The sequence below is a fragment of the Triturus cristatus genome, chromosome 7, assembly GCF_964204655.1.
Source record: "Triturus cristatus chromosome 7, aTriCri1.1, whole genome shotgun sequence".
NCBI classification, from domain to species: domain Eukaryota; kingdom Metazoa; phylum Chordata; class Amphibia; order Caudata; family Salamandridae; genus Triturus; species Triturus cristatus.
In genome coordinates, this window is record NC_140590.1 from 1,853,733,979 (window position 1) to 1,854,839,235 (window position 1,105,257).

At 47.2% G+C, this 1,105,257-nt stretch overlaps 4 protein-coding genes across 6 annotated transcripts; 2 read left to right on the top strand and 2 right to left on the bottom strand.

Annotated features, from left to right (window-relative positions):
• The first annotated feature begins 2,626 nt into the window (after positions 1 to 2,626).
• On the top strand, positions 2,627 to 75,721 carry LOC146813454 (uncharacterized). 3 transcript variants are annotated; one of them, XM_085620223.1, is made up of 6 exons: positions 2,627 to 2,763; positions 12,859 to 12,985; positions 39,169 to 39,273; positions 43,976 to 44,089; positions 49,358 to 49,456; positions 74,019 to 75,721. In XM_085620223.1, the coding sequence occupies exons 1-6, from the start codon at positions 2,740 to 2,742 to the stop codon at positions 74,651 to 74,653; spliced, it is 1,104 nt and encodes a 367-aa protein (XP_085476349.1). In that variant the 5' UTR covers positions 2,627 to 2,739; the 3' UTR covers positions 74,654 to 75,721. The 3 variants fall into 3 exon arrangements, with proteins under 3 accessions (XP_085476349.1, XP_085476350.1, XP_085476351.1); XM_085620224.1 differs by having other exon boundaries at positions 49,361 to 49,456; XM_085620225.1 differs by lacking the exons at positions 43,976 to 44,089; positions 49,358 to 49,456.
• A 48,961-nt stretch (positions 75,722 to 124,682) lies between these two features.
• On the top strand, positions 124,683 to 212,664 carry LOC146813455 (uncharacterized). Its single transcript, XM_085620221.1, has 8 exons — positions 124,683 to 124,902; positions 137,452 to 137,578; positions 153,149 to 153,259; positions 156,716 to 156,829; positions 178,738 to 178,812; positions 182,116 to 182,214; positions 207,485 to 207,577; positions 209,417 to 212,664. Exons 1-8 carry the CDS (start codon positions 124,879 to 124,881, stop codon positions 210,070 to 210,072), a joined length of 1,299 nt encoding a protein of 432 aa, XP_085476347.1. The 5' UTR covers positions 124,683 to 124,878; the 3' UTR covers positions 210,073 to 212,664.
• A 97,130-nt stretch (positions 212,665 to 309,794) lies between these two features.
• On the bottom strand, positions 309,795 to 860,153 carry LOC146813456 (uncharacterized). Its single transcript, XM_085615430.1, has 16 exons — positions 859,938 to 860,153; positions 819,922 to 820,048; positions 798,417 to 798,524; positions 782,566 to 782,682; positions 781,513 to 781,629; positions 780,763 to 780,898; positions 762,868 to 763,547; positions 752,855 to 752,956; positions 752,097 to 752,198; positions 750,908 to 751,009; positions 615,165 to 615,260; positions 554,336 to 554,437; positions 550,482 to 550,592; positions 544,333 to 544,416; positions 406,762 to 406,872; positions 309,795 to 312,488 (listed from the first exon to the last, which is right to left on the bottom strand). The coding sequence occupies exons 1-16, from the start codon at positions 859,959 to 859,961 to the stop codon at positions 311,311 to 311,313; spliced, it is 3,297 nt and encodes a 1,098-aa protein (XP_085471556.1). The 5' UTR covers positions 859,962 to 860,153; the 3' UTR covers positions 309,795 to 311,310.
• Positions 860,154 to 899,043: 38,890 nt separating this feature from the next.
• LOC146813457 (uncharacterized) lies at positions 899,044 to 1,022,647 on the bottom strand. The gene is made up of 10 exons (XM_085620218.1): positions 1,022,399 to 1,022,647; positions 1,005,847 to 1,005,973; positions 984,633 to 984,743; positions 964,613 to 964,714; positions 963,382 to 963,492; positions 919,178 to 919,288; positions 909,631 to 909,762; positions 906,663 to 906,737; positions 905,263 to 905,361; positions 899,044 to 900,344 (listed from the first exon to the last, which is right to left on the bottom strand). Exons 1-10 carry the CDS (start codon positions 1,022,438 to 1,022,440, stop codon positions 899,728 to 899,730), a joined length of 1,527 nt encoding a protein of 508 aa, XP_085476344.1. The 5' UTR covers positions 1,022,441 to 1,022,647; the 3' UTR covers positions 899,044 to 899,727.
• Positions 1,022,648 to 1,105,257: the final 82,610 nt, after the last annotated feature.

Consider the following 1,105,257-nt stretch of genomic DNA (forward strand, 5'->3'; position numbering starts at 1 on the left):
CTGGATGTGAAGTCGGTGAATTCTTTCCTGCTGCATATAAAGTTCAAAATGTTGACTTTTTCAGGTAATTCTTTCCTTCCAAAACAAATGAGACCTCCTACCGTCATCGGTCCTGCCAGATCCTTCTAGCTTCACGGAAGTTTTTATGGTTCTGTGTCCAGCGAGAACATTATCAGATCCAGATACTTCCTTTTGGTATTTTCTTCTCCAAGGGTTTGCACCAAGGTGGAGTTTATCTATGCTGAGAGAATTCAGCTATTTCCTTGCCTAGATATCCGGCCTATTTGTTCCTTGTCAAAGGCACCACTAGGTGCACCCGGTTCAGCATCACAGACTTTTGTTAACCTAAAGCAAAGCTCATCTGACTCCTTCTCGGGAACTTCAGTTTGCAGCTCTTAGCAGGACAGGAGTGGGAAAAGTATTCCTGCCTTAGGCAAAGATTCAGAACCTGACGGCGGGTTTATCAGCCGCCTGACTTGTGAGGCACCTCAGCCGGGGCCTGGTTAAGGGTCCAGCTCTTATGGCTCTGATAGGGATGATTCTGCCTTGGACCAGGTTACACCTGTATACCTTGGTGAATTGAGAGATTGCAATCCGGTAACCCAAATGTACAAGCAAGAGGCCGCCATAGACTCTGAGATTCAACAGACCCTTCAGTGGTGTTAAAGGGAGAGAGTCTGTTACCGAGAGCTCCTTTGAAAACTCTCCCAACCTGGGCGGTGACAACAGGAATATAGCATGTTACATCGCATGCTATTACATTGCGTTCCTTTACAACGCGGTCGTTACAACGGCCGCATTGTTAGAACGCGATACCTTTCCAACACAAGGCATTAGATCGACTTCCCGTAGGGGGCGCGCTGGATTTAGGAATAGTATAATTTACTATTCCAACTCCAGCCTGTCCAACAGTAGGGAAGGTGTTGGAATAGTAAATTATACTATTCCTTAGGTTAGAGCACCTCCTACAGCAAGTCTATCTAATGATTTGCGTTGTATAGGCATTGCGTTCTAACAACGCGTTTGTTGTAACGACCGCGTTGTAAAGGAACGCGATGCAATGACAGCATTGTAAAGGCTGTTTCCTGACAACAGATGCGAGCAGGCTGGGTTGAGAGGCAGTTTTAGAGCTGAGCTGGGTGCAAGGGCCGTGGTCAGCCCTTAAAGCAGAAGTCTCGTTCAATTGGAGGAAACTGAAGGACGTTCAGATGACATCAACTCTGAGAGGACAACAGATCTAAGACTTAGAGCTCAGTCTAGTCCTGATGAAAGCCTAGTGAGTCCCAGCATCTGCAGAGAAAAGCTGAAACATGTCGATCAACAATTTTCTGTGGATGTACGGATGTTAATCTCTCATAACACCTTCCTTCTGATTTGTAATTTTATCTGACAAACCATTAAGAAATAAATTATTAGAATAGTTGGTCAGGATGATTCCTTCAGAAAGATTTACAACGCGGTAACCCTTGCCGTCTGGTTGCCTGTTGCATCAAGAGAGCGTTGAACTGTGCAAGGGAAGAAGGCTTCACACTACTACTTTGCACTACTACCCTTCTGCGTCTGACTACAAAGGCCTGTTCGCCTTGGTATACCTCACTCCAGTCTTACTCCTACTTCTACCAGTCATCAAGGCCCTGTTGTTTCTTCCCCCTCGGATGAGTGCTTGGGAGTAACGGAGAGGTTGTGGAGGCTGCGTCCTCTACAGCTACTCACCAAAAAAGCACTTCAACACCCAATCAGGGGTAACAAGCGCTATAGAAATGCAAACCTTTTTCCCTCTTCTATCCCTCCGCTATCCTTCTCACTCCAGATAACTGACTAACATATCCACCGCTCAAACTGCTTTCATAGTTCACTATACTAATTCACCACTAATCCTTTATGGGTTTCCGGAGTAGCGTGCTACTCGCCGAAAAAGCGCCTTGACGCCTCGTTAGGGGTAGTAAGTGCTAAATAAATGCAATCACAATCCAATACAGTAGCCAGCTGAGAGTGGGAGGGGCATCTTTCACTTCCTGTTCCTGTGTTCCTGCCTTGGAGGTGGGATTCATCTCATATTGTTATGACTGGGACGAGGACAGGTCCATCTAAGGGTAATGAAGGGCACTGGTGAGTGATCAGGCCAGGTAATGAACCCCGCGCACGTGCAGCCATGGACCGAAGGGAAAGGTCCTGGCGGCCAAGTCCACGCGTGACGTGCGGCCCTTTGAATTCTGGGGCTGGTAGTCCGGTTTTATAATGGAATAAATAAAACTACAGGCCCAAGAATTCAATAAAAAAAACCTGGACTGGAGCGGTACATCAGGCATGGACCTGGCTGGACTGCCCCAATCCTTGGGCGCTTCTCATAAAGTATTGGTGGGGCCCGGGGCCACAGGGCCTTGTAACCAGCAGGATCGTTGCTCTGCAAGGTAGGACGTGTGTCACTGTCCCCCGCTTTCATCCTTCTTTGGTCGAGAGCTCCTGTCATGTCCAAAGAGCAGTGGCCCACGAGGAGCTGTGCAGTGTGACACTGCTCTCTCTGAAGGCAGTGTCGGAGACCACACGCATGCGCAGCGTTTTCTCCCCACTGTAGGGTGTTTCTTGGCGCTGTGTTGATGAGTAACCTTTGCACCGGTGACGTCCATATCACGTGGCCTCCGTGGTTGCTAGGGGACACTGCTCTATCGCGACAGCCCGAGTGTTTGGATCAGGCTTTGGAAAGGCGCAGCTCGGACCCGGGACCCCGTGCGGGCAGACATGTCCCTGCAGCGCTCCTACCAGGCGAGTCTTCCATCAAAGGCATCAATGTAGCGCCTAGTCTGCCACCCATGACTTCGCAGCGCTGACGGCTCTCACGCTGTCCTGACAATCATGCACTGGGCGCTAGCATGAATCTCTGCAGCGCTCCTACCAGGCGAGTCTTCCATCAAAAGCATCAATGTAGCGCCTAGTCTGCCACCCATGGCTTCGCAGCGCTGACGGCTCTCACGCTGTCCTGACAATGATGCACTGGGCGCTAGCATGAGTCTCTGCAGCGCTCCTACCAGGCGAGTCTTCCATCAAAGGCATCAATGTAGCGCCTAGTCTGCCACCCGTTGCATCGCAGCGCTGACGGCCTCCCGCTGCCTGATAATGCGCTGCTGCAAAGCAGAGCGGCCGTATGTAGATCTCAAATGTGTATTTTAATGTAGCTAGCTTAGTGGGTTACTGCTTTGCGCTCAGAAGTCTTTCGATTAATCTCTTTGGTGATGGGGAAGCGAAAGATATGATGAGATGTCAGTTAAGGTGCTGAGGTATCCGAGCATGGCCCCAGAGGCTTCATTCCAGACCGGACACCCCTCTGGAAGGGATCTGTATGGCACTGTGAGCCTCGTGGCCGCTTCATGACTGGACCGAACCAAGAACCTGGCCCCTCGGGTCCAGTGGACGGCTGGCCTCTCTGGGGTCTGCTGTGGACGGCTAGCCTCTCTGGGGTCTGCTTTGGACGGCTAGCCTCTCTGGGGTCTGCTTTGGACGGCTAGCCTCTCTGGGTGTCTGCTTTACTTCCACTGTTACTTCGCTCCAGTGGACGGCTAGCCTCTCTGGGGTCTGCTTTGGACGGCTAGCCTCTCTGGGTGTCTGCATTACTTCCACTGTTACTTCGCGCCAGTGGACGGCTAGCCTCTCTGGGGTCTGCTTTGGACGGCTAGCCTCTCTGGGGTCTGCTTTCGACGGTTAGCCTCTCTGGGGGTCTGCATTACTTCCACTGTTACATAGCTCCAGTGGACGGCTGGCCTCTCTGGGGTCTGCTTTGGACGGCTAGCCTCTCTGGGGTCTGCTTTGGACGGCTAGCCTCTCTGGGGTCTGCTTTACTTCCACTGTTACATAGCTCCAGTGGACGGCTAGCCTCTCTGGGGTCTGCTTTGGACGGCTAGCCTCTCTGGGGTCTGCTTTGGACGGCTAGCCTCTCTGGGGTCTGCTTTGGACGGCTAGCCTCTCTGGGGGTCTGCTTTACTTCCACTGTTACTTCGTTCCAGTGGACAGCTAGCCTCTCTGGGGTCTGCTTTGGACGGCTAGCCTCTCTGGGGTCTGCTTTGGACGGCTAGCCTCCTGGGGGTCAGCTTTACTTCCACTGTTACTTCGCTCCAGTGGACGGCTAGCCTCTCTGGGGTCTGCTTTGGATGGCTAGCCTCTCTGGGGGTCTGCTTTACTTCCACTGTTACTTCGCTCCAGTGGACGGCTAGCCTCTCTAGGGTCTGCTTTGGACAGCTAGCCTCTCTGGGGTCTGCTTTGGACGGCTAGCCTCTCTGGGGGTCTGCTTTACTTCCACTGTTACTTCGCTCCAGTGGACGGCTAGCCTCTCTGGGGGTCTGCTTTACTTCCACTGTTACTTAGCTCCATTGGGCGGCTAGGCTCTGGGGGTCTGTTTTCCTTGACCTGTTACTTACCTCCAGTGGACGGCTAGCCTCTCTGGTGGTCTGCTTTGGATGGCGAGCCTCTCTGGGGGTCTGCTTTACTTCCACTGTTACTTAACTCCAGTGGACGGCTAGCCTCTCTGGGGTTCTGCTTTCCTTCCAGTGTTACTTAGCTCCCGTGGACGGCTAGCCTCTCTTGGGGTCTGCGTTCCTTCCATTGTTACTTAGCTCCATTGGGCGGCTAGGCTCTGGGGGTCTGTTTTCCTTTCCCTGTTACTTAGCTCCAGTGGACGGCTAGCCTCTCTGGGGGTCTGCTTTCCTTCCCCTGTTACTTAGCTCCAGTGGACGGCTAGCCTCTCTGGGGGTCTGCATTACTTCCACTGTTACTTAGCTCCATTGGACGGCTAGCCTCTCTGGGGGTCTGCTTTGGACGGCTAGCCTCTCTGGGGTCTGCTTTACTTCCACTGTTACATAGCTCCAGTGGACGGCTGGCCTCTCTGGGGTCTGCTGTGGACGGCTAGCCTCTCTGGGGTCTGCTTTACTTCCACTGTTACTTAGCTCCAGTGGACGGCTAGCCTCTCTCGTGTCTGCGTTCCTTCCACTGTTACTTCGCTCCAGTGGACGGCTAGCCTCTCTGGGGGTCTGCTTTCCTTCCACTGTTACTTAACTCCAGTGGACGGCTGGCCTCTCTGGGGGTCTGCATTACTTCCACTGTTACTTAGCTCCATTGGACAGCTAGCCTCTCTGGGGGTCTGCTTTACTTCCACTGTTACTTAGCTCCATTGGACGGCTAGCCTCTCTGGGGGTCTGCTTTATTTCCACTGTTACTTAGCTCCAGTGGACGGCTAGCCTCTCTCGTGTCTGCATTCCTTCCACTGTTACTTCACTCCAGTGGATGGCTGGCCTCTCTCTGGGGTCTGCTTTGGACGGCTAGCCTCTCTGGGGTCTGCTTTGGACGGCTGGCCTCTCTGGGGGTCTGCTTTCCTTCCACTGTTAATTAGCTCCAGTAGATGGCTGGCCTCTCTGGGGGTCTGCTTTGGACGGCTGGCCTCTCTGGGGGTCTGCTTTACTTCCACTGTTACTTCGCTCCAGTGGACGGCTAGCCTCTCTGGGGTCTGCTTTGGACGGCTAGCCTCTCTGGGGGTCTGCTTTACTTCCACTGTTACTTAGCTCCAGTGGACGGCTAGCCTCTCTGGGGGTCTGCTTTCCTTCCCCTGTTACTTAGCTCCAGTGGACGGCTGGCCTCTCTGGGGTCTTCTTTGGACGGCTAGCCTCTCTGGTGGTCTGCTTTCCTTCCCCTGATACTTAGCTCCAGTGGACGGCTGGCCTCTCTGGGGTCTTCTTTGGACGGCTAGCCTCTCTGGGGGTCTGCTTTACTTCCATTGTTACTTAGCTCCAGTGGACTGCTAGCCTCTCTGGGGGTCTGCTTTCCTTCCCCTGATACTTGGCTCCAGTGGACGGCTAGCCTCTCTCGTGTCTGCGTTCCTTCCAGTGTTACTTAGCTCCAGTGGACGGCTAGTCTCTCTGGGGGTCTGCATTACTTCCACTGTTACTTAACTCCAGTGGACGGCTAGCCTCTCTGGGGGTCTGCTTTACTTCCACTGTTACTTAGCTCCATTGGACGGCTAGCCTCTCTGGGGGTCTGCTTTCCTTCCACTGTTACTTAACTCCAGTGGACGGCTGGCCTCTCTGGGGGTCTGCATTACTTCCACTGTTACTTAACTCCAGTGGATGGCTATCCTCTCTCGTGTCTGCGTTCCTTCCAGTGTTACTTAGCTCCAGTGGACGGCTAGCCTCTCTGGGGGTCTGCTTACCTTCCACTGTTACTTAGCTCCAGTGGACGGCTAGCCTCTCTGGGGGTCTGCTTTGGACGGCTGGCCTCGCTGAGGTCTGCTTTCCTTCCCCTGATACTTAGCTCCAGTGGACGGCTAGCCTCTCTGGAGGTCTGCTTTCCTTCCACTGTTACTTAACTCCAGTGGACGGCTAGCCTCTCTGGAGGTCTGCTTTCCTTCCACTGTTACTTAACTCCAGTGGACGGCTAGCCTCTCTGGGGGTCTGCTTTCCTTCCACTGTTACTTAGCTCCAGTGGACGGCTAGCCTCTCTGGGGGTCTGCTTTCCTTCCCCTGATACTTGGCTCCAGTGGACGGCTAGCCTCTCTGGGGGTCTGCGTTACTTCCAGTGTTACTTAGCTCCAGTGGACGGCTGGCCTCTCTGGTGGTCTGCTTTCCTTCCAGTGTTACTTAGCTCCAGTGGACGGCTAGCCTCTCTGGGGGTCTGCGTTCCTTCCAGTGTTACTTAGCTCCCATGGATGGCTAGCCTCTCTAGTGTCTGCTTTCCTTCCACTGTTACTTAGCTCCAGTGGACGGCTAGCCTCTCTGGGGGTCTGCTTTCCTTCCAGTGTTACTTTTTTTTTTTTTTGCAGAGCTGTATATAGCGCAAACTTGACCCGAATCCAATCGGGTATCAGAGCGCTTTACATAGCACCAGTTACGTTACATGAGGACACACATTCATTTTTTGTTAGGCACGGGGAGATTAAGTGATTTGCCCAGTATCACAAGATGTTCAGTGTCTTTACCGAGACTCGAACCCAGTTCCCCAGGTCCGAGGTCAAGCATCCTAGCCGTTAGGCCAACTCCTCTCCCCCAAGGAGAGGAGTGAACGGCTAGCCTCTCGGGTCTGCTTTCCTTCCACTGTTACTTAGCGCCTCAAGAGTTTACCCGCCCATGCCCTCTTCACATTCTGACCCCTTCTTTCTTCAGGCTCAGTGATACAAGTATGTACAGGTTACATGTACATCTATTGTAATATAGTGCCGCCATTGATATTGTTTACCTTATTTGAAATATAGACAGCTCTGTGCATGTGTTGCAGTAACCATTATTGCCTCCTTGTCTCCTCCTTTTTGCAACTATTGTGCATGCTTTCTGAATTTGTCATTTATCATTACCTGTTGAGACGTTGTCAAATTAAGCACTAGCTTGTTTGTTCCCTCCCACTATCCCTTCTGGTTCTGCCTGTTATTAAAAAAAGTGAAATTTCAATGTGCACCCCCAACCACCTTCTCTGTTGCTTCCACCAACGTCCGCCGCTTGTCAGCGCTTACATCCACCCCATGCCCCCTGTTCTGCTTGGGTTTTCGGATCAGATAGAACCCGCTCATCAGAGCCTCACTAACCCAGCCAGAACGTTACCCCCTCCCCCTCCCTAGGGCCTATTCACAATAGGTAACCACATATATCTACCACCTAAGGACAGGGAATTCCTACTATACATACCAAGACCTCTTATAATCGGCGGCCTCGCGATCCCATACGGATCCAGACCTCTCTGCCCATACGACAGTATCACAAGTGGCGGCCTCGCGATCCCATACAAATCCAGACCTCTCTGCCCATACGACAGTATCACAAGTGGCGGCCTCGCGATCCCATACGAATCCAGACCTCTCTGCCCATACGACAGTATCACAAGTGGCGGTCTCGCGATCCCATACGAATCCAGACCTCTCTACCCAGACGGCAGTCTCAGCACAAGTGGCGGCCTCGCGATCCCATACGAATCCAGACCTCTCTGCCCATACGACAGTATCACAAGTGGCGGCCTCGCGATCCCATACGAATCCAGACCTCTCTACCCAGACGGCAGTCTCAGCACAAGTGGCGGCCTCGCGATCCCATACGAATCCAGACCTCTCTGCCCATACGACAGTATCACAAGTGGCGGCCTCGCGATCCCATACGAATCCAGACCTCTCTACTCAGACGGCAGTCTCAGCACAAGTGGCGGCCTCGCGATCCCATACGAATCCAGACCTCTCTACCCAGACGGCAGTCTCATACGACAGTTCATCCTATGATCACCATAACATACAAAAAGGGAATCATTCTCACTATTCATCAGATCACACAAGGACTGCCAGTTCGAGCATAGCCTGTTCTCCGGTTCGAGGGGCTCCTCTTTCCCTTATTCAGTTACCACTTACCTGATCAGGGTTAACATCTGTTCATGTAGCCGCAGCTGACTAGAAGAATAGGCTACCCTCTCATACAAGAACACGCAGCACATGTTGGTTCACTACAAACTGGGTACTTTATTACTCATTACATACGCAATCACATAACATTACAATATAACACATAACCTGCAAAGAAAAGTGAAAGATTAAGTTGTGCACTCTAATAAGAAAGGGTTGACATCACCTTAGTAGTGTGTAGCCTGCACTCAGTGGTCATCTAGGTTCTCTTCTCGTCTGTGCCTCGGTTCGCCTGGAAGTCACACCTCCGCAGTCACGGATACACGTCTGCACCACTATGCGCTGTTCTCTTCACCCTTCTCCGAGTCACTGGGACCTCTTCCTTATCGGCTACTCTCTCCTCTCTGGCTATTCTACTAGGAGAGTATCTGTCTCTCGGTTTTTCTCCGCCTCCAAGATGGCGTCTGTCTTCCCTGGAATAAATAGTAGCTTTACTGCTAACGGCTAGATGCCGCCTACGGACTGAACATGTAACTGCCTCAGACTTTCACTAATATAGAGGTGCGTTTCCTCATGGAAAATTCCGGCCCGTAACCTGCCGCCCACCAAATTCTTGTACCTCCCCGTACCAAGGACACGTTCCCAGCCGGCCGGCCTGATGTAGTGTCTTCGGCATGAAGAAAAATACAATCCTTCGATAAGGGCCGGCCTGAACCGGTTCTCTCCAAGCGAATAACACCTCATAACTAAAACATTACATTTGACCTAGAAGCATCCCAAGCTGCCGGAGCAGAAAGAAAGATGGAGTCCCTCCCGTTTGAGGCCTACCAGGCCTGAATTCAGCACGGCTCCATGAAATACCCTCACTACAGGACAGGTTATCCCTAATACTAACGAATCTATCCCCTAGGCTATGTGTGCAAGCCCTGATCTATGGGGAAGAGCACAGGATCATGTCGAAGTGCCTAGTAAATAGGCTCCATTCACTACTCTAACCCTTAGACTTGAATGGTAAGAGACTGAAGTCACATTCAATCACCTTTCCTCACAAGAAGGCCGGGAAAATCGAGCAGAACACCCCCCCCACTCCACCCTTGCGTTTCCCCTCTCTCCATTTGTTTGGTCGAGCTTAGGGGCAGCACACAAGCGCTGCTCACTCTGCGAGGCATGCTGTATTGGAGTATGCTCTTGAAGCCCCACCCACTCTCCGGCCATATTTGTCATTGGCTTATGTCAGTGCCCTTCGTAAATGCTGGCTTCTAATTTGTACAAAGACTTCTTAGTCCCTCCTTAGTACGGCCTTGTCTTCACTTGTACCCTCTCACGAGGAATGGCCCTTTTACTTCGATTGTTACACGGTCTGCTTTATAAGTTGGTGAGCACTATTTTCTTTAATGCTCCCCCCCTATTCCACCCACGACATCGGAGCACCCGCCCACTTTTCTTCAAATAGTAGTATATTTTTATTCAAATTACAGCGTGGTCTGCTTTATAGCAGCTACGTTTATTTAATTATTTAATTTACGGCGTGGTCCCCATTCACTTTAGTGGCCGCACGTATTTAATTATTAAATTACCAGTGCGGGCCACTTTCACTTTAGCGACCACTCTACAGAGCTTTTGAAATTACTTTAAAAAAAAAACTTTGGGTGAAAGCACCATACGCGCTATCACTATAATGGTGACCACGCCCCTTTGTTTAGACGCTGCTCACAGTAACCTGAATATGCAAGCAGCATCTAAAAAAGGGGCGTGGCCACCATTATAGTGGTCTCGCTTTTGGTAGAGTTTGAACTCTTGCCATTAAAAACAACATAGCCTTTTAAATATGTGTTCCTTGTAAAAAATACATAAATAAAAGGCATTGTCATTTTAATGCCAATAGCTTAAACGCTCGCAAATGCGAGACCTGTTGCATTGCAAATGCTTGTTTATATAATATTTGTAGCACTTGGCAGCTACAATTTACTGGTGGGCTGTTTTTCGTGATTTTTCTTTTTTCCTTTGCTGTTTAACATTAGCTAATAAACATTTTTTTTGCTTTTTGACGAAAAAGCATTTGCAAAGCATACACTTATAGTAGGGAATGCAATAAAGACAGGCTAGGTTACAAGAAAAACTCTCTTTGCATGGACTTGTTCACAGAGCGCGTTCTTATGTCCTAAAGGTGGGGACTGTTCGTGCAGGTGGTGACAGCCCAAGAGACAGACTGGAGTTTTGTCTCAAATGAAAGATGCACAGATCTGTTGCACTGGAGTCTGAAGAGAGACACGCCAATTTGTATCCAGTAATGGGTCTTTTCTAGCAGTAAAAGACTTTCTGTGAGGCTACAGGACTTTGAGAAGATTCTGAAACACACAAGGCGAATGTGCCTTATTTTATAACACAGGAAGCATGCGTGTGTGCATTGGATAGGCATACAATATACTGTACATATTTACTCCAGACCCAGACGGGCAGTGTGACAGGGGCATCATTCTACAGGATAATGCAATGCAGCGGAACAGCCTTCATGCAGCTATGCTCCACCAATCACACCGTCGCATTAGAATGGACCAGTCAGTACTGCAGGCAAGCTGCATTGTGTTTATGTGTGTGAGAGCCTCTGTGTTCACTCACTGTAGATTTATTAAGAAAGATGCTGACGTATCGTTAGTCAAACCGAAAAAAAACCAATTTGTAGTAGTTACAACTATTGCAACAGATGGGATTGCAGATTTTTTTTATTGGGACTGTCTGGTCTTATTTCTTCTTCACACCCTTGAAGAACAGAGAGTCCTGAGTGAAGAATCATTTTTTAGCTTTAGTCCTGCTTGGCTGAGAGGATTTTGAGGTGAGTTTGAGGCTCAGAGGAGTTTGAGGTGATTGTGGCTATGAGGAGTTTGAGGTGATTATGACAGAGGTTTTGAGGTGATTGTGGCTGAGAGGAGTTTGAGGAGATTATAGCTGAGAGGAGTTTGAGGTGACTATGGCTGAGAGGAGTTTGAGGTGACTATGACAGAGAGGAGTTTGAAGTGATTATGGCTATGAGGAGTTGGAGGTGACCATGGCAAAGAGGTGTTTGAGGTGACTATGACATGAGGAGTTTTAGGTGACTATGGCTGAGAGGAGTTTGAGGTGACTATGGCTGAGAGGAGTTTGAGGTGACTATGACATGAGGAGTTTGAGGTGACTATGGCTGAGAGGAGTTTGAGGTGACTATGGCTGAGAGGAGTTTGAGGTGACTATGGCTATGAGGAGTTTGAGGTGACTATGGCATGAGCAGTTTGAGGTGACTGTGGCTGAGAGGAGTTTGCGGTGACTATGGCTGAGAGGAGTTTGAGGTGACTATGGATATGAAGAGTTTTAGATGACTATGGCTATGAGGAGTTTGAGGTGACTATGGCTGAAAGGAGTTTGAGGTGACTATGGCTATGAGGAGTTTGAGGTGATTATGACTGAGAGGAGTTTGAGGCGACTATGGCTGAGAGGAGTTTGAGGTGACTATGGCTGAGAGGAGTTTGAGGTGATTATGGCTGAGAGGAGTTTGAGGTGACTATGGCTATGAGGAGTTTGAGGTGACTATGGCTGAGAGGATTTTGAGGGTTTGAGGTGACTATGGCTGAAATGAGTTTGAGGTGACTATGGCTGAAAGGAGTTTGAGGTGACTATGGCTGAGAGGAGTTTGAGGTGACTATGGCTGAGAGGAGTTTGAGGTGACTATGGCTGTGAGGAGTTTGAGGTGACTATGGCTATGAGGAGTTTGAGGTGGATATTACTGAGAGGACTTTGAGGTGACTATGGCTGAGAGGAGTTTCAGGTGACTATGGCTGAGAAGAGTTTGAGGTGATTATGGCTGAGAGGAGTTTGAGGTGACATGGCTATGAGGAGTTTGAGGTGACTATGGTTGAGAGGAGTTTGAGGTGACTATGGCTGAGAGGAGTTTGAGGTGACTATGGCTGAGAAGAGTTTGAGGTGACTGTGGCTGAGAGGAGTTTGAGGTGACCATGGCTGAGAGGAGTTTGAGGTGACTATGGCTGAGAAGAGTTTGAGGTGACTGTGGCTGAGAGGAGTTTGAGGTGACCATGGCTGAGAGGAGTTTGATGTGACTATGGCTGAGAGGAGTTTGAGGTGACCATAGCTGAGAAGAGTTTGAGGTGATTATGACTATGAGGAGTTTGAGGTGCTGTGCAGGGTCATGTACCAATGACACAGTCATTTCCAGTTTGTCTTCAATATGAAGTTCAATCTGTAGGTTCATGGGGACCAGGGCTCAACAGGGCATCTCCTAAACTTTAAAAATGACTTTGCAATCTGCGTGTGCACCAGATACAGCGCTGCGTACATGAAGCCTGTGCATGCAGGTGCCACTTCCTTTGGAGTCCATGACATTACAGAGGAAGGGGACATCTTGCCTGTAATTGCTAAAGCAGGGACCAAAGTCCTACCTCTAGCGGATATACCTTCTACGTAGACTATTCTGTGGAGTTTGAGTATGTGACCTGATGCTCTATACCATGTTCCAGGTCCCAGCTGCCCTGCAGGATGGCTCTGCCTGCTTCTCTGAAGAGGAGTGGACGCTGCTCCAGGAATGGCAGACGGAGCTGTGCAAGAAGGTGACGAATGAAATCCAACAAGCACTGCTCTCACTTGGTAAGGTTAATCCCTCCTTAAATAGTATATATTGTGTCAGAACTTTTGTCTGATATTTGAGGCCGACATGTCTCAGTTGAGGTTTTCAAACTTTCTTTGTTGTAGAGACCGGCGTGCTTTAGTGTCGGTGAAGAAACATGAAAACGACATTGAACCCTAGCATGGGTCAGGCTGTCGCTTCACGTTTTGTGAATGTGTTTTTGCTATTTTATTCTGATTTAATGACTTTATAAGGATGTGTCCTGTTGTTTAGCCTTCAGCCATTTTGTATCCCTGATACACCCAGTCATTCAGGCCTCTCTCTTTCCTTGTGCATAGCTTCGCTTACATTCTAGGGAATCCAAAGCGGGAGTATAGAGTCTAGCGGGCTCGGCGGACAATGCTCCCTTCGGGTATCTTAGTTTCAAAGTCTTACGCACACTTCTCTTAAAAAACAAGCACCTGCTAACTCCCACTGTCTGAGTTTCGCTTTCTGTCAAATGAACTTTTCCAATGTTGCCTCTGTGAAGGAAGTGTATAAAAGTCAGAAAATTGAAGGAGGAGGTACCATTATATACGCAGTAGTTTAGAGGGAGGCATTAGCATAATATGCTCACTTATATTTAGGGAAGAGTTAGTATTATTTGCTCACTAGGTTTGCGGGAGGAATCAGGATTATTTGATCACTAGTTTTGAGGGAGAAGTTAGCAATATTTGCTCACTAGCTTTGAAGGAGGAGTTAGCATTACTTGCTCACTAGATTTGGGAAAGAGTTAGCATTATTTGCTCACTGATTTGGAGGAAAGTTTTTGCATTATATGCGCACTAGTTTGGAGGGAGGAGTTTGCATTATATGCTCACTAAATTTGGGAAAGAGTTAGCATTATTTGCTCACTTTTTTGGAGGGATGATTTAGCATTATATGCGCACTAGTTTTGAGGGAGGCGTTAGCATTATATGCTCACTTATATTTAGGGAAGAGTTGGTATTATTTGCTCACTAGGTTTGCGGGAGGAATCAGGATTATTTGATCACTAGTTTTGAGGGAGGAGTTATCAATATTTGCTCACTAGCTTTAAAGGAGGAGTTAGCATTACTTGCTCACTGTTTTGGAGGGAAGTTTTTGCATTATATGCGCACTAGTTTTGAGGGAGGAGTTTGCATTATATGCTCACTAAATTTGAGGGAGGAGTTAGCATTATTTGCTCACTAGATTTGGGAAAGAGTTAGCATTATTTGATCACTTTTTTGGAGGGAAGATTTAGCATTATATGCACACTAGGTTTGAAGGAGGAGTTAGCTTTATTTGCTCACTAGTTTTGAGGGAGGAGTTAGCATTATTTGCTCGCTAGGTTTGAGGGAGGAGTTAGCATTAAATGTTCACTAGTTTTGAGGGAGGAGTTAGCATTATTTTCTCACTAAGTTTGAGGAAGGAGTTAGTTTTATTTGCTCACTAGTTTTGAGGGAGGCGTTAGCTTTATTTGCTCACTAGTTTTGAGGGAGGCGTTAATATTGTTTGCTCACTAGTTTCGAGGGAGGAGTTAGCATTATTTTCACACTAGTTTTGAGGAAGGAGTTAGCATTATCTACTCACTTTTCTGGAGGGAGGAGTTACCATTATTTGCTCACTATTTTCGAGAGAGGAGTTAGCATTATTTGTTCACTAGTTTTGAGGGATGAGTTAGCTTTATTTGCTCACTAGTTTTGAGGGAGGAGTTAGCTTTATTTGCTCGCTAGTTGTGAGGGAGAAGTTAGCATTATTTGCTCACTTTTTTGGAGGGAAGATTTAGCATTATATGCGCACTAGTTTTGAGGGAGGAGTTAGCATTATTTGCTCACTAGTTTTTAGGGAGGTGTTAGCATTATATGCTCACTAGATGTAGGGAGAAGGTAGCATTATTTGCTCACTAGATGTGGGAAGGAGTTAGTATTATTTGCTCACTAGTTTTGAGGGAGGAGTTAGCATTATTTGCTCACTAGTTTTGAGGGAGGAGTTAGCATTATATGTTCACTAGTTTTGAGTGAGGAGTTAGCATTTTTTGCTCACTAGGTTTGAGGGAGAAGGTAGCATTATTTGCTCACTAGATGTGGGAAGGAGTTAGTATTATTTGCTCACTAGTTTTGAGGGAGGAGTTAACAATATTTGTTCACTAGATTTGGGAAGAAGTTAGCATTATGTGTTCACTAGATTTAGGGCGGAGTTAGCATTATTTGCTCACTAGCTGTGGGGAGGAGTTAGTATTATTTGCTCATCACTTGATTTGAGGGAGGAGTTAGCATTATTTGCTCACTAGTTTTGAGGGAGGAGTTAACATTATTTGCTCACTTTTTTGGAGGGAAGATAGCATTATATGAACATTAGTTTTGAGGGAGGAGTTAGTATTATATGCTCACTAGTTTTGAGGGAGGAGTTAGCATTATATACGCCCTACAATTTACAGAGGAGTTAGTATTATTTGCTCTCTAGTTTTGAGCGAGGAGTTAGCATTATATGCTTGCTAGATTTATGGACGAGTTAGCATTATTTGCTCACTAGATGTGGGGAGGAGTTAGTATTATTTGCTCACTTGTTTTAAGGGAGGAGTTAGCATTATTTGCTCACTAGTTTTGAGGGAGGAGTTAGCATTATTAGCCCACTTTTTTGGAGGGAGGAGTTAGTATTATATGCGCACTAGTTTTGAGGAAGGAGTTAGCATCATATGCTCAGTAGAATTGAGGGAAGAGTTAGCATTATTTGCTCACTAGATTTGGGGAGGAGTTAGTATTATTTGCTCACTAGTTTTGAGGTAGGAGTTAGCCTTATATGCACCCTACATTGTGGGAAGGAGTTAGTATTATTTGCTCACTAGTTTTCAGAGAGAAGTTAGCATTATTTGTTCAATAGATTTGGGGTGGAGTTAGTATTATTTGCTCACTAGGTTTGAGGGAGTAGTTAGCATTATTTGCTCACTCGTTTTGATGGAGGAGTTAGCATTGTATGCACACTAGTTTTGAGGGAGGAGTTATTGTTGTTTACTCACTAGATGTGCGGAGGAGTTAGTAGTATTTGCTAACTAGTTTTGAGGGAGGAGTTAGCATTATTTGCTCACTTTTTTGGGAGGGAAGATTTAGCATTATATGAACATTAGTTTTGAGGGAGGAGTTAGTATTATATGCTCACTAGTTTTGAGGGGGGAGTTAGCATTTTTGCTCACTAGATTTGGGGAGGACTTAGTATTATTTGCTCACTAGTTTTGAGGGAGGAGTTAGCATTATATACGCCCTACATTTTACAGAGGAGTTAGTATTATTTGCTCTCTTGTTTTGAGTGAGGAGTTAGCATTATATGCTTGCTAGATTTAGGGGTGAGTTAGCATTATTTGCTCACTAGTTGTGGGGAGGAGTTAGCATTAATTGCTCACTAGTTTTAAGGGACTAGTTAGCATTATTTGCTCACTAGTTTTGAGGGAGGAGTTAGCATAAATTTGCTAATTTTTTGGGAGGGAAGATTTAGCATTATATGCGCACTAGTGTTGAGGGAGGATCTAGCATTATATGCTCACTAGTTTTGAGGGAGGAGTTAGCATTATTTGCTCACTAGATTTGGGGAGAAGTTATTATTATTTGCTCTCTAGTTTTGAGGGAGAAGTTAGCATTATATACACCCTACATTTTGGGGAGAAGTTAGTATTATTTGCTCACTAGTTTCCAGGGAGGGGTTAGCATTATTTGTTCACTAAATTTGGGGAGGAGTTAGCATTATTTTCTCACTTTTATTGAAGGAGGAGTTAGTATATTATATGATCAATAGTTTTGAGCGACTATTTGCTCTCTAGTTTTGATGGAGGAGTAAGCTTTATATGCTCACTAGTTTTGAGGGAGGAGTTAGTATTATTTGCTCGATAGTTTTGAGGGAGGAGTTATCAATTTTTTGCTGACTTATTTTTAGGGAGGAGTTAGCATTAGTTGCTCACTAATTTATAGGGAAGAGTTACTCACCAGATTTGGGAGTAAGTAGCATTATTTCCTATATGATTTTGAGGGAGGAATTAGCATTATATGCTCACCAGTTTTCACTGAGGTGTTAGAAGTATATGCTCACCAGGTTTGAGGGAGGAGTTAGCATCATTTGCTCACTAGTTTTCAGGGAGGAGTTAGCATTATTTGCTCACTAGTTTTAAGGGAGGAGTTAGCATTATTTGCTCAATTTGTTGGAGGGAAGATTTAGCATTATATGCACACTAGTGTTGAGGGAGGATTTAGCATCACTAGATTTGGGGAGAAGTTAGTATTATTTGCTCACTAAGTTTCCAGGGAGGAGTTAGCATTATTTGTTCACTAAATTTGGGGAGGAGTTAGCATTATTTTCTCACTTTTTTTGGAGGAGGTGTTAGCATTATATGATCAATAGTTTTGAGGAGAAGTTAGTATTATTTGCTCTTTAGTTTGATGGAGGAGTAAGCTTTATATGCTCACTAGTTTTGAGGGAGGAGTTAGAAGTATATGCTCACCAGGTTTGAGGAGGGAGGTGTTAGCATCATTTGCTCACTAGTTTTCAGGGAGGAGTTAGCATTATTTGCTCACTAATTTTCAGGGAAGAGTTTGTATTATCAGCTCACTCATTTTGAGGGATGAGTTTGCGTTATATCCTCACTAGTGTTGAGGGAGGAGCTAGGATTATTTGTTCATTAGTTATGTCTTGCCTGTTTGCTTATTTGTGCATAATAAACATGGTTTAGACTTCAAGTAGGCTTGGAGCTGCCGTTTTCTTTCACAGAATCACATGGGGATTGTCCACTTCTTTGTAAAATACACAATAGATCCTAATATAAGCAACACCAGGAATGCAGATTCTGCATTGATTGTCCGAACACTAATTCACGGTAGAACTTGTTAATCACGCCTTTTGTTATGAACCACATCTTGATAGATGGCCTATAAAGAATGAAGATTTAATAAATATTAGACAAACATTCAGTGCTCATTTCAAAAGTTTTTACGCTATATAATTCCGATACAAAATATGTTGATATGATGTATCCAGGCAACGGTAATCAAGTGGCGGCTGTCATCAATGAAAAGTGGTGAGACAGTTATCGGTCGCATTGCGCTAGTTAAGATGGTGGTCTTGCTACGGCTCTTGTACTTCTTCCCTAACCTGCAGCTTTGTATTTGGCCCCCAATCTTTCACTCCCTTGAGCACACCATGCAGGAGTTTATCTGACATGGTTAACAATGCCGGGTTGCGTTAGCCAAGCTATACTTACCAATTGGTCAAGGGGGACTCGCTGTGCCCAACGTGGAGCACAATTACCTGGCGGCACAGCCCCAGTGGATAGCTAGGTGGGCCAGCAGACTGATCTTGGAAGGCACAGCCACGCACTTACCATGGGCAATACAGTCCCATACGCACCTTCAGTGCTTCTACAGGGCACGCCGAGAGGATAGCATGCCACTACCAGGGCAGAACTCTCCGCCTGGGGGGAGGCGGGATTGCAGATGCTGGGAGACCTATACAGTGACGGACAACTGGCACCCTTTGATGTCCTAGCGGATGAGGATGGTCTATCGCGAGGTCATTGCCTAATGCATACTGTGGTGTAGCGGTCTAGTCTGCGACGCACACTGCGTGTGACGTCAGCGGACATCCCGTAGCGGCCATGTTCTTCGTATCGGCATTAGCGTGCCGAATTCAATCTAGTACGGAGCTCCGCTCCGGCGCTCCCAATACCTCTATGCAATAAATTGTGTTTTAGTCCACATGCCTGAGTGTCCTTGTGTGTTACCTTGTGGAGCAACTGACAACGTTACACATACCTCACTGATTACGGCGTTGCAGGTGTTGTGGGGGGACATATCACAAGAACCCACAACACCGCTCACCATCCAATATATGCACGTGATGGGCACGGGGAGACACCTCACAAAGTGGTTCGCTGACTCCCTACGATCACACATGGCACAACCGCTGACATCCCTCCGACAACACTGGGTCACGGATCTCCAGCGACCATGTACAGATCGAGAATGGGTGGCCATACTACAAGGACCCACACATGTCCCCAGGAATGCCAAATCTCACCTCATACAACATTATATAATGCACAGGGCGTACCTGACGCCAGCCAAAATAAATACATATTTTCAGCGCACTGATGCCCACTGCCCCAGGCGCAGTCTGTTGGATGCGGATGTAATTCATGTGTTATTGAGCTGCACCGTTCTCACCTCTTCCTGGGAGGCTGCTGTCTCTTACCTATCGATGCCCAGTGGAAGGCACCTGGGAGGTACGCCTCTATCAGAGGTCCAAAAACCACAAAGTAACGTCTAGGTTTATAGACCCGGGGTTACCTGCAGCTAAACGCGTGATTGCTCGATGCTGGAAGCGATCGGAGCCCCCGCCCACGATAGCGGGGTTTCGCTCGCTGGCGACCTGGGCACAGGGAAGATACCCCAGGGAGATACCCCAGGGCTTCGCAGACTCCAGATGGCACCCGCATGGCATGCAGCCCCCCCCCCCCCCACAATGCCCGGCAAGCCAATGAAGCACCGGTAACGACACGCTGCGAAGCGTAGCGGGGACACCGCTAGGGCCCAATAGATGGGCGGCCAGACGGCCCTCTACCCTGGAACCTCACGCACATACCCAGGATCCCTAACACCTGACGGCAAAGGCGGACATCACCACTGATGACAACTTTGGGTGGAGCGGAAGCACCGGGGATCGACAGAGAGCTAAGTTGGGCAAAAGTGTACACTGTTCATAGCCTGCCCCCAGCTCTTCCTCCTGCCCCCTTCCCGCCCCGCCCGCCCTTCTTTGCCCATCGCCAACATGTCGCATGCAGACATGCGAGCTGACAGCACCACCAGCCAGGCCCAATTCCTGTCGGTCACGTTCCCCGGCAGCGGGATCTACCATCACACTAACTCTGGACATGTTTTAGAGGATATGACATGTAATGCTGTTTAATCGACTTTGAACTGGAATGCCTATTTCCCAAGTCTGCTCATAACGGATGTATGCACACATGTAATACCTGTTCTTAAACCAAAAAATCAATAAAAGAAAAGTGGTAGGGCGAGAAAAGGTGCCGTGCAGACTCCGAAAATAACATTGGCAAACACTGACTATATCAAGTTTAACTGTAAAACGTTAATGTAATGCATGTCAGCGATTCAGTTTATATTAAGTAAACAAAACTAAGCATTCACTGACCTTGGTTGCTTCACGTCCTCCAGTCCTGGTGTTCCTCTCGTCGTCCAGCGCAGGCCCCAGGCAACTCCCCTAACTGGTCCAGATGCTGCTCACATGCTGTTAACCAGTATGAGAGAAGCACCCGGATTAGCTGTAGCTGGCTGCCGCGACGACCCCGCAGGCCCTGGGGGCCTGTGCTTGCTCTGGGTGGAGAGATCTAAAGTGCGCATGTCAGGCTGGCCGTTGCAAGACAGCCGGCCAAAAAGCCTTGCGCCCTTTCAACTTGTACACCACTCCTCCTCCCCTGCAGCCAGTATGCAGCAATAGCCCCGCCCTCACAACCAGCCCGGGCTGGCAGAGGAAATATAAAATGGTAATAAAGTCATTCATTACCATTTAATGTTTCTCTTTTTCTGCACCGCAGCAGGTGGGGCAACGCTCCTCCGTTCAACAGGAGAAGCCGCCGCTGCGGTAATCTGAGGGAGAACAGCCACCATCGGTTGAATTGGAAAGGATGCAGTTTATGCGTCAGCTGTGACTTCAACACCACGGATCTCAATTTTATACTCACTGGGAGAAAACGAATACACCTTCGTTCAGTAGTGACTTAAATATTATATTTAATATAGTAAAGTACAATGTGTAAAACAGGGAAAATTACATATGTACCTCAGGCTAGGACTTCATACTTTCAATGCAGTAACAATAATGTTGTGTATAATGCATTTTGATGAAATATTTAAGAAAGACGGTCCTTTGAAAATGGTTATGAGTAAAAGGAAAAGCCATTTTCTCAGGTACTGACCCTCTAAAATAGTGTGTATTGTTGAAAGATGGTATTTCAGCATTGTATAATTAGTAGATAGTATTCTTAAGTGGAGTAGCTAAAGATGCACACAGGAGAGCGTAATATGTGCCCACATAAGTACCTGCATGGCATGGACTTTCAAGTTCATGCCATGCAGTAACCTTACTGTGCGGTCTCATTTTTCCAAAGGCACCGCCGCAGGACCGCCAGGCCGCCCGCCCGCCAGACCACTTTAGAGTCGAAATCTGGTGGGCGGGCGGGTGGCGTGGAGTCACGGCAGTGCAGGGGCCTGGTGATGGTGACTCATAATTGGCCCCTAAGTGGGCAAGCAAGGTGACTACTTAAAGAGGAAAAGGAATTGGCAAAAGTATAGCAACTGTGTGAGGATCAGGGGGACTCAGGGTGGGATTGTGAGACACAACCACATGTGGTAAACCATTACCAATGTTTGGAGGGACTTTTAGTGAAATAAGAGGAGCTATGTTCATTTTAGAAACTGTCAGGAATAAAGGTTGTCAAGCAGAATGTATAAAGGGCAGTAAATTGTTGGGTGTGACGGTAGGACATGGTAGTGGAAGAATTATCTGATTAGTTTTAAATATTGTACAAGAAAAGAGCACTTTTAGTAGATGTTTTTTTAAAGAAGCATTTTTTGTGTGTGATACTTCTAATGTTCTTTTGTGTGGAAAGATTATGGGGAACTAAGAGTGTTTAGCCACAAACAAAAAACAAGGTGGGATCAGTGGTCCCTTTAAGTTAACGGCAGTACGCTGAAGAGAGCTCAGACAAGACTGCAGTTTGTTCAAGTTGTGATAAATAAAACCAGTTGCAGAGAGTAAATACAAGCCTAGAAGAACAGGTTTCTTATGTTTGGTAAGACTCTTTTTGGTGGATACTCTAGCTAACAACAAATTTCTCACCTTTAGAATTCCCCAGGCATCAGACTGGACCTGGGGATTTTTCTTAGCAATGCTCTCCTTGACGGTATGTGGCAACATTCAGCTTCACAGTATCTCCGTACCATCTCATAAGTGACGGAGCGAAGAAGCCTACAAGCACCACCCATGCGCTCTAACATTTGTTTCATTCAATTTTCTTGTTTGCACCTTCAGACCTGACGCATTGAACAAATTGTTGGTGAACAGCGTGCCGATCTCTAAGTTCCATGCTGACAAATTGCAACAAGGAAAACAGTTTTCAACGTTAAAAGCCGCAAGGAGCTGTTGTGCAGAGGCTCAAAGGGAGTGCAAATAGGAAATGTCTATATCACGGAGGCATTGCCAAAGAGTTGGGGGCAGCGTGGGCCAAAACGTTAATAAAACAGATTTCAACTGGTGATTTGAATAAAGACAGATTGTCTGGTAGACACAGAAAGGTTGAAAAAGTCTATAGATAACCCTTCATAGTCCCTACTGAGAGACCTTGCTGGGCCAACATAAGAAAAAAGAAAAGAAAATCAGAAACTTTGGCCTGTAAGAAGTGGTTATTTTGAGCTCTACACTAGGCAACACTTTTCTCCCAGTGCCTTTCTGTGGAAATGTGTAATATTTTACTTAGCATAAGCGACAGCCATTTTGGCTGTGGTGTTCATTTAGTTTCCTTCGTAATTCTCCCATCCTCTGCTGCTCGTCTTTTCACTCTGCTTGTGTTATCTATTTTAGTTGACTTCCTGACTCAGCTAAAAGCAAGGTACATGCTGAGAGTTTGTAGCTGTCAGCGCACCTGGTCTCAGATGTTAACTGTCGACCATTTACTGCTGCCATAAGCACTCCTGCTCCCCCTCCCACTTTTCTGACCAAATAGTTATTCATCTGTCCTTGTTTGCTGATAACTATTTATAAAACTTGTTCTTCCTATTTCTGTTCACATGCTTACACTGCAGAAAACCAGTATAAAAGGGACACAGTTTGTGAATTCAGTGTACTACCTCCTGCAGCACTTGAGAGTGTTGTGTGGATGTGGTCCCGCCCATGAGTGATTAATAAACTTGTTATTTATTCCAACTCCAGTGACGATCTCTATTTTGTTGGTCTCTGGACCCGTGGAGAAGAGGGTGCCCACTTTTAGGCACATTTTCACTCTTCATAGATGGACTTTGTTGAAAGGCATCTGGCTTCAAGGGTGACATCAGCTGCCGCGGTCAGCAAATCAGTCACATTCAGGAGTATCCATTCCTTCTCCACACATGGAGGTGTTGGTTGTGGACACTGGGATACCAGACCCTGCCCTGTTGCTGAGGCAGAAGGTTCGCCCAAAGTGGTAGACGGATTGGAGGTCAGATGATTAGGTTGAGGAGCTCTGGTTACAACACTCTCCTGGCCCAGTCTGGGGTAATTACAGTGCCTTGGGCTTGGTCTGTTCTGATCTTCTTCAGAACCTGAGGTAGAATAGTGAGTGGTGGGAATGCATAAGGGGCGTCTCTGAACGAATGCCTTCGAGGAAACTCCATCACAACACACTAGGGCAACCCAGTAAACTCCCAAGGAGACTGGGTATGAACATAAATACACAAAGGAATTCCCTGAAGGAAAAGATTTCTGTACAGTATTTATGGAATAGCAGTAAAGAATATATCTGCTAACCTTGTTACAAGCAATAAATTGCAAATCCGTGATAGATTATATCAGATGTGAGGCGTACGTCTATGCGTATAAATATCAAGCACAATTTATTAATTACATGAGGATATTGATCACAAAGAAAATTTGTTATAACCACAGGGTCTAAACAATTAAATCAGTATGTCACACTTTCCCGTAGTAACACTCAATATTACTTTGAGGCACACGATTTGCACCTCCCTGTAATACTCGTGGTAATCTCTCCATCGGGGATTTGCACCTCCCTGTAATACTCGTGGTAATCTCTCCATCGGGGATTTGCACCTCGCTGTAATACTTGTGGTAATCTCTCCATCGGGGATTTGCACCTCCCTGTAATACTCGTGGTAATCTCTCCATCGGGGATCTGCACCTCGCTGTAATACTCGTGGTAATCTCTCCATCAGGGATTTGCACCTCCCTGTAATACTCGTGGTAATCTCTCCATCGGGGATTTGCACCTCGCTGTAATACTTGTGGTAATCTCTCCATCGGGGATTTGCACCTCCCTGTAATACTCGTGGTAATCTCTCCATCGGGGATCTGCACCTCGCTGTAATACTCGTGGTAATCTCTCCATCGGGGATTTGCACCTCCCTGTAATACTCATGGTAATCTCTCCATCGGGGATTTGCACCTCCCTGTAATACTAGTGGTAATCTCTCCATCGACGTTTCAGTCCCCAGTTGTCTGAAAAGTGCATTCGACCGTCCTCAGGACGAAGTGTTTAATTTTATTAATATGTAGTCGATGGTCAAATAATAAATGTCTAAAGACAAACCAGCCAACATCAGAATTAATCAGTATGAAACTCCTCCATGTCACCAGAAGGACGCGATGAAAGGTGCAGATGAGGAAACTCCAGGGTGCAAAATTGCTGATCAGTGCGTTCTCACCAGTGGTGAATGGATCTAGCCTGGGGGTCCCATCTGATCAAAGACTCCCTGCACCTCCATGGCGTGGAAATGCCACTTACAATCTTCCAGAAGATAGACGTTTAGTTTGTCCACTCTGACATTCAAGGGCCCAGCAAGGTAGTTTGTTGACGAAGAAGATGCTCTGTTGATCCAGCCGCCTTCAGAAAGGGTTTGACCTCCTGCACTGGATCCAGGACCTCACGCCGCCCTGCTTGTTGCAGCACCACATGGTGGTAATGTTGTCTGTTAGCACCTGCACCAGCCTCCTTTTGATGGTTTGCAGGAACACTTTGAGGGCACGATCGATCAGCTGAGCTCCAGATGTTTGATATGTACTTGGCTCTCCGCTGTGATCCAGAGGCCTCTGATTTCCACCTCTCCTAGATGTCCCGCAGAACCCAGCAGTGACATATCCATCACCACAATGAACTCTGGGCGAGGAGAGACGATAGCCTGCCATAGGTCAGGCTGACGTCCACCAGTTACCACAGCATATCCTGCTCTGTCTCCTTCGGAATCTGAATGGAGTCCTGGAGGCTGACCAGATGCTGGACCCACTGGGATCTGAGGATCCACTATGGACCCCAAACATGTCACCTGGTGTTCAGGACAAGGAGAAGATGCAAGGACATGAGATCAAGAAGCCTCAAAGTCCTCGTCACCGAAGCCCAGGACTGATCCTGAAACATCGGGGTCATATCCTGAGTATCTCGGACTCACTGTGGCGGACGAAAGGCACTGGACGCCACCAGGTCCACAGTTGCTTTAGTGAGCTGAAGCCTTTGCATTGGGCTCAGGTGGGACTTCGGTTTGTTGATAAAGAAACCCACTGATGTCAGGAATTCACCCGTCATCTAGAAGTGGTCTACAACTGATGGTGGCGAGCCTTTCTTTAGCAGCTGCTGTTGAGGTTCATGATTATGTGTACTCCCGACCTCGGAAGATAGCAGCGCCCACCATATCCCTTTCATTAGCACCCGAGGGGCCAAGGTGAGACCAAAGGGGGAGAACAGCAAACTGAAGGTGGATTCGGCCCAAATTGACCCGAAGGTAATGCCTGTGGGGCTGCAGAACAGGTGTAGAGAGATATGTATCCTGCAAATCCTAGGATAACCTCCAGTCTACTGACTCCAGAGCAGATAGGATCTGAGCCAGCGTGAGCATTTTGAATTTTGGCATTAAACAGGCAAAGATCTAGAATAGGCCTGAGGCCACTGTCCTCCGATGAAACAAGGAAGTAACACGAATAGCATCCTTCTCCGTTCTCTGATCCTGGCACCCTCTCAGTGGCATCTTTGGAGAGTAAAAGATTGACCTCCGGCTTCAGGATTGCTGAGTGCTCCTCCAAAATTCACTGTGGAGTGGGAAGAAGGTGGTTTGTGGAGGAAATGAAGAGAAGGTCTTAGACCTTTTGAACAATCTGTAAGACTCGGGTGTCTGACGTGTTGGATCTTCAGAGCCGGGTAGGAAACTTCAGCTCAGTCGCAGCTCGCATGACTCGTGGGTGGGGGGGGGGGGGGGGGGGGGGGAGGGGGTCGGGTCACGTGAGGGTTCGTGTGCGGAAAAAGGGGTTAACATTTTTTTTTAAAACTTACCTGGCCTGATCCTGCGCCGTCTCCGCTCGTGGCCGGGTCCCTGCTGCTTTCCAGGAACAGGCATCCTTCCTCCTCTCCTCTAAGCCAATCACAATGCTGCACAGGCAGCGTTGTGATTGGTGCGGACAGCGCCTGGCCAGGCACCTGTAGGGAGGCAATTTTCTCTATGTATGCTGCATGCAGCCTAAATAGAGAAAATCCAGAGGGTGCAGGACTGGTTTGGTCGGCCCCAGAGGGACGACCACACAGTCGGGTACTGAGAGTGGTGCAAGCCACTCCTCCCCAACCCGCCCACCCCCAACCAGGCATACCCTGCTTTCTACTTTCTCGCAGCGCGAGAAGCAAAAACATAAAATGGTATTTCAAATACCATTTTCTGTTTCTGTTTCTCGCATTGCGAGTAAGCAGTGGGGCGACGCTCCTCCGCCCTAATGGAGGAGCCGCCCCTGCTTCAGCTCCTGCCTCCTACCGGCCTGGCTTGACTCGTTAAGAGCAAACTAAAGGGGCTTGGTAGCTACGGCAGCAGGGGAGGAAGAATTGGAAGATTGCAGATCCTGCTGACCTGTACAGTTCCTACCTCTACCCCATCCACAACCTCAAAGACCAAGATGACTGCTGTACAACATGTTGAGTGGGCTGGATATGCCTGTCCCCTAGCCCAGCTGGATATGCCTGTCTGCCAGCCCGGCTGGATTTGCCTGCCTGCTAGACCGGCTGGATTTGCCTGCCTGCTAGCCCGGCTGGATTTGCCTGTCTGCTAGCCCGGCTGGATTTGCCTGTCCGCTAGCCCGGCTAGATTTGCCTGTCTGCTAGCCCTCTGGAGTAACCTCTAATTTTCCCGAACTGGTGGGGAATTTGCTTTCCAGGCGTCAATAATCCAGAGGATCGTTCTATAGAAGGATTGTCTTTATCTTTCTAGTGCAGAATCAGCCTTTTCTCCAAAGAGCCGCGACGTGTGGATGCTTGTGCGTTATCATCAAACATGCTTGACCTCATCCATGCGTGGCTTCCGAGTACAGCACGGATGCCAATACTTATGCCAAATCAGTCTGGAGTTTCCAGGCTAGCAGAGAGTATGTATTCTGCTCCATCCTGGCCTTCGGGTATTGTCTGGGCCAGCAGATCTCTGCGGTCCTCTGGGACCGCCGGCCAGATATCGCTGGCTAAGTCCAATTGATCATGTTTGTACCTGCCTAATAAGCAAACCACATTGCTGGATCTGAGGGCCGCACTAGTTGAAGATAACATTATTTTCCTGAAGGCATCAATCCTTTTGGATTCCCTTCAGCGCCTTGGCACCTTCGGGTTTTAGTGCGCTTTATAAATCCACATCCCATCCTATCCGGGAGATTGACAGGAATAGAATGTGGATGGACCTTATTTGTTGGGGTCATGCATGATCAGGCTCTCCGGGATAGAATGTTTTTTTTTTTTTTTATTTTTTTTTTTAAACTTGTTTTTATTTTATTCATTAGCAGCAGTACAACACAGCAATCGAACACGCAGTTTTCCATAATGACGAGCAATTCAGTGGTCACTGATAAAGACAAATTTGCAGATAACAGTTCCACAACAGTACACATCTTCAATATCCACCACCCCGCTCCCATACCTCTGGGCCCCCCCACTTTAGTCTGAGTCCGAGGCATCCTCTTCAGGATCTGAGGGCGGGTCACAGATGCCACCTCTGTAGTTATTCCACGCCCCCCATACTTTACTCCATTTACTAGGACAGCCCCGTCTAACAAAGGCCAACCTCTCAGCAAACATGGCCTCGTCCATGTCCGTTCCCCATGTAGTGAGTCTCGGCAATTCCCCTGTCCCCCATTTTTGAGCTATGCTGCGTTTGGCTATCATTATCCCTAGCGTGGCCCAGCTCTGCGCCAGGCGCGAGAGGTCATTAGGTTCTCATATATTCAACAGGCAGCGTCTGGGTTCTGGCACCAGTGGGACTCCCCCCGACTGTGACAGCATATGCATCACCCCCTTCCAGTACTCCTGGAGTATGGGGCATTCCCATATGGTATGGAAGAAGTTTCCCACCTCCCCGCAGCCGCGCAAGCAGAACGGATGTGTTGCGCTGCCTATACTGTGCAGAGTGTGCCTGGTGTAGTAGGAGCGGTGTAGGATGCGGAGCTGCACCAGCCGGAGCCTCGATGGTACACCCGCCTCCCGCGGCGAAGCCAACGCCTCCCGCCACTCCGGGTCATCAAATTCCCCCACATCACGGGACCATTTCTCACGGAGAGGGCCCATTGGGTCTGGCAGGTTGTTGATCATCTTGCGGTATGTAAACGATGTGGCCCTTTTCAGCATATAGTCCGTTAATAACCGGTCCTCCAAGGGCGATGCCTCTGGTACCGCCCCACCTGGTGGGGATAGAATGTTTAGTAGTAAGTCCGGATCACTGCGAGCTGGCCTATGCGGCTGAGCCACAGGTTGTCTGACTGGTGGATATAAAAGTGGTTTGAGCCATGTAGTTATTAGAGCATTTATAAGGGCTTCATTCAATAGCAATAATTGCTCCCATGAAGTGGGGTCCTGGTTGGAGTCCGAACGTCTCACCGTACTGGCGTCCAACAGCGGTTGTATCTCAGCTGCCTCCGAACCAATACTGAGAATGAGACGCTTTCCTCTTTCAGTGGTCCATGTGCGGAGTCAAGATCCGTATCACGAGATGTTTGCAGCCCACTGGCATTCAGCAGGTCTAGATATAGCGCATCATCAGTGTAATGATGTGGTAGAGATCCATCCTCAGACCCATCATCAGTGTTCTCAGGGGCCAAATGTCTCTCCTGTAAGAGGTCAGAATCAGAGGCACAGAGAGAATGGTGTCTGTGTTGGCTGTGGCGTTGAGGCTGAGATCTCAGATTAAAGTAGGGCTGTAGAACAACCGGTTGCACTTCAGTAATTTTGTAGCATGAGGTTGGTCTAGGTTGGACCAGCATCGGCTTAGGGTCTGAGATTGGCATGAGCTTCCAGGTCTTCCAGGGAATCGGAGAGGACCTTGGCATCAACGTGAAGTTTGCACAAGAGTCGCTAAAGGCCTGGTAGCCGGTCCTGCCATGGTAGATGGTGCCGGAGCTCAGGTATTTCAGCTGGAGACCACTATGGGTCCATTGGGTCAGAAGGTGCACCCGAGGGATTGAGAATCCCACCACAAATCTGCAGCTTGGGCTCACGAAGCCTGCTATCTGCTGCTGAGTTGATGATGGCCCAGGAAACTTGAGGAGCACTAGCCTAGTTGTGGTATAAGCTTGGATTCTTGGGACTTGGAAAGGGTGCGATTTGTATATTAACACTGTTGTGCCTTTTCGTGGGATTTTGAGTTTCACCTCCTCGGCCCAAATCGCCTCCTGGCGCATGAGTGCACACTTGCTGCAAGCCGTGAAGTCTGAGCACCAAAGACATACCTTGTGCAGCTCCGTAACCGGCACCAGCATCTCCCAGCTTTGGTACGGCTTGAAGCCTATCATGTTCAGTGAAAAAAAAATTCTCCAGCACACTTCCCGCCAATTTCGAAATCATGGGAAGACCCATACAATTGGGAGTGGTGCTCCGGATCCACATCAAAAGGTGCGGAAAGGAAGGAATTGATGTCATCACGCAGGGGTGGCGCTTGTATGCGGCTTCACCCGTCACTCATGAAGCTGTATGGAGTCCGTGTAGAGACGCAGGATGCAGCCTACGTGTGCGCAGTCAAATTGCTAAGACACATCTGCACCAGGGGGTATTCTTTTATTTATTTCTTTACTTTTATAATTTTTATTTTCGTTTTTTTAAGCAATAACAAGAAACATTTGTTCATCTCACTCACAGGTGACATAGTCATAAATGATAAGCAATGATATGTCAGACTTACATTCATGTAAGTACTTCTTCAGACACAGTAAGGGGCCGGATTCAATGTCGGGTGGATTTCCTTCCGCGGGACAACCACTCTGTCCTGGGACCAACCAACACCCGGTAGGCGGTCCTGCCCGCCTCATTAGGAAGCAACTGAACACTGTTCGGTCGCATTCCTACATTTCACTATGGGAGCATGCAGTACAGCCGTAAACTGGACATAATGCATGCTCCCATAGGGAAATGTGAGGGATACTTCATCCCTGCAACCCGTGGTAGGCACCGCAAGGTGCCTGCTACAGGGTGCAGGGATCAATAGGGAGGCACCATAGGTGCTCCCTCAGCCCCCAACCGGAGGCCGTGCACCCAAGGGGGACCCCAAACACGCTTTCCAACATTGTTTTGTAAAGGCCCGCCCTCGAGATTACTGGCCGGATTCCGACTGGCTGATGGGCTCCTGAAGTTCCTCAGAAGCCAGCCATAATGACCGGCCGATTTACTTTCCGACTGCCTAGACCATAATTACGCGGTCGGAAAGTAAAGTGCGCGGCTCATTACGATGCGGCCCTGAAGACTCTGACCGTCGGTTGGAGCCTTTATGGGCTGCATCGTAATTGGCCTTTAAGTTTCATAGATTGAACAGCAATGTACGTTTCTACCATTAATCAAAATACGTTTTTCCGGGGCAGAGTCCCCTTCTTGAGTATTAGGTTCTTGAGTGTCTGGTGGTTTAAGGCTTCCAGAAACCTCTTGCTCGTTCCTTGGGTTGCATAAGGGCAATGTATTGCTTGATAATTATGTGACATAGGCCCTCTCTTTTAACCATGCTGTTTCCCTGGGGGCGACAGGTGACATCCTGCGCGCCTCCACCTGTGCTTGGCCAATAGTATGGCCATTGATGGCAATCGGCAGATGGATTTGGGTAAATCTCAATGCAGCCCTAACAATGCCAATTCCAATGTGGGGTCTAGAGCGACCTCCCGTATCGCTCAGTGTAGAGAACGCCCGCGTCCCCAATATCAGGACAGAGTTGGGCGCTCTCAGGCCATATTCACGAAAGCTGCATTAATTGTCCTGCATTTTTTGCATTGTATGACACTATGTTTAAAATGGGCACTACGATCAGGGGTGTGGAATAGACATGTACACAGGTTAGAAGAATCCATCAGAATGCTTTCACACCTGCCAGTGACTTATCTCTTTCATTTTCAAAAGATGCTTGATTTTTTTTCAGAAAACAAACCATGCCCATAATTTTTTTACAGATCTGTCTTGATTATATAGTTTTAAATGAAGGCATACCTTTGTAATTGTACACATGGCATGAATCGTTGCCCATGCAAAGGGCGGGGAATGCTGCACCTACGCTTGCATTGTAAGTGCTTTCTAGGAGTTTGTCATGATTGACACCTGGATGTTCATCTTACTAAACAGAATGCTGACCAGAACATGAAAGGTCAGCTCCTCACCACAAAACAAAAGGGACATTTTAATTCTGTCTGCAGAAAAGTGACCACATGGAGCCAGATTTGAGCAGAGTTTCCTAACACTACCTCTACATGGAGAAGTAATGAATGTGTCCCTTTAAAGCCCAATTATTGTGGATGAAAGATATGGGGGTGTCTGAGGTGTGGAGAGGACTGCCCCCCACAGTGTTAATAATGCAGCAGCACCAGCAATGAAGACTTGTGACCCACCAGCAGCCCTTCCCAGAGCTCACCACTGTGAAAAGCAATCACACGCACAGGAGGCGTGGAGAGGACTGCCCCCCACAGTGTTAATAATGCAGCAGCACCAGCAGTGAAGACGTGTGACCCACCACCGGCCCTTCCCAGACCTCACCACTGTGAAAAGCAATCACACACACAGGAGGCGTGGAGAGGACTGACCCCCACAGTGTTAATAATGCAGCAGCACCAGCAGTGAAGACGTGTGACCCACCAGCAGCCCTTCCCAGAGCTCACCACTGTGAAAAGCAATCACACACACAGGAGGCGTGGAGAGGACTGACCCCCACAGTGTTAATAATGCAGCAGCACCAGCAGTGAAGACTTGTAACCCACCACCAGCCCTTCCCAGAGCTCACCACTGTGAAAAGCAATCACACACACAGGAGGCGTGGAGAGGACTGCCCCCCACAGTGTTAATAATGCAGCAGCACCAGCAGTGAAGACTTGTGACCCACCCCCAGCCCTTCCCAGAGCTCAGCACTGTGAAAAGCAATCACACACACAGGAGGCGTGGAGAGGACTGACCCCCACAGTGTTAATAATGCAGCAGCACCAGCAGTGAAGACGTGCGACCCACCACCAGCCCTTCCCAGAGCTCACCACTGTGAAAAGCAATCACACACACAGGAGGCGTGGAGAGGACTGACCCCCACAGTGTTAATAATGCAGCAGAACCAGCAGTGAAGACTTGTGACCCACCACCATCTCTTCCCAGAGCTCACCACTGTGAACAGCAATCACACACACAGGAGGCGTGGAGAGGACTGCCCCCCACAGTGTTAATAATGCAGCAGAACCAGCAGTGAAGACTTGTGACCCACCACCATCTCTTCCCAGAGCTCACCACTGTGAAAAGCAATCGCACACACACTGGAGGCGTGGAGAGGACTGCCCCCCACAGTGTTAATAATGCAGCAGCACCAGCAGTGAAGACTTGTGACCCACCACCAGCCCTTCCCAGAGCTCACCACTGTGAAAAGCAATCGCACACACAGGAGGCGTGGAGATGACTGACCCCCACAGTGTTAATAATGCAGCAGCACCAGCAGTGAAGACGTGTGACCTACCACCGGCCCTTCCCAGACCTCACCACTGTGAGAAGCAATCACACGCACAGGAGGCGTGGAGAGGACTGACCCCCACAGTGTTAATAATGCAGCAGCACCAGCAGTGAAGACGTGTGACCCACCACCAGCCCTTCCCAGAGCTCACCACTGTGAAAAGCAATCGCACACACAGGAGGCGTGGAGAGGACTGCCCCCCACAGTGTTAATAATGCAGCAGCACCAGCAGTGAAGACTTGTGACCCACCAGCAGCCCTTCCCAGAGCTCACTAATGTGAAAAGCAATCACACACACAGGAGGCGTGGAGAGGACTGACCCCCACAGTGTTAATAATGCAGCAGCACCGGCAGTGAAGACTTGTGACCCACTACCAGCCCTTCCCAGAGCTCACCACTGTGAAAAGCAATCACACACAGGAGGCGTGGAGAGGACTGACCCCCACAGTGTTAATAATGCAGCAGCACCGGCAGTGAAGACTTGTGACCCACCACCAGCCCTTCCCAGAGCTCACCACTGTGAAAAGCAATCACACACACACAGGAGGCGTGGAGAGGACTGACCCCCACAGTGTTAATAATGCAGCAGCACCAGCAGTGAAGACTTGTGACCCACCAGCAGCCCTTCCCAGAGCTCACCACTGTGAAAAGCAATGACACGCACAGGAGGTGTGGAGAGGACTGCCCCCCACAGTGTTAATAATGCAGCAGCACCAGCAGTGAAGACTTGTGACCCACCAGCAGCCTTTCCCGCAGCTCACCACTGTGAAAAGCAATCACACGCACAGGAGGCGTGGAGAGGACTGCCCCCCACAGTGTTAATAATGCAGCAGCACCAGCAGTGAAGACTTGTGACCCACCACCGGCCCTTCCCAGACCTCACCACTGTGAAAAGCAATCACACACACACTGGAGGTGGGGAGAGGACTGCCCCCCACAGTGTTAATAATGCAGCAGCACCAGCAGTGAAGACTTGTGACCCACCAGCAGCCTTTCCCGCAGCTCACCACTGTGAAAAGCAATCACACACACACTGGAGGTGGGGAGAGGACTGCCCCCCACAGTGTTAATAATGCAGCAGCACCAGCAGTGAAGACTTGTGACCCACCACCAGCCCTTCCCAGAGCTCACCACTGTGAAAAGCAATCACACACACAGGAGGCGTGGAGAGGACTGACCCCCAGAGTGTTAATAATGCAGCAGCACCAGCAGTGAAGACTTGTGACCTACCACCGGCCCTTCCCAGACCTCACCACTGTGAAAAGCAATCACACACACAGGAGGCGTGGAGAGGACTGACCCCCACAGTGTTAATAATGCAGCAGCACCAGCAGTGAAGACGTGTGACCCACCACCGGCCCTTCCCAGACCTCACCACTGTGAGAAGCAATCACACACACAGGAGGTGTGGAGAGGACTGCCCCCCACAGTGTTAATAATGCAGCAGCACCAGCAGTGAAGACGTGTGACCCACCCCCAGCCCTTCCCAGAGCTCACCACTGTGAAAAGCAATCACACACACACTGGAGGTGGGGAGAGGACTGCCCCCCACAGTGTTAATAATGCAGCAGCACCGGCAGTGAAGACGTGTGACCCACCAGCAGCCCTTCCCAGAGCTCACCACTGTGAACAGCAATCACACACACAGGAGGTGTGGAGAGGACCGACCCCCACAGTGTTAATAATGCAGCAGCACCAGCAGTGAAGACGTGTGACCCACCACCGGCCCTTCCCAGAGCTCACTAATGTGAAAAGCAATCACACACACAGGAGGCGTGGAGAGGACCGACCCCCACAGTGTTAATAATGCAGCAGCACCAGCAGTGAAGACGTGTGACCCACCACCGGCCCTTCCCAGAGCTCACCACTGTGAAAAGCAATCACACACACAGGAGGCGTGGAGAGGACTGCCCCCCACAGTGTTAATAATGCAGCAGCACCAGCAGTGAAGACTTGTGACCCACCACCGGCCCTTCCCAGAGCTCACTAATGTGAAAAGCAATCACACACACAGGAGGCGTGGAGAGGACTGCCCCCCACAGTGTTAATAATGCAGCAGTACCAGCAGTGAAGACGTGTGACCTACCACCGGCCCTTCCCAGACCTCACCACTGTGAAAAGCAATCGCACACACAGGAGGCGTGGAGAGGACTGACCCCCCCACAGTGTTAATAATGCAGCAGCACCAGCAGTGAAGACTTGTGACCCACCACCAGCCCTTCCCAGAGCTCACCACTGTGAAAAGCAATCACACACACACAGGAGGCGTGGAGAGGACTGACCCCCACAGTGTTAATAATGCAGCAGCACCAGCAGTGAAGACGTGCGACCCACCACCAGCCCTTCCCAGAGCTCACCACTGTGAAAAGCAATCACACGCACAGGAGGCGTGGAGACGACTGCCCCCCACAGTGTTAATAATGCAGCAGCACCAGCAGTGAAGACTTGTGACCCACCACCAGCCCTTCCCAGAGCTCACCACTGTGAAAAGCAATCACACACACACAGGAGGCGTGGAGAGGACTGACCCCCACAGTGTTAATAATGCAGCAGCACCAGCAGTGAAGACGTGCGACCCACCACCAGCCCTTCCCAGAGCTCACCACTGTGAAAAGCAATCACACGCACAGGAGGCGTGGAGACGACTGCCCCCCACAGTGTTAATAATGCAGCAGCACCAGCAGTGAAGACTTGTGACCCACCACCAGCCCTTCCCAGACCTCACCACTGTGAAAAGCGATCACACACACAGGAGGCGTGGAGAGGACTGCCCCCCACAGTGTTAATAATGCAGCAGCACCAGCAGTGAAGACTTGTAACCCACCACCGGCCCTTCCCAGACCTCACCACTGTGAACAGCAATCGCACACACAGGAGGCATGGAGAGGACTGACCCCCACAGTGTTAATAATGCAGCAGCACCAGCAGTGAAGACTTGTGACCCACCAGCAGCCCTTCCCAGAGCTCACCACTGTGAACAGCAATCACACACACACTGGAGGTGTGGGGAGGACTGCCCCCCACAGTGTTAATAATGCAGCAGCACCAGCAGTGAAGACTTGTGACCCACCACCGGCCCTTCCCAGACCTCACCACTGTGAAAAGCAATCACACACACAGGAGGCGTGGAGAGGACTGCCCCCACAGTGTTAATAATGCAGCAGTACCAGCAGTGAAGACGTGTGACCTACCACCGGCCCTTCCCAGACCTCACCACTGTGAAAAGCAATCGCACACACAGGAGGCGTGGAGAGGACTGACCCCCACAGTGTTAATAATGCAGCAGCACCAGCAGTGAAGACTTGTGACCCACCACCAGCCCTTCCCAGAGCTCACCACTGTGAAAAGCAATCACACACACACAGGAGGCGTGGAGAGGACTGACCCCCACAGTGTTAATAATGCAGCAGCACCAGCAGTGAAGACGTGCGACCCACCACCAGCCCTTCCCAGAGCTCACCACTGTGAAAAGCAATCACACGCACAGGAGGCGTGGAGACGACTGCCCCCCACAGCGTTAATAATGCAGCAGCACCAGCAGTGAAGACGTGTGACCCACCACCAGCCCTTCCCAGAGCTCACCACTGTGAAAAGCAATGACACGCACAGGAGGCGTGGAGACGACTGACCCCCACAGTGTTAATAATGCAGCAGCACCAGCAGTGAAGACTTGTGACCCACCAGCAGCCCTTCCCAGAGCTCACCACTGTGAAAAGCAATCACACACACACAGGAGGCGTGGAGAGGACTGACCCCCACAGTGTTAATAATGCAGCAGCACCAGCAGTGAAGACTTGTGACCCACCACCAGCCCTTCCCAGAGCTCACCACTGTGAAAAGCAATCACACACACACAGGAGGCGTGGAGAGGACTGACCCCCACAGTGTTAATAATGCAACAGAACCAGCAGTGAAGACGTGTGACCCACCACCAGCCCTTCCCAGAGCTCACCACTGTGAAAAGCAATCACACACACAGGAGGCGTGGAGAGGACTGACCCCCACAGTGTTAATAATGCAGCAGCACCAGCAGTGAAGACGTGCGACCCACCACCAGCCCTTCCCAGAGCTCACCACTGTGAAAAGCAATCACACGCACAGGAGGCGTGGAGACGACTGCCCCCCACAGTGTTAATAATGCAGCAGCACCAGCAGTGAAGACTTGTGACCCACCACCGGCCCTTCCCAGACCTCACCACTGTGAAAAGCAATCACACACACAGGAGGCGTGGAGAGGACTGACCCCCACAGTGTTAATAATGCAGCAGCACCAGCAGTGAAGACGTGTGACCCACCACCAGCCCTTCCCAGAGCTCACTAATGTGAAAAGCAATCACACACAGGAGGTGTGGAGAGGACTGCCCCCCACAGTGTTAATAATGCAGCAGCACCAGCAGTGAAGACTTGTAACCCACCACCGGCCCTTCCCAGACCTCACCACTGTGAACAGCAATCACACACACAGGAGGCGTGGAGAGGACTGCCCCCCACAGTGTTAATAATGCAGCAGCACCAGCAGTGAAGACTTGTGACCCACCAGCAGCCCTTCCCAGAGCTCACCACTGTGAACAGCAATCACACACACACTGGAGGTGTGGGGAGGACTGTCCCCCACAGTGTTAATAATGCAGCAGCACCGGCAGTGAAGACTTGTGACCCACCAGCAGCCCTTCCCAGAGCTCACCACTGTGAACAGCAATCACACACACACTGGAGGTGTGGGGAGGACTGTCCCCCACAGTGTTAATAATGCAGCAGCACCAGCAGTGAAGACTTGTGACCCACCCCCAGCCCTTCCCAGAGCTCACCACTGTGAAAAGCAATCACACACACCGGAGGTGTGGAGAGGGCTGCTCCCCACAGTGTTAATAATGCAGCAGCACCAGCAGTGAAGACGTGCGACCCACCACCAGCCCTTCCCAGAGCTCACCACTGTGAAAAGCAATCACTCACACAGGAGGCGTGGAGAGGACTGACCCCCACAGTGTTAATAATGCAGCAGCACCAGCAGTGAAGACTTGTGACCCACCACCAGCCCTTCCCAGAGCTCACCACTGTGAAAAGCAATCACACACACACAGGAGGCGTGGAGAGGACTGACCCCCACAGTGTTAATAATGCAGCAGCACCAGCAGTGAAGACTTGTGACCCACCCCCAGCCCTTCCCAGAGCTCACCACTGTGAAAAGCAATCACACGCACAGGAGGCGTGGAGAGGACTGACCCCCACAGTGTTTATAATGCAGCAGAACCAGCAGTGAAGACGTGTGACCCACCAGCAGCCCTTCCCAGAGCTCACCACTGTGAACAGCAATCGCACACACAGGAGGTGGGGAGAGGACTGCCCCCCACAGTGTTAATAATGCAGCAGCACCAGCAGTGAAGACTTGTGACCCACCAGCAGCCCTTCCCAGAGCTCACCACTGTGAAAAGCGATCACACACACCGGAGGCGTGGAGATGACTGTAGTGGGTTGCTTGCTGCTCAGCCAGTTTGCCGCCCTTCCTGGTCTGTTTGTGCTGCTAGTTGGAGGCGACTTCTTATGATGGTTTCTGGTTTGAAGTGAACTGAAAGTTGTATATGTCTGGTGGGTTTTTACTGGTGTTATTCATTTAAAACTGAAACCCATTTCATTAATTGGTGATTCACTGCACCCCTTAATAGCTGCAAATCACACCTCTATACCTGCAATGAAATATGTCTGCTCACTATCAGTTTAATACCTCGACGCCCTGGACACACCAAAATGCCCACCCCCCCGCTGGCCTACTTGTATGATAAGGAGTTCTCCTCTGCCTGTGCTAGTTCCCAGCCTGCTTCCTGTTTCTTCTACAGCCCGTGGGGTTGCCTCTATCCACGGTCGGAGAGGTTCCCACGTGAACTTACCTGCTGACAGTCACTTTTGTCAATGCACGCCTGTTTTTGCGTTCTGGTGTGTACTGCTAGTAATCGTTCTTTGGCAATGTGCAGTGGTTTCGTCGGTCTTTATTTGTGGTACTGCATCACTGCTTCTACCCAGTGTGCTGCCTCCACCACAGTCTGCGCTCCCACATAGGGCGATCTCTGCACGCTTTGCGTTCACCAGGGATGGTTCTGTACTTTTGTACATCGCTTTCTTTAATTTACTTATGTGTGAATATGGGGCTGTCGCAGCCTTCCTCTGCAGTCTCTGCCTGCATGGTTAGCTGAGGTTTGACTCCTGTTCCTCTGTGAGTGCTCCTTACTGTCGCCTGATCACTGACCCTGTGTGGTTTGTGGTCCTACAACTCTCGTTTCATTCTTTGCTTTGAAGCACCTTGGACTTCATTCCAGGGCTGCTCTCTGCGCTGCCTGTTCGCTTCTCGCTCCCCCGCTTTGGTTACTTCCAAACCGCCCTGTGCCTCTTGTTATGTCTGATGTTGTGCTGCACGGTTGTGTGTTGACATTGCACAAGGCCCAGTGAAATATGGCTTATAGTTTTGCTTTTTTTTCCAGGCCCTCTCATTGCCACATTTTCATGGAGAACCAAAGATAAGTCCAGGCGGAGCCCCGGGGGTCAGCAGGCCCCGGACCGTGGATTGTCCGGCACACACTCCACAGGTGGGTGAGAAGGGTTGGCATGCTCTGAACAGGGGTGCAGGGATCCCGGGGTTCTAAAACTAAACCCTGCACACCAGACACACCAGCAGCAAAGAAGGACACTGCACCCCATTGAGGTTTACAAACCGAAACCTTGGAGTGCCTCAGATAGTTAGAATGGAGCAGGCCAGTCCATCGCCCTTCCCCCTCCTGGTCCTTGGGTTCTGACTTTTAATTATATAATGCATTTATAACATTTTATGTAGCACGAACATGACGTGTGAGGGTGTCAGAGCGCTTTACAAATAAATGATCGGAACAAAAAGGAAACGACAACGTAATCCTGAGAGGTAAAAACTGTAGGTAATATCTCTAGAACAGGTCGATGGGACACTGGGCAGGCTCCGAGGGACACTGGGAAGGCTCCGAGGGACACTGGGCAGGCTCTGAGGGACACTGGGCAGGCTCCGAGGGACACTGGGCCGGCTCCGAGGGACACTGGGCAGGCTCTGAGGGACACTGGGCAGGCTCTGAAGGACACTGGGCAGGCTCTGAAGGACACTGGGCAGGCTCTGAAGGACACTGGGCAGGCTCCGAGGGACACTGGGCAGGCTCCGAGGGACACTGGGCAGGCTCCGAGGGACACTGGGCAGGCTCTGAGGGACACTGGGCAGGCTCTGAGGGACACTGGGCAGGCTCCGAGGGACACTGGGCAGGCTCCGAGGGACACTGGGCAGGCTCTGAGGGACACTGGGAAGGCTCTGAGGGACACTGGGCAGGCTCTGAGGGACACTGGGCAGGCTCTGAGGGACACTGGGCAGGCTCCGAGGGACACTGGGCCGGCTCCGAGGGACACTGGGCAGGCTCCGAGGGACACTGGGCAGGCTCCGACGCTCTAGTAATAATCATGGGAGTAGATCAAAGGACAAGGTGATCAGGAAAAGGATGTCTACAATGGGGAGCTTTAGGGGGAAAAATAAAGCCAGGTCGCCCTCCACTCATAAATCACTCAAACAACAAAGACCCGGCTTGTAAAAAAAAAGGGCAGTTTTTATTTTTTGCAAAGGAAAGGATATTCTCTCGGGGGTATGTACCTCCACCCAGCAGCAGGCCATATGTCCAGTTATTGGCCAGTCCTAAATGCTACATATATTCTTATTTGGAAAAAAAAAATGTATGCGGGCTATCTGAAAAAAATACAACCCTAACCACAAAATGTACGTATAGGACACTTCGAAAGTAAGTTGAAAGGTCAGGAAGCACCTCACGTCCCAACACCAGGGAGGCTACCGGCAGGTTCTCACCAGCATGCCCACGTTTATCATCATTGGTTGCTTACTCACTGAAAAGATAGAACGCGTGTCCAGAAAGAAGCCAGAGAGGGTGAGGAAAAATGTGTAACTCCAGACAGAAAAAACCCAGTGATTAATTCAGGACAGTAGGTCACACAATTAAAATTGAGATAAGACTCACAATTAACATTGCCCTCTTTATTCACACGTGTGAGCTTTCTCAAATTAAAAGCACAGCATGTTGCAAACCTTTACAAAGTAGGCCAACATGTTTCATTGCCTGTGCTTCGTCAGGGCGCGAGGTTTGATAGTCGCCTCACTGGACAATCAACTTTGTTATGCGGATTGGCGGTTGGAAGCCGCGCCCTGACGAAATTCTCAGTAGGAATGAATTTGTATCGTCATATAAGGGTGTGTTTGGCACTACTTCAACCAACATGATTCTGCTTCTCATAACTTTTATCGAATTTAAATAAGATTTAAAAACCTTCAAGCTTCTGCCTGTGCCTCACCCGTGACCCTAAACCAGGGATCCTCGGGGTGCGGAATGGCATTTCAGGCGGTACATCTGAGAGGGAACATATGTACTGTATGCATAACAGGGATCCGGCAAGACTTTTGTAGGGGGTGCATATATTAAACATTTCCTAGAGGTACAGGGCATAGAAAACCTGCCCTAAACTAATTGTAACTTAAAGTTAACCCTAAAGCTAACCTTAATTCTATTTCTGATTAGATGAAAGTTAAGAAAGCAGAGACTTCCTAATCCCTGAAAGGAAATCAATGCAAATATTACATAGATCCATTTGCAAATATACACGTGTTTGCTAATGCGAAAGCCTCCAAGCAGGGCCATGTGCACTTGCTGGCAGGTTTTTTCTTTGTCCTCCTTAAAGTATTTGTCACCGTAGAGCTGCCCAAGCGCCTCACAAGCCGCAGTGACTGTTTGCTACTTCTGGACTTCCCGTGGGTGGGACATTCTGCAGCAGGGAATTGTCTGGAACCTGCCCCAAACCCCTACAATCCCCACATAAAAGAAAGAGGCGTGGGCTGTGCCAGGGCGCAAATACATGTGTTCTGGCCCTGCTCCCAACAAGGGTTGGTACAGCTGTGGGGCACAGCTGGGAAGCAGCGTCAGATTGGTAATGCGGGTGATGAGGCCGGATTCTTGACTACCTGGTTATCTCCAAGAATCCTCTCAGGTCGCCAGGATCTTTTTATCTGCTAAATAGTGTAGAGGGGAGGAAATATAATTATTAAAACATAATCGCCAAAATTAGATCTCATTTGGAAAGGACCACTGACTCCGAATCTAAAATTTGTAGGATTTTATTACAACCAAAAATAACTGCACATACAAACAACTCCGCACAAGGTGAAGAAGATAGATGGGCACTAATACAAACGCCAATCTGCGCAAAAGTCTCATACGACTCAGAACAAAAAGAATGACAAGATCAAGAAGCATAAGAAATGCAATGGTAAATCCAATATCTATATTAGGAATCATTAGCCTAAAGAAAATCCGTTAGTCTTCCCCTACTCTACCTGTAAGGTGACATCCCTACTTAACATTTCCTTCCCAGGCAAGAGAAGAAAAGGTGTCAGAAGTGAAGACTTCCTTAGAAGTACATTCACTTAGTCAGAGCTCGTTCTAAGATGCTCTTTCTAGCTCGATTAATATGCGGGTGCTGACTAACGGTGAATATGGTGCACCCCTACAAATTTCAGAATAACATGACGCTCTATCACGGGCACTCGGGCAATGCCCAAGGGGCCGGTATCTGAATTCCGCTGTGGGCTGCTTTTTTGAGCGGCCTGGGGGGCGATTTGGCGGTTTCTGCATTGTTCGATGCCGCCAGCGGCCCAGTGGGTGCCTGAGTGGCTTTTCTGGAGGCAGATGGGCGTCCATTACCTCCCTTTTATCAACGGCAGAGGTTTCACTCCCTTCACTCCCCATGCTGGGCCGGCCCTTTAATATATGCATATGGAGCGCGTGCAGGCGGCCTGAGCAAGAGTGGCCTCACTTGTTTTCAGATGTGTTTCACCGGCGTAAACTAATCTGTGCATTTTGTGAATCCCTCCCCCTCACCCCCTACCCTTTATATGCAAATGTGGGCCACTTTTTTATAGCGTGCCCGGGCCGATTTTTAATCCCAATCCAACCCTGCTGGGAAGGCGTGGTGTGGATGGCATCGCTGGGTGGATCTTGTTGGGGGCGGACAAGGGTGGGCACAATATTTTACCACACTTAGCTCAGAGCAGGGGGTGAAGGACAGTGCCCACGCAGTGCCAGTCCACACACTGCTCTGAACATTCCTAAGTGGGAGTTTTGTAAACTATTCCTTTTTTTAAATTTCATTCTTCTCGCTTCGGGCAGCTTCAAAGTTTTTAAAAAGTTGGTTGACTTTGAAACTAGGCACACCCCTAATAAAACCTGTTTCTAATTTACTCAGTAGTCTAGTACTAAACTAGTCTTGACATAAGTGATTACCACTTAACTCTTAATTTGCTGTATACAGAAGAGTCTCGACGTCATAGTGCCTCCTGCTGGCAGAGAGTGTGAACAGTAGCTTATTGTTCCGAATGCAACTACCACGTCAGCAGCGAAAGGCCCAGTCTATTTTTTTTTAATGCAGTTTTATATAGCGCAAACTTGACCCGATATCGGGTATCGGAGCGCTGTACATGAGCACCAGTTGCGTTACACAAGGACACATTCATTTTTGTTAGGCATGGGGAAGTTAAGTGATTTGCCCAGAATCACAGGATGTTCAGCGTCATCGCCGAGACTTGAACCAGGTTCCCCAGATTCGAGGGCGACCGCCCTAGCCGTTAGGCCAACTCCTCTTCTCCCTTTTGTTGTAAAATGCAGCCAGCAGTGGGGGGGGGGGGTATTAGTGGTGGAATCCGTCTGTACTGCATGGGCGCACTTCAGTGCAGCAGGACAGCGATCATGTTACCAGGCATGCGGACCAGATCTAATGGTAACGTATGTTCAACGCTGTCAAATCTGTTTTTGCAGCAAATTACAAGTTGCACAAAAGAGTGTTTATTTTTAAATTGCAATTCCCAGATGCATCGTGGATATCTGCAGTAGGACGATCACTCACGTCAGTTTGTTCAACAGACTAAGTATGAACAAGAAAGTCTGGTGGGGCAGAGGGATGGTGTGGTCATGTATTCTAAGGAATAAAATACCCTTTATGTCATGCAAAGATAATATTGCTAGCCACCTCAGTGTCCCGTGACTTTATAAATGAATTTGGCCTCATGCCTCTGTGTGGTCATTAAACTCCTTGTTGACTGCTCATAAGACACGGCAGGGGGTACTTTATCCCATATATTGCATCTGAAAATTCATAGACATTACATTATACAAAAAGAAGCCAGTTTGAAAGCATGCTACTAACTCAGTGTTTGATTTACAGGTTCTGTGACTGCCAGTTCTGCAGTATCACTGGAAATAAAAGTAGAGGAACGGCGAATTCCGAAGCGCCCTCAGGAGGCGACTGGAAGGGAAGGCGTGCGCGATCCCGGCACAGGTCAGGCAGAAGACGTGGAATGTTTGGGGCTGGAGGGATCACAGCCCTTCTATTCAGTCACTCATAAAGTACCAAGTATTCTATTGAAATGAATTGTAGACATACAATGTTTTAGTAATGGAAAGTAAAGAAGGACAAATGCTACATCCTCTGTAAATATCACTGTGCACAGATGGCCCCTGTGAGCTCATCCATCGCAGGAGCCGAGGAGGACCAACGCAGCACCCTCTGTAACCTTCGCCATTCCCGGCTTAGAAGCACCTACCTGATTGTTACCTCTCACACAGAAGTACTGTTGCTGTACACAGTTAGTAAAAACCCTAGATTATTTTACTTTCAGACTAACAAGCGGAAGCTTTAGCACAGATCTTAAAAGCGATCCAATCCTACTAATGACAATGAGATCGCTTCGTAAAAGGCGGTTCCTATTGTCTGTTCTTAGGCCTTCACCAGGACACTTGTGACTTTTAATGACAATGGTCTGTGCTCTTTATAGGATCCTATGGCAAAGCCCTGTAGGTTCTTCGTTAAAATCCCTATTGCAAATTCAGAGAATGGTCTCTCCCCGCTCTTACAAACTCTCACTTCGCTGCTGGGATCCAGTACGAGGCTCGCATTTACTCACCAGCAACTCTCCCTTCTTTGCCGCACATCCTTAAACTACAAACATCCCTACAATAGCCTTACTTTGTCTCCTGGATTATTAATCACTTTCTGCAGGTTCACTTTCCGTGACCAGAACCTGTTGAACATTGCCAGGTGACATGTGTGTTACAGGCATGCCGTAGGGCGCACTACTCTTCTGACCACTCTTCATCACCTAGATCAACACGCTCCAGCCTCCCACCGTAGGCTGGATCCACCACGCTTTGGTGTCATCTCTACAATAATTCCGACAGCAGCTGGAAAAAGGCCACATTTCCCAAAGCGTCCAACATGTACTCTTGCCTCCTGGGCACTCCTGCAAAGATGGTGGATGATGGGCGCTTGGCTATCTGGAGGACGGTTTGCCTGACCATCCTTCATTACTCTGCTCTAGCTCCATGTATTATATATATCATGGTGTCCAAAAAGTAAACGAGAGGGGGATGCTTTCTGTCCTGGATCCACACCTGTGAATAAATCTCCTGCTGAGCTCCATCACACTCGACAGGATCGACCTTTCAGGTAACATCTCAAAACCCGCGATCTTCGAGAATGTAGGCTTCAGTATCTTAGCTGTTTTTAAACATGCTTACCCCAAACAGCCCCATGGGTGAATGAGGTCTCCATGACCACCTCAACCAATGACAGTTCACTCTTCAGCTAACCCTGTTTGTTGGCTTCACCCTTCCTGCAGGTCGCGTAGCGCCGTGCTGACAGGAGCGGCAAGGCTGCCTCAGGTTGTGAGACAATCCTCACTACATCCCCTTTTCCTTGCACTCTCATGCCTCAAGTGTAAAATAAGGCTGTGGATTGAAAGGTGGCCTACATCCTTGAGTCAAACCTTCTTTCCTTGTGTTCCGCTGCCGGCCCTCCCCACCATGAAGCCAGATCCCTTCGCGGATGCATGCCTGGAGCTGGACCCTGCCCGTGCATTAGAAGACCCCCCTGCACTCTGTTCCAAAGCTCAGGACACATGCTGCCCCCTCCCAAAGGTCAGGAGTTCCTCTGTGCTCTGCCCTCTGGGATGCATCTGCTGGAAAGGTCTGCATTTGGGGCAGGAGGCGCAGGAGCTGAAGACCATACTCCATAGGTCCTTTCAGCCTTTGCCGCTCCCCTGCCCGTCGCCACCAGAGGACTCCTTCGCAGTTTCACAGGCCAGCTGCTCTTTTTCTCCATTATTCACCAGCCAGTTTCACGCGCTTTCCTGATTTCTGACAGTGGCAAGAACCCTTTGAACTCTGGTTTGTTCATAGACCCGGTGCCTTTGTATTTGCATACATTAATGTATAGATACGCTCCCTCGGCTGTCGTGTAATTCATGTTTCTTTTTGCTTTTGAGTGAGTAACTGCACCTGAATTTACTGCACCCTCCTTCGCGTGGCCGACGCGTTCCTGGAGCGGTTTTCCTAACGCAGTGTTTCTCTGGGCTTTGTAGCAGCCAAGGCTTACTTGTCAGTATCCGCAGGGAGTACTGTTGTTAACCACTAATGTGTCAAGATGTCAGATAGTACTACAACTGAGCTGACGTTTGTACCTGTGACTTTCCAGCTTTAACTAGGCGAGCAGGGCAGCTTTATTCCAGCAGGCGGCAGTGGGATTGGAGCTCGGGCATCACGCGGCGATCACAGGCCCCGGAACCGCACCCCTTGAACAGATCGGGGTTTGATCGGCAGAAGGAGGAGACAAGAATGATACAGGAGGGCGCTCCACGGAACACAAGATGGTCGACACACATTCGACGTAGGTGGAAATACGTCCCAGTAAATCTGAAGCTGTGTCTAGTATGACAACACTGTGCCATCTGCCCCTGGACTCGAAGACATCTGCCCTCGAGGGGTGCTTTCTCGAATCTAGGAGGTACTCGTTCTGGGGGGTAGCTTTAGATCAAAGTCATGTCTAGGGTGGAAGGGGGAACATTACAGAGGATCATTCTCCATGTGAAACACAGCGCGAGGACCAACATCCATTGATAAACAGAGAGTTCACGTCATAGGGCCACGCGAACTAGAGGCAGCGTCAAGGTTCCTTAGACCAACCATTGGCAAGAGTCTGCCTCTGGTATATCAGGCCTGCACTATCGGGGAGGTGCAATCGCCAAGCGATAATAGGACAATATCAGGGACTCAGTCATTGGGCCTTGGTTTGCTGTTGGAGACACTGAGGCTGGTGAAAGTGCAAAGTTTCTCTCTTTAGATTTTAAAGAAAGTAAACTAAGGAGACAGCCTGGGTGCCACGCCACTGGAAGAAGACGCCCCAAGAGCAAGAGGGGTTATGGATCCCCGATTTTAATTGTAATTAGTCTTTTTAATTATGGGGGAAATCACCTTTCCTTATATATTATAAGCTTGACTTGCTGCCATTATTTGAATATGGCACCATGTACCTGCTAAACCGTGAGCTTTGCTTGGGCTCTGACCTTTAAACATGGCGTCGGATTGGGTGACCCCAGTTGGCATGTTTCACTTTCAGGTCTGCCTACAGTCCTATTGTGCAGGAAGTGCAGCAGTGGCATAGACGTGAGCTGCCACATACATGCCACAGTGCAGAATTCATGAGCCAGTTAAAGAGCCTGACTTCCCAGGCCTCCCTGTGATTGGAGCAGTAGCTAGCACACATCGAAGGAAACCATTTGGACATGCTTACATACTTAGGTCTCCCATGGGCAGCGTTGCAAGCCTGTAACTTATGCTGCAAAAGTAGCACATGCCTAATATTTAGTTTGGTATGTCTTTGCAGAAACATGATGGGAAACCTCGTTGTCTCCACTGACATTTATTTCTATAGTAAAAGTCATATTTTTTATAGCTAGGCTTAGGAAGCATCTACAGTAATCATCTGCACACCTCTGTTATATTTATCAAAAATCAAATTCACTAGTAAGCATAGATTTTTGTAGCATGTACTGCACAGATGACATTATTAAAATGTGTTTTTCTCTTTCTAAAAACCTGGTTAGTAATCCGTTATTTCCGCCAGGATCTCCCTTCTCTTGATGGGGTGAAAAGTGTTCCTCTGGGGAGACCAATAGGCCTAGCCTGCCAGTCGTCCTCAGCCAGGAAGGCAGAGATGAGTTTCTTGCAGGTGAGGACGGAGGCAGACATGAACCGTAAAAGGCAACGCAAGTACCCAGCGGAGCCCTGGTTGTAGGCCCGGTTAGAGGGCACTGGGCTCAAGGTGTTTGGAAGTGGCCTGTTCCTGGCCATGTCCTCTAGGCTCGCGACAGGAGGGGCCTCGGCCTCGAAACACCAGAGTTGGGTTCCAAGGTTGGTCTCCTCAGTTTACTAGGATGGTCCCTGGGGACAATCCAAAGCTCCGCCCACCTACATCGGGTCCTTTTATCTTGAAGCCCTCTCCTGCAGAGTTCTCCGAGGCTGGGTGGAGGAAAGTGACCAGGAACGCTGCAGGGGTGGGCTGGTTAAGCTGTTGGATTTTCTTGGTACTAGATTAGGAGTTACCACCAATCACTAGTTAGTGGCCCTTCGTAAAACAAGGTTCTTCTCAGCAGTATCTCAGAGTACAACCAGACACGGAGAACATCAGAGGAGCGTGGCTGCTGTTTGCCGGATGAGAGGCTGAGGCCAAACCGGAAAAGAACCAACCTGCTGTCTGCTGTAGGAGGAGCCTGAGGCCGGTCCCTGCTTTCCTCTTGTACCAAAGAATGGTAAAGGCTTCTCGAGGGTCTCAGCTAGCTCTGCGTGGTCCCAGGAACCTAACCGATAGAGAGGGCATCTTTCCTGTGATGAGCCAGTAGGCACTGGGACCTGTCCTGGAGCCCTGGCTGGAATGAGCGGCGGAGCTTGCCTCCATCACCTGCATCCCTGGATGCAAGCTGATCCCAGAAGTGAGAGCTTTGGGAGAAAACAGGAAGGAATTATCTAGCACCTGAAGGAAGTGGGACGCTTGACCGAAAGAAGCAAAGCGCCTTGAAGATAGATGGCACATTCGAAGAAGGACTCCGCAGATCAGAGGAACTGGGCGATGCCATGGCCCTGAGAAGGCAGGGTTAGTGAGGTCTGTCTCCCTCACCCTCCGGGATCTGTGAATTCACCTTCCCAGAAAACTCATTCAAGACCGGAAGCATTGGAGTGTGAGTGTACCTACCTGAAAGGTGAGTGTCCCTGCCAGCCTGGCCTGTGAGGGGCAGCACAGTGCTAGTAACTGCTTATTGTGTGTTTGTGCACCAATGGCCTTTAGTGGCCACGTTTGGTAATACACACAGACCTGCATCGCCTTTTATACCAACATTTGTCCTGTGGGACTTTTTTACGTTTCCTGATCCCTTTCTCCAGTTGCTTTGGTTTCACTTTCACCATTAAGGGTTTCTTATTTTTCCTTCGTTGGTTTGGGAATATTATGGTTATTTTTTCTGACTTTTCTCTGGGAGACAAATGTGCTGTCTGCCATTTCAGGACTGCTTAGGTTTTATCATTGAAGCTGGGTTTTACCTGATAAGACCCTGGTGATCTAATGACTCCAGGAGCTCACCTTGACTGTTTGATGTTTCTGTTTCCATTTGGTCTTCAGACCTTTGCAGCTTGTAATAGGAGTTTGAAATGCAAGTCCTGTTGTGAAATGTACAGAATGTCTCGTGCCGCGTCCTTGAACTCAGTTTTTATTCCGCAGCAGAGGAGGAGTTTGTGTCTTTCATCGTAAAAGAGGAAGAGGGCTGTGTTCTGGACCGCCCCAGTGATGAGGACAGCAGCAGCGTCCGTCCCCCCAGAGGTGAGTAGATGACACTTACCTGCCTGCGCGGTTCCCACCCTCAGGGCCCTGCTCCAGAGGCGCCAGAGAGCATGCTGGGAGCCACTGATGATCAGTCGCACTTCGAGCACTGAGTGTTGTGTTCCTCAAACATGGCGCAGGCCTCGGCGTTGATCCTTCACTCCCTCCGAGGCATGGCAAGAGGTCTGCATAGGTCAGTGCCCTTCTGTGCTTGGCATAGAGGTCAGGGCTGGTGGTTCTGGCCCCTGTGTGCCCAGTTGTGCCAGAGGGTTTCCCTGGTCTGGACCCTGGATGCCCCAGGCTGCTTCTGGGGTGATGTCTGCTTGCATCGGGTGGGGGTGATCGAGTGTTTTTATTTGCAGCAGTGACAGGCCAGGCTAGTTTGGGACGCCTGACACTTTTGAGAGTATGTTTGGGGTTCACTGGAGGGTTCTGGGTGCTCGGCACGGTAGGGATTTGGGTTTGTCCTTGCTTTGTCTGCTGCTGTAGCTTCTTCAAGGCTGGCCTTATGGGGTCCTGTAAGTCAGTCAAGGAATCAGTCTGGTCCTCTTGACCGGTCATGGTAAAGGAAGCAGCAAACATATGGCCTGCAGTGCTGTCCATAGCCGAGGATAATGCTAACCTTCCACCCATCGCCCTTTTTGGGTCTCGCGTGGCGTTGCAGGGCAGAGCCCTGCTCCGCGAGAGATTTTGTAGGAGAGGATTTTCAGAAGAGGGCTTTAAGCCCCGCCCCTCATTTCCATTGGCTGGTGTCACCGTTTATGCTAAACGGTGGCCAGCATTGGAAATGAGCTATGTATGTTGCCTCCCTTTGGCTTTTTGTGCCGGCCCACTTGGACTGGCTCGCCTGCTTTCCTTCTGTTGTAAGCGGTTTCTTATCTTTATGGGCCATGTGTTTAAACACATGGCGTCCATAAAGACAAGAGATGGAGGCTTGTTTTGTTTTCCCTCTTGTGTCTTTTCCCAGCTCCTCTTCTGTCCCCCCCCCCCCTCCCTTCCAATCAATCATGGGGCTCTCTCAGGAAGTTCCGCGTGATTCATTCTCAAAGCTCGTTCCTTTTGTGGTTGCACAGTGAAGGTGGAAGCCGGGATCAGGGGCGTAGGAGACACTAAAATTCTGGGGGGGACAGGGACAACCTTGTGCACTTTCCAGCCACCCTATACAAATCACCGCCCGTTAAACAAATACAATTGCATACTTTCGAAGTGAAATATTGAGAAAAGCAGGCATGTAGTCACAGTTTGCATGTATGCTTTATTGTTATTTACATTCATATAGTAATGAGACCAAATGTTTAAAAAAAACATATATATGAATCTTGCATCTTAATGCACAAAGCAAACAAAGGCCGCTGACTTAGGGTGGGGGTGTCGTGTTTGCAAGTGCATTATGGTTTGAAAAGTACCTGCTGCTGCATTCCTGGTCTCCAGCAATTTTCAGGCAACAATAAAAATTTGAAGATAACTTTGGTGATTAATGTTCTTTTTTTGAGAGAGATCGAAGGCTTGTCTAGTGAAAGTTTTAATTCAAAAGGTCAGTGAGTCACTGCTTTTGTCTGAGATATTCTTTTGGTATTTGAAGTTTATAAGTTAAAATCCTAACATTGAACAGTCAGCTATTAACCGTCATCAAAGAGCTGCATAAAAACTTCAATGTATAGATTAGAACGTTATGATTTTTCCCCAGTCTTTCCCTATCCTAATGTTGGATAATGGGTTCATTAGGATAGAAATCATTTCTGATTATTGAAGAGAACCCCCCAACCATGGTGTTATGTTTTACATTCTGAGTTTGTGTTTCTCTAGTGTTGCAAAGCCGCCCTGAGCACTCCCCAACTTTTTGCTGACTGGTACTGGTGGTACCTGACTGACTGACCCTGGCCTCTGCCTAAACAGCCAGTGCTATTCTGAAAGAGGCACTTAAAAATACAGTGAAAACACCTACATACACTAGGGTGCACTATGGGTTAGGGTACCCCTATGATTGGCATGACCTCTCCTATAAGGCCCTAGTACATAATAGGGCAGGGGGATTAGAACTACTTTTAAGTCCCTAGAATATAATAAGGCATGGCAGTTTAGAGGCCAGCAGCCCTTTCTGCGCTTGTATGTGTGCACTGCTGAAGCCTGAGGTCAGTTTAAAAGTAGCCCTGTGTTATAGGGCTGCTTTTAAAATGCAAATTGTGCCCAAACTCGACTTTTGGGTTTGGGGAACTTACAAATTGATCAACTACAATGTTGGGGCAAAATTAAGTGGAAAAATGTTTTCCACATAACTATGGCTGTATCATATTTGCCACATAATACATCATCTGCTGCATAATCTAACGATTTCCTCCAAAACAATTTTGTAGCTCAAACGGATCCCAAATTACTAAAAGAAATGTAACTTGTGTTGCTGTGAAGTTTAGGGCCCTTTGCAAAGGTTAGTAAAGAAAGCAATTCCTAAGAAAACAATTGGTCCCAGACACTCCTAATGACACTCAAATTAATACCTGTAGGAGAGTGTAGTATGCAATCAATTCATACAACCGAAAATGTATAATGTAAAGGCACATTCAACAGGGAAATCTCATAGATAAGAGGCCAACCAAAGTCAATTAAATTGCAATCATCAATTTATTTCCCGCTGAATCAAATTCATAAAATGCAAATTTAGGGGCTGACTACGATGGCAGGCGGACTTCAGTACCACCGCCATCGAATCGGGGAATGGGACCGCTGGTCTTCAAGGTGGAGGCCCCACGATAGGCATTACAATGCGACTGCCACTACGGTGTTCGCAGTGCCTATCTTTTACATTGCAGCAGGTGCTGCTGGCTGCATCATCCGCCGCAAAGTAAAAAAAAAAAGGAACATGTTAAATATATCGGTGCCTGCCACATGGTGCAGTGATATGTTGTGGGGCATCATAGATGCCCCCCAGGACCCATGTCTGGGGGCCAGGGGTAAATGGGCCTGCTACGGGCCCCCAATGTCCCTTTCGCCAGCATTTCCATGGCAGGTGAACCGCCATTGATAAGCTGGCGGGTAAGGGACATCGTAATCCCTGCTGCGGTGCATGGTAGGCACCACCAGCATTGTAGGAACCACGAGCCCCTCCACCACACCGGCGGGCTCAAGAAGCCCGTCGGGTGCGTGGTGGTTGGTCTTTCCAACCGCCAGGTAACCACCCGCCATTGTAATATGGCGGGCTGTGATGCAGTCACCAATGGCGGTGGGACCGCCACCGACGGGGTGACGTGGCGGTCCCACTGCCATTATAATCACCCCCTAAGTTTGGTGTGCATGCAAATCCTACATTGCCAACCCCTGGCAAGTTGCACTGCTAGTGCTGGAAAAAGGCCAATGGAGGTACCAATGGGTGAGGTGGACTGGCCTCAAGGGTCTTGTGACCTCAGTGACAGATTCACTGTCGATCTAGGATGTGCTTCTTCATATGCCTGCCCGTAAGACTGGAAGTGAACTGCAGTATGGATTGGGGTGGACAGGTCCACCTGCGGGTGCTAAGACACCTGGGCTTCTAAGGTCTATCGTGCCTTCTAAGGTGTAGCATCGGAATAAGCTCTGTCAGGAGTGTGGTATGGTGAACTGGTCATGAAGGTCTGAACATGGTTCTCCAGTTCCAAATTCAGCAGCTCTGGCCAGAGTGCCACATTCTCTCCCACACTGAACACCATACTGCCCCACTGAGAGAAACTCGCACTGCCTTCAGCACAACTCAATTGTGCTGCGACTAAATTCAAATTATGCACTAGACAACAGTAAAATGCTGCCTGAAAAAAGCAAACACTCATAGGGAATGCAAGAATAAGCAAAGCATGTGAACTGTAATCAGAAAAAAACATGGTTACCTTAACGGTTTTAAACTCATTATTCAGAAATCAGTAAGTGATTTTGCCTGAAAAGTTCAAGACATGGCTACAGGACTAGGAAGGGACCCCTTTCAATGTCCATTGCTTATATCCTTTCAAAATGTATGCAGTTTGGTTTAAAAAAGACCACATCCCCAAACACAATGCCGCATTTTATAAGCTAAAATAATTAAAAAGTTGAAAACGATCATATTAAACGTTTCCACTCTGCCCATCAACCAGGTATTGCAGTCCCTTTAGGAATGGCGCACTTCCCCACCCTGGGAGAACAATGTTGTTCAAAGAAAGAAGATAAAAAGAAAGTAGCGCTTTCACTGGCAAACTCTGTAAAGCAGCGCTAATGTGTGTGGGTGTAAATAACAGTCTGGCCTGTCTGCTGTCCACACTGTATTGCTTTATTTAGGTATTTAACTATTTTTTCTCTCCATTCCGAGGTTTTTCTTTTCAATAGAAAACGGTCAGAAAATGAGGACATTTACAGCCAAAGTGTTCAGCCTTTTTTGGATCAATTTCACAGGGGAACAAATAAAGAAAAGGAGAGGCAAGAGAGAGTACCTTAAGAGCTGCCTCTTGAAATCAGCAGGTGAGCAGGAGCGAGACAGAGACAGAAAGAGGTGGAGGAATAAAGAGAGGAGGGCGGCCGCCAGAGGCAGGTCAGGAGTAGTGGGCACGGTCCTTGCCATGAAGGAAAAGAGACAGCGGTTATTTTTTTTCTCCGTTCTCTGCCCTTCCCAGAACGGCGGAGCCTTCCTGCAGCAGAACAAAAGGCAGAGGGCGGGTGGCCTCTGACTCCAGGCAGGTCAAGTGCAGGGCCATTAGGGAGCGCTTCGCGTGCTAATGGCCCTGCGATAACAGAAGGGAGAGGGGAAATTCCTTTGTCCCCTCGTCCCCCCCACCCTTGTCCCCCATGTCCCCCCCACTCTTGTCCCCCATGTCCCCCCCACTCCAAAATCTGGGGGGGATATATCCCCCGCGTCCCCCACACTTCCTACGCCCATGGCCGGGATGACTATCACACTTTCGCAGTCAGCACCTCAATCTGTAGACTGCGCGAAGGCCTCCGACCCGGAGCTTGTGTCTCAGGCCAGCCGAGCCAGAAGGAACAGTATCATAACATGGCATGCCTTGCTTTCCTTTACTCCTCTGGCTGGCCTGTGTTGACAAAAGAACTCTTCCAGAAGAGCCTCGACCGCGTGACTGAAATTAAATAATTAACAAAGGCCAGGAGACCCCAGAGAGTTTGCCCTCCTGGTACTGCGCTTCAGTAAGCTGTGGGGTGCCGCATGGCTTCGAAGACACATCTGCCACTGTCCGAAATAAGTTTCGACTTGAACATCTGGGGGGAGGGGGTGTTCTCCACCACTCACTCAAAGATGTGGAGGGGGGTGGATAGATCCCCCTGTTTCCCACGGTTCCTGCGCCCCTGAGGCTTCAGGGCCTCTATGAAGGGGCTGAAGGCGACTGTGTTCTTCAGGTGTGATGGGGACACAGGAGCTGTGTGTGTTACAGTTCGAAGTGTCGGGGGGGGGTGCATGTAGAGGCCGCAGGAGGAAGGCGCAGAACATATTGTGCAGTGTTGTGTGCTGTGCAGAGTTTGATGGGAGGTGCAGATGCTACAGGGGCGGCGTGATAGATAGATTGTGATGAGGGACACAGAAGCTGCAGAGGTGTGCATTGCGGTGAGGCAAGGGCTGCAGCAGGGGCGGAGCATCCATTGGTGCAGCAGGTGCAGTGGCACCCAGGCCCAGAGGGGCTCATTGAACCCTGAATATTGTTGCATCATAATTTAAACAGCAGCCGGGGACCCTTTAGAGCCCATGGTACCCGACTATGCTAGTGGGCTGCACAGATTGCGCAGGGTGGAGGGAGGGGCTGTGTTGTACAGACTTGAAGTGGCTGGATGTGGTACAACGTGTAATGGGAATGCATGCGCTGTGCTGCACTGATTGTGGTGGGAGACACAGAGGCTGCTGTACAGATTGTGATGGGGTTTACTATGGAACGTTTGGGTTGTAGAGATTGTATATTGCACAGACTTAGATTGAAATGGGTGGCCTGTGGCATTGTGATGGTAAGACTGGGCGTGTATTGCAAATATTGTGATGGCAGATGCAGAGGCTGGAGGGGCTGCTTGTTGTACGGAGTGTGATTGGAATGGGAAGTGCTATGCTGTGTAGATTGTGAAGTGAGATGCGTTGTGATTGTGTGATATGTGATTGTTGGATGCACATATTGTGACTGCAGAGAGCTATGAGATGTGCAGATGGTGATGGGACTGGGGGTAAAAAAAAGGCTGTGTTTTGTACAGATTTTGAAAGGTGCGCAGGAGCTCTGTGGTGTACAGTGCAGAGCATGAGGGGGAGCAAAGGTTGCACGGATTTCATGATGTACAGATTGTAGAGGTTGTAAGGGCTGCGTGTTGCAATGAACGTGTTTGCAGAGGCTGCAGGTGCTCTGTGTTCTGCAGATTGTGATGGGGTGCACGGCTGTATATTCTCCAGTTTGTGATGGGGTGCAGGGGATGTATGTTGCACAGCTTGTGATGGGGTGCAGGGGCTGTATGTTGCACAGCTTGTGATGGGGTGCAGGGGATGTAAGTTGCACAGCTTGTGATGGGGTGCAGGGGCTGTATGTTGTGCAGCTTGTGATGGGGTGCAGGGGCGGTATGTTGCACAGCTTGTGATGGGGTGCAGGGGATGTATGATGTGCAGCTTGTGATGGGGTGCAGGGGCTGTATATTCTCCAGTTTGTGATGGGGTGCAGGGGCGGTATGTTGCACAGCTTGTGATGGGGTGCAGGGGCGGTATGTTGCACAGCTTGTGATGGGGTGCAGGGGCTGTATGTTGCACAGCTTGTGATGGGGTGCAGGGGATGTATGATGTGCAGCTTGTGATGGGGTGCAGGGGCTGTATATTCTACAGTTTGTGATGGGGTGCAGGGGCAGTATGTTGCACAGCTTGTGATGGGGTGCAGGGGATGTATGATGCACAGCTTGTGATGGGGTGCAGGGGATTTATATTCTACATTTTTTGATGGGGTGCATGGGATGTATATTCTACAGTTTGTGATGGGGTGCAGGGGCTGTATGTTGCACAGCTTGTGATGGGGTGCATGGGCGGTATGTTGTGCAGCTTGTGATGGGGTGCAGGGGATGTATGTTGTGCAGCTTCTGATGGGGTGCAGGGGCTGTATATTCTACAGTTTGTGATGGGGTGCAGGAGCTGTATGTTGCACAGCTTGTGATGGGGTGCAGGGCCTGTATGTTGCACAGCTTGTGATGGGGTGCAGGGGCGGTATGTTGTGCAGCTTGTGATGGGGTGCAGGGGATGTATGTTGTGCAGCTTGTGATGGGGTGCAGGGGATGAATGTTGTGCAGCTTCTGATGGGGTGCAGGGGCTGTATGCTGTAAGCTTGTGATGGAGTGCAGGGGCTGTATGTTGTGCAGCTTGTGATGGGGTGCAGGGGATGTATGTTGCACAGCTTGTGATGGGGTGCAGGGGCGGTATGTTGTGCAGCTTGTGATGGGGTGCAGGGGATGTATGTTGCACAGCTTGTGATGGGGTGCAGGGGATGTAAGTTGCACAGCTTGTGATGGGGTGCAGGGGCTGTATGTTGTGCAGCTTGTGATGGGGTGCAGGGGCGGTATGTTGCACAGCTTGTGATGGGGTGCAGGGGATGTATGATGTGCAGCTTGTGATGGGGTGCAGGGGCTGTATATTCTCCAGTTTGTGATGGGGTGCAGGGGCGGTATGTTGCACAGCTTGTGATGGGGTGCAGGGGCGGTATGTTGCACAGCTTGTGATGGGGTGCAGGGGCTGTATGTTGCACAGCTTGTGATGGGGTGCAGGGGATGTATGATGTGCAGCTTGTGATGGGGTGCAGGGGCTGTATATTCTACAGTTTGTGATGGGGTGCAGGGGCAGTATGTTGCACAGCTTGTGATGGGGTGCAGGGGATGTATGATGCACAGCTTGTGATGGGGTGCAGGGGATTTATATTCTACATTTTTTGATGGGGTGCATGGGATGTATATTCTACAGTTTGTGATGGGGTGCAGGGGCTGTATGTTGCACAGCTTGTGATGGGGTGCATGGGCGGTATGTTGTGCAGCTTGTGATGGGGTGCAGGGGATGTATGTTGTGCAGCTTCTGATGGGGTGCAGGGGCTGTATATTCTACAGTTTGTGATGGGGTGCAGGAGCTGTATGTTGCACAGCTTGTGATGGGGTGCAGGGCCTGTATGTTGCACAGCTTGTGATGGGGTGCAGGGGCGGTATGTTGTGCAGCTTGTGATGGGGTGCAGGGGATGTATGTTGTGCAGCTTGTGATGGGGTGCAGGGGATGTATGTTGTGCAGCTTCTGATGGGGTGCAGGGGCTGTATGCTGTAAGCTTGTGATGGAGTGCAGGGGCTGTATGTTGTGCAGCTTGTGATGGGGTGCAGGGGATGTATGTTGTGCAGCTTGTGATGGGGTGCAGGACTGTGTGCTGTACAGATTGTGATGGGGTGCAGGGCTGTATGTTTTACACATTGTGATGGCGTACATTGGCCCCAGGGGCGGTGTACTGTACAGATTGTGATGGGGTGCAGGGCTGTATGTCTTATACATTGTGATGGCGTACATTGTCCCCAGGGGCTGTGTGCTGTACAGATTGTGATGGGGTGCAGGGCTGTATGTCTTATATATTGTAATGACGTACATTGGCCCCAGGGGCTGTGTGCTGTACAGATTGTGATGGGGTGCAGGGCTGTATGTCTTATACATTGTGATGGCGTACATTGGCCCCAGGGGCTGTGTACTGTACAGATTGTGATGGGGTGCAGGGCTGTATGTCTTATACATTGTGATGGCGTACATTGTCCCCAGGGGCTGTGTGCTGTACAGATTGTGATGGGGTGCAGGGCTGTATGTCTTATATATTGTGATGGCGTACATTGGCCCCAGGGGCTGTGTGCTGTACAGATTGTGATGGGGTGCAGGGCTGTATGTCTTATACATTGTGATGGCGTACATTGGCCCCAGGGGCTGTGTACTGTACAGATTGTGATGGGGTGCAGGGCTGTATGTCTTATACATTGTGATGGCGTACATTGGCCCCAGGGGCTGTGTGCTGCACAGATTGTGATGGGGTGCAGGGCTGTATGTCTTATACATTGTGATGGCGTACATTGTCCCCAGGGGCTGTGTGCTGTACAGATTGTGATGGGGTGCAGGGCTGTATGTCTTGTATATTGTAATGACGTACATTGGCCCCAGGGGCTGTGTGCTGTACAGATTGTGATGGGGTGCAGGGCTGTATGTCTTATACATTGTGATGGCGTACATTGGCCCCAGGGGCTGTGTACTGTACAGATTGTGATGGGGTGCAGGGCTGTATGTCTTATACATTGTGATGGCGTACATTGTCCCCAGGGGCTGTGTGCTGTACAGATTGTGATGGGGTGCAGGGCTGTATGTCTTATATATTGTAATGACGTACATTGGCCCCAGGGGCTGTGTGCTGCACAGATTGTGATGGGGTGCGTGCAGGGCTGTATGTCTTATACATTGTGATGGCGTACATTGGCCCCAGGGGCTGTGTACTGTACAGATTGTGATGGGGTGCAGGGCTGTATGTTTTATACATTGTGATGGCGTACATTGGCCCCAGGGGCTGTGTGCTGCACAGATTGTGATGGGGTTCAGGGCTGTTTGTTTTACAGAATGTGATGGGATTCAGTGCTGTTTGTTTTACAGAATGTGATGGGGTTCAGGGCTGTGTGTTTTACCGATTGTGATGGGATTTAGGGATGTATGTTCTTAATATTGTGATGGAGTGCAGGGGCTGCAGGAATTGTGTGCTGTGCAGATTGTGAAGGTGTGGAGATTGCAGGTGGCTGTCTGGGGTGTAAATTATGAATGGGAATCACCGATGCCACGAGTGTGGATACTGAAGCTGCAGAGGGCTACATTGCACGGCTTGTGATCCGGATGCACAGCCCGCTGGGAGGTGGGGGGGGGGGGGGCATGATATGCAAAGCAAATACGTATACTCTTTTGGAGAACGTGAGCAGCCCCGGATAACTGTCTGAGCTGTATTGTCGTCCTAGGTGCCAAGGGCCACTGTTTGTTGTCGTCTAAGGTGCTAAGGGCCACTGTGCGTTGCTGTCTTAGATGCCAAGGGCTACTGTGCGTTGTCGTCCTAAGTGCCAAGGGCCACTGTGCGTTGTCGTCTAAGGTGCTAAGGGCCACTGTGCGTTGCTGTCTTAGATGCCAAGGGCTACTGTGCGTTGTCGTCCTAAGTGCCAAGGGCCATTGTACATTATCGTCCTAGGTGCCAAGGGCCACTGTGCATTGTCGTCCTAGGTGCCAAGGGCCACTGTTTGTTGTCGTCCTAGGTGCCAAGGGCCACTGTGCGTTGTCATCCTAAGTGAAGAGGTCCACTGTTTGTTGTCGTCCTAGGTGCCAAGGGCCATTGTGCATTGTCGTCCTCGGTGCCAAGGGCCACTGTGCGGTGTCATCCTAGATTCCAAGGGCCACTGTTTTCCTTCATCCTAGGTGCCAAGGGCCACTATTTGTTGTCGTCCTCAGTGCCAAGGGCCACTGTTTGTTGTTGTCCGTGGTGCCAAGGGCCACTGTGCATTGTCATCCTGGTGCCAAGGGCCACTGTGTGATGTCGTCCTAAGTGCCAAGGGCCACTGGACATGGTCGTCCTAGGTGCTAAAGGCCACTGTGCGTTGTTGTCCTAGGTTCCAAGGGCCACTGTGCGTTGTCATCCTAGATGCCATGGGTCACTGTGCGCTGTCATCCTAGGTGCCAAGGGCCAAAGTACGTTGTCATCCTAGGTGCCAAGGGCCACTGTGCCTTGTTGTCCTTGGTGCCTAGGGCCACTGTGCGTTGTTATCCTAAGTGCCAAGGGCCACTGTGCATTGTCATCCTAAGTGCCAAGGGTCACTGTGCGTTGTCGTCCTAGGTGCCAAGGGCCACTGTGCATTGTCGTCCTAGGTGCCAAGGGTCACTGTGCGTTGTCGTACTTGCTGCCAGAGGCCACTGTGCGTTGACGTCCTAGGTGCCAAGGGCCACTGTGCATTGTCATCCTAAGTGCCAAGGGTCACTGTGCGTTGTCGTCCTAGGTGCCAAGGGCCACTGTGCATTGTCGTCCTAGGTGCCAAGGGTCACTGTGCGTTGTCGTACTTGCTGCCAGAGGCCACTGTGCGTTGACGTCCTAGGTGCCAAGGGCCACTGTGTGTTGTCATCCTAGGTGCCAAGGGTCACTGTGCGTTGTCGTACTTGCTGCCAGAGGCCACTGTGCGTTGACGTCCTAGGTGCCAAGGGCCACTGTGCATTGTCATCCTAAGTGCCAAGGGTCACTGTGCGTTGTCGTCCTAGGTGCCAAGGGCCACTGTGCATTGTCGTCCTAGGTGCCAAGGGTCACTGTGCGTTGTCGTACTTGCTGCCAGAGGCCACTGTGCGTTGACGTCCTAGGTGCCAAGGGCCACTGTGTGTTGTCATCCTAGGTGCCAAGGACCACTGATTGTTGTCGTCCTAGGTGCCAAGGGCCACTGTGCATTGTCGTCCTAGGTGCCAAGGGTCACTGTGCGTTGTTGTCCTAGGTGCCAAGGGCCACTGTTTGTTGTCGTCCTAGGTGCCAAGGGCCACTGTGTGTTGTTGTCCTTGGTGCCAAGGGCCACTGTGGGTTGTCGTCCCAGATGCCAAGGGTAACTGTGCTTTGTTGTCCCAGATGCCAACGGCAACGGTGCGTTGTCGACCTAGTTGCCAAGACCCACTGTGCGTTGTCGTCCCAGGTGCCAAAGGCCCCTGTGAGTTGTTGTCCCGGATGGCAACAGCCACTGTGCGTTGTCGACCTAGGAGTCAGATGGGTGTAACTGATGTTGGGATATCTATGTACAGCACCAAGAAAGTCAGTTCACTATAATTTGTGTCTCTTCTTGAGGAATCCGGAGCCACCAGGACTTTCTTAGTTTTCCTTGCATTTTTCAACTTATTTTCTTCTTTTCGGTGAGAATGTCGTCTCCAAAGGCGTTGTGCTCTGCGACAGTGTAGAGAAGTGGAAGTAATGAAATGTAGTAATATGAATCATTTTCGGATACATCTGAGAGTTACCTGTGTGTGATTAGTGTTCTGGTTCCCATTTTTTAAAAAAGTCTTTACCTTCAGGGTTAAAAGTCGCTGAGCTCATCTTTTTCTTCACAAAGCCTGGAGGCCACTGCAGCTTGCACCGCACATTGCCCGCATAGCACTGCCATTGACAGTACTGTCACTCCTAGCCATCACTCTCATGCAAGTGTAACAATTCAGACTTTAAATATACATTAATGTGACTAATACATGCACATGCCGCCCAAGCTATTCTTATAGCTTTGGTTGGCAGGTATCTGTGATTTAAATGTATATTTAATTAATAAACAACAGCTGTTGTGCTCCTAAAAAAATATGACTAACAGTGCCACCATGTGGCAGGCTGTCATAAGAGCCGGCGTTGATAGTAAAGTGCTGGTGCTGAGTACCAGAAACCACCGGCTCAAATTAAGCACTGATCCCGGTGCAGGCCATTCCACTCCACCTGCTCCCTGGCAGTGTCATTGCAGGATCTCATGCAACGCGGTCCACCCCTAGCCTGTGCCTCTCTTTGTCAGGCGAGGAATGAGCAGCAGAGGTGTCCTAGCCAGTCCTAACAGAGAGAAGATGGCTGCTCTGGTAAGCCCCATGAGTCCAGTTGGAGGCGACTCACCCTCCAGGTGGGAGGCAGGAGGGCTCAAACTTTGCCACCCTGAGGTCGAACGACAAGGCGTAGGTAGATGGTCCTGCCTTCCAGTCAGCCCTGTGATTCCTTGCTGCCCTGCCCACCTTGCCAGTCCCAGATGACAGTCCTTTGGGCCCCTGTCTGCCTCAGCACTTTCAGCCGGGGCTGGCCATAGCACTGGCGGTGCCCAGTGCGACAATGATTTTTGGCGCCCCCCAATAACCACCTCCGCCACGGATTCCCTCCCTACCACCCTTTAACAGTCTCCATACCCACTCTCTCTCAGATGCATTTAATTCATTTTATAGCGTCACTCATAAAAGTGAAGGGTGTCAGAGCACTTTAAATTACACAGAGACTATCAATCATAGGTGTGTAAATCAGTATAAATGAAATGTTATATAAGAAGACAGAGGACCATAAGGGGTGGATTCACTTGTCATCCATACAGGGAGGCAGTACAGTTGAAGAGGACTTGGTCTGGAGAAGCACAAACTCTGAATTGAAGATGTAACACAATGGATTGGGGCTCTCTTTAATAACAAGAACTGATTTGAACCCAAATGAACCCTTTTTGCAACATTAGAATAATGAAAGTCTGGGGGAAAAATCCATACGCTCTAATCTATACCTTGAAGTCTGCACACAGTTCTTTTCTTGACAGTTGATAGTAATAGCTCACTGTAAACAGCAACTAACAAAAGGTAGTTTCTGACAAAAGCGGTAACCCACTGACCTGTTTACAATACATTCCCTTTGTGGTCTGCATGGTACATGTTCTGTGCAGCAGGCATATTAACCCTCTGTGCTACCTTACCATGAATCAGAACTTCCATAAGTCAAAACTTCTACTAGACAAAACTCCGATCTCGCCTGGAAGAACATTAATCACTGGAGTTTTCTTGACATTTTAATTGTTGCCTGAAAATTGTTGGAGGCCAGGAACGCGGCAGCAGGTGCTTTAAAGTACAAACTAAACCAGCAAACAGGCGCCCCCATGCCAAGTCAGCACCCGGTGCGGTGGCACCAGTCGCACCGCCCTAGAACCGACCCTGCTTTCAGCTGCACCCTCCGGCCTAGTCCTCAAGCCCTGCTTTAATTTTCCGACTTGATCCGTGGTCCCGTGGGCCAATTACGTCCTCCAACCCAAGATCTGGCCCAGCTCCTTGCTCAACGTAGGTATGAACAGGGCTTTAAGTGGTTTGAAGAAACTGAAGGGTTCTCAAAGGGGCGTGGCTGATGTAAATAAGGGCGTTGCTTACAAACATGTAAGCTAAAAATCTGTGCTTAGCATAGCGTGCCGCCCGACTGGTATTTTGCTGCTTCTGTCAGTGACTCCAGTTATAAAATACAGCAAGTAACATTACACCTACAACAAGCCAGGACTATTGGCTTTGTCAGTGGTTGTGAGTTGCATAAGCTAAATAAGCAACAACTATGGCTTCGTTGTGTATAATAATGAAAATGCGTCATTGCTGAAATGTTGAGACTGTGAAAGAACTATAACGAGTCTCTTTGAAGTGACATCAAACGAAGTGAAGGGGGCGCTGCTGCAGAGTTAAGATTTCGTTTTCACTTTGAGGGTGAGGGCAAAAATGGAGAGACCGATAGAGACCCGACTCAGCACTTGCTTTTTAGAACTGCCGGTGCTGAGCAAATGTGGCGCACCTGAAGAGACATGTCATTCTTATTGTACCTAGGGAGTGGCAACCCCAAACCCTCGGATACTTTAAACATGGACATGTTCTAACTGTTTAGCTCATATAATATTATTTTGTGACAATAAGCCAATTTTGCAAGCATCCTTTGAAATGTATGTGAATGCCCAGCAAGGCACTGTTAAGGCAAAACTCAGTAAAATGTGTTGTGAAAAAAAAATCATGGGCAAGTTCTTGGGTCTAAATGATATGTTCCCTCTGATCCCTCCAAATCAGCGGAGGGCCTGGAAGATAAGATAGCACCGAACCCATGTCATCTTGAGTTGGAGGGCCTGGAAGATAAGATAGCACTGAACCCATGTCATCTTTAGTTGGAGGGCCTGGAAGATAAGATAGCACCGAACCCATGTCATCTTGAGTTGGAGGGCCTGGAAGATAAGATAGCACTGAACCCATGTCATCTTGAGTTGGAGGGCCTGGAAGATAAGATAGCACTGAACCCATGTCATCTTGAGTTTGAGCGCCTGGAAGATAAGATAGCACTGAACCCATGTCATCTTGAGTTGGAGGGCCTGGAAGATAAGATAGCACTGAACCCATGTCATCTTGAGTTGGAGGGCCTGGAAGATAAGATAGCACTGAACCCATGTCATCTTGAGTTGGAGGGCCTGGAAGATAAGATAGCACTGAACCCATGTCATCTTGAGTTGGAGGACCTGGAAGATAAGATAGCACTGAACCCATGTCATCTTGAGTTGGAGGGCCTGGAAGATAAGATAGCACCGAACCCATGTCATCTTGAGTTGGAGGGCCTGGAAGATAAGATGGCACTGAACCCATGTCATCTTGAGTTGGAGGGCCTGGAAGATAAGATAGCACTGAACCCATGTCATCTTGAGTTGGAGGGCCTGGAAGATAAGATAGCACCGAACCCATGTCATCTTGAGTTGGAGGGCCTGGAAGATAAGATAGCACTGAACCCATGTCATCTTGAGTTGAAGGGCCTGGAAGATAAGATAGCACTGAACCCATGTCATCTTGAGTTGGAGGGCCTGGAAGATAAGATAGCACTGAACCCATGTCATCTTGAGTTGGAGGACCTGGAAGATAAGATAGCACTGAACCCATGTCATCTTGAGTTGGAGGGCCAGGAAGATAAGATAGCACCGAACCCATGTCATCTTGAGTTGGAGGGCCTGAAAGATAAGATTGCACTGAACCCATGTCATCTTGAGTTGGAGGGCCTGGAAGATAAGATAGCACCGAACCCATGTCATCTTGAGTTGGAGGGCCTGGAAGATAAGATAGCACTGAACCCATGTCATCTTGAGTTGGAGGGCCTGGAAGATAAGATAGCACTGAACCCATGTCATCTTGAGTTGGAGGGCCTGGAAGATAAGATAGCACTGAACCCATGTCATCTTGAGTTGGAGGGCCTGGAAGATAAGATAGCACTGAACCCATGTCATCTTGAGTTGGAGGGCCTGGAAGATAAGATAGCACTGAACCCATGTCATCTTGAGTTGCTCCAGATTGGACCAGTCACGCCTGGACCAGGAGTTTCTGCAGCTGAGTAGCAAATGCCCGAGGCATTCTCCTTTCCCTGTCCATCTTCTGTCTCAATGAGCAGCCCAGACGCTGCACCTGGTTGTGGCCCCGCTCCACCTTCTTGGCTGAAGCTTCAGAGACTACGCTTGTCAGTGCATGGTTTGCTGGCGGAGCCCTTGATGTTCCATGGAGCCTTCTTCTCGTGTAGGTGGGCGGCTTTCGCCTGATGGTGCCATGAGGATGGGCTGCAGCCGTTGCATTGTCCACTGCGGGAAACGGCTTGAATAGAGGCACCATCCATTGCTACTTGGCAAACATTTTGTCTTGTATTTTCTTTCCATACCAAGGGCCTCTCTGTATGTTTCTGCAAATGGACGGATTTCTGAAAGCATTGCAAAACAAGTGCTCACAGATCTCAGAGATTCCATCTGGGGACCTCCATGGGTTTGTGTCTTGGTTCTGGCTTTCCTCATGAGCCCACCTGCTTCTGAACCTTGCATAGTTGCCCATTGAAGGTCCCCTAGGAGTAAACCTTTTTGGCTGCCACCACCTCAGCGGGCGGCAGAAGAATTGCAGCCTCTGTGGCCTCACTTCCCTTTCATGTTTTTTTTCTAAAGATCTTGTGGCTTTGCGAGGTAAGCTGCACTTTCTGCCTAATGTTAAGTTCCCTTTTTTGCAGGTTATTTTTCTTTCAGCATTTGTCCCTGCTTCTCTTCGATGTAAGGGAGAGGAATGTCTTCCCAGGCTACACCACAGACAGCTATGATCCACCACAGTGAATGAATGAATGAAACAAATTATAAAGCGCACAAATACCCGCAGTCCCCAATCTGTTGGTGCCCGTGTGGGTGTTAGCCGGTTTGCATCATCGTTGGACCTTCCAGAGGGTCCAGGGTAAACAGACCCTTCCAAGGCAAATCTCCGGTGTATGAGACCGTGCTGTGCACTGGCTGGAAAGCATCCTCCAGATGGCGTCTTTGCTCAGTGTGTGGGAAGACATGTCTGTCTGCTCCACCTTGAGGCCGCCCATTCAGTCTAATCATCAGTAGGCTCACTGGGCCTCTTTGGATTCTTTTGCATGGTATGTGGCGCAGCGGCCAGCACTACCGACTCGGAAGCTGGGAATGCGGGTTTGAGTCTTGGCGTTGACTCAACATCCTATGATTCTGGGCAGATCACTCAATCTCCTGTGCACATGTACAGTGCCTGGAAACCCTCATGGGTGATTAGCTGCACTATATAAATCTATAAATTGATTTATTTATTAATGTCCGGGTGGGCGATCCTAAAAAACTTGGTATGAAAAATGGCATCCTCAACCACCTTCCTCCTTGGGTGATACAAGAAACTGTGGGAGAGAACTGCCAGTAAAAGAACAAGGTACTTGCCTTGGGTAATGTTCTTTCTGCTGGGTATGACAGTCCCCCTAGAAGCCTTGTCTCTGCTGCCCTCGTGAGTATAGTGTTTTTCTTTTTGTGATTGAGACATTTTTATTGGAAGGGCGGAACTGATGTCAACGGCAACCGTAGCACCATATAGAGACAGCCTGATGTCCCTTCCAAGGAGCCAATCACAAAAGGAGGAGGGAGCACACTGCATGTCATGCCAGCACACAATTAGCCCAGATGCATTGTGGTGAATGCAGTGCATGATAACAGTCACTTCAGTTGAAAGTCTTCAGTCTTCACCATTGTAGATATATTCAGTGCTTTGTATCTCTTGACATGTCTTTAAGGATTGTTTCCTTCTTCAGTAGAGAGCAACAAGTGAATTTGGGGGTGCTGTCAATACATTGGGGTGAAAGAGTGTTGAGATGTGAGGCAGTGTGCCCCACCCTCCTTCTAATGTCACTTCCAGTTCCCGGAGTCCTTGGATGGCGTTGCAGACTGCTGCCTGGCATCATTGAAGTGGTACTGCTGCAAAATATTCTGGGTCCACTTTGGGGGATGGGGATAAGGTTCAACCAAGGAATCTGCAGGAGCTGGCATAGCCATCAGAAAGAACCTTACCAAACGTACGTAACTTACTCTTTAGAATAGATAGTGACAGAACAGGAGCCCCTCCATAAATCAGAGCATCTTATGCCACACTGCACTTGCAGTTCCTCTGCCTTAAGTAGAGGTGGGCAAACCCCAAGGGTTCTGATGGCTGAGTCTCAGTTGGCTCTACCTTCAGCAACCTGTTGCCCAGTAGCCCATCCACCACAGGACTGCAGGTCACTAGCCCAGAAGGCCAGTCCTGTTTAAACCTGTGCCTTCCAAAGTCAATTTTTCATTCTTGGGTCTGACAAGCAATGCATGGCAGACCCAAGCAAGAAAAACAGTCAGAGGCCCCCAAGTGCATTGAGAAACCCTCCGTTTGTCAGAGGCATTGACTGCTTGTTGCTCAGAAACAGTTTAGGGTGAGGGGTTTCATTATATGGCGGCCCACCCTGGAAAATGTTTTCGATGAAAATGCTCCGCCACTCCGGTGGGGCCCTCTAAATATGGTGATGGTTTCCTGTCGGGCTGATGGATGACTGTTAACCCGTCGGGTCTGTGAACCTCACTTATAAAACTGTTTCAAGTTTAGTAAAAAGTGAGTTTAGAACAAAACTAGTGCATAAAAAATTATAACCTTTGGGCCTTAGAGTTTGGCTGGTGGGCTACCCTGTCACAAATGGAGTGGTTGTCTGTCCGCCGTATTACACGTGCGTTAAAGGCAATGGCACTTGGAATACGGCGGGCAGGATATCCATCTCATTTTGATGGAGTATCCCAACCCCCAAGCTCTTAAAAAGGCCCCATATCTTTTAATAAGTCCCTGATTGTCTTAGTTGGAGAACACTTAGTGTACTTAACCTCACACTGATGTTTAAAATACGGCCAAACTTTCTTCTAATTGTCAAGTACATCATAACTGAATGCAGCCCCACTCAGTAAAGGCAACACAGGTTCATCCCACATATGTCCTTTCAGTAAGGTCCAAGCATTGTGGTAGATCAGTCCTTGTATTTTTAATTTCCTTATGGAATCATTTTAGCTGTCGATTTTCACTGAGGTAATCTTGTGTTATTACGTTTCGGTTCATTGACGCTGCTCAGAGGAGCTTCACCTGGTTAGATGATGCCCACTTTGAGTGCTTTAAAACACTTCAAATGGTGAAATACACAAACACCACTTTGTATCAAGGGACCCAAACCTCTTTTGTAGACCACTGGCCCCGGAACCTGTAGGGTTTCAGATATATTAACCGAGATTGTGCTGATGCTCGGTCAGTGTAGTACAAAACTAATCAGAGATGTGCACCTTCAGCGGGAAACCCTAGCGTTGTGAAAGGTGCAGTCCTTGTATTTTACGTTTTTCTTTTCAGGCTATATTAGCATTAAAATACTGATCATCTTTCAACAAAGTAACCTTCATCACTTTAAATGTCACTGGACTCTCTTCATATAGTGGTTAAACCATAAATAACAGGATTCTCTCCTACTCCCCATTATCAGAAGGTTTTATTTCCATCTCCTTATCTGTGTGCTACAGCTGTGTTTTTGCATGTGTTCACAGAAATCTCGACCTCCCCTGAAACTTTATCTGGTAAGATTTTTAAGACTTTTGATCATTGAAAATGGCAAATGTCCATATTACTGCTCTTCAATAGTGCTGGGAAGAAATTAACATTTGTGTCCCAAAACACAGATGGGCAGTAATGAGCACCTGCCAAAAAGAGTGCAAACTCTTTCTCTCCACAGCAACACTTCTTGTCTGATTCAGAGGGCAGTGGAAGGCCACCGTGGTGAAGGTACCCCCAACTCTGCTTATCCCACACCATTGTCTGTGGGGCCTACTTCATGACAGACTGCCACGTAAACCAAAGCGGCTTGTCACAGAGTGTCCTTAAGTGTTGGAAGAAAAGAGTTTGTGTATATTCTGTAGATGTACCCCTATATGAGGGATGTATTTTCAGGACCCAGAAGGTCAGGCTTGGTGGCAGAAAGGGGCCGAGTTGCAGTGGCTTCAGAATGGGCTGGACTTACAGGGAGAGGAAGGACAAATGGGGGCTGTGTCACCAAGGAAAGGAAAGACAATCAGCAGCTAATACTCATCAATACTCACCTTCACTCGAGGGACAAAAAAACTAGTGCCAAACTGCTGGTTTCTGTCTTATCAAGACTACTTGAAGAAGAAGCTACCCCAAACCTTTTAGTATCAGGAGATTTCAACATGCTTCTAACAGGGCTCTACGAAAGAGAAGAAATAGTTGAAGAGCAGTCCTCGGTCTGGGGGATCCCACATCAGGAAGCAAGTAAGTGGGGCAAGCAAACCAGCACAGCCAAGAAGCTCCTCAGGGACCTGGAAAATTTGAGTTTAGTTGCTCTGAACGGGCGTTTTCGGGGAGATCGCCCGCCGGCAGCTACCTACTACAGCGCCCTTGCAAACACAACAATTGATTATACATTCACGTCATACTCCCTCTTCAATAAAATAGTCAACTTTAGGATAGGAAGCTCAGACTAAAGTGACCACCTACCACAAGAGATGACTCTGGATGCTTATGGCACCGCATCTACTGAGCAACCCGTCCACTTATGCACAGAGCACACAACAAACCCGAGAAGAATTAAATGCAAAATCTCTAACTTGGATAACTTCTGCTTGAGGCAAAGACTCCCTGGGAGGACAAAAAGGACAACATGAATGTAACTGCTTCCTGGGGCAAATTCACTGAAACACTTGGCACATTACATACAAATGAAGACGGGAGGGACTTAACTAGAGTGGTCGCAGCCCGACACAGGTCCCACACTCCACCACTGAGCACGCAAGACCGTCTTCTGAGAGGACCACAATTAAAGGAATTAAAACAAATAAAGAAAGGAATAAATAAAACAGCACGAGAACTTCACCGGGCAGGGCCAGACGCTAACCTCTCAGCTAAGCTCAGATCACTAAAAAACAGCAAGAAAAAACTCATCTGGGAAGCTCGCCGCGAAAGCACAGAAATAGCATGGGCCAAAATCCTTTACAATGCTAAAGCAAAAAACAGCACAAGGTTTTGGCATACACTGAAGAGATTACAGAACCCAAGGGCACTTGTAACAAACTCTCACCTTACAGAACAGGACTGGTTTAAATACCTTTGGGATCACTTCAATAGCAGCCACTCAACTAACACACAAGAACCCCTGGAGCACAGCAGGGCCGGCTCAGACTCGTGTATGCAAGAAGATGAGCCCAAACGGGTATTTACATTAAAGTAAATTAGGAGCAGAATTGCAAAGGGCAGAACCGAGGGCGCACCTGGCCCAAACGGTATACCACCAATCCCGGACTACTGGGCATCTGAACTTCTACCACTTTACTTGCATATCATTGAAACAGAGATAATACCGGAATCGTGGAAAGGGTCCATCATCTCTCCGATACATAAGAAAGGCAGCAAAAACATCGCAGAACACTATAGACTGGTCCCACTACTAGATAATGATGCCAAATATTACGCAGGGCTGCTGCTGGAAGAAATTACAGAATGGGCATCGGAAACGGCATCTATTCCTATTAATCAGTCAGGCTTTCAGAAAAGTAAGGGCACATCAACAAACATACTGGCACTATCGCTCCTAATAGACAATACCAAACTCATCAAAAGACCATTAAACCTATGCTTTATAGATTACTCTGCTGCCTTTGACAGTATTGATAGGAATAAACTCTGGGCAAAACTCTCCAGAATGAAAATGAAGAGCAAACCTCTGAACCAGCTGATTCTACTACACAGTGATACCTGGATCCAAATCAAGCTAGGGGCTGGAGAGAGTATATCACGGAGAATCCCGACAACTAGGGGTCTGAAGCAGGGGTGCGTGCTGGCACCGATCCTATTCAACCTGTTCTTAGCAGATCTCTCGCCAGAACTGGATAAGTGCAAGCATCATGCCCCGAACTTCGGCGGTTTCCCCCTATCGAACTTACTCTACGCAGACAACCTGGTTCTGATTAGCCGCACCCCAATTGGCTTACAACACCTGTTAAATACCACAAGCCACTTCCCCAACAGAAATGGTCTACGAATAAATCTGAGCAAAACTAAAGTGATGGTTATTAATTGGAAAAATAAACCACACCACTTCCAAGGGGTTCTGGAAGGGAAGAAACTTGATAAAGTCAGTGAATTTAAATACTTGGGCATAATTTTGGACACCAAAGGCACATTCCTCCCAAAAAAAGCATCAATAAAAGGCAAAGGAATCTTGTTGGCAGTCGCACTAAAAAACATTAAACAAAAAATAAGCGGCCCAAGTTTCCCTCCTTTGCTACAGGTAATTCGAGCAAAACTCCTCCCAACCATCACTTATGGAAGCGAGTGCCTCAGAGGTAGAGATGTTGACATCCAAAGGCAATGAGAATCATTTTTAACCTTCCAGGCTATACATCACCAGACTGCACGAAAGGAAGCCTACCTGAAATGCTGGCACAAAATTAAAGGAGCAGAATCAGGATCACTAAAAGAATTTTTATGGAATGAACTTAACCGGAAAAAAGACTGTGCAGCTCTAATTTATTTAAAAGGCTCCTTGGCCAGCTTGGCCTTAGAAGCTCACTGGGACACAATTGGGGTCCACAAAACCTTCAAGGAGCTGGTCATCAAAACAGTAAAAATCGTATCCAATCTCGAGGACAAAGCCTCCCTGTCTGAAAGAGCACATGGATGGTTCGTTGTCCAGAGCTACAAAAGCTGCTCCTCTCAAGACCGGATTTACCAGGACCAAAAAAGAAAAATTTCTGCACTTAAGGATGGGCATTCTACTGATACTGCCACATTTACCACCAAGGAAACTGCCACAATCTAAAACACCATGCAGACTGTGCGCCGGCTAAGGAAGATATTCTACACATTGTCTGCACATGCAAATGCTTAGACGGGGAAAGAAGATCCATACTAAAACCCGCCTTGAACAGACTACGCATTAGAACCTGTAGGCAGGCAGTTAAAGCCTGCTTTGAAGGAGAGGATATCCGGCTGGCCTGCTGTCTAGTTTGATTCCTCAATGTGGCGAGAAAGAAACTAAAGGCGACAGAGAAGGAATATAACATTGAAATAAAGGACAGCAACTTATAACCTCCTGTGCACTTTTACACATATCTTAAAAGCGGTTTTAACTGAAGAGTGCTAACCGATTGTTTTAATATTTTAACCTGACGGTGTTAAGTACAAAGACCTGTGCCCACTGAAAATTTGAATTGAAACAAATTACGCACAAGCAAAAAATAACGCCATCAGAGACTGTGATTATAGAAACTCAGAACTGTTATAAGAGGCTTGATTCTATAGATCCGGAACGAAGAAATTTTACAGACCGGCTCAGTATTCTACATGTTAGATATAATGATGTGACAACATTGTCTGTTTTATTTAGCTATGCATATATTGCTTGCTATATGTTTTTATGCTCCTTTTTATGCAATGGTTTTTATTAACTAAGCATATAATAAATATTACTTACTTACCAAGGAAAGGAGAATGAAGAGCTGGAGTTACTGGTGAAGGAGACATGTTGGCTGATGCCACAGTGAAGAACGGGTGCCGCTGTTGGTATCTCAGGGCAGACCAGTGCCATGTGAAAAGACACATCACCATTCTAGATGAGTGTTGCACAGGGAGAAAGACAGCTATCAGTGTTGCAGCGAACACAACATCTGGTGGAATGCCCCCCTGGGGGGGGGGGGTCCTCTACCACAAGGGTGCTTATCTGGCTGCCCGCCAACCCCTACATCGTTTCCAGGTGCCCAACTGGTCATGAGTGCATTGGCATCTGAAGGATTTACTGAAAATAAACATATATTTTTTTTTTTCAAAACCTGAGTTATCCGGAAAAAAAGAATTATGATATTTAGCACCATCAATTTTGTTTTTCGTAGTAGTGGTAGTTTCAGTTACTCGTATTATTTCTTTTGTATCCCATTAATAAAGTTTAGAGCGATTCAACTTGAAGAAACTGCAATCTCTCGCCCAAGTGCCCAGTGAGTTTGTGAAAATGTTGCAGCTTCTGTGTGTAATGTGAGGGTCCCAGGGTTCAGCCCTAGTGGTTGCCATAAAGAGCCCCATGATAATCCCAGACCAGTGGGCCAGGCATCCTAGTGGCTAAACTGTCCACCCCGGAGCTTAGAGACCCGAGTCCTTACCCTGGCTCCCAAAATGAGAAACTTGAATCTGCAGCAAAACTACCATGCCTCATTTCCGCGATTTGTAAAGTTTACACAGTGGTGTGAAACTGGCTCAAAGGTGGATTCAATAACTGGAGTTTTCCCTTCCACACATTCAGTGTTTCCTAATTAGACCATAGGTTAAGGGGAAAAAACTAAATGAACATGATTGTGTGCCATTAATAATGTATTTAGGATGTTTTATGAGGGGACTAAATTCTGAACTCGCTGAATGAATTGTTGCTTCAGTATTAAGGGGCATCAAACTATGAGAGCTCTGGTGCTATTGTACGTTACTCCTTGCATCAACATGCATTAACAGTGCTGATCAAGCGAATGCCAAGCATGGGAATTAATGTATATAGGACGGGGGAGCATTCTAGCTGTCCCCTTTACAATTTTGCACATTACATTGATTTTATCTCCGCTTAGAAAAGTGCACTGCTATTTCTGGGTCTGTAGTAATTATGAATCTGTAAGTAACTATGTTCCATCAGAAGAATAACTTTTTGTTTGCTGATTGTTTAATTTGTTCTGTTTTTATTTGTCTTTGTGTAAGGGCTAAACGCATTTGTACACACTACTGAGCAACAATGTTCAAGGAGCTGGGAGAGAACAGGTCGGAGACCCATCAGCGACAGATGTCCTGTTACTAACACTGCAACAGTTCACCCAAATGGGAAAGCATTTGAATGTGACGAAACTAGAAGCAACACCGCCCAGAAGTCAAACGTTAGTGAAACTCACAAAAGCCACCCCGAGCAAGAACCATCTACCTGGACAGGACATGAGGGGCGTTCGAATAATTCGTTAAATGTGAAACACAATCAGGATGCACAGACTAGAATTAAAGTTGCTACTTGTAGTCAGTGTGGAGTATACTACAACCAGTCAACAATGGGCCACACACACCAGCAGATAAAGACAGGCAACCAACGTCATTTGTGCGCAGTCTGTATGAAGAGACTCTCCGTCTCTTTAAACTTGATGAAAAAAGTGCATACATGTAGCGAATGTGGGAAAAGTTTCAAAACTTCTCAACTGTTGGTCAGGCACTGGCGAATACATACTGGAGAAAAACCATACACATGTGTTACATGTGGCAAGAGCTTCAGACAGACACCGCACCTTATTAAGCATCAGCTGCTGCATACCAGGGAGCAGAAATCAAATTCTTTTGAGATGAATCCCTAGTTGTACAAGGAGAGAAACTTGAGAGCAATGAAGATTATCAGCACTACACCCGAACTGAATGCCTTCACCTCCTGAGACTTGCCATAAAAGATGTGTAACACACAGCAGGAAAAGAAAGAGAGTGAGTCGATGAATCAAACAAAGAAAATGAGTCGCTGAGTCCATTGAACCGTAGCCTTAACATTGTTGTAACTTGGTTTCAGTAGTGCGCACAACCAAAATATCAAAGCTATTCAGTGGTTTTAGTACATTGCAAACCCTGTTGTTTCACCTACGACAGCAGCTGGCGTAAGTTGAGTTTCATTGAAGAATAGCATGCTATGGGCTGTGATGTGTGAAATGGATGATGTAAGATCAAGGAAACAAATGTAATGTGGTCCAAAACCTTTTTCTCACATTGCCGGGCTGAGGGGTGTACTCTCCACGTTCTCAAGAAGACACAATAGAAGTAGCCTATAACAAAAGCATTATTTAAAAAAATTAGATACAGCTATAGTAGTGTTTTTCACTATCATTAAAAGAGTTATGTAACTAAAGGGTAAGATTTTTAATAAAAGGGTTTAAAGAAAGAGTTAAAGGGCATTGCTTAGGGTCAGGATTAGAGTTATGGTTGGGATTAGGGCAAGGTTTAAGGTTAAAGAAAGATTAAGAACTGCCAATAGGGTTATGCTGATTGGACTAGTTTGTAGGATGGTGGTTGAAATGTATTCGTTAGAGACTTTGTGTAGCTTTTAGTGCATTTAAGATTATTAAAAATGTTAATTATTGTGTTGCTTTGGTATTTATACTTTCTGGATTGTTGTGAAGTCTTTATACTGTTTGCTTCATAATGGTGTCTGGAGTTCATTCCAGCATAGAATTGTGAAATGTGTGTGAGAATTGGCTCTTCAACCCAAAGAGAGAACTTGTAACCCTACTGCCAAAATGTTCCGTAAATTAGGACCACTGAAGGATTATCACATAATCAAATCTAGGACTAACATGTACAAAACTGCCAAGCCTATGTGTAGAAAAGTAAATGACCATTGTGCTAAAAAGCCAATGAGACATTAAAAATGAAGACATGCTCAATCCAGTTATCTGAAGACAATATGATTACAAAATTGTACTACTAAATACATTATGTAGAACTTTAATACAAGACTTACAAAACAAAGGGCCTTAATTTTGAAGTGTGACTTGCCTACTAATGTATATACAACGGCAAGACATGCCAAAACCTCTGGCCTCATTGATTTTATTGAGGTAAGAAGCGTTTTGTGATGCCCCCCACTCATAAATGCCTGTGAACACTGAGATGGAGGCCTGCGAGGGACAGGAGACCTCCGTTTCTGCGTTGCAAGTGGCCCTTCCTCCTGCAGCGGGTGGGCTTCTTGAAAAATCAGATGTGAGGGAGGCCATTAGAGGGGCATTAGGAACTGCTGTCTGCTCAACCCAGGCCATGCTCCAGTATTCATAGACTAGAACCAGTGCACAGATCCAGGTTCCATTTTGCATATTGGTAGCCACCACAGTCGAGGAGCCTGTAACATTGTAATGGTTTCAGACCAGAGCTGCGGTCACAAACCAATGATACATTGCATTGAAGCTGACAAATATTAGTGGAGTGCCCCTTTCATGCCCCTCCTGTTTACGTGTCACTATGGGTCACCCAAGCCATTTTGCGATTCTCAAAGTGGATTTTTTTACCTTGAGATCAATAAATCTGCAGTCGGGAAGCCTTCAGTTTTTGGAATTACATGCTTTATGACCACAGCATCACTTTACACAAATGTGATTAGTAGTTTTTATATCATTTATGTTTCCAGAGGGATGTTTGTGATTGGTGTACTATTGTGTTCATGCAGGAAGTTGTCTTCATATGCCTTGACTCTAGTCAATTGGGTTACTAAACATTTTAGTTTGTCTTCCGAACAGGCATACCTTGAATTATTTTAGTATATTTAGTCTCCCTTCCACCTTCTTCACATGTTTTTGACTGAGGAAGACACCTGACCACACTCCCACAGCAAATACAAACTGGTCCCTTGAGCGCATGTGCCTGACCATGTGCTCAGGAGCTTCGCCTGCAGACTTCCCTACTTAGACCCTCAGCAGAGGTTACGGGTTGAATTCCAATCCCTGTGCAAATACATGGGATTCGAATAACAAGTTGTGCAATAACTATCATACCCTCACAGCTTTACCCTGATTCTTGCAGGTCAAACCTCCCGAAATGTATCGTAGGCAAGGAAAAACATGTGGAACTTGGTGTATTAAATACTGATCTATGTCTTATCCCTTGTTCTTGAGGTGAAAACTCTGAATAAGAGGTCTTTACCACACATAAATACCTCACCCTAGCGTAACAGTAATTACTACTTGTACATGAATATTATAATAGTAATAATATTAATAATAATAGTAATAAGTGGGAGGAGCCAAGATGGCGGCCGGAGCAGACGCTTGAGCGCCCGGCTCCGTCGGCCCTTGGCCTCGAACTATCATCCTGATTCCTATCATCGCCGATTTTCGAGGTGCACCGTGTGCGACGACGCGCTGACCGCGCCGCCGCTTTCCCGGAGTCTTAGCCCGCCCGGATGCCGGAGTTCTTGGTGCCTTTGTTCTTCGCACTGGACCCCTGCTCTATTGTGGCTGGCGCAAACCTGAGCCCCGCGGTCCCGATCCCGCCTCACACCACGGACTGTCGCCAGATGAGCCGGGGGAGAGACGCCCGGACACCTCCTGCACCCTGCACCTGACGGGCTGGAGCTATAGGGTAAGCCCCGGTGTGGCGGGTCTTCTGGCCCGCTCTGTGGACCGCGCTGTGGGAGGCTGCAGACCCCCTTCTTCTATCGCCTAGTCGGCGGCAAAGAGAGCCCGAGGGAGGGGAAGCGACTGTTGGCTTTCACCTGTTGCGGCGCAGACCTGATGGGAATTGCCTCCTTGTAACGACCCCCCCCTGGCCACTGCACCGTTCAGCGGTAAAACATGGCGTTGATTGCCTGCCTGCTGCTGGGGGGTGATGCTCCGGTCTCGCCCGCTACCCGCCTCGCCCTCCCTCTACCAGACTATAGCTCCACAGTGCCGTCCCGGATTGCTGCCGATGTGGGGGCGCAGCTTCCGCTGACATGCGGCTCCGTTCTGGCTGCCCTGCGGGACTTTCGTCTGCAATTGTGTGCTGGCTTGCAAACACTGAGTGAGCGGTTCGACTCCATACTGTCGGCTGCGGGTCGTGAGCGCCCCGTTTGTTATCAACAAGACATGGGTCTGCCGGTGCTTCTGTCCTCTTGCGGGGCCGCAATGACTGTGTATAACCGTGCTACGCTGGTGTCTGCAACTGGCTTTCCCGGCATCCAGGATCAATCGCTCTCCTGCTCAATTGCGGATACTTTGTTTCCCCGTTCATCGCTGCCTGCCTTGTTGTTGCCTGCCCCACCGCGCCCGCAAGAGTATCCAGCTGAGCGACACCTGACGTCCACGAGGAATCGTTCACGGTGGCCTACGGCTTCTTTTATGTGGAACTCGTGTACTTTACAGGCCAGGTCTGGATTTTATATGGTGCACAAGGGGACCTCAATAGCCGATCGGCGGCCATTTTGTGACTCTACTTCTCCATCTTCTCCCCAGCGGCCATATTGTCTTTGTCTGCACGGGATGCGGGGCCTTCATGTGGGGGCTGGTCTAATCTTAAGCCCGCGATCGGGCCAGGGCTAGGTTGAGTTATATCACCATGGTTTCACGGCTGGACTGGACTCGGACTGGAACTGTTTGCATATGTTGTGCGCACTCGTCGCGAATTGTCTGCCTTCATTTAAATTGCTGTGACACGTTATCTTCACACGATCGCTTTTGGGTATAGTGGGTTTTCAGTGTGTGGAGGCGTGGCTGGCCGGTGGTCCCGGGCGCTCCGAGGTTACGTGGGGCTCCTCCCCGCTTTCTTTCTTCTTTGTTTTCTTATTTTCTTCATTCTATTCCTACTTTCTCTCTTGTCTATATTTCGGGTTCATTGGGCGACAGGCACTATGCTGGGGGGGGGGCAGGCCGTAGCCTCCGCATTGGTGTAGGGTGGGGGGGGTAATTCACTGTTTTTTTAGTTCTATGGGCCTTTTTCTTCTATGTCTCTGCGCTATACTTGTTTCGATTCGGGGTCCGGGCGTGGGGTGGATTGAGTGGGGGCGGCTTTGGAGGGGTGCGTATTTACTCATGTGACTATCCTGTTATCTAACTGCACCGCCTCACTGTCTGAGATTTTCTATGGTCGTTTTAATGATGCTGCTGCTCTCCTGTGTGGTGAAGCCATCTTGCGGACTCGAATCTCCTTGGTTCTATCCTTTACTGACTTTTTTCTCGAAAAAATTATTTAAAAACCTTAAAATTAACCTTCACTTCTCCTTCCCCTGGTGTCAAGGATCTCTCCAGTGTATACCTCTTGAATCGTAGCTAAGCTTGATCATCGATGCACAAGGGATGTAATGTCTGACTCAGTGCTTAGCCGTATTGTGGCCGGCCGGATGGTTGTAGGCCCGTATTTGTTCTTTTACTATGCACAAATAAAGGTTTTAAAAAAAAATAAATAAATAAATAAATAATAGTAATAAGTATTACTACTTGTTGTACGTAGTATTGCTGCTGTAATTTTGCGGTAAACCACAGTACAGACAATGAAGAATGAGGAAATTATATGCGGGGGTGGGCCCCAAAGGCCCGCGGACTGACACCCCCCCCCCCCCCGGGGCTTTACAGTATTTTGGGCAGGGGGGTCTCGTGGGCCCCACAAGTCCGGGGGACCACCACCTCCTCGGGGCTACTTTCAAAAACAAAGTGTGGAGGGGCTCGAACCCCCCCACACTGCCCCGGGGACCACCACCTCCCCAGGGCTTTAATCAGTTGGGAGGGGGGCCCTAGCAGGCCTTGGGACTGAAGTGGACTACATCCCCCGAGCAGCAGTGTGCCAGGAGTCGTGTTTGCAGAGTGGTGGACAAAGGGGGCGTGGCCTGTGTCCACCTATCAGCAATCCCACTATCTGGGGCATCCTGGAGGTATCAGGTAGGCTAGTTGCCCCCTAAGGACTCCCAGCAGCGAAGTGGACTTTAATCCCAATCCAAGAGCGCACCAGAGAGCACGTTTGCAGAGTGGTGGGGAAAGTGGGTGTGACCTGTTATAAGAACTTAGCAATGCTGCTGTGTGGGACTTACTGGAGGTAATAGGAGGGGTTGTTGCCAATTAACCCTCCTGTTACCTCCACTAAGTTCCTCACAGTGGGATTGCTAAAAGGTCTTCGGAGGCCACATCCCCCCTTTCTCCACCACTCTGCAAATGCGCCTCCTGGCACAGTACTGGTTGGGGGATGAAGTACACTTTGCTCCTGAAGGACTTTGGGAGCCAAGAAGCCCTCCTGGTACCTCCTATAAGTCCTACGCAGAGGAATTCCTAGGCGCTGGTTGGAGGCCCAGCCCCCTTTCTCCACCACTCTGCAAATGTGACTACCAGTTAAAGAAGCATTTGTAATTTAATAGGTCTTGCATTTGCAAGAGTTAGAGCTATTGGCGTTGTAAATGTAAAAGTTTTTTACTAATGTTTTTTGGAGTGGAGTGGATGTACGTTGTGTGTAGTGGAATTATGTGGTATGTTGTGCAGTGAAATTATGTGGATAGAAAGTATGTGGTATTCAGTGTATACGAATTATGTAGAGTGGGATTATGTGTTATGGAGAGTAATTATGTGGTATAGTAGTCTGTGTTGTGGAGTGGTAACCTCAGGTTTAGTCTTCCTCGTTTCCATAGAAGCTAAACTATGAACTTAATGAGACAAAAAAGAAGGAATTACTCAGGAGCACTTCTGGACCTAGTCAGAGGTATGAGCAGGGCCACTGTAATTATGTGACTGTTTGGCTGCACCAACTTTCGCACAATTATACATTTTCCGCATTACCCACATAATCCATCATCTGCTGCTTAATCTGCAGATTTGAAAAAAAAAAGCCTTGTTTCTAGCTCAAACGCTACCAAAAATGCAGCGACATATACCGTGGTGGAAGGTCCTTTGTAAACCTAGAATGGTCACCTGTTACTGCTTGCTAAATGTGGTTGTTAAATTGGTACCAATGGTGTGCAAGCCTCTCTTGCCTCTTTCTGCATTTCTGTTGCTTCTTTCTGCACCTTTCTTTCTTTTTCTGTACTTCTCATGCCTCTTTCTGCACATCTCTTCTGCTTTCTGCATCTATGTTGCCTCTTTCTGCACCTCTGTTGCCTCTTTCTGCACCTTTCTTGCGTCTTTATGCACCCCTCTTCCCTCTTTCTGCACCCCTCCTGCCTCTTTCTGCACCTCTTTTCCTTCTTTTTGCACTTCGTTTGTTTCTTTCTATAGCTCTCTTGCTTCTTTCTGTACCCCTCTTGCCTCTTTCTCCAGCCCTCTTCCTCCTTTCTGCATGCCTGTTGTTTCTTTCTGCACTTCTCTTGCCTCTTTCTCCACCTCTCTTCCCTTTTCTGCATCTCTGTTGCTTCTTTTTGCCCTTACCATGCGTCTTTCTGTACCTCTGTTGCTTCTTTCTGCACTCCCTGTGCCTCTTTCTGCACCCCTCTTCTATTTCTACACTCCTCTTGCCTCTTTCTGCACCTCTGTTCCTTCTTTCTGCACTTTTTTTGTAACTTTCTGCACCTCTCTTGTTTCTTTCCACCCCTCTTGCCTCTCTCTCCACCCCTCTTCCCTCTTTGTGCACCTCTGTTGCTTCTTTCTGCACCTCTCTTGCTTCTTTCTACACCCCTCATGCCTCTCTCACGACCTCTTCCCGCACCCCTCTTGCCTCTTTCTGCACCTGTGTTCCTTCTTTCTGCACTTCTCTTGTTTCTTTCTGCACCTCTCACTTCTTTCTTCACCCCTTTTGCCTCTTTCTGCACCCTCTTCCCTCCTCTTTCTGCACCCCTCATGCCTCTTTCTGCACCTCTGTTCCTTCTTTCTGCACTTCTTTTGTTTCTTTCTGCAGCTCACTTGCTTCTTTCTGCACCCTCTTGCCTCTTTCTGCACATCTCTTGCCTCTTTCTGCACCCCTCTTTCCTCTTTCTGCACCCCTCATGCCTCTTTCTGCACCTCTTTTCCTTCTTTCTGCACTTCTTTTGTAACTTTCTGCACCTCTCTTGTTTCTTTCTACCCCTCTTGCCTCTCTCTCCACCCCTCTTCCCTCTTTCTGCATCTCTGTTGCTTCTTTCTGCACCTCTCTTGCTTCTTTCTACACCCCTCATGCCTCTCTCACGACCTCTTCCCGCACCCCTCTTGCCTCTTTCTGCACCTGTGTTCCTTCTTTCTGCACTTCTCTTGTTTCTTTCTGCACCTCTCACTTCTTTCTTCACCCCTTTTGCCTCTTTCTGCACCCTCTTCCCTCCTCTTTCTGCACCCCTCTTGCCTCTTTCTGCACCTCTGTTCCTTCTTTCTGCACTTCTTTTGTTTCTTTCTGCAGCTCACTTGCTTCTTTCTGCACCCTCTTGCCTCTTTCTGCACATCTCTTGCCTCTTTCTGCACCCCTCTTCCCTCTTTCTGCACCCCTCATGCCTCTTTCTGCACCTCTTTTCCTTCTTACTGCACTTTGTTTGTTTCTTTCTGTACCTCTCTTGCTTCTTTCTGCACCCCCTTGCCTCTTTCTCCACCCCTCTTCCTCCTTTCTGCATGTCTGTTGTTTCTTTCTGCACTTCTCTTGCCTCTTTCTCCACCCCTCTTCCCTCTTTCTGCATCTCTGTTGCTTCTTTCTGCACCCATTGTGCCTCTTTCTGCACCCCTCTTTTATTTCTGCACTCCTCTTGCTGCACCTCTGTTCCTTCTTTCTGCACTTCTTTTGTAACTTTCTGCACCCCTCTTGCTTCTTTCTGTCCCCTCTTGCCTCTCACTCCACCCCTCATCCCTCTTTCTGTACCTCTGTTTCTTCTTTCTGCACCTCTCTTGTCTTTTTCTCCACCTCTTCCCTCTTTCTGCACCTCTGTTGCTTCTTTCTGCACCTCTCTTGCTTCTTTCTACACCCCTCGTGCCTCTCTCATGCCCTCTTGCCTCTTTCTGCACCTTGGTTCCTTCTTTCTGCACTTCTCTTGTTTCTTTCTGCACCTCTCACTTCTTTCTTTTCCCCTTATGCCTCTTTATGCACCCCTCTTCCCTCCTCTTTCTGTACCCCTCTTGCCTCTTTCTGCACCTCTGTTCCTTCTTTCTGCACTTCTTTTGTTTCTTTCTGCAGCTCTCTTGCTTCTTTCTGCACCCCTTGCCTCTTTCTCCAGTCCTCTTCCCTCTTTCTTCACCCCTTTTGCCTCTTTCTGCACCCCTCTTCTCTCCTCTTTCTGCACCCCTCTTGCCTCTTTGTGCACCTCTGTTCCATCTTTCTGCACTTCATTTGTTTGTTTTTGCACATCTCTTGCTTCTTTCTTTACCCCTCTTGCCTTTTTCTGCACTTCTGTTGCTTCTTTCTGCACCACCCATGCTTCTTTCTGAACCACTTGTGCTTCTTTCTGCACCCCTCTTCCCTCTTTCTGCACCCCTCTTTCCGCACCCCTCTTGCCTCTTTCTTCACCTCTGTTCCTTCTTTCTGGTCTTCTTTTGTCTCTTTCTGCACCCCTCATTTTTTCTGCACCCTTCTTGCCACTTTCTCCACCCCTATTACCCATTTTTGCATCTCTGTTGCTTCTTTCTGCACTTCTCTTGCCTCTTTCTCCACCCCTCATCCCTCTTTTTGCACCTCTGTTGCTTCTTTCTGCACTTCTCTTGCTTCCTTCTGTACCTCTGTCCCTTCTTTCTGCAACCCTTGTGCCTCTTTCTGCACCCCTCTTCCCTCTTTCTGCTCCCCTCTTGTCTTTTTCTGTACCTCTTGCTTCTTTCTGCACTTCTTTTGTTTCTTTCTGCACGTCTCTTGCTTCTTTCTGCACCCCTCGTGCCTCTTTCTGAACCCTTCTTCCCTCTTTTTGCAGTCCTCTTGCCTCTTGTCTCTACCTGCACCTCTGTTCCTTCTTTCTGCACTACTCTTGCCTCTTTCTGCACCTCTCTTGCTTCTTTCTGCACCCCTCTTCCCTCTTTCTGTATCCCCTTGCCTCTTTCTCCACCCCTCTTTCCTCTTTCTTCATCCATGTTGCCTCTTTCTGCACCCCTGTTCCTTCTTTCTTCTCTTCTTTTGTTTCTTACTGCACCTCTCTTGCTTCTTTCTGCACCCCTCGTGCCTCTTTCGGTACCCTTCTCCCCTCTTTTTGCAGTCCTCTTGCCTCTTTCTGCACCTCTGTTCCTTCTTTCTGTACTTCTTTTGTTTCTTTCTGCACCTCTCGTGCTTCTTTCTACACCCCTCTTGTTTCTTTCTGTACCCCTCGTGCCTCTTTCACATCCCTCTTCCCTCTTTCTGCACACCTCTTGCATCTTTCTACAACCCTCTTGCATCTTTCTGCACCTCTGTTCCTTCTTTCTGTACTTTTTTTGTTTCTTTGTGCACCTCTGTTGTTTCTGTATCCCTCTTGCCTCTTCCTCCACCCCCACTTCCCCCTTTCTGCTTCTCTGTAGCTTCTTTATGCACTTCTCTTGCTTCTTTCTGTGCCTCTCTTGGTTTTTTCTGCACCCCTCTTCCCTCTTTCTGCACCCCTCTTCCCTCTTTCTGCACTCCTCTTGCCTCTTTGTGCACCTCTATTGCTTCTTTGTGCAGTTCTTTTGTTTCTTTCTGCACCCCTCTTGTCTCTTTCTGCACTTCTGTTTCTTCTTTCTGCACTTCTTTTGTTTCTTTCTGTACCTCTCGCTGCTTTCTGTACCCCTTTAGTCTTTCTGCAACTCTCTTGCTTCTTTCTGCACCCCCTTGCCTCTTTCTCCACCCCTCATCCCTCTTTCTTCACCCAAGTTGCTTTTTCTGCCCCGTTCCTTCTTTCTTCTCTTCTTTTGTTTCTTTCTGCACCTCTCTTGCTTCTTTCTGCACCCCTTGTGCCTCTTTCTGAACCCCTCTTCCCACTTTTTGCAGTCCTCTTGCCTCTTTCTGCACCTCTGTTCTTTCTTTCTGTACTTCTCTTGCTTCTTTCTATACCTCTCTTGCTTCTTTCTGCACCCCTCGTGCCTCTTTCACACCCCTCTTCCCTCTTTCTGCACCCCTCTTCCCTCTTTCTGCACTCCTCTTGCATCTTTCTGCACCTCTGTTCCTTCTTTCTGCACTTCTTTTGTTTCTTTCTGTACCTCTCTTTTTTCTGTATCCCTCTTGCCTCTTTCTCCACCCCACTTCCCCCTTTCTGCTTCTCTGTTGATTCTTTAAGCACTTCTCTTGCTTTTTTCTGAGCCTCTCTTGCTTCTTTCTGCACCCCTTCTGCCTCTTTCTGCACCCTCTTCCCTCTTTCTGCACTCCTCTTGCCTCTTTGTACACCTCTGTTGATACTTTGTGCACTTCTTTTGTTTCTTTCTGCACCCCTCTTACCTCATTCTGCACCTTTGTTTCTTCTTTCTGCACTTCTTTTTTTCTTTCTCTACCTCTCGCACCTCTCTGTACCCGTTTTGTCTCTTTGTGTAACTCTCTTGCTTCTTTCTGCACCCCTTACCTCTTTCTCCACCCCGTTCCCTTTTTCTTCACCCATGTTGCCTCTTTCTGCACCTGTTCCTTCTTTCTGCACTTCTTTTGTTTCTTTCTGCACCTCTCTTCCCTCTTTTTGTACCCCTCTTGCCTCTTTCTGTACCGCTCTTCCCTCTTTTTGCACCCCTCTTGCCTCTTTCTGCATCACTGTTGCATCTTTCTGCACCTCTCTTGCTTCTTTCTGCATCCCTCTTGCCTCTTTCTGCACCCCTGTTCCTTCTTTCTGCTCTTTTGTTTCTTTCTGTACCTCTCGCTTCCTTTTGCACCCCTCTCGCCACTTTCTCCACCCCTGTTCCCCCTTTTTGCATCTCTGTTGTTTCTTTCTGTTCTTCTCTAGCCTCTTTTTCTACCCCTCATCCCTCTTTCTGCACCTCTGTTGCTTCTTTCTGCACTTCTCTTGCTTCTTTCTGCACCTCTGTCCCTTCTTTCTGCAACCCTTGTGCCTCTTTCTGCACCCCTCGTCCCTCTTTCTGCTCCCCTCTTGTCTCTTTCTGCACCTCTATACCATCTTTCTGCACCTCTTTTGCTTCTTTCTGTATCCCTCTTGCCTCTTTCTACTGTCCACTTCCCCCTTTCTGCATATCTGTTGCTTCTTTATGAACTTCTCTTGCTTCTTTCTGCACCTCTCTTGCTTCTTCCTGTACCCTTCTTGCCTCTTCCTGCACCCCTCTGCCCTCTTTCTGCACCTCTCCTGCCTCTTTTTGCACCTCTGTTGCTTCTTTCTGCATCTCTCTTGCTTCTTTCCGTACCCCTCTTGCCTCTTTCTGTACCCCTCTTCTCTCACCTCTCTTGCCTCTTTTTGCACCTCTGTTGCTTCTTTCTGCACTTCTCTTGCTTCTTTCTGCACTTTGGTTGCTTCTTTCTGCACTCCTCTTGCCTCTTTCGGCACCCTTCTTCCCTCTTTCTGCACCTCTCTTGACACTTTCTACACCCCTGTTCTCCTTTTTTGTACCTCTCTTGCCTGTTTCTTTAACTCTCTTGCCTCTTTTTGAAGTTCTCTTGTCTCCTTCTGCACCTCTGTTGTTTCTTTCTGTACCTCTCGTCTCTTTCTGTATCTCCTTTCCTCTTTCTGCACATCTCTCCCCCCTTTCTGTACTTCTCTTCCCTCTTTCTGTTCTCCCCTTCTCTCTTTCTCACCCCTCTTGCCTGTCTGCACCTCACTTGCCTCTTTCTACACCTCTCTACCCTCTTTCTGCACCTGTCTTGCCTCTTTCTGCACTTCTCTTCCTTTTTTCTGCACCTTTCTTGTTTCTTTCTGCAACTTTCTTGTCTGTTTTGTCACTTCTCTTGCTTCTTTTCTGTACCTCTGTTGCTTCTTTCAGCACCCCTGTTCCCTTTTTCTGCAGCTCTCGTGCCTGTTTCTGCAACTCTCTTGCCTCTTTATGCAGTTCTCTTGTCTCCTTCTGCACCACCGTTGCTTCTTTCTGTAGCTCTCTTGTTTCTTTCTGTACTTCTCTTGCCTCTTTTTGCAATTCTCTTGCCTCTTACTGCACTTCACTTACCTCTTTCTGCTCCTCTCTTGCCTCCTTCTGCACCTCTCTTGCCTCTTTCTGCAGTTCACTTGCCTCTTTCTGCACCACTGTTGCTTCTTTCTGCTCCCCTCTTGGCCTATTTCTGTACTTCACTTCCCTCTTTCTGTACTTCTCTTCCCTCTTTCTGCACTTCTCTCTTTCTATACCCCTCTTGCCTGTCTGTACCCCACTTGCCTCTTTTTGCACCACTCCTGCCTCTCTCTGCACCCGTCTTGCCTCTTTCTGCACTTCTCTTCCTTTTTTCTGCACACCTGTTCCCTTTTTCTGCACCTCTCGAGCCTGTTTCTGCAACTCTCTTGCCTCTTTCTGCAGTTCTCTTGTCTCCTTCTGCACCACTGTTGCTTTTTTCTGTACCTCTCTCTTACTTCTTTCTGCACTTCTCTTGCCTCTTTCTGCACTTCTCTTGCCTCTTTCTGTATCACTGTTGTTTATTCTGCCCTTCTCTTGCCACTTTCTGCACCTCTGTTGCTTCTTTCTGCACTTCTCTTGCCTCTTTCTGCCCCGTTGTTGTTGTTTCTGCACTTCTCTTGCCTCTTTCTGCACATCTGTTGCTTCTTTCTGCACCCCTCTTGCCTCTTTCTGTACCCCCTTCCTTCTTTCTACACATTTCTTCCCTCTTTCTGTACTTCTCTTCCCTCTTTCCGCACTTCTCTTCTCCTTTTCTGCACCCCTCTTGCCTCTGTCTACACCTCACTTGCCTCTTTCTGCACCTCTCCTGCCTCTTTCTGCACCCATCTTGCCTCTTTCTGCACTTCTCTTCCTTTTCTCTGCGCTTTTCTTGTTTGCTTCTGCAACTCTCTTGTCTGTTTTATCACTTCTCTTGCTTCTTTCTGCACCTCTGCTGCTTCTTTCAGCACTTCTCTTGCCTCTTTCTGCACTTCTTTTGCATGTTTCTGCAACTATTTTGTTTCTCATTACTTATCTTGCTTCTTTCTGTACCTCTGTTGCTTCTTTCTGTACCCCTCTTACCTTTTTCTGTACCCCTCTTGCTTCTTTCTGCACCCCTCCTTCCTCTTTCTGCACCCCTCTTCCCTCTTTCTGTACTTCTCTTGCCTCTTCTTGCATCTTTGTCTGCAGTTCTCTTGCGCCTTTCTGCACTTCTGCTTCTTTTTGCACTTCTCTTGCCTCTTTCTGCACCCCTGTCCCCTTTTTCTGCACCTCTTGCCTCTTTCTGCAACTCTCTTGCCTCTTTCTGCAGTTCTGTTGCCTCTTTCTACACTTCTCTAGCCTCTTTCTGCACATTTTACTCTTTCTGCACTTCTCTTGTTTTTTTCTGCACTTCTCTTGCTCCTTTCTGTACTTCTCTCGCCTGTTTCTATATTCAAATGGGAAGTGCAAGCTGTCAAGTTTAAAGGTCTGTATGGTCTAGTGACTGAGGTATATGTCTACTTGCACATGTTTGCATCTGAAGAGGGTAGCTTAAAAAGCGGGTAGCTTCTCTTATAGGTGGTCAAATCTTCTTAGTTCTGCTCTGGCATTCAGTTGCACAGGCAGACATGTCTTATGTATATATGTGTTATAAAGCCCCTCAAATATACTATTGAATACCCATGTGCTCTGTATTGTGAGCAGAAAGAAATGCATACACCTTTTTTACACAAATTTACAGAGTACGCTGTTTGAAACACAGGTATTCAAGTGTTTGTATGTTTATTTTCATTTAACATGTCACTAGGAACAAAAGCACAGACACCCATGCATACCTTCACAAACTTGGTCAGACTTACAAAAGTGATATGCTTAGGATTGCTGTTTTATATTTGGTAGGCCTAACATTCTGAGCAGTCGATTAATAGTGAACATTCAAGAGAAAAGTGAGGTTTAAGACATCTTCGGAGAAGGATTAGTGATTAGGGTACTTTGTATGAGTCTGTTGTAAGGTACAGTCAAAGTAGGCCTCTTTCTGCACCTCTGTTGCTTCTTTCTTCACCTTTCTTCCTCTTTCTGGACTTCTGTTGCCTCTTTCTGCATTTCTCTTGCTTCTTTCTGCACCTTTCTTCCTCTTTCTGCACCTCTTGCCTCTGTCTACACTGCTCTTGTTTCTTTCTGCGCCTTTCTTCCTCTTTCTGCACATGTCCTACCTATGTAGGCATAGTTAGAAATTAGCACTTAAAAAACCTTTTTTAATTCACTGAAAAAACCCTAGGTTTCAGGGACATTATAGTTATAAATTAGTATTTAAAAAACCTTTGAAATTCACTGAAAAAACCATAAGGTTTCAGGCACGTCATAGTTAGCAATTAGCATTTAAATAACCTTAGAAATTCACAGAAAAAAACACAGGTTTCAGGGACGTTATAGTTAGAAATTAGCAGTTAAAAAACCTTTGAAATTCACAGAAAAAAACATAGGTTTCAGGGACGTTATAGTTAGAAATTACATTTAAAAAACCTTTGAAATTCAATGAAAAAAACATAGATTTCAGGGACGTTATAGTTAGAAATTAACATTTAAAAAACCTTTGAAATTCACTGAATAAACCATAGGTTTCAGGGATGTTATAGTTAGAAATTAGCATTTAAAGACCATAGAAATTCACTGAAAAAACCACAGGTTTCAGGGATGTTATAGTTAGTTGGACATTTCACTCGTACAGAGAAATTCGGCCGTTATAGTTAGTTGAGCTAACTATAACTCGCGCCCCCACAATGCACTGCTGATGAAATCACATATTACATCCCTCATGACATGGTCAGTGACATCACTGATGACATCACTGATGACATCTCAAATGACAGGGCGCATGCCCCCATGCCATTTTCGGCAACAATGACCCCATCCCCGGGGCCAGCCCTTAAGTTAATAAGGGGGGGACGCGCGGCCCTTCCTTCCCTTGGCTGATTTCGGCCCCGGGACCCAATCCTCCAGCCATTTGTGTCTGGCTGCCCCGGTCCCACCCAGAGCACCCAATCTGCACTGGGACCGCGGTCCCTGCCGGCTCCCCTGTCCCCTGCGGGAGCCGACATTGCATTCACACACAGCGAGCTGCTAAACATGCAGCTCACTGTGTCTGAAAGAATTTGTCTGTTTCCCTGCTTGCTTGACAGCGGTGAAGGAAACAGACGAATGCTCCTCTTCCAGAAAGCAAAAGTATTTTCACTGCTCTCGCTTGCTGAAAGAGGAGTGTTTGCTGTGGCTTGGTGGGAGCATTTAAAGCTCCAGCTAAGCCACTGCAAACAGCTATGTACCGGGGTGGACACCCCGGGACATAGCAGGAGTCGGCCCTGGGGAGTGACAGTCTCCAGAGCCATGTATTCTTTCTTTGATTTGGCCCAAAGGAGGTGACATTCCTCAGGGCTGCGGGAGATCCACATGGTCCTCCCACATTCAATCAAAGGAAAGCTCTGGGGAGGTGGCGTTCCCCGGGGCTGTGGGGCAGTCTATGCGGCCACCCTTCATTTAATGAATGAAAAGCTCTGGGGAGGTGACAGTCCCCGGGACTGCGGGGGTGGTTTGTGCAGGCCCCCTGCATTGATTTGAAGTAAACCCTTGGGGAGGTGGTGACCTCCAGGGCTGCAGGGGGTCCGCACGGCTGCCCCACATTTATTTCAAATAAAGCCTCGGGGAGGTGGCGGTTCACAGGGCTGCTGGGGGCGGGGCACGCGGGCCCCGCATTATTTTACTGTTGTTTGCTCCAGGTAGGTGGTGGACTCCAGAGCGTGGGGTGTCACGTGGGCATCCCCCACATAATTAAAAAGCAGTGCCTGGGGATTTGGCCCATCTGGGGGTGGGAGCTCGCGCGTTTTTTTTTCTTCCAATTTTGCCACACATCTGCAGATCCACCACGCACGATTTTCTGCAAAATTGACCCCCAAAAATATGTTGTTAACCCCCACCAGTGCTAGTGGGTCAAGGTATTCCTACCCTGCCCCCCTTTATTTTGTACATTTTCTGTGAGACTCAGCTGAAGCCGAGTCCCAAAATGGCTGCCAACACTTCCTGGTTCAAGTGTTGGCACCCAATCAGAGCTCAACACAGGGACTGCTAGATCCACAGAGGATCCGTATCCCTATACAAAAGGTATGATGTATTGAGTGAGAAGATATGAATATAACAACCAATAAGCAGCTATTTAATAATATATAAAGGCCCACCTCTAGCCCACAGCCATCTTTTGACGTGCAGAATAAAGCCATATATTAATCTTGAAACTTCTCAGTCTCTTGCACCGCTAAAGTATAGTCTTGTAGAATTGAAACCTTCCTTCATAATACTTAGGAATTGTTGTTACTCCAGTTGTATACATCTTGGTTAACATTACACAATTTTTGAGTTAATTGAATATCATGCTCAATACAAATAGACAGATTATTCCTATCATTTGGCTGCAATTCAATTCTTACTTGTCATATCATAGGCTATATGGTCTATTTACCAGAATGTTATCAAGAATTCGGGGATGTTTTTGATTTTAAAAAAAAGGCAAATACTCGACCTCCACTTGTGACATTTGATGTATAGGCTGGTGCTTCAATTCCTTACATTTGGATCTATGCATTTTCTTAGCCACAGAATAAACATCTTAAAAATACATTGAAGATGGTTTCATAAGGCATTCACGGGCAACGGCACCTTCTTTTCTTTGTTCCAAAGATGGAAGGAAATGGATGCATGTATACTGACTACTGGGCTAACACAAATTCACTGTAAAAAAACGGTACACATTGACCCATTGTCACTTATACCAATATTGCTGGATCATCTTAGCAAGGCATTGATTTTTACAAAATTGAACCTCTGGGGTGCTTATCATCTACTTTGGTTTGTTAGAATATCAAGTCATGCCCTTCATACTTTACAGAGCCCCAGTTACCTTCCAGTATTTCTTTGATGAGTTGTTTCAAGGTCATGTTGGCGTGTTTTGTACCAACAATATCCTCATTTATTCCAAAACCTGAACAAAGCATGAGCCACCACAAGTAAAAGCTGTATTGTAATGATTGCGTAAGCATAGTCTTCATGCCAAATTGGAAAAATGCATATTTAATGTGACTACAGGGGAAACATCACTTACCCCACATGCGAAACAACGCATGCCATTACAACGCGGTCAGTATAACAACTGCGTTGTTACATTACATTCCATTACAACACAAGCCCTTACAATGACTTGCTGTAGGGGGTCAGAAGGTGTTGGATTTTAAATCCAACACCTTCCCTCCTGTTGCACAGACTGGAGTTGAAATAGTAAATTATACTATTCCAACATCCAGCGCCCCCCCAACAGCAAGTCGTTGTAATGACTTGCGTTGTAATGCTAAGCGATGTAACTATGCGTTAGTTGTAATGACCGCGTTGTAATAGCATGTGTTCTAAACGCATGCATTCTAATGTATGTGTTCTAATGTGGCCTATTCAACTACAGTTGTGTGGGATTGCAATCAGTGGGGTTTTGCTACAGCAAAATGCAGAAGCACATTACACCTGGTTGCGTACTCTAATCGAAATTTCACCCCAGCAGAAATAAACTACACCATATACCATATATATATATATATAAGAGCTTCTGCCCATTTGGTGCGTATTTTAAGAGTGGAGGCATTATCTATCAGGAGCTAAACACATATTCACAGTTTACACTGACCACTAGAACTGATAAATCATGAAGTACTCTAAGGCGTTAACTCCCCGATTTAGATAGGCATAGTACTTTTCTGACTTAGAATTTATCATCACCTACAGACCCTGGGGCACATTTAAAAAGCCCCCTGCCCTTGCACTAAACGAGTGGTGTTTGTTTTATGTTTTGTTGATAAACCAAATAAAAATATTTCAAAAAAAAAAAAAAGCCCCCTGCGCCACCAGTACGTCACTATTTGTGACATTTTGCACAAAAACAATCTCCCCATGACGCAGGCATCCTTGCGCCATGGTGCAAGGGTGCCTGAGTCGGCACATGGCACCACATTGTGCGCCAGCCCTGGGGAGAGCACAGGAATGCAACATATCCTTGTAAATATGTTGCATTCCTGTGCTTCGGAAGTGCAGCAGCCAAAGGACTTGCTGTGCCACGGTGCGGCACTTCCTTGTAGATCTGCCCCTCAGTGCCCAGAATGGGAAAGCAGATGCTTTATCCCACCCAACTAGTAGCAGCTTAGAGGAAGAGCATATATCAGAATCCCCACCAAAGGGAGCACCAAAGCTGCACTGACTGCTGATGTTTTATTTGAACAATTTACACAAGAATCTCAACGGATTCTTATAGAGACCTAGGGCCAGATGTACAAAGCTTATTATGCGTTCACAAATGGCCCGATTCACAGAATCGGGCTGTTTGTGAGCACAAAAAGGCATTTTTTGTAATGTACAAAGCTCAAAATGTGTCCCGATAACCTGTTACCATATCGCAATTTGGGTTTGCTAATCGGTATTTGGAAGGTGCGTGTTTTGGGTGTCCCTTCCTGATACCGATTTGCATTGGTATGTACAAATGTTGTGAGACCAAAATGTGGTCACAACACATTCACATTTTACCACCAAATCGAAGTTGGTGATAAGCCATTCGCAAAAGTGACCCCTTCCCAATCCCATTTGAGAATGAAAAAAAAAATTCTAACAGCAGGCTGTGGTCACTCTTAAAAAATGAAACAGAAAACTTTTTTTTAAACGCATCCCATTTTCTTTTAAGGAAAATGTGCTGCATTTCAAAAGGAAAGACTGCTTTATTTAAAAGCAGTCACAGACATGGTTGTATGGTGACCCCAGCAAGCCACCATCCCTGTGTTTTTTTTATGAGGTTGAGCCTGGCCATTCCACCTAGTGCTGTATTCTAGTATGTAGCTCCGCCTACTCTCCGCCCATATTTGTCATTGGCTTGTGTGATTATCCTTCCTAAAGGCTGGCTTCTGGTTCAGTAATAGGCTTGTTAGTCCCTCCTTAGTACCGCCTTGTCTTCCTTTGTAACCTCCCATGAGGACGGGCCCTTTTACTGGTGGTGTTACTCGCTCTGTTTTATCTGCATCTGAGAGCACTATTTTCTTTAATGCTTTTCTCCCATTCCACCCAGTGCTTTCCTGATACAGTGCGCACTGCCATGCTTTGTGGACCTTTTTACACTGCTTTTGCAATATTTTATGATTTTAATAAGCAACGCAGTACAGGTGACATGCAGCGCAGCTTTACTAAACGCATAAAATATTGAAAAAAATGTAGATTGCAGAGATGCGCCTTTCTTATATTCGGCGCCGCTTGACAAACTGTTGGGCAGTGTTTTTGCAGTGCCACCAGGACATGGTTAAAAGTAAAAACTCGAATGCGTCAATAAAAACTTTTTATCAACATAAACTAAAAATGCTTATTTTGTGATACCTTTTATCGGTATCGTAAGACATGCGTTGATTGGTCTCTGTTATAACGAACACAGCGACTCCATTTGAACAACGCTGTTGTTCCAAGGTCTCTATGTTCAGAAGTTATAGCAGATATGAACATAACAATACACAACAACCCAACTGGTAAAATATTAAAACGTGTAATTCTCTTAATTGACTGGCCCCAAGACAGCGCATTCCCATTGGCTTTTTTCTCAGAGTCATTTGAACACCGATTTTCCAGATTAAGATTCTTTTTTCTAATTAATCAGCTGTGTTTGTCCAGTTGTTAACTTTGACCCGAACCAAGACTAAAACTCCCAAAAGCACTAATTGATGAATAAAAGTACAGGGCGAGAACATTGTTCCACAGTTAGATGAAATTATTGAATCCCCATATGCATGCCATCAAACGCGTACGCCTCACCCGCACCGTATAATATAAAAACTGAAGCTGGTAGTGCGGTGACTGACGTCTTTAATCAAGTATAAATGTAGATTGCTGTGGTGAATAGATTGTTTTCATATCAAACACTTAAGTGCTGCCGCATCCCTCACGTGGCGTAAATGCAGCACATAAAAAGAAAAATAATGGCACGCCCTGGCAGAACACAACCAGAAGATTTCAGAGGCCAACTACTTGTTTTGGACTTGATTTGTCAGCAACTGCAGCTCGTCTCCTTTTGCCAGTCACTCCAGACGGCACAGGCGGTATTGGGAAAAGTTTTGCACATGCACAGACAGTAGCTTGGAGCTCTCATACACTGATTAAAATTATCTACTTATTCACACAGACTGCCGTCTAGGAGGTGTTCAGTGCTGGGCTTGTCAAAAGTAACTGTGCCCCTTTTACTGCCAGCCTTGCCTCTTGTAAGCAAGGACTATATGTACAAAGTGCATGTTTATGCACCGCTTGTAGGTTTTCAAAACACATAAATAAAAGGCATTGTCATTTAGAATGCCAACAGCTCAAACTCTCGCATATGCGAGACCTGTGGCTCTGCAAATGCTTGTATTCAGAATGGGTTGCAAACTGAGCCCTACACCATTATTATTCATGAGCTAGGTCTATTGCGACCCGGTAGGAATCCCAGAAAGTGTAAAACACACTTTTGTACATTAGTGTTTGCGATTACCAAATAGTGAATCACAAAAATTAGCAATTTGGTAATCGCAAACACGAATCTTCGTACATGTGGCCCTTAGTCACAAGAGCACGATGACAGATAAGAGTCTGAAAGACTTCTTTATCTAGGAGGAACTATTTACATTCCAAACAACGCCTTAAAGACTCAAGTTATTTCTCGAATCCATGATGCTAATGCACGGGACATCCCAATACTGCAAAAACAATAGAAGCCACACATTGAACTCTTTGGGGGCCCATGTTAACAGACATGTGGGGCTGTGCTCCATTTGTGCATGGCTCAAAAGTCCACATACAACCCGAGTGGATTACTTTTGTTCGGTCTGATATCCCACGGTCTATGACACAGTGTCATGGAGGGCGGGATGTAGGGCAAATATCTGAGTGGAAACTAATCACCTGACCAAGATGGAGCTGCTTATATCACTCAGTGCATTACCAACATAATGGGACATCATGACTTGTCCCAAGATTTGCCACAACATATAATGCATTTATATAGTTTGCAGATTGTGTTGATTACTGACAATGGGTCTCTGTTCACTTCTTGGTTTTCATGCACCTTTTGTATATTAAATGTGAACACTTGTTTGTCCTGCAGTTATCAGTCTCCAACGGATGGACAAGTGGAACGTCTAAATCCATGGTTAGCGCATTACTTGAGATGTTGGCACTGCAACAGGAAGAGGTCTGAGCAAGACTCTGTTGCTTGCGAGGTCATATATATAACAAAAAAAAGCATTCTGCATTGGAGATGCCAACCTTCTACCCTCTATTGCCTGCAGTTCATCTCCCTAAAAGCTCTCCTTTTGCAGTTTCAGTACAGGTTACTCTGCCCACACTATGGAATGAAAACCTGGTGCAAGTTATCATTCCATTCTGTGTTTTAGTGGGGGGAATATGGGTATTCCTTGCTTCCTTCAGAGTCAGGACCACGTTAGTGTACCTTCCGTATTTTCCAACCGCCTTCCAAAATAGACAACATGCAAAGAAATCCTTCAACAACACAGACAACATTGTCTTCTTTTGTTAGAGGCATGAAAGGGAAGGAAGCCTTCTTGGCCCTAAAAAAGTCCTTTACTTCTGCTCCAATCCTACGTCATCCAGGTGCATTTGGCCTTTTATTATGAAAACTGATGCTTGTGCTACCACCTTTGGGGCTATTCTATCTGAAAGAGACCCATGGATGGAGGGCTTCCACCCAGTGGCTGTCATTCTTGAACTTTAAAAGAAACAGAAGAACATAACACAATATGGCAGAGAATTATCAGCCATTGAAGATATGTTTGGCCATTTGGGGCAAAAATTCAAAAGGAACCAACAATGAGGTAGAAGTTTGGACAGGTCAGAAAAATCTTGGGTTTCTTACGTTTATGTGCTGTGAAATCACAGACATGCTTAATGGGTGCTTTGCTTTACCCGCTTCCCTTTTCCCATCAATTACAGACCAGGAAATATGCACAGTAGGGCAGATTGTTCATTGTGAAATGCAAAACACTTTGAGGAGACACCTCTGCCACTAATCCCGTCTTGTTTCCCACCAGATCCTTCACACCCGACACATCTATGGAAGCTGTAAGGGAAGCTCAACAAGACATTTCTAAACAAATGTTTACTAGAAGAACCACATCTAAGATTTGTTCAATATAACATGCTGTACAGACAAATGAAACTGTTCAGTCAATAAAAGGAGCTCTAGAATTAAATACTCCAGTTTGGTTACAATGCTCCTTTAGCTGGCCATCCTGGCATTCGATGAGTTGATGAGTTGATTGCATGTTTTTTCTTGTGGACGGCCACACATGAGAAACATTATCCAAGGATACATAGCAATTTGTGTTACTTGTTTACAATCTGAGAATGCATGTTCAAAATGTGTAAGTCTATTACAACTTTTGCAGTCCTGCCAAGTACCACGCATCAGAAGTTAGATTAACATATTTTAGTGCTGGTGTCCACATCACTGCACTACAATGCTTTAGTCACGCATTAAAGTTCCCCACGGACTACCCGGAGGCATGCTTTACAAGTTTAACTAGTGAGCTCACTGTGCTTCCCAAAGGAGATGTGTGCTCTGTTCTCCCAACACTGGGTGCCTTTCTCTTGTTTAAATATTCAGTATATGGGCACCAACATTGTTAGGTGCATTGCTGCACCGCGGCCGGGGAATGAATCATCGCTAGCAGTTCAATGAAGCCTCTGCCCTGCTCTGCTCACAGTCAGTGGACCACGTGGTGTCATTCTGTCAGTGCAACCATTGGTCATGAACACAATCCGGGGGAGGCGTCCTGCCTGCTGTTTTAAGGCACAAGGCTCGCTCCATTGTGACTACAGCATGTCTGATTGACCGGGGCATCCCCCAGATCAGACACAGAGGGCGGCAGCTCTGTTTCTCCTTGCCGCCGCCCGATCATTGCAAGAGGTCGCGTTGGCTAGTGTAAATAAACCCTTGCATGCTGTAGTGTTGCGCTCTAGTCCTCACACGCTACGTGGTTACGTAGCGCGCGAGGACAGCGTTGATGCGGGGATTGCGCATGCGCGAGGAGAATTGAGACCGCGAGGTCGCCTCTTGCCCGGCGCTCTCCCGCTGTTGCCTAATAAAGTATAATTACCCATATACATACTCCTGGCTTTCGTAGCATTTATTCAGGCAATGACCAGCAACTTTACAGTGGCGACGACGATGGGATTTTGGAGAAATAGGTGGTGAGGAAGATTAAGAGAACTAAGCCACCACAACTGAAAGCACTGGCCAGCCTGGAAGCCACCACAGGGGACCACAGGAAGGAAGACTACCACCAAGGTGTACAACACGGCAGGAGAGCGTGGCAGAGGCAGCAAGAAAGGACAGAAGCCAACCACAAGGTGAAGTACCAGATGTTGGGGCAGAGAGCAAGAGAAGGACGGAGAATAACCCCAATCCAAAGGGACCCTGGTGAAAGTTGCAGTACGCAGAGACAGGGGAGCAGGAGAAGCCCGACAGGATCAGGCGCAAAGTGAGAGCGCGGACGCGCCTGGCAGTCCGAGAGGCCCAGGGGCGGAACCAGAAAGACGCGCCACAATGAGCACGCAGGCATCTTCACTAACGACGCCAATCCCGTTTCTGCCGAGACCTGGAGAACCTCAAATGAAGTGGGAGGATTGGAGAGAGTACTTCAAGAACTACATTGCAGCCCTAGAAGATGAAAATGGGGAGGCCTTCCCCAGCGCGAGGAAGAAAAGGATCCTCCTGCACAACTTAGGCCCGGAAGGCATAAGGGTCTTTCAGAACCTGGTACCCACACCCAGACAGAACTCAGATGACGACGTATTCAGGCACGCCATAGAAGATCTCGACAACCACTACCGTCCAGCAGTGTGTGTTTCCATTGACCGGTACAATTTCCAGCAGAGGAAACAAGAAACCGGTGAATCCGTAGATGATTATGTGGCAGCGTTGAGAAAGTTGGCGGTGACATGCAAGTATGGAGTTCTGCATGACGAATTCATAAAAGATCAAATAGTCATGCACACCACCAACAAAACAGTGCAAGACAAGTTGTGGGCAAACAGTGAGGCATCGCTTAAAGAAGTAATTGCCATGGTAAAAAAGGCGGAATTGTCGAAAAGGTGTGCTGACGAAGCGAAAAGGGAGACCCTCCAGAAGACTATGGTGAACAAGGTGGACGACGCTGAACCACAAGGAAGGAGTAAAGCCATGCCGCCTGAAGGGAAAGGACAAAATAAATGGAAAGGGACAAACATGGAAGCAGAATAGAGACAACAATATGACGTGCTACAGGTGCGGAAGTAAAGCGCATGCAGCCCAGGACAAACGTTGCCCAGCGTTCCGAGTGAAATGTATGTTCTGCGGCATAATGGGTCACTACGAAAAGGTTTGTCGCCGGACAACAAAGAGACCAATGGTGAAGTACGTGATGCAGGATCAACAGGAGGAAGAAGAAGAACAAGATGAGGAAGATGGGGTGCTATGCGTGGAGGAGCAAGTGCTAGGCATCGAGGGCAAGCGCTCCCGCAAACCGCAATGTGACATGGTGATAGGAGGAGTGAGAATCAAGATTGTAGTAGACTCGGGATCCCCATACACCATCGTCCAAAGAGCAGTGTGGAAGGAAGAATTCGAGCCCAGTTTGGGATCAAGGTTAGAACCACCGGATATACGACCAGTATCGTACACAGGCGAACCCATTCCCATGGTGGGATACAGGAAGTTGACCTTCGAATTTAGAGGTAGAAGCGCGGAGTGCAAATTATACGTAGCAGAGAAGGGCCCATCTGTCCTAGGATGGATGGATCAAGGTGACCTAGGGATCAAGTTAGACCCAGGAGGGGACACGCAAGTGCTTATGACAGCTCCAGGGAGCTGGCCGGAACTGGAAGAGATGAAAAGCAAATTCCTGAAGGTATTTGGCGGGAAAGTTGGCAAACTGGAAAAATTCACACACAAGATTGTACTCAAAGAGAACTCCAAGCCGGTATCCCACAAGGTCCGCAACGTACCTCTAGCCATTAAAGAAGCAGTACAACAGGAACTACGCAGATTAGAAGAGAATGGAATTATAGAACCCATAGACAGCTCGGAATGGCTGGCCCCCTTGGTTGTGGCAATGAAACCCAGTGGCAAAGTCTGCCTATGTGTGTATCTTCGAGAACTGAACAAGTGCCTGAATGTGGAAAAATTCCCATTGCCGTGCATTGAAGAAATGTTGTCCAAAACGAAGGGGGTAAGGTGGTTCTCCACCATTGACCTTACTTCTGCCTATCACCAGATAGATCTACATCCAACAAGCCGGAAACTGACATCTTTTATAACACCCTTTGGATGCTATCAATTCCGCAGAATGCCTTTTGGTCTCGCTTCAGCAGCAGTGGTGTTCCAGAAATTGATGCATCGTCTCTTCAAGGACATCGAGGGCATTCAGTACTTCCAGGATGACATACTGGTGATGGGGACAGACAGGAAAGATCATGATAAGAAGCTAGATAAAGTACTTCGTGTGCTAGAAACCAATGGCCTGACCGCAGAATGGGAAAAGTGCCGACTAGGAATGACGTCCGTCACCTACTTGGGACATGAAATAGGAGGACAGGGCATTACGCCTAAACGCGCAAATGTGAAAGCGATTTGCAGTGCTATGGCTCCATCCAACAAAGAAGAGGTGAGATCCTTCCTAGGGATGGCAGAATATTATAGCAAATTTGTGCAACATTTTGCCAGCAAGACACACCACCTGCGACAGTTGATAAGGGACAAGACAGCGTTCAAGTGGACAGAAGAAACACAAAAAGAATTTGAGGCCTTGAAGACTGACATTAGCCAAGCCGTACCACTGCAGGGATATGACCCGCTCGGACTGTCGGTATTGACGACGGATGCAAGTGAGAAAGGATTGGGAGCAGTCCTCATGCAGGAAAGGAGAGAAGGAACGACGGAGATCCTCAGTTTCGCATCAAGATCATTATCACCCACAGAACAGAAATATAGCGTAATCGAGAAGGAGATGCTAGCGGTGGTGGGGCCATGGGGAAGTTCCGCCAATTCCTATGGGGCACGAGGTTTAAACTCAATACCGATCACAAGCCGTTAGTCAAAGTGCTCACCTCGAGTGGGCATGCAAGTGCCACGACACGCATCGCCAAGATGACACTAAAATTACTAGAGTACCGGTATGATGTAGAGTACATACCGGGGACACGAAACAAAGTAGCAGATTACCTCAGTAGAGCGGCAGCTATGGAAGAAGCTCCCAACCCAGCAACAGAAGATGAAGAAATGGTAGCGGTGATGGAAGATCCAGAAAGAGTGATAAGTAATCAAGAGTGGACCCAAGCGTACGAAGAAGATAGAGAGATTAGTGAGGTCAAAGAGAACATAATACATGGATGGCCCGAGAAAAGACGGTTGCGGGAGGCACTCAGGAAATTCTATTAAGTCAGAGAGGAGCTGTCAGTGGGGGACAAAGGGATATTCCTGTACAGAGGTGATAAATTCATTTCCCCGGCAGCTTTAGTTTCTCGGCTGGTCGCGCTATTGCACGAAGGACATCTAGGAATAGTGAAAACCAAGATGAGAGCGAAGCACATGTACTGGTGGCCAGGAATGGACGTCCAAGTGGAGAGACACGTAAGAGAATGTGATCAATGTCAAAGAGCGGACAAAACGCTGAATCCCTTAAGACCAGCATTAGGAAAATTCACACTACCGAGTGACCCGTGGAAAGAAGTGTCAGTGGACAATCTGAGACCTGTGCTGGACACCCAAGGAACGCCCAAATATCTATGCGTTCTTGTCGACAAGTACTCGAAATGGCCTGAGATACACATCCAAGAAGTAATGGATGCGGAGACAGTGATTAAGTTCCTAACTTCAGTTTTCCTCAGGGAAGGTATCCCGAGAACCATCCTGAGCGACAATGGACCTCAATTCACATCTGAAAAGTGGTACAAGTATGCAGAGAGGAACGGAATCAAAATACAACACACCTCCGTGTATCATCCGTCGAGTAATGGACAGGTGGAACAATTCAATAGAGTCATAATGGGGTCCATCCAAGCAGCCATCATGATGGGCAAAGATTGGGAGAAAGAGATACAGAACATGATATGGGCATACCGTATCACCCCCACCGGCACGGGGTATAGCCCTTTCTAAATCTTGAGAGGAACACATCCCTTCACCAAAGACAACGTAACATGGAGAGAAAAGACGATCACTAGCAAATGGTCTCCTGCGGTGGTACAGCACAATATAGAGAAGGCCAGAGAATATATACGGAGTACTACAATCAGAGGAGAAAAGTGAAGGCAACAACCCTGGAGAGAGGGGAATGGGTGAGAGTCAGATTAGCTATACGGAAAAGGAAAGGAGACAGCAAATACAGCCCACCTCTACAAGTGAAAGAAGTGTACAATAGGGCAGCATTGCTCAGTGATGGGAACGTGTGGTCCCAAGACCGCATGTGCAAATGTAACAAGATCCTACGATGGCCTCCAGAGGAGAATGAAAGGACACAACAAGACCTAAATCCAAGAGAAAATGAAGGAAGTAACCCAGCCGAAGAAAGGGACATGAGAGCAGAAGGGAGCTGTGAAGAGCATGGAGATCAAGTAACACCTGAGATGGAGGAACAGTTTGGAGAGGAGAGTGTGACCCCGAGGAGAGAAGAACCGGGTACACCGAGAGTCAAGGTGGGGAGCCCCGCAGAGGACGGTAACCCAGAAGCTTCCTCCACTCCGGTAAGGCGCACTAGAGCAGGCAGAGTGGTGGTAAGACCAAACCACTTCCGAGACTTTGAACTAGAGGGAAGCTAAGCAACCAGAGGGACTGTATGGACTACATATCCTTTGTTCAATAAAAAGGAGGGAGATGTGTAGTGTTGCGCTCTAGTCCTCACGCGCTACGTGGTTACGTAGCGCGCGAGGACAGCGTTGATGCGGGGATTGCGCATCCGCGAGGGGAATTAAGACCGCGAGGTCGCGTCTTGCCCGGCGCTCTCCCGCTGTTGCCTAATAAAGTATAATTACCCATATACATACTCCTGGCTTTGGTAGCATTTATTCAGGCAATGACCAGCAACTTTACACATGCAACTTTAAACATCAATTTTCCATTTCACAATGAGTAACTTATAACAATACCCTTATTTCTTTAATCTTGTTTTTTAAGCTCCAGCTTTATAACTTGGGAATGCCCGTTTTGCCTTATATTTATGTAGTTAAGGCAAAATTTGTTATATCAAAGCTTGTCATATTGCTTGATTTCCTAGTGCAGGGTTGCGCTGCGCTCACCAGCGAACCGATATACACGACTGACAATTTTACAACCTAAGTATTCAGCATGTGGTCAAGAATTATTTGGACATGCCTGACTGCTGCAGATCCCTCCCTCTCCCAGCTAAAATATTTACTCTTAAGGAGCAAAGCAGTGTGTGCATCAGCTTGAAATGATTCCAGGAGCTTGAGATCTCATGCTTATGACCGTCACTTATCTTGGCTGTCTTCACAGTGGTCATTGTTACTGCATGAGATATAAACATTAACAAAGTAAAAATGTATGGGTTTTTATTTCAAATAAAAAAGACTGTGCACACTGGAACAGAGTGTCTATTTTGAATTTACCTGAAGAATTGTTCAGCTTAGCCTACAACACTGGAAAACTGGTTAGCGCAGTGGGGAATAGTAACTAATGTGTATGGTGCTATGAGGTTGCAGCCTGTGACCGGAAGCGCTATAAATATGCACATTGTTTTAAAACAGTATTACACACAGTATAAGACAGGCTGTTGAAAAACATGCAGAAATGTATTGTTCATTATTAAGCAAGTGTAAGCTTCTATTTCAGGGGTCTTGGAGCAGTCTCAAGATAATTTTAGGGCTTTCACTGTTCAAGAGGGTGTAGTTTCTGATATTTATCTCTTTCCGTGCACTTCATTGCTTAGTTTTACTCATGAGAAAGTGTCACTCTAAGTGTCACACATTTGACAGTTGACTGTCACTCATAAGTGCACTATAACCACAGAAATGTCAAACATAAGCAATCTGAAAACTTGGCGGCTGTGGTCGGGTCCCACGTGGAGAGCCTGATCAGACTCTCTGTGTGTCATGTCGGTTAGTACCCTCCCATTTCTGGTGCTCTGCAGCAGTTTTAATATCTTCTTAGAGTTTCTTGTTACTCAAATGGGTGTAGATTCAGATATTTGCATGTTTACCTTGTCTTCATTGCTTGATTTTTGCTTACAAGAAAGTGTCACTCATAGTCATTGAGTGTCACTCATAATTACACTGAAATTATGAAAATGTCACGCATAAGCAGTCTGAAAGCTTGACAGCTATGGGATGCAGTCACAGTCCGCCTCTTCTCAAGACAGAGACAAACTACGTGGTTGGTGGGCTTCACTAGAAAGTGTGAAATTCAAATTCCTCCGTCCTATCCATTATGTCCAGATGGGCTGAAGGAGACAGCTGCAGTTAGGGAAAAACCTCCTGTGCCGAGCCAGCACCGCCCAACCAACTCGCAGCACAGGCCAATGTAAGTGTCATGCACGGCGGGCCTATGGGCCGGCCTTGAGCCCACCAGGTAGGTCGCTCCCCCTCCGCACAGCACCGCCTGTGTGTCCCTGCCCCAGCTGCCACTGATGCTGAGGAAGTTCGAGGCCCTCCACCACCCACAGGCTACCACCTGCGCCTCATCCCTGGTGGCCAGTGGTAGGCCGTAGGTTTGTTCATCTTCAGCTCCATTGTTTTATTGTTTTGCCTGTATTTCATTGTTGTGTCTGTGACTGCTGTTGTTCTATCTTCCCCCGCTGCTTGTTCGTGGTCCGTGCCCGTTTTCTTCCCTCTGTTCCCCTCGCTGTCCCCGTGTCTCAGCCCGGTTTTTCCTTCTGTACCCCTCGCTGCCCCCGTGTCTCTGCCCGGTTTTTCCTTCTGTACCCCTTGCTGCCCCCGTGTCTCTGCCCGGTTTTTCCTTCTGTACCCCTCGTTGCCCCCGTGCCTCTCCGCCCGTTTTTGCCTTCTGTTTCTCAGCTGCCCCTGTATTTCTGTGCCCCTCGTTTTTCCTGTATTTCTGTGCCCTCTTGCCTTCTGTGACACTCGTTTTTCCTGTATTTCTCTGCCCTTTTTGCCTTCTGTGACACTCATTGTTCCGGTATTTCTCTGCCCTTTTTGCCTTCTGTGCCACTCGTTTTTTCCTGTATTTCTCTGCCCTTTTTGCCTTCTGTGCCACTCGTTTTTCCTGTATTTCTCTGCCCTTTTTGCCTTCTGTGCCATTCGTTTTTCCTGTATTTCTGTGCCCTCTTGCCCTCTGTGACACTCGTTTTCCCTCGTTTTTTGTGCCCTTTTGCCTTCTGTTCCCTTCATCGTCCCTCACCGCCCCCGCCGCTGTGTCCCCTGCGGCCCCGCCCCCTGACTGCCCACTGCCCATTTGCTGCCCCTGCCTCCCAGCTGCTCCTCCCTCCCACCTCCCCATATATGCCGGCCGCTGCGCAGCCGCGCCGCTGGCGCGCCTAAGGCAAGCCCGTCTGTGCCTGCCGCGCCTGGACCGCGCCCAGTGCCAGAGCCCCTGGCCCCCGCACCCGCCACAACGACCGCAGCCACTACGACGCCAGCACTCTGCACGCTCTCAACTCCGGACAGACCTACACCTGCTTCAAGGCCACCCCGAAATGCACACACGGTTCATTCACCTGCCGGAACTGCAGCTACACCAGCCTCAGAGCCGACGAACCACCTGTCAAGAAAGACCCCAACCACCTCCAATTCATACTACTGAACACCCGCTCCGCACGCAAACACGCCGTCGAGCTCTGGGACCTGCTCAACACAACATCCCCGGACGTCGCCTTCCTGACTGAGACCTGGCTGAACGACTCCTCCGCACCCGACATTGCCATAGCCATCCCAGACGGCTACAAGATCACCCACAGAGACCCCACCAACGGAGTCGGAGGAGGAATCGCCATCGTCCACAAGAACAGCATCAGGGTCTCGACTAGCACCGACGACGCGCTCAGCACCGCCGAACACATGCACTTCCAGATCCACCCTCAGAGGCACACTCGTCTACCGTCCACCCGGACCCCGTCCCCAGTTCAGCGACTCCATCGCCGACTTCATCAGCACGCACGCCCTGACCTCCATCGACTACATCCCCCTCGGAGACCTGAACTTTCACCTTGAGAACAACAACTCCACAACCCTGATCGATAACCTCGCCAACCTCTGACTGAAGCAACTCGTCACAACGCCCACCCACTCCGCTGGCCACACGCTCGACCCCGTCGTCTCCTCAAGCCCGCACGTCTCCGTCAGCCACACCACCGAACTCCTCTGGATCAACCACCGCTGCATCCACTTCACCTTCCAGAAACCCACCACACACCACCGCACCCAACAGATCCCCTGCCGCTGCTGGAGCAAAATCACCGAAGACCAACTACATGCAAACCTCGCTTTCAGCCAACCACCGAACCCTCCAACGCCGACGACGCTGCACACAGCCTCAGACGCTGGATCGAGGACTGCGCCAACACCCTCGCCCCGCTGAAGAAATCCCCCACAGAGACACCAGCAAGAGGGCCAGCTGGTTCACCTCAGAACTCCTTGCCTCCAAGCAAGCCTGCCGGAAACTAGAGAAAGAATGGCATAGTGAACGAACTCCGGACAGCTACGCAGCACACAAGGGCACCATCAGCAACCACCACCACCTCATCAGGGCGGCCAAGAGGACCTCCTTCAAAGACTACCTCGACAACAATGCACACAATAGCAAGGAGCTCTTCAACATCGTGAAGGAACTCTCCAACCCCAGCACCAACACCAACGACATCCCACCGTCACAAGCCCTGTGCAACTCCCTCACAACCTTCTTCCACCGCAAGATAGCAGACATCCATGACAGCTTCAACACCCAGACAGCCCCAACAGACAGCAACACAACAGACCATCCGCACACCATCGACCACGACCCCCTGCTAGCCTGGGCCAGCGTGAGCGTCGATGACACCATCAAGACCATGAGCACAATCTACTCCGGCTCTCTGTCAGACCCCTTCCCGCACCACGTCTTCAACAAAGCAAGCACCCCACCGGCGCAATGTCATCAACCTCTCCCTCGAGACCGCGACCTTCCCAGAGAGCTGGAAACACGTCAAGATAAAAGCCCTACTCAAAAAACCTAAGGCAGACCCAAGAGACCTCAAGAATTTCCGGCCCATCTCTCTGCTCCACTTCCCAGTCAAGGTCATCGAGAAAATCGTCAACAGACAGCTAACCCGATACCTCGAAGAAAACAGAATCCTGGACCCTTCCCAGTCAGGGTTCCGCTGCAACCACAGCACCGAGACTGCCCTCATCGTCGCCACCGACGACATCAGGACCCTGCTGGACAACGGTGAGACCGCAGCACTCATCCTCATAGACCTCTCTGCCACCTTCGACGCTGTCTGCCACCGCACACTACGCGCACGCCTCCATGCCGCAGGGATCCGAGACAAGGCTCTGGAGTGGACCAACTCCTTCCTCTCTGGCAGAACCCAGAGCGTCCGCCTCCCCGCATTCCGTTCCAAAGCCTCCGAGATCATCTGCGGCATACCCCAGGGATCCTCCCTCAGCCCGACACTGTTCAACATTTACATGGCCCCGCTCGCACATGTCGCCCGAGAGCACGACCTCAACATAATCTCCTACGCAGACGACACTCGACTGATCCTCTCCCTCACCAAGGACCCCATCACCGCCAAAGCTAACCTCCACGAAGGAATGAAGGCCGTCGCAGACTGGATGAAGATCAGCCGCCTGAAGCTCAACTTGGACAAGACGGAGGTTCTCATCCTCGGCCTGGGACGACTCTTGGTGGCCGACGGCACTAGGGGCAGCCCCGACACCCACCAACCACGTACGCAACCAGGGAATCATCCTCGACTCAACGCTCTCAATGACCAAGCAAGTCAACGCCGTCTCCTCCTCCTGCTTCAACACATCACCCCCCACTTGAGAAACCTGCACTGGCTCCCCGTCAACAAGAGGATATCCTTCAAGATCCTCATCCACGCACACAAAGCACTCCACAAGAGCGGCCCAGCCTACCTCAACAGACGGCTCTCCTTCTACATCCCCAACCGCCAGCTACGCTACACCGACCTCTCACTCGTCACCATCCCGCGCATCCGAAGAACAACCACTGGTGGGAGATCCTTCTCCCACCTTGCCACCAAGACATGGAACACCCTCCCACTGAGCCTACGACAGACCTAAGACCTGCTGACCTTCAGGAGGATACTCAAGACCTGGCTGTTTGACCAGTAGCGCCCTCCCCCCCCCAGCGCCTTGAGACCCTCACGGGTATGTAGTGCGCTTTACAAATGATTGATTGATTGATTGATTGAAGAGGGAAATGCAAAGTAATGTTTTCATGTACATTATCATCACCCATGAAGACAGCGAAAGCAACATGCCAAAACCAGCTGCATGACGATTGCACAGGCCCAGTAACACGAGGACAAAGCATTTTTTATTGTCAATCAGTACTCCCTAAGGTAATTGCCCAGATTGGAAACACGGTTAAACTGAATTTTGTGCAGACTGCAGTGTGACTGCTGCACATCACTCAGGTGTAACTTTTGCTTTAAGAGGCTGAATTAAAGTGGGAAGCGGAGAGGAGTTGGCCTAACGGCTAGGGTGGTCGACTTCGAATCTGGGGAACTGGGTTCGAGTCTCGGTAATGACGCTGAACATCCTGTGATTCTGGGCAAATCACTTATTCTCCCTGTGCCTAATAAAAATGAATGTGTCCTCATGTAATGCAACTGGTGCTATGTAAAGCGCTCTGATACCAGATTCGGGTTAAGTTTGCGCTATATAAAACTCTGTAAAAAAAGGAGAAGGTTAGTACAGTGACACTTACTTTGTGTTGGCGAGCATCATGACGGTATGGGCGGGGCCAGCCATGACGACTCCCCCTGGCACTGTCCCGGCTGCGCCACAGTCAGGGACACTGACCCACTCGCGCAGCATTGCTCTTCATCACAGCTGCACTGGCCTAGTGCAGGGTGACCAGGCTGCTGAGTACCACACCAGCACTCTCCTGCAGCCGCCGCAGTCTGAGTGAGTCAATTCAATTCAATCTTTCTTTATTCGGCAATTCATGAAATGCCATAAAAGATATTGTTACAAAATTTACACATTATAAAATTCATCATATAAAAGACAGTAAGTTCATCACATTAATACAAATAAAAGAAAATTTAAAATCATCTCCTTCATTGACATGTATATTTGCAGCGTTTCCTGAATGGTTCGCCTAAGTGGCTATACAAAAGGTAGTATATTTGATCAGGTATGATATAATATGATCGTTTCACAGTCTTACCCTAGATTGGGTCTGTGTCGTACAATATATTGCAAGAAGTTCGAGACAATGTAAACCACCTCTTCCCCCTCGAGTAACTGTAAATATAGTAAAGCAGGGCGGCATGTACGAAAGCCCCTACGCTTTAATAGGGGGATTAATAATTTCCTCCGTTGATGCATATAGTATTTGCAAAAAAGGATGGTATGAAGAGTTGACTGGGATGATGTCTCATCGCAGGGACATGGTGGCAATATTTTATCCCAGTTATTCTTAAACGGAAAGGTAACCAGGCGGTAAAAGAAGTTCAATCTAAACCTGACTAAGAGAAACTGTTCATAGGGGGCTATGTTATATGCCAGGTAGGGCTGGATGCCAAATGCCGACTGAACTAATAAGCAGTGTCTAGTTGTTTGTTTCGTAACCTCTAAGTTAAGTCTAAGCTCATCGAGGTGGTTTAGGCAAAGTTTATAAAAAGCTTTTCTTACTAATATCTGCATCTTGGTCGGGTCTTTATAGTAATTTTCTAGACCAAGATCAGTAAAAAATGATTTAATATAGCTTAACCACCTGGATCGATGTGCGTTATCTAGGCTCATGCAATCTTGAATGATTTGTTGTGTGAAAACTGTGTGTTCAGATGTCCAAATCCTGTGCCATAATAACAGAGGCTGTATTCTCACCAGGTCTGTAACATATGAGAGACCCAGTTCCAGATGACAAGCATAGTTGGGGGCTGCCGTAGGTAGGGCTAAAAGATATTTCAAAAAGCCGTTTTCGACCACTTGGATAGAATTAGCCGCTACGTGACCCCATACACCTGCTCCGTATAGGGCCACTGAGAGGCATTTAGCTTTATAAATTTTGATCATCTCTGAGGGAGCTTTTTTCCCTATTTTCCTTGAAAAGTTAGTGAGTGCAGAAGTCGTTCTTGCAAATTGCAATTTCCTTACTTCTACAGCCGGTTTCCAACTAAGTTTTTCGTCCATCATAACGCCGAGATAGGGATACTTATCCGTGGTTGATAATCTTTCGTCATTCAGGTAGATGGGCTTGGTCTTGTTCTTCCTTCTGAGTGAGTCTGCAGCATGATTGACGCTGCAGTGAGCGATACCCAGCTCATGCAGGCTCAGGCTGCGCAGCCAAAGAACTTAAAGTGTGGTGCGCTCGCACCGCAGCAGCCAGGCCCGTCTGTCGCTGATTGAGAAAACAGAATTGTTAGAACCGGCGGTCTCTAGTTGGCAGAGGTATACACTTCTGACAAATAGGGACCCACCTTCTCTAGTCAGGGCAAGGGGATTACACACTCAGATAACCCCTGCTCACCCCCTTGGTAGCTTGGCAGAGCAGACAGGCCTATCTCAGAGGCAGTGTGTTAAGCATTTATGACCACATACAGTAATAAAGTGAATACACTACAAACGGACACAACACAGGAGTTATTATAAAAAATAAGTATTTTTATATAAGGCTTAGCACAAGACCAAATAACGATAAAAATATACCACAATCTTAATAAATACTCTTTGGAAGGGAAAATAATAGTTCAGGTAAAGTTTCTTCTTAGGAAATAGTTCTTTAGCAACAAAAGTAAGTATTCTTCTCAAAACACAGTTCTTGGCAACAATGTGACCCCCACAGGAGTCACACGACGTCGAGGTTACGATATTCCCAAGGTTCGGCGTCGACTGCGAGGAGCGATACGTCGAGCCTGGAGTCGCAACAGACCCCACAAACACAGTACCTTTAGAATGAAGCAACACTATGCTCCACCGCGTCGAGAGGTCGGTGTCGATTGTGCCTCGGAGTCGGGGCGATCCGCAGCGGCGTCGAGAGGTGTCGGGCCGGAGCAGCGCTCACGGCGTCGGGAAGGGCGCTGCGTCGACACGTCGATGCAATCAGCAGCGGCGTCGAGACGGGGTCACTTGGAGCTGGAGCCGAACTCACTACTCACTGGCGTCGCTACTGGCGTCGATCGGGCCTGGCGGCCAGCGTCGAAGGCACGGAACACTGGAGCCGTACTCACGGTGTCGAGCTGGATTCAGCGGCGTCCAGTGACGTCGAGATTGCAGATTTCCCCTGTGCACTGGAAACACCACGTTCCAGCAACAAGCAATTCAGCAGAGGGTGAAGTCCTTTAGCCCTGTGACTTCAACAGGAGGCTGGCACTCTTCCAGCCCTTGGAGATTTTCTTGCAAGCTTGAGAGTACACACTAAGTTCCTCTCTCCTTGTCCCTTGGCAAAATAAAGAAGCAGTTTCAGGTTGTCCCCAGCAAACAGCACACTGGCAGAAGGGGTAGGCAAGTCCTTGGATCAGCATGCTTCTTGTCCTTGGTAGAGGTTTCCTTGTCAGAAGTGATCTAAATTCTTTGGTTCAGGGGTCCTTCTTTTATACCCCTTTTCTGCTTTGTTCCCTTTGTCCAAGCAGGGAAATTCCCCCATCCCAGGTTGGTTGTGGGTGTTGCCAGGCCGAGGCACCTGGCCTATTCACTGAGCAGGACAGGGTCATCAGCCGCCCAGCAGGAGGCGGAGCCAGTATTGTCACTGGCAGGGCCAGGGCCATCAGTCGCCCGGCAGGAGGTGGAGCCAGCATTGTGTCAGGCAGGGCAGGCTACCAGGGACTACTCTTCCCCCACTCTAAAGGTAAATGCCACATTCACCCCACACTGACTCATTCAGACCTCTGGAGCCACCCAGCCCCTGACACACACACCAAACCAGCAGTGACCGGTGGATAGTTGGACAAGAAAATAGCCACTTTCTAAAAGGGCTATTTTCAAACACAGAAGTTAAAAACCATCCATCCTAAAGGATGTGTTATTAAATTCTGAGTTCAGGGATACTAAACTTGAACCGCTACCATGCTCCCTGAGTCAGACAAGATTATAATGGAGTTAATAATCAGTCTGCCCAGTCTGGCCTATGGAAGGCAGGTAGTCCTTCAATAGTGAAAAACGAAAATGGCTGTAATTCACTATTAGGTCATGCCACACACATCAGGGCATGACCTACTTTTTACCAACAATGCACCCAGCCCTAGGGCCTACCATAGAGGTGTCTGAAATGTGGCAAAGGGAAGGTTTTAGAGATTGGCAAGTAGGTTTCCTCGCCAAGTCGACATGGCAGTCAGGGACTGCACACAGGCTCTGCGATGGCAGGCCTGGGACACATTTTACAAGCTGCTTCTGTGGGTGGCACAACCAGTGCTGCAAGCCCACCAGCAGCAGTTAACTTACATGCCCTTGGCACACGCAGTGCACTAGACTAGGGTCTGAACAGTAAGTTAACCAAGCAACTCATGGTAACACCAATCAATGTATCAATTTAACATAGGGAGCACTTGCACTGTGGCACTGATCAGCAGTGGCACAGTGCCCAAAGCAATATTCCAGCAAAACATCGTAAACAGAGGAGGCCAACAGAAAATAAATGGAGGAGAGACTCATGCCAATGATGCCAGGTCTAACAAAAATCAACTCTGAAGACCCTCGTGAGCTGACGTCATTACTGAAATGTAAATTGTGGCGGTATCGGGTGAAACATTGTAGCCACTGCTAATAGCCGAGAGCTGAACCAGCCCCCAAGTGGAGCGCATGCTGTCAGCTAAAGCTTTGCATACTAGTGGAGGTGCTAAATAGCAGCATTCAGGCAAACATCTGAGGCGCTATAAATGCGTGACAATGCATTTCATTGCAGTGAGGCAGACCCCCACACTGAAATGCGTTAGCCTAATGCGTGGAACTTGGCAGGACTGCCTTACCTGATGTGGGAGAGACACCACAGCAGAAAGGCTGCCTGTCATGGCGCCAGCAATCCTCCAAGAACTTCAGAGAGCACAGCTGGCCTGAGAGGAGCCGAGAGCTGTAGTGTGAGAGTTACCTCTCAGCTGCAAGACCATTCCCGCAGTGTCAGAGGGCAGCGGGCTTTTTCAGTAGTAAATTTCCTCACAAGCTCTTTTACTTCAGTATTATCACTACAAGTCCCTCCTGCAAAGTTACTGCCCTTCCATTTCTGGTACTTTTCAGCAGTTTTAAAAGTTGCTCAAATAGGTGTAATTTGTGATATTTATATGTTTCTCTCGTCTCCATTGCTTGATTTTGCTCGCGAGAAAGTGTCACTAATAATCGTTTAATGCCACTGATAATTACATTAAAATTATGAAAATGTCACAAGTAAGCAATCTGAAATCTTGGCAGCTATGATAATAATTTACAAGCAGTTTCCATAGTTCTAAAATACTTTAAAAGTGATTCGTGTATTTGGTGTGTTATGTTTACATTTCAGAAGGGAGAATTCTATGTCAGGACCGGAGGCTCCGATTATGCTTCTCATTTTCTTTGCTTTATTACAGCAGCCAATAAAAAATAATCTTTTTTATTAAACATAATGCAGTAAACCACAAATCCCATGAGCACCTTGTACTCCCTAACCATAGAGACTGAGTCCATATAATGTCTAACCTAGGCACACACGTCCTCTTTCTTTGCTGCTCCGCAGCCAGTTAAGTGCCTCTCCCTTACTACTTGTGTTTGTCAGTGGTGTATGGGTTGGGGGCACCGCAATGAGTTTGACGCTTTGATGCGTATGTTAAAGCTTTGATTTTGTCTAATGATTAATGTTGTGGCGTTTAATCGCTTTGTTTGCGTGTGAGCGCTCTGGTGGTACTCGCAGCTACGAGCCCACTTTTCCGCTTTTCCCGCAGTGCAGCCTCTGGTCACGGCGCGAGCGGAAGGGAGCGCGTCTGCCTCCCAGGCCAGGCGCGAGTCGCCCGCGCCTTTGTTTCATGTGGAGCGGGAGTTTGGGGCGCAGGGACCGTGCGTTAGGATCGCGCTAGGTTCTATTTCACTTTCTCACGGGCGGCTGGCACCGTGCATGCGCGGTGGCCATTTTAGGTGTCAAACCTGTCCCGCAATCGTAATTTTACCGATCGGAGCGGATAACAGCACACATTTGAATTCTAAAGCCCGTATCTTGGCGCCCCTGTGACACCCAAAGCTTGTGGAGATTGCGAGCTGTATAACCACGCATAGGCTCTGCCTAGAGAGGTGTTTGATACAGGCAGGCCCTCCCTCCACTCCTGAATTTGTTCTATTTGGCTGTTTAGCCTGGCTTGCCTGGGGTTGTGCCTCTACCCCTTTATTCCTCAATAATATTTCAGGCAGTTGGTTGTTATTATACATCCTACCATGGCGGAGTACTGCTATGACGATGAGGATTATTATGAAGAGCCGTCCGGCTCCTTCGAACAGGACCTTGTGGAGGCCCTAGATGCTGGTGTGCAGCAGTCTCCTAATTCATCCCTGGTGCGAGCTATTGCTCCCCTTAAGCGGCACCTCAATAACTATGCCATTCAGCAAGGTTGGATCCCGGCTGCGGCCGGGCGTAAGAAGGCTAAGGAACCCAAAGCGGCCAATCCTCACGCGGAGGACTTTGCACGGCTCTCCAAGACTTTAGCCAATGACCACGCCTATGTCTCCAAAGCTGACCCATCGGAGTCTACCCATGGCGAGCAAGGTGACACGTCACACTCCCCCAATACTGATACGGATTCAGGTGAGAACGTAAGCCCCAAACCGGAGAAGAAGCTCAGGAAGGAACACCATACCGAACCGCCACAACCCATGGTGTTGACCTTTGAGCCAACGTACATCGTCCACCCCAACTCCACGGCGTGGCTCCCGCCGCAGGAGGTGGCGGACTATGTCCAGTCCCACCTCCGCCAACCTTTCGATAATGATGTCAGGGCCCGGCTGCGGTCAGAGTGTCCCAGACCGGATCTGGCGGCGTGGGTCGCGGAAACACCTGAAATGGATCCGACGATGCTCACGTACCTCAAAAAATATGCAAAGGACCCTAAGAAAGGCATAGACCGCGCTTGGCGGTCATGCCAAGATAAGTTATTGGATCTCTCAGGGCCCCTAACAAAAATCCTAGAGATGGGATATCAGGCCAAGGAAGCCGGGACCCTGATAAGTCCGGATGCCCTCATTCGTTGGGTGCAAAGGGGTGTGTGCCTGTTAGGCAACGCAAATTGCGCCATGTCCAGCGAGAGGAGAAGATCTATTCTCAAGCTGGACCCTAAATTGGCTGAGCTTTCCTCGTCAGAGGCAGGTCCGGTGGCCCAGGGTCTCTTCTTCGGGCAGCCGTTCCTAAAAGAACTAACCAAGTTTGTGGCCACTTTTAGTGGCTTGGACAAGGCTCAGGAGTCTCTGCGTAGAGCCTTTAAACCGGTTTTCACCAGGGGCGGACGAAGTCGAGGGCGGTCGTTCGGCCGGGGAAACAACCAAGGCGCCCCCCGTGGCCAGCAACACCACAGAGGTGGTTACCACGACAACTCAAGCAACCCAAACTTGGACAGCCAAGAATCGGTTCCGCAGGGGATGTTTCGGGGGCAACCACGGAAACCACCAGGATACAGGATCTACAGGTGAGAATTATTCCATGTTCAGAAGTGGTTTTGGGGGGTCGTGTTCAACTATTTCTGCATCAATGGCGCGCCCACTCGCAAGATCCTTGGATCTTGGAGACGGTGCAAGAATACAAGCTGGAGATGTAGGAGACACCAAAATAATCTCTCCGCCTCCTTCCCCTAAGTTTTGCCCAACTAGATCGGACTTTTATCTCAGAAGAGATAACTGCCCTTTTGCAAAAAGGGGTGATTGCGATCACGCAATGTCATCCTCAGAGATTCCTCAGCAATATACTCCTGGTAGAGAAGAAAGGGGGCGGGTTCAGGTTAGTCCTGAATCTCAAGGAGTTCAATGGGTGGATTATCTACCGCCATTTCAAAATGGAGGGCATCCACCTGTTACGCGATCTACTGCAGGAAGGGGACTGGATGGTCCGATTAGATCTAAAGGACGTGTACTTGTCCGTTCCTATCTACGCCCCGCATCGGCGTTTCCTCCAGTTTCTCTGGCAAGGCATGTATTACGAATACACTGTCCTTCCCTTTGGTCTTTCGTCAGCACCCTGGTGCTTCACGAAACTCCTCCGACGTGCAGTGGAATCCCTGCGCGCGCGAGGGTGCGTCTGATCGTCTATCTAGACGACATCATTCTCATGGTGCAGTCCCCTCAGCTGGCGGTTACGCATCTGGAATGGTCCATTCTTCTTCTTCAGAGCCTGAGTTTTGTGGTGAACTCCCAGAAATCGGTCCTGATCCCGGCGCAATCCATATTCATAGAGTTCCTGGGGTTCCAGGTGGATTCTCGCAGCTGCCAGCTTCTCCTGCCATCATACAAGATCAGAGCGATAAAGAGAGAGTTGAAATCGATTTTGAACAGGCAGACTGTATCCTTGAGGTCCATTGCCCGAGTGGTGGGGTTACTGGCCTCTTCGATCCAAGCAATCTTCCTAGGCCCCTTTCACTACCGCGCGCTCCAACTCTTGAAGATTCAGCATCTCCGCAAAGGCCTCGGTTATGCCGAACAGACTCCTCTTTCAGAGGACGCGAGGTGGGAGATGTTATGGTAGTTAGATCACATGGAGTCGTGGAATGGGAGAGCCATCTTTGGCTCGAAACCCGAGGTGGTGATCGAGTCAGACGCCAGCCGGTGGAGCTGGGGGGCCCGCTGCGGTCCAATCTCGACAGGGGGCCGCTGGTCTTCGGAGGAGCTCTCCCTCCATATCAATTGCTTGGAGTTACTGGCAGGGTCGTTCGCCATCTGTAGTCTTTCCACACAGAAGACGGATTGTTGCATCCTCTTGCGGATGGACAACGTATCGGCGGTTCGATACGTGAACAAGCTAGGAGGTACGAGGTCCCGTATTCTAGTGGAAATTGCCAAGGATTTTTGGCATTACTGCCTGCACCACAGACTGTTAGTGGTGGCGGAGTATCTCCCGGGGCGCAAGACCGAGGTAGCCGAATGGCACTCCCGTTACCTACGGGACTACAGCGACTGGAGGTTACACCCTCGAGTTTTCCGGATTCTGAACCTCTTATGGGGTCCTTGTCAGTTGGAACTATTTGCATCACGTCTGAACAAACAACTACCGAAGTTCTACAGCTGGCGCCCAGATCTGGAGGCTCTGGGCTCGGATGTATTTCTCCAGACATGGCCCCAAATCCTTTGTTATGCATTCCCGCCCTTTGTCATGATTACCAGGGACCTGGCCCAAGCCAGACGACAACGGGCGGAACTAGTGTTAGTAACACCTTTGTGGAGAGCGCAAGCATGGTTCCCGATGGTATTGGGAATGTCTTGTGCTGTACCGGTCCTTCTCCCTCACAGATGGAATCTGTTGCTGGACCCTCACAAGACCCCTCACCCTCTAATGGACGTGGGTCAGCTGCCACTAGTGGCGTGGCAAGTTTCCGGGACAGATGGCGCGCCCCTGGCCTTTCGGCGGATGCTACTGAATTCATCAGCCAAGCATGGTCGTCTAATACCCACAAGCGGTATTCGTCAGCATGGAGCAGATGGTGTAGCTGGTGTGTTTGATGGGATATCGATCCCACTACAGCAGATGTCTCCATGGTCATAAATTTCCTAGCCTCTTTGGCTTCCTCTGGCTCTGCTTACAGGACAGTCAATAACTTTCGATCAGCGATTTCGGCAGGGCATGCTCAACTTGAGGGCAAGCCTGTGGGGGAGCATCCCTTGGTTTGTAAATTACTTAGAGGTATTAGGATGGTTAGACCACCATGTCCAAAATATTAATTCCTGTGGGACGTGTCAATTGTTCTGCGGTTCCTAGAAGCTTGGCCGGCGAACAAGTATCTGTCGCGTAAGCAACTTTCAGCCAAGTTGGCTATGCTTTTATGTCTAGTCTCTTGCAAGAGAGTTTCCGATATCAGGGCTTTATATCTAGCTGGTCGTTGTTTCTCCCCGGAAGGGGTCACTTTTACTATTTCTAGACGCACCAAATGTAATTCTACCTCGGTGTCCTATCCAATGTTTCCAGAAAATCCCAAATTATGTGTGGTGCAATGCCCAAAGGCGTACGAGGTAAGTACCTCTGAATTCCGTTCTGACATGCAGGGTCAATTGTTTATTGCATTGCAAAAGCCTTTCAGGCCTGTGACTCCTGCTACCTTATCAAGATGGGTGTGTTGGCTCATGAATGAAGCAGGCATTGATATATCTAAGTTTGGTGCCCATTCTGTTCGAGGCGCAATGGCCTCTAAATCCTTTTCATTGGGAGTGAGCCTTTCTGACATCATGAATGTGGCTGACTGGTCAACGGAATCAACATTTAAATCTTTCTATTACAAACTGATTGTGGATGTTGCATCAGTGGTGGTGGCTCGGCTTTAAACAAGCATAATCGGAGCCTCCAGTCCTGACATAGAATTACAAATTTGCGAACATTCGTGACATGAATTTTCAATTCTATTAAGGACAACGGAGATGAGGATTATCCCACCCGATAGTTATGTTTTTTACTTACGTGATTCATAACGGTGAAAGTACGATTAATGTATGTTTTATACTCTAATGATATTATGTGGATTATTCTTCCCCCCCTATTGCATGATTTTGCTGTTGGCACATAGTTCCGGGATGACCGTTATTACGGGGTTTCTCTTCTTTTGTTTCAGATTCCAATGGCAAATGAAGCTCGCTCAAACTGGTTTCGACCTGTCACAGAGAGTGATCCTCTTCTACGCAGGTGGTGTTTCCTCACCGGAGTTCTCGGACAGGAGTTGGTCCGTCGCATCCCAAGTTTTCCTGTTGGTCTTCGGGCTCTTTCGTTCTGTTAAAAGCTTTCACCACGGACTGCGTGCAAGAAAGTGTTAAATGGACAATGTTGGACTTACCTGTTGCAGTTTCGCAAAGAAAGAGGACGTGTTGTGGTGATACGCTCTAGTGGTTGTGGCGCCCCAGTGCATGCTGGGTAGAGGCGCGGCTTCGCACCAGTCGGCCGCGAGGACAGCTAGCGGACTGATGTGTTCCGGCGCTCGTACACGGATATTTAATAATAAAGGGTTAACTCCTCCACAACGGTGCCAGAGTCATTTGTGGGGTAAACTACATTGGCACAATGGCGACGAGGATGGGATAAAGGCTAGCGCAGAACCCCGGCACCCCACAAGGGAGAATACCGAGTGTGGCAGAGGCACATCTGCATCATCGTGACACGGAGCACAGAGTCCGGTGCACCACCAGCGTCCCGAGGTCGCAGAGGGCTGCAGGAGCGACGGTGAGAGCAGCCAGGCACGCCAGCAGGGCGAGAGCCATGGGAAGGGACCCCATGAGCACGTGAGGCCTAGGCCTGGTGGGCAGAGGTAATCCACCGGCCAGCGTTGGCAACACAACCACAAGGGGCCAACACCTCGAGGGATTGTCACCCGACCGCGCAGAGGCCAAGAAGCACCGGAGCGCGCCAAATGACTGGGGACAGGAGGGCGTCGCAGGCAGTAGCTGCATGTGGGAGCGCGCCACTAAGAAGCGACCAACGCCTGACTAGTGAAGGCAACAGAACTGGCGACCCCAGGGTCATCGAGGAGGGGGCAAAGCAGCCTTTCACCCACGCAACCAGGCAGCTCAGGCGAGAGGCAGGCTCCAGGGAGTCCACCAGAGACAGACGACAGAAGGAGCTCAGCTCAACACGATAGGGGCAGGATGTGCGCCCAAGCGACGTCTCTCACCAACCTAGTGCCCTTCCTACCCAAAAGAGGAGACCCGGTGATGCCCTGGGAGGACTGGAAGCGGTATTTCCTGAACTATCTGGAAGCCTTAGAAGAGGAAGGTGAAGCGGAGTTCTCAAGTGCAAGGAAAAAGAAAATACTACTGCACAACCTAGGCCCAGAGGGTATCAGAGTATACAACAGCTTAGTGAAAGAGACCAGACCGGCGGCCGACACGGAAGTGTTCCAACACGCGCTGGAAGACCTAGATGCTCACTACAGGCCAGTGGTGTGCACGGCCATAGACAGATGCAATTTCTTCCAGAGAAAACAGAATAAGGGAGAGTCCATAGACGAGTACGTAGCGGCGTTACAGAAGATGGCGTTGACATGTAAATTCGGCACACTTCATGATGAGCTCATCAGAGACCAGATCATCATACACACCACCAACACGGCTATACAGGAGAAGTTATGGGTCAATGGTGACGCCCCGCTGAAAGAAGTGTTGGCGCTTGTGAAGAAGGCAGAACTATCAAAACGGTGCGCGGAGGCGGCCAAAAGAGAGAGCAGCGACCGCACACCAGTCTGCAGGATAACAGACAGTGGCAGACCAGACGCCCCAAAACAACAGACGCCAAGCAACGCAAGGTATCAGAGAAGGTATCCTCAGAAGGCTATGAAGAACCAGAAACCACAGGGAGAACGCAAAAATATGTGCTACAGGTGCGGCAGCCATTCGCATCAAGGTCATGACAAAATATGCCCCGCATTCCGGGCCAAGTGTGCATACTGCAACATAATGGGGCATTATGAGAAGGTGTGCAGGCGCAAGCTTAGCAGGACGGAGGTGAAGTACGTGGCACAAGATCCAGAAGGGGAGGAGGAACCCCAAGAAGAAGAAGACGAAGAGGACGAAGTCTTATGCATCGATGACCAGGTGTTGGGAGTGAACTGCACGCGATCCAAGAAACCAGCGTTACAGATGAAGATCGGCGGGGTACAAATAAATATAGTGGCGGACTCTGGCTCCCCGTACACGATCATCCAAAGAGCCATATGGGAAAATAAATTCAAACCCAAAATAGGGGACGACGTACTACCCACCGACATCCACCCAGTCACGTTCACCGGAGACCCATACCCATGGTGGGGTACCGAAGGTTGATGTTCGACTTTAAAGGACGCAGAGCAGAAGGGAAGCTGTACGTGGCAGAGAAAGGACCCTCCGTACTAGAATGGAAGGACCAAGGGAACTTGGGAATACAACTCAACCCAGGTGGATCGAGGCAAGTGCTGCTGATTGGAGCAAACCAAGCAGACGAAGGGAGTAGGTGGATGACAGAGTACCCGGAGGTGTTCATGGGAACCATTGGAAGGATGACGAAATTCACACACAAAATACGCATCAAGGCCGGGGCGAAGCCAATGAGCCACAACGCCTGAAATATTCCCTTCCAAAGCAGAGAGGCAGTCCAGGAGGAACTGAGACGTCTGGAGGTAAACGGAGTCATAGAAGCGATCGAGAGCGCAGATGGCTAGCACCGCTGGTGGTAGCCCAGAAGCCGAATGGGAAGGTTCGCCTGTGTGTGGACTTGAGGGAACTCAACAAGAACATTCTAGTAGACAAGTTCCCGTTGCCCCGGATAAGTGAGATGGTGGCGAAGACCAAGGGGGTCAAATGGTTTTCTACCATAGACCTCACCTCGGCGTACCACCAAATCGCGCTGCATGCCACCTGCAACCACCTGACGTCATTCATCACGCCTTTTGGATGTTACAAGTTTCTCAGGATGCCCTTCGGCTTAGCGTCGGCTGCAGCGGTTTTCCAAAAACTTATGCATAAGCTGTTCCAGAAGGTAGAAGGGGTCCAATACTTTCAGGACGACATCCTGGTCATGGCGAAAACCAAGGGAGACCATGATGAGAAACTACACACAGTGTTAGCGATCTTGGCCCAAAATGGACTCACGGCGGAATGGCAGAAGTGCCGATTTGGAGTGGACTCGGTGACCTACCTGGGCCACGAAATCAGTGGAAGAGGAATAGAACCGAAAAGAGCGAACATGGCGGCCATCAAAGACGCACCAACATTGACGAGGAAGGAAGATGCCCGCTCCTTCCTCGGCATGGCGGAGTTCTACAGTAAGTTTGTCCCGGATTTCGCGACCAAAACGCACCACATATGGCAACTCTTAAAGGAGAAGAACGCCTTCAAATGGACGCAGGAGGAACAAGAAGAATTCGAGAGAATTAAACAGGACATTTGCACAGCAATCCCCCTTGAAGGGTTCGATCAAGAAGCGTTGTCCATCCTAACCACTGACGCCAGTGACAAGGGTCTGGGGCGGTTCTGATGCAGAAAGTCCGGGGTGGAGAAGTCACCACCGTCAGCTTTGCCTCGAGAGCCCTTGCGGCGAATGAAGAGAAATTTAGCATCATTGAGAAAGAGATGCTGGCGACGGTCTGGGCAATGGAACGATTCAGACAGTACCTGTGGGGTGCGAAATTCCTACTCCATACCGACCACAAACCACTGGTTAAGGTGTTGACTTCGAGCGGACATGCGCATGCGACCCCTCGCATTGCTAAGATGAGCCTGAGGCTGTTGGACTACGTATATGATGTGGAGTACATCCCAGGGTCCAAGAACAAGGTAGCAGACTTCCTAAGCAGAGCAGCCGCCATGGATCCTGCGGAAAATCGGTAACCTTCGGAATGGGAGGATTACATGGTAGCACTCACGCAAGACTACGAAGGAGCAGTCAGCACACATGAATGGGAGGAGGCGTACACAGCTGACGAGACAATAGGCACAGTGAAAGGCTATGTGACACAAGGATGGCCGGACAAAAAGCATCTGGACAGCGAGCTGAGGAAGTTCTGGGAGATCCGAGAAGAACTGTCCATAGGAGACAACCCAGTGTTTCTACTGAGAGGAGACAAGGTGGTTCCACCGATATCACTGGTGAACCGTCTTTTAACCATCCTACACGAGGGACATCTGGGGATCATGAAAACCAAGGCGAGAGTGAAGCAGGCATACTGGTGGCCAGCAATTGATGGACAGGTGGAAAGATATGTCAGGATGTGTGAACAATGCAATAGGGCCGATAAAACACAAACCTTATTACGTCCACCATTGGAGAAATTCACGGGGCTGTCCAGCCCATGGGAAATGCTGTCAGTGGACATACTGGATCCAATCCTGAGCGCGGAAGTGGTACCCAAGTACGTCATAGTAGCAGTGGACAGGTACTCTAAATGGCCAGAGGTGGAGGTATGTGAAAGTGCATACACCGAGACTGTGTTAGCATTCCTCATAGGCACATTCCTGAGAGAAGGAATACCCAAGGTGATAACGTGTGACAATGGCCCACAATTTGTGTCAGAAAAGTGGAACGCCTTCATGACCAGGAATGGGATAGAAGTCAAACATACCCCTATCTACCACCCTGCGGGGAATGGACTAGCGGAAAGATTTAATAGGGTGATCATGGGATCCATACAAGCGGCAATAAGTGCGGGGTTAAGCTGGGAGAAAGAACTCCAACGCATGCTCTGGGCGTACCGCATTACCCGGACCAACACTGGGTATAGTCCGTTCAAGATCCAACGAGGACGTGAACCGTTTACGAAGGACAATGTGGCGTGGAAACACCTCATGGTGCAAAGCAAGTGGTCTCCTGCGGTGGTAAGGCGTAACCTTGACAAAGCGCAAGCCTTGTACACAGAGTACTATTACAAACGGCGCAACACCAAAGAAGTAACCCTGGAAAAAGGAGAGTGGGTAAGAGTAAAACATGCTACGCTAAAAAGGAAAGGAGAGAGTAAATTTAGCCCCCCCCCTGCAAGTGATAGAAACATATACCAGGTCGGCTTTGCTGAGCGATGGGAAGGTATGGTCGCAGGACAGGATGGCGAAATGCAGTAAATTCATGAAGTGGGAAGACCCGGAGGACAGAAGAACACCTAGACCTGAAGAGGGAAGTGAGCTGGAAAGAGAGGGAAGTCTAGTGGCTGAGGGACCAAGCCCAACCTCTCCCAGGAGAGGGGCGGGGGGGGGGGGGATTCAGAATCAGAGTGCAGTAGGAGAGAGCAGAGAAGGAGAAACGAACAGACAGGATCACCTCACGAAAATAGGGATTCAGGAAAAGGAAGAAGAGGGACAAGGAGAGTTGGAGGCCAGAGGAGAATCCCCGACTAGAAGGGAAAGAACGGCCCCAGAGCAAGAACAGAAATGCACGAGATCGGGCAGAGTGATCAAGATGCCAAGAAGGTTTGAGGACTTTGACACGCAAAGCAAGTAAGACTGTGAATGTGGGGCAACTGTTGGCCTTGTGTTGAAAGGGGTTTAAGGGGGGAGATATGTAGTGATACGCTCTAGTGGTTGTGGCGCCCCAGCGCATATTTAATAATAAAGGGTTAACTGCTCCACAACGGTGCCAGAGTCATTTGTGGGGTAAACTACATCGGCACACGTGTGTGCCTCGGTTAGACATTATATGGACTCAGTCTCTATGGTTAGGGAGTACAAGGTGCTCATGGGATTTGTGGTTTACTGCATTATGTTTAATAAAAAAGATCGTTTTTTATTGGCTGCTGTAATAAAGCAAAGAAAATGAGAAGCATAATCCTCGCCTCCTTGGTCCTTAATAGAATTAAAAATTCTTGTCACGAATGTTTGCAAATTATTAATCCTTCTTCTGTGGATTTTGCCGAGCTCTTGAACAGGACTTGACTTAAACATACCAGCCATGCCAGTAAATACCGGAGGGGAGGGTACCCGGGCTAGGGCCTCCACATGCACCGGACACCAAAGGTTGTTTGTTATGATTGCCTGTTCTGTCCCTGCCGCTGCTAACCAGGAAAGGAAACAGAAATTATTTCTACTACATTGACGTATTTAATGTGTTCCATTGACGTCAGTGTGTAGAAAGGTCGTGACCTTTTCTTAGGGTGACATGACTCTATTTCTGCGCATGCGTACAGTGAAGTCACCAGTCGTACGCGCATGCGTCCAGCGATTAACTTAGTCACACACGCATGCGTACATTAAAGTGTCGTGCTTTGAGCGCATGCGCACGTAGTACCTGTGAGTGCGCAGGCGCAGTGGCAAGGTGTGGAACAGGATTTGTGTTGTTTGCTTCGAGGAAGGCTGGGATAGTCGCTCTGGAGCTACGGTACATTTTTGCTGATTGATTTTGCCCCAAACTAAACCCTGGATCATTTCAAAAGTTCACGGAAGTGGAAACTTAGCCAGGTCTCTGCAGAGAAATGTTCCAGCCGAATTCAGATAAGGTGAGTCGCCTCAGGTGTTTCCAGGGCTTTAAGGGGAATAAAAAGTGTGGGAAACGGGTCTCTAAAAACAGCGTGGCCTAGGAGGCTGATCACGGAATCCTTTTCAAGAGGCGTGGCCCAGGTAATAAGGGGTGGGGTCTTAAAGTGGGTTTACTAACAGCCTGTGCTCTCAATAGCTGACATCCAGCCAGTATGTTGGTGCCCCTCCGTGAGCTTTCTGTTATTGCATCCAGACATATCACACAATAAAACACAAGCACCCGAAATAAACCAGACCTATTGGTTTTGCCAGTGCCTGTTTCCAGTATCAGTCAAATGAGTAACCATGATGTTGTTGTGAATATTTAGGATTGAAACTGTTTCAGTTTTGAAAATATGAGCCTGTGAATTAAAGGTTACTTCAGTCCTTGGAGAGGGTAGTGGTCTTCAGAATGTATTTACTCCTGCACTCCCCTTTACACCACTTTTCTCTGTAGCCTCTCAGTGAGACACAACCTTTTCGCTCCACATCTTCTGAAATCCTCCATCTTTCACACCTCTCCTCTTACCTATTCTGCACCATCTATTCACTGTCTCCTGCATGCACTTCCTTGCATCTCCCTCCCTTCACCATCCCTTTACACACATACTGTGGACCCACTCATATGTAAGCACTGCATTTTCATTTACTTTCACCTTGTAAATACTTTTACCACTGTGTACTTCTTTCCCACACTTTTGCCTACTATCACGATTACAATAGGCGTTTAAGCCAGTTCCTCCGTGCAATCTGCAGAGAGGCCAAGGACTGGATGAGTATGGATTTTGAACACCTTTATGCCTGTCCCACTCATGGCCACTGTCAGAAACGCACACTGCCTTTAGGTTAAACTCCAGAGCTCTCAAACATGACCAGAAACTTCTCGGCGCCACTTTAGTTGAGCTTGCAGTTATGACCGCAAAACATTCTACTGTTGTTTTATGAAATTGACAGCAATTGTGTAACTGTTCCCAGAAAGCTATAACAGTTTATAGAAAAATATAACTGCTGGGGTATGGACTAAAATCTTGCGGATTGACATGGCTTCTATGACTATAACATGGGTACTCACAAATGTTTCCCCCAGGGCCGCAAAGTGTAGTCTACACTGTGCCCAAGGGCCGCATTAATGCCAGCATTGTGGTGCTTTGTGAGGAGATGGGTTAAGGTGGGTGCTATCGCTAGCTTGCAAGATCCAATTGTAAAAAGGAAGTAACTTGGATGAAATAGAATTGCGCAATGTGAAACCAGAAAACCTGGGATCAATCTTGACTTTCCCCTTTGACCAAATTGTGTGATCCTAGACAGTGTTCTATTTTCACTTTGTCTTCTTTTTCTTCATCATGACTTATAAGAACACCTTGAAATACAGGAGTTCAGGATATGTGCTGTTAAACACCACCTCTTGTGTTCGATTTAATAAACTATAATGTTGTCCATGTACATTAACAACCCAGACCTCCAAGAAGGTTCTATGTGACAGCTGACTTTCCTCTTAGTTCACTATTGGCATTGTTGTCAGGATGGGCAGAGGCATTCATGTTTCTCCGTTAATTTTTGAAAACTATCATTTTTAAAATACTTCTGAATGCACTTGCATAATCTGATGTACTAAGGAGAAACACATCTGCTTGTTAATGAAATACACTTTATTTAATTTTGAAAAGACTTTTTAATATTTTTATACGTTTGTTGCAAAACGTCTAAAAAAAGAATGCTTTTATAAAGTTAAGTGGTGCAGAACATCTTATTCTAATTACTACCTTAAACAAATTCACTCAGCGCAAGACTCCGCTAAACAGATGTTCCAGGTAGTAACCAAGTTATCAGGACAAGGGAACAAACCCCTCATAATCGCCACCCAATCTCTCTGCAACTCACTGGCCAGTTTCTTCCAAGAAACAGTTAGTCAAATCTACACCAATTTTTCAGCCCATTCTAAAATCAACAACCCGACAGACATTCCTAGCAAAGTTAAAAACTCTCCTAACCCACCCAAACTCAACCCCATCGATGATCAAACTACCCCTAACCTAACGGAATTCAGCCAGGTCTCACCGGAACAGATCATTCACCTTATTTCCACAATCAAATCCGGACCCCCCAATGACCCCTGTCCGCCATCCACTCTGAAACTGATTCTTGACATCATAGGCCCTAACCTAGCAAATATCTGTAACTCGTTGTTTAGGACAGGTACTTACCCTTCCATCTGGAAAAAGACCGTCATCAAGCCGTTACTAAAGAGAAACAATCTCGATCCCACAGGAACAAAAAACTACAGACCAATTGCTTGTCTCTCATTCCCAGCAAAGGTTTTTGAAAAGGTCATGAACACTCAATTAGCACGATAATAACTTACTTGACGACACCCAATTTGGCTTCAGAAAGGGCCATGGCACTGAAACAGCTCTCATAAAGGCATCGGATGAAATCAGGAAGATACTTGATGAGGGGGGTGCTGCTCTCCTTGTGCTGCTGGATCTCTCAGCGGCATTCGACATGGTCGATCACGCAACCCTGATCGACCGTGTCGCAGCCATCGGCATCACACACAAAGCCAAGGTCCTCCTAGCCTCCTTTCTGTCTAATCGGACTCAACTAGTGACGCTTGGTGACTTCAACTCCCCTTCATTTGTTCTCCCATGTGGTGTGCCACAAGGATCATCTCTGAGTCCGACCTTGTTCAATATATACGTGTCGGACCTGGCGAGGATCATTAAAACCTACAGCATGGGCCTGACATCATACGCCGATGAGACACAACTGGGGCTTTTATTTATTTATTTATAGAGCGCAACATTCATCCCAGGGGATATCAAGGCGCTGATCGCAGGAGCGAGGGTATTAGGCTGCTGAAACAGGCAGGAATGTGTTAGTTTTTTGGGAACAGATGAGTTTTCAGTTTTTTTCGGAACTCCAGATAGTTGGATGTGAGTCGTAGGTCTGTGGGGAGGTCGTTCCATCTCCTAGCCGCCAAGTATAAGAAGGAGCGTCCTCCGGACCTTACTTTCTTTATACGTTTAGTTCTGGCTAATGCCAGATATGAGGACCGCAGGTTCCTTGTCGGGACATAGAACTCGAGTCTTCCCTGTAGTATTTTAGGGCCATTTTGGAATAGTGCTCTGTGAGCATGGCTGAGTAGTTTGAAAACCGCTCTTTGGCGCATAGGAAGCCAGTGCAGGTCTTTCGTGCACTTTGATGCTGAGCTTAATCTGTTTTTGTTGCATACCAGCTTGGCTGCGGCATTTTGGAGCACCTGTAACCGAGTGAAGAGAGACTCGTTCATGCCCACAAATAGAGCATTGCCATAGTCGAGCTGACTCATAAGCAAGCCCTGCGTGATTGTTCTTCTGCAGTCTAGTGGGATCCAGGGAAAAAGCCTGTGTAGCAGTTTCAAAGTGGCAAAATCCTCGCTACAAAGGGCCCGCACATGGTCCTTCATGGATAGGGTGTCATCAATGAAAATACCTACATTTTTTTGAACAATGCTTAGGGATTGGGGCTTGCGGTACACAACGACGGAGGGGCAGTCGCGGCAAACTTTCAAGAGGGAATGCTTGCCATTAGTGCTTGGATGGCAAACAGCTGCCTCAAATTAAACTCAGACAAGACGAAGGTGATGATTTGTGGCAATCTCCCCCTAGCTGGTCCCCTACTTTGTGGCCAGCTAAGTTAGGCTCACCTCCGTCCCCCGTCTCAAAAGTCAGAAATGTGGGTGTTATGTTTGACGACAAGCTGTCATTCATGCACCATGCCAACGCAGTCGTCTCTGCATCTTTCTATGTGATCAGGATGATAAAAAAACTCCTACCTTTCCTCCCAACCAACACAGGCAGGACTCTCATCTGTACATTGGTCATGTCAAAAGTCGACTATTGTAATGGTCTACTCCTCAATGCTCAAGAAAGAGTAATAAATAAATTACAACTGGTGCAGAATGCAGCCGCTAGGATTCTGACAGCCACTCCTAAATTCAAACCGATATCAAACGTGGTGCGGCAGCTCCTCTGGCTACCCATCGGGAGCAGAACCAAGTTCAAGGCCCTATGCATTGCATACAGGGTAATCCGCGACACTGGTCCTCAGTTTCTCAGGAACATTTTCTGCCTCTACAAGCCCAGCAGATCCTTGCGCTCATCAGCAGCGAACCTGTTGACTGTTCCCCGAACCAAGAAAGCATCTTAGGGCGACAGAAGATTCACGGTCGCCACCGCCAAATTATGGAACATGCTCCCCCTCCACATCAAGGCCAGTCCCATCCTGCATACATTCCGGAAACAATTAAAGACTAGGCTTTTCAGCCAATAACCCTTCCACGCATGGTCTTCCTTGCCTCGTCCGCAGCGCCGAGACACCTAAGGGTATTTGCGCGCTTTACAAATTGCTTAAATAATAAATAAATAAACAATTTGCTTCTTCTCTTTTACTTCAGTTAGTGTAACGATACGCTTGCTGTTTATTTAACATCTTACTGAATATTACTGCTCAGGCATGTAAATAAACAGCAGCCCATTGCAGTGGTCCTGCTGGGGATGCATGTTATGTTAAAAAGTTTTCTAAAGCGCATAGATTACTCCAGCTGGAGTGTCCCGGCAATAGGATTGCTATTTTGACAGAAATGGGAAAGATCAAGAGGTGGCCCAGCTGGCAAAAGGCCTCTAAAAGAAGAGGGCGAAACACAAAGTAGAATCTAATGCTAAGGCACTAGGAGAAATGATTTTGTCTAAACAGCCAGGTTTAAAGTTTTTCCTAAAAGTAGCCTCAGCTGGTTCTAATCTTAAGTGCAAGGGGAGAGTATTCCATAACCTAGCAGCGCAAACACCAAAAGAGCAGCCGCCCATCCAGGCTTTCCTAGCCCTCTGAATCACCGCAAGTGCAGTAGCTGAAGATCTGAGGCAGTGGCCAGGTAAGGATGGTTTTACTAGGGCACACAAATAGTGAGTTCCTCTGTTGTGGAGGATTTTGTGACAGCACATAGCCTTAAGGCTGATACGCTTCTCCAGAGGGAGACGATAAAGTGCTGCCAAAGCCAGAGACACATGGGCTCGTCTCAGGAGATTTAAAAGAAGGCAAGCAGCTGCATTTTGCACTCTTGCAGCTTCTAGATTCTGTTTTTGGACACACCAATATACAAGCAGGTGCCATAATCCAATCTCGAGACTACAAGAGCCTGTGTAACCGCCTTCCTCGCGGACAAGGGAAACGGATCGGAGATGTTTGCAATCATTTTAAGTATTGCAAACAAATTGCTAATCAAAAAACCTTTCATGCATTAGGAAATGCCATTTTGCAATCACAAACTGCCGATTTTTGCGAATCGCACTGTTTGCGATCGCAAAATAGCTTGCTGCATGTGCCTATATTTCCTGCCAGCCCTGTGTGTCATTGGTGGACTGGAGAGCCCTAATTGGAAGGAGACCAAATAATGATCCGACCACGGAATGGGAATAGGAGTTCCAACAGACGGGGCCTGGAGTTGGCAAAGACAGGGTCAAGCAAATGACCTGAAATATGCGTTGGGCCGGTGACCCTCTGAGACAGTTCAAGGGTATCGAGGTCTTTTATGAGAGAGGCAGCCAAACGGCAGCTGGCGTCCTCAAAATGGATGTTTAGGTCATGTGAAGGTGAGGAGGGCTGCATGCAGCCTCGGGCTGTACTTTGAGCATCACTGCTCTATAATATCATTTGAAATGTACAAATAAAACACATTGCTATAAACACCCACCCACAACCTGACTCACAGACACCTATAGGTGACCTGGTTCACAGTTTGTGCTATTAAAGAGTTATATGTTGCCATGAATTAAAAATGTAAAAGAAAATTGGAAAGTAAATTAAGTTAAACTTGTGGAATGTAAACCGAATCTACCTGGCTCACGTGGATTGACTATATGGTTTGCCCAGCCATTGTTCAGAAATCCATCAATGTTTATTCCCTGTAAAGGTAAGGATATAATATAGGGCCCAACAGGGATGTGTTCCAACTTTATATTTTAGCTAATGTAGCATTCTGTAAAATGAATATAACCTTGTGTAATGAAGATGGTGCTCATGTAAAGTGCTCCAGTACATATTGGGTCAAGTTCGCGCTCTATAAAACTGCAAAAAAACAAACCAAAAAAACTACTATCTGGCCGCGGACCTAGAGGGATTCAGCTCACTTAAAGGCCTTGGTGTTTCCCGAAAAAGGTATTCATCCTCATGAAGCACTCAAAAGAGCCACACACTGAAGGTAATTGCATGCTTTAGGACACAACTATGCTCTGGAAGATATGTTTTCATTTTAATGTAGTTTGCTATTTATGCAGCACAAACTAGATCCAAAGGATAACCGAGTGCTTCACATATAAACAATTATTATACATAAGCAACTTAATTTCTTTACATTATATTGAGCTTAGAGCAGGTTGCAAGGTGCAGAGTACCATTGGGCAATAGTCTTTTCTTTGATGCAATTCATGTAATAAGCCGAGCTTGAATGCGAACCAAGAAAGAGTCAGACGTGGGCCTCCAGATCTACATTGATCCCCATCATTAGGCAGGATTTCACAATTTTGCCAATCATGCTTTCGACTCGGGGTGCTGAAGTACCAAGTACCTCCTTGCCCTTTCAATAAAGTGCATTTCCACCTCCCGCCTCCACCACTAAACAGATCCTATTGTCTTTGTGACTCTTCAGTTCCTCTGGTTAGCAGGAGAGGAAAGGGTCTCCACCTGAATCTGTTCTGGTCTCTGAACAGGAGGCATTGTAAGAATGCCCAAGCAGAGCCTTGGGAGCATTAGGATCCTCGTTTCTTTTTGATCAGGTTCATGCCAGACTTGTGCTGTCATTGAGCCGACACTTCAGGTGACAGGATTTGCCATGATGATTCTCAGGCAGGCTAGGAACTGCCAAATATATTTTATGTTTTAGATCCTGAGAGACTTTGTGACAGTATCAAAACTTTCCCTTTGTTTTTGTACTGCCTGTCAGAAGACCGGGACCAGGAATATATGCTTTCTTGCTGATTATATCACTGTCACTGAAGTGACTCATTGGTACATGTGGTGGAACGAGGACTAGGTCCTGTGATCCAGTTCCACAGAGAAAAAGACCTATAGTCACTGCAGTTGTGGCACCTTGGCTATCTAGTCTTCACAAGCAGCTCCCCACTTGGGCCTTTAGGCTGTTCTGGCACCCCTGCCATGGTTACGTTATAGCACCTGGATCTGCCTTCAGTATTCCACATTTTGGAGGCTAGTGTTTGGGCTCCAATCAGTTTCATTTAAGTCTCAGGACCTACAAACCTCCCCAACAACCTTCTTAGAGTTTTTTTCGCAGTCTCATCTCTTAAGAGAACCTTTTTTCAAATCAGCTTGTAGCAGATTGACATTGTTTTACATTAAAGCATATACATCTCTCTTGTTTTATTGTTAGGACCAGCCACCCCTATCCTATTGTATGCCTGTCAGTTGTCTTTTTCCTGTGCTGAATAGTGGCTACACCAAAATGATTTATAGGATTGGGTGTCCTTAAATTGTAATGGTGTAACCTGGGCTGAATGGATCGGTCTCTCAGGGAGTAACCAAATCCTCAAAGATGATGATGTCACCAGCAACAAAGGCCTGGCCTCAACTGTAGTATGTAACTCAGTGATTTTTACAGGAGGGAGGCTTGCATGTCAGCTCACAGATGTACCATACCTCCAATGTGTTATTATATACACACACATGCCTGGTTTCTACATTTTTTTGGTATGCTTTTGCTGCTGGCAATATGAATACCGAAAATGAAGGGAAAAAAGTACCTCAGTGATGCATATTTTGCATGCCAGGGGTGTCAAACCAGCTCACTATAGGGAGGAGCCAAGATGGCGACCGGAGCAGACGCTTGAGCGCCCGGCTCCGTCGGCCCTTGGCCTCGGACTATTATCCTGATGCCCATCCTCGCCGATTCTCGAGGTGCAACGTGTGCGAAGACGCGCTGACCGCGCCGCCGCTTTCCCGGAGTCTCAGCCCGCCCGGATGCCGGAGTTCTGGGTGCTTTTGTTCTCTGCACTGGACCCCTGTGCCATTGTGGCCTTTGCCGGCCCCCTGGAAGCTCCGCAGTTACCGGACCCGCTAGTGCAAACCTGAGCCCCGCGGTCCCGATCTCACCTCGCACCACGGATCGTCGCCGGTTGAGCCCGGGGAGGGACGGCCGGACACCTTCTGCACCCTGCGCCTGACGGGCTGGAGCTGTGGGGTGGGCCCCGGTGCGGCGGGTCTCCTGCCCCGCTCTGAGGACCGCGCTGTGGGAGGCTGCTGACCCCCTTCTTCTATTGCCTAGCCGGCGGCAAAGAGAACCCGCGGGAAGGGAGGCGACTGTCGGCCTTCCCTGTTGCGGCGCAGACCTGAGGGGAATTGACTCCTTGCCACGACCCTCCCCCCTGGCCATTACACCGTACAGCGGTAAAACATGGCGTTGATTGCCTGCTCGCGGCTGGGGGGTGATGCTCCGGTCTCGCCCGCTGCCCATTTCGCCCTCCCTCTTCCGGACACCAGCTCCACAGTGCCGTCCCGGATTGCTGCCGATGTGGGGGCCCAGCTTCCGCTGACATGCGGCTCCGTTCTGGCTGTCCTGCGGGACTTTCGACTACACATGTGTGCTGGCCTGCAGGCGCTGAGTGAGCGGTTTGACTCCATACTGTCGGCTGCGGGTCGTGAGCGCTCTGTTTGTCATCAACAAGGCGTGGGTCTACCAGTGCTTTTGTCCTCTTGCGGGGACGCAACGGCGGTGTATGATTGTGCTACACTGGTGCCTGCATCCGGCGTTCCCGGTACCCAGGATCAACCGCTCTCCAGCTCAACTGCGGATACTTTGTTCCCCTGGTCATGGCTGCCTGCTTCATTGTTGCCTGCCTCACCGCGTCCGCAAGAGTATCCTGCTGAGCGATACCTAACAGCCTCGAGGAATCGTCCGCGGTGGCCTACTGCTTCTTTTCTGTGGAACTCCTGTACTCTACTTGCCAGGTCTGGATTTTATGTGGTGCAAAGAGGGACCTCAATAGATGGTCGGCGGCCATTTCGTGATCCTACTTCACCATCTTCTCACAAGCGGCCATCTTGTCTTTGTCTGCTCGGGATGCGGGGCCTTCATGTAGGGGCTGGTTTAATCCCAAGCCCGCGATCGGGCCAGGGCTAGAATGACTTATATCGCCATGGTTCATGGACGGGCTGGACTGGGACTGGAACTGTATGTATGTGTTGTGCGCACTCGTCGCGATTTGTCTTCCCTCGCTTAAATTGTTGTGACACGTTATTTTCGCACGCAGTTTTTGGCGTAGTGGGTTCTTAGTGTGTGGAGGCCATAGCTGGCTGATGGTTTGGGGCGCTTTGGTGTTCCGTGGGCTCCTCCCCACCTTCTTTTCTGTCTTCTTATTTTCTTTACTCTATTCCTACTTTCTCTCTTGTCTATATTTCGGGTTCATTGGGCGACAGGCACTATGCCGGGGTGGGGGCAGGCCGTAGCCTCCGCATTGGTGTAGGGTGGGGGGGTAATACTCTGTTCTTAATTAGTTCTATGGGCCTTTTTCTTTTATGTCTCTGCGCTATACTTGCTTCGATTCGGGGTCCGGGTGTGGGGTGGATTGAGTGGGGGCGGCTCTGGAGGGGTGCGTAATTGCTCATGTGACTATCCTGTTATATCACTGCACCGCCTCACTGCTTGAGATTTTACTTCCATTGTTGTTTTAATGATGCTGCTGCTCTCCTGTATGGTGAAGCTATCTGGCGGACTCGAATCTCTTTTGTTCTTATCCTTCACTGACTTTTTTCCCTGATAAAATTACCTTAAAAACTTAAAATTAACCTTCACTTCTCCTTCCCCTGGTGTCAAGGATCTCTCCAGTATATCACTCATAACTCGTTGTTAATCTTGACCGTTGAAGCACAGGGGATGTAATGTTGGTATCAGTGCTTAACCGTATCGTGGCCGGCCTGACGGTTGTAGGCCCGTATTTGTTCTATTAAGATGCACGAATAAAGGTTTTAAAAAAAAAAAAAAAAAAACCAGCTCACTATAATGCAGTGCTCCATAAGCTCGTTCTGCAGGCATTTAGGAGTACTGTACAGGATAAGAAGGGTGAAGGCCATTTGCGGTCAGTGTTCCTCTACCAATTCAAACAAGTATGGATCAGGATCTACCTGGCATATGCGCTGGTTCGGACAGACCATAAGGTCAGTGGCAGGCAGGAGGAAACTCCAGCCAGCCTAACACAGATGCACAGACCTGTGCTTTGGTGAGGTGGGGAAACCAGAACAACAGACAACCTCCCACTGGTCCTAAGCGATGTTTGAGCTGTTCCCTGCTCATCACCCCTGCATTCACCCTCCCACTGTGTGACATTCAGAGCTTTCAGTGCATCTGAACCCTCCTACTCCAGCTGCATCTTGAGGGGAGGAGCAGGCAACCAAGTCTTACTCTGCAGTATGAAATTGTCCACCATTTATAAGCCTGGCCTTTCTGCAGCTAAGGCAATTAAATGTGGTCTTTATAGTGGGCAGTGTACTGCATTCCTTCCCCATAACTGTGGCCTGCATGCTCTGACAAGAGGAGCACACTTTAATTGTCCACCTGAAGTTGAGCACAAACAGTGGAGCATGATGGTCCTGAAGGAGAAGGGCGAGCCCTGCCTCAAACGCACCTTCTGCCACCCAACTGTGGCGCACACTGTGTCAGATTTCATTCACTTTGTTGGCAACCAGAAGGTGGTCCCACGAACCTGCAGGAGGCAGTAGCAGATGCACAGTCTTTGACCTTTGCTGTGCTTTCCTCCAAGGCTCTGTCTCTAGTGTGTGTGCAGTTCCAGACTTCCGATGCTGTGCGGAGTGAGCGTCCCCGGTTAACAGAGTCGCACCACCCCAAGAAGCCTTTCTACTTCACTCAGTCCTGGAGACAGGTTCCCCAGTTCTTTCATCCGCTTTAATCGGGCACTTGATGAGCAGTCATCAGGCAAATGGACATGCTCTCAGTCCCTGTCCTACAAAACTGACGTGCTCGTTATAGGTAAAATGCCAAACACCCCCTTCTCTCTACGGTGGCTCTCTTGGTTAGGTCAACCATCAGCCCAGGCGGATGTTGCTTTGAACCTGAGTGTTCTTCTTGATTCACAGATCTCCCTTCACTCATAGGTCCAGATTGTAGATTTTGTAAAATTGCAGTGTGCCCTCACAAACACATCTCCTTTACTGACCGCTGAGCACCAGAATCTGATAGGGCGCCCATTGATAATCTCTTGACTGCGATATTGTTTGCCCAAATTGTGCTAAAAATCTGTTTTGAACTTGCAACTGACAATGAATATAACTGTTCTCTGTGGGCTGGAACAATTATCACAAATGAACCCTGAGAGGCTTGGCTAACAATGAAACATCACATCCATAACAGAGTTCTACAGAGTTCTGTGCTTGGGTTGGACCATGATGAATAGGAACGCCTCGCGAGAGTACATTTCAGGTCTGACATGAACTTTCTGTCTTAAAATGCCCTTTGAGGGCAGAATTCTAAAGGTAGACGGGCTAAAGCTAGAGAATAATTTCCCCTAGGATCTGAGGCTAGCGGATAACCTACCCAGTTTAAGAAAGGCATCGAAACAATCACTTGCTCCTTCTCCTGCCATGAATAATAAAATGAGCACCTCTTTTAGAAGCCTTCAGTGAGGCCTCTAGAGTCTCTTCTGTTGTAGACTCTACTTACATCGATCACTTAATGTTACGTGCTGTAAATCATTTCTTGGGTGTTTTAGTTACTTGAACATCATTTTCAGTTTTGCATTTTGGTACCCTTTTTTATCCACACCTTGGCTTGATTTCATCAGCACCATTTAGTGGCCAACAGATGTCCAGAATCCTTTCTAAAAAGAGCACAAATTGATATGATAAATGAACAAAAGAAAGCATTGCTCTACTGTTCAAAGAGTAACGTGTCATATTGTAGAGAAATATATAAGATTCCCTATTACATTGTCTTTCAGAACGGCAACGCTGTTCATTGTTCTAAATTTATGCCTCGGTATGTTTCATGTGTCATCTTTCACGTGAGGCAGGATAGGTGACCAAATAGTGAAAGCTTCAATATATTAAAACCAGTGATAAAGCAAAATTAATTGATATGGAGAGCTTTTTGTTATTATGTCTGATTCCTTCTCGAGTAAATGAGGATTATTAAGCATTGTAGTTCAAGATAGGAAGCTGCAGGCTTCTATCAATAGTTATTGTGAGCACTTATCAACCTCGTATTAAGGCACAGAGGCCAGCAGGCCTTTTCGATGATCTTTTAACATGCAGTGCTTATGGATTGATACAAACGTATGGAGACCCTTCTCATCTTCTCCCTTGCCACAGAAACAGGCACATGTGAATGACTGTTTTCTAGAGAAAAGAAAGTAATGTGGGAAGTGATAGTAATGGAAAGACAGACGACAGTATTTGAAATGATTACACACCCATCATAGGATATCTTTTAATGAATAGAGTTGCTTAGTAAAAGATATGTCTTTCTCTTCCAGGCACAGGTTACGTTCCAAGATGCATCTACCTACTTCCCCGACGCGGAGTGGAGGCTTTTACAGGAATGGCAGAAAGAGCTGTATGTTAACGTGATGAGGGAAATTCATCAAGCCTTGATGTCACTGGGTAAAGAGATACTGTTTGTCAGTGTTCTGATGTAGAAGATCCCCATCTTGGATCCTGATCTTAGATGAGTGCTCAGGCTGTGGGAAGCTGTAGCATACTCTTTGTGTAAGTGCTCAAGGCATGGTTATCTGAGGATAAATCCACACCAGGGCACTGCAGGTAGCAGCGGAGTTACCAGATGCTGTAAGAGTGTGAGCAGGAGCATGATAAGGAGCACGCAAACGATGAAAGCAGCAAATAATGAAGACAAGCGTGCATAGTTCAAGTCTATGAAGTAGCAGACAGTGGGCTTTTACTAGAAGAGACATATAACTGAAACTTAAAATAATTCCCAAACAAATCAAGTCTTATGTCTTCCATGTGCTTCTGTTTGAACTTAATCAACTTAAATTTTTGTCATTCGGATGATTTTGCTACTACTAAATTTGCCTCTGGCATGGAGCAACCTGGCGTTTGAGAGCTAAACTGACAAGCCGTAGTATTCTTCACGGTGCTAAGCTGCACAAATCCTTTTATGCAGACCTACCATCTTATGTGAGGTCAGACTGTTTCCTGTTCCACCAGACCGATCTTGTATTTTTGTAAAAATATGCTATTATCCAAGAGTTTTTAACCTACGTGCAAGAATTGATAACATTATTTTTCATATAAGGCGAAGTACAGTTTCTCAAAAACAAACTGCTGAACCATGCTGCTCCCACTCTTGTGCACTACATCAGTTCTTGGGTCCTTATGAAATGACGATATGTAAAATTGATGCATGGTCAGGGCAGCGAGTGATCTATTACGGACTGTCTACTGTGCACAGTAATGTTTTTCATGATGCAGCGTGTAAGCTTTGTTTTCAGATATTGCACTCGCAGTGAGGCTTGACCATTGTCTGTTTAGCACAGTAATTATTGGTTATGTCGTTTTGGTCTATGTTTTATATACAATACAGTCTATTTATATAATACTGTTTGGAATCTCTTTTGTGGTTCATTCATTGTGTTGCTGGTGTGTGTGTTGTGCAAACGCTTTGCACATTGCCTCTGGCATAAGCCTGACTGCTCTTGCCATGCTACCAAGGGGGTGAGCACGGGTTATCTTTGGTATGTAACTTACTTGTCCTGACTAGAGTGGTGGGTTCTGCCTGGCTTAGGTGCATACCCTAGCCAACCAGAAAACCCATTCCTAGCAAATATCATGTAGTGTACCCTGAACACTTCTCCTGCTTTTTTATACATCTTGCTATAAACATTCCCTTTCCAGTTAGTGAATCGCTGTACACAAATACCGGTTTCATTTTTTCCGTGAGACCATTGGGACCTACATTGACAACACTATATGATGCACATATCGAAAATTAAACCTTTAGAACCATGGTTTATAAGTATGAATTTTTCAAATGGGACGCATACTTTCAATGCAGCTTGTTTCATTGTTGGCTGCATCACCTAGTGTCTCCTCTGAACATAGTGCAATATGTCTCTCTTTCTTTACACCCAGGTGAAACATGCCAGAGACAACCAAACATAGCCCCCTTCTATAGGTGTTGATAGATTCCCTGTAAGCTAGACAGGCACCTGCTCCAAACTGCTGGGCTGTACATTTACTCACACAATCGTCCAGACCAGTCCTGTAGAAAGGCCCTGGAGCAAGGCTCAATTAAAACCCCTGTGCTTGAAAGTTAGGGTTCAGAGCCAGTCATGATGAATCATAAGACATGGTTCTTTTGCCATGATGTAGAACGCTCCCAGTGTACCCCACCTGTTTGCAAATCACTGTTCCTTTCTCTGTAAAACAAATGTACAATTCTGGTTGAACATTTCCTCTAAGTTGGCACAGTTAATTCAGTCCGATATTTACAAATCATAGTCCTGGCTAAGAGGATCAAGTAGAATAAGAGACCTCTATCTGCTTCCGTCAGATGACTCCCTTGATTTCAAAGATGATGAGAGGGGCTTACGTCCATGCGCCATTGAAATATTTCATTGATCGCCTTACCCATACCATCAGAATAGGACTTAAGTACTGGGCATCTTACGAACATATGAAGGTCGTCCACCTGAGTTTGGGTGCATGCCTTCATCCAAATTGGAGAGCTTCACCAGCTAACTGGGAGACCAGTATATTCTATACATGGTGAAAGAATGTTTCCTCTTAAATGAGAAGATTAACCCGTTTTATATAAATATTTTAAAGGTACTTCCTATAAGTTTTCTGTCCTAAACAATGACCGGTCTGGGTTCCAGATGTAATAGGATGCCATGGCATCTCTTTCTTCATATTCCGACCGGCCTGCATACCAATAAGCAGCCTCCTTTCTTCTAGGTCCCTGGTGAAGAAGTGTGGCTTCTATCTCTGAAATATTTTCTTGGGGCCATTTTAGTTTTGAGCACCAAGATTTAGTTGTTGATAGCTGAAGTAAATGATACCCTCATTTATCTATCCTACAAGACCAATTTGTTCCTAAATACTCCTTCAGGGATAGAGGAAATGTTTTGTAATACTTATGTATGTGTTAGTTAGTCCACCTTCGTACAGTCTCCTGTTAGAGAAAGCTGGTGTGTCCCAACTCTTACAGACACCGAAGTAATGTAAATGGACCAATAACAGAAAAAGAAATCAGATCGGCTATGGGGAAGATTATGAAGAGGAAAGCAGCCGACCCGGGTAATATAATAGCTCCAGTTTTAAGAGATTTTTAATTCACCCTCACTAGAACGACTAAACATCCTCAGCTCCTGGAATGCTGCAACGATCTCCCATATTTTAAAACCAGAGAAAGATCCCAAGAATTGTGAGTCATATAGGCCATTTTCAAGCTAAATTGTGATTATAAAATATTTGCCAGTGTGCTGACAAAGAGATTGAATGGACGGTTGAGCTTTTGCATCCACAGCGACTAAAATAGTTTAATTCCTGGGAAACCGATACAAGGGTTAATTCATTTGCTGTTTGGTTTGATAGATGTTGCAGAGGAATACAAAAATTCCTAGACATTATACCTGTAGACATAGCTAAAGCCTTTGACATGGTTCATTACAGTGGGAGGATTTACATAGATTGCAGATTTAAAAGGAATTTGTGAGAACTATACAAGCACTTTATGAATTGCCCCAGGCTAGTTTATTAGTCCTCAGAAATCTTACTCAGAAGTTCAAGATAGAGGAATCTGCCAAGCATTATCTCACCTTCTTTTTAACCTGGATATTGAGCCGTAAGCCCAAGTTCGAATACTAGAGCAGGATATTGTTTCTTTTAAATATGGATTGATATGTAACAGACTAAACTCTTGTAAATTTAATAGACGTGCAGGGTGAGAGTAATCATGTTAAACAGTGTCCTAAATCCTGTTTAGTTGTATGATGTCAGAACTGTCTTAAGCTGAGTTTCAAGAATTTAGGTCTGGTTCAGTTTACCAATGAATGCCAGTTGCATCCTGACTGAAAGGGCTTTAGGCAACTGTGAGTCTCTAGGCAAGGGGTTAATTTTGGTTTCATCAATCCTTCCTAACCAATATCATGGTTAATTTCAGTTTGTAATTTTGAAGTAAAAAAGAGTAAAGGAATAAATACAGAGGCAACATCTGTGACCCACCAAGAGAACAGGCGGAAGAGAACATGGAGGGGGACTGATAGGAAGGACGGAGGATGCTTAATGGGTGCCACGGGGTATGTACTAGATATACTTTAACTGTACGCAACGTAGAGCTGAAACTGTGGTTGTATGATTAACAATATATATGTCTAACAAATGGAAAAAACTCTGCTTTGATGATGTTATGATTTGTAAACTGAAATTACAAATAAAGTTGAATTTTTTTTTTTTTTTTTAAAGAGTAAAGGGCAAAAGATCAGCTGTATATAATCTTGTTACCCGAGGGATTATCATGAATTCCAATAGCAAAATTGAATCCCAGGCCCACAAAGGAGTACTTTCTCAAATGCGGCCACCTCTTTATATACTAGAATGAGGTTTAGGCCTATCTACCTAAATGTGTACCTGGTCAGTGTGGCCCAGAAGGGACTGATCTCAGGAGCCCAACATCAAGAGCATATTGTCACTGAAGAGGGTCAGTTTAGCTCCCCCCACACCTCTCAAGATTATCCCCCACACCTCCAAAAAGTCCCCCTAAATTTCAGGGTTAGTCCTTATCTGTCACTCTGGTATTTTGCCCAAAAAAGGGAAGGTAGCTCACAGCTGAAGGGAGGCAAAGGTACAGCCATTACTTCGACAATGTTTTATTTAAATTTCTTCTTTAGAGCGCTTTACATAGAATGTATGAGAATCTATGTGCACATTGAAACAACATGAGACCAGGGATTACTGTCTCTAGGGTAATTTGTTGAGGGTAAATGTGAAAGTACAAATGGACAAGAGGCATGGAGTGAATATACGCTGTGGTAGTAAACAGGGAAGGATACCCTATTGTAATTTCCTAATTTCAAGCAGAAATTTGGGGAGGGTTAGATGAGAACACAATAAGATCATTTTTGACAAGGAACTCTCTCTATACAGTAGTCTTTTAGTTAGTTGAGTTCTCTCATAGCTTGTAACTACTAGCACCGTTCCCGCCCCCACCACCTAAACATCTTAGATACATCCTGAAGAAGTTGGTCTTTAGTCCTTCTTGGAATGACAAGATGTCCAGGGATGTTCTTGGTTGGGCTGGCAGGGTATTCCTGATGGTCATTGCTGCCCCAGAGTATGATTCCCTTAGACCGGGCCATTTGAAATTACAGTATTTCCGGTTGGAGAGTGCTCTTGCACCTAAAGTCTCTTCTGCCTTATGAAGTTGTCAATATATCTGCTAGGTAGATCAGACTCCCTGCGTGAGTGTACTGAAGATGAGACACTCGATTTAAAATGTTATCCAACCCTTAAAGCAAACCATTGTAAATTCCTCAATTGGGGCGATGTGAGTACATTTGTTTTGCTCTGCAAGCCGATGCTCAGTGGAACGAAGTATCACTCTTGATAGGTGTGAAGACATTAGTTGGAAAACCTGTTAAAATTGCTGGTATCAGTTCAGGAGATTATTAGCGCGTGTTCTGCTGTCTTCCGTTGCTCTTTGGAGAGTGGATGCTTTATTCTGTGTTTAGTTAGTTATCTAGTATCTGCAAGGCAAACTTAGCGTCCACACTCAAAAGCACCCACACCAAAAGAGCCCAGTTCACCCTATCAAAGGCTTTCTTGGCATCTAAGGACGCCAAGACTGCCAGAAACCATCTCCTTTCTGCATTCAAGTGGAAGAATCTTCATGAACAGCTTCATATGTTTGATAATGAGCACTATTGGTCTGAAGGATGTTTGGAAATGACATTATATCGGTCTCTTCCACTGAGGGTGTGGTGACATCTGATTGTGAAAATGTGCTCTGTTTCACTTCTTTATTGAATTTTTTTCACAAGCCTACGGCATTGCGCTTGAGCAGTGGACATATTGCTTCCAGCTGTCTATTTCATCATAAGTAAACCCACAGCATTTCCCTCCCAACCTCATTTTCTCACTTTAGTCTATTTTCTGACCCCTCGCTCTGGTAGTCTGGTTCTATTTCAGTCTACTGGTGACTCATTCCGTATAGTCTTTGTTGTCTTGCAGAGGCATGTTACATTGTACTTCTGGCAGTTCGTTAGAAAGCTCTTCCTAGAAACCATGGCTCCTTGGACAGGACCAAAGAATATGTGTTAGAGGGGCCTTATTCCTACGTCCTCTCCAGAAGCAGTCTGACTTCAGAAGGCCCATTACGTGTAATAGTTGCAGTGTGAGATGTCACCCGTATAGAATTTTGTACAATGTTCCCTGCCTTATGCATGACTTGCATAATTAGTATTCCTAATGAGTATCTCTTTATGCTGGTCCCTATCCAGTTCAACCCCTCACTCTCTCTCCCTTGCTATCTGAAAGGTGGCTTTATGATCAGGCTGAGTCTTCTGTAGCATCTCGTAAAGGCTCAGGATGTCACACCCTGTATCTTCCTGCTCTTTGATGTGTTTTCCTGCTCTTTCAGCGCTCTCACCCACATCTAGTTAGAGAACCCAGAGCCTTACTCGGGTGACCCTAAATCATTAATGTGATCATGTTTTGTAGGGTCAGGAGTATGTTATCAGAAAATAATGCTACTTTAAATGTATCTATTCCAGTGTGACCCCTTCAGTGTGTTTATATTCTTTAGTTCTCTGTGCTGGAGATTCAGTGTACAGGGCAAATAACGGCAGAGACTGGGGTACTGCTGACTCATAACCCTGTGAATGTGTATTTGTTAAGATGGACTTCCAGTTACGGTTCCTGTGGCTCTTGGTGAAGCATATCCCTCTAGGATCCAGTGCATCCGCTCCTCTCCAAAGCTCGTGCAATAGCACCGCCCTCATCAACCCCTTCCCAAGCGACTCTTATCAGTTGACTTCTTGATGTCCGCTGAGAGCAGCGCCATTTGTTTCTGCTCTTTCTCAGCCATAGCCATCACGTGCAATACCATCTTTGTGATGTCCCTGGTTTATCTCCCTTTTATAAAGCCTTCTGGTCGGGATGTACCTGTTTGGACAGTGAAGACTCTAGTCTCGACATGCGTATGCCACCAAATATCTTATAATCTATTTTATCTGAGGTCTGTAAGATGCACAGGAACCAGGGTCATTCCCAGGTTTCAATAGAAGTGCAATAGTGGTCTCACCCATGGTGGTCATTACTATTGTCTCTCTGAAGAAACCGCATAATTACAGGAGCACCTTTAACAGATCAGGGCTCTAATCTCCGATTTATGGTCGTCTACTCTTTCTGGTCTTAATGTCTTTGCCAACAGTACCCCCACTTTGTTCCCTCCCTCATAATGCCTATACCACTCTCCTTTAGGGTATGTTCTGCTTTATGCAGTTCTAGCACCTTGAGCTGGCCCCATATCGCTTTTACTTTTTGCAAGGTGCGTTTTCATGGAGTATATTGTGCTGTTCCTTTAATAATTCTACTTTACACTTCCTGGTCTAGCATTTGCGCTCACCTTGCCCATTTTAGCTATGCTGCTTCTACATTGGGCCTACCCTTAATGATTGCTTTCGAAGCATCCCATCGTACTGCCACAGGGACCTCCCACCTTTTGTTATATGATACTACCTGATATTATCACTTATTGTCTGTGTGACTGCAGGGTCTTTGAGTAGATCTTCATTCAGCTTCAAGCCCATGTCCCTCCGCATCACATATTGTAGCCAAAAGGCACGTGTCTGATGGAACGTTATCTATGTGCACATAGGATTTCTGGGCATGCTTCTTTAATTGGCAGCTAGGCCCAGATCCTCCAACATTCCTCTCCCTTTTGTGGACATGACTCCGGTCCTTTCCTACCTCCTGGTTATTTTGCTCTTCAACCACAGTAATAACTATGTTCAGGTCTCCACCAGAGCTGTGGCCTTCTCCACTATCTCTTGCAGTGTCTCATAAAGAAACCACACCATCCCGCTGGATCCTTGACAATGTTTTGTATTGTGTCCAGAAAGCATGTGGACAACAAGACAACCACCCCTCCAGTATTCTTTCTAACTAAGGCCATATATCGCTATGGCAGGTATAATAGGCAAACACTTACAGTTTTCAACAAGGAGATGTGTTTCCTGCGAGAAAGCCATGACCATGCCTTCTGTTTTGAGTGATTTTAAAATGACTAATCGGTGGGCTGGGTTGTTCACCCCCTTACAGTGCAAATAATGCATTTATATGTTGCCTTCTGCTAGTTGTGGACCTGTATCCTTCAATAGGTCACCTGACTGAAATGTGATAGTGCTATTGTTACTTCCCTCTCCCATAGACTGCTGGTCTCCCAGCCTCACCTTTTACTGAATTCCACCCTCATTCCAACAACTGCAACGCCTCCAACTTCAATCCTCTCCCGAACTGTAGAATTTCTCATTGGAACCAAACATAAGGATGGCATGCATGCCAATTCATTCCCTCTCTCTTTGTATGCCATTCCCTGATAATGTCTCTCCATTCGTGTGAGAACATGTAACGTCTTTGGGCGGGGAGCCTGTTTCTCTCCCTTTCAGCCCTTCCACAAGTTAATTTCCATATCTGCTTGGTGTTCTCTCAACCACTGGCCACACAATTTGGGAGTAAAACGATGTGTCTATATAAATTGATTCCTCTTTGTTGGCTGCAGCACTGTATGTCTGAGTTCTGGCATCTCCCTGATCACCTCCCAGGCGACTGGTCTGCCTGAATGTCTACAGTCTCTCGGCTCTGTTCAGTAGCTGTTGGGCCTCCTTTTCTATTTTGATTCTTCACTTACTCTGTGTTGCCTTCCAAACTTCCTTTGTCCTCTGGGATGCCCATGATTTGACATGATTCTCTGAGCAATTTAGTTGTTTGTGTACCTTTCCAAGCAAATGAGATTCCCAACAGGTGCCCTGTGAGATCTCAGCCGCTGTTGGTTTGAGCATCCTCTATTTGTGTGACGGACTAGTCCTGATAGATCAGCAGTCTCACCCCGTTATTTGAGATGTTGCACCCATACGCCAGTTTGGACGTCGGTTCTTTTTCCTCAAAGTAGTGTAGCGCAAGTAGAACATTGTCAGTATGTCATGGGGGCAGGAATTGTATTTAGCATTTGTAGTCACCCTGTGAACTGTTTCCAGCCTAAATGTTGAATCAACAGGTTCTTCCATTAGAGCTGCAAAGGGGTGCGCACATGTCCTTGCCTTCTGTTCCCTTTGATACACCGCTGATTCTTACATTGTTTCTTCTTGAGTGATTTTCCTAAGCCTCTTGTTTCTTCTAAATGACAGTGCACTTATACCCCATGTTATTGCTTTATGGCTATGCCCAATTCATTCACTATCTTCTCCAGTTTGTTGATTCTGCCACTCAGATCAGTCCCATATTTTCTTATATCTTTAAGTTCTTTCTGTGGGTCGATTCAAACTGGCGCTGTTTCATCCCTCAGGCCTGTGAAGAGATGCTCTAAGAAGGTGCCAGTGATATGGCGATCCGCAAGGCCATTGTTATGGATTCCTTTCTCTTGTCAACTCCAGAGCCCTGCTAATCCACTTCTTGCTAGTCTGACTTTGAGCCTGCTGTGCTGCATCCTGTCTTTGATGCTTTGCCCCTTACTTGGCAGATCTCATGACTGTAAAGTCATCCTAGCTCATGTACTGTGTGCATTCTGTAGTTACCAGATTATAATATCTGCTTTTTTTGGCTTGCCAACCTTTGCTTCGCATTGGGTGATATCTGGCACCTCTTGACCACCTTCTTGGTCACTCCTACATGGCTCTTTCACTGTTGTGCGTTATAGGAGTGGATGGTGCTAGATCATTTGCCCAGGGGCCGCAAGGTACAGTCTGTGGTGTGACCGAGGGCCGCACTGATGCCAGCAGGGTGGTGGTAGGGGGTCTGGGTGGGTCAGAGATTGTGTAAGGAGGTCTAAAAGAATGCTAAATAAACCGGCAAGCATTTCTTTGCAAGTTAATAAATGTTTGCCCGTTTATGTAATATTTTTTTTCTTGATATTATTGCTCAGTAGCTAAACAGCAGCTTGTGCTGCTGTTTATCAGGGGGGCTGCATGTAAAGGTCAAGCGGGCCGCAAGCAGCCCCCGGGCTGTACTTTGAGTATCGCTGTGCTAGGTAGACTGAGGTGTGCTGCTTTCCTCAAGAGCTCTCTAAGTTCCCTATCTTGCATACTGATCTGGAGCTCATTTCCTATGAAAGTCAGTGGCCATCTGGGTTGCTTTTCCTTTCCCTCTGCAGGTCCTCTAGTTCTTCCTGTTGGGCAGAAGGCACTCTTCGTTAGTTTCTGGAAGACAACGTTCTATGTTGCTTTGTCCCCTTTAAAGCATCCACTGCTAATTCATTTTGTTGTCCCTTCAACTTATTGCATGTTCGCGTCTTCTCTTCTCCCAATTATGTGAGAGTAGCCTCTATTTAGGAGCAAGGTTCTGGGTATGCATAGATGCCAATGCACGTTCTAGGGAAGAGGATGTGGCCTAAGGGCTAGGGTGCTCGATCTCAAATCTGGGGAACCGGGTTAGAGTCTTGGCAATGACGCTGAACATCCTGTGATTCTGGGCAAATCACTTAATCTCCCCGTGTCTACCAAACATGAATGTGTCCGTCTGTAACGCAACTGGTGCTATGTAAAGCGCTCTGATACCTTCGGGTCAAATTTGTGCCATATAAAACTACGGGAAGAAAAAGGAAGAAGAAGGTTATGATTCCAGTCAACTCTGTATCAAACGCATCTCCCTCCGCCTCCACATTCTGTTGCACAGTGCTGCTGCTCTCACCTCTGTGGTTAATAAATGCTCTGCTCTGTTACCTTCAACCCCTCTCTGCAGCCGCCTGTACTCGTGGTAGAGCTCACCTCCCTATTTAGGACTTTGCATTCCCGGGAGACTGCCTCAGGGCTCATAGGCCTCTTTCCTAACCCTGGTCACGGGCACCTGGAGGAGCCAGGTGCTATCCCGCACATGGTGCTTCTTTGTCTCTCTGAAGCAATTCACTGCAGCCACCACTCCTTAACACCAATGCTATGCTCTGCACCACGCTCTTATAGCAGCTCGCTCCAGCCTTCCTGCGGCAACACCTCTCCATCTAGAGCGGGCGATGCCATCTTGAACATTCGGACCTCAGCCTCGTGTGCCAGTCGGGAAATTGATATGAGCCCCTTCATCGCCCTGTGGTAATCCGCTGAAGCTGCTGTTACTCTGCTTCAGTTTTGTTCCCCCGTTAGGAGTTCAGGGCCTCTGAAATGCTCTGGTGGGCGGACTGAGTGGAGCTTAGAACCGCACATCCATTTAGAACAGTTTATTGGGCAAAAATGGCTTTTTCAATAGAGAAATTGTTAGGCTACCTCCACCATAGCAAGATGCTTTTGTTGTTGCTGAGAGAGGCTGAAGAGAGCTACCTCCGACAGTAGGATTGGCACTTAGGAGCTGGCATTTTTGGTCCTCTCATAACAGTTGCAGAATTCATCCATATTCTTGTTTTCTATTACTTAAATGTCCCCAGACAAGGAGAGCATGTCTCTCAAAGAAAACGTAAAATGTTTCTCCTGCAAGCTTACACACCAAATGAATCTGTGTGTCCACCCCCCTAGACTCTTGTCTCTGTCTTCTAACCCCTAATTCCAAGTGAATTTAAATCCTTACTCGGAGCTTCAGTCTCGGACCAAAGTTTCTCTCGTAGTTCCTGGACACCTTTCAACATGGCCTCTTATTCTGTTTCTGAATTCCTTCTTAGAGGAGTGAAAACCCTTCCTCTGTTCTTGTTAAGGCCATGTCAGGCATGGTCCCAGGCTGGAGGGACAAAGGTGTGTTTGAGTTTGCTGTAAGTCAGTCTGTTAGGCCCCACTCTGTTTCATGAAGTGCTTGATCACTTTTGCATACCCTTCTTGTGTGACATGAGACGAGATTGAAGTTGGGGAAGGCAAAAAGCACAACTCTCAGCTATTGACTAATTGGCATGGGACACAAGACCAGGAGTCGAACAATGGCCACCGAATGAACAAGCAGCGCAATCATGATCTCTGGCTCCCAAAGCCTCCAGGTGAGGTCCAGAGGCTCCTCGTATTCCAAGTTCAGACGGTAGCATGTTGTGGTGCTCTGCAGTCCCCTCCTTGAGAGCATCTGTGTAGAAATGTAGACCCTTGCGATGCTCTACCCTTACATTTTCTTTTCTGCCAGATTGGGTAGTGTTCTACCCCCCTTCCTGGTGAGTGCAATATTCTACCACGCGGCTAAAAGGATGAGCAGAGCCAAAGCACAGCCTCCAGGTGCTACACAGTGATAAAGGATGAGCAGAGCCACAGCACAGCCTCCAGGTGCCACACAGTGATAAAGGATGACCAGAGCCACAGCACAGCCTCCAGGTGCCACACAGTGATAAAGGATGAGCAGAGCCACAGCACGGCCTCCAGGTGCCACACAGTGATAAAGGATGAGCAGAGCCACAGCACAGCCTCCAGGTGCTACACAGTGATAAAGGATGAGCAGAGCCACAGCACAGCCTCCAGGTGCCACACAGTGATAAAGGATGACCAGAGCCAAAGCACAGCCTCCAGGTGCTACACAGTGATAAAGGATGAGCAGAGCCACAGCACAGCCTCCAGGTGCTACACAGTGATAAAGGATGAGCAGAGCCACAGCACAGCCTCCAGGTGCTACACAGTGATAAAGGATGACCAGAGCCAAAGCACAGCCTCCAGGTGCTACACAGTGATAAAGGATGACCAGAGCCAAAGCACAGCCTCCAGGTGCTACACAGTGATAAAGGATGACCAGAGCCAAAGCACAGCCTCCAGGTGCTACACAGTGATAAAGGATGAGCAGAGCCACAGCACAGCCTCCAGGTGCCACACAGTGATAAAGGATGAGCAGAGCCACAGCACAGCCTCCAGGTGCTACACAGTGATAAAGGATGAGCAGAGCCACAGCACGGCCTCCAGGTGCCACACAGTGATAAAGGATGACCAGAGCCAAAGCACAGCCTCCAGGTGCCACACAGTGATAAAGGATGAGCAGAGCCACAGCACAGCCTCCAGGTGCTACACAGTGATAAAGGATGACCAGAGCCACAGCACAGCCTCCAGGTGCTACACAGTGATAAAGGATGACCAGAGCCACAGCACAGCCTCCAGGTGCCACACAGTGATAAAGGATGAGCAGAGCCACAGCACGGCCTCCAGGTGCCACACAGTGATAAAGGATGAGCAGAGCCAAAGCACAGCCTCCAGGTGCCACACAGTGATAAAGGATGAGCAGAGCCACAGCACAGCCTCCAGGTGCTACACAGTGATAAAGGATGAGCAGAGCCACAGCACGGCCTCCAGGTGCTACACAGTGATAAAGGATGAGCAGAGCCACAGCACGGCCTCCAGGTGCCACACAGTGATAAAGGATGAGCAGAGCCAAAGCACAGCCTCCAGGTGCCACACAGTGATCAAGGATGAGCAGAGCCACAGCACAGCCTCCAGGTGCTACACAGTGATAAAGGATGAGCAGAGCCAAAGCAGAGCCACAGCACAGCCTCCGGGTGCTACACAGTGATAAAGGATGAGCAGAGCCAAAGCACAGCCTCCAGGTGCCACACAGTGATAAAGGATGAGCAGAGCCAAAGCACAGCCTCCAGGTGCCACACAGTGATAAAGGATGAGCAGAGCCACAGCACGGCCTCCAGGTGCTACACAGTGATAAAGGATGAGTAGAGCCACAGCACAGCCTCCAGGTGCTACACAGTGATAAAGGATGAGCAGAGCCACAGCACAGCCTCCAGGTGCTACACAGTGATAAAGGATGAGCAGAGCGACAGCACAGCCTCCAGGTGCCACACAGTGATAAAGGATGAGCAGAGCCAAAGCACAGCCTCCAGGTGCTACACAGTGATAAAGGATGACCAGAGCCACAGCACAGCCTCCAGGTGCTACACAGTGATAAAGGATGAGCAGAGCCACAGCACAGCCTCCAGGTGCTACACAGTGATAAAGGATGAGCAGAGCCACAGCACGGCCTCCAGGTGCCACACAGTGATAAAGGATGAGCAGAGCCACAGCACAGCCTCCAGGTGCCACACAGTGATAAAGGATGAGCAGAGCCACAGCACAGCCTCCAGGTGCTACACAGTGATAAAGGATGAGCAGAGCCACAGCACAGCCTCCAGGTGCTACACAGTGATAAAGGATGAGCAGAGCCACAGCACAGCCTCCAGGTGCTACACAGTGATAAAGGATGAGCAGAGCCACAGCACGGCCTCCAGGTGCCACACAGTGATAAAGGATGAGCAGAGCCACAGCACAGCCTCCAGGTGCTACACGGTGATAAAGGATGAGCAGAGCCACAGCACAGCCTCCAGGTGCTACACAGTGATAAAGGATGAGCAGAGCCACAGCACAGCCTCCAGGTGCTACACAGTGATAAAGGATGAGCAGAGCCAAAGCACAGCCTCCAGGTGCTACACAGTGATAAAGGATGACCAGAGCCACAGCACAGCCTCCAGGTGCTACACAGTGATAAAGGATGAGCAGAGCCAAAGCACAGCCTCCAGGTGCCACACAGTGATAAAGGATGAGCAGAGCCAAAGCAGAGCCACAGCACAGCCTCCAGGTGCTACACAGTGATAAAGGATGAGCAGAGCCAAAGCACAGCCTCCAGGTGCCACACAGTGATAAAGGATGAGCAGAGCCAAAGCACAGCCTCCAGGTGCCACACAGTGATAAAGGATGAGCAGAGCCACAGCACAGCCTCCAGGTGCCACACAGTGATAAAGGATGAGCAGAGCCACAGCACAGCCTCCAGGTGCCACACAGTGATAAAGGATGAGCAGAGCCACAGCACAGCCTCCAGGTGCCACACAGTGATAAAGGATGAGCAGAGCCACAGCACAGCCTCCAGGTGCTACACAGTGATAAAGGATGAGCAGAGCCACAGCACAGCCTCCAGGTGCCACACAGTGATAAAGGATGAGCAGAGCCACAGCACAGCCTCCAGGTGCCACACAGTGATAAAGGATGAGCAGAGCCACAGCACGGCCTCCAGGTGCTACACAGTGATAAAGGATGAGCAGAGCCACAGCACAGCCTCCAGGTGCCACACAGTGATAAAGGATGAGCAGAGCCACAGCACAGCCTCCAGGTGCCACACAGTGATAAAGGATGAGCAGAGCCAAAGCACAGCCTCCAGGTGCTACACAGTGATAAAGGATGAGCAGAGCCACAGCACGGCCTCCAGGTGCCACACAGTGATAAAGGATGACGAGAGCCAAAGCACAGCCTCCAGGTGCCACACAGTGATAAAGGATGAGCAGAGCCAAAGCACAGCCTCCAGGTGCTACACAGTGATAAAGGATGAGCAGAGCCACAGCACAGCCTCCAGGTGCCACACAGTGATAAAGGATGAGCAGAGCCACAGCACAGCCTCCAGGTGCCACACAGTGATCAAAGATTTTCTGTGCAAAACTTTAAACAAAAGCCAAGGCAGCGGAGACGGGGTTACAGGTATCTCCCCAAAAAATAAAAGCATGTCACATTGAATAGGGTAGTTTATTCCAGGAAATTAGGTAAATGTATATACAACAAAGTCATAATGTCAAATTCAAAAACCAAATAGCTGACCTCAAACCACTTTATGGCCTTATCATGGACGGTATTCTTTTTTCTTAGCTGCACTATTATCTACTACGCACTTTGTTTCTTCTGGCTTACATGTGTCCTACTGAATCCCGTTCATTTTCCTCCCTTGACATCCTCTGTTTTTAAAGGTTAACTTGTCTTTATCTTTAACCCTGGGTAGACATTTGTTTTGCTGTTACTTTCCCTTGTGTGTTGCTCTCCATTTCATCTCTAGACCTAACTACAGTGTTCGTGATAATGATTCTTTACCTTTCTCTGACGCTTTGGGCAGTGCCTGGTTTGTTTCTTTCTCTGTGTCTGTGTCTGTACCCCTTAGTTTGCCCTACATTGTTACTCCTGGTAGTTTTTGCTTTTTTAAGCAGCCATGTTGTGGTGAAGCTTATGTTCAGCATCACCCGTAACAGCCGGTAATGCTCACCGTTGCGCAAGTACTGATGCCATAATTAACACACTGTTTTCTGTTTTTTAACAGGTCCGCTTATTGCCAATACTGTATTTTCCTTAAGGGCTAAAGCAGCACAAGATCTGTGCCATGTGGGAATCCCGCTTTCTGGGAAGAGGAATGGTGTTCACGCTTCTCCTTGTAAGTGCAAAGTAAAATAAGTATGACCAGAGAGTATCTTTTGGACTGACCATGCCACAGCCACCACATACTTTTAGTCACTTGCATGTACTTAAATACTCTCCCATAAATACACATATGCATGAATACATATACTTGCATACTCAGCAGAAGGCCATTGGGCGGAGCCGTGTACACGTATGCATTCGCACACTCCTACATGCCCTTCTATACTCCCCAACAGACCCATGGACAGTCACACGGAGGTGTGCAAGTAGTTGCCGTCTTGTACTTATGTTTAATATTCATTCAACCACCAATCTTTAGCAAGAGTAGCACAGAGTGAACTCTTGCTCCTCTTTTAAGCTTTGTGAATCCAAATATGATAATGTAAGTAAAGTGGTACTAACAGTTAAACATAAGAGCGGGTCTCAAGTGCAGAATATATACAAATCACTCAAAAGCTGTGGCCGTGAATATTTGACAGCAGAATAATTCTGCCCCTATTTCCCATTGTGTGGAAGGAGAGGCCAGGTGAGATAGATGTCATGGGAGAGGAGCGGTGTGTCAAATAGGCACCTGTTAGATCAAGGTAGTTTGACAAAAGTAATTGACGTCAGTTAAACCATCACTGATGCCTGGAAGGAGATTTTGGTGCAAGAACATTGTGAAGTTTTTTGAGTTAAAGAAATAAGGATTTACCCATGGGACCCTCGGGTGTAAAGATGTGTAACTGGGAAGCTGTAATAGCAGAGACGTATGTATAACAATTGTTTTCTTGTAGTCACTTGGCTTGGTCATGTAAACATTGTTAGAGGAGGCAGCTGGCCTTAGATTGGATGCGTGTTTTGAGCCGTAGCCCATGGAGCCAGACATTCCCAGTTTCTTGATTAACCTTATTGCTATCTTATGGAGTTTCTTGGGCATAAAATGATCTCTCGACTGAGGTTATGGCATAGAAAATATGAGTAGCCCTAGTTGTGAGGATTCCTGTTAAAGTTCACCATTGGCTTTGTGGTTTGTTTACTGTCTTCTTCCACCAGTACTGGATTTCTGTAAGCAGGCCTTTAAATCTTGTTCTTGTCTTGTCATATTTGCTGTAAGACGAAGGTCAAATGTCACGTTTTGTCTTCCAGGGAGGTTGGTGATTACGTCTTTCTCTGACTTCAAAGTGAATGTCTTTATGTGACCATCATAGTGGCTACTCGGGGAGAGCTTGAGGAAGGCTGTATGATGTTATTTCATTTTCTAGCGCACAACACATTTTAAATGTCTGTAGATGAACTGTGCAAATATTTTAGAATATCTCAGAATTGGAAAAGCACAAATGAAGCACAGTTTTCAGTAATGCTGAAGTGTGGTGGAAACTTATTTTAATATGATCTAAACAATCAGTGCATTAAATAATGACATTTCAAAACATTTTCGTTTGCGCACTGAAAACTTTTATCTGTAAAACTGTATGTTCAAATGTAATGGTCATTTCAATTGAAGGTGTGCTGTCTGTAATCGCTGTGTGCTGCCGCAGCATGTATTTTCCACTCTAAGCCACTCCACTCTACTCTGCCCCACTCCCACTATGCCACTTCGCTCCACTTCACTACACAAACGGTCACTGCACTCTACTCTGCACCACTTCACTCTACGCCACTTCACTCTACGCCACTCTACTCTACATCACTCTACTCTACCCCCACACTACTCTACTTTGCACCACTGCACTCTTCGCCACGGCACTCTTCGCCGCGGTACTCTCCGCCAAAGCACTCCACTCTTCACTAGTGCAATCCATGACAATCCACTCTATGCCACTCTAATCTACTCAGCAGCCCACGCCACTGTACTCTACCATGCAGCACTCCACTCTACTCTGAAACAGTCTACTCTATGCCACTCCACTCTGAGCCACTGCACACTACACTACTTTACTGAAAACCAATGCACTCTATACTACGGTACTCTATGCCAATCTACTCTGCACCACTTCACTCTATGCCACTATACTCTACTCTGCACCACTGTGCACTATCCCACTGCCCTCTGTGCTGCACCACTGTACGCCACTGTACTCCACTCTAAACCTTTGCACTCTAACAGTCTACTCTGCAACACTGCACTTTCTGCCATTACCCTCTCCGCCACTGTACTCTGCGCTGCGTCACTCTCCGCCACTCTACTCTACACAACGCTACTTTATCTCACTGCCTTGTGCCACACTCTGCTCTAAACCACTGCGTTCTACGCCACTATACTCCACTCTCCTCTCTGCCACTGCTCTCTACTCTGCACTGCTCAACTCTACGCTATGATACAGCACTCTATGCCAGTGCCATCTTTGTCACTACACTTTGCATCACACCATGCCACTCTAATTTGTTGTGCACCACTACACTCTACACCACTCTACGCCACTCTATGTGATCTACACCTCTGCACCCTACCCTGCACCACTCTACTCTACCATAAGCCACTCTACACCACTTCAGTGTACTCTGAAACACTCTACTCAACACCACTGCATTCCATGTCACTGCACTGTACTCTGCACCACGCTACTCTACATCACTGCACTAGATGCCACTCTACTCTACATCACTGCACTCTACACCACTTTACTGAAAACCAGTGCACTCTACTCTCCTGCACTCTATTGCAATCTGCTCTGCGCCACTGTTCTTTACGTCACTTCACTCCAGGCCTCTCTGCTCCACTCCTAAACCACACTGTACGATACTCCACTCTGACACTCTCCTCCATTGAACTCTACTCCACTCGCACTGTTTTCTGCTCTATGCTACTCTCCAACACTACTCCACTTTGCGACACTCCATGCAACTTCCTCTATGCCACTCTACTCCACTCTATTCTATGACACACTAGTCCACGCCACGACACTCCATTATGTGCCACTCCACTTTACAACACTCTACACAACACCCTCTACACCACTCTGCTCTCAACGACACTCTGTACTACTCGACTTTACGACATCTACTCCACTCTATGCCACTCATCTCTACTCCACTCTACACCCTTCCACTCTACAACACACTACTTCCTCCATGCCACTCCACTCTACTCTACTTTGACACTCCATGCCACTCCCCTTTATCCCACTTTATGACACTCCACTCCATGTCACTCCCCTTTATCCCACTTTATGACACTCCACTCCATGCCACTCCCCTTTGCCCCACTGGCACTTGGCCCTGCTGAACAGCCGCCACGCAGATAGATGGACAACATGGCTAAAACATATTGGCAAAGCCAATAGCTCTTGCAAAGGCAAGACCTATTTTTTTTCTTCTAATTCTTGATTTTCACTGGCACAAGATCACTTGAAGCGATGTAGGCAGAGATGAGTAGGGTTCACTTGCCATCAAGACAATGAGATGAGGAATCCGATATGGGCCTAAAAGGACTGGGGAATCCATTTGTAGTGAGAGCAAATCAAGCATGTTGTTCTTCATTTTGCAGGTGATCCAGTTACCAACCCTGACGAGGGCTTCAGCATGAAGAGAGAAAGAAACCTACGTGTAAATAAACCTAGAGATAAACAAGGAATAAAAAGAAAGGATTGTCCAAGCCCAGGTACAAAATAAAAGATGTGATAACTGTGCTTTTCTGGTTGTAATCACAGTATCGGCTGTCCATGTGCCACTCTATCCAAAACAAGATTTTAAATGGAAATCCTGTTCTACCTTGTCAACGTTTTTTAAACGGTACAGACCGCAAATGTACCAATAAAATGCTTTCATGTTACAGTACGCTATTAAATGCTGCACTCGGCAACTTCTTGACCTATTTTCTGTATATTGGACTTGCTTTCTGCATTGTATTATTTGTTCAGTAAAAGCCACAAAGAACTACAAACACGAAAGTAGCCATAATTCAAAGAATTACAGTGGCTGCCAATGGCACTTGTGCAATTCGTATACAGCAAAGGGTAAGTCCGGTAATCCTCTGGATCCTGGGTAGCTCTGAAGGGAAACCTTTATAAGGCTCCTTTGCAGTTTCACTGTTCAGAGCGACCTACTCCCTGCCCTCAATGTGCTGAAAGTCAACACTGCGACATAGTTTGGAAAGAAATCACACATAAATGTTCAGATGGATTTAGTGTATTCACAAGGTCCATTAAGATTTAATTATTAAATCTGTCTTTCACAGACGTAAAGTTCTATATTTTATAGAGGTGTTTTAAATTTGTTTTTCAGTCCTCCTGTATATCCACCTGCAATAAAACCCGCCCTCAGTGTGGCAGGGCTTCTATTAGGTGGTGTTGTCACTCGCAAGCCCTCTTTTCATTTCACACATAAATACCGCTGGCTTTTTGGTTTGCTTTGATACTCCTGTTGGGGTCATCAACACTTAATGCTGTGCAGATAGACACGTTTTGGCAGGTAAACTATATGATAACTGAACATGTGTATTTGCAAACCGCACATTCACCCAGAAGGGTAACTTGGCGCTGAATAACAGATGTTTATTGTTACGAAATTCAATGGTACTCATTTTATCAACCTCATAAGGATGAAAGGCTGAATGGACGCCCTGGGATTGGAACCTGTGACCATGAGGTCGAACACAGGCCCCTACAGTAGACACATCAGCCCATTAGGCCACCAGACCCAGCTGGGCATTTTTCAGCCAAGCAGACTCTCAACAGGCAACCAAAATTCAAATAATCATGTGGTTTTGTTAATGGTACTGTCCTTCTTACGTTTGGATCTAAGATTTAGGGCCTAATTTCGAGGTTGGCAGGGTTCTTCTTCACATCTCCAGACCCTTGGTCTCCCGGCTGCGTTACGAGGGTGGCATACCGTCGGTTTTCCAAAGGCAGTGCCCCTGCTGGCATTGCTGTGGGAATACTTACTCTGATCGCCCGTAGAGTAAAGTCGTCAGACTGCCCGCCCTGTTTCGATCGGCCAGTCCGGTGGCCTATCAGTCTCAACCAGAAGAAAACAAATAATGGCTCCCACACCCTCGATAAACCCCCAGAGTGTGGGGGCTGTTATTGTTTTGTGTTTTTAAGAAACAAACTATCGCTTTGGTAGTTTTATTTCTGAAAATCAAGTTTGGTGCGTGAGCGCCTAAAAGACAGCAGCTATGCACCAGACGTTCTCTGCCTTCACAGGAGTCGCTGTGGCTCCGGCCATTTCAGACTAAATCCTTCTCCTTCTGATTTAGAACATCTGACTTTGATGGATATTGTTTCAGATTTGTTTTTGTTGATCCTGTAACCAGGCACTCCTTCATGTGACGCTACCAGCTTTGAGCATGCATGAACGCTGGTTTTCAAGGCCGAAACACACTGATATGGTCTACAAATGCATGTTTGCCTCTTCCTCTCTCTTCTTTGTATACCCTCGATGTACAGTGAGTGTATCCTAGATTGTACTTGTAAACAGCAATAGAGCCATGATAACTAAAAGAACTGAAACTAGTGCAGATCTGCTTTTTATCGTACCACAAAAACTCCTTTCTACCATATAAAGTGCCTTTTCGTTCTTCGAGCCCACAGCTGCTTCCAGCCTGTCCATCCACCTTTGCAGTTTCGAGAAGGCAGCATAGGTATGTGATGTATCATTTAATATTGCAAAGATTTTGCAAACACGATCCTGGAGAAAATGAATTCTCCTATTTGAAGCTAGTTGTAGCCTTAAAGCTACTTTAGACCCTTGTTTATGTGCCTTGCTCTCTCTCTTGACCCTCGTTTGACTCTTGCTCTGATTGTTCCTGTTTGTTTTTGTACCTGCGGTGTTTGTAGCTGTTTGTTCTTGGGCCTCTTGTGCCTTTTTGTCTCTTGCACTAACCCTCATTTTCCTGATTTCCCCACTCGGCTCCCCCAGCATTCCTATCTATTTCCTACTCTCCTGCACTGCACCCCACACAGCCGGGCCACCACTCCCTGCACGTCCCCCTCCCCCACACAGACCTACTTAGGGGGGCCATGGCAAGTCTGTCTGTGTCCATCCATTCCTGGACTGCGCCCAGCACCAGGAGCCCTAGTCCGACCTCCCCACTACCCTGCCTGGACTCTCCTCGTTGTCAATCCTGAGTGACACACCACGCACCACCCAGGAGCATTCTCCTTCAAATATTCATTAAACCAGCCTCTCTCAACCCCTATAACGACAGCATACATACCTGCCTCATGCAGCCACATTGACCAGACACCCCCCTCACAGCACACGTCTTTCTCATACATATTCCTCAACACTTATTTGATCACCAAATCCACCACAGAGTTCTGGGACCTGCTGCATGACCACACTTCGGGCCATCTGTTCCTCACAGAAACATAGCTTAACCCAGCTGTGGCATTGACATCGCCACAACCATACCCGCGGCTACAAGATCTCAAAGCAGGATTGCCATCACAAGCCCAGAGGAAGAGCACCATCTTACTCAAGGACACCATCAGAGCTACCACTGGCATGTACGTCGGCTACATGAAACACCACACGTTCAAGCAAGTCATCACAGCAAACTTCAACCTGCACGAAAGCCTCATTCACAGACCGCCAGGACCTTGCACCAACATCTCCAGCAATGTCACGGACTTTGTCGCTCCCCTCATCATAGACAGCAGCAACTTCATCCTCCTCAGAGACCTGAATTTCCACCTGGAAGGCTGCACCAACCAAAACTCGACCGTCCTCCTAGAAAGGCTCTGAAACGTCAACCTCACGCAGCATGTCAACACCCACGCTTTTGGAAATCTCCTGGGCCCGATTTTCACCTCCTTCAGGTTCCACATCCCTGTTCCCTAACACCTTAGTCTCACCACAACCAGACCTGCCCGCTGCAGCTGGAAAATCATCCCAGAGCATGACTGGATGTCCGCTCTATCTCCACACCAGCCCAAGCACACCAGCACCCGGCAGAAAGACATCAAGAACTTCAACAGCTGGATCACCGCATGCACCAACTCTCTGGCTCCCCTCAAGTGCAACACAACAGCGAGAGCCCAATCGCAAGCCAGTTGGTATACAGAGGAACTCGAGACGACGATACATCACTGCAGGCAACAGGAGTGCAAATGGAGAATGAGCTCTGCCACCACGGACAGAGGCATCTTCAAATCCGCCTTAAGACGGCAACAACAGAACAGGAACACCAAGATCACCCTCTCAAGACCTCTGCGGCAAACTCTCAGAACTCTTCTGCGACAAGGCCACCTCTATGTATTGCAACTTTGACCCTCGACCAAACCCAGTCTCCTTCGAAACTCAATTCCTCAGCACACCGAAGAACGGACCCTGACCTTGAGGCCCACCATCACTATGAATGGGACAGGTAAGCCATGAAATCCAGACCCTTGCCCCCACCACACCTTCACCAAAGGACTGCTACCTATCAGTGAACCTCCGACACCCGTACTCAAGGCCTACATCGACTCCGCCACCTTCCTGGGCACCTGGAAGCACACCACAGCCATGCGCCTTCTCAATAAACACAGTGCAGACCCAGCCAACCTTAGCTAGCCACGTTTTTAGAGATGATCCTCAATAGACATCTCACCGACCCCTCCCACCCCCCCTCATCAACCACCAACTCCTTGACAACACACAGTACGGCGTCGGGCCCAACCACAGCACTGAGACTGCCCTCATTGCCGCCTTTACCTACATCTGCATGTTCTTAGACAGAGAAGACACTGCGGCTTGCATCCTCCTGGACCTCTCTGCCTAATTTGACACGATTTCTCTCTCGATATTCATCAGTCGCCTTCATGAGATTGGCATCCAAGGAGACGCTCTCGGCTGGATCTGTGCCTTCTTGACAAAATTCAAGCCTTAAGCCTGGCATCATACTCTTTAGAAGCCAGCAAACTCATCAGTGGAGAGCCTTAAGGTTTATCCCTCAGCCCTAACCCTCTTCAATATTTACATGACCCCTCGGTCATCTACACATATAACATAAACATCCTCCTCTTTGTGAGAAACACACTACTTATACTCACCCTCTCAAACAAGGTGCCCCACACAAGGAACTAGTTCACTGCCTACATGACCAAAGTCGCCAACTGGTTGAAGTTTGGTCATGTAGTCGCCAACAGTTTGAAGTTTAACTGTCTGAAGCTCAACACTGACAAGACAAAGAAGAAGTAGTCTTTGGTGAGAACACATCACCAAGGGACTCCACCTGTTAACTAGACGACCTTGGACCCACACCAAGAACCTCGGGATTACCATTGATGACAAACTCGACATGACTAAGTAAGTCCTCACCGTCGCTGCATCCTGCTTCCACACCCTGAAGATGCTGAAGAAAATCTTCAAATGGCTTCCAGGTACCACCAGAAAGCCATCACTCGCATCCTAGTCACCAGCAAGGTGGACTACGGGAACATCCTATAAACTGAAACCACCAAGCAACTCACCAGGAGACTACAAAGCTTCCAGAAGTCGGCTGCTGTACTCATCCGCAACCTCCCACGCAGAGCACACATCACAACGCCTTATGGAGCTCCACTCTTTAATACACAAACACGCTCAGTTCAAACTTCTCACTCACAAACTCTAGGCCCTGCCTACCAGAACAGGCACAGCTCCTTCCACCAAACACCCAGACACCTCTGTTCTGTCGTACTTGCACACATTCCACACCAATACAGAGACCGATCCAGAGGCCGGGTCTTATCGTACATTGCCACTAAGGCATAGAACGATCTCCCACAACTCATCAGAGTCTCCTCATGTCTTCTTGAATTCTGCAAGAAGCTGAAGACATTGTTCTTTGATTAAACCCCCCACTCCCCCACCTTCGGTTTGGTTAGACAAATACACCTACTCCCTGGTTGATAGTGCGCTCGACAAATACACATAGCACAACATACCTACTAGCAGTGATGGCCTTTGCCAGGAGTGATATTGGTGATAATTCGTCTTTAACGGAATGACCGAAAACTGCTGTATATCTATTGGGACCTGGAGGCTTTGCCAATTGGAAGTCCTTGATGGCTTCATAGACTTGGTTTTCTATGGTTTATCGTGCATAGTAGTATTTATCAAAGGACGTAGTACACAATCAATATGTGTATGTATTTATTTATTTTTTGTTTTCTTCTGCAGCAAACAGGTTTTATGATTGTGCGCAAATTTTCTCCGGCAGTCATGGAACAGAACCCATCACGTTCCTTATTACTTCTGCTCGCATTCTTCTAAACCGTTGCATCCAAATTTACCCATAGAAAGTTGGATTAGTGAACTGGTATCTTTGGCTCTGATGTATCCAAGACCAGAAAGATCTGTGAGGGAGGAATCCGGTAGCAACAGGTCACCTTCTCATCTATACCCCCCACTCACCCTTGCGATTTTAGCACAATTTCTCCTTTTAGGTTTATCTTTTCCTTGGACTAGAGGCTTAAATCAATTCACCAAATAGTAAACAAAGAGATGTGTTCACTAAAAAAGAGCCATTTAGTGCTACATTAAGCTAATCATACCAAAATTGCTTAAAATATTAGTTCACATGCACTGGCATGCAAGTCTGATGCAATATCAAGGAATGTGGCCTAACGGCTAGAGCTGTCGACTTCGAAGCTGGGGAACCAGGCCTGAGTCTCAGCAGAGACGCTCAACATCATGTGATTCTGGGCAAATGACTTAATCTCCCCGTGCCTAACAAAAATGTGTCCATCTGTAACGCAACTGGTGCTCATGTGAAGTACTCTGATGGCTTCAAATCGAGTTCGCGCTATACAAAACACCCCCCAACCCCCCAAAAAAACCCTTACAACCTCGGAGACAGGACAGTCATAAGGCACGCTCCGCATGGGAGATTCATCAGCTCCTCCAGGTACCATGGTGGTGATACAGGAAAAAGGGGAGCCTCAACAGTCCCCCTTTTTCTCTATCACGTTTCAGGAGCAATAAACTGAATCCCTTATTTTCCCTGGGCCGTTCTACTTCCATGTGTGCTCCAAGCCCTCACCAGCCGCTCCTGCTGCAGGGGATGTTCTCTGACCCGTCCATCCTGGGGCTAGGTTTCTTTGTATGGATTTGAATTAGAGTAGATGGTTGACCTTACACCCTTTCCAGCAGCTGCCTGGGAAAGCCAGAACCACACCAGGGGAGAATGTGCCCCTCTAAAAAGTCCATAAGATAGTCTGGGCACACTTGCCTCGTTTGCTCATACCAGGTTATGTCCCCTCATAAACAGCGATGTTTGCAGACCCTAAATCGTGATTAAAACTGGGAAACCGAGATGGGAGAAACCCTGAGGTAGAGACAGATCTTCGGGAGTGGAACTTCATATGGTGAAGCAGCAACTTGTCATCAGCAACCATGGACACAGAAAATGGATTTACCAGCCGTGTTTATGCCTGACTTTAGACCTGTCTGTTACTCTACCTTTAGCCAGTGCACATGAAACCTGACACACAGCATGTTCAGGTCATCAGCAAGCATAAGTTCCTAGCCCACCTCTGATCTGAGCAACGCTGCCAATCAAAAGGTGCCGTTATTTGATGTGGACAGCAGAGCAGCACCAATCAGCAGAGTCACTCCGCTGCTGTTTAAGAGTCATTCCCCTCCTCCTACGTAGGCACACTGTGGTTGTCAAGATTGTCTCAGCCACCTTCCCCATTTCACGCAAGTGAGGATACTAAACACTCTAAAAAAAGAAGTAAAGAGACTGTATTCAGGTGTTGAAAGATGATTAAGCTGCTCAGGAATGGTTCTTTGTAACCTTTCCTAATTGGAAGTGGCCGTCCTGAGAATGGACACCAACACCATGTTGGCACGACTTAGGAACCCCAATCAAGATGCTTGACAGGCCTTTAGCATTGACATTCTTGGTGCCATCTCTTCTCCACAGAGAATATTGAACCCTTTAATGCAGATGGCCACATTTACTTCCGTAGATGAATGACTGCAGTCCCTTTAAAGCCCAGACCAAGCCCAAATATTTCTTCTCTGTTGTAGACCAGCTTACTGAACAGGTACACAGTGGGGTTATCTGACATCTGAATGAGGATTGTGCTTTTGCTTCTGGTCCCATTGCTAATGAGTGAATAAATAAATAAAATAAACCGTGCCACTGAAGCCCCTAGCTTGGCCGGAAACTGAGGCATGTACCAGGCTTTAATGGCGTTATTTGTAACCTGTCTAGGCTTCAAGCCATAGTCCACGTAGGTGTCCATGCTCAAGACAAAGTGGCATATCTCTTCCATCCCAGTCAGCACTGTGTCACTCATCCTGGAGGAGAAGTGTGGCTCAATGATTAGAGCGGCAGACCCTGATGCAGAGGTCTAGCCCGGACCAGGGTTCAATTCCCCGCCTCGGCGGGTCTTGGGCTCAAAAATTCCACGGACCTGATAATTCTCGGTGCCTATTCCAATCATGGAGTCCCACTCTGCAACTCTGGGCAATAGCTTGCTTAATCTCCACAACGGCCCCCACAACGCTAAGGATGCCTGGCCTCCACCTTGGGGGTGCCCAGGAGTGGACGCCTCACAGGGAAAGCCAGGATGGGTTCCACAGCGGTATTCGTACAAGCGCCTTGAGACCCTTGCGGGTGAGTAGTGCACTATACAAGTATCAAATTTACATTTAAATTTTTTATTTACATCCTGGTCAATGCAATGATTATGTGCTGAAGATGAAACTTGAAGAAGGTTTTGTCATTTGGGAAGGCTACGTCCCCTAGATAGTTCCAGCCCAGTAGGGCATTTTTCAAGACAAAAGGTCGATCAGGTACTCTCCCAAGAACCAGGGTGCAAGGGAAGCCAGGCCCTAGTAGAGCCTTTCGTACCTTCACTTACTTTCCTGTACCCCGTGTGAGATCTGTGGTAGAAATTAACTGAGAAGACACCTTTTTGTCAAGGACTTCGTAAAACGTGGACGTCAGCTGCGGCAGTTTGATTCAAGTTCCTATGTCCAGTACGGGTTCAAGAGGTCCCATCAGCCCTGGGAATCAGTGCTGCGGGGATTGCCTAGTCAGTAGTGGACTGTGTCCTTCGTGGTTGCTTTTTCAGTCAAATGAGGACGGGTATATATGTTGTGATGTCCCAAATGTCCCTGTTGTGCTCTCCATCCTTCACTGCACCAGGTTTATTGCAAGAGTTAGCCTAGGAAGTGCATAGCAGCGCTCCCTTCGGTCTTTCTGAGAGCTCCCCGGCAAGGCAGTCGCTCTTGCATCTGTCTGAGTGCTCTTGGTGGAAGACCATCGCAGTATCTCTGTGGGAACAATTAACTACATTCTGCCTTCTCCTCATATACTAATACATTGTCATTGTCACTTCACATTTTGACCACCTTGTGGACTTGAGTTCAGACTGAGACCTCCTTGTTTTGATTCCCAGGGACCAGGAGCTAGGTCCCTTGCCTTTTTTGTAGGAGTTGACACAACCATAACAGTCATCTCATACCTTCTGCTGTCCTTTCTTCAGCCTCTCTGTTGTCGAAAACTCAAAATTCCTGCTGATGTTCTGTGGTAACTGTGGGTGCAGCTTTGTCTTTGTTCTTACAGTCCCAGCCATCCTACATTAAACTATAACCTTTCACCCACCACATGAAGAGGAGTCTAGTGAACTCCTGTAGCGCCTCCTACATTAAACTATAACCTTTCACCCACCACATGAAGAGGAGTCTAGTGAACTCCTGTAGCGCCTCCTACATTAAACTATAACCTTTCACCCACCACATGAAGAGTCTAGTGAACTCCTGTAGCGCCTCCTACATTAAACTATAGCCTTTCACACATCACTTGAAGAGGAGTCTAGTGGCCTCCTACATTAAACTATAGCCTTTCACTCATCACATGAAGAGGAGTCTAGTGAACTCCTGTAGCGCCTCCTACATTAAACTGTAGCCTTTCACACATCACATGAAGAGGAGACTAGTGAACTCCTGTAGAGCCTCCTACATTAAACTGTAGCCTTTCACCCATCACATGAAGAGGAGTCTAGTGAACTCCTGTAGCGCCTCCTGGTAGGTGATGAGAAAATATGTTTTATGCTCTTTTCCATCTGTGACGTCCAAGCGTTCGATATGGGTGCATGGACGGCACAGAATAATGGTTGAACAATGCAGGTGAGTGGCGGACCCCTCATTGGAGCAGCCCGTTTTCTAGGAGATTCTTACTCACATTGCTGCCTTCACCTTTACTTTGTAATAATACCTCTGCTGTCAACATGCTTTAAGGGCCCAGTTGAACGTCTCATGAAGTTCATTTGTCTCTTTTTGGTAACTAATCCTTGGGTGGTGATGGGCCTCATTGATGCACCCGATGCGGTTCTACTCATGAACATTAACCTCTGCAGGAGATTGACTCCTGAGGCAAGCAGACGCTTTCACACATCTCTGTATTCATTTGTTGGTGACTGGTCTCACCGTCGCATCCTTGAGTTTTCTGCTAGCACAGTCCAAAACCACCATTATAAATTGCTTGCAGTTGCTGCTGGTGAAGCATAGGGACCAGGTATAATGCTTACCCTCTATAAGGTACCTCTCTCCCCCCCCCCCCCCCCCCCACTTGTGTCTGGTTTTTCCGTAAGTTGGCATGGTTTGGAAACTGGCTCTTTATATAATATACCAAAAGAGGTATATTGTATAGAGAGTGTAGGTATTCCTTATTAGTATACAGGAGGCTTGCTTTAACAATCCCATGGTGCTATTTTTGTGGTAGTGTGGTCGAGCAGTCTTCAGCTCATCAAGGAGGAGTATTAGACATTTGCTGCAAACACAGTCAATAAATGATAAACACTCATTCAGTAAGGGGATCCATAGCAATCTAGAAACATAACACATTTTTATATATTTTTACACACCAAGAATTTTGTTATTGGGTAAGCACTTTTTAGGTCTCGCCTGAGACAGCGCTTTAGCACTGCTCTGGCGAGACTTATAGTAAGCGACTTGTGGAAGTGGAAACGAGTGCATTTCAGGCCGCCAACTACAGTGCATGTGCTCCGGGCGCGCGCACCATTTGGCAGCCTGAAAGCATTTGTTTTCTTTCAATTTCGCGGCCGCACGGCCGCCCGCGAAAAGTGCTCACCATTTGCCAGCCTGCATTGCCTCTCTCCCCTACCCCCTCCCTTATCCCACTTCCTGCTTGTTGTTCTTGTTTTATTCTGTCTTTATTTCTAGAGCGTCCGTTGCTGCCCACATCGGTGGCCTGCATATGTACCTGGGTGCTGCTGTGTGAGCAAAGTGTGAATATTCATCTGCCGATCCTGGGTGACTTTGGATAATTTTTTCTCGTTGTTTAAATGCCAAAAATAAGCTGTCCCCCTGGGCACACTTCACCGTAATTAACAGCTGTCACACGACTAAGAGCGGCGACCCACCCCGAATCCTCGCAGACTTTTGCACTCGCCTGTGAACGTGGGGGCTGTGTTTGTCTTGACACTGCCAGCTCACCATGGGTAGCGTGACCAAATGCTCGCCAGTCCTGCAATCGACCTGGAACCGGCCAATGTAGCTTCTTCCTTGCTCCGGAGTAGCTGTGGCGTCCTTACAAATGATAATCTAACGCACGATAGTGCTGACTGCTGCATGCAACGTCGATAACGGCAGAAGCCTTCAGTGCAGGGGGCAGTGGGGGTAGGGTGAGGCTATGAGTGCCAGGCGCGCAACACCCATTGGACTCACAGGGCTTCAGCCCCCCCCATCCCCCCCCCCCCCCCCCCCCGTCGTGTGTGGCAGCCCGGGATGAGACACCTTCCCGGGCAAAAACGCAGCCGCACCCGAGCACTTCACAGGTCTTTAAAAGACCATTTGCATGTGAATGAGGCCTCGCTGTTGTTTCACCCCTTCTAAGAGCCCCTGCAGCTCCACTCTGCCTATTGCTTAAGGTTCAGCCCCCCCGAAATTTTTGCTCAGCCCCCCCCCCGAAATTTTTGCTCAGCCCCCCCCCCGAAATTTGGCTCTAGTTGCGCCTCTGATGAGTGCACTATCGGCAGAGCATGGCGGTTATCCCTGCCGATCCCCTGTAAATAGTTTAGATCAGTGTGTTTTTAACCAGTCTGTGTGTATTTTAAAGGAACAAATTTGCTGTGAATGATCTATTAGACTATTGCAGGCTTTTTCATAAATCTGTGAAACTTTGTCTTGTTTCCAATGTTAATTAATGAATTCAGACTCTTATCCTTCTGCGGGCAAGAATATGAACCCACCTGACATCTTAGTCATTACTATAGATTTGACAACACTTTGAAGTGGGTGCGATTGGCAGTGCTCAGGCACAGCGTGGGAGGTGCAGGATAATTATCATAGTGGCTGTCTTGAAACTCGCGGGTGACAAATGTCCACCTACGGATGTCACAGCAGTGGGAACAGTTTCCGGCTACAGCAAGGCCTGCTAATGCTGCAGTTTTTCTCGTTCTAAACTTTGCGAACTTCGCAGTTACAAAAAATACAAAGTTGCGAGTTGCTCACCTTTACACTATCGTTACTGGAAAACTAAACATTCCTCTACACAAAGGTTTGTAAAAGCTTACTAGTGCATTGCACTTATGTCTACTTGATATGTCAGCAAGCATGCTAGTTTATCTCTAAATACATGTGAAGGGTATGACTCCCAAACGCTGCAAACAGTCCCTGATAAGGAACGTTTTTATTTTTGTTTCTGGAAAATGTTCCATTTTCGTAAGCGTGTAACAAGCAATTGCAGCTCGCTGGTTGCCAGAGTGCCACTCAATTTCATCCAAGCATACTTACGTACGGGGATGTCAAGCCTTCTGATGAAGTTGAAAATGGAAGATTATATGTTGGATGAGCAGCGAAAATGTACACGTATGGTAGCACAAAAGAGCATTACAAATTCTGATAGTTTGTATGCTGTGTGAAGAGAAGGCTCCATTGGATTTTAAACGTACACACTGAATTTACATATGAAGTTCAATGGATGATTGAGGTGGTACATGACGTATAATAGCACTCTTATCACACGGAAGAAAACATTGAAGAATATGTGAAGATGATTGCACACTATATGGTAAACATCAAGTTTCTCTTCATTGATACATGCTGGGGCAGAATGGAAGTTATTGCAATATATTTTACAATAAAATTGCTTACCATTTTTATTTCACTAGGAAACCGAAATAGGCACCAGATTTCTAAAGAGAGTGGATTGGAAAAGCCACGCGGTTTGACATCACCAAGCCTGTATTTTTTAATGTACTTTTTTTTTATTTAAATGTGTAAAAGTGGTAAAAAAAGTCAAATGCGTCCCTATTAAAACAAGCATTTGCAATGCGAGAGGTCTCGCATTTGCAAAATTTTAAGCTATTGGCATTGTAAATGACAAGGCCTTTAATTTATCTATTTTCAAAACCAACACATAGATAAAAGTTCTGTCATTTACAATGCCAGTAGCTCAAAGTCTCGCAAATGCGAGACCTATTGCATTGCAAATGCTTGTTAAAATAGTTTTGAAGAAAACAGGTGAATACACTTGTGTTGTCTCTAATGCAGTGATGGTATCCTATGGGAAAAAACACACACACTGCATACGGATATTTAGCAGAGACTTGCAGGACCAATCTTCTATAGTGGTGATAAGTATGGGATGAGGTCCAAGGCAGCACCAGCAGGTCACTTCGGTAGGCTTTGGGGCGTCCGGGTGCAGAGGGGCTTTTCGGCGCCGGCTGCCCCTTTGGTTTCAATGGGAAATGTTCATGGAAAAAAGAGGCTGAAAGCTGGGACTGGGGAGCCAGTCCGGTTGAACCCACAGGGGGGCTCGGTCCTTGAGATGCCCTGGCGTTAAGGGACATGTCAGCCCACTTCTGCACGGGCTGTGGGGCTCGGAAGCAGTGGTGCTTTTAGTCGTCAGGTCTGTGCTGCTGGAGACACTCATGGTTGAGGGGGCCTGCACATAGAGGCTGCAGGTGGTGACTGTAAGAAAGTGGGTTTCTGTTGCTGTAACCCCCCCTTTTTTGCCTAATAGCTGATGCACTTTTCCTTGTTGTGCCCTGGGCTCCTGCCAATCAGGTGCCCAGGGCCTGTGTTCCTTCCCTAAAAACTGCCTAACAGCCAAAACCCAAATTGGCAAACCCTGGCCACATGTCAGCCCCTGGTAAATGGTACCCTAGGTACCCAGGGCCTTGTGACCAGGGAAGGCCTCTAAGGGCTGCAGCACTCCTTGTGCCACCCTTAGAGGCCCTGTACCCTTACACACACACACTGCCCTTGCAGGCTGAGTGTCTGGATACAAGACAAAACAGAGAGTCGACATGGCAGACATCCCTGTGTGCCATGCCCACACCCTACACTGCCCTGGCATACATCAGCCACCCCTCTAGCTGGGTGCCCTATGCCAGTGGCGTGGGCACAGAGGCAGGAGCCCTGTGCCCCTACAGTACCCAGGTCCATTCCTGGGCACCGTAAGTGTAGTGCTGCCATTTAAGAGTATATGGTGCTGGGAGCTCGTCAAACACGAACTCCACAGCACCATAATGGCAGCACTGAAGACTGAGAAGTTTGGTATCAAACTGCTCAGCACATTAAATCCACACTGATGCCAGTGTTTGATTTAATGTACAAAGCACCACAGAGGGCATCTTAGAGAGGCCCCCTGAAACCTAAACCTACAATCCACGTCTGCTCTGAGGCTGCCCAGGCTGCCACACAGCAGACATGTTGCTGGACCCCTGGGTAAGAGAGCCCCTGCTCTCCTGGGTCTGCAATAATGCACATCCTGGGCGAGGTGCTAAATCTCCTCCCCCAGGATGGGCAGGGGGAAGCTTCAAAGGCATTCCGCCTCTGTGAGCTTCCCCAGGCCACTGCAACCCCCCCACTCTGGCGGGAAGCTTGGCCGGAAACCCCAAATAAAGACAGGGGATGTGCCAGCCTGCCAACCCCACCCCTCAGGTGGGGGAGGCGAGGTGAAGCACATCTCCGGGCTCTCGCCATCTTGAAGATGGGAAGCCCTGCCCAATCAGGACTAGGCTCCCACAGGAGAGAGGCAGGATAGGGGGTGTACCCACCCCAGGACAGGGACCCATTGGCCCCTGCCCTTCACCTACCTGTAACGCCCCTAAATCTAGTATTTAGGGTCACCCTGAACCTTCCTTCCCCAGATTACAGATTCCAAACTACAAAGAAGAGCAAGAAGAAAGAAGACCTGCCCTGCAGCTGCTAAAAAGAGGAAGACACCAACTGCTTTGGCCCCAGCCCTACCGGCCTGTCGACCCTTGAACCTGCTCCTGCTCCAACCCGGTATCTCTTATGGCCAGCAACCTCACAAACCCCGGAGGACCTGGCTAGCTCTTGGCTCTAAGCCCCTGGGACTCCCATGAGTAGAGTCCCTACTCAAAACCTATCTCTAATCCCTGGCAGCAGCCCGGAACCGCGAACCCAGCCCACTCTGCACCAGCCAAGCCTGGCCAGTGCCGGAGTGAACAGAGACCCTGAGGACGACCCCACGGCGACTGTGACCCAGAGTCCGGCACCCAAGGACCTCCCTCGACACTCCTGAAGAAGCCTGCAGCCTCAGAACAAGGTGCCCCCCAACCGCGATCAACAGAGGGTAAGATTTCCCGACACTAAAAGGCACCCCTGCACACGGCTCCCCACGGCCCCCTGTGCCCAATCCCGGGGTACCTACCTATCCTTCAACTACCCAACTTACCTCTCGAAGTGGTGGTGGCACCTGAAGAGTCCTCGTCCCCGAGCTTGCAGTCTTTTTCTAAACCGGAGATTTCCCATTGAAATCAATTGAGCGCCCGAAGGCTCAAAAGCACTCTGCACCCAGCCGCCCGAGTGGCCCTGGCAGTGAAAACTCTACACCTGCCTACTTCCCCACTTGCCCTGAGTAAGTGACCAGGAGCCCAGCTCCCACAGCCGCGTGGCTTGCCAGTCAGCAGCCACCAATCAAGGCCCCCCTATCCCTCATAGGATAACATTGGGCCTAACTCTCTCTGCACCCGGCCGCCCTAGAGCCGCTGAGGGTGAACCAACTGTACCTACCTGACCCTGGGGGACCCCTGAGTCTATGCCCAGAACCTCAACTCTGCCAGTCGAGTGCTTACCCTTAAACCGCAAACTCTATTTTCCTCATAGGGTAACATTGACTGGCTTTTTCCTGAAATTTCTTCTAAGTGTGGACTTTTCAAATCTTAAAAAATTCACCAAAAATCAGCCGAGTAACGAAAACGAAATTACTCACCTGCTCTTAGGTGAGCTCCCAGTGCTGGATCTTGGTACCCAGCACTGACTCTGAAAAATACCTACAACTGTACTTACCCTTAACTCAATTTTCTTCCGTAGGAAACCATTGACTGTTTTTCTGTGAAATGTCGATTTCTGAAATCTTTAAATATTCTTCAAAAATCGTAAAATATCTGAAAACGTAATTACTTACCTGTTTTGGATAAAGGTCCCAGTACTGAGTCTAGGCACCCAGTACTGGATTACAAAAGTAACGAGAACATACTGTACCTGTAACCTGAATTTTCTTCCATAGGGAATCATTGACTGTTTTCTTTTAAATATTTTCTAAGTGTCAACTTTTAAAATAGCTAAATATTGTTTCAAAATCATTACAGTAATTAAGTCGACTTTCATCACTTGATTCTGAGTACTGACCCAGGACTGAATCTAGGATCCAGTCCTGGAATTCCAAAAGTAATCCTAAAAGTAATCTGTGGCAAATAACATGAAACTTCCATTGAACTCAATGCATTATTGTGTTTAAAATAGTGTTGCCTATTGCAACCACTTGTAACTGTTTACAAAAGTCAATTACATCTTGCAAAAGTATTTATATAAAGCATCTCATTCTGAGAAAGTATATTTTAATACCTATTGTTGGCTCTAATATAAAACAAGCATATATTTTTTATATATAAACCATTGGCCTAGAGTTCAGTTATTGAGCGTGTGAGACCATTTGCTGACTGAGTGTGTACAACAAATGCTTTACACTGTCCTTTGATACTGCCTTACTGCTCAACCAAGCTACCACTTTAGAGAGTAAGGTTATATCTAACTTTAGCCTCTGCCAAACCTCTGGGCACTGTGGACTCTGTGCACCCTGTACCTAGTTGGGAACAGTATATACAGAGCCACTTTCTCACAGTGACTGGGAATCCAGTCTGGGCAAACTCAAGGCGGGGGTGGACTATGGAGGGTCTCGGGACCTTGTTGGCCCCCTTTGACTCAGGCTAGGGGCACAGGTGCAGTGGTGTTTTCCGGTATCGGGGTTTTGCGGTCTGGAGTCCTTGCGGTCCTTCTTGGGTGCCTGCAGGGTTTGAGGAAGAAGCTCTGCTACTTCACGGGAGATGCTGGTCTCTCCTTGAAGTGCTGGCAGTCCAAGAGGGCAGAACAGCGGCAGGATGGGTCATCAACAACAGGCAGACTGGCAGGGTTGGTGCCACGGCAGTTGTTCTTTTTGCATAAGAATTAACTTAGACCTAAAAGTGACATATTTGCTCATGCAGCTATGCCCACAAATGTAGTATAGTGCACCCTGTCTTACGGCTGTAATGCCTGCTGTAGGGGTGACGTACCTATACTGCTTGCAATGTCTGCAGGCATGGCATACATGGCTGTGTGCCATGTCGTGTCCTCACTTTTATCTGCACCAAGACACGCAGTCTGCGTGAGTTTGGGGAGGGATCCCCTGGGGTGGCACAACACTTGCTGCAGCCCTTGGGCCCCCTCTTAAGCCTCCTGGCCCTGGGTATCGGGGGTACATTTATAGGAGGCTTACAGTTGTGTTAAAGGTTTGGCCCATTGGGGGAACAGTTCTACAGTTTAGGGAAAGAGATCTGGCACCGGGGACCTGGATAGCAGGAACCCAGAGCACTTCTGGCAATATTGCATCAGACACCAGGGAAAGTTGGTCAAAAGGGGGGCTTTGCTGCAGCATACAATGCATGTCCTGCTGTAGATGTCCAGTTTGAGCCTCAAGTTTAGTCCAGGGTCAGATATCCGAAGACCAATCTCTCGTAAAGACCCACCTGCAAGGTTTGGGATCAGCAGTCGGTGCTTGGGTCAGAAGACCTCTTCTTCCCTATATGTTTTGAGCCTGAGGTAAAGTGCGCAACAGTTCTTAAACACTATGTTCCTGTGCCGCAGATTAGACAATGCTGAGTCCTGTAGATGTAGTTTCCGGGAACACAGGCCCTGAGGTTGTTGCAGATTGTGGAGCCTCATTATGGTCTAAAATGGAAGAGGATTTAGGTGAGAAATTCAAAACCATTTCTTTGAAAGGTAGTTTTTAAAAAAATATTTGAAAAATCACGAGGCTCTGTGAGCAGTTTATTCCAGGCTAATTTTGGTGAAAGTATGTGTATAAGTTTGAAGCTGTTTTACTGTTTTGTTTGTCAAGGTTTTCATTCTAGCTAGTCCTCCGCCACAAGCAAAGTTTTTTATGACCTGTTTACACAGAGTGCGCTTTATATGACTCACTATTTCGCCACTGAGCAAAGTGCACATTCTAGAAGTAAATACGCCTGCCATAAATCATTAACTATGGTTTTACGATGAAACCAACACCCAACCCAGACGCTAAAATGTACCTGTAAAAGTGGCATCTATACGTTTTGCCCTTTTCCAGTCTGACTTACTGATTGTTTTGTCATTTTTTTCATGAGGACGTCATCAGTTAACGCTCCCATCCTAGTTGACATCTACCCAGCAGTTGAGTGACTTTATCTGCAGCAGTACAACGCTACAAGTCTCTTTGTATATCCAGGTGCCCTTGTGTTTAAAAACAGGCATCCCCTTCCTTCTTTTCAGAAAATGGGATACACCCCAACAAGCAATGCCTGAACAGCATCCCCTCCGAGCCAGGGGGTGATCGAGATACTCCACCTGAATGGAAGCCGAGGGCTGCGCCACTGTGTTCTGTTCAGTGCATTTCCAAATACCAGACCAGTGTCATGAGAAACATGCCATGCCATGAAGCCTCCTGATCCCAAAGAACGGTGTTTAAAAGAGGAGCGTCACATGGTGAATTCAGACTCGTCCTGCAACCCTGCTGCAGAAGAAGGCAAATGTATGACTGAGATCAATTTGAAATCCGCATATTTTCGATTCATCTTGGGGCAAAATATTGCTCACATATGGTTCACAGATTTGCCTTTTGACATAAATTCAGCAGCAGCAGTTTTCACAACATTCTGTTCAGTAGTAGACAACCATGATGAAAGAAAGTGCATCTCAGCACAATTCTATCTAGAAGACTTCTATACAGTTTATGGAGAAGTCCCAATCCATGATGGTTGCTAATACATTTCCCCTGACATCACTTCCTGTTTTTTGCATTTCTCAAGAGTCCAGTTCTGGGAGAAGATGTGATGTAATGCATTCCAAGTCCATTTTGTCTCCGGCTCATCGCTCTGCCAGTTGCTTTTTTTGTCTCTACAGATTTTCCCTTTTTCTTCTAGCCCGCTTCTGGGTTCAGCGAGGCTTCTGCTCCATCCGGTCTGGGAGGGTTCGGTGCCTACCTTTTGCCTCTTCTGAACATTTGCTCCAACTTCCAGAGTTTCTGATCCTCATTATTTCTTTCTTCCTTGGGAATGATTCTGAAAGGCATTAATTACCGCCCACATATCAGAAGTGTACAGGAAAAAGTTGCCTTTTTCTCAGGCAGCCAATGCAAACATGAGAAGAGCTACTACTTCGCCCAGCCCTTGAGACAATCGCATGTGGGACAAGTGGTAGATAAGAGTTTATTCGATAACTGGAGCCTCAAACCCACCACTATGGGAACAAGATTGGTTATTTTTTGAAACATGCTAATCTGTAATAGATTTATGCTGAGTCTTACCTATACCTATAGTTGTAAGTCTTGAATAATCAGAGAGCTGCCTGTGTGGCACTGCTCATCTCCACGAGGCTGGAAAAGTTATAAAGTCCTCTAAGGATGGCGCTGACCTTATGCATTGTGGCGCAGAAGTTAACATCATAGAGTTTTGTTATAGGCACACGTATTGCTAATACCGCCAATGCAAATGTTTGACACAAAAAGTAGATTTTTCTTACTTAAGCATTAGATGGCGGGATGTGCTCAAAATGTCAAGCTAACTACCAAAGCAAACCCACTATTGTTACCAGCAAGATGCCTTGTACTTTTCATCCTCTGCGCATGCAGCTGCGTTTTACTCTGAAAATGAACAGTTGATCAGTACAAAGACGTAACGCCCTCCGCTCGAATGGCCCCAGGGTTCTGACTGACACGGTAATCCTAGTTACTGGCGCATCAGAGTTATGAGTACAGCACAGATACCACTCCATGATACCGCACCTACCAGACAGTCTCATGAAGGGATACTGGGTTATTCCCAAAAACACGTGATCGCAGCTATGCTCCCCACCCCTAGAATTACCAGCACGCCAGTTACTTTGGAGGTGGAAGTTTAGGGTTTCAGGGAGCTGAAGGGTTACCAAAGATTCTTGCAGGGCACTTGTAACATGAGCAGTTACTGCGCATAGAACAAACAGCCGACATTTAGCGTGACGATTTGTTGTAGTTCTCAACAGGTCCTGGGAACTTTCAGAAAGATGGGATTGGTATGTGATGTGCTAAATGCACTTGACATTTGTATACAAAGCACAGTGCACTTTAAAATGTCAATTTAAAAAAAGAGACTACTCCTTATAATTAAAAAAAAAAACTAAAGTGTATGTACAACCCTATAAGAAAAATACTGCATTCAACTATAGTGAGTACGTTCTCCTCAGTAGAAAAGTGTTGTTTAACTATTGAACCATCCGTTGACTGAATGCTGCCTATTACTATGTCTGTAAAGGCTAATCTCTCGCCGATTTAAAAAAAAAAAAAAAAAAACACAAAAAATGCCAGATTCATGAAATGTGAAGCTGGCAAATTTTTTTAAAGGAAAACGTGTGTGGAAATGCCAGCCTGTAGCACGGAGTGAATTTTCCGGCTGCCACGCAGGGAGAGCACTTGCTCTTTGCTGCACCACACACCTTCTTTAGCGGAGTCCCTGTAATGACCTTGGAAGTTCCCTAGATGAAGACAAGGAATAGCAACAGAGTCAAAGCAATCCCCGCAGCCTGATGGTGCGTCCATTTTAGATGGGACATCAGAATGCAGGAACTTGTTGAATTTTAACCATGCCACAGAGGGTAAACACGGGGGAACTTGACACTTTTTCGAGAAATACAGAATTCCCTGAAATTGCCAAACTACGCAGCCTAAGTGAAAATTTGCCCAGGTGCACATGTGACCGAGCACTCAGATAGCCATCATCTAGAAGTTGGCAATTTACCCCTATCAAGGAAAGGTTTGCACAGCTTGAGATTAATCCAGACATGTGGACGTCCTTCCAGTGAGCCATTTATGGCACACTGCTGACACACGTTGGTTTTGACAAGATGCTTGCCGATCGGTCATTGGCAAAAATGTAGCTTCTTCTTGTAGTCCTTTTTAAAAACATTATTATGAATATTTTGTTAAACATTTTTTAGTGTACAAAACAGTTTTAATACATAACAACTCGGAGAGGCTGACAGTGAGTTATAGTGACATACATAGTCAGATAGTTGTTGCTAAGCACGCGTTCTTAGTGCTCAGGATTGCTATGCTGTCTAATGCACTGTTTGAGGCTGGTCGGATTTTATAACAGAAGGAAAATAACAAGGAGGAGATAAACAATTCTAAAACGAAAGGGGGAGAAATGCTTGGTAAGCTCAAAGGTGGAAAGAGTGTCTTGATGAACTATGTGCTAAGCATAGGTCTCGATTATGTGTGAGCCGGTTTCAGGCAAAGGAGAATAAGGTCATCAGGCATCCATTAGCAGGATGAATTGGATTTCAGAAACCGTGAGCAACATACAGTGCAAGGGGAACTAGGCAAGACACGAGTAGAAATCTAAATGCCAAAGGGTCCTTTAGATGAGTCATGGTCGCGGACGATCACGGCTTGCCGGAAGGGCGTCATGGGGGAATGCGTTGCTTCACAGCGATTACTTTGGTGGTAAGGGGCACGCTTCGGCAGAAACATGAGTCTGCAACTCTTAGGAGACAGGCAGTTAGAATAGTAGTTTGTTCATGTAACCTTGCGTTCAGGAAACCCAGCATGTCTACTGTCGACCAACACTCCTCATAGATGTATCAAATGCAATATCATGTTACATTAAGCTACCGTATGTTATAGTATGTTTTATGCTCTTTCTATAATGCTTTCAGCTCTTGGAATGCTCTTTTGTGCAGAACTGGGGGAACCATATTTTGATAGGATATGATATCTGGTCTCATTGTTTTTGAGTGGTTAGTCTGTTGGGTGTTTTATTTTGAAACAGTTTGTTTTGTCATTCTAAGACTTTTAAGATAAGCTCTCCATAGTTGTGTGCTTAAAAAACATAAATATATACATTTTACACTTCCAATATGTATTTGAAATGGCTGGGATCATAAGGTTCCAATATAATTGGGAAGAATCTATAACTGATTAATATCGTATTTGTGCTTGGTTTAAACTGGGTATGTTTCCTTCCTGAATCACTTTGAAATTTTAACTTGCAATGTATGGTTGATCTTTTTTCTTTCTCAATCTTGAAATGTGCTTGAGGAAAGACGAGGACCCAGCTTCAATTTTCATTGATCACCTTGGGAAAGAAGTACGGGAAAGCAATATTGATACCAACTCAGGTGAGATGTGACTGCTCGTTAGTTCACAAAGTTCTGAGGTTGAAGGGGACTATATATCTTCTCAACATGTTGCAGTGTGCTGCTCTTTTGATACGTCTCATACTCTTTAGTGTGTGCTCTAATCTTAGCATCTCGCAGAGGTTTCACTCTCAGAGGTGGTCCTCGATTGATTACTTCCTCCCTCAGAGAGATTAAAATCTGCTCTTAAGTTTATACTCTGCTGGCACTTGGTTGAGAAATAAGACCGTAGGCGTGCCTATCGGTTTCTCTTGGTTATACATGATATCTTGGTGAGCTGGAGTTCAAACAAAACTATAAATGTCTTTGCCATTTGTTTAATTGAATATCCCAGTCCCTAATTGGGGCAGTTCTAGGGCACACCTTCACTGCAAAGGCACTTTCTTTCCAACTCGCTTAGCTTTATTGGTTAGGATAGTAATGTCTTATGGCAGGTGCGCTACTTTTGAGTCTAAAATTTAACTCTTGAAAGTATCCACTAAGAGGCAAATATTGGCCTAATGCTCCGCTTCCTTGATCAGGTTCCCCATTTGCTTTGTTTTATGTTCCTTGGCACCGGACAGAATTAGCTACATATGAGTTATGTTCTTTCATAGATTTTACAGTGTGGCCAGATATTCATAGAACCTTTTCCAGCACTTCAAAAGGTCCGTTGAAGCATGCCTTCACACCTATTGTTTCTTTAGGTCTCTCCATACGACTTCTCCTACCTGGATTTTAAAGTTCTAGGTCATAATAAAAAACTTCACACACACCCTTATTTGCATTAACCATGAGTTACAAAATACAAGTCCAAAATGACACAACACATTCACACTGTTATAAGCCAAATCCCTAAAACTGATTTACTTTCCCTTTAAGTTTCAATTTCTTTCAAACTTTTGTAGTTTAAACTTTTTTTTTTTACATTTTATTTTCAAACCTTTTACCAAATATCGCTCCATAGCAAGGTTCTGTACAAGTGGTCATCTAATCTCTTCAAACACACAACATTCCTTCATAAAGCTGCTCAACTCGCCAGCGTAGGAAACTGGGTCCTCGTTGCAGTTGTCCCCCACTTTTTGCCTGGTGTTTGATGCACTGAGTTCCTTCTAACCAGGTCCCCAGTGGCAGTCTTTTCCCAAAACAAGACAACTGGTCACTTAATCTCCAAGTGGCCAGGTCTTTAGCACCTCTGTAAGTCCCTAGTAAGTGGGACCTATGGCATAGGTACTAAAGAGGGTCGCTAAGAGCTGCAGCATATCTTGTGCCACTTTGAGGGACCCAGCACCAAACTTACACAGACTGCCATTGCAGATGGCGTGACTAGATGTTCTAAAAAGTTAAAACACAACATAGGGGACATCGCTCACAAGTGTGTGCTAACACTGCATGTAATATTTGTAAGTCACCCCTACAGCAGGCTTTACAGCCCTAAGGTGGTGTGCTGAATATTACATTTGAGGACATATCTGCATGAGCAGATATGCCCCTGTGCTGGTCAGTGCAATCACTGCCCGTACAAGTGAACAGGGAGGCTCTTTTGAGATCATATGCTGGACCCTGGTAAAAACGAGTTTCCCAGCTACATTACGGCTTACTGAAAACAGAGATGTTTGGTATCAAACATCTCATATTAATTTTCCCACACTGATTCCAGAGTTGGATTTATTAATTCATGCACCCTAGGGCACATTATAGTCCTGGCCCCTTGATATGCCTGCATAAACACATTGTTGTCCAGAGATTTTAATTTTTGATTTGTGTTTTTGTATCGCTGAAGTAATTTAGCTTGAGTAGACATTGTTAATTTGGACCGAATGTTTCTGGACAACATTTCTAAAAATGGCAGATGTGTTGCAGTGAATATTTCATGAACCACGAGACCTATGTACTTAATTTTGATTCGAAACATAGGTGTTGAGGGTCAAGTAGTCCTATAGAGACAGAAAATAACACTCCAGAGCAACCCTATGATCCCCATAGACTAACGTTGGGCACCGACACTGTATTAAATCTCTGCACCTGGCTGCCCCAGTGCTGCAAAGTTTCACCTCTTGGTGCTGCCATGGCCCTTGCCCCATACTCACCTTAAGTCCAGGAGATAGGTCTCGTAAGTCTCTGTACTCTGTCTCTATGCCGCATTTGTTTTTCCTCTCGTAGAATAACATTGCAGCCTCAGAAAATTGCAGTGTCAATTTTTCAAAACCTAAAACATTTCCATCTCAAAACATACTTACCTGATCATATTGATTCTGATGCCTAAATATATATAAAAATAAGTGTTATTTTCATGAACTGGTGTGGATCTCCTTATTGAGTGGTGTGCATAGTTTATTGACTGTGTGTGTATTTTGCAGAAGTCTAGCACTCCTCTCTGATCAGCTTAAGTCTGCCCTAAAAGAGCACCTTAGGGTTGGTAGAGCAAGCTCCTGTCCACGAGTAAGGGAATACCTGGACTCTTTACACAGTATACCTCTTTTTGGTGTACAATAAAAGAGCCAGCTACCTTCAACAAGGTATCCATTTTGTTCATGCCTGTTCATTCTAAGGACTTAGGATACGAATGTAAACAGCGGCAACATGCACGTGCAAACACACACATACACCCTCCACGCATCACCATAGCCCCCACCCACGCATCAACATAGCCCCCACCCACGCATCAACATAGCCCCCACCCACGCATCACCATAGCCCCCACCCACAATCCTAAACCCTGATCCTGACCTCTGCACTGGCTCTAATCCTACAGTTGCCTTGGCCAGAACCCTAACACTGAAACTAACTTCGACTTAGTCCTTAAACCTAGCACTACATCTAATCAAAATACTAACCCAGACCATGACACTAACCATAAACCTTACCTAAAGTTTGATCCTCATCGGGATCCTAAACTGTATTTTAAATTCCCTTTAATTTTCAATTACTTTCAAACGTTTGTCTTTTAAACCTTTTTGTTCGACATTTTATTTTTGAACGTTTTACCAAATACCACTCAAAAACAAGGTTCTGTAGAAGGGGTTTTCTAATCTCTCCAGATAAAATTCCTTCATAAAGCTGTGCAGCTAACCAGGTGTTTCTTTAGTACATGCCTGTTCATTCTAAGGGCATATGAAGGGAATGTAAACAGCGGCAACATACATGCCCACACAAACACATACACACACCCTCCCACGCATCGCCATGGCCTCCACCCACAATCTCTCCAAACTTATCCTCCTTTAAATACAAATCATCTCACTTGTTTATTATGTATTTTTGTTTATTCTACTAGTTTACTTAGATTTGATATTTGTCTTGCAGGACATGAAACTATTTCAATCATTATAAAAGACGAGGAAGAGCCCTATTGCATTGATGATCCAGGCAGCAAGAGAAACAAAAGCACAAACAACTCCACAGGTGAGTAAACAGCGCTTAGCGGTGCGGAATGAAAGGTTTTACATACTTTTAAGCCCACACTGACAACACTTGTTGAAGCTAATCAATGTATGTATTGGTATTTATATAGCTGGGATGCAGTGGAGCCCTGTACGTTATTTGGGGGATGAGGGGGTGCAGGAGGACAGCAAAATGTTGTATTATCTCTGGTACCTTTCAAATATTTACAGTTTTCGGCACCGGGAGATTGAATGGTTTGCACAGAGTCACTTTATTTTCAGTGTGGAGCCAGTATTGAAACCCAGGTCCCCAGGTTACAAAGTCTGCATCTTGGCTACTAAATGACATTTCTTCCCTGCAGATGTTTTGTGTCCTTCTGATCATCCATATTCGCCCTCAAATCACCCGTCGAATAAATCTCGACCATCCAAGTTCTCTTCTCAGGCATAAGGTAACGGATGGCTTGTCCACCCTTAAAACCTAATGCCAGAACTCTGGATTTACGAGTCAATGGTGATCTTGCCCTCAATGCTCACATTTCATCTGTAGGCCAAATGAGTGTTTCCTATATAAAGGTTGATTTTGATAGGAAAATTGTAAGTTCAGAACCTATAACAAGAATGTTTTAATATCTTACTCAGTGTCTTTTTATTGCGAATTAGTAACCGTCTATTATTCCTTATAATTAAGGCTTCCAGTTTTCCATGTTTACTGATTTTTGCATATACATACAGTCAGACAGCAATCTATTTACTGTCTGTATTTATTTTTAAAAGCTGAAAAATTCTGAAAATTGTGCTTCTTGTGTGTCTTTTGTCTTGTCCTTCATGAATTCCAGACCAGCCGCTAAACAGTTAGATACCATGGGGATTCAAAAACAGGAGGAGGTTTCCTTTAATGCAGGCACTTGTTAACATATATTTGTATATAATGCTAATATTTACCTGTCTGAGTATTGTTTTGTTACATTTCCCTGCTCATCAAAGAATGATTGCATGTTTATCAGTTAAATTAAAGTGGAAATGTACCATTTTATGACTCCATTTGTTCTCAAAACATAAAATAAATATGGATGAATACCAATATAATGGGCAAAAAATGAATATGGATAAATACAGACGGAAATGTTTTAAAAAATACAATAAAACCGGGAGCCCTACTTATAATTGGACTGTCTATTTTTTGTGAATTCCAGTGGTATTTTCTTAGTGTTTTCCAAAGCTTTTGAAATGCGTGCTCATCTGTGTTTATTCAGTCCCCTAACCCCCCACACTAGACACAAACTGTGTACATTCAGTCCCCTAACCCCCACAATAGACACAAACTGTGTTCATTCAGTCCCCTAACCCCCCCACACTAGACACAAACTGTGTTCATTCAGTCCCCTAACCCCCACACTAGACACAAACTGTGTTCATTCAGTCCCCTAACCCCCACACTAGACACAAACTGTGTTTTCCAGAGTTTACATTACACGTTGATTTTTGCAGGTGATTGTTCTGAAGCACATATTTAATTTGAAGGAGAAGTTGTGGAAATATGGATTTTTATGGTCGGTTATGTCCCCTATCTTGGACCCCAACGGTTTCATGTATAAGTCACAAGTACATGTATGTTCCCTCCAGTTCCAGTTATGAAGACGCAAACACATGTGCGTCCACCGTCAACATGTCCTCTTTCAGATCCGCCATGAATGGGCTGGATATTCTATTCCTAAAGTATGAAAGGCCACCGGCTTTATATGGTTCATTTATCCCATTTTACAGTCCAGGCGAGTAGGCCCTGATTCTGCCACCAAGCCTTTTCTTGCCTTCTGCCTCTGAAAGCTCCAGTCTGAGCCTGCATCTGTGACCATGAACTTTGTCTTACTCCATGCGCGGCTAACGGTGCCTGATCCAGCCCGTAGCCTGCCAGAAAACTGTACTTCACCTTCAAGATTATCTCCTCCGCCCCTCATCCGATGCATTCCTGTCTAGCAGTTTAGGTAAACATTCCTCCAGCTACCGTGCAAAGGGGCCAGGCCTCGCTGTCCTCATGCAAGTAATTCATAAACCCTGTTACCATGGAATATTCCTACCCCCTCGCATCTAGTGTAGACACTTAGACGCTTGTACACGCACTAACAGTCAGTATAGTCAGTATAGAATAAGATTCTATCCTAAGAGACCTCTCTTTTTGGATAACACAGTTCTTCAAACATAGGATATTAGATATGATTTGGGATTAGGTTGACATAACCCCAGACTTTTGTCTCCACATGTAGAGCTAAATGTCAAGTCCCATTCTCCCCCTAGTTGCACGTCAAATCACACGTCATGCTGCTGCGCGCGCATCTCTGCCAAGTATTTTTTGCTGACATTGCGAAATTCTTTCATGGAACCACCCATTTGTGACATCATACCTAATGACGTTCTTTAGTTACGCCTAGTTACACCCATTTTAGTTACGCATGTATATCTTTATCTCTGTTATCAACTGTTACGCCTCCTGCATCTGTTTCACTGTAATGCCTCTTCTATAAAAATGATTACCTGTCAATAATGTATGGTCCTTCACTTCCTGAACCTCCGTGGTGATGGAATATGAAGCCAACAATTCGAATTGTTATTGGAATAAAGCCCGTTCCGAATCTCTAATACCACGGATTCTGCCTCTTATTTTACTGAGCTATTCTTATTAATTTTCCGCATCAAATTAAGTACCGGTAATTAAATTATTTACCACATATATGGCGCCCGAATAGGGACACTTTCTCATCTCACGCGCCGGAGGTGCGTTGCAGACCCGGTCTCCTGCCACAGCTGGACGGACAACAACGCGTACCCACAGGATTTCCTGTATCTCCCTCCTGCCGAGCGGGGGTAACTGAGGCTGCGATCAACACCCAGACGAGGCGGTGAGAAGTGCGAAGTATCCCGACCAGAGCCTAGCTGAGAGAGCAAGATCCGAGGTATACAGAGGCCCACCAGGTTCCGAAGTTCCGAAGTGTCGAGTCGAGTCCAGTCCGGTCCAAGTCCAGTTCAGTTCAGTTCCGAGGCCTTCCGTTCCGAGCTACCCGGTGAGTACCATTGCCGGGGAGGCGTTCTGACGTGCACATAGGTTGTGCCGGTCAAGACGGGTTTGGGTACACAAATCCGGTCTGCACTGTTTCAGCAGTGTATCTGTACTGTTTAGCAGTATATCTAGTATGTCTAGTATATAATTCAGAATTACCTAGTTAGTGCCGAGTATTATGCTTAGTGACTAGATCCCTAAATGGCCATCATTGTTGTTCATTAAATGTTAAATGTTAAATGTTTTAAATACGTTCTGCATATTGTGGTGTGAATGACTGTTCATTATTGTGTTTTGTTGTATTAAACGTGTTCAAAATTAGGTATCAGAGCAGTTCTCAATATGCCGCTCTTTTCGAAATTAATACAGATCAAAACTAGAAAAGGGGTACTCGAAGAAGCTGTTCCCATTCCTCCTAGGGACACTCCAGGGTACTTCATGTATCATAAACATGGCCTAGACGCCATATTATTTCTTGATTTATGGGTAGACTACACCAAGGAATTACCAGAAAGTCAGAGGTGGCCCGCAGCTGGGACCTGGGATGCAGATTGCATCATGAAAGTAGAGGAAGAATTATGGAAAAAGAAAGCTAGACAATCACAGAAAGATGCCATTGAATTATGGCGTAAAGAATCGTATAGACGTACAGAAAAAGCACTCAGACAGGAAGAGAAGAGTAAGGAGAATTCAAATAAAGTCCGAGAAAATCTATTAATTGAAGAAGGTACCCGAGCAAAAGCAGAACAAGTAGACAGACAAAGAAATGCCCTTATGAATGGTATGTATCCTCTTCTGGCCGAAGGGTTACCTAAGGCTACTCCGGAGATACCAAAAGACTTGCCACCTCCGTTGTTTCCGATAAAATCACATCCCAAAGGGCATCCCAGAACCGCAGAAGATGTTTTCCTTTCCTCTTATTTAGACGACGCAGCTCCCGAGTATGCTAATACTGCACCACATAGACCGCCTGCCGAGGGGGTTCAACGCCAAGACCCTCCGTCTGTACCTCCGCAACAACAAACTCCGACACAAGTTCCGGCAAGCACATCTGTTTCTACAGCTGTACCCACACCTATGGTTGCTATATCACGTTCAACGAATCCTTTCACATCCAGCACCCCAGGCGGTGCTACAGGAGGTACAACAAACATTTTTTCCACGCCACCCAGAGTAAATAAACTTTCCTTTCAAGAATTAGCCCACCAACGTACGCCCAAACTAGTAACTCCCGACATGCTTAAGGAACTTCTAGTAGATTGTAGATATGACCCTGTGCCCGGCAAAGAGGATGAAATGCTGCTGGCATCATTACGTATCCGACGAGCTGCAATATATTTAGGGAGGCTACCAGGAATGACTACACATTTAGAAAATATATATCACTTTGTCCAGTCAGGGCGAGATTCTGAAAGTATTAATAGAGCCATGGAGTACCAGAAAGTGGAGATACAAGGGGGAACTGTTACGTTTCCTCATAAATTGTGTGATCAGAAATCAAGACCGACCAGGGGTAAATCCGGAAGAAATGCGGATTCTTACCACATGGAGTCGGAATATATCAGAGGGGAGACATGATAGACTATTAAGTATAGTAGCTATGTGCCGAAAGATCCGCAAAGAAGTAGAACGAATACACGAAGAAAGATTGGCGGTAGACCAGCCTGAACAAAACGAGGAGGAGGAAGAATTAGAACTGCCCACAGGACAGTTAGAAACCATGGCCTATGTAGGTAGAGGAAGATCTTGTAATAATACTAGATGCTTTACTGATCCGATACGTCCGATACGTCCAGAAAATAACAGAAATTTCCAAACCCCTATAATAAATATAAGGTCCCCCGAACATTCGTTCCAAGCCGCTGACAAATTACTCCGAGAACGAAGGGGTTATCATATACTCGATTCTATGGACGAACAAGAATTAGCCAGGTCAGCCGTTCACTGGGTTGACAGTCCCGGAAAATATAGTGATGATACACTAGCACACACGTTTTTGAACCTCACCCCAGATGAACAGCGTTTAGCTGGTATCTACATGATTCAACAACTCCTTATATTATATAAAAGCCAACACTCCGATCCTGGTCCCTTACCTGATATATTAACTGAATTACTCACGAATAAATGGAGAGGTTCAGGTACTGAGTTAATTAGAGAAATACTAGAATCCAGAAAGCAGTACATTCTTTTTGTATGCCCCGAACATGTCTCACTGCCCATCAAGGAAAGAACGACGTATTATATGGATAGACAGAATCCCTTACGCGAAGTCCACCCGATAAAAGGTGATGACAATCAGTTTAAACGTGTGTTTGTATACACACCCATATCTAAAATGGAACTATTAGAAATGAAGAAAGTGGTACCCAGTCATGACAAAGACCCAGCGGGTTTCCACCGTGAAATTAAAGACATGTTGCTCATGGGAGAGTATACCTATCCCGACATTATGAAAATATTAAAGGTATTAATGCCTGCGGGCATTTATGAAAAACTCAAAGAAAAGGATTGGGAGGTGGGAGACCAAAAGATAGATTGGACAGCATTAGAAAACGAAGAAACAGCTCGAGGTCCAGGTTTAGGGCTTGGGGAAAAGACCAAAATACTACCAGGTTTATTAGTACAGGTACTGCCACGTTTATTAACTACGAAAAAGGAAGACTGGGGTGCAATCTCAGCCTGTAAACAAAAGCAAGATGAAGACACTAGTGATTTTTATGCCCGATTCGAAAAATGTTTTGGTATAAATAGTGGAATAAAAGCAAGTAGCGAATCGTATCCACATCTGTTTGTGACAAAATTAGTTGAAAATGCCCTGCCCCAAGTTAAGAATAGAGTATTGAAATTCGAGAGTACCTGGCAAGGTAACACTCCGTCACAAATGTTACAAATGCTACAGTACCATCACAATAGAATTAGAGAGGAACAAGAACATGAACAAAGACGCATGAAAGACACGAAAATGAAAATGCTAGTTTCCCAGACAGTTCCAGCTGACGGTCATAAAAAGGGTATGACACAGTCCAGTGTTTCAGCAGGTTCTGTAAAAGGGACATGCAACTATTGTAAACAGCCAGGTCATTATGTACACGATTGTCCAGTTTTAAAACATAATATCGCCATAGGTAATACAAAAGAAAGACCACGGCCACTTAGACAGGATCAGAACCAACAAGGAGCCCCGCAGCATGCACAGGCCATGCCAGCTCCGCAACAGTCTATGCCAGCTCCACCACCGCAGCCTATTGCTGCCACACCAACAACGACACGACAGATGTACCAGACCGCACAGTATGACTACCCTGATTATCAACGATACTCATGAAACACCCTAGAGAGGGAAGTTGGCTTACCCCTTATCGAGGTCCCTGTAGATCAAGAAGGACCTTATGTACACAGTGAACTATTAGGCCAGGATAGAAAATTTTTACTTGATACAGGGGCAAGCCGAACAACCATAAAACATAGTGAAGTTCCAGGGGCACCCCTCTCAGGCTCACAGAATATTTCCCTTGGTTTTTCAGGAAAACCTATCATTAACGAAGTATCACAGCCTCTTCCACTTACGATTGGTCCCTTGACACGAACTACAGATTTATTGCTTACTAAATCATGTCCAGAAAACCTGTTAGGTATAAAAACATTGAAAGCTCTAGGAGCTATAATATGTTGTTCTCCGGAAGGAGTAAGATTGTTTTTACGTGATTTCAAAGGGCACTATGTGTCCCGAGACATGGATCACCGACTGCAGACTTTACCCACACATTTATGGGCGCAAGGCCCTACAGATGTTGGTTGCATGAACATTACACCATATCGAGTCACACTAAAGACAGGAGTGGTACTACCACGTATGCGACAATACAAGTTACCCCCAGATGCTGTAGTGGCTTTACTGCAAATCATTGACGAGCTTATTACCCAAGGAGTGGTTGTGGAAACCGACTCCAATGTATGTAATTCCCCGATAATTCCGATCCTTAAACGAACTGATCCAAAAGCCCCGCCAGTATATCGATTGGTTATTGATCTGCGCGAATTAAATAAATGTATTGTACCACAATACCCCGTAGTTCCAGACATTTCTTCATTACTGACAGCCATTGATTCCGAAGCAACATTCTTTACTGTAATTGATCTCAAGAATGCCTTTTTCAGCGTCCCAATAGATCCGGAAAGCCAATACTTGTTCGGATTTAGTTTAAATGGACGAAGCTTTAAATTCACACGCGCACCTCAAGGATTCACAGAAAGCCCCAGCATCTATAGCCAAGCACTGAAAAGAGAACTTGACAGTATCCACATGCCAGTCAACACTGCCCTGCTTCAATATGTCGATGATCTGCTGATCACCGCTAGAAGCGAAACTGAATGTGAAAAAGCTTCACTGACGGTTTTACAATTTTTGGCCGAAAAGGGGCACAAGGTGTCCCCTTCTAAGCTGCAATTCTGTGTCCAGCGAGTTGTTTACCTTGGGCACTCGCTGTCCAAGGAGGAAAGGCAGCTTACGTCAGATCGCATCCAGTTAATTGCTAACATGCCAATACCCAAGACACAAAAGGAGGTACGGGCTTTTATAGGCCTCACTTCATATTGTAGGCAGTGGATCCCTCAGTATGCATTTCTAGCAAAACCACTCATTCAGTTGACAACACAGGAGGCGGCCACATCGACTGTCCTCCCTTGGACTCAGGAACATACACAAGCTTTTGAAAGCCTAAAGAAAGCTTTATGTCAAGCACCTGTCCTAGCAACACCATGTTACAGTAAACAGTTTACACTCTTTGTTACAGAACGCGAAGGTACTGCTTTGTCAGTACTCACACAGGAACAAGCAGGATCACACAAACCATGTGCTTATTTTTCTAGTACATTAGATCCCGTAGCTCAGGCTCTGCCTGCGTGCCTGAAATCAGTGGCAGCGACAGCTTTAGCAATCAGACAAAGCGATGCCATAGTGTTAGGACATCCATTGACAGTACAAGTACCACACACAGTAGAGGTTCTTATGAACCGAACGCAAACACAACACTTGACTATAGCAAGACTTACCGGTTACGAATTGACATTGTTTCAGCCACACATAGAAATCAGACGTTGTAGTACATTGAATCCTGCCACACTTTTGCCAGTAAACGGAACAGACCCACTAGCACATGATTGTATTGAAGTTATTACTATCACGACGAAACCCAGACAAGACTTGACAGACGTCCCATTGTCAGATCCAGACCTGACGTTGTATGTAGATGGTTCATGTATGAGAACAAGTACAGGAGAGCTAGTGGCCGCGTATGCAGTCACAACAGACACTGAAGTCATTGAAACATATTGCATAAATACCTTGTCAGCTCAAGCAGCAGAGCTCATCGCTCTGACACAAGCCTGTATTCAAGCCACAAATAAGAAAGTCAACATATACACTGATTCACGTTATGCATTCGGAGTTGTACATGACTTCGGCGTACTGTGGCGAGAGAGAGGTTATTTAACTTCTCACGGTGCCCACATTCAGCACGGACCCCTCATTCATGCCTTATTAGATGCAATACATCTACCCACTGCAATATCAATTATGAAATCTAAAGCTCATACGAAAGTTACTGATATCATTTCCCAAGGCAATGACCTAGCTGACAGAACAGCTAAACAGACTGCTCAGAATAAAACTCACACATCTGACATGACAAAGACAATAGTTCTGACACCAACACATTGCATGACGGTTAAGGATCCCGCTCTTGACGTAATTGACATACAGACACATGCTACACCAGATGAAATAAAGAAATGGACTGAATTAGGAGGGATCCAAACGAATCAAGGATGGATGACGAAGGAAAAATCTATATGGTTTCTTCCCGACTCTATGGTTCAAGTTATCATTAATACAATACATAGTCCAGCGCACCTAGGAGAAAAGGCTATGCTAGACAGCATTCAACACATTTGGTTCAACAAACATTTACGAGCAGCAGCTAAACAAAAAGTTCGTACCTGTATGATCTGTTGTCAGTTTAACCCAGGTAAAAGCATTCCCGTAGAACAGGGTGGATTTCAGCCTCCTGATCACCCTTTTGAAGTCCTCCAGATGGATTATATCCAGATGGAACGATGTCGAGGATTCAAATATGTTCTTGTAGTTGTTTGTGCTCTTTCCCGTTGGACAGAAGCCTACCCGGTCTCAGATTACACTGCCCCGACTACTGCCAAACAGTTGGTTCGAGAATTCTTCCCACGGTACGGTTTACCACGTGTTGTCTACTCAGATAACGGCCAGCCGTTCTCATCCGAACTAATGAAACACGTTTCACTTTTGTTAGGCTATCAATGGAGATTTCACTGTGTCCGACACCCCGAGGCAGCAGGTCTCGTGGAACGACATAATCAAACTCTGAAAATTAGATTGTCCAAAATATGTAGACAGAAAGGTGTCGATTGGGTAGTAGCCTTACCAGTTGCACTCTTTTACATGAGAATGGTAGCGCACTCTCGAACAGGGCTATCCCCTTATGAGGTGATCTTTGGCAGACCACCAAATATGTGGGGGACGCCTATACCACGCAAAATAACTGATGTTGACTGTAATATGCTGACAGATTACCTGGCTTCCTTGATGTCTGCACTACAATCTTGTCGTTCACAGGTAGCTGCAGCCTTTCCCGACAACACCGAGGTGAAACCCCATGACGTAGTTCCCGGGGACCTGGTGTTAGTGCGGAATTTTGACCGGAAGACTCAGCTGGATCCTAGGTGGAAATCGCCTCAACTTGTACTACTCACCACGAGGACAGCCGTGAAGATCGAAGGTCGCAAAGGATGGTTACATTCAAGTCATATCAAGAAATTTCATGGACTACCGTCTGATGTAAACGTTACACCTCGTGTGTCTTCACCGATTGACTCAAAGCTTCCTTTGGTTGAACAAAGCGATAAGGAACTATACAAACTAAAATTACGGTCTAATAAGTCAGACAATTTGATTGTTTAAGTCCTCTCCAAGGTGAATCGGTCGAATTTGTCTCTGACATGTATCCCCTAGACCTGAATAGAGAAAGAAACCGAAAGATGCAGTTGAAAAAACATGCGTACTGTAAATCACTGCGTAGTCATTGCACAGTGACGTTATTAATTTTGTTTTTCTTATGTCTTTTAATAATCGCTGCAAGTATATTGTTGCACATATATTATCCTATTTCTAAACATGTTTACAATGTTACTGCTGAACATTCTTTTAGTGAATTACCCCCGCATGAGTTGTCCTATAGATTTGCGCTGCGCAATAACACTTTTATTAGTATGTTACATCATTCCCATCAGACTAGCAATGCTACAAATTGTTGGATATGTGGCCGACTCCCTCCCTATCAGAACTATAAGGGAGTTTTGCCCCTCTTTCCATATCCGTTCACACACAATGGCTCCTGTGGAGCATGGTTTAGTTTAATTAATTCCTTGGATTCAAACTCAGTAGCTTATCAAGACAACTGGGTATGGGGAAACCTGAACTTAGTTTTGCTTAAAGTCTGCTACCCTAACAAGGAGGGACTTCCCAAAAGAACAGGAACTGATCTAGAAAATGAAGTATATGGATTAGGTAATTTTACACTTAACCTCATGATCCTGAACGTTGAATCTGAAGCTACACCAATATTGCCCGCCATGTCGGTATTCCCAGTAAAAGGGGAACTATGTATAAGAAAGAATGGCTCCATACACATGGGCCATAGTAAATGCACCACTGTGATAAAATTCAGTGATCAAGGCAAGTCTACATTTAGAGCTTCTCGTCATTCCTACTTTATATGTGGCCAGACCGCATATATACGCCTACCTCTAGATTGGGATGGTACCTGTTACATAGCATTCCTCCTACCACCTGTTTTCCTAGCTCCTCCTGATTATCATCGAAATACTCATTTAGTGCACAATAGACAGCAGAGAGATCTCCCAATAGTCGATTCCACTGAAACAGCATGGGAAAAATACACAGATTTCAATAAAGGTTTCTTCCCCTATATAGGTACAGTCACTAATAGTAAGTTGATACGTAGATTAACCAGAACCCTTGAAGCAGTAGTGAACGAAACTATTTCCGCCTTAGGCAATTTAACAGAAGAGCAGTCTGCTATGCGGATTGTTGTGCTTCAGAATCGTCTTGTCCTTGACGTCATCCTGGCCGATAGGGGCGGAGCTTGTAGGGTCATCGGATCAAGTTGTTGCATTTTCATACCAGAAAATTCGTCGTCAGTATATAAAGCCATAACCCACCTTCATAAGATTGTAAGCCAGATACACCAGAGTCCAGGCACCTGGACTTGGTCCGGTTGGTTCTGGGGCGTGTTGTCAGCCTGGGGATGGAGAATACTATCCTTCCTAGGTATTGGCTTTCTCATACTATTCAGTTGCTGCTTATGTCTACAATGTGGGCCAGCGATTTGTGGTCTATGTGCCACCTCGTGTATCCCACATCCAAGTTTTCGTTCGAGATCCCGGAAGAAGAAAGAAGAACAAATGATGTTATATGAACAGATCGATGGATTGATGAAGATTGATATCTCCTAAGGGCCAGTAGGGGACAAGGAGGGAATGTGGAAATATGGATTTTTATGGTCGGTTATGTCCCCTATCTTGGACCCCAACGGTTTCATGTATAAGTCACAAGTACATGTATGTTCCCTCCAGTTCCAGTTATGAAGACGCAAACACATGTGCGTCCACCGTCAACATGTCCTCTTTCAGATCCGCCATGAATGGGCTGGATATTCTATTCCTAAAGTATGAAAGGCCACCGGCTTTATATGGTTCATTTATCCCATTTTACAGTCCAGGCGAGTAGGCCTTGATTCTGCCACCAAGCCTTTTCTTGCCTTCTGCCTCTGAAAGCTCCAGTCTGAGCCTGCATCTGTGACCATGAACTTTGTCTTACTCCATGCGCGGCTAACGGTGCCTGATCCAGCACGTAGCCTGCCAGAAAACTGTACTTCACCTTCAAGATTATCTCCTCCGCCCCTCATCCGATGCATTCCTGTCTAGCAGTTTAGGTAAACATTCCTCCAGCTACCGTGCAAAGGGGCCAGGCCTCGCTGTCCTCATGCAAGTAATTCATAAACCCTGTTACCATGGAATATTCCTACCCCCTCGCATCTAGTGTAGACACTTAGACGCTTGTACACGCACTAACAGTCAGTATAGTCAGTATAGAATAAGATTCTATCCTAAGAGACCTCTCTTTTTGGATAACACAGTTCTTCAAACATAGGATATTAGATATGATTTGGGATTAGGTTGACATAACCCCAGACTTTTGTCTCCACATGTAGAGCTAAATGTCAAGTCCCATTCTCCCCCTAGTTGCACGTCAAATCACACGTCATGCTGCTGCGCGCGCATCTCTGCCAAGTATTTTTTGCTGACATTGCGAAATTCTTTCATGGAACCACCCATTTGTGACATCATACCTAATGACGTTCTTTAGTTACGCCTAGTTACACCCATTTTAGTTACGCATGTATATCTTTATCTCTGTTATCAACTGTTACGCCTCCTGCATCTGTTTCACTGTAATGCCTCTTCTATAAAAATGATTACCTGTCAATAATGTATGGTCCTTCACTTCCTGAACCTCCGTGGTGATGGAATATGAAGCCAACAATTCGAATTGTTATTGGAATAAAGCCCGTTCCGAATCTCTAATACCACGGATTCTGCCTCTTATTTTACTGAGCTATTCTTATTAATTTTCCGCATCAAATTAAGTACCGGTAATTAAATTATTTACCACAAAGTGATACAGGGCATGTAGTGTCTCCCATAGGAACTGTGTCCAATGGACTTTTGTTAGACTGGTTGGAGCATAAAAAAAGTTAGTATATTGCTCTCTCACTCACTTTCACCTCTCATTATCCCCTTTCACATCTCATTACCACTTACATGCACTTTGTCAAGATTCTGTCTGGTTATATTGATGGATCAAAAACGTAAGAGTGTTACATTCAAATATTTTAATAAACAAATTCCCAGACACAGTTGGTAGTCAATCCCTACTCCTTACTGAATATTATGACATTGTAGGGGTAGTCAACCCTGCCAACTGCATAGTACATTGTGAAACATATAACATTTTGAATTACACCAGATACATTCTTAGGCACCTGAAACTTGATGCTTTAAGCATGGGGACAGCACTCTTTTCACAGGTGCCCGTCACTGCATAGTGCATTGAGTATTTATAACCTGAAGTGCGTGGCTGTTGGCCTGCCATCAGTTGCAAAAGGGGGTTGGTTATCAAAGGGTTTCCCCCATTCTGACACTGGGTAAATGTGACCGTACATATTGACAAAGATTCTTAAGAGCCAGCCATTTCACCAATTACTGAAATAATTAAACCCTGCCAAAGATATTCTGTGATTTGAATATTCACAGATTCTCTACAGTGTATAAAATATTTAGATCAGACGCTTCTAAACCCTGGAACTTTAATCAAATCACACACACGTGGGGGAAACAAAGGCATGAATAAACAATATTTCAGTGACAACCTTAAACAACAAACCTCAGGCAGAATAATCTTACACCTGTATTTTTTGCTGATGCCTTGTTCAACAAAGTTACATTGTGTTGCCCTCCAGAAAGAAACAAAAATGGCTTATTCTCTCCCACTTTCCTTTCTTTGAATGGCATTTTAGTTTGTGGCTGTGCAGGTATTTATCAGTGTTTATATGTCTACATTGATGAGGGCTGTTTCTCTTCCTGCCAAGTTTTATCAGTTATTATAGTTTTAAACCAGAAACAGGATAGCTCACTTTTAGTATAAATGTTTCTCCCCCTACCCCTCTCCACCTCCCTTTTTCCCCACCCCTCTACTGGCTGGATTATTTTAATTCTTCGAAAAGTCTGTGAGCAGTGCTGCAAGAGTACTTGGATAGTATTGTTCAATCCATATTGCCCTTTGAGGCTTTCAGTGTCTAATATTTTATCAGTAAATAATGTTTTGTATTCAAATACTTTCAGGGCTCTCAGACTTAACAGGTACATATTGAAAGTGTTAAGCATGCTTTAGATAATCAAGTAGTCATTTCCATTTCTTCCTTTAAAAATCGTCTTCTCTCAGACTATGTATTAGTTTTTCAAAGACCGGGGATTGCCATGTCGTAACTTGTGGAACCACTGCATTATGCTTACGAGTTCTTTTTTCTTCCAGTATAAAGCAACAAGGGACTTTGTGGATCCAGTCATTAGCATTAAGAGAGCTCTATGTGAAGCATGCACTTGGTTTGAACTCTCAACCCACAAGCCCAGCAATATCAGCCCTGGTTCATACGGTACCTGCTTGCCAAGTACCTCTTTGATGTTACTCAGGATCTTCTTTCAATATAAGGACAGTTTTTGACACTACCACCATATGTGTAGCATCATGCTTAGCTGTGTATCCCATCTCAAACATTTGTTGTTTGGTTCTGGATATATATGTGGGTGGGGGCTCTTTGAGTCACATAACATTGTTAGAGGACTTTACAGGCTGCCTTTTTTTAAGTTATACCTCTATGATTTTTCGGGGTGTCGCTCCAGACCCTACCCCTTTCCTTATCTGGGATCCCTATCTCCAAGGCAGGCTCATCCGTACTGTCATTTGGTAGATTCTTCTCCTAAAAGTTTGTAGATCCTTGAAATCGTGCCCCTCTTCCTTTTTTTTATTACCATTTTGTACTACAACAAATAACTGGGTCTGACTGTGGAATTGCAGAGTATGTGCTGAGTATGTGCTCCCGGGTATCATGTATGTTGACACACTTATCATAGCAGCCAATATCGGATCCCCATACCTCCGATTGCATCGGTAGGACGTCAAGGCTCACCCTTCCTCGTGGACTACCAATGTTTAAACCCAGACCATGGACGGTCAGTCCACGCTAACCCTTCCTTCTTTTCTGCTCCCCCACGAGCTGGGGTCTGGGCTTTACCCGCGGTTGTGAACTCTCTGCACAGGTCAGTTTTTAATGCAGGTTATCTAGGTTCTCAAGCTACTCGCTGCTTAATGAGTTAATGTTAAATAAATTTATAATTTCCCCCCACTCTACAAAGTTTTTTCATCGATCTGGACCTCCCACAAATGCCAGAAGTTGTACCCAGGTTCCCTCAGCGAGATCCAATGAATCGGTATTCATCTCTTCTCTAGAACCAGTCCCAGGGCAACAGATTTGTGTGGCCTTCTACCCTTTTTAGGCCTCCGCTAGACAGCGCATGCACTGTCTCTTTGAGACCTTTTGTTTACAATCAGTGGGCTTACATCCAGCCCACAGCTCACCATTTGTTAGCTTCAGCATTGCTCTCCTAGCCTTCGTTCCCGTTTGTCATGATATGCATGCGTCATGCCTCATCTTTTGCTTGTCCCTCCCCTGGAGCATTGACCAAGTATTTGTGTTCATCCACTTTTTTTAAGCTACTTTTGTGCTTAAATGCTCCTGTTTTCACTCTCTACTTTCTCCTCCCAAAGACCGCCCCCTTCTTTTCCCTCTCACTACCTTCGCCCTATCCATTTCTTCTCTATACCCCCCTCATTCGTGTTCGGCTTTCCCCCGTCCATCTGCTTATTACTCTTGGCCCCTTCTGTGTTCATTTTGTTTTGCCATACACTAAATTAGCTATTATTTGTATCCCCTGAGAGTACTAAAGTTGAAAATAACATTCCACATAATAGCTACTGCACGATTAGTTAGTCATAAGGCATGAAAAAAATATTTACTTTTAGAACAGGAAATTATTTTACACTGGTCGCTGGTAGTTGTATAAAGCTAATATTGTCTCTTGCACGGCGAGTGTAAAATTCTTGTCTTCAAACAAAACAACCTTTTTCTCATCTGCTCTGCACCCCTTCCCGTGTTGTCTTGCCTGCCCCGCCCCACATATTGTTTTCCTTATCTCGTCCCGCCTGCCTGAAAAAAAGCCAGTGCTTTTTCCATGACTTTCAACCATGCTGAACAGAAGATGTGCTGCTATACAACATGGGTAAAATACATTGACATTACCCATAGCTCTCGTATTGCAGAGACCTACTGGCTTTGCCAATGCTTTTTGGGTTTTGGTATGAGCCCTTATACCCATTGCGTCACATCTAATGGCTGCTGTATGCATGTTGCTCGTTTAAGAATTACCACAATCTCTTCACAGTAGGTTCGCAGTTCCATATCATGTGCAGGAAGGAAGCAGAGCCATCCCTGCACCTGGGACAGATTGGGAACCTCTGGGGAAATACTTAGTGAAATCTGGAGGAGATCTATATATATATATATAGTGCAGGACAGTATAATAAGTCCGCTTAAATCTGGAGTTACTAGTCATAGTTTGTACTAGTGCACAAGTCCTGCCCCTCTTCATGTCCGAAGTGGTTTCTCCAATCCCTCCTCCCATTTCGACCTTGCCCCCAGTGGAGTTTTCACTCGGTCCTCCTTGAAGGCTTCATATATTCTAGATATCATGTGTTGTCCTTCTCCACCCCTAGGACAACTTCCATGACGGGAGACACCTGCGGCATTTGTGGGACATTGGTCCGTATTTCTCCGGCCGTGTTCCTTATTTGGTAAATTGTAAGAATTGTTCCTGACGGACATTTAAGATCCTCACATGCAATGAATGAGTCAGTTGGATACAGATCCCCCAGTGCGAGGCAGTGCTTCCTTCCACTGTGCTGGGGACATAGCCTGTTAAATATCCTGATGGGGTATAACCCAGCAGACTTGTAGTGAAAAATACTAGATCAACAATTACCATCCCTGGTCTGGCGGGGAAGCAGAGCAGGGTACATCTCCCACATGTAAAATGGGACAAATTAGATGGCGGCTGGGTTTACTGGACCTGGAACTGTACTATTTGGCTGCCCAGCTTCAGCACGGGGCGCGCTCGTGCTTGGAAAGGGATTATTGGGAGAAGACACTCCACAGAGGCACAGTAGAGATGGAGCTAATCCCCTGCTAGCTGATGCAGGTAATTAATCAATCCACTGAGCTCCCTAAAATAGTTCACAGTGACACGCCGATCAAGAAGGTGCTGCGTTGTCCAGTGTTCTCGAGGTACTGTGTATACTTGGAAAAAATATGTTTTTGAACAGAACTGTCACCCCTGTGTTCTGCATTTGTGATAGTTCCATACAAGCAATGATGATAAAAATTTATTATAAATAAAAAGTTGTAAATCGCCCCAACAACAAAGTTAAGATACAATGTATAGTCCCTACGAGTTAGTTCTATTGGGCCTGAGCACTACTATTTTTTAAAATGTTTTTTTCATATAACATCTCCAAGAGATTTAGCAGTTCTTTTTCCCTTTGAGGTGTGTACTAGACTTCAGTTATGTAAATTATTATGATGTCATCAGGATTAAGGACTTGTGGAATCATTCCCCGTCAGTTAGGGTCAGAGGCCATAAGATGCCACTTCCTGTGATGTCATTGAGTTGTGAGGTCACTTCTGCTACCCCTGGCGTTTTGATTAATTTACTTTTAATATTTTCAAGGAAGGCTAAGACCGATTTTGTTTCAACTCTCTTGAAGAAAACAAAGCTGTTTCTCTTGGAAGATTACTTCAGAAAAAACATACAAGCCTTACTCCTCTTACATTTGGATGGAGGCACCACCTTGCTCGGTGGTCTTCCCAACACCAACCTAGCATCCCTTAAAGGTATCCTACATGCAGCGACCTGGCTCACAAAGGGCTTGAAGAAATTTGACCACACCACCCCCCACTAAAAGACCTACATTGGCTCTTCCTTCCAACCCGGATCATCTTCAAGACCTGGCAAACAAACCAATCACACCTGGCAGACAGTGCCAGACCAGGAGCCTGAATAACCCTGGACTGTAGACAAAACATTGCAAGAAGGAAAAACAGACGGCAAGCTTTCTCTGTTCATCACTTGATATCCAGAACAGCATCCCTCTCAGCATCAGTTCAGCACAAAAGACCCACCGCTTCAAAAAGTGCTATGCCTGGAGTTTACCTTGGACGTTCCCCTATGACTGTATTTTCCCGGTGACTATTGCCCTGTTCAGCGCTTCGTTGCTCATGAGCTTGGTTCATGCTCTACAAATACCTACACTTATACTTCCATACATATAACATCTGTTGGACTTGGCCTTTCGGTCGAGTCATCCCCAGCCTTTTTGCTTCACCCTCCTGTTTTCTAAACCGGTTTTGTTGGCTGTTATGACTCTGCACAGTTTACCACTGCTAAGCAGTACTAAAGGGTTTGTGCTCTCTCCTTTAAACAAGATAACATTGACTTACACCCAATTGGCATATTTAATTTTATTGTACGTCCCTAGTAAGGCGCTCATACATGTACCCAGGACACGTGTTATTAGTTGTCCTGCAGCACTTTTGGTGCCACCCACTTAAGTAGCCCTTTAAACATATCTCTGGCCTGCCATTGCAGCCTGTGTGAGCAGTCTTAATCGGCCAATTCAACTTGACAATAGAACCCCTTTGCCAAGCTTAAAACTCCCCTTCCATTGCATGCAAGTCACCCCTAAGTAGGCCCTAGGTAGTCCATGGTGCACTGTAATTAAATGTTTGGACATGTACTTTTAGGTTTTGCATGTCATGGTAGTGAAAAACCCCTAAATATGATTTCCACTACTTTGAGAAATACCTCTCCCATAAGATAGCATTGGCTTGCCTTATTACATTTTATAAGTGTTAACGTTAATTGGGAACAGTTAAACATTTCATGTCTGGTGTCTGAGAAATTGTAATTAAGAATCCTCCTTAATACACCGCCTCACAGCTAGACGGAGTGAATAGTGCAACGGGTCCTATGGACAAATGGAATGCTATATTGCCTCAGCCCCTAACGGAGGAGGGGTGGGAGGTGTATTGTAAGCTAACGGGTCAATTTGCAGCCAACGGCAATCTTAAGCTTATACATTATAAGTATGTTCATCAAATGTACTACACGCTAGCACAACTCTACAAGTATGGTCTGAGAGACTCACACTGTTGTAGGAGATGTGGGGCGGATAATGCAGATTTTCTACACTTCGCGTGGGCATGTCCAAAAGTGGCAGCTTTCTGGGGAAAAGTCGTGATGGCCTTAACGAAAATGGTGGGTGAATCAATCGAATGTGATGTGAAAGTTTGTTTACTGGGTAATGTCCTGAGGTTAAAGTCTACCAATCGGAAATTTGTGGCAATAGCTCTACAGCTGGCAAAACGTAGCATCTCACTCAATTGGGACGGTAGGCCGGCACCTAAGCTGGCACACTGGTTACAAGATGTAGCATACTGTCGTAATCAACTCATCTGTTATTCGGAAGAGCTGCCAAGTGCTTCAAGACCACGGGACATTTGGGGTCCATTCACTGCCTATATGCTAACCAATACTGTTGACTGATGACAATCAATATGTAGATAAAGAATATCTTGTCTGCTTTTATATGAATCCTTGTTCTAATAATACTTTGAACCTCTGTAATGCTTAATTAATTGCTGCCATGTATTCTGTACAAATGTGACCATGATGTATTGTTACCTTTGATGATTGTATTTTGTAAACTTCTAAATAAAATAAAAATAAATAAAAAAAAGAATCCTCCTTAATGGTAAAGTCAGATTTTCAATTACAATTTTGAAGATGCCACTTTAGAAAGTTTGCATTTTCCTGCCCTAACTATTTGGTACATGCAGCCTGTTCCTAGGTCATGTGACTGGGTGTAGTTGGCAGTTCGACTTTATTGCTCCCAGATAACCACCAATAAAGGGATTATGTGTTCCTGGATGGGGCATCAACTGGCAGGATGGGGTGAGAGGGCTGAGCTGTGCAAAGCCCCACTTGCAACTGAATAGGCTGTGCCCTGCCTTCACACATAGGGCTTGTCACTACTGCATTGTTTATGAAGTCAGCTTGGTGCCAGGGCAGGTAAAGCAGGAAACTTCAAAGACGTCAAAGGAAATTTTCTAGAATCTAAATCCTGTGCACACATACATAGTGAAACAAGAAATACAAGTGTCATTAAAAAGCAAATTGTACAGAATTCTTGGGTGATGTGGTGATTTCTTTATTCCGATGAAAAACGCAATCAGCCGACATGTGTTTCGTCAGGGAAAAGTAGTCCCACGACTCTTCAGGGCTGACTGGAGTTGCCAGAACTCTGTGATGTCCCTTGGCCGGTGATAATTCCAACTTGGTAGGGCACTAGTGAAAGTTATATTCAGGATTTCAAGATAATAAGAAGGCGTCTGAGAAGTGAATCAGCAGTATTGCGTGATCGGAATGCCGGTGATACTTCCAACCCGGCAGAACTTAATCGTAGTCAAATTTCGAGAAGCGAGTGTCGTATGATAATCTTAATTAGGTTAGCGGAACGGCCAGTACCGCCAGTAGAGTGCAAATCAAATCCAGTAAGCAATCCCTTAGTTTATGAGCAAAGATTATTCCCAGCGTATAGGTCGGACTTGGGTAAAGTCAAGGCTGAACATGTGTAAGTAAACGTGTCCTGGCGGCACTGATTCCCTCGTTGGAGTTAAAGTGGGCACCGAGTATAAATAATGGACCCTCAGACCCAACTCTTCAATACACTTCTGGACCTGTGGACATTACAGAAGTCAGACCTGGCAGCAAAGCAGCACAGCAGTCCGCCACTCTGATGCCCTGCTGCATGCTGGGCTACTTGCTGAGAAGGAAGACTGGACTTGCACCCTTCATCCCTAGCTGAAGTAACTTCAAAGGTCAGCTGACTAACCTCCTGTTTTGGGCTACAGGGACATAAAAAGCCCCAGGGGCTTCCTGCAACTGCCCAGCTGACCTGCAACTGGACCTTCCTGAGCTCTTCTGGTATCGCCTGAAGTAAGTTCCCCTTAGATCCAGAACCCTTGGTGTATCATCAGTTGAGCTCCTCTCCAAAGTTTTGGTCTCTTCGCGAATGAGAACAGGCTATTAGGCATCAAGATCTTGCCGCCTGCGCTGCCCACCAATATGAAGTTTCTGCAAACTGCTACAGCGACCGTTAGCGATGCCCGGCAACACAAGATCTGCACTTCGCACTACAGCTCCTTTGGGACCGCTAACGTGAAGCTCCAGCAACGATCTCTGCAACGCCCAACTGGATCTTCGTGCTACTGCAGCGACCATCTGCGACGACCGATCTGCTCTTTGCTTTACATCAGAAACCATCTGCGATGTTGTCCCTGCTCCTCGCAGCCCCATCCACCACAACCGAATTCTTCGAGCTGGACTTTTGAAAGTAACTCTCTCAGCGGGACTAATTTGGTCCCTGTATCCGACCCACACTGCATTGTAGTTGACCTGAACTTGTGACTTTCACCCACAATTGCACGACGAGTGGCGCTTCGTGCTTTTTAGGCGCTTTACTTACCTTATCTTTAAAATTGCATATCTCCAGTGCTACTGATTGGGATTTTGCAGTTTTGGTCTCAAATAATTACATTTTGCGCTATTTTTCTAAATTGGTGTGGGATTTTTCTTGTGTTGTTTTCACTTTATTACTGTTTGAAGTGCTGTATAAATACCTTACACCTCCTCTAAGTTAAGCCTGACTCCATTTGTGCCAACCTATCAGAGGCTTAAGCACAGGTTAATTTGGGTTTGCTTGTGTTTTACCCTGGCAGAGGTTGTGTTGCTGCTTGTGTAGGGTTTCTACCCCCTCAACTAGTAACCCAATTTCCAACGACATCCATGATAACTCTGTCAATATGGTGTATTTTAATAAAGGCTCAACCTACTAGAATCAGCACTGTGTATGAATGTAGCTCTTGCCATAATGTTGGCTAAACATGAGTTTATTAGGAGATTGGTTCATGTGCATGTCTTCATGTCTGTGCTTACCCCAACATTTCTGTAAATGACATGCTTTCTTGTTGGGATTATTCTCAAAGTGTGCATTGTACAGATTCGACCCTCTCCAGCCTCCTCTGGCTAGCTCTGTTTGTGGTGTGCAGTTGTCTTCCTGTATAATACCTTTGCTCTCTGCTAATCGCCAAGTGCCTGTGGGAATGAGGTCATCGCAGTAAGTTAACTGTGATTTCTTAGTTCCACTTCAGTTCCAGAAGTAGGTTGAACTGGTTAGTTTGAATTTTGGTGTATTTTCATGGCAAATTCTTTCTTCTCTTGGATACCTGCAGACGTTCTGCCAAGTTCTGGCTTCTTTGTTTTCTTGTTACTTATTTTGGCATATACTCTTCACTTCGGCAGGTTCGTGAGCGGTTATAAGATCTATCGAGAACTCTGGTGAAGCCCCCCTTAGTCTAATTTCGGCAATAAACCTTACACTTGGGAGCTCCCTTCCAAAGCCATTGTCTGTGGTTCACACAGTTGTCAGTGCCTATTAGTGACCCTACACATATCCTGTTGTTTAAGCAGGAGGAGGGGACACATTGTTCATTGAAGACTTGACACCGCTTTGGTATATCTTCCTCTGTTCAAGACGTAGACCAGTATGAGGGCTGATGTAGAAAAGTGCCCATTACTTATTGTTAATATTCATTGTAACCCGCTCGTCTTGCCACCATCCTGTTGCCCTTCATTCTAACCTTCTTAAGTTGAGTGACTAAAATAACGATGGTAATGTTATGGGGACGGGCTAAATTAGTTTTAAAATTAAAGTGATATATGCTCTAGCTCCCATTACCTGCAAATATTGTTAAGCGTATTTTCTCCTGGCAATTTTCCAAGGTAATATCTGCAGAATTTTTTCCAGCAGCAAAAATAGCCACCAAATCGCCAGGATTTGCAGATTTTGCTGCGGTCCGCACCAGACCTGCATGTATTGCTCCATTGTCGGTGAATAGGTCCTATTTATGTGACCTGATAAATTCCGATAATGTCAGATTATACCTGGTGTGATAAATGTTGCACACTCTTCCGGTTCAAACTTAATCATGGCGTAGTTTGAGGAACATTGCTTATACTTGATTGACAAAGCTGCCTGCTCAGGCCTTTGGTATAGAACTTGTTCTCCCTTCATTTTAGAAAACTGCTTATTGTTTAAATGTACTGTTTTTGTTGACATTTGTATTGTTGAGTATTAAAAAAATGATCTGCTGTAGCATAAAACTTTTATCAGTTTCTTCGCATAGGAGTAAGACCCATGTGCAGTCTACGGATGTTATGCTCCGACTGTTTAGAGACTGTATTTTTCAGTACTAAGGGCTAGTTTTACATACATTGGATCAATAAAAGGTGGTCGCAGTTTGCGCACCAACTGTTAGTGAATCCAACGGTATTTTGCACACCAACCTATGTACTAGTAGGCCGGTTCACTGCCAATTCTCTGTGGTTCACAATTCGACCCAACTGTTAATGAGGTAGGTTGCAACTTGGGACCCACTACAATTCGCTGACATCAAAGGGATGGTGGCCTGCTAGGGTAAGAAGACTACCATGTCCGTGATTGCTAAAGTCGGCACACATGCGCTGCTCTGCGAGAACTGCTGTGTCTAGTGTATGGGGTAAGAGCACACCCGTCGTTCTGATTTGTTCCATTGTGCGCCCTGCAAAAATCCTGTTTTTTCCGTGGTTCATCACTCACATTTTTCCCGCCTCTTGGAGTATTGTTACCGCCCATGGCTTCTGGCTCTGTGACTTGTAGGCTCTCACATCTGCCCATTTATATGTTTCAGCGCACTACTTGGTTCTTTTGGTTCAGCTCCTGTTATAGGATTGTCACAAAACGTGCTCAACCTACCCTGTAAGTTGCCTCCTTATCTCGTTTTCTTTCCCCCGTCGTCTGAGTCCTTCATATTTCCCGTGTCCGCATGTTCCCTAACCCTCCTTGTTTTTATTTTTCTTGCAGTTTGTATATAACGCAATCTCGACCCAAATGTATTGGAGCGCTTTATATGAGCACTAGTTACATTACACAAGGTCAGATTCATTTTTGGGGTTTTGACATTGAGCTGACGCCGAGACTCGAACCAGGATCGCCAGATTTAAAGTCAGCAGCCAGAGCCGTAAGGCCACATCCTTTGCCCAAGTCCTTCTAGATTGTGCGCATCTCTCGTTTCAAAGGCATGCAATTACCATCATTCAAATATGGCCACTAAAAGCGACACCGTCTTCTTGCTAACTTCTCTTGAATCTGATGACCGCAGCCTTCCTTGTGTCAAAGTTCAGGTAGGTTTGCAAGCGGCCCTACTTCAGTCTGTGCTTATCAGCCCATCTTGTGCCCCCAGCGTGTTCGTTTGTAGTGTATAGTTCTAGTCACCGCCTTTGTTCTGTTATATGTGATGCTGCTTGTTCTGGGTCACAGAGTAGCACCTGCTTCTGTAAAACGCTCATCTACGAAGGACTGCGTGTTTAGGGGCAGGTTCGATCTGATCAGGCGTGGCGGCTCTGCGCTGCAGCTTTTGTAGTGTTGTTAGGGCAGGAGTGGTTGCCAAGTGCAAACAGCCTCCCTTCCGAGGTGACAATGGAGGACATCAGGAAGCAGCAGATGTCTGAGCTGCAGGCCAACCAGCACCGGGTGCCTTTCCTTTTGCTTGAACTGAAATGCAGAACCTTGGTGAGGTTATGGAGGAAATCCAATTAACCAACAGTGAGAAATGTTTGCATAATGAATAACCAAAATAAGGCTCCGTGGATCTGTGCTTTATCGCGAAACGCGCTTCCCCGTTCCACTACTGTATTTTACAATGCAAAGACAGGATTCTCCATGAATCTGTCTACTCTTCTCTACATAATAACACTCCTGTTAACTGCTCCTTCTAAAAATGCAGGTGTGCCTCAGAAATCCATGGTCTCAAAAAATGAAATACGTCAAACTATAACATTGCCAGGGACACAGGCAAAGGGACAGGCGCTCACGCACATGCACACACGTCTTCCCTGTAGTGATAGTAAAGAACGTTCTGAACTGCAATTTTTTTGTGACGAACCCTGCGATTTACTGAATGCCGGCATTTGTTTAGGGAAGATGGGATATTTGTTTAAAGTACAAGCGGATATCTAAGGGTAATTATAACTCCCCCTTGACTTACTTTGATCATGTGAGCCCCCCACCCTCAACATTCCCTTTACAGAGTGAGCACAAATGTAATTTTCCCACCAGGAATTTCCTTTTATGCGAGCCTGCATGCACGGGAAAGAAACTGAGGTTTCAAGGCAGACTTGAGTCTTCAGGTAACCAATACATTGATGTTTAATAAGGACTGGAATCGGTGCTTCTTGTATTCTCTTGGGTATTACTTCACTGTCTGCGAATAACTTGCATCTTCTCTTTGTTCAGGTGAATCAGGCAGTACATTGGTTAAGACTGAGGAAGAAGAAGAAAGACCAAGCCATAAAGATCCAGAGTCAGAGCCTCAGCAGAGAGCAGCAGGTAGATGAAAGTATTGGCGGGATGAAAATAGTGAGATGAAGGAGTTGGGGTTTGTGCGCTCTCTAAACATGAAGACCTTTTGTTTTGTTCTCCTTCATTAAGACATCCTGCCGGTTGGGTGAGCAAAAGGCTACATAGAGGCAGATTGAATGATCCATGAGTGATGCCCAAACACAAGGGTGTCAAATGCGCTGCCACAATGGCAGGATCCATGCCAGACTTTCAGGATATCCACCTGAGGTACCTTTAAATACAATTAATCTGAATGAAAATAATTTACAGAGACAACAGTTATCATAAACTGACAAATTATGGCGGACAAAGGGTATTAATAGGCTCTATTACTAGACGAGCGTGTGACTACATAGGGTGCCACCCTTGTTACGAATACAAAGACATGATAGCCCTTTGACAGGGTTGTGTGAATCACAATCTTTTCACTTAGTGATGTATGAAAGCTACATCCTAACAAGGCACTGTATGCATGAATATATGTGATAACTAGGTAGGGATAATTCTCAGCTCTGAAGTAGGCCTCTGATTCATACAGGCTTCTTAACGGGCCGAAACATGTTGGCTAATGATGAGTACGTATGAGCCATAGCACTCGTTGACCATCCCTGGATCTTACCTGGGGTACTCAACCAATAAAAACATTTCTTCGGGTTTACTCCTGAGGTAATTATATTATTCTGCATCCCTGAACCTGCCCAATATCCATTTATTAAGAACTCCTTTCTTATGGAGGCGGAGTACATCAAAGTAGCCAGTATGGGGTGATGTTTCCCATGATGAAGCATGCACAAACGAGTGGCTGAGGTTGGGCGTAAAATTGAGGTTGTCGCATTGTGTGTGATGTACTATCGTGAAAACCTGTCATGATTTGAACATAAAGTGGGTACTACTGTCATCATGCTCTCTTGTACAGTCATGTGACAGACACATGAAATTTCACGGCTAGACAGCAGCAGAGCAGGGGCTCAGTGACAACTTGACAGGTAGAAATAAACCCAACTACACGTTCCCTTTCTTGTGTTGTTCCACATACTATTTTCAACTATAGTTGTGGCATCATATCCTGCTGCTTTTTTTTTATAGGGACACTGCTGCAAACTTCAAGGAAATAACAATGAATGGCCACTCTGTGGTGTTGAGTGGTGACCCTATTGAGGGAGAGTTTTCCTCCGGGACTGCCACAACAGCTGTGGTGGACCTCCAGCATTGTTGCAACATTCCCAGGACCATGAAGAATTTTCCGGAAAGTCACAATGTAAAAAATTCACATTTCAGTTTTAAATGTACCTTTGCTATATCCAGGTATCCTGAAAATCTGGCATACCTCCAGCCACCGGGGAACAACTATGGACATTCCTTTATATTCTGTCCTCAGTAAATATAATATTGCACAAACGAAAGGCTGTGTTCCAGATCAGTTTGGCCAAAGCTACCTTCTCAGTTTTACTCTCCTGAAGACGCTTTGGACTTTATATAGAGTACTGTGAATGCATTCGACGAAAAGCGGTGGAGATGGAGTGCGAAGAGCCTTTGTGTACTGTGAATAGGTGCGGACAGCGCATCCAGCCAAACTCTAAAAAAGTCTGTTTCTTCCTTTTACATTCACTTCTCAGTGATGGTTGTAGTGTCCTACTGATGAAATGTGCAGCCATAACCATCTCACCTGTAAAGCTGTACTGCTATGTTGTGCACTGGGGCACTTTAGAACATACTGTGTTCTCCCAGACTGATTTTCTTGCACAGATGTACGTTAGTCCTGACATACATGTTCTGTACACACTATATCAAATACAATTCTAATGCTTTGTGTTTATTTTTATCCAGTAGTTGCAGACATTGGAAGCAGGAATGTAAATGCTGTGTACTCTGTACCAGGGACTGAAAACTCACTGGTGCGCAAGGCTTTGCTTGAGAAAGCTAAAGTGACGGAGGTCAGGAGCTCTGAGAAGGGACCAGGCCCTAGCAGCAGTCCGCTGTGGTTAAGAAATCCTCATGACCTGGAAGGAGAGAAGTCGGCACCCCGTGAAAGTGGTCGTATGCGCCCGGAACATACTCAATTGCAACAAGCAGCTTCTAACATGCAAACATCTGATACTCTGAATGATTTTGAGAGAAATCTTTGGAAAGCAAACCTTCTTACATGCCAGCAAAATGCAAATATCATTGTCAGACCATTTGCGTGTCCTGAATGTGAGGCATTTTTCACAACGAAGCAGGAACTTGTCGTACACCAGAGAACTCATGTTGTCCTACAAAGCAAGTCCCAAGTTGGAGAAAATAGCAGCCAAGAGAGACCTCATATTTGTGCAATATGTGGAAACAGCTTCAGGCTGAGGCACCATCTTATCCAACACCAAAGAACGCACACAGGGGAGAGGCCCTATCAGTGCACTGAATGCAAAAAACGCTTCACTTTAAAAGGAAATCTTAACATGCACATGAGAACACATATGGTAGTATATGAAGCAAAGCACCCATGAGACATTGTTCCTAGGAGTGGCCCAACCTGAGGAAGTAGCCATCAAACAGACCGAATGCCTGACTCAAGAATAATATGAATTCAGGTCAACGCAAACATAAACCTTCATTGTTGTTGCCAACTCGAAAGACTTTAGTTTGTGTTCTGATAGAAGGTTTATTAAACGTTTAGGAGGTTGAGATCTTGATGTTATTGCGTTCCTTCAGGGTGAGGGAAGAGCGCATTTCCAGGAAATCAATTCGTACTGGGCCATGTAGTCTAACCTGAAACTGCTATCTATGAAGAAGCAGTCCTGATCCTAGCAGGCACACAAATGTAAAACTGTGCAACCTCTACAAAGAAAAGATTGAGCATTGAAATACTGCTCTGTTAAGAGGCTGGTATGGTCATCCTAATGACATGCCTCGCGAGAATCTTCTGGCCGGCAGAGACGCTGCAGTCTTTCTCAGCCACCTTAACTTGTCACAATCACATAGACCTCAACAAGGTAAAGTAGTACATCTTGAAGTTGGTTCTCACGAAAGTTGTTTCAACATGCAGAAGCTTTGCGCCTGAAAAGTGCAACTAGCTGAAAGACCTTTTGCTTTAGTTGTTGGGAACTATATACCCTCTAAAGGATTCTTTCAAAATAAAAGTCTAAGTAACGGAGTCCTTGAGTAAAGTTAATGCAGTTCATTCTATAGTGTATCTCACAGGCTAGTTTTAGTGAGGCTTCTGACAAACGTAGTCAACAGTGGCACCATTATTGGGCCAGCAGAGGTCAAATAGCAGCAGTGATGAAACGCTGCACTGCAAAGCCAAGATGGGAGTGCTAAGCCTCCAATTGGGAAGTCCTTTTTTAATAGCAGCATTGTGACCCGCACAAGCTTTTCTCTGAACCACGTGCTGCTCTTGTGCACAGCTGCATTGCATACAATAATAATATTCAGTCTTTTTATGCCAGCAAGTGCATTCAATTGGCATAACATGAAAATAGATTTACAAAAGCCATACAATGGCAGGAAATGCCCATTCAGAAGCTGTGCCAGTCGTATGCAGGCCAGCAGCATCCGTGCGTCCACCTTCTAAGGGGGAGCTGCAAGGGGACATACAGGCAAGAAGTGGTACTTTCTGGGTACCGTCCATCACGTCGGCTGTTCAGTGTCGACCCAGCCTGCCTGCTGTCGAGAGTTGGAGGCTGAAGCTGCTTTTATCCCTGATCCACAGTCACCAAGAGTCTCAATGTCTGGCAGCTGGCCCGTAACCAAGAATTGTCTTCAAAAGAGCGATGCAAAGCTATATGGATAAAATAAGATGATGATAAACAGTGCTGTATAAATAAAAAGGGATCTAGGTAACGTGTGAACTGACAGTAAATCATATTTAAGACTGTGAATCGGAGGGGGGGGGGGGGGATACAGGATGCTGGTAAATGGCAAAATGCAAATAAATCTGGTGCAAATTGATTAAAGGAGAACCAGACATGCCTCTAATGCCATTATTCTACAAACCCGGCTTAGCTGTGTGTTATGGCAGGAGCGCCGCTCAAGAACTATATGTTTTTGTGGCAAATTAGGACAAATCATCTGGATGAGTTGTCATAGCCCCCTTAAAGATGCAATGGAAACATTTCTGTTTATTTGTAATTTATAATGCATCGACATGTTCCTTAGTCTGTTTTGCACCACACGCAGGAAGGTTAAAGGAGGAAGGAGATGGATTTGTTTGAGAGAACAAAGTGGTGCATACGGAAGGATTCCTGGTGTAATAGTGGAACAGACGCCTTTTGGGCCCTGTCTGAAGGGAGAGGAATCCTGGGTACTGATGTTGTAGAGTTTTGTTTGAAGTACCCTTTTGAAAGATGGTAGCTTCATCATGGTTTGTAGATAAAGTTACCTAGTGTTCATAATCCAGTGCCCTTATTCAACATTTGTCTTTCAAACCTTTTCTGAATTTCAGCAAGTCAGTCTGATTAATGTTATGTGATCTGAGCAGGTGGCCAGGTGTAGTGCGGGGACAGTTGCTGGAGGTAGAGGTAACTCTGCAAGATAATTTACGTACTGTACTTAATAGTATAGTACATCATACTTCGAAGATTTGAAGGTGGTTCTTTGTTGAGCCGGGAGCCGATGCAGTTGTTCTAGTGTGGACCTGAGTTTTCGAATTCAAACAAATTTGTGCCACCTGGTTGTTGCCCGGAGCTTTTGAGTTTCTTTCTGTGGTGCCTAAGTAGATTGTATTTCAGCATGGCACGTAGGGTAGGACTAGGATTCTTGACTGCTCCAACCTCTCTGAAGTCTTTTCAGGAGAAGGTCTTCTTCATTATAGCAAATACCTGATGATCGTCTTAGTTGAAACAGGCCTACACTTTCTTTTACTACTAGTGATTGGCTGGTGCAAGTTCAGAAGGCTAGATAGATGCGATATCTTGGTTCCCACCAATTATCATGATTTCAGTTTTACATCCCATAAAGAAAAATAAGTCCTTCCTTCAATAATAGATGTGCCTCTTGATCCAGAAAATGAAAGCCTCTTTCAGCAGTGTAGCGTTCTTACCGCTTATCTATGTGGCTCATTGTAACCATCGAATTTTAATAAAAGTCGCTTCTCATCATTATGCATTTCACTCCATAAAGCCAAAAGATGTCAGTTTGGCACTATATTAAACACTGAAATAAATTAATAAACTTGCGCCAGTGGACAACAGAAAAGTGCAAATTAGACATATTGAGATGAGTAAATGGAGTTATTTGAAGAAGATTTACAGGAGTTGTCTGACAGGATTTGAGGATCTGGTTGGCATGTAAGCTCCCCAGATATCCTCTAAATCTAAAGGTGCATTTAAACTCTTTCAAGTCGTCACCTTTTTTATAAGCTGCGAGAGGACAGAGTAAGCAGTTCAGCAGTCTGAAAGCCGCTGCCATGAAAAGTCCAGCAGAGCATAAAGACAAGTGTAAAGTCAATGAGTGATAGGATAAGTAGTGGGGCTGTGGACATTTACTGGCACATGCATCAACGTAGGCTTTTGCGATTCCTTAATTGCGATTATTAAGGAATCGCAATTAAGGAATTGCAAAAGCCTATGCATGTAGGAATCGCTATAAAAATTGCGATTCCTACACATTCCTTAATTGCAACTCGCAAATTGCGAGTCGCAATTAAGGAATGCCGTCCCATTCATTCCTATGGGCCTCCAGACCCATAGGAATGAATTGGAGATTGCATGAGCAATTTGCGAGTACCAGTAGGTACTCGCAAATTGCTCATGCAAGTTCAAGGGTGCAAAGGTGTCAAAATGACACCCTTTTGCACCCCTGAAATTGATCTGTGCACATATGTTGCACACACACATGCCCTAAGGGCATGTGTGTGCGCTACATGAAACTTTGAAAAATGCACAAAAGTGCATTTTTCAATGTTTTTGCAAATTACCATGAGGTTCAACTTCATGGTAATTTGCTCCCCCTATTAGCGAAATCGCTATTTTTTTTACTTTAATGCATTGCATTTAAAGAATCTCAATTTGGGATTCCCTAAATGCAATCGCAATTTAAGTAATCGCATTTTTGAGATTTCTTAATTTGCGATTTTTGCATTTGGGATGATGCATCCCAAATGCAAAAATACAGGTCGCAAAGGGGCAGATTCTGAGAATCTGCCCGTTTGCGACCGGTTTTTCCTTTGATGCATGTGCCTGTTAATGCTTTGTGATGTAGTATTCTTTCAAGAGGGGAATCTCTCCTAAATTGGAGCAGCGTTTGGGTGGGCCCACTAGATACAGGGAAGTCGTTCCAGAACCTGGGTCGTTCCAGATCCTGGGTGCATTGATAGAAAAATGCCTGCTGCCTTCTTTTTCTTTTTAGGTTGAGATTACAAGACAGTGCATGCTCTGTTGTGAGGTAAATTGGGGCTTGCCATGGACATAGAGGGGCTTGGACCCCACCCATCACTTACCATTAATTGGCTTTCCTTGTCACTCTCATTTGCTTGCTGTAGGAAGCTGGCTCTTTATGTGATGTATCAAAAAGAGATGTATCGTGTAAAGAGTCCAGGGGTTCCATTATCAGTGGACGGGACTTGCTCCAGCAATCCCAAGGTGCTCTCTTACGGTGTGTGTGATCAATAAACGAGGCACACGACTCAAGAAGGAGATTGTTGTGATCTATGAAGATAGACACCTGGAGCCAGGAGGTATTATTAAGTCTTCTTTATTCAGTCTCCAGTACAGGTCACATCTGTCTTGACCCCAGCCAGCCTAGTGTGGTACCAGCCCCACCAGGAGCAGCCTGCCTAGCTGCTCAGCCCATCTCTAACTGCCAACACTCATCCACTCAGACACCCAGGCATTCCACGCATCACAGGCACACCAACATTCCATGACCATCTCACGCTCTGGCTGAGCAGCTAGAGGCAGCCGGGCTGGAGTACATGTTATACAATTAAGTAGGGTATAACATTATCCCTTTTTCTTCAAAGAAAACGAAAAATGAAAGTAATATAACATCAAGCAAGAACTATAAACAAGAAAAATGAATAATGGTACAAGTCTCTCGGATGCAGCAATAAAGACAAAACATCGCAGGAGAAAGAACCATTAAAGCAAGAAAGGATGGTAAAGATACATACATTTTTAACAGCAATATCCCCCATCCCCCCTAAAAAGAGATTATAAAACATTTTGAAACTTAAGCAAAAGCGTAACATTACAAGAAATACATTTCGTAGCATTTTGTATCATATACTGTGACGTAATGTTCTAGAACACAAAGGGTAAAAGACCCCACAACACCAATGCCCAAAAGCATAACATAGAGTAGCGCGAAAGGTAGAATACCCTGCAACTACAATCCCAAGAGTAAGGGAAACAAACATGTATGTGGGTCGTCACCCATAAAAACGCCCGTGAAGGGATGTACAAATGTACTGCGCGCAACTGTTGATGGACTAAGCCAAATCCCAACCCAGTGTAAGGGTTAACCTAGGTACTGTGTATATATGGGTTCTAAACCCATGTCCCAACCTCCTTGTGGAGATTACGTACCCCCATGTAGGAGTAACAAAACGAAACTGAGAAACAAGCTCCTGACCCCCTTGTGGAGGTTACATACCCCCATGTAGGAGTAACAAACATAACTAAACAAAGAGCTGTTACCAACAACCTTCCCTCGTGTATGAATGTGATGACCACCCACAGGACATCATGGAAGAACCATCCCAAACTGTAAACCTGTGGCATCACAACACCAAATATGCAGCTGAGGAAACACTTATTACTGTAAACACTAACTCTTGTGAACTATAATAGTTTTGTATAGCACACTCTAGGCCAAACATCTAAACATGCCCCTAAAGAAAGTAGTATGCCTACATAAAACACGCTGGTGAGCGCCCTCTCACCCGAGTTGTGCTTGGACGGCACTTTCCCTGCATAAGGGAACCCAAAAAAAAAAAAAAAAGCTCAATCAAATAGAATGATAAACACATTACAGTTACATATAAATCAAGAGCAATGACAAAACCAATGTTCAATACATAACAAGTGAGAGTCACAGGGCACCTCTGTACCTGAAGCTTAGTAAGTAAAGGCATAGACAAACTGTGTGCAGCAAAACTGGTTCTTCACCAAAATGAACCAAAGATAATGTAACAGAGCGTTACTCATGGTCCTAGCGAGTTGAGTGGACTTCATAGTACACAAAACAGACAATTTTGACCAGTGAAAAACGAGAAGGATTAAACAGGAAAAAGCCCATAGAAAAGAAACTAAACTCCGACATACGTGAAACGGAGCTTGCAACCCAAAAAAATAATAATTCCTCACGGTGTATTCCTCAACTTGTTCTGCCGAATTCCACGTAGTCAATCGCTTATAACATGTATTCCCCTAACGAACACCGCGTTGTCCCAGACATCAAGTTGTTAGAGTAAAACTTTATTGAATTGAAAAACGACCACCGTGGTTGGCAGAAAAAAAAAATTGCGTGGTTGGCAACTCTGCAGGAAACACAAAAAGGGAAAAGACAATAGCGGCCGCCAACCACAAGATGGCGGCACGCTGTCGACGTCACTGCAGAGTAGCTCACGGTGCGTCCGTGCACCAAAACATCCACAAGAGCCTCTCGACGGAGTTGAGGCAGCTGCGCATGTCACACTAAAGATGGAGGAACAAAGGGAACTTCGCCAGAGGACTGCACGCGACCCTGTTGCTGGACAAAGGTAAGCGCGTGCATAGCTTGTCTCGTGACATGGATAAATTTGAAAGTGAAGGCTGTGGTTAAACTGCCAAGAGTCCAAGGGGCAGCCACGAAACGTAAAAATTAAGAAATTGGCTTACCACCATGTTTGCACATGTAAAGAGGGTGGCCAGAGAACGTTGCATTACCACACGGCTCCCATTGAGAAAAAAACGTAGAAAATGTCACCATTTAACCCTGTGCTTGGAAATCACCCAAATCATATTTTTTTATTTTTTCACAAGACACAGTAAAAAAAAATGCCTGCTGCAGTGCAGATAGGAATTCACAATATAGGCACCATATCTCCAGCGCACAGAACTTAACGAGCTGCTCCCCTGCACTGTTCACTGTGGGTTTTTGTGAACTGATGTGCATATACGCTTATCGCTGCGAATATGAAGATACATCCATGAGCCTTTTATGGCCCCTTTGAGGTGCCCGCTTCGTTACTGAGTTTAGAGTGCAAAACAGTGTGGGCAGATATGCCGCTTCTGTACTTTTGCAGCGTGAATCTTCTCTGGATTCACTATGCTGTGCATTATCCCGCGATCTGGTGGTTGGGTCCGGATTAGTTTTTTTTTTCTTTTTTCTTTTTTGTAGCACAGGTGGGCGTCGATGTCCCACCATTTGGTGCACCTCTCGTGACGTCATCGTGCTTCCTGCGGAAGTCCCACCTTTGGGGCGCCATCTTCAGATTATTTTTTCCGCCGTTGGGTCTGGATCGTCATCGAGAAGCTCCAGAGTTTTAGACGAAGGAAGAAGGAAAATACGCGAGTTTCATTGAAGGAGAACCTTTAGAAGACTACAGAGAGAAAGGTATTACAGCCGGGACGACGAAGAAGGAGGGGATCCTCGAAATTCTTCGACGCACATAGGAAAATGCGCACTCAGAGGCTCTGAGCGCAATGGACAAGACACCATTTAAGTTCTGCCCTAACTGCCACCACAAGTACGCGCAGAAGGACCAACATCCGGTCTGCAACCTTTGCCTGCCGTTCGACCATGAGAGCAAGGACTGCAACGCCTGCTCCGCTTTCGCGCCGAAGACTCTCCGGGTGAGAGAACGTCAGAGGAGAGGCAACTTCAGCATGGAAGGCAAGGGTAAGGCCCCGTCGCTGTACGATCTGGGCCTCTCCACCGACGACGAAGACAACATTGCCGAGGAACCTGATGTCTTCACGGTCGCAGAGACCGATAAGAAAACGCCTGACGAGGTAAGAGACACGTCAAGTTCAAAACCACCGAAAGGGCCCTGAAAATCGGATGGTGACTCTCGAAAAAATGAGTCAAAGTCCTCGAAGGAAACACCGGCGCCGAAAATTTCGACGTCCGCCAGTGGTTCAAAGGACAAAAGGCCGAGCGGATCCTTCGACAAGGACTCCCAGGGGCCGAAGACCGCCGAGAGGCAGAGTTCGTCGAAACAGGCCCACGAGGTGGGACGTTCGGCGACGAAAGACAAGGCCGCGTCGACGCAAGCTCCGTCGAAGAGACCTTCGGTCGACGCCGAGCACATCTCAAGCATGGAAAAGAAAAAGAGAAGGCTCGAGGCGGAGATGGAGAGCATCCTTCAGAGGAAGAAGGAGTTCGACGAAAGAATGAAACAATTCAAAATCCCAACGGTCCTGTCGACGGATGTCGTTGAGATCGAGGAAGAAGGAGATTTTGACGCCGAAGAGCAGTCGAGGGGTCCTGAAGAAGAGGAAGAAGGTACCTACTATGAGGGAGAAGGTGATGAGGAGGATCAGCAGTCGTTCTACGGCTCGGCGCCGTCGACGAGCCAGGAGCTGGAACGGCAGGACATCGACACCGAAAACCCCGAAGAGCCCGTGGACTCGTATCCTTCGAGGCCTTCGCCGCCTGACGACATCGGGGCGTACAACATGGTCGTAAAGAGTGCTGCAGCAGCCTTTGGCGTGAAATTGGACGAGGAGAAGCCGAAAGCAGACTTTCTACTCGAAACTCTGCTTCCCATCCAGACTAGGAGCCAGTTCCTCCCCATGCTCCAAAGCGTGATGAACCAAGGGAAGGAGGCGTTTAAGGACCTGGGAACATGCCGGTCCATCACACCCAGAACGGAAAAGAAGTACAAGCACTCCTCGCAGGATCCTCCTTACATCAAGGGATCGGTCACGGCATATTCCATCATTGCTTCCATGGCCAGGAAAAGAGCCAATGTGCCGGCGACATCGGGGCCACCTCCTGATAAGGAGAGCAGAAGGATGGACCTCACTGAAAGGAAAGTAGAAAGAAACGCCGCAATGCACTGGCGCATGGCAAACTCAAACGCGCTACTGAACAGACACCAGTACCAGCACTGGGATGAGATGGGGGAACTAGTCAAGCATCTCCCAGAAGAGTACCGTCAAAGGGCTTCCCATCTAGTGGAGGAAGGGAAGAATATCGCCAACTCATGCATCAAGACTGCATTGGACGGGGCGGAAACTTCGAGCAGAATGATGGCCATAGGGATCACTGAAAGGAGACAGGCTTGGCTCAGAATTTCTGGATTCAAGCAGGAAGTCCAGAATAACATGCTGAACACCCCTTTCAACTGTGAAATGCTGTTCGGGGAAACTGTGAACGAGAAGCTCTCCCAACTGAAAAAGGAAAATGAGACGGCAAGATCCATGGGGGCCCTGCAATTCAGAGGGATGTGAAGAGGCACCCCAAATCGGAGACCCTACGGAAGGGGAGGAAGCCAGCAGGGTACGTCGCACCAGACATTCCAACACGGGCAGCCGGGTGACAGTCACAGCCAGCAGGGACAGCAGAAGCAGAACTGGCAGTACCAGCCTCGAGGCCAGTCCTTTCGAGGGAGAGAAAACAGACGTGGCCAAAGGAGGAGAGGGGGAGACCAACCCTCATCTAAGTGACTACACACGCAAGAGGACGCTCACCCACAGCATACCCCGAAGGGTGAAGCGCAATGTAAGAACACCAAGGGGGTTACACAAAACAAGCGCCTACGAACATGCAACACCGGTGGGCGGAAGACTGGGCCTCTACCTACAACAATGGCAACAAATAACCTCAGGCTACGGTAACCATCTCCTGAGGCGTTTAAGCCGGGAGCTACTAATCTTTTTTAATTACTTGTGCGTGTGAAATACTCTGTGTGTTTTAACTTCACCTGAAGCACTTCCCTGATCCTTCCTCCCCGCGCAGCCGAGCAAGGCGCTGCAGCGGGACGCATGAGGATCCCCGTCACCCCAGGAGCACAGGCCACGCCCACCGACCTAGGCCACGCCCCCTCCTCTACATAAGCCGCGCATTCACAGGCAGCGCGCTGTAGGCTACGGTAACCATCTCCTGAGGCGTTTAAGCCGGGAGCTACGAATCTTTTTAATTACTTGTGTGTGTGAAATACTCTGTGTGTTTTAACCTCACCTGAAGCACTTCCCTGATCCTTCCTCCCCGCGCAGCCGAGCAAGGCGCTGCAGCGGGTCGCAGGAGGATCCCAGTCACCCCCGGAGCACAGGCCACGCCCACCGACCTAGGCCACGCCCCTTCCCCTGGCCTATATTACAATGTGCCTCCCCCGGACGCGCAGCGGGCGGGCGCAGCGGGCGCGCCGGCGGTGCGCCGAAGGCGCGCCAAAGGCAAGCCCGTCCGCGACCGGACGGGACCAGGGGCCATACCCCCTATATCCCGCTCCCCACACACCAGGACCTACAGCCCAGAGACCATCTATAACGCGAGGACAATAGGTCCGGTATGTTGTATGCACACTTACACGCCCACTGAACTTCCTCCATACTGCTTCGGTTGCGGACATACATTCAGAACCAACAAGTTATCAGATACCAGACAGGAATATAGTATGTTCCTGCTAAACTGTAGGTCTTTACCAAAACACAGGACAGAAATCGCCCTCCTGTTAGAAGAACGCAAGCCCGATGCAGTCTTCCTGACGGAACCCTGGCTTACACCCTACTCTGAGCCACACATAGTCACAGCCCTGCCCCCCGGTTTTCAAATTAACAGATTAGACCGGATGGAGGGGAGAGGGGGAGGTCTGGCAATCATACTCAAAGATCAGTATCGCTGCCGCACCACTCCCGAATCAATCCCGGAGTGCGAGAGTCTAGCATTCAGTATAGACTTTTCTCCTAACAGCTCCTTTTCTGGCACTCTGGTCTATCGCCCCCCAGGTCCACCCAAACTATTTCACAGATCACTCCCCACCATTTTAGCCGAACAAATTATAGCCACTTCTAACTTTACACTATTAGGCAACCTTAGCCTACACTTTGACACCACCCTAGATCATATTGCTATGGAACTGGTGGATGACCTAGCGGCATTACAGTTAGATCAGCGGGTCACAGCCCCCACACACTCAAAAGGTCACCTACTGGACCCAGTTTTTAGCAATTGCACAGAGTTAGTAGTCGGCCAACCGATCGGCCTTCCCTGGACCGACCATTCTCTTATCCCTTTTACCTGGTCCACCTGCAAATCTACACCTCCTATACCTCTAGTTAAGAACACGAGGAATTGGGCCAGATTACCCATTGAGTCCTGGATTCACAATTTAGAATCCACCTGCCCGTCTCACAACGCAGACCCTAGCGTAGCACACCAGGAATACGAAGACTGGATTATAAAATCTCTTGAAACCTCCCTTCCACTTCGCAAGATTACACCTAAAAAGGCACATACATCGGCCCCCTGGTTCTCAGACACCCTCAGAGACAAAAAACGTCTCTGTAGGAAATTAGAGAGATCGTGGCGTCTGGATTATTTACCAGAAAAAAAGTCTCAATATAGAGAGGCAATCAAGGCCTACAAAGGCGAGATAATGGTCGCTCAATCAGCTCACTTCGCCGATAAAATCATGGCAGCTAAATCTAAACCCAAGGAAATTTTCCACTTAGTGAAAAAATTAACCAAAGTGGCTAGCTCAACCGCACCTCCTGTTAAGACCCGAGCCCAATGTAATGATCTAGCAGAATTTTTTCATAAAAAAGTCAATCAGATCTACTCCTCTTTTCCAACGGCAGTCACAGATCTAAGAGTACATGACCAGGTACCACTGAGGCAGGCCCCCCCCCCCGGATCGGGTATCACTAGATCAATTCCCCCTTCTAGATCTTGAAGCTCTTGACCAACTAGCCCACCAAGTAAAATCAGGATCCCCACGTGATCCAGCTCCACCAGAGGCCATGATACAGGCAAGCCAGACTACCCTGCCTGTAGTACTGAACCTCTTAAATGCTTCCATCTCATCCTGCACCGTGCCCATTGCATGGAAGAAAGCCATGGTTCGGGCCCTGCTTAAGAAGCCAAATCTCGACCCAGAGGATCCTAGCAGCTACCGCCCAATTTCGCTGCTCCCTTGGGTAAGCAAAATTCTCGAGAAGCACATCAATGTCCATCTGATGAAGTTCCTCGAGAATAACTTGCTACTGGATGCTACCCAGACAGGCTTCAGACCCAGGCATGGAACCGAAACCGCCTTACTGGCGGTCACCGAAGAAACCCGAAGGATTCTGGATCAAGGAGGATCAGTGGCAGTGGTCCTCCTTGACCTAAGTGCCGCCTTTGATACGGTCAGTCACGCCACCCTGCTGAACCGCCTATTTAACATCGGAGTAACAGGCAATGCACTTAGATGGCTCGAATCATTTCTGAGCAATAGATCATTCCAGATTTTTGACGGGGATACGGTGTCTGCCAGCAGATCACTGAGCTGTGGGGTACCGCAGGGCTCCTCCTTAAGCCCTGCGCTATTTAACATCTATATGAAACCACTGGCGGAGGTCGTCCAGCCGTTTGGTATTAAGATCATTTCATATGCTGACGACACTCAGCTAGTGGTTTCCTTGGCGCAGGAGGGCAACAGACCTCTTTCATCAGGTCTTATGAAATGCCTGGAGGAAGTCAAGGAATGGATGACAACGTCCTCCCTAAAGCTCAATGGGGATAAAACAGAGCTGATGCTCCTAGGACCAACATCTCCAGTACCATTTAATTCCCTCTGGCCCCCATGCCTGGGCACCCCCCCAGCACCCAAAGACAACATAAAGAGCTTAGGGGTATGGCTTGACAAGACCCTTTCCTTCAACACCCAGGCCACCAAACTGTCTGCGACCTGTTTTGGCCTCCTCAGAATGTTGAGGAAAGTTCTTCCCCTTCTACCGATGGAGGCAAAACAGGTAGCAGTTCAGGGTCTGATCCAGTCCCGGTTGGACTTTTGTAATGTCCTCTACCTTGGTGCCCCGGAATTCACACTGCGAAAGCTCCAGGTAGTCCAGAACTGCGCAGCCCGCACCCTGCTGCAGCTGCCTCGCAGACAATCAGTCAAGCCCGGACTTAGCAAGCTGCATTGGCTACTGGTACGACAGAGAATTGCCTTCAAGGCAATGTGCATCTCTCATCAGGCTTTCTGGCTGACGGGACCAGCAATTAGCCGCAATTTAATAGCTCACTACCACCCGACCAGAAATCTCCGCTCCACCCAGGCCTTTCTAGCCTCAATACCCAAAGTAAAAAGAGCGAGAGCTGGTGGCAGGATGTACGCACTAAATGCTGCCAAGTTGTGGAACTCTCTCCCTCTTCAACTTCGGTCCAATCCCAATCTGCTGTCATTCCGGAAACAATTAAAAACCTTCCTGTTCACTACCCCCCTTTAATGCTTCTGGCTGATCCCCCCTCGGTGCTCAGTTACCACTAGTCTACACTAGCGCTTGGACGCCCTTGGGGCAGCAATTCGCGCTTTATAAATTCACTTTTCATTTCATTTCATTTCAGACAAATGGGTTCTCAACATCATACAGCACGGATACTGCATAGAGATAGAGAGAAGGCCTCCGAACAAGAAACCAAAGAGAAGACAGCGTTCGGGCCAAGAGCTCGCTCAACTCAGGGAGGAGACACTTCAACTACTAAAAAAGAGAGCCATAGAACCAGTGCCATGCAGAGAAAGGAACAAGGGAGTGTACTCAAACTACTTCCTTGTACCAAAGGTGGACGAAACACTAAGACCCATCCTGGACCTAAGGTTCCTAAACAAATTCATAAGGACGCAAAAATTCAAGATGACATCACTACAAGAAGTGCTACCTCAAATGCGAGGCGGAGACTTCATGTCCACCGTGGATCTCAAGGACGCCTACCTGCACATCCCAATTAACAGGCGACACAAAAACCTGTTAAGGTTCAACATCAACCAGGATCATTACCAGTTTACAACCCTAGCATTCGGCCTAAAGTCAGCCCCAAGGGTTTTCACAAAATGCCTTGCAGCAGAAGCAGCGTACCTACGAAGGGAAGGGATTCATGTGTACCCTTACCTAGACGACTGGCTAGTCAAAGCAAGCACCCGCGAAATGTGCGAGGAGCCTGCAGAACGGGTGACAAGAACACTAACAAACCTGGGGTTCTCGATACACTGGGGGAAGTCATCGATAGAACCAGAGCAGGTGAAGATCTTCCTGGGGGCGAAGATCAACACCATAGACGGAACGGTGATGCCCAGCGACAGAAGAACAATAGCCCTGCTGAACGAGACGCGTATCTACCAGAAGGAGCGAGCTCTGACAGTGAGAACAGTGAGCAAGATCATGGGGATGATGGCGTCATGCATCCACCTAGTCCCCAATGTACGACTTCACATGAGACCATTCCAAGAATGGCTGCAACAGCAATGGTCACAAGCAAGCGGGAGTTGGGAGGATCTAGTGGTTGTTACGCACGCAGTGCAAGAGGAGATAACATGGTGGAACAGGGAGAACTTAACTACAGGAAAGACCTTGAAACCACCAAACCCAACTGTGACCATTACCACGGACGCATCACAAATAGGATGGGGAGCACACATGAACAAACTCAGGGTGAGGGGTCTGTGGACTCCGGCAGATGCGGTCAGACACATCAATTACCTAGAATTGAAGACTGTCCTGCTAGCCCTGAAGGCCTTCCACAAACAGCTATACAACCAGAAAGTGTTGATACAGACGGACAATACCACTACCATGTTCTATATCAACAAGCAGGGAGGGACACAATCGTTCCCCCTTTCCACTCTGGCACAGGAGATTTAGAGATGGGCCATCCCACTCAAGATAGACCTGCTGGCCATACACCTACCAGGGAAGGACAATGTGGAGGCAGACTGGCTCAGCAGACAGACATCGGCATCCCACGAGTGGGAGCTCAATGGACGGGAAACACAGAGGCTATTCCAAAGGTGGGGAACACCGACCATATACCTTTTGCAACACGCCTGAATGCAAAATGCCAAAACTTCGCATCCAGACAACCAGAACAGCAATCGCAAGGGAATGCTCTATGGATAAGTTGGTCAAAGACATTTGCCTACGCTTTTCCACCGATACCGCTGTTACACAGGGTGCTCGACAAGTGCAGGACCAGCAACATGACACTGATCCTAGTGGCACCATAGTGGGCAAGGCAAACTTGGTTCTCTCAAATAGTGGAAATGGCACAAGGCACTCCTCACAAATTCACAAGAAGAAAGGACCTGCTCTCCATGCAGAACGGAGAGGTCCTGCACCCAGAACCAGAGAGCCTCAGCCTGGCGGCATGGCTCCTGAAGACTTAGAGTTTGCGCACCTGAACCTACCTCAAAGCACTATGCAAGTGCTGCGGGAGGCAAGGAGACCTACAACACGAAAATGCTATGGGGAGAAATGGAAAAGGTTCACATTATGGTGCAGCAGAAATAAACTACTGAATAAAATGACAACGGAGGCAACGGTGCTTAGATATCTCACACACCTACTAAAAAGTAATCTATGCTCATCCTCCCTAAGGGTACACCTAGCGGCAATCGTAGCTTACACACGAGGGGAGAGAGGAGGAAGTCTCTTTACGTCACAGGTAGTAAAGAGATTCCTGGAGGGGGCAAAAAGTATTGCGCCTCCAAAGAGGATGCCGCCGCCGGCATGGAACCTCAACGTGGTCCTAACTGAGCTTATGAAGGAGCCGTTTGAGCCCATCCACAAGGCCACGCTGCAAATGCTGACAATGAAAACAGCCTTCCTGGTAGCGATAACCTCGCTGCGCAGAGTGAGCGAGCTGCAAGCACTGACACTGCAAGAGCCCTACATCCAGATACACAAGGATAGGGTGGTTCTAAGAACGGACCCACACTTCATGCCTAAGGTGGTGTCGGCATTCCATATGAACCAGACAATTCAGATACCGAGTTTCTTTCAAAACCCCACGACAAGCACAGAAAGGGCACTGCACACTCTGGACGCTAGCAGGGCAGTGATGCACTACATTGCGAGGACCAAAGAGCACAGGAAGACCAAGCAGCTCTTTGTCTCCTTTGCAACTAGTTTCCTGGGTAGACCCGTGACAAAAGCCACCATTGCACGATGGATCGCACTAACAATACAATTCTGCCACAAACAAGCAGGGCAGGAGCTATCGGAGAGGCCACAAGCCCACTCCACAAGGAAGAAGGGAGCAACTATTGCCTTTCTGGCAAATACGCCCATTCAAGACATATGCCTGGCGGCAACATGGGCTTCAGTGCACACGTTCACTAAGCACTATTGCGTGGACGTTCAGATGAACAAGGAAGCACAATTAGGACAGAAGGTGCTTCAACACATATTCAACAGCCAACACTCATCTACCACCCAGCCGACACAAAGATAACAAACCGCTGCAAAGTCTATGCACAGCATAGTGAATCCAGAAAGATTCACGCTGCAAAACGAATAGTTTCTTACCTGTCGGTGTAGTTTTGCAGCTTGAAGATCTTTCTGGATTCACTAGCGAACCCACCCACCTCACCAGGAAGATGAGGATGGAGGAAGAGGTGGAAGGACATGGAAAAACAGAATAATTGGAATACTAAAAGAAATTGGAAAAGGAAAATTAAGAGAACACCTAGGGTTAAAAAAAAAAATAAAAAAAAAGGGGAAAAAAGAACCCGAAGATGGCGCCCCAAAGGTGGGACTTCCGCAGGAAGCACGACGACGTCACGAGAGGTGCACCAAATGGTGGTACGTCGACGCCCACCTGGGCTACAAAAAAAAAAAAAAAAGAAAGAAAGACTACGAATCCGGACCCAACCACCAGATCGCGGAATAATGCACAGCATAGTGAATCCAGAAAGATCTTCAAGCTGCAAAACTACACCGACAGGTAAGAAACTATTCGATCCGTCGTATCCTACTGGATTTAATGTCCTTCCATATGTTATCAGAGCACATACCTTGGCTATACCACACAGCAGCAGTGTAACGCTAGTAGGTACCGACGTTGGTTGAGGTTCCAACATGCTGCAAGTGTCTGTTAAGCACCAAATATTCTCCATCTGTGCAGGCATTGCACGCTGTTAGTTCAAACATATTATGATGAAAAACCCCAAATTGTGCCTTTTCCTTAGGAACACAGTAGACTCTGAAGAGCGATGTGGCTGGAACACCAACAACTGGTTGTAGTGAAGCTACCCATCCAACTCACCAAACCCTTTTGTAGGTAACAACGTGGCTGGAACACCAGATGTGGCTTTAGTGACTACTCCAACTAAGTGTCATCCTTTAGGTGACTGTAGTATTCCCAGGCTGTAGTGTCCTTTGGTGATGACCAGCCCCACCAGGAGCAGCCTGCCTAGCTGCTCAGCCCATCTCTAACTGCCAACACTCATCCACTCAGACACCCAGGCATTCCACGCATCACAGGCACACCAACATTCCATGACAATCTCACGCTCTGGCTGAGCAGCTAGAGGCAGCCGGGCTGGAGTACATGTTATACAATTAAGTAGGGTATAACGGAGATCCACACCAATTTATAAAAATAACCAGTATCTTTATGAATGTTTAGGCACCAGAATCCGTGTGTTCAGGTAAGTACTTCTTTTGAGTTGAAAAAGTCGACACTTGCAAAACAGCGTCAGGTGCCCAATGTTACATTATGGGGATCGGTCTTCAAAAAACAGACTGCAGGATCGGGCTGGGAGGCCAGTCGGGCTGAACCACCAGGGGTGCTCAGGCGTCACGATGCTCAGAACATAGGGCCTCCTTTAGTCCTCTTCTCCACAGCCCAGGGGCGACGGGTGCAGAGGTGTCGTTAGGCGTCTGGTTTTCCTTACCAGGATTAGTGGCAGTAGTGGGTGCCTGTGTGCAGAGGCTGCAGGTAACGTTAGGGAGTCAACAAGAGGTGTCACCACACTGGACTCAATCCCTGGAGGGTTGGGGGACCACAGTGCCACCGTTGGCCCACTTCAACTTGGGCTTGGAGCGAAGGGTGCAGTGGTGGCTTTAGGCATGGGTTTCTGCGATCACTAAGTCCTCTCATAAGTCTTTGGATACCTGCAGAATGTAGGGCAGTAGGTCAGCTTCTTCTCAGGAGGTCTTGGTTCCTGGGTGAAGTGCTGGCAGGTCTTTGGCATTGAGGACTCAGCAGCTGCAGGGCAAGTTGGCTTTTGGCGCAATTGAAAAATTCAGCAAGCAGGGTTGTGCGCCATGTGCGTTGCTGGGTCTTCTGTTCTTGCTGTGCAGCCCTTCACATCTGTCTCCTTTCTTCAGGTCGTCAGGATCTGATTTTCTGTCACCAGGCACTCTCCTAAATACTGAATTTCGGGGTGTTAGGGGAGTGTAGGGTAGTAGCCAATTGGATACCTACCCCTGGGGTCACTGCGCCCATATATGACTACTTCCTGTGGGAAGTGGTCATAACCTTGTCCCACAATTCCTCAGTATGCCAACACAAAGATGGCCCCTTCTGAAAAGTCCTACCCACATCAGGTTAGGCCACTTTAGGGGTGGTACTAGCCTGGGAGGTAGGCACACCTACCTAACTAGCTAATTTTCCCGCCTGTCTAGGGTCCAAAGGGCTCTGGACTGAGGGAGTTGGCTTCCTCTCCTGTGAGGGGAGCCGGATTTGCATTTCAAAGGTGGCAACGTCTTTGAAGCTGGAAGGCAAATCAGCAGGTCATCCTGTGGGGGAGGGGGTGTGACACCCTCTTCCTGAACAGGCTATGTTTCTGACCTCCTGAGAGCAAAAGGCTCTCACCCTAGGGGGTCAGAAACTTGTCTCGGGCGGCAGGCTGGCAGAAACTAGTCAGCCAACACACCAGAGGCTGGTAGATTTTCAGGGGGCACCTCTAAGGTGCAGGTATTAATGAGATGTTTTATACCAAACATCCTTATTTTCAGTGAAGCCATCATGTAGCAGGGAAACTCATTTTCACCAGTGTTCAGCACATGTTCAAAAATGTCTGTCCCTGTTCTTTTGCACGGACAATAATGGGACTGACGAGCACAGAGGCATGCAGGTATGCCCTGACATGTAATGTAAAGCACCCTGCCTTAGGGTTGAAAGGCATACTGTAGGGATGACTTACAAATACTACATGCAATGTTAGGAGACATGGCTTTCAGGGATGTGTGCCATGTTGTGTTTTCACTTTTGTCTGCACCAGGACACGCAGTCTGCGATGGCAGCCCTGCATGAGTTTGGTGAGAGGTCCCTTAGGGTGGCACAATTGGTACTGCAGCCCTTGGGAGGGCCCTCTTTAGGACCTCAGGCCCTAGGTATCAGGGCTACCATTTACTAGGGACTTACAGAAGGTGCTAAAGGTATTGGCAATTGGGGGAATAACTGTACAGCTTTAGTAAAGAGATCTGGCACTAGGAACCTGGACAGCAGGAACCCAGTGCACTTCCAGTCGAAATCACATCAAATACCAGTCAAAACAAGGGGGTGACCATGTTAAAAAGGGGCACTTTCCTACACCTGCTTCGTATTCATGTCCCAACTTCTCAACCTTGTGTTTGTCCTCCCATGGAGCATTGCCTCTTTACCATGTTTGACTGGTGTCTGTTCTTGATGTTGGGGAACTACTTTGTTCGAGGCATATGAGCTGCAGACCGTACACTGTGCATTAGATCGCCATCTGGTGTTGGGCTCGGATGCTTGCACCTTGTTGTTGTCTTGGAATAAGTCTTTTGTAGTCGTGAGATGGGTGACTCCTCCCTTGGATGATAGTGCGCATGGGCATCAACTCCATCCTCAGACTGTTTTTTTCCGCCATTGGGTTCGGATGTAACTTTTGCGCTCCGGCTCGAGAACTTTGTTTTTCAAACTTTTTCGACGCGCAAACTCTCTAGAACTCTCCGGTATTGTTTTCGATCGTGTCATCTTCGACGCGCATCTCAACTACTCGATTACGGTCGTCGCCGCTGGGCCTATCGACGCCGTTCGGGCCTACAGCTCATGGAAAAGACTCCATTCAAAAAATGCCCACAGTGTGGAGCGAAATTCCCACACAGTGACCATCACAAGGTCTGTAACCTGTGTCTCTTGAACACGACGAGAACAATTGCCAGGCCTGCGCCTCCTTTCAATCGAAAAAGACCATCCGTGATCGCCGAGCTCGACGACACATCATGGCTCAGAGAAAAGCTCCGGCACCAGTGGACATCTTTGACGAAGGCCCAGATGTCCCAGAGGAAGATTCCGAAGATCTGGAAATCGTGTCCGAAGCAGACGACTCCGACTCAGACGACCACATCACTCCTGGTCAACGAGTGAGTAAAACTGCCCCCAACCCCACTCCACCCAAAAAAAGAAGGCCCTGGTCAAGACTTCGCCTGCTGGCCCCAGTCGCGACCGAACATAGACTTCAGAAGCCCCCCCCTTGGGCTCGGCTCCGAAGATAAAGGACAAGCCTTCCGGTAGCTCGGGACCGAGCAAACCGCATATTCCCGTCCCCAAAGCGCCTTTGGCACTGAAGCCGGGAGAGAAACCTACTCCCAAAAAGAAATCGTCTCCGACCACTTCGACGCCGAAAGAAAAACCTTCGGATCCGAAACCAAACCCTTTGGAACCGAGAAATATTTCAGTCTCCATAGCCAAGCCAAAGGACTCTAAAACACCTCCTAAGGCCTCGGAGCACAAGTCTCGACCCCGTCCTGACCCGAAAAAGTCGGTGCCGAAAGCGGTTATCGAAGAGGAAGAACTTTTTCTACCGGATCCTGTCGATCCCAAACAAAAGAAACTCCATATTGACCCCAAAACAGGACGTGTGGATGCTGTGCCACACAAGAAGAGGAAGCTGGACAGAACAGACACTCCTGTAGTGCCTCTGAAGCAAAAAGACTGTGCCACTTCACCTATAAGACCCTCTTCTCCTGTTCTTCCTACTCCTGTTCTTCCTCCTATACCTCTCTCACCTCCACAGCCTATAACACTTCCACCACATACACCTCTACCACATGATGATGATGATGACGATGTAGGGGGAGGCAACAATGACCCTTTCACTGACCCTGACAATGATACCGACACATCACAGGATGATTGGGACGTTTATAATAACCCAATAGATCCCACAGACCTCCCAGATCCCCAGCCATATCCAACAAAACCATCTCCCCCAGAGGACAATATTGGATTTGGGCAGCTTGTTAATAGAGCTGCTATTTACCATGGCGTTCACATGCATTCAGACCCGGCAGAGGAGGATTTCCTCCTAGACACTTTTGAACAGTCGCAGAAATCTGTCCAAATACTGCCAATGCTCAAAGGGGTCATTAAACACGCCCCAGACATATTCAAAGACCCAGTGAGAGCTAGAATTCTCAATCCTAGGATTGATAAGAAATACAAATCTGCCCCCAATGATCCCGCCTACATCAAAGGGCAGCTACCCCTAGACTCACTAGTAGTGTCTAACGCTAGAAAATGCGCTAATTCCCAAACCTCCGGGGACGCACCACCTCCGAATAAGGAATCTACGTTGCTAGTTGCCTCTGGTAAGAGGGTTGCTGCCCAAGCAGCCAATCACTGGCGTACAGCTAACACCCAAGCATTACTTGCTAGGTATGATAGGGCTCACTACGACCGACTAGAAACTCTATTGCAACATTTACCTGATCAGTGCAAAACCCAGGCAAATGACTTGATTCAGGAAGGGAAATTAATATCCAACGCCTCAATCAAGTGTGCCCTTGATGCAGCCGACACAGCCTCTAGGTCCATTAACACTAGTGTGCTACTCAGACGACATGCTTCAATCAGGAACAGCTTTTTGGACCGGCTGTAGACACCACTCTAGAGAAAATGAAAAAGGACACGGAGACAGCTAAATCCATGGGAGCCTTACAGTCTCCATCCACATGTGGTTCCTTTCGTTACTCCTTTTATAGAAGAGCATCCAAAAATATCAGAACAGACACCGCCTCTTCTTCCTACAAAAACACAACACAAACATCCTCCAATAGAGGAGGATACAGGGGGAAAAACAACAAAGGGAGAGGCTGAGGTAACAACACTAGCACCTCCCCCGCTAATAAACAGTGACTTACCTCCTCTCCCCCTCCCCCCACCCCAACCCCCTCCCCCTCCACCCCCAGACCATTCCACTCCGGTCGGGGGAAGGCTTTCACAGTTCCTGCCTGTCTGGAACTCCATCACAACAGACAAGTGGTTAAGACAGATTATCCAGTATGATTACTGCCTGGAACTTACAGCAACCCCACCCACCATACCCCCCAAACAGCGTCCAATGTCCACAGAACATCTCACGCTCTTAAAGCAGGAAGTTCTCTCACTGCTTTAAAAGCAGGCAATAGAACCAGTTCCCTTACAACATCAAGGAACAGGGGTTTACTTGCTGTATTTCCTAATCCCCAAAAAGGACGGCACCCTCAGGCCGATACTCGACCTCAGACATCTCAATCTTTACATACAGTCAGATCATTTCCACATGATCACTCTTAAACGGGTCCGTCCACTACTTCAACAAGGCGACTTCCTTGCCACACTAGATCTCAAACACCCCTACTTTCATATTCCCATTCACCCCGCTCACAGAAAATACCTAAGATTCATGGTGGACGGACAACACTACCAGTTCACAGTCCTTCCGTTCGGGGTGACCACCGCGCCCAAGGTGTTCACAAAGTGTCTGGCGGTAGTAGCAGCCCACTTGAGAAGACAACGGATCCATCTCTTCCCATACCTCGACGACTGGCTGATAAAAGCCAAGTCTCGAGAAAGCCTGGCGCAGAGACCCAACACCGAAAAACATGACTGCCCTCAAGCTCGCCACCCGAAAACACCACCGACTGATCCACGCCACCAAGAAAACTGCCTTCAAGGAACGACTGGACAACAACGCCCACAACAGCAAGGAACTCTTCAACATCGTTAAAGAGCTCTCCAACCCCAACGCCGGAAACAACGACATCACTCCTTCGCAAGACCTGTGCAACTCCCTCGCCTCCTACTTCCACAACAAGATCGCGGACATACACAACAGCTTCAGCCCGCAACCGACGCACGCCACGACTGAACCACCACCCTCCTCCCCCATCCTCCGCGCCTGGACCCCGATCAGCACCGAAGACACCGTCCGCACGATGAACTCCATCCACTCCAGATCTCCGACCGACCCCTGTCCTCACCATGTCTTCAACAAGGCCGACACTGTCATCGCACCCCACCTGCGGGACATCATCAACACCTCCTTCGACACCGCCACCTTCCCGGAGAGCTGGAAGCACGCCGAACTCAGCGCCCTACTAAAGAAGCCATCAGCCGACCCCACCGACCTCAAGAACTACCGCCCTATCTCGCTGCTCCCGTTTCCTGCAAAAGTCATCGAGAAGACCGTCAACAAGCAGCTGGCTGCCTTCCTCGAGACGAACGGATCCCTCGACCTCTCGCAGTCTGGCTTCCGGGCCAACCACAGCACCGAGACCGCCCTGATCGCAGCTACCGAAGACATCCGAGCCCTGCTCGACAACGGAGAAACAGCGGCCCTCATCCTCCTAGACCTCTCCGCGGCCTTCGACACAGTCTGCCACCGAACCCTAGTGCAGCGCCTCAGCAACGTCGGAATCCAGGAGAAGGCACTGGAATGGATCATCTCGTTCCTCGCCGGAAGGGCACAGAGAGTCCGCCTCCCCCCGTTCAGATCAGAAGCCACCGAAGTCATCTGCAGCGTTCCTCAAGGCTCCTCGCTCAGCCCAACCCTCTTCAACGTCTACATGAGCCCCCTCGCAGCCATCGCACGCCAACACAACCTCAACATCATCTCCTACGCCGACGACACCCAGCTGATCCTCTCCCTCACCAACGACCCCGCCAGAGCCAACCTACACGAAGGGATGACAGACGTAGCCAAGTGGATGATGAGCAGCCGCCTGAAACTGAACTCGGACAAGACGGAAGTCCTCATCCTGGGATCTTCACCCTCCGCCTGGGACGACTCCTGGTGGCCCCCCGCCCTGGGCAGCGCACCCAAACCAACAGACCACGCACGCAACCTGGGCTTCATCCTAGACTCCTCCCTCTCCATGACCAGACAAGTCAACGCCGTCTCCTCGTCATGCTTTAACATCCTGCGCATGCTACGCAAGATCTTCCGGTGGATCCCCAACGAGACTAGGAAGACGGTCACCCAGGCCCTCGTCACCAGCCGTCTGGACTACGGCAACTCTCTCTACGCCGGAACCACCGCCAAACTCCAGAAGAGGCTCCAGCGGATCCAGAACGCCTCAGCACGGCTCATCCTGGACATCCCCCGTCGCAGCCACATCTCCAGACACCTGAGAGATCTGCACTGGCTCCCGGTCAACAAGAGAATCACCTTCCGCCTCCTCACCCACACACACAAGGCCCTACACAACCAAGGCCCAGGATACCTCAACAGCCGCCTCAACTTCTACGCTCCCTCACGCCAACTTCGATCGACCGACCACGCCCTCGCCGCCGTCCCCCGGATCCGAAGAGCCACCACAGGAGGAAGGTCCTTCTCCTACCTGGCCGCCAAGACGTGGAACTCCCTCCCGACCCACCTCCGCCTGACCCAGGACCACCTCGCCTTCAGGAAGCAGCTCAAGACCTGGCTGTTCGAGCAGTAGCGGACCCCCCTCCCCCAGCGCCTTGAGACCCTCCGGGTGAGTAGTGCGCTATATAAATGCTGTGATTGATTGATTGATTGACTCATCAAACCATCCAGCTACTACACAACTTGGGATTCACAGTAAATTACACCAAGTCACAGCTTCAGCCCTCCCACATACATCAGTATCTAGGAGCCACAATAGACACCTCCAGAGCTTTGGCATATCCCACTCCAGCCAGGATAGCCAGTATGCAAGCCCTACTCACTAAATTTCAACAGCAGCACTCCCTCCCAGCAAGGGTATTCATGCAACTCATAGGAATGATGGCCTCTTGCATCTTTATCGTACCTCATGCAAGACTTCAAATGCTCCCCTTACAGGAATGCCTAGCACGTCAGTGGAACCAGGCCCTAGGACAACTTACGGATCTGGTGTTTGGGGACAGCCGCACACATCGCTCTCTGCAGTGGTGAAACACACAAAACCTGTCCAGAGGGCGGCTGTTCCTAGAGCCGGGTCCACAGATAGTGCTAACAGCAGACGCATCGCTCACCGGTTGGGGAGCCCATCTCCTAAAACATACAATTCAAGGCAAATGGACCACTCAACAAAAAGTGCTCCATATCAATCACCTGGAATTACTAGCAGTATTCCAAGCACTAAAATCATTCCAAGTACATCTACAGCACAAGACTGTCCTAGTCCAGACGGACAACATGACAGCCATGTATTACATACAAAAACAGGGGGGCACACATTCTTTGCAGCTGTCCCAGCTCGCACAAAGCATTTGGAGATGGGCCATTCCACAAAACATATACCTGCTTGCAGAACACCTTTCAGGAGTTCACAATCAGATTGCGGATCTGCTAACTCAGCAGACACAGCAGATACACGAATGGGAAATTCATCCCCAAGTTCTTCAACCCTTTTTTCAAATGTGGGGCCATCCAGAAATAGATCTGTTCGCCGCAAACGCAAAATGCACAACCTTTGCTGCCAGGTTTCCACACCCGTTGTCCAAAGGCAATGTGATATGGATGAATTGGTCAGGCAGATTTGCGTACGCTTTTCCGCCACTCCCACTAATTCCCCTAGTGGTACGCAAGCTCAGACAACAGTCTCTCAAGATGATCCGGGTGGCTCCCACATGGGCACGCCAACCGTGGTTCACAACACTACTGGAACTCTCAGTAGTTCCACACCAAAAACTACGCCTCGCCCCAACATTGCAAACACAGAACCGTGGAGAGATACAACACCCCGACCCAGGTCAGCTGAGTCCAGCTATTCTGGCTCCTGAAGTCCTAGAGTTCGGTTATCTTAACCTTCCGCCGGACTGTATGAATATTATTAAAGACGCCAGACGCCCTACTACTGGAGCTTGCTATGCAGCAAAATGGAAATAGTTTGTCATCTACACCAACAACAGTCATATTGATCCGCTGGATGCTTCCATCCAGGACATCATTTGCTACTTGCTACACTTGCAAAAATGTAATTTGGCATATCCATCCATAAGATTACATCTAGCAGCACTTGCTGCTTATTTGCAAAACAGACAACACTTGTCACTATTTAGAGTGCCTGCAATTAAAGCCTTTATGGAGGGTCTTAAAAGAATAATTCCTCCAAGATTACCACCCTCTCCGGTGTGGAATTTTAGTATTGTTCTTACAAGGTTCATGGGTCCCCCATTTGAACCTCTACATAAATGCGAACTTGTAGCTTTCCTTGTCGCAATTACCTCTCTCAGAAGAGTAAGTGAGATCCAGGCTTTAACCATACAAGAACCATTCTTACAAATACATCGCAACAAAGTGGTTCTTAGAACAAATCCAAAATTCCTTCCCAAAGTCATCTCGGCCTTTCACCTTAACCAATCATTGGAGTTACCGGTGTTTTTCCAAAACCCTGACTCAGTAACAGAGAGAACCCTTCACACACTAGACGTTAAAAGGGCACTACTTTATTATATCGACAGGACTAAACCCTTGCAAAAAACAAAACCACTAACGTGCATTCAAATCTGCTACCAAAAGGCTAAACGCACATTAACAATTCCCTCTAGAGCTCATTCAACACGCAAACTAGGGGCTTTCATGGCATTCTTGGGGAACATCCCCTTAGATGACATATGTAAAGCAGCAACATGGTCTACACCACACACCTTCACCAAACACTATTATGTTGACGTGCAGGCTAAGCAACAAGCTTCCGTAGGCCAAGTTGTTCTTAAAACACTTTTTCAAACCACTGCAGCGGATACAGGTGACCACCGCTAGGGGAGACACTGCTGTACAGTCTATGCACAGTGTACGATCTGCAGCTCCTATGCCTCGAACGGAAAATGCTACTTACCAGTATCAATCTGTTCTTGGCATGTAGAGCTGCAGATCCGTACACGCCCGCCTGCCTCCCCGGGACCTGTATCCGTTCCAGTATTATCATAATTAGATACATTCACATGGACATCTCTTCTACTTCGTCGATGCTCATGCGCACTATCGTCCAAGGGAGGAGTCACCTATCTCGTGACTACAAAAGACTTCTTCCAAGACAACAACAACAAGGTTCAAGCATCCGAGCCCAACACCAGATGGCGATCTAATGCACAGTGTACGGATCTGCAGCTCTACATGCCAAGAACAGATGCATACTGGTAAGTAGCATTTTCCTTTCTTTTTATGTAAGCACTCAGAGAGTGTGGATGTGTGTTTGAACTGTCTTCCTCATGAACGTCTCTTCCGGGTCATGCTGCTGCTTGTCTCCGGGTGCTTCTTCCCACCCCCTTCCTGTTGCGCTCGCATGTGTGCTTCTCCATATTGCATTTGTCCCCCTTGCCTACTCTAAGTTGCTTCCGTGTCCTTCTGTCCTCCTTGTATTGCTTCCGAATCTCATGCTCTTCCCTTGTTGCTTCCATTTCCCCTGCCCCCCATATTGCTTCCAACTCCCAGTTGCTTCACCCACCTCTGCTTCCGATTTCCACCCACTATAAAAAACGCTTTTGCACATTTTCTTTTTAGTTACAACCCAAATGGGTAACTAAAAACAAAAAAATGGACTGCCGCATGTTGTGCCTACCTACTAAATAACTTTAGCCATGCTGCACAGCATCTAAGTTGCAGTGCAGCATGGCTAAAACACATTGGCAAAGCCGATAGGTCACAATGGAGAGTCCTGTTGACTTTGCCAATGCTCGTTTCCTCTTCTCAGTCTGCAGCCTGGTGGTGTCCTGGCTGCGGATGAGCTGGGAACCACCAGAAAGGTCGAGCTTTGTAAATCCTGCAGCTGGATTTGAAGATGCCTGGGGCCAGCTTCGGGGGGCAGTAAAGTTCCGTCTGGATGCGGGCGCTGTGGTTAAGATTCTCCAGGCCCTGATTGAGGCCGGGTGCGATATGTGGGATCTTGTTACGCTTTTCAGGAAACTGTTTCATTTTCTTTGGAAGAGAGAGATGGCATCAGGCCTTATTATTATTTTTATTTTTTTTACAATGTGTTACTTGGGTGCGAAGATCGTGTCCAGGCTGAATGCAAGTGGCTTGATATTTGGAGAAAGTTGGAGTTTGAAGATGTCAAGTTTCATGTCATTGAGTCAGCTTTCGATTGTTCGTTGTTCTTGGCAGATAACAGGAATCTGGTTGATGTCCTGGCCGTGTTTGAGGCATCAGCTGTCCCTGGCATTATTCTTTTCTGTAAAACTTTATTATCGGAGAAGTAAAAACAAAAAATAAATAAAGAAGGCCATGGAATAAAAGTTTCTCAATTGTGTGAACGAGCATTAACAGTTGGTCTTGAAATATGGCTCATTTCCCACACGTCACAAGAACCACTAAGGTCGTTTCAGCATTGCAAGCGTTTAAAGTACCAGTACATGGTAAAACTAAACTCTTTTTCACCTGACTACTTTAACTATCCCTCCCCCTTCCTCCCCAACTGGGGAAGAACCCTCTGCTGCGCCACTAGCATAGTGTGCATCTACTTTCCCATAAAGACAGAATTCACATTTCAGTAGAAAATATCATTAGAAATCACCTCCTAGCCCAGTAATACATCCCCCACTCCATCGTCAAAAAGATCTCAAACGGGTGGAAGCACAGTGGTCGATAGGCCCCCACACTACTGTTTATATAGAGGTTTCCATTTTGCGTCAAAGCGAAAGTAGGACTGTTTGTTGGAAGCCAGCTGTTCCATAGCCAGAAGAGTCCACAGTCTGTGGAACCATTGTGCGAGCGATGGTGGGTCTTTTTTCTTCCAGTTATGCGATATTGTCGCCATTGAGGTCCCCAGACATTGCAGCACCATGTGCCATTCAGGACTTCGCATCGCTGCTAGCGTTACAACCCCGACATTCTTAATTCAATAACCTGTCCTTTCAGTGTCACAATTTTCAGATCATTTTTTTATCCTATGGGACAGATGCCACTTACTTCTTGGTCTTCCTCAACCCTCCCATTGAGATGAATGTGCACACACTTCCTTCTTTCTCCCTGACAGCGGTGACATTATAGGACCTTCTCTACTCAGCAAGTCTTGAATGCCTCTTTATTGTGGGAAATTGTTTCTGAACTTCCTGCCCCTTCTCTCTCTTGTATTACAATCGGGCCTAACATTATGTGAGTGCTCTTCTAAAAGATGTCTAGGGTTTGAAGTTAACTTTGTGATAGCATACGCGGTCAATATTTTCCCCAGAACTCTTCTTCCCTCGTACCTGTCAGCTGCTTTAGAAACCTCCTCCAGATGTAGAAGTTTGTGTTCCATTGTATTACACAGTCAGTAGCTCAAAGAAGAGGTGTACCTTACTTCAAAAGAGTTCATCCCCGACCCTACTAGAAAACCTCGAGGTTGCCAAAAAAGTGCCCATTTAATCATCCCACAGAATAGCCATCCAGTTGTAGGCTTGCTCCTCTTTTCACAGCCTGCTTGAGAGCTTTCTGGGTCTGCTCACAAGTTATAGCAAAGTGACACTCACATTATGTTCTGAAATAGCAGTGTCCTGCTCTGTTAGTAACAAGACAGCACCCCAGTTCTTTTGGGGCATCTGACACATGCCACTAGACACCTCAAATGCATTTTCAGAGACTAGCATATCCAAACGTGCAAATCTAGTGGTCTAATGGAGGCCGGAATAGCCAGTTTAAATTAAATCCTGGGAGCCACATTGGTGGCTTTAACAGGGTTGTGCTCGTGGACAACACATCCTTGACCCCCTGCAATCATCTAGGGCATTTTTTATTTTACTCTAGGGCATTGTGATCGGAGCAAGGGTGTAGTGGACCCGTTAATGTGTATATTGGAGCAGGATGGCCTAAACTTTTTTAATTATTATGGAGGAAAAGTGTTGATGTATTTACTTGTGACGCCTTTGAAGCTAGGAATTGAGTGTCCTTCTTTGTTTTCATTACTCCTCATGTGTAAATGTTGGGATAACGTTTTCTATTATTTTTCGTCTAGACACTCGATGTTCAAATTGTAGTAGATGTGCTTTTTTTTTTTTTCTTTACTACATCTCATCTGTTCTGCAGAAAATAGGACAAGTCCTTTGTGTATTTCTTTCAATATAAGCTGGATTGGTATTGTTTAAAAAATGTTTTTGTTTTTTTTGTTTTTACAGACACAAGCTGTTAGAATTGGAGTGGGTTTCCCTGTATTTATTGGGTTTTTCAAACATTTTGTTTTAGTTTTTGAAAACAAAAAATACAGGAATGATGCTATTTTTATACTTTGATGTTTTTGGGGCCTGTATGAGCGCAATGAACTCCGCAATTTGTGACACAATTCACTGGATTGGGACGGTGTCAAACCTCAGTTTCATGAGGCAGTGTGTTCCAACTGTAAGGTACCGGCCAGTGCATCAAAATATCAGAAATACAGTCCATTAATCAAATGGACCCACTCAGTAACTGAGTTCTCGATCAGTTGAATAGTTAAAGTTTTTTAATTACAATCTTCAAAAATAAGGTGATAGAGGATCAATGTCATAAAGGCTTTCAGTGAATAGAGTAATACGGAGAAAGGCAAATTCAGAAATTAGCACAAGTCCCAAGTGGGAAGCAAAAGCGGGAGAGAAAAAAACAGCATTCCTGGTAGAACTAGAAAGTCATCCCCAGCGTCTTCTGGCTCCCCTAAAATGAAGTTTTTATACATTATTTTCTCATATGAAATTAACAAATGCAGAATCATTGGTTTGTGAGCAAATGTTTCCTATAACCAGCAAATAAAAAACCTCATATTATCTTAACACCTAAGCACTATCCCAGTTCATGAGTAATTGTTCTGCCTCTCTAAGCTTATGTCATGCGGAGATGCTAGAACAAACTAGATACATAAGCAAAAGTGTGTTATATGAATGAATAGGCACAGTGACTCAGCGGAAAGACTTAAAGAAATAGTTGAAGTTTAATGACTGAACCGGGGAAAGTTCATCGAAGACAGCATAAAACAATACAACGGAAATGCATAGCAATCTACTTTACTTCATGCTGCAGAAAGTGTAGGCTGTGAGATATGCGGCTGTGAGGCATGAGTTACAAGGGCAACTTCTATTTTTGACAAAATGGTGTTCAGATACAAATTGACGCCTAGTTAACAAGGGTCAGGAAAAGACACTTTTACACATCATAGAGAATTTGTTTAACAAACATTACTATATCAGTGTATACATGAGTAAATAAAAGTGTGAAAATACATCCATGAGTAATGATGCACAAAAATATAAACAGAAGAACATCCTTAACAGTCCTCTCTCTAATTATTATATGACTAAAATACAGAGTTAATAGAAATTGTTCTAATTAGCAATTGTAAAACAGCCTGCATCACTTTCTCCTTTTGAGTTGATTTTTCCATCAATATTAGCTAGTTATAAACACGTTCCTTGTCATCCTCCATCTCAAATGATTTTCTTTTTCCCTTTGATGATTTTCTTTTGCCCATAAACCCACATTTTCTACACAAATCTAAGCAAGAGAAACAGGACAATTGTATAAATCATTATTATGACTACAGGGGTTACTGTTAGCCTTAGCACACCCCCTCTCAGACTATTAAAAACATTCACCAACCTTACTAAAACCGTTCTCCATCTCACTTAAGCAGTAACCTACTGCTTCGTACAAGCCATGTACTTCTAAGATTACACTTCACAGGAGGTATTAGTGATATTATTCACATGTGCATAAATAATCCTACTGTTATTGGGAATGAAGGTGCAGCACTCTTTGATCTTCAGTACCCTACAAATATTGCCTTCCTTTGTGAGAAGGAAACCCAGCGCTAGGCAATTTTGCATAATCATCACTCGCATAGCAATTAAATCAAAATAAATCTGGGTTAATGATCCAGCTTTATTAGAAGTAAGCCGGTTCACAAACATCTAATCTTCACATCATTCATAGCCATGCCTAATTATGCAGTCATAGCTCCTAATATATCCAATCCCATCTGCCCAAAACCCTGTTTCACCAGCTTCAAACCAACATCATCATTCACTCCACTCGAGTGATAAACTCCAGGAAACACCAAAGCAAGATAACATGAACCCACCCGATTTACATCGCAGGTTGAAAAAAGCAGTTTTACCAGACACATAATAAATCCCTCACAGAATTGTTTTTTCACAAGCCAGGAAATCACCAGTAACAAAACTTTTTTAATATTCACTCTCACCAACATACTCAGTTGATCTAATCCCCATAGTTTCTTGACACGCCATTCACAATTCATCCTTTCTCTCATTCTACATTCTCAATCCCAGGTGCAAATTTGACAATCTAAAGCCTTAATCCGCTCTTTTATCCTCTTGTGTTTCCAACCTCACATTTTTCACTTTTCTAACATTATATTCTCTAACAAACTCTTGTTCTTGATTATTTAAACCACACACATACTCCCAGTTAGCTTTAACAATTTTCTGCTTAATATGTGCAACTGTATTCAGACATTTACCATATTTCTTTTTTCTTTGTCCTCATCTCACCAATAAGCGTCTGCAATTTTTTAAAAAGAAGCCATCCTTCCGGTCTTTGTGCCCCACGGCTACTGCATTCGCTTAGGCCATACCAGACCAGACCCTTTGTTCGAAGCTTGGTGTATTCATAGGACCAGGAGGAACTATACCAGTCTCAGATCTCTTCCCCAAGACAGTAGGGCCTGCAAGATGTTCACACCACTCTCACTTACTCCCCCCTGGTCCACACGAGCCATAGCAAACGCAGCTTTTAACCAATCCTCACACTTTGGGGTCCGCGGGTCTTTCCGGTCCTTACAAATTTCCCTCCGGGCGCTTAAAACCAGGTATAACAGCAGGCCTCTATATAATGGCTGTAGGGTCTTGCTAAGCACGCCATCATCCCCAAATAGAACCAAAGTGACATTGACCTTGATATTGACTTCAAAAATACCACATAGGACTTCCTTCACACCCCTCCAGAAAGCTCTAAGGTCTAGGCACTCATAGAAAATATGGATATCGTTGGCTTTAAGGACGTCGCATCTTGGACATTTGGGGGAGGAAAGTGGAGCAAACGTAGCTATCTTTGCCCGTGTATAATAGAGCCTGTTGACAACAAAAAAGTGGTTATTTTTTAAGCTGGCCGGCGTAACAGATTTATAAAGAAGCTTCAAAGACGATTCATATAGATCTTCGATATCAGAGTCAAGGGAGGACTGATTCCAAACTATATGCTGTGGGTGATATACCACATCTTCAGCCTCCAGGGACTTCTTATGCCATATCGAAACTTCCTTTTTCTTAGGATGTACTTCTTGCAGAATTTGCTCGGTCTCGCACTCTCCTCGTATGACCCCCTTTTCCGCAGTAAACCAGGAGACTAATTGCAAGTATTTAAATCTGGAAAGTCTACTTCCAACCGTAGCTCTTAAAACCTCCCAGGGGTGGACTCCTTCTGAGGATAGAAGTTCTGACCATATAGTGATACCCGCCCTTTTTATTGGAATCGCAAGGCTATCCATCAGGCATAGCGGGGTCCCCGGGGAATCCCAGATCGGGGCAAAATCAGAATAGTACCCAATCCCCCATCTACATCTAACCTTATACCACTGGCTAAGGGTGACCCTAAGAACTTTTAGACGCACCTTTTTGAAGTACCTTGGTGCCCCAAATTTATACAGGAATCGGTCTCCCCCACCCACCACCTTGATCATTTCTCCCAATAGCTTGCCCCAAGATGTTTCCTCTGGTTTTACGAGTAGCATCCGAATATTTTTAATTTGGAAGGTGACAGAGTACCAACCAATATCCGGGAGAGCGAGCCCCCCTTTAATAAGCGTACGTCTCAGCTTTTTTCCACGTTAATCTAGCGCCCTTATTTGCCCAGATGAAACTTCCGATCTTACTTTGAATTTTACAAATCTCCTTACTTGAGAAGTTAAGGGGAATAGCATTAAACAGGTAAGTATATTTACCATATTTCAACCCATTTTGACACCTTCAGAAGAAGGTAGATCGTCCAGTGAGACGTTGAAATCCGACAAATAAGGAGATAGTTTGTTTGTTATAAATACAAACATATTTCAAGAAAGCCCATAAGACATCAGAAGTTGTGAGTAGGTTGTGTCTTCACCTGCAGAAGAGGGAAGAATAGTGCATACAAAACAATCTTTGACTCCCATAATATCCACATATTCACAAAGCATTTTTGTATAGCAATTACCATGAAATACACTGATTTCCTATGTGCCATTCTGTTATTATTTAGCATTTTTATATATTGTAGTTAATTCATCTTCTGTGACGTCATATCCCACCGGAGAAAGGAAGCACAAGAGCAATCCAGAGAGATGAATAGCAAAAAGGAACGTTGAACTTCAAAAGTTAACAAAAATGTCTTTAAAACGATAATAGAGCTGTTCTTTAGTTTTTGTCATTAAAAGTAATAATAAAAATCAAAATAGTCTTCAAAGTTTATTTCCAGTTGTCTAGTTCAGTTCATATTCTCAAAAAAAAAACTTTTCGTCTAGATTGTCTCAATATTCTTTCACAGTTTAAACTAATTTATTACAGTCACAGGTTATCTTTCATGGTGGGTCTTTCGGTTTGATTTCAAAGATGTGTTGGCAACTATTGATTGGACAGAAGGTTTCTGGATCTGAGTCCGATACAGATGCGGGATGCGCCACTTCAGGTGAAGCATATTTTGTTTGGGATATTTTTCTTGCTAGTCTTTTAGCAACCAGTGATTCACTTTCACCTTTTTCAGCCTCATCATCATCACTTCAGTTTTTGTCTTCTTCATTGGTCAGAACAGGAAGCAGTGTTGCAGGATTTAGGCAATTATAGGTTTTAATTTAAATGTTCCCAGCTGCCAGTATGACTTGTTCACATCTGTTTAGATGAATGTCTGCCATGTGCTGAGTCCGGAGAAGGGTCTGCAAAACCTCAACAGAATTCGGAACAAACTCAATATATGTACCATCACAGTTCCCTAACTTAGCTCAATTGCAGTGCAAACGGCTTCAACCACTTTCAAACAACCAGGAAGACTTGCAGCTCCTGGATTCAATACAGCTGACAGGTAGGCTATAGGTCTCATGGGCCCACCATGTCTTTAGGTCAAAACTGACAATGCATACTGCTTCTTTCATTACAAAGGAGCTAAAACTCTTTGCTATAATCAGGTATTCGAGGGTGGGTGCTTCACAAATTTCTTCCTCAATTCCAGGAAGGCCTCTAAACACTCATCAAATGGTACTGGGTCTTTGATATCGCTGTGAGTCAATCTTTCTAAATGCTTGTTATTTCCCTGTAGCTCCCACAGGAGACCACCCAACTAGCCACTGGAGTCACTTCTGGTGGTCCTGGGTTCATGAGGCTGATCCATATGTACTTCAATCGGCAGGGCAGCAAGGCAGTCCCTCCAGCAGCAGCACAGTCCTTCTGAATCTTCCACAGGTCCTGGAGTGTACTGAAAAGGTGGCTCAGGAGGTCCAGTATTTATACCTAGTGCCAGCCTTTGAAGTGGGGATACATCCTGGCTACCCCCACATCTGGTCCTGGAAAGTTCTTCCCTTCCCCTGATACAATTTCAAGTATGCTCGGGTGGCAAAAGGCTGATGTCAAGTTCCTTTGTGAGTGTTCTGGAGGCAGCCCTTTGAAATGTAAGTGTGGCAGGGAGCAGCGCCTCTCTCCCCATCCTGGCAAATGGCCCATCATTAAACAGCGCGTCTCCCTGTCTGGGAGGACTATACAAAGGCCAGCTGCCAAGCTATTCACAGGACACAGCGACAAAATGGTTGGTACAAGAAAATTGCAACTTTCTTTCAGGGGCATGTTCAGAATTGTGATTCGCAGTCTGACTTTACCAATGAAGAGGATTTTAAATTGCAATTCATTTGAGTCCAAATATGATGTTTCTACCTCAAAAAATCATTTGCACTTAAATGTAATGGAGCAATCCAATATTTTCCGATGGGAGAGGTATGCCTTGCAGTAGTGAAAATCGAATTAAGGAATTTTTCATTTCCAGGACATGGAAAACATAGACACACCCGTCTTACGTTTTCAATGCACTGCACCTTGCCCCATCACCGGTTTAGGGCCTACCTTACGGGTGACTTGCATGTATTAAAAAGGAAGGTTTAAGCCTAGTAAAAGGTTTATTTTGCCAGGTCAAAATGGCAGTTTAAAACTGCACTTCAGGCTTGAGATGTTTTAAAGTGCTACTTTAGTGGGTGACACAAGAGGTGTTGCAGGTCCACTAGTAATATTTAATTTTCTGGCCCTGGGCACATTTTGTTCCACTTTACTAGGGACATGCAAGTAAATTAAATGAATGTGACAATCAGGTGTAGACCAACATTTGTCATGTTTAAGGTAGAGAGCACAAGCACTTCAGCACTGGTCAGCAGTCGGAGTCCTAATGGCAGCAGAAACAAACTTAAGAAAAGAAAAGGGGCGAAGGAAAAATGTTTGAAGAGAGACCACACCAAGGATGACAGGCCTAACGTGCTCCCCTAGTTGAAAGTGTGGAACACTAACCACCCTCATTGGACTTCTTATCACGAAGTCGGTTGAACCTTGCGAGACAATCAGAATTGTAGTGGCGAGCTCCAGAACATAGAAGGAATTTTGAAACTAAGTGGCCTGAGAACCGATTAAACACCAAGACCTACCTGCCAGGCAATCTGCCAGCCAGCCTGAGTTTGCAGCAGGATGTAGTTCCCGTGTCACTGGATTCAAGCTAGCCTGGCTGATGAGGGGTCCCAGGATGCTTGTTTCCGGTCCAGGGAGGACTTGGCAGTTCAGGCTGGACTGTTCCCATGAGGCACAGGGTCAAGACTGATTTGCATATGGCTGGGTCTTAACTGGGGTGGCATGGTGAGCAAAAGAATGATGGATTTAACCCATATCACTTGACTGGGGATGAACGTTTGATTTGCTCTGCATTTCGTCCATCGTCTGTGTGTCTTTTACTTTCTCGTCCTAATTGTGGCGGGTATGTCCAGACGTGGGTCCCAGGCTCACTGTGTCACGGGATTCAAGCTAGCCTGGCTGATATGGGGTGATGCCCCCAAACCAATCCCAGGATGCTTGTTTCCAGTCCAGGGAGGATTTGGCTTGGCATTTCGGACTGGTCTGTTTCCATGAGGCACAGGGTCAAAACTGATTTGCATATGGCTGGGTCTAAACTGGGGTGGCATGGTGAGTGTAAGAACGTTTGATTTAATCCAGATCTCTTGGCTGGGGGTGAATGTTTGATTTGCTCTGCATTACGTCCATCATCTGTGTGTCTTTTGCTTTCTCGCCCTAAGTGCACTGGGTATGCCCAGACGTGGGTCCCGGGCTCACTGTGCCACTGGATTCAACCTATCCTGGCTGATCAGGGGTGATTGTAGGAAAGTGGGTTTCTGTTGCAGTAACCCCCCCCCCTTTTTCCCAGACCACTGATGCACTTTCACTTGATGTGCCCTGGGTCCCTGCCAATCATGTTCCTAGGGCCTGTGTTCTTCCCCCCAAAATGAACCCATTTGGCATCTCTGGCCACAAGTCAGCCCCTGGTGAATGGTACCACAGGTACCCAGGGCACAGTGACCAAGGAAGACCTTTAAGGGCTGCAGCACTTATTGTGCCACCCTTAGAGGCCCTGTACCTTTACACACACACACTGCCTTTGCAGGCTGTGTGTGATTTTGGAGAACAAAGTGAAGAGTCGACATGGCACTCTTTGTGCCATGTCTACAACCCCCTGCTCCGGCATAGATCAGTCACCCCTGTAGCTGGGTGTACTATACCAGTGGTGAGGGTACAGGTGCATGAGTCCTGTACCCCTATAGTGTCTAAGTCCATTCTTAGACATTGTAAGTGCTGTGCTTCCATTGAGAGTATATGGTGCTCCACAGCACCATAATGGCTACACTGAGAACTGAGAAGTTTGGCCCCTATCCCCAATTGGATAACATTGGACCTCAGCACTCTGAACTCGGCCGCCCTAGTGCTGCTGAGGGTGTAACGAGAGTGCATCCTTGACCCTGGGGGAACCCTTGTTCTAACCCCAGAAGTTCAACTCCAAAGACCGATTACTTACCTGGTAACCATTAGCTTCATTTCTCTCCATAGGAACCTATTGGCTGTTTTTCTCTGCAAAATGTTTTAATTGTGGAGTTGATTTGTATGGAAACTTTAAAAATAACAATTGTGCAAACTGATTTTACTTACCTTTTCTCTAGGAAATGTCCCAATGTGATATCTAGGCATATTGCACTGAGTAGAAAAAGTAATCTTAAAAGTAACTTACCTGTAATTTTCATTGCAAAGTTGAAACTAATGTATATTTACAGCATTTCACAGTGTTGCATTACCAGTAATTCAAACTGTAACCATTTCAAAGTACATTTACGATTGCATTTCAAATTGTATATTTCCTGCAAAGTATTTATCATCTTACCTGTGCCAGGCTTGCTTGGTTCTAGGAAATAATATAACAAAAAGAATATTTTTATACAAAAATAATTGGTCTGAAGTTCAGCCTTTGAGTGTGTGGTTTCATTTTCTGACTGAGTGTGTACAACACATTCTTAACACTGTCCTCTGATACTGCCTTACTGCTTAACCACACTACCACAAATAGAGGGTGAGGTGCTATCTAACTTTACCTCTGCCTACCTTTGGGGTTCCACTGGACTCTGTGCACACTATACCTCACAGAGACTACCTTCACGGGGAGCTCTCTTGCTCGGGTAAACAGGTGGAACTAGACCCATAGATAAAGAAAGACAGTTGTGTCTGTAGTCAGTGATCACTGAAAACTTGTGCAGTGCAAAAATTATATAGTGAGTGAAATCTTAAAAAAGAATTGTGCAGAGAAAAAACACTCTTTGATTAAACAAGCTCCTCACACTCTTGTTAAAAACAGTGCAAAAGATAGCAGTGTTAACAAATGACTGCTAATTTGAAGGTCGACATGTTTCAGCCATACGGGTATACTACCCAAGGCTTTCTTCAGGACCTATGTTCGTCAGAATTTCGCTACTGCAACATATACTCACACCACCCACAATAAAGTGTGAAAGTAAATTAATAAATCAATTGATTGCTAAAAGGTTGGAATCAATACAACCTTACTTAGTTCAAATCCTCCGTTTCAAGGGGTGCAAATGTCACCTAAAAGGATAGAACAGTAATCACCAACAACTCCTGTATTAAATGTACTTCAAAAAATAGGACCAAATGGTCTCTATAATCTAGAAAGTGATTGCTAATGAAAACTTTCTTAAACCAATCATGGCAAAGAACATATATCTTTGGCTTACCCGTCTTGATCGGGGACTAGACCTCACCTCAACTGGAACCTTTCTCAGGAATATGAGGCCCGCTCTGAAAAAAGTGTGGCGGAGAAGCGTCCTTATTAAAATTAATGGCTACTTGACCCCACACTCATTTATTCTATACTTAAGAGAATAAATGTGACACTCAATGTCCACAAGGTTCACTCTTATATACTGCAAAACTAGTCTCACCTCAAAATAAATAAATTAAATTAAAATTAAATTAAAACCTGTTCTTCAACATAAAATGTTTATCAACATACAGCGTGAGGTATTGTCATTCTAAACAGTTTATTGTGCACCAAGTCCAAATGTGAAAGCCTGTGGTGATATTATTACCTAGACTGCATTGACTAAACCTCAACAATAACAAACCAAATAATAATTTTTCAAGCCCTTGCAAGGAAATCTGCTGCTGTCCCTGTTCTGACCAGAAGCGCCCAATCAAAGAGCCAACCGTTAAACCTCCCAACCAAACCTAGGGACCACGTGTGCCTACCTGTCCATCGTTGCCTCAGGCGTCTTCCGAGTCAGGGATGGAGGCAACAAACGGAAAAGGAGCCACGCTTAAATAGATGTCAATTCGCAGCCACCCGGCTCTTGGTGATGTCGTCACAATTAACCTACGACCTTTCGAAACGCCCTCACCGCATTGGTTCCGAGATAGGGCAGTCTACGCAAAGGACGTTGTGAGGCTGGTGCTACCAATAGGTACTACAAAATGATGTCATAGTGTTTGAATTTGTAGTTCAAGTACAAGAATCTTGACATACGATATTATAAACACCCATCATATCCTCAATATATACGGGTCATGCACTCAGATAGTTAAAGACTAAAGGAACCACCAAAAGTGTATTGTAGTAGTATTAGCCATTAAAGAACAATTTAAAAAGCTGTCGCTTGTTGAAATAAATCATTATCAAATTACTCACAAAAAACAGAACGATCAAAGCTATGTTTATCTGAGACGCCGTGATCCACTGACAGTCTCGATGTAATAAGAACTACCAGATGATGTCATGATATGCATCATGGTAGTTCTGTGGGGAAATTCAGTGAATACTAAGATGCAAACCCCTCTGCCAATTATTCAGCAAGTGGACAAGTGTTTCAAAACGCACTGATTAAATGTCACAGCATAATATAGACCCAATTTTCTCTCACAAGATTCGTTCTGCACTAGTTGGAAAATGTAATTAAAAGCTTTATTGAGACTGACAAGAACTGAAAATAAGTTGTCTGATATATCGTAATGCGCTAACGTGCACAAACCGGAAAATGAGTGGTAGTTCTGATAGCGAACACGTATCTCCTTTTTTAGGTCTCGCCTGACCCAGCGCATGCGCTGGCCTGGCGAGACATTTAGTAGGTGGGTTTCGAAAGTGCTATCCACATTTTTGTGCTGGCTACAAGCTTCAGTGCACGATGGCGTGCACGCGCACAGCTGCTCCCCGCATTCCCCCTCCCTTCTCGCCCAGCCATCTGCCTTTCCTGCGCCAGCCGTCAGCACCATGCCCCTCCCCCCGCTGCTTTAGGCACCAACACTCATGATTGTCAACAGATACGCTGAGGGATGCGCCCATATTGAGGCAGCCATTTATTTGCATAGTGCAGTAGAGCTTTATACTTAAACGTCCGAGCATAATCATGTATCTTGCCTGTTGGTAAATGGCCTTTTGTTCTAGATACCCCCACACTTTTTGCCCCTTTTAGCAACTAAATGCTGGTTTTCAACTCTGACACTGTGCTGAGGCCTGCTAACAAGACTTCAGTGCCAGTGATCCTTCTCTAAAACAAGGTGCTGTGTAATTGTGCTACAATTGGCTAACGACTTTAGCACCCCTGTAAGTTCCTAGTCAGTGGTCCCCCAGGTACCTAGGGCATGGGTACTAAAGACGATCCCTAAGGGCTGTAGCATATATTAAGCCACCCTAAGGGGCTCAAATACAAATTCCATGCAGACCGCCATGGCAGGCTGAATGAAAACACTAAATTACACACTCCTGGTTGTCATGCCAAAGTCGCTTTATCTAATATTTGTAAATCACCCCTACAGCAGGCGTTTGAGCCCTAAGGCAGGGTGCATTATATTTTATGTGAGGACATATCTGCATGAGCAGATATGCCCCTGTGATGTCCAGTTCTATTACTAGGTATTGCAAGTGATCAGGGAAGCATTTTAAAAGCAAGTAATGGACACTTGTGAAAACAAAGTTTCCTAGCTACATGATGGCTGTGCTGAAAATAGGGATGTGTGGTATCAAACATCTCGTGTTAATACACCCATACTGATGCCACTGTTGAGTTTATTAATGCGTGCACCCAGAGGGCACCTTAGAGGGGCCCTCTGAAAAACGACCAGCCTCTAGTGTGCTGTTTGACTTGTCTCTGCCACCCGAGACAGATGTCTGACCTCCCAGGGTGGGAGCCTTTGCTCTCAGGAGGTCAGAAACAAAGACTGCACTGGAAGAGGGTGTTCACACCCCGCCCTCAGGGTAACCTGCTGATTAGCATACCAAGGCAGAGGAGGTTCAAAGAAGCTGCCGCCTTTGAAATGTAGCTACTTTCGCTGGAGAGGAAGCCGACGCCCCATGTCCAGAGCCCTTTGGCATGTCAGCAGGAAGGAAAATGAGTCAGTCAGGTAGGCGTGCCCACTTCCAGATTAGTATCACCCCTAAGGTGGTCTAACCTGATGTGGGTACGACTTTTCAGAAATGGCCATCTTTGTGTTGGCAAAAGACACACAATTGATGGATGGAATGCAGAACAAATCAAAACATTCATCGTTTTTTTGCTGACCATGCCATTCCAGTATGGACCCAGCCATATGCAAATCGGTCTTGACCCTGTGCCTAATGCGAACAGACCAGCCCGAACTGCCAAGCCAGATCCTCTCTGGACCAGAAACAAGCATCCTAGAACCAGTTTCGGGGTTTCACCCCTCCTCAGCCAGGATAGCTTGAATCCAGTGGCACAGTGAGTCCAGGACCCACGTCTGGGCATACCCAGCACACTTCGGGCGAGAAAGCAAAAGACACACAATTGAAGGATGGAATGCAGAATAATTCAAAACATTCACCCCCAGTCAAGAGATCTGGGTTAAATCCATCATTCTTTTGCTCACCATGCCACCCCAGTTTAAATCTGGCCATATGCAAATCAATCTTGACCCTGCCCCCCATGGGAATAGTCCATCCCGAACTGCCAAGCCAGGTCCTCCCTGGACCGGAAACAAGTATCCTAGGACCGGTTTCAGGGATTCACCCCTCATCAGCCAGGATAGCTTGAATCCAGTGGCAGAGTGAGTCCGGGACCTACGTCTGGGCATACCGGTCCCACTCGGGGTGACAAATGCAAAAAGAACAATTGATAGACACAATGCAGAACAATGTCATACAGTCACACCAGTACAGGGATCTGGGCCTAAATCCATAGTTTTTTTGCTCACCATGCCATTCCAGTTTGGACCCAGCCATATGCAAATCAGTCTTGACCCTGCGCCCAATGGGAACAGTCCAGCCCGAACTGCCAAGCCAGGTAATCCCTGGAACGGAAACAAGCATCCTAGGGCCAGTTTCGGGGTTTCACCCCTCATCAGCCAGCAGACCTTGAATCCAGTGGCACAGTGAGTCCAGTACCCGCGCTCTTAGGGCGAGAAAGCAAAAGACACACAATTGATGGACGGAATGCAGAACAAATCACAACATTCACCCCCATTCAAGAGATCTGGGATATATCCATCATTCTTTTGCTCACCATTCCACCCCAGTTTAGGAAGATGTGGCGCTCATGAGGTCAAAAAATCTTTGAAGTAACTTGTGCCTCCATAGATGCCATGCTCATAAATCATAAAATAGCTAACTATCATCACAGTAAAGACTGGTAGATTCATCCTGTAGGCAGTAATTGAAGAAACACTCCACATTTTCTACCCAGATGTGGAGAATTGATCTCAATGTGTATAATAAGATATAAACAAGTACTATAAGGCAGGAAAAATAAACCTAAGGAAGAAAATCGGGAGAATTTGGTTAAGGCAAGTGATATTAAAGATGTCACTGTATTGTTTACAACAGTTAGTTATCCATATCTTGGAGATTTTCAGTAACCCCCTACAATAGATGCAGAAGTAAGGAAAGTAAATTGGATCAATCATTTTACTAACATTTTTAACCTGGAAAATGTTCCATTAATACATTAGCAATCCAGGATATAACATTGCCAGTACCTAGTGGGCATGCTTCGTTCACTGTCACTGAGGTCAAGTCTGCCTTGAATATCAGTTGTATAAACCACAAAAAGAACCGGGGGTCCAATGTTAATAGAAAGAAGCACATGAAAAAAGACAGGAGTGTGTATAGAGAATCAAGACATGGAATTCTAGAGCAGAGACTGGATTCCCATCAATCTTTTTTTTGTGATCAGTATTATCATTTGGTCATCCACCCGATTGAAGAATATATCTCTTGATCATAGAGACTACCTTCAAGGGGAGCTCTCTTGCTCGGGTAAACAGGTGGAACTAGACCCATAGATAAAGAAAGACAGTTGTGTCTGTAGTCAGTGTTCACAGAAAACTTGTGCAGTGCAAAAATTATATGGTGAGTGAAATCTTAAAAAAGAATTGTGCGGAGAAAAAAACACTCTTTGATTAAACAAGCTCCACACACTCTTGTTAAAAACAGTGCAAAAGATAGCAGTGTTAACAAATGACTGCTAATTTGAAGGTCGACATGTTTCAGCCATACGGGTATACTACCCAAGGCTTTCTTCAGGACCTATGTTCGTCAGAATTTCGCTACTGCAACATATACTCACACCACCCACAATAAAGTGTGAAAGTAAATTAATAAAACAATTGATTGCTAAAAGGTTGGAATCAATACAACCTTACTTAGTTCTGATCCTTCGTTTCAAGGGGTGCAAATGTCACCTAAAAGGATAGAACAGTAATCACCAACAACTCCTGTATTAAATGTACTTCAAAAAATAGGACCAAATGGTCTCTATAATCTAGAAAGTGATTGATAAAGTAAACTTTCTTCAACCAATCATGGCAAAGAACATATATCTTTGGCTTACCCGTCTTGAACGGGGACTAGACCTCACCTCAACTGGAACCTTTCTATGAGGCCCGCTCTGAAAAAAGTGTGGCGGAGAAGCGTCCTTATTAAAATGAATGGCTACTTGACCCCACACTCATTTATTCTATACTTAAGAGAATAAATGTGACACTCAATGTCCACAAGGTTCACTCTTATATACTGCAAAACTAGTCTCAGCCCAAAATAAATTAATTAAATTAAAATTAAAACCTGTTCTTCAACATAAAATGTTTATCAACATACAGCGTGAGATATTGTCATTCTAAACAGTTTATTGTGAGTGCCTGTGGTGATAGTATTACCTAGACTGCATTGACTAAACCTCAACAATAACAAACCAAATAATAATTTCTCAAGCCCTTGCAAGGAAATCTGCTGCTGTCCCTGTTCTGCCCAGAAGCGCCCAATCAAAGAGCCAACCGTTAAACCTCCCAACCAAACCTAGGGACCGCGTGAGCCTACCTGCCCGTCGTTGCGTCAGGCGTCTTCCGAGTCAGGGATGGAGGCAACGAACGGAAAAGGAGCCACGCTTAAATAGATCGTGCTGACACACCTGTTGTCAATTCGCAGCCACCCGGCTCTTGGTGATGTCGTCACAATTAACCTACGACCTTTCGAAATCGCCCTCACCGCATTGGTTCCGAGATAGGGCAGTCTACGCAAAGGACGTTGTGAGGCTGGTGCTACCATTAGGTACTACAAAATGATGTCATAGTGTTTAAAGTTGTAGTTCAAGTACAAGAATCTTGACATACGATATTATAAACACCCATCATATCCTCAATGTATACGGGTCATGGACTCAGATAGTTAAAGACTAAGGGAACCACCAAAAGTGTATTGTAATAGTATTAGCCATTAAAGAACAATTTAAAAAGCGGTCGCTTGTTGAAATAAATCATTATCAAAAAACGTAAGGTATAGCATGATGCGCCACTGAGCGCATTACTCACAAAAAACAGAACGATCAAAGCTATGTTTATCTGAGACGCCGTGATCCACTGACAGTCTCGATGTAATAAGAACTACCAGATGATGTCATGATATGCATCATGGTAGTTCTGTGGGGAAATTCAGGGAATACTACGATGCAAACCCCTCTGCCAATTATTCAGCAAGTGGACGAGTGTTTCAAAACGCACTGATTAAATGTCACAGCATAATATAGACCCAAGGTTCTTTCACAAGATTTGTTCTGCACTAGTTGGAAAATGTAATTAAAAGCTTTATTGAGACTGACAAGAACTGAAAATAAGTCGTCTGATATATCGTAATGCGCTAACGTGCACAAACCAGAAAATGAGTGGTAGTTCTGATAGCGAACACGTATCTCCTTTTTTAGGTCTCGCCTGACCCAGCGCATGCGCTGGTCTTGCGAGACATTTAGTGGGTGGGTTTCGAAAGTGCTACCCACATTTTTGTGCTGGCTACAAGCTTCAGTGCATGATGGCGTGCACACGCACAGCTGCTCCCCGCATTCCCCCCTCCCTTCTCGCCCAGCCATCTGCCTTTCCTGTGCCAGCCTTCAGCACCATGCCTCTCCCCCCGCTGCTTTAGCGCGTTATCGCGATGACTTTCGCTTTCAGAGTGATCACGATGACTTTCGCTTTTACGGCACAATGGCAGCTGATTAATAAAGCGGGCCGCCTGGCCTCTCCCCTCTGCAGCGTCGGGCACACAGCCTCGCGATCAAGAAGCAGTAGCGTGCGGGAAAAGCACACTGATAGTCACGTCATACCAGGCTTCCGTCTTTGACAAACGGCTGCAAGTGCCGGCTTTTCAGAGCAGGCATTTATTTTGACCTGGTTGTTTCTTCAGTGCGTCACCCACAATGTAAACTTGCAGGGGGAGGAGTGGGGGCTACAGTCTGCTCTGAGTGAGGGGCACAGTTTATATCCATTAAAAGCGATTGTTTTTTGTGTGTATATTATTGGCATCTTGTGATTGCACATACAAAATCACTGTTTGTCGTAAAAATCCGGGTGCATTTTCCACACAATTCTGGACAGCATCTTCTGAAATCCTCAGCAAAGCACGTCGAGAGAATTTGCATGAGCCGTTATGAGATGTTGGTTTGCTTTCACGGTGTGTTGTGTCGTGTTTTAGCTTATTTGTAATGCAACACTTTTACATGTGGACTTCTCATCAAAAGTAAAAACACAGTGATTTGTAGTGGACTATAGAGAAAGCCCAGCACTGTTTAGGTGCTTCTGTGTGTGCTCTCGCTGTTTCTTTCTCTGTCTTTCTCTCTCCCCCACCCTCTTCTCAATCTCTCTGGATTTCTTTCTTGCTCTCTCCCTCTCTGTTTCTCTCGTCCTAACCTTTTTCTGTATCCCTCATTCTGAGTCTCTCTATCTCATTCTCTCTCCTTTCGTAACCCTCTTTGTCCCTGCAGTTCCCCTGTCTCTCTCACTCTATCACCCTCTCTGTCTTTCTCTCCACCCATCTGTCTTCCGTGCTTCCGTTTTTCTCTGGGCCCCTTTATTTCCCTGAGCCTGTGTCCCTCCCCGATACCAAATCTGAAATAACACCTGAGGCCTGAATAACACGCGCGGCCAATGCTTGGTAGCACAATGGCAGCTGATTAATAAAGCGGGCCGCCTGGCCTCTCCCCTCTGCAGAGTCGGGCGCACAGCCTCCCAATCAAGAAGCAGTAACGCGCGGGAAAAGCACACTGATGGTCACGTCATACCAGGCTTCCGTCTTTGACAAACGGCTGCAAGTGCCGGCTTTTCAGAGCAGGCGTTTATTTTGACCTGGTTGTTTCTTCAGTGCGTCACTCACAATGTAAACGTTGCAGGGGGAGGAGTGGAGGCTACAGTCTGCTCTGAGTGAGGGGCACAGTTTATATCCATTAAAAGTGATTGTTTTTTGTGTGTATATTATTGGCTTCTTGTGATTGCACATACAAAATCACTGTTTGTCGTACAAATCCGGGTGCGTTTTTAACACAATTCTGGACAGCATCTTCTAAAATCCTCAGCAAAGCACGTCGAGGAAATTGCATGAGCTGTTATGAGATGTTGGTTTGCTTTCACGGTGTGTTGTCGCGTTTTAGCTTATTTGTAATGCAACACTTTTACATGTGGACTTCTCATCAAAAGTAAAAACACCGAGATGTGTAGTGGACTATAGAGCAAGCCCAGCGCCTGTTTAGGTGCTTCTGTGTGCGCTCTCGCGGTTTCTTTCTCTCTTTCTCTCTCCCCCACCCTCCTCTCAATCTCACTGGATTTCTTTCTTGCTCTCTCCCTCTGTTTCTCTCTCGTCCTAACCTTTTTCTGTATCCCTCATTCTGAGTCTCTCTATCTCGTTCTCTCTCCTTTCCTAACCCTCTTTGTCCCTGCAGTTCCCCTGTCTCTCTCACTCTATCACCCTCTCTGTCTTTCTCTCCACCCATCTGTCTTCCGTGCTTCAGTTTTTCTCTGGGCCCCTTTATTTACCTGAGCCTGTGTCCCTCCCTGATACAAAATCTGGAATAACACCCGAGGCCGATAACCAAAGTATGATTGAATCCATTTGGTAAATTGCTTTTAGAACATGAGTGACCCAAAAAAATAATTAACTATAATTAAAACTACATTTGTATGGATTCCATTGAAACATATCCATAAAAGGCATCCTCATAGCCTGTTCAAGGGTCCGTAATGTAACTACATTTAAAAAGACAAGCATTGGCATAGCCAATAGGTCTCGCCTTTGGGACCTTATAAGTGTTTAGCCATGCAACAGTTGATGTTGTTGCACCAAGGATATTGTGCTGCATAACTAAATACTTATAAGGTCCCAAAAGCAAGACCTATTGCTATGCCAATGCTTGTTCCCTTAGACCCTATTTTTCTAAGTGCGTTGTTACTTGAATATCAGTTGCACAGAGAAAGTAGTGCGCACAGAAGGGGTTCCAAATGATATATCAAAGGAGACTAACAAATGTTCTTATATCCTGTGGAACGGGTCTTTCCTACTGTTAGACCTGTCAGCCCTTTGGCTATTCCCTCCTCATTTTTTTCCTTTACCCTCTAATTTTTCTGTCCACTAGTTTTTTTTGGGTGTTGACGTAGAGGCTCTGGGTGCCCCATTTTCACTAATTGAGGGTGAGGCGCAAGGTGCTTCTCTAAAATGGAGGGTGGATGAGGGCTTCTCCACAAAATGGTGGCCTAAACTGACACCTCAGTTCCTGGGCCATAGGCTGTCATGAGGGGTTCCAGAACCTTCTGGGTCACTCTGGCCAGTCAGGGCCCAGGCTATATATAGAGGTGAGGGGCGGCGGCTATTTTAGGTGTAGTAGGTGTGAGGTGAGGTAGTCAGGAGCCAGGCACCTTAGTGGGGAGGTAGGTGCGCTAGAGGAGGGGAATTGACCGTACTTAGGGCCTGCTTTCCCCCCCCCCCTTGGTTGACGCTGCCCCCTCCCTTGTGACCTAACCCTGCCTGTAGCCTCCGACCCTGGGACCACACCAACCTTATGGGCTCTATGCCTGGTCAGGACCCCTGAAGGGAATAGGGGAAGAGAGTTATCATCACTGGCCAAATCATCTACATTCCTGCGGTTGTCTGGAGTCCTGTCAAACCCAGAACTAGTAACTGACAGCTGTTCTTTACTGAATAGGAATGTGACCAGCACCACAGATCCAGGAAATTTGCTGTACGGGTTGACTGCCTCTGAGCTGCAGATCACCCTGGCCACCCCCGTTGGAGACCCCCTAAGGAATCACTCCCCGCTGTGGCCCTAGGCCCGTGGGAACGTCCCTCCTGTCGTTGGGGGCTTGTGAGGAGGACTGGGGCCCCACCGCTGCCGTTGTAGCTCTGGAAGCACAGCCCGCTGTGAGGAGAGAGAGCCGCCGAAGTTCCCCGTAGGCTGCGCTAGGCCTGAGGCTCAGGAACTCGGATCACGTGACGGGGGCGGACTGCGAAACGCCGCCCCCACCGCTGGGCGATTTGCTGACCGGGCCGTGCCCCCGCAGGTCGCGCTGCCATAGGCGACCGCGGGCGTGAACCCTGGAAGAGTGAAGGAAGCGGAGCTCCGTACCTCAGCCCCCCCCTTCCTCAGCTGAACTGCGACTGTGTGCAAAGGCCCTCGGCCCGGACATCGCCGGGAGGCCAAAGAACGCTCGTGAAGGCCTATGATAGGCCGAAGAATAAGGTAACCCCCAGGGGAGGGCGGGAGACTCGAGTGAGGTCCGGAGCACGCCCCTCCCCTGGGGGGGGGGGAGGGGGGGAAAGAAACAGTACACCCTTGGTCTAGACTGCGGGGCAGGCACCGGAGTAGGGAAGGGTTTTGTGGAAGAAAGGGGTGAACTGGCCAACCCTGCTTCAGTCTGCCTAATATAATGACTGGAAGTTCATGCCCTCAGCCCAGGCTCAAGGGGAATGTAATGAGTGGCACCCCTATGAGGTTGGAAGTTTAGCGATCTAGGGAATAAGCCATTTAGCGCTTCACTACATTGTAAGAGTTAGCAGAGACATAAAATGCTTGGTTTCAGGCTTGAAGGTAATGCCATACATGGAGCACTGTGGAGTCGCTAAGTGCAGCGCTAGGTTGGACTGCCATTTCAAGCCACAATGAAATGTTTTATTTCTGATGTAAATTATATAAGTATTGATTGACTTCGCTTAAAAGAGTACTGCCAATTCAAGCCACAATGAAATGTTTAATTTCTGATGTGAATTATATAAGCACTAATTGACTTTGCTTAAAAGAGTACTGCCAATTCAAGCCACAATGAAATGTTTAATTTCTGATGTGAATTATATAAGCACTAATTGACTTCGCTTAAAAGAGTACTGCCAATTCAAGCCACAATGAAATGTTTAATTTCTGATGTGAATTATATAAGCACTAATTGACTTCGCTTAAAAGAGTACTGCCAATACTAGCCATAATGAAATGTTTTATATCTGATGTGAATATATAAGCACTGATTGAATCTGCTTGAAAGAAGAGAAGTACATGAAATAAGGAAAGATAAAGCTTTTCTACCTGTTCTAACCATTTGGTGTAGCGTCATTTTTAGTGGTGGTACGCTGGTGTGTGAAGTGAGTGTGATGCAGGCACAACATGTTTCTCGGGCATAGGCCTTTCCACTTTAGCCAAGCTACCCAAGGACGTTAGGTCCAACAAGTTGGGGTTCAGCGGTGGGATTCTGAGCTTGTGCTTGCGTCCACTCATCAGCAGTTCAGTGTGCGCCACGCACCCTACACCTGATTTTTGTTTTTATTGGAGTTTTCTCCAGGTTGTCTCCCTGATTGGATTTTTGGGATTTTCCAAAAGTATCCCTGTCCTGTGGTGGGTTTTTATTCTTTAAAAAAAAAAAGAAAAAAAAAAAGAAAAGAAGGTTCATCTTACCATCTGAGTTCTTTTCCGCATTGTTTAGGGCCCCATCTGGCGGGATGGAGTTTGAGTTGGATAGGCTAGAAGAGTACACTGTAACCCAGCTAAAGGAATTCTGCCAGGAGAGGGGGGTATTTTTCAAGCAGGGAGCAAAGAAAGTGGAGCTCCAGACTAGCTTGAGAGCCTGGGTGATGGCCCACCATAGCGGGGAACGGGAGGAGGAGGGACCGGAACCGGACACCACGGAAGGGACAGAATCACTTTTCCCCCGAGAGAAGCAATATGGATGCAGGACCCAGGGCCCCTTCAAGGGCCAGTAGTAGCGCTTCAGGGGGAAGCCTGTCTTCGGCTGATTTAGCCGATAGGATGGAGGAGAGGCAATTCAGGATGGAGTTAGCCCGCTTGGAGAAGGAAAGGGAAGAGCGGAGGTTCCTTCATGAGCGCCATTTGAAAGAATTGGATCTCAAGGCCCTTCAGTTCGGGGCCCCCAGTAGTCCTGATGGTGGCATCGTACAGAAAGAAGTCCCCAGGGAGCCTAGACCCCACTTACCAAAGGACGTAATTGCCAGCTACGGTGTTGGGGACGACATCGCCAAGTGGTTGGCTGCCTATGAGGTCTCCTTACGAGCCCATGGGATTCCGGAAGCTCAGTGGGGGGGGGGGGGGAGGGGGGGGGGGCCCTGTACAGGTACATGCCTCCGGTGGGAAGGGATGCCCTTTTAGCCCTAGAACAACGGGAGCAGACCAATTACCCCATCATGAGGGTTGCCTTGATTAGGAAGTTTGGGCTGACCCCTGAGAAGTACAGGCAGAGATTCCGGGGTAGCCAAAGGCTAGCCAACCAGAATTGGGTGGACTTCCTGGACTACGCCAAAAAGGCTTTGGAGGGCTGGGTGCAGGGCAGCGAGGTAAAAGACTACGAGGGGTTGTATAACCTGATCTTGAGGGAGCACCTCCTCGAGAAAACTTTTCCGGAGCTGCGTCAACACCTGGTGTACAGCAAGCTAACTAATCCTAGGAAGCTTGCAGAGGAGGCGGACATCTGGGCTAGTACCCGGGTGTCTTCAAAAGGGACTGGGGGGAATTTCCAAGGGACTGGTCAGAGCGCACCCCAGAAGAAAGAGGGGGGAGACAAAAAGGAGTTCCCTAAAGGCCCCCAAAAGAGTTCACAGGGAAAGGGATCAGGATTCCCTCCTAAGGTTGGCCCCCACAAACCCCCTTATCCTGACCGTGGTCAGCAGCCTAGGGTTGTCCGTTTTTATGAGTGTGGCGAGATTGGGCACTACAAGGGGGACACCAAGTGTCCCAAGAGACCACACCCTCCCACTGACGGAAAGACCCCTGGGGTGGCGAGTGTAGTGCTTGGGGAGGAGTTGCCCCTAGATAAGGGAGGTGAGTGGGCAGGGCTAACATTAGTATCCCTGGGAGATTGCGAGATGGTTCCCAAGACCCATGTGCCCTCGAATACTACCAAGTACAGGCAATGGGTCACCATCAATGCCCAGAGCGTGGAGGCTCTGAGGGACACAGGAACCAGCATGACTATGGTAAGGAGTCAGCTGGTGTCCCCAGAGCAGGTGGTTCCCAACGTAGTCCACCCGGTTGTGATGGCTGACAACCGAGAGGGTCACTATCCGGTGGCCCAGATTCCCTTTGAGTGGGGAGGGGTTGCGGGTCCTCTACGAGTTGTGGTAAGCCCTGCCATGCTGGTCGACTGTCTGTTGGGGAATGACCTTGAATATACGGCATGGAAGGAGGTCGAGTTCAAGGCTCATATGAAGATGTTGGCGTCACCTGAGTGGACTTGTGCCAACACGCTGTCCGTGACTGCCCGTAGGGGGAGTTCACAGAGGTTGGAGCCTGGGACAAAGGCCCAACCAGCTGCCAGAAAGGGTAAACGGGGACAGGGGAAGCCTGCCCCGGCATCTGCACCTCAGAAGGTGGATAGGGCAACTGAGGTGGTCCCGGAGTCCACAGAGGGGGATGTGACTTCCCTGGAGGGCTTACCTACCCCTGCAGAATGGCAGGTGGAGGGAGGACCTACCAGGGAGGAGTTTTGTCGGGCCCAGAAGGAGTGCCCCACCCTTGAGGGCTTACGGCGGCAGGCTGAAGCACAGGCAGCGGGTAACGATTCGGGGAACTTCCACATATATTGGGAAGATGGTCTCCTCTATAGCGAACCCAAGGCTCCGGTGCATGGATCATCCCGGGCCTTGGTGGTTCCCCAACGTTACCGAGCCTTCCTTTTGGAATTGGCTCATGAGATACCCTTGGCGGGACACCTGGGACAGGACAAGACCTTTGCTCGGCTTGTCCCTCACTTCTACTGGCCTCAGATGAGGATTACGCCCGACACTTTTTGTAGGACGTGTGTTACCTGCCAAGCTAGTGGGAAAACAGGGGTGAAGCTGAAGGCTCCCCTGGAACCACTGCCTGTCGTTGGCACCCCCTTTGAAAGGGTGGGCATCGACATTGTTGGGCAATTGGATCCACCAACGTCTGCCGGTCACAGGTTTATCCTTGTTATGGTGGATCATGCCACCCGGTACCCAGAGGCTATCCCTCTGAGGACCATTACTGCACCTCCGGTGGCACGTGCTCTGATGGGGATTTTCACCCGGATTGGGTTCCCCAAGGAAGTTGTGTCGGACAGAGGTACCAACTTCATGTCGGCATACATGCGGGCTATGTGGAAGGAGTGTGGAGTCACTTACCGGTTCTCCACACCTTATCACCCCCAGACCAATGGTCTGGTGGAGAGGTTTAACAAAACCTTAAAGGGCATGATCAGGAGTCTGCCCGAGAGCCTGCGGACGAAATGGGACGTCCTTCTACCTTGTTTACTGTTTTCCTACAGGAAGTACCGCAGAAGGGAGTGGGATTCAGCCCCTTCGACCTGTTGTATGGACACCCTGTTCGTGGACCCCTCAGCCTGGTGAAGGATGGATGGGAAAAGACTCCCAGAAAACTTCCCCCGGATGTAGTGAGCTACATGCTGGCCTTTCGTAGCCAAATGGCTAGGTTGTGGAGGCAAGCTTCCGAAAACCTAGAAGCCAGCCAGACGGTCATGAAGGAATGGTATGACCGAAATGCTCACCCGGTGGAGCTGGAGTCTGGCCAGAAGGTGTGGGTTATGGAACCTGGAGAGTTTAGCACCCTCCAGGATCGCTGGTCAGGCCCCTTTGAGGTGATTGAGAAGAAGGGCAAGGTCACCTATGTGGTGGATCTTAAGACCCCCAGGCAGCCCCATCGGGTGCTCCATGTCAACCGCCTCAAGCCCCACCAAGAGAGATCAGAGGTCACCTTGATGATGGTGACTGATGGGTCAGAGGAAGAGGAAAGTGAACCTCTCCCTGATCTTTTTGCGTCCCAAGAGAAGGATGGGTCGGTAGAGGGAGTGATCTTCTCACCATCTCTAACTCCCGAACAGCGGAGAGACTGACGCCAGGTTTTGGAGCAGTACACTTCGCTGTTCTCACTTATCCCAGGAAGGACTCATCTGTGTACCCATGATGTGGACACAGGGGACAGCCCACCTGTGAAGTCCAAGTCCTACCGCTTGTCGGATAAGGTGAAGGCTAGCATCCATGGTGAAGTCACCAAGATGCTGGAGCTGGGAGTGATTGAACCTTCAAGCAGTCCCTGGTCCAGTCCGGTGGGACTGGTACCCAAAGCTGCCCCGCCGGGCACTACCCCAGAACTCCGGTTCTGTGTGGATTACAGGGGACTGAACTCTGTGACAAAGACCGATGCTCATCCTATCCCGAGGGCGGATGAGCTCATTGACCGGTTGGGAGCTGCCCAATATCTGAGTACCTTTGACCATACATCTGGGTACTGGCAGATCTCCCTGACAGATGGAGCAAAGGAAAGGTCAGCCTTCTCCACACCTGAGGGTCACTACCAGTTCTGCGTGATGCCCTTTGGGCTCAAGAACGCCCCTGCCACTTTTCAGCGGCTGGTGAACCAGGTCCTCTCTGGGATGGAGGCTTTCTCGGTTGCTTACCTGGATGACATCGCCGTCTTCAGCAGCAGCTGGGAGGACCATTTGTGTCACCTTCAGGCTGTCCTTCAGGCCCTGCAGCAGGCGGGGCTGATGATCAAGGCTAGCAAGTGCCAGATCGGGCAGGGGTCGGTAGTGTACCTCGGTCACTTGGTGGGTCGGGGCAAGGTGCAACCCCTCCAGCCCAAGATCGAAACCATCATGGCCTGGCATCGGGGCAGTGCTGTCGCAACTCAATGAGGAGGGTCTAGACCAACCTGTGGTCTTCCTATCTAGGAGACTACTCCCCTGGGAATCTTCTGGGTCACTCTGGCCAGTCAGGGCCCAGGCTATATATAGAGGTGAGGGGCGGCGGCCATTTTAGGCGTAGTAGGTATGAGGTGAGCTAGTCAGGAGCCAGGCACCTGAGTGGGGGAGGTAGGTGCACTAGAGGAGGGGAATTGACCGTACTTAGGGCCTGCTTTCCCCCCCCCCCCTTGGTTGACGCTGCCCCCTACCTTGTGACCAAACCCTGCCTGTAGCCTCTGACCCTGGGACCACACCAACCATATGGGCTCTATGCCTGGTCAGGACCCCTGAAGGGAATAGGGGAAGAGAGTTATCATCACTGGCCAAATCATCTACATTCCTGCGGTTGTCCGGAGTCCTGTCAAACCCAGAACTACTAACTGACAGCTGTTCTTTACTGAATAAGAATGTGACCAGCACCACAGATCCAAGAAATTTGCTGTCCGGGTTGACTGCCTCTGAGCTGCAGATCACCCTCTTAACTTTGGCCACCCCCGTTGGAGACCCCCCTAAGGAATCACTCACCGCTGTGGCCTTAGGCCCGTGGGAACGTCCCTCCTGTCGTTGGGGGCTTGTGAGGAGGACTGGGGCCCCACCGCTGCCGTTGTAGCTCTTGAAGCGCGGCCCGCTGTGAGGAGAGAGAGCTGCCGAAGTTCCCCGTAGGCCGTGCTAGGCCTGAGGCTCAGGAACTCGGATCACGTGACGGGGGCGGACTGCGAAACGCCGCCTCCGCCGCTGCGCGATTTGCTGACCGGGCCGTGCCCCGCAGGTCGCGCTGCCATAGGCGACCGCGGGCGTGAACCCTGGAAGAGTGAAGGAAGCGGAGCTCCGTACCTCAGCCCCCACCCCACCCACCTCAGCTGAACTGCGACTGTGTGCAAAGGCCCTCGGCCCGGACATCGCCGGGAGGCCAAAGAACGCTCGTGAAGGCCTATGATAGGCCGAAAAATAAGGTAACCCCCAGGGGAGGGCGGGAGACTCGAGTGAGGTCCGGAGCACGCCCCTCCCCTGGGGGGGGGGGGGGGGGGGGGGGTAAGAAACAGTACACCCTTTGTCTAGACTGCGGGGCAGGCACCGGAGTAGGGAAGGGTTTTGTGGAAGAAAGGGGTGAACTGGCCAACCCTGCTTCAGTCTGCCTAATATAATGACTGGAAGTTAATGCCCTCAGCCCAGGCTCAAGGGGAATGTAATGAGGGCACTCCTATGAGGTTGGAAGTTTAGCGATCTAGGGAATCAGCCATTTAGCGCTTCACTACATTGTAAGAGTTAGCAGAGACATAAAATGCCAGGTTTCAGGCTTGAAGGTAATGCCATAAATGGAGCACTGTGGAGTCGCTAAGTGCAGCTCTAGGTTGGACTGCCAATTCAAGCCACAATGGAATGTTTTATTTCTGATGTAAATTATATAAGCACTAATTGACTTCGCTTAAAAGAGTACTGCCAATTCAAGCCACAATTAAATGTTTAATTTCTGATGTGAATTATATAAGCACTAATTGACTTCGCTTAAAAGAGCACTGCCAATACTAGCCATAATGAAATGTTTTATATCTGATGTGAATATATAAGCACTGATTGAATCTGCTTGAAAGAAGAGACATGAAATAAGGAAAGCTTTTCTACCTTTTCTACCTTTTCTAACCATTTGGTGTAGCGTCATTTTTAGTGGTGGTACGCTGGAGTGTGAAGTGAGTGTGATGCAGGCACAACATGTTTTTCGGGCATAGGCCTTTCCACTTTTGCCAAGCTACCCTAGGACGTTAGGTCCAACACCTACCATGCGGCCTGAATCAGTAATAGTACCTCTTCTTTCGAGGGTTATAGAATGTACCCCAAGGGTTGCTGCTAAGCTTGGCGGGGAAAGTCACTCCGTTTGCGGAGTTTTCTGCACTCTGCGGAGCTCGCGGAGTGCAGAAAACCCCGCTTCGCGATGTGCAGCAGAGTCCTTACTAAGCCTGGGCAAAGCACTACGCTACGCTCGCGTAGTTTGCGCTACTTCGCACTACGCGAATTGCACATAGCATAGTGCACACATGCGTAGCATAGTGCAGCGGTAATTTTTTGCTTGCTCGCGGTCCTCAACGTCAAGTTGGCGACCGCGAGTAAGCAAAATGACATCCCGGCGAGACTATTTCCTCATTCGCGATCAGCAACATCAAGTTGGCGATGGCGAGCGTGGAAAATAAAACTCCCGGCGAGATTCTCAACGCGGGGAGGTCAGGTTTCTCATTGCGAGTGGTCGCATATGCTTGCGACCGCTCGCGATGAGAAACTACCAGTCCGCGTTGAGAAAGCTGCTGCTCGAGTAAAAATCTACTCGAGCGGCAGAAAACTACAGCTCGCACTGTGCAAGATGCCGTTTTCAATGATTGCACAGTGCCGGATGCTTGTCTGCACTGTGCAATCATTAAAAACGGCGAACAGGGTACTACGCAGTTCCCGAAGTGCTACGCGTAGCTCGCGTAGTGCACTTTGCGTAGCTACGCGTAGCGCTACTTCACAAACTACGCCCAGGATTAGTTTTTACCCCGCTCGCGATCGGTAAGTTCACGATCGCGAACAGTAAGTTCACGAGCGCGAGCTGCAGTTCGGGTAGAATTTCTACCTGAGCGGCAGAAATACCATCATAAACTGCAGTTCACAATGCACTCCGCCCCTCGTGGAACTTCGCCATGTTTTTTGTAACTTTGCGGAGTTCCGTGTAGCAAAACTCCACAAACTACGTCCAGGCCTATTTCCTGCCCTATTTCCTTATTCGATTTATAGGTTAAATAATTTGGTCGCGTTATACTGGAGAAGTTGGAATCATGGGCGGAGGACAGCCATCTTCTGTCTGGTTTACAATATGGGTTTAGAAAGGGGTGGATCTTCTAGTGGATCTGCTGGTATACCAGTACCTGAATTTCGAATGTTTTATATTTTTTATGGCAGATTATAAAATTATTAGGATTGAAGAAGTGATCCTTCATCTATTAATTCACATGTATGAGGATGCTACCAATAGGGTCCGATATGGCCTAATGGGGTTAAAAGAGATATCAGGCAAAGTTGTGTTCTGGTCCCCTTTTATACTTACCCTATATATCAATGGCCTCGAGCAAGCCCTTGTGAAAGAAGAATTGGATTTTCTTGGGTTTGGCACCTGCCGAAACTCTGCCCTTTAGTATGACGTTGGCACCACTATTATGGCAAGAAGGGACGATGGCCTACACAAGCTTTTAAATTCCTTTTTGCATTATATTGAAGAACTAAACCTGATTGTGAATCTTAATAAATTGTTTATCACGATAACTGGCAAATGCACACTTAAACTACATTTCTCAATAAAAGGTGTGCAGATGCCCTGAGTCAATACCATTTCGTATCTGGGGATACAGTTTGTCTACATTGGTAGTTGGAATCACCTGAAGAAGACCCAAGAACTTAAAGAAAGTACTGAGATAGTGTTTCGCTGTGCCACAAAATTAGGGTCCCAATCTATTAAGGAAACGCGGACCATATAGAAATGTACTTCAGCTGCCACTTATAGTTCTGTTATATGGGGTAACGCTGCATGTCAACAATTACAAATATAGGAACTATCCTTTGTCAGGAGGTTGCTCACTGTCCCCCAAAGCCCTTCTTTGTTTATCTGCCATAAAGAATTAGGGATGCCCTTTACTGAAGATGTCATGCAGTTGTGGCACTCTATCTGGTCTAAACCAGAAGTAAGGTTTAATAGAACATTTATCAAATGCTGTTAAACTCTTAACCACAAGTTGTTAACATCCCCAGGCTTGATTTTATTTTAAACTATGCCTAGGTTATTAAGTGATATCATTAATATTGATAAATCATCCTCCATTACTGCCTTGTCAGAACTAGAAGCGAGATGCAAAATGAAACAAGCTATCATGGAAGAGAACAAGGGCCATTGCCCATGCTCTGATTTTAACAGGATAGGGTCTTCAGCCTTCCCTCATTTAACCCCTTAAGCATCATCTTCGATTTACACGCTCATGTCTGTCCTAAACCATCATCTTCGATTCATACCCTCATGTCTATCGTATAAATCGAAGATGATGGTTTAGGACCGACATTATCGTATAAATCGAAGATGATGGTTTAGGACCGACATTATAGTATAAATCGAAGATGATGGTTTAGACAATGTCGGTCCTAAACCATCATCTTCGATTCATACGATAATGTCGGTCCTAAACCATAATCTTCGATTCATACCCTCATATCTGTCCTAAACCATCATCTTCGATTTATACAATAATGTCGGTCCAAAACCATCATCTTTGATTTATACCCTCATGTCTGCCCTAAACCATCATCTTCGATTCATACCCTCATGTCTGTCCTAAACCATCATCTTCGATTTATACAATAATGTCGGTCCTAAACCATCATCTTCGATTTATACCCTGATGTCTGCCCTAAACCATCATCTTCGATTTATACCCTGATGTCTGCCCTAAACCATCATCTTCGATTTATACCCTCATGTCTGTCCTAAACCATCAACTTCGATTTATACCCTCATGTCTGTCCTAAACCATCATCTTCGATTTATACCCTCATGTCTGTCCTAAACCATCGTCTTCGATTTATACGATGTCTGTCCAAAACCATCTTCGATTTATACCCTCATGTTGGTCCAAAACCATCACCTTCGATATATACCCTCATGTCTGTCCTAAACCACCATCTTTGATTTATACCTTCATGTCTGTCCAAAACCATCATCTTCGATTTATACCCTTATGTCTGTCCAAAACCATCATCTTCGATTGATACCCTCATGTCTGTCCTAAAGCATCATCTTCGATTGATACCCTCATGTCTGTCCTAAACCATCATCTTCGATTTTTACCCTCACGTCTGTCCTAAAGCATCATCTTCGATTCACATTGCCCCATTTTCAGTTGAGCGTCATTCATTTTTGGTGGCTTTTCCGAGCATGGACCAATGGTCTGGAGAGCAGTTTGTCCCTGTGACCGAAACTCACTTCACAGCTAAATGGAGAGCCTACTGTTCTGTAAGTTCTTTGAAGTCCCAGGGCTAAATTGTTTAAAGCCTTAACAGAGCTTTGTTAGAATCAGAAAATCTACAGAACACCAATATGGATTGTGATATGCTCAATAATTATATGAATTGGATACTTACACCATTTTTAAAAGTTTTTTTTAAATGTAAATCGGTGTAAATTAATACCAGTTTTGTTTTTCTTGTTAAAATTGTTGTATTGCTATACCGTTTATGTTTTTCATAAACCTAATAAAGATGAATCGAGTCCAGGGGCCTGGAGTGTCAGGGGTGGAGGGAATATGAGTCCAGGGGCATAGAGAGTTGGTGGAGAGAACGTGAGACCAGAGGCCTGAAGTGTCATGGATGGAGGGAATACGAGTCTAGGGGCATAGTGCGTCAGGGCTGCAAGGAATATGAGTTCAAAGGCCTGGACCGTCAGGGGTGAAGGGAATATGTGTCCAGCGGCATAGAGTGTCTGGATGGAGGGAATATGAGACAGGAGGCCTGGAGTGTCAGGAGTGGATGGAAAAGGGGGCTAGGGGCATGGAGTGTTGGGGTGGAGGAAATATGAGTCCAGGGGCATAGATTGTCAGAGGTTGGTGGAGGAAACATGAGTCCAGGGGCATAGATTGTCAGAGGTTGGTGGAGGAAACATGAGTCCAGGGGCTTGAAGTGTCAGGGGTTGGTGGAGGGAATATGAGTCCAGGGGCTTGGAGTGTCAGGGTGTTGGGAATACGAGTCCAGGGGCATACTGTGTCAGTGGTGGAGAGAACATGAGACCAGAGGCCTGGAGTGTCGTGGATGGAGGGAATATGAGTCCTGGGGCATAGTGTGTCAGGGCTGGAGCAAATATGCGTCCAGAGGCCTGGAGTTCCAGGGGTGGAGGGAATATGAGTCCAGAGGCCAGGTGTGTCTGTGGTGAAGGGAATAGATGACCAGAAGCCAGGAGTGTCCGTGGTGGAGGGAATATGAGTGCAGAGGCATGGAGTGTCAGAGGTTGGTGGACACATGAGTCCAGGGATTGGGAGTGTCAGGGGGGTTGGGAATACGAGCCCAGGGGCATACTGTGTCAGTGGGGGAGAGAACATGAGACCAGAGGTCTGGAGTGTCGTGGATGGAGGGAATATGGGTCCAGAGGCCAGGTGTGTCTGTGGTGAAGGGAATATGAGACCAGAGGCCTGGAGTGTCAGGGGTGGACAAAATATGAGTTATGGGGCATAGAGTGTCAGTAGTGGAGGAAAAATAAGAACAAAGGCATGGAGTGTCAGGGATGGAGAGAATGAGTCCAAGGGAATAGAGTATCAGGTGGAGGGAGCATGAGACAAGAAACCTGGAGTGTCGGTGGAGGGAATATGTATCCTGAGATTTGGAGTGTCAGGGGTGGAGGGAATATGAGTCCAGGGGCATAGAGAGTCGGGGAGGAGGGACTATGAGTCTAGAGGCCTAGAGTGTCGGGCTGGAGATAATGAGTCCAAGGGCCTGCAGTGTCAGTGGTTGAGAGAACATGAGTCCAGATGCCTGGAGTGTTAGGGGTGGAGGGAATATGAGTCCAAAGGCCTGGAGTGTCAGGGGTGGAGGGAATAAGAGTCCAGAGGCATCAATCAATCAAGGATATGTGAAGCACGGCAAATCACCTATGAGGGTCTCAAGACGCTGGAGTTGCTGCTTGCTCTGTGGTGATCTGTTTATTCGAACAGCCAGGTCTTGAGTTCTCTCCTGAATTGCTGGAGCGATGGGGTAGTCCTGAAGTGAAGGGAAAGGTTGTTACAAGCTTTGGCCACCATGTGTGAGAAGGAGCGTCCTCCGCTATTGCTTCGGCGGATTGGGAGGGGAGGGTGTTTGCAAGGAAGAGGGAGGCTGATCGTAGGTGTCTAGTCACTTGGTGGAAGGTCATACATTTATTGATGTATGCTGGTCCTTCGTTGTGCAGGGCCTTGTGTTTGTGGGTCAGCATCTTGAACTGGCATCTCTTCTGGATTGGGAGCCAGTGTAGTTTTTTTTTAAGTGGGGGTATGATGTGGGTCCGTATTCTGGGGAGGTCGAGGATGAGTCTGACTGCTGAGCTTTGTATTGTCTGTTGTCTCTTCAGGAGGCGTGCAGTGATTCCTACCTAGAGTGTGTTCTCGTAGTCCAGTCTGCTGGTGACAACGGCCTGCTTAATGGTCCTTCTGGTGTTTACTGGGAGCAACCTAAAGATCTTGCGGAGCATACGTAGGGTGTAAAAGCAGGAGAATGAGACTGCATTTACCAACTTCTTCATCGAAAGCTTGCTGTCCGGGATGATGCAGAGGTTGCAGGTGGAAGATGGAGCGAGTTCACCAAGCCACCGTGGGTTGTTCCATTGCGAGTTGTTGTACCCTAAGATGACGACTACTGTCTTGTCCGTGTTGAGCTTGAGACAGTTGTCCTTCGTCCAGTCGAAAACGTTCACTCTACATCTGTGGAAGTTAGCTCTGGTCTTCAGAAAGCGAGATGATAAGCTGGGTGTTGTCAGTGTAGGAAATTATATTGAGTATGTGTGATCTGACGTGCGGGCCAGGGAGGTCATGTACGTGTTGAAGGGAGTGGGACTGAGGGATGATCCTTGAGGGATGCCGAAGATTATCTTGGGTTCCCAAGGGAATGGTGGGAGACTGTTTCTCTGTGTTTTTACGGTGAGGTATGAGGTTATCCATTTCAGGCCGTCTCCCTAGATACCGATGTGGTGGAGTCTGTTGACCAAGATTTGATAGGAGACGGTGTCGAAGGCGGCTAACAGGTCCAGGATGAGGGCTGCCATTTTGCCTCAGTCCTGGAGGGCCTTGATGTTATTGGTGAATGCGATCAGGGCTGTCTCGATGCTGTTGTTGGCTCAGAATACAGATTGAGAGGGGTCCAGGAGGTTTTGCGTGACAGGTGTTCAGTGAGTTGCTGGTTGATTGCCTTCTCGAGACTCTTCGCTGGAAAGGGGAGCAGGGAAATGGCCCAGTAATTCTTTGGTTCTGCTGGGTCGGTGGAAGGTTTCTTCAGGAGGGGCCTCACTTTAGTGTGTTTCAAGTCCTTCAGGGAGGAGGCCAAGGTGATGGAGGTGGTCAGGATTTTCTTGAGCTTGTTGACGATCGTCTTGCTCCGGAGGTTGACGGAGGTGAATACCCCATGTCAACGTTGAGGAATGCAGTTTTAGATACAACAAGGGTCACTGTAAATGACAGAAGCGACTTATTGAGTTGGAAGAAGGAGCTGTTATCTACATTAGTACCTTCATCTACTCATAGGTGGTGCCCTACTTTTTCTCCCCAGTATCACTGAAGGAGTTCTATTTATCTTTTACCCCCTCCCAAAATTAGGGGTCGACTACGAAGTCAGTTGAGAACCCCGTGGCAACCATACGACAGGGAGATATATAAACATACCCTCAACTTTTAATCAAGAAATTACCTGATTTATGATTTAAAGCGTTTGTGGAAGATATTAGGTACAGATAACAGGAGTTCTATTTATCTTTTACCCCCTCCAAAAATTAGGGGTCGACTAGGAAGTCAATTGAGAACCCCGTAGCAACCATACAACAGGGAGATATATAAACATACCCTCAACTTTTAATCAAGAAATTACCTGCTTTATGATTTAAAGCGTTTGTGGAAGATATTGGGTACAGATAACGATTTGAATGTGGGAGATAACGTCTTTTTCCTGAAGAAGGTGGCTGTCGAATAATAGTACCCACCAAAACGTGTCGATGCCTGTCCAAAAAAGCCCACTCTAGATCTTGGGACATTTGTTATACTAAAAGAATATAGTACAAGAAGTTGTCTCTCTATGTAACAAATGATCTATGCCAGACTAGTGTGGTTCTTTTGACTGGAATTAATTTTCTTGCATGTTTTCCCATATTGTTTTGTCGAGAAATATAGTTTTGTCCTTCTGAGAACAATTGTTTCATGTAATCACATGTCTCTCTGTGTGTACTTTGAAATAGTGTGTTGATATTTGATGTTTTTTAAAAATGGTTTTTAAATGAATTTAGAATAAGACTTGTTCTCTAATGTGTTTTTAATGGATGCAAAATAAATTATTGAAGGTTTAATTGACCCTTACTGAGCTTTCTGGTGTTGGGATTTATAGGATTAATTGTATTTATGTTTTGGTGATCTATATATAAAACGTTTTTTGTATGAGTATGAGAGTTATATGATTGAGTTACCCAAAGGGGATTGTTTTCTTGACAGAAGTTCTTCGCAGCCTGCTCTGGGTTGGGTGTTGTGTCTGGGAAGTGGATGTTAAGAACCTTGTTCCACCATTCTTCTGATATTTTTTTCCAGTTTCTGCGCAAGGAGCCTGGGGGGAAGGTGCAAGTGTTGGTAGGTCCTGAGATGGTGAAGTAGACACTGTAATGGTCGGTCCAGGTGAGCTGAGAGATGTGGTTTACTTTACTCTGTTGCTGGATGTGAAGATGGAGTCAAGTGTGTGTGTCGTTCGATGTGAGTGGGCTCGATGACAAGTTGCTTGAGGCTGATGTTGCTCATGCTTTTTATGAGGTTGGTTGTGTTGGTGTCACTGGGCTCGTTGAGGTGGAAGTTAAGATGTCCTAGGAAGATGTTGTGCTCTGAGTCGATGGTGATCAGGGCGATGAGGTCAGGGACGGTGTTGAAAGTCTGGAGTGGAAGGAATAAGAATCCAGGGCATAGAGTGTCAGGGATGGAGGGAATATGAGTCCAGGGGTATAGAGTGTAAGTGGTGGAGAGATCATAAGACCAGAGGCCTGGAGTGTCAGGGGTGGAAGGAATCCGAGTCCTGAGGTTTGCAGTGTCAGGGGTGGAAATCCACAGTTTAAAGGATGGAGGGAATATGAGTCCAGGGTCCTGGAGTCTCAGGGATGACGGGAACATGAGTTCCAGGGCATGGAGTGATATAGTTGTGAATGAAATATGAGGCCGGGTGACTGGTGTCTGGGGTGGCAGGAACATTGGTCCATGGGCATAGAGTGTCATGGATGGGGATAATATAAGTCCAAGGGCATAGAGTGTCAGCTGTGGAGAGAACAAGAGACCAGAAGCCTCAAGTGTCAGCGGTGGAGGGAATATAGTCCAGAGGCCTGGAGTGTCAGTGCTGGAGGGAATAGGAGCCTAGAGACACAGAATGTAAGGGATGGAGAGTGTGAGTCCAGTGTCCTGGAGTCTCAGAAGCGGCAGGAACACGAGTCCAAAACATGGAGTGTCAGGGTGAAGGGAACATGAGTCCAAGACACGGAGTGTCAGGGTGGAGGGAAAATGAGTCCAAGACACAGAGTGTCAGGGTGGAGGTAATATGAGTCCAATACACAGAGTGTAAGGGTGGAGGGAACATGAGTCCAAGACACAGAGTGTCAGGGTGGAGGGAACATGAGTCCAAGACACGGAGTGTCAGGGTGGAGGGAACATGAGTCCAAGACAGAGTGTCAGCGTGGGGGGGAAAATGAGTCCAAGACACAGGGCGTCAGGGTGGGGGGAAAAATGAGTCCAAGACACAGAGTGTCAGGGGGGAGGGAAAATGAGTCCAAGACACAGTGTCGGGTGGAGGGTACTAGCTGTGTGTCTTGGAGATGGGTGCACAAATGTGAGTGCGGACAGCCATTGGTGTGCATTCCACTAACAAAAGATTGGGAATCTTGAAAACCTTTTCTGTGGTCACACCACAACAGTGAATGAATGTCATGAAGTGTACTCTCACGCTCTGAAGTGGACTGGGGCAGTGTGCAAGATTTCCAGATTTGTTAAGAATCGCTTTACACATGGAAAGGGTTTCAAACTCTAAACGGTGAGTTACAAATAAATCTGTCAGTTAGTTACCTTACCTATTGTAGTCAGTCAGTGGGTGAGTTCCAGAAGCGAGTGAACTGACCTGCTGGTGGGTTCTTTAATATAAGTGAAACTGATTCATTTGCAAGAGCTGGTGAACATTAATTGTTGTCTTTCGCGATGTCATCGTTTCTTTGACGTTCTCATTTCTGATGGTGTAAATGTAGGGATTTAGCAGAGGTGAAGGAATGTTGCTCAGCACATGCATTGTTACAGAGACTCCTCTGGGAGTAGGCAGCACTGGACTCTCTTCAACAAGAATCGCACCTCCGTAAACAATAGTCACAACAGTGAGGTGAGAGCTACAGGTAGAGAAGACCTTGCGCCGTCCATTGGTGGAAGGGAGTCTTAGAATCGAAGGGACAATAAAGATGTAGGGCACAACAGTCAACCCTAGAGAGCTGGGAAGGAGGATAAGAGCTGAAATGGCAGTGATCAGTTGGAGGAATCGAGTATCAATACAGGCCAGTCTCATGATTGCCAGACCATCACAAAATAAATGGTCTATGATATTTGGCCCACAGAAAGGAAGTCTGAAGAGGAGAATTACAGGGCTGATAATGCACACAACAGCTCCCAGCCAGGAGCCGATGATTAGTTGAATGCAGAACCAACGATTCAAGATGGTGTAATGCAAAGGATTGCAGATGGCCACGAATTGATCATAGGACATGATGGGAAGGACAAAGAACACAATGGTGGCAAGGTAGGTATAGATAACGCACTGCGTAAAGCACCCGCTAGTCGATATTGACTCGTTGACGGCAAATATCTGCACCAACATCAGAGGGGACCGTGTTAGAGATGTTCAAAGTCTCCAGCACGGATAGGTTCCAGGCGAAAAAGTACATGGGCGTTTGCAGGCTTCGGTCCATAGCTATTACGACTATGATGATGACATTTCCCAGAACGGTGACGATATAAATGGACAGAAGAAAAATGAAAATAAAAATCTTGATTTCAGGACCACAAGTCAATCCCACAAGAATGAATGTTGTCACCATGGTCGTGTTACTTGTTTCCATAATTGCCTAAACGAGGGTCTAGAAGAGGGCTATGTATTAAAAGATTTTAAACGGAAGGAAATGGCTCGAGGATACACATTCCACTGTACAGGGAACTGTGATGGTTAACACTGCAAACACTCTGATACCTCTGTATTCTATGGTCACCGTCAACAACTCCAATAGAAATACTCTTAACTGCAGTGTTGGTCTCTGCTCTCAAACCAAGGGCGTTCCCCCTTTAAGGACCTGCCAATTACTGATTTGGTTTAACAGTATTGTTAGTTTTGTGATTTGTTTGTACATTTTTGTGTCTGGAGCCCCGAGAGGTCCCTGAACTATTTCACATGACATGTCTCAGGCGTGCAGCTATACCTGAAATTTGAGAGCCAACAGGAAACTGGGAAAACTCTTCGGACAATAGGGTGGCGCTCTCCTTAGAACCAATGCAGGCGAATAGGGATAAATTGTGCATTTTTAAACATAGTGGTCAAACCAGATACAATCACAACAAACATGTTTTAGTGGATTTGACAATGTTTATACCTCACTGGCAGAAACCTTTCAAAACGGAAGCGAGTGATTTAACAACTAAGAACCAGATTCTACTTGTTTCAGTACAAAGCGCTTCATAACCAGTTTTCAAAAAGGTATTTCAAGAGGATGTCCCTTTTTGCCAATGATCCAAACCTTCCTTCTATGAAATAACAGTGAGTTCATGAAATATGTTTAATTCAATCTTCAGAAGGATGCTCCTGCCCGACTGATGACCAATGGTAGGTGTAGGAGAGTGGCATCGACTGCATAGTTGCCCCCAACTTTTTGCTGCTGTTTTGACTGTTTTATGACACTAGCCAGGCTGTGGCCCTGCTATCCAGGACCCCAGCATAACTGCTTCTTCTCTAAACTGATGTGAGTACCTTAGGTACCTTCCAATTGGATACTGAGGACACCCTGTCAGCCCCTTGTAGATGGTACCCTAGGTACCCAGGGCATGGGTCCCTCAGAGGCCTACCAGGGGCTGCAGCACTTATTGTGCCACCCCTGGGACAGCCATACAAACTGACACCACCAGACCACTACTGCAGTCTGGGTAAGGTGGTGCTTGCACCCCTTACAGGGATATAGGTATCCTGTATCCCACTTAATACACCACATATATCCTCATAGGTCACCCCTAAGGCAGGCCTTGCTAATCCTACAAGGCAGGGTGCTGAGATATGTGTGAGGGGGAACCTCTACCTGAGTAGGGCCCCTCTGCAACCTTCGTAAAACCTTTGCTGGGTTGTTTGTAGTGCAGCCATACCATATACTCTTAACCGCATTATAAGTAATCGCGATAGCGTGATAACTTGAGAATGGCTACACAGAACCATATCGTGTTTGGTGTCAAACATGTAGGAATCATACCCCCAATCCAGCCATGGGAGTGAGGGCATGATTCCCGCCTGCTAGAGGGGCGATATGGGAAAAGCGGCAGAATTTAGACACCAATTTAAAAGTGCACACGTCGTACAAAATGGATGCTACCTGTCACCCACCTCCCCAGACAGACTATGTGGATTGGAACTGGATGGTGCACCATAGGATGTCTTTCAGACTTGCACGTAGGCTTCTCCCGTGCCTACTTCTGCATACACCGCCTCAAACCGGTTCAGGGGCATCCTGTCCCCTGCCCAGGCGGGAAACCACACAAAGGGGAGATGGTGTAGCCACCCTTTTCCGCCTGAACTCTCATTGGTGGGCTCTGATTTGGACACTCCCCTAATCTTTGGATAAAGGTGAATACAGAGTCCCCAGAGCCTCAGATTATTCTTGGACTTCACAGACTTGAACTTCGACTTGCTGCCGCACAGCTAAAGGAAGAAATCTCCCTTGGGGTAAAGGAGTTACCCCCCTGCTTGGCAGGCACCTGAAACACTGCAAGTGACCCGGTTGGAACCTCACTGCTCCTACGGACATCGACGACTCTTTCCTACCTTGAGGTAGGTTTCCAAGCATCCCAGAGGCCAGTGAGTGTGCACAGCAAAGCTCAGCACCGTGGACCCCGTGGGTGCCGAGATCCTCAATACCCCAGGACACCGGCCACCTCTTGCACAGCAACCGACCCCGACCAGTGGGGAAGTTGTGCTTTGGCCCATTATTGAGCCAACCTCTCAGCATCATCTGTGCCAAAGATCGACGCCCTAGTCTGCTCCCACGACCCGTGGGTGCATCTTTACGCACGCCAAATTGCTGTCTCCCGCGGCCCCTTGTCTCTCGACTGGTGGGCCCTAGCGGAGGTCAATCTTCACTTCCAAGAGCTCCCCTGGTTGCTCCATGGCCTGCTCTTCAGTCTCCTTGCTGGAGACCTCGCTCAGACCTTGTGGGGCTGCACCAGTAGCTGCTTTGTGTTTGTTGCGTGGGTTGCGGTTGCCAAGGTTTAGTGGATCCAATCCGGACATTAACACCGCAGCGACCCTCATCCTTCGTGGGACAGTCGCCCTCCAGAAGCTGGCCTTCCTTGACGCCTCCTGGACCCCGTGGCTGACGATCCAAGCTACACCTCTTCCACCTGGAAGCACCGGACATTGAAGGGCTCTTTCTCCTGAGCCCCCCTGGTCACTGTGCTGTGACCCAGACTCTGTCCCCTCTGCTTTCAGGTCCTTCTCTTCAAGATCTACATTTTCAATCTTCACGACACCGACAACGCGTCTTGCTAGCAGCAGTTCTTCACGTTTTGCTATTGAAAATCAGCCCGCGACCCGACATCGAAAACGACCTATGCACCCGGCTTCCCTGGGGCAGGTAACAGTGGTACCTCGGTACTCTCGTGGGTGTGGGCCCTTCAAAAGCTTAACTCTAAAGTATTGAACTTGAACTCCTGCTAGAAGTGTTTTTAATCTTGTAAAATTCAACCGCGACATTCTCCATAGGCTTTAATAGAGATCCCGACAGTAGCTTCTGCCACTGCACGCGTCTCCCGTGGGTCCCCTTCCTCACTACCTTGGGTGGTTTCACAAGGGGCCAGCGACCTTAAATACCCTAGACATTGTCTGTAGAATTGTCGTGGTTCTTATACCACTTTTTTGATATATGGTTTGGTCCCCCCCTGGGGCCCTATGATTCCAGTGCTATTTATTGTAACTATCAATTCTTGTTTGAATTGTATCTTTACCTCCAGCCTCATAAAGAGACTAGTGGGATTATTCTTAGAATAAATACATATATTTTATATATATACCTGTGTGGACTACTCTTTCATTTGGTTATTCAAGAGGTTATCTATGGTAAAACAATAAGCTTAACACTCCTTCAAGACTTAGCCTGAAGGCTGCTCTCCACAGCTACCACTGGGATAGCTTTCTTTAAAGGTTGTCTTTAACCTATCATCATAAGAGTCGAATTCGACTGGTGCAAGGTGTCCCCTATAACTAGTGGACAGCATATGCCAGGCCAACTTCTCACATTGGTGTGCAGCGGTTGGATTCAAGCTTGCCATTGTTTTACCAGATAACAAATTGAATGTCTAAAGTGAAAGCCACTTGGTACTAAAGGTACATATAAATTTAAGCTTAGAATACAATAAGTTCTACTGAACTTAGGAGTTGTGTGTAGAAGGCTTAGCACACCTTGGCTACAACTCAAGAAAGGGTTCAGTAGGCCACACCTAGTGTAGGTAGATACACCAGTACCACTACACTAGAAATGTCTTTAGGTTCAGGAGCCCCTAAGGCCCTGGAAGGACCACAGAGGGTCCCAGTCAACAAGTATGACAACCTCTCTTTTGCTGAGCTTAGGGAGATGTGCACTACTAGACAACTGAAGTTAAACAAAGGTGCCAACACTCAACGTCTCAGGGAAATCCTGCTCATTGCAGACTTCAAGCAGACTCTAGTGTCTGAGAAGGTAGACTGGTTGGGTGGGCATCCCTCAGAAGAGGACACCCAGGTGGTGGACTCTGATGAGGACCAGGAAGAGGAAGTTGAACTTGACCTGGATGAACCAGACCACTCACAACATGGAGGTGATGGCCCAAGAGGCACTCCCTCCATCCCTAATGGCAGAGTGGTGGATCCAAACAGAAGGAACAGATCCCCCTCAGAGGAGTCTAACCATTCTGAGAGATCCAAAAGGACCTCTGCCTCTTCTCAGAGAAGAGAATCCTCCCAAGAGAGGAAATACAGACTGATCCAGTTTGAGCAAGCCAAGCTTCAGCTCAGAAGAGAACAATTAGCATTAGACAGGGAGTCCCTGGAGCTTCAGAAAGCTTCAAGAAAATGGGGTCTAGAGACCCCTGGTGGTAGTAATAATACCCCTAGGGTTAGAGAGAAAGCTCCTGACAATAGGAACCTGCATAAGATTGTGCCCCCCTATCAGACAGGGGATGACATCCATAAGTGGATCACTGCACTTGAGAGGGCCTGTAAAGTTCAGAGGGTCCCAGTAGAGCAGTGGGCAGCAATCTTATGGCTCTCCTTTGCTGACAAAGGAAGATACAAGCTCCTCTCTGTTAGGGAAGAGGATGCAAATGATTATTATACCTTGAGAGATGCTTTGATAGATGGGTTTGGTCTAACCACTGATCGATACAGGTTAAAGTTCAGAGATATCCAAAAAGCACAGAATCAAGATTGGGTAGACTTTGTAGATTGTGCTACTAAGGCTCCGGAAGGTTGGTTAACTGGCAGTAAAGTAAATGATTACCAAGGCTTGTACCATCTCATCATGAGGGAGCAGATCCTTAATAATTGTCAGAATCAGCTATTGCATCAGCACCTGGTGGACTCAGATCTGACCTCTCCCCAAGAATTGGGAAAGAAGGCAGACAAGTGGGTCAGAACCAGGATCAAGCAAAAGGTCCAGCCCTTGGGGGGTGCAACTAAAAAGGAAGATGCCAAAAACTCTGAGAAGGGTGTGAAAAGGGAAAAGACCAGCAGTCTTCAACAGGCCCCCAAAAATCAGCATCTGATAATTCCCAACCCAACAAAGCTAAACAGCCAAGGAAGCCATGGTGTAAAATCTGTAAACAGAAAACCCATTGGACTTCAGACTGTAATAAGGCCAAAGACTCCACACGTACCACTACACCTGCCCCTAAGGCATCTGTTCCCCCTAGTCCAGCTATAGGTGGTGGCACACAGAACAAGGGTATAGTAGGGTTGACCCTGGGATCTGGAGAGGACTCTGGCCTAGTCAGAATGCCTACTCAGGCTGTATTGGTTTGTGATGGGGACCTGTCCCTATTTGTGAGTCGCAGTGGTCTGGGGAAATACAAGCAACAGCCTAGAATAAATGGAAGGGAGTCTCTAGCTTACAGGGACACAGGGGCTAGTGTCACCATGGTGACCAAGGACCTTGTGGACCCTAGCCAGATCATACTTTGAGAAACTTACCAGGTGACCAATGCAAGCAATGTCAGTACTAACCATGCTCTGGCAGTTGTTAACTTCTCTTGGGGAGGGGTAACTGGCCTAAAAAAGGTTGTGGTGAGTGCAGACCTACCAGTAGAATGTTTGCTAGGGAATGATTTGGAGACCTCAGCATGGGCTGAGGTGGAGCTGACTACCCATGCAACTATGCTGGGTATCCCTGCAGAAGTGTTTGCCCTGACAAGGTCAAAAGCTAAGCTGACAGAAACTGAACAGGCCTTGGATCCTGGAAAAATGAACCAAGGACCTTCCAAGAGGAGGAGTAGCAGGGGGTAAGGCAGTGCCTTCCCCCCAGGATCAGTCTGAAGAGACTCTTATAGAAGAGGATCTGACACCTGAAGAAGGAACTGTCCCAGATGAGCTTGAGCCTGATCAGGTTGAGTTCTTGGGGACAGGGGGACCTTCTAGGGCAGACTTGAGCCTAGAGCAGCAGAGCTGCACCACTCTTGAACCCCTCAGACAGCAGGCTGCTGCTGAGGCTGCTGGGAATGCTAGTGGAACCCATAAGATATATTGGGATGATGGACTCCTGTACTCTGAGGGTCGAGACCCCAAGTCTGGTGCAGCCAGGAGGTTGGTCATACCTCAGAAGTTCAGGGGTTTCCTACTCACACTGGCCCATGATATTCCCTTTGCAGGACACCTAGGCCAAAATAAGACATGGGACAGAATTGTCCCTCACTTTCATTGGCCTCAATGAGTGAGGACTGTAAGAGTTTCTGTAGCTCTTGCATTACCTGCCAGGCCAGTGGCAAGGCAGGTAAATCCACAAAGGCCCCCCTGATACCACTACCTGTGGTGGGGGTTCCCTTTGAACTGGTAGGGATTGACATAGTTGGTCCCCTTGACCCACCAACGGCCTCTGGGCACAGGTTTATTCTGGTGGTAGTGGATCATGCTACCAGATACCCAGAAGCTATTCCCCTTAGGACCATCACAGCACCTGTGGTGGCAAGGGTCCTCCTGGGAATCTTTTCCAGGGTGGGTTTCCCTAAGGAGGTTTTGTCTGACCGAGGTACAAACTTTATGAGTAGCTACCTCAAGGCAATGTGGAAGGAGTGTGGTGTCAACTACAGGTTCACCACCCCTTATCATCCTCAATGCAATGGGCTTGTTGAGAGATTCAACAAGACCCTAAAGGGTATGATCAAAGGGCTCCCAGAAAAGCTTAGGCGAGAATGGGATGTTCTCCTGCCCTGCCTTCTCTTTGCATACAAGGAGGTGCCACAGAAGGGGGTTGGTTACAGCCCTTTTGAACTTTTGTTTGGTCACCCTGTCAGAGGGCCACTCTGTCTAGTGAAGGAGGAATGGGAGTTACCTCTCAAACCCCCTAAACAGGATATTGTGGACTATGTACTTGGTCTCCGCTCCCGGTTGGCTGAGTATATGAAGAAGTCGACAAAAAACCTTGAGGCAAGTCAGGAATTGCAAAAAGCCTGGCATGACCAAAAGGCTGTACTGGTGGTGTACCAGCCAGGACAGAAGGTATGGGTGCTGGAGCCAGTGCCCCCAGCAGCCCTCCAAGACAAATGGAGTGGACCCCATACCATATTGGAAAAGAAGGGAGAGGTCACCTACTTGGTGGACCTTGGCATTCCGAGAAGTCCCCACAGGGTACTTCATGTAAACAGACTGAAACCATATGTGGACAGGGCTGACATGGGCTTGCTCATGGCAACAGATGAGGGACAGGAGGAGGAGAGTGACCCTCTCCCAGACCTGCTCTCTCACAACCCTGATGATGGGTCAGTAGATGGTGTAGCCTTGGCAGTCAGCCTCACTGCCCAGCAACAGTCTGACTGCAGACAAGTTCTCCAGTCATTCAGGTATATGTTTTCACTGACTCCAAGTCAGACCACCTGGTGCACTCATGAAGTGGACACTGGGGACAGTCTGCCTGTGAAGAATAAGATCTACAGGCAACCTGACCATGTCAGGGACTGCATAAGGACAGAAGTCCAAAAGATGTTGGAATTGGGAGTCATTGAGCCCTCAGACAGCCCTTGGGCTAGCCCCGTAGTCCTGGTACCAAAACCTCACACCCAAGACGGCAATAGAGAAATTAGGTTCTGTGTAGACTACAGAGGACTCAATGCAGTCACTAGGACTGATGCACATCCCATTCCCAGAGCAGATAAGCTCATAGATAAATTGGCCTCAGCCAAATATCTGAGCACATTTGATCTGACAGCTGGCTACTGGCAGATAAGGTTAGCTGAATCTGCAAAAGCCAAAACTGCATTTTCTACCCCTGGTGGGCATTATCAATTTATTGTGATGCCCTTTGGTTTGAAAAATGCACCTGCCACTTTTCAAAGATTGGTGAACCAAGTCCTCTCAGGTCTGGATGACTTTAGTGCAGCATATCTAGATGATATTGCTCTCTTCAGCTCCACCTGGGAAGATCACCTGATCCACCTGAGGAAAGTTTTGGAAGCTCTGCAAAAGGCAGGACTCACTATCAGGGCTACTAAGTGCCAGATAGGGCAGAGTCAGGTTGTGTACCTGGGCCACCTTGTAGGTGGAGGCCAGGTTCAACCACTACAGAGCAAAATCCAGACCATCATGGACTGGGTTGCTCCAACCACCCAGACTCAGGTCCGAGCTTTCTTAGGCCTGACTGGTTATTACAGAAGATTTGTCAAGGGATATGGATCCATTGTGACCCCCTTAAATGACTTAACCTCTAAGAGGATGCCCAAGAAAGTTCCTTGGACTGTCAGCGGTCAGAAAGCCTTTGATGACCTAAAACAGGCAATGTGCTCTGCTCCAGTGCTCCAAAGCCCCAACTACTCCAAAGAATTCATAGATCAAACTGATGCTTCTGAGGTGGGGGTAGGTGCTGTATTATCTCAACTGAATGAAGAGGGCCAGGATCAGCCAGTAGCTTTTATTAGCAGAAGGTTGACCCCCAGAGAGAAACGTTGGTCAGCTATAGAGAGGGAGGCCTTTAATGTGGTCTGGGCCTTGAAGAAGCTGAGGCCATAATTGTTTGGCACTCACTTCATTGTTCAAACCGACCATAAGCCCCTCCTATGGCTAAAACAGATGGAGGGTGAAAACCCCAAACTACTCAGGCGGTCCATTTCCCTACAGGGGAGTGACTATACAGTGGAACATAGACCTGGGAGCAGCCATGCCAATGCAGATGGCCTCGCCAGATATTTTCACTTAGAACATGAAGACTCAACTGGTCAAGGTTAGTTTAATGTCCCTGAGTTTGGCGGGGGGGGGGGGGGGTTATATAGGAGTGTGGCATCGACTGCATAGTTGCCCCCAACTTTTTGCTGATGTTTTGACTGTTTTATGACACTAGCCAGGCTGTGGCCGTGCTATCCAGGACCCCAGCCTATCTGCTTCTTCTCTAAACTGATGTGAGTACCTTAGGTACCTTCCAATTGGATACTGAGGACACCCTGTCAGCCCCTTGTAGATGGTACCCTAGGTACCCAGGGCATGGGTCCCTCAGAGGCCTACCAGGGGCTGCAGCACTTATTGTGCCACCCCTGGGACAGCCATACAAACTGACACCACCAGACCACTACTGTAGCCTGGGTAAGGTGGTGCTTGCACCCCTTACAGGGATACAGGTATCCTGTATCCCACTTAATACAACACATATATCCTCATAGGTCACCCCTAAGGCAGGCCTTGCTAATCCTACAAGGCAGGGTGCTGAAATATGTGTGAGGGGGAACCTCTACCTGAGTAGGGTCCCTCTGCAACCTTCGTAAAACCTTTGCTGGGTTGTTTGTAGTGCAGCCATACCATATACTCTTAACCGCATTATAAGTAATCGCGATAGCGTGATAACTTGAGAATGGCTACACAGAACCATATCGTGTTTGGTGTCAAACATGTAGGAATCATACCCCCAATCCAGCCATGGGAGTGAGGGCATGATTCCCCCCTGCTAGAGGGGCGATGTGGACACCAATTTAAAAGTGCACACGTAGTACAAAATGGATGCTACCCGCCACCCACATGACTCTGGCTGCCTGTTGCTGGGCAGAACTCCAGCCACGGCAGCTGGACAATAGGGATCTTGTTGCAGGGAGGTGCTCCCAACTCCCCAGACAGACTACGTGGATTGGAACTGGGTGGGTGCACCATAGGATGTCTTTCAGACTTACACGTAGGCTTCTCCAGTGCCTACTTCTGCATACACCGCCTCAAACCGGTTCAGGGGCATCCTGTCCCCTGCCCAGGCGGGAAACCACACAAAGGGGAGAGGGTGTAGCCTCCCTTTCCCGCCTGAACTCTCATTGGTGGGCTCTGATCTGGACACTCCCCTAATCTTTGGATAAAGGTGAATACAGAGTCCCCAGAGCCTCAGATTATTCTTGGACTTCACAGACTTGAACTTCGACTTGCTGCCGCACAGCTGAAGGAAGAAATCTCCCTTGAGGTAAAGGAGTTACCCCCCTGCTTGGCAGGCACCTGAAACACTTCAAGTGACCCGTTCGGAACCTCGCTGCTCCTACGGACATCGACGACTCTTTCCTACCTTGAGGTGGGTTTCCAAGCATCCCAGAGGGCAGTGAGTGTGCACAGCAAAGCTCAGCACCGTGGACCCTGTGGGTGCCGAGATCCCCAATACCCCAGGACACCGGCCACCTCTTGCCCAGCACCCGACCAGTGGGGAAGTTGGGCTTTGGCCCATTATTGAGCCAACCTCTCAGCATCATCTGTGCCAAAGATCGACGCCCTAGTCCCCGTGGGCGCATCTTTACGTACGCCAAATTGCTGCCTCCCGCGGTCCCTTGTCTCTCGACTGGTGGGCCCTAGCGGAGGTCAATCGTCACTTCCAAGAGTTCCCCTGGTTGCTCCAGGCCTGCTCTTCAGTCTCCTCGCTGGAGACCTCGCTCAGACCTTGTGGGGCTGCACCAGTAGCTGCTTTGTGTTTCTTGCATGGGGTGCGGTTGCCAAGGCTTAGTGGATCCAATCCGGACACTAACACAGCAGCGACCCTCATCCTTCGTGGGACAGTCACCCTCCAGAAGCTGACCTTCCTTGACGCCTCCTGGACCCAGTGGCTGACGATCTAAGCTACACCTCTTCCACCTGTAAGCACCCGACATTGAAGGGCTCTTTCTCCTGAGCCCCCTGGTCACTGTGCCGTGACCCAGACTCTGTCCCCTCTGCTTTCAGGTCCTTCTCTTCAAGATCTACATTTTCAATCTTCACGACACCGACGACGCTTCTTGCTAGCAGCAGTTCTTCACGTTTTGCCATTGAAAATCAGCCCGCGACCCGACATCGAAAACGACCTATGCACCCGGCTTCCCTGCGGCAGGTAACAGTGGTACCTCGGTACTCTCATGGGTGTGGGCCCTTCAAAAGCCTAACTCTAAAGTATTGAACTTGAACTCCTGCTAGAAGTGTTTTTAATCTTGTAAAATTCAACCGCGACATTCTCCATAGGCTTTAATAGAGATCCCAACAGTAGCTTCTGCCACTGCACACGTCTCCCGTGGGTCCCCTTCCTCACAACCTTGGGTGGTTTCACAAGGGGCCAGCGACCCTAAATGCCCTAGGCATTGCCTGTAGAATTGTCGTGGTTCTTATACCACTTTTTTGATATATGGTTTGGCCCTCCCCTGGGGCCCTATGATTCCAGTGCTATTTATTGTAACTATCAATGCTTGTTTGAATTGTATCTTTACCTCCAGCCTCATAAAGAGACTAGTGGGATTATTCTTAGAATAAATACATATATTTTATATATATACCTGTGTGGACTACTCTTTCATTTGTTTATTCAAGAGGTTATCTATGGTAAAACAATAAGCTTAACACTCCTTCAAGACTTAGCCTGAAGGCTGCTTTCCACAGCTACCACTGGGATAGCTTTCTTTAAAGGTTGTCTTTAATCTATCATCATAAGAGTCGAATTGGACTGGTGCAAGGTGTCCCCTATAACTAGTGGACAGCATATGCCAGGCCAACTTCTCACAGTAGGTATTCAGTCTGCTTATTGGGTGTTGCAACAAAAGCTTCTTTTAGGCCGCCCACATGTACAGGTCTCAGAATACTGTGCTTAGTGGGCTAACACACATGAGTTTGGGATGTGTGACTGGCAGGTCACGGGTCTGACTCCTAATGTATCTTCCGTACCTCCTGTGCTTGAATGAGCGACTGCCAATCAGTTGTCAATATGTCCACCTGCTCCTTACGCTGCTAGGAATCTGCTCTGTCCTAAATCAGATATGTGTTGTTAGCACCCCATATCGAGAGCTATTGTGAGATGACTGAGCTACGTCCATACAGGAAACCTCCATGCATTATCTTGAATAACTTTGCAACAGACGCTGCTCTGGATCGCAAAGATTCCTTCAGGCTGCAGAACATACAGAATGTGTGGCTGATGGACACTGTCCTGCAAAGAAGTCACTCCAACAGAAATCACTCCTCTTAAGAATACCAAAATCCATGCTGTCGATGCTGTTCTGAAGCCCACAGCACAAAGTGTCAAATGCACTAAAATATCCATGATTTCTTACCTTTTGCAGGGGCACTGTGCATTATAAAGTACAATATTGATTAAGAATTTCTCCATAATTCCTTTGAGAAGAATGACAATATTCTCTCTATTGATGGTTCCTAAATCATAGTTATCGTAATTAGCCTGACATGGGTATAGAAAAGAACACTCTTGAAGGGGGCACAAGAGAGACACCAGGCAGACAACATGGTTACTCGTTTGTCATTGTAACACTGAAACATGTAGGGCACAAAGTTGTGTTGTCGTTGTGAAATCCTTGTGCGTTGGCAACCTACTATACACAATATCAGAGTTGTGCTGCTTTTGACAAACCCAGGCTTAGTTTGACAGCATTTTGCTGCCTAACGACACTGGTTTGAAGATGCAGGACACGGCGATGCAGTGCTTGCACAAGGGCAGTCCAGGTACTCTGCCTCTGTATAGAGGCCATCCTGGAGAGGATGTAGCCTTATGGCTAGAGCTATCTACCTCAGAGCTGGGGAACTGGGTTCGAGTCTCAGCCACGACGCTCAACATCCTGTGATTCTGGGCAAATCACTTAATCTTCCAGTGCCTAACAAAAAAAAAATGAATGTGTCCTTCTGTAACGAAACTGGTGCTCATGTAAAGCGCTCTGATACCTGATGTCTCGGGTCTAGTTCGTGCTATATAAAACTTCACAAGCCATACGTTCAAGCAACTTCTACATCTGTCGTACAATGTACTCTAAGAAACTGGTCATAGAAGCGTTGCTTTAGGTGGAAGAAGATGCTTCTGGTTAGGCATATATTATATACTCGGGCTTCACATGGCTGAGCTATCTCTCAGTCTACCCACAGGTCAGACGCCGGAGACATCTTTCAGGTGACAATGCTCCATCACCAGACGACGGAGTCACAACCCATCGTTTCTGCATAGTTTCCTCTAAAATTGCCACAAGGTCTGCATTTAGTGCCCTAGGGAACCCAGTAAATATATTGGAAACCTATGTATGCAAGAAAAGAGTTGAGTTGTTACCTAAAAAGTGCAAAAAACACCCTAAGGCCTCTTGTCGCTTAACTGACTAAATTCAGAAAAGGATGTGAAGAAAATCAATAAAATAGAGGAATATTAAGAGCCCTGCCAAACGTAGAATGGTTTTTGCAGGGTCATCCCTGAACTTTTTGCCTTCCTCCTGTATTTTTTCTGACCTGTTGTTGGCTGTTTTATGACTCTGGGCACTTTACCACTGCTGACCAGTGCTAAAGTGCATATGCTCTCCTTATTAAAAATTGATGTATGAATTAGTGATTCCATGATTGGTTGGTTTGGGTTACCTGTCAGACCCTAGTACAGTGCACCAGGAGTGCCCAGGGCTGGTGATCCCAAACTGCTGGTGGGCTTGCAGCACTGGTTGTGCCACCCACAAAAGCAGCCTGTAAAAGTGTGTCTAAGGCCTGCCATTGCAGAGCCGGTGTGCAGTCTGGTACTGTCATGCTGACTGGGCAAGTGCACCCACTTGCCAGTCCCTAAACCTTCCCTTTTCTTCATATCAGACACCTCTATGGTAGGCCCAAGGGCAGGGTGCATTGTAAGTATGAGGACATGCCCTGGTGTGTGTGGCATGTTCTAATAGTGAATTACAGCCATTTTTGTTTTTCACTATTGCAAGGCTACCTGTTCTCCATAGGCCAGAATGGGCAGTTTGATTATTACATTTTATAATCCTAACTGACTTGGGGAACATGGTAGAAATTCGAATTTAGTATGCCTGAACTCAGAATGATAAAATACATCTTTTAGTGAAGTTGGTTTTAACATTCTGTGTTCTTTTAGAAAGTAGGTATTTTCTTGTCTAACCATTCAAACCTGCCTCTGCTGGGCTGTGTATTCCTTGTCTGGAGTTTGAGTGACAGGGCTGAGGAATTCCAGGAGACGGGGTGAGGGAGCCCAGTGGTGAATAGAGAGATCTGCATCTAGATAGGAGGGAGGAGTTGCACCTGAATAGAGCTGTGCCTTCGCTCCACAATGCTGGCTCCACCTCCTGTGGTGCGTCTGATGTCTCTGCCCTGCACTCTGAAAGGAAAGAAGGAGTCATGTAAACTAAGTGCTCCAGGACTGACCAGAACTGGTTTGGACTGGGCAAAGGACTCTCTGCCTTCAGAGAACAGAGGAAAACTTAGTATAAATATTGGGATCCCAACCCAAGAACTTTAGATCACTTTGGGAAACAAGAAGAAACCTTTGCCGAGGAGTGGAACCAGAAGAAACTGAGGAGAGACGACCCTTATTGGTTTACAGGGGCTTCCTTTAACAATCTCAAAGTCTCTATTTGTGGTAGTGGGGTCAAGAAGCTTTAGGCTTATCAGAGGGGAGGGTTGAACATGTATTTGTACACTCAGTGTCAATAAATGAGACACACACTTAATGAAGAAATTCGAGACCAATTTAGAAAAATAGCATTGATTTTTATATTAATTTGAACACCAAGATTATCGGAATCAGGCAAGTACTTTTTGAGTTAGCGATTTTACAAAATACAGTTAAGTACCGAGCTGGCAGATTTGAGGCCTGGGCCTTGACTACGGTGATGTTATCCTATGGGAGGAACATACACTGCACAGGTATACTTGCAAACATTTCTCAGGGTTGATCTCTTGAACTTAAGGTGACTTAGGGGGCAAGGCCCATAGAACCAACAGTAGTTTGGTTTTACCTGCCCTGGTGAGTACAGGTGCAGAGGTGCTGGTCGCAATGGTAGCCATGAGTACTACTGTCAATGGAGAAAACCTGTAACAAAGAAAGGCTGCAAGGGGGCACTTGGGGACAAGTCCTGCAGAACCCAAAAGAGGGATCGGCTCTTGAGGGTCTCTGGGACAAGGGGGCACCATCGGTTGGCTTGGACACGGGGTGTGGGGCTCGGGTGCAGAGGTGTTTTGCCCGGCGGGTTTCTTGCGTTCAAGGCTCTCACTTCTTGGGGACGAGCTGGAGATGGGGACAGAGCAGGACAGCGGGGTCACTCTCGATGATGCCCTCAGTGATGCTTGTAGGAGAGTAGGATCTGCTTCATATGTTTACCCCCACTTTTTGCTGGTGTTTCACTGTCTTTCGACTTTAGTCTGGCTGGAACCCTGCTATTCAGGGCCCCAGTCTAGCTGCTTCCTCTCTAAATTGATTGCATGTACTTTAGGTACACTCCATATTGGATTCTGGGGTACCCTTGTGAGTCCCTAGTATATGGTATACTATGTACCCATGGCATCGGTACCCCAGAGGCCTACCAGGGGCTGAAGCATGTATTGTGCCACCCCTGGTAAGCCATGCAAACTGACGCCACAGGTCTGCTACTGCAGCCTGGGTAAGGTGGTGCATTCACCCCTTACTGAGGTATAGGTTCACTATACCTCACCTTTCACTGCACATAGTAACCTATCAGCCACCCCTAAGGCAGGCCTGATCAATCCTGAAGGCAGGGTGCTTGGTTATATGTGAGAGGGTGCCCAGGCATGAGCTGAGTCCCTCTGCAGCTTTGGGAATCACTTCTCCAGGGTTGTCAGGGGTGCAGCCTGACCATAAACTCTTAAGTGCATTATATCTAAAACGGTTAATGCTAACTTTGGACTGGCTGCACGGAAACATGTTGTGTTTGGTGTCAAACACCTTGGAATCATACCCCCACATCAGTTCTTGATGTGAGGATATGATCCCACCCTTCTAGAGGGAGAGACATGGCAGTACTGGTATACCCGCTAGAAATCTAATTGAGCCCTGGCATCACAAAATGGATGCTGCAGCCACAGACATGGGTCTGGCCTCCTGCTGCTGACCGAAACTCCGGCAGGGGAGGCCTGGACAATAGGTTTCCTGTCACAGGGAGGTGTAACCACCTCCCAGACAGGCTTATGTGTATTGGGGCTGGGTGGGAGCACTCTCTGAGTGCTTGGTAGACTTGCACTGGGGGCACATTTGGTGTCCCTGTGCATAGTCCAGCTCAAACCGGTTCAGGGGCTTCCAGCCCCTGCTCTGGCGCAAAACTGGACAAAGGAAATGGGTGTAGCCACCCCTCTTTCCAAACCCTCCCATAGGTGGGTCCCCAGAATTAGACCAACCCCTTCCTTAGGTATAAGTAAGGAACCTCTGTAACCAGAACTTTAGGTATCCCTGGACGAAACTCTGAAGCTGAATCCTGGACCTTCGACACGCTACTAAATACTAGAGGACTGAAGACATCTCCCTTGGGGTCAAGGAGTGACTCCCCTGCTTGGCAGGCACCAACGAAGCAATTTGCCGGTCTGCATCTCCGAAGCTCCCGCCAGACTCTGAAGTATTTGCAGCCCAGGAAGAGGATTTCCATACATCTCAGAGGCCGACCGGAGACCCCAGCAAAGCTGAGACCCGTAGTCCTCGTGAGTAGCGTGGAACCGGAACTCCTGGTCACCGTGCACTTTTGCAAGTGCATTGACTTCTCGACGTCTCTTGGAGTCGTGCTTGGACTCACTTGTAGCCCCCACCTTGAGCACAGAATCCACCGAAGATCGTCGGCCTAGTCACCCCATGTGACCCGTGGGCCGCCATTTTGTGTTTCGTCTCGAGGTCCCTTTCCGATCCATGGTCCGTTGTCTGGTGGGTCCCTGAGGGAATAACTATTTTTTTCCTTGGGCTTTCTTTGTTGCTCCAGACGTGCCCCGACTCCCTACAAAGTAGTGAGTCCCTCAGACCTTGCTGGTCTGCACCAAAGCATCTTTCTCCTTTCTGCATTAGTTGCTGTTGCCAAGGCTTGTTGTGTCCAATCCGGGCACTGACGCTGCAGCACTCGACATCCTTTGTGGGACAGATCGAATCCAGCTCCTGGTCATCCCCGACGCCTCCTGGTCCTCGTGGCTGAAAAGTCAAGCTTCACCTCCTTCACCTGAAATCACCAGACATCGGTGGGCATCTGTCCATCGCCTTCCTGGTCACTGGCAAGTGACCCAGACTCTGCCCCCTCTGCTTTCAGGTTCTTCTCAACTTCGATCCAGGCTTGGATCTCTTCGGACACTTCACATCTTCCCGGCAGCAGCACTTCTTTGCCAGCTCCCATTGAAATCGACGACGTGACCCGACACCATTTGACACCTAGGCACCCGGCTTCCCTGGGTGAGGTAACACGAGTTTGCCGGTGCTCCCGTGGCTGTTGGCCCTAGAACTGCCTAAGTCCCAAAGGGTTTGGCCCTGTCTCATTTCTAAGTGTCCCTAATCTTTAAAAATCTAACCGCGACTTTCCCCATAGAAGCTAACGGGAGCTCGCGGTTGTGTTCACACACTGCACACGGCCCCCGTGGGTCCTCTGTGTCACTACCTTGGGTGGTTTCTTGGAGTCCCAGCGATTCTACATGCTCTAGGCCTTGTGTCTAGTTAAGTCATGGTTCTTATACCACTATTTTAGTATATAGTTTGACTCGCCCCTAGGGCCTGACGTGTATTTGTTCTTATTACTGTGATATTTGAAGTGTAACTAATGTGTTTTGACCTCTAGCCTCATAAAGAGACTAGGAGGGTGTGTTTAGAAATAAATACATATATTTTATATACATACCTGGTGTGGTTAGCTTTCATTTAGGCACTCAAGAGATTATAGACTGGTAAAACAAGCTGCTTTACATCCCTTCAAGACTTAGCCTGAAGGCTGCTCTCTATAGCTACCACTAGGATAGCTTTCAATAACGGTTTTCTTTAACCTATAACCAATAAGGGGTTGTTTGGACTGGTACAGGGTGCCCACTATAACTAGTGGACAGCATATACCAGGCCAACTTCTCACAATGCTGATGTCACTCATCAGTTGTGCAGTCTTGACGGTGTCTGGACTGGACACTTAACAAGCCTTGGCTGCTGCACGGGCTCCGGTACCCAGGGTTTTGCTGCTGGGGGCTCCTGGAGGGTCTAGCGTCTCGAAACTCGCCGGGGTGAGCCGAACAGTGTACCGGGCAGATGCAGTTGGAGGCTGCAGGGAAGTGACTCCTCAACTTCAAGGGAGATGCTGGCTGGTTGGCTAAGTGCTGGCAGCCCTCCAAGGCTTGAGGAACATGCATAGCTGCTGGACGAGTCGAGTCTTTGCAATTGTTGGGACAGCAGCAGGCAGAGTTTGGTGCCAATTCTAGAGCTGGCCCACAGTGTTTGCGATTTCAGCTCTTCTTTGACCTTCTTCTGTTCCCTGTAGATGAATCTATGTTCCTAGTGTCAGTGGGGCCTCTAAATACTGAACTTAGGGGGGTTTAGGAAAGTGTAAGGTAGTAGCCAATTGGCTACTTATCCCTGGGGTAGCTACACCCCCTATATGACCACTTCCCAGAGTTCCTAGTATCACCAAAAACAAGATTGTGAAACTCTTCTTTCATTGTTCACTTCAGGTAGCCCACCTTTGGAGTGTGACTAGTCTGAGAGTGAACACGCCTTCTGAATAGCTAATTTCCTCACCTGTACTGGTGCCAATGGGCCTATGGGCAGGGAGTGGCATCCCCTGGTCTGGGGGAAGCCGGGGTCACATTTCAAAGGCAGCAGGGGATTTGAAAAGCTAAATCACTAGCCATCCTGCTGGAGGAGGTGTGAACACCTTCCTCTGGAGCCGGCATCATTTCTAACCTCACAGAGCGTGGGCTCTTACCTGCAAATAAAATAATCAGCTCTGCTGTAAAATTTCTTTAGTTAGAAATCTGGATGATTGATTGAAGGATAAATATCTTTAAGATAAAAGTTAAATATGGGGAATCATTTGTTCATAGTAAATACTCATAGGTATGTAATGAGCTGTTTATGGATCACACTTCCTGATAGTAGCTGTGACAAAAAAAAATTACTGAATGCTCGGCAGGGCTGGTCCTACAATGGATTGTTAAAGCACAGTAGTCTTAACTTGCACAGACTTACACCTCCACTATGGGGATGACACTCTAAATTTTGGTGCAAACACTTTGCGGCCAAAAATGGATGACAATTCGGGTGTAAACATCTTGTCCTTTTTGTTTTTTTAAACAATCGGTTTGTTGTGATCTTCCCCATTCCGAGGCGTCAAACTTGGAATCTGACGCATATTGCATATCTCACAATTTGTGCTAATTCGTGTAGCCGGCACTAACAAGTTACTCATAATTTGTACTTGTATTTCGCAGTCCATTTGTTACCAGGTCTATGTCTTTTCTTTTGTGTTTCATTCGTTCTGTTTCAGCCTTGAGAAAGATCCCAGCCACATTAGCTTGAGTAGAAACACGTGGGATTTTAAAGCTGTGAAATAGTAAAGAACAATTGTCATCTTGAAGACTGAACACTTAACAGCATTTACCTTCTCTACTTCCGCAGCAGGGTGCTAAGCCTCATCACCAAATGAAGCTGCCCACCTTGTCAGTCTCCTGGCTCAGTCTCTGCTCTATGGGATATCTTATTTGACCCCTCATCATATTTTTGTTCAAAATAAACTTCCACTTCCTCTTCATTTTAAGAATAACCATGAATCATTCCAACTTCAGTTTTTGATACCAAGCAGTCACTCTAAAATTGAAGCCTCTGCCTTTGGTGTGGAAGAAATTGAAGGGGGGTGGTGAGAAAAACCTGGAGTACCGAAGAGAATTAGTAAATAATTAAAGCATTGGAATTTCAGTCTTGATTGTCACAGTCCTTATTCTGTGAGGGTGTCCACTGGCCCCTGGCTGTGCCATCAACAGCAAAACTGGTCTACTTGAATAAGCCATGTCACATGACTTCAAAGCTGCAGAAGTGGAAAACAATTCAAACAAGATGGGGACATCTGGTGGGTGTAGTGCATGATAAAGAGTGGGTCATGCTTGTTTGACCTTCTGAGCTGTAGGTCAGAGAGAAAAGCCTGAGTGGGCGCTGATGCTGAAGGGAGATGTTGGTCCTCTCCTTATCTTGTGCTGCTACAAAGAGCAAACACCTGTCTTGAGGGCCGTTAAGTGCTAGTTTGCTTTGAATGCTGGGGATTCCGTTCCGTGTTTTCGCATCGCGGAAGACGCGAGGAGGACGCCGGCTGCTCTTGACCTAAACCTGAGCCCCCCACACTCTGCTCCCGGTTTACGGCCCCCTCCCCCGTTTCTTACACACAGCAGTGGGGGGCCCGCATCGGTCCACAGAAGCAGGCGAGGTGCAGAGAGGCCGCCCCTCCCTGAGGCAGTGCGGAGGCCATTCACAGTGAGTGGAGCCTGTGTGGAGACAGAACTGCCCAGAACTGCTCCGGGGGGCAGTGGGAGACCGCAGCCAGGAGTAAGTTTCCCTGCAGCAGGCATTGTTGTGACAGCAAACAAAAGTGGCAGGCAGCAAGCGATTTTTAAACCGTTGTATGGGCTGTTGCCTTTCTGAGGGACTACATTCTGACTGACAGTATTTGTTTCCCCCGAGGGGCCTCAACCATACCTTCAACATTTAAGTATTTACATGCCGACTTTCGCTGCTGGGCCCCTTTGATCTTTCTACTCCCTCACCGCGACCGGGCTTTGCTCCGCCCCTCCACCTCTTGACGACATCCCTGCTCCAGTTTGCTGTCCAGCCGGGCTTGGCTCCGCTGAGGACAGCAAGTACCACGATCCTTTGGGGCAGGACGAGGCATCTTCACGCGACAGGAGGTGCAAAAGAGCACACCTGGTCTCTCGCCCCGCGAGGTCATGCGCGGGGCGCGCCGGGCTAAGCCCGGGACAAGGGCGGGGCCGTCTGTGGCCGTAGGAGGACGGGACGGGCCACCCCCTTTTCATCCCTCGAGGAACTGCTATTGATAAGGCTGCCTACAGAAAGGTACTGTTGTTATTTGGATGCAAGCCCCTTGATTCAAATAGTGCTGTAACACAGTTACATAATAGTGGGCGACCTCGAGGTGGGACTATTGATCGATAGTGATTGAGCCTCTGTTGCATCATAACTATATCTGCACATTAAATATCTTATCACCAAAATGAATAATCGGGGGAAAAAAACTAAAATCCCAGCTACACGATCACATACTAAGCTGTTGGCAGCAGAACCACAACCCCTACCTACTTTGACTTCAATTGATAAAATGCTGCAACAGACTATTGGCGTTGTCGTGAATGCCATTGAGAATACGGAGAGAAGGCTATCGATCACACCAACATTATGTATGCAAAATCAGGGAAGAGACAGCTCAACCACCATGACTGATGCTCTGGAGGCTAGTTCTTATCTGACATCATCATATGTAGATTTGCCCTGTAGCCAGATGCCTGTAGAAACCTCTATAGACGCCCAAGATCGACCAATTATTCTGACATCCCCCTCTCCTGAGAAAAGGTTAGAAGCACGTAAACCATGCCCAAGGAAAAAGAGAGAAAATATTCCAAACAAATTGGGTAATAATAAATTGGCAAACCACGATCTGGTGACCCCGACTATTAATTCGACCGGTCCAACACTAGGAATACCATGCTGGGTCGCTAACATGGTTGCCGATTTACAAGCATCCCTGGAGCGGACTATTGTTATCCAACTTAAACCTCTGGTGTCAAAACTTGACAAACTTATTTCCGTCATGAATATTAAGGGGGGAGGGATAACTGAGTCAGTTAAACCACTGAGAAATCCTGCACCCCTTGTTACTGAAATTCCACCTCAAAATGATTCTACTGCCAGAGTAGCTGAAAATAAAAAGTCTTCAGTACAGACTACCAATGTAGGAGCTACACTAAGCACCCAAAAGCCCATACATGCTCCATCGCAAGACCTGCCTAGTACTAATGTCCAGAAGCAGACTTGCCAAATAGCAGGAAACTCGGCAAATGCCAGAGATAAAGTCACAGCAAAGACAAAAGAGGGTGAAAAGGGGGATAAAACTAGTTCACCATTGAAAAGAAACATAACATTAAGAGCCATCTCTTATCAGTTACCAACAATCAACCTACCCCCTGAAGCCCAACCATCCGTGGTAGCACTTGCAGGAGTACCACCCCTAAGTGAGGGGAAAAGAGAAAGGGAGACTGAGCTAAAAAACAAGTGCACTCAGTGGCTTAGAGTAAATAGACCCCTGCCAGTAAATGTTTCAGGTGAAATCCTGTTGGCTAGAAGTGTGGGTTGGATTGGGAGGGGCCCAAAGACATTAGCAGGTGATGTAATAATTTTGAATTTCAGGGATGCCTCTGTTGTAGAGTATATCTGCAATGCTCCACTCTACAGACTAAATACGCAAATATGCCCATTGCACCGCTCGTATTTCTACCCCACTCCTAGTTTGGAACCATGTCGCCCCAGATTTACACATGATAACAGGGGGTGCCATCTTCCACCACATAGCACCCCAAATGGGGGGATATTTAGGGAGGGCAGGTCTTCCTATGGTCCCCTATTTCCGCTACAGCCGCATTAGAATAGGTTTAGCGTGTTGGAAGAGGTGGATTGACTTAGATTAGGAGGAAATTCTACCTCACAAGTTATTAACGAAGCTCCTAGAAGGGTAGGGGTAATAGAGGGAAATGTCTTACCACCAACCTCTAGGGAGGATCCAAAAACCGACTATACACCAGGGGAAAGGACTAGTAATAGGGGGAACAGGGCAGCTGAGGGCTCTGAAAATTTAGTAGAAGGATGCCTAAAACTGGTCTCATGGAATATAGCCGGGCTAAAAAATAAGCTGCATACTCCTGAGTGGGCCGCCTTTATGGCAAGACATGACATCTGCCTGATGCAAGAGACCTGGGCACTGGAAGAGAGTTCCAGTTCGACCTTTGCAACTTTCGACATCTTGGCAGTGTCCACAGGTAGAGGCCGCCCATCGGGTGGGTTATCAATTTGGATAGGCACTCATCTGGGAATCCAGGCAACCCAAATAAATTCCCTGGATATCCAGTGTGTCTTATTAAAACCTCCAAACAAACCCCCAGTAGCAATAATAAATATCTACTCGAGGCCATCCAAAAATGGGCAAGAATCGGATACAATTAAAGCCCTGACCTCTTTTATCCAGGGGCTAGCTTCTTCTACCGCAATAATTCTTGGCGGGGACTTCAACTGCCAATTTGAACCGTAGGGTAGCCTCGAACTGGGCGAACAAGATGAAGTAGATGTACTATGGCACATCCCTGAGCCTAATATTGCCCCGGTTAGAGCATGGACACCTCTGGTGCTCCAAATAATATATCTCTCCCTCGCAACATCTTTGCGGGCGTGTAATGGGAGATTGGACCCTGATCGCCCAGCAATAGCAACATTTAACCGGGCAAGCCAAACATCCATCATTGATTATCTAATGGTGAATGCTAAAAATTGGGATAAGTTGAAGGAATTTAGAGTTGTACAAAGACAGGATAGCGACCACAATGCCTTGGTCCTAACTTTTAAGCCAGGGTCCTTTGGACTAACTAATCCTGACCCTAAATCCGCCATGACGATGCCCCCCCCCTCATGTTGACCAATAATAGAAGGAGGGTTAAATGGCCTCATCTTGCAGACTCACCCTCACAACTTGCAAACATTTACCAACTTGCAATCCCCCTTATAGCCCAGATGGGCGATTCGACTGGCCGACAAAAGGCATTAGATACACATATGCAGTTAGTTGCGGTATTAGGGGATGTGTTCAACCCTGTAAGTAGAACTAAGAGGCGTGTGCCGAAAACGCACCCCTGGTTTGATGATGCCTGCAGGAAATTAAAAAAGGAGCTTCTTGCGGCAATCAAATCGAAAGATAAAGCGAATATTAGGGCTACTAGACTGATGTATAAAAAGGAGCTGTCTAGGGGCAAGAGAGAGTGGGAAGAAGCCAGGTGGGAAGAACTGAGGGGTGCCCTCGTGACAAAGGATGCCAAACTATTCTGGGCATTAGTAAATTCTGGTGCGAGAGAGGGAGGGGAGACTCTTTTACCAAATATTGCTCCCTCAGTGTGGGAGGCGCATTTTGCTGCACTCTACACTAGTCCTCTGGCTGACACCCCTGAATACTTAGATAGGACCGTGATATTAGAGCTAGATGGTCCTCTTTGGACTTCCCCAGCCCCAGACCTCCCGCACGAGTGTCGACTGCGGAGGGCCTTGGGTTTGGGATTCCAGACAGGCCAGTGGGATACCGGGGCGAGGGTGGCTCCTGGAAGCGTTGAGAGTATCTCAGTTAAGGAGGTAGAATCCGTGATTACTAGGCAGCTCCCTAATAAAGCACCAGGCCTTGATAGGGTACCGGGTGACCTCTTTCGTTCCAAGCCAAAAATCTGGGCACCGTACCTGGCCGTATTGTTCAATGCGGTTCTCTTGGGAGGCCAAGCTACCAGACACCTGGGCGTGGGCTGAGATCGTCCCCATTTTTAAGAAGGGCTGCCCTTTAGTGCCTTCAAATTACAGGCCGATTAGTCTCTTGGATACCACCCAGAAACTAATGGGCCGGATTCTCCTGGATAGAATACTTGGGTGGGCGGATGAGCACGAAGTAATGACCACCCTTCAGGCCGGCTTTAGATCTGGGATCTCGACCCTGGACCAACTCTTTAGGCTGCAGGTCCTTTTCTGGAAGACAGTAAGTGTTGAGGGTGGCAGCCTCTACCTGGTCTTCGTAGACCTGCGGGCCGCTTTCGATCTTGTGCCCAGGGAGAGTTTATGGAGGGTCTTGAAAGAACTAGACCTCCCGCCCTATCTATTGGACGTCCTGAAGCGTTTCCATGCAGGGAACTATGTCCAGGTCAGGTTTGGGAAGAACGGGGAATTATCAGCCCGCCTCCCCGTAACCAGAGGCGTACGCCAGGGTTGCGCCCTGGCCCCTACGCTCTTTAGTCTGTACACAAATGGCCTGGTGGGTGAACTAGATAGCGTTAGGGATAGTGATGCCCCTTGGTTGGCGTCAGGTCGGGTGCCTGCTCTGATGTTCGCAGACGATACTTTATTGTTGTCTCGAACATCAACAGGCATCCAACGGGTCCTGGACGGTTTTGTATCATTCTGCGCCTCGCGGGGACTCTAGATTAATTTAGAGAAGACAAAGTTCATGATCTTTGGTCCCCCGAAACGCACCCGCCCTAGCCCTGTGTTAAATGGCACCCTGCTTGAAAGGGTGAGAACTTTTGTATACCTGGGCGTCACCCTGACTGAAGATTTCTGTTGGGGCCCCCAGGTAGCCAAATCTGCCCTGAGGCTTTCGCAGATCGTAGGGGGTATTGGCAAGTTTCAGAGCACAACCCAATTCAAGCCAGTCTCCCCAGTGCTTGAAATTTACGGCGCCCAAGCCAGACCTGCTGTAATGTATGGTGCAGAACTCTGGGGCCATACGCGCACATCAAGCCTTCTTAGGGTTGAGCAGGCATTTATGAGGAATTTGATAGGTCTCCCCCAGAGTACCCCGCTCATACCTTTGAGACTAGATCTAGGTCTAGAGCCCATTTCAGAACTGTTAGCGGCTCGACCTCTCCTGAATTGTAGAAGGCTCTGGACAGTACCTGAGCTTGATGATTATAGAGCTGAGTTTTCTGCAGTTTGGGGGCGGTTGAAGAGCAAAAATATGCCCTGGTTATCCCACATTAAAGCTGTTGCATACCAAATAGGTTTGCCCCAATTATGGGAGACCATAGAGGAGAGTTGTCCAGCGGTGCGGAGAACTGAGCTGCTGGCCTCCCTGAGACAGTATAATTTAAGTTTGCTGTACTGCTCGTCAACTATGGGCAGGTTGTCTATAGAATTTCTGCAGGTAAAACTTGTGCCCAGGAGGGAGGAATTTCTGGATTTAATGCAACCTCCCATGGCAAGAAAACTATACACACAATTAAGACATGGCTGTCTGCCAATTGGGGCATTGACTTGCAAATGGGCTGGACGAGAAGAGGGAATCTGCCCAGCTTGTAACAACAGCAAAGAAGATATGGTCCATGTTTTATTCTTCTGCCCTGCCTATAGTGCAATACGGAGATCCTGGTTGGCACCATTGTGCAGAAATCTGGGCCTAAAACAATGCGCTCAAGTCTGTAGAATTTTAAGATATGATACTTCACCTCCCATTGTGTTCTCTGTCTCTCGTTTTTTATATGGTATGTGGCGTAGAAGGTCTACTTTGATTAATTGTGTTAAATTGTGATTAATTGCAATGATTGCCATCCGCCATTTGATAACTTATTGTTTAATAATCTTTTAACTAAGGTTCTCAACTATTTATGTATTTTATCTTGTATGTACATATTTTATCTGTGCTTTTATGGTCTTTGACCGAAATAAAGTTATCAAAGATTAATAATGAAAGCATTGAAATTTCAGTCTTGATTGTCACAGTCCTTATTCTGTGAGGGTGTCCACTGGCCCCTGGCTGTGCCATCAACAGCAAAACTGGTCTACTTGAATAGGCCATGTCACATGACTTCAAAGCTGCAGAAGTGGAAAACAATTCAAACAAGATGGGGACATCTGGTGGGTGTAGTGCATGATAAAGAGTGGGTCATGCTTGTTTGACCTTCTGAGCTGTAGGTCAGAGAGAAAAGCCTGAGTGGGCGCTGATGCTGAAGGGAGATGTTGGTCCTCTCCTTATCTTGTGCTGCTACAAAGAGCCGCGTACTTGCCTGAAGCTATCTCCCAGAAGAGAACCACTTGCCATACTGGAGAAGAAGCTGCCACACACACATCCTTCCACCACCTGGCACACAAAAGAGCCCAAAACATCAAAATGCTGGAGACATGACCGCTAGAGAAGAGATCCAGCCAGGACAGAGGGGCACATCTGCCAGAGCCCATACTCGACACACCAAGGTATCCACTCTGAAGGACGGCAGAGGATGGCCGCTGGAGGTACCGTAGCCACCCCCATGCTCCCACATTCAAAGAGGTGTTCCCTTGGCATATCAGCTGGAACATTCGACACACACCACATGGAGTGGGTAGGAGGCTTCTGGAAATTCTGCTGCTCCCACATCCCCATCAATCAGAGTTGCCACCCTGGTACATCTGGGGGTACAGGTCAGTGCTGAGTAGGTCAGGGAGCAGGACATCCAGGTATGCGTTTGCTTTGGGGGTAAGGAAATTTAGGTACAGGTCTGTGTTCGGGTAGGTGGGTTTCAGAACTAGTTGTGGGCCTGGTTTTGGGATGGGGAGTAGTATAACTATAATGGGGCACATTTTTGGAAGTGGGATTGTTAAGATCTTCATGTATGCTTCCATTTTGGGGGATGTGAGGAGGACAACAGGTATGTGACTTGTACACTGATGAATTTGGGGACAGGCAGGATAACCATGTATGTTGTTTTCTTTGGGGGTGTGCCACCCATATGGACATCTATGCTCAGGGGGATTTTGGGACGGCAGAACCGGGCAGGTATTTTACCACCTTTGGGGGGTAGGGAGGAAAAAGACAGTGAGATTTGAACCTGTTTGGGGGCAGGATAATCAGGTTTTCAAGGTACTTGGATAACTGCCTTATCTTCAGAAGACTGTGGGTAAGAGTTGGTTCTTACCCACATAACTACCATACTCAAACAGATATATACAGCATATCCCTTGGTATAAAAGCACGTATTTGGACTATAGATGTGTACCTATATATGTGTATTACTTTGTATAAACATGTATAACAATTCTGGGGCAGATTTATGTTTCCTGGCGCATCCCTGCAAATCAGCAGGGATGCGCCAGGAAAGATGCGTCACGCAAGTTTACCCTTGCGCCACCACAGATGCGCCGCATTAACAATGCAGCGCATCGTGGCGCAAGGATAAACAGATGCGTGACGCATCTGATGGCGTAAGGGCGGCGCATTGCTGGAGTCGCGTCGCAAGCACGACGCAACTCCAGCAATGTTGAGGGGCTGCCCATACATAACATGCTGCGTCATGCCTTACGCCTGCTTCAAGCAGGCGCAAGGTTTTGACGCAGCAGCGTCGGAAAAGTGACTGAGTGAAATCTCGTAGATTTCACTGCGTCACTTTTCCGAGGCTTTTTCCGATGGAACGCCCACCCTGCATACATTAAACCTGACGCAGGTTTAATGTAGCGCAGGGCTTTACAACGTGACGCATCTCCCTAGATGCGTCACGTTGTAAATAAGGCGCAACATGGCGCATGGTTTACGCCGCCGCTGCGTCACAAAAGTGACGCAACGGAGGCGTAAAAGTGGCGCAAGTGTAACATAAATCTGCCCCTCTGTTTATAAAGACATATTCATTAGTTCTGCTTAACAAATGTACATATTACTGAGTTACATTATTCTGTGTTTAACATGTATATAAGTGGCTGCATAAATAAGTAAGTAAATCTTTTATCATAACTATTTATCCACTATTGAATTACAATCAAATATATTTACATTTTTTTAACTTAAAGTACAGCAACACTTGAAAGTATGACTTTATTAAATACAGCTTAAATCTACATATATTACCTTCCTTATACATATATACCTTTCATGTACTTATGTATCTTTATATTTATTCCTTTACTTCTAATTCAGCATCTCCAATGCACTACCCTATAACCCTCTTTCTCACCCTATACCTCTCTCAATGTATCCTCTACCTCCATTCTCTGAGTCTCCACAAACCCCATTCTACTACTATGATCCACACAATAACCCTTTCTAGACTGTCCCCTCCTCTGGCCCTCCTTGAATCATCTCAAACCTCTTTAATCCGTTCGGATCTCCAAAACAAGCCTTTCTAAACCCTTTCCTCTGACTCTTTCCCTCCACTCATCCCAAACCTGCTCCTGCTGCTATGATCTCCAAATAAACACTTTCCAGACACTTGCCTCTCTTATTCCTCCATTATCCTTTTCAATCCAACTAACAGACTCACGTTTCCATCGCTCAAATTAATTTCATATTCATTACACTAATTCCCCACTAATCCTATTTGGGATCTGGAGTAGCGTGCTACCTGCCTCATCAGGGGTAGTAAGCGCTACTATATAAATGCAATTACAATATAGGCATTTGGGCTTTGGTAGGAAGCAGGGCAACCAAAGACATTGATGGGAGTCTAAGGGGTGTGGAAAGACTGTCAGCTTTAAGGTTTAGTTCTCAAGATTTGGAGAAGGGCAACCATGTATGAAGTGGATAGAAAGGATGCCAGCTGTGCAGATATGTTTGGGGGTTTGGAGAGACAGGACTACCATGTAAGTGGCTCTACTTGGAAGGTCTCGCAGGACAAACAACCAGGATTTGAGGGGCAGCAGAAACGGATGTGGAAGGGGGTTTGGGGCAGGGAAGGACAATCAGGCTTGCAGGTGTGTATGGCGGGTCTTGGGCAGATAGGGCAATGGGATAACGTATCTTGCTTTAGGAAACCTTCAAGTGAAATTTATGAACAATTCAAACCTCGCTCGGGGATCCATGGGACATTTTCTCAACACCTGCGCAGAGGTGAAATTGACTTTGACACAAATAAAAGGCTACTTTTTTCTTGATAAGGTAGCCATGTACATGGACAGTGGCCAACCATGACTTGAATTACTGAACCAAATTCACCTGCTCACTCAGCAATCTGACCAGGGAACACCCCATGCAACCACCCATTGGTTTTTACACAGAGAAGTTGACAAAGATTTTCCCCAAATTCGAGTGCCTCCTTGAGGCAGGCGTAACAACAAGAAATGTTTTCACTTCTCTTCGAGTTTTCCACATTGCACCTTGCACTATGATGCAAGGGTGTCTGCGATGGTGCATGGCGTCTCAAGTGGGTCAGAGCAGAGAGAGAGGATAGCCGCATCTTAGTAGACGTGGGGCTGTACTGCTCTCCCAGTAGAGATTCAAGGGGGAAGACGAGACCTGGGGAGAAGCAGCATTGGACTAGAAAACGGGGAGCTAGGGTGATGTACAAGGAAAACTTTAAGTGTAAGGTCTCGAGTAGAAAGGAGCCAAGGGTTTACATGGGGAGGAGGGCTGAATTGTAGTAGTAAAAAAGAAAAGATGCAAGGGTGGGACTGGGAGAGCCGTGGAGGGTAAGGAAGAGCTGACATGGAGAAAAAAGGGCTAAAGTATAGTAAGAAAAAGTGAAAAACAGATAAAGTAATGTGAGGATGAGACGGAAAGGCTGAAAAGAAATCGATTTGGAGAGGGAGAGAAGCCCATGTAGAGTTTAATCAAGCACGTTCAAATCAAATGGTAATGAGTTCCAGAGAGCAGGAGCTGCTCCAGAGAAGGAGTGTGTGGAAGCTTTGTAGGAGTTTGATTTTGTAGTTTCTTGACTAACCCTATCGATACCCCTCAAATTTTTGGCACAAGCAGAGATTTTAAGAGAGGCTCTTAGATAATCCAGAGGCAGATGGTGGCTGGCCTTTCAAGTGAAACCCGCTGTCAGACCACGTTCGGTGGCCATCAATTAGACAGAGGCTATGGGCCCCAACCATGGTGTTTGAGGTATCTTGCCACTGGTGTCCTGGGGTCTATCCTACTATGGCGGTGCAAACTGAGCCAAGTACAATCCTTTCTGCACTTAACTCTCAGGGTAACGAGTGTAAGCAAGCCAGGCTTCTCAGGGCGGTAGTATTGGGGACTAGACCTATGACCTCTACAGTTAACCAACAGAATCAATAATGTATTGTCCAGCCCAGTGCTTCTCTTTTATGGAAAATAAAGCACTTTTCTCTCACAGCCACACTAAATACTGCATTCGCATTTAACAATAAAGTGCAGTACCTCCCCCCCTTTCGATGTCCTCCCTATCTGCAAAAGTCAGAACTCTGTGTCTGTAGTCGCCAAAACATTGTGGCTTAGGCATCAATCAATCACTGAGGTAGCTAGTGTCACATATTCTCATTGGTCCAAGGTCACAAAGTTCAGTGTGTGTCTGTAAGCCAGTCTTTGGTCCTGCAGGCTAAGCTCCATGTTTATCGACAGAGCAGTAACAGGGTGAAAGATGCAGTTCATGCTTGCAACGTCACATAGATGTCTCCTCTCCTGAAGGGCAGCAGCGGCAGCTTCGCATTGGGATAGTCTTTGCGTCTTCAGCAGAGGCGGTCTTCCCTGCCAGTTGCAGTTTGGAGTTCAGATTTTGCAGTTATAGCCTACAGGCCATCTCATTTGCAGCGGTGGGTTTTCAGTGGTTGTGGTGTCTGGGTCGATCAGGGCTTCTTGTTTCGGCTGTGAGGCAGTTTAACCCTCACGGGATTCGGCAGCACCAATCTTTCGAGCCCTCTGTGGACTGTTGTATATGTCATACTCACACACATACTTGATCTTTAACAGTCTTTGTGTGGCTCACACAGGAACCACAAAGAGTGGCTGGTGTATTTCCTCAGACGACAGGTCACTTCTTGTTTCACTCCCAGGAACCATCAGCTTAACTGAGTGCTTCACATGCAGGACACATCCTGTGCCTTTCCTGGACAATCTCTCCTCTTCAGGGCTAGGTGTGCTGCATCCCTCTCTAAGCTGGGAGGCAGGATTCTGGGCACTTAAGGCAGACCCTCAGCTCTGCCAGCAGAAAGTGCAGACGGAGGCGATGGGAGACTGGCTGCCGAGCCGGCAGAAGCCTCTTCAAGTACTCTGCGGAGCACTCCCTGCCATGATCAAGAAGAACTGGAACAATGGTGGGTGGATCCATTTTTATCACCTTTTCCAGAGAGGAATTAGAATCAATGTCCAAGACTTCAGAACAAGTTATGCTTGGTTCTCTTTTAACTTCTTCATTCATCTTAATTTCGACGATTGCCATAAAAGTAAAAAATACATACATGAAAAGTATAAAATAAAATATTCATTTGCCCCTTCTGAAAAATTGTCTTAGTTAAAATAATCCAAGATAAAACAGGTATTTAAACCGTTAACAACAAATCTCCTAAAGTGCAAATGCAAATAACAGCGGAGGAACCATCATTAGTCCATTTTGGCCCAAGTGATCACCCCCCCCCTCTTAGTAGGGGCATAAATATTAAACTTGAGCTTGGGTACTGGAATCATAGGAACTGCTTACATACACCACATTGAAAACAGGAATCTTGAAACAGCAATTTCAAATAGAATTTTAAAGTGATGGTTCTCACACCAGCTAGCAATTGGTCTGGCTACGTGCGGAAGTATTCACAACATGGGCACAGAACTGGCTTGCGTCTACGGATCCTGAGCCGGCTTGAATCGTTTCTCTTTCAAATATGTTCAGGTTTCTCCTCAAATACAGTCTTTGTGCAACGTGATGGTTCTCACAGAGGATAACTATAGGGCTAGCTCGATGCAGAAGTATCCAAAACATGTCCACAGTGATGTGTGAGATCTCTGTAGCCATCTGTTATCAGCCTTCCTGAAGCAGTAATCAAGGACAGGCAAGAGTGTTAAATATGAATAAAAAATTTCTCATTTTGAGCACTGGCAGTTCTGAGGAAGAACTATTCAGCAGCCTTTCAAGAATAAGGACTTCACTGAATTTCTAAAGAAAGCCCATCTCTCTCACCACAGTGTCTCGTCCTCCACCCTCTTGCCAGAGCAATGCAGAGAACACACTTATTGGGGAACCTGTTCAGATCCTCCATCGTGTCCCTGCTAAACCAGTGGTATCCAATACAGATCCTACTGGACCCAGTACTCAAACTCGTACACCGCACAGGGCACTACCATACAAGTGTTACACACTTACTGCACATGCACACAGGATGCCGGCACAAGGTTCTGGGTTCACATAACTGCGGAACTGTAGCAGTAGGCCCACCTTTCCTTGGTACAGTGAAAAGGGGCTGCTCACACTACTGATTCACAACACACAATATGCTGCTACCACTGTTTAATGTGATACACCCATAGCATGGGCAGTAGTCCAAGGCCCCCTATAAGGGCATGCTCTTTGGATCCCACCAGGTCACACAACCGGTTCTGTACCTCACAATACCATGGAGAGGCCAACATCTCAGCACACACGCTAAGTTAGTGTGACACATGGGCCAAAATGAAAGTCGAGATATTAGTTTTGAATGCAGTCTGGCACTCAGGACAAGGGGTACATGGCTATTTACCATACATGGAAAATTCCCGACCTGACACGTCAACTTAAGTTTTATTCTAGAGGAAGCCAATGAAAGTTTTTTAGTAGAAGTGATATGTTATACTTTCTGGTTTCGGGTAGAATGCTGATCCCCAATGAAGAGCTTGACATGCTCGACATAGTGGAGTTTGTATAGTCAAGGGAAATTAGAACCCCCGGTGCAAGAGTCCTTAGAGTAAAGTAGTAGTTTATGTTTTTAGGGAGTGCAGGGATGTGCCTGATGAAAGAAAGGCACACTGCTTGGCATGATGAAAGCTCTGTCTTCAGCTTTAACAGTCTCATCTTTCTCTGTCTCAGATTTTTTCCAGTTTTTGAGCATCAGCACTCCGACAATATTATAAAGATCTGAATGATGTTTTGATTATAGATTAAACATTCCTTAAGAACACAAAGATCATACTAGAGCAAATAACAGGCAGACAGGTAATTAGAAATGCAGGGGTAACAGATCGATTGGTTTTATTTGAGTGGCTCAAACACCAAACTGGATCCCAACCCGCACAAGTATGACTGCAACTAGTTAATGGCTTGACAGACACAAATACAATGCATTTTATTCATGTTTTTTGAGGGAGTTGCTTTACATTTTTCCTAATTAAACCAATACTAATGCACAGAGCAAGACATTTTTCCAAAGTGCATTAAAATTCATCTCCTCTATTAAGAAAGCCAGCCTCTCTAGGACTTGAGGCTGCGATGGAACACAAGATACATTCAGCACGAAGATGAACCTGAAACCATTTCAGGGATGTGCTTGCATTCCCATTTTTGGCACATGGGTTAAGTATTCTGATATCTCCGACAGCTAGGACTGGAGCATGGAGGTTTCTTAAGAATCTTCTAAATCCCCTCTGCAGGCTGTACACTTTTGGTGGGGCTGTTGATCTCTATTTTGGATTTCTGGGCAGCCCATGGTTTAGTATTGCTATGGCACAATGAAGCTCAAATGATTTTCTTCATGTTTCATTAAAGAGAAATGTATTGTCTGTGCTGGAACTTATACATTCGTAGATGAAACGTCCCATACATACACCGTGAACGTACAGTGCAACAAAGGACCAGCTAGCTCTACTGTCTCTTTTTGAAATACAATCACCTGCATCCTCAATAACCCATTCTACCTGTATGTGGCCTCTGACACTTCTGGGTGTGGATGGACAAAATTATCCCACTTTTCACTCGAATTTGACCATCACTAGATGTGGCTCAAGACAAGCGGGATTCATCAGATTCACTTGTGTCAATACACAGGGTTGAATAATACATGTATCATCACATTCCTGTTTCATGAGGGGCAGGGAACAACTCACCTTATGCACTGTTCGATTGCATTGTTTGGGTTGGAAATTGCTGAATATAAGTACCGTTATACTACTGTCCAAAGAATGTTCTCAATGTGTGCCAGGGAGAAGTGGGTGGAGGGTGTTGGACATCTGCGTCTTGACGAGAAATGCTCTTTGGCATCCTCCGTCACTACATCAGTTTACATCAGTGTGAAATTCTAATCAACATCTTTTCTGTCTTCAACTCGTTTCCTTTAGGATACAAAAACCAGATTGGTTGTATTACGCTTGAACAACACAAGGTGTGACATAGCCAGTTTCTTGCAACTGGTAATGGTCTCGCTGTCAGTGCAGAGGTTCTGGACTGAGCCTGACGGCAATGTGGAGCTGTATTGGCTTTTTAGAAATGTAACATAACAACATCATAGTCAATGAACCAATAACAAATGAACTGCTGAATACACAAAATGACAGAGCATTGTTAACCTTCTTCCGGTCACAACATGAATTTGAGAAACAAGAACATCTTTACTATTATTCTGTATTAAACCATGCTACTTCCTCTAAGATCAAATCACCCAGGAAACTGTGCATTATGCACCTTGACCCTCCTCTCAATCGAAAAACGATGTGAAATACACATAAACATCCGAATAGACTGCTGCCCTCGAGACATATCATCCAAACACAGATGTTTGTACTGTAAGTGATAGGCCTGAATCACTGCCCTTGTTGTACACTGGATTAGGTGACATCTACTTGTGCTCAGACTACAATTTCAAAGCTGAACTCCTTTGGGTGCTTTTTCTGGTGCCTAAGAAGAGAGTCCCTTCGACTCAATATTTTTCCACAATCTGCACACTCATGGGGTTTCCTGTTGGCGCTCTTATTCTGATGTCTCCCGAGAGTTGCTTTGTCATGCAAGGGTTTCACAAGTAAAGGGCGCAGGGGAGGTGTTTCTCTTGTGTGTATCTTCTGGTGTCTCGATAGAAGCCACTTTTTAGTGAAGCTTTTTCCACATGTCATACAATCATAAGTTTTTTTTTCTTTTTTGTGTGATTGCTGGTGCCTAGTAAAAACTCTCTTTTGAATGAAGTTTTTCCCGCATGCACTACAGTGGTATGGTTTATCTCCTGTGTGTATCTGAACTTCCTTATCATGGACTCCTAAATGAGATGGTGTTGATTGGTTAAGGTTTGTTCTTCCGTGTATTTTTTGGTGCCTGATAAGAAGTCTATTTCCACTGAAACTTTGCCCGCATTCACTACAGTCATAAGGTTGTTCTCCTGTGTGTATTTCCTGGTGTCTGACAAGAAGTGCTCTTTCACTGAAGCTTTTCCCACATTTGTTACACTGATGGGGTTTCATGTCGGTGTGTATATTTAGATGCCTAAGAAAAATTCCCTTTTGACTGAAGCTTTTTCCACATTGAATACATTTATAAGGTTGTTCCCCTGTGTGTGTTCGTTCATGTCGAACACGTTTTGACCTTGCAGAATATTCTTTTTCACACTTTGCGCATGCATAGCGCCCATGTTCACATGGTGTTCTCCCGACTCTGACGTAACGGACATTCTGACACACAGTCCGTTCATTTTCAGGATATGAATATGGGCTCAAACTTTGCTCTGCATTGAGATCACATTGCTGAACACCAACACTGCTAACAGCAATCTTGGGTACACTGTAGGCATCTGATCTTTGAGTACAGTCTGTTCTCTTACGTAAATAAGTATGTTGATTGCAATCACTTTCTTGTTGAATTATTTTTTCTCTCAGTGCCTGATCAATTTCTGGCAACATCGGATGCATTGGGTGTATTTTTCGCTCAGATGACTGGCTCTTTCTTGTTCTGAGTGTTTGTGTTGTAGTATTGAACAGTGTTGATTCATCATTGCATTTTGCTGACTTTCTTAAGCTCCGTTTGACCATGCTGTCATCACCTGTTGAGTTATGGTAAAATAACAGAATTAGCTTTCTCAAAGTGAAATCCTGTATGCTAAGAATTCATCAAGAGGTGTTCTACTCTAGAGTGTGTTGCTGCCATGACAAAAACGAACGTTTCAGTCTCTAGGATGAAAAATCATATAATCATGAAGCTCAGGTGCGTGGGCACTTGAGAGTAGAAATGTCAGGGTTTGCTGTAAGGTTGCCCAGTAACAGAGGATAATAGTAATATACACACACACACCCTCATATAATTTAAATATATAAATTAATCAGAAAATTAAAACTATATAAATATTTTCAAATGAAACCCCAGAGGGTTAAAGAACATCCAAAGAACCCGAATAAAGCATCACCCTTCACGACTGGGGATATTCCAGATTTGTTATAGATTAATTACATTTATAATGATACATGATATGTGCAAGAAAGTATTGACTCACAGAACCAAACCCTTAAGAGGATGTGATTCAATAAGGACACTTCAATTTCCAGTGGTTGTAAACCAAAGAGTAAATATTGCCCACAAATAAGAGCAAGCAACAAAATTGATCTCTTTCATGTGAAGGTGGAAGAGGATATTAATGATTTACGAAGGAAAAAGAAATGGAAGGAAAGGAAAAATATAACATTCAAGGACTGGAATGATATCAATGCCCTAAAGAACAATGAGTCACTAATTATAAACCCATATTATTGTAATGAACAAGACAATGTACTTATCTGCTGCACATGGACAGTTGGTAAATATAGCACATTATCAACAAATGAAAGAAAACTCCGCAAAACAAATGGAAAATTAATATCATGCATTGCTGATGAAGTGGCTAAATAGTGATCTCTTAGAATTGGAAGAATACCACTCCCTCTGCACTATGAATGAAAGGACACCATCTACTTTCTTCCTAAAATACATAAAGGTGCCCAAGGACTACCCAGCAGACCAACTGTAAGCTCCATAGCATCCCTCTTGGAAAACACCTCAAGATTCTTGGATTCATATGTTCATCCATATGTGACGAGTCTAATGTCACATTTAAAAGACAACTGATTTCTTAAAAAAAATAGATGGGATATCTTGGAAATCAAGGTACATTTTGGTAACACTGTATGTTATATCTTTTTACACATCAATAAACCATAAGGTTAGACTAGCTGTTTGCCACAATTTTCTAAGAAACAGATCAATTGAGTTCCTTGAACATACTCATTTGATAGTGGAAATGGTGCAATACTATCGCTACCATAATGTTTTTCTATTCTCTAACAAGAAATATTTAACACAACAGGGAACAGCAATGGGGACCTCCCCCGCCCCCACCAATGCAAATTTATTCATGGGGTGGTGGAAGAAAGATGTTGCCTGGTAGGAAAATGAACCATTCATGGCAAATTTTGTACTTTGGCCTAATTTTATTGATAACCTCTTTACCTTATGAGACGGCAAGTAATCAACATTGAAAGTATTCATATTGAAATTGAATGACAAAGAATTTAATATCCAATTTACCAAGGCATACAGTAAGAATCATATTGAATTCTGTCAGGACCAGAAGCTCTGATTATGCTTCTCTTTCTTTTACTCTTCAACATAGCAGCCAATCAAATTAAAGTTTCAAAAACACTACATTTCCCATGACGCCATACAGTCACATGATAACCATAGAGACCCAGCTGTATATAACCCCTTTGTAACAGTCCATCTTCCTCTTTCTTTGCTGCTTCGCAGCAAATTAAGTACCGTATTACTTATAAGCTCATAATGTGCTGCTTTGCGGTTATTGAATTTTGAGACTTAGTGTGCCTGTTTGTTTGCCTTGCAAAGTTCACTCATCCGTGCTTTGCTCTGGCATGCTTAGTTTTTTTCCTACATGACCCGCACGACATGGGAGCACAGGTTTTTATCTCAGCAGGGTGCTTTCTTGGCCCTCGGTTACTTGTGTGAAGCGGGAGAAGGGAAGTGAGGCTGTACAACTTCAGTCACGTGGTCCTCTTTCTACACCAGCCTCACTCTTTGACATATGTCCTACCTGGGAACAGGACAGCTCGGTGCCGACTGACTACACGAATCAGAGCGAGGATTGTTGCAGATGGGGCAGACCTTTGTTGGAGTGGGGCGTGGTGTTGTGCACAGCCCCCGAACAAAGTCAAGCTCCGAGCAGAGGGGCCCACATGGTGCACGTTGCGGACTGGAGGGGCCCTACCCATAGACTCAGCAATCAGGGCTGCTGGGTGGAAGAGATTGTGCACCCAGGAGGGGTCAGCGGAAGGCCCAGCTGGCTCGATGCGAGGGTGCAGACCAAGCAGGAGCCGAGGAGAGGAAAGGCGCCCTGTGGCAGCCATTCCTAGTCCGAAGCCCAAGGGTTTTATGAAAGCGGCACAGCCATGACTGGATGTGGCTTGCTGGAGGACCGGAGCTTGTGCCTCACAGCCTACACACCTACTCTCCTTTTGCTCTGACTAACCCGCTGTCCACTGTTTGCCACCTGCAACTGCTATCTGCTACCTGCCACTAGCATCATCACCCCTCCAACTTCTCACACTGGATAACATTGTGATAGATTGCAATAAGCCGCAAAGAGCTGCCACCATAGAAGGGGCACACCAAAGGTGCAGAAAATTAATGAAAAGTAAAAAGGATACATTATTTTTTAAAAAAACGCTTTAGCTCACCAGAGCCACCACCTCCACTGAGTGCCTTGGCCACTTGGGTAAAAGCTACAAGCTACAACGAGGATTGCGCTGTAGATGCTTGCAGGGGGAAGTCAGACCAAATCTGCAACCAGCAACAGCAATTATAATAACAACCGATCAACCACCCAATTAATTAGCAATTAACCCAAAGATTAACTAGCAATTAACCCAAACGTTATACATTCAAATAATAAAGAATGGAAACGGAAGGAAAAGTAGCCAGTGGCAGCAATGGAGTGCAATAGAGAGCTGCTAATTCAGCGTACAACATCTGGTACCGAGAAGCGAAAAATCCACCTCAAATCACAATTACGTAAGCCACACCTGGAAGCTGCTACTTTCTGTGCTAACTGGAAGCTCTTATATTGGCTGTTTGAGAGCTCCAGCCAATATATGGCTGGTGTGAGCCAAAAGCCTCACACCAAAGCTGTTCAAAGACATCCCAACAGTCAAAGGAGGTGAGAAAAGGGAAAAAAGGGGATGCAGCGAAATGTAGGACCAACGTAAAAGGCGGACATACAGCGCACAGGAGAGGAGCGCCAAGGGCCCGTAGAAAAAACTCGAGACAACAGACCAGAGTCTGGAATCAGCGACATCCAAAAACCGAATTCACAGGTATTACATGAGGAAAAAGGCCGGCGTGGAAGAAGATATAAGCCCCCCACTCCTGCAGATAGCTGGTTCAGTAATAAAGCCTTTACATCTTCAAACAGCACAACCAGTAGAGCCAGCTTTAAATCAGAGGCGCAAACCATCGGGAAGATGGCTGAGATGGTCGAGTTGGCAGATTTAGTAGGGACTGAAACAGAAAAAACTAGTACCCAAATAACTTCCAGGGACAAGGCAGAGGTCCACGAGGCCATGGAGATCACCTCAATAATGACTGGGGTGATGATAACCCTGGCAGAAGAAAAATCAGAAAGAAGGAAATGTACTGATTATATCGAGCATCGCAATATGCCAGGCACTGAGGTAGTGGTAGACGTCATCAAAATTTTGTCCACAATTAATAATGGGGAAACCAAAACAAAGGCAGACACTGAGGATACAGAGGCACAAGGCCCAAATGACATCAGCGAGCACATGCAAAAAGAAGGACATCATTTTGTAAGGATGCAGTCCAGGCAACAACTCTCAGTGGAAGCAATGATCCCCCATCCGGAGAATTAGCAGTATGATACGCCACAGAATCTGGCCGCTAGGAGGCCAAAACATATATGCTCAACTCCGCTAGGTAATCGTTGGTTGGAGCATTGGCATCAATCATCGGAATCAAGCCTAGCTGATATGGCCAGCGAATACAAACAGAGAAATATAGAAGCTAAGGCAGGCCAAACACATGCGAAAAGCCATCTGCTGAACCAGACCTTAATAAGTGAGGAAGCCCCTGACAGATCATAAATACTATAAACGATTCCCAGTAAGCAGCAATTAAAGCACTTACTTGGCAATCACATACATTGGAAATACAACTGGATCTGACACAAATGCTCGCAGAGTGTGCTCTCGATTGACAAGAAGATTGATGCGCTTAATACAAAAATAGATAATCTGTTTAACAAGAGCAAGAGTAGCACTGCAACTGCAGACAACACAAACAAGGCTATAATCCAGAAACTAACCTCCCTTCCGGATCTTCTGATAAAACATGATAAATCAATGCAAACTTATCCATTAAAGCAAGCCGCAGAGTGTGAGGATTACTATGCAACTAGCGACAGGAACCAAGAAGGAGAATGAACCACAAGACTGATACTTGATCTACATTTACATTTACATTTACATCTACATAGGGCAGACAGTACAACCACTTAAAGCGCAAATTAGCCAACATAGAAGTAGAAAACGCTGCTTAGTTGAGAATTCACCACTGGTTCAACATTACAAAGAAAATCCCATACTCCAGAAGAATTACGTTGGCAGGTCATCGAAAAAGCTAAGACCCTACAGAGAGGAGGCAATATGTCACTGATGTTACAAACCCCAGAATGTAAATGGATCAACAAATGTGACTCCATCCGTAAGGGTCTTAAAAGCCTTGAGGAGTGGCGTAAATTCATCAGCTTACATTAAAGATACTAGGTTGTAACACGACACCGCCATGGTTCAGAGTGTACTTGGTCTCGGAAGAGTGATCCTTATATATTTTTGTGTTCAGAGCATAAGTGTAGTGACTCACAATTGATACTATTTTGCAATAGTCTATGTATACTTGACTGTCTTTTCCTTAACTACGCTCAAATTGAGATGTATATAAAAAATCCCCTCTGAGCACTAGGGGGCATATTAGCAGGGGCAATATCGCCGTTTTAGCGGGACCTTTTCCTGCTAAAGCGGCGATAATTCTATCGCCCTATCAGCAAGCTGTCGCTAACGACAGCTTTCTGACGAACGCGACCAGTTTGGGTGCCGCTTTGCATGTCAGCGAAATTTATCACTAATGACATGCAAAGTAGGCGTTCCCGACCAACAGACTTGGTAAACAGCAGCTAACAGGCCTATCGCCTATTAGCAAGGAGGCCCTGGCCAGCGACGTGAAAAGTCGCGCTAACCGGGGTCATCGCCGGTTTTTTAACACCTGCTATTTTACTGACTTAACCATACCTAACATGGGGGGTGGATTATGCTGATACGACCACAGGGTCGTATCAGCAAGGTTTTCCCCCTTCCCCATGCAACATCGCTGGTTTTGTTGCGATGTTGGCCCTTCCCTCCCGCTACTGCTGGAATATTTATCGCCATAGCGCTAATTGTTGCTAATACAGCGTTAGCGAGGCGATATATTAGCGCGGTCTGAGATATTTATCGCAGATTGTTGTTTATATGGCCCCAAGTTTCTAAGTACCAATGCTTTGTCCCAAAAATTGTATGATGAATGTTATATTAATCAGAAAAATTGTTACCAGTGTGTTTCAAGTAAGATCATCGTGCTAAGAATTTTTGTCCGACAAATTGTATGATGAATGTTATATTAATCAGAAAAATTGTTACCAGTGTGTTTCAAGTAAGATCATCGTGCTAAGAATTTTTGTCCGACAAATTGTATGATGAATGTTATATTAATCTGAAAAATTGTTACCAATGTGTTTTTAAGTAAGATCATCATGCAAAGAACTTCACCTCACCATTTTTATTGATTCCCGGTATTGTACTGTATCCCGGTACCAATAGGTGAATGCACAACTTTTTCATCTATGAGACTAGGAACATTGTGGCGCACTTAACAAATGGGGATTATCATACACTTTTCATGCCCCCCCGCCAATATGGGCACTAAGCCTTTATAGACTATCGGATACTCCACTAGAGTCAACATGGTTCTCCAAGTTTTAATCCTGCCCGCTGATGCTTGCTACATTGCTGGATGGCAGCATGAGTACGACTCCATGCCTGATCATCCGCATATTATTAAACACATAGTACATGTGGTTTTCCGATGGTACACATGGTTGATTTGATCATCCATAAGACTACTGTAGTCTCCACCCACCATCAGTACTTCAGTTACACGATGCCGTTCTGATGCATTTGTTCCCCTGGAGTTTAGTAGATTCTGTACTATCATATATGTAGACTCTAGACTATAATTCTGAATGGGTCCTGATAATAACACCTGTAACATGCTCATAAGACCTAAAGTGTTAGGACTTGAAGGAATATCCTTTTCTCTATAGTCACTCTAATATGGCCGCCATTCCATCTGTACTCACACATACTTCGCACATAGCTGGATACAACACTTTAGACCATTGTTCCTTGCCTTGGTCGTGGCACAGCACAGTGTAGTTGGTGACTCGTTCTGATTACACCGGATCATGGGTTATATACTTCATTAGACAGTCTAAGATGGCCGCCATCGTTACTGACTTTTTTTTAAACGGGAGAGTCATATTACATTGAATAAACTCCAATCGATTGAACTGACAAATTAATCGCATCAGGGATCTAGTAGTATATTTCAATCACCAACTGTTCCGTTTTCTATTAGTCACTGTATAATATGTCACTGTTGGTTTTGGTCACTACCCTGGGGCACAAAAGGCACTTGGATTATTTTTTATCTTGTATATAGTGTGAATACACAGTAATTGCTGATACCCCATTTTTTTTTCCTTTTTATGATTATTGTTAAATTAAATAAAAGTTATGCCTAACTTTGGCTGAAGAGGACTTGAGAATTTTTTTTTTTTTTGTGGGCTTCACCTTTTGTAATTTAGATTTATTCTATGTTCACCTAATCTAACTACAATACTATAGTTGTTGTAAGGAAGGAACACACCTCATCATATCCATCACATCAAATGTTCAAATGAGTTCCTTGTGAACATTGTTTTTTGGCTAACTAATATAAAAATAGATCATCTGTTAAACAGGAGCAAGAGTAGCACTTCAACTGCAGACCACACAAACGAGGCTATAATCGAGACGCTAACCTCCCTTCCGGATCTTCTGATAACACTGATAAATCAATGCAAACTCATCCATTAAAGCAAGCCGCAGATTGAGAGGATCACTATGCAACTAGCGACAGGAACCAGGAAGGAGAATAAACCACCAGAAAATGGGAGTGCACAACTAGACCAAAAAATACAAGAAACCAGCAGCGAAAAGTTCTGTGACATAAGCAAGAGGATCCCCCACTCTAAAATTCCAATGCATTCACAATCCAGTGACGAAGAAATTAAACGCGACTAGCCCCTAGCACAAGCCAAGGTGAACAGTAGCACCACAGAATGCAAGAACAAGACAAAGAGTTACTCCATTTAATAAGGCAGAACTAGAGGCGAAGACGACACAACTGTCGCACGGACAAAAAACCAAAAATGCGCAAAGGATATAAGGCCAATAAGAGGAAAAATAAAGCGTTTAGCAATGTTCACAAAGAGCTACAACTGCCACCATTGAGCAAGCTAGAAAAGTAGGAGGATAATACAGATACAAAATCAGAAGCCTTGAAGATCTACTCCATCTTCCTCCCAAAGACATGGACTACCTGCGCATTTGAAGAAGACATAGAACACGAATGTGCCGGGGCAAGAGTAGAAACATTTAAAACACCAACAAATATTGGATCACAAACACAGCCAGGACCTTTGGTGAAAAGGGAAAGCAATACCCAGACTGGTCCCCAAATCGTTTCACAAATTAGTGCATTCGCATATACAGTGAACAACAACCTCTAACGGCGAGGCCCTTATACAAACAAGCTCTTGCACACCGAAAACTTTAACCATGCAACAAGCGATAGAGCATGAGAGAGGAACATGCACAAGAAGGAAAATATTGGAAACACAAGAGCAAAACAACCCAGACCAGCCAGAAGTGCGGAGCCAGGGACGGACAATTCCAACATCTGGGTTACAAGCGGAAATAGAGCACACTCAAACACCCAACAGACTATGCACGGTAGTAGAGAATGAGCAAGCTTTGGCCAATAAAGTCAATATTCGAAAGGACATGTTATGCCAGTCCAAATCAAATGTCGATGGGTACAGATCTGATCAACCAAATACCAAGAAAAACTAAAGACATATCATTTAGCTAGATACGCTACTGGGGAAGGGAGCAAACGAGGAACATCAACCAACATGGGCATCCCCAACTTTAATATTCACCCCTGAATTTAACACAACAGGGGCATGGGACATTTTAAATAGAGCCAATATACTACACCTACTAGATTACATACCCCCCACCTACCTTACTATGGCACATCTAATCTCAGTCAAGTTTAAGTGCTATCCAGGTATCAGTATCAGCCAAAGAGAATCAACATTAACCGAGTGGTCTGACAATTCCAAAGCTCAGAACATTCTACGAGAAATCAAGCAATTTAAGGAGTGGGGGTATAGCAAGTAACAAACCAACGACAGAAAAATATCCGCATGTGCAGTCGGGGAGGCAGAATACAATAGGGCGCCTCAATTACAATCTTAAGAGGGACCCAAAAAAATACTTGCTCTCTTGGAAGGGGGGGGGGGGGGGGGGGGGGGGAGAGCATGATTAAATTCAATTGTGTAATAGCAAGAGTAACAATCTCAAGATAGAGGAGCAAACAAAACACAAATACCCAGAACAATTGGACTGGGCCTCGCTCCCCACGGCCCTTACAACTACAGGGCGGTCAAACTCATAGGGGAGAAAAGGGAAACCCCTACAAAAAAAGTGCCTTTAGGATAATTAATTGGAACGTGGCAGGCTTACTCTCCCTCTCGACAGATGATAAGACACTGGAATTTTTAAATACAGGTGACATTTTAAGTATGTAAGAAACCTGGTCGACCACTCCCATCTCTATTCCAGGGTTTCAAACTAGCTACTTACCAACACATTAAAAAAACCTGTTTGGAAGACCAATGGGCTGCCTCGCAATCTACGTGAAACTAGATCTACAAGTGAATATTAAAGAATGGATGAACGACTCCTGGGATATACAGGCACTCAATATAGATGGACTAGCACTAGACGTAAAATCCAAATCAATATCACTGATAAACCTGTATGCAAATCCCATTGAGACACAAAATTGGTCAAGGTGAAGAACATCAATGAACAAATGTACGAGTTACTTACCTTCGGTAACAATGTATCTGGTAGAGATGATTCTAGCCGCAGATTCCTTCACGTAGAATTATCCCCAGGCGCGAGACTGGATCCGGAAACTTTTTGCCACAGCATCCCTGCGCGCTAGGGGGCAGGGCGACACCACGCGACTCCGCCTAGGCGTTGTCCGCGTACGTGACGTCAGCGAGGTCACATAAGCCCCATCCCGGCGCGCCCACGTCAGTTTTCTCCGGAGAACTTTTCCGCGCCGCAACGCGGAGCCACCAGGCAAACTGTGGGAGCAGGGGAACAGTGGGCAAAAGAGTAGAAACAAAGAATGGAGACAAGTGACACCATAAGGAGCGGTGCAACACTGCAGCCTCCAAAGGCAGGGGCGGAATAAAGAACAGAGCAGAGCCCGAGCAGCCACCCTGCCAGCATGTAAACCGCCTTCCCCCCCTCCCCCAGGGACAGGGAACATATGTAAAAGCAGGACACTTGCAGCATGCCTACAACCCCCACCCGGAAATAGGGAAGGGGAGCCAGCCCCAGAACAGACAGGACAACAACAACAACCCTCCAAGCCACCCCAGCACAGAGGGTAACCATCCTCCAAGGAACAAGGGCAGGGCATGGCCAGGTGACCCCCAGCCAGACGACAGCAGAGGGGCAGGGACCGCCAGCAGCAAGAGGAAGGGAGGGAGGGCAGAGAGTGAAGGAAAACCCCCCCCCAAACCTGGAGTAGCTCGAGTAGCGGGGCACAGGAGCACCATAACCCCATCCTCCAGAGAACCAAGAGAAGGAAGGAACAGCAACAAGACGGAGCAACCCGCCAAGAGCAAAGGAATGCACTTGCAAGAGACACAGCCCCCCACCAGGAGGCGAGTGCCGAGACCAACCCACGGGTCCTTGCAGAACGGGGAGGAAGGGCTGGCCGTGAAGGAATCAGCGGCTAGAATCGTCTCTACTAGATACATTGTTACCGAAGGTAAGTAACTCGTACATCTGATAGAGACTACTAGCCGCAGATTCCTAAACGTAGAATAGATACCCTAGCAATACCCACGGGGAAGGAGGGTCTGCGAAAGTAACCCCCAGCCATAACAGGACAGAGGGTCACACAGGGGACCAGACCTGCGGACCGGGCAATAACCCGGCCCCTCCCAGGCAAGAGGTGCCCCCCACAAGCAGAACATCACCGACACCAGAGGGATGGAGGAAGAAGAAAAAAAAAAAGGAGGAGGCCTTCACACCCACGATAGAGGAACCAAGCACAGGCCAGAGAGGCCGAAGTACCCCACATCCCTTCAAGGCAATAAGCTTCCCTCCAAAGCCTGGGGGAGAGCCCAGAGCGCCCAAGGAAACGAGGGAAAAGAAGGCTAGGCCACACCAGATGGAAGGCAACAGGCCAACCAGAGCGGCACTTACAGACAAGCCGCCAGAACACGAAAAAACAGCCCAGGGCCTCAGGAAGACTGAGTGGGCAACACCTGACAAGAGAGGGCACAGAATTATCCCAAGCAGGGAGAAGAGGAAAGGGCCGGACACACCCCCACGAGGGGCCACGCACACTCCCTCAAGAAGCAAAGCAACATACAGAAACGCCACGGATAACAGGCACCAAAGGGCCACCAGAACTCCCCAGCAGAGCGCAAGCTGTATAACAGCTACCACTACCCCACACAGGGTACGTTAAGTCCCAAGACATTGGAACGCTCATTGGAAGAACTTCTGCAACAGAGGAAAAACAAAAGAGCCACAGGGAAAACACCCCGCGAACGGCTTGACAATCAGCCCAAAGAAAAACAGAAGGCCTAATCTGTGGGCCAAGTCTGCGTAACAGTTCTAGCAAGAAACACAGCGAACAAGGGCCGTCCAGCAGCTAACATTGCCAAAGTCCCCACAATGAGGACTCAATGGCCAGAAAACACACTCCACCGCAAGAGCGACCGTCCCAAGAAGGACCAGAACTAGCTCAACTCCTCAATCACTGAGGAAGAGAAGGAGGAGGAGTATAAGGGGGAGGACGGAGCCACGCCAGGAGTCTTTGGGTGGCGGAGTCAGCTGGGGCATGGAACAACAGGCTACCATCAAACGGGAGATCAATGAGCCGTTCCCGGATATTTTCGAGAAAGACGCCGTCCCGAAGCAAAGCATGGCGATGGAGAGCGACTGAGGAAGCCTTGGCCCGGCCCAGCACCTCTGAGATGTCCAGAGCGGAGTGAAGGATAAACGGTGCCAGCTCCCGGCCATTCAACGCATGACGCCACAAGTCCACCTGAACAGTCTCCTTAGAAGTCGCGGACCTCAAAGTCTCAACCGAGTCCCTCAGACAAGAGGAGGCCCTAGCCAGGACACACAAGGTGTTCAGGGCCCGCAGAGTCACGCTGGTTGAGGCAAACAAGTCCAGCCAGCGGGCCTCCTGGGAGGGCGGAGTCAACAATGGCGGCAGGGAGTGAAAGGCAGTCCGTTAAAGAGGACCGGCGGCAAAGGGGTGGAGGGAAAGACACGCAGGGTCACGCAGCGCCGGAAGGAGCCGGTGTAGAAGGTGCTGAGGCACCGGATCCCCTGAGGCAGGACGTCCCCAAGCCCCCGTCAGGGACGAAAGGAGCAAACTCTCAAAGGGAAGCAAGATCTACCTCCCAGCAGAGCCCTGTTGGAGAACCTCCAAGAGATGATGCGGCGAACAATGAGCAATCGGGTCACCCATTTGCAGAATATCCACAGCCGTGGACACCGCGTGAGCAAAGGCTGCACCCGCCTCTGTAGGGCCCCGCGGCGGAGAAAGCAGATCATCCCTGGGCGAGGCTGCAGACTAAGGCGGCCGTCCCTGAAGCCAAGCGGAACGGGCAGGGGCCAGACCTGGAAGGTAGAAGGAGCCGAGGAATGGGGGACCTGCCGCTCCTCCGGCGAACACTGCGGCCTAAGAAACGGCGGGGAGCCACCCTTCGGCGATGCCAGTGAAAAAGACACCATTTGGCGGCCAGTCTCCGGGGAGGACGACAGCAATATGCAGGCCGCCTCCGGAGAAGAGGGAGCGTCCGAAGACGAATCCACAACTCGCCGCCTGTCAGGAGCCGTAGAGTCCGCCGCCTGAGGCAGAGCGGTAACGCCAGCCTGCACCGAAGGAGACGCTGGATAGGGCTTCTCGAAGTCACACTGCGCCGGAGACCGGAGCGGGGTCGGAGTTGCAGTGGACAGGGGGTGGCGTCAGAATAGCGCCGACTCGACCTCCGCCGAGGCAGCCGTCTGCGTGGAGGAACGAGAAGGACCAGGGGAGTGACTCGAAGCTCTCCACCAGCCTCGGCCCAATAAAAGACATAGGTGGTCCGGCGAGCCATGCGGGGCTGCCAGGGCCGACCCAACCTCCGACTCGCCCTCCGACGAGGCAGCCGCCTGCGTGGTGGGACGAGAAAGTCCCGGAGGAGGGCGAGGGGTTTGCGCCCAGCCTCGACCCGGAGCGGGACGAGGAGAGTCCACCGACCCCTGTGGCGCCGCCCGCCCCAGCAACTGCTGGCGCTGTAACGGCGTCACCTTGGCCCTAGACACCTTGTCCAGGGACAGAGAAGGGCATGGGGATGCGACCCGAGCCCCGGCGACCTCACGCGACCTCACAGGGACTCCCGCGGTAGTTTGCAGCGAGGCAGAGACGCCATAGTGTGAAGGAGGGACCCCAGAGGAGCCGCACCCCAACAGCACCACATCCTCCGAACCTGATTCCGACCCAGTCGGGAAGGGGGGCAGAGCCACCGGCGGCGCCGCGGAAGCCCCGCGCAAGGCAAGGGAACCGCTGACGCCCCAGTAGAGGAAGAAGACGCCAGCGAGGCCTGCAAAGCCGCCGCGTATGTCTCCATCTGGACTCTCGACACTCCATCACCGGGAAACGGTGGGTAGGAGGACACGCCGGGCCGCATCACCAGCGGAGCGTACACGTCCCCGGCAGGCCAAAACCCGGCCCCGCGACAAACTGCAACACTTACCCACGGGTGAGCGACGCTTTCGCAACATCAGGGTAGGGCGATGACGACGACCACGGCCGTATCTGAAGCCGTCTGCCGAGGCTGATCGAGGGGAGGAGGTGTACCTGGAGAGACGCGCCGAGAGAAGTTTCATTCGGCGACTTCGGCTTCAACTGTTGGCATGCCTCACAATCCGCAGTGCCGTGATTCTCCCCCAAACACCACATACAAATGCAATGAGGGTCCATCGCCGACATAAGACGCTCACACGACGTGCAAGCTCTAAAGCCCGAAGGCATTCGCATGCTGTTCCACCAAGAGAAAGACAATGATGAAGAAAAAAGGGCCTGTAGCAAGACCGGATCCGCGTTGCACGCGGAAAAGGAAAAAACTGACGTGGGCGCGCCGGGGTAGGGCTTATGTGACCTCGCTGACGTCACGTACGATGCCTAGGCGGAGTCGCGTGGTGTCGCCTCGCCCCCTGGAGCGCAGTGATGCTGTGGCAAAAAGTTTCCAGATCCAGTCTCGCGCCTGGGGATAAATCTACGTAAAGGAACCTGTGGCTAGTAGTCTCTATCAAATAAAGGCATTTGTATATGAGTGTCCAGGAAACCAGTGAATAATGGTTCGCAACTTCAACACCCTTAAATTTGACCAATTCGAAACGACACAAGGAGGCCACAAAGAACAATTCTATAACCGTGTATCAGTGAATTCGATCTTTGGTCGGCGGCCCCAAGAGGGTCCACTGGGGCACCACAATCTACACTTATAAAGACATACCAGCCTTGGACTATATCTTCCTAAGCAAGGAGCTATTCAAGAGGTGCAGAACCAACACGAAATACATCGAAAGAACGATAGTGACAACCATCCGACCACCATAGATGTCAACATAGGTGCAAAGGTCTACAATAATTACAATCCAGCTGGTTGCAAGTCCGAAACAAATGTGGGCCTGCTGACTAAAAGAATTAAATGGGGCCCAACCAACATGATCAACTACGAAGGCTGGAAACACACCCTTACAACCTGGTCATGGGAACATAAAACAAATATGGCAGTGCATTGGTCCTCATTGCTAGACAAGCTCCACACGTCATTAATACAACAAAAACGAAGAAAATGTCAAGCAGTGCCGAAAATAGGTTGCTCGATTCGACTCCCAGGAACATAGAAGATCCTAGAGAGCAAAAGGCTGTATCGACTTGCAGAATAACAACACAGAGAAGAAAGGACCACAGCCACAGAATGTAAACTGAAAGAGGCTAGAAAACAACATAGAAAAATTGCATGAAGTCTGAAACAACAAGAAACACAGGAGCAATGGAAACATATATACTTCTTGTTATCGTCCAGCAAGTCTAGAAAATTCTGGGAATACGTAAATGGTTTAGCAACCATGCTGTACAGTAAGGAGAATGTTGTACCGGCCACTGCATGTGAGACGCATGTGGAAAAACGAAATGTAGACTCAGACAAAACATACAGTCTTTCCACACTGTCTAGTTGAAGAACTCCCTAGATGACCTAGAGGATAGTCAAATAATAGTAACTAGGGAGGAGATATTAAAGATACTGAAAAATAGCCGGAGAGACGGGCCCCAAGACCCAACGGCCAACCCGGGATCATCTTTAAAGAAGAACATTTTGGGCTCCATTGATTCTCAATCTGATAAACTAATGCTTTGCCACATCAGGTAGCATGGAAGGGCTTGATTCTCCACCTAATGCACAAAAAGGGAGATCCCACTCGACCTGAAAGCTACAGACTAATTGCCCTATTAGATGTGGATGGCAAAACCTTTGCCTAAGTGCTTCTACAAGAATTAGAACAAAGGATAATTGACAACAAAATCATTCCATCCTACCAGATAAACTTCAAACCCAATGCCTCGACTATAGACAACGTTACCGCCCTCACTTACTTGAGTGCCAAAGCTTGCAAAACAAATGCTCATCCTTTGTATGCTTGCTTTGTTGACTATAGTGTGGCATTTGACTGCATTGACCGTAATATCCTATAGAGAAAATTGGCAGAATACGGCTTCCCGAGACAACTGCTTGCAGCAATAGCAGCACAATATACATGGATACTTGGGTGAGGATCAAGATAACACAATCACACGCCACAGCGTGGATGCTCACCAACAGAGGTCTAAAGCAGGAAAGAGTACTTGCCCCAACTTTATTCAATTTGTATACAGCGGATCTTGGGGAAGAAGTATTGAAAGGCAAAACATTTCCACCCACACTAGACCAGATGAAACTCCCAATAATACAATATGCAGATGACTTGGTCCTGATGGATCAGACTCGCATCGGAATGAGGAGGGCCCTGGATATATCACACACATGCAACACACACAATGCTCTCCAGGTGAATGATAGCAAAACAAAAGTCCTGGTCTTTGGCCAAATTACCCAAAAATGCCAGCTCAAATAGCAACTCGGACCACTAAAAATAGATATGGCCTCCAAATACAATTATCTCGGAGTTTGGCTGATAGATACAAGAAAACAAACATTGCAGGCCAAGGCACTAGCTGTCGAAACTACGTACGCACTATCAAAGCTATACCACAAACTAAACACTCTGCTTAGGCAATTCAAAGAGTTATCGTGGCCAAACTTGCACCTGCAATAAATTGTGGCCACCTTGCTTATCCAGTAAGGTTAACATTAGAGCGCTACCTCACAGCCTCATATAAGAAATATTTTGTCATGCCAAACAATACTTGCCGCACACTATTCTGTCTGGAATTCAATCTAGTAAGCATAGATATAGTGTACAAAAAAGACAATCAAATGTCATCTTCAGGTGAGCTGGGCAGATCCTGAGTCTTTGTGGGGTGCTCTCAGGCAATGTTTTCAGACAAGAAAAGCGCTTGGGAAAGTACCTGGGCACAGCCGGATCAAGGTTAAATATGGACCCAGAGCTCTTGTTAGCTTTCGCAATCACTAAAGCACAACTAATCAATAACCTAAAGATACACGCAAGGATGGTTTAGCGGGAATTGGGCATAAATCAAGTAAGAAGCAAACGAGAGGAACAGAGGAGCTTGTAGCATCCCATGAAGCCTTCTTTTGCCAACCTTACCTGAGAGCAGCTATTGGAAAATACGCATTCAGAACTATCCTAGCAGTTAGGCTCCTAATAACGCCCATAAGGGAATACAGGGCACACTGGAAGAACGGGGCTCAGGCACAGGAGCAATGCAGGCTGTGCCAAGACCGCTCTGAATCAGTTGCCCACATTGCTACTGCTCGGAAAGCTTATTACAACAGAGACAAAGGTATTTAAGAACAATCTTTGTGCAGCATGGGATAAGAACATGTAAGGAGGAATCATTGCTCATTTACACCTCTGGGACGTCAAAGGATCTAGCACAGTTTGGCAAATTTTTCGCCAAAACCGTCAGGCTCCTACGAGAGATTAGACAAACAACGAGGGCCGCCCACCAGCGGCAAATTCTAATTTTATGGCACTTTCACTTGCATTTATTGTAGTATAGCTTTACTCATTTAGGCGTAACCAATTTACATAGGTGCAGTTCGGCCCAGTTAAGATCACATAAGTAGATGAAACACTAGACTAGTCTACTGCCCCTCTGATTCAGTATGACATCAGGTAATTGAGTATTATATAGCACAACATGGTCTAAATTTACAATGAAATCCAGGCTATTGTGCAGGGTTTCACACGGTCTGCCTGTTCAACTGCTCATTTGCATAAGCCTATCCAACCCATCTAAGTTTGCACATGGCATTCTGGCACTTTTTATATAGCGCTTAATTGAATTGAAAAATGAGATGTGTATTTGAATAGATTTTACGTTTGATTTAACCATGCCTGCAATATCCTCGTTTTGTATTAGCTATTTTAATGGATTTAACTGTCTAAATTAATTAAATTATAATTAGTTATAAAATTATAACTTTTGGGTGAGGTGTACAACACGTCTGTTGCCAGGGAGTCCGTTTTAATCAACACAATGCATAATGCACTTTTCGTGCAAGCGACAGCATGCAATTTAAGAATGTCATTTTTGCACATTGAATCAACTCTTACACGAGGCACTTATTAAGCTGCTATTTAAGAATGACGCTTGTGTGACAGTCCTAGTCAGCACACTGCATTTTATGGTCCCCGTACACTAGGCCTGGGTTTACATTGCTCATTTTACACACTGAATCAATATTCTAATTGTGCACATCTAATTAACTTCAGGTACAATTTATATTATGTTCCATCTTAAGAATGAAGTTTGGGCTTTTCTAGCTCTGACTAGCCTCATGAGTTCTGCATTCTCCAATGGTGTATACAGCTTTGACTATTTCCACACAAGGAATCAATGTTTGATGACATGTTAATCAAGACTCTTTTAATTTTAAAACCTGCTGTACTCTTTTATTATGCTAAAATTGTTATGGTTTTAATTAACTAAACAATAAAATGTACTTACCACTTACTATCTTTCTATACCAACGCTCGAGTACCAATGCGCACGTGCGATGACCAGATTCCTGCCTTCGGTTGTCGGAGGCTTCAATTGAACGCGGAGGAGGCAAATTAAGATCTCCTTTCCTTTGCTCGATGTTGTTTTCTCCCAGTTGACACCCTGTTGGAGCAAATAAGCCACAGGGTTGAATTAATTTGCATAGGCTATGCCTAAGGTGATTGCAGACCCTCCCTCCACGTTTTAAGAAGTTTAGCTTTACCCCTTGTGGCCTGCAGACAGGCTTTTGGGGTCCACCTACAGCACTCCGCCTTGATTGCTCTCTCTCAGATGTTGTCCTCCTTCCTCTGGCCTTCTGATCTGATCTTTTCATCCGGAGGCATTAATTGGTCTGCGGTGCACATTTTTTTTTATCATGGCTGAGTACTATGAGGAGGGATATTATTATGAGGACCCAGCTGGGTCTTTGGAGCTAGACTTTGTGGACACAATGGAAGCTGGGGTGCAGCACTCAGTAAACAATGCCCTGGTGAGAGCCATAGAACCCCTGAAGGGGCACCTATGCTGATATGTTGAGCAACAGGGTTGGCTGCCTCCCCCCCCCCCCATCCCCCCCAATCATGTGTAAAAGGTGGTCAGCTGTCCTTCCGAGCTAAAGCCAGCAGGAAAGCCCCTAAGAGACCACACACCATTTTTTTGGAGAGATTGGCCAGCACTGTGGCAATGGTGCTTCCACCACTCTCTCATCCCCCATTCCGACAACAGGTAATGATTCCAGTGCTTCTTCCTCACAGAGTTCAGACCACGGAGCCGAACCTTGTCCTAGCAAGTGTAGACGTAAGTCACGTTGTGTCGATCCTGTTCCTCAGGCTAAGGCTCTCACCTTCAAGCCAACCTAAATGATTCACTCAAAGTTCTCTATATGACTTCCACCTTAGGATGTGGCGGACTATGTCCAATCACATATCTACCTTGCGTTGCGATAAGGATGTAAGAGCGTGTCTGCGCTCTGAGCGTCTCCGGTCTGATCTCCTGGGCAACGTTACTGACACTACTGAAGTGAATACGACCCTCGTTACCTATCTCAATAAGTACTTAAGGACCCTAAGAAGGGTACAGATAGAGCCTGGCGTTTCTGTCAGGATAAGCTCCTCTACGTGTTTGGACCCCTCACCAAGATTCTAGAGTTAGGTTACCCAGCCAAAGAGTCAGCTATGGTCATTGACCCCGATGAGTAGGTCGGCTGGGCAAAGAGGGCTATTTGCCGATTGGGCAATGTAAACTGTGCTATTTCCAGCAAACGGCATCGAGCAGGATCAAGTCATTTCCACACAACTGGCAGAATCTTACACAAGATCCCTGGGTTCTAGAGACTGTTCATGGTTACAAACTGGAGATCTACAGCTCCCCGATGCATGGTCTTCCCCACACATGATGTCTTTTTCCCAACAAGAGCAGGATTTTATCTCCTCCAGGATTCAAACTCTCCTGCAAAAGTGTGCCAAAGAGGGGTTACTTTTCCCACCCGAATGGTTTTCTCAGTTGCGTCTTCCTGGTGGGGAAGAAAGAGGGTGGGTCGCCTTTGGTCTTAAATCCCAGAGATTTCAATGTTAGGATTGTTTACCGCCATTTTGAAGATGGAAGACATCCATCTCTTAAGGGGCATTCGTCTGAAGGGGTACTGGATGGTTCGGTTAGATTTAAAAAAAACGCCGATCTCTCCGTTCCTATTTTTCCGCTCCACAGACATCGTTTTCTTCAGTTCCTATGGTGCTGTCATTGTAATGAGTACAAGGTCCTTCCCTTTGGCCTCTCCTCCGCCCCTTGGTGCTTTACGAAGCTCCTGAAGCCAGTAGCGGAATACCTGAGGGCTCAAGGGGTATATCTTATTATCTAGCTAGATAACATCATTCTCCTAGCACAATGTCTACAGTTGGCTCTTACCCACTTGGAATGGACAATTCCCCAGCTTCAGGACCTCGGTTTTGTTATAAATGCTCAGAAATCGGTTCTGACACCATCCCAGTGCCTAGAGTTTCTGAGATTTCAGTTGGACTTTCTCATTTGCCAACTGATTCTTCCTCCACAGAAGGTCCGGAACATCAAGAGAGAATTGAGATCTACTCTGAGCAAGCAGAATGTATATTTGAGGTCAGTGGCTTGTATTGTGGACCTGTTGACTTAATCGATTAAGGCCATTTTCCCCAATCTGTTACATTATCGGGCGCTTCAGCAGCTCAAGATTTGGCATTTTTGGAAAGGCCTCAGCTATGCAGAACAGATTATCGGAGCTGTCATAGTAGTTGTGTTACAATCGCAGAGCGATATTTGGCTCCACTCTGGAGATTGAATATGCTACTTACCAGTATTCATCTGTTCTTGGCATGTAGGGCTGCTGACATTCATATCTGTGCATAGATCGCCGCCTAGTGTTGGGTCCGGATGTTTGCACGTTGTTGTCCTGGAAGAGTCTTCGAAGTATCCTGAGATAGGTGACTCCTCCCCTGGACCACAGTGCGCATGGGCATCCTCTCCATCCTCAGATTGTTTTTCGCCATTGTGGCAGTGATGGAGTAGATACAGAAAGTGATGACCATGCTTACAGTAATTCTGAGAGCTACAGCTGCTACAGGCGCCGGGGAGGAGGGTGGGCGATATGAATGTCAGCAGCCCTACATGCCAAGAACAGATGCATACTGGTAAGTAGCATATTCAGTTCGAGGCATGTGGGCTGCTGAATTCATATCTGTGCATAGAATATATAGCAGTACCCTCTATTAGCGGCGGCCACTAGTGCCAGCTGCAGCGGTCTGAAAAAGAGTTTTGAGAACAGCCTGTCCTACAGCTGCCTGCTGTTTTGATTGCACATCTACACAATAGTGTTTGGTAAATGTATGTGTAGTGGACTAGGTGGCTGCTTTACATATATCATGCAAGGGGATGTTTCCCAGAAAAGCCATGGAGGCCCCTAACTTACGTGTTGATTGGGCTCGTGGGGGAATCGTTAATGTGCGTTTAGCTTTTTGATAGCAAATTTGAATACATTTAACGATCCATCTGGCTATACCTGCTTTGGAGATGGCGTTACCTTTGTGGTGTGGGGCAAAGGCAACGAAAAGTTGTTTTGTTTTCCTGAAGACTTTAGTCCTGTCTATATAGTACATGAGGGCTCTCTTTACATCCAGTGTAAGGAGTGCTCTTTCTGCGACAGTTTGTGGGTTTTGAAAGAAAACAGGCAGTTCAATAGTTTGATTCATGTGGAACTGCGATATCACCTTGGGCATGAATTTGGGGTTGGTACGTAGTACGACCCTGTTGGCGTGAACCTGTATGAATGGCTCTTGAACGGTTAGTGCCTGGAGTTCACTAACTCTCCTCAAAGAGGTGATCGCTACTAGGAAAGCTACTTTCCAGGTGAGGAATTGAATCTCGCATGAGTGCAGAGGTTCGAAGGGTGGACCCATCAGTCTGGTGAGGACCAAGTTGAGGTTCCACATTGGAGCTGGTGGGTGGCTTGGAGGAATTACTCGTTTGAGTCCTTCCAAGAATGCTTTGATGGCAGGCAGTCTGAATAAAGAGAGGTGCTGCCTGTTCTGGAGATAGGCTGATATTGCGGTCAAATGTACACGTATTGAGGTGTATGCCAGATTGCATCGGTATAGGTGTAAGAGGTAACAAATTATGTTTTGGATGGATGCGTCTAGCGGGTTAATGTTATTGTTAGTGCAATAAATTACGAACCTTTTCCATTTGGCTGCATAGCAAGCTCTGGTAGTGGGTCTTCTAGCCTCCTTAATGATGTCCATACAGTCAGGTGGCAGGTTCAGGTAGCCAAACTCTAGGACTTCAGGAGCCAGATTGCCAGGTTCAGCTGTTGCGGATCTGGGTGCTGAATCTCGCCATGGTTCTGCGTCAAATGCGCGGGTTTGATCCGCAGCCTTTGATGCGGCACCACGGAAAGTTCGAGAAAGGTGGTGTACTATGGTTGGCGTGCCCATGTTGGAGCAACCAGGATGAGTGTTAGTGAGTGTTGTCTGAGTTTGCGTGCCACCAGCGGTATCAATGGTGCTGGGGGAAAAGCGTACGCAAATCTGCCGGACCAGTTCATCCATATCGCATTGCCCTGCGACTGCGGGAACCTGGCGGCAAAGCTTTGGCATTTTGCGTTTTCGCTTGTGGCGAATAGGTCTATCTCTGGATGACCCCACTGCTGGAAGTACGGTTGGAGTGTTGTAAATATTCTTTTTACCTTGACTGAATTTCATACGGAATCTAAAATAAAGTAAAATAGCTCAGAATAACAAGAGGCAGAATCCGTGGTATAAGAGATTTTCTGAATGGGCTTTATTCCAAAATGGCCGACTCGAGTGGCGGCCTTCAGGTTCCGTCACCACGAGGGTTCAGGAAGTGAAGTACAATACTTTATTGACAAGAAGTAACTTTTATAGCTCATACATTACAATGAAATGAATGCAAAAGGCGTAACAATTGATAAGAGAAATGACATAGTGGTACGTAATCGAAACTAGGCGTAATAAGGAGCAGAAAGAAACATGATTGGCTCTGATTATCATGCATAGGTGGATCTATAAGATAATACTTAACATAGATGCGCGCGCAACAGCATGACGTGTGATTGACGTGCAACTAGGGGGTGAAGGGGACTTGACATTTAGCTCTACATGTGGAGACGAGAAGTCTGGGGGGTCAAGTCAACCTAATCCCAAATCATATCTAACATCCTATGTTTAGAGAACTATGTTATCCACAAGAAAAGACTCTCGGACAGAATCTATTCTATACTGACTGTGTGTGCGTGTACAAGCGTCTAAGTGTCTATATGAGATGCGAGGGGCAGAAAACTTTCCATGGCAACAGGGCTATGAATTACTTGCAGGAGGACGGAAAGGCCGAGTCCTTTGCTTGTGAGCTTAGAGGAAATGTTTACCTAAATCACTGAACAGGAATGCATCGGCTGAAGAGCAAAGTAGATAATTCGAAGGTGAAATACAGCTTCTTGGCAGGCAGGCAAAACTGGCCGAGGCAGGCACCGTTAGCTGCACAGGGAGTAGGACAAAGTTCATGGATACAGATGCGAGCTCAAGCTGAAGCTGTCAGAGACAGAGAGCAGGGAAGGCTTTAAGGACAGGATCGGGCCTACTTGCCTGAACTGTAAAAATGGAGTAATTTAGCCATATAAAGTCGGTGGCCTTTCATACTTAGGAATCGAATATCCAGCCCATTGATGGCGGATCTGACAGAGAACATGTTGACGGTGGACGCACATATGTTTGCGTTTTGGAAACTGGAACTGGAGGGAACATACATGTACTTGTGACATGCACATAGAACCGTTGGGGTCCAAGATAGGGGACATAACTGATCAGGAAAATCCACACTTCCACATTCCCTCCTTGTCCCCTACTTGCCCTTCAAGAGATATCAATCTTCATCATTCCATCGATTTGCTCATGGAGCATCATTTCTTCTTCCTTCTTCTTCCGGCATTTTGAACGAGAACCTTGATATGGAATGCATGATGTGGCACACAGACCACAAATCGCTGGTCCACATTGCAGGCATAAACAACAACTGAAGAGCATAAGAAGGCCAATACCTAGGAAGGATAGAACTCTCCATCCCCAGGCTGATATCACACTCCAAAACCACCCGGACCACGTCCAAGTGCCTGGATTTTCGTGTATCTGGCTCACAATCTTATGAAGGCGTGTTATAGCTTTATATACAGATGGCGAATTTTCTGGTATGAATATGCAGCAGCTGGATCCGATGACCCTGCAAGCTCCGCCCCTATCGGCCAGGATGACGTCAAGGACAAGACGATTCTGGAGAACAACAATTCTCATTACTGATTGTTCCTCTGTCAGATTGCCTAGGGCGGCTATAGTCTCGTTTACTACAGCTTCGAGAGTCTTGGTTAGTTTACGTATCAGCTTACTATTTGATATTGTACCTATATAGGGAAAGATACCTTTATTGAAATCTACATACTTGTCCCATGCCGTCTCAGTATAATCGACAACTGGGAGATCTCTTCGCTCTCTATTGTGTACTAAATGAACATTCCGATAATAATTAGGTGGAGCTAGGAAAACAGGTGGCAGAAGGAATGCTATGTAACAGGTACCATCCCAATCTAGAGGCAGACGCATATATGCCGTCTGACCACATATAAAGTAAGAATGGCGAGAAGCTCTAAATGAAGATTTACCTTGATCACTATATTCTACTGTAGTAACGCATTGGCTATGGCCCATATGTATGGAACCAACTTTTCTTACACATAATTCACCCTTAACTGAAAATACTGACATAGTGGGCAGAATTAGTTCAACTTCGGATTTGACATTCAGAATCATAAGATTAGGTGTAAAATTACCTAATTTATACACTTCATTTTCTAGATCAGTTCCTGTTCTACTGGGGCGACCCTCCTTATTAGGATGACAGACTTTGAATAAAACTAGATTCAGATTTCCCCATATCCAATGTTGTTGATAAACTGCTGTGTCTGGGTCTATGGAATTTAGTAAACTAAACCATGCTCCACAGGAGCCATTGTGTGTGAACGGATGTGGAAAGAAAGGCAGAACTCCTTTGTTATTCTGATAGGGAGGGAGTCGGCCACACACCCAACAATTGGTGGCATTACTAGTCTGATGGGAATGATGTAACATACTAATGAAAGTGTTATTGCGCAGCGCAAGTCTATAAGATAATTCATGTGGCGGTAGGTCACTAAAAGAATGTTCAGCAGCAACATTATAAACATGTCTAGAAATAGGATGATATATGTGCAAAATCACACTCGTAATAATTACTAAAACACTCAATAAAAACAAAATTAATAATGTCCTCATACAGTAGCTACGCAGTGATTTACAATACGCCTGTCGTTTCAACATTTCTCGGGTATTTTCTCTACTCAGGTCCAAGGGATACATGTCGGAGACAATTCAACCGCTTCACCTTGGAGAGGACTTAAACAATCAAATTGTTCGACTATTTGGGCCTAAGCTTTAATTTATAGCACTGAGAGTCATTCTGTTCAACAAAAGGAAGTTTTGAATCAGTCTGTGAGGGAGTGCAGGGCACAGTGTCTATATCCGAGGATAGTCCATGGAATTTCTTAATGTGGCTGGAATGTATCCAGCCCTTGCGGCCCTCAACTTTCACGGCTGTTCTTGTGGTCAGCAGGACTAGCTTCGGTGCTTTCCACCTGGGCTCCAACTGGGTCTTCCGATCAAAATTTCTCACAAACACCAGATCCCCCGGAGCAACGTCATGGGGTTTCACCTCAGTGTTGTCAGGAAAAGCTGCAGTTACCTGTGAACGACAAGATTGTAGTGCAGACATCAAGGAAGCCAAGTAATCTGTCAGCATATTACAATTAACATCAGTTATTTTACGTGGTATTGGCGTCCCCCACATATTTGGTGGTCTTCCGAAGATCACCTCATACGGGGATAGCCCTGTTCGAGAGTGTGCTACCATTCTTATGTAAAATAGTGCAACTGGTAATGCTACTATCCAGTCAACACCTTTCTCCTTACATATTTTAGACAATCTGATTTTCAAAATTTGATTATGTCGTTCCACGAGACCTGCTGCCTCGGGGTGTCGGACACAGTGGAATTTCCACTGATATCCCAACAAAAGTGAGACATGTTTCATTAATTCGGATGAGAAAGGCTGGCCGTTATCTGAATATACAACACGTGGTAAACCGTACCGCGGGAAAAATTCTCGAACTAACTGTTTGGCAGTAGTCGGGGCCGTGTAATCTGATACTGGGTACGCCTCAGTCCATCGGGAGAGAGCGCAGACAACTACCAGAACATATTTGAATCCTCGACATCGTTCCATCTGGATATAATCCATTTGGAGCACTTCAAAAGGATGATCAGGAGTCTGGAATCCACCCTGTTCTACGGGAACACTTTTTCCTGGGTTGAACTGACAACATATCATACAGGTACGGACTTTTTGTTTAGCTGCTGCTCGTAAATGTTTGTTGAACCAAATGTGTTGAATGCTATCTAGCATAGCTTTCTCTCCTAAATGCGCTGGGCTGTGAATTGTAGCTATAATGGCCTGGACCATAGAGTCAGGAAGAAACCATACAGATTTCTCCTTCGTCATCCATCCCTGATCTGTCTGGATCCCTCCTAGTTCAGTCCATTTCTTTAATTCCTCTGCAGTAGCATGTGTCTGTATGTCAATTACGTCAAGTGCGGGATCCTTAATTGTCATACACTGTGTTGGTGTCTGAACTATTGGCTTTGTCATGTCTAATGTGCGATTCTGAGCAGTCTGTTTAGCTGTTCTGTCAGCTAAATCATTGCCTTGAGAAATGATATCAGTAACCTTCGTGTGTGCTTTACATTTCATAATCGATATGGCAGTTGGTAGATGTATTGCGTCTAACAAGGCATGAATGAGGGTTCCGTGCTGAATGTGGGCACCATGGGAGGTTAAATAACCTCTCTCTCGCCACAGCACGCCGAAGTCGTGTACAACTCCGAATGCATAACGTGAGTCAGTGTATACATTAACTTTCTTATTTGTGGCTTGAATACAGGCTTGTGTTAGAGCAATAAGTTCTGCTGCTTGGGCTGACAAAGTATCTATACAATTTGTCTCAATAACTTCAGTGTCTGTTGTGACTGCATACGCGGCCACTAAGTCTCCTGTACTTGCTCTCATGCACGATCCATCTACATACAACGTCAGGTCTGGATCTAACAATGGAACGTCTGTCAAGTCTTGTCTAGGTTTCGTCTTTATTTCAATAATTTCAACACAATCATGAGCTAGTGGGTCTGTTCCAATTACAGGTAATAGTGTAGCAGGATTCAATGTATTACACCGTCGGATCTCTATGTGTGGCTGAAACAATGTCAGTTCATAACCGGTAAGTCTTGCTATGGTCAAGTGTTGTGTTTGTGTTCGGTTCACAAGAACTTCTACTGCATGTGGTACTTGTACTGTCAATGGATGTCCTAACACTATGGCATCGCTTTGTCTGATTGCTAAAGCTGTTGCTGCCACTGATTTCAGGCATGCGGGCAAAGCCTGAGCTACGGGATCTAATGTACTGGAAAAATAAGCACATGGCTTGCGTGATCCTGCTTGTTCCTGTGTGAGTACTGACAGAGCAGTACCTTCGCGTTCTGTGACAAAGAGTGTAAAATGTTTGCTATAACATGGTGTTGCTAAAACAGGTGCTTGACATAAAGCTTCCTTTAAGCTTTCAAAAGCTTGTGTATGTTCCTGAGTCCAAGGGAGAACAGTCGATGTGGCTGCCTCCTGTGTGGTTAACTGAATGAGTGGTTTTGCTAGAAATGCGTACTGAGGGATCCACTGCCTACAATATGAAGTGAGGCCTATGAAAGCCCGCACCTCCTTTTGTGTCTGGGGTATTGACATGTTAGCAATTAACTGGATGCGATCTGGTGTAAGCTGCCTTCCCTCCTTGGACAGCGAGTGACCAAGATAAATAACTCGCTGGGCACAGAATTGCAGCTTAGAGGGAGACACTTTGTGCCCCTTGTCGGCTAGAAAATGTAAAACTGTCAGAGAAGCCTTTTCACATTCAGGTTCGCTTCTCGCGGTGATCAGCAGATCATCGACATATTGAAGCAGTGCAGTATTGACTGGCATGTGGATACTGTCAAGTTCTCGTTTCAGTGCTTGGCTGTAGATGCTGGGGCTTTCTGTGAATCCTTGGGGAGCGCGTGAGAATTTAAAGCTGCGCCCATTTAAACTGAATCCGAACAAATATTGGCTTTCCGGATCTATTGGGACGCTAAAAAAGGCATTCTTGAGATCAATTACAGTAAAGAATGTTGCTTCGGAATCAATTGCTGTCAATAATGATGATATATCGGGGACCACAGGAAATTGTGGCACAATGCACTTGTTTAGTTCCCGCAAATCAATAACCAATCGGTATACTGGCGGAGCAGTAGGGTCAGTTCGTTTAAGAATCGGAATTATCGGTGAATTACATACATTGGAGTCTGTTTCTACAACTACTCCTTGGGCAATTAACTCATCAATGATTTTCAGCAAAGCCACTACAGCATCTTGCGGTAACTTGTATTGTCGCATTCGTGGTAATACCACTCCTGCCTTGAGTGTAACTCGGTATGGTGTAATGTTCATGCAACCAACATCAGTAGGGCCTTGTGCCCATAGATGTGCTGGTAAAGTCTGTAGTCGGGGATCCATGTCTCTAGACACATAGTGACCTTTAAAATCACGTAAAAACAACCTTATTCCTCCCGGAGAACAACATATTATGGCTCCTAGGGCTTTCAGAGTTTTAATTCCTAACAAATTTTCTGGGCATGATTTAGTAAGCAATAAATCTGTAGTTCGTGTCAAAGGTCCTATCGTAAGTGGAAGAGGCTGTGATACTTCGTTAACAATAGGTTTTCCTGAAAAACCAAGGGAAACATTTTGAGAGCCTGAGAGGGGTGCCCCTGGAACTTCACTACGTTTTATAGTTGTACGACTTGCCCCTGTATCGAGTAAGAATTTTCTATCTTGACCTAATAATTCACTATGTACATAAGGTCCTTCTTGATCTACAGGAATCTCGATAAGCGGTAAGTCAACTTCCCTCTCTAGGCTGGTTCATGCGTAACGCTGATACTCAGGATATTCATACTGTGCAGTCTGATACATTTGTCGTGTGGTGGTTTGTGTGGCAGTAACAGGCAACGGTGGTGCAGCTGGCACAAACTGTATTGGCTGTTGTGCGGCTGGCATGGCCTGGGAATGTGGCATAGCTCCTTGTTCATTCTGATCTTGTCTGAGTGGCCGTGATCTTTCTTGTGTTTTACCTATGGCGATATTGTGTTTTAAAACTGGACAATCGTGTACGTAATGACCTGGCTTTTTGCAATAATTGCATGTCCCTTTTACCGATCCTGCTGAATCGGACTGTGTCATACCCTTTTTATGTCCTTCAGCCGGTACTGTCTGAGACACTAGCATTTTCATTTTTGTATCTTTCATACGTCTTTGTTCGTGTTCTTGTTCATCTCTAATTCTATTGTGATGATACTGTAACATTTGTAGCATTTGTGACGGAGTGTTACTTTGCCAGGTACTCTCGAATTTTAATATTCTATTCTTTACTGGAGGTAATGCATTTTCTACTAATTTTGTCACAAATAAATGTGGATACGACTCACTACTTGTTTTTATACCACTATTTATTCCAAAACATTTTTCAAATCGGGCATAATAGTCACTTGTGTCTTCATCATGCTTTTGTTTACAGGCCGTGATTGCACCCCAATCTTCCTTTTTCGTAGTTAACAAACGTGGCAGTACTTGTACTAGTAAACCTGGTAATGCTTTGACTTTATCCCCGAGCCCTGAACCTGCAGCTCGGGCCTTTTCTTCCGTTTCTAATGCTGTCCAATCTATCTTTTGGTCTCCCACTTCCCACTCTTTTTCTTTCAGTTTTTCATAAATACCAGCAGGTAAGAGCACCTTTAATATCGTCATAATATCAGGATAGGTATACTCTCCCATCAGCAACATGTCCTTAATTTCTCGGTGGAAACCCGCTGGGTCTTTGTCATGACTTGGTACTACTTTCTTCATTTCTAACAATTCAATTTTTGATATGGGTGTGTATACAAATACACGGTGGAACTCATTGTCTTCGCCTTTTATTGGGTGCACTTCTCGTAAGGGATTTTGTCTATCCATATAATACGGCGTTCTTTCTCTGCGGGGCAGCGGGAAAGAATCCGGATTTACAAAAAGGACATACTGTTTACGTGACACTAATATTTCTTTAATCAACTTGTTACTAGAACCTCTCCATCTGTTCGTGAGTAGTTCCGTTAATATATCAGGTAAAGGACCAGGGTCAGCATGTTGGCTCTTATATAGTATAAGGAGTTGCTGAATCATATAGATTCCAGCTAAACGTTGTTCATCTGCACTAAGGTTAAAAAAACGTGTGTGCTACGGTCTCATCACCGTATTTTTCAGGACTGTCAATCCAGTGAACGGCTGATCTGGCCAATTCTTGCTCATCCATGGAATCGAGGAGGTGGTAACCCCTTCGTTCTCGTAGTAGTTTATCTGCGGCTTGGAACAGATGTTCAGGAGACTTTAAATTTATTACAGGCGTCGGATACGTTCTGCTATTATTTGGACATACAGAGTGTATGGGATCAGAAAAGCATCTAGTATTATCACAGGATCTTCCTCTGCCTACGTATGCTATGGTTTCTGACTGTCTTGCGGAATTCCCTGATTCGGAGACTTCATCTTGCTCGAACTCGTCTGTTTCCAATCTTTCTTCGTGAATGCGTTCTATTTCTCTACGGATTTTTCGGCACATGGCTATTATACAGTTTTTCTTATCGTGTCTCCCTTCTGATATATTCTGGCTCCATCTTGTAAGAATAAGCATTGTATTCGGGTCTACCCCCGGACGGTCTTGATTTCTGATCACGCAGTTTATGAGGAAACGTAACAGTTCCCCCTGTATCTCTACTTTCTGGAATTCCATAGCTCTGTTAATACATTCTGGGTCTCGCCCTGTTTGGACAAAATGATATATGTTATCTAGATGCGTAGTCATTCCTGGTAACCTCGCTAAATACTCTGCGGCTCGTCTGATACGTAATGATGCCAGGACCATTTCGTCCTCTTTACCGACCACCGGGTCATATCTACAATCTATAAGGAGTTCCTTAAGCGTACGTTCACTTACGGATTTGGGTGTACGTGAATGCGCTGATTCTTGAAAAATAAGTTTATTTATTCTAGGTGGCGTAAAAGTATTGCTTGCACCTCCCGTGGCCCCTTCAGGGGCGTCGGGTGTGAATGGATTCGTCGAACGTGACACAGCAACTATAGGTGTCGATACCACTGTAGAATCGATTGCGGGGACAGATGCGGAAACAGACGTGCTTGCCGGAGCTCGCGTCGGGACTTGCTGTTGCACGGGGACAGATACCTGATCCTGACGTTGAACCCCTCCGCCAGACGGTCTATGTGGTGTGGGGTTAGCATACTCGGGAGCTGCGTCATCTAGATATGAGGAAAGAAAAACATCTTCTGCGGTTCTGGGATGCCCTTTTGGATGTACCTTAATTGGAAATAATGGGGGTGGCAAGTCTTTTGGCATCTCTGGAACAGCCTTAGGTAGTCCTTCGGCTAGGAGGGGATACATACCACTCATAAGAGCGTTTCTTTGTCTATCTACTTGTTCTGATTTTACTCGGATACCTTCCTCAATTAATATATTTTCTTGAACTTCCTTTGAACTCTCTTTACTCCTCTCTTCCTGTCTACGTGCTTTTTCTGTACGTCTATGAGATTCTTTACGCCATAACTCAACAGCGTCTTTCTGTGACTGTCTGACTTTTCTTTTCCATAACTCTTCCTCCACTTTCATGATGCACTCTGCATCCCAGGTTCCCGCTGCGGGCCACCTTTGACTTTCCGGCAATCCCTTGGTATAATCTACCCATAGATCAAGAAACAATATGGCATCTAAGCCATGCTTGTGATACATAAAATGCCCTGGGGTGTCCCTAGGAGGAATAGGAACTGCTTCTTCGAGCACCCCTTTTCTGGTAGTAATCTGTCTTAACTTCGAGAAGAGCGGCATCTCGACAACTGATCTGATACTTACTCTTGAATTCACTTAATACGGAAAACACAATAATGAACGGTGAACAATGAACAATCATTCATACCACAATATGCAAGACATTTGAACACTTTAAACATTTAAACATTAAACATTTTAAAAATGACCGACGATGATGACAGTCTGCATGACTAATCACCAAGCTGAATTCTTGACAATAACTGAATACTTCGGAATACTTGATATACTGCTAAACAGTACATATACACTGCTAAACAGTGCAGACCGGATTTGTGTACCCAAATCCGTCTTGACCGGCACAACCTATGTGCTGTCAACACGCCTCCCCGGCGATGGTACTCACCGAGTAGCTCCTTGAAACGGAAGGCCTCAGAGAATGAACGGGACTCGATGACTGCGGACAGCGGACCCTCTGGACATCGGGATTTCGAAAACCTGGTGGGCCTCTGTATACCTCGGATCTTGCTCTCTCAGCTCGGCTCTGGTCGGGATACTTCGCACTTCTCACCGCCTCGTCTGGGTTGATCGCAGCCTCAGTCGCCCCCGCTTGACCGGAGGGAGCTTACAGGAAATCCTGCTGGTACGCGTTTATGGTCCGTCCAGCTGTGGCAGGAGACCGGGCCTGCAACGCACCGCCGGCGCGTGAGATGAGAAAGTGTCCCTGTTCGGGCGCCATTATGTTGTAAATATTCTTTTTACCTTGACTGAATTTCATACGGAATCTAAAATAAAGTAAAATAGCTCAGAATAACAAGAGGCAGAATCCGTGGTATAAGAGATTTTCTGAATGGGCTTTATTCCAAAATGGCCGACTCGAGTGGCGGCCTTCAGGTTCCGTCACCACGAGGGTTCAGGAAGTGAAGTACAATACTTTATTGACAAGAAGTAACTTTTATAGCTCATACATTACAATGAAATGAATGCAAAAGGCGTAACAATTGATAAGAGAAATGACATAGTGGTACGTAATCGAAACTAGGCGTAATAAGGAGCAGAAAGAAACATGATTGGCTCTGATTATCATGCATAGGTGGATCTATAAGATAATACTTAACATAGATGCGCGCGCAACAGCATGACGTGTGATTGACGTGCAACTAGGGGGTGAAGGGGACTTGACATTTAGCTCTACATGTGGAGACGAGAAGTCTGGGGGGTCAAGTCAACCTAATCCCAAATCATATCTAACATCCTATGTTTAGAGAACTATGTTATCCACAAGAAAAGACTCTCGGACAGAATCTATTCTATACTGACTGTGTGTGCGTGTACAAGCGTCTAAGTGTCTATATGAGATGCGAGGGGCAGAAAACTTTCCATGGCAACAGGGCTATGAATTACTTGCAGGAGGACGGAAAGGCCGAGTCCTTTGCTTGTGAGCTTAGAGGAAATGTTTACCTAAATCACTGAACAGGAATGCATCGGCTGAAGAGCAAAGTAGATAATTCGAAGGTGAAATACAGCTTCTTGGCAGGCAGGCAAAACTGGCCGAGGCAGGCACCGTTAGCTGCACAGGGAGTAGGACAAAGTTCATGGATACAGATGCGAGCTCAAGCTGAAGCTGTCAGAGACAGAGAGCAGGGAAGGCTTTAAGGACAGGATCGGGCCTACTTGCCTGAACTGTAAAAATGGAGTAATTTAGCCATATAAAGTCGGTGGCCTTTCATACTTAGGAATCGAATATCCAGCCCATTGATGGCGGATCTGACAGAGAACATGTTGACGGTGGACGCACATATGTTTGCGTTTTGGAAACTGGAACTGGAGGGAACATACATGTACTTGTGACATGCACATAGAACCGTTGGGGTCCAAGATAGGGGACATAACTGATCAGGAAAATCCACACTTCCACAGGAGTACTGATGGGTGTAACTCCCACTCGTGCATCTGGTGGCTGTGTCTGCTGAGCAGATCCGCCATCTGGTTGTCCTTGCCGGGGAGGTGTTCCGCCATGAGGAACATGTTCCTCTGAATGGCCCACTTCCACATGCTCTGAGCCAGATGAGACAACTGTGGAGAGTGTGTTCCTCCCTGCTTTTGTATGTAGTACATGGCGGTCATGTTGTCCGTCTGGATCAACACGACTTTGTTGCACAAGTGTACTTTGAATGCTTTCATTGCTAGGAAGATTGCCATCAGTTCCAGAAGGTTGATGTGCATCTTCTTTTGTTGTATTGTCCATAGTCCCTGCACTGTGTAATTGAGTACATGAGCTCCCCATCCCTGGAGAGACGCGTCCGCTGTCAGTATTATTTGTGGAACAGGCTCTTGGAACGGTCGGCCCTTGCAAAGGTTTTGTGGATTCCACCAATGCAGAGAGTTGTATGCCCGACCGCTCACCAACACTAGGTCTTTTAGTTGCCCGTGAGCCCGATTCCATTGACGTGCTAAGCACTCCTGAAGCGGGCGCATATGTAGTCTTGCGTGTGTGACTATGAAGATGCAGGAGGCCATCATGCCTATCAACTGCATGAACACTCGCGCAGGAAGGGAGTGTTGGGGTTTGAACTTGGAAATCAGCATTTGCATGCTGTTGATCCTCACTAAATTTGGCTGAGCTGTGGCTGCCAGAGTGTCTATGGTCGCACCTAGATACTGTTGTACGTGTGCGGGTTGGAGATGTGATTTTGGGTAATTTAGTGAGAACCCCAGACTGTGAAGAAAAGGTGAATGGTGCGGGACCTGTGGCTGGCACATTGCTGGGCTGACTTTGCTTGAACAAGCCAGTCGTCCAGGTAAGGGTAGACGTGAATGTGTTGCCTCCGTAGCTAGGCACTTTGTGAAGACTCTGGGTGCTGTTGTCACGCCGAAGGGAAGAACCTTGAATTGGTAGTGCTGCCCTTGAACAGTGAACCTGAGATATTTTTTGTGTGAGGGGTGAATGGGTATGTGGAAATACGCATCTTTGAGGTCAAGCGTGGCCAGGAAGTCTCCCTGTTTGAGCAGCGGGAGGACTTGTTGTAGGGTGAGCATGTGGAAATGCTCTGAGAGAATGTAGCAGTTGAGGGGTGTAGGAGAGTAGGGTCTGCTTTCTATGTTCACCCCCACTTTTTGCTTTTGCTTTACTGGTTTTCGACTTAGATGTGGCTGTGGGCCTGCTAATCAGACCCACAGCCCTGCTGTTCTCTCTCTAAATTAATACTATGTACTTTAGGTGCATAACCCATTTGGATAGGATCACCTTATTGGCCCCTGTACAGTGTACCCTAGGTACCCAGGGCATAGGTGTACCCTAGGCCTACCAGGGGCTGCAGCATGTATTATGCCACCCCTGGCCTGGCCTTCCATTTTGACACAACTGGCTGATCACTCAGCTGGGGCAAGGTTGTGTAATCACCCCTTGCTTAGGTGTAGTATTCCTATACCTAACTTACATATAGACACATGTGTACCTATCAGTCACTCCTATGGCAGGCCTTGACAATCCTGGAGGCAGAGTGCTTGGTAACATGTGAGATGGTGCTCTAGCATGAGCTGAGCCTGTCTGCAGCTTTCGGAACCTTGTCCTTATAGCTGTTCTATGATATAGCCTACCATATACTCTTAAAGTGCCTTATAATCTTAGACGGTTATGGTAACTATGGTTTGGCTTTATCAAAACATGTCGTGTAAGGTGTCTAACACTAGGGAATAATACCCCCATGCCATTTCTGGACATGAGAATATTATTCCCCCCTTCTAGAGGGAAAGACATGTTAAAATCATACTTCAACTGTTAGCCTCTGACCAAAGCCTCAGCATCACAAAATGGATGCTGCTGCCACGACACAAGTCTGACCTCCTGCAGCTGGGAGTGATCCCAGCCAGGGAGGCCTGGACAATAGGTTTCCTGCTTGGGGAGGTGCTAGCACCTCCCCAGACAGCCTTTAGTGTATTGGGGCAGGGTGGGCTGAAAGGAATGAGACATGCCTGGGGCACACAAGGTGTTCCTTGCATAGTCCAGTTCAAACCGGCGCTGGGGCACTCCAGCCCCAGCTCTGGCGCGAAACTGGACAAAGGGAAGTGGGTGTAACCACCCCCTCCCAGGTCCCACCCATAAGGCGTGACCTAGCAGGTATCCCAGCCCCCCAGATTAGTATAAGAGTGGGAGTTGGGCCTCAAGACTTTAGATTATCCTGAACCTGCAAAACTGAACAGAAACTCTGGACCTTCGACATTCGACGAAAGAAGAAGACTGAAGAATCTCCCTTGTAGCCAAGGAGTGGCTACCCTGTGCAAACAGGCACCATCAAGAGACTACCCTTTGCTTTGCCCACGTTCTACGAGGAACCGACTGCAGAGCCTGACCAGAGCCTTGACTTCCAGACTTCTCCGACCCTGATCCACATCTACAGCAGAGCTGAGATCCGTGGAGGCGACGAGCGACGTGGGACCGGCTACCTGGAAAAAGTGGCTAGTAACTTAAAGCGCAGCTTCTGAGGTACCCTCGAAGTTGTGCACCGGGGATTGAGAAGCCCCAACCCCAAGCACCATCTGCACCGAAGATCAGCCCCCCACACTCCACGAGTCCTGCGTGGGGCCCTTCAGCATTTTCCTGCTTGCCGCGTCTGTCCGGTTGCTTGCCCGCTGGCTAGTGGCCTTTGTGACGACGCACCCTGAAATCTTCTGCGCTGGTTTGGCTCCTCCAGACTGGCTCCCGCTTCTCTGCAAAGAAGAAGCACCCCAGACCTTCCTGGTCTGCACCAGAAGCAAGTCCTCCGTTCTTCGTGGGTTCCGCTTGCCAAGGCTTGGTGAGTCCTAGTCCAACTTCGACGCCGCCGACAGCAAGAGCCTTCGTGGGACAGCTCGCCTCCTGGTCCTGGTTGTCCTCGACGCTTCCTGGTCCTCCTGGCTGCAGCGACAAGCTTCACCTTCACCTGCAATCTTCACGACATCGCCTGGTTCCTTCCTGGTTCCACATGGTCACTGGCTAGTGACCTTGACTCTGTCCCTTCTGCTTGCAGGTTTCCTTTCTTCTTGATCCCAGCCTTGGGATCCACCGGACACTCTTCACTGACTGCCTGTCAGCATCTTTCTTCAGGCATCCATAGGAGTCGACGACGAAAACGACGTATCTTCACCCCTATGCACCCGCAGCCTGTGGGCTAGGTAACTTGGGTACTCCGGTGCTCATAAGGATAGTGACTATCCTAGTGTCTAGTTTTCAAGTCTCAACTTCCTAGCTACTCCGGAAGTGTCCTAAATCTACCGTTTTCTAAACTGTACTATTGCTATTGACTTTTACGCATTACGCGTGAGTGTTTCCACTCTGCACACGAATCCCGTGGGCCTCCCACTTCCTAACTAACGCTAGTGTAGTGTAGCCCCAGCGATTCCCTAGGCCTAGGCCTATTCTATTTCCGTGACAGTGGTTCTTATACCACTTACTTAGTATATGGTTTGCGTGGCCCCTAGGGCCTAACTGTATTACTTACCTGTGTGACTTAATGTATGCTTAAATAAGACTGTGTTGTACTTACCTCTAATCTCATAAAGAGTGCTGAGGGTTTGACTAGAATAAATACACTTTATTTTATATATATATCTGTTGTGGTGTCCTTTCATTTGGTATTCAAGGGATTATATATGGTATCACAGCTGGCTTCACATGCCATTCAGAGTTTAGCCTAAGACTGCTCTTGTCCATGCTACCACTAGGATAGCTGGTCTATAAGGTTGACTTTACAACCAATCACCATAAGGGTATTTGGACTGATATAAGGTGTACACTAGAACTAGTGACATCATACATCAGGCCAACTTCTCACATTGGTGAGCAGCGGTTGGGATCTGAGCTTGCTGTTGTAATACCATTGTAATCTTGAGATACTAAATTGAAAGATCACACAGATATTGTCTAGGTACATATAACATAGATTATTATACTTAAGTCCTACTGGACTTTGTAGTTGTAGGTTGAAGGGAGTAACACACCCTGACTACAACTACTAGAGAGGTTTAGTAGATACAACTAGTGTAGGTAGGTGCACACACCACACCCTCACTAGATCATGTCTCTGAGAGTAGATCAAGTAGATGCTCTCTCAGGAGGATCAGGTCTGCAAAAGATCCCCTCTAGATATGATACCTTAACATTCCAGGAGATGAGACACTTGTGTACCTCCAGAGGAATAAAACAGGGTGCAAACCCTACCCTCCTTCAGTTAAGACAACTCCTAGAGGAGTATGATGCTCATAGGGCATCTCAGGCAGGTGCCCTAGGCACAGAGGAGGGTCTACCCACCACAGAGGAGTCAGATGGGGCTTCAGATGGAGAGGTAGACAGCCAGGGCCAAGTAGGAAGACTTAGCCAGGCTAACCTAAGTTTACATGGGAGTTTGCATGGGATCCCCCCATAGAGACCCACAAGTAGGCTTACAGACAGAAACAGGAGGGACAGATCCCCTTCAAGGGAATCCATCCACTCCCATGTCTCTAGCATCTCTAATGCTTCCTCTCACAGGGGAATGACTTCACCTGAGAGAAAGGAGCATGCAGCCAGAATGAGGGAGGCTAATCTGAGGATTCAGAGGGAAGAACTTGTCCTTGCCAAAGAGAAGCTTGCTCTGGCTAGAGAACAAAAGTTAAGTGGGTTAGAACCCACTGGTGGCAGCACATTCCTAGAGATAGAGACAGGCACTATGACAATAGAAACCTGAGCAAGATTGTCCCTCCCTACAAGTGTGGGGATGACATCCACAAATGGATAACTGCTTTGGAGAGAGCTTGCAAAGTACAGCAGGTACCCCAAAGTCAGTGGGCAGCTATCTTGTGGCTCTCCTTCTCTGAGAAAGGAAGAGACAAGCTCCTCACAGTTAGTGATGAGGATGCAGATAATTACACTGTCCTGAAGAGTGCTCTGATTGATGGGTTTGGCCTAACCACTGAACAATACAGGTTGTTGTTCAGGGATACCCAGAAGACACAGACTCAGGACTGGACTGACTTTGTAGATTGTGCCACTAAGGCTCTGGAAGGCTGGCTAATGGGAAGTAAGGTTAAGGACTATACAGGATTGTATAATTTGATCATGAGAGAGCAAATACTTAACAACTGTCAAAACCAGCTATTGCATCAACACCTGATTGATTCTGATCTGACTTCTCCCCAAGAATTGGGAAAGAAGGCAGATAGATGGGTCAGGACTAGAGTTAAGCAGAAAAACCAGAACCAGGGCGGTGATCAGAAAAAGGCAGACCAGAAGGGTAATGAGCAGAAACAAAAAGACCAGAAGTCTTCACCAGGCCCCCAAAAGGCTCAGGGGGAGGGTGGTTCCAAAAAGGATAAGAAGAAAGATGGCCAAAATAAACCATGGTGCAACTATTGTAAGTCCAACTCACATTGGTTTAGTGAGTGCACCAAAAAGGATAAGCCCCCAGCCACCATTGCCCCTAAGGCAACTGTACCCCCTAGTTCAGCTGTAAGTGGTGGTTCCCAGCAAAAGGGTGTAGTAGGGTTAACCCTGGGAACTGAGGAGGATTCTGGCCTAGTCAGAGTACCTACTCAGGCTGTTCTGATCTGTGATGGGGACTTAGCTTTGTCCTCTACTGTAGGCCCCAGTAACCTGGGCAAGTACAGACAGACACCTTTTATCAACCAAAGAATGGCTCAGGCCTACAGGGACACTGGAGCTAGTGTCACAATGGTGACACCTGCTTTTGTGGACCCTGGACAGATCATACTAGGTGAGAATTACCTAGTGACCAACGCTAGCAATGCCACTACCTCCCATAGTGTGGCTATTGTTAACTTCTCCTGGGGAGGGGTAACTGGCCTCAAGAAAGTTGTTGTTAGTTCAGACCTTCCTGTAGAGTGTTTACTGGGCAATGATCTTGAAACTTCAGTTTGGTCTGAAGTGGAGTATAGGACCCATGCAGAAATGCTGGGGATAGATGCACATGTCCTTGCTGTGACCAGGTCACAGGCCAAAAAGTGCAACACTGAACAAGTGCTGGATCCTGAAACTATGGACCAGTCACAACCCAAGAGAAAGAGCAGTAGGGTTAAGGCTGTGCCTTCCCCCCTGCCTCAGGTGGTGGATCAGCCCTCCCAGGAGGATGATTCTAAGAGCCCTGAAGGAACTGTCCTAGAAGAACTTGAACCTGATCAGGTTGAGTTTCTTGGGACAGGGGGACCTTCCAGGGCAGATCTGAGGCAGGCTCAATTAGACTGCCCCTCTCTTGAACCCCTCAGACAGCTGGCTGCTGCTGAGGCTGCAGGGAATGCTCAAGGTACCCATAGAGTGTATTGGGATGAAGGGCTACTGTATTCAGAGGCTAGAGACCCCAAGCCTGGTGCATCCAGGAGGTTGGTCATACCACTGAAGTTCAGAGGCTTCCTTCTAACCTTGGCCCATGATATTCCCCTTGCAGGACATTTAGGCCAGAACAAGACTTGGGACAGGCTTGTCCCTCACTTTCACTGGCCCCATATGTCAGAAGATACTAAGGAGTTTTGTCGCTCCTGTGTCACCTGCCAAGCCAGTGGCAAATCAGGTGGCACCACAAAGGCCCCCCTCATACCACTACCTGTGGTGGGGGTCCCCTTTGAAAGAGTGGGCATAGATATTGTAGGACCAATGGACCCACAAACAGCATCTGGGCACAGATTCATACTGGTGATAGTGGACCATGCCACCAGGTACCCAGAAGCAATTCCCCTGAGGACCACAACAGCTCCTGTTGTGGCAAGGGCCCTGCTTGGAGTATTCTCCAGAGTGGGCTTTCCAAAGGAGGTCATTTCTGACAGAGGTACCAACTTTATGTCAGGATACTTGACTGCAATGTGGAAGGAGTGTGGTGTTAACTATAAGTTCACCACACCCTATCACCCACAGTGCAATGGGCTTGTTGAGAGATTCAACAAGACCCTAAAGGGAATGATAAAAGGATTACCAGACAAGCTTAGGCGAAGATGGGACATCCTTTTACCCTGCCTTCTGTTTGCTTACAGAGAGGTCCCACAAAAGGGGGTTGGCTACAGCCCTTTTGAGCTTTTGTTTGGGCATCCTGTAAGAGGACCCCTGTGTTTGGTGAAGGAAGGATGGGAGAGACCTCTCAGACAACCCAAACTAGACATAGTGGATTATGTACTTGGTCTCCGCTCCAGGATGGCAGAGTATATGAAGAAGGCTTCTAAAAACCTTGAGGCAAGCCAAGAACTCCAAAAAGCTTGGCATGACCAAAAGGCTGTACTGACTGTTTACCAGCCAGGACAGAAAGTGTGGGTGTTGGAGCCAGTGGCCCCAGCAGCACTCCAAGACAAATGGTCTGGACCCCACACTATTGTTGAGAAAAAGGGAGAAGTCACCTACTTGGTGGACCTTGGGACTCCCAGAAACCCCCACAGGGTGCTTCATGTCAACAGATTGAAGGCATATGTTGACAGGGCAGACATGGGGCTACTCATGGCTACAGATGAGGGGCAGGAGGAAGAGAGTGACCCTCTCCCAGACCTGTTGACTCAGAACCCTGATGATGGCTCAGTTGATGGTGTGGTCTTTTCTGACAGCCTCACTGTCCATCAGCAACAGGACTGCAGACAAGTTCTGCAATCCTACAGACATATGTTCTCTCTGACCCCAAGTCAGACAAACTGGTGCACCCATGAGGTGGACACTGGTGACAGTCTGCCTGTGAAGAGTAAAATCTACAGGCAACCTGACCATGTCAGGGACTGCATAAAAGTTGAGGTACAAAAGATGTTGGAGCTGGGAGTCATTGAACCTTCAGAGAGCCCTTGGGCTAGTCCTGTAGTCCTTGTGCCAAAACCTCACACCCAGGATGGTAAGAGAGAGATGAGGTTTTGCGTGGATTACAGAGGTCTCAATGCTGTCACTAGGACAGATGCCCACCCAATACCTAGGGCAGATGAGCTCATTGACAGACTGGCAGCTGCTAAGTTTTTGAGCACATTTGACCTAACAGCAGGCTACTGGCAAATCAGATTAGCTGAGAGTGCAAAGGCCAAAACTGCTTTCTCGACCCCAGGAGGACATTATCAATTTGTGGTAATGCCCTTTGGTTTGAAGAATGCACCTGCCACTTTCCAAAGGCTGGTGAATCAAGTCCTTACTGGGTTGGATGATTATTGTGCAGCTTATCTTGATGATATTGCTGTCTTTAGCTCCACCTGGGAGGATCACCTGGTCCACCTGAGGAATGTTTTAGAGGCCCTGCAAAAGGCAGGCCTCACTATCAAGGCCACTAAGTGCCAGATAGGGCAGATTAAGGTTGTATACCTGGGCCACCTAGTTGGTGGGGGTCAGGTTCAACCACTGGAGAGCAAGATCCAGACCATAAAGGACTGGGCTCCTCCAACTACCCAGACTCAGGTCAGAGCTTTCTTGGGCCTGACTGGGTACTACAGAAAGTTTGTTAAGAACTATGGGTCCATAGTGACACCACTTAATGACTTGACCTCCAAGAAGATGCCAAAGAAAGTTCAGTGGACAGTAAGCTGTCAAAAAGCATTTGATGACCTGAAGCAGGCCATGTGCAGTGCACCTATTCTGAAAAGTCCAGACTACTCCAAAGAGTTCATTGTCCAGACAGATGCTTCAGAGTTAGGTGTGGGAGCTGTTCTTTCACAACTGAATGTAGATGGTCAAGACCAGCCCATTGCTTTTATAAGTAGAAGGCTGACCCCTAGAGAGAAACGTTGGTCAGCTATTGAGAGGGAGGCCTTTGCTGTGGTTTGGGCCCTGAAGAAGCTGAGGCCATACTTGTTTGGCACTCACTTCAAGATTCAGACAGACCATAAGCCCCTCTTGTGGCTAAATCAGATGAAGGGTGAAAATCCCAAACTTCTTAGGTGGTCCATTTCCCTACAGGGGATGGACTTCACAGTGGAACATAGACCTGGGACTGACCATGCCAATGCAGATGGACTCTCCAGATATTTCCACTTAGAACATGAAGACTCAACTGGTCAAGGTTAGTTTAATGTCCCTAAGTTTGGGGGGGGTTGTATAGGAGAGTAGGGTCTGCTTTCTATGTTCACCCCCACTTTTTGCTTTTGCTTTACTGGTTTTCGACTTAGATGTGGCTGTGGGCCTGCTAATCAGACCCACAGCCCTGCTGTTCTCTCTCTAAATTAATACTATGTACTTTAGGTGCATAACCCATTTGGATAGGATCAATTTATTGGCCCCTGTACAGTGTACCCTAGGTACCCAGGGCATAGGTGTACCCTAGGCCTACCAGGGGCTGCAGCATGTATTATGCCACCCCTGGCCTGGCCTTCCATTTTGACACAACTGGCTGATCACTCAGCTGGGGCAAGGTCGTGTAATCACCCCTTGCTTAGGTGTAGTATTCCTATACCTAACTTACATATAGACACATGTGTACCTATCAGTCACTCCTATGGCAGGCCTTGACAATCCTGGAGGCAGAGTGCTTGGTAGCATGTGAGATGGTGCTCTAGCATGAGCTGAGCCTGTCTGCAGCTTTCGGAACCTTGTCCTTATAGCTGTTCTATGATATAGCCTACCATATACTCTTAAAGTGCCTTATAATCTTAGACGGTTATGGTAACTATGGTTTGGCTTTATCAAAACATGTCGTGTAAGGTGTCTAACACTAGGGAATAACACCCCCATGCCATTTCTGGACATGAGAATATTATTCCCCCCTTCTAGAGGGAAAGACATGTTAAAATCATACTTCAACTGTTAGCCTCTGACCAAAGCCTCAGCATCACAAAATGGATGCTGCTGCCACGACACAAGTCTGACCTCCTGCAGCTGGGAGTGATCCCAGCCAGGGAGGCCTGGACAATAGGTTTCCTGCTTGGGGAGGTGCTAGCACCTCCCCAGACAGCCTTTAGTGTATTGGGGCAGGGTGGGCTGAAAGGAATGAGACATGCCTGGGGCACACAAGGTGTTCCTTGCATAGTCCAGTTCAAACCGGCGCTGGGGCACTCCAGCCCCAGCTCTGGCGCGAAACTGGACAAAGGGAAGTGGGTGTAACCACCCCCTCCCAGGTCCCACCCATAAGGCGTGACCTAGCAGGTATCCCAGACCCCCAGATTAGTATAAGAGTGGGAGTTGGGCCTCAAGCCTTTAGATTATCCTGAACCTGCAAAACTGAACAGAAACTCTGGACCTTCGACATTCGACGAAAGAAGAAGACTGAAGAATCTCCCTTGTAGCCAAGGAGTGGCTACCCTGTGCAAACAGGCACCATCAAGAGACTACCCTTTGCTTTGCCCACGTTCTACGAGGAACCGACTGCAGAGCCTGACCAGAGCCTTGACTTCCAGACTTCTCCGACCCTGATCCACATCTACAGCAGAGCTGAGATCCGTGGAGGCGACGAGCGACGTGGGACCGGCTACCTGGAAAAAGTGGCTAGTAACTTAAAGCGCAGCTTCTGAGGTACCCTCGAAGTTGTGCACCGGGGATTGAGAAGCCCCAACCCCAAGCACCATCTGCACCGAAGATCAGCCCCCCACACTCCACGAGTCCTGCGTGGGGCCCTTCAGCATTTTCCTGCTTGCCGCGTCTGTCCGGTTGCTTGCCCGCTGGCTAGTGGCCTTTGTGACGACGCACCCTGAAATCTTCTGCGCTGGTTTGGCTCCTCCAGACTGGCTCCCGCTTCTCTGCAAAGAAGAAGCACCCCAGACCTTCCTGGTCTGCACCAGAAGCAAGTCCTCCGTTCTTCGTGGGTTCCGCTTGCCAAGGCTTGGTGAGTCCTAGTCCAACTTCGACGCCGCCGACAGCAAGAGCCTTCGTGGGACAGCTCGCCTCCTGGTCCTGGTTGTCCTCGACGCTTCCTGGTCCTCCTGGCTGCAGCGACAAGCTTCACCTGCAATCTTCACGACATCGCCTGGTTCCTTCCTGGTTCCACGTGGTCACTGGCTAGTGACCTTGACTCTGTCCCTTCTGCTTGCAGGTTTCCTTTCTTCTTGATCCCAGCCTTGGGATCCACCGGACACTCTTCACTGACTGCCTGTCAGCATCTTTCTTCAGGCATCCATAGGAGTCGACGACGAAAACGACGCATCTTCACCCCTATGCACCCGCAGCCTGTGGGCTAGGTAACTTGGGTACTCCGGTGCTCATAAGGATAGTGACTATCCTAGTGTCTAGTTTTCAAGTCTCAACTTCCTAGCTACTCCGGAAGTGTCCTAAATCTACCGTTTTCTAAACTGTACTATTGCTATTGACTTTTACGCATTACGCGTGAGTGTTTCCACTCTGCACACGAATCCCGTGGGCCTCCCACTTCCTAACTAACGCTAGTGTAGTGTAGCCCCAGCGATTCCCTAGGCCTAGGCCTATTCTATTTCCGTGACAGTGGTTCTTATACCACTTACTTAGTATATGGTTTGCGTGGCCCCTAGGGCCTAACTGTATTACTTACCTGTGTGACTTAATGTATGCTTAAATAAGACTGTGTTGTACTTACCTCTAATCTCATAAAGAGTGCTGAGGGTTTGACTAGAATAAATACACTTTATTTTATATATATATCTGTTGTGGTGTCCTTTCATTTGGTGTTCAAGGGATTATATATGGTATCACAGCTGGCTTCACATGCCATTCAGAGTTTAGCCTAAGACTGCTCTTGTCCATGCTACCACTAGGATAGCTGGTCTATAAGGTTGACTTTACAACCAATCACCATAAGGGTATTTGGACTGATATAAGGTGTACACTAGAACTAGTGACATCATACATCAGGCCAACTTCTCACAAGGGGTCTCAGGTCTAGTATAGGTCTGAGTGACCCGTCCTTTTTTGGTATTAAGAAGTACAGGGAGTACACCCCCGTGCCTTGCTCGTGGACGGGTACGACCTCTATTGCGCCTTTTTCCAGCATACTGAGCACTTTCTGCTGTAAGAGCGCTAAGTGCTCTGAGGACATAGGACGGTGTTTTGGTGGTATTGTGGGTGGAGTGGAGGTTCATTCTAGGCAGTAACCGTGTTTGATAATATCTTTGACCCACCTGTCCGTGGTGATGGAGTTCCACGTGGACAGGAACCTTTGTAGCCTTCCCCCGACAGGTGTTATGTGGTCGGGTGGAAGGTAGAGGGCGTCACTGTTTGTTCTTGGGGGAGGACCTGGTATTGCCGTATCCGCGTCCTCTGCCCTTTGTGCTGGAGCCACGATAACCACCCCGGGTGTTTTTATCGTAGGTACTTTGTGTGTTGCCCTTGTTGTAGGTTTGCTGTGACCCCTGTCCTCTACCTGCTCCTCTATTTCCGGGGCGACGAAAGGAGCCACTCCGAAAGGTCTGCGTTTGGAGAGCCCCCATGGACTTTGCAGTGTCTGTGTCCTTTTTTATTTTTTCTAGGGTGGTGTCAACGTCTGGCCCGAATAAGTAGTCGGGGTTGACCGGCTGATTGAGGATGTTATTTTGAACCTCAGGTTTGAATCCGGAGATTCGTAACCAGGCGTGTCGTCGTAGCATGACGCTGGTGTTTATTGCTCTGGCAGCTGTATCTGCGGCATCCAGTGCACACTTAATGGATGCGTTTGTGAGGAGTTGTCCCTCCCTGATGAGGATCTCTGCTCCCTCTTTGTATTGGTCAGGGAGATGCTGGAGTAGGGTTTCTAATGTGTCATAGTGTGCGCGATCGTAGCGAGCTAGGAGCGCCTGGGTATTGGCAATACGCCATATGTTAGCTGCCTGGGCTGCAACCCGTTTGCCGGAGGTCTCGAGCACCTTGGACTCTTTGTCCGGGGGAGGAGCATCCCCAGTTGTCTGCGAGTGCGCCCGTTTGCGAGCATTTGCGACTACGATGGAATCCAGAGGCAACTGGCCTCTAATGTACGTAGGGTCCCCAGGAGCCGACCTATATTTCTTGTCGATCCTGGGGTTTATTACTCTTGCCCTGGTAGGTTCTTTGAAAATGTCCTTTGCTGCTTTGAGGACACCCTTCAACATGGGTAGAGTTTTGATGTTTCTCTCTGAAGATGCGAAAGTATCCATTAGAAAATCGTCCTCGATTGTGTCAGAGTGGAGTTGCACACCATGATTTGCCGCAGCGCGTTCAATTAGGGCGTTGAATGCGGCAGTGTCCTCTGTGGGAGACGTTTTTGCGCCATATAGCTGCGTGTCCTGTGTATCCATAGGTGCACCTGTGTCTACAGGGTCATCCCAAGCCTGGTCAGGGTCCTGTTGGCCTTCAGGGTCCATCTCTCTGGGGTAGGGGACGTCGTCACCCATATAGTCCTCCAAAACGTCGGTTTCGGAGTGTGTCGGAGAGAAGGACTGTGGATCTGGGTAGGAGGTATGGAGACGTTCGTAAAGAACTGGTTCCGAATCCGCTGGCAGCTTTTTCTTTAGCGGGATCCGGTAGGAGTCCAAAGCGTGTTCGGAAGATATTCTCCGCTTGTGGAGCATAATTCTGCCGGTGTCGGCATCGATGATGTGGGACGGTGACGTCTCCGGAGGAGAGCGTTCGGCAGGTGTGATCCTAGTGTGGGTGACACGTGTTCTTATTTCAAACATTTTGGGCGCCGTGGATGGCGGCAGGCCAAAGGTGATATGGGGTGGTGCCGGAGAAGCTTTTTGAGCTGTTTTCGGCTCGGGGCCCGACGTGTCCTAGAGGGCTGCCTTTTCTTTGATGCGTTGCAAGGACGCTGCAACTTGTCGCACCTGGAGCGCCGGCGGTTCTTTGGCGCCGAGCGGTTCTGTAGAGGCAGGCGTGGGCTTCTTCGGGGCCACGGGGTCATCGAGTCGAGGAGAGGTAGTAGGCGTCGACGGCGTCGATGATTGGGCCTTAGGTGCTGCTTTCGAAGTGGTGTGCGACGCAGCGGCCATTTTGACCTTCGTGGCCGGAGCTGATTGTTTCGGTGCCGGGTGCCGAGGCGGTTTGGCGGTACCGATGGCCTTTTTCCGTGTGTCGGCGCCAACGTCGGCGGCTGCGAGTTCAGCACCGAAGTCCCGTTTGGTGCGGTTGGCGCCGACGGGTTTTGCTGTCGTCGAAGGTGTAGTGGGCTTCGATCCGACCAGTGTCACTTTCAGTTTCGGTTTCTGTGGAACCGACACGACTTTTGGTTTCGGTTTCGATGAAGGGAAACCAGTCGTTTTGGGTACTAATGGCTGTCGCTGAATGTCCGAGGCCGGGCCCGAGGGCGGGGCCGAAGAACTGCGGGATAGGTCTTGGGTAAGGCCCGAAGGCGATCCCTCGACCGGAGCCATAGATTGACGCACTGGGATATCCTCCGTCTGTACGGGTAGGCCTTGCTCGTCACCGGAGCTACTTTCTTCGGCCCCAAAGGCCTCATCTTAGTCTCCTACCTCGGTGTCGTCTTCATCCCTGTGAAAGAGTTGCTCTTCGATGTCTTCCGATCCGGAATTGTGTTCGGAAGCGGGGCTGGAGGGTAGGTTCTCCACGCCTTCGACATCTTCGTCCTCGGCGCTGAAGATGTTGGTCGGGGCCGGTGCCGCTTGCTGCGCTTCAAGTCTTGCTGCTCGTCGATTCCGGAGAGTCTTTTTGGATCGGAATCGGGCACAGGCCATACATGTGGATTCGTCGTGATCCGGTGAAAGGCATTTGTTGCACACCGGGTGGACGTCGACATGGGGATATTTTGCATTGCAAACAGGACACCGCTTGAATGGTGTCCTCGATTCCATCGCCGATGGTGTCGATGTCGATGCGAAAAAGTTGGTTTTGAAGTTAGTAAACTAACAAGTAACTGTCGATACCGATCGGGAACAGTACCGACGCGAACTACAGGCCTTTTGGCCTGAAAAAAGTTTTTCCTAACTTGAGTCAAGATAGCACATCCGAACCCAATGGCGGAAAAAAACAATCTGAGGATGGAGAGGATGCCCATGTGCACTGTGGTCCAGGGGAGGAGTCACCTATCTCAGGATACTTCGAAGACTCTTCCAGGACAACAACGTGCAAACATCCGGACCCAACACTAGGCGGCGATCTATGCACAGATATGAATTCAGCAGCCCACATGCCTCGAACTGTGATAGAGTGGGATGCCAGCCCCTGGCGTTGGGGGCCCGTTGCAGCCCAATTTCAACCGAAGGTCGTTAGTCTCAGGAGGAGCTGTCCCTCCACATCAATTGCTTGGTGCTCCCTGCGAGTTAATTTGCGATTTGCAGCTTGTCACCGGACGAGTACGACTGTTGCATTCTCCTTCGGAAGGACATCTTGAATGGTGTGTTATGTGAATATGCTGGACAGGGCGAGATCTGAAATTGCCTAGGAGTTTAGGCATTTTTGTCTCGAGCATCAGATTTCAGTGGTGGCAGAGTATCTCCCGGGACAAAGTAATGCCTTCACGGACTGGCAGTCCCATCACCGTCACAATTTCAGCAACTGGAGGCTCCATCCCCGAGTTTTTCATGCGCTGAATTGTCTATGGGGTACTTGCTCAGTGGATCTGTTTGCATCTCGCCTTAACCGCCAGCTTCCGACTTTTTTCATCTGGCGCCCAATTCAGAAACACAAGCCATGGATGCTTTCCTTCAGAACTGGACTCCCAACCTGTGCCATGCCTTTCCCCCATTTTTGATGATCCCCTGTGTGTTGACGCAGTTGCGCCGTCAACTAGCAGAACTGGTGTTGGTGACTCCTTTTTGGAGGGCACATGCATGGGTCCTAGTTCTTCTGGAACTTGCCTGTGCTTGTCCAATTCTGATTCCGTTCTGCTGGAATCTCCTTCTGGATTCCGGGGGTTGTCCTCATCCGTTAAACTTGTCAGTACATCTCTCTCTAGTAGCATGGAGAGTTTCAGGGACAGATGAAGTGTCCTGGGACTTTCGTAAGAGGCTTCATCAGTCGGGCTTGGTCTTCGAACACCCAAAAGCGCAGAATCATGGAAGCGCTTGAGTAACTGGTGCAGTGTACGGGGTGCAGATCCCGTTGGGGTAGACTACTGTTTAGTCATACATTTCTGGTCCTCAGTGGCTTCTGTGGGGATGGCTTATTGATCGGTTTACAATTTTCGATCTGCCATATCGGCAGGTCATTTGCTGGTAGATGTTAAGCCAGTGGGCGGACTCCCCATAGTCTGTAAATTGTTGAGGGGTATCCTTTTGGTCAGACAGCCTCATTCCAAGTAATCTGTTTTGTGGGATGTTAACATAGTCCTGAGATTTTTGGAGTCTTGGGCGGCAACTAAAAATCCGTCTAGGAAACAACTGTCGGCCAAATTGACTATGCTCCTGCATCTTATCTCTTGTAAAAGGGTGTCTGACGTCCGCACTTTGGATCTCACAGGGAGGAATTGTTCTCCTGAAGGAGTTACTTTTGCAATTTCTCATCGCACTAAGTACAATTCTTCCTCAATTTCCTATTCCGCTTTTCCGGACAATCCTAAACTTTGGGTTGTGCAATGTTTAAAAGACTTATGAGTTGAGTACTGCTGAATTTTGTCCTGATATGAGGGAACAATTGTTAATTGCTTTGCAGAAGTCTTTTCGCCAAGTGGCCTTGGCCACACTTACACAATGGGTGTGTTGGCTTATGAGTGAAGCGGGTATTGATATCACAGTGTCTGGCGCTCACTCAGTCGAAGAGCGATGGCTTCAAAGTCTTTTGCTTTGGGTTCTAGTTTAACTGACATCTTAAAGCGGCCAAATGGTCAGCGGAATCTAGCTTTATGTCTTTTTACTGTAAACCGTTTCTTGATGTGGCTTCTGTGGTGATGGCTCAGTTTCAAACAAACATAATCGGAGCCTCCGGTCCAGACAGAAATCAAAATTTTCCAACATTCATGACAAGAATTTTCAATTCTATTAAGGACACTGAGGTGAGGATTATCCAACCCATTGCATTGTATTCAACTGTAAATACTGATTACATTGCCTTGTGTGCTGGATGCATTATTTGTTTCCCCCACCCCGATGACTATCTTATGTTAAGGTATGTATTTATTGAGGCCAGTTTTTATGGCTTACTGTTTTACTTTCTTGCTAGGAAATGGGGATAAGCGACTCTGGTGTCAGTGGTGTTCTGGAGCTGTGGAACTTCTTTAGCTGGTTTAGTGTTCATTTCCAGAGGAGACCCTCCTGAGGTTTTATCGGAGGATGGTTGGTCCTGTTGGACCGTGTTATGGTTAATGCTCCCGTTGGGGCGGATGGTGCTGGTCGATGTTGGCAGACCTCCTGTTGTAGCAGGCTCTTGAACTTTTGGTTATACCTGGCATTGCTAAATGTTGGACTGTTCACCTGTTCTTTAGTCTCTCGTACACAGAAGATGTGGTGTTAATGAGCCTAACCAAGACTGGTCTCCGAAGAGCTCTAAAGAAATGTCGCAATATATCTCATCTAACAAATTAGAAATGAATACATCAAAAACCAAAACAATGTTGATCAGTAATCATCGAAGGATTAAGCAGAATATTTGGCTTGATGGCAACCAGATTGAGGAAGCAACAAGTTCTAAATATCTGGGGATCTTTGTGGACAACAGACAAAATCATCTAGAGCACAAAATCTGTATGTCGCAGAGAACCAGAGCACTGACATTCGCCTTTAGGACTCTAGCAAAAAAACTGAAGGGGCCGTCATACAAACCTCTGCTCGCGGTGATGGCGGCCGAAATGCTTCCCATGCTATAGTATGCCAGTATCGCTCGATACGGCAAAGACTCTGATCTTTTAAACAAATTATTAGTTTCAACCTATAAAAATGTCTTCCAGATACATCAGTCCGCTTCTCCAGCTCAGATTCAACTTGAATTTGGCCTTTTAAACAAAACAATAGGGAGAATGTATATTACAAAAAAGCTTTGATATCGATTGAAACAGAACAGGACATACTGTCCACTTAACAAAGCCCTTTGCACAGAACTAGATGAGGATAAAAAAGCACCAATATCTTTATAAATCCATGCTGACTACCTGCACAGCCTAGCTGATGTATCAGTGTTTCAAGCAGTGATAAACAAAACAGCACTCATTGCTATTTGATAAAAACATCTTCTGCTCAAGGTCGCACGCCTGGATGATGATTAACAACTACATGACGCTTGCACTGGCACCTTACTTGAGCATTACATTCTCAATCTATTTGAAGAGAAATTTGATGGCCATACACTTTGGGAAACTACCGTCAATAGCGGACCAGCCAACCTGGGTGCACAAAGGGCGTATATCATGCCAACTTTGCGGGAGTAACAAAAAGGATTTTATCCATATAATTTGCACATGCCCCAAACTTCACAATGCACGAGTCACTTCACTTAGAAAAGCTCTAAATGTTAGAGGATTCGGGACCTGTGGAGCTGCAATAATAACCGGAATAGACCCCTCTGATCCTCAACTGAACTGCAAACTAAATTCCTTAACTCCTTTGAACAGGTTCAGAAAACTGATCTAAAAACAAGGAGCTAGAAGGTGGTAATCATGAATCCTCGTAAGATATGCAAGGGACCAGGTCCGCATACTGAACCTTGAATTGCTGAACTGACAGCGGAAAATGAATAATACAGCCAGAAATCAACAGGATGAATTTGGGTTTCTATTGTTGTAAATAGACTGTGATTCTTGGAAACAATTTGAGAATGTTTGATCAATAGTGTTTTACCATATTGATTGCAACAAACTTGTGCTATGTTTTAAAAATTGGCCGATTTTATTGACTCGTTATTGGATGAAAAATTGTGAAGGTTTTAATTAACTAAACAATAAACTTACTTACATTTCATTACACAGTTCTTTAGTCTAGAGCAAGGAAAGAGGAAGATGGACTGTTACAAAAGGGGTTCTATAGGGCTGGGTGTCTTTGGTTATCATGTGACGTATGGATGTAAATGGCTTATTATTGAATGCAATGTGTAAGTTCTGGCTCCTCTCAGTACTGCTATTGAGTGCATTGTTGCCACTGAATAAAATCTGTTAACAAAAAAAAATGGTGATCATGTGACCGTATGGAGTCATGGTAAATGAAGTGCTTTTGAAACTTTCATTTGATTGGCTGGTGTGAAAGAGAAACACAGTACATGCCTCGATGCACTTATAGAATTGAAAACTATTGTCACGAATGTTGGAAAATTTTGAGTTCTTGGATATCGAGTTTAACATTAGTGAAATGAATTTAAACACAATGATCCACAGGGAAGCAAGTGCTGCAACCCCATACTTCATGCTAAAAGCGACTCCCACAGCCATTAAAAGGAAGCATCCCTTGTGGAAACATACTGAGAATTCGAAGGATATGCTCCACAGAAGAGGACTTTGAATTGGTAATCGAGGTTGATGATGCATTAGAAAGAACTTGAGTGAAGAAAGGGAATCCTACCTAGTTAGGCATGATAATGAGTCAACGAAAATAACTGGAACACAAAAGGATGAGATGAACACTTATAGAATATTTTTGGAGCATAATCAGATTCATTTGCCTGTAAATGAGATCCTGAAACAGTAGTGCCCCATTCTGGACAACTGTGGGCGCCCACCCTAATATCACAGAACGGAAAACGACACCTCTGGGTGGTGGTAGTTTTTATGATCCAAATAGGAAACAAAGCCATTGGCTAACTAAGTGTGAAACTATACAATGGCAAAGCTGCAAATATGGTCAAATTCGAAATGAGTAAAAAACCTTTGAAGGACGCACAGTCACCTTCTAGGATAGAATACCATGTAATGCGGAATGTGAAATATATGTTTTGGAATGCGTTTGTGGCAAGCTATATGTGGGGGGGGGGGGGGATTAGGAGGGGCACAATCAGAAGTTTAAAGTGAGAATTCTGCATCATATGAGAGCAATCAAAGATGGTGACAAGATTCCCCAAGGGCAGCATAAGATATATAAGAGCTCATCCTCGGGAGGTGCTAAAGAATGAGAGCTGAGAAGAGTCTAAACTGATCCTATTATGGGGGACTGAAATACCGTGGGACAACACTGATGCGGAACTTCATTTACCTCTCGAAGATCCTGAACATTAGGGTTAAGAACTTCTCTGGTTTGCAAAGAGACTATATATCATTACGATACCCAAGGACCCTATGCACTTTATTGGACGCTGCTGAATATTGCCAGCTCTTTTAATTGAATGGAGTGGATGTTTACGTATAATAGTAATGAGATTTGATTATATGTTCTATATTTAAAAAAAATACTATTTAATTAATTGGAATTTATTTTTAGGATATGTAGGTATATGAAAGTATTTTTGTGGAGAAAGACATACAATTGATGCACCAGTAATTGGGCATTTTTTAAGGCAATGGGAGATCCTAGCGTACATGCCTATAATGACATTTTATATTAATTAAAGATCTATCGCACTTTAACACGATGCACTTTAAATCAACTGATAAAAACAATGGGCCAGATTCACAAAGGGCCTCCACACTTGTGGCGGATGCCCCACAGTCGTGGTAGGGATTCTGCACTCGTGGTGGGACCACTGTACTGACGTTACCCATTGCAGAGGTCCCGCCACGGGTGCGCCCCCCGCGCCACCACTGTGGAGGCCCTTTGTGAATCAGCCCCACTATGAGAATTCACCACAATACAGCGTGTTATGTTGATAGCTATTCTAGGACAATGATGAAACAAGGGCTATCTCAAAAAAAGCACCAACACTTTAGGACTGAAAGTACAATACAGAACAGATATGGCGGTGAAAAAGTCAGGATTATGCACCTGACACTCTCAGAAAAGCACCAAGCACTTTAGGATTGAAAGTGCAATAAGATATATATATATATATATATATATATATATATATATATATATATATATATATATATATATATATATATATATATATATATATAAAATCTACTGGCGGTCGCCAGTAGATAGTTATAGTTAGGACCGAGTTTCCATAGGAAATCTCAAAATTCTATTTTGAATAACTTTGGCGCCGATTGACGAATCCTCGCGAAATTTTCAAAACTAATGGGGCGCTCCGCTCCGCTCCTACCCTGAAAGTCTCGGGGTGATTCGTCAAGCGGGGGCCGAGAAAAAGGGGGGGTCCCAAAACGCGTTTTCCCCATGGATTTTTCCATAGGGACTTTAGTCGCAGCTACAGCCCGAACGGCTGAACAGAATTACGTGAAATTTGGCAGAGAGGTAGCCATAAGGTCCATGAAGTGCCTTTTGCAGGTTTGGTGTAAATCTGCTCAGTATTTCCAGAGAAAATAGCATTTAAATCAATATATATATCTGTACGCGCGCAGCGTGCGCGCACCTTGCCGTGCGCGAGCGCAATTCTGATTGGTTGTTAGATCTTAGTAAACATTCGAATCGGTCGAAACCAGGAAGTGTCGGTCGCCATTTTGTCTCTCGCACTCTGAGGGGGTGAAAAACAAATGTGGAGAACGTGAAAAGGGGGCAGGGTGGACAGTTCCTGACCCCCTAGCCGTGGTCACGGGGTCCCAGAAGGACCCCCCAAGGGCAAAAATTTGTATTATTTTTTTTTCGAAAAATCGCCGAGTGTGCGCACCTTGCGCGCACCACCCAAACGGAAAAAATTCTGCGAAGTTCGCGCAGCGTGCGCGCACTCCATGATTTAAAAAAAAAAAAAAAAAAAAATGTATTTGGCCCTTGGGGGCGAAGCGCTCCGTGCCCACCGCGCGTGCACGGCACTAACTGCGTAAAGTGGGCGCACGGTGCGCGAAGCGCACCATGCGCGCGCCGAGAAAAAGTTTTGTTTAAAAAAATATATTAATAAATACATAACTTAGCATTTAAAAAAACGTACAAATTCAATGAAAAAACCATAGGTTTCACACACGTTATAGTTAGGAATTAGCATTTAAAAAACCTTGCAAATTCACTTAAAAAACCATAGGTTTCACACATGTTATAGTTAGCTGGGCATTTCCCTCGTAAAAAAACAATGAAATTCCCCGTTATAGTTAGTGCAGGCAACTATAACTCACGCGACCGCAATCCGCTGCTGATGACGTCAGATATTACATCACTGATGACATATGTGTCTTTCTGAAAAAAAAAAAATGAAATATATGTATAGCTAAAGATGAATGGAAGAAGACATGGGTAAATAAGTGTCTAAATACAGTGATGTAATATCTGACGTCATCAGCAGCGGATTGCGGTCGCGTGAGTTATAGTTGCCTGCACTAACTATAACGGGGAATTTCATTGTTTTTTTACGAGGGAAATGCCCAGCTAACTATAACATGTGTGAAACCTATGGTTTTTTAAGTGAATATATATATATATATATATATATATATACACACACAAGTTCCTTTGACTAGAGGAGTCGGGTTTGTGTTTCAAACATTTCGCTGGTTCCACCACCCGTTGCAAGGCACCAGCGCTCTGTGGTGAGAGATAGTGGATATTTGCAACACTTAGCGCCACCAACCGTCATTATAACACGGAAGCAGGCAGGGTAGCGAGGGCTGGCTAAGCGCATCCCATCTAGTGTCGGTAGATGCCTGTTGGGATGCTAATTCCTTTCTGAACTTTGCCCCATCATAAGGTATTAATGCAAACTGATATTCGTTATGTGCTACGTGGCTCACATGATTGGGTGAACATAGCATAGTGGTTCACCGGCACCAACAGGAAACAATTTGTAAAGAACAAGTTACTTACCTTCGGTACCGATATATCCGTAGGAGACATACATTAGTTATAGATATCTTACCCTATAAAAATCTGACACGGGCCGAAGCAGATCACCCGCGTTCGAGTGTTGCTGCAGGTCAGTGGTGCTCTTGCTTTCTCCTGCCACAAAAATCATTCGTTTTTAAAAACGACTTTCAATTCCTAATTGTAATTGTGTTGTGACTGTATTTTACTGTGTGGGGGGTTCAGAGCTGTGTTCAATGCTCTAACATTCCGGGTACAGTTTGTACAGCAGCACTTCTGCTTCTAGTAGCGCCGGGTCAGCGGTCTAGTTGCTGGCCCGGTGCAGCGCAAGGCCTATTTAGCTCACATGGTGACGAGACCGCGCAGGACCCCTGCCCCTTCCATCTCAGCCCACCACTCCTATTCCAGCGCTCATCTTAGGACTCTCGATGGCGCCCTAGGAAGTAGGTGTGACCAGGTGTTCCACCCCGATAAACTCCCCTCCAACTGCCCTACTTGCACGCAGAGGCTGACCACACACAGGCCAGATCACACGCCCCTTACGGAAGAATTTAGAATGCTACTCCTTAACTGCAGATCCCTCCCCAAACATATGGGAGAGATCTGGGTGCTTCTAAGCAACCACAATCCGGATGTACTGTTTCTCACAGAGACCTGGCTCACTACCAGTTCAGAACCAGACATTGTGCAAGCCCTCCCCCCCCTGGCTTTGTACTCCAAAGATGCGACCGCCCCACAGGCAGAGGCGGTGGGCTAGCCTACAGCTAGCTACAGTTGGGAGTTGCGATGCAGCTTGCTGGAGGTCTGGGGAAGGTTCACATGCCTCAAAAGTGATGTCAGCTGCACAATTTGCTCAGGGAAGAGTCCTGTGCCTCTTAAGAGGACAAGGAGAATAACTGGGACACTTAATGTGATATCTAATGCAAACTGATAAACACGATGGCGGACGGTAATGGGCAGTTAGCCTACCGTAGCTTCTTTACTGCACGGGCTGGCAAACATCCGCCTCTGTGCGTGTACCGCAAAATGAGTATAACCTCGAATACAGTGATAACAGAGCTGTTAGATTTGATTTTGTGGTTGTGTGGGTTTTTTTTTGCCAATGTGCTGTTGGGGAATGCTTGGCGTGGGTGGGTGGGGGGGGGGGGGGGGGGCACTGAGACAGACACAGTGCAGAGTTTTCAAGAATGTCAGGCTTGAATGTTCAGAACTACTTTTGGGTCCGGCCACACATCGCTACCTGGGCTATGCACTGATACCAATCGAGGGAAATGATGAGTCAGAGTGAACGGGAGATGGACACGCATACGAAGCTGAGAACCCTGACTTGGAATGTTAGGGGCCTCAATGACCATAGAAAATTGTGGAAGGTCATTGCTTACCTGGAGCGACATAGAATAGATATCTCCCTGTTACAGGAGTCTCATCTACCCCCGAGCAGAGCCATGTTCCGCTGCTGAGGTCTCTTGGGGAACACACATGGGGCGGGTTTCACTACTCATGCGAGAGGGGTGGTAACTTGGGTGAATCCTAAATCTCGCCTTAAACTGGAACCATTCGATTTGGATCCAGAGGGTAGATATGTTATATCAAGATGTATAGGGAAGGGATTGGACTTTATTTTGGTTAATGTATATGGTCCTAATTATGATAACCCGAGATTCTATTCTTCCCTCACAGACAAGTTGCGAGCCCGCATCAGGAAACTTCAACTCTGGGTGGGCGATTTTAATTGTTTACTCTAGATCGCTCGGGTGGCCGGCTTAGACGCGTCAAGGCTGCAGCTCGTGCCATCGCAGATGCAATGACGTAATTAGAACGGACAGATGTCGTACTTACTCGGACCACTCCCCTATTCTTTTAGTTGTGGCCACCCCGGGGAAATGGATTCCCCCTTTTACTTGCTGCTTTCCTCCATACTCCCTGCTGGACGCAGCTTTTAGGTCGGAGGCAATAGACACTTTCTTTGCCTGTAATATTGGTTTGGTAGACACATTTGCAACTGCATGGGAAGTGTTTAACGTCTATAATCGTGGGATAGCTGTGTCGAAATACTCGGGGGTGCTTCGAACACTTCGAAAGCGTCTCTCTGATTTGGAGGGCTCGCTTAAATCACTAGAATGCCAATTGGCTGCTGGCGTGACTGATTGACGTAGCTCTTAGATGAATACCATGAGGCCGCAGACGCGGAGCTCAAGCACCTAGGACAATATGCGACGGCGTGCACGTACTGTAAGGGAGAACGCCAGGGCGCAGTTCTGGCCTCCCTCCTGAAGAAGCGTGGGGAGGCTACGGTGGTGTCTGAAATTAGAGACTAACAAGGAGAGCTCATAACGGGGGAGACAGCGATATTGGAGCGGTTCCGTCAGTACTACTCGACATTGTACCGCTCCCGCAGTGAGGGAGTGGAGTCAGAAATGTTAGACTATCTGACTCATGTGAAGCTACCTTGGCTAACCAACGAACACCGCGAATATTTAATTCGCCCACTTGAGCAAGAGAAAATTCTTACTGCGCTGGCAGGGATGAAGTCGGGTAGTGCCCCCGGGGTGGACGGGCTTACGGTCCCTTTTTATAAAGAATTTAAAGACCTATTGATCCAGCAATTAGTTACGCTGTTTGAGGACATGGTGGTTGACGATATTATGCCGCCGTCAATGAGAGAAGCGGTCATTGTAGCGATATTGAAACCGGGTAAACTTCCAGATGAATGCCCTTCATACCGACCCCTGTCCCTACTAAATGTGGACACTAAGCTATATGCAAAAAATCCTTGCTAACCGACTGACACCGCTAGTTCCGTACCTAGTGGCACCAGAACTAGCAGGATTTGTCCCAGGTAGGAACATGACCTACAGTTTGAGAATAGCTTTTGGGGCGATACAGCACACCAGACCAAACATGCAGGCAGTGGCTGTCTTTTTGGATATGGAAAAGGCCTTTGACTCGGTTGAGTGGCAATCCATGAAGCTTGTTTTGACAAGGATGGGGCTGGGTAATATGTTTCTACAAATCATAAGGGTCTTGTATAATTCACCAACCGCCAGAATAAAAATTGGCAATTCAGTTACAGAATGATATGCATCACCAGGAGCACACGCTAGGGATGCCCCTTATCCCCGATTTTATACGTCCTGTTGGCCGAACCGTTAGCATGTGCCTTGTGGGATCATAGGGGTATACGTTTCCCGACCTACCGGCTCTTAGTTACCACGTATGCTGATGATACGCTTCTCTACGTTCGAGACCCTGAGAATAATCTGTCCCCTATACTAAGGGAAGTAGTGAAATTTGGTGTGCTCTCGGGTCTCAGAGTAAATTGGGCTAAGTCAAAAAAAATTCCTCTCACCCCAATTACTGTTCCGTTTACACCTCAATACCCGCTACAGTGGACGACAGAGCCAGTTCGATATTTAGGCATAATGCTACATACGGACTCGGAGGTGGTGTTCCGGGAGAACTATGGGGTGGCTATTAGTAAGCTGGGCGATGATATAGAGAAATGTATCTGGCTGCCGCTGTCACTACTTGGGCGTATTTCGATCATGAAAATGGTAGTACTCCCATGTTTTTTGTTCCTGTTCTCTAATGTCCATATGGTCCTCCCTCTGGTTTTCTTCCGCACACTCACCATGTAACTGACTAAACTTGCATGGGCAGGTAAACAAGCCAGGGTCAGATGGGATGTTCTTACACTTCCTTACGACTTAGGCGGGCTAGGGGCGCCCGATCTGGACTTATACTACAGAGCGGCACAAAGTGCTCATGCTTATCAGTGGATACACGGCTCTCCAGACACACCGCATATATAAATAGAATGAGTGGCATCCTCTACTCTTCCGTTACCCACCATGTTGTTCACACCTCCTGACCGCAGGACAGGGATCCTAGACTCCATAAACGTGACGAGACATGCCTGGCATCACCTGTTGAAGTTACATTCTGGTGCGATCTTATATTTCCCGCTGGCCCCCTTAGAGTGGTGTTATTGGCTACCCGCGTGCAAAGATACAGGAGTGACTAAAGCGCTCAGTTCCATGGGAGCGACGACTATTGGGGATATGTTCCTAGAGGAGAAGGCCAAGACATGGGAACAGTTTGTAGGGCCTGACAATAATGCTACACTGCTACAAAGATTTCAATTTCACAGAATGAGGCACGCAATGATAGACATCCTAGGGACCGACCTAGATGAGCCACCCGATGTCACACCACTCACATATGCTATTAAAGCGGTTTCCCCACCAAAATTGTATAAAAAATGTACAAACTATCATTGGGGTTTCAGAAGAACTACTACACTAAGTCGAGACTAGCTTGGCAAACTGATCTAGATAGACAGCTAGATGACGTCACTTGGAGGTATTGTTGCGACAACACGAAGCGGATATCGCTGAATGGGAGACACAGACTCATCCATTTTAAGTTCTTAAATAGGGTGTATTAGACGCCGGAGAGACGGTGTCGATACAGACTGCGAGATACGGCTACCATTGATCGCTTTGTGGAACCCAGGGCAGATTTTTTCCATTTAGCTTGCTCATGCCTTGGAATTAGCAACTTTTGCGTCTTGGTATTTAAAGAGCTAAGCAATATCATAGATGCGCAGCTATTTCAAGACCCTATATTGTCTTTGTTGGGGTACTCTAAGCCACTTCTTAAAATGGTTTGAAAGTTAGTAGACATGGGTTTGTTACTTGCTAGATGTTGTGTGGCACAGCGCTGGTTAAAAGGCCCGCTTCCCTCAATCGCAGACTGGAGTAGAGATTTGTTGTTTTGCAGCACGCAAACAGAGGTTTATAGTGGGCTTCTCCCCACGCGTAATCGACCGAAAAACTCCTGAGCGCTATACCAGACATATTTGCTGACTAAAGATGAGATAGCTGGTGGAGCAGTAACGGAAGCACGAGAGGGAGAGGAGATGGTACAGCACTAACTACAAAATGGCAATAATAGGGTAGATGGTGATTGGGCTGATAACTGCAAGTCAACACTGAGATGACAGAGACCAGGGTCCTGTGGACCAGCTATCGATAGGAGCACTGCCTATGTTGTAATCTTATGTTATTCAAAGTTTTGCTGACCCAGGGAATATCGGCTATGAAAGTTCACTGTATGACTGTATGTAAGTTGATAGGCTGCGTAGCAGTCCTTCTGTCAAACCTGTTTTTACACTGCAGCAAGTCATGTCTCTTTGTTTTGCTGAAAAAATCAATAAAGGTTTAATTTAAAAAAATTCTAAGGTAAGGAATCTATAACTAATGCTCTCTTTCAGATCCAAATTACGGGGAAGAATGGAGGAAACATGGAGCAAACATGAGCTGGCAGCAAAAGCTCGGTTTGAGGCAATGGAGATAACGGAGCTTGGTTCGACTAAACAACAAAAGAATGGCACTCTTCCTGATTTGAGGCAGAAATTACAATAAACAGGGTACCTAGAGGGTTGAGGATATTTGTGGTTCCAAGACATGAGAACCCTAGCCCTGCATTGCTTGAGGAATGATTAGATCTTATGGCAGAGACATTTAAACAAAACAAGACTTTGATGAAAGTATGCCAAACTAGATCTGGACGAGACATGCAAAAAAATGGAAGCTGTGCAAAAAGAACTGGAAGAGGTAAATGACAAAGCATGAGTAAATTAATTAATGAAAGATTTGGCAACAAGATTAGAAAAGTTTGAGGAGGACATTAAGAATCATAGGTGCAGACATTTCTACAAGATAAAATGGATTATGAACAAGGATGTATTCTCACCTATAGTAAAAAGTTTGATGTTGCTAGGAAGACCATTGTGGTAAATAATTTAATTACCGATACTTAATTTGATGCGGAAATTTAATAAGAATAGCTCAGAAAAATAAGAGGCAGAATCCGTGGTATTAGAGATTCGGAACTGGCTTTATTCCTATACAAAGGAACATAATTCGAATTATGGGCCTTCTATTCCATCACCACGAAAGTTCAGGAAGGAAGGGACAATACATTATTGACAGGTAATCATTTTTATAGAAGAGGCATTACAGTGAAACAGATGCAGGAGGCGTAACAGTTGATAACAGAGATAAAGATATACATGCGTAACTAAAATGGGTGTAACTAGGCGTAACTAAAGAACGTCATTAGGTATGATGTCACAAATGGGTGGTTCCATGAAAGAATTTCGTAATGTCAGCAAAAATATTTGGCAGAGATGCGCGCGCAGCAGCATGACGTGTGATTTGACGTGCAACTAGGGGGAGAATGGGACTTGACATTTAGCTCTACGTGTGGAGACAAAAGTCTGGGGTTATGTCAACCTAATCCCAAATCATATCTAATATCCTATGTTTAAAGAACTGTGTTATCCAAAAAGAGAGGTCTCTTAGGATAGAATCTTATTCTATACTGACTATACTGACTGTTAGTGCGTGTACAAGCGTCTAAGTGTCTACACTAGATGCGAGGGGGTAGGAATATTCCATGGTAACAGGGTTTATGAATTACTTGCATGAGGACAGCGAGGCCTGGCCCCTTTGCACGGTAGCTGGAGGAATGTTTACCTAAACTGCTAGACAGGAATGCATCGGATGAGGGGCGGAGGAGATAATCTTGAAGGTGAAGTACAGTTTTCTGGCAGGCTACGGGCTGGATCAGGCACCGTTAGCCGCACAGGGAGTAGGACAAAGTTCATGGTCACAGATGCAGGCTCAGACTGGAGCTTTCAGAGGCAGAAGGCAGGAAAAGGCTTGGTGGCAGAATCAGGGCCTACTCGCCTGGACTGTAAAATGGGATAAATGAACCATATAAAGCCGGTGGCCTTTCATACTTAGGAATAGAATATCCAGCCCATTCATGGCGGATCTGAAAGAGGACATGTTGACGGTGGACGCACATGTGTTTGCGTCTTCATAACTGGAACTGGAGGGAACATACATGTACTTGTGACTTATACATGAAACCGTTGGGGTCCAAGATAGGGGACATAACCGACCATAAAAATCCATATTTCCACATTCCCTCCTTGTCCCCTACTGGCCCTTAGGAGATATCAATCTTCATCAATCCATCGATCTGTTCATATAACATCATTTGTTCTTCTTTCTTCTTCCGGGATCTCGAACGAAAACTTGGATGTGGGATACACGAGGTGGCACACAGACCACAAATCGCTGGCCCACATTGTAGACATAAGCAGCAACTGAATAGTATGAGAAAGCCAATACCTAGGAAGGAGAGCATTCTCCATCCCCAGGCTGACAACACGCCCCAGAACCAACCGGACCAAGTCCAGGTGCCTGGACTCTGGTGTATCTGGCTTACAATCTTATGAAGGCGGGTTATGGCTTTATATACTGACGGTGAATTTTCTGGTATGAAAATGCAACAACTTGATCCGATGACCCTACAAGCTCCGCCCCTATCGGCCAGGATGACGTCAAGGACGAGACGATTTTGAAGCACAACAATCCGCATAGCAGACTGTTCTTCTGTTAAATTGCCTAAGGCGGAAATAGTTTCGTTCACTACTGCTTCAAGGGTTCTGGTTAATCTACGTATCAACTTACTATTAGTGACTGTACCTATATAGGGGAAGAAACCTTTATTGAAATCTGTGTATTTTTCCCATGCTGTTTCAGTGTAATCGACGATTGGGAGATCTCTCTGCTGTCTATTGTGTACTAAATGAGTATTTCTATGATAATCAGGAGGAGCTAGGAAAACAGGTGGTAAGAGGAATGCTATGTAACAGGTACCATCCCAATCTAGAGGTAGGCGTATATATGCGGTCTGGCCACATATAAAGTAGGAATGACGAGAAGCTCTAAATGTAGACTTGCCTTGATCACTGAATTTTATCACAGTGGTGCATTTACTATGGCCCATGTGTATGGAGCCATTCTTTCTTATACATAGTTCCCCTTTTACTGGGAATACGGACATGGCGGGCAAGATTGGTGTAGCTTCAGATTCAACGTTCAGGATCATGAGGTTAAGTGTAAAATTACCTAATCCGTATACTTCATTTTCTAGATCAGTTCCTGTTCTTTTGGGAAGTCCCTCCTTGTTAGGGTAGCAGACTTTAAGCAAAACTAAGTTCAGGTTTCCCCATCCCCAGTTGTCTTGATAAGCTACTGAGTTTGAATCTAAGGAATTAATTAAACTAAACCATGCTCCACAGGAGCCATTGTGTGTGAACGGATATGGAAAGAGAGGCAGAATTCCCTTATAGTTCTGATAGGGAGGGAGTCGGCCACATATCCAACAATTTGTAGCATTGCTAGTCTGATGGGAATGATGTAACATACTAATAAAAGTGTTATTGCGCAGCGCAAATCTATAGGACAACTCATGCGGGGGTAATTCACTAAAAGAATGTTCAGCAGTAACATTGTAAACATGTTTAGAAATAGGATAATATATGTGCAACAATATACTTGCAGCGATTATTAAAAGACTTAAGAAAAACAAAATTAATAACGTCACTGTGCAATGACTACGCAGTGATTTACAGTACGCATGCTTTTTCAACTGCATCTTTCGGTTTCTTTCTCTATTCAGGTCTAGGGGATACATGTCAGAGACAAATTCGACCGATTCACCTTGGAGAGGACTTAAACAATCAAATTGTCTGACTTATTAGACCGTAATTTTAGTTTGTATAGTTCCTTATCGCTTTGTTCAACCAAAGGAAGCTTTGAGTCAATCGGTGAAGACACGCGAGGCGTAACGTTTACATCAGACGGTAGTCCATGAAATTTCTTGATATGACTTGAATGTAACCATCCTTTGCGACCCTCGATCTTCACGGCTGTCCTCGTGGTGAGTAGTACAAGTTGAGGCGATTTCCACCTAGGATCCAGCTGAGTCTTCCGGTCAAAATTCCGCACTAACACCAGGTCCCCGGGAACTACGTCATGGGGTTTCACCTCGGTGTTGTCGGGAAAGGCTGCAGCTACCTGTGAACGACAAGATTGTAGTGCAGACATCAAGGAAGCCAGGTAATCTGTCAGCATATTACAGTCAACATCAGTTATTTTGCGTGGTATAGGCGTCCCCCACATATTTGGTGGTCTGCCAAAGATCACCTCATAAGGGGATAGCCCTGTTCGAGAGTGCGCTACCATTCTCATGTAAAAGAGTGCAACTGGTAAGGCTACTACCCAATCGACACCTTTCTCTCTACATATTTTGGACAATCTAATTTTCAGAGTTTGATTATGTCGTTCCACGAGACCTGCTGCCTCGGGGTGTCGGACACAGTGAAATCTCCATTGATAGCCTAACAAAAGTGAAACGTGTTTCATTAGTTCGGATGAGAACGGCTGGCCGTTATCTGAGTAGACAACACGTGGTAAACCGTACCGTGGGAAGAATTCTCGAACCAACTGTTTGGCAGTAGTCGGGGCAGTGTAATCTGAGACCGGGTAGGCTTCTGTCCAACGGGAAAGAGCACAGACAACTACAAGAACATATTTGAATCCTCGACATCGTTCCATCTGGATATAATCCATCTGGAGGACTTCAAAAGGGTGATCAGGAGGCTGAAATCCACCCTGTTCCACGGGAATGCTTTTACCTGGGTTAAACTGACAACAGATCATACAGGTACGAACTTTTTGTTTAGCTGCTGCTCGTAAATGTTTGTTGAACCAAATGTGTTGAATGCTGTCGAGCATAGCTTTTTCTCCTAGGTGCGCTGGACTATGTATTGTATTAATGATAACTTGAACCATAGAGTCGGGAAGAAACCATATAGATTTTTCCTTCGTCATCCATCCTTGATTCGTTTGGATCCCTCCTAATTCAGTCCATTTCTTTATTTCATCTGGTGTAGCATGTGTCTGTATGTCAATTACGTCAAGAGCGGGATCCTTAACCGTCATGCAATGTGTTGGTGTCAGAACTATTGTCTTTGTCATGTCAGATGTGTGAGTTTGATTCTGAGCAGTCTGTTTAGCTGTTCTGTCAGCTAGGTTATTGCCTTGGGAAATGATATCAGTAACTTTCGTATGAGCTTTACATTTCATAATTGATATTGCAGTGGGTAGATGTATTGCATCTAATAAGGCATGAATGAGGGGTCCGTGCTGAATGTGGGCACCGTGAGAAGTTAAATAACCTCTCTCTCGCCACAGTACGCCGAAGTCATGTACAACTCCGAATGCATAACGTGAATCAGTGTATATGTTGACTTTCTTATTTGTGGCTTGAATACAGGCTTGTGTCAGAGCGATGAGCTCTGCTGCTTGAGCTGACAAGGTATTTATGCAATATGTTTCAATGACTTCAGTGTCTGTTGTGACTGCATACGCGGCCACTAGCTCTCCTGTACTTGTTCTCATACATGAACCATCTACATACAACGTCAGATCTGGATCTGACAATGGGACGTCTGTCAAGTCTTGTCTGGGTTTCGTCGTGATAGTAATAACTTCAATACAATCATGTGCTAGTGGGTCTGTTCCGTTTACTGGCAAAAGTGTGGCAGGATTCAATGTACTACAACGTCTGATTTCTATGTGTGGCTGAAACAATGTCAATTCGTAACCGGTAAGTCGTGCTATAGTCAAGTGTTGTGTTTGCGTTCGGTTCACAAGAACCTCTACTGCGTGTGGTACTTGTACTGTCAATGGATGTCCTAACACTATGGCATCGCTTTGTCTGATTGCTAAAGCTGTCGCTGCCACTGATTTCAGGCACGCAGGCAGAGCCTGAGCTACGGGATCTAATGTACTAGAAAAATAAGCACATGGTTTGTGTGATCCTGCTTGTTCCTGTGTGAGTACTGACAAAGCAGTACCTTCGCGTTCTGTAACAAAGAGTGTAAACTGTTTACTGTAACATGGTGTTGCTAGGACAGGTGCTTGACATAAAGCTTTCTTTAGGCTTTCAAAAGCTTGTGTATGTTCCTGAGTCCAAGGGAGGACAGTCGATGTGGCCGCCTCCTGTGTTGTCAACTGAATGAGTGGTTTTGCTAGAAATGCATACTGAGGGATCCACTGCCTACAATATGAAGTGAGGCCTATAAAAGCCCGTACCTCCTTTTGTGTCTTGGGTATTGGCATGTTAGTAATTAACTGGATGCGATCTGACGTAAGCTGCCTTCCCTCCTTGGACAGCGAGTGCCCAAGGTAAACAACTCGCTGGACACAGAATTGCAGCTTAGAAGGGGACACCTTGTGCCCCTTTTCGGCCAAAAATTGTAAAACCGTCAGTGAAGCTTTTTCACATTCAGTTTCGCTTCTAGCGGTGATCAGCAGATCATCGACATATTGAAGCAGGGCAGTGTTGACTGGCATGTGGATACTGTCAAGTTCTCGTTTCAGTGCTTGGCTATAGATGCTGGGGCTTTCTGTGAATCCTTGAGGTGCGCGTGTGAATTTAAAGCTTCGTCCATTTAAACTAAATCCGAACAAGTATTGGCTTTCCGGATCTATTGGGACGCTGAAAAAGGCATTCTTGAGATCAATTACAGTAAAGAATGTTGCTTCGGAATCAATGGCTGTCAGTAATGAAGAAATGTCTGGAACTACGGGGTATTGTGGTACGATACATTTATTTAATTCGCGCAGATCAATAACCAATCGATATACTGGCGGGGCTTTTGGATCAGTTCGTTTAAGAATCGGAATTATCGGGGAATTACATACATTGGAGTCGGTTTCCACAACCACTCCTTGGGTAATAAGCTCGTCAATGATTTGCAGTAAAGCCACTACAGCATCTGGGGGTAACTTGTATTGTCGCATTCGTGGTAGTACCACTCCTGTCTTTAGTGTGACTCGATATGGTGTAATGTTCATGCAACCAACATCTGTAGGGCCTTGTGCCCATAAATGTGTGGGTAAAGTCTGTAGTCGGTGATCCATGTCTCGGGACACATAGTGCCCTTTGAAATCACGTAAAAACAATCTTACTCCTTCCGGAGAACAACATATTATAGCTCCTAGAGCTTTCAATGTTTTTATACCTAACAGGTTTTCTGGACATGATTTTGTAAGCAATAAATCTGTAGTTCGTGTCAAGGGACCAATCGTAAGTGGAAGAGGCTGTGATACTTCGTTAATGATAGGTTTTCCTGAAAAACCAAGGGAAATATTCTATGAGCCTGAGAGGGGTGCCCCTGGAACTTCACTACGTTTTATTGTTGTTCGGCTTGCCCCTGTATCAAGTAAAAATTTTCTATCTTGGCCTAATAGTTCACTGTGTACATAAGGTCCTTCCTGATCTACAGGGACCTCGATGAGGGGTAAGCCAACTTCCCTCTCTAGGCTGTTTCATGAGTATCGTTGATAATCAGGATAGTCATACTGTGCGGTCTGGTACATCTGTCGTGTCGTTGTTGGTGTGGCAGCAATAGGCTGCGGTGGTGGAGCTGGCATAGACTGTTGCGGAGCTGGCATGGCCTGTGCATGCTGCGGGGCTCCTTGTTGGTTCTGATCCTGTCTAAGTGGCCGTGGTCTTTCTTTTGTATTACCTATGGCGATATTATGTTTTAAAACTGGACAATCGTGTACATAATGACCTGGCTGTTTACAATAGTTGCATGTCCCTTTTACAGAACCTGCTGAAACACTGGACTGTGTCATACCCTTTTTATGACCGTCAGCTGGAACTGTCTGGGAAACTAGCATTTTCATTTTCGTGTCTTTCATGCGTCTTTGTTCATGTTCTTGTTCCTCTCTAATTCTATTGTGATGGTACTGTAGCATTTGTAACATTTGTGACGGAGTGTTACCTTGCCAGGTACTCTCGAATTTCAATACTCTATTCTTAACTTGGGGCAAGGCATTTTCAACTAATTTTGTCACAAACAGATGTGGATACGATTCGCTACTTGCTTTTATTCCACTATTTATACCAAAACATTTTTCGAATCGGGCATAAAAATCACTAGTGTCTTCATCTTGCTTTTGTTTACAGGCTGAGATTGCACCCCAGTCTTCCTTTTTCGTAGTTAATAAACGTGGCAGTACCTGTACTAATAAACCTGGTAGTATTTTGGTCTTTTCCCCAAGCCCTAAACCTGGACCTCGAGCTGTTTCTTCGTTTTCTAATGCTGTCCAATCTATCTTTTGGTCTCCCACCTCCCAATCCTTTTCTTTGAGTTTTTCGTAAATGCCCGCAGGCATTAATACCTTTAATATTTTCATAATGTCGGGATAGGTATACTCTCCCATGAGCAACATGTCTTTAATTTCACGGTGGAAACCCGCTGGGTCTTTGTCATGACTGGGTACCACTTTCTTCATTTCTAATAGTTCCATTTTAGATATGGGTGTGTATACAAACACACGTTTAAACTGATTGTCATCACCTTTTATCGGGTGTACTTCGCGTAAGGGATTCTGTCTATCCATATAATACGTCGTTCTTTCCTTGATGGGCAGTGAGACATGTTCGGGGCATACAAAAAGAATGTACTGCTTTCTGGATTCTAGTATTTCTCTAATTAACTCAGTACCTGAACCTCTCCATTTATTCGTGAGTAATTCAGTCAATATATCAGGTAAGGGACTAGGATCGGAGTGTTGGCTTTTATATAATATAAGGAGTTGTTGAATCATGTAGATACCAGCTAAACGCTGTTCATCTGGGGTGAGGTTCAAAAACGTGTGCGCTAGTGTATCATCACTATATTTTCCGGGACTGTCAACCCAGTGAACGGCTGACCTGGCTAATTCTTGTTCGTCCATAGAATCGAGTATATGATAACCCCTTCGTTCTCGGAGTAATTTGTCAGCGGCTTGGAACGAATGTTCGAGGGACCTTATATTTATTATAGGGGTTTGGAAATTTCTGTTATTTTCTGGACGTATCGGACGTATCGGATCAGTAAAGCCTCTAGTATTATTACAAGATCTTCCTCTACCTACATAGGCCATGGTTTCTAACTGTCCTGTGGGCAGTTCTAATTCTTCCTCCTCCTCGTTTTGTTCAGGCTGGTCTACCGCCAATCTTTCTTCGTGTATTCGTTCTACTTCTTTGCGGATCTTTCGGCACATAGCTACTATACTTAATAATCTATCATGTCTCCCCTCTGATATATTCCGACTCCATGTGGTAAGAATTCGCATTTCCTCCGGATTTACCCCTGGTCGGTCTTGATTTCTGATCACACAATTTATGAGGAAACGTAACAGTTCCCCCTGTATCTCCACTTTCTGGTACTCCATGGCTCTATTAATACTTTCAGAATCTCGCCCTGACTGGACAAAGTGATATATATTGTCTAAATGTGTAGTCATTCCTGGTAGCCTCCCTAAATATATTGCAGCTCGTCGGATACGTAATGATGCCAGCAGCATTTCGTCCTCTTTGCCGGGCACAGGGTCATATCTACAATCTACTAGAAGTTCCTTAAGCATGTCGGGAGTTACTAGTTTGGGCGTACGTTGGTGGGCTAATTCTTGAAAGGAAAGTTTATTTACTCTGGGTGGCGTGGAAAAAATGTTTGTTGTACCTCCTGTAGCACCGCCTGGGGTGCTGGATGTGAAAGGATTAGTTGAACGTGATATAGCAACCATAGGTGTGGGTACAGCTGTAGAAACAGATGTGCTTGCCGGAACTTGTGTCGGAGTTTGTTGTTGCGGAGGTACAGACGGAGGATCTTGGCGTTGAACCCCCTCGGCAGGCGGTCTATGTGGTGCAGTATTAGCATACTCGGGAGCTGCGTCGTCTAAATAAGAGGAAAGGAAAACATCTTCTGCGGTTCTGGGATGCCCTTTGGGATGTGCTTTTATCGGAAACAATGGAGGTGGCAAGTCTTTTGGTATCTCCGGAGTAGCCTTAGGTAACCCTTCGGCCAGAAGAGGATACATACCATTCATAAGGGCATTTCTTTGTCTGTCTACTTGTTCTGCTTTTGCTCGGGTACCTTCTTCAATTAATAGATTTTCTCGGACTTTATTTGAATTCTCCTTACTTTTCTCTTCCTGTCTGAGTGCTTTTTCTGTACGTCTATATGATTCTTTACGCCATAATTCAATGGCATCTTTCTGTGATTGTCTAGCTTTCTTTTTCCATAATTCTTCCTCTACTTTCATGATGCAATCTGCATCCCAGGTCCCAGCTGCGGGCCACCTCTGACTTTCTGGTAATTCCTTGGTGTAGTCTACCCATAAATCAAGAAATAATATGGCGTCTAGGCCATGTTTATGATACATGAAGTACCCTGGAGTGTCCCTAGGAGGAATGGGAACAGCTTCTTCGAGTACCCCTTTTCTAGTTTTGATCTGTCTTAATTTCGAAAAGAGCGGCATATTGAGAACTGATCTGAGACCTAATTTTGAACACGTTTAATACAACAAAACACAATAATGAACAGTCATTCACACCACAATATGCAGAACGTATTTAAAACATTTAACATTTAATATTTAATGAACAACAATGATGGCCATTTAGGGAACTAGTCACTAAGCATAATACTCGGCACTAACTAGGTATTCTGAATTATATACTAGACATACTAGATATACTGCTAAACAGTACAGATACACTGCTGAAACAGTGCAGACCGGATTTGTGTACCCAAACCCGTCTTGACCGGCACAACCTATGTGCACGTCAGAACGCCTCCCCGGCAATGGTACTCACCGGGTAGCTCGGAACGGAAGGCCTTGGAACTGAACTGAACTGGACTTGGACCGGACTGGACTCGACTCGAAACTTCGGAACCTGGTGGGCCTCTGTATACCTCGGATCTTGCTCTCTCAGCTAGGCTCTGGTCGGGATACTTCGCACTTCTCACCGCCTCGTCTGGGTGTTGATCGCAGCCTCAGTTACCCCCGCTCGGCAGGAGGGAGATACAGGAAATCCTGTGGGTACGCGTTGTTGTCCGTCCAGCTGTGGCAGGAGACCGGGCCTGCAACGCACCTCCGGCGCGTGAGATGAGAAAGTGTCCCCGTTCGGGCGCCATATATGTGGTAAATAATTTAATTACCGATACTTAATTTGATGCGGAAATTTAATAAGAATAGCTCAGAAAAATAAGAGGCAGAATCCGTGGTATTAGAGATTCGGAACTGGCTTTATTCCTATACAAAGGAACATAATTCGAATTATGGGCCTTCTATTCCATCACCACGAAAGTTCAGGAAGCAAGGGACAATACATTATTGACAGGTAATCATTTTTATAGAAGAGGCATTACAGTGAAACAGATGCAGGAGGCGTAACAGTTGATAACAGAGATAAAGATATACATGCGTAACTAAAATGGGTGTAACTAGGCGTAACTAAAGAACGTCATTAGGTATGATGTCACAAATGGGTGGTTCCATGAAAGAATTTCGTAATGTCAGCAAAAATATTTGGCAGAGATGCGCGCGCAGCAGCATGACGTGTGATTTGACGTGCAACTAGGGGGAGAATGGGACTTGACATTTAGCTCTACGTGTGGAGACAAAAGTCTGGGGTTATGTCAACCTAATCCCAAATCATATCTAATATCCTATGTTTAAAGAACTGTGTTATCCAAAAAGAGAGGTCTCTTAGGATAGAATCTTATTCTATACTGACTATACTGACTGTTAGTGCGTGTACAAGCGTCTAAGTGTCTACACTAGATGCGAGGGGGTAGGAATATTCCATGGTAACAGGGTTTATGAATTACTTGCATGAGGACAGCGAGGCCTGGCCCCTTTGCACGGTAGCTGGAGGAATGTTTACCTAAACTGCTAGACAGGAATGCATCGGATGAGGGGCGGAGGAGATAATCTTGAAGGTGAAGTACAGTTTTCTGGCAGGCTACGGGCTGGATCAGGCACCGTTAGCCGCACAGGGAGTAGGACAAAGTTCATGGTCACAGATGCAGGCTCAGACTGGAGCTTTCAGAGGCAGAAGGCAGGAAAAGGCTTGGTGGCAGAATCAGGGCCTACTCGCCTGGACTGTAAAATGGGATAAATGAACCATATAAAGCCGGTGGCCTTTCATACTTAGGAATAGAATATCCAGCCCATTCATGGCGGATCTGAAAGAGGACATGTTGACGGTGGACGCACATGTGTTTGCGTCTTCATAACTGGAACTGGAGGGAACATACATGTACTTGTGACTTATACATGAAACCGTTGGGGTCCAAGATAGGGGACATAACCGACCATAAAAATCCATATTTCCACACCATAACAACAATGGAAATTAAAAGACAGCAGGAGCTGATAATGACAGAAATTAGTTTGGATCCCAGCTCTGATTTAGACGCACAGAGTTATCGTCTATTAACCCCTTCGCTGCCAGGCCTTTTCCCCTCCTGTGCCGCGCCCTTTTTTGGCTATTTGGGGTAGTGCGCGCTGAGGCCCCTGTAACTTTTTGACCACATAAGGTATCCACGCCAAATTTGCGTCCTTTTCTTCAAACATCATGGGGATTCTAAAGGTACTCAGGGTTTGTGGATTCTCCTAGAGGGGTCACAGAAATGAGCCAAAATACAGCAACATTTAGTTTTTTTTCGGAAACATGGGAAAAACGGGCTGCAAATGAAAGCATCTGGGTATTTCCCTGCAAATGTTATCAAAAAAGGGTTTGTTGGGTTGAAATCACCATTTTCCCAGCTTTTTGGGGTTACCAGACTTTTGTCAGAAACCCAACATTTTTTACACAGTTTTGGCATTTTTCTGGGACATAGCCTAATTTTGCTATTTTTTGTGCTCTTGACCTCCTTCCAGTTAATGGCAGAAATGGGTACAAAAGCAATAAAGGATCCTGGAAAGCTATACATTTTCGAGAAGAAGACAAAATTCTGAATTCAGCAAGGGGTCATTTGTGTAGATCCATCAAGGTTTTTTTATAGAAACTAACAGTTAAATATAGGATAAATTGAAAATTAGTTGAAAAAAAACAGCCTTTTGTGTCAACGTTTTCACCTGTAACTCCTAATTATGACAGCTCTTTGAAAGCAATATACCATTACATCCGCTGGACATTACTGGTTGTGGGGATATATAGGACTTGTAGGTTCACCAAGAACCCGACGTACCCAGAGCCAAAAACTGAGCAGCAACTTGCAATGGTTTTTTATTATGTACCGGGTATATAGTAATTATTCTGTAAAAATGTGTACATGGAAAAATCGGTATGAAAGACACCTATGTATTTCTGAAATGGGAACAAAATATAGAGTTTAGAAACAGTAGATATTTGCACATTTCTGAAATTGGGAACACTCATACTAGCATGAGAATTATCAGTAATTTTTTAGAATGACTTCTTTTTTACACAATATCTTTCATTTGGAAGGCAGAAATGCATCGAAAGTCAATAGATAATACCAGTTCCTTTACAAATCTGAATTACCCCAAGCCTCCCGATAAAAATGGTACCTCACTTGTGTTGGTAGGCATAGTGCCCGCGACAGGAAACGGCCCAAAACGCAACGTGGTCACAACTCAATATCGCAGTGAAAATTTACCCTTTTTTGGCAAAGTGCCTAGCTCTAGTTTTTGAACCCTAGCTCTGCGGGCACCTTGGGAAACCTAGCAAACCTATACATTTTTGAAAACTAGACACCCAGGGGAATCCAGGATGGGGTGACTTGACTGCCTCCCACCAGGGTCTGTTACCCAGAATCCCTTGCAAACCTAAAAAATTGACAAAAAAAACACATTTTCCCCACATTTCTGTGGTGGAAAGTTCCGGAATCTGCATGGATCCACAAATTTCCACCCACCCCGCGTCCCCCAAAGTCTTATGAGAAAAACGGTACCTCACTTGTGTGGGTCGGCCTAGTGCCCGCGACAGGAAACGGAGCAAAACGCAACGTGGTCACACCTCAATTTCGCAGTGAAAAATGACCCTTTTTTATCAAAATGTCTAGCTGTAGTTTTTGAACCCTAGCTCTGCGGGCACCTAAGGAAACCTAGCAAATCTATACATTTTTGAAAACTAGACACCCAGGGGAATCCATGATGGGGTGACTTGACTGCCTCCCACCAGGGTCTGTTACCCAGAATCCCTTGCAAACCTAAAAAATTGACCAAAAAAAACCACATTTTCCCCACATTTCTGTGGTAGAAAGTTTCGGAATCTGCGTGGATCCACAAATTTCCACCCACCCCGCGTTCCCCAAAGTCTTACGAGAAAAAAGGTACCTCACTTGTGTGGGTCGGCCTAGTGCCCGCAACAGGAAACGGCGCAAAACGCAACGTGGTCACACCACAATTTCGCAATGAAAAATGACCCTTTTTTGGCAAAATGTCTAGCTGTAGCTTTTGAACCCAATTCTGGCGACGGGGTTAGCATTCCACCCTTCTAGAGGGACACGACATGTACAGTACCTGAAACCCGGGTAAAATTAGACATAGCCTCAGCTCCACAAAATGGATGCTGCCACCACAGACACAAGTCTGCCCTCCTGCTGCTGGGAGTCCTTCCAGCTTGGGAGGTGTGGACAAAGGGTTTCCTGCCAGGGGAGGTGCGTGCACCACCCCAGACAGGATTTTGTGTATTGGTCAGGTAGGGCTTGAAAGAAACCAGACATGCCTGTGGCTCACAAGGAGCCTCGGTGCATATGCCAGTTCAAACCGGTCCTGGGGCACACCAGTCCCGGGCCTGGGGCGAGCTGGACAAAGGATTGGGGGTGTAACCACCCCCCTTCCTGGTCCCACCCATAGGGAGGGACCTAGCAGGTAGTCCGGCCCCTAGAATCCGCTTAAAGGTAGGAGCTGTGTCCTAAGACTTCAGACATCCTGGAATCAACTTGAAACTAAGAAGAAGACGGGAACTTCGACATTCTGCTGCACAGAAGACTGAAGGAAATCTCCCCTGTGGTCAGGGAGTGACCACCTTGCTAACGCAAGCACCATCCAGCGAATCAACGTCTGCTTTGCCGCCGCCTCCCGCCGGAGCCCGAGCCCAGAGACTGACAAGACCTGGACCTCCAGACCTCTCACCGCCCGATCCACAGTCCCTGAAAAGAGGAGACCCGTGGAGGCACCGAGACACGTGGAGCCAGCCATCTTGGAACGACGACGACAAGCTGCAAGCGCAACAACCGAGGCTCCCTCCAAGTTGTGCTTTGGGATCTCAGAAGCCCAACCCTCGAGCAGCATCTGCACCAAAGGTGAGCCCTCCAGCATCTCCACGATCTGCGTGGGGCCCTTCTGCATTTTGCCACGACGCGCCTAACCGGTTGCTGGCCCGCTGGCTAGTGGCCATCTTGGCGACGAACTTCAACACTTACACCGCTGCAGACCCTCTGACCTTGCTGGTCAGAACCATCAGCTTATCTTGTTCTCCACAACAATTGCTTTTGCCAAAGCTTGTTTGCTTCGATCAAGTCGCCGACACCGCCGACAGCGAGAGCCTGCGTGGGACAGCTCGTGAACCGACTCCTGGACGTCGTCGACCTCCAGGGACCAGGTGGCTGTAGAGACAAGCTACACCTTTCTTCCTGTTTGCACCCGACACTGCCTGGTACCCACCTGGTGCCACGCTGGTCACTGGCTAGTGACTGTGAACACTGTCCCCTCTGCTTACAGGCCTTTTACAACACCGATCCACCCTTGGATCCACCGCATCTCTCCCGGACCGACCGCCTGCAGCATCTTTGCCTTCAGGCTCCACGGAACAGATAGAAGAAACCCGACGCACTTCGACACCTATGCACCCGCTTCCTGTGGGTGAGGTAAAGTTGGCACTCCGGTGCCCAAGTGTAGAGCATCATCTCTAGTGTCTGTGTTTCCAATCTTGAGTTCCTAGTCCATCCGGAAGATCCTCTTTGCAGTAACTTTGTACTTTTTACGCACCCATTGAAACCTATGGGAGCACGCGTGTGACTATTTGCTCTGCACACGCCACCCGTGGACCTCCTGGTCACTAAATGAAGTTAGCTCCTTGTAGGCCCAGCGATTCTAGAGGCCCTAGGCCTTTTCCCTTTTCTGTTCGTGGTACTTATACCACTATTTTAGTATATGGTTTGAGCGGCCACCAGGGCCTATCCATATAAAGTGCAACTTCTGTGTATTCTACTGTAATCTTGTTTGACGATTTGTGCTCCTGTGCTCATAAAGAGACTAGGGGTTACTTTGAGAAATAAATACATATATATTTTGAATATATATCTGTGTGGTGTCCTTTCATTGGTATAAAAGGGGGTTGCATTTGGTAAAACAGCTGGCTTAACACGCTTCACGAGTTTAGCCTCAAAGACTGCTTAGCCTACGCTACCACTAGGGCAGCTAGTCCGAAAAGGTTGACTTACAACCACACCATAAGGGTTGCTTGGCATGGTACAAGGTGATCACTTTAACTAGTGAGCATCATATACCAGGCCAACTTCTCACATTGGAGAGCAGCGGTTGGATTTGAGCTTGCTGTGTTTTACCATTGTAATCTCTTGGTTACCAATTGAAAGATCACATAGGTACCTGTAGGTACATATAAAACAAGATTAGATATACATAAGTTCTACTGAACTTAGTTGTTGTAGAGCAAAGGGAGTAGCACACCCTGACTACAACTACTAGATAGGTTTAGTAGGTAAACCCAAGTGTAGGTAGATTGCAACACATCCACCCACACCTAAGAGCAATGGCTGGGGCAGAGGGGTCCACTGTACCCATCTCTGTTGAGAGTGACCCCCAGAGGGCACCATCCATCTTTGCTACCCTTAATCAAAATGAGCTCAGGCAGTTGGCAAATATCAGGGGCCTTAAACAGCCCAAGAATCCTACTTCTGCTGAACTCAGGGAGCTTTTACAGGCTGATGAAGATCAGAAAGCTCTCAGGAAAGCCTCCCAGTTAGGCCCCTTAGGGTCAGGAACAGGAGGCCCCCCTTCTGAAGATGCTACAAAAGTACCCCTTTCCAATAGCCATCCCTTAGATGAGAATCATACTACAGAGGAGGAAAGTGGTGAGGATACAGAAAGTAGTGAGGATGAAGGGAGAACTAGCCCAGTGCCAAGTGTTATACTTGGCCCAGCTAAACTAAGGCTATTGGGGACTGACAATGGGATCATCCCATTGGATCTCCCCAGTGGACTTAACCAGGGGCTTGGGAGGCAAAGGAATCGCTCAGGTGACTCTAATGCTTCTCATGCCTCTAGAGGCTCTCAAGGTCACTCCGGGAGAAGGATGACCACCCCTCAGAGGAGGGAACATGAGGCCAGAATGCAGGAAGCCCAGCTGAGGATCAGGAAGCAGGAGCTAGAGGTAGCCCTGATGGAAGAGAAACTGAACAAGGCTAGGCAACCTAGAGAGAGTGGGTCTATACCCACTGGTGGCAGCATTGTCCCTAAGGACAAAGATAGGGTCTTTGATAATAGGAACCTGTCTAAGGTTGTGCCCCCCTACAAAAGTGGGGACGACATCCATAAATGGATGACTGCTCTTGAGAGAGCCTGCAAAGTGCAGCAGGTTCCTGAAGACCAGTGGGCAGCAATCCTCTGGCTCTCCTTTGAAGGAAGAGGCAGAGACAGACTCCTCACTACTAGAGAAGAGGATGTCAGAAATTACAGAGTCCTGAAGAGTGTCCTAGTTGATGGGTTAGGCTTAACCACTGAACAGTACAGGTTAATGTTCAGAGACACCCAGAAGACACAGACTCAGGACTGGTCTGAATACATTGAATGTGCCACTAAGGCTTTGGAGGGTTGGTTGCTGGGAAGTAAGGTATCTGATTATGCAGGATTGTACAATTTGATGATGAGAGAACAGATTTTAAATAACTGTCAAAACCAGCAACTGCATCAACACTTGGTTGACTCTGATCTGACCTCTCCCCAAGAATTGGGAAAGAAGGCAGACAAATGGGTCAGAACCAGGGTTAAGCAAAAGAACCAGAACCAGGGCCAAGGGGGTGATCAGAAGAAAACAGACCAAAAGGGTGGAGATCAGAAATCTAAAGACCAGAAGTCTTCAACAGGGCCCCAAACTACTGCTAAGGAGGGTGGGTCCCAACAACAAACTAAGGGAAAGAAGAAAGAAGGTCAAAAGAAACCCTGGTGCAATCATTGCAAGAATACAACTCACTGGACTAGTGATTGTAAGAAGGGTGGAGCCCCCAACACTGTTGCCCCTAAGGCACCTGCTCCCAGTACTACTGTTAGCAGTGTTGGTCCCCAGACAAAGGGTGTAGTGGGAATCACTATGGGAACTGAAGGAGATTCTGACTTAGACAGAACCCTGACACAGGCAGTCTTGATCTGTGATGGGGACATTGATTTGTCCCTGACTGTGAGCCCCAGTAACCTGGGCAAGTACAGACAGACTCCTTTAATTAATGAAAAAGTGGCTCAAGCCTACAGGGACACATGTGCCAGTGTCACTATGGTGACACCAGGCTTTGTGGACCCTGGACAGTACATACCAGGTGAGAATTACCTGGTGACCAATGCCAGCAATGCCACTACTTCACATAGTGTGGCAGTTGTTAACTTCTCATGGGGAGGGGTAACTGGCCTCAAAAGGGTTGTGGTTAGTGCAGACCTCCCAGTAGAATGTTTGTTGGGCAATGACCTAGAGAGTTCTCTATGGTCAGAAGTGGAGTACAGGACTCATGCAGAGATGTTAGGTATATCATCACATGTCCTTGCTGTGACCAGGTCACAGGCCAAAAAGTGCCTCACTGAACCTCAGGTCTTGGATCCTGGAACAATGGACCAAGCACCTACCAAGAAGAAGAACAGGAGGGTCAAGGCTGTGCCTTCTCCCCTGCCTCAGAGTGATGATCAGCCTTCCCAGGAAGCTGATCTAGAGGACCCTGAAGGAACTGTCCCTGAAGAGCTTGAACCTGATCAGGTTGAGTTTCTGGGGACAGGGGGACCTTCAAGGGCTGACTTGAGGCAGGCTCAGTTATCCTGTCCCTCTCTTGAACCCCTCAGACAGCTGGCTGCTGCTGAGAATGCTCAAGGTACCCATAAAGTATATTGGGATGAAGGGCTCCTTTATTCAGAGGCTAGAGACCCCAAGCCTGGTGCAACCAGGAGGTTGGTTATACCTCTGCAATTTAGGGGCTTCCTTCTTACCTTGGCCCATGATATTCCTTTAGCAGGACACTTAGGCCAGAACAAGACTTGGGACAGGCTTGTCCCTCACTTTCACTGGCCTCACATGAATGAAGATACAAAGGAGTTTTGTCGCTCCTGTGTGACCTGCCAAGCCAGTGGCAAATCAGGTGGCACAACAAAGGCCCCCCTAATACCACTACCTGTGGTGGGGGTCCCCTTTGAAAGAGTGGGAATAGATATAGTGGGTCCCATGGATCCTCCCACTGCATCTGGGCACAGATTTATACTGGTGGTAGTGGATCATGCCACCAGGTATCCAGAGGCAATTCCCCTTAGGACCACTACAGCACCTGTTGTGGCCAGGGCCCTGCTGGGAGTATTCTCCAGAGTGGGGTTTCCTAAGGAGGTAGTTTCTGACAGAGGTACCAACTTCATGTCAGGATACTTGACAGCTATGTGGAAGGAATGTGGTGTCAACTACAAGTTCACCACCCCTTATCACCTACAATGCAATGGGCTTGTTGAGAGATTCAACAAGACCCTAAAGGGTATGATCAAAGTATTACCTGAAAAGCTCAGGCGAAGATGGGACATCCTTCTACCCTGCCTTCTGTTTGCTTACAGAGAGGTCCCACAAAAAGGAGTTGGCTACAGCCCCTTTGAATTGTTGTTTGGGCACCCTGTAAGAGGCCCACTGTGTTTAGTGAAGGAAGGATGGGAGTTACCTCTCAAAAAGCCTAAACAAGACATAGTGGACTATGTACTTGGTCTCCGCTCCAGGATGGCTGAGTATATGGAGAAGGCATCCAAAAACCTTGAGGCAAGCCAGGCCTTACAGAAAGCTTGGCATGACCAAAAGGCTGTCTTGGTTGAGTTTCAGCCAGGACAGAAGGTATGGGTGTTGGAGCCAGTGGCCCCAGCAGCACTCCAAGACAAATGGTCTGGACCCCATACAATCCTGGAAAAGAAGGGAGAGGTCACCTACTTGGTGGACCTAGGAACTCCCAGGAGTCCCCACAGGGTACTCCATGTTAACAGGTTAAAAGCATATGTTGACAGGGCAGACATGGGCTTGCTCATGGCTACAGATGAGGGACAGGAGGAAGAGAGTGACCCTCTCCCAGACCTGTTGTCTCAGAACCCTGAAGATGGCTCAGTTGAAGGAGTGACCCTTGGAGGCAACCTCACTGCCCATCAGCAGACTGAATGTAGACAAGTTCTACAATCATTTCAACATCTGTTTTCCCTAATACCTAGCCAAACTGACTGGTGTACCCATGTGGTGGACACTGGTGACAGTCTGCCTGTAAAGAACAAGCTCTACAGACAACCTGACCACGTCAGGGACTGTATAAAGGTTGAGGTACATAAAATGCTGGAATTAGGTGTCATTGAACCCTCAGAGAGCCCCTGGGCTAGCCCAGTGGTTCTGGTCCCCAAACCTCACACCAAAGATGGCAAGAGAGAGATGAGGTTCTGTGTGGACTACAGGGGTCTCAATGCTGTCACCAGGACAGATGCACACCCTATTCCAAGGGCAGATGAGCTCATAGACAAACTAGCTTCTGCAAAGTTTTTGAGCACATTTGACTTGACAGCTGGCTATTAGCAAATCAGATTAGCTGAGGAGTCTAAGGCCAAAACAGCATTCTCAACCCCAGGTGGGCACTACCAGTTTGTGGTGATGCCCTTTGGTCTGAAGAATGCACCTGCCACCTTCCAAAGGCTGGTGAACCAAGTCCTTACTGGGTTGGATGACTTTTGCGCAGCATATCTTGATGACATTGCTGTCTTTAGCTCCACCTGGGAGGATCACCTGATCCACCTGAAGAAGGCTCTTGAGGCTCTGCAAAGGGCAGGCCTCACTATCAAGGCTACTAAGTGCCAGATAGGGCAGAGTAAGGTTGTATATTTGGGCCACCTTGTAGGTGGAGGCCAAGTTCAACCACTGGAGAGTAAGATACAATCCATCAAGGACTGGTCCCCTCCAACCACCCAGACTCAAGTTCGAGCTTTCTTGGGCTTGACTGGGTACTACAGGAAGTTTGTTAAGAACTATGGGTCCATTGTGACTCCTCTTAATGATCTGACATCCAAGAAGATGCCCAAAAAGGTTCAGTGGACAGTAAGCTGTCAAAAGGCATTTGATGACCTGAAGGAGGCCATGTGCTCTGCACCTATCCTGAAAAGTCCTGACTACTCCAAAGAGTTTATTGTCCAAACAGATGCTTCTGAGTTGGGTGTGGGAGCTGTGCTGTCACAACTTAATGTAGATGGTCAAGACCAACCCATTGCTTTTATTAGCAGAAGGTTGACTCCCAGAGAGAATTGGTCAGCTATTGAGAGGGAGGCCTTTGCTGTGGTGTGGGCCCTGAAGAAGCTGAGGCCATACTTGTTTGGCACTCACTTCAAGATTCAGACCGACCATAAGCCCCTCTTATGGCTAAATCAGATGAAGGGTGAAAACCCCAAACTGCTTAGGTGGTCCATTTCCCTACAGGGGATGGACTTTACAGTGGAGCACCGGCCAGGTACTGACCATGGGAATGCAGATGGTCTCTCCAGGTACTTCCACTTAGGACATGAAGACGAGACTGGTCAAGGCTAGTTTAATGTCCCTGCGTTTGGGGGGGGGGGGGGGTTGTGTAGGAGAGTAGGGTCTGCTATCCTATGGTCACCCCAAATTTTTGCTTTTCGCTTCACTGGTTTTTGACATATTGAGGCTGTGGGCCTGCCAATCAGACCCCCAGCCTGCTGTTCTCTCTACTAAATTTACACTATGCACCCTAGGTGCATACCTAATTGGAAGTGGGTCACCCTGTCAGCCCCTGTACCAGTGTACACTAGGTACCCAGGGCCAAAACATAATAAATAAATTGTAATTAGTAGTTAGTAGGTACCCAGGGCATTGGTGTACTCAAGGCCTGCCAGGGGCTGAAGCATGTATTATGCCACCCCAGGCTTGGCCTAACAAATTTTTTTTTTTTTTTTTTTTTAAAACCTTTATTCGTGCATATTAAAAGAACAAATACGGGCCTACAACCTAAAGGCCGGCCACGATACGGTTAAGCACTGATACAAACATTACGGCCCCCGTGCTTCAACGGTCAAGGTTAGCAACGATTTATGAAACATACACTGGAGAGATCCTTGACCCCAGGGAAAGGAGAAGTGAAGGTTAATTTTAAAGTTTTCAAAATAAGTTTATCAGGGAAATAGTCAGTGAAGAATAAGAACCAAGGAGATTCGAGTCCGCACGATATCTTCACCACACGGGAGAGCAGCAGCATCATTAAAACAGCAATGGAAGTAAAATCGCAGGCAGTGAGGCAATGCAGTTATATAACAGGATAGTCACATGAGCAATTACGCACCCCTCCAGTGCCGCCCCCACTCAGTCAACCCCCCACCCGGACCCAGAATCGAAACAAGTATAGCGCAGAAACATAAAGAGAAAAAAGGCCCATAGAACTAATTAGAAACAGTAAGTTACCCCCCCACCCTACACCAATGCGGAGGCTACGGCCTTCCCCCCCCCCCCAGCATAGTGCCTGTCGCCCAATAAACCCGAAATATAGACAAGAAAGAGAGTAAGAATAAAGTAAAGAAAGATAAGAAAACAGTACACCTATGTTAAAGGGGGTGAGAAAAGAATAGGACTATTCTAATCTAAACTCCCGAAAAGAAGAAAGTGGGGAGGAGCCTACGTATCATCAGAGCGCCCTAAACCATCGGCCATCTTTGGCTTCCACACACTGCGAACCCACTACCCCAAAAGCAGTCGTGTGAAAATGAATTGTCACAACAATTTAGATGAAGGAAGACAAATCGCGACGAATGCGCACAAAGTACACATACAGTTCCAGTCCCAGTCCAGCCCCTCCGTGAAACCATGGCGATATTAATCAGTCTAGCCCTGGCCCGATCGCGGGCTTGAGATTAAGCCAGCCCCTACATGAAGGCCCCGCATCCCGTGCAGACAAAGACAATATGGCCGTTTAGGAGAAGATGGTGAAGTAGAATCCCAAAATGGCCGCCGACCATCTGTAGAGGTCCCTTTGTGCACCACAGAAAGTCCAGACATGGCATGTAGAGTACAGGAGTTCCACAGAAAAGAAGCAGTAGGCCACCGTGAACGATTCCTCGAGGATGTTAGGTGTTGCTCAGCTGGATACTCTTGCAGACGCGGTGAGGCAGGCAACAATGAAGCAGGCAGCAATGAACGGGGAAACAAAGTATCCGCTGTTAAGCTGGAGAGCAATTGATCCTGGGTGCCGGGAAAGCCAGATGAAGGCACCAGTGTAGCACGATCACACACAGCCGTTGCGTCCCCGCAAGAGGACAAAAGCACTGGCAGACCCACGCCGTGTTGATGACAGACGGAGCGCTCACGGCCCGCAGCCGACCACAGGGAGTCAAACTGCTCACTCAGCGCCTGAAAGCGAGCAAACATTTGTAAACGAAAGTCCCGCAGGACGGCCAGTACGGAGCCGCATGTCAGCGGAAGCTGCACCCCCACATCGGCAGCAATCCGGGACGGCACTGTGGAGCTGGTGTCTGGTGGAGGGAGGGCGAAGCGGGCAGCGGGCAAGACCGGAGTATCACCCCCCGGCCGCGAGCAGGCAAACAACGCCATGTTTTACCGCCGGACGGTACAATGGCCAGGGGGGGGGGGGGGTCGTAGCAAGGAGTCAGTTCCCCTCAGGTCTGCGCCGCAACTGGGAAAGCCAACAGTCGCCTCCCTTCCCTCGGGTTCTCTTTGCAGCCGACTAGGCAATAGAAGAAGGGGGTCGGCAGCCTCCCACAGCGCGGTCCACAGATCGGGGCAGGAGACCCGCCTCACCGGGGCTTACCTTACAGCCCCAGCCCTGGCGCAGGGTGGAGGAGGTGTCTGGCCGTCCCTCCCCAGGCTCATCTGGCGACAGTCCGTGGTGTTAGGTGAGGTCGGGACCGCGGGGCTCGGATTTGCGCTAGCGGGTCCGGGGACTGCGGAGCTTCCAGGGGGCCGGCAAAGGCCACAATGGAGCAGGGGTCCAGGGCGGAGAACAAAAGCACCAAGAACTCCGGCATCCGGGCGGGCTGAGACTTCGGGGAAGTGGCGGCGTGGACAGCGCGTCGTCGTACACGTTTCACCTCGAGAATCGGCAAGGATAGGAATCAGGATAATAGTCCGGGGCCAAGGGCCGACGGAGCCGGGCGCTCAAGCGTCTGCTCCGGTCGCCATCTTGGCTCCTCCCCCCCTGGCCTAACAAATTTGACACAACTGGCTGATCACTCAGCTGGGGTAAGTTGGTGTAACCACCTCTTACTTAGGTGTAGTATACCTATACCTAACCTTAAATGGGACACATGTTAACCTATAAGTCACTCCTATGGTAGGCCTTAACAATCCTGAAGGCAGAGTGCTTGGTTCCATGTGAGATGGTGCTCTGGCATGAGCTGAGCCTGTCTGCAGTGGTCGGAACAACTTCCTTCTACTGTTTCCAGATATCGTCATACCATATACTCTTAAGTGCATTATGAACCTCGCGGTTAAATGCTATCTTTGGTTTGGCTTTATCAAAACATGTCGAGTAAGGTGTCATACGAATTGGAATACTAACCCCTCGCCAATTCTGGCGACGGGGTTAGCATTCCACCCTTCTAGAGGGACACGACATGTACAGTACCTGAAACCCGGGTAAAATCAGACATAGCCTCAGCTCCACAAAATGGATGCTGCCACCACAGACACAAGTCTGCCCTCCTGCTGCTGGGAGTCCTTCCAGCTTGGGAGGTGTGGACAAAGGGTTTCCTGCCAGGGGAGGTGCGTGCACCACCCCAGACAGGATTTTGTGTATTGGTCAGGTAGGGCTTGAAAGAAACCAGACATGCCTGTGGCTCACAAGGAGCCTCGGTGCATATGCCAGTTCAAACCGGTCCTGGGGCACACCAGTCCCGGGCCTGGGGCGAGCTGGACAAAGGATTGGGGGTGTAACCACCCCCCTTCCTGGTCCCACCCATAGGGAGGGATCTAGCAGGTAGTCCGGCCCCTAGAATCCGCTTAAAGGTAGGAGCTGTGTCCTAAGACTTCAGACATCCTGGAATCAACTTGAAACTAAGAAGAAGACGGGAACTTCGACATTCTGCTGCACAGAAGACTGAAGGAAATCTCCCCTGTGGTCAGGGAGTGACCACCTTGCTAACGCAAGCACCATCCAGCGAATCAACGTCTGCTTTGCCGCCGCCTCCCGCCGGAGCCCGAGCCCAGAGACTGACAAGACCTGGACCTCCAGACCTCTCACCGCCCGATCCACAGTCCCTGAAAAGAGGAGACCCGTGGAGGCACCGAGACACGTGGAGCCAGCCATCTTGGAACGACGACGACAAGCTGCAAGCGCAACAACCGAGGCTCCCTCCAAGTTGTGCTTTGGGATCTGAGAAGCCCAACCCTCGAGCAGCATCTGCACCAAAGGTGAGCCCTCCAGCATCTCCACGATCTGCGTGGGGCCCTTCTGCATTTTGCCACTCGACGCGCCTAACCGGTTGCTGGCCCGCTGGCTAGTGGCCATCTTGGCGACGAACTTCAAGACTTACACCGCTGGTCTGGTTGCTCCAGACTGGCCCTTGCTCCCCTCCAAAGGAGCAGACCCTCTGACCTTGCTGGTCAGAACCATCAGCTTATCTTGTTCTCCACAACAATTGCTTTTGCCAAGGCTTGTTTGCTTCGATCAAGTCGCCGACACCGCCGACAGCGAGAGCCTGCGTGGGACAGCTCGTGAACCGACTCCTGGACGTCGTCGACCTCCAGGGACCACGTGGCTGCAGAGACAAGCTACACCTTTCTTCCTGTTTGCACCCGACACTGCCTGGTACCCACCTGGTGCCACGCTGGTCACTGGCTAGTGACTGTGAACACTGTCCCCTCTGCTTACAGGCCTTTTACAACACCGATCCACCCTTGGATCCACCGCATCTATCCCGGACCGCCCGCCTGCAGCATCTTTGCCTTCAGGCTCCACGGAACAGATAGAAGAAACCCGACGCACTTCGACACCTATGCACCCGCTTCCTGTGGGTGAGGTAAAGTTGGCACTCCGGTGCCCAAGTGTAGAGCATCATCTCTAGTGTCTGTGTTTCCAATCTTGAGTTCCTAGTCCATCCGGAAGATCCTCTTTGCAGTAACTTTGTACTTTTTACGCACCCATTGAAACCTATGGGAGCACGCGTGTGACTATTTGCTCTGCACACGCCACCCGTGGACCTCCTGGTCACTAACTGAAGTTAGCTCCTTGTAGGCCCAGCGATTCTAGAGGCCCTAGGCCTTTTCCCTTTTCTGTTCGTGGTACTTATACCACTATTTTAGTATATGGTTTGAGCGGCCACCAGGGCCTATCCATATAAAGTGCAACTTCTGTGTATTCTACTGTAATCTTGTTTGACGATTTGTGCTCCTGTGCTCATAAAGAGACTAGGGGTTACTTTGAGAAATAAATACATATATATTTTGAATATATATCTGTGTGGTGTCCTTTCATTGGTATAAAAGGGGGTTGCATTTGGTAAAACAGCTGGCTTAACACGCTTCACGAGTTTAGCCTCAAAGACTGCTTAGCCTACGCTACCACTAGGGCTGCTAGTCCGAAAAGGTTGACTTACAACCACACCATAAGGGTTGCTTGGCATGGTACAAGGTGATCACTTTAACTAGTGAGCATCATATACCAGGCCAACTTCTCACATTAAGAAAGGAGGTAAGGAGACAAAGAGCCAGGAGAGATTCTACTAATATTAACTTCCTGCTCCATGCTGTCTTTTTTATTTTTTATTCCACTCACTTCTAATTTTACACTGACCACCACATTATTACCAATGTCTGTAAAGAATGTAGTTGAATGTGAAGTTGCTGAAGGAAAACCTGTGGCGGTGTTATATGTCCATGCTCGATGCCCTTCTCACCGACTGTTTGAGCTAATTTCCTTGTTTCTGCCAGGAGAACATACATCTGTTTCCCTACCATAACAATACACAGAAGGTTTCATATGTGTATTTCCAGAATACGCTTGAAGGCTTCATGTGTTTATTTATTTATTTAGAAGCTTGTAGAACGCACAGCTACCTCCAGCGGAGGTGTCCCGGCGCTAATTGCGGAGATCAGGAGGTGGAACCAGACTACCGAGAGTTACAGGTGCTAGGGAAGGCCAAAAAAACAGGTTTTCAGGAGTTTGCGGAAAGAAGATTCAGAGTTGCCCTTCCTGATGTACTCGGGTAAGGAGTTCCACAGATGGGCAGTTCTTACCGTAAATGACCGACCACCTAACCTGGCTTTTGCAAAGCGAGGAGTAACAAAGAGTACTTGAAGATTGGATCTTAGGCTCCTCGTCTGATGGTATTTACGGAGTCTTTTCCTCAGGTAATGAGGGCCCATTTCTTGAAGATGGGTGTAGAGAAAGTGAACTGAAAAGAGATATGCAGGTGAATAGGACTGACAAGGAAGGTCTCCAAGACTCAAACAAAAAAGTAACAAGATTATTTGCTAAAACAGTCAACCTCATCTGGGCTTTTTAGAATTTCACATGGCATTCCAGGAGCTGGCATAGATCAGGAGAAAATTCTATAGGAAGGGAGTCCGCACTGAGAAGGGCCAGCCACTACTGTACTACTTTCCGCAAGGAGCAACCAGTGGTAAGTTACTCCCTCATTAACACAGCTTGGGATCTAGCGAAAAGAGCATGAGGTTGGGTGACAGACACAAGTAGCCTGTGTCAGATGTAATGCAACATACAAAGACGTGTGTGTTTCTCTAGCAATCAATCACAGTGTGTGTTGGGGTCACAGCACTACAAGATGTGGCAAAACAGAACTTTGCAAGCCACATTTTAGACGTAAAAAACAATCTCAAAGGTAGCCCAGAGAAGGGTGGTTTCCCAGATCCACTCTAGTTAAAGAAAGGAGTTTCTTACCAAAGATAAGGCAAAATCCTTCACAACATTTTCAGCTAAAAAAAAAGCAGGGCTGGCAGGGCTACTCATCTATGCCCCACAAGTCCGCTTGGAGTCTATTCAGATTCCAAAGTGTCTCACTACTGAATTAGGACCGGGGCAAGACTGAGGGCATGATTTAGATCTTGGCGGATGGGTTACTCCATCACAGCGGTGACGGATATCCCACCGCCGAAATATTATTCCTATTATGCCCTATGGGTTACATTTTGGAGGAAGGGATATCCATTACTGTTGTGACGGAGTAACCTGTCTGCCGAGATCTAAACACGGTCCTGAGTCTGGCTGAAACCTTGTAGTTGTATCCCACAAAGAATGAGTCTGACTGTGTGTAATGAATATTACTGACGTGTCTTATTTTCAAATGTGTCACTCAAGAGACTACATCATCCAATTACGAAAGGAAATGTACTTTGCTAGTAGGATAATACCGATATTAAACTACAATCATAGAGAGACATGTACTTAATAATGCCGATATTAAACTGCAATCATAGAGCGACATGTACTTAATAATACCGATATTAAACTTAAGTTATAGAGAGACATGTACTTAATACCGATATTAAACTTCAGTTATAGAGAGACATGTACTTAATACCGATATTAAACTTCAGTTATAGAGAGACATGCACTTAATAATAATACCGATATTAAACTTCAGTTATAGAGACATGCACTTAATAATACTGATATTAAACTTCATTTATAGAGACATGCACTTAATAATACTGATATTAAACTTCAGTTATAGAGAGACATGTACTTAATATTACCGATATTAAACTTCAGTTATAGAGACATGCACTTAATAAAACTGATATTAAACTTCAGTTATAGAGACATGCACTTAATAATACTGATATTAAACTTCAGTTATAGAGACATGCACTTAATAATACTGATATTAAACTTTAGTTATAGAGACATGCACTTAATAATACCAATATTAAACTTCAGTTATAGAGACATGTACTTAATAATACCGATATTAAACTTCAGTTATAGAGACATGCACTTAATAATACTGATATTAAACTTCAGTTATAGAGAGACATGTACTTAATAATACCGATATTAAACTTCAGTTATAGAGACATGCACTTAATAAAACTGATATTAAACTTCAGTTATAGAGAGACATGTACTTAATAATACCGATATTAAACTTCAGTTATAGAGAGACATGTACTTAATAATACCGATATTAAACTTCAGTTATATAGAGACATGTACTTAATAATACTGATATTAAACTTCAGTTATAGAGACATGCACTTAATAATACTGATATTAAACTTCAGTTATAGAGACATGCACTTAATAATACTGATATTAAACTTCAGTTATAGAGACATGTACTTAATAATACCGATATTAAACTTCAGTTATAGAGACATGCACTTAATAATACCGATATTAAACTTCAGTTATAGAGAGACATGTTCTTAATAATACCGATATTAAACTTCAGTTATAGAGAGACATGTACTTAATAATACCGATATTAAACTTCAGTTATAGAGAGACATGTACTTAATAATACCGATATTAAACTTCAGTTATAGAGAGACATGTACTTAATAATACTGATATTAAACTTCAGTTATAGAGACATGCACTTAATAATACTGATATTAAACTTCAGTTATAGAGACATGCACTTAATAATACTGATATTAAACTTCAGTTATAGAGACATGCACTTAATAATACCGATATTAAACTTCAGTTATAGAGAGACATGTACTTAATAATACTGATATTAAACTTCAGTTATAGAGAGACATGTACTTAATAATACTGATATTAAACTTCAGTTATAGAGACATGCACTTAATAATACTGATATTAAACTTCAGTTATAGAGAGACATGTACTTAATAATACCGATATTAAACTTCAGTTATAGAGAGACATGCACTTAATAATACTGATATTAAACTTCAGTTATAGAGAGACATGTACTTAATAATACTGATATTAAACTTCAGTTATAGAGAGACATGTACTTAATAATACCGATATTAAACTTCAGTCATAGAGAGACATGTACTTAATAATACCGATATTAAACTTCAGTTATAGAGAGACATGCACTTAATAATACTGATATTAAACTTCAGTTATAGAGACATGCACTTAATAATACTGATATTAAACTTCAGTTATAGAGACATGCACTTAATAATACTGATATTAAACTTCAGTTATAGAGACATGCACTTAATAATACCGATATTAAACTTCAGTTATAGAGAGACATGCACTTAATAATACTGATATTAAACTTCAGTTATAGAGAGACATGTACTTAATAATACTGATATTGAACTTCAGTTATAGAGAGACATGCACTTAATAATACTGATATTAAACTTCAGTTATAGAGAGACATGTACTTAATAATACTGATATTAAACTTCAGTTATAGAGAGACATGTACTTAATAATACTGATATTAAACTTCAGTTATAGAGAGACATGCACTTAATAATACTGATATTAAACTTCAGTTATAGAGAGACATGTACTTAATAATACTGATATTAAACTTCAGTTATAGAGAGACATGCACTTAATAATACTGATATTAAACTTCAGTTATAGAGAGACATGTACTTAATAATACTGATATTAAACTTCAGTTATAGAGAGACATGTACTTAATAATACTGATATTAAACTTCAGTTATAGAGACATGCACTTAATAATACTGATATTAAACTTCAGTTATAGAGAGACATGTACTTAATAATACCGATATTAAACTTCAGTTATAGAGAGACATGCACTTAATAATACCGATATTAAACTTCAGTTATAGAGAGACATGTACTTAATAATACTGATATTAAACTTCAGTTATAGAGAGACATGTACTTAATAATACCGATATTAAACTTCAGTTATAGAGAGACATGTACTTAATAATACCGATATTAAACTTCAGTTATAGAGAGACATGTACTTAATAATACTGATATTAAACTTCAGTTATAGAGACATGCACTTAATAATACTGATATTAAACTTCAGTTATAGAGTCATGCACTTAATAATACTGATATTAAACTTCAGTTATAGAGACATGCACTTAATAATACCGATATTAAACTTCAGTTATAGAGAGACATGTACTTAATAATACTGATATTAAACTTCAGTTATAGAGACATGCACTTAATAATACTGATATTAAACTTCAGTTATAGAGACATGCACTTAATAATACTGATATTAAACTTCAGTTATAGAGACATGCACTTAATAATACCGATATTAAACTTCAGTTATAGAGAGACATGCACTTAATAATACTGATATTAAACTTCAGTTATAGAGAGACATGTACTTAATAATACTGATATTAAACTTCAGTTATAGAGAGACATGCACTTAATAATACTGATATTAAACTTCAGTTATAGAGAGACATGTACTTAATAATACTGATATTAAACTTCAGTTATAGAGAGACATGCACTTAATAATACTGATATTAAACTTCAGTTATAGAGAGACATGTACTTAATAATACTGATATTAAACTTCAGTTATAGAGAGACATGCACTTAATAATACTGATATTAAACTTCAGTTATAGAGAGACATGTACTTAATAATACCGATATTAAACTTCAGTTATAGAGAGACATGTACTTAATAATACTGATATTAAACTTCAGTTATAGAGAGACATGTACTTAATAATACCGATATTAAACTTCAGTTATAGAGAGACATGTACTTAATAATACTGATATTAAACTTCAGTTATAGAGACATGCACTTAATAATACTGATATTAAACTTCAGTTATAGAGAGACATGTACTTAATAATACTGATATTAAACTTCAGTTATAGAGAGACATGCACTTAATAATACTGATATTAAACTTCAGTTATAGAGAGACATGTACTTAATAATACTGATATTAAACTTCAGTTATAGAGAAACATGCACTTAATAATACTGATATTAAACTTCAGTTATAGAGAGACATGTACTTAATAATACTGATATTAAACTTCAGTTATAGAGAGACATGTACTTAATAATACTGATATTAAACTTCAGTTATAGAGAGACATGTACTTAATAATACCGATATTAAACTTCAGTTATAGAGAGACATGTACTTAATAATACTGATATTAAACTTCAGTTATAGAGACATGCACTTAATAATACTGATATTAAACTTCAGTTATAGAGACATGCACTTAATAATACTGATATTAAACTTCAGTTATAGAGAGACATGTACTTAATAATACCGATATTAAACTTCAGTTATAGAGAGACATGCACTTAATAATACTGATATTAAACTTCAGTTATAGAGAGACATGTACTTAATAATACTGATATTAAACTTCAGTTATAGAGAGACATGTACTTAATAATACCGATATTAAACTTCAGTTATAGAGAGACATGTACTTAATAATACCGATATTAAACTTCAGTTATAGAGAGACATGCACTTAATAATACTGATATTAAACTTCAGTTATAGAGAGACATGTACTTAATAATACTGATATTAAACTTCAGTTATAGAGAGACATGTACTTAATACTGATATTAAACTCAGACATTCTGCAAGATAGAGGAGGGTCTGGGCAGTCTCAGAAGATATAAAGATGCACATTATCGGAGACATCATCTTTTAGGACGTCTTCTTGGGACCTGTCATTTTGGTTTCTGGTGGTTGTATGTTTGAGGGTCTGTACTTATGAACTAACAGAATGCCACGGTTGATATGTAGGGAAAACTAACTACAATAATAATAACCTTTTTTATAATATGATGCTCAGTAAAAGCTGAGAAAATAATCCTTTCTATTTCATTAAAGGGTAATAGGAATGAATTGATGCTGCAATCAAAAACAAAGTAACATGTAATGTGATGTAACAAAGAAATCCCCATAAGCTCCCTCTGTAATCCAGTAATCAGAATACTATCCGCTTGCAATCAAACACAGATGAGATCTGATTGTGCAACTCAGAGCAGGGTAAAGTTCACTCTTTCAGCTGATGGATGGTACATTAAGCGAAGTCATCTGCTCCTTTGAAGGGTAAACGTGTACGGTGGAATCGCCTTCTGTAATGTGAAGAAGTTTGTACCGTGCCTGACTCTGTTGGGTATGTTCCTGTTAGGGTACATGAAGGATGTGGACACGTGTGTGCTTCTTTGTGTGGGCATATGTGTTTGAGAGCATGACTTTTTGCATGTGATCTGTGTGTGATAATAATATACAGTGCAGCTACTCCTGTGTGAGTGAAACTTGGGGCTCCTCCTGTGTGAGTGAAGCTTGGGGCTCTTCCTGTGTGAGTGAAGCTTGTGAAAACCTTTGACACTAGAAAAGGCTCCCTTCGCCAAGGCTTGTTTATACAAGGGGTCAGCAAGAATAAAGGCGAACAGATCGTGAGAGATGGTACAGAAATGGAGTGGGAGTAGGTGGACCCCCGCCCCACAGCTTCTGGGACATCCAGTTGGACTTGCTCAGCGGGCACTCACAATTCACTCACCTTCAGAAGCACCGGTGCCCCCACTGCTCTCAGAGTGATGACGACCAATCACACAGGGCTTTGCCTCTTCCTTGAAGCCAGGCATGACAGCTCCTGGGACATCCAGTTGCTCTGTTATTGAAATACACAATACAGCCTTTAGATGGAAACTCAATACACCATTCATCAATGCCAGAAGAGAGTGCGGAGGGACTGAAGTGTGCAGAGAACCCAAACAGGCCACGCCCTTAACAGGCCTGACCCTAGTACTGTTGTCATAGCTGTTCTCTCCTCTGACCTTGTGCTCCCACCCTCACCAGCAGAGATTTGTCCTCCGCTAAGAGCCCCAGCAGGCCGCGGAGAAAGTCCTCAGAGGGGTCTCCTCGCCTGAGATACACCCGAATGTGAAGAGTGCCCTCCACTGCCGGCGCAGAGGTACTGAGTACAGAGGGGGTAGAGGGTGTCTCATCCACCAACTCCTGACTGGTCCTGGTGCGGTCCTACATCCTTGTATGTGCAGTCTTACATCGCAGGGTGTGAGGGTATACATTCCAAGGCGTGCAGTCACTCATTCCAAAGCATTCAGCCATACATTCCAAGAAGTGCGGTCACTCTTTTCAGAGCATTCAGGTATACATTCAAAGACATGCAGTCACTCCTTCTAAAGCATTCAGGTATACATTCCAAGGCATGCAGTCACTCATTCCAAAGCATTCAGGCATACATTCCAAGAAGTACAGTCACTCTTTTCAGAGCATTCAGATATACATTCAAAGACATGCAGTCACTCATTGTAAAGCATTCAGGTATACATTCCAAGGCATGCAGTCACTCATTCCAAAGCATTCAGGCATATGTTCCAAGACATGCAGTCAATCATTCCAAAGCATTCAGGGATACGTTCCAAGGAGAGCAGTCACTCATTCCAAATTATTCAGGCATACATAGGCCAATAACACTCTCTCCAAGTTTCTTGAAACCAACGGGGTTCTCCACCCCTCTCAAATGGGCTTCCGCCCTGGTCAAGGAACGGAAACCGCCATACTATCAGTGGTGGAAGAAACTAGAAAAATTCTTGATGCAGTGGGGGCAGCCGCCATAATCCTCCTCGACCTGAGCTCGGCCTTCGACATGGTGAACCACAGTGTCTCGGGTCACCGTCTCAGGAGCACAGGAGTGAGCGGAACAGCTCTATTATGGCTGCAATCCTTCTTAGAAGGAAGACTTTTCCAGATCTTTGAAGACGGTGCCAACTCACAGCCCATCCCCTTACAGTGCGGAGTCCCCCAGGGCTCCTCTTTGAGCCCTAGCCTTTTTAATGTTTATATGGCCCCGCTGGCGGATGTTGTATCCCCCTTTGGGATTCTTATGCTGACATACGCCGATGATACCCAGCTGGTTGTAGCGCTCAGCCACCCCAACCAGCAGACCAAGGACCTTCTTTCCTGCCTTGAGGAAGTCTCCAAGTGGATGAGTCTCTCCCACTTGAAACTTAATGGTGAAAAGACCGAGCTCATGATTCTGCAACTCCCTATATTCCTTATCAAGCAATTTGTGGCCTTCCTCCATGGGTCCGGCGCCAGTCCCTAAAACCGAGATTATAAGTCTGGGAATCTGGCTAGACCATGACCTTACTTTTACAGTACAGGCAAGAAAGACTGCTGCTTTAGCACAAAGTACCTTAGATGCGTCAAAATCAAAGATTTTGTGAGGCGTGGGGTGGGGGGTGGGGATGCTGGGAAAAAAAAGTGAAGTGTCGATTTCTTAGGTTATGTGTTGGTTCCTTACTTTCACAAAAGTCTACTTCCAAGGGCCTAGGAAATGGATTTGGCACCACCTGGAAAGTCAGGACTCTCAGCAGAAGAGCCCAGCCACTGGCAGGTGAAGTCTTTGATGACCCTGAGACTTCTTAACAGAAGGCAAACACATGCCCGTAGGGTTGCAGTGCGCTTTATAAATATTTATACAAGGCTTAGAGAAGCTTGGAAGCGGGATACAAAAAGCAAAGTCCAGTCCTTTCACTCCGAGGAAAGAAGCAGCAAGCCAGCACAATAAAGCACCAGGCAGTAGCAGTCCCTCCTACAGCATCCAGCTCTTCTTCCAGGCAGAATGTCCTCAGTCCAGAAGTATTCTGATTTAAGCCTCAGAGGTCCAATACTTAAACCCCTTTCTGCCTTTGAAGGAGGCAGTCTTCAAAGGAAAGTCTTTGTAGTGCACAAGACCCTACCTTTCCCCGACCTGGCTGAAGATGCAATACACTGGGGTGGAGACAGCTTTGTGTGAGGACAGGCACAACCCTGTTCAGGTGTCAGTGACAACGCCTCCCACCACTTTAGGAAGTTAGGTGATGGCCCACCAGGATACGAGTGGCACACCTCAGCTCCCTATGTGTGACTGTCTACAGTGAATGCACTAGAGCCCAACTGTCACCCTAACCCAGACATGGATCTACTGACCGTCAGAGGCACAGAATGGTTAAGCAAGAAAATGCTCACTTTCTAAAAGTGGTATTTTCAAATACGCAATTCAAAAATCTAAAAAACAACTCCGGCAAAAGATAAAAAAAGAAAGAAAAGAACTTCGCCAAAAGATGTACTTTTAAATTGTGAGTTCAGACACCCCAAACGAACAAAAGTTACTTACCTGTAATCTGTGGTTCTCCAGTATTGGTATCTTTCATAGATTATGTATTAAAATGAGAGAGAGGAAGAGAGAACTAGTCCTGATCCCCTGAAGTAATGTATCTAATCAAGAAGAACTAGTCTACCTAGACGTGATAGGAGTCACAAAGGTGTATGGTTGATGATGTATGTTTAAAGAAAAAGTCTCTTTTCTTTTTATAAAGCCGTCACCCACCAACCTAGTTGGTGGCATGCTTCATCATTGGGCCCCACCCCATGACACGGAATGTGTACCGGGTGTGCTTCAACGCCTGTGTTACAGCGGAGCGGGTATGTTACTGAGTGTGCAGTGTTACTGACGTGAGAGGTGATAGGTTAAAAAACTGCCCAGTGGTCCCATTTACCCAAAGGGGTTACTTTAATGTTTGGGCCACTGGCAGTAATAAAAGCAAGGCGTTGGATGCAGATGGAGTAGTATTTAGGGTACTCCTGTATCCAGTGGGTGGTCTACATGTTTCAGCCAGGCCTTATGTTATAAAGTGGCTTTCATCAGGACCTATATGATGTGTGAAGGTATGAATTATGCTACAGATCGTCTCATAGAGCAAAAAAATGTGTTGCACGCGCTAAGGTGCGAATGCCCCATGACTATCCGGCAGGGGTGCTGGCTTGCGTATGAGCTCAGGACCCTCCTCTCAACCTGTAGTTCCTGCTACGGAACTCCGACGATGCTTTGGAATGTGTGGATGCACTCCTTCGAAAGCATGCTTGAATGCTTTGGAATTAGTGACTGCACGCCTTGGGATGTGTACCTGAATGCTTTGAATGAGTGACTTCATGTATTTGAATGTGTACCTGAATGCTTTGGAATGAATGAAGGTTATTTATATATAGCACAGCTACCCCAAGAGTGTCCTGGCACTAAGCATCAGAGGCAGATACAGAGAAACAAAACCCAGCCGATAACCCCAATCCCCTAGATACTAAAAAGGTATGTTTTTGATGCTTTTTTAAACTAACTTCCTTTATCATTAATCTCAGATGGCTAGGTGTAAGGCCTAGCACTTTTGGGCGTGATTTCCCCTGTCTTTTTGCTTCTGACCTGCTGTTTTTGTCTGTGTTTTAGGACTCTTGGCACTTTACCACTGCTGATCAGTACTAAAGTGCAAGTGCTCCCTGTGTTCATTGTCTTGGTGATTGGTTTATCCATGATTGACATATTTGATTTAAGTCCCCAGTAAAGGGCACCAGGTGTGCCTAGGGCCTGTAAATCGTGCTACTACTGGGCCTGCAGCACGGATTGTGGCACCCACATGAGTGGCCATGCAAACATGTTTCAGACATGCCACTGCAGTGTCAGTGTGCACAGTTTTGACCTGCTATTTCGACCTAGCAAGTGCATTCACTTGCCAGGCCCACACCTTCCCTTTTACTCCATGTAAGTCACCCCTAATGTAGGCCAAGGCAGCCCCATGGGCAGGGTGCAGTGTATTTAAAAGGTAGGACACGTACTGCTGTGTTTAGCATGTCCTAATAGTGAAATACTGCAAATTTCGTTTTTCCCTATTGCAAGGACTATCTCTCCCATAGAGTAACATGGGGATTGCCTTGAAATATCTTTTAAGTGTCATTTCCCATTGGGAGCTGATAGACATGTGGATTCTCCAGTATTGGGGTATCTTTCATAGGTTGACATGCCTGAATCATTCCCCGTCGTCGGAGTGGGAGTCCCACAGTACATAAAAATAGCAATATATATGCATATAGAAACCATATCATGGATAACTTAGAACCAGGAAGTAAAGTATCCAGAAATCAAAGGGAAAAAATCCTCCACTTTCATGACTCGTCCAGGTCATTATATATAGTCCAAACTACAGCCAATCAGGCGACAGCACCACCCAGAATGTTCTCCTCAGAGGCTCAGGCTCTCAGAATTTCTCGCACAAGTGTGATTCCAAGTGAACCGAGCAGAGAAGTGCCTCCGAGGGGAGGTGGGTGGGTTGCATGTGAATCCATGAAAGATACCAATACTGGAGAACCACAGATTACAGGTAAGTAACTTTTGTTCTTCTCCAGTATTGGGGTATCTTTCATAGATTCACATGCCTGAATCAGAGTAGAGAGCAGTAACTCCATAACAATACTAGTGATATTATCAACATAAGCATATGCATATCACAGGCAATATGTAATCACAATTATATAGATATTTCTATACATATATATATATATATATCTACGCATATATAAACACCAACAATCATAGAATATCTGTATGTCAGAAAATAGCAAGAGGAGGAGGGAAGAACAGAGGCTCACCTTATTTAAAAAGATTACGGAGAACCGCCTGTCCCACAGACGTGTCGGCATCGCTGGCAGCTTCCAAACAGTAGTGCTTGGTAAAGGTGTGCCTGCTGGACCACGTAGCAGCTCTGCAGATTTGATGAATAGGCATACCAGCAAAGAGAGCGGTAGAGGACGAGATTGCTCTAGTAGAATGTGCTCTCGGAGTTGTCTGTAAAGGTCTGCCTGCATGCTGATGACAGAAACAAATTGTAGCAGAAATCCAACGAGCAATGGACTGTTTGGATATTGGGTGTCCTGTACGCATCTTTCCATAAGCTATAAATAGCTGATCAGATTTCTGTATTGACGATGTCCTCTGTAAACAGAATTTGAGACACCTCTTGACATGAAGAGTATGTAAAGCCCTTTCCGCAGGTGATTGAGTATTAGGAAAGAATTTTTTTTAAATGATCGGTTCGTTGAGATGGAAGTCCGAAGGTACTTTAGGCATTAAAGTGGGGTTAGTGCGTAGCACTACCGAATCTCTGGTGAATTGAAGGTAAGGCGGTTTTATAGTGAAGGCTTAGATGTCACTGACCCGCCTAGCAGATGTGAGGGTTAATAGTAGAGAGACTTTCCATGTGAGAAATTTTAAATCTGCCTTATGAATAGGTTCAAAAGGATGGCGCATAAGGTGTGAGAGCACAACGTTCAGATGCCAGGATGGAGGTGGACGGCGAATGGGAGGAAACCCCAGAGAGTTGGAACCATCCTGTCGGAATCTGGAGATAGCCGCTAAAAATACCTTAAGGGTAGAATGCGAAAGGCCTGATCTTGCCAAATGCAAAAAGAAAGGCAAAATTTGTTCCGGTTTTGCATGAATTGGATGAACGTTGGCGTCATGGCACCAAATGCAAAATCGTTTCCATTCAAGCTTGTATGTCTTGATTGTGGAGGGCGCTCTAGCACTGGCCAAGACTTCTCTACAGTCTGAAGGAATATCTAAGTGAGCAAATTCAAAGTGCTCAGGCACCAGGCCACTAACTGCAGGGATGCAGGATCCGGGTGGCAGATCTGACCGTTCTGAATGGATAGAAGGTTCGGTATTGGTCGCAACTGAATGGGATCGCATTCGGAGAGAAGGAGGAGTTCGGTGAACCAGAACTGGTGAGGCCACCTGGGAGCTATGAGTATTAGGCGACAAGGCTCCTTCTTCATTTTCCGGAGAACCCTGGGAATCAACGGTATCGATGCAAAAGCGTAGGTATAAATCCCCGACCAGTTCATCAAAAAAGAATTCCAGCACGATCCCCTGTGGGGAAGCCAACTTGCGAAGAATGGGCATTTGCTGTTCAGACTGGTCGTGAACAAATCCAGATTGGGCCAACCCCACTACTGAAAAATACGATTCAAGGTTGGTTGATGGAGCTCCCACTCGTGATTGTAAGTTGTCGATCGGCTGAGGGAATCCGCAAGAACATTGGAAACTCCCAGGAAATGGATTGCTGTCAGACTTATCCGATGTTTGATCGCCCAAACCCAAATCTCCTGGGCTTGCTGAGACAATAGTGCGGATATTGTCCCTCCTTGTTTGTTCAAGTAGTGCATACTTGCTGTGTTGTCCGTCAGGATCAACACTGATGCTCCGAGAATGCAGGTGCAAAAAGATTTTAGGGCTAGGAAGATCGCCAGCAATTTCAAGAGGTTGATGTGCCAAGTTCGTTGCTGAGCATCCCACCTTCCCCTTACCGTCAGTCCTTGCAGGTGAGCTCCCCATCCTTCTAGGGAGGCATCCGTGGTGATGACGAAGCTTGGAGCTTCTATTAGGAATGAGCAGCCTGCTGCTACATTTTTCTTGTAAGTCCACCATCGTAGAGCGTCCCTTAATTGAGGATGATGTGGATGAGATCGTCGAAGGATCCCGAAACTTGTAGCCACCGTTTGTTGAGTTCCTCTTGCAGAGGTCTCATTCTGAGGCGGCAGTTGGGGACCTGAGGAATGCAGGATGAAAGCATACCCAGAAGCGACTTGAACTGCCGTACTGAAACACTCATTTGATCGCAGCAGCTGGGCAAGTTTGCAAAGTTTCAGTTGCCTTTCGTTTGAGACAAAGGCTTTTGTTCGCAAAGTGTCTATGGTGGCTCCCAAAAACATTCTGTTTTGCGATGGGACGAGGTGAGACTTGTCGAAATTGATGGAGAGGCCCAGAGATTGGAAAAGAGATAGAGATCTCTGAGTATGGATGTTTGCGATGTTGAAAGAATTCGCCTTGATAAGGCAGTCGTCCAAATAAGGAAAATATTGAATTCCCTCCAGCTGAAGGTGTGCAGCCACCGGTGCTAAGACCTTGGTAAAGACCCGGGGTGCGGAACGTAGTCCGAAAGGGAGGACTTTGAACTGAAAGTCTCTACCAGCCACTCTGAACCTCAAGAACTTTCTGTGTCTGGGCAGAATTGGTACATGAAAATAAGCGTCTTGGAGGTCGAGGGTGGGAATATGATCCCCCGCAGTGAGAAGTTGACGGATTTCTTGCAGAGTTAGCATCCGGAAGGATAAGTTTTTGAGATATTTGTTGAGGGAGCGAAGATCTAGAATGGGACGCCATTCTCACGATTTCTTCTTTATCAGAAGAAATCTGGGATAAAAGCCGGTTCCTCTTTGCAATCGAGGGACTACTTCGATCGCTCCTTTTCGCAGCATCAAAATTATTAGGGCAAAAAGCTCTGAGAGGTGAGCTGGAAGTGGTCCTATGGGAGGAGAATTCGGAGGAAGTTTTACAAATTCTAGAACGGGGCCTCTGGCTACAATGTCCAAGACCCATTTGTCTGTTGTTATCTTTGACCAGTTTGAGTAGTAACGGGAGATTCTTCCTCCAACTTTTAACGAGGCAAGCGGTAGAGCCGGTAGAGCAGGTGGCAGTTGTCACTGCTTCTTGGTCGTATCACGTCCGCGGTAGGTAAACTTCCTTCAATTTTGCGAGTAGGAGGTAGATGGTTGCTGTCTGAATGATTGTTGGCGCTGGGAAGAGTAACGTTGGTTACTTTGATAAGACTGATATTGTCTTTGCTGATTATATCCTCCTTGATTAAAAAAGGATCCGCGGCCTCTCGCACCTTGACAGGGCGGTTTACAAAACTGAAGCGTTCCGAGAGATCTTGCTGTCTCGGTATCCTTTTTAATGGCCTGTAGGGCCTCGTCAACATGCTGCCAAAAAAGAGACTCGCCATCAAAAGACATATCAATTATTTTAGCCTGAACCTCCTGGCGCAATGATGTTGATTTTAACCAGCCCTGCCTTCACAGGACTGCGGCGCCTGCCAGTTGTCGAAAACCTGCAGATGCAACATCCACCGATGAATCAATAATCTCAGCCGAGATTCGTTCCCCTTCCTGGAGGATCTTAAGCGCCTCTGACTTAGAGGGCTCAGGCAACATGTCGATGTAGGGAGAAATGTCCGACAACATTTGTCTATCATATCGTTCTAAGATAGCCAGTGAGTTAGCTGCACGAACTGTCGTCGCTGCCATATTGGACACCTTCTTTCCAATAGCGTCCAGACGTCTACCAACCCGATCCGGAGGAGCGGACAGAGGGGAGGCGGGATTCCACGCTCGTCGTTGAGCTGCTTGGGCGATAACTGAATCTGCCTTTGGGTGGCCTATCAAGCATGCAGGGTAATTGTCCAGCGCCTTGTATTTTTTAATCAAGGTGGGGCAGGACCGCAGGAACAGAAGCCAGAGATTTCATAACTTTTAATCCTTCTTGCCAAATGAAATCAATAATCGGAATAGACCGTACTTGTTTTCTTGGTTGGTCTTTAAAATCATAAAGGAAATCATCCTTTTTTGTTTCCATAGGAAGTAGAAAACTCTGTGTAGTCCTCTCCATAAGAAGGTGAAAACCTCCAATGTCAAGAGGAGGAGAGTCGACAGGAGCAGGGGTTGAAGGCGAAGGAGTTTGAATTTGGTAATCATCCCATTCCGTGAGGAGCGATCTGTCATCCAATTCTCCTTCCTCTCTATCGTCATCAGAAGAGTGACCATCCTGAGAGTGATGCGAAGGTACAGGAGAATGGGGCCTGGGCGACCTCAAAGCTGATGAAGATTGAGGCACAGGTGTGGGCGGTATAGAAGAAGCCGATTCAGATGGAGGGAAACTGCGATAGTAATCGTCCCACATGTACTGCAGATTGTTTATAAGAGCCAAAGGCATTTGGCCCGTAGGAACTGGATCTGGAGCTAAAGGACCTGTCTCCGGACAAAATTCGTCATCTTGATCCACATCTTGGTACTTAATGAGGAGTTCAGAAGGGCTTCTGGCAGTACGAAACCTATCTCCCTCATCTGACTCTTCATCATCCTCTTCAGAATCCAGTAGTTGTTCAGGTAACCTAAGACGAACCTTAGCAGGAGATTGTAATTGGAGAAAGCACCTCCAATGAAGATCCACGTCTTTGTAGTAAAGAAGACGTCGCTGTAGAGGAAGGCAATTGTATATATAAATGGTGTCGTAGACGGTGTAGAAGATACTGCAGGCGTAGACGAAGACCAAACCTGAAGAGCCGTACATGAAGATAGTGGTAACGTTGACGAGACGGGCGTCGATGGAGTCATCGCTGACAAGATGGACTTCGACGACACTCTTTTAATCTTCGTCGACGAAGGAGCGTCGACGGTAGATTTAATCTCTTTCGTCGACGGAACTGGTCTGACGGTGACAGATACCAGCGTCAACGGCGAAGACGCCGACGACATTATCATCTGTGGCTTCGGCGACGAGAAGGTTGCAGTCGACGTCGTCGTAGCAGCGACGAAAGGCTTAGTCGACAAACGAAGGCGTCGTCATCAAGCTCGTGGACGAGGGACCCCGTTTCTGAGGTAAATCCTTGTCAGAAACCTGCTTTGAAGATTGAGACTTCGCAATCTTTCTCGGGGGCGTAGAAGGCATAGTTTTACTCTTAGAAGGTGGAAGAGCCTTTTTTGAAGTAGAAGGCAACTCAGCACTCTTGGAGGTATGCTGTTTCTTCGACACCTTAGCCCCAGGAGAAGATAAATCTGTGTCAGCACTCCTCTTTCTAGAGGACGTAGTCTGGACAGAGGCAATACTCCCAACTTCAGATAAGGGATTGTCCTGATCTTTAATCTTCTGTAGCCACAGAAGTAGACGCCCCTATCTGTCCGTCAGTCTTTTGTGGGAAAGTTCTGCAGATCTTGCAGTCTCTCACCTGGTGGTCAGGATACAAGCAGTAAATGCACTTCTTGTGGGGATCTTCTGAAAACAGCCGGTGCTTCCCACAAGATTCACAAGGTCAAAAGAGAGATTTCTTTGAAGAAGACATCCTAACAGGAATAGTTTCCAAAGAAAACTGAGAACAACTGAGCAGAGCTCAGGGAGACTCCCTTCACACGACGTGCAGTAGAAAATCTGAGAGCCTGAGCCTCTGAGGAGAACATTCTGGGTGGTGCTGTCGCCTGATTGGCTGTAGTTTGGACTATATATAATGACCTGGACGAGTCATGAAAGTGGAGGATTTTTCCCTTTGATTTCTGGATACTTTACTTCCTGGTTCTAGGTTACCCATGATATGGTTTCTATATGCATATATATTGCTATTTTTATGTACCGTGGGACTCCCACTCCGACGACAGGGAATGATTCAGGCATGTTCATCTATGAAAGATTCTCCAATACTGGAGAATCCACATTTCTATCAGCTCCCAATGGGAAACGACACTTAAAAGATATTTCAAGGCAATCCCCATGTTACCCTATGGGAGAGATAGTCCTTGCAATAGGAAAAAACGAAATTTGCAGTATTCGACTATTAGTACGTGTCCTACCTTTTAACCCCTTCGATGCTCATGACGGAGCAGTTCCGTCATGAGCATCGGTTGGGCTGTGCTCATGACGGAACCGCTCCGTCATGAGCACAGCCCCCGGGGGAAGCGCTGGCGCTCCCCCCCTGGGGCATCGATCGTGCCCCCACAGAGGGGGATGGCTGCCACCCCGAGCCCCCCCCACGCTTCCCCATGAAGACAGCGCGCACAGCGCGCGCCGGCGTCATCAGGAAGAGCTGGGACGCCTGGAAGCCATTTGCTTCCAGGCATCCAGGCAAGGAGCAGGTAAGTTTTGTGCCCATAATACTTTCAAGACTTTTCTGATCGGTTTTATTTTTTCGCCGTTTCTGCTCGCGGGGGGGGGGGGGGGGGGGGGGGGGGGGCAGAAAAGCCCACTAGACACCAGGGATCTGATTATCATTGTAGGAAGCGACCCCTTGGGCAAGGGTTGCTTCCTGGGCCCCCTAATTTATTTGAAGACTTTTCTGCTCCCTTAGGGGGCAGATCGGTTTTATTTTTTCGCCGTTTCTGCTCCCAGGGGGGGGCAGAAAAGCCCACTAGACACCAGGGATCTGATTATTATTGTAGGAAGCGACCCCTTGGGCAAGGGTCGCTTCCTGGGCCCCCAATTTTTTTTGAAGACTTTTCTGCCCACTCTGGGGGCAGATCGGTTTAATTTTTTTGCCGTTTCTGCTCCCAGGGGGGGCAGAAAAGCCCACTAGACACCAGGGAATTAGTTGAAATAAAAATAGAAGTGACCCCTCGCTTCCAGGGTGCAATTTTTTATAATATGTATTTGGCTCACCCGCCCCGGGACTGAGTAGCCTTTTTTATCCTGCTGTTTTCTGCCCCACCTGGCACACAACCCGATTGACCATTTGGGTAGTGACATAGCATGTTATAATGTTTATTGTTATATTTTTTGTGAATTGCAATTGTAATGTTTTTATTTTTTTTTACTTTTTTGTTCTAGGTGAAGGCTTTTGCTCTTTTCAGTTTGCCGACTTTTTTTTGTACAATGTAAATGTGTTTGATTTCTCTGCCTGTTTTTTTTTGCAAATGGTGTAATAATAGTAGTATGTTAGGTTTTTGAGTGTCAAAAACTTTTTGCATTGGTGCTCGATGTGTATTTTGTTGTCCTGTGAGTAATTTGTTTTTTTTTCTTCTTTCTAGTTGCATATCGTTGGTTTTTGCTGTGTCACTGCAGAGTTGGTTTCTGGTGAGTGCAGCTGTCTCTTGTAATTGGATTGTATAGTTTTTGAGTACATTGATCTTTGTGATAAAGGTACACATTTCTTTACTTACTTGGTTTGCACATTGTTGGTTGTTGTTGACTTGTTTGTGCAGTCTTCTATCTTAGTAAGTATAATGGCTAGCCGCAGGATTACTGCTCAGCAGGTTGTTGGTTTGCTGTTTGAGTCTTCCTCTGACCATGGTTCAGAGACTGACTCTGCATCTGAGGGAGAGGAGGCAGGGGACGATTCTGGCAGTGAGTTGTCTCTCTCCGTATGGAGTCATCGGATGATGAAGATACTCTTAGTGCGGATGAAGTGCCTGTGTTAGAGGAGGAGACTGATGTGCCGATAGTGCGGCAAGAGGCATCTGGGCTGCAGCCTGGGGCTGCAAGGCTTCCCGTTGGTGTAGTGCGGCAAGAGGCATCCGGGCTGCAGGCTGGGGCTGCAAGGCTTCCCCTTGAAAGTGATGACCTCTGGGTTGCCCCTGGCATGGTGCAGCCGGCATTGCCAGAGTTTACTGGTGTTCAAGGGTCTAGAGTGAATACTGAAAACTGTTTGCCGGTACATTTTTTTCAGTTGTTTATGGACGATGTGTTTTTGGCAGAGATTGTTGAGCAGACTAATTTGTATGCCGAACAGTTTTTGAGGGACAACAGTGCCAGACTTAGGCCCTACTCTAGAGCTACCCAGTGGACTCCCACAAATGTTGAAGAGATGAAGAAGTTCTTGGGTTTAACTTTTTTGATGGGCTTGCTAAGGAAGCCATCAATGTCTTCATATTGGTCTAGCAGTCCCTTGATGGCAACGTCTATTTTTCCGGCAGTCATGAGTCGTGACAGGTATTTGCTTCTGCTTCGGATGATGCATTTTGTTGATAATGGTTTAGCGTTGCCACGAGATCACCCTGATTGTGACCGTCTTTTTAAGATTAGGCCTGTCCTTGATCACTTTGTGGATCGATTTTCTGAGATTTATGCCCCTGGGAAAGAAATTGCAGTGGATGAGTCTTTGGTGTTGTTCAAGGGCCGCTTGGTTTTTAGGCAAAACATTCCTAGTAAGAGGGCACGCTATGGAATAAAGCTGTATATGCTGTGTGACAGTAGGACGGGATATGTGTCTAATTTCAGGGTGTACACCGGTAAGGAATCCAAGATTAACCCCCTGGTTGTCCGTCCACTTTTGGAGTGACTGAGAAAATTGTTTGGGAACTTGGTAGAGGATTTTTTAACAAAGGCCACCATTTATATGTAGATAACTTCTACACTGGTGTGCGGTTGTTCAGGGAATTGGCCAAAGTGGACACTTTTGCTTGTGGCACAATCCGCTCCAACCGTAAAGGTTTCCCGAAAGAACTTGTTTGTCAAAAGCTTGTGCGGGGACAGTGCAGTGCGTTGCGTTGCCAGGAGCTTCTTGCTGTGAAGTTTTCAGACAGGAGAGATGTCTACATGCTGACTACCATCCATGATGAAAGCCCTGCACCTGTGACTGTTTGGGGTCAGGTCGCTGAAGCGCGCAAACCTGTGTGCATTTTAGACTATAATAGGCACATGGGTGCTGTTGACAGAGTAGATCAGAGGTTGGAACCTTACACTGCTATTCGTAAGGCTTACATTTGGTACAAGAAGTTGGCTATCCATCTTTTCCACTTGGCAATGTTTAATGCTTTTGTTGTGTTCCAGGATTCTTGCCCTGAGTCAAAGATGACTTTTGCTAAGTTTCAGGAGTCTGTAATAGTGTTGTGGCTCACAGGTTGCGCCAGAGAGCACTGCCAGTCCGAGCGGGAACCAACCGCGGTCGGCGGACATGACGGGAACTACCATTCCCATGAGGCAATGCGTGCTGACGCGCGTGACGTCAGCACGCTGGACGCTCCGGCGAAGAAAAGGAAACATCCGGCTGCAGTCAGGTGCCGGTTATTTTGTATCCAGGTCGGAAGTGCAAGCGGAGAACAGCGTTCGGGTAGGGGTGCTCTGCACCAAAACTGTGGTTCTTTGCTGGCTTCTGTCGTTCAGACATTCGTTGGTTGTTTCTGCTGTAACAAGGCCAGGTTCGTCTTGTCTTTCAGGGTCAGAGTACAGTGGCCCCGTTGGATGCCGCATTGAGGCGTGCGGGGTCGCCATTCTCCGTGTTGGTTTGGTCCAGCACTCCTCGCGAAGGGGAGCTTGTCTTTGTTTGTCCCTGCCCTAAATTTCCGTGGCCCCGTTGGAAGCCGAACTACGGCGTGCGGGGTCGCAAACACCTAGGTCCGGTGTTCACTCCGGTCATTGCTCTCAATTGACACACAATAGGGCGGAGGGCTTTAACTTTCGGAAAGCGATATTCCCGCATTGGTGTTGTGGGAGTACTATATAGTCGCCTCAAGGACAGCATCTTATCGTTCTTGTATATTGTGAACTCTGCCTGTTGGTAGTATAACAGTGTGACAGAGGTTCGTCTTGAGAACCCGTGGGGGCGACCAGGAGAAGTATCCTGTTCATTGCCCTGCTGCATTTTATGTGTGTTCGTTTGTACTCCATACAGGGGTGGAAAGGTGACTGCTGGCATACGTCCTTCCCTCCTGTACTGAGAAGAATCCTGAGTTCATGGTAGGTCCTTTAGCTGAGGGGAGTTACGAGGGTGCATGCATAATACGACCTCTGCTGATTAGTATCTTGTCTGTAGGGTTCCAGTTGCCTTGCGAGCAGGTCATTCCAGTCTCCTGTTCCCCGAGAGCATTCTTTCTTTTACAGGTAAAAGGGGGAGCTAGGGAAGAACGGGGTGATAGAGAGAGAGATAGGGGCTGATGTAACCATTGCATGTTGTTCTTTCTCTTTCAGATCTCCCTCCCAGCTGTCCCCTTCCTTTCCTTCCCTCGCCTGATCACCCTTCTGTGTCTGTTATATATCTATCAGACCAAGGGGTTATCGGGAGGTGGACCCCTTACAGCATCGTGCGACTCTGAGGACACTTGGACGGCGACAAATAGGCAGCCTTGTTGTAGTGGAACAGGCAAGTGTTCCTAGAGTTGGAGTGGTGGAGGATGTTGCTAGATTGAAAGATCGCCACTTTCCAGATCACATTCCTCCCACACCCTCAAAAGATTTTCCCAGTAGGAGATGTAGAGTCTGTTGGCGAAGAGGTACGCGGAAGGAGAGTCGTATGTACTGCCCCGACTGTCCTTCTCATCCTGCACTGTGTCTTCCTGCTTGTTTTAGAGCGTACCACACGCGAAAGAATGATTGGGAGCATTCATGAGTGGTAAAGTGAACTGCCTGGTCTGTATTCTTTGGATAATTTGATTCTGTTTCAAGGTTGGTGTTAGTGCAATGTATTTAGTTGCTGATTTTCTGTTAGAAGATTTGTATCTATTTGCGATTTGTTTGTGTTTTTATTTTTTTTAAAAAAAATCCTAAATGTGATGGCGGTGTGTGTAGGCTTGCGCTTGGCTGTTGGTGTGTGTGGACTGGCACTTGGTTGGTGGTGTGCGTGGAATGGTGCTTGGCTGGCGGTGAGCGTGGACTGGCGGTGTGCATGGACTGGCGGTGTGCGTGGACTGGTGCGTGGCTGGTGGTGTGCGTGGACTGGAGCTTGGCTGGCGGTGTGCGTGGAATGGTGCTTGGCTGGCGGTGTGCGTGGACTGGTACTTGGCTGGTGGTGTGTGTGGACTGGTGGTGTGTGCGGACTGGTGCTTGGCTGGTGGTGTGTGCGGACTGTTGCTTGGCTGGTGGTGTCCGTGGACTGGATCTTGGCTGGTGGTGTGCGTGGACTGGAGCTTGGCAGGCGGTGTGCGTGGAATGGTGCTTGGCTGGCGGTGTGCGTGGACTGGTACTTGGCTGGCGGTGTGGGTGGACTGGTGGTGTGTGCGGACTGGTGCTTGGCTGGAGGTGTCAGTGGACTGGAGCTTGGCTGGCGGTGTGCATGGATTGGCGATTGGCTGCCGTTGTGCGTGGACTGGCGATTGGCTGGCGGTGTGCCTGGACTGGCGCTTGGCTGGCGGTGTGCCTGGACTGGCGCTTGGCTAGCGGTGTGCGTGGACTGGCGCTCTGCTAGCGGTGTGTGTGGACTGGCGCTCTGCTAGCGGTGTGTGTGGACTGGAGCTCGGCTGGCTGTGTGTGAGTAGTGACTTTCTGCTGGTCACTACACACACTGCTAGCTGAGTGCCACTCCACGCAATCCATCAGCATGTGTAGTTGCTGTGTCTGGATTGTGGGCGTGTGAAAGTGATGGGCCCTTGAATGGCGCTGTGTGCTGGTGTGAGTTTTGTTATGTGATGGGCCCGCGGCTTGGGTGTGAATGGTTTTGTATGTCTCACACGTATGAAAGGTGTATGAATGGCCTGTAAAGAGGTTGGTGCCTTGTCGTGGCTTTACAGCTCACGAGCTGTGAGTCAATGGTTCAGTTTCTCGCCCTTTCAATTATTACCAGTGCATTTCATGTTTAGTGAAATCACTTGGTAATACAATTGTATCTACTGAACCATCACTCACCCTCGTGCCAAATCCAACCAGTATGTGTGTGTGCTTGCGGATTAGATGGCTGTGCAGTAATATTTGTCTTTCTGAAGCAGGGTGTACCTTGTCCCTTTTTGGTGAATTTTGTACTGTGTTGCTTTTGTACCTGGTGGTGCGAATGGTCTTGTTTGTATCACGTATGAAAGGTGTGTGAATGGCCTGTAAAGTGGTTGGTGCCTTGACGTGGCTTTACAGCTCACGAGCTGCGAGTCATTGGTTTGGTTTCTTGTGAATTTAATTATTGACAGTGCATTTCATTTTTGTGAAATCTCTAGTTAATAAAATGTAATACACTGAACCATGACTCGCCCTCGTGCCAAATCCAACCAGTATGTGTGTGTGTTTGAGGAATCGATGGTTGTGCAGCAATCTTTGTCTTTAGTTTCTCTGCCAAGGTACACTTTCCATGTAAGAATAACCCACCAACTGTAGATATTGTCTAAAACCCATGGGAGTTCATGGTGATGTCTCTCTTGTGAATTAAATTTTTTTTTTTTATCCCCAATATCCTGCAAACCTCAAAATGTCTGCCACATTTTCTTTGCAATTTTACTCCAAAATTCTCATGCTGTAGGAACAATAGTTAATCTGGTTTTGCAAGGGGGGTCACTTTGGTTTTTGACCCGGTGCTCGGCGGCCATCTAGGGAAACCTACCAAACCCACGCATTTCTGAAAACTAGACACCCGGCGGATTCCAGGGAGGTATGGCTTGTGTGGATCCCCAAACGTTTCCTTACCCAGAATCCCCTGCAAACCTCAATTTTAGCTGAAAAAATCACTTTTTTCACACATTTTGGGGTGGGAAAGTTGTGGCATCACCGGGCTCACACAAATTTACCACCACCCAGCGTTCCCCCAGGTCTCCCGGTAAAAATGGTGCCTCACTTGTGTGGGAGGCCCAAGTACCCGCGGCAGGCAAGGGCCCAAAACGCAGTGAGGTGACATCAAAATGGCCTATCGCAAACCCACCTGGTTTTGCAAGGGGGGTCACTTTGGTTTTTGACCCGGTGCTCGGCGGCCATCTAGGGAAACCTACCAAACCCACGCATTTCTGAAAACTAGACACCCGGCGGCTTCCAGGGACGTATGGCTTGCGTGGTTCCCCCAACGTTTCCTTACCCAGAATCCCCTGCAAAACCTCAATTTTAGCTGAAAAAATCACTTTTTTCACTCATTTTGGGGTGGGAAAGTTGTGGCATCACCGGGCTCACACAAATTTACCACCACCCAACGTTCCCCCAGGTCTCCCGGTAAAAATGGTGCCTCAGTTGTGTGGGAGGCCCAAGTACCCGCGGCAGGCAAGGGCCCAAAACGTAGTGAGGCGACATCAAAATGACCTATCGCAAAACCACCTGGTTTTGCAAGGGGGGTCGCTTTGGTTTTTGACCAGGTGCTCGGCGGCCATCTAGGGAAATGTTGGACTTGGCCCTTCTGGCAGGTTCACCCCTGGACTTTTTGGCTTTTTATTGGTGACTTGGTGTGGTAATTGTTTGGTCTCTACGCACTTTCCCTGTGTCCCAGGGTAAAGTGCGTGCGTGCTCTGAGTGCATGTGGTGAGATAGGCCTGCCCTCCCATAGGAATGCATGGGGAGTGTATGTGTCCCTAGTAGTTCCTGATGCATGGGGTGTGCAGGCCCGAGTTTGGTATGTGCGGACTCGTGGGAGTGAATGCTGCGCGATGATGTGTGCGGCGTGCATGTACCTAGTGTGGAAGTGCCACTTCTAGAAGTGGGCACTTCTGTGTGCAGTGTGTCTGTCGCGTGATTGGCTGGTCGTGTCATGTGACGGGCTAGGGATTCCCCAGAGTCAGGATGAGTCACCCAGTGGTGAATGGGGAGATCAGCAGCTAGATGGGTGGGAGGAGTACACCTGGGTCCTGAATAGGACAGGGTTTTCCACACACAATGCTGGCCCCGCCCCCTGTGGTGCGACTGACGACCCTAGCCCTGCCAGTGAATAGAGTGAGGGGCTGAGCACATCAAGGGTGCTCCCCAACCAGCTGCGACTGGTTTTCCCCCTCACCCTGAACCCAGAACAAAGGGTTTGCCTGTATAAAAATGGGGCTGTGTCCCCACAGAAACTGTTCTCTGCCAGGATCTTACCTGAGGGGGGCTGCTGCTGCTGCTGGACCAGAGGACCGCCACCTGGACTACCTCCCTGCCTGGAGGCCCAGTGAGCTGGCTCTGGGTCCAGCCTTGCCCCCACCCCTGCTGCGTGCAGGGAAGAACTTTGCTGGACTTTGTGGTTCTTTTTATCCTAAAGCACCAGGAAGTGCTTTCCTTTCCCTCATAGCGCTGGGAGCGCTCTTCTTGGCTTCATAGCGCTGGGAGCGCTTTGTTTGGGTCCCCTAAGCGCCTGGAAGCGCTTTTCTTTCCCCCAACGCGCTTGGATTTGCCTCTAGCGCTCAGGAGCGCTTTATTGATGCCAGCCGGTGCCCACCCGGCGTTGACCCCGCTTATTTAATTATTTGATCGAGCGGGAGCCCACCCCGCATTGTGGTGTGCTCGCGGGTGCCCACGCCGCTAATTTGCTTATTCTTACGGCGGGTGCCCACCCCGCCGTATACCGCATCACGAGGGAGCCTACCCCTCTCATTGCCAAGATTTAAAAATCACCGCTGCAGCCCGGGACATCCAGGAAGTCAGGCGGGCCGGAGGCGGGCCGCCGGGACAACCGGATCAGGAAGTAGGAGGGCGGGAGCCTACCCCGCCTCCCACCGAAGACTGGCGGTTTGATTCGAAGCCCCGGAGCAGGCAGGAGCCTACCCTGCACCCCGGGGCCCTCAGGAGAAGCGCCGTGTCCAGAGAAGTCGGAGCGCTGTGTGCTCCGCTCCAGATCGACCCACCAGCGTGAGCCTTCCCCGCCGCGAAGAGTCCGGTGAGTGGGGGGGGCTCCTGGCTGCCGGTGACTGGGGGGTGCGCTCCAACCCCGGGGGCATTGGCGCATTGCTGGATTTAGAGTCCGTAGGGACTCCAACGTTAGGGGCCAGCATTCTTTGCCTGGGAGCCCACGAGGCTCCACCGCATACAGGGGCAGTTGTTTTTCGGAGCAGAGGGGCCCCGGAAGGCAGCGGGCCGCTCCAACATTGGCCCCCACTCTTGGATCTAGAGCCGGAAGGCTCCACAAGAAAGGCACTGTGTTTTGAGCCACGAAGGCTCAGGGGGCATGAATGTTCAGAGCGCTCAGGGCGCTCCAACAAAGGGGGCATTTCTCTCGTGATTGAGTGGCCCCAGATGGCAGCGGGCCACTCCCACCTTGCCCCACAGAGTTGTTTGGAGCCTGCGAGGCTCTAGGGGGCATTTTGCGTGGTTAGAGCCCAGGAGAGGCTCCAACCCCCCCCCCACCAGATTTGTTTAACAAGGCACAGTGGTGCCACCGCATCTCTCCAGTTGCCCAGCACTTAGTGGGCAACTGCAACGTTTAGGTTGTGGCCTCGGTGTTCTGGCTTGCGCAGCCTGCGCCGGCGCGCCCTGACTTTTCTGGACGCAGGGCGTCCTTGCCCCTACTAGGCCAGTTGGCCCAGGGACTGCCACCGATAGTGGCTTATGTGAGTTTTGCGCTAGTGTTCCTTTCCTGCACCTCTGAATGTGTTATGCATCATGTGTTTATGTGCTTAGACCCCTACAGGTATTGTGATACTTAGGTGGTTGTTTTCTCCCTAACACAGGTGGTGCTAGTGAGGTCCTGATTCCCTGCGCAATATTTTCCTAAAGGTGGTTAGGGTTGCGTAGGTGGCACTTACCTGATGCTAGTGTGATGACGCTGAGGTCATTATTGCGCCAGTAGTTACTGGTTGTGTGCTATATGTTCTATTTTTAGTGCTACAGTGATTGTATGTGCTATGTTCTAAAATATTATTCCTATGTTCTAAGAGTGCTAATTCCGGACAGCGGTCCAGGTGGCCCTGTCCCCTGTATATATAATCCCTTGTAAATTCTGCCCGTGCCTGTTGGCACATTGTAGAGTGTGTGTTTTTATCTAATGTGTTGTGTATAATACAAAGGCTATTTTTATAGAATACCTTGTGTGGAGTTTCCTTTGTGGTGGGCCTTGGGTGTTGTTGCTGGGTGCGCGCGCAAACGCTTTACACATCGCCTCAGGGATAAGCCTGTCTGCTCGTGCCAAGCTACCAAGGGGGTGAGCAGGGGTTATCTTTGGCGTGTAACTCCCCAGCCCTGACTAGAGTGGTGGTTTCTGTCTGGCTTTGGCGCAAGCCCTAGCCAACCAGAAATCCCATTTCTAACAGGAAACCTACCAAACCCACGCATTTCTGAAAACTAGACACCCGGCGGCTTCCAGGGAGGTATGGCTTGCGTGGATCCCCCAACGTTTCCTTACCCAGAATCCCCTGCAAACCTCAATTTTAGCTGAAAAAATCACTTTTTTCATACATTTTGGGGTGGGAAAGTTGTGGCATCACCGGGCTCACACAAATTTACCACCACCCAGCATTCCCCCAGGTCTCCTGGTAAAAATGGTGCCTCACTTGTGTGGGAGGCCCAAGTACCCGCGGCAGGCAAGGGCCCAAAACGCAGTGACGCGACATCAAAATGGCCTATCGCAAAACCACCTGGTTTTGCAAGGGGGGTCACTTCTAGGGAAACGTACCAAACCCACGCATTTCTGAAAACTAGACTCCCGGCGGCTTCCAGGGAGGTATGGCTTGCGTGGATCCCCCAACGTTTCCTTACCCAGAATCCCCTGCAAACCTCAATTTTAGCTGAAAAAAATCACTTTTTTCACACATTTTGGGGTGGGAAAGTTGTGGCATCACTGGGCTCACACAAATTTACCACCACCCAGCGTTCCCCCAGGTCTCCCGGTAAAAATGGTGCCTCACTTGTGTGGGAGGTCCAAGTACCCGCGGCAGGCAAGGGCCCAAAACGCAGTGAGGCGACATCAAAATGGCCTATCGCAAAACCACCTGGTTTTGCAAGGGGGGTCGCTTTGGTTTTTGACCAGGTGCTCGGCGGCCATCTAGGGAAACCTACCAAACCCACGCATTTCTGAAAACTAGACACCCGGCGGCTTCCAGGGAGGTATGGCTTGCGTGGATCCCCCAACGTTTCCTTACCCAGAATCTCCTGAAAACCTCAATTTTAGTTGAAAAATACACTGTTTTCACACATTTTGGGGTGGGAAAGTTGTGGCATCACCGGGCTCACACAAATTTAACACCACCCAGCGTTCCCCCAGGTCTCCCGGTAAAAATAGTGCCTCACTTGTGTGGGAGGCCCAAGTACCCGCGGCAGGCAAGGGCCCAAAACGTAGTGATGCGACATCAAAATGGCCTATCGCAAAACCACCTGGTTTTGCAAGGGGGGTCACTTTGGTTTTTGACCCGGTGCTCGGCGGCCATCTAGGGAAACCTACCAAACCCACGCATTTCTGAAAACTAGACACCCGGCGGCTTCCAGGGAGGTATGGCTTGCGTGGATCCCCCAACGTTTCCTTACCCAGAATCCCCTGCAAACCTCAATTTTAGCTGAAAAAAATCACTTTTTTCATACATTTTGGGGTGGGAAAGTTGTGGCATCACCGGGCTCACACAAATTTACCACCACCCAGCATTCCCCCAGGTCTCCTGGTAAAAATGGTGCCTCACTTGTGTGGGAGGCCCAAGTACCCGCGGCAGGCAAGGGCCCAAAACGCAGTGACGCAACATCAAAATGGCCTATCACAAAACCCCCTGGGGTTTTGCAAGGGGGTCACTTTGGTTTTTGACCCGGTGCTCGGCGGCCATCTAGAGAAACCTACCAAACCCACGCATTTCTGAAAACTAGACACCCGGCGGCTTCCAGGGAGGTATGGCTTGCGTGGTTCCCCCAACGTTTCCTTACCCAGAATCCCCTGCAAACCTCAATTTTAGCTGAAAAAAAATCACTTTTTTCACTCATTTTGGGGTGGGAAAGTTGTGGCATCACCGGGCTCACACAAATTTACCACCACCCAGCGTTCCCCCAGGTCTCCCGGTAAAAATGGTGCCTCACTTGTGTGGGATTAGTATATAAAGTGGATAACCCAATAAACCCTTGAAGGCTTGGGTGAATTCAAATAATCTGGTAGCAGAGTGCCGTCAAGGGATTCTTTTTTAAGAAGCAACGTAGTTGTGTAATCTACAATTAATTTATCTAAATTCAGAATATAATCGTAGATGGGATTTATTCCAATTATTCGTGTCTAGAGTTTATACACAGTGAATTTATCATATGTATAAGTGTTCAGTCATCATAACTCGAGAGAGTGAAAAAAATGAAGCAATCAATTACCTCAAAATAAACTCAATATCAAAGTAATCAAACGAAGCAAAGGTGTGTAAAAGAGAAATGAATTTTATATCAATGAACGATATTCAGGGTACTTAAAAATAACAGCAGTTGTACTTATAATGGAAGGCAATAGTACATTCAATGGTTCCTTCACTTTAACAATAAATCAAACACTTTTTCAACACAGTATTCAATCGTTGTGGAAAAAAGTGAATCAGTCGACGTTTCGGTCTTTTGTTGTCATTTTACAAGACCATCCTCAGGACTACAAGGTTTTAAAAGATGACCCCTTATCATAACAAGTCAGATAGATGTAGCAAATCGTTTTGAAAGCGAGTTCTGATTCCATCCACCCACAGTCAGGATTTCTCAGTTAATGATTAAGTTGCTTATTTTTGTTCACCATAAAGTCCGAACTGGCAGATAGCTCGAAGTTCGAGAAGTAAAGTGCCAAGGGAGTTAAGCCTCACGCTAGTTATCTCTTTTTCAAACTGATACTGGCATTTGTTTGGCGTCGTCCGGGCAAGTAGTGAAAACTGCCAGTTTTCACTACTTGCCCGGACGACGCCAAACAAATGCCAGTATCAGTTTGAAAAAGAGATAACTAGCGTGAGGCTTAACTCCCTTGGCACTTTACTTCTCGAACTTCGAGCTATCTGCCAGTTCGGACTTTATGGTGAACAAAAATAAGCAACTTAATCATTAACTGAGAAATCCTGACTGTGGGTGGATGGAATCAGAACTCGCTTTCAAAACGATTTGCTACATCTATCTGACTTGTTATGATAAGGGGTCATCTTTTAAAACCTTGTAGTCCTGAGGATGGTCTTGTAAAATGACAACAAAAGACCGAAACGTCGACTGATTCACTTTTTTCCACAACGATTGAATACTGTGTTGAAAAAGTGTTTGATTTATTGTTAAAGTGAAGGAACCATTGAATGTACTATTGCCTTCCATTATAAGTACAACTGCTGTTATTTTTAAGTACCCTGAATATCGTTCATTGATATAAAATTCATTTCTCTTTTACACACCTTTGCTTCGTTTGATTACTTTGATATTGAGTTTATTTTGAGGTAATTGATTGCTTCATTTTTTTCACTCTCTCGAGTTATGATGACTGAACACTTATACATATGATAAATTCACTGTGTATAAACTCTAGACACGAATAATTGGAATAAATCCCATCTACGATTATATTCTGAATTTAGATAAATTAATTGTAGATTACACAACTACGTTGCTTCTTAAAAAAGAATCCCTTGACGGCACTCTGCTACCAGATCACTTGTGTGGGAGGCCCAAGTACCCGCGGCAGGCAAGGGCCCAAAACGTAGTGAGGTGACATCAAAATGGCTTATCGCAAAATCACCTGGTTTTGCAAGGGGGGTCACTTTGGTTTTTGACTCGGTGCTCGGCGGCCATCTAGGGAAACCTACCAAACCCACGCATTTCTGAAAACTAGACACCCGGCGGCTTCCAGGGAGGTATGGCTTGCGTTGATCCCCCAACGTTTCCTTACCCAGAATCCCCTGCAAACCTCAATTTTAGCTGAAAAAATCACTTTTTCACACGTTTTGGGGTGGGAAATTTGTGGCATCACCGGGCTCACACAAATTTACCACCACCCAGCGTTCCCCCAGGTCTCCTGGTAAAAATGGTGCCTCACTTGTGTGGGAGGCCCAAGTACCCGCGGCAGGCAAGGGCCCAAAACGTAGTGAGGCGACATCAAAATGGCTAACGCAAAACCACCTGGTTTTGCAAGGGGGGTCACTTTGGTTTTTGACCCGGTGCTCAGCGGCCATCTAGGGAAACCTACCAAACCCACGCATTTCTGAAAACTAGACACCCGGCGGCTTCCAGGGAGGTATGGCATGCGTGCATCCCCCAACGTTTCCTTACCCAGAATCCCCTGCAAACCTCAATTTTAGCTGAAAACATCACTTTTTTCACACATTTTGGGGTGGGAAAGTTGTGGCATCACCGGGCTCACACAAATTTACCACCACCCAGCGTTCCCCCAGGTCTCCCGGTAAAAATGGTGCCTCACTTGTGTGGGAGGCCCAAGTACCCGCAGCAGGCAAGGGCCCAAAACGTAGTGAGGTGACATCAAAATGGCCTATTGCAAAACCATCTGGTTTTGCAAGGGGGGTCACTTTGGTTTTTGACCCGGTGCTCGGCGGCCATCTAGGGAAACCTACCAAACCCACGCATTTCTGAAAACTAGACACCCGCTGGCTTCCAGGGAGGTATGGCTTGCGTGGATCCCCCAACGTTTCCTCACCCAGAATCCCCTGCAAACCTCAATTTTAGCTGAAAAAATCACTTTTTCACACATTTTGGGGTGGGAAAGTTGTGGCATCACCGGGCTCACACAAATTTACCACCACCCTGCGTTACCCCAGGTCTCCCGGTAAAAATGGTGCCTCACTTGTGTGGGAGGCCCAAGTACCCGCGGCAGGCAAGGGCCCAAAACGTAGTGAGGCGACATCAAAATGACCTATCGCAAAACCACCTGGTGCCACAACTTTCCCACCCCAAAATGTGTGAAAAAAGTGATTTTTTCAGCTAAAATTGAGGTTTGCAGGGGATTCTGGGTGAGGAAACGTTGGGGGATCCACGCAAGCCATACCTCCCTGGAAGCCGCCGGGTGTCTATTTTTCAGAAATGAGTGGGTTTGGTAGGTTTCCCTAGATGGCCGCTGAGCACCGGGTCAAAAACCAAAGTGACCCCCCTTGACAAAACCAGGTGGTTTTGCGTTAGCCATTTTGATGTCGCCTCACTACGTTTTGGGCCCTTGCCTGCCGCGGGTACTTGGGCCTCCCACACAAGTGAGGCACCATTTTTACCGGGAGACCTGGGGGAACGCTGGGTGGTGGTAAATTTGTGTGAGCCCGGTGATGCCACAACTTTCCCACCCCAAAATGTGTGAAAAAAGTGATTTTTTTCAGCTAAAATTGAGGTTTGCAGGGGATTCTGGGTAAGGAAACGTTGGGGGATCCACGCAAGCCATAACTCCCTGGAAGCCGCCGGGTGTCTAGTTTTCAGAAATGCGTGGGTTTGGTAGGTTTCCCTAGATGGCCGCCGAGCACCGGGACAAAAACCAAAGCGACCCCCCTTGCAAAACCAGGTGATTTTGCGATAGGCCATTTTGATGTCACCTCACTACGTTTTGGGCCCTTGCCTGCCGCGGGTACTTGGGCCTCCCACACAAGTGAGGCAGCATTTTTACCGGGAGACCTGGGGGAACGCTGGGTGGTGGTAAATTTGTGTGAGCCCGGTGATGCCACAACTTTCCCACCCCAAAATGTGTGAAAAAAGTGATTTTTTCAGCTAAAATTGAGGTTTGCAGGGGATTCTGGGTAAGGAAACGTTGGGGGATCCACGCAAGCCATACCTCCCTGGAAGCCACCGGGTGTCTAGTTTTCAGAAATGCGTGGGTTTGGTAGGTTTCCCTAGATGGCCGTCGAGCACCGGGTCAAAAACCAAAGTGACCCCCCTTGCAAAACCAGGTGGTTTTGCGATAGGCCATTTTGATGTCCCATCACTAAGTTTTGGGCCCTTGCCTGCCGCGGCTACTTGGGCCTCCCACACAAGTGAGGCACCATTTTTACCGGGAGACCTGGGGGAACGCTGGGTGGTGGTAAATTTGTGTGAGCCCGGTGATGCCACAACTTTCCCACCCCAAAATGTGTGAAAAAAGTGATTTTTTCAGCAAAAATTGAGGTTTGCAGGGGATTCTGGGTAAGGAAACGTTGGGGGATCCACGCAAGCCATATCTCCCTGGAAGCCACCGGGTGTCTAGTTTTCAGAAATGCGTGGGTTTGGTAGGTTTCCCTAGATGGCCGCCGAGCACCGGGTCACAAACCAAAGTGACCCCCCTTGCAAAACCAGGTGGTTTTGCAATAGGCCATTTTGATGTCACCTCACTACGTTTTGGGCCCTTGCCTGCCGCGGGTACTTGGGCCTCCCACACAAGTGAGGCACCATTTTTACCGGGAGACCTGGGGGAACGCTGGGTGGTGGTAAATTTGTGTGAGCCCGGTGATGCCACAACTTTCCCACCCCAAAATGTGTGAAAAAAGTGATTTTTTCAGCTAAAATTGAGGTTTGCAGGGGATTCTGGGTAAGGAAACGTTGGGGGATCCACGCAAGCCATACCTCCCTGGAAGCCGCCGGGTGTCTAGTTTTCAGAAATGCGTGGGTTTGGTAGGTTTCCCTAGATGGCCGTCGAGCACCGGGTCAAAAACCAAAGTGACCCCCCTTGCAAAACCAGGTGGTTTTGCGATAGGCCATTTTGATGTCGCATCACTAAGTTTTGGGCCCTTGCCTGCCGCGGCTACTTGGGCCTCCCACACAAGTGAGGCACCATTTTTACCGGGAGACCTGGGGGAACGCTGGGTGGTGGTAAATTTGTGTGAGCCCGGTGATGCCACAACTTTCCCACCCCAAAATGTGTGAAAAAAGTGATTTTTTCAGCAAAAATTGAGGTTTGCAGGGGATTCTGGGAAAGGAAATGTTGGGGGATCCACGCAAGCCATACCTCCCTGGAAGCCGCCGGGTGTCTAATTTTCAGAAATGCGTGGGTTTGGTAGGTTTCCCTAGGTGCCGGCAGAGCTAGGGTTCAAAAACTACAGCTAGTCACTTTGCCAAAAAAGGGTCATTTTTCACTGCAAAATTGAGGTGTGACCACGTTGCGTTTTGCGCCATTTCCTGTCGCGGGCACTAGGCCGACCCGCACAAGTGAGGTACCATTTTTCTCGTAGGACTTTGGGGAACGCGGGGTGGGTGGAAATTTGTGGATCCACGCAGATTCCAGAACTTTCAATCCCAGAAATGTGGGGAAAATGTGTTTTTTTTGTCATTTCTTTACTTTTGCAAGGGATTCTGGGTAACAGACCATGGTGGGAGGCAGTTAAGTCACCCCATCCTGGATTCCCCTGGGTGTCTAGTTTTCAAAAATGTATAGGTTTGCTAGGTTTCCCTAGGTGCCGGCAGGGCTAGGGTTCAAAAACTACAGCTAGTCACTTTGCCAAAAAAGGGTTATTTTTCACTGCAAAATTGAGGTGTGACAACGTTGCGTTTTGCGCCGTTTCCTGTCGCGGGCACTAGGCCGACCCGCACAAGTGAGGTACCATTTTTCTCGTAGGACTTTGGGGAACGCGGGGTGGGTGGAAATTTGTGGATCCATGCAGATTACAGAACTTTCCATCCCAGAAATGTGGGGAAAATGTGTTTTTTTTGTCATTTTTTTACGTTTGCAAGGGATTCTGTGTAACAGACCATGGTGGGAGGCAGTCAAGTCACCCCATCCTGGATTCCCCTGAGTGTCTAGTTTTCAAAAATGTATAGGTTTGCTAGGTTTCCCTAGGTGCCGGCAGGGCTAGGGTTAAAAAACTACAGCTAGTCACTTTGCCAAAAAAGGGTCATTTTTCACTGCAAAATTGAGGTGTGACCACGTTGCGTTTTGCGCCGTTTCCTGTCGCGGGCACTAGGCCGACCCGCACAAGTGAGGTACTATTTTTCTCGTAGGACTTTGGGGAACGCGGGGTGGGTGGAAATTTGTGGATCCATGCAGATTCCAGAACTTTCCATCCCAGAAATGTGGGGAAAATGTGTTTTTTTTGTCATTTTTTTACGTTTGCCAGGGATTCTGGGTAACAGACCATGGTGGGAGGCAGTCAAGTCACCCCATCCTGGATTCCCCTGGGTGTCTAGTTTTCAAAAATGTATAGGTTTGCTAGGTTTCCCTAGGTGCCGGCAGGGCTAGGGTTAAAAAACTACAGCTAGTCACTTTGCCAAAAAAGGGTCATTTTTCACTGCAAAATTGAGGTGTGACCACGTTGCGTTTTGCGCCGTTTCCTGTCGCGGGCACTAGGCCGACCCGCACAAGTGAGGTACCATTTTTGTCGTAGGACTTTGGGGAACGCGGGGTGGGTGGAAATTTGTGGATCCACGCAGATTCCAGAACTTTCCATCCCAGAAATGTGGGGAAAATGTGTTTTTTTTGTCATTGTTTTACGTTTGCAAGGGATTCTGGGTAACAGACCATGGTGGGAGGCAGTCAAGTCACCCCATCCTGGATTCCCCTGGGTGTCTAGTTTTCAAAAATGTATAGGTTTGCTAGGTTTCGGCAGGGCTAGGGTTCAAAAACTACAGCTAGTCACTTTGCCAAAAAAGGGTCATTTTTCACTGCAAAATTTAGGTGTGACCACGTTGCGTTTTGCGCCGTTTCCTGTCGCGGGCACTAGGCCGACCCGCACAAGTGAGGTACCATTTTTCTCGTAGGACTTTGGGGAACGCGGGGTGGGTGGAAAGTTGTGGATCTACGCCGCTTCTAGAACTTTCCATCCCAGAAATGTGGGGAAAATGTATTTTTTTTGGTCATTTTTTTACGTTTGCAAGGGATTCTGGTAACAGACCATGGTGGGAGGCAGTCAAGTCACCCCATCCTGGATTCCCCTGGGTGTCTAGTTTTAAAAAATGTATAGGTTTGCTAGGTTTCCCTAGGTGCCGGCAGGGCTAGGGTTCAAAAACTACAGCTAGTCACTTTGCCAAAAAAGGGTCATTTTTCACTGCAAAATTGAGGTGTGACCACGTTGCGTTTTGCGCCGTTTCCTGTCGCGGGCACTAGGCCGACCCGCACAAGTGAGGTACCATTTTTCTCGTAGGACTTTGGGGAACGCGGGGTGGGTGGAAATTTGTGGATCCACGCAGATTCCAGAACTTTCCATCCCAGAAATGTGGGGAAAATGTGTTTTTTTTGTCATTTTTTTACGTTTGCAAGGGATTCTAGGTAACAGACCATGGTGGGAGGCAGTCAAGTCACCCCATCCTGGATTCCCCTGGGTGTCTAGTTTTCAAAAATGTATAGGTTTGCTAGGTTTCCCTAGGTGCCGGCAGGGCTAGGGTTCAAAAACTACAGCTAGACTCTTCGCAAAAAAAGTGTAAATTTTCAGTGTGAAAATGTGGTGCGTTCACCTTAGGTTTTGAGCCACTTCCTGTCGTGGGCACTATGCCTACCCACACAAGTGAGGTACCATTTTTATCGGGAGACTTAGGGTAGTTCAGATTTGTAAAGCAACCGTTATTACCTATTGATTTTTGATGCATTTCTCCCTTCCAAATGAAAGACATTGTGTAAAAAAAAAGTCATTTTGAAAAATGACCAATAATTGTCATGCAAGTATGAGTATTCCCAATTTCGAAAATGTGCAAATATGCACTGTTTCTAAACTCTGTAATTTGTTCCCATTTCAGAAATACATAGGTGTCTTTCATACCGATTTTTCCATGTATACATTTTCCCACAATAATTGCTATATACCCGGAACAAAAAAGAAAAACCATTACAAACTGCTGCTCAGTTTTTTACTCTGGGTTCGTTGGGCTCTTGGTGAACCTACAAGTCCTATATATCCCCACAACCAGGAAGGTCCACCGGATGTAACGGTACATTGCTTTCAAAGAGATGTCATAATTCGAAGAAGTTACAGGTGAAAACGTTGACTCAAAAGGCTGCTTTTTTCAACAAATGTTTAATTTTTCCTATATTTACCTGTTAGTTTCTATAAAGAAACCTTGATGGATCTACACAAATGACCCCTTGCTGAATTCGGAATTTTGTCTACTTTTCAAAAATGTATAGCTTTCCAGGATCCATTATTGCTTTTCTACCCATTTTTACCATTATCTGGAAGGAGGTTCAAAGCACAAAAAATAGCAAAAATAGGGTATGTCCCAGAAAAATGTCAAACCTGTGTAAAAAATGTTGGATTTCTGACAAAAATCTGTCATTCCCTAAAAGCTGGAGAAATTGTGATTTCAGCCCCACAAACCCTTTTTTGATATCATTTGCAGAGAAAAACCCAGACGCTTTCATTTGCAGCCACTTTTCCCCATTTTTCACAAAAAAACTAAATTTTGCTGTATTTTGACTAATTTCTGGGAACCCTCTAGGAGAATCCACAAACCCTGGGTACCTTTAGAATCCCCATGATGTTGGAAGAAAAGGACGCAAATTTGGCGTGGATACCTAATGTGGTCAAAACGTTACAGGGGCCTAAGCGCGCACTACCCCAAATAGCCCAAAAAAGGCTTAGCACAGGAGGGGAAAAGGCCTAGCAGCGAAGGGGTTAAATACACTGCACCCTGCCCATAGGGCTGCCTTGGCCTACATTAGGGGTGACTTACATGGAGTAAAAGGGAAGGTGTGGGCCTGGCAAGTGAGTGCACTTGCTAAGTCGAAATCACAGTTCAAAACTGCGCACACAGACACTGCAGTGGCATGTCTGAGACATGTTTGCATGGCCACTCATGTGGGTGCCACAATCAGTGCTGCAGGCCCAGTAGTAGCACGATTTACAGGCCCTGGGCACACCTGGTGCCCTTTACTGGGGACTTAAATCAAATATGTCAATCATGGATAAACCAATCACCAAGACAATTAACACAGGGAGCACTTGCACTTTAGTACTGATCAGCAGTGGTAAAGTGCCAAGAGTCCTAAAACACAGACAAAAACAGCAGGTCAGAAGCAAAAAGACAGGGGAAATCACGCCCAAAAATGCCAAACCTTACACCTAGCCATCTGAGATTAATGATAAAGGAAGTTAGTTTAAAAAAGCATCAAAAACATACCTTTTTACCCAATGGGTGACTCTGGGTAACATGGTCGCTAAGAGAGATATCGCGCGATTGTGGGGCTCCGTGGGGCCCCCCACATTGACCGCGTGGAAAGAAAATATGGACTGGAGTATGCTCAGGGAAAAGACAGTATATTGCGCTAGAGGCCGCCCTCGGAAGTGGCACGCCATCTGGGGGCGGTGGAATCAATACAGGGGGGGAATATGTCTTGCCCCTGATTTGGATCCCCCCGAGGAACAGCTTTCTTCTTGACATTCTTCCAGCTCAGTATATAAGATGTGATGGTTAATTGACTTCTTGGGCCTCTGCTGTCCCCCTTCTTCCTCTTATCACAGTACTGTGACTGTTAGATGATGGGGGTCCGGCCTCCCCTGGGGGGCTATCACCATGGGCATTCAGTGTTCTTGCCTTGCTGGGGTTTGTTGTGTGTTTGTGTTTATTTAAAAATGGAATCTTTTCACTGCTCCTTTAATGCAATGTGGACGCTTCTTTGTCCTTCTCTATCGAAGCTGCCGAACCTCCGGGTTGTCGGCTGAATAGCTGTGTCCAGACTCTTGAAGAAATAAAGGTTTTAAAAAAAAAAAAAACATACCTTTTTAGTATCTAGGGGATTGGGGTTATCGGCTGGGCTTTGTTTCTCTGTATCTGCCTCTGATGCTTAGTGCCAGGACACTCTTGGGGTAGCTGTGCTATATATAAATAACCTTCATTCATTCCAAAGCATTCAGGTACACATTCAAATACATGAAGTCACTCATTCAAAGCATTCAGGTACACATCCCAGGGCGTGCAGTCACTAATTCAAAAGCATTCAAGTATGCATTCAAAGACATGAAGTCACTCATTCAAAGCATTCAGGTACACATCCCAGGGCGTGCAGTCACTAATTCCAAAGCATTCAGGTATGCATTCCAAAGAGTGAAGTCACTCATTCCAAAGAATTCAGGCACACATTCCACGGCGTGCAGTCACTAATTCAAAAGCATTCAAGCATGCATTCAAAGACATGAAGTCACTCATTCAAAGCATTCAGGTACACATCCCAGGGCGTGCAGTCACTAATTCCAAAGCATTCAGGTATGCATTCGAAGGAGTACAGTCACACATTCCAAAGCATTCAGCTATGCATTCCAAGAAGTACAGTCGTTCTCTTCAAGTACTGCAGGCATACATTCCAAGGCTTTAAAATATACAAAATAAACATTTCAAGACATTCAGTTATAGATTACAGAAAAATTAACCTGGCTTTTTAATAATTAGGTTTTCTTTAATTGTCTTCTTTCACTGTCCTGTCTCAGGAGTACTAGCGTTGAGACACCTTTTACTGGTATTTGTGCACTCTGTAATAGTAGGATCTGCTTCTTATAGTTACCCCCACTTTTTGCTGATGTTTCAGTGTTTTCGACTTAGACTGTCTGGGATCCTGCTATCCAGGACCCCAGCCTAGCTGCTTTCTCTCTAAATTGATTGCATGTACTTTAGGTACACCACAGATTGGATTCTGGGGTACCGTTATAAGTCCCTAGTATATGCTATACTATGTACCTAGGGCATGGGTACCCCAGAGGCCTCTCTGGGGCTGCAGCATGTATTATGCCACCCCTGGGAGACCATTAAAAATGACACAACAGGTCTGCTACAGCAGCCTGTGTAAGGTGGTGCATGCACCCCTTACTTAGATGTAGGTTCACTATAGCCATCCATATCACTGCATATATAAACCTATCAGTCACCCCTATGGCAGGCCTTATCAATCCTGAAGGCAGGGTGCCTGGTTTTATGTGAGAGGGTGCCCATGCATGAGCAGAGCCCTTCTGCAGCTTACGGAACCTATATTCCGGGGTTGTTTGTGATGCAGCCAACCATATATACTTAAGTGCATTATAACCTCGCGGTAAATGCTAACTTTAAAACGGCTGCATGGAAACATGTTGTGTTTGGTGTCAAACACCTTGGAATCATACCTCCACACCAGTAACTGATGTGGGAGGTATGATTCCATTCTACTAGAGGGAGAAATATGACAGCACCGGGACACCCGGTACCAGCTTTACAAACTCTGGCATCACAAAATGGATGCTGCCAGCCACAGACACGAGTCTGCCCTCCTGCTGCTGGACGAAACTCTGGCAGGGGAGGCTGGACAATAGGTTTCCTGTCACAGGGAGGTGTGACCACCTTCCAGACAGGCATTGGGGCTGGGTGGGTGCACTCCGAGAGTGCTTTGATGTCTGCACTGGGGGCACATTTGGCATCCCTGTGAGCAGGGGCTATCAGCCCCTGCTCTGGCGCGAAACTGGACAAAGGACATGGGTGTAGCCACCCCTCAATCCTGACCCTCCCATAGGTGGGTCCCCAGAGTTTGTCCCACCCCTTCCTTGGGTATAAAGTAGGAACCCCTGGCTACAGGACTTTAGATTTACCTTGACGAAACTCTGATACAGAAACGAAGTACTTCAAATATCTGCACTACGCAGGATGACTGAAGAATCTCCATTGGAGTAAATGAGTTACTCCCTTGCAATGCAGGCACCCGAAACGCATCTGACCGGTTTGCATCTACGCAGCTCCTGAAGGACTCCAATGCCACTGGATTCAAGCTATCCTGGCTGAAGAGGGGTGAAACCCCGAAACCGGTCCTAGGATGCTTGTTTCCGGTCCAGGGAGAACCTGGCTTGGCAGTTCGGGCTGGACTGTTCCCATGAGGCACAGGGCCAAGACTGTTTTGCATATAGCCAGGTCTAAACTGGGGTGGCATGGTGAGCAAAGGAATGATGGATTTAACCCAGATCTCTTGACTGGGGGTGAAGGTTTTGATTGGTTCTGCATTCTGTCCATCAATTGTGTGTCTTTTGTTTTCTCGCCCTAAGTGCGCCGGGTATGCCCAGACGTGGGTCCCGGGCTCACTGTGCCACTGCATTCAAGCTTTCCTGGCTGAGGAGGGGTGAAACCCCCGAAACTGGTCCTGGGATGCTTGTTTACGGTCCAGGGAGGACCTGGCTTGGCAGTTCGGGCTGTACTGTTCCCATGAGGCACAGGGCCAAGACTGTTTTGTATATGCCAGGTCTAAACTGGGGTAGCATGGTGAGCAAAGGAATGATGGATTTAACCCAGATCTCTTGACTGGGGGTGAATTTTTTGATTGGTCTGCATTCCACTCATCAATTGTGTGTCTTTTGCGAAGATTTTGCAACACAGGAGGTGGATTCCCAAGCTTCCCCGAGGCCGACCTGTGCTCTCAGCAAACCTGAGACCCACAGCTCTCGTGGGGACCATGCAACCCGAGCCCCTGGACATCGTGCACATTTTCAGCAGCATATGCTTTTTGGCGATCCCGGAGGCTGTGCTTTGGGCTAATTGTAGTCCAGACCCAGAGCAGTTATTCCACCGAAGATTACCGGCCTGCACTCCACAAGTGTTCCGTGGGCTGGTATTTAGTGATTCCTCTCGAGGTCCCTTCGCGATCCCTGGTCCGTCGACCTGTGGGTCCCTGAGAAGGGAACTTTAACTTTAAGTGGGCTTTCATGGTTGCTCCAGTCCTGCCCTGACTCTCCATCGCTTGGGGAGTCCCCAGGACCTTGCTGGTCCTCACCGAAGCATCTTTTCTCTAACCACATGGGTGGCAGTTGCCAAGACTTGTTGGTCTCCAATGCACACACTGACCCCCCCAGCACTCGACATCCTTCGTGGGACAGCTCGCCTGCGGACTTTGGTCGTTGTCGTCGTCTCCTGGTCCCCATGGCTGCAGAGTCAAGTTTCACCTCATCTCACCTGAAACACCCGACATTGGTGGGCATTCATGTATTGTGCCCCTGGTCACTGTGAAGTGCCCCAGACTCTGTCCCCTCTGCTTTCAGGTTCTTCTCAGCTCCGATCCAGGCTTGAATCACACCGGACACTTCTCCTCTTCCCGGCAGCAGCACTTTGCAGCATCACGCCATTGAAAACGACGAAGATTCCCGACACCATTTGACACCTATGCACCTGGCTTCCCTGGGTTAGGTAACACGAGTACTCCGGTGCTCACATGTGTGCTGGCCTTAGAACCTTCTAAGTTTGAAAGGGTTTGCACAAAGTCCTGTCCTAAGTGTCCTTAATCTTTAAAATTCCAACCGCGACTTTCCCATAGGATTGTACAGAGCTCGCGGCTGTGTTCTCACCCTGCACGCGTCCCCCGGGGGTCCCCTGTGTCACTATCTTGGGTGGTTCCTTGGAGTCCCAGTGATTCTACGTGCTCTAAGCACTGTGTCTAGTCAAGTTGTGGTTGTTATACCACTTTCTTAATATATGGTTTGGTCTCCCCCTGGAGCCCACTGTGTATTGTGCTTTTTACTGTCGTTTTAGTACTGTAATATTGTCTCATAAAGAAGTTAGTAGAGAGTGTTTAGAAATAAATACATATATTTTATATATATATACATTGTATGGTTCTCCTTTCATTTTGTCATTCAGGAGGTTATAATCTGATAAACCAAGCTGCTTTACATTTCTTCGAGACTTAGCCTGAAGGCTGTTCTCCATAGCTACCACTAGGATAGCTTTCTATAAAGGTTGTCTTTAACCTAATCATCAATAAGGGTTGTTTGGACTGGTGCAAGGTGCCCACTAGAACTAGTGGACAGCATATACCAGGCCAACTTCTCACACACTCTATAAATTGTCATAACATAACATAACATTTTCACTGCGATCAGGATAAGAGGCTTCCCCCTGTGTCCCTGCTTCACTAACTGCCTCGGCCTGTGAGGTAGGGACACTGATAGGTGGTACGGGAGTCTTGTTTGTCTTCTTGAATATCTTAGTAACTGGCAACATGCTTGGGTGGGTGGTTGGGGCGGGGGGTCCCTGTTGGGGGTGTTTCGGAAGTGGCAGGGGAGGGAGGGGGTCAGGGGTATTTATCGTTGCTTCACACCACTGGACTGGATCACGCATGCAGACGGACTGAGCTGTCTAACGGGTGCCTCGCAGGGGGGTGGATGAGATTTCGTAATCAGTTTGTTATGATATCTATTGTACTGCATGTGCTGATTTCCTCCCTTGAGCATTCCGAGGACCGCAGGATTGAATGTATGTTTTCTGAAAATCAATAAAAATCTGTTTTAAAAAATGTAAAAATAAAATAACATAACATTCGAAGGTGTGCAGTAATACACTGCAAAGCATACAGTAGCAAATTGCAAGACTTACAATAAGGCTTCCGATCACAAGGCCAGAAGTGTAAGTCATTACAAGGTGATCAGTGACACATTCCAAACAGTGCAGTCATACCCCAGATAAAGACAGTGATCTGTGGCACACTAAGGTTCAAGACTCTTTACAAATTATGATAACATAATTTATCTGTACGATAAAGATAAGGAAGGGCATGCTTTTTCATGCTATATTTTCCATCTCTTTATGGTGTGTGGGTCCTGTGTTCACTCTCTTTGTGTAATAGCATGCACAAGTGGACCGGACTGCCAGGGGGCCTGCGCTCACTGTATCTGGCCGGCAATATGCCTCGGACTGACAAGCAGTATCGCCAGGAGCGACTGTTTTCGTAATGATGTACTTTGTTACATCATCTCTATGAGTTAACTCATGTTACAGGGTTGGCACCTAATTACTCTTACACACTACCACTTAGGGTCGCATTCGCAGGGCTGTGTGTGTATACAGTCATGACGATGCAGAAGTGCTAACATTGTTTTCTTGAGAGAAATGTATACGCAAACTGTGTACCTCCCATAATATTGTAAATGATTGCCTAATGGCTTTCATGCTGGCCCCTTGTACTAACTCTTTACAATAAGTTGGCTGCCATGCCACCACCTGCAGCAAAAGCTCAGTATGTGACCGGTCTAGGCAACAGGTTGCTAAGTATTCTCACCCAGCAAAGTATTCTGCCTCAAAGTCCAGCAATGAGATGCCGTGCCGTCCTCACCAGGGACCTGCTTTAGCCAGGCACTAGATAACTCTCTCCTAATGTGAGGCCGGGGGCTAACAACATTCTTGGGACCTGTGTCCGCCGCAAGTAGATATGTGGGGAGTATTTAAAACAGCTCAACCAACAAGGCTCCGGTGCAATGAGCAGGCAAACTCTCAGGGAGTTGCTTCTTGGCCATTGCGTAACAAATGTTAATGCAATTTCCATCTTGAGATGGTCCGTTTCTGCATAGCCTTCCCTTTCTTGGCTTCTACGTACCTCACGAAGAGTTTATCCTCCAAACAGAACTCTTTTGTGCAATCAAGATAGAATGACAACGCTCTTTCTGGGTCCAGACGGTGGAGTCTCTCCACCTCTCTGAGAGGTGAGGTGGAGCAAAGATAGTAGGGTGGGTGATGTTAAAGCCTACGTGAAAAGGAGTTACAACTTTCGGAAGAAGGAGGCACATGTCTGTAGGACAAGCTAGTCCGGTTAAAAGATGGTGTAGGGAGGGTGTGCCGAGAGTGCCAGCAATTCACTCACCCTCCTGGCCTATGTAATGGCCACTAGGAAAGCAGATTTGATGGTCAATAGCCTAAGAGACAAATTGTGTAGAGGCTCAAAAGGTGCACACCATAAGAAGGTTAGAACAAGATTGAGATCCCACTGGGGCATAATGAACGGCCTTGGGGGAGGGGGGGCCATATGCTGCAAGCCTTTAAGAAGCCTAGGCACAATAGGTGACTTGAATAAAGAAAGTTGGTCCTCCAACTTTAAAAACACTAAAATGGCTGACAGATAACCTTTAACTGTGCCCAGAGCCCTGCTGGGCCAAAGATAGAGCAAACAGAGGAACCTCAGTGAGACGTGCTGAAAGAGGGTCAATGTTTTTAGAATCACACCATGTCACAAACTTATTCCAATAGCAGGCCTATACAGACTTGCTCGAGGGATGCCTGGGTGCCAGAATAACATCACTGACTTCAGGGGGAAGGTCGAAATCTGCCAACTGTCGCCGCTCAATCTCCACGCATAAAAGTGAAGATTGCGCAGGTGCGGGTGCAGAACGCTTCCCTGTTGCTGTGACAGAAGATCGTCTGGAAGAGGTTGTCTGATCGGGGGACCGATGGTCAAGCTCCACAGATAAGGATACCAGACTCTCCATGCCCAATCCGAAGCCACAAACATAACTTGGGACCGGTTGCTCCTGATCTTCATGAGAATTCTGGGCAGGAGTGGTATAGGCAGAAAGGAGTACAGGACGCCAAGCTCCACTTGAAACTAAGGCGTCTCAGAGTGAAAGTCACCTTGAAAATTCCACTGCACAAAACTACTGACAATGCATGTTCTCAGTGGTGGCGAACAGATCTAACCAAGGCTCTCCCCACTATTGAAAGATGCCTTGCAGCATCTCTGGGTGGATCTGCCATTCGTGATCCGCTAGACATCTTCGGCCGAGTTTATCTACTCTGACATTCAGAGAGCCCAACATGTGTTGAACCACCAGGGAAATGCCCTGGCGTTCCAGCCATGTCCAGAGGCGCAGATCCTCTTGACTAAAGGTCCATGGTCCCACCACACCCTGTTTGTTGCATTACCACATGACAGTGGTGTTGTTTGTGAACACCTGCACTAGCCTTCCCTTGATTGAGGAAGAAAGGCTTTCAGTGCCAAGCAAATCACTCGAAGCTCCAATAGGTTGCTGTGGAGCCTGCACTCCGCTGGAGACCAGAGTTCTATGATCTCCACCACTCCCAGATGGCCACCTCATCCCAGAAATGACCCATCTGTCACTACAGTCAGCTCTGGTTGGAGAAGGATGAGGGGTCTGCTTCTGATACAATTGTGGTTCGTCAGCCACCACTGCAGATCTTTCGTAGTTCCCTCCGAAATTTGGACTGTGTCAGAGAGATTTCCCTGATGCTGCGCCCACTGGGACTTCAGGTCCCACTGCAGAGCCCACATATGCCAAAGGGCATGGGTTACAAGCAGGATGCAGGAGGCCATGAGGCCTCTATCACAACCTGAATATCCTGCGCTCGACGCTCTGGAGGATAGACCCCAAACTGCACAATGTTCAGAATAGTTTCTATTAAAAGGAGTGTCTGAGAGGGAGTCATGGGTGACTTTGGCACGTTGATAGTGAACCTCAGCAAGTGCAGAAGGTTCCCTGTGGTCTGGAGGTGAGAGACCACTGCCTGGGGCGAGCTGGCTTTCAACAGCCAAACGTCGAGGTAAGGAAAGACTGGAACCCCTGACCTCCAGATGAGCTGCAGCCATCGTTATTGTGAACACCCGAGGGGCGCTGGTAAGGCCGAAGGGGAGCACTGCAGACTGGAAGTGCTCTTGGCCCACTGTGATCCACAGGTAAGGTCTGTGGGCAGGCAGGAAGGGGTTTCAGGGTTGTTGAAATACGCGTCCTACAAGTCCAACGCTGCAATCCAGTCTCCCAGATCTAGGCAGACACAACATGCGTGAGTGTGAGCATTTTGAATTTCTCCTTTTTCAGGAAGAGATTAAGAAGGTGCAGGTCTAGGATAGGACAAAGGTCTCTGTCGTTCCTGGACATCAGAAAGTAGTGGGAGTAGCAACCATGACCTACTTCTGATGCCGGCACCCTCTCTATGGCTCCCTTGGACAAGAGAGCGACAACTTGCCAACAGAGCAAAGTCAAGGTGGTCCTCCACCTATCCAGTCGTAAGTGGGTGGCATTGGTCAAGGGGAGGTCACAAAGGGGAGGGAGTAGCCCATTTGGACAAGTTGTAAAACCTAACAGTCAGAAGTTACTGAGCGCCAGTGGTGCAGGTGATGGTGTATCCTGCCCCCCACTGGATGCCCATGATGGTCGGAGGGCAAACCAAAGGGGTTTGGAGGTTGCAGCTGCCCGAGTGTGGAGGACTGGCCTGACCTCTGGCTACCTGTCCCATCTAGTCTATGGGACCCACATCCTTGGCCACAAAAAAGCTGGGAAACCTGTTGGGCGTGGTGGCTGGGAGGATATGGATGCGTTTAGAGCCCCCTTCCGTGGCCACAAAAGGGGCAGAAGGCAGCTGGGGTTGACAAGGGGCCATAGACAAGCCCCAGGATCTAGCTGTAGCTCTGCTGCCCTTAAAACGCTCCATAGTTGAGCCCAACTTCTCTTCAAAAACATAGCAGCCATCAAAGAGCACGTCCCTAAGCGAGGCTTGACCATCCCCAGAAAGCCAGTGGTTCCCAGCCATGTGAGGCGCTGCAAGGCTACAGATGATGAAATCGCTCTGAACAGTGAGTCGGTCGTGTCCAGGCTGCATCATATGGCGAACTATGCTGTGTCTCCCCTGTCAGCAATAACTTGGGAGAGTGCGGCCTAGGCCTCCTCCGAGACCATAGGCAGTACTAGCCCGACAGAATCACAGCTTGTATGGGAGTTTTGGCCCAAAAGTCATGCAGTGTTCACCGACCATGAATTCCGTATTCGGTGGGGTGGTATGGAACGCGCTGGGACTGATACTAGAGATGGAGGCTTGGATCACTAAGCTTTCCATGGGGGGGTACTAGGTAAGGATACTGGGGTCCCCAGGAGCAGGGTGATGGTGGAGAGCAACTGTCCTATAGACAGGAGCACCTGTGCAGATCTTGGACCAGAGCCCGAGCAGGCCGTCAGTATGGGCTTCATTAAAGGGGAGTGAAGGTTCGAAAGAGGCGACTACCAGATAAAGCACCTCTGCCAAGACATTTGTCTTGACTGCCACTGAGGGTAGCTGAAGATCCAAGACCTTACTACCCTACGCACCACCACAACGAAAGAGGCTTCCTCTTCCGAAGCCCCGGTAGGGGGAGAGATCAATCCAGTGTCAGGTGGGGTTTCTAACCCACTGGCCTCCACCTGTTCCTCATTCCAGTTGTTTTCATTCTCATCCAGGGGATGCTGGTACCCGTATGGGTCCTCAGACCCCTCCCATTTGTCTTCCTCTCCAGGCCTGTCAAAAGGCACTGGCTCTGATCTGGAGATCTTGGTCCTGGTCAGAGCATGAATCGGCATTGGACGAAGCCAATGTGGCTCCATGTCAAAGATGGGAATGACAATGGAGATGGCACCGCCGTGGGGTGTCGGCACTGGAGCCAGCAACGTGGAAGGTCTCAGTCTCGACAGCGGCTCGGCTCTGGATCCAACATAGGGTCCATGACGGCCAAAGGAGCTCCAGAGAGGCTGCCCAAATATGAGGCGCATGGCTTCATAAAATTTCGTGAAGGTGGGCGGGGGTCACTATGGCGCTGGGAAAGTCAGGGAAGTGCTAAGCAGACCCTGATTCAGGCTCCACCAAAACGCAAGACCTGGAGTGCTGACGCTCCTGTGCCTCATCAGAAGACTTGGACAGTCGAAGACCTCTTTGACTTCTTAAGATTGTGAAACTTACCTGATGACTGCGATCGCAAGGTGCGGCTCTGTGAACGGTCCCAGGACCTTCGCATGACCAGGATCTTGAGCGTTACAGGGTCGTCTGATGTTGGGCAGCGAAAAGCTTGAGGGATCACTCCCTCAGCGGCTTCAGGTGCTTGGCGTAACAGTCCTCGCAGGTCTTGGAGTTGAGATCCCTCTCCAAGCACCACCAAAAAACCAAGTGTGGGTCTGTCACAGACATCTGCCTGTGACAGGCACCACATTGTTCCTAACACCTGACTTATTTAGGGTTACACCAGTTTAACAAAAGTCAAGAAAAAAGCCAGTCAACAAACGACTGAAGGTAGCTCGTTAAGGATCAGCGATATCTGGCATGGAAAGTAGTGACATCAACACAACAGGGTGACGCCTATTTTGCTACTGAGCACATATTTTCCTGCGTGGACGACAAGGAGACAAATTACACCACCTACGAGCATGCTGGTGTACAGCTCAAAAACGTCCGAATACAGTCTGACGCCTGGGGAATATTCTAAGGTAAGAAATCTGCGGCTAGAAGTCTCTACTAGATATCAACCAATTAACAGGCCTTATACACTGGAACTGCTGGAGTGAAAAAAACAGACTTGCGGCAAGTGTAGAAGGCAGCAGCTATATTCACTGTGCACTCATCCGTGTACAAATCGTACATGGAAAAGCAGACAGTGATACGTGTCCTGGTGCAATTTATAAACAGACGAGCGGACAGCGGTGATTGCTGCCATCTTCTGACCCGACCTATTAGTGAGCTGTTTTTTTCACTCCAGTTGATCCTGGTTCAACTTGTACAGTGAATCCACAATTTCATATTTTAATTGAAAAGGGCTATATACCATTCATATCTTCCCCTACGTTTTAGATCGAAGCTGTTTCAATTGCAGGGGCTCATAATAGGGCCCAATACCACAACTGCAGGTCATTAAATGTTTCCTTTCTTGTTGACGTCTCACTGAGATATACATAACTGATCGCCACATCCACATTATACATTTGGACTGAGTTACAAGAACTCCTCAGGACCTTTAGCCCCTAACCAGATTGTTACCTATATTTTACTGTGGGACATAAGGGAGCAACTACTTGCCTTGTAATCATCAGTCCAAAGTGTGTTGTGCTGTAGATTCACATGCCCTGCATACACCTGCTATCTAGTTTTGGGCTTGGACACTACAACTTGTATGAAGACGTTTTGTATTAGTTCACAACGTGCATGGACAATGACTCCTCCTTAGATTGTTTTTCGTTCAGTGGGTGAGCAGTGAAAGTGGAGTGTACAGTGCGACTATTGTGATGTGCAGTGCACATTGGAACATGGTAGAAAAGTAGTGATAAAGTAAACATGTACCATCACTGCCAGCTCCCTGGGAGGAGGGTGGGTACGAGTGAATCTACAGCACTACATGCTACAAACAGATGCTTGCGAGGTAAGTAACTTTTTCAGTTCATAGCTTGTGTGGCTGAAGACACACATGCTCTGCATTGACTGTAAAGCAGCTTCCTCCTAAGCAGTGTCTAGCGGGTAGATGATGCCGACGTTTGGAATAATGTCATTAACACTGTTTCACCAACCATAGCCTGTTGGGCCAGAACGTGCACACAGCAGTGCTTCGTGAAGCTGTGTGGAGTTGGCCAGGTAGCTGCCTTGGAGATGTCTACGTACAGGATGTTACCAATAAATGTCAAGGTTACCCCCTTTTTAGGTGTAGAGTGTACTCTGAGAGGTACAGTGAGTACACGTTTGGCTTGGATGCACTTAGCAATCCATCTGGCAATGCCTGCCTTGGAAATGGGCTGACCTTCATGTGGTTTTTACTACAAAGAGCTGGCTAGTTTTGTGGAAGTACTTAGTTATGTCAATTGCATACATGAGCAACCACTTGACATCTTAGCTGTGTAACGGCCTTTCTACTACAAACTTTGGCTGTGGAAAGAAAATATGCAGCTCAGTAGTCTTGAAATGTGGAAAGGTGAGTCTACTGTGGCTGTGGTCTTGCACAAGAAAGTTTTGCCTGATCGGTAGCTTCCTATGGAGACTGACGGACATCTCCAGGAGCATTGAGTACAAGGGCTATCTGCCCCAAGTTGGGGCAATCAAGAAGAGGGTCACGGGCACATGCCTCATCTTCCTGTTCATGAGTGGGAGAGGTGGAAAAGCATAGCTAAATAACCCTGACCAGTTCATTCATAGTGCATTGCCCATGCACTCTGGGTGCAGGTACCTGGAAACGAATCATAAGCATAGACATTTTTCGTTTTCTAGGGTGGGAAAGAGGTCTATGGCTGAGTTCCCCACCATTGGAAGCACTTATGTAGGACTTGTGGGCAGAGTACCCAACCGTGAACTTGCTGATATGTCTTACTTATGAAGTCTGTAAAGTCGCTGTCCACGCCTGGTAGGCGTCAGCAAACAGGAGGATCGCCCAGTGCCAGATCTCATGTGCTGTCACAGGCAGCTGGTTCTGTATGTAATACATGGCCACCATGTTGTCTGCCGTTACGAGGACCTCCTTGCTCTGAACAAGCTTGAAAAAGACTTTGACTTGTTGATGCGTCCTGCTCATCAGGTCTGCAAGGTCATGCACCTCGGGTAGGTGCTCGGCTAACAGGTGGATCTTGTCGCGGACCTCCTAATGCCAGATCTCATGTGCTAACACAGACATCAGGTTCTGTATCTAATAAATGTCCGTCATCTTGTCCATCTCTGAGGACCACCTTGCCCTAAAGAAGCGTAAACCAGGGTTGGAGGGCTCGGCAGATGGCCACCAGGACTAGGTAGGTGATGTGTTGACCCAGAGGGAAAAGAGTACCTTGCACATTCAAGTTTTCGCACCCAGTGAGGGGTGTGTAGCTGGGGATGGCCACCTGTGCGAGAAAGGTCTGCCAAGCAACAGATAGATGCCGTTCCACCATTGCAGACAAAATTGAGTGCTAATTCTTTCCAAAGACCCCTCTGCTTGTGACCACAGACTTGTGAAATACTATTGGAGAGGGAGATGTGTAATCTGGTATGTGGAACAATTGCTAAAAGAGGAAGCAGCTGCTTGAAATACCATCTCCCCCAACTGGTTGTGATAAACTTTCCCTATGACAGCGTTTAACACCGAGCCCAAAAGGGCTGGATCTGCTGGGGTTGGAGGTGGGTTTCATTGTGAACCACAGACTGTGCAGTACTGTCACAGCAATTTGAGTGAATAGGTGGAATTGTTGCCTGATACTGGTTTTGATCTGCTGGTCATGTGAAGATGTGTTCCCACCACTGCAAGGCACGGTGTGAACATCCTGGGAGCCTTTGAATTAGTGGTGTTGTTCACCCACCACAAAATGAAGATACTGGTGATGAGCAGGTTGGATGGGATTATGGAATTAAATGCCCTCAGGTCTAACGCCATTATGAAGTCTCCTTGGCAGAGCAGCAGGATGACGTCCTGCAAGGTTGTCATATGAAAGTGCTCAGCCAGGATGTACTGCTTTAGTGGTCTGGGATGAGCCAGATAGAACCATCCTTCTTTTGGTGAGGAGGTACAGCAAGTAGATGCCTTTGCCTCAATGGTGTGATGGCACGAGTTGTATGGCACCCTTTTGGAGGAGCTCTTGGACCTTTTATTTGAGAAGCGTGAGGTGTTCTTGGCTGCAGATGAGGCAGTGGGGTGGCATGTTGGAGGGCAAGTGTGGTAAGATAAGTAAAAGCCCTGCTGAACTACTGCTAAAACCCACTAACTAGGCAGCAGATTGAACTCCGCTATCTCAGTGTCCGTCTTAATCTTTTCCAACATCGCATCTACCTTGGACCAAAAGAGATGTTCGCCATAGAATGGGATGTTGAAGAGGTTCTGTTGTACCTACAGCTTGAGTCCCGAGACGCGTAGCCAGGCTTGGCACCACAGCAAGATACTGGCGTCAACATGCACAGCGGCTGAAAATGACACTTTACTCCGCACGCTTTTCAACGCGCGCCATTACCCTGCATTTTTTACTCTGCAAAATCTTTTACAACCCAGGGCTTTCCCACGAAATCCATTACAACGCAATGTCCATTACAACGCAAATTTACTATTCTAACTCCACTGGGGCGTTGTAATGGGGAATGCGTTGTAATGGTTCGCGGTGCAAAGCCCTGCATTGTAAAAGATTTTGAGGGGTAAAAAATGCGGGGTAATGGACTGTGTTGTAATGCAGTTGTTGTAAAGGATGTTTACCACAGCGGCTATTCGCTTTGGAAATGATCTTCCCCTCAGCCAACAGCCCTCCAGCGACCTCTTCCAGGTAGATTTCAGGGAGGTTCAAAACCACACAAAAAATAGACAAGGGAATAAGTCTTCTCTGACTCCCCTTCAAATATCTTAACTCACAAAAAAGAGAGCAGGACCCCAATTTTGGATGAAAATGTTCTGTTCCTACCCTATCCACTGTGTGGATATAGTCAACTAAGGAGAAACAAAACAGAGGGAAAATCAAAGGATTTTTTAATACTGCCCTCATCCACTATGCAGTGGTATGCTTCATCATAGGGCGGCTGCAAACGTCCAGGCGCAGACCAACGCACTGGACGGAGCGCTGGGGTTTTTTAGGGTGAGGGAGAAAAAGAAAGGAAAGTTTTTGAAAGGGAAGAGTATTTGTAGGAAACTGACTCTATATATACTACGCCAAAATGAGGTTTAGTGTGTATAGAGTCCAGGTGACTCCAGAGGTAGACATAGGTTAAAGTTAGATAGCATCTTACTCTCTATTTGTGGTAGTGTGGGCGAGCAGTAAGGCAGTATCAGAGGACAGTGTGAAAGCATTTGATGGACACACTCCAGAACCTAACTCTTGGCCAATTGTTTTAATATAAAAAATATACTGTTGTTTTATTTTAAGAACCAAGCAAGCCTGGCACAGGTAAGCATTAAATACTTTACAGTAATAAGTTGCAGATTGTAGAACAGTTTGAAAATGCAATAGGAATTTGTACTTTGATTTACAGGGGATGCAGTAGGTTGCAACACTTAGCAAATACAATACATTAAAATGAATAGGCTTTTTCAGTAGATTACAGGTAAGTTACTTTTTACGTTACTTTTCTAACTGAGTGCTGGAGACCTAGATTCAGAACTGTGACATTTCCGGCAAACAGGTAAGTAATATGTTTTGGCTATTTGGGCGATTTTTCAAGAATATTTTTATATTTCAAAACTCCACACTTAGAAACTTTTTGGAAGACAATTGTCAATGTTATCCTATGGAGGAAAAACAGGTTATCGGTTCACAGGTAAGTTATCAACTGTGGGAGTTAATGTTCTGGGGTTAGACTCAGGGGTCCCCCAGGGTCGGTGATGCACTCTTGTTACACCCTCAGCGGCACTAGGGTGGCCAGGTGCAGAGTGTTGAGGCCCAATGTTATCTAAAGTGGGATAGGGGGCCTCCGGTTGGTGGCTGCTGGCAAGCAGGCCACTGTGTTGTGGGACCAGAGCTCCTAGGGTTTAGGTCAGGGCAAATGGGGAATACCTCTCTTTGGCTTAGGCCAACCTCTGGGTGGTCATTCCCCAGGAGACAATCAAAGGGGAGGTCTTTACTGACTACCACCTTTCTCCATCTAAGGTTCCCAGCTATTTCTAGGAGCACTACAGCCACAGGCTTAACAGTTCCCAAAGGAGTTCCCCCCAGAAAATCTTCTTCACCCTTCTGGCTTCACAAGCCCTCTCAAAGGCTGTGAACCACTTGGTGATATCATCACCCTCCTCATATTTAGGGACAATCCCTTTGGGGATTTTAGGATCATAAGATTGCTCCCTAGCCTTATTATTTTGATTGCTGCCACAATTGATGGGTGCTAAACCCATCTACTTTCTTTCTTTTTCTAGAGCCAAAGAGTCTGAACTCTAGATCCAGTCTTTTGGCCAGCCTGGCTAATAGGCTGTCCTCCTCATTGAGGCTGTCCTCAATGTCCTCACCAGAACCTGAGCCACCTGTTTGGCCTCTAGGTCCCCAGAGGTTTACTCTTGGAAGTAAGGGTACATGGTCCCTTCCTTCCATAGGAAGTGGTGGAGCTGGGTACCTATCTCCATCCTCCTCACCTCATTCTCAGAAGGGTGGGCCTTTGCATACTCAGCTAACAGCTCCTGGAGCTTTTATTAGTTTGGATGGGGGCCCACTGGTATGTTTTTAATTTTACATAAGGACCTTACTTCCTTGAAAGACAAGTGAAGGTAAGGGGTGAGGTCAAGCTCCTCAACCATGTCCTGTATGTCATTATTGTTATCTTCACTAATAGCTGGTTTCTGTTTTTGAGACATTCTAACAAAATAACGGTATATCCCCTCTACCCTTGGCTACAGAGACTTTTTATTTTCAAAAATTCTAAAGGGACTTAAGCAAGGCCCCAACAAGACTTTTAGCATTTTTGTAAAAATGCCAATTTGAAAAAATCTGAATTCTAAAGGCAATTTAAGAGTTCTGTTGTGTGATCAAGTGGTACCCAAGTAGTCCAACAAATGCAAGTTGTATATCCCACCGCTGATCCACCAATGTAGGAAACTGGCTCTATATATACTACACCAAAATGAGGTATAGTGTGTATAGAGTCCAGGTGACCCCAGAGATAGGCAGAGGTTAAAGTTAGATAGAACCTTACTCTCTAATAGTGGTAGCTTGGTCGAGCAGTATCAGAGGACAGTATTAAGCATTTGATGGACACACTCAGTCAGCAAATTAATTCACACACTCCAGAACTGAAGTCTCAGCCAATTGTTTTTGTATAAAAAATATACTGTTGTTTTATTTTAAGAACCAAGCAAGCCTGGCACAGGTAAGCATTAAAAACTTTACAGTAATAAGTTGATGATTGTAGAACAGTTTGAAAATGCAATAGGAATTTGTACTTTGTTTGATTTACAGGGCATGCAGTAGGTTGCAACACTTAGCAAATACAGTACATTGAAATGAACAGGGTTTTTTAGTAAATTACAGGTAAGTTACTTTTTACGTTCCTTTTCTAACTCAGTGCTGGATACCTAGATTCATCACTGGGTCATTTCCTGCAAACAGGTAAGGTTTTTGGGGCAGCCTCTAGATTTGTAGACCTCCTTTTCGGTACCATGCATCTGTCTATTTCCGCCACCCACTCTATAAGTAAGGACCAGTCCGCAGCCCCCCATTTCATGGCAATGGCTCTTTTAACCAACGTGTACCCCAGGGTAGTGAACTGCTGTTCCATGTCTGTGAGGTCGGTGGCCTCCCAGATATTCAGAATCCCCAATAAAGGTGTTAAAGTGAGTTGCTTCCCCAGCGCGTCTCGTAGCCTGGCCGTAGCCCTGTCCCATATGTGACGAATCAAGGGGCAATCCCATATGATGTGATAGAATGTGGTTATTTGGTTACAGCCGTGCAAGCAAAGTGCATCTTGTCTCATCCCTAGCTTAGCTAGGGTTACCCCTCTGAGGTATGTCCGAAGTAGAAACTTCAGTGGGATGAGTCGAAAGCGGTGGTTTATAGCTGCCTCTCTCGGGGACATCAGGGCGGCTTGCCAGTCCTCCTCCTCGAGGTTTCCCAAGTCCTCCTGCCATTTGTCACGGAGAGTGAGAAAGGGGTCTGGCAAATTATTGCATAGCTTACAGTACGTAAGGGAATTGGCCTTGGTCAGGAGAGGTTCCGACAAGAGTCGGTTCTCCAGGGGGGACGTGTCTGGTATAGTTAGATCTACGGGGGCCGTGGTTAGCGCGTGGCGAATTTATAAAGATCTAAAAACCTCCTTAGGCGCCAGCTCATACTTTTCCTGTAAGTCTTTAAAGGCAAGTTCTTCCCCTTGTGTATGAGATCTCCAATAGTGGAGATTCCTATTGTGTCCCACTTATCAAACCCCGCTTGATAGCACAGTAGTGTGTCCCCCTGTTTTTGTATGTAATACATTGCTGTCATGTTGTCTGTACAGACCAAGACAGTTTTGCCTACAAGGTGGAGTTGAAAAGATTTTATTGCTAGGATGATCGCCAACAATTCCAAGTAATTTATGTGGAATTGTTTTTGTTGAGGGGTCCACATGCCTTGAATGGTATGGGTTTTAAGATGAGCTCCGCAGCCAGTGAGCGATACATCTGCTGTTATCACTATCTGTGGAACCGGGTCGAGGAACGGCCGCCCTTTGGAAAGGTTATGTGTGTTCCACCACCGCAGAGAGCGATGGGTGCAGTCGTCTACCAACACCAGATCTGTTAGCTGGCCTTGAGTCTGGTTCCACTGACGTGCCAAACACTCCTGTAAGGGACGCATTTGGAGTTTTGCATAAGGGACGATGAGAACTCAGGAGGCCATCATCCCGATTAGCTGCATGAACACACGAGCTGGGAGTGAGTGTTGAGGCTGAAATTGTTATTAGAGCTTGTATGGTGTTTTTCCTGGCTAGGTTGGGGTATGCTAGAGCTTTTGACGTGTCTATTGTAGCCCCTAGATATTGTTGTATGCTGGATGGTTGGAGGTGGGATTTGGTGAGGTTTACCTTGAATCCCAAGTCGTGAAGCAGTTGGATTGTTGTGTGTGTGTGTTGCACACAATTGCTGTGTGAGTTGGCTTTTATGAGCCAGTCGTCCATATAAGGGAAGACATGAATGTGCTGTATTCGTAAGTGGGCCGTAACTACTGCGAGGCACATGGTGAATACTCTGGGTGCTGTAGTCACCCCGAATGGGAGAACTTTGAATTAGTAGTGTTGACCGTCTACCATATATTTCCTGTGAGCAGGAAGAATGGGAATGTGAAAGCAGGCGTCCTTTAAATCTAGAGTGGAGAGAAAGTCGCCGTGTTGAAGTAGTGGGAGGCACCTGTTGGAGAGTGACCATGTAGAAGTGATCCGATTGAATGTAAAGGTTTAGGGGTCTGAAGTCCAATATGGGTCTGAGAAAGCCGTCCTTTTTTGGTACTAGGAAATAGAGTGAGTAAACCCCTGTGCCTTGATGAGGCAAGGGGACTGGTTCTATTGCATGTTTTTGTAATAGAGAGAGAACCTCTTGTTTGAGAAGTGTCAGATGTTCTGAGGACATTGGACGTTGTCTGGGAGGCATATTTGGGGGAGTAGAGGTGGGTTCCAGGCAATTACCATACTGGATAATTTGTCTTACCCACTTGTTTGTTGTGACTGAATTCCAGACAGGTAGGACATGTGAGAGACGTCCCCTGACAGGAGTGGGATGATCGGGGGGAAGTGCAGGGAAGTCACTGTTTGGTGGTAGGGGAGTTGCGGTTATTGTTGCCGCGACCTCTTCCCCTACCATTGTTGCCGCTGTAGCCTCCGAGAAAGTATCCTTTGGAGGATGTTTGAGTGGGGCTTTTATAAGAAGAAGAGGGATGTTCTGTGCCAATGGTTTTGGAGCGACCCCTGTAGAAGGAGTGGCAAAAAGAACCTCTAGGGGAAGGCAATTGTAAGGCCCCCATGGACTTAGCAGTGTCTGTATCTTTTTTCATCTTTTTTAAAGATGTGTCGACTGAGGGTCCGAAAAGATGTTCTTGATCAAAGAACTGATTAAGAATTGGAGTTTGCACCTCTTGTTTGAATCCGGCGATTCGGAGCCAAGCGTGCCTGCACAACGCAATGCTGGTGTTAATGGCACGAGATGCGGTATCAGCCAAGTCGAGCGTACATTCAATTGAGGTGTTTGTGATCAATGTCCCCTCTTGTATAAGGTTGTTGGCCTTTTGTTTGTACTGCTCAGGAAGGTGCTGCATGAGCTGTTCAAGTTTGTCATAATGAGCCCTGTCGTACCTGGCCAATAAAGCTTGGGCATTAGCAATCCGCCAATGATTCGCGGCCTGTGACGCAGTACGTTTACCAGATCCGTCTAATAACTTGGACTCCTTATCAGGAGGGGGGTGTCGCCTGTACTATGTAAGGAGTAGTTTCTTACCTGTAACTCCAGTTCTGTAGTAGGGGTATCTCTGTTATAGTCATAATCTATGAATAGTCCCGCCCATGTGCGGGGACCCCGGAGCAATCAAAATATCTCTTAAGCTGTCCTGCATTTGCAAACCTGCAAAGACATTTAAGAGACAGACAAAATAATACAGCCTAATAACAATATGGCTGCACTGGCCAGCACTTCATCTGACGTGAACACAAAAGCCAAAATAAAGTTTAAATGTCATTTTTATTCACATCTGACGTTTCTTTATTGTATCACACTCCCTTCACCAAAATCCCTTTAAACAATAGAGAGGAAGGGGTTGACAGACAAGCCCTATAGGCTGTCATTATGTGTCTGCTAAAAAGGATACCGTGCCTTTAAGGAACTCTCCAGAGACCCCCGGTATCCCAGGATGCACAGCCAAAGCAAGTTACTTTCAGTTCTTTATGAAGGTGTATGACAACAGGCCTGATACTGTCAGTTTACTCCACCGGGGAGGAGGGAGGGTCGCTTATGACTATAACAGAGATACCCCTACTACAGAACTGGAGTTACAGGTAAGAAACTACTCCTTCTGTAGTAGGGGATCTCTGTGTATAGTCATAATCTATGAATAGAATGGCAAGCCCATCCCAACCAATAAACAGCGGTGGAGTAAAACCGAACACCAACAAATTACTGTGCAAACAAATTCCTCAGCGAAGCCTGTCCAACCTGCGCATCTGCCCTAGCATCAGAGTCCAGGCAGTAATGCTTTGTAAACGTATGGACCGACTTCCAGGTGGCAGCCTTACAAATGTCAGCGATTGGAACATTCCTAAGCAAAGCTGTAGTCGCTGCTTTGCCCCTAGTCGAATGCGCTGTAGGCTTACCCCCTAACGTCTTATTAGCTTTCTGATAACAGAGCTGAATACAGGACACAATCCATCTGGAGATGGACTGTTTCGAGGTAGCTAGACCAGTTCTTACCGAACCATAATTTACAAACAGTTGATCCGACCTGCGGATGTCTTTTGTCTTATCTAGATAGAATTTCAACACTCTACGCACATCTAGTGAATGCAGAGACCTCTCCGCCGGAGAGGAGGGATGCTGAAAAACTGTAGGCAAAGTTATCATTTGATTTACATGGAAATCAGATATCACTTTAGGTAAAAACTTAGGATGAGTACGCATCACCACTTTAGAAGCATGGAATACAGTATACGGCTCTTGACAACACAGAGCCTGAATCTCACTTACCCTCCTGGCCGATGTAATGGCCACAAGGAAGGCAGCCTTCCAGGACAAATGCTGCAGAGAAGCCTTATGAATAGGCTCAAAAGGTTCCCTCATTAATCTGGACAACACCACGTTCAATTCCCATGGTGGAGAAGGTCGTCTAACAGGGGGAAACACCTTACGCAAACCCTCCCAAAAATCTTTAATCACAGGGATTTGAAAAAATGAGGTTTGGGAAGGGCCCTTTCTATATGCAGTCAAAGCTGCGAGATGAATCTTAATAGACTGAAAGTTAAGCCCAGACTGAGCTAACTGCAGCAGATAAGGCAGAATAACAGCTTCTTTACAGGATGTAGGGTCAATGTCCTTTGCCGTGCACCATAAGCAGAATCTCTTCCACTTATAGGCGTAAGAAGTCCTCGTAGACGGTCTCTTCGCCTCTTTCAAGATCTCCATACAGTCCTGAGGTAGGTTCAAGTGTCCATACTGTACTAGCTCAGGAGCCATGCTGCCAAACTCAAGGACGAGAGATTGGGGTGAACCATCTGTCCTCCGAATTTCGTGAGAAGGTCCGGCCGACACGGCAGGCGCCGGTGTGGCAGAACAGACCGGTGAAGAAGGTCGGTGAACCACCATTGCCTCGGCCACTCCGGAGCAATCAGGATCATCCTGGCTCTGGATTGTGACAGCTTGATCAGCACCGCCGGAATCAGGGGAATGGGCGGAAAGGTGTAGAGAAAGCTGTTCGACCAGCTGATCCATAGTGCATTCCCCAGTGTCCCTGGTTGGTAGTACCTGGACGCGAAGTCGCGGCATTTGCTGTTTTCTGCCATAGCGAACAGATCGATATCCGGAGTGCCCCACTCAGCGAAGGCGTCTCTTAGCACGTCGTCGTTTAGCACCCACTCGTGATTTTCTTGAACGAGCCTGCTGAGCGCATCGGCTTGGGCATTCTGCACTCCCGGCAGATGGGTTGCCGTGATCGTTAGGTTCCTGGCCACCAGCCAATTCCAGATCGTCTGTGCCTCCCGAGACAGCGTGCGTGAACGGGAGCCCCCCTGCTTGTTGAGGTAATACATGGTAGTAGTATTGTCCGTCTGAACTAGCAGGGAGTTCGTCTTGAAGGAGGGATGGAACGCCTTCAGGGCCAAGTGTACTGCTCTGAGTTCCAAAAAGTTGATGTGGTAAGTCATCTCCGTCTGTGAACATATCCCCTGAATCTGAAGAGGGCCCGAATGCGCTCCCCAGTCCTGGAGAGACGCATCGGTCACAATGGTCTGGACCGGAATATCCTTGTGAAAGGGAGTCCCCTTGCAGACATTCTCTGAGGAGCACCACCATTTCAGAGACTGTAGAGCGTGTTGGGACAGACAAATCTTGTCCTCCCAACGCCCCCGCCTCTGGTCTCACTGATCCTCCAGACATTCCTGCAGAGGCCTCATATGCAGACGTGCATTGGGGGTGAGAAAGATGCATGAAGCCATCGACCCCAGTAAAGAGGCTACCGTCCTCACTGCAGGAGAGGGGGCTGAGAGGAGGTGCAGGGCCTTCCAACGGATAGATAAGCGTCTCTCCTCCGAAGGACACACGCTTGCGTTCAAAGTATTGACTGAGGCCCCCAAGTACTGGAGACACTGCACAGGGATCGGCACTGACTTCGTCATGTTGATGTGCAGTCCCAGGCGATGAAGCAAGGCAGCTGTCCTGTTGAAATGACACTGGGCTTCCTGGTACGTGGAAGCTTTGATCAGCCAATCGTCCAGGTAGGGATACACAAACACTTTGTTCTTCCGCAAGTGTGCTGCCACCACTGCCATGCACTTGGAGAACGTCCTTGGTGCAGACTTCAGACCAAACGGGAGTACCGTATACTGGTAATGGTTGTTGCCTACCAGAATCCTAAGGAACTTGCGATGCTTTTGTGCGATCGGCACATGAAAGTAAGCGTCCTGCAGATCTATGGCGCACAGCCAGTCTCCTCGATGCAACTGAGGGTAAATCTGATGCAGGGACAACATACGGAACTTTCTCTGCGGATCCACTTGTTTGCTTGACGCAGATCCAGAATAGGCCTGAACTCGTTCTTGTCCTTTTTTCTGACGAGAAAGAACCTTGAGTAAAGACCTTTTCCTCTTTGCCTCAAAGGAACAGTCTCTATCGCCTTCTTCTTTAACAGAATGTCCGCCTCCCACTGGAGCTCTCGCACCATGTAGGGTGAGCGCACTAGTGGGACCTGTGGAGGCGGGCTGGTGAAACGAAGACTGTACCCATTGCAAACAATATTCAGCACCCACTTGTCCTGAGTTATTGTTCTCCACTCTGCCAGGTAGTATTGAATACTTCCCCCCACCGGAGCGGGTAACGGATGAGGGGGAAGTGACCTTTCAGGGCTTCGACCCAGCCGGGCCTTTGGTCCCCGACGAGGATTGATGCTGTCCTCTGCCCCTCTGGTGCTTTTGAAAGGACTGCCTCGGGAACTGTTGTTGCTGGTGTTGTTGTTGTTGACCAGACTGACGCCCTTGGCCGCGTTGTTTAGAATAACGCCTGCCATAGGAACGGAATGATCTCTTCTGTTCCTTGGGTTTTTCCAACCCCACGGCCTTCAGGGTTTCTGCTTCGGCCTTCATGCGGGCCATCACGTCATCCGCATGAGACCCGAACAACGTCGTGCCAGAGAAAGGTAAGTTAGCAATTTTTTGCTGCGCTTCAGGCTTTAAAGAGGTAAGTCTCAGCCAGGAATGTCTCCTCATGTGTACTCCATGACAGTACTCATGGGCCGCCAGCAATGACACATCCCCCGCCGCACTGATGATCTGGTTGGAGACCATCATGCCCTCATTCAACACCTCCTGGAAGTCTTCCCGTTTATCCCTAGGCAGGGAGTCAGCAAACTGTTGCAGGGAGTCCCATAATGAACGGTCATAGCGACCCAGCAGAGCGGAGGCGCTAGCAGCCTTCATAGTCGTGGCCGACGTAGAGCACATCCTCCTCCCCAAGGAGTCCATCTTGCGACTCTCCTTATCCGGAGGAGCTGTTGAAGAGGGCGACGTGGAATGTTGTTTCCTAGCCGCAACCACAATGACAGAGTCCGGGGGAGGGTCCACCCTGAGGAACGCCGGGTCCGAATCAGGGGCCCTGTACTTCTTCTGCAACCTTGAGGGAGCAGACTTCACCACGGCCGGTGTCAAGAAGACCTCCATGGCTGGTTCCTCCAGACCGGGAACCAAAGGGAGGAGGGGGCGTGATAGATGCGCCTTGTGTAATGTCTCGAATATCACAGCGGTAGGGGGAACTGGTACTGTCACTGAGATGCCCAATTTTGCCGCCCCTCTCATCAGTACATCTTGGAAAGTGGCAATATCATCCACTGGCGAGATTCTAGTAGGCGGTGTTTCCGATAACGTGGGGGAAAGCCGTCCAGTGCCAGAAGAGTCCGTATACCTCGTGCCTCTGGATCGAGATCTATACCTCCGTCGTCCATGTCTTGTGTGAGTGGACGATCTGTGTCTGCTCCCTGACCTCCGGCGAGATCTAGAGCGCGATCTCAGTCTGCGTGGGGTCTTAGGAGCCACTGGTAGCCGAGGAGAAGGCGGGAGGTGTGGCACCGGAGGCGGTGGTAGCGGAGGTGGCGTAGGCCGCTTAGGAGGCACCACTGGGAGCCGGGGGTCAAGTGGAGGAGGAGGAGGCTTCTGAGGCCGCGGCTGAGGCTGAGGTTGCGGCCGCGGTAGAGGCAGTGGGTCCATTGGAGAATCTCTCCGCCCATCACCCCTTGCAGGAGAACCAGGACTAGCTCTGTCCGGACTTCCGTCCACCCTTCTCTTCTTTGCGGGTCTACCCCGTGAAGAGGCTGAAGTGAACGAGGGAGAGCGTCCTCCTCTCCTAGATCCACGACTGGATATCGTAATCACCGAAGAAGTGTTACCAGGTGATCTTGTCCTCGATGTCGAACTGTGCGTCGACCTCGTACGGCTTCTCCTCGCCGTTGAACGCAAACGGCGTCCCCTCGACGTCGAACGGCGTCTCCTCGACGTCGAACGGCGTCCCCTGTCTTTCCTCGACGTCGAGCGCCTTCGTCTCGACGGCGAGCCTCTCGACGTCGACCGTGAGCGATGTCGCCTCGACGGCGATGTCCTTCGCCTCGACGGCGATCTCCTTCGTCTCGACGTCCTTCGCCGGTGTCTCTGCGTCGATGTCGTCGACGCCGATCTATGAGTCGACGGCGAAGGGGACGAGCGGGCTCGCTTCGACGGCGAGTGGCGCTGCCTGCGGGGCGCAGTACGACGTCGATGGTGTGTCGACGTCGACTGCGAAGTCTTCGACGGCGACCTAGTCCTAGGTCTCGCCGGCCCCTCTCTCGACGTCGAGGACGCCGAGATCCAGAGCCCTGGATCGACGGCGAACACACCGGTGCTGTACCTCTCGCCGTCGACGTCCTCGACGTCGAACGGGATCTGCCGACCGGTAGGCGTCGTTTCTGCTCCTTTTTCTGCCCGGAGGTCCCTCCAGTGGCTGATGCATGGACAGAGGATGGGGAAGGAGATCCTCCATGCCCAGAAGTCCCACCTGTTCTCTGCTTCTCCTGTCCCTGAAGGCGAATCTTCTCTCTTTCCCTCAGGGTCCTCTTGGAGAAGGTCTTGCAGATGTCACATGTAGCAGGGACATGTGAAGATGATAAGGGAAGAGGGTCCCAGGATATACAAACCTCCGAAGAATTACGAGGAAAGTGGGTGTTGCCGCGTCCTACGAGACTGGATTATCCTGTGATTAATTCCACTGTCGCCTTTGAGAATGCGCCATGGCGTCTGATTCGGGAGATATGATATTCCCCGATTTTTTCGAGACTGGCAATTAAGTGTCACTCACTCTACCCCCTTCTGGAGCTTCTCAGCCCCTGCGCCTTCTGACGCCAAGAAGTTACCGATTACTTGCTCACCCTTGTCTTGGGTGCCACTCCCCTTGTCACACTGTCTTTGTCCTGAAGAAGACCCCGTTAGTAAGGAGCTGACTTACCTACCTATGTCCAGGGGTCGAAACGTCGACAATACTTCATTGCCAGTACTGCCAACAGTGTATTGTACACTGTGCTTTTGCTTGTACATGGTTGTTGTAAATAACTCTATTATTCATGCCAATGAATTTGATCTGGATGTTCTGGCTTGAAATTGTTCTGCCTTGCAATTAAATTGTGACGTGTTTATAATTTATATGTCACTTACCCCCCATACCTCACTCAAATCACCATCCACCTTTTTCCCTTCCTTGGCACCCCGCACTATCTGATTAAAGTCTACTGTATTTATTAATAAATGTGTACTTTCCCAAAGTGTGATTAAATAACACTTTGTCAGCTTTCTTTGCATTCTTTTTGCATTTTTCTGTGATTGATCTTGTGTTTGCTTTTTAAAAAAAAAGTTTGTATATCCTGGGACCCTCTCCCTTATACTGATCTATTACCCAGGTCCCAGTGATTTGTGGGTCTACCCTTTGCTTTAACGTATGTGAAGATGATAAGCAGAGAATACAGACATCATGTGGGTCCGTCTTGGCCATCTTCCTCCCACACTCAGGGCATTTATCGAATAAAGCCATGTTAAGTAAACTAGAGTGGGTCAAACTGCCCCAAACTACAGGATGCAGCAGAGAAAGGCTCTAGACGTCGAATGAACAAACTTTTATCTTCAAAAAACCAATTTAAGTCCAAAACATCCACCCAAAAGGGTAGAGCTCAATGCTCCCGGGTCCTGCTAGCAGGAGCCGGAAAAAAGAACTGAAAGTAACTTGCTTTGGCTGTGCATCCTGGGATACCGGGGGTCTCTGGAGAGTTCCTTAAAGGCACGGTATCCTTTTTAGCAGACACATAATGACAGCCTATAGGGCTTGTCTGTCCACCCCTTCCTCTCTATTGTTTAAAGGGATTTTGGTGAAGGGAGTGTGATACAATAAAGAAACATGTCAGATGTGAATAAAAATTACATTTATACTTTATTTTGGCTTTTGTGTTCACTTCAGATGAAGTGCTGGCCAGTGCAGCCATATTGTTATTAGGCTGTATTATTTTGTCTGTCTCTTAAGTGTCTTTGCAGGTTTGCAAATGCAGGACAGCTTAAGAGATATTTTGATTGCTCCGGGGTCCCCGCACATGGGCAGGACTATTCATAGATTATGACTATACACAGAGATCCCCTACTACAGAAGTTTACCCTCTTGCGTGCATTAGACACCACAAGTGAATCCAAAGGGACCTGACCTTTAATGTAAACTGGGTCATTGGGAGCGGTCTTATACTTTTTGTCTATTCTAGTATTGAGAATCCTGGTTCTGACAGGGTCCTTAACTTCTAGGGCATGTTTAAGCATGCCTTTTAACATTGGCAGGGTGTGCGTGGATTTTTGCAAGGGTGCAAAAGTTTCAAGCAAGAAATCTTCCTCTAAGGGATCAGAATGTAACTGTACCCCATGATATTGGGCAGCCCTATTGATTAGTTGTGCAAACCCAATATTGTCATCTGCCGGTGATGGCCTAGATGAATAAAGATCCGGGTCATTATGTAGGTCGGAATCTGTGTTGTAGTCATCCCAAGGGTCTACGTTGTGTGGGGTGGTATGTGCATCATCATCATCCCCATCTGGATCTATATTCCCACCCTGATCAGTTTGATCATCGTCATCATCTAGTGTGTGAGATGAGAAAGTATGTTGTGGGGAGTGTGTAGGAGAGTAGGATCTGCTTCTTATAGTTACCCCCACTTTTAGCTGATGTATCACTGTTTTCGACTTAGACTGACTGGGATCCTGCTATCCAGGACCCCAGTCTAGCTGCTTTCTCCTCTAAATTGATTGCATGCACTTTAGGTACACTCCAGATTGGATTCTGGGGCACCCTTATCAGTCCCTAGTATATGGTACACTATGTACCCAGGGCATAGGTACCCCAGAGACCTCCCAGGGGCTGCAGCATGTATTATGCCACCCCTGAGAGATGATTCAAACTGACACCACAGGTCTGCTACTGCAGCCTGTGTAAGGTGGTGCATGCACCCCTTACTGAGATATAGGCTCACTATATCTATTCTAAATCACTGCACTCATAAACCTATCAGTCACCCCTATGGCAGGCCTTATCCATCCTGAAGGCAGGGTGCTGAGTTTTATGTGAGAGGGTGCTCCTGCATGAGCAGAGCCCCTCTGCAGCCTTCAGAACCTATTTTCCGGGGCGGTTTGTGATGCAGCCAACCATATATATTTAAGTGCATTATAACCTCGCAGTAAATGCTAACTTTAAAAAGGCTACTTAGAAACATGTCGTGTTTGGTGTCAAACACCTTGGAATCATACCTCCACGCCAGTAACTGGTGTGGGAAGTACGATTCCTCCCTTCTAGAACCACTACTGTGGGTCCTGGGCTACCCGGTACCAGCTTTCTCGATCTGGGCATCACAAAATGTATGGTGCCAGCCACAGACACGAGTCTGCCCTCCTGCTGCTGAGCCAAGCTCGAGCAGAGGAAGGCTTGACAATAAGTTTCCTGTCACAGGGAGGTGTGACTACCTCCCAGACAGGATTTAGTGTATTGGGCTGGGTGGATGCACTCTGAGAGTGTTTGAAGTCTGCACTGGGGGTACATTTAGTGTCCCTGTGCATAGTCCAGTTCAAACCGGTTGCAGGAGCAATTTGCTCCTGCTCTGGCGCGAAACTGGACAAAGGACATGGGTATAGCCACCCCTCTGTCCTGACCCTCCCATAGGTGAGTCACCAGAGTTTGTCCCACCCCTTCATTGGGTATAAAGTAGGAACCCTGACTACAGGACTTTAAATTTTACTTGGACTAAACTCTTTTACAGAAACCAAGTACTTCGACGATCTACGCTTTGCTGGATGACTGAAGAATCTCCCTTGGAGTAAAGGAGTTACTCCCCTGCAAGGCAGGCACCTAAACGCATCTGACCGGTTTGCATCTCCCTAGCTCCTGAGGACTCCGAAGATTTCTGCAACACAGGAGGAGGGTTCCTGAGGTCTCTGAGGTCGATCTGTTCTCTCAGCAAGTCTGAGACCAGTTTCCCTCGTGGGGACCATGCAACCCAAACCACTCTGCACCGTGTACTTTTGCAGCAGCATATGCCTTTTGGCGATCCCTGAGGCTGTGGTTTGGGCTACTTGTAGTCCTGACCCCGAACAGTATCTCCACCGAAGAATTCCGGCCTACACTCCACGAGTATTCCGCGGGCTGGTATTTCGTGGTTCAGCTCGAGGTCCCTTCGTGATCCCTGGTTCGTTGGCCTGTGGGTCTCTGTGAAGGTAACTTTGACTTTCCATGGGCTTTCCTGGTTACTCCAGACGTGCCCTGACTCTCCATTGCTTGCAGAGTCCCCAGGACGGGGTCCTCTGCCCGCGTGGGTTGCAGTTGCCAAGGCTTGTTGCTGTTCGATACGAACACTGACCCCCCAGAACTCGACATCCTTCGTGGGACAGCTCACCTCTGGACTTTGGTCATCGTGGACGTCTCCTGGTCCCAGTGGCTACAGAGTCAAGCATCCTATCTTTGCACCTGAAGCACCCGACATCGGTGGGCAGTCGTCTACTGAGCCCCTGGTCACCCTGAAGTGACCCAGACTCTGTCCCCTCTGCTTTCAGGTTCTTCTCACCTCCGATCCAGGCTTGGATTCCACCGGACACTTTTCATCTTCCCGGCAGCAGCACTTCTTCGCATCACGCCACTGAAAACAACAAAGGTTTCCGACACCACTTGACCCCTATGCATCGGCTCCTATGGGATAGGTAACACGGGTATCTCGGTACTCTCAAGGGTGCTGGCCTTAGAACCTTCTATATTCCAAGGGGTTTGCTTAAAGTCCTCTCCATGGTGTTCTAAAACTCTAAAATTCCAACCGCGACTTTCCGATAGAGTTGTAAGGAGCTCGCGCCTGTGTTCACACACTGCACCCGTCCTCCGTGGGTCCCCTGTGTCACTACTTTGGGTGGTTACTTGGGGTCCCAGCAATTCTACGTGCTCTAGGCACTGTGTCTAGTTAAGTCGTGGTTGTTATACCACTTTCTTAGTATATGGTTCGGTCTTCACCCGGAGCCCGCTGTGTATTGTGCTATTTACTGTTGTTCTAGTGATTTGCTTTGTGCTCTAATCTCATAAAGAGGTTAGTAGAGAGTGTTTAGTAATAAATACATATATTTTATATATCTCTTGTGTGGTTCTCCTTTCATTTGGTCATTCAGAAGGTTCTGACCTGGTAAAACAAGCTGCTTTTAATTTCTTCGAGACTTAGCCTGAAGGCTGCTCTCCATAGCTACAACTAGGATAGCTTTCAATAATGGTTGTCTTTAACCTAATCATCAATAAGGGTTGTTTGGACTGGTACAAGGTGCCCACTTTAAGTAGTGGTCAGCATATACCTGGCCAACTTCTCACAGAGTGTGGTGAAGAAATTAAGAGATTTGGATCAGCTGGAGAAGGAGGTGGAGAGGTATTAGTACTGATCTCCTTTCGTTTCAACAGTATTTCAGATTCTTCTGAAGTGTCCAGTTTCCTCTTTTTTGAAGGCTTGTCGACGACTTTACCAGTCTGTGGATCAATAAAAAGAGTTTTTTGTTTTGGATCTGAAAACTCAGGAACAGAATGTGTGGGTAAAATGTCCTTTTTCGGTACCGAAGATTTTAGGTCTGAATTCTCTTTGGACCGAGTGTCTGATGTTTTCTGTGGGGTCTTGGACTACTTACATTTTGTTATAGGAGTTGGTGGCTCCAAGACTTTTTTCGGTTCTGACGATTTTTTCGGCTCCGAAGATTTTTTCGTTTCCGAATGTTTGCCCTTGGCATGTTTCGACGCCAAGGGCGTCGGCGTTGAGCCTGTCTTTGATGCCAACGAAGAAGGGCATGGCACATCTTTGGTCTTGTGCTTCGGTGACGAAGGTGACTTTTCAGCACTGGAATGGGGTTGGCTCGAGCCGGAAGGCTTATCTTTAGGTTTAATACCCGGGCCCGAGGGCGGGGCATCTGAGACATGTTGTCGGTGTCAACCCAATCCCGAGGGCGAGGGTGTTACCGGAGCTTTAGGTTTGTCTTTTGGGAGAGGGGTTTCGGTACTCACAGACCGCTGAGTTGGGGTGAGTGCCTCCTCTTCAACGTCGGAGTCGTCAGCCTCGGAGACGTAGATGCCTTCATCACCTTTTTGCTTCGGCTGGGCATTGGGATCTGCTCCGAAGATGTCCAGAATCGAGCTGCTTCCGTGAGACATTTTGTGACGTCGAGCCCGACGATCACGGATGGTTTTCTTTGACCTGAAAGATGAACAGGACTCGCAGTTTTTGTCTTCGTGCTCTGGGGAGAGGCAGAGGTTACAAACCTCGTGCAAATCCGTGTGTGGGAACTTAGCACCACACCCGGGGCATTTTTTGAAAGGAGTCCTTTCTATTGACTGCAGGTGCGGTCGGCGGGGAATGGCCCAACGGCCCACATCGACGATCGAGGAGTTTGTTTTTTAAGATGTGCGCCAAAAGGGAAACACGATCGAGACAATACCGTTGAGTGTAGAGGGATTGCGCGTCGAAGGGGGGTTCGAAACCGACACCGACCCGGAGCGCAGCAAATCACATCCGAACCCGATAGCGGAAAAAACACAATTTGGAGATGGAGTTGATGCCCATGGGCACTTTCGTCCTAAGGCGGAGTCACTACCTCGTGACTACAAAAGACTTTTTCCAAGACAAAAACAAAGTGCAAACATCCGAGCCCAACACCAGATGGCGATCTATTCACAAGTATACGATCTACAGCTCATATGCCTCGAACAAACAGGTTATCGTTTCACAGGCAAGTTATCGACTGTGGGGGTTAAGGTTCTGGGGTTAGACTCAGGGGTCCCCCAGGGTCAGTGATGCACTCTCGTTAGATCCTCAGCGGCACTAGGGTGGGCGGTTGCAAAGGGTTGAGGCCCAATGTTATCCAAGAGGAGATAGGGGGCCTCCGGTTGGTGGCTGCTGGCAAGCAGGCCACTGGGTTGTGGGAGCAGAGCTCCTAGGGTTTAGGTCAGGGCAAATGGGGAAACAAAGTAGCACAAAAGGTGCACCCTCAGCGGCATTGGGCGGCTGGGTACAGGGTGCTGTTTCGAGGTCGGGTGCCTCGTTTTTAATGGAGAACCTCCGGTAAGCAAAAGCATTGCAGGCAGGGAGACGAAGGACTTTTGGGTGTGACCACCGCTTCGAGAGGTAAGTTGATAAGTTAAGGGTTGGTTCGGCACCAATGGTTTGGGCACACAAGGCCGTGGGGCGTCGGGTGCAGGGGTGCCTTTTGGGGTGCGGATCCTCTATGCAGCTCTGGGTCGCGGTCAGGAGGGCCTTCTGGATTTAGGCTGTAGGCGTCGGCTGTAGGCTTGAGGCAGGTCAGGGGTCGCCGGATCTCGGGTCAGGATCGCCGGGGTTACCTCCTCGTGGTGTTTTTCCACACGAGCTCGGGCCGGGTTCGGCAGGTGCAGAGTGGGCTGGATTTGCGGTCTCCGGCTGCTGCCAGAGGTTGCAATTGAACAAATCCAGTGTTCACAGGAGAAGCAGTCTTTTGAAGTGAAGGCAGGCAGGTCCTCCGGGGTTTTTGAGGTTGCTGGCTGCAGGACACACTGGGATACACACTGGGATTTCGCTGGAGCAGGTTCGAGGGGAGACAGGCCGGTAGGGCTGGGGCCAAGTCAGTGGGCGTCTTCCTCTTGTTAGTGGTCTGCACGGCTGTTTGGTCCTTTTTTTCTTCTTGTCGTTTCTGGATCTGAGGAAGCAAGGTTCAGGGTGCCCCCTAAATACTAGATTTAGAGGTGTTACAGGTAGGTAGAGTGCAGGGACCAATGGATCCCTTCCCTAGGGTTGGTACACCCCCTATTGTGCCACCCTCCAGTGGGAGGGGGGCAGGAGCCTGTCCCTGGTTGGTTGGGTCTCCCTATCCTCAAGATGGCGGGGACTTGGAGTTGTGCTTCACCTCGCCTCCCCCACCTGAGGGGTGGAGTTGGTAAAGGTGGGCACAACTCTCTTCTTCACTTGTTTTTTCCCGCCGGTTCTCCCGCCCAAAGTGGGGGGTAGAACCAGTGGGGACCAGTTGCTGAATGCAGCAAGTTGTCTGGGGAGGCTCACAAAGGCGGCATGCCTTTGAAGCTTCCCCTTCGTGAACCCTGCCCATCCTGGGGGAGGAGACTTGGCACCTCGTCCCAGGATGTGCATTGTTTCTGGCCCCCGAGAGCAGCAGGCTCTCGACCCAGGGGTCCAAAAATATGTCTGTTGATGGCAGCCTAAACAGCCACTCTGTTGGGACACTAGAGGTGGGTTAGTTTTCAGGGGGCATCTCTGAGATGCCCTCTGTGTGCATTTTTCATTAAATCCCTCACTGGCATCATTGCGGGTTTAGTGTGCTGCAAAGTTTGATACCAAACTTCTTAGTTTACAGTGTAGATATTATGGTGCTGTGGAGTTCGTTATGGCAAACTCCCAGCACCATATACTCTTAATGGCAGCACTGCACTTACAGGGCCCAGGATTGGACCTGGGTACTGAAGGGGTACAGGGCTCATGCACCTGTACCCTCACCACTGGTATAGTGCTCCCAGCTAGAGGGGTGACTGATCTATGCCAGGCCAGTGGGTTGTAGGCATGGTACACAGAGATGTGTGCCATGTTGACTCTTCACTTTGTTCTGCACCAATATACGTAGCCTGCAAAGGCAGTGTGTGTGTGTAAAGGTACAGGGCCTCTAAGAGTGGCATAATAAGTGCTGCAGCCCTTACAGGCCTTCCCTGGTCACAGTGTCCTGGGTACCTGTGTTACCATTTACCAGGGGCTGACCTGTGGCCAGAGATGCCAATTGGGTTTTGTTTTGGGGAAAGAACACAGGACCTGGGAACCTGATTGGCAGGGACCCAGGGCACACCAAGTAAAAGTGAATCTGTAATCTGGCAAAAAGTGTGGGGGGGAGGGGGGGTTAATGCAACAGAAACCCACTTTCCTACAGTATTCCCTAAGGAAGGGATCTCTAGTGCAGAAGGACAGAAGAGTAAAACTGTCTAAGGAGATACCTTTGCAATAGCTTTATTCTTGGTTCCCCTTGACAGGATTAAAAATAATGCGATCTGGCAATATGAAGGAGGGGTAACTGCCCCTAAACCCCCACTGCAAGTACCAACATGTTTCAGCCTTCTAAGTTTGCCCTCATGGGTCAAAGGCCTTCTTCAGGGTGTAGATCCCTTGAACAGTATGGACCCGACCAAAATTTGCTCTCTCTTTAAAAGCAATTTTTAGAAAAGGGGGGCGTGGCCAGGCGCCGTACGAAATGGCCGCCTGATTCCAGAGCTCCGCCGGGACCGTAGGTGTCCTCTCCTATCCGTCATCGATCCGAGCTGTGGGGCTGGCCAGTGAATGCCCCCCGGCTCCCCCCAGGCCCAGCGATCCAGCGGAGCGCATTTGCGGACCCCGAGGACCCACGGACGGCTCGGCGCGGCGGCCGCGACTGGCGGCGGCGGCCGAGTGCCTCGCTCCCGGAGCTGCGGTGCCGCTCCTGGTGCTACCTGGAGCCCCGGCTTCAGGGGGACGGCGCCGTTCACCTGCGGAGCCGAGGGGCCGCTGGCCTCCAACTGCCAGCCAACGTCGTGTGAATGCCCCTTCAGCCTCGGGGGGCCGGACATAGAGGAGTGGTGTGCGGCGGCAAGGGCCCTGCTTTACGGCACTGAGACGGGTGGCGCCAGGATCCCGGAGGTGGGCCGGCCGTCTTCCAGACTGCTGTCGCAGGGGCGAGGAAAGGGGACCAGCCGGGGCTGCTGCTGTGGGGTGACCTGTGTGGCCCGCCAGCTTGGGGCCCTTGTTCGTGGCCGTTGGTGCGGCCTGGGCGATTTAGAACCGGCGGCGGGAGGCGGCTGAGGTCGCGGACCCCATAGCGGACGCGCAGGGCTCGTTTGGGGACCCCCCGCCCTGAGCTTCGACCAGGGGAGTGCCGGCGGTGCCAGGGTTGCGCCCGGACTACACGTGGGCGACCGGAGCTGTCGCGGCCCCCTGCGGGCGCTTCCGTGCGAGGGAGGAAGGAGGGACGCTGTCCCCAGAGGTACCGGCGGCACCATGCGACCTAAAGGGGGAGCCGCGACCCAGTCCAACAAGCTGGACAACTACACGGTGGCCAAACCGGCGGCGCAGCCTGGAGGGACGGCGAAGGAGGCGGCAGGCCAGGCGGAACCCTCCCTGACGTCCATAATGGCCGCAATTCAAACCCTGGGCACCAACCTGGAGACGAAAATGGATAAGATCACAATAGAGGTTAACTTGCTCCGGGCTGACTTGGGGACCACCACCGACCGCTCTAAAACCAATGCAGCTGACATCGCAACCCTGCAGGAATCCGAGAAGCGGCTCGCCGGGAGGGTCAACGAACTCGTGCACCAGCATAGGCTGATGGCCTTGCGGCTCGATGAGCAGGAAGCCCGGGCCCGGAGAGGTAACATCCGTGTGGTAGGTGTGGCGGAAGGACTGGAAGGGGACTGTATGGAGCTCTTTATTGAGGATTTGATCCTTCAACACCTCAAACCCAAGAGACTAAGCTGTTCACTGTCGAGCGGGCGCACAGGGCCCCGATCCCGAAACCTAAACCAGGGGCCTTCCCGCGAACAATCATAGCCAAAATATTGAACTACCGAGACCGCGATGCAATTCTCCAGGCTGCTAGACAACACGGTGATTTGAAGTACGAGGGCGCCACGGTTCGCTTCTTCCCGGACTTCACGCTCCAGGTTCAGCAGGAGAGACGCTCCTTTCAGGGGGTGAAGGCGGCACTACGAGACCGCAGGATTCGGTACATGATGTTCTTTCCCGCCAAATTGAAGGTCATAGCTGGCGGCAAATCCCATTTCTTCACCTCGCCTGCGGTGGTGCAGGAGTGGCTGGACTCGGAGGATACTTTGGGGGCCCCCCGGCGAGGTGGTGCACAGTGGAGAGGCGCAGGGCACTCCTCCCCGGGGTCAGCGACGGGGCGAGTGGACGGAGGAGAGCAGAGCCAGCGGTCTTGGCGGTCAAGATCGAATAGTCCTCGCTGGGACACACCAAGAGACGACGCAGCGAGATGAGTCACGAACGCTCGACTGAGAAGCCATCGGACAGTAAAGTATTAAAGTTGTTGTCTGTGAGACTGGCTTGCTCCATGAGGTGCTTAGACTGCATGCCCGCGGTTGCTGAGCCGGGCTCCCTATGTAGCAGATATACTGTGGGCCTGGGGGCTGAGTAAACTGGGCACCACGGGCGGGCGGCCAGGATGGGGCTGGCCCACGAACTTCCCACGTAGAGTTCCTCGGTGGGCTCTCACCGGGGTAGGGTTGGGCGACAGGCGCTCTGCTAATTGGGGCGGTGGGTAGTTTGGAGACCACGGAGCAGGGGGCAGGGAGGGGGGTTTTGTTGTGCAAGGGGGGGTAGGGATGTTGAGGATTGTTGAGGTTGGGGGGGGAGTGTGAGGGTTGTCAGGTCCCGGACCGTGGGTGTTGAGTGCTCTCGTGGGGTGGGGATCAGGGAGGGGCGGGGAGTTGGGGTTCATTTTTGGTCACACGAACTATGTCATCACTTCGTCAGCCGGAACACTGGGGTGGTGGGACGAGGCACCCTGCGTAGCAAGGGCTGTGGATAGCCGATGGGAGAAGAGCCTAAAAGTCCTCAGCTGGAATGTCAACGGGTTAGGGGACAGGCTTAAGCGCACTATAGTCCTGCAATTCCTCAAGCGGCACCAGCCGGACGTGGTGCTATTGCAAGAAACTCATTTGATGGGTAAAGTCTGTCAGGCCCTCAATAGGTATGGCTACACGTTGGCGGCGCACTCTGGCTTTACCTCTGGTTCAAGGGGAGTGGGGATTCTCCTGCGGCGCTCACTGTCCTTCCATATAGACCTTATCAAAACTGACCCGCAGGGCCGCTTCACGGCGGTTTCTGGACGGTGGGAGGGCCGTACACTTACCCTACTCTCTATATACATCCCGCCTGGCCTCCAGGCCCGGGCCTTCGCGGATCTGGGTGCGTTGCAACTTTCCCTTCCCGGAGGTCAGTTGATGCTGGGTGGGGACTTTAACGCCGTGGTGTCAGGAACCCGAGATAGGCAGCCCCCCCGCAACCTCCCCCGAGGGCAGGGGTGGTTGGCGGAATTTCTTGAGAACTTCGGACTTACAGACGTTTGGCGCCTGCTCCACCCTACGGACACCCAATTTACCTTCTTCTCGGGGTCGCATCACTCATTCTCCCGATTAGATTATATCCTTACCCTTCTGCAACATGATATGACAGTCCGGGAGACAGAGCTTCTGCCTAGAGGTATTTCCGACCACTCACCGGTCCGCACACACATCGTATTTGGTAATCACTGGGAGGGAGGTATAGTACCCGTTAACGCTTGGCAATTAAAACATGAGGACACCAGGAAACATGTGTCCGACTCCATCTCCCAGTACTTTGATGAGAATGTGGGCTCTGTAGACTCCCCGGTCACCTTATGGGAGGCATTTAAACCCGTGATTAGAGGGGAGGCGCTCTCGGTCATATCGGCCAGGCGACGGGAGCGGCGCCTGCAGGTTACTACGATCGAGGCGGAATTGGAGGTTCTGGAAGGGGAGGCGACGGAGGGTGGGGATCGGGAAGTTAGGCACAAACTGCAGTTGAAGGCGGCGGAATATAGGGCTCTGGTTACCCAGGAGGCTCAGACAGTGGCTCAGCACAAGCTAGGCAGGATATATGACCAGGGCGATAAAGCCGGGAAATTGATAGCCTGGCTGGAGAAAAAACAACAGGCCAGTAAGGTGGTGCCTGAAATACGTACCGAGTCTGGGAATGTAGTGAAAGAACCCCGGGAAATAGTGGACCAATTTGCGAGACACTTCCAGCGGGTCTATCGGAGTGAGTCGGACCGGCCGGAGGAGGACTCCAGGGTCCTCTTAACTGATATTCGCTTGCCCTCCCTCTCGGAAGAAGATCGGGAGGCTATGGATAGCCCGATCACCGAGGCCGAACTGCAGCGTGCAATAGGGGAACTTCGCCCTGGAAAGGCTCTCGGACCCAATGGCCTCCCGATAGAGCTCTACAAACTCCGGCCTGACGTCACTAGCAAATACTTGAAACTCATGTTCGAACGAAGCAAGGAGATGGGGGTCCTGCCCCGTGATCAGCGCATCGCGACTATAGTGGCACTCCCTAAAGAGGGGAGACCCAAAGACTCCTGTGCCTCCTACAGGCCAATTTCGCTCCTCAACGCGGTGCCCAAAATACTGGCAAAGACGCTGGCCAACAGGCTCAAGGCAGTGCTTCCTTCGTTGGTCCATCCGGACCAATCAGGTTTCATGCCCCATCGTAACACGGCCCTCAACATTAGACGGTTGCACGGCGTTCTGGGGCAGCGCCACAGACTGCAGGAAGACGCAGTGGTGGTCTCCCTAGACGCCACAATGGCCTTCGACACCTTAGAGTGGCCATACATGTTCGCAGTCCTGCACAAATTCGGATTTGGACCTCAATTCATACCTTGGGTGCGTCTATTATACACCGAACCCCTCGCGCAGGTACTGGTTAACAACAAGTTGTCCGAGGTGTTCACGCTTGCAAGAGGGACTAGGCAGGGCTGCCCCCTCTCTCCCCTTCTCTTCGCCCTCTCCCTGGAGCCGCTCGCGGCCTGGATAAGGCAGGACGTAGATCTAAAAGGTATAGCATGGACGGAGGGGTGGGAGGACAGAATATCCCTCTACGCCGACGACATTCTCTTGTACCTTTGCAGGCCACGCAGGTCGCTCATTGTGGCACTCGACATATTTGCTAGTTTCGGGCGTAACTCTGGCTTCCGGATCAATTGGGCCAAATCACATCTTTACGTCTTGCGGGGCAACCCCCCGAGGCTTCCTGATACGTGCCCTATTAGGGTGCAGATGGGCCAAGGTATTGCTTCAATAGCACCCCAGTGCCTGCCATTTAGCCGGTTACTACACAGCACATTGTTGCTGAGGACAGAGAACTCCATTGCTGTATCTCTCCACAGCTTGGACTGTAACATATTAGTATATTGAAGCAATACCTTGGCGCATTGAAATGTGGCCCATCTGCACCACAGTCTAACTACCCAACAGCCGATCCAGGCAAGGAGCAGCACGCTCCAGCGCCCACTAAGTTTTATAGAAACCTTAACTGCAAGCGACCAAACCAAAAGCAACAACGCTGTTCTTCATTGTCAGTTTCCACTCTGACCTGCCATATGTAATACCCCTATGTCCTCAATTGGGGCGTTAAAAACCAGGCAAATGTTATAAATTTAGTCCTGAAGATGATCCCGTTAATCAATGAGCTTGGGATCGAAACGTCGACTTTTTAAAAATAGTGCCACAAATATCGATTGTGCTTACTCGTTGTGGTCTCTATTTTGTCAAACTTGCTACAACTTCATTTATGGCTGCAAGTTGCAACAGCTCTGTCTTTGCCTGTAACTGTTGTTTGTCCTAAACTGTCTGCATTGTTATTCCCTTTTTTCCCCCCGCACGTTCCCCATGCTGTAGGGTGCAGGATTGTGCCCCACGATAAATGTAGTGTTTTCATTATCCTTGACCATATCCTTTAATATCTGAAAAATAAAAATCCCCTGTCCGGCTGGACATCGGATGTGTATAGTAATCCATTGTGGTCTATATTTAATTTTATGTAAAATTTAGTGTCTGCTCAGGACCATTGTTTTCTACATATATAATTGATACCCGTGGTCCTTAGCCATTTTTCGGGTTCCCTTGTTTGTATAAAATTATATTACATTTGCTAGGACACCTGTGAGGTTTACGGACACTACAATCCCAAGCCCATATACAAATTTTTGGGCCATGTGTTCCCGTTTTAAAAAAAACAAAAATTAAACCATATGATGTCAAAGTTCTTACCAGAGTTTACAAGTAATTCTCTAAACCCGGGACCGTAAATTGGCGGAAGCTTCGCACACACTACAAGGGTCTAGTTGTTCACCGGTGTAATACCCGGAATCGGATGCGGTCACTATACTGAGGGGAAACAGGTCAAAAGGAAGTCCCAGCAAGAACAAGGTATCGTCGGAGGACCCGAGATGGGGACAATAGACGAACGCCGTTCTTTGACGAAGTAAGCTGAACAGTTCTTTTGTACAAACTGTTCTGTGTAGCGCACCTCTCACCCAGAGATGTTGTCCGCACTACATAAAACTGCAACTAAATAACTGATGTCACACGTTTGAAGAGTCCCTTTTGTTCTGATATTTTGTAGACTGTTTCTTAACATGAACCAGGACAGTACACTACACCCTGCTTCAAGTTTCCTTTCACTTTGTCTGCCCCCACATTGCGTAAAAGAAGGCGACTGGCAGGGCTGAGGTTCTCATGGTGTGTCTGCATTCCACAACAATAGCCCCCTGACTCTGTGAGACAGAGAGACACTGCTTGTAGCAGAGGTCACGGGGGAGACATAACATAGCATGTGTATTTGTACCCTGAAGGGTATCAAGGCGATGAATAAGAAATGTTTATTGTCACCCATCCCAATGGTACTCATTTTATCGACCTTAGAAGGAAGAACGGCTGAGTGGGCCCGCCGGCAGTTGTACCTGTGACTAGGAGGTCGCACAAGGGCCCCTACAGTGGACGCATTAGTCCACTCAGCTACCACACCCGGCTAACCAGACAGGCACTGTTGTTCAACATATTTTACAGAGCGATACATTCAGATTAAAATGGATATTTTATTCAGTACATAATTAATCGCAGAAGGCAGATTATCTACCCATGCTTAATATCTCCAGCTGACATATGGAAGAAGCCACAAATGTAGGATTTGAGTCAAAGTTTGTGTTCTTTTGCATCGGGTGGACTTAGCTTGGCAGCTGCAGTTCTTTGTCCAGCATTATCGGGGGCTGAAGAAGGGGTCTGTGCTCATGAGAACCTCCAGCGGTCATGCGCAGTGTCCAGGGCCCGCCTGAACCTTCACCTCCTGTACAGCCTCAGATGCTCTGCACACAGCTCCTCTTCACAACGATGCAGACTACGGCACAAGTCGGGGGTACACGCAGGTACACAGCGTCCACCTACTCTTTTCCCAGGGTGGACGCCGTCCCCTCTGCCCAGAAGTTGCACCCCACCGAAATATGCTGAACTTGTCCCGGTGTCATTTTCAGACACAGGGACACGTTCAGCAGCGCCTGCACATTGTCTGCTTTCCATTCCCAGCAGCTTCTTTTCACCTCCAGCTGGGCCGAGGGTAAGGGCCCATCCGGCCTCCTTGCTTGAATATCCCGACTGGAGGCGGCCTGGAACATCACTCTTTATTGTAAATGCCATGGAGGAGAAACAAAGGCACACAGTTTGCCTTCTCTTCACAGGTACTTAAGAGAGGCAGCTTTTGCCTTTGTTCAGTCCCTGTACGTAAGACTTATATATGCATGCACTGTATAGCGCTATGCAACCCAAAGCAGGGTGTCAGAGCTCTTTATGTATCATACACATTGTGCATTGACAATAAATCATGTACATATATAAATCAATGCACAAGATGAGTTACATGAGACAGTAAGAGTTAGAAGGTGTAGGAGTCACATGTCCTTCATACCTCACTGTGGTCTCTTAGGATTACAATTTATGAACTGCAGGTAACAAAAGGGTCTATGTCTTAATAGCAGTGACCCACTTTACTAGCTCCATAAAATAAAACTCTGTCATCTGCATGTTAGATTATGTGCTTTGCAGCGGACACATTTACCTTCTCTACTACTTTGATTCAAATCTGGGACTTTACAAAATACAGATCTCTCCAGCAAGTGCATTAACCACCAGAGTCATCTCTCCATTATTCCTATTACCTGAGATTTACTGGACACCTTCACAGCAGATGCCTTAACCCAATTGTTTTATTTGTTTATTTAGAGTGTTTTATAAAGCGCGCACATGACCCAAGGGTATCAGACTGCTGTACAAAGGATTGAATGAAGAAAATGATAGGTATAGACAGGTACCAATCAAATATTTTAAAATGTAGACATTGCAATCAATTAAGCATAACAGATCTACTACCATGCTTCTCCTAGTTTCCAATTTACATGTGACAGGGTTTAAAAATATAAATGTATTAGTTGAGGCCCAGATTTTGCATCGGGATTGCGCCACTTTTTGGCACAACCCCAACGCCGAATCTCATTTGTTAAATTTCATAATGCGCTTAAATGTACTCATGATATACCTGATAAACATATGTGTGAAGTTTTAATATCTGAAGTCACTTCTTGTGTTGTCACTTCCAGTGAGGTGACGTGCAATGTCACGCCTCATGACATCATATGCTGTGATGTGACGCATCATGATTTCACTTGCATACTGCCTAACCTGATTAGTCCCCCCACTTCTTTTTAGGTCTCGCCTGGCGAAAGCAGCGCATGAGCTGCTCTCGACATGGAGAGGACCTTTTGGAATCAATTCTACAGCAGGAGCGGAGGCAAGTATTATGCATTTCTTTCCTCACATTTTATTAAACAGCATGTTAAAAGACACAAGAAAAAACATGACAAGACCACAATTCCCATGAGGCTCGGGAGTAACCATGGCCACCAGTAGTCCAATCATAAGCGATAATGAAGACCATAACAGTTGCATCCACCGTAGTCCTTCCTCTTTCTTCACTGCTGACCCGTCAGTTAAGTCCCTTCTCTCCTTACTGTGGCTTTGGGTCTTGGCTTGATGGGCTGTGTGTAGACTTCATTTGGACTGTATTGTTGGGTTTCTGCTTTGGTTAAAATATCGTTTTGGCGGGTTATTCTTCCGCTGTGTGTTGCGCGGTAGGCTTCGGCCCGAGCGCGTTAATTTCGATACGGAGCGGGTGCACTAGGTGGCGCTGTTTCGCGCCTTCAGCGCAACGCTTCATTTTCGGCGCCGGTGGTAGCGCCCTTTGTGAGGCAACTGCCTTGAAGTGTTCGGAGAGGTCTCCGCTTGTGCCGGATCCTTCCCCCCCTCGCCTGACACCGCTTTAGCGGTAAGACTGACGGGCTTAGCCCCTTTTATATATACAATATAGTGCTGATTTTCCAGCGCGTTGTGTTTTCACTGGGGGGTGTCAGCTCCTGGACACCGGCGAGGGGGAAGGCCCCCCTTAACTAAATTGGGGCGTTTTGTTCTGGTGTCCTCACCTCTGATTACGATGAATGCTCAGAGAGAGCATGATTATACCCCATCTTTGTCCTTTGAGGAGGACCGGCTTCCCCAGGCGCGCAGACCTGCAGAGATGAAAGCTCCTCTCTTCGGCCATCGCCCAGGCGCTTGCCCCTTTGCAGGAAAGTGTTGACCGTTTGTCCGCCCATGTCTTCAAGGGCACGGGAATACTGGGGGACGGGGGAGCCGGGTCTAGCGGTGTGCCTACTATTCACCCGCGCAAGGACCACAAGCGTGACGCGGGGCACCTTGAGGGCTTCAGTCGTCTGGCGGAAGTCTTTCAGAAGAGTGCGAGCACGCTTCGTGATGCACCCTACCGGGAGGAGGTTTTACCCGGTGAAACCGGCCACGATGGCACCACGGATTTCGACCCTGAGGAGGGGTTTCCCGAGATGGGGGAGGTGGAATGTGAAGATGATGGAGATTCCTCGGATGGGTACCAGGAGCACGACAGGTCTTGGCGCCCTCAGCCTTCTTCCTCGTCTGTAGGAGAAGGAGACAGTCCCTCGGCTGATATGTTTAATCCCCTATGTATCTACAGGCCCTGGTCCACGGAATGGGTCCCGGACAAAAAGGTAGCCGATTACGTGGCTGACAAGATTCGGCAACCGCTCAATAAGGAGGTTAGGGCCCGTCTTCGGTCCGAATGCCCCAGACCATCCCTCCCCAATGGAGTCACTCACACCCCCGAGATTGACCCCAGGTTTTGTACATTTTTTTCAAAGTATATGAAGGATCCCAAGAAGGGGATAGATAGATCATGGCGGGCTTGCCAAGACAAGCTCTTGGATTTAGTGGGACCGTTGACTAAGGTTATAGAGTTAGCGGAGAGGTCCCGAGATTCTGGGGAGCCCCTTTCTGCGGATGAGGTGGTGGGATGGGCGCAGCGTGCTATGTGCCTTCTGGGCAATGCGAATTGCGCCCTCTCGGCCGAGCGCTGCCGTTCTCTGTTGTTGAAGATTGATCTCAAGCTGGGGGAGCTTTCTTCCTCGGAAGCAGGTCCGATAGCCCAGGGCTCCCTCTTTGGCGACCCATTCGTCAAGGAGTTAGGGAAGTTTGTGGCTACTTTTTCGGCCCTGGACAAAGCGCAGGCTTCTATGAAGAAGATTTTTCCGGGGAAGGTTTTCGGTGGGGCCGGAAGAGGCAGGGGTCGCTCCTCCGGCCGACAACCGAGTCAAGGCCCTAATAGAGCCCAAGCCAAACGCAACAATGGATGGCAGGACGGTCGACTAGGGACCTTCTACCCCTCCCGGGGTGGCAGAGGAAAGAACAACCGAGGCCAGGGAGGCGCCCACAACAACGCCGGTGGATACAACGGTAAGCGTTGCCTTGTTAGCCCCGGTTCGGTTGGGGGGGGGGGGAGAATCTCCCTTGCTCTATCACAAGTGGGCGGAGATTACATCAGACCCTTGGGTACTGGAAACGGTCAGGGGATTTCACATAGAGTTCTACAGAACGCCGGTTCAAGGTGTCAGACCCCGACCTATGGTGTTTTCTTCTCAGGACGAGGCTCTCGTAGACCAAGGAGTTCAAGATCTGTTGTCCAAAGGGGCGATCAGCCTTTCAGAGCTTCATCCCACGTGTTTCTTGAGCAACATCTTCCTGGTAGAAAAGAAGGACAAGGGCTTCCGACCGGTTATCAATCTCAAGGCCTTCAACGAGTGGCTAGTCTATCGCCACTTGAAAATGGAGGGGATCCATCTTCTCAGAGACCTTCTGTTGCAGGACGATTGGTTGGCGCGTCTGGAACTCAAGGACGCCTACCTCTCGGTCCCCATTTTTCCTCCACACCGCAGGTTCCTCCAGTTTCAGTGGAGAGCACAGATTTTCGAGTTTCTGACTATACCATTTGGCCAGTCTTCGGCTCCGTGGTGCTTTACGAAACTCCTCAAGCCGGTGGTGGAGCATCTCCGAACTCTGGGCATTCGGTTGATCATTTATTTGGACAACATCCTGATAATGGATCAGTCCAGGTCGCATCTACTCTCCCACTTACAGATTGTAATCTCCCTCCTTCAGAGCTTGGGGTTTACCATCAACCGGGAAAAGTCGGACTTAGTCCCGCAGCAGAGCATGACCTTTCTGGGCTTCAGGATAGATTCCAGGACGGCGACCCTACATCTCCTGGAGCAGAAGATTTGCAAAAGAGTTGAGGAAGGTCCTACAGAGGGACAGGATCTCCTTGCGGCAGCTGGCCAGGATTGTTGGCTTGTTAGCTTCCTCGATTCAGGCCATCTTTCCAGGACCCCTGCACTACCGTGCACTACAGAGGCTGAAAGTGTCCCATCTGCGGAGGGGCCTTACCTACTCTCAATTGATCTATCTGACCCAGGAATCCAGAGTGGAACTCCAGAGGTGGATCGACCACATGGAGGAGTGGAATGGCAGGGCGATCTTTGGGTTGCAGCCGGATCTGGTGATAGAGTCGGACGCCAGTCGCCTCGGTTGGGGGGCCCGATGCGGCTCAACCTCCGTAGGGGGCAGGTGGACAGAGGAGGAACTTTCCCTTCATATCAACTGTCTGGAGCTCCTGGCGGGTTCCTTTGCTATTCGTTCCTTCACGAAGGACAAAGTGTCTTGTTGTGTGCTCCTCCGGATGGACAACACGACGGCGGTGCAATACATCAACCGCTTGGGTGGCACGTGGTCCAGGGCTCTGGTGGAGCTAGCCAAAGACTTCTGGCATTACTGCCTTCAACGCCAGATTTCGGTGATGGCCGAGTACCTCCCGGGAACTCAGAACTCGGCTGCGGACTGGCACTCCAGGCACTTCCGGGATGCCAGCGATTGGAGACTGGATGCGGCAGTCTTCAGAGCGCTGATGGCCTCTTGGGGACCCTGCCAGGTGGATCTCTTCGCGTCCATATGGAACGCCCCGCTTCCCAGATACTTCAGCTGGAAACCGGATCCCGGGGCGGAGGCGGTGGACGCTTTTCTCCAAAACTGGTCATCGATGCGGGCTTACGCCTTCCCACCATTCTTGTTCATTCAGAGGGTGGAGGCACAGGTTCGTCGGCAGAAGGCCTCCTTAATCCTAATTACCCCGATTTGGCGCTCTCAAGCGTGGTTCCCTTCTCTCCTAGAGCTGAGCTGGGACCTTCCGATACGTCTGCCGTTCTTCGACGAGGTCTTATTGGACCCCCTGGGCAATCCTCATCCCCTGGTGCTTCAGGGCCATCTTCGTCTTATGGCGTGGAGGATTTCAGGCGACGCTGGTCGGACGGATCTCTTTCGCGAGAGGCTGAATTCCTCATCCAGCAGGCATGGGCCCCGGGGACCATCAAGAGGTACAGATCAGCTTGGAGGCGATGGGTACGTTGGTGTATGGAGAAGCACCTGGATCCCGTGGGCTCCAGTGTTTCGGATGTCATCAACTTCTTAACTGAGCTTTTTCAGGAAGGGCTGGCTTATTGCACCATTAACTCCAATAGATCTGCCATTTCGGCAGGCCATGTTCCCATTGATAACAATCCGGTAGGGGAACACCCCTAGGTGTAAGCTCCTGAAGGGCATTAGGATTTCTCGGCCCCCTGGGCCTCGTTATGCAGGCCTCTGGGACGTCAATCTAGTCCTGCGTTTGCTGGTGTCCTGGCAAGACGATCAGTATCTATCTAGAAAGGAAATCTCAGTGAAACTAGCAATGCTGTTATGCTTTATTTCGTGTAAAAGGGCGTCAGATGTCAGAGCTCTGGATCTTACCGCACGGATTTTTACCCCGGAAGGGGTTACCTTCAACATCTCGAGGAGAACCAAGACGAGTACAAGGTCAGTAACTTATCCTGCTTTTCCATATTCCCAGACGTTGTGTGTGGTTAGGTGCCTGAAGGCCTATGAGGATATGACATTAGAGTACGGCCTCCGGGGGAACGGCAACTCCTGATTGCCATTAAGAAACCGTTCAAGGCGGTGTCTTCACCGACCATTGCAAGATGGGTCAGGTGGATTATGGCTGAGGCTGGTATTGACACTAGTGAATTTGGCGCACACTCTACCAGGGGAGCAATGACTTCCAAGGCCATTCAGGTAGGGGGTAGATTCGAGGACATTATGAATGCCGCGGATTGGTCTTCAGATTCAACTTTTAAAAAGTTCTACTTTAAACCAATCCATGAAGCGGCCGCATTGGTGGTAAGTAGGCTTTGAACATGCATAATCCTCGCCTCCGCTCCTGCTGTAGAATGAGAAATTTCCTAGTTAGCACGAAGGAAAGTTTCAATTCCAATAAGGAGGCGGAGGCGAGAATTATCCCCCCCGGGCATGTTTCTCTTATGTCTTCCCACCCTTGGTAAGTTTTCGTGGTAGCTCTAAGAATGGAGTGAGTTCAGAGTTTTCGTATCAGGGAAGTAACCTTTTGAGTCTTCTATTGTCATTGGATATTGGTGATGTTCAATACTTGGTGTTTATATGTTTTCAAGGTTATATGCTATATCATGCTGTTGCATTCTCGTACAATACTTATTGATGATTGTTTTGACAGAATTTTACAATTGTATTGATATCGTACTTAGTCTGATTGCTTTGGTAGGTGTTATGGTTTTCATAGGCAGCCCTCAATATCTCATATATATCATCCTAGGTTCCGACTCTAAGACTGAATAGGACCCACAGGGCTTAACTTCCTGCAGCAGAGAAAGGAAGGACTATGGTGGATGCAACTGTTATGGTCTTCATTATCGCTTATGATTGGACTACTGGTGGCCATGGTTACTCCCGAGCCTCATGGGAGTTGTAGTCTTGTCATGTTTTTTCTTGTGTCTTTTAACATGCTGTTTAATAAAAAGTGAGGAAAGAAATGCATAATCCTCGCCTCCGCCTCCTTATTAGAATTGAAACATTCCTTCGTGCTAACTAGGAAATTTCTCATTCTCCCCGTGGGCTTACATGCACACGTCTGCATGGACAAAGATGGCTGCTCTAGCCATCTGTCCAAAGCAGACAGCATGCGCGTGTCCGTACGGACGGTGGACAGTCCAAAGCCATCTTGTTCTAAATAGCGCGTTCACCACGCTGCCGCACTCTCTCCCCCCGCCCCTTGCGCGTTCACCACGCTGCCGCACTCACTCCCCCCCCCCCCCCCGCCCCTCTTGTGATTTGCCTAGAATCACAGGATGTTGGAGCCGATGCCGAGACTCCAAACACCACATCTCCTCACCCCTATTTCACCTAGAACGCAGTGCTCTACCACAGAGCACTTGTTTTATTAGCACATGCATTTTATTAAATGTAGTCATTTCTGTGCGTAAATGAAGGCACTGGCACCGCGGGCTGCATCCTCACTCGGCGTCAGCAAAGCAATCCGCACAGGCAGGGACTCGAAGAACGGCGGTGCGAGCGAGTGGCTACAGTTCTGGGGATTAAGTTGTGGGAGGCTGCAGCCAGTGGCACCTCGGTAAATTTTACATGAAAAATGACCCAACCCATCGACCTCGGCGGCGCAGAGCACACCATTGTGAAGAGTCTTAATCGCGCTTGGGCAGTCGGCGTTTCTGAAGTAAGTAAAGTGAGTCAGTGGCCAACTGTAAAAATGGGCTTTGTAAATTATAACATCACTTAACGCGCGCTCGTCAGCTACCTCTATTGCAGCTGAAGTTCTGCAGTCAGTCTTTGCGCCTTTTCAGCAACGAAAGAACTGCGCGACAGATTTACTAGTCGCAGTACTAATCTCGTTTTGGGCCGCTCAGATCATGACTGAGATGCCGGTCCAACAAATTACTTTTAACAGTGACACAGCGGTGTTACAGTCAGCACAGCCTGGTGTAGCTCTGTGACAGCCTGCTTGTTTTATTTTATTTTTCATATGGTGCCTGGGTCCTCACCAGAGCTGTGGTACGGGCCACTTCTTATGAACAGCAAGGGCCTGTGTTGAGGCGCTTGCCGCTTCGATGCGCTATTGATGACACAGCTGTTCTGAGGATAACACTTCAGTGAACGGCAAGGTCCGTCAACCCACCGAGATGAGGAAGAGACAATAATAGCTCTGCCGCAGGTACACGAGTCTGCCAGGCTACCTAATACACTTCGCGCCCAGGGAGCGAGGGGTGTAGCCACTGCCTTGTGGAGTCAGTGTTTAGCGCTTCTTCCTATAGAACACGCATTTCTAAGTAGTATATTGGCTGTGCTCAACTGGAAGTGCGAACAGTCAAGTGCTGATCCTGGGCAACTTTGTATAAAGTGACATCACGGTAGTCCGGCTGTACCGTGTATATGTGCTTGTGCAATACCTGTACCTCTGGATACTGGTATTACTAGTGCCTACAAATGTGCCAGTATGTATTTGTGAAACATAAATATATATCTATAGGGAGCGCGTGGCGAAACAAGATGGCCGCCACGTAAAGAGCTCCGTTCGACCAAGCCGGCTCGAATACGAGGGAATCCCGCTAGCGCAGCGGAACTTCGTAAAAATGATGGATTTCGACGTCGGAGTTGGCAGGGAATAATTTGGCAAGTTTTCAGACCGAAATGCGGTCTTTTTGACATTGTTTTTGCTGAATTCTGTTTCCCTCAGTCAGCGGCCGCCATTTTGTCTACTATGCAGCGTTTTTTTTTCCTTTTGCTGCAATTATGTTCTCTTGCCTACTCCTTGTTATAATTTGACACCATTAAAGTGGAAGCTACCTTTTTCGTGTCATGCCATCTTTTCCTGGTGGTCTTGGTTTGCTGTTGGACTCCTTCAATGCCTTTACCGTATTTTAGAATCAAAACTCCCAACAACTATTGAGTAGAGACTATTGTGTGCATTCCTCAAGTGATGTCCCCAGTTTGCTACAACGCATGATCTTATTTTTTATTCTGTGGTCACATTGGTGCTGCTGGCGTCGCTGGTTCCACGCTTATTGGCAATTCGCTCTTTCTCAGAGGCGCGTTTCAAGCGACCCAGATTTCAACGCTACCCATTGCTGTGCGGTGTTGGGGAATTGTCATTTTTTTTTTCATTTCTTGCGCTACATTTCCTCTTACTACTGCTTCGTCATCACTATTGCTGTTCTGCCTGCTGTCTTCATTTGTCATTTTCTGTCATTATCTGCGGTGACACCTTCAATATGGACACTGCACATTCAAACAAACCTCATGGAGGCTCCTCAGGAGGTCGGAAGGATGCAAATGTCTCTTCTGTTAAACGTACCAAAAAGGATCCGCCCTCCCCAACTAAGTCTCCGCTGCCTCTTACTCTTGAAGATATCATGGAGGAGCTGCGTCTTATCAGTCCTTTTATGACAGACACCGTTACCACACTTCAAAGGTTGGATGACATGTGGTCCAGCCTGGATACGAGACTTTCCGATGTGGAGCAGAGGATCAGTGATGCCCAGGATGTGGTTGCCAAAGTCGACACTCTCACCAAAGAAGTCAGCCAACTCAAGAGGGTTGCCCAAGACTTAGAAAATCGTAATAGGCGCAACAACCTGCGCATTTATGGTATTCCGGAAGGTTCGGAAGAGTCGGACATGATCCAATTCTTGAAATCTCAAGTTCTGTAAATTGTTGGCCTACCAAAATCTTCAGACTTCAACATACAACGTGCCCATCGTTTGGGGCCAAAGAATACAACTTCCGCCTCTAAACCTCGAGGAATCATTGCATATTTTCTTTTATACTCAGATCGCATGACGATTCTTCAAGCTGCTAAGCAACATAAGCAAATGATTTGGTCTGGCCACAAAGTCTTTTTCACTCAAGACGTCTCTAAACCTACTGCCTCTCGTCGAAAGGAATTTTTGGACCTGAGACCTTCATGGAGATCCATGAATGCACGCTACGGTTTAATTCATCCTTGTTTTTTCAAAGTGACCTATAAGAACAGAACCTTTAGTTTTGAGGATCCAGCTGATCTGCGGAAGTTTATTCACACTCACAAAGGAGAACTCATGGAATTGAGCAAACCCTAACTGTTTTTTGTTAATGTCTGAATATTGAATCTTGTTCTAGTATGTATAGCATAGTTCTTACGCTTCCTTTGTTCACCCCTTCTTTTGTTTTGCAGGTCTCCCCTATGTGATGTTGTTGTCAAGGTCACCTTTTGTACCGTCCTGCTGTATACATTGTGTATTCCATTCCGTTGCTGTTTTCTTTTCCTAGATGTTTGGTAAGTTCCTTCATTTGTCCTATTTGATTGCCATAAGTTCTAGACTCTTACTTCACAGTTTTAATTTTTTTTTTTGTGGCAGTCTGTTTTCTTAGGTGTCTCTTCTTAGTGCGGCTGTCTTGTTCTTTGCTGCCCCCCCCCCCCCCCCTCCCACATTAATGTTTTTTGTTCAACTGTTCCTTATGGCTAAAGCTCATTGGCTTTTTGCCATCCTCCTTTTGCTGCTTTTTGTTCCCCCTTATCCTCCTTTTTACTCTTTCCTCTCCCTTTCTTCCCCCTTCCTCTATCTTCTGTTCCCTTCTCCATTCCTTTTTATCCCTCTCATATCTATTTTTATGGCAACATTTACACTACCTACCCCACTATACACTTTCCTCTTGCTTATTTCTGCCTATGGTACTCCATTGTTTTCCTTCTTTATTTCTGTCACTTTCTCCGTGGTGGATACTTGCTTTAGCTTCTTCGTTTTTGACTATCCTTTCTGTATTACATTTATTCAACATCTATTTTCATTTTTTCTCTCATTTTCAACTCGGTCTTAAATTCTATATCTCTTCTGCTTATTTTTATTTTACTTCTCGAAATGAACGGACTTCGTATTATTTCCTGGAATGTTAAAGGTATTCGCAACCCTGTTAAAAAACAACGTGTTTTATCTCATTTAGCAAGATTGAAATGTCATGTTGCACTGTTACAAGAAACTCACCTTAACTCACAAGATTTGTCTTCAATACGTAAACAATGGGTTGGAGAGGCTTTTTGCTCTCAGGCAGTGAACAGTAAAAATGGTGTTATTATTTTGTTTCATAAATCATTGTCTGTTCAGTTGCATAATGAGCTCCATGATAGCTGTGGTAGATGGTTATAGATGGTAGATAGCTATTACTTAGATGTTACTGTTAATAATACACAATTTTCCTTCTGTAATGTTTATGGCCCTAATGGTATCGATTTAACCTTTTGGAGGGACTTTTCTATGCTTCTGTCTTCTCATGCGTGTGATGATCTGATTGTGGGCGGTGATTGTAACCAACTTATGGATCCCTTTCTAGACCGTAAGTCACTCACCAGATATGTTCCTAATAAGATGCAAAAATCCTTTTTTAAGGCCATCTCTTCTAGAGGGCTTATAGATTCATGGAGACTTTCTCACCCTGACACTTTAGAATTTTCCTTTTTTTCTCCAGTGCACGCCTCACACTCCCGTATTGATTATATTTTTCTCACTCAACATGCCCTCCAATTTATGACTAATTCAGAAATAGGCTCTGTTCTAATATCCGACCATACTCCTGTTATTATTGATATGGATTTTCCCTCACCTACTCCCACCTCTCGGCGCTGGCGCTTTAATAACTCGCTCCTCCTAGACCCGCAATTTACTGAACAATTTACGCTCTTTGCAGAGGATTTCATTACAAACAATCTTTATTCTACTTCTCATTTTCATTTTATTTGGGATGCATTCAAGGCTGCTGCAAGGGGATTTATTATTGATTTTGTATCCCGAAAAAAGCCTTATCAAAATCAGCCCAAATTCTAAAACAAATTAAAGATCTAGAGCACCTTTACTTTACCAAGAGTTCCTCAGAAACACTCTCTTCTCTCATTAAAGCAAAAATGCAATATAACAAACACTCTTGGGACTCTGCATGTAATAACCTTCTCAATTTTCATGCCAAAATGTGCGGAGGACGCAATAAGGCTGGCAAATCTCTCGCTTCTTATCTTAAAATTAAAAAACAAAAATCCAAAATAATAACGGTTATTGATTCACATGGGAATCATCAATACACTGATGACAAAATCCTCGACTGCTTTGTTCAATATTATTCTTCACTTTATACTCCCGAATCCGTTCCTTCTCCTACCCAAATTGACTCTTTCTTTCAGTCTATTCCCAGGTCTTCTGACAGTTTTACTGATCTTTCTTCTCTAGATGCCCCCCTTTCTGAAAAAGAAATACTTAAAGCTATTACTCTTCTTCCCAAAGATAAAACTCCTGGCCCAGATGGTTTCACGGTTCCTTTCAATCTTCATTTTAAGGATATCTTGTTATCACATCTATTTTCTCTGATTACTTATTTTCTTGCACAAGGAGAATCCAAAGGTTCTTTCACACAGGCAATGTTATGTTTAATCCCTAAAAAGGATAAAGACCCCTCCCTCTGCAAAAATTATCGACCTATTTCCTTAATTAATACTGATTGTAAAATGTATGCTAAAGTTTTGGCCTCACGTATTAATAAAGTCATTCCTTACCTTACCAACATTTATCAATCTGGGTTTGTTAAGGGCAGGTCCATTACTGACAATTCGAGAACTTTCCTTAACATTATTCACCTGGCCTCAAAGATGGATTCCCCAGTTGCCGCCATTACATTGGACGCTGAGAAAGCATTCAACAGAGTGTGCTGGGACTTTATGTTTGGTGCATTGAAGTGGCATGGCTTTAGTCCTCCCATTATTCATTTATTCAATTGTTATACTCTGCTCCCTCTACTTCTATCTGGGTTAACGGATCTCAATCCCACTATTTCTCTTTGCATAGAGGCACTAGACAAGGTTGTCCTCTCTCCCCTCTTCTTTTTATTCTTGCGTTAGAACCCTTTTTAGAAAAAATTCGACGTTCACCTTCATATCCTGGTTTCACATTTCAGAATATTGATATTAAGTTTACTGCCTATGCTGATGATATTTTACTGTATATTTCTAATCCGATCACTTCTTTACCTTCACTCTTTTCCTTGTTACAAGAATATTCTCTGGTTTCTGGATATAAACTTAATATAGATAAATCTGAGGTTCTACCACTTAACAAATTCTACCTTCCTCATATGTTTCAGGGCTCCGGCTTCGAATGGAACTCTGGTTACATTAAGTGCTTAGGTATTCTCTAGGCTAACACTATTAGAGAAACTGTTAAGCTTAATCAGCAGGATATAGTTAGAAAGCTCTCTTCCCTTATAGATAGTTGGTCTCCCCTTTTCTTATCCTGGTGGGGGAGGCTCGCCACTATTAAAATGATGCTTCTTCCTATCGTTAATTTTTATTTTTCAATGCTTCCAATTTCCCTTTCACTCTATTTTTTTAAAACAATCAACCGTATTTTCACAACATTCTTATGGAATAAACGCAAAGCTAAGATCTCTCTCTCTCTCGTCTTCAGCAACCTAAAGATTTGGGTGGAGTTAACTTCCCCAACCTCGCTCGATTTCCTTCGGCCTTTACTTTAAAACAAATCTGGCCGTTTCTATCTGATTCATTTGATCCTCCCCTCGCAGCTTGGAGCTCTATAGAACTTGCGCAACTTTCACCCTTCTCATTTATTACGGCTACCCATATATCTCATCCCCCGCAGCGTTTTCTCACCCCCATCTTTAAGCATTCCAGAGCACTTGCTCTCTCAGTGTTTCGCTCCTCCCTCTCGCAGTCAGAGTTTCTTTTCTCAACTCCAATTTGGTATAACAAATCTTTAAAGATTAATCGCAGAGCACTTTTCTGGAAAGAATGGATTGATAAAGGCATTATTACCTATGATCATTTACTTAGCAATAATACCTTGCGTGACTTCTCTGACATTCGTGCCTCCTTGCATCTTTACCAAGGCATACTCCTCTCAGTAACTTGAGCGTAAAAACTCTTTGGCCTTCATTATCTCTCAAGGTGCTTCTCTTCCCATTACTGAAACAACCCTTCCCCCATTACCAGATTTCTCCATTCCTCTCAAAGCTGCTGCTATCTATATACTTCTTTCCCGCCCCTCTGCTGAAAGAATCAAATCTAAACTTGAACTCTCCTGGGAAAAGGATCTAGCTCAAGAGTTTCCCCTTCAGATTTGGAATTCCTTGTGGTCTAAGTTGCAAACTGTTTCCCGCTCTGCTAGCACCACACAGACTTTGTACTTTTTTTTTACAATACTTTTTTTTACCCCTTCCGATTTATATAATTTCAAATTAACTGACTCTAAAAAATGTTGGTCATGCTCTTATGCCGATAGTGATTTTTTTCATATGTTCTTTCATTGCCCGTTAGTTAAATCCCTTTGGTTTTGTATTTGGTCAAAATTAAATGAAATATTAGCTACTGACCACCCCTTTGAGATTGCCCATATTTTTCTGGGTGGTGTCGCACCTATATGGAATGTTCACTGTAATGTGCGTAAATTTATAGATTTGTTTATAGCCATTTCTCTACAGATAATTGCTACCAATTGGAAAGACACTTCAAAGATTTCATATAATGCCTGGTGGAACTTATTGTGCCACCACCATAGGCTTGATCGTGCTTTTGCTACCACTGTACCTCTTCTGATAAAAAAAGACTTGCTATGGTTGCCTTTAACCAATTTTCTCTCTCGAATTGTTACTTGAATATTTTGTTTTTGTACCCTTCCTTTTTCATGCCCAGTACATAGTTGTTCTTTTTATATACATGTATTAGTTTACGTTACTTATAAGATATTTACTCTGTATATTGATTGCCTTTCTCCTTTCCTTCCCCTACCTTCTTTCTTTCCCTCCTCCTGCCCCTCCCTGCCCATTAAATATAATCCCTTTAAAAGCTTCTTCACTAAGTATATTCCCTAGTTCCCTTATGGCACTCTTTATATCTTGTAAGAGTTCAATTGTATTTTATTCTGTTGTTTCACTGCCTACTGTTACTTTTTTGAATTGATGGTTTACTTGGATTATTATATTCAATAAAGCTTTCTAAACTGAAATTTTTTTTTTTTATCTATATATATATATATATGTGATCAAGTCCCCCAGGAGGGATGAAACGCGTAATGGCTGCCTTGTTTGTTTAAGTCTTGAATAAACGAACAGATATTTGAAAAGAATCTTGTGGTCCGTGCTCCCTTCTGCTCAGCTGGTCGGATACGAGAGAGGAGAGTGCTTTGCAGATATATATATATATATATATAGTACTATGCTGCGCCTCTACTACCTGATATATATATATATATATATACACATATACTTTTGGAAGGCACGTTATCTCTGGCTAGTATAATAACGCACTTGTACGACCTATCCATATGGTAAAGTATATTTTTGAAATACCAGCACCGGTAGATATCATGAATATAGCACTTATGCCACCAGGTCCATATAGCTGCGTATGTGTTCACTTGTTAAATAAATTGACCACTTAGATAGTGTATCACACTTTATTCCAGGTGGCCCATCTAGACATACAGACACATGCTTAAGGGATACATGTACCACTGCCTGGTGTAACGTCACGGAAAGCTAGCTGTAAGTTCAATATAACCGACTCAGGCTACAGTGTTATGGGTTCGATGCGCGTGTGGTTAGTTATTAATTTATTTGTGGCTGTTTACATAAAGCAAGTTAGTCGCCTGTTCTCCATTTTAGACCTATGAGAAATGACGTGCATTATTGCAAAGGTACAGCAACATATACAAACAAGCATTAAAAATGCAATAGGTCTCGTCTTTTATTAAGTTAAAGCCTTTTGCTTTGCTACACAATACCATTAGCAAAGCAAATGGCTTTAACTTAATCAAAGGCTAGACATATTGCATTTTCCACGCTTGTTTTCCATGCACTGATTCTGCAGAGTAGTTTCGGGGGGGGGGGGGGGGTTCGAATGGTTGATGTACCATGGCTGGTTGGGCCCAATCGTTATTTGCTCCCAGCTCGGACCGATCCAGTGAATCTTTTCTTGCCAGCCTGCAGGTACTGCGGCTCCTGCAACAGATCTCCAGCACTTCGCGGAGCGCTACACAATTGGCAGTAGTAACCATTTTGCCAACCTCTGCCACTAAATATAAGCTCTCTAAAATATTCAGATCATAACACCCCTGCCCATCTTTGAGGAAATCTGACCCTCACAGCGCCTGTCCTGAAGCTTGTTTCTGGCACTGAACCAGCTGTTGCCAGAGTCAAAACATTACTCACCAAAGCCATTGATTCACTCGTATCACTGAGACGTGGTTCCGATAAGTGCTTCAACAAAGATGTCTTCCATGAAACGAGAAACAGGATTTGGCAAAGGCGCAGGTGCAAGAGAACTAACCAGGAAGATAAGGTACATTAGCTCCAACACATGAGCCCCCATTTAGAAAACAAAGGGGGGCTTCTGGCCTGCCCACATTCCGGAAGCCAATTTATCTAAGGAACTATTCAAGAGCAGGAACCCCTCGAGCACCTGTCGAAGCTCCACAGCTGTCTTCAACTCTGGGGCAGCGGACTTCAAAGCCCGAGGCAAAGTTGAATTTTGCCATTTGGGCGCTCACTGTCCCATAGCGTTCACTGTGCCATTTTGCTTGTCGGTACTCTGTGCACCCCGGAGAACATAAAGCTATTTTATTTGGCTACTTTATGGCCTTCAGACAGATCGAAGAGCCTGCTGTTCTCCGACTGCCAGGCCTATTCACCTAAAGATGTCAACTGGTCCAAACATTTATGGCTTGTCTTTCAGCCAGTCTTGTGTTTTGCAGATTAACTGTGCAAGTATGGTATAGTATAGCATTTCTATAGTGCTTCATATCGCTTACGAAGCGCTAAAGCACATTAGAGGATAGGTAGCACATTACACCATGGGGGAGTGGTTGGTTAGAAGTGAGTTGGATTGCAATGTGGCCTATGGGGACGTGTTTCGGAATGTGAGTGAGCAGAGGGGTGTACTGACGAAGCAACTAATACACATAGGTGGGTAGTCGAGTGTGGGATGGAACACATGAGCTTATAACACATTCTCGTGTTTGCTAGAAAGGGTGTGGGTTGCGAATGTAGTCTATGTGGGGAAAATTTTGGTAATGGTTTAGTGCTGTAGACTGAAATACAGCAACTGACTGAAGGGCACCCTTATAGCTTGGGACCGCTAACTGTTTACCACTGTGGCCAACAGCACCTGGGTGTATGCGTCGAGGTGCGCTGCACCTTAGAGGGCAACCAGGTCAGACCCTGGATAATCCCTGCACTAGGGGTCCTGGCCTGCAGCACATAATCCCTGCCCCAGGCCTTCGGGTACATTCAGTCATTCAGCCCATGGCCAATAGATATCTGTGAGACATGAGAGACTGGGGCCCTCAAAGGGGGAGGGGGGCATTATTGCTCTATGCCACTGAGGGCAGCCAGGACTAAGATGTCTGCTGGCAACTTGTGAAGCGAAAGAATTACATTCAATCCATGTTATGCTGCTAACAGGACAGACGAGCATGCTGGGATTTGTAGGCCAAAACAGCTCGGTGTAAGTCAGTGTTATTGGGCTGCCTGACAGCTCTATGTTCCGTGCGCTCCACGGGGTGGCCAGGGTGTGTTTAGTGTTCAATGATGATAGAGGTCCTACCTCCTCTGTGAACCTCAAACACCGCCGTGTCTGCGCGCCCCTCTATACCGCGCCTGTCCTAGAGAACAGCAGGGCTTGCGTCTCACCTTGCAGGAAGGAGTCCAGGGGACTGCAGCTCCAGATGTCCCAGGGCAGGCTGGGACAGCATGGGGAGCGGGGGACACTGACTTGAATCAGTGAGAGAGGAAGCAACTCTCGGAGCAGAGGAGGAGAGACCGGTGCCCTGCGGGTAGAGTGCGCTCTGCTTCTCGTGTGCTCTGCGCCGGGTCGGGCAGGGAAACCGCTCGCCCAGTGTCTGAGCTGTAGACGGGAATCTCCGTGTTCAGGTGGTATCGGCTGTTCGTCTCCTCCAGAGATACGCTGTTTACAAAGCCTAGTGACCAAGAAGGGTCAAAGGTCAGTATGGATACAAGCGACGTGCGCTGACACCGGCGGAAGGAGTCGGGGTAGTGGATGGAGTGCAGGGCGATGGGCTCCGAAGGTTTCCAAAAAGGAGAGCCGGGGAGGGTCAGCAGAGACCCCTAGACTGTTGGGTAGGAGTGATGATTGAGTCACTCAGGCTCACATTACTAGTCTCACACGGAGTTAGGTTATGGGCTTGGCCCGAAAAAGGAGTGAATGGGTGAGCTGTAAGCCAGGCACTCCTAACCTTCATCTTACAGAGTGAGGTCATCATAGCTGCCAAGCCATGTATGCCCCATTCAGGCATTCCTGCTCGTTTAATCAACTGCAGGTTGCATTCTGGGACCTGTAGCTTCGCTTTTTCGGGTAATTTAGGGGCTTAAAACTACACAGTTTGAAAAGTGCTGTTTTCGGCCAACTAGCCATGTGTTGAAGGTGGCACAAATGACGTGAGTCATTTAGGCAAATAGGAATCTGCGGCGAGTGGTTGTAAAGTCTGACTTTTCTCTTCCATATCAAATAGGGCGAGGGAGGTTTGGATGAGAGGTGTTGTAGTTTTTATTACTGTTTTTAGGTCGAGGACTACCGGTCTGCCGAAGGCAGAACCGGAAGTCGAGATTTAATGTTTCCTAGAGTGGCTCCTTAGCCCGCCTCTCTTTTTGCTTCTCCTCCATTGGCTGGCTTCCTAAACGGAGGCCCGCCGTTGGAGGAGAGAGCCGTCCCTCCAAATAGGCTCCGTCTTTTTCAGATTCGGGGGCGTGTTTTTGCTGTTCTTTCCACTTTTTAGCCACGCCCTTTTAGAACAGCAGGAACACGCCCCCGAATCCGAAAAAGTTTCGGAGCTTCCATCCGCCATTTTTTTGCTATAGTCTGGCCGTGAGGATCCATCCGTCCGGCGCCGTGTTGTTGTGCTGGTGGCGGCGCTGCCGGGGCAGGCTTCACCGGATAGAGTGAGCAGAAGAGCTTAGGGGTGACTTCAGCAAATAATTCTGGGCTGCTGATTCTGTTTTGGTGGTCTCTGTAACACGTGTGGTTTTGTGGCAGTTTGCAGCTCGGCGACTTTTGCGTTGTGATAGCCTGATTACGGTGACTGCTACGACTTACTTGACTCTTGGTTTAGGATGTCTAAGGCATGGGGCTGTCACCGATGACGAAATTATCCGTAAGCGGCTCCTAGAGTGAGAGTAGACCGTGAGAAGCTGGGTGGCATTCGTTGGCGGGTGCCTACCCCGCTTATTAAGTTATTCCTACGGCGGGTGCCCACCCCGCCGTACATTGCTCTTTTACCGCTGGACACACTTCTTTAAGTGGATAGGCCCACTTTAGCCACTATTGAACATCCAGCAACGCTCCCTATGCTGCCATTGGATTGCTCATATAGTGGGTTTCCAACTTGGTTTTGGTGCGTTTCCAACTTGTGCTTGGTGCTTCTGCACAACCGATGTCGATTACGGGGCATGAAAACACCTGGGACATCTGCAGCAGACCCAGAAGGGGTTGTTCTCATTTTTGTGGAGGGAAAGGGTAGAAGTGCCTCACCACATCAGTGCTCAGCACAAAAACCGGTCCCCTCCTCTCGCATGGCATAACTGTTTAGACATTGGCAGTTCTGGTACACTTAAGATGTGGAGCACAGCTAAAACTCACGGATGACTTCAAGCCTTCCAACATAGACAACAACACTGCATTAATACACACTTCAAACCACCAGACTGTCGCATCCAACATATTATTTAATGTTGAGTACCACAAGAACACAAACGTGTCTGCATTATATTAAACTCTTTTACCGCTGTAGATCTCCGCCGCTGCCGCCCGCGAAACCGGAAGTCAGGCGCCGGAGTTGTGACAGGGGCGGGACTTAGAGGCAGGAAGCGACGGGAGCCTACCCCGCACTCCTGCATTGGTCGCCAGGAGAGCTGCGCTTCCCCGAGGAGAGGAAGACGACCGGAGCTGGTGCGGAGGGGGGCGCGAGGCACATCGTCGGTGCCTGCCCCCTCCGCGGTGCAAGACGCCTGGAGTCCTCCCTGCGCCCGGTGAGTGGGGCTCTCTCCGAGAGAGGGGGCCGGGGCAGTTTGGTCGGACACAGAGCGAGGTCGCTCCAACGGCCGCAGAGTAGTCTTTGAGAGCCTGCGTGGCTCCAAGGCTCGAGGGGGCATATTGTGCTAAAAACGCGAGGTAGCTCCCACGAGGGGTCACGTACCTGTCTAGGCTCCAAAGTCGGGGGCATTTTGCTTAATAAGAGGAGCGGCCCCGGAAGGCAGCGGGCCGCCCCAACATTGGCCCCCCATATTGGTGCAGAGTCCAACGAGACTCCAACGGTTGGGGGACATTGCTGATTCTCGAGCGCGGGTGGCGCTCCCACGAAGGGACAGTGTTTGTCCAGAGCGCGAGTACGCTCCAACGACGGGGGCAATATTTGCATAGAGCCCTGACAGGCTCTAGGGGGCATTTCGTGCTGTAGAGCCCTAACAGGCTCTAGGGGGCATTTCGTGCTGTAGAGCCCAGAGGGGCTCAGGGGGCCACACGTGTTGCGTATTTAGAGTCCAGGAGAGGCTCCAACGACTGCCATAATTGTTCTCAGGGCCCAGAGGTGCCCAGGCTGGATTTAAGTCAGATCTGCAAGACATATTGCCCCAGTCTCGAACTTTGAGTAGACCTCGTTTGATCCAAATTGGAGACTTGACACGGCGTGAGCTTAAGGACATACACTGGTGGACCAGTAGCAACAACTTGATCAATCATTTGATCATTTGTTTTCAAAATCATCTAATGATCGTATCCTAAAAAGATGGTGACCCTAAGCCTAGGCTGTATAGCTAGTGTAAACAATATACACATCAGGGAAGACACATGTTGTATCTAAAAAATGTATGCCTAAGGCAAAAATTGTGTTGTTTGGAGAGGGAAAGTCCAGATTCTGAACCTGCTAGTAAGCGAGGGAAAGACTGGAGACCGGCTCTGAGCCTCTTTATCCTCAGCCCAGGGCCGCCCGCCCAGCACAGCCTCTGATAACCTGACTCGGACGGCTGCCTCGCCCGAAAGCCAAATACTAATTACTCCAGTTTTGGGGCGTGGAGCTCGGCGGCTCCCTGAGGGGTGTGCCTCTCGTAACATCCCTGTGTCTGTGGCCCGGCCCTGCCTCACGGCGCTCAACTTCACCCCACTTCACCCCACGGCGTATCGATGACCGAGGGTAAATACAAACGCTTCCGGAGTCTTAATATCTTATCGGGTATATTTGTATAGCACGGCGTTCGCCAGTTATTTGACTTCTTGGCGCTTTGTGCAGGTTGTATTCTGCAGCTGTGATTCACTCTCACTCACTACCTCAATCACTCTCTATCTCACTACCTCACTCTTTCTATCTCACTGACTCACTTTTACTCTCTCTTTCACTACCTCTCTCTATCTCACTACATCACAACATCACTCTATGCTTATATATCACTACCTCACAACATCCCTCTCCCTCACTACCTCACTCTTTTACTACCTCACTCTCTATCTCACTACCTCACTCTCTCTCTCACTACCTCACTCTCTCTCACTACCTCACTCTCTCTCACTACCTCACTCTCTCTCACTACCTCACTCTCTCTCACTACCTCACTCTCTCTCACTACCTCACTCTCTCTCACTACCTCACTTTCTCTTTCAATACCTCACTCTATCTCACTACCTCACTCTCTCTCTGCTAATGCAATAGGTATCACATATGCAAAAAAAAGCTAATGCCAATAGAAATGACAATGCCATTTATTTAGGGATACAAAGATGATAAAAAAATAATGAGCAATACCAATAGCTCTACCTATAATATTGCCGAGACCATTGGATTGTAAATGCTTGTTAGACAATATTGTTGGCAGCTGTCAAAGGCAAGAAAGAGAATGCACAATCCTCGAGTTTTAGGGGGCTTTCTACTAGCAGAGTGGATGCAGTCATGAAACCTCTTCTAACACCCTTAAGCTAAACATACATGTGCGACTGATGGACATATTCTGTAATCATGGTCAGGCGACATGTCCCTTTTACCCTTTACACAAACAAAATTTTAAAACTATTTCTGCTATAAAAAAATATATCAGTAACTACAGTGCCCTCTAGTGGACAACAAAATCAAAAGACGAACATTGCAGTTTTCCGTGCACTTTCCCCTCAGAGGGCCATCCCGTTCGCAGAAACGTTCTTCCACGTCACTCATTACGATTTTTAGGAACATTCAAAAGTTCAGGGATAATCAGTGTGTGCCCAAGAGCATCCCTTTACCGAGCTGAAATGTCTCCTTAAGGTTTTACGAGTCAGACACCATCGTGACGAGACGAAAACACACACATCCAGGAAGTGAGAACGAATGACACTTGCATTCAAAATGAGTAAGGATTAGTTACTTACCTGTAATCCTAGTTCTCTTCCAGGGGTATCCTCATCAAAGTCATAAGCATTACCCCGGAAACACTATATTATATGTGATATATATATATATATATATATATATATATATATATATATATATATATATATATATATATTACCTACTGGCGGTCGCCAGTAGGTAGTTATAGTTAGGACCACGTTTCCATAGGAAATCCGCAACATTCTATTTTGAATAACTTTGGCGTCGGTCGACGAATCCTCGCGAATTTTTCAAAATAGGTGGGGCGCTACGCTCCGCTCCTACCCTGAAAGTCTCGGGGGGATTCGTCAAGCGGGGGCTGAGATAAAAGGGGGGTCCCAAAACGCGTTTTTCCCATGCATTTTTCCATAGGACCTTTAGACAGGGCTACAGCCCGAACGACTGAACAGAATTACTAGAAATTTGGCAGAGAGGTAGTCCTCAGGTCAAGGAAGTGCCTTTTGTAGGTTTGGTGTAAATCTGTTCAGTAGATTCTGAGAAAATAGCCTTTAAATCAATATATATATCTGAGCCAGCTTACGGTGCGCTTACGGTACGCTTACCGTACGCGTACAGTGGCATGCGCGAGCGCGATTCTGATTGGCTCTTAGATCTTAGTAAACATTCGAATCGGCCGAAACCAGGAAGCGGCGGCCGCCATTTTCTCTCTCGCACTGAGAGTTAGGTTTTAAAATAAAGCCCAAAAACATGTAAAGGGGCTGTTTAGACAGCTCCAACACACATAGCCATGTTGAGGGAGTCCCCAAAGATCCCCCAAGGCCAAAAAAGGAATTTTTATTTTTTCGCTAATTTCGCCAATTACGCTTACCGTACGCGTACGGTAAAAAATTATAAAAAAAAAAAAACTATCCACACTCTCCCCACCCCGTGTGCAATTGGTGGCCGAAGGCCACCAATTGTGCAAGGCTTATTAGAGGTGTGATAAACTATAATATTTTTTAAAAAATTAATAAAAGAAAAAATTATCCACACTCTCTCCACCCCGTGTGCAAATGGTGCCCGAAGGGCACCATTTGTGCATGGCTTATAAAAATTACGAAAAATTAAAATCTTACCTTTCAAAACGAAGTGCATCATATGTCCTCCATGTGCGCACGGTGCGCGAAGCGCATCGTGCGTACATGGCCCATCTAGCGTAACGTGGGCACGCGGTGCGCGTAGCGCACCGCGTGCCCACCGTGCGTGTACGGTACTAACTGCGTAAAGTGGGCGCGCGGTGCGCGCGCGCACCGTGCGCGCACGGAACGAACTGCGTTAAGTGGGCGCGCACGCCACGAATGGCGTAAAGTAACTTAGCATTTAAAAAACCGTACAAATTCACTGAAAAAACCATAGGTTTCACACACGTTATAGTTAGGAATTAGCATTTAAAAAACCTTGCAAATTCACTGAAAAAACCATAGGTTTCACACATGTTATAGTTAGCGGAAATTTTACTGATAAAAAACCAGTGAAATTCCCCCGTTATAGTTAGTGCAGGCAACTATAACTCACGCGACCGCAATCTTCTGCTGATGACATATGTGTCTTTATGAAAAAAAAATATTTGTAATATATGTACAGCTAAAAATGTATGGAAGAAGACATGGGCAAATAAGTGTCTAAATACAGTATTAGCATCAGCAGAGGATTGCGATAATATATATATATATATATATATATATATATATATATATATATATATATATATATATATATATCTCTCTCTCTCTCTCTCTCTCTCTCTCTCAGGTCAGCGGAAGGATCAAGTGAGGGAAGGAAAGGAAGGGAACACCGGGGAGGGAGATCTGTAACGAGAAAAGAACAGAGCACACACCAGTAAGAATCACCTCAACGTACACAACACTTAAGACTGTGTACCGCACTTGGTATTGCCCATGGCCCTTATACCTGTAAAGGAAAAGAACATCCATTCATAACATGACGAAGATAACGTAAGATTGAAGGCTGGTTGAGAGGTGGGCTGACAGCGCTTGAGGCGGGAGGTTGGGCTGTATCAATGACAAACGAACAAGGATTAACCCCTATGCTAACCGCCTACTCTGAACTGTGAGGCTCTGTATCGTGATCTGGCACCTACCCTCCTATTGACTCCACCGCACTTCACAGGGGTAGAGTGCAGCCCTCTACCACTCGCGATAACCCCTGTTAAGATAGAGCCACAGAAACCAACAGTTAGACAATACACCACAGTACTGCACTCATCACTGTAAGCCTCTGCACGCAGACACCACACTCTCCATTCGTGTTCACTCCACACTGTACTCTTTATGTAGATGAGCAGGACAAGTATCGAAGATAGGGCCCCGCACTTGCGAGCTTCCTCGGAGCTCTATGATCGCCAATGGAACCTGTAAGCTCAGTCTTGAAGCCACCACCCCGCCGGCCGACAAAGCAGGCCGAACAAAGATCCGGGGAGAGGCTCCCTCTCTCGCGCCGTCTGCCGAAATCGCAGGCCGGACAAATCCTTAGGACTCTGAACGAAGACCTTCGTAGGAGCAGCCGCTCGACTACGGAAGGTTCAAGATAGCGTTTGGTGCAAGCACCCTTACCGGACACAAAAGCCACGGACTGTAGACCAAGGATCGGACGAGGACGTAATCACACCACGGGAATTTCCGACAACTGGAGGTTGGAGACTTCCTGTTTTAAGCGTCTAGCGCGTCTTCTCGCGAGACGCGCTATGCCCTCTGGGGGTTGTAGTTCCGGGCGTCTCCGAGTGCGGAAGTCCGTGGGTCGCTGCTAGCGCTTGCCACGGGGGAATCATGACAGTACATCCCTCCAACCCACGGAGCGCGCCTACGGGCCTGGCTTGGACGGATGTGCGCGATGGAAGGCTGTCAGCAACCGGGGAGCATGTATGCCCAGGGCCGGTTCCCACGAATTCTCCTCCGGCCCGTAACCCTTCCAGGCCACCAGGTACCACACCTTCCCTCGGCGCACTTTTGAGTCCAACACCTGCCGGACTTCGTATTCCAGTTCACTGTCCACCAGAACCGGCGGAGGTGGCCTCCGAAGGACTGCAGTAGCTGGTTTGAGGAGGGACACGTGAAACACCGGATGTATGCGCATGTTGGCCGGCAGCTGCAGTTTGACTGTCACTGGATTGATCCGTTTCATGATCCGATACGGGCAGATAAACTTGGGGTTAAACACGCTGCGCCGTTGGAAGTGGATGTTCCTAGTGGATAACCATACTCGGTCCCCAGTACGATATAAGGGCCCCTGCCGACGATGTTTGTCCGATGCCGCCTTGTAACGTTCTTTCATGGCTCGGAGATGCCCCTGTACCTGAGTCAAGGTGTCTTTTATGTGCGCCACCCGCGCCGACACGTCCGGCACGGCGTGCTGCCACCCCGGTGATGCAAAAGGGAGAAAACGTGGATGGTGGCCGTAGGTACAATAGAAGGGGGAAGCCCCTGTGGAGCTATGTGTGGCATTATTGTAGGCTATCTCCGCCAACCACAGCTGGTCCACCCATCTGTGTGAACAGCCGTCCACGTAACAGCGGAGATACTGCTTGAGAGATTGGTTCAGACGCTCCGTCTGCCCGTCGGTCTGCGGGTGGAAGCTAGTGGACAGGGCAGTGTTGATATGCAGGGCGGAGCACCACGTCTTCCAAAATCTCGCAGTAAATTGCGACCCCCTATCCGACACAATCACACTTGGCAGGCCGTGCAGTCGCACCACGTTTTCCAGCAGTAATTCCGCCAACAGGCCCGCCGGGGGTACCTGTTTACAGGCTATGAAGTGCCCCATTTTGGTCAAAAAGTCAATCACCACCAAGATGGCAGTGTACCCCTTGTCTGCGGGTAAACCGACAATGAAATCCACAGAAATGCGGTCCCAGGGTTTGTTAGGCGTGGGCAGCGGTCGCAGCAGCCCCTGCGGGCACCGATGGTCGGATTTCATGGCGGCGCATACAGCACAGGAGGAGACCCACGTAAGCACATCCCCTCCAAGCGAGGGCCACCAGAACTGTCGCAGGATGTGGTCTCTGGTCTTGGCCATCCCCAGGTGCCCCGCACTGGGGGACGCGTGACACCACTGGAACACCTGTTTTCTCAACCGTTCCGAGGGAATCAACAGACGGTTGTTATGGATGGGGAACCCCCCATGGAGCCGCCATTCCGGATGGAAACGAAGCCAGGTCCTCCATTTGGCCGTTGCTACACCCCGTTGAACCCCAAGAAGAAAGGTGTCTGGCTGCATGACGCCTATCACCTGCCCACGGGCTATAATGCTCCCCTCAGAGACTCCCACAGACCTCACAGGTGTTGATTGCCGCGTAAGGGCGTCCGCCTTACGGTTCTCAGCTCCGGGCCGGTAGGTGATGACGAAATGGAAGCCAGCAAAGAACAACGTCCAGCGTAGCTGTCGGGGCATCAGGTGTCTAGCGGCGGCCAAAAACTGTAAGTTCCTGTGGTCGGTATAGACCGTCACCACATGCCGAGCTCCCATCAGGAAATGCCTCCACTCTGTGAACGCCACCTTGATGGCCAGGAGCTCTTTTTCGGCAATAGGATAGTTCCTCTCCGCCCCGTTCAACTTCTTGGACATGTAGGCCACCGGGTGCAGTTGCCCGGCGGTGTCATGTCTCTGTGACAAGATAGCGCCCACCGCCTTGTCTGAGGCGTCGGCCTCCACCACATATGGTTTGTCCGGGTCCGGGTGAGCCAGGACAGGTGCCGTCACAAAGGCGGCCTTCAATGTCTCAAATGCACCATGAGCAGCCTCGTCCCACACAAACCTGTGCGATTTCCGCAACAACCGAGTGAGGGGGGCCACCAACCTGGAGAATTGATGGATAAATCTCCTGTAGAAGCTGGCGAACCCGATGAAGCATTGAATGTCTCGCACGTTCCGGGGAGTTGGCCATTCCCTCACCGCTGTGACCTTACGTTCCGCCATCTCCTGGCCAGCGGGACTCAGCATAACCCCAAGGAACTCCACCGTCTGGACATGGAAATCGCATTTCGACAGCTTGCAGAAGAGGTTATGCTCCTGCAAAATGCCGAGCACGGTCTTTACGTGGTGTACGTGGGAGACCTCATCGTTGGAGTACACCAGCATGTCATCAATGTACACCACAACGTAGAGGTCCAGAATGTGCCGCATAACGTCATTTAGAAAATATTGGAATGCCGCTGGGGCGTTGCACAGCCCGAACGGCATTACCAAATATTCAAACAGCCCGTAGCGGGTCTTAGAGGCGGTCTTCCACTCGTCTCCATGTCTCATGCGAACCAAGTGATATGCCCCCTTCAGATCGAGTTTCGTAAAGATAGTGGCCTTTTTCACTTGTTCGAGCAACACGCTGATTAGAGGCAGCGGATACCTGTTCTTTACAGTGATCGCATTTCATGCCCTATAGTCCACACATGCCCGTAACTCTCCGTTAGCCTTCGGGATAAAGAAGAGTGGGGAGGCCGCAGGGGATTTGGACGGGCGTATGAAACCCAATCCCAGGAGCTTGTCCAGGTATTCACGCAGATGTTTTGTTTCGGGCTCAGTGAGAGCGTATATGCGCCCCGTAGGAAACACCCCCCCAGGAACCAGGTCTATTTGGCAGTCGTACAGCCTATGTGGGGGCAATGCCTCGGCCTGTACTTCGCTGAAAACTCCTCGAAATTTCTGATACACTTCGGGTAACAGCACGTTCTTTTCTGCGGCGGTGGCAATCACGGTCCTCTGGGCTAATGCCAAGGCGGGTTCCACAGGAGTGTCAAGGCAATACTTCGCACAATACGCGGATGTCATATGCACTGTTTTATCCACCCAATCAATCTTGGGGTTATGTCGCTGCAACCAGGGCAACCCAAAGATGATCTCGTACTGGGGGGCATTGATGATGCTAAAGATCACCTGTTCCTTATGAGCGTTCCCGTAGAACACCTCCAGACTTTCCGTGTTATACCCCACGGGCCCTGTAATCAATCGCCGGCCATCCACTGCGTATACCACCTCAGGCTTGTCCTTCGGCACTAAGCGAATACCTGTCCTTCGTGCTGCACCCAAATCCATAAACATGCCCGTTGCCCCAGAGTCCACCATGGCCGACATGCGGGTTCTCCCGGAAGCTACTCCCAAACCCACCTGTATCCACAAATGCCCCCCGGCTGTCTGCTCTTCTCCGGTCACTGAAGGGATCACTGCAGGACTCCAAGAAAACCCTTCGTCTTTCTCCGAGTCCGTTAGTTTTCCGGCAGCGCTTCAGCGCTGGCAGAGGCCACGCGCGGGTTGCGGAACCGGCTTGTTTTTGGCTTTACTGGGCACTCCCTCACAAAGTGCCCACGTTTGCCGCAATAGAGACAAAGCCCCTGCTTACGGCGAGTCTCCTTTTCCGTGAAGGTCAGCGCCGTTCTGACCGCCCCGAGATCCATAGGCTCACCGGAAGGCGAGGGACCGATAGGCGTGTTCCGGTGTTTCTCCGGCGGGTGTTTCTTCCGTCCCCCTTTCCTTTCGCTCAGCCGATGGTCTAGCCTAAGCACTAAATTTATCAGGTCCTCACAGGAGGCAGGTTGGGGATCTATCTGGGCCAATACATCTTTCAGGTCTTCCCGCAAACCCTGATGAAACAGGGCCGCCTGTTTACTCACAGGCCACTTGGTTTCTGCCACCAGCCTGCGAAAGGAATTCAAATAGACCACCAGTTCCTTATCTCCTTGGCGAAGCTCGAGTAATTCTCGGTCCGCGGTATAGGAGTCTGCTCTCCGATCGAACACTCTGAGGAACTCACCCATGAAGGCGTCCCAATCATGTAATAGAGGATCGTCACGACTCACTAGCGGCACCGCCCATTGCGCCGCATCCCCCACCAAATAAGAGATCAAGAACGCCACCTTGGCTTGATTCGTGGGGAAGGATTTGGGCTTGCAAGCAAAGTGCAGTCGTACTTGTGTGAGGAATACCTGTACGTTGTCCGGACCCCCCTGATACCTTTCTGGAGAGGCGAGCGGAATAGAGACTGGCATTTCTACCACTACCGGCGAGGACGGCCCTGCCATCGGGCTGATGGAAAATGGGTTTCTCTGGATGCTATCCATCCGTGCGCGTAAGTCGGCGGTCTCCTGCCTTGAGGCTGCTAGTTCTCCCTGCATGGTAGCCAACACCGCTAACACGTCTTCAAGAGTGGCCATCCTCACTCCCGAAACCGCCCGGGAGGACCGCAATTCTTGGGTCGGAAATTCTGTTATGCCGACCGGTCCTCAGGAGCGGGTTGAAGAATGAGGGGTCCACCTCTTGATCTAACCAAGCCTGAATGCTGTTACAGCGCAGGTCAGCGGAAGGATCAAGTGAGGGAAGGAAAGGAAGGGAACACCGGGGAGGGAGATCTGTAACGGGAAAAGAACAGAGCACACACCAGTAAGAATCACCTCAACGTATACAACACTTAAGACTGTGTACCGCACTTGGTATTGCCCATGGCCCTTATACCAGTAAAGGAAAAGAACATCTATTCATAACATGACGAAGATAACGTAAGATTGAAGGCTGGTTGAGAGGTGGGCTGACAGCGCTTGAGGCGGGAGGTTGGGCTGTATCAATGACAAACGAACAAGGATTAACCCCTATGCTAACCGCCTACTCTGAACTGTGAGGCTCTGTATCGTGATCTGGCACCTACCCTCCTATTGACTCCACCGCACTTCACAGGGGTAGAGTGCAGCCCTCTACCACTCGCGATAACCCCTGTTAAGATAGAGCCACAGAAACCAACAGTTAGACAATACACCACAGTACTGCACTCATCACTGTAAGCCTCTGCACGCAGACACCACACTCTCACTTCGTGTTCACTCCACACTGTACTCTTTATGTAGATGAGCAGGACAAGTATCGAAGATAGGGCCCGCACTTGCGAGCTTCCTCGGAGCTCTATGATCGCCAATGGAACCTGTAAGCTCAGTCTTGAAGCCACCACCCCGCCGGCCGACAAAGCAGGCCGAACAGAGATCCGGGGAGAGGCTCACTCTCTCGCGCCGCCTGCCGAAATCGCAGGCCAGACAAATCCTCAGGACTCTGAACGAAGACCTTCGTAGGAGCAGCCGCTCGACTACGGAAGGTTCAAGATAGCGTTTGGTGCAAGCACCCTTACCGGACACAAAAGCCACGGACTGTAGACCAAGGATCGGACGAGGACGTAATCACACCACGGGAATTTCCGACAACTGGAGGTTGGAGACTTCCTGTTTTAAGCGTCTAGCGCGTCTTCTCGCGAGACGCGCTATGCCCTCGGGGGCTGTAGTTCCGGGCGTCTCCGAGTGCGGAAGTCCGTGGGTCGCTGCTAGCGCTTGCCACGGGGGAATCATGACACAGGAGAAACAACCATAAAAATTGTTTAGCAGCTGTTTTAATGCTCAGCAAACAGTAGAAACTCTCATAAATCACTGAAAGCATAGGAAGCTCCCAGGCTGCATTGCAAATACCCAGTCTAAAAAGACTGAAAAGCTAACCTGTAGCTGCATAGCAATAAACTGACACCGTGCCTTTAAGGCACACCAAAGCCCCCAGCTTCCCATCATGCCTCAGGTGTGGCAGTTAGCTCAGTTGTTCTTTGCGGAGACTGAAAAAGCCATGGCACAAAGAGATGACCACATCTTTACAAGATAACTATCCTTTGCCCGGGGAGGCGGGAGGGTTGCTTATTGTGAGAAGTTGGCCTGATTTATGATGTCACTAGTTCTAGTGTACACCTTATATCAGTCCAAACAACCCTTATGGTGATTGGTTGTAAAGTCAACCTTATAGACCAGCTATCCTAGTGGTAGCATGGACAAGAGCAGTCTTAGGCTAAACTCTGAATGGCATGTGAAGCCAGCTGTGATACCATATATAATCCCTTGAATACCAAATGAAAGGACACCACAACAGGTATATATATAAAATAAAGTGTATTTATTCTAGTCAAACCCTCAGCACTCTTTATGAGATTCGAGGTAAGTACAACACAGTCTTATTTAAGCATACATTAAGTCACACAGGTAAGTAATACAGTTAGGCCCTAGGGGCCACGCAAACCATATACTAAAGAAGTGGTATAAGGACCACTGTCACGGAAATAGGATAGGCCTAGACCTAGGGAATCGCTGGGGCTACACTACACTACCAAGAGTTAGGAAGTGGGAGGCCCACGGGATTCAGGTGCACAGTGGAAACACTCACGCGTAATGCGTATAGTCGATAGAAATAGTACAGTTTTGAAATAAGCAGTTTAAGGACACTTCTGAAGCAGCTAGAGAGTCGAGACTCGGAAACTAGACCCTAGGATAGTCACTACCCTTGTGAGCACCGAAGTACCCAAGTTACCTAGCCCACGGGCTGCGGGTGCATAGGTGTGAACCTGCGTCGGGTTTCGTCGTGGACTTCTATGGATGCCTGAAGGAAAGTTGCTGACAGGCAGTCAGTGCAGAGTGTCCGGTGGATCCCAAGGCCGGGATCAAGAAGGAAGGGTACCTGCAAGCAGAAGGGACAGAGTCAAGGTCACTAGCCAGTGACCACGTGGAACCAGGAAGGAACCAGGAAGGAACCAGGCGATGTCGTGAAGATTGCAGGTGAAGGGTAAAGCTTGTCGCTGTAGCCACGGGTACCAGGAGACGTCGAGGACGACCAGGACCAGGAGGCGAGCTGTCCCACGAAGGTTCTTGCTATCGGCGGTGTCGAAGTCGAACTAGGACTCACCAAGCCTTGGCAAGCGGAACCCACGAAGAACGGAGGACTTGCTTCTGGTGCAGACCAGGAAGGTCTGGGGTGCTTCTCTTTTGCAAAGAAGCGGGAGCCAGTCTGGAGGAGCCAAACCCGCAGTGAAGATTTCAAGGTGTGTCGTCACAAAGGCCGCTAGCCAACGGGCAAGCAACCGGACAGACGCGGCAAGCAGGAAAATGCAGAAGGGCCCCACGCAGGACTCGTGGAGTGTGGGGGGCTGATCTTCGGTGCAGATGGTGCTTGGGGTTGGGGCTTCTCAATCCCCGGTGCACAACTTCGAGGGTACCTCAGAAGCTGCGCTGGAAGATACTCGCCACTTTTCCCAGGTAGTCGGTCCCACGTCTCTCGTCGCCTCCACGGATCTCAGCTCGGCTGTGGATGTGGATCAGGGTCGGAGAAGTCTGGAAGTCAAGGGTCTGGTCGGGCTCTGCAGTCGGTCCCTCGTAGAACCTCAGCAAAGCAAAGGGTAGTCTCTTGATGGTGCCTGTTTGCACAGGGTAGCCACTCCTTGGCCACAAGGGAGATTCTTCAGTCTTCTTCTTTCGTCGAATGTCGAAGGTCCAGAGTTTCTGTTCAAGTTGCAGGTTCAGGATAATCTAATCTCCTGGGGCCCAGCTACCACTCTTATACTAATCTGGGGGGCTGGGTTGCCTGCTAGGTCACGCCTTATGGGTGGGACCTGGGAGGGGGGTGGTTACACCCCCTTCCCTTTGTCCAGTTTCGCGCCAGGACTGGGGCTGGTGTGCCCCAGCACCGGTTTGAACTGGACTATGCATGGAGCACCTTGTGTGCCCCAGGCAGTGTCTCGTTTCTTTCATCCCTCCCTGCCCCAATACACTAAGGCCTGTCTGGGGTGGTGCTCGCACCTCCCAAGGCAGGAAACCTATTGTCCAAGCCTCCCTTGCCGGGATCACTCCCAGCAGCAGGAGGTCAGACTTGTGTCGTGGCAGCAGCATCCATTTTGTGATGCTGGGGCTCTGGTTAACTTTAACCGGGTAAGTAGGTTACAACATGTCTTCTCCATCTAGAAGGGAGGGATAATATCTTCATCCCCAGAAATGGGATGGGGGTATTATTCCAAAGTGTTAGACACCTTACACGACATGTTTTGATAAAGCCAAACCATAGTTACCATAACCGTTTAAGATTATAAGGCACTTTAAGAGTATATGGTAGGCTATATCATAGAACAGCTATAAGGACATGGTTCCGAAAGCTGCAGACAGGCTCAGCTCATGCTAGAGCACCATCTCACATGTTACCAAGCACTCTGCCTCCAGGATTGTTAAGGCCTTCCATAGGAGTGGCTGATAGGTACACATGTGTCTATATATAAGATAGGTATAGGAATACTACAACTAAGCAAGGGGTGATTACACGGCCTTACCCCAGCTGAGTGATCAGCCAGTTGTGTCATAATGGAAGGCCAGGCCAGGGGTGGCATAATACATGCTGCAGCCCCTGGTAGGCCTAGGGTACACCTATGCCCTGGGTACCTAAGGTACACTGTACAGGGGCCAATAAGGTGATCCTATCCAAATGGGTTATGCACCTAAAGTACATAGTATCAATTTAGAGAGAGAACAGCAGGGCTGTGGGTCTGGTTAGCAGGCCCACAGCCACATCTAGGTCGAAAACCAGTAAAGCAAAAGCAAAAAGTGGGGGTGAACATAGAAAGCAGACCCTACTCTCCTACACAACCCCCCCCCCCAAACTTAGGGACATTAAACTAACCTTGACCAGTTGAGTCTTCATGTTCTAAGTGGAAATATCTGGAGAGTCCATCTGCATTGGCATGGTCAGTCCCAGGTCTATGTTCCACTGTGAAGTCCATCCCCTGTAGGGAAATGGACCACCTAAGAAGTTTGGGATTTTCACCCTTCATCTGATTTAGCCACAAGAGGGGCTTATGGTCTGTCTGAATCTTGAAGTGAGTGCCAAACAAGTATGGCCTCAGCTTCTTCAGGGCCCAAACCACAGCAAAGGCCTCCCTCTCAATAGCTGACCAACGTTTCTCTCTAGGGGTCAGCCTTCTACTTATAAAAGCAATGGCCTGGTCTTGACCATCTATATTAAGTTGTGAAAGAACAGCTCCCACACCTAACTCAGAAGCATCTGTCTGGACAATGAACTCTTTGGAGTAGTCTGGACTTTTCAGAATAGGTGCACTGCACATGGCCTGCTTCAGGTCATCAAATGCTTTTTGACAGCTTACTGTCCACTGAACTTTCTTTGGCATTTTCTTGGAGGTCAAGTCATTAAGTGGTGTCACAATGGACCCATAGTTCTAAACAAACTTTCTGTAGTACCCAGTCAGGCCCAAGAAAGCTCTGACCTGAAACTGGGTAGTTGGAGGAGTCCAGTCCTTTATGGTCTGGATCTTGCTCTCCAGTGGTTGAACCTGACCCCCACCAACTAGGTGGCCCAGGTATACAACCTTGCTCTGCCCTATCTGGCACTCAGTGGCCTTGATAGTGAGGCCTGCCTTTTGCAGGGCCTCTAAAACATTTCTCAGGTGGACCAGGTGATCCTCCCAGGTGGAGCTAAAGACAGCAATATCATCAAGATAAGCTGCACAATAATCATCCAACCCAGTAAGGACTTGATTCACCAACCTTTGGAAAGTGGCAGGTGCATTCTTCAAACCAAAGGGCATTACCACAAATTGATAATGTCCTCCTGGGGTCGAGAAAGCAGTTTTGGCCTTTGCATTCTCAGCTAGTCTGATTTGCCAGTAGCCTGCTGTCAGGTCAAATGTGCTAAAAAACTTAGCAGCTGCCAGTCTGTCAATGAGCTCATCTGCCCTAGGTATTGGGTGGGCATCTGTCCTAGTGACAGCATTGAGACCTCTGTAATCCACGCAAAACCTCATCTCTCTCTTACCATCTTGGGTGTGAGGTTTTGGCACAAGAACTACAGGACTAGCCCAAGGGCTCTCTGAAGGTTCAATGACTTCCAGCTCCAACATCTTTTGTACCTCAACTTTTATGCAGTCCCTGACATGGTCAGGTTGCCTGTAGATTTTACTCTTCACAGGCAGACTGTCACCAGTGTCCACCTCATGGGTGCACCAGTTTGTCTGACTTGGGGTCAGAGAGAACATATGTCTGTAGGATTGCAGAACTTGTCTGCAGTCCTGTTGCTGATGGACAGTGAGGCTGTCAGAAAAGACCACACCATCAACTGAGCCATCATCAGGGTTCTGAGTCAACAGGTCTGGGAGAGGGTCACTCTCTTCCTCCTGCCCTTCATCTGTAGCCATGAGTAAGCCCATGTCTGCCCGGTCAACATATGCCTTCAATCTGTTGACATGAAGCACCCTGTGGGGGCTTCTGGGAGTCCCAAGGTCCACCAAGTAGGTGACTTCTCCCTTTTTCTCAACAATAGTGTGGGGTCCAGACCATTTGTCTTGGAGTGCTGCTGGGGCCACTGGCTGCAACACCCACACTTTCTGTCCTGGCTGGTAAACAGTCAGCACAGCCTTTTGGTCATGCCAAGCTTTTTGGAGTTCTTGGCTTGCCTCAAGGTTTTTAGAAGCCTTCTTCATATACTCTGCCATCCTGGAGCGGAGACCAAGTACATAATCCACTATATCAAGTTTGGGTTGTCTGAGAGGTCTCTCCCATCCTTCCCTTACTAAACATAGGGGTCCTCTTACAGGATGCCCAAACAAAAGCTCAAAAGGGCTGTAGCCAACCCCCTTTTGTGGGACCTCTCTGTAAGCAAACAGAAGGCAGGGTAAAAGGATGTCCCATCTTCGCCTAAGCTTGTCTGGTAACCGTTTTATCATTCCCTTTAGGGTCTTGTTGAATCTCTCAACAAGCCCATTGCACTGTGGGTGATAGGGTGTGGTGAACTTGTGGTTCACACCACACTCCTTCCACATTGCAGTCAAGTATCCTGACATGAAGTTGGCACCTCTGTCAGAAATGACCTCCTTTGGAAAGCCCACTCTGGAGAATATTACAAGCAGGGCCCTTGCCACAACAGGAGCTGTTGTGGTCCTCAGGGGAATAGCTTCTGGATACCTGGTGGCATGGTCCACTATCACCAGTATAAATCTGTGCCCAGATGCTGTTTGTGGGTCCATTGGTCCTACAATATCTATGCCCACTCTTTCAAAGGGAACCCCCACCACAGGTAGTGGTATGAGGGGGGCCTTTGTGGTGCCACCTGATTTGCCACTGGCTTGGCAGGTGACACAGGAGCGACAAAACTCCTTGGTATCTTCTGACATATGGGGCCAGTGAAAGTGAGGGACAAGCCTGTCCCAAGTCTTGTTCTGGCCTAAGTGTCCTGCAAGGGGAATATCATGGGCCAAGGTAAGAAGGAAGCCTCTGAACTTCAGTGGTATGACCAACCTCCTGGATGCACCAGGCTTGGGGTCTCTAGCCTCTGAATACAGTAGCCCTTCATCCCAATACACTCTATGGGTACCTTGAGCATTCCCTGCAGCCTCAGCAGCAGCCTGCTGTCTGAGGGGTTCAAGAGAGGGGCAGTCTAATTGAGCCTGCCTCAGATCTGCCCTTGAAGGTCCCCCTGTCCCAAGAAACTCAACCTGATCAGGTTCAAGTTCTTCTAGGACAGTTCCTTCAGGGCTCTCAAAATCATCCTCCTGTGAGGGCTGATCCAGTGTCTGAGGCAGGGGGGAAGGCACAGCCTTTACCCTACTGCTCTTTCTCTTGGTTTGTGACTGGTCCATAGTTTCAGGATCCAGCACCTGTTCAGTGGTGCACTTTTTGGCCTGTGACCTGGTCACAGCAAGGACATGTGCATCTATCCCTAACATTTCTGCATGGGTCCTATACTCCACTTCAGACCAAACTGAAGTTTCAAGATCATTGCCCAGTAAACACTCTACAGGAAGGCCTGAACTAACAACAACTTTCTTGAGGGCAGTTACCCCTCCCCAGGAGAAGTTAACAATAGCCACACTATGGGAGGTAGTGGCATTGGTAGCGTTGGTCACTAGGTAATTCTCACCTAGTATGATCTGTCCAGGGTCCACAAAGGCAGGTGTCACCATTGTGACACTAGCCCCAGTAGGCCTGAGCCATTCTTTGGTTGATAAAAGGAGTCTGTCTGTACTTGCCCAGGTTACTGGGGCCTACAGTAGAGGACAAAGCTAAGTCCCCATCACAGATCGGAACAGCCTGAGTAGGTATTCTGACTAGGCCAGAAGACTCCTCAGTTCCCAGGGTTAACCCTACTACACCCTTTTGCTGGGAACCACCACTTACAGCTGAACTAGAGGGTACAGTTGCCTTAGGGGCAATGGTGGCTGGGGGCTTATCCTTTTTGGTGCATTCACTAAACCAATGTGAGTTGGACTTACAATAGTTGCACCATGGTTTCTTTTGGCCATCTTTCTTTTGATCCTTTTTGGGACCACCCTCCCCCTGAGCCTTTTGGGGGCCTGGTGAAGACTTCTGGTCTTTTTGTTTCTGGTCATTACCCTTCTGGTCTGTTTTTTCTGATCACCGCCCTGGTTCTGGTTTTTCTGCTTAACTCTAGTCCTGACACATCTATCTGCCTTCTTTCCCAATTCTTGGGGAGAAGTCAGATCAGAATCAATCAGGTGTTGATGCAGTAGCTGGTTTTGACAGTTGTTAAGGATTTGTTCTCTCATGATCAAATTATACAATCCTGTATAGTCCTTAACCTTACTTCCCACTAGCCAGCCTTCCAGAGCCTTAGTGGCACAATCTACAAAGTCAGTCCAGTCCTGAGTCTGTGTCTTCTGGGTATCCCTGAACAACAACCTGTATTGTTCAGTGGTTAGGCCAAACCCATCAATTAAGAGCACTCTTCAGGACAGTGTAATTGTCTGCATCCTCATCACTAACTGTGAGGAGCTTGTCTCTACCTTTCTCAGAGAAGGAGAGCCACAAGATAGCTGCCCACTGACTTTGGGGTACCTGCTGTACTTTGCAAGCCCTCTCCAAAGCAGTTATCCATTTGTGGATGTCATCCCCACACTTGTAGGGATGGACAATCTTGCTCAGGTTTCTATTATCATAGTGCCTGTCTCTATCCTTAGGGATATTGCTGCCACCAGTGGGTTCTAACCATTCCCCTGTGAGAAGAGGCATTAGAGATGCTAGAGACATGGGAGTGGATGGATTCCCTTGAAGGGGATCTGAATCTCCTGCTTCTCTGGTTAAGCCCACTTGGGGGTCTGTATGGGGGGACCCCATGCAAACTCCCATGTAAGCTTAGGTTAGCCTGGCTAAGTCTTCCTAGATGGCCCTGGCTGTCTACCTCTTCATCTGAAGTCCCATCTGACTCATCTGTAGTGGGTAGAACCTCCTTTGTACCTAGGGTACTAGCCTGTGAGGCCCTAAGAGCATCATATTCCTCTAGGATCTGCACTAGCTGAAGGAGGGTAGGGTTTGCACCCTGTTTTAACTTTCTGGAGGTACACAATTGGCTCATCTCCTGAAAAGTTAGGGTATCATATCTAGAGGGGATCTTTTTCAGACCTGCCCCTCCTGAGAGAGCATCTCTTTGATCTCCTCCCAGAGACATGATCTAGTGAGGGTGTGGTGTGTGCACCTACCTACACTAGTTGTTTCTACTAAACCTCTCTAGTAGTTGTAGTCAGGGTGTGTTACTCCCTTCAACCTACAACAACTAAGTCCAGTAGGACTTAAGTATTATAATCTATGTTATATGTACCTAAACAATATCTGTGTGATCTTTCAATTTAGTATCTCAAGATTACAATGGTATTACAACAGCAAGCTCAGATCCCAACCGCTGCTCACCAATGTGAGAAGTTGGCCTGATGTATGATGTCACTAGTTCTAGTGTACACCTTATATCAGTCCAAACAACCCTTATGGTGATTGGTTGTAAAGTCAACCTTATAGACCAGCTATCCTAGTGGTAGCATGGACAAGAGCAGTCTTAGGCGAAGCCAGCTGTGATACCATATATAATCCCTTGAATACCAAATGAAAGGACACCACAACAGATTGAATATGCTACTTACCAGTATGCATCTGTTCTTGGCATGTAGGGCTGCTGACATTCATATCTGTGCATAGATCGCCGCCTAGTGTTGGGTCCGGATGTTTGCACGTTGTTGTCCTGGAAGAGTCTTCGAAGTATCCTGAGATAGGTGACTCCTCCCCTGGACCACAGTGCGCATGGGCATCCTCTCCATCCTCAGATTGTTTTTCGCCATTGTGGCAGTGATGGAGTAGATACAGAAAGTGATGACCATGCTATACAGTAATTCTGAGAGCTGCAGCTGCTACAGGCGCCGGGGAGGAGGGTGGGCGATATGAATGTCAGCAGCCCTACATGCCAAGAACAGATGCATACTGGTAAGTAGCATATTCAGTTCGAGGCATGTGGGCTGCTGAATTCATATCTGTGCATAGAATACATAGCAGTACCTCCTATTAGCGGCGGCCACCAGTGCCAGCTGCAGCGGTCTGAAAAAGAGTTTTGAGAACAGCCTGTCCTACAGCTGCCTGCTGTTTTGAGTGTACATCTACACAATAGTGTTTGGTAAATGTATGTATAGTGGACCATGTGGCTGCTCTACATATATCCTGTAAAGGAATGTTTCCGAGGAAAGCCATGGATGCCCCTAACTTACGTGTTGAGTGGGCTCGTGGGGGAATCGTTAATGTGCGTTTAGCCTTTTGATAGCAAATTTGAATACATTTAACGATCCATCTGGCTATACCTGCTTTGGAGATGGCGTTGCCTTTGTGTTGGGGAGAAAAGGCAACGAAAAGTTGTTTTGTCTTCCTAAAGTCTTTAGTTCTGTCTATATAGTACATGAGGGCTCTTTTGACATCTAGTGTATGGAGCATTCTTTCAGCGACATTTTGTGGATTCTGAAAGAAAACAGGCAGTTCAATAGTTTGATTCATGTGGAACTGCGAAATAACTTTAGGCATGAATTTGGGGTTGGTACGTAGTACGACCCTATTTGCGTGAACCTGTATGAATGGCTCTTGAATGGTTAGTGCCTGGAGTTCACTAACTCTTCTTAACGAAGTGATTGCCACTAGGAAAGCTACTTTCCAGGTGAGGAATTGAATCTCACATGAGTGGATAGGTTCGAAGGGTGGACCCATCAGTCGGGTGAGGACCAAGTTGAGGTTCCACACCGGTGCTGGTGGGTGTCTTGGGGGAATTACTCGTTTAAGTCCCTCCAAGAAAGCTTTGATGGCAGGCACTCTGAATAAAGAGAGGTGCTGCCTGTTCTGGAGATAGGCTGCTATTGCTGTCAAATGGATACGTATTGAGGTGTATGCCAGATTGCATCGGTATAGGTGTAAGAGGTAACAGATTATATTTTGAATGGATGCGTCTAGCGGGTTAATGTCATTGTTGTTGCAGTAAATGACAAACCTCTTCCATTTAGCTGCGTAGCAAGCTCTGGTAGTGGGTCGCCTGGCTTCCTTAATGATCTCCATACAGTCAGGTGGCAGGTTTAGGTAGCCAAACTCTAAGACTTCAGGAGCCAGATTGCCAGGTTTAGCTGTTGCGGATCTGGGTGCTGAATTTCGCCATGGTTCTGCGTTAAGAGTGCAGGTTTGATCCGCAGCCTTTGATGCGGCACCACGGAAAGTTCTAGAAAGGTGGTGTACCATGGCTGGCGCGCCCATGTGGGAGCAACTAGGATGAGTGTCAGTGAGTGCTGTCGCAGTTTGCGTGCCACCAGCGGTATTAATGGCGCTGGGGGAAAAGCGTACGCAAATCTGCCGGACCAGTTCATCCATATCACATTGCCCTGCGACTGTGGATGTGGGAACCTGGCGGCAAAGCTTTGGCATTTTGCGTTTTCGTTTGTGGCGAATAGGTCTATCTCTGGATGACCCCACTGTTGGAAGTACGGTTGGAGTACTGACGGATGTAGCTCCCACTCGTGCATCTGGTGGCTGTGTCTGCTGAGCAGATCCGCCATCTGGTTGTCCTTGCCCGGGAGGTGTTCCGCCATGAGGAAGATGTTCCTCTGAATGGCCCACTTCCACATGCTCTGAGCCAGATGAGACAACTGTGGAGAGTGTGTTCCTCCCTGCTTCTGTATGTAGTACATGGCAGTCATGTTGTCCGTCCGGATCAACACTACTTTGTTGCACAAGTGTACCTTGAATGCTTTCATTGCCAGGAAGATTGCCATCAGTTCTAGAAGGTTGATGTGCATCTTCTTTTGTTGTATTGTCCATAGTCCCTGCACTGTGTAATTGAGTACATGAGCTCCCCATCCCTGGAGAGACGCGTCCGATGTCAGTATTATTTGTGGAACAGGCTCTTGGAACGGTCGGCCCTTGCAAAGTTTTTGTGGATTCCACCAATGCAGAGAGTTGGATGCCCGACCGCTCACCAACACTAGGTCTTTTAATTGCCCGTGAGCCTGATTCCATTGACGTGCCAAGCACTCCTGAAGCGGGCGCATATGTAGTCTCGCGTGCGGGACTATGAAAATGCAGGAGGCCATCATGCCTATCAACTGCATGAACCCTCGGGCAGGCAGGGAGTTTTTGAGGTTTGAACTTTGAGATCAGCATTTGCATGCTGTTGATCCTCACTAAATTTGGCTGAGCTGTGGCTGCCAGAGTGTCTATGGTCGCACCTAGGTACTGTTGTACGTGTGCGGGTTGGAGATGTGATTTTGGGTAATTTAGTGAGAATCCCAGACTGTGAAGAAGGTGAATGGTGAGGGACATGTGGCTGGCACATTGTTGGGCTGACCTTGCCTGAACAAGCCAGTCGTCCAGGTAAGGGTAGACGTGGATGTGTTGTCTCCGTAGATGTGCAGCTACTGTAGCTAGGCACTTGGTGAAAACTCTGGGTGCTGTTGTCACGCCGAAGGGGAGGACTTTGAATTGGTAGTGCTGCCCCTGAATAGTGAACCTGAGATATTTTCGGTGTGACGGGTGTATGGGTATGTGGAAGTACGCATCTTTGAGGTCTAGTGTGGCTAGGAAGTCTCCCTGCCTGAGCAGCGGGAGAACCTGCTGTAGGGTGAGCATATGGAAGTGCTCTGAGAGAATGTAGTGGTTGAGGGGTCTCAGGTCCAGTATAGGTCTGAGGGACCCGTCCTTCTTTGGTATTAAGAAGTACAGAGAGTACACCCCTATCCCTTGCTGGTGGACGGGCACGACCTCTATTGCGCCTTTTTGCAGCATACTTAGCACTTCCTGCTGTAATAATGCTAAGTGCTCTGAGGACATAGGACGGTGCTTTGGCGGTATTGTGGGTGGAGTGGAGGTTAATTCGAGACAGTAACCGTGTTGGATAACATCCCTGACCCACCTGTCCGTGGTGATGGTATTCCACGTGGACAGGAACCGCTGGAGTCTCCCCCCGACAGGTGTTATGTGGTCGGGGGGAAGGGAGAGGGCGTCACTGTTTGTTCTTGGGTGAGGACCTGGTGTTGCCGTAACCGCGTCCTCTGCCCTTGGTGCTGGAGCCACAATATCCACCTCTGGTGTTTTTATCGTAGGTACTCTGTGTGCCCCCCTTATTGTAGGTTTGCTGTGACCCCTGTCCTCTAGCCGCTCCTCTATTTCCGGGGCGACGAAAGGAGCCACTACGAAATGTTTGCGTTTGCAGAGCCCCCATTGACTTTGCAGTGTCTGTGTCTTTTTTGATCTTTTCTAGGGTGGTGTCAACCTCTGGTCCGAATAAGTAGTCGGGGTTGACAGGCTGGTTGAGGATGTTATTTTGAACCTCAGGTTTGAATCCGGAGATTCTTAACCAAGCGTGTCGTCGTAGCATGACGCTGCTGTTTATTGCCCTTGCAGCTGTGTCGGCGGCATCCAGTGCACACTTAATGGATGCGTTTGTGAGAAGTTGTCCCTCTCTGACGAGGAGCTCCGCTGCCTCTTTGTACTCGTCTGGTAGATGTTGAAGTAGGGACTCCAACGTGTCATAGTGTGAGCGATCGTAGCGAGCCAGGAGCGCCTGTGTATTGGCAATGCGCCAGATGTTTGCTGCTTGGGCTGCAATCCTTTTGCCGGAGGTCTCCAGCACCTTGGACTCCTTGTCCGGGGGAGGAGCATCACCAGTTGTCTGAGAGAGCGCTCGTTTGCGAGCGTTAGCAACCACGATGGAGTCTAGAGGTAACTGGCCTCTAATGTACATAGGGTCCCCGGGCGCAGGCCTGTATTTTTTCTCGATCCTGGGGTTTATCACCCGTGCCCTGGTTGTTTCCTTGAAAATGTCCTTTGCTGGCTTGAGGACACCTTTTAACATGGGCAGAGTCTTTACGGTCCTCTCTGAGGAGGCGAAAGTGTCCACCAAGAAATCGTCCTCAATTGTGTCCGAGTGGAGTTGCACTCCATGATTGGCTGCGGCACGTTCAATGTGGGCGTTGAAGGCAGCAGTGTCCTCTGTGGGAGATGTTTTTGCACCATAAAGCTGCGTGTCCTGGGTATCTGTAGCGGCACCCGGGTCTGCAGGGTCATCCCAAGCTTGATCTGGGTCCTGTTGCTCCTCAGGGTCTATTTCCCTGGGGTAGGTGGTGTCATCACCCATGTATTCCTCCATTGCGTCCGTGTCGGAGTGCGTTGGAGAGAAGGACTGGGGATCCGGATAGGAGGTGTGGAGGCGTTCACATAGAACTGGTTCCGATTCTGCTGGCAGTTTTTGCTTTAGAGGGATTCTGTAAGAGTCCAAAGCCTGGTCAGAAGTGACCTTCCGCTTTCGGAGCATGAGCCTGCCGGTGTCGGCGTCGATGAATTGGGACGGTGAAGGCCCAGTAGGAGAGTGTGCAGTAGCTGGGGACCTTGTCTGGGTGACACGTGTTCGGATCTCGAATAGTTTTGGCGCTGTGGACGGCGGCAGACCAAAAGTGATGTTGGCTGGTGCCGAAGGTGCCTTTGGAGCCTTTTTCGGCTCGGAGCCCGACGTGGCCTGGAGGGCTGCCTGTTCTCTGATACGTTGCAAGGACGCTGCAACTTGTCGCACCGAGAACGCCGAAGGTTCTTTGGTGCCGAGGGGTTCTGTAGAGGTAGGTGTGGACTTCTTCGGAGCCACAGGGTCATCGAGTCGAGGAGAGGTAGTAGCCGTTGACGGCGTCGATGACTGGACCGCAGTCGCTGCCTTCGAAGTGGATTCCGATGGAGCGGCCATTTTAACCTTGGTGGTCGGTGTCGAGGCGCTTTGGTGGTACCGATGGCCTTCCTCTTTGGATCGGTGCCGACATCCGCCGCCGCGAGTTTGGCGCCGAAATCCCTTTTGGTGCGGTCGGAGCCGATGGTTTTGGCTAGCGTCGAAGGAGTGGAGGTCTTCGAGCCGACCAGTGCCAGTTTCACTTTCGGTTTCTGTTGAACCGGTGCGACGATTGGTTTCGGTTTCGTTGAAGGGAAACCAGTCTTTTTCGGTAATAATGGCTCTCGCTGGATGTTCGAGGCCGGGGCCGAAGAACTGCGGGATTGATCTCGGGTAAGGCCCGAAGGCGATCCCTCGACCGGAGCCGTAGACTGACGCACTTTAATAGCCTCCGTTTGGACGGGTAGGCCCTGCTCTTCACCAGAGCTATCTTCTTCGGCCCCGAAGGCCTCATCGTAGTCCCCTACCTCATCGTCGGCTTCTTCCCTGTGAAAAAGCTCTTCATCTGCGTCTGAGGATCGGGAATCGTGTTCGGAAGCGGGGCTGGAGTTTATGTTTTCCACGCTTTCAACATCTTCGTCCTCGGTGCTGAAGATGTTGGTCGGGGCCGGTGCCGATTGCTGCGCTTCTAATCTCGCAGCTCGTCGATTCCGGAGAGTCTTCTTGGATCTGAATCGGGCACAGGCCATACATTTCGATTCGTCGTGATCCGGAGAGAGGCATTTGTTGCACACCGGGTGGACGTCGATATGTGGATATTTTGCGTGGCAAACAGGACACCGTTTGAATGGGGTCCTCGATTCCATCGTCGATGTAAGGTCGATGGTCGGATGAAACGGATCCGAAAAAAGTTGTTAAAGTTGGTAAACTAGTAAGTAAGCTGTCGATACCGATCGGGAACAGTACCGACGAAAACTAAAGGCCTTTTGGCCTGAAACTAAATTTTCCTAACTTGAGTCAAGATAAGCACATCCGAACCCAATGGCGGAAAAAAACAATCTGAGGATGGAGAGGATGCCCATGCGCACTGTGGTCCAGGGGAGGAGTCACCTATCTCAGGATACTTCGAAGACTCTTCCAGGACAACAACGTGCAAACATCCGGACCCAACACTAGGCGGCGATCTATGCACAGATATGAATTCAGCAGCCCACATGCCTCGAACATATATATAAAATAAAGTGTATTTATTCTAGTCAAACCCTCAGCACTCTTTATGAGATTCGAGGTAAGTACAACACAGTCTTATTTAAGCATACATTAATTCACACAGGTAAGTAATACAGTTAGGCCCTAGGGGCCACGCAAACCATATACTAAAGAAGTGGTATCAGGACCACTGTCACGGAAATAGAATAGGCCTAGGCCTAGGGAATCGCTGGGGCTACACTACACTACCAACAGTTAGGAAGTGGGAGGCCCACGGGATTCAGGTGCAGAGTGGAAACACTCACGCGTAATGCGTATAGTCGATAGAAATAGTACAGTTTTGAAATAAGCAGTTTAAGGACACTTCTGAAGCAGCTAGAGAGTCGAGACTCGGAAACTAGATCCTAGGATAGTCACTACCCTTGTGAGCACCGAAGTACCCAAGTTACCTAGCCCACGGGCTGCGGGTGCATAGGTGTGAACTTGCGTCGGGTTTCGTCGTGGACTTCTATGGTTGCCTGAAGGAAAGTTGCTGAGAGTGCAGAGTGTCCGGTGGATCCCAAGGCCGGGATCAAGAAGGAAGGGTACCTGCAAGCAGAAGGGACAGAGTCAAGGTCACTAGCCAGTGACCACGTGGAACCAGGAAGGAACCAGGCGATGTCGTGAAGATTTCAGGTGAAGGGTGCAGCTTGTCGCTGCAGCCACGGGTACCAGGAGACGTCGAGGACGACCAGGACCAGGGGGCGAGCTGTCCCACGAAGGCTTTTGCTGTCGGCGGCGTCGAAGTCGAACTAGGACTCACCAAGCCTTGGCAAGCGGAACCCACGAAGAACGGAGGACTTGCTTCTGGTGCAGACCAGGAAGGTCTGGGGTGCTTCTCTTTTGCAAAGAAGCGGGAGCCAGTCTGGAGGAGCCAAACCCGCAGTGAAGATTTCAAGGTGTGTCGTCACAAAGGCCGCTAGCCAACGGGCAAGCAACCGGACAGTCGCGGCAAGCAGGAAAATGCAGAAGGGCCCCACGCAGGACTCGTGGAGTGTGGGGGGCTGATCTTCGGTGCAGATGGTGCTTGGGGTTGGGGCTTCTCAATCCCCGGTGCACAACTTCGAGGGTACCTCAGAAGCTGCGCTGGAAGATACTCGCCACTTTTCCCAGGTAGCCGGTCCCACGTCTCTCGTCGCCTCCATGGATCGCAGCTCGGCTGTGGATGTGGATCAGGGTCGGAGAGGTCTGGAAGTCAAGGCTCTGGTCGGGCTCTGCAGTCAGTCCCTCGTAGAACCTCAGCAAAGCAAAGGATAGTCTCTTGATGGTGCCTGTTTGCACAGGGTAGCCACTCCCTGGCCACAAGGGAGATTCTTCAGTCTTCTTCTTTCGTCGAATGTCGAAGGTCCAGAGTTTCTGTTCAAGTTGCAGGTTCAGGATAATCTAATCTCCTGGGGCCCAGCTACCACTCTTATACTAATCTGGGGGGCTGGGTTGCCTGCTAGGTCACGCCTTATGGGTGGGACCTGGGAGGGGGGTGGTTACACCCCCTTCCCTTTGTCCAGTTTCGTGCCAGGACTGGGGCTGGAGTGCCCCAGCACCGGTTTGAACTGGACTATGCATGGAGCACCTTGTGTGCCCCAGGCAGTGTCTCGTTTCTTTCATCCCTCCCTGCCCCAATACACTAAGGCCTGTCTGGGGTGGTGCTCGCACCTCCCAAGGCAGGAAACCTATTGTCCAAGCCTCCCTTGCCGGGATCACTCCCAGCAGCAGGAGGTCAGACTTGTGTCGTGGCAACAGCATCCATTTTGTGATGCTGGGGCTCTGGTTAACTTTAACCGGGTAAGTAGGTTACAACATGTCTTCTCCCTCTAGAAGGGAGGGATAATATCCTCATCCCCAGAAATGGGATGGGGGTATTATTCCAAAGTGTTAGACACCTTACACAACATGTTTTGATAAAGCCAAACCATAGTTACCATAACCGTTTAAGATTATAAGGCACTTTAAGAGTATATGGTAGGCTATATCATAGAACAGCTATAAGGACATGGTTCCGAAAGCTGCAGACAGGCTCAGCTCATGCTAGAGCACCATCTCACATGTTACCAAGCACTCTGCCTCCAGGATTGTTAAGGCCTGCCATAGGACTGGCTGATAGGTACACATGTGTCTATATATAAGATAGGTATATGAATACTACAACTAAGCAAGGGGTGATTACACGACCTTGCCCCAGCTGAGTGATCAGCCAGTTGTGTCATAATGGAAGGCCAGGCCAGGGGTGGCATAATACATGCTGCAGCCCCTGGTAGGCCTAGGGTACACCTATGCCCTGGGTACCTAAGGTACACTGTACAGGGGCCAATAAGGTGATCCTATCCAAATGGGTTATGCACCTAAAGTACATAGTATCAATATAGAGAGAGAACAGCAGGGCTGTGGGTCTGGTTAGCAGGCCCACAGCCACATCTAAGTCGAAAACCAGTAAAGCAAAAGCAAAAAGTGGAGGTGAACATAGAAAGCAGACCCTACTCTCCTACACTTGGATACCACTGGAAGAGAACTAGGATTACAGGTAAGTAACTAATCCTTCTCTTCCAGGGGATCCTCATCAATAGTCATAAGCATTAGAATAGATTAGCGAGCCTCACCTCATCTCCCTGCGGGCAAAGGAGAGAAACAGAAATGTGATCAGTAAGCTTAGAAAAAACTAAGCTATCCAAATAGATTCCTCAAGGGGGCTTGGCCTACTTGAGCATCAGCCCTGGAATCAGATTCTAGGCAGTAGTGCCTCGTAAAGGTATGAACTGATTTCCAGGTGGCTGCCTTGCAGATCTCTGACATTGGGACGTCATGCAAGAAAGCAACTGTGGCCGCTTTCCCCCTAGTGGAATGAGCCTTTGGGGTTAACGGTAAAGGCCTTTTCGCCAGCTGGTAAGCTAAGGTAATGCAGGACACAATCCATCTCGAAATGGATCTCTTAGCGGCTGGGAAGCCTGTTCTCATGGCGCCATAATTGACAAATAATTGATCCGTTTTTCGTACGCCTTTGGTACTTTCTAAATAGAATTTAAGTACCCTCTTAAGGTCTAAGGAATGGAGCGACCGCTCAGCCGGGGTCGCAGGATTTGGAAAAAAGGATGGAAGGGGAATGGACTGATTGATATGAAAATCAGACACTACCTTAGGGAGAAAGGATGGATGCGCCATTAAAACTACTCTGTTATGGTGAAAAACAGTGTAAGGCTCATTGGTACACAGTGCTTGGATCTCGCTTACTCTGCGCGCTGATGTAATGGCTACCAGAAAAGCGGCCTTTCAAGACAAATGCTGCAAGGAGGCTCTGTGGATGGGCTCAAATGGTGGGCCCATCAATTTGGATAACACCAGGTTCAACTCCCACGGAGGAGAAGGGTTTCTAACCAGGGGGTACACCTTTTTCAACCCCTGTAAGAAGTCCTTGACCACCTGCATCTGGAAAAAAAGAGGGCTGACTAGGTGATTTTCTGTATGCTGTAATGGCAGACAAATGGACCCTGATAGAAGCATACTTTAAACCTGATCTAGCTAGGTAGAGAAGATAAGGGAGAATTACATCCTCCTGACCCTTTGTAGGATCGAGGTGATTTTCCCTACACCAAAGAAAAAACCTTTTCCACTTGAACGCATATGACGCTCTTGTGGCGGGCCTTTTTGCTTCTTTCAAAATATGCATGCAATCAGGAGGCAAATTCAGATGTCCGTATTGCAGGACTTCAGGAGCCATGCTGCCAAGTTCAGTGAGGGAAGGTTGGGATGCAGAATCCTCCCGCCCATCTTGGTCAGCAGGTCCGGCCTGCAAGGCAGTCTCCTGTGTGGAAGTACCGACAGATGAAGAAGGTCCGGGTACCACCACTGCCGTGGCCAGTCTGGAGCAATCAGAAGCATCGTCATGCTGGATCTGAGAAGCTTGGACACCACCTTGGGGATCAGGGGCAGAGGAGGAAAGGCGTAAGCATATGTCCCTGACCAGTCCATCAAAAGCGCATTCCCCCTTGTCCCTGGACAGTGGAATCTGGACGCGAAGGCGTGGCATTTTGTGTTTTCGTCGTCTGCGAAGAGATCTATCTCCGGACGACCCCAACGATGGAAAAGGTCCGCCACCACCTCGTTGTGCAGCACCCAGTCTGGCTGATCTTCGAAGTGCCTGCTGAGTGCGTCTGCCTTGATATTGAGCTCTCCTGGAAGGTGCACTGCCACTACCGAGAGGTTCCGGGCGAGAAGCCAGTGCCAGATCGCCTGAGATTCCAGGGAAAGAGGACGCAACCGAGTTCCGCCCTGTTTGTTTAGGTAGAACATGGTCGTTGTGTTGTCGGTCTGGACCATGACCGAATCTGACTCGATTGCCGGTAGGAAAGCTTTCAGAGCAAGGTGGACTGCCCGCAACTCCAGCATATTGATGTGGTAGGACTGTTCCTTCGACGACCACCGCCCTTGTATCTGAAGGCACCCCATGTGTGCCCCCCAGCTTTGCAGAGACGCGTCTGTCACCATCGATTGCACCGGTAGAGGCTGGTGAAAAGGTACTCCTACCATTAGATTTCGCTGCTGAGTCCACCATGTGAGGGAGGATCTCCAAAGGGCAGGACCTTGTATTGATAATGCTTGCGGCCGACCACAAACCGCAGGTACCTGCGATGACGCTTTGCTATGGAAATATGGAAGTACGCATCTTGGAGGTCCACTGAACACATCCAATCCCCCACTTGCAGATGTGGACATATCTGATGAAGTGCCAACATGCGAAACTTCTCTTTGACTATGACCTTGTTCAGAAGGCGAAGGTCCAGAATTGGCCGAAATTTGTGCTCCTGATCTTTTTTGGGCACCAGAAAGTACCGGGAGTATACTCCCTTGCCAATTTGAGACGGAGGAACCCTTTCGATAGCCTGCTTTTGGAGAAGGGTCCTTACTTCCTTTCGGAGCAGTAGTAATTGATGATGACTGGACTTTTTTGGTGGCATGTCTTTTGGGAGCGCACGGAAACGTAGCGCATATCCATTGCGCAGTATATTCAGCACCCAGCGATCTTTTGTGATGCTGACCCACTCTGCCAGATGTTGTGAAGCACTTCCTCCCACTGGAGTGGGCAACGCCGGCAGTGGAAGCCACTGTTCATGACTTTCCGCCTGCCTTCGCTGTGGTAGAGGACTGTTGCTGGTGGCCTCCTCTACCTCTGCTGGCCTTTCCTCCTCGAAACTGCGATCTTCCCTGCGCTTTGCTCTGGGTCCACTGAGGGGTTTGAACCCTCTGTTGAGGCTGTTTGCGTTGGTTGGGTCTGTAGCGGCGTCGAAACTCCTTCTTCTTCTCCAGCCCAACTGCCTTGAGAGTGTCCAGCTCAGTTTTCATGCGGGTCATTTCCTCATCGCATGCGCGCCGAAGAGAGAAGAACCAGAGAATGGGAGGTTTAATATTCTCTGTTGAGCATCTGGCTTCAGCCCTGTCAGTTTCAACAAGGCCGATCTTCTGGCGCACACCCCATGCACGTAAGAATGAGCTGCCAGCACTGCCCCATCCGCTGCCGTGCTGATTGACTGATTAGCCACCAGAGATCCCTCCGTGATAATTTCGTCGAAGTCCTTCTGGTCCTCCTTTGGAAGCTTGGCTTTAAAACTGTCCAAAGAGTCCCAGAGGGCCCTATCGCAATGGCCAAGCAGCGCCGCCGCGCTGGAGACCTTCAGGGATGCAGCCGCTGACGTACAAGCTTGCGAACCCATGAGTCCTGAGATCTGCTCTCTTTATCAGGAGGGACAGAGGAAGATGCCGATACTACGCGAGTCTTCCTCGCTGCTGCTACTATCACAGAGTCCGCCGGAGGGTCCGACTTGACAAACACCGGATCAGAGGCAGCCGGCTTATACTTTTTTGGGATGCGAGCAGGCACCGCCTTGATGGTTGAAGGTGTTAAAAAGGTGTCCATAACTGGTTCGAGGATCCCCGGAACCAAGGGAAGCAGAGGTCGAGACGCTGACTTCTGGTGAAGAGTCTCAAAAATCACAGTTGTTGTGACCTGAGGGACTGACATTTGGATGTTGAGTTTCTGAGCGCCTCTCTGCAGGACCTCATGATATGTATTGATATCATCAATAGGTGAGACCCTGGATACCGGGCTGTCCGAAAGTGTGGGGGAGTAATCCCGCCTCGAGGACCGGGTGGATGAAGTGGAGGAAGTAGACGGTGTTCTCCTACTCCGCCGATGATCCCTGGATGTCTCAGCACGATCATCTCGAACCCTGGATCTCCCAGCATGCTCCTCTCGCCTGGGGGAGCGCGATCTAGAGCGCTGTCTCACCGGTGACCTCTCGCGTGCTCGTCTAGGCGGACTCACCCTGTCCACTTCTTCAACTAGTCTCTGGAGAGGAGACCTATGGTGCAGACTGGCATAGTCTTGCATCCTCCTAGTCGCTCCTGAATCCCGCCAGTGATGCACGGGTCGCAGCCATTCGTGCGACAGCTGAACCGCAGAAGTGGTCTCATGTGGTCTTGAAGGAGACCTGCGGACCTGGACAGTATCCTTGGGACGGCTTTGAGGAGTCACTGACCTCGGAGAAGCCCTCCTGGATGAGTGTGAGGATGAATGGCGCAGAGGCCGACTCCGTCACCAGAACCACGGAGTCCCCAGACTCCATGCACACAGATCGACGTCAAGAGCACGCTCGACGTCGATCTGTGTGCATGCCGGGCCTCCCGTCTGCTCGACATCGAACGCCTTGTCGACGGAGATCTGTGCCGATGAGAGGTAGGTGAAGAATGGTGACTCGATGGCGAACAGTGATGTAAAGCCGACGACGGAGGAACCCTCTCTCTCGACGTCGAACGCCGAGTAGACGACGGCGTTGCAGCGTCAATTCTCGACGCCGACAGTCTGCGCGACGACGGCTGAGGGGTAGTTCTCGCCCTCGAAGCCGAACGCCGTCGAGACGACGACGGAGACCTCAACCTCGACACCGATCGTCGCCTGGTTGACGACGGCGGAGGAGTCTTCTTCGCTCTCGACGTCGACCGCTGATGGCACTGCGACGACGGGAGAGAGCCTGCCCTCGACGACGGAGGGGTGATACTCCTCGACGCCGAGCGTCACCTGGTTGACGCCGGCGGAGGCTCTCTACTACTCGACACCGAACATCGCCGGGTTGACGACGGCGAGGGGACTTGTCTATGGACGCCGATCGTCTCCGAGTTGACGACGGCGGACGACTCTTTCGACGTCGACGACGTACCTCTTATCGACGGCGAGCCCGCTGTCGAGGGTCTTTTCGAGGAGATATGTCCCATCTGAAGGTCTTTTTTCAGCGCCGAGCCGACGCTGAAGGAGAAGGACTCAAGGACTTACTTCTAGAAGGCGTCCTGGACCTCTTGGAACCCTTCCTGACCGGAGATCTTCCTCTAGATGGATTCGCTAGGCCATATATGCGAATCCTTTCCCTGTCCTTCAAAGTTCGTTTGGACAGGTTCTGGCAGTGAGGACAGGTCTTAGGATCATGGTCCTCCGGCAAACATAGGATACAGACCCTATGGGAATCAGTCTTGGCCTTCTTTTTGCCACAAGAAGGGCAAGGGTCAAAAAGAGATGGCATTTTAGGTATTAAAAAATGCCTAAATCTGTCAAAAAAAGACAGCTTCTTACTTGAACAGATGGAAAACGTCGAAGTAAGGTATAAAAAGTTGTTAAAAGTGAAATGATTTTCTGAGAGAATTCAGAAAAAAGTGAAGGAGCCGGAAAGAACAACTGAGCTAACTGCCACCCCTGAGGCATGATGGGAAGCTGGGGGGTTAGGTGTGCCTTAAAGGCACGGTGTCAGTTTATTACTATGCAGCTACAGGTTAGCTTTTCAGTCTTGTTAGACTGGGTATTTGCAATGCAGCCTGGGAGCTTACTATGCTTTCAGTGGTTTATGAGAATTTTTACTGTATACTGAGCATTAAAACAGTTTCAACATTTTTTTTATGGTTGTTCCTCCTGTTTCTAATGCATGTTTTATATGTTTAGTGGAAATTCCTTACAGCATGTTTCAGCTCTGATGTTGGTTAGGCTGCAATTGTGTGTGTGTGTGTGTATATATTTATATATATAAATAAATATATATATATATATATATATATAGCCTCATTTTGAGCCGTCCAATCAGGACATACGATATTGCTTAATTAGGAGTTTGCAGCCCGCCTTGTGCTTTCTGACCGTAACCGCCTCTGAAGAAGAGATTGACTTGAAACGCGCCAGGTGGCGGTCAGCTGCCGTTGAATGAACTGGGGGGGGGGGGGGGGGGGGGGGTGTGTGTGTGTGTGTGTGTGTGTGTGTGTGTGTGTGTGTGTGTGTGTGTGTGTGTGTGTGTGTGTGTGTGTGTGTGTGTGTGTGTGTGTGTGTGTGTGTGTGTGTGTGTGTGTGTGTGTGTGTGTGTGTGTGTGTGTGTGTGTGTGTCTGTGTGTCTGTGTGTCTGTGTGTCTGTGTGTCTGTGTGTCTGTGTGTGTGTCTGTGTCTGTGTCTATATATATATATATACCCGTTTCACGCACTCGTTTTACCACTGCAGGTAGGAGCCCAGACCACGATTCAGTGCTTGAAAGATATTTATTTATCCGCTCACAAGTATAGCACAGCCGTTACGCCGTGGGCCCTTGATCACATGATGCTAACAACAGTCTCACCTGGGCATTTAAACATTTTTTTTCTCAGTTTTTTTCAAAGTGCATTTTTTTCTTTTTAAAGTGACAAAGGTGCTTTATAAAATCACCGATGGTATCTTGTAATGCAACGGTAGTAGACATAAAAAGCGTTACTCAATGGTTGAACCAGTGTCAACATAAATAAATAAATATCCATTGTAATAAAATCACTGTTTGCAATAAATATATAAATATGAATAAATATATAAAAACTGTCAATGAATTCAAATACAATAAATAAATTACAACGAGAAATGGCATAAAATATCTTGTGGCAGTTCCATTGTTGTGATATGATTTGGTGTCTGACATAGTGTCTCCAATATAACCAATGTTAGTAGATGGAACTGTAAAGGTAACGTCCACTGAGAGATTAATTGTGTTCAGAGAGTTGGTAGTATCTATGTCTCTATCCTAAATTACATAAATGGATCAATCGGTGACGTTTAATGTGTATATAGTGTTATGTGCTTTTTGTGTGTACCTATACCACCTAATCCTAACCCAAAAGGTGTGACTGTGATAAAATACAAGAGGGCAGCTGCATATAATATTTATAAACAAAATATTACTTAATTGTTTGTTCGTTTACAGATTATGTTCGATATTGAAACTCATGAGATAAACATTTTGGATCTATAGACAGGTATATAGATCCTCCGTACCATTGAGGCCTACAGGTTGTTTACTATCCATTTGTAAAATATACCTAGTTTCCAACTTTCTCAAGGCTTTTTCTCTGTTACCTCCTCCTTTGTTGTGTGGCACGCTGTCAATCAGAAAGTATTTTAAACCTTTAGGATCTCCATTGTGAGATTCTTCAAAATGGCGTGCCACGGGGTACGTGTGATCTTTGTTCTTTATAGCTCTCATGTGCTGAAGTATTCTTTTGTGGCCCTGAAGGACCGTGCTTCCAACGTATTGAAGGCCACAAGGACACTCCAGCACATAGATCACATATTCTGTTTTGCATGTCAAAAACCTATGTATGGGAATTTCTTTGTCACTAAAAGGTGTTCTATAGGACATTTTGTTTTCTCCATACTGGCATGTTTTGCATGATGTGCATTTGAAAAAGCCTGTGCGTTGGTCTAACCAAGTAGTTTTTTTGCATTCCCAAGGATCATTGTGGACTAATTCATCTCTCATTGAGGGTCCTTTGCTATATGTGATTGCTGGTTTACTTGATAGGACATGGCCAATGATGGGATCGTTTAATACAAGTGGCCAATTGTTTTTAATGATTTTATTAATGGCTCTAGCTTGTTTGCTATATTCCATTATAAATCTGAATGTTTTCACATTGTGAGCAGCTTTTTGTTGGGTGGAGCTATCAATAATAGTATTGCTGCTAGTCTGTGTTGTCAATAGACTATCCCTACTGATCTTGCTGCTTCTTTTAATGGCCATGTCTATAGTTTTTTTCAAATATCCCCTCTCAAGGAATCGTTTTGTGCTCGCCAACTGAGCAGTGTGTAAATCATTCTCATTACTGCTTATGCGTTTCAATCGGAGCATCTCACCGTAAGGTATACTTTGTATAAGATGTTGGGGGTGAGCACTGGTGGCGTGTAACATGGCATTGCCTGCAGTTTTTTTGCGATATAATTTGTTGGCAATTGCCCCATTTTTTATATATACCTCAACATCCAGAAATTCTACCCTATAGTCACTTATGTTGGCTGTAAATTCCAGATTTAGATTGTTGGAATTGAGACTATTGACAAACATTGATGTGGGGCACATATAATATAGTGTTTCCGGGGTCCCGCGCATGGGCGGGAATATTCTAATGCTTACGACTATTGATGAGGATCCCCTGGAAGAGAAAGGTATGTTCTCAAGTGGAAACTCGTTTGCCAAGAGTGCCCTGTTGAGAAAGTATTCATAATAGATCAAAAATAGTGTTTTTGGATCATAACAGGTTGAGGAGCATGACTGCTGGACATGTGAAGAGTGGACATTTCTGGATGACTTGCACTACATCCAAATAGACTTGACAGCAGTTTTAGAAGTTGAGCCATCGCAGGGCTCGAATAGATCACACTACCGCCGCACAGTATTCCACACAGCATTCAAAAACAGACCTGGAATCTCTTAAAAAAACAAGTGCTCGCCATGACGTTTTCGTTTGGCTTTTTCTGCCGTGGCCTCGCCTGCTAAAAGGTTTCTTATCTTTATGGGGCCATGTGTTTGGCCCCATAAAGATAAGAAACCTTTTACTTTAGAAGGAAAGCAGGCGAGGCCGTCCAAGTGGGACGGCAGAAAAAGCCAAGCAAATACGTCATCACCAACTCTATTCCAATGGCTGGCCACTGTTTACCATAAACGGTGACGCCAGCCAATGGAAAAGAAGGGCGGGGTTTAAAGCCCTTTACCAAAAATACCCGTAAACTTTAAGTCTCGCCAGCGAGACTGAGCATGCGCGCAGCCTACGCCAGCCGAGACCTAAAAACAGGCTGTCGCTGCCAACAGACTGCGTTTCCTACATCAAGGGGAATAGCTGGGACGTATAATGAACATGGTCTAGGGGAGGGACACTTAGAGGCGTTCCGGATTCTCACATATTTAAACGTAGGATGAATACTATACTATCCAGCCAAAAATGTAATTTTTAAAGCGAAGCATCCATCTTTCGATTGGGTCTTCATTAAGTTAAAGCAGGTTTTCGGTGCTCATCTTTGAAGCTTTCATAGGTCCTTTCCAGAGGGAAGCTCAAACAATTTCCCTGCTAGCATCAGGCTCGTAGCACTCTTCCTACGCCACTGCTGCTGTGTAAAGACCCGGATGAACTAGGACGGTCTTTGTGCACCAGTGTAGCATCGCAGGCGTGAATAACAGCTTTTATCTTTCGCTGCTACATCCTGGTTTGCTGACAAACTTAAAGGCAATGGCTTAATGACTGGTAAAATCTTCAAACGTTTCTACAGCGTGAAGGGCAAAGAGAGGAGTTTGTGACACCCAGGAAGGTGTAAGTTTGATAGTGTTCACAAACTTCTAATGAATTCTTGTCCTGGAATGACTATCCCCACCCCCACCACCACCCTAAAAGCAGAGGAGTCACTCGCACATAAGCCTCAGTGTGACTAACACCTTTGGCAAGTAAAGTGATTTCAAAAGTCGCTTTGAACTCATAAAATAAGCCATTTGCAAGTGTAAGTTACATTTACATGCACATGTCGGGCTGGCAGTCAAGGCCCCCTGTCCTTTACATAGTTCCAATCACCGGAAATTATAAGTGACAGACATGTAAAATAGATTACAGCTGACATTATATTCCAGAGACATACATAGCTTTGCTCGGCCTCCAATAATTATAGCCATTTAACGAAGCAGTTTTCAAGGACGTCAGTCAATGGAACAGGTCAATGAAAGGGCTTTGTAATTGGCGTACCAGGTTAATGGATTGCTAGCAGACGTCTGGGTGAATGAAACAACGCTGGATAGAAATGCTTACCCATAATTATTCTCTCTGGCTGAATTATAACAAACTTTCCCTGTGACCGAGAAGAAAGTTACAATGGCAAAATGACAGTGTGTGTGTGTGTGTTTTTAGGGGGGGGGAGGGGTTGGGGGTTCGTTTGAGCTGTATAACAAAACCATGGGATCTGTGCCAGGTTGTTTATGAGCTTGAAGATACACCCTGCTCCAAGGAGATTAAATCCGATTTTTCCATAAGGTGCGGGCTTAAGAGTCATGCATGTGGGGATCTTCCGACCAATGTGTGTAAGTTCGTAGCCTTTTCAAGTGCAGGATATGAGGGTACGAGCTTAAAAGTACACCTATCGACAAGGTAGGAGCCTAGCGCGCAACCAAGATGGCCGCGTAGGTGCGAGGCTCCCGAGGACCTCTGCAACCTCCTACGTTTATCCTGTCTTCATCCTGCATCGGTTGAGGGGACTGTGTCGGTGAGCCTGAGCCGAGGTGGTACCCGTTTCCCGTTTTCAAATCGGACCTCGGGTGCCGGAGTGAGCACCGATTGAAGTTTGCGGCCTACTTCTCTCCTGACCCCGGATTCGCGTTTGGGGGCGACCCAGTGGCAAAGTGAACAACAACGGCGGGCTGGGCCTGGCGAGTCGCGTACCCCACACTTTCACTTTCACTTTTGCGCCCCATTGCCGTTTTCGCAAGTGGGATCACGGCGCTCTTTGTGTTGGGGTGGCCTCGCTGGGAGACCCTGCCTGCCTGCCTGCTGTGGCCCGCTCTGCCGTCCTGGGGTGGCCCCCCGGAGCTCGTGGCCTTGATTGCTTGCTCTTCACTGCGTGACTGGTGCGGGTGTGAGACCCGCGACGATAGCCACGAAGCAGGATGGGGATCGTTTGAAGGCCAAGTCAACCCGGCGTGGCGCCGCACATCAGGCCAACATCATGGACCGCTACACCCTCCCGAAGGGGTCTCCCGGCGGATCGCACAAGTCCTCTGAGTGCCCCCCGGATGCCCCGGACTTGCCCACGGATCTGTCTTTGCAAGACGTCATGAGCGCCATTGCTGAGATGAAGGCCTCGGTGGGCCAGCAGTTCGACACTTTAGCGCACAAAATCGACGCGGTCCTCATTGATGTCAACCTTGTGAGAGCTGATCTCTCTAAGACCACCGACCGGGTCGACTCTTTGGCCCACACCGCGTCGGGCCTCACGACTGAGGTGGCGGCCCTTCAAACGGAGGTGCACCGGCTCCGTCAGGCGAGTGCGCTCATGGATCGGCGCCTGGAGGACTCCGAGAGCCGGGCCCGGAGGAATAATATCCGCATCATCGGAGTGCCCGAGGGACGGGAGGAGTCGGCGGCGGATCTCTTCGTGGAGGACCTGATCACTACCCATCTCCAGCCTCGAGGGCTGAGTAAATTCTTTGCCGTGGAGAGGGCCCATAGAGTTCCCGGGGGCAGACCGAAGGTTGGAGCCCCTCCGCGGCCTCTTATTGCCCGTATCTTTAACTTTCGGGACCGGGATGCGATTTTGCAAGCTTCCAGACTGCAAGGGCCGATTAAGCTGGAGAACATGGAGGTGAACTTTTATCCTGACTTCACCCAAGCGGTCCAGAAGCAGAGACTGAGTTTCCTGGGCGTCAAGCGGCGGCTTCGAGGCATGAACTTAAAATACGCCATGCTCTTCCTGGCCAGGCTGCGGGTGGAGGTGGATGGTCGCACTCACTTTTTTGACCGTCCTGAAATGGCCGGGGACTGGCTGGACACTTTGTCTGGGGGTCATGATCGGGATGGCGGGGGGGGGGGGGGGGGGCTGCGGGAGGAGATTGCCCACTGGACCGGGTCTAAGGTACTGATGCCGGGGCTCACTCCGGATGACGCGGCCACTTTCGGCCAAGCTTAGGGTCTTTTGTTTGTTGTACTCGTCTCCCCTCATTTGGAGGCTGTGCGGGGTCTTGAGGGGGTACTCTTTCCTCCTCTAGGGGGTCTAGCTAGTTCCACTTATATAGGGGCGACAGGCACACTGCAAGTTGGGGGGGTTGTCTGGGCTCATGCAGGGGTGCAGGGAGGGGGGAGTTTTGTTGGGGCGGTTGGGTTGGGGTGGGGTATTGTTCATTTGTACCACAAGGCAAAAGTATTGTTGTGCTATTCCTAAAGTGCTCTCGGGGGGACGATTGATCGCTTTCGGCTATGATGGGGGGTAGGGGACTGAGTCTTTTGTCCTGGAATGTCAATGGACGGGGGACAGGATAAAACGGGGTGTGGTCCTGCAGTTTCTGAAACGAATTTCACCTGATATAGTTTTTCTGCAGGAGACGCACCTCATTGGCAACTCCTTTCGTGCTATGAATCGACGGGGCTACCGCCTTCTGGCCCATTCGGGCTTCACGTCTGGTTCCAGGGGTGTGGGCATCATGGCTAAAACCTCGCTCCCATTGGAAGTTGATGAGGTGCTCCATGATGACAGGGGACGTTATACGGTTCTGGTGGGTAGAATGGAGGGCAGAGTGATTGTTTTTGTTTCTGTCTATGTCCCGCCAGGGTTGCAAACGACTACTTTTGCGGATCTGGGGCGCCTCCTCCTTGGCCTTCCGGAGGGGATTCTAGTGGTTGGGGGGGATTTCAACGCGGTGGTTTCCGGAACTGAGGACCGTCACCCCCCTAGGGATCTCCCCCGTGCCCAAGCGTGGTTATCTGGCCTCTTGGATACTTTGGGGTTGGTGGATTGTTGGCGTTTGAAACACCCTACGCAGAAACAGTATTCCTTTCATTCCGGGGCCCATGGCAGTCTCTCAAGGCTAGATTATGTCCTGGTGCCGGCGGCGCATGCGGGGAGGATCGGGGAGGTGCGCCATTTGGGGCGGGGTATTTCAGACCACTCCCCGCTCCTGTTGCACTTCGACATTCTCCCGAGGGGGGAGGGTAGGGTGGTCCCGATTAATCCCTGGTACCTGCGTGACCCCACCATTCGCGCAGAATTGGTTAAATCCCTTAAGCGATATTTTGACGATAATGTGGGGTCAGTGTCATCGGCGGTCTCCCTGTGGGAGGCTTTCAAGACGGTACTCCGGGGGGAGGCCCTGTCCCTTATTTCCCATTCCCGGAGGCGCGAGCGGGAGGAGGTGACCCGTGTTGAAACTGAGATAACCGAGTTGGAGGGTGACCTAGAATGTGGGGTGACGGATGACAAACTACATGTTCTCCGACTCAAGCAGGCGGCCTTTTCCCATTCCCGGAGGCGCGAGCGGGAGGAGGTGACCCGTGTTGAAACTGAGATAACCGAGTTGGAGGCTGACCTAGAATGTGGGGTGACGGATGACAAACTACATGTTCTCCGACTCAAGCAGGCGGCCTATAAGGCCCTCGTCACGGAGGCGGCCAGGGGCCTCAGTAGAGAGCAACAGGGGAGACTGTATGATGTGGGTGATAAGGCTGGGAAACTGATTGCGTGGCTGGATAAAAAGGAGAGAGCGAGTCGAGTTGTCCCGTCGATTGAGAAACTGGATGGTGTGTGTGTCACTGAACCGGAAGAAATTGTTGATTGCTTTGCAGAATATTTCCGTGGGGTGTATTCCCCGGTGTCCTCCCGCTCGGAAGATGATTCCCATGCCCTGCTCAGGGATATCGCGCTGCCTTCCCTTTCGGAGGAGGACAGGGTGTCGTTGGACGCCGCCCCAACATCTGAGGAAATTGCCCTCGCCATACGTTCGGTCGCTTCCGGCAAGGCCATGGGTCCTAATGGTCTTCCTATCGAATTGTACAAGCTGCGACCGGATACGCTGGCGCCGCATCTCCGTGCTATGTTCCTCGCGGCCCGTTCGGCGGGTTCCCTCCCGCTAGACCAGCGTCTGGCTACTATCGTGGTTATTCACAAGGAGGGGAGGCCGCGGGACCGGGTCACGTCCTACAGGCCCATTTCGCTGCTGAATGCGGAACCCAAAATTCTCGCCAAGGTGTTGGCCAATCGGCTGGTTGGCGTGGTGTGTGATCTGATTCACCAGGATCAGTCCGGTTTTATCCCTCATCGCAACACTGCGCTCAACCTGCGGCGCTTGCATGGGGTGCTCGCGCGTGTCCCGTTCATACGGGAGCCGGCCATTTTGGCGTCCCTGGACGCCACTATGGCGTTTGACACACTTGAGTGGCCATATATTTGGGCGACGCTGGCGAAGTTTGGGTTTGGCCCGGGATTCATCGGATGGGTGAAATTGTTGTATTTCGGACTGCTGGCGCAGGTGGCTGTAAACGGTAGAGTGTCGGCTCCGTTTGAGCTGGGCAGGGGCACGCATAAGGGCTGCCCGTTATCGCCGCTCCTCTTCGCGCTTGCCTTGGAGCCCCTGGCGGAGTGGCTGCGGTGGCATCCTTCTATCCGTGGTCTCCGATGGACCCCCGAGTATGCGGACCGCGTATCTCTTTACGCTGATGATATTCTTTTGTACCTGGCTTCCCCGCGTAAATCGCTGATAGTGCTGGTTGATGTATTGCACTCATTTGGCCTCAACTCCGGCCTACGTCATCAATTGGGCTAAATCTTGTGTGTATGTCCTCTCTGGGGAGGCTCCTATCCTTCCGCGGGGTTGTCCTATCCAGATTGCCCCGCGGGGATTTAGGTACCTGGGTATCTTCATTACCCTGGACGCGGAGGCCCGGTATAAACAGAACTTGCTTCCCCCCCTCCAGCGCCTGAAGGATGATGTCGCGCGTTGGAGGCGCTTGCCGCTCTCGCCGCTCGGCCGGGCGGCATTGTTTAAGATGATGTCGCTGCCACGTTTCCTGTACGCCTTACAGAACACAATGGACGTTGTCCCAGCGCGCTACTTTCGCGAGGTGGAGAGTTTGCAGCGCCGCCTGTTCTGGGAGGGTAGACCGCGTATCGCCCAGGCGAGGCTGACGCTCCCGTGGTACGACGGGGGGGTTGCCCTCCCAGACATCAAGCGATATTACTGGGCCTCCCAGCTGGCTGCGATAAATCACGGCCTTTACGGGCCCGCTCTAAACCCGGCCTTTGAGATGGATAAAATGTTACTGCCGGGCGGCGACTATAATCGGGCGCTTTATTCTAGCTCGCTCGACGCACGTCTGACGGGCCCCACGCGGGTCATGGTGCGAGTGTGGCACGCGGCTAACTTGGCGATGGGGTGGAAAGATCGTTTGACCCGGGCGACGCCACTATACGCATCTGAGCGGCTGGGCTCCCTGTGGACCTCGAAGGGCTTTGAGAAGTGGGACATGATAGGCATCAGCAGGGTGGGCGATCTCTGGACGAGGGGGGGATTCAAAACGTTCGATGTGCTGCAGACGGAATTCCAGTTGCAGGACAGGGAGTACTTTCGATATATGCAGATCCGTCATGCGTTGTGCTCCGTATTCCCGGACGTTGCCTCCATCCCGGAGTACTCCCCTCTGGAGGATAGAGTGCTAGATGGGCATGTACCGGACGCCACGATTTCATTAATTTACAAAAAACTCATCAATGATCGCTCGGGACTGCTGACTGGCCTTCGTGAGGCGTGGGGGGCTGATGGATTGGAGCTGGATGACGAGGACTGGGTGTCTGCGGTGGCCTCCCCGAAAGAGGTGGCCATACCGGCTCGCCTTCGCTTCGTCCAGCTCAAGATACTCCATAGGGTCTATGTTACGGGGCCGAGTCTGATGCGTATGGGCTATGCTGTGGACGGGTTGTGTAAGCGTGGGTGTAGTTCTTTGGGGACCTTTCTCCATATATTGTGGGAATGCCTGGAGGTGGCGCGATTCTGGCGTGGTGTGCACGAGGTCTTGCAGGCAGTTACGCATGTGCCGCTGCTGCCCGAGGCGAGGAGATGTCTCCTGAATGTGTGGGAGCCAACCGACTACTCAGTGCCGCAGACGTGGTGGGTGACTCTGGGATATATGGTGGCCAAGCGTGATATTGCTCAATTGTGGGGTTCCCAGAGGTCACCGACTGTCTCGGCGTGGAAGGACAACATGGATTGGTGTATGTTTCGGGAAAAAGTGTGGGGCCCCTGGAACGCCTACCGTGGGGGAATCTGTACCCCGCCGCTGACGCCTGATCTGTCACCGGCCCCGTCTCCTTAGCCTGCTTGTCTTCCTGGTTCTGGGCTTGAGTTCACTTTGTCTCCGTCCCGACCTATCCCCCCCTTGATATTCCTGTGTACCGGTAGGGTCCCCCCCAGGGGAGCACATGCTATTGTTTCCGATTGTGGGTTGCCTTGTGGACTTGTTTTCTTCGTTAATTATATAAAAATGAAACCGTTGTGTGGGGTCCGGATGGTGTGGCTGTCAACGCTTCTTTCAACTCCTGTGATCTCTCTTTTGCCGCAGCGTGTGTTCTACTGTTTGTATTATATGCTCTTTCTGTCTGCTAGCGGCCGGCCTGAAGGTTGTAGGCCCATCTTTGTATATCTTTTGGATTCTGTAATAAACGGTTTCAAAAAAAAAAAAAGTACACCTATCAGTGCCTCTTCCGACAGTGCACAGTTCATTTATTCATCCTTGAAATACCATCTCAATTCAATCCCACACAAACAAATGCCTCGCTGCCGTTCACAAGTCTACCGGCCCACCTCTCCCGGCAGTAAATCACGATCTTTTCAAAATAGCTTATTTTGTGATTATAGGAACGCGCTGAGAGCTATTGTAGAGTCAGTGTAATTCCACGTCTTAGGCTGGAACTCATCTGTGGCCCTGATCTGTGAAACTCGTTAATCAGGGTGACGATGGTTGTAGAGGGTGCTGTGACTTAAAACAAGTTAAAACAAGCATTGAAAATGAAATAGGTCTCGCCTTTGATTAAATTAAAACCACTGCTTTGCTAATGGTATTGTATCGCAAAACAAATGGCTTTAACTTAATAAAAGGTGAGACCTATTGCATTTTTAATGCTTGTTTTAGGACTTGTGCCTTGAATGCAGACACTCGCTGGCTAGAAGTCCCTTTATAACCCCCCCCAGCTATGCAGCGGCACCGGGGGTCAGATAACGCAGCTTCTATAGAGTGGAGAGGCTGGGCTCTCTCACTGGTGGCAAGCCCCGCCAAACATACCCAAGTAATACTGTAAGTGGCCCCAAGGTGCACGGCCAGGCCCCCCCCCCCCTTCATTCTTTCATGAACCCTGCAGGCCAGACCTCTGCCACGTGTGACCCTCGGATCTGAGCATCACACATACTGCACCTACAACAGGGGCTTCTGAGTTACTTACAGAAAATAATCTTGATATTCTCTGAGGCTGTCAAGACAAGAGCAGCAGTGGCTGCAGGCCTAGCGTGCCTTTTAAACCGACAAAACGTTCTTCAGAGATTTCTCCTGACCTGGGATGAAGTGACAACTCGGCTCCCTCCTCTCTTTGCCCCCGGGGCCCGGGCCACCATGGGTTTCTTCTCTGTTTATTCCAAATGAATCTTCAGGGTCACCTGCCAAACAAAGAGCACATTTAGAACCTTTCACATTTTCCTCTGCCTTTTCCACTCTGAAGCCACATGAATATCGGTTTTCGGTAGAAAAAGTTACTCAAATGTCTAGATAAAGTGCCCACTCCTGCACACAGCACATTTCTTTCCTGATTATCATGTAGAGACACGATCCAGCTGCAGATTTCTTACCTGGAAGAGTTTTGCGTGAGCATTACCCCTGCACGCCGGTAGGTGGCGCCGAACAGCAGCATCGTCCACACCAGAAGGGACGTCAGCATTACCTATATAGGCGCCACCTCGGTGAGCTGAACGTTAGCTCTTGTCTTTCTGTAGCAGTTCACGGTAATCTAGAGAAAGAGCTATCCCTCAGTTGCTTTTTGACTGACTTTTTTTGAGTGAGGGTCTAGTTTTGCAGAAAAATGTCTGTGTAAATCCTGACATCACTGGGACAATGCAAGGACTGCAGTATACTGTGGGACTCATATATAATGTCCTTAAGGTGCAATCGAATGGAAGGGTCTTATGTCATCTTATGCTAAATAACAACTTTAATCTGAGCTATCTGACATGACTTCGCTCATTAACCCTTTGATCTTAGGATGCTTGCACACTGCAAGGGCAGTTTCTTTTCTTCACATCTTCATCATGATGCAACTCTAACATACAGACCTCTGTCTTACAATATATCCTAACAAATTATATTATTTTCCAACCAACGACGGCTAATATTTGGTGCAGACCCCTAAACACACGCAGATTTACACAGCAGTTCTGGTCTCACAGGCTCTGATATCATTCGTGAAGTGGCAGATTTCATCTTCAAGAACCAACCTGAGCAACTATCAGAAAACCACATCTTCTCTGATTCTGAGCATTGCAAGTGATCTACTGTGGGTGGGAAGTGGGGTGGGGGCGGGCGGTAGAGCTCACTCAAGATACTGAGAAGATGTAGATGAACTTGCACAAAATTTCTTTATTTTTAGGTCTCGCCTAGGCAGCGCATGCGCTGTCTCGTTGAGACATGCATTATATGCTTTAGTGGGGGAGTCCCCGCCTCCGTTTTCCTATTTGTTTTTGGAGTGTGTCTTTCAAAATGTCCTACTTGTTATTGGGTAAGCGTGTTTTATGGCCCTCCTTTTTCTCTGTTGGGCACGCCTATGGCTATTGGTCCCTTTACTGGTATGAATGCATTTTTTGGGGGTTTGTTGTTTGTCGGGGGAATCTCTTTTTTAGGTCTCGCCTAGCGTTGCAGCGCATGCGCTGCTCTCTTTGCGAGGCATGCAGTATACACTATTGCAAGGAAGCATCATGGAAGCTATGCCCACTCTCCGCCCATCTTTTTGATAGGCTTAGGTCCTAAATACTGCCTTCCCATTGGTTCTAGCCTTGTTAGTCCCACCTTATGACGAGCATGTCTTCATTTGTGTCCTTCCATGGCTACTGGCCCCTTCACTGCACAGATTACAGTAGGGTGTTGGGTTGTTGACCATTGTGAGGTGAGAGCGGTGGGAATGTTGCACTAAACTCTCATTTGAGGTGTAAATACTCCGCAAGTTCTAGAGAAAAGGTCAATTGTATTCCAGTTTCTCAGTATTTTGGGGGGTAGGAGATGGGCTTTCTGAAAGCTGGAGATTTGTTCGTCAGGACAGGCCCTAAAGAGCTAACTGTAGGGAAAATAAAGTCGAGGTTGCAGGCAAGGCACAAGGATCAGGAGGCTGAGGCTCTTAAGCCAATCATATTACTTTATTTTAAGATATGGACTTGAATCAGCCAATACGTTAATGTCAGTTCTGAAGGGGCGGCAGTCACAGGGCAGTGTAGGAGGAGAGTTGCATCTCTAACAAATGGTTTATTTTTCCCTGTTGTTTCGGTTTTCATAGTTAGCCAGAAAGGAATCTTATAATGCCATTGATAATGGACAAAAATTGACATGCTCTAGAAATAACGTACGATGATTCTTCCTAAAACACTGCGTGGTTCCAAAATCTTGACATTCTCTGCATGACTGATTCAGAAATGACATATTTATTTTAGCTTCATTTGGAGTAGAGGTGGACGCGGCAACAAATTAACAGAGACAGCCAAGGTTCGGATATTACTTAGAGCCAGTGCGTGAGCCGGGCCCTGACAAAATTTGCTATGTTAAATCATACAACAAACACCAGCAAGAAGCCTGACTAAACAGTACTGTGTAAACATTTTGTTGTATTTTCTCTTATAAGTAACTGCAAATTAAATAATTGATCTAACTACACACTTAGTTGAGAAACCTAGTTGATTTCTTAGATAACCATTGTTTACATTCAAACACGTTTTAATCGCTAGTCAAAGAATGTTCCACTTTTATCAGTGTATTGCAGGGTTAGAGCTATCTTACTAGAAAAGATAAGTGTGAGAAACAATTAACACACAGATATCTGTAGTAAGTGCATTAACCTACAGGTCTATTCTTGTGCCTAGAGTCTGTAGTCAGTATGTCTCATATGCATTCCCCATTGAGCTGTCTTATTGGGATTGGAATTTGTGTCCTGCAGGATACACAGATATTTCTGAATAAGGTGCATTCACTCACCACAGTTATCTCAGTGGGCTAACAAAAGGGTCGTATTCGCATCACAATTAGGCACTCCTTAAAAAAGTGGCCCAATTTCTCAGATCATGCCATGTTAAAGAACAGTAGATGTTTCAGCACCCAGGCTAATGTGCTGCATAGCTAAATATGTGTAAGGTCCCAAAGGTGAGACCAATGGCATTGCAAATGCTTGTTTCTTTTTGTCCAATAAATTTCCAAAAAACAGAAATATCTCTCCCGCCGCCTTCACGCAGACAGAGGTCAGTGAGGAAGTTCTAGCCAGATAGATCCCCTCTGGTGCATGAGCGTGTGTGTGTGTGTGGGGGGGGGGGGGTGGGGTGGGGTGGGGAGTGTCAAATGTGTGTCAAATGTGTAGTCTTTCATAAACCATATCTTTTCAGGTTCCAGAGGGTTTCGGAAATGAATTGGTCAGTGGAATACCTTCCTCAAGATTAGCTGAAGAAGAGTCCTTGTAAAATGTAGAATTTCATTTGTTTAAATGACAATCTGCAAAATTTGACTTATTCCTTCCTGATGCAGGATCATGTGTGTATGGAAAAGAGACCCGTATACTTACATGGATTTCACATATTTAATTTTGATATGCGGGGGCACAGGATTTCAGCTGCTGCTAAAACAGACATAGGGCAGGGAATGCCAACCAAAAATGAATGTGTGTCCTCATGTAACGTAACTAGTGCTATGTAAAGCGCTCTGATACCCGATTCGGGTCAAGTTTGCGCTGTATTAATCTCTGCAAAAACCCCCCCCAAAAAACGGTATTCAGAGGAGCAGCCAGCTCGAAAGAGGCTCTTTTGGTGACAGATATCACCCCAGAAGCAGGAGGATGCATATGTTCACATTCATCTAACACTAGAGAGTCTACTGGTGGCTGATAGCCCACCATGCCTCTAACTGACTGACTAGGAGACCACCATGGTTACGGTGCTCCTGGGTTATTTCACAGAACGACTGCAATGCTGGCATTTCCTTGTGCAGACAAGCATTTGAAACACAGGGCGTTCATGTGTTTCCACAGACATCCCGAGTGCAGGGACACTGGGCACGAATAGATTTTGGGCAGTATGGTGGTCTACCGCATCCTTATTAATCAATGCATCCTCTAAATACACGCGTATACAAATTAAAAAACATGAGGGTGATGGAAAGAAGGCTTTAATTAATCTCCACCATTGCTGATCGCTTGCGGTCACATTCCAGATCATCGTTTTTCACCCATTATGCCACTCTAGACAGAGACCCGCCTTCTGCCAACCAGTCATAAGAACAGTCCAAGCTGAGCTGCATGGTCAGGTCCCCTCCAGATGGAAGCACAAAGATTCCCTGACAAGTTTAGGGTGTCTACTGCAAAAACAACAAGGGGATGGAAGAAATGCTTGAATAAACCTCAGCCACTGGAGATCGCTTGTCAGTTTAGGCTCGACTGCTCTCTGGGGATTGCTCACCTTGGGCTTCTCCTCCTTGACAGTCTCATTTTCTGCAGGCCAGTGAGATTCCTTTCCTCTCTCAGCAGGCTGGTAGGCTTCTAGGCACTAGGTAGACCGTCAACTCCTCCAGCAGAGTGCAGATGACAGGTGATGTTCCCTCACATCGAGGAGACTGCCTGTCAGGCAGACACCACCCTGGTCACACAGCAGTCCTTCGAGCAGTCTGCGGAGCACTTGCTTCTGTGGTCCTGAAGGACGCGGACCTGGAACAAAGTGCGGTGGTTTCGATCCCATTTTGTTGTTTTACAAATTTTCGAAGAGGGAAGATAATCTATTGTCTAATGCTTCAGAATTGGTGTGGGCTCGTCCCTTTTCATAAAGTGATGCTTCTCATAGCAGGAAGCAATGGGTCTCTCTCCAAGAAAGGAGTAGCAAAAACCTGGGCACAATGAAATGTGAGCTCTAGCACCTGACTGTCATACGCCTCCTTGAAGCAGTAATCAGAGACAGACAAAAGGGCAGCCTGGCCTGTTAATTGCCTCACCTTGATCAAAGGAAACTGCAGTCCTAGTCATAACCTCCTAACATCAACCAAATGGCTTGGGAAGAACTAATCAGCAGCCCCTTGACAACTAAGGGTCTAATGTACACAGTATGTTTGTGATGGCAAACCCTAGGAATCGCAACTTCAAAGGGCTTGGGGCCACAAAAGGGATTTTTCTTTACGTACAAAAGCTTTTAACAAGTTGGAATTTTTTTCATGAATGTTGAAAGAACTATTGCAATTGTATCCGAAAGACAAACTGGAGGGGGAATGAAAGGAGTGTCCTCTCCTATTTCCAATTCGGAAAGAATGTATCAACGGTTTACGGCTGCAATTGCATTCACAAACCAATGGTCAGTTACCGATCCCCAAACAGTGTTGGCAGCCTTGGGGTTAATAGGCAGTGGTTCAAGTGAAGTGGTTCAAGTCAGCAGGACCACTGCCTATTCCCCTGCTGTTTTCTAAAACACAAAACATTTTTTTTAATAAAAAGCAGCACCGGTTCCTTTATGAAACACAGGCTGCTTACAAAAAGGATTATGTTTTGAAATGCAGTCATAGGGATGGTGATCAGCTGACCCTTGCAGGCCACCGTCTGTGCAACTGCAACCTATTACAGTGGGTCATAATGAATATAAATTAGGCAGGTCACTCTGCGACCCCCTGTGAATCATATTTTGTGAACTGACCTATTATTTCAAAATACTATTTCGTTCACAAAAATTAAGTGCACAAATTGCGACCACTTTTTGAGAACGGATAACAGGACATAAGGCCCAAAGTCTACAAGGAGCTTCTGAAGATAGTAATACTGCCATTCGACCCACTTCAGTGCCTTGACCTCCAACCTCCAGACACTGGAATGCAGATATTACCCTGTCTGGGGAGAGAAAGTGTCCTCATCCTCCATCTTGTGGCATGCCATCCCGAGCAATCCCAAGCTTGCTGTACTCCACGTGCATGATGGATGTGAGTGCAAGGTGTTGGGTTTCATAACCGCAGAACCTTCCACTAGAGGGACCAGTAGACCTCGTCTCACTGACACAGGCAAAGGTCTGGTCCAACTAGAAATCACAAAACATAGTATGGTGACAGTATCGCCTGACATGATACAACCAGGACAGGGACAGGCGTCACCTATCTCTATGAGGGCATGGGTGATGTCCCCCTCCAGGTCACATGGCAGGTCATGGTCAGGCCTAGGTGCATACGCTAGACTAGCATGACCCCATGGGCAAAATAGCCAGGCAAGCAGTTTCACATGCAGTCGGCACTCAGGGCAGGGGTACACCCCTGTTTATCCTGCAGGGGACATTTTAGTCCCAACAGAAGTGATCCTGAATTCACTATTGGGCCACTGCTACTTAAGAAACCTCAGAGACCAGCCAACACTGTCCCCATGGATGGTCAGACGGCAATGTTTACTGGGAATACTCTACTAATCTGCAGGGCAAGAAGTAGTTGTTGTATTTTCCATACATTTGTAACCTCACGTCCTTACCTGTAGGACTAAAGATGACTTCCCTGAAGTCAAAGTCTTGGTGGTTTTCAGAATAGGACCCACCCTCTTCTTTAAGTCTGAAATGAGCTCCCGTTGGGATAAGCATGGGCTCTGAAAATAAAAGAAACGTACCGTGATGCCTCACACTGAAATACATGTACAGCAGTACAGCCAGATAGGTGCAGCCATGCATTCCAAAGCATGCAGCTGAACATTCCAAGCATGCAATTATACATTCCAAAGCGACCCCTTGTACAATGTCACCACCCTGCAATATTGTAAATGGGGTTGGGAGCACTCGCCCCAGTGATTGAACTTATAACTATAGAAGAGCAACTTTGCGAACACCCAATCAGCAGGCGCTGGAAGCCCTGAGGAAGTCTGCTGCTACATCTGCAGCGAGAGACGAAACAAGTGTTGAACAGGGTGAGGCACAGAAGTAAGAGACATTGTGAAAGAAATAAAGACTTTTGATCACAAACTGAACCTTGACTCGTTTTGAAATGCTTTGAGACTTTATTATTTATCAATTGGACTTGTTCCAGCACCAGACACTTGATAGCCTCTGCTGATTGCGATGTTTGGCACTTTTTCATTACTACAGTGTGTGCACTCTCATCCCCAGCCACCAACCTTGGTTATTGTACACTTTTGTATTTGATTCGCACTGCATCATGGTCGACCATATTTTTTACTCTGACCTGGTCTCGTGAGACTAAATGTCCACAGTTGGCGCTTTGATCTTTTAGGTGCTAGTTTTTACCTTAAACTCTCAAAATTTATGAATCTGGTTCTACTAATTGGATTTTTGTTGTTTGGGTGTCAAATACATTTATTACAATCTATTCTGATTTTCAAAATTGGTGTGGGATCTTTTTTGTGTCGTGTTTTGACTTAATTACGGTCTGTTACATGCCTGGATACTTTCCAAATGCCTCGAAGTTAATTCCAACGGCTTTCTGCCAAGCTACAGGAGGGTTAAGCGCTGTTGATTTTAGTTGGTCATCCTAACACAGATTGTGGCTGTTGCTTGAGCCCACTTAACCATTTTCGCACACCACAAAATTGGAATGAGGGACAGATCTAAAAATACATCCCTTCCAAACAACCTTCTCATTCATTAAAGTGTGACACCGCCTCTCTAATCCTCACCAGATTAGACAATCAACATCTTAATGACAACGCACATTCAGACAAGCTGTAATTTTTAATGTCAAAGGGGCTTATGGCCTCCAAGTCCAAGAAACATTCCTAAAACGTAGAGAAATATACAAATGTCGTCGACCCTAGTATAGCACAAGAAGCTAGGGAAGGGCAGACTGGTATTTCTCACTGTAGGATGTAGTGGATTAACAGAAACCCTATGGACCGAAATACAGTCCTCATCAATAACAAGGGGCTAGAAACTACACTCAACATGACAGACGAGGATACAAGATAGCAAAATACCCATTATCAACTCACTCGAACATCAGAAAATATGCCAGTGCTGAATCAGGCTGCATATAACAGCTATGCTTCAACACCCACACTAACGAGATGGAACTTTGACTCCACGAAGAAGGACTACAAATTCCCACTGGTACTAGCGAGTTATTCTCCTTCGAAAGTCTACGTCAGCACTAACTTAAGACTCCAAGCTCTAACAACTATCCCCTCTACATTTTACCCTAAGAAGCACAGAACACATCCTTACCAATATTGTGAATGTTAGAGCGTGTTTATTAATTAAAAATAATACCCAGTTGACACTGCCTAGGCCAAAAGCAGCCTGCATTAATATTAGTTTTGCAATGACAAACAAATGTGGCTTTTAAAGTTGCATGACTTGTTCTTAGCCCTACACTCTCACTTGACACCACGTTGAGAGTGTGTCTTTCACTACCTGAAAGCCTATAAAATGTCCCCTTTTTGAGAAACTTCTAGACTTTTTTCACTTTCTGAACTGCAGACTCCTAGTTAGTCTGTCTATTTGATTTATATTTAGACTCCCCGAGCTTTCAACTAAGGAAATTTATGCTATTCCTTTGCGAACCTAAATTTTGGATCTGCCTATTTACTTGCTTAGGAGGGCAACCTTATGTTGTTTCCTCTTGCAATTAGCTTTATTTGATGTATTACTGATGCTGATTATGACTAACTCTTTTTGGTTTTGACTTTGAATTTTGTCTTGTACGGTTTTCTTTATTGTCCTAGGGCTGCCGTCCTGTGGACCTCCCAAGTCTCCAATCCTGTATCTCAACACTTCTACCTTTTTAGTTTATGTATTGAAACATGCAAAGCAATCTATAATACACTACAGAACAACATAAAAAAACAACATGTAAAACTTGACCTAAATAACATGACAACTGCAAAGTCACTCTACCAATACCAAAACAGGAAGAACAATCCTCACCGCTCTAGGGCACCAAACACCCTAACCAAGAAAGAATAATCCACAACACACACACACGTGATCACAAGGAAATAAGGAAGATCCTAACGACATCCCTAAAGTGATACAGTACAACATATAGTCTCACAAGGAGGACAGCAACGCTATAATCGTATTACTACATAAAGACAAAAATCATGGCCACTATTACCAGCATGCTGCACAACTGCAGGTCAGCTGGAGCACACCCAACAGAAATAGGAGCGGCTTATCTAATACAAGGCAAACAAATAACACCAAGAAACACACCAATATACGTGAGCATTATCTGCCACCCACTGGGTAATAATAGTTAGCATGTGGAGGTGTTTATGGGGCAGCAGCAATGACTTTACTGGACCTCTCAGCTGCATGCGATACAATAGACCTTCCCATCGTGGCCGCCAGATTGTGGAATGCTGGTATTAGAGACCTCAAATCATCCTCTGGTAAGCGGGGTCTCCCAGGGTTTGTCTCCGGATTCTACCTTATTTTTCTAAATGTGGCATCTCAGGTGCATCTATTTCTTTAGCTGAATTTATTGTTTATTGCTACGATGACACTGAAAATGCAGTTGAATACCAACAATGATGCTGTAAAATTTCAATTTCATACCTGTCTTTCTGTCACAGCATGCTAGATGCTAAACAAATGACTAATTTTAACAAAGACAAAACTAATGGTGATCCTGGGGCAAGAAGCCTAGCATTTGGACTGACACCCGGTGAGCCGCATTCAGGAGCCTACGACATAAATGTGAGTTCTGGCTGCACTGGGATCCTGCTGGTATCTGAACTATCAGATCTCATCCACTTGATTTCTTTTTTTTTTTTAAATATTGTGAAAGGCTCGCCCTCTTCTCCCATGGGACCATCGAGGAACAGTGGGGCAGGCAGCCTCTTCGGTCACTCTTAATTATACCAGCTCATTTATATCGGCATGCATATATCACCTGAATAGACTCCAACTTATTCAGAATATGCTGCTAGACTGAGTTCAGCTCTTCCCACATTGTGTCCAATATCTGCCATTCTTGTGAAGCCACAACGGAGTACCCTGGAAAGCCAGTTTTTGATCAAGCCCTCAAGCTCTCGTCAATTATGGTCTAGTGTCTGAGTGGGATAATTCTATGATACAGCCCGACTGCAGCTCTTACGTCAACTTCCAAATTCCTACTGAAACCCCTTATTCTAAATGCTCTTCAACAGGTGGGTGATACTTCCCTGTGGTGACTGCTAACGTGACATGTTCTTTTGTTTTATTTGCTGTGCATCACAGAGTTCCTTTCATTAAACCAGACAATATCTTTTTTTCTACGTTTGTCTTTCATCTCAGCATCAGAACAAATATTAGTGCCATTTAAACAACCAAACCAAAGCCAGCAGTAGTGTGGTCATTGTGTTTTCAGAGGAAATAACATCCAGAAATTCTTCCTGACCTGGTCTCAGATAATCACTCCTCACCCTTGGGTCTTCCGCTTGGGGATTCGTTAAAGGGTGACTTTCTGCTCTGTCCTTTCCAAAGGAATTACCCTGTTCACCTGTTAATTAGAGAGAACAATTTTTGCCACACTTTCTCGCATTAATCTGGGTCTTTTCCCTTCTATTATTTTAACTAGTAATAGGAATAATCAGGTAAAAATAGATAATAAAATGGAAAATGATTTTGTATTTAGCATAACTTCACTCTCAAATGAACTAAGAGACAACAAGTGAAACAATCCACTGCAGCATCACTCCCTGCTTGAGAAGGTGGACTCATGTCTCTTCTTTGATGGGTCATTACGAAGAACAAATTACTTACCTTCTGTAGCTTCCTTTCTTGTCCTCATCTTGTTGTCGAATCCCAAATATCTCACATTAGAATATTCCACAGGTGCCAAACTGGGTCCAAGGATTTTGTAGCCGCGCTCCTGTGTGCCACTAGTCAACCTCCTGTGTCTCCAGATGGAGTCCAGACCACCCCGGAAGTGACCGAGCAGAGCCACACATAAGAACCACCACAGCGCACTTATGTCACTTTTGCCTCTTCTCCCTTTACGCACCTGTCACCAGGCAGGCGGCGCCTTCCCCTTCATGCTGCAGATGGAGTACAGGGCTCAAGAAGAATGGTGGACCCCACCCCTTGACAGCCATGGTATGTTTGCTTTACAGCCCAAAAACGAGGAATACGACTAAAACACCATATGGATGGAGGAAGCCCCCGATCCTACATCCTGTGCCTTTAACTGGTGGGACTCTGCGATAAGCCACGCCCCCAAAGGAGACGTCAACTGGGTGGAACCAATCACCCCGCGAGGCCTATATAGAAGAGGCAGGGAGGAAGAAGGAAGTGTCGCAAACCCGAAAGGCAAGAGAGAGAGCGACCGTGGGAGAAGACAGCTAGAGGGAAGCAGAGTGGAGGACGCGGACAGTGCTGAGCCATACAGCGGACTTTGTGTGTGAGAAGAAGAGCCTTGAGGCCATCGTTCCCGTGCCTCGCCCAGCCACACCTCAGAAGGGGTGTGGCTCTCACAGGTACGGAGCCGAGTGGCTGGCTGGGTCGGGAGGACTTAGAAGGAGGGAGTGGAGAGATAGTAAAACCCCGCGCGTTTAAATTGCTATCCTGGGTTCCGTCCCCCCACCCCCCCTCACGAGCACTCCCATCCACAGACTAGACTAGGGTTGCACACTGGTGAACCCTCACAACCCCTTCGTACTCAAAGATATAAAATCCTGTGCAGACGACCTGATTCCTGCCTTTTCTTTTTTTCTCTTCAGTGTCACCTACTGCACGACTGAATTCACAAGTCTCACAGGAGTCAGCCTTTGAGGACCAGCACACGGAGGCAGAGTTACCAGAACCAATATAGAGCCCGCGAACATCAGCTGAAAGAAACACGGACTATCGAGCGAACCCTTCTTGTTGTTGGGTCCCTATCACAAAGACATATTTTTTTTTACATGCTGGCGAAGACTAAAAGACACCTATACCATAAAATAAAGCCCAGTCTAAGCCCTTCTGACGTCGTATTTTCTTCCGGGGTGCTAACACTTGCTACCTCTCCATTACAGCACCCTTAGACACAGAGCTTGAAAAATTGTTGGTTACAGTGCGTTGACCAATAACTTGGGACCTTTTTCAGATGGTAAAGAGGCCACTCCACACAAGGGGAAGGCGGGAGGGGAGTGAGGAATCTGCGGTTAGATACAGCACCCACCAGAACAAGCATTACCGAAGGTAAGAAACTTGTTCCTTCGAATAGATACCACTGCAGTACCTCCCAAAGGTGCAGAGTCTTTGGAGTGGACACAAACCAAAAAGTCAAATGGGCGAGAAGTCTTTTCTGCAGCATATGGCTCTCAACGTAGCAGTGCTTAGTGAACACATGCACGTCGTTGCTTGGCAGAAACAGGTATCCCCACCGCAAACATAGTGGTACAGAATTTGCCAAACCAGACAGCAAAACAACAGACATTCCATCCTCCCAAAACCTCTGCAACAAACTAAGCTCCTTCTTTCACCTAAAGATCAAGGGGCTTTATGACAACTTCAACGACCAAGACCTCTGCACAGGCCCAACTCCCACCCCAGGGACGCCAACCAACAGACCCTACCCACGTGGACCCCGCTCAAGACAGAAGACACCTTAAAGACCATGAAGAGCATCCACTCCAGGGCACCCTCAGACCCCTGCCTGCCCCACATCTTCCACAGGGCCGCCACAGCCATCGCACCATAGCTACGCCGAACGATCAACTGCTCCCTCGAGACCGCCACATTTCCCGATGACTAGAAGCAAGCTGAAGTCAACCCCCTCCTGAAGAAACCCTCCACAGACCCGAAGGACCTCAAGAACTTCAGGGCCATCTTGCTGCTTCCATTCGCAGCAAGGTCATTGAAAAGGCCGACAACACCCAGCTAGCAAACTTCATTGAAGCCAACAACATCCTAGACATCTCCCATTCCAGATTCCGCTGCAACCACAGCACTGAGACTGCCCTCCTCACCGCCTCTGACTACTTCCACGCCCTTCTAGACCAGGGCCAAATGGCAGCCCTCATCCTCCTGGAACTATCATGCCACTAGATTCCACAATGCCGGCATCTGAGGAAAGGCCCTAGACTAGATACGCTCTTTCCTCACAAGCAGAACACAGAGAGTCAGACTTCCGCTCTACCTCTCATGACCGACAGAGATCAGATGCGGAGTACCCCACGGATCCTCCCTCAACCCCACTCTCTTCAACATCTACATGGCCCCCTCACAACCATCGTTAGAAACCACTGCCTCGTCATCGTCTCCGATGCCGATGACACCCAGCTCATCCTTTCCCTCACCAAGGAACCCAACATCACCAGGCACAACTAACAAGAAGGGATGAGAGCCGTCGTCACCTGGATGAAGGACAGCTGCCTGAAACTCAACTCTGAGAAAACATAAGTCCTCATCCTCGGCTCCACCCCCTCAGCTTGGGACAACACCTTGTGGCCCCCGACCTCGGAAACCCACCCACCCCGACAAACCATGCACATAACTTTAGCATCATATTGGACTCATCGCTCACTATGAACCACCAGATCAATGCCTTCTCCTCTGCTTGCTTCAACACCCTCTGCATACTTCTTAAAACATTCAAATGGATCCCCTGAGAATCCAGAAAAATGGTCACACACACGCTCATCACCAGCTAGACTACGACAATGACCTCTATGCCGGAATCAACAAAAACCTCTCCGCAAGCTCCAGACTGCCCAGAACGCCGAGGCAGACTAATCCTCGACATCCCCCGACACAACCACAACACCTCAGCGATCTCCACCGGCTCCCCGTCGAAAGAAAAGCAACTTTCAAGCTGCTCACGCATGCATACAAGGCCCTCCACAACATCGGACCACAATACCTCAACAACCGTCTCTCCTTCCACGCCCCCTAGAGAAACCTCCATTCAGTCAACCACTCCCTTGCCACCGTCGCACACATCTACATGGAACAGAGCCGGTGGAAAGTCCTTCTCCTACCTCGCAGCCAAGACATGGAACGACCTCCCCCTCCACCTCCAGCAAAGCCCTACACTGCTCCGGTTCAGTAAAGGCCTCAAGTCCTGGCTCTTCAAATGACCTCAACGGAGATGGACTTATCCACCCCCCCTTAACGCCTTGAGACTCTAACAGGTGAGTAGTGCGCTTTACCAACCCCTGATTGATTGACCCTCATAGAATGTCTCTCAGATCTTCTGGGGGTCACTTCCTGGCTAGTGCATGATTGATCTTGATACAGAAGACTATCAACCTCAGCAGAGTCTTCCGCGCAACCTTCCGTTTTTTGCTCCAGAAAACCCCACAAGCTGATTGTCCATAAATTGTTTTTGGAACGATCAATTTAAAGACATAAATGTTTCTTGGCATCCACCTGATGGAGTAGCTCCTCCTGAAGTAATGAACACTGGTAAGGTGATGGAAGGGAGTCACAACTTTCAGTAAGATGGATACGCAAGTCCTCAGTGCCAATTCACCTGGAGAAAACGTTGTGTAAGTTGGTTGCGCTGTAAGTGCCTGCAGTTCACATCACACAAGTTGATGTAAATGCATTAAAGAAAACAGTCTTCAGAGCCAGGAGATGCAGCAAGCCCCTATGGATAGGCTTGAAAGGCATACACACGAGAAATGCCAAGACCAAGTTTAGGTCCCACTTGGGCATCGCAAATGATTTGGGAGGGAACGTGTGTCAAACCGTTAATAAATCTCATCACATTAAGTGATTTAAACAAGGATGGTTGGCTTTGTCCGGCAAATGCAGAAAGGTCTGAAAAATAACAATTGTCTTGCTGGGCTAAAAACAAAACACACAAAATGAACGTGCTGTAGTCCTACTATCCTTTAAGCATTCCAGAGTAGAATTTGCCTTATCTATGAAGAGGCAAGACCGAAAGCATTTCCATTAGCGATGCTTGTAAAATCTGGTTGAACTCATCCATAAGTGATGCAAGAAAATCTGATTGATCTCATCGGGTTGTGTCTGTGAAGCACCACACTGGTATTGATTGTCCTCCTAAAATAGTCTATGGTATCCAAGGCTGTGCGGAAGACGTACTTCACCACATCTTGCCCATCATGGATTGTCTGAGCCAAAAAGGCCCTAAAGTCCTCAGGTACCATCAGGAAGATCTCAATGGTAAAGTCCCAAAGAGCACGTGTATTGGCACAACAGAAAGACTGCGTTTACGGATATCGGTGCAAAGCTGGCAAAAGCAAACATTTGCCTGCTGAAGACATCAATCCTTTTCAAATCTCTACCTGGGGTATTGAGCCAAAATGAATAAGTGGTAGAAGCCAGTATAATGACACTTCTGGGTAGGGTGCTTAGTGAGACCACCTAGTCACTGGGAGGAGGCATATCTTGCCTTGTCATCTGCAGACAAACAGTCAGGCAAGAACATGGTTTAAAACAGGTAGGCATCAAAGTATCCATGGGGGTGGGGAGGTGTCATTTAAAGAAAGCAAGGCTTTAATGTTGCATAACCATGCAGCAACGTTTCAGTCAAAACCTTTGCCTTTGTCTCAATAGAGACTGTAATTCTAGTGCCTCAGCTGCCCTCCAAACCACCAAATGAGTACTTTCTTCCGTTGGTGGCGACCACCAATGACTTTCAGTGGAGGTACCAAGGCCACTGGAATTTTTTTGTAAATTAAGGTGTAAGCCATCATCAGTACAATGAGGGCAGGGAAGCCATCATCCCGACCATCATGACCCCGAGGCCCACACTGTTCTGGAACAGGATCAGTAAGAGTCAAAAAGAAAATGGAGCCTCCGATGACAGCAGCGTCACATTAGAGGCATGGGATTAGAGTGAGGCTGCATTATAACTAGTTGCGCTTTTGTTATTTTGCAGCGTGACATTGGTGGAGCTTGAGCTCATTTCGATTCAGGGTCCGACATGCTTTTTTACCCCAGTTCATCAACCAGTGTCAATGGAGTCAGTATTAGAGCCGGGACCGGCGTGGATCTCTGGTCAGAGTAGAAGTCTGTAACGTGTTGGTACGGGACCAATAATGGGTCCCACTGGGACTGGCATCACGGGGGAAAGACCCCCTGGTGGTAACAAGTTATAAGGCACGTCGGTTTCCTGAGGCCCAAAGGTCTGACGGTGGGAGCAGGACGTGCCCTTAAGATTTACAGCTTGGCCTATTTGAAGGCCATGATCTACTGCGGGACAGACAATGCTCCAATTGACTAAGGGCACGTCAGGACTTATTGAGCTATCAATTTGGTGACTGGTGACCTTCAGGATATGAGACTCAAATTTGTGTCTTCTCTTTGGAGTCAAAGTCGTAGGAAGCGTTTGAATCCTTGCTTTGCTTTCTTATGATTTTGCTTGGACTTCGACTTACCTGATGATTTTGAGTGGGATGTGGAGAGGTTGCGGGAGGAGCCCTGTGAACGGGCACGCGACTCGGGAGTGGGACCTTCATGAAAATCACAACTTCTTATGTTTAGCGAGGTACAACTTCCTCTCTAGGTCTTGAATTGCCTTTGAGCACGTAAGTGCACGTTTGTCACCCAACTTTGAGACTTATTCTTAGCCCAGACTCCAAAGGTTTAGTATGTGTGGGCCCCTTACCGACAGCTGCTTTCTGCAGTTGAGACAAAGCTAGAGTCCTGATGTTTTGGGTAAGGCCATCATTTACTAGCACACTGTTCGAAGAAGTGTTGGAGTAGTCGGAAGAATGACAAAGGTGGGAGTGGGGCGTATAAAGAAAGGAAATTAGATCAGAAAGGAGGGATGGAACTTATATGTGGCGCGGCTCTGTCACTTGCGGGGTATTTGTATTTTTATTAAAATTACATGAAGCTGGTGAAACAGCGAAAGTAGTCTACTGGCTAAATGCTGAGCACTGAGAGTGTGACCTGACAGGAATGTTTACCTTGTGATCACTGTGCAACGTACAACAGATGGGGGGGGACACACCACCTCTGCAGGTGCCTGGATACAGTTTTTGTTGGCTTCTTGGCCTGGGTTTCTCCAGCCACCCGAGTTTATGCTGAGCAGCCACAACCCTTTTAACAGGTGACACAGGCCCAAATATCCCCTGCAAACAAGAGAGAAGCTCACTCACTTTGCAGAGGAAAGCTCAGCCAGAAATTTAGGAGTTGGGTGGTGTGGTGTATTAGAGTTGTCCCCAAGAGTTCATATTCAGGGCTACTCAGTGGTGCAGTTAATTATAAAAGGGGCAAGAGCAAAAGAGGCACCCTCTGCAGCGTCACACTTATCCTTAGCACTACAGAGCAACCGTTGCTAAACAGCAGCGTGCTGCAGAAACGCATACAGAGTCCATACAGGCAGGTCCCAGAGAAACAGAGCTCCATGCTCAGGTGTGGCCAGCCGAGGGAACGCACTCAAAGAACAGAGGTGCAGAGAGGCTCATCACAGGACCTTGCAGCGCAGTGCTCCCCCTGGACGTAGGAGTGCAGGTATCGGCTTGATGAACCTGACTCAGTCTTTCTTCAACTCTTCTTCCAGGCAATTGAGCTCAGCTTTCATTTAGGCTCTCTCCTTCTGCGGAAGCACTTCCAGCACTTCTGTGTCAGTATAAAGGAGAGGATCCTCCTCTGACCGGAGGTCCTCAGCACTTCTGTGTCAGTATAAAGGAGAGGATCCTCCTCTGGCCGGAGGTCCACAGCACTTCCAGCACTTCTGTGTCAGTATAAAGGAGAGGATCCTCCTCTGACCGGAGGTCCTCAGCACTTCCAGCACTTCTGAGTCAGTATAAAGGAGAGGATCCTCCTCTTACTGGGAGGTCCTCAGCACTTTCAGCAGAATTCTTGGCACCTGGTGGTCAGAGATATATGCTCTGGGTCACATGTTTCTCCAACACATTCCTAGGGTGTTGCCTGGGAAGTGGAGAGTGAGAAGTTCTGGAACATTGACTTAGACTTTCAAATCCTTACTTATATGATATTTCCAGACAACATTTCTTTACATTTCTGGGTCTATTCCGTTGAAATTGGCCAAACTGCAGTCTTTGTGTTCGAAAATCAGAAGAAAGGCAGTATCGGACTTGGAGTCTTCAGAGAAAACCAGAACACGGGCACAAATGAGACAGAAGTGTTAAGACTCTACCAGATATCAAGCTGAAGAAATAAGATCTCTTTTGGAACAAATGAGCAGGACACAGCAAACTATTCCTCTTTCCTGCTCTCCCACACCACAAACCTTGATTTTCGACAGGCCTCGGGAATGATTTGGAGGAGCCCAAACATATTCAATACCTGTCTAGCAGGCTACCTCTATCATCCATCTTGTACACAATTGACACAAAGACAATCTAAAATAGATCACTTTTTGCTATCCGTCAGCTATAGCATAGCACATACACTCAGGAGAACTAGATAGAGAGGAGGACCTAATTGAGGGGGACTGGTAGCTCAATTTAAACAGGAGGGGGCATAGAAAACTCACCTTGTGCAGAGCACAGGCACAAAGATCTGTCCTGCCACTGTAATACAAGGCTGCCTCTATCTGGAGTATCCAGGGCTACAAAGCTTCGTAACACATCAGAGGGTGAGTCGGGTTTCCCCAATACGACAGGTGGTCTAGCTTCGACCCGCACTGGACTGGAACCACAATCCAATGGCAAAGGATGGGTTATTATTAAACAGAATTTCTCCCCGATCACAATGCCACACCTCCTATGGGTCTTATAGAGCTAGGCCGACACTGAGCAATTTCCTAACCACATTGTGGATATTGTTATAGCACTAGCAACAACTCACATGGAAGACAGGACCCATTATGTTTCCCTCTCTGATGTCCCTGACTATACACAATACTGACATTCTCAACCCAGGCTTCAAACAAAGGAATAACAACGACCCTCGACTGTTGAGGAATATCTTTTCAGATGGGAGTCTTAGATTCTAGGGACAAAATCCAAAAGGACCTAGGACTGGGTGTGGAAAATTATTTCAGATTAGCACAAATCTGCCCCTGGGCGGGTACCCACAAGGGACTGGAACTAGCCCAAGGGGAAAAGCACTGCTTGAACTTAACAAATAGACTCAAAAGGAGATATCAAGGCTCCAGCACCGCATTTCAGATTTACTTTGTGTGGATGATGTAGAAACTAACTCCACGCTTTGGGTCGAGCCTGTGAAGCCTCTCCTCCTCCTTGATGGGATGTGGTGGAGGGAGAAAGAATGGCAGGGTGATGGATTGTCCCAGATAAAAAGGAGCCACCACCTTTGAGAGGAAAGCAGCTTCAGTTTCCACCATCAGTTTGTCTGGGAAGATACGCGTAAACAGGAGTCAGACAGACAAGGCTTCCAACTTGCTGACTCGGCGATGTGGTGACAACTAGGAAAACTGTTTTAATGTGAAATGCCTCAACTGTGCATGGGCTGAAACAGAACCCCCATAAGAAAAGTTAGAACCAACATAAAGTCCCACTGAGGCATTATAAAAGGGGTTGGCAGATATATGTTTGTCAGACCTTTCATAAATCTCATTAACACTGGAGACTTGAATAGGAAGGGTTGACTTGGCATGCAGAAGAAAGCAGACAGCGCTGAGAAATGTTCCGACTGTAGCCACTGCACACCCTTGTTGCACCAAGAACAGTGTGAGCTGTAATCCCTTGGCAAGAGATGCTTTAAAAGGATCAATCCTTTAACCCCTTCCATGCGTCGAACGGCCGGGAGCCGTGCTCGTGTGCTTCGGACGGCTCCTGGCCGTCCGCACACATGCCACTTTAAAGCTTCGGGAGCTAGGAAAAAGCGTTTCCAGCTCCTGAGGCTGTTCAGTTTTTTCCACTTAAATCACGATCAGCACGCAAGTCGCGCTAACGTCATTTCAGTGAAACCGAAACTGAAATGAGAAGATTGTCTCGTTTCAGTTTCACAGCCTCAGTGCTCATGGGCTAGTTCAGCCCCCGAGCACCAAGGCAGATGGGAGAGGTGCCATTAGAAAGGTGAGAATTTCCCCTTTCCAATGGTATGTCTCCCTAGTGTTCACCCACTATGTACCAGGGAGGGGAGAGTGGCCCTTGAGCAAGGGCCCTTGCTCCCCCCATTTTCTTGGCCATATTCAGTCTTACTGCCCCCCCCCCCCGTAAGCTCACTGGACACCAGGGAATTTTTATGTAAATGTAGCGGTGGGGGCTGCACAAAATGGGCATGCCAATGCCACCACCCCCCAAAATAATTTACCACACTCTTTCTTACTCCTAATATTATCGTACCCAAAATCCCCAGCAAAGCTCAAATTTAGCTTAAAAAAAACACATTTTCCTCACTTTTCTGTGTGGGAAAGTTGTGGGATCACCGGCCTGCCACAAATATCCTACCACCCAGCGTTCCCTGAGGTCTGCCAATACAAATGGTACCTCATTTGTGTGGGTAGGCCTACTGCCTGCAACAGGAAATGGCCCAGAACGAAATGTGGAGACTTCAAGATTAACGATCGGAAAACTACCTGGTTTTGCGAGGGAGTCACCTGCGTTTTTGGTCCCGGGCTCAGCTGCCATCTGGGGAAACCTACCAAACCCACTAATTTCTGAAAACGAGACACCCAGGGGAGTCCAGGGAGGTGCGGCTTGCGTGGATCTCCCACCATTTTCCTATCCACAATCCCCTGTGAGGAAAATTTTATTTTTTGTAGCTACATTTGCAGTTTGCAGGCGATTCTGGGTAGGGAAACACAGAATTGTAGAACAAGTGTTATTAACTACTGACTTTCTATGCATTTCTGCCTTCCAAATGTAAAACAATGTGTAGAAAAGAAGTCACAATTTCGGAAAAGTACAAATAATTACTGCTTCTAAACTCTATATTTTGTTCCCATTTCGAAAATACATAGGTGTCCTTGATACCTATTTTTCACTCTTTATACACAATGAAAACCCATTGCAAGGAGCAGCACAGTTATTGGCTCTGGGTACCTCGGGTTCTTGGTAAACCTAAAAGTCCTATAGCTCCCTGCAACCATAAGGGTAGAGCGGACGTAACAGTATATCGCTTGAAGTTAGTTAAAAGAAGTTACAGGTAAAAACGTTAGCACAAATGGTTGTTTTTTCAACTCAATTTCAATTTTTTTTAGGAAAACCTTGAAGGATCTACAGAAATGACCCCTTGCTGAATTCAGAATTGTATCTACTTTTCTGAAATGTATAGCTTTCAGGGATCCATTATTGCTTTCACACCCATTTCTACAACTAACTGGAAGAAGGCTGAGAACACAAAAAATAGTAAAAATAGGCTAAGTCCCAATAAAATGCTAAAACTGTGTAGAATATTTTGGTTTTCTGCCCAAAGTCTGCCTGTACCTGGAAGCTGGTGATTTCAGCACCACAAACCCTTGGTTGATACAAATTGCAGCCGCATATTGCTGCAGCACTTTTCCCCCATGTTTCAAAACAAAAATAATGCTTTATTTTGGTCAATTCCTGGGTCCCCTCCAAGGGGAATTCACAAACCCTGGGTACCTTTGAAATCCTCAGGATGTTGGAAGAAAAGGACGGAACTTCTGCGTGTATACCTTACCTGGATAAAATGTTACCGGGCCCTAAGCAGGAACTACCCCCAAATAGCCAAAAAAAAGGCTTAGCACGGGGGGGGGGCGGTGGGCTAGCAGAGAAAGGGTTAAAACTTGTGGAAAGGCAACACGCCGAGAGGACCATGTTCACCACTTCCGGTGGTAGCTGCAACGCACTCAATCTCCACGCGTGGCGGTGCAGGCTGTGAAGATTAGGGCATAAGACAACAGGTCCACTGTTAGTGGGAGACGAAGAGTGGCCGCAATCAACAGGTGTCTAAAGTCTGTATGCTACACCTAGGCTGTCCGGAATTCGGTTTAAACCGATTATCCCCGACAGTACCCTACCGCCTAAAAATCAGCTGACCTGGTTTAAACAGAGTGTCACTGATTTTCCACATCCTTATACTGCTTGGCCACTTGAGGGAGCCAAAGCAGTACAAAGCTGAACTGTACTGAAAAGGTTGCTCTGGGAAGTTTAGAACAACGGAAACCTCTCAGCTGCCTGCACTGGCTCTTTTTGAGGGATTTCCATTGTTTGTTTGCCTGTGCTGCTCCTTAAATTGTGCGGATTTGGCTAGTGTGCACGTGTGGTCTTTTTTAGTGCAGGAGCTCAGGCTGGTGCCCCAAGAGCTGTTAGCATGCTGACTTCTGGAGGGGCACCTTTGTATCTGTGGAGAAGCGCTAATTTAGTCTTCACCCTGAGCACAAAGCCCACAGGGATCAAAGGGCTTCAGCCCCCAACCCACCCTCCCACCCCTTCCCTGTGTGTGTCAGCCCGGGCTGAGACAGCGTCCCGGGCGCGCACAGAGACAGGTTTTGAGCCGCACCCGAGTACTTCGCAGGTCTTTAAAAGACCATTTACGTGTTAATGAGGCTTTGTTGTTTCCTCGCTCCTTCATCTACACTCTGCCTATTGCTAGAAGAATTAGCCCCCAGCCCCCGAAATTTGGCTCTAGTTGCGCCTGAGAATTCCTCCACAATTGTTATCCCTGCAGCTGCTTACGTTTGCATTTTTCATTAATATTCTTAATGCCAACATAATCAGTTTTTTAATGTTTATGGCAGATAGGAACCAGCCCTCGTTCTGACTAAAAACGTACACAGTTTTAATTTAAACTGTGCAGAGCGTGCTGCACCGGAGTCACGCTGGTGACAGACTGGGGGCTGACTCTGCAATAGACCTCATTAGTAATTGAATGTGACCCATGACGCCAGGGTGCATTTTCTGAAAGCCCATGGAGGAGGGGAGGGGATTCGCCACTGTGGAGGGAGGGGAATATTGAAATGTGCTTAAAAACAGTTGTGAAAAACTTGCCACACCACCGCTCAGTATCTGCTTTCCAGTTACAACTGGATCGAGGGGATAGTGAAAATCATTCACCACAGCAAGGTCACCTGGCACGTTGTGTTCTAGTCGGCTGGAGACTTACTTAATCGCTTATAAACTTGAAATTCAACCAGCACGTTATTTCACCTGATGTAAAAATAATCTAGAACGCGGTCTCCTTTAAAGGTTAGTACTTAGTATGGAGACTGTGCCTCATCTGATTTTCAAATCCTGGCCCACTCCCCCTCAGACCTAATCCCCACCATAACCACAGCCCACGTGTCTCTTTTAATTTTTGTCAGTTTTCATGTGATGTTTAACCTGACAGTCACGAGGTGTATATTGGATTCATATAAGACACCTCTTCCTTTGTTTTTAGTATCTCAGGTTATTTCTGTCGACCAGATTTTATGATTAACTTCCCAGTACTCACTCAGTGTTGAAATCTGTGGCTCAGATTTTCAAGAGGAAGATGCATATTTCAGTATTGCATTTATTAAATTTCCCAGAGATTGTTTCTGCTGAAAAGTGTAGATGTGCAACAGAAATGAAAGAATAATTACTGGATTCATTGAAACTATCTCAGAGGCAGAACTTAATAGACAAGTTCCAATGCTGGCACTGACTAGGAAACTAGGTACCCCTGGCAGCTCAGCAGGTGTTTAGTAGTCTGAACAGCCACCACCAGAAATGCTGCCCAACTTGTGTCACTCAATCAATAGGAGGCACTCTTCAATACCAAATAAGTGAAAGCAGTGAACATGCGTGCTTTTAGGCAGATGTGTTCAAGTTTGAGATACTACATATTTTAATTAGCATTTTTCGATACATTCACTTGTGCAGCAAATAAAGCAAAAGTAGTTGTGTGGTTTTTCTAATGCAAAACATCAAAATGAATGTGTAATAAAATTTCCTACAGAATTTAAGTTTCCACCCAATTAAAACACTTCGGTAATGGTTTGCATTGTCAGTAATACATTTTTCCATCCCAATGTTCACAGATTGTTATTTACGCAAATGCTTGTTACCATAGCACTATTTTATCCTATGTCACAAATGTCTATTTTCAAATCACACAACCACATTGAGAAAGCATACTCCATGTAATGCATATTCACAAAAGACCAATGTATTCCTTAAAAGTTCTGCTAGGAGAAATGCAATTATTTGTTCAAACTATTTGGTTCAACTGTAAATTGTATTTATATAGCTCTGACTATCCCTAGCAAGGCATTGAAGCACTCTGCAGCAGCAAACAGCACGCTACTTCGGAGAATTAAAGTTCACTCAGCACAAATAACAAAGATTTACTGTGTCTCTAAATAACATTAGAATCAGAGGCTGATTGGAGGACAATCAAAATCAAATCCATCGTGATCTATTTAACAGAAATGTGATGGAAACAATACAGATAACCCTAATCAGTATATACATTTGTAATCCCAATTTCCCGTAAATCTATGACCATAATATTGTAGGACGTTTATTGAGGGGGTGAGTACTCATCTCAAGTAATACCCATAACCCTGTCAGGGTGAACTCTTAAAGTCACTAAATTGACCTGAGCTCAAACCCCTGGTAGCTATACTAAACAGCAGATGGGCTTCATTTAGATGCAATGTGTAAAGTATTTGTGGAGTACTAAAACAGCAATAAAGTCAAAACACTACACACGCAAAAAATCCAACCCAATTTTGAAAAACAGAGTACATCTTAATAATGAAAATGACAACTGACACCACAACAATAAAAATCCAATAAGGGAAACTTGGAGTTATGTTAAGTGTGAAAATAGCACTAAAAAGCTTTAAGTGCCAACCATGATCATCTGGTTGCATTTGACTGGTACCTTGACACAAGCTATGGCAGACCGCAATGGAGTTAAAATGGAAGTAAAAAATCCTCAGATGGGAAGGTCAACAGGCTGTGGCCGAAGAGGGCCTTAGTTGTTGGATAGCTGCTGGGCGAGGTCTGGTTGAAGTCATTGACATTTGGTGGAAAATCTCTAACTGAGATTTATTTGAATTTCACACCCAAAGAAGGTCTCTTGCCAGTTGGATACTTTTTACACCTTCGCTAGTGAGGATTTCTACCTCCGGACATAGTCACTTTTTTGGACCTCGTATTCTTCCAGTGGGGCAAGGCCGTAGTCTTAGATCGCTCCACAAGGTGAGATACCTTCTACACCAGGTCCAGCTGAATTGGATTTGATGCTGCAGAAAAGCTCAGAACGGGAGCAACCTAATTTTTGGGTCCGTGTCAATGCAATTTCGTCAGATCAGCTTGGCAGGAGGTCTTGAAGATCTAACTGTGATTTGGGCCTTCTCAGCCTGTGGTGGACACTCCTGTTTTAGCAGATGCAGGCTGTCAATCATTGGCACATCTGCAGCACTACAGAGTCTTTGCCTACATACTTGCTACTGGGTTGGCATTGCTGCTCAAAGTGTAGCTGACTGATTATCTGCACAGACAGTTCTGCACCCACACTCATTTCTAAACTAGATAGCACACTTAATTGTGTAGCCCCAGTCTCTCTTTGCCCTATAGAGGCCAGTGAACAAACTATAGAGTAGATATATTACCTTCCTTACACATATACCTTCCATGTACCTATGTATCTTTCTATCTTTACTCCTAATTCAGCATCTCCAATACACTACCCTATACCACTCGTTATATTCTCTACCACTACTCTGACTCATCCCATAGCTCATTCTACCAATCTGCACAAGTTCCAGATCCCTTCCGTAAGGGTGAGTTTTCTCCAGACTTTGATAAGTGCAGCTTCATTTTTGACTACTTCAATAAATCTGAGGGCATATGCACCCAGTTCAATGCATTTGTTGCAGAACTTGTCCCAGAGAATCACGATCTTCAGGTGCACCAGTATTGGCATGGAAAGCTGTCAGTGGCCAGAGTTAGCAAATTGTGTATTGGCTGTTTTGACGTTGGCCGTCTCAATTGGCAATGTTGAGAGGACCTTTACACAGATGACCGTTTACATTGGAAGGAAAGAGCGAGTGCGCATGATCAAAGACTCACTGAAGAAGTGTTGTATGTTGTACTACAATAAGTTTGATTTGTATAGAAATAGTTTGGACCCCATAAACACTGAAGTACATTGCCTATATGCTATTCACTATCATTGCAGAAAGCAAGCAATAATAAAAGCAAAGGGTTCCATAAACACCGGGAAAACACTGTTTCTGTTGTTTTTAATGGCACAAAAATGTGTAACCACTGATAACTACTGTTTTTTTAAGGTATTGAAGTCACTGGAAAACACTGAAAAAATCCCACCAGAATGTATCAAAAATAGAAACTGAAAACAGGAAAGCCTAGCTACACCCTTCTTGGCCAGCCAAGGGCAATAAGAATGACTTGAGTTCACCTATGGCAAATCTTACCAAGAACCCGAGGGGTAAAGAGGCGAATGCGAATGTAGAAGAAACTTCAACTCGGACGGAAACACATCTCCCAAGACTTGCTGGGGGATCTCCAAACCTTGGGCAGTGGGCATGTCTTGAGGGGCAAAGAGGTCAATGAGAGTTGTAACCCAAAGTGCTAAGATGTCTTGTACTGCGTCCGAATGGTCTGCAAGATGACGCCGACTGAGACTATCGGCCCTGGTGTTCAGTGAATCTGCCAGATGCTAGGCCAATATTCACTTACTGTGTTGTGTGCCCAAGCCTGGAGTCTCGGAGCTTCTAGACAGTGAGTTTGAGACCCTGCTCCTTCCTGCTTGTTCAGGTTCCACATCACAGTCCTGTTGTTGGTCAAGATCTAGACCAACTGACCACGAAAAGCAGGGAGGAAGACCTTGGTTGCCAACTGGATTGCACTCAGTTCCAGCAGACACGACAAATCTGGTGTTTTGGAGACCAGAGACATGTCATCTCCAGAACATTCAAATGCACTCCCCACCTTTAGGTGGAAGCATTCGTTACAACTGTGGCCACTGCTGGAGGGAAGCAGAAAGGTCTTTCGTACAAGAGGTTCTCTCGTTCCTACCAGCTCATCTCCGCTGCAGCATTCATGGAGATCACAATGGATTCTTCCAGATCCCCCTTAAGTTGAAACCACTGCTTGAAAAGGCACCACTCACTGCAGGGCCCTTGTGCCAGTGTGCACGAGTGAAGCCAACAGACCAAGCAAACCAAGGACCTTCAGTACTGGGACTTGAGCTCACATTCGAATCACCGCTTCGCCACGGTGCAAGAAGGCCACATCCTAGGCGAGCTCTGTCGGCTGAGCTCAACATCAGCCATGACCCAGCCATACTAGGGGCCATCCGTCCCTGCCACTGTGCCATGACACTTTACATACGCCGGCAGCACGGACAAGGTGGCGCAATCCTGCCATCCATCGCCATCGGGCGCGGCTGGTGACGACGCAGGGTCTAGAGTGAGCTGAGGCCTGCACCGGCTGTTCATGTACTGAGTGGGAGGAGCGGATTGGAGGGACCTGCCGCACCACACACGAAGGCCCGCCGCGTCGGGGTGCTGCGGAGTCGGGCCTGAGACTCCGGCCTATCCGCGAGGGGGCTGAATATTCGGAGGCAGTTGAGGGGAGCCTTCGCTGGCCCAGCCGCAATCAGGCCAGGGGCGTAACAAACACCCCCGCAGCCCCCACGGCGCGGGGGGCCCCCAGTCTTCAGTATATGAAGGGGCCCCCTCAACGGCGGTGGGTTAATTGGAGCGTCACCCTCTCAACTTTGTATTTCCTTTATTTTACTGCCACGACAGATACGGTTTTCTTTATATCTGCCTTGCTTTGGTTGATTCTGAGCGTCAGTCAGACACGTTTGAAAGGCCCATGCTATAGTGAGCATGTGCCAGCTGTCGCATGTTTTGCATGGCTTGTTTGTTTTCAGCCCTGACACATTGTGGTCTTAAACTATGTCAAACCACGCCCTTATGTGACGCAGGGAAGCCTTCCTCGTTGAACACAGGCCGGGCGCTTCAGCTTCAGTCTGTGTTCCATTAGTCTGTCGTCACTCAGTGACGTTACACATTTTTGGCCTTGTCACAGGGAGGGATGAGACTGGGCAAGCCTCAAAGACCCCACCCGAGTTGCGAACAGCTTCACTGAGACATGAAAACAACATTAGGATGTAGATGACGACAAGAGCATCCAGCACAGGTGATGTAAAATGCTGACTTTTAAGTAACACGCTGCTGCTCTGTTAATGCTATGGACATGGGATATTCGGAATCCTTTGGTTGTGCCTATGGGATGGGGGAGAGATCGGAGGCAACAGGCCCAGTTCTAGCGGGTGGGCCAGGCCCACCCAAACATGAACTGTGGCCCTCGCAGTGACGTCAGGAAGGCCAACAGGAAATGGCCACTGCAATTTAAAATGTTCCTCTGAACGCTATTTTTCTAGGAGCTGCGTGATTGGGCCTGGGCTCTTTCTCACAGGCACCCCCAATCACGCATCTCCTTTTAGAAAGGTGGGTTGTGTCCCGCCCACTGGTGCAGGTACAGGGACATGGCGAATAGGAGAAATCCTCTTTGGTACCTGTAATCTGTGCGTACCGTCCTGCTGCCTGGATATATCATCCTTTTCAGAGCTGGAGAAAAGGAGTTTGTTGATCCTGATTCACCTTTCCAGACCCCTTCAGCTGTTTATCAGATCCGGCTGTGACAGAGTTCTAACGTAGCTGTGGCTATTGTTCTGTTTTTTTTTATTTGCACAGGCCTAGGTAGATACATACTTCGTTTATGCTTCGAGGATGTGTGTATATTAGTTAATATTTTAAAAATCTGTGAGGGCCCAGCAAGACACATACTTCATGTATGCCGTGTATATTTAATTTATATCATTGTGTAGTTATCATGACGGATGCAAGACACAACTACTAAAATGTCCAGATCACTGTGGCGATTAATGATCCTGCTGGAGAGCAATATTTTGTCTGTTCCTAATTTTTAAATGCAGGTAAACTGTATTTTATGTGGATAGCTCAGTGAGTTACTTGCAGTACAGAAGTTACTCCTAAAATAGGACAGTGACCTATGAACTGACATCAAAGAGCTGCATACAAACCTGAATGGTACAATTAGAACATATTTTTTTTGTGTTGCAATATAGTTAGAATTTTCCCAGTCTTTCATTACTCTAATGTTGCTGTAAAGAGTTTGTTTTGTCAGATATACATTTTAATCAGTAAACCCAACCCCGTAACCACTGAGGTATGCTTTAAATCCTGTGTTTGTGTGTTTCCAGACCAAACCCTCTTAAAACATACTGCCCACCAGTATGGATGACATGTGATTCCTACACCTTGTAATCCTCATTGGCTTATGTGACATTCCCAATAGGCTGATTTACATAGTGGTAGGATTCATTGTCTCTGCATAATGTGTGCATGATGTAAGTACTGTGAAACCCTACACTATGAGTAGCGCTATACAACAAATTAATTTGAATATGAGAGAGGGGCTGCAGAGAGATGAAGAACACTGCTGGAGGATGGCAGTGAGGGAATCCAAGGAGGAGGTCATGGGGGGGGGGGGGGCTACGGAAAGAAGAAGTGCACTGTTGGAGGGTGGATTGAGGGAGTCTGAGGAGGAAGTGATGAGGGGGAAAGGCTACGGAGAGATAAGGGGCACTGGTGGAGGGTGGTAGTGAGGAAGTCTGAGGAGGAGGTCATGAGGGGGCGGGGCTATGGAGAGATGAGGTGCACTGTTGGAGGGTGGCAGTGAGGAAATCTGAGAAGGATCTCATTGGGGAGGGGCTACAGAGAGATGAAGGAACCTGTTGGAGGGTGGCAATGAGGGAATCCACGGAGGAGGTCATGGGGGGCTACGGAAAGATGAAGTGCACTGTTGGAGGGTGGTAGTGAGGAGGTCTGAGGAGGAGGTCAATAGGGGGAGAGGCTATGGAGCGATGAGGCACACTGGTGGAGCATGGCAATCAGGAAATCCGAGGAGGAGGTCATGGGGGGAGGGTGGGGGATACGGAGAGATGAGGTGCACTGGTGGAGGGTGGTAGTGAGGGAATTTGAGAAGGAGCTCATTGAGGGAAGGGCTACGGAGGGATGAGGGGCACTGGTGGAGGGTGGCATTGAGGGAATCCGAGGAGGAGGTCAATATGGGGAGAGGCTATGGAGCGATGAGGGGCACTGGCGGAGGGTGGTAGTGAGGGAATCTGAGGAGGAGGTCATGGGGGCAGGGTGGGAGATACGGAAACATGAGGGGCACTGCTGGAGTGTGGTAGTGAGGGAGTCTGAGGAGGAGGTCGTGAGGGGGAGGGGCTACGGAGAGATGGAGTGCACTGTTGGAGGGTGGTAGTAAAGGTATCTACAGAGAAAGAGGTCAGTGGTGGGGCACCAATAAATAACTCTCCACATGCTCTGTATACACACAGAAGCAATCCTTGTATCACAGTGACTGTTTGCAAGTAGATATGATGTAATCCATGGCTTGTAGACTACCTCCTGAAGCGACAAATTGGGCCGGTAGTGGCCCGCCCAAATGCCCCCTTGGCCCACCCAAACAAAAATTCCTGGAGCCGGGCCTGGGAGGCAAGCATAGATATAGATATTTTGCCCAGGATGATGTTGAATTTCGGGTAGTAGTGGAAACAGAGCTCTCAAGTTTTAAAGGTTCATGCATGAATAGCTCATTCCGACCATGGTGTTTCTTTGCATTGTGGGACTTGTAGTCCAAATTTTCTAATGAGATGAGAAACATACGAATCTCAGAAAGCAAAGTAAAAACACGGTTTGCTGAGCTACTCAGATATGAAAATGGAAACCCGACTGCTTGTAGGGTTTTGTGGAAGTGCTCATAATTCTTGGAAGTAATACAGATCCTCGCTTGTTCACAGCACTGATAGGTGCTGCGCCTTGGCAGATTTAGGTCTGACTACAACTCTGCATCAAGCAGCGATGACCCAGGAAAGGCCATGTCCACAGGCGAACCAGAGACCGACCTAAGTGTGCGGAGGACAAGAAAGAGGCACTGTGATGCAAACAACAGGAACAGACCTTGTTTTTAGGGAATATCACAGCCAGACCATGCATCAGGAAGCACCAGGGACAGTCCTCGTGCAGAAGCTATTTCTCAAAAAGCACTCCTGTTGCAAAACAGCAGCTCTCGCTGGATGTGTACGAAGCATGTTAGAGGACTTGGCATAGATATTACTTGTGCTCAGGGCTCTTTATTATCCTATTTTTAACACACCTTCAGTCTGAGCAAGTGCACGCCACAGTGACCAACAGCAGGTATGGATAGGGACTAATAGTTACCTCGAGCAGAATAAAAGGGTACACCATTTATTACAAAGAATGTATACAGTGACATCAAAAATGGAAGTCATCAAGAACTAAGCAATGAACACAAACTTTCCATGTATTGACAACCTCCTCCCACCACTGCCAACATTCTATTTTGTTATTAAATTTTAGGTTACACATTTTCTAGAATAAGTATTATGCTGCACACACAGGTGCACTTTTTGTGGACAATAATTTCTCAACTGTTTATGGCTCAGTTGTGTAGTTATGTGGTGCACTCCGGGGAGAGGCATCTCTGTTTCTTTGATTGGGCATTTGGAAATAGGTTATAGGAGGTTACCCTAGAACATACTAAGACACCATATGCTGTTACCTGGGGACATCTTAGGCCAGTCTGTGGTATAACCAGAAACTGCGACCAAAGTAGACCCAAGAGTTATGATGGAAGCCTGTAATCTGACAGCAAGCACTGAACTAAGCATTCTAGGACGAGACCTTATTCAGCCCTCTGCTACCAACCTTCAGCAGATACTTAAACTGAAATCAAATGACTTGCAACAAGGGAACCAGATGTTGCTTACATGTGCACCAGGTCAGATCCCAAACCATGGTTAATGGGGCTCAGGAAATTAGTTATTAATTTAGACTATGTGCCAAGAATGTTTTGGATGCAAAACGTGTGGGTTCAAAGTGTTAGTCCATAATCTGTGGGTGCAGAGCATCTGAGTGCTGACTGTCAGTGCAGTAGCTGTAGACACAGGATATCTTTACAGGATGTGGTAGTGCAAGCCCTGTAGTTCGAAGAATTGTGGGTGTAGAACCTGTGGGTTTAAGGCATGTGGATGCAGAGCATTAATGCAAGAGCTGTCAGGACAGAATCATTCCATAGCATGTGTGTGTGCAGGTCCTGTGAGTATACGACTTCTCAATTTGAGATTCAACATTTTAATTTCTAGTTATATATGTACAGCGCAGTGAAGGATAGTTCACTGCAGGTCAGTAACAGGATGAAGAGACTATCAAGAGATCATGGGAGACAATCAGGTGAGGATGAGGTAAGAAGAAAGGAGTGAGGAGGCATTTAAGGAAGAGGTGAGATAATCAGAAAGTGTTCAGGATTTAGTAAAGGAAGGCATGAGGAGACAGCAAACAAATGGATGACAAGACAATTAAGGAAGAGGCAAAGGGCAGCTAAATTATGAATGATAAGAGAATCAAGGAATGGATGTAGTGAGATAGAAGAAAGGGTGAGGTAGCAATCTAGAAACAACTGAACAAACAGCAAAATAACAGAGGAGGAGACAGTTAAGGAAGGGGTGAGGTGGGAATTAGGAAAGGAGTTCCACAGTATGAGGTGATTATTGAAGAAGAACTGAAGTGGCACACACGAAGATATGTAGGACACGAATACAAGGAAGAGATGAGAAATAAATCGAGGAGGAAAAGAGGAGGTTTTTGCGTACGTCAGCTTACTTGGCAAAAGAGGAATTCCATGAAATATTGTTTGAGAGTTTCTATTGAAATGGCTGTACAAACGAATGCTTGTTTGTCAAATTCTTCTGGAAATTATGTTGGAAAATGCATCATTTTACACTATTGTTAAATCAAATTCTCTGGGCGAAGAACCCCAGAACCCTCCTTTTGTGCTATGCCTGTCAGAACAGGATATTGATACGTGTGAATCTGGTGAGGACTGCGGGCATGAAAGTTCGTGATACGCTATTTGCATAAGAAAATACTATATATTTTTTTTGTTATCCTCCATTAGTTATTAGTAAGGAAGGGGGAAGAGAAGCGTTCACCGACAGCATTCGGTTAGTCTTAGGGAGACAAAGAATGCTGTGGTCTGTGGTAGATGCCGCCCAGAAGGCATAGATATATGTATCAGGCGCGGCCAATAACAGGAAGTGGAAATGCGCTTCAGACGTTGCCGGTATTGATGGCTACTGTGCGGTAGCAGGCTTCGCTGGGCTGACAGTGAGTGGGGAAATGCTACGTTGTCACTGTAGGTTTAATTACATCTCTGGTGTTTGTTCTTGGCGTATTTGCTGACTGGTTCTACACATGGGATCAGGTTTGCAGGAGGTATGGTTTAGTGGGGTACATAGTGTAAATTAATGTTGGGTGAGGAAATAAAAATCGGACTCTGTACATTTAATATTATTGTGTGCATCATGCAGAGGATGAAAAGTAGCAGGAACGGCTTTGATGCCATAGAGGCTAGTAGGAAGAACTGTTTTGGTGTGGTCAGTTGAAGAGATTTTTTAACATGTTTTAAACTACTACAGTGGCATTGGGGAGGGCAGCAGCTGAAAGGCTCTGTCTTTACTGGTAGGCAGTGGTTAGATAGGGACCGGCCATCAGTCTTTCTGTCAGTGGTGGACAGGGGAACAGTGGGCGGCGGTCACGGGTTCGCAGTGACATCTGAGGGGTGGTTTTAAAGGTGGGCGGAAAAGCATAACTGCGGGTTTCGTAGGGGTGAGAGTAGAGTGTAATGGATGCGTTAGTAGCAGTCACGAAGGCAGTGGTCTGTGTTTGGAGGTGGTTAACTGAGCGAGCTTTGCTTCGAGGTGGGTCATCAAGTAGGAAGATGTGTTTGGTGGGCCGGCTGGAGGCAGTGTTATGTAACTTTGCTGGAGGGCGTAGCAGCAGTATTTACCGATGTATGTAAATCGCCCGATGAAAGGGCGGATGTGACCAATGGAGGAACCAGAATCCTTTTTTTATGGCTGGGGTGAGCCCCTGCAGTATGGCAGGTCACAGGCCTGAGAGCTCTTGACTGACGCGGAGAATGGGGGGACCCCTCCATGGTCTTTGCAAGGGGGCCCCCTCAAGTTTCGTTACGCCACTGGATCAGGCGCACTTTGGACCTACTTTCCCCGTCCCCGGCGCCTGCACCTTCTGGACCCCTGCGGCGGCGGCCTGTGGGCGCCCGGTCCCCAGGCGCGCCCGCAAATATCTGCTGCACCATGGCCGGCTGAACCTGCGCGCCGTGATGGCTGGAGCTTCCCAGTGATGAAGTGCATAGCGGCCGATGACCCACGTCCGCTGTGCGGCTGATGTCCCCGGTCTCTCTTGCGAGCCTGGCATGAAGCCCGGATGCCATAAACTACAGGTCACCTGGACCCCGTGTGCCGATATGCACAAAGGCCTCTGATCCGTGATCGCCGCACAACTAGTGCTTGTGACTCCAGCTTGTGAGAACCCAACCTGAAACATAATCGCTATACAACACAAACTACCTGAGCCCTGCACATTGAAACAAAGTAAGGCAACTGGACCCACAGCCCCTGCACGGTTTGTGCCCCCAGCTTCAGCTTGCTCGGATCTATCGCTGGGCCTGGCCACTGCGAGCCACCGGACAATCGGACCCTGTGAACAGGAACACCAGAGACCACTAGGCCTGCGATCACTGCATAATTCACATTTCCGATTTCAACTTGCACAAATTCGCCCCAAAGCCCAGTTGCCACGAACCACGAAATATCGGGACTTTGCAGGCGAGTGGAAATGGTACAGAGAGATTGCTGGGTCTTGTCGGTGAGATGGGACAACGAGATACACCCTCCAGAACTCCCAAGAACCAGTGAATTGCTGGCACTAAATACCAGAGAACATGGGGAAACCAGAGGGCATACAGTCCAAGATCAGCTTGGAGAAAACACGCAGCGCTTAACAAACCCGAGGCAGGAAAAAGCGCTGCATCACACCCCTCAGAAGACAATGTCCCGGAGGATCAAGACCAGGACCTAAAAGCCATACTATTGAATGTAAAGGCGAGCCTGAAAACTATAGATGCTAACCTGGACATGCTCTCCTTCCGCCCGGACTGGTTAAAGAACAGGGTGGACGCGCACGACTCCCAGCTCGACCACGTGGTAACCAGAGTATCCCAGGCTAAAGACAATCAAACTGCTACTACCGAACGTTTGCTACAAATGGACAAGGTACTGGATCTAATCAAACAAAAAAATGAACATCTTGGAGCCCACTCTAGACGCAATAATCTCCGTGTGGTAGGCATTCCAGAGTCCACAGCTATCTCCAGGATGGAGGACTTCATGGAAACTCTGCTGCGGGACCTTTTCGGCTCAGATCTTTCGCCGGTTTTCATTATTGAGAGAGCCCATAGATCGCTGGGATCGAGGCCTCCCCCAGGGGCTCCTCCACGCTCATTCATGGCACGCTTGCTGAACTATAAAGACTGCGACAATATCCTGCGGCAGGCCAGAGAGCGGGGGCACATCCAATAAAAAGGAGACGCCATATCCTTTTCCCCAGATTTCAGCTTAGCGATACAGGCTGCTCGGCTGAGTTTCTGCCGGCAAAACAACTCCTACAGAAAGCCAATATCAAATACGCCATGCTCTACCCCGCCAAGCTCAAGGTCACCCTGGATGGCAAAACATCCCACTTCACGGACCCGAAACTGGCTCTCAAGTTCGCTAAACAGCAGGCCCAAAAGGAACGAGCCCGGGAAGATCACACAAGCTCCTCCTCGGCAGGAGCGCGGCTTAGTGATAACGACTAACCACTGCTCACCCCCATCTACACTTGAACGCAGGGACTTATATTAGATTTCGCCTTTTTTTGCACTACTACGCAGCCGCTGCCGCACCCCACACCAACTAGCCTCCAAGAAAGCCGCCGATTCAGCAAAGTCAATTATGAGTACATTGCAACATGGCACTGAGTGGGGCGGGTAAGGCTTCCACTTCACATCTATGCTCAGCCACCCAGCCTCAAGATGGGTAGACCCCACGGTCTTTCCACTACCCACTGGGATGATTCCCAGAAGTTGTGTTCATGGCAGTGGGTTGTCTCAACCTAATTAGGGGTTGAAGTGGGTGGGGTGAGTTGTTGGAGGGAGGGTTGTTGAGGGTTAGTCACCTCAGTTTTGCTGTTTGTATAAACATTGACATACTCTGGGCCCTAAGTACCCCATGCTGCTTGGCTATGCAGACACCTCGGATAACCACCTTAAAGACGTCCCAAAGTGCGGCGGGGGAGCGGACCGACCCAATGTTCTGTTCAAAGTATTCTTCAATAGCAACAAGCACCTCTTCTCTAAAAACATGATCTCTGAGCCCATTTGGGGGTAACGCCAGAAAAACATGCTTGTTGGTGCGTGCGGGGGGCTGAGAGTCAGTAGGATCGGTGCATGATCCAAAAGAGTGTGGGGAATGCGGTATGCTGTGGGTCGCCAGGGAAGCATGGTTTTGGACGCTAACCGGTAGTCTATTCTTGACCATGCCATGTGTTGTAGTGTAGAAGTGGCGTTGGCCCTCTGAGTCTATCAGGCCTATTATGTAAGACGGTGCACGTGGTTTCTGAAGTAACCTGGCTAGTGTCCCCTCACCATATCTGCGCGCCTGCCTTTCTTTTGCCAAGAAATGTAACTTCTCTAGTTGCTTCCTCATGATATGCCGTCAGTTTGCCACAGATGTTAGCTAGGACACTAAGGTCGTTACAGAGGTGGAATTGAGCTTTGAGTACAGAGATGTCTGCTTCAAGTGCTGAGAGTGTTCCTGCGCTCAGGCACACTTCCTACATTACTGGACACTTCTCACGCCATTTCAACCGCACGTTGCAGTAGAAATAGACGCGGTGTCATCATGGCCGCTCTCGACAGCCCTGTTTACTCCATATAAACAGCCCGTGTCTGAAATAGACACTTCACAATGCATGAGGTGGGCATGGATTGGGCTGGCGCGGCACGCAGTGGTTACCCTCCTTTACGCCCTATCAATCCCGATAACGAAACATCCATTAATACCCCCTCTACAAGATGGCGGCACATGTAGCCGTGCAGACAGGCCCAATATGCACACCGTTGCAGATCTTTTCCCAGGAAATCAATTAAGCGGCCCTCCGCCCCGCAGCATGCATCCAGCAAGCCATTAGACACACCTTCCCGCCCTAGAATATATCTACACCACCGCCTCACCCCGGAAACTTATCACGTCACTGTACCAAAGTATGCAACGCACCTCGCCCGCAGTGCAAACAGCAGCCCAAGAAGCCTGTGGGGAGGACTTCGCTCTCCCACTTACAGACGCACAATGGAGTTTTGCTGCGGCCAGCTTCAATTACTGTCCCCGAACTACCGACCGCGCCTCTTTCACTTAAATTTTTTACATTGCATCTATCGCGCTCCAGTATTATTACATCGAATGGGTATATCTCCAGACTCTCAATGTACACTATGCCATGCCGTTTCAGTCGATTTCCTTCATTTCACCTGGCAATACACCATACTGGGTGGAGGTTTTTGAGGTGATAGGGAAAATTAAACAACTGCAGCTGTCCCCCTCTCCCTTAACTGGACTGCTAGGCCACGTGGCAGAGATACCCAGGGGCTCTCGCAAACTCACCGCCTTACTGCTCCTCCTCGCCAAACGCAGGTTTGCAATATGCTGGGGTGGCACCCTGGCGCCCAAAACAAGAGACTGGATAAAGGACACTGCTTACTGCCATGAACAGTTGTCTAATTACTGGTACTTAATGCCTCAGAGATCTCGGCCTGAGACATTTGGGAGCCCTTTATCAGATATATTTGTCAACAAAAAACGATCACCAACCCATGAGGCCCTTTTTAGCTGCTTGGTCCAGAGAGTAGACGTTCTTTGTATATAAGTTCATGATGTTTATGGTGATGTCAAACATATAGACGCCAATTGTGTAAGTGCCTTGCCATTACAAATTATATGTATTAATGTACATGATTGCCAACGTTTATAAATTAAGTTTTATTTTAAAAAGAAGGAGCGTGGCGTCTTGAAGGGATGATAAGTCCAGAGGGCAGACTGCAATCCTAATGAGTGCACTGTCACTCTACCTTCTTTAGAAAGCTTGAGTACTGCATTTAATTTTTGATCGAACAATCTCTCTCCAACGGCATACCTAACAGCGTGTTTTGCGCATCAGAGAACCCTATGAACTGTAGCCACTCATGGAGCCTTAAGATCACAGATGTGCCCACTGATCTGACCACACTGCCCCTGTGTGTAGGCCATCCAGCACTATGTATCTAGAGGTATCATGCTCCTCCCTTACCATTTCTGAAAAGTGATCCTTCAGACGTCCTGGGAGATTTGGGCTCACTGTGGCTGCCATGTCCACGAGAGCTTGGGTATATCTTCCTAAACAATTGGTGGCATTAAGAGAGTGTAAGCTGTCAGCCGACAAAGCCTTTTTACCTATGGTTTTCAGACGTTTGGGTTCCCTATCAGAAGTATGTGTTGGAAAAGCCCCTGTACACCCCCTGTATGTGGATGTTGTGGTGAGAAGTGAATGGTTAGGAAGGCTGGATGCCCTGGTGTTCATTTGTACGAGCAAGCAACACCCCTGTTAATCACCAGTCGCAAGAATGGTTTTGCCCAGTGCTCCCTCAAGGAGTACCTGAGAGCCTCAATGAATGAGAGAAATGGTTCTGAAGTGGACGGCACCATCTGTATATATCCATGAGCATATTAGCTCTTTGCTTCACTGAAGGTAATGGTAGGTCTTGACTGTTTTTCACAGAGTACAGCGAGGCTGCAGTGCAGAGTCCAATGCCGTGTCGGACACAGGATAGGGTGATGTCTGACCAGATCAGATGCTTCCACCAATGCAAGTCCGGAAGCTGGAGTGTGAAGTAGGGGCTTAAAAGAAAGAAAAGGACGGCGCCAGATAGAATTCATGTGGTGCCAAGGGCATCCCCGGAATGAGACCCTATAGCCCTGTTACTGGCCCAAGGGTGATCCAAAGGGGGACACCCGCCATCCTGAAGACGTTTATTATGGTCTGCATGAAGGCCGACAGATCCATCCTCGGTACCGGGAACTTAAGTAAAATGGACACCGACGCTGCTTAAGGAGGAGGGAGTGGAGACAATGGTGCCTGCTCAAGAGGGGTTGGTGCCACTGCAAAGTACATCTTAACTAACTTCAGCTCTGGAGATGGAGCCAGAGGGGACCTGGATTGGACTTCCACAATCTTGACCTTTGACAAGATGAGGAGTGCTTTGTTTTCTTCTTAGGCCTCCTGTTTCTCGAAGATCAAGCGGATGAGGAATACCTCAATGCAGACCTGGTGCCTGATCGTGATCTGATTTTGCGGCACTCTCAGCAACCCTTTCAGAGCATAAAAAGCTTGGCCCTAAGCTTCTTTATGGCCTCTGGGTGTGTCTGCTGGCATTGGTCCCACAGCAACGAGTCATGCTTCAACCCAAGGACCTAAAGAGGATTGATAAAGAATGTAGAAGCTGTAACTGTGCCGGTAACTACAGGTCCAGTAATACCAGTTTTTGAGAATCAAAAGATAGATGAACATTCCTTAACCATTTTCTTGAATTCTAGTATGCAAAAAGTACGAGAAAAAATAATTCTGTAAGTCAGGGAGGCAAAAGATTCGGTTAGATCAACTCCACCTATGCATTTGACAACAAATCAGAGTCCAATAAATAAAATTCCTATTGGAACCAAGTCAGCAACTGCAACCCCAGAGAGAAGTGTAAATAGGGTAGAATTAAACACGACCCTGTGGGTCCAACTGCGGTAGAATTAAATGAATGGGTAATGAGTTTGCAGAAGAAAGACACAGAACAACAACCTTTGGATGTGGTGAGGTTAAAGATAGATATGGAAGAACTGATTCGAGGGACTATTGGTACAGATCGACTAAAATCCTATCAGGATGATGAATTAATGTTTATGTGTAAAAGTATTTCTTGAAGAGCTAGGAACTTGCATGAAAAATTGGAAGAAACAGCAAATGAATTAAGAGTAGATTTTGTATAAATAAGAGGACTGCAGAAACCGTACATTTTATTGAAAAAGATATAGAAAACCTGAACACTTCAGGACGGTTAACACAGATAAAAGAACTGATTGTGTTACTAAGAAAATGGGGAGATGTAGACAGGTGGAGAAGTAGGTGAATAAGGAGAAAAGAAGGAACAGCTGATAAGGCAACATTAGCTTTCCCTGTAAAAGAAAAGGAACCAATGGTAATTGAATGTCTGATGACAGAAATTCCAGGAGGAGGTTATGTACACGTCCCTTGGTCCAGACAAGATATATTGTCGTTTACAAATGATTTTCCATGATTGAGAGAAAAGCCTGTAGAATGGTATAGACAGGTATAAAGGTTTGTAAAACTTTCAAAAGTATTGTGGGAATATTTGGATGGATTATTTGAGATTGTTGTTCCCGCTGATTTCTGGACAGAATGTAAAATGACAATTGAATGGCTGAAGGAAGAATATCCTAGAGAGAAAATATGAGCAGGTAATCAAATTTCTGAAAAATAAAATTCCACCGAAAGAAACGGACTGGGTGAAGATTGATAGAACAACTCAGGAGAATAAGGAGTCTGTACTGCTTATTATGAAAGGTTACTTTTAGTCTTTAAACAGTATAGTGGATACGAGAATTTGAGTGAAAAGGACATGAGTCATTTTGTATACCGATTTGTGTATGTGTTGAGACCTGAAATAAGTGAAATGATTAAACAGCATATGTTGTGGTGGCAGTCTAGTACAGTAGATGAGGTACTACGGTATGCAAAATATTGTAGTGATGATATTGAAGCCAGACAACGTAAGCACAAAGAAAAGCAATGTGGGCACAAGTAAAGGTTGCAGAACAGTAAGAAGCCCAGATAAGTAACCAGATTAGTGATGCAGGGCAGACCAAGTTCAGACCTAACATTGGTAAAGGAAAAGGTCAGATGAGCATAGAAGAAGCCAAAAAGAAATGGCCATGTCATAATTGCGGAAAATTAGGACACTGGAAAAACGAGTGTAAATTACCTCCGAAAGTTAATACCGAGAATCAATCATTAAATCCACAGGTGCAGAATGAGGTGAGTTACCAACAGCCGCGACAGTAGCAAGTAGTTACTCAACAGAGTCAGGTGCTCAAATACTCAAAGACACAGTGCAGGGCGTGGCCAACTGCCAACGGGAATGGCCGCACGGTAGCCATGCTCCGTTGCGCCACTCCCGATCTATCCATTTTAAACTTATTTGCCCCGGCCGGATTATCGTTCCAGAGGGCTCCCTGACTGCTGTGGCTGCCGCCCGAGATGCGGACAAACTTCGGAGCCGATCGAGACTGTGGTGCGAGGGAGGCTCCATACACCGCCCCCATCTGAAGCGGCCCAGCCGGGCGGAAGTAGCACTATGTGGCACGGGTGTGATACGAGACGCCGCGGCTGAGGGCTGGCATCCGTATGGGGCGAGAGACCCGACGGGACGTTCCTACTATCCTAGCTGCATTCCGCTGCCCCGGAACGCATCGGAGGAATAACGCAGCTGCTCAGTGAAGATCGAGGTGAGGACAGAATCACCATTGCTCTGAGCGGACTTCCCCTGCGCGGCCCCGCCTCTAGGCCATCGAAGGGGCACGCGCTTGGACAAGACTCTTCCCGCGGCCCCAACTAGTGGAATCTGTCATCGCCTGCACTACATCACCTGTCACCTGTCAGGGGACTGTCCGATGGGAGGCTGAGATCCTGGAAGAGGGGGTTTGCCACGGACCTGGCCTTGGACTCCCACGGGGCCGCATTCTGATTCACAAGCTGCCCCTCATGCTGGCAAGACTAAGACGCTGCGGTATTGATTCACTGCCCATCGTGTGCTTGCATCCAGCGGTGTCTCCCTGGGGAGCTGGGGGCCCTGCTGCAAATAAAGAGAGAGGTGTAGGCGTCCGGTGCATGAAATGCGAGGGAAGGGTATGGATTGCTGCTGCAGCCGTGCTTTGATTTGGGCCTGCTACACCGGCGGGCTCCTGTGAGTCTGCTGGTCACGAGGTCATAAGACCGGAGTGATACGAGTCGTACCAAGTAGGGATATCTTGACATCAGAAGTTGCGGTGAGGGACCGGAGCTCCCCAGGTAGGCCCGAGGGGTGCTTCTCAGGGCTGTATCGTCGCAGGGTTGGAGGGCCACGTGCCAAAGCCGACATGCCGAGTGGGTGATCCCACGGCAGGCAGCGGTGAGTAGCGGTTGCTCCCTAGCCCTGCAGCCTCACGTCTTCCACGGAACTAACATGGCGAAGGGCCGCAGCGGTAGAACGGTGGCGCAAGCCAAGCTAGAAAAGTTTTCATGGCAGAAATCTCAGGAAGAAAGACAAAGCACTATTGGTCCTCATGGAGCTGACTCGGAGCCTTTGAATAGAAATCTCTTAGCGACAATCACCTCTGTCCGGACCTCTCTTGAAACCCAAATAGACACTGTAGCCACGGAAATTACCCTAATGAGAAAGGACATGCGGAAAATGGTGGACCAGGTGAGCACAGTGGAGAGCACAACTTCCGACCTAGTGACTGACGCCACCTTGCTCAAGAAACAGGTTGCTGACCTGCAAAACTCCTAGGAAACGATGGAAATACAACTCGATGACTATGAAGGCAGAATGCGGCACAACAATGTTCGAATTCTTGGTGTTCCGGAACGGACGGAGGGGCCGGCAGCAGATCTGACAACGTCTTCAACCACGGGGTCTATCCAAATGCTTCTCCATTGAATGAGCCCACCAGGTGCCAGGGGGTAAGCCAAAACCAGGAGCCCCTCCCCGTCCGCTTCTGGCCCGAGTATTTAATTTCTGGACCACAACGTGATTCTGCAAACTGCGAGAGCTGCCCCCCCCCCATTGACAACTGAGAACAGTATAGTCTCATTCTTCCCAGATTTCACCTTGAGGGTTCAGAGACAGCGCAGGAGTTTTCTGGAACTGGAGCGCTCTCTCAGGGACCAAGAGATCAAATATGCCATGTTGTTCCCGGCGCAGCTCCTAATTGAATCTGAAGGCAAACTGTGGTTCTTCACCAGGCCGGAGGACGCTTGGGAATGGCAAGACGGTTGGCGCACAGCTGGTAAGAAAACTCGCAAATCTACGCCTACGGCAGGAGGTACCGGTGAGCGGCGTCAACAGGGACGTTCCTCGCTACCCTCTGACTCAGAGTCTTGAACCCCTACGGGATGTCACCGAACACTGGTCCATGCATGGAACTGGCGGGCACTCTTTCTGATTCACTGGGGCTACAGGGACTTCCTGCTGTGCTCCTGTTATTCTTCCTTCCTGTGTTGTCTGAGGGACATGATCGTGTGCCTTTGACTCCCTGCTGTGCCGGAAGATCAGGATTTGCAGATCAATGGTTCTCTATATTGTAAAGTTTAATGCAACATGTACTTTTTTCACATCTAAGGGGGGTTTTGGGCCGGGGCTAGAATTTTGGTTTCACTTTAGTTGTTTTAGGGAGTGGGGTTGTACACGTTCCCGAAGTTGATGAGGGTGGGCGACAGGCACTCTGCAAGTTGGGGGTGGCGGGTGGTTATTGACCCGTTATGCAGGGAGGCAGGGTGGGGAGGGGGGTTCAATCGGGTGGGGGGCGGTGCGTTTTATTGTGTGTTTCTTTTTTTTATGTTTTAGATTTTTGCATTGGTGCACTGCAACACTTGGTATTTTAGTAATGGATATGGTCCTACAGTCTTTTGTACACGTGCACGCTATATATGCTGCCTCTGGCAATTTGTTGACCTCTCTTTTGCCTGGTGGGGGAGTCCTGGTGGCCTCCAATGGTTGGGCCCCTTCAGTGATTTGTTTTTCCTATAAATAGTTCATGATGGCAACTGGTCTAGGACTTAGAGTGTCCACTTGGAACGTTAATGGCCTAGGCGACAAGATTAAGATGGGTATTGTTTTACAATATATTAAACGTCATGCACTTGATATTGTGCTCCTCCAAGAGACACATTTAGTGGGGAACTCATGTGTGGCTCTAAACAGAAAAGGTTATCGTATGATAGTGCACTCTGGATTCACTTCGGGCTCCAGAGGGGTGGGGGTTCTCCTCCGACGGGGCTGTCCCTATATCCTGCACAACACCTGGACAGACAAGTAAGGCAGGTATTCAGCGGTCTCGGGCACCTGGGAGGGACGGGTCCTTAATGTGGTATCAGTATACGCCCCACCGGGGCTACAGCGACTGACACTACACAACATAGGGGAGCTGTTACTAGAACTGCCCAAAGGGGTGTTAATGCTAGAGGGTGATTTTAATTTAACGATGGACGACTCTCTGGATCGATTTCCGGCCCGGGTAGACCCGCCACGTGGCTCGCAACTCCAAGAATTCGCCAATGCCTTGGGCGTAGTTGACATATGGAGGTGGTTGAACCCCATATACACGCACTACACATTTCAATCGGGAGTACAAGGTAGTCAATCTCGCATTGATTACATGTTTACACATGCTCAAGATATACACGCCTTCACGGACTCGAAATATCTGGCATGCGGGATATCCGATCATTCTCTCATATTGGCCATGGAAGTGGCCGTCTCACAAAACACGGCTCCAGTTGTCCAACACAGTCTTAAAATTAAGCGACAGGATTATAGACAACTCCTTTTGGAGGAGGCCACAATGCGTTCCCTATCTACCTGCCACCGGATATATGAACAGGGTGAACGTACTGGCAAACTCCTGGCGTGGCTGCAGAGCAAGGAGCAGGCGGCGAGGTGGGTACACGCAATAACGAGTCCTGATGGTGCACTTATTACTGACCCCCAGGAGATTGCAGATACTTTCGCATCCCACTTTGAGGAGGTCTATAGGGCCCGGAGACTTCACAAGCCTCAAAATCGACTGATCTCCTGGTTACCATCAATGTGCGGGGCATATCCCCACACGACAGAGATGCCTTGGAGGTAGACATTACTGAGACTGAGATACAAAAGGCCATACATGATGTTCGCTCTGGCAAGGCGATGGGTCCGAATGGACTTCCCATTGAGCTCTTTAAACCCATGGCGACCAAACTGGCGCCCCATTTGTTGAACCAGTACAAGGAAAGCTGCGAATTGGGACTTCTCCCTGCTGACATCCGCACTGCCGCTATAGTTGTCATTCTTAAACCTAATAAGCCCGCAGAAGATTGTAAGTCGTACCGCCCAATCTCCCTCCTCAAAGTCGAGGCTAAAATCCTTGCCAAGCTCTTGGCCAACCGACTCCTTCCATATATCACCGACTTGATCCATCCAGACCAGTCTGGCTTTATGCCGGGTAGGAACACGGCCAGGAATCTGCGTCGTGTGCATGGGGCTTTGGTTAGGCTTCATACCATCGAGGAGGAAGCAATCCTGTTGTACCTGGATGCCACTATGGCATTTGATACCAACGACTGGGACTTTCTCTTTGCCGTGTTGACTCGTATGGGGTTCGGACCCAGACTGATTGGATGGATTAGGCTATTATACACCCACCCCACAGCTCATGTCACAGTGAACAACCATTGTTCTGCTACTTTCCCCCTCCGACGGGGTACGAGGCAGGGGTGTCCGTTGTTCCTACTTCTTTTCGCCTTGGTGCTGGAGCCCCTGGCCGTTTGGATCAGGGGAGATCCAGAAATAAGGGGACTCAAATGGCCGAATGACCAGAAATACCGCATCTCGCTCTATGCGGATGATATTTTACTTTATTTGGCCTCTCCAGCCCGCTTACTGAGGAGGGTACTCCATATTTTTCATATATTTGGTGCACACTCGGGATACCGGATTAACTGGTCCAAATCCCAGCTGTATGTCCTGTGGGGCGAGCCCCCATCCAACCCGCGAGGCTATGAGATTCTGGTGGCGACACAGGGCTTTCGGTATCTGGGCATCTTTGTTACTTCCAATGTTAATACTTTTTTTGAGCGCAACCTGCTGGGGCCCCTTCAACCTTTAAGGTCAGACGCCCGACATTGGCAATCTCTCCCTCTCTTGGGATGGGCGTCCCTGTTTAAGATGCTCGCGCTACCGCACTTCCTCTATGTGTTGCAAAATGCTCCTAACCCTATCCCGGACTCATATTTTCCCAAATCGATGGTGTGGTACGGGGACTATTGTGGGCGGACCGCCCGCCACATATTGCTATGAACAAACTCACCATGGGGTGGTACGACAGGGGTATAGAGTTACCTGATTTAAGACTCTACTACCAAGCTTCCCAGCTGATGCCGATCAATACATGGGTATTCGGTCCACACGACGATCCCAATTTTCGCACTGATCATTGGCTCATGGGGCAGGGGGGCTATAACAGGGCGCTCTAGACCAATCCCCGTAAACTTAACTTGACTGGCCCCACTGCCCGCACGGACGAGGTGTGGCATGGACTCACGAGGAAGCTGGGGTGGCACAATAACTAAAGTAACTACTCTTTGGGAGCCCGAGCTCTTGGGTCGCCTGAGGAACTGCCCCGGGTTTGACAAATGGGATACGATCGGGATTTCCACGGTTGGGGACATGTGGGTGAAAGGAAAATTGGCCATGTTTGCTGACCTCCAGAATAAATATCAACTTTCTCCGTCAGAGACCTTCCGATATCTCCAAACTAGCCACGCTATTTCAATGGCCCTACAGAGGGGAACCCCTCTCCCTGACTCCTCCCCATTGGAGGACCGGCTGTTGTTAGATCCAATGGACCACAAGGCCATCTCCCTCACCTATAAGAAACTGGTGAATAATCGTGCAGATCCAATGCAGAAATTACATACACGTTGGGAGACTGACCTGGGTAGTATGGACGAAGACGAATGGAGAGACGGACTGGCCTCTCCCAAAGATTAGGCGATTCCCATGCGCCTTCGCTTCATTCAGCTCAAAGTCCTGCACCGGGTTTACTTGGCGCCAAACTATTGTTTCTCCTGGGCAGACGACCTGATCCACTCGGTCTCCGTCACTGCAATCAAATCGGCACATTTACACACATTCTCTGGGAATGCCCACGCATACAATATTATTGGGAACAGGTGACTCGCCAAATGGCCAGGGCGTGTGACAAACCCCTGAATCCATCCCCTAAACTCTGTCTCCTAAATGTGTGGGAAGCTACTGACCTCAGCCAAGCAGAGCAAGCGTGGGCCTCAATGGGCTGGATCATCGCTAGGCGCAACATCGCGCAGAAATGGGGGGTGGCAGCGAGCCCCGATATGTGACTGGGCTAGAGACATGGATAGCGCAATGATTGTTGAGAAAACGGTATTTAAGGGGAGTGGATGCCCCAAGAAATTGGACCATAAATGGGGAAGAAGGAACAAATACAGGGGTGACATCTGCGTCTCCCCTACTGTGGAACTGCGGTGTGAGAGACAAACACTGATGGCCCAGCTTGCAGACGAAATTGTCCCCTCCCCACTGGCGACCTAAATATCTGTGTCCGTTTTATCTTATCGTTTCATTTTATCATTGGATTTCTTATCCTGTGTTAGGCATGTATTTTAATGCGGAATGGACGCCTTCCGGAGGCAGCGTGCTGACTTAATTTCTTGCCACTGTACGATGTGGGATGATGCCTGTGTTTGGTTTTGGACATTTTAAAATGACTGTAAACTGCTATGCACTGATTCTCTTTTTGTTGCAAATAAAAATTGTTTTAAAAAAAAGATACAGTACAGAGGCAGGATTCTACGGTGGAGAGCAGGTAACAAAACCGCCGCACGCAGCTGCTGTTTCACAATATTGGCTACAGCTAGATGGAAATGAATCGGATGAAAGCTTATGACGGTGCCTAGGAGAAGAAGAAGAGGAGTGCGTGCTTGGCGCAACTCTAGAGGTAGATCAGTCAGGCCCATTTGTGGATGGAAAGGTGATTGTGTAAATGATACTTTCCTTGTGGACACTGGTGCTACCCGTTCTACTGTAAAATCAGTGGAAATTTTAAACCTTCCTCTCTCAGGAGAATTCATCCAAGTTGTAGGTGTCTCCAACAGAAAAATTAAAACCCCTCTTACAAAACCAGCGGAGGTGGAAATTGGTCCATTTAGAGGTATGCATCGCTTTGTAGTGTGCGATTGCAGTCCGTTAATTTAGTAGGACGTGATATACTTTGTAAAATGAATTGCACCAACTACTGTACCCCAGATGGTATTGCATTCCAGACACCAGATGATGATGTTCTGGATAAAGTGACTATGACAGAACTAGAACCAGAAATGTGTGAAACATTTCCTGTGTTTGATGCAGAGAAAATCCCTACTGAATTGAAAGGAATAGCAAGGACCGATGTGTGGGATTTCACCGGTGAAGATATAGGTCTAATGAAAGGAGTAGACCCTGTAAAGATTACTGTAAAATAAGGAACACATTTCCTGAATACCCCACAGTATAAATTGATGCCAGAGATGATTGAAGGAATAACCCCTGTAATTGATAAAATGATTGAACAGGGAATTTTGAGAGAGATAATGAGCAGTTCCTGTAATTCACCTATAATGGGATTAAAGAAGCCTAGATAGTGCAAGATTTAAGAAAGGTGAACAACATTGTTGTTCCTTGCTGCCCAATTGTGCCAAATCCTGCTGTAATACTGTACAAAATTCATCATGATGCAGAATGGTACACAGTCATTGATTTGTGCCATGCATTCTTTTCTATTCCATTACACTGACAGCCAGCCATTATTTGCGTTTCGGTTTGGCGAGCGTATTTTGGCATGGTGCCGAATTCCTCAGGGGTATACTAAAAGTCCTTCCATTTTCAATCAAATTTTGAAAAAATCTTTAGATAGTTTGAAGATGCCTTAAAAATCTGTGATGGTCCAGTACATTGATGACCTACTGGTGGCATCAAGGACAAGAGAAGCATGCGTCACCGACACAATTGCATTATTAAATCATTTAGCAGAAGGAGGACACAAGGTGTCTCCATCAAAAACATCAGTTTTGTCAACAGGAAGTACAGTATCTAGGTCATAAGATTGAAAAAGGGATGAGAAAAGTGACAACAGAAAGAATCAGGATTATTAAAGGAATGAGAGCCCCAATGACACAGAGAGAGGTGAGAATGTTCCTAGGAATGGTTGGTTATTGCTGACAGTGGATAAGTGGATTTTCACTGATTGCAAAACCTTTACAGCGATTAACAAAAAGTGATGTAAAAGATCCGATTGTGCTGAATGAGGAAGAGATGGAAGCTTTTGAGCAACTGAGAACCAGCTTGTGTGAAGCCCCAGCATTGGGAATGCCTGATTATGAGAAAGAATTTGAAATGTACTGTAGTGAAAGAGACGGATGTGCACTTTCAGTACTAGTACAAAGACATGGAAGAATGAGACGACCAATTGCTTACTTTTCAGCTGTTTTGGACCCAGTAGCAAAAGCGTTGCCTGGATGTCTGAGAGCAGTAGCTGCTACGTGTGTGAGTCTGGAACAGAGTGAAGGCATTGTAATGGGATATCCTTTACGGGTATACATCCCACATTCAGTTGAGATTCTCCTGACCAGAACAAAAACACAGTAACTGACACATAGTCGGCTGACTAGGTATGAAAAGGTGATTTTGGGTGCATATAATGTGACGATTGTAAGATGCATAAGTGTAAATCCTTCCACCTTACTGCCTGATGCAGTAAATGCAGAGGTCAAAGATGATATTGATCATAATTGTTTGAATGTGCTCGAATTCTGCACAAAGCCTCGTCCTGACATTAGAGATGCACCTCTAGAAGAGTCAGATTATGTGATGTTTGTGGATGGATCATGCCTGAGAACAAAAGGAGTTTTAAGCGCTGCGTATGCATGGTGGCAGCCATAATGGAAGCGTCTTGTTTGAGAGGAATACGTTCAGGCCAAGTTGCTGAGCTGATCGCTTTAATCCGAGCTTGCAAACTGGGAAGAAATTTCCGAATCACTGGCTTCTGAGTGGTCCATTATTTTGGACAGATCTGGTCCCAGAGGGGATTCCTGACTTCCTCAGGGTCTCCAAATAGGAATGGTGAGTTTGAAAAGATGTTGCTTGAGGCGATACAACTGCCTAAACAAATTGTAGTGGTGAAATGTGCTGCACACAAAAATGGAAATGACTACATTACAGAGGGAAACAAGTTTGCTGATGAGATAGCTCAATATTGTGCTAGAAATATGACCACAATAAATCGGAGGAGGGAAAAAGAACATGTTTCATGTCCATTGCTGTTTACTGACATAGTTGAAACGTGGGATGAGTGAGACAACTGCAAGAAGAAGCAAGTGATGAGGGAAAAGATACACGGATAAAAGCAGGCTTTAGAGGAAGATGAAAATTGGGTTTAAAGAGATGAAAGACCAGTTATGTCTGATAGCATTATCTCTAACATGGCACAGATGTACCATGGACAGGCACACATAGGTAGAGATGCTATGATTAGACTTTTCAAACAGACTTGGTACAACCCCAAATTTAGGGCTATAGCTGAAAGCCTTTGCCAAAGATGTCTTATTTATTTTTTTTTTTGAAAATTCTTTTTTATTGGCATTTGCATAGACATTACATACAGAGGCACATTTGGAATTACTATTGGTGTATAAGTATACGAGGCAGGAACGCCCAGTCGCATCCCAGGCGGGCCTCTGGTCTCGCGGACCCGTGGGGTGCGTGTCGCTACTCTTTTTAAGCTGCAGACAGGTGGCCGGGGTCTGCGTCTGGGCATGCCCCACCAGTGCGCATAGTGGTCACTGCGCCGCATAAGGGCCATGTAATGTGTCTATTCCCCTGCGAGGTCTATCATTGGGCTTCCTCCGTTCTGAGTAGTGTTTCCTCCGCTTTACCCCATTTTTTGACTGCGCCTACCCATGCTGCTAGGGGGGGGGCCCTCCGGTGTCTTCCAGTGCATGGTGATGCACCGTTTGGCTAGGTGAAGCACTAGGGAGGCGTAACGCCTTTCCACCTTCTTGTGTTTGTGCCGCCTGTGTATAACCAGGGCGCTTGCCTCCCATGTGTATAGGTCTTGTAACCCCGTGACCGTGCGGAGAGCGGTATGGATCGCGTGCCATTAATTATGCAGTGTCGGGCAGTCCCAAAACATGTGTATAAACGAGGCAGCGGGTTCCAGGCATCTGGGGCAAGCAAACGAACTTGCCAAAGATGTCTTATATGCCAACAGCTAAACCCTGGAAAGACGACAGTAGTGAGTTTGGGAACAATAGGACGTGATGAAGGTCCTTTTACCAGAATGCAATCAGATTTTATTGAAATACCCCCCCCCCCCCCGAGTAACAGATTGAGGTATGTCTTGGTGGTTGTCTCTTTGTTTTCTCGTTGGGTGGAAGCCTATCTGACAAGAAGGAATGATGGAGTTACTGTAGCTAAGCTTTTACTGAGAGAATTCATTCCTAGATATGGTGGAAACAGATAGAGGAAGCCATTTCCAAAATTAAATTATCCAGCTGATATGTGAAGCGCTGGATATTCAACAAAAGTTGCACTGTGCCTACAGACCAGAGGCTTCTGGGGTGGTTGAGCAAGTAAATGGCACCATCAAGAATAGGCTGGGAAAAATGTGTCAGGCCACAGGACTGAGATGGCCAGATGCCTTGCCCCTCGTGCTCATGAGCATAAGGAGCGTACCAGACAGAAGTCCTCATGAAATCATAATGGGACGAGTAATGAGACAAAGCACACGTACCTGTCAACAAACTGCTGACTATAACTGATGATCTCATTCTGGACTATTGCAAAGGATTGGCTGATGTGGTGCATTCTGTGTTTCATCAGGTTGGACCGGATGCGACCACTCTTGAGAGAAAACCAGCTCATGATCTGAGTCCAGGAGATTGGGTCCGTATAAAAGTCCACAGAAGAAGAAATTGCTTGGTTACACGTTGGGATAAGCCACGACAGGTGATTCTAGTGACTACCACAGCAGCAAAGTGTGCAGGTGTGAAAAATTGGATTCATGTCAGCCATACAATCAGAGTTCCAGATCCTGAAGATCGACCTGTAAGTCGACATCTGGAAATATCGGATACCAGTTCGGCATCTGAAACAGAACTATCTGAACCTAGTGAAAGGCAAGTAGAAGAATTTGAAAGACAAATAATTGATACCGAAACAGTTGAGACTGAAATAATTCACAGTGATAGGGAACAACCAAGTAAATGTTTTGGGGAAATCCCTTCAGAAATAATTGAAACAACAGAAGAAAGTCTAGATTCAGATCATAACATTCAAAGTTAAAGAAAGTGACGTGAGATCTGAAACAGAATCCGAGGAAAGTGAAGAAGAGATAGGGCAAAGACAAGGACCGCGAAAGAGAGCTTGGAAAGTGGAACGTGGGGAAAAGGAAAACAAAGTAAAAAGGCCAAGGAAAGGAGACAATTGGCAAAACGAAAATAAAAGACTGAGATATAAAATAATAAATTTGAACAAAAATAAAGAAGAACAAGTGAAGGAAATAAGCCAGAGAAAGCAAAAAAAAATTGAATGAAGGACAATTGCAGAGACTCAAAAGAGTGAAAAGACCTAATTTGAAATACAAATCGCCTGAATGGACATACATCGCACTGCCTGACATTGAAGAGGTGGATAGCAGTCACGAAAACCCAAACAAGGACTGTAAACAAGTGGGTGAGAGTGAACTGTGCACTTCTTGAGGAGACCAAAGAAACCAGAAAAGACACATGAACTGATAAAGTCAAAAGACATTTTTGAAGAACTAAAAAAGTACGCTAAAAGCATTTGACTCCGGTCAACAATAAGTGAAAAGGGAAGGTGGAAAAAGTCATTGTGGGAGTGTGGAAAGATACATTTTTCCTGTATATAGTTTAGAATATAGTTCACTATGGTAGACACTAAGAGTAGAAGATCTCGATGTGAGTTCCTCTGGGGATGGTGTAAGCTGTGTTTCTATTGTACAGGTTTACTGGTGCTCATTTGGTTTATTTTAGCAATAATTATTCCATTTAGACTAGTTGAAGAAAATACATCTAACATCAACAATGACACGAATAGAGATAAGACATCTAACATAAAGGACACCACAACACTGTAAGATAACACTGAACTTCATAGAGACAAGTCAATAACTGATTTTTCAAAGAATGTTTTCACAAATCTTTTGTACGAATATGTAGAGACAATGGATGTCAGGGATTGTAATGTCTGCATGCAGTTACCTGCGTCTGTGTCAGAAGGTGTAACATATCATCACCTTCCTTTGATGTATGGAATAACTTGTAGTGTTCTAGCAAGGTTATTTTATAAGACAGGCAAAGTAGAATATTATTACACTGACATAGATGCTGTTTTTGCGTAATCTAATGTTAATTCTTTTGTTTCTAAGAAAAATTCTCCAAAAATCTTAGCAAGTTTCACCTTTCTTAGAAACAAAAGAATTAACATTAGATTACGCATTTAGACACAATCTTACTTGTACAGTGAGGAAAGAAGAAAAGGTCTTTTTAGACATGGTAGAAGACAGAAGGGTTACGTTTCAAAGAAAAGCAACAGGAGAAAAGATGAAAACGCCACCTTGGGTTTTGGCCACAACAAGGAAAATTGTGTATTAGCAGACATAACACCATGTATGATAACTATTTCGTGGGTTCTAGTGAGTGCCGAGAAACATACAAAATTATAGGAGGATGGAGATTCAAAGGAGGAAAAGATCCAGTATTTCTAGGGATCTATTATATTTGCGGGAACAAAGCTTATTATAGGTTACCGGACCATTGGTATGTAACATGTTATCTAGGCCTGGTCTTTTCAAAGATATTTCATGTGGAAAGGGGAAGAAAACAAGTTACTTACCTGTAACTACAGTTATCCAGTATTGGTATCTTTCATAGATTCACATGCCTGAATCATTCCCCGTCGCCGAGGCGGGAGTCCCCGGTAAATAAAAAAGTAGTGCCAAAACATTAGTAGTAGTAGTAGGCCCAAAGAAAAGGCCTAAAGCCTAGATCTTAGTAGCCTATCTACCTCATTATGCAAAAGAAACCAAGAATTTGGTAACAACCAATCAGACACCAGCACCCTTCTAGAACCCTCTCAGCAGAGCCAGTTCTCCTCAGATTTTCGTAGCACAAGTGGGAAGTAACGTCCCAAAATATATAGAACTGACTCTACGGGGAGGAGGGTGGGTGCATGTGAATCTATGAAAGATACCAATACTGGATAACTGTAGTTACAGGTAAGTAACTTGTTTTCTTATCCAGTATTGGGGTATCTTTCATAGATTCACATGCCTGAATCAGAATAGCGAGCAGTATACCAAGTATACAGTCGTTTGCGGATGGTGGGAGACTAGTGCTGATACTCCCTAATTGCATCCACAGCTTGTTAACAAGAGGTATAAGAAAAGATCTTAACATTCGAAACATGCAATCTATAAAGAGAAAAAGCATGTAAAGCAATAACATTAAAATGAAAGCAAATCATTATTGTAAAACACTGCATTGTCATACCAAAAGATAAACATATTACATGTCAAAAGTATGAAAAAGGTACCTGAAAACATCTCAAAGAAATAGATGTCGCAGGACAGCTTGTCCGACTGCTGCATCGTCTCGATGCGTAGATTGGAGGCAGTAATGTCTCGTAAAAGTGTGGACATTTTTCCATGTCGCAGCATGAATATGCTACTTACCAGTATGCATCTGTTCTTGGCATGTAGGGCTGCTGACATTCATATCTGTGCATAGATCGTCGCCTAGTGTTGGGTCCGGATGTTTGCACGTTGTTGTCCTGGAAGAGTCTTCGAAGTATCACGAGATAGGTGACTCCTCCCCTGGACCACAGTGCGCATGGGCATCCTCTCCATCCCCGGATTGTTTTTCGCCATTGTGGCAGTGATGGAGTAGATACAGTAAGTGATGACCATGCTATACAGTAATTCTGAGAGCTGCAGCTGCGACAGGCGCCGGGGAGGAGGGTGGGCGATATGAATGTCAGCAGCCCTACATGCCAAGAACAGATGCATACTGGTAAGTAGCATATTCAGTTTGAGGTATGTGGGCTGCTGAATTCATATCTGTGCATAGAATACATAGCAGTACCTCCTATTAGCGGCGGCTACCAGTGCCAGCTGCAGCAGTCTGAAAGAGAGTTTTGAGAACAGCCTGTCCTACAGCTGCCTGCTGTTTTGAGTGTACATCTACACAGTAGTGTTTGGTAAATGTATGTATAGAGGACCATGTGGCTGATCTACATATTTCCTGTAAAGGAATGTTTCCCAGGAAAGCCATGGACGCCCCTAACTTTCGTGTTGAGTGGGCTCGTGGGGGAATCGTTAGTGTGCGTTTAGCTTTTTGATAGCAAATTTGAATACATTTAACGATCCATCTGGCTATACCTGCTTTGGAAATGGCGTTGCCCTTGTGTTGTGGAGAAAAGGCAACGAAGAGTTGTTTTGTCTTCCTAAAGTCCTTAGTTCTGTCTATATAGCACATGAGGGCCCTTTTTACATCTAGTGTATGGAGCATTCTCTCTGCGACATTTTGTGGATTTTGAAAGAAAATAGGCAGTTCAATGGTTTGATTTATGTGGAACTGCGATATTACTTTAGGCATGAATTTGGGGTTGGTACGTAGTACGACCCTGTTTGCATGAACCTGTATGAATGGCTCTTCAATGGTTAGTGCCTGGAGTTCACTAACTCGTCTTAACGAAGTGATTGCGATTAGGAAAGCTACTTTCCAGGTGAGGAATTGAATCTCACACGAGTGGAGAGGCTCGAAGGGTGGACCCATGAGTCTGGTGAGGACCAAGTTGAAATTCCACACCGGTGCTGGTGGGTGTCTTGGGGGAATCACTCGTTTAAGTCCTTCCAAGAAGGCTTTGATGGCAGGCACTCTGAATAAAGAGAGGTGCTGCCTGTTTTGGAGATAAATGGATACGAATTGAGGTGTATGCCAGATTGCATCGGTATAGGTGTAATAGGTAACAGATTATGTTTTGAATGGATGCGTCTAGCGGGTTAATGTTATTGTTGGTGCAGTAAATGACAAACCTCTTCCATTTAGCTGCATAGCAAGCTCTGGTAGTGGGTCTCCTGGCTTCCTTGATGATCTCCATACAGTCAGGTGGCAGGTTTAGGTAGCCAAACTCTAAGACTTCAGGAGCCAGATTGCCAGGTTCAGCTGTTGCGGATCTGGGTGCTGAATTTCGCCATGGCTCTGCGTTAAAAGTGCAGGTTTTATCCGCAGCCTTTGATGCGGCACCACGGAAAGTTCCAGAAAGGTGGTGTACCATGGCTGGCGCGCCCACGTTGGAGCAACTAGGATGAGTGTCAGTGAGTACTGTCGCAGTTTGCGTGCCACCAGCGGTATTAATGGCGCTGGGGGAAAAGCGTACGCAAATCTGCCGGACCAGTTCATCCGTATCGCATTGCCCTGTGACTGTGGATGTGGGAACCTGGCGGCAAAGCTTTGGCATTTTGCGTTTTCGTTTGTGGCGAATAGGTCTATCTCTGGATGACCCCACTGTTGGAAGTACGGTTGGAGTACTGATGGGTACAGCTCCCACTCGTGCATCTGGTGGCTGTGTCTGCTGAGCAGATCCGCCATCTGGTTGTCCTTGCCCGGGAGGTGTTCTGCCATGAGGAATATGTTCCTCTGAATGGCCCACTTCCACATGCTCTGAGCCAGATGAGACAACTGTGGAAAGTGTGTGCCTCCCTGCTTCTGTATGTAGTACATGGCAGTCATGTTGTCCGTCCGGATCAACACGACTTTGTTGCACAAGTGTACTTTGAATGCCTTCATGGCTAGGAAGATTGCCATCAGTTCCAGAACGTTGATGTGCATCGTCTTTTGTTGTGTCGTCCATAGTACCTGCACTGTGTAGCTGAGCACATGAGCTCCCCCATCCCTGGAGAGAGGCGTCCGCTGTCAGTATTATTTGTGGAACAGGCTCTTGGAACGGTCAGCCCTTGCAAAGGTTTTGTGGATTCCACCAATGCAGAGAGTTGTATGCCCGACCGCTCACCAACACTAGGTCTTTTAATTGCCCGTGAGCCTGATTCCATTGACGTGCTAAGCACTCCTGAAGCGGGCGCATATGTAGTCTCGCGTGCGGGACTATGAAGATGCAGGAGGCCATCATGCCAATCAACTGCATGAACACTCGCGCAGGAAGGGAGTGTTGAGGTTTGAACTTTGAGATCAGCAGTTGCATGCTGTTGATCCTCACTAAATTTGGCTGAGCTGTGGCTGCCAGAGTGTTTATGGTCGCGCCCAGGTACTGTTGTACGTGTACGGGTTGGAGATGAGATTTTGAGTAATTTAGTGAGAATCCCAGACTGTGAAGAAGGTGGATGGTGAGGGACATGTGGCTGGCGCATTGCTGGGCTGACTTTGCTTGAAGAAGCCAGTCGTCCAGGTAAGGGTAGACGTGAATGTGTTGTCTCCGCAGATGTGCAGCCACTGTAGCTAGGCACTTGGTGAAAACCCTGGGTGCTGTTGTCACGCCGAAGGGGAGGACTTTGAATTGATAGTGCTGTCACTGAATAGTGAACCTGAGATATTTCCTGTGTGATGGGTGTATGGGTATGTGGAAGTACGCATCTTTGAGGTCCAGTGTGGCTAGGAAGTCTCCCTGGCTGGGCAGCGGGAGAACTTGCTGTAGGGTGAGCATATGGAAATGCTCTGACAGAATGTAGTGGTTGAGGGGTCTCAGGTCTAGTATAGGTCTGAGCGACCCGTCCTTTTTTGGGATTAGGAAGTACAGAGAGTACACCCCTGTCCCCTGCTGGTTGATGGGCACGACCTCTATTGCACCCTTTTGCAGCATACTTAGCACTTCCTGCTGCAATAAGGCTAAGTGCTCTACGGACATAGGACGGTGCTTTGGCGGTATGTTGGGTGGAGTGGAGGTTAATTCGAGACAGTAACCGTGCTGGATAATGTCCCTGACCCACCTGTCTGTGGTGATGGTTTTCCACGTGGACAGGAACCGCCGGAGTCTCCCCCCGACAGGTGTTATGTGGTCGGGGGAAGGGAGAGGGCGTCACAGTTTGTTTTTGGGTGAGGACCTGGTGTTGCCGTAACCACGTCCTCTGCCCTTGGTGCTGGAGCCACGATATCCGCCTCTGTTGCTCTTATCGTAGGTACTGTGTGTGCCCCCTTTAGTGTATTGCTGTTGTGACCCCTGGCCTCTAGCTGCTCCTCTATTCCCGGGGCGACGAAAGGAGCCACTACGAAATTGCTGCGTTTGCAGAGCCCCCATTGACTTCGCAGTGTCAGTGTCTTTCTTTATTTTTTCTAAGGTGGTGTCAACCTCTGGGCTGAATAAGTAGTCGGGGTTGACTGGCTGATTCAGGATGTTGTTTTGAATCTCTGGTTTGAATCCGGAGATTCTTAACCAAGCGTGTCGGCGTAACATGACGCTGTTGTTAATTGCCCTAGCTGCAGTGTCGGCAGCCTCCAGTGCGCACTTAATGGATGCGTTGGTAAGGAGTTGTCCCTCTCCGACGAGGAGCTCCGCTGCCTCTTTGTATTCATCTGGGAGATGCTGGAGTAGTGATTCTAGCGTGTCGTAGTGTGAACGATCATAGCGGGCCAGGAGGGCCTGTGTATTGGCAATGCGCCAGATGTTTGCTGCTTGAGCTGCAATTCTTTTGCCTGAGGTCTCCAGCACCTTAGACTCCTTGTCTGGGGGAGGAGCATCACCTGTTGTTTGCGAGTGGGCTCGTTTGCGAGCGTTGGCAACCACCATGGAGTCCAGAGGTAACTGACCTCTAATGTACATAGGGTCTCCGGGTGCAGGTTTGTATTTTTTTTCAATCCTGGGGTTTAGCACCCGTGCCCTGGTTGTGTCCTTGAAAATGTCCTTCGCAGGTTTGAGAACACCTTTCAGCATGGGCAAAGTTTTGACAGTCCTCTCGGAGGAGGCGAAAGTGTCCACTAGGAAGTCTTCCTCGACCGTGTCAGAGTGGAGTTGTACTCCATGATTGGCGGCAGCACGTTCTATGAGGGCATTAAAGGCAGCAGTGTCCTCTGTGGGAGATGTTTTTGCGCCGTAAAGCTGCGTGTCCTGGGTATCTGTCGCGGTACCCTGGTCTGTAGGGTCATCCCATGCTTGATCTGGGTCCTGCTGCTCCTCAGGATCGATATCCCTAGGGTAGGTGGTATCATCACCCATGTAGTCCTCCATTGCGTCCGTTTCGGAGGGTGTAGGAGAAAAGGACTGGGGATCCTGATAAGAGGTGTGCAAGCGTTTATACAGAACCGGTTCCGACTCTGATGGCAATTTATGCTTCAGAGGTATTCTGTAGGAGTCCAAAGCTCTCTCTGGAGTGATCTTCTGTTTGCGGAGCATCAGTCTGCCAGTGTCGGCGTCGATGAATTGTGGCTGTGAAGGCTCAGAAGGTGAGTGTCCAGTAGATGGGGACTGTGTCTGGCGGACACGTGTTAGGATCTCGAACATCTTCGGCGCCGTGGATGGCGGAAAACCAAAAGTGATGCTGGTTGGTGCCGAGGGTGCCTTTGGAGCCTTGTTCGTATCGGGGCCCGACGTGGATCGGAGGGCAGCCCGTTCTCTGATGCGTTGCAACGATGCCGCGACTTGTCGCACCGAGAACGCCGAAGGTTTTTTGGTGCTGGTCGGTACCGTAGAGGTAGGCGCCGACTGCTTTGAAGCCACAGGGTCATCGAGCCGAAGAGAGGTATCAGCGGTCGTCGGAGTCGATAGCTTGGCGTGTGCCGCCGTTTTGGAAGTGGACTCAGATGGAGCGGCCATTTTGACTTTGGTGGTCGGGGCCGACTGTTTCGGTGCCAGGGGCCGAGGCGCTTTAGTGGGACCGAGGGCCTTCCTTTTCGGGTCGGTACCGATATCCGCTGCAGCGAGTTCGGCGCCGAAATCCCTCTTAGTGCGTTCGGAGCCGATGGTCGGTGTTGGCGTCGAAGGAGTGGAGGTCTTCGAGGGCTTCGAGCCGACGATGGCCAGTTTCACTTTTGGTTTCGGTGGAACTGGTGCGACGATCGGTTTCGTTGAAGGGAAACCAGTCGTCTTTGGCAATAATGGCTCGTGCTGGATGTTCGAGGCCGGGCCCGAAGGCGGGGCTGAAGAACTTTGGGATTGATCTCGGGTAAGGCCCGGAGGCGATCCCTTGACCGGAGTCGTAGAATGACGCACTTTGACGGCCTCCGTATTGACGGGTAGGCCTGGCTCTTCGCTAGAGCTATCTTCTTCGGCCCCAAAGGCCTCATCGTAGTCCCCTACCTCGTCGACGGCTTCTTCCCTGTGAAAAAGCACTTCATCGGCGTCTTCCGATCGGGAATCTTGGTCGGAAGCGGGGCTGGAGTTTACTTCTTCCACGCTCTCAACGTCCTCGTCCTCGGTGCTGAAGATGTTGGCCGGGGCAGGCGCCGATTGCTGCGCTTCTAATCTCGCTGCCCGCCGGTTCCGGAGAGTCTTCTTCGATCTGAATCGGGCACAGGCCATACATTTCGATTCGTCGTGATCCGGTGAGAGACATTTGTTGCATACCGGGTGGACGTCGATGTGTGGGTATTTGGCGTGGCATAGTGGACACCGTTTGAATGGGGTCCTCGATTCCATTGTCGATGTAAGGTCGATGTTCGGACCTGGAAGAAGTTTCTAAACTAATTAAGAAAGCAGTCGATACCGAACGGGAACAGTACCGACGAAAACTAAAGGCCTTTTGGCCTTAAACTAAATTTTCCTAACTTGAGCTAAGATAAGCACATCCGAACCCAATGGCGGAAAAAAACAATCTGGGGATGGAGAGGATGCCCATGCGCACTGTGGTCCAGGGGAGGAGTCACCTATCTCGTGATACTTCGAAGACTCTTCCAGGACACAACACTAGGCGGCGATCTATGCACAGATATGAATTCAGCAGCCCACATACCTCGAACCGGCAGATATTCTCCAGAGTCACTCCAGCAAACAATGCTGTAGACGCTGCTATAGTCCTCGTGGAATGGGCCTTGGGTTTTCGTAACAATGGCCTGTGAGCTTTGTCATGGCAGAAAAGGACTGTAGATGCTATCCATCTGGCAATGGTGGATTTTGTCACCGCTCTTCCCAGGGTAGTTTCGCCATAAGCCACGAACAATTGGTCGGACTTTCTAAGGTTCTTTGTTTTTTGAAGATAGAATTTGAGACATCTTTTGATATCGAGAGAATGTAAGGCTCGTTCCACTGGAGTAGATGGATTAGGAAAGAAAGTTTTTAACCTCACTGGTTCATTAAGATGAAACTGTGACGGCACCTTAGGGATAAATGTTGGATTAGTTCGGAGGTGCACGTAATCTTGAGTGAAGTGTAGAAAAGGTTCCTTTATAGTAAATGCCTGAATTTCACTTACTCGACAAGCTGATGTTAAAGCCAGAAGTAAAGCAACCTTCCAGGTAAGGAATTTGAGGTCAGCCTTGTGGATAGGCTCAAATGGATGCTTCATTAATTGCATTAAGACTGTGTTGAGTTCCCATTCCGGTGGCGGAAGCTTGACCGGAAGAAACTCCCGGAAGAGTCCTTTCATAAACTGCTTAACTAAAGAGGATGAACAAAGGGAAGGGCCATGAGCACCCTTTCTGAATCTGGAACGTGTAGCCAAGTGGACTTTGACTGAAGGGAAAGAAAGTCCAGATCTTGCCAGGTGTAACAAATAAGGGAGGACCTGTTCTGCAGGAGCGTCCACCGGGTGCACCTGGTTTGTTTCACACCAACAGCAAAATCGTTTCCATTTTAGACGGTAAGTTTTTATCGTGCTGTGAGCTCGTGATTTTGTTAATATATCCCTACAGTCTTGAGGGATATTTAGGTCCTTGAATTCTAAGAAGTCAGGAGCCATGCGTGTAAATGTAGGGATTGAGGGTCTGGGTGGAGAACCTGACCTCTGTTCCTTGACAGCATTGTGGGCGTCGGGAGAAGACGAATCGGCTGGTCCTGAGAAAATAATAGAAGCTCCTGAAACCAGTATTGGCGTGGCCATCTGGGTGCAATCAAGATGAGACGACAGCCCTCCAACTTTATTTTGCGTATGACCCTCGGTATTAGAGGTATCGGGGGAAAAGCGTAAGCACAAATCCCTGACCATCGCATGGACAGGGCATTCCCCCTTGACCCCTGTTGAGGGTATCTGCTGGCATAAAAGCGGCATTTCTTGTTCTCTTTTGTGGCGAACAAATCCAGTGACTGTGTTCCCCAAGCTCTGAATACTCTGAGCACTTGAGCTTGCTCCAGCTCCCATTCGTGGCAATCCGATTGGGATCTGCTGAGCGTGTCCGCTAATGTATTGCAGAGACCTCTGACATGCTATGCTCTGAGGGATATGTTGTGGAGTGTGACCCATTCCCACAACTCCTGAGCCTCTGTGGATAGAGTTGCTGATCTTGTTCCTCCTTGTTTGTTCACGTAAAACATGCTGGTGGTATTGTCGGTCCGAACCAGAACCGAAGAACCTGCAATCCTTGGAAGGAAACCTTGAAGAGACAGGAAAATTGCTCGCAATTCCAGACTGTTGATGTGTTTGTTCTTGTACTCTGGAGACCACTTCCCCTGTATCTGTAAGTCTTGGAGATGACCTCCCCATCCTTCCATGGAAGCATCCGTAGTGAGTACAAAGTCTGGAATATTCTGTATGAAAGTGAGCCCTTCTGCTAAGTTGGGTATGTGGGATCACCAACTTAGAGCGCTCTTCATGCCTGAAGTGACTTTGAGGATGTCGTCGAAGGAACCCGTCGCCTGCTGCCACTGAAGGTGTAATTCCTCCTGCAAGGGTCGCATCCAGAGCCGAGCCAGAGGGACGAGGTGTATTGCAGAGGAGCACATCCCTAGAAGCGACGCGAACATCCGGACAGAAACTGACTTTCTTTTGGAAATCAGGATTGCTAACTTTTGAAGACGAACCTGCCGTTCGTGAGATAAGAATGCTTTGCAGCGGACGGTGTCTAGTAAAGCTCCCAGAAAAGGAAGTATCTGGCTTGGATGTAATTGAGATTTGCTCCTGTTCACCGTAAGCCCCAGAGAGTGGAACAGACGAAGAGATGTTGTCACGGCAGCCTTGACTGAGCTTTCCCGAAGGACCTTTTATCAACCAGTCGTCTAAATACGGGAAGACTTGGATTCCTTGGGATCGTAACGCTGCTGCCACCGGGGCTAGGCACTTCGTAAATATCCTTGGTGCAGATTTTAGCCCAAACGGGAGCACTTTGAACTGGTAATGGGCGCCTGCCACTGTGAAGCGAAGATACTTGCGATGCTTCGGATGTATTGGGATGTGAAAGTAAGCGTCTTCCATATCTTAAGAAGCTAGAAAATCTTCCTCGTTGAGGCAACCTAGAATTTCTTGCAGAGTGACCATGCGAAACTCCTGCTTTTTGAGGAATCTGTTCAGATTGCGAAGGTCTAAGATCGGACGCCACTCCCCTGATTTCTTCTTGATGAGAAAAAAGTGGGAATAGAAACCCGTCCCCTTTTGAAATGTAGGAACCTTCTCAATTGCATTCTTGAGGAGCATCGTTAAAGCTTCTTTGAATAGTAAGTGAAGACGAGGGGGAGGGGGTCCCTTGGGTGGTGTGTTGGGTGGCTTGGTGACAAACTCTAAGGTATGACCGTTGAGAACCAGGTCTAGAACCCACTGGTCCGACGTAATCTCCTTCCACTTGTTCACAAAAGTTGAAATTTTCACACCCACAGGGAGGGAAAAGGGGGTGGAAGGCGCCCTGCAGAAATCATTGCTTCCTTGTGGTGTCTCTTCTCTGATTCTGCGATCTTTTTCGTCCGCCTTGACGAGAGAAACCAGATGTGTTGGTTTGTCTGTAGGAAGATTGATATGACTGTCGATACTGAGGCTGGTACCTATTCTGTTGGGTGTGATAACCTCCTATGGTTGAAAATCCACGGCCTCTTGCGCCTCTGAAGGTACCTCGTTTGTACTGCAAGGAGCCCAATGATCTTGCGGTATCAGTATCGGTCTTTATTGCTTGGAGTGCGTCATCTATATGCTTTCCAAACAATGACTCGCCATCATAGGCCATATCCAATATTTTTGTTTGGACTTCTGGTCTGAACGTGGTAGCCTTAAGCCAACCCTGGCGTCTAAGAACAGCTGCACCAGCCAACTGACGGAAATTAGTATTTACAATATCCAGCGCGCAGTCGATTGTCTCTGATGCTGCACGCTCAACCTCCAACAAAATCTTCCGAGCATCTTGTCTGTTGTCCTCTGGGATAAGATCAATAAAGCTTGCCATTTCTGACCACATCTGGCGGTCATAACGCCCTATTATGGCCAACGAGTTGGCTGCCCTGATGGATGCAGCTGCCATCGTTGAAAAATTTTGCCAATCAAATCCAGGCGTCGTCCTTCCCTATCTGGCGGTGTAGTGACAGGTGCTGCCGGATTTTTAGATTTTTGTTGGGCTGCCTGTGAGATAACCGAATCTGGCCGAGGTTGGCCAATGAGACAGGAAGGACTGTTGGCAGAAGCACGGTATTTTTTGTCAATCCGTGGAAGCACCGCTGGCACGGATGCTGGGTTTTTCATAATTTTAACTCCTTCCTTCCAAATGTAGTCAATGATAGGGATAGCCCTCGTAACCTTCCTTGACTCCTCTTTAAAATCGTGAAGAAAACAGTCAGACTGTTCAATGGTAACCGGCGAGTGGAACCTGGTCGCAGCGCGCTGCATTAGGTTATGGAATCCCCCTATATCCTCTGGGGGCGAATCAGATGGTAGAGGGGTGGGTTGCGAAGGCATAGGGATGATATACGAATCCCAAGGGTCTGCTGGGTCTGGTAGCTCGCCCTCTTCGAATTCCTCTTCAGAGGTTGAATCTTGACCCTGACGCGGGTCCTGTGGAGGGTCAGGCAGTTGAGGCGTTGGGGCTGGATCCTCAGGCAAAGGCAATGGGTCCGGCTGCGGCGCAGTCCGCGGAACCTGTGGAGTGGCTGGCTGCGATGGAAAACGCTGCTTATAATCTGAATTAAAGTCGGAGGCAGATGTGACATCTCACTCTGACGAGGTTGTCTGTAGGAAGGTCTATGATGCGGAATGACTATATCTTCCTGATAGTAATGCCCTTGATAATTGTCCTCCTCTTCATCATCGTCATCTTGACACTTGATGTGCAGTTCAGAAGGATGGCGAGCGATCCCAAAGGGCCCTTCATCCTCGTCATCCTCATAATCGTCATCCTCACCCTGCACATGTTTCTAGGAGATGTGAGGGGGTAAGCGGTGATATATCGCTACATTGCTGTCGTTGAAAAGTCTTTAGCTGAAAACTCCTGGTGGAAATAGGAGTGGAATGAGCGGGCGCCATTACAAGAGTCTGAGACTGAACCGGTAAATCTCCAATCGATGTTAGTAGATTTTTAGTGTCCATCGTCGACGAGGTCGTCGTCGGCGGGGCTATCGTCGACGGACTTGTCGATTGGATCGTCGTCGACGGAGTCGTCTTCGTCGACGAGGTCATCGTCGTCGACGGGATCTTCGTCGACGAGGTTATCGTCGTCGACGAACTCACCGTCGACGGGGTCTTCGTCAACGAGCTCGACGTCGACGGGGAATTCGTCGACGAGCTCGACGGGGTCTTCGTCGACGAGCTCGACGGGGTCGTGGTCGACGAGCTCGACGTCGACGGGGTCGTCGTCGACGAGCTCGACGTCGACGGGGTCGTCGTCGACAGGACCTTCGACAACGAGATCTTCGTCAACGGGATCGTCGTCGACGGGACCTTCGAGGACGAGATCTTCATCGACGCTTCTCTTTTCGACGATGAAAGGCTCGTCGATGGCATCGTCAATGCTGGCTTCGTCGACGACGGGCTTTTTTGAGAGGATAGTAATCCTCATAGACAGAATAGGTGAGGTAATGGCCGTCGTCGAGATGGTTTCAATCAATGAAGGAGCAGATGAGGTGACAAATCGCAGGTGGAGAGAAAGCCAGAGATTTTGTAAGGCTTTTACCACAGTTTGCGTCGTAGCCTTGACCGTAGACTGCTGAGGAGAGTGCGCTGATTCAGAGGAAATTTTGGGACTTCTCTGAACAGAACCAGAAGTAGAATGGTGAGATTTCTGGCGCTTCTTCCCCTCACTGGAAGAGCTGTCCTGTGATCTAGCTCTCTTGCTAGAAGTGGAGGCTCTGTCATCCTCCTCAGCCGAAGGGAATTTGAGCCACAAAAGCACTCTCGCCTCCCTATCCCTAAGAGTCTTGGTAGGGAAGGTGCGGCAAATCTTGCAATCTCTTGCCTCATGTTTAGGATAGAGGCAGTAGATGCAGTCCAAATGTTGATCATCAACATGGATCCTCTTCTTGGCGCAGGTCCTGCAGGATTTAAACAAGGCCTTCTTGTCAGACATGCTGTAGCAAGTTGAAAACTGAGAGGCACTAAGGGAGACTCCCTTCCACACGACGTGCGGTGAAAATCTGAGGAGAACTGGCTCTGCTGAGAGGGTTCTAGAAGGGTACTGGTGTCTGATTGGTTGTTACCAAATTCTTGTTTTCTTTTGCATAATGAGGTAGATAGGCTACTAAGATCTAGGCTTTAGGCCTACTACTACTACTAATGTTTTGGCACTACTTTTTTATTTACCGGGGACTCCCGCCTCGGCGACGGGGAATGATTCAGGCATGTGAATCTATGAAAGATACCCCAATACTGGATAACTAAGGGAATTCACAAGATAGGTAAACCATTAACACGTAGAAGAAAGGAACGTTTCTCAGAAATAATAGGTGACATTTTTGGAGCATTGATACCAGCAGTGGGTGAATCTTTGAATGCATACAAAATTCGGAAATTATCTCCGGTAGTAGATCGTTTGTCAACGAATACTGCTGGAGGGTTCTTGATGGTAAATACCGAGATGGTTGCCATGAGAGCTATGGTGATGCAAAATCGACTTACCCTTGATATTCTTTTGGCAAAAGAGGATGGAGTCTGTGGAATGCTGAAGGTACAACATTCCAGATAAAAGTCAGAATATACAAAAATATATAAAGAACATTACTGAATTGCATAAAGAAATTGCCCCACTGGAGGTTGAAGGTGCATGGGAGAAGCTTGGTAAGATTTTTTCCTTAATAAAGAAATGGTTCACCGAAGTAGGTAGTTCCCTAATTGGGAAAATACTAATTCCAGTGACATTGTTAATATTGATGACAATAATGTTGAGATTAGCATGTGTATGTGTTAAAAGGATAAAAAGATAAAACAAGGTAAAAAGAGAAAATGAGAAAAATAAAGAAAGAGAGAGAAATGGGAGAGATTGAATTAGAAGAATTCAAAGAGAACCTGTATAACAAGTCTAAGAAACAAAATTAAAAGAACACAATTGTGTGAAATAACAAATGCAAATGGACAAGAAACATGATTCCTAATAATTTGATAAAGATAGGTTTTAGTGGTGATATTAAAATATCAAAAATAATATCAAAATATTTTGCTTCCCCTGCTCCATCAATTCCCCCATTGATGGAGCAGGGGAAGCAAAATATTTTTGTACCCCTTTGAAATTAATGACCTCATAACTTTAATGATACTGTTTGAACGCATGTACTAATCAACAAAAATGCACCTTTATTAGGCACTATGGGCCTCATGTAGGTAACATACTATTTACCGATTCATAAATACCGAATTTTACCGATTCGGTATTTATGAATCGGTAAATAGTATGTAGGTAAATAATCGGTAATTATTACCGATTCGGTAAATATCGGTATTTATGAATCGTATTTACCGAATCGGTAATAATGCATCCCTTTCCATTCAATCCTATGGGCCTGGAGGCCCATAGGAATGAATGGGAAGCCAGTTACTATTACCGATTCGGTAAATACCGAATCGGTAATAGGGGAGGCATTATCATGGGTGGCAGGGTGTCACATTGACACCCTGTTGCACCCCTGATTCGTGCATGTGTGCACATGTGGCGCACATACATGCCCTAAGGGCATGTATGTCTGCCACATGGCACTTTACAAATAGCACAAAATGCTTTTTGTAAGGTATTCGTCATTTACCATCAACTTGTAGTTGGTGGTAAATAACGAATCCAGATACCAATAATGCACTCACTTGAGTGCCCCCTACATTGCATTTCTGGATTAGGTATTTACCGAATCGGTATTTTACCGATTTCTTAAAATTCCGATTCGGTAAATACCAAATCCAGAAATCAGCCACCTACATCTCAAGTGCCTCAATACCGGTCGGTAACGGGATATTTACCGATTTTCGGCCGTTACCGACGGGTATTGAGGTACCTACATGAGGCCCTATATGTGGGAAAACTAACTGGCTTTGCAAAACCTAATTTACTTACAAGTGCAGATTAAATTACATAGGTCTTGTGATTTACATAACAAAATTACATGGATTTTGTTGTGTAGCAAAATTATATTGTGGCAAAGAATGCAGATGGTAAGTAAAATGGCTTTTAATGTCGCTTTGTCTAGGTGATATCTAACACGGGTTATTAGAATGGCGGGTGGTAAACAGAAATACTTTTTTTTCTATGTCTAAATTCTGTTGTGTTTGTTCTTATATTAGTTTTGTTCGGACCTGGTAGGCCATGCCTGAAAATGGCTGCCGGAGAGGGATGGGATTGTGAGCGCCGAATAAGATGGCCCCGCGCATGAGCAGAGTGGATGCTCCAGTCACGTTTATGCGGCATATGCCCGGTTTGAGAGATGTCAAGGCCAGCCTGACCTAAAACGAGAGTCGTGCTAAGAGTTCTGTATGTATGCATGGGAACGAATGGGAGAACTGAGCTACAGAGGATGACCATCGGAGTTTGCTACAAATTTCATTAACAAGTTAAATTTCCCTTGGACATTGTGGATTACGAGAACTACTGTATGCATTTATTGTTTGCAAAACCGGTTCGAACAAGGAGGGCGACAGATGAGGTGACCATCTCCACCCCTCCAATGGAGCAATTAGAATAAACTCAGCCCCTAAAGATTTCTATTTTGAGTGTAGCGAGTTAGAGGAAAAGGTATAAATGAGTCTGCACTTACATTATGACATGTTCGTGTTCATGTTCGTTTTGGTTCGATCAGATTCGATTTGACATTACTTCATTTTTCTATCCTGATGCTAACGAGAGACTCTGTCATTTTGGACTTCGTACTTTGATCGGGAGTAGGAACAAGACCGTCGCGGGAGTTGCCCCGGGAGGGAATTGCGTTCGAGGAGGTTAGAGGGACAGTCAGTCAGTGTTGGGAGATCTATCCTGTGATCTGCGGTTCATTCTTTTTTCAGGTGAACCATTCTCTTCATCGCCCTATGGCCAAGGGTAATGAGTATTTTCCGTTTCTATTTTAATTTTACTTAAATGCTTATGGATAATGTTAAATGTATTTACCTAATAAAACTTAACTTATTTACTTTCATTAAATGAATTCAGATAAAATCATATGCTAACTCTAAGATTGAGTCTGTGATTCTTAAATTAAACATGATCCATAAATGTTAAAGGTTTTAATTGCGATTGAGCTGGACTTAATCACCATCAACTGATTCTACTAGTTGGTCCCTTGACCAAATAGCGGAGGACCTTGATGTTTACAACTGACAGTTTATAAGATTAATGTATATAATGTATATTCGGTCATTTTAATAAGGTACTCCGTTCGTCCTGCAGCTCGTCGACTTATCATTAATCCAGAAAACGGAGTAAATTTGTGTATTCGGTGTCATGCGCCCCACCGAAGTGGATTTATATGAATAAAGAGGTGTAGAGGTTTCCTGGCTTGATGTCATAAGGAAAAGGTTTTAATAGCCGCTCTGCATCAGAACCTACGTCAATGTTGTAGTGGGTGTGGCGCCACCATTAGTCCTGTTGTCTGCAGTGATGTTTCGTGAGCCGGAGGTCCTTGGTGTACCAGTTGGTTTGTGGCCTGAGGAGGTTGGGGGTGATTCGCAGAGGAGCCAGAGACTCTGCGCAGGAGGTGATCCCTGTGTTGAGGTTCGTGATGGAGCATGCTAGATTGTCATGGTGTGGGGGGTATCAAGACCGGAGCTCACAGATCCATATCTTCTCAGGAACTTTGTTCCATTGGCCATCAGGAGGTCTAGGTGTAGGACGTTCTGGGCTGGTTGGGCAGGTGCATGTTGAAGAGAACAAGGGAGTGGTCCATCTGGTGAGCTGGGTGGGTTTGTCTACCGTGATATTGTTAATGTTTACGAAGATAGGGTCGAGGAGGTGCCCGGCCATGTGGGTGAGGTTGTTTACCCACTGAAAGAGCCCCAAAACGCTGAGGTCTTCCAGAAGAGTGGTGGAGTTGGGGTCGGTCTGGTCCTCTAGGTGGATCATGAGCTCGATGAACAAAATGAAGGCGCTATGAGGGCCATAGGCGGCCATGAGGTCTGCAAGTGTGTTGATGAAATTGAATATGGGTAGTAGGGGGCAGTATACTTGAGATCCTCCATGGGTTGTGGTGTTGGAGGTGCTGATTTTTAAGGCCATGTGTTCTAGCACGTTGCTGGTGTGAGGCAAAATGATGGAGCAGTTGATGCTCTTGCAGTAGATGATGGTGAGTCCAAATCCGAGTTTGCTGGTCTGTCTTGTCTTGTGATTCTGTAACCAAGGGGTCAGGAGAACGCACCTTGTGGTACGGAGAATAATGTTAGGATTAGTGGAAGGGTATCATACTGCATGAAAATACATTTGCATGAATTCAGTTTAATTTAAATAAAGATGTAATGTGAGCGTTTTGCTTAGCATTAAGCTTCTGGAAAGAGCCCTCTAATTTTACTTAAATAAATTTAATAACAAATAATAAAATTAAAACATTAAAACATTCTGTTTGACTGAGATGGTGGTAGGGATAGGGGAAAGAAAATGAATTTGAAATTAATGGAATTACATTAATATAATTAAATATTTAAGATAGGTGAAGGTGAGAGTTAGGGTTAACAATAAGATCAGTGAAAGGACATATAAGTTACTTTAGATTAATGACAAATAATACTATAAAACTAAAATCAATTACTGGTTAGGGCAGATAATAGAAATGATTAAAAGCTCAGAACAAGGCGATGGTGGTGAGCTAGTGGTATAAATATTGTTAATTAAATGCTGATGTGTTCATGGTAAGGTGAAGCTAAACTGGTCAAGATAAGGCAGCCGAGGTAATGGCCAAAGAGGTAAAGGTCTCCAGGTGTGGTCTTAAAAATTTCTGTTACCGGTCCTTAAAAACAGTTCATTGCGTCACACTAAATCTGAATTTTGGTTCTATGTGTGATTTAATCGAACTCTTGTGTTACTTATGGTGTGTGTCCAATAGGCCCATCAGACATGTGTGAATCGATATAGTATGAATCGATGTACAGTGTCAGGAGGCTGACGGGCACCATGATGAATGCGGCTCCTGGATTCTGGTTATCATAAATTAAAAACACTGTCCAAGGTTTGTCCTGCAAGACTCTCTTTGTGATGTGATCACTGATCTGTCTACACAAAAAAATCACTCTTGGCTCACCTGTGGGGCTTTTAATGGTTCGGATGCTCTCACTGTCCTGATGGCTCATCGCAAAGGAGTCCACCTCCACTTTAACTCCGATTTGAATTGGTGGTTCTGGTAATGAAGCAAATATGTCCTATTAGTTCACAGAGAACTATAAAACACGTTTTATACGAAGAGAATTAGAACATGGCACAGTATGACTAGCCAATGTGAATGAAAGGTACATGACTAAGAGGTCTCTCGCTGAGACTCAAACCCAACCAGCTCAATCTACTTTTACACTTCCCTGAGGCTCAACAAAGAGGTCCCTGTATCTGCCTTGCGCTATACAGGGCCGACGAAGAGCTGGGTGTCTGTAAATAAAACATCCTGCCACCAAGGACACTTGTTTTAAGGACGGAGAAAGGCTCGTCTCTGCCCAGTGCTCTCTGGGCCCTTCCCAACTCCCATACATATGGGCCACACTGGGTGTGAAGTGGGAGTGAACACCACTACTAGGGCTTTCACTAGACTCCGTGTCTAGGCGTCTACCAGAGCAGCATTTGTAAACCTCCAAGTACTGAGACTGATGCACTGACTATTAAAATATCAGCATTTGAAAAGCAAGAGACTGCCTTGCTGTTATACCTAGTGTTACACAGTAGGTACATTCCTGGGCCAGGAACCCCCCTGGCTGCTGCCTCCACACAGGGGTTGGATACCTGACCCGATAGAGTCTGCCCAGAGTAAAGGGCCAACCAGAGCAATAAAGAGACCTGGGCTCTCAGTACAATGTACAATCTGGCAGCAATCATACCGCAATGTTATCTATAAAAGCACTGTGTTTAACTAATGACATGTAGAGGCAGCACAGGTATTTTGGACAAGGCAGGCATGAAGAGGCTTAAGTGAAGCCTTGCTGAGTTCTGGAGGCATCTCGAACTAGTGGGATTGCCAGTTTCCCAAAGTGTTTGGAGTTAGTTTGGGGGTAATTCTACAGTGCTGTAGCCGCAGACTCCACCTGCAGGGCAGATCCAACTTTGGAGGCTCAGACATTTCTCAGATGAATCAGCACACCCAGTCCCCATGCTTGATCTGAACTGTTTCATCTCTAGTGCTTGGTGAAGGTATGTAGTGCTGACCAGGGGGCTGCTTGCAAATATCTTCAAAGAGCTTACATTTCTTCTCAGGGGGGTTGGGGAAGGGTGGGTGGGGGAGGGAGGGAGGGTGTAGGATTGGGGGAGGGGGGGAGTTTGGTGGGATGAGGCCCTGACTGGATAATGGTCCAGGTCTGGATCCTCTGGGGGATCTACGCTGTAGTGGTCTCAGGGGTTCTCAATGGGACCCCCGCCTGTTGGCTGATTACAGGGGTCAAAGGAGGCGTAAGCACTGCCGAGCTGTGAATCTGAAAAGCGAGACCCCTCTGGTGAGTCTGGTGCAGGTAGTGGAGGAGGGGTGTTAGGGCATGGAGGAAGTAGTGGTGGAAGTGGACTATGTGGAAGGGGGACAGAACTAATAGCTGTGTCCCTATGCTTCTTAGATGTTGGTTCTGGGGCGGGATCCCTGGAAAGTTCCTCCTCAAAGGTGAGTCTTCTTTTATGGGTAACAGGCTCCAAAGCTGGTAGTGGAGCCGGTGGAGGCGGCTTTGCATAGGTTTTACCAATGACAGGGTAAATGGAAAGGAGTTTTTGTCTAGCAGCCAACTTTTGTTGAAGACTTTCCAAGATGGGGATGGGGATGCTTGCTAGGGGCTAAGGGTTCTAAGTCTTTTTCCTTTACCTTCGGCTCCAGAGGAGCCTTGTGGTTGGGCACCGATTGAGACATTGGTGCTGGCCTCTAATGGGACCTCTGGTGCTCGACTCCCTTGGAGCAATTGTAGCTCGACAGGCAATAGAGCTTGATGTCATTAGCTGGAGACTTGGCAGACTCCAAAGCCCTCTTCCAGTGCTGACCAGAGCCAAAAGGCGGCAGGGTCCTGCGGCTGGCCTTGTCCTAACTTCCGTGCTCGGGGCGTGATGCCAGACTTCCTCAAGAACATTGCTCTACCCTGATATGGGATCTTTTACGTGGCTTCATCTTGGAGGAGTGAGTCTCAGGGGCCCAAGGCATACTCATGACCTGGGCATGGTCTTCACCGGAGGCCCAGTCTTTAGCACTGGGTGCATGTGCCCTATGCGCTGGTCGTCAGATTTGCTTGACGATACAGTCTCAGGGCTGGGTGATAGTTGCATTGCTTGGGAGCCCCGAAGGCCCAACCACCTCTTATTCTTGGGTGCAGAGGGGATCTTCCTCCACTCATCCTGCAATGTGCCAAGTGGCATTCTCTTCACTCCCGACGGGTCCTTCTGGAGTGCAAGACGAGGCACCACAGGCAGCAAGCGTCCTTCGGGGACAAGCACAGATTCCTCAAGTGACAAGGAACTGGAAATGGTGCAGGGCCCCCAATGGCATCTCGAAGTGTTGACGATGGTCTTCAGTGTTGTTGAGGATTGTTCATATCAGACAGAAGATGACGTGGAAGCTCAGTGAAACCTGACATGGCGAGTTGGAAGAGTAACCAACAGGGCTTGATGAAAAACATGTTAGGAAGACAATGACCTCAGAGTCCACTCAGTGCACATCCAATCCCAATGGCAGAAAAACATTTAACATGGAGTCAGTGCCCATGAGCAAGGTACACGAAGAGGAGGAGGCACCCCATATCTTGTGACTCAAAATACTTTTTATAATCAAAAACAAGTTGTAAAGTTACTCTATATGTGGACTACTTTTTTATTCAACATGGAGCAAAGGTACAGTCTATTAAATCAAGAAATACCAGACATGCTAAACTTGTATATTTGAATGCGCTCTCGAAGGAGATGATGAAGACAAAGGCGACTCAGTGAAAACATTTTTTTGCTTAGGATCACAGAATGTGAGACTAGTATATTGGTCATGCGCATTACATTTAGGTTGAGTGGATTATTCAAGTCGCTAAACCTGCGGATCTAGTAAAACAATTTTTATTTTACAAGGCCTGACAATTCAGTTGAGGGTTGGGCAGTGGAGACTTATTTTTAGCGGCAGCAGAAGAGTCTACTAAGGAAAGTAAACTTGTTCATGCAGCACTGAAAACACCTGCACATAATTATTCTCTTTTTCACAAACACACCAAAAACCCTGGCAAATTTACGTGGCAAGTGTTCATAACCGAATGAGGTAAGAGAAAGCCAGTCAGGTTATTGGTTCATGTAACTAAGATGATGCCAGCAATGGCGAACCCATCACATGCAGAATCTGCCCTTCAAACATCTGCTCTGTTAGTATATAACACCGTCAGCATGAGAGCCTCTCTTAGTCATGGAGATTAGTGCCTTCATGTGACCACACTGCATGGGGACCATCATTTGCCTTGCTAACTACGAGCGGAGACTCACCGGATACACCTCCCTGCCGCTACTCCTCGCCGGACCCGCTTCGCGGGTCCCGCTTCGCTGCTTCTGCCTCCTGGACATCTGCTGTGCTTCTACAACTGCGGCTGGGCTTGTCTGCCTCCTGTGCCTTCCACGGACTTACAGCGGTGCAGCTGGCGTGATTGCGCGCGCACAAACGGGACCACAGGGCTGCGAGCTGACCCGCAGGGACTCTGTGTACCAGGAGTCCCTGCGCGAGGTCCAGACCCGCAACACCTGGGTCGCTCTCCCTGCCTGCCCCACCCACGCTACAGCTTATTGCCGGCCACTGTTCCCGCTGCGCGGGAGCGCCCGGGCCTAAGCCCGGGCAAAGGGCGGGCCGTCTGTGGCCTTCAAGGGCCAAAGGAGGCCGGGCTGGGCCATATCCCTTACTTTTAACTTTCCAATCTGACTAAGGTGATGCCCTCACCAGGTCCGCGTGAAACCCCATCAAGGGAGGGGGGTAGCAACACAGGGCCATTGGACAACTATTTTAAATCTGCTAAAGGGGACGCTGACAAAGAAAATTCCCTGGAGAGACGTAGGGCGGTGCGGCGACGCTCCATTGAATCTATGAGGAGCAGACCCTTGACAGAGATTATCCCGCATCCTTTGTCCCAAGAGGAAGGTACGCCCCCTAATAGTTTAAATCCTCCGACCTTCGAGGACTTCCCCCTTTTACTTCGGGAAATTCCAAGTTCCCCTGGGATGATCCCTGGTAAGATCACAGACACAACTTCTCCCAAGACATGTACTACCCCCGTCAACTTGGTTACTCAAACGCCCCCTGGGAATACAAATAAGAAAAGTAAGCAAAAACAAAGTGTTGTGCGGGAACTACACAGGCCCCCACCAAGTAAACGTAGTAGGAAGTCAATGGGGGGGAGGGGGAAAGCCAAACTATCCCATCTAGACTTTGGCAAAAAAAATACAAACTTACTTCAATCTGGGAGGGTCACTGAGACTGTGCCTATTGCTTCTCCCTCCAAGTCCCCCGGCTGCTATATAGCTGTTGCTAATAACGGCCCAGTGGACAACACACCTAGCATAAATCCCCCCATCATATCCATAGGTAGTATAAAATCCCTACTTTGTTCCCTCCTGCAGCCTCTTAGCGATAGCCTGAAAAAAGTGGAGATTAGGCTCACTCTATTAGAGACATCCCTTACTACCTTGAACACCTTAGTTAGTAAGCAATGTGAAAATATGGGACCTCATCTCCCTGTAGGAGATACTCCCAAAATAGGAATCCCACAGGGTGTTAATAAGGTTCCCTCTCAGAGCGTCCCCACTGTCCCCCCCCTGCAGCCACTAATGGCTATTCCAGTCCAGGCACCGCGTAGTAACTTAAACTATAGGCCTCTACAACCAATAGACTCTGCTCCCCAAAGTTTTCAGGTAGGGATTAACGGCGGCCATCAAGAAGCCGGTAGCGCTCCTTTAATTTCCCCGAGCCGGCAAACTCCAAGACCACGGAGACCAGATCTGCCGCCAGAGGCTAATAGTCTAACGGTGGTCCTAGCAGGCGCCCCCCAGTTAAGGTCAGGGGAAAATGAGGACTACCAATCTCTAAAGAAAAAGGTTATTAAATGGCCAAATTTGAACCGACCCCTACCATCCCGTTTTAACAATGAGATCATTATGGTTAGAAGGGTCCCTTGGCTAGGGAAGACCAGAAAAACAATAATAGGGGACTGCATCCTGGTAAGTTTTAAGGATCCGGGCACTGTCTTGCACATCTGTGAAGGAACAAATAGATCACTGGATTCTACTATTCAGACCCTTCCAGTATCCTTCTTTTTTCCACCTAACCGCATGCACCATGCTCCATTACAGGATGAGTGGAGAAAGGTGGAGCACAGACGTAGACACAAGGATTATGTACAACGCCCAAATACCCAAATGCAGGATGCACCCTATTTTCATTTCAACCGTTTTAATTGTTTGACTGATCTGGATGGGGTTGATTGACTTTCAGCTTATGCGCCAATGACCCAAGATTGTGGCTTCTGTAGTCTCTCCAAGCCACTCACCCCGATTATTGGCAAAACGCATGGGCCATTAAACAACCCAGTGCTCATGGATGATCTATCTGCCCACAATGTTGTTAATGCCCTTGGAATATTGAACGAGCCAACACTTGTGGAGAACGGCCCCAGTGGACTCTCCGAATCTTCGGTCCCTACTGTTGGTAATGCGCTAGAACTCCCGATTGCATGTGAGTCTGGAACCATCTCCTCTAACCCGCCAGGCACGGCATCTAAAACTTCTGATCATCTGAGGCTGATTTGCTGGAATGTTGCTGGGTTGGCTAATAAACTGGGTGACCCGGACTGGGCAAATTATATTGAGTCGGGAGACATATGTATGTTCCAGGAAATCTGGGCCAGAAAGGACTATGGTCACCAAGGCTACATGTCATTCTTCATTCCAGCAAGGTGGGAAGGCAAAGGCCGTCCGTCAGGAGGGCTTACGACTTGGGTCGCATCTCATCTGGGCTGTGTGGCCATGCGCTTACCGGTTAACTCTGAAGATATCCTTGCGATTTCCCTTTTATGGCCCAACCAAGTTAAACTTGTGTTTATTAACATTTACTCTAGGCCAATGGGAATTGCTAAGGAATCACCGACCATAGATGAACTCTCTAACTTTATATCTGATTTATCGAGTGATTCATTCTATGTAGTGGGAGGGGACTTTAACTCTCATTTTGAGCCACTCCCTGGCCTTCTAGACGGGTTATCTTCGGACGAAGAGGCCAGATGGGCAGTGCCTTTAGTGGAAGCTCCACCTCCGAAGGCTTGGACCCCACTAGCACTACAAATCACAGCCCTCACCCTAAAATTCGGAATCAGAGCTTGCAATGGCCGAATGAAATCTGATATACCAAGTAAAACCACCTACAACAGACCGGGAAGAGAGTCCCGTCTGGATTATGTCTTGGCCCAAATAGTGAAGTGGCCGAAAATCCAGGATTTCAGGGTAACGGAAAGGACCGATAGCGATCATAACGCGCTTGAGCTTGACCTTGATCATCCTGGCCCCCAACCTCCCGCGAATAACGAGCAAGGGAATAACCCTGTGCTTCTCCTTGACAATAACAGGAGAAGGATCAGGTGGGAGCACCTGGCTACAAGCAAGAATAAACTCCCCACGCTTTATGATGGGTTAATTCCAATCTTGGAAACTGTGTGGTGTATGGACACCGAGGCTAACAATAAAGATTCCCTGGGCAAATTGTTTAAGGCCCATGAGGACCTGATAAAAGCTGCGGTACCTCATTTTACTTGTAGTCCACGAAAAATAAAAGGGAGATGTCAAGGCAAAACATTATGGTATAACCTAGCTTGCAGAAGGGCAAAAACAGAACTCCTTAGAATAATTAAGGAGGGTTTAGGGGGGGATAGCATTAAAAAAAGTAGGCAAGCTTACAAGAAACTTATTGCCCACGCAAAGGTAGAATGGGAGGAAAACCAGTGGGAAGAACTCACCAAGGCCCTAGCGATCCAAAACCCTCGTTTGTTCTGGAGGATTGTGAACGGGGGGTCGGGGAACTTACAATCGGCATTAGAGCCCAATATCGCCCCAGGGGTGTGGCAGGCTCACTTCCAGACCCTATACAGTTCTGAGCCGGGAGAATCTTCACCTCCTGTTGAGGTGGGCTGGCCGGACTATGCAGGGGACCCTATAACGTTGGGCGAGGTCACCGCTGCCATCTCAGGACTGGCTTCTGGAAAGGCGCCAGGACTGGATGGATTACCAGGCGATATGTTTAAACAGGAGCCCAGAGTTTGGGCACCTTACCTTACCGCCCTTTTTAATGGAGTTCTTGGAGGCATGGAAATCCCTAGTACTTGGCTGGGGGCAGAGGTGGTCCCCATCTTTAAAAAGGGCTCGCCTCTCCTCCCAGCCAACTACAGACCAATCAGCTTGATAGACGTGGCACAGAAGCTGTTTGGCAGGGTGTTGCTGAACAGGCTCCAGGACTGGATGGAGGAGGTGGGTACCCTTAGTCCCTACCAGGCGGGATTCAGGAAGGGGGTATCCACAGTGGACCAGGTTTTTAGATTGAACCTGATCTATTGGAGGGCAGTAAAATTCGAGGGCGGTAGTCTGTACACAATTTTCGTGGACCTACGGGCCGCCTTCGATTTGGTGCCCAGGGGGAAACTATGAAGCGTCATGGCGGGGATGGGTCTTCCCCCGGACATCCTATTGATCTTACAGAGGCTGCATCACAATAATTATGCCCGAGTGAGGTGCGGGAGGTCGGGGGAATTGACCGATAGATTCCCCGTTGGCCGGGGGGTAAGACAGGGTTGTGTGTTGGCACCGACCCTGTTTTGCCTCTTCGTCAACGGGGTAATCGCCCATCTGAATGCCACTAAATATACTGACGCCCCGAAATTAAATGGCAGCAGGGTGCCCGCAATTATGTTTGCGGACGACACCCTGCTGCTATCCAAAACCCCTATGGGTATACAGAGGATTCTCGATTCCTTTGTGGCCTTCTGCACTGACAGGGGGCTGGAAATTAACGCGGCAAAAACCAAATTCATGGTTTTGAACCCGAGACAAAAATTGCGACCAAATCCGCAATTGGGAGCTGTACGGCTCGAGAGAGTGGCCACCTTTGAATATCTCGGTTTGACCCTCAACGAAACGATGACTTGGGGATCTCACCAGAGTAGGGCTAACCTTAAACTCACGCAAACTACTGGGGGTATCACCCGGATGATGACTGGTTCGTCATACCGTCCATTGGGGGCACTAATCCAGATATACAAGGCCCAGGCCAGGGGAGCGATAATGTATGGGGCGGAAATATGGGGCCATACGCCTTGCGGGAGTCTCTCCATAACGGAAAATAAGTTTATAAGACAGATAACCGCACTCCCGCCCAGCACCCCGCTCCTCCCCCTGAGGCTCGATTTGGGCCCACGACCGTTAGCTGATGAAATAAGCCTGAGACCCATAGCATTCTGGCGTAGGCTGTGGAGCAGTAATGATCTTGCAGAATATCGGGCGGAACTGGTCGAACTCTTGAACCACCCAAAAGTGCTCAATATCCCTTGGGTCAAAAACATCCAAGCCACTTGTATGGAAATAGGGCTCCCCGATTTATGGACTGAACCAGCGAAAGCCGCACTAAAAATTTCCAAAAAGTCCCTGGCTAATGTATACCATGAACACAAAATAGCCAGGACCCAAGCCACTCAGGCACAGGGGTCCTTATCCTTTGTGTTTCTGCAAAGCAAGGATTCTTACAGGTTTGAGAAAGTATTAGATCCCATTTCCCCTGTACTGGCCCGGAAGCTGTTTCTCCAATGGAGATACAGCACACTGCCTTTCCGGTCCTTCACATGCACATGGTCAACGGCTCCTACTACAAAGCAGTGCCCGGCTTGTGATGCTAAGGAGGAAACTGATTTGCATGTGGCTTTCTTCTGCCCAGCCTACAAGGCAGCACGAAAATACTGGCTTCTTCCGCTGATAAGGAATATGGGCTGCAGGGAATATGCACCAATGTACAGGATTTTGAAATGTGATGTCTCTGGCCCAACTGTTTTCGCGCTAACAAAATTTCTTACTAATGTCTGGCATACACGCATTCTAAAGGCGTTGGGTCCCTCTTAGTGATTGAATATGTTTACTGTTCATTGTTGCTACTTTGATAACTGTTGTTTAATAACTTTTTATCTCAATGATGATTATTTATGTATTTTATGCTTATGTAAATATTTTATCTGTGCTTTTATGGTCATTGACCGAAATAAAGCTATCAAAGTGAAGTGCATGGGTGAATAGCCATAACCCATTATGGTGTACAGAGAGGAACGTGCGGTGCAATGTGGGATCACAACAGCACTGAGGTGTCTGCAGGTAGGGAGGCCTTGCATCTTGAGTGCCATCACACATGAGGTGTCTGCAGGTAGGGAGGCCTTGCATCTTGAGTGCCATCACACATGAGGTGTCTGCAGGTAGGGAGGCCTTGCCTCTTGAGTGCCATCACACATGAGGTGTCTGCAGGTAGGGAGGCCTTGCATCTTGAGTGCCATCACACATGAGGTGTCTGCAGGTAGGGAGGCCTTGCATCTTGAGTGCCATCACACATGAGGTGTCTGCAGGTAGGGAGGCCTTGCATCTTGAGTGCCATCACACATGAGGTGTCTGCAGGTAGGGAGGCCTTGCCTCTTGAGTGCCATCACACATGAGGTGTCTGCAGGTAGGGAGGCCTTGCATCTTGAGTGCCATCACACATGAGGTGTCTGCAGGTAGGGAGGCCTTGCCTCTTGAGTGCCATCACACATGAGGTGTCTGCAGGTAGGGAGGCCTTGCATCTTGAGTGCCATCACACATGAGGTGTCTGCAGGTAGGGAGGCCTTGCATCTTGAGTGCCATCACACATGAGGTGTCTGCAGGTAGGGAGGCCTTGCATCTTGAGTGCCATCACACATGAGGTGTCTGCAGGTAGGGAGGCATTGCCTCTTGAGTGCCATCACACATGAGGTGTCTGCAGGTAGGGAGGCCTTGCCTCTTGAGTACCATCACACATGAGGTGTCTGCAGGTAGGGAGGCCTTGCATCTTGAGTGCCATCACACATGAGGTGTCTGCAGGTAGGGAGGCCTTGCCTCTTGAGTGCCATCACACATGAGGTGTCTGCAGGTAGGGAGGCCTTGCATCTTGAGTGCCATCACACATGAGGTGTCTGCAGGTAGGGAGGCATTGCCTCTCGAGTGCCATCACACATGAGGTGTCTGCAGGTAGGGAGGCCTTGCATCTTGAGTGCCATCACACATGAGGTGTCTGCAGGTAGGGAGGCCTTGCCTCTTGAGTGCCATCACACATGAGGTGTCTGCAGGTAGGGAGGCCTTGCATCTTGAGTGCCATCACACATGAGGTGTCTGCAGGTAGGGAGGCCTTGCCTCTTGAGTGCCATCACACATGAGGTGTCTGTAGGTAGGGAGGCCTTGCATCTTGAGTGCCATCACACATGAGGTGTCTGCAGGTAGGGAGGCATTGCCTCTCGAGTGCCATCACACATGAGGTGTCTGCAGGTAGGGAGGCCTTGCATCTTGAGTGCCATCACACATGAGGTGTCTGCAGGTAGGGAGGCCTTGCCTCTTGAGTGCCATCACACATGAGGTGTCTGCAGGTAGGGAGGCCTTGCATCTTGAGTGCCATCACACCTGAGGTGTCTGCAGGTAGGGAGGCCTTGCATCCTGAGTGCCATCACACATGAGGTGTCTGCAGGTAGGGAGGCCTTGCATCTTGAGTGCCATCACACATGAGGTGTCTGCAGGTAGGGAGGCATTGCCTCTTGAGTGCCATCACACATGAGGTGTCTGCAGGTAGGGAGGCCTTGCCTCTTGAGTGCCATCACACGAGGTGTCTGCAGGTAGGGAGGCCTTGCCTCTTGAGTGCCATCACACATGAGGTGTCTGCAGGTAGGGAGGCCTTGCATCTTGAGTGCCATCACACATGAGGTGTCTGCAGGTAGGGAGGCCTTGCATCTTGAGTGCCATCACACATGAGGTGTCTGCAGGTAGGGAGGCCTTGCATCTTGAGTGCCATCACACATGAGGTGTCTGCAGGTAGGGAGGCATTGCCTCTTGAGTGCCATCACACATGAGGTGTCTGCAGGTAGGGAGGCCTTGCCTCTTGAGTACCATCACACATGAGGTGTCTGCAGGTAGGGAGGCCTTGCATCTTGAGTGCCATCACACATGAGGTGTCTGCAGGTAGGGAGGCCTTGCCTCTTGAGTGCCATCACACATGAGGTGTCTGCAGGTAGGGAGGCCTTGCATCTTGAGTGCCATCACACATGAGGTGTCTGCAGGTAGGGAGGCATTGCCTCTCGAGTGCCATCACACATGAGGTGTCTGCAGGTAGGGAGGCCTTGCATCTTGAGTGCCATCACACATGAGGTGTCTGCAGGTAGGGAGGCCTTGCCTCTTGAGTGCCATCACACATGAGGTGTCTGCAGGTAGGGAGGCCTTGCATCTTGAGTGCCATCACACATGAGGTGTCTGCAGGTAGGGAGGCCTTGCCTCTTGAGTGCCATCACACATGAGGTGTCTGTAGGTAGGGAGGCCTTGCATCTTGAGTGCCATCACACATGAGGTGTCTGCAGGTAGGGAGGCATTGCCTCTCGAGTGCCATCACACATGAGGTGTCTGCAGGTAGGGAGGCCTTGCATCTTGAGTGCCATCACACATGAGGTGTCTGCAGGTAGGGAGGCCTTGCCTCTTGAGTGCCATCACACATGAGGTGTCTGCAGGTAGGGAGGCCTTGCATCTTGAGTGCCATCACACCTGAGGTGTCTGCAGGTAGGGAGGCCTTGCATCCTGAGTGCCATCACACATGAGGTGTCTGCAGGTAGGGAGGCCTTGCATCTTGAGTGCCATCACACATGAGGTGTCTGCAGGTAGGGAGGCATTGCCTCTTGAGTGCCATCACACATGAGGTGTCTGCAGGTAGGGAGGCCTTGCCTCTTGAGTGCCATCACACGAGGTGTCTGCAGGTAGGGAGGCCTTGCCTCTTGAGTGCCATCACACATGAGGTGTCTGCAGGTAGGGAGGCCTTGCATCTTGAGTGCCATCACACATGAGGTGTCTGCAGGTAGGGAGGCCTTGCATCTTGAGTGCCATCACACATGAGGTGTCTGCAGGTAGGGAGGCCTTGCATCTTGAGTGCCATCACACATGAGGTGTCTGCAGGTAGGGAGGCCTTGCCTCTTGAGTGCCATCACACATGAGGTGTCTGCAGGTAGGGAAGCCTTGCATCTTGAGTGCCATCACACATGAGGTGTCTGCAGGTAGGGAGGCCTTGCATCTTGAGTGCCATCACACATGAGGTGTCTGCAGGTAGGGAGGCCTTGCATCTTGAGTGCCATCACACATGAGGTGTCTGCAGGTAGGGAGGCCTTGCCTCTTGAGTGCCATCACACATGAGGTGTCTGCAGGTAGGGAGGCCTTGCATCTTGAGTGTTATCACACATGAGGTGTCTGCAGGTAGGGAGGCCTTGCATCTTGAGTGCCATCACACATGAGGTGTCTGCAGGTAGGGAGGCCTTGCATCTTGAGTGCCATCACACATGAGGTGTCTGCAGGTAGGGAGGCATTGCCTCTTGAGTGCCATCACACATGAGGTGTCTGCAGGTAGGGAGGCCTTGCATCTTGAGTGCCATCACACATGAGGTGTCTGCAGGTAGGGAGGCCTTGCATCTTGAGTGCCATCACACATGAGGTGTCTGCAGGTAGGGAGGCCTTGCATCTTGAGTGCCATCACACATGAGGTGTCTGCAGGTAGGGAGGCCTTGCATCTTGAGTGCCATCACACATGAGGTGTCTGCAGGTAGGGAAGCCTTGCATCTTGAGTGCCATCACACATGAGGTGTCTGCAGGTAGGGAAGCCTTGCATCTTGAGTGCCATCACACATGAGGTGTCTGCAGGTAGGGAAGCCTTGCATCTTGGTTGCTGGGGTTTCCTGGTCATTGGAGAGTCGGGAGTGAGTGTTTGCGTGAGCCTGTGCTTGCTGCCTTCTCCGGGTGACACTGCACTGTAACCAAGCCCAGCGGCAAGTCTCTCTTTTCCCCCGACGCACTGTGTGATCTCCAGCACAGAAGAGGGCAGACCGTGCTAGAATTCTAGTTTTCTTGAATTCCGCGAGGCCGCTGTTGAGTTAGGGCGAGGTTGGTGTAATCTCTGTTGCTGGTTCTTACCGGAGGTCCTGCTATCGACGCCATTTGCTGCCCTGCTGCTTCTGGGGTGCACACGCTGTTCGTCTCCTCTGTCGGCGCCAACGCTATCGCGCCCGTGACAGGGGGAGACTACAGCTCCCAGCCTGCTTAGCGGCCACTTCCGCTTGTCTTCGCGCCCGGAGGCGCTGAAAAGGCAGAGGCTCCCTCGGTGGAGCGGGGGTGTAATCTCTGTTGCTGGTTCTTACCGGAGGTCCTGCTATCGACGCCATTTGCTGCCCTGCTGCTTCTGGGGTGCACACGCTGTTCGTCTCCTCTGTCGGCGCCAACGCTATCGCGCCCGTGACAGGGGGAGACTACAGCTCCCAGCCTGCTTAGCGGCCACTTCCGCTTGTCTTCGCGCCCGGAGGCGCTGAAAAGGCAGAGGCTCCCTCGGTGGAGCGGGGGTGTAATCTCTGTTGCTGGTTCTTACCGGAGGTCCTGTTATCGACGCCATTTGCTGCCCTGCTGCTTCTGGGGTGCACACGCTGTTCGTATCCTCTGTCGGCGCCAACGCTATCGCGCCCGTGACAGGGGGAGACTACAGCTCCCAGCCTGCTTAGCGGCCACTTCCGCTTGTCTTCGCGCCCGGAGGCGCTGAAAAGGCAGAGGCTCCCGCCGCGTCGCGGGACGCGCGCGGGCGACGCCGGGCTAAGCCCGGGCAAATGGCGGGCCCTCTGTGGCCCTCAGAGGCCAGAAGATACCGGACTGGGCCAGAGACGCTGCTCATGAACTCACATGGTATATAAAGCACCGGGTGTGGCATATATGAGTAGGTTGCCAGATTTTGGCTATTGTTTTAAAGTGTTTTTTTTTTATATTATTAATAGTAGACGGTGTAAACATCATAACAATTCAATAAGCTTTAGAGGGGACTGTGCCCGTGGATAATGTCGAGATCTAAGCCTACTTCTGGGCCACGCACTTTGGATAATTACTTGGTCCAGAAGGTTAGCAAGATTAATTCCGAAAGGCGACAGTCGCTAGGGAAAACTAGTTCCCCGCAATCAGAAAGCCCTGTAAGGGGTTCATCAGCTTTTAGTTCAGAGGATGCGAATAATCATTCTAATATTGTTATCCCGGATGTTGTTGAGGTGGGTCAGCTCGATCTTGAACAAACCTCCCCCAATGAGTTAGAAATGGGAGATTGTCCTGATATGGTAGAACAATGTTTACCTACCCCCGTACCTCGGGCAGTTAGAACATGCAGGAAATTTCCTACTAAGAAGGGGGGACTGCGCAGTGTACGGAAACGACCAGCCTCACCAGTTAAAATTCTTGAAGCAAATGTAACAAGTAAATCTAACAAGGTTGGTGTAGACGATGATATGGTAACTAATCTGGGGGAGATCATTGACCTAAAAATTAGAGGCATTATAGACCCGCTGGTTTCAAAAATTGAGGAATTAACAAAAGAGGTTGCAAGATTGGGTGGATTGCTCAGCAAGACCTTGGATAATCCAAGAGAGGTAAACACGGCCACAACTGCTGCAACTGTTATAACTAGCAATCAATGTAGGCACCATGTACAGGGAAACCCTTCTAAGGAGGCGATAGGAAATGAAGGGAATAGTAGTGTTAACCCTATACTATCTCAAGGGATTATGCACTCAGATTGTCAGGCCACGCCTGCCACAGGAAATATAAATGGATGGGAAGAAACTAACAAGAAGCAGGCTATTAATCTCCCACCCGAGTGTGCTCCCTATGTGGTGGTACTAACAAATGTACCACCGCTTGATAATAAGGGTTATCAAGAAACGCACGATTCCTTAAAAAACAAATGTCTATCCTGGCTAAATAGACAGTGTGCTTTCCCACTGAATTTCTCTGATAATATTCTGACTACCAGGAGAGTTAATTGGGTAGGGAGTGCTAGGAAAAGCTCAAGGGGGGACTGTGTAATTATAAATTTCAGACATCCACAGCATGTTAACACAGTTCTCCTTAGAGCTGCATCTCTCCCAATTTCCGATGATAATGTATGTGCCCGAGCACTAGGTTACTTTTATAATCATCTTAATGACAACCGAAGGGACAATATTAGAACCTATACCTATCCGTCTACCGCTAAACCTTACTTTGATATTCCCACACAGAATAGATTTCATGCACTTAGTTCCCTGGACTGTAATGATTGACGCATACAAGAGACGGAGATATGTTCAGTAAGGGAGAAGGAACCCGATGGGTATGAACATATGCTTGACGGTGCACCTGAAATAATATCTAGGGATTCAGGAAGTGCGCCTAATCAGAATGAGATAGAGAATATTCACGAGGGATTTGGGAATATACGCAATATGGGCCAAACAAGGGGGGTTAGCAATGCTGAGGAGAATGTCCGAGGCTCTGCAATTGGGATCACCGCCAGAACAGGTACATGTTCCAGACTGGTGTGCTGGAACGTAGCTGGCCTGAAATCTAAGGACAGAGACCCTGGTTGGGAAACTTTTATTAACAGGTACGATATATTATGTTTCCAGGAAACCTGGTGCAAAAATAATATTGACTACAAAGGATTTGTCTCATATAATTTACCAGCATATGGAGAGGGCCCGGGGAGAGCTAAGGGGGGCTTACTCACCCTTGTATCGGTCCACCGACAAATACTGGTGATAAAATATTTACCGGTGGGGGATTTAGTCCAGATGCTCTGGATCCGTGAAGGAAAAAGCCGTAATATCCTTCTGATCAATTATTATAACAATATTTTTGACAGCACCAGGGGTAGAATAATAACCGATTTGGCAAATGCTATTGATACCCTTAGTTTGGATTCCAATGTTGTATTTGATATCATTTGGTGTGGGGATTTTAATGCCTCATTATTTGATTTATTATCTACAAAGGCCTGTGGGGTTACTAACAATGATGGATGGGAGGTCCCACACTTTGGTCATGATATGTATGGGGAAAATGTGAATACATTAATGGGGTGCCTTGACTTGGAAATTTTGGATTGTTGTAAGGACAGTAATGGTTTACCTGTCCCCACATTCAGGAACTGGCGCTCTAATTCTGTGATTGACCATGTGCTGGTATCTTCTAGTATTGTCGACTTTTTTGCTCCACTGGAAATGGAAATAATGGATACTAGTGACCATAACTGTATTATTGTGACCATGACTTTGTGGGAGGATAATAATAGAGAGGCAGGGACCACTGTAGGAAATATAGAACCCCACCGGGCTAATGGGGTAAGGCTCAGGTGGATAGGCGCAAAAGCATCCGAACTGACCGCATCCATCATAAAGACGAATTTAGCAGACATTGTTTTTATTTTGGAAAATAGAGTGGATCATGAGCGGGTCCTATCTAGTTTTATAGGAATCAACAATGCCATTAACGCAAAGTTCACAGGTGGCAATAGGGGTGGTACAAAACCTGGATTTGTTTGGTCTGACCAAACCTGTTCTACTGCTCTGACTAACCTTAAGCAGGCCCTAGCAATAAGGCCTAGGGATAAAAAATTAGTAATAAAATTGAGGTTAGAGTATAAAAATGTCATTGAAAATAGGAAAGTGGTTCTCCAGCATGAGGCCTGGGATTCTCTTAACCAAGCGGCGGAACTCTCTAATGGCACGTTATTTTGGGCAACAGTCAACTCTCCATTCCTTAAGGAGACAAATACACCTGAGTTAACAGCAAATGTCTCTTGTGAAGGCTGGATTACCCACTTTTCAACTATCTTTGATTCAGGTAAAAACACTGATGCTGGCTCATATAGATGGCCTATATTACCATTGGAAATCTCTGTAGAAGAAGTTGAAAGGGGGATTAGGGCAAGTAAGGGAGGAAAGGCCCAAGGCCCGGATGGGGTTCCAAGTGACGTGTATAAGGAAGCACCAGAAGTGTGGGGCCCCTTGTTGGCTGCTGTATTCAATGCCGCGGTGTGTACAGAACCTCCGCCGACCTGGGAGGAGTCTATTATTGTACCGATATACAAAAAAGGGTCCAGGGCGGATGCAAAAAACTATCGACCAGTTTCGTTACTGGATTCTTCCGTAAAAGTTATGAGCAGGATTATGCTGGTAAGATTGGAAGAATGGGTAGAACAGGATGGTATCCTAACAGACAGCCAACATGGTTTTAGGAAAGGCAGTGGTACGCTCGATCAATGTATCAATTTAGAATTATTGATCGGGAAGTATAGTGAAGCTAAACCTGGCCTTATATATTTGTGCTTTGCTGATTTAAGCAGCGCTTTCGACATGGTTGACCACTCAATTTTGTGGTCAACCCTGCTGAAATTGGGTGCGCCAGAGGGCATAATTTATTTTCTTGCCAGGATGTATGAGAGACTAAAAACATGTGTTCGTTTTGGCAGGAAGGGAGAATGTACCCCGAACTTTAACGTAAAACGAGGTATAAGGCAGGGTTGTGTTTTAGCTCCCCTTTTGTTTATTTTATTTATTAATGGAATTGATGCTATTTTAAAGGAAGTTCAGGCAGATGCTCCCATGATCAACGGTGTTTCAATACCGGTGTTATTATACGCCGATGATGCTGTGCTGTTGTCAAGAACACCGATAGGGCTGCAACGCCTGATGGATAGTTTTGCATCCTTTATTGACGACAAAAAATTAGTTATTAACAAAAGCAAAACGTACACTGTGATCTGTGGCCTAAAGAAATGTAAATATACAACGAAAGGGTTTTTTATTGACAATGCAAAAGTAGAGCAAGTAGACAAATTCTGTTATTTAGGTATAACTTTCTCTGGTGACAATAAGTGGACACATGAATTTGATAATATACGCAATAAAATGGCTAGAAACGCACACGGAATTTTTAGATTTGCTCAGAAAATTGGGGATCGTAGGACCAGAGATATGATAAAAATTTATCAGGCCAGATGCGTATCAATTGCATTGTATGGGGCAGGAATCTGGGGTTATTGCTGCGCATATAAACTGCAATTGGAAGAGAATTGTTTTTTTTAAAAACTCTTATGTTTACCTATTTCGGCTTCTAATGCTCTGTGCCATCAGGAATTATCTGTGAATTATCTACTTGACCTTTTGTCACTTAGACCTCTGATGATTTGGCGGTCTATTTGGTTGAATGAGGAGAAGTCCTTTACTAGGTCTATTATCCAGGACTGTTTGCGATTAGATAAAGCCAAAGCAATACCCTGGATTAAATACATTATTGTGTGTTTCTCGGATATTTTTAACCTGAATATTGTAACTGATCCGAATGCTGTTTTATTGATCCCCAAGGTTGAGCTAAAAAGGGTCTTCCTAGCTTATGCTGAGAGGAAGAGAGCTGTTATTGCTGGTACTCTGTCCACTGTTATGTTTTATAACAGATATTTGTCTACGGATGGATTTCCTGCCTATCTAACCCTTGTCACCAGGCCGACACACAAATTTGTGCTAACCAGACTTAGATTTGGAATAGTGCACCACTTGGTGGCCCATCCAATAATGAAAAAACATCCATTAGGGCCTTGTAGATGTGACGGGATTTCCAAGCAGAGCACAATGCACTTTTTACTATTTTGTAAGCTGTACTCTAATTTTCGTATTGTCTTGCTTAAACCCATGTTTGTTAAATACGGAACACGTACGGTTGAGCACGCAATGAAATTGATTTTTAACTTACAATCTGCGGAGGTTTGTTTTTATACTGCTACTTTTTTAAACAAATGCATCAATTCTAGGAAAAGTATGTGTTTTTAGCTGTTGAAATGTAATTTTAGTGTGTAAATAAGATTATTGTTTTAATTAATCATGGTGTTTTAAATGTATCATTATGTCTGCTAAAAGTTATTCATATTCTGTATATTTTGATTTTGTGATTGTGTACGCTTTTATGGTCATTAATTTGTACCGAATAAAGCTGAAATTGATTGATATAGTGCCATCACACATGAGGTGTCTGCAGGTAGGGAGGCCTTGCATCTTGAGTGCCATCACACATGAGGTGTCTGCAGGTAGGGAGGCCTTGCCTCTTGAGTGCCATCACACATGAGGTGTCTGCAGGTAGGGAGGCCTTGCATCTTGAGTGCCATCACACATGAGGTGTCTGCAGGTAGGGAGGCCTTGCATCTTGAGTGCCATCACACATGAGGTGTCTGCAGGTAGGGAGGCCTTGCCTCTTGAGTGCCATCACACATGAGGTGTCTGCAGGTAGGGAGGCCTTGCATCTTGAGTGCCATCACACATGAGGTGTCTGCAGGTAGGGAGGCCTTGCATCTTGAGTGCCATCACACATGAGGTGTCTGCAGGTAGGGAGGCCTTGCATCTTGAGTGCCATCACACATGAGGTGTCTGCAGGTAGGGAGGCCTTGCATCTTGAGTGCCATCACACATGAGGTGTCTGCAGGTAGGGAGGCCTTGCATCTTGAGTGCCATCACACCTGAGGTGTCTGCAGGTAGGGAGGCCTTGCATCTTGAGTGCCATCACACGAGGTGTCTGCAGGTAGGGAGGCCTTGCATCTTGAGTGCCATCACACGAGGTGTCTGCAGGTAGGGAGGCCTTGCATCTTGAGTGCCATCACACATGAGGTGTCTGCAGGTAGGGAGGCCTTGCATCTTGAGTGCCATCACACATGAGGTGTCTGCAGGTAGGGAGGCCTTGCATCTTGAGTGCCATCACACATGAGGTGTCTGCAGGTAGGGAGGCCTTGCATCTTGAGTGCCATCACACCTGAGGTGTCTGCAGGTAGGGAGGCCTTGCATCTTGAGTGCCATCACACATGAGGTGTCTGCAGGTAGGGAGGCCTTGCATCTTGAGTGCCATCACACATGAGGTGTCTGCAGGTAGGGAGGCCTTGCCTCTTGAGTGCCATCACACATGAGGTGTCTGCAGGTAGGGAGGCCTTGCATCTTGAGTGCCATCACACATGAGGTGTCTGCAGGTAGGGAGGCCTTGCCTCTTGAGTGCCATCACACATGAGGTGTCTGCAGGTAGGGAGGCCTTGCATCTTGAGTGCCATCACACATGAGGTGTCTGCAGGTAGGGAAGCCTTGCATCTTGAGTGCCATCACACATGAGGTGTCTGCAGGTAGGGAGGCCTTGCCTCTTGAGTGCCATCACACATGAGGTGTCTGCAGGTAGGGAGGCCTTGCATCTTGAGTGCCATCACACATGAGGTGTCTGCAGGTAGGGAGGCCTTGCCTCTTGAGTGCCATCACACCTGAGGTGTCTGCAGGTAGGGAGGCCTTGCATCTTGAGTGCCATCACACATGAGGTGTCTGCAGGTAGGGAGGCCTTGCATCTTGAGTGCCATCACACCTGAGGTGTCTGCAGGTAGGGAGGCCTTGCATCTTGAGTGCCATCACACATGAGGTGTCTGCAGGTAGGGAGGCCTTGCCTCTTGAGTGCCATCACACATGAGGTGTCTGCAGGTAGGGAAGCCTTGCATCTTGAGTGCCATCACACAAAATGCAAAAAAACTTGTTTTGGACGGTTGTGAAATATGTTCTCGCACAGTATGTAGTTCCACCAAGATGGATGCTCTACTTTCTAATCTTTCTTTCACCCGCCCAATATTTTTGTACCTTTACTTTGTTTATATTAGGCCACTGCCTCTCCTTTATTTTTGAGGCATTTCCGCCCTTCCCCCGAGCGGTGCAGCCTCATTCCCCATCATTGTTCAGTGTTTCCATGGATACAGACGCTGTCCCGTCCGCCTGACGTCACTCTGACATCATCCTCCTTGAGGAAACATCAATGCAGCTGCTGCAGAGATTGCCGCTTCAGGATACAGGATGTACCCTAGGACCCATGTCGGTGAGCCCTTAACAGTACTTTGCTGCTAAGCGACCCCACAATGGCTGGGTCCTCTCGAACGAGACTGCCTTTGGAGCACCGTTTCGGCGATTTCCAATCCTTCTCGAGTACAGTGCCAGTACTCTTAGGTTTCTCATTGGCCTTAACTTTACTTCTGCGAGCCTCCGCACCAGTTTATTCCAACGACCGTCTGTCCTATATGCCACGAGTTACCACGAAGGCATTTCCACACGTTACGTTTACAACGGTACACTTACCACGTAAACGTCTATACAACGCGTATTCCTTCCACAAACGTCTATCGCACGCAAGCTGGACTGGAACGTCTTCTTCCACGTCACATTAAGTCCTTTTTTAGTGTTGGCGAAGACGTGAGTTAAAGGCAAACATTTGAAAAAAAGGGGGCTTGGGGGGGTCTCCCCCCAAAAATAAAAAATAAAAAGTGAGAAAAGAAAGGGGGCTGCCCAACCGCCCCCAAAAAAGAACCTGAAATAACGTGGGGAAGTGGAGGAAATCAACGTCGTTTTAGGAGAAAGGGAATGACGCTTTCACTTTGAGACATACAACGTCAACAAGGAAGAAAGAAGAGACGACGTGAAGAGGTAAGGGGAATATACATTTAAAATATATAAATATAGCTTGAGGGTAACGGGCAGTGGTAATTATAAAAAGTATTGGGGGAAGGGGAATCACGTAAGGGTACAGGGGAGGGGTATAACCTTTACAAAGATTATTCCATTACCATGCAAGTATGCGTGGTAAAGGAATATTCGTTGTAAAGGTTATGCGTGGAAATATCATTCCGTTGTAACGCATGTGTGGTAAAGGCATGCGTTGCAACGGAACTCGTTGTAACGACATACATTCCTTAGTTATGGGTAGTTGGAGCAGTTTCTTGTTTTTACATTTTGTTCCGTGCTCCTTATGACTCCACCTTGACCTGTGCCCTCGAGACTTCCTGTCTCAGACTTATGCCGATGGGACAGCCAAACCTTTCGTTTTACACGCAGTGTTTAGATTACCGCGTTCACATGATAGTGTCAAATACCGCGCGTTTTTTGTGGCATCTCCACTTTTGCTCTCTCTCTCTAGCCTACCTTTCTTAGAGGTCTCTTCTACCTCCCGGACTTGAGATCATTTGAGTAATTCGAGCCCTTCCCTTTCTTGTCTGCGTTCTGTGGCTCCTCTCCTGCCGCATGCAGTGCTCTGACCTGTGGTTTCTTCTTACTCACCCTTCCCCTTCTTGTCTGCGTTCTGTGGCTCCTCTCCTGCCGCATGCAGTGTTCTGACCTGTGGTTTCTTCTTACTCTCCCTTCCCCTTCTTGTCTGCGTTCTGTGGCTCCTCTCCTGCCGCATGCAGTGTTCTGACCTGTGGTTTCTTCTTACTCTCCCTTCCCCTTCTTGTCTGCGTTCTGTGGCTCCTCTCCTGCCGCATGCAGTGCTCTGACCTGTGGTTTCTTCTTACTCTCCCTTCTCTCTTCTTGTCTGCGTTCTGTGGCTCCTCTCCTGCCGCATGCAGTGTTCTGACCTGTGGCTTCTTCTTACTGTCCCGTCCCCTTCTCTTCTGCGTTCTGTGACTCCTCTCCTGCCACATGCAGTGTTCTGACCTGTGGTTTCTTCTTACTCTCCCTTCCCCTTCTTGTCTGCATTCTGTGGCTTCTCTACTGCCGCATGCAGTGCTCTGACCTGTGGTTTCTTCTTACTCTCCCTTCCCCTTCTTGTCTGCGTTCTGTGGCTCCTCTCCTGCCGCATGCAGTGTTCTGACCTGTGGTTTCTTCTTACTCTCCCTTCTCTCTTCTTGTCTGCGTTCTGTAGCTCCTCTCCTGCCGCATGCAGTGTTCTGACCTGTGGCTTCTTCTTACTGTCCCTTCCCCTTCTTGTCTGCGTTCTGTGGCTCCTCTCCTGCCGCATGCAGTGTTCTGACCTGTGGTTTCTTCTTACTCTCCCTTCTCTCTTCTTGTCTGCGTTCTGTGGCTCCTCTCCTGCCGCATGCAGTGTTCTGACCTGTGGCTTCTTCTTACTGTCCCTTCCCCTTCTTGTCTGCGTTCTGTGGCTCCTCTCCTGCCGCATGCAGTGTTCTGACCTGTGGTTTCTTCTTACTCTCCCTTCTCTCTATGGCTCTCCTTTTCACAAACGTTCAGCCTGAAACTTTGGACGACCATCGGAGTATCTTACTATGACTTACTTGGTAAGCTAATTATTTTTGAGATTTTATAGGATCACATGGACAACACTCCGATACGCTGTCCGTTTTTATTCTACTATACAAGAGTTGAAAGAGATATATGTACAGTTTAATTAACGGTATTTTGCATATGTGCCAGACCTTAGGCTACTGTTTTTTGTATGTCTAATGTTTTATTTCTATCGTATTTTTCTGTAGCACTGTTACCATCATACACAGTCTCTGTCTGCAGCTTTCAGATGGCCGATGACTTTGCATTTCGCCTTTATTTTTATCATGTTTGCAAATAGCTATTGTCAACTGATACAAAGCTTGTAGCGTGCCCTAGGATGATTTTCTACTTATTACTCACCCCGTACATGGTTATGACTTATGCAGTGTTATTTCTTGATTGGTTTAGGTTTGTCAACATAACTGTACTTTGTATGTGACCAATGTTGATAATGACCCACGCGGTCTTCAATTTTTTGGTCTGTTTAGGTTATTCGACAGAGTTGTGCCCTGTATGTAACTAAGGTTGATTTTCTATTTGTTTTACCCCTTTTTGTTCCCTTGCATTTTTCTTTTATTTTCTTCCTGGTGTGTGGGCATCGCTGGCTGTCACTACACATGGTGCTGGTACACATTTGATCTCAACTTACACAACGTTTATCTTGCCCTTTTTGGTTACCTGATCCTTTAATCCCTGTTTTAACTCTTACTTTCTTGTTTATAATCAGCCTTGAAAAAGCCTTGGCCAGCAGGCCTTGTGCCAAAACACGTGTTGGCTGTGTCTTGTTCGTAGTCCTCATCCACACTATAGAGGATGAATAAAATATAGGAATTTAATAACCTTTGGTCATATATATATGCTATCAACTGTAATTCTGGGATTGCATCAACCCTAAGATTAGAGCGAATTCCAAAGACCAAACCCTTTCACTTCATGAACAATCTACTTTCTAAGATCAACTGTACCAACCCCCCCCCCCCCCCCAAAGAAATACATTAAAAAATAATAGTGAAAAGGGTACACTACATAATTGGTAAAAATTAAGTGAAGTCCATTCATATATCTTGAGCAATGTTAGTTCAAAGGAATGATGAGTTCAAAGCACTCAATATATTTTCAAAGGTATCCTTTATTACATTTCACAGTCAAATGAGGAACAGAGCCAACATGTTTCATCCCAAAGAGACAAGAGGGACTTCCTCAGGGCTATCTCATGTTCGGACCAATAATATCAGCATTACATCAATGATCGACACATCAACATCTTTTAATATCTATTATCAAGCAGCATGATTCCATGTGTCACAATCCAACCAGTGTATTACCATTGGTCTTATATATGCGATCAACTGTAATTCTGGGATTGCATCAACCCTAAGATTAGAGCGAATTCCAAAGACCAAACCCTTTCACTTCATGAACAATCTACTTTCTAAGATCAACTGTACCAAACACCCCCCCAAAGAAATACATTAAAAAATAATAGTGAAAAGGGTACACTACATAATTGGTAAAAATGAAGTGAAGTCCATTCATATATCTTGAGCAATGTTAGTTCAAAGAAATGATGAGTTCAAAGCACTCAATATATTTTAAAAGGTATCCTTTATTACATTTCACAGTCAAATGAGGAACAGAGCCAACATGTTTCATCCCAAAGAGACAAGAGGGACTTCCTCAGGGCTATCTCACGTTCAGACCAATAATATCTGCATTACATCAATGATCGACACATCAACATCTTTTAATACCTATTATCAAGCAGCATGATTCCATGTGTCACAATCCAACCGGTGTATTACTTCCGCCTTGTTGCACACAACATACTTAGAAAAATAGAGCTATTTTTAATAAATAACACAAGACCAAAATTACAAAACTTAAATTAGTAGGACCAAAGTTATGAATATTTAAAGATTTTAGAATAAATTAGCGGCAAAAAGCACAAAGTGCCAACCGAGGCTATCTGGTAGTGTGAGACCAGGAGAAAGTTACAAGTTTGCACCAACCATGATGGAGCAAAGGTAGAGTACAGAGACAAGGTTAATCCCGCTGAAAAGTTGCCTTCTCAGTCCAGAGCCAACAGCCCCATTCACAGTGGAGGGGACTGCAAAAAGCAGGGAAGTGTCGCAGACAGTTGTCGATGTAGCGCGAAGGGCAGGCTGCAGATTGATGTAGCGTGAGGATACTGTTGTCATTGCAAGTGGGTGGGCCAGTGCTTCGAGTTGTTGCTAAACGCGATGGGTCAATGCAGTAGCGCAAAGGGTAGGGAAGACAGAAGGAGTAGTTTCTTACCTGTAACTCCAGTTCTGTAGTAGGGGTATCTCTGTTATAATCATAATCTATGAATAGTCCCGCCCATGTGCGGGGACCCCGGAGCAATCAAAATATCTCTTAAGGTGTCCTGCATTTGCAAACCTGCAAAGACACTTAAGAGACAGACAAAATAATACAGCCTAATACAACATGGCTGCACTGGCCAGCACTTCATCTGAAGTGAACACAAAAGCCAAAATAAAGTTTAAATGTCATTTTTATTCACATCTGACATGTTCCTTTAGTGTATCACACTCCCTTCACCAAAATCCCTTTAAACAATAGAGAGGAAGGGGTGGACAGACAAGCCCTACAGGCTGTCATTATGTGTCTGCTAAAAGGATACCGTGCCTTTAGGGAACTCTCCAGAGACCCCCGGTATCCCAGGATGCACAGCCCAAGCAAGTAACTTTCAGTTCTTTTTGAAGGTGTATAACAACAGGCCTGATACTGTCAGGTTACTCCACCGGGGAGGAGGGAGGGTCGCTTATGACTATAACAGAGATACCCCTACTACAGAACTGGAGTTACAGGTAAGAAACTACTCCTTCTGTAGTAGGGGATCTCTGTGTATAGTCATAATCTATGAACAGAATGGCAAGCCCATCCCAACCAACAAACAGCGGTGGAGTAAAAACCAAACACCAACAAGTTACTGTGCAAACAAATTCCTCAGCGAAACCTGTTCAACCTGCGCATCTGCCCTAGCATCAAAATCCAGGCAGTAATGCTTTGTAAACGTATGGACCGACTTCCAGGTGGCAGCCTTACAAATGTCAGCAACTGGAACATTCTTAAGCAAAGCCGTAGTCGCTGCTTTGCCCCTAGTCGAATGCGCTGTAGGCTTACCCCCTAACGTCTTATTAGCTTTCTGATAACAAAGCTGAATAAAGGACACAATCCATCTGGAGATGGACTGTTTTGAGGTAGCTAGACCAGTTCTTACTGAACCATAATTTACAAACCGTTGATCCGACCTGCGGATGTCTTTTGTCTTATCTAGATAGAATTTCAACACCCTACGCACATCTAGTGAATGCAGAGAGCTCTCCGCCGGAGAGGAGGGATGCTGAAAAAATGTAGGCAAAGTTATCATTTGATTTACATGGAAATCGGATATTACTTTAGGTAAAAATTTAGGATGAGTACGCATTGTAGGAGAGTAGGGTCTGCTTTCTATGTTCACCCCCACTTTTTGCTTTTGCTTTACTGGTTTTCAACTTAGATGTGGCTGTCGGCCTGCTGATCAGACCCACAGCCCTGCTGTTCTCTCTCTAAATTGATACTATGTACTTTAGGTGCATAACCCATTTGGATAGGATCACCTTATTGGCCCCTGTACAGTGTACCCTAGGTACCCAGGGCATAGGTGTACCCTAGGCCTACCAGGGGCTGCAGCATGTATTATGCCACCCCTGGCCTGGCCTTCCATTTTGACACAACTGGCTGATCACTCAGCTGGGGCAAGGTTGTGTAATCACTCCTTGCTTAGGTGTAGTATTCCTATACCTAACTTACATATAGACACATGTGTACCTATCAGCCAGTCCTATGGCAGGCCTTAACAATCCTGGAGGCAGAGTGCTTGGTAACATGTGAGATGGTGCTCTAGCATGAGCTGAGCCTGTCTGCAGCTTTCGGAACCATGTCCTTATAGCTGTTCTATGATATAGCCTACCATATACTCTTAAAGTGCCTTATAATCATAAACGGTTATGGTAACTATGGTTTGGCTTTATCAAAACATGTCGTGTAAGGTGTCTAACACTTTGGAATAATACCCCCATCCCATTTCTGGGGATGAGGATATTATCCCTCCCTTCTAGAGGGAGAAGACATGTTGTAACCTACTTACCCGGTTAAAGTTAACCAGAGCCCCAGCATCACAAAATGGATGCTGCTGCCACAGACACGAGTCTGACCTCCTGCTGCTGGGAGTGATCCCGGCAAGGGAGGCTTGGACAATAGGTTTCCTGCCTTGGGAGGTGCGAGCACCACCCCAGACAGGCCTTAGTGTATTGGGGCAGGGAGGAATGAAAAGAATGAGACATGCCTGGGGCACACAAGGTGTCTCGTGCATAGTCCAGTTCAAACCGGTGCTGGGGCACTCCAGCCCCAGTCCTGGCGCGAAACTGGACAAAGGGAAGGGGGTGTAACCACCCCCCTCCCAGGTCCCACCCATAAGGCTTGACCTAGCAGGTAACCCAGCCCCCCAGATTAGTATAAGAGTGGTAGCAGGGCCCCAGGAGATTAGATTATCCTGAACCCGCAACTTGAAAAGAAACTCTGGACCTTCGACATTCGACAAAAGAAGAAGACTGAAGAATCTCCCTTGTGGCCAAGGAGTGGCTACCCTGTGCAAACAGGCACCATCAAGAGACTACCCTTTGCTTTGCTGAAGTTCTACGAGGGACCGACTGCAGAGCCCGACCAGAGCCTTGACTTCCAGACTTCTCCGACCCTGATCCACATCCACAGCAGAGCTGAGATCCGTGGAGGCGACGAGAGACGTGGGACCGGCTACCTGGGAAAAGTGGCTAGCATCTTCCAGCGCAGCTTCTGAGGCACCCTCGAAGTTGTGCACCGGGGATTGAGAAGCCCCAACCCCAAGCACCATCTGCACCGAAGATCAGCCCCCCACACTCCACGAGTCCTGCGTGGGGCCCTTCTGCATTTTCCTGCTTGCCGCGTCTGTCCGGTTGCTTGCCCGTTGGCTAGTGGCCTTTGTGACGACGCATCCTGAAATCTTCACTGCTGGTTTGGCTCCTCCAGACTGGCTCCCGCTTCCTTGCAAAAGAGAAGCACCCCAGACCTTCCTGGTCTGCACCAGAAGCAAGTCCTCCGTTCTTCGTGGGTTCCGCTTGCCAAGGCTTGGTGAGTCCTAGTTCAACTTCGACACTGCCGACAGCAAGAGCCTTCGTGGGACAGCTCGCCTCCTGGTCCTGGTCGTCCTCGACGTCTCCTGGTCCCCGTGGCTGCAGCGACAAGCTTCACCTTCACCTGCAATCTTCACGACATCGCCTGGTTCCTTCCTGGTTCCACATGGTCACTGGCTAGTGACCTTGACTCTGTCCCTTCTGCTTGCAGGTCTCCTCTCTTCTTGATCCCAGCCTTGGGATCCACCGGACACTCTTCACTGACTGCCTGTCAGCAACTTTCCTTCAGGCATCCATAGAAGTCCACGACGAAACCCGATGCAAGTTCACACCTATGCACCCGCAGCCCGTGGGCTAGGTAACTTGGGTACTTCGGTGCTCACAAGGGTAGTGACTATCCTAGGGTCTAGTTTCCGAGTCTCGACTCTCTAGCTGCTTCAGAAGTGTCCTTAAACTGTTAATTTCTAACTGCTAGTAATTCTATCGACTTTTACGCATTACGCGTGAGTGTTTCCACTCTGCACCTGAATCCCGTGGGCCTCCCACTTCCTAACTGTTGCTAGTATAGTGTAGCCCCAGCGATTCCCTAGGCCTAGGCCTATCCTATTTCCGTGACAGTGGCCCTTATACCACTTCTTTAGTATATGGTTTGCGTGGCCCCTAGGGCCTAACTGTATTACTTACCTGTGTGACTTAATGTATGCTTAAATAAGACTGTGTTGCACTTACCTCTAATCTCATAAAGAGTGCTGAGGGTTTGACTAGAATAAATACACTTTATTTTATATATATATCTGTTGTGGTGTTCTTTCATTTGGTATTCAAGGGATTATATATGGTATCACAGCTGGCTTCACATGCCATTCAGAGTTTAGCCTAAGACTGCTCTTGTCCATGCTACCACTAGGATAGCTGGTCTATAAGGTTGACTTTACAACCAATCACCATAAGGGTTGTTTGGACTGATATAAGGTGTACACTAGAACTAGTGACATCATACATCAGGCCAACTTCTCACACGCATTACTACTTTAGAAGCATGGAATACAGTATACGGCTCTTGACAACACAGAGCCTGAATCTCACTTACCCTCCTGGCCGATGTAATGGCCACAAGGAAGGCAGCCTTCCAAGACAAATGCTGCAAAGAAGCCTTATGAATAGGCTCAAAAGGCTCCCTCATTAATCTGGACAACACCACGTTAAATTCCCATGGTGGAGAAGGTCGTCTAACAGGGGGAAACACCTTACGCAAACCCTCCAAAAAATCTTTAATCACAGGGATTTGAAAAAATGAGGTTTGGGAAGAGCCCTTTCTATACGCAGTCAAAGCTGCGAGATGAACTTTAATAGACTGAAAATTAAGCCCAGATTGAGCTAACTGCAGCAGATAAGGCAAAATAACATCTTCTTTACAGGATGTAGGGTCAATGTCCTTTGCCGTGCACCATAAGCAGAATCTCTTCCACTTATAGGCGTAAGAAGTCCTCGTAGACGGTCTCTTCGCCTCTTTCAAGATCTCCATACAGTCCTGAGGTAGGTTCAAGTGTCCATACTGTACTAGCTCAGGAGCCATGCTGCCAAACTCAAGGACGAGAGATTGGGGTGAACCATCTGTCCTCCGAATTTCATGAGAAGGTCCGGCCGACACGGCAGGCACCGGTGTGGCAGAACAGACCGGTGAAGAAGGTCGGTGAACCACCATTGCCTCGGCCACTCCGGAGCAATCAGGATCATCCTGGCTCTGGATTGCGACAGCTTGATCAGCACCGCCGGAATCAGGGGAATGGGTGGAAAGGCGTAGAGAAAGCTGTTGGACCAGCTGATCCATAGGGCATTCCCCAGTGTCCCTGGTTGGTAGTACCTGGACGCGAAGTCGCTGCATTTGCTGTTTTCTGCCGTAGCGAACAGATCGATATCCGGAGTGCCCCACTCTGCGAAGACGTCTCTGAGCACGTCATCGTTTAGCACCCACTCGTGATTTTCTTGAACGAGCCTGCTGAGAGCATCGGCTTGGGCATTCTGCACTCCCGGCAGATGGGTTGCCGTGATCGTTAGGTTCCTGGCCACCAGCCAATTCCAGATCGTCTGTGCCTCCCGAGACAGCGTGCGTGAACGGGAGCCCCCCTGCTTGTTGAGGTAATACATGGTAGTAGTATTGTCCGTCTGAACTAGCAGGGAGTTCGTCGTGAAGGAGGGATGGAACGCCTTCAGGGCCAAGTATACTGCTCTGAGTTCCAAAAAGTTGATGTGGTAAGTCATCTCCGTCTGTGACCATATCCCCTGAATCTGAAGAGGGCCCGAATGCGCTCCCCAGCCCTGGAGAGACGCATCGGTCACTATGGTCTGGACCGGAATATCCTTGTGAAAGGGAGTCCCCTTGCAGACATTCTCTGAGGAGCACCACCATTTCAGAGACTGTAGAGCGTGTTGGGACAGATGAATCTTGTCCTCCCAACGCCCCCGCCTCTGGTCCCATTGATCCTCCAGACATTCCTGCAGAGGCCTCATATGCAGACGTGCATTGGGGGTGAGAAAGATGCAGGAAGCCATCGACCCCAGTAAAGAGGACACCGTCCTCACTGTAGGAGAGTGGGCTGAAAGGAGGTGCAGGGCCTTCCCGCGGATCGATAAGCGTCTCTCCTCCGAAGGACACACGCTTGCGTTCAAAGTATTGACTGAGGCCCCCAAGTACTGGAGACACTGCACAGGGATCGGCACTGACTTCGACATGTTGATGTGCAGTCCCAGGCGATGAAGCAAGGCAGCTGTTCTGTTGAAATGACACTGGGCTTCCTGGTACGTGGAAGCTTTGATCAGCCAATCGTCCAGGTATGGATACACAAACACTTTGTTCTTCCGCAAGTGTGCTGCCACCACTGCCATGCACTTGGAGAACGTCCTCGGTGCAGACTTCAGACCAAACGGGAGTACTGTATACTGGTAATGGTTGTTGTAGGAGAGTAGGGTCTGCTTTCTATGTTCACCCCCACTTTTTGCTTTTGCTTTACTGGTTTTCGACTTAGATGTGGCTGTGGGCCTGCTAATCAGACCCACAGCCCTGCTGTTCTCTCTCTAAATTAATACTATGTACTTTAGGTGCATAACCCATTTGGATAGGATCACCTTATTGGCCCCTGTACAGTGTACCCTAGGTACCCAGGGCATAGGTGTACCCTAGGCCTACCAGGGGCTGCAGCATGTATTATGCCACCCCTGGCCTGGCCTTCCATTTTGACACAACTGGCTGATCACTCAGCTGGGGCAAGGTCGTGTAATCACCCCTTGCTTAGGTGTAGTATTCCTATACCTAACTTACATATAGACACATGTGTACCTATCAGTCACTCCTATGGCAGGCCTTGACAATCCTGGAGACAGAGTGCTTGGTAACATGTGAGATGGTGCTCTAGCATGAGCTGAGCCTGTCTGCAGCTTTCGGAACCTTGTCCTTATAGCTGTTCTATGATATAGCCTACCATATACTCTTAAAGTGCCTTATAATGTTAGACGGTTATGGTAACTATGGTTTGGCTTTATCAAAACATGTCGTGTAAGGTGTCTAACACTAGGGAATAATACCCCCATGCCATTTCTGGACATGAGAATATTATCCCCCCCTTCTAGAGGGAAAGACATGTTAAAATCATACTTCGACTGTTAGCCTCTGACCAAAGCCTCAGCATCACAAAATGGATGCTGCTGCCACGACACAAGTCTGACCTCCTGCAGCTGGGAGTGATCCCAGCCAGGGAGGCCTGGACAATAGGTTTCCTGCTTGGGGAGGTGCTAGCACCTCCCCAGACAGCCTTTAGTGTATTGGGGCAGGGTGGGCTGAAAGGAATGAGACATGCCTGGGGCACACAAGGTGTTCCTTGCATAGTCCAGTTCAAACCGGCGCTGGGGCACTCCAGCCCCAGCTCTGGCGCGAAACTGGACAAAGGGAAGTGGGTGTAACCACCCCCTCCCAGGTCCCACCCATAAGGCGTGACCTAGCAGGTATCCCAGCCCCCCAGATTAGTATAAGAGTGGGAGTTGGGCCTCAAGACTTTAGATTATCCTGAACCTGCAAAACTGAACAGAAACTCTGGACCTTCGACATTCGACGAAAGAAGAAGACTGAAGAATCTCCCTTGTAGCCAAGGAGTGGCTACCCTGTGCAAACAGGCACCATCAAGAGACTACCCTTTGCTTTGCGACCGTTCTACGAGGAACCGACTGCAGAGCCCGACCAGAGCCTTGACTTCCAGACTTCTCCGACCCTCATCCACATCTGCAGCAGAGCTGAGATCCGTGGAGGCGACGAGCGACGTGGGACCGGCTACCTGGGAAAAGTGGCTAGTAACTTACAGCGCAGCTTCTGAGGTACCCTCGAAGTTGTGCACCGGGGATTGAGAAGCCCCAACCCCAAGCACCATCTGCACCGAAGATCAGCCCCCCCACACTCCACGAGTCCTGCGTGGGGCCCTTCAGCATTTTCCTGCTTGCCGCGTCTGTCCGGTTGCTTGCCCGCTGGCTAGTGGCCTCTGTGACGACGCACCCTGAAATCTTCTGCGCTGGTTTGGCTCCTCCAGACTGGCTCCCGCTTCTCTGCAAAGAAGAAGCACCCCAGACCTTCCTGGTCTGCACCAGAAGCAAGTCCTTCGTTCTTCGTGGGTTCCGCTTGCCAAGGCTTGGTGAGTCCTAGTCCAACTTCGACGCCGCCGACAGCAAGAGCCTTCGTGGGACAGCTCGCCTCCTGGTCCTGGTCGTCCTCGACGCTTCCTGGTCCTCCTGGCTGCAGTGACAAGCTTCACCTTCACCTGCAACTCTTCACGACATCGCCTGGTTCCTTCCTGGTTCCACGTGGTCACTGGCTAGTGAGCTTGACTCTGTCCCTTCTGCTTGCAGGTTTCTTCTCTTCTTGATCCCAGCCTTGGGATCCACCGGACACTCTTCACTGACTGCCTGTCAGCATCTTTCTTCAGGCATCCATAGGAGTCGACGACGAAAACGACGCATCTTCACCCCTATGCACCCGCAGCCTGTGGGCTAGGTAACTTGGGTACTCCGGTGCTCATCAGGATAGTGACTATCCTAGTGTCTAGTTTTCAAGTCTCAACTTCCTAGCTACTCCGGAAGTGTCCTAAATCAATCTATTTCTAAACTGCAACATTGCTATTGACTTTTACGCATTACGCGTGAGTGTTTCCACTCTGCACACGAATCCCGTGGGCCTCCCACTTCCTAACTAACGCTAGTGTAGTGTAGCCCCAGCGATTCCCTAGGCCTAGGCCTATTCTATTTCCGTGACAGTGGTTCTTATACCACTTACTTAGTATATGGTTTGCGTGGCCCCTAGGGCCTAACTGTATTACTTACCTGTGTGACTTACTGTATGCATTAATAAGACTGTGTTGTACTTACCTCTAATCTCATAAAGAGTGCTGAGGGTTTGCTTAGAATAAATACACTTTATTTTATATATATATCTGTTGTGGTGTCCTTTCATTTGGTATTCAAGGGATTATATATGGTATCACAGCTGGCTTCACATGCCATTCAGAGTTTAGCCTAAGACTGCTCTTGTCCATGCTACCACTAGGATAGCTGGTCTATAAGGTTGACTTTACAACCAATCACCATAAGGGTATTTGGACTGATATAAGGTGTACACTAGAACTAGTGACATCATACATCAGGCCAACTTCTCACAGTTGTTGCCTACCAGAAACCTCAGGAACTTGCGATGCTTTTGTGCGATCGGCACATGAAAGTAAGCGTCCTGCAGATCTATGGCGCACAGCCAGTCTCCTCGATGCAACTGAGGGTAAATCTGATGCAGGGACAACATACGGAACTTTTCTCTGCGGATCCACTTGTTTGCTTGACGCAGATCTAGAATAGGCCTGAACTCGTTCTTGTCCTTTTTTCTGACGAGAAAGAACCTGGAGTAAAGACCTTTTCCTTTTTGCCTCAAAGGAACAGTTTCTATCGCCTTCTTCTTTAACAGAACGTCCGCCTCCCACTGGAGCTCTCGCACCATGTAGGGAGAGCGCACTGGTGGAATCTGCGGAGGCGGGCTGGTGAAACGAAGACTGTATCCATTGCAAACAATATTCAGCACCCACTTGTCCTGAGTTATTGTCCTCCACTCTGCCAGGTAGTATTGAATACTTCCCCCGACCGGAGCGGGTAACGGATGAGGGGGAAGTGACCTTTCAGGGCTTCGACCCGGCCGGGCCTTTGTTCCCCGACGAGGATTGATGCTGGCCTCTGCCCCTCTGGCGCTTTTGAAAGGACTGCCTCGGGAACTGTTGTTGTTGCTGGTGGTGTTGTTGTTGACCAGACTGACGCCCTTGGCCGCGTTGCTTAGAATAACGCCTGCCATAGGAACGGAATGACCTCTTCTGTTCCTTGGGTTTTTCCAACCCCACGGCCTTCAGGGTTTCTGCTTCGGCCTTCATGCGGGCCATCTAGTCATCCGCATGAGACCCGAACAACGTTGTGCCAGAGAAAGGCAAGTTAGCAATCTTTTGCTGCGCTTCAGGTTTTAGAGAGGTAAGCCTCAGCCAGGAATGTCTCCTCATGTGTACTCCATGACAGTACCCATGGGCCGCCAGCAACGATACATCCCCCGCCGCACTGATGATCTGGTTGGAGACCATCATGCCCTCGTTCAACACCTCCTGGAAGTCCTCCCTTTTATCCCTAGGCAGGGAGGCAGCAAACTGTTGTAGGGAGTCCCAAAGCGACCGGTCATAGCGACACAGCAGAGCGGAGGCGCTAGCAGCCTTCATAGTCGTGGCCGACGTAGAGCACATTCTCCTCCCCAAGGAGTCCATCTTGCAACTCTCCTTATCCGGAGGAGCCGTGGAAGAGGGCGTCGTGGAGTGTTGTTTACGAGCCGCAACCACAATGACAGAGTCCGGGGGAGGGTCCACCCTGAGGAACGCCGGGTCCGAATCAGGGGCCCTGTACTTTTTCTGCAACCGTGAGGGAGCAGACTTCACCACGGCTGGTGTCAAGAAGACCTCCATGGCTGGTTCCTCCAAACCTGGAACCAAAGGAAGGAGGGGGCGTGACAGGTGAGCCTTGTGCAATGTCTCAAATATCACAGATGTAGTGGGAACCGGGACTGCTAATGAGATTCCCAATTTCGCCGCCCCCCTCATCAGTACATCCTGGAAAGTGGCAATATCATCCACCGGCGAGATTCGAGTAGGCGGTGTAGGAAGGTGGATATCTGACTATGGTTACCCCCAACTTTTTGCCTAGTGTCTAGCTGGTTTTTCGACTTAGTTGGCCTGAGATCCTGCCATTCAGGGTCTCAGGCTGTCTGCTCTCTCTTTAAAGTGGACTCCATGTACCCTAGGTACATAACCAATTGGTAAGGATCACCTTGTTGGACCCTGTACAGTGTACCCTAGGCACCCAGGGATAGGTGTACCCTAGGCCTCCCAGGGGCTGCAGCATGTATTATGCCACCCCTGGTCTGGCCTTCCAATCAGACACAACTGGCTGATCACTCAGCTGGGGCAAGGTCGTGTAATCACCCCTTGCTTAGATATAGTATGCCTATATCTACCCTTATATATAGACACGTGTACCTATCAGTCACTCCTATGGCAGGCCTTAACAATCCTGGAGGCAGAGTGCTTGGTAACATGTGAGATGGTGCTCTAGCATGAGCTGAGCCTGTCTGCAGCTTTCGGAACCAAGTCCTTATAGCTGTTCTATGATATAGCCTACCATATACTCTTAAAGTGCCTTATAATCTTAGACGGTTACGGTAACTATGGTTTGGCTTTATCGAAACATGTCGTGTAAGGTGTCTAACACTGTGGAATAATACCCCCATGCCATTTCTGGACATGAGGATATTATTCCCCCCTTCTAGAGGGAAAGACATGTTAAAATCATACTTCACTGGTAGCCTCTGACCAAAGCCTCAGCATCACAAAATGGATGCTGCTGCCACGACACAAGTCTGACCTCCTGCAGCTGGGAGTGATCCCAGCCAGGGAGGCCTGGACAATAGGTTTCCTGCTTGGGGAGGTGCTAGCACCTCCCCAGACAGCCTTTAGTGTATTGGGGCAGGGTGGGCTGAAAGGAATGAGACATGCCTGGGGCACACAAGGTGTTCCTTGCATAGTCCAGTTCAAACCGGCGCTGGGGCACTCCAGCCCCAGCTCTGGCGCGAAACTGGACAAAGGGAAGTGGGTGTAACCACCCCCTCCCAGGTCCCACCCATAAGGCGTGACCTAGCAGGTATCCCAGCCCCCCAGATTAGTATAAGAGTGGGAGTTGGGCCTCAAGACTTTAGATTATCCTGAACCTGCAACCTGAACAGAAACTCTGGACCTTCGACATTCGACGAAAGAAGAAGACTGAAGAATCTCCCTTGTGGCCAAGGAGTGGCTACCCTGTGCAAACAGGCACCATCAAGAGACTACCCTTTGCTTTGCCCACGTTCTACGAGGAACCGACTGCAGAGCCCGACCAGAGCCTTGACTTCCAGACTTCTCCGACCCTGATCCACATCCACAGCAGAGCTGAGATCCGTGGAGGCGACGAGCGACCGGCTACCTGGGAAAAGTGGCTAGTAAAGCGCAGCTTCTGAGGCACCCTCGAAGTTGTGCACCGGGGATTGAGAAGCCCCAACCCTAAGCACCATCTGCACCGAAGATCAGCCCCCCACACTCCACGAGTCCTGCGTGGGGCCCTTCTGCATTTTCCTGCTTGCCGCGTCTGTCCGGTTGCTTGCCCGCTGGCTAGTGGCCTTGGTGACGACGCACCCTGAAATCTTCTGCGCTGGTTTGGCTCCTCCAGACTGGCTCCCGCTTCTCTGCAAAGAAGAAGCACCCCAGACCTTCCTGGTCTGCACCAGAAGCAAGTCCTCCGTTCTTCGTGGGTTCCGCTTGCCAAGGCTTGGTGAGTCCTAGTCCAACTTCGACGCCGCCGACAGCAAGAGCCTTCGTGGGACAGCTCGCCTCCTGGTCCTGGTCGTCCTCGACGCTTCCTGGTCCTCCTGGCTGCAGCGACAAGCTTCACCTTCACCTGCAATCTTCACGACATCACCTGGTTCCTTCCTGGTTCCACGTGGTCACTGGCTAGTGACCTTGACTCTGTCCCTTCTGCTTGCAGGTCTCCTCTCTTCTTGATCCCAGCCTTGGGATCCACCGGACACTCTTCACTGACTGCCTGTCAGCATCTTTCTTCAGGCATCCATAGGAGTCGACTGTAGGAGAGTAGGGTCTGCTTTCTATGTTCACCCCCACTTTTTGCTTTTGCTTTACTGGTTTTCGACTTAGATGTGGCTGTGGGCCTGCTAATCAGACCCACAGCCCTGCTGTTCTCTCTCTAAATTAATACTATGTACTTTAGGTGCATAACCCATTTGGATAGGATCACCTTATTGGCCCCTGTACAGTGTACCCTAGGTACCCAGGGCATAGGTGTACCCTAGGCCTACCAGGGGCTGCAGCATGTATTGTGCCACCCCTGGCCTGGCCTTCCATTTTGACACAACTGGCTGATCACTCAGCTGGGGCAAGGTCGTGTAATCACCCCTTGCTTAGGTGTAGTATTCCTATACCTAACTTACATATAGACACATGTGTACCTATCAGTCACTCCTATGGCAGGCCTTGACAATCCTGGAGGCAGAGTGCTTGGTAACATGTGAGATGGTGCTCTAGCATGAGCTGAGCCTGTCTGCAGCTTTCGGAACCTTGTCCTTATAGCTGTTCTATGATATAGCCTACCATATACTCTTAAAGTGCCTTATAATCTTAGACGGTTATGGTAACTATGGTTTGGCTTTATCAAAACATGTCGTGTAAGGTGTCTAACACTCGGGAATAATACCCCCATGCCATTTCTGGACATGAGAATATTATTCCCCCCTTCTAGAGGGAAAGACATGTTAAAATCATACTTCAACTGTTAGCCTCTGACCAAAGCCTCAGCATCACAAAATGGATGCTGCTGCCACGACACAAGTCTGACCTCCTGCAGCTGGGAGTGATCCCAGCCAGGGAGGCCTGGACAATAGGTTTCCTGCTTGGGGAGGTGCTAGCACCTCCCCAGACAGCCTTTAGTGTATTGGGGCAGGGTGGGCTGAAAGGAATGAGACATGCCTGGGGCACACAAGGTGTTCCTTGCATAGTCCAGTTCAAACCGGCGCTGGGGCACTCCAGCCCCAGCTCTGGCGCGAAACTGGACAAAGGAAAGTGGGTGTAACCACCCCCTCCCAGGTCCCACCCATAAGGCGTGACCTAGCAGGTATCCCAGCCCCCCAGATTAGTATAAGAGTGGGAGTTGGGCCTCAAGAGATTAGATTATCCTGAACCTGCAAAACTGAACAGAAACTCTGGACCTTCGACATTCGACGAAAGAAGAAGACTGAAGAATCTCCCTTGTAGCCAAGGAGTGGCTACCCTGAGCAAACAGGCACCATCAAGAGACTACCCTTTGCTTTGCGACCGTTCTACGAGGAACCGACTGCAGAGCCCGACCAGAGCCTTGACTTCCAGACTTCTCCGACCCTCATCCACATCTGCAGCAGAGCTGAGATCCGTGGAGGCGACGAGCGACGTGGGACCGGCTACCTGGGAAAAGTGGCTAGTAACTTACAGCGCAGCTTCTGAGGTACCCTCGAAGTTGTGCACCGGGGATTGAGAAGCCCCAACCCCAAGCACCATCTGCACCGAAGATCAGCCCCCCACCCTCCACGAGTCCTGCGTGGGGCCCTTCAGCATTTTCCTGCTTACCGCGTCTGTCCGGTTGCTTGCCCGCTGGCTAGTGGCCTCTGTGACGACGCACCCTGAAATCTTCTGCGCTGGTTTGGCTCCTCCAGACTGGCTCCCGCTTCTCTGCAAAGAAGAAGCACCCCAGACCTTCCTGGTCTGCACCAGAAGCAAGTCCTTTGTTCTTCGTGGGTTCCGCTTGCCAAGGCTTGGTGAGTCCTAGTCCAACTTCGACGCCGCCGACAGCAAGAGCCTTCGTGGGACAGCTCGCCTCCTGGTCCTGGTCGTCCTCGACGCTTCCTGGTCCTCCTGGTTGCAGCGACAAGCTTCACCTTCACCTGCAACTCTTCACGACATCGCCTGGTTCCCTCCTGGTTCCACGTGGTCACTGGCTAGTGACCTTGACTCTGTCCCTTCTGCTTGCAGGTTTCTTCTCTTCTTGATCCCAGCCTTGGGATCCACCAGACACTCTTCACTGACTGCCTGTCAGCATCTTTCTTCAGGCATCCATAGGAGTCGACGACGAAAACGGCGCATCTTCACCCCTATGCACCCGCAGCCTGTGGGCTAGGTAACTTGGGTACTCCGGTGCTCATCAGGATAGTGACTATCCTAGTGTCTAGTTTTCAAGTCTCAACTTCCTAGCTACTCCGGAAGTGTCCTAAATCTATCTATTTCTAAACTGTAACATTGCTATTGACTTTTACGCATTACGTGTGAGTGTTTCCACTCTGCACACGAATCCCGTGGGCCTCCCACTCCCTAACTAACGCTAGTGTAGTGTAGCCCCAGCGATTCCCTAGGCCTAGGCCTATTCTATTTCCGTGACAGTGGTTCTTATACCACTTACTTAGTATATGGTTCGCGTGGCCCCTAGGGCCTAACTGTATTACTTACCTGTGTGACTTACTGTATGCATTAATAAGACTGTGTTGTACTTACCTCTAAACTCATAAAGAGTGCTGAGGGTTTGCTTAGAATAAATACACTTTATTTTATATATATATCGGTTGTGGTGTCCTTTCATTTGGTATTCAAGGGATTATATATGGTATCACAGCTGGCTTCACATGCCATTCAGAGTTTAGCCTAAGACTGCTCTTGTCCATGCTACCACTAGGATAGCTGGTCTATAAGGTTGACTTTACAACCAATCACCATAAGGGTATTTGGACTGATATAAGGTGTACACTATAACTAGTGACATCATACATCAGGCCAACTTCTCACATCGACGACGAAAACCGACGCATCTTCACCCCTATGCACCCGCAGCCTGTGGGCTAGGTAACTTGGGTACTCCGGTGCTCATCAGGATAGTGACTATACTAGTGTCTAGTTTTCCAGTCTCGACCTCCTAGCTACTCCGGAAGTGTCCTAAATCTATCGTTTTCTAAAATGTACTATTGCTAGTGACTTTTACGCATTACGCACGAGTGTTTCCACTCTGCACACGAATCCCGTGGGCCTCCCACTTCCTAACTAACGCTAGTGTAGTGTAGCCCCAGCGATTCCCTAGGCCTATTCTATTTCCGTGACAGTGGTCCTTATACCACTTACTTAGTATATGGTTTGCGTGGCCCCTAGGGCCTAACTGTATTACTTACCTGTGTGACTTAATGTATGCTTAACTAAGACTGTGTTGTACTTACCTCTAATCTCATAAAGAGTGCTGAGGGTTTGACTAGAATAAATACACTTTATTTTATGTATATATATCTGTTGTGGTGTCCTTTCATTTGGTATTCAAGGGATTATATATGGTATCACAGCTGGCTTCACATGCCATTCAGAGTTTAGCCTAAGACTGCTCTTGTCCATGCTACCACTAGGATAGCTGGTCTATAAGGTTGACTTTACAACCAATCACCATAAGGGTATTTGGACTGATATAAGGTGTACACTAGAACTAGTGACATCATACATCAGGCCAACTTCTCACAGGCGGTGTGTCCGACAACGAGGGGGAGAGCCGTCCATTGCCAGAAGAGTCCGTATAGCTCGTGCCTCTGGAACGAGATCTATATCTCCGTCGTCCATGCCTTGTGTGAGTGGACGATCTGTGTCTGCTCCGTGACCTCCGGCGAGATCGAGAGCGTGACCTCGGTCTGCGTGGAGCCATAGGAATCACCGGTAGCCGAGGAGACGGCGGGAGCTGTGGCACCGGCGGTGGCGGAGGTGGCTTAGGAGGAGGAGGAGGAGGAGGAGGCGTAGGAGGCTTCTGAGGCAGCGGCTGAGGGAGAGGCTGCGGAGCTCCATCACTCCTTGCAGGAGAACCCGGACCAGCACTGTCCGGACTCCCGTCCACCCTTCTCTTCTTGGCGGGCCTATCCCGTGCTGACGTAAACGAGGGGGAGCGCCTTCTTCTCCTAGATCCACGACTGGAGATCGTAATCACCGAAGACGTGTTACCAGATGTCCTCGACGTCGAACTGAGCGTCGACCTCGTACGGCGTCTCGTCGCCGTTGACCGCAAACGGCGTCCCCCCGACGTCGAACGGTGACCCCTCGACGTCGAACGGTGGGTCGACGGAGAGCCTCTAGACGTCGACGGCGAGCGATGTCTCCTCGACGTCGATCTCCTTCGCCTCGACGGCGATCTGTGCCTCGACGGCGATCTGTGCCTCGACGGCGATCTGTGCCCCGACGGCGATCTGTGCCCCGACGGCGATCTGTGCCTCGACGGCGATCTGTGCCTCGACGGCGATCTCCTTCGTCTCGACGGCAGTCGCCGGTGTCTCGGCGTCGATGGCATCGGCGTCGATCCATGAGTCGACGGCGAAGGAGACGAGCGGGGTCGCCTCGACGGCGAGCTGCGCTGTCTGTGGTGCTCGGTACGACATCGATGGTGTGTCGACGTCGACTGTGGAATTCTCGACGGCGACCTAGTCCTAGGTCTCGCCGGCCCCTCTCTCGACGTCGAACGTCGAGAACGCCGAGATCCAGAGCCCTGGATCGACGGCGAACACACCGGTGCTTTACCTCTCGCCGTCGACGTCGTCGCCTTCGACGTCGAACGCGACCTACCAGCCGGTAGGTGTCGTTTCTGCTCCTTTTTCTGCCCGGAGGTCCCTCCAGTGGCTGAAGCATGGGCAGAGGAAGGGGAATGAGATCCTCCATGCCCTGAAGTCCCACCTGTCCTCTGTTTCTCCTGTCCCTGGAGGCGAATCTTCTCTCTGTCCCTCACGGTCCTCTTGGAGAAGGTCTTGCAATGTCACATGTAGCAGGGACATGTGAAGATGATAAGCAGAGGATACAGACATCATGTGGGTCCGTCTTGGCCTTTTTCCTCCCACACTCAGGGCACTTATCAAATAAAGCCATGCTAAGAGTGGGTCAAACTGCACCAAATTGCAGGATGCAGTAGAGAAAGGCTCTAGACGTCGAATGAACAAACTTTTTTATCAAAAAAACCAATTTTAATCCAAATATCCACCCAAAAGGGTAGAGCTCAAGCTCCAGGGTCCTGCTAGCAGGAGCCGGAAAAAAGAACTGAAAGTAACTTGCTTGGGCTGTGCATCCTGGGATACCGGGGTCTCTGGAGAGTTCCTTAAAGGCACGGTATCCTTTTAACAGACACATAATGACAGCCTATAGGGCTTGTCTGTCCACCCCTTCCTCTCTATTGTTTAAAGGGATTTTGGTGAAGGAAGTGTGATACACTAAAGGAACATGTCAGATGTGAATAAAAATGACATTTAAACTTTATTTTGGCTTTTGTGTTCACTTCAGATGAAGTGCTGGCCAGTGCAGCCATGTTGTATTAGGCTGTTTTATTTTGTCTGTCTCTTAAGTGTCTTTGCAGGTTTGCAAATGCAGGACACCTTAAGAGATATTTTGATTGCTCCGGGGTCCCCGCACATGGGCGGGACTATTCATAGATTATGACTATACACAGAGATCCCCTACTACAGAACTTTACATTGCCAGGCTTTGCGGGTGTCAGGGATCTGGTGCCACCAGATCTGTTTGCAGCCGCGACGAGCCCAAAAACTTAAATTCAGCCTCCCTGAGGCCCCATCAAGAGTCCAGGACCTGAGGGTCACCGTTTGCTTCAGCTGGATCGGCGTGCTGGTGCAGATGATTATGTCCCTGTGGCTCAGAACAGGTGGCCAGCAGACTAGCTATTTGAGTCACTCTGTGAGTCCTGGTTCAAGGGGTGTGGGTCCATTTCTTCTCACCCAGGCAAAAGGGCAGCAGGTAGCATGTCAGCACAGCAAGGCAGTAGCCCAGCAGGGCAGCAGAGTGGCAGTCCTTCAGCAACTCAGTAGTCCTTCCTGGCAGAGTATCCACAGGTACAGAAGAGTACTGAAGAGTTAGTGTCTGAGGTACAGTTGTTATGCCCAGTTGTGCCTTTGTAGTGCGGGAGACTCTTCTGGAGGGATCTCTTTAAACTCCAAAGGCATCATCCCTCCCCTGTCCTTGCTCCAGATTAACTACAGGAGGTATGCAGCCCTTTGTGTGGAGGCAGGACACAGCCTATTCAAGTGTAAGTGTAGCTGTGCCCAGCTCCTCCCTCCCTCCCTCCCTCCCTGCCAGTGATGGCCCATCCAGGCACACCTAAGCTCCCTATTGTGTGTGGCTGTCTAGGAGAAATACACAAAGCTCAACTGCCAGATACACACAGTCATGTAATCCAGGTAAAGGCTACAGACACTAAATGGCTACGGTAAGAATGTGCAAACTTACTAAAAGTGGCATACGTCACCTTAAGTTAGGATTTTTTCTTACAATTCCAAAGACACCAAATATGTACAGGTTTGGAAATTACAGCTTATTAAATGTGATAAGGTAACTCCAATGTTGGTCTTTTGGAGAGGTAGGCACTGCAGTAGTGAACAACAAATGTAAGAGTTTTTCACTACCAGGACATGTAAAGCTTAAAAGTACATCTTCTACCTTTTAAATACACTGCACCCTGGGTTGTTCAGGGCCGACCTTAGGGGTTACCAACATGTATAAAAAGGGAACTTTTTGGCCCAACAAAAGGTTTATTTTGCCAGGTCGAAATGGCAGTTAACAACTGCATACAAATGCTGAAATGTTTAACGAGCTACTTAAGTGGGAGGCACAATCAGTGCTGCAGGCCTACTGGTAGCATTTAAGTTACAGGCCCTGGTACATGTAGTACAACTGAACTAAGAACCTATAAGTAAATTAAATATGCCCATTGGTTATAAACTAATTCTACCATGTTTTAAGGAGAAAGCACAAGAACTTTAGCACTTGTTAGCAGTGGTAAAGTACAGATAGTCCCAAGGCCAGCAAAAACAAAGTCAGCAAAAAGTAGAGGATAAAGGCAAATATTTGGGGTGACCCTGCAGAGAGGAGAAGGTCCAACGAGGTAGGTTTCCAGCAACATGATCTTCGTGGTTTAGCTGACAGAGTCTCAGAAGCTGAGGGAAGAAGAGGGACGTATTGCTGAACTGGAAGATACAGTATAGGAACTCAATTTTATGGTCTCTCATCTCTTGACAACATTGAAAATCCGAGAGAACCGCGTTGAGAATCTGAGAGTAGGGTGTTAGACATCAGGCTTCCTGCATAGTCCCTTGGGGCTGTAGGGAGGGCTGAGTGCTTGCCTTGTAGGAGTACACACTTTGGAGCAGGTCCCTTGCTGCTCTAATGGAGGTGGAGTTTATAGACACTCCCTTTCTTTAAATACTTTGATTCACCGAGAAGCCGTTGCTTGGCTTTCGGTTTCCTGAACCTGCATCCACGCCCCTTTTTGCCCGTATCCTGTGTTTTGTTTCCTCGCACTGAATCTGTGTTCAGTACTCGTGACATCCTTTCCCAATTGCCGCTTCCTACCCTCCCCGCTATCTAAAACGGTCTCTTTTTGGCTGCCCTTCTTTGATCCTACTCGAGCCCACAGTTGAGGAGACTTCCTCTGCAGCCGAGTTCTGGTTTCCGCGGGCGCTTCATTTCCCGAAACCCGCGCCCTGTATCCGGCGTAGACGCAGCCGCGTTTACTTTTCACATGTTACAATGAAGGATACATTGTAACCCTTTTGTTTATGCAGCGAGCTTCTGACGACATTTTTCTACACACGCTCCGCGCGTTCCTTCTTTTGTTTAAAACCAGAGAAGTACCCTGTGAGTTATAAACGCTCCGTGCTAACTTGTTTTCTATTCACTGCCCTTAAAGCCAGTAACGGGCTTGTTAAATACTGTTGCATTGTGGAGTGCTTGCCCGCCCTTTTTTTTCCCTCCTTCTTGTTTTGGGGCATAAATGCTTGAAGCAAACTCTGTGTAGAAGCTGTAACAGAGTATTGCAGTCCTTATTTTTGTCATTGCCCAAGACAGTTATATGCCGTCTGCCTGCCCTGGATTTAACACAGAATTGGAACTTGCACTGCTGATCATTGGAACGTTCTCTGCACCAGTAGGTGTTCAGCCGGTAAGGGACAGTGTGTCTTCTATAGGGCCAGCACTGAGTCTACTCTTAAGTTTAGTGTTATATGGGAAGGGAGGTAGTATTCTAATATTTTCTTTCTTGTTTTCCCTGTAGGATTTCCTCTTCTCTGGCCAATTCGATGGAATCAGCTGGGGGATTTGAAGTGTATTGTCCTGGCTTCTGATCCCCACATCTCCGATAGTCACTCTGAGAGGTGTGAGTACATTGAATCTTCTCACTCATAGACAGACTGTAGGAGTGTGGGGATATTCTCGTCACTCCTGTGGATTGAGCTTGGAGATCTACCACAGGTTAGTGGCATCGGCAACATAGGGTAAGATGCCTCTGTTTTCTAGGGTTCCCGGAGGGAGTAGAGGGCTTGGGGCCAGTAGTTTTTTAGAATTGTGGATCACAAATTGGATATCTGCAGATTGGCTCTCCGCCTGTTTTATTGCTGAAAGAGCTCACGGATCTTTGGCACAGAAACCATTCCTGAGGTTCACCCACAGCCAATGATTGTAAATATATTGAAACGCAAGGAAAAGGACTGGGCAAAAGAGCAGAGGTCCTTTAAATGCAACCAGTCCCCCACCCTCCCCGCAGCCCCCCTCCCATGTGGGAGCTGGCGGCTCAACAAGCTGAATTTGAACCTGGAAGGATACCTGGTAGAAGCAGGAAGTTGCAAAGACAACGATGCATGACCTCAACTGCACATGCCTTAATGGACTAGGAGGAGGATCAACTTGGCACCAACCCCTCTCCTACACAAGACATGGCGCAACACATGCCATCCCCTCTGCTGGAAAAGGTAACCACAGGACACGAAGACTACTGAATAATGACCTGGAATAATCAAAATGAAAGCACCCTTATATCACTTTCATGATACTTGTGTACAAGTTGAAATAGGAGAACGTCAGTGAATGTACACTTAGTTCTAGTTATGGGAGGTTGACAGATGCTTCTGGGGTAGTAGTGTGGGGCGAGGGACTGGTCAGAGGAAAGACTTGGTTTTTGGTATTTGTTTGCCTAATTCTTACATGATACAAGTTCCCACACAATGCTCGCTTTGCTACATGCACTCTTTTACAGAGCCACACTCACACCTTATGTGCATCCCACGATGACTGCAACTTGACATGGAACGTCAATGGTCTGAATGACCGTATAAAACTTCTAAGATTTCCAAAACGCCACACTCTGGTCACCCAGCTACTACAGAAGACCCACCTTATAAAACGTCTTGACCATTATGGCTATGATAGAGTACACCACTCTGGACATACCTGAGTGTCCAGATCCTCCTTCACAGGGCGTTCCGTCTTGCTGTCTTCTGTGTGAAGTCGGACTCACTGGGGAGATGCACTATAGTTGAGGAATCTCGTGATGGCTGCCATTATAACCTGCTAAATGTTTATGTCCCTCCTTTGCTAGCTAAATCCACTCTTGAAGTACTTAAGGAGGTGCTGTGGTTACCCCTGGATTTCACCATCATCATGGGTGACGTTAGTGGCATAATGGCTCCCAAAGTAGACTCTACCGCAGCCAGATGGAAGAGAGACGGGACTAGGGGAGGGTTGGGGGCAGTGCTTAATTTGAGCTGCTGGTTGCTGGTAGGGGACACCAGCACTTGTTTTTGAGGACGGGCGCTTAATTTTCAGTATCAGATTTATACTAAGTGCAAGAAAGGGGAAAACACATAGATCGATAAAACGGAGGAAGAAAAAGATGGCAAAACTATCACAAACAGAAACCGGGAACCTGCAAGAGCGAGAAAAAGGGTCAACTAGTGTCTAGTGCTGGATTAAACAAAACATGCCTTGGTATTCTGAATTCTGACATTTCATGGCAGCAACCGCTGGCTTCTGAGCAGAGCTTCGGGCATCAGTACTCTCCCACAAATTAAGAATTGGTTGCGGGACTGGGCCAAAAGCCTGTGGTTCTGTGAGGCGTGTCAAACATGGAACTCACAAGCTCTGGGTCATACTGAAATGTCTGCAGTGCATAAAACAATGTTTTGCATCAATGTACTGTTGATCCATGTCACTGACCTCATCCATATGACCAATTCATGCATTTTATCCCACGGTATATCAGACCACTTCCCCATGGTTCTGCACTTTGGCGTCCATGGAGCAGGCCCCATCTTGCCTGGAGGCTCAATGCCTGGTGTTTAGCAGAGAAGGAATGTACACACTATCTTGCCCAGGAGTTGAGGGCCTACCTAGATCTTAACAAAAAAACTGTATATTCGCTTGCCACACTATGGTTGGCAGGGAAGACTACTGCCATTGCCAGGTCGTATCGGAGAGGCAAAGAAAGAGATAAATGGTACCAGATATATGTGCTAGAAACCAGTATTTTGGCCCTGAAGTGAGAAAACCAAAGGCACCAGACTGAACAGGTGCGGCAGGTTTTCCTGTGGAGCTGGACCATCGCAGCGCTCTATAAACAACGTTGACCAATGGACCAGTGTGTCTCTTATCAGCCTATCTCCCTCACAAATGCAGAGATTAAAATCTATGGCAATGCCTTGATAAACAGGCAACTTCAGGTATTCCCACACTTGGTCCATTCAGGCCAATGTAGTTTCATCCCTCACCAGACACTGTATTCACAGGGTCAAAATAACCAAAACACATATAGATGATCTGAAAGAACCCACCACCTTAATGCTCTTAGATCTTGATGAGGAATTTGATTCGGAAGACTTGGCTTTCCTCGAGGAAGTCCTACAAAAAATGTGAATCTGACCAAGGTTTAGGTCACATGTCTGGATTCTCTTTGCTTGGCCAGACGCCCAGGAAAGGGGTCACTTGTACTCTCTCTTCAGCATTGCCAATTCGTAGAGGCAAAAGAAAGGGGTGATTTTCATCCCCCTCCTTTTTATCCTGCCCACAGAGCCCTTAGAGGTGTGGATTTGGTACAACTCTCACGTATGGAGATTTGACTGTGGGTGGTGACATAGGATGTATTGCAATCTAATCGGCTGACATCCAGTTCTCTCTCGACCCTCTATCACTGATGCTGACATTCTATGTGGAGGCCTCTGGCCTAACTGTTAACTTGGCCAAGTCCCTCTGCTTCCATTGAAGGGGGATAGGGATGCTGTGGATTAGCAATCATTTCTGCCGACCCAGAGACTTAGCTTCCAGTATTTGAGAATTCATACTGCTTAAGACAAGAGCAGATCTCACCAAAGGGGCTAAACTTCCACTCAATGTTCTAGGCGAGGTTGCCCTATTTAAAATGACGGTGTTGCCAAGAGTGTTGTACATCTTCCAGAATTTCTCCCCTACACATACCCTACACTTGGTTCAGGAAATGAATGGAATCAAAAGAGTCAGCTCGAAAAGATCTTGCGGCAAGGCAACTGGCTGCAGCACATTGAAGCCCTTGGAGATTTTGAAGGGTGGGATCTTATTGGTATAATAACAGTAGGCAGGCTTTGACAAGGTGCCCAAAACAAATCATTTTAGGCTCTCCAAACTGAATCTGATTGATATAAATCTCACCTTAATCGATATTTACAAGTAAGCCATTCACTCATGTCCCATGGGATTTTTTCGGAAACATCCCTGAAAACAGCCCACTTACAGCAAATATCTTAATGGGCCCCTAAGGGAAAAGGGCTCCGCTGCTAAAAAAAGAATATCCATGAGAAAGCTTTTTACTGAAATTTGAGTTACCATTTACATTTTCTTAGAAAGACAGGAGAAAATGGGAAGATTGAATATTTTTTCACCGCTAACTGATTTTACAGTTTTGCTCAACTGGTGGAGGGTCACTGGCTCCATCGCGGCCATAAGCTGCTGTGAGGCAATTGCTGGAAGGCAAGGGATCGGCCGTCAGGCTGTTAGTCGACCATAGTCCTAGGGACGTTCTTTGCTCCTGAGGCGGAAGCCGGGAGCCAGTTAGCTATTTTAATTCATGTAAATTGTTTTGCTTTTACTTCTATTAAAAATTAATAATTACCTGCCTATTTGCACATCACGCGCGTATCAGTGACGGTCTACATCCACATAGCGCCGCACCCTTCGGGGACCTCTTAGCTTCCTCGAGACGTTGGGTACTCTGTTGCCGGGACCTAGAGGGGCCGATCCATTATAGCGGCCATCTTGGGGAGGACGAGGTTGACGCGCTAGTTGCTGGGAGGTAGGGCTGGGACGCTGCGAGAAAGCGCATAAATTGAAACGGGCCACCTACGCGCTAGCGTACGCGTTTGCGGACGCGCCTTTGAGCGCCTAAGGAAAGCCCGTCTGTGCCCGTCCGTGCCAGGCCGGACTAGGACAGGGCTCAGGGCCATAGTAATGGAATCCCCACATCTTAATACCCTCGTTTATAATGGTGATCTGCTAAGGGCTCTTAGAGGTGATGCGAGGCCCACTTGTCCGATAGAGGCCTTACCAGAGGACATATTTTCCTTCTGTCCCTATTGTAAGCCTTTTAAGCCAGGGAAAGCCAATAATACCTGTTTTACATTCGCCCTGTTAAATTGTAGATCGCTCCCGAGGCACGCCATGGAGATCCATTTGATCCTAGAGGAACGAGACCCAGACATACTCTTTTTAACGGAGACGTGGCTGACCGAGTCATCTCACCCGGATATAGTCCAGGCGCTCCCGTCTAATTATTCGATCATCAGACAGGATCGCCTGATAGGGCGGGGAGGAGGTGTGGCAATCATCTATAAGAACTCCTTTGGTTGTAGAACTTATGAAAGTCCACTTATAGAGTGTGAGAGTCTTGGCTTCTCCATTTCCTTTTCGCCCACGTTCACCTTTTCAGGGATTTTGGTGTACAGACCTCCGGGTGATTACCGCAACTTCTGTTATAACCTTCTAGATAAGATCTCTCTCTCCATTAGCAGTACCCCCAACTTCTCCATCTTGGGCGACCTCAACATTCATCTTGATGAAGGCGATGCAGTTGCATCGCAATGTCTGCAGATACCTTGGGACTAGTACACTTGGAACAAATTGTGACAAGCCACACACATGTAGCCGGACACCTACTAGATCATTGTTTTACTAACCTTGTGAACATTGTGTGTGATCAGCCCCACTTTGTCCCCTGGTCAGACCACGCCTTACTCTCCTTTGTGTGGTCGCCAGAAACACAAAATCACAGGGTTACTCTTTCATAGAAAGTTGGCCGAGTTTGGTCTAGACTACCGGTTAGGGATTGGGAGGCAGCCCTGAAGAGTTGCCCGCCTATTCCCCATGAGGACCCAGTGGCTGCTAATGAAGCCTTTGACAACTGGCTTAATTGCACCCTAGATGCCACCCTCCCAAAAAAAGAGATGCGGCATTGGGAGGGTCATAATAAACAACTATGGTACTCTGGAAAACTCAAGGAACATAAGCAGCTGTGCAAACGAGCAGAAAGGAAGTGGAGAAAGGACTTTGCTCTTGTTGCAAAAATTGAATATAAAGCATCCCTCAGATCATACAAAAAACTACTGAAATCCACCCAAGCAGCATACTACCAGGGTAAAATCTCAGAAGCAGCCAATGCTCCTAGAGAGATTTTTTAAATCTTTTAATCTCTGGTTGCTACTCCTAGGGCTACCATTCCTGCTCCGGACCCTCAGAAACACTGCGAGGCCCTAGCCGTTTTCTTCGCGTCCAAAGTGTCTAACATCTACTCTAGTGTTGCGTCAACTCCACATACTCTTGACGAATTGGAGAGTGGTTATGAAAGGTCGGAAGTGGTAGCCCCTAAGTTATCTGGAGATCTCAAAGCCTTCCCGCTGTTAGATCTTGCTATTGTTGAAAGGTTCCTTAACAACCTAAAATCGGGCTCCCCTCAGGAGGTTGCTCTACCGACGGCTCTTAAGCAGGTTTCGGAAACAGTATGCCCGGTGATAATGCAGGTTATCAACGTGTCTCTGGCCTCAGGAGTAGTACCCCCAACTGGAAGAGGGCAAAGGTCCGTGCCCTGTTAAAAAAACCTAATTTGGACACGGAAGATCTGGCTAATTATAGGCCTATTTCGCTGCTCTCGAGTCTCAGCAAAATAGCTGAACAGCATGTTAACCAGGCCCTCTCTTCATTCGTTGAATCTTCGGGTTCATTACATTCAACCCAGACTGGATTCAGAGCCAAGCAAGGAACAGAAACAGCGCTGGTGGCGGTAGTGGAGGCGACTAGGGGTATTGTGGATGCGGGAGGCTGCGCTGCGGTGGTCCTATTGGACCTCAGCGCAGCCTTCGACACTGTAAACCACTCTCTTCTGCAGCATCGGCTTCGTCTTGCAGGGGTTTCCGGATTAGCCCTTAAATGGCTTCATTCCTTTCTATCGGACAGATACTTCTCCGTTTTTGAGGATGAGGTGTCATCGAGCCAGCTGCAATTGAGTCAAGGCGTTCCCCAGGGATCATCACTCAGCCCCACGCTGTTTAACATTTATATGAGACCTCTGGCAGAGGTGGTGCTTCCTTGGGGAATTCAGCTTGTCACCTACGCCGATGACACGCAGCTGGTTGTTTCCTTAGTGAGGGATGATGCTTTACATCAGGGGATCAACAATCTGACCCTGTGTCTCACTAAAGTCCTTGAATGGATGACCTCGTCCTGTTTAAAGTTAAGTGGAGCCAAAACGGACATAATGCTGTTGGGCTACAAAGCCCCAATTAACTTGGACCCCTGGTGGCCACACTGTTTGGGACTCCCTCCGAAGCCTAAGACTAAAATAAAAAGCTTGGGGGTCTGGCTGGACTCCGCTCTGAACTTCCAACATCAGGCCAATAAGGTGGCCGCGACCTGCTATGGGTTGATGAGAGTTTTAAAAAAAGTCCTAGATCTTCTTCCTTTTGAAGCCAGACGTGTATTGGTCCAGTCGTTGATTCTTTCGCGACTGGATTACGCAAATGCTATTTATATGGGGACACCAGCAGCTACTATAAAAACTCTGCAAGCTGTGCAGAATTGCGCAGCTCGTCTGCTTATGAAAGTTCGCAAACGATGTTCAGCAAAGGCCTCAATTCGATTGCTGCACTGGTTACCAATTCAGGAAAGGATTGTGTTTAAGACTGTGTGTTTGGCACATAAGACCATCCACAATGTTGGCCCGTCCATTTTGGACCCCCTGTTTCATCGCCATCAAGCGGTTAGATCTCTTAGATCCAACCAACAAAATCTGCTGGTAGTTCCTAGGGTGAAGTTGGCCCGGATGGGCGGCCGCCTACTCTCTGTCCAAGCGGCCAAAGGATGGAATAAACTCCCTGATAACATCAGGCATGAACCAAATCATATCGCTTTCAGGAAGCAACTAAAGACATTTCTGTTTCAATAATGTCTTTTAATGTCCTTCAGGTCTTACAGCGCTGGGATGCTCTAGGGTAGCCATGCGCTATACAAGAAAGTATTTATTCATTCATTCATAGTCACTGAACGTGAAACTTTTGGTTTTTCCCTCTACCTGTTTTTGGTGCTTTCACTCCGTCGCACCTGTCGCTCTGTTTCATGGCCTCTGGTAATATCCAACCTGAACACCCTTTGAGTGTGCTGTCAATATGCGATGAGGGCACTGCATGCAGGAATGGAGTCAGGGAAAGCTAAATCAGCCACGTTTCCTCTTCTTGGCCCCTTCGTGTCCACAGAAGGAGCAAACAAGATAAGGGTGAACTTTTGTGTAGCTCAGATGTAAGGACAGAGGACATCAACATCTATCCCACACTGGATTCCTGGCATCAAACTGTGTCCATTTATGTGATATTCAGTCCACCAACCTTTCTCAAGACAGCCCAACATCACACCAACTCCCAACCCTCAAAGCCTCCAGCAAAAGCCCTCCGTCATCGCAATGTTTCACCACAGTCCGGACAAACTTGACCAGCCATGCACTCTTGCTAATCCAGATGAAAAACACAAGATGGTGTTGCACCGAGAGGTAAAGGGACCAGAAACAGGTTGCTGAAAATTGTGATCTTGGAAGGTTAATCTCACTTGTTTGGTTACTTACGCTACAAAGAGAGCCTTGTCATCTGCATGTGTCGCTAGCAGGGAGGAGATGGCCGATTACCTGAAGTGCTGGATCTGGTGCTTGCAGTCTTACAAATTCACTTGATGTGCACTCTCCTGCCTTTTAGTGTTGGATTCGAAGTGCCTAGCCTCGAATTCTATGGCCCGATGAAAAGTAAAAGAGAAGACAGGCCTTTACCCAGCGCAAGAACTACCTACTGATCAAGGAAAATGGGCATTACATGCAGAATTGGTTTGTTCAGCACCAAATTCCGAATACAGCACAACAAAGAGGGCGTTTTCCCCTATTACATGCCAGTAGGTTTGACCTGTTGAAATTTACCTGGAGAAATAGCAGAGGTGTGGTGTTTGCTGCACAACATAGAATTCTGGTCTCTGCACAAACAGGGGTTTGCATAAGGATCAAAATGTAAGCCCATATGTAGAACTGGGGCCTACGTTTCTATTTCATGAATGTGTTATGTGACTGGTGATCACATACCCAAACCTCACAAACTCCAGGCACCCACATGCCAACTTCCACTGCAGTGTCTGTCTCCATCAAAACTTGTTTGTGTCTGTGTACAGGAGCTGTATTGGCTAGTTTGAGCACTATGTAAAGTGGTTTCAGTACAATGTGCTATCACTGTACAGCCAGTTATGCGGAAGGTCTCGTGAATCTATAACATGACAAGCTGCAAACTGAGGTTAAAGGTATGAGAAGATTCTCTTTGCATCATGTGTTCTTTTACATCTCATACAGAAGAGCAGGTCACATGCTTTAAATCTCAGATTTCAAAACCATTAGCCACTTCCTCTAAATCGGTAGCCTGCTGAAAGAAGGAGTAAAGGAAGCAAATACAGTCTTTAATATCGTTGGACCCACTTGTGAATGTTGGCAGATCAGTTCTTCCATTGAAATGGACAAGTTACACCACCTCTGGTGGACAATGCAGGTGTGTGCAGAGAACAATCCTGCCCGTATGTGCCTGCAGAGAAGGTTGTTCCGCTGATAATGCTTGTAACTCACTAACACTACACAGGAATGAAACTGTTCACAGAGGACAGCATTCCATATACAGTATTGTGATGTGGATGAGTGCAAAAACTCAATGGTGCTCTCTTGAAATATGTAGGGAAAATGTTTGAGTCCCATGAAAGGGCTCGTAAGCCTACCCGTAATAATCATTCTAAGCCCTTCCATGAACCTCTTGATGACGGATGTCTTTAAAAGAGTGAGAAGCCCGTTCTGAATGCCTGCTAAGTGTACCCATGGGAGGGGTGACTTTTGGAAGGACAATAGCTATGAGGAAATAATTTGTAGAGATGCCAGAAGGAGCAGCAGACGCAATGTACAGTTTTTGGCAAACCGTTTTCACTATAACATGTTCTGGTGAAAGTTTAAGTTAGGTTTAGGTTTCTTTGCAAGTAAAACACTTAGTATATTTTTCTACACAACTTATGGACAACTTACAATTCTTTCACTGTTTTCCATCATGCTGCTGTACATTGTTCTGCTGAAATTTCTAGGTACATGATTTCAGGAAGTGTTTCATTACGATTACTTGGATTAAGTTTATTTTTTATTTTTTTTATTAGAAACCGTAGGTACACGATAAAATACAGACAAGGGCCTACAACCACTAGGGCCGGCCGCTATAGAGCCCGAGGGCCCGCAGTGCAACGCCACACATTCAAATGAACCAGAGGCAAAGCTCCCGGCAGTTCGTGAGCACATGTAACAGGCTGTGGCCATAGGCCAGGAGCAATCGGAAAAAACAGTTTCATTTTCTATTAAATATAGAACACACTCAAGGCAATGAGAGTCCGAAATAGCAGCGTGCACTTCCCAGGACGGGGAGCAACGTACAGTGTCCAAAGCAGTTCTTGTCTGGAAGCGGTAATGGGGGGCAACGGGAAGACAAAGCATGGAACACACCTCACACCATCCCGCAGAATGCGTGGCTAGGGGGACAAAGCAATATCGACCTCTAATGGCAGAGGCGGGGTGCAGATACGTCCACGATATAAATTCCAAGGACCCCATACCTTAGTCCATTTCCCTGGCTTGCCTCTCGCCACATACACCGTCTTTTCCCTAAACATACACCAGTCCATATTCTCTTTTCATACCTCGATCGTGGGCGGCCTCGGGGAGCCCCATAGCTGTGCAATGTTACGCTTAGCCACCATGTACCCCAGAGTCACCCACTGCGTCTGTGCCGCATTATAATCATTCGGTTCCCAGACATTCAACAAACACCTCCTAGCCTCTGGCAACAGAGCGACGTGCGTGACCTCCTCCATTACAGTGTGGATACCATTCCAGAATCGCACAACCTCCGAACACTCCCATAAGATATGAAGAAGGGTACCTGGCAGGCCACATCCACGCTTACACAGTCCATCCATCGAGTAACCCATACGCAGCAGACCGGGCCCCGTGACATACACTCTATGAAGGATCTTCAGCTGTACAAATCGTAAGCGGGCCGGGATCGCCACCTCTTTCGGGGAGGCCACCGCCGAAACCCAGTCCTCATCGTCCAGTTCCAAGCCATCGCCCGTCCATGCCTCCCGCAGACGGAGCAGCAAGTCTGCGCGATCATTAATGAGTTTCTTATAAATCAGAGAAATAGTGCTGTCGGGCACGTAGCCATCCAACACTCTATCCTCCAGTGGGGAATACTCGGGGATAGTAGCAACGTCCGGAAAAACCGAACACAGCGCATGGTAAACTTGCGCATACCGGAAGTACTCTCCATCGTTTAATTTATATTCAGTTTTAAGCATTTCAAACGTTTTGAAAGACCCCTTCGCCCAAAGATCACCCACCTTACATATACCAATCATATCCCATTTCTCAAAGCCTTTCGATCTCCACAAACAGCCCAGCCGCCCGGAGGCATACAACGGCGTCGCCCGAGTCAAGCGATCCCTCCACCCCATTGCAGCATTCGCCGCATGCCACACACGTACCGCAACCTGCGTGGGTCCTGTCAACCGCGTGTCCGGGGTCACCGAGTACAGCGCCCTATTATAATCCCCACCCGGGCGCAGAAATGTATCCATCTCGAAGGCCGGATTCAAGGCAGGACCGTATATACCGTGGTTCACCGCCGCCAACTGAGACGCCCAATAGTATCGTTTAATATCGGGGAGGGCGACCCCCCCCATCGTACCAAGGGAGCGTCAACTTGGCGAGAGCAATCCGCGGCCGCCCGTCCCAAAACAGTTGGCGCTGAAGACCCTCCACCTCCCGGAAATAACGGGCCGGCACGACATCTAGAGTATTTTGCAAAGCATACAAGAAGCGAGGTAGCGACATCATTTTAAACAATGCCGCCCGTCCGAGCGGCGAGAGCGGAAGTCGTCGCCACCTCGCGACGTCGGCCTTTAATCGCTGGAGGGGAGGGAGAAGGTTTCGCTCATAGCGGACCGCGGGATCCAGAGAGATAAAGATTCCCAAATATTTGAACCCCAGTGTAGCAATCTGGATGGGGCAATCCCGTGGTAGGAGGGGGGCCTCGCCCAAGAGGACGTAAACACATGACTTGGCCCAGTTGATGACCAGGCCAGAGTTGCGACCAAAGGAATTCAGTACGTCCACCAATACAATTAGCGACTGTCGGGGAGAGGTGAGATACAGAAGGATGTCATCCGCATAAAGGGAGACACGGTCTTCAAACTCCGGCGTCCATCTAATGCCTCGCAGCGACGGCTCCCAACGCAACCAGGCGGCGAGAGGCTCCAAAGAAAGTGCAAAGAGAAGGGGTGACAACGGACATCCCTGCCGCGTACCTCTCCCCAGTGCAAAGGGAGCCGACACCCTACCATTCACCACCACCTGAGCCAGTGGGTCAGCATATAATAATTTTACCCAACCAATAAACTCAGGGACGAACCCAAATTTCGCCAACACGGCCCAAATATACGGCCACTCCAAAGTGTCAAACGCCATAGTGGCATCTAAAGGTGCCAAGATGGCCGGCTCACGTATAAACTCCGCTCTAGCAAGCACGCCGTGCAACCGCCTCAAATTCAGAGCGGTATTCCGATGGGGTATGAAACCGGACTGTTCCTGATGAATCAAGTCGCCCACGACCCGAACCAGTCGATTAGCCAATACCTTAGCCAGAATTTTGGGTTCTGCGTTCAACAGCGAAATGGGCCGATAGGAGGCGCAGCGATCTCGCGGCTTCCCCTCTTTGTGTATCACAACTATGTTGGCGAGGCGTTGGTCAGGGGGGAGGAAGCCCGCCGCACGTGCCGCGAAAAACATGTCCCGAAGATACGGCGCTATCTTATCGGGACGCAACTTATATAGTTCGATGGGAAGACCATTAGGACCCACAGCCTTACCCGATGCGATCGAGCGAGTGGCCAGAGCGATCTCATCTGACGACAACTTCGCCTCCATCAATACTGCATCAGCCTCCGATAGGGTTGGCAATGCAATATCTCTAACCAACAGATGAGAATCCTCCTCCGAACGCACAGAAACTGGAGAGTATACCCCGCGGAAAAAATTCCCGAAGCAGTCAACGATCTCCACCGGGTCAGTCACACGCACTCCATCCATTCTCTCCACAACGGGCACCACCCTGCTCGCTCTCTCCTTCTTATCCAACCAAGCAATCAACTTTCCGGCCTTATCCCCCACATCATACAGTCGTCCATGCTGCTCTCTACTCATCCCTTTAGCGGCTTCCGTGACTAGCGCTCTATAATCTGATTGTTTGAGGCTGTAAACGTGCAATTTCTCATCAGTAACTCCCCGTTCCAAGTCTTCCTCCATTTCAGCTATTTCAGTTTCCAGGCGAACCACCTCTGCTCTCTCGCACCTCTTAGCATGGGAGATAAGGGACAAGGCCTGCCCCCTGATCACCACTTTATAAGCCTCCCATAGGGAGACGGCCGACGACACAGACCCCACATTATCATTGAAGTAGTGATCAGTGGATTTGACCAGTTCCACGCGGATCTTAGGGTTACGTATATACCAAGGGCTAACGGGTGCTACTCTCCCCTCTGCCCCAGGGACAACCTTCAGTTGCAACCATATAGGGGAATGGTCAGAAATACCACGGGCTAAATGACGCACCTCCTCAATCATACCAGCTTGGATCACCGGCATAAGCATATAATCAAGTCTCGAGAGACTCCCATGGGCCCCCGAGTGAAAGGTATATTGCGCCTGTCCTGGGTGCATCAATCTCCAGCAATCTACAAGTCCCAAGGTGTCCAAAAAGCCACCCAACCAGGCCTGAGCCCTAGGGAGATCCCTGGGGGGGTGACGGTCCTCCAACCCGGAGACAACAGCATTAAAGTCACCCCCCAACACCAGAACCCCCCCAGGGAGTCCCAGGACCAAACGCCCCAGATCAGAAAATGTAGCCGTCTGTAACCCCGGAGGCACATACACAGCAACGAGTGAAACAGTCCTACCCTCCCATCTCCCCACCAGTGCCACATAGCGCCCCCTATCATCGTGAAGCACCTCGTCCACCTCCAATGGGAGAGAGGCCCTAACCAAAATGCCCACTCCCCTAGAGCCAGAAGTGAAACCAGAGTGAGCGGCAAGGCGATAGCCCCTCCTATTTAGGGCATGGAAGGAGTTCCCAATCAAATGTGTCTCCTGCAGGAAAACAATGTCGGGCGAAGTCCGTTTCAAAAACTGCAACACCACCCCACGCTGGATCCTGTCCCCCAGTCCATTTACATTCCACAAAAGGATTCTCAATCCCCTACCCCCCATCCCACTCCCGTGCATGATACCCACATCCCGGAAAGCACAAACCGGATAAGTCAGCAGAGAACTTCACATTGCCTTGCGAAACAAACAAACAATCCCCAACAACCCCCCTCCCCCACAATCCCCAAACCACAACTTCCCCCTCCCTGCACCCCTGCTTGAGCCCAAACAGCCCCCCTGTAACGCCCTGAACGTCTCAGGATCGTTTAACAGACACGATAATGAGAACGCAACCACTTGTGAAGGTTTAGTTATTTTAATGAAGGCAAAAATAATACAAGGAATAAACAAAGGTTATAGTCACTGGAATCCTCCAGGCTAAGTACGTTACCAGCCCACAGCATGGATGGTCCTAACCGTCCTCTGCATATACGCCGATCCCGGCGTATGCCAACAGAGGGCAGAAATGAAATGGCCGACAATGCCAATCGGTAGGCTGTGAGGGGCACGAAGAGTGTTGGGGAGAATCGAGGAGTCAGGGAAACACCCAGCCGGGGTCTCTACCTGAAGGGAGCAGCCGCTCAACCTCTTCCTCAGACTGCACCGGGACGCGGAGTCACCTCCTGGTGATGCGTCACCGATACCCCAATCACAAGCAAAGAAGACTGAACCGAGAGCAGCCGCACGATCGATCCTGTGGACTTCCGAGTCTGTAACGCGGCAAACACCTCCTGGTGTGCGTTACAGCTGGCAGTCCCTGTATCTCTGGTCGGGCTGGGAGTTACGACTCCAACCAGCAAAAGCGCCACTGCGCTTTGACTCAGCCGAGTCAAAAAGCGAAGCTCAATGGTTATCCGGTAGAGCTTCCGGGTCCTTCACAGGTGACGATGGGGCAAGACACGGCCCAGGGAGTAACGACTCGACCTACCTCCGTTCTTGCCTTACTGGAGCACCACTCCGGAACACTGCTCTTCACTAAGCAGGTACGTCGGTTGTAAACACAATATCCGACAGCGTTGTACCTCCCGGTTCCTCCCTTTATAGGGCGTTGTTTTCCTTGAGTTATGTAACAGCTCTCCTGTTTACATAAGGGCGTGTTTTCCTTGAGTTATGTAACAGCTCTCCTGTTTACATAAGGGCGTGTTTTCCTTGAGTTATGTAACAGCTCTCCTGTTTACATAAGGGCGTGTTTTCCTTGAGTTATGTAACAGCTCTCCTGTTTACATAACCTCTCAACCGCTAAGCATCCTGGGAGATGTAGTCCCTTTTCGCTGGTTACCGTTTTCCTCCCCTCGCATGACAGGAATTCTTGACACCCCCCAACTCGCAGTGTGCCTGTCGCCCTAACATATACCACAAAAAGGAGGAAAGGACCCCAATAAGCTCCCCACAACCCCCAGGCATTTGGAGGGCATATTGTGCCAAACTAGGGTCCAGTTGAGCCAAGGTACAAAACGTCACCAGTCCAGTCCATCACCAGGAACCAAGTTCTAGGCCTGCTCCACCAAATCCTGTCCGCGCTCCGCCGTCCGACTGTCTCGATCCTGTCCCCGAGGCAGGGCATCCAACCAATCTCCAACCGCCTCCGGACGGTCGAAAAAGTGTGAGCGACCCCGGAACTCAACCCGCAGCCTAGCTGGGAATAACATCGCATACTTCAGCTCCATGTCCCTCAGGCGCCGTTTGACGCCCAAAAATCCCAGCCGTTGTTTTTGGACCGCTTGCATGAAGTCCGGGTAAAAGCTAACATTAGAGTTCTCAAACTTCAGCGGCCCGGCCACCCTCGACGCCTGAAGGATAGCATCCCTATCCCGAAAGTTAAAGAGTCGGGCGATTATAGGCCGCGGGGGAGCACCCACTTTGGGCGCACCACCCGGAATCCTGTGGGCCCGCTCCACCACAAAGAACTTGCTCAGTCTCTTGGGCGCGAGACAATTGATCACCAGATCCTCCACAAAAAGATCCGCAGCAGATTCCTCCGACCTTTCCGGCACTCCAATGATACGAACATTGTTCCGTCTAGCCCTGCTCTCGGAGTCCTCAAGTCGACGGTCCGTCAGATCACTGGCTAGCCGCAACCTACGGACCTCCGTCTGCAGGGCGGCCACGTCAACAGTTAGACTCGACGCCGCTTGACTCAAGGAGTCGACCCGCTCGTTAGTTTTGGACAGGTCTGCCCTGACCAAATTCACATCGATCAGGACCGCGTCCAATATATGAGACAAGGTATCAAACTGCTGACCCACAGCGGTCTTCATCTCCTCAATGGCGCCCATGACGTCCAGCAAAGTCTATTCTGACGATGGGTCTGAGACCTCTTTAGACCTCTCAGGCGATTTATGCGAGCTACCAGGGGATCCCTTTGCCTGCGCATATCGATCCATATTATTGACCTGTGTATAGGCACCCCTCCGAGTTGACTTGGGTTTCGACTTGTCTCCGTCTAGTCTTGCCGCCATCGTCCGGAGGCCATCAAGGTTGGCACCCGCCCGCACCAGGAAAAAGAGGCCAGGTAGCTAATTCAATTGAACACAGCCGTCGCCGACAGTAGGCCCATGTATAGTCCGAGAGTCAGGCCAGACACTCCGCCATCCGCGCCCCTCTGAAACACCAAAGTCTCTCAGCCGATATCAGAAAACGAGCTTGAAAACGAAAGTGAAAGTGCGGGGTCCGTGACAGGTCGAGCCCAACCAGCCGCTGTTGTTCACTTCGTACCCGGGCACTTCACCAGCTCGAGATCGGGACCAAGGCGAGAGCAGGCCGCAAACTTCGGAGTGCAACCATTCCGGTTCCCGGCGTCCGATCCGCATTTGGAAAACTGGTGGCACCTCAGCGCAAGTTCATCTGCAAACGCCCGTCGAATAAACCAGGATTAAGTCAGGATAGACGTGGGAGGTTGCGGGGGCCCTCGAGAGCCGTAAGCCTACGCGGCCATCTTGGTTGCGCGCTAGGCTCCTCCCCGGATTAAGTTTTTTAAGTATTTGATCTTTTTGATGTTTGTTGATTTATACAATTAATGCACATCTCCTATATAGACAACGGTATTTGTATGCTATATGGCTCTATTCCATGTCGATTCGGAGACTGCAATGTTTAAAAAAGCTCATCATTGTGCTTCATATGAACTGCCCACTGTGTTGTGGTATGATATATATATATAGGATTGATAATATAGGTACTGACGTGTGTACTTGATGTAAAATGAGAGAGATGAAAATAAAAACAGTTTGTTAAAATATTTCCTATTTCTCAGCAGCAACCTTCAGTTAAAATGTATTTTGAGCCTTGCCTAGCCCTGAGAATGTCCTGTACACTCTGAAAAGTGCCAAAACGTCAACTCACTATGACACCAAAGAGGCTGGCTGTGCAGGAATAATCCCCAGAAGCATCTTTTTCCTTGAAGGACTCTGATGAAATAGCCTAGACCCCTGTGTTTCTTCATGTTTCACACTCTCCCCCTTTTTTGCTCTCATGTGTGTTTTGATACGTTGTTTTTCTTTAAGAATAATTTTTGTTGACACGGTTGAATGGCGGGACCTCCTCAGAAGGCTGAAAAGGATATACAAATATATTTTTATACTTTTTTGTAATAAATAGAAATATTTAGTGGAATTTCTACTTTTGATGATTGATCGTTATAATATGGCAACATTGTGTAGTACAGATTTGGTTTGTATATAATTATTTGTTGCCGAAGGGCCTCCTTTGTAATTCTTGATATGCTTGTTATTCCCGCCTTTCTGTTATTTTCAGGGTACACCCTGTTGTGTTGGTGAAAGGGTGGCGTGCTTCCTATTGACTCAGCCATACACTCAGAAAGCAGTTCTAAATATTCAAACGGTGATATCTCACTTGCCAGACAGCTACATTAATGACGTGGATCGGCAGGTGGAAATACCTCGGTTGACTCGCCCACATTATAGGCACCAGGAGCCTTGTCATTGAGCTATGAGGCATCCTGCGTATAGCATGGCACATTACAAGCAGCACTGGAAAAGCAGAAGCATATGTTTCTGACCAACTATCCCTATCCGTTATAGATTGTGTGTGTAAATACCTAGTGATATAAAGTTGTATTTTTTTGTAATCGAGGATACTGTTTTTGAGTTCTCACTCCTGATGGTTTTCCTCAGGAGGTCTGGAGATCGAGGGAGAGAGAGAGCGAGAGAGGGACGGAGAGAGAGAGAGACGGAGCGAGAGAGAGAGAGGGACGGAGCGAGAGAGAGAGAGGGACGGAGCGAGAGAGAGAGAGGGACGGAGCGAGAGAGAGAGAGGGTCAGAGAGAGGGAGAGAGAGATAGAGAGAGGGAAGGAGGGACAGAGAGAGGAAGGGACAGAGAGAGAGAGAGAGGGACAGAGAGAGAGAGAGAGGGACAGAGAGAGAGAGAGAGAGAGGGACAGAGAGAGAGAGAGAGAGAGGGACAGAGAGAGAGAGAGGGACAGAGAGAGAGAGAGGGACAGAGAGAGAGAGGGACAGAGAGGAGAGAGGGACAGAGAGGAGAGAGGGACAGAGAGAGAGAGAGAGAGGGACAGAGAGAAGAGAGGGACAGAGAGAGAGAGAGAGGGACAGAGAGAAGAGTGGGACAGAGAGAGAGAGAGAGAAAGAAGAAAGGTACAGAGAGAGGACGAGAGGAGAGAGAATAGAGACAAAGAGAAAAGAGAAAGACAGAGAGAGTTTAACTCACAATTATATTTGCTTCAGCATCAAGGCGTGCTCGGGGTCAGAATAGTAAATACACACTCATTATGGTTGAGACAGGTCTTTGTATATTCCGGTATGTCATGCTGCATGTCTGGCTGTGTGTCGAATACAAGATCTGCTGAGTTTTGTTGGACAACAGCCTGGAAAGTGTGCCTCTCATGAGTTAGATGTTCTACATAATCATCAGGTTGTTGGTGCGAACCATTACAACTTTGTGTGAAAAGTGTTGAGTACTAGCTGATAACTAGTAACGCACATTTTACCCACCCTATAAGCATCTGTTTGTGGCATGTAGTGCTGTGGATGCACATGCTGTGCACACTCCTGCCATCTAGTGTTGGGCTCAGACCTGTACAACTTGTTTTTGTTTGAAGTTCTTTTGAGTCACAAGGTATAGTAACTCCACCTATTGCTGGTAATGCGCATGGACATCAGCTCCACTGTTAAAAGCACTGCAGGAGAAGTTGGAAATGGAACGTAAAGATACACAAGAAGATAACTATGCAAAGAAAGAAGACACACGAAAGAGAGAAAGCCATAGGCAACAACCCAACTTTTCCGGGGAAGAGGGTGGGCGAACGTGAATCTACAGCACTACATGCCACCAGCACATGCTAACAGGATAAGTAACATTTTCCATTTGTGGTATGTGTAGCTGTAGATACAAATGCTGTGCATAGACTGTAAAGCAGTCCTCTTCTAAATGGTGACTAGCCAGAGGATGTTCCAGAAGAGTAGAAAAGTGTAAGCAGTACAGCCTGGCAAATATTGGCTTGTTGGCGTGCTAAGACATCCACACAATAATCCTCAGTAAAAGTGTTGCAAGACACTAGATAGCTGGTTTGCAGATGTCAGCTCTAGGGATGTTACCTAAGAAGTTTTTGTGGGTAAGTGGGGTGTGGGAGGGATAGGGAAAGGTCTTTTGGTTTTGGCGTAAAAGGTCTGTATGCATTTGATCAACCATCGTGCAATTCCTGCTTAAGAAACAGTACAGTCCTTGTTTTGTTTGGAAAAAGAGACAAAGATCTGCTATGTCTTACGGAAGGGGTTGTCCTGTCAATGTAACACATGAGAGCCCCTTTGACATCTAGTATTGAAGAACCCTCTCTGCTACGGGCTTTGGATGCCGGAAGAACAAAAGGAGTTCGATAGTTTGATTAAAGTCGAAAGAAGAGACCACATTTGGGGTTTGTCCTAAGAACTAGTCAATTGGTATGAACTTGGAAAAAAGGTTCTTCCAGGGTAAGAGCTTGAAACTTACTTACATGCCTGACGGAGGTGATTGCTAATGGGAAAGCTACATCCCAGGGAAGGAACTGCAAAGGGCATGAGTTAAATGTGGTTTGAAAGGAGGGTCCATGTCTGGTGAGAACTCTGTTGAAATTCCATGTGGGGGCAGGTGGCACCCTCTCAGAGGAATGACTCTTTTAAAGCCTTCCCTAAAGATTTTAATGACTGGGACCCTGAAGAGGGAAACCAGTTTCCCAATCTGAAGGTAAACAGCATCTGCAGCTAAATAAAGTCTCATGGAGGTGTAAACCAGGCCTGATTGTTGCAAGTAAAGCAGGTGTCTTAAAGCAATGTCTTAGACTGCTACTTGGAGAGGATTGATGTGCCTAGGGCTACAGTAGTGCACAAACCTCTTCCATGTGAAGGCATAGCAGGCTCTTGTTTCAGGCCTATGGGCCTCTATAAGGATAATTATACAGTCCAGGGGTAGGTTGAGGTAGCCACATTCTAAGACCTCAGGAGCTAAATTGCAAGGTTTAGCTGCTTGGGGTTCAGGTGTCTCAGTGTGCCCTGGCTCTGCGTGAAAAGGTCCAGACGGTCGGGCAGCTTCTCACGAGTCACTAGTGAAAGGCTGAGGAGGGTGGTTAACCAGGGCTGCATAGCTCAGGTTGGAGCGACCAGGGTGAGGGATGTTTGCAGAAGCCTCCGAATAACGAACGGAAGTGGGAAAGGAGGAAAAGTGCAAGCAAATACCCCTGACCACTTCATCCATCGTACATGGCCCGAGGATTGAGGGCACCTGCAGACAAAGCTTGGGCAGTTTGCATTTTCAGGCAGTGGCAAACAACAGAAGCAGAGGAGTGGGACTTGCAGGTGGAGTTCCCACTCTTGGACTTGTTGCTGCATCCTGCACATTAGGTCTGTAAAGTTGTTGTCTGCTGCTGGTAGATTCTCCACCAGTAGATGGACCTTTTTATGGAGTGCCCAATGCCAAATGCCCTGAGCTAATGAAGACCACTCGTGAGAGCGAGTGCCGCTCGAGGGTGGTGCTCGGCCTCCATTCGATGTCAGGGAGGAGGAGGGTGAGGGATTGTGCTCACAGCTGAGGTTTTCTTTTTCTGGACCTGCAACGACTGAAGGTCGGATAGCGCTCCAACGCCATGACAGTAAGTGATGTGGGGATTGCTTTAACGGTGAGTGTGGAGGAACCAAGGAGGCCCAAAGATGTGCTGCAGCAACACTAGCCCTGACGCATCAAGCATTCTCGAAGCGGGCCTATGAGTCAACTGCCAAATAAATGTAAGATGCGTTTGTCCTCTAAGGCTTCATCACTATTCTCCCTCTTTGGCAAAGTCTGGCAAAAATGAATCACATTTCGAAATGTCAAAACAATCTAACGTCGGAGAGGCTTTCGCCTTCACCGAAATGAGGACTGTTCCAGAAAATAGTGGATCTGAATCCGGCGAAAGTGAGATTCGTTTCACTTGGTTTGTGAAGCTCTGAATGATCACTAATGTCATTCCTGGACTGAACTCTGGTTCAACAGCCAATCATGCAAGTAAGGAAATACATGAATAACTGACCATGAAGATGCGCAGTTACACCTACGAGGCATTTGTTACAAACTCTGGGAGCAGACTTTATGACAACAGAACTTTGAACAAGAAATCTTTGCTGTTTACCATAAACCAGAGATATCTGCAGTGCGCTGGATGCACATATCTTTTTGGTTGTATGCACCGTTTAGATCGAAAGTTGCTATGACTGTATAGAGTCCTGACATATCTGTTAGGAAACCTTAAGTGTACGATGGACCTGAGAGATCTGTCCTTTTTATTACCATAAAGTCTAAAGAATAATTCAATAGACACTTTTCTTGCTTTCAGAAAGTGGACCTTAGATTACCTCTTCTAGAGTTAGTTGTAGTTGATGTTTGTTGGTTTTGAAATACCCACTGTCTGTTGTTAAAACCACCCATCAGGTAATTCTATTCCATATGCTTATGAAGAAACGTAATCGACACCCGAATGGTGTAATGTCACGGAGGAGTAAGAGAATGGAGTCCCAGCTTATTGGTGAAAGGCCCTCTATCTTGGAAACCTCTGGCTCTTGGTCTGCTGTGACCATTTGTGCAGCTGCCTTTGGTGGCAGTATCCTTGTGCCTGCTGTCGCTGCTGGCAGTGTGTAGCGGATTGAAGAGACGGTCTCAGGGAGCAGTCTCTCTGCAAGCTGGAGATGATGTTTTTATAAAATGTAATTTTTGTTGCAAGGCCCTCAAGGATTTTGTTTTTATAGTGTCTTTTTTTAATTTGTCAAAAAGGCCATATACCACAAGCCCACAAAGATGTTCCTTATTGAGAGACATATTAGTCCTCTAATACTAGTGTGCATTATTCATTACCATATTACACAATCCGTATATAACATGAGCTCAAATGTTTTGTTTATATGAAAACAATAAGAAACACATTAAAACAAGTATGGAGATGGAGAAATAGGGGGGATTACAAGTTTTTGGGGAACAACTTGCAGGAATTGGAGCCTCCATGTTGATCGGTATGTTTCCCCCAGTCTTTCACACAGAGGTTTCAGCTACTTCTAGTAAAATTCTGATGTACCTTGTAATTTATTTTACCAATCCCATTGGAATTTACGGGTCTCGCACAATGAGGGCCTTGGTTTGAGATGCTGCTGTACATCAAGTTTTGAAAGGCTTAAATTGCCATCTGAGCAGCAGTAAGTATCAGCACAGTCTCCTGAGCCCCTGATGCCCACAATGGAAACGCTGCTCTGTTCTTGGATTATTTCCTGTGCTCTCTCTCTATGAGATTCTCGAACGAGTGGAAACAGCACGTGCTCTCCTTGTCTGGAGGCCTCCCCCGGGACCTTGTGACAACAAAGGCTTTAGACTGTACTGATGATTATGCAGCCCACTGAGACATGGTTCTAATAATGTAAATGTGTTCGGTGGATCATCTTTACATTTCTTTTCAAAGCCTTTGCACTTGGCAGGAGACACATCCAGACCAGGGAGCAAGGGTAAGAAAGCATCTAACACCAACTTACCACCATGGGGAAACAAGCCCTCTTTTACAGCCACTGGTACAGGGAGACAGACACAGGAACACAGAGACAGGTTCACAGAGTCAATTAGACATGAGAACAGTTGCAAGAGCAGGAAACATGCATCGACAAGGACCCTCAAGTTGCCGGCATGTTGTCCATGTACACACATACACTAGATCAGGGAAGACAGTACTGTTTGAAACAAGGAAACTGAATGTGTCAATATTGAGAAAAGTTTGTTTGCAACTCACTGAAGTCAGGCAACAGTGTCCTTGACAGCTTTTTTGAATGTCAGTAGCATCCCAGCCTCAGGAGATGCTTATGGAGACAATTCTGAGATTATAGTGACGTTAGCCAGGTCAAGAACATGGGGGGCACATACTAGGATGGGCGGTGGCAGCCACGATGAATGTGTGGAAATATGCATTGACACCAGGGAAGTTTAAACAAGAGAGGAAAAGAAGCAGAGAATCTTAGGGAACTTACTGCATTTTGGTCAGGTGAGTATGGTCAGAATCTTAGCATACACATTAGAGCAGGCTACCTCCTCTCTTAAGGTCACAGCCGGTGTCCTTATTAAATCCTACAGTCAATGTCAGACTCCTAAATGAGGACATCAATACAGAATCCTGGCCCATGCCCAATAAGTTCCACTATGAAGAGAATAGATCCTTGCTTAAGTCAAAAGGATAAACCATGTTATGATCCCAAAGACCAGCTTACATCGCACAGTTAAGGCAACGAGAAGCAAACCCAGGACTCAAATCTTATTCATTCATATAGTGCACATCCACCAAAGGACATCTTGGTGTAGATTTGCTACATGCTTTAGAACAGAAATAGGCCGGGTACCAGTGCCTTATAGACATGCTGGATGTTCTACAGATGGCGGAAAGTGGAGTGCAAATTCGAGAGACAGACATGAGTAATTGCCACGACACAAGAGTGTTCTGTGCTGCAAAGTGCTGGATCCACAGGACTTTAAATTCCCCACTTGGAGCCACTAGCGAAAGAACAGATGAGAGTTGTGGTTAGGCAGAAGATGTCTGGTCTTTCAAACAGCAAGGTTGGGAATCCTCTGTGGGCTTTTTAGAGCATGCTGGGATCCCCTAGATACAAAATGTTCCAATAGTCCAAGGTGGCGGCACACACACAAAGACCGGGCGTGAAGATTCAGATGTGCACAACAGAGTACCTTCCCATGTGTTAAAGCATGAAGTATGAAAAAGTTAAGCGGAGTCTAGAAAGAAAGATCTTCACCATGGTAGACTCCAAGAGATTTGACATGGGAATAAACATATGCAGGAATTTCCAAATCTGTAGCCACACATAATTGTCACCACCAGATTTTTGAAAATTGTCTTGCCCCCAGAAGCTATAACAAGCTGCGACAAGTCATCTAAGGGGGATAGGACTGAGCCCTGCGGAACCGCACAGAGCAATATAAATCTCTTGGAATTGTACGGTGGCATGCTTAGAGATTGAGAGCAATCTGAAAGAAAAGAACCATGTTTCAATGGCCCGGAGATGCCCACCTCCTTCAGTTTATGCCCTAAAGTAGAACACTGATTGAGCTGAATGCAGCGAAAAGGTCTAGCAAGACCAATCCAGGATCATTGTCCTCGTCAAGAATGACCCTCAGCTCATCCACTGAGTGCCAGTGCCGTCTGAGCCCCTCAAATAGTGAAAGTCGAGCTGCCAAAGAGCTCTATCTTCTAGATAAGTTGATAGTGGTTGAGTGGTTTTTTTTTCCAGACCTTTTTCCCAAGGCAAGGAGTAGGGGAATAAGGGGGTAGTTTTAGGGATGGCTGGATCCAGGCTATTATTCGTTAACTATGGGGTAACAACCTCAGATTTCCACTCTGCAGGTACTACACTAATAACTAAGCATAAGGTTGTCTGATGTTCTAAGCGAAATTTCAGTGGCGAGTGCTTTTAGCCTGGTTACTGCGCACTGTTATTAGGTGAGCCCTTTTTAAGGTGACCCATGAACTTCCGTGAGGCATGTAAGACCAAACAATCAACCAACAGTGTGAAGCTGGTGAAGAAAGTACAGTGGTTGTCCTAGTTGGGTTTAAAAAAATGTTGCCAGATTGTAACATGAGCATCTGAGGCAGGACTGTTTACTATGGTAGAAGGAGAATGTGTAAAGCCCTTCACCACCCTAACAGTTTATAGGGAACCCTTCTAGATGTGGGAGCACAAAAATTAACTCTTAGCTTTAAAGGAAGCCCCTTTACAAAGCTCAGCTTCAAAATCTGGAGGGAGCTAACCACATGTAATGTTCCACAGAAACTAGAAATTGTGTGATAATTAGTGTCTCATAGTCCACAGTGATGGCAGGCATCCCATAATGCTTGCAGGGGAGGAATGGAGTTCAGTCCAGATGGGCCTCTAGTTTGGATCTGTAGTTCACCTTCCGAAGGATAACACAATACAGAGGATGGCACAGAGAACATCCTTTTCCAGTGAGTATAAGTGACCATCCCTAGTGCTTTTTACATTTCTTCATGGTGCCTCTTGCTCAAACCAGTGGAGATAACAAAGAGCTCCTCTGTGGCAAGTATTGATCAAAACTAAACACACAAAGAGAGTGAGTGTAATGAGCATTGCAGGGACGTGCAGTGAGGACAAAGAGTGACAGTCACCAGTAGGGTATACAAGCCACAACAATGGCCACCCATCATTCATTGTGGAACTGCACACAGAAGTCAACATGAGCCCAAACTCCCCCACCGTACCTCCCCAAAAGCCTGACAGTTGCACAAATCCTCGTGCAAGCACTGTGGTACATCTTACACTTGGGGTAAGTTAAGGGTTCCAGTGATGACAGACAGCATGCATTTGAGTAGGGATGGCCAGTGACAGATATCCCCGTTGATGCTGCTTAGTCCAATTACACCGTTCAGCTGTAACAAAAAACAGCATACAATGGCCTGAACATGAGCTTTCTAGTAACCAATGTAAAAAGAGGCCAGACTTTCTGAAATCCTCCAGAAACCGATGTAAAACGAAGCCAGACTTTGGGTGATCCTCCAGAAACCGATGTAAAAAGAAGCCAGACTTTGGGTGATCCTTCAGTAACCGATGTAAAAAGAAGCCATCCTTTGGCTGATCCTCCGATAACCAATGTAAAAATAAGCCATCCTTTAGGTGATCCACCAGAAACCAATGTAAAAAGAAGCCAGACTAAGGGTGATCCTCCAGAAACCGATGTAAAAAGAAGCCAGACTTTGGGCGATCCTTCAGTAACCGATGTAAAAAGAAGCCATCCTTTGGCTGATCCTCCGATAACCAATGTAAAAAGAAGCCAGACTTTGGGTGATCCTCCAGAAACCAATGTAAAAAGAAGCCAGACTTTCGGCGATCCTCCAGAAACCAAAGTAAAAAGATACCAGACTTTGGGTGATCCACCAGAAACCAAATGTAAAAAGAAGCCAGAGTTTGGGTGATCCACCAGAAACCAATGTAAAAAGAAGCCAGACTTTGGGCGATCCTTCAGTAACCGATGTAAAAAGAAGCCATCCTTTGGCTGATCCTCCGATAACCAATGTAAAAAGAAGCCAGACTTTGGGTGATCCTCCAGAAACCAATGTAAAAAGAAGCCAGACTTTGGGTGATCCTCCAGAAACAATGTAAAAAGAAGCTAGACCTTGGGTGTACCTCCAGAAACAATGTAAAAAGAAGCCAGACTTTGGCCGATCCTCCAGAAAAAATTTAAAAATAAGCCATACTTTGGGTGATCCTTTACAAACCAATGTAAAAAGAAGTAAAAATTTGGGTGATCCCCTAGAAACCAACAAAAACAGAAGCCAAGCTTTGTTTCTGGAGGATCGCCCAAAGTCTGGCTTCTTTTTACATTGATTCTGGAGGATCGCCCAAAGTCTGGCTTTTGTTTCTGGAGGATCGCCCAAAGTCTGGCTTCTTTTTACATTGTTTCTGGAGGATCGCCCAATGTAAAAAGAAGCCAGACTTTGGGCGTACCTCCAGAAACAATGTAAAAAGAAGCCATACCGTAGGTGATCCTTCACAAACCAATGTAACAAGAAGTCAAGCAAACCTTGGGTGATCCAGTAGAAACCAACGTAAAAAGAAGCCAGACTTTGGGTGATCCTTCAGAAACAAGGTAAAAAGAAGCCAGACTTTGGGCGATCCTCCAGAAACAATGTAAAAAGAAGCCAGCCTTTGGCTGATCCTCCAGTAGCCAATGTAAAAAGAAGCCAGCCTTTGGCTGATCCTCCGGTAACCAAAGTAAAAAGAAGGCAAGCTTTGGGTGATCCTCCAGTAGCCAATGTAAAACAAGCACTGGCATAGCCAATAGGTCTCGCCTTTGGGACCTTATAAGTGTTTAGCCATGCAACAGTTGATGTAGTTGCACCAAGGATATTGTGCTGAAAAACTAAATACTTATAAGGTCCCAAAGGCGAGACCTATTGGCTCAACGTCACTCAGGTTCTACTTTTCCATGTGCGTGGATATGGTTCTCCATTATCATCCTAGTGCAGAGCCTGGCTCCTCTTGGTTTCCACTTCTGTTTTTCTCGACGTTTCGATCTCCAGTTTGTGGCCATTAAGTCTGTGCCTGGTGACTGTCTGTCTTTGTTGGCTGCCCTTTGGAGCTGTTGTTTGCTTGGCCATAGCCCATGTTAACTTAGGGGCTGCCCTGGGTGGCAGTAGGTCTAGCTACCCCACTGACTATATTTAGTGTGTACATCAAGACCACTGAGCTTACCCTGGCTCTCATACCATTTCACTTCTCCTCAGAGAGCACATGTGGTAAAAAAACTTAAAAATATACCAAAATATGCTGTAAATCAGGGCAGGCGTTACACACTACTGAGCCATGCTTGCGGACAATTCTGTCCTAACTCTATGCCTCCACATATTGTGTCCATGATAAATTCAACATGAATTATTTTTGTTGCTAGGTGAAATTTCATCCCTAATCACGGACCAGATATGGCCCAAACTCAGCTCTCAGTAATCCCATTTTCCAAATACAGATCAACCAAAAGTTCAGAAATTTCTAAGGAGTGGCAAGTAGAGCGGGCATTTAAATAAATCTAAATCAGGGTGAGTCAACTCTACCAACCATCTTGAAACCTTCGACTTGTAAAAATGTATTTGGACCTCATATACACTGTATGTATGTACACTGTCTATATACCATGCATCAATGAAGAAAGCAAGCAATAATAAAAGCAAAGCGTCCCATAAACACCGGTAAAACACCGTTTCTGTTGTTTTTTATGGGACGAAAATGAGTAACCACTGAAAAGCACTGTTTTTTTGAGGTTTTGAAATCACTGGAAAACACTGAAAAAACACCACCAGAATTCACCAAAAATAGAAACTGAAAACAGGAAAGCCTAGACATGCCACACACACCAGGGCATGTCCTACCTTTCACATACACTGCACCCTTCCCACCGGTGTACCTTGGGCCTACCTTAGGGGTGCCTGACATGTAAGAAAAGGGAAGGTTGGGGACTGGCAAGTGTGTGCACTGGCCAAGTCGACATGGCAGATACAAACTGCGCGCAGACACTGTAATGGCAGGTCTGAGATACCTTTTCAGGGCTACTCACGTGGGTGGCATAATCAGTGCTGGAGGCCCACGAGTAGCATTTGAGTCACAGGACCTGGCACACTCAGTGCACTTTACTAGGGACTAGCAAGTAAATCAAATATCCGATCATGGAAACACCAATCCATAGCACAATTTACACCGAGCACCTGCACTTTACCACTGATCAGCAGTGTAAAAGGTGCGCAGAAATGTTATGCCAGCAAAAACAGAGTCAAAACCGGGTGGTCAGAAAGCAAAAAAAGTCAGGGTAAACACGCCAAAAGATGCCAAGACTAACATGCATTGAGTGGAATTATGTGGCATGATGTTGAATTTATGTGGCATGATGTGGAATTATGTGGTGTGGTTTGGATGTATGTGATGTGTAGTGGAATTGTGTGTTGTGGAGTGGAATTTTGTGGAGTTGAATTGTGTTGCATGGAGTGTAAAGGAATTATGTTGCATGGAGTGGTTTTATGTGAAGTGAAATTATGTGGCATGTGGCGGAGTGGAAATTTGTGGAGTTTAATTTGTTGAATTATCATTATGTGATCCGCAGCATGCAGAAGTCACAGACAAAAGGGATGGCTTTGCAACTACTACCTATTCGTATGTAGTGTGCAGTAGCTCTCTAAATGCTATGGTATTTTGGCATTTCTGCCTAAAGTTTTGGTACCGTTATTCAAAGGTGAGATTTATTGGCTTTACCAATATTTGTTGTTAAATTGGTCTGAAGAAGTGTATACCACCTAAATTACCGGTGGCATGACGAAATCACAAACTAAGATTAAAGCTTTGACAGAGGGTCAATTCACTCCTTTAAAAATGGGATAGTGTTTAGATTTCTGCATTTTCTTTTTTTTTTTATAAAGTGCTCTGATTCGGCGAATGCTGCTTTATACAAAACAAAGACCTGTAAAGTCTTCAAACACAAGCATCAATAAAAGCAAAGCCCTGCTCCAGCCCTAGCAACATCCCCCGGGCATGAAAACTGGACATTTCACGCACTCCGGTAAATCAGCTGTTGTGGGTGGGAGAGCAATATACCTAGAAAGGCCAATCTGAATCACAACAATCAATGCCCTCTTGCGAGGCCATATCGAGGGCTTCCTTGGTTGTGTAATATCTCGGTTCAATAAGAATCGCTTCAGCCCCTTGTGCTTGCAAAACACAAAATCACCTGATAGAAGGAACAGAAATCATTTCCACATGCCCGCCTAATGGGACTGAATGAAAAGGTTTGTTAAGAAACAAAAGGATTTGGGATCAACAGGTCCTTTGAATTCTGCTGATATGACAGAAAGCAATTCTGCAGTGTCCAGGTTGCAGGAAATCCATGCTCTTCCCGGCAAATAGAAAGGCAGAAGCGAAACCCATCATTTTCAGAAGTGAAAGTCATGTGAAAATAGTTTCTAATAATCCGACTCCAAGTCGCCTGGGAACAAAAAAGGCCCACTAAAAATCTTCCTTTTGTGTGCACTATTTAATATTTTGTTGAGTAATTGTGAGAAAAAGGTTAGCTTTTTGAGCAGGTACAATTGAATAATTTCACTCATGGAGGGGCACCGCATAGCAGATTAACTAGCTCAGAGGGAAACATTATTCAGTCGCAAGACCTGCATTCTTTCCATTAGGAGCAGCCCTCTCCCTGTTTTTTTCCCTGAACGAAGGAAAATGCGCAGACACACAGGCGCGGCGAGGTAGTGGTAGCATCCTGGACACTCACGGAGAGCCCCAGCACCCTGTTGCACAGACTGCGCTTCAGTACCCTTGTTCACCGATATCTGTACCCCCTCGGGGGGCATCCGACACGAGAGCGCCTCCACACTTGTGCATACACATGGAGGGGCAGCGGTGCTCGCGGGCATACACGCTTAGCCAGGGTCAATAACATTTTAAAAATATTCGAGTGCAAGTGCCCTCGTACATGCTCTCTAAGGGTACCAATATGCACGTGTGCACAGCACACACAAGCAATCGCACCCTTTACGCACGTTTAAGGGCAGTGCACACTTGTTTGCACCCTTCTCACCGGGCGAGAGAGCTCCGAAAGTCTCTTCCACGACAGAGTTGAGACCCACGAGGAAATTAAGTGGTTTTATAACTAAATACTCCTTACTTGTTCTCGCTTACAAATTCGACAGATTTCCCCGGTGTTTGGTTGGGCTGAGACTGAAGGTCCTCACCAACTGTTGTGTGTACTGCACTGGAACCTTCAGCCCGTGATAATGTATATTCACAATTATGATGGCTTCTGTCTGTGGGCAGCGAAAGACACTGACAGCGCTAACACGTTTGAGTAAAAACAAGCGCGTCGGTGGGAGCGCGCGCGTTAGACAGCCGCGGATGCGGTGAGGGGGGGTCGGCAGCGGCAGGGTGTGTGCGCGCGCGTGTGTCTGTGCGTCTCAGAAGCGCGTCCACAGACCCCGATCGCTGCGCGTGCCCCGGTCTGTCTCCCTTGAGAGGCATCAGGGCAACAATAGTTCTCATTGGCGGCAGCGCTTTGCGCTGCAACGCCAGCGAGACCTAAAAAGGCCAGACTTTGGGTGATCTTCTAGAAACAATGTCAAAAGAAGCCAGACTTTGAGCAAAATTCCAGAAACAATATAAAAAGAAAACAGACTTTCGGTAATCCTCCAGAAACCAATGTCAAAAGAAGCCAGACTTTCGGCGATCCTCCAGAAACAATGTAAAAAGAAGCCAGGCTCTCGGTGATCCTCCAGTAGCCAATGTAAAAAGAAACCAGACTTTGGCTGATCCTCCAGTAACCAAAAGAAGCCAGACTTTGGGTGATTCTCCAGTAACCAATGTAAAAAGAAGCCAGACTTGAGGTGATCCTTCAGTAACCACTGTAAAAAGAAGACAGGTTCTGGGTGATCCTCCAGTAACCAACGTAAAAGGAGGCCAGACTTAGGGTGATCATCCGGAAACCAATGTAAAAAGAATGCAGACTTTGGGTGCTCCTTCAGTAACCAGTGTAAAAAGTAGCCAAACTTTGGGAATTCCTCCAGAAACCACTGTAAAAATAAGCCAGACTTTAGGTGATCCTCCAGTAAACAATGTAAAAAGATGCCAGACTTTGGTTGATCCTCCAGAAACCGATGTAAAAATAAGCCAGACTTTGGGTGATGCTCCAGAAACCAATGGAACAGGAAGCCAGACTCTGGATGATGCACAAGTAAACAATGCAAAAAGAAGCTAAACTTTGGTTGATCCTCCAGAAACCAATGTAAAAAGAATACAGACTCTGGGTGATCCTCCAGTAACCAGTGTAAAAAGAGGCCAGACCTTGGGTGATCCTCTAGAAAACAATGTAAAAAGAAGCCAGACTTTGGGTGATCCTCTAGAAAACAATGTAAAAAGAAGCCAGACTTTGGGCGATCCTCTGAAACAATGTAAAAAGAAGCCAGACTCTGAGTGATCCTCCAGAAACCAGTGTAAAAAGAAGCCAGGCTCTGGGTGATCCTCCAGAAACCAATGTCAAAAGAAGCCAGACTTTGGGTGATCCTCCAGAAACCAATGTCAAAAGAAGCCAGACTTTCGGCGATCCTCCAGAAACAATGTAAAAAGAAGCCAGACTTTGGGTGATCCTCCAGAAACCAATGTAAAAAGAAGCCAGACTTTCGGCGATCCTCCAGAAACCAAAGTAAAAAGATACCAGACTTTGGGTGATCATCCAGTAACCAATGTAAAAAGAAGCCAGACTTTGGGTGATCCTCCAGTAACCAATGTAAAAAGAGGCCAGACTTTGGGGATCTTCCAGTAACCAATGTAAGAGGAAGCCAGAATTTGGGTGATCCTCCAGAAACCAATACAAAAAGAGGCCAGACTTTGGGTGATCCTCCAGTAACCAATGGAAAAAGAAGCCAGGCTTTGGGTGACCCTCAACTCAAGGGTAGTGCTGAAAAGGATAACAGCAACCAAGCACCTGATTCTTCCAAAAAGAAATGGGATAATAAACAACAAAAAAATAGAGATAATAGATCACAATCAAGGGGTGGGTCTTCCTAACATTACAAAAACCAGACTGGAATCAGGATACTTTCAGGGTTCATCAAAAAACTGATCAGGAAGGACGGTCCGAACACAGACAGGAAGTGCCTACAAAGTTCAGTAACACCCAACGCGGTTCAGACTAGAATACCAAAAAAAGAAGATAACCAAAACCATAATTCAAAAAGAAAGGAGTGGCAGGTCTTAAAGTAAGAAATGCAAAGGATACGGAGGACTCAACTTCTGAACAGGGATTGGGATCCGACGATGTTAGAAGCAACAATAGCTCACCAGAACCTGATGGAATTTCTGGTGACAGCGGTGTTGAATGAACATATCGCAGTGGAAACACCTGATACAAGGGTAAGTGTCCCACATCAGTTATACAAATTAACACTCCACATGGAGGGGTACACACTCAGGAAAGTAAAACGTCTCTTTTGGGAGTACCTGACTTTTGGATACAACATTCTTTTAGCAGAAAAAGATTGCCCGCCTGAGTTTGTTATGGATTGCCCAAAAGGAGAAACGGTAATTATACCAGCTTTTTCTGACCTCGTTCCAGAATCACTGAAACATTCATGCGCACAGGAGTGGGGGTAGCATTGGCTCCTGCATTATACCGCAATCATCAATCCTGTAGGGTGGGATGCTGAGTCACCTCGCAATGCAATCGCAGTAAAAACTACTCCGACTCCACAGAGACAGTACCCAATAAAACATGACGACAAAAAACAAGTCAGGGAGATCCTAGATCAACTTGAATACCAACGCATAATAGAAAATTGCACCTCCTCCATGAACAATTTCTTGTTCCCCGTAGCAAAACCCGATAATTCATATAGTTTAGTTTTAGACTACAGGTATTCAAACACATGCACAAAGACATTTGCAGTACAAAATGCACACGGTGCTACGCTTACAAATAACATTGTGCGGAACAAATACAAAACTACACTAGATATCTAAATATGGATTTTTGGACCAAAATATAGCTCCTGAAAGCAGGTATTTGACAGCATTCTCAGCCTTAGGATCCCATTGTCAATTTTGAAGACTGCCACAAGGGTATAAGTATAGCCCCAGGTTGTTCTCAGCTAGGGTAACAGAGTTACTTCAAAATTTTGATGAGGAGGCATTGTCCTGTATAGATGATATTTCTTGGACCATTTGACCAGTGTGAGCAACATAATTTTGGGATTCGCCTCTGAGGGTACAAATTCACCTTTAAAAAATTGACAATAGGCCATCTCAATGTCCTCTTTTTGGAATACGAGTTATCAAATCAAGGAAAAAGCCTAGCACCTAACTTTTTAGAAAAGTGGGCGTTGGTCTAACCTCCTAAAACTCTGAAAAACGTACAATCCATATTGGGATTCCTAAATTTTGGCAGAACATACATTTTGAATTATAGAGAAAAAGTGAAACCTTTTTACGACTTAATAAGATCTGATTTTTCAGTTCACCATTGAACACAGGAACACACAGCAATACTACATTCCTTACAAGCTAACATGTTAGTTCCCAAACACTTACACACACGTGTAAACACTACGAATTTGTTGTTGATGACGAAATGCTATACTTTTAATTGGAGTACCCGCACTTCTCAGAAACAAGCAGGTAATCTGGTAGAGAGTACCTGCACTTCTATTTTTCCATTTCAAGCACTGCATTTACGGAAAAGATTCTAACACCAGTACGGACTACTATAGTGAGAGAAAGAACACTGGCACAGGGAAAACTGATAATTGTTGTAACTCCAGTACCAGCCTTAGAGTCTGTCACAAAAGCTAGCGTTCCAAACGCAAAAGCACTGCATCCAGGATGGATAAAATGGGCTAACTCTCTCACTGCAACAGATGGAGACTACACATTTTAATCTACAAACGGAAGCATTTCACCAATACGATCAAGAATATCTTTTCCCAAATTAAATAATGCCTCTAGATCAGTATAAATACATTATTTACACTGACGCTTCTGCTCAGCCTGCCATAGAAAGTAAACAGCAATACAGAGCAGCTTGTGCGATTGCAAAACGACATATGCAGAAAAGCAAGTTCCATCCTAGCAGTACGAAGACATAGTCTCTAGGACAGCGTTTTTCAACCACTGTTCCGCGGCACACTAGTGAGCCGCGAGATGTTGCCTGGTGTGCTGTGGGAAAACGTGGGAAAAATGGAAACATTCCCAATTTAAAAAAAAAAAAAAAAAAATTTCCCCCACTAGGCCGGGCGGCGGGCACCGGACTGTAAAGTTAACTGTATCCTGGGTATGGGGGGGGGTGGGGTTTTTGGCGCTCCTCGGATGTCCGGGCTGTGATTGGTCCAGACTCCAGCCTGGACCTATCACAGAGCAGTATTTTCCGGCTTCCTTCCCGCCCGAGCGCAGTGTGCGCAGCAGCGGAGAGAAGAAGACGTCGCGTCACCAGGAGGGCCGGAGCAGGAGGACTGACGGACGGAGACCAGGACTCGGCGGGAGTCGGCACTGAGAGACCGGATCCAGACCAGGCCGCAGGTATTTAATGTTTAATTGGGCTGTCTGGGGCAGTCTCTTCTCGCCGTGTTTCAGTGCGCTTCTCTTTGCGCCTCTCGGACTTATGACTCTGAGTGTAGTGTTGCTAGCAATCCTCCATGTACACGCTTGTGTCTGTTTGGACTAGACAGTGTACTCCTTTCTTACTTTTCAATATAATGTGTGTTTTTCAGCTTTATGCAGTCTTCTCTACATTTAGAATAGGTTTTACCTGCACCGCCTCATTGTGTTGGTGGGCCTGCAAGTTGAGATAGATTATTAGAAAAAAAATGTTGTGGTCCGTTTACTATCTAACTTCCAGGCACCCTTTTATTTCCTACATGTATACTTGTTGCTTGAAACAATGACTTCAAGTTAATCTGTAAATAAAAGCAGTGAGTAGGGATACTATGCCTCTCGCCAGGGGTGGATGATGCTCGTAGCAGCTATTCGCAGTTATATGCTTAAAATAAGGGTGTTAATTTTGGCTTTCATGGCGCAGGCCTCCTTTTCAGTAACGTGCTCCAGAAAGCGGTGTTTAATGTGAGGGAGGCCAGCCCTCCGAGCACGTCTAGTCTGACCTGCGAATGAACTCTGGATTTCGCTGGCCGCCTTTCTCACAGAGGGAAGAGCCGGTCACTTTAGGGTTGGTGTCTGTTCGTTATAGTTTTTACAATTACCAAGAGGGGTTTTGCCTGTTTGTCCGATAACTGTAACAGAGTGTGGTGAAGGGTCGCCGCTCCGGGGTCTCCATTTTGGACAGGCATTACTAGCATGGATGAACTCCTATTTATTTCTACAATATACCAACTTTGTTGTGCCGCTTGAGTGGAGCATCCAATGGTTAATTTAGGATTAAAGAGTTGCTGGGCATTAATTCCATGTGGGTGAGATATGAAACACGAATCACTGCTTATTTTACCATTCAATGTGAAGAAATTATGTGAATGGTTAACAACCTTTTCTGTTATACTTGGCGGGCATTTATGTACTGCTGTGCCCGGCATGGCATCTATTCTAGTGCCTGTGATCCTCAGTGTGGTGAGACCCACCTCCCCCCTTTGCTCTTCACCATACCAGCCGCAGGTAAACCTATTATCTTACATAGGGTCTGGTATCTGACTATAAGTGACCCTTGAGGAACACAAACTCACCTCCTAAATTTCTGACTCTAAATCTTGACTCACTCCACTATTTCCCGTAATACAAATGGCACCTAAGTACTTGCCTGCAGGAATCAAGAATCAAGATGTGGGCTTGTTAATTTTATCAACATCCTCATGTGCTAACTAGAGGTGGCCAGATACACAGCACCATCCTCCCAGGACAGGCTTTCTGCTATAATGCAAACATTGGTACAAAGCAGCTCTGTTCCCCAACCGCTGTCCATCAGCATGAGCTGGGGAACAGAGCCACCAGAGGATGTCTGCAGCTGTGCCAGAACCCACTGAGCTACTTTGGCAAACCACTGATTTGGTTCCAGGGAATTGATCAAGATGGCCAGACTCCATGGTAAGAGTGCAGGTATTCATTGGCTGGGTACTGTGAGCAGCGTGGAGTGGTCGCATTAGAAGCCCAGTCCAAGAAAGAAACAGTAGCACGAACACTGACATAACAACTGTTATGTGTAACGTAACGTTTGTAGTTAAAGCACGTGCTAACCTTAAAATTGGCATCAAGGGCTCTCTGAGTCTGAGAAACCATCCAGTCACAATTTGCTCATTATACTAGAATGATACAAATCTTAAATTTCTTTTATAGGTAACTTGCAGGTGCAGCGTCCTTGTGTATGCCTAGTACTGAGTGACAGTGAGATACTGCAGTGATGGACACGTTTTTGAAAAGGAAACAACTGGACTCTGAACAAAATTTGGAGCCGGATGAGAGCCCAAGTATGAGTGGGGATCAAAAGAAAGCAAAGATGGTTAGCTCAAGCAAATTCTCTGGCACAAGGCAATATAGCGAAAGCTATATTTCATTTGGATTTACTGTCACCGGAGATGCAAACAAACCAACTCCACTGTGCGTGGTGTGTGGTGAAAAGCTAGCTAACAGTGCTATGGTCCCAAGCAAACTTAAACGCCATCTCCAAACGAAACACCCTTCACTTCAAAACAAGAATGCGGACTATTTTGTTCGCCTGCGCGAAAACACGGAGAAACAGGCAACTTTCATGAGAAAAACCACAAAGGTAAATGAAAGAGCTCTTAAAGCTAGCTATCAAGTTGCTGAACTTATAGCCAAGTCAAAAAAGTCGCACACTGTGGCAGAGACATTAATACTTCCCGCCTGCAAAGCTATTGTAGAGGAGATGCTCGGACCTGAAGCAGCTAAGGAAATAGCCAAAGTCCCTCTCTCAGACAACACAATTTCCAGACGTATTAATGACATGTCTGCAGACATCGAAAGTGTGGTTTTGGAAAAGATCCGTATCAGTGAGAAATTTGCATTGCAACTTGACGAGTCTACTGATATCAGTGGACATGCTCAACTCTTGGCCAATGTGCGTTTTGTTGATGGTGATGCAATTAGAGAAAACTTCTTTTTTTGCAAGGCATTGCCAGAAAAAACAACAGGAGAAGAAATTTTTCGTGTCACATCAGCATACCTTGAACAAGGAGGACTTAAGTGGGAAAACTGCACAAGTGTCTGCACCGATGGAGCTGCAGCCATGGTCGGGCGCACCCAAGGCTTTGTAAGCAGAGTGAAGGAAAGAAATCCAGATGTGATTGTTACGCATTGTTTTTTACACCGTGAGGCCCTCGTAGCCAAGACTTTACCAGCAGACCTAGTTCATGTGTTGGATGATGTTGTGCGCATGGTAAACTTTGTAAAGTCACGACCCCTGAAAAGTCGCATATTTGCAGCTTTGTGTGAGGAGATGGGAGCGAAGCATAAAACCTTGCTGTTTCATACGGAGGTCCGGTGGTTGTCGCGTGGCAAGGTCTTGGTTCGTGTGTATGAGCTGCGGGAGGAACTTAAAGTGTTTCTGACAAATGAGAGGCCAGATTACGCAAAGCTGCTTGCAAGTGATGAGTGGTGTGCAAGGCTGGCATACCTGGCGGATATATTTCATCATCTGAATGAACTGAACACACTAATGCAAGGCCGAAATGAAAACCTGCTTACAAGTACAGATAAAATAAATGGATTCCGTTCAAAGGTGCAACTCTGGCATCAACACGTGGAAAGTGGCAATCTTGAAATGTTCACACTCACCAAGCAATGGCAAGGTGTTCACACTGCTGCACTGTGTGAGATAATAGTTAAACATTTAAAAACTCTCGAGGAGAGGTTGTCATTTTATTTCTCTTCAGTCTCCACTGAATGCCTTGACTGGGTTAGGGACCCTTATAGCTCAGCATCAGTTGGTGGAAAGGACATGACTTTACAGGAGCAGGAGGAACTAACTGAACTGAGGCAAAATCGTGGTTTCAAGCTAAGATTTGCTGATCTACCTTTGGATAGTTTTTGGTTGGATACTGCCAAGGAGTTCCCCCTTCTGGCAAACAAAGCTATTTTGACATTGCTCCCATTTTCCACTACATATCTGTGTGAGATGAGCTTTTCAAGCATGATTGCTATAAAAACTAAATACAGAGAGAGACTGAGAGCTGTTGACGAAGAGCTACGTGTGTGTCTTTCTTCGATTCCAGCCAGAATATCAGCTTTGTGTTCAGCCAAACAGGCCCAGGTTGCGCACTGATCAATAAGACCAGTGTCTTATAATTTTTCATATTTCTGTTTACTTACTATTTCATAATAAAGTTATTATAAAATACTTTCTTTGTGTTTATTTGATTCCTATTCAAGAGAATTACTTTATATATAGTCAATATAGGCACAGAGTTAAATTTTTTAATATTTTCTAATGGTGGTGTGCCTCGTGATTTTTTTCATGAAACAAGTGTGCCTTTGCCCAAAAAAGGTTGAAAAACGCTGCTCTAGGAGACTGCATGGCACAGCTGGCAGAATTAGAAGCCCTATTACTGGCACTAATAAATACGGATCAGGAATTCGGCACACTTATAGTGTGCAATTAGTTTTATTATGTCCAGTCTTACAATGAATATCTTCACTACTAGGGTCAGAATAGGTTAAAAGACTCAATAGGTTGCACAATAAAGCACACATTGCTTTGGGAACAAGTGGCAGAACTGAAAAAAGACTTGCTGAGAGCTAAAGAGACACACGCTGAGTCATCAATGTGATGGCGTTCACGATGAACGTAATTCATTGGCTGATGAAGCTGCCAAAGCGATAGTGCTAACTGCTGCCGTAGCTGCAATCACTTGTTTTAGCACAAGAATAGACGGACAGATAATAGTTGATGTCATCGCTTCATGCAAAAACAGCTCAGCCGTGCCAAAAGGATGGAGTAATACCAAACATAGATTGTAGATTAGATTTAATTCTAGCTGCACACGAGGGTCTGCTTTCAGCACACGCAGGGATTACTGTAACAGTTTCACTACTAAAACAACGCTATTGGTGGCCAGGTTTAACGAAACAGACAAAAGCATTTGTCCTAAAGTGAAACATCTGTCAGCAGATGATGGGTTCCACCGTAGCACATCCACCAGAAGGAAAATGCTGCTTACCAGTATTCATCTATAATTGGCATGTAGAGCTGCAGATCCGCATACTTTGCATTAGATAGCCATCTGCTGTTGGGCTCGGATGCTTGCACCTTGTTGTTGTCTTGGAAGAAGTCTTTGTAGTCACGAGATAGGTGACTCCTCCCTTGGACGATAGTGCGCATGGGCATCGACTCCATCCTCAGATTGTTTTTCGCCATGATGGGAAATGATGGAGTTAGTAGAAAAGAAAAAGATGTCCATATGTATATATCTAAATAAGATAGTACTGGAACAGATACAGGTCCCGGGGAGGTGGGTGGGCGTGTGCAGATCTGCAGCTCTACATGCCAAGAACAGATGCATACTGGTAAGTAGCATTTTCCGTTCGAGGCATATTGTAGGAGAGTAGGGTCTGCAATCCTATGATCACCCAGATTTTTTGCTTTTGCTTCATTGGTTTACGACTTTCCCCGGCTGTGGGCCTGCCAATCAGACCCACAGCCTAGCTGTTCTCTCTCGAAATTAACACACATGTACATTAGGTGCATCCACTAATTGGAACTGGGCCGCCGTGTCAGTCCCTGTCTCAGCATACCACAGGTATCCAGGGCATCGGTGTACCCAGGGCCTACCAGGGGCTGCAGCATGTATTATGCCACCCCTGGATGGCCGCCCAAATCTGACACAACTGGCTGCACGACAGCTGGGGCAAAGTGGTGTAATCACCCGTTGCTGTAGGTGTAGTCTTCCTACACCTAACCCTAAGATGGACACATGGATTCCTATCAGTCACTCCTATGGCAGGCCTTATCAATCCTGAAGGCAGAGTGCAGGGAATCATGTGGGACGGTGCTCTGGCGCGAGCTGAGCCCGTCGACGGCTTGCGGAACCAAGTCCTAAACAGCCGTTCCATGTTGACGCGGGCCAACTACCTTAAAATGCATTATAATCCTTGCGGTTATTTGCTAACTTTGGCATCGCATCACCTACACATGTCGAGTAAGGTGTCATACGAATTGGAATACGAACCCCTCGCCAATTCTGGCGACGGGGTTAGCATTCCCCCCTTTTAGAGGGGCACGACATGGAAGTAACCTTGAACCCCGGTTAAAGTTGACTCAAGCCTCAGCATCACAAAATGGATGCTGCCACCAGACACAAGTCTGACCTCCTGCTGCTGGGAGACCTTCCAGCGAAGGGAGCTTGGACAAAGGGTTTCCTGTCGAGGGCGGTGTTAGCACCATCCCAGACAGGGTTTGTGTATCCCAGGTAGGCAGGGCTGAAAGGAAGGTGATTGCAAGTGGCACCCCGGTGCTCACTGTGCATAGCCCGGCTCAAACCAGTTTCGGGGGCACACCAGCCCCTGAGCTGGGGCGAAGCCGGACAAAGGATAGGGGTGTAACCACCCCCCTCCTGGTCCCACCCATAGGTAGGACCTAGTCACAGGCCAGCCCCTTTTTCCTAGAATAAAGGTGGGAGCGGGTCCCCTTCCCAAATTGGATAATTCTGAATCTTGAACTACTTTCCACGAAAGGAACTCTTGACTTTTCTGAAGACTCTCCCTTGTGGCTAAGGAGTAGCCACCCTGCACCAGCAGGCACCAACTAAGCGCTTGCGGTTTGCTGTACGTCTCTCCCACGGATCAAGACTACCCAGCTCGACGAGACCCGGGTTCCCTGCCATCTCTGACCTCTACCTACATCGTCAGCTCAGCTGAGATTCGTAGGTGTGACGAGACTTGCGGGACCGGCCATCTTCAGAACCTGCACGACGCTTACCTAACACGCCCACCGAGGGACCCTCGAGCGAGTGTACCTAGGGTTTGAGAAGCCCTAACCCTGAGCGGCTCCAGCACCGAAGTCCGCCTCCCCAGCATCCACGAGATCTGCGTGGGGGCCCTTCCGCTCCTTGCTGTTCACCACGTTGTCCGACCACTCGCCGACCGGCTTGTGGCCCTCTTCACGACGCACCACGATAGTTTGTTTTCATCACTGGTCTGGTTGCTCCAGACTGGCCCTTGCTCCCCTTCAACAGAGGAGTACCTCGGACCCTCCTGGTCCACTCCAGACGCCATCTTGACTCCACCGCGTGGGTTGCCACTGCCAAGACCTGCTGCCCCACTCTTGGGCCCAGCATCATCGACAGCAGACACCTTCGTGGGACAGCTCGCCCTCCATCCTGGTCGCCGCCGCGCCTCCTGGTCCGAGGAACAGCCGAGTCCGACGTCATCCACTCACCTGGTCGAGGTGACTTCAGCCGGTACCTTCCTGGTACCCACACGATCGCTGGCTAGCGGTTGAGAACTGAGTCCCCTCTGCTTTCAGGTTTCCTTCATCACCGATCCAAGCTTGGATCTCGCTGAACATCGTCACTGGTCGCCTGCCAGCAACTTCTTCTTTCAGGCTCCTGAGACTACAACGAGGACTCCCGACATCTTGCCGAACCTCCCGCAGCCGCAGCCCCTGGGCTAGGTAACTCGAGCATTTCGGTGCTCCATCGCAGGTTCGCTCTACAAGTGTCCAGTTCCTTTTTCGTTTAGTCCCACTGATCGGATCACTCCGGAATCAGTAACTCCAGACTCTAACCACTCGCATTTCACTGTTAGCGTAGATGGTTTCTCGTGCCCCTCGGGCATTTGTGTAAATTGTGCAACTGAAGTATTTTCTAAGAGTTTTGTAGTGTGCTTAGCTCCCTGACTCATAAAGAGCCAGGGTAGTCTTGTTATAAATAAATATCTTTTATTTTCATAACAACTTGTGTGGTGTCCTTTCACTTGACGTTCAAGGGGTATATGTGATGGTAAACAGCTGGCTTAACACGCCCTCTAGAGTTTAGCCTAAGACTGCTCGTATCCACGCTACTAGGATAGCTGGTCTATAAGGTTGACTTACAACCAATCATCAATAAGGGTCGTTTGGAATGATACACAGTGATCACTAGAATAGTGAGCACTACATATCAGGCCAACTTCTCACACATATGAGCTGCAGATCGCACACTTTGCATAGACTGTACAGCAGTGTCTCCCTTAGCGGTGGCCACCTGTATCGGTTGCAGTAGTTTGAAAGAGTGTCTTAAGAACAGCTTGGCCTACAGAAGCTTGTTGCTTAGCCTGCACGTCAACACAATAGTGTTTAGTGAAGGTGTGTGTGGTAGACCATGTTGCTGCCTTACAAATGTCTTCTAGGGGAATGTTCCCTAAGAATGCCATGGAAGCCCCTAGTTTGCATGTGGAATGTGCTCTAGGGGGAATTGTTAATGTGCGTTTAGCCTTTTGGTAGCATATTTGAATGCATTTTACTATCCACCTTGCAATCCCAGCTTTGGAGATGGGGTTACCTTTATGAGGTGGGGAGAAGGCTACAAACAATTGTTTTGTTTTCTGAAAGGATTTAGTCAATGTAGTAAAGTAATGCTCTCTTGACGTCTAGTGTGTGAAGAGCTCTCTCTACTACTGAGTCTGGGTTTTGAAAAATACCGGTAACTCCACCGATTAGTTAAGGTGGAATGCCGAGATGACTTTAGGAAGGAATTTTGGGTTTGTTCTGAGAGCCACTTTGTTACGATAAGAAAGGTTCTTGTATGGTTAAAACCTGGATCTCACTTACTCTTCTGAGAGAGGTGATTGCAATAAGGAAAGCTACTTTCCATGAAAGGAAGTGAAGTTCACAATTATGTAGAGGTTGAAATGGGGGTCCCATGAGCCTAGTAAGTACGATGTTTAGATTCCACACCGAAGAGGGTGGTAATCTGGGAGGAATGATTCTTTTAAGGCCCTCCATAAAGGCTTTAATTGCTGGGACCCTGAAAAGTGACAAGTGTCTGTTTTGTAAAGTGTTGCTAGATGTAAACGTATGAATGAATATGCTAAATTACATCTTTGCAAATGTAGTAAGTAGCAAATGATGTCCTGAATGGACGCATCCAGTGGATTGATATTATTGTTAGTGCAGTAAATAGCAAACCTGTTCCATTTTGCAGTATAGCAAGCTCTAGTGGTAGGGTGCCTGGATTCTTTAATGATGATCATACAGTCTGGTGGAAGGTTAAGATAACCGAACTCTAGGACTTCAGGAGCCAGATTGCCAGATTCAGTTGACCTGGATCGGGGTGCCTTATCTCTCCATAGTTCTGCGTTAGTAGTGATAGGGAGAGGCGTAGTTTTTGGTGTGGAACTAGTGAGAGTTCTAGCAGTGTTGTAAACCACGGTTGGCGTGCCCATGTGAGAGCTACCAGGATCATTTTGAGAGACTGTTGTCGGAGCTTGCGTACCACTAGGGGAATCAGTGGGAGTGGCAGAAAAGCGTAGGCAAATCTGCCGGACCAGTTCATCCATATCGCATTGCCCTTGGACGACAGGTGCGGAAACCTGGCGGCAAAGGTTGGGCATTTTGCGTTTTCGTATGTAGCAAACAGATCTATGTCTGGTTGGCCCCACAAGTGGAAAATGGTAAAAGAACTTGGAGATGTAGCTCCCATTCGTGAATCTGCTGTGTTTGTCGACTTAACAGATCCGCAATCTGATTGTGAACTCCTGGAAGGTGTTGTGCAAGCAGGTAATGTTTTGTGGGATGGCCCATCTCCAAATGTTCAGTACAAGCTGGGACAGCTGCAGAGAATGTGTGCCTCCTTGTTTTTGTTTGTAATACATGGCTGTCATGTTGGCTCTCCGGATGAGGTCAGCCTTGCTCTGTACATGTGGTTGGAATGATTTTAGTGCTAAGAATATTGCTAGTAGTTCTAGATGATCGATATGGAGCACTTTTTGTTGAGTGGTCCATTTGCCTTTTGTTGTGTGATTAAGGAGATGGGCTCCCCATCCTTTGAGTGATGCGTCTGTTGTCAGTACTATCTGTGGAACAGGTTCGAGGAACGGCCACCCTTTGGATAAGTTTGTTGTGTTCCACCACTGCAGAGAGCGATGTGCGCGGCTGTCCACCAACACCAGATCTGTAAGTTGTCCTTGAGCCTGATTCCAATGATGTGCTAGACATTCTTGTAAGGGACGCATTTGAAGTCTTGCATAAGGTACAATAAATATGCAAGATGTCATCATGCCTATGAGTTGCATGAACACTCTGGCTGGGAGAGAGTGTTGCGTTTGAAATTTGGTGACGAGAGCTTGTATACTGGCTATCCTGGCTGGACTGGGATATGCTAGAGCTGACGAAATATTGATTGTGGCCCCTAGATATTGATGTACATGAGAGGGCTGGAGATGCAACTTGGTGTAGTTGACTGTGAACCCCAAGTTGTGCAATGTTTGGATGGTTTGATGAGTGTGTTGAACACACTGGTTGAATGACTTGGCTTTTATTAGCCAGTCGTCCAGATGTGGGAGGACATGGATGTGTTGTCTCCTTAAGTGTGCTGCTACCACTGCAAGGCATTTGGTGAATACTCTGGGTGCGGTGGTGACTCCGAATGGAAGGACTTTGAACTGATAGTGTTGTCCGTCCACTACGAACCTTAGATACTTCCTGTGAGCAGGATGTATGGGAATGTGGAAGTAGGCGTTCTTGAGATCTAGTGAGGTAAGTAAGTCTTGTTGTTGGAGTAGTGGAAGCACTTGTTGTAGAGTGATCATGTGGAAATGATCCGAGTGTATATACCGATTGAGGGGTCTGAGGTTGAGTAATGGCCTTAAGAGTCCCGTCCTTTTTGGGTATAAGGAAATACAGCGAGTAAACCCGTGTTCCCTGATGTGGCATGGGGACTGGCTCTATGGCTTGCTTTTGAAGCAGTGAGAGAACTTCTGGTTTTAAAAGTGTAAGATGTTCTGTGGACATTGGACGCTGCCTGGGTGGTATGTTTGTGGGGGGGGGGGGGGGGGGGGAATCTGTAAGCTCCAGGCAGTAACCATACTGGATGATCTGTTTTACCCACTTTTCTGTTGTGATGGAATTCTAGACAGGTAGGAACTGTGATAATCTTCACCCGACCGGAGTGGAGTGGTCTGGGGGGAGTGGAGGGAAGTCAGTTTTTATTAGCAGGGGAGATGCGAGTGCTATTGTTACCTCGGCCTCTCCCTTTGCTGTTATTCCCCGGGTATCCTCCTCTAAAATATCCTTTGTTGGGGGATGTTTGAGGTGTATTTTTGAACGAAGATGAGGTATCTGCACCGACGTTTTTGGAGGCTCCTCTATAAAAGGAGCACCGAAAGGAGCCACGTGTGTGTGTGTGGAGACTGCAGTGCTCCCATGAACTTAGCAGTTTCTGTGTCCTTTTTCATTTTTTCAAGAGCAATGTCCACAGCTGGTCCAAAAAGTTGTTCTTGATTGAACAGCTGGTTGAGAATGGTTATCTGAACCTCTTGCTTAAAGCCTGAAATGCGTAGCCAGGCATGTCGTCTGAGCAGTACACTAGTATTGATGGACCTAGAGGCAGTGTCTGCTGCATCAAGGGCACATTTAATTGAGGCGTTTGTTATTAATTTGCCCTCTTGAATTAAGTGATTTGCCTGGGTTTTGTATTGGTCAGGTAAATGCTGTAATAGGGTTTCCAGCTGGTCATAGTGGGCCCTATCATATCTAGCCAGCAGTGCTTGAGTGGTGGCTATGCGCCAGTGATTGGCCGCTTGTGCAGCTACTCTTTTGCCAGATGCATCTAGCAATTTAGATTCTTTATCGGGGGTGGTGCATCCCCGGATGTTTGTGAATTGGCACGTTACCTAGCGTTGAAAACTACTAGTGAATCTAAAGGCAGCTGTCCTTTGATGTATGCAGGGTCGTCAGGAGCAGGTCTATATTTTTTTTATCGATTCTAGGATTAAGAATCCTGGCTCGTACAGGGTTTTTGAATATGTCAGGGGCATGTTTAATGACCCCTTTAATCATTGGTAAGATTTGTTCAGTTTTCTGTGACTGTTCAAAGGTATCTAGAAGAAAACCCTCCTCTGTTGTATCTGAGTGCATGTGCACACAGTGAAAAGCACCAGTCCTATTGATAAGTTGTCCAAAACCAATGTTGTCGTCTGGGGAGATGGTTTTGTTGGGTATGATTGGGGGCTTGGGAAGTCTGATGGATCTATTGGGTCATTGTAATCATCCCAATCGTCTTGTGGTGTGTCCTGTGGATCCGTGTACGGGTCATTATGGTCTCCCCCTAAGTCATCGTCATCATCATCGTGTGGCGGTGGTGTATGTGGTGGAGAGGTTACAGGCAGAGGTGGTGTAACAGGTTTAGGGGGAGGAACGGGATTAGAAGGAAGGACAGGAGAAGAAGGTGGTATGGGTGAAGTGGCACAGTCCTTCACAGGCACTGGCGGGGTGTGTGATGTGTCTAGCTTCCTCTTCTTGCATGGCACAGTTGTGACATGTCCTGTTTTGGGATGAATGTAGATCTTTTTCTGTTTGGGATCAACAGGATCCGGATGAAAAAGTTCATCTTACTCGATAACCTGTTTCGGCGCCGATTTTTTCGGTTCCGAGCGGGGTTGAGGTTTCTGCTCCTTGGCCTTAGGAGGTGTGGGAGAATCCTTTGGCTTAGTTTTCGGTTCCAAGGGTTTTGGTCTTGGAACCGAAGGGTGGTCTTTAGGCTTGGAAGTGTCCGGAGCCGGTTTCTCTATCGGCCGCAAGGTGTTCGGGGCCGGTTTGTCCTTTGCCGTCGAAGCTTTCGGAGCCGATTTTGGAGCAGAGTGTTCTTTTGGCTTCGGTACCGAAGGTGACTGTGGGACTATTACATGCGGTTTGCTCGGTCCCGAGCTACCAGAAGGCTTGTCTTTTTTCTTCGGAGCCGGGCCCGGGTGCGGGGCTTCTGGAGTGTGTTTTCCGTCGCGACTGGGGCCAAGAGGTGAAGTCTTGACCAGTGCCTTCTGTTTTGATGGTGGGGCTGGGGCAGGGGCAGTTGAACTCACTCGTTGACCAGGAGTGATGGGGTCGTCTGAGTCTTCTGGCTCTGACATGATTTCCAGTTCTTCGGAATCTTCCTCTGGGACATCTGGGCCTTCGTCGAAGATGTCCACTGGTTACGGAGCTGATCTCTGCGCCATGATGCGTCGTCGGGCCCGACGATCTCGGATAGTCTTTTTCGATCGAAAAGAGGCGCAGGCTTGGCAGTTGGACTCGTACTCTGGCGAGAGGCTCAGGTTACAGACCTTGTGATGGTCACTGTGTGTGAACTTGGCTCAACACTGGGGGCATTTTTTGAACGACGTCCCTTCCATGAGCTTTAGGCCTTTACGGCGTTGATAGGCCCAGCGGCCCGAGTCGATGACTGGAATCGAGCTGATGATAGGCGCATCGAAGATTTAGATGCTCGAAGCCCATTCCGAAGAGTTAGAGAAAGTTTTGCGCATCAAAAAATGTAAACATGAAGTTTTGAACCGGTGCGCAAAAGTTGCATCCGAACCCAATGGCGGAAAAAAACAATCTGAGGATGGAGTCGATGCCCATGTGCACTATTGTCCAAGGGAGGAGTCACCTATCTTGTGACTACAAAGACTTCTTCCAAGACAATAACAAGGTGCAAGCATCCGAGCCCAACACCAGATGGCGATCTAATGCAAAGTGTGCGATCTGCAGCTCATATGCCTCGAACACACCATTACTAATATCAGACAGACCTCTCGCTTGTGTCTATTTGGACCACTGTGGCCCCTTACAATCTGATGGGGCTTACATGTATATCTTGGTGGCAGTGGATTCAGCCTCTAGATTCCAGTGGGTTTGGCCCCAGTGCCCGGCTGACTACCAAACTGTTATAAAGGAAATGCAAGTCTTCATAGGGACATATGCAGTTGGCACATTACTTTCGGACCATAGCTCCGCGTTTAGCTCAGAGGCTTAAAATGAAGCCATGGGAAGTTTGGGTGTTGCATTCCAGTACTCAACTCCATATCATCCAGATGGAAATGCGATAGTGGAGGGGAAAAACTGGGACTTAAAGCAATCTTTAAAAGCAAGGGTATTAGGCTCGGGTGGTAGTTGTGTCAATCACCTATATGGGGTCCAGAGGGCACTTAACATGCCAAGAAGTTCTGTAGGAGGCCGTTCTCCTATTAAGGACGAGAATGTGGGTACCTGACCTCGACTGTGGCAGCACAGTGGCGGATGAAAAACGATTTGACATTGATAACCATTTGGCTATTTGACAGGAACTCATTGAATTCCGGGCATTACAAAGCAACGTCCAAGTATAACACACCGCCACTGGGGAAGTAAAAAAATTGGAGATCTGGTCAGAGAAAAGATTGTGGAAAAGAAAGAATTTGGGTCATCTTACAAAACGCCTGTACCTGTCCGTCGAAGGAACAAGAACAGTACTTCTTCCGCCTCTTGCCGGCTAGAAAGAAAAGAGATTTGTCTCCATTGATCTGATCAAACCACACTATGTGGCCGATACTGAATAGCAGGCCACGTCGGCTCCTGGGTAGCCGCCGATCTCCTCTTCCTACCACACAGGAGGTTCAGACAGAAAGACTGATAACATCTGAACAGCCTTCTATACATAGTTATGGTGTTACCAACAATGAAATGGAACTCGTTCCTATTGAAATTAAACACCAAAGCACAAATGAAACGCAGATATCAATTCAGCCCATCACCGACTTCTACATCAATATGCCTCTACCAGAGACATTTGCAAGTTCAACACAACCTGCTGAGCTACCAAAGATAGATCGAACTGCATCTGGCTATTTCATCGATTGTTCTGGGTTTAATACATCAGATCCACGCTCATTATTATAAGCCTGCACCTACTTCAGCAAAGAAAAATATGCTTACTAAAACGATACAGATAAGACTCTGCATCCTGTATTGCCCAACTGTCTGAACAAGGTTTTGACTTATGGAAAGACACTTTAGACATAAAATCAGTCTGGGGGTACTAAAGGAATGGCAGGTTCAGGGAACCAAGGCACTAATTAAAGCATACCTCATACCACAACAAATTATCTTCCTGAACAACACTGTGCAATAGACTTCCTAGCTTGGGTTAGGCAAGATTAAGGATTTGAACACACCTCGTATTCCCTCGCTTTCACACTTTGAGGATTGGCAAAATTATAAAGAAAATGGTAAGGGTACACTAGATGACATCATGCATGGCCTATTGACACAAATAGGTGTCAGTCAAGATTCAACGGTACCACTGAAGGAATTAGTAACCATAGGCCTGACTTGCGCTAAGTACACGAAAACATCTGCGGGTGGTGACATCATACAGTGTTGGGCAATTATGTCTAGATTGGCTAAGAACCTTGACACTGTCGAAGGGGGCGCTAGAGGGCGCACGGCAAGATAGCTGCACCGTAGTGCAGCTCCGCTGGCCGCCAGCATTATCCTTTGAATATCCTGCTCCCAACTAGTCATCCGAGCCATCAAATGCGTGGTGGCTCATCTCAAACAGCTGTGCGTCGTTCTGGCAGTGTCTGAAGGCAATCACAAAAAAGGAATGGAATCAGCACACATCAATTATAAATCTCATTTAGAGTTCATAAAACATCAGGTATCCACGATGATTTGAAGAAAATGCCAGGTCCAGATTTTTCTTATAATCTCAAAAATTTTCTTTATTGATAAATATATGAAGTTGTTAAAATCCAATGTTCAAAAATTCATTTAGCCAAAGAGTTTCGTCTCAAGAGAGACTTCTTCAGGGCTCAGAATTGTATGAACGTTATGTGTTTGTATTAAATAACAAAGAAAAGTTCTAAGACACAGATATGTATAGTGCCAAGGCAATCATCTTAATACGATGATAATTGTGCAGGCTTTAACATTGAAAGGCAGGGTGGCCAGCGGCAATAGTCTCAGTGTCCGTTCGATAAATTTGGAAAGCAATTGACAGCCCTCACAGCCGAAAAAAACAGAGAGCGGTGTGTGGCTGCGGGAACAACGTGGCGGCCGTCTGGGGAAAAACTGGCTTTCCAGGACGCTGATAGCGTTAATCCTGGCGAGTGGGTACCTGCCTCAACAGTCGTGCTGTGGCATGATGGAAGGAGCTGGAAATTAGCGGTGCAGTGGGTGCAGGTACGCACACGAAGCGGGGTTCAGCCCGCGGCACCGACCCGCGGCCTGTGCTCTATAAGTGCCGGCCTTGCCTTGGGGACATCTTGCCTGCGGTGCTCGCTGCCGCCGGGGCGGCGTGACGAGACGCTGCTACGATCTGAGGCTGTGGTGGGGCCAGAGCCGGCGTGAGCGCACTAAAGAATCGCGGCGCTTTCTAGCCTGGCGACCCGACTCACTGCAGCACACCGATGAAGCCATCTGCCGCAGTGGGTACCCTGAGGGAGATCGGTTTTCTTTGGCATAGCGCTTATGATGCCACGGCAGCTGGTGTGTGGATCTGAGGCCTATGGACCGGTCTGACCTACGGTGAGTCTTTGAAGCATGCTGTTGCGGGGGACGGTGGCACACTACAGTTGTCTGGCTGTTCACAATTCGGCCTGGAGGACTGATTCACGGTCTAGGTGATTTGACATCCCCCCGATGGTGCGCCAAGGGATTCCTCTGACTGATTTGCGTACGTGGGCCTGGTTGAGCGCCGGTAAAGCGCTTTGGTAGACTGATGTGTGGCGCTTTTTTCACGACCCACGATATCCAGCGGCTGGCGAATGACCTCTGTGCTGGGACTTGCTGTGAGCTTACCGAAGCGGCGGCGGGAGTCAGAGCTGTGTGTTCGGGCCTAGCTGGGGTGGCCTACTCATGCCTGTAGGCGGTCTTCATCGCTCTCCTGCATCTAGAACCAAAGTCTAGCACACTGCCCCATGCACAGGCCCTCATAGATACTGCTCAGAAGACACTGTCTGGCACCACGTGGACAGATATCTGAAGGGGCACTGGAGGCTGCACCATTGGTTGTACAGAACATTCTGCCCTGATCCCGGTTATCCCTTAGGGAGCGCAGTGCCTGCTACTATATGCAACATCAGTGCATATAGTAGCAGTTGGGGAACATTACTATAAGTAACGGACGCTGTTCTATACGCATATCTGCTATCATGGGCAAACCGGACAAAAATCAACCATGCCTCAACTTTGACCTGCACAAGTCGGGGAAGTCACAGCAAACTGCAGCTTCCGACTCAGAACTGGATAACGCGACCGAGCCCCTGACTGCTCTGGAGAAAACACTTGCAGCTATCCAGGCTAGCCTGCAATCCATAGAAGGGAAAATTGAGGCTCTTAATGGACGTGTAGCTAGAATAAATAAGACGGAACAACGCATTTCGAATGCGGAGGATAATCTACAGCAGGTCACGACAAAAATAAATGACATGGAGAAGATACTGGCGATCATCCAGCCAAAAACGAGGACCTTGAAGCGCGATCACGGCGCAATAATATTCACATTTTAGGTCTGCCAGAATCCACAAATGTGGGTAAATTGGAAACCTATGTGGAAAATATGCTCCCGGATATTTGCGGTGCCTAAAACCTTTCAAACTGAAGTGAAAATATTGGCCAAGGTACTGGCAACGCGACTCAGCCATGCCTAACTACGCTGATCCATCCGGATCAATCGAGCTTCATGCCCCATCGTAATACGGCCCTGAATCTTCGGAGGCTCCAAGGTGTCATAGCTCGAAAGTCCACTATTGCAGAAGATGCAGTTTTTCTCTCGTTAGACGCACGCATGGCGTTTAACATGGTCGAACGGCCCTTCCTCTTTGCAGTTCTTCGGCATTTGGGATTTGGGATGGGCCCAAATTCTGTGACTGGATACACCTACTATATAATAAACCCATGGCACACGTTGTAGCGAACTGCCAAACAACTTCCCTCTTGGTAAGGGAACGAGACAAGGTTGCCGGCTTTCCCCACTCTTGTTCGCGATAGTACTGGAACCACTGGCGGCTTGGATCCGCCAGGATCCGGTTATCAGGGGGTTTAAATGGACAGTGGGATGGGAAGATCGCATATCACTATATGCAGATGATGTATTACTCTATATGGCATCCCCATCTCGATCCATTAACTGTCTCTTAGACATCTGTGCGGCTTATGGCAAAGCTTCAGGCTACACTATTAATTGGCCTAAATTGCCGCGAAACTGTGAAATCCAGATTGCGGAACGGGGTTTCAAGTACCTCGGCATATATATCACCCCTCAAGTCATGCACTTCACAGAAGAAAACCTTATGAAGCCCCTGGCCTGCTTCCGCCGGGATGTGAAACACTGGCGTTCACTACCACTTACTCTGCTGGGGAGAGCGGCCCTCTTCAAAATGATGGCGCTACCCAGATTTTTATATACCCTACAAAATACCCCCTTTCAGATCCCCCCCTCCTTTTTCACACTGATAAATACTGAAGCAACTAAACTCCTATGGGATGGAGGGTCAGCCCGTACCGCCATGAAAAAACTGGCAAAGGGCTGGTACGATGGAGGAATTGCCCTTCCACATATACAAAAGTATTATGGGGCATCGCAACTCACTGTAATAAATCAGTGGCTTCATGCATAGCAGGAAGATCCGGCATTCCGTATGGACCGACATCTCCTCGACACCGAAGGGATAATGGGGACGCTCTATAATAGATATACGAAACTGCACTACACGGGCCCCACGGCTCATACACTACAAATTTGGCATGTGGTGCAGCGGGCACTGAGCTGGGAGGGGACTTTTACACATGTGACGCCACTGTGGGACACCCGATAATTAGGGAGACTAAGAAACACCAAGGGATTCCAACAATGGGATCTAATAGGTATCTCCAGGGTGGGGGACCTGTTGAAAAAAGGCAGGGTCGTGCCATTTACTCAACTGTAGGCCACCTACAAACTGGCGCAGACAGAAACCTACAGATACGCGCAGATCCGACATGCACTTCTAGCAGTGATTCCGACGGACACACAATAACCAGAGGCCTCCTCACTAGAGGACAGACTTCTCACAGAACACCTCCATAAAAAAGCCATTTCCCTAACATATCGTAAAATAATAAATAATCAGCAAGATCCCACGGCGGCTCTGAAGGAGCGATGGGAAGCAGATCTAGGTGACCTGGACAAGGAGGACTGGCAAGCAGCCCTCCCGTCCCTGAGGGAGGTGGCAATACCCTCTACATTAAAGTTACTACAACTAAAAATCCTACATCGCATCTACTACACAAGAACCCTGCTACACAAGCTAGGCAGGACAGATACTCCTTTATGCCTCCGACAATGCGGTGCTGAAGGCACCTTCTGGCACACAATCTGGGACTGCCCAATAATCACTCACTTCTGGGAGGCCGTCCTGCGCACATTGTCACAAGTTACCAGGGTAGAGATCCCGCCTGAAGCAAAACGATGCTTACTTAATATCTGGGAGCTCACGGATTTGAATCACACAGACCAAGACTGGGTAACACTAGGAACGACATTATTAATATAGCACAACACTGGGGTTCGGGGTTGTCCCCGTCACATCAGCAGTGGTGCCGCGATATGGACCACACAATGGTGACAGAGAAATCAGTATACTTTCACCGAGGCTGTCCCAAAAAATGGACGCGGATATGGGTAAAATGGAATCAATTTCAGGGCGACATCTGTGAACCTCCCCCAGCAGAGCAGGTGTCAGACGATAGCGACTAATCGAGGAAGACTAACGAGACATGGCGAATAACACAACACATTTCACAAAATGACCACTGAGAGGTGTATGACGCTTATATGTTGATCCACATGATGTACCACTGTTGATGGAATCTGGATCATAGTTGATGAACACCAATGAATACTCCGCCGCTATATTGTTTAACTGTCTTTAATGCCAATTAAACTTTTTCAAAAAGAAAAAAACCTTTCAAACCTGCTAACTGTGGAAAGGGCTCATTGATCCTTGACAGTTTGTCTGCCTCCAGGCGCGCCACCTAGACCAATTATCGCCAGTTTGCGGATCTTTAGTGACCGGGATGCGGTGCTCCGCATTTCCTGACAAAAGGGTACCATCACATATCAGGGTAATAACTTCTCATTTTATCCTGACTTCACAGCGACAGTACAGGCGGCAAGAAAAGTATTCCAACAAGTAAAAAAAGATTTTGCTTACTGAGAACATTCAACATGCCATGCTCTATCCGGCTCACCTTCGAATAGGCTCTGATGATAAAGCCAGGATCTTCACAAAGTCCAAGCAAGCTATGGATTTTGCCAAATCTCTTCATCGCAAGAAACGGATAATGATGATTGAAACGTTATGCGCACCCCTCTAATTCCGGACTCACTGACGGCCCCATGACCCGGGCGCTGTCAGGGACACTGTGCTCAATATTAGACTGTTCGCTATGACATAGCGCCTCTAACAAGCTGGTTCCTGGTAATTGTACCGCCGTGGTCTAATGTTGGTATGGGCTGTATGCGGGAAGTTATATCCTTTTCAGTGTCCCACCTTTGGTGCTACCATGTGGGTACTGCTGTCTTATATTGTAAAGTGTGTATTGTCATACTTTGACGTTGACGCAAGACTAATGACCTAGGGAGAACATGATCACTTGGGCGGCCACCTCCCTTGTACATCCGGGAGTTGGGTGTGCCGATGCATCCCCCAATGGGTGTACCCCACAACACTTTTGTATCTGTTTTCACTTGTTGGGTTCTGTTTTGACTCAAGGGAACGGCTTTGGCAAATTGGGTCTGCTAAAGTGGGTGGGGTTCAAGTGTTGTTGATATGGGGATTGTTTGTTGCGATTGTACTGTTACACTAGCTATGACATATATTCTTAGACTGCTATGCCTGCCGCAAATTGGATGCTCTGCTGTTGGTTATTGTCTTCAAATTGCTGATGGGTGATAAATGCCCCTCCTTGACGTGGAATGTCAGGGGACTCAACTCCCCCCAAAAATTCGATAGGTATTAGCCTATTTGGATCGGCACAGGATTCAGATTGCTCTTCTGCAGGAGTGGCATTTGACCCAGGTGACGGAGGCCAAGATCGCCACTAAATTGGCTGTATATAAGCTAGCCTCATCGTATTCTTCCTATGACAGGCGGGTTGTTATTCTGTTCAAAGGAGGCGTCCCATTTACACCTATCAAAACCTATGTAGATAATGAGGGGCACTGTGCTATGGTTCACGGTAAATTGGGAATCTCCTTGATTACTTTTATTAATGTATACATAGTGGATGAATCAGAGTTCTTTGCACGAATATATGATGTATTGCAAAACTGGCCTGAAGCAGCTATTGTATGGGGCGGGGATATGAACACTTACGTGGATCCTAGTATGGATAAGTCTAGCCCGCAAGGTATCTGCAAACCCAAGGTGGCCCAAAGTGTTACAAATGCTATGCTTGAATTTGGACTGGTGGCTGCCTGGAGGATTCATAATCACACAGTGAGGGAAGGTACACATGCTACGCCAGCGCATCACAGCTGGTCCTGCCTGGACTACTGGCTGCTAAGCCAGGGGGCAAATGAATGGGTCATTGATATCACTGCACTCCCACGCACAATTTCTGATCACAATCTTGTGTGGGTTGTTCTCACACTCCCAACTAACGTTCAGCATGTATTTTGAAAAAGCTCTTAGGGGGCAGCTTGAAAAGATAGAAGTTACACTGGCGGACCTCGAACGCAACTACACTGCCAAGCCATGCGCCGCCACACTCTCTCACATACAGGAAGTAGTTCTGGAATATGATGCCATGGCGGAATCTGAGATACGCTATCTATCGCGTAGACATATAGCCCGTGCATATGGGGAGGGCGGACGACCGGGCCACAATTTAGCCGCTAAACTGAAATTTCGTGCTGAACGTCATCATATAGACTAAATACTGGACGCGCTGGGTGGGGAGCACTACACCCCTCAAAAGATAGTGGACCAATTTCGTGCCTTTTACGCCAGCATGTATACATCGCAGGGGACAACGTCTGCCTCGGGTCTTGTGGAATATCTGTCTGATATTGCTTGTGCATGGTTGTCAGATGGGCATTGCGTCAACCAATCGACGAATCAGACATAAAAGCAGCGATCCGTGCCCTACCCAACAAAAAAACGCCGGGGCCTGACGGCCGAATTTTATAAAGAATATATGGATTTGGTTACGCCCCACTTACTAGAAATGTATGCGGAGGCACATGAAACTGGTATATTGCCGCCGTCCCTCCGTCAAGCGTTGATCATCACCTTACTAAAAAAAGACAAATCACCCGAACACTGCGAGTCTCATCGACCCTTATCCCTGATTAATCTTGATGCCAAAATACTCGCTAACATTCTAGCTACCAGGCTCCAACCTCTGATTGTTGTCTGGTCCTCCCGGACCAGTCAGGATATATTCCAGAGAGATCCACATCCCACAATTTGCAAACTATATTTGCGATGTTTCACGTCCTGGATCCAGAATTGCACGCAGCTGCAGTACTGTTAGACGCGGCAAAAGCGCTTGACTCCATAGAGTGAAGTTACATGTTCCAAATTCTTCATTGCATGGGGTTCCCTTCAATATTCCTGGGATGGGTGAAACTGTTATACTCTGACCCTTCAGCGCGGGTCTGTGTGGGGGGACGGACATCAGAGCCGTTCCCGATTAACAGAGGCACCCAGCAGGGTTGCCCCCTGTCGCCGCTGCTGTTCGCCATTGCGCTAGAGCCTTTGGCATGTGTGATCCGTCAGCGTCACAGAGACACAGCTCTCAATTTCTTGCATCGCCCTGTCTGTATATCTCTTTATGCTGACGATATGGTGCTTTTTATTAGAGAGCCCGGCGATACCTGGCTCAGGTGCTTAGAGAGTACATCAGATTTGGATTGTTCTCTGGTCTCACTATTAATTGAGACAAATCGGTAATAATATCATTGATATTCGGTACAGATCCACCAAGTATGAAATATCCTCTAGTGTGGACGGCAGAACCAGTTAAATACCTGGGCGTCTGGGTGCATCGGGACCCCGAAGTTGTAATAAGAGAAAACTATGGCAGAGCGTGTGTCTCTCTAGAGCAGCAAGTTGATAGGTGGATTACACTACCGCTATCCTTGGATGATCGCATTGCGGTTATCAAAATGGTCATTCTCCCTCATTTTTTATACTTATTCTGCAATATTACTATAAAACTAACAACAATTTTTTTAGCACCATAAGGACTGCTCTGCTTAGACTGATCTGGGGAGGTAAGCAGGCTAGAGTGAGCTGGTCTACACTCACACTCGACTACGCCAAAGGGGGATTCAGCGCTCCTGACCTGTACATATATTATCTCTGTGCTCAAGCACAGTATGCATACTATTGGTTCCACCCACATGCTTACACCACGCACATGGCAGTAGAAGATGGCGATGCTAATCCGATGCCATTATCCAGCATCATCACGCATACACATCAAGGTACCCCGAAACATGAAATTAATACATTAGACGCGACTATTGCAGCTTGGCAAGCTATAGGCAAACTCGCAAATAAGCTCCCTATTTACGCCTCAGCACCGCCACTGGCACATCATGCTGCGCTTTCGGTGACACAAGAGGAGGGCCCACTACGGTCATTGAAAGAGACGGGTTTAGATACCATGCAGGACCTTTACCCTGCTGGGAGTTTCATCACCTCTGAGGGGCCCCAGTATATCACCATCCCTACACCATTGTTTCAATTCACTGTGCATAGACTCAAGCCGGCTATCCAAACACATTACACTACATATCCAGCCGAACCGCCAACTTTGCATGCTCTACAATTACTATTGTTCGCACCCACAGGAAAAACTGGTCACCAAACTCTAGAGGGCCGTGCGGGATGAGAAAGCTGTGGACTAACGGAAGTCTCGCCCGCTGGAATGACAGAATGACACCCCCCTGACCTCAACAGAATGGGAACACATATGCAATCTCACTAGTACCCTCACACCAAACGGTAACCTGCTGATAATACATTATAAATATATCCATCAGGTCTACCACACACCCTACAGATTACACAGAAGCGGCCTACGAGACACTAGCCAGTGTAAACGATGTGGCCAACTGGATGCGGACTTCTGGCACCTAGCTTGGAAGTGCAGGCGGATGTTACGCTTTTGGGAGAAAGTGGGGCAACAGATACAGGAAATGATGGCGGCTGTGTTGCAGTGTCCTCCGCTGGTATGTCTACTATGCTATGTTCCTCATTTAAAGGGTACTATGGGCAGGATTGTGCGAATTGCATTGTTGATGGCCAAACGCCGGGTGGCTCTGACTTGGGAGAGCTCACTTGCCCCAAAAGCCACACACTGGGTTAAAGATATGGTTTATTGTAAGGAGAACTTTGAATTATATGCAGAAGAACTTCCAATATCATCTAAACCAAAAGACATTGGGGAACCCCTACGCCAATACCTCCAACAACAAGCACAGAGCAGCTCCCAGTCCACAGCAGACTGATGGAAATGTATGCAAGTAACCTTTATATTGTATGCCCAAATGTCTAGCATTACTGGCACAAGGTAACGGTCAATCACATGTTTGTATGTTTATTCAAAGATGGAGCTGACTTGCACGGCAGTACTGATTGAATATGCTACTTACCAGTATGCATCTGTTCTTGGCATGTAGGGCTGCTGACATTCATATCTGTGCATAGATCGCCGCCTAGTGTTGGGTCCGGATGATTGCACATTGTTGTCCTGGAAGAGTCTAAGTATCCTGAGATGGGTGACTCCTCCCCTGGACCACAGTGCGCATGGGCATCCTCTCCATCCCCAGATTGTTTTTCGCCATTGTGGCAGTGATGGAGTAGATACAGGAAGTGATGACCATGCTATACAGTAATTCTGAGAGCTGCAGCTGCTACAGGCGCCGGGGAGGAGGGTGGGCGATATGAATGTCAGCAGCCCTACATGCCAAGAACAGATGCATACTGGTAAGTAGCATATTCAGTTCGAGGCATGTGGGCTGCTGAATTCATATCTGTGCATAGAATACACAGCAGTACCTCCTATTAGCGGCGGCTACCCGTGCCAGCTGCAGCAGTCTGAAAAAGAGTTTTGAGAACAGCCTGTCCTACAGCTGCCTGCTGTTTTGAGTGTACATCTACACAGTAGTGTTTGGTAAATGTATGTATAGTGGACCATGTGGCTGCTCTACATATTTCCTGTAAAGGAATGTTTCCCAGAAAAGCCATGGACGCCCCTATTTTTCGTGTTGAGTGGGCTCGTGGGGGAATCGTTAATGTGCGCTTAGCTTTCTGATAATAAATTTGTATACATTTAACGATCCATCTGGCTATACCTGCTTTGGAAATGGCGTTGCCCTTGTGGAGAGAAGGCAACGAAGAGTTGTTTAGTTTTCCTAAAGTTTTTAGTTCTGTCAATGTAGTACATGAGGGCCCTTTTTACATCTAGTGTGTGGAGCATCCTCTCAGTGACATTTTGTGGGTTTTGAAAGAAAACAGGCAGTTCAATGGTTTGGTTCATGTGGAACTGCGATATTACTTTAGGCATGAATTTGGGGTTGGTACGTAGTACGACCCGGTTTGCGTGAACTTGTATAAATGGCTCCTGAATGGTTAGTGCCTGGAGTTCACTAACTCTCCTTAAGGAAGTGATGGCAACCAGGAAAGCCACTTTCCAGGTGAGGAATTGAATCTCACATGAATGGAGAGGTTCAAAGGGTGGACCCATTAGTCTGGTGAGGACCAAGTTGAGGTTCCACACCGGTGCTGGGGGGTGCCTTGGGGGAATCACCCGTTTAAGTCCTTCCAAGAAGGCTTTGATGGCAGGCACTCTGAATAAAGAGAGGTGCTGCCTGTTTTGGAGATAGGCTGCTATTGCGGTTAAATGGACACGTATCGAGGTGTATGCCAGATTGCATCGGTATAGGTGTAATAGATAGCAGATTATGTTCTGAATAGATGCGTTTAGCGGGTTAATGTTATTGCAATAAATGACAAACCTCTTCCATTTGGCTGCATAGCAAGCTCTGGTAGTGGGTCTCCTAGCTTCCTTAATGATCTCCATACAGTCAGGTGGCAGGTTTAGGTAGCCAAACTCTAGGACTTCAGGAGCCAGATTGCCAGGTTCAGCTGTTGCGGATCTGTGTGCTGGTCTGCTGGTTCTGCGTCAAAAGCGCGGGTTTGAGCCGCAGCCATTGATGCGGCACCACGGAAAGTTCCAGAAAGGTGGTGTACCATGGCTGGCGTGCCCATGTTGGAGCAACCAGGATTAGTGTCAGTGAGTGCTGTCGCAGTTTGCGTGCCACCAGCGGTATCAACGGCGCTGGGGGAAAAGCGTACGCAAATCTGCCGGACCAGTTCATCCATATCGCATTGCCCTGCGACTGTGGATGTGGGAACCTGGCGGCAAAGCTTTGGCATTTTGCGTTTTCCCTTGTGGCGAATAGGTCTATCTCTGGATGACCCCACTGTTGGAAGTACGGTTGGAGTACTGATGGGTGTAACTCCCACTCGTGCATCTGGTGGCTGTGTCTGCTGAGCAGATCCGCCATCTGGTTGTCCTTGCCTGGGAGGTGTTCCGCCATGAGGAATATGTTCCTCTGAATGGCCCACTTCCACATGCTCTGAGCCAGATGAGACAACTGTGGAGAGTGTGTTCCTCCCTGCTTCTGTATGTAGTACATGGCAGTCATGTTGTCCGTCCGGATCAACACGACCTTGTTGCACAGGTGTACTTTGAATGCTTTCATTGCCAGTAAGATTGCCATCAGTTCCAGAAGGTTGATGTGCATCTTCTTTTGTTGTGTAGTCCATAGTCCCTGCACTGTGTAATTGAGTACATGAGCTCCCCATCCTTGGAGAGACGCGTCCACTGTCAGTATTATTTGTGGAACAGGCTCTTGGAACGGTTGGCCCTTGCAAAGGTTTTGTGGATTCCACCAATGCAGAGAGTTGTATGCCCGACCGCTCACCATCACTAGGTCTTTTAGTTGCCCGTGAGCCTGATTCCATTGACGTGCTAAGCACTCCTGAAGCGGGCGCATATGTAGTCTCGCGTGTGGGACTATGAAAATGCAGGAGGCCATCATGCCTATTAACTGCATGAACACTCGCGCCGGAAGGGAGTGTTGAGGTTGGAATTTTGAGATCAGCAGTTGTATGCTGTTGATTCTCACTAAAGTTGGCTGAGCCGTGGCAGCCAGAGTGTTGATTGTCGCGCCTAAGTACTGTTGTACGTGCGCAGGTTGGAGACTTGATTTTGGGTAATTTAGTGAGAATCCGAGATCGTGAAGAAGGTGAATGGTGTGGGACATGTGGGTGGCACATTGTGGTGCTGACTTGGCCTGAACAAGCCAGTCGTCCAAATAAGGGAAGACGTGAATATTTTGTCTTCGCAGATGCGCGGCCACTGTCGCCAGGCACTTGGTAAAGACCCTGGGTGCTGTTGTTACTCCGAAGGGGAGAACTTTGAACTGATAGTGATTCCCTTGAATAGTGAATCTGAGGTATTTCCTGTGTGAAGGATGTATTGGTATGTGGAAGTATGCATCCTTCAGGTCTAGCGTAGCTAGGAAGTCCCCCTGACTGAGTAGTGGGAGAACCTGTTGGAGGGTGAGCATATGGAAATGCACCGAAAGTATATATAGGTTTAGGGGTCGCTGGTCTAGGATAGGTCTGAGCGAGCCGTCCTTTTTTGGGATCAAGAAGTACAGAGAGTACACCCCTGTGCCCTGCTGGGCGATGGGCACTACTTCTATGGCCCCTTTTGCGAGCATAGCAAGCACTTCTTGCTGGAGTAAATCTAAGTGTTCGGCTGACATAGGACGGTGCTTTGGTGGTATGTTGGGTGGAGTGGAAGTGAGTTCCAGACAGTACCCATGTTGAATGATGTCCCTGACCCACCTGTCCGTGGTGATGTTCTTCCATGCGGACAGGAACAGCTGGAGTCGTCCCCCGACAGGTGTTAAGTGGTCGGGGGGTAGGGAGAGGGCGTCACTGTTTGTTCTTTGGGGAGGACCTGGTGTTGCCATATCCACGTCCTCTGCCCTTGGTGCTGGATCCACGATATCCACCCCTGTTGTTTTTGTCGTAGGTGGTTTGTGTGCCACCTTTAGAATACTGTTGTTGTGAACCCTGACCCCTTGACGTTCCCCTATTTCCAATGCGACGAAAGGAGCCACTACGGAATTGCTGCGTTTGTAGCGCCCCATAGATTTGGCAGTGTCTGTGTCTTTTTTTATTTTCTCTAGGGTAGTGTCAACGTCTGGGCCAAATAAAAATTCCGTGTTAACCGGTAAGTTCAGGATATTGTTTTGGATGTCGGGTTTGAAGCCTGAGATGCGTAACCAGGCATGGCGTCGCAGCATGACACTTGTGTTTATTGCCCTGGCCGCTGTGTCAGCTGCGTCTAGGGCGCATTTTATGGATGCATTAGTGAGGAGTTGTCCTTCTCTAATGAGGAGCTGCGCTGACTCTTTATACTCCTCTGGTAGATGTTGGAGCAGTGACTCCAACGTGTCATAATGTGACCTGTCATAACGTGCCAGGAGTGCCTGTGTATTGGCAATGCGCAGGATATTCGCTGCTTGCGCTGCAATACGTTTGCCCGATGTTTCAAGGACCTTTGACTCTTTGTCAGGGGGAGGAGCATCACCAGTCGTCTGTGAGTGGGCTCGTTTGAGAGCGTTGGCAACCACCATAGAGTCTAATGGCAACTGACCCCTAATGTATTTAGGGTCTGCAGGTGCAGGTTTATATTTCTTTTCAATCCTGGGGTTTAACACCCGGGCTCTTGTGGTGTCCTTGAAAATGTCTTTGGCAGGTTTCAGAACCCCTTTAAGCATGGGCAGAGTCTTGACAGTCCTTTCTGAAGATGCGAAAGTGTCAAGCAGGAAGTCCTCCTCAATGGCGTCAGAATGGAGCTCCACCCCATGATGAGCAGCAGCCCGTTCGATAAGGGCATTAAATGCGGCCGTGTCCTCTGTAGGAGATGTTTTAATGTTGTAGAGTTGCGCATCCTGAATATGTGGCGCGATACTTTGGTCTGTGGGGTCATCCCACGCCTGATCAGGGTCTTGTGGTTCATCGGGATCTGCGTCCCCGGGATAGATGGTATCGTCCCCACAATATTCCTGCATCGGGTCCGATTCAGAATGGGTAGGAGAAAAGGACTGCGGATCCAGTTGGAGGGGATGGAAGTGTTCTTGTAGCACTGGTTCCTGCTCCGCCGGTAGCTTGCGTTTAAGAGGGATTTTGTATGGAAATTCTTCCCTGACTGGCGTTATTTTGCGCTTGTGGAGCATTAACCTGCCAGTGTCGGCGTCGATAAATTGCGGCCCCGAAGAATCTTGTTCTGTTAGGCCAGTGGTGGTGGACTGTGTGTGTATGACACGTGTCCGAATCTGAAATAGTTTCGGTGCCGATGTCGGTGGCAGCCCAAATGTAATGTTGGTGGGCTCCGAGTGCACTCTACAGGGTGAGGTAGTGTCGGGACCCGAGGTAGAGTGGAGGGCTACCCGGTCACGGATGCGTTGTAGAGATGCAGACACCTGCTGCACAGCAAACTGAGATGGTGGTTTGGTGGGCATCTTGGTAGTAGGCGTCGAGGCCGACCCCGACTTCTTTGTTGGAAGGGGGTCACTGGTCTGAAGGGATGCATCGATAGCCGATGTAGTCGAGGACTTATTCGGCATCGGCGCTTTAGGTGTCGACGTAGCCGAGGCGGCCATCTTGACTGCGGAGGTCACGGGCTTCAGTGTCGGCGCCGAAGGTGTCGGTGCCTTGTGGTGCCCGAGGGCGCGCTTCTTCTGTGCGTCGACCGCGTCTGCTGCGGTGAGCTCGGCGCCGAAGTCTCTCTGTACGCGTTCGGAGCGGACGACTTTTTTCGGCGTCGGGGCAGTGGATTGTTTCGACGCCTTTGATCCGACCACCACCAGTTTCACTTTCGGTTTTGAAGGGACTGGAGCGATGGATGTTTTTGGGTTTAACAACCCGGTCGTCTTAGGTAATAGTGGCTCTTGCATAGTGTTCGATGCCGGGCCGGAAGGCGGGGCCGAGGAACCATGTATTAGGTCTTGGGTAAGGCCCGAAGGCGATCCCTCGACCGGAGCCTGACGACGATGTACAGTTTCGGCCTCCGTTTCGACGGATTGGCCTAGCTCCTCGGGAGAGCTGTCTTCTTCGGCCCCATAGGCTTCGTCGAAGTCCCCTACCTCGTCGACGGCTTCTTCACGTCGAAAGAGCCCTTCGTCATCGTCGTCCGATTGGGAACCATGCTCTGAAGCGGGGCTAGAGACTATTTCTTCCACGCTCTCGGCGTCCTCGTCCTCGGTGCTGAATATATTGGTGGGTGCGGGCGCTGCCTGCTGCGCCTCGAGCCTCGCTGCCAGTCGGTTCCGTAGAGTTTTCTTGGATCGGAACCGCGCGCAGGCCATGCATTTCGATTCGTCGTGATCCGGCTAGAAACATTTATTACAGACCGGGTGGACGTCGATATGAGGGTACTTGGCGTGGCACAACGGACACCTCTTGAACGGAGTCCTCGATTCCATCGTCGATCGAGCGTCGAAGTTTGGACCAATTTGGTCCGGAAGTTGGAAGAGGGTGTGGAGCACTAGAACTAGTAGTCGACACCGAACGGTAACAGTACCGACGAAAACTATAGGCCTTTTGGCCTAAAACTAAGTATTCTGAAGTTGAGCTAAGATAGTTGCATCCGAACCCAATGGCGGAAAAAAACAATCTGGGGATGGAGAGGATGCCCATGCGCACTGTGGTCCAGGGGAGGAGTCACCCATCTCAGGATACTTCGAAGACTCTTCCAGGACAACAATGTGCAATCATCCGGACCCAACACTAGGCGGCGATCTATGCACAGATATGAATTCAGCAGCCCACATGCCTCGAACGCATATTTAATTTGAAAAGTCACTAAAAAGATTTTAAAAAACTTTGACACTGTCACAGGTGAAACAACACTGGTCCTTACTCTCAGATGACATGGATTTAAGGGATTTCTTGGCTAGGTACCCGGAAACAAAGTCGTAAATGCTTATTATACGCTATCTATAATGAAATTTGGAAAATCTCTCAACAGGAAGCTGCAGAGAGATTGAATATGCTACTTACCAGTATGCATCTGTTCTTGGCATGTAGGGCTGCTGACATTCATATCTGTGCATAGATCGCCGCCTAGTGTTGGGTCCGGATGTTTGCACGTTGTTGTCCTGGAAGAGTCTTCGAAGTATCCTGAGATAGGTGACTCCTCCCCTGGACCACAGTGCGCATGGGCATCCTCTCCATCCTCAGATTGTTTTTCGCCATTGTGGCAGTGATGGAGTAGATACAGAAAGTGATGACCATGCTTACAGTAATTCTGAGAGCTGCAGCTGCTACAGGCGCCGGGGAGGAGGGTGGGCGATATGAATGTCAGCAGCCCTACATGCCAAGAACAGATGCATACTGGTAAGTAGCATATTCAGTTCGAGGCATGTGGGCTGCTGAATTCATATCTGTGCATAGAATATATAGCAGTACCCTCTATTAGCGGCGGCCACCAGTGCCAGCTGCAGCGGTCTGAAAAAGAGTTTTGAGAACAGCCTGTCCTACAGCTGCCTGCTGTTTTGATTGCACATCTACACAATAGTGTTTGGTAAATGTATGTGTAGTGGACCAGGTGGCTGCTCTACATATATCATGCAAGGGGGTGTTTCCCAGAAAAGCCATGGAGGCCCCTAACTTACGTGTTGAGTGGGCTCGTGGGGGAATCAATGTGCGTTTAGCTTTTTGATAGCAAATTTTAATACATTTAACGATCCATCTGGCTATACCTGCTTTGGAGATGGCGCTACCTTTGTGGTGTGGGGCAAAGGCAACGAAAAGTTGTTTTGTTTTCCTGAAGACTTTAGTCCTGTCTATATAGTACATGAGGGCTCTCTTTACATCCAGTGTATGGAGTGCTCTTTCTGCGACAGTTTGTGGGTTTTGAAAGAAAACAGGCAGTTCAATAGTTTGATTCATGTGGAACTGCGATATCACCTTGGGCATGATTTTGGGGTTGGTACGTAGTACGACCCTGTTGGCGTGAACCTGTATGAATGGCTCTTGAACGGTTAGTGCCTGGAGTTCACTAACTCTCCTCAAAGAGGTGATCGCTACTAGGAAAGCTACTTTCCAGGTGAGGAATTGAATCTCGCATGAGTGCAGAGGCTCGAAGGGTGGACCCATCAGTCTGGTGAGGACCAAGTTGAGGTTCCACATTGGAGCTGGTGGGTGGCTTGGAGGAATTACTCGTTTGAGTCCTTCCAAGAATGCTTTGATGGCAGGCACTCTGAATAAAGAGAGGTGCTGCCTGTTCTGGAGATAGGCTGATATTGCGGTCAAATGGACACGTATTGAGGTGTATGCCAGATTGCATCGGTATAGGTGTAAGAGGTAACAAATTATGTTTTGGATGGATGCGTCTAGCGGGTTAATGTTATTGTTAGTGCAATAAATTACGAACCTTTTCCATTTGGCTGCATAGCAAGCTCTGGTAGTGGGTCTTCTAGCCTCCTTAATGATGTCCATACAGTCAGGTGGCAGGTACAGGTAGCCAAACTCTAGGACTTCAGGAGCCAGATTGCCAGGTTCAGCTGTTGCGGATCTGGGTGCTGAATCTCGCCATGGTTCTGCGTCAAATGCGCGGGTTTGATCCGCAGCCTTTGATGCAGCACCACGGAAAGTTCGAGAAAGGTGGTGTACCATGGTTGGCGTGCCCATGTTGGAGCAACCAGGATGAGTGTTAGTGAGTGTTGTCTGAGTTTGCGTGCCACCAGCGGTATCAATGGTGCTGGGGGAAAAGCGTACGCAAATCTGCCGGACCAGTTCATCCATATCGCATTGCCCTGCGACTGCGGATGTGGGAACCTGGCGGCAAAGCTTTGGCATTTTGCGTTTTCGCTTGTGGCGAATAGGTCTATCTCTGGATGACCCCACTGCTGGAAGTACGGTTGGAGTACTGATGGGTGTAACTCCCACTCGTGCATCTGGTGGCTGTGTCTGCTGAGCAGATCCGCCATCTGATTGTCCTTGCCGGGGAGGTGTTCCGCCATGAGGATCATGTTCCTCTGAATGGCCCACTTCCACGTGCTCTGAGCCAGATGAGACAACTGTGGAGAGTGTGTTCCTCCCTGCTTTTGTATGTAGTACATGGCGGTCATGTTGTCCGTCCGGATCAACACGACCTTGTTGCACAGGTGTACTTTGAATGCTTTCATTGCCAGGAAGATTGCCATCAGTTCCAGAAGGTTGATGTGCATCTTCTTTTGTTGTATTGTCCATAGTCCCTGCACTGTGTAATTGAGTACATGAGCTCCCCATCCCTGGAGAGACGCGTCCACTGTCAGTATTATTTGTGGAACAGGCTCCTGGAACGGTCGGCCCTTGCAAAGGTTTTGTGGATTCCACCAATGCAGAGAGTTGTATGCCCGACCGCTCACCAACACTAGGTCTTTTAGTTGCCCGTGAGCCTGATTCCATTGACGTGCTAAGCACTCCTGAAGCGGGCGCATATGTAGTCTCGCGTGTGGGACTATGAAGATGCAGGAGGCCATCATGCCTATCAACTGCATGAACACTCGCGCAGGAAGGGAGTGTTGAGGTTTGAACTTTGAGATCAGCATTTGCATGCTGTTGATCCTCACTAAATTTGGCTGAGCTGTGGCTGCCAGAGTGTCTATGGTCGCACCTAGGTACTGTTGTACGTGTGCGGGTTGGAGATGTGATTTTGGGTAATTTAGTGAGAACCCCAGACTGTGAAGAAGTTGAATGGTGCGGGACATGTGGCTGGCACATTGCTGGGCTGACTTTGCTTGAACAAGCCAGTCGTCCAGGTAAGGGTAGACGTGAATGTGTTGCCTCCGTAGATGTGCAGCCACAGTAGCTAGGCACTTTGTGAAGACTTTGTGGGTGCTGTTGTCACGCCGAAGGGAAGAACCTTGAATTGGTAGTGCTGCCCTTGAACAGTGAACCTGAGATATTTTTTGTGTGAGGGGTGAATGGGTATGTGGAAATACGCATCTTTGAGGTCTAGCGTGGCCAGGAAGTCTCTCTGTTTGAGCAGCGGGAGGACTTGTTGTAGGGTGAGCATGTGGAAATGCTCTGAGAGAATGTAGCGGTTGAGGGGTCTCAGGTCTAGTATAGGTCTGAGTGACCCGTCCTTTTTTGGTATTAAGAAGTACAGGGAGTACACCCCCGTGCCTTGCTCGTGTATGGGTACGACCTCTATTGCGCCTTTTTCCAGCATACTGAGCACTTCCTGCTGTAAGAGCGCTAAGTGCTCTGAGGACATAGGACGGTGTTTTGGTGGTATTGTGGGTGGAGTGGAGGTTAATTCTAGGCAGTAACCGTGTTTGATAATATCTTTGACCCACCTGTCCGTGGTGATGGTGTTCCACGTGGACAGGAACCTTTGTAGCCTTCCCCCGACAGGTGTTATGTGGTCGGGAGGAAGGTAGAGGGCGTCACTGTTTGTTCTTGGGGGAGGACCTGGTATTGCCGTATCTGCGTCCTCTGCCCTTTGTGCTGGAGCCACGATAACCACCCCGGGTGTTTTTATCGTAGGTACTTAGTGTGTTGCCCTTGTTGTAGGTTTGCTGTGACCCCTGTCCTCTACCTGCTCCTCTATTTCCGGGGCGACGAAAGGAGCCACTGCGAAAGGTCTGTGTTTGGAGAGCCCCCATGGACTTTGCAGTGTCTGTGTCCTTTTTTATTTTTTCTAGGGTGGTGTCAACGTCTGGCCCGAATAAGTAGTCGGGGTTGACCGGCTGATTGAGGATGTTATTTTGAACCTCAGGTTTGAATCCGGAGATTCGTAACCAGGCGTGTCGTCGTAGCATGACGCTGGTGTTTATTGCTCTGGCAGCTGTGTCTGCGGCATCCAGTGCACACTTAATGGATGCGTTTGTGAGGAGTTGTCCCTCCCTGATGAGGATCTCTGCTCCCTCTTTGTATTGGTCAGGGAGATGTTGGAGTAGGGTTTCTAATGTGTCATAGTGTGCGCGATCGTAGCGAGCTAGGAGCGCCTGGGTATTGGCAATACGCCATATGTTAGCTGCCTGGGCTGCAACCCGTTTGCCGGAGGTCTCGAGCACCTTGGACTCTTTGTCCGGGGGAGGAGCATCCCCAGTTGTCTGCGAGTGCGCCCGTTTGCGAGCATTTGCGACTACGATGGAATCCAGAGGCAACTGGCCTCTAATGTACGTAGGGTCCCCAGGAGCCGACCTATATTTCTTGTCGATCCTGGGGTTTATTACTCTTGCCCTGGTAGGTTCTTTGAAAATGTCCTTTGCTGGTTTGAGGACACCCTTCAACTTGGGTAGAGTTTTGATGTTTCTCTCTGAGGATGCGAAAGAATCCATTAGAAAATCGTCCTCGATTGTGTCAGAGTGGAGTTGCACACCATGATTTGCCGCAGCGCGTTCAATTAGGGCGTTGAATGCGGCAGTGTCCTCTGTGGGAGACGTTTTTGCGCCATATAGCTGCGTGTCCTGTGTATCCATAGGTGCACCTGTGTCTACAGGGTCATCCCAAGCCTGGTCAGGGTCCTGTTGGCCTTCAGGGTCCATCTCTCTGGGGTAGGGGACGTCGTCACCCATATAGTCCTCCAAAACGTCGGTTTCGGAGTGTGTCGGAGAGAAGGACTGTGGATCTGGGTAGGAGGTATGGAGACGTTCGTAAAGAACTGGTTCCGAATCCGCTGGCAGCTTTTTCCTTTAACGGGATCCGGTAGGAGTCCAAAGCGTGTTCGGAAGATATTCTCCGCTTGTGGAGCATAATTCTGCCGGTGTCGGCATCGATGATGTGGGACGGTGACGTCTCCGGAGGAGAGCGTTCGGCAGGTGTGATCCTAGTGTGGGTGACACGTGTTCATATTTCAAACATTTTGGGCGCCGTGGATGGCGGCAGGCCAAAGGTGATATGGGGTGGTGCCGGAGAAGCTTTTTGAGCTGTTTTCGGCTCGGGGCCCGACGTGTCCTGGAGGGCTGCCTTTTCTTTGATGCGTTGCAAGGACGCTGCAACTTGTCGCACCTGGAGCGCCGACGGTTCTTTGGCGCCGAGCGGTTCTGTAGAGGCAGGCGTGGGCTTCTTCGGGGCCAGGGGGTCATCGAGTCGAGGAGAGGTAGTAGCCGTCGACGGCGTCGATGATTGGGCCTTAGGTGCTGCTTTCGAAGTGGTGTGCGACGCAGCGGCCATTTTGACCTTCGTGGCCGGAGCCGATTGTTTCGGTGCCGGGTGCCGAGGCGGTTTGGCGGTACCGGTGGCCTTTTTCCGTGTGCCGGCGCCGACGTCAGCTGCTGCGAGTTCGGCACCGAAGTCCCGTTTGGTGCGGTCGGCGCCGACGGGTTTTGCTGTCGTCGAAGGTGTAGTGGGCTTCGAGCCGACCAGTGTCACTTTCAGTTTCGGTTTCTGTGGAACCGACACGACTTTTGGTTTCGGTTTCGATGAAGGGAAACCAGTCGTTTTGGGTACTAATGGCTGTCGCTGAATGTCCGAGGGCGGGGCCGAAGAACTGCGGGATAGGTCTTGGGTAAGGCCCGAAGGCGATCCCTCGACCGGAGCCATAGATTGACGCACTGGGATATCCTCCGTCTGTACGGGTAGGCCTTGCTCGTCACCGGAGCTACTTTCTTCGGCCCCTAAGGCCTCATCGTAGTCTCCTACCTCGGTGTCGTCTTCATCCCTGTGAAAGAGTTGCTCTTCGATGTCTTCCGATCCGGAATTGTGTTCGGAAGTGGGGCTGGAGGGTAGGTTCTCCACGCCTTCGACATCTTCGTCCTCGGCGCTGAAGATGTTGGTCGGGGCCGGTGCCGCTTGCTGCGCTTCAAGTCTTGCTGCTCGTCGATTCCGGAGAGTCTTTTTGGATCGGAATCGGGCACAGGCCATACATGTGGATTCGTCGTGATCCGGTGAAAGGCATTTGTTGCACACCGGGTGGACGTCGACATGGGGATATTTTGCATTGCAAACAGGACACCGCTTGAATGGTGTCCTCGATTCCATCGTCGATGGTGTCGATGTCGATGCGAAAAAGTTGGTTTTGAAGTTAGTAAACTAACAAGTAACTGTCGATACCGATCGGGAACAGTACCGACGCGAACTACAGGCCTTTTGGCATGAAAAAAGTTTTTCCTAACTTGAGTCAAGATAAGCACATCCGAACCCAATGGCGGAAAAAAACAATCTGAGGATGGAGAGGATGCCCATGCGCACTGTGGTCCAGGGGAGGAGTCACCTATCTCAGGATACTTCGAAGACTCTTCCAGGACAACAACGTGCAAACATCCGGACCCAACACTAGGCGGCGATCTATGCACAGATATGAATTCAGCAGCCCACATACCTCGAACTGTGTGAAATTAACTTAGAAAAGGCTTTGGCAGTGGTCAACAATGGCATGACCTCACGGACATCCAAGATGTATTCACGGGCAACATTGCATCTTCTGCAATAGATATATGGGAACAGAATTTGTCCATCTTACAACACGGGCAGTCACAGTTACGATCCATTCTATTATTAAGCTGGACGCTACAATCATTGCACTCTTGTCATGTACCCTGGAGATATATTAACAGTACGTCTTTATTCTCCGCATATGATCAATCATAGATACAGAAGAGAATGGCACAAAGAGATGCAAAATATACAATGATGCACATTGAGAAATTAACCAATTATCTTTCACTGTGGCAGAGTCACCGTCCACAGAATGGTTAATTCATGGCCATATAATATTTCTGGTAGCAACTTTCCAATTTCAATATTGCCTGGAATACCACCAGGTAAGCAGATATGAGGCAGTGGGGAAGGACTTCCTCCATGAATCTTGGGAATGACCATATAGAGCTTTAGATGCAGGAATGGGGACAGTGAAGGGTTTCTCAGCGGTACAGACTGCGAAAATTAATTGAGTGGATCTCTCATTCACCAGGATATTATGCTTCATGGTGCCTGTAACGGTTCAGTAGCAAACTTATCCTGTCATTTAAAAGGGTCTCCAGCTGCCGTGATTAATCTGTACTCTCAAATGGGAGTTACTTAATGCTGAATGATCATAGTTATTGTGGGATGCTTCCAAGCATCACATATCTAGTCACAGTAAGTTGCAGGGTTACTGGTTTTAATCAAGTATTGTTTCCACCGACCCCACCGACCCACACAGTCAGAGAGGCTCCGTTATGGCCTTCGTTGAATGTTTCCTTTATACAGTTTGATACTCTGAGCCGAATGCTTTTATAGAAAGATGTGCCCTTAACCTCGGCCCAGGAGACTTTTGATCTTTAGGTTGCAAGGTCCTCAGCTGAGATCCGTGCACTAGTACAAACTAACTACCCTTTCTATTTCGGAGCAATTGTACAGCGTATGTTTATCATGTCTGATACGAAGGATGTAGTACATCTATTTAAGACCATAGGTTTCAGACAGTCTTCGAAGTCATTCCAGCTTTTATACACTCCGTATTTGGAAGCATTTTTGGAGGGCTTCCGCTAATCCTGCTACTGGTAGTGGGAATTAATTTTTCTGCTACGCAATGGACGTCCCAGTCACTAAGGAGATGGGAAAAGCGCTTTTGGAGCGACGTTACTGTGACCACATGGTACTCTATCTGGGCACACTTCGACCTTAGGAGCTAAGCAAGTCTTTGTTCCTATCATTCAGATCAGTCTGGATTGACTGTGTTTTGCCTGTTCTCTGCTGTTTGCTCTACGGACAAGAATACGTGTTGGATCTCTAACTCTTCCATCAGTTGCGCCACCGGACGTGGATGTATTGCTGGACCCATTACAGGCCCACATAGTGCAGTGTCCTCAGCGTATTCCCATGTTGATGTCGGCATTCTTTGAACCACCACGGGATGCTTCAGCTCCTGTTGGATTGGATACTGGCTCTATTACAGGCACACCGGCTTTGGATGTTTAAGGTGCTTCCCCAACACCGGCTGTGGGATCTGAAGAAGATCATCTTTGCTTGATTGACCTGATCTGTGAGGTGTTACAGGGGCCATCGTCTGCGAAGGCAAGTAACTGTGATGTTGCGTCTCCAGCACAGGATACATAAACATTTGGCTCTCCGTGTGCTGGGAAGAATTCAGCCTTTTTTCCAAAACAACCAAAATTGGAGATTCAAACACTTTTTTTTCTTGCTCTTACTGAGCACCATGGCTTTCAGACGCACTCAGTCGATCAGACTATATATAAACATATTTTAAAGGACTTATAAAGTTTTTAGGCATTTTTATAACTTTTAATTCTGAACATTCTAACAATGTTTTCACAATGGATTAGAAGGACATTCCCTTTTTATGTCTCGCCTGACCCAGCACATGCGCTGGTCTGGCGAGACTTATAGAGGGCTCCAAAAAGTGCTACCAAGCCAGCACCGCGCTTTACCGCGATTACTTTCACGGCAACACGTACGCTTTGATGTTTTGATCGCGATCACTAATCAATATATAGATATACTAAACAAGCATTGGCATAGCCAATAGGTCTCGCTTTTGGGACCTTATAAGTATTCAGTTATGCAACTGTTGCATGGGTAAACATTTATAAGGTCCCAAAGGCGAGACCTATTGGCTATGCCAATGCTTGTTTAGTATATCACCCGGTTGAGTGAGGAGTGGGTGTTATGATTTGTAATGTACCCCAATATAGGCCTGGGTAGTCACCTAACCTTTCACCTACATTTACCGTGCCATTGTACTACATAAGGGGTTTGTGCTGACCTTTTACCTAGTTAGGGTGTAGCATAAATGTTGTGTGGTTTTCTCCAAAAACTAGCCTAACCTCATTTATTATGCATGAGGAGTCTCAGAATCACAGTAGGACTACCATCTTCTGCATAATAACTATGTATAATGGTCATACCTTTTGTCATCCTCGGCCGAAATGACACAGCAAGGTAGAACCCCTGAGGGTACCTTTTGGGTATTTAATCACCATATCTTTGCTGAGGCAGGCGGAGGAGAAAGACTTCCATGCTAATACAATGAGGCAAGACGCTGAGGTTCCTACACACAGAAACTCAAGCACGCAGAGGTCTGACATCCCTTGCGAGGTGTCCATTCAAGATCAAGAATGGGTCCTTCATTCTCTCACACCAAGTAATGCGGTTGGTTTTTTCCTAAAGGGATTCTTGGCTCTACACCTACATACATGCTAGGTACATCTAGTAAGGGATAGCATTGTTGGAGTACGTATTTTTCCTGTCATGTATCTATATACCTGCATATATCTATTGCTTTAGCACAATGGAAGAAATCTACCATCCATTTAATCTTTTGGTGCTTATAATCGTTTATATCTGTTTCTGTCTTATGGTTGTTGCAGCACACGTATTTTACACTAGAATGACGCTGGAAATCCTTATTGTAAACGTCCCCATCATTTATTCTGTGTACTTCTCGGAGACAAAGTGAGCACGAGTGACTGAGCGAAAAGTACTGTAATGTTTCTAGGATCCATGAGAGATCAGGGTTGTCATGTTCTAGAGTTGCCCGAAACTATTTTATCCTTGGTAAGAGGAGTTCATTGTGGCACTGTGAGCTAGCTGGTATACAGGCGAACATATCCAGTGGGGGTATCTGGAATCAGTTTGGACACCAGTCCTACAGCTTATGTAGTCTAAACGCGCAGATCCTATACAGATTTTTAGGAACTACACAACACCTGTGCCAGTGCTTTGCAAGAATAAACATTCGAGAGGACTGACAATTTTACTACCTGTGCCAGTGCCATACAAAAGTGTACATTTGAGAGGACTAACAGACTGACCGCCAGCACCAGTTCTGTCACGTGGTTTTAGGCCACTCCCTATTTACAGTGCTAAGTTAGCTTAATCACGTTAGCTGTTGGAAAACCATCTTGTTGCTTTCGCTGCCTTTGCACCCGACACTGTTGTTACATGTTATTACTTTGAGAAATGCAGACTCGCTCTTGTCTCAAGTGAATGTTATTAATACATCCTTAACAGTTGCTAGTGCCCTTGGTCTGTACATCGAGTAAAGAACTGTTCTAGGACACTAGACGGTGCCGGCTGATTATGTTCAGGGTGATCGTACCACTGTTTAGTCACAACATGCACGCAGCTGCAAATACCAGAAAGTCGAGAGCTTTAATAACACAGCGCAGCATATTGTTAAGGCATTCGATAGAAGAGCTGTTGCAGAGAACACTGAGCTGATCCTGTGATGTGATACATCTGAGCTGATCTATACGGTATGGGGTCCCCTATGCAAGCCTATGAGACCTTCTAATAGTCTAATAATATTTTATTAGTAACTAGAGAAAGGAGGGTGGTTATTTTCCACTGTCATTATAATATGATCGCTCCTTTTATATTCTATGGTATTGTAACAATGTTAATGGTAATGATCTTAACCATTTGTCTACTTATGTTAGCCAAAGTATTGTTTAACAGGACTCGAGGTTTATGAATAAATTCTTTAAACTTTACTGTGTCTTAGTTATTCTGTTGTGGACTGATATATATGTGCAAACGGGTATTTCGGGTTCCCACCATTCCTGAGAATAACTAAGTCGCTTGTTCTGGGTTGTCTATACATTGGGACCGCCGAGCTAAATCTCGGATAACGAATGTGACACTAAGCTAGTCGGATAAGGGGTTCTTAGTTCTGAGGGGAGTTTCTGGTACACCACAATTCTCTAAGGTTCTGGTTTCCTGCGCATAGTTCTGAGCATACGCAGAATCCCTACAACATGGCGCACCTAACGTTTGGTCTTAATATCTGAGATGCCTTAATAGTGCTTTTTATTAGTCCACAACGCCCTCACTCTGGTTTCCGGATAACAGGAGTGACGGCTTAGCCTCCCTAGGTTTTAGGCTATAGGTTCTTTCAAGCTTGATAATAAAAAAGGTTAAAATAATATAAGCCCAAGTGCTACTACAGATCTCGTTGTATTTTTTTTTTTTCTCACTCTGAGTCCTTATGGCGGTAGATATTCCCGCTCACAGTAGGGTGTCTCTGCGTGCTCATTTAAGGACGTATGGGGTGCCTGATGACGGGATGGCAGTGGTATTTGTCGTAAGTGCAAGTGCTACTTACCCTTATGAGTTGTTTTACTCTTGGGTTACCTTTGAGGCTGTGGAAGATGTCGATAAAACATTCCACAAATACACTGCTACACCGGTGCCTCTAAGGTATACGCCATATATGGCTCTGGAAATTCCTATCTCGACCTGGCAACACACTATTTGGTTTAATGGCGCCCTCCCCCACACGGTCACCCCGGCGAGACTGGGTCCTTTGTCTATTGAAGGAGCTACTTGGCCGGTGCTGGCCGGACATACACCTCATCCACGCTACCTGACGGTAGGAGTGGATAGCTTACGTATACTACACACTACCCTGATTACGGTCCATAGGGCGTTAGTGCAGTATGTGTCGCGCACTGTACAGGTGGGGGCACCTGCAGTTGCGGGACACGGGGCTGATCATCATCATGCGGTTGTGATCAGTCCTGTAATGGTAAACGCGGTTGTTGGCAAGCGCCCCCAGAATAAGGATGAGTATCCTTATTGGCTTGCAGAGAAATTCGATCAACTAGAAGCCGTGTTTCCTAACACTAGTCCGGTGGATAAACACAGGATTCTCACTATTACTTTGCCAAAAGAACTAGTCCCAGACATTGTCGATTGTGACAATTGGGGCAAGGTCTTTGCCGCGACCTATTCAAAGTGCTTCGGTACTACGTCTATGTCGGTACTACCTTCCGTTATCAAGAAAGTCCAGGACGACCATGGTGCGGAAGCAGCTATTGAATTGGGAATGCGGCTTATCGACAGCTTCGATGTAGTATGTTCCATGATTATGGGAAATCTCAAAGGAGATGCCATGCAGTTTCAAGTGGGAAACATGATGGCACTTATTGCGGATGATGATAAGCCGAGGGAGTTTGCAAAAGTTATTGCAAAAGCCTATAGGATGGTTGGACGTAGTGCCCTGGGCGTGAAACCCGTCATCAAAATTCCTGATGTAGTACAGCACACTAAAGTGAGTTCGTCTACAAAAGACGATAAACCTAACTTTCCAAAACAAAATTGGAGAGCCAAAAAACAAGATAAACAGCAACAGAAACAGGAGACCCGTCCAGCTTCCCCGGTTCAGGCATATGTTGAACGAACTTATGATTTGCGTGATCGTTCTCGTATTAAGTCACCTGATAGGTTTCAGGTTCCTGACCAGCGCTCTCCTCGTTCTTCACAGGAATCAGCGGCTTCACACTTTGGTGGCGGAGACCATGGGAGAGGTCGGAGTGCTCAAGGACGTGAGCAACCCAGACAAGCGGACGTAAAAGGCAAACAGGAGGCTTCTGCACATCCGCGTCCTCCGTTTCAGAAAAAGAAAGTTGCTGCTATCTCAGCGAAGTATGCCTCAGATGGTGCGGACACAGCTTCTGAACATGAAATGGGCTTTGACGCTGCTAGACAGCGCGGCGGAAGTTACAGTAGTGCGGGGAGCACTGCGTCCATTTCTGGAGGCGACAGCAACTAAAATCTATGTAACAGTAGAAACTGCTGATACTCGCGTAGCCCCCCCTGAGAGATTATTTGACATAGTCCTCAATATTGAGGGTGACATACAACGTAAAATTAACGCGGTATTTTGGGATAATCTAACGACCACCTATGACATACTATTGGCGGAGAAAGATTGGCCCCCGGCTTTCGTTCTAAACGCTCCAAGGGGGGAAGAAGTCATTCTTCCTTCTTTTGGACACGTAGTGCCCAAGGAGGAGTCTGAGAAGTTAGCCGAGGAGTGGGCGCGGGTGCTTGCACCTGCGTTGTATCGTAATCAGGTGGGGTGGGATAAAAGTTCTACCCTCCACGATTTTCCATTGCGGTCCGACCCCCAGCCACAACCCCAATACCCTATGCGACGTGAGGCTAGGTCTCATGTCGCGGCTATCCTTGAACAATTGGAATATCAGGGTGTAATTGAAACATGTGTGTCATCCATGAATAATCCTTTATTCACTGTAACGAAGCCTGACGGATCGTACCGCCTAGTTTTGGATTACCGGCACTTAAACTCGCACTGCCGGAATTGTGCGGTGCAAAATACCCATAGTTCAGCTCTCGTTGATAGTCTTGTGAGAAAAAGGTTCAAAACCACACTTGACTTGTCCAATGGTTTTTATTGCCATAACATATCCCCTCATAGTTATGAGTGGACCGCTTTTACTTCGGGTGGTAAACAAAAAGTGTTCAAAAGGCTTCCAATGGGCTATAAAAATAGTCCTGGGGTCTTTGCTGCCCGTGTGGTCTCTATCTTAGAGATGGTAGACCCGGAGGCATACTCGTACGTTGATGACATCTACTTAACTGACGACGAGTTGCTTCCTCACCTTGCTCGCGTGGACAACATAATTTGTATGTTTGCGGACTTTGGTTACAAGTTTAACTTTAAGAAGTCCCACATTGCCGAGTACACTGTTTTATTCTTGGGGTACGAACTCAACAATGAGGGCCGAGGCTTGGCTCCGCAGTTCCTTGAGAAATGCGCACGCCTTCGTATCCCTACGACACTGAAACAACTTCAATCGTTGCTGGGCTTTCTGAATTTCGGTCGTACCTACATTCCTGAATATGCCCAGCGTATCAAGCCATTATATGCCTTGGTACAACCTACTTTTACCAAATCTTGCTGGCTGCCAGAACATTCGGCTGCATTACACTCTTTGCAGTCTGACCTTCTTACTGCGATATATTTACAAACTCGTGATAACCACAAAAACCTGGTAATTAGAATTGTGCCGGGTGCTGAGGGGTTCACGTACTTAACTTACAATGAAGGCGACACAGTCCCCATTGCTTACAAATCTCATTTATATACTTCGGCTGAAATGCGTTTCTCCACTGTCGAAAAGGTTTTGACAGCTGTTCAGATGGCAATCCTGAAAGAACGAGCGCTATCACAGGGGAAACGCATGATGGTGGTAACACCATTCCCTGCCCTAGAGGCAGTCACTAAAGCAAGTGTGCCGAATTCTAAAGCTTTGCATCCACGGTGGATACAATGGGCAACCTCCTTAGCCTCACCTGATGTCGAATACATTTTTGACGCAGGACTTCAGACTCAGGAGAGTTTGGAGTATGAATTAGTTCATCCGGCTCCGCTTACATTGCGCCCGTTGGAGGACTTCCATTGTGTCATTTACACTGACGGGTCTGCGCAACCCGCAACTGGATCGAGGCACGCTTATTCAGCGGCTTGCGCAATTGTGGTTGGTACTTTCGTGAATGGAGAATTCGTTCAGGATGCGGTGCATACGCAGACCTTGGGTGATTGTACCGCACAATTGGCGGAGCTTAGAGCTCTGGTGCTTGCACTGGAGTTTGCTGATTATAAAGTCACTACTCTTATAGTGAGTGATTCTTACTATTGTGTTCAATCTTACAACGACAATCTGATGTTTTGGATCACGAATGGTTTTCGTGATTCAAAAGGTAGCACAGTGAAGCATAAAACGCTTTGGGCTAGGGTGGCTGAACTAAAAGGCAGTCTACCCCTTGTGAGTGTTATTCACACTCTTGGTCACCAACGAGTTGGTGTCCATGCTGTCGGTAACAGTTTGGCTGACGAGGCGGCTAAAACAGCAGTGGCAACATACTTAGTAGCAGCAGTTACAAGATCCAAAACAAAGATCGATGATGACATCTTGGCAGCTATTGCTGCAACAGAGACTGGGACAAACTTCCCTAGAGGTTTCCCTTCTAGATACCATTATCACTTAAGTCCTGATAACGTCCCGTTGGTGAGGATTAATGAGGTTGGGGATAGGGTTATTCCCAATTCGGACTGCAGGCCGGCTTTGGTACAGGCTGCGCATGAGGGTGTTGCGTCAGCGCACGCCGGAGTGTCCGCAACTGTGTCACTGTTGCAACAGCGTTATTGGTGGTACGGTTTGTACAAACATACACGGACTTATGTCCTCAATTGTGGAATTTGCCAGCAAATAAAGCCATCTACGGTGGCGCGGCCACCACAAACGCAGCTGCATATATCTAATCAACCACTGGCGTGTGTTTATTTAGATCACTGCGGTCCTTTTTCCTCAGACACTGCGTACAAGTATATCTTGGTTGCAGTAGATTCGTGCACACGTTTTCTTTGGGTGTGGCCACAAAGGAGTGCTGACGCCAGGACTGTCATCAAAGCATTGCGTGTCTTTATAGGGAGTTTTGCATGTGGCACCCTTCACTCTGATCAGGGCCCTGCGTTTGCCTCTAAGGCTTACAAAGAAGCCATGAAAAGTTTGGGGGTCCAAGTCAAATTTTCGTCTCCATACCGGCCTGAGGGCAATAGTGTTGTGGAACGAATGAACCGTGACCTAAAGCAATCATTGACGGCCCGGGTGTTAGGTACTGGCAAGAACTGGCTAGCCCATTTGTATGACGTCCAACGTGCTCTTAATAATCTCCCTAGAAGGTCTCTGGGTGGGAGGACCCCGTACATGATGCTCTTCGGAGTTCGAATGTTTGTTCCTGACCTTGAGGGTCTCGACATGGCGGCGGCTGCCGCGCCTTTTGACTTAGATGACCACTGTACTGTTTTACAGAATCTTCAAGAAACAAGAGACACTCTAGCAAAAGAGCACGTATCTTCTGCGACCGAGGCTGGATTGCAGATTCCGGTAGTCGGCTGGCTACCCCGAGTTGGTGATCTGGTCCGTGAGAAGGTGGAGAAGAAAAAGGAGTTTGGACCCTCTTATCGTGCACCAGTGCCGGTGCTTGGAGTTGAGGGTACCCGCACAATTGTTTTGCCTCCACTTCCTGGTCACAGAGACAACAGGTACATTTCGGTTGACAATGTCAAGCTACACAGGGTGGCCGATACTTCATAGTCTGACACCTTCAGTTTCTTGCCCTTCAATGATGCGCAGTGCTGTTGTAGTGCGACCATCTGACGTAGTACCTGAGGTTGCCATTGAAATGCAAGTACTTTCTGATTCTGCTGTTTCACCTGCGGATGGTGCTTTACCTGATGATGCTGAATATTCATATCCTACTGATGTCCCATTGCCCCTTTTGCATTCAACTGACATTGTCCAGTCTAATTTTTCCTTTGGAACTGAATCATTGACTTCCACTGCCCCTTCCAAATTTTCTAAATTTTTTGCCTGGTTCAAGAGACAATTTTTGGTTCCCCCCTGGATTTACATCTGGCTGGTGCTAATTTGTATTTTTTTGTTCATGTCCATTGGTTTTGTGGTGGTATTTTTTAGGTTGATAAATGGACACTATCTGAATGAACGTTCTACAATTAGATTAATTAATGGAACTCTGGCCCCACATTCATCGTCGCACATCATGAAGAGGGACCTGACCTTTGTTAATATCACCGCCTGGCCTGTTCGTGATGGAATAGCATGGGATGCAGTTAAATTTCAAATTCATGGCCCCACGGAAGTGATTAATGTGCCATCTGTATATCGTGTCTCTATGGGTGATGTGGTGAAGCAGGACATTCGATCTGATGATTGGGATGTTAAAACTATAGAGACACTGTTTTCTGATTTAAAATACTATGCCGCTTTTGATGCTGAGGATTTGTATTTGAATAATGAGAACTATGCAGAGCAATTTTGTTATCAACATTATGGCACACATTTTCTCCATAGGGCAAACACATTTCGTAGTTTGGTTAACTTCACACAGTGGGAACATTGCCCTGCCCCGAAAATTGGAAGTTCAAAAACATTGATCGCAAAGTTTTCATATTTTTCAGATTTTAGTGTGACTAATAATGCTTCTTTTTATTTTAAGCTTAACAAAGACCCTGTTTCAAAGGTGCGTTTGACCCACACTAAATTGTTGTTTTCTAAGTCCTTCATGGATGATTTGGCAATTGGTGGGTATGACGTTTGGAAACAGGCTATTGATCTCAAGTCAGTTTGGGGTACTAAATATTGGCAGGTACAAGGTACAGAAGCTTTACATCGTGCCTGCCTGATCCCAAACCACATGTTGTTTTTAAATTCTACTGTTTTTCAGACAACCTGTTTTGGATTGGCTATATCTAAAAACTTAAATTCCCCCTCGATCCCGGATCTGAGAGCTTATCCCGGTTGGGAGAATCACACAGATCTGTCCCTTACTATGTTGCAGTCTTTTGTCTCCAATTCCACCTTCAATATTAGTGCATTAGACCCTACAGGTTGGTTGATATGGCAGAAAAGTTCGGATACCTGTCAACGTAGATTTTTGGGGTTAATTCCCGGGTACATACAGGATAGAGTCGACGGAGACAGTTCAGATGTCACCAGACTAGCAGCCTTCGAGCCCGAAGGGCCGCCTCTCGACGCCGACTTACTTTTGCGCGGCGGAGACTCTTGATGGTGGGATGAATCCCTTGACGCCGAAGTTCTCTGCCTCTTCGCCGGCATCCTCGACGTCGACGGCGAACCTCTTGGACTCCTGGTCTTCTTGGAGCCCGGGGAGCTGGTATGTCGCCGTTTCTGTACTTGCGTAGCTGAAGAAGGTGGTCTTGATGAGGAATGCTCGCCTTCACGACGGCTTCGTTCCTTCTCCAGTCTTGCATGCAGTTTAATGCGCTCTCTGTCCCTCAGAGTGCGCTTTGAGAACTTCTGGCAGTGGGGACACTGGTCAGGATCGTGTTTTGATGGTAAACACACAATACACACCGAGTGTGGATCCACCAGTGCCATTTTATTACCACAAGAAGGGCATTTCCTAAATAAAGGAGACATTCTGACTGGAAAAAAATTGGAAAATTCACTGGAACCAGCAGAATTAGCCCTTATAAGCCAGAAAACGTCGAAAAAAGCTAGAAAAAGCTGTAATTCAAAATTTCAGTCAAAAAACTGAAGAGCTCAAGCTCCAGGATCCTCACAGAAGGAGCCGGAAAAAAGAACTGGCCCAACTGTCACCTGTAGTGCATCATGGGAGCAGGGGGTCACGGGCAGGCCTTAAAGGCACGGTCCCCCTACTCTAATGCCTTAAAGGCAAGGTGTCAGTTTTTCTTGGATTCTTGATACTCTACTGCAGCCTACTGGCGAATGCCTACAATTACATGTTGCTTTATGGCAATAAAGCAGTGCTGTGTTATAATTTGCCTGATGCTTCCTTTTTTCCTTACGGGTTACGGGGGCACTACTATGCAAAAATATGTAATTTACAGCATTGCCATGTTTTGAACATTATTAGGCTGCATTTATATGTTTTCACATATGTATATATATATATATTTATATATATGTATTTTCTATATGCTCCGGGATCCCGCACATGGGCGGGGATTATTCATAGATTATGACTATTGATGAGTATCCCCTGGATGAGAACCACGTTTTCTGTCCTCACATACTGTCACTACCTACTCGGTGGGTAAATTATGTCAGACATGGTTGCAACATTCCACATTAGATTCTGTTAAACTTCACTTGACACGTTTGCATGACAACGTTGATTTGAATGATTTTGTTAAAGGTCCCGCATTAGGAAGATCCAAAAGATGGGTGTATGCGGTTTACAACGAGGTTTGGAAGTTGTCACAGATTGAGGCTGCTTCCAGACTACGTGCTATTGACCAAGCCAATATGGAAAAAGTATTGGCAGTAATAGATAATAGTATTAATACCTTATCTTCAAGAATATATACATTGGACAACATTATTTCATCTGTTGTAGATATTGTCCAGGACGATGTGTCTGTATTGTATCATGGTCAAAATCAATTACGATCGATTATGCAATTTGCTTGGACTTTGCAGACGTTAAAGGCGGGGAAAGTACCATGGGATTACATGAATGTTTCGTCTTTATTCCGCCCGTTTAATCTGTCAGCAAAGCAACAATTCATGTCCATGAAAGATGCTACATATTCATTATTACATATAGAAAAGTTAGAACCTTTGCCTTTTTCAGTTGCTGAGGCGGATTATTCAGTGTGGCTCGTACATGGAATGGTGACTTTACCAATTTCTATGTATGTTCTTGTATGAAACATTATGCCTTAGGCAGATTTGAAAAACTTGGTTCTGCATTTTTGCATGAAGTCTGGTCTCTCCCATTTACATATCGATGTGAGAGAGACGGCAAAGAAGTTTATTTGAAGGGTGAGGAGTGTACGACTGCTCCAGATCATTCAGTAGTGTGTAGACATATCCAATTACATGGATCATGTAATATGAATGCCCCTAATTTAGCTTGCGTGTTGAAAGGCATTCCTGTACAAGTTATAACGCCGTCATTTACGCTGCTAGCTAATGGTAGTTATCTGCTTCTTAATAGTGAGGCTTGCTGTGGGATGTTAGCAGGAATTCCCTATATTGTTTCAGTTTCACGACGAGTAGTTTGCTGTAATAACGTGCTTTTCCCACCCCCGCAAGGCCGGCTGGATATATCCATCTGGCCGACGATTCCAACCTTGAAAGCAGAGTTCAATAGGATGAGCAGAATAAGGGCTCTTTTGTCTCAAAAGGAGGTTGCGTTGACTTCATCACGAGAAACATTTCTCCTTCAAGTTGCGAACACTCGCACGGAAGTTCAAGCGCTTTTGAATACTGACCTTCCCCTACATTTTGGCATACTAATACACACTATCTTCAATGCTTCTTCTACGACTGGTCTGGTGCACTTTTTTAAAATTGTAGGCTCTGGCCTTGTGACGTCTTTCCAGTCTATCTTTGGTGTAATACCAGCTATTTTTCATTCTATTTTTTCTGGGGTCTTCGGAGGGTTTCCTCTGATACTCGCATTAATTGCTGGCATACTCCTGTTGGTCTGCGCACTATGCTATGGCTGCACGACTTGCGCTTCTCGACCACGGATCCAGCATGTTCCATCTGCGTAGCCGGATGTGGGAATGTTATGGAACTCTGCCACTGGCTACCTTGAGTGTCGCTTATGGATTATCCTTCCGATTCCCGTTTTTCACTTGTGTACAGCCTGTCTTTCACTGTCTCGAATGTCCGTTCCAATGGGCTCTGGATATGTGTCTGTCAAACTTGGTGTCACCTGACCTGGATTTTGATCGACTGATGTATCCCTTAGTGGTTCATGAGTTTGACTGTTCTGGAGTCGGGTTTATGGCCTTGGGTGCGGCGCATGGAGTCCTCGGATTATGGGATATCGAGAGAGCAGCAGTTGACTTCCTGGCACGAAGTTACATCGAGATGCCTGCTTCTTGTCCACGTGGAGTGCTTGATGCTCATTTCCCTGTGGAACACGTGTGTTCTTTTTCTTTGCTGAACTGGATGTCCGAAAATTTTGCGGATGACTCAAATGATTTTCTACTGGAAGCCGCAGCTGCGTATGCTGCTTATACTTTCCTACATTGACTGCCTGATGGCGAGTCGAATAAAGTTTTTTTTTTTTTTGCCATCTTTACACAAACGATCGTTGGCTTCTATGGACGATGGATTGTGTTTTTACATTTTTCTTTTCCTCTCATTTTTCTGAACTCTCATTTCAAGCTTTTTAGTCTGTCTCATTGATCTTGAACTCTGCGTTCTGTAAAATATTCGCCCCTGGTTATACTGTGGTTCGATCAAAGGGGGATGTCACGTGGTTTTAGGCCACTCCCTATTTACAGTGCTAAGTTAGCTTAATCACGTTAGCTGTTGGAAAACCATCTTGTTGCTTTCGCTGCCTTTGCACCCGACACTGTTGTTACATGTTATTACTTTGAGAAATGCAGACTCGCTCTTGTCTCAAGTGAATGTTATTAATACATCCTTAACAGTTGCTAGTGCCCTTGGTCTGTACATCGAGTAAAGAACTGTTCTAGGACACTAGACGGTGCCGGCTGATTATGTTCAGGGTGATCGTACCACTGTTTAGTCACAACATGCACGCAGCTGCAAATACCAGAAAGTCGAGGGCTTTAATAACACAGCGCAGCATATTGTTAAGGCATTCGATAGAAGAGCTGTTGCAGAGAACACTGAGCTGATCCTGTGATGTGATACATCTGAGCTGATCTATACGGTATGGGGTCCCCTATGCAAGCCTATGAGACCTTCTAATAGTCTAATAATATTTTATTAGTAACTAGAGAAAGGAGGGTGGTTATTTTCCACTGTCATTATAATATGATCGCTCCTTTTATATTCTATGGTATTGTAACAATGTTAATGGTAATGATCTTAACCATTTGTCTACTTATGTTAGCCAAAGTATTGTTTAACAGGACTCGAGGTTTATGAATAAATTCTTTAAACTTTACTGTGTCTTAGTTATTCTGTTGTGGACTGATATATATGTGCAAACGGGTATTTCGGGTTCCCACCATTCCTGAGAATAACTAAGTCGCTTGTTCTGGGTTGTCTATACATTGGGACCGCCGAGCTAAATCTCGGATAACGAATGTGACACTAAGCTAGTCGGATAAGGGGTTCTTAGTTCTGAGGGGAGTTTCTGGTACACCACAATTCTCTAAGGTTCTGGTTTCCTGCGCATAGTTCTGAGCATACGCAGAATCCCTACAACAGTTCCATGCAAGAGTGCACATTCAAGAGGACTGACAGACTGACTGCATGCCTACGCCAGTGCCAAACAAGTGTGCACATTTTAGAGGACCGACTTCTCGCGCCAGCGCCATGCAAGTGTGCACATTTGAAAGGACTGCCAGTCCGCGCCAGTGCCATGCAATAGTGGACATTCGAGAGAACTGACAGATTGACTGCCCACGTCAGTGCCATGCCCATGTCACATGTAGCTGCTATATGAAGCAATACTTTGTATCCTTATTATGAAGTAAGGAGCTATTATTGTTAAACTTGTGAACCTGAGCTTTAGGATATAATGTGTCTCCACTCAAGAGACAGAAGGTTGAACTACTTCTAGTTAAGGGATTAGGGTATGCAAATCCACAGGCCAGGCTGCAGGATTACAAAAACGATTATTCTTAAAGACACAACACACCTCATCTTTCAAGGGAAGTTGTTTCCATTTCGTGCTGGCACAATCATGCCAGATTCTATATTTATTTGTGCATGTCCATAATTTGATTAAAACATCTTAATGTCTAGTCCAACTCTATTATCTCCACACGGCATACCTCACCCCAGCATGCTTGTACAGCGCCCGCATGCGGCCCTCCACATCCTGCATGCGCTGCAGCCACGCTCCGGCGGATTTTTTACCACATGGAGTGGCAGTGTCCCGTCCTTGCGCCGTTCTGGGTGGGGGTGGAACTCGAGCTTACACAAAACCTAGGGTGGGAGGTCCCCCATGACCCGCTGCGCCTGATCTTGGGGGTGTTTGACGGCCTTGATGGATTCCGGGCCGATAGGCGCTTCCTGGGAACAGCGGTAGCGGTGTCAAAGTGCGATATTGCGGCGCTCTGGTCCCAAGCCAAGCCACCTACTATGCGAAAATGGAGAAGGGGAGTTGTTAGAAATGAGGGGGCTCTGGTTGACGCAGGCAAGTACCAGCGACAAGCAGGGACCCTTTATCTCTAGTCAAGGCGGAGGATGGCTCCTTAGAATAACCCCTGCTCACCCTCTAGGTGCGTGGAGCGAGCAGTCAAGGCTAAACCTCAGGGTGTACACGGTTAAGCACTCGCAATAATACACACAGTAAATACTTTGCATTCACCACAAACGGACACCAGGCAGGTTGTATACAAAAATAAGGCTTTTATATTCTCAGCAAACTTAGTATAAGACCCAGTAACGGTGAAACGGTGGGGCCACGATCTCTATTATTACGGAAAGTTCTTTTATACGGAAAGTCTTCTTATGCGGGGCAACAAGGTGAACTGTGGGTCTTAGCGCACTTCGCGCTGAGACGGTGACCGGGTGGCACGCGTCAGACGGCAGGGAAATCAGAATGTTGCGGACCCTGGATCCGATGCGAGCTCGCGGTCGAGTTCGTAATTTACAGTACCTTGTTTCTTTTAGTAAAGGTGGGTGTGGGGCGCTCAGCGGCTCTTCAGAAGGGCGAGGCGGCGTCCGGGGCTCCCTCACTTTACGAGGGGGGTCTGGTTCTTCAGGTTCACAGCAAGAGTGGGGTGTTTCAGGTTGGCAAGTGAGCAGAGCGGGGCAGCTGGGTACGCTTCCCACGTCCGGGCCGTCCGAGGCTTGGGAGATGCTCACAGCGCCGATTACGGCGGGAGGGGTGAAGGTGTGCAGCGGGCCTCCGGCGAGCGAGGTGACAGGGGCAGCCCAGCACGGCGTAGGGAGATCAAGCAAGGCTCTTCCCAAGGCAGGGGCGGCTAAGCAGTCCGGTCACGGCTCAAGGAGGGGCTGATGGGCACGGGAGTCACGGCTCCGGTGAGAGAAGGAACACCACAGTCCAGCAGTAGGCGAGTTAAGGTCAGGATGAGCCCAATGGTCCTGGGGCTCAGTTCAGGGGGCAAGCTCGCTTCCAGGCCCTTGGAGATCGTTTTTGAAAGCACAAGGTTCTTGAAATAAAAATGAAGCAAAGTCTTTAGCAAAGGGTTCCTCTTCTCTCCTTTGGCAGCAAGGTCACCACTGCAGGTCAGTCCCCCAGGATAGGGACAGTCTTCCTCCTTACAGCTTTCCTGGCGCCGCCTCCTCAGGCAGAGATTCTTCTTGGTCAAAGCGGATCTGATTTCTTAGGAGCAGGGCTCCTTCTTTTATACACCATTTCTTTTGTTCTTCCAGGCCAGGGGGCCCTTGCCTAGTTCAGTCCAGTTCTGGAGCACTCTGTTGGTGTGACGCGGCTTCTTCTTTCAGGGTGCAGGGCAGAGCCATCAGACGCTCCACAGGGGGCAGAGCCAGCATTGTGGTGGCAGAGCACAGCCCTATTCAGAGTCCAGGTGTACTCCTCCCACCCATCTACAGGTCAATCTTTCTATTCCCCAACAGGCTACCTAGCCCTGCCCATCTGGGTTTCCCCAGCCCTGTCACTCACACAAGCCAGACAGCAGATACACATCACGCAGAGGCGGGCTGAAATGGTTAGGCAAGCAAAGGCCAACTTTCTAAAAGTGGCAGTTGCAAACGCGGAATATTAAAATAAACCTTACGAAAAGATGTACCTTATTATTCTGAGTTCAGGCATACTAAACTCGATTTTCTACCATGTTCTCTGGGTCGGTTAGGATCATAGGATGTAACAATCTTAACCGCCCATTCTGGCCCATGAGAACAGGGTAGCCTTACAATAGTGAAAAACGAATATGGCGGTAATTCACTATTAGGACATGCCACACACATCAAGGCTTGTCCTACCTTATGCTACAATGCACCCTGCCCTTGGGCCTACCATAAGGGTGACAAACCTGAAGTTAAGGGAAGGTTTAGGGACTGGCAAGTGGGTGCACTTGCAGGTCAGCATGTCAGTACCCGACTGCACGCAGGTTCTGCGATGGCAGACCTAGACATATTTTACCAGGCCGTTTCTGTGGGTGGCACAACCAGTGCTGCAAGCCCACCAGCGGCATTTGTATTTACACACCCTGGCACTCCTGGTGCACTTTACTGGGGTCTGACAGTAAAGCAAATAAGCCAATCATGGAATCCAACCAACATATACATCTTACATAGGGAGCACTTGCACTGTGGCACTGGTTGGCAGTGGCACAGTGCTCCGAGCGGCCAACACCATTAAAAACACATGAGGCACAGCGACCAAAAGTGGAAGGGAGACTCACGCCAAGGTGCCAGGTCTAACAGGAGTGGATTGGTATGGAACTCAGGAGGAGCCCCTTTTTGAGGCCCGGGGATGTCCAGAACTTTTTGGCAAAATATGGGGCAAATGGTTCAACTTACTGCCCGTCTGAGGGGGCTCGAGTGTATCGGGAACATGAATATTTACAAGCAAGTGATGTACTCATTTCACAAGTGCCTTATGAGTCTATGTCGCCTTCTTTTGTTTGTACTGTATCTGAATAATGTGTCTACTTTGCTACCAATGTATTTTTGTTCCCTAAAAAATCCAATAAACTTGATTATAAAAAAAACCCATCTTAATAAGCAGCAGGACAAGCCAGTTTATGAGGCACATGGTTGCCCGGCCAAGCATGACAGGGTGTGTGGCAATCGGCTTGGGACCGTGGGTATGGATTCAAAGTGGAACCATTGACGTAATTGTGGCATGTACTTATGACAGTGTCATTCGTTACTCAGATGGATACGATGGAGGTTTGTTATCGCTGACTATAGTTTCTGTCAATTGCAATCTGACCTGTTATACAATTCAGAAAACAATAAAATTACTTATCAAAAAACATTTTAATAAGATCATCTGACCTGCAGCAAGTTTATCCATTTCTTCATGTTGCTGGCTTTTCAAAAGAGGAGTCAATGGCTGAAGCTCATCGCCTATTACTCTCACTGCCACCTCAGGATCACCTGTTTTAAACAAAGGAAAATCCATGACTCAACTTCACAATGAACTCGTTTGTGAATATCCGTTATTAGCCCTAAGATAGCGAGATAAAGACCCATTTTCATGTCTGTAAATGAACTCGCTGCACAACTGTTTGAGCACCAGATGGGGCTGATTTTATTCTTGAGTGGAGAACCAGCGCAGTAGTCCAATATGTATGCTGGCCCAGAAAACACTGTAAAAAGGCAAGCAAATCAGAGTAAGAGAGGACTTTACATGCTGTAATTGTTCTTTGAATGTGAGGGAGGCTTGCATTGCTGCTGCCTTTGCTAAACACATTTGGTGAGAAATGAACCTGTACCAGCTGCTGTGTTGTAACTGGTATGGGATGGAGATAAGCTTGGACTCAAGATACCCAAGCTTTATCTTTCCTGTGATGGAGGAAAGCTTGGACTCAAGATACCCAAGCTTTATCTTTTCTGCGATGGCGGGAAGCTTGGACTCAAGATACCCAAGCTTTATCTTTCCTGTGATGGAGGAAAGCTTGGACTCAAGATACCCAAGCTTTATCTTTTCTGCGATGGCGGGAAGCTTGGACTCAACATACCCAAGCTTTATCTTTTCTGCGATGGAGATAAGCTTGGACTCAAGATACCCAAGCTTTATCTTTTCTGCGATGGCGGGAAGCTTGGACTCAACATACCCAAGCTTTATCTTTTCTGCGATGGAGATAAGCTTGGACTCAAGATACCCAAGCTTTATCTTTTCTGCGATGGAGATAAGCTTGGACTCAAGATACCCAAGCTTTATCTTTTCTGCGATAGAGGGAAGCTTGGACTCAAGATACCAAAGCTTTATCTTTTCTGCGATGGAGGGAAGCTAGGTTCAAGATACCCACGCTTTTATCCTTTCTGTGAAGGAGGGAAGCCTACATTGTAGGAATGAAGCATTAGATAATGGCATGCACAATCACTTAGTCAGATTTTGGTATTACAAGGACCTTGACTTCAGTAAATGAATTTGTATTCATTTAATTCTGCGTCTAAGATATGGTGTGTATTTTCTTTATGCCAGTAATTTAACTAAACTAATTTGATAATCACTCCAGACCTGCATTGAGTTCTTCAAATATTTTGCTTTCCTGAGTATTTGGAGGAGATGTTAGAGACTGAAATCCATCACCTGCTATCATCACTGACATCTCGATCTCACCTGTGGGAACAAAGAAAAAACCCCTGAAATATTTTCACACTGACATCCAGATTGGCGCAGAAATATTTTACCTCAGTCAAAAGAAACACTTTCAAATCGGAAAATAATTTCACAGTTTTGAACAAATGCACAAGAATGATTTTATCCCTGAACAGAGAATTAGTAATGAAACACGTATATTGGCCACAGAATGCACTGTTGCTGGCACCATGAATACATTGGCAATCAAGTGGTGACAGGAAACCATAACCGCCAATGAAGGAGAAACTAATTTGACCACAGAACACAATGGCACTGATAGAAGGCATACCTGGACTATATACATATACATTTTTAATCAATCATTTCACAGTCACAGATCATGCAGCCGTATTATAAACTGACAGGTACTTCATATTTGACTCTTTAAACGGAGACTTTAGAGTATACTTTGCTCCTAACCAAGAAGGCAGAGGTTTATCTATTTCAGGCATGTGCATGTATAGATTCCCTAGTTATGTTTTAGTGCTACAATAAATTATGGTTTCTGTTAGGAAAATATCAGGTCTGCTCTTCCAACGTGAGATTTTATCCATTTCATGTTTTTGTGAAGAGTTGCTATTCCATACATGTTCTATAGGGCACGAACTTTCCTAAGACGTTTTGGTGAGATCTACCTGCACAAGGCTCACCAATCGTTTCCCTTTCCTGGGTATTCAAAGGGAGCGTCACAGGCTGAAGTTCATCTTCAATTATCATCGCCGCCACATCTGGATTACCTGGTAAATCAGAGACAAATGGATACCTTGGCATAACTCGGAATTCTAAATTACCTTTGATCTACTTTGTATTAGTACAAAGAAAAAGGGATGAACATCCATTTTCCCAGCACTGAATTGGATCTGCAATTTTACAAAAATATATAAGAACCAGATGAGGCAGGAGTGTGGATGTGTTGGGGTGGTTGGGTGAGGCAAAGGAGCAGGCAAACTGAAGGTGGGGGGGGGGGGTATTTCAGTACTGAGGGTGAGGCAGGGGCATAGATATGCTGTGGTGGTGCGGGTGAGGCAAGGGAGTCGATGTGGGTTAGTGGTGCAGATGAGGTGAGCATGTGGATGTGCTAGAGTGGTTCAGGTGAGACGAGAGTGTGAATGTGTTGTAGTGGTGTGGATGAGGCAGGAGTGTGGATGTGTAGGGGTCCAGGTGTGGCATGGGTGTGGATGTGATTGATTGATTGAGAAACTTGTATAGCGCAGCTTTCGCCCTACGGGCATCTTGGCGCTTTAGACTGAGAAGACTGCTAGAGTGGTGTGGGTGAGACGAGGGTGTGAATGAGTTGTAGTACTGTCGATGAGGCAGGAGTGTGGATGTGTAGGGGTGCAAGTGAGGCATTGGTGGGGATGTGCTAGAGTGGTGTGGGTGAGACGAGGGTGTGAATGAGTTGTAGTACTGTGGTTGAGGCAGGAGTGTGGATGTGTAGGGGTGCAAGTGAGGCGTTGGTGTGGATGTGCTAGAGTGGTGCGGGTGAGACGAGGGTGTGAATGAGTTGTAGTACTGTGGATGAGGCAGGAGTGTGGATGTGTAGGGGTGCAAGTGAGGCGTTGGTGTGGATGTGCTAGAGTGGTGCGGGTGAGACGACGCTGTGAATGTGTTGTAGTGGTGTGGATGAGGCAGGAGTGTGGATGTGTAGGGGTGCAGGTGTGCCATGGGTGTGGATGTGCTAGAGTGGTGCGGGTGAGACGACGCTGTGAATGTGTTGTAGTACTGTGGATGAGGCAGGAGTGTGGATGTGTAGGGGTGCAAGTGGGGCGTTGGTGTGGATGTGCTAGAGTGGTGCGGGTGAGACGAGGGTGTGAATGAGTTGTAGTACTGTCGATGAGGCAGGAGTGTGGATGTGTAGGGGTCCAAGTGAGGCGTTGGTGGGGATGTGCTAGAGTGGTGTGGGTGAGACGAGGGTGTGAATGAGTTGTAGTACTGTGGATGAGGCAGGAGTGTGGATGTGTAGGGGTGCAAGTGAGGCGTTGGTGTGGATGTGCTAGAGTGGTGCGGGTGAGACGAGGGTGTGAATGAGTTGTAGTACTGTGGATGAGGCAGGAGTGTGGATGTGTAGGGGTGCAAGTGAGGCGTTGGTGTGGACGTGCTAGAGTGGTGCGGGTGAGACGACGCTGTGAATGTGTTGTAGTGGTGTGGATGAGGCAGGAGTGTGGATGTGTAGGGGTGCAGGTGTGCCATGGGTGTGGATGTGCTAGAGTGGTGTGGGTGAGACGAGGGTGTGAATGAGTTGTAGTACTGTGGATGAGGCAGGAGTGTGGATGTGTAGGGGTGCAAGTGAGGCGTTGGTGTGGATGTGCTAGAGTGGTGCGGGTGAGACAACGCTGTGAATGTGTTGTAGTAGTGTGGATGAGGCAGGAGTGTGGATGTGTAGGGGTGCAGGTGTGCCATGGGTGTGGATGTGCTAGAGTGGTGTGGGTGAGACGAGGGTGTGAATGAGTTGTAGTACTGTGGATGAGGCAGGAGTGTGGATGTGTAGGGGTGCAAGTGAGGCGTTGGTGTGGATGTGCTAGAGTGGTGTGGGTGAGACGAGGGTGTGAATGTGTTGTAGTAGTGTATGAGGCAGGAGTGTGGATGTGTAGGGGTGCAGGTGTGGCATGGGTGTGGATGTTCTAGAGTGGTGTGGGCGAGACGTGGGTGTGAATGTGTTGTAGTAGTGTATGAGGCAGGAGTGTGGATGTGTAGGGGTGCAGGTGAGGCGTTGGTGTGGATGTGCTAGAGTGGTGTGGGTGAGACGAGGGTGTGAATGTGTTGTAGTAGTGTATGAGGCAGGAGTGTGGATGTGTAGAGGTGCAGCATGGGTGTAGATGTGCTAGAGTGGTGCAGGTGAGGCGAAGGTGTTGATGTGCTAGTCTGGATATGCTGGAGTGATGTGGGTGAGGCGATAGTGTGAATGTGCTGCAGTGGTGCGAGTGGGGCAACGATGTAGATGTGTTGCAGTAGTGTGGGTGAGTAAAGGGTGTGCCTGTGTTGTAGTGGTGCAGGTGAGGTGATGGTGTGGATGTGCTGGAGTGGTGCGTAAGAGACAAGGATGTCTGTGTAGTAGTGGTGTGGATAAGACAAGGTTGTGTATGTGCTACATTAGTGCAGATAAGGCAAATGTGTTGATGGGTTGTAGTGGTGCAGATGAGGTGAGCATGTTGATGTGCTATAGTGGTGCAGATCAGACAAGGGTCTGGATGTGTTGTAGTGGTACGGGTGAGGCAAGGGAGGGGTGAAGTGAAGGTACAGTGGTACTGTAGTAGTGTGTGTGAGGCAATAGCATGGGTGTGTGTAGTGGTGCACGTGAGGCAATAGTGTGTGCTGTAGTGGTACAGATGAGGTGAGCATATGGATGTGCTATAGTGGTGCAGGTGAGGCAAGGGAGTCGATGTGTTGTAGTGGTGCATGTTAGACAAGGGAATCGATGTGTTGTAGTGGTGCGGGTGAGGCAAGAGAATCGATGTGTTGAAGTGGTACAGATGAGGTGAGCATGTGGATGTGCTATAGTGGTGCGGATCAAACAAGGGTGTGGATTTGTTGTAGTGGTGCGGGTGAGGCAAGGGAAGGGTGAAGTGAGGGTACAGTGATAATGTAGTAGTGTGTGTGTGAGGCAAGTGCATGGGTGTTTGTAGTGGTGCACGTGAGGCGATGGTGTGTGCTGTAGTGGTGCGGATGAGGCAAAGGAGTCGATGTGTTGTAGTGGTACAGATGAGGTGAGCATGTGGATGTGCTATAGTGGTCCGGGTCAGGTAAGAAAGGGATGGAGTGAGGGTACAGTGGTATAGCAGTGTGCACAAGGCAACTGTATGGGTGTATTGTGGTGAGGCCCGTGAGGCGATGGTGTGGATGTGCTGAGGTGGTGCTGTTGATTAATACGTGGTCAATATGTACACTGGCACAGGAATAAAATGTCTCAGGGACAGAAAACACGTGGTAAAACATTCAAATGAATGCAGAACAGCTATGGCCACTAAATCAAGGAAACAATTGCTGGACCAGGAAACACCAATACTGAAAAAGGGAATACATGGACAACGAGACACTTACGCCAGGAGTGAAACCTGTAGACTTGAACAGGGGAACCACCAACAAAGTGGCACAAAAGTTGCCCATAGTGACAGAAAAAACACAATCTAAGACTGTAAATAAACATACATTAACATGAAGGAATCTACTGGCACAGAGATGCACGGAGTTGTAGTGTTGCACTTGCAATGCACAGTGCTTTATTGTACTTCCCTCTAGTGTTCCACTGCTCTGGAACGTTATGCTTGCGGGATTCCACCAGAATCAGTTACTCCGTGGACGGCAAAGGTGGAATCACGCTTCTTGTTGCTTGATGCCAATAAAGCCTATTTTACTGTGTCCTGGTGTCACTACTACATTTTTGGTGACGATCGCCAGCCACGTGTGGTGACACCTCAGCAGCTCCGAAGCGTGAGGAGAGCTGCGGCAAGCTTGTAAGTGGTGTCAGCCCGCAACTGAGTGAGGCCTGAGACAAATCATCTAAAGACAAGCATTTGCAATGCAATAGGTCTCGCATTGGTGAAGGTTAGAGCTATTGGTGTTGTAAATGGCAATGTTTTTCCATTTACAATAGCAATGGAAGCCCATATAAGTGACACTGAAGCATGTTTCACACCACACATGTGAAAAAACAGTATATTTGACTAACCAGATAGTCAACAGTTTGAAAGCCTGCGTTTAATTTCAACAGATACAAAACCGACTTCTCTGTGTGTTTCTGCATGAAGTAAACCGAATACATATGTAGGGCCCGATTCACATAACTAACTTAAGACAAAATCCTAAACTTACTACCATTTTGGTATTCACAGAAGGCACTTACTCATTTTGGTATTCACAGAAGGCGCTTACTCATTTCGGTATTCACAGAAGTTAGGAGTCCTAACTTTAGGACTCCTAAATGCCTTCTGTGAATACAGAAAGTCTTAAAGGTGGGATTTTTCTCAGTTTAACTTTACTACTCCTAAACTGAGAAAAATCCTAATTTTAAGGCTTTCGGTATTCACAGAAGGCATTTAGGAGTCCTAAAGTTAGTAGTCCTAACTTTACTACTACTAAACTAAGAAAAATCCTAATTTTAAGACTTTCGGTATTCACAGAAGGCATTTAGGAGTCCTAAAGTTAGGACTCCTAACTTCTGTGAATACCGAAATGAGTAAGTGCCTTCTGTGAATACCAAAATGAGTAAGTGCCTTCTGTGAATACCAAAATGAGTAAGTGCCTTCTGTGAATACCAAAATGAGTAAGTGCCTTCTGTGAATACCAAAATGGTAGTGCGGTGGGATCCTTAAAATATATAGAGCTTCCATCTCAAAACCGATAGCACCCACCATTGAAATATACAAAGTACAAGCACGGGCTGCATCTCTCTACGGGGTTGAACTATGGGGGCACTGCTCAACTGGAGACATTGGGAGATCAGAAAACTCGTTCTTAAGGTCAATACTGTCCCTACCACCCAGCACTCCCCTTATTCCACTCAGAATGGACTTGGGAGTAAGGTCCATTCAAGACGAAATTGCTTTAAGGCCACTACTGTATTGGCGCAGGCTGTGGGCAACTCCAGAGCTAGTGGATTATCAAAACGATTTAAAATCGTTAATGACCCCTCGTGGTATAGATAACATACCGTGGCTTCTCTATATCAAAAGGGAGCTTATTAGATTAGGGTTTCCTGAACTATGGCACCATCCTGAAACACATGCCCCTACACTTTCTAGAGCTGAATTGGCAAATGCATTTTGGATAAATAACAAAAACACGATGCTAACCAATAATAAATTAGGCTCATTGACCTTGGACTTTTTTAATATCAAAGAAGATTTCAAAATAGAGCCAGTCCTAGACCTGATGGAGCCTAATGCCTCTAGAAAACTATATATACAATTCAGGTATGGAACATTGCCTTTGAGAGCCTTCACAGGGAAGAGGTCGATAAATAATCCTCTCGACTGTCCAACCTGTGGAGCCCCTAGCGAAACTGATCTACACGTTCTCTTTTTTTGCCCCACATACAAAACTATCAGAAAACGTTGGCTTCGTCAACTCTGTAGGAATTTGGGGACCATACATTGTAAAGTTGCCTACAGAATTCTGAAGACAGACACAGCATTACCTATAGTTTTTTCGCTATCACGCTTCTGGTATGCTGTGTGGCGAAGGAGAAGCTCCCTTTTATTGTCGAATTTGCCGGTATAATGTATTGTTTTTATGATATCTTAACCTTTTAATCTTTTATCTATTGTTTTAATGAAATAACTTGTAATCAATCTAATCTTTATTGTACTCACTTTTTATGTAATTTAACTATTTCTTGTTTTTATGGACTGCTTATCTTTTATGGTCTATGACAGAAATAAAGATTATTTTTGAATTGAAAATGGTAGTAAGTTTAGGATTTTGTCTTAAGTTAGTTCTGTGAATCGGGCCCGTAGACTTTGCATGGGGTTGCGATTGTGTACACGTATAAAGGGGGAGGGGGGGCGAAAATGGACCTTCGGAGGTGTCAGCTGGGCTGACTGCTTGGAAGTAGTGCGGTGCACGGTGCCCTATAGCCTTTTATGCCGCCAGCTCTGAACGCCCCAGAGTTGAGCTGTAATGCAGTAAAGCACTTCCCCTGCTCTAGGCACAGCTGCCTGCTCATTTTGTTCACAAGGCAACTACAAGTAAGGAGCAGAGTGGAGGGCAGAGAAGCAGTATGTAATAACAGTCCGCTGCCGCCCTCAGTGTGAGTGACTGCTGAGAGGGAGAGGGAGTGATCGGCAGGCTGCAGGCGGTGATGCAGAGTGAATTACATTTTAGGAAATTATCTTGAAGTTTGTTGTCCGTGAAGCGTGTGCTGTGGACATGTAGAAGTGAAAGCGCGGTGTCCAAGAAGTGGCCGCTGTGCTGAGCCAAAACACTGCATTCTGCCGTACGGGGCAGGGATACCTCGACACGACCCTACGAGTCTCGAGCCCACCATATTGGCTGTGGGATGCGAGAGATTTGTGAAACCGGAGGAAGAAAATTACCTGAAAATATAGTTGAAGTGTTAACCTCTATTTAAATGGTTAAAAAGCCTCTAGGGTTTCAAGTATCACAGAGATTGGCTGCTGTGACAAGTGAGCAGCGCTCAGAAGTCAGCGGCAAGGGAAGTGGTTGAAGATGGAGGAGGGATGGGGAGATGAGAGGCTTAGTTAGGAGAGCAACAGTGATTGGGGGACAGGAGAAGAACCAGCTGTCGGTGGAGCGCGTTCGGAAAGGCAATACATTGGTTTGCTAGTCTGAAATAAAGAGTTGTAAATACGCTGTAGTGGGTTGTGTAAAAAAGCTGCGCTGTTTATGAACCGTTAAAGGCGCACTAAAATAGAAAGAGTCTCCATTTAAAAATAAAGGCGTAATGCCATGGTATGTGTTAATGCGCAGCGCTCACCTCTGCCACGCCTTACATTTAATTTGAAAGCGGCGCCGTGAAGAAAAATGAAAGACGCACTGCTATGTTGCTCCTTAAATTTAAACTGATAGCAGCGCCATGAAGAAATTAAAGTAATCCATTATCGAGTGATAGCAAGCCCTGCCGGTTTTTGTTTGTACTGCTGAATATGTTTCTCATACGTCACAGGAACAAAATTGCGCCTGGCGAGTCTGCCGGCTGCCCGGGGTCCACGCAGGAGATCCGATAAGAGGGCGGCCGCCTTAGTGCCACAAAAAGGCACAGGAAGCAGCTGCCCAGTCTTTGGGAGCCTCTAGGGTCCAGTAGGGACGTCACTTCCGGGATAGGAGGCGAGGGGGAGGGGTGAGGTATTTTATACCTTCCCCGGCCCACCTGAGGCCCTCGTTTCCACGACCCTGACGCTGTGACCGGACGTCCCCTGTGGTGGCCTGCAGATATCACAAGGTTAGTTTGGGCCTCCCCCCCTCCCCCCAGCATGGATGTTGTGCGTGTTCTTTAGGTATAGGCATCGCTGCTTGGGGGGAGCTGGGGTCGGCCAGCGGGGCTTGGTGTGAGGGATGGCGGGTTCTCCGGGGCGCGGGGGTGAGATGGGGGGGTCATTGTCCGCATTTTACCAATAGTGGGGATCGGCGCCATGGCCCATCTCGGGTTACCCGCGCACTCCCGCGGGTGGTTATGCGGCAGGGCTGGGGCCTTGTTGTGGCCGGGGGTCTCGGGGCCGGTTGCGCTCTTACTCTCTCGGTTGGTCCTGCAGGGAGGTAGGCCTTGCCCCGGTCGACCCACGCAACAGGGCACATGCAGGGGGAGGGGGCTTTGAGGCGCATTACCAGCGCGGGCCAACCGTCGTGTGCGGGCACTGGGGTATGGCTTTATGGGTCCCAGGTGCTGCGGCAGGTGCCCGACCTGTTCCAGCGTTCAAGAGCGAAGGGCCCACCCTGGCACCCTTTCCTCCCCCGCCACCCCTCCTTCCACCCCTATCTACCCCGCAACCATACTCACAGGGAGCGCTGCCCTACACTCACAGGAGATCCAGAGTTGTGGCCACAGCGACGACGGGGTGAGAGCGCTTAGGGGCTTCACGTGTATCACGGGCTGTGTGAGGCACGTTCCCAGCGCGTGCGCCTTTCCGGTCCTTATGTGGGCAGTTTACAGTGGCTGCTTCCCTTCGGACCAGCTGTTTCCCGGCTGCCTCGTTTGCTTGCGTGTCTGCACCCCAGCTGGGGTCTCACTCTCTGTCGAGGCTGCCCAGCGGGTCTGTGATACGCAGTGGCATGCGCCGGCTGTTTCCCGGCTGCCTTATTGCTTGCGTGTCTGCGCCCCAGCGGGGGTCTTGCTCTCTGTCGAGGCTTACCAGAGGGTCTGTGATACACGGTGGCATGCGCGCACTTCGATCAGGGGAAAGGGAGCTAATAAAGGAAGAGGCACTTCCATTTGATTTTAAAACAACAGGCGACCATTTCTTCTTTTATAATCATTTGGTCGCGCGGATTCAAACACAGGTGTCAAGGACCGGCTATAGGAAAAGCACTGATCAGTCAGGAGTATACTAGTAGGCGCATGTTTTTTAATAAGAAATGTACATTACATGAAGCAACATTCAGAAATGTGCAGTCACAAGTGTCATGGGGCATGTTTCTTAAGCGTACAAAGTACAAGTAAAGGTATAATCTTGCGATGTGCATGGAACACTAAATCAATCACTACGCCTTGAGCCTTTGTGCAAGTATGGCCAAAGGCAGTGAAACATAGGACATCCGGCTAGGGGCAGCAGGGGGGCAAGTAAGAGGACCAAAAAATAAAAAATTATATTTTGCTTTGTACCCTTAGGCAGGGACATGGGTTAAGGGGTACAGTTAGTTTCAACTACGGAGGCGGAAAGTGCCACAGTATGGGGGTATGTTAATTCCTGTTGGTTTGCGTTTCAGCACTTTTAAGAGAGCGACAAGCACGGCGCCAAACATCTTAGCCGGGCAGACCAGGAAGTTGGAAAAAATAGGTGCCAAGTGAAAACCGGAATGGGTCGCAACGAGCGAGGCACCATAAAGCAGAGAGTGTTTTAATGTTTTGATTATAATTTCAGATCTGGGCTGGGTTGAGAGCACTGAGCTTGCGCTTTATACAGATGCGTCAGGGAGAGAAGGTTTTGGGGTGATCCTAGACAGAGAGTGGTGCGTGCAGAAATGGCCCAATGCTTGGCACAAAAAGAAAATCACGACCCGCTTTACAGTCCTTGAATTGGTCCCTATAGTGTTAGCTCTGCATCTTTGGCCGGCAGTACTTTCAGCACGAAGGGTTGTTTTCTGGTCGGACAACATGGCTGTGGTCCAGGCCATCGATTCTCAGTCGGCGACCTGTCCCCTAGTTTTGTGTTTGTTGAGGGAGCTGCTACGAGTTTGCCTAATCAACAATGTAGAATGCAGGGCGCGACACATCCAAGGGGTGCAGAACATTGCAGTCCTCTGAGCACCAACCCTGGCGAGGAGGGTAAGGAGGAGGAAACTCTAAAAAAGGGAGGGTGTACCCATTCTCTACAAGATTTAAAACCCAACGATCTGAAGTGATCAATTTCCAATCTTGTAGAAAGTGGGACACTTGAATCTGCTGGCAGCCACGAAAGGAAGCAGCCCTTCCAAAACCACAATACCGCTTGTAGCCGTATCCCCTAGACTGCGTCTGAAGGCTCAGAGACCTTGCAGTAGCTCTGCTATCCTGAAAACGCTGCAAGGCAGAGTCAGCCTTAGTTCAATAACAGTCTTGACCCATCAAAGGGCAAATCCAGCAGAGTCGCTTGAACATCAGGAGAAAATCCGGACGATCTACGCCAAGCTTGTCTTCTTGTCGCCACAGAAGACCCCATCACACGAGCCACAGAGTCAGCAGTGTCCAGACCCGATTGTATCACCTGACGGGCCGCAGCTTGAGAATCAGAAAGTGCCTCCAAGAAATTATTCCGATCCTCTTTAGGCAACTTTGGAGCCAGCTGTTTGACTGAGTCCAGCAGCGCATGGACATACCTCCCAAGGAGAGAAAGAAAATACCTTCTTTGCCGCTTGCTCCATTTTTTTAGAATCCCTATCACCAGGTATGGTAGGGAAAGAACCAGAAGATTGCTTCGAACAAGAAGCCTGGACCACCAAGCTTTCCGGTGACGGATGCAAAGAAAGAAAAGCCAGATCCCCAGGAGCAGGCCTGTACCTTCTTGAAATCGAACGAGAAACTGCAGGAGCAGATAAGGGCTTCTGCAAACTTCCAAAATAGGCTCCGTTAAAGCCTCATTAAAGGGTAGCAGAGGTGCAGAGGCTGTAGGTGTATTAAGAACCTCAGTAAGGATATTAGATTTTACCTCTGCTGAAGGAAGTTGCAGATCAAGCAATTCAGCTGCCTTCCTTATTACCACATGATAAGCAGCAATGCCTTGCAATACTCCAGCCTTTGGAGACGAGAGAACATACTCAGGAGAAGTATCCAATCCACTGGCCTCCTGTAAGCCCTCAAACTCGTCCACAGACTCAACAAACTCTCCTTCCTCCTGTTCCTGTGCATATTCCTCCTCCTCAAGGAGCCTCTGCGCCTCTCTCCTAGAGCGCTGTTTAAGAATCGGCGGCGCCAACCGCAGCGCTGGTGAGGACATCAACGGCGTCGATGGAGGAGCCTCAGCTTCAAATCTCGGCGTCGAACGAATCCGAGTCAGCGCCGACTCAACAGCAGAAGGAGTCAGAGGAGCCGGCGTGGAAGACCTCAGCACCGGAAAATGCCAAGCCGGAGTCGACGGCAAGAATGGCACAAAGGGTGCTTGAGCATAGTGGTGAGGAACACCCAAGTTAAAGGCCAAAGGACCCACAGGGCCCGAAGGCGTACCAGACAGAGTAGAGGCCCTGGCAAACATGCAAACATCGCATTAAGAAAATGCGTAGGGTCTGATCCAGGAAAAGGAGGATATGGATCCGTACCTTCCTGAACAGGAACCACCTGAGGCTGAACTGGAGCCTGAGGATCCGGAGACGGCGCCCGCACAGGTGAAGCCACACGGCCTGGAGACGACTCCCTGGGCGTCAGAGACATACCAGGAGCCGGAGAATCTTCAGGCGATGATGAGCCCTTCGACACTGGTGACCTCGGAGCCAGAGATGGAACCGGTGTCGCCCCTGGAGATGGAGCCGGAGAAGGAGATACAAAGTCCTGCATTCAAAGTCGCTTAGCTGGAGAAGACCTGACCTTCGACGAACGGCGCCGAGAGCCATGTCTCTTCTTAGACTTCTTATGTTTTCTTGACTTCGAATTATGAGAAGACGACGACTTTGTTGGTTTACGACCCCTCTTCTTTTTGGCTCTGGCTATAAACAGCTTAGCCTCATGCTCCTTAATGGCCTTCGGATTAATTTTCCTGCAGTTCGGCATTCATCGACGTTGTGATCCGAAGACAAGCACCAAAGGCTATCATCAAAGCTATGATTCACATGTGACCGCCACACTCCCTGCATGGTTTAAATCCAGACTGCCTAGAAGTAGCCATTAGAAATCCTCGAGGGTACAAAGTTTTCTCTACAGAAAATGGAGAGTCCCTAGAAAAACCGTTGCGTGTCGATGGCGCGGAAAATAGGGAACAGACGTCAGCACGCCGACGAGGTCCTCTTATGGCTCCGTTGACGTCATTCCGAGTCGCGAGCGGAGCCTTGCTATTATGACGTCCTCATCGACATGGGAGAGCTAGGAAAGAATCTCAGCGGAATGCTGGCGCAGGGGGTATTCAGAAGGAGAGGAATCCACAGGTAGAAGTATCCATCAGAAAGTGGAGCCTCTCTTCCTCTTTAGAAGGATACGGGGCGGGAGAAGGGGTGCAGAGTGATGGTCTGACCTATGTGGAAAGAGGTAACCACTTTGGGAAGAAAAGAAGGTCGAGTTCGAAGGACAACCTTGTCCAGATGAACAGCAAGGAAAGGAGGCTTCGAAGAAAGAGCCTGAAGCTCACTCACCCTGCGAGCAGAGGTGATGGCAACCAGAAAAGCAGTTTTTAAGGTCAAGAGTCTGAGGGAACAATTATGTTGCGGCTCGAAGGGAACGCACATAAGATAAGTCAGAACAAGAGCCAAGTCCCCCTGGGGCATTACAAAAGGAATAGGAGGAAAACGGTGAGTAATGCCCTTAAGGAAACGGTTTACCATAGGGGACTTGAAAAGAGAAGGCTGATCAGGTCGGCGGAGGAAGGCGGAAATGGCCGAAAGATAGCCTTTAAGGGTGCCCAGAGGAGAGCCCTGCTGGGCCAAAAAGAGAATCAAGAGGAGAACCTCCGAAAGAGGAGCAGAAAGGGGATCCACAGCCTTTGCTGTGCACCATGCTACAAATGTGTCCCATATACAGGCGTATACTGTTTTGGTGGGGGGACGCCTGGCTGCCAAGATAACATTACGGACTTCGGGAGGAAGGTCGAAAGCTGTCAATTGCCGCCGCTCAATCTCCACGCAAGGAGGTGGAGGCTGGACAGGTTTGGGTAGAGGACCGTTCCCTGCTGCTGCAACAGAAGATCCTCCCGAAGGGGAAGTCTGATCGGAGGATCGATGGCCATGTTCAAGAGCTCGGGATACCAGACTCTTTGTACCCAATCCGAAGCCACAAGAATGTCTTGGGCCTGGTTGCGCTTGATCTTCAGCACTCTGGGCAGAAGTGGTATAGGCGGAAAGACGTATAGAAGACCGCAACTCCACTCGTCATGAAAAGCTTCACCTAGCGAGTGCCGCCTTGGAAATTCCAAGGCGCAGAACTGCTGACATTGCGCGTTCTCTTAGGTGGCAAATAGATCTAACCAAGGCTCTCCCCACTGCTGAAAGAGACCTTGCACCAACTAGGAGTGAAGATGCCATTCGTGATCCATCAAGCACCGGCGGCTGAGTTTGTCCGCCCTGGTGTTCAGGGAACCTGCCAGGTGTTGAACACCAGGGACATGCCCTGATGCTCCAGCCACTTCCAGAGATGAAGGGCCTCTTTTTTTTTTTTTTTTTTTTATATAGCGCGAACTTGACCCGAATCGGGTATCAGAGCGCTTTACATAGCAACAGTTGTATTACATGAGGACACATTCATTTTTGTTAGGCACGGGGAGATTAAGTGATTTGCCCAGAATCACAGGATGTTCAGCGTCATTGCCGAGACTCGAACCCAGTTCCCCAGATTCGAGGTCGGCCGCCCTAGCCCGCAGGCCAACGCCTCTCCCCAGAGGATCCACAATCTGTGAGAAAGAGGCTCTGTAAATACTGTTCCCAAATAGGTACAGTGTGTACACAGTCCACAGTGCCCAGAGGTTTGGCAGAGGCTAAAGTTAGATATAACCTTACTCCATAAAGTGGTAGCTTGGTCGAGCAGTAAGGCCGTATCAGAGGACAGTGTAAAGCATTTGTTGTACACACTCAGTCAGCAAATGGTCTCATACACTCAATAACTGAACTCTAGGCCAATGGTTTATATAAAAAATATATGTTTGTTTTATTTTAGAACCAACAATAGGTATTAAAATATACTTTCTCAGAATGAGATGCTTTATGTAAATACTTTTGCAATATGCAATTGACTTTTGTAAATACTGCTTACAGGTTGTTGCAATAGGCAACACAATTTCAAACACAATAATGCATTGAGCTCAATGAAAGTTTTAAGTTATTTGCAATAGATTTACTTTCAGGATTACTTTTGTAACTCCAGGAATGGATCCTAGATTCAGTCCTGGGACAGTTCTTAGAAACAAGTGATAAAAGTCGACTTAGTTATTGTTGTGATTTTTAGGCAATATTTTGCTATTTTAAAAGTTGACACTTCAAAGAAATTTCATAGAAAACAGTCAATGATTCCATATGGGAGAAAATTCAAGTTGCAGGTATAGTATGTTCTCGTTACTTTTGTAATCCAGTACTGGGCTCCTAGACTCAGTACTGGGACCTCTATCTAAAACAGGTAAGTGATTACGTTTTCACAGTTGGTACGATTTTTAAAGAATATTTGTAGTTTGCAAAAATCGACACTTTAGAAGAAATTTCACAGAAAAAGTCAATGATTTCCTAAGAAAGAAAATTGGGTTAATGGTAGGTACGGTTGTGAATATTTTTCAGGGTCAGTGCTGGGCACCAAGATCCAGCACTATGATCTCTCCTAATAGAAGGTGAGTATTTTAGTTTTCGTTACTCGGTTGATTTTTGGTGAATATATTAAGTTTTAGAAACTCCACAATTAGAAGAAATTTCAGAAGAAGCCAGTCAATGTTACCCTATGGAGGAAAATTGGGTTATCGGCTTTTGGGTAAGTACTCGACTGGCAGAGTTAAGGTTCTGGGCACAGACTCGGGGGTCTCCCAGGGTCAGGTAAGTACAGTTGTTACACCGTCAGCGGCACAGGGGCAGCCGGGTGCAGAGTGAGTTAGGCCCAATGTTATTCTATGGGAGGCAGGGGGGGCCTTGGTTGGTGGCTGCTGACTAGCAGGCCACGCGGCTGTGGGAGCTGGGCTCCTGGTCACTTGCTCAGGGCAAATGGGGAAGTAGATGGGTGAAGAGGTTACACTGCCAGGGACACTCGGGCGGCTGGGTGCAGGGTGCTTTTGAGCCTTTGGGCGCTCAATGGATTTCAATGGGAAAGCTCCTGGTTGAACAAAGGCTGCAAGCTCGGGGACGAAGGTTCTTCTGGTGCCACCACCACTTCGAGAGGTAAGTTGGGTAGTTGGAGGATAGGTAGGTACCCAGGAGTTGGGCACAGGGGGCCGCAGGGTGCCGGGGTGCCTTTTGGTGTCGGGAAACCTTACCCTCTGTTGATCGTGGTTGGGGGGGGTACCTGGTTCTGAGGCTGCAGGCGTCGTCAGGAGCGTCGAGGTGAGTCCTTGGGTGCCGGATTCGGGGTCACAGTCGCCGGGAGAACGTCCTCGGGGTCTTTGTTCACTCCGGCACAGGCCAGGCTTGGCGGGTGCAGAGTGTGCAGGGTTCGCGGTTCCGGGCTGATGCCAGGGATTAGAAGCTGATTTTGAACAGAGCCTCTGCTCATGGGAGTCCCAAGTGCTTAGAGCCAAAAGGTAGCCAGGTTCTCCGGGGTTTGTGAGGTTGCTGGCCACAAGAGGTGCCGGGATGTAGCAGGAACAGGTTCGAGGGTCGACAGGCCGGTAGGGCTGGGGCCAAAGCAGTTGGTGTCTTCCTCTTCTTAGCAGCTGCACGGCGGGTCTTCTTTCTTCTTGCTCTTCTTTGTTTTTCGAAATCTGGAATCTAAGGAAGGAAGGTTCAGAGTGCCCCTAAATACTAGATTTAGGGGCGTTACAGGTAGGTAAAGGGCAGGGACCAATGGGTCCCTGTCCTGGGGTGGGTACACCCCCTATTCTGCCACTCTCCTGTGGGAGGGGGGCAGTAGCCTAGTCCTGATTGGGCAGGGCCTTCCATCTTCAAGATGGCGAGGGCCCGGAGATGTGCTTCACCTCGCTTCCCCCACCTGAGGGGTGGGGTTGGCAGGCTGGCACATCCCCTGTCCTTATTTGGGGTTTCCGGCAAGGTTTTCCGCCAGTGTGGGGACAGCAAGTGGCCTGGGGAAGCTCACAGAGGCTGCATGCCTTTGAAGCTTCCCCCTGTCCATCCTGGGGGAGGAGACCTAGCACCTCGCCCGGGATGTGCATTGTTGCAGGCCCAGGAGAGCGGGGGCTCCCCTACCCAGGGGTCCATCAACATGTCTGCTGTGTGGCAGCCTAGGCAGCCTCTCATACCAGACGTGAATTGTGGGTTAGGTTTCAGGGGGCATCTCTAAGATGCCCTCTGTGGTGCTTTGTACATTAAATCCCACACTGGCATCAGTGCGCGTTTAACGTGCTGAGAAGTTTGATATCAAACCTCAGTCTTCAGTGTTGCCATTATGGTGCTGTGGAGTTCGTGTTTGAAGAGTTCTCAGCACAATGTACTCTTAAATGGCAGCACTACACTTACAGTGCCCAGGAATGGACCTGGGTACTGTAGGGGCCCAGGGCTCATGCTCCTGTGTCCACACCACTGGCATAGGGCACCCAGCTAGAGGGGTGGCTGATGTATGCCAGGGCAGTGTAGGTGGTGGGCATGGCACACAGGGATGTGTGCCATGTCGACTCTTTGTTTTGTCTTCTACCCAGACACTCAGCCTGCAAGGGCAGTGTGTGTGTGTGTGTAAGGGTACAGGGCCTCTAAGGGTGGCAAAATGAGTGCTGCAGCCCTTAGAGGCCTTCCCTGGTCACAAGGCCCTGGGTACCTAGGGTACCATTTACCAGGGGCTGACATGTGGCCAGGGTTTGCCAATTTGGGTTTGAGGTTTTTAGGGCCTGGGTACCTGATTGGCAGGAGCCCAGGGCACACTCAGTCAAAGTACATTCAGCAATTCGGCAAAAAGTGGGGGCATACCATGCAAGAAAGATGGCACTTTCTCACACTACCTCACTCTGCCCTGTTTGGTGCAATACCACATGGTGGAAGTGTTGTCTGTGAACACCTGCCCTACTCTTACTTTGACAGAAGGAAGGAATGCCTTCAGTGCTAGACGAATCGCCAAAAGCTCCCGAAGGTTGATGTGAAGCCCGGACTCTGCCGGAGACCAGTGGCTTCTGATCTCTGCCTCTCCCATGTGGCCGCCCCATCCCAGGAGTGACACGTCTGTCACCACTGTGAACTCTGGTTGGTGAAGGGAGAGGGATCTGCTGCTGACCCAATCCTGGTTCATGGGACACAACTGCAACTGACACCGCTGAGATCTGGACGAAATCGAAAAGATTCCCCTGATGCTGCACCAACTAGAACTTTAGGTCCCACTGCAGAGCCCCGCATATGCCACCTGGCATGATCCACCAGCAGGATGCCGGAGACCATGAAGCCCAGCAGCCTCAGGGTCAGTCTCATCGAAATCCAGAATAGAGGCTGGAACATCGGTATCATAGCCCGAATATCCCAGACTCGCTCTTCGAGAGGATAGGCCCGAAACTACGCTCTGTCCAGAACCGCTCCGATGAAAAGGAACTTCTGAGACGGGTTCAGGTGCGACTTCGCCTGGGGCAAGCTTGCCTTCAACAACCAGTCATCGAGATAGGGATAGACTGGAAAACCTGATCTGCACAGATGAGCTGCGACCACCGCCATCACTTTCGTGAACACACGAGGGGCGCTGGTAAGGCCAAAGGGGAGCATGGTAAACAGAAAATGCTCATGGCCGACCGTGAACCGCAGGTAACGTCGGTAGGCCGGCAGGACGGGGATGTGAAAATACGCGTTGTGCAAGTCCAAGGCTCCGATCCAGTCTCCAGGGTGGAGGGCAGACAGGACTTGAGCCAAGGTCAATATTTTGAACTTTTCCTTCTGGAGGAAGCGGTTGACGTCCCTGAGATCTAAGATAGGACGCAGGCCTTTATCCTACTTGGGCACCAGAAAGAAGTGGGAGTAGCAAAAACGACCTACTTGTGGAACAGGGACTCACTCGATAGCTCCCTTGCCCAAGACAGCTGTGACTTCCTGGCAGAGAAGGGCCAAGTGATCCTTTGACATGCAATGGAATGTAGGTGGCATGGAGGGAGGGGTAGTCTTGAAGGAGAGGGAGTAGCTCCTTCAGGCTATCTACAAAACCCACCTGTCCGACATGCTGTTGTGCCAGTGGGGGAGGTGATGGCGTATCCTTTCGCCCACTGGCAACTGGTGGCCCTGAAAGATCGGACTAGGAAGGCTTGGAGGCTGCTGCAGAGGGGGCACTATTGGACTGGCCAGCTCGCCGGCCACCAGAACCATGGCGCTGGGCCCCACGTCCCCAGCCGCGCAGAGGCTGAGCAGCTTGTGCCGGCCTGTGGCCCAGGACGGAACGTGGTGAGGCACCCCTTCCGTAGTCACGAAAGGGGTGCAAGGCAGACTGCACAGGGCGCAAGGTGGTAGCGAGGCCCAAGGATCAGGCCGTAGCGCTAGAGTCATGAAGCGCTCACGCGCATTGTCTGCCTTTTCGCCAAACAGGTGAAGGACATCAAAGGGCACGTCCATAAGTGTTGATTGGACATCCCCGGAAAAGCCAGTGGACCGCTGCCAGGCGTAGCCTGTCAGGGCTCCAGACATGGAAATCGTCCTGCCTAGCGTGTCGGCAGTGTCTAGCCCACAGCGGATGGTGAACTTTGCTGTGTCTCTCCCCTCGACAAGTGCACAGGAGAGTACAGTCCAGGCCTCCTACGGGAACTGTGGCAGCGCTTGCGCAACCACGTCTCACACGGAGTGAGAATAACGGCCCAAGAGACATGCGTTGTTCACCAACTGTAGTCCTAAACTGGTGGAAGAAAACATCTTCTTCCCAAGATGGTCCAGCTTTATGGATTCCCTATCTGGTGGAGCAGTAGGGAACGCACCTTTGGAGGTTGAGGCTTGGACCACCAAGCTCTCAGGGGTAGGGTGTTGGGAGAGGAAAAGTGGGTCGCCCAGGTTAGTTCTGACTGCCACTGTAGGAAGCTCAAGGCCCAAAGCATCAGCCGCCCTATGCAACACCACAGCATAGGAGGCTCCCTCTTCCGTAGCCGTGGTAGTGGGAGAAAGCATACCATAGTCTGGGGACATATACAGACCACTGGCATCACCCAACTTCTCTCTCCAGTCCGGCTATTCCAGCTGGTCTGCTAAAGGTATAACAGACCCCTCCCAGTCTTCCTCATCTTCACCTGGATGCAAGTCAGGGCAAAAGGGAATGCCAGGGATGAACAACCGTACAAAAGTACCCCCCCCACCCCCCGGCGCCGAGACCGGTGTCGGTCAACGCCGGTCAGGCTACATGTCCATGTCGAGGGGGAGACCGAGGTCGGCGCCGGCCGGGGACCCGACTGGCATTGGGGGTGGCGAAGGTGTCGTCAGTGGATTCGGCGCCGGGGGAGTTGTCGTAAGGTCGACCAGTGCCGATCCGCATCCAGGCCTGGATCCCTGGGGCCGGAGCCGCCGACTTCGGATGCCTAGAGCCCCTAGCCAAGTTCGCGGGGGCCGAAGCCGTGCTGATGGAGTCGGGCTGCCCAAAGATGGAATGGAGAGGCTCGTAAAATGCATGAAGCTGGGCAGGGGATGCTCTGGCTCCCAGGAAGGGAGGGAAGCTCTGAGCCGTCCCATGTCACGCCAGCCGACGGATGGTGAGAAGGCGAAGGGCGATGGTGCTTCTTCGCCTTCTTCTTGTGCTTCAACTTGTCCGCGACCTCCCTCTCGACGGGAAGATCGAACGGCGCAGAGCTGACTTTCGGGACTCCAAAAGCTTTCGGGACTGCTCCCGCAAAGACTTCGGGTTCAGGACCCGACAGTCAGAGCACGACCTTGGGTAATGGTTGCGCTCCAGGCACCAAAGGCACACAAGGTGCAGGTCCGTGACCGACATCAGTTTATAACAGGAGTCACAGGACTTGAAGCCGGGTCGAGGACGGGACATCCCTGTGTGCACAAAGAGTCTGAAGACTCAGGAAAAAGATGTCGACAAAAGTTGAAAAAATTGTCAAAAAGTGACCAAGGGTACCGCTCTCTCCGGATCTGCATTGGCTGGCACGGAAGAAGAAAGAACTGATGTAAGCGTGCAGGGGCGGCATCTAAGTAGATACCGTGACGTCACAACGGCGAACACAACGCTGATGACGAACACAGAGTCGACCGAAGCCACCTACAGACGTGCTGAGAAAATATTCTCTGGATCCAGTCTGACGCCTGGGGGTAAATCTAAGGTAAGGAATCCATAACTAATAGTCTCTTTCAGATATGTTTGACAATTACATTATAGCTCTTGATAGTCTTGAGTTTACGCCAGAAAGGAAGAAAGCACTTTTCTTAGGAACTATTGGGAAAGAGGCACATCGCATTTTCAAATACTCACCTCAGATGTTGGGAAACGACAATCAGCCGGTGGAGGATTTGTTTAAGCAGGCCAAGCTCCGGTTAGAGAAACGATTTGCCAAGGAGGAGAACATTGTTATGTCTCGGTACAAGTTTTACACCTGGTCAAAAAAAGCTGGCGAATCGCTGGATGAATTTGTCCCTAGTGTATGGGAATTGTCAATAAAAAGCAAATTTTGGCAAATGACCAATGAGCTCATCAGAGTTCATCTGATAGTCCAATGCCATTGCAAAAAAACACAGGAACAGCTTAGGACTGCAAAGAACCCCACTCTGAAGGATGCCATCTCCATTGCCAAGGTCGCAGACGAATTGGAGCGTTGTATGAAGGAGATGGGCAAGAAGTAAGGTGTTGAAGGGGAGGTTGCGGCTGATGGAAAAAAAGTAGAAGTCTCCAAGGGCGACATCAGCAAGCCCAATCCCAAAGCACAGAAGTCCGCCAGATCTAATGGTTGTTCCAGATGTGGTTGCGCTTACCATGGTAGTGACTCAAGATGGTGCTTTGCTTCGAAAAAAGACTGCAGGAAGTGGATCTGAGAGATCATTAAGCCCAAATTTGCAAAGACTACAACAAACCTCGGTTTGCTGTTGCCGAGGACTTCAGTGTGGGTGGGGACATTGAGGACTGTGTGTTGATGGTTCTTCCTGGCAGTGGAGAAACCGAGAGAAAGTTTCGTCCGAAGGCATCTTTTGGGATCCTGGGCAAACAAGTCGAACTGATGGTGGACTGTGGTTCATTGTACACCATCGTACCAAAGTGGATGCAGAAAAAAAGAGTAGCCTCTAGTTTCTCCCCAGCCAAATGACATTGATTCTAGGGGGTACCAGGGAGAGAGAATTGATGTGTTGGAGTACTTTTATTCTTCTATTGTGTTTAAGTGAATACAGGTGATGGGGAAGATCTATGTAACGGAAAATGGTCCTCCGATCTTGGGTTGGGGGGCATCAGTTTGAGCTTCATATCATTATTGATCCTCATGCTCCTGGGCAGGTTTCATGCTTGGTTGATGTCACCAAGGAACACGTTTTGGGGAAATGGAGGATTTGTTCAGTGGGAAACTTGGAGAAATGAAGGGGTATACACATAGAATTGTGTTGGAGGAAGGCACCATCCCGGTCCTGGAAATCTTGAGGGATGAGGTCAAAAAGAATTTGGAGGACATGCTCAAAGAAGGGTTCACTGAGCCGGTTGAGGCCTCCGAATGGGTCTCTCCTGTGGTCATCACCAAGAAGAGTGATGGGAAGCTCAGGTTCTGTGTGGACCTTCTGAGTTTAAACCAGCATGTGGTTACTGATACCTTTCCACTCCCCAACATCAACAATTGTTATTATTGCTTAAGGGTGGAAAGTACTTTTCTAAACATGATTTGAAAAGTGCTTATCACCAAATTAAGTTGCTGGAGGAGTCAAAAAATCTCACGGCTTTCATTAGCATGGAGGGCACTTTCCGCTTCCCGAGGTTGCACTTTGGGTTGTCCTCCGCGGCCAGCATTTTTCAGTGGATTATGTCCGAGATTTTCAGGGGTTTGGACAACGCAAAAGTTTTCCAGGGCAACATCCTTGTTTTTGGTCGGTCAATTCAAGAGCACAACAACACTTTGAAGGAGGTCCTAGACAGACAGAGGGTGGCGGGTCTTACCTTATCGAAGGATAAGTGTAAGTTTCTAATAAAGGAAATAGAGTATCTTGGCCACACCATTTCTGGTCAGTGGGTCCGTCTAAAAGTTGACCTCTTAGAAGTGATCAGAGATGCACCCATTCCCCATGACAAGGATCAGTTGCGGTCGTTAATGGGTTTAATCGAATACTATGCCAAATTTCTGAAGTGTTTTGGTAGCAAGACCAAAGCCCTCAGGATGCTGTTGAGGAAGGGGTGCACTTTGGTGTGGAGCGATGTCCAACAACACACTTTTGATATGATTAGGAAGGACATTTGTGAGACAGGGATTCTTGCACCCTTTGATACACGCTTAAAAACATTTGACCATTGATGCGAGTGCTTGTAGTTTGGGGGCTGTGCATGCAGGTGTTGAGAGAACGGTGGCATTTGCCTCACGGTTTTTGTCTGAATGTGAGGGTAACTATTCAGTCAACGAGCCCAAAGCTCTGGCTGCGGCCTGGTCAGTCGAGCATTTCAGGATCATTTTGTGAGTTGTAGATTTCTGTATTCGCACTGACCACAAACCCTTGGTCAAAGTGTTGAGTCCTGGTGGGGCGGGTAAGGGCTCTGCAAGACTGGCCAGACTTGCTTCTAGGCTTCAGGAGAATCTGTACCAGGTGGTTCACATTCCAGGGTGGAAAAACGCACAAGCTCCTTGTCTGTCTCACTTGTCGTTGAATTGCACTGGAGAGCATAGACTTGGTTTATCTTGGGAGCCGGATGGAGCTGTGGCTTCTTTGGGAGATGCTAAGGAGTGTGCTGGTTGTGCATTCTCGGAGGATGAGTGGCGCAGGTTCATGGATCAGGACATTGTACTCAAGAGTGTGGAACGTATGTTGGTGCAGGGGGAGCGGAGGGAGAGCACTTTGGCTCCCTCAGTTAGACCGTTTGTGAAGATCTAGAATGAACTGAGTGTGAGTGACTCTAAAGTCCTAATGAAGAATGACAAGTTCGTGCCACCTGAGGGTTTGAGGCCCAAGATTATCAAGCTCGCTCATGAAGGGCACCTCGGTCAAACCATGACCAAAAAACGAGTGAGAGAAAGTTTTGGTGGCCTTGCATGGATGGACAGATCACATCCTGGGTTGTAGATGGTGATGTTTGCAGGGAAGTGAAAAGAGACTCAAGACGAGTAGTCATGCCGTTCAGGGTCACATCGAAGATCCTGGTGTACACAGGAGTACTGTATGTTAAGATTTTATTGGTCTGATACAGGGTATGGACGAGACGTTGAAGAATGCCTTGGTGCTTATTGATGCACATTCTAAGTGGCTTGTCGTCAGATTTATGTCTGATGTTATGACTAAGAGGACCAAAGACCAGTTGAAAATCATTTTTCAAGAAGAGGGGCTACCTCGTACCCTTGTCACTGACAATGGCACTCAACTTGTTTTGCATGAGATGAGGGCCTTTCTAAATAAATGTGGTATTATCCACCACCGCACGACTCTTTACAACCCTAAAGCCAATGGAATGGTGGAGCTGGCTAATCGCCTGGTGAAAGGTACCATTTCAATGGCTGTACAGAGTGGAAAGAATGTCAGGGAGATGGTGAGGGAGATGGTTTGGGCTCATCGTACAACCGTCCAGTGTGACTGGGTATACCCCGTTCGAGAAGACGCGTGGAAGAAAGCCTGGCACCAAACTTTTACCTGCATGGCTGGTGTCTCCCGGTCAGGAGTACAACCAGGTGGATGGCGTCAAGTTTGACGGCAAAGGTGTGTGTGCCGGTGACTGGGTCAAAATCAAACATGGCAGACCTTGCAAAGGCTTGTCTAAACTGTGGGAACCCTTCAAGGTGAGGCAGGTCTTTGACAACTACGTGCTTCTTGACAATGGTAACAAGTGGAACAAACGCAAGGTTGCGTTGCATTGCAAGGGAGAGGGGGTGAGTTCTATAGCGAACGAACCAGGGTGTGTCCGTTCTGGTGACAGTTTGAACAGGTTCATGTTGATGAGGAGTTGACCATCAATGGGCTGGAGGCCAGAACTGATGGTGGCTCTGGGGATGCTTCGACTTCCTTTCCCCGTGACCTTCCTTCTCATGTGGGTGCCAGAGTTGCGCGTTCTCTTAGATCCTGCAGACCTCCTCGTTATTTGGAGGATTATGCGCAAACATGAGGGGGTCTTTCCCCTTATCCCCTGTTCTGGCACTTTGCTTCTTTCTTTTGCCTTGACCTTTACTTGCTATTGTAATTCCTTCTCTGCATTTAGTTTTGTTTGTGGGCAGAAGGGAGTGGGGTTGTTGTAGTGTTGCACTTGCACTGCGCAGTGCTTTACTGTACTTCACTTTAGTGTTCCACTGCTCAGGAACGTTATGGTTGTGCCATTCCACCAGAATCAGTTACTCAGTGGCTGGCAAAGGTGGAATCACGAATTGTGTTGCTTGATGCCAATAAAGCCTACTAAACTCCTTTACTATGTCCTGGTGTCACTACCACACACTACCTCAGGAAAGCCAACGTGTACATAAAGACACACACAGGGTACACAATATAACTGTATAGAAAACTCACTACCATTAGGAGATAACACACACAGACACAGTCATGAAAACACTAAGTGATAAAGATTAACCAGCAGGGAAAATGCTGACACTGGGGTAGGAAACATTCTAACACAGAGAGTGTCTACTTGTAGAGGAACACATTTACACCTTGATGGGGAGCCTTGGACACTAAGATAGAGAGAGTTGGATGTACATACACACCATTGCTGCACGAAGTGCAGTTACACTGTGACAAAAGAATCCAGGGACTTTACATCAGGAGACAAGTACACACGATATGAAACTCACCTACATCCTAATAACTGAACTGAGCCTCACCACCACTCCGAACTCTAACACAACATGTGAACTCCATCCACAGGCTAGCACCAACTGCACCACTACTACACATGCACACGTCCTTGATTCATGCATGCAATCACTTGAACCACTACAACACAATCTCACCTCTCACATCACTACAACACCTCCACCCACCCTTGCCTCACTCATACCTCACCTGCACCACAACACATCCCATGTCATCACCTCGCCTTTACCACTAAAACACATCCACAACTCTGCCTCACCCGCACTTACATCTCCATCCTCTATCCACACCGGCATCCTCACTTCACCTGGACCACTACAACATATCTACACCCTTGCCTCACCAGCACCACTACAGCACATCCACACCATCACCTCAAGTGCACCCTCAAACACACCCATGCACTTGCCTCACACACACTACTACGATATCACGTTTTGCTCACTTCAGCTCTCCCTTGTTTCACCCACACCACCTACAATACATCGACTCCCTTGCCTCATCCGCACCACTAAAGCACATCCACATGCCAAACTCATCTGTACCACTAAAACACATCAACACATTTGCCTCACCTGCATCACTACAGCACATCCACACCATCGCCTCACATGCACCACTACAACCAACCCATGGACTTGCCTCGTGCACACTACTACAGAACCACTGTACCCTCACACTTCATCCTTCCCATGCCTCACCCGCACCACCTACAACACATCCACACCCGTCTCATACACTCCACTAAAGCACATCCACATGCTCACCTCATCTGTGATACTAAAACACATTGATTCGCTTGCCTCATTCGCACCACTAAAGCACACACCATCGCCTCACGTGCTCCACTACAACACACCCATGCACTTGCATCACACACACACACTTCTGCAGTATCAGTGTGCTCTCACGTCACCCCTCCTTTGCCTCACCCGCACCATTACAACACATCCAAAACCTTGTCTAATCCACACCACTATAGCACATCAACATGCTCACCTCATCTGACTAACTACAACACACCAACTCCCTTGCCCCACCTGCACCACTATAGCACATCCACACGCTCACCTCATCTGTACCATACAACACATCGATTCTCTTGCCTCACCCCACCACTACAGCACACACCATCGCCTCTCCCGCACCACTACACACATTCATGCACTTGCCTCACACACACTACCACAGAACCACTATACCCTCACTTCATCCCTCCCTTGTCTCAACCGTACCACTACAACACATCCACACCCTTGTTTGATCCGCACCACTATCGCACATCCACATGCTCACCTCATCTGTATCACTAAAACATTGGCTCTCTTGCCTCATCCGCACGACTACAACACATCGATTCCCTTGACTCACCCGCACCACTACAACACATCGTTTCCCCTTGCCTCACCTGCATCACTATAGCACATCCACATGCTCACCTCATCTGTACCACTACAACACATGAATTCTCTTGCCTCACCCGAACCACTACAACACATTGAATCCCATTGACTCACCCGCACCACTACAACACATCGACTCCCTTGCCTCACCCGCACACTATAGCACATCCACATGACCACCTAATCTGTACCACTACAACACATCAATTATCTTGCCTCAGCCATACCACAACACATCGACTACCTTGTCTCACCCGTACCACTATAGCACATCCACATACTCACCTCTTCTGTACCACTACAACACATCAATTCTCTTGCCTCACCCGCACCACAACACATCGATTCCCTTGCCTTACCCGCACCACTACAACACATTGTCCCCCTTACTTCACCTGCACCACTATAGCACGTCCACATGCTCACCTCATCTGCACCACTACAACACCAACACATTTGCGCTCATCTGAACTAACATAGCACATCGACAACCTTGTCTTATCCGCACCACTACTACTCAGACATCGTTGCCTCATACAAACACTCCAGCACATCCACACCATCACCTCACTAGCACTACTACAACACAGGCACACCCTTGGCTCACTCACACTACTGAAACATATCTACATTGTTGCTTCACTCCCACCACTGCAGCACATTCACACTATAGTCTCACCCACATCAATCCAGCATATCCAGACCATTACATCAACACATTCACCTCACCCGCACCACTCTAGCACATCCACACCCATGCTGCACCTCTACACATCCACACTCCTGCCTCATACACTACTACAACACGTTCACACCCTCGTCTCACCCACACCACTCTAGAACATCCACACCCATGCCACACCTGCACCCATACACATCCACACTCCTGCCTCATACACACTACTACAACACGTTCACACCCACACCACTCTAGAACATCCACATGCTCACCTCATCTGTACCACGACAACACACCCATTCTCTTGCATCACCCGCACCACAATAACACATCCATTCCCTTGCCTCACCCGCATCACTACAACACATCGACTCCTGGCCTCACACGCACCACTATAGCACATTCACATGCTCACCTGATCTGAACCATTACAACACGTTGATTCTCTTGCCTCACCCACACCACTACAGCCCACACCATCGCCTCATGTGCACCACTACATACATCCATGCACTTCCCTCACACACACTACTACAGTACAACTATACCCTCACTTCACCACTCTTGCCTCACCCACACAACACATCCACAACCTCATCTAATCCGCACCACTATAGCACATCCACATGTTCATCTCATCTGCACCACTACAACACATCAACACATTTGCCTCACCTGCACTAATGTAGCACATCCACACCCTTGTCTTATCCACACCACTACTACACACTGACATCCTTGTCTCTTACGCACCACTCCAGCACATCCACACCATCACCTCACCTGCACCACTAAAACACAGGCACACCCTTGGCTCACCCACACTACTGCAATATATCTACACCTGCACCACTACTAAAGGATACCTAACACCAAGCCTTCTAGAAGACAATTAACATAAGGCTAGCCTCTGCAAATCGTTTTGAAGCTGTACTACCTACCCACGTATGCCTCTGGGACAGCCCTGCATTTTTTACCCAGTGAGACAAACAATCATACAAGCACAAAGGTGGTGCTGCCTGTGTTTTACGTTATTAGTGACACTAGAGTTGGGACTTCAGTGGAGCACAAAAAGTGACCCCGCAGTGGCTACTGCTATCTCAACCCAGGCCATTTGGTAAATGAAGGTGGTGGAAATATTCATCTCACCTTCCACATAATAAACTTCTCAGATGGTAAGAATGTGGACTGGTACACTTACAACCTGATAGGTATAGGGAACAACTTAAATGGGAATGGGTAGGTAGGAGTCTCAGGTCACAAAAACAAGAACGAAGGATAAGTTGTACTAACTTGAGTCTTGGATACGAAACAACAGCTACAACAGTAGCAGGTATGATTCAGAACGCTTACGAGGTGTAAGACATTTTGGTGAACTAAACAAAGTAGGAACCAAAATGTCCACCCAGAATAAAGAAAGCAACAAGGGGACTCTCTTAAAGACAAAATCAGCTACCATAAAAAAGCTAAAACAAAGAAATAAGCATGATAACCCATACTTTCATTACTGGTGAAGTCCAAATGGGAAGATAAAGCAAGGGCAAGGAAAAACACAGTTTGGAATGGTTTATTCAGAGTCAAGAAAATGTGAACAAGCCATACAGAAGATGATTCCCCATACATGATGTAAGCGATATCACCAATTAGTTCCTGATTAGCGGGCTCTCTGTGTTACCTGACAAAAACATAAGGCCACTTGACTGAGATTTCAATGCCATTAGCTTTCCGTTTGCTGAGGAAGACCTGAAGGGTGCGAACAGCAACGGATAGTATCAGACAATGGGAGAGGTCGTAAATGGCCATAGCTCCCACTGAATTTAATATTAGATCAGTAATTACTAACAAACCTCTGGACCAGAAAGATGCTCCATCTCCCAAGAAACCGCAAACCACACCCCAGGATGCAAAGATGTTCTACAGACTCTAAACCCACCAATACTGTGCTGTTCTGGGATACACTACACTGTCCCTAGAATGCAGTGTACTGCCTAATCACCCAAGACTCCATTCACTTTACTCTGGACATTGCTCTGGTCAAATACAACACTCTGTATTCCCCCAGAGTACAAAGCCAACACGTCTAGTGTTAATTTGGTAGCAGAAGGAAAAATAGGCATTCACAAATGCAGCGGTCTGCATTAGTACATTCAAGTCAGGCGTGTTGACTTTGCCAATGCCTGTTCTATATAAAGTTATTACACTACGGAGTACATCCAGTTACAATGTGCGTACACCATTCAACCTTAAGAAATGTAAGTTTGAATGTTCAAAACTAAGGCATTGGGAGAGTGGCTTACACAGAAAGCATCTTTCAGACTCGGCTTTTGAAAGACTTGACTTATGATGAAGCATGCATGTAATAACAAGTCCTAACAGACGGTACTATAAACACGCTCTTTGTAATTCAACGGGTTCATTCAACAACCTAGTATGATGTCCTGCTCTGCACTAAGGTCGTCAATGCTTTCACTACCCTGGGTGTAGGGATGACACTTCGAAGGCGGCTCTTCTCCTATTATCCTTATAGACAAGTCACTTTCACCTAATAAATAGAGAACAGAAAAGACATAAGTATCTTTACACTGGACTATCATTGGAATAGTCATTATCAGGAAAAGGTACATTGGTTGTATACATGCTCTACGCCCAGTAGCATGGGTTTTATTCTTGGAGGAAAGAGGCGTGTGGCTGCTTCTTGATTTGAAAAATTCAGACTGGTGTAGGGGGGTTGAAACAGAAAAGGGCATTCAATTTTGTGTTACCGCCGAGCTATGGATCCTTTGCAGATCAGGTGTGTGTGTGTCTGTTGTTTTTTTTTGCCTCAAGGCTCCTCCTACCACGTCAAGGTGTCAGGGTATCCCTATGCTGACCCTATATGTTTTTTCATCTTTTTTGAGCTGATGGAACCATTCATCACTCCATATTGTACTGTGTATCTTGTGGCGATGTTATTCTCCTTAAATACACATAAATGAAACAGAGAAAGAACCAAGGCCATACGCATGCTAGTAATATGCTTTCCTTCCATGTTTTGCATTGGCCATGAACGCATCATACATTTTTATACACAAGAGCTTCTATTGACAGAACGGCATGGCAATGTGACAATGAAGTCAATAAATGAGTTTGTGGCAGAAATATGGTGTCCCAACCTGCTGTGGTGATACAAGCACCTTGAGTAGGACGCATTGACTCCAGCGCATGCATAAAAACCTGTTTGGGGCATGTTTGGTGTTAAAGAGCCAAAACCCACGACAGATTCAACAGTAAGGAAACCGCAACCCAGCAGTGTAACTGTTGAGAGATATTTACACTCAGCTTATGAGTGCCACTGGACAATCTCGTAACACACCAATACTCTGGAACGCATCACACTCTACTAAGTAGTACTAAGTGGAAGGCAGTCGGTGGGGTAAGAATTGCTGATTTATTTAGTTTTTCCTTTAGATTCTTGCTATGGTAGACTTATCAAACATACCAGTGCTTAGATTCTTCGTGATTCTCATTTCTTCGGAGGCCACTTGGTCGCGGACATTCTGCTCCCCCTCGTGTGCAATCACAAATAAGATGTCAGAGTCAGTGACAGAATAATGATCTACCAAAAGAAATTCTGTGTTGAAGGCATTACATCTCATGCAAGTAACAATAGGAAAACGTCAATGACAGATAAAAAGATATTGAAAAGATCAACAGAATTATATTTCAAAATAATGTATTTCCCAATCATCATTTGTGCCTCCTCCTTCTTAACGACAAGACATCAACAGTTAATTTTACTGGTGCCTGAGAGGTCTAGCGCAGAGGGTTAAAAACAGGGATTGCACCATCACAAGTATCTCAAGGGCATCTGAATGCATTGTCCCTTTTGCTGCAATGCGTTGGGGTTCACCGACACGAAACATGTGCAATGGGTTGTGATGCTGCTTTCACAGGTCCAGATCTCACTATACCCAAATCTGAGGGCAGCTGACTATGCAATCAGACAAGGATACAGGAAAACACATCACTTCTCAGACTCACTTTACTCGCAGAGATTGTAGTAGCAAATTGGTTAACAGCACTTAGAGATTATTCACCGATATGTATCTCATCTAACCATTCATCCAAACTGCCATGTTTGTGAAACTTAGATCGCAGCCATTGCCTATCACTCACTAGTGCTTTGTTGCTTTCAACTTATTTTCACATTTCATTCAATATATGTTATTTTGCGTAAAGCAACTCCAAACATACATCAAATAAATAATGAACAAACTAGTTTTACAAACTATTAAGTACATACTTCCAACACTCATTTTACTAGAACAAAAAATGTGACATTCAAGATAAATCATTTACAATGAGCATAAATCACTTAAAAATATTACAGAAAATACATTGACATGCGTGATGAATTACTAGCATAAACCATTCATATAGTCTCTCAGGCAACATCTGTCATCGTTTCTTATGTTTCCTCCATGACTGCCTTCTGTCTGGCAGAAGTATCGACATTTGTCATTTGTAATTAAACACCCGCTAGACTTTCATTTAAGAAATATGAGGAAGGCTGGGGGAGCTACACGCCAACTTATAAGAAACTCTACCTGAAACAGCACATTTCAAATCTGACGTGCACCTAAAGTAGAAACAAAATCCTTTTTAGATTAAGAAGAAAACAATAGCAGGGAAGGGAAAAATGTCATCCTGTTGGGTTCTTACTAGGGGTGGGCGGAATTTGCGAAATTCACTTTTGTAAATTATCGGGAAAATGTTAAAAATCTCCGCAAACACGCAGAAATATCGCAAAGATGCGGAAGTTTTTTCCCGCCCGTTCGCGGTATTTTCTGTGTGGTCGCAGCTCGCCAACTTACCCATGCGGTTGCTCGCAGGCGCGGCAATCTTGTTTTCACTTGTTTCGCAGTGCATGATCGCGAGAAGAAAGACGTGATCGCGCGACGCATGACGTTAATGCGGGCGCGAACTGTCACAAGACAGCGCAAATGGCTACCAACAATCCAACATCTCGTGGAGAAAGCGACCCGATCAGGAAAACTTGTCGGCGAACGCAGGGATTCAGGTAAGGCGATCGCACGCATGCGAGAATGTATTATTTTACAGCGCGAGCAAGAAACAAATTATCGCTAAGCTGCGGAATGCGGAAATTTTGACATTTTCGCGCTTTCCGCGGAACGTGAAAATGCCAAATTATCGCAATTTCCGCGAACGGAACGGAATTTTGGCCCAGGCCTAGTTCTTACAAGCATTATGTTAACATGACCAGACAGATCCTTCTAGGGTCTTTGCCAAGCACAGGTTTGGGCCAACTTGATAATGATACACAGATAGAACAGACTAGGTACGGCCCATACGTTCACCCTCAACTTACACATATATAATGCATGCTTTATTTCAAGTTTAGTGCCGAATTAATCAGGCAAGATAACTGTAGAAAGCAGTACATATGTAGTGATAATGTAAGCAGAGAATGTAAGTATCACGGCAATCTGCAACATTTTATATACAGCTGATTTTTTAAGAATCCCTACATACCTAACCCTGAAGCTATAGTAAGGGTTAGTATTTCAATAGAGTCGACACGCACGTGTACCTCAAGGCTATGTTCGGTCACTAAACTAAGGCGCAGGATGCTATGAGACAAACAGCTCCTGTGGCCTAGGATGGCTCCACTTGAGGCCAAGCTGCCCTGCTATATGGAATGCTTGAATCCCAATCTCTCTCCCTTGTAAAGGGCTGGGACCAGCTTTTATATATGATTCAAAGCACTTATTTTAAGAAAAGCAATTCCTGTGATCAAGATATAAAGTTAACTAAATAACATGAGAATTCCCTTGCACACTCAAGTCAAAGCTTAAAGCTACCATGCTTTCCCTTCCGCATATATAACATTATTCAAATTACTATGTGAACTAGAAGCATACTTAATTAAAATAAAGGCAACTCTTGTGGTGCCACAGGGCTTTTCTTAAGACCTTTCACCCTCCTTGACTGATTGCTGACTAATATTGGTAGGTTGACAAATCTCATACCCATTCGTTGTAAAGGAGGCAATACTCCGAAACGTATAATGGGCACAACACAAAATATGTTCTTCTATTTCCAAAGTTCCATCACAAAAATAGACAACAAGAGGAGATCAAGTCACAGTTATTCAGTCTACTTGTGAAGCTGGCCAACCAGTATCCTCTAAAGAAATTTGGAGATCAAGCTCCAATCATCTTAATTTCCGATTGGTCCAGATCATTCCCAGATCCCTAGTTTAATTCATGACGGGCATATTTAGATACTGATCAACAAACTTTCTCGCCAATAAGTATTAATAGCACAATTTGATGAAAACAAATCACTTTTTATCTGCTCCGCAATAGAGGTCGTGGTCAATGCCGGACAAGTCTAGAAATGTTAATGGCCCATAAACTACAAAGGAAGGCAAAGCCCAGATTCAGAGCAAAACTGGACAACAAGGGGGAAAGAAGGACAACGTCATGTCATCCGAGTTCAGTCAACAAACCTACTTAGGGAGCCGCTTCGTGTGCTGAGTGTTTTCCTGGCTGCCTGAACGGACATCCCTCGGACTCCATTGCCCAGGAGGGCTTGCGAAGTTGTCCATTGGCCGCAGCTGATCGCTGCAAGGGGTTCAAAGCTCCTCGCCGCTCCCGCTGCGCGGGACGCGCGTGGGTGGGCGCCGGGCGAAGCCCGGGCCAAGGGCGGGCCCGTCCTTGCCCGTCGAGGACCGTCCGAGGCCGGGCTGGGCATTCCCTCTGACGTCTGCGACAGTAAACCTGATTTAGTTGTGACATCTTACTCGTATTCCTTGGATGTAATCATCGACTTTGCTGCCTGTCTCCCCTCCGCCGCCGCCACTCCAACGCGGCCGCTGTGTGGAGGGGGACTACATTTTCAAGCATTTCCAGCGGCGCTACTGCTTTGTGGGACTGCGAGCGGGGAGAAGGGCCGGCCCTTAAAGCCACAAAGAGGTTGAGTCGGCCCCCTCCTCCTTTTTATTTCCCTTTTTGTCCTCGTGATCGACCGTAATTCACAATCTATCTAGCACTGGACGGTCTCTACCTATTTGAGATCCACAAACAGTAAGCCATTCTGTATAAGACTCTCCATTAACTGTTGGTTGTGAATATTGTATTATTACTTATTTCTTTATCGCTGAATTGTATAGTGTTCTAATTTTAAGCTCAGACTGATTGTAGTGTGTAAAATGACCCTTCCTGTTTCCAAAGTGTCATCGTTAGGGGGAGGAGTACTTAAAAGAGGGACTTTGGATAATTTTCTGATTAGGGTACCCACTGGATCTGATAGAGACTTTGCTCTCGACGAGCGACGGGCTGAGAGACGTCGCTCTGTCGAAGCGGCAAAACATAAATCCTCATCCCTTTTTTCTCCACAGTTAGTCATGTCTTCGGAATTTAACACTCCTAGTGAAGCAGAGACTCATAATGATATATCCTTCATTGACAACACACCGCTACTTTTTCGAGACACCACTCCTTCTTCTAACCGAAATAAAGATTCAATCACTACTTTATCTTCTTCTTTGTCTGACGCAATATTTGAGTCAGAAGCTTTATTAGATACACCTGCACAGGCGGCGAGGAAAACTATTGGTACCCCCAAGACCTCCAAGACTCTATGCCTTCAAGGTCCACCTCCCAAAAAAAGGAAAAAGAGGGGAAGTGAACCAAGGCGAGATAAGCCCAAATTAACGAAGCCTGCTAAGCCTAAGATCTCTTCATCAAAAAAACCCTTACCATCTACTAAGGCAGTTTCTCTATATCCTCCAGTGGTTGAAACCCCAGATATTCATCTACTGGAGAATATTGAGAAAATGATTAGATCCTTTATTTTACCAATATTAGAAAGATTAAAAACAATTGTTTCCCACTTGGGGAATTTAGAACAGACAATCGGGGTACTCAAAGAAGAAATTAGGGATCGATCAAACCTTGTACCAACGCTTCCATCCATTCCATCGGCCTTAAACATTATCGATCGAAAGGGAGGAAAGTTAACAGATCAACCAGTACTGAAGTCTGATAATTTAATTCCCCGTCTAAAATCTCCCTTAACTGTGACATTTAAGGAAAAAGAGTTGGAGGTGGGTGAAAAAACATACTCCCAACAAATATCTCAAAATCATAGTGGTAATGAAGATCACGCAAGGTCTTCTGTTTTTCCAATTCGTAATGTGGATCTGCCCCCGGAGGCAGTTCCTCTCGTGGTAGTCCTTACGGGAGTTCCTTCCCTAAAAAGTGGTACAAAAGAAGATCACAGCCAGCTAAAAAATAAGGTCATATTTTGGCTTAGACAAAATCGTCCACTCCCCCCAGACATAAACGGAGAAATCCTACACGTTAGGCGTCTTCCTTGGTTGGGTTACAGGAAAAAGGATATTACGGGGGATATTATAATAATCAACTTTCGGGATAAAAGGGCAGTTAGATACATCCTAAATTGGGTTCCCTTGAATTCTTCCAACATCATTAAACCCCTTGAATTGCCCTATTTTTACCCAAGAGTACTCCCGTTAAAGGAGAGCAATTTGAATTTATTATCTCAATCGCAGGATGAATGCATTAGACCCTTAATTCAACCTCGGGATGGCTACTCTAGGTCCTCAATTAATCATCAAGCTTATCAAGATATCTACTCAATTCAACATCCGGAGGACTGTCCCAGCTCTTTTATTCTTGGAAAGACAAATTATTTTAATCCCTCACGTTGTTCTCAGAGGGATACTTGTAGGTTTCCACTGCAAAGTCAAAACCAGAATTATTCTTCAGGATTTCAATTTTCCTCTCAGGCTGATTCTTTTCCTCCTTTAAATCAATATCAGAATCAGTACTTAAGGTCCCCATTTCAGTTTCAGTATCAAGAACGTCCCTTTAGGTCCCGTCCGAAAAATTATGACTATACTGGCTTTACACCCTTCCACCAGGATGACCAATCTTTTTTCTCCTATAACCGCTTTGCACCATTATCAGGCTTGGAAGGTGTGGATTGACTTAACTTTTGGGGAGTCAAGAAAGAATTAGCTGACAGTGTTCCAAAGGTCTCTTTTACACCCACAGAAGTAACTCCCCAAAAAATCTCACATCTATCTTACGGATCTAACCCAGAGTTGAACCAGTCCCTCCCTATATCTACTGATTTATTAGCTAAGACTATAGACCTAAGTCTGACTGATTCTGTCTCGGTTCCAGAGCCAGAACCAAACCCTAATTCCATGATTGATCGACTGTCAGACATACAGGAATTAGGAAATAAGACTAAGACTAAGCTACGAATTGAAGTACTATTTTGGAACATAGCAGGCCATCGGTCGAAGGTTGGAAATGAAATATGGACTGAATTTAGTTCCAAATTTGATATTATCGCACTCCAAGAGACTTGGACCATTGACGTGGTACATATGGAAGGTTTTAAAACTTACTTCACTCCCGCTTTACCCTCCTCCTCAGGCAGACCAAAAGGAGGTCTAACAATTTACGTCTCAAACCTCCTTAACCTAAATGAAGCAGTTGTCATAAATCTGGATCTAAACTTCCAGATTCTTAAACTGGCTTTGAGTAACAAGGACAGTTTCCTTATAGTGAATTTTTATAACAATCTTTCTGATCTTGAGGCAATCAGCGCGGTATCTAAAATCCGCTCTATATTACAAAATACTATAAGGAAATCCCCAAACTAAGAGATAATTGTCTGGGGGGGGATTTTAATCTGGGACCATGTTCTATTACCAAAACTGGCAGCATCTGTGGCAGTTTTGACGAACTTGGTAGTCCAACTCCACATTTTAGACATTCTCCTCTAGGCAATTATTTAAATGAAATTTTGTTCGAGTTGGACTTGTCCCAGGCAAATACCCTGAAAGATATGAAATTAACATTGGCTCCCACCTTTCACGGTAGAGGATGTTCAACTACAATAGATTACATTTTGGCCTCAAACAGTGTGAGGACTTTAGATGCAGGATTTAATATACATCTTATTCCACTAAGTGACCACTATCCCCTCAGTATCTCCTTTTCACTGACCACCAAATTGAAGTACGGATTGGGCTCCATTTTATCACAAAACAACCTGGTACTAGGAAGAACAAATGGCTACTCCCTTAAATGGGTGAAAGTAGACCCTATGGAGGTAACAAAGAAAGTGATTATGAAGGCTAACTCTCCCATCATGAAATGTCTTGATTTACACACACCCCATATAGAAGTGATTACAAGCTTTGAGTTGATTGTTAAAGCAATCAACGAGGCACTGTGGGTAGAAGTAAAGCATAAACAAAAAAAGAAGGGTTGGTTCAATCATGACTGCACGGTCGCCTATTCAAATCTGAAGGCTGCCCTAAGAAAATCAGCTAGGGTCCCATCTGAGATAATAGTGTTAAGGAAAATTTATAACTCTGCACTAAAAACAAGGAAAAAGGATCTAAAAAACCAACTTTGGGATCAATTGCATCAAACTTGCTCCCAAAAAAACTCGGCTGCTTTTTGGCAAGTGGTCAAGTCTCCTTTTCTAAATGATGATGCTCACCAACCTAAATTAGACCTAGCTATACAAGAAAAGGAATGGGTTCTCCATTTTTCAAAAATGTTTTCAATTAGCACAGAGTCAAATAATCATTCGAATTTAACATCTCAGAATTCTAATTCTTCAAACACCAATTCTCAGAATGATTTGGGTAGTATTTATCCAATTGATCTACAGTTCTCATTGGACCAAGTTGCCCTTGCCTTGAGTGTAAGTAAAAACGGAAAGGCACCGGGTCCAGATGGTGTACCTATCGATCTGTTTAAAAATCAAATAGATCTCTGGACCCCTCTTTTAACAAGAGTTCTGAATGCTTCTTGCCATATAGGCCTACTTCCTTCTTGGTCGAAATCCGTACTGGTTCCTATTTTCAAAAAAGGAGATCGAGAATCAGTAACCTGCTATCGCCCAATCTCTCTCTTAGACTCCCTGGGAAAGGCGGCGGGTAGAGTCATTTTAGACCAATTACAAGCTTGGGCGGAAGATGGCAGGATTATCTCAGACTTGCAATACGGGTTTCGACAGGGCCTGGGGACCATCGAACAGGCATTAAATCTTTCACTTCTAATAGACAAATATGTGTATATTAAAGGCGGAGATTTTTATATGGTCTATGTGGACTTATCAGCCGCATTCGACTGTGTCTCCCACTCTAAGCTCTGGGCTTTATTGGCTGATATGGGGGCTCCATCAAATTTGGTTAAGTTTATTAGAGAACTCTATGCCAATGCTACCGCAAGAGTACGTTATGGGGTAGGGGGAGAGTTGACGGAAGCCTTTTCAGTAGAAAGAGGGGTTAGGCAAGGGTGTGTCCTGGCCCCTTTTCTCTTTACATTGTACACAAATGGTCTGGAGAAAGAGATGACTTGGGGATCCCAGGACCTCCCTATGGTGAATAATCATCCTATACCCGCACTTTTTTATGCTGACGATACCGTGATTTTAGCCCGTACCCCCCGCGAATTGCAAAAGAACCTGAACAGATACTCCACATTTATGGCGGCCCTTGACCTTAAGATCAACGTCTCTAAAACGTTTGTAATGAGGGCACGTCTCGGCCAAAAAAAAAGTACCACCAAAATGAGGGGTATCCACCTGGATCAAAAAAAAATAGCCACCACAGAAAAATATCCCTATTTAGGTATTATTATGGATCATAAATTATCCTGGAAGCCGGCTGTAGAAGCAAGAAAACTTTTATTTTTAAAATCAACTACAGCCCTTATTAATTTTACCAGGAAGCTGGGAAATAGAGCTCCCGCAGAAATCCTTATGATCTATAAAGCTAAATGTTTATCTGTGGCTCTGTACGGGGCGGGTTTATGGGGTTTTGTGACCACAGACTGTATTCAAAAAGTGGAAAATTCTTTTTTGAGATACATTCTCGCAGTCCCCCGGAGTGCGGGCACTTTTGCCTGCCACATAGAGTTGGGCCTTGTTCATGTCTCGGACCAAGCCAAAATCGAACCACTCTTATTATGGCGTAAGATCTGGACCTCTGACAAGGCAACCCTCTCCCAGTCTATTTTGTCTGACTGCCTTTCAATGGATAACGCTCATAGGTCTAGGTGGCTCTCGTATATCGCAAGTTTTTTCCATGATCTGGGCTGGGATACATACTATCACAATCCTTCCTTAATAAGTGAGATCACTAGGAAGACTTTGTAAAACAAAGCCCTTGCCCATCTGGAGGAACAAAGACTGACGAATGAAATTGCTAAACCTTCTGCCACCCATTCTTTATTGATTCAGTTGGTCCCTACATTACAGCCGTACCTTACCTATAATACAAGCTATGAGCGTTACCTTTTGGTAAGATTTAGAATGAATTTTTTCCACCGAATGGTCACATTCCCTGTACAAAATAATTGGGCCAAACATCTCCCCTCTTGTCCTTGTGATCAAAAATCCCAACAATCGACTTTGCATACTATCCTTTTTTGTAAAATTTATACGGATCTAAGAAAAAAATGGCTTATTCCGTATCTGAAGCGAACTGGTTTTAAGCAATGTCGCCCAGCATTATTATTTTTACAGTTGTTGGAGGGGGAGTATTTGGTATTCGTATTAGCAAATTATTTGAAATCTATTGTCAAATACCGCAAGATTTTAGATTGATGTATCACTTTGGATACCCAAGTTTTTGCTTTTTTCGCTTTTAACTAGTTGTTATTTTTTAATCCCATTTTAACTTGTAAATAGTGTTATGATATGTGACTGTATTATTGTACGCTTTTATGATTTGAAATTTACAATCGAAATAAAGCAAGAATTGATTGATTGATACTTAGGGAGCACTCTGCAGAAGCTGTGGAAGTCAGTCTAAAATGTTATTGGAAGGAGTAGCGGCTTTATCCTGGGGGCCCTGATAGCTGGAAAGCCTAGTATACCGCCAAATATAACGCAGAATCCATTAGGGCCCCAATTTGAAGGGTCGCAGATATACCAATCCTCTGAGCCTGGGATTCTAATTTAAAGTCATCACTATATCAAACCGCGAGGTAGACTAGACAAAAGACGCCCTTCATCAAGACAAATGTGCCGAGTGACTAGACATTTAATGTTTGAACTTATTCATAGCTAAACGATGGTCCCTGATGAAATCAAAGAAACAGAGAAGCAAATTAGTTAATAGCACAGGTAATTTGGGGAGAAACGGCTATCATCTGCACAAAGTAGAGTTGTAATAGAAGTAGTAGCCAATTTTGGGATATTACCAAAAAAGTTTGAACCCAGTAAACCCCATTAATACACACACAAGAATGGACCCCACTGATGAGCTTAAAGCCATCAGTGGTTGTGCTATAAATTCCCATTTGATCCATACAATAGTGTCCTAATGAACACATTTTAAAGCCATTTACAAATGAGGTTCCCAGTTTTCAGTTTTTACTGATTTTTACATATGAATACAGACAGAAAACCATCTAATTTCCTGTCTGTATTTTTAAAAAAAAAATATGGATAAATACTGAAAATAGGGTTGTTAGGGCAATACTCACTACTGTTAGTAATGGGTACGAGGTCAAAAGCTCTGCAGGTAAGGGAGTTTAAAAAATGAAAAAGATTTCCTAATGAAGCTTAAATGACTGCAGCAGTACAGATATTAAAGCACTTCTACAATGTTAATGTTTTCAAGTGACTATTGTCCTGTAAATTGCTAAAATCCATTGGATATTCTAACATGAGTGCATTTGTCGGTCAAACCGTCAAAAAATATCCCTTGCCGTTTCATTTTTTACGCTGAGCACAAAATAAATATGGATAAATACCGATAAAATGTGCAAAACCTAAATATGGAGGGAAATGCCAAATATAAATGCCATAAAACTAGGGGCCTTATTTACAAATAAGGTGACATCTCAAACTTTTCTTTTACTTCCCAAAATATAGTTTGCAGAATTTCATTAAACACCGATTTGAAATCCACAAAAGCTATACAAGACTTTTCTCAGATGAATATGCTTGTCAATGAGCAAATTCAGTCTAAATGCCTGGTCAATGAAGACTACCTCCTGCTTGAAACCAGCCTGGAAGCTGAAAGAATTGCATGATCATTTTGACTATTAAAAAGCTACTTTTCGTAATGGTTCTGGGAAAATTGATCATATTAATAGGGCAGTAATAGTCAGGAATGAAACAATGTCCTTTCCTATAAATGGGCTCTAATTCAGTAACCAGGTCTGAGGCCAGAAGTTTTTCCCCATGTAAGATCTCATTTTTGATCAGAAGGTGCCCATATCTCAGCAAAAAAGGAATACTCAATGGACTGTATTTCACCAACACAAGGTCTGTTAGCTGAATTTTGTTTTCAGGTGCTGTAAACACTTCTAATGTATACAGGACAATATTATCTTCCTTTAAACTCAAATTCAAGAGACCTGTATTATTGTTGGTGTTCTTTAATGCTGCATTCCAAATAAATGGCAGCAACCTGGGCAACCCTACTGCTGCTCTAACGTGGACCTGCGGGCGTGAACTTGAGTCCCAGACCCCGGATCCACTATTCACCACTACGCTCGATCATCACAGCAGATGATACTCTAATAAGGATTTATAAAGATCTATTTTCCAGTGTTTTTTCTTTCAATGGCCGGCTTTTTATAAAGCCTTCCGGCCAGCTGATCAGTCTCGATATGTTTGAATAGCAGATTGGATTTTGAACATTTCACATGTTTTTGTCACAATATTGGCTCATCCATTTCTGTTGGATCATGTTGCTAGATATTTGCCAATTCATTACATTATTATATATAGTAGTATTTGCAAACTCATTATCTGTCTCCTTTGATTTGCATTTATGTTCCTCGTTGTCCATCCGATGGTAGATCCAATTAAATTTTCCGATCTAGTGTTCCTTGCTTTACTTGACCGTATGTTCATTTACCCACGTTTTACCACACCAATTTTATGTACTTGTTTTTTCTGTAAATTGTTTGTGCAGCTAGTAAGATGTTTCGCAGTTCTTATGGAAATGCATGTTAGGGGAATCGAGGAATAGGTGCCATTTGCTCAAGATTAGAAGTGGTGCGTTCGTCACGCTGAAGATGTTCCAGAGTCACAGGCCATTAGAAAAAGTGTGTCATCAGATTACACAGAAACCTCAGGAAGTCTTCTAAATGTCAGAGATGGAGGGGCGTTGCAGAAGGAGGATCTTTGAATAAACGAATGTATACTTAAGAGGTGCACAGTTACCTCTATGAGGTAAAATATAAAGAAATGGGATGAGACCTTCACTGTTAATGTGTTCTGGGGAAAATCTAGGATTTTCTCAAAGCAAGATGACTACAGATGGATCGGATTGAAAGAGGAAGCTGGGTTCATACTTTTGCTGCCAAGATATATCTACGCCCTACACTGGCGGAGGCGCGAAGGGCTGCAGCTCCTGAAGCAAAATCTAATAAATGTCAGACCGGTCTTGGCAAAAAGCGTACGGCAAAGAGATTTGAAAAAGAAGCCAATGTAAGACCACTGCATGTAAATGAGCAGACCAAAATGTGTCAGCATAATCTGGTTTAGATAAGATTAGTACGGGAACAATACAATGCATTTCCAGCATGAGATACAGATAAATGTTTCGATTTTATGCAGCGTTCTTAGAGTCAGAAAACATGAATGAGAAAGCTTTGTAATCTGAGCCAAGACGAATAATTTATTATCAAAGATAATATCTAGTATTTCGGCATTTTACACTAGGGTGGGACCGGGAGGGCTCCTAATGAGGAAGGCCATCCCTACATAGACCACAAAGGACTAAAGTCAGTGTCACCAAAAATGTAAATATCAGTTTTCTCTGAGTTCAACTTCAAATAATTGTGATTCAACCCAAGAGGCAACTCTATACAAGCAGAAATAAAACCCATGTAGAATAAGAACAAATCTGACTGAGAATGTATGAATGTAATATCATCTGCGTTGTGCACCTTCCGTAAAAGCCAGATTTCTGGGTGGGGTGCCTCTGAATTGTAACCGGGTGACGAAAAGGGCAGTAGACCCGTTGCCAGGTGCAAAACCTCTAACTTGGAAGTGTGTGGTAGAGTTTGAATGGGAACAGTAAGACGTGGATCCTTGTCAGCCTTGTTGTTGTCGTCGCATTAGGAAGTGTGTGGTAGACTTTGTGAATGGGAACAGTAGGACGTGGATGCTTGTCAGCCTTCTTGTTGTCGTCGCATTAGGAAGCATGTGGTAGGCTTTGAATGGGAACAGTAAGACGTGGATCCTTGTCAGCCTTGTTGTTGTCGTCGCATTAGGAAGTGTGTGGTAGGGTTTGAATTGGAACAGTAAGACGTGGATCCTTGTCAGCCTTGTTGTCGTCACATTAGGAAGTGTGTGGTAGGCTTTCAATGGGAACAGTAAGACGTGGATCCTTGTCAGCCTTGTTGTTGTCGTCGCATTAGGAATTGTGTGGTAGGCTTTGAATGGGAACAGTAAGACATGGATCCTTGTCAGCTTTCTTGTTGTCGTCGCATTAGGAAGTGTGTGGTAGGCTTTCAATGGGAACAGTAAGACGTGGATCCTTGTCAGCCTTGTTGTTGTCGTCGCATCAGGAAGTGTGTGGTAGGCTTTGAATGGGAACAGTAAGACGTGGATCCTCGTCAGCCTTGTTGTTGTAGCATTAGGAAGTGTGTGGTAGGGTTTGAATTGGAACAGTAAGACGTGGATCCTTGTCAGCCTTGTTGTTGTTGTCGCATTAGGAAGTGTGTGGTAGGCTTTGAATGGGAACAGTAAGACGTGGATCCTGGTCAGCCTTGTTGTCGCATTAGGAAGTGTGTGGTAGGGTTTGAATTGGAACAGTAAGACGTGGATCCTTGTCAGCCTTCTTGTTGTCGTCGCATTAGGAAGCGTGTGGTAGGCTGTGAATGGGAACAGTAAGACGTGGATCCTTGTCAGCTTTGTTGTTGTCGTCGCATTAGGAAGTGTGTGGTAGGCTTTGAATGGGATCAGTAAGACGTGGATCCTTGTCAGCCTTCTTGTTGTCATCGCATTAGGAAGTGTGTGGTAGGCTTTGAATGGGAACAGTAAGACGTGGATCCTTGTCAGCTTTGTTGTTGTCGTCGCATTAGGAAGTGTGTGGTAGGCTTTGAATGGGAACAGTAAGACGTGGATCCTTGTCAGCCTTCTTGTTGTCGTCGCATTAGGAAGCGTGTGGTAGGCTTTGAATGGGAACAGTAAGACGTGGATCCTTGTCAGCCTTGTTGTTGTCGTCGCATTAGGAAGTGTGTGGTAGGGTTTGAATTGGAACAGTAAGACGTGGATCCTTGTCAGCCTTGTTGTCGTCACATTAGGAAGTGTGTGGTAGGCTTTCAATGGGAACAGTAAGACGTGGATCCTTGTCAGCCTTGTTGTTGTCGTCGCATTAGGAATTGTGTGGTAGGCTTTGAATGGGAACAGTAAGACATGGATCCTTGTCAGCTTTCTTGTTGTCGTCGCATTAGGAAGTGTGTGGTAGGCTTTCAATGGGAACAGTAAGACGTGGATCCTTGTCAGCCTTGTTGTTGTCGTCGCATCAGGAAGTGTGTGGTAGGCTTTGAATGGGAACAGTAAGACGTGGATCCTCGTCAGCCTTGTTGTTGTAGCATTAGGAAGTGTGTGGTAGGGTTTGAATTGGAACAGTAAGACGTGGATCCTTGTCAGCCTTGTTGTTGTTGTCGCATTAGGAAGTGTGTGGTAGGCTTTGAATGGGAACAGTAAGACGTGGATCCTGGTCAGCCTTGTTGTCGCATTAGGAAGTGTGTGGTAGGGTTTGAATTGGAACAGTAAGACGTGGATCCTTGTCAGCCTTCTTGTTGTCGTCGCATTAGGAAGCGTGTGGTAGGCTGTGAATGGGAACAGTAAGACGTGGATCCTTGTCAGCTTTGTTGTTGTCGTCGCATTAGGAAGTGTGTGGTAGGCTTTGAATGGGATCAGTAAGACGTGGATCCTTGTCAGCCTTCTTGTTGTCATCGCATTAGGAAGTGTGTGGTAGGCTTTGAATGGGAACAGTAAGACGTGGATCCTTGTCAGCTTTGTTGTTGTCGTCGCATTAGGAAGTGTGTGGTAGGCTTTGAATGGGAACAGTAAGACGTGGATCCTTGTCAGCCTTCTTGTTGTCGTCACATTAGGAAGTTTGTGGTAGGCTTTGAATGGGAACAGGAAGACGTGGATCCTTGTCAGCCTTGTTGTCGTTGCATTAGGAAGTGTGTGGTAGGCTTTGAATGGGAACAGTAAGCCGTGGATCCTTGTGAGTTTTTTAGTTGTTGTCGCATTAGGAAGTGTATGGTAGGGTTGGAATGGGAACAGTAAAACGTGGATCCTTGTCAGCCTTTTAGTTGTCGCATTAGATGCAGCGCGATGTTGGCAGCATACACACGCACACACACGGAATTCTACACTGAAGGATCTTATTTCTTTAGCTCAAACTCTAGTTTTGAAAAAACTTATTACGCGCACGTAATACAATAATGACTGCAGCAAAACAAACAAAACCATCATACAAATGCCTCCGTTTGGATGCCTCGCATTGGCCAAAAAATCCTTTTTAAGTCAACTTATGTAATTTTCTATTTACTTCTGGTATGATTTCTATTTTTAGGTTTCATACATGTATTTATTTAAGAATTTAGTTAATGATGAAACAGAAATAACCAAAGTCCTTGGCAAAGGGCAAATCAAGGAATGAATGGGTACATAAGATTCTTAATGTGCTGTTAAAAAGCGGTCTTCGTGCTTATTTACACTGGTTTCTAAAGTCCTTCACCCTCATGTTCATGCAACAACGTGTGTTGCGGCCACACGCCTATCAAAAGCTTCAAAGACCGTCAAGTATATATGTGGCGTTTTATAGCGATAGCTCCTTTTTTAGTCTCCTCTTGTACTGTGAGCCTTGGAGTTGGATTTCACAGGTCATCTGACCCAGCACAATGGAAGGTTTCAAAAGCAGACATTCTTATGTCAAATGCATTAGATCACTGTGGGTATGAATGGCAAACATTTACTCACACCCACTTCAACGTAAAGCCTAATGATGGCTTGCCTCATATGTAGCTCATCAGAGGAGTGTGGCAGGGCAGATTGTAAGTAATTAAATATTGATGCTGCATCTTGCTGACAACCATCAACCTAGGCAACAAAATGACTGCAGTGGACCAGGCTGGCCATAAGCCACAGTGCTGTAAACATCCTGGTGTGGCATATGCTATGCATTAAAGAGACAGAAAGTCAGAGAAACCAATGAAAAAAGCACTCGGTGAAGTGGAGAGATGTCCCGCCTGGCACACCGTGAGGTTTTCGGAGTTTGCTTACCTGAGGTGGGAACAGGAGTTCCTCTGCTTTTCTCCTGGACCTGCACATCTGGCACTATAAACTGTTCCCCTCCATTCATTTGGAGCAAGGTGCCATGAATCTTATAGCCTGTTTATAATGAAAAGACATGCAGGCTTAATTTCAACACATGCTAACTGTTACTGTTACCTCATACAGAGAAAGATTTATGCGATCATTACTTTTTGGGCTCTAGTTAACCACTTTGTATGCGTGTACGTTTTCTTCAATGTTGACCTAAGCTTTAAGGCCAGCACTTTCCAAATGGTACACTAGAGCAGTATCGCCTACTGTTGGCTCCCAATCAACCCTACTTTAACCCTAGGATGGTGCACTGGACCCTTGGAGTCAGACATATTTCTCTCTGGGCATCCCTACAACAGAACTGACTGGGGACCATTAAAAGCCAGAAAGTAGCAACTCAAGAATCAAGCCTGTCTGTGAATCCTCAGTAGCACATACGTAAATAAATAATGCAGCAGATCCGTACACAAGCAATCATCCCTGCCAAAGTCCTACATGCTGCACCACAACGTAGCAGCCTCTTTGTAAGAGGGCATCTTTACCCCCAAATCTGGCGCTAACAGACACATTATGATCTAAATGAATGGTATTCGTTTTAATGACTTCGGAAAGGTGAAAAGTGAGAGACCAAGCAGGATTCAAATGTGTGAGGTCAAACACAGGCCCACGGAGTCGATGAACTAGCCCGGACGGGTACCAAAGCTACAGTATCAAATATGTACTTATCTAGTTAAAAGATGTAAGAAAATAAAGTAAACTGAATAGTAATATCAATAGACTCCAAAACATTTTCAATTCCTAGCGCTCCTAATTAATACCTATTCCAGCAAAGTCTTCCATTCCGCATCACATGCATCTGAGTGTCATACTGGGCTTTTCAGCCTAGCAGCTGAGCAGGATTCCAGACCAGCCTGTACACTCTGATCATTACCTGCTCTCCAAGATTACATTTGCAAACCTTTACAGAATTTGATTCTATCCTCACTGCTAAAATATCCTTCTCTCAGCTAGCCGTCTGATCAACTACCTCCACAGCGACCAGCAGATAGCACTTCATGCAGCGCTGGGTGAGTCCCACACGCAAGCACCTGATCAACTGCGGGGTCCTCAGATTCCTCTTTTTCTCAGGTGGACCGCCCTTTACTGTGCAACGGTCACCATTACGAAGCTCCAACTCTGTTTATTCTGAAGAAGCATTCCAAAGGTCAACTGAAACACCCTTAGAGTCCTAACATTCTGAAGCAGAATTCCAATGGGTGACGCATGGTCACCTGAAGGATCCTCAGACTGATCACCTGAAGAATCCTCAGACTGATCACCTGAAGAATCCTCGGACTGATCACCTGAAGAATCCTCGGACTGATCACCTCAAGAATCCTCGGACTGATCACCTCAAGAATCCTCGGACTGATCACCTCAAGAATCCTCGGACTGATCACCTCAAGAATCCTCAGACTCCTAATATTCTGAAACAGACAGTCCTATGCGTCGCATCCGGTTACCTCAAGAATCCTCGGACTGATTACCTGAAGGATCCTCAGACTCATACATTTTTCAGCTTCAGTCCTGTGTGTCTTAACAGGTCACTTGAAGGGTCCTCAGACTCCTCATATTCTGCAGCAGCAGTCCTATACATCGCTCTCGGTCACCTCAAGCATCGCTGGACTCCAAATTATCTGAAGCAAGCAGTCCTACGCGTCACACCCTACCACCTCAAGGATCCTTAGACTGATCACCTGAAGGATATTGGAAATCCTAATATTCTGAAGCAGCCAGTCTTATGAGTCACACTCGGTCACATGAAGGATCCTCAGACTCCTATCCTTCTGAAGCATCAGTCCTATGTGTCACACCCATTCACCTGATGGATCCTTGCCCTCTTAATATTCAGAAGCAGAAGTCCCATTCCTTGCACCTGGTCACGTGAAGAACCCTCGGACTAATCATTGGAGAGATTCTCTGAGTTCTACTATTCTAAAACAAGAAGTCTTATGAGTCACACCCGGTCACATAAAGGATCATTGGACTCCTAATATTCTGAAGTCGCAGTCCTATGCATTGCACCTGGTCACCTGAAGGACGGTTGGACTCCTAATATTCTGAAGCAACAGTCCTATGCGCCACACCCGGTCTCGTACAGGATCCTCAGACTCCAAATATTCTGAAGCAAGCAGTCGTATATGTGGCACCCGGTCACCTGAAGGATTCTCAAACTGATCACCTGAATGATCCTCAGACTGATCCCCTGAAGGATCCTCGGATCCAAATTTTCTGAAGACAGGAGTCCTATGCATCTCACACGGTCAGCTGAAGGATTCTCAAACTGATCACCTGAATGATCCTCAGACTGATCAACTGAAGGATCATAGGACTTTTAATTTTCTGAATCAATACTCCTATGTGCTGCATCAGGTCACCTGAAGGATACTCGGACTGATCACCTGAAGGCCCCTACTCCAAATATTCCAAAGCAAACAGTCCTATGCGTTACATCCGGTCACCTGAAGGATCCTCGGACTGATCAGTTGAAGGAACCTAGGACTCCTAATATTCTGAACCCAGCAGTCTCGTGCGTTACACCCGGCCACATGAGGAATCCTCAGACTCCTAATATTATGAAGCAGCAGTCCTATGCATTGTACATGGTCACCAGAAGGACCATTGGACTCCTAATATTCTGAAGCAAGCAGTTGTATGCATCGCAACTGGCCACCTTAAGCATCCTCGGACTGATCCCCTGAAGGACCCTTGGACTCCTGATACTCTGAAGCAAGTAGTCTTATGCGTCACACTCGGTCACATGATGAATCCTAGGACTCCTAATTTTCTGATGCAGCAATCCTATGTGTGGCAACCGTTCACCTAAAGGACCCTTGGACTGATCACCTGAAGGATCCACAGACTCCAAATATTCTGAAGCAGCAGTCCTATTGATTGCACCTGGTCACCAGAAGAATACTCGGACTGATCACCTGAAGGATCCTAATCCAAATATTCCAAAGCAAACAGTCCTATGCGTCACATACGGTCACCTGAAGGATCCTCTGACTGATCAGCTGAAGGAACCTAGGACTCCTAATATTCTGCAGCAGCAGTCCTATGTGTCATACCAGGTCACCTGAGGGATCCTTGGAATGATCACCTGAAGGATCCATGGACTCCAAATATTCTGAAGCAGCAGTCCTATTGATTGCACCTGGTCCCCAGAAGAATCCTCGGACTGATCACCTGAAGGATCCTGTGACTCCTAATATTCAGAAGAAAGCAGTTTAATTTGTCACACGCGGTTGATTGAAGGATACGCCGACTGCCAACACTGAAGCAAGCAGTCATATGCATTACACCCGATCACCTGATGCATCCTCAGACTGATCACCTTAAGGATCCTCGAACTCCCAATATTCTGAAGAAACCAGTCTTATGCGTCAAACCCGGTCACATGAGGGATCCTCAGACTCCAAGTATTGTGAAGCCGCAGTACTATTTGTTGCACCCGCTCAACTGAAGGATCCTCGGACTGATCACAGGAAGGATCCACGGACTCCTAATGTTCTGAAGCAGCAGTCCTATTCGTTGTACCTGGTCACCAGAAGAATCCTCAGACTGCTCACCTGAAGGATCTTCTGACTCCTTATATTCTGAAGCAAGCAGGCCTCTGCGTCACACCCAGTCATTTCAAGAAGTCTCGGACTCCTAATATTCCAAATCAAGCAGTAATATGCGTTGCACCCGGTCATAAGCAGGATCCTCTGACTCCTAACATTGTGAAGCGGCAGTCCTATGCACCTCACCCAGTCTCCTGAAGGATCCTCAGACTTCTAATCTTCTGAAGCAAGCAGTTGTATGCATCGCACCCGGTCACCTGAAGGATCCTCAGACTCCTAATATTCTGAAACAAGCCTTCATATGTGCTGCACACGGCCAACTGAAGGATCCTGGGACAGATCAACTGAATGATCCTCAGACTACTAATATTCTGAAGCAGCAGCCCTATCTGTCGCACATGGTCACCAGAAGAATCCTCGGACAGATCACATGAATGATCCTGAGACTCTTAATATTCCGAAGCCAGCACTCCTATGTGTCACAACTGGTCATCTGAAGGATCCTCAAACTCCTAATATTCTTAAGAAGCAGTCCCACACGTCGCACCCAGTCACCTGAAGGCTCCTCGGTCTGATCACCTGAAGGATCCTCTGATCTATAAATTTTGCAGCCGCAGACCTGTGTGTCGCAACAGGTCACTTGATGGATCCTCGGACTCCGTATATTCTGCAGCAGCAGTCCTATGTGTCGTATCAGGTCACCTGAAGGATCCTTGGAATGATCACCTGAAGGATTCTCGAACTCTTAATATTCTGAAGCAGCAGTCCTATGCGTCGCACTCGGTCACCTGAAGGATTGTTGAACTCCTAATATTCTGAAGCAAGCAGTCCTATGCGTCGCACAAGGTCACCTGAAGGATTCTCAGACTCCTAAAATTCTGCAGCAGCAGTCCTGTGAGTCATATCAGGTCACCTGAAGGATCCTTGGAATGATTACCTGAAGGATTCTCGGACTCCTAATATTCTGAAGCAGCAGTTCTATGCGTCACACCAGGTCACCTGGAGAAGCCTCAGATTCCTAATATTCTGGATCGCGCAGTTCAAAGCATCACACCCGGTCACCTGAAGGCACCTCCGAACAGTAACATTCTGGAACACGCAGTCCTATGGGTCTCACCCAGTCACCTGAAGGATCCCCGGACTCCTAATATTCTGAAGCAAGCAGTCCCATTTGTTGCAAGTGGTCTTTTGAAGGATCCTTGTGCTGATCACGTGAAGGATCCTTGGACTCCTAATATTTTGCAGCCGCAGTCCTGTGTGTCGTACCAGGTCACTTGAGGGATCCTCGGACTCCTCATATTCTGCAGCAGCAGTCCTACATGTTGTACCAGGTAACCTGAAGGATCCTTAGACTGATCATCTGAAGGATCCTCGGACTCCAAATATTCTGAAGCAGCAGTCCTATGCGTCGCACACTATCACCTTAATAATCCTCGGACTCCTAATATTTTGAAGCAGGCAGTCCCATGTGTCGCACAAGGTCCCCTAAAGGATCCTTGGACTCCTAATACTCTGAAACAAACAGTCGTACTCGTACCCCAGGTCATTTGAAGGCTCCTCGGACTCCAAATATTCTGAAGAAGCAGCCTATTCATCGCACATGGTCACCAGAAGAATCCTCGGACTGGTAACATGAATGATCCTATCACTCCTAATATTCCGAAGCCAGCAGTCCCACACATCACACCCGGTCACCTGAAGGATCCTGAGACGGTTAATACTCTTAAGCAGCAGTCCCACGTGTTGCACCCGGTCACCTGAAGGATCCTCTGACTGATCACCTGAAGGATCCTCGGACTCCTAATATTCTGAAGTAAGCAGTCTTTTGTGTCACACCCAGTCACATGAAGGATCCTCCAATACATACCATTCTGCAGCATGCAGGCCTTTGGTTCACACCCAGACACCTGAAGGATCCTCACATTCCTATATTCTTAAGCAGCAGTCGCACACGTTGCACTCAGTCACCTGAAGGATCCTCGGACTGATCACCTAAAGGATCCTCGAATTCCTAATATTTTGCAGCAGCAGTACTATGTGTCGTACCAGATCAGCTGAAGGATCCTTGGACTGATCATCTCTAGGATCCTCGCACTCCGAATATTCTGAAGGATCCTCCGATCCATAACACTCTGTAGCACGCAGTCCTATGGGTCACACCCAGTCACCTAAATAATACTCAGATTCCTAATATTCTGAAGCATGAAGTCCCATGTGTCGCACATGGTCACCTGAAGGATGCTTGGACTGATCACGTGAAGGATCCTCAGACTCCTAATATTTTGCAGCCGCAGTCCTGTGCGTTGCACCAGGTCGCTTGAAGGATCCTCAGACTCGTAATTCTGCAGGAACAGTTCTACCTGTCGTACCCGGTCACCTGAACGATCCTTGGACTGATCACCTGAAGGATCCTCAGATTCCGAATATTCAGACGCAGCAGTCCTATGCGTCACACCCAGTCACCAGCAGGATATTCAGACTCCTAATATTCTGAAACAAGCATCCTATGTGTTGTACCCAGTCACCTTGAGGATCCTCTGACTCCTAATATTTTGAAGCAAGCAGTCCCATGTGTTGCACATGGTCTCCTGAAGGATCCTTTGACTGCTAATATTCTGAATAATGCAAAAACAACAGTTGATGGACAGAATGCAGAACAATGTCATACATTCACCCCAGTACAGAGATCTGGGCCTAAATCCATCCTTTTTTGGCTCACCATGCCATTCCAGTTTGAAGCCAGCCATATGCAAATCAGTCTTGACCCTGTGTCTCATGGGAACAGTCCAGCCCGAACTGCCAAGCTAGGTCCTCCCTTGACTGGAAACAAGCATCCTAGGACCGGTTTCGGGGTTTCACCCCTCTTCAGCCAGGATAGCTTGATTCCAGTGGCATGGAGAGCACGGGACCAACGTCTGGGCATACCCGTCCCACTCGGGGTGACAAAAGCAAAAACAAATATTCTGAAACAAGCAGTCCTCCACGTACACCAGGTCACCTGAATGATCCTTGGACTGATCACCCGAAGAATCCTCAAACTCTGAATATTCAGACGCAGCAGTCCTATGCATCGCACCCTGTCACCTGAAGGATATTTAGACTCCTAATATTATGAAGCAATAGTCCAATGTGTCGCACACGGTCACCTGAAGGATCCTTTGACTGCTAGTATTCTGAAACAAGCAGTCCTATGCGTACACCAGGTCACCTGAAGGATCCATGGACTCCTAATATTATGAAGCAGCAGTCCTACTTGTCGAAGATGGTCACCTAAAGGATTCAAGGACTCCTAATATTCTGAAGCAAGCAGTCCCATGTTTGGAACACGGTCACCTGAAGGATCCTTGGACTCCTACATTGTGAAGCAGAAGTCCTTTGCATTGCACCCGGTAACCTGAAGGATCCTCGGACTGATCACCAGAAGGATCCTCTGACTAGAAATATTCAGAAGGAATAGTTTTAAGCGTCGCCCCTGGTCACCTGAAGAATCCTCAGACTCCTGATATTCTAAAGCAGCAGTCCTAAGAGTCACACCCAGTTACCTGAAGGACTATTGAACTCTTAATATTCTGAAGCAAGCAGGCCTATGCATTGTATCCGGTCACCTGAAGGATCCTCAGACGCCTAATATTCTAAAGCTTCAGTCCTAAGCGTCTGTCGTGTTCCCGCTGATTTCCTCTCCTCAGGATGACGCTGAAGCTCAAAGGGGTCCACCTCCCATCTGCCCCTAGTCCGGAGGATGTGTAACACACTCGGACGGAGGAGGCAGGTGAGCGAGGGAAGGGAGGATAGGGACGGCTGGGAGGGAGATCTGAAATGAGACAAACACACTATGAGCGATGGCCTGCTCTACCAATCCCCCTGGTTCCCATGTGTGGGTAGCTCGCTTACCTGACGTCTCCTCCCGCCTTGTTGTGGGGATTGCGGATGGGATGTACACTCCTATCTGCAGCGACGGAAGATCTGAGGTGGACAAATGAAGGGCGTTGCGCCTGGCTAGGTACCTCCTCACGGGGAGTCCGGAATGTACCGCCTAGGGGTGCAACCCCAACGGGGGAATGCTTGGGAGTAGTATACTCAGCGTATGTTCTGAGAGGTCCGTAGGAAGTCCCCCAGTACCGTTGCCTCACGGAACTGTGGCGTTCCCACTGGGTGTTTTCGCCTCTAGTACGAGGTGGTCCCGGTCGGGTATCACGTTGGCGCTGCTACTCAAGGCTCCATCGTACCTCGAGCCGAGGAGCGCGATACACCGGGAGAGCGGAGGCCCGGAAATCCTTGGGCGGAGCGGGTATGCTGCGACTCGATGCTCCAAGGTGGAGCCAGGAGCAGAGGAGCGAAACCCCGAGAAGTGTAGCCCAGAAATCCGTGGGCGATGGTAGTCACGTCGCGCTGCTACTCACTACTCGCGGTGGAGCCGGGAGCGGAGGAGCGCGACCACTGGAGGAGCTGCCCGGAAATCCGAGGGCGGAGTTGCACGCGTCGCGCTGCACTCTATACTCGCGGTGGAACCGGGAGCGGAGGGGCGCGACCGCAGGAGGAGAAGCCCGGAAATCCGTGGGCGGAGATGAACGCGTTGCGCTGCTACTCTCTACTCGCGGAGGAGCCGGGAGCGGAGGAGCGCGACAGCGAAGCCGGAACAGCGGTTGTTTCTTCACTGGGCTCTGGACGGGTGTGGCTTTAGGAAAAGCCGGGGCTGAGAGACTCAGGTAGTCTGGGGACGTAGTTTCTTGCCGAAGAGTACGCCTACACGTACCTACACAAACGGGATACATCCGGGAATATTCGGCGCCCTCTTGAGGGTGTGTCAGGCTTATATGCATATCGGCCGTGTGACCAATCACGTGGAGCGGGGACAGCCGGGGGAGCTGGGAATCGTAGTCCGTGTTCGGGATAGACGGTTCTGTGTTCATCCCGGGGGTCGAAAGACAAGGCACTCAGCGCCTTACCGAGTGCGAATCTTGACAGTACATCCCCTCTCACCACTCAGGGGGCGCTGAGCGCGGGACCAGGTTTATCCGGACACCGGCGATGGAAAGCCGCCACCAGACGGTCAGCGTGTAGCGATGAAGCAGGTTCCCACGAGTTCTCCTCCGGCCCATACCCCTTCCAAGCCAGGAGATACCAGAGTCTGCCACGCACCTTCTTGGAGTCCAGCACCCGTTGCACCACGTACTCGCGTTCATGGTGGACCCATACGGGAGCAGGGAGCCTCCGGACGGGGCCGAGCGAAGGTTTGAGCAAGGAGACGTGGAAAACAGGGTGGATGCGTAAACGAGCTGGAAGCTTCAGCTGCACCGCCACGGGGTTTATGTGTTTTATCACCGGATAGGGGCCTATGAACTTAGGGTTAAAGACGCTGGGACGTCTGAACCTGATGTGCTTGGTGGACAGCCATACTCTTTCCCCTCTATGGTACACTGGATTGGGCCTGCGACGTTTGTCTGCTTGGTGTTTGTATCGTTGTTTCGCCAACCGAAGGCTCTTGCGTGCCTTCGTGAGGGTGAAACGAATCGTGGACAGTCTGTTTTGTACCTCCGGTATGCTGAGATCAGTGTGAGGGAGCAGGAATGGGGTGAAACGAGGGTGGCACCCTGATGAGAAAAAAAAAGGGGTTTGTTGAGTGGACGCATGTATGGAATCGTTATAGGCTACTTCGACGACCCACAACCAGTCCACCCAAGCGTTGGAGGCCTGGTCCACATAGCACCTGAGATACTGCTTAAGGGTCTGGTTGAGCCTCTCGGTCTGCCCATCGGTCTGCGGATGGAAGCTGGTGGACAAGGAGGACTGTATACCCAGTTCTGCACACCAGACCTTCCAAAACCGGGCCGTGAACTGCGACTCCCTGTCCGACACTATGCCAAGAGGAAGGCCATGGAGTCGGACAACGTTAACCAACAGGAGTTTTGCAAGGGCTCCGGCCGTAGGTAGTTGTTTACAAGCCAGGAAGTGTCCCATTTTGGTAAGGTAGTCGACCACCACCACTATGGCCGTACAGTCCTGGTCTTTAGGCAGTCCTACGATAAAGTCCACCGAGATCCTTTCCCAGGGAGAGCGGGGGGTTGGCAGTGGACGCAAGAGGCCCTGTTTGCGATGATCGGATTTCATTTTTGAGCAAACGTCACAGTGACTGACCCATAGCAGAACGTCCGGTCTGACCGACAGCCACCAGAATTGTCTCAGGACTTTCTCAAGGGTCTTAGTTCCTCCCATATGCCCGGCACAGGGCAGTTCATGGCACCAATGGAAGACGAGTTTCCGCAGCTTGAGTATGGGGACCAGCACTTGCGAGCCACGCATGGGGATGCCGTGTCGTAGGCGCCATTCCTTGTGTCTTTTTAGCCACGAGATCCAAGAAAACGAGGCGACCCCTCGCTTCACCTCGAATAGGAAGGACTCCGATTCGGTTCTTCCGATCACTTGTCCTGGGGACAGGATAGCCTGCTTGGGTTCCACTGCCGGGAGGCGGTTCATGTCTTGTCGGGACAAGGCATCGGCCTTTTTGTTTTGCGAGCCGGATAGGTATGTGACAATAAAGTGGTATTCGGCGAAGAAAAGCATCCATCTTCGCTGCCGGGGAGAGAGATGACGAGCCGACCGCAGGAACTGGAGGTTTCTGTGGTCTGTGAAGACAGTGACTTGATGTTGGGCCCCCATCAGCCAGTGTCGCCATTCTAGGAACGCCTCCCGGATAGCGAGGAGTTCTTTTTCGGAAACAGAGTAGTTCAGTTCAGCGGGGTTCAGCTTCCGGGACATGTAAGCAACCGGGTGAAGGTGCCCGGTCTCCGGATGACGTTGGGAAAGAACCGCTCCTACGGCCACATCAGATGCGTCCGCCTCCACTATGAAGGGAAGGTCAGGTTTGGCGTGTCGCAGGATGGGAGCCGACGTGAAGGCCTTCTTGAGTTGGTCGAAAGACCTTTGTGCGTCTGATGACCAGCGGAACGGCACATTCTTCCGCGTCAATCTGGTGAGGGGTGAAGCCATTTGAGAGAAGTGGTGAATGAACCGGCGGTAAAAGTTCGTAAAGCCAAGGAAGCTCTGTATGTCCTTGACCGTTCCTGGTTGGGGCCATTGCTTCACCGCTTGCACCTTTCTGATGGACATCACCTGTCTGGTGGGGGTCAGGTGGACTCCGAGGAATTCCACGGTGGTGACATGGAACTCACATTTGGTGAGCTTGCAAAACAGGCGGTGGTTCTTCAAGGCCTGCAACACGAGGACGACATGCTCTTCCTGATTGGTTGAAAAGATCATGATGTCGTCAATGTAAACCACGACAAACCTGTCCAGGAAGTCTCGTAGCACCTCGTTGAGGAAGAACTGGAAGGCTGCCGGGGCGTTGCAGAGCCCAAAGGGCATCACTAAGTATTCGAAGAGCCCAAACCGTGTCTTGAAGGCGGTCTTCCACTCATCGCCTTCTCTCATTCTCACCAAATGGTACGCCCCTCTGAGGTCCAACTTGGTGAAGATTTGTGCCTCGTGCACCTGTTCCAACAGAACCGGAATCAGTGGTAAGGGGTATCTATTCTTGATCGTCAGGGCGTTGAGGGCGCGGTAATCAATGCAACAACGTAGCTCGCCATTGGCCTTCGGGATAAAGAAGAGTGGAGACGCTGCAGGTGACCGAGAGGGACGTATGAATCCCAGCCCCAAGTAGGTGTCCAGATACTCCCGGAGGTGACTTGTTTCCGGCCCGGTGAGCGCGTAGATTCGGCCACACGGGACTACTGCACCAGGTACTAAATCGATGCGGCAGTCGTACTCCCGGTGAGGGGGCAGTTCCTCGGCCATTTGAACGTTGAACACCTCTTTATAGGACAGGTACCATGTCGGGAGCGTGACGTCCTTCTCTGCGGCCGTGGCTACGTGTTGAGTGGTTGTCTGAACTGAGTCGGGGTTGTGGGCAGCGCAGATGCACCGGAGTCGACAGGAAGCGGAACGGAACGAGATGGTATTGGTGGACCATTCGATCGTCGGTTCGTGTTTTCGTAACCATGGCAATCCAAGAATGAGTTTGCATCGCGGGGCTTGGATGATATTAAACTGCAGCCACTCGCCATAGTCCTTCCCTATGGTTATCCAGAGAAACGGGGTAACATATCGTATGGGCCCAGACTCCAGTTCCTTCCCATCGACAGCAAAAACAAGTTCGGGCGGCTCCTTGGGTGTTAACCGTACCCCGAGCCTGTCTGCTTCTAGTTTATCCAGAAAACATCCGGTAGCCCCGGAGTCTATCATGGCTCTTATGGTTTGTGTTTGCTGGTTGATTACAGCTTTCAAGGAGATAAAGAAGTGGTCTGGTTCTTGCTCCTTGTCGGATTCCATAGAAGGGATGGAGTGTGGGCTTGAAGGCTTCCCTCCCTGGTCCTTCAAGCTCTGCAGTTTCCCGTTGTCCCTTCCTCTGTGGCGAGCGCGGCTTGCCCGGGACGTGGTCGGCTCGTCTTGGGTCTAACCGGGCACTCTCACAGGAAGTGGCCTTTTTTGCCACAGTATAAACAGAGGCCCTGTTTGCGGCGATGGTCGCGTTCGCTCAAGGTCAGCGAGGCCCTCACCGTTCCGATTTCCATAGGATCCGATCTGGGACCAGCGGGGTCGGGAGCTCGGATATTCTCATACGAGGATGAAGTCTTGTCTCTCCGTTTCGGGTCTCCTTTTCTATCTCGGAGACGATGTTCCAACCTGGAGGCCAATTCTACCATGGCGGAGCAAGTCTGGGGTTGTGGGTCAATCTGGGCGATGACGTCTTTCAATTAGTCCGTGAGCCCTTGGTAGAAGATGGCAGATTGCTTGGTTTCAGGCCAGTCGGTTTCTGCCACCAACCGACGAAAGCTGTTGAGATACCCTATAAAGTCGTTAGGTTTTTGCCGGAGTGCCAGCAGGTCGCGGTCTGCCGAAAAGGTGTCAGCCCGTCGGTCGAAGGTTCCTTCAAACGCACTGTGGAAGGCGTCCCAATCGTACAGCAGGGCTTCATCTCTACGGACTATGGGGACTGCCCATTGTGCCGCGTCTCCTGCTAAATATGAGATCAGGAAGGACACCCTGGCCTGGTTGGTAAGAAAGAGTTTTGGCTTACAATGGAAGTGTAACATTACTTGAGTCATGAAGACTTGGACTTTGTGTATGTCCCCATGAAACCTTTCAGGGGGTGCCAAAGGAACGTGTGCCGGGATTTCCACCACTACCTGAGGGGTCTGCGGGGGAAAAGGGGCCCCTGCATCGAAGGGGTTTCTCTGGAGTCGATCTAGACGTGCGTGTAGAGCGGCTGTTTCTGACCGGGACGCGGCTAACTCCACCTGCACTTGGGCTAGCGCTGCTACCACATCTTCTAATGTGGCCATGGCCTAATCAGCGTGATCGGGAGGAGGATAAGTTGTGGGCCGAATATTCTGTCGTGTTCCCGCTGATTTCCTCTCCTCAGGATGACGCTGAAGCTCAAAGGGGTCCACCTCCCATCTGCCCCTAGTCCGGAGGATGTGTAACACACTCGGACGGAGGAGGCAGGTGAGCGAGGGAAGGGAGGATAGGGACGGCTGGGAGGGAGATCTGAAATGAGACAAACACACTATGAGCGATGGCCTGCTCTACCAATCCCCCTGGTTCCCATGTGTGGGTAGCTCGCTTACCTGACGTCTCCTCCCGCCTTGTTGTGGGGATTGCGGATGGGATGTACACTCCTATCTGCAGCGACGGAAGATCTGAGGTGGACAAATGAAGGGCGTTGCGCCTGGCTAGGTACCTCCTCACGGGGAGTCCGGAATGTACCGCCTAGGGGTGCAACCCCAACGGGGGAATGCTTGGGAGTAGTATACTCAGCGTATGTTCTGAGAGGTCCGTAGGAAGTCCCCCAGTACCGTTGCCTCACGGAACTGTGGCGTTCCCACTGGGTGTTTTCGCCTCTAGTACGAGGTGGTCCCGGTCGGGTATCACGTTGGCGCTGCTATTCAAGGCTCCATCGTACCTCGAGCCGAGGAGCGCGATACACCGGGAGAGCGGAGGCCCGGAAATCCTTGGGCGGAGCGGGTACGCTGCGACTCGATGCTCCAAGGTGGAGCCAGGAGCAGAGGAGCGAAACCCCGAGAAGTGTAGCCCAGAAATCCGTGGGCGATGGTAGTCACGTCGCGCTGCTACTCACTACTCGCGGTGGAGCCGGGAGCGGAGGAGCGCGACCACAGGAGGAGCTGCCTGGAAATCCGAGGGCGGAGTTGCACGCGTCGCGCTGCACTCTCTACTCGCGGTGGAGCCGGGAGCGGAGGGGCGCGACCGCAGGAGGAGAAGCCCGGAAATCCATGGGCGGAGATGAACGCGTTGCGCTGCTACTCTCTACTCGCGGAGGAGCCGGGAGCGGAGGAGCGCGACAGCGAAGCCGGAACAGCGGTTATTTCTTCACTGGGCTCTGGACGGGTGTGGCTTTAGGGAAAGCCGGGGCTGAGAGACTCAGGTAGTCTGGGGACGTAGTTTCTTGCCGAAGAGTACGCCTACACGTACCTACACAAACGGGATACATCCGGGAATATTCGGCGCCCTCTTGAGGGTGTGTCAGGCTTATATGCATATCGGCCGTGTGACCAATCACGTGGAGCGGGGACAGCCGGGGGAGCTGGGAATCGTAGTCCGTGTTCGGGATAGACGGTTCTGTCTTCATCCCGGGGGTCGAAAGACAAGGCACTCAGCGCCTTACCGAGTGCGAATCTTGACAGCGTCACACTCAGTCTGCTGAAGGATCCTCGGACTCCTAATATTCTGAAGCAAGCAGTCGTATGATTCCCAACCGGTCACCTGAATGATTCTCGGACTAAATCACTGAAAGATACTTGGACTCCTAATATTCTGAAGCAAGCTGTCCTATGCATCACACACAGTCACCTGAACGATCCTCTGACTGATGACCTGAAAGACCCTCGGACTCCCAATATTCTGAAGTAAGTAGTCGTATGTGTCACACCCGATCACATGATGGATCCTAGGACTCCTAACATTTTGAAGCAGCACACTTATGTGCCACACACGGTCACCTGAATGATCCTGGAACTGATCACCTGAAGGACCCTCACACTCCCAATATTCTGAAGTAAGTAATCTTATGTGTCAAACCTGTTCACATGATGGATCCTAGGATTCATAAAATTATTGAAGTAGAAGTCCTATACATTGCACACAGTCACCTGAAGGATCCTCAGACTCCTAATATTCTAAAGCAGCAGCCCTATTTGTGACACCTGGTCACCAGAAGAATCCTCTGACTGATCACCGGAAGGACCTTGCACTCCTAATATTCTGAAGCAAGCAGTCGTCTGTGTCACACCCGGTTACATGAAGCATCCTCGAACTTCAATTATTCTGAAGCAGCAGTTCTATGCATCACACCGAGTCACCTGGAGAATCCTCAGATTCCTAATATTCTGGATCACGCAGTCCTACGGGTCACACCCGGTCACCTTAAGGATCCTCAGACTCCTACTATTCTTAAGCAGCAGTCTCAAGCGTCGCGTCCGGTCACCTGAAGGATCGTTGATCTGATCATGTGCAGGATCATCGGACTCCTAATATTTTGCAGCTGCAGCCCTGTGCGTCATACCAGGTCACCCAAAAGATCCTCGGACGCTGAATATTTTAGAGCAAGCAGTCCCATGTGTCACTCACTGTCACCTAAAGGATCCTTGGACTCCTAATATTCTGAAGCAGAGGTCCTATGCCTCGCAGCCGGTTACCTGAAGAATCCTCAGTCTCCTAATATTTTAAACAAGCAGTCCTATGTGTACACCCCGTCACCTAAAGGATACTTGGACTCCTAATATTCTGAAGCAGTAGTCCCACACGTCGCACACAGTCACCTGAAGGATGATATTTAGACTCCCAATATTATGAAGCAATAGTCCAATGTGTCGCACACTGTCACCTGAAGAATCCACGGACTCCTAATATTCTGAAGCAGAAGTCCTATGCATTGCACCCGGTAACCTGAAGGATACTCGGACTGATCACCTGAAGGATCCTCGGACTACTAATATTCAAAAGCAGCAGTCCCATGCGTCGCACCTGGACAGCAGAAGGACTATTTGACTCCTAATATTCTGAAGCAAGCAGTTCCATGTTTCGCACATGGTCACCTGAAGCATCCTTGGACTGCAAATATTCTGCAGCAGCAGCCTTACGTGTCGTAAAGGACACCTGAAGGATCCTTGGACTGATCATCCAAAGGATCTTCGGACTTCAAATATTCTGAAGCAGCAGTCCCATGCGTCGCACTCGGTCTCCTGAAGGATCCTCAGACTCCTAATATTATGAAGCAGCAGCCCCATGCGTTGCACTCGATACTCAGACTCCTAATATTAAGAAGCAGCAGTCCCATGCGTTGCAGTCGATACTCAGACTCCTAATATTAAGAAGCAGCAGTCCCATGCGTTGCACCCGGTCACCGGAAGGATACTCAGACTCCTAATATTATGAAGCAGCAGCCCCATGCGTTGCACTCGATACTCAGACTCCTAATATTAAGAAGCAGCAGTCCCATGCGTCGCACTCGGTCTCCTGAAGGATCCTCAGACTCCTAATATTATGAAGCAGCAGCCCCATGCGTTGCACTCGATACTCAGACTCCTAATATTAAGAAGCAGCAGTCCCATGCGTTGCACCCCGTCACCTGAAGGATACTCAGGCTCCTAATATTAAGAAGCAGCAGTCCCATGCGTTGCACCCCGTCACCTGAAGGATACTCAGGCTCCTAATATTAAGAAGCAGCAGTCCCATGCGTTGCACCCCGTCACCGGAAGGATACTCAGACTCCTAATATTATGAAGCAGCTGTCCCATGTGTTCGTCGATACTCAGGCTCCTAATATTATGAAGCAGCAGTCCCATGCGTTGCACCCCGTCACCTGAAGGATACTCAGGCTCCTAATATTAAGAAGCAGCAGTCCCATGCGTTGCACCCCGTCACCTGAAGGATACTCAGGCTCCTAATATTAAGAAGCAGCAGTCCCATGCGTCACACCCGGTCACCGCAAGGATACTCAGACTCATAATATTATGAAGCAGCAGTCACATGCGTCGCACCCCGTCACCTGAAGGATACTCAGACTCCTATTATTATGAAGCAAGCAGTTCCATGTTTCACACATGGTCACCTGAAGCATCCTTGGACTGCAAATATTCTGCAGCAGCAGTCTTACATGTCGTAAAGGACACCTGAAGGATCCTTGGACTGATCATCCAAAGGATCTTCGGACTTCAAATATTCTGAAGCAGCAGTCCCATGCATTGCACCCGGTCACCGGAAGGATACTCAAAGACTCCTAATATTATGAAGCAGCAGTCCCATGCGTCGCACCCGGTCACCGCAAGGATAAAGACTCCTAATATTATGAAGCAGCAGTCCCATGCGTAGCACCCGGTCACCGCAAGGATACTCAGACTCCTAATATTATGAAGCAGGAGTCCCAGGAGTCACACTCGGGCACCGCAAGGATAAAGACTCCTAATATTATGAAGCAGCAGTCCCATGCGTAGCACCCGGTCACCGCAAGGATACTCAGACTCCTAATATTATGAAGCAGGAGTCCCAGGAGTCACACCCCGTCACCTGAAGGATACTCGGACTCCTAATAATATGAAGCAGCAGTCCCATGTGACGCACCCGGTCACCTCAAGGATACTCGGACTCCTAATATTATGAAGCAGCAGTCACATGCGTCACACCCGGTCACCGCAAGGATACTCAGACTCCTAATATTATGAAGCAGCAGTCACATGCGTCGCACCCCGTCACCTGAAGGATACTCGGACTCCTAATAATATGAAGCAGCAGTCCCATGCTTCGCACCCGGTCACCGCAAGGATAAAGACTCCTAATATTATGAAGCAGCAGTCCCATGCGTCGCACCCGGTCACCTCAAGGATACTCAGACTCCGAATATTATGAAGCAGCAGTCCCATGCGTCGCACCCGGTCACCTCAAGGATACTCAGACTCCGAATATTATGAAGCAGCAGTCCCAGGAGTCACACCCGGTCACCGCAAGGATAAAGACTCCGAATATTATGAAGCAGCAGTCCCATGCGTCGCACCCGGTCACCTCAAGGATACTCAGACTCCTAATATTATGAAGCAGGAGTCCCAGGAGTCACACCCGGGCACCGCAAGGATACTCAGACTCATAATATTATGAAGCAGCAGTCACATGCGTCGCACCCCGTCACCTGAAGGATACTCAGACTCCTATTATTATGAAGCAAGCAGTTCCATGCATTGCACCCGGTCACCGCAAGGATACTCCGACTCCGAATATTATGAAGCAGCAGTCCCATGCGTCGCACCCGGTCACCGCAAGGATAAAGACTCCTAATATTATGAAGCAGCAGTCCCATGCGTAGCACCCGGTCACCTCAAGGATACTCAGACTCCGAATATTATGAAGCAGGAGTCCCAGGAGTCACACCCGGTCACCGCAAGGAAAAAGACTCCTAATATTATGAAGCAGCAGTCCCATGCGTCGCACCCGGTCACCGCAAGGATAAAGACTCCTAATATTATGAAGCAGCAGTCACATGCGTCACACCCGGTCACCGCAAGGATACTCAGACTCCTAATATTATGAAGCAGGAGTCCCAGGAGTCACACCCGGGCACCGCAAGGATACTCAGACTCATAATATTATGAAGCAGCAGTCACATGCGTCGCACCCCGTCACCTGAAGGATACTCAGACTCCTATTATTATGAAGCAAGCAGTTCCATGTTTCGCACATGGTCACCTGAAGCATCCTTGGACTGCAAATATTCTGCAGCAGCAGTCTTACATGTCGTAAAGGACACCTGAAGGATCCTTGGACTGATCATCCAAAGGATCTTCGGACTTCAAATATTATGAAGCAGGAGTCCCAGGAGTCACACCCGGGCACCGCAAGGATAAAGACTCCTAATATTATGAAGCAGCAGTCACATGCGTCGCACCCCGTCACCTGAAGGATACTCGGACTCCTAATAATATGAAGCAGCAGTCCCATGTGACGCACCCGGTCACCTGAAGGATACTCAGACTGATCACCTGAAGGATCCTCGGACTATCGTCACCTGAAGGATACTCGGACTCCTAATATTATGAAGCAGCAGTCACATGCGTCGCACCCGGTAACCTGAAGGATACTCAGACTGATCACCTGAAGGATCCTCGGACTATCGTCACCTGAAGGATACTCAGACTCCTATTATTATGAAGCAAGCAGTCCCATGCGTCGCACCCGGTCACCGCAAGGATACTCAGACTCCTAATATTATGAAGCAGCAGTCCCATGCGTAGCACCCGGTCACCGCAAGGATACTCAGACTCCTAATATTATGAAGCAGGAGTCCCAGGAGTCACACCCGGGCACCGCAAGAATAAAGACTCCTAATATTATGAAGCAGCAGTCACATGCGTCACACCCGGTCACCGCAAGGATACTCAGACTCCTAATATTATGAAGCAGCAGTCACATGCGTCACACCTGGTCACCGCAAGGATACTCAGACTCCTAATATTATGAAGCAGCAGTCACATGCGTCGCACCCGGTCACCTCAAGGATACTCAGACTCCGAATATTATGAAGCAGCAGTCACATGCGTCACACCCGGTCACCGCAAGGATACTCAGACTCCTAATATTATGAAGCAGCAGTCACATGCGTCGCACCCCGTCACCTGAAGGATACTCGGACTCCGAATATTATGAAGCAGCAGTCCCATGCGTCGCACCCGGTCACCGCAAGGATAAAGACTCCTAATATTATGAAGCAGCAGTCCCATGCGTCGCACCCGGTCACCGGAAGGATAAAGACTCCTAATATTATGAAGCAGCAGTCACATGCGTCACACCCGGTCACCGCAAGGATACTCAGACTCCTAATATTATGAAGCAGGAGTCCCAGGAGTCACACCCGGGCACCGCAAGGATAAAGACTCCTAATATTATGAAGCAGCAGTCACATGCGTCACACCCGGTCACCGCAAGGATAAAGACTCCTAATATTATGAAGCAGCAGTCACATGCGTCACACCCGGTCACCGCAAGGATACTCAGACTCCTAATATTATGAAGCAGCAGTCCCAGGAGTCACACCCGGTCACCGCAAGGATACTCAGACTCCGAATATTATGAAGCAGCAGTCCCAGGAGTCGCACCCAGTCACCTGAAGGATACTCAGACTCCGAATATTATGAAGCAGCAGTCCCAGGAGTCGCACCCAGTCACCTGAAGGATACTCAGACTCCTAATATTATGAAGCAGCAGTCCTATGCATCGCATCCAGTCACCTGAAGGATACTCGGACTCCTAATAATATGAAGCAGCAGTCCTATGCGTCGCACCCGGTCAATTATCTTCCTGAATGTTGCCATAGACTAGCACTCTAAATTGGTCTGTACTCTCATTAGCATACTGCTCTATGGCTTTCTAGTACCAGCTGTGAACAGACCTCATAAGTGGCGATAGTCTTGTGCGTGGACGAAAATTCCTTGATCATAACCTTAAATTGGTTTGCTTTTTGCCTTTCAAGTTTTTCTTTGTGTGCTAAGTTTTCACTGGGTGATCCCAGACCAAGGTCACTCGTCTGCTCTGTGTCCTTGTAGTGGATCAGGTTGCCATTGTTTCTTCGAGGGTCAGAAATGATTTTACCAGAGTACCCTCACACCCACTCGATCCTGCCGCAGAAAGAGCACAACATGCCAGGCTTGGGTCTGGATTCAACATCGGATTTTGTAGGAAATTGGTTTAGTTACAGCATAGGCAGTAAACCTAGGAAGTGATTTTAGACTTCGAAAGTCTGCCGCCATGGTTCGTGAGTGGAAGTTCCCTCACTACTCAGCACCCAAAGCAGAATGTATACTTGACCCTTTGAACCAGTACATTGTAAGTAACCACAACTTGCTCTTTATGACTAGTGTGCTGTGCTTGTCAGGACAAGGAAAACTCTGTGGCCTACCTCCCTCAACATTCATATAGACTATTTGTGTTACATTTTATTTGGATATCCATTGTGTTACATCTTATTTTGATATCTATTGTGCTACATCTCATTTCTTCTCAAAGCCCTAAAAGCCTGCTGCTGGAACCTGGGACTGGCTGACTACAGCTACCACTGAAAGGTCAGGCATATAAATGGAGTCTGGCTAAATGTTGCAAACACCAGTATCCAGGACCCAGGTATAGTGAGGAGAAACAGCAGTGCTGCCCCAGGACTTGCCATGTTTGCCAGAAGCTGTAAGTCTGAAAACTAGTACTAAGTCTTCTGGGAAAACCATACAGACTCATGAAGTCCCCTGCCTTCAATTCAAGAGCTTCTCGGGCAGGGTGCCAAGACTGACTAGAATAAAACCACCTTCCATAACCATTCTACGTGTCTCATATCTTCCAACCTGCAGAGGCTCAACACTATCACTGTTCATGTGAAGAGGGAGAAGGAACGCACAATCTTCTATCCAAAGCTTTGAAACCAGTGCCCTGTCCTCTTACATCAGTGCTCTTTGCACCTTGGCCTTTTTCACAAAGGTTGTTACAAAAATCCTTAAACACGCCATCCCCTCTCTGTACCTCTAGACATGTCATCTCTGTTAATGTGTGATTCAGGAACCATTTACCTCAACATGTTATTGTGTAACTATAAACATCAGCACACATTCATGACCTTTTCTAATAGTTTCTACAATGTATAAGTCTGTCCAACTATACATACATACATTAAAAAAAAAAATCGTCCATTTAAAGCAAATTAAATGAGGATTGTTTTATACACTGTTCAAACCATAAAGATCACATTGTTAAGTTTTTCAGCCATAATATATCTTTAAAAATTCTCATTAAAAAGTTGAAAGGCTGGACTTTACCCAGAGAAATCATAGCTTGGTGAATTTCCTTCATCACATTTCTATAAAGATCCTTCTGCCAATCCTGCAGGAGTGTCCACTCCTCTCCACTCAACTGGGCAGAGAAATCGTGCAGCGTTATAGGTCCCTAGAATACAATATTTTAGTAGAAAATAAAGGAATCTGTGTCATGTTATGACCAATAAAACATGTCATTAGCTATTTGATAACCTTTTAACTGTGGCACCTTCTTCTCTGCAAGTCTACCATTTTACAATTATATTTTAATTATAATTGGGTATGCCACATATCAGAGTGGTTACAAAATTAACCTTAAATTTTAAATCACAAAAGACACTTGAAAAATACTTACATGCTACTAAGTTAATTTGGCATGGCGATCAACATTAAATTTGCTGGCCTGATTAACCTCTGGCCTGCCAAGGGCACTACAGCTGATATAAATGTGGTTTAGCAGTCAGGCAACCAAATCTTAAATGGGGTCTTAACCTTTATACAAGATCAAGCTATGGAACGATGGAGGGATGGGGATGACGAACACTTTCCTGTACTATTTGGCCACCCGTCTCCTGGTGATCCATGATTGGTTTAACGATGGATGGTCTGACCCTGCCTACCTGCTAGAATTGGAGAGCCTTGGATACCAGAGTCCAAGCCATACTGTATGGGGCCACGGTTCCTCATACTCCATAGGCAATAACCCAAGCGGTCCTCTTTACATGGCGTTCGGCACTACAGCACATTCGTTGGGATGCCAAAATCACAGTACAGATGCCCCTGTGGCATGATACCTGGCTGAGAGAAGTGGGGACATTGGTAGGATTTCGGAAATGGGACCTGATTGGAATCACACACCTAGGGGATGTATGGCGGGGGGGGAGGGGGACACCTGCACTACTTCCAAGACCTACAGCATGTGTTTTCCCTACACTCCACTCAATTCTATAAGTTTCTCCAGCTCCGGCATGCCATTGTTCTTCACATTCCCTAGAATACTACAATCCCAGAGTTCAGCCCGTTGGAAGCTAAGCTCCTCATGGGTAACTTAGGGAAAGGGAGACTGTCTCATATCTATCGGTCCCTGATAAACAACTCCCCGTCCACCCTAGATTCTCTCAAGACTTGCTGGGAACATCGGCTCGGCCCTTTGGAGGAGGAGGACTGGAGGGATGCACTGATGGTCCCTCGGGTACTCACCAGATCTACCAGGCTTCGCCTAATTCAAATATACTATCTTCATTGCGCCTACCTTAACCCAGTCTGATTGCACTGAGCAGGCTTCTTTTCGGCTCCTTGATGCCTACGTTGTGAGGTGGAACCTGCAGATTTCTACCACATGGTCTGGTCCTGTACCTCCTTCTCTAAATACTGGGCTTAGATAGTGGCTGAACTGAGTGAGACACTGGGCTGGACGGTCCCCCTTAGTCCTCTTGCCCTTCTCCTATGGGTCACGGAGGGGATGGACGGCTTCCGAGACGATAAACTGTTCCTAGGGACGGCCCTCAATGTGGCTAAAACAGACATTGCAGCCTGGAAAGACTTTACACCTCGTCCATTGTGAAATGACAAAAAGGAGTAGACTGGTGTGCCATCCAAGAAAAATCCTTGTACGAGGTGAGAGGTTGTCCGGACAAGTATGAGAGCATATAGGGCAAGTGGTTATGTTTGGTGAATTAAAGACACACTGGCAGAGGTAAGGTAACCCGGAGGTGCAATATGTGTTCAATACGAGTGTATGATTTACGAGTAAGGTCTGGGAAAGTGAATATCTGTATTGTATGCCATGGTGATGCACTGTTCTTTGTTGTTGTTTTCAAAACCAATAAAATTGACTATGTCAATCGTGCAAGCTTTTCTAAACTATATTGCCATGCAAAATCCAAGTACACTGAATAAATGCACATTATATATTCAAATTTAAATAGAAGGCCTAATGAAATGTGAGGCGTGGTTACGGCGCTAACCGTAATGAACGCACACTAGCGGAGCTCCGAGCCAAGACGGACGATTTGGTCCTAGAAATCCGATCGAAAGGTCCGTACTAGCCTGGGACAGTCGAGGAATGGAGGGTGTGACCCGCAGTAGTAGCAGAGAAAGAGAGTGAAGACTACCCTTGCTCCTGATCGGCACCGGATAGCTGAGATGCAGAGGCATGGCTGCATACAGCAGAGGCCTGAGACAAAATATCCGACGTAAGGACTCTTACGCAACTGGCAAATCAGCGCCCTACAGGGAGACGGATGAGGCGTCAGTAGGGTACCGCCTGGTTACGGACACCGGGGGACCTGGCGGACCGGAGCCAAGGAGGGCGTTGAGGCCTGAGGTGAGGTGGTGCAAGGCGGAGCACACCCGAGCAGACGCCCTACCCAGCCGTAAAGTGAACGGCGCGAAGAAGGGAAAGCGAGGACATCAAAGCCAAAGAAGAGGCACCACGCAACGGGCCCCTCGCAGGCGGCTCCCTTCCCCCATAACCTGGAGAACAGAGGGCAGAGGGCAAGAGACAGGGAAGCGAGGGGTCCTCCCCCAAAGAGCCGAAAACAGCAGGTACAAAGCCCAGAAGCAACTTGAGTAACCAAGTAAACGCCGGAGCATTCCTCCCCAACCCCCCCCCCTCCCCACCCGAGGAGAACCGAGGCAGGAGCGCCTCAGGGATGGTAACAGTGAGGCCAGAATAGAGAAAGCTGCAGACTGGAGGACACGGCCTGACTGAAGGGCAGGGCCCAGGGGCCGGACAGGGGGGCCTACATAATTGCAGGCAAGACGCGAAGGAACGCAGACGGTGTAGATGAACACTAGGGACAGAGTTGCACTCCAGTTTGTGAAGAGAAACAGGTAGACCAGGTCAGACTGGGCAGTAAGCATACTCCTGAAAGAGGACAGCTGCACAGGTAGGAGGAGAAATCCTAGCGACCCTGGTCAGTCTGGCCTGATAAACACAGTAAATCCTAGGACAAAAGAGCCACACAGGAGAAGGTGTTAGTCGGAAGACCCTGGTGGAAAGGGCGAGCAGGAGCCAGGGAGCCAGATGTGGCTAGAGCAGAGTACAAACCGCCAAGTGAAGCATAGGTGGGAGTCCCCTAGGAGAGATACAAGAAAATGGCTGAGAACAGCAGGGTATTACTATAAGAGAGTTGAGTGGAGAGCAAATCCAGCTGGAACCCGGAGGTAGACAAGGCAAACTCAAACATGTTCCTGCTCAAACTAATAAAATGGATAATGATGCGGTGGGTAGAACACCGCTGGGGAACCAGGAGACCAGTCGGACCACGAGTGACAGGGGGAACCATAATGGCCGCAACAGCAGATTTGAAGGGTACGTTGGAGCCTAAATTAGATGCTGTAACAACAGATGTCAATCTCCTCAAGGAGGACTTTCACAAGATCTCGGATAAGGTCTCAACAGCTGAGGCCAATATAAAACAACTACAATCATCGACAAAGAGCTTGAAAGAAAGAGTAGACCACTTTACACAACAGGCGGCCATGACTGCGAAGCTGGAGGATCAGGAGGGGAGGGCCCGACGGAATAATATCCGAGTGGAGAGGTTGCCGGAGGGGGCAGCGGGGCGAGTGTCGACATCTTCCTGGAGGATTAAGTCCTGAAACATTTGAGACCCAAACGCCTGTCTAATTTCTTCACAGTTGAGAGGGCCAACAGGGCGCCGATCCCTAGGCCAAGACCGGGAGCAACCCCACGCACAATCATAGCCCGGATCCTAAATTACAAGGACAGAAACGCTATCCTGCAAGCGTCGCGCTAACATGGAGACATGAAATATGAAAACGCAGTAATGCAGTTCTTTCCAGACTTCACACTACAAGTTCAACGCCAACGTAGGTCGTTTGAGGCAGTAAAGAGGGAGCTCCGAGTCAAAGACCTTAAATACACGATGTTGTTCCCTGCCAGGCTTCGGGTTGTGGCAGAGTGGAAAACATGGCACTTCAACACGCCAGAAGAAATGTGGGAATGGCTGGAGGGTTGGCGAATGGTGAGGCGACAATCGCTCAGAGAGACGACAAATGGGAAGACACCTGGGGACCATTATACGCCAAGGGAAACTACCTTCAAATCGCGGATTTTAGTTTGTGATACAATCACAACGCGGTTGTTACAACGACCGCATTGTAAATGTAAATGTCCAGTATTTGTAAAGCGCGAACAATTACCCGAAGGTGTCAAGGCACTGGGGGCCGTCAGGAAGATTAAGCGAGCTATTGCCCAGAGTCACATGGTGCTGAGCTGATCTGCCGCCGGCACCGGGGATCGAACCATGAGCCCCCGGGTTCCGGAGTCCTGAGTCTGTTGCCCTGGCCACTGTACCACACCCCTAACCACACAGTGCCATTACTACGCAAGTCATTACATCGACTTGCAGTAGATGGTGCTCTAACATAAGGAATAGTATAGGTCACTATTCCAACACCCTCCCTACTATTAAGTAGGCTGGAGTTAAAAAAGTAAATTATACATTCCTAATGTTGCAGTGCTATCTACTGCAAGTCGATATAATGACTTGCGTAGTAATAGCATTGCGTGGTTACAACGTGGTCGTTGTAACAACCGCGTTGTAATTGTATTGCGGAGTAAAATCCGTGTTGTAAAGGTATATATTCTAGGCCAAGTCGATCAGAGGAGAGTAGCAACGAGACAGTGGATGTGCACGACGAGAGGCAGCACCCGCCAGAAAAGGAGCACTGAAGGCAAACAGTTGGCAGAACACTGAGTTGAGACACAAGAGATATCCTTTTGTCTGGTGTTTGTTTTGGGAGGGGAGGGATTGGAAGGAAAAGGGGAAAAGCTGAAGCAGAAATTCCTAGGCCAGGACTAAAATGACTTTACTGCGGTCATAGGCAAAAGGAGCCACAGGTCGGACCTATCCCACCCTGAAATAAGTTGGTTAGTTTGCGGACGACAGGCACTCTGCAAGTAGGGGGGTGGGTAGTTTTACACCCACTAGGCATGGTAGCAGGGAGGGGGTAAGGGTTTTACATGTTTTATCGGTTTCTGAAGGGTCTGCTATAAAGAAGACATGGATACAGCACAGGAATAAATGGGTGGAACAAGCGAGAAGAGGAAGGACGGGACTACATATCCAGCGATCAGCCAGATACGGTCTACAGGTGATTTGTCAGAATAAGTATATTGAGGGGGCTGCAGGAAACTGGGGATAGGCGAGCCCAACACTGGCCAAGTATCCAAGGGGGAGGGGGTTTGAGAGTGATATCCTAGAACGTGAATGGGTTGGGAACTAAGATAAAGCGTACAGTAGTCTTACAAAGCATCAAGAGATACGCTCTAGATGTGGTCCTCCAGCAGAAACCTCACCTGAGAGGGAACTACTGTAAAGCATTGGATATGCTATGCGAGTACATGCAGGTTATACATCAGACTCGAGGGGGGTGGGTGTTTTAGTGAAGGTATCCACCCCGTTGGCATTAGGGCAGACATGGCATGACAAAATGGGCAGATACGCTGCAATTTTGGGAACGTGGGAGGGAGTAACGGTGAACTTCTGCTCGGTGTATGTCCCCCCTCGACTACATGGGGAGCCACTACCGGCACTGGGCACCCTAATGCTGGAACTGCAGAGGGTATTACTAGTACTGGGAGGAGATTTTAATGCGGCCTTGGACCCAGCAAAGGATAGAATGGCGTGTAACAGGGCGGGCAACAGGGCGGGCCGGGAAGGGAACCCCAGCAGGGGTTTGTAGAAGCAATGGGACTGACAGATATATGGCATGAAAATAACCCCACACAGCAACAGTATACATATTATTTTGCCTTCCATTGTAGCTATGCTAGGTTGGATTAAATATTTACGCTACAAACTCACATGGGTGTCTCTTTTGTTCGTCAACCCATCGTGTGAGAGCGATCTCAGACCACTCGCCAGTGGAGGTACAGTTAAGGGGGCCCAAACGGGACAACACACGTCCCCTAAGACTAGACGCATGGGAGTTCAAAGACAAAGAATTTAGGCAGAAGATACGGGAACAGTCAGAGCTATACTTTAAGGAAAACGAAGGATCAGTTCCATCAGCAGACATACTGTGGGAGGCAACAATTACTTAATTACAGAGCACAGCCACTAATACGTTTCACTGCTGACTTTGTTGTCAGTTATTTTAATGATAAACAAAAACATCATTCTATGTATCAACAATGGTGTTTCAAGTACAGAACAAGTCAGAATGCAAAGAAGGATCTTGAATATGTTGACACGTAGTGAATGTTGTTGATGCTGACAGCCGACACGTGTTTTGTCGTGAAACAACTTTTTCAAGGCTCTAAAATAGTTGAGAAAATCAAAGTTAAAGACTTTGGGGTCCCTCAATAGTATGGGATGTATCACAGAAATAGTGTTGAGTCTGATACTTTGAATTTTCAATTATAGAGTAGGACTAATAAACACTGTCCAAAGTCGAAAAAATGAAGTTAAGATTTGGGCGACACGTTAAAAATGACTGGTGTTCAGTCTGTCCAGTTTTCAAGTATATGTACTTATAATATGCAGAGAATCATGGAAACATATACGCTCGTATCGAAGTACCACGAGCCCCAAGACTTTGTTGGTAAGTGTAGTGGTACAGCATCAGAGTCCCTGCTGTGCAAGTCCCGGTGTAAAGAAACGCGTCTCGATTCTATCGGAAAAGGTACTGTGGGAGGCATACAAGACAGTCATACGGGGACAGGTACAGGGATTGATAGGAGGGAAACAAAAAGAAACGCAGATACAGTATGTAGAACTCGAGAAAGAAATAGCAGAATTAGAAACTAAACTACTGGCTGAGGGTGAGAAAGGGGCTGAAACCGCCCACGCGGGTTCGGGTTAAGCAGAAAGAGCTGAGAGATCTAGCAGAGAATAGTGCAAGAGCCCAAGGACTGACAATTCAAAGGAAACTCTATGATGTAGGGGACAAGGCCAGTAAGATGTTGATATGGTTTGAACGCAGGGATCGGGGTAGGAACTGGGTGCAGGAAATAAAAGCGCTTGATGGGACACTCCATAGGACGGGGAAGGAAATTACGCAAGCCTTAGCAAATTACTACGAAAAGTTGACTGTCTTGAAACGTACGGCAGAGGACTGTGTAGAGCTCCTGCAGGATATATCGCTCCAAGAACTATCTGAGGAAGACAAACAAATGATGGAGCAGGACTTATCAGAGGAGGAGATAGTTGGTGCTATCTAGGATTTGCAATCGTGCAAAGCCCCGGGCCCGAATAGCCTGCTAATTGAACTCTATAAAGGAGTGCCCAGTATAGTGGCGAAACATATGCTCTGCATGTTTCAGGCAGCGAAAGATAAGGGATGCTTATCTGAAGATCAGCATACAGCTCTAATAACTATTCCTAAACAAGGGAAACCCCCAGAGCAATGTGGCTCTTATAGGCCCATATCCCTATTCGACCTGGAGGTTAAGGTATTGCCGAATGTTCTGGCTTCCCGGTTGTCCACAGTTAATCAATCAGGGGCTTATAAAGCGCGCTACTCACCCGTGAGGATCTCAAGGCACTAAGGAAGGAGGGGTCAGCTCTGGATCGTTCAAAGAGCCAGGCCTTGAGGTTCTTCCTGCACGTGTGCAGGGTCGGGGAGCGTCTGGTGTTCATGGGGAGCTTGTTCCGCGTCTTGGCTGCGATGTAGGAGAAAGCTCTCCCGCCTGTTCTGTTTCTGTGGATGCGGGGGACCTCAGCCAGGGCGAGGTCGGTGGAGCAGAGGTTCCTCTTGGGTATGTGGAAGGATACTCTCGTTGAGGTATTTGGGTCGGATGTTGTTGAGGGATTTGTAGGCGTGGGTGAGGAGTTTGAAGGTGACCCTCTTCTTGACGGGGAGCCAGTGGAGGTCTCGTAGGTGTTGGGTCATGTGTTTGTGGCGTGGTTTTCCGAGGACGAGTCTGGCAGCGGCGTTCTGGATGGTTTGGAGTCTGTGTAGTAGAGTTCTGTTGATAACGGCGTATAGTGCGTTGCTGTAGTCCAGTCTGCTGGTTATGAGCGTGTGGGTGACGGTCTTTCTGCAGTCGGGGGGGATCCATTTGAAGGTCTTGCGGAGGATGCGCAGGCAGTTGAAACTGGTGGAGGAGACGGCGCTGTTCTGGCGGTTCATGGATAGGGAGGATTCAAGGATGATGCAGAGGTTTTGTGCGTGGTCTGTAGGAGTGGGTGATATCACAGTGATATCCTTAGCGGTGCATCCAGACCAGTCAGGCTTTACACCACAAAGAAGAACTAGATTAAACCTTAGGCGCCTGCACGGGGTCCTACATATGACTCAAAACAAACAAGGGGAAGAGGCAGTCCTCAACTCGCTAGGTGCCGAAATGGCATTTGATAGTAACGAATGGCCATATCTCTTTGCTGTGCTCGAGAAACTGGAATTTAGGCAAGGCTTTATCGAGCGGGTCAGGCTATTGTATTGAGAACCGAAAGAGAGAGTACGGGTAAACAGGATGGTATCCAGACCATTCACACTGGGAAGGGGACAACAGGGTTGCCCACTATCCACGATGCTCTCCGCGCTGGTGTTGGAACCGCTGGCAGCATGGGTATGGGCGGATCACATGGTGAGAGGTATTGGAGGCTATGGGGAGTAGAAAGAGCTAATCTCGTTATATGCGGATGATATCCTTCTCTTCGCCACAAGACCATAAAGTACAGGGCGCGAATGGGCGTTCCTGCCTTGTACATTTACACACCAGTAGTATTACCAAATGTGCCTATGTATGTAATGTTACAACAAATGCCAATAAAAATAACTTTTAAAAAAAACAAGACCATACAGTACAATGGCCAGGTTGCTCCACATTTTTGGGCTTTTTGGTAGTTACTCCAGCTATCAGATCAACTGGGATAAGTCCCTGTTACTACCTTTGACAGGAGATACCCCACCGACATAGGCCAGAGATACACCCCTGTTAGTGCAAACAAGTTTAAAGTATCTGGGGATACAGATCATCAGAGATCTAAGTGACTGCCTAAGAGATAATCTTTCTCCATTGATTGAGAGGTTCAGGATAGATGTGGCACACTGGAGGGGCCTCCCGCTATCCTTAATGGGTAGGGCGTCCCTTTTTAAAATAATGGCCCTGCCCCGCTCTCTTTATATTCTACAAAACGCCCCATGCCGGGTCCCTCCAGACCTCTTACGGAAGATAGATGGGGAGTGGCGGGGTCTTCTCTGGAACGGAGGGAGATCCAGAATAGCCCTTTCAAAGCTGCAAGGGGGTATTTATGAAGGAGGGCTGGCCTGATATTAACAAACATTACTGGGCAGCACAGTTAAGCACAGTGAATGAGTGGGTGTATGTCGACAGGGAGGAACCCGCATACAGGGTTGACAGACAGGCAATGGGAGATAAAGGAAATCCGGCGGTACCAAACCAAAAAAAGGGTACGAAACAACTCCCACTACACTCTCAAACAGTTACCCAGTTATTGCAATGCAATAGGTCTCGCATTTGCTAGGTTTGAGCTACTGGGTGTTACACGACAATCCTCTTGTATCCTTGCTGGGATTCAGGGACAGAGCTTAATAGGAACATGTACTTTTTAGACGCTCCCTTAGTGCAAGTAGGTGGGGGGAGTTTCCACCGAGTCCCTACTTTTTAGACGCTCCCTTAGTGCAAGTAGGTGGGGGAGTTTCCACCGAGTCCCTCCCTTAAATAGCTCTCCTCAGCAGCAAACCGGTGCTTGGCTTTCAGATTCATTGAGTCCTGAGTCCACGCCCCTCCTCTCCGTGTTCCTGTTGTTCCTTGGAGCCCGCTTTGCTGTGTGCCTGCAACCTTTCCTTGTTCTAGCCCTTTTTGACCTTCATCTGTGGTTTATTCTGCCTTTAATAGGTATTCACTAAATCTCAGAACCACCCGTCTCCAGTCGCGTGTGTATTTTGTTTGCAACGCGACCGCGGCGAATTAGCAACTTTGTTGCATTCACTATTCCCTCACGCTCTCAGAGCGCTGCTACATTCCCCCGAGCCATAAGGCGTAGTTTAGGCAGCCGGATACATTGTTGCCTGTATTCGCGCTCGCCGCGCTTTATAGACAAGCTAAAAGGGGATTGTTTTTTACACGCGCTTGGTGCGCGTTTAGGAAATTCTTTTGAGGATCCTCAATATAATTTCTTGGCACTTGTGTTGTGCTTGTACATATGCCTTTTTGTCATCCTCTTGTTTATTTAGGGTAATGCTTCACAGGGTTTCTGAAGCCTGAAGGAGTCCCCCTCTCCTTGCATATCTACTCTTCTCTAATAGCATTATCACACATACCCCTTAGGTTCAACCCTCTGGTATAGTCTCCTTTGAGCCTTCAAGTCTGATTATCGTACTTGTAGTATTCCTCTCGCTTTAGTCTCCAACGGTGACTCCGCCCTCCAGTTATTTGCCTGTCGGATATTCCTCTCCTGCCCTGCTGATTCTACCAAGTCCCAGCTGAGTCACTCTTTGCAGCATAATGAGATGTCCAGCGGGTAAGAGGGAAACGGGGGAGAGCATAGTTCACCTTACCCTTAGAAATTAGGGCATCTTACATCACTACGAGAGAATAGAGAGTAATATTCTTCTTGTCTTTATTGTCTTTGCTGCAGGTTGTTTTCTGCTGTGCCTATTAGGAAACGCCCGCTGGGGGAATCAAGTGAGCTCTTCTAAACCTTGTCCCCACATCTCTCAGGGTCAGTCTGCTGCTAGAGTGTATACAAGTTCACGCTTCCGTGGACAGACCTCGAGAGTGTGGGGGTATTCTCATCGTTCCTGTGGATTGGGACTACGACTTCCCGCAGGTGGGTCTACAAGGCGACACTGGGATTGTAAATGACAATGCCTTTGTTTTGGTTTTTAAAAAATAAATAAAAGACATTGTCATATACAATGCTAAAAGCTTAAACTCTCGCAAATGCAAGACCTATTGCATTCCAAATGCATCTGTTGGGAGGTGTGCTTTTAAAGGCCCCGTTAATATGACATATTATAACATCAATAGCCTAAGACAGCTTACACACACGAATAGCCCTGGCCCTGGTGTTACTTACGTACCTACACACAGAGTTTCCTATTCCCTGACGGTGAATACACGTCGATGGTGCGTCACAAATCACGTGAGTTACTCGTTTGAAACCTCCTATCATGAAGGAGAGGATGTTAGCAAATTGATGTGTTACCTAAAAAGCAAAATCACTGATTTCTCATCCCAATAAATCTGTGTCAGTATGTGAGGAACTTGCTTGTATTGTGACATTTCATGGTTACTGTGTTAGCAAGCACCAGGGGTACCGCGGCGATGGATCGGCTGTGCCACTATAGCAAGCAGGGACATTAATATCAGACTAGAATTCAACTAGCCAAGTTTCCTTCTCATACCCATACTTCTAATTTCCAGAATGCAAAGATGAAACAGATTTGGTTAAACTTCTCACACGTACCTGGGTCATGTGGGTGACCGTCTTGTTTGTAACACTAACTTGGTAGTGTAAAATATTTTACTTCGCAATTGATAAGAGAACTTTGTCAATGCTCGCTTTAAAATGGTGAGCGGTCTGCTGAGTGCTGCTATGTGGGCTACATCACAGGCACACAACCCTCCAGTGCTGCTGCACTCCTCTGGCTCTGCTGTTCAGGGGCAGGTAGGGGCTCTTCCTGACTGGGATCGAGAGCCGGCGGTTGTTGCAGAGCGTGTTTTTCCTAATGTATATTCACTGCATATGGTAATGTAGATTTACTTCATGTCTCACACATTCCGCCTGCAGCCCTCGGCTAGGAGCCGTCCTCTGAATTTAAAAGGGCATAAAAGGGCACGCTGAGCTTGCCTGAGCTGCTTTTATTACGCAGCGCGTGACAGTCCCCACCCAGGCTGCACGTATCGTCCCACCCTGCACTGTTGCCATTTAGGTCCCTAAAGTGAAAGAGGACCACGCTGCAAATTACAAAACAAAACAAAACAACAAAAAAAAAGAGTGCTTACTTACTTATGGAGACTGTGGGTGTAACGCCGCAAGTAAACGATCCAGTCCTGATGGGCCGTCCCAAAAGGAGACTGGGGGGTAACAAGGAGGGACTAAGAAGCCTCATTTTCAATCGGAGGCCAGCTTTTACCATAGACAATGACGCCAGCCAATGAAAAATAGGGAGGGGGGTTCCACCCCACTTCTAAAACCTACCCTAATACAATATGCCTCGCACAGCGAGCAGCACATGCGCGCTGCAACGCTAGGTCTGCGAGACCTAAAAAGGGTACGAAACAACTCCCACTACACTCTCAAACAGTTACCCAGGTACGGTACGAGGTAAACAGGTATTTGAAGTGCGCAAATACTTTGACCAAAAAAACGCCATACGGGGCAGTGACTTGTTAAGGGAAATGGGCAGACTGGAAGGTTTTCATAAATGGAGTATATTGGGAATAGAATCACTTGGGGATTGTGAAGGTGCCAAGCACTGATTAGATTCCAAGAGATGCAAGATGAATATAGTATGGCGAACTCAGAAAGATTCCATTATCTGCAATTGGAACATGCGCTATGGATGCACATCCGCAAGGGGGATAGCATACTAGAATACACGCTGATGGAGGATAGACTCCTAATGGACCCCATAGTGTCCAAAGCAGCTTCGCTGACATATAAGAAAATAATATAATTCACCAGAACCGCTAGTCCAACTGCTAGAGGTATGGTAAATAGAAGTAGGAATTCGAGAAGATGACGAATGGGCAGAGACATTGCAGGGACCGAGGGAGGTGGCCATAAGAGCGCGCTTCCGGTTAGTGCAGCTAAGACTCTTGCACGGGTTTTATCTGTCCAGTTCACTTTTATATAGGCTGGGACGAGGGGAAACAGACAAGTGTAGAAGGGGATGTGGGGACGTTGGATCGTTCTCCCACATTCTATGGGAATGCCCAAATATTCAGAGATATTGGACGGAAGTCACCAAAGTTATGTCGGAAGTAGAAAATAGGGTAGTCCCGCTAGAACCGAGATGGTTGATATTATGTGCATCGGGAGAGCTACCGTGGCCCAAATATCAGAGACTGTGGCTTCTGACGGTGGCAGCATTGGCCAAACAGAATGTGGCTAGAGAATGGGGCGCGACTCTCCTACTAAGGTTGGTGGCATGGGAACAAGATCTAAATTGGTGCAGCCAGGCAGAAAAGGTTATCAGAGTTGGGGCTGCCCAAAGAAATGGGACAAAAATTTGAGGTGGGTGGGAAGTATACAGGGGACACAGTGGGGACTCCTCTGTTCCCTCAGTTTGAAGCGAGAAACACAGGGGTAGACTAGGCAGAAACCGAAGGGCGATACGAGATACCAGCGATCTTTTATTACATTGTTTATAGGGGGGGAGATAAAAGGGAGATGTAAAGCCTGTGTTTAAATGATTGAAGCTATGAGTGTATTGTATCCAAGCAAATGTTTGAGTAAACAGAATAAAATACAAGCATTGGCAAAGCCAATAGGTCTCGCTTTTTGTACCTTAGAAGTGTGTAGCAATGCACCACATTATCCTGAGTGTTGTGCGTGTTTGTGGAAGGACTTCTGACAAAGCAAGCAAGCACTGTCTAGGTTTGACCTAAAAAGGACTATATAAGGAAGAGAGAGAGGGAACAGTCATTTATGTCATATTGTTTTTTCTATAGCACTTTACCCCTTCTCTGTCTTCTTTAAAATACTGAGTTGGAACACAAGACATAAGACAGAGAAGGACATGAGATGGCAGCTGGCACTAGACATAGGGAGAGTGTAAACCAGACGGGAGGTGGGTACATGATATTATGTAAAAGTGTCTAAATGTGCAGGGCTTAAACGCCCCGAAGTTGTGATAGAGCACTACAGAGGGGCAGAAGGGATATAAGGGCTGAGAGTGAGTATGGGAGAGAGCCACCAGTGATCTATGAAAGGAGAGCAGGGTAAACCTGGGATTAAGAGATGCTTTGGGAATGTAAACACGAAATGACACAATGCAGCAACATTTTAATTTTAAATGAGGGTGGCTCCTTTAAATGCGGAGAACTGGTCAGTATGGCTAGGGTCATGGTGACATTGTGCCTCACCCACCCACACAAAGGAGTCTTAAAACTCTCCTCTAGACTGTGAGAACAAAGGATGTGCTGGAGCCTAAGCTCACCTCTGGTGTACACGAAGAAGAGTGGTGTTCAGACTGATAGGTCTCATTAGGCGTGTTTGCACACTAGCCCCAGATGAAAAACTTCAGTGCTAAATTGTTCATTCAGAACACCTTGCTCCATTGGTCAGGCAGACGCCAACACATCGATACCAAGTCCTCTTAGAGTGCCCAACACACAGTATGCCAGGAACATTACTTCCCAAGATGGAAACTCTCAGCTTTGTACTGAATGTTAAATAAATACTCATGTCCTATGAATGGCAATATTTTGGGTGAGTGACTACATTCATAATTTGAGGGAATACTTTGAGAGTCCAAGCAGGCGATAATGCTGATCATGCATAGATCTCACTCCGTCACATGTCAATTGTGACAAAATTCATCTTACATTGTATTCTGGTACATAAGGTGTTTGTAAAAGAGTGAATTGGGCCACCAGGAAACTAAGGCAAAATACCACTGGGATGTGGCAGCTACCAATTTTTTTTTGTTTTTCAAATCATATTGATAAAAGTATTATTATTAAATTCATAGTACCTGCTTTTTATAAACTTTGAAACATATAACATTTTTTGAGGATTCTTTCAATATTGGCATTTGACAACATGTACTTTGGACAATAATAACTCATACACAGCAAGGCATACATGGTCTCTTCCTAAATTGCTATTTTGGGGCCCCAGTGAGTCTTGAGCCACTTACTGCCACCTTGGGGAGAGTTTAAGTGCACCTACGACCAATACCATCTGGAGAAGCGCCCCAATAAATCTGACCACTCCTTTTATTTAGCTCGTTTAGTACTGTAACCTAGAGAAGAGTTAATTCTCCTCAAAACAACTAAAATGCAACTATCACAATGCTCCTACACTGAAGCTCTAACACCCTTTCATGCAGATAGTTCACCGCAAATGGAGTCGGAGAGCAGTCCATTTAAAAGAGAGACCGACGAACGGAGTTTCGGGTGGGAGGAGAGGTGGGGAGTGTGAGAAGGAGGCCTGATATATGCTGTCCACTAGTTCTAGTGGGCACCTTGTATCAGTCCAAACAACCCCTTATGGTGATAGGTTAAAGACAGCCTTTATTGAAAGCTATCCTAGTGGTAGCTGTGGAGAGCAGCCTTCAAGCTAAGTCTTGAGGAATGTAAGCAGCTTGTTTTACCAGTCTATAATCTCTTGAATGATCAAATGAAAGGACAACCACACCAGGTATATATTCAAAATATATGTATTTAGGATAAAACACACCCCTCTTATCTGTTTACGAGACTGGAGTTCGAAGTACTTAATTTACAAGTTAGCAATCAACAGTAATAGCACAAATATACGTTTGGGCCCTAGGGGCGTACCAAACCATATACCAAAAAAGTGGTATAAGAACCACGACTGAAATAGACACAAGGCCTAGAGCCTGTAGAATCGCTGGGACCCCAAGGAATCACCCAAGGTAGTGACACAGGGGACCCATGGGGACTGTATGCAGTGTGTAAACACAACCGTGGGTTCCCGTTAGCTACTATGGGCAATGTCGCAGTTGGAAATTTAAAGATTAGGGACACTTAGAATCGAGTCAGGACCAAACCCTTTTGGACTTAAGAAGTTCTAGGGCTAGCACCCACGGGAGCACCGGAGTACTCGAGTTACCTCACCCAGGGAAGCCAGGTGCATAGGTGTCTTTTGGTGTTGGGTCGCGTCTTCGATTACAATGGAAGATGGCGAAGAACTGCTGCTGCCGTGAAGAGGAGAAGTGTCCGAAGAGATCCAAGCCTGGATCTAGGATGGAAGGAACCAGAAAGCAGAGGGGACAGAGTCTGGGTCACTAGTCAGTGACCGAGGGCAGGATGGACCAATGCCCACAGATGTCGGGTGCTTCAGGTGAGTTGATGGGTGTCTTGACTCTTCAGCCACGAGGTCCAGAAGGCGCCGATGACGAGCAGGAGCTGGATTCGAGCTGTCCCACAAAGCCTGTCGAAGTGCTGCCGTGTCGTCGACCAGATTGGACCCAACAAGCCTTGGCAACGGCAAGTCACTGGAATTCAGAGAAAGGACTGCGGTGCAGACCAGCAAGGCCTGAGGGACTCACCCAGCGAGGGTAAGTCGGGGCACGTCTGGAGCAACCAGGGAAGCCCAATTAGAAGAGGAGTTGCCTTCGTGGGGACCTACTAGCCAACGGGTTAGCGATCGCGAAGGAGCCTCGAGCGGTCGCACTTGAAACTGGCCCACGGGTCACTCGGAGTGGAGGCCAGCAATCTTCGGTGCAGGAGGTGCTCATGGCTGGGGCTACTCGGAGCCAAAAGCACAACTTCGAGGAGGACCAGGAAGATAGTGTTGCTACAAAAGTTCACGGTGTCCACGTCACCCACGATAGCCACGGGCCTCAGCTTTGCTGTGGACTCAGAATAGCCTTGGGGAAGTCTGGAAATCCACCTCTGGTGATGCAATGACTTCGGCGTCCGGCGGGAGCTTCAGCGATGCAGACCGGTGAGTTGCTTGTTTGGTGCCTGCCAAGCAGGGGAGTCACTCCTTGACCCCAAGGGAGATTTCTTCAGTCTTCTAGTCAGAGTAGAACGTCGAAGGTCCAGGATATATGTTGCAGAGTTTCGTCCAGGGTAATCTAAAGTCGCAAGGACTGGGTTCCCATACTTATACTAAGTTTGTGGGTTGGACATACTCTAGGGACCCACCTATGGGAGGGTTTGGGAAGAGGGGTGGTTACACCAGTTTCCTTTGTCCAGTTTCGCGCCAGAGCAGGGGCAGGTAGCCCCTGCAACCAGTTTGAACTGGGCTATGCACAGGGACACCAAGTGTGCCCCCAGTGCAGGACTTCAAAGCACCAGAGAGTGCTCCCCCCCAGCCCCAATGCATATCTGCCTGTCTGGGGAGGTGGTTACACCTCCCTGGGATGGGAAACCTATTGTCCAGGCCTCCCCTGTCGGAGTTTCAGTCAGCAGCAGGAGGCCAGACCAGTGTCTGTGGCAGAGGAATCCATTTTGTGATGCCAGGGCTCAAGAAAGTCCTATCGGGTTAGACCAGTGTGAAAATGTCTCTCCCTCTAGAAGGGTGGGATGCTACCCCCGCCGCCAGAACTGACCGGGGGGGGGGGTAGTATTCCAAAGCGTTTGACACCAAACACGACATGTTTCCGTGCAGCCATCCCAAAGTTAGCATTTACCGCGAGGTTATAATGCACTTAAGAGTATATGGTCAGGCTGCACCACAAACAGCATCAGAGGAGATACTCCGAACGCTGCAGAGGGGCTCTGTTCATGCAGGCGCACCCTCTCACATAAAAACCAAGCACTCTGCATTCAGGATTGTTAAGGCCTGCCATAGGAGTGACTCATAGGTTTTATATGTGTGTGCAATGATAGTGATATAGGTGGCCTATACCACTGTAAGGGGTGCAAGCACACCCTTACCCAGGCTGCAGTAGCAGACCTGGGGTGCCATTTTGGAGCGCTTCCCAGGGGTGGCATAATACATGCTTCAGCCCCTGGTAGGCCTCTGAGGTACCTATGCCCTAGGTACATAGTATACCATATACTAGGGGCTTATTAGGCACTCCAGAATCCAATTAGATATGTACCTAATGTACATGGAAACCATTTTAGAGAGGAAGCAGCTAGGCTGTGGTCCTGATTACCAGGGCCACAGCCAGAATAAGGTCGAAAAACAGTGAAACACCAGCAAAAAGTGGGGGTACCCATGTGAAGCAGATCCTACTCTCCTACAGGGAGCACGGGCATTTGAGGGCGAGAGATAGTTTGGCGAACAGACAGGCAGAGTTTTGGACTTGAGAAAGAGGGGACATTTTAGACGAGACGGAGTTTTGGGGTGGAAGGATGGATGCTGGGTTTAAAGCAGCTCAAAATAATACTATATATATATACACATGAAAAGAAAAACGGAGACAAGCTTCAGTCAAGTACACACAAACAGAAAGAAGTTGTTTACGACGCGCTGCAACTGCTCCCCAGACCTTCTATAGGGAGAATCTACAGCCTTCTGTAAACAAACCTTGCAGTTCAAAAAGTAACACAGAGAGGAGAGCTTTGTCAAATTAAGTCTATGCTGCAGAAGAATGCTCTTCACGCTCTAGTCAGGCGGAATTGTGCGGCAATATAAAAATAAATAATATGTGCATTGCATATGTAAGAAAAGCTTGTAGGCTGAGATGCGCAGCATGATTCTGGTTCTGATTGCAGCTGTGGGCGGCGGGGGAGGGGGGCACAGTGTGTGTGATACTCCGGTCTCCCCTCCCCCTGCACCGTTCGGTGGTCCAGGACAGTCTAACGACTCTCGTGGCATTGAAGGGAGGGGGGGCAAGAATAAGCTGCGACGGGGCGTGTGGGGGATGAGAGATAAAGCTGTGATGAGCAGGGAAACTTTCAATAATTAATGCAGATTACTCGCTGCATGCGGCACCCACACAGAAGGTCTGTGCATGAGGCGAAAAGAGCAAGAATCAATTAATAAAAAGACTGCGGTGGGGGGCTTGGGATGGTGTGTTGCGTGGCACAGTGTGTGCACATTATGGCGCTGTTTTTTCACACATGCACACTAACAAATGCTGCCCCTGCCAAAAAACAAACAAGCACTGAAAGACAAGCCCGCAAAAGTTAAAGCAACGCGCAGCGTTTACCTTACGGGAGCGAGCAGCGGTGGGCGCGATAATTGCAAACAGATGGCGCCGCTGCTCGCTCCCGCAAGGTAAACGCCATACATGCACGAGGGCTCATTGGAAACAGTGCAGAACATGCACGAGATTCCACAAAAGCCCGGAGTGATTCCAAGAGGTCACTCCAAAGCAGCACTTGCGCGCTGCATAGGGTAGACCTAAAAAAAGGCCTAATTAAATGTGTGACTAATAGTATATGTCCTTCCATCTAACAGTCACAAGTCATTCCTAATACAAATGCAATAGAATATTTCCTGTCGCCAGGGGTCTACATTATGTTCTTGACTTAAAGTATAGCTTCTCACGTTTACAATTTCCTAACATAAAAAATTAAGTAAAATGTCCACCTATGAAAAGTCTTGCAGTTGTCCGTATGTACCCCACCTCTGCTGAAGTTTGACCTCGCAGCACAGCAACAGACGCAAGGTTCCTCCATATGGTGTGGTCATGTCCTCGCCTTAGTATCAATTGGAATGAGGTAGCGGTGACACTAGGGGAAGCAACTGACAACACTACCTGCACAAGACCTACATTTTTTACTTGGTATCACCAAAGGCACTGCTACACGTAAAAACCTGAATACATTTCTGGACCTAGCTTTGGCACTGGCAAAGCAGAGAATAGCTATGTCATGCCGCCAGCATAGAAAAAAGGAGAACAAGGGTACCCCAATATGTGAACCTGGGGTGGTAAGCTGTTTTGGTAAACAATGTTTCTGGTGTGGCCTTAAGGTTCATTCAGAAGTGACCCTGTAGGGGGCACTATGATTGAGAGTGGGAAGTTCATACTTAACGGGAGCGGTAAGAAATAAGAAGAGGGACATGTAGGTCAGTGTATGACAAATGATTATTCCAAAACAATAGTATTCAGGTGCTCACACAGTAAGTGACAATAAGCGTGACGTGAAAAGTGAGGGTGATATTAAAATAAAGACATCGCATTGACAACAATAGTATGAACTCCTTTGGAAGATTTTTACAGAGTAAAAGGAGTTCATGTTGTAGTGGGTCGACGGCGTTTCGAACCAAATTATTTGAGTTCATCTTCAGAACATACATAGGTGAGCATGCTGAATTGGGCATGAATGCTGTTCATGTAGCATCCGGGGTGGCAAGCGCCTGTGAAACGCAGCGCTCCTCTGTATTTGAGCGTGGGAGACAGTTGTGCAGAATCAATTCAAGAGGAGCAGCTGGCCTCTGTAAGGCATCGTTCAGTGCCGAGTATTTATTTTAGGAGAATCCAGGGCACTTAATGAGAACCTGGAGATGAAAGGCGGAATGTGTCCTCCTGCTGCTGCAGCCTGCGCTGAGCGCTGTTTTGGAATAAACATTTGTCATATACTGACCTACATGTCCCTCTTTATATGACTTACCGCTCCCTTTAAGAATTAATTTCCTACTCTCAATCATATTGCCCCCTACAAGGTCACTTCGGAATGAGCCAGCTTCACAAAATGGATTCCTCTACAGCTAAAGTTTTTAGTAACAAAAGTCACTCAGCTACAGCAGCGAGGGTGCAATCAACTCTTTGACCCTCGAGGATGTTAGGGATTCCCCCTGACCCCTGTATCCCGCTTACCTCACCCCACTAGTCCGAATCCCCCTAGCCCTGAACAATCTTCGATTTGCAGCTGAATGACCGGTTGAAGCGGAGGGAGAGGAAGCATCGAATGTAAACTTGTTTTTTTGTCTAGTTCATTTCACAGTCCCTATGTCTACAACTTCATTGTGGCAGTTCTCAAAGCTTCCAGGTGCTAGCCTTAACGTCACCATATGTACACCCTAATTAAACGAGACCAGCAAGGGCCGGGCCAGGGGTAACAAAGAGCAAGTTAGGGTTGAGTAGCCGTTGCCTTCTGTGGCAACATGAATGATGCATCAATGAGAGTGTGTGTATAAAAAAGCACAGAGCATAGGATATAAATTGCTGCCGTTCTTTGTGGATTTGTGGCGTGAAGAATGAGTTGGTCTAACTTTTAACGTTCTCCCTCCTCAATCATTTTTGAGCAGGCTCGCCTGTGAGTCAGGTACGGGGGGGGGGGGGGGAGGGGCTAGAGCCCTTTGAGCTCCATGGGCGTTGCGTGCCTGCCTGGCAGCAACTTGCCTTCCCACACGGCCTCCTTAGTGCAGCCATCCCATCAGGTGAATACATCTCACTGATTAATGACGTTAATTTTATTATTGATAATAATCACGGCCCCCAACCTTGTTACAATACTTGTAAATAATACTAGTCGTATTTAAAAGTAGCTCACCTAAATAATACTACTTATATCGACCTCAGAATGATGAGAGGCAGAGTAGACCCTGTCCGTCCCGATATACTGGCCTTTTGGAAAATGTGTTATTTGTACGTAATTGCTGGGAAATTTTCATGCACCGGTGCTAGAAAAGCGGCACGTGTTGTCTGCCAGTAACTGACGTTACTGACTTGGCCACAATTCTGTCATGCTTTTTAGGGCAAAGGCCTGCCTCAAAAACTCATGATTTCTATATTGGCCAGTCCTTCTCTGATTTTAGATTCGCTGTGTCCGCACCCAGTCTATGCAGGAGGCTCATCCACTCAACCAGCTATCTTATTGGCCAACCATGCTAATTTGTTTCCATAATGATCGAGCCGCAAAGGCAGGTCAATTAATGCAACACTAAACGAGGCCCCGCCACCTTTCCCATAAAACAGCTCCCTTGCAGAACTTATCTGCTGAGTCTTGAAGCACCAGCAGTCATCGTTTCGTCTTGGTATTTAATGTGGACGGAGATGTTTGGGGACAAACATAGTCATGACAGCAATTAAAATAGGATCTGACCCCGCCCACCAACGTTGCCAACCAATGTGGCGCCCCTAATTTAATGGGGGTGACTCACATTGTTTCCCGGTGTTTGCTTCTGCATTGCAAGTTCCAGTATAGTTCTTTTTTGTACTCCTTTGGCTCCCTCAATTGGCAGAGCGGTGCAACAAATGTAAAAAATCATTGATACTCGGTTTAAACCGGGTCAGCTGATCTTTAGTCGGTAGGGTACTGTCAGGCACAATCGGTTTTAACCGATTTCAGGACAGCCTAAGTATAATTTACTATTCCAACTGCAATATGTACAACAGAAAAACAAAGTACGGAGAGGCAAGCCAAATAACTAAACAACAATTGTAATTCCACAGAATGAGATCAGGAGCCTTCAGTATCTCTGTTGCTTCTTTTTTATTTTCAAATTATTGAGGTAAGACACCACTCTCGTGCAGCCAACGCATTTCACCCTGAATAGGGCTTCATCAGGGCAGTATGTTGAATGTATTGAGTAGTAACACAACAACTTTTAAGCGATGTTAAGATTAGCTTCAATAGTAGGCATAGTGCCTATCCATGAAATGTTGTAGGAAAAATAAAGCAACCGTACGTAAACGGGTGAGATTTCACTTTGATAGGTGAAACGATGGCCGTATATTCAAACGTAAGCTCCCATTTTGTATGTGCAAAAGTAGGGAAGGTGTTGGATTTTAAATCCAACACCTTTTGTCCCCTCCGCAAGTCGTTGTTCCGACTTGCGGAGTAATGGTATGCGTTGTAATTCCCTGCGGGGGGAAAAGTATTCATTGTAAATGAGGTTTAACCTTGCAGGTGTTGAGTGATGTGTTCCTGTCACGGGATCCCAATGACGAGTCTGGCAGCGGTGTTCTGGATGGTCTGGAGTTTTCAGAGCAGGGAATTTTTGATTCTGGCATAAAGGGCGTTTCCATAGTCCAGTCTGCTAGTTATGAGTGAGTGGGTGACGGTCTTTCTGGATTCGGGGGGGGATCAATTTTAAGGTCTTGCGAAGGATGCGGGTGTTGAAGCAGGTGGAGACGACGGCGTGGATGTGTCGAGTCATGGTGAGGGAGGAGTAGAGTAGGATGCTGAGGTTTCGGGCGTGGTCCGTGGGAGGATGCCGAGGGCGGTGGCCCACCAGGTGATGTCCCATGCTGAGGGGGTGGGTCAGAGGACTTCTGTCTTCTACAAGTCAAGCTTCAGGCAACTGCTTCTCATCCATGATGCAACGTCTTTCATTCCTTCCTGGAAGTTGAGTCTGGTGGTGTGAGGGTCCTTTGTGAGGAAGAGTATGAGCTGGGTGTCATCTGAGTAGGATACTATGCGGAGTCCATGCTGTCTGACGACGGCGGCAAGGAGGTCCATGTAGATGTTGAAGAGCGTGGGGCTAAGCGATGATCCTTGGTACTCCGCAGTTGATCTCTGTGGGTTCACAGCGGAAGGGCGGGAGTCTGATTCTTTGAGTTCTGCTGGTGAAGAAGGAGGGGAGCCAGTCGAAGGCGGTTCCCTGTATGCCGGTGTTGTGGAGTCTGGTGGTGAGAGTGCGGTGGGAGACGGTGTCGAAGGCAGCAGCGAGGAATAGTAGGATGAGGGCCGCAGTGTGGCCTTGGTCAAGTAGAGTGCGGATGTAGTCTGTGGCGGCGAGGAGGGTGGTCTCGGTGCTGTGGTTGCTAAGGAATCCGGAGGGAGTTCTCTTCAATGAAGCTTGTTAGCTGGACGTTGACTATCGTCTCAGTGACTGGCCGCGAAGGGGAGGAGAGAGATGGGTCGGTAGTGTTTGAGGTCCATCGGGTCTGCAGAGGGTTTCTTGAGGAGGGGCTTGACTTCTGCGTGTTTTCAGTCGTCTGGGAATGTGCTGCATCGAAGGTGGCGTTGATGGAGCGTCGCAGTTTGGGTGCTATGGCGGCGGCAGCTCTGTGGAAGCTGTGTGGCAGGCAGGGGTCCGTTCTGTTCTTTCACTTCATAACCAGTGTATTTTGTGATCTGTAAGCCTCCTTTGTATTCACCAAACGGACTGGACCAGACCCCAGCCAAACAATGATTCATAATAGAATCTAGCTCTGAAACATGGTGCCCTTTGAGGAGGCCTGAGGCAGCAACCCTATTAATTTCTATGCCTTCTTTCTCTAAATATGTGTTAAGAGTACAAATTTGCTTCTAATCAGGTTACCACAAACTTTTACTTGGTAAAACACATTACCACAGCCCTGAGTTTCCTTTTACACAAATCATTATCACGTATTAGTCACATTCATTCAACTAAATTAATCAAAGGCTGTAAGTCCCATAATGAAGCAATTAATAAGTGTATGCTCTGAATGGGATACACGGCGCCCAACTTACCTGTGCGATATGGAATCCTCAGGCATGCAGTATGGCAGTTTTATTACTAAGACAACATACTGCTCTGCTCTTACTGCAGGAAACAGGCATACTTGTTTTGCAGTTAATCCTATGAGGTGCTATCTACAGACAGAACTAAAAAATGTATCTGCTGGGCAAAACCTTCAATTTTCCCTGCCATTTTTCCACCTCACTAAGCTGTTTGTTACCCTGTGTGCTGCTGGAGAAAACGATGATACAACTAGCCTATGTCAGTGCTTAGTTATGTTTGCTGATAGAGTGGAGCAAGCTCTACCAGTCCACGGAGTTCAAGGACACTGTAATAGAAACAAACAATTAATGAAGAAAATACCTTTTGTCACGCAATGGACCTCAGCTATCATGTTGGGGCAAAACTTGAAACTGTTAATCACGTTGGTCACATACAAGAATGCTTGTGTACTGTTTTCCAGCTTCCACATACCGTATTGCTATCATAGGAGAAAGTCTTTACAGAACAATAGATTGAGGCTTGAAACAATGTCATGATGTGGCCATGTGCAGAGTCAGAGGGGAAAGGAATGGAGAATATTAAACCGGAGTACCAGTGGTGTGGTTATTTTATCCCCTAACTGCCTCTTGGTCACACTGCTAAAAGTAAACCCACACACACACTGCACCCTTCTAATAGACAAACATATTTTGGTGAATACTAATCTACAACTTCCTGAAGAGTGTGTGTGGTACAAACGACAGTACTAACAGAAGCTCTTCACTTAGATAATCAATGCTAAGCTGTTATTGACTTCCCAAATTACAGTTGAATACTAAGCAACAGAGATGTGGAATTTTATAAAATATTTGTCTAAAGAATAAGATGATTCAAAAATCTACATGTCTAGTTAAAAGAAAATCCACATATCCTTTTTAGTGGCATGATGTGAGGTGAGATGAAAAATGTAGTAGCATCCGTATTAAATCATAGCTCTGATAATAGCTTTACCGGTTATGCCAGGGCCCACAGTTAAGTGCAGATTTGGATTTTAGCAAGGCTCTGATTATACCACCTTTTTGGTAGTACTGGATTTGCAAAATGCCAACACTCCATTAGAATCAAATCTTTGACGATTCACAGGCCTCATGCATACAAAGACTGCTTATGATTGGAATCTATTCAGGCCACCTTTCAGAGCACAGTCGGTCTTTAAACATGCAATTCCTCTCATTATGCCCGAATTCTGATTACTGTATACACAAAACAAAATCAGGTGGTTGTGAGATTTAAACACTTCTTTACTTATGTAGGAGGTACATTTTACTCAATAATCATGACCTCAAATTGTTTTTAGTAATGATTGCACACAAACGCGTTTTAAATTTTCACATTTGGAGCGATAAAACAAAGGACAATCCACATTCACTCCATGGATATAGAGGGAAAAATATTTGAAAATCAGGTGTGAAATATGAAAAGAGAAATCAAAAATACATTGTTATCAAACTATGGAGGAGATGGGCGGAGTATCGAAGGCTTGACTGAGAACCTATTCCTCCCATTGCTGCTATTGAAGAACTGCTGGGATGAAGGTATTGGGTCAAGACTCAGATGTTGACTGTGTATTTCTACACTGGGCGGCCCGGCCCGATGGCCCCCAGACCTACTCATTTTCTTTGCAAGATTAATATGGCACTGTTGAGTTCTACATTTACATGCTTATTTTAATATAGCTGTATTGAAAAGGTTGATATCAATATTATGGCCAATTATTGTGTATTACTGATGTCCCTGGTTCTACCAGGTCTGTATCGGCTGTCAGCAATAAAATTACTTTGTATAAAAATACATTGTGATAACGCAAAATTTATAGATGAACTAGGCTAAAATTGCATTTTCACCAATCCCAGATTTTTCAAGACCAGAGCATTGCATTCACAGAAAGTTTTCTTAGTACTGGAACATATAAAGGGTCCAGAGGTATCTAATATGGGCTTCCAATGGTTTAATTGGACAAATGAATGTATACGTCCATATTGATACTGGTTGAACTAGGATCCCCTATTGATCCCTGTCTACACGTTTCAAACGCACACTTTCTTTGGGGGTTCTCTTCAGGACAAAGGTTTGGTGAATTCTGCAAGGATGAAGGAAAAATACTTTTGAGTTGAGTGATCAGTATACTCCAATATACTATCACACGGCACAATGGTTATGAATTTACCTTAGGGGGCACGACAAAAGGTTTTGAATCAGACTTATCAGTCGTCCAGGTTATTAGGGATTTGTACTCGTGCACCAAATCAAAGGAGCAGAACAGGCTTTTCCGGATAGCTCATGTTTTTCTAAAAGGAAGGAAGGAAGGAATGAACTTCAATAAATAAGGTCTTTTAAAAATGGTAGTGAAGCGCAGAGATTGTGGTAATTTACAAAGCTTTTATTACCTGTAAGTCTCTGTAATTTTTATTTGTTTAGAAGTCGATTCTGGAGCCCAGTGTGGCTCCTATCTGTTATAAACAAAACTGATCTGTTTCAGTCTTTGCTTGTAAAACACACAAGATGATGGACGGAATGTTGCACATTGGCAAAACATTCACCCCCAGTTACAGATCTGGGTTTAATCCATCGTTATTTTGCTCACCACGCCAGCCCAGTTCAGACATGGCAATATGCAAATCAGTCTTGACCCTGTGCCTCATGGGAACAGTCCAGTCCGAACTGCCAAGCCATGTCTTCCCTGGACCGGAATCAAGCATCCTAGGACCGGTTTTGGGGTTTCACCCCTCTTCAGCCAGGATAGCTTGACTCCAGTGGCGTAGTGAGCACGGGACCCACGTCTGGGCATACCCTTCCCACATAGGGCGAACAGCAAAACACACAAGATGATGGACGGAATGTTGCACATTGGCAAAACATTCACCCCCAGTCACAGATCTGGGTTTAACACATCGTTATTTTGCTCGCCACGCCACCCCAGTTCAGACATGGCAATATGCAAATCAGTCTTGACCCTGTGCCTCATGGGAACAGTCCAGCCCGAACTGCCAAGCCATGTCTTCCCTGGACCGGAATCAAGCATCCTAGGACCGGTTTCGGGGTTTCACCCCTCTTCAGCCAGGATAGCTTGACTCCAGTGACGTAGTGAGCATGGGACCCACGTCTTTTAGAAATGGTAGTGAAGCGCAGAGTTTGTGGTAATTTACAAAGCTTTTATTACCTGTGAGTCTCTGTAATTTTTATTTGTTTAGAAGTCGATTCTGGAGCCCAGTGGGGATCCTTTCTGTTATAAACAAAACTGACGTGTTTCAGTCTTTGCTTGTGCCTGCGTGCTTCACAAAAACAATACACACTCAACAAGCCTTGTGGAAAATGCTTGCAATCGGGATTAGCTGTTACGGCTTTTTTTAAATAACTTGAGAAGCATCTTGCTGCCAAATCAAATTGTGCTGCATTATATCAAGGTGACTCTTGCTGCTATTGTAATTTGATTACATTCGCCTTCCATGTGTGAATAAACAATTTTTTCAGTGTGCATATTCACAGAAAATAAGTGTGCAAGACCAAGTCTTATGGTTTTAAAGTATGCGCTTTCGGTACATGGCATATTACCGCCGTTGCTAAGACTCCAGGGTTGCCTGGGAGTGCGAAATGTTCAATTCTTTTAAAACATGATGCAACAGATCTTTGTTTTCACTTACACAAAAGCTTGTTAGGGCTCCCTCAGGATTACATCGACCTCCTGCCACTTGGATAATGGCGTTGTGTCCCTCTGACCTTTCTTTTGTGAATTGGGTGTGTCCCACAGCAACTGGTCCTGCTCGAGAATTCTAGGTGATGTGGTGTATCGTCACTGAACTTCTATAATGGTGCATAATTCATGTTTCTTTTTACTAAAGCAAAGCCTCAGGGTGATGGTTGTTAAACAATCCAATGCTGTTTACGATTATTCCACGCAAAAATGAGATGAGTGATTTTTGGAAAAAAGGATGTATAAAAGATAATGTAAAACCTGAAATGGATCACAGACCAAAGCAGCGTCTACCTTGTTTTTAGAATGGAAAAACGTAACATTTTCATTGTTGAAACAACTACAAGACACCGGGTATGGTTGCAGGGTTAAACAAATGGGTTGGCTACAATCTGTTTGTTTCAGACATCTCATTCAGACCTCTTGATAGCGAATAAAATTTCATAATCAAGTATGCTTCTTTACGCATTAACCTGGTGTCAATAACTCCACCTCTGGCGTCTGTTTAGATAGCACTTAACACAGTTCAGTGGAAATCTTTCTCTGTGTGTCCCATTTGATTATAAAATTTGATTCCAAAAAGGGTTCTTCTGTAGAACATACAGTCCGAGAAGAGCACATATCTTTAAATGACAGACACCAGTTCAGAAGGAGGGGGACATTGTTTCATCAATTGGCGGAGACACCTCAAGGAAGCCACAAGAGGACAGGCACTCAATGCCCCGGGCATCAGCTCCCAAAAAACAAGAAAAGACTAGTTAAACAAGGTTAAGCAGTATTGTTAAATATACTATGAGCTCCATAAGAACCGAGAGCTTGGAAACGGGCCTATAGATGACTCTGAACAGTGGCTACTAACATTTGGAACAGGAGGAATTCAATATCTGAAGATTAAAAAAGTGTGTCCCAGATCTCAGACTAATCACAACACTAATGTAAAACGTATCCAAGGGGTACATGACTGTAATACTACCCCCTTAGTACGTGATAAAAAGAATCCAACATTATGACATCCTTAGTACATGATGAAAATAATCCAACATGTTATTGACCAAATGTTTAAGAGGGGGTCGACATGATTCATTGACACATTTACTTCGTAACAATTTCCTTAAGACAACGATACAGGTCAGAAAGCCCCATGTCTCCTAAATTTAATGCACCTGGACCCAAGCAGCGCAATGCATACCAGTTTTACCAAAGAGAGATCCAAGGTGCCTCGGACGGTTAATAGCCAGTGTGAGGTAGAGACAGGCGGGCTTCCGTGTTGGTCAATTGTGGCTGTTTAGACAGAGCGGGACAATGTTAATAGGTCTCCAGAAGAGACACTGACGTGCACTATCAGGTAAGTTGGTGGAAGTACTCTGCAACCTTTTATCCAGCAGGACGCACCCCGAAGTGAAAAATGTTTTAACAACAGAAGTTACACTCACTCCTCAGATTTTTACATGAACAAATATGTTTGTATATTTGTTCATGCAAAAATGATATTAACAAATATATGCTAGTACACTGACTACTTTGGATTCCTCAAAGCTTCATTCTGCCCTCATGCAAGGTTATATGCCTGCAGGTGCATATCTTTGCTTTATTTAGGAACTAGGACTTTATTCTGTTTTACATATAACCAGTAATTGTTGTACACTCCTTTCCCATTATTATCATTACTATTGTTTAATACTGGCCCAGATCTAACGTTTTATCTAACGAAGCACCAGGAAAATGGCATTTAAAGGTCTTCTTGAATACAACACCAGTGTTTATCGACCTATATTGCACCAGAGTTTACCGAACTGTTAATAACCTTCATCTATTTTTCACTAAGATGCAAACATTTGTTGTTGGGAAAATTTTATTTTGAAAAGAAACAAACTAGACAATAATTTAGCAAAACTGTCTGCAATCATCATCCATTTATGCCAAATTGCAAATATTTGTGGGTATATTATTTTCAATGCAATTAATCACCAATCTTGCTTCCGTTTTTAGGTCTTGCCTAGCGTTGCAGCGAGATTTATTGTGAACGAGGACTTTGATAAGAGGGCTTGAAGCCCCGCCCCTCATTTCCATTGGCTGGCGTCACTGTTTATGCTAAACGTTGGCCTGCCATTGGAAATTAGGGTTTTTTGTTGACACCCTTTCGCTTCCGATCCGGACTGGGTCGCCTGCTTTGCTGCTGTCGCAAAGCACTTTCTTATCTTTATGGGGCCATGTGTTTCTAATTACAAACACATGGCCCCATAAAGACAAGAGATCAATGCTTGTTTTTATTTGCAGCGCATTCGCTTTCGCGGCCGCGCTTGTTTTTTTTAAAGCAATGAGGTTCATATATCAAAAGCGCATAGAACCGTCAATGGTAAAGAGGCACTATAAGGTTAGTTCTTTTTGAGCTAACATTTGATGAATAATTACACCCCAATCATAATCTTCTTTCCAAATTGTTAAGCTGGGGTTTACTCTCTTTCTCTTCATTTCTGTTTTCCTCTACCTTTCTCTCTTCCTCCGTCTTTCCCTCCCCATTAATTGACTCTTTCTCGCTCACTGGATTTTCTCCTATAGCTCTTCAATCTCTTGTGGTACAGCACCCAGGAAAATATGCTGCATAGCTAAACACTTATAAGGTCCCAAAGGCGAGACCTATTGGCTATGCCAATGCTTGTTTTTATTTGCAGCGCATTCGCTTTCGCAGCCGCGCTTGTTTTTTTAAAGCAATGAGATTCATATATCAAAAGCGCATAGAACCGTCAATGGTAAAGAGGCACTACAAGGACACTAGACATTGTCAAGTGGCTGCTTTCACCAAACAGTTGGACCCGGGGGCTTGGTGTTGATGTTTTAACATCGAACCCCGAAAGGTGAGCATCGGAGTGTGGAACAGGTTTCTGTTTCCCGGCGGAAGTCCAGTGACAGGCGGACTGGCCAACTTGGATACATTTGTACATAAAATGGCAGTCACTAGCAGAGACTTTTAATAGAGGCGCAACGGCTAGAGCAGCCGACTTTGATGCCGCGGAACAGTGTACATGTCTCAGCGTGATGCTCAACATCCTGTGTAGCTGGGCAAAATGCTCCGTGTCTAAAAATGAACGTGTCTGCAACGCAACTGGTGACCCCATAGAGTGCCCCGATATCTGCGGGTAGAGTTCGCACTATATAAAAAATAACTGCAAAAAAAAAAAAAAAAGACAACGATGTACGTGACAAGCAACCTATGTATGTATTTATCAAGCAGTATTGCAAAGAAAGCTTGAGAGTTCTAAGGAGGAGTATTTTCACGTTTTTTAAACTGCAGTGTTCTGTAAGCTTCCCGGAAGGGTTCGAATGCAGGAAGGTTGGCGCAGCTGCGCCAGGCTGGAAGTCGCTGGCACAGATAGCACGTACTACCCACTGCACTTTCCTTTTCTCCTTGAATTCAGTAAAGAGCTCAAATGAAATGGTCTCCAAGTGCGCTTCCCCCCGCCCCACGCCGCCCAACAAGGCATCTGCTAGTTTTATTCATTTTTTTAATGCAGTTTTATGTAGGGTGGGGGGTGGGGGGGTAGTGAAAAGCAGAGGGGCTTTGCGGCCCAGTGGGCAGCCTCGCAGTCACCAGTTCATAACAAAGCCCCCTATGATCGCAGCAAGGGGAGTCAGGCTGTTTGGGAAGGAGGCTGACAGATGGTGTACAGAGTGGGGCGAGGCGACAGAACATGTTTTCTCTTTTTTTGAGGGGCTTTGTTATTGCGCGAAAGTGCTTTTTTGTGACTGAGAGCGCGATAACTTGGTTTGAATACCTCAGCTTGAGGCTCAAAGGCTTTGTTCAGCTTGGCCGCGAGCGTGTTTTGTGTGGAGGTGTCCTCTTCAAACATGGTGGCGCCCAGATCACGGGTTCTAAGCAGGGTGGGTTGTTTGTCTGGCACTTGCTCGAACAATTCTTTGTTGGAAGATCACAGCTGCTAGAACAGAATCTAATATACTCTTAAAGGTTTCTCAGTTTGACCACAGGAGCAGTCTGTCTGCATCTGCGTCAGTGTGTTCAAGCCCTCTAATCTCCCTCTGCAACCCCCGTTCTTCCTAACCAACGAGTAAGTGCATGTCACTGTCGTTTTGCTTCATTATTTCTTTCTTTTCCTCCACCTAAAACAACAAGCATTGAAAATGCAATAGGTCTTGCCTTTGATTAAGTTAAAGCCATTTGCTTTGCTAATGGTATTGTAATCTAGTTTTGCATTATTTAGTGTATATTTGTGATATGTTGTAGTTGTATGTAGTTAGAATTGTTTCGTTAGCTGTGTAGTAGTTTAAAGCATAGCGTTAGTAGGAATAGAGCAGTGTTTCAGATTTGGGAGGTGAATGAATAGAAGAATAGTATGTGTTAATTTCGTATAGTGAGGATGACAATAGCATGAGGCAGAAGAAAGGGGCGAGGGGAGAGCAAATATATGCTCATATCACAAATATACACTAAATAATTCAAAGCTAGAATACAATACCATTAGCAAAGCAAATGGCTTTAACTTAATCAAAGGAGAGACCTATTGCATTTTCGATGCTTGTTCTGTATGTATTTACATACTATCAAGGAGCATTCTAAACAGTCACACATGGTTATATTTTGTAAAGGTCTGTAAATGTTTTTATATTGGAACCACTGTTGGTTAAGCTAGCTGAACTTATAGCTCAAGGTATTTTTTAAGAGCACTTCCCTAAAAGTAAAGGTTTGGCATTAATAAACTATATACACATGTTTGAACCTCTAAGGCGCTGGAAAATGTATCTTTACTTAGCAGAAGCAGCCAGCCCTCTCCAACTATACCGTTAAGTGTCCACCAAAGAGTTTGTGCTGCAGGAAGTTGGCCCTTCTTAACACGAAGCCTTGTTGTCCTTGACCACTAATAAATTCTGCGTGTCGGGCGATAGTAATTCCCCACCTCTGAAGCAATTTCCACTACCGCACATTAGGAATTCTTGAAGTGTATGATAGTGATTTTTACTCTGAGATTGGTTATATCTTGAGATGAGGAAAAAAGCACCAAGTGTCTGCTCAGTACAGGAGTCAGGCAGGCTACAGTGAAAGGCAGTGAAGATCACTGAGGATTCTAAGATATCAAGCTATCAGGCCAATAACTACTGCTAAACCATTCGGAGGAAAGTTATTATACCTGGATTTTCACTCAACCATCACAGTTGTACAAATAAAGGTTTTAAATTTGTGGTACAGCATGCCACTGGTGCCCTGGACGTTTGAGTGTACTATGCAGCACGTGCAGAAGATGCAGTACCAAGGTTGAATCACGGGCTTACGAGTTTTGTACTCTTACCAAACGCAGCCTCAATCACTGCAACTCAATCCTGCCAGCTTTTTACTAAAAGAACAATTTTTCATGGCATTACTATGATTTTTAAGACCAGGTAAATTTCCTGCTTGTGGGTTTCTGCTTGTGACATTAGTGTCTGCAGAAATGTATGGTGATTATGTTATTCTACTTTTTTATCTTTGCAGGACATATAAATGAGTGCTGGATTTGTTTTGTTTTTTGCTGGGGGCGTACAGGGCAGACATTGTGGTGGAACCTCTAGTGGGGGCTCAACAAAGAGGTATGGCTAATGCATGAGAGAAGACCTGGGTATGGATGAGTTGTAATGATAACAATGACAAGGAGGAATAAAAGAAGCTGAGAAGAGACTAGGGTGAAAAATGATTGGGAGCTTGGGGACATTGGGAATGGTCTGAGGAGAGATACGGAGACTATGGCGAGTCAGAAGACTCTGAGGAGAGACAAGCAGAAGAGAACGGGCCGAGGAGGGAATGTGATATGAGTGTGAGTAAGCAAGGTGATGAGACAATGGGGTGGCGGAGAGACAGTGTGGCGGAGAGAAAGGGTGCCTAGGAGAGGAGCAGTGAAACTGGAGAGGACTTACGAGAGACAGAAGCAGAATTGGTGGAGAAGAGTCAGGAAGGGGCTTAGAAGAGACAGGAGTTAAATTCAGAATGGCAGTTGAAAAGCACTAAAAGCATTGAGAAACAAAAACAAGCATTGAAAATGCAATAGGTCTCGCCTTTGATTAAGTTAAAGCCATTTGCTTTGCTAATGGTATTGTATAGCAAAGCAAATGGCTTTAACTTAATGAAAGGCAAGACCTATTGCATTTTTAATGCTTGCAAGGGTGGCTCTCGAGACAAAGGCACCATCTGGTCACAGAGAACAGGCAGTGGGTGACCACATGAAATCCATCTTGGTCAGACTTTGTCTGAGACAGGCCTTGGGCTTCATGGATCGGATAGTTACGAGGAAAGGTGATGCCAAGATTCGATTGCGATCCTTAGCTAAAGCTCGGTGTCTTCTGCATCCTAGCGAAAGCTGATGTCTGGGTTTACCAGAAAGATTCCCACCAGTATTACATACAAGTTTAAAATTACTCGTGAGAGGAGAGAGCCTTGGGGGATTTCACCTGCTATCGAGATGAGATGAATCAATAGGAACTCCTGCGGACAATAAGGCTGTATTTGTCAGTTATGGAGGGCAGTGCTTTGAACCACATTCAATGTGCCAGCATGTTGTAGGGGGTTGTGTAGAGCAGGGTATTGCTCCAGAGAAGGTAAGAAAGAGGAGGTAGGAGGTATAAATGTCTGCAATATGCAGGCTGCCGACCACTTGTCGTGTCAGTAACATGCCGGACACCCAATCTGGAGTATGATGACCTCTCCACTCAGCTTCCTGGTCCAAACTTATTAATAGCCAGCACTCACACTCATCCCATTCCATAAACACAGCATCATGATATAGGCTGAGCAAGGATAGACAGAAGGTCAAAAAGGCAAGAACAACCACTCATTCACATGGACGACAGGGCCTGACCAAAGAAAGAAGGCAAGAAGGGGCCACAAACTGCACCACAGATTTTAGCTCCAAGAGCAGTCAGGGGGTGCCACCTGACAGCTGACATGGTCCTGGCTCACAAACTAAACAGGTCAGAGAGTGGCCCTCGAAAGCCTGCAAGTTGTGACCATAATGCACAAACTCACAAGGGTAGCATCAGAGCTCAAGCATTTTTACTGCTCCCACTGGGAAGGGGTAGTGTGGGGGAAGGGGGTGTCCACAGGCCCACTTTCTCCCCACCCGAGGGGTGTCCCAGACAGCACAATGACTGTGCCCCACCTATTTGTGACACACAGTCAGTCTGCCCACTGCCAGATCTTCTGCCTCTCCGCCTGTGTCCAAGATGCACATGAGTGCAGAGACAAAGTGTTTCCTCATTTGCATGAGGGCAGAACGCCTCTTGAGATTGTGCCGGCGCTACATGTGTTCTGGCGCAATCTGTGTTACAGATGGGCCACACAAGTATCACCTGCCCCTTCTGTAATACTCCAAGTATGCAAAAGCAGACAGACACACACACACAACCATTCCGCCTCTGGGACACTTTTGGTAATATGGCCCCTGAACAGTATCAGAGTCTAAGCTCAACCAACCATTCTTTGTTTTTTAATCAAACCATTTTCCATTATGGAATTTATTTCACTTTTCCTTTCAGAAATATAGTCTTAAAATTCACAGTCCACTTGCTAGTGTTGGGTAAAAGCCAGGACTGAACAAATCTGTTATATATTTAGAAGGCCATTTAACAATTACTTAGATGGCAAGGGAGGTAATCTATGCCACAGTAAAGGTGCTAAAGTATGCGGTAGTGGACTATGGGCAGGGACTAGTGGGAACAAGTGGAGGGCTGCTTACACATGAAGGAGTTGAATTGGTGGCATCCACTCCCGTGCAGTGCGGGTGGAAAGACTGCAGCAACAGCAAGTTGAAAGACATTCACAAAAGCAGCAGACTAAACCCCAGGCACTGAAAGGAGGGGGGACACCCAGAGACCCTCGAAAGACATACTCAAGGAAATGCATACAATCAAGAAAAGAGACAACCACATACACTCGGGAGACTCACGGAAGTAAAAGGGGCCCAGGGAGAGGAGTCACTTTCGCAGTTTTGTTTATAAAGCGCGAACCCGGCCCGGAGGTATTGGAGCGCTTTACATGAGCACCAGTTATATTAGACAATGACATTGATTTTCGGTAATCACGGGGAGATTAAGTGATTTGACTCTTAAGGTAAAATCCTCAAATGCCAAACAGGGAATACCAGGGGACAGCATTGACAAGACCAACTGTTTCCACAAAGAGAATCATGTAGAGTGCCATCCACGGGCACTGCCCCCTCCCACAAACACACACATTCCGGGCAGTAGGAAAGCCTGTCTCAGACGCAGCCCTTTGGCCCCTTGCCTACCTCTTCCTACCAGGCCCGCCCTGTGACCTCCGCATGCAGTCAGGCAAAGTCTCTTTGTGTATCTGTCTCACACACGGAAGGGGGGGACAGAAGCGGCCCCGCGCACCAGCTGTCTTACAGACCCGGGGCCCCAAGCACAGATCTCACCGCTGCCACCATCTCTCGCCATTAGAGGAGGGCTGTGCGTGAACACAGGGGCGCGCGGTGATCACTGCCATTTGTTGTTGTGGTTTGGGAGGCCTAGAGTGCCCAGCTGCTTCCAGGACCTCCGACGCCAGCGGCGTCAATCCACCAACCACGCTCTGTCGTTCACTACCATCGTCACGTGACCCTCGGGCAGGGTTCCTCCTACGGGGAGGAACCCTGACAAGAAAGGGGAGGGATCATGTCTCACTTGTCACATGCTCCATCTTTAAAGCCAGCCCGTTGAAACTACGTGCATCATAGACACTAGAACGTGAACGGCACGGTCACCTCCATTTTAAGTGTATGAAACCTACATGTGAGGCTTGCACCCTTTACTATCCCCTTCCTGTACCTAGAGTACTAACAGCATCTAAAGTAGTCGGACAGAGCTCTCGAGCTTTGTGAATTTTTTAGAGCGATTACTAAGTGGCAAACATAATAAAAGTAACATCATATTGACCTTAAACCCCGATGACTACAGAAGCATAAGCGATTAAAAATTAATAAACAAAATGTGCGGCGTCAATATTTACGTAAATTAAAAAAAACGAGTTGGCCGAGTCGCGTGGGATAAAACTTGCGGCCACCATTATTTAACAAGTAAAACAAGTGTGGTACCGCAAAGGAAGGCGCGTTTTTTTTCCCGCATCGCTCTTTCACTTTAAGTAAAAGTGCATTGCGAAAACAAACACACGGCTGACTTTGCCAAAGCCGAATTAGAAGAAAAAAGTAAGTACCAACTAATGAAGGAGAGAGTGTCATGCCGCCAGTAAACGATCCAATCCCGGTGGGCAGGACCAAAAGGAGACAAGGCAGAAACAAGGAGGGACTAAGAAGCCTCCTTTACAATCAGAAGCCAGCGTTTTGCATGGAAGATTATGCTACCCAATTAAAAAGATGGGCGGGGCTTCAAGTCCCCTTCCAAAACCGTATTGACTTCAAGAAGCTCTTGAATGCCGAAAGCAGCGCATACGCGCTGCTATCGCCAGCCGAGACCTAAAAAGCTTAGGAGACAACAGAACCTAGGAGAGACTAAATAGAATAAGTAGAAGAGAAGGAAGTAAGGTAGATGAGGATAAAAATGTGGATGAGGCTTCCAAGAGTTTTAAGAGAGACAGAAGACATCTCTTTTTCCATGGCCTCCTTTTTCTTCTCTGATTCTTCTTGTTTTTCCTTTTCTGGGATCAGTGTGATACGCCTCCTTTGTTATGACTCGTTGCCATTCCATGTGTGCCACAATTTCCGGGGTGTTCTCTGGGAGTTTGGGCGGGGGACTGCAGGCGCAACTGTTTATGATATTCTTCCCCATCCTGACGTTTTTGTGTCTGCGCCATTGATCCAATAGATTGCGGTATATTGCTTACATCTATTACTCTGCATACCTTTTATCGTTGTTGGGAAATTGTCTGGCACCTGATCCTTCTGTCTTGTTCTATTATAAAATGAAAACCTTTTTCTCCTGTTGCCCTACCTGCCCTGTTCACAGTATTAGCATGAGGATTCTGCTCCCCGAAATGCTGCCTGTGTTTACATTTGATCGTTATTGCTCTGATTGCTTAGCGGCCGGCCCCGGGGGGTTGTAGGCCCATATTTGTTCTTGATTGAAATGTCAATAAAGGTTTTCAAAAAAAAAAAAAAAAAAAAAAAGAGAGACAGAAGATAACAAACAGAAGCAAGATGAGATCATGGAAAGAGTGAGGCTGTGGAGAGATACAGACAAAATGCAAGAATGACAGGTGCGGAGGACAGAAAGTAAACAAAGAGGTATTGTAATGTAGTTATATATATATTTGGTATCTGTAAATCACGATTCTTGCCAAAAGGCAGCAGAGCACTGTACAGGGTGAAAGGAAAGCATTAAATCAAGAATATGAGAGGTAGTGTGTAATTGTATTGTTATTTCATAGATATATTGGTCTTTAAAGAAGTGCAACTTAAAGTCTTTCCTAAATTGGAGCAGCGTTTGTGTGGTCCTCATGGGTACAGGGATGTTGTTCCAGGTCCTGGTACATAGATGGAAAAGGCCTGCTGCCTTGTTTTCTTGTTTTACCTTTGTTAGTCTCCAGTCCAATTGGTGGGCTGGCTGCGGATGTGCCAAGAGCCACCAGAGATAGTGTGAATGTCTGCAAAATAAGTGGGGGTGCTGCTCATTAAGGCTTTATAAATGATTGGAGAGTGAAGGTTTTCCTCAATACACCGAAGAGGATAAGGAAAGGCATTAGTATGATGAAGGAGTGAGAGGAGCTGAGAAGTGATACAGAAAAACTGAGAAGTCTGGTGGATCTTAAAAGAATAGAAACTAAGAGGAGACAACAGAGAGGCTGGAGGGACAAACAAACTGGGAATAATAGAGAGGAAATCTTTAGAACTCAGAGGATTGAGAGAAGATGAGAAGAGATTGAGGGGTCAGAGGATGAACAGAAGAAGCATTAGAGCCATTGGGAAGCTACAGTGGAAGCGCATAGGAGATATAGAAGGGTCGGAAGATAGACAGAAGATGGGGAAAGTTATCAGAATAGTTGAAAGAGAAAGATTAGCAGATAAGGAGAGTCATTAAAGGGGCTGGAGGATACATATTTTGATAGAGGTATTGGATGGGCTAGAGTGACGGGGCTGAGGAGAAATACGGAAGGAACCAAGAGACATTTAAGGGCCTTAGGGTTGAGAGAAGATGAGGGAAGGCATTAGTGTTGGAGAATGAATGATTTTAGGATATAGAGCCATTATACAGACCGCAAAGTTTTTAGCTGTGGATGCAAGATAGGGGAGTCAGAAAAGGGTGAATGAAGTGGGCATATGACAATGTGGAGAGGGAAGAGAGATGGTAAAAAGGTTGTGTTTTCGGCAGTGAAGACGACGTGAGACAGGGGGAGTCAGAATGGGGTAAAGGAGGAATGAAGGTGAGGGGCTGGAGAGTGGAGGGCTGCGGATGAGCTTGAGAGAAGGGTGATCTGAGACAGAGGAGTCAGATGAGGATGAAAGAGGAGGGTCATTGGAGGGGGTCTGGTCAGGTGAGGATAAAAGAGGTTTGTTGGAGGAGTCAGGTGAGGATGAAAGAGGAGGGTCACTATAGGGGTCAGGTGAGGAAAAAAGAGGAGGGTCATCAGAGGAGTCAGGTGAGGATGAAAGAGGAGGTTCGTTGGAGGAGTCAGGTGAGGATGAAAGAGGAAGGTCATCAAAGGAGTCAGGTGAGGATGAAAGAGGAGGGTCATCAGAGGAGTCAGGCGAGGATGAAAGAGGAGGGTCATCAGAGGAGTCAGGCGAGGATGAAAGAGGAGGGTAATTGGAAGAGTCAGGTGAGGATGAAAGAGGAGGAGCATCAGAGGAGTCAGGTGAGGATGAAAGAGGAGGGGCATCAGAGGAGTCAGGTGAGGATAAGAGAGGAGGGGCATCAGAGGAGTCGGGTGAGGATAAGAGAGGAGGGGCATTGGAGGATTCTGGTGAGGATTAAGGAGGAGGGTTATCAGAGGGGGAGGCGGTGTGAGCTAGGTATTTTTGGATAACGACAGCTTGTGCGATGGGAAGCATTAGAGGGCCTTGGGGAGAGGTTGTTCTGTTTGGACGCACGTGCCTCACAGTGCCAGAATAAACCATGTGGAAGCCCCTAGGCAGACGAAATGTAGGGGGGCCCTCGCAAATTCTCTCTCTTGTAATACCCAATGCACCGGATGTTTTCCCAAACTAACCGCAGCCAGATGATGAGCTTCAAAGAGACTACCAGTCATGTGAATCTGATGTCTCTGGTGTATGTACTTCAAGTTGTATTTTGATCCGTTGTCGCGGGGCCCCTAAAAGGCCTACTTTGACTATTTGGTAATACAGGACTGGAGCCTCCACCCCCTCCTTGGATCCCTGAGATCTGTAGCTTTGAGTCATGTCTGTGTATATCGTACGGGCCTCTTCCACGCCATGACTCACCGTCTCGGGCCCTCGCTGGGGCATGCTGCCCTGACTCTTTCGGGATCGAAGGATGAAAGGTGGAGTCTGAGCTAGAGGCGCTGGAGGGTAGTCTAGGCGCTACTAAGCTAAAGCGCGGAGGGCTCCCTCGCCGAGAGGGGAGCTCAGGCGCACACACATGCACGCGGACACAGCTCTCTCCCGCCCCGGAGCTCACGGGGGAGTTCACCAGTCCGCCTTGGCCCTCTTCGCCATTTAACGCACACTGACTGCACGCTCCTGCGCATGCGCGGCGCCATCAGCATGCGCAACACCATGAACGTGCGTCTACGCCACGCTGCAACAGGTGGCGCCACTTTGAAACAGGCGTGCGTGCGTGCGCAGTATTAAGCTTCCCGCGTGCGCTGACGCGGTTTACGCATGCGTGCAGGGAGATGCATGCATGCATGCTTATAAGTAGTGCATGGGCCTACCAGTACGTTCCTGGCACGATGGTGCTGTTTACCTTCACATTTGGTTTATTACTGTTTTTAGTCTAGCCTGGCACAACAGGCTATGTCCGAGAACACTCAAAGGGTTATTTTTAATTCTGCTCATACACGTATGCCAACATTTTAGAAGAGGAAAGTGGGAGATTTAAAATAAATGATCAAAGAATGTATGTCTCCCACCGACATCTATTGAAGGTGGGGTATTTATTTTCAGGCGGGATAACAGCCAAAAGAAAGCAATTTTTTGCTTTAAAAATTGTGAGTGCCCTGCCTGAATCTAGCACCCACCTGCATTCACACATTCACTCACTCACAGGCGTGCAACAACCATTAGGCTCAAAGGGCTTCAGCCCTCCCCTCATCCCTGTCGTGTGTGTCAGCCCGGGCTGAGACAGCTTCCCAGGCTGGCGACTGTCTTACTGCAGCAGCACCCGAGTACTTCACAGGTCTTTAAAAGACCTTTCACTTTTTGTTGTGTTTTCACTCCTTCTTAGAGCCCCTGCATCTCCACTTTGCCTATTGCTGGAAGAATGAGTCCCTCTCCCCCCAAATTTGGCTCTAGTTGCGCCTCTGCTCACTCACACACCCCTCCACCACTCTCATACATCCTCCACTTTGAGACCCACACATTACAAGAAACTGCAGCACTTGGTTTGTCCTCTTTCTTTTTCCTCAAGCAGCCTTCTCTAACATTACACATTGAAGCCATTGCTGGCATGCTAATCCCTGGCTGCACCTTTTCCACACACCAAAGTATTTTGTTTATACCCTTCTCCAACCTATCAGTTTGAGAGATCAGCTACTTGGTAAATGAGAAACAGCTTAGAGGGGTACATATTCTTTATTTTATTTTTATTGCCTTCATATATTGTTTGATTTTAGGAACAAGATAACATTACAGTCCAGTTACTTGTCCCATTTCCCTCTCCCGCCCCCCCTAAACAAGGATTCAGTTTCAGTTTATAATTTATTGCACAGTTAATTAAAACCAATGCGATACAATAACACAATAAAATTCTTTAAAATCTGCCGCATAAATAATTCATCTGTGTAAGTTAAATCAAATGTCCTGTTTTGCTAAGTTGATCATGGGTCAATTTTTGGTAGTTTTTTTTCTACTACTTTTAAAAATTTCACAAATCTACAGCTCAGCTGAGGGTCCTGTGCTGAGAAGCATGTTAGCACTGCATTCCTTCGTGTGCGTACCCCCTGTAGAATGAAATGGCGTTTCAGCAGGAGCTTCCTTTCTTCGTGCAGTTCCTCACACGAGCATAGCAGGTGCAACATGTCTTCTGCCCCTTTGCCGCATAACCTGCATAATGTACCTGCTTTCGATCTCAGCCAGTGAGGAAGATGTAGGATGCATGGTAACAAGCCCAATCTATATCTTAAAAAGCACAGTTTGATTTTTTTTGTGTAACCTAGGGCAAGGTAAGGCTGGGAGGCTTGTGTCAGGTATGTATTTAATACCATCCAAGCATGAGATCTTTTTGATAGGATGGCTTTATCCTGAACCCATGACTGTAGCTTGATCGATTTTTTCACCAATTTGTTGAGTGTTTTATGATCTACAGGGGACGCCCAGAGCTCTGCCAGCCTGGTGTTCATTAGGCTTTTTCCAGGTATTTTGCAGCTGGTGAGTTTTGGGTCTGCTCAAGCTCTTTCCATAGATATTCGTTCAGCGTCCCTTCGGTCGTTTTTCTTACTTTATCCCAAGAGCAGATATATGCCCCCTGTCGTGCCAATAACTGTGACCGGATTCCAAACTCCAGTCTGATCTGTGCTGGGGAGGATCGCCTTGGGAGGCTGAAGATGATTCTGTATGCCGACACGATTGTGCTGTCAAGTATAGCGGCATCTCTGCCTCGGTGGGCCTCACTCCCATATGTTAGTGTTGGTAACAGTTTGGCACGTATAACATGTAGTAAGGGGGTCAGAGAGGGGCCGGAGAGGTTGTTATTTAATGTTTTTAAGGTAATTGCCAGAACGGTGCCTTTGACTCTTATGCTAGCCCTTTGTTCTCTAAATTGGCCACCACTGTCAATCTTCACGCCTAGATATTTATACGACGAGGTGTCTTTGATTCGGGTTTTTTTCCAGAACCACGAGAAAACTTTCTTCTTTTTGTTGTTGCTGATTGTCATTGTTTGCGTTTTCTCGAGGTTCACTGTTAAATCATTTAACTCAGAATATCTCTGGGTCGTATTCGGGAAACAACCTTTACAACGCAACTTTTACAACGCAATGCTATTACAACGCATTTTTTACAACGCAAAAGCTTTTACAACGCATGCATTTACAACGCATGCTGTTATATGGTAAGTACTTTTACAACGCATATACCATTACAACGCATTTTTTTTGTTTGTTTATTTTTAAGAAAAATGTTTTTTGATAAAAATTTAATTAATATTTTATTATTTATATTAAATACTATATTTGATAAATATGAAAGAGTAATTATTGAGTATAAATTATTTAATAATTTAGAAAAATTAAAAAATGTGAGTAGTTTAATAAACGATTAATACTTGAGTATTAATCAAATATCAGAGTATTTTTTAAGTTAAATTAAATAAATATAAATTTTATAATAAATGATTTGTATTATGAGAAAATAATACTTGAGTATTTTTTTCTTTCTTATAAAAACATGTAATAAATAATATAAAAGATTTAAAAAAGAAAGTACTGTTGGAGTATATAAAAAATAAAGTAATATTTTATTATTTATATAAAATACTATATTTTTTAAAATATGAAAGATTAAATATTGTGTAAAAATTATTTAATAAATATGTAAAAATATTAAATATGAGAAGTATTAAAAAATAATTAAGTAAAAGTTTATTAATTATTTTAAGTATTATATTTTGAAAAATATGAAAGATTATATATTGTGTATAAATAATTTAAAAAATATGTAAAAATGTTAAATATGAGAAGTATTATAAAATATGAATACTAGAGTATTTGTTATAAAAAATAAAAATTTATTAAAATATTAGTATTATGAAAGATTAATACTTGAGTATTTTTAACCTTCTTATTTAAAATGTAATGAATGAAATAAAATTTTTAAAAAAAGTAAGAGTACTTTTTGAGTATTTTAATATAAAATATGAGAAATGTTAAAAAAAAATTAAAACAATAAAAAAAATATTTAAATTATTAATAGAGTTATTAGAAATGTATTTAACATGAAATTATACCAAAAGAAAAAAGAGCAAAGAAAATAGAACTTACTTTTAAAAAAATTCCCACGCTTTTGCATTGAAGTCTATGAGCTTATTTGTCCTTCATTTATTTTGGCAGCTTCAGAATATACAACCCGCGGTACAAGAAAAGAAGGAGCAGAAAGAGAAGAAAGAGCAAGTTTGGAAGGAAAAAGAAAATAGAGTCGAGGTAAGGAACACATTTTGTAAATTTACGAATAAAAAATAACATTTTACATGTTTAAATTACAATTTAAAAAAATAATAACAGTAAACAAATAAGGTTTATTAAATATTTCTTTATTGGAACAAACTTAGAAAATACTATTAAGTTTTATTGATTTTTTTAACATAATGTACATTTTTTAGAAAACATATACATAATTTATTTACATTTATAAACATTTATTTACAGATAAAGTAAATAAAATAGTCCATTTTAAACATTGATGCGCGCGATGACGTCATGACGTGAACGTAGACGTAAGGCGCCATTTTGAAGAGCATCGGAGGAGGAAGCAGCAGGAAGCTGATCTGCGTCCAGGTAGGAAACATTTTCACTTTTATTTATAGATTAAACCTTTAATAAAGATACATATATAGTAAGAAAAGAATAAGGAGAGGTTGCGGAATAACTAATTGATGTAGAAAATGTTTTAAATCATGTCCACATTTATGTCATTAATTTATGCCTATGTCGGGTCGCGCAAATGTATTGGTTCATTACAAAAATGTAAGTAACTGTAAAATTAATTTAAGTTACTGCTCACAAAGTTTATTTCATAACTTCGGAACCAATAATAATGATTTATATCTTCATTTCTTAGAAAAAAAAAATGGCGTATTCGTAAATTTTGGAAAAAAGTGATTGTTAATAATTTGGTGTTTATGCAGCAATGTGCATTTTGGATAATTGCTTCACTTCTGAAATTTTTAGTAGTTGGATTTTTGGTGCATTTTTAGGGTGGTAGTTAATAATGAAGTTTTCTGATATTAATCTACTGGCGTTTGGTTTTAGAAAAATTGGTCGAATACTATGGAACAGTAGATTTGGTCACATTGGTAGTTTTGCAAAAAATGAAGATTTGAAAAAAAAAAAAAAATAAGGAGACCCGACTTTTAAGTTTGAAAAAAAATTTTGAAAAAAATTGTATGCCAATTGTAATTAAATGATAATTAAATTTGAAGCAAAGCAAGAAAGTAAGTACAAAACTAATTTTAGAAAGAAAGAATGTTAGAAAGATTTTCCAGGTAGTCTATAGCCACACACAACGAAAATTGTTGTAATATAGCCAATAGTCTCTCAGACATTTCCTTAGTTTTGACAGTTACTCGTGGGTTTAGACTACCTGCAAGTGTTTGGGCTAGTCTCATTTCTTGAAAACTTTGCTCCTTCTTCAAAGTTTCCAAAAAAGAGTAGAAGTTTGGATGAGGTTTGCCAATTGTGTGGTTGAAGGAGTTATGCCATCCCTCAATGGCATTGTTTGTTTTTGCTTCTCCCTCTAAACAGCTCGTGTAGCAGTTCCACCACTCCACATGGAATCGTGGCTTCCTCCTGCGACCCGATCTGCTTAGGTGCCCAATCCATGTGTCCTCGAAATAATTTAGGATGGGAGCCAATTTCTCTTCATTACTTGTATAATAAACAGATTCTATAATTGCAGTGTAGTACTCGTCCACACTATCGGGAGGAACAAAACAAAGTGCTGTTAATTTTTTTAGTTCAAATTGTAGTTTGCTATCACGAGAATATTCTGCAACTAGGGATGTTTTTTGTAATTTACGCCAAAAAGCCTGGGAAAAATGGAAAAAACATCCCTGAATTTGGGTATCCGTGTACGTTTTATTGATCACATTGATCATGCTCAATTCAAAATCAATTATTATTTTCCTAGGACTTTGAGATGTTTTACTTTTAATAACTGATAAAAGTTCAGAGTATGTTGCAGAAGTCTTATCAGGTAGCAAACTATATACTAAGGGAATGACATTATTGTTAATTTTTGCATGTATAGTGTAAATTTGAGTGAAAGGATGGGGTGTACTTTTAAACGTCTCATCCATCATCCAAATTTCACTATTTTCTAACTTTGCAAGGTTACGTGGGGTACTAAAAATCAGAATTCGTTTTTGAGGGTTTTGGTTGTCATGCAAAAGGAAAGGTTCATCAGAAAATGAAATAGAAAGATCATGTGGAATTCTAATGTCAGAGAAAGAATGTGGTGTAGATAATTGAATGTTACTTGCCTGCTTTTGTCTTTGAATAATTCTTCTCAAATTAGGAATTATAGGCATGTTACTAGCAACATGACTGGGGACATGCTGTGCAACCTCTCTTAAAATGGATCCTGTAGAATCATTGGAGGTGCTTGCAATAGCTTTCATTTCGTTAACTGTTTCTCTTATTTCTACCTCCATTGCAGAGGCAGAGTGGTTATGTTCTGTTGTTTTCACAACTAAATTATCAAGAGTAACCGCTTTGCCACTGCAATGGGTAGTGTAGTATTGCACACACCTCCAATGATTTCTAGGAAAACTTATTCTTTCCTTACTATATATGTATCCTCCATGGTTTAATAAATTTTTTCCTTTCCTGGATTTAATGTATTTCGCAGCTTCAAGACTAGACATTATCTGAAAAGAGAAGAGAAGAAAAACAAATTAGGATGTAAAAGTAAATACTATACCTCAAATGTTACCCCTACACCATCCAACACTTTCCCTACTGCTGCACCTTCCTGGAGTAAGAATAGTTAATTGCACCCCTACTACATCCAACACTTTCCCTACTGCTGCACCTTCCTGGAGTTAGAATAGGAAATTGAACACCTACACCATCCAACACTTTCCCTACTGCTGCATCTACCTGCAGTTAGAATAGTAATTTATACCCCTACACCATCCAACACTTTCCCTACTGCTGCACCTACCTGGAGTTAGAATAGTAATTTCTACCCCTACACCATCAAACACTTTCCCTACTGCTGCACCTACTAGGAGTTTCAATAGTAAATTGTACCCCTACACCATTCCAACACTTTCCCTACTGCTGCACCTTCCTGGAGTAAGAATAGTAAATTATACCCCTACACCATCCAACACTTTCCCTACTGCTGCACCTTCCTGGAGTTAGAATACTAATTTATACCCCTACACCATCCAACACTTTCCCTACTGCTGCACCTACCTGGAGTTAGAATAGTTAATTGCACCCCTACTACATCCAACACTTTCCCTACTGCTGCACCTTCCTGGAGTTTGAATAGTAAATTGAACACCTACACCATCCTACACTTTCCCTACTGCTGCACCTACCTGCAGTTAGAATAGTAATTTATACCCCTACACCATCCAACACTTTCCCTACTGCTGCACCTACCTGGAGTTAGAATAGTAATTTATACCCCTACACCATCAAACACTTTCCCTACTGCTGCACCTACTAGGAGTTTGAATAGTAAATTGTACCCCTACACCATCCAACACTTTCCCTACTGCTGCACCTTCCTGGAGTTAGAATAGAAAATTATACCTCTACACCATCCAACACTTTCCCTACTGCTGCACCTTCCTGGAGTTAGAATACTAATTTATACCCCTACACCATCCAACACTTTCCCTACTGCTGCACCTTCCTGGAGTTAGAATAGTAAATTGTACCCCTACACCATCCAACACTTTCCCTACTGCTGCACCAACCTGGAGTTAGAATAGTAATTTATACCCCAACACCATCCGACACTTTCCCTACTGCTGCACCTACCTGGAGTTAGAATAGTAAATTGCACCCCTACTACATCCAACACTTTCCCTACTGCTGCACCTTCCTGGAGTTAGAATAGTAAATTGCACCCCTACACCATCCAACACTTTCCCTACTGCTGCACCTTCCTGGAGATAGAATAGTAATTTATACCCCTACACCATCCAACACTTTCCCTACTGCTGCACCTTCCTGGAGTTAGAATAGTAAATTGTACCCCTACACCATCCAACACTTTCCCTACTGCTGCACCTACCTGGAGTTAGAATAGTAATTTATACCCCTACACCATCCAACACTTTCCCTACTGCTGCACCTACCTGGAGTTAGAATAGTAAATTGCACCCCTACTACATCCAACACTTTCCCTACTGCTGCACCTTCCTGGAGTTAGAATAGTAAATTGCACCCCTACACCATCCAACTCTTTCCCTACTGCTGCACCTACCTGGAGTTAGAATAGTAAATTGAACACCTACACCATCCAACACTTTCCCTACTGCTGCACCTTCCTGGAGTTAGAATAGTAAATTGCACCCCTACACCATCCAACACTTTCCCTACTGCTGCACCTTCCTGGAGATAGAATAGTAATTTGTACCCCTACACCATCCAACACTTTCCCTACTGCTGCACCTTCCTGGAGTTAGAATAGTAAATTGAACGCCTACACTATCCAACACTTTCCCTACTGCTGCACCTTCCTGGAGTTAGAAAAATAACTTCTTCCAACTGCAAGCCTTATTTTATATATTTTGGGATTTTATTAACATTAATAAGTAAATGGTTTGCCTAACATATTGATGGTTTTAAAAAAATACCTTTTTTTTTGGGATTCCTTTCCTTGGTGAGGCTTCTGAAGTGGTATTGGCCTGCTGGCTGGAGTTTTCACTTATGTGTTGGACTGAATCGTAAAACAAAGTTGAAAACAATTGTCTGGAAAAATGAAAAAAGAAAAAATTAAAAAACTGAACGTTGGTGACAAATGCAAATTTTGATTAACATTTTGAAATTATGACATTGAATTTAACTATTAGTACATAACACTTTCCCTACTGCTGCACCTTCCTGGAGTTAGAATAGTAAATTTTACCCCTACACCATCCAACACTTTCCCTACTGCTGCACCTTCCTGGAGTTAGAATAGTAAATTGTACCCCTACACTATCCAACACTTACCCTACTTCTGCACTTTCCTGGAGTAACAATAGCAAAAGGTATGACTATTACATTGTGGAATTTATAACAGTGTAAATTTAAAATACCTTTTTCTTTAGCTGATTGTTTTCGTGGTTTCTTGGTAGTGCTGGCTGCAGGATTAAGCTATTTATTTTAGTGATTTAATCCACAAAGTTGCAACCGATTGACTTTGAAAATGAAAACAAATTTAAATAATTAATGCTACTTTGACTACGTTGGTTGAAAAAAAAAAAGAGACCAATTGATTGTAAATCTGATATTTTATTTCACTCTAACTACATCACATATCATACTTTTCATGGTGCTGCATCACACATGAGTATGAGTAACAATTGGTACAGCAAAACATAATACACTTTCAATGCATTATGAAATAAGAGTAATAATGGATACCCCTACACCATCACTCAATTACTCTACTGCTGAACATTCTGGGACTTCGAATAGTAATAGTTACCCCAGTACCATGAAACGCTTTCTCAAATGCAGTACATAACTGCAGTCATATTATTAATTGTTACACCTGCACCATCGCATAATTTCGTTTATGAAGCAGTGTGAATGTGTAAAAAATTAATATAATCCCCTTTACCATACAACACTTTTGCTGATGCTAAAAATATAGTTTTAAAGTAAAATAATTACAATTTAATAACATTTACCTTCACAATAGTAAAGGTGAGTCGATTACGTTGAGGTGATGGAAAATTAGGGACAAGATTTCTTGATTTTGAAAGAATAACAAGTTTCTGTTTTTGGAAAAAAAGTAGATGATTTAAGTGGGTATATATTACAGTTTTTTCAGTGATAAAAAATTAGAAACAGTAAATTTAATAAGTTAATATAAATAATTTTTAAACATATTTTGTATGGAAATAAAACATGATTAAGGATAAAACAAGGTGTTAAAATATATTAGTGACTTACTAGTAGTTGCAAAATAACAATGCTTTTCCAAACGAATGCAGTGCTCTCTCAGTGGAGGTCACAGTGGAGGTGTCAGAGGGTCAGGTTTTTACGTCTGGTCTCTCTGGTAGTTGATAATCAACTGATTGCAAAATGGTGTCTTCCTGGTATTTATAAGTTTTAGTCAGTGTCACTATTAATTTTTTTAAAAACTGCGTTCGTTGTGTTTTTTAATATACTTTATTTTTCTGTGGAAAATGATAATTTAAAAAAGCATTAAAAGATGTATTGTTTTCATTCATTTGCTCCGTTTTGGCATCCATTTTGGAACATGTCTTTTAATATTGTTTTCATAGAAAGTGTTGTAGGACAAGTTTTACAAGTGAGATGGATAAAATGGCGCCTATGTGTATGTGTCTTCTGTTTTACTCTGTTTACTTATTTTCCGATATATTCATGATTAAAATGTGTATGAACTGTTGTTAAATTTTTCGTTATTTGTGTTAAACTTTGAAATGTGTGAAAACGGATTTTTGGGGGAAATGGTAGCATTAATTTTAATACTCGAGTATTAATTTTAATACTCGAGTATTAATTTTGTGATGCATTTCAGTCAATTTACGTACAGTTTTTCTCCACATTTTAATACACTTCCCCACCCTAAAACCCCTAATTTCCCTGCATCCCGTGCCAGATTTTATTGTACTTTTTATTAAAAAAATATTTTTTTCGCGTTGTAATGGTATGCGTTGTAATGGTTTTCGTTGTAACAGCACTTTTAAGTATTTTCATAAGTTTAGCGTTGTAAAAGTATTCGTTGTAAAGGATAGCGTTGTAGTAGTGTTTGCGTTGTAAAAAATGCGTTGTAACGGTAGGCGTTGTAATAGCATGCGTTGTAACGTCATACATCCGTCGTATTCAGAAGATTTTGAAGCCCAACTCTTGTGTGGCTTATTAACACCAGGTCGTCTGCATATAAGAGGCATGGTAAATTGAGGCCTCCTAATTTTGGCGAGTGTGAATTGCAGTTGTTTAATAGGGGCACCAAGTCCCCCAGGAACAGGTTGAACAATGTGGGAGCCAGCACGCAGCCTTGCTTGAGGCCGTTATTAGTTTGTATCTGCCTTGACAACATTGAGCCGTCCCCCAGCTTGATCTGAATCCAAGTGTCTGTATGTAAATTAATTAACAGCTCCAGCAAACCTTTTGGGATACCCCAATCATTGAGTTTTGTCCATAGTAAGTTGCGATTATTGTTATCGAATGCTGCTTTGTAGTCAATATAGCAGAGGTGCAGAGGCAGTTTTTTTATCTCTGTCTTGTCAATAAGCATACCCATCGTCAGTATGTTTGTTGTAGTCCCCACTGATTTAACAAAGCCTGTTTGATTGACAGGTATGAGAGATTTCCTCATAGCCCATTCTTTTAGTTCTTCCAAAATTAGACCTGCGAAATACTTCGCATCGTTATCGATTAGAGCAACTAACCGATAATTTTGAGGAAGGCCCCTATCCCCTGCTTTATATATAGGGGCAATAATTGAGACCTTCCAAGTATCTGGCAAGATGTTTGTGTGTCTGATCTCCCAAAAGAGAGGTTCAAGTGCCGCTGCCCAGTAATCCATATCTTGTTTGAAGAGGACGGGCGGGATCCCGTTTGGACCCGGCGCACCTTCCCTTCTTCCTTTCTTTATTTGCCGCTTTATTATGGGTGCCAAGGAAATATAATCAGCGTCCCCCGCCGTGTCCTGGTCAATTGGGCACCATTGTAACCTATTGCCGTCGTCCTTGGCTCGCACAGGAAAAAGATTGCTCGTGTTCTGATTGGCCAACAGATCTCGGTTAAAATGGTTTTCGGGATATGCTGCCCAAATTGCCTCTGTGATGTTTGATGTTATCTCCGTTTTTGCAGGGTGCGTTAATGAATTTATTGTTTTCCAAAACCTTGCACCATCATTCTTTTTTATGTCCTCATGAAGGGTTGCCCAGAGTTGTTCCTCTAAGGTTCTATTTGCTTCCCACTTGAGTTTTTTTAATGAGGCTTTTAGTTCAGAGAGTTGATACAGCATCCCTTTGTTGTTGTGGTCCTGCTGTACTGTTCTCCTTAACTTGGAGATTAAATATTTTGTTTCTTTAATTTCCACTATGTGTGATTGAGGGAGGGTGCCCAGCTTGTTAGCCCTTGTGCGCAGTTTGGATTTTGTTGCGTATTGCCCCAAGATGGTAGTGAACTGCACCCATTTCACTACTTCATTAGGGCCGATGCGCTCCATATGGTGTTGTTTTGCCAGTCCAATCAAAAGTTCGCCCATTGTGGTCGAATACTTGATCTTTTTTAAATTTTCGGTATAAATGGACTCTTTAGGAGCTGTCGAGCGCTCGTAAGTTGGCTTAGCAAGGTCCATAATGATTTCCTGAGGGCAGTGATCGCTATCTGCTTGGATCCCAATCTGATAGGATATTACGAATTGGAAGAGTGGAAGTGACATGAAGGTATAATCTATCGTGCTGTTCGCTTTTTTTGAGTGAAAAGTTGAAGCTGGTGGGTTGTCCCCTGCAAACCTGCCATTTAGTGCCCTTATGTTAAAGTTTTCTAGTGACTCAAGTACCTTCTTTACCAATTTTGATTGAATGGCTGTTAGTGGCTTGCTTTGTTGTGGTAGTGCCCAGAATGTATTTTGTGCCATGGTACCTTCCTCTTGTGTTGTTCCCATAAGATTGAGGTTGAAATCCCCAGTGAGTACTAAATTCCCTGTTTTTTCCCCCCCGTGATGCACTCTTCAATATATGCATATAACTCCTCCGCTGCTTTTTTCTTTCCTTTGGGGTGAATATAAACATTAACCAAGATGCAGTTATTAGTTGTTTTGCCTTGTCCTGTTGTCAAAGTCAGGTTAACTGCGAGTGCAGCTGTCGCCGAGTGCCCGGTTTCTTTGGCCATCGCAAAGCTGGTTGTAGCTACATATGTTACCAAACCTCCTCTTAAATGACCATACTTAGCTAAGCTCTTTGCACTGGAGAAGAAACGTAGGTATCCTTGCAGGTGCGGGGGCTCGGCAAGCCAGGTTTCTTGTAGCGCTATTAGATCAAAAGATCGAATGTAAGCTATAAAGTCTGGGTCAAGCATTTTGGATGCTTGGCCATTTATGTTCCAAGAACATAAGCGTAATTGGTCCTGCAAGTTCTCCGTTATTGGCCACTGCACTTGTCAATTACTGTTTGTTATGGTTCTCACAAACCGTCTTTGTTCCTGCCACCCGTTAGGAGCTTGTCTTCCCTGTCGTGCTCCGAGAGTGAGTTCGCTCGACCCGTTGCTGCCAGTTCGGCTTGGCCCGACAGCGCCCCTGAGAACCGAGATTTTGCTACCTTCTGTATGCACCCTCGGATTCGGGTTTCTCTCAGAGCACAGTACATCCGGGTATCGTGGCTTTGTGAAGGGCTTCAACGTGATGCCCCAGTTTTTGAAGATCTCAGATTCCAGAAGGATCTTTCGTGCCATGTCTGCCGAGGCCCAGGTCGCCTTCGTTGCTTCTTTTCCTATACCATCCACAGCTATGAATTCGATAGACTTCAGGTCCGAGCTTACCACAGATGACAGTGGAGGAATGTGGGCCAATAATCGCAAGATATTGCCTCTGTTGAGGATGTCGTGGCTTCCTTTGGAGGTAAAATCAGGGATGAACCATGTGGCATCCGAAGCTTCCCCTTGATCAATAGCACCTCCAAATACGTTGTCCTTGTTTGGTGTTGCTGGCCGCTTCGTATTGCTAGCTGTATTTGCTGGTACCCGATAGCCCTCTCGGTTGTGTTCCCATACTGAGATTAGATCTCTTGCATCATTTGACGGATCAAAGATTTCGCGGCGTGGAAGCTGTTTGTTTGAAGTCAGGATTACAGGGGCAATTGTTGACATTGTTTGGTCCACCTGTAGATATTTTGACACCATTTCTTTGGTAATGGCTGATATTTGATTTTCGGTTAATCCTAGATCCTGTCTTCCTGTTTTATCTTCCCTTGGACTTATAGGGGCTTTTGGGCTTCCCATGGGTTTTGTGCAAGGCCGGATGTTAGGTATTAGTCGGTTCCAAGACCCGGGGTCAACCAAAGTAGTGTTAGACCCAGAGTGTAGGTGCGCCACTGCTTGATTGCTTAGTGTATCAGCTGCTGTCTTCACTAAGGTTTTATTTGCTGGTTGGGCGATGTCATCGATAATGCCGACTCTTTCTTCTTGTTCATGATTCGGTGATATTGCTTCAACCAGATTGCTCGTGCTTTGTTCTGCAGTTTTAATTTGCCCGAAAAGTTGCCTAAAGCCTTCACGTTTGGAACAGAGCTTCTGTTTCCTCCCTTTGCGTTTTTTCGCTCTCCTCTGTTTGGCATTTAATTTCTGGTTTGTGTCCGCGTCGTCTTCGACACCTGCTGGTAGAGGTGTTATTTTCTCCATCCTATTTTCCCTTGTGTCCTGGATTTTCGCTTCCGTTTTTTGATGGTCATGCTCACCGATCATTGTTGTTTCATCGCGGCGGTTGGCTGCGGTATCTTTGCCGAGGGTGGCGTTATCCTCAGCCACCCCTATTCGTGCAGTAGACTCTTACAAGGAGAGATCTGTGAGTCACACCATATACAAATGAATAGAGTCCATAAATAACATTTGGATTGCTTTGGCAGCACAATTGGTACCATTATATGCATTGGTGCCGTGCATATCCGGAGTACTGAACGGTCAGGCTGGGAGATATTCGCATCCAACTGGGGCAGGTGCCCTGCAGAGACCCTTTAGTGCCTCTCTGGGGGAAGTGAAATCTCAATGGTGCTATCTCCTGGCTTTTAGCCCGCGAGGCACCACATTGCCAGGTCGAGGGAATGATGATTTGGCCCTGGGAGGGATACCATGATGGGTCAAACCTGGATTTGGGGGCAGTTCTATTCTGAAACTTGTTTCCCCCAACTCCAGTACCCCTCTGCAAACCTATGTTTTGGCCATGGTGGGTAAAGGACTTTCATCGGTGCAGCTCCTGACCGATCTATTCAGCAGATGACTGATTGAGAGGCAGGTGGAGAGCACTGGTGAAGCCTTTCAACGCAGGACGCAGAGGATGAGGAGTTTTTGGGCAAAAGTAATTCCGCACTACTTTACTAAGTCTCGTCGTACCACAATGGACTGTTAATGGTCACACCAAAACAAATGCTTCTCCACCCCATACTCATCTCCTGGTGCTTCAGTTTTCACCCTGCCCCAACCTAGATTCTGCGGGGCACCAAGTATTTGATTGCAGGGGGCAACCTTAAATTATTTTCTCAGAAGTAAGCCTAAATTTCATATAAGGCAAATCTCAGTCTTTGGTATTCAAAATATGGTCATTCTACATGGAGGCCAGTCATGGGTTGCATGATGGGACACTGAAATCTACTGGATGCATTTAGGATGACAGGAGAGTGAATATGATGAAAGGTCAGGGAGAGGGGTGAAGATTGGTAGGGGAACAAGAGGAGTAGGAGCGAGGCAGCTGTTAAATGTCCTGGGCGTTTGATGGCAACCACAGCATAAGGGAGAAGAAAACAGCCTGTTTTTATGCTGATCTGACTCGAGCTATACAGGGGAAACACTTATGACAGACACTAACCCAGCAACGAAAAGGAAACCACCCTAACCTAAACTACTGCAACAGCTGTGAGGTGAGAAAATGGGAAAGGCCTGACCATGGTTCAGATACCATTTGGTTACGCATGTTTCTTTGTCTTGAGGGCACCTCGACCAGGGATGCGCGCTCAGTAGTTTTTCACGTCTATAGGCTTTGTGTGAGAGTCTGTTGGGTCTGTGGGTGTGGTAGTGTATGGCTTGTACTGTCTGTCCTGTGCTTTTCTAGTAAGAACAACCCTGCATGGAGTGAATCTTGGTCAGAATTTAATGTAAATCCCAAATTCACCAGGAAATATTAAACAGAATGCCACACGTATACCATACTCACAACAGCACTCTGGTCCAAGCGAGAACATACAAACGCTCAACACAACACATTGGATATCCATCCAACCCAACCGTTCCACTGGGTATCCAGGATCGTGCAACAACACACACACACATATCAATAGACACTCACAACAGTGCACCCTGGATGAGTCTACACATGATGGTGTAGAGCTGTGCAGTTGTCTCAGGCAACAGTATATCAGTGTGTACAGCGCAACACTTTAATTTAGGAAATAACACACGACATCTAACAAAGCCCACCAGACATAACACAGAGAACACATCCAAAAATTCAATACACCTGGCTATGGCCAAGCTCACTCCAGCACCAACCATAATGATAAAGAAACTTTAAGAACCCAATCTGACTACAGTAGTCAAAGTAAACATATACACAGCTCACAGGCACCATGAAGCTGGACCTCAGCAAGCTCACAACACTCAACTCTTCCTAAAATAATATACCACTCCACTGGAACACAACTCACAACACCTACACCCATCCCATAGCTCATTAGGTTTAACCCCTTCCCCGCTCATGACGGAACCACTCCGTCATGAGCCACGGTTGCCGTGTGCACATGACGGAGCAGTTCCGTCATGCCGCGACCGTTGGCGGCCGCTCCGCCCACGCGGCGCTCTTTCCCCGCCTGTGCGGGGGACAATGCAACTGGGCGGAGTCATGACGGAACCACTCCGTCATGAGCACAGCTCAACCGTGGCTCATGACGGAGTGGCTCCGTCATGAGCACAGCGCCACCGCGCTGCCCCCCCACGCCCCCCCAGCGCTGCGGCGGAATTCCCGCCGCAGTGAAGGGGTTAAAGGGATGCTGGTCTCGCTAACAAAATGCCATACACGCAATTACCTCCAACACATACTTCAAGCGGGCAATGCCCATACCTAGCCCCCCACAATTAGTAAAGAACTCCAGCTGTATTCACCAAACAACACTAACATTGCCACACACAGACAACAAAACATACACAAAATCACCAAACTACTGATGACCCAACACACACACTTGATAACCAGACAGCTCTGTTCCATTGCAACAGCACCAAACGGGACCTAGCTTTCGGATGAAGGCGCCGAACCAGGCAGCCTGAGGCACTAGCGCGTTTCCTGCTTTGAGCTCCCTCCTCTGCTAGCCCGACCAGGCCTAGGGCACTTCAGCAAAGCTTGCATCGCTTTGACTGTCCTCAGATGTGTTGAATCCGGTTTGACGAACGTGGCCATCCAGCGATTGGTGGAGACCCCTCTTCTAGTCACACTCTCCATGCTACATTCTTTAGGGCGTAAAATCTCTCCTTTTACACTTACCCTGTAGACCTCAACATGTCTCCTCTACAGTGCCACCTTGTCCAAAACCAATCTGTGGTGAAGGCCTTTAAGGGACAGAGGATCGCCTCGTTCCCAGGAATACTCTCAGGTGCCCAGGCCATACCAAGACATTATTTATTCAGTGGTGAGGCAAACCGAACTCACAGTAAGGCAACAACAGCCATGCCTACTAAACAAGAAAAGCTCCAGCACGTGTTAAAAAAACGTTGACAAAGCCTACAGACGTCTCATTGGCGAAACCTATTGGCTTTGCCAAAGCTTGTTTGTGACTCAGAGTCACTGTTAAACCTGACAATGTCCTTGTGATGCAGGGGTACTTTCAGGCCCTGCCCAGCTTTTTTGACACCGGAGGACATTTAGAAATTAGTCTAACTATGATGCCATGGTACTGTTAGGCATGATTCTATGATGCACTATCACTCTTTGGCCTGTCCTGTTATTGTGAGGCGAAGCTGTTAGAAATGGGATTTTTGGTAGGCTAGGGCATGTGCCAAAGCCAGGCAGAAACCACCCCTCTAGTCAGGATAAGGGAGTTACACTCCTAAAATAATCCCTGCTCACCCCCTTGGTGCTTGGCACGAGCAGTCAGGCTTTTCTTAGAGGCAGTGTGTAAAGTATTTGCACATAACCAACAGTAATACAGTGTAAGCACTACAAAAGGACACCACACCAATTTAGAAAAATATCCAATATTTTTATATACTTAAGACAAGACCAAAAAGGATAAAAATCCACAATACAGCACTTAAAAATCTTCGATTATCAAAATATGCTTGAAAAACAGTTCCTTGATGTCGATAGCTCCGTCCAGGGCTATCATGGCGTCATGAGCAAAGAAATCCAAACAGTTCTGGCTGACCGCGGTGTCGCAGGCCGGTTACGGTATCTGAAAGACCCGCACACAGTACCTTTTAGAAATGCAGGGTGTCGGCAACCTATCGTGGAGCTTCCGAAAGCACGGCGTCCGCAGGCGTCGGTTCCGAAGGTCGGTGCAGGAGTCGTCGGGGCCCTCAAAGTCACACAAGTGGCTGATCGATCGCATCTCTGTTGGAGTCGGGAGCGCTGCCGTCGGCAGGCGTCGGGTGCTGCGGTGTAAAGTGCAGTGGTGCGGCGTGCAGTACCCTCAGGTCGTGGTGCAAGCAGGGGCTCGGTGCCAGCGTCGGTGAGACCAGGGTCACGGTGCGAGGTGAATGCGGTGCTGGCAGGTCACGGTGCAAGCAGCGGCGTTGTCGTTGCTGAAGCTCTGTCGTCGGCTGATGAACTGGAGTCGATGGCACCGGCATCGGTAGGCCAAGGCTGCGGTGCAGGATGAAAGCAGAGCGTCTTGTAACTTTACGAGCGGTGCCCTCGAACCACGGTGCAAGCAGCGGCGTTGATTTCGGCGTGGAGCGTCGTCGTCGGGGATACCAAGGCGTCGTCGTGAAGTGAGGCGGTGCGGAGTGCGGTGCCCACAGGTCGCGGCTCGGTGGCGTTGTCAGCAGGCGTCATCAGTGAGACCAGGGTCTCGTTGCGGCGGTGCCCTCTGCGGTGCCTTCAGGACACGAAGTTGGCAGCGGCGTCGTAGACGTCGTTTGTTTGCTTTTCTTCTGTTGCAGCACAAAACGCACAGCCCCCAGTGCTGAGGGCAGAAGAGCTTGAAGTCTTTGCTGTTCCTGAGACTTCTTGAACAGGGGGCAAGCTCTACCTCAAGCCCTTGGAGAAACTCACAAAGTAGATTGCAGAAAGTTCAGTCCAGTCACGGCCCAAGATAGAAGCAGCCACTGCAGGCCAACACAGCAAAGTGGTGGTTCTTCCTCACAGCTTCTCAAGCTCTTCTTCTTGGCAGTTTTCTTGGTCCAAAAGAGTTTTAAAGTTCAGGGGTCGGCCCCAATATTTATATCCCCAAATCCTTTGATCTCTTAAGCAGAGAGTGTCTGTACCCAGCCAGAACCAGTTCTGCCTTTGCTGGTGTGACTTCCTAGAAGGAGGTGGATACGGCATGGTCAGAGGCAGACCAGGCCCTTTGAAGTGCAAGGAAATCTCCTCCCCCTTCCCCAATTGCAGCCCAGGCCTATTCAGCCCTTTCCTGACCCACCTAGACTATCTGGAGCCACTCCTGCTCCCCAACCTTCTGTCATCCAAAACCCAGACAGGCAATCCACATTCCAGCAGAGGTACACGGGATGACTGAGCAAGAAAATACCTACTTTCTAAAAGTGGTATTTTTGAACACAATGTAAAAATCACCTTCACTAAATGATGCATCTTTAGATTCTGATTTCAGGCATACTGAACTCTATTTTCCTACCTAATTCCCCGGGCCAGTTATGTTTCTAAGATGTTATAAACGAACTCCCTTTTCTGTCCTATGGGGAACAGTTAACCTTGCAATGGCGAAAAACGAAATTGGCCATAATTCCCTATAAGGACATGCACACACACCAGGGCATGTCCTACCTTTCACATACACTCTACCCTGCCCACAGGGGTACCATAGGCCTACCTTAGGGGTGGCTGACATGTAAGAAAAGGGAAGGCGAGAGACTGGCAATTGTGTGCACTGGCCAAGTCGACATAGCAGTTACAAACTGCGTGCAAACTCCGCAGGTCTGAGTTACCTTTTCTGGGCTACTCACGTGGGTGGCACAATCAGTGCTGCAGGCCCACACGTAGCATTTGATTCACAGGCCCTGGCAGACTCAGTGCACTTTACTAGGGACTAACAAGTAAATCAAATATCCAATCATGGAAACACCAATCCATAACACAATTTACCACAGAAGCACTTGCACTTTACCACTGATCAGCAGTTAGAAAAGTGCGCAGAAACACTATGCCAGCAAAAACAGTCAAAACGGGGAGGTCAGAAAGCAAAAACTCAGGGGAAACACGCCAAAAGATGCCAAGTCTAACAGAGGTACATTTAGATAGGACTCTAATTATGATGCCATGGCACTGTTAGGCATGATTCTATGATTCTCGATCACTCTTTGGCCAAGCCTGTTATTGTGACACGGGGCACTTTTAGATAGGACTCTAATTAGGATGTCAGGGCTCTTTCAGGTCTTACTCTGGAATTGTGACGAGGAACCCCAAAATGCCAGTAGCATGGTAACAAAGATTGGGGAGCCTGTTCACATGCATTTCCTCCCAGCTACAAACCTGGGCTGGCATTAATTAACAAGCAGTCAGCAGAAACAAGCTACTGCCTCCATGACAACACTGTACAAAGGGGTTTACATTTCCCCGGTGAGGTTTCCTTGGTCACTGTTTGTTTGCATAATGGAGGGAGGAAGGCAGGTGGAGTAAAATAATAGACATCAGGAGGATGACATGTGGGGTAACACAACGGACAGCGAGAAGATGGATGATGGCGTGGGGTAGCACAACGGGCAGTGGGAGGAGGTCAGGTGATGTAGGGTAACACAACGGACAGCGAGAAGAGGGATGATGGAGTGGGGTAACAGAAGAGACAGTGGGAGGAGTGCAGGTGATATGGGGTAACAGCAAGAGGAGGTCGAGGTAAACAACACAAGTGAGGGATTGGCACCAGCAGGAGGACGGCGAGTGTGAAGGAGAGGGACTGCAGACAAATGCACTCTATTAGGACACTGGCCGTCGACAGGAAGCTGAACTTGGTCCATGCTCCACAGCAGGCATTCCAACGAAGCCCAAGAGGAAGCAGGAGGCGAGGAGGTAGTGAAGAATCAGAAGCAAGTAAACGAGAGTGTTGCAGAAGACAACCAATTGTAAGTAATGATCGGGCTCTAATCCCATTTTAAGATTTCATTTTGTTTACAAGAGATTTTGCAAGCACAACGCAAGCGATGTGCAGGCGAAACCTAAAAAATGTGATGCAATTTGAAGTAAATGGAACAAGACAATATAGAATCATGTCAAAACCAGAGCAAGGCAATAAACACACAAACCTAACACCAAAATGTTAAGACTGAGAGGAAGAAGAAAATGTCTGTCTTGGGACAGAAATGCAGCCGTAGATCAATAAAGGAAGGAATGAAGAAGTGGAGTGGAGTGGACAATTACAAGGTGTTTACAGAAAATCATGTACTGGTAGCTACTATAGATAAGAGGGAAGGAGAAGCAGTCTAAAGGATGGGGCATAAGAGAGGGTTAAAAAGCACCCTTTAGCAACAAAGAAATACACATGGAAGAAATAATGCATGTTAAAATGAGGATTCAATGCCACTCAACAATGTATTATTATAAATATATATTTTTATATTTTGAAAAGGCAAAAATCCTTTTGACCTCAGCCTACGAGGAAGGGCCTTTAAAATAAGTTATAAATACAATAGCAAAACAAAATATCATTTTAGATAAAGACATTGGGCCTTGTTACGATGTCAGGAGGAAGGTCATCCATAAGCTAAACGGTGACCTTCCGCCCAACATCTGAGGCACCGGTCCGACCGCCGTATTATGATACAGGCGGTCTGACCGATGCCTGTGGGGGGAATCCGCTCCGCCTCCGACAGGCTCAAGGAGCCTGTCGGGTTGGATTGTAATCCCCAAAATGGAGGCGGTGTCTGCTCAGGCACCGCTATGGGGATTACGATGCACGTTTCCAACAGCCTTTCTATGGCAGTCCGACCGCATGGATGTTTAGAAAGAGTGTTTTTCTTATTGCAGCTTGTGCTGCGGCACCCAGCACAAGCCGCAATAGGATACATACACTTTCCGACTGCCATGAAGGTGGTCGCATCGTAATTTGGGAAGCGGGACCGCCCACTCCTGTTGGGCAGTCCAGTTTCCGACACAATGCCGGTTGGATACTTGTCCGACCAGCATCGTGATGTGGCCTTTTGATGGTAGCCCACTGAAGTATTATTAAGTAGTTAACTTACTGGCCCAACTCACAATAATATTTTTAGTGGTGCGCTCTATAAGATGAGCCTGGGTGGAAAATATAATAAGAAAGAAATGCATATAACTAGAATTAATAATTACTTTCACCAATTTAACTGCAAGTATGGAAATGTAATATCTAAACAATAGAAAACACCAACCACATGAGGTGATTGTAAATGAAACTTTCAGAGTCAGCTGGTTAGAAATGTGTATTTCAATTTTTGAAATAAGAAGCATATTTAGTCAAAACGAGCTCACAAATAAAATATATCAGGCCTGTCTCGAACCATGTACAAAAGTGAAGACGTGCATTCAAGTGCATCAAAACACCAATTGGATGACATGAAAAGATATTCAACAAATGTCAGATTCTGAAGATCAATAGAATGTCTCATATCAGGCAGTGCACATGGGAATTACTATCATAATAAAACGGGCTGCTGTTCATATGACGCCACAGATCCAGCGGGTGTCGTCTATGTGTGGCGTTTACATTCAACACAGAACTCTAAAGCGTTGTAGCCAAATCAATTATCAGAAACCTACAATACAATGAACACATTTGTTGTATGACAAGTCTACTGAGATTTGTAAATTTTCATTTGAATGTTCCTGAGCTTGGGCCAGGTTACAGCAAAGACAGCATCACATTGTTAGAAGCTAGCCTATTAGGTTACCTCTGTATCAGAGTATTCCTTCTCTGTTATTCTGTGTATGTAGTTAGAAAGGTGTGTTCTGCAGCTTGTCAGTTTGGAATTTCAGGACTGCTGACAAGACCTATGGTGACTTGTATGCTCAAACGTAGAGTATTAAATAACTCTGGCACTTTACCTGGCTCAGTGAAAGTTAAACATAACATAATTTTGGCGACAAGGATGGGATGCAAGTCGCTCATTCAATAACCCACACGGTCCTTCAGCTTTGCTTCTCCCACAAAGTGCAGACGGCTGTTCCTGCAGTCTGGAGAATTGATGGTGATTGCAGGCGGCAAGTTCTATTTCCACATATGAGGCAGCGCTACATTGAGGAGTGATTCCCAGGCTTGATATGTGTCTGGTGCGCAGAGCGCAAATGAAATATGTGTGAGCGGAGTCGCTGGCAGATAATCCCCACTACCCTTAATAAACAGGCAACGTCATCTGACATCCATCTTCATCAGTTGGCAACACAAGTTTCAGCAACACATCCTACTTTCTACAAAAACACATACTTTACTGTGCGTGACGGCCATCTGTAAACTTTGGGAGAGTTTACGCACCTCTTTATTGAATGCATATGCAACATCTACGCAGTCTGTGCATACCATTTTTCATTTCTTCTGGTGGTCTATTAGTGCCTGTCAGCGGTGACAGGCACACCTGTGTAGTTCTATTGTTATCCCCCTGTTAAATGTTTGTATGTATAGTTTAAACTCTTCTTTGTATAATTTAAGTATATCATTTATTTCAGAAGCAAAGTGAGTCTGGTTATACAGTCTTTTGGAACACAGCACCATCTACAATACACGCTTGTCACACCTTTCAGCAGGGCCTTCTTTACGATTCCACATAACATTTATATTCGTTGCAGGATTTAGCATTTCGTGTTCTAGTGGACACTGAACCATACACGGTGGGGTTTTTCAAACGCAGGACACCAGTGACACACAAACACACCCTATTTTATTTCAACTGATTTATATATTGTCTCTCTTCATATTTAGCAAACAGTGACATACATACCTCATTCTGTCAGTCTGTCACAAGACACATAAAAGTGAAACACATATCGATATTGTACAGTCTTTTGTGATGATCCAAACTGTTTACAATATTTTTATTTACCTATGTTCACGATGCAGTCTGCAAATCCATCGCCTCCATATTTAGAGGTACCAGATGTACCACATATTCAATGGAATGATGCAATGGTTCTCAACCTTTCGACTTCTGTGGACCCCCCCAATTAATCATTACTAGAACCCGAGGACCTCCCCCGAATTATTGGAATCCGGATACCCCCGCTGTCTCAGGACTACTAGTAGAGGGCCCCAGCCTAAGCATTGTCGATGATTTGAATGCAGAACAATACACACAAAAATACATAAAAAAACATTCAAACAAATATACACATTTAATTTAATTCACAAACACATACATAAATACAAATATTTTAATATGAAGATTGGAGCTTTTCTAAATACAATAGAGGCCACTTATCATCCATATTATATTCTGCTCACTGCTCCCACAAATCAATCTGAGTATACTAATTTAATTTTTAATCTCCAATTACAAATTCGTACACATTTATAGTACATTTTAAACTTGTCAATTTTACATTTAGCTTCTTTTATATTCACTTTATACATTTTTAATTTATTGTTTAATTTTCGAAGAAGTCGCAGACCCCCTGAGAAGGCTTCACGGACCCGCCGGTGTCCCCGGACCACAGGTTGGGAACCACTGGTCTGATGCATTTCAAATGTATTTACGAGCCAATAGTACAGCTAGTTTCAGGGTAAAAATGAAAACATTTCTTTGACTTCTTTCATTAGGCTTTGAGGGAAGATGCATTTTCAATCATCTCCCAGACCTTCTTGTGGTAAAAGGAGAGGTATTGGACGAATAGCAGGAAATAATATAGAAATTAGAACAAAGATTCGGCATCCACCTAGTTTGGTGATTTTGCGCCACAAATGTTTCAAAAGGACGCAATCTCAAAGTGAAAACGTAGACACCTTTATCATTTCTCTACAGAAATTGAGCTCATAGTGTCGGTTAGAAAATTTAACATCCCAATTAATTAGAGAACAGTTCACTGGAAACTGTCATGATAAACGCACTCAACAAAAGTTACTAACCATGGGCAATCGTTTGTTAGCATAAAACTTTCCCAAATTTCCATAAAAGAAATGAGTGATTCACACAAGGGTGCTGTAGCAGTAGTACATTTAGGTCATTCTCAAAGAAGGATTCCAAACCTAGCAAAAAGAGTTTTTTTTTTTTTTTTAAATAAAGTAACATTTGTTTCTGATGTGGCAGTGTACCTAATGTGTAATGTGAAATGGGAGAAAACAACGTGCATCATGAAATGTTTCATTTAGAATTTGTTCAAAAGTTGGACACTTTGCTAAAGTTTGTTAAAGTTCCCTCAATGCTTCTTCAAAGGTTGCAAGTTTGTCGACCGTACTGACTATGTGAGTTAAAATGAGCAGTTAATCCATGACTTGCAGAATATGTTTATGGTGCCCTCAGAGGGAGGTGTTACAAAAGGAGATCCTCTAGAGTGTATTGATCCTTATGTAGCTATTGAGGGAGGTGGTAAAAGTTTACATCGGTTAGTCGAGTCTGGAGCAAGGATCACATGGATTACTTTAGATCTGTTCTGAGAAAAATGGGGCAATTGTAAGTTGTTTCCACCTTACAGATCCCCTGTATCATATTAGGGAGGAAAGATTAAACGGAGGGGTTTCGCTGAAGAAATACTGGTCTTCTTCAGGGTAAGGTCTATGTTGCAATCAAGGGTAATACTCTTTTGGGTTCCCTCTGCCAGGGAGTGTTCGGGATAGTACCGAGGCCTGGTACTAAAGAGAAGGGTATAGTCATCAAGGATCACACAGCTGTAGACAGGCTTTCACAGACATTTCCAGATGTTTTTACAGAGACACCAGGTACAATAAAAGGTTCAAATATAAGATCAAAGATAAAGAAGGAGCCATACCTGTCAAACACAACAGGCAAGCAGTACCATTTAGCCTAAAAGACGATTTGGAAAAGAAATTGAAAATGTTGCAGAAAAGGGGGTAATTGAGCCAGACGAATTATCGTTGTAGCCATCGTCCTTAGTGGTGGCCCGCAAGCAGAATGGGGACATGAAAATATGTGTGGGTTTCCTGTTTAAACAGGGATTTGGGTTGACACACACCCTCTCCCAAAAAGCAACAAGTTATTGGGCAAACTTGCTGGGGCTGAGTAGTTTTTGAAGATTGAGCTAACTTCAGCTTACCATCAAGTGGAGTTATAGGAATCTTGCACGCATTTTACTTCTTTCAACTCATCCATGGGCTCATTCCAATATTGTTTTGTGCCCTTTGGACTGGCATCTGTAGCTTTAGTCTTCTGGGGGGGCAGTGGGAAAGTTGTGGTGTTTCAAGATGTCAGTGTATACTAACAATTTACAAGAGCATGATGATATCTTACGCATGGTTCTCAAGATGTTTGCTGAGAAGGGCCAGGCCTGGTGAAAGCAGTGGTAGAGTGCCCAGTCCCTAAAGACAAGGATGAATTACGCTCATTTAGAAGGCTTTGCAAATTCAACCCGAAATTCATTCTTGAGCATGCTGCCAAAATGAAAAAAATTTCCAACAAGTTACAGAAATCGATCCCTTTTGTTTACGTGGATAGCTGAAAACAATTAAAGGTGACCAATGCTAGGGCCCTCAAATCTTACGATCCCAATTTTCAGTTCATCATCACAGTAGATGTGACAAAATATGGCTTAGGAGTGGTTCTTACTCAAAGCACTAATGTAGAAGAAGCCACTATTTGCTTTATGTCAAGTTCTAAAAGATGTTGTAAAGCTCATGCCTTCCAGATTTCAGTTTCAAGACGTGTTATTGAACATGTAACAAGTGATGAATAGCTGTTTCATAAACTTTAACAGGAAAGAAAGGCAGCAAGGGATACTTAAACCTGCCCCAACCCTTTAATCACTAGATGTAATTTGAGCAACAACTTTAGCAGTGTCCGTGCCCACCTCCGAGGTCCGCTGCCACAAGACCTAACAAATGAACATGAATAAACAGAGCACAGAGAAGGAAAAAACAAAAGGCATATAATATTCCAGAAATGATAGATCTTCACAGTCTTCGATGTAGAAACTTCTTCTTTTATTGTTTTTTGTAAAGGGTGAGGGATATACACAGCCACAGTCAACGTGTTTCACCCGAAAAGGGCTTCCTCAGGGCTAGAACACCAAGTAGCACGATAGATCACCGACTGGTTTCCATTCTTCTATCCTCCACTCAAAACTACAAAAGCTTTTTATCAGAAGATGTGTATCAAAAAGTGAGGCATCCTTACGGGGGCTACGATCAACTCAGATCCTATTCGGCGAGCATTTGCCTTCCACCGGTCCTGTCTCCTCTGCCCTCACTGCTTCACTGCACCGACCACTACGGAGCCGCCATCTTGCTTCCTCCTGTCTGCAAAATTTTCAAAAAGTGAGGCAAATTAATCATCTCCTCGGTAAGAAAACTCGGATAAGCGCACTCGTAAACACCAAACCGAAGGGTGATCGGTTCATTTCCGAGTCACGCGACTCAGAAATGAACCGATCACTCTTCGGTTCGGTGTTCTTTTATCCTGTGACGACAGTTTGAGCTCGGTGTTTACGAGTGCGCTTATCTGAGTTTTCCAACACGTGTCTTCTTACCGAGGAGATGATTGAAGATAAGCAAGATCAATCAAAAACACATTCAGTGATGGTTTTGTTCCGAAATTATTCCAGGAACGTCATAAATGTTATGATCGTTTCCTTACATATTTCTATTATTTTATCTAATGTAATCACTTGATTTAGGCTTCTTTATTTTAGTTTAAGGCTCTTAAATGCCTACCGCACAGGTTCCATTTTAGCTGCAGTCTCCATTTTAGTTGGCCTGCCCTGATTGTTTGCGACAGCGAGTGCCTAAAGTAAACATGGACTAAAGAGGACACCAATGATTAGGGACTTTTTACATAATTGCCATATTTTGTCTACCCGATCATTGGCCGGTCTATCTCTGGCTTAGATACCGCATGTCATTGTCCTTCTAGGAACCTGTGATGGAGTCAAATCATCCAAACGATGACATCGATAAAAACCCCTAATGGGACATTAGTCTGAGACAAGTGCCTTGGTATCTACATTTAAAGGTCAGCTAACAACATTAAAATAAACAATGTAGTCCAAATTTTGACGTATTTGTTTATACTAATGCGTCTTAAAATTAACAAACGGATGTATACAGATGTCAGAAATTCTTCAGGTAAGATAAGACCAGTGGCTGATACTATAAACGCTTCTTGAAGTGGCCACTGAGCAAGAGAGAATCTTTATCGAGGCTGCAGCTCGCAGATCCAGAGGAATACAGCATCAGATTCCATCATGACTGACGAAGCCTCCAGCAAGACTCCGAGACTCTGCAAAACATTTTGTCTTCACTTACTCGTGCCAGGATTGTGTTCTCGCACAGACACAGCATCATTGCTCTTGTGCTCTAAATAGCCGGCGAGCTATTCCAAACCGAAAACAAATCATGTTGTCCAGGTACGCACACCACCTCTAAAACTCAGGCTTATTATTGACTCATCTGCTAGAAGATAGCAGAGTGAGGTTGTTAAGGGCTATAAATTGTGCTGCTTTGATTTTTCCTTGTTTTTGAAAAGCTCAGCTGCTTTTAACTCTCATCTTCTGTGATGTTACCAATATTATGTGCACTGGAACCAGGAGTTTTAAAATAACTATTTTAAAACAAATATGTTGAAATGCATATTTTATTTCTAGGGATCTTGAGTGTGTAAATCATTAACGAAGGATCATTTGGATCACCACTGATCCCAGTCAGTAACCCGAAAGCATTGACATTTGTTGATTGTTCACTTGTGTCCTCCGTGGGTGTGAAAACAAACCTTACGGAGCTAAGCTGGAGTCTTAACTTATACAACAGAGACTAAGAATTTCACTATTCAGTCATTGAGAAAGAGCTCCTGACATGTTTTTGGGCCATAGAAAAATGTGTTGCTATGTCATTCACCGGACGCGCAGCGGACGGGCGCAGCGGGCGCGCCGTTTGCGCGCCGAAGGCGCGCCTAAGGCAAGCCCGTCTTCGCCCGTCCTTGCCAAGTCCTCGCCTCTCGCCAGACCCCCTGCCCAAAAGTCATACGTATACGACAGTGATACACTGTGGTCACTCAACCCTGGCCTGAGATGCGACAAGCTAGAGGGCTGCATTGGTCGTACCGCCCTCCACTGTAAAAGCTGTAACCTGGTCTTACCTGCACCACGCCATATCAGCCAGAAAGAGAACAAAAGGAAGGAAACGTCACTTACCATCATGCAGCTGAATGTTAGATCCCTGGTCAAACACCATGCGGAGGTAAGAACGCTATTAATGGATGAGAACCCAGACATAATGTTTCTGAGTGAAACCTGGCTTAAAGATGAACTAACCAGTATCCCCAATCTTGCTATACCGGATGGGTTTGCTATGACCTGTATTAACAGAGATTCAAGAGGAGGGGGCATCGCCGCCATCCACAGATCCTCCTTCACCTGCTCCTTTCTAAAGGAAAGCATTGCGGACTGTGAATGCGCACGCTTCAAAATTTCCACTAATCCTAATTGCACTTTTTCAGGCCTGTTTATCTACAGACCGCCGGGGCCTTCCACGAAATTCACGGAAGAGCTCATTGAGGTAACACACGCTATGATTACGGACTCGGCCAACTTCACAATCTTAGGAGATCTCAATCTCCATATAGACAATTCATCAGATGCTAAAATCAGCAACTTGACAGCAGACCTAGCTGCTCTTCAGCTAATTCAGCTTGTCCGAACCCCAACACATGTTGCGGGCCATCTGCTGGACCCAGTGTTTACGAACATTCCAGAGGCCAGAGCGGATGATCCTATACCCATGGCCTGGACGGACCACTCACTAGTAACCTTCTCCATCCCTAATAACCACTCCACCATAAAAAAGTCTCCAACTTCCTGCCTAAAACGACCTTGGCACAAACTCCAACAATGTGACCTTGCAGCGAGTTTGGGGAGACCTAACCTGGAGGATATAGATGATATTGAGAAATCATATATGTCCTTCCAGAACTGGATTACCAAGGGACTGGACGCCATTATTCCAGCGAAGTGGACCAAAGGGCGTAGCACCCCTTCCAATCCCTGGTACAGTGAGAACCTCAAAACAATGAGGAGAGTCTGTAAAAAAATGGAGCGACAATGGAGAAAGGAGTACAAGCAGGAGGACAAAGACGCATATTTGACCACTCTCAGAACGTATCACAAGGCAATCCGGGTAGCCCGTGCTGCCTTCTACGCCACTGAGATAAATGCTAGCCCTAACCCCACGAAAACAATCTTCCAAATCGTGCAAAAACTACAAAACGGAAACAAGCCGGCTTCTCACATTACCTCCACGCAACAATGTGAAGACCTAGCTACCTTCTTCACGGATAAAGTGAAAAAAAATTACAATGCCTTCACCCAGGACAGTCCAGAGGACATCAACCCTCCCACTACCATCCTCGGAGACTCTAGTCTCACACGCATACCCGCCATCTCCGGTAAAGAACTCTAAACTTTGTAGGAAGGTGAAATCGGCCGCACCCACAGATCCGATGAGGCCTACTCATTTTCTGGAGGCCTTGGAATTCTTCCTCCCACCCTTGACCTCACTCCTTAATCTTTCATTTGCCACGGCTACGGTCCCCACCTGCTGGAAACAGGCCTGGGTAACACCGATCATAAAAAAACCCTCCCTAGACCCCGCTAAACCGGAAAACTACCGGCCCGTTTCTCTGCTCCCATGGGTCGCGAAACTGGCGGAAGCCCACGCTAACAAAATTCTAAGTGAGCACATGGCGAAAAACAACATCCTGGACCCCTCCCAGCACGGGTTCAGGCCGGGCCATAGCACGGAATCCGCGCTCCTAACTTCCACAGAAAGCTTACGGGAAATTATGGACTCCGGCAAAAGTGCCGCGCTGATATTACTCGATCTCAGCGCGGCCTTTGACACGGTCTCCCATGCCATCCTATTGAAACGCCTGGAAAACATAGGTATCGTAGACGCGGCACTCCAATGGTTTAGATCATTCCTAACCAACAGATCGTTTAGGGTATCTGCCCCCCCGTTTATCTCCCAACCTCAAAACATAGGACAAGGAGTTCCACAGGGCTCTGCCCTCAGTCCCTCCTTGTTTAACCTATACATGCAACCCCTGGCGGAGGTTGCCAAGAAATGGGGCCTCACAATGGTGTCGTACGCCGACGACACCCAGTTGGTCATCAGCCTCAACCATGCCCCCTCTCCCGATGCCACTAGATTCAGGGATGGTCTGACCGCCGTTGCTAAATGGATGACGGCTAATTGCCTTCAACTCAACGGCGGCAAAACAGAGGTGCTGATAATGGGGAAAAATAGTAACAACTGGAATGACCTCTGGTGGCCCCAATCACTGGGCCCAGCACCCCCCCCAAAGACTCTAGCTAAAAACCTGGGAGTGTGGCTGGACTCTGCTCTTAGCTTCCAGTCGCACACAAAAAAAGTTGCCGCAACCTGCATTGGCTTACTGAGAAGCCTCACCCCCATCTTAGGCTATTTTGACTCAAAAACTCGTCAACTCATCGTACAATCTACCATTCTGTCCAGACTGGACTACGCGAGTGCCTTGTTGTTAGGAGCTAATAAAACTGAAGTTAAGAGACTCCAACGGATACAAAATTCGGCGGCAAGGGCTATAGTAGGTCTCCCTAAAAGATGCTCGGCGAGAGCGACCATTCACAGATTACATTGGTTACCCATGGAAGCCCGCATCCAGTTCAAAGCCCTCATATTCGCCTTTAAAATCATGAAGAACGAAGGCCCGGAGCTACTCCGCTCGCTGTTGACCCCCTACACTCCCAAACGGAACCTCAGGTCCATGGGGCAACACCTAGCAATGGTACCCTACACTAAGTTTTGCCGCATCGGAGGGCGCTCCTTCAAACTACTGGGGGCCAAATTATGGAACTCCCTTCCCCTCAATATTCGATGCATGGACAACATCCTAGCTTTCCGCAGAGCTATTAAAACCTATCTCTTCCCCCCCCTGTTAGGTCCCTCCCTTCCCCCTGTTTCAGTTGGTTGTGTTATGGTTCCAGCGCCGGGACGCCCCGTTGCGGGGGCAGCTGTTTGCGCTTTACAAAACTGATAACATAACATAACATAACATGTAAGAGGAAAATAATTTACACTCCAAACTAATCACAAGCAATTGGTCTGTATTTTAAACAGGAAAAATGTTAAGAATGCTACCCTACACATAGCCAGACTTACCATCAAATAGGTACAATACAATTTTGAGGTAAAGCATATTTCTGGTGGTAGTAATTGTAGGGCAGACTTTCTTTCCAGACTACCTATCAACGGATGAGGCCCACTTCTTCGGGAAGATGATGTCTGAAATTGTTTCATTGCACAGCTGACATCTTCCATTCTAGTACATGTTCAGAAGAATGAGTGAGAGCTAGCGAGTGTGATGAGGTTTTCAAAAATGTTAATATCTTTATACATGAAGGATGGCCTAAAGAGTAAAGTAACATATTTACATACAGATCTTTAACCTTTTGTTAAAACAGCAGATAAATTAACTGTGAAATATGGAGTTGAGAAGTGAAAAATAACTACCCCCATTCAACATTAACAAGGATTTGGTAAGACTTGTACACGAAGGACACTTAAAGTCCACTATAACTAAGAAGAGGAATAGAGCAGTATGTTGGTGGCCTCGCATGGATAAGAATATTGATCTGTTGGTCAAGGAATGTGTCATTTGTGACAGCTCAGAAAAGAAATTTAAGGGAAGTTTAACTCCTTAAATCCCATTGATTTGCCAGCTACACCTTGGAATATAGTAGGCATAGATATGGTACGTCCGTTTCACCTTATTTACTATCATACTTTTGTACGGATAGATTTTTATAGCCAATGGCCAGAAGTATATTTTTGGTATGATCCCACTGCATAAAGGGCTTTTGACTATTTAAGAGATGTGTTTTCAAGAGAAAGATTCCAGAATTCCTAGTCTTGGACAACAATCTTACACTTTTTAGCTCAGATAGGGACATCTTTCTGGCGTACTCTGGCATGAAGCACTTTAAAAGCTCTCTGTATCACCCATAAACCAATGGTCGTATTGAGAGAATGAACAAGGGTTTGACAGATCATATCAAGTGGGCCAAAAATAATGGTTGTGTAATTGAGGAGGCTGTAAGATCCATGTTGTGGTTTTACCACAACACCTCTCATTTAATGACAATGGTGCACCCTTTGAATTGTTAAGAGGGCCCTAACCCACATCAGATTTGTTTGCAGTCTGGATTCCCAGGTGGCTTAAAAAAGGGCAGATGGCTTTGAAAGAGAGCGGCAGAATTGCAGGTTAAACAGAAAGATAGAATTCAATACCGGGGAATCGCGTTAAGCAGATTTCCTTTCCTGTGGGAGATGCTGTGCACACCGAGAAACCTGGTTTTGGGAAGAAGGGGGAGAAGTGTTCAGGGGACCACATCGCTGCAGCAAAAGTCTGCAGCAATGCTTTTAGAGTCCATGGTGGTCAGTGGCAGAATGTTGTAGGAGTCATCAGAATGCCATCTAATGAAAGTGTTCAATCAGGGCGTACACAGAAGGAGGGTGGGGCATCTCCTGGAGCACCATCTGCGAAGAACACTCTTAGATGATCTGCTAGCGTACAAGTCTGTCTGCCTTGGAAGTTAAGACTAAATTACTATGTAACAAATCAAGTATCACACAGTTCGATCACTGTCCCTTATATATTTATCTTCTGTTACTGTATAGGTATTCTCTCTCTTAGTTTGTATGTTTCCTTTACTAAGCGTTTTTTTTCCTGTTCATTGTGTGATCCATGTTTCACACATCAAGGAATGTGTTTTGTTTTCCTCGTCAAAAAGGAGATAATGTTATAAGCTAGCCTTTGAGGTTATTTCTGTATTAGAATGTTCCTTCTCCATTATTCTGAGCATGCAGTTGGAATTATGAAAGGGTGTTTCTCACAGCTTATCAGTGGAGAGTAGTTGAACTGCTGACAAGACTAGCAGTGACTTCTTTGCTCAAACCTAGAGTAATAAACGACTCTGCGGCCTTATCTAGCTCAGTGTAGGTTACTCGTAACACACATCCTGCCTTTTTCCTTTAAACTTGTGACAATATTAGTCTGTTGAAACAAACTGTTGATATCTGTGCCCAATATGTATACACAAATGTGTTATGAATTACAAAACACTGTGAATCTTAAGGGACATATGTATTGATATGAAGCATATTTGCCTAGATGTCCATGGCGCGTCTTTTCTTTTAGAATCAGATATCTAAATGCGATTGTGTTATTGCTTACCTGAAACCCACAAATCTGGGTTCAAATCATGACCTTTGGCATTGACCAAACAGAGTGTGATTCTGGACTAATACTTTTATCTCACCTATCAGAGAGATTGAAAGAGAGTGCACATATGTACATTGTGCATTACTTGTGATTTCATGTGATTATATGTTCCGTTTCATCAGCAGTTCCTCGACTGCGGAGCTATGTAACAATTCTACCTTCCGTGGTGTATTAATTTCATTATTATGTTGATTTGTCTGGTTGAAATGCTTTGTTACAATTAAAATGACCACGACCTCCACAGATGCTCAGGCTGATCATTTGAAACCCTAAACGAGCGAAGACCCACAGCACATATACATCTTTATTACCAATCACGCGTAGGACTGGCTATGCTCACAAGCACGTTTTTTGTTTAAATAATTATATAGTCATGGAGTGGTTATATATATACACACATACTCTTGGAGATCATATTCTAGAAGTTGGGCTCACCTCATTTCTGCTGTCCATGGGCCCTTGACGTTAACCCTTGCATATATGCAACGCTATAACTGAGCATCAAAGGGGTTCAAGCCTCATCGCACACCCTTAAGTGCAAAATTGTGCAAAAATCTCAATCAGGCCAAAATGTAAAGTGTCTGCCTGAGCCAATCCCTACATAGGTCTCATTAATAGTGCGCAGTGCTTGCCTTTTTAATGTTTATAATGATTGACTGGATAAACGGCTAATGAACACAGGGCTGATGCCCAAATGTGTCAGACTCTACCCTGATGATGCAATGCGGATCGCCAGAATAGAAAATTAACTAAAATGTTTACTGAAAACATTTAATCTATTTTGTCAGGAAAGAGATGTAGTATTTAAGCGCTTAGAATCTAAAATCATGAGCACTGAAGAGAGACCATTCAAACACTGCTTCTGGGTTATGTGGACAAGTTTGAAGTGGGTGCATTTCTTACAGTAAAATGGCTTTTCCAGCTCCGCCAGAGGTTAGGAAAAGAACAGGGAGCAGCATTTCATTTTGTAGATGGGGTAGTCTCTCAGTCAAACCTTTAACAACCCATCGCAAGAAGGCCAGGTATGGTTTCACAAAGAACCCACACTTGGGGCTGCAGGAGGGGACTATTCAGGTATGTGGGAATCATTTATTTTTAGTGTCTAGTTCAAGCTCTGAAGGGTAACTGATCAGGACAGAATTATAGATAGATCACGATTCTTAAGAGGGTGTCTCTGGGTTACTATCCAACTCTCTATCCGTGGTGGCTTTTATGCTGGCTGGGAGGTGTTGCAGGGAATTGGCCTCTGGGTAGCCCTGGTGAACTCACTGTGACAGCAGGTACGCAGACTCTTAAGCCTGCAAAAACTCTTGCAAAGAAAAAGTCAGATTTTATCTGAGTGTCTAAGAAGCGAGCAGCCCCCATTTCAATCCTGGCTAATTGACTAACGGTAGAAGCGAGCAACTCTATTCAATCCCAGCCAATTGACTCCAAGGGTTGAAGCGAGCAGCCACATTTCAATTCAAGCCAATTTCCTCCAAGGGCAGAAGGGAGCAGCCACGTTTCGATCCCGGCCAGTTGACTCCAGGGGTAGAAGCAAACAGCCACATTTCCATTCAAGCCAATTTCCCCACATGAAAAATCTAAATAAAGCATTCTTTTATGAACAAATACACTTCAATAAGAACATTTCTAAAGGTATGCACCATTCACGTAGGGGCACACCCCGTGAGATCCTTCTTGCAGAGGCTTCTTTCCTTGCAGTAACCCACTCCAACCTCAAGATCTGGAAACATTGATTTTCACTCCTGAACAAAGAACATTATAAGCGGGCGTCTAGCTGGACGACCATCACAACAGTGGGTACTCAGAAACAATGGTAGACTGTATGCAGGTTTCCAAAGCCCAGAGTGGAAACACAAAGGCATAATGTAGAGTATGACATACGGCCCACCACCCAGTCTAGACTGGATACATCATTATACGCTCTAGGAAGGGTGGATGGGGTATCCAACAATTTTCCAGACATCTTACTCGTCCAATGTAGAATGTGGACACTCTAGGGTGGACTTGACATTCGCCCATGTTTGGTGGACATACTGCATCTGCCAAACTCTAAATGACCCTGTAGGTGTGGTCTGCGCCGGCTCCAACCATCTAGACACACCGGACATGTTGGGCTTGCGTGCAATCTTCTGTTGCCTTAATTGCATCCACGGTGCTGTTGTCTGAACTGCAGCAAGTGTATTGTGGGGATTGTACGGATGTCTAAGCTGGGGTGACTGTACTGAATTCTGAGTTGTGGTGACTACTGATGTCTGAGCTGTGGTCACTGTACAGATGTTGGAGCTGTGGTCACCATAAGGATGTGCAAACTGTGGTGTCCGAGCAGTGGTGGCTGTACTTATGTCTGAGCAGTGGTGGCTGTACTGATGTCTGAGCAGTGGTGGCTGTACTGATGTCCGAGCAGTGGTGGCTGTACTGATGTCCGAGCAGTGGTGGCTGTACTGATGTCTGAGCAGTGGTGGCTGTACTGATGTCTGAGCAGTGGTGGCTGTACTGATGTCTGAGCAGTGGTGGCTGTACTGATGTCTGAGCAGTGGTGGCTGTACTGATGTCTGAGCAGTGGTGGCTGTACTGATGTCTGAGCAGTGGTGGCTGTACTGATGTCCGAGCAGTGGTGGCTGTACTGATGTCTGAGCAGTGGTGGCTGTACTGATGTCTGAGCAGTGGTGGCTGTACTGATGTCTGAGCTGTACTGATGTCAAGAGCTGTGGTCACTGTACAGATGTCAGAGCTGTGGTCACTGTACAGATGTTGGAGCTGTGGTCACCATAAGGATGTGCAAACTGTGGTGTCCGAGCAGTGGTGGCTGTACTTATGTCTGAGCAGTGGTGGCTGTACTGATGTCTGAGCAGTGGTGGCTGTACTGATGTCTGAGCAGTGGTGGCTGTACTGATGTCTGAGCAGTGGTGGCTGTACTGATGTCTGAGCAGTGGTGGCTGTACTGATGTCTGAGCAGTGGTGGCTGTACTGATGTCTGAGCTGTACTGATGTCAAGAGCTGTGGTGGCTGTACTGATGTCTGAGCAGTGGTGGCTGTACTGATGTCTGAGCAGTGGTGGCTGTACTGATGTCTGAGCAGTGGTGGCTGTACTGATGTCTGAGCAGTGGTGGCTGTACTGATGTCTGAGCAGTGGTGGCTGTACTGATGTCTGAGCAGTGGTGGCTGTACTGATGTCCGAGCAGTGGTGGCTGTACTGATGTCCGAGCAGTGGTGGCTGTACTGATGTCTGAGCAGTGGTGGCTGTACTGATGTCCGAGCAGTGGTGGCTGTACTGATGTCCGAGCAGTGGTGGCTGTACTGATGTCCGAGCAGTGGTGGCTGTACTGATGTCTGAGCAGTGGTGGCTGTACTGATGTCTGAGCAGTGGTGGCTGTACTGATGTCTGAGCAGTGGTGGCTGTACTGATGTCTGAGCAGTGGTGGCTGTACTGATGTCTGAGCTGTACTGATGTCAAGAGCTGTGGTGGCTGTACTGATGTCTGAGCAGTGGTGGCTGTACTGATGTCTGAGCAGTGGTGGCTGTACTGATGTCTGAGCAGTGGTGGCTGTACTGATGTCTGAGCAGTGGTGGCTGTACTGATGTCTGAGCAGTGGTGGCTGTACTGATGTCTGAGCAGTGGTGGCTGTACTGATGTCTGAGCAGTGGTGGCTGTACTGATGTCCGAGCAGTGGTGGCTGTACTGATGTCCGAGCAGTGGTGGCTGTACTGATGTCCGAGCAGTGGTGGCTGTACTGATGTCCGAGCAGTGGTGGCTGTACTGATGTCCGAGCAGTGGTGGCTGTACTGATGTCCGAGCAGTGGTGGCTGTACTGATGTCCGAGCAGTGGTGGCTGTACTGATGTCTGAGCAGTGGTGGCTGTACTGATGTCTGAGCAGTGGTGGCTGTACTGATGTCTGAGCAGTGGTGGCTGTACTGATGTCTGAGCAGTGGTGGCTGTACTGATGTCTGAGCAGTGGTGGCTGTACTGATGTCTGAGCTGTACTGATGTCAAGAGCTGTGGTGGCTGTACTGATGTCATGAGCAGTGGTGGCTGTACTGATGTCTGAGCAGTGGTGGCTGTACTGATGTCTGAGCAGTGGTGGCTGTACTGATGTCTGAGCTGTACTGATGTCAAGAGCTGTGGTCACTGTACAGATGTCAGAGCTGTGGTCACTGTACAGATGTTGGAGCTGTGGTCACCATAAGGATGTGCAAACTGTGGTGTCCGAGCAGTGGTGGCTGTACTTATGTCTGAGCAGTGGTGGCTGTACTGATGTCTGAGCAGTGGTGGCTGTACTGATGTCTGAGCAGTGGTGGCTGTACTGATGTCCGAGCAGTGGTGGCTGTACTGATGTCCGAGCAGTGGTGGCTGTACTGATGTCCGAGCAGTGGTGGCTGTACTGATGTCCGAGCAGTGGTGGCTGTACTGATGTCCGAGCAGTGGTGGCTGTACTGATGTCTGAGCAGTGGTGGCTGTACTGATGTCTGAGCAGTGGTGGCTGTACTGATGTCTGAGCAGTGGTGGCTGTACTGATGTCTGAGCAGTGGTGGCTGTACTGATGTCTGAGCTGTACTGATGTCAAGAGCTGTGGTCACTGTACAGATGTCAGAGCTGTGGTCACTGTACAGATGTGTTTGTTTGTAATGTGCTGTGGTGTTAGCTGACGGAACAGTACCAGTAATGAGATAGTGCTCAAGGTACAGAACCCCTTCACCGATTGCTCCCATTAAACAACTGTGCAACAGCGGTATGGAGACTAAACACCATTCAGCTGATCGATAGCATCCGCACAAGTCATGGGCCTTCCCTACGTGACGTAGAGTCGTCTGTTACAGCTCCAATTACTCACTTCGAAATTGGAGCTCTTCTAAGCACACTGAACCAAGTAAATAATATGCCCCAGTCCTGAGAATGAAACCTTAGCCCACCATGGTACTCCTCAGGTTCTCACCTATGTGAGGCACACAGGGCCCTCTGTAAGTAAGGGTAGCCGTACTATGGAAGCGTGTTAATTGCATCACACGCTCATTTATAATGATGTGGACGGCTCAGACTTCAGCACAATCTGTGTAAGAAATGCAGGGCACACGTTTAAACCAACTCTGGCCTTCACCCTCCCCAAGTTGCCAAAGTGAATACAGTTTCACTAGGTAACTGACACATGTTATTTACAGCAGTACAACCGCACAAACTGGAACCCAGTGCTACACAAGATACAATTTATTATTTCCTATTACAGAAGGGAATTCTGAAGTGTTTAACCAATCTTTGAAAACCATTTATGATCGCACTCCAAGGGGTAATGGTAGAGAACTGCACATCCCAGGTCATTTGTCTACCCTAGAAGTTACAAGGCCTCAACACACACAAACAAAGCTAATAGAATGTCGATCAAAGAGTAAACTTATCAGCTCATTTATGTCCTATAGACGGTGTGTGCGAGGGCTTGCGTTCAGCAGTGTAAGTCCATCTGCCTGAGGTAGAGATTTATGCGACGAGGAGACAGAGAGGATGCTTGTGGAACAGCAGAAGACAAGGACAGGGAAAACACAGCCCCTTCTAAACTGCGCACAAGGAAGGAGGCAGCTAGCTCAGAGCAGGGACTTTGACGCCGGCTTCGGAGACATCCTTATCAAAGAGGCTCTGGCTCATAACAGCAATCTCAAGATCCTTCAAGCCTTCCTGCTTAACTAGAGTCTGCATTATGCCACTTGAGGGCCTGAGATGACTAGAGCTACTTAGTGTTTCCAGGCTAGGTTCAATTTGTGCAGACGTGTAATGGGAAGAAGGGACCTCTTTCCTGTGCCAAGATACGTTGGTTTTGTCACGTGATGTGAAAATAAGAAGTTCTTTGTGGTCAACTGAGTAACTACCACATGTGGAAATGTCTCAAAGTGGTGCAGGTTTGAACTTTGCCAGGTGCGTCCTTTGGTGCTTCTTGAGGTTTCCTTTGAAAGTGAACCACTTCTTGCATTCCACACATTGGTACGGTCTCTCCCCGGTGTGTGTCCTCTCGTGCCCAATCAGATGGTGCCTCAGGCTGAAGCTGTTCCCACACACCGTACAATGATAGGGCTTCTCTCCTGAATGTGTCCTCTGGTGTCTAGTGAGCTCTGTCTTTGTTCTGAAAGATTTCACACACTCAGTACATGAATATCGTCTCACATTGAGCTGTGGATTGTTCTTGGGATTTCGATGAGATGGGAGAACTCTTTCATTCCACAAATTGTTCCCCACATCCATGCACCCTTCAGATCTCTGCAGGATGGAAGCTCCCGAGTGGTGTTTGAAATGTTCTGGAGGAGGACGGCCACCATCATACAGATTTGCTCTCCTTTGCAGTTCACTTTTACTTCCTGGCCACAAACGAGTCACAGAGTTTGTTGCCTTCTCAGAGCTTTTGAGACCCATCCTTGTATTCCCAATCACTTCTTCGCATTCTGTCGCTTTCTCAGTGCCGGCTAGACAGCAACCAGATGTTCTTCTGTTGTTGCCACTTTCTTCCCCTGTAGGATTGACAAAAAGATGCATCTTTAGTTTTCTGTATATAACAAAAGGATTAAGATTCTTCCAGAGTAATAGGTGCGGCTGTGCAGTGAGGCTTCAAGTTGCTAACCCAACAGGGACAAAGAAACAAATCATTGTCTTGAGTTACTGTTTTACGCCCCCAATGCGTGAGAGAACATGAACTCTGTACATGAGAAAATGAAACACTTTTTCAACAGCATTGACCAGATCGCTATGTAAGAGTTAACGACTAGCCGCCTTCTCTAGGCAATTACAATTGCAATTAAAATGGTTTCCTTTTAACAGTGAAGGCGTAAATAGGGAGAAGCAAATGCGTGAACTGTGTAAAAATCTCCGTATCCTACCAGTTTTAAATGGATATATTCGGCAGAATGAGGAGGCTTGAGAGGAGGCGGACAACAGGAGAAGCTCAAACTTTTCATTTGCTTCTTTTATTTTCCTCTATATTTTTTAGCTTATTTTGGAACATATGTGTTTTATATGTGGACATAAGACAGAATACTCTCCAGAGTTAAGACAGAATAGAATAAAGTGCTCTATTCTTATGAACAAATGTTTTGCGGTTGGGCTTCCCCGTGCGTTCCAATATTAAATACTTCAGGTGACCGTGCATGAATCTATCAATATTTAACCAAGCCTTTCCTCTGTCTGGTGTCAATACAACCAAGTAACCCTCTGTGTTAACAGCATGTGTCATGGAAATATAAAAAAGGGTCTCTCTTTATTATCTCCACCAGAGCTGCATCTGATTTTTAGACAGCTGGTTACAGAGCGACTGAAAATGATACCTTTTGTCTTGTATTGTCAACTACAGAGAGCAACAGTACATAGTCCCACAGAGTGCTCGTCATCCTAGTTAAGACTCTCCGCTTACAGTGAATGCATCGCTTCCTGTAATATGTGAACCTTTCTATCACCCTCTAGCGTTGGAGCCTGCCTTTACCAATGCTTTTTAATCTAACTAACTGCAGTGTTGTGAATACACCACCGCGGAGCTCGAAGTTAGCCTCAGACAGCGAAGCGAACATGTTTCTTGATTGTAGCATGACTGGCACGCCGAGAATCAAGCAAGATGGCAGGTCGCTGCTCGAATTAGTGACAGCATGGCAGGTCCATGTGCTACAGTTTCAGTGAGCTTGCAAGTGTGCCTCTCTCATACAGGGTAACGCTTCACAACAGAGGCGATGAACATTGTTGAATAGCAGCACCCCGTAGATCCTTCCTGTAGCCTCAATAAAGAGACATGGTGGAATGGCAATGGACAGGCTGGGTAAAGAAAGGTCTGGTATTACAGAGTGGACCTCTCCTGTAACCAAGGCTGGCTCACGCTGCGTGCCCTCCAGTACCCCTTGGCAGATGTATGTGGCTGCAGCTAGTTAGCCATTGTTGACTAGCTGCCTTCGGTCCGGAGAGGCTAGTGATGTGTGTGGAGCCTGCGGCAGCCTGTTGTAGACTGATGCAGTTAGACACAGGACACACCTCACCATGCAGTGGCCTCATGCCATCACAAAGGTAGGGGCTTTGTGTGCAGTCAGGATGGTCTTGCAGCACACGATGCCCACAAAGGCCTGCCTCTGCCCTACATACAGTCTTCACCAACCCTCTGCAGGCTGATAGAGCTCATTGCAGATGGCTGCACACTGGGAACCTGCCATCTACAGACACAGAAGCAAATGCAGTGTGCACAGACTGTTGTGGCCCACTGTCGTCTGTTGCAGCTCTCCACTGCAGGCACTGCACTATGCATCAGCTCTCACAGAGGCCAGTGCTTCGTCCGCAGCCTATGCCCCATAACGAGCACCGAGCTCCACTGGACACCATTCACAGTTCATCGGCTCTCTCTGGTCAGAGTTCCATGCTGTGTGTGTGGTCAGTACCAGTGTAGCTTCCAGAATGATATGACTAACCACTCGAGGCAGAGGACCGCTCTCCTGTCAAAGGTGACGCTGACACAAGAGGTCCCGGGCACAGACGCTTGAAGGCAGCGGAAGGGATCGTGCTCAGATCGAGTGCCTTTTTGCAGCGGGCTTCTAGTTTCAGAGCCACATGGATACATGTGAAAATGGACGGATGTTATAGCTTATTCAAGGCAGATATCAGCAGTGCAAAAGCCACGCAGCGTTCATGACTACCGAAGTTGGACTGAAGCTCTCTACTGATGCTGCAGTAAGCCGACGACACTGTCTTGTTTGATTTAACAGAAGTAAGCATGCGACATACCCTCAACCCCTTTAGTGCTAGGTGTACGGAAAATCATCAGATATTCAACTATTCAAAATCAAATATAGTAGTCTTTAGGTACCAACCACCCAAGCCTATAAGAAACAGCAATCAAAACGTACCATGGCAGATATTTATGAGGGCACTCCATGAGACAGGCCTGCCCGGAGCACACCGAGCAGGCTTTGACTGTAAGAACCACAGCACTCTGTTATGTCACTAAACATTTGCCAATCAGACCCATGCTGGAAAACATATGTGCCGCGTCTATCCCAGCCCTCAAATATGGACTAGAGGGTTCTGGGGGGGAAGCCAGGCCTCTGGCTTGACCATATTCACTGTAAGCCTTTTAGATTGCTTTTTAGGGCTCCCAACTAGCACCAGTCAATTGCAAATTAGTTTAGAATGTTGCCTTTCAAAGGAAACTTTATTCATCATGGAAATGTTTTGGTCCTGGGTTAGAGCTGCAGAGTCAGCCATTTTATGAGCCAAAATCTGGCAGGAACTACAGTTTTATAAGCGTCCTTATAACAACCCATGTATTGAGTCCCTTAACAAGGCACTCGTTCCAAAATAAATGAGACGAATCGCAATCAGGCATCCCCTACTCGATGTTTAAAAGGACCCGGCACAAAAATTCAAGCTCATTAGATTCACTAATAACCTAGATAAATTCCAAGGAATCAGGCCCTTCCACGGAGCGTGTCGCAGGGGTCTTGGCGCATTGTAGCCTCGATTACTGGTCAACCCCCCACTTGAGGCGAGTGATAAGGAAGGGTCATTATTAACCAACTTAGACCATCGCTCCGGACCTTCGCATTTAAGCTTGTTCCCAACTCCACCCCTTGTGATTCTGCTTCACTTACCAGTTCCTTACCATCCCTGCTTCTTTTTTACTCTCCCAAGTTTAAGGCCACAATGCTTTCATTTGTTTCTTCTGTTGGCCAACTGGACTCGTCCTGAGATATTCCTCAGTTTTTAAAAATTTCTTGTTACTAAGATTTGCCTTATTTATATCTGTACATATCTGGTGCAACGACAAAGCCTCACATCACCGTTTCTAGTAATGGATTACATTGAAAGAAATATATTAGACGCTGCTGATATTTATTCTGACACACCAATCCTACTCTTCAAATTTTACTCATTGTAACAATAGGGCAACAAATCAAACATAAGACCAGCCAGAAAAAAAACCTGTGTCCCTCTGCAAGCCGATCGCAGGACCTATGTCCATGTCACAATTTCTAGCGTCTTCAGCGTAGACTCCGCGTAAAATGATGTAAAGATCATTCGAGGAGTAGCAGACCTTAGCGGAGGAGCAGGAGAGAGGGTGCCTGGGCTCAGCTCCACCGTGGCTGAGCAGAAGGTGCTTCAGGGGAAATCAAGAGGGGAAAGAAGACGGAGGCAGCTCGGCCAGCGGTGGAGGGAATCGAGAGCAGCAGGGAGGGAAAAGGGCTGCAGGAGAATGGAGAGATTGTGGTGGTCTGGTGGGGGTGGGCGAGCCGGTAAAACAAGCGAGCCCAGCAGGCCCGCCCACCCTCAGTCTGAGCCGGTGTGCAGGAAATGGAAATGAGACCAGCACATTTACATACAATCTGCATTAGATGAAAATAAACTGAAACAGGGAGCATGCAAAATCAAGGAAATGGACTTGAATTTTAAAAAAAGCGAAAATGATGATGGTTTACTGTATGATGGAGTATCCTTGAGATTAACTCATTTTGAATTTCTGTAATAGAGCTGCCAGAGTGGCTCTTTATATATTCAGCTACTTTACTATTAATAATGCAAGCATGCCGTAGCCCGTGATCTTGCAAAGTTTCAGCAAATGTACATACAGGGCGCGAAGGAAGAGGGAAACAGTCGTTTCACAGCAGGAACGCCCTGTGGGATTCTGCGCGCCAAGAAACCTACATGTTTATGGATGTTCACCAGCTCCAGTCTCGTCCCACACAGAGAAAAGTTGGAAATGTACTCTTGTCAGAGCAGAAATAAAGGTTTTTTTTAGGGGTGGAATAAAGGGGGTATAGGGAAAGTGAATTTGTAATTCCGCAGCAGATTTCTGTAAGCAGCAAATTTATGTCTGTATATTTTCTTGTGCAAAAATTGAGAAAACACAAGTCTGCTTGAAGTACAATTTCCAGACTTACTTCTGTAAACTCTGGTGAGTTACTGGAAGTCATATCTGCATCGGTGTAAGGGCATACACACGTGGGTGCATTTTAGTTTTACACCGATTGCCCATTATTAAAGTTTTTTTAAATATTGGAATGTATCAAACATGTTTTCACTAAATGATGCCTCCAAGAAATAGAATACCACCAAAACATTTGTTCCAGCCTTCCAAAACGTTTTGTGCACATTTAAAAGCACACAAAAAAGTCACCAATTTTGCTTTCACAAATATAGCCGTGGCGGCATAAAATCCTCCTTCACTCAATCATAGTGGTACTGGAACCTGGAAGTCAAAGGGTTTGTGAGCGGGGGGTCGAGTCTACTTGTCCAGGGAACAAATTAAAGATAAAAACCTGCTGCTATGAGTAAGGAATTCCACACCCCTGCAATGCCCAAGTGCTGATGTGGTTGTTAACATATCTGATAATTAACGTATTGCAATGCTTTTAATTAATTCCACAATATACTATTAAAAATAAAATCAGTAAAGTTACTCACCTGTGCAGCTGCTGACACTTTGAACTATCTTCCTGGCCTGGTCGTCCACGCAGCACGTCTCTTCCTCGTCTTTTATGCAGAATGAAATGATCTCATGTCCTGGAACATGAAAATAAAATCTATAGTTTTACAACAGGTTGAGATGCATATACTTTTCTGTAGGTGGTGGGTGCAAAGTTGCCTCACAGACCCCTATCTAGACCCTCAAAACTAATGGGAAAGATAGTGATAAGTTTTACAAAGAGCTACCAACACCGGGACGAACACGGGAGATTTTATTGCCTTCTACCAGAAGGATGACACGCACAGCAAAGAGGGCAGCATTGCCAGGTGCCCGAACGCACAGCAGGAAGATCCGGCCACCCTGTAAAGTTATTTAAAAAGCAACTTACCCAAAAATAGTAGAATTCTTTCCAAAGAGCCAACAAACACACATTTGGAAATCAGTCACCCATCATGAAACAAAGCTTTTCGGAGGTCCAGAGGGGCGTGGCCAGTGTAAGCCTGCGGTCCCATCCCAGTTGCTTATTCCCTTCATGCCACACGTGAACTGAGTGTGCGGCCGGACCCGTGAGGGGGTACCTACAGGGTGTGGGATAGAGTGCTCTAATATAGTCCCTGCCAGGGAGGTCGATTGGTTATTTTGCTCTCTCGCTTTCTCTAATCCATTCCCACTCCAACGCCACCCTGACCTGCCTTTGCTCTCTTTCGTACCTTTTCTGCCTCACTCTTCTTCTCTGTTGCCTCTCCCTTCCTTTTCTGCCTATCTCTTGCTCTCCACTGGCTTTTGATTCCTCTTCCATGTCCGTATGTTCCCTCTGCCTTTCTCACACTCCTTCTTGGGTATCTTGGCCTCCTGATTTCTGCGAGCCATTTCTCTAATCTTATTCTTAGATTTCATGCTTTCTCCCTCCCTTCTTCAATTTCTCGCTTCCTTTTGCCTGCATCTCTCCACTCGTATCTCTTGTTCTCCAGTTTCCTTGTTCCTCTTGTGACTCTCCCTTCATTTTCATGGATCTCTTCCTCTCGCAGCTGTTTTCTGCTCTCTTACCCATCATTTCCTCTGCCAGGTCTCTCCAGTCTGGTTTTCTGTTTCTATCTCTTCGTTATTGCACGCTGTTTCCAGAGCATGCCCTTCTTCTGTTGATCAGGAGCATGGCTATGGTTGTAGCGCGCAGTCACAGAGAGCGCACACCAGCATTAACTGTGCTGGAACGTTAGCCTGGCCCTTCGTGCTAAGGCTCTCTGGTCCCGCTGCTACCTACTGAGTAGGCCGTAGGGTGCAGACCGACCCTTTTCCACAGAGGGATGATCAGATCTATTGCTAGTGTTCCACCATTTCCTGTCAGCCATTTATTGAATTCCAGAACTGGAAAGAACACGCGTCATGTGTAACTCACCTGAGCTGGGGTCACTGCTGCTTCTTCGGGCTGTCTCACCAAGATGATCATTGAAAACTGAAGCGGTCTCCTCATCTTTCCTCAAACAAATGTGAATAGTGAGTTATGAAAAAGACATTCAAAAAAGCTAAGAGACAGTTTCAACCATTGCAAAACTACAGTATGAAAGAAATGTTGAGCTCTGGGATATAGTTGCATCACCATACTACAGACCACAGCTTTAACTCACTGTATTATAGCGCTTTCTACACTTCGTGTTGAGGCCCCAAGACACTCGCCAAGTAGGTAATTAGGTAGGATCCAATCCCCTAGTACAGTGATGAGTAAACGGGCTGGTTGAATGTGATCACTTAAGTGCAGTTTTCATATTGTGTGCGAGGCACAGAGACTGTGCTTCCAACTTGTCACCGCATGTAGCACAAAGAGCTGGACCCTTCAGGATCTGATGAGCTTGTTTAGCATACAGCCCTTCGATCCTATCAAACCATCACAAACATTGCAAAGAATATACATTTCAAGGCCACAGAGGGTGCTTCACCCCAATAGCTCGCATGTTCACCCCTTGAAGGATACTATTCTCGCGCACGTAGGATAAAGTGCCGCCTGACGTACATCATAAGACTACTACAGGTCACACAGCATTTTCTTTATAAAGTCTTAGAGCCATATATGGCGACACCATCTTCCTTCCCAAAACCCTCTTAAATTCCTGGTCTCTTGCTCATCTTGATGAAAGATACACCATGATTGGAAACGTGAAAACTTCACTGTGAGAAACATGCACATGTGCAGTTGGGCGCAAAAACAGATTATAAATGTACATTACTTTCAAAAGTAGCTGTGGTTCAGAACATGTGGTAATATGCAGATGGTTTCCTACTTTCTTGTAATTAACTGATGTTGTGTAATAAGCAATCCTACTATTTCTTTATCAGCTCAGCACAGTGAAATTTTAGTCAAAAATAGTTTGGAAGAAAGAGTTGAACCCGTCATTCTCACTCTCATTGTCGCCGTAGCCGTGGTCAGTGACCTTCGTTTTGTACTATCCGCCGGCTCAATTGAAGAGTAATAGAGCGGTGAAGTCGTGTGTTCACAGAAGAAGTGATGTCCCAAATATTCCATAATAAGGAAGTAATGACAGTTACTTTTAAAGTTATTATAGGTCTCTAGGTCTTGTATATTTCTATATGAATGTGTGAGAGGCGCACACAATCGGAATCTATAGTGTACAGCCATAGCCGTCGATGAAGGGCAGTCTGGGAGTTGGAATCATGGGCTGGGAGGACTGGTCTCTGCCACTTGCCTGTCTGAGTACTTTCAATGGTATGTGCTCTGGTGAAGCCAGTAACTCCTGCCAAGCACAGACTGCAGTGAGAGACTCTGGCAGATGTTGAGTCAAATCACTTGTTCCTTAAAACGGTTTTGTAGTGACTCATTTTTGCCTGAGGGAGTTGCTGTCTCCGGTACCTGGATCCCCCCAGGTTTGAGTTCTCGGAGTTGCTGGGTTTCAGGGATCTCAGGTTTTGTTACAAACATGCTGTCTATGTTCCACAAGCAGGATGAGAGTGAAAAGCTCCTGTCCTGCAGAACCTGGTTCCACGGGGAATGTTAGAATCATTCGTCGTGTACGATGAGAGGATGAGACATCTGTCCAGGAGCGTGATGCTTACCATTCGGATCATTTGTATTTGACTTTAGCACACATTTCTTCCCTCCCAGGACAGGCTTATTCACTGGCTCTGGTGGACTTGAGTCACAGAATTACAGAAACCTCTATTGCAGTCATAGGTACTTCCTGGGCTGAGGGTCAGGGGCCGTCATGGCCGATAACAGCACGGTGGCCACCTGGCCTACCTCACTACAGGCTGGAAGTGGAAGCTTCAACGGTTGTCATTTCTCCATCTTAGTTCCATCCGGGTGTAACGATTGTGACAGCCATCATTGTCACTCAGGGTCGTGCTTGGTCCTAGGTTTTGACAAATAAGCAGGCTTTGGGGACACCCTCGTGCATATGCAAGGACTTGGGCCAAGAATGGGCGAATGTCTCCATCACTAGGAATGTGCGTCACTTCTGCGCCTTCCCCAACCTTACTTCAATTACTTACAATCCCATGCTTTGCCTACGCCATTTCTTCACCACCGCTTCCTTCATACTTTTACATAGCCGTGTCTTACATTTTCCTTTTTTCTAAATAATATAATGAGGAAGTAACCCCACCCCGAACAGCTCCCCCCAGTCTCGTCATCTCTGCCCTATTGCTTTGAATCTCTCGATGACCCCTGAAAGCTCTCCACTAATAGTCTCCCCTGCCTCCGAGCAGCCCTAATATCTTTCTACCTTGTTTGTAGAAAGTGCAAAAAAAGACTTCTACTTACTACCCTCCTGTTTTAAACTTTAATTTGTTTTGTCTATAAAAAGACTACCCTGTTTGACTCAGAAACGCTTAACTGCCAATTTGACAGCTCCTAAAAATCTATTTTTCATTTTTAAGATACTAAGGAAATCATCCCCACCTCAAATGAATATGGGGATAGTTAATGTATTCATATAGTCTGTGTAGGATCCTTGGGTATATTGCTCAATACGGATCGTCTTAGCCTGTGCTTTATGAAAATAAGTTTCTAGGCTTCCAGGACTTTTAAGGTGAATGAAATTATAAAACAGGATCATCCTTCTACTTCCAGAAAGAGGTCACCCAAAGGCTTTGAAGCCACCGACATAGTTTTAATTACTTCTAAAACTTCATACTAACACACTGCAGTCCTGATAACACAACATGAAGCTCATCGAAAAAAAAGACCCACGTACAGAAGGACACGTTACCCAACAGAAAATGTGTTCAGGATAAGCCACGACTGAGCTTGGGTCTGAGCTTGCTTTGGACAAGCCACAACCACTTCTTACAACACAGTGTGTAAACACTCGCTACCAAGTGCTAACTCAACATAAGGATCACACTTCACCTACCAGGCTGCACTATGACCAGCCTCGCCAGGGCGTTGAGCTCCACGGGGTTCAGTGAGCCGGGGTGTCGAAGCTGGATGCACTCACTGGGGACTCCTAGTGCACCCTCCTCCTTGGCATGGAGCGGCGGCACTCCTGCGTCAAAGGAAACGTTATAACTTGTCATTCATCCATGGTTATCAACGTCATCATCCCTTCTTTATGTTCCATTAACTTTCTGGTATATACTAAATACATAAAAAGTGCACTGTAACCCTCCACAGCAGTTCGTCTGTGATCCTATGCCTATGAGTGACAACTTCCACAATGCTGGCTTCTGACTGCCATGCCGGGCACCTGTATCCAGATAACAGGAGTGTGACACTTATCAGGCAGTAACTCTCAGAATTGCTATTGGTTTGTAGAGGTAGACAGAGTGTGGTCAGTCAATAAAATCATCCCCAAACCTTCCCAAATTCATTCTTTGCTCCTCGACCTCGTAAAGATGTATTTTAGGGTTGACAGTTTTGGCTTTTCTGACACAAGAGTCTGTGCACGGACTGATAAACAACGATTTATGAATACTCTGAAATCAAAAGGAATATTAGCATGAACAGAATATTGTATAGGCTCCCGCCTCCCAGCTGCGTTCCCTCTCCTGTTCCTTATTTAATGGCGGTCGTATCGCTGGCAAGCCCACTGCGCCGGTCTGCCACCAGACCCAACCAGCGCCAGGGACCCTGGTTCGCCGACTTCCCACCGCTATGACTCAGATGCTCTTGACGCACTCAACCCCGGAAGAAACAACATCTGCCAGCTGTCAACGCCGAACACCACCCAAGGCCAGTTCTCCTGCAGACACTGTCGCTGCACTTTCACCCACCTCCGGACCCTCATGGCTACCCCCCACCCACCGGACGCCAGCACACCCAAACCCCGAAGCTGCATCCTCCTCAACGTACGCTCCCTGCACAGACATGCAGAAGAAATCTGGGACCTCCCCGACACCTTGTCGCCAACTGCCGCCTTCCTCACAGAAACTTGCCAATGCCACCCCCCCGACGGATACAAGATCCAGAGGAAGGACCGCCTCAACCACCCAGGAGAAGGACTCGCCATCGCACACAAGAGCTCCCTCCGGCTCACCACATCCAGCACGTACGACTCCTTGGCACCTACGGAACATCTCAATTTCCAGATCCAGACCAACCCCAGAATGACACTACGCGGCACCCTCCCCTACAGACCCCCCCCGGACCATGTACTGCGTTCGCCGCAACCCTCACTGACCTCATTGCGCCCCACTCCATTGCCTCCATGGACTACATACTACTCGGAGACATGAAATTCCACCTCGACAACCTCATGACCCAAACTCCACTGCCCTACTGGACAACCTCACCAACATCAGACTGAAGAAGATGGTCACCACCCCACCCACAAAGCAGGACACACCCTCGACCCCATCCTTGCAAGAGGAAACAACATCCACTTCAGCCACATAACGCAACCCCACTGGACGGACCACCACTGTGTTTATTATTTATTTATTTATTTAACTTATATGGCGCAACAGCTACCCAACAAGGGTTTCCCGGCGCCTGGACAAATCTACTGAGGAGGAAAGAATTTATTAATTAAAAAGCCAAGTCTTAGGAGAACAACGAAAGTGGGAGTAAGACGGCTCCCTGCGTAAGGCAAGAGGAATTGAGTTCCAGAGGGAGGGACCCAAGACAGAAAAGGATTTACCTCCCATTCTCAAGAGTCTGAACCTGGGAACATGGCATTTTTCAAGTGAGGCAGAGCGAAGGGGACGAGTTGGAACATACTGACAGACAAGAGTCTGTAGGTAGTCAGGTGCTAGGCCCAATTTGATTTTGTGCATAAAGGAAAGAGCTTTAAACTTCACCCGCTTGTCAATACGGAGCCAGTGTAGGTCCCGAAGATAGGGGGAGATAAAGGAACATCTAGGAACTCCGCATAGAAGTCGAGCAGCAGAGTTTTGCACAAGTTGCAACCTACGGGATACCGCCTTATTTGCACCCAAAAACAAAACATTTCCATAGTCCAAATGTGACTTAATAAGAGCATGGACTACGGTTTTTTGGGTGTATTTAGGCAGCATCCAAATGATTTTACGCAACCACTTCAGGATGGTAAAACAGGTGCATGCAACTTTAATAGCTTGATGGTGCATTTTCAAGGAATCAATGAAAAATCCCAGGTTGCGGACATGATCAACAGAACGGGGGAGAGTACCCAACTCGTTTGGCCAATGACGAGCACCCCAAAGATCCTTCTGCTTGCCCAGGATAAGGACCTCCGTTTTGTTTGCGTTTAGCTTTAGATAGTTGTTATTCATCCAAACAGCAATTTGGCGTAGGCCCGACTTGAGAACAGAACTGGAAGAAGAGGGATCAGATTTGGAAAGTGAAAAAATAATTTGAGAATCATCAGCGTAGGTGAAAAGGGATAGTCCTGCGTTAACAGCAATATCCGCAAGAGGCCTAACATACAAATTAAAAAGCAAAGGGCTCAAAATGGAGCCCTGAGGGACTCCAAAGGGTGAGGAATAGATGTTGGAGCTGTCTGACGCAGAAAACACTTAAAAAGTGCGGTCAGTAAGAAAAGAAGATAACCAGTCCAAGGCTGAACCACAGATGCCAAAGGATTCAAGAGTGTTAATCAGGATGGAGTGTGAGATAGTATCAAAAGCCGCGCTCAGATCTAATAATATGAGCGCTACTGTCTCACCGGAATCCAATAGGTGGCGCAGTCTTTCAGTCACGCCTAAAAGTGTGGTTTCATTCGAGAAACCGGCACGAAAGCCAGACTGAGAAGAGTGGAGGAGATTATTTGTATCCACAAATTTAACAAGGTGAGTGTGGATATGTTTTTCTAGAAGCTTAGAAAAGATGGAAATAAGAAATATGGGGCGAAAATTAGACAGGACTTTAGAATCAGCAGCAGGCTTTTTTAACAAAGGGACTACCATGGAATGCTTCCAGATTGGAGGAACAATAGAAGATTTTAGGGAGAAATTAAGAACTTCCATAATAACCTGGAGATGGACGGGATCAAGATGTTTCATAATGGAAGCAGGTAAAGGGTCATTGGGAGAACCCGATTTAATGGTACCAAGAGTGGAAATAAAAGTTTCCAGTTTCAGAAAGGGCCAGCAAGAAAATTTAGAAGGGGCACTAGAATGTTCTTGAAGAGTATCGGCCGAGATTGAAAGGGATCTCGCGCAGTTAAGGGGGGAGTTTGCTATTTCTAAATGGATAAGTTCTATTTTATCTGAGAAAAATTTAGCAAGATCATCACAAGATTGCTTGTTAAGAGGCAAAGGTTTTGCTATGGTCTGAGCGCCAGCCAAATTTTTCACTAAGCTAAACAATGTCTTTGGACGGTTAGTAGCATTGTTAATGGTGACACAGGTGTACGCAGCACGCGAGGATTTGCATAGGTCATGGTAAATTTTTAAAGAGTTTTTGTATGCCATTTTCAAATCTGGAGCATAGTTTCGCCGCCATTTTCTTTCTAATGCTTTGCATTTAGATTTTTCGACCCTAAGGCTGTCAGTAAACCAAGGCGCAGGGGGGTGGTGATAGGTTGATTTTTTCTTGACAGGAGGAAGGCATACTTCAACAGCATGGGACAGCCAATTTTGGATGTTTTTAGCAGAGACAGGTACCTGCATAGTAACGGAGGGAGTATTTTCCCTTAGTAGGTTGTTCAGAGCGTTAGTATCAACTTTTTTCCAGTCCCTAGTAAAAAACATGGACTGTGGGAGGACTGGGAGAGAGCTATCAGGGGCCTGAATTTGAAATTTCAGTAGGAAATGGTCCGACCAAAAAACAGGTAACGCTGGTTCGCACACAATAGATGTAACATTAGAGAAAATAGGATCTAAGAGATGGCCGGCTTTATGAGTAGGGCCAGAATTACAGAGAAACAGATTCATAGCTAGGAGATCGGAAATGAGATTGGAGCATGTGACGTTGGTAGTGTCTTCCAAATGGAGATTTAGATCTCCAAGTAGGGAGAAATTAGAGGAGGTCAAAAGAAGAGAAGAAACCAAACCAGGCAAAGAGGACGACCACAATGAGGAGGAACCAGGAGGTCGATAAAGCAAAAGCCCTGAAAAGGAAAAATTGGGAGTAAGTATGAGTTTAAATCGTGCGGCTTCACAATTAGGAAGGTTGACAGATTCTAAGTTGCTTTGAAAGGAATGTTTATAAATAACTGCAATTCCCCCGCCCAACCCAGTGGTTCGATCCAATCTAGCGATGGCATAATTGGAGGGAAGGGCAGCAGCTATATCTGGCCCAGAACTGTTGTGAAGCCAAGTCTCGGTCAAAAAAAAGGCGTCTGGTGAATCTTCCAGAAGGAGATCAAAGATGAAGTTTCTGTGCTTAGGGAGGGAACGGCAGTTTAAGCTTAGGAAGCGAAACTTAGGAACAGTGTTATCAGATAACGTGGCTGTACGTTCAGTAAACTCCAAGGAGTGGGTCAAGGAGAAGGAGCAGTGCGCCCCCAAACAGGTGAAAGTGCGAGCATCGTCAACAGCTAAAAGAGCACAATCAGTAAGACAGGCCGGTCGTAAAGCAAGGAGTTGAGATGAGGAGTAAACTAATCGTGGGGAGCCTAAAGAGGACAGAGGGGCAGGGGTTCTGGCCCCTGACCCCGGTCTGCCGCGGACGGGCGCAGACGGGCTTGCCTTTGGCGCGCCATTGGCGCGCCGCCGGCACGTCCGCTGTGCGCGTCCGCTGCGCGCGTCAGTAGGCATGCCTGATAAAGCCTGTTGAAGGATCACGTGTCCGCAAGGACAATGATGCCCCGCCTCCCTACAACAGACCAATGAAGGTTCTTCCGCGATCTCCCTCCACAACAAACGGGAAAGCCCGTGGTGGAACGGGGAGTGAGCGGATCGAGAAATGAACGAGTAATGTGCAAATTAGCAGTAGAGCAAAATAGCAGCAAAGCAAACTAAAAACACATTATGGATATTTCATTTAAAAGCGATACACGAATTAAAAATGAGGACTACACATATACAGGATACTAACTTTCCAGCGAGCGTTCCCTTCTGCTCTAAAACCACCATACACAAACCTACACCACTCCCCGCGCACAGGAACTGGAGCAAGGTCATCAAAGAACACCTCAACCACGTTCCCCCCCCCCCCCGGCCACGCCGGACGTCCACTCTGCAGCCTACAGACTCCACAGATGGATCACTGACTGCGCAGACAAGCTCACTCCCCTCCAAAACTCTGACAAATTGTGCCCCATGAATGCCACCTGGTTCACCACCGACCTCCGAGAATCCAGACGCACCTGCAGATGTCTCAAGAAAGTCTGGAGAAACAGCAAAACCCCGGAAGCACGGACCAGCTACAAGAATGCCATGACAGAATACCACTGGATTCAAGCAAGCCTGGCTGAAGACGGCTGAAATGCCAGAAACCGGTCCTAGGAAGCTTGTTTCCGGTCCAGGGAAGACATGGCTTGGCAGTTCGGGATGGACTGTTCCCATGAGGCACAGGGTCAGACTGATTTGCATATGGCCATGTCTGAACTGGGGTGGCAGAGTGGGCTAAAGAATGGTGATGGCTCAAACCCAGATCTGTTGACTGGGTGTGAGTGTTTGATTGGTTCTGATGCTCCGTCCATCACCACCCTCTTTTGTACCGCTTTGTTCGCCATAAGTTGGCAGGGTATGCTCAGACGTGAGTCCCTTGCTCACTTTGCCACTGGATTCAAGCAAGCCTGGCTGAAGACGGCTGAAATGCCAGAAACCGGTCCTAGGAAGCTTGTTTCCGGTCCAGGGAAGACATGGCTTGGCAGTTCGGGATGGACTGTTCCCATGAGGCACAGGGTCAGACTGATTTGCATATGGCCATGTCTGAACTGGGGTGGCAGAGTGGGCTAAAGAATGGTGATGGATCAAACCCAGATCTGTTGACTGGGTGTGAGTGTTTGATTGGTTCTGATGCTCCGTCCATCACCACCCCCTTTTGTACCGCTTTGTTCGCCATAAGTTGGCAGGGTATGCTCAGACGTGAGTCCCTTGCTCACTTTGCCACTGGATTCAAGCAAGCCTGGCTGAAGACGGCTGAAATGCCAGAAACCGGTCCTAGGAAGCTTGTTTCCGGTCCAGGGAAGACATGGCTTGGCAGTTCGGGATGGACTGTTCCCATGAGGCACAGGGTCAGACTGATTTGCATATGGCCATGTCTGAACTGGGGTGGCAGAGTGGGCTAAAGAATGGTGATGGATCAAACCCAGATCTGTTGACTGGGTGTGAGTGTTTGATTGGTTCTGATGCTCCGTCCATCACCACCCCCTTTTGTACCGCTTTGTTCGCCATAGGTTGGAAGGGTATGCTCAGACGTGAGTCCCTTGCTCACTTTGCCACTGGATTCAAGCAAGCCTGGCTGAAGACGGCTGAAATGCCAGAAACCGGTCCTAGGAAGCTTGTTTCCGGTCCAGGGAAGACATGGCTTGGCAGTTCGGGCTGGACTGTTCCCTTGAGGCACAGGGTCAGACTGACTTGCATATGGCTATGTCTGAACTGGGGTGGCAGAGTGGGCTAAAGAATGGTGATGGATCAAACCCAGATCTGTTGACTGGGTGTGAGTGTTTGATTGGTTCTGATGCTCCGTCCATCACCACCCCCTTTTGTACAGAATACCACCAACGCTTCAGATCCACCAAAAGGAACTTCATCCGGGACAAGATCCTCACAACTCCAGCAACTCGAAGGAGCTCTTCAGCATCATACAGGAATTCACCAGACCCCCTAGCGAAGCCTTAGACCTCACGCGCTCCCAGGACCTCTGCAACAAAGTCGGCATCTACGTCCATCTACTGATCAAGCCCATCTATGACAACTTCAATGAACGGACACTAGACATCGAAACCTCACCTACCTCCAGCAACGCCAGCCAGCCTACCGTCTCCGCCTGGACCCCAGTCACTACAGAAGACACCGCCATGACCAAGAAGAGCATTCACTCAGGAGTCCCCACGGACCTCTGCCCGCCGCACATCTTCCACAGAGCCACCGCCACCATAGCACCCGAACTACGATGCACAACCAACTCCACCTCCGAAACCGGCACATTCCCCGACAACTGGAATTGCACATAAGTCAAGCCCCTCCTCAAAAAGCCCCCTGCTGACCCGACGGACCTCAAAAACTACAGACCTATCGCAGCGAAAGTAACAGAGAAGATAGTCAACATCCAGCTCATGAACTTCCTCGAAGCCAACCCCATCCTCGACTCTGCCCAATCCGGATTCCGCAGGAACCACTGCACAGAGACAGCCCCCCTAGCCGCCACAGACGACATCCACACTCTCCTCGACCAGGGCCACATGGCTTCCCTCACCCTACTAGACTTCTCTGCAGCCTTCAAAACCATCACCCACCACACACTCACCGCCAGATTCCACGACGCCGGCATATAAGGAACCGTCCACGACTGGCTCTGCTCCTTCCTCACCGACAGAAACCAAAGAATCAGACTCCTGCCCTTCCTCTCCAAACCCACAGAGATCAGCTGCAGAGTACCCCAAGGATCATCGCTTAGTCCCACGCTTTTCAACATCTACATGGCCCACCTCGCCACCATCGTCAGACCGCATGGACTCAGTATAGTATCCTATGCCGACAACACCCAGCTCATCCTCTCCCTCACCAAGGAACCGGACACCACCAGGCTCAGCATCGGGGAAGGAATGAAATACGTTGCCTCCTGGATGAGCAGCAGCTGCCAGAAGCTCAACTCGGAGAAGACAGAGGTCCTCATTCTTGGACCCACCCCCTCCACATGGGACAACACCTGGTGGCCCACAGCCCTCGGCAACCCTCCCACACCTACGGACCAAGCCCGCAACCTCGGCATCATACTCGACTCATCGCTCAGCATGACCCAACAGGTCTCCTCTGCGTGCTTCAACACCCTCTGCATTCTACGCAGGACCATCAAATGGATCCCTCCTGAATCCAAAAAGACCGACACACACGCACTCATAACCAGCAGACTGGACTACGGAAACGCCCCCTATGCAGGAATCAACAAATCCCTGCTCCGAAAAACTCCAGAGCATCCAGAACACCGCTGCCAGACTCATCCTCGGCATCCCACAACAAGACCACATCACCCAGCACCAACGAGACCTCCATTAGCTCCCCGTCGAGAAGAGAGTGATGGATGCCAGTACCTCAATGAAAGACTCTCCTTCTATGCACCAAAGAGAAGCCTCCGCAACGCCGACCTCGCCCTGGCCGAAACCCCTTGCATCCGCAGAGCCAGACCAGGTGGAAGAGCATACTCCTACATCGGGGCAAAGACCTGGAACATACTCCAGCTCAGCATGAGACGTTCCCCCACTCTGCATGCCTTCAGAAAGAGCCTCAAGACCTGGCTCTTTGGTTAAAACGTTACTGCATGATTTCCCCCTCCCCCCCCCCCTCCCCGAGACCCTCATGGGTGAGTAGCACGCTTCACAAATCCCCGATTGATTGACTGATTGTAAAAATGTAGCATTGAAGTATGTTCACTATGTTATTTGAATTGTTTTTTTGTATAGTGCTAACACAGACACACAGGTGCTTCAGGGCACTTGCAAAGGAGGAAAGTGGAGAGAAGAGGTAGAAGACTTTTACTGAGTTAAGTCAATACGTTTGTCCAAAGTTGTGACTTATAGAAGTGTTGCTCAAATCTGAGGCTGAGGTAAGACGCTCCAGAGGGTTGAGCAGGAATCTACCTCCCAAAATATTTGAATCTGGATTAGAGAAGAGAGTGACAGTTCTTAAAAGCCAGCATCTGGGTCTGTCTGGCTGGTATGGAAGCAAGTGTTCGAGTGTTCGGAAAGGGACTTTAGCAAACCTTGGTTCAAAACTTTATGTACAGACTAAAGGGTTTAGAATCCGGCTCTTTTTTTCATCAGCAGCCAGAAGAGTGATATCACTGCAGGAGGCTTGAGATTGGATAGGTTTTAGCCGGCAAGCACACTTTGGTCCGCTCTGGAGTCTGTTCATCGTTTTGACATGGGCACATCCATAGATTACAGTTCAAGGTAGAAGGACAGGAGCATTTGGTGGTGAGCTAGTCTGCCAGAATTCTAAGACCTACATGAACACTACAAAGATTGATCCAAGCTATGGCCTTTCTTGATTGAGTAGATTACGCAGGAAAATATAGCCCTCTGAAGGGTAGCACTACATGAATACTTACCAGTGTCACAAGACATTATTGCACAATTAAGTTAAAAATCTGAATTGAATGTAATAGATCATGTTATATCTCGGTTGAGCAACTGGCTAGGGCAGCTTTGGCCCCAAAAAGGGGAACACTGTTTGAACACACTGCGAATAAATAATAAGGAGCTAAGCAGGTTCACAAAAGAGGAAATGGAAATCTAAAAGAACCTTGAAAGTACAAATACTGTAATAAAAAAAAGATTTCAATAACATGTGCACCACTGGGGTGATAAATGCCAGAAAATGTTTGTGTGTGGCTCTTGCATCTTGCAGAGGACATAGGCTCTTTGAATTCACCTGGGAAATGCCTAATTCGGTCTCTGGACTCAGATTCCTGAAGGTCCACTGAGCGGGTCATTCCATCGTCTTTAATCACAAACGACACAATCTGTTCGTTTGCCTCAGGAGCTATAGAAGAAAAACAATGGGCATTATAAGCATCTCCGGAGGTCTTGCACACCTGCACGCTCCACCTACAGCTTCCCACTCATTATCAGAAATGTAGATTATTCCTAGACAGCGCTTTTCTTGTAGTGCTCAAGTATACAGAAGATTTAAGAGGCGTACGAGCATTCTTACCATCGACTAATATTTTTTATTGAGAGTTCATACAAATTACAAAGCTACAGAATTGTCAACTAAAATGCATATAACGAACTCAGAATATTCAAGTTATTTTGCCAATAGGCGATGTAAAAAAGAAAAAACTACAGCATTACATATCAGGAATAAATACCATATTAAGTGCAAAGTGCTAGACATTTAGAGGTAAACATATCTCATCAATCTTTTACAAAGCTGCAGAATTGTCAAGTAAAGTGCATAGTGCGAACAACTCAGAATATTCAAGTTACTCTGCCACTAGTCAATGGAGAAAGAAAACCTACAGCATTACATAGCAAGAATAAATACTACATATAGTGCAGAGTGCTAAACATTTAGAGGTAAACATATCTCATCAATCTTTCACATCTCCCTGTTACAGAGAATAGATACCATATAAAGTGCAAAGTGCTAAACATTAAGGTATAACCATAACCTAACAATTTTTCCCATTGCCTTGTTGCAGAGAAGAGACATGGCAGTCATAAAATACAATTACAAATCAGAGTTAGATTAAAGTGCAGAGTACCAAGTGCTAAATATAGAATATTAGGCATGGACATAATTAGATGTTCTTTCAATAACTCTATTGCAACCCAAAAAAAAAAAGGGGGGGGGCAGACATGTAGTATAAAACTAAAGGATATATAAAGTGCCTATAAAAGAATGGTAAGGTAAGAGAAGGTTGGGAAGAAGACCTTGCAGACTGGGCTTAGCTATTCAAATTGCCGCTCTGTCGTCTCTTTATTGATATTATAAATTCAAAAGCAGTTTTCCCCATCTGTAACTTATAACCCTAGTAAACTCCAGCGTTTCTCGTACTTTTTTATTGAGCCTGATCTTGGTGCATATTTTTTTTCCAATTCTTTGGTTTTACTTAGTTTCACTCTCCATGCCTGAAAAGAGGGTACCATATTGGATCGCCAGCATTGTAGAATTAAAGATCTTGCTACCAATGCTGCGATGTATAGGCATTCCTCTTGTGAAGTAATATCGGGGGAACAGCCCAGAACTGCAATCGACGCATCAATGGAAACGGAAGGGTCTAAGGTGGTTCTAAGATAAAGTTCAATTCCTTCCCAGAGACCGCTGATTTTTGGACATTCCCAGATAATATGCGACCAGATGCCACCACCCTCTTTTGTGCAGAGGAAACACCTGTCCTCTATTTGTGGGTCTATCTTGTGAAGAAAAGAAGGAGTGCTATAGATCAGCCATATTGAGTAGAATTGCAGACGCTTAAAATTTGCGCCTCTAAGTGTTGATGCGTTAAGGGTGTTAATTCTGTTCCAGGTTGACATGGAGACCTGCATCCCTTCCCTTTTCCACCATCTATCATGGATTTTATCATATGGCAAGGGAGGTTTGTTTTCATCAAAGATTTTCACCCAGGCGCTAATCCTCCGTTGGGTCGGGGAATCAAAGGCTTCACTGATATTTGCTCTAGCGGAAGTATTTTTTATATCGAATTTTTCCAACATGGGCTTTATTCTAATAAATGACCAATTTAATATTGTTTTAGAGTGCGAGAGCCGCATTTCGATCTCTGGCCATTGCTTCCAAGAGTTAACTATAATAAAATCTCCAATTTGTACGTACCCATATTCTTCCCATTTTTTTTTTTTAGAATACTAGTCTCTAAAAAACATCTTTCCCCCGTAAAAAAATGGGACAGCCTAGTTGAGCTATTAAATCTTGGAATACTAAAAAATGTTAACAACTCAGATTTTGGCTTAGGTACCCATTGGAGATTCTTCTATCGAACTTTCTTAGGGTACTTAGTTATTCTTGTAGGATCAACAATATTATGTTCTTCTAAGATCTTTTTCATAAAGAAATTGTTTGCCTTCTGAGGATCCAAAAAGAAAAATCTAAAACTATGATGTGCAAAAGTCGCCGGGTAATAATTCCTAATATTTGGAAGGGACAACCCCCCTTCTGCAACAGGGTGCCTTAAAGTGCTAAGTGCCAGTCTCGGTATCTTATTCGACCATAAAAAGGAGGAAAACATGCTATCTATCTTTTTTTAAAAAGCTGCTTGTAGCACATGGAGCTGCGCTAAAAAGAAAATGAAATAGTGGAAGGATAGACATATGGATTAGTGCCACACGACCGAATATTAAAAGTGGGAGCTGATTTAATCGTGCTAGCAGGCGTTTCACTTTTTTCAGCAACGGGGTATAGTTTAACTGGAATAGATCTTCTACTTTCTCCGTCACAAAGATCCCCAAGTATCTTTTTGGGCGAGTGTTGTATACCGGCCTGAATTCTGGCAATAGAGAGTCTATCGCACAGTTGCACAATATGATTTCTGTTTTGGACTTGTTTATTTTATAACCACCTATTGCTTGGAAATCTGAGAAAATCCTCATGAATTCCTCCTGGGTGTCTGTTTTTGAGTTCAAAAATGACCATCGACTAATATGAAAAGTAGCCTGCGATCCCCCTATCAGAGGCACACATTTCAGACTGAGAACAATATTCGTTTTATTCCCAATATTTTATTTTTGAGAGATTGATTGGAAAGAGAAAGTGAGACAATTCAGTCAACGTCTCACATCAAAGCGTACAACCTGCAAATATCATGAACATGGAAACAGCTGACTGTTGAGCGCCAAGATATTGTGAGACTGTTGACTGTATCAGAAGGAAGACACCAGATGTATTTCTGTAACAAAGAAAGGAGGAGAGCTCTCGAAGGAGAGTTTAGTCAGGGAAGCAATGGTGAAGGGACGTCCCCGATGGCATATTGAGATCTCGGAACTCTGGAATACTGCTGCTTGAGTTACAACGCACAAAATAAAGGAAGTGGTGTCCTTTGATCCACTGGCTTACGCGAGCCACACATTTCTGTGGCCTCTGCTCGAGATAAAGAAACTCAGGAAATGAGCCAGCGACTTGAAAATAAACCAATAAACGGACACTGCTGGGGTGAAAGAGCCAGTCTTAAGATGCTTGCCATGCAAATGCACAAAAACAATTTCTAAAATCCATGTAATCGAGAGCCCTAATATACTCCAGACACTGAACCTGAATAGGGTGGGATTTTGATATGTAGGTACGAAGCCACAGTCATGAAGTTCTGACACTGGCACAGTGTTCTGTGATCCTACATCAATCAGCCAGTCATCCCGATAGTGACACACCTGGAACGGATATGATGGCCCGTGGTGGAAGATGAAGAACTTCCTGATGACAAGATGAACTAGAAAATGCAGGTAGGTTTTGCAGGGATTATATCTTTAATGGCTGCTAAACTTGACATGTTTAAGATCTACAATCTCTCCTTCTGAGCAGAAATCAGCAGACACCTTCTCATATGGAGTGTTGGCACGAGAGCTCATCGCTAAGGAGAAGCATGAGCTCCACCTTAAAGAGACCACGGTGCAGGATCCCTCGCTGAGGCATTAGAGAGCATCGAGAATAATACCTTTTAAATGTTGCTATTACTCTGATGGCAAATTACATTGGATCTGGTGGACTTCCAATAAGGCAGTCTTTCAGAGAAGCAATTGGCCTTCAGAACATCTCTGCCCAGGGATGGGAGATGGGGGAGGAAAGGGTCCCGGTGTCAGAGAAGACATGGTAATATTAGAGGCAACAATGGTTCACCCTCAACGTTTGCCTCAAGATGTACTTCAAGGAAACTGAGCTAATGTCGACTGTGGCAGTAGCATCCGGCAGAGACACCGCATCCTCCCCCTCACAATGGCAATCAATCAATCAATCAATCAGTGAACTTGTAAAGCGCGCTACATACCCGTAGGGTCTCAAGGCGCTGGGGGGGGGGGGGGGTGCCGCTACTGCTCGAACAGCCAGGTCTTCAGCTTCTTCCTGAAGGAGAGGTGGTCTTGGGTCAGGCGCAGGTCGGACGGGAGGGAGTTCCAGGTCTTGGCGGCCAGGTAGGAGAAGGACCTTCCTCCTGTAGTTGCTCTGCGGATGCGGGGGACGGCGGCGAGGGCGTGGTTGGCTGATCGGAGGTGGCGTTTGGGAGCGTAGAAGTTGACTCGGTTGTTGAGGTAGCTCGGGCCTTGGTCGTGTAGGGCTTTGTGTGCGTGGGTGAGGAGGCGGAAGGTGATTCTCTTGTTGATGGGGAGCCAGTGAAGGTCTCTCAGATGTCCGGAGATGTGGCTGGATCGTGGGATGTCGAGGATGAGTCTGGCTGAGGCGTTTTGGATCCGCTGGAGTCTCTTCTGGAGCTTGGCGGTGGTCCCGGCGTAGAGGGCGTTGCCGTAGTCCAGTCGGCTGGTGACGAGGGCCTGGGTGACGGTCTTCCTGGTCTCTGTGGGGATCCACCAGAAGATCTTCCGTAGCATGCGTAGGATGTTGAAGCACGCCGAGGAGACGCTGTTGACTTGCCTGGTCATGGAGAGGGAGGAGTCCAGGATGAAGCCCAGGTTACGTGCATGGTCTGTCGGTTTGGGTGCGGTGCCCAGGGCGGGAGGCCACCAGGAGTCGTCCCAGGCGGAGGGAGAGGAGCCCAGGATGAGGACCTCCGTCTTGTCCGAGTTCAGTTTCAGGCGGCTGGTCGTCATCCATTCGGCTACCTCTTTCATCCCTTCGTGTAGGTTGGCTCTGGCGGCGGCGGGGTTGTTGGTCAGGGAGAGGATCAGCTGGGTGTCGTCGGCGTAGGAGATGATGCTGAGGTGGTGTTTGCGTACGATGGCCGCGAGGGGGCTCATGTAGACGTTGAAGAGGGTGGGGCTCAGGGATGATCCTTGGGGGACGCCGCAGATGACTTCGGAGGCCTCTGACTTGTAAGGTGGTAGGCGGACTCGCTGTGTTCTTCCGTCGAGGAAGGAGATGATCCATTCCAGCGCCTTGTCCTGGATTCCGATGTTGCTGAGGCGCCGTATTAGGGTGCGGTGGCAGACCGTGTCGAATGCCGCGGAGAGGTCTAGGAGGATGAGGGCCGCTGTTTCTCCATTGTCCATCAGGGCTCGGATGTCATCGGTGGCGGCGATGAGGGCGGTCTCGGTGCTGTGTTTGGCTCGGAAGCCGGACTGTGAGGGGTCGAGGGATCCGTTCGTCTCGAGGAAGGCGGCCATCTGCTTGTTGACGGTCTTCTCGATGACTTTGGCTGGAAACGGGAGAAGCGAGATGGGGCGGTAATTCTTGAGGTCGGTGGGGTCCGCTGTTGGTTTCTTGAGTAGAGCGCTGAGTTCGGCGTGTTTCCAGCTCTCGGGGAAGATGGCGGTGTCGAAGGATGTGTTGATGATGTCTCGCAGGTGGGGTGCGATGACAGCGTCGGCCTTGTTGAAGATGTGGTGGGGGCAGGGGTCGGTTGGTGATCCGGAGTGGATGGAGTTCATCGTGCGGATGGTGTCTTCTGTGCTGATCGGGGTCCAGGCGTGGAGGGTGGTGGTGGGGGGGGCTGGCTGGTCGGTCGTGGTGTGCGTTGGTTGGTTGTTGAAACTGCTGTGTATGTCCGCGATCTTGTTGTGGAAGTATGAAGCCAGGGAGTTGCAGAGGTCTTGCGAAGGGGTGATGTCGTTGTTTCCCGCGTTGGGGTTGGAAAGCTCTTTCACGATGTTGAAGAGTTCCTTGCTGTTGTGTGCGTTGTTGTCCAACCGGTCCTTGAATGCTGTTCTCTTGGCGGCGCGGATCAGCTGGTGGTGTTTCCGGGTGGCAAGTTTGTAGGAGGTCCTGTTGTCCGGTGTCGGATCCCTTTTCCAGACTTTCTCGAGGGCTCGGCAGTTCTTCTTGGAGCTCTTGAGTTCGTCGGTGAACCATGGGGCCTTCTTGCTGCCGGGTCTGCTAGGCGGGGTCCTCAGCGGGGCGAGTTCGTCCGCGCAGTTGCTGATCCACTTCGTGATGTTATCGGCGGCCTGGCTGGGGTTCGCTGAGCTGGCAGGAGGGTGTTGGCTCAGGGAGGTGGCGAGCTGGTCTGCTGTGATCTTGTTCCAGCTTCTGCGGGCGGTGTGTTGCTGGTGTTGGTGGGTCGTTGTTCTCTTGAAGGTGAAGTGGACGCAGCTGTGGTCCGTCCATTGAAGCTCTGTGGCGTGGCTGAAGTCGATGTCTGTGCTGGATGAGAAGACGGCGTCGAGTGTGTGTCCGGCGAGGTGGGTGGGGGTGGACACCAGTTGCTTGAGTCCCAGGTTGGCGAGGTTGTCGAGCAGGGTGCTGGTGTTGTGGTCGTTGTTGTTCTCCAGATGGAAGTTGAGGTCTCCCAGGAGGATGTAGTCAGCGGAGGGGAGGGCGTGCGGGCTGACGAAGTCGGCGATGTCGTCGCTGAATTGCGTGCGTGGTCCAGGGGGTCGGTAGATCAGGGTGCCTCTGAGGGTGGTGTTCGGGTTGGTGTGGATCTGGAAATGCAGGTGTTCGGCGCTGGTCAGGGTGTTGTCGGTGCTGGTCGTGAGGCGGATGGTGTTCCTGTGGATGATGGCGATGCCTCCTCCCATCTGGTTGGCGTTTCGGTCCCTCCGGACGATCTTGTAGCCCTCTGGGATAGCGATGGCGATGTCGGGAGCTGAAGAGGCGTTCATCCAGGTCTCCGTGAGGAAGGCAACGTCTGGGGCTGTGGTGTCGAGGAGGTTCCAGAGTTCGATGGCGTGTCTGTGGACGGAGCGGGTGTTGAGGAGGATGCACTTGAGGTGGGTGCTGCTGGAGTTCGACTTGGCGGGTGCTGGTGCGGGGCTGGTCCGGCTGCAGGAGAACTTGCAGGCGTGGCAGCTGAATGGTCCGTGGGTGCGTCTTGGAGTGGCTTGGTGGCATTCTGGGTGTCGGCCGGTGTTGAGAGCGGTGAGGGTGGCGGCTGAGTACGTCAGGCGGGTCGGTCGGGCTCTACGGGGGCCAGGGGTCCTGGCACTGGGCGCGGTCCAGGCGCGGACGGGCGCAGACGGGCTTACCTTTGGCGCGCCTTCGGCGCACAATCGGCGCGCCCGCTGCGCGTGACCGCTGCGCGTTCGCACGGTCGCCATTTAAGGCGAAGTGCGCGGGTGGGCGGGGCAGCTGGGAGGAGGGAGCGGGGAGGGTTACAGAAGCACGTCACTCGTCCAAAAGCCTTTTCATGGAGCTTCAGGGCTGGCCAAAAATTGTTACTGGAACATAGGACATTATCATGACCTGTTCATGTTTATGTTTAAAAAAACACAACCATTAAACGGCTCTCAGGCAGTCTTGATGTTTCAAAGTCACTGAGCAGAGCTTGCAAATGCAACCCCTTGGCCACGCATCGGGAGGGAGAAATCACAGCACACAGCGATGCAGATCCTACAGCCAGGGCCCGACTGGCGTACATGGCAAACCTTTCAATGGAAACTACATTTGGACTCTGCCCTAAACCATTTGTTGCACCCTCAAGAACATTGCAAAAACAGACAGGAATGGACAGGAACATGCACATGAGACGTCCATCTCAGTAATCAGAAAGAACTTAGTTGTCAATGATTGGCATTATGTTAAATTCATGGACTTACATATGATGCGCTTTAAACATCTGTAGTTTTGCCTAATGAAAAGTGTAATGTATGACGTTTATCAGACATCAGTCCGTATTCATAATTAACATTTCATTAGTAGCGTGTGAAACAACATAATGGGAGGGCGGGGTAATTTTTGTAAATGTTCAGGGGAGTCAGTGGGTGTGACCAGCTGTAATAACCGTGATTTAATGATCCGGGTTCGGCCCTTGTGGTCGACCACAGTTCGATATTTTGCATTGTGGGATGGGTAGTCAGTAAGTTGGAAGGGAAACTGCGAGCGGTTTTTTATTGGGTTGTGAGGAGAGGAGGGGTTTCGACACACGATTTAAAAGCGGAGTAAGGTTAGGGAGTTTGGTCTGGTAATTTAGAAAAGAGCAGGAGGTTTTTATACCTGAGGGAATATGGAGGTATGTGAATAGGAGTCAGTGTACCGGAGTCTGGGTACTGGGCTTGAGGAGAACTGCGTGGGTTGATAACTACGTGTGTTTTAACATACAGCACGGCAGATTAAAGAAGGCAATGTGAATGATTTAGATGAAGGGACCCCGAGGACATTGTTTAAGTAACTCAGTTTAGAGGGAAAACGCTGTTTAAGGGCTGATTGCAATCCACGGCAGAGGGTTTAAACATGCAATGTTTTTTTTTAAAAATACGCGCACAGCGTTTGTCACAATGAGTTTGGAATTGTAATTCATTGATATATGTTTTTTATTTGTAGTGAAACCCCTGAAGAAGAGCTCATTAGAGCTCGAGATGCATCGGGTATTCACTTCTGAAGATGTGTTTCCGTGTTCTGTGTGGCGTGCCCAGAAAAAGGCTTGGATTCGCATATCTGAGGCACGAGAAGCTATTCAGAACACGCCGTTCCACGTGCGATTAACCATCGGAAAATAAATGAAGTCCTTACTACACAATATTTTGGAGTACATGGATTAATTTCTTGACATCTGATTATTAAGAGTAAATGAAAGAACATGCCGTGCGCCCGGGTAAGGTACGTGAAAACGTTCCTAATTCTAAAGTTGTTCATGGCATTCTGCCGGTGGCAGAGCTCCCTGCCCGACAGCTCAGCGATGGGCTGGTTTTATGATCTGGTGGGCCGGTTTTTACTGATATGACCACCAGCTTGGCCTGCAGCCGGGATACACGTATGCAGCCTCCATACCTCCTACAGTGTGCGTCTTTACCAGTTTAAAACCGCCCAGATTTGCAAATAGGGGCCACTTTTTAGCTATCTGGTTCAATAATGGGGGCCAAATTTATTTCGGTGCGCGGGCCTCTGTTCTGTCACAGGCAAATCCTGGCTACATCGCCAAGAAGTCCAAATAAAAATAAAAAAGCGGCATAGGCAAACACAGCATGCAGACAGGATCATGGTGAGAAAAGTGTGTTTTCCAGAAAAGAGAGAACACTTTTCAGGTTAGCGGGTCTGTAGAAATACATCCAATCCAAACTATGGGGGGAGGGTTCTTAATGTAGAAGAGGGTTCCGCTGCCGCTGGTGAAAGGATCGACCTCCTGGTCTTTGCCTTACAAACCTGCGCACGAAGAGAGACATGACCTCCGCTTTCCAGAGGGGTGTATCTCGTCAAACCGAGTGCTGATAAAACCAGAGGAACTGAACTGCCAGGCCTGAGAATAATGCTGCACGCCTTGAACTGCATATTCAGTCTAACTGAAGCCAATGTCGTTTTTGAGTAAAGGTTTGGCTTGGTACGGTGGGGACAGCCACAAATCAGCCGCACTGCAGTGTTCTGGACAACCATCAGTTTTTGGGAATGGCACACTGGTAACTCCAAGTACAACGCGTTTGAGTAGTTTAAACAAGACCCAATAAGATCTGTAGCTGCTGTTTCCACTCCATCCACAGTCTTTTTGTGAGACTGCCACTGTTATTTCAACACGTAAATGTTTCAAACTCGTGTTACTAATGTAACTAATGTTGGATCCAAATCATGAAGCCATTGGTTAAAGCTCGAGCCTGCCCTGGGGTTACTCCCAAGGGGGTGTTTTCGGTGATTCACAACAAGTCCCCAGAGCACTCCTGGGAATCTACAGGAGTCCCTAAAGTGATCCACAATGGATTCCTGTAGAACTCCAAAGCAGACACATTACCCACACAGAAGTCACCGGGTGGGAACGTTTGCATTATTGCAGGAGCACAAATGCCACATAACAAACGTTCTCCAAAGGCAGAATACTTTCCTGTGGAGAAATCATTTCCTCTGAACCTCCATTCCTTCCACAATCCCACCAGGAAGGGCACGAACACCTGCCCTTCACAGAAGTAAATTTGTGTGCGTTTATGGGTGGCCAACTACTTAAAGGTTTGCACAAGTTCATTTCATTTTGTAGGGTCAATCCCTTTCCCCTAACATACCCTTTATTCTAGCCCTGGACTTGTGAATGCAGAAATGCAGCCACAAGGACAGGATTCCCGCATTCATGGGCGCACTTTATGAACCCGACTCTCTGAAGGAGGATTTACATTGTATCTCACCAGTGCGATATACATTGCAGACTATTGCACCTACAGTACGGGCTGTGAATCGTTCAAGTTGTTTCTTTACAGTCATATATGTTCTGTCACCAGAAAACTTGTACTACGTGTTTTAAGAGTGTGTTCTGTGTTGTGTCCCACAGGCCTTAACTCACCCCCCCTCCAAAATACACAGAGGAAGACACTTTGGCTTTGCGCGGCTCAGCCATTGATTGCATGGTTTGCAATCTCAGCCGCTACATGCGGAGTCTGTCAATGAATCACATATGTAGTTTTGCCTGTTTATGGCACCAGACATGGGCTTGCGCTTTTAAGAGGGGTGGAGATTGGGGGAAAGAAGGTTTTTTTTTTATATGTACATGAAGGAGGCCGCCTGCCACCTGGATCCGTTGATCCTTTGTTGGAGTATCTTCACAGATCAACGGACGCTACCGACGCCTCCACAGAGCTGAACGAGCAGGCGGTCAGTTCTGAAGGAATGTTTTTGGAAGCGCTTTAAGCCATAATGCTGGGAGGTATCAACGACTGCGTAGGACAAAAACGCAAAGTCCTGCAACACCGAACACACCTAGGGTCTCAGATACAAAACCTGGACGTGAGATATCTCACCTCCCAAGACTGCGCTACTCTCTGCAACTTGCTCCATCCTCAAACTCTCCTCCCGCAGACTCTGCTGGACAACGCACGGACCACCTGGTTTGCCTCCCAGAGTCTTCTATACCAATGGGAGACAAGGCCAGCAAAACACTGTATTGGCTTAGCGCACCACAGCTCACATGGGAAACTATCACCCACATACTAGATGCTGATGGGGAGTTCATATGCGGTGACTTCCTACACACTCCCGACTAACTTGGCCTCCTCTATGGAAGACCTTCCCGACTTGTAAAGTGAGTGACGAGGAGAAGCTGCTCCTGGAGGTCACCATCACCGTTGAGGAGCTGGGCGAAGCGATACAGCAGCTTCAGACCAGCAGGACTCCGAGACCAAACAGCTTCCCAGTGGCCTTCAGGGCCATGTGGTCGCGTCTTGGGCCCCGATTATTCACAGCCTTTCAAGAGACACTGGAGCGAGGCCTACTTCCACCGGACCTCCAGATTGCAGAGACTGTCGTCATTCCGAAGTCGGATCCGCCAGGTTCAGACTGTAAATCATTCCTCCCCATCTCTCCTCTCTGAAAGTAAAGATCTGGGTCAAGGTCCTAGTGTTTCAGCACCTGAAGGTGGGAAGATCACTGATACACCCTACCAGTCAGGCTTCATGTCTAACGGAGCCACTGGACACCACCCAGAGACTCCATAATGCACTGACCCTAGTGCCCTGCTTACCCTGCGATTGTGTACTACTCATGGTCGACTTCAGCAAGAACTTCAACTCTGTGGGCTGGGGAAACCTCTTCTGCCTCCTGGCCAAAATGAACTTCAGGCCTTGTTTCACTAGCTATTTTCCAGTGCTTTACACTTACCTCATGGCAAGGCTCGCTTACAAGGCAGTGCCACGTCGGAGTACTTTCCCATAGCAAGCGGAACATGGCAGGGGTGCCTGTTGTTCCCTCTTCTGTTCGCATTGCCAACTGAGCGCTCGCGAAGGTGGCACACAGGTTACATCGTTCGAGTGGGTACTGGCAATGGAGGATAGGGTCACACTTTATGCGGACGCAGCTCTCCTCTACCTTGGTGAGCCGCCATGGCCCTGCCACTGCTGCGCCAGGAATAAAGGATAGGGTCACACTCTATGCGGACGCAGCTCTTCTCTACCTTGGTGAGCCGTCATGGCCCTGCCACTGTGGCACCAGGAATGGAGGATAGGGTCACACTCTATGCTAACGCAGCTCTCCCCTACCTTGGTGAGCCGTCATGGCCCTGCCACTGCTGCGCCAGGAATAAAGGATAGGGTCACACTCTATGCTGACGCAGCTCTCCTCTACCTTGGTGAGCCGTCATGGCCCTGCCACTGTGGCGCCAGGAATGGAGGATAGGGTCGCACTCTATGCTGACGCAGCTCTCCTCTACCTTGGTGAGCCGTCATGGCCCTGCCACTGTGGCGCCAGGAATGGAGGATAGGGTCGCACTCTATGCTGACGCAGCTCTCCTCTACCTTGGTGAGCCGTCATGGCCCTGCCACTGTGGCGCCAGGAATGGAGGATAGGGTCACACTCTATGCTGACGCGTTCTCCTCTACCTTGGTGAGCCGTCATGGCCCTGCCACTGCTGCGCCAGGAATAAAGGATAGGGTCAAACTCTATGCTGACGCAGCTCTCCTCTACCTTGGTGAGCCGTCATGGCCCTGCCACTGTGGCGCCAGGAATGGAGGATAGGGTCGCACTCTATGCTGACGCGTTCTCCTCTACCTTGGTGACCTGTCACGGTCCAGACCCTGTTCCCTGCCGATTCTGCAGATTTTCACTAACTTTCCCAGCCTCCAGGTGAACTAACCAAATCATCCATATTTCTAATTGGCTATAAGCTGCTGGACCCGTTGTGGATGCCTGGATGGCGTTCAATCCCAGACACGTTCCGTTACTTGGAGGATATGCCTGGCCATGAACGCTAGAAGGCATGGGACCAAAACTTAGAACCGCAACTAGATAAACTCTCCCTTTGATCTCCCATTTATAAGATGGTGACACTCCGCGCTTGCTATATCGGCTTCAAAATTACCCCTATTCAATCCCACTCCCTTCTTCGATCGGATTAATGCCCTCCAGCGAGACTTTCTGTGGAATCGCTGTCCCCCCTCGGATCGCGTTCTCCAAATCTGCTTATGAGAAGGGCGAAGTGGCACGTGACATGGTTTCTTACTACAGGGCTGCAAGATTCGCAATACTAAAATATTCCTGGTTTAATGGCTTCCGCAATCCGGCCTATACTTTGGCGGAATGGGCGCTAAAAGAACGCAGCTTTTGCACCTTTTTTACTGTGTGGCCTTTCTGTAGTCCCTCCCACCTACAACCAACTGGCGTTTAAAGCCTGGCATGCGTGCTCAGGACCCTGGTTGGTCCCACGGGCTGACCTGGAATACTCCTTTATGGTCTGGCACATGGCTCTGTCAAGTATCCACACTATCAGGTTTTGGGTGGTGGGACCTCGTTGGTATATCCGGGCTGGGAGATATGATCCATCACTCCACACTGAAATCATTTGCCGACCTACAGGCAGAATTTGATCTCCACGACACTCAGTTCTGCCACTACCGACAGGTCAGGCATGCAGTGACCTCCCAATCCCAGACCTAGATGACATCCCAGAACACAACCCACTGGAGAGTTGTGGAAAAATCCTACGTGTGCATCTTAAACACCACCACATCTCCCTCATATACAAGACCCTCGTGGTCAACGCCCCTGACACATTTGCCCACGAGAAGACAATACAGTCAATGGACTTTGCTACTCTTGATGACGAGTGGGGGCAGGAGCTGGCTTTTCCCCATGAAGTTGCATTGGCCTCCCAATTCCTGGCCAGCCTACTTAAGTACTTACATCCGCGTTACCACACTAAGAAGTGGTTGTGGCAAACGGGGGGGGGGGGGCAATCACCAGCATGCATGCGTTGTCCGTGCTCACTAGGAGATTTCCTCCACACAGTGTGGGCTGTGCTGTTCTGGTGTCCCTATGAGACAGTGCTATTGACTCTCGAATGGGTCTTGGGGTGGAGGCCTCTGAGAAATCCCAAACAGGTCCTACTTCACATCTCTAAGTCCATTGATGGAAACCGGTATGAACCAGCCTTGCTATGGTTGGGCCTGGACATCCCCAGGCAATGGACAGCTCTGATAGAGCCCCCTAAAGGAGTGGAGGGGTGGGCTGGGCCGCTGTCTCGATCTGGACGGCCCATTATTCAGCCTAGGGGGAACCCCCAGAAACCTAGGAACATCTGGAATGGGTGGGTGAGATACAGAGGGATCCACCTAGAGCCCCTGAGCAGAGGCTGTGGTCCTTGGACAGGAACATACAAATGCTTGAGCCTCAGGCATCTAGGGGCAAGAAACGCCGCAAGGCGGAGACTCTGGGTGGGGTGGTTAATGGCGATATTGCAACTTTGAAAATGTTGCATATTTAAATGTATTACATCTGAGATGTTGTTTAATGCAGGTGTACTTTGTATGCTATGGAAAAAAGAAAAAGAGGTACTGCATCCGTTACTTGCTGATGTCAGAGGGACCTCTAGTACGAATCCAAAGTACTGCACCATTCAGAGGGACCTCTAATAGGAACATCATGAGGTACTGCACCCTTGGTGCTGACTTCAGAGGGGCCTCTAGTATGAACACCCTGAGGTAGGGCCCCTCTGCTGCTGACTTCAGATAGACCTTTAGTATGAACATCCTGAGGTACTGCACCCTTGCTGCTGACTTCAGAGGGACCTCTAGTATGAACATCCTGAGGTACTGCACCCTTGCTGCCGACTTCAGAGGGACCTCTAGTATGAACATCCTGAGGTACTGCACCCTTGCTGCTGACTTCAAAGGGACCTCTAGTATGAACATCCTGAGGTACTGCACCCTTGCTGCTGACTACAGAGGGACCTCTAGTATGAACATCCTGAGGTACTGCACCCTTGCTGCGGACTAAAGAGGGACCTCTAGTATGAACATCCTGAGGTACTGCACCCTTGCTGCCGACTTCAGAGGGACCTCTAGTATGAACATCCTGAGGTACTGCACCCCTTTCTGCCAACTTCAGAGGGACCTCTAGTATGAACACCCTGAGATACTGCACCCTTGCTTCTTACTTCAGAGGGACCTCTAGTATGAACATCCTGAGGTACTGCACCCTTGCTTCTTACTTCAGAGGGACCTCTAGTATGAACATCCTGAGGTACTGCACCCTTGCTGACTTCAGAGGGACCTCCAGTATGAACCTGAGGCATTGCACCCTTGCTCCTGACTTTAGAGGAACCTCTAGTATGAACTTCCTGAGGTGCTGCACCCTTGCTCCTGACTTTAGAGGGACCTCTGGTATGAACTTCCTGAGGTGCTGCACCCTTGCTGCTGACTTCAGAGGGACCTCTGGTATGAACATCCTGAGGTGCTGCACCCTTGATTCTGACTTCAGCTTTTCTCAATATATCAGTTTGGGAACCTCTGCCAGGGAAATCCTGTTGATGTGAGGCTTGTTTGTGACTCCAGATGGTAGCTGCTGAGAAACGTCGTTTCCTTGATGCAGGGTGCTCCACAATTATTGGTCCTAGGTTGCTCCTCCACGACCACAGTCCCAAAGTTGTTGGATGTCCCTCGGAAAGGTCTCATCTGAGGTGCCAGTTGTGGAAGTGGGCTTGTTATCTTTTCCAAAGATTCCACTTACATACGAAAAACTAGCAGGTAGAGGCTATTGAATACACAAAATACTATTTATTTTGCTCGAGCAGGTGCACCATTTCACAGCACTGTGATGGCGATGAAAGAGTGAACCATGTGCAAAGGCTTCACAAGTTACTTATACATTTACACCAGACTGAGTGCGTGTAGCACGAGTCCAAAGGTTAATCATAGGCGCACCTGGGGTTTACAAAGCAGACGCTGACAAACACATAACTTATTATGCAGATAAGAACATTTGCAGCCGCAAGGCAGGCCACAGATCATGAGGAACATTTCTAGGCAAATAATTCATAGCTACACAACCACAAACATGGCAGCCGTCAGCAAGAATACATGGGTCCAAGGCTACAGCTTGTTCCAACAAAGCAAAATGTCAGTTTAAAGAACAAAATGACAGAACTGATGTCAGTTTTAAAATACAATTTTTCACAATAGTAGTTACAGGGATGGGGAATAATGCATTACTGCTGCATACGGAACATATTCATACCCACAGTAATAGTAATGATGGGGAAAAGTTCATTACAGCTGCACACTGAACTTACTGATACCCACAGTAATAGTAATGATGGGGAAAAGTTCATTACAGCTGCACACTGAACTTACTGATACCCACAGTAATAGTCATTATGGGGAAAAGTTCATTACAGCTGCACACTGAACTTACTGATACCCACAGTAATAGTAATTTCGGTGGTGGGGAATACTGCATTCCCTCACCAGACCACACAAGGCAGACCAGCCCCTGTCAGAACACCAGCCCTGAAAGGAAACCCAATGCCTGGCATAAGATTCAAGGGTCGATGGTTTACGAGACTGCTGAATAAAGAGAGCCGCTTCAGGAGAACAACCCAGCGCCACAAGGATCATCCTTTCAACAGCCAGCCTGCCGGCTGCAACCTGATCAGACAGTCCCGAGACAGCCCTGGAAACGTCAGAGGACAGGGGTCCATGGGAAGTCTCCAGCATGGCAACACCGCAAACTGTAGCAATAGAGCAAACCAAGTCCGCCTGCTCCAGACCAGAGGCAACAGGATCACAGAGGCCCTGTCCAGCTTGACTTTCAGAAGAACCCTCTGAATTAAAGCGATTGTAGGAAAAGCATACATCAACTCCGTGGCCCACTGAAATGACAGGTGATCCAAACAGCCTCTGACGGGCACAGAGAGAAATACCTCTCTCTCAAGGTGTTCTGCTGGGTCAAAAAAAGATCCACCTCTGGCACTCCAAACTTCTGCATGAGGACCCCAAACACCCTTTTCATTAAACACATTTGCGACTAGAAGGGAAACAACCTGCTCAAACGATCGGCCTCAGAGTTAAACACCCCAGGAAGATGCATTGCCCTCAAATTCATCTCGGCCCACTGGCAAATCTGCTGAGCTAACAAATTCAGCAAAGCCACTTTCCCACTCCCTTGATGGTTCACATAGCACACTACCACAGTATTGTCCGTCCTCAGCAGAACATCCTGCTGCAGGTCCCAAGGAAGAAAATGAACCAGGGCCAACTGGACCGCCTTCAACTCCCTCCAGTTGGAAGACATCCGAGCCTTCGTGACCGACCAGATCCCCTGAACTGAATGGTGAGCCATCACAGCCCCTCAACCCAGTTGGCTGGCATCCGGCATCAAAACCAACCTGTCCCGGATCACAAACGGAGAACCCTTCATGAGATTCCCCACATCCAACCACTAGGCCAACTCTCGGGAGATACCCGGACCCCCTGGAATCAATTGGTCGCAATCCTGAGACCTCGAACACCAAAGCCGAAGGATGTGATTCACCAGGGAGTAGAAGTGCAACCTGGCCCAAGGAACCATCATGACAGTGGCAGCCATTGACCCCCGTACCCTCAACCACTGCCGTGCTGTGGAAGCGGGAGAGGCCAAAGCCGCCGTCCGTTCTCTCACAAGAGTCAGTCTGCGAGGTTCGGAAAGGAACACCTTCCCCACCCTCGTGAAGACCCCCCCGATGAACAGCAGTTCCCGAGTGGGAATCAAATGGCACTTCTCCAAGTTCAGAATCCACCCGAACTGCTGAAGGAGCCGGCAAACATCCTGAGATTGAGATTGAGCCTTAGGGAAAGAAGAGGAAGAAATCAACCAGTCATCCAAGTACAGAAACACCTGAATCCCCTGTGCATGTAACAACCCCACCCAAGGAGCCAACACCTTGGTAAACACCCTAGGTGAAGCAGAGAGACTGTAGGGCCATACCTGAAACTGGAAACATTCGCTGCCCACACACAACCTCAGCAACTGCTGCGAGTCCCCGTGAACCGGCACATGAAAGTACGTGTCCCTCATATCCAGAGGCATGAGAAAGTCTCCCAACGATAGGAAGGGCAGAATCAACTGGAGTGTCGCCATCTTGAAGAACCGGCAAGGAATGCACAAATTCATGGCTTTCAAATCCAACACAGGTCGGTTATCTCCATTTGGCTTTCTGATCAGAAAAAGGATAGAGTAAGCCCCCTTTCCCTGTTGCGCAACAGGGACCCTCACAATAGCCCCAGTGTTCAACAGTCCCTGAACCCCATCCAACAGAGCCTGATTCTTCACAGGCGAACTGGGAACAGGGGTAGCACGGAAAACTTCCAAGGGAGGCCCTACAAACTCTATGCAACGCCCCAGTCTGACAATCTGCAGGACCCGCGGATCCCTGACAAATTCTTCCCAGACCAGCAAAAAGTTTCTTAGGTGACCCCCAACCGGGCCCTCCCCCAGAAACACAGGATAGCCATGATTTAGATTGACTGGCTGCACCGAAACGTCCCTGCTGGCCTTGGGATTTATGGAAGGAAGGGACACCCCAGCCACGTCCCCTACCACGAAAGGGCTTAGCGTCCATCTTCGACTGACACGCAGGACCGAACGCCTGCTTATAGCCAGCAAACTTTCCCTTCTGTGGAGGATGGACAGGAGCCAACAACTTCTTGTCCTCCGCAGTTTTTTTAATCATAGCCTTCAAGGGCAAACAGTTTGGAGCCTGTGAAGGGAATCTTCATGAATGCATTCTTTTGAGCCGCCTCTGCCTTCCAAGGCTTAAACCATAAGTGCTGCCAAGTCACCACCGAGGCCTGCACAATACTGCAAAGGTCAGCCCCATGAATAAATTGCCCTTACACCTCCTTCTCTGAATCACATCACAGTCAGAATCAGGAATAACAGAGGCATCCAACTTCTGCTTTTTAGCCCGCAGGTTCTCCTTAGTCTAAAGGGCAGCAGACCAGCGGTCTCAATCATCCTTGGGACACCCGCTAAGGAAGGAGCAGCAGAAGGCCCAGCAACCACCTCCTCCTCCAACTGCTTACACGTCTGACCTCTTTTCCCCATCCATGACAAGTCAAAAGCCAGAAGAAGCACTTCTTCCTATATAGACCAGCTAATTGGCATGTAAATCTGTCCAATTAGAACCAAAACACCTTTTGTCAAGACGCCCACTAACCAATCGCCACGCAACAGGAACTGCCACACCACAATGCCTGCCAATCACAGTGCACGCCCCACTCGGCTGTCATACTGTGAAACCTCAATCAGGCCCACCTGCGACTCGCACAGTTGTCATATAGCCAAGAACACCTAGAGAAGGCTCACTAAACTTCTGCAGAAGAAGAGGCCAAGCGCAGCCCCCACCACACCCCCAGGGCTCCGGGCTCACACACGTACCAAAGGAAATTGATCGGAGCCCAAGGCTGTCCCGAGGTATCCGGGACACAAGCCATGCCTCTGATTGAAGTGAAGCACACCTCCTCCCTCTCTGTGTACAACAGAAGAGGCCAGCCTTAACCAGCAACGTGCACCACCACGCCCCTGGCATGCAGGGCACCCACGTGGTACACAGAAAAATGGATGGGAGCCCAGGGCTGTCCCGCTGTAGCAGGGACACAAGCCACACCTCCGTTACACTCTCCCCTTCACAGCAGAGGAGGCGAACGTGCACCACCACGCCACAGGCGTGCCGGGCTTTAATGCGGTACTACAAGAACAAGCATTGGCATAGCCAATAGGTCTCGCTTTTGGGACCTTCTAAGTATTTGGTTATGCAGCACAATATCCTTGGTGCAACCACATCAACTGTTGCGTGGCTAAACACTTATAAGGTCCCAAAGGCGAGACCTATTGGCTATGCCAATGCTTGGTGTGGCTGTGTGTGTGGTTGTGTGTGTGTGGTTGTGTGTGTGTGTGGTTGTGTGGGTGTGTGGTTGTGTGTGTGTGGTTGTGTGTGTGGGGTTGTGTGTGTGGGGTTGTGTGGGTGTGGGGTTGTGTGGGTGTGGGGTTGTGTGGGTGTGGGGTTGTGTGGGTGTGCGTGTGGTTGTGTGTTTGGGGTTGTGTGTGGGGTTGTGTGTATGGGGTTGTGTGTGGGGTTGTGTGTTTATGGGGTTGTGTGTATGGGGTTGTGTGTATGGGGTTGTGTGTATGGGGTTGTGTGTATGGGGTTGTGTGTGTGTGTGGTTGTGTGTGGTTGTGTGTGTGTGTGGTTGTGTGTGGTTGGGGTTGTGTGTGGTTGTGTGTGGTTGGGGTTGTGTGTGGTTGTGTTAGTGTGGGTGGTTGTGTGTAGTTGTGGGTGGTTGTGTGTAGTTTTGGGTGGTTGTGTGTAGTTGTGTGTGTAGTTGTGGGTGGTTGTGTGTGTAGTTGTGGGTGGTTGTGTGTGTGGCTGTGTGTGTCTGTGTGGTTGTGTGTGTGGTGTTTGGTTGTGTGTGGCTGTGTGTGGTTTGGTTGTGTGTGGCTGTGTGTGTGTGTGGTTGTGTGTATGTGCTTGTGTGTGTGGTTGCGGTTGTGTGGGTGCGGTTGTGGGTGCAGGTGTGGTTGTGTGTGTGTGGATGTGTGGTTGGGTGTGGTTGGGTGTGGTTGTGTGTGTGTGGTTGGGTGTGTGGGTGGGTGTGGTTGTGTGGGTGTGGTTGTGTGTGGGTGTGGTTGTGTGTGGGTGTGGTTGTGTGTGGGTGTGTGTCTGTGTGGTTAGTGTGTGAGGTTAGTGTCTGTGTGGTTAGTGTCTGTGTGTCTGTGGATGTGTGTGTGGGGTTGTGTGTGGTTGTGGGCGTAGTTGTGTGTGTGTGGTTGTGTGTGTGGTTGTATGTGTGTGTATGTGGTTGTATGTGTTGTTGTGGTTGTATGTGATTGTGTGTGTGACAGTAATACTAAAAGCATATCAAAATAAAGGAACACAAACATCGAGGTTGTGGAAAGAGAAAGCACATTGTAAGTCAAACGGGCGCAACAAAGCATTAACACAACAACATGTTCTTTGATGTTTGATGTTATTTGAACGAGAACATCAAAGGGGCGCCGTGAAAGCGATTGCAGGCAAAAGTGAAAGTGATCGTGGGCGCTTAATGAGCATGATGAGATTTGCCATACGGTGCCTCTGCTCCTAAGCGCGGGCCCGCGCACATGCACTGTAGCTCTAGGCTGGCCATGGTAGCATTTTCTGAGCCCTCACTAAAAGTCTTGCCATACCAGCGCATGCGCTGGGTCAGGCGAGACCTAAAAACGGATTGGAGCGCGCGACGGTCCTGCAGTAACAGGGACACAAGCCACGCCTCCGATCCAAGTGCAGTACCCCTCCACTTACCCGTAGAGAAGGCTAGCCTTATCCAACAACCCGCACCACCATGCCCCAAGCACGCTGGGCGTGCTACCTCACCACCATGAGCAAGCCAGGCCTCATTCATAACATGGCTCGGACGAGAACAAAGGAGATCCCGCAGCAGCCCTGCTGCAGCAGGGAATTAATCCTACAAGAAACGGCTGGTAAAGCAAACTGCACCTACCTACCGCAGCACACTTGAGGGTTCCACAGCCTGTTCATCAGACACAGAAAAAACAGGATGTTGGAAGGTAAAGTCAGGGGTTATGTGCCACAGGATGTGGGCGTGACCTGGAGGGTAAGGATGGGAGCAGGGGAGTTTTCAGCTTGGGAATGTCTGCGGGGAGGAGCTATTGCTCATTTATAACGGGGAGGTCTAAGACTCAGAGTAATGAATATTACAGGAAAGTAACCTTCATTACTGCTGCTTACTGAACTTACTGATACCCACGGTAATAGTAATTACGGGGGTGCGGAATACTGCATTACTGCTGCATACAGAACTTACTGATACCCACGGTAATAGTAATTACGGGGATGGGGAATACTGCATTACTGCTGCACACAGAACTTACTGATACCCACAGTAATAGTAATTACGGGGATGGGGAATACTGCATTACTGCTGCACACAGAACTTACTGATACCCACGGTAATAGTAATTACGGGGATGGGGAATACTGCATTACTGCTGCACACAGAACTTACTGATACCCACGGTAATAGTAATTACGGGGATGGGGAATACTGCATTACTGCTGCACACAGAACTTACTGATACCCACGGTAATAGTAATTACGGGGATGGGGAATAGTGCATTACTGCTGCACACAGAACTTACTGATACCCACGGTAATAGTAATTACGGGGATGGGGAATACTGCATTACTGCTGCACACAGAACTTACTGATACCCACGGTAATAGTAATTACGGGGATGGGGAATACTGCATTACTGCTGCACACTGAACTTACTGATACCCACGGTAATAGTAATTACAGGGATGGGGAATACTGCATTACTGCTGCACACTGAACTTACGGATACCCACGGTAATAGTAATTACGGGGATGGGGAATACTGCATTACTGCTGCACACTGAACGTACTGATACCCACGGTAATAGTAATTACGGGGATGGGGAATACTGCATTACTGCTGCACACAGAACGTACTGATACCCACGGTAATAGTAATTACGGGGATGGGGAATACTGCATTACTGCTGCACACAGAACTTACTGATACCCACAGTAATAGTAATTACGGGGATGGGGAATACTGCTGCATACTGAACTTACTGATACCCACGGTAATAGTAATTATGGGGAATACTGCATTACTGCTGCACACAGAACGTACTGATACCCACGGTAATAGTAATTATGGGGATGTGGAATACTGCATTACTGCTGCACACAGAACGTACTGATACCCACAGTAATAGTAATTATGGGGATGGGGAATACTGCATTACTGCTGCACACAGAACGTACGGATACCCATGGTAATAGTAATTACGGGGATGGGGAATACTGCATTACTTCTGCACACAGAACGTACGGATACCCACGGTAATACTAATTACGGGGATGGGGAATACTGCATTACTGCTGCACACAGAACGTACTGATACCCACAGTAATAGTAATTATGGGGATGGGGAATACTGCATTACTGCTGCACACAGAACTTACTGATACCCACGGTAATAGTAATTACGGGGATGGGGAATACTGCTGCATACTGAACTTACTGATACCCACGGTAATAGTAATTACGGGGATGGGGAATACTGCATTACTGCTGCACACAGAATTTACTGATACCCACGGTAATAGTAATTACGGGGGTGCGGAATACTGCATTACTGCTGCACACGGAACGTACTGATACCCACGGTAATAGTAATTACGGGGATGGGGAATACTGCATTACTGCTGCACACAGAACGTACTGATACCCACGGTAATAGTAATTACGGGGATGGGGAATACTGCATTACTGCTGCACACAGAACTTACTGATACCCACGGTAATAGTAATTACGGGGATGGGGAATACTGCATTACTGCTGCACACAGAACTTACTGATACCCACGGTAATAGTAATTACGGGGATGGGGAATACTGCATTACTGCTGCACACAGAACTTACTGATACCCACGGTAATAGTCATTACGGGGATGGGGAATACTGCATTACTGCTGCACACAGAACTTACTGATACCCACGGTAATAGTAATTACGGGGATGGGGAATACTGCATTACTGCTGCACACTGAACGTACTGATACCCACAGTAATAGTAATTATGGGGATGGGGAATACTGCATTACTGCTGCACACAGAACTTACTGATACCCACGGTAATAGTAATTACGGGGATGGGGAATACTGCTGCATACTGAACTTACTGATACCCACGGTAATAGTAATTACGGGGATGGGGAATACTGCATAACTGCTACACACAGAACTTACTGATACCCACGGTAATAGTAATTACGGGGATGGGGAATACTGCATTACTGCTGCACACAGAACTTACTGATACCCACGGTAATAGTAATTACGGGGATGGGGAATACTGCATTACTGCTGCACACAGAACTTACTGATACCCACAGTAATAGTAATTACGGGGATGGGGAATACTGCATTACTGCTGCACACGGAACTTACTGATACCCACGGTAATAGTAATTACGGGGATGGGGAATACTGCATTACTGCTGCACACAGAACTTACTGATACCCACGGTAATAGTAATTACGGGGGTGCGGAATACTGCATTACTGCTGCACACAGAACTTACTGATACCCACGGTAATAGTAATTACGGGGATGGGGAATACTGCATTACTGCTGCACACAGAACTTACTGATACCCACGGTAATAGTAATTATGGGGATGGGGAATACTGCATTACTGCTGCACACAGAACTTACTGATACCCACGGTAATAGTAATTATGGGGATGGGGAATACTGCATTACTGCTGCACACAGAACGTACTGATACCCACAGTAATAGTAATTATGGGGATGGGGAATACTGCATTACTGCTGCACACAGAACGTACTGATACCCACGGTAATAGTAATTACGGGGATGGGGAATACTGCATTACTGCTGCACACAGAACGTACGGATACCCACGGTAATACTAATTACGGGGATGGGGAATACTGCATTACTGCTGCACACAGAACGTACTGATACCCACAGTAATAGTAATTATGGGGATGGGGAATACTGCATTACTGCTGCACACAGAACTTACTGATACCCACGGTAATAGTAATTACGGGGATGGGGAATACTGCATTACTGCTGCACACAGAACGTACTGATACCCACAGTAATAGTAATTACGTGGATGGGGAATACTGCATTACTGCTGCACAAAGAACTTACTGATACCCACGGTAATAGTAATTACAGGGATGGGGAATACTGCATTACTGCTGCACACAAAACTTACTGATACCCACGGTAATAGTCATTACGGGGATGGGGAATACTGCATTACTGCTGCACACAGAACGTACGGATACCCACGGTAATACTAATTACGGGGATGGGGAATACTGCATTACTGCTGCACACAGAACGTACTGATACCCACAGTAATAGTAATTATGGGGATGGGGAATACTGCATTACTCCTGCACACAGAACTTACTGATACCCACGGTAATAGTAATTACGGGGATGGGGAATACTGCTGCATACTGAACTTACTGATACCCACGGTAATAGTAATTACGGTGATGGGGAATACTGCATTACTGCTGCACACAGAACGTACTGATACCCACAGTAATAGTAATTATGGGGATGGGGAATACTGCATAACTGCTGCACACAGAACTTACTGATACCCACGGTAATAGTAATTACGGGGATGGGGAATACTGCATTACTGCTGCACACAGAACTTACTGATACCCATGGTAATAGTAATTACGGGGATGGGGAATACTGCATTACTGCTGCACACAGAACTTACTGATACCCACAGTAATAGTAATTACGGGGATGGGGAATACTGCATTACTGCTGCACACGGAACTTACTGATACCCACGGTAATAGTAATTACGGGGATGGGGAATACTGCATTACTGCTGCACACGGAACGTACTGATACCCACGGTAATAGTAATTACGGGGATGGGGAATACTGCATTACTGCTGCACACAGAACGTACTGATACCCACGGTAATAGTAATTACGGGGATGGGGAATACTGCATTACTGCTGCACACAGAACTTACTGATACCCACGGTAATAGTAATTACGGGGATGGGGAATACTGCATTACTGCTGCACACAGAACTTACTGATACCCACTGTAATAGTAATTACGGGGATGGGGAATACTGCATTACTGCTGCACACAGAACTTACTGATACCCACGGTAATAGTCATTACGGGGATGGGGAATACTGCATTACTGCTGCACACAGAACTTACTGATACCCACGGTAATAGTCATTACGGGGATGGGGAATTCTGCATTACTGCTGCACACAGAACTTACTGATACCCACGGTAATAGTAATTACGGGGATGGGGAATTCTGCATTACTGCTGCACACAGAACGTACGGATACCCACGGTAATACTAATTACGGGGATGGGGAATACTGCATTACTGCTGCACACAGAACTTACTGATACCCACGGTAATAGTAATTACGGGGATGGGGAATACTGCATTACTGCTGCACACAGAACTTACTGATACCCACGGTAATAGTCATTACGGGGATGGGGAATTCTGCATTACTGCTGCACACAGAACTTACTGATACCCACGGTAATAGTAATTACGGGGATGGGGAATTCTGCATTACTGCTGCACACAGAACGTACGGATACCCACGGTAATACTAATTACGGGGATGGGGAATACTGCATTACTGCTGCACACAGAACGTACTGATACCCACAGTAATAGTAATTACGGGGATGGGGAATACTGCATTACTGCTGCACACAGAACGTACGGATACCCACGGTAATAGTAATTACGGGGATGGGGAATACTGCATTACTGCTGCACACAGAACTTACGGATACCCACATTAATAGTAATTACGGGGATGGGGAATACTGCTGCATACTGAACTTACTGATACCCACGGTAATAGTAATTATGGGGATGGGGAATACTGCATTACTGCTGCACACAGAACTTAATGATACCCACGGTAATAGTAATTATGGGGATGGGGAATACTGCATTACTGCTGCACACAGAACGTACTGATACCCACAGTAATAGTAATTATGGGGATGGGGAATACTGCATTACTGCTTGTTAGATCTGGGGGTCTCTAGTTGGCAGAGGTATCCACCTTAGACCAAATAGGGACCCTTGCTTCTAGTCAGGGTACAGGGACACACACGGTAGATAACCCCTGCTCACCCTCTAGGTAGCTTGGCTCGAGCAGACAGGCTTATCCCCAAGGCAATGTGTAAGGTATTTGCACGTAGACACCACAATGATCCCCCCTCCGCACACCACAAACTTAGACCACACAGGTGAGTTATATCAAAAATAATATATCTTTATCTAGTTTCCGCAGTTGAAGTCAAGCATCACAGGTTTACACAACAGTTGCTTTCTTAGTCGGTCGGGATCGTCAGACGATAGTCTCTAGTCTCTTGGGTGATTCGATACTCACTGAGAATGAATCAGTTTGTAGGCTCTCGATGTTTTAGGCAGCTACGTTGCTCCGGCGGTGTCTCTGCGCTCGCTACACGAGCGCTCCTCGGGCTGTTCGGTGCAAGGATTCCACAACTCCCTCGACGAGCCCCCAGTGACGATTTCGGCGTCACCGGAGTCAGCCACTCACAGCGCGGCTTCGTAGAGCAGGGAAATACGACTCTCGATCTGCTTCAGGCCTCCGGGTCGCGGCAAGGCACGTGCCGATGAGCACGTCGATCTTCTTGATGCGGCAACCGGTGTCGGGCCCGGCTCGGTGCGGTACTCTCCAGCAAGACAGAGAGCAGCCAGCCCACCTCACAGGCAGATGTTGAGAAGCTTGGTAGAACAGTCCACGGTCCCTGCGGCACACAGCAGCGCAGGTGGGACACAGCAGAGTCTTGGGTTCTTGGCAACCTTTCTATCCCTGGGTTGCAAAACAGGAGGCCAGCTCTTCTCAGGCCCTTGGAGATTCAGTTGAAGACACAGCACACAGCAAAGTCTTGTTTGGTCAAGTGGATAGGGTCAGCACACAGCAGGACCCCTTCTCCTTAGCTTCAGTGGTACGCCAGAACAGGTCAGCCTTTAGAGCACACAGCACGGCAATCTTCCTTTAGTTCTTCAGCGGTCCGTCTTTCAGCAGAAGTTCCTCTCGATGGTCGAATCTAAAAATCTGTTGTCAGGGGTCTTGTACTTATACCCCTAAAAGTCTTTGAAGTCTTTGTGCAAGTGGGTCCTGAGCCCGGTCTGATCCAGTTCTGGGTGTTGTTGGAGCACTTTGTTTTCCTGGTCCCCACATTCTTTTCAGAGCGAGGGGCAGAGTCGTCAGCCGCCCAGCAGGAGGTGGAGCCAGCGGAATGGCAGGCAGGCACAGCCCTATTCAACCCCAGGTGCTATCTCCTCCCTCCACTCTCCTTGCGATTGTCACCATTCAGCAGAGGGCTGACTCGGCCAACCTCCCGGGGGATCCCCAGCCCCTGTCACTCTCAAACCAGACAGTCAATCCACAAGCGCGCCCAGGCACACAGAAGGGTCAGACAAGAGAACAGCTACTCTCTAAAAAGCACTGTTCTCCAACTCAGGATTTAAAAACAATCTCTCCTAAAAGATGTGTTATTAAATGCTGAGCTCAGGGATATCAAACACTCATGTCTTATCTTGTTCGTATGAGAAGATAGGCGGATAGCCATTGGCACCCGCCTCCCTCATGTTAGCCTATGGAACAAGATAGCCTTGCAGTAGTGAACACACAAAATGGCCGGTGTTCACTTACCAGAACATGTTACCTGCACTAGTACATGCTCTACCTTCTACATACACTGCACCCTGCCCGGGGGGGGGTACCTTGGGCCTTCCATAGGGATGACTGACGTGTATGAAAAGGGAAGGGTTAGGCCCGGCCAGTGTGGACACTGGCCAGGGGGACATGGCAGTCCGGGGACTGCAGGCAGGCCTGCGGCGGCAGGCCTGAGACACTGTTTTAGGGCTACACAGGTGGGTGGCGCAATCAGCGCTGCAGACCCACTAGTAGCATCTGTCATCACCAGCCCTGGCACACACAGTGCACTTTACTAGGGACTTCATGGTGATACAGATATGCCAATCAGGTATATCCAATCAATACGATATTTTACACAGGGAGCACTTACACTCTGGCACTGATTAGCAGTGGCAGAGTGTCCAAAGCATCTAAACCAGTAAAACGGAATCCAGCACAGCATCGAAAATCCATGTAGCAGAGGCAAAGGATAGGGGAAAAACCCACGCCAAGGATGTCAGGTCTAACACTGCTGCACACAGAACGTACTGATACCCACGGTAATAGTAATTACGGGGATGGGGAATACTGCATTACTGCTGCACACAGAACGTACGGATACCCACGGTAATACTAATTACGGGGATGGGGAATACTGCATTACTGCTGCACACAGAACGTACTGATACCCACAGTAATAGTAATTATGGGGATGGGGAATACTGCACAAAACACCTCTCTGCAGCCTCTAACTCAGTGGAATGACAATCCACTGTTACAGACCTACTGGCTTTAACTAGGATTTTCACAATTAAATAATGTAGGCCTAATGTTTATGACCAACTTCCATAATAAACATATCAGTCCTATGGCATCCGACATTATTTTCCAAATGTAATCCATAAGGCCCATAGCCTTTCCCATTAACTCTGCATCATAAAGATGCAGACTGAAGCTCTCACAAGGCAGAAACCATCCTGCATACTGAAGCGCACCAGGTACAAACCATCATGCAGACTGAAGTACGCACAATGTAGAAACCATCATGCATACTGAAGCGCACCAGGTACAAACCATCATGCGGACTGAAGCACACACAAGGCAGAAACCATCATGCATACTGAAGCGCACACAAGGCAGAAACCATCATGCAGACTAAGGCACGCACAAGGTAGAAACCACCATGCATACTGAGGCACGCACAAGGTAGATACCATCATGCATACTGAAGCGCACCAGGTACAAACCATCATGCAGACTGAAGTACACACAATGCAGAAACCATCATGCATACTGAAGCGCACACAAGGTAGATACCATCATGCATACTGAAGCGCACACAAGGCAGAAACCATCATGCAGACTAAGGCACGCACAAGGTAGAAACCACCATGCATACTGAGGCACGCACAAGGTAGATACCATCATGCATACTGAAGCGCACCAGGTACAAACCATCATGCAGACTGAAGTACGCACAATGTAGAAACCATCATGCATACTGAAGCGCACACAAGGTAGATACCATCATGCATACTGAAGCGCACACAAGGCAGAAACCATCATGCAGACTAAGGCACGCACAAGGTAGAAACCACCATGCATACTGAGGCACGCACAAGGTAGATACCATCATGCATACTGAAGCGCACCAGGTACAAACCATCATGCAGACTGAAGTACGCACAATGTAGAAACCATCATGCATACTGAAGCGCACACAAGGTAGATACCATCATGCATACTGAAGCGCACACAAGGCAGAAACCATCATGCAGACTAAGGCACGCACAAGGTAGAAACCACCATGCAGACTGAGGCTCGCGCACAAGGTAGAAACCATCATGCATACTCAAGCGCGCACCAGGTAGAAACTATCATGCATACTGAAGCGTGCACAAGGCAGAAACCATCAGGCATACTGAAGCGCACACAAGGCAGAAACCATCATGCATACTGAAGCGCACACAAGGTAGAAACCATCATGTATACTCAAGCGTGCACAAGGTAGAAACTATCATGCATACTGAAGCGCGCAAAAGGTAGAAACCATCATGCATACTGAAGCGCACACAAGGTAGAAACCATCATGCATACAGTTATAAGACAATCTCACGACGCCCCAACACAAGGATTATCACTGCAAAAATCTTCTAGTCACAGGATTATCAGAGGGCGTAACCGACAAAAAATACCCTTGCCTACAAAAGTAATTTGTGAAGTTCCATGAAACAAAATACCTCTCAGAGGTTTCAGTATGAATTAATACCATTAGACTTTTAAATACCTCTTGACTTTATGATGCGCTTTTCACAATAAACAACAAATGAAACATAAGATAACAACGATAAATACATCAGGCCTATTGCTTTTATTGTGACTCTTCATAATAAACAGATTAGGATTATAGCTTTGATCACCGGTTGCAACTTTAATAAAGCAGTCCTGCTGTATTGAGCATACGCTTTCCCACAGAGCAAAATGTGCAACACAAGTACTCTTTTTCAGTGGAAGCACACAACTTCTGTCCAATCAAATGCGATCCTCAAATCAAGCAAGATATGGCTGGAGAAAAAACCTCTTTCTCAGTAGTACTTCTGAAAGCTCCTTTGCGGTTTGTCACCCAAGGTCACGGACAGGAGCACTGGCAAGCAAGAACTCTCAGATTCAACAACTGGAAATGGAAAGTGAACTTGAAGCTCACAGGGATCCTCTTAAAGGGGAATAATGTGCCCCTGAAAGATCTTCAAGTGGATCCCCACAGAGTCCAGAAAGACAGTCACCCACGCACTCATCAGCAGCAGACTAGACTACAGCAACGAACTCTATGCCGGTATCACCCATAAACTCCTCAAGAAACTGCAGAACATTCAGAACACCTCCGCCAGACTCATCCTCAATATCCCCCGCTGCAGCCACATCACTGGCCACCTGAGAGACCTCCACTGGCTCCCAGTCAACAAAAGAATCACCTTCAAGCTCCTCACACACGTCTACAAAGCCCTACACAACGTGGACCTGTGTTCCTTAACCACCACCTCTCCTTCCACGCACCCACCAGAGATCTCCGTTCCGCCCATCTGGCCTTGGCCATTGTCCCACATATCCGCGAGACCACTGCTGGAGGAAGGTTCTTCGCCTACCTCACAGCAAAGACCTTGAACACCTTACATCTCCATCTCAGGCAATCACCGTCACTGCCTCAATTCAAGAAGGACCTCAAGACCTGGCTCTTCGACTGCACCACAGTGCCTTTGGCGGACCAGCAGCACCCCCCCCCCCCCCCCCCCCCTTAGTGCCTTGAGACCCTTACAGGTGAGTAGTCGCGCTTTACAAGTCACCTGATCGATTGATTGAATGATTGATAAGTGCACGGCAAGTCCTCTCTCTAGTTTAAGAGTGGAAACAGAAATGGGACTTGTGTGGCAAAGATGCACACTGTGGCACGTCTAGAGTGTCCCACAACACTAGAATGAAGACAACAGGTAAAACAAAAAAAGTGGCAAGTGGAATGCTAGAAGAGACGATCTGCACAGGTAGTAAAGAATGTCTTCAGCACAGAATCAGGAGACTGCACCAACACAGTGAAAGTTTAAAAAAGTTAGTTAAAGATACAACAACAAAAAATAGTGATTCATGCCTTTGTTATTCACACCAGCTCCCTTGCTGATACGGTCTTATAGTTAGGAATCATCCAAAAATATGTTATCCAAAGAATGTCTGCCCTGAAAAAAACATAACAGTAAAGTAGGGAAACATAACAAAGTTTCGGTCAGGAAGAGGAAAAGAGAACAGGCAATGGCTATTTAAAGGAAAACTGTCTAACCAGATGTCATCATTAGGTCTCGCTGAGCCAAAGGCTCGAAGAGACATTTTATATGTGGGATTTTCAAAGTGCTACCCACAGTTTTGGCTGGCCTAAACCTTGAGTGCACGATCACATGCACGTGCACAGCTGCTCCCACTCCCCCCTCCCTTCTCTATAGCTTTGGCTCCTTTGTTTGTATCACACCCTCCCTTCTCTCCCCGCTCTTTTCGCACTACCCCCTTCCTTCTAATCAGTTTCCTTTCTGCTCCTCGGATTGACCTTCCCCCTCCCTTCTCTCCCCACCTCTTCGCAGAGACGGAGGAGGCAGAGGCAGAGCCATCCAGGCATGGTTAACATCTCCCTCTACCACTCGCTCTACCCCTCGCAATCCATGCTTAATGCTTTGGCAGGTATCAGTTTCCAAATTGATGCAAACTTCACTCAACTGTACACACACACACATTCACACAGGCACACACACGCATTCTTTTCTACTTTTATTTGTTCTGCAAAGAAACTTTAGCCATGAATAGGTAGATATACACAGGCATACATCAGTGCCAAGGCAATCGGCCAGCTGCCCTTTGCTACTTTTCTCAGCTGCCTTCCTTCCTCCACAACCATCCACAACCATCCCCCCCACCCCCAAAACCCCATTGCTCTCTACCTCTCACTCTCTCTTATCACATCTCGCTCTACCACTCTCTCTATACCTCTCCTCTATACCTCTCTCTCTCTAACTGTATCTCTTCCTTTCAACCTATATCTACCTCTCGCAAACTCTCTCGGACTCTCTCAAATTCACACTCTTGCTCACAGTATACCTGTCTCTCTACCCATCGCTCTCTATACTCACACTCTATTCCTCTCTGTACCTCTAGCTCTAAACCTCTCTCTCCAGCTTTCTCTCTAGCCCTCTCTTAAACCCTCTTTCTCTACAGCTCTTAACCCTGCTAACAGCCTCTCTACATAGCTCTCTTGTTTTTTTTTACTTTAAGCGCGAGGCGCGCGTGTGGCCAATGCTTGTTTCCAAAGCCCTTACTTCCTTCCTCCGGCAGCTGTAGGGTGCAGCCAATAATGTGCAGTGGCTCCTCACAAGTTCCCACTCCTTCTAATGTATAGAAAGCAATACCTGGTCGATTATTAATAGTGCAGTGTCCAGTGGCTCTCAATATTAAAGTATTTTACTTAGCACTGACGCTAAAAGGTGGTTTTAAATAAAGAAACGTTGTCCCGTAGAATGGATTACAGGTAGGACACAGAGGTGAGCGGCTTTCCTTTGCTTAAGCAATTTGTGCATGGTTTTGGTCAGATTGAGCTTTGAGAGCAAAGTGCTTCTTTATCGTAGTGCTTTTGTTTCATTGGGACTTCTGAAACCTGATGTATACTTTTGTGATTTTCTTTCATCACAGAATTGCCTATGCAATAGCCTGTAGTAGCAGGGCATTTAATTTTTCCTATTTGTTTGTTTTGTTTTGTATAGCGCGAACTCGATCCGAAGGAATCGGAGCGCTTTACATAGCACCAGTTGCGTTACAGACGGACACATTCATTTTGTTAGGCACAGGGAGATTTCGTGATTTGCTCAGGATCACAGGATATTGAGCGTCCCTGCCGAGATCAAACCCGGTTCCCGGCTTGGAGGTCGACCGCTCTAGCCGTTAGGCCACATTTTGTTGTCGACTTTGTGTTGAAATAGATTTTGCAATTATTTTTCCCCCCTTTAAACTACCAGACTAACTCTATGACATGTCACGAGAGCTGTGAATAACGCAACAAACCAGCACCAGAGGCAAAGAACTATAAAACTGTTTCTGCTCACATGCCACAAATGCTTACTAATCCACTGTCCTTTGTATGTTCACTACCAGGCACACTTTCAGTATGACAGGCACTGCTCAGAGGTGCTTGACACTACAGAAGTGTGTTAAGCATACGTGTTTTACCATTACCATTTAGTTACACATAGAGATATCAGGTGTTTCTAAAGGAGTACTCCTGCATATTTCTTTCTCACTCCGCTGTGACAGCATAGTGAACAGAATGTAACCTGGCTATATACAGAGATGTAAGTTCTGTCATTAAGTGGCACCTTCTTTTTAATATTTGTATGCCATTCACCACAACCATGGCGACCGGTACCTACAAACTAGCTGAAGGAATCCCTCTCCAGCCACAACCATGCACCAGAGTGCAGAACCCGTGAGAGCATGGCTTGTCTGATCTGGTTCTAAGAATGACAACCTTTGGCCTCCCCTTGCTCGGACAGACGAGAGAATGGCGACCCTATTAGACTACAAGGGCGGCCGCCTTTGTCTTGAATACACCAAATTAACAAATGATTAGTGTAGGCCTCGGCGCTCCGCCACCGGTCTCCAGGGACCCACGTGGTCTGGGTCCAGTCAGGGGTGGGGGTGACTGCCTAGCGGCGCACGTCTCCAGCACAGACCCCCATAATCTCACGGACCACTTTGCCTCTGACCATATCCCTTCATAAATCTCTGTTTATGTTATAGCCAGGCCCAGGGTGACGCAGCAGTCAAGCCCGATGGATAACAGCACCTCTAAATCCGTTTGCTCTCAAGCACTGCCTGCTTTGTACCAATTTGCATTTCGGATTATGGGTGTGAAAACACATTGACAATAGCAGTCTAATGACTTTGATCTGGATTGCCCAGAAATGAAGTTGTTGCCTTCTCTGCCACTAATGGGGGCAGAACGCTGGCGCCAGCGCCCCGGGGGAGCCGGCGAGGTTTGAAAGCGGCATTACATAAAGCACACGAGGGGGCCGTGTAGCCATGAACTATGTGGCATTACGGCCACAGGTGACAGACCAGCCATTTTATACCCCAGACCGAGGGGTTGCGAGGGACATAAACAGAACACTTTATTGTAAGGTTTCTTGCACAAGTACCAACTGCTTGAAAGAAAGGTGGATTATTACCATTACAATTATGGACACCTCTGGAGTCCAATTTCTAAGGGGGTAGCAGGCACTCACAAGTTAAACAATTGGGCGCTATATAAAAATGCAAAAACCTAAAATAATATGAGTGCCAGCTAGTGTGTGTGCGCCCCAGTGGACAAGTTTCTGTTAGTGCATATGTATGTTTATTAATATATATGTGAGTGTCAGCAGATGTGTGTGTTATTTCCATTGAGTGCCAATGTACATGAATTTAAGCGTGCACACATGCAGAACTGTCATTTTATGTATATATATTAATAAATGTCTGAGAATCATTTTGTGCAGGAAGGAGTGAGGACAATTTTTGTCCGTGTTTAATGCTGTGATGTTAGTTAGTGTAGGTGTAAAGATTTGCAGAATTAAGGGGCAGTGAGCGTTTCCACTAAATTCTGTTACCACACGACAGTTTCAGTGCAGTTGTCACTTGAGCTCTGACTTTACAAGGCAGTTTACACCAGAATACTCAGTTAACACTGGCTCTGACTTTTAAAATTTATTTTCAAAAGTATTTCTTGGTCCGAGAATCCCAGAGTAAGTGACGTTTGTCTCTAGAGCAAGAGTAAATTACTCAGAGAAACAAGCATTTGCAATGCAATAGGTCTCGCATTTACAAGAATTGAGCTATTGACATTGCAAATAACAATGCCTTTTATTTTTGTTTTCGTTTTTAAAACCTAAATAAAAGGCATTGTCATTTACAATGCAATTACTTGATTAATGCCTCACAAAGGGGAAAAAAAATATAACATTTTCAATAACCAATAGCTCAAAACAATGTCATTGCGAGACCTATTGCATTGTAACTCATGTAGAATTTAAAACCGATAAGACTCATGGCATGCTCATTTAAATTGCATCTATTAAGTAGCTTAGACATTTGACAGTGAATTATCATCAAATGCCGAAATCAAGTTGGGCCTTGCCGCGTATGTACATGCCAAATAATGTTTACTATAACCTAAGGCTTGTGTATCTCGACTGAATAGGCTACTTACCAGTATGCATCTGTTCTTGGCATGTAGGGCTGCTGACATTCATATCTGTGCATAGATCGCCGCCTAGTGTTGGGTCCGGATGTTTGCACGTTGTTGTCCTGGAAGAGTCTTCGAAGTATCCTTGGATAGGTGACTCCTCCCCTGGACTACAGTGCGCATGGGCATCCTCTCCATCCTCAGATTGTTTTTCGCCATTGTGGCAGTGATGGAGTAGATACAGAAAGTGATGACCATGCTTGCAGTAATTCTGAGAGCTGCAGCTGCGACAGGCGCCGGGGAGGAGGGAGGGCGATATGAATGTCAGCAGCCCTACATGCCAAGAACAGATGCATACTGGTAAGTAGCATATTCAGTTCGAGGCATGTGGGCTGCTGAATTCATATCTGTGCATAGAATACATAGCAGTGCCCTCTATTAGCGGCGGCTACCCGTGCCAGCTGCAGCGGTCTGAAAAAGTGTCTTGAGAACAGCCTGTCCTACAGCTGCCTGCTGTTTTGACTGCACATCTACACAATAGTGTTTTGTAAATGTGTGTGTAGTGGACCATGTGGCTGCTCTGCATATATCATGCAGGGGAATATTTCCTAGGAAGGCCATGGAAGCCCCCAACTTACGTGTTGAGTGGGCTCGTGGTGGAATAGTTAATGTGCGTTTTGCCTTTTGATAACAGATTTGAATACACTTAACTATCCATCTGGCTATCCCTGCTTTGGAGATGGCGTTACCTTTGTGGTGTGGGGCAAAGGCAACGAACAGTTGTTTTGTCTTCCTGAAGGGTTTAGTCCTGTCGATGTAGTACATGAGGGCCCTCCGTACATCTAGTGTATGTAGTGCCCTTTCTGCAACAGTTTGTGGGTTTTGGAAGAAAACGGGCAGTTCAATAGTCTGATTCATGTGGAACTGCGATATTACCTTGGGCATGAATTTGGGGTTGGTACGTAGTACGACCCTGTTGGCGTGAACCTGAATAAATGGCTCTTGAACGGTTAGTGCCTGGAGTTCACTAACTCTTCTTAGGGAAGTGATCGCTACCAGGAAGGCCACTTTCCAGGTAAGGAATTGAATCTCGCATGAGTGTAGAGGTTCAAAGGGTGGACCCATCAGGCGTGTGAGGACCAAGTTGAGGTTCCACATTGGAGCCGGTGGGTGACTAGGTGGAATGACTCGTTTGAGCCCTTCCAAGAATGCTTTGATGGCAGGCACTCTGAATAGAGAGAGGTGCTGCCTGGTTTGCAGATAGGCTGATATTGCGGTCAAATGGACACGTATAGAGGTGTACGCCAGACTGCATCGGTATAGGTGTAAGAGGTAACAGATGATGTTGTGGATGGATGCGTCCAGCGGGTTGATGTCATTATTATCGCAATAGATGACGAACCTTTTCCATTTGGCTGCATAGCAAGCTCTGGTAGTGGGTCTCCTGGCCTCCTTGATGATGTCCATACAGTCAGGTGGCAGGTTGAGATAGCCAAACTCTGGGACTTCAGGAGCCAGATCGCCAGGTTCAGCTGTTGCGGATCTGGGTGCTGAACCTCTCCATGGTTCTGCGTCAAATGCGCGGGTTTGATCCGCAGCCTTTGATGCGGCACCACGGAAAGTTCGAGGAAGGTGGTGTACCACGGCTGGCGTGCCCACGTGGGAGCAACTAGGACGAGTGTCAGGGAGTGTTGTCGGAGTTTGCGAGCCACCAGCGGTATCAACGGCGCTGGGGGAAAAGCGTACGCAAATCTGCCGGACCAGTTCATCCATATCGCATTGCCCTGCGACTGCGGATGTGGGAATCTGGCGGCGAAGCTTTGGCATTTTGCGTTTTCGCTTGTCGCGAATAGGTCTATCTCTGGATGACCCCACTGCTGGAAGTACGGTTGGAGTACTGATGGGTGTAACTCCCACTCGTGCATCTGGTGGCTGTGTCTGCTGAGCAGATCCGCCATCTGGTTGTCCTTGCCAGGGAGGTGTTCCGCCATGAGGAACATGTTCCTTTGAATGGCCCACTTCCACATGCTCTGAGCCAGATGAGACAACTGTGGAGAGTGTGTTCCTCCCTGTTTCTGTATGTAGTACATTGCGGTCATGTTGTCCGTCCGGATCAACACGACCTTGTTGCATAGATGTACTTTGAATGCCTTCATGGCTAGGAAGATTGCCATCAGTTCCAGAAGGTTGATGTGCATCTTCTTTTGTTGTGTTGTCCATAGTCCCTGCACTGTGTAGTGGAGTACATGAGCTCCCCATCCCTGGAGAGACGCGTCCGCTGTCAGTACTATCTGTGGGACAGGCTCTTGGAACGGTCGGCCCTTGCAAAGGTTTTGTGGATTCCACCAATGCAGAGAGTTGTATGCCCGACCGCTCACCAACACTAGGTCTTTCAACTGTCCTTGAGCCTGATTCCACTGACGTGCTAGGCACTCCTGAAGTGGGCGCATATGTAACCTCGCGTGCGGGACTATGAAGATGCAGGAGGCCATCATGCCTATCAACTGCATAAACACTCGCGCTGGAAGCGAGTGATTGGGTTTGAACTTGGAGATCAGCAGTTGTATGCTGTTGATCCTCACTAAATTTGGCTGAGCTGTGGCCGCCAGAGTGTCTATAGTCGCACCTAGGTACTGTTGTACGTGTGCGGGCTGGAGATGGGACTTTGGGTAATTTAGTGAGAATCCCAGACTGTGAAGAAGGTGAATGGTGCGGGACATGTGGCTTGCACATTGCTGGGCTGACTTCGCTTGAACGAGCCAGTCGTCTAGGTAGGGGTAGACGTGTATATGCTGTCTCCGTAAATGTGCTGCCACCGTAGCTAGGCACTTCGTGAAAACCCTGGGCGCTGTTGTCACGCCGAAGGGAAGGACTTTGAACTGATAGTGCCGTCCCTGAACAGTGAACCTGAGGTATTTTTTGTGTGAGGGGTGGATGGGTATGTGAAAGTACGCATCCTTGAGGTCCAGTGAGGCTAGGAAGTCTCCCTGCTTGAGAAGCGGAAGGACTTGCTGTAGAGTGAGCATGTGAAAGTGCTCTGAAAGAATGTACTGGTTCAGGGGTCTCAGGTCTAATATAGGCCTGAGCGACCCGTCCTTTTTCGGAATTAAGAAGTAGAGGGAGTAAACCCCCGTACCCTGCTCGTGGATGGGTACGACCTCGATAGCGCCTTTTAGAAGCATACTTTCTACCTCTTGCTGTAAGAGCGTTAAGTGCTCTGAGGACATAGGACGGTTTCTTGGTGGTATTGTGGGTGGAGTGGAGGTTAACTCCAGACAGTAACCGTATTTTATAATATCTTTGACCCACCTGTCCGTGGTGATGGAGTTCCACGTGGACAGGAACCTTTGCAGTCTTCCCCCGACAGGTGTTATGTGGTCGGGAGGAAGGGAGAGGGCGTCACTGCTTGTTCTTGGGGGAGGACTTGGTGTTGCCGTAGCCACGTCCTCTGCCCTTTGTACTGGAGCCACGATATCCACCTCGGGTGTTTTTATCGTAGGTGGTCTGTGTATTGCCTTTGTTATACGTTTGTTGTGACCCCTGTCCTCTACCTGCTCCCTTGTTTCCGGGGCGACGAAAGGAGCCGCTCCGAAAGGACTGAGTTTGGAGAGCGCCCATGGACTTTGCAGTGTCCGTGTCCTTTTTTATCTTTTCGAGGGTGGTGTCAACCTCTGGGCCGAATAAATAGTCGGGGTTGACGGGCTGGTTCAGTATGTTGTTTTGTACCTCAGGCTTGAATCCTGAGATTCGTAGCCAGGCATGGCGTCGCAGCATGACGCTTGTGTTTATGGCCCTGGCAGCCGTGTCTGCAGCATCTAGCGCACATTTGATGGAAGCATTTGTGAGTAGCTGTCCCTCTCTGATAAGAATTTCCGCACCTTCTTTGAAGTGGTCAGGGAGATGTTGGAGGAGGTATTCCAATGTGTCATAGTGCGCTCTATCGTAGCGAGCGAGGAGCGCTTGAGTGTTGGCTATGCGCCATATGTTGGCAGCCTGGGCGGCAACTCGTTTGCCGGAGGTCTCTAGCACCTTGGACTCTTTGTCCGGGGGAGGAGCGTCACCTGTCGTTTGCGAGTGTGCCCTCTTGCGAGCATTCGCTACGACGATGGAGTCGAGTGGTAATTGTCCTTTGATGTAAGTAGGATCCCCAGGTGCTGATCTGTATTTTTTATCAATCCTGGGGTTTATCACTCGTGCCCTGGTGGGTTCCCTGAAAATGTCCTTAGCCGGCTTGAGGACCCCTTCAGCATTGGCAAAGTTTTCACATGTCTTTCTGAGGATGCAAAGGTGTCCATTAGAAAGTCATCCTCGATGGTATCCGAGTGAAGCTGTACCCCATGGTTATTTGCCGCACGTTCAATAAGTGCGTTGAACGCCGCAGTATCCTCCGTGGGAGATGTTTTCGCCCCATAGAGTCGTGGGTCCTGTGTATCGAGAGGTGCACTGGGGTCCGCAGGGTCGCCCCAAGTTTGATCAGGGTCCTGCTGGTCATCAGGGTCTGTGTCTACATGGTAGGGTGCTTGGTCCCCCATGTAGTCCTCCAATGCATCCGTGTCGGAGCGTGCGGGGGAGAACCGGTGTGGATCCTGGTAGGAGGAATGGAACGGTTCATAAAGGAGAGGTTCTGATTCCACAGGCAGCTTCCTTTTTAGTGGGATCCTGAAAGGGTCCAATGGCGGTTCCGAAGTTATTCTTCGGTCGTGGAGAATCATCCTGCCAGTGTCGGCGTCGATGACACATGACGTCGACGTCTCGTCCGGTGGAACCGGAGTCTGGGTAACCCGTGTCCTGAGTTGGAACATCTTCGGGATTGTTGACGGAGGCAAGCCGAAGGTAATGTTGGCTGGCCCCGTTGAGGGTGCTGGAGCTCCTATCGGGTCCTTGAGGGCCGCCGTGGTTTTGTTGCTTTGTGTCGCACCAGGCCGCACTTGGGGCGTCTTTGAGGCTTTGGCACCGGGCAGGTTCGTAGAGCCGGGCGTGGATTTTTTCTGCACCGGCGGGTCTTCGAGTCGAGGTGTGGAGATCACCACCGACGTCCCCGGTACGTGAGGCTTCGGCGTCGTCGAGGGAGCGACGCGTGACGAAGCAGGCGGTATTGCCTTCGGTAGCCGAGTAGGTTTCTCGGTGCCGATGGCCTTTTTCCCTTTGCCGACTCCGATGTCGCCCGATTCCAGTTCGGCACCGAAGTCCCTCTTGGTGCGGTCGGTGCCGACGCGTTGCGCTGGCGTCGAAGGCGTCGAAGGCCTCGATCCGACCAAGGCCACTTTCAGTTTCGGTTTCGTTTGAACCGGAGCAGCTTTCGGTTTCGGTTTTGTGGTAGGGAAACCAGCTGGCTTATGCGGTAATGGCTGCCGCTGAACGTCCGAGGCCGGGCCCGAGGGCGGGGCCGAAGAACTACGGGATGGGTCTCGGGTAAGGCCCGAAGGCGATCCCTCGACCGGAGCCAAAGGCCGTGGCGCTGGTGTTTCTTCGGTTTGAACAGGTAGGCCTTGTTCATCATCGGAGCTACCCTCCTCGGCCCCTAAGGCCTCCTCGTCGTCTCCTACCTCGGTGTCGTCTTCACCTCTGTGGAAGAGTGACTCGTCGCCCCCGTCCGATCCGGGGTCGTGTTCGGAAACGGAACTGGAGGGTATGGCTTCCAAGTCTTCGACGTCGGCCTCGTCGAAGATGTCTGCCGGGGCCGGTGCCGCGTGCCGCGCCTCGAGTCTCGCCGCTCTTCGGTTCCTTAGAGTCTTCTTGGAACGGAACCCGGCACAGGCCATGCATGTCGACTCGTCGTGGTCCGGTGAAAGGCATTTGTTGCACACCGGATGGACGTCGATGTGTGGGTACTTCGCATTGCATACCGGACACCTTTTGAATGGCGTCCTGGATTCCATCGTCGAAGTCGTCGATGGACAGGTAAATGCGAAAGAAGTCGGTGCTGAAAAGTTAGTAAACTAACAAATTCTATCGAAACCCGATCGATAAACAGTACCGACGCGAACTAAAGGCCTTTTGGCCTCGACCAAATATTTTCCTAACTTGAGCTAAGATAGCACATCCGAACCCAATGGCGGAAAAAAACAATCTGAGGATGGAGAGGATGCCCATGCGCACTGTAGTCCAGGGGAGGAGTCACCTATCCAAGGATACTTCGAAGACTCTTCCAGGACAACAACGTGCAAACATCCGGACCCAACACTAGGCGGCGATCTATGCACAGATATGAATTCAGCAGCCCACATGCCTCGAACGTAAGCCAATCTGCTAACATTTTTGACAGTGCGCCAGGTTTTTGACTTAAAACTTCAGTAGCTAAAATTGATAGCATTTCATTACTGGTGATGCATTTACAGGATAAAACCAAGCTAATCGGAACCAAAAAGGTTATTACTAAAGAGCAGAATTATAAAGTGCTGGGCACTAAAAAGTGTTAAACTTGTTTTGCAAAGTCATCCTGTGCCCTGGGCATCCCTCCTTTTTAGGTCTCACGCCTAGCGTTGCGAGACGTATTGTAAGGGGGTTCTGGAAGCTGACCACACGCTCGTGCGTGTGGTTTCGCTTTTGCAAGCAGCCATTGGGGTTCCTGTTTTTTTTAAAAGGCACGCAATTGGGCAAAGGCGGGCACATGTCCTGCCTTTGCTCTGCCGAATGCCATTCGTGTGTAGCATGCGCAGCAGTGCGCGTTCGCCTCGCTGCCGCTCTCCCTCGCCCCTCTGTGGTGCGTGTGCACCACTGGTTTCCTTAAACTTTCGCGCCGCGCGGCCGTCTCACTTTCACGGACGCGCGGCCATTGCTTGTTTCACATGGCTATCACTCGAGCACTGCGCCCCCTTTTGCACACTACTGTAGCAGCCTTCTTCATTTACAAGCTATTAAGTATGACCTATAATATGAATAACATGAGGGTCAACTATGGTTAGTGTTTGTGTGATAAATGTTTTGAATTATTAATACCACTGGGTTACAATTAATCTGTTCTCAAATGAGAAATATGCTGCAGAAATTCCCCCGGAAGAAACACTGTTGTTTGTTGTGTTTTGATTGCTTCCAGGTTGCTATAGATACTGAGGTGCCCCTGTTTACTCTCTGCTTGTAGGTCCGGTAGTAGCCAGGCAGAGATGGCACGGGGTTATCTGTTGCCACGTACCGCTGGGTGCCACACATTGACTGACCGTCACCTATCGGAAACATTAAACATCAGCTGGGGTCACGTGGTGTCTGAACAGTCAAAGGTCCTTCTAGCTCAGAAAAAAATAGAAATAAACAAGATGCACAAATGCCCGTCATCTAGTGGTAACACTACGCACCCATAGACACCTTGAGATATATGTATAAAGATAGAATGAAGGGGGTGGTTCACACGAGGCACTGTGCTCCTCAGTGACATGTAACAGGCCAACTTGTGTTTCACACTTGCTACTCCCCAAATCAGCACAATAAACGGTTGGTAGATTTTTGTTTGTATGGTATGATTCTGCTCTTATAGGAGGAGGCAGCGAGGGGTGCAGAACCAGGGGGCATTGGTGCTTCTGCATGTGGATCTGGAGGGTCTCAATGTTGGCAGAGGTTCTGCAGGTGGCGCTTTCGTTGGAGTCATGGCGCTGTGACAAACCACTCTGTTTTCCATTTGTAATACCAAGATGCCTCTAAGCATGGCAAGATGGCTTCTGGCAGGGTTTTCAGTGGGGAAAAAAACTGGGGGTGCTCTAAAAGGGGCAGAGCAAACATCAAAGGTGTGTGGCCTATCTAAGTAGGGGCGTGGTCTAAATAAAGAGAACTAGTGTTGCAGTACCCCCTGCTCTGACAAGCCGTCAGCTCCAGGATTCCTCAGAACCCCCCCCCCCCCCCCTCCCTCTCCGTCATGTGTGTCAGCCTGGCTGAGACACCTTCCCGGGCACACACACAGCCGCACCCAAGTACTTCACAGGTCTTTAAAAGACCATTTGCATGTTAATGATTCTTTGTCGTTTTTTCACCCCTTCTTAGGGCAATTGCACAGCTCAGCACCAGGATCTGCATTTAGAGGTCGGAAGGGGCAAAGACTTCTAATGGAAACCAGCATTTGCAATGCAAAAGGTCTCGCTTAGTAAAGGTTTGAGCTATTGGTGTTGCATTATTTGGCAATGCCAATAGCTCAAACTTTAATAATGCGAGACCTATTGCATTGCAAATGCTTGTTTTTTTACCTCCTTTAGACCAGCAATGGATAGACCCAATTTAAAATGTGCATCATATTTTTTTCAGTGGACTACTGTGCCTAATGTAACCAGTATGGACGATCACGTTATGAGAGATCAGAAATAGTTTGTCACTGTGTAGGCGCGGGCTCGGGGGATCTCTCTGCTCACCTGCGGGGCTGATGGGATCTCCTCTGGTACCCGAGTCGCGACAGGCAGTGAAACAGGACGCTTCTTCTTCCTTTATTCTGAACGGAACAACAGGTATGCTACATACACGTTCTGTTAAAAAAAATAAAAACATCCAACTCTAATTATATTAAACAGGTCTATCCATACATTGCCCATTACATGAAATTACAATGATTAGCAGACCAAGTGAGACAATTTATCCAACTGTAGTAACTTTGGAACTTTCCTCCCATAAGACATCTTGCTCTCCCAATTACGCGGAACCTTGCCGCTTTGAAGACTCAATACTGCCCGCTCAAACCGTCTCAAAAATGCAAGGCCAAGGACACATGGGACCAACCTCCTGTAAATTCCTGTTATTCACCATGCCCCTTATATGCAAAATTACCACTAGCCGGAGACTGGACCACTTACTAAGCAGAGTCCAGGAGTGGACTGCATGACATCTCTGCCCTTGCCAGGTCAAACGTAAAGTGAATCAGGTTTGTTGGACAACTTTGACAAAGTATTTGTTTATGAGAGCGCAAAGAGACTGTCCTGTCTACTGGATGCATGTGGATCTGTCCCTTCGCTCCTCTCAGGAACGGTGATATACCCTGGAGGATTCTTGTCCACTAGTTGATTGCGTATGAATGCCTGCAGGGCCTTTAATCCAGGGGAGGCCAGGTGCCATACTTAACGGAAATGTAGGTCTCCTCACCTTACCAGAAGGGCATTTTGCCCTGTTTGGACCATGCACCCCAAACTACACTGCTTGGGGAGCTAAATACGGATCATAAAAAGACGTTTGAAGCCTTCACTTTGTTTGAGTAGTGTAGCCAAATGGCTAGTGTAGGCCACAGCCTCTGCAGCCAAAACACTTGCTGCTTTGCTTTTAGTTCTGGAACCTTTTGTTATTTACCCTTTTTGAGTCAATGAACAATCTTTACATCTCGGATATGTTTGACAACACGTTCCTGTTCAAAGATGATGCATGTCCGCAGCAAGTACACTGCCTCGGTAGGTACTCGCAATGTCCAAGGATGGAAGATCTGCGCTGAGCTTCCAAGAGCTACTCTTCTCCACGGTTAGGACCGTCTTTCCAAGAGGTTTTGTACATCTAACACTACAAGCAGTAATCAGGACTTCGGAAGAGGGAAGGCAAGGGGTTAGAAGGCAACTACCATTTTTTATGCACAGTACCCCAAAATGAGAACTACAACCCGCTCACCTCGGACACCGCCCAGTCCTGTGCTTCTTTCGGAGTCCTTCGCTTCCAGGAAGAAGGAGTCCCTGTCGTCGTCATCACTGCAGGATGCATCCAGTGTTGGCCCTTTTATATAAAACATTAATGCGTGATTCGAAAGGGTAAGAAACCCAACCAGAGTGCTGGGCATAGATTTCATTACTGATCCATTTTTAAAGCAATCCCTGACCCAAGGCCAGAGGTGCTTTACAAAATAAACCCAAATACACAAAACAATAAAAGCGATGGGCATGAATAAAACAGTACAAAGAGAAGAAAAACACAAGATCAAAGAATACTTGACAGAGTGAATAAGGTCAATAATGGTTAAAGGGGCCAATCATTGTACTTTGGAAACATTAAACCAACTTATTACACAAGAATGAAAAACAAAAGACAGTAATTGATTATCAAGGAATACCATTCTTTTATTTTTTATTGTGTCCAAGAGTCTGACATCAGGGATATTTATAACACCCGGCAATTTGAAATACGCATAATGCATGAGACGGAGTTTTTGAAAAAAAGTTGTTTTTGACGACACACCTTTACAGTAATAACTATTCAATTCCCCCCGGGGAGGGGGGTGGAGGCTGCTAGGGTGGTGGCGTGGGAGACTGTTAGGGTGGGGGCAAGACTGCTATTCCAAGTATACATCCATGGTGTCCAGTGGGCTTTAGCTTCCATGGGGGCACACAGAGTATCTGCCCTCTATAGCCATGCGGAAGAAAAGGCATTGAATGAAACGGAAGCAGCACATCCGTTGTGCTGCAGCTGAGCTTTTGGTTAATAAGAAGTAAAAGATAAAAATTTTATTATTCAGTAATGACATAATTGATGCAAACATTTCACACCTTGCTTCCAGGCTTGATAATTCATAATGACTTTCAGACAACAGGTTAATCTACTCAGGAGCTCTTATAAAAAAACAAAGTATGCTCATGGGGTGGCTTCTCTGATGCAAGGTGGGGGGAGAAGCAGGAAGGTCACGAGGTGGAGGGAGAGGTGAAAGACATTTGCCTATGTTTATCCTCTTGACTAATGTCTAGTTCAGATGCTCTCTATGCATCGTTTAACAATGCAAAACAATGGGAGGCCCCATCCACCAGACACCATGCTCCTTCCAGGGGTAGCCATTAGCAAAAGGAGAAGAAAATGTAATAAAGTCCCACTAGGATTTCATGTTATTCAATATCTTAATTGCTAGTGACCTGAATGGCTAAACACTTCCCTTCATGATCTGAGGAGTAGCATGCAAGAGGCGCCTTCCAAAAATGTCACATACGCCACTGATCTCGTAGGCAGGGAGAATACAAGGCTCAAGAAACCCAACAAATTATTTACACCACCAATAGGTCGCATCTTGACTAGGGGAAGGGTCTGTACATAATCCTCCGGACATATCTCTGCGAGATTTCAGATGGTTCAAATTGTGGCAGCGCACTTGCTTCCCACGGTCAGTAGCACCTGCAGCAATTGCATTTCCATCCAGTGCCCAAAAGCCCCACACTGTCAGCCTGATGGGTAAACTTCAAAGCTCAAACTGGCAAGGGACGGATTTTCTTCAGTTTAGATTTCTTTCTGCCCCCTCCCCCCCCACCCCCCCCCCCTCACCCAGTCAGATCATGGAGATGGACCTGACAGGCGCTACTCTAAATCTAAAGAGATGGCTTAGCTAGAAAGGTCTTTTTCTCATCTGGTTAAGAGATGATAGATTAATCCTTTATGGTACACTATATTATATTCCTTTTCTTAAATCCTTTCTCCCCATCCCTATTTTCTTGCATATACACTATAGAGTTTAACTATTTTATAGTGTTAGAATATGAATTTGTATATATAATATGAATTAACAATTAGTATATATAAGCTAAAGTTTAAAATAATATAGACCTCCCTCATTACTTTATAAAACTTCATCGATGTATACAGCCTGGACGCCCAGCTCCAATTCTTTCCTCTCCCTACATTTCTCTTCTTTTATTTACCAATTTTTCGTTGCACTATCCATTTATTATATTATTTTGATGTATCAATATTTATCTAATCGTAATAACATTTAATTATATTACTATACAACTATTGCATTATTTTATTTATCATATTATTTAACCCGGATTATATCCAATTTTTAAAACCATTATTAGACCGTGCAAGTTCTCCCATGTATCATTTTATATATTCCTCTTTCTATTTTCCCTCTCCTATATATTCCTTCCTCTTTTTTCTTATTATATTCTAATATCTTTTATGTCTTTCCTTATTTATACAATGTTTTGTATATCTCAATATTTCAATACTTATTAATTCTTATAAATATAAGCTCACTTATTACTATTAAAACGTGGCTCTATTATATCCTTTTCATCTGCTTTGTTGCTGGATGGGGCTTCCCCGGCGCATATAGCACAAAAGTCTAGATCCACAGAACACAGTTTTGTCCCCCTAAATACTGCATTGCTTTCACGTAGTATACTTGTCCTTTTTTCCATTTTTCTTTTCCTTTTTTCTCTGTTAATTTCTTCTCATTTTTCTGTGTCTTATATTTCATCACTCACTTTTCCTACAATTTAATAACAAATACTTGATACTCATTTTCCCTCCTTCTCCAGAATTCATTCTTTACCTTTCCTACTCTTTTGTCTTTCGTAGTCAAGTCAAGTCAAATATACTTTTATTTGATTTTGTTAAAAATCATAAAAGGGTGGGAGAACCACCATGGAACATGATTTTAAAAATATATTGTTAAAAACATAACCACAGAGGGGAGGAGCTTAGCGAGCATCCAAGATGGTCGCGTGAGCACAGGGCTCCCCGGACCCTCGCCACTCGTCGCAATTTATCCTGATGATATCCTGATTTCTCGGACGGACTCTTGAAGGTGAACCTCGACTGAGTCCATAACTCTTTCCAGAATTTGAATCGGACTTGGGCGACCAGAATTATAGCACTTTGAACTTTTGAGGCCCACCTGAAGGCCGTGCCGGGGACTTGGTGATTCGTGGAGCCGGGACGTAGTTGAACAACAACGGCAGTGGGACCTCATCGGTGGCCGTACCCCCACTTTCGGTTTCGTTTCCGGATCCTGACATGGTCTGATTGAGAGACCGCTTCGCTCGGCCGGGGACCAATCCACCCCCCATTTCAGTGTCATCGCTGCCTCCTCATTATAGCCTCTTTGGTCAAGTCGTGCCTTTCTCCGGACCGTACGAGCCAGCTTCTTGGCCGGTTGGTGCCCGACCTGCCGGTGGCCATTTTCACCAGGTCTTGCGGGCCCCTCCGGGGTGCATCTTCCAACATGACGGGCAGGGGTGAACCTGAGAAGCGGAAGACCAAGACGTCTCTTCGTGGGGGACTGTTCCAGACAAATGTTATGGACCGTTACACTCAAGCCAAAGGATCTCCCGGGCTCTCCAGCAGTACCCCGGAGGACGCCAGAGACGACCCTTCTGCCCCTGTTGACTTGTCCCTGCAGGACATTATGGGCGCCATCACCGGCATGAAGGAGACCATCGGCCAGCAATATGAGGCTCTGGCTCGTAAAATTGACACGGTCACCATTGATGTCACTCTAATCAGGGCCGACCTGTCTAAGACTAACGAGAAGGTGCAGTCATTGGATTTGAAGACTTTCAGCCTCACGGCCGATGTGTCGGAACTTCAGACAGACCTTGGCACTCTGAAATCGGCCAACGACCTGATGTCCCATCGGCTGGAGGATTTTGAGAACAGGGCAAGACGTAACAACTTTCGCGTCATAGGTGTTCCGGAGAACCCCGAAACTCGTTCAGTTGACCTCCTGGTCGAAGATTTAATCCTCACCCATCTTGCCCCTTCTGGACTGAGCAAGTTTTTCGCTGTGGAGCGTGCACATCGTGTCCCGGGCGGTAAGCCCAAGCCTGGCGCGTCTCCGAGGCCTATCAACGCAAAACTTTTTCATTTCAAAGACCGTGATGCGATTTTGCAGGCTTCGAGAGTGCACGGCTCGGTGAACTTTGAAAACTCCTCTGTCAATTTTTTCCCGGACTTCACTCAACTTGTCCAGAGACAGAGGATGGGCTTTCAGGGGGTTAAGCGACGTCTCCGGGACATGGGATTGAAGTATGCTATGCTTTTCCCTACCAGGCTTCGAGTGGAATACGAGGAACGGACCTTCTTTTTCGAGCGACCGGACAATGTGAGTGACTGGGTGGATTCCCTGCCTGTTCGGGGCAATCGAACGGGGCACCCTGGCGGTGCCGAGGGTGGTGAGCCTACACAGAAGTGACCTTTTGGTCCCTAACCCTGACAATCGGATATTGCTCAGTTGGGTTCTACTCCTTTTGTATATTTTGCCTTATAGTAGTTCGCGTCCGGGTGGCGGGTGGAGACGGGCCTCTCTCCTCCTCCGGGGTCTTTTTGTAGAATGGGATTGTTAGGGCGACAGGCACACTGCATTTTGGGGTGGCTTTTTAGTCTGCAGGGGTGCAGGGAGGGGGGGGAGTTGTAACGGGTTTTGGTTGGGGGGTGGGAGGGGGTGTTTGTGTTTTCTTTTCTCAAGGCGGCATATTGGCTCTTTCTCTGTTTCGGTGTCCTGCTCTCTGTGGGGGGACTCATGCAACTCTTCTGGGGATGGGGGGTAGTGGGTTGAGGTTGATATCTTGGAACGTCAATGGATTGGGGGATCGTATTAAACGGGGTGTTGTACTGCAATATTTGCATCGTCCGACTCCTGATATAGTACTCCTGCAGGAGACGCATTTGGTCGGCAATGTGTGTCATGCTATGAATAGGTGGGGGTACCGATTGGTTGCACACTCCGGGTTCACCACTGGTTCCAGAGGGGTTGGTATTCTGGTCCGGTCTTCCCTCCCACTAGAGATTGATAAGGTCATCCTTGACGACAGAGGGAGTTATGCCGCCCTAACCGGTAGGTGGGAGGGTAAGACTCTTTCCTTAGCCACGGTGTATGTTCCCCCAGGCCTCCAGACCTCCACTTTCTCTGATGTTGGTTGGATGTTGCTGGAACTCCCCGATAGTCTTCTCCTCATGGGTGGGGACTTCAACTCCGTACTGTCCGGCGATCTGGATCGCCCCCCCCCCACCCCGGGCCCTTCCCGTTTCCCAATCATGGCTTGGTGGGTTCTTGGACACCTTTGGTTTGGTGGATTGCTGGAGGTTAATGCATCCGACGCAATGTCAATACACCTTCCACTCCGGGGCTCATGGGAGTCTCTCCAGGCTTGATCACTTCCTCATGCCCGCGGCCCAGTCCCCCCACATTGGGGAGGTAAGACACTTGGCCCGGGGCATTTCAGATCACTCCCCTGTGTGGCTTCTTTTCGACGCGGGGACGCAAGCCGCGGGGCGGATCGCCCCTATTAACCCTTGGCATCTGCGCAACCCCAAGACTCGCAACAGCCTCATTAAGTCGCTCTACCACTACTTCCTGGAGAACGAGGGGTCTGTTTTGTCCTCTGTGTCCCTGTGGGAAGCCTTCAAAACTGTTATTCGTGGACAGGCCCTATCTTTAATAGTCGAGACCAAGAAAGCTAGGAATGGGGAGGTCGTGCAGCTGGATGCCGAAATACTGGAGTTGGAGGCTGATCTTGACTTAGGTGTCACCCAGGATAGGCTCCACGCCCTTAGCTTGAAACAGTTTGAATATAAATCCCTTGTTACGGATGCTGCCAAGACAATGTACAGGGAACAGTAAGGTAGATTGTATGATGTCGGGGATAAGGCGGGTAAATTGATTGCATGGCTTGATAAGAAGGAGAGAGCGAACAGTGTGGTCCCTGTGCTTCAGAATTCTGACGGTGTGCATGTGACGGACCCTGGCGAGATTGTGGAGTGTTTTGCTGACTATCTTCGTGTGGTCTACTCCCCGGTGTCCGATAGAGATGAGGATGACTCTCGTTTCTTGTTGAAGGATATTGCGCTGCCCTGCCTGTCTGAAGAGGATCAAGAGTGTATGGAGGCGTCGTTGTCAGCCGACGAGATTGCTACTGCGATTCGTTCCCTTCGTTCTGGCAAAGCTATGGGCCCCAATGGATTGCCTATTGAATTGTACAAATTGCGCCCGGATAAAGTCGCACCGTTTCTCGGTGATATGTTTCTGGAGTCGCATGAGCTTGGTTCCCTCCCTTGCGACCAGCGTCTGGCCACTATAGTTGTGATTCCTAAGGAGGGCAAGCCTCGTGATCGTTGTGCCTCATACAGGCCTATTTCCCTATTGAATGCTGAACCGAAGATTCGCCAAGGTCCTTGCTAATCGCTTACTCGCTGTCATCTGTGACCTGATTCATCCGGATCAATCTGGTTTTATTCCGCACCGGAACACTGCTCTCAACTTGCGGCGCCTACATGGAGTTCTCGCCAGGGCGGAGCTTCTCTCCGAGCCGGCCATCTTGGCTTCCTTGGACGCCACGATGGCCTTTGATACGATAGAATGGCCATATCTTTGGGCCACTCTGGCGAAGTTCGGTTTCGGTGCAGGATTTATTAGTTGGGTGAGACTTCTATATACGGATCCGCTAGCTCAGGTTGTTGTCAATGGTAGGGTGTCCCAGCCCTTCGCTCTCGGGAGGGGTACTAGGCAGGGGTGTCCGTTGTCCCCCCTGCTCTTTGCTCTAGAACCGCTTGCAGCCTGGCTCCGATGGGAACCATCGATAAAGGGCATTCAGTGGGCCCCTGAATTTGACGACCGGGTTTCGTTGTACACCGACGATATTCTTTTGTACCTCACCTCCCAGCGTGAATCCCTTAACGTCCTATTTGACGTCCTCACTTCTTTCGGTAAAAACTCCGGATTGATCATTAATTGGTCTAAATCGTGTGTGTATGTTATCTCTGGTGGCCTTCCCCCCTTACCGAATAGGTTCCCCATTCAAATTTCTCACTCCGGTTTCAAGTACTTGGGGGTCTATGTATCGTTGGACCCGGCGGTCCGTTACGAGCGCAATCTCCTTCCCCCTCTCCGGCGATTGAAGTTGGACGTGGCTCGGTGGCGTAGATTGCCGTTGTCGCCACTCGGTCGAGCGGCACTTTTTAAAATGATGTCCCTGCCCCGATTTCTCTACGCACTCCAGAACTAGTTTGATATTATTCCGGCGGCCTACTTTCGGGAGGTGGAGGGTTTACAGAGGAGACTTGTTTGGGACGGCCGCGCACGCATCGCTCTTGCAAAACTGACTCTCCGCTGGTATGACGGGGGCATCGCGCTCCCGGACATCAGGAAGTATTATTGGGCCTCCCAGTTGTCCGCCATCAACCATGCTACGTATGCACCCGGTCCAAATCCGGCTTTCGAGATGGATAAATATCAGTTGCCTGGTGGCAACTTCAACAGAGCGCTCTACTCTCGGACGGCGGGGAGAAACCTAACGGTACCCACTAAGATTGCAGTACGTGTGTGGAAGGATGCCAATGTGGCTGTGGGATGGAATGATCGCCTGACACGAGCGACCCGCTTGTTCGCATCAGACAGATTGGGATGCCTCTGGACGACGAAAGGTTTTGAGAACTGGGACACGATTTGTATTAGCATAGTGGTTGATCTCTGGGTGAAAGGTGCGGTCAAATCCTTTGCGGTGCTTCAGAGTGAGTATGAGTTGAGTGAGAGGGAGGGAGTTCTTCAGATATGCACAGGTTCGCCACCCTTTGCTGTCGGTCTTCGAGACCGGCACCACAGTCCCTGCATCCTCACCACTCGAGGACCGTATACTTGATGGTCATCTGCCCGATAGTACGATTTCCTTGATCTATAAGATATTAATCAACAATCGGGCGGACCTCCTTGTGCATCTTAGGGAGGCCTGGGCCGGAGACGGGTTGGAGTTGGATGACGAAGACTGGCAGTCCGCACTGTCCTCCCCGAAAGAGGTTGCCATTCCTGCCCGTCTCCGTCTCGTCCAGCTCAAAATTCTTCACCGTGTTTATGTGACCGGTCCTCGTTTGGTTGGGATGGGTTTTTCTTCGGACGGGTTGTGTAGGCGCGGCTGTGGAACGAGCGCCACCTTCCTTCATAACCTTTGGGAGTGCCGCGAGGTTGCGGCGTATTGGCACCGTGTGCATGCTGTAATGGAGTGTGTCACTGGGGTCGCTCTGTTGCCTGAGGCTCGTCGATGTTTGTTGAATGTATGGGAGCCGAATGACTACAACGTCGCCCAGGCCCGGTGGGCGGCGCTTGGGAACATGATTGCAAAGAGGGATATTGCGCAGCTTTGGGGTTCCCGACAGCCTCCCACCGTGTCAGTGTGGAAGGAGAACATGGACTGGTGCATGTTCAGAGAACACCTACCGAGGTAACATCTGTACGCCCCCTTTTGTAGATACCCCGGACATTTCTCTGTCCCCCTGATCCTGAGGTTCCTGGAATACTGTACCCTTTTGGCTGATTGTTCTGACTTCCCCGCTACCTCCCCCCCCCTGGTCATCTCTATATTGTCCTCCTGATTCTCTGCCTGATGTGGTGGGATCCCCCCCATCGGCGCTCGACACCGTCTAGACTGTTTATCGCCTTGAGTTTTGTTTTATTGTTTCTTTGTTTGTGTTTTCTTTTAAAATTTAAAATATTTGTATCCTGCCTAGCTTCTGAGTAGCCGAGAATATTTCCTGTAACCCTGCTGAGCCTCTGGGAATCAGTTGCTGCTTCGTGATGTCGCGCAATTGACATGCATATACTAGCGGCCGGCCCTGGTGGTTGTAGGCCCATATTTGTAATGATGTTATTTTGCACAATAAAGTTTTTACAAAAAAAAACATAACCACAGACAACTGATTGAGTAAAGGTGTTAACTGTTATATCAATGCAGTTGGAGATTGTGTATTAAAAGATTATTTTTGGGCTACGTAGATTTGATTACTTTTTTTGATCAACTCTTATGCAATAATTTTCCAAAATGTTATGGCTCTGCAAGACAGGGGAATGGACGACCCTCCTAGACACTTGATGACTACGGATCTACATGTTCTTATTTGTTCCTTCCTAAAGGGCTCCCAAAGGACAGTTTTTCGAGTTTCTAATAGTGAGGGGCAAATGCATAATAGGTGTAATAAAGACTCGTCCCCTTGTCCGCACAGGCGTCATTCCTTGAATGGCCATGTGTGTTTCCATTTTGGGGTCAGGTCCTTCGAGGGAAAAGACCCCATTCGCAGCAGCGTCAGATAGTGCCTTTTCTCGTGAACCAGGCCTCCTCTAGCTGTAATGCCGAACGGGATTCCTTCAAGACTGTTGTGATTTAGTTGACTAGCCTTGCTTGATTTTCAATCTCCACCCCACAGTGGTGAACGAAGGTACTGTCTTCTGCTTCCCTCATCCTCCAGTAATACTTTACTAATGCATTCCTTCTACCTCTCACCCATTGCATATTATTTCATGGCCTCACATATTTCATTAAATGGAAAAAGTACTGTCCTGCCTGCAAACGAAAAAGACTGACATTGCTCTTTCACAAAAGACTCATTTAAATGCTTTAGAATCTTCTAAATTACGGCGAGACTGGGAAGGGAAAGTTATACACTGTGGTCTAACGACACAACTTCTTCCTAATGAGGTCCAACCACGGAAATATTGAGTGGCCATTCTACTTCATAAATCTCTACCTGTTATAATTATTAAAACCTGGATTGATCCAGAAGCCAGATACATTTTTGCCAAGCTAAAAATACGAGACAAGATCCTTTGCGTGGGTTCCGTATATGCTCCAACAGGAGCCAAACGTTCCTTTTTTTCTCCGTTTGAATCGACAATTGATAGAAGTAGGCACATCCAGATAGGTCATTGGTGGCGACTGGAATGTGATTCTGTAACTGACCGAACAGGCCCCCTAGACCGATGTAATGAGGGAGACAGAGCTTTATTGGGAGACATAACGTCAGATCATGGACTAGTAGATCATTGGCACCTTTGCCATCCATCCGATCAGGAATATACATTTATTTCCTCTACCCATGGCACTCAATCCAGGATAGATTATTTTCTTATTTCACATTCGGTAATTGCTACCAGAAGTGATTCTCAAATCCTGGAAGCTGCGATATCCGACCATGCGCCTGTTCTTCTTGCCCTAGAATTAGGTTTAACCTCTCCAGGCTGTAAACCGTGGTGCATGAATATTCAAAGATATTGTCCACCTAAAGGTAAAACCCTACTACGCTCCCACCTCTCGGATTATTTAATTATTAACAAATTATCAGTCACCTCTATTAGAACTGCCTGGGCAGCTGCTAAAGCAACTATTCGTTGTCAATTAATGAGAGATGCAGCAGAGACCAATAAGTCGGCGTCACTTCGCCGCATTGAGCTGGAGACGTAAATCACCTCTCTAACACATCAATATTCATCTCACCCTACAATACCCAACCGCCGTAAACTAGAAATTGCTAAAATGGAGCTTAGCAACTTATATGCTTCTAAAGCTGAATACGCTCTCTAACGCCTTAAGGGTAGACACTATGAGCAAGGTGAGAAAGCAGGCCGATTACAGGCAGCTATGGCTATTCCTGCAATATGTGCAGAAACGGGTGAGATTCTTACAAAGCCTTAGACGCTTTTTCATCCTTCTATAAACAACTTCATACATCCAATATGTCAAAAACCGAAGATCAATTAGTCGCCTATCTTGCTGACATTAAATTCCCTTGCCTTACAGATGAGGGTAGAACCTTCCTTGATGGGGATATTACCAAAGAAGAAATAGCTGCAGCTATTGCCAAACCACCTTATCATAAGTCCCCTGGGGAAGATAGTTTCCCTGCGGAATTTTATAAATGGACCAGAACGAAAACAGTGGATACCTTATTTTCTGCTTTCCATGAGGCTGTTCAAGTAGATTCACTTGGTCCCATTTCTAAGCGTTGATTGCAGTCATCCCAAAACCTGGCAAGGATCTGCTTGTTTGTAGTAGTTATCGACCCATTTCACTAATAAATAGTGATATTAAGATCTTCGCAAGTATTTTAGCGGCACGCCTTCACAAAATTATTCCTTCTCTTATAAACCATTCACAGGTAGGCTTTGTTCCAGGTCGCTCATCTAGAAATCACCGTCGAACTCTGGCTCACACCTTATGGACTGCAAATGAGTTGACGGAAGATGCAGAAAAAGCATTTGACCAAATTGACTGGAGATACCTATGTGCAACCATGAAACCCTTTGGACTAGGGGATTAATTTATTTCTAAAGTTGGTCTTTTATATGTTAACCCAACAGCTCAGGTTAACTGTGGTGGTTTTCTTTCAGATCCTTTCCCAATTCGTAGGGGAACTCGTCAAGGTTGTCCCCTTTTATTCCTATTAGTAATAGAACCTCTTGCCTCACTTATGTGACACTCACCACAAATACAAGGCATATCTATTGCAGATGAGGATTCTAAACTATATTTATATGCTGATGACATTCTCATTACTTTAAAAGATCTTCCACACTCTTTTCCAGCTTTACTTGAAATTATTGACCGTTTTGCAATCCATTGTGGTTACAAAGTGAACTGGGATAAAAACGGGGCTCTTACACTTTCTCCTGGTACCACAAAAGCATCAATTGATGGTTATTCCTTCTGTTGGAGATCATCACAATAAAAAATATCTGGGAGTCCTAGTTAATAGAGGTCTATCAAATATGGCCTCAGACAACCTCACTCCCCTATAACACAAATAGAAACTGATTTTGCTAAATGGTCTCTCTTAGGTTTTTAGGTCTCGGCTGTCGAAAGCAGCACATGCGCTGCTCTCGACATTCGAGAGCTTCTTGGAATTAATACAAATTCCGAAGCACTCGGAGGCGGAGTTGAAGCCCCGCCCATCTTTATAATTGGGCAGCGTCTTCTTGCATGCAAAACCCTGGCTTCTCATTGTAAAGGAGGCTTCTTAGTCCCTCCTTGTTGCCGCCTTGTCTCCTTTTGGCCACGCCCACCGGGATTTGATCTTTTACCGGCGGCGTGACACTCTCCCCTTCATTTACTCCCTAAGCACTTTTTTTCCCTCTCTCTCTCAGCTTTGGCAAAGTCAGCCGCGTGTTTAATTTTGCATCGCGCTTAAAGTGAAAGCGCGATGAGAAAGTAAACACGTGGCTGACTTTGCGGTGCCGCGCTACTGTTGGACTAGGAGAATACAGATAAGGGGTTGCAGAAACGTGTGGATATAGATATTAAGTATGGTACCAGTATTGTTATTATGATACTGTATGTAACGTATGTGATCCACATGTATTATTTTCATTTTCTGTAATGCCACGTGATTAAAGTGTAACGCCTGCTCCCTTTTAGACAATCAAAATTTTCACACAAAAAAGGCAAATGCAGCCAATCCATATCATTATGCGAAAATTGTCACAGACGCATAATTGTAGAATTCCAGTGGCCCAGTCTATAAGACGATGTGAAGAGCCACATTCTATCCGTGCACGACTGGGGGCGAAATCTTCACCGCCACCCTGCCCCTGAGCCACAAAACGGAAGCCCATCATTAGAGCCACCATATCATCTCACGCATACGTCACTTCTACTTTCTGTCGTGGTTTAAGTGCAAGCCTCGCCTCTTCAACACTTCTCTTCTGAACCAGTCCCCTTCCATGCTCCATAGTTACCATGGCGCTCGGGAGAGTGCCGCGTCGCGTCTCCATGGCGGCGCAGGTTTGTGAGCCTTGTCACAGGTTGCAGACCTCCGGGCTCGAGCCAAGAACCGTCTGAGGTGAGAGAAAGCGTCATGGGCGAGTGCACCTCATTCTCATAATGTTTTCATCCACCTCCTGCTATACTCTTTCACATATCGGGCTCTCCTTTCTCCCTCTTGTCACTCAGAACTTGCGTCACTCAGAACCTTTCAGTAATTCACTGTCGCCCATCTATAATAATATATTTCTTGCAGCACAAATGTAAAGATTAGCCTAGTACTAGCACAATGTGCCATCCTGAAAATATAATCGTGTAACTGTATCAGGAGCCTTAATATCTGCGGCCACGGCCCCGGGTGGCCCTAATGTGAAACACATGGGACCCTTTAGGGACGGATGTTTTACCAGGACCGTGCCAGAACGTGTCTGTGGCCAAGGATAACGGTTAATCAGGACCCTCATCTACTATAACTGCTCGTGTGCAGCCCCCCCACCCCCACAGGAGCCTACTACCACTTGTCCTGCATTCATCGGGACATGTGCTTTGGTCGCAGACGGCGCGCGATATTTTTAGCTCTTCCGATTGAGATCTATTGATTGCTTGTCTTTTGTGGCGAGGCTAAGAGGAAGTGGGAATCTGGGCAGCAGTGTAACAAGCAATGAGAGGATGTTTCCGAGTTTCTGTGCTGCGCAGCGAGGGGGCCTGGTGGACGGACGCTCGCGCTCTACTTCCAAAGACCTGCATCCCTGGCTCTCCTGGTCCAGGGGTTGTAGCTTGCTGTGTGAATGATGCTCCTGCAGCGACCTGCGCAGCTGCCTGGCCATGTCTACCTTGCCCTAGGGCTGACCCTGCTTACTGCCCACCATCTATCTTGGAAGTGTCCCAACATGTACCGACTCACTTTTTTATTTAAAAAAAAAAAAGCAATGCTCCACAAGACTTTTAAACACTGGACTCCGTTGAACAATTTGTAAAAATTACTGCTGCTCTTTGGTTCCCTCTGTGGAGGGGTCGTACACAGCGCGGAAACAGGTCAGCCCTTCCCACAGATGTTCTAGTCTGGGGCTCACATGCCAAAGCATCACAGACGAGCTGTACCGATGATGGCGGAAAGTTTCTGCAAGATTAGAATATATCACAACCAGATGGGCTTCTGGTCGCTATATGAATAGCTAACACTATTGCATATCTAGCTGAAACGTTTGTGAACTATACTTGAACTTCGGACCCTCTAAATCCGTCTTATGTTGGTAGGCTATCTTGTCTGCTTTTGATGCATGTCATATTGAGTTTCACGTGTCCTGTATCCTTCAAGTATTAGCCTATTTCTTTGTAGTGCACTGACTCCCTCAGGAGGCTGCTTTGTGCTACTTACAGGCACATAAACACCTGAAATGCTGTCTCCGAGGTAGGCTCCCAGTCCCAGGCAAACGGATGCGGTTTACCTTCTATCACAAAACGCCAAAACACACGTTTAGAGAAAACGTTCAAATGGCTACGATTATGCACCCTGGGCTCTGCCATCTCACTCCGGAGTGAATATATATGTTACTATAGTGTTAGGGCAGTTAACATTTTTTGTAGTGCACTGTATCGCTGGACGCACATTTGTAATTGGGAGTTGCATTCTTTGATATCAATACTTCATAAACCTTTTTTGACAGTTTAAAAAAAGAAAAATGTATAGCTCCACGAGTTAATGCACCTGCTGCTAAGAGCCGTGTAGTCTTCGCAGCCCGTCGTCCTTTCGATTTAAGAAATTTTGTACAGATTGATTTGGGAAATGCCTTAAAGGTACATTGTGATTTCAGTGGTAAAGCCCAGCGTGATGTAGCAAAGTCATAATATATTTGTTATTGGACACCCACAAGGGCCTGTCGCTAAAAGCGATTGCAAGCTGTTATACACAGAAAACCTTGCAGCTTTCTTTTACTTCTAATTAAGAGCGCCATCGACGCTGTTAATGCCTACAGAAAGGAACGTGAGCTTAAAATTATCTTTATTGTTAAGTCTTCCCCAGTGCACTAACTTTTATTGTGGTTCTGTGCAGTCTATCAGAAAAAACAGCATGAAAAGCATCTGAAACAACGGTGTCCATAGCAGATTCTCTCCTTATACACCTCGCATATATAGTTAACTCGTATATAAGAGATGGGGCATCCCATCCCCTTTGTTAACCAAACGTGCCAGCCATCTGTTTGAAGCGATCTTGCCTGGAGTGGGATGCAGTCTAAAGTTGACAGCCCGAGGTGCTTGTTGCCACATGCGCCTGAGCTTGTTTACCCCTGACAGTGCGTGCAGTGACGTGCAGTGTGTTGTGTCAACATTCCTTACCCCACCTTAAGGACCAGTGCTGGAAACGTTCAGAGCATCTGTAAACTTCACTATTCACTTGCAGCTGTGACCGACGCCTTCTACTAAATCAATCATTTTCTACCTGAGTGAGTGCAAAAAAGGCCAAACAATTGCCAAGTCTCCCTCCCAGACATTTCTACTTTATTCGCCACATGAATGGCAGCACAATATCTCTACAAAGGTCAGTGGCAGAAGTATATCCTGTAGAGAGGGGTGCAATTTGACCTACTTCACAAGGGTGGGTGCCATGCGCTGGGATGCCCCACACGCATGATGGCTGTCAGGGAGACCAATCTGTGCACTGGCCATTCATAGCAAAAGACGGATTCAAATGAGAGCAAGGCCTGCCGCCATAAGGTACCTTCGAAATGCTGAATTTGCTTCAGATTCAACATTATGAGGCCGGAACGATGAGCATTTCGCCTCGCCCATCCATGAACATTATAAACAAATGTGAGAAAGTGCCATCTTTCTTGCATGGTATGCCCCCACTTTTTGCTGAACTGCTGATGTACTTTGACTGAGGGTGCCGTGGGCTCCTGCCAATCAGGTACCCAGGGCCTATGTTCCTTCCCTAAAACTGTGTTGAAGCCTAAACCCAATTGGCATCTCTGGCCACATATCAGCCCCTGGTAAATGGTACACTAGGTACCCAGGGCCTTGTGACCGGAAAAGGCCCCTAAGGGCTGCAGCACTTATTGTGCCACTCTTAGAGGCCCTGTACTCTGACACACACACACACACACTGCCATTGCAGGCTGAGTGTCTGGGTGCAGAACAAAACAGAGTCAACATGGCACACATCCCTGTGTGCCATGCCACAACACACACTGCCATGGCATACATCAGCCACCCCTCTAGCTGGGTGCCCTATGCCAGTGGTGTGGGTACAGGTGCATGAGCCCGGTGCCCCTACAGTACCCAGGTCCATTCCTGGGCACTGTAAGTGCAGTGCTGCTATTAAGAGTATATGGTGCTGGGAGGTCGTCAACACGAACTCCACAGCACCATGATGGCTACACTGAAAACTGAGAAGTTTGGTATCAAACTTCTCAGCACATTAAACCCGCACGGATGCCAGTGTGGGATTTAATGTACAATGCACGACAGAGGGCATCTTAGAGATGCCCCCTGAACCTAACCTACAATCCACGTCTTGTCTGAGGGGCTGCCTAGGCTGCCACACAGCAGACATGTTGCCGGACCCCTGAGTAGAGAGCCATCCGCTCTCCTGGGCCTGCAACAATGCACATCCTGGGCGAGGTGCTAGGTCTCCTCACCCAGGATGGGCAGGGGAAGCTTCAAAGGCATGCTGCCTTTGTGAGCTTCTCCAAGCCACTTGCTGTACTCAGCAACTGGCCCCTACCGGTTCTGACCTCCACTCTGGCGGGAAGACTGGCCGGAAACCCCAAGGAAGGAAAGGGGGTGTGCCAGCCTCTGCCAACCCCACTCCTCAGGTGGAGGAGGCGAGGTGAAGCACATCTCTGGGCTCTCAGAACCAGGGACCCCTCCAACCGCGACCATCAGAGGGTAAGATTTCCCGACGTCAAAAGGCACCCCTGCACCCGGCGCCATGCGGCCCCCTGTGCCCAACTCCTGGGTGCCTACCTATCCTCCAACTACCCTCCTTACCTATCGAAGTGGTGGACGCACCTCAAGAATCTTCGTCCCCAAGCTTGCAGCCTTTGTTCGTTCTTGAGCTTCTCCACTGAAATCCATTGAGCGCCCGACGGCTCAAAAGCACCCTGTACACAGCCGACCGAGTGCCCCTGGGAGTGCAACCTCTACTCTAATCTACTTCCCCATTTGCCCTGAGCAAGTGACCAGGAGCCCAGCTCCCACAGCCGAGTGGCCTGCTAGCCAGCAGCCACCAACCAAAGGCCCCCTGCCTCCCACAGGATAACATTGGGCCTAACTCATTCTAACCCGGCCGCCCCTGTGCCGCTGAGGGTGTAACAACTGTACTTATCCGACCCTCGGAGACCCCTGAGTCTATGCCCAGAATCTTAACTCTGCCAGTCGAGTACTTACCCAAAAGCCGATAACTCACTTTTCTTCCATAGGGTAACATTGACTGGTTTTCACTTCGAAGTGTCGAGTTTTGAAACTTTAAAATATTCACTAAAAATCACCCGATCAACGAAGACGAAATTACTCACCTGTTATCAGGAGAGATCCCAGTGCTGGATCTTGGTGCCCAGCACTGACCCTGAAAAGTAATTACAACCATACTTACCTATAACTTGATTTTCCTTCCATAGGATAACATTGCCTGGTTTTGAAAACTTACAAATATTCATTAAAAATCGCCTGTATAACAAAAACACATTCTTTCAACTGTTTACAGGAGATGCCCCAGTGCTGGATCCAGGATCCAACACTGAGCTAGAAAAAGTAACCATAACCCCACTTACCTGCTAAGTGAATTTCCTCCCATAGGATAACATTGGTGATTCTATGTGAAAAAGTTTGTGTCAACTTTTAAAATACAATAATATTCCTTAAAAAGCATAACTGTAACCAAAACGTTTTTACTCAACTGTTTACAGGAAATGTCCCAGGACTGAATCTAGGATCCAGTCCTGTGGTTAGAAAAATAATCCTGAAAGTAATCAATTGCATTTAACTAGAACTTCCCATTGAGCTCAATGTACAATTGTGTTTGAAACTGTGTTGCCCATTGCAACAACTGTATCTATTGCATTCAGAAGTCTATTGCCAATTGAAAGTATTTATCCAAAGCATCTCATTCTGAGAAAGTATATTTTGATACCTATTATTGGATCTAAAATAAAACAAGCATATATTTTTTATATATAAACCATTGGCCTAGAGTTCAGTTATTGAGTGTGTGAGACCATTTGCTGACTGAGTGTGTACAACAAATGCTTTACACTGTCCTCTGATACTGCCTTACTGCTCAACCAAGCTACCACTTTAGAGAGTAAGGTTACATCTAACTTTAGCCTCTGCCAAACCTCTGGGGACTGTGGACACTGTGCACACTGTACCTATTTGGGAACAGTATATACAGAGCCACTTTCTTACAACAAAGACTTCCACTGGGGGCGAGTTTCCACTTTTTGGAGCCTCAATTTTACCTTGGTCTGGATTCCGTAATTGGGAAGCTGGCTAAACAAGCATTGAAAATGCAATAGGTCTCGCCTTTGATTAAGTTAAAGCCATTTGCTTTGCTAATGGTATTGTATAGCAAAGCAAATGGCTTTAACTTAACCCCTTCGACAAGCATGACGGAGCGGTTCCGTCATGCACGTCGGTTGCGCTGTGCGCATGACGGAACCGCTCCGTCATGGCCCCGCCCGCGCACGGAACCTTCAGCGTGGCGCGGAAATCCGCGCCGCGCTGAAGGGGTTAATCAAAGGCAAGACCTATTGCATTTTTAATGCTTGTTCTATATGGGGAAGGGTACAGGCTGTTAGAACGGTCACCTTACCTCGCTTTACTTGTATCTGGGAATGCTTCCGATAGTTATCCCCTTATCTACTTTACGTCGAGTGGATGCTCGAATTCGGTCTTTTGTTTGGGGTTCTATACGCCCTCGCTTAGCTGCTGCTAAATTACTGGCTCGCTGCTCCTATGGTGGTTTGGGTTTACCATCTCTGGAACATTACTCCCAGACTTGCACCTTTCGCAATTAGCTTATTTACTCCCAAACACAACTGACCCTCCACAGTGGGTCCAAATAGAACATTCTCTTCTTAATCGAAATGATGGCCTTAATTTTCTTTATGGTACTCTACATCCACGTTCTTCCCCTCCACATCCGGTGATGCAAGCTACATATCAAGCATGGCATCGAGCACATCGCCTCGTACACATTTCTTACCGTTTACACTATAAAGCTCCACTTTGGAATAATGAAAGTATCCGAATAAATAGTAAAGTGCTTCAGTGGTCTAGTTGGATATCAAACACTTGATCAGGACATATCAAATGGAGAGCTAAAATCCATTGATCTGCTTCATGAAGAGTTTGATCTCACATCACACCAAATCTCCCAATACTTACAGCTACAGCACTGTCTAAGACTATGTTTAGGTTCCCCTCCATGGCTATTGCACTCCTCACCAATGTTAGATTATCTCCTTACATGGGGACGACACTAAAAAGTGATGTCAGGCTTGTATGGAGCTTTAACTCTTCACTTATTTTCACAACCACTTGCTAAGGCTCTTCAAATGAAATGGCAGGAACGTCTACACATTTCTATTGAAGATAATGTATGGTCAGATATATTGGAAGCCCTTGACAAAGGCACTCGAGAAGCTCGCTTGAAATTCTGTCTTTTTAAAACTCTACATGATTGGTACTGGACACGTCTAAAACTACAAAAAGCAGGATTATTGTCGCATTCTAAATGTTGGAGGTGCTCTGAAGTCAATTGTGATCTTGCCCATTTACTTCGCGATTGTCCTACAAAATGGCCGCCACAGTTGGTAGTATTGTATATACACTGTTTTGGGCTAGTGTGTCTTCTAATGTTTGAAGGAAGTGGATATCACCATGGTGATAATGAGCTTCTACGAACGTGATCAAGGCGTAAAGACGAAATGCGTCGTTTTGAACTTGCCATTACATATTTATTTTTGCAGGTCTCATTTATCTATATTTATTTATCTATGACTCTAAAACAACTATCCTTATATCTTTCAATATTCTCCTCATGTTATGCATTTTGTATTTCATGGATCAATTTTTGCATTTTAAAATCTTATACTTATAATTATTTTACTGTTACCTATGTAACGAAATATATGTGTTTATTAACTTATTGTATAATATATTATTTTCTTTCATACTTTTTATAATCCATTCTCCATTTCATATAAGATCCTTTATGTAATTCTTCCTTTCTCCGTTTCATATGTTAACGGTTTATAATAATATTCTTCAGTGAGCTTAAATTGTTAAATGATATTCCTATGTATTCATATTTTTACATTCATTATAAAAAGAATTCTTAATAAAAAATTGCGAAACAAAAAAAAATAAAAAAAAGATTCTACTACAGCAGGTTTCCACTTCCCACTCACTTGAGTAATATTCGCAGAAGCTTCTGATCTCGGCATCTTGGGGGTCTATGAACTGCAGCTCGTCCCTCTTTTTCGGCTTTATTGAAAAGATGGAGGTGGCGATGAGAGGACCTAGAAAAAGCAGACACCAAAAATATATACACGACACACAGGGTAATCATCAGATAAGAAATGATACAGTAAAATGTGGATGTAAAGCATCATTCAACACTAGCTCCGTGGAAGTTGTGCCATTTACCCAAGCGACAGCCCAGGTGATCTCAACAGCATGAGGCTGAAAACTGACATTCACCGAAATACGAATGCTGACCCCTGCAGGACACAAGTAGGATTGGCACTGGCATTTACTGCTCGAATGGTGTGAACAGGTGGTGACAAAGCTGAAGAGTGAGCTATATCTGTAACCACACACGACTGCAGCAGCACCTCTCACTGCCGGCGCCCAGACCTGGAGAGGGTTGAGGCATCAGCCAGGTGGCGTCCAGACCTGGAGAGGGTTGAGGCATCAGCCAGGCGGTGTCCAGACCTTGAGAGGGTTGAGGCATCAGCCAGGTGGCGTCCAGACCTGGAGAGGGTTGAGGCATCAGCCAGGCGGTGTCCAGACCTGGAGAGGGTTGAGGCATCAGCCAGGCGGCGTCCAGACCTGGAGAGGGTTGAGGCATCAGCCAGGTGGTGTCCAGACCTGGAGAGGGTGGAGGCATCAGCCAGGCGGCATCCAGACCTGGAGAGGGTGGAGGCATCAGCCAGGCGGCATCCAGACCTGGAGAGGGTGGAGGCATCAGCCAGGCGGCATCCAGACCTGGAGAGGGTTGAGGCATCAGCCAGGCGGCATCCAGACCTGGAGAGGGTTGAGGCATCAGCCAGGCGGCATCCAGAGCTGGAGAGGGTTGAGGCATCAGCCAGGCGGCGTCCAGAGCTGGAGAGGGTTGAGGCATCAGCCAGGCGGCATCCAGACCTGGAGAGGGTGGAGGCATCAGTCAGGTGGCGCCCAGACCTGGAGAGGGTTGAGGCATCAGCCAGGTGGCGTCCAGACCTGGAGAGGGTTGAGGCATCAGCCAGGCGGTGTCCAGACCTTGAGAGGGTTGAGGCATCAGCCAGGTGGCGTCCAGACCTGGAGAGGGTTGAGGCATCAGCCAGGTGGCGTCCAGACCTGGAGAGGGTTGAGGCATCAGCCAGGCGGTGTCCAGACCTGGAGAGGGTTGAGGCATCAGCCAGGCGGCGTCCAGACCTGGAGAGGGTTGAGGCATCAGCCAGGTGGTGTCCAGACCTGGAGAGGGTGGAGGCATCAGCCAGGCGGCATCCAGACCTGGAGAGGGTGGAGGCATCAGCCAGGCGGCATCCAGACCTGGAGAGGGTGGAGGCATCAGCCAGGCGGCATCCAGACCTGGAGAGGGTTGAGGCATCAGCCAGGCGGCATCCAGAGCTGGAGAGGGTTGAGGCATCAGCCAGGCGGCGTCCAGAGCTGGAGAGGGTTGAGGCATCAGCCAGGCGGCATCCAGACCTGGAGAGGGTGGAGGCATCAGCCAGGCGGCATCCAGACCTGGAGAGGGTGGAGGCATCAGCCAGGCGGCATCCAGACCTGGAGAGGGTTGAGGCATCAGCCAGGTGGCGTCCAGACCTGGAGAGGGTTGAGCCATCAGCCAGGCAGTGTCCAGACCTGGAGAGGGTTGAGGCATCAGCCAGGCGGCGTCCAGAGCTGGAGAGGGTTGAGGCATCAGCCAGGCAGTGTCCAGACCTGGAGAGGGTTGAGGCATCAGCCAGGTGGCGTCCGGACCTGGAGAGGGTTGAGGCATCAGTCAGGTGGCGTCCAGACCTGGAGAGAGTTGAGGCATCAGCCAGGAGGCGTCCAGACCTGGAGAGGGTTGAGGCATCAACCAGGCGGTGTCCAGACCGGGAGAGGGTTGAGGCATCAGCCAGGGTGTGTCCAGACCGGGAGAGGGTTGAGGCATCAGCCAGGGTGTGTCCAGACCTGGAGAGGTTGGAGACATCAGCCAGTGATACCCTCTGGTAACATTCTATTGGTATTACCGCCTCTAGGTCGTGGGACCAGAGATTCCTGTTCTACTTGAAGAATCAGCCCTGTCACTCTGCCCAGTACAGAGAGGTATGTTCAACCTCTAAACCCATCATTTCATCCTTTTAATTTGGATGGTTATCCGTCCTTTGCATCAAAGCAGTACATGTTTTTTCACAGCCACTGAAATCCAGTATTTTTGAAATACACTCAGTCAATGTCTTAAAATGTAATTTTTTTTATCTGATCTTCATGTGCTTACATATTTATTGGGGAAAAAATGTGATTGTGGTTTACACATATCAAAACCACAATTGCAGCTCGAATATTAAACTTTTGACAGTGTTCCAGCACATGTGTACGATCCAATACACTCCTCATTCACATACCAGGCAGTCGACAAAGCTCGGCACAATCCACTATAAGCCTTTCAGCCTCTGGCAGCATCCTGCTGTGGCTCCCTCTCCTCTTGGTACATCCAGGACCAAGAACCCACCTAAGCAGGGTTAGCGGGTTCCGCAAACCCCCCCAACTCCAACCCCACTCAATCCATGTTCTTTGATTCTCTCCACCGGCCCATACATTGTCAAATTTCTGTGGACGCTCACGCACTTTATATATGGTGTGCTCGGCTTGCATTCAACAGTCCACCCCCACTGTCCAAAGTGTCAGGCTTGGTAACTCCCCACCCTCACACAACATGGCACTGTCCCACCTCGCGGCCACAGAAGCCGCGTTGCTGACGACCTAAGAGTACTTGGGTTTGTTTGGTCCCCTCATATTCCCAGCATAGCCACTGCAGGGCGAGTGTGCTGTGAAATTGATCGAAACCCCACGACACATTGGGCGAGGCCCGCGATGCACGCTATTCGCTACACCACTGTGGCTAATTGGAGACCCAATTGTGCGCTGCCCTGGAAGACAAGACCGCTGTGGGGCTGCGCTGAGCGGGCAGGTGGTTCTTGCAAGGGGGGGGGGGGGCACCGTTCGGCTGAAACCTGCTGCACTCCTGCACCTGCAGCCCGGGATGGAGCCTTCCAGCCATGCTAACATTCCTGCCTGCAGAAGCAGACTTGAGAAGTCGTAATCGGGCCGGAACCCCTGGGGAGCAGAACTGCTGCCTAAGTTGCCATGCTCCTGGGTCGCGCACATGGAGTCACAGCACTGTCCTGACCATGGGAGCTATCTCTGGCCATGCATTTCAAGCACTACTCACACAGGCGGAAGTCTTGGCCTACCCCTCGCAGCCTGCAGCATTCTGTCCCACTGGTACTCACTGGGGAAGCGCGGAGCGATTTTAGCGCTTTCCCCATATACACTCACTGTTGACTGCATTTCTCTAGGCACCCTGCTGCCAAGCGCTCCTCTAGGTGAGGGTGCCACATTGTGGGAGCCCTTGCTGGTCACTGAGCCAGCATTTTGCAGTCTACACCTGCGTGTGACCTGCAACTGGTCCACTGCCCCTGAACACTGATTGTTTGACATTGCCATCACAGCTGCCCCTATGGGACTAGGAGTGCCCCAGAACTGTAAACTGCTGCGCACCATAGTACCCTGACTTTTGGGCTGCGGTCCCCCACGCACACCATCATGAGGGGCTGGATGCCTTTTAAAGCCCCACTACTAAACATACCACGCAATCTCGTGGCATGTCACACTCCAGGCTTCCTTCCTGACACTGGGAGGGCACCAGGCTCCACGACACTGGCTGCACCACAGGCTTTCACTGCCCGTATATGCAATGCTGTGCACCTCTTTCACAGTGAACAACTCCGATAGGGAGTCCTTTCTCCGCCGGCAGGCAGCTGTGTCTCCCCCTGGCCTGGTACGACCTACTACGTGGGAGGGCCTGTAGTCCCAGTCGGCCTACCCACTACACCCGATTGTGCACACGGCGGGACCCACCTCCTCGTGTGGGCTTCCCCATGGCCGAAACAGCAGCACGACACCCCTGGTTCTCACCACACATGCCTAGCAGGCACAGGAGTCTTGGGCAGTGTCCTAGCATATCACCTTCTCCCCATAATCAACACTCTGGTACCGACTGCCCAATCAGGATTTATCCCAGGGCATAGCACCTTTACCAACATCTGCCGGAGTCTTCACTTAACACAAGGCACTCCCGCCAGCGCCTCTGGCCAGGTTGCAATGCCATTAGGCATTGAAAAGGTGTTCGACAACCTAGGTTGGGACTTCCTCCTCCTCGCTCTTGAATCCATGGGGTTAGGTTCAGGTTTCCTAGGGTGGATCAAAACTGTGTATAATAGCGGTTTTGTAAGGGTTAAGACTTGCAAGATGATATCCAACAGTTTTGACAAACAGAGAGGCACCAGGCAAGGTTGCCCACTCTCCCCGCTCATCTTTGCCCTTGCCATGGAACTGCTGGCCCACCATCTTTGCCAGCGAACACGGGACTGGGGTATACCAGAGCTGGGAGTACATCATGTTGTCTGGCTATAAGCGGATGATGCGCTGGTGTATCTGTGCGATGCATATGCCACCTTTCTAGACCTCCGGATATTGCTGGATGACTTAGGAGACGTTTCCGGGTTGTGTGTAAACTGGCCTAAATCCTGCATGTTCCCCTTGGCGCTGTCACCTGTCTTGCAAAGGGCCGCTCCCACTGGGGACTCGCTTCTCATATTCTTTGCTGCACTCCCCATAGTGCTTGCTAGGAGCTTTTTCTGAGAGCTGCATGGATTGCTGCTATATTGATATGGAGGGAGGGGCACCGCCGAGTTGCGCTCATCACCCTGCAGCAGCCGCTGACTGAAGGTGGCCTTGGTGTGCCCAACTTTGAGATGTATTACGTGGCAGTGCAGCTTCAGTGGTCGATGGCCTGGCTACACACTCCCACATGCCCTAAAGTGGCGATGGTTCATACGGTACTCAGCAACCTGCATATTTACACATTGCTATCTGATCTAAATATTCGTCCTCGCCAGGAAAAGCACCAGATGACTGTGGCCCGCACCTGCTGGTGCAGATTTGTACATGGTAAAGGGCCTCACCTTCCATATTCCCCGGCAATAGGGATCTGGGAACAACCACATCTTTGCATCGCGGCATTGACATAATGCTACCTATTGGAGAGAAGCGGTGTGGATCCAATGGGGGAAGCCTATCATGAGGCCTCCAACATCTCCTTTCAGGACATGGACACGTACGGCATACGTGCTGGACAGTTTTTAATACAATTCCCCATACAACATGTACTGCACACCACTTGGAGCGCTGGCAACGACAAACCTCCCATATCTACCGTGCTGCATGTGTTCCTAACACACGACGGTATGCAATTACTACCCTGTACACGGCCATCAACTCAACGCTGCCGGAACACGCAGCAGGATCACGCGCCAAGTGGGACGTAATGTTACCCCAACCCATCTCAAACAAAGCTCGGTGAAAGATGCATCCTGTAACCCTAGATTTCACTTTGCACAATTTAACTGTGTGCACCATGTCTTTCTTACTCCTCAGTGGCTTTAGAGCATGTGACCCACCCTGACTACGGAATGTCCTAGGTGTCACCTACCAGACACTGGATTCTATCACATGGTCTGGCATTGCCCGATGTTACACCCGGTCTGGCAAGCTGTCACGGCCACATTGGCTGAACTCGTGGAGCATTATCACGTTCCCACACCTGAATCCTGTATACTGGGACTATGCACCTGAGCGAAGGGCGCAAACACCTTCACAGATCTGTCAACCTGGCCTTCGTCCTCCTTAAAAGGATGATCACGATGTCATGGAGGGCACACACCGACCTTCATCGCTGGTTGGCTATGCTACTGACATGGACAAGGGTGAAAACCAACATCCTCAGGGTACTCTGCATGCAAGAAGACTCATGCACAGGAGGGGAGCGTTGGGACAATTTTCTATTACATGTAGAGGCAAAAAATGTCACGCCCACCTAGAGTCGTACCGTTCTGATTAGCAGTCTATCTTATGCTCACGCACCTGCATTGGGTCCCCTTGACCAGTGATGTACTGTCATGATACGAGACCCACTGCTCAGCGCACACACATCAGGCTTGCCGCAGGGCCTATCTCACTTTTTCCTGTACAATCTCCCCCGTTAACCACATAGGACCCTTCCCCCTCGCACTATCAATCCCTGCACCTCCAGGAGTCCCCACCACACCCCTGCCAGACGGCCCTTAGCACAGATGGTCCCTCCACAACACGCCACATAGCCACCCCAGACAGACTCCCTGGTTCTACCAGTTTTGTATCATTGCTAATGTGTTTGCCCACACCAACACAAGTCATGTCGAGATATTGTGGACTGTATTACTACATTCAGTTGTTTTTCTGTACAGGGCAGGTTGTACCACACTGTCATGCCCTCATACACATATGGAATTCTTATTGTAACATATTTGAAACTTTAATCAAATACATTTAAAAAAAGTATAAAGGATTCATTATGTCCTTGTCACACTTTACTACTGTGGGCTCTATATCCTCCAGGAAACAGCAACCTTACAGCTTCTGACCTCCCCAAGGGGCTTCCTCCAACATTTTAAAGGAGTCGTCCTTGTGGCCCAAGAGTGTAACTCTCATCAGAATCCACGGAATGGGTTGTTTTTGTGTGTGTGTTGTAGACGGGTGCAGGCACCACCTGCGATCAGGTTCAAATGGGCAAAGGATGTCATCTGGGGAGTTACAGCTCCTCATCATGCCAGCAGGAACGCGATAAGTCCAAGTCTTCAGCGGGGCGCCTCTGCTACTGTCTCGTCCTGCCTCAGAGGTAGATCCATCTGATGCAGAGCAGAAGGAACATTACGAGCACATGCAAGAACTACAACCAGCAGTTTCTCAAGCATTTAAGGCAGAAATTGAAGTTGCTAATTTCTTGCAAGACGGTTGAATAGGAGAATCTCTGTAAGATCTTTCCCATATAACAAATGATTACGGCTTCTTTAAGCAGTGTGCAAAACGATACTTCAAGGAGTAGAACAATGAGAACGCAGCTGAGTCCTTCAGAACTCTCTCAGCTCAAGAACAGGTGTGAAGTCAGTCTTGTTTTTTAATCAAGCCACAGCCTTGTGGAGGAGCTCCTCCCTGGAGCCTGCTTGATGGCTTTGGCACATTCAATATTAAGCCAGGTCTGGTGGCTCAGTGGACTAATGCGTCCACTGCAGGGGCCTGTGTTTGACCTCATGGTCACAGGTACAACTGCCGGCAGGCCCACTCAGCCTTTTATCCTTCGGAGGTCAATAAAATGAGTACCATTGACTTGAGTAACAATAAACATCTGTTATTCAGCACCAAGATACCCTTCTGGGTGAATGTGCATGTGAGAAAGTGCCTCATTTTTACATGGTTAACCCCCACTTATTGCCTGGAAATTGATGTGGTTTCTATTGTAATGCACAGGGTCTCTGCCAACCAGGTCCCCTGTGCCAGTGCTTCTTCCCTAAAATCTATTCCACAATCGGCTCTTCAGACCCCCCATGAGTCCCTAGTAAATGGTACCCTGGTTCCGAGGGCATTGGGACCGAACAGGCCAAGGCCATGTACACTGCCGCTGCAGCCTGCATACCTTGGTGCAGAAAAACCGACAATGTCAGAGCGGCACTGCCTAATGTATGGGTAAGTCACCCCTCTAGCAGGCCCTTCATGCTCTAAGGCAGGGCGCACTATACCACAGGTGTGGGCATATCTGCCCGAGCAGATATGCCCCTACAATATTTAAGGCCATTCTTAGATATTGTAAGTGCCAGGGAAGCCATAGAGAGTACATGGGCTGAAAACTCAACAACTCGAGTTACCCAGCACCATGAAGGCTTCTCTGAACCCAGGATTGTTTGTACCAAACTACTCCTTTTAATAAACCCACACTGATGCCAGTGTGGGATTTATTACACCATGTACACCTCGGAGGTGCCCCCTGTAAACCTACCAACCCTGGTGTGGTCACAGACTGGCTGTAGGCAGCCTGCCACCACCACACAAGTTTCTGGACCCCGGGTCGAGAGCCTCTGCTCTCCGAGACCATAAACAAAGCACATCCTGGGCAGAGGTGTCACATCTTCTCCCCCAGGATGGGCACAGTGCTTGAGAAGGAAGCTTTAAAGGCCTGACGCCTTTGTAATGAGACCCCCAGCCTCTGCTTCTAGCAGCAGATGGCAGCCCCCAGTTTACACCCCCACTTTTGGTGGGAATACCGTAAGGAAAACTTAGGAGAATAGGAGGTGTGCCCGCCTCTGCCAACTCCACCCCTAAGGTGGGGGAAATGAGGTGAAGCACATTTTTCAGACCCCGCCATCTTGAAGAAGGGGAGACCCTCCAATCAGGGCTAGGTTTATACTCCCTCCCACAGGAGGGTGGCATAATTGAGGGTGGAGTCACCCATCAGCCCTACCTGCTACTCCCCAAAATCGCCCCTACATTTAGTATTAGACGGCTCGTCCGGACCTGGAAACTAGTTCCTGCCGACCTAAGAAAAAGGACAACGAAGACGCCGTGCAGCAAAGCCTGAAGAGGGCTACTGACTTGGCCCCAGCCCTAAAGGCCTATCTCCAGTGTCAAAGACCCTGCGAAGACAATGCCTCTCCTGCTGCCAGAGACTATCAGAACCCGAGGAAGACTGCCTGCCCTTTGACAAAGACCAGAGACACCCAAGGACAGCGGTTCTGACCACAAAGAAACCTACACAAAGGACTCCAGTGCCCTCCATTTCCACGCATCCTGCCTACTCCTCACCGACGCCTTCGGCCCATGTCCAGGTGGACCACCGGCCCATAACAGGTTACCCAGTGATCCTGACCTCAAATCCAGCGTTGGCTGACCCCTCCTGGACTCCACGACACATGCAGCCTGAATCCAGAGATCCCCCTGACCACGACCGGCTCCGGTAAGAAGAATCCAACGTCTAAAGGCACCACTCCACCCGAAGCCCCTGGGCCTTGGTGAGGAGAACTGGTGGTGCACCTTCGGCCCCTTACATCTCTACTTACCTCTGATGTGGCTAGTCTCCCTCCTGCAACCTCAGGCACGAATCCTGCAGTCTGTTTGTCCGAAGCAAGTTCCCAGTTGAAGAGCATTGAGTGCCGAATGCTGGATTTGCAACCTGCAGCCGGCCACCCCTGGTAGTGTATGTTTGGTGCTGCTTTGTGAGCCCCACCATGTGCTTGCTCTAACTCCCAAAGTTTGGCCCCTGTAGCCGATTTACCTACCTGCAAGCAGTGTGGCTTCGAGCACTCCCAGTCTCCATTGAAACGCATTGGGTGAACTCCGATTTTGATCCCTGCACCCGGCTGCCCCAGTGCCACTGGTGGTGCAGTTTTGGTACTCACCTGACCCTTGCCCCTTGCTGACCTTTGGTTCTGAAGACTAGAATTGTAAGTCGGGTACTTACCCGTATAACCGCATTATTGTTTTCCTCCGTAGGATAACATTAAACTCTTTGAAAATTGCACTGTCGACTTTTGAAACTCTTAAGTATTTTTCCTGCAAAACATACTTACCTTATTGCGAAGATCTTGGTCATAAAATAAATCTCAAACAAAGATTAATTTTTTATAAAATTGGTGTGGATCTTATTTATTAGTCAGTGCTGTGCAATAAATGTCTTACACTCCTCTGTGTTAGGCCTAAAGCTGCTCGCCCACAATACCACTAATAGAGCACTCTGGGTTCACATTGAGCCCTGTACACTTTTGGGGAACCCCTGACCTCTGTGCATATTATGCGTTATGTCATTGTTGTAAAATTTCAGTTCATCTTGCACAAAGGTTGATATTTTTAAGTCTTTTACTGGCAGGCTCCTCGTGGACATCACAACAGTACCCAGTTGTGTTGTAAGTTGGTATAGAAGACTGAAACACTTTGAAGTTTCCTGTTCCTTGAATATCTTTGGAGTGTTGTTGTGAGTTGTAGGAGCACAAATTAATTGTGAGATTTTTAGGGGCTTTTGAGGAAGGGTTGCCACACTGAGTTTTGGTGCCAATCTCTTTAAACTGAGCCGAGATGGTTCGGTGCAGACTTCTTTGATCTGTACTAAGGATGTACTTCCCTTTGTGCCCTCTGCCAGAACTAACCAGGGCACCTGCTTTCTTTTGTAATGAGGACTGTGTGAATGCCGGCTGTGTCATCCAGCTATCTGTGCCCCCTCCGCCTGGCTGAACCCTTGCATTTGTAGCTGCTCTCTTGGTCCCTTTTTGTAGGAAACTGGGATTTTGCTGCAGAACCTCCCCCCCCCCCCTCCCCCACATCCCCCCACCCCCTCCCCCACACTTTTTGCCTGGTATTGGATGCAACCTTGACTAAAGTGTACTGGGTTTCTGCTAACCAGGTCCCCAGTGCTGTGTTCTTTCCCTAAAAATTTTTCAATTGTTTCCCCCAATTGGCAATAACTTTAGCACCCTCTTTAAGTCCCTAGTAAACGGTACCCCTGGCATCTAGGGCATGAAGTACTAAAGAGAGCCCCTAAGGGCATGAGCACAAATTGTACTACCCTAAGGGACCGCTCACCAAGCACATGCATGGCTGCCATGGCAGGCTGCGTGTCTTGGTGCAGACAAAAGTGAAAACACGACATATCACATATGCCTGTGTGCCATGCCCACAGACACTGCACGTCATATTTGTAAGTCAAGCCCTAAGGCAGGGTGCTTAGTACTTCATGGGAGGGCATACCTGCATGAGCAAATATGCCCCGGTGCTGGTCAGTCCTATTACTGCCAGTACAAGTGACCAGGGAAGCCATTTTAAGACTTGTGCTGGACACTGGTAAAAACAAGTTCCTCATCTACATGATGAATTCACTGAAAATAGGGATTTTTGCTATCAAACATCTCATAGTGATAGAGTCGCACTGATGCCAGTTTTGGATTTATCAATACATGTATCCAGAGGGCACCTTACAGGTGGCCCCTGAAAACCTACCAGCCTCTGTGGCATGCTGGCAGAAACCAGTCAGGGAGCACACCAAAGACACTGTTCTGACATCATAGAGGGAGAGCCTCTGCTCTCAGGAGAACAAAAGCCTGTCCGGGAGAAGGGTGTAACACCCCCTCCAACAGAATGACCTGCCGATTAGCCTTCCTTGGGTGGCAAGCCTTAAAAGGCTGCCACCTTTGAAATGTGAATCTGACTCCTCCTCGCAGGAGAGGAAGCCGACCCCTTTGTCCACAGCCCCCTTGGTACCTGGGCAGGCGGGAAAATTAGCTAGTCTGGTAGGCATGGCACCTCAAGACTATTACCACCTCTAAGGTGGGCTACCGTGAGGTGGACACAGTTTTTCAAGAAGTAGCCATCTTTGCGATGGCATACATAGGAATTCTGGGACAGGGTTATGCCCAATTCCCACAGGAAGTGGTCATATAGCGAGCTTAGTGACTCTAAGGGTCAGTAGCCCTACACTCCCCTAACACCCCTAAAATTTTGCACCCTGTACCAGCCCCCCCCCCCGTGCCGCTGGTGGTGTACTGGTTGTGCTGCCTTGGACCTTGCCCAGCACTCACCTTGACTCCTGGAGGTTGGTCCCATAAGGCGCTGCACTATTCCTGTTTGCAGAACTTGTTCTTCATTCCATAGGATAACATTACAGAGCTCACAAATTGCAGTGTCCAAAAAATTTCATTTAAAAACGTACGGACCTGAACAATGTTCTTCTGATGCCTAAACATATATAAAGACAATTGCTATTTTTATAAATTGGTGTGCATCTCCTTCTTGAGTTGTGTGTGTCATTTATTGGCTGTTGTGTGCATTTGTAGAGGTCTTGTACTCCTCTGTATTAAGCCTAAGGCTGCTCGACCACACTAGACCCTAAAACCGCACTTTGGGATTGCATAGCAAGCCCTCTTCACTCATAAGGGAACCCCTGGACTCTTTACACAGTATATCAGAACCTTGATGTTTCACATAAAGAGCCACATTCCTACAGTTTTTGTCTTCCGGATGTACGCGGTTACCAAAAGAGGGGCCCCGAGACTGATGCCGAAGGGTTAATTCATCACTTACGTAGGAGGTCTTTGACATTAGGATGCACGCATCCTCCCTCCATGCAGATCCTTGGTGTTTGTCTATCCGTATCTTCAAAACCTAGGACGTCAACACTACACAAGCTCCTTCCCTTCTCCTCTTCTTTTTTATTGTCTCTACATAAACCTTTTGGTCTCTCTGCCCTATATTCTCAAAGACGTCAACATTATATTGAGTATCAATGGTATTTTTTTTTATTTACAAACCATGTGTGATAGCCTGCTGACTGCAGAGGTGCCACTGTGTCATGGACTGCAGCAGGAGGTGAAGGGACCTCCTCCAGAGTCCTAGCCCCATGAGACGTTTCCTCTACTGGCATTGAGGCTTCTCTGCTCGGTGCCCACAGTCTGCGGATTGCCGAGGTGCCGCTGTGTCATGGACTGCAGCAGGAGGTGAAGGGACCTCCTCCAGAGTCCTAGCCCCATGAGACGTTTCGTCTACTGGCATTGAGGCTTCTCTGCTCGGTGCCCACAGTCTGCGGATTGCCGAGGTGCCGCTGTGTCATGGACTGCAGCAGGAGGTGAAAGTGAAGGGACTTCCTCCAGAGTCCTAGCCTTCTGGATAGAAGACATGATGACTGAGGTGGTCAGGACGGTGAGCGGAGACCAGGTTGTAATGGTTTGGCTGATGTTCACTGGTTGCTTGAGGTCGTCATGGTTGGGGGTGGTGGGCTGGAAGTTGAAATTGTTGCACATGTTGGTGATCTTGCTGTGGAGGTAGTGTGAGAGGGTGTAGCAGAGTTCTTGGGATGGCTAGATGGTGTTCTCTAAGGCTAGCGGGTTGGAGAATTCTGACTATTTTGAAGAATTCCTTTGTGTGGTTGGCTGCAGAATCGATGCAGGTGGTGATGGCTGCTTTCTTGGCTTCTTTGATGGGCCGGTGATGGTTGCTGAGGGCTATTTTGTGAGCTGCTCTGTTGGCGGTGTCTTTGGTGGCGCCTCAGCATTTCTCCAGGTGGTGGCCATTGCGTTTGGTCGTCCTGAGTTCTGGGGTGTACCAGCTGGCATATTTGGAGGTCTTTTTTTTTTTTTTTTTTTTTTTTTGAAACCGTTTATTACACGATAAAAAAAAAAAAGTTACAGGCATGGGCCTACAACCATCCGGCCGGCCGCTAGAGTAGCAAAAGGCATATAACATACATACAGTGCGAATCTCTTGGCGGAGCAGATTGGCAAATCAGGTGATATCAATAGCGTAGGCCGCATCACTCCTAGCCCACAATACGGTTTCCTTTTGTCAAACAGAACAACACAAAAAACCACACCCGCAAGGCAACCCGCGATCCACGTGACAGTACATGCTCCGTAATGGGGGATCCTAACCAGCAGCAAAACTCTGAAGAGGGGAATGGGAGTATAGCAGGGACTGGGGAGCCACGTGCCCACGGCTGAGGGAGGGGGTCGGCTAAGGAGATGGGGCTGGCGAGGCTGCCGGTAGGAGTGGCGGCTCACAAATACCCCCACGGTAGGCGTTCCAGGGGCCCCAGATTTTCACCCACGCCCCAGGCTTACCCCTCGCCACATACACTACTTTTTCACGAAACATACACCAATCCATATGTTCTTTCCAGGCCAACACCGCCGGGGGCCTCTGGGATCCCCACAATTGGGCAATGTCACGCTTCGCTATCATGTATCCCAGAGTCACCCACCGCGTCTGCGGGACCGAATAATCATTTGGTTCCCACACATTCAGCAAGCATCTCCTCGCTTCAGGCAGCAGTGCAACACGCGTAACCACACGCAAAACCTCATGCACACCACGCCAGAATCGCTCCACTTTCGGGCACTCCCACAGTATATGCATGAAAGTTGCCAACGCACCACAGCCGCGCTTACACAATCCGTCACCAGCAAAGCCCATACGTAGAAGCCTCGGCCCCGTGACGTAAACCCGGTGAAGGATCTTAAGCTGGACGAAACGAAGGCGAGCCGGGATGGCCACCTCCTTCGGAGAGGCCACCGCGGAGATCCAATCCTCGTCGTCCAGCTCCAGCCCATCGGCAACCCAGGCCTCGCGGAGGCCAGTCAGCAGGCACGATCTGTCATTAATCAGTTTTTTATATATAAGGGAGATCGTGCTGTCTGGTACATGGCCATCCAGCACCCTGTCCTCCAGGGGGGAAGACTCCGGAATGGACGCAACATCCGGGAAGACGGAGGCCAGCGCGTGGCGGACTTGTAAGTATCGGAAGTACTCACTGCCCTGCAGCTGAAACTCCGTCTGCAGCATCTCAAAAGTCTTGAAACCCCCCCTCGTCCAGAGATCTCCCACTGTGCTGATTCCGATCGTGTCCCACTTCTCGAAGCCCTTCGATGTCCACAGGGAGCCCAACCTCTCAGACGCATATAGCGGTGACGCCCGGGTCAAACGGTCCTTCCACCCCATAGCTGCATTAGCCGCGTGCCATACACGCACCATGACACGCGTCGGTCCCGTCAGACGGGAGTCGGGCGTGCCAGAATAGAGCGCTCGATTATAATCGCCACCGGGCAGGAGCATCCTGTCCATTTCAAATGCCGGGTTCAAGGCGGGCCCGTAAAGGCCATGATTGATTGCAGCTAGCTGGGAGGCCCAGTAATACCGTTTAATGTCCGGGAGGGCGACCCCCCCATCGTACCACGGGAGCGTCAATTTGGCCAGAGCAATACGCGGCCTCCCGTCCCAGAACAGGCGCCGCTGCAGGCCCTCCACCTCGCGGAAGTAGCGCGCTGGTACCAAGTCCATAGTGTTCTGGAGGGCGTACAGAAAGCGCGGCAAGGACATCATCTTAAACAAGGCCGCTCGGCCAAGTGGCGAGAGCGGAAGACGCCGCCAACGCGCGACATCCTCTCGCAAGCGCTGGAGGGGGGGCAACAAGTTCCGCTCATAGCGGGCCTCCGGGTCTAGAGTGATATATATACCCAGATACCGGAACCCCTGGGAGGCAATCTGGATCGGGCAGTCACGCGGTAGGGCCGGAGCCTCCCCGGAAAGCACATATACGCAGGATTTCGCCCAGTTGATGACAAGGCCTGAGTTACGCCCGAAGGAGCGCAAAACATCAACCAGGACAATCAGCGATTTGCGCGGGGAGGCGAGATACAAAAGGATATCATCGGCGTAGAGGGACACGCGGTCCTCATACTCAGGGGTCCAGCGGAGACCACGGATAGAAGGGTGCCACCGTAGCCACTCCGCCAAGGGCTCCAAGGCCAGTGCAAACAGGAGCGGCGACAAGGGGCAACCCTGGCGCGTGCCCCGCCCCAGCTCGAATGGGGCCGAGACTCGCCCATTCACCACCACCTGTGCCAGTGGGCCCGAATACAGCAATTTGACCCAGCTAATGAACCCCGGGCCAAATCCGAATTTCGCCAGCATCGCCCAGATGTATGGCCATTCAAGCGTGTCAAACGCCATGGTGGCGTCCAAGGATGCCAAGATGGCCGGCTCCCGCACAAACGGGACACGCGCGAGCACCCCGTGCAAGCGTCGCAGATTAAGAGCCGTGTTACGATGGGGTATAAATCCAGATTGGTCTTGGTGGACCAAGTCGCCCACCACACCGACCAACCGGTTGGCCAACACCTTGGCGAGGATTTTGGGTTCCGCGTTCAAGAGCGAAATTGGCCTGTAGGATGTGACCCGCTCACGGGGTCTCCCCTCCTTGTGTATCACCACAATCGTGGCCAGACGCTGGTCCGGCGGGAGGGAACCCTGCGAGTGGGCCGCCAGGAACATCGCGCGCAGGTGGGGCGCTAGTACATCCGGGCGCAGCTTGTAAAGCTCGATGGGGAGACCATTAGGGCCCATGGCCTTGCCGGACGCGACCGAGCGAATAGCCAGGGCAATTTCGTCCGAGGTGGGAGGAGCGTCTAGCGAATCCCTGTCCTCCACCGAAAGGGAGGGCAGCGCGATGTCCCGAAGCAGGGAATGGGAATCTTCCTCCGAGCAGGGGGAAACCGGGGAGTACACCTCGCGGAAGTAATCCGCGAAGCAGGAGACGATGGCTTCCGGCTCGGTGACACGCGTACCATCCATACTCTCAATCAAAGGAACCACACGACTCGCTCTCTCCCTCTTATCCAACCACGCAATCAATTTACCCGCCTTATCGCCCACATCATACAATCGTCCCTGTTGCTCTCTACTGAGGCCCCTGGCCGCCTCCGTGACGAGGGCCCTATAGGCCGCCTGCTTGAGGTGCAAAACATGCAACTTGGCATCCGTTACCCCGCTCCCCAGGTCACCCTCCAGTTCCACAATCTCGGCCTCCACCCGGGTCACCTCCTCCCGCTCACGCCTCCGGGCATGGGAGATAAAGGAGAGGGCCTCCCCTCTAAGGACTACCTTAAAGGCCTCCCACAGGGAGATGGCCGAAGGGACAGACCCCACATTCTCGTCAAAATAGCGCTGTAAGGATTTAATCAAGTCGGCACGAATAGTGGGGTCTCGTAAGTACCATGCATTGATTGGGGCCACCCTACCCTCCCCCCTCGGGAAGACATCGAAATGTAACAGTAATGGGGAGTGATCCGAAATACCCCGCGCCAGATGGCACACCTCTCCTACCCTCCCAGCGTGGGCCGCCGGGACCAGGATGTAGTCAAGTCGCGAGAGGCTACCATGGGCGCCCGAGTGGAAAGTGTATTGCAGCTGCGTAGGGTGCTTTAGTCGCCAGCAATCCACCAGGCCCAGTGTGTCTAAAAGGCCGGACAGCCACGCCTGTGCCCGGGGGAGGTCCCTAGGGGGGTGACGATCCATAGACCCAGAAACTACCGCATTGAAGTCCCCCCCGACCACCAGCAGGCCACCCGGGAGGTCCAGGAGGAGGCGCCCCAGGTCCGCAAATGTAGTAGCTTGTAACCCAGGCGGGACGTACACTGACATGAAAACAATCACTCTACCCTCCATTCTACCCACCAGGACAGTGTAACGTCCCCTCTCGTCATGGCGCACCTCATCAATCTCCAGTGGAAGCGAGTTCTTGATCATGATACCCACCCCCCGCGACCCCGAAGTGAAGCCCGAGTGGGCCACCAAACGATAGCCCCGCCGATTCATGGCATGGAAGGAGTTACCTATAAGGTGTGTCTCCTGCAAGAAGACAACATCTGGCGATATACGTTTCAGGAACTGCAGGACCACACCACGCTTAATCCGATCCCCCAGGCCGTTAACATTCCAGGACAACACAGCCAAGTCCCTACCCCCCATCATACGTAGAAGCAATCAGTCGTCCCCCACAGAGCATTTCGAGAACAGCAATACAGTAAAGGGTTTGCCTTGCGGTGCAAACAAACAACACACCCCCCCCACCCCCCCATCCCAACAGAACTCCCCCCTCCCTGCACCCCTGCATGAGCCCAGTCAGCCCCCCCAAAGTGCAGTGTGCCTGTCGCCCCATAGAGAAAGACTAACTAGTACCCCAGAGGAGGAGGGAAGCCCCCAACAGACCCCGTACGACCTCCATAGGAGGGGAACATACACGATCGAGAGATGGTAAAGAAGTATTGTCCCGAGCAGGGCCTATTATTCACCCCTTAGTTCTGATCCGGCAGGCCCTCTCCACCGCCCGCACCCCCCCCACCCCCCCGGCCCCGATCATCAGGCAGAGTGTCCAACCAGTCCCCAGCCGCCTCGGGGCGATCAAAGAAGTGCGTGCGACCTTCCACCTCCACCCTTAGCTTAGCTGGAAAGAGCATTGAGTACTTTAGGTTCAGGTCCCGCAGGCGACGTTTAACACCGAGAAAACTGAGTCTCTGCTTTTGGACCGCCGGAGTAAAGTCTGGGTAGAAACGCACATCCATGTTGTCAAGCTTGACCGGTCCCTGTTGCCTGGAGGTCTGCAGGATAGCGTCCCTGTCCCGAAAATTAAAAATCCGGGCAATGAGAGGCCGCGGCGGGGCACCGGCCTTCGGCCTGCCCCCAGGGACCCGGTGAGCACGCTCAACCGCAAAAAGCTTACTCAGGCCCCGGGGCTGCAGATGGGTAAGGATTAGATCTTCCACAAAGAGGTCGGCGGCCTCCGCCTCTCGTCCCTCCGGCACCCCCACAATACGGACATTATTCCTCCTGGCCCGACCCTCGGAATCCTCCAGTCGCCGGTCCATCAGGGCGCTCGCCTGGCCAAGCCGTCGCACCTCCTTTTGGAGGGCCGCCACATCTGTCTCGAGGCCCGTTGTGGTGTGGGTCAGGGAATCGACCCGGTCATTCGATATTTGGAGGTCTTGTTTGATTTTGTAGGTTTCAGTGGGGCAACTGTCGGTGCTGTCGGTGATCCAGGGGTCGAAGTTCTGGACAGCCAGGTTATGGTCTGTTGAGGCCTTGGGGTGGGAAGTGGTGAGGGCCTGTGACCACTGAGTTTCAGTGATCTTGTTCTAGCTGCGTTGGGAGGAGATCCACCGCCTGGTGATGGTGTGCTGGGCATCGGTGAAATGTATCATGGTGTGGTCAGTCCGGGTGAATTCTGTGGCTGAATTTATGATTCGGTCTCTGGAGTTGAAAATGGTGTCGAGTGTGTGTCCGGCTTTGTGCGTGGGTTCAGTGACCAGTTGGGTAAGGTTGATGCTTTTCAGGTTCTCCATGGGGGTGGTGTAGTTGGCATCGCTGGGGTTGTCGATCAATCTATCATGGTTCTTATATAGCGCTGCTATCAGTCGTGAGGGTCTCAAGGCGCTGGGGGTGGGGGTTGAGAGGGTATCTGCAACTTCAGTCAAGAGCCAGGTCTTGAGGTTATTCCTGAATTGAGGCAGTGACAGCGAGTACCTGAGATGTAGAGGTAGAGAGTTCCAGGTCTTCGCAGGGAGGTAGGAGAAGGATCTTCCTCTGGCTGAAGTATTGCGGATCCTTGGAATAGTGGCCAGGGCTACGTGGGCAGAGCGGAGATGTCTGGTGGGTGTGTAGAAGTGCAGGACGGTGGTTGAGGTACGCAGGTCCGGTGTTGTGGAGGGCTTTGTAGGCGTGTGTGAGGAACTTGAAGGGGATTCTTTTGTTGACCGGGAGCCAGTGAAGGTCTCTCAGGTGACCAGAAATGTGGCTGTAGCAAGGGATAACCAGGATAAGTCTGGTGGAGGCATTTTGGATGCCCTGCAATTTCTTTTGGAGTTTTTGGGTGGTGTCGGGAGTAGAGTGCATTGCTGTATTTGAGCTTGCTGCTAATGAGCGCCTGAGTGACCATTCTCCTGGACTGTGTGGGGATCCACTTGAAAATATTCCGAAGCAGGTGGAGCATGTGAAAGCAGGAGGAGGAGACTGCGTTGATTTAGCAGTTCATTGTGAGTGGGAAGTCAAGGATGATGCCCAGGTTGCATGGTCGGTGGGTGTGTGGGGGGGGGAGGAGGTGTTCAGAGCGCTGCAGGTCACCAGGAGTCGTCCCTGGTGGAGGGAGTGGTGCCCAGGATGGGGACATAGGTTTTGTCGGAGTTGAGTTTGAGGCAGCTGTGCTTCATGCATGCGGCTACTGCCTTCATCCCGCTGTGGAAGTTGCTCCTGGCGGCTGTAGGTTCATCGGCGAGGGAGAGAATCAGCTGGGTGTCGTCGGCGTAGGAGACAATGTTGAGTCAGTGGTTTCTGACAATGGCTGCAAGCGGGCCATGTAGATGTTGAAAAGGGTGGGGCTCAGAGAGGAGCCCTGAGGGTCTCCGCAGCTGATCTCTAGGTTCTGAGGATAACAGTGGGAGCCTGACTCCCTGGGTTCGGCCTGTGAGGAAGGAGAGGATCCACTCTAACGCTTTGCTGCAGATGCCGGCATCGTGAAGTCTTGTGCAGAGGGTGCCGTGAGAGACGGTGTTGAAGGCGGCAGAGAGGTTCAGGGGGACGAGGGCTGCGGTTTCGCCTCTGTCAAGGAGAGTGTGGATATCGTCTGTCACATCGAGGAGTGCAGTCTCGGTGCTGTGGTTACTTCTAAAATCCTGATTGGGAGGGGTCCAGGGTGTGGTCTTTTTAATGAATTCAGCGAGTTGGGCGTTGATGGCCTGCTGGATGACTTTGGTTGGGAAGGGAAGCAGAGAGATGGGTCTGTAATTCTCGAGGTTCGTCAAGGATTTTTTTTGTAGCAGGGGTGTGGAAGTTGAGGGGACAGTGCCTCCTATGGTGGTCTTTGCGTCAGTTTGTAGTAAGAAGTTGAGGTGTTGCATGAGAGGTGTGGGGTCAGCGTCTCTGAAAAAGAATATGACCGAAACTGAACTGAGCTTTGTCAGATGATTCCAACTATATCTACTCAAACTAAAGCCATTAATCTTACACTCAAACTTTATAAGCACAGTTCAGACACTTGTGGAGGAAGTGCAGTCCTAGCAGGCCATACTAAATCCTCTACTGTGCCGCATAGAGCTATACTCCAGCCTCCTGCCTAGCTGCCTCGACAACCAATAAAGTGAGACCAAATCCCTTCCTTCCGAAAGGGACTTCAATGGCCCATTCATGATGCAAAGATTGATTTCAACATTACATGCATAACCCAAAGAATAAACCGCAGTGGCTTACTTGAGGGACAAACTTCAACTTACAGGTGGACAAAGAAGTACAAGAAACAGACTAAATCTCAAAATCCTCAATCCAAAAAATGGAAAACTTTAAAGCAAGCATTTCATGTACCGCTGCAAAACTGCGGAACTCCATCCCTGAGCACAAAACTCATTCTGCTGGCCTTCTTTTGTAAAAAAGTGAATATGCCCCTCTTCAGACTATCTCTCTGATCATTCCCTCCCATCCCGCTACTCTCGTCTTGTTCCATGTGATCCTTGAATCCGTTACTTGTAAAGTGCTCTGATACCCTCAGCTAGATCAGCCCAATCGAAATACTACAAATACATAAACCTGAACCCAGGTTTGAATTTTGAGTGAATTACATTCTCATATCACTAGCATGTGTGTGACATTGTGGCAGGGTTGAGGTTCAACTTGGAATTTCACCTGCTTGCAGAGAATGAAAGTAACAAGGTTTGCAAAAATTCAGAGTTTAATAATGTCAACGTAAAGAACTGTAAAATGCAAAATTGCTATCTTAAGCAGTGTCAAACAAGACTTTCAATCTTCCAGAAGATGTGGCTGTTAGATGGTTTATTAAACATGTTTAAGGAAAAAAAATGAAAATCACAAAAACAAGTTACACCTTTTCAAGCAACATCAAATGGTAAAAAAAGACTTTCTATTGCTCTCCGTCAGGAATCAAGAGAGCCCCTTGAGTGCAAATCCAAAACGGTGCAACTTTACCCAGAGATGTCACCGCTTGGTGAAGTTCCTTCATCACACTCTTGTAAAGTTCTTTCTGCCATCCTTGTAAAAGCTTCCACTCCTCTTCTGAGAAACAGGCAGCAACATCACTGAATGAAACTGGCGCCTGAAAAAACAATCGACATCACAAATTCAGCAACACCTTTTGGAGAAAAAAAAGCAAGAAATACGGAGCGCTTAGAGACCTGTTGGTGATAACACGCTCTATAAATATAAATTACATTACATAGTAGGTGTGCAGAGCAGCTCACAAAATAATGTCCCCAACAATGGACCGGTCTGCCTCGGATTCACTGCCTCGGCCTCGAAACTGCAGGTAGTAGAAGTGCATAGAGATAGAATGACTGGCACTTTTTCAGCACCCAACTTAACAGCAGCTTGAATTGGGGCTTCACTTATATTTCCATCTACCTAATTTTAGGTCAGATCAGCAAAGTCGTCGGCATGAAGTATTATTACTAATTAATTAAAAAATACACAGAGTGGGACATGTTTGTTCTCGCAACGCATGCTATTGGCTGTTTGGTGTATCTTTCCATTCTCTTGCAAACGCTTCAACGGAAATTCATGAAGAACTATTTTACATCTAAAAAGCCCGGTGGACCATCGCTTTGCTGCTTTCAAATCTTTACCTCTATAGACATTCTGTACAGAAAGCAATCCTTATTAGCTACTTTTCCCCAAGCACTGGCAAAGCCAATTTATCTGGCTTTAACCCCTTCGCCGCGGCAGGAATTCCGCTGGGGGGGGGGGGTTTGGGGGCAGCACGGTGGCGCTGTGCTCATGACGGAACCGCTCCGTCACAAGCCACGGTTGAGCTGTGCTCATGACGGAGTGGTTCCGTCACGTCTCCGCCCACTGCGCTAATCGCCCGTACAGGCGGGGAATTAGCACCGCGTGGACCGTGGCTCATGACGGAGTGGTTCCGCCATGAGCAGGGAAGGGGTTAACATGATAAACAACATTTGAGCGCGCGACACCTGCAAACGGCACACTTTTGAAAGCCCGCTTTTACATACTTTGGGACACCGAAACCAGACCCGCTGGTTTTGTCAATGAGGGATTCCTTATTGGCACTATGAAGGCTTAAGGCACATAAAATGACAGCAGGCATGATGCCCAGGAGTCTTCTGCTTATTGTTTTACACCTGAGCTGTGAAGCAAAGTTGTTGTGCCCACCATTTGTTTATTAATCTATTTGTGTAGATTAATACCCGTGCTCACCTCTCCGTACAGAATAGCAACCACAGGGAGATAGAAATCCAGCCCCGACGCCAGGATCACCGAGTGTAATAGCCCTGATCCCCCGGACCCATCCCCTCTTTCACAGTCTACACTAACGGACCTAGAAACTCGGAATCACCAAACAGTCAGCATATCTCAGAGCATCCATAACGCTATTTTCGAAATGAAGAAGATCTTACACCTCACTGATTACTCTCTCTCTAAAATCAAACGCATTAAAAGATCAGTACTCCACCTTTAAAACAGGCCAAAACGTCAACCCTGGTCACTGGCAAATAGACAATATCACCCCTGCAAACAACTTAACTATTTATCGGAGGATGAAACTCTAGCTCTTCTATTATCCTACGAGTCAACACTCACCTCTTCCAGTCCCCCCGACAAGAAAGACAAAACGAAATCCATACGATCACAGTCAATGCAAATAGAACTTCCATACTCAGAAACAGAAGGATAAAGAGCAACAACTTAAAATCCATATCCACCTCAACTCCCAAAACAACCCCAGGGAACTTCGCGACACCCATCTCTGGTCTTCTACTTAATTGCCGATCAGCAGTGAAGCATGCCTCTGACATCGCCAAACTCATCTTAAATCAAGCAGTAGATGTGGCGATCTTAACTGAATCATGGCTCAACGAAGCATCACCACCCTGCATGGATTTATTGGTTCCTCCAAACTACAACATCGTAAGTCTAGACAGACAAAAAAAAATGGGGTGGCATTGCTTGCATCCACCGCTCCGACCTCACCGTTACCCAACTTCACTCTGATCCTCTGGACTCCTGCGAATACCTTGCACTTTCCATAAGCAATGACTCTAACCAACGGTGCAAACTGCACACCTTCTACCACCCTCTGGGTAAGAATGACCTGTTCATCGACAACCTCATGGAAATCATCACAGCAAATGTCTCCCCCCAATCCAATGATATATTCCTGGGGACTTTAACCTTCACTGGAACGACTTTAAAGACAATCAGGTCAACATCTTTAAAAATGTCCTAGCTGACCAATCACTTACTCAAGCCTGCACCCTGCCAACACAAAAGAAAGGCTCTACACTCGATTGGATTATCTCAAAGCAAAAGGCGATCAGGCTAACCTCGATTGCTCCTTGCAACTGGTCAGACCACCACACTATTACCTTCCTAATACCGGGTGCACTTAAGAAAAGACCAGTGCAACCAGTGAAACTGAAACTATGGCTTAGGGACACAAAAAGCGTAGACTATTAGAAACTGCCAGCACGTTGTGTGAAGGATCCCCCCTCCCTCCCAAGATATCAATTGTCAGCGTACTTACGGAGCACTACAACGCAACAATGTCGGATATAATACACTCAGTAGCCCTGTTAAAACTGAAAAGAATCCAGGTTAAAGAGAAAAATCCCTGGTTTAACGGGTCTCAAAACAAAGAAAGGAGAAATCTGCGACTAACAGAACGGAAATGGAGACAACACCCTTCCTCCCCCAGCGAAAACTTCTTAGAAAGACCAGGAATGCGTACAACAAAAGCATTCTCAAATCTAAAAAAAATATTATTTAGCTTGGAACTGGAGAACGCTAAGAATAGACCTCGTAAGCTCTTTGAAATGGTAAAACAACAATCGAACAAACTGGCCACACCCTCTAAAGACGCAACAAAATCCCGAATAAACTGTGATGAGTTCTCCTCCTTCTTCTCAGCCAAAATCGAGTCTTTGGGAAACTAGCTGAATTTCGCCGCTATCGTCCAGTCTCATCCATCGGCGGCACAAATCAACGTATCTACACACACCCGTCAGGAAATACCCAAAAATGAAGCTTGCTGGACTACCTTCAATCTATATGACGACCACAACATCTCGAAAATTCTATCGTCCATAAAACTGAATAACCACTTCAATGACCCGCTCCCCTCCAATTGTCTGTCTGCAATCAACCAATTTATCCTAACCATCTGGGACTAGAATAATTAACGCTTCCCTACACAAGGGTCCATAACCGACTCGCTAAAAACTGGTCAAGTCATCCCCATTTTAAAAAAACCCACACTTAACCCTGCTGAACCAGACAATTTCAGACCCATATCTAATATTCCTTTACTAGCGAAAGTGCTCGAGAAATGTGTGCAACAACAACTTAGCCAACACGTCGCCACATTCAATCTGTTAGACAATTGCCAATATGGTTTCAGGCCAGATCACAGTACTGAAACTACTATTCTCCATATAGTAGATGTTGCCCTACAAGCTCGAGACCATGACAAAAAGTGTCTCTTAATTCTTCTGGACCTATCGTCTGCTTTTGACACAGTCAACCATGAGAAGTTACTAGATCGTATCGAAAACAGGATGGGTTTAGGAGGAACCGTTCTCGAATGGTTTAAATCCTTCTTATGGAACCCCTCTCAGAGATTCTTTTTTTTTTTTTAATTCTTTGTATTGATTACAGGTAAAATTCAAAAACGTACGATTCTCTCAAAGATTCTTAGTCAATTAAAATCCATCCTCTCCTTCCCCGATTACGATCTGAGTCCCGTAAAGCTCAACTCTCTCCCCAACTCTTTTTAACCTCTAACTGGAACCTTTAACTGAAATTCTGCGTAACGCCAACATCTCTTTCCACATGTATGCAGATGACACACAGATCTACATCAAAGTTTCATCCCTAGAAGAGATCAAAACAAGAAACGAGGCTCTAAAGCAGACTGTACAATGGCTAGCTAGCAACCAGCTCAAACTTAATGAGCAAAAAACTGAATTCCTACTAATTTCCCCTCCCAAAAGCTTCACTGACATACTAGAATGGACCAAATCATTCTCCACGCTGAACTGCACCCCAATCATAGTGGACTCAGCCACATCAGGAATCACGCTGGACAAGAAGTTGTATATGAGAGCCTACATCAACACACTAGCCAAAAACTCAGTTTTCACTTGAGCTACCTTAGAAAGCTAAAACCATTCCTAGATACGTCTGAACTCAAAATGGCAGAATAGACATTAGTTCTCTAGAATCGAATTCGGATGCTCAACCCTCTCTGGTCTGCCCAAGATCTTAACGGCTCCCCTAAAAGCCTGTCTCAACGCAGCCGCAAGACTCTTAACAGGTTAAAAAAAAATTGGCCATATTTCACCGCACCTGAAGGCCCTGAATTAGCTTCCTTACAAAGCCAGAATCCAACTCAAACTGGCCTGTATCACTCATAAAGCAGAACACTCTAAGTCACCTTCATATCTTGCTCATAAAATGGTGGTATCCGGAGGACGCAGGCACTCCCGGAGTGCCAGGGATCTTGTGCTGAAACCACCCTTCGTCTGGAAGAAGAAAACTTACAACAGAGCTTTCTCTGGTGCCGCATCTAGAATCTGGAACTTGCTGCCACCAAACATCAGAAGAATACCATCTCTGCCAAGATTCAAGAAGGAAGCTAAGTCTTTTCTAATGGCTAAATTCCTTCTATAACCTCTCTCACAGCACTTACAGAATCTGCAGCTTAGCGATACTCTATTGATCATTATATAAACACCACCCGCTTAAGCCTCACTAGACTCCGTAGATGAAACTTACGCGATTCTGGACAATGTGTAACATACTGCTTAATTCGTACCTCACTGTTACCTTAATGCACAGAGGCTGGTGTTGTGCAGTCCTCCTCTGCTCCTGCTGATGTCTGTATTTTTCCGTCAAGTGTATTCATGATAGTTTGCTCTTAATCTTTGAAATTAGCTTGTTATCTCTGTAAAGCGCTCCGATACCCTGACGGGTCACGTTCACACTCTATAGAACACTAAATAAATAAATTCAGCGCCAACAAAGCCCAAATATACCAATGCACCTGACATGAAGTCTGCACGGTCACAAATCAATCTCACAAGAAAGAGAAGGAGAAAGAATGTGGACACAATTGAGCATGGAGCACCAAGCACTGAGTTAAGCAAGAGCAAATAGTATCCTATGGGTGCCCTATAGGGAGCCTACAGCGCCCCATGTAGCAAAGAAAGGCCTGGTGTGGGAAACAAGGCAAACATCTGCCTTAGATTCAGCTGAAGACCATGAGTGTTGATCCAGGTAGGAAAAGTGGAATCAAAGGTTCCAGGAGAAAGCGTGAGGTATGAGCTGGGTGATGACACAGTAGTAGGGGTGGAGAGTAACACATTGAAGGAGACAAAATGGGAGGACATGCATGACTTCCAAACAGAAAATGATGCAAACGGAGACACCAGCTCCATAAATGAAAGAGAGCAGATACTAAGATCCGTGTTGGTGTGAGATCAAAGGGATTAAATGAAGAAAGCTATCCCTAAAAAGAGAGTGCATCCAGCTGGTGTGGTCTTAAGAACGCATAGCATAGCAAACAGGAAAGATTTATACAAAAACTGCACTTTGATACAGGCCATGTAGGCCTAAGTGACACATCACACCCACCAACAATGACATTATGCTGGAGCTCACTGGTTCTTGAAAGCCCAACCTCAGTGTGGGGGGCCACAAGTTACAGCGTCATTAAACTGTTCACCACATAACTACTTTTTCCACTCATGCTGGACTCAAGAAAAGCTACAAGCTAAGCTTCAACATGATGCCCAACACCAGGACCACTGGAATTATGTGATTGTACACCCGCTGCGATTTTCACATAATTATTGAATTGCCACGTTTGCCACATAAATCAGTCATCTGTCATATAAACTGCAGATTTTAACAAACAAAAATGTTGTTTGTTGCTCAAACAGTTCAAAAGTTTTTTTAAAATGCAGCAAGACATTTTGCTGCGCAGTTGGTGGCTCTTTGCAAAGCTGGACTGGTCTCCTTTCTATTGCTTATTGCTTTAATTGAGTTTTAAATCATACTCATGAAGTGTAACCAATACCCATACAGTGTTACCAAGTTTAACAAGCATTGGCATAGACAATAGGTCTCGCCTTTGGGCCTTTATAAGTGTTTCGTTTTCCAGCACAATATCCTTGGTGCAACAACATCAAGTGTTGCATGGCTAAACACTTATAAGGTCCCAAAGGCGAGAACTATTAGCTATGCCAATGCTGGTTTTAAAAGTCATGACTAATGCCAGATCTAAAAACAGAGGTGCTATAAGGAGAGACTCAAACAGAAATTTATATTAACTGTACACCACAAAACACAAGTATCCTTGGGGGTAAAATTCACTTAGTACCAAGGTGAACAATTTGTGATGGAACGTGGCAGAACTGGGGGTAAAAATAGAAAATATTATTTAATACATAGAGTCTTGATTTCACTGAGCAACTAGAAGCATAAGAGGTCGAGTCTAAACTAAAAACTGGGGTGTCAAATGGTCATAGATTGGACATGCCTGCACTAAATACATTTCGACTTTCCTGGAACAGTTAGAGTGGAATAATAAAATTAACTGTATAGCTGTGGTAAAGTGGAGGCATGCAGTCTGAAAGTTACACTTACCAAGAAAATAGACCGACTGCTTGCCTTTACGTGGAGCTGACACTACTTCCGCGAGGAAGAGGCCTGCTGCCGAGTTTATGTTGCTACTCTGAGTGGTACTACCCTGTGGTATGGCTGGCATCAATTTAAGACGGGTGGGAATCAAGTAAACTCTGTATCCCCACATACACACACAAAAGAAGCAAAAGGCGGCAGTCTGTTCAATACTAAGCTAGGGAATGGAAGCCCCTTTGAATCCTGTGAACTCTAGACCCGATAGGCAGGTCTGTTTACAAAAAGTCCCGGGCCTGTTCTATCTGTCTCAGCAGCTCGTATTCACTGCTTGGAAATACTGCGCAGAGGTATGAAACTTCCAGTGGGGGGGCTGTGGGTCGGCGGTATTCACAGAAGACTTCTGGTTCGGAAGTTAAAAGAGGGCCGCTTGGAAAAACAATGCGCCAGTCAACGACAGGCCTCGTCTATTAGTGCGCTGTGCCAAGACCTACGCTGTGCTGGGTGCCGAGATGAAGGATAGGGCATTGGGACGCTTGTTTCTCAGCTACACAAGTGGTGACCACGCTGACGTGGCGTGGCCTGCATCGGCATCTGGTGACCAGAGCAGTTGTCTGTCAGGCCATACCCCGGGCAAAACAACAACAAGCAGGAAGTGGGATATGGGAGGGGGTAGGGGAGAGACACAGGCTGGCAAATGGTGAGCACTTTCGCGGCCGCTTTGATGTTCTCAGTGGTCGCACGGCTCACTGAGAACATCAAAGCGGCCGCGAAATGATCACGCAGGCTGCCAAATGGTGCGCGCGCCCGGCGCACATGCACTGTATTTGGAGGCCTGAAAGCACTAGTTTGCACTTCCAAATCCCCCCGTTTACTAAAGCTCTCGCGAGAGCAGCGCTAAAGCGCTGGCTCAGGCGAGACCTAAAAATGACTAAATAATGAAGTAATACTATTACAAAATGCGCTGCCTAATTTGGCTTTTCTTGCCTCATTATTTACTCAGCCCTGCCGCATAGTTACAGAGGCCCTGCCATGACCCAGGTGTTTCAAAAAAGCATCAGATAAATCTTGTTGGGGCAGCTGTCGTAGATTAAACATCCAGTCTGACATTAATCAATGTCACCTGCAAAATATGGCATGATGAATTCCAAAGTGCACGTGGGGCACAGTAAAGAGGATCAAGAACATTACCCTTGAACGAGACACCTGTGGATTTCAGAAGATCCCCTTGGAGTTCCAAGGACATGTTTTGATTGCGGAAGCACCTGTCAACCTGAAGAAGATGATATACAAGGATCACCCAATATCCCCAGTAGAACATGGGCACAAACCCTTTAAATGTGCATTATTTCTTTAAAAACACAGTAATGCTCTTGTAATTATATTAGTTTAGAAACATACGGTTGTATCATCAAAATGGTTTATTCCTATTTCAGAGAAATGTATAAAATTGTAATCATTTTTTTGATGATATGACCTTAAGGTTTGCAACTATTATATTAAAGGGAGTCTAAAAGACTAAATTCTTGGATAGGAAAGATTCACGCAGAAACTGATTCCAAGTGATATAAATGGTACCAATTATGACGAGCAATATTGATTTAATAAAAAGTAAATAAATAATGAACATGTATCCCGAGAAAACTTTATACACGTGACTCTCAAAAGGTGACAGGTGCACACTGGCCAAGCTCCTGTAAGAGCTGCTCTAGGACAGTGGACATGGGCAGAAAGTGTCCAGAAGGCCTTCCTAGCTATGGAAGATGAACTGCTGTTTGACACCATTTTGATGTTCTGCAAGTCTCGCCTGAGGAGTGAGCTGGCTATGACTCTTGCCCCTGTTGGCAGACAGAAGCTAAAGGGACAGAAGAAAACAAGAGCTTCGAACCTGAAGAGCTCTCTAGTTGGATGAAATCACCAAGGCCTCTGCTCATAATGAGTGACTGCAAATTGCTACCACTGCTTGATGGGAAAACCAATTGAGGAATGCTATAGAGGCCAAGTGCCATTGCACAGCCAAAAACAAAAGGGACCTGCACCACGCAGGAATATTCAGCAGTATTCCGATGTATCCCCAGAAAGATTCCGGCTAGGACCCTGCTGAATAGCGATGCTAGAATCCCTTGAGGAAACGACTGTGCCGCTCGTGCAAGGTGAAAGTCAAAGAGTTGTGGAAAAGCCAGGAACAAATATTGGAAAAGGTTTGGCTCCCAGTCATGGCAGAAGGGGTGGCCTCCCACAGACCACCCTATTAGTATGCTGGACTTGGAGAACAAGGGGAGCATCTAGTAAATAGAGGTCCCTCAAAAATCACAGCGAGCACATATCAAAGCACCTGACACAGTGGTCTTAAAACTTTTTTATGACGCCCCCCTCCCCTAGTGCAAATATTAAAATTATCGGGTTCCCTAGAACTTTTCACAATTATTCAATCAAATTGGCAATGTTTAAATATGTATCAACTTATTTAAACATTGAAGTTAAGATCCGTTACCGTTTTAAAAATGAAACCAAATACATGATTGCGAAACATACTATTCTGGTCAGGCAGACCTTACTAACGTGTAAAAGTGAGCAGAGTGTGAGTATCAGGGATGGGGGATTTGAAGAATATTTAGAGCCCCTTCCCTTTTGACAGATACTCTCAGGTAAAATGTATATGACAATAGACGTTAGTGATGGCCCATGACAGAGCGGCTGACTGACGCTCATTGTGTTCCACTTAAAACAAAGCACTGCTATCAGCATAATGATTCTTTTGGCCAGAGCCTGTCACTTCTCCCCGGGATCACTTGAGGCCCCCTAGGGGGAGCCCACCACCCAGTGTGAAGTCTCCTGCCCTGATGAATGGTATATACAAGATACGGTGGATCAGTTTCCCTAACATTTAGACAAGCTGCCATTGATTTCGGTTAGAGACCTTCAGAAAATGCTAGTTGAACAAGGATGTTTACATGAAAACAAGATACCTTTCCCCCACAGAAGGTTGTTCTGTTGTGTAACTGTGATGCCTCGAGTATCTTGTCATTCCACACAACGCTAGCGTCTGCTGGCATACAGCCAATGCAGAAATTGATTGGGTCATGAGTCTCTTCAAGAAGGCACTAGTCACAGAGGAGCAAGGCCAGGGTCTGCAGCTGAGCCTTCTTAGACTCTTAAGGGAGTGCTGTAATACCCTACACTTAGCATTTATGCTGCTGAGAGCAACCATGGTTGGAAGGATCTAATATCACGTTACATTCCATGAATCATCAGAAATGGAAGAGCATTAAAGAAGAACCATCACAAAGTCAGCAGTAAACCAGGAGACCACCGTCAGGGATGTGGAATTCCTACAGCCCGACGCCCAGGACATATTGTTTGGAGTCAAGGGCAACAAGTTTTCATGTGTATTTTGTCCTTGGGACAAGTAGGCCCAACCCCCTGCAGCACAAACCCTTTGGCTGCCAATTTGCAGTACCACATTATGGATCAGGGAAGGGCACTGTCTGCAGATAAGGTAATATTTTTGTCCATATGTTAATGCTGTTCAAACTTGTATTTATTGTTCGTTAATTGAAAGCCTTTATTATTAGGGTGAGCGCTCTAAGTAAATGTTGTAAGTTCTGACTGCACTACTGACGGTGGTTCCAGTATAAAAATGTGTACACATATGTTCAAAGTTTAGCAATATGAGGCAATGTATAATGCTCCCAGAATGCTCTCTGATTTGATGCAAATATTTGCAGAAGCTTGAAAGCAAGATTGATGATGCTTTGGTTTCAAAATAAAATGTTCATAAAAAAATGAAAGCAGGAAAAAACAGTTTGCTAAACTACTGTAAAATTTCAGGTACCATTTCTTTGCAGCATCATTTAGTAACATGTGTTGATCCATGCTAGTATTTCCCCAAAATATTCATAATGGAAAATCAGTGTAACCAGTTTCAATAAGATTTTGGTAAACAAATATAAACAAGCACTGGCAAAGCCAGTAAGTCTGAAATTGGTGGTCAGCTTTTTAGTTTTGTCAATGTGTGAATTGTTTTGGCATGGTTTTTGTAAAACCGTACTGGTGTGGAAGCTGCAGGGCCCTCACTGTTATAACAAACATTGGCAAAAGCAAAAATTATTTTTGGTCTCAGAAAGCATACGCTGACACAGTAGTTTCTGGCACTGAACAAAACTACTTTGTGTGCCGATATGCTCCTTGTGAAAGAGCAGAATGCTGTCACTCGCAGTGAAGCCAGCCGATGCAGAGAGAGAGAGAGAGACAGAATTTTAATAACAGCAAAAGGTCATGGTCAATGCCAGACCAAATTAGGGGCCCAATTATTAAAGAAAGTCTCAAAAGTGCATCCTTGGTCTATGACCTTGCACTAAGTGCAGCTATACGGCTTTCGTGAATTCCCAAGAATTTACAGAAGTAGGACAAGAAATAGTATCCCTAGAAAATATTTGTGAACTGCATTTTAGCATGGGCAAATATGCATGTGTAGATTTGCTCATGCTAAACTGACTATTTGCAAGTTCGCTTTGCCGCCAACCACTTTTTTCCCCACTCTGGAAGAAGATTTACATCTGCCATTGTCAGGGGTAAATTTCCAACATTTCTCAGTATGGGAAAAGATTAGAGAAGAGTTGTTGAAAACCCTTAAAACATGCAAGTTAGAAGGTTTGCACAGACTCAAACGGGCATTCTAATCCTGGAACTATTGCTTACCACTACCTTCAGCCCCAGTATGTAGATCAGCAGAAACGTGGCAACGTAAGGGGATTGCAAGTATTCAAACTACTATGGTATGAGCCCTGGTATAATCGGAGAGGCTATATCAGAGCCCTTATATAATGAGATGGCTACCATAATATGTTGCTGCACTCATGGCACTTATGGCACCAAAGGGGCAAGTGGATTTTGTTACAGGACAAGTAGATTTATGAAGCAACCTGCCCCATGGACAAGTAGATATTTTATTAAATTCCACACCCCTGCACCTTTCTGAGATCCAACCTCGTGAACTAGCGCTAGCGAAGGCCTAAGACCCAAAAAGCAAGGTAGGTCTGTCTTTCATACCTGGACCTCAAATAGCGACACAAAGATGTGGCACAACAGTGACAGCCATCAGTGACAATGAAAATGTCACAAGGACCATTCCTTGGGATCAGAGGATAGAACCGAAGAGGGCTACCAAGAATTCAAAACCAGCCCTTTTACAATAGAAGACCCACAAGATGTAACCAACGCACCAGGAGGAGAGATGAGCGCTCAAAGAACAGCGTGGGGATCGCAGAAGGACTGGCTCTTTCAGCAGTATCTGGTTGTCTGTCAGCTTCATCAATGTGTCTGTCAGCTTCATCAATGTGTCGCTTCATCAATGTGTCTGTCAGCTTCATCAATGTGTCGCTTCATCAATGTATCTGTCAGCTTCATCACTGTAGTGTCGAGGAACCCTACATGTGCTTTGGCAAACTCAGCATAGCAATGCTATCTGCAAACTCATTCTCGGCATTCTGGTGGGAGGAAGGAAGAAGTCGAGAGGGGCGGATCAAGCATTTATTTATTTGGCCACCTCCTGTAAATAATGTATATGTAATTGTAATATGCTGCTCAGCCAGGATGTGTGTATGTTGGAATGTTGGAGTTAGAATGTTGGAATGGTTTGAGTCAGTTGGTCTATGGGCTGAGCAGCGTACAGGCTGCTCCTGGTGGGGTTCGTTATTTATATACTTAAATACCTGTAACTTCAATCATCAATAAATATACTTGAAGTTACCAACAACGAACGGACATTTCATCATTCATAAGTCTACTTATTACAATTGGTACCAGGAGTGGGGTTATTTCTATTCCCCACAATTGACGACGATTGGAAAGACCTTGCTCTTCAACCCTCAAGAAACTTCAAGTATATTCAATATAAAGAAATTCAAGATAAAGGAAATCCTCGAAAAGCAACTTAAACTTACTTGCACCGAGAGCCCCACCAGTGACCTTCAACCGGTCGCCCTCAACTTTGGATGTGCCAGTTACTGCCTGCATACAGTTTAAGTGTGCCAGTCCCTGACTGTTCACAACGTCAGGGACTACTGAAATTTCCTGCCACAGACCCTGCGTTGCTGCCTTCATTCAGCCTTCAGAGAGCTGTGTGACACGATTTATTTGGTGTTTGAAATAACGGAGCTGAAGGCAAGAACCGGAGAATGTAAATTTAATTCCATGCTTGTACAAGTAAAGGAGGTGTTTCAGAGGCACATTAGCCCAGCGGATTTGTCAAGGAGAGAAATGTAAACGGAGAAGTGACTTTATTGTCTGCATCTGCGGGAGAGAATGGTTTTTGAGGCCTGTTTACGTTTAATTTAATTGCCTGCATTTTCAATTGGAAAACGTCTTGTGACAGCTCATTTTCAGCGTGGACAAGTTGAGAACACTGGCTCTGCTGCTTCGTGTTCCTGGGTGAGGCACTTTTTATATATTATTTATTAAGGCAAATATCAGCAATTAATTTGCCTCTGTTAATGGCGCTCGAGCTGCGTTTAGTGTGCGCATGCTGTGGTGACAGTTCAACCGTTTGTTGCTGTTTAAATGAGAGCGCGCTTCCTTTCACAGCGCGCGCAGCTTACCTTTGGTCTTACTCCTGCGATGCCTCTTCATTCTCACCTGTGACGTTCTTCTCTCCGTCACCGCAACTACTCATGAATCTTTGGAGTACTCTTCCGCCGTGAGCCATCCCGCTTTACGTCATGCTACGTGACTCCATCTTGATTGGCACCACCGGAGCACTTTTAAATCGAGCTGATGTACTGTTTACTTTTTGCTGCCACTTTTACTCCTACGTGCAGCTCCATCTGGATCGTCGTGGTTCTATGTCCCACTTGCCTTTTGTTCTTGGCCAGCAGCTGCGTTTTCTGATGTCCTGTTTTGAAATAATTTGTCTCGTCCTGTTTTCGGTTCGGAGTAAGGAGTCATGCTACAGTGCCATCTAGTGGCTGTTCGGCGCCACTGCTTCTTAACAATAAATAGAAAGACTCTCTCGTTGGTGTCTTTGTGAAGTTTGCCTGTCCTGTTGAGTTCTGCCCGTGATGGGCATGACACCAAGTTGGCTCCAAGGGGAAGGAAAGATAAACGGGGCGAGTGAGATGTTTTTCAAAATCATCAAGGAAGGCCTGAAGTCGATACAATTAAAAGCTGCTGTGAAGAGACTTTTGGATTGGACCTTTGATTCGAAAAGAATAGATGAGTTATTTATTTAAAAAAATGCTGCAATATGTTTTTCCATTCCGTTACCATAGCAGTTTTCTTCTTATGATGATCCGTCATGGGCATGGAAGGGGTTAAACACTGAAAATGCAGGTCTTCGAGGGTTCCTTCCGATCCATTAGTTCAACTTCGTGGAACTCACTCAGCCTGAAGTTTCTAGAAAAGTGTTACTTTCCTTGCCTGCATTAGCACCAGTTCCTTTACGTTAATTTTTAATATTAGTACCTCACAATGCCTTTACTCTCATTTTCTGAAATAAGTACTTCATGATTTCTATACGCTAATTTTTAACATAGTCAAATTTAAAATAAGTACTTCATGATATCTGACAGTCTTATTTAAAGTAAGGATTTCGATATATTTTGTTGTTTCATGTGGTACCACCACATCTCGTGCACATTTGTTTTTCATATTGCATTTACTTTGTTGTATGTGGTACTACCACATCTCGTGCACATTTGTTTTCATATTGCATTTACTTTGTTGTATGTGGTACTACCACATCTTGTGCACATTCTTATAAATTGCTTTTGCCTTATTTCGAGTGGTACAACCACATCTAGTGCACATTTTGACAAATTGTATTTACCCTGTTTATGTGGTACTACCACATCTAGTTCACATTTTTTACAGATTGCCTTGTTGCATCTCGTGCACATATTTAAAAATGTTTTTGTCTTGTTTCATGTGGTACTACCACATTTCGTGCACATTTTTAGAGATTGCATTTACCTTATTTAATGTGGTACATCCACATCTTATTCATTGGTTTGACTGTTTATGTGGTGTGTCCCCACATCTATTTCATGTGGTGTGTCCCCATATCTATTTATGTGGTATATCCACATCTTATGCACACGTTCTGCTGTGTTATGTGGTGTCCCCACATCTTTTTATTGTGGTCATTCCACATCTTTACTCGCAAATTGTTTTATTGCGTCACGTTGTGCGTTTTGCTCCTTGTTTTCTTCTTCATGTTCTTGATTGTACTCTTGTACTTCCTTCGTGTCGGCCCGGCCAGCTTTCATGATCTTTGTACTTGAGTCACTTATTGTTTTGTTGTGGGTGTGTATCGGTTGTTGTTTCATGGGAGAAAGGGAGATGGGTGGTTGAGTCGTCTTTCGTGCCTCCTGTGATCCTTATTGTTCCCTCCCACTCACTATTTTCTCATTGTTTTGGTTGTGGGTGTGTATCGGTTGTTTTCATGGTAGAAAGGGAGATGGGTGGTTGAGTCGTCTTTCGTGCCTCCTGTGATCCTTATTGTTTCTTCCCACTTACTATTTTCTCTTGGCGTTTTCTTTCAATTTTCAGATCTTGCCATGTTTTCGCTTAAGTCTTTTACTGTGACTTTTTGTTATACCTTTTTAGAGTTTCTCCCTTTTCATTGTTAAGAAGGGAGATGTTGTAATATGCTGCTCAGCCAGGATGTGTGTATGTTGGAATGTTGGAGTTAGAATGTTGGAATGGTTTGAGTCAGTTGGTCTATGGGCTGAGCAGCGTACAGGCTGCTCCTGGTGGGGTTCGTTATTTATATACTTTATTACCTGTAACTTCAATCATCAATAAATATACTTGAAGTTACCAACAACGAACGGACATTTCATCATTCATAAGTCTACTTATTACAGTAATCCTAGTAAATCCTTTATTGTATGACCATTTCCTTACCACGTTTGTAATACCTTCTGTAAACGACGTATATGTAATTCTTGTAAAGGGCTCTGATGCCCTCGGGTCAAGTGTATGCTATATACAACTCAAAAAATAAATAATTCAACAAATATAAACGAATGTTTTTTCAGCACATGCAAAGAAATGCAGTTCTGGTGAGCGTATAATACGTGTGCCTGACAGCCTCTGCACAGTGCTATAGGAAACGGAAGTTCTCCATGCAAAGGATAGTGCTCACACCGGCACGGAGGTTGCCTAATCTTAATCGATGATATGCTTTGCACAATAAAATATTTTAGTGTGGCATATACAAGAGCACACCACATGTGTGTGATGGATAGGTAACAAATGGCTGGGTCAGAAATTGACAGGCTGGGTAGATCCCCTGGTCCTGCTCTGGCCCCACACAAACGGTGGGTACGTCGTGCCATGTTATCATGAATACTGGTTCCATTCCTGGGCTTTCAGGTAACAAACCAATGCATTCTGGGTGTTGTTGTCTTGCCTGCTTTCAAAGGAACTATTTAAAAGAACACACTTAATAATTATAAAAACGGCTAGCAAGTAAAAGTTGGAGAATGGGATACGTCTGCATGATGGCATGCAGCAATGTGTCCACACTATATATTTTATTGGAAGACTAAGGGGACATTATGCATTCCTGGCTGCCCTCGTGCAAACTCTTGGAATCTGCACACAAAGAGCCCACTCCAGCCCGCTCCTCCTTGGGCTGAAGGCTAAGATCTGGAATAAGAGATCCACTGAGGTAAGGCAAACAGCGCCCTTTCTCACTTCTCAAAACAAAGAAAAGAGTCTGGGCAAGAGATGCTTATGGGGCTGTTGAATCAAAGCCTGCGTGTGCCTTAAGGGAGCATACAGTACGTCTGTAACGCGCGCGGATGCCCCTTGGGACAGGTCATCGCTAAATAACAACAGAATACATCCCAAAAATCAAACTCACCATTTCTGAATCCTGTTGGAGGAATCCTCCTCTGATTTCCATTACAATTCTCCCAGATAACAAGTGATGTCCGGCGGGGACCGTAGATACGAATAGGAACAAAACCGACCATAAAGGTACCGAGCCCAAACTCGGCTCATCCTAAAGAATAACGCGAGGCCTCGAGGAGCTACAAAAACAGATGTAAAGCAGCTGGGGATGCTTCACCCACCCATTCTCAGCGCATCTGGACTACTGCGCATGCGCAGAGCAGAGACACCTATGCCTCGCGCACGCTCTGTATGACTGCAGAATTCGTGTGCGCCTGCGTAGTAGTGTCTGCGGAATGTCACGCCTGAGCACCAGAAGAGGATGTGACGTTGTTTCTTACAACACCAGGAACAGACACATCTACTTAAACCGCCACAGCCACAGTCGGGGCTCACTGAAGTTCAAGGCGTTAAAGGAGAATTTTTTAGTCATTAAGTTTGACGAATAATCCGCCTTTGTACGCAACTTTTCGATTCATGTTTTTACCTGTTTTCATACATGTCAATATTTTGACACAAGAAAAAGGGATATTTCAAAGAAAAAAAACCGGGGGATTTAATTTTCTCCATGGAATTGCATTGAAAAGCAATTTTAGGCGGGAGACTGTAAAGTTGCTGATGCACTGTATGGTTGCAAGTGCCCCCCAAGGATGTGCAGGAGACTGGACAGATATATTTATATATCACCACCGAGAGAGCGCCGGGCAACAAGCTCCGATCGCTTCTCTTGCGCCGCGCTGACTCGCGCATGCGCAGTAGCGTCCAATATGGCCGCTACGCGCATTCCTATCATGACGTAGTGTGCGTCAACTAGACCGCGACACTACATATCTCCCCCTTTTATACCACACAACACAATGTACCCGACCGGATGGTCAGTCCATTTCATAGTCTCTAAACTTGGATGGTCTCACCACTGCTCGCCCAACCCGGGTGTGTCTTACCGGGGTAGTATGTCCTTCTTGACCTCCTTCTGCGACAGGGCTTCCCCTTCTTCCTTCCAGAGTGCCCTGGCCCTCTCTCTCTCCGGTCTCACCGTCTTCCCGGGTCCTTTCATCCGTGGCCCGTCCTTCAGGTATGTCACTCTCACCGTTTTGTTCTTCACCCCTGTTCTCTCCACACTCTCCCATTGGAGCTCCGACTTCCCTTGTCGCCCCTTCTGGTGGTGTTGCCCCTTCCGTGTCCTCCCCGGGCCATTGTAAGATCTTGTTGCACTTGGCCATACGGTCGTGGGACCACACGTTTCCATCACTGAGCAACGCTGCTCGGTCGTACACTTCTTCCACTCTTAGGGGTGGGGAGTACTTGCTTTCTCCCTTTCGCTTTAGAACAGAGCTTCACTCTGACCCACTCCCCTTTTTCCAACACTGTCTCCTTCACCTTTCTGTTGCGGTTGTAGTGTTCAGTGTAAATCCGTTGTGCCTTCTCCAGGTTGTGTTGTACCACCGCCGGAGACCACCTGCTGGTGATTCTCTTCTCTTGCCAAGCAACATTGTCTCTGGTGAAGGGTTGCCTTCCTCGTAGGATTTGGAAGGGGCTGTACCCCGTACCGGTGGGGGTGATGCGATATGCCCAGATTGTACTTTGTACTTCTTTTTCCCAGTCTTTGCCCCTCGTGATGGCAGCCTGTATGGAGCCCATGAGCACTCTATTGAACCTTTCTACTTGTCCATTACTGGCCGGGTGATATATCGACGTGTTTCTGAGTAGAATGCCGTTCCTTTCTGCGAATCTGGACCATTTGTCCGAGGTGAATTGGGGACCATTGTCACTGATTATGGTTCTGGGGATGCCTTCCCTGAGGAATACCGCCTTGAGAAAGCGCAGTATTGCGTCTGTGTCCATTACCTCTTGGATGTGTACCTCTGGCCACTTTGAGTACTTGTCCACTAACACGCATAGGTATTTGGGTATCCCCTGATCGTCCAGTATAGGTCCTAAGATGTCCACTGCCACTTCTTCCCACGGGTTACTGGGATTCGTGAACTTTCCTAGAGCCGGCCTCATTGGTTTCAGTATCTTGTCCGCTCCTTGGCACTGCGCGCAGTCTCTTACGTGCCTCTCTATCTGCATATCCGTCCCCGGCCACCAATACGTTTGTTTGGTCCTGGCTTTCGTCTTCACGATTCCCAGGTGTCCTTCGTGTATTATAGACAGCAGATCCGGTATTATGTTCTCCGGTGGTACCACTCTATTTCCTCTGTACACGAACACCCCGTCGTTCTGTGGTAAATATTTCATTACCGGTACTATTTTTATGCGGTAAAGTCTAGTAAGAATAACTCAGTAAATATAAGAGGCAGAATCCGTGGTATTAGAGGTTCTAAAAGGCTTTATTCCTTCACAAAGGAAATACAATTCGAATTGCAGGCTTCTAATTCCATCACCACGAAAGTTCAGGAAGGAAGGGCATACATTATTGACAGATAATCAGTTTTATAGGAAATGCATTACAGTGAAACAGATGCAGGAGGCGTAACAGCTGATAATACAGATAAAATATGCATATGTAACTAAAAAAGGCGGACATATAGGCGTAACTTAGTAAACGTCATTATACATGATGTCACAAGTGGGTGGATCCATAAGAGAATCCTGCAATGTCAGCAGAAATATTTGGTAGAGATGCGCGCGCAGCCGCATGACGTGTGATTGACGTGCAACTAGAGGGTGAAGGGGACTTGACATTTAGCTCTACATGTGGAGACAGAAGTCTGGGGTTCATGTCAACCTAATCCCAAATCATATCTAATATCCTATGTTTAAAGAACTGTGTTATCCAAAAGGAAAGGTCTCTAGGATAGAATCTATTCTATACTGACTGTTAGTGCGTGTACAAGCGTCTAAGTGTCTACATGAGATGCGAGGGGGTAGGAATATTCCATGGTAACGGGGGCTATGAATTACTTGCACGAGGACAGCGAGGCCTGGCCCTTTGCACGGTAGCTGGAGGAATGTTTACCTAAACTACTAGACAGGAATGCATCGGATGAGGAGCGGAGCAGATAATCTTGAAGGTGAAATACAGTTTTTGGCAGGCAACAGGCTGGATCAGGCACCGTTAGCCGCGCAGGGAGTAGGACAAAGTTCATGGATACAGATGCAGGCTCAGACTGGAGCTTTCAGAGGCAGAAGGCAGGAAAAGGCTTGATGACAGAATTCTGGGCCTACTCGCCTGAATCTGTAAAATGTGGAAAGTGAACCACATAAAGTCGGTGGCCTTTCATACTTAGGAATGGAATATCTGACCCATTCATGGCGGATCTGAAAGAGGACATGTTGACGGTGGACGCACATATATTTGCGTCTTCAAAACTGGAACTGGAGGGAACATACATGTACTTATAGCATGCACATGGAGCCGTTGGGGTCTACGATAGGGGACATAACTGATCACAAAATTCATATTTCCTCATTCCCTCCTTGTCCCCTACGGACCCTCAGGAGATATCGATCTTCATCAATCCATCGATCTGTTCATATAGCATCATTTGTTCTTCTTTCTTCTTCCGAGATCTTGAACGAAAACTTGGATGTGGGATACACGATGTGGCACACAGACCACAAATCGCTGGCCCACATTGTAGACATAAGCAGCAACTGAATAGTATGAGAAAGCCAATACCTAGGAAGGATAGGATTCTCCATCCCCAGGCTGACAACACGCTCCAAAACCAACCGGACCAAGTCCAGGTGCCTGGACTCTGGTGTATCTGGCTCACAATCTTATGAAGGCGAGTTATGGCTTTATATACTGACGGCGAATTTTCTGGTATGAAAACACAGCAACTTGATCCGATGACCCTACAAGCTCCGCCCCTATCGGCCAGGACGACGTCAAGGACAAGACGATTTTGAAGCACAACAATCCGCATAGCAGACTGCTCTTCTGTTAAATTGCCTAAGGCGGAAGTAGTCTCGTTCACTACTGCTTCAAGGGTTCTAGTTAATCTACGTATCAGCTTACTATTAGTGACTGTACCTATATAGGGAAAGAAACCTTTATTGAAATCTGTGTATTGCTCCCATGCTGTTTCAGTGTAATCGACAATTGGGAGATCTCTCTGCTGTCTATTGTGTATTAAATGGGTATTTCTGTGATAATCAGGAGGGGCTAGGAAAACAGGTGGCAGAAGGAATGCTATGTAACAGGTACCATCCCAATCTAGAGGTAGACGTATATATGCGGTCTGGCCACATATGAAGTAGGAATGACGGGAAGCTCTAAATGTAGACTTGCCTTGATCACTGAATTTTATTACAGTGGTGCATTTACTATGGCCCATGTGTATGGAACCATTCTTTCTTACACATAATTCCCCTTTTACTGGGAATACTGACATGGCGGGCAAGATTGGTGTAGCTTCAGATTCAACGTTCAGGATCATGAGGTTAAGTGTAAAATTACCTAATCCATATACTTCATTTTCTAGATCAGTTCCTGTTCTTTTGGGAAGTCCCTCCTTGTTAGGGTAGCAGACTTTAAGCAAAACTAGGTTCAGGTTTCCCCATACCCAGTTGTCTTGATAAACTGCGGAATTTGAATCTAGGGAATTAATCAAACTAAACCATGCTCCACAGGAGCCATTGTGTGTGAACGGATATGGAAAGAGGGGCAAAACTCCCTTATAGTTCTGATAGGGAGGGAGTCGGCCACATATCCAACAATTTGTAGCATTGCTGGTCTGATGGGAATGATGTAACATACTAATGAATGTGTTGTTGCGCAGCGCAAATCTATAGGACAACTCATGCGGAGGTAATTCGCTAAAAGAATGTTCTGCAGTTACATTGTAAGCACGCTTAAAAATAGGGTAATACATGTGCAATAGTATGCTGGAAATGATGATCAGAAGACTTAGAAAAAACAAAATTAATAATGTTACTGTGCAGTGACTACGAAGTGATTTACAATACGCATGCTTTTTAAGCTGCATCTGTTGATTTCTTTCTCTATTCCGGTCTAGAGGATACATGTCAGAGACAAATTCAACCGATTCACCTTGGAGAGGACTTAAACAATCAAATTGTCTGACTTGCTAGACCTTAATTTTAGTTTATAAAGTTCCGTTTTTGACTGATCAACCAAGGGGAGCTTAGAGTCTGTCTGTGAGGGAATGCAGGGTTGAGTATTCACACTGGATGGTAGTCCATAAAATTTCTTGATATGACTCGAGTGCAACCACCCTTTACGTCCCTCGATCTTCACGGCTGTCCTTGTGGTTAGTAGAACAAGCTTTGGCGACTTCCACCTAGGCTCCAGTTGGGTCTTCCGGTCGAAATTCCGGACCAGAACCAGGTCGCCTGGAACCACGTCATGGGGCTTCACCTCAGTATTATCGGGAAAAGCTGCAGCTACCTGTGAACGACAAGATTGTAGTGCAGACATCAAGGAAGCCGGGTAATCTGTCAGCATATTACAGTCAACATCAGTGATTTTGCGAGGTATAGGCGTCCCCCACATATTTGGTGGTCTACCGAAGATCACCTCGTACGGGGATAGCCCTGTTCGAGAATGTGCTACCATTCTCATGTAAAAGAGCGCAACTGGTAAGGCTACTATCCAATCGACACCTTTTTCTCTACATATTTTGGACAATCTAATTTTCAGAGTTTAATTATGGCGTTCCACGAGACCTGCTGCCTCGGGATGTCGGACACAGTGGAATTTCCATTGGTAGCCTAACAAAAGGGAAACGTGTTTCATTAGTTCGGATGAGAATGGCTGGCCGTTATCTGAGTAGACAACACGTGGTAAACCGTACCGTGGGAAGAATTCTCGAACTAACTGTTTGGCAGTAGTCGGGGCAGTGTAATCTGAAACCGGGTAGGCTTCTGTCCAACGGGAAAGAGCACAGACAACTACGAGAACATATTTGAATCCTCGACATCGTTCCATCTGGATATAATCCATCTGGAGGACTTCAAAAGCATGATCGGGAGGTTGAAATCCACCCTGCTCTACGGGGATGCTTTTACCTGGATTAAACTGACAACATATCATACAGGTACGAACTTTTTGTTTAGCTGCTGCTCGCAAGTGTTTGTTGAACCAAATGTGTTGAATGCTGTCTAGCATAGCTTTTTCTCCTAGGTGCGCTGGACTATGTATTGTGTTAATGATGACTTGAACCATAGAGTCGGGAAGAAACCATATAGATTTTTCCTTCATCATCCATCCTTGATCCGTTTGGATCCCTCCTAATTCAGTCCATTTCTTTATTTCTTCTGGTGTAGCATGTGTCTGTATGTCAATTACATCAAGGGCGGGATCCTTAACTGTCATGCAATGTGTTGGTGTCGGAACTATTGTCTTTGTCGCGTCAGTTGTATGAGTCTGGTTCTGAGCAGTCTGTTTAGCTGTTCTGTCAGCTAGGTCATTACCCTGAGAAATGATATCGGTAACTTTTGTATGGGCTTTGCATTTCATAATCGATATTGCAGTAGGTAGATGAATCGCGTCTAATAGGGCTTGAATGAGGGGTCCGTGTTGGATGTGGGCACCGTGAGAAGTTAAATAACCTCTCTCTCGCCACAGTACGCCGAAGTCATGGACGACTCCGAATGCATAACGTGAATCTGTGTATATGTTGACTTTCTTATTTTTGGCTTGAATACAGGCTTGTGTTAGAGCGATGAGCTCTGCTGCTTGAGCTGACAAAGTGTTTTTTTTTTTTTTTTTTTTTTTTTTTTTTTAAAAACCTTTATTCGTGCATCTTAAAAGAACAAATACGGGCCTACAACCGTCAGGCCGGCCACGATACAGTAAAGCACTGATACCCACATTACAGCCCCCGTGCATCAACGGTCAGGATTAACAACAGGTTATGAGTCACATACTGGAGATATCTTTGAAACCCGGGGAAGGAGAGGTGAAGGTTAATTTTAAGTTTTTTGATAATTTTATCAGAGAAAAAAGTCAATGAAGGATAAGAGCAAAGTAGATTCGAGTCCGCAAGATAGCTTCACCACACGGGCGAGCAGCAACATCAGTAAGAACAACAATGGGAGTAAAATCTCAATCAGTGAGGCGGTGCAGAGATATATCAGGATAGTCACATGAGCAAGTACGCGCCCCTCCAGAGCCGCCCCCACTCGATCCACCCCACACCCGGACCCCGAATCGAAGAAAGTAGAGCACAGAGACATAAAAGAAGAAAGGCCCATAGAACTAATTGAGAACAGAGTATTACCCCCCCACCCTACACCAATGCGGAGGCTACGGCCTACCCCCCCCCCCAGCATAGTGCCTGTCGCCCAATGAACCCGAAATATAGAGAAGAGAGAAAGTAGGAACAGAGTAAAGAAGGGAAGAAAACAGAAAAGAAGGTGGGGAGGAGCCCACTGGACACCAGAGCGCCCCGAACCATCAGCCAGTTATGGCCCCCACACACTGAGAGCCCTCTACGCCAAAAAACGGCATGCAAAGATACCATGGCACCACAGTTTAAGCAAGGGATACAAGTCGCGACGAGTGCGCGCAAAACATACATACAGTCCCAGTCCCAGGCCAGCCCGTCCATAAACCATAGCGATAGAAGTCAGTCTAGCCCTGGCCCGATCGCGGGCTTGGGATTAAACCAGCTCCTGCGTGAAGGCCCCGTGTCCCGAGCAGACAAAGACAAGATGGCTGCTTGTGAGAGGATGGTGAAGTAGGATCACGAAATGGCCGCCGACCATCGATTGAGGTCCCTCGTTGCACCACATAAAATCCAAACCTGGCAAGTAAGGTACAGGAGTTCCACAAAAAGGCAACAGTGGGCCACCGCGGACGGTCCCTCGAAGCCGTTAGGTATCGCTCAGCAGGATAGCCTCGCGGACGCGGTGAGGCAGGGAACAATGAAGCAGGCAGCCATGACCAGGGGGACAAAGTATCCGCAGTTGAGGTGGAGAGCGGTGGACCCTGGGCGCCGGGAGCGCTAGATGAAGGCACCAGTGTAGCACAATCATACACCGCCGCTGCGTCCCCGCCAGAGGACAAGAGCACCGGAGGACCCACGCCCGGTGGATGACAAACAGTGCGCCCACGGCCCGCAGCCGACAGTATGGGGTCAAACCTCTCACTCAGCGCCTGCAGGCCAGCGCACATCTGTAGTTGAAAGTCCCGCAGGACAGCCAGAACGGAGCCGCATGTCAGCGGAAGCTGGGCCCCAACATCGGCAGCAATCCGGGACGGCACTGTGGAGCTGGTGTCCGGAAGAGGGAGGGCGAAGTGGGCAGCGGGCGAGACCGGAGTATCACCCCCCAGCCGCGAGCAGGCACTCAACGCCATGGTTTGCCGCTATACGGTGCAATGGCCAGGGGGGGGGGGTCGTGGCAAGGGGTCAATTCCCCTCAGGTCTACGCCGCAACAGGAAAGGCCGACAGTCGCTTATCTTCTCGCCGGTCCCCCTCGCCGCTGGCTAGGCAATAGGCAAAGGGGGCAGCAGCCCCCCACAGCTCGGTCCTCAGAGCGGGGCAGGAGACTCACCGCACCGGGGCCCACCCCACAGCTCCAGCCCGTCAGGCACAGGGTGCAGAAGGTGTCCGGCCGTCTCTCCCCGGGCTCATCCGGCAACGATCCATGGTGCGAGGCGAGATCGGGACCGCGGGGCTCAGGTTAGCGCTAGCTGGTCCGGTAACTGCGGAGCTTCCAGGAGGCCGGCAAAGGCCGTAAGGGCGCAGGGTTTCAGTGCCGAGGACAAAAGCACCCAGAACTCGGGCATCCGGGCGGGTTGAGACTCCGGGAAAGCAGCAGCGCGGTCAGCGCGTCTTCGCACACGGTGCACCTCGAGAATCGGCGAGGATGGGCATCAGGATAGTAGTCCGAGGCCACGGACCGACGGAGCCGGGCGCTCAAGCGTCTGCTCCGGTCGCCATCTTGGCTCCTCCCCCCCGACAAAGTGTTAATACAATTCGTTTCAATGACTTCAGTGTCTGTTGTGACTGCGTAAGCGGCCACTAACTCTCCTGTACTTGTTCTCATACATGACCCATCTACATACAATGTCAAGTCTGGATCTGACAAAGGGATATCTGTCAAGTCTTGTCTGGGTTTCGTCGTGATAGTAATGACTTCGACACAATCATGTGCCAATGGATCTGTTCCGCCTACTGGCAACAGTGTGGCAGGATTTAACGTATTACAACGTCTGATTTCTATGTGTGGCTGAAACAATGTCAATTCGTAACCAGTGAGTCTCGCTATAGTCAAGTGTTGTGTTTGTGTGCGGTTCAAGAGAACCTCTACTGCGTGTGGTACTTGTACTGTCAATTGGTGTCCTAACACTATGGCATCGCTTTGTCTGATTGCTAAAGCTGTTGCTGCCACCGATTTCAGGCACGCAGGAAGAGCCTGAGCTACTGGATCTAATGTACTAGAGAAATAAGCACATGGTTTGTGTGATCCTGCTTGTTCCTGAGTGAGTACTGACAAGGCAGTACCGTCGCGTTCTGTAACAAAGAGTGTAAACTGTTTACTGTAACATGGTGTTGCTAAAACAGGCGCTTGGCATAAAGCTTTCTTTAAGCTTTCAAAGGCGTGTGTATGTTCTGGAGTCCAAGGGAGGACAGTCGATGTGGCTGCCTCCTGTGTTGTCAACTGGATGAGTGGTTTTGCTAGAAATGCATATTGAGGGATCCACTGCCTACAGTATGAAGTGAGGCCTATAAAAGCCCGCACCTCTTTTTGTGTCTTGGGTGGTGGCATGTTAGCGATTAACTGGATACGATCAGGTGTAAGCTGTCTTCCCACCTTGGACAGCGAGTGCCCAAGGTAAACAACTCGCTGGACACAGAATTGCAGCTTAGAAGGGGACACCTTGTGCCCCTTGTCGGCCAGAAATTTTAAAACCGTCAGTGACGCTTTTTCACATTCAGGTTCGCTTCGGGCGGTGATCAGCAGATCATCGACATATTGAAGCAAGGCAGTGTTAACTGGCATGTGGATACTGTCAAGTTCTCGTTTCAGTGCTTGGCTATAGATGCTGGGGCTTTCTGTAAATCCTTGAGGTGCGCGTGTGAATTTAAAACTTCGTCCATTTAAACTGAATCCGAACAGATATTGACTTTCCGGATCTATTGGGACGCTAAAGAAAGCATTCTTGAGATCAATTACAGTGAAAAACGTTGCTTCTGAGTCAATAGCTGTTAGTAATGAAGAGATATCTGGGACCACAGGGTATTGTGGTACAATACATTTATTTAGTTCGCGCAGATCAATAACTAATCGATATACTGGTGGTGCTTTCGGATCCGTTCTTTTAAGAATCGGAATTATCGGGGAATTACATACATTGGAGTCGGTTTCGACAACCACTCCTTGTGCAATGAGCTCGTCAATGATTTGCAACAAAGCCACAACAGCATCTGGTGGTAACTTGTATTGTCGCATTCGTGGTAGTACTACTCCTGTTTTTAGTGTGACACGATATGGTGTAATGTTCATGCAACCAACATCAGTGGGGCCTTGTGCCCATAAATGTGTAGGTAAATTCTGCAGCCGGTGATCCATGTCTCTGGACACGTAGTGACCTTTAAAGTCACGTAAAAATAATCGTACTCCCTCCGGAGAACAACATATAATGGCTCCTAGAGCTTTCAATGTTTTTATACCTAACAAGTTTTCTGGACATGATTTAGTAAGCAATAAATCTGTAGTACGTGTCAATGGACCAACCGTGAGTGGAAGAGGTTGTGTTACGTCATTAATAATAGGTTTTCCTGAGAATCCAAGGGAAATATTTTGTGAGCCTGAGAGGGGTGCCCCTGGAACTTCACTGCGTCTTATAGTTGTTCTGCTTGCCCCTGTATCAAGTAAAAACTTTCTGTCTTCCCCTAATAGTTCACTATGTACATAAGGTCCCTCTTGGTCTACAGGAACCTCAATAAGGGGTAAGCCAACTTCCCTCTCTAGGCTATTTCATGTGTATCGCTGATAATCGGGATAATCTGCTTGTGCATACTGATACATCTGTTGTGTTGTTGCTTGTGTGGCAGCAATAGGCTGCGCTTGTGGTAGTGCCACGGTCTGTTGTGGAGCTGCCTGTTGCGGAGCTAGTTGTTGCGGAGCTGACCTAGGTTGTGCATGATTCTTGCTCCTCCTCTTCTTCTGATTCAATTCTGTCTGCTTCTCGTCTTTCTTTATGTATTCGTTCTACTTCCTTGCGGATCTTTCGATACATGGCGATTATACACGCCTGTCTATCATGTTTCTCTTCTGATATGTTCTGACCCCATTTGGCAAGTTTTTGCATGGTATCATGATCTGCCCCAGGCCTGTCTTGGTTCCTAATCACGCAATTTATGAAAAAGCGTAGTAGTTGTCTTTGTACATCCACTTTCTGGTATTCCATAGCTTCGTTAATACTCTCTGGACCTCGCCCCGTTTGGACAAAGCGATATATATCGTCTAGGTGTTCAACCATTCCTGGTATCGTCATTAAATACAATGTAGCTCGTCGTATACGTAGTGATGATATGAGCAATTTGTCCTGTTTACCTGGCACTGGGTCGTATCTACAATCCACAAGCTGTTCTTTAAACATGTCGGATGTCGCTAGTTGGGGTGTACGTTGGAGTGCTAAATCTCTAAGGGTCTGTTTATTTCGCGGCGGTGTGGCAAACATGTCTGTCGTACCTCCTGTAGCGCCATCTGAGGTGCTGGGCAAGAAAGGATTCGTTGGACGTAAGATAGAAATTGTAGATGCGGGAAAAACAGTAGAAACGGACGGACCTGTTGGAACTTGTGTAGGAGTTTGTTGTTGCGGGGATACAGACGGATGCTCTTGATGTTGAACACCATCGGCAAGCGGTGTGTGTGGTATGGTGTTAGCATACTCGGGAGCTACGTCATCTAAATAGGAGGAAAGGAAAACGTCCTTTGCTGTTTTGGGATGTGTTTTGGGATGTGCTTTTATCGGGAGCAATGGAGGAGTTAAGTCTTTTGGTATTTCCGGGGTAGCCTTAGGTAACCCTTCGGCCAGAAGAGGATACATACCATTCATAAGAGTGTTTCTTTGTCTATCTACTTGTTCTGATTTTACTCGGGTACCTTCCTCAATTAATAGATTTTCTCGGGTTTTATTTGAATTCTCTCTACCTTTCTCTTCCTGTCTGAGCGCTTTTTCTGTACGTCTATATGATTCTTTACGCCATAATTCAATGGCATCTTTCTGTGACTGTCTGGCTTTCTTTTTCCATAATTCTTCTTCTACTCTCATGATGCTATCTGCATCCCAGGTCCCCGCTGCGGGCCATCTCTGATTTTCTGGCAAATCCTTGGTGTAGTCCACCCATAAATCAAGAAATAATACGGCATCTAGGCCATGCTTATGATACATAAAGTACCCTGGAGTGTCCCTAGGTGGAATGGGAACAGCTTCTTCGAGTACCCCTTTTCTAGTTTTGATCTGTCTTAATTTCAAAAAGAGCGGCATTTTTAGACCTTATTACTAGAACACACTTTATACAATAAACACAATAATGAACAGTCATTCACACCACAATATATAGAACGTATTAAAACATTTAACACTTAACAGTTTAACGAACGATGATAACTAATAGAAAACTAGTTACTGACATAATATTGACACTAGATAATACTTATTTATATGCAAGACATACTAGATATACTGCTAAACAGTACAGATACACTGCTGAAACAGTGCAGACCGGATTTGTGTACCCAAACCCGTCTTGACCGGCACAGACTATGTGCACGTTAAATGCCTCCCCGGTAATGGTACTCACCGGGTAGCTCGGAACGGAAGGCCTCGGAACGGAACTGAAACTGGACCGGACTGGACTCGACTCGACTGGACTCGGAACTTCGGAACCTGGTGGGCCTCTGTATACCTCGGATCTTGCTCTCTCAGCTAGGCTCTGGTCGGGATACTTCGCACTTCTCACCGCCTCGTCTGGGTGTTGATCGCAGCCTCAGTCACCCCCGCTTGGCCGGAGGGAGATACAGGAAATCCTGCAGGTACGCGTTTTTGTCCGTTCAGCTGTGGCAGGAGACCGGGCCTGCAACGCACCGCCGGCGCGTGAGATGAGAAAGTGTCCCTGTTCGGGCGCCAATTTATGTGGTAAATATTTCATTACCGGTACTATTTTTTATGCGGTAAAGTCTAGTAAGAATAACTCAGTAAATATAAGAGGCAGAATCCGTGGTATTAGAGGTTCTAAAAGGCTTTATTCCTTCACAAAGGAAATACAATTCGAATTGCAGGCTTCTAATTCCATCACCACGAAAGTTCAGGAAGGAAGGGCATACATTATTGACAGATAATCAGTTTTATAGGAAATGCATTACAGTGAAACAGATGCAGGAGGCGTAACAGCTGATAATACAGATAAAATATGCATATGTAACTAAAAAAGGCGGACATATAGGCGTAACTTAGTAAACGTCATTATACATGATGTCACAAGTGGGTGGATCCATAAGAGAATCCTGCAATGTCATCAGAAATATTTGGTAGAGATGCGCGCGCAGCCGCATGACGTGTGATTGACGTGCAACTAGAGGGTGAAGGGGACTTGACATTTAGCTCTACATGTGGAGACAGAAGTCTGGGGGGTCATGTCAACCTAATCCCAAATCATATCTAATATCCTATGTTTAAAGAACTGTGTTATCCAAAAGGAAAGGTCTCTAGGATAGAATCTATTCTATACTGACTGTTAGTGCGTGTACAAGCGTCTAAGTGTCTACATGAGATGCGAGGGGGTAGGAATATTCCATGGTAACGGGGGCTATGAATTACTTGCACGAGGACAGCGAGGCCTGGCCCTTTGCACGGTAGCTGGAGGAATGTTTACCTAAACTACTAGACAGGAATGCATCGGATGAGGAGCGGAGCAGATAATCTTGAAGGTGAAATACAGTTTTTGGCAGGCAACAGGCTGGATCAGGCACCGTTAGCCGCGCAGGGAGTAGGACAAAGTTCATGGATACAGATGCAGGCTCAGACTGGAGCTTTCAGAGGCAGAAGGCAGGAAAAGGCTTGATGACAGAATTCTGGGCCTACTCGCCTGAATCTGTAAAATGTGGAAAGTGAACCACATAAAGTCGGTGGCCTTTCATACTTAGGAATGGAATATCTGACCCATTCATGGCGGATCTGAAAGAGGACATGTTGACGGTGGACGCACATATATTTGCGTCTTCAAAACTGGAACTGGAGGGAACATACATGTACTTATAGCATGCACATGGAGCCGTTGGGGTCTACGATAGGGGACATAACTGATCACAAAATTCATATTTCCTCAGTTCCCCACCGACAGCTCCTCTCTAACCTCGTAGAACTGCCGGACCTTGGGCCTCTGTCGTCTCCTCTCCGGCCACCCATGTACGATGTACTTCTTGATGTCTTCCAGGTCTCCATCTGCTGCATACGCGTCCTTCCACTCCTGTCTACTGATGGCCTTTTCCGGATCGTCTGTCAGGGCTACCATCTCATCTTCTTCCTCAGTGCCGCTGGTGGCGCTTTCCATTGCTGACGCCCTGCTGAGGTAATCCGCTATCTTGTTTCTCGAGCCCGGTATGTACTCCACGTCGTACCGGTACTCCAGGAGTTTTAGCGTCATTTTCGCAATCCGGGGTGTGGCGCTAGCATGGCCGCATGACGTCAAAACCTTCACTAGAGGTTTGTGGTCCGTTTTCACTTGAAATCGTGTGCCTCACAGGAACTGGCGGTACTTCCCCATGGCCCATACCACGGCTAGCATCTCTTTTTCGATCACGCTGAACTTTTGTTCAGGTGACGTCAGTGTCCTGGACGCGAAGCTGATCGTCTCCGTCCCGCCTTCTGGTCATTCTTGCATGAGCACCGCTCCTAACCCTTTTTCGCTTGCGTCTGTCATCAATATGGATCTCCCCAGGGGATCGTACCCATGCAGCGGGATCGCCTGGCTGATTTCTCGTTTCACCGTGTCAAACTCTTCTTGCGCCTCTGCCGTCCATGCAAACGCCGTCTTGTCCCTCGTGAGTTGTCTCATGTTATGTGTTTTCGTGGCGAAGTGGTGGACAAACTTGCTGTAGTATTCCGCCATCCCTAGAAAGGACCTTACTTCTTATTTGGATGTGGGCGGGGGCGCGTCACAGATGGCCTTCACGTTCCCTTTCTTCGGTGTTATCCCGTGTTCTCCTATCTCGTGCCCCAGGTATGTGACTGATGTCATACCGAAATGACACTTCTCCCACTCAGCCGTCAGACCGTTTTCCTCCAAGATCTTTAATACCGCTTCCAGCTTCTCATCGTGGTCTTCTAGCTCCTTCCCCATTACTAGGATATCATCTTGGAAGTATTGCACTCCTTCTATACCCTTGAATAGGCGGGCCATCAGCTTTTGGAACACTGCCGCTGCGGATGCTAGTCCAAAGGGCATGCGGCAGAACTGATAGCATCCAAACGGTGTTATGAATGACGTCAGCTTCTTGCTCGTGGGATGCAGCACCACCTGGTGGTATGCCGATTGTAGGTCAATAGTGGAGAACCATTTCACACCTTTCGTGCGGGCCAACATTTCCTCTATGCGTGGTAATGGGAATTTTTCTACCACGATGCACTTGTTTTATTCTCGGAGATCCACACATAAGCGCACCTTGCCTGACGGTTTCATGGCCACTACCAGTGGCGCCAACCACTCCGCGCTGTCGATCGGTTCGATGATTCCCCCGTCCTCCAGTCGGTGTAGTTCCTGTTGCACTGCCTCTCTCACTGCGATCGGTATGTTCCTTACTCTGTGCGCAACAGGGCTGACGTTCTCCTTGAGGACGATCTTGTGGATAAACTTCTCAAGTTTACCGATCTTGCCGCCAAATACTTTTGGGTGTCCGCACCGCCATTTCGCTGCCGCCGACCCTTCTCCGTCCAAAGTCACCAGCACTTGGGTGTCCCCTCCTGGATTCAGCTGTACGCCCAACTCTCCTTGGTCCATCCACCCAAGGACTGATGGTCCCTTCTCCGCGACGTATAGTTTGCAGTGGGCGCTGCGTTCTTTGAACTGGAACAGCAGTCTCCTGAATCCTACCATCGGAATGGGTTCCACCGTGTAGGTGACCGGTCGTATGTCGGGTGGTTCTAGCCGTAAGCCAAGTGTGGGTGTGAATCTCTCGTTCCACACCGATCTTTGGACGATCGTGTAAGGAGACCCCGAATCCGCCACTATGGTGATTCCTACTCCTCCAATGAGCATGTCGTACTGGGGCTTGCGCGCTCTTCTCCCGTCGATGCCCAGTATTTGGTCTTCCACACACAGGACTTCGTCGTCTTCCTCCTGACCGTCTTCTTCTTCTCCTATGTCCTGCGCCACGAATCTTACCGCGCGTTGTTTCCCTTTCCTTCGACACACCTTCTCATAGTGGCCGACCAGGCCGCAGAACGCACACTTGGCTCTGAAGGCGGGGCACCGTTTGTCGTGCGCCGCGTGGCTCGGGCTTCCACATCTGTAGCACCTCGCCATTCCTTCCTTTTCTTGCTTCCACGGTTGTCCCGGTTTTCCTTTCTCCTTGTATGATCCTTTGTATTCACCAGGCGCCGTTTTTCCTCTTCCATACTGGTCCGCGTCATCCACCTCATTTATCGTGAGTCTCGGGGCTTGGTCTCTCTTTGCTGCTTCTGCGCATCGCTTGGTTAGCTCTGCCCTTTTCACTATGGCTATCACGTCTTTCAGCGTCGCATCTTCACTCGCCCACAATTTATCTTGCACTGTCTTGCTTGTCGTATGCATTACTATTTGGTCCTTAATGAATTCGTCCTGTAATGCCCCATATTTGCATGTTATCGCAAGTTTCCTCAGCGCCGCCACGTAGTCTATCGTTTCCCCTGCTTCTTGCTTCCTCTGCTGGAAGTTGTAGCGGTCGATGGAGGTGCACACTGCGGGACGATAGTGGTTGTCCAAGTCTTCAATGGCGTGCTTGAACACGTCGGTGTCCGCTGCCTGTCTGGTGACCGGTGTTAGGATTTGGAATACCCATATGCCTTCTGGTCCCAAATTATGTAAGAGTATCCTCTTCCTCCTGGTGCTGGAGAACGCCTCCTCGTTCTCGTCTTCCAGTGCCTCGAGGTAATTTTTGAAGTACTCCCTCCAGTCTTCCCATTTCATTTGGGGTTCTCCTGGCCTTGGAAGGAACGGGACTGGCGTCGTTAATGCTGATGCCTGCGCACTCATCCTGGCTTCCGCCTGTTTCCTCGGGCTACCTGGCGCTTCTGTCCTCTCCCCCCTTCTTCGGGTCGCCAGGATCTCGTCGGAGCTGCCTGCGCCGTCTCCACCCGATTCCGCCAGGGTCTCTGCTGCGCCTCACTACGGTTCGCCCACTGACGTTCCTTTACCTCGTGGCCGGCACACTTGCTGCTCACGTGCCTCCCTCTGGTGTCCGTCTGCCACTGCCGCGCTCTACCGGTGTGTTGGCGTCTGTCCTTGACCTCCCAGGTCTGCTCTCCGCGTGGGATGTCGTCCCCCTGTGTGGGTATTCCTCCTATTTGCAGGTTAGGGGCTCCTCCCTCACTGGGGATCACAGGGTCCGCTCTTTCCGAGCCTCGTCGCCACTGTAAAGTTGCTGATGCACTGTATGGTTGCAGGTGCCCCCCAAGGATGTGCAGGAGACTGGACAGATATATTTATATGCCTTTATTTAACCTTAGGCTTCTCACCACCGAGAGCGCGCCGGGCAACAAGCTCCGATCGCTTCTTTCGCGCCGCGCTGACTCGCGCATGCGCAGTAGCGTCCAATATGGCCGCTACGCGCATTCCTATCATGACGTAGTGCGCGTCAACTAGACCGCGACACTACAGAGACTGCTAAAATAAAGCCTTTTTTACCTTAAAATTTTGGAGCCTTCTTCTGGAATCGGATCTGTTGACATGTATGGTTTCTGTATTTGGACCTTGTCCATCTCAGCTGTTTACTTTAGTGCATTTGTTGCCTTCCAGTGTACACATTTAATATGTAACGCTCTCTGAAGCTTCAGGGCCTTGAACAGGCTCAACACAAACGCTAAAAAAAATATAGCTGCCCATATCCGCGGAGGAGCAGCTCGTCCAGACTAGGTTTGCTGCCTTTGCATGATTTTAATACTTGTAATCCTAAATCTATAACAGCATTGATAGGACTGGACGTTCCAGAATTTAAAATAAATACCAGAACTGGACGAGATACCTATGAAAAAAGTAAAGCTTGAAAATCCTGCCCTTAAACTTAGAAAGCCTTGGCTAACATAACATGTTTTATTGTAAAGCACAAGTTCACCCTCTTGGCGCTGAATAACCGATGTTATTGTATTGTACTTGCATTTATATAGCGCTTACTACCCCATACGAGGCGTCAAAGTGGTTTTTCGGCGAGTATCACGCTACTCGGAACCCTTAAAGGATTAGTGTTGAATTAGTATATTGAAATGAAAGTAATTTGAGAGGTAGATATGTTAGTCAGTTATTTGGATTCAGAAGTATAGCATAGGGATAGAAGAGGGGAAAAAGGGTTGCATTTATATAGCGCTTGTTACCCCTGATGGGGGTGTTAAAGTGCTTTTTTGGCAAGTAGCATGCTACTCTGGAACCCATAAAGGATTATTGGTGAATTAGCATAGTGAAATATGAAAGTAATTTGAGGTGGATATTAGTCAGTTATTTAGATTGAGAAGGATAGTGGAGGGATAGCAGGGGGTTAAAAGTTTGCAATTATATAGCGTTTGTTACCCCTGATGGGGTTATGAATAGATTTTTTGGCAAGTAGCACACTACTCTGGAACCCATAAAGATTAGTGGTGAGTTAGTATAGTGAAATATGAAACATAACCACATGCTGCAAATTACACCATAGGTCAACAAGGAAAAGAGAAAACAATTTTGCCATTACTTGCCTTGCCCCAGAATGAAAAGTCTGACAGCCATGTTCACAAAGACCCAAGTAAAGCCTAGGTACTGGACCACAATGTACATGAAGAGGTAGCACTTCTTCAGGTGTCCAAATGGGTCTTTGGGGCGTCCACACTCCGGTAAACACTCCCCATCACGGGTGTGGCTCAACTGCAGATTATAAATAACCCCCACTAACCATCACAAAACCATACTGCACATGGGGGGCGGAGCTTGCTCAGCTGGAAGATGGCCGCGCTCTTGTAGAGCTCCGCTACACGCCGCCACCATCCGTCCATTATCCGGTCATATCCCTGCTGTGACAGCGTCGCACTGACCTGCCCCGCCTGCTTCACTCCTCGGTGGCCCTGCAACAGCGGTTTGATCCCCGCCACCCTATCTTGCATGGAGTACTGTGGGGGTTGGGACGCTGCGGCGTGGGTGGGCCTTCAACCCACGGCCTAAAGTTTGGGACTGGCCGGCTCCTTCATCTCCCCGGCCGGCGCCTCTTGAACGCGGCTGGTCGCCCGCTCCTGCTGCTTAGCCCTGCGCTACGGCCGCCGGCTGCTCCACTCCACCGGCATACCTGAGGTCACTGAGCGGCTGCTGCAGATCTGCCGGACCTGCCTGACTCGGCTCCAGTTCCCCCGGAGCCTTCCTGCTGCTGCGGCGATGCCGAGGCGCCTGGGCCTGTCCGCCTTCTTCCTGGGAGCGGCCCTGCGGTGGCTGCTTGATCCCTGCCACCCTACCCTGCACGGACTACAGTGGGGGTTAAGGTACCGTGGCACGGCTTGGCCTTCAATCCCCGGCCTGCAGCTTGGATCCGGCCGGCTCCCCTACCGTCCCGACTGGTCCCTCTTGCATGCGGCTGGCCACCTGCGCCTGCCGCCCTGCCCTGCGTTGCTGCCGCTGGCTGCCCCACTCCACCGGCGTGCCTGGTATTACCGAGTGGCGGCTGCCGTGGACCTGCCGAACCTGCCTGACTCAGCTCCAGTCCCACTGGAGCCCTCCTGCTGCTGCGACGGGGCCCTGGGCGGGGCGCCTGGGCCTGCCCACCTTCTCCCTGGAAGCGGCCATTTTATCCAGCTGAATGGCAAGATCGCGGTGGGGAGTGGACCTCATCGGCTCTGCTGCGGGGGCTATCTCTTTTTCCTGGCTGCCCCGCTAGATCTGGCCTGCAGTGCTGCGGGTGGGGATCTATCTCGTCTTGGCCTTCTACGAACGCCTGTTGCAGAGGCCCCCTCTCCCCGGCTGCCCTCGAGAAGCGGGCTCCCGTTACCGGAATCCTGGTGCCTAGGACCCATTGCTGTACGCTCAGTCCACTTTACAGGTGCATGTCTTGTTAGTGGGCGCTTGAGGCCTTGTCCTCCCTGTCTGCGCCCCTCCCCCTCCTCTGCACCTACCTGCGTCCACCTCCATCATGGGCAAAATTGTTAAGACTCAGTCCAAGCTACAATTTGAGCAGCGCAAATCCCGACGTAATGAGGAGGGAGTGGACAATGCCCCCCCTGAGATTGATGCACCTGTTGACGACCCTGTGGGAGACATTAAACAGATTATTGCGTCCATGCAGAAGGACCTTACTGCTATAGACTCAAAAATAGACACGCTGGCCTACAGAATGGACAGAATCCCGAGCGCGTTGATAAGCATGCCGAGCGCCTGGACATGGCGGAGCACCACATCACTGAGGTGGAGGAGGCCCAGACTGATGCCGGCGACACGCGCAAGCAAATGGAGCGCGCTCTTGCAGCTTTGCATGACAAGTCGGAGGACCTGGAGGCCCGGTTGCGCAGAATCAACCTGCGCATTACCGGCTTAGCGAAGTCTACAGCCACAGGTAATATGGAGCAGTTTGTGGAGCGCCTCCTGGCATCTCTCCTGGGTGCGGACACTTTCTCTCATCTCTTTGTGGTGGAGAGGGCACACCGCTCTCTCGGTCCCCGGCCCAACCGGGCGCCCCACCCCGCCCTATCATCGCCAAACTCTTAAATTACCGGGACAGAGATGCTGCATTGCGCAAGGCTCGAGAACTGGGGCTCTTCTACTTTCTGTTGTTGGGGTTTTTGAAGGTGTGTTGGGTGGGTATGCATCACGATGGCTCTTCCTCTTTTTGATGCATGGGTGGGTGAAGGCTCGCCTTCGCATGGTTGGGGTTTGCAAGGCGTGGATGGGGGGTGGGTTGTTTATGAGTGCTGTACATTGTTTTTCTATTTCCATTTTTGTTTTTGGATCACGAAGATTACAACACTGTCCATGACTAGGATTGCGGGCCCTGAAAGTACGTTTCATTCAGTACCACAGCGCTCACTGTGGAACTGCGCCCCTCCTAGGGCTCGAATGCCCCAGCAACTAAATTTCATGGAATGTCCGGGGTTTAAACAACCATCACAAGGTGCGCAAAATTATTGCTTACCTGAGGCGTAAGGCAATCGACGTTGCTTTACTACAGGAGACTCACCTGCAACCGGGCAGTGCACTCCTCACGGGTAACAGGCTATCTGGCACTGCTCATGCAGCCTGCTTTACATCACACTCTAGGGGCGTCTTAAGGTGGCTTAATCCCAAATCCGGACTCAAATTGGAACCCTTGCTGACAGATTCGGCGGGTAGATACACCCTCACGCGCTGTTACTCCACATGGGAATTTCTGGTAGTCAACTCATATGGCCCCAATTATGATCACCTGGAATTCTATAGGTCCCTTCTCTCTCTCCTTCAGGATCGTGCAGACCTCCCGATCTTCTGGGGCGGTGAATTGTATACTAGACCCCACCCTGGACCCCTCTAAGGGCCTCTCTCGCCCACTTTCTGCCTCAGCGAAAATGGTTTTAGACACTGCTCTCCAGCTGCAATTGGTTGATGTGTGGAGGTCTCACTCGCCTGCCCAGGGAGGGTATACACATTATTCTGCTCCACACGATGTCCACACTCGCATCGATTACTGGTTTGTCTCCCGCGCTTTGTTACCCCAGGTGCTCGATTGATCGATTCATCCTTGCTCCTTTTCAGATCATTCCCCGGTTGCGATTCCCTCCCTTTTCGCTGCTAGAGTCTGTTTTTCACGTGGAACTTAAGGAAGCTATCTCTGAATTGTTTACGATCAATGTGGGCTCGGTTTCCTCCTTCACTACGGTGTGGGAGACGTTCAAGGTTTTTATTCAGGGGGTGGCCATTAGCAAACATGCGGTAGTGCTTCTCGCAATCCGCGAGCGCCTTGCTCTTCTTGAGGCTCGCCTATGCGATTTAGAGGCACGTCTGATGACCCAGAGACTCGCGAGCAGATCAGGATTACCTTAGCCGACTTCCATGAGGAAGCGGACCGGGAAGTGAAACATATGGGTAAATATGCGTCTGCCAGAGACTACGGCGAATCTAACCGTCCGGGCGCCGTCCTGGCTGCATTAGCTCGCCGCCGCTTGGGGTCGGGTGGGCTCGAGGAACTGGAGGATGAAGATGGGACGCCCCTCACGGACGGTGCAGCAATTAACAATCGTTTTCGCTGCTATTACCAAGACCTGTACAGCTCCAAACGTTCCCCTAGCGACGAGGATATTGCTGACTACCTGGAATACATCAAGCTCCCATGGTTACTGAACTGGCACCGAGAGTTCCTGATGCGCTCTATTGAGGCTGTGGAGGTCCGCTTCGCGTTGCGTTCCATGCGGGAGGGCAGTGCCCTTGGCATGGACGGGCTCACTGTCACGTTCTTTAAGAGCTTCAGTGATCTCCTTATTCTGCACCTAATCACCTTATTTCATGAGATTGCGGCCGAGGGCTTGATGCCCCCTACCATGCGGGAGGCACTGATCATCACGTTATTGAAACCTAACAAAGACCCGCGTAAGTGTTCATCCTATCTGCTGCTCTCACTCCTCAACGTCGATACCAAACTATACGCCAACATTTTTGGCGAACCGTCTGTCGCCTCTGCTCCCGCAGTTGATTGGTCCTTAACAAGCGGGGTTCTTCCCGGGCCTCACGATATCTTATAACCTCCGCACAGTTTTTGGAGCCCTACAGCACGTGCGCCCTGAGGTCAAAGCTGCTGCGGTCTTTCTCGATGCTGAAAAGGCCTTTGATTTGATCAAATGGAAATTCATGAAGGCTGTGCTCACTCGGATGGGGGTTGGTGAAATATATCCACAGCTGATATCAGTGCTGTATAATGCACCCATGGCTCGGGTGCAGCCAGGTGATGCGGTCTCTGACCCGTTCTCCATCACGTGGGGCACCTGACAGGGGTGCCCGTTGTCCCCACTGCTCTATGCGGTGTCCGCTGAGCCCCTGCTACGAGCCTTGTGCAAATATCATTGTCACAGAGGGCTTCGCTTCCCTAGTTATAACCTCATCATCTCCGCTTATGCTGATGACACTCTCCTCTATGTTCAAGCCCCAGAGGTTCATCTTGCTCCGGTGATCCGAGAGGTCCTCCATTTTGGCGGCCTCTCGGGTTTACGGATCAACTGGGACAAATCTCTCATATTCCCTCTCACGCCTTCGACGGTGCGGATCCAACCTGATTTTCCCCTGCAGTGGACTACTGAACCCGGGAATATCCCAACGCACCAAGGTCTAAAACAAGGCTGTGTTTTAGCCCCCTCCCTTTTTAATCTCTTTCTTGCTGACCTCACAATGGCGATCGATTCAGCAGATAGTCATCCCCCCCACTTGGTTAACAACCCAATCTACTACTTACAATATGCTGATGACATAGTTTTGTTGAGTAAAACCCCAATCGGTTTACAAAGAGCCATTAACAAATTAACATCATACTTATAAAAGGAAAGCTTGGAATTAAACAAAGAAAAAACAAAAGTGGTCCGGTTGGTTGACCCGAAGAAATTAAAATACAAATGGACGGCACAAGGGATAACAGTGAAAGAACAAGAGAATTATAAATATTTGGGTCTAATAATAACAAAAGGAGGTATTCACAATGACCACAAAACAGCATTAAAAACAAAGGCACAATCCCTTATTTTTGCCCACCGCTCCCTAAAAGGTAAAATGGATTGTCCCAATTATAGCCACCAATTAAAAGTGATGGCAGCTCAGATAATGCCGACTCTATCCTACGGCTTGGTAACATGGTGTGGGAAGGAGGCTGATCTTTTAAACATCTTACAGACCAAAATTTATAAAGCAGTCTTCAATCTGCCCAAATCTGCATCAGCCGCACAAGTCAGGCTCGAATTTGGTCTGCAAAACCAGAAATATTGGAGTATGAGCAGTTTTGTGAAACTTTGTCATAAACTTCAATCTGCTCACTCAGAAACACTGGATTGGCTAAGCTGGGAGGAAATTAAAAAACGTGGGGAATCTGAAAAGCCGAATATTTGGGGACAATACCTGAAACTATGTGTGGAAATGCTGGAGTTGGAATCAGTCTGGAAATCAGGGTCAGACAAGGCTACGTTAAGTAAACTAGCCACTAGGACACTTTGCTGGTTTTGCACAAGGGATCCAAACGGAGGAGCTTACCTGTCTCCCACTTGACGCCCATTCACTACTCGGCGCACCCGCTTCGCGGGTGCCCCTTCGCCGTTTTGAGGAGCGGACCACAATCTACGATTGGGAGGTGTCCGGAGGAGGGAAACAGACATCTGGCGTGTGGCTGCAGCGGGGCTGCGAGCGTGCGGGGACTTCATTGCCCAGAAGTCCCTGCTAGACCGTCAACGAGCTTCCGGTCCGCTCTCCCTGCTGCCCCGCCCCTCGCCCCCCTGAGGCTTAAAAATCACCTCTTTGCCGCGATTTAAGCGGGACACTTTGCTGGTTTTGCACAAGGGATCCAAACGGAGGAGCTTACCTGTCTCCCACTTGACGCCCATTCACTACTCGGCGCACCCGCTTCGCGGGTGCCCCTTCGCCGTTTTGAGGAGCGGACCACAATCTACGATTGGGAGGTGTCCGGAGGAGGGAAACAGACATCTGGCGTGTGGCTGCAGCGGGGCTGCGAGCGTGCGGGGACTTCATTGCCCAGAAGTCCCTGCTAGACCGTCAACGAGCTTCCGGTCCGCTCTCCCTGCTGCCCCGCCCCTCGCCCCCCTGAGGCTTAAAAATCACCTCTTTGCCGCGATTTAAGCGGGACACTTTGCTGGTTTTGCACAAGGGATCCAAACGGAGGAGCTTACCTGTCTCCCACTTGACGCCCATTCACTACTCGGCGCACCCGCTTCGCGGGTGCCCCTTCGCCGTTTTGAGGAGCGGACCACAATCTACGATTGGGAGGTGTCCGGAGGAGGGAAACAGACATCTGGCGTGTGGCTGCAGCGGGGCTGCGAGCGTGCGGGGACTTCATTGCCCAGAAGTCCCTGCTAGACCGTCAACGAGCTTCCGGTCCGCTCTCCCTGCTGCCCCGCCCCTCGCCCCCCTGAGGCTTAAAAATCACCTCTTTGCCGCGATTTAAGCGGGACACTTTGCTGGTTTTGCACAAGGGATCCAAACGGAGGAGCTTACCTGTCTCCCACTTGACGCCCATTCACTACTCGGCGCACCCGCTTCGCGGGTGCCCCTTCGCCGTTTTGAGGAGCGGACCACAATCTACGATTGGGAGGTGTCCGGAGGAGGGAAACAGACATCTGGCGTGTGGCTGCAGCGGGGCTGCGAGCGTGCGGGGACTTCATTGCCCAGAAGTCCCTGCTAGACCGTCAACGAGCTTCCGGTCCGCTCTCCCTGCTGCCCCGCCCCTCGCCCTCCTGAGGCTTTAAATCTACATTTTACTCCCGCAGCGCGGGACGCAGCCCGGGCGAAGACTGGGCAAAGACAGGGCCGTTTGAGGCCGTTCGAGGTCTGTGAGGTCTGGTCTGGGCTACCCCCTTATGTATTGTTCAATCTAGGCTGTGCGAGTGTAAGTGTTACACAGTTTATTATGATCATATCCACACAGTAAGGTTGGGGGTTGCCCCTGTTGGTTGTTGAGTTATGTCTAACAGGTTAACACGGAGCAAGGCCCCAATTGGTGGTCTTCCTATCAATGGTCCTATGGACGACTTTATTACTCGTACCAATACAGCCATAGACCATGAAATTTCCAAACTCCAGACTCGTGTTTCCCTGGAATTGGCGTCCGCTAGGAGATTGTCCCAGGTAATTGATTTGTCGAAAAAATCTTCCCTGGGCAATATAGCCACTGCGGTTACCCCGCCACGTCCAGCCATCCCCCATTGTATAGTTACACATGTTGATGTCCACCACACTCCGGCTTTCTCTGTACTACCCCCCACATTGGAGCCACCGATTCAGGATAGTGCTACGAACCTGTCCATAACCCCTCTTAAGCAAGATACTGGTTCTAATAATCCTACCTCGGCAATGTTCTCCTCTAGGCACACTCTTAGTAGAGCCCATCAAGCTAAAAGAAAATGCACCTCTCGGTCTGCTTACCGTCGTAAGAAGGCCAAAATTGTGACTACTGAACATCTGAATGCGACTAGTGCTCCGGTCTCAAATCCCATGGGAGGGGGTGTGACCGGGGAACATTCACATTCACATTTCGAGGGGGTTAAAGATGAGCCAGCTCCTGCTTCCTTGACCACCCCCTTGGTTATTGAGGCAGGAGAAGAGGGCATACATGTTGAGAGCGGGGACAGGAACGAAGGGGAATTTATAAGTCTAGTTTGGGAAACCCTTAAGAAACTTCTTTCTCCTCTTGATCTTAGACTCTCACGCATTGAGAACTATTTACTCGAGTTGGAAAAGAGCATTATTGCTCTGGCCACTCTCGGTCTGAGAAGTCTAGAAAACCAGGGTTTTCCTGTTGCTGAGCCTCTTCCCCATGACAAGATCCCTCAAGTTCCACAACCTTCCCCTCCTCTACCAGTTGTCGCACGATCGGTGCCTACATCGGGGCCTGCGGCTGGGCATTATAGCTCAACCGCTTCCATACCCAAAGCTCCTAAATGTCCCACCCCCCAACCAGTAGTCAAACCTAATATAGGTGTGTTACATAGACCCCCTCCTAGGGAAGCGGTGCTCCAATCAACCAAGAGCCCTCCTGCTAAGAATAACTTTAGAGGGGGTTTTATCGATCTCCCTCCAGAGGCTAATGAGTATGTGGTTGTGCTGACGAATGTCCCCCAGTTAGGAAATGGCCAATATGAGAACCATTGGTCTCTAAAGAATAAGACAATCCATTGGCTCAATGCGAATAGACCAATCCCTAATGGCCAGAGAAGTAGAATTTTAATGGTACGTAGAACCCCCTGGGTGGGCCCCTCAAGGAAATCTAGCACTGGGGATTGCATAGTGGTGACCTTTGAAGATCCTTTCATGGTACACCACATTTGTTCCTGGCCTATTGGCGAAGGTTCTCTCGTTATACCTAGGCCTTTGTCCTTCTTTTATCCACCGTGTCTTAGATCTACACGTGATGAGGACTGGTCTCTAGTACATCACCGCAACTGGAGGAGCCACCCCAATAAATCCCAAGTTTTCCCCTTAAATTGGAATGTTTTTTCCACTTCTAATCGGTTTACTGGGCTTGAGGAGGTAGATTGACTGGCATGTCAACCTGTTCCCCAGGATCCTTTACCACTGGTACTAGGGCACAATGAACTATCTTCCTCTCCTTGTGTGACCGAACCCTCGGTTGTTAGCCCACCAACTTCAGAGGGAATGCTGTCTGTTCCATCTATGGAGGCGGCCCCGATTACGCTGTATTCTTCTGATCCCCAACCTGTAATGGACCAACCGGCCCTACCTTGCCCGTTTCCCACGATTTTAATCCAGCATGTTCCTCTAGCTAGGAAGCTGACTGATGTAACAATGGCTCCCTATCACCATCAGATTGAGCCATTATCTAGGCCAAATAGATCTGCTGCGGGGGGGGCAGGTCCTGTGATTAAATTGGCCACATTAGATGACCCTCCAAGACAGACTACCTCTGCCGACCCCTTGATAAAGATCATATGTTGGAATGTGGCAGGGCTCGCCCGTAACATCGAAATTCCAGAATGGAATGCCTTTCTGGCCCCCTACAACATCTGTCTTTTGCAGGAAACTTGGTGTCTTGAGCCTAGGCATAGAGTGGGCTTCACGACTTACTTTGTTCCAGCTTCCCACCAAAATGGAGGTAAAGGTCGCCCGTCAGGTGGCCTTCTCATATGGGTTAATATTGCTCTGGGTCTAAGTGTCACTCAAAAACCCACGCATTCTCCTGATCTCCAGAGGATAACCATTCTATGCCCAGGGGGTAGGAAGTTGGAAGTCTTCAACCTTTATCTAAGGGGGGCCAGGGGTGGATCATCCACATTATCCTCTACAGGTCTGGGCAGCGATTTAGCCGCCTGCAGTATAGACTCTTATGTTCTTCTGGCAGGCGACTTTAATTGCTGTTTTGAGCCATTGGCTGTGGAGGATATATTGGATACTTGGGATGAGGACACAAGGAGAGGTATTCCCATCCTGACCCTAGATCCGATTCCCAAGTGGACCAAGAGTGCGGTGGACATCAATGCGCTGTGTATGGAACATGACTTAAGACCAACTAACGGCCGATCTAAATCGGATATCCTGGGTGCGCACACTTACAACCGGATAGGCCGTACCTCCAGAATAGACTATGTTGTGTTGAATTACAATCTGTGGGCATTCCATTATGATATGGAGGTCATTGCGTCTTGTGACAGTGACCACAATCCTCTCTCCTTATCATTGATTCCGCCCTGGCAGGTGGGAAATCAAAATAAGTTTCCCTATAAGTGGAAAACCTCCCATGAGCTTGTCCCCTCGGCCTGTGGTAGGCGCCTAAAATGGGCTAAAGTAGAAGCGGATGAGGGAAGGATGGCACAGGCAGGGACCGCAATGTTAGCGGCAGGGCAGCGCCTGGATGCCCTGGGTGTCTCCAGCCAATCTGTTTTACCTTTATTCACAGAAACCATTGTGGTGCTAAGCGATTTGTTTATTATACCTCAATCCAGCGCAAAGGTTTCTGTGAAGGGTGCTCCCAGGGCAAGAAATAAATGGTATTCTTCAAAATGTCGGGTTGCCAAGGGGGAACTTATTACCGCAGTTAAAAACAAGGATCCAGGCACCATCAGATTGGCGAGGAATCTCTATAAAAAAGTGGTGGCAGAGGCGAAGGAGGCCCATGACTCTAGCTTTTGGTGGGATTTAGCGGAGGCAAGTACCAGAAAAGACTCCAAAGGGTTCTGGGATCTGCTAAGAGCCAGGGACAAACCCCTTGATTTGCAGATTACTTGCAATATTCCTGGCGATCTCTGGTTTGCCCACTTTTCCAAATTGTACTCTGTTCAAAGTGGGGTACCCATCCTTAAAACGGGCCGTCATGCCAGCCTACCACTTGAGATTTCTACCAATGCCTCCCCCTTCAGCATAGAGGAAGTCGAAGGGGCAATCAGTCTTATTGTTTCTAGTAAGGCTGCTGGTCCCGATGGAATTCCGGGGGACTTGTTGAAGAAATATCCATCATTGTGGAGTAGATTAATTGCTGCTCTTCTGAATGAGGCGGTGCTGGGTGGTTCTCTTCCTGACTCATGGAGTGGTGCTGAGGTCGTCCCCATTTTTAAGAAAGGCAGCCGGGACGACCCAGCTAATTATCGCCCTATTAGCCTGCTTGATTCAACGCAAAAGGTTGCAGGCAAAGTGGTTCTAGGTAGGATCCTGCAGTGGGTTGAAGATAACCAGGTTTTATCAGATTTCCAGGCAGGTTTCAGATCTGGGATGGGTACTATCGAGCAGACGTTCCGTCTCTTAATGATTTACTGGAAGGTGGTTGTGCTGGGTGGGGGCAGCTTGTACTTGGTCTTTATAGACCTGCGAACTGCCTTCGACCTGGTCCCTCGAGCCCATCTATGGAATGTCTTAGATAGGTTGGGTATACCTCCCTATTTGCTGGCCTTGCTTATAAAGTTTCATGAAAGCAACTTTGCCCAGATTAGATGGGGTACCCAGGGGGACAAAACATCTCGTATATCCGTAGACAGGGGCGTCCGCCAGGGTTGCGTGCTCGCCCCCACTCTGTTTTCTCTATACGTTAACGGAGTGGTGGAGCATCTGCTTCAACAGCCGTCAGATGCACCATCCTTGGCTGGTAGGAAAGTTCCTACGCTCCTGTTTGCGGATGATACCCTCCTAATTTCTAAGTCACCAGTAGGTATCCAAAAGTTGCTTTCTAGCTTCAAGGCCTTTTGTGATACCAAGGGCCTGTCTATAAACATAAGCAAGACCAAATTCCTCGTTCTTAATCCTCCCAGGAAAACGGTTGTTCCCCCTACCTTGGACTCTGTTCCTTTGGATAGAGTCAATGAATTTGACTACCTTGGTATTCGTTTGTGTGCCAACATGAGTTGGAAGGCGCACCACCAGAAGGTGTTTCTGACACACAAGAGAGTCTCAGGGGCCCTGCTCAAGGAACATCGTGCCTCAGCTTTAAAACCTATAGGGGCACTGCTTGATATCTATAGGGCAAGGGTGGTGAGTGCAGCATTGTATGGTGCGGAACTGTGGGGTATACAGAGTGTTGACACCTTGACATACCTCGAAAATAATTTTCACAAAGATCTTATGAGGTTACCCCATAGCACCCCTACTATTCCTCTTTTGTTAGATGCAGGCACACGCCCAATTTGTGAGCAAGCTAGGCTACGTCCTCTTTTATTATGGGCCAGGATATGGAATGTCCCTGAACTGAGTAGTTATGCAGATGCCCTTAGCGAAATTCTATCCTTATCTGGCTGGCATAAGGTTACCTGGCTCAGGGAGGTTAAGCGTCTCCTTTTGGACCTGGGATTAGGAGATGCCTGGGCAAATAGAACAGCACCCTCAAAACAATTGCTTAAGAAGATCTATTGGCTCTGGGTGGATAATGAGAGGTTGTGTAACCCTAACCATTGTAAATCTGTCGCCCAGTTTTTCTTGGTTAAGGAGATCCCTTGTAGAGAACCATACTTGGATTCAATCCTTAACCCGGGTGACAGAGCATTATACTTTAAATTTAGGGTGGGCGTTCTTCCATTAGGTCTGTTCACGTCTACTTGGAAACCTCCATACCAAACTATACCCTATTGCCCCTTTTGTGATTCTAGGGTCGAGTCTACAGCCCATTTGTTATTTGAGTGCTATGCTTATTCTGTGCCCAGGTCGAGATGGTTAAAGCCCCTATGTAGGTCTCTAGGCACAAGATCCTGTCTGGAAGCTTTACGCATATTACGTTCAGACGCCCGTCCCTTCTATGCCTGTTGCTTGGCTAAATTTTTGGGGTGGGCTTGGAGGATAAGATCTGTAAGAAAACAGTTGTTACAGTAATGTACTCTTCTTAATTTTTTTAGATATTAGACAGTCATGGAATTTAATAACTTTTTACCTTGTAATTGTATATGTGTTATTTATTGATTGTCATGTGTTGTATTGTTGTGCTTTTATGACAAACTGTCGAAATAAAGCTTTGTAACCCTTGTAAACTAGCCAATGCGGCGGCAAAAAGGAAATCGTTTATGGAGGATAAAGAGACATTGGTAAAACGTCGGCATGGTTGGACCATCATGAACTCTTTTACATCTTTAAAACCATTGCCCTACCTAGCATCCCACTTTAATGGACACCTCAAAAATGTATTTACAGCTTATCGGATGGGGATGCATGTCTCAAAAGACCTACTACCATCTTGGAAACCGCCGCATCAGACGAAACAATGCCGCCTTTGTGAGTACCATACAGAAACCTTGGTTCATCTTTTCTGTACATGCCCGGCCCTGATAAACCAGAGACGATTTTTATTGAAACCTATCTTAAACGTGCTAAATATTCGATCTTGCAGACAGGCAGTCACATGTTGGCTCAGTGGCTCCTCCATAATCTTAGCTTGCCGTGGAGTCAAATTCCTTGAAGAAGCAATAAAACTCCTTTCTTAACCTCTGGACAGTATAAGTACATCTTTTTAAAGTAAAGAGTAGTCATTCCCAGTATTAATTCTTTAAAAAAAAAAAAAAGGTTTTATTCATTGTAATTGTATTTACTATGCGAACTTTGTAATAGTTTTAACTAATTATGCAAATAAAGTTTTCATTTCATTTCATTACTGAACCCGTGCGCTATCTGGGCATTCAGGGCTACTCCGACGCGGACCTCGTGATACGGGCCAACTATGGAACAGCAATTGACAAGCTCAATGACGACATTGACTGTTGGATACGGCTCCCCCTCTCTTTAACTGGCCGCGTTGCCCTGATGAAGATGGCCCACAGTCTTTGTTCCGTGAACTTAAATCGTTGATGTCTAAACTGGCATGGGCTGGCAAGACTCCCAGAGTGGCGCTGGACACGCTCATGCTTCCATACGCTGATGGGGGGCTGAATGCCCCGAACCTCGAGCTCCACTACAGAGCTGCACAGGCCACTCATGCATATGGTTGGGTGCATGGAAGCCCCAAGCTGCCACATCTTCAGATAGAGAGCGTCGCTGCTTCCCCACACCCTTTGCCTCGCTTTATCACACAGCCTCCCTCGCGCCGCTGCGGCATACTAGACTCGATCAACTCGGTGGTGCATGTATGGAATGCGCTCCTCAGTCTATATGATGGTGCGCAGCTGTATTCACCTCTCTTGCAAGTGGAATGGTGTCACTGGTTTGCGCTGAGCTCAGACAAGGGGACTCTCGCTTCACTGCGCCGTCGGCATATTCAAACCATGGGCGACCTTTTCCGTAACGGCGAGTGTGCTCTTGGGAGGAGGTGATGTTGGATGGTAGTGTACAGTCGGTGCTGACGAGATTTCATTTCTTCAGAACTCGCCACGCCTTGCGAGTGATTTTGGGCGATGAGCTCCATGAACCCCTTACCATCCCCCCTCTGACATCCCTTTTATCCGCGCAAACCCCGAGCAAACTGATCTCAAGGTTATATAATTCCGCTTTGGCCACTAAAGCTCCCCTCACACAATAAGGTTCGGCAGGCTTGGCAGCTTGACATTGGGACTCCGATCACGGATGAAATCTGGCTCTATTGCTGTACTGCCACCCGTCAGATCTCTATCAATGGCCGGCATAGGCTTTCCCATTTTAAATTTCTGAACAGAGTATACCACTCTCCCCTACGCCTTTTCAGATTTGGCCTGCGTGACGAATGTGAGCGATGTCATGGGGCTCAAGCTGTTTTTTTCATCTAGCATGGGGGTGTCCTCCGGTGGAGCGCTATTAGATTGCGGTTTTCTGCAAGCTGAGCGACATCCTGGGCATTACTCTTGCCCCCGATCCCCTATTGGCGCTGTTGGGCTACACTAAACCACTACGGAAATCTATGCGTAAATTAGTGGCGTTTGGTCTTCTGTTAGCCAAGCGCAGATTGGCGATACGCTGGATGAGGGGGCCGTTGCCCACTATTGTGGAATGGGAACAAGATATGGTCTACTGCAATACTCAGTCTGATGTTTATAATGAGATGCTTCCTCCCTGCAATCACCCGAAAAGTTTCTGGGGCCTCTTTGCTCAGTATCAAGCTGCTAGGATGGTCGAAGCGCCTGTGATGCAGATTGGGTGTACAAAATCTCCCTACTTCCACGGATAGAGTAATTTCACAGTTACACGCACATACACTTACCATACACTAGGGCCCATTTTACTAACATACACTCAAATACTCCACCAGCACTGAACCTGTGGAAAGAAAACTCCTAAACACCCCACATCTACACTGAGGTCGAAAAGACCTAGGTATTGTAATTGTCCTGAGTCATAATCTAAACAATCTATACAACAATAATCAAATAGAGTACTCAATAATTGACAAGAAATAATCACCAACACCGTATTTAAAATTATGATTCTTTATCTAAAATTAGTCAAAAGAAATTAATCAGAGTAAATCATTTTCTCATAATTACCTATTCTAGCTAAATGTCAGAATGGGTCATCAGGACAAGTCTCTCAGTAGAAATCTCCCGAGTCACCGTCCCCTCAGCATCGATCCTCACCAACGCAGGTTTGGGAAGAAGTGGCAAAGTGGCCCCCCACCCTCTCTAGGCTAACAATATTTATAATGAAACTTGCAATATTATAGAAACATTAAATGTTCTACACGTCGCCGAACCGCTGAGCAGAGCGAGCAGGAAAGAATGTAGCATCGCCACATTTGGAAAATCTCCGCTCAGAAAAAATCACAAAAATAAAAAAACAGAACAGGAACTAAAAAAATGTATCCTTCAACATCCACATTTCCTCGGAACTAACATGATGACTTCAGAGTCCATTCAGTTCATTCTTTATGGCTCCTTTGTCCTCCAAGGCTATTCAAACATTTCTTGGTTCTTGGAGACTTGCCCAGCACTGCTACTGTCCTCACGGAAAATTTTAACCAGGCGAAGACTGTGGTCAGATGATTCAACCATATTCAGCAAGGCCCTCTCATCACAAATCTCTCACCCGAGGCCAGGCTGCAAACGGCGGACATTTTATGCTAGGCCAAAATGGACCATCTTAATTAAAAGAGACAAAAACAACGTTACCACAGCATAGTGATTAAACAGTGTCAACCCCACTAATACCCTTATGTGTATGTAATTATCTAGCTTTTGCAACACATAAAAACATTAATTCAAAAGCGTTTCGTGCTTTAAAATAAACAGCACTCAGCAACGTTTATTTAATAAAACATGCACATTTATTAAATAGCAATACGAAAGCATTACCTCGTGTCGGTTTTCTTCTCATTAGCTCATATTGGTAAGTTTAAACATATACACAAAACAAATAATTAGTGATTAATAATTAGTAATTTTAATTATGACAAATAGACAAACCAGAGCTTAAAAACCCAATAGATTTTCATCAGAAAATCCTGCTCCAGCAATCCCCCCTTTGGTGATTTTATCACCAAATAACCCCCCAAAAAAATTTAGTGAAATTTAGTCCCATTTTAGGAGAAATTGGAAATGTCTTTTTCCTCCTTACACAACACTACACACCAGACACTCTTTCATCATCCCTCTTTGTTTCTAAATAGACACTCTCCCTTAATTCTTCTAATTCAATTTCTTGTGGTTCTCTTTTCAACCTTTTATTTCTCTTTTCATTGTTTCTTTTAATTAATTTCTTTTTCCCTCCCCTGTTTTTACAACACAAACACACCAATCTCAATATCAATAAAGCAACAATTATACAAGTTAAAGGAAACAATATCTTACCTATAATAGTACTACCTATTTTTGCAATAAAACTCTTAACAGCAACTATTTTATTAGCTATTTTAGTCCAAATACTTTCAGCTTCAAGTGGTACTAATTCTTCATGCAAATCAGTAATATTTTTGATATAGACCTTCAGGTCTTTGCTTTCATCTGGAATGTAAGTGCAACAATGTTGAACTTTCAGCATTCCACAAACTCCACCCTCCTTAGCTAATAGAATATCAAGAGCAAGTCTATTTTGCATAGACATGGCACGTACGGCAATTAGTTCCGTATTCACCAAAAGAAACCCTCCAGCGGTATTTGTCGATAAGCGATCCACCACTGTTGACAGTTTCCGAATCCCATAAGCATTTAAAGAAATTCCCACTGCTGGAATTAAAGCTCCAAAAATGTCACCCACTATTTCAGACCAAGTTTCCCTCTTGAAGCGCATTAGTAAATTAATATGTTCTACATCCCCTATTCTATCTATATGAAAGATCTTTGGAAAAACCAGGCCCACATAACACGTACCATACCAATGGTCAGGCAACTTGTAATAAGCCTTATTCCCACAAACATAATACACTCCTGGAAAAATTGTATCTTCTCCACCTCTGAAACCCCATCCTGTTGCAATGAAGTATGTATCATGACATTCACTAGTCCCAACAAAATATGTATCATATTGGGATTTCCCTCTTGTAATGCACAGCTTACCCTTCTGTGGTGCATCTAGAGCCAAAGTCGGACTAGCTCCATTTCTCAATTCTTTTCCCATCTCAATGTCCCAAATTGTCTCACTCACTTTGTATTTCCCTGCCTTTTCATGCATACTCAATCTCCTTTCCTCCACCATGTTTAGGAAAGCTTTCTCCTCTTCTTCCAAACTACAAGTTAAATTATTCTTAAAAATGTAATCTAATGTTAATTCTTCTTTCTCAATAAAAATCTCACCAAAAATATTAACTTCTTTAGCTGGATTCAGCTCTTTGTTCATTGGCAAGTGCCCAAAAATACTATCTTTGTTAGACATCTTATAATCTATTTTCCCTAACAGATAAAAAACACTACTTAATACACTACAAGAAATTCCATACGTAGCTGGTAAATGGTGATAAGTAACACCCTCTGAAACGGATGCAGGTAATTGCATACAAACATAGCAATCCCTAACTTCCATTGTTTTCACATATTCATATAACAACTTTGAAAAAACATTACTAGAAAAATCATTAATTGACCTATCTTTATGCATGTAAGTATTACTAATTCTAGTTGGAACTACTTTTTGCGAACTCTTCTCTGCATTTGTCTCATTATCAGTATGTATTTCAAATGTACCTATTGAAACTCTAAATGTAACCAATAAAGCTAAAACACCCCATAGTAGCATTAATAATCCAGTACAGCAGCAGCACATTCTACACCATCTTCTTAAGAAGGCACATCTACTTTGATTATTCTCTATGTTAGCCATTTTACTACTTTGACCTTGTCTTTTGACTTAGCCTCTATTACTCCACTACTGTAATTTTTCGAACTTTGGATTACTTCAGACAGCTGAATTTCAGACTTTCTCCTTTTCACTTTCTCCAAGTGATTTCTTCAGTTCACTCAATTTGGATATTCATCACTTTTCACTCCTTCTTCTTCAGCAACATCAAATTGTATCAGATCATCAACAACATCCTGTGCATCCGACTCTTCTCCAATGTCAGTCAGGATAACTTTTAAAATTCCAACAGATTCTTCCTTTTCTTCAACCACTTTTCTCAAGATCCCCTCCGGATTGTCTTGATTCACTGTTTCTTCTTCTCCTTCTTCAGACAGTGCCACATAAGACCATTCCGGTGATCTGTACTTTTGGTTGGGTCTTCTAATTCTCTTTATCTCCTCAGGTTCTCTTGACTCCTTTTGCTCCTTCCTCTTTACTTCGTTTTGACTCGACACTTCATTCACTTGTTCAGCTTTCGATGTATTCCCTCTTATCAGTCTGTATCTCAGCCTCTTTACTCTGTTGTTAGGCCAAAAATCTCCTCTTACGACCTTTTTCGGTCTTGTTTCTGTATTATTTCTTTCTCCAATCCAAGTTCTCTTTCTCAGAACTCGACCCTCTGATTTTCCATTCTCACTTTCATCAGATTCTGTTTCAAATGCCTCTTGTTCTTCAGCAGTTTTCTTTCGCTCCACAGTCTTTTTCACCACTATTTGAGACTTCCCTACTTCTGTCCCTCCTCGGGTCTCCGACACGCAATCTTCTTGCTGTCTACTTGTCCCTTCACCTAACTTGTCAAGAATGTTCCCTACACCTCCTCGGGGGTCTTCCGCAATCTGTCCCTCTCTATCTTCTTCTGACCCTATTTCTTCAGATATAATCTCAAGTGGTTCTTCAATCTCCTCCTCCTCTGATTCAGGAGTAATTTCTGTGGAATTGCTCTTTTCTTTTCTTTTTCCTCCACTGCTTTTTGGAACTTCAGGCTCTCTTACAGAATCTGATCTCCTTTCTGAGATTCTCAATGGTTCTCTTGAAGCCTTTTCTGTTTCTTTTCCTGAACTTTGATTTTTTCTCACTGGTTCTGGGTCTTCATCATCACTGGAATCTGACTCTTCAAAATACTCTCTACCAGTCCCATCTTTTGGGTTTGGAACTCTCAGAGTATGACTCGCATGTACCCAGTTTCTCACACCAGCACACTTCACTGCAGTTGTCGTAGTTAGAATGACTTGTCTTGGTCTTCCCCACCTTGGAACCAAGCAATTTCTTCTTCTGTGAACTTTAATCCTCACCCAGTCTCCTGGACTCAGATCATGAGCTTGCTTCTTCTCAAATGTGGTAGCTTCTTCTCCAATCTGGTGAAACACAGAATGAACTGCGTCAGCCAGGCCTTTACAGTAATCCAAAATCATGTCATCAGTTATTGTCATCAACTTATTGACAGGTACATATGCATGTCGCATTGCACGTCCCATTATGATTTCATGCGGACTTAAACCAGTAGTTCTATCTGGAGTAGATCTAATAGTCATTAGCACTAGAGGCAAGACATCCGGCCATTTCATACCAGTGGCTAAACACATCTTACCAATCCTGTTCTTGATTGTGCCATTTATTTGCTCAACAACACCAGAAGCCTCTGGTCTGTATGCACAATGTAGCTTCTGCTGTATGCTCAATGCTTCACAAATCAAACTCATCAGTTCATTATAGAAGTGTCCACCTCTATCAGACTCAATCGTTACCGGAAATCCGTACCTAGGAATCAACTCTCTTAACAGTAACTTTGCCACTGTTACTCCATCATTTCTCCTAGTCGGATAGGCCTCAACCCATCTTGAAAACAAACAGACTACCACTAGTACATACCTCAGTCTGTTCACTTGGGGCATTTCAATGAAATCAATCTGCATTCTTGTAAAAGGACCTCCTTCTCTGCCTATTGTTCCCAGACTCACCACTGTCTTTTTCCCAGTGTTAAATTGCTGGCAAATCAAACATCTTTGACAGATACTTTCTGCAATTGTCCTGAACTTTGCATTGTACCAGGTTTGCTTAAAAGACCTGATCATCGAATCCCTTCCCAAATGTCCCTGGCCATGATACATCCTTGCCATTGCTGACAGCATGGAGTTCGGCATTACTGGTCTGCCATCTCTATAGACCCAAACATGGTCTGTTTCTCTTGGGGCACAACCTGCCTTGATCCAATCTTTCTTTTCTTCCTCCTCTGCCTCATCCTGCAACTGTTTCACTTCATCCCACGTCTCTAAGACATTAGTAAACATCACAGAACAAAAAGACATTTCACCTTCTCGTTCCCAATTAATTGACTGGTTATTCTTGGCGCAATATTGAGCAATGTCATTTGCATAACAGTTGCCAACTGTCACAAAATCATCTCCTTGTCCATGAGCAGCACATTTTACAACTGCTAATTCTTTAGGCAGCTGTATCGCCTCAAGTAATTTCCCAATCACTTCAGCATTCTTTATTGGAGTCCCACTCGACGTCAAGAAACCTCTTTGCAGCCAAAGTTGGCCAAAGTCATGCACAACTCCAAATCCATACTGACTATCAGTCATCACAGTCACTCTCAAATCTTTCCCAATTTCACAAGCTCTTGTCAAAGCCACTAATTCAGCAACTTGCGCAGATTTCACTCCTTTCAATGATGATGCTTCCATTACTTCTGAAACCTTACACACTGCATATGCTGCACATAGCACACCCTCATCATTCCTCAGGCATGATCCATCCACAAACAACACATGATCACTCCCATGCAAGGGAAGATCCCTTATGTCTGGTCTCGGTTTTGTACAGTAATCAAGCACATCCAAACAATTGTGATCATCTTCTGTTTTCACACCCACATTTTCAATATCCGGCAACAATGTCGCTGGATTCACATTCACACATCTCTCCAAAGTCACATTTGATGCTCCCAGAATGACTTTCTCATATTTAGTCAACCGACTATGTGACATGTACTGAGTTCTGCTTCTTGTCAAAAGAATTGCCACATTATGAGGTACGAATACCCTTACAGGATATCCCATTATGATTCCCTCACTCTGTTCTAGGCTTCTGCATGTTGCAGCCACAGATTTCAGACAACCTGGTAAACCTACAGCTACAGGGTCAAGTGTCGATGAGAAGTACGCAATAGGCCTTCTCAGTAATCCATGCTTCTGAATTAACACTGAAAGTGCACATCCATTTCTCTCACTGCAGTACAACTCAAACTCTTTTTCATAATCTGGCATACCCAAAGCAGGGGCTTCACACATTCTGCTTTTCAACTCTTCAAATGCTGCCATTTGCTCTCCATTTAATTCCAATGGGTCTGTCATCTCACTTTTTGTCAGCTTAATCAGTGGCTTTGCTATCAGCGAAAAATTAATTATCCACTGACGACAATAACCCACCATTCCCAGGAACATTCTCACTTCCCTCTGGGTCTTTGGGGCCTTCATTTCCCTGATAATTTTGATCCTGTCATCAGTCACTTTTCTCAGACCTTTCTCAATATTGTGTCCAAGATAATGCACCTCTTTCTTGCAGAATTGCAATTTGGCTGGAGATACTTTTAACCCTCCATCTGCCAGATGATTCAGTAAAGCTATAGTATCTACTTCACAAGCTTCACGTGTCTTTGATGCCACAAGTAGGTCATCAATATACTGCACTAGTACTGAGTTTTCAGGCATGATCAAACTCTCCAATGACTTTTTCAATAACTGATTGAATATTGAAGGACTCTCTGTATACCCCTGTGGGATACGACACCATGCTAAAATACGCTGGCCAAATCTAAATGCAAAAATCGGCTGGCTGTCATGATGCAATGGAATTGAAAAGAAAGCATGACACAAATCAATCACTGTATACCACTCAGCGTCATGTGGAATCTGATACAAAATCACTGATGGATTTGGCACAATAGGACAACATGCCACCACAATTTGGTTAACTTTTCTCAAATCTTGTACAATCCTGAACTTCCCATTAGGCTTCTTTAGCCCCATTATCGGTGAATTACACGGACTACTCAGTAGTTCTCTCAGAACTCCCTGCTGAATCATTTTCTCAATTATAGGAGTTATTCCCTCAATTATTTCTGGTGTCATTTTGTACTGAGGAATGTTAGGATAAGTAATTCCCTCTTTCACTGAAATTTTCACAGGATCTACATTATTCATCAATCCCACATCCTCTCCAGTAAAATCCCAAACTGTCCTTTTCACTGTGTCTCTCAGCTCTTGAGGCAAATCCTCTGGATCAAACACAGCATATGCACCAATTAACTCACTCTCTCTATTTTCTAGAGTCATTCGGTACAAAACATCCTCATCTGGTGTTTCAAAAGCTATTCCATCCGGTGTACAAAAAATTGTACAATTCATTTTACAAAGTAGATCCCTACCTAACAGGTTCACTGGACTTGTGTCACAGACGATAAATCTGTGCATGTCTGAAAATTTCCCTATTTGTACTCTTACTGGTTCAGTAAGACGTGTCCTTATTTGTGTATTGGCTACACCAACTACTTGGATTGCTTCATCCGAGAGAGGAAGATTTCTAATATCTGTCGACCTGACAGTTGATCTTGTCGCACCTGTGTCTACTAAAAAAGTAACACCTTCTTCATTTATTTTTCCATCCACAAATGGTCCTGCCTGGTCTATTTCTAGAGTTGCACCAAGTATGCACTCTTCCTCCTCTCTTCGGCACCGTCAATAATCACCCTCAGACTCACTCCCTTCATTCTTTAACAAGTACTGTTGTACCTGGTTAGAACGCCTTGGTTTGTTTACCTGCTCATCATTGTAGAATCCCGAATCCGGATTATACTTTTGTGATCCTCTATTCTGCGGCAAGGGCGGTTTTGGCTCTTGACTCTGCTGTCTCACAACTTTCTGTTGTTGCTGCTGTTGATTATTCCCCTCGTTCTGCACCTGTTGATTTAAGGATTTTCCCTCATTATTCACTAATGGTGGATTGGTACACTCAGATCTCCAATGTCCCAGTTGGCCACAGTTGTGACATGGGAACTTTTTTTTAGCTTCCTCGAGATTCCCCTTTCCTTTCCCTGCATACCTAGGTCTATTCCCTGCATTATTTCCTGCATTATTCGCCTGTTCCACCAACTGTGCTTCCTGTCTTTCCGCAACTTTCACTTGTGCCCACATTGCTTTCTCTTTCAGCTTTCTCTGTTTTGCTTCAATTTCATCACTGAAGTATTTTGCATGTCTCAGAGTCTCATCTATTTTCTTACTCTGCCAATCCACAGTATGCTCACGAATTCTCTCACTAATCTCAGGTCTCAGGCCATATACAAATCTGTATGCAAAATGACTCAAATCCTTGTCACCCAGGTGTTCATCTCCACTGAATTGTTTAAATGCCAGTATCAGCCTCTCGTAAAAAGCATGAACTGATTCTTTTGCTTCCTGATGTGTTCGATCTATTTTAACCCAGTCTGTCTCTTTTGGAGGTACTTTATTTTTCAGGTATACAATCACCTGCTCATACTTTCTCATTACTTCTGGATCTGGTGCTCCTGTTCTCTGATCTCTTGGATATTCCTCAGTAGGCCAACTCACAACTATTTTACACTCAGCCCACAAGTCTGCTGGAACAATTATATCAAACAGACTATTCAGGTCAATCCACAGCACTTTTGACAATTTCACAAACCTGTCTACCTGCCTATACCACTCGACGGGCTTTTCTCTCAATCGAGGGAAATCATTCGTAAATGATAAAATATCCTGTCTGGTCCATGGAACATGTACATATCCTCCTCCAGGTATTTCTCTCATAGGATAAGTATCCACTGGTTTCTCTTTTTCTCTTACAGGAAATGCTGAATAAGTCCTATCCCCTGATTCTTCTCTCTTCTTGTACCACCTATCCTTCCACTTCTCAACATCACCCCATTTTCGCAATAAAGCGATCATCTCTTTAATCTGTCCTGTTCTACCAGTACCATTCAAATTTTCAATATCTTTATCTGTGAAATCCATCCTGTAAGACTTTTGCAAAATTTTCACTTTATCAATGTCAACTCCATAGTCATTTGCTATTGCTCTTAATCTGTCATGTGTATTTCTCGCTCTCCAGGTAATATTTTTACACATAAACAACAATTCACCATCATGATGATTTTTTAGAATTTCTGTTGGAACTGTCCCTGCAACAAGCTCTTCTAATTCTACACGTAACCTAGCAACATCAATTGCTTGTGAATCTTTATCCCTCTTTTGAAGAACTTTCATCCATTCATTCAAATCTTCAGCTGTTATTTCAGTAGATTTTCTCACTGGAACCACTTTCTTCTGCGGTTCTAAAATTGGCATCCCTGAACAACTAGCTTCACCAGCATCCAGTCCTGAATTAGACTGTACCTCTAATCCTTCACTACATGTGTCATGTCTGAATTTTCCTGCCCTTTTCCCTGAATCTCCTGAAGGACCAGCCAAACTTGTCAATCTATTCCCAACATATGGAATAACCAAACCATTCTCACTCGTCCTCTGCTTATCAAAAACAGGCATAACCGGACCTATAGTTACGGGCACCGTAACAGCGTCTAGATTCTTTGTCAGCTCTTTAATCTTTTCAGTCAACTCCGATGTAGTTCTGGCTAATTCTCTCGTATTTTCGCCACTGCTTCTATTCTCTCTTTCCCTGAAAGGATTACCACTTCTTAACTCAGGTGTCACATTTTCTGTCTCAATGATACGCACTGTATCTCTTATCGGAGAAACAACTGGTGTACTCTCTTCTGGTTCCGGTCTATATGGAGGTGGTCTTTTGTAAATCATGTCATTTAAAACCTCATCCTCATATTCATTAACTCCATATCTTCTCACTTCTGCCTCAGGAACCCTTTCTGTTCCCGCTTCAACTGTTCTCATAGGATATAATCCCTCTGACATACTAGCATCTCGCCATCTCGTCATTCGATCATGATGAGTTTCACGAACATGTACCTATAGTTGCCTCCAGACCTCTGTTTCTCTCGCTCATGCACTTCCTCTTCCCATTCCACTAAAGCCTCGAACTGTGTCGGCCTTGGTCTTGGGTCAAGACATAACATCTTTTCCCGTAAATCTTTCAACACGGCCAGATTAAATGAACCATGTTCTGGAAATGCTAAAACTCCATCTTCCTTGGTATACCTAACCCAATTTTCCAACCATATACAGGTATGATACCCATATCTCGCAGCCATGAAGGATGCAGGCGTTTTCGATGGAGGTAACAATTCACCCTCTCTCGTTTTAACATCTTTATCCTTGTCGAACCAATTTTTAATCTTTCTGAACAAAGATTTTTTCTTTTTCTCTTCTTGGTAATACATTTTAACGTTTACCAAAACTCTCTAATCCCTTCCGTAATACAACTACACAATATGATTTTTCCAACCAATAACAGCGCGACTCACACTAACGCACCAATCCTGGAGCGTTTACGTCACTAGAATAGCTCTTCCAATCCTTGCGCGGCTCACACCAACGCACCAATCTCAGCGCGAGCACTATTCTGATCTAATATCCAATCAGAGCGCGGTCTATTTGACGTCAACAGTCGCTGCAGTCGCTTCTGTCTCCTGTCTCTTGTCACTCGTCTACCCCTCCTTTACAAAATTTCTCAGTAGACTCCGTGTCAAATTTCACAAAATCTATTAGTTACAACACATAAACATCTCCATTGTCTGCTTCGCTAACCACAGAATAGTAAAGAAAATTTATTTCACAAGAATCCCGTTGACACAGTAGCACATCCCTCTACTCTGCCCTTCTAACATACATTCATTAATTGTTTCCTCTAGGACTTGTCCAAAGAGTCTTACAATCAACTAAATATATGAGCATTCACGCACATTCATACAAGAAAATATATAGTACATACACACAGAATTCTGCTTTTCCCGAGAACAGCAAACAATCTGCTCTACTACAGAATTATAACACACATTAACCAAGCAGCTTACCTCTACCCAGTTTCTCAAACAAGCTCAGAGAATACCTATTACTTCTCCCGCGATAAGCTTTAACGGCGAACCTTACGGATCCCTGGGACTTAAGACCAGAGTTTCACAGATAACCTTCACTACCATACGCACTCCTTATATACCAGAAATATTTCTAATAGTAACATACGACAATGTCACTGATTCCGAACCCAGACAATGTGACGTGCAACTTTAATTGTCACACGTTTTCTTTTTCCTGCATACATACAGGACCAACAATCCCGTCTTTCCCGAGAGCAGCATATACTTCCCTCTGCCCTACTACGGAACTGCTACTAGCTCCCAAGTTCCAGAAGCACTACATATAACTCAACATAACGACTCCAACATATAGTATTAGTACATATACCAACATCAATCAATAATCAATAATCAATAAGCTAATGCACAAGCAATCTAATCAGATCAAGACAATCATCAATAACCATCCTCACTCTGCTACCAGGAAATTGATGCAGATTGGGGTGTACAAAATCTCCCTACTTCCACGGATAGAGTAATTTCACAGTTACACGCACATACACTTACCATACACTAGGGCCCATTTTACTAACATACACTCAAATACTCCACCAGCACTGAACCTGTGGAAAGAAAACTCCTAAACACCCCACATCTACACTGAGGTCGAAAAGACCTAGTTATTGTAATTGTCCTGAGTCATAATCTAAACAATCTATACAACAATAATCAAATAGAGTACTCAATAATTGACAAGAAATAATCACCAACACCGTATTTAAAATTATGATTCTTTATCTAAAATTAGTCAAAAGAAATTAATCAGAGTAAATCATTTTCTCATAATTACCTATTCTAGCTAAATGTCAGAATGGGTCATCAGGACAAGTCTCTCAGTAGAAATCTCCCGAGTCACCGTCCTCTCAGCATCGATCCTCACCAACGCAGGTTTGGGAAGAAGTGGCAAAGTGGCCCCCCACCCTCTCTAGGCTAACAATATTTATAATGAAACTTGCAATATTATAGAAACATTAAATGTTCTACACGTCCGCCGAACCGCTGAGCAGAGCGAGCAGGAAAGAATGTAGCATCGCTACATTTGGAAAATCTCCGCTCAGAAAAAATCACAAAAATAAAAAAACAGAACAGGAACTAAAAAAATGTATCCTTCAACATCCACATTTCCTCGGAACTAACATGATGACTTCAGAGTCCATTCAGTTCATTCTTTATGGCTCCTTTGTCCTCCAAGGCTATTCAAACATTTCTTGGTTCTTGGAGACTTGCCCAGCACTGCTACTGTCCTCACGGAAAATTTTAACCAGGCGAAGACTGTGGTCAGATGATTCAACCATATTCAGCAAGGCCCTCTCATCACAAATCTCTCACCCGAGGCCAGGCTGCAAACGGCGGACATTTTATGCTAGGCCAAAATGGACCATCTTAATTAAAAGAGACAAAAACAACGTTACCACAGCATAGTGATTAAACAGTGTTAACCCCACTAATACCCTTATGTGTATGTAATTATCTAGCTTTTGCAACACAGAAAAGCATTAATTCAAAAGCGTTTCGTGCTTTAAAATAAACAGCACTCAGCAACGTTTATTTAATAAAACATGCACATTTATTAAATAGCAATACGAAAGCATTCCCTCGTGTCGGTTTTCTTCTCATTAGCTCATATTGGTAAGTTTAAACATATACACAAAACAAATAATTAGTGATTAATAATTAGTAATTTTAATTATGACAAATAGACAAACCAGAGCTTAAAAACCCAATAGATTTTCATCAGAAAATCCTGCTCCAGCACCTGCACCCGACGACTAGCCTGAGATGCTGATAGCCACGTGGTCATACACACGCTAGCGCTGCTGGCATCTTCCCCCCCGCACCTGCTTCTGCCTGTAGGGGCGTGTATTACCCAGTGCATATACCCCCACCTCAACTTGCTGTGCACGTTCCCATGCTCCCCTGTGTGGTTCCTCACACGTCCAATCTCCTTCCCATGATTATTATGGTATTTTGCATTGTTCTTATATCCTCTATTATTTGCTCCATATTTTAGCGATCCACTTTTTATGTTAATGTCTGTATGGTTCTTTTTTGTTGTTTTATTTGTACATATAGTGGGATCTTTCTTTTACATTTATATTGTCTGTTTATGAAAATGCAATAAAATACAACAATACAACAATAAAAAAAAAACATACTGCACATAGGTGGGTCAGGAACCTTCAGTCAGGTCCACTTTTTAAGTCGAGGTAACTGCTTACTCCAGTTCTGCACTACCCTTCCAATGGTGTCAGAGCACGCCAGACTCTTCAATCACTCCTCGCCATCATTCAAGCCTTCAATATGTGCTTTGGCGCTATCCTCAGAAGCAGGCAGTTGCTGGGAGTCACCTTCATTGTCACCCAACTCAGAGGTACTCATTTTATTACCTCAGAGGGATGAAAGGCTGAGTGGCCCATCGAGAGATGAATCTGACTATGAGGTTAAGCACATGCCACTACAGTGGACCCATTAGTCCTCAAAGCCACAAGACCAGTCATAATAACCCTTTTACTTAGGCTTGAAACCCTGCTTTGATATATTAATAAGTCACCCCTAAGTACACCTTGCCACCCACAGGGCAACGGCCCTGATATTTTAAAGTGGAACATGTGTGAAATTAAAGTTGGCACGATCCTTCAGTGACTAGACCCTAAACGCTATTTTCACTGGCAGGGCTGCAGCTGGATCCTGGAAAATATAAAAGTATAGAAGATTAACTGTAATATGTGACATTTGACAGAAAATGGCAAAAATAGTCATCCAAGGATTATTTTTTATATTTATTATAAGTCCCATTTATTGGTGAAGTTGGATTTGTATTAAATATTTAGGAAAAGTAACTTTTAGAAAGTTACCTTTTTTACCTGAAGTTCCTGGCGGTGAATTTGCATTACCTCTTTATCAGCTGTGCAACAAGTGCTTGGCCATAATGAGGTATGCAGTAACCATGGCCTGGGTGTTGGGAGGTATTTTTCTTCCCCTCGGAGGAAAACCAGTTGAGGGAGAGGCAGGAACTCCCAACTTGAAATTTAGGAGTAAGGTGCACAGTGGAACTGTTTTCAGTAGGACAAACAGGAACGGCTGCAAAAAAGAGGAGGGTTTCCCCAGGAAAGCTTTAGCCCATTTGTCAGGAAGGAGTCACCTCCACCCACATGCTAGTGTCTAACCCCAAGATACTCTCTTCAGAAACACTTTTCCGGAGCCGCTGAAGAATAGATGAGGACTGGACCTTCTGTCTGTGACCTGAGAGGAGCCCTGAAGTACTGGACCTGCTATCTTTTGTACCCAAGACAGAGAAGTGGCCTTCAAGGGTCAGTCAGATGACCTCATCTGTGGCTACAAGCAGAGAAGAAGCTGCAAGAGGCCTTTTTCTTGAAATAACCAATTGACTTGTACCAACAGGCCTGGACCTTGCTGGTGGCCTCTGCTGGAGTGAGACCTGGCGCCTAATTGCTGTCCTTGAAGCCATGGGAGCCTTAGAAGTAAATAAAAGGAGCTACACCAGAAACCCTGAAAAGCTGGGACTTGGAAGAACATTTCTGGACTTCCAAGATCTCCGGAGCTGTTAGGTAGACCTTGCGGAAAAGGTGTCTGATTTCGATGCACCTTCCTCAGATACAATTTTAGGCTTGCCACGCCGGTGGATTGTGAGCTCCATAAAGAAAAGACTTAAGTCAGAAGGTAAAATCTTTGACCTTGACAAACCCAGTTGGTGTATCCAACCCACTCTCCATCAGCCTGAATTTGCACCTAGGTCCTGCTCAACTGTTTCCATAGACTAATATTGGCACTCAATGCTTTTTGGCACTATTTGTTCTTCAAACTTTAAAAACGTCTATATCCAGTTACCCTTATTAGATGTTGGTCGGTTTGGTGTCACTTCGTTTATCACATTTTATTCTGTTTTTCTAATTCAGTTTGAGATTTTCTTGCTAGTATTTTTAATTTTTTACTGTTTTGGTACTGCTTAACTACTTTACACATTTCCTCTAAATTAAGCCTGTCTGTTCTGTGTCATAGCTACCAGGGGTTGTGCTCAGGGTAATTTTAGTGACTTTGGAGTTCACCCTGACAAGATAGTGTCATTATTCCTTGAGATGGCCAACTGCCCACCCCAAGTAATAATCAACTTTCCTACACTAGTTTGATAGAAGTCACTTACATTATGCGTGTTTGTGATAATAGTGAATCATGAGGTGGTGCTCCTGTTTTGAAGCCACAGCACTTATGTTATTCCTTGTATCTCTTCCTACCCGTTGAGGGCAAACAGGAGAAGAGAAGCGCTGCTTTTTCCAGTTGTGAGCTTTAACATTTGTTTTGGACAGTAGTAGTTGAATCATTGTAAGTGTTGTAAATGGTGGGCAGCGGCGCACTGGGAGGCCGCAGGGTATCGGTGTAGCACAGGCATCCCACCTGTCCCCCTGAAACAGCTCAGGCAAATCAATACCCGCAACAGTAACAGCAACAGCATGCACTTCGGGTAGAGAGCAGCGAGCACAGCCGCCATAAGGCGCAGCCGCAGCCGCAGAGTGCGAGCCTGTGTACCCTGCTCGCACTTCCCCCACTTGCCCTTCTTGCTCCGCACACTTCACCCGCTTGTCTCGTTTCCAGGGCTCAGGGCAGCAGGAGGTGGAGGTGGAGGGGAGTGCTCATAGGAACACACAGGCGGGCAGTGGCAGTGCAGAGGGGGCAGTCTACCCCGTGCCTCTCGATCTACCTGCCCCCCGCCATCTTCCCTACTCCCCTCCAATACCACCTGGGACAACACCCTCACTAGCAGACAAGGCCACCTACAAAATGCCATCAGCTTGTTCCATCTTTCAACCCGCTCTTAGTCTGCACCTTTTACGAACTGTTGCCCTAGCAGCTCGTGAAATCATCAGATGGGCAGACATAGGAGCGCAAGAGTACAATGGCCACAAGAGACATAAGAACATCCCACAGCAAAATCTAAATTTTTCAAACTCTCAGCCAGCTTTCAGCCAGCTGGCTATCTCCCATCTGCTTGCCATCTGGACACCAAGACTAAAGTGAGGTGGAATTCTCCAATCGATCCCCCTCACCTGCAGGTATACTACCAAACCCATTGTTAAAAACTCGCTGCAGGCTCAGCAAACGCCCCCTGCGACGTGAGCTCTTTTAAACTTTCAAACTTGAGTACTGTTGACAGAGCTGGCGAACCCCCTCTCAACTCCACCTCAATTCCCTCCACCTCTATCTTTTTCTTGACTGCAAGAAACCTAACTGCATCTGAGGCTCATTGGGAAAAAGGGGCACCTGGGTCCCCTTGGTCACTGGTCTATTAAAGGCGCCCAACATCACAGTGCGCTACCTGCAATCGAAGTTTAGGGCAGAGAGGCACATAGAGAGAGAAGGGGTGAGAGAAATCAGCAATGCACAAGGAGGAACAAGGAGACAAGAGGCAATCAATAAGGGAGCTTCGTCCAGAGGGAAATGAGATCGGGCACGGTGAGAGGGTGTCCTCTGCCCAAGACAAAAACAAACAAACGCAAAAGAGGGTCCCTATCGCCTAAGGGTTGTAAGGCCGAGCCCCACCCTAAAACCAGAGCAGGCGATATTATACCAGGGATGTGCCCCGCCAAGGGGGACAAACAACACGAGGCGAGATCCCCCCAGAGCTGCCATCCACTGTTACAGCCTAAGATTTACACAAAATTCCAGTTTTTAGAAAATGCGGGTGACGCTCTTCTATCGAGCACAATTGCAATCCAGTGTCTAAGCACGTCGCTAACGCCACTCAAGCCCCTAGATCGCGAAAAACGGCAGCAGCCTTGCCCCCAGCATATGTGCAACATCCGATCTAGAAACCCAACTTGGGCCTGACGTCTCACTACCCTCACTACCTATCGTAACCGCTTCAATATCAGACTTGCAAAATCATGCCATATCTCCACCACAAGACCCCCAGCATCCTGCTGAACTATACATGACAGAAGCAAGAGCAACCATTGAACAAGGACCAAAAATCAAGACGGCAAAACCTCCCGGGGGAGTTGGGAGAGGAGACTCAGAGCTGCGGAAGGAGGGGGGTCGCAACAGGACAGCGAGGAACAACTGCATTACAGTCAAGGATCTGTCTATAATAGAGTTAGGCACAACGCCCAACTCCGTCAACGAAGCAAAGCCCAAATGGACCTCGACGCCAGAAGAATCCTATGCTGATCTTCTCTCGCCACTAACATCAGTGCCACCTAGGATAGAATCAGTATTGGGACAAGAGAACGGAGATTCGTAGCAGTACTCCAATATTGATGCAATGGAATGGGAGGAACTGCTGTGAACCAACACACAACAATCACCAGCGGAGCTCAAGACGGATACTCAAAATGTTTCTACTTTGGAACACCTGGAAGCCGATGGGAACCAGGGGACGGAGGATCTGCCACTAGGGACTAATCTGGAAAGCCCAACCAACCATCAGCAAAAATTGGACTCCCAAAGAGCCTGGGACAGTCTACTCAAAACAGTGCACTCCTGGTGGAAGCCCTCCAGTATCAATCAGACAAAATGGATACTCAGCTGACCCTACTAAACACGCTGGCCGTTTTCGTAGTAGCAATTGATGGGAAACGGCGGCAGATCATTCTCCTACCTCGCTGCCAAGACATGGAACACCCTTCCCACCCACCTGCGACAGACTCAGGACCTGCTGACCTTCAGGAGACGTCTCAAAACCTGGCTGTTCGAGCAGTAGCTGCACCCCCCCTTCTCCCCCCAGCGCCTTGAGACCCTCGCTGGTAATTAGTGCGCTCTACAAATGCTTGATTGATTGATTGACTAGGAGCTCTAAACACTCCTTTCCAGCACACAGGGGGCAAATCTCAAGACAGGGAGTCAAGCTGTGGGTGTGGACCAATAGTCGACAAACTAGCCTCCCTCCTCTCAATGCTGAGCAACCTGTGTGCACAAATAAAAGACTCAGCTCAGAGCTCCATCAACCTCAATCTCAACTCAAAGGGGCCTTCGTCTAGTGAGGATCAAGTCGGAACAAGGGCATCCGGCGCGGAGAGATCGGTTCAAACGCACCTCCTTCTTAAACCGTCAACAAGAGGCAAAGCCAAAAATGACAGATGCAATAAGGCACAGGCACCGGCAACCAAGCCTGCCCGGGGGCCAGAGTCAGAGTCGGTTGACCAAGGAACAAAATTAAACAACAACTGGAATGCAAAACAATGACGTGCCCAAAGGAGGAAGGGTCAGAATCAACAGCCCATTTCTAATCAAGAAGACTTTACCCGCCTCTTTAGACTGACACCGCCAGTGACATCTGAACACACAAATCAACTACCTACAGAGGGAACGGGCATACAGCATACAATTCCCACATCTGCCAAAAAGGGGGCAGCCTCCAAATCCAACGAACAGCCGTCTATCTTAGGGTCGTCACGACAACCAACGCAGGCTGGAGACGAAGAAAAACACGCCCCCAATCATAACAATCTGGGAAAGGAGGCAGACGCACATCACCAAACGTCACACAGAACGAAGTATGAAATAATTACATAACATTGCCACTCTCCCACTCCAATGACAGCATTGCTAGCCCATCAAGGGGCTAAGATTCCCCAGGCTGTCCTGGCCGTTTCTACTAGCCAGCCCAAACTCCAACCGGAAATGGAACTTCAATGCTCATCCAATTCTGACTTATCTTCTACAGAAGACAAGCGACCAGCAAACTTCATCACATCAAAACAAGGCTGGTCAAGCATTAAGGCCGTCTTTGCGGAAAAAAGGGAGCACCTGCTCTGCACTGGATCAGCCGCAAATAAAACTCAGAGTGACCGGTGCAGGGCAGAAGGACCGCTAATATCAGTTAAACCAGGAATCAATAACTATCAGCCTATTACCAGCCAGCAATCAGCCAACCGAGCGGATAACCCCGACGAGGTTGGGAACACCCTGAAGTTCACACCAGAATATAGATCAAGAGCGCCACTCAACATATTAAATCGAGGGAACATTCTCCGCTTATTGTCGCACATACCATCATTGACAGACGTAACCACTACAGACTTGGACTCAGTGGAGTTTGTTAACCATAACGACCCCCAGGGGGGTGGGGATACACTGACCACATGGAGGCAGTCAACTATTGAACAAAAAATGCTGCTGGAAAGCTCGATCTTCAAAAGATGGGGCATAGAGATCAGCCCCATTAACGGCTATCTGCTCTGCTGGTCCAGGTGCATGCAGATAAAACATCGACAGCCCGGAGAAACACTCCAAGGTCTGTATTGAAAGGGACACGAGGGCACTCTCCGCTAACAAAGAGGCAGCCACAGGAAACACGGACAAAATTCCCAGAACCAGCACAGCAAGGAACTCGTCCCAAAGATCTAAGATGGCCCACGAGGACAATCATCAACCAAGCAAGAAATAATTGACAAAACAGTAGGCAACAACCACTAGCTGGTGAAATCAACCGGCTGCGGATATGCTCATGGAATATCAACGGGTTGTCCAGCAAGATGGCAGATTTGGATTTTATTAAATATCAAAAGGCATTCCACATCATCGCACTGCAGGACACTTGGCTGATTGACACACCACACTTTCAAGGGTACTTACGTTTTTTCGCCCCAGCAGTCAAAGGGGCAAGATATGGGCACCTGCAGGGTGGCCTCGCAATTTATGTGAACAACACGAGCACATCTTCAACTCACCCAGTCGTTTCGATAACACCAGGATCCTTGCAATAAAAATATCCACTCCGAGGGGGCTACCAAGAAACGGGTGTAAGGACATTGTAATAATAAACTCTTACATCCGAACAGGAAGATCAAGGCTGCGAAACAACTGACTAATTTCATAGAGCTATGTATAAGTGAGGTCAACACGCCAGACATGATACTCACAGAGGACTTTAATTTACATTTAATTGGCTCATCGACTGCGAAGGAAGTGTCTCTACAAAACCGGTCATGTAATATCCCACCACAGGGGAAAAGCTTATCAGAACTGCCTACAAAAACCAGCCAGCGTCTCCTAGAGGACCTCGAACACCTCAATTTCAGAGCAGTGAACAGCAGAAGTACAGGTGACAACCCCCGGCAATTACACATTACTCATCAACCAAAAACTCAACACTAGACTACATCTTTGTGTCCCTAACCCTGTTCAATGAAATGATCACATTCAGCATGGGAGACAAAGCTGACAGTGATCGTCGGCCCCAGGTAATCACACTTAGCACAAACATGCCTAAGCTCTCGAAATGGAACGGTCCAGTAGGAATAAATGTTACAGTCAATTACAGGAAAATAACATTTGTGCAAGCATCGCAAGTGAGCTTCCTGCAAATCGCAACACTCTTATTTGAAAAACGGGAAGGGGGTAGCAAAAAAGATAAATGGGTGAACTTCACGACCACAATGACAAAGTCTTTCACTGCCCCAATTAAATCAAGAGCACAGCAGAGCTACAGCGGCACAATCAACTTTACAAAATCACAAAAAAACGAGATAAGATCTATAAAAAATACAATTAATCACACACTGCGGCATCTGCGGTGGAAGCCAACCGATATCATAAACTTAGCCGCACTACGACAGCAGAAAATCCAGCTAAAGCAAGCATTATGGGCAGCTAAGAGACACTCTGAGGATTCATTATGGGCGAAATTGCATGCCGATATTAAAAAGAACGACAGCGTAAGATTTTGGGGGACAATAAATCGATTCATTCGCCCTACACATGAGGGATTATCATCCAATATATCTGAGAAGGACTGGGCAACCTACCTTGGAAATCACTTCCATCAAGATGATATCACATTGCCTACAGAAACTAGGTCATGCGCAATTTCAAGAATTACCACACTCGGATCACTGACTGAATATCGAGGAGCAAAATATTGAGCTGTCAAAATATCGATGAGAAAATATTGAGTAACAGAATTTCGAATTCCTATCTACAAACAGGTAAGAACAAAAATATCAAATCCTAAATATCGTTTAAAATAATATAGTTTGCAAAAATATCGACCTTTTTAAATGTCTTAAAAGTAATATAAAATTAATTAAATAATAAATATAATTAAGAAAAAACATACTTAAAAATAATTTAAAAAGTTACAATGAATAAATAATAAATGTAATGCAAAAAACAATAAACATGCGTTTTTAAATTATATATATTAACTCAATAATATTAAAAATAATTAATATTTTTAATTATAAAATGTAACAAAGATAATATAAAGTATAATGACATATATATATATATATATATATATATATATATATATATATATATATATAATAAACCTATAACATTAATATAAAACATAATTAAATATGATAAGGTTAAAACATTTAAAAAATCTTTAAAAAAATAATAATATTTTACACTACATTAAATATAACAATACTAAATACGTTACATAGCATAAAGGATCAAATTACTATTTCAACTCCAACAAGTGTAACAGTAGGGAAAGTGTTGGATAGCGGGTGGATAAAAATTACTATTCCAACTCCAGCGAGTAGAACAGTAGAGAAAGTGTTGGATAGCGGGTGGGTAAAAATTACTATTCCCACTCCAGTGAGTGCAACAGTAGGGAAAGTCTTGGATAGCGGGTGGGAACAATGTACTATTCCCACTCCAGTGAGTGCAACAGTAGGGAAAGTGTTGGATAGCGGGAGGGTAAAAATTACTATTCCCACTCCAGAGAGTGCAACAGTAGGGAAAGTGTTGGATAGCGTAGGGGTAAAAATTACTATTCCCACTCCAGCAAATGCAACAGTAGGGAAAGTGTTGGATAGCGGGTGGGAAATTTTTCCAAATTAAATCACCTCCCACCATTTTCCCCTATAAACCTCACCTACAATATTGTAAAATATTAATAAATTAACATATTTAATTAACAATTAATTAATTAACTAACAATTAATAAAATTAATAACCATAAAATCTCAATTAATTCACACAATTAACACTATAAAATAATTGTTAATAAATATTATATAAAAAAATAATAAAAATTACATTACAATTAAATTACTTCTCACCCTACTCCCCTATCAACCCTCAACCCGCTCATAAAAAATGTACACAATTAACATATTTACAAACTAATTTTTAATAATTAATATCTAATTAATTGCTAATTAGTAAAACAATTACCATACTTACCAATTAATTATTAACTCGATATTGTGTCCATTCAATTTTTTTATTCGATATTATGACTAGTTACCATCACACTCATGTACTGTTCCGGCGAGGAAAGTACAACAGCACCAGAAGGGAGCAAAGGTACAATGCTGGGAGTTATACTCCCAAGCGACCATCTTATAGTGATCAAACGTCAAATAGGGAAGGGAAGAAGAGAAGGGGCACCGGGCCCTAATGGAAACCCGCCTGTGCTCTACAAACAACACGCGGATTACTGGGTAAAAGCACTCAGCCCTCTCTTCACCGAAATAAGGCAGACAGGCCTACTACCTTCGTCCTGGAGGACCTCGATAATCTCGCCAATCTTTAAGCCAGGAGATAAAGCCCTGCCAAAGAATTACTGCTTAGTTGCTCTTCTGGACAATGAGGCAAACTTTTTTACAGGAATTCTTCTGGAAGAATTACAACAATGGGCTGAAGACAACTCGATTATTCCTCTGGATTAGACTGGCTTCTCTAAATCTGTCGGAACGGTAACAAACATTACGACCATGGCTTTGCTCTTGATAAGGCTGAGAATGCAAAAATGCTGTTACATTTATGCTTCATTGATTACAGGGCTGCCGTTGATCATGTAAACCGCAATAGGCTATGGTCAAAATTGGCCAGCTGGGGCATATCTCAGGCACTGCCTAATCTGCTAATTAATTTGCACACCGAAACCTGGATCCAAGTAAAACTGGGTGATGGGTCAACCCTTTCGAGACGGATACCAACAACGAAAGGACTTAAGCAAGGCTACGTGCTGGCCCGACCCTATTCAATCTGTTCCTTGCAGACCTTGTCCCGCTATTAAATGCTAGTAACTCACATTCCCCAAGGTTAGGGAACCTAGCGTTACCATGTCTAGTCTATGCAGATGACTTTGTTTTAATCAGTCAGACGAATGTGGGTCTACAGCATCTCCTCAACACCACATTTGAATACTCCGAAGCAAACAGCCTGAACATCATCCTGGTTCTGGAGGCACACCTGCATAGACTCAGTATCAGAATATAAATATTTAGGAGTGATCATCGACAAAGGCGGACACTTTACAGATCAAAGGGACTCAATTAGAAGAAAGGCAATAGCCCTGGCAGTCTCAATAATAAACCTCAACTCTAAATTGAATGGCCCTTCACTCACCCCACTAGCCGAATTAATATGTGCAAAACTCCTACCCACTATAGTTTATGGAAGTGAGGCACAGAGGGGCAGAGACTCCAAGGTCCTAGATGGCACGGTTTTATTAGCATATAGAATAATCTTTGGCTTGCCAAAATATGTCTCTCCTGCGCAGATCATGCTTGAGTTTGGTGTCCAAAGGCAGACCCTTGCAAGAGAAGGAGCTATTGATATCTTTTGGGACAAAATGCGGAAATCAAAGCCAGGAACTCTTAATTGGTGCTTGTGGTTAGAGTTACAGTTCAAAATGTCATCACTTGCTGGAAAATATGTACAAGCAAGTCTGACCACCCTGGGGCTAACCGAGCTCTGGGGAATACCCACTAACCACTGTTTTTTCAAAACAATAGTATGGAAAACAGTAAAGCGCCTATCCTGGACTGAGGACAAAGCAGCCTTATCTAAAAGGACACATAGCTGGATGACTCTGAACACCTATTCTACCCCTGCTGCTCAAAAATATCTAGCCGATTTGGCTTGCTACCATGCACAAAACACTTTCCGCACAGGCTGAAAACCCAATTCGATTCCACCTGCCGTTTGTGTGGCACAGCGCAGGAAGATATGCTGCACCCACTCTGTATTTGTAAAGAACTGACACAAGAATGAAAGCAGCTTTTAAAACCACTTTTTAATCAAAGAGGCATTCGCACACGAAGACAAGCGGTACTGGCTTGGCTTGCCCCAGAGGACCTGCAGCTGAACTGTCGCCTGGTGAGGTTCTTGACGCAGGTGGTGAAGAAAATGCCACAGTTACAACAGGAACATCCCAGCGCCAATATTGAGCAAAGCGACACAGCTGCCTAAAAGCAAGGCAGCCAAAAGTCACTAAGCTATTGAATATAAATTGCATATGAATTTACGGATTAACAGTTTTTTTTACCAAATTCCTTTTTTAAAGTCGTAATTCATAATGAAAGTTTTTATTGATACATTTTGTAGCAATGGTTTTAAGTAACTACGCTAATAAAAATAAACTTGAAACTTGATATTCACCTTTTGAGCAGTGCGTCGTCTGCACTATAATCACTTTTTCCACACACCATTGTATATGAACTGGTTGAATATATGTATTTGACAGAAGCTACAAACAGTACAATGTCCCTTATTTTTACATACATTAAGTAATGAGTTTCTAAATGGTGCATTAGATGGTGGATCCCTCAAATTCACTGAGAGATGTCCAAGATTTTGAAGGAGTCGCACTGGACAATTGTTTACGTAATCTGCAGTCTCTGAACATCATTTACCTCAGCACTGAAGGCCTCTGAGATGTTCCCTGCGCTCACTCTGCAGTGTCTTATCTGTGGTCATGCTCTGTTGCTGGAGTCTCAGATCCTCTTCTTTCACATCAGCACCAAAGATGCTCAAAGATGCTCAAAGATGTCACGTCATCCCATCTTTCTTCCTCATCCCACCCAGTCTTACATGTTGAGCATCTGCTGTCTCACCACAGGCGCTTTACCCAAGATAGAAGTAGAAGTTGATTATTCCCAACACTAACATGGCTCCCACTTCCTGACACACTTCCTGTGGGAAAGTTGGTTATTAGTAGTGGTAAATATGCATCAACCACAGGCCGTATGGCCACTAACAAGGCCGTTGGCTCAGAATAGGTCTCAGTAAATTATTCCCATGCTCCACCCTTGGTAGCTTGGCTGTGGGCAGGCAGTCTTAACTTAAGAGACAGTGATGTTAAGCATTTGAAAACACCAATTCAGTAAATAAAACACAACACACAATAAAAATCCCACACCAACTTATAAAAATAGGAAATATTCTTATCATTAAAATGACACCAAAACTACAAAAATCCAACATAGGGAACCGGAGATTTGAATTGTTAAAGAATAAACACTTTCTAGCACTTAATCACCGTATGGAGTTTTTTCCCCCCCAAAATTGCTCCAAGCTTCTGGAACTTCTCCCTGAAGTTTCTCTTGATGGTCCAAAGGGTCCAAAACGCAAATTAGGAGTCTGGAAGCTCCAACATGGTCCTGGAAAGTTTGGGACCACAATTCCCACAATGCACCTGGTCAAAACCCTTAAAAGTCCACTGGATGCACTCCAGGCATGGGACTCTTGGTGAGGTTGATGCAGATGAACTCTGTTAACCTGTAGTTTGCAAGGAGTACACTCTTTAATTCTTTTGAAGCACAGCACCTCCACAGGGCATGGGTCCAAATTGTGCAGCAGTCACAGTCAGATTGCAGGGCCTGGTGGTTCAAATCAGCTTTCCAGCATGGCAGGCCTTCTTCTCTTAGTTTAAAGCTCTGCTCCTTTTAAATATTTATTCAGTGTTCTCTGGGGTCAAGCAGGATAGGACTCCTGTCCAAAGAGGTGCAAGCCAACACCCCAGAGTATGACCACTTCCTCCAAAGTGTAGCATATTCTTTTCCCAGAGAGCTCTATTCCTCCAAAACTCAGTATGGCTGAAATCCCAGCAGAGGAGCAAGAACTAGTTAACCCAACCTCCAGTATGGCTCATTTCCAGAGCTCTCTTCCCCCTAACATCTGAAGATTCCTTCCTTAAGCCTGCCATCTGGCTGGGTCCGAGCGGAGGGGGGTTAGGCAGACCTGGTATTTCCTTCCTGTTCTGTTCTTCCCATTAAACCTCATGCTTTACAACCCTTCCTGTGCAGCAGAGCTCTATCCAACAGATAGCCTTTACCCTGGTGAGTCACTTATCACTTCATCAAAGCAGCTTGGCTAATCCTGTTAACTCTGACCAATCAGGGAGGACTTCAGGAAGTCTGCATTTTGGCTTACAGACAAGAACATCTTATAACTTTTCTGTACATTTTAAGATAAATTCAGTATTGGCATATTGCTGCATTTATCAATACCATTCTCCTAAGTCCTTGAATGATATCTGTATTCAATTACTAGTAATATTTATGCGTTCATGAACTATTGCAATGTTGTCCTATGGGCCTAGGGACCTACAGTGTTTAAAATGAAATTGTAATTGTATTGTATTTGCATTTATATAGAGCTTACTACCCCTAACGAGGCGTCGAGGTGATTTTTTGGCCAGTAGCACACTACTCCAGAACCATAAAGGATTAGTGTTGAATTAGTGTAGTGTAATATGAAAGCAATTTGAGCGGTGGATATGTTAGTCAGTTATTTGGATTGAGAAGTATAGCGGAGGAATAGAAGCGGGAAAAAGGTTTGCATTTATATAGCGCTTGCTACCCCTGATGGGGTGTTGAAGCGCTTTTTCGGCGAGTAGCATGCTACTCCAGAACCCATAAAGGATTAGTGTTGAATTAGTGTAGTGTAATATGAAAGCAATTTGAGCGGTGGATATGTTAGTCAGTTATTTGGATTGAGAAGGATATCGGAGGGATAGAAGAGGGAAAAAGGTTTGCACTTACATAGCGCTTGCTACCCCTGATATGGTGTTGAAGCGTTTTTTTTCTGTGACTAGCACGCTACTCCGGAATCCATAACAGATTAGTTGTGAATTAGTATAGAGAAATATGTAAGTAATTTGAGTGGTGGATATGTTAGTCAGTTATTTGACCAGGACATATAAAATATATTTTTATTAAGGTCCTGCTTATAGTTACGTGACTCCCACCTTGGGAGACCTTGGGCGCCCTGAATAGATTGTCACCCCACAGTGCTCCTAGCACTAAAGCCGATTTTGGGAGGCACTTTACTACAATGAGGGAAGTGCAATGTGCCTATTCCCTATCACCAGGGCATATAAAACATCTTTTATAAGGACCCTGCTTATAATTACATGACCCCCCAGCCCTGGAATACCTACGGTAGACCCTGGGGATACCTAAAATGTACAAATAAGGAAGATTATCACTTTTTAAGTGCCCCTACCACCAAAGTTGAGTTAGGGCACAATTAATATTTAAAAGCAGTGCGGCGATACAGTGCTGCTTTTAAAATTACCTCAAGCTCTCTGCAGTGCACACATGCAAGTGCAACAAAGGCTGCTGGCCTCTAAACCGCCATGCCCTATTATATACTATGGACTTAAAGGTAGTTTTAATCCCCCTGCCCTGTTATCTACTGTGGGTTATAGGGTAGGTCATGCCAATTATAGGTGTACCCTAATGCATATGTGTTTTCGACATAGCACTGGTCCTGGGCCTGGTTAGACAGAGCACAGGGACAGTCAGAGTCAGTTACCCCCAGTACCAGTCAGCAAAAAAAGGGGGGTGCACAGGGCACACAGGATGACTTTACAACGCTTCCCATGAGCCTTCAAAGGTGATAACTGTCCATCCCCACTTCTTGTTTGTCCTATACTGCAACAGGTATGCACAGGGCAGAGGTAGGTGCAGAAAAGATTATAAGTGTTCTAAGAATGGCTTTTAAGGAATTTTAGGTAATTAAAAAAAGGTCTGAGAGTCTGCTTCTATGACTCCATGCTTGGGGGCAATGTGCGGGATTTAGAGGCTGCACTTTAGCGGACCTGTTTTTGGCACACTGGTCCCTCTTAAAAATATGGCAATCCTACATACAGGCCAATAGACCAGATTCAAGCAGGAGAATCAGGATTGCGAAAGCCAAAACACGGCTTTAGTTTAGCTGTCTCCTGCTGAAATTGCCTTGGCTTCAATAGAAGTCAATGGGAAAAATACAGTCCCTGATTATTCTTCATAATCTCCCAATTTGCTGTTCTAAAATGTAGGCACGTATGGGCCTAAAACTTGCTCAGCAGTGTAATTTAGCTGTATACATCTCCCCTTTCTCAATTTCACCTGTGTCTTTCAACAAACTCTTTTCGCTTTACATGACACTTCTCTTTCTTTCACCACTCTCTCTGCCTTTCTCTTTTCCCCATTACTCCTTTTACCTGACACACGTTTCTATACATCTCATTTTGCTCTCGCTGTACTTTGCAACTTTGCTTTTCCTCATGTCAGATAAACTTACAATTTCAAGTGCTATTTGCATATGTCTTATTTTAATATTATGCGCTAGTCCACTAAACACCTAACAAGCCACCCCAGAATGTTTTCCCTACAGTGGGAAAAGGTCAGACTCCGAATTCCACAGAAAACCTTGTTGCTAGTAAACAAAAAACTAGATCTAAACTCATACAGAAATGGCTTTATCAAGCCATTTAAGCTTTATTGTGGAACTTTTTGGCTGGAGACACCAGGTAGTTTGAGCTTTCAGCTGTTCTTACGTGGACCGCCTCCCTCTTCTGAAAGTTTAACACATAATCAATATTATTAGTCCTCACAAGGGCTTTAATGAGCCAAAAAGGGTCAATACAGTCAAAGTTGTTCCAAATATATATCTTGACCGAGGCACCACGAATAGGATGTCACTAGGGAATACAGGATGTGGGTATGGACAATTTCCACTTTTGAGGACTCCTGGGAAGTGTGTCAGAAAGCTCAGGCCATCTTATGGATGGGATCAACTTACTTTTAGCTTGGGTAAAACTTCAGTGGTCAGAGACTGGATGCTTAAGATGTAGGGAATGTAACAAGAAAGACCAAGACTTGGAGTAATGAAGATTACAACCGGGCCTTCTCTGCGCAGTCTCCCTGCTTCCTGTCTGCACATGCTTTGTGCGCTGCCGCCTCTGAACCTCTTCTCTCTCATCAGCATCCAAGTTTATTTGTCAGGACCGGAGACTCAGATTATGCTTTCTCCTTCTTTACTGCCCAAACACAGCAGGCAGTGAAAACACCAGAATAGTTGCAACAAACACTACAAATCCCAGGAGTCATTGATGGTCCTGTCACAACAGATACTCCAGGAAAGCCCAGCTTCTTCTCCCGATGGCTAAGATGAAATCCATCAAACTGGTGCTGAAGTCTGCATTGTGCACACAAACGGTATTTTTGAAGATCAGTTGCATGTCTGGTGGGTCTCCTGGCTTCTTCTATTCAAGCGATCTTCCCAAGCCCGTTCCCTTTCAGAGCTCTCCAATGGATGAAGATTTGTTACCTTCATAAGTGTCTAACTTACGACTGCCAAGTCCTGTTGTCTCAAGATGCGAGAGCGGAGCTCATGTGGTGGTTGCAGCACATGAAAGCATGGAATGACATAGCCATTTTTAGAGCAGTTCCAGATGTGATCATAGAATCCGCCACAAGTCATTGGGGATGAGGTGCTAGGTGTAGAGATGATTCCAAAGGAGGTTGGCGGTCTTTCGTTGAACTCAGCCTTGACATCAGTTGCCTTGAGCTTCTGGCAGGCTTGTTTGCGATCAAGTCCCTCTTACTCAAGAAGACCAATTTTGCATCTGTTAATATTGAGAAAGTTGATGTCATATGAATACGATACATTCATGTATAAATACGAAATAGCATCTTTATTGACGAATTCGCCCGTCGTGAACTCCACATCAACCCTGACTCAGAAATACGTAGCCATGCAGGCTCTGAGACCCAGGCCCGAGGTCACTAATAGACAGGTCACAGGGTGTGGCACGTAGCCACAAGAAAAATGTGCGAATAGGAAATCCTGGATCAATCCCACAGATAGGCGCAGCTACACCACAGTGGTCCAGGAAGATTGGCCCCAGTAAAGTACACATGGCTGGAGGGGTACACGTGTTTCCAAAACACCATAAAGTCAGATGTTACATCAAATTGGGAACACATAGGTAATCAGGACACAGTGCATACAGTACATGCAGTGATCATGCACTCCCCATGACGGACATTTGAACACGTTACCCATTGGCTGCATTTTGTCCACACAATGTTGAGACCCACCTGGATTCCTCATCCAATACATTAATTTATGGCTCCAGAGACAGAGGTTCAAATTCCATAACAAAAAAGGATTGCCAGAACTATTTTATTGCAATCAATGAACTGTATAAAAACCCATGTTAGACCGACTGTAAATTGAGACAGTCCACAGACCCTATGCCTATAACTGTTCTCCTGCCCACATTGTTTAATTAAACAAACTGTTGCTGTTTTGCCAACCCCCCCCTTGTCTCTTGTTTTTTCAAGGTATTTCATGTTCAAGCAAAATTTTGGTGAGCCAGCCAGGAGCTGATTGGTACCTCGAACGCAACTGCAGCCAAAGGAAGGATACCCCACCTGACCGGATTCACATTTGCTCATTAAGGAAGGTGAGCAGACACTGCAATTGTTTGAAAGTTCTGCTAAATCAGCAGAGCGGAAGTCTGTCCTGAAGCAGCTGTCACAGAGGGTAAGACACTACATCAGAACCTTAGTAAGCATGTGACGTATGGAAAACTAGGGAAAAGCGTAAAAAGATAACCTGAGCGCCCTGCCACTGACGGAAATCTGGCATATTGTATGAGGCTGGCTTAGTATATGGTGCTCACTTATGTAAGTGGAGCACCTTGCACTAATCCAGACAACCCTTATGGAGATTTTAGTGGTCTAAGACAACCTTAGAAAGCTCTCTAAGTGGTAGCTATGAAGAGCAGCCTTCAGGCTTAGTCCAGGAGTGTAAAGCAGCTTGTTTTACCAGTAAAAATCTTATGGTATAGGTTAAGTGAAACCACACAGTGTAGTTATAAAAATATGTATTTATTATTAACACTCACTAACACAATACATTATCTCCTACCCCGGAGATACAAACACAATCCACACAATACTTTGTCGATAGAATACGTGAATAGCACAGAATACACAGTGGTCCCCAGGGGGAGACCAAACCATATACTAAAATAGTGGAATGTGAACCACGACCTAAGTCGAGACTGGACTCAGAAGACGTAGAAGTGTTAGGGACCCAAGGAACCACCCACGGTAAGTACCCAGGAACCCCACAGAGGCCATGTGCAGAGTGGGAACAAGACGGCGTGATCAACACAAGTCAATAGGAAAGTCGCGGTTGCAGTTCTCAAGAAGGACCCTTCCCAGAGGACCCTAAAGAAACCCTGTGGAATATAGAAGGTTGGAGAATCACCCCACCTGTGGATATCCCGGGAACCAGGATACCTACACCAAGGAAGCCGGGTGCATAGGTGTAAAGTGACATTGGAAACCTCCGTAGATCACAATGGAGGACTTCAGTAAAGATGCCGTAGGCGAAGAAGCTGAAAGAGTCCAGTGGAACCCAAGGGTGGATTCAGGATGTCAGGTACCTGCAAGCAGAGTGGACAGATTCTATGCCACTCAGGAACAACCAGGAGGCACGAAAGACGAATGCCCACCGATGTCAGAAGATGCGGTAGAGTTGACAGTGACCTTGGCCCTGTAGCTGAGCGGACCAAGTGACCCTGTGGAAGACCGGGAGCCTTTCACGAGCTGTCCCACATCGGCTGTCAAGAGCCAAGTGGTCGGTGACCGGCGGGAGCACCAACTAGCCTTGGCAGCAGCAACAAACTTGGCAGACGAAAAAGGTGCAATGTCGGCCCGAGTAAGGTCCAAGGGACTCACCAAATGCAGATAAATCAGAGTAGGCCCTGAGCAAACAGAGGAGCCCACAGGAACCAAAGAAGACCCTCAAAAGGACCCGCAGGCTGAAGGCACAGGAGTCGCAAGAGGACCTTGACCAGTTCACCCATGATGCAGACCCACACTGCAGAGGATGCAGTGAGGACAAAGATCTTGGCAGCAAGAAATGCTAGAGGCTGAAGCTTCTTGGAGCCCCAAGATCTCTGGTGAGGAAAGTCAACAAGCCTTGACAATGTCAAGTCAATGGGGTGCACAGGGGTACTTGTCATGCTTGCCGCGACCACTCCTCCTCTGGTGACGGACCATCTGCAGCGTCTGGCTATCGCGCACGCGATGGCGGCAGGCCAGTAGAAAAGCCTGCCATTCGGAAGGCTCGGGGCTTCGCGTTCTAGTGTTTGCCCCAGGCTGTTCCGTGAACTTCCTGTTCCTGCTTCCGGGTTCCGGTTTGCTCCTGTTGCGCGGGCGCTTCGGCGTCCGTTTTGGAGTCTCATCCTTCCTTGCTTCTCCGTCCTCTTTCTTGGAGAGCGAATCGGACAGTCCGTTATTCGGACGTATTGCTGAGTGTTTTTTCTCGGCCAGCAGAGCTCTGTTGTATATTTTGCGGTACCGCTGTTCTCTTTCTTTTTGCCCCGTCCTTCCGGATACTTTCCTGTTTTGGGATCCGAGCTCACAGGGACCAGAGCGCTCCGCCCACCTTGCCGGATTTTGTCCCGCGGGCCGGCCGGGTGTCTCTGCCCTGTCTCCCCCCATCTTCGAGGCCAGTTGTGGTCCTACCATTTATCCCTGTGGTAGGCTTACCTCCAGCGAGTGCCAGATTCTCCCCTCCTTCTTGACGTGCACTTCTCCTGCTGATGTGTCTGGAATCTACACGAAGAAGCCTCTCCAGGTGCCTTGTGTCTACTGTGATTTCCTCCGGATTCTCCAAGTAAGACAAGTGGGGAGGGACTTTTGGATTCTTTAGACTTTCAGCTGATGAACTGTTATATTGAGTCCTTCTTATGTTGTAGGGTCGAACTGCATCCACTCCAGTAGCAGATTACGACTTGCCTTGCCTTTGCTTGACCTCTTCTGATCTCCTGTGCATCTCCATAGGTAGCGGAGGGCCTATAGCCGTTAGGTATTCTGATAGGCATAACTACACAAGGGGTGGGGGTCTTAGGGTCTTTATAGGTTTGTAGAGTCACTTATATTGTTCTTTTTTCACATTCACAGATCACTGTTTCACGAACATAACCACAGTTGCATAAAGACACAGCAGAAGGAAGAAGACCACAGTCCTGTGTTTCCCCTTTTATCCTTGTTTTGTTCCCCTTCTTTCCGCCGCCACCTCTGTGCTCTAGGGCTTGATAGAGGCAGAGAGGGAGGTGGAAGGTTGGGACTTTCTCTACATTGGGACTTGGTGTTGCATGACGCCCCTGCGGAACTCTGACCGGGTAAGATCCTTACAGAACGCGAAGCCCACGTGGTGTGTTCTGCCCGGGCGTCATGGAGCAACAACACGTAACATTGGCGGATCTCGCCAACATGATTGGGAATCTTCAGGCAGAGACCCAGGCGTTGGCACTGCGAGTAAATTCTATACAGAGGGAGAGGCAGGGGGAAGGCCATGCTAGTGACTCCGCACCCACTATACAGGTCCATACTCCTCCGTCCATTCCTCTCGCCCCTCCTGAGAGGTTTACGGGCGATTCCTCCAAATTTGCCACGTTCATCAGCCAGTGTCAACTGCATTTCACTTGTAAAGCCCCCTGTTTTCCCACAGATCAGGCTAAAGTAGCGTTTGTGATATCATACCTCGGGGGGTCTGCTGCAAATTGGGCAATTCCATTAATAGACCGAGATGACCCTCTTTTACAGAACTATGGGGCTTTCAAGAATGAATTCAGAAAGTTATTTGATAAACACACATATACTCTCACAGCCGATACGGAATTGCTTTCCTTAAAACAAGGAACTAATGAGATAGCCACCTATATTTCTTCCTTTCAGAAGTTAGTAGTCGAGGCAGACTGGCCCGAGGAGAAACGTGGTACATTGTTCTATAGGGGCCTGAGGGACGAGATCAAAGACGCCTTGTCTCAGATAGTGGACCTTCCCCGTTCCTGTAAGGACCTCATTGATCTGGCAGTGCAAATTGATCACCGCCTGCAGGAACGTAAGAAGGAGAGAGGAGGTAAAACAGAGGTTCGGGTAGTAACAATAAGGGAGAAAAGACCTGAAGTCCCCTCTACAGTAGAGGAAGCAGAACCGATGCAGATCGGTATAGTGAGAGGACCTTTAACCCCGGACGAGAGACGCCGACGGCGAGAAAACCGGCTCTGTTTATATTGTGGGAAGGCGGGACATTTTTTGAGGGCCTGTCCCACCAAACCAGTGTCAGGCAAGAAGTCGGAAAACTAGGAAGCCCGGAGACCTGTGAGACAAGGACTTCGGGTACATCTGGATTAAGTGTCTCTTCTTCCGACCCTATCACATTTTCCTCTGGTCATTTTTTTGTCCCTGCTGATTTGGTATGGAAACAAGGACAGACTGAAACCCAAATCATGCTGGACTCTGGGGCTTCAGGGAACTTTATGGATATAACATGGGCTCAGGAACACCGCATTCAGCCCCAGGACAAGGGGTATGGAGAGACGGTTACCACTATAGATGGGAGTGTGTTAAAATCAGGGCCCATAACACAGAAGACCGAACCCATCAGAGTTCTCCTAGAAACCAATCATGTGGAGCAGGTGGAATTCGATCTTATTCAGTCGCCTCAGTTTCCTGTTCTCTTAGGCCTACCCTGGTTAAGGAAACATAATCCTCTCATAGATTGGCATAAGGCCACTTTACAGTTTCGACCAGAATGTTGCAAGGCACACACCCTGGCTGTTAGTCAAAACCAAGAGAGTAGAAGTACTGGGAACAAAGAAGAGGTGCCTAAGGTTTACCAAGACTTAAACGCTATTTTTGACCCCAAGGAGGCCACTTCCTTGCCGCCTCACAGACCCTATGACTGTCGTATAGACCTTCAAGCAGGAGCCAAGATACCGTTCAGTCGTGTCTATTCCTTGACGGAAAAGGAAAACCTGTATTTACGGGAATATTTAGACAACATGCTTTCCTTAGGGTTCATCCGACCCTCCAAATCACCGGCCTCTTCTTCTCTGTTCTTCATTCCCAAACGGGAAGGGGGTCTACGCTGTTGCATTGACTATAGGGCATTAAATAAAATAACCATCAAGAACAGATACCCTCTTCCACTCATCTCCGCCCTCCTAGACAGAGTAAAAGATGCCCGTGTATTCACAAAATTGGACTTACGGGGGGCATATCATTTGGTGCGGGTAGCAGAGGGGGATGAGTGGAAGACGGCTTTCTGTACCAAGTATGGACTGTTTGAATACTTGGTAATGCCCTTTGGGCTTTGCAACGCGCCCTCTGCTTTCCAATTCTTTATAAATGAGGTGCTAAAAGACCTGTTAGATAATTGTGTAATCGCCTATATCGACGATTTGCTGATCTTTTCACAGTCTGTACAAGAACACATCTCACATGTACGACAGGTTCTACAGCGCTTGCAGGACAATCAATTGTACTGCAAATTGGAAAAATGTACATTTCATGTACAATCAGTTCCCTTTTTGGGGTATATAATCTCTCCCAAGGGGTTGCGAATGGATCCACAAAAGGTGGAGGCCATTACAAGGTGGCCGGCTCCTCAAAAGATCAAAGACATTCAGCGATTCATCGGTTTTGCCAATTTTTATCGGCGCTTTATCAACGGCTTTTCCAGATTAGTAGCCCCTATAACGCAACTACTCAGAAAAGGGGTCCCGTTCATTTGGTCAACTGAAGCCGATAAAGCGTTTCAAACCCTGAAGGAGGCCTTCACCCGAGCTCCAGTACTGCAACATCCAGACCCGAGTTATCCTTTTGTGTTGGAGGCTGATGCGTCACAGGTCGCAGTAGGTGGGGTACTCTCACAAGCAGATAGACACTCAGGAGAATTGCATCCAGTAGCCTTTTTTTCACACAAACTAACCCCTGCAGAAGCCAACTATGCAGTGGGAGACAAGGAGTTGTTAGCTATTAAAAAAGCCTTTGAAGAGTGGCGGCAATACCTACTGGGAACCAAACATACGGTGACTGTATATACAGATCATCGTAATTTGCAATTTCTACGATCAGCTAAGGCCCTTTCCATGAGACAGCTCCGTTGGGCACAGTTCTTTAGTGAGTATGACTTCACTATACAGTACCGGGCGGGTAGAAAGAACGGTAAAGCGGATGCTATGTCTCGCTTAGGGTTTGAGATACCAGAAGAGAAGGCAGAACCTCCCTTGATCATCCCTCCAGACAAGATCATAGGAGCCTTATCCGAGAACGACTTCCTTTCGGAAGTCGTGAGGGAACAGCAAGGTCCCGAGGGGCAGGAGTTGATTAAGACCACAGAGTATGAGACTAGAGAAGGGGTCATATATGTACAGGGAGGGCTAGTATTACCTACACATGCCTTACAGGAACAAGCTTTAGAGTGGTGTCATTCCCATCCCTTGGCCGGTCATCCCGGACTTAAAAAGACTTTGGATAATGTACGACACCGCTTTTGGTGGTCTACCCTGGGCAAGGATACTGAACAATACGTTAAGACCTGTCATGTATGCGCTCAAAGCAAGGTGTCGCGGCAACACCCCTCTGGGTTACTCCAACCCTTACCCACACCTCCTTTCCCTTGGCACACGGTGTCTTTAGATTTCATAGTGGAACTTCCCCCTACTATCAAGGGCTTTAACACTTTGTTGGTGGTAGTGGATTTGTTTACGAAGATGGCACACTTCATCCCCCTGAAGGGATTACCCACTGCAGCAGAACTAGCCACTGTTTTCTTACAGCATGTGATCAGGTTACACGGATTCCCCTCTGTGGTAATTTCAGATAGGGGTGCCCAGTTTGTCTCTCGATTCTGGCGACAGCTATGCTCCTTACTGCAGATTGATGTGAGACTGTCCTCTAGCCATCATCCGCAGACAGATGGGCAGACCGAAAGGGTCAACCAGTGTTTTGAGCAGTACGTGCGAAGTCAGTCTTTACACTCACGCAGCGAGTGGGATAAGATGGTATGGGTGGCGGAGTTCGCATATAATAACAGCCAACATGCATCCACTAAGTACACTCCTTTTTTTTGTTCACATGGTTATCATCCAAAGGCTTTTCTATCACCTAGAGCCTCCTCTTGTAACGCACCAGCAGTTAGTGACTTCGTTCAAGAAATCCACCATATACACCAGCTGACACAGTCAAACTTAGAACAAGCAAAGGAAGCATACAAAAAAGGAGCAGATCGCCATAGACAGTTAGAACCAGACTATAAGGAGGGCGATGAGGTATGGTTGTCTACCAAATACATTCCATTGAAGGGGTCCTGTAAATTTAAACCTAAGTTCCTTGGACCATACCCGATCTCTAGAGTCATCAATCCTGTGGTTATGGAACTAACACTCCCTGAAACCATCAAGGTACACCCTGTTTTCCATGTCTCCCTCCTGAAACCTGTGGAACCCGGTACTCGTTTACCAGCTCACCCTCCTCCGGTATTGGTTGACGGGGGAGAAGAATATGAGGTAGAATCCATTGTTGACTCCCGACGGAGTAGACGCCGTCTACAATACTTGATACATTGGAAGGGGTATGGCATTGAAGATCGCACCTGGGAACCTGCCAGCCAGGTGCATGCTCCTCGCTTGATACGATTGTTCCACAGACGACATCCTCAGAAACCCAAACCCGTGGGGGGTGCGTTAGGGGGGGTGTACTGTCATGCTTGCCGCGACCACTCCTCCTCTGGTGACGGACCATCTGCAGCGTCTGGCTATCGCGCACACGCGATGGCGGCAGGCCAGTAGAAAAGCCTGCCATTCGGAAGGCTCGGGGCTTCGCGTTCTAGTGTTTGCCCCAGGCTGTTCCGTGAACTTCCTGTTCCTGCTTCCGGGTTCCGGTTTGCTCCTGTTGCGCGGGCGCTTCGGCGTCCGTTTTGGAGTCTCATCCTTCCTTGCTTCTCCGTCCTCTTTCTTGGAGAGCGAATCGGACAGTCCGTTATTCGGACGTATTGCTGAGTGTTTTTTCTCGGCCAGCAGAGCTCTGTTGTATATTTTGCGGTACCGCTGTTCTCTTTCTTTTTGCCCCGTCCTTCCGGATACTTTCCTGTTTTGGGATCCGAGCTCACAGGGACCAGAGCGCTCCGCCCACCTTGCCGGATTTTGTCCCGCGGGCCGGCCGGGTGTCTCTGCCCTGTCTCCCCCCATCTTCGAGGCCAGTTGTGGTCCTACCATTTATCCCTGTGGTAGGCTTACCTCCAGCGAGTGCCAGATTCTCCCCTCCTTCTTGACGTGCACTTCTCCTGCTGATGTGTCTGGAATCTACACGAAGAAGCCTCTCTAGGTGCCTTGTGTCTACTGTGATTTCCTCCGGATTCTCCAAGTAAGACAAGTGGGGAGGGACTTTGGGATTCTTTAGACTTTCAGCTGATGAACTGTTATATTGAGTCCTTCTTATGTTGTAGGGTCGAACTGCATCCACTCCAGTAGCAGATTACGACTTGCCTTGCCTTTGCTTGACCTCTTCTGATCTCCTGTGCATCTCCATAGGTAGCGGAGGGCCTATAGCCGTTAGGTATTCTGATAGGCATAACTACACAAGGGGTGGGGGTCTTAGGGTCTTTATAGGTTTGTAGAGTCACTTATATTGTTCTTTTTTCACATTCACAGATCACTGTTTCACGAACATAACCACAGTTGCATAAAGACACAGCAGAAGGAAGAAGACCACAGTCCTGTGTTTCCCCTTTTATCCTTGTTTTGTTCCCCTTCTTTCCGCCGCCACCTCTGTGCTCTAGGGCTTGATAGAGGCAGAGAGGGAGGTGGAAGGTTGGGACTTTCTCTACATTGGGACTTGGTGTTGCATGACGCCCCTGCGGAACTCTGACCGGGTAAGATCCTTACAGTACTGCTCCAGCAGTTCGATGAGGGATACTGGCTTCAAACTTGCTGTGAAAACAGTGCGGGCTTTGAGGGAGTTGCAGAACAACCACCTGTATTGCTGAACCTTTTGGAGTCCATTAGAGCTCAGGAACAGCAGACCAGTCAGCTTCGTAGCGGTGCCTGTAGATGCAGGGGAGTGACTCCTTCACTCCAAGGGAGATTCCGTTGGGTGTCCTGGATGTCCACAGGCCTGGAGAAGAACCTGTATGGAGCACAGGCACAGATGACGCAGAACATTGGCAGTACGATGAGACCAATACAGCAGGAGTCTTCCCGGTGCAGTCTCGGTTCCCAAAGCAAAGTCCAAGGAAGTCCAACGTGCCCAGACGGTTGAAGATGAAGTGGTTTCGGATCTGAATCTTGTCCCATGACAAATCTTAAGAACCACCCACAGGTAAGCCCTTAATTACCATAAAGAAAGAGTTGGGGCAATTCAGGAGTCCCTCCCAGAGGAGGGGCTGGACTGTGGGGAGGATTCTCCCATGTCCTTTGTCCAGTTTTATGCCAGAGCAGGAGCCATCGGCTCCCTGAACTGATTCCACCTGAAGTATGCAAGGAGGGCACCAAACACGCCCTTCAAAGCTGTCTAGTGGCACTGGCAGACGCCCCCACCCTAACCCAATACAGTAAGTCCTGTCTGGGAGGTGGTCACACCTCCCTGTGACAGGAACCCTATTGTCCTACCTTTTCCCTGCTTGAGCTTGGCTCAGCAGCTAGAGGGAAGATTCATGTCTGTGATTGGCAGCAGCCATAGCCATAGCCATAGCTTGCTGTCATACTCTGGAAGACTGTTACCAGGAGCACCGTTTACAGTGTTGGGGTATGATTCCAACATGTTTGATACCAAACATGCCAGGGTTCATTATAGCCAGTTTCGAGTTAGCTATCGCATAATGACGCATGGCCCCTCTATGTATAGTAATGGCTGATGCACTTCCAACGCCTGGAGAATGGACTCCAGCGTTTGTTGGGGTGTCCTGGTCATGCACGGGTATCCCCACACTTATAACCAATCACCCTGCCTACAGGATTGAAAGGCCTGCCTTAAGGGCGACTTATAGGTTTTAAATGTAGCAACCTCAGATATAAGAAAACTTATATCTGTCATAAGTGGTGCTAGCACCAGCTTATACAGGCTGCAATGGCTGGCTTGTAGTCACAATTTGAGTGGTCTCTCAGGGGTGGCATAATACATGCTTCTTTAGTAACAACAAGGGCACCCAGAAAAAAGTCAACCAGGGACCCTGGGAATTAAGTAATTCTAAGCAACAATAGTCCCTAGAAAGAAAAGAGTAGCAGTAGTGATAAATAAGGACACAATCAGTACTTATATTTTGAGAGACTTGTCCAGCCGGACAGAGGTCATGAGTTTTACTAATATAGTAATAATATCAAAAATGTCAAAGATTCATAAAGTGGGACACAAGCCTGTGTCCAGTACATACATTAGAACAAAGAAGCAAAAGGTTCAGGCATGAAACAGATTTGGTGAGCGTGTAGTACAGGAAACAGAAGGACAGTTAAAATATCGAAGTGACAAAATTGAAAAGAGAACAAAAGGTAGATTCAGTAAGGCAAGGGGTGAGTAAGGCATCCAACTGGATGTGAAAATTAAACGGACCAGAAATGAATTAATTAGACAGAGGTTCTAAAAGGAGTAAGGACTAGTAAGGTTATATATTGGTTGAGTTGCAAAAAGATGAAAAGAAAAACGAAAAGTGTGCAAGGGGTACAGTTAAAATACGAACCTCAGAAAGTTAAGGGACAACATTCTAAGGATCAGAAAGTTACGGAATGGGAGAAAGAATTTACATTAGCACATAATTTGTACATAAATTGTACTGATATACTGATAGCCTGAACACGGGATTGAATCAACTTGAGGATTGGACTACCATTACTTGATCCCTAAGTACTTTCTCCCTCCAATTCTCCGATGCTCTGTGTGATTCCATCTAACCACCGTTATGTACAAATTATGTGCTAATGTAAATTCTTTCTCCCATTCCGTAACTTACTGATCCTTAGAATGTTATCCCTTAACTTTCTGAGGTTCGTTTATTTAACTGTACCCCTTGCACACTTTTCGTTTTTCTTTTCATCTTTTTGCAACTCAACCAATATATAACCTTACTGGTCCTTACTCCTTTTAGAACCTCTGTCTAATTAATTCATTTCTGGTCCGTTTAATTTTCACATCCAGTTGGATGCCTTACTCACCCCTTGCCTTACTGAATCTACCTTTTGTTCTCTTTTCAATTTTGTCACTTCGATATTTTAACTGTCCTTCTGTTTCCTGTACTACACGCTCACCAAATTCTATCTTATGTCTCCTCCTTGTCAGACATTGTTCTAAGTCTAATATATAGCCTTCATTGTATGATGCTTGACTTCATGTAATACTTTACTCACTATCTCAAGATGGCCGCTATGTTTACAAATCTGTCCGAGTCCCTTCACTCTTTCCATGATTTAGACAAAGCCCGGCCCACTATCACGCTTTAATACACTCGTGCACCCGTTGTTTGTTAGCAGCCGTACTGACGGTACATTGCTCCCGCATCGCTGGATTCTCCCACTATTGTACTAACTTTGGTGAGTGTGCCTTGCCCTTCCTCATCTGCGTTCCAGCCCTCCTTACTATCCGCACTTATCCTATAACTAAGTCATCATTCCTTTATTTTCACAGTAACTTCCACGAGTTTTCGCCGACCTCTGTCAATTTAATTTAAGACGAGGTACACAATATCATTGTCCATCGGCTACGTTTCTCGTTTCATACCAACAGTAAGTTTTTACATTCCTTTCACGCTTAGCACCCACGCTCAACACGCATTGGTTTATTTATAATTATATAATTTGTCCCCTTGGTTCCCTCCAGATATCGTCTCTGATACAACCGCTGCTGCGGTAAGCGCCCTGTTCCTCTTCAATTGTTATTCTCACTCTGCTTCACTGGATTAATTCCCGTTCTAAGGCTGTAACAAGCACATTTTTAGGCATCTTTCAACTGATACCTTCACAACCTCGTATAGCATGTACTCTAATGCACACGCCCTGGCTGATAATTGATCTCACGCCTGCCACACCGGCTTTAGCTCCGAAGCACGATTCATGCTTGACCACCATCTCAACAATGTTATGGTTCTGACTCATAAATATTGATTGTCAATAGCTACTTGTATAAATGCTATAAAGTTTAGAGTTTTAAATCTTACTCTGTAATGTTTTAATATCAACTTGCCTTAATAATGTTCTGCACCTGCCTTGATATCCACGTGATTGCTCCTCCTTCCTCTCTGATATCACTATTAGGACATTGTACATTACGTAATGTGTAGGTTTTTAGTTGTCACCATTTAATTCTTGACTCGCAAGAGTCCTTAATGTTCATAATCCCTTCTCCCTCTTCCTTCCCTTTCTCTTCAAGGTTATTCAGGTTGTACCTTACAGGCATTATTGTCTTTTGTCCTGATGCTGATTCTTGCATTTCCTTAATAGGATCGAAACGCCGTCGACACTCACAAATACCCGATATGTTGTAAAAACCTTAACTGTGACACATAAGGGTGTTGTTCGTATTGTTTGTTTCTCCATTTTTATGCTACCTATAACAAACTATGTTTCATGCCTGAACCTTTTGCTTCTTTGTTCTAATGTATGTACTGGACACAGGCTTGTGTCCCACTTTATGAATCTTTGACATTTTTGATATTATTACTATATTAGTAAAACTCATGACCTCTGTCCGGCTGGACAAGTCTCTCAAAATATAAGTACTGATTGGGTCCTTATTTATCACTACTGCTACTCTTTTCTTTCTAGGGACTATAATACATGCTTCAGCCCATGGGGGACCCCTGGTGTACCTATGTCCTGTGAACCTTACTACCATGTACTAGGGACTTACAAGGGTACACCAGTAGCCAATCTGGGGGGTACCTAAGTACTCACCAAGGTCCAATTTAGGGAGGAAGCAGAGAGACTGAGGTCCTGATTAGCAGGATCCCAGTCAGACAAGTCAAACCAACAGAATGACACCAGCAAAACGTGGGGGTAGGCATGAAGGCAGATCCTACTTTCCTACACATATTATCTATTTTATAAGTCTTCGCAGAGTAGTTGTAAGGCAGCCTCGGAGGCAATCCTGTGGAAGCCACCCTTTTTCAATTGTCAGCACACTAGGAAAGGTAAATATTTATATATTTATTGTAGGTGCTGGTCACTTGGATGGCTGAACGTAACACAGACAGTACGCTTTTCCGCTGGGCGTGATGCAGACGATACGCTTTTCCGCTGGGCGTGACACAGACGGTATGCTTTTCTGCTTGGTGTGACAGACAGTACGCTCGGGCTGCTGGGCATGATACAGATGGTACGCTTGGGCCCTGGTGTGATACAGGGTGCAATTAGGACATTTAGGGAAAAAGATTTGGACCTGAGAGATTACGTGTAACTTGTGTTTGGCCAAGAGGGTCCTGTGGTTCTCAAGTTATTCCCTTTTTTCTGCTTACTATTGTTATTATCTTTGTCCCGTAGCCGATATTGACAGACTATCAGGCTCACCTAGTCCTGTGCACCTTTCAGAGCTTTCCCTGGTCACAAGATAGCATGTGCTAGGAGCAGGCGAAGGGATTTTTGACAAAGTCATCATTTTTTCTCTGTCGGTTTTTTAGGTGTTGGTCGTTTGGCCCACTGGACGTGATACAGATGGTACGCTTGGCCCCTGGGTGTTTTACAGGGTGCTATTATTGATGTAAGGTATATGGGATGTTGTGGTGCTGTTAAATACTGCAAACTGTGTTTTGTATTAAATGTTGAGTTTTTTGTCGATGACTCAATTCAGATACTGTTTTTATTGACAATTGCACTTTTTCTATGTTGCAACCCTTCGTATGTATTGTTATTTGGGTTTATAAAATGTTTATGTTGATGCATCTGTAGAAGCGCTGAGCTCATTGTAACGTAATTATAAGCAGTTAAGACTGGGATAGATGTATAAGCAAGGAGGCTTGGTTTGTTTTGCAACAATGCCTTTATTTTGAGTTTAGTGCGTGTAAAAACACATATATATTTTTTGTGAGGAATCTTCTTGAAATTATGATAAGCTTGTCTTTGTCTTCTTCCTTTATCTCCCTCTAGGTCTTCAGATGTGGAAGGACCCCGTAATCTCGGAAAATAAAGTAGCTGTAAGTATGTATTCTAGGTAAATTCAATAATCTCCCTTAATCATCTCCTTTTGTGCTCAGGTTGAAGATGAGGCATGATGAATTATACTCAAAGAGAAACAAAATAGGGGGTATATATATAACAAGCTGAAAGAGAGACAGATAACCTCCCTGGCTCCTCCGTATCCCTCACCTCCCTTTTTATTCAGAGTATGCACGACGACTCCTTACCCTGCAGAGTCATGGGAGCTTTTAGGACAACGTAAAGGGAGGATCACTGTATTTAAGGGATTCCTCAATTAATTCAGCCCCTGTTTTCCAACATAAGGAATTCATTATCAGGGTTTTCATAGTCTACCCAAGTGCCTTTTGGGATAGGTAGTGCTCTGCGCGCTAAGGGCAAAAAAAAAACCAAGAAGAAATAGAATAGTATAGTAGCCCGTCACCAACAACTCCTGTGTATAGTGTCTCCTCCCCTCCCTCCTGGTAAGTATCCCTAGACCTTGTACTCACACACTACATCACAACTCTCCAGAGTTGGAGCAGCTGTTCAGCAACCTCCAGGGCAATCCACAACTTCTCTGGACCGTACTTGTCTTCTTTTCTGTTGAGATTGGGTCCTTCGGGATTCTCCTGCTCGACATCTACTCTGCTGGCCTGTCCGCAATCTTCCTCTGTTCTGCAATGTCCCGAGCAGTGGTTCCTCTCCTCTGGAGGCTTCTGACCCGTCTCTCCAGCTGTCGGTGTCCTCCTCCTCTGTTCTCCCTTACGGCTTCTTCGTTGTCCTTTCCTCTCACCGGGCTTCATAGGATTGTTTCTTTTTTGTCCCTGAACCCGCTTCTCTGTTTAAAGAAACAGTCACCTTTGACTGTTGGTGGGACTGTGATGCGGGGCAGTTTAACTCTTTTTCCCTTTCTCTTCCAGGTTTCGTGATGCAGAGGGAGTCTGTCTTGAGGACGACATGGCGAGGTACAGATACGGGGGAAATCACAGGGGCACAATTTCTCACCCCATGTATATTTTCCACATGATTAGATCAAAATCAAAGATTCCCTACAACAAAGAAGCTAAGGTACCTCGTCCTAAAAAATTACAAGACTTATCATGGACTCACCCCTAAAACACATGCAAACCGGGTTCCCCACACAGGCCAAAAAGCGTAATAATTTTTGCCAAAAATGGCATGCACACATAAAGGCACATTCATTTCCCTGGCCAAAGGGGGGAAATTTGACACTATCGCAATTGAGCACATGAGAACACACATACAAATAAAGTACACAGGTCAAAAGAAAGACAGGAGAGAGGCATGATTAGAACTATCCTGTCCAGATTGACAGCCCCACACTGCAGATAGCAAGCAAGACATCATCACCTCCCCCACCATATGCAGGTATGGAGGTGCTATTGTCTGCTCTCCACACATTAGGATACTCCAGTCCACCAGTAGTAGAAACCGGCGGCCCGCCTACCAAACAACAAACAGTTAGGCCCAGACATGAAAGACTAACAGGCCAACAGGCCCAGGCAATCCCAGCCCGGTGCGAGGGGTCCCAGAATTTCGCCCCCCCCCATCTGTTGCGCCTGACACACGAGCAGGTCGCGGGGAGCCTTTGGATTCACACCGTAGGCATCGTTGTGGAGTCCAGGAGGGGTCAGTCAACGTTGGATTCAGAATCAGGATCATTGGGAAACCTTTTCTGGATTGGTGAGCCACTGTAATAAATGAGGCGCTCTTGTGATTTGGCACCCTATGATGACCCCCGACTACCATCATTTTAACTGACTTTAGTGTGTTATTTTGCCCTACTCATAATGTAGGACGGTCCTGCATATTCCTGCTTCTCTTCTTTCTTGTAATCTTGCTGTCTTTCAGTGGGAGCAGTCACGGAGTGGAACAGTCTTGCCAAAAGCAGAAGGTGTGAGATGTGCATTTGAAAGCGTGAGAGGGAGAGAGAGGTGTGGAATGTACTCGGTGGTGCACACATGTGCTCGGTGTTGTACATTGAGAGATAAAAGTATGTGATGCTATAAGCAGTTGTGCAGAAATGTGTATGGTGTTGTTTGGGTTATGTGAATGATGAGTTCTTACTATTGGCTTTGACATGGCTTCATGTCATCTTGTCTTTTGACTTTGCCTTGCTTATGAGTTCTGACTATTGGCTTTGTCATGGCTTCATGTCATCTTGATTTCTGGCTTTGACTATTGGCTTTGACAGTGCCTCATGTCTGACTTTGCCTTATTTCTGCGTGCACAGCAGTGCTTGCAAGTTGTTTGGGTTATTCACAATCAAGGTCTTGCTGTTTTCCTGAGCGATTGTTTTTGTTTAATGTACTCTGGAAGGCCTTGTGAGAGCTTTGTCAAGATAGAGGCTGGAAGAAGTGAGAATGGAAGAAGGGACGCGAGAGTTGCTTTCTGCCATGAGGATGCTTGCTTGGAACTTGGCCAGTTCTAGTAAAATTCCTCTGGCGGTGGGAGGAGGTCTTTCACAAATCTTCTAGTGTGTTTAAAGCTGAGGGTTGCAGACTGAGAAACTGGGTGTTTGGAATCAGAGCGAGGGCAGAAGTGTCTATCTCGGAGTATGAACCCTGGTGCTGAGCTCTGAACCCCGGCTGTTAACTTCCCCAGTCAGCAGTGGGCTAAGATGCAGATGCAGTGTTTGCACCAGGTGATGTATTAAGTTTTGTGGTTATTGTCATTGTGATGTTTAGCCAGTGACTGTGAGCATTTGAGGTGTTTTCTTTGTGGTGTGGGAGGTGCACATCCAGAGTAATCCTCTGCTGTGTATATATATATGATGTGAACAAGGGCGCTTGAGCCCGAAACGCGTCATCTGTCGTATGCTGCTGGGTATGGAATAAAACATCTTGCCTGAGAAGACAAAGTGGTTCGTATCTCTTTCTTCGCTGCCGCGGTAGAGGTGGAAGGAGTAATCTTTGCAATATATATATATATATATATATATATATATATATACATATATATATATATATATATATATATATATATATATATATATATATATATATATATATATATATATATATATATATATATATATATATATATTCACTGAAAAAACCATTGGTTTCAGGGGTGTTATAGTTAGCTGGACTTTTCACTTGTACAAAACCATTGAAATTCCCCCGTTACAGTTAGTTCAGCTAACTATAACTCGCGCGCCCGCAATGCACTGCTGATGACGTCACATATTACATCACTCATGACATGGTCAGTGACATCACTGATGACATCTCAAATGACATCACTGATGACATCATCCGGTGAATGTGTATGTTTCTGAAAATTAAATATGTTTTATATATGTATATCTCAAGGTCGATGGAAGAATAAATGGGTATATAAGTGTCTAAATGGATGATTTGTTTTTGAAAAATTTATTGTATACTGACTGATTAAGTGTATCTTAGTGAATACATGGCTTAGTGAGTAATGTTTCAATATGTAAATATCTGTATCAGTCTCTCACTTTGTGTATAAGTGGCTGCATAGGTTGGTGAGTAGCTACATGGGTGTCTATATAGGTTATTAGTTGTTTTTTTGAGTATCAGTATGAGTGTCTGAGTGTCTGTATGGTTCGGTGGGGGGTATTACGTAGTGCATACATACATGAATGAGTGACTCACTGTTTGTATGTGTTGAAGACAGCATGTGTGCAGGACTGTATGGGTGGAAGAGTGTGTGTATGGGTGTGTTAGTGAGTGAATGACTCTCAATAGTGTCTTTATGAGTAACTACATATGTTTTAAACTAGTATATGTGACTATTGGTGTATATAAGTGAGTATATGTGAGAGTGAGAGATTGAAAGAGTTCCTGTATGAATAAGTATGTGTTTCTATAAGTGATTGTTTAAAAGACTAAGTATGTGTAAGTTTCCGTTGAAGTAAGTGTGGTGGTGTGTGTATAACTGTATATGCAAGTAAATGTATGTTTGATTCTTTATTAGCATGAGTGACTATGTGTGTGAGTAACTCTATGGATGAGTGGCATTGTGTAACAGGATGTATAGGTGTATGAGTACATATGATGAGTGAGTACATGTATGAGTGACTGTATAGGACTGTTGGTGAATGAGTGGATGTGTATGTGGATCTTAGAATTACTGAAGAGGTTGTTGTAACTGGTATTGGTATGTCCATTGTTTTGAAAATTTTAGTCTCTATTTTTGAATGTGTGTATCAAAGGTTATATTAGGGTGAGAGGAGGTATGCCACTCTATCACAAGGATGATGTCATCAGTGATGTCATCAGTGATGTCATTTGAGATGTCATCAGTGATGTCATGAGTGATGTCACTGACCATGTCATGAGTGATGTAAAATGTGACGTCATCAGTTATAGTTAGCTGAACTAACTATAACGGGGGAATTTCAATGGTTTTGTTCAAGTGAAAAGTCCAGCTAACTATAACACCCCTGAAACCAATGGTTTTTCAGTGAATTTCTGAGGTTTTTTAAATGCTAATTACTAACTATAACGTGCCTGAAACCTATGTTTTTTTCTGTGAATTTCAAAGTTTTTTTAAATGCTAATTTCTAACTATGCCTACAGAGATAGGACATGTGAAGAAAGAAGAAAAAATGCACAGAAAGAAAAAAAAGAAGTGCAGAAAGAAGCAACAGAAGTCCTCAAAGACGAAGAAAAGTGCAGAAACAAGGATAACGTGCAGAAAGAACAAAAAGAAGAGCAGAAAGAAGCCTTGTTGCAAAATCATCCTGTACCCTCAACTTTTTCAGACGGATACTGGTGGTAACTGAGTCTGACTAACCAGTCCTAGAGCCAGTGCTATGTTAAAATACACTTAGAATACAGTGAAAACACCTACATACACTAGGGAACACTATGTGTTGGGGTCCCCCTATGATTAGCATGACCTCCACTGTAAGCCCCTAGTATATAATAGGGCAACTACCTCTTAAAACAGGCCACAGGGCGTTTTTGCACACGTTAACTCAGGCCCCGTCCCCTCCCTTCACCACTGTGTAAACACGCCCTGTGTCCGTTTTTAGTTGGGAGATTAAGTTCATTTGAATCCTGAGGGTCCCTAGGGTCCAACTAGCCCACTAGGTACCTCCAGTAAGCGCCACAGAGCTGCGTTGCAGAGAGGTGTAAAAAGGGGCTTGGCCTCAGAACACCTGTCTGCAGCGCAGCTCCCTGGCGCATACTGGAGATGCCTGTTGGGCTAGTTGGCCCTCAGGGACCCTCCGTATTGAAGAGGAATTAATTCCCCAACTTACAACTCGCCAGGGGGCGCGTTTGCAGAGTGCTGCAAGGAGGGGGCGTGGCCTCCGGCACGATGCCAGTCTTTTATTTATTTTAATTTTTTAAGAAGGGGGGCTGTG

Excerpts from the sequence above, each read along its gene's own strand:
- LOC146813457 (XM_085620218.1), bottom strand. The coding sequence starts at position 1,022,440 with ATGGAAATCAGAGGAGGATTCCTCCAACAGGATTCAGAAATG. Across the intron at positions 1,005,974-1,022,398 it reads TCCAACAGGATTCAGAAATG|GCGCCAGTTTCATTCAGTGA; the intron begins GTGAGTTTGATT and ends TTGTTTTTTCAG. Across the intron at positions 919,289-963,381 it reads AGATCCCATCAGCCCCGCAG|CTCCTGAGGCAAACGAACAG; the intron begins GTGAGCAGAGAG and ends TTTCTTCTATAG.
- LOC146813456 (XM_085615430.1), bottom strand. The coding sequence starts at position 859,961 with ATGCCCCAGCGAGGGCCCGAGACG. Across the intron at positions 798,525-819,921 it reads CCAAGCTATGATTTCTCTGG|GCTATAAGATTCATGGCACC; the intron begins GTAAAGTCCAGC and ends CATTATAAACAG. Across the intron at positions 544,417-550,481 it reads AGTCATCTTTAGTCCTACAG|GTGACCCTGAAGATTCATTT; the intron begins GTAAGGACGTGA and ends TTTGTTTGGCAG.
- LOC146813455 (XM_085620221.1), top strand. The coding sequence starts at position 124,879 with ATGTTCCAGCCGAATTCAGATAAG. Across the intron at positions 137,579-153,148 it reads TCAAGCCTTGATGTCACTGG|GTCCGCTTATTGCCAATACT; the intron begins GTAAAGAGATAC and ends GTTTTTTAACAG. Across the intron at positions 178,813-182,115 it reads CAATATTGATACCAACTCAG|GACATGAAACTATTTCAATC; the intron begins GTGAGATGTGAC and ends TTTGTCTTGCAG.
- LOC146813454 (XM_085620223.1), top strand. The coding sequence starts at position 2,740 with ATGTCCCTGCAGCGCTCCTACCAG. Across the intron at positions 39,274-43,975 it reads GTCCGGCACACACTCCACAG|GTTCTGTGACTGCCAGTTCT; the intron begins GTGGGTGAGAAG and ends TTTGATTTACAG. Across the intron at positions 44,090-49,357 it reads CGTGCGCGATCCCGGCACAG|CAGAGGAGGAGTTTGTGTCT; the intron begins GTCAGGCAGAAG and ends TTTATTCCGCAG.